The sequence below is a fragment of the Agelaius tricolor genome, unplaced genomic scaffold (genome assembly GCF_023055355.1).
Source record: "Agelaius tricolor isolate 1412-34295 unplaced genomic scaffold, bAgeTri1.0.p SCAF_7, whole genome shotgun sequence".
Lineage (NCBI taxonomy): Eukaryota > Metazoa > Chordata > Aves > Passeriformes > Icteridae > Agelaius > Agelaius tricolor.
In genome coordinates this window covers 3,547,992-4,701,424 of record NW_027269267.1, presented here as the reverse complement: position 1 = coordinate 4,701,424, position 1,153,433 = coordinate 3,547,992, and the positions used below count along the sequence as shown (strand labels likewise).

At 42.6% G+C, this 1,153,433-nt stretch overlaps 15 protein-coding genes and 2 long non-coding RNA genes across 31 annotated transcripts; 7 read left to right on the top strand and 10 right to left on the bottom strand.

Annotated features, from left to right (window-relative positions):
- The first annotated feature begins 52,125 nt into the window (after positions 1-52,125).
- TMPRSS2 (transmembrane serine protease 2) lies at positions 52,126-78,395 on the top strand. Of its 2 annotated transcripts, XM_071430175.1 has the most exons (15): positions 52,126-52,521; positions 58,747-58,903; positions 60,697-60,767; positions 61,580-61,778; positions 62,660-62,743; positions 65,880-65,999; positions 67,303-67,432; positions 67,907-68,014; positions 68,822-68,865; positions 70,074-70,248; positions 72,506-72,681; positions 73,661-73,756; positions 74,366-74,508; positions 75,211-75,363; positions 75,551-78,395. In XM_071430175.1, the coding sequence occupies exons 3-15, from the start codon at positions 60,753-60,755 to the stop codon at positions 75,560-75,562; spliced, it is 1,455 nt and encodes a 484-aa protein (XP_071286276.1). In that variant the 5' UTR covers positions 52,126-52,521; positions 58,747-58,903; positions 60,697-60,752; the 3' UTR covers positions 75,563-78,395. The 2 variants fall into 2 exon arrangements, with proteins under 2 accessions (XP_071286276.1, XP_071286275.1); XM_071430174.1 differs by lacking the exons at positions 52,126-52,521; positions 75,551-78,395 and adding an exon at positions 52,715-52,830 and having other exon boundaries at positions 75,211-75,535.
- A 1,546-nt stretch (positions 78,396-79,941) lies between these two features.
- On the bottom strand, positions 79,942-101,393 carry LOC139591523 (interferon-induced GTP-binding protein Mx-like). 4 transcript variants are annotated; one of them, XM_071430171.1, is made up of 14 exons: positions 101,269-101,393; positions 95,509-95,825; positions 93,820-94,012; positions 92,841-92,978; positions 90,835-90,989; positions 89,536-89,674; positions 88,831-89,029; positions 88,021-88,099; positions 86,943-87,065; positions 86,066-86,207; positions 84,400-84,558; positions 83,814-83,890; positions 82,295-82,534; positions 79,942-80,459 (listed from the first exon to the last, which is right to left on the bottom strand). In XM_071430171.1, the coding sequence occupies exons 2-14, from the start codon at positions 95,728-95,730 to the stop codon at positions 80,226-80,228; spliced, it is 2,100 nt and encodes a 699-aa protein (XP_071286272.1). In that variant the 5' UTR covers positions 95,731-95,825; positions 101,269-101,393; the 3' UTR covers positions 79,942-80,225. The 4 variants fall into 4 exon arrangements, with proteins under 4 accessions (XP_071286272.1, XP_071286271.1, XP_071286273.1 ...); XM_071430170.1 differs by lacking the exon at positions 101,269-101,393 and adding an exon at positions 98,582-98,726; XM_071430172.1 differs by lacking the exon at positions 101,269-101,393 and adding an exon at positions 98,582-98,655 and having other exon boundaries at positions 95,509-95,858.
- Positions 101,394-119,633: 18,240 nt separating this feature from the next.
- FAM3B (FAM3 metabolism regulating signaling molecule B) lies at positions 119,634-131,757 on the bottom strand. Of its 2 annotated transcripts, XM_071430169.1 has the most exons (8): positions 131,668-131,757; positions 127,047-127,184; positions 126,177-126,300; positions 125,416-125,474; positions 123,896-123,946; positions 123,116-123,203; positions 122,256-122,388; positions 119,634-120,523 (listed from the first exon to the last, which is right to left on the bottom strand). In XM_071430169.1, exons 1-8 carry the CDS (start codon positions 131,684-131,686, stop codon positions 120,434-120,436), a joined length of 702 nt encoding a protein of 233 aa, XP_071286270.1. In that variant the 5' UTR covers positions 131,687-131,757; the 3' UTR covers positions 119,634-120,433. The 2 variants fall into 2 exon arrangements, with proteins under 2 accessions (XP_071286270.1, XP_071286269.1); XM_071430168.1 differs by lacking the exon at positions 131,668-131,757 and having other exon boundaries at positions 127,047-127,500.
- A 6,715-nt stretch (positions 131,758-138,472) lies between these two features.
- Positions 138,473-195,161, bottom strand: BACE2 (beta-secretase 2). Its single transcript, XM_071430166.1, has 9 exons — positions 194,770-195,161; positions 169,789-169,877; positions 162,633-162,849; positions 160,333-160,461; positions 158,976-159,110; positions 156,138-156,239; positions 152,032-152,181; positions 150,615-150,783; positions 138,473-144,865 (listed from the first exon to the last, which is right to left on the bottom strand). Exons 1-9 carry the CDS (start codon positions 195,082-195,084, stop codon positions 144,612-144,614), a joined length of 1,560 nt encoding a protein of 519 aa, XP_071286267.1. The 5' UTR covers positions 195,085-195,161; the 3' UTR covers positions 138,473-144,611.
- A 42,436-nt stretch (positions 195,162-237,597) lies between these two features.
- Positions 237,598-247,497, top strand: LOC139591520 (uncharacterized). The gene is made up of 5 exons (XR_011679660.1): positions 237,598-237,844; positions 242,633-242,742; positions 244,038-244,081; positions 244,505-244,587; positions 247,001-247,497. It is a non-coding gene; the product is annotated as an uncharacterized lncRNA (long non-coding RNA).
- A 91,106-nt stretch (positions 247,498-338,603) lies between these two features.
- LOC139591519 (ETS domain-containing protein Elk-1-like) lies at positions 338,604-344,328 on the bottom strand. Its single transcript, XM_071430165.1, has 2 exons — positions 343,531-344,328; positions 338,604-340,596 (listed from the first exon to the last, which is right to left on the bottom strand). Exons 1-2 carry the CDS (start codon positions 343,962-343,964, stop codon positions 340,485-340,487), a joined length of 546 nt encoding a protein of 181 aa, XP_071286266.1. The 5' UTR covers positions 343,965-344,328; the 3' UTR covers positions 338,604-340,484.
- A 10,524-nt stretch (positions 344,329-354,852) lies between these two features.
- DSCAM (DS cell adhesion molecule) lies at positions 354,853-834,542 on the top strand. 4 transcript variants are annotated; one of them, XM_071430161.1, is made up of 33 exons: positions 354,853-355,785; positions 422,023-422,340; positions 427,979-428,125; positions 622,435-622,581; positions 628,931-629,209; positions 636,920-637,195; positions 640,902-641,198; positions 642,016-642,291; positions 655,472-655,750; positions 666,804-666,923; positions 671,294-671,467; positions 703,678-703,874; positions 706,405-706,501; positions 707,850-707,978; positions 723,310-723,477; positions 727,107-727,177; positions 732,863-733,103; positions 734,799-734,945; positions 736,682-736,837; positions 745,032-745,165; positions 758,713-758,866; positions 766,455-766,572; positions 767,381-767,544; positions 770,351-770,449; positions 771,013-771,201; positions 772,763-773,053; positions 777,950-778,126; positions 785,498-785,528; positions 792,303-792,418; positions 803,956-804,105; positions 808,593-808,790; positions 812,429-812,731; positions 833,548-834,542. In XM_071430161.1, the coding sequence occupies exons 1-33, from the start codon at positions 355,743-355,745 to the stop codon at positions 833,889-833,891; spliced, it is 6,030 nt and encodes a 2,009-aa protein (XP_071286262.1). In that variant the 5' UTR covers positions 354,853-355,742; the 3' UTR covers positions 833,892-834,542. The 4 variants fall into 4 exon arrangements, with proteins under 4 accessions (XP_071286262.1, XP_071286263.1, XP_071286264.1 ...); XM_071430162.1 differs by lacking the exons at positions 770,351-770,449; positions 771,013-771,201; positions 772,763-773,053; ... (5 more) ...; positions 812,429-812,731; positions 833,548-834,542 and having other exon boundaries at positions 355,030-355,785; positions 767,377-767,512; XM_071430163.1 differs by lacking the exons at positions 732,863-733,103; positions 734,799-734,945; positions 736,682-736,837; ... (12 more) ...; positions 812,429-812,731; positions 833,548-834,542 and adding an exon at positions 732,558-732,688 and having other exon boundaries at positions 355,030-355,785.
- LOC139591518 (uncharacterized) lies at positions 607,862-625,303 on the bottom strand. Its single transcript, XR_011679659.1, has 2 exons — positions 625,011-625,303; positions 607,862-610,002 (listed from the first exon to the last, which is right to left on the bottom strand). It is a non-coding gene; the product is annotated as an uncharacterized lncRNA (long non-coding RNA).
- A 37,960-nt stretch (positions 834,543-872,502) lies between the features above and the next one.
- PCP4 (Purkinje cell protein 4) lies at positions 872,503-925,081 on the bottom strand. The gene is made up of 3 exons (XM_071430160.1): positions 924,926-925,081; positions 905,873-905,924; positions 872,503-873,308 (listed from the first exon to the last, which is right to left on the bottom strand). The coding sequence occupies exons 1-3, from the start codon at positions 924,932-924,934 to the stop codon at positions 873,181-873,183; spliced, it is 189 nt and encodes a 62-aa protein (XP_071286261.1). The 5' UTR covers positions 924,935-925,081; the 3' UTR covers positions 872,503-873,180.
- A 21,294-nt stretch (positions 925,082-946,375) lies between these two features.
- IGSF5 (immunoglobulin superfamily member 5) lies at positions 946,376-977,222 on the bottom strand. Its single transcript, XM_071430154.1, has 9 exons — positions 976,994-977,222; positions 974,922-975,115; positions 968,361-968,681; positions 966,911-967,219; positions 962,634-962,762; positions 962,120-962,144; positions 957,159-957,271; positions 955,862-955,938; positions 946,376-947,412 (listed from the first exon to the last, which is right to left on the bottom strand). Exons 2-9 carry the CDS (start codon positions 974,977-974,979, stop codon positions 947,344-947,346), a joined length of 1,101 nt encoding a protein of 366 aa, XP_071286255.1. The 5' UTR covers positions 974,980-975,115; positions 976,994-977,222; the 3' UTR covers positions 946,376-947,343.
- An 11,311-nt stretch (positions 977,223-988,533) lies between these two features.
- B3GALT5 (beta-1,3-galactosyltransferase 5) lies at positions 988,534-1,029,186 on the bottom strand. 5 transcript variants are annotated; one of them, XM_071430152.1, is made up of 3 exons: positions 1,029,092-1,029,186; positions 995,414-995,596; positions 988,534-994,813 (listed from the first exon to the last, which is right to left on the bottom strand). In XM_071430152.1, the coding sequence occupies exons 2-3, from the start codon at positions 995,492-995,494 to the stop codon at positions 993,860-993,862; spliced, it is 1,035 nt and encodes a 344-aa protein (XP_071286253.1). In that variant the 5' UTR covers positions 995,495-995,596; positions 1,029,092-1,029,186; the 3' UTR covers positions 988,534-993,859. The 5 variants fall into 5 exon arrangements, with proteins under 5 accessions (XP_071286253.1, XP_071286251.1, XP_071286254.1 ...); XM_071430150.1 differs by lacking the exon at positions 1,029,092-1,029,186 and adding an exon at positions 1,008,521-1,008,768; XM_071430153.1 differs by lacking the exon at positions 1,029,092-1,029,186 and adding an exon at positions 1,007,467-1,007,716 and having other exon boundaries at positions 995,498-995,596.
- Positions 1,029,187-1,030,836: 1,650 nt separating this feature from the next.
- On the bottom strand, positions 1,030,837-1,057,343 carry SH3BGR (SH3 domain binding glutamate rich protein). The gene is made up of 7 exons (XM_071430158.1): positions 1,057,242-1,057,343; positions 1,050,796-1,050,981; positions 1,044,427-1,044,507; positions 1,037,688-1,037,885; positions 1,034,550-1,034,579; positions 1,032,333-1,032,440; positions 1,030,837-1,031,332 (listed from the first exon to the last, which is right to left on the bottom strand). Exons 1-6 carry the CDS (start codon positions 1,057,284-1,057,286, stop codon positions 1,032,375-1,032,377), a joined length of 606 nt encoding a protein of 201 aa, XP_071286259.1. The 5' UTR covers positions 1,057,287-1,057,343; the 3' UTR covers positions 1,030,837-1,031,332; positions 1,032,333-1,032,374.
- Positions 1,057,344-1,062,277: 4,934 nt separating this feature from the next.
- LCA5L (lebercilin LCA5 like) lies at positions 1,062,278-1,073,963 on the top strand. Its single transcript, XM_071431116.1, has 7 exons — positions 1,062,278-1,062,440; positions 1,065,085-1,065,599; positions 1,066,710-1,066,847; positions 1,068,593-1,068,686; positions 1,071,335-1,071,438; positions 1,071,725-1,071,842; positions 1,073,332-1,073,963. The coding sequence occupies exons 1-7, from the start codon at positions 1,062,278-1,062,280 to the stop codon at positions 1,073,961-1,073,963; spliced, it is 1,764 nt and encodes a 587-aa protein (XP_071287217.1).
- Positions 1,073,964-1,075,028: 1,065 nt separating this feature from the next.
- Positions 1,075,029-1,080,741, bottom strand: GET1 (guided entry of tail-anchored proteins factor 1). 2 transcript variants are annotated; one of them, XM_071430155.1, is made up of 6 exons: positions 1,080,539-1,080,683; positions 1,078,945-1,079,304; positions 1,078,692-1,078,857; positions 1,078,086-1,078,153; positions 1,076,717-1,076,831; positions 1,075,029-1,076,037 (listed from the first exon to the last, which is right to left on the bottom strand). In XM_071430155.1, the coding sequence occupies exons 2-6, from the start codon at positions 1,079,080-1,079,082 to the stop codon at positions 1,075,964-1,075,966; spliced, it is 561 nt and encodes a 186-aa protein (XP_071286256.1). In that variant the 5' UTR covers positions 1,079,083-1,079,304; positions 1,080,539-1,080,683; the 3' UTR covers positions 1,075,029-1,075,963. The 2 variants fall into 2 exon arrangements, with proteins under 2 accessions (XP_071286256.1, XP_071286257.1); XM_071430156.1 differs by lacking the exon at positions 1,078,945-1,079,304 and having other exon boundaries at positions 1,080,539-1,080,741.
- A 57-nt stretch (positions 1,080,742-1,080,798) lies between these two features.
- On the top strand, positions 1,080,799-1,085,671 carry HMGN1 (high mobility group nucleosome binding domain 1). The gene is made up of 6 exons (XM_071430157.1): positions 1,080,799-1,080,952; positions 1,081,225-1,081,257; positions 1,081,361-1,081,390; positions 1,081,493-1,081,543; positions 1,083,374-1,083,505; positions 1,084,777-1,085,671. The coding sequence occupies exons 1-6, from the start codon at positions 1,080,938-1,080,940 to the stop codon at positions 1,084,822-1,084,824; spliced, it is 309 nt and encodes a 102-aa protein (XP_071286258.1). The 5' UTR covers positions 1,080,799-1,080,937; the 3' UTR covers positions 1,084,825-1,085,671.
- Positions 1,085,672-1,088,778: 3,107 nt separating this feature from the next.
- BRWD1 (bromodomain and WD repeat domain containing 1) lies at positions 1,088,779-1,137,588 on the top strand. Of its 2 annotated transcripts, XM_071430146.1 has the most exons (41): positions 1,088,779-1,088,899; positions 1,089,021-1,089,079; positions 1,089,223-1,089,252; positions 1,089,434-1,089,493; positions 1,092,558-1,092,708; positions 1,094,289-1,094,387; positions 1,094,577-1,094,737; positions 1,094,948-1,095,169; positions 1,096,518-1,096,618; positions 1,097,191-1,097,261; positions 1,098,321-1,098,421; positions 1,099,031-1,099,071; positions 1,100,152-1,100,250; positions 1,101,561-1,101,711; positions 1,102,162-1,102,296; positions 1,103,182-1,103,310; positions 1,104,489-1,104,714; positions 1,105,327-1,105,512; positions 1,106,852-1,107,035; positions 1,109,166-1,109,256; positions 1,110,202-1,110,342; positions 1,111,778-1,111,863; positions 1,112,825-1,113,020; positions 1,115,092-1,115,208; positions 1,115,309-1,115,416; positions 1,115,752-1,115,876; positions 1,115,975-1,116,057; positions 1,116,388-1,116,499; positions 1,119,839-1,119,900; positions 1,120,650-1,120,805; positions 1,121,866-1,121,986; positions 1,123,264-1,123,389; positions 1,123,983-1,124,058; positions 1,124,543-1,124,587; positions 1,124,687-1,124,833; positions 1,125,513-1,125,665; positions 1,125,940-1,126,109; positions 1,128,173-1,128,408; positions 1,129,322-1,129,513; positions 1,130,312-1,131,289; positions 1,133,833-1,137,588. In XM_071430146.1, the coding sequence occupies exons 1-41, from the start codon at positions 1,088,842-1,088,844 to the stop codon at positions 1,134,960-1,134,962; spliced, it is 6,915 nt and encodes a 2,304-aa protein (XP_071286247.1). In that variant the 5' UTR covers positions 1,088,779-1,088,841; the 3' UTR covers positions 1,134,963-1,137,588. The 2 variants fall into 2 exon arrangements, with proteins under 2 accessions (XP_071286247.1, XP_071286248.1); XM_071430147.1 differs by lacking the exons at positions 1,088,779-1,088,899; positions 1,089,021-1,089,079; positions 1,089,223-1,089,252; positions 1,089,434-1,089,493 and adding an exon at positions 1,089,884-1,090,044.
- A 1,704-nt stretch (positions 1,137,589-1,139,292) lies between these two features.
- PSMG1 (proteasome assembly chaperone 1) lies at positions 1,139,293-1,148,180 on the top strand. Its single transcript, XM_071430144.1, has 7 exons — positions 1,139,293-1,139,449; positions 1,139,680-1,139,762; positions 1,141,280-1,141,431; positions 1,141,782-1,141,844; positions 1,143,806-1,144,004; positions 1,144,994-1,145,130; positions 1,146,717-1,148,180. The coding sequence occupies exons 1-7, from the start codon at positions 1,139,328-1,139,330 to the stop codon at positions 1,146,789-1,146,791; spliced, it is 831 nt and encodes a 276-aa protein (XP_071286245.1). The 5' UTR covers positions 1,139,293-1,139,327; the 3' UTR covers positions 1,146,792-1,148,180.
- The last annotated feature ends 5,253 nt before the right edge of the window (positions 1,148,181-1,153,433 follow it).

Sequence of the window (1,153,433 nt, the reverse complement as noted above, 5' to 3'; positions counted from 1 at the left end):
TGTCTGTTCACCACATGGTCCCACCCTCAGACAGTCATGGCAGGGATTTTTATTTTTTTTTTTTTAAATGACCATGCATCCCTTTCCATACTGTAGGGATCTGTTACAGACCCTCACGTTGTCAGTATAGGACATGAAAGAACACAAGCACACACCGCTGCTCTCAAGGTGAAGAAGAAAAGGGGAGTTTATTTTCTGACTCCAACATTTATAGTTTTCCAAAAGCGATAGTGGATTGGAGGGTGACAGTGCCACCTCTCCAATGACACTGGACAAACCAACAGTCCATCAGATTTCTCCTCCTCTATAAAAGAATGCAAAACAATGAGTTATTTACAGAAAGTGTGTGGGAAAGTTTGCTACAAGAATGTCAACATCAGAAGGCTTAGAAAATCTTAAAAAATCAGGGTGACACTCCCATCATGGTACCTTGGTCTTCCCTTTTATAATTGAAGAGTTTGTGTGCCTGACTGGTAAGGAATTTTGTCACAGCCACCCAAGTCCAGGTGTGTATAAAGGGCACATTTGTACACATTTCCAGGAGAAATTCAACCCAGTTTTGAAGAGCAAGTCTGACACTTGCAACTGCTAGTGATGGCATAGGGACCTGCTGGGCTCAATAGCATGGATATATGAACAGATAACAGGGATTTACATCAGGTCAAACACCATGAATGACAAGCATATTGAACCAGCAGCTGAATGATCTGCTCCCCAACCAGCAGACAGAAACCTGGCTGTCACCCTCTCCTCTCCCACAGGATCTTACCTTGCCTACATTTATCCCATTATAACTTCCCCTTCCCTGTGCCCCAGCAAGAATTCCAACCTGCATCCTTACACAACCCTGATTTCTCTGGGACTCAGGATGGGAACCCTACCTGACAGCATTTGCTCAGCACTTCTGCCTGCTGAGGCAGAGACACTGAGGGCAGTGCCCACACCAGAGGCTAAAAGGGTGGGACTGTGCCTGGGAAGCCACAGCTGGGGCAGCAGGGACAGATTTGTCCCTCAGCACAGCACCAGCAAATCTTCCACGCTCCCAGGCAGGGTTTGCACCTGGTTATTTCAGCCTGCACTGCCATTGCATCAGGACTGGTGTCAGACACCCTAAACCTCAGCTGGTTACTTTTGCTTTCAGGCATGGCAAGAGTAGAGGGGGAGAGAAAAGAATGAGATGAGTTCTGAATTTTCTCCTCCAGGAGAAATTGTAAATTAAATCCTGTGTTAATAAATTTGCTTTACCCAATATGGCTCCCTAGAATGAGGCTAAAGGCAACAAGTTCTGCCTCACTACATCCACGTGGCTTGGCCAGCTGCTGACACAACTAGAATTTTGCAACACCTTGCCTGTACACACAACCAGTGTGGGCCTCCCTCCTCTCCTGCCATTACCCTCCCCAAAATCATGAGCTTCTCCCTCTTCTGCAACCACAAGTGCTGCTTTCCACCAGGGAATATCCCTGTGCACACAGAGTTCTCATTGCTGAGCTGTGTCTTTGCTTGGTTGAATTTGAAAACTGACTCTTGAGCACAGAAAAAGGTTTCACAGGTGTGAAACCTCCATCCTGATGGCAAATTGCCCAGCATGGTGCCCTGCAAAGTCCCACCCCTGTTCATCATCCTCTCTACTGCTCTTTGTCCAGTCTCTATTTCCACTCTTTGGTCCCAAAGGATGCTCCTGGACTCCCATTTCCCCACTCATAGAATAACTTGGGTTGGAAAGGACCTAAAAGATCATTTTGTTCCAACTCCCAGCCTGGGCAGGGACACCTTTCACTGTCCCAGGTTGCTCCAGGCCCCATCCAACCAGGACTTGGACACTTCCAGGGATGGGGAGTCCACAACCTCTATGGGCTATTCCAGGGCCTCATCATCCTCATCATCCCTCCCTATCAAGGAATAATTTCTGCCTGATATCAAACCTAAATCTGCCTTCCTTCATCTAAAGACCAGTCCCCTTGGTGCTATCACTACATGCCCTTGTGAAAAGTCCTCCTCCAGCTCTCTCATAACCCCTTCAGGCACTGGAAGGGGCTCCAAGGTCTCCCTGGAGCTACAGTGGATATTTTTGCTCCCGATGAAGGACAGGGATGATGCATCTGACTCCATCTTAACAGAAGGCTAATTAATTACTTTATTATACTATATTATTCTATATTGTATTACATCTGTATTACATTACATCTAAACTGAATCTGCCAAGCACTCAACTGCCCAGAATCTCGTGGCTGTCACCCAACAGTCCCAACTCACACACACGCTTGGCCCTGATAGGCCAAGGAAACAAAACACCATCACTTTGGGTAAACAATCTCCATATTGCATTCTGCTTTTGCACAAACACATAATTACTGGGGTTTTGTTCCTCCTTTGAATGGTTAACATATGATATGTCTATACATTGTATATACATAAAGAATGGAGAATTATTTGCCTGGCACTTTGGATTTTGGTATTACCAGTTTTTACAGCTGTGAGAGATTAGTTTTTTTGTTTTAGCTTCTAGCACATCACAGTTCTTTTATTTTTCCAAGCTGCTTCTCTCTGGATTCCTGTAGTCTGGGTTTTAGGCAGTCTGTAAGCCTTGCTATTCCTACCCTTCCTTGTATTCAAGAATATGTTGTTGTAACTCTTACATGTATTTGGACAGAATCCTGCCAAGGAATCCTTTCCTTCTCCATTATCATTAGGTTTACAACCGTCCCTGTGCCTGGAGCATGTCTGAGGATGGGCAGTGCTGGGGTCTTGCTTCTCTGGCTCTTATCCCTGTACTTCCTACAGAGCATCTTGTATTTTTTGGAGGTTTGTTGGTTGGCTCCTTGTTTCTTTGGGTGTGTTTGGGTTTGTTTTTTTTTTCACCTCATCCTTGGTATTGAAACTGCTGTCATGAAGGTTCTTTGTCCACTGGTTGCCCAGGGCTGCTTCTGGTCCTCTGGTTACTTGAAGCAAAATGCAAACGTTTTGGATGCACAGGACATAGGGCAGCAGTATGTGCCTGCTTTGAATGCTCATCTTCTGTCCCAAATGACTTTGAAATGTGATATTATACTGCTTGTTTTTAGGTGTTTTGTAAGAGCAAATGAAATAAGAATTGTTTTTCCTTTCTCTGAGGTTCAGAGAATGTGAATCTCAGAAATATCCTTGGGAAGAATTGTGCCTTGCTTTTCTCTGTGAAGAGAAACGTGGCTACATGGAGCCTTCCCTTCTCCAGGCTGAACAGCCCCAGCTCTCTCAGCCTGGCTTCACAGCAAAGCTGCTCCAGCCCTGTGATCACCTTTGTGGCCTCCTCTGGGCTCCTTCCCACAGCTCATCTTGTGCTGGGGTCCCAGAGGACTGCAGGACCCCAGACAGGAGTGTGCTCTATGGGCTGTGTGTCCTGGTTCAGAGCAAATTTGGGAGAGAATCCCCAAAGGGGCTCCTCTAGGAAAGCTGATTCAATCGGCCCCTCCCCGCAACCGGTGTGGGAGAAACTACCTCCTTGGAGAAAAGTGGAAAAAACTGTTTATTAGACAATAAAACCTAAACAATATTAAACAATAAAACCCCTTGCTGCTCCAAAAGAGATGACAAACTGAGAAACCCCCCTCCCCGGGCTGCAGCTGAGCTCACTCAGTCTCTGCTCAGTCCCTCTGGTGCTGGAAATGTCGCAGGCCAGGCCCGGCCCGGTGGCCACAGGTGGAGCTGCCGGTGCTTCCCCTGGGTGTTCAGGCCAGAGCAGGTTTCAAGAGGTCCAAAGAAAAGGGAAAAAACCACAGTCCAGGGAACTTCTTTGCCTCAGCTAGCTAAACTAACTAAAAGCAAAGGAGAGCTCTGTCCTGCTGTCTGTCCATCCACAGAGAGCACCGTCAGGAGCAGGACTGAGGAGGAGTGAGTGCAGTGTCTGAAAACAAACTGCAGCTTCTTCTCTCCCCCCTTCACTCTCTGGAACAAGGCTTAAAGGTGCAAAACTTATTATTCAGCATAACAGAGCGAGACTATTGGGGATAAAAGCATCATATAGACAACCCAGGACACTGTGCCATCCCTGGGGGCTTCAGGCTCAGCAGGCTGAGGGTCCTGGTGCTGTGGGGCAGGAATGGGCACAGATCCCACTGGCTGCAGCTGTGCTCTCATCCCAGGTCTGGGGGATAAGGAATTACAGACTGGTGTGTGCCACCAGTCTGGGGAGACACCTCAGAGAAAGGAAAAACAATTCTTATCTCACTTGCTCTTACAAAACGCCTAAAAACAAGCAGCAGAGACAGCAGTGCCTGGGAACCCTCTGTGGCCCCAGGTGAGGAAAAGGTTTCTCACCCCACTTCAGTTGAACAAAAGCCTTTCCCCTCCACTTTTCTTTCTGCACTTTCCATACCCAGACCAGCTTAATCTTCACTGCACCCACAGAGAGCATTTAGCCTTGTTATTAAGCCTTTGGAGGCTGCAGCAGACACACACCACATTAGGTGAAAAATACAGGAGTTAATGTAATTGTTTTTGAGCAGGGCACAGTCTCCAGCATCAATTAAATACTTAAAGGAAAAGGTATGCATGGGAGGTAATGGTAGGAGTATAAAAATGGCACTAGGCAAAAGAACATGTATTTCTGGTTAAGGGGGAAAAAAGGCATCAAGAGAGGAAGCCTGAAAGAGTCCTCACCATATGAAACATCTCCAAAATAATTCATGAAAATTCTCTTGTGAAAGTTAATATAATATATAGAGATTTGAGGACTTAAAGAACCTTAACATTCCTTATTTTTATCCATTTAGCATGTTTTGGTGCACATGGCAAATCATATATTTATCTTGAGAAACCTTAGGTAGACAAATTGGCTGATCAGATGTTCAAGTGAACAGAGTGAATGGAAAAGAATCAAAAAGTGGGAAGAAGCATAAAGAGAACATGTTTCTTTTTGCTAGCACACAGTAGGATACATTAAAAGTGCCAATTAAAAGTGGAACTGGAAGAAAAACTTTGTCTTCATGAAATGAATATAAATTCTGAGCAAATTACAGGTTTTGCCCTTAAACTAACCATCCCAAACCCACTGTAGAAATTTAACCCCAGCTCCTCACATCATCCTCTGCTTTTTTCTCCCCAGAGATGATTTGGAGGTGAATGGGGAATGTTCTGGCCACAAGAGGTGTGGGAAGTGTTTTAAAGGTATGAGGAGGCTCCACAGGAATTGCAATACAGAGGGAAAGAGAAATGAGAGAGGTGAGAAGACTGGAAAATACATCCCTCAAGAGAGAAACCTGACCAAGCAACAACAAAAAGGTGCTGGGGAATGGGAAGCTGACTTAAGCTGTGAGCAATGATGACCATTTCCAATTCCTGACATTTCCAGTCAGGAGTTCAGGCTCAGCTTTCACTCCAGTGTCTGTCTCTCCAGCTGGAAACTGAGTGAGTAAAAATCCAGCACATTTCCTGTACAGTTCACTCAGGAGCAGCACTGGTTACTTATCACCAGAGCTTTTATTTAGACACCAAGTTACAACCTTGTCATGTGAGTGGGTCAAAGGCACTACTAGAAACACAAGTATTGATCCCCAGCTAGCCCCTCCCTAAAATTGTACAGTTAAATATTGACATCTAGAAAAAGAAACTGAAAAGAAGCTGAATCTGGGACATTTTTCCTTCCTTAAGTTGCACACAGTTCTTTTCATTCCTTATACCACTTTCTCACTGTCATTGAAAAATATTTCTTTTTTTTCAGCTCATCTTTTGCCTCAAAGGTCAGCTTGACTTCTCCTGCCTGTTCACATGCATCCACTGCCTGGCAGATGATAAAATTCTCCTTCCCACCTCTGCTCCCTGACAGGGCAGGACCACCAGGCTCCTCTGCACATCAACAGCCTGAGTTTGGAGGGGGAAAAAGAAAAGAAAGCAACAGCTATTACAAGACAGAGCATAATGGCACTTGGAGAATGTTATTTGTTTCCAAGTTGTGCAGAATGAGGCCAGTTTGGGCACCAAGCTCTCTGAAGAAGGGTCAGTTTGAGGGATCTGATTTCAAAGAACAAAGCATGAAGTGAGAAGGGTAAAAGGAGAAGGAGCATCCTGAGATATGGCTGAACCACATCAGAGTCCCCACTACCAACAGCAGGACAAGAAAAGCTTCAATTCTGACAAGAGAGTGGGGTTTCCCCTCCCTTTGGGGCTGGGATGGTCCGGTGGGGAGCCCTGGTGTCTCCGTGTGCACTCACAGCCACAGGAGCACGCAGGTTCCTCACCAAGGGCAGCTTATCAGCCAGGCAGCCATGAGAAAATGATAAAGGCCAATATAATTACACCTGCTTGTCTCATGGCTGGGTAAATACTGTGGGACTCATGCTCAGCAGTGCTGAGTCCCAGAAAATCCATCTGAAGCCACCCTGCAGCTCCCAGGTGGAACACTGGGCACTCGTGTGCTGCTTGAAGGTGGTCACAACATCTGGGGGAAGGGTTTTCTATTAAAACAACAAAAAAAAAGGAATTTTAAAAAGGAATAGGAAAGGAAATTTTAAAAAGGAAAAAAGGAATTTTAAAAAGGAATAGGAAAGGAAATTTTAAAAAGGAAAAAAGGAATTTTAAAAAGGAATAGGAAAGGAAATTTTTAAAAGGAAAAAAGGAATTTTTAAAAGAATTTTAATTTTGAAAAATTAAATGTATTTTAGAATTGGTTTGATGTAAGTGTTAACAAGAAAGCAAGAAACCAAACAATTTTTCATATTAACAAAATTAATGAGAAAATTGTTTTGATAAGGGGATTTTTTTTTTAAACTATGATCTTGCTATTAAAACCTGTATGAAAGCAGAGTATAAGAAACTTGTACTATAAAAATGAAAGGTTTCTGGAAAAGTTTCATTAGGAGTAATTGAGTTTTGTTTTGCAAGAAATGCAGGCTTTTTTATTCCCACACAGCATTTAAGTGTCAACACTGAACTTCAGAACAGAAGTGCTAATTTCTTAGCAGCCTCACCACTAAAAACATGCTTCCCCTAATTAGAGTTTTGTGGTAAGTCTGTAATAAAGACAGGAACGAGATAAAGATACTTTTCCTCAAAGAGAGAGGGGAAAATTCTGTAATCCATACATGCTTGGAAAAGAATTAAACGACTACATCTTTCCACAATGGTATATTCTTTAGACTGGAAAAAAAAAAAAACACAGAAGAGTCATGCAGCACATACCAAACCCAAGTAACTTCTCACTTTCCCACAGAGAAAATTGGCCACTGGGCATTTTCATTTCTGCATCACCAAGTTATTACATCCCAACCACTCACAGGATAAACTTCAGTTAATTAGATCACAGTCTCCCAGGTTTTAATCCTTGGATATAATTTAACTTTGCACCAAAAGATCCTTGACACTGACAGCTTAATTTGGTGTCGCTGATCTCTCCAGTGCCACTTTAATCAGATAGGCTGCAGTGTCAGGGAGCCCCTGAATTACACCTGTGGTGTAATCAGGGATGTGTAATACTGACTTTTATATTAATAAAGGCTGATATCACCATGATGCACTCCTGAGGCAGATAGCAGATGCTGAAATGAGTGCAGTAATAAGGAACCCCACCCTTTCCATATATACCTGTTAATAGCTGGTTTCCCTTAATAAGACTCTCCCAAAGGACAGGCCTTTTCCTTCCCAGCAGCCACACTTAATACCCACAGCAGCAGAAAGGGAGACATTTCCTCCCAGAGCATTGCTCTTGCACAATGTCAAAAGCTACATCTCCATCTTTTCTAGTGGAAGGTTCCCTGCCCACGACAAGGGGCTGGAGTGAATTTGTCTTTATCCCTTCCAAGACAAACCATTCTGTGATTTTTAAGTACCCATTGTTCTGGTAAAACACTTAAAAGTCTTCCTTAAGCACATGTTGAAATATGTTCATGAGTAGAAATCCTGAATTTGTACTATTGACTCCTGAGAAAGGAAACTGACTGTGAGTTCATTGCTGGGTAAGAGCTTTGGGAAAAAAAGGACATCTCTTCTGGCAAATTCTGGGCACTGCTGGTTCAAACCTACCCCATTTTCATGGTTCATCAAGCCAGGGGCACATAAAGAGAAATATAAAGAGAAAACCAGTACTAAGCACAATAAATTGAAGTCAAAGTGGGAACTGTGGATGAGTCCTGCCAACTAGCCCACAAGTCCACCTTGCAGCCTCCTTTTTTCTGTAAATCCAATCTTTCTTCTTTTTCCTTTGCTGTTGCCACAGAGCAGGACATTTTCTCTCAAGCCCTCCCTAGAACTTCCTTTCCTCCTCGCTGTGCTAGCTTGCATTTGGGCTAATTGGGGACAGATCATCAGCCAGGTGAGCCCAGCTGTGTGTCATATCTCTGCCTGTCTCTGAGATAAAGCTGGGTGGGGCCCAGGGAGGAAAGGAGAGCAGAGGGGAGCTGGCCTGGGGCAGGTGTGAAGAACCCAGGAGGGGAACCCACAGCTCAGGAGAGGGGCAGGTGCAGCTCCTTGCCCAGGACAGTGACTGGGGAGCAGTGGGAGATGATGAGAGCCCCTGGTTTTTGAGTTAGGAATGCAATCCATTCCTGCAAGAAGATGGTATGGGAGGGGGAAAAGGAGGCAGGGAACTGAAAATCCCTGAAATAGAAGGCTGGGGACACAGTGTGACACAGTTTAATGTCTAGTAGTGCTTGTTACACTAATATTAAGGACTACCCAGCCACAGAGTCCTACCCCTCAAAAAAAGCACAGCCACCCTCTCCTGCCCTGTGGAGATCAAAAACTTTGGTCCAGATCCTGAAAGCTGACCAAGCCTTGGACCTCCAGGGTAAAGACAGGCCCTGGAGGTGGGCTTTGAGGAGTAACACAAATTCAGGGAGAAGTGTGAAGTGTCTGACACATCCAGGATTTTGCCCCAAAATACCACGGCTCTACCATCACAGATCTCTAGAGAACACAAGAGGAATCCCCAGTGCATACAAACCCCAAAAATGTACAAGTGGAGCAAAACATACACCTGCCTCAGGACACTGGGAGGCTCAGAGGATACAGCAGGGCTGTCAGCAGGGGCCCAGGTACCAGCAGTCCTTCCTCACCACCCTGCAGTGGGGAAGAGACCAGCACAGCTTTTGGGGAAGAGTCGGTGTGAAAAATGCATGCATTTTATGATTGGCTTTTCACAAATATTAAAATGAATATTATATGTGTTGTGTTAGAAAATAATGTTGTATTAATTCTCTTAAGTAGTGTGTTAAGTATGGTTTTAGGTTACAGCACAATGTTAAAATAGAAACTATGCTATGTAGGATACTTTTTTTAAAGAAAGGACTCACAGCCACAGGACACCTAAATCTTTCAGAGAAAAAGAATTTATGGCCCCCTTATCAGAAGAAACGAACTTCTTCCCACCTCCTTGAAGGCACTGTTAGGATTCAGAAGAAGTTGACGATGACCAGACAGAATCCTGTATTTGAATGGAATTTATGCATCATGTATGAGGTGCATGGATATGCAACAGGCTGTTGCTTTTAAGGGTTAATCCTTTGGTAATCTGTCCTTTTTTGGGTTTATGCTGCCCAGAGAAAGGTACCCAGACATCTGTAACTCTTTGTCTATTGTCTCATATTGTCCTAATTCAAATTGTCCAAATTATTATTACTCTAATTGTATTACTATTTTTATAACAATATTAAACTTTTAAAGTTTTAAAAACAAGTGATTGGCGTTTTTCACAGCGGATGAAGGGCACGGTATGGAAAGGCAGGGGAGGGTGATCAATTGGCTGTGATCAGTCCCACAAGCAGCATTGCCTCATCCCTGTGGCAATTTTGGTAGGCACAGAGATGGAGGAGCCCACAACACAAGGTTGTGTTTCCTCTCCCAGGGGATGGGGTGATGTCCAGGGTGATGCCAAGCCTTGCCTTGAGTCAGCAAAGCCCTGAGTGCAGGACGCGCCCAGCCGGGAGCAGAGAGCGCCTGGAGCTCCTCACGGGGAGAGCAAGGTGGCAACTGGGGGCAAGCAGAGCAGGGACAGATCCTGAGCTGATTACTCTGACCTTACTCAGTGGGAATTTTTGCCTGAACAACAACTGAGTAATCACTTTGCCTGTTGGCACACACATGACACACCATTGCGTTTTATATGGGAGTTGTCTCGATTTCTAATTAGTTTGTGCTTGTCCTGGTTGTATTTTGACAAAACAGCACTAGACAAGTCTATTTTCTTCTTCCCCCTCCTGTGTTTAATAACACCTGGGAAACATCTGGGGGGTCCAGCTCCCTGCTGCAGCCAGAGCACAGCTTGGAGGTGCACAAGTGCAGACTCACTGCAGGCTTTGGGCGTGCTCCAGGGATGGTGCCAGGGAAATCCAGCTCTGCTGCTGGGCTGCAGGATGGACAGGGGCTTTTCCACCATGTTCATGGCTGGGTTTCATCCACCATCTCCTGTCCCATAAGGTGCTGTGACTGTGACAGCAAGGATGTGCCCTTGTGCTGTGTTTGCTGAAGGCTGTGGGGCAGCTGGGGTTCATGGGGCAAGGAAAGCCCTCAAACACCCTCTGCCCCCCTGATTTCAGCTCTGATTCACCACCTAGGGCACAGGTCAGGAAGCACCTCTCTGTCCAGCACTGCCCATGGGCTGACAGATGCCTCATCCCATTTGTGGTTTAATGCTTCTCCACAATCAGAGTGTTTGGGAAGAAATCCCAAAGCAGCAGCAGCGCCTCCAATCCAGCTCTGCTCCAAAATCCCCAGGCTGCCTGACCTCCTCCCCACCACACACCCTGACCTGTGATGACTCTTCTCCCCAGCCCAATTTCCTGGCCAAAGTGCTCCAGCACACACTTAACTTGTTATATAACACCCTCTAAGTGCTGTAATGTGTTTCAGCATCATCACAACATCATTTCTGGAGGTGAGAAATAAAACCCCGGCACCTTCACAGAGCTCTGCCACCAAAGGTAATTGCAGAATTCATTCCAGCTGAGGCTGAAAGGAGAAACAAGGCAAGTTTTACAAGAGGGCTCTGATTTGTTGGAATTGATAGAGATGTCCCTTGCAGACACCTGCAATTTTATTTCTAAACCCAAAGCAGGACATGTGTGTGTAATTACACAGCAACGTGCTTTTAGCTGTGGATTTAATAGTAAGGCACAGGAAAGAAAAACACCACGTGTGTCAAAGTAAATATTGTCCTTATGAAACGCAGTGATAACAGCCCAAATCAGAGCCCAGAGTGCAACACACACTGCAAAGAGCCCCAAAAGTCACATTTCTGTACCGTGGAGGGGTTCACATCCCTCCCACAGCCTCCCTGAAGCTGAAGGGAGTGCAAAGAGCAGCCAAGCCCAACATTCTGTTCAGTCTTAAACCTTCACCTGTTGCAACAAATGTGTTGCTATAGGAGATATACTGCCAGCATTTAGCACCTTTAAAATCTATTTTGATCTGCAGATAAGATCAGTTTACTAAAACAAGCCCAGCGATTGCAAAGGTCTCGTTGTTACCAGCTTAAAGCAGAACAGTTCCAGCAAAGCTTTGCAGGGCATGGGTCAGGCAGGCAATGCCAAGTTTAATAGCTGCAATTTAGGATGCTGCTGCTGCTGCCTGCTGAGGTGTTTGCAACCCAGGCCATTGCACTGCAGGGCCAGCCACCAGCAAGGCTCAGGGCTGAGCTCAGGCTGCTCCAGACCCTTTTGTGGGCAATCCCTTGGCACCAAAGCAGCCAAAGCACAGGGGCACAATCCTGCCACTGCAGGGACACTGCCAAAAGTCACACTGACCTTAAAGCACCCTGGCTATTTCTGGCCCAAATGAGTTTTTTAACCTCGTTTCACTGGCACAATTAGAAGTGTGCTCAAATGAGGAAATTGGGTAAGAACCCAAAAGCAGACTGGCATACAGCACCTGACGGGTTCCTCTCCAAAACATGAAGAAATTCAGATTTCAAAACTGACCAGATGAGTTGACATAAGTGTTCTTCTCATTTTGAACAGTGGCCACATTTGCTATCCATCCTGAGTGCAGGATGACTACAGAATCACCAGATTTTATTTTTTTTTGCCCATTACCATTTGTCATACAGAGCTTGCTGTGTAGTCTGGCATTTTACTGAATAAGTCTGTTGACATATATAACTTTCCTTAACTGTCAAGGAAGTTCACTCTATTTCTGAAGTTACCACACAGGATAACTCATTGCAGCAGGATCTATAAATCCCTGCACACATAAACCCTTAAGAAAAAACCCCATTACTCACTTGAACTTTGTCATTGTGTGACTGCTTTGCAGACAGCATACAAGAGGCAACAAGAGTACGTGCAGAGTTACACAAAAATAACCTCTGCCATTTTCATACATTTTCATCCACAAACTTGAGTTTCCTGACAAAAATATTTTTGAATGAAAAATTACTCTGACCTCAGAATTTAGTTGTTTTTTTTTTTTTTTTTTTGGTGCAGTTTCAGGTTTATCTGGGCAGCTTCACACCACCTTTCCAAAATCACTCACACAGGACAGAAATGTCCTTATTGTTTCCTAATGAGCTGGATTTCTTAGAACATTTAGACTTTTATGGTACATTTTCTACTCATCCAAGCCATATAATATTTCCTCAGTGGAGATGTTTTTTAACATAGAAGCTTGATCCTAAAAGAAGAGAGGAGATGACAAGCCCTAATTCCAGTTCTAACTGGACACCTGAAAATCCAGTGGCAGCAACTGACAGGTTCTAATCTGAATAATTTATGAACCTTTTTTTTTTTAAAGACAGTTTTATAAGGCATAAAAACATATAAACTTTTCAACTGACAGGAAACCCAGGTTTCATTTGCCTATAAATATCTCCTTATCTACTCATATCTGTAGAGATACAGAATATCACCTATCCTAAGAACTGACCTATGTACATTTTTCAAGATATTCCTGTGCTGGCAGTAAACTTGTGCTTTGTATGAAAGGGTCCCTTTGTTCCACACCTTTGTACAACCCAGAACTGTTGATAATCAAACACTATTAGAAAAAAAAAAAAAAAGAACAAAAAAGAGAACAACAACAAAAAAAGAACAAAACAAAAAAAAACCCCTCAAGAGTCTCTCCTCCCCTCAAAAAATCCCAAGTATTTTAAGTGTGGATGATTACTTGGGGAAGCAGGAAGACAAGGTGTCAACAGACAAGTTACCATCCCAAAGCATTCATGTTTAGTGCAGAAAAACAGATGAGGCAATACTAGTTCTTTTGAAGGAAATTAATTCTTGAAATTCAGATGAGACACTTGTCAGTCAATGGATCTGCTTAGTGCAAGTCATCTCCCTCTCCCCAAAAATATCAGCATGAAGAAGAAAAAAGAACATAATGAAAGAATCACCCCTAAAACAACTCCCCAAAAAAGCATTTTCTTCCTTTACTAGTTGAAAAGTGCCCTCCTACAGATTTTTTTGGGCTTGCTTTGTAAATATATGTTTTTTTTCCTCATTGTGGCTCAGCACTGAAGTAAATAATTTTTTCAGTGAGAGGTTTAGGAAACAAAGGGGAGGAGGAGTGGCTTGTTTGGAAACAGAATGACACAGCCGGACACACTCAATGTCAACAGAGATTTCAGTGCCCTTGCACAAGATGATATTGTGGGAGAGGTCTGCAGGGTAACTGGGTGAAATATTCTTGTATCAATAATGTATCATCATTACAGGGCAAATCTGTCTGTGCCAGGCTCTGCCTCGTGCCATTGGGACAGACACTCATTACCAAGCCAGCCCTGGTTACAAGAAATAACAGATCATTTCTTTCAGCATCCCAGGAGTGACCTGTCTACAAACACCTGAGTTCTCAGCCCCAGCACACAGCTGGCATGACAGCCTTAGAGAGGATTGCTTCATTTGTGAAGAAAAAAAAAATCTATTAATTAGATTCCTGTGTTGAAAGATGCGCGGATTTTAGAATCATATTTCATGAAAGGTTGTCCCTGACAGAGTTTGTGTGAGTGCACTTCCCCTCAAAAAACCATTTTTGAAATAATTGTCCTGTCCTCCTAAGAAATCTGGTGTTTGGAAAATTATTTCTTTGAGTGAAGGTATTTCAAATAATACCAAGAAAACAAAGAAAGACAGCCACAGGAAGAAAACACAGATCCTTTTTCTGAGCACAGACTGGCATCTCCTCCAGGTGTTGCTGTGCAGCTCAGGGTCACCCCAGCTCCACCCTCACCAGCCCTGGCAGGGTGGCTGCTGCCCCTGCTCTGCCCCTTGTGCTCCATGCCCTGCTGCCAGGCAGGAGTTCAAGGCAAGGCTCAGCTCCACAGGTGGAAGCTCCTGCTCTCCTTCCTTCCTTCCTCCTCCTCCCTCCACCCACACCACGGCAGGGAGCCAGGGGAGGATATTGGGGTGTGCAGGGAGAGGGCAGCCAGGGCTTGGCCTCTGAGCAGTCACCTCTTCTCTGCTTAATGCACACCTGGTCTGTTCTCTGCTCCTTTTTTTTGCATGAGAAGCCTGATGGTCACATCTAGCTTCTCCTATTATTTTCATTTTTGTGAACCTGATCTTGCTGCTGACTCAGGTGGGAGTCGACTCAAGTGTGCCACTCAAATAAGTTTAATTCTATGTTAAAATATCCTCAAACCAAATGTTCTTCAGCTTCTTGTTCATGCTGCTCACTTGCTATAACTACACCTGTAACTAGACTTGTTTTTTTGTTCTGGAATCCACTTGGCATGCAAGCAATCCCAAACTTTGTGAAAACACAGATAGATATTTTTCTATATCTATTTCCACGGATGTTAAGGCTTAAGGGGGAAACTAAACATCAGTCTCAGTGCTACTCCTACAGCAAAAGCTAAGCTCCTCAAAGATCAGGACATGTCTGTGCAGAAAGATAGCAGAGCACGTGGTTTGGAAGCCTGGTTTGAAAACCCAGACACAAAGTGTGAGCTCAGGATTGTTTTGCTTTTCATGGTTTTTAGTGGACAAGACTTGTTTGTGACAAGGGAGCCCTGCCAAAATAAAAAGAACCAAGCAGAGACAGTCCCACAGGCCCGAGCTTGCAGAGGTCTCCAAACAATGACTGGGCAGGCAGAGCTCTCTTGGGCACCTGGCCCTGAGCAGGGCAGAGTGACAGCAGTGACAGCTCAGTGCCAGCAATGGCTCCTCACACCTGAGTTTTCTGCAGGTTAAACAAAGACTTTTCTGCAGGTTAAGCAGCAGGTGTGAGGATCATAAACTCTGCAGGGAGGAAAAGGCAACAAAAAGGGGAAGAAATGACCCAAAAGTGGAAATGAGAGGGCTGGAGCATGGAGAAGAGGAGGCAGCAGAGTCAGACAAGTCAGAAATAGCAGCAACCTTAAGGGCTAGCCTGTGAAGGAACCATTCAAAAATCCCACTAATTAAAGACCAGAGAAAAATTATAACCTTGCTCCCTCTATGCTTCTTGATAACAAGGTTTCTTCCACCAGATAAAGCCCTGACCTTAGAGATAGCTATTCCTATAAAGGAGCTACAAATAAAAAATTAAAAATAACAAAATCTGCTGCCCATGAGGCCAGAGGGGAGTCCCTGGGCTGAGATCCCTCCCACCCTGAAGTGCCAGCACTGTAAGTGATGGGGAGCAGCCACAGCACACCTGGTCTGCCCAAAAAGCTGCCATGTCTTCCCAAAGAGTGCCTTGGACACAGCAGATCTCCTGGAGGCAGGGGATGTGCCAGGGGAATTATCCCTGAGCTAATTCCCCCCAGCAGGAATGGCGGCTGAGCTTCCTGCTCCAACCTGATGCTTGCTGGGGCTTTCAAAACACCCAGATATGTGATAAATGATTTATCATTCCCCAGCACAGGTCGGCTCCCCTCCCACCTCACAATACCCCAAGGGTACAATTAAAGCCCTTGTGGATAACAGGAACACTCCCTGGAGTGCTAATCATGTCAAAGAGATTGCTGGAGCATTTAGAAGCCTAAAGCTTATCTTCTGCCCCATACAAAAGAGGATCTAATTCTGCAGACATCCTAATCTGCAGGATTCTATTTAAATTTCAGGTGATTCCCAGTGCCACACCGGGCAATAAGAAAAAGCTGATTAGAAGCTGGGTGAATCAATATGTGCTGAATGGCCTGGAGAGGCAGGAGCATTCATCTTGGCAGCAATAAAACTGGGAAAGCTGTGGGTGGATGACTAAAAGGAACAAAGGGCTGCTTAGCAGCGTTGAGCTAGGGTAAAAAGGCCAGGAAGAAAAGCACCCATAAAACTTTATGACTAAGTGCAGAATGAGATGAGAAATACTCTGGGAGAAGTGTTGGATCAGGAAACATGTCACTCAAACCCAGGGTGAGTCACACCAGCTCCTGCCCTGACTCCTGCCTTTTAGGACATGAGGTCTGCCTTGCTGAGAAGGTCAAGCTCCCCTCTTGGATGTCCCCTTGGAGGGGCTGATTTCCTTCAGGGAATTCTTGGGACTGCTCAAGGGAGGTCCAACAAAGGAAGAAAGGAGTCCACAGGAGCTCCTGTGGCCAGCAGAAGCAGGGAAGTCATTTTCCCCCTATCCTCAACACTGGTGATGGCAAACCCTGAGTGCTGTGCCCAGCTCTGGCCCCTCAGGTTGGGAAGGACCTGGGGACACTGAGCACATGCAGAAGGGCCAAGGAGGCTGGAGAGGGGCTGGGAACACAAACCCTGTGAGGAAGCCCTGAGGGAGCTGGGGGTGCTCAGCCTGGAGCAAAGGAGACTCAGGCCTGCCCTCCTCACTCTGCACAGCTCCTGAAAGGGGCCTGTGCTCAGCTGGCCCTGGGCTCTTTCTCCAGCAGCACTGACACAACCAGAGCACACAGCCTCGAGCTGCACCAAGGGAAATCCAGGCTGGAGAGCAGGGAAAAGGTTTTTCCAGCAAGGGTGAGAAAGTTCTGGAATGGCTGCCCGGGGAGGTGGTGGAGTCCCCATGCCTGGGTGTGTTTAACAAAGCCTGGATGTGGCACTGGGTGCCAGGGTTCAGTTGAGGGGTTGGGGCTGGGCTGGACTCGATGGTCTTGAAGGTCTCTTCCAACCCAGGGATTCTGTGAGTTCTGGGATTCTGTGAATTCATTCAGTGATTCTGTGAAGCTCCCATTTCAGAGCAAGATAAGCTTGAAGGCGCCAGAGCCGCCCGCTGGCTGCTCCAGAGTCCTGTGAGGAGCACCAGCATTATGACAAGGGGGAAAAAATTACCCAGAGGAGCTACAGGGCCACAGCTGTGCCCTGAAGGACTCAAAACAAGGAGAAAGAGCAGCAGCCCTGGGGAAGAGAGGCTGAGCATTCAGCCAGGCTGGAAACAGGGTGACCTGGGGCCAATGCTGCAGCACTTTGTCAGGGCCCTGTTTGTTCTGCCCTTGCTTTATTTGCCCCAGGGCTATTTGGGGAACTTTCTTCTCTCCAGTTATCAATTTGCAAGTCTCATGAGTGCTTAGCTCTCTTAATAATCTGGTTTTTGCTAATGTGTGTTTTGAGCTGGCAGTCTCTGTTCATTAAAAACAATTTTCCTGTAGAAATATAGGATAGTTTCAATATTTTGAAACAGCAACATGTGAGGTCCCATGGAGAGCTAGTGTTCAGACTTATTAAAAAGATTACTGAAACATTCAAATTAAAAAGATTACTGAAACATTCAAATAAGATTGTTGTCCATTATGTTTCAGAAGCAGAATTCAATATTAAAAATAAATATAGCACTGGGATAGATACCTAAGGGTGCCTGGGTTTTTGTGCCTTCTAATGGTTTTGCCTTCCCTCTCATCCCCCTTAAATCTAAAATCCAGATTTTAGAATCTGATCTACTACACATCACCTTTGGCAGTGATGTGTAGTAGACCATAAACAACACTGAGCACAGGTTTGTGATTCCAAGTTCAGTCATGAGGTCACTGTGCCCCTCACAGAGCTTCAGTCCAGATTGTGATTACTTTTAAAGATTATTTACAAAGCTCATTAGGAATACTAGCACAAAAATTCCAGAAAACACAGAAAAAAACCAGTGGGATTTTTAGATTGTTTGTGGCTGGTTTTTTTTTTTTTAATTTAGTGCAGCTACATTTGGGTTGCAGACACTTTGAACCACAGTCCTTGTCAGCATGCTGATTTTCTGCCTGAGAGGCTTGAAACACTTCCACTTCCTGCAGAGATTTTGAATTTTTGCTGTCCAAAAAGGCAGTGAATGAGATTAAATGGGGATCACTGAAGTGAAGCAGGGATGCACTTGGAGCCTTCCACACCCTTCCCACCACCTCCAGCAAAGCAAAAGGAGGGATCTGAGGCAGTAGTAGCACAGCAGTGCTTGGAATATTCCTAACCCCATAGCAAAAAATGCACCCAAAAACTCAGAAAAAAAAATCTTCTGTCTGCCAGGTGACCTTCACCGATTGGAGAGGTTTGCAAGGTCAGGTAAAATCTGGTTACACGCACACACGCTTGGGTATTTCCACACTGATGCTGATAAACATCGATTCCATTTTGATTCTAGATATTCTAAATAAATCCATTATTGATTCTAAGTTGTTCCAATTGGATGTGTGATCGTCTTCTGAGCACAAACACATCTGCAGTGTGTGTGTGTCAAGGCACATCCAGAGGAACGCTCATTTAAAAGTCTCCTTGCTTCCCACGCTTCGGACTCCAGCTCTCCTCCGAGTAACTCTGACAGACGAGGGACACCTAGTGGGGTTTTGCCAACACCGCAAAACCTCTTCTGGCAGAAAACGATTCTTTATGTTATAATATGTTATAAATATAACATGTTATTATATATATATATATATATATATATATATATATATATAAAATATGTTATATATATAAAACATATAATATGTTATAAATACATATTATATTGTTAGCTTTTCGCAAATATTAAGATGAATGCTTTATGTATAATGTTAAATTGACTTTGCTTTTATTAATTTTTTTATTATTATATTTATTTTTTATTATTTATCCTGTTTAGTCAGGATAACATCTAGTAAGCAGTTAATAAAGACCCTGCTGTTGATATGCCAACTATCAGCATCTACCATCTGAAGAGAATATAGACTAAAGCCCAAACTAAAAATATAAAATTATTATAGATAATATAATAAAGAAAACAGACCAAAACTAAAGCCAAAAACCACACATCCTCTAAAAAAGCAGACCCAAAAAACCCGATTCAAAATAATTCCTAAAATCTATAAAATAATTTATATTTTATATATATAATAATTCATATTAATATATATTTATATTTAAAACATTAATATGCATAAGTCTATAAATACAACAACCTGATGTAATACAAAGTATTTAAAGAGTATTTCAAAAAATAACAGTGTACTTTTAACTAAATACCAAACACCCAACTGTTTTTAACCCTTTGCTTTATTTCTGTCTCCTACTGTCTTTTTATCAAACTTTTTAAATTTTACCAAGAAAATAAACCTCATTTTTCACAGTTAAAAAAATATTATTATCACATAGATTTTTTTTAAAATTCAGTTGCTGATGCTACAGAAAAAAAAAAAAAAATCCCAGTGTATTTTCCCAAAAGTTTTCTAAGCTTGGTCACAGCACCCACACACTGCTTTGGTTTCTTTCCCTTTCCATATTCTTTGCCTGGTGTTTCTCAGGGTTTGGAGTCAAGAGATTGCTGCCACATTTTGAAAGTGTTTCATGCCCTAAAGCCAGAATCTATTGGCATTAACAAGCTCATCAGCATTACTGCCTAGCACAGCTCCATGGCCAGCACAGCTCCAAACTCCAGCACTGCAACCAATAATTTAAACTGCAGACAGTCAGAACTTCTCATTTTTATCCCCTTGTAATGACTAGAATATCATCCTGTCGACAGAAAAACAAATACCTGCCTAAAATCTTACTGTTGAGTCACTAACACATTATTGATGCTGTTGGCAGGGTTTTTACAGTGGGCACTGTAAATATCAGCACACAACCTCTATTTTAATAAACAGGAGTAACCACATGAACACACTGTAGGACACAGCCTGATCCTTGACAGATTTTTTTTATTTTTTTGGTGGGCTAAAGCACTTCTATCCTCTGGATTTCCCTAAGCTGAGCCCTGCTGTTTTGGATTACTGCAGCTGCATGAGAAGGTTTTTTAAAAAAGAGCCATAGCTAAGTGTTTTGTGTCACTTTGGGATTCTCAGTCCACCTTCTGCTTCAATCCTAAACTTTTATTAGCCCAGAACTCTGGAAAAGTTATTTCCTATTTTTATCTCTTCCAGGGTATTGATTTGGAGCACTACCTGAAACCATAAGACACTGAGCAGGTAAAGCAACAACTTTATCCACTTCATTGCAGATTTAGCTGAAAGAGAAATACAAAGCAATGCCCAGACAACCCCTGTTCTGTACCTGCAGTACTGAATGTGCTGAGTACCTGCACAGTTCTTTCATGGCTCCAGGTAGATCTTGCAGTGATTGATAACTCAGCCTCTGCTCCAGCCTGCTCCTTAATTGCCTTAAATACCTGTTTCATCATATTCCCTCTGCTGGCTCCCAAATTTGAGAGGCAGACAAAGCCAGGGGAATGATGTTTGATGGCTTCAAAGTCAAACAGAGTCAAGCAGAGACAGGAGAACCTCTTCCCACCCCTCCCAATCAAAGCTGAACATACTTTAAGAGGGGATTGACTGGGGAGGGCCATTTCTCCTGCTCTCTCTGATGGCAACACAAAGCCAAAAACTTCCCAAAAAAAGCAGCACAAGCCTGAAGCAGGTCAGAGGATGTGGGGAGGGGAAGATGAATGGAGAAGCAGCACCAATACAGTCTAAACTCAGAGAGAATTTCAGTTTTTCATACGAGGAAAGTACCAATGTTAAACTGGCAACTGAGCCACTGTTTAGTCTCTGGGTGAATACACCAAAATGGGCAGGGCAATTCCCTGGTACAACAGTACTGTTAGTTTTTTTATCATGTGAAATCAAACTGCTGCCACTGTCATATTTTCTGAAAAACCATCTTTGCCCAGCATTTTCTCCTGGTCAGCTGAGAAGCCTGAGCTTCTCCATGTTTTTCTGCTCTGGAATGTGGTCTGGAGATTGTTTATCCAAACATGTGAATTGTTTTTAATTAATGACCAACCACCATCAGCTGTGTCAGACTCTCTGAGTCAGTCATGAGTTTTTATTATTAATTCTTATTAAGCCTTCTCATGTATCCTTTCTCTTTCTGTAGTATAGTTTTAGTATAGCATTCTTTCTATAAAAGTAATACAACACATAATATAATATATAATATATTATATATAATAGGATATGATATGATGATATAATATGTATTATTATATATTACATACTATTATATATGATATGATATATGATATAATATGATATAATATGATATATGATATAAATAATGCATAATATCATGTATAATATCATGTATATCATAAAATAATAAATCAGCCTTCTGAGAACATGCAGCCCAGTCGTGTCCCTGACTAGAGGCAAGCTGGAGATAAGGCTGCTGCTCCTTGGGGAGTTCAGCATGACACACTTCCCATCACCAGGGTGCCAGGCCAGCCCTGCTGAAGGAGATTTCCCTCCTGCCCACTCTGCCCTTGCTGACTGAGCTCCCATTGTCAGCCAGGAGCTGCACAGAGGCTCCATTGTTCCCCAGTTCTCACCGAGGGGTTTGTGTTACATCCAGCCTGCAGTTCATGCTAGGACATCCCTCCAGGATGACAGGCTAGGGAATTCAGAGGTAGGATGAGCTGTCAGAGCATGAATTGATACCTCCCCACGCTGCTGAGTGCAGTGAGCCCTGGTGCTGTTTCTCTGAGCAGACATGAAGTGTGACGGGGTCTCTGGTGTTGAGGTGACCCTGAGGTGTTAGAAAGTCTCTTTTTCCCAGCCCTGAGATTGAAGAAGGAGGCAGAATTCCTTGGCTCTGGTTCTCAAGGTAGATTTTCTCTCATCTAATACATTGTCTTTCTGACCTGCTAGATCTGTCCAGCAGGTTCATGGCACACACACCACCCTTGAGGTGGTGCTATCTTTTTATGCTAAAATCTGTGTGTACTTTATTCACAATGATTTTCCAATACCTATCACCTATGTTAGACAGTCTGTCTCTACTCTAAACCAATCCAAAAGTGCCACCATCCCAGCAGAAGATGAAGGCTAAGAAGAAGCAGGAGGAAGGACAGGACATGCCCAGATTCCTCCATCTTGCCTTCTGAGCCCCCATTCTAAAACCCCAAAATTCTACTTTTTCACCCAGTGATAAATTCACTATCATTCTACTCAAACTCTTGTGGCTTGTAAATCTTCACACAAAGTTGGTAATTGTTTCCATGGGTTAAAATTTTGAAGGTGTCTTTGACTCCATGCCAGGGTCTGGAGTCCTCCAGGGCAGCCAGAGGAATGTCCTGGGTTCTGACAGACGTGATCTCTGCTGAAAGAGGAGTCACAGCAGACTATTCGTGGACAGAGCCACAAGAGAACTGTTTTCCTGTGGAGAAGTCTCCATAACATTAACAAGAGGCACTTCTCTCCCTAAGTCAACTGCAGAAAGACCATTTTAGAGGTGGTAAACTGACTGAAGTTTTAGGTTTTTGTTTCTTTACATTGTCAGTGGGAAAGAAAAGGTTGTAGAGGGAGAAGTGTCCTGAAGGTTTTGTTCTGATTCTTATTACCCTTTTAGTTACTGTTAATAAATTTTTCTTTATACCTTTTTAAAGTTTTGAGCCTGCTTTGCCTTTCTCCTACTCCTATCTCTCAGCAGGAAGTGAGTAAATATATTTTAGTGAGTGCACGGGTGATTGGCCAGCACTGAACCCACCACACTCATTGGTGTGTTGGCTGGGAAATCTCAAATTGGTGAACCAAAAACCACTACAGGCAGCACCAGTGCTTTTCCCATCACCCAGGGACACCCTCAGCTGTGTGACAGGAAAGCTGCCCTGTAATTACACCCCAATGAAAAACCAGAGATCTGCTGGGCAAGCTCTTCTTCAGTGCTCTCTAAGCCTTTGTTTGGTGCTAAAACACCACTGACCCACTTGTTCCATCTTCCTCTTTGAAGGCCAGGACTTTTCCAGACTCTTGGTGTTGGGGATAAGGGTTCTTCAGGGAAAGTGAGCAAGCCTTGCCCAGTTCCTTGTTTTGAGCAAGTCATGAACCATCATTGAAACCCTACTGACAGACAGACAGTCACAGCCTCTGCTTCTGCCCTGAACCTTGAGGGGAAAAGAAAAAAAGTTTGGCATATGAACAATCTCCTTCTCTTTTTAAAATGTTGGGTTTTCTGTGTCTTATGCTACATTGTTAATCTTCAGAACAGTTTTTAGCATTTCCTCCCCAAACATCCCCTTGGCAGAGACTGTGCCAAACAGTTCCTGCATTTCAAACATTTATCAGGATAAAGAAAGATTATCAACAGGTAAGATGGGGAGGGGAGGATTAGCCTGCAAAGGCCATGAATACAGGGCAGACTCAATGGTTGAAGATTTTTTTCCTGTGTTTGCAGTGGGTAGAGTGACCCTGTAATCTCCCCTCTGCATTCTCTGGCCACTCATTATTGTGGGCTTTCATCATCAGGAAAATGTCTCCTGCCAGGCTGTTTTCTTCTCTTTTACAATGCTTCCCTACCTGCCTTCAAGACTTACAAGAGTTGCCAATTCTTTTGCTTTTATCACAGTAGTCCCATCTTGTTGGGTTTTTTTAAACTCAAATATAAACTCCCAAAGGCAAGTTGTTATGCAGGAATCTCAGGTTTCATTCAACAGCAATAATAATATTTAAATATTTCCAGATGTCAGAAATGCTAAAAAATATTCTGAAGATTAACAACATAGCATAAGACACAGAAAACCAAACATGTTAAAAAGAGAATGAGATTGTTCATATCCCAAATTTTTTTTTCCCTCCAAATAAAATTATTTTCCCCCCCACCCGAAGGGAATAAAAGATGAAGCTTGAGTCAGTGTTGACTGTCTGGGATTACAAATTACTGAATTTTACAGTTACTTTTACAAATAAAATCTGATCAGTCTAACAAAGTTGAATCCTCCTCATATAAGGAGGAGGGATGGTTCTGAAACTTGGTTTTTGTTCTAATCTCTGTTACAAAGAATTAATGAAAATTATTTCTGCCTTGTTTTTGCTATTGCTTGCACAGCACCAGGAGAGCACCAGACACCTTACAAACGCTGCAGGCTGACTTAAATAACTGAAATATGAACACATGACCTTTATGTGAGGGGTGAAAGCCGAGCATTCTTTAATGATGGTCTCTGGCTGGTCCCAGGCTGTACCTTTTGCTAAGCTGAATAGCATTAGAGGTACAAACCCTTGCTTTGTGCAGCCCTGGCACCAGAGGGAGGCAGGCAGGTCCAGGCCCACAATAGGTTTCCTGTTCCTCCAGGACAGCTGGTGTCTTCACCAGAAAATGCTGAAATGCCATCGGTTCCTCGCGTGTGTCTCTCGCACAAACGCATCGCTCAGATCGCCTCACCCCAGGGACTCCTTCAGAGAGTTTATTCACTGCAGCTCCACAAAGGCACCATGAACCTTCAGGTGAGGGCATGCCATTGTACATTTTACCACCTAAACCAGCAGCACAAAGACAGGACCTTCCCGAGGGGACCCAACACTCACAGCCTCAAATTCAGGCAGTTTGCCTGAATTGGGCAGTTTGCCCAAAGTGAGGAGTGGGCAAACAGGATCAGGGGGAGAGAGCAAGTTCACACACAGCAGCCACGAAGGAGCTTGGAATTTTATTTATTTATTCATGTGTTTAATTAACGAAGGTCCATTTAGGTCCACTGAAGAGGTGCATTTGCAAACCACCACAAGTCCTGAGCCCCTTCAGCTCTGCCATTCACTATTTCAGTGCACAACATCCAGAGGAGAAAACACAAAACTGCTCAGGGCACAGAATCAGGCTCTCAAAGTGAGACTCAGCCAAAGGAATTCTCATCCAGGAGATGCCTGAATAAGGCACAATTACAGCCTCAGTGTGGTATTTACTGAGGATGAAGTGTTTACAATGTTCCATTTGCCTGTTAAGCAGTTATGCCCTAATATGTGAAGGACAGACTTTTAATGACAAAGGAACACTGGAAGCATGCAAAATCCACCATTCCCAGGATATCTGTTCCAACTTTATCTTTAATCTCCTCCAGTCTACATAGAGTGAACAAGTGAAAGACAAAAGCTTGAGTTCATGAGTCTGGACCCCAGTGGGGTGAGCTGAGGGCACCTGTGGCTCTCAAACCCTGTTAACCAATGCCAGGGTCTGGAGGCAGAGTGTCCCATATCCACCTACCTTCCTCTGGCTGCATCCCCCCTTCCCACAGCTCCCAACAGCCAGGCAAAGTCACCAGCCACACTTTGATCCCTCAAATCCAGCAATTTCCTTTTACTAAAGCAAAACTCAACCTTCTCATCCCCCACCTTGTTTTGAAAGGTGCCCACAGGCAGGTTCACAGCGAAAAGACAGAAAGCAAAACCAAGCAAACAAAAAGGAGAACAACACTGAGCTGCTTTCATTCTCACCTGCTGTCTCATGGAATAATCCTCCCAGGTGAGGCCTCTCCTGGTACAGGGAAGTTGCAGAAATTGCATCTCTTAGCCCAAAATGTATATTGCCTCCTAAAAAAACAGCAACACACACAATCAAAGAGAGCAAAAGAGAAACTCCCCACAACCTCCTCAGTTTATATAGATTCTGAGAGCACTGAAAGGGAAACACTGAGCACCTGGGAAGTCTTTAAAAATCACAGCTGCAGGAAACCTCCTCGCATGATTGATCTATAAAGGTCTGACTCTGCAGAAAAACAAAAGTGGTTTCAGCTGTGTTTTAAGGCAAGTCACAAGCTTGAACAGGGGTTGTTGCTGCATGGCAATTTTGTTTTTCCTGTGGTGAACAGGATGCGCCTTTTGCAGTAGAGGAATGAGTTCAAACATCTTTCAGGATCTGTCCAAATTAGCACATGGCAACACAGTGTGTGTGCCATCCACACCCACTGCTTCAGTGCTCTCTCTTGATACAATTAATGAGACAATTAATTAGATTACAATTAATAGAGGCAAAGGAGCAGCTGGGAATTTTCTGTGGCAAGTGACTGATATGAGGTGGCTCTGGCAGCCTCCCTGCTGCTTCCAGGCAGGTTGAGAAGGGGATGCCCCATCCCTGGACGTGTCCAAGGCCAGGCTGGGTGGAGCTCTGAGAAACCTGGGATAGTGGAAGGTGTCCCTGCCCATGGCAGGCAGGGGCTGGAACTGGAACTGGATGATCTTTAAGGTCCCTTCCAACCCAAACCATTCCATGTTTCCTTGTTTCTATCATAATAGCCCATCAAACATCACTTACAGAAGTTTGGGGTGTTTTGCCTTGCTGAAGAGCAGAGTTGGTTGTGCTTGATAAAGAATTTGGTTCAGTAACCTTTTAGTACTGACAGGGCAAATCTCTCCCTTGTGTGAGAAGTTAAAGCCCTGCTGTGGCTCCAGGCAATGGTTTGAATTCTCTGTTCTAGGTCTGCTCCAGAGGGAGCCTATGCCACTCTCTTGTTCTGTTCTTCCTTCTCTGCTTTGCTTCACAGCCACCCTTTATGCTTCCACATCCTTTCCCAAATTCTGCCTCCTTTAGAGCATCTTCCCTTCAACTCACCTGCTGCTCCTCCACACAGACACCTTCCACACAGCCTTGCTCTCCTGTCTTTCAAGGCAAAATTCTGTTACTTGCTCCTCTGTTTGCCTCCATCACCTCTGCTGCTTCAAGCCCCTCATCATGCAGCTCTCATCCTGCCCCAGTCACTCTGCAGTGCCAGTGGAACTGAAATGTTTGATATTTCATTGATATAACTCTGAGGTGAGGGGCACTCCACAGCTCAAGGCATCTTCAGTCAGACGAGGGCAGTGTTACAAAACAGGTCGGCTCCCAGAGCTGCCCTTCCCTGCTCCTCCTCCCTGTGCAACTGGTGGCACTGAAATTATCTGGGATGGAAGTAAATAAGCTAAAAAATAAAAAAAGGAAAGGGAAAGGAAGAGCAGATTTATGCCAACTCACCACAGAGTTGACTTCAAGGCCACACTGGCACATCTGCAGAGGTGCTGTGGCCAGGGAGTGACCAGCCAAGGACAAGGAGGATTTCTGAGGCAGAACTTCTCTGCCACAAGGCAACATCATTCCTGCAGCCCAAGATTTGTTTTTAGGCCTAAAATTTGAAATTGATCTTGCACCTACTGCAAATTAGAATTTCTTTGTGTGCACATCACTTTTTTGTTTAAATCTCTAGCCCCTTCCTCTAAGTCCTTCCAAATTGGTTGCCATAAGTCCTTGGAGCAGTAATTTCCTTCTTTGAATAGGCAAGTGACAAAGATGACAATTCCTGCCTCAGTGTAGTGGTGGAAGCCAATCTCTAGCACATGATAAATGTAACATATTTAGTGAACTTCCTTGGAGAAGAGAGGGAGTTGGTCAAATCTAACAGAACAATCTTTGCCAACAGAGAAGGGAAGTCATGCATATTCAGGATATTTAACTTTTGGAAAAACTCATTTATAACTAATAATTCATTTTCAGTGCAGTACTCTGAAAAGCAGCCATGGAATTGCCATTGGTGGTAATATAAAAATTGCAGCTAATTTCACAGGGAACATTATTCTTCACCAGGTTAATTCAGGATGAAGATATTTAATTCTGCCAGTCTACTCCTCAAGTGGCTTATTCTATAGGGAAGGAACTGAAGAATACTAAGAAGTGACCTCAGAAGCAGTGGGTAACTGGAATACAAACCAAGGAGAATGGTAAAACTCATCTAGCAATCCTGCAATGGACCAAAAGTTGGATTAGCAGGGTCCATCCATGAGGATGACAGGGATGATCTGGTGTTTTGGCTGAGATTATAGGCTGGACTTTACCAGAATCCCCTGATCACAGTTTACACAGACGTAAATTTAATTCAGTAATTGAACAAAATCACTTTCTCCCTCTTTCTCCCTCTTTCCTCTCCACCCAGAGCCATGATTCCAAATTCAGTTCCAAGCCAGGGAAGCAAACAGTGCTTGAGTTTTTAACAGTTGCTTGATCACTTCATTTTAATGTCAAACTTCATGTCAGCATGATTTTCCTTCCATGAAAGCAGCCACCAAATGCTGGAATTCAAATACTCAACATATAACATGGTAGGATTAATACTAACACAAATAAGTAATGAAACAACAATGCGGTTGTTAATCAGAAGAATTTTTACCCAACAGTTTACTCACAGGCAGAAAGCTGTATCTGTAAATTATATATAGGCAATCTATTAACAGTATCTCCTCCATGAAATATTGATTTGAGGTTATTTCTCCATCATTTGCCAGGTGGTCTCCAAAGGCCACCTTGGCAGTTGCTAAGGAACAGCCCCACAGCTCAGGGAGGGCAGCCCTGACCACTGTTCATGGGCACAGTGACATGGTTTGGGGTTTATAGACATGTATGCAGTTTGTGTGCCTTCAGAAGCAGAATTATTGACTGAATTCTGTTGGTCTGCAGATTGTGCCCAGGGTAGGTACATCAGAGGAGTTAAAATGAACACGGTTGGGATGCAAAATCCTGAAGTGCTGCAGAAATTACTACACCTTCCAGCTTCTATGCATGAGAAGAATTACCAGAATTTTTTTGTGGGTTTGTTTTTAGGCTTGAAATTTGAAATTGATCTGGCACCTACTGCAAATTGGAATTTCTCTGTGTGTACATCACTCTTTTATTTGAATCTCTAGCCTTTGGCTTCAACAGCTTTAAACTAAACAAGGCTACAGTATTTCCCTGGAAGTCCTGGGAGGGAGGTTTTGCTCCTGACCTTTCCCACCACTCTCCTTGGGCCTTTCTTGAATTGTACTCAGTCAGTTCCTGAATACAAAACTCCAGTGATGGAGAAGGGAGGAAAGATTCCTTCCCCCATTTGCAGGCACTGCTCTTATTTATACTTCCAGACTGTGTTTGTTTTATTTTCATAAAGCAATGGCATTGCTGGCTGATGACCTCCTGACCTCCACTTTTGACCTCCTGTAGACCTAGAAGTCTTTTCTACAGAATTTGCCACTGTTTTGACAGTGAACCACTGCAAACTGCTCATGGCATGGCTGTCCAAGCAAGTTTTTACTCCCACTCAGCAGCAGTAGAGCAAGAATTTTTAATTCTTGCTGAATTAAAAACTTTAATCTTTAATTCAGCAAGATTAAAATATTTGAGTGGATTCCCTTTGGAAATGTAATCAAATAAATCATTAACAATAATGCAAATATGGAATTGTCACAATAAAGCAGTGCTGTATCTCTGCCTGTACCCTCAAGTAGGATATTAACCTTAAAAGAAGAAAATATGAAAAGTGTAGCATCCAAAAATTACTTCAAAAGCCTGACTCAGGTTAGGACAGAATACTAAAAGGGGGAATTAGTCCCAAATGCTGATGTCCTAAGCTACTTTTATTGGCTAAGACTCCACTGTATAATGTGCAGTATTGGGAGGGCAATTCAGCTTACCCTGATGTAGCAGCTTAGCTCACATGAAGTCACCTACACATCAGGAAACTAAATTTAGGCATCTGTATCTGGAACCATGCTCATCCCCTGCCATTCTGTCTGTCTGCCAATGTCCTCTCCAAAAAAAACCTGTTCCCCAGTCATGAGAGTTGCCATGCAGATCTCATAATTGTTGGGTTGAAAGGTGGAATTCTCTTTCCTAAAACCCAATCCCATTCCCTGAAAATGCCAGACAAACTAAACCAGTGCTGAGCCAGAAGGAAAACACAAAACCAGCAGCAGGAGCACCAGGAGCTGCTGTGTTTTTATTTAGACACATCCCACCCCCATTCTCCTGGCTGAAGAGCCTTCCCTTTGCTCACATCTGGAGCAATCCCCAATGGGGATGCAGCAAAGGGCAGCAGTGTGGAGGCAGGGGAGGAGGTGCAGAAATGCAAATCCCCCCTTTAGCCCTGTTTTGGGAGGGGGAGGGAAGGGGCTGGGTAGGTTGAAGCAGGAAGCAGGATTTATCACCTCGGCTAAAATTCCATTAACCATTAACTCAGGGGAGAACCCAGGCTATGGGGGCTCTCCAGAGCCACAAAGAGAGGGAAAACATGGGCCCCAACACAGTTACCCTCCAAAGGGCATGGATATGGCTCCACACAGAGCTGGGCAGAGCTCAGGAAATGAATGGCATTTTGAAAATTTTTTAGGTTTTTTTTTCTTCCCCATAATATTTCTATGTTATGATATATTTATAGTTAGTATTTGCAGCTATTTTTATAGCTAGCCTGCAGTTTAAGATAGCATGTTTTGCTCATGCTTCAGAGATTATAAACTATGCTATTTGTTCTCCCAGTTGTGACCAGAAGGTTGAGCAACACTGAAGGAGAGGAAGAAAAATGGAGCAGCTCCAAAACCCCAATGCCAACAGTCCAAATGCCTGTGATAAAATACAGCAAAATATCTCCAAGCTTTTTTCTTACCCATTCTCCCACGCATCAATTTAGATTAAAATACGGGGGAAAGCAACACTTGATGGATTTCCCAACTTCTGGAGAGAGAGCACTGCCTGTGCAGCATTTCTGGATGAGAGCTGCTGAAATAAGTCCTGCTGATCAATAACTGCTTGTTGGTGCACTGGCCACGTTGGAGAGATGCAAACACCACAGCACTGCTGTGTATAACACACATGTTTCAAGCCAATTGTGGCCAATTGTTTTCAGTCCTTATCTTTCCTTTTTTTTTTTTTTTTTTTTTTTTTTTTTGCTAGAAGGCCTAGCAGTTCCTTATTTGTATAAAAGATAATCTACCTTTCACACCTTTGCGTCTGGATCCTGTTTATTGTGCTTTACCTCACAATGCCAGGCAGGTAACCACTGTCTGCTCCCCATTTAATAGCTGAGACAAGGAAACCAAATAAGAATGAGGCCAAGCCTTGTGGAACCAAACTCAAATCCAAATTTTTAGCACCACTGAATCCCCCCCAGGTGTTGGAACTCAGCACATCCCTCCAGGAGTCCAGAGTTGCTGAGGACCCTGCTGGGGGGCCCAGAGACCCTGGCATGCTGCCCAGAACACCTGGGGATTTGATTTTGACCCCTGGAGCAGGTTGCCAGCTTTGTATGAGGACCTGAAAGTCACACAGGTTTGAATAGTATATTAATAAAATTATCACGGGGTGAAAATGTAGATTTTAGGATTTTTGGTATGGGGGTTATGGGGACAAGATGGAGGAACTTGGGCATGTTCTAGCCTTTCTTCTTCTTCTTGTTCTCCATTTTTTGCAGTGATGTTGGCACTTTGGGATTGGTTTAGAATGGAAGTGCACTGTCCAACATAGGTGATAGGTATTGGGAATTTAGTGTAAATATGTTATATGTATTTTGTAGTATAAAAAGACAACGCTGCCTCGGGGGTGGTCAGAGTGCCTGTGTGGCTGCCCTGCTGAGCAGATCTCAGCTGGGCAGAAAGAAAATTTTATAGATAAGAATTAATAAACAACCTCAAGACCAAAAACTGAAGAGTCCAGACTCATTCTTGAGTTGCACAGGCTGAAGCAGAGACATCCTGCACATCTTGGGGCAGCAATTAACAACCATCTACAGAAGGCTCCCATCAGCTGCCATCCCTGCCTCTGTAGCTCTTTGCTGTGTGACCTGGAGCCCTTGGTCATGAGGAAGGGCAGAGGTGCCCTTCCAGTTTCATGCATCCCAGAACCTTCTTCCTGGGCCAGTGTCAGAACCCAGGAAATTCCTCTGGCTGTCCTGGATGCCTCGTGCCCCTGCCTGGGGAGCTCAGAGACCTTGGCACAGAGCACAAGACACCTGTGCCTTTGATTTAGCCCTTGGAAAAACCAATTACCAACCTTGTATGAAGAATTACAAGTCAAGAAAATTTAAGTAGAATAATAGTTAGTGTGTCACGGGGTGAAAAATAGATTTTTGAGATTTTTAGAATGGGGGCTCAGGTTCCCAAGATGGAGGAATTTGGGTGTGCCTTGTCCTTTTTCCTTCTTCCTAGTCTCCATCTTCTGGGTGATGCTGGCAGTTTTAGATTGGTTTAGAGTAGAAGCTCACTGTCTAACACAGGTGATAGGTATTGGGAAGTTATGGTAAATAATGTACGTGTAGTTTTTAGTATAAAAAGACAACATCGCCTCTGAGGCAGGCAGAGTGCCTCAACCCAACCTGCTAGACAAACCTTGGTGGGTTGGAGAGAGAATTTTATAGATAAGATACAATAAACAACCTTGAGAACAAGAATAGAAGAGTTCTGACTCCTTCTTTGACTGCCAGGCTGGGAAAAGAGACTTTCCAATGTATCTTGGGGTCACTGTGACCAGAAGAGATTCTGAGAGGCCAGACTGAGTTTTTGCAGATCATCTGATCCAGAAGGTCAGTGAGGTGGGAAATGCTGGCTGGGACATGGACAGGGACAAAGACTCAGCCCACCTGCTGTGTGACTTGTGGCCATAACCCGAGTGTGGATTTTCCCTGTGCCAGGATGGTGGGTACTCCACAGGTATAGAGAGTTGCTCATTCTATGATCAGTGACCTTCCTTAGGACATCTTCTGTGACTGTGGTCACAGGGGTCTCAGGTTGAGGGAAGAGATGAGGATCTGACTCCATGTTTCAGAAGGCTGATTTATTATTTTATGATATATATTATATTAAAACTATACTAAAAGAATAGGAGAAAGGATTTCAGCAGAAGGCTGGCTAAGAATAGAAAAAGAAGGAATGAATAACAAAGGCTTGTGGCTCGGACAGAGAGTCCAAGCCAGCTGGGCTGTGATTGGCCATTAATTAGAAACAACCCCATGAGACCAATCCCAGATGCACCTGTTGCATTCCACAGCAGCAGATAACCATTGGTTACATTTTGTTCCTGAGGCCTCTCAGCTTCTCAGGATGAAAAATCCTAAGGAAAGGACTTTTCATAAAAGATGTCTGCAACAATCTTCCTCCTCATATCCCATGATTCTTTCCTTTAGATTCTTGCAGAATCTAGAAGATTCCAGCTGTAGCCCTCTCCCATCCTGCTTTCCTGTAAAAATGAAGACAAGCAGAGAGAAGAGGAAGCTCAGGCCATACCTTACCCCCCTACATGGCACTTCTAGAGCAGTCTCCAAACACACAATCCCATGTTTTCCACTGATATTTGTGCAGTCCACTTTCTCACATGACCTCCTGGCAACGACTTCACTTGGTTTGAAATGTGCATTAAATTTGTTCCCTGTAACTTGAACTGCTGAGAGCCCCAAAACCCAGCATGTGACGGGCACAGTTGGATGGCAACGTGCCTGAGAGGAACAGAGCTGTTGTACCGATTATAAAATTAAAGCCCTTCAGTAGCAAAACAGCCCAACGGAAATGTCACTGTTCAAACTTTTGATTTATTCATGTAACGAAAGGGCATGAAAGGGCACCTTCAACTCAGTTTTATGTTTAACTGTTAATATCCTTTATCATGTTATGGTAATTCCTTAGGCTGCCAGACAGATATGAAAAACATGTTGCCTTCCTTATGGCTGATGGTGAAATTTTGTTCTCTAACAACATCTCACAAACAAAATTGCTGTATGTGTAAGATAATATGCAAAATTATTTTATTATAATGAGGTTTTTGCTTAACTTTGTGCCTAAACTGGGCTGCTAGGTGCTTTTCCTTCTTAAAAAAATGAATTTGGGCAGAAAACTGATCAGAAAGAAAAGCTCTGGAGAGATTGTATGCTAAAACAAGAAAGATCTGCTTAGGTCCTAAAAATATAATAGATACAGGAAACATGGGGAAAGGGATTTGCTGTTTTCCCTGAAACTCAGATTAGATTTTCCTCCTATTACATTCCACAGGTATGTCCTTGCACCAAGCTCTGCAAAGAGCTCCTGTCCATGCCTTTTGTACATTCTTCTCTTGTCTTCAAATTTATGCTCACTTGAATCCGTTAATTCTTGGGTTGTTCTGCACAGGGCCAGGGGTTGGACTCGATGAACCTTGTGGGTCCCTTCCAATGCAGGATATTCTGTGATTCAGTGAAAGGCAGGTCACTGAGCATTGCCCATGGCCCATGGGAGGGTCAGTCAGCCCTGGCTGCTCAGGGCTTGTGCGACTGAGTTTTCAGAATCTCCACCCCACGACCTCTCTGGATCCCAGTCTGACCAGGCTCATGCTGGTATTTCCTTTTTCTGGTACCTACTCAGAGATTCCAATCTTCCAACCTGTGCCCATACCTCTTGTCCTGTCACCCTGCCCATCTGAGAAGGGCCTGACTCCATCCTTTGCAACCTCCTGTAGGCTAGCCCCAGGCAGTGATAAATTCCCTTGTGCTGGGAATTTAAACTCTCTTCTGCAGCTTGAACAGTCCCAGCTCACCCTGACTCTTCTTGTACATCCTGTCCTCCAGCCCATTGAGTGTTTTGGTGGCCCTGTGCTGGACTTTCTCCTAAAAATCCATATCTTGACCTGAGAGCCCCAAACTGGACCCATGGCCTCACTAGAGCTGGGCCATTTGCCGTGGTCCTTCTGAACAGCAGCCCAGTGCATCGACTGCTTCCACAGTGGGAAATTTATTGCTCCCTGTCCTGCTGTCCTGGTCATTAACAAAGGCTTGAAGCACTCCTGGTCTGGGTATTGATCCCCCAGGCACGCTGCTGGACTTTGGATCACTGACGGGTTACAAACAATGCTCTGAGCCCAGCAGTCAGGCCAGCTTTCCACCCCCCTTATCACCCATTTATCCTGTCCATATCTCAGTTTGGCAATAAAGATATGGAAGGAAACACTGTGAAAGGCCTTGCTGGAGTTTAGGATTTGATGTCCTCTTCTCTCCCTTTGTACACAGAGCTTGTCATGCCATCTCTGAAAGTGTTGGAAGGGCACCATCACCCCTGGGTACATCCATCTCAACTCTTCCAAATCAACCTCTTCTCCTTCCTGTGTCTGGAAGTGCCTTCTTAAGAGGATTTGTTGAGTGACATCCCTGGGGATTGATCTGGGGCTGACCATCCTCTAGCTCCACCAGCTGCTCCCTGTCCTTCCTCAGGCTGGGTGCTTTATTTGGCTTTTCCCAGTCATCAGGAACCTCACTGTGAATGGCAGAGTGGCCTTGCAGTGACAGAGGCCATTCCCCAGCTCCACAGATGCCTCCCGTGGACTCGTCTGTGGCTAATCAGCCCAAGCCCTCACTAACTCTGTGTTCCCTGCCTGTGGTTTTGTGCCCACAGGCTCTGCTGAGAGGCTCAGACTCTGAAGGGCAGAGAACCAACCTGAGCAGTGATGAACCAGGCAAAAATGGCACCTCAGCCCTCGTGGGGTCCCAAGCCCCAGGCCAACATCTTCCTCAGCCTTCATTTCACTGCAAAATCGACTTAAAGGAAGAGCTCTTGTCCCTCTCATCCTTTGCTAGATTCAACTCCAGCTGAGCTTTGGTTTTGCCAGCCAAACCATAGCCCTGCATGCTCTGCAGTGTCTTGGGGCACCGACCAGGTGGCCTCTCCCTGCTTTCTCCTTCTGTATACTCATTTTTTTTTGGTATCTCTTTGAATTAAGATCACCGTACTAAAAATTCGAGCTTTAAAATATTTTACACAAGCACCTCACTGCAAAATCACACAGTTAATAGAACCTTTTCATCCCAAGTTCCAGCAGAAGTAAACTTTTCTGATTTCTTTTCCCCATTCCATTTCTGATTAGCTCCCCTCTTAATGGGAGCCAATTTTATTTATTTTTAATTCTTAGGATAAATAATTTTATTATTTATTTTTAAATAAGTAGTTTTATTTAAAGAAAATAATTTTATTTTAAATTAAAATTTAATTTTTAATAAGTAAATTTTATTTTTAATTAGTTTTTAGTTTAAATTAATTTAAAATTTAAATTTAATTTTAATTTTATTATTTTTAGTTCATGTCTTCATTTTCTCTAAGCTTCCTAATATCACTTCTCCCCTCAATGTTTTGCTGCAAATAAATCCTTGTATAATTGAATTGCCTTTAATTGGTTACCCCTGGGGTTAATTTCATCTGGTTTCCAACAATATGAATTTACTACATTTAACTGAATACATAATTAATATTAATAAACATACTTTTTATTAATAAACATAAATTTTTAAAAGCTTGTGGTGCTATCCAGTCTGATAAGTCTTTGCCAGCTGTTTTCTTACTATACAATTATTATTCTTCAGCATAGTTACTTGTGTAACATTTGCATTTTGGCCTTATAATTTTAGAGTTTCTGAATGTGTTACTGGATGCAGGTTTTGGGGGAAGCAGAAGGATAAAGTCCAATCTCCTCTTCCCAGAATCTCACTTCACTGTTCTCTCACACACACCCATAAAATAAATCAAAATCTCTCCTCCCACTGTGGCCTGCAGTTATTATTCTGACGCTGTGATTCATTCAGTTTACTCATGCAACAGTATGCACATGCATTTGAGATGTAAATATATTACTCTTATAAAAACTATTGCTTGATAATTTAAGGACTTATGGCCAAAGAAAGGATCTGCAATAATAGGAGTGGTAATAAGCACTGGACTTTGTGCATACAGTTTCATTTTCAAAGAACCATAAACAGTGTATGTAACAACAAAAGAAAAATGGAATAATGAATGAGAAAGTTGACACCTCTTGCTGTCATTTTGATCATTAATTTTTATTTGCTATCAGGAGTTAGGTGGAGGCAAACCCACATACTTTCATCCTTTCAATTTTCTTTCTGGTATTAAATATATTATTTCTATTTATGCACAAAAGCTCTTTCACTAAATAGTATTGAGCAATTAGAATAGCAAAAACTTTTACACTGAACCCACACACTTTTTTTTCTTTCAGAAATCTGGATCTATGTGTCAACTTCAGTATCTATCTAGGATTCAAACATGCAAGTATTTTGTCCTCTCTACAGCCCTTTTACATATTAAGTAAAACAACTGACTTAACTTTTTTTTAAGTAGCTTTCCCGTTTCAGTTTTTGAAACCTTTTGCAGCTTAGGTAAATCTTAGTACTGGTAAGTCAGACAAACAAGAAATAAATTTTAGTGAGAAAAAATGGAGAAAATCCTATGGAGTTTGTTTCAACATTTAGGAATGAACTAAATGATATTAAAAAGTTTACACTTCCCAATTAACTCATTGGGTTTTGAATTAAATTTGACTTTCTGAAGTCCCTGTTCTTGTTGAGTGAGAGCTGAATCAATCTTAACAATTTTGACCAGATAACAAAGGGGAGAAGGGAAAAGATACATGAAGCTGAAGTTCTTAACTTTGTAAATAATATTTCACCTTCTAGCACTTTTTTGAGAGTATTTAAATATTATAAGTATCCTGTTGTTTTGTTTTTTTTTTTTTTTTTTGGGGGGGGGGGGGGTTGTTTTTTTTTTTTTTTTTTTTTAATGGCTTTAATTAAGCTGTGTCTGCTCCAGTTCATTAGTCACAGAATCATCAAGGCTGGGAGAGAGCAGTGAGATTTTCCAGTCCCACTGCCAGCCTAGAGTTTGGGAAAAGTTTGGAAAAGTTTGGGAAGTGGGACCACAAGAACCTCACTAGGTTCAACAAGGCCAAGTGTTGCACCTGGGATGGGACATTTGGGAATCATGGAATCACAGGGTCCTCGAGGACCCCCCAGTCCCACCATCAACCCCCTAAAATCGCACCTAAAACACATCCCAAAGTGCCACATCCTCCTGAACATTTCAGCAGTGATTCACTGTGTCCTTAACAGGGATTTTGCTCTGAGCACCTTGGATTTTTTGGGTATTTTCTACATCTAAAGGGCACAGCACTCACCCCAAGCTCCACCTAACCCATGCTAGCAAGATCCCACCTCTCAGCTCCAGTCAGAGAAATGTCTGGCTCTTTATCTATGCCATGAAAAACCTCCCCAGGCTGGAAAGCAGAGGGCTCTGCAGGCTCACTGGATTGTCCCTGCATTCCCCACCCAGAAGGGCTGTCCCAGTGCAGCCCCAGCCAGGGGCTCTGCCCTGAGAAATTCCAGTTCTCAGAGCCAGCAGCCCTGGCCAGGTTGCAGGTATTACCTGTACTTCACCTGTGTTGCAATCAAGGGCAAAAATGCACCTTTGCAATCCTAAACTTGTGCTTTTAGGCAAGATGTTCCACCAGATTAAGTGCAGGAGGAAAGGGTCAGTTATAAACTATGCATGCTTGTCCTCACTGAGCTATGTAAGGTCAGCCTTTGCTGATAAGGGTGAAGATACACTGTATTCCTTTAAAAATGGGGTGCCTTATGAAGAAATAAACTGGATTTCAAAGGAACTGGCTGCTGCCATTTATTTTTCAGAGCATTCATTGCTGTCGTTTCAGCACAGTCTATGAGAAGCTGAGTGCTCACTGCAGTTATACAGCTGACCATATGAATAATCTCTAAGATTTAATATTAAAATGTTGTTATATAATGACCAAAATGGACTTGGCAGAAGTTCACAACAAAATGCAAGTGGAGAGGGTTCTGAAACCCCCTCTCCTATGGACATCACACTCAGAGAGAAGCTTTCCCCTTTCCCTCGTGTTGTTTTGGGCTTTTTTTTTTTATGGAATCACATTTTTAGAGGGGCCAGAATGGAGCAATGGTCTTGTAAATTTAAGGTCAGGAAAGCATGTCAGGAAGAGAAAGAGGTGGGTCAAAAGAGGAGGAAACTGGACAGTTCTATGCTAGTTTTGTTGGAAAAGCAAGAGGTGGATGTGGGTCACACAGAAATGAGGGAGGTGCTCAGGTCAGCAAGCAGCTCATGTCCACATCCAGGCAACTCCTGCCAGCACCTCTCAACCTCTGTTAACATGACCAAAAAACCTCCTTTCTAAGGGATGAATGACACTAAAAACCCCAAAGAACCAAAGTGATGCAGGCACCGGTGGTACCATGTTGTCCTGGCATCTCACACCCTGGACAAAATTGCCTGAGGAAAACCTTTACAAGAGGGTGTCCTGCAACCTTATGATTAGCAGAATGGGTAAGAAATACACAAAAGAGCTCACACTAGCATTAGACTCACTAACCCAGATAAAAAAGCCCAAAAACAAAAAACCAAGCAAAAAGGTCCAGCCAAAACCAAGGGGAAAAAATCCATCACAGGACACAAAATAACTGCTTTTCAGTTTGTTTCTCACGTAGCTTTACTGAAACAAGTTTTTCAAGTTGTCTTGAGGCTGCCTGTTTTATGCAATACCCCATTAAATGTTTTCCATCTTGTTTTTTCCGTAGTTGCTGCAAAGCCTGTTGCAACTGCCTGTCCCTTTGATGCTGATAGAGCCAGGCTGCCTCCCCAGGAGTGGCTGCCCACCAGTCTCTGGAAAATTCTTGGAAGATTTTTTGTAGTCAACTCTTTAAGTCTTCCATCTCTTAAACCATCCTGCAGGAGCCTGTTCCCTAATTTCACTCTTTTGTATTGTTTTGAGGTCCTAATTTCACTCTTGTGTATTGTTTTGAGGTCAGATGTTCTGAAATAAAACTAAACAGAGGGCACATTTGATGCAGGAAGTGTCAGAGTCAGCAGGGCTCTTTCCTGAAAAAAAAATATTTAATTTTTCCCTCCAAGATCCTGAAAGCTGTATTTTATTTTTGCAGTGGTGTCCTCCATGGAGTCTGTCACTGCAGCTGTGAAAGGCAGCACCACATGAGATGGACCATCCATGAATGTCCAGGGGGATAAAGAGGAATTTAGCTCCCTCTTTATCCTGAGGAAAGCTCCCTCTTTATCCTGAGGAACTGGGCTTTAAACCAGACAACTCCTTGAAAAAACACAGTTTGTGCTTGAGTGTTCCCTTCAGGAGATCTCAGATTTAGCTGTGGGTCTCTACACACTGAACAGCACCTGTGAGGAGGAGAAGATCAGACAATCTCTTGATTAAAACAAGGATCATGATGTACCTGAGCCTTCCCAGGCATTTCAGTGACTTCTGAAGTCAGGCCTGAGTGAATGTCAAGCTGGCACAAGGCATTGACATTCCTGAAGGACATGGAAAAGCAAGGCCAAGGATGGAGGAGGATGCCAGCTCCAAGCTTGTTCTCACACTGAACACAGCTCTTAATTTCTGGACATACATACTTCTTAAAAAGCCCCAGGGGCTTTACAGTCTGTGCTTTCCTGGGTGCACTCATAAAAGCATTGGCAAAGGTTTCACACAAGTACAGAGAGTGCTCTGTGTGCACCAGGAAGGAGAACCAGCTCCTTCTTGATTTGGGTTTTTACTCCTGAATAGCTGCTCTGTTTTCTTTTTCCAGGCAAGGTTTCAATGGGACACATCAGATATTTGGCCGAGTTCTTTCACGCTCAGCCTTGGGAGGAATGGGTTAAAGAGCAGAAGACTGGAGGAGGGTTGTAAATCAGCCCAGGTGACCTTGCAGCTGGAATAACCCTTGATAAGCCTGAGCAAACAGCAGGGCCAGAGATCCCCTGGCATGGGCACCAGTTTAACAATTTCTGTGGCTCATCATGTGTGCCTCTGCTTTGGGGATCCCCTGGTGACAGAGGTAATGGAGATCAGTTTATTACTTGTGTTTTATCATAAATTGGTGGCTGTTTGTGGTTGTTCTGGCTGCCTGCCTGTGCTGACTCACACACACAGCCCTGAGCTGACAGAAGCCTGCCTGCACCATGCCAGGCATTGGGAAAGCTCTGGATTGCAGGTTTAACATCCACCTGACTCTGAGCTCTTCCACAGCACTTCCATTGGCTAAACAAGGCTTTTTACACATCTACCAGCTTCTGAACATACCTGAACAAACCTGGTCTGTTATAGATGGATAATGAGATGATTGGCTCTGGCAATTAAGGGATAACTATTGTGTGAGTATTAATAAAAGCTTTAGTGATGTATGGTTATGTTATTGTGGTTTAGGTGTCCTCTGTTCTCCCCATGGTTCCCTTTCCCCCCTGTATTGTTGCTATCAGACAGCCTGGGCTGTCCAGGACAGGTACAAAGAAGCTGCACAGGTGTCCCTGGCATGGGGCAGCTGGGAATGGAAAAGCTTGGGGGTGCTCAGGGGGTGGGCATGGCAACACCTGAGCTCCAATCCAGGGACAAGAAAGCAGTTTGCACTGATAAATGGCACAGAAGAGCTGACTGACAGACCTTGGGAGGGCCAGGGCTGGCTGATGCAGCCCCCAGGGGTATAAAAGACTGAGCATCCATCCTGAAGATGAACTGGCCATGTGGTGTGCATGGGGGGCAGTTCCCAGCACTGCAGCTTTTTCCTTATGCAGTCCTTTGTTGTAATTTTGTTAAGCTTTAATAAATCTTTTTCAAATTTTCAAAGTGAGCAATTGTTTCTCACAGGTCTGTTTTTGTTAATGACAAACACTTCTTGGGGGCAATCCCATGGAAGCCTGTGCCATTTCCTAGCATCATTTGCAGCTGTACACTGTGCCCCTCAAACTCCTTTCAGCAAATATTTTATAGTTCAGGGAAAACACACTGCTGACCCAGAACTTGTGGGTGGCAGCCAATCACCCTGGGTGGCTCAGCCAGGAGGCTTTTGTGTGCTCCATGCAGAACCCAGGAGGGAAAATCAAGCTTCTGATCCATAACCCCACTAGACAATAGTCTCAATGGAAGGTAATTTGCAACTGCTCTGCTCCCAGGGGACAGAAATAGTGGCCTGGGAACAGCATGTGCTGTGAGGACTGGAGTGTTATGCATAAGTAAAAGTGCATTTCCACATTGTTCCTTCCAGGGACTTCAAGGGATGCCCACATTCAGGAGGTAACTCCAGAAAGCCTAAAAAAAGCATCAATGTTCTTGTGGACACTTGACCAGAGAGAAAAACACAAGGGAGAACCTCAAAAGCATCAGAGTGAAATCAGGGTGCCTCACTGTATTTTTATTTTGTCCCTAAAGACCCATGCCTTACACAGCTGCTCCTCTGCTCTGCAATTTCATGCTCTGTAACCACTTTTCTCTGAAGCCGAGCCAGCCCCTTCTTTATGTATCACAGCAACCCTTTTTCTGAAAGCCACACCAAAAAATTGCCTTCTTGCAGGTTTTAAACCAATCTGTGTCCAAGCAAGTGTCTAGGCTCCTGCTGTTAAGGGAGACTCAAACTTTCAGGCACCTCTGAGAGGGAAGGAGGTTTCCTTTTTAGCCTTTTCTCATATTCACTTTCCTTTTATTCAGGTGATGGGAGAGCAATTGGGACATCTCTCTGAGCAGGACAGCAGTGTTATGGGTTTCTGTTAAAATCGAGGGCAGGGTCCCAGTACTAAAGTGATTTCAGTTTTTACTATAATAAAAAGTAAGGCCTGCAGTGTGAGGGCCCGCGGGCTGAGCAGGAGCGTTCCTGGCGCTGGGGCTGCTCAGCAGCGATGGCCCCGATGGCCCAGATGGAGCTGCACACATTCAGTGGGTCAGGAGCCCCTTTTTATCCTGGTTTTTGTTCCTTTGGATTGGTTTCTCTTTGGATCCTTCATTTGCATGAAGGTTTAAGACACTTGATTGGCCCATTACAGTTCTGTCCAGGCTGGATCGTGGTGCACTTCACTGAGGTGTGTTATGGTACCTTGAGTACCACATTTCTTATAACTGCCCTTTTAATCCCTGTTACAATTTAATAACCAAACTAACAGCACATGCTTAACGATCTAACAATTATTTTACAACAGTTTCTAACCTATTTTTAATGCTTTTGCTTTTCAGTTTGTCCTGGTTTAGGGCAAATTTGGGAGAAAACCTCCAAAAGGGGGTAAACCCACACAGCCCCTCACCCCCAACTGGTTTGGGAAGGATTCCTCGGAGAGAAGTGGAAAGAACCTGTTTATTTAACAGGCACAGCACCCCCCAGCACACCAAATGAACAATACAGGATGACACCACTCTTTCACTGCTCTGAAAAGATGACAAATTCAGAAAGTCTCTCTTGGGGGAGGTCACTCTGTTATCAGTCCCTCTGGTGCTGGGATGGCTGCTGCAGCCACAAGGTGCAAACTCTCGGTGTTTCCCTGGTCCCAGTCCAGAGCAGGTTTGAGTGGTTCCAGAAAAGGGAAAGGAAAAACAGTCCAGAGAAAAATTTGGACTGCTTGGCTGAACTAATTAATGAGCAGGAGCAAAAAGCATTCCCATCCATAAGATGATCCAGCATAAACAGAACCCATGAATGGGGATACAAGCACCATAACGTCACCCTAGGACACAGTGACGTGTGTGGGTCTGGGTGCATTTTGTGCACAACAGCATCCACAAGAATGGACAAACAACTTCAGGGGTGCTTCACAGGACTGCTCACCTTCTGCACTGGGACAAGGGATGTCCCCAGGGCAAGAGGATTGTCCCTCTCTCACAAGACAAGCTGGCTAAGCTCAGCTGAAATCATTTTTGTTCTCGTGCTTTCCTCCTGCAGAAGGGAGCACCTGAAGCAGCTGTTAAGGGATTATTGCTGCTGCTCCCCCAGAGCCCTTTGGGGATGAATCCATGCAATGAATCCATGCAGAAACACTGGCATTAGGATTCCCCGTTCACATGCAAATAGCTGAAATCTCACCACAGCCAAAACCTGCTGTTCCTGTCCTGTGGGAACCCAGGAAATTCCTCTGGCTGCCCTGGAGGGCTCCAGCCCCTGCCCAGGGGGCTCAGAGACCTTGGCACAGAGCCCAAGACCCCTGTGCCTTTGATTCAGCTCTTGGAAAAAACAATTACCAACCTCAGATGAAGAATTACAAGCCAGACAGTTTAAGTAGAATGATAGTGAATTTATCACAGGGTGAAAAATAGATTTTTTTGGGTTTTTAGAATGGGGGTTCAGGGAGCAAGATGGAGGAATCTGGGCATGTCCAGCCTTTCTCCTTCTCCTTCTTCTTCTTGGCCTCCATCTTCTGCTGTGATGTTGACACTTTTAGATTGGTGTAGAGTAGAAGCTCACTGTCTAACATAGGTGATAGGGATTGGAAGGTAATTGTAAACATTGTACACGTAGTTTTTAGTATAAAGACATAACACTGCCCTGGGGGCAGGCAGAGTGCCTGGACTGTCTTACTGAGAGGACCTTGGCCAGACAGGAGAAGATATTTTATAGATAAGATACAATAAACAAGCTTGAGACTGAGAACTGAAGAGTTCTGACTCTTTCTTCAAGAGCTGGGCTGGGAAAAGAGACTTTCTGACATATCTCAGGGTCACTCTGAGCAGCTAAAGTCCCACCTAGGTAAGAGTCAAAGCTGCAGCTTCTGCAGCCCCGTGGCACGTTTTCAATTCAGATTACATCAAATTTACCTTCTCTGGGTGCACAGGATGCAGGAGACCCAGTGGCCTCCTGGAAATGCTTTTATAAGTGACTGACTCTGAGTGCTTGAAGGTCAAGCAGTTTGTGCTGATGAAATGACTCATGGGCATCTGGGCTGATTTGTCACCTTTAGCCTATCTAAGAAATTCCAAGTCTTCTCAGACAGGGATCAAACAAGTGCTGAAGTACAGACACTCTCCTGAATTGTTAGCTCTAAGTCTGCCTTTCTGCCCTGTGCAATGGGATGCTAAAATCTTGGCTATTTTGTGAATTCTTTGCCTTAAGGTCTTCTCAAGGTTCCCAGCACTCAAAGGGTGACTTCCTCTTTGAGTCTCTGTAAGGATCCTCTATTCTCTGTAAGGATACCCTGAAAATTGTATTTTTCGTGTGGAATCCCATAGTTCTTATTTAAAGTGTAGCCCACTATTAAAAGACTGTGTATTGACTAGGCTTTTCCAACAAATCTGACTGGTATCAAAATGCATGAACTTAGGATAACTTAAGTTATCCTTAAGTTAACACTAATAGGACAACTTATAGGATAACACTTATAGGATAACTTTAAATAAGAGGGCTATTTTGTATTTAAAAGCTGTAGGAAAAAAAAATACATTAAAACCCACCCAAATGCTGCCAACATCCACTGCATGCACTCTGCAGAGGTGCCCACCTTGGCTCCCCTGCTGCTCTTTGAGGGATTACCCATCCCACAGCCTGGGAATTGTTATTTTCCAAGGTCTGCACTTCATGTGTTTACCAGCTGAGCCTCCCAGCTTTGGCACTGGTGCTCCTGATAAGCCAGGCTCCCTTGGGAAGGGGCAGGGGACACGAGCACCAGAGCTCTTGCGTCACTCCTGAGCAGGAATCTGGAGTTGCAAACTCTCTCTGCCAGTTCAAGAAGAGGTGAACTCCTTGTTTTTGTACAACAGGCACCTTGCAGCTGTGGTCAAAGGTGTGGAAATCCTCTTTATCCGGCTGGAATAGTTCAGTGGAACGAAATTCACAGGGAGCAGGGGCAGAGGATTGTTTTGTTTTGAAGATACAAGAAGGGCAGAGAAAGATAAAACGCGGTAAAGATTTCATGACGGTGTAGTTAATATTAACAGCTGCCACATGTACGTAGGCATGAGCAGAAATTACAAAACCAGAGCCATAAATAAAAGGAAAAAAGAAAGGAAAATCTAAAAAATAAATTGTGATGTGCCTTCCTCAAAATCAGGTAGGGGAGGATGATCTTGAAACAGACTTTAAAAAATAATGCAGGGAACTGCCCCACAACCAATACAGCTCGTTGAGTATTAGGCAGCATGTAGCAGCAAAAAAAAGGTGGGAAAATAAAATAAAATCCCTGACTATAAACACATGTTCATAAAGTTAACTATCAGTGGGTCAGCTTCACTTACCTGGCTTCCATTTATGCCATCCATTCTTTATTTTTTCCTTCAAAACCTGCCCACACAGACAGCAAGATAATCAGTATTTTGCAATGACTGACCTGACCCATTAGTGATAGGGATAAAATGCTAAGCTCTAAAGCAGAGGCTTTGTCAGCTTTGGATATTTGTGAAAATTCTCATTTCTTAGGGCCATTTTCCACAGTGCCCATGCAACGTTGTTGAGTGGTTTTTATTGCACCTGCACTTTGAGCAGTTTTATGTACAGCAGCAGTGCAGATGCCAGCCCTGGCTGGTATTTATGAGACTGTTGCTGTTGTGCACACAGAAATATTTAAGAAAACAGGTCCATCACCAACAGAAACTCGTCTCAGCCAGCTTGTGCTCCTTTCCCAGGATGGGTTCAAATTACCTTCTGAAAATTACTCACCTGCTGCTTGTACAGGAGGCTGATGATCAATGTCCAACCAACCCCAGAGAAAACAAACACTTCCAGCTAACTGCCTTTAGCTTCCTATGGAGCTTTGGTATCTTTCAGTGTGGTTGGGTTTTGATAAAAAAAGGGATCTATGAACTTAAAATCTAGAAATCAATTTGTTTAGCCTAGCATGGGAATTTCCTCTTGGAAAATTTACTTGCTTAATTACAAAGTGTTGGAAATGAGGTAAAGGTTGAATTAAAGCATCAGTCTTTCACTTCTTAGAGGAAAACTCTAATGCCACAGCTCTTGTTGACCAGAAAGGATCTCTTCCCTTGTGCCACCTTCTCTGAATATAAGAAGTATTTTGGCCTTATTTTGGCTTTATTTGTGCCTTCAAACACAAGGCTTCTTTCCACAGGCAGCAGGCAAGCAAACAACATTTCTTAGGCAATTCAAGGAGCCACTGAACCAGAATAAAGAGAGAGTTAGACCTAAATCAAGACTGATGAAGTAAGACATATTTTAGTCATTAACGAGGAAAATGCAGCAAGGGTGACAAGAGTGTGACATCCTACTACAAGTTAATCATTTTTATACCAAGACATGGAAGAGTGGCAACTGTGATTCAGAAATAATTCCAGAAATCATCATTTTCCCTCCACTTGAAATTATATTCATGGTGCAAATAGTGTTTCACTGAGCCACTTCAGTTAAAATAAAAAAATTGGTAAAATAAAATAATTGAAAATATTGGAATCAAGGTGAAAAATCTTGCCTTAGTCACAAACTAAGTTGTCAAAAGTTGTGGACAACACATTTGGCTGCCTCCATGGAAAGCACAGCTCCCTGAAAACTGCATAAGCAAACAGCCCTTTCTCATAATCACAATTTAATATATTTGGCCCTAAGTGAATTACTGGCTTGCTGAAGAATATAAACAGATGAAACTGAGCTGCATTTTTCCTCCTTTATAACCTGCCTGATCCAATGAAGTGGATCAGTGCATTGTTGGTGACCAATCAGTGATTTACAGTGTTCTGACTCCATCTGCTCCATTTATCACGGAATTAAAACAATGTCCAATTGTTGATAATAATCAAGTACTTTTATACCTGGTGCAGGGACAGGCCATAAAAGCTTGTCTAGCTGCAGGTAAATATAAAGAGGACACTTTATTGTTACCCTTTTATAACAGGTCAATCAACAAGTCTCCAAGCATTTTACAAATATTTGGTTAAATGTCAATATAGCTGTTCTCCTGACATTGAATACCATTAATTCCCTTTTGCAGAGCAGGAAAAATGCAGGCAGATAGAAACTGCAGCAAATCTAGAGCTGAACTAGTATGGAAAGTGGAAAAAAAATCCCCTGTCTTTATTATTCAGACAAACAAAAGGCAATTCTTTTCGGATGGGATTTATCTCTGGTTATCTCATGCAGGTATTCAGAAAATTCAGCTGTTCAAAAGGTCTTGTTCATTTTTTCAAAATTTATCTAGGATAGAATTATTGCCAAATAAATGAAAAACCACTGATCTTTCGGGAGCCATAGAAAATAAGGGTTTTTTTAAATGAGATGGCACGGTTAGCAGTCAACATTTAAAAAACATATTATGATTAAACTATCAGTTGAGAAAATCTGGCTTCATTAAATCAACCTTAATTTTGTCCAAGATTACATCCAAAACATAATTTTTGGTTTCTGATTCAGAAAAAAAAATCTTAATTTAAAATTTATTGTGTTTTGTTTCTTTTTTCTGTATGTATTAGGAAGACTAAATGTATTTGATTCTAATTTGTACTGAAACACAGTTATTCTCTGGTTGTTTGAAGCCAATCACATAAGACCTGAGTAGGTTTTCTTTTGCAAATTAAAAAAATTAAAATGTTAATTTAAAATGCACTTTTGCCATTTCTTTTTATGAGAACAGTGAGATCATTCTGCATTGAAACTCAAATTTACTGATGCATTGTAGCCGTTTCAGACCAGGCTGGCATATGAGTAACTAAAACCTGGCTTAATTAGCTGAGCAGTTTGGATTTATTGCTGCTTTGTGCTACAAGTGCAAGACAAAACTAAACTATCAGATCAGCAAAAAAAAAAAAAAAGTCCCAAGTTTCAGGAAAAAATCATACAATAAATAAAAATTGGCATTCGATTTCTGTGCCACAGGAGTAGGATTGTTTTAATGGGGATAGGAGGTCAAATTTGTAGGTCAAATTCTCTTCTGATACGGGAAAATGCAGCTGTATTTACATGATACACCCAGAAAAATCCAACAAAGAGCAAGGATTTGAATTTTTATTCTCTCTTGTTATACAGTAACAGGGGAGAAACCCACTGAAACAACATGCACCTGAACTAAAGTGAAGGTCACTGATTATTCCTGCCTTCCCTCTGTGAGACAGCAAAGAATTTCATTTTGTAACTCTAAAACTTTGCCTCTATACCAGAAAACTGAACTGGGAGGGGAAAGGAAAAAAAAAATTAATTGAGAAGTAAAAAGAGTCTGGGCAATTTTATGGGTTTCCATCTGTGTGGGGCTTCAAACTCTTACAATATTCTCTGAAAGGCAGGGAGAGAAGTGAGCATGTTCACAAGGACACACCTTTCTAATCTGCAGGCCCATGAGACCCTCTCCTGCTTCCCAGATAACACAGTAATTGATTTAAAAAGTTGTGGTTTTTCAGCATACTTAGTTAATACCCTAACAAAGAGCCACCTTCTGCTTCATTCAACAGCCGGAATAATAAAAACAAAGATTATATTTGAAGATGTTTGCCCATTTATCTTGATTTTCAGCTATACCTGCAGTAGGTAAATTTATGTGTGGGTATTCCTGGTAATACCAGCCAGATGCAAATGTACTTCCAAAGTCAACATACATTCAGTTTAAGCTTAGTTATTGAATGACTAATTATGTTCCCAGCTTTGGTGTAGTTTTATGGGTGAGTGGGTGCCTGTAGTTTCTGTCAACCACAGAGATCTTTCATGGTACCAAGGGAAGAATAAAAAACAAGGGAAGAAAAACTTCAGGGAGGACACCATATACTGAATATTGGTGAGGTTTTCTTCCAGCTGTGGGTTTTAGCACCGGAATTCCCCGGAGATGGCTCTAATTGCAGTTCTATTGGAATGGTAAAAGGAAGTTTTGTGCTGTAATCCCCAAGTGTCAAGGGCAAGCTCACCCTGAGTGCTTGGAGTAAGTACTGGATGTTTGGATTTAGGGAGACTTTATCTCCCACTGCCCTGGGGGTTTTGATTAGACACCTGAAACACAGGCAGAAATCAGAATACAAGTGAGCATATGGCAAGTTGGGCATTAACTGAGTGGGAAATGAACTTTGACAAAGTGCCTGCAGAAACAAAGGGAGCTGTGACAAATTACCTCATTGTGGTCTTGGCAAACACGGGACAGGTACCCAATCTCCACTCTCGTGACCAGTGAAACATCGTGGGGCTGAGTCTGGAGGTTTGGGGTGGATTTTAGGGAAAGGTTCTTCCCCCAGAGGCTGCTGGCACTGCCCAGGCTGCCCAGGGAATGGGCACAGCCCCGAGGCTGCCACAGCTCCTTTGGACAGCGCTGCCAGGGATGCCCAGGGTGGGATTTTGGAGGGTCTGGGCAGGGACAGGGGCTGGACTCGATGATCCTGATGGGCCTCTTCCAACCCAGAAAATTCCATGATCCCATAAATGGGTGGACAGAGCTACCTTATGGAACCTCGAGGAGGTGCCATAGGAAGCCAAAAGTGACCAGGATGTACAATGTAAGTGATGCCAGACACCAACAAACAGCAGTTTATTCATCAGTTTATTCATCAGTTTATTCATCAGTTTATGTATTTATTCAGATGCTTAACCAGTCCATGGAAAGGTTACCTTGCATTCCTGTGAAGAACCAAAAGAACACATCCCAACGTCCAGAAATACAGAGGAGGAAGTGATCTGCTAAACATTTAACTTATAAATAACTTTTATGATCAATACCATTGAGCTTATTCACATTTAAGTGCGCTAAAGGCGTTTGGGGCCATTGCTGGCTCACGCTGAAGGTCTCCACACCCTGAATTCTCAGCAGAAACCCCTGGGCTGCCCAGCAGGAGCTCATCCCTGCCCAGCAGACCCTGCCTGCTCCTCCCAGAACACGCAGCCACTACCAAACCCTGCCTTGGTCTGTCCTTTAGAGCTCGTCTAAAGCCCATTAATAAAACGAATGCTCGGCACGATTTAAACACGATTGCGCTGTCCCGGAGCAGTTTGGGATGGGATGAGAGGGACACGAGCCCCACCGGGGAGGAGCAGCTGAACAGACCAGGCAGCTCCTGCTGCCAAGGGGAGGCTGTGACCCCCTCCCCAGTGCTCTCCTGCTCCTCTGACCTTTGTCAGCGGGCTGAGTTAACCTCGGGGAATATTAACCCAGGCTGGGGGGGGGAAATAAAAAATAAAAGAAAAAAAAAAAAAGAAAAAAAATAAAAAGAAAAAAAGCTTTTACTACTCTAGAGCCCTGCAAGGCCTTTTAGTGAGCCAGGAGGGAGGGAATAACTGGGGGAAAGAGGGTGGGAATGTCTGTGCCCTGAGCAGCTCAGCTCTCCCCGAGGAGAAAAGGTGTTAACAGGGATAATCAGCGAGCTGCTGGCGAGCGCCCAGGCCTTCAAGGCTGGAACCAAGCAGAGTTCCATTCATTTGAAGCTGCTCCGGTGTTGTTTCCTAGCCTCCTAAAGGCTTTAAACTCCCCTGGCAGAGCAGCACAGAGTGTTTTTCACCTCCTGCCGTGTCCCTCTGCCCAGTTCCTCTTGTGCCACCTGAATTGATGTCATACCTACCAAGTGGCTTCATTCAGACTGGCAGGGACCAGAATATATATATATTTTAAATCTCTCTCCTTATCCGTAGCCATAGTGCAAGACACTTGGGCCAATCCAAACTGAGCTCCAGGATGTTCTAAACTCAAAGGAAATACAGTTTGGAATTCTAAGTTATTAGGTTATGTCTTGAGAGAGAAACGAGACACCATCAGTACAGGAGTACATAAGCTCCAAACGACTTTCAAAGAAAAAAAATACATGAATTTCCAAAGAAAATAAGTGTGCAGCTTCTCTAGTAGAACTGAACAGATCTTGAGGGAATTTTTTCATGATGCCAAGTAACAATTTGTGGGGCTATTTCCCTCCATTTAGGTAAGGAAACTTAACAGGGAAATCTTAGGACCAGGCACCCTGCTTCAAACCTAAAACATCTCTAAGGTCTGAAGACCTTGCTGTAAATTCAAGACAAGGATGTGCCACACAGGTGGGCATGTTAGAGAACCACAGAAGCTGACACTGCAGTGCTTTGGTTGTATCTGGGATGATTTTACCTTTTGCTTCAGGTGAAATTTGAGATCAAATTGCTGCGACTGAATCCACACTGGAAAATGACTGAATCTCACTGATTCCTTTTGGGAGCTCAGGAGCATTTTGCACCCAAAATGGTTCAACTTAAAAACCTAAGCTAAAGTTTAAAGATGTTTTAGACAATATTTCTGCTATTTTTGTACCTAGGGGTCTGCAGATTCATAGTTCTCTCTGAACAAACACATGGAGCTGGAAAAATACTGAAGATACGATTGATAGAATTCCTTGATATGCATTTGGAAATATAAACAAAGCCCAGACATTTGCATGCCAAACTTGTGTACTTTGCCTTATCTGCAGTCCCCCTACAGAGATGTTAAACATAGCATGCAGCAATATTGCAGCTAAATCACAGCTGTTATTAACACTGAGTGGAATTTCTTCTCTTGAGAACTTACTTTTCCAGTACTACTCTGAAGTTTTGGGATGTGAGTGGATTTCATTTTTTATTTTTTTTTTTTTTCGGATGGGGAGCTCAGCTTTGGCAGAGAAAAACCCTCCCTCACCGTAGGTCTGCCTTACAGGTGGCACCACAAGTTGTGAGCACCGCGACCATTGAGGTGGCAGTAATTCCCCAGAGTGCCCCGTTATTAAATGACCCTAAAAAGGTCCAAAGAAAACGGAAGTCATTTACCCCGGCCGGTGTTTTACGAGCAATCTTTATCAGGTACTGACCTGCCCTGTTCAGGGAAGTGCTGTGACTCCGTATTTTCCTGCAACACCCTGAAACGGAGGCCAACAGGGACGAGTTCAACAAACAGGGCACAGCCCCAGCACGCTGGGCTGGAGCAGCGAAAGCCAAACCCGGGGGTCTTACACGGGGAGGGGGCTCAGACACCGCTTCCCCCTTCGGGAGGAGGAGGAGGACGAGGGCTGGGGGTACGGGGAAGGGAAGGGAAGGGAAGGGAAGGGAAGGGAAGGGAAGGGAAGGGAAGGGAAGGGCAGCCAGTGTCCCTGCGGGCCCGCCGGGCTGCGGTGGCCCCGGGGCGGGCGCGGGCAGCGCCGGGTCCCGCCCGCCGCGGGAGGAAGGGGCCGGGCGGGCGGCGCATCCACCTGCGGGCACCTGCCCTGCCCCTGCCCCTGCCCCTGCCCCGCACCGTGAGACTCCTCCCCGGCTGCACCGCCCGCTCCCGGCTCCCTCCGCCGCCTCCCAGCCCCTGCCGAGCCCGGCCGCTCCCGCAGCTTCCCCCAGGTAAGCGCCGCTCTCCCCGCCTCGGGAAGCGCCTGGGAGGGAATCGCCGTCCCGGCCGCTGCGAGCTGCGCCGTGCTGGGTTGGGATTTTAGCTGAGAAACTTCGCTGTGCCCTTAGGGGGGGGATGAGGAGGGAGCGCGGCGGTGCCTGGGAACCGCCGTCCTGCGGGGTAGGAGGCGCCGGAGGAGTGAAAAGAGAGAGGCGGCTCTCCCCGTGCCCCCCTGCTGTCCCCGGTGTCCCCTGTCCCCAGCCGGTGTCTCCAGGGCGAGATGGAGAGCGATAAAGTCGCGCTCTCCCGCGGGCTGGCGTGTAAGGGAAGCCGGGAGCAAAGGAGCAGGGAGGAGGTGGATGGGGAGAGCTGGGAGCAAAGGAGCAGGGAGGAGGTGGATGGGGAAGCCGGGATAGCCCGGACAACCAGGAGCCAAAGGAGCAGGGAGGAGGTGGATGGGGAAGCCGGGATAGCCCGGACAACCAGGAGCCAAAGACACACGCAGGAGGTGGATGGGGAAGCCGGGATAGCCGGGATAGCCAGGAGCCAAAGACACACGGAGGAGTTGGATGGGGATAGCTGGGATAACCAGGAGCCAAAGGAGCAGGGAGGAGTGGGATGGAGAAGCCGGGAGAGCCGGGAGCCAAAGGAACACGGAGGAGGTGGACGGGGAAGCCGGGAGCCGAAGGAGCAGGGAGGAGGTGGATGTGGAAGCCGGGAGCCAAAGACACACGGTGGAGGTGGATGGGGAAGCCGGGAGCCGCAGGAACACGGAGAAAGGGAGGGAGGAAGGAAGGCAGGAGCTGGGTGGGCGCAGTGGGGCCGCTGGGAGCGCGGTCCGAGGAGCCGCAGCGGGGAAGGCGCGGAGGGGCTCAGCCAGAGCCGGCGCACCCCGCACCGCTCCAGGTGCAGCTTGTCCGTCTCTTGCCCTGGCCATGAAGGGTAAAAGATTGGGCAACCTCTTCAAGGCTGCAGAGAGAGTAAACCAGAGCAGTATTTAGCTCTGGGGCCTCTTCAGTGTGTATTGATGCACTGGGTTTCAGCAAAAGCGCTATTTTGGGGTCAAAGTTGGCACAAAATCAAATGATTTTGGGAAAGTAACTTTTAGAAGAGCTGTACCATTGCAACTTCTGTGCCAAAGCTTTGCATGCTGAGGTGAATCCAGTCCACACCTCCTTGCAGGTGGCTTTGTGTTCATTGCTTACCTGGACCTTGAAACTCAACCTCAGCTTCCTGGGTGGGTGGGTGTCTGTGAATTTAAGGGAGCATTGTCCCTTTGTCCTAAGTGGCCCTGTTTGTCCTGAGTAAAGTGACACTAATGTCTCCAGTGCTTTAGAGCCCAAGGAAGTAGCTTGGATTATTTGCATCATCTAGGTAAATATTAGGTGGGGAAAGAGGTGGATGTTGTGTGTGGCATAGATCAGTGAACTGGGAAAATGTGGCTTTTACCTACAGGTGTAGATGTAAAGCCAAAAGACAGGTGGGCAAAGATAAATGTTGATGTCAAAGTAGGACCTCATGTGCCTTTTTGTCTTTCTTCCTTTCATTCTTAAACTGTTAAAATTTATTCTGGCTCATAGGACAGTCAGCCTAGAGCAAATCTATCACAGTAGCCCAGCGTGAAATTGGAAATAAGTTGGAACTACGTTCCTGGATGTTGATGGAAAAACAAAGCAACACATTATTGTGGGATGCTGGTCAAAATATTTGCCTTGGAGTTGCCAGTCCTGAAGATGTGGGCTTTTCCTCCTGTGCCAGTCCAGGGCTAATCCTCACTGAGCAGCTCCAGTGCCACGGTGGTGGCTCTGGTGCCTGTGCAGCATTGCTTCCCCCAGGCTTTGATGTGTGCATCCTGAAACCCTTTCTGGCCACAGGAGCCTCCCCGTGGAGTGAATTCAAACCCCCTGCCAGCAAGATTTGCTTTTCACTCTTGTCTCTGCCATAGACCTCTTAGAAGTGGTTTGCAGCTCCTCAGGACCTGTAGGTCACGGGTTAAAAATCGCTGAGCTGGACAGGGATCTAAATAAATCTGGTTTGTTAACATTGCTGGGTTTTATTTTCCTGCAGTGTGGGTACCTAGTGCTGCCTTATTCACATCACATTATTTGCAGCTCAAATATAGTGAAGAAGTGCTCCTGAGAGGTTTATTTCCCTGCCAGTGACTTTCAGTGACGTAGACAGACACTTGAATTGAGCCAGAGGGTAATAATCAAATATGAAAATGATTAGCAAACATGCTTCTGCCAGAAAGTTATTTGCTTATGCCTTGGAAGAAGGGCAAGGGCAGAACCTGGGATGTCATGTAGGGGAAGTAAGAATCCAAGGCCAAGCTGGCTGTTGCTGCATCCTCCAGCTCCTCCTGCGATCTGGTTTTGTGTGCTGTGGTTTGCAAATGCTGCCTGAGCAATGGGTCCATCTCCTACCATGCCAGACCCTCTGGTTTTTCTGGGCTCTTGGTCCTTTCTGGTTCAGAAATGGCTGGTTTTGTGCCACTCACCATCCACTCAGTGAAATGAGAAAAAAGAAAAGAGCCCTTCAGCCTCCCTCCTCACCCCGCTGCTCCTTACAAAGCACATGATGTACTTGTGGCACACTGAGTTTGAAATCAATGTCTGTTTGCAGACAGATGACAATAATAGTAATAATAATAATAACAAGAAAATTATTTGTAGTGTGAGTATGCCATCCTATAACTTTTCAAAATGTGACTGCTACCCTCAGAGATTTTTAATGCCTCCTTTTCTTTTGCACGTGGGGGTAGAGTTAGTTTTGGTTTCCTGGCTGGGGGAACATTGCTGTGGACTTCAGTGAGCTGCTGCTGATAGTGCTTATCAAGAGGCACTGTTTTTAACACCTCTTGATAAGTAGTTGTACATTAGAATGGCTTTTTAGGAGCTAATCTAGAATAGCTTCAAAACTATTTCTTAGGAACTGTGAGAAGGAGGAGGTTTTATTTGTGGCAACCTTTCAGGTAAATATTTGCAGAGTCTCACAGAGTTCTCTGAAATACTTGTGATGTTACTGCACAGGCATGCTGAATAGAGCTCACCTCTGTTGAGAAGGTTTGTTGAAAGGCCAGGACACTGTAGGACCCTGATTTTGATGACTTTGAGATGTTCAGTCAATTTGTCTTTGATCCCTGCCAAAGGACAAATGGAGTAAATTAAAATCACTTTTTAAAAATCATCACAATAAAAATACTCAGTGCCATTTCCTGAAGAAATGTCTAGGAAATCTTGTTAATGAAATGGGATAAAAAAATCTTATCTCCTTTACTTCTTCATTCATAACTGGATTTTTTTAAACCTCTCTATACTTCATGTGCAACTCATTGTAATTTTTAGTACTGACTGTTAAACAGCAATCTTCATCATGTTTCTTTCCTCTTGTCCAGGTGACAAGGCAGGAACTGTCCTGTGAAATTGCTCTGTGAAAAGTTCATGAAAATGAATCTGGAATCACCTCTTTGCTTGTTTTCCCTCTTTTTAATTTTATTTTTTTTTTTACTGCCCCACTAACCTTTCCTCCACACCATGGTTATGTTATGTTCACGGTTATGTTGCTGAAACTTCTAGGTGGTCATAAACCGGTTGGAAATTAAAAAAAAAAAAAGAAATAATATCTCCTTTCTAGCATCATCAATGCCATAATGTGTTGGCTTGCCCCTCTTTAAGCTTGAGCTTTGCACTGAAATTACTCCTTTGCTATCTCAGTGATTTCTGTTGGTTTGCTTGGTACAGGGAATTTTTTTGATAGGCTGCAGTGTGTTAGGTTCGTGTAGAAAGTTTGGATGCTTTTATGCTTCCCCCTTTTAGATGATGAACTTGACTCCTTTCATTTGGGTTTTGACTATTCTGTCCTCTTACATCTCTGTTTACATGAGGCTGCTTTTATGTAGGTCTAACTGTGAGGAACTAGTTTGGTTTTTTTTTGTTCGGGGGTTTCTTTTTCAGTTGTTGATAACCATCACAGGGCTCAGCAAACAGCTGATGCTGTTTCTGCTTCAGGAAATAACCTGAAACACCTATTGGAGCAATATGTAAATCTGTAAATGCAGGAAGCAAGCTGTTGCCAGTATAACTCTGCCTTCTTTGGCCAGTTGAATTCACAGTGCTGAATTAGGATATCTGGAGGTACTTATTCCATCCTATTGACCTGGGCATGGAAACAGCCTATGGGGATCTCTGTGTAAAAGCTTTGGAAACCAAGAAACAATTATGGCTTGGTGTGTGCTGAGGAAGTCATTCCTTGCATGGAGAGCTGGGGTAAAAGGCAGCAGGTCTGGTGTCATTACAAAATCCTGCTTAGACCTTTGGGGTTTCTTTGCCTTTGATTCTGTCTCTTCCCTTTTTGGGATGTTGGCTCCTGGCCAGCAAAGGACACAGGAGGTGTGAGGGGGCCATGAGCTGATGCTGCTGTAATGAGGCAAAATCAGGGTCTCATTTTTGCCAAAATTCACCAAAATTTGGTGAGGGGTTTAGGAGCATGTGGTGGTGAGGACCATGGAACACAACTCTCCATGGCACAGAGGGACTGTCACTGTGGCAGGGAGGAGGACAAGCCTCTGGAGGGCTGAGAGAGTCTGGAAAGTCCATTTTTGATTAAATAGGGTGTTGTCAAATGAAGTACAGACCAACTGTGCTGCAACTTTTGCTTAAAGACCTGATTTGCAGAAATCTGTAGAAAAACATAAAAAATGCAAAAAGCGATTGGATTGAATTTGTTTTGAATTAATCTAATATTTTTATTTTTTTGTATTGTTGTTTGGCTGTGTTCCTTTTTTGGTTTCATTTTTGACAAATTGACTGGAATAGTGATGCATTCCTTTAATCTTAATGACCCACGATTAAGATAACATGAAATTAACACTCCTAAGGCATATATAAAAATCTTGGCTACTTCAAATAGCAGCTGCCAGCTGAGGCAACACATTTTGCTTTATTCATCAGTGAACTGTGTCAGTGGTGGCTTTTTACTCTTTGTCACTTCTGTCATCAGAAACAGTGGCTTTTTTCCTGTACTTTGAGTTATGAAAGAAAAACCCACTCAGTTTGGGACCTTCTGTGTTGCTGGAGGTGTAAATGCTGCTTCTGCTCCATCCATACTGGAGTATTTGAAATTTAGGGGCAGGACTGATGGGTCCCTTTCATTATTTGGGTGCACTTTTTCCAGAGCTAGAAGGTGTTAGCAACCAACCCTCGAAGCTCTGGTACCCTGTGACACCTTGAAGCCTGCTCTGGTGGGGGAACTCCATCCCAGTTCCCTTGCCTGGGATCTCCAACTCTCTTTAAAGGACTCCTGAAGTTTATTTTTTCAATTGCACCCAGTAAAGTGCTATAGCAGCTCAGCAGACCTCAGGAGGAATGAGGGAAGGAGAGCTGTACATTCCCACTGAACTCTTCTGCACCATCAGAGTGGGTTTAGGACACTTTTAAATGGTCTATTTAAATTTGTCTGGTGTGTGAGGTGAGTTAGGGGCCAAAGTATTGGACTCAGATAAGGCAGACCAGCCCCTTGTAGCTCTCTAGTTGTTGGGGAGTGTTTGATGGTCATTTTGCTCCTCCATGACCCATCTTCCTTATCAGAGAAGCTGTTGCAGTTCCCTTGATGTGTTTGTAAAACATTTTGAAGTGTGGGAGTGATGTGTGCTTAGGAAAACCAGATTATGTCATTATTGGATGCTACAGATTGATTTTTGCCTGAAACATTTGCAAAGGTAACAGCAGTTCAGTGATTTTGGTTTCCTGTCGTTTTAAAACACTGGCAAATATGTAAATATAATACAATACAATACAATATAATACAATATAATATAATACAATATATATTAATATAATATATATTAATATAATATAAATATATATAATACCATAAAATACAGGAACCTATGAGTTCCTGTATTTTATAACAGGTAAAGTGTTATTAATCAGAAACTGGATAGGAAATAGATTAAAAAGAACTGAATTTGGAGTGATGGTGGAAAACCAGCTAAGCAAGAGAGATATTTTTTCCTGAGTTCATTTGAAAACAAATAAAACCAAACCAAAACCACTCCCAGAAACTCCCAAAAGAGAGTGAGGAACACTCTTCCCTGTTAATTTGCAAAGCCTTTCAAATGGTAATATAAAAAATGTATTGGGGATTTTTTTTTTAGTACCTGTTGGCTTCCCTCAGGATCACCACTTCTCTCTGGTATCACTAAACTTCCTAACCCTTTTATTCCTTCTCCTTTTCAGAGAACAAGGAACAGAAATACCCTCCTGTGATTTATTTGTCTCCAATTCTGGGCAGAGCTGCACTTCCCCACTGCTGTGAAGAGCTGGGCAAGGATGGATGGGACATAAAGCAAAGCAGAAGTCCTGGAGCCTTAGTCACCAGTCTGATGGACTTTCAGTAAGTATGAGTAAGGCTCACCTGTCTGCCACACAAATAAGTGCAGTGGTGCATTATTTACATGTTTGCTAGCAATGATAAGCAAATACCAGCATCAGCCTTCCTGAAGTGTCACAAAGAATTGGCATGCTTGAGGGGCTGAGCAGCTGCTGGAACCTGCTTCAGTGACATTTGCAGTTCAGTTTTGGGTGAGATGATGCCTTGACAGAGGTTCTAAAAAATAGCCTATTAACTTTGGGCTGAGTTATTTTGTGTTTTTACACAGCTGCAATGTGCAGGGTTTTGCTCTGCAAGGTAGAGAAATATATTTCTCAGTGCAGGACTGAGGCACTTTCTAGGGTTTTTTTTCTTGTAGAGCAACATGAGAGGACTCAGTAGACAGCAGCATTTATTAGAATGATTTCTTGTGGAGGTCTATAACTGCCTATTTTAGATCTGCACCAGCAAACATTTCTGTATTTCTTGTGTCTGTGGCAATCAGTGGTTTTGCTCAACGTTAACGTTTAACTTTTAAATAAACTGCTGGATGCATGAAACATTCAGTGCAGAACCTCTCTTTTACCCTGTTTGCAAAACTGTGGGATCTCAGCACATCGTTCCCGATGTCCAGAGATGCCAGGAGAACCCTTGGGGGTCTCGGAAATCCTGGAATGTTGCCAAGAGTGTTTGGTGGCTTGATTTTGATCCATCCACAGAAGTGACAGCAGTTTGAGGACATGAGAATCACTTTAGAGTGAAGGGTGTAAAAGGGACACATTTATAGGGTGAAATATAAACTTTAAGATTTTTGGTACAGGGGGGTTATGGAGACAAGATGGAGGGATCAGGGCATGTCCCGTCCTTCTTCTTTCTTCTTCTTGTCTTCCATCTCCTGTGGTGATGTTGGCACTTGGGGATTGGTTCATGGTGAAGGTGCACTTGCTAACATGGGTGAAAAGTATTGGAAAATAAAAGTAAATATCATGTACGTAGATTTTAGTATAAAAAGACACGACCGCCCCGTGGGTGGTCAGAGTGCCCTTGGCTGCCTTGCAGATCAGACCTCTGCTGGGCAGACAGAAAATTTTGTAGATAAGAAACCATAAACAATCTGAAGATCGAAAAGCTGAAGAGTCCAGGCTCGTCCTTTGAAACGCGTCCACCCAAGAACCACCCTGCCCGTGTCGGGGCACAGACAGACAGACGGACCCGACACAAAACTGTCAGTATTGCTGTGGCACAGTCCCCCTGCAGTGCCTCTCTCCCTGTTTTTGGTTCAGTGACTACAACACACAGCCAAGAAAACAACTCTTTAGACCACATAAGAGTAAAAAAAACGTGACCTTGTAGGGGCTGCAAGTACCACGAGCTGGTTGAATTTGTATTTGCTGATGCTGTGCTGGTTTCTGTGTCATAAACCTCAGAGAGACACTTGAGTAAGTGTTGAGAGAGGGCCTGGCCATGGCACTGACACCGTGTGGGTCCCTGCCAGGAGGTTCTCTGACTCTGGCTCTGCCAGCCAGGGTGAGCACTGACTTGACCTTCTCAGTTTGTGCTGCCCTCGTGCTAATGAATGGTTGCCACTGTATAATCCTCAGGCTTGTATTGAGAGGCTGCTGAGATCTGATTTCATGCTGCACCTTGGTTTGTACCCTCTCTTCAAATACTTCCGCTTGGTTGGGAGTTTTGGTGGTTTTTTATTTGTTTTATTTCTCCCTCTCTGCAAATCTGGCCTTTTTCCAAAGGGAAAACTGACAAGAAAGCTGGACAAAGCCTCCAGTTGTGATTGTTTTCTTTTTTGTTTGTTTGTATAGGTTGACACTTTACTCCCCAACACTTGAATTGTTTCTGTACTGTTGACAAAGGAAAAATGACCTCTACTCTAGTAAGTGAACAAAATATTCACAATATTCCTCTCTGATTCTTTTCTTTTAATTTGGTTTTATTTCTTTACACGTGACAGCCCATTGAGTCATGTCCTGATTAACAAGTCTTTTAAAACATGGACTATTTGTTGTGTTTCCTTTTTGGCAAAAAGATGCTGTGAGGCAGGTGTAACAGCTTTGAATTAACCAACATTTCAAGTGCTCAGATACTTTTAGGGGAGATTTATGCTTTTGAGCATGTCTATTTGATTTATTTAAGCTTGTTTTGGTGGGATAAGCTTCTAACTAGTTCTTAAAGCTCTTGCAGGATAAATATTCCTGTTGGAGGGCAGCGTGTGTCAGAAATAGCTTAGGTGTACCTGGTGCTGTCACAGCATGAAATGGGGCAGTAAGCATTTATCCTGGACCTGGACAAAGGCTGTTACTTGTCAGCATTTCTTTCTGTGGTGGTGCAGCCCACAGCTGTCCCTGCTGTTTATTTCTACCCTGTCAGACATCCCAGGGCAAGCATTAGTGCAAACAGCTTGGGAGGGCTGGGCTCAAGAGTCCTTCTTAGGCTGGGCTGCTATGGAAAGTGAGATCAGGAGACTGATCTTGCCAGAGGATTCCCAGCCTCACTCTGTGTTATTTTTACTATTCAAACTGTGGGGTTTTGGGCATGTTCTGTGAATCTCTCTGTCTGTGTTCACTGGAGTCCCCAGTAAGTGCTCTGTGTGCGTGGGGTGTATTTTACAGAGTGGGACTGGGAGGTTTTTGTCCTCGTTTCTCACTCTCTGCTGTTCCCCCCCTCCCTCCCCACGCCACCCCTCAGGGTCCACCGCCGCCATACTACGAGAACAGGGGCTTCCAGCCAGAGCCCCCCTACGCTGCCAGGCCGGCAGCAGGTGCTCACCCCTACCCACAGCTCTTCTCCACAAACCCGCCCTCCGTGCCAAGCTACATCCCAAGGGTTGCCACCCACCAGTCCAGCAGGCCAGCAGCACCCCCACCCAGGAGAACCTGTGCAGCCAGTAAGTTTTGGGGGGGTTTCTCCTGGTTTTGTGTGAAAACCCGCAGGGAATATTTCTCTGTCTGCTCTGGGGTGCCCTGACCCCCAGGGATGCACTGACTTTGACCCTCATTCGTGGAGAAAGTTTCCCAGACTTCAATATGGACCAGAATCCACAAAAGTGTGAAATAGATTATAGAGAGCAGTGTAGACAAATTGAGGTTTTGGGGTTTTTAGTGTGTTGTGGATGGCAGCAAGATGGAGGGCACAGGGTGTTGTCCTGGGTTTGTTCTTCATGCTTCTCCTTCCTTCTTCTCCATGGGTTTGGGTGGCATTTTGTAATTGGGCAGAAAAGTCCCCATTGCAGCTCTTTGGGATCAGTTATTGGGTTAAAAGGGAAAATAATCCAGGTGTCAGTTCTTCATTGGATAGTTCAGTCTTAAAAGACCTTGTACCAAGAGATTGTTGCCATTTTGTGCCTTCTAATGAAAAGCTGCAGAACTCACAGTAGTGAGACTGTGTTACTGATAAGAAATAATAAACACCTGAGTCTGAACATGAAACACCATCTCAAGTGCCTTCAATCCAGACCCAGAGAAACCCACAGCTGGTACTGCCACAGTTTTGGACCTGAGATCTGTTGAAGTAAGATAACAAAGGAAAGGGACTTTCCCTTCCAAGCTGTGCATTGAAGGACCCACGTCCTTCATGCCTTTCTTCCTGTCATGAAGAAGTGACAGCTGGCTGGGGTGCTGGTGAAGCTGGGTCTTTGGAAGGAAGAATGGTGGAATGGGGAAAAGTCTGGCTAAAAATGACTTATTTTAATGTCAAATAAATAGTGCTGGTGGGTGGAAATAACTTTATTTGTGAACCTAATTTCTCTCCTCCCTGCTTTCACTTCAGGTCTAAGGAAAACCATAATAATTATATTATCTATATTAATAGTCATTTGTTGTGCAATTGCTGCTTTCTTCATCTGGTATTTTGGTAAGTTATTTTGTTTTCCTTCTTTTTAATTTTTTTTAAAGAAAAGATATCTTTTCAAGTTAGATGCATCCATTCTCATTTTATGCTTTATTCTGAATTAAGGACAGAAAAATCTTTGTTCCTTTTCTCCTAAGACATGAACTAATGTTGCTTCTTAATGGCTCAGTTTTGTCTGTGGGTTGAGTAGTTTTTTTTTTTACTTCTTTCTTTTTAATGCTGCTGTTACTTTCCAAATTTGAGCTTCACTTAATTTCAGGTGAAGGGAGGGGATTGCAATAAGTGTGCAAACCTTGACTGCAGGAGTGTAAATGATCAAGATGCATTTTGCTTTGCTAAAATGGGATCTCTATTGGAGCAGAAGTCATTTATATCCATTTATTTGTCTCTGTGGGGCTTTTATGTAAACATTGCATGAGCCCAGCCTGTCTCAGCACTCTAAGTTGTACCATGGATGTTTGCTTTGGAAATCATCCCCAGCTGGGGTGGCTGAGCTCTGAAGCAGGGCTGGACCAATTCTGTTCAGCTCAGGTGAAGTTTGCCTTGTGCTGTCTTAATTTCCCTTTCAATGAAAGCTGCTTTGCTAAAAAAGCAGGAAACTAGAAATCTGGTAGTTTTAGGAACCTCTCCTTTCCATTCTGCTCAGGAGAAGAGAAGGAGAGATCCAGTGGAAGGTGTCCCTGCTCACTGCATTGGGTTGGACTAAAATGTTGTTTAAAGACCCCTTCCAAACTATTCTATGACTTTAAGGGAGTTCATTTAGAACTAGTAGGATGACACTTTTTGTTCTTGGAGGTGGTTTTTTGACTCATTTTGATTTAAGCAGGGTGAGTGTAATCGTGTTTTAAATGAGATCAAAAGTACATAATTGAGACACTCTCCTCCTCCTTTTCTACGCGTTAACACTTTGCCAGTGCAAAGCTGACTCCTTTCTGACAACTTAATGGTGCCTGATTATTCAGGGGAGCCCAGTGGCCAAAACCCAACCAGCTGCATCAGAGATTTGATCTGTGCCAAGGACAGAGCAATCCATCTCTGCTGGGGCAGGCTGGGTCCCTCCCACCTCTGGGTTTAGGAGCTGCTCCCAACGTTTTGCTCCATCAAAGAGGGAAACTCTGAGAGCTGGGCTGATGTGGGTGGTCACCAATTGTTGTGGTGTTGTGGGTCCCAGGACGAGGTGAGAGATGACAATTGACTCCAAGTTCTTAGAAGGCTGATTTACTACATTATTGTCATGGTTTAACACTGGCACAATGCCAGTGCCCCCATGAAGATACCTTCTCCCTGGTTTCTGCTGTGAGATGTGACCAGGAATAAGCAAAGCAGGCTCCTACTTAGGGAAAAAAGAACTAGAACTTTATTAACTACTCTACAACTACAGATAAAATGAAACACACACACTGGGAAAATGAAAACTTCACAAATGCATTTCCTCCTCCCCCCACCAAATTTCAACACAATACATTTGATCCTCAAATCACCAACTCTCGGTCCAGCAGCACCTTTTAGACAATCAATCTTCAGTTCATCAAGAGGAGAGGAGTCCTTCTTGTGCCATGGGCTTCCCCTGGAAACACAGCCGAAGCCTCGTGTGTTCCTGTGTCACTCGTGGCACCGCCCGGAGTACATCTGCCGTTGTGACCTCTTCCTTTCATGTCCAGTGCTCTCACCACTGAACACGGACCAGAGCTGCTTCTAGGGTTGTCTTTTAAGGATGCTCTGTCCCGATCCAAAAAAAGGCACAGTCTCTCCTTTGGGACACCTGTCCCCACAATCTCTCTTTTGGGACACCTGTCCCCCCCATATTTTTCACCCCCTGGGGCCGAGGGGCATCAACACTGAACCCTCTTGGTTCTGAGGCCATTGCCTCCCCCTAGAATGCAGTCTCTGTGTCACAAGGAACTTGGGTCTGTCCATCTCTCTTTTGGGACACCTGTCCCCACAATCTCTCCTTTGGGACACCTGTCCCCCCCATATTTTTCACCCCCTGGGGCCGAGGGGCATCAACACTGAACCCTCTTGGTTCTGAGGCCGTCATCTCTCTTCTGGGACACCTGTCCCCACAATCTCTCCTTTGGGACAGCTGTCCCCCCCATATTTTTCACCCCCTGGGGCCGAGGGGCATCAACACTGAACCCTCTTGGTTCTGTCCATGGCTATACAAAAAGAATCCAGCAAAAGCTACTCCATCATCTCTTCCCACTAGGATTCTCTCGCTTGCCCAGACCTCTCTCACACTGGCCCATTTTCTTCCTCATCTTCCACTCTATCTTCTAGGAAAGGTCAATGTTCTGTAAAGTTCTCATTTTCCAAAAAGGGGTTAAAAGCTCCTACAAGCGGCTGGCTGAACTCCCCCCTCTTCTCCGTCCCAGCCGTGCTGCCGGCACAGGCCCATGTTTATCAAGCTTCAAGGTTACAGTCTCAGGCAGCAGCTCTCTCTTTCTCTCTCTCTCTGTCTCTCGGGGGGGGCCTGCCCGATAGCTCCCGGTGTCTCTCTCTCTCTCTCTTTCTCTCTTCCACCCTTCCACCCCCGGGGCTCAGGCCTACCTCTCTCGGCCACATGGCTTTTCCCCTCCCCCTGCCCAGCCAGCAGCTGGGCCGGGGCAGAGACCCGAACTCTTTCCCACCGGAAACCCAAGAGGGCCCTCCCAAGGGAGAGCTCTGCTTTTAACCCCGTGTTCTCAGAGGCGTGTCCGTGTCCCAATGGCCAGGTTAAATGCCAATATTAAAGTCTGAATATCCATTGGCCAAAAACACAGCATCCCAAAAAACACATTTCCTGTCAAACCACCACAATTATTACATTATATCATATACTAAAACTATACTAAAGAAAGAGAAAGGAGACATCAGAAAGCTAGAAAGGAATGAATAATAAAAACCCGTGACAGACAGAGTCCCAACACAGCTGGACTGGGATTGGTCATTAATTAAAAACAATTCACATGGAACCAATCAAAGATGCACCTGTTGGTGAGCAACCTCCAAACCACATTCCAAGCAATCAGATAATCATTGTTTACATTTCTTTTCTGAGACTTCTCAGCTTCTCAGGAGGAAAATCCTGGCGAAGGGATTTTTCATAAAATATCATGGTGACCATGTGCAGCCTCGTGGCTGTGTTTCTGTCTCCCTGCAGTAGAGAACCACTGTCTCAGCTCCCTGATTGAGTGTGGCTCCTCAGGGGTGTGCATGTCCCCCTCCCAGTGGTGCGATGGAGTGAGCGACTGCCCCAACGGGGAGGACGAGACCCGCTGTGGTGAGTGACAGCAGCCAAGGGCTGGGAAATTCTGCATCAACTGCAGGAGCCTGGGGGAGCACTGCCCTGTACAGAGCTTGCCTAAGCTGCAACAAGGCTGTTTTAGCCCAAGGTCTGTCTTTAAAGTGGTTTAGGGTGTGTGTTATGTATAGATATTCAGTTTGTTCCCAGCCCGATTGAAAAACTGAATAAAATGCTCAGGGGTTTGAGCTGCCTTGACTTCGAGTCAGTTTTTTAAATCTCAGTTTTTAATTTGAGCAGGGTTTGTGCAAAACTGGATCTAGCATTGTCTCTGGATGGAACAGTCAGTGGTGACTTCTCAGTAAACTTCAGGTGATAACAAACCTTCAGTCAGGCTTAGCTTTTCCCATGTATTTTGTATTCCTTGTTCTCTTCTTAGTTCTTCAACTAAGTCATTTGTGTAAGAAAGCCTGGCCTAATCGTTGCTTTGACCTGAAAAGATGCCAAGGGAAGCTTTAGAGCTGAAGGTAGAAGGTGGGAACCTTGATTTGTCCATTCCAGAGGTTTGGCATCTTGCGTCGTGCCAGTGCCACGCTGGAAACGCCAGCTGTGCTTTAAATTCCCTCTGCAAACTTTTATCCAGAACATTCTCCTGAAGGGTTGGCGTTTGCTGGCAGCTGTTCCACTCCATTTGGTTGAATAATGGCCTCTTGGAGAAGCCTGTTTCAATCTGTTCTTTTGCTTGAACTATTTTTTATTAAATTTTTGTGCAAGCAAATACATAATGGGACGCGGAATGTCAGAGCGAATTGCTCCTGGTTACATTCTTGCTTTACAAAGCACTTCTCTGAAGAAATTTGGTGTATTAAGAGATAATAAAATCTCTTAATAATAAAGATATTAATAAGATAATATATTTTTCAATAGACTATATTTTATTTATGCATAGTATGTAATATATTAAGAAATATATGGCTGCATAGAGAAAAGATCAAAAAATTTCATTATGGCAATCTTTCTCAGTGGTAGAATATAACAGAGAAATTTTAGCATAAAAGCTGAAATGAAAGGATGAACTGTATCTTGTACATTTGCTTTTTAAAACTGGTAGTTCTTATAAATTGCCTTACATGAAAAGAAGTAAGTCATTGCCATATTTCTGTCTCCTGGCTATTTACTCAGAATTTGAGTAGAAGGGAGCATTAAATTAACACCAATTCATCCATGAAGTGGATATTATGGGTAACTACTTCCAAGCAGAGAGAGCAGTAATAAATAATAGCATGTGGTGTTCTTAGTTTCCTTCTTTTTTTTCTTTTTCCCTTTCTTCCTTTTCTGGCAGTTAGACTTTTTGGACCAAATTTTATCCTGGAAGTTTATTCACCTGTCAGCAAATCCTGGTATCCTGTTTGCCATGATGACTGGAATGATGATTATGGGAAGATTGCATGCAAAGACATGGGCTACAGCGTGTAAGTGCAACCTCTGTCAGCCTCTGCTCAGAGAAAGAAAGGTTAAAATGTCCCTCTTGCCATTTTTAATGTGGCTGAGACTTTGCTGTGAAAATGTATTGGCAAGGGCATCTCTTCATCTTGCTCGGTTACATGAGGTGTATACATATCAGGTAAAAATATTATATAAATGATATTAATATTTAATATAAAATATATAATATTTATAATATATATAGTTAAAAATATATATATATATAATATTTATATAATTTTATATAAATGATATAAATAAATGATAGAAATTTTTTTAACCCAGTGACTGTGGCTGGGCTGCACCACCAGGGTTCCACGTTCACAAAAATAAATATAATAACCAAAAATAAAGATTTCTGCTGTCGTGTCAGAAGCTCTGGCTTGGCACAGCTCATTGTTATCACCTGTTTGAAAACTGAAAGCACTGCTGGGTTTCATGGTGGACTTTCTGTTTTTTAGGGATACATATTTCTACAGTCGTGGGGTACCTGACGTCAGCTTTAAGAGCTACATGAAGCTGAACACAAGTGCTGGGAATATAGACTTGTACAAAAAGCTGTACAGCAGGTATCTTTGGTTAATAAAAGCCTCTCTCCTTTCATCCAGGCTCTCTCCAGATGCTGGAAGAGGTGCAGCTTCTGCCTGCAGCACAATGCAAGCACATCTTCCAGTGGGGATTGCTGGAGGGAAAGGGACTTTGCCTTTAATCTGATTGCAGCAACGGCTTTTCCCTCTTTTAAAAAACACAGCTGTCATTTTTCCATCCTCCCTGTCCTTTTCTAAAAGAAAAAAATGTCCCATCCTCTGTGCTGTCTAGAAGGCTGCCAGGTCAAGGGTGTTTTTCTAAGGCTCTCTGACCAGCAGCAGGAGTTTGTGCATGGTGACAGGAGCTACAAGCTGCCACACATTCACAGCAGCTGGCACAGCCTTTTTTTCAGTCACATGAACACACAGCATGCAAAAATGGATCCTCACTGTGGAAAGCATCATTTTTATTATCATTAAACCACTCTGAAGTGTCCAGTGTCAAAACCTGTAGGCTGCTGTGCCTGCAAACTCCCTGCAGCTCCCTTGTTTAGTTCTTCTGCCTCGACTTCCTAAATCAGCTCCACTTTCTCTCTTCATCTTGCTTTTCAATGGGCTTTAAAACCTTTTGTGCTCATGCCTGCAGTGTCCCACAGGACAGTTTTGGTGAATGCAAGGCATGGTGGGGGCCAGATGGTGAAGAGAGGAGGGAACCCTCTGCAGGAAGATGAGGCTGAAGGCAGGGCATGTAGCTGGAAAGGGCAGAAAGCAGCTGGAGGGTGGACTTGGCTCACCATTTCCTTCACTGAGTGCCTAAGATGCTATTTGGTGTTTTTATTTCTCCTGCAGTGGTTCCTGTGCCTCAGGAAATGTGGTTTCTCTGCGCTGCATAGGTAACTCCCCAGATATTGCAAAAACTTCTGCTTCTTCATGCTTTGAAATGCTCTGGCTGGCAAGTCCTTTTGGAACTGAGGCATTTATTGCTGCTTTTGCATGGGCAAATGGTTTAACTCTGGTTCCCAAATAATGCAGTTTTAGGAGCAGGGTGGGAGAGAGGAGCCAAGGAATGCAGTGCATCCCCAGTTGCTTTTGTCTTTGCTGCCACTGGTTCCTTTAAATGACTTGTGGTGGAGCTCCATAGCTGTCCCCCAGCGCTGTGTTGGGATGTCTGTGGCACATTTGCTCTCCAAGATTCAGCAGCTGGGTGGGCAATGCATTTTTGATGGTGATTCCTGTCCTGAGGAGTCTCCTGGCTGTTGGCTGCTTTGTTGCACAGCAACAAACAAAAAACCCCCAAAAACCAACAACAACAACAACAAAAAAAACCCCAAAAAACAAAAGAAACCCCACAAAACAAAAAACCCACAACAACAACAAAAAAAAACCCCAAAACAAAAAAAAACCCAAAAAACAACAACCAAAAAACCCCCAAAACTAAAAAAAACACAAAAAAACCCCCAAAACCAAACCAAAACAAAAAACCCCAAAAAAACCAAACCCAAAAAACAACAAAAAAACCCCAAAACCAAAAAAACCCAAACAAACAAAAAAAAACCCCAAAAAACCCCAAAACCAAAAAAAACACAAACAAAAAAACCCCCAAAACCAAAACAAAAAAAACCAAAAAACCAAAAAAAAACAAACCCAAAAAACAACAAAAAAAACCCCAAAACAAAAAAAAACCAACCAAACAAAAAAAACCCCCAAAAAACCCCAAAACCAAAACAAAAAAACCAAAAAAACCCAAACCCAAAAGACAACAACAACAAAAAAAACCCAAAACAAAAAAAAACCCCAAAAAACCAAAACAAACAAACAAACAAAAAAAACCCCAAAACCAAACCCCAGTGTCAGAATGGCCAGAGACTCCTGAAAGGTGGGAAGAGTTTATGGTGAGCCAAGGGCAGCAGCTGCCAGGTGGGGTTTGCAATTTAACGGGGGTCTGGGCAATGGCAGACCTGGGATTTGGTGTCAGGGCAGGGGTTTGAGCTGTGGTGTGCCCAGCATGGTGTGTGCACCCCTCTGCCAGGGGAGCCTGGGGTGCAGAATCCCCTTCCCAGCCCCCTGTTTGATGAACCTCTGTGTGTGCCTGACCTTTCAGAGTGTGGCCTGTCCAGCAAGAGCGCGAGCATCATGAACAGGATCGTGGGGGGCAGCGGGGCCGTGCTGGGCCAGTGGCCGTGGCAGGTCAGCCTGCACGTGCAGGGCACCCACGTCTGCGGGGGCTCCATCATCACCCCACACTGGCTTGTGACAGCAGCACACTGTGTGGAAGGGTGAGTCCCTCTCTGTTTCACAGAATCACAGAATCCCTGGGTTGGAAGAGACTTCCAAGATCATGGAGTCCAGCCCAGCCCCAACCCCTCAACTGAACCCTGGCACCCAGTGCCACATCCAGGCTTTGTTAAACACACCCAGGCATGGGGACTCCACCACCTCCCTGGGCAGCCATTCCAGAACTTTCTCACCCTTGCTGGAAAAACCTTTTCCCTGCTCTCCAGCCTGGATTTCCCTTGGTGCAGCTCGAGGCTGTGTGCTCTGGGTGTGTCAGTGCTGCTGGAGAAAGAGCCCAGGGCCAGCTGAGCACAGGCCCCTTTCAGGAGCTGTGCAGAGTGAGGAGGGCAGCCCTGAGTCTCCTTTGCTCCAGGCTGAGCACCCCCAGCTCCCTCAGGGCTTCCTCACAGGGTTTGTGTTCCCAGCCCCTCTCCAGCCTCCTTGGCCCCTCTGCATGTGCTCAGTGTCCCCAGGTCCTTCCCAAGCTGAGGGGCCAGAGCTGGGCACAGCACTCCAGCTGTGCCCTCAGCAGTGCAGGGACAGAATGACCTCCCTGCTCCTGCTGGCCACTCCATTCCTGATCCAGGCCAGGAGCCATTGGCTGTCTTGGCCACCAGGACACACGGCTGGTTCATGGTCATCCATCTGTCCAGCACCCCCAGGTCTCTTTCTCCAGCCACACTCTCCCAGTCCACAGCATTGCAGGTGGTTACTGTGGCCAAAATGCAGGACTCAGCACTTGGATTTATTAAACTTCACCCTGTTTGCCTTTCTTCAAGCTGAAATGCATGAATTTATTCAATTCTCCCCACTTTCTCCCTTAAAACTGAATTTCTCCCCCCACCTGGCATGCAGGTGCTCGGTGCAGTGTTTTGTCTGTGTTGTAAGTTTGAAGTATTAAGGGAAGATTGGTTCTGGAGGAGGCTGGCTGCAGCTCATCTGTCTGCCTTCTACAGGAAGTCTTAATTTATATTTTGTCTTATTTACAAAATGAAGTGGGTGATGTTGAGCACAAATACCCACCCAATTCGAGATGTAAACTCAAGGCACCAAATTTAATGCCAGCTAGTACAAGGTTTCCATGAAGATGTTGAATTACACTGTGAGAAAACCCAAAGGGAACTCCCCCCCTCCAAATTCTCAAATATCACACTGCTGTAGATATGATCCATTTAAAGATGCCTGTGCCATTTATTTCTTCGTATCTTTTTGCCACAAGGTAGTAAAGTCCAAGTCAGTATTAAATACAGATTTATATCTATCCAAGGAGCACTTTATGTAGCCATCAACAAGAAAAATAGCTGGTGCTTTGTACATTTTTAACCTATAAAATAGAGTTGAGGGTTCTGTGGTACCCTCAGAAAGGGCAAAAATTTGTTTAAAAGGTGGCTGCTTCTGTTGGAGGGAAAACCCACAAAGCAAAAACATTTTTAATGGTTGGTTGGCTGGATCACATTTGAGGCTAAGGCAAGGAAGAATATTTGTCCTTAACCTTGAGAAAGGAATGCAAGTGTTGATTTCTACCTGGAGATCTTATCCCTCCTTTGTTGTCTGGATTGGAGCTCTGCAGTGTGCAAAAGCTTTGGGAATGGCAACCAAGCTGCAGCTGGCACAAACCTGGTTTTCAGCCTGGTCTGGGTCTTTTTTGGAGGTGGGGTGACTTTCAGGCACAACTGCCTTGGCACTTCTCACAGAGGGAGTTTTAGCACTTGTGGCAAGTTTTCTATTAAGCTTTTGTAAACTGTGCTGGAGCACAAGAAGCTGCTTAAATAGCATGCTTAACGTTAAAAAAAACCCACCAAAACCCAAAACCAGCCTAAAAAAAACCTCTGGTGGTGTTTTCAAGATAGTGAAATTCTTTCACTAGATCATGTTTTTACTAATTCTGGCTTCTGCTGATACTGGTGACATGTGAGACTTCAGAAATACCTGCCTGATCCCTCAGTCATGGAAATCAAAAGGCTTCAGTGTTGCAGTCTCAGACTTAATTTGTTGTGCTGAGTGATTAAGGGGATGGACAGTGATACTGGACCCACTGCAAAGATTTTATTTAATATATTTTTGAAACTAGAGCCAAGCTTTCCTCAAGTTACATGTCTGGCAATTTGTTTTGTCTTATTCTTCAGAAATGGTAGTCAAATGCATGCGCATTTTTGGTCACACAAACATTTGACTACATGAAGACAATTTTTCTGAAGGTCCTGATCTCTGTCTTGTCACCACAGAATAAAACCTTGGGACCTTTTCTTTGTTCTGTAGGCGACTGTCTGACCCACACAGCTGGAGGGTTTATGCTGGGATTCTCAATCAGGATGAGATGCTCTTCAGAAGCGGATACAAAGTGCAACTGATAATTTCCCACCCAGATTATGACACAGACTCTAAAGACAATGATGTTGCCCTCATGAAGCTGGAAACACCACTGAGTTTTACTGGTGGGTATTCTGCTCCTCTTAATAAGGGAAAAATCCAGTGGCAGTGAGCACACCTTTTACAGCTTCTGAATTTCATCAAGCAATCCTTGTAGACACTTATTGGAAGTACACAAAATGATCCTAGAGGCAGAGGGCACAGCCTCTGATTTCCTCAGCAGGATTTATTTAAATCTGTGACATGGATAGGGGCTTTGGGCTCATCTCAATGATATATTTTTACCTCAGAATGCTCTATGGTGCTTCAGTTTAGCCACTGCTTTATGGGCAGACAGCTACAGGTGCAGTGCTGATTAAATCCCAACTCAAGTCAGGTCAAATGATGGTCAAAAAACCCTTCAGAATTCAACATTACAAGAAGGTCCTTTCATAAAAGCAGATGTAGGTTGTTTGTAAGCAATCAGTACAAAATAGAGAACAAGCTATTATTTAAACTTGAAGTGCTTTTTGTGTACAGGTCCTTTGTGTTTCAGTGCATCATTTAAAGCTACCAGGAGTAATCTGAAAGGGATTTTCTGCTGCTGAGAGCAGGGACATTGCCTGGTCTCCAGGTTTTTGTGCTGCACACTTCTTGTATATATCAGTACTGAATCCTGCTTGTCTTGTGATTATTTTCAGCAGATTTTTGCAAAGAGAATGCAGAACCTGTAGAGGTTTTCAGAATTTCTTCTTCGTCTTCTACTGCTCAGAAGAGCTGGTGTTAATTGTTCTATTTAACCTGACGAATTAAGGTAGAACCAGTAACTGCTTGTCCCTCACTTTGAGGTGGAGATGGGGTAGGTTTGAGGTGAAGTTGAGGTAGGTTTGAGGTGGAGGTCAGGTATCCCTCAGGGAAAGGGCAGCTGGTAAACTTTCTTCTGCTTCCTGCATTGTCTGCCTGCGAGGAATGCAAAGTACAGAGGGAATGCATGGTGTGTAAGTGGTGGCCATTTAAATTTATTTTGAGTTCTGTCTGAACACCTGTTTTCTGTTTGTTTTGCAGAAACTGTGAGGCCAGTTTGTCTGCCCAATCCAGGAATGATGTTCCAGCCTAACCAGCAGTGCTGGATATCAGGGTGGGGAGCAGAATACCAAGGAGGTAAAAAGTGCCTTTGGAATATTTTGATCTTTCACATGAACTAGTCTTCTTCATCCTAAGAATATTGTTGCATGGGCTGATGGGGCAGTTTGAATTACATCTGTTCATACACTATTTTTTCACCCATTTTGCAGCCCCCAATATTTACCCAGGGCACTCTGTCTCAAAGCAAGTTTTGCATTCAGCAGACTGCAAAGGGCCCCTCAGATCAGTGCTTTGGGCCATAAATACCCATGCAGGAGATAATTCTGTGCCTCTGCTGGCAGGGCCACCTCTCCTGCAGGAAGGGTTGCTGTGTGCCAAGCATGCATGTCCTGTGGATGTGGGAAAGGGCAGGAGCTGCTTCTTTCCACCACCTCAGGCTGAAAGAGAATAACAAAAATAAATTTGCAAGACTGGCAGAAGGAAAGGGAGGAAAGGGGTTTTTTTTTGGTATAAGAAAGGTGCTGGGGGAGGACCTCTTGACCTCTCTTAGACTTCTTAAATTTCCATCTTACTGCTTCTAGGAAGTTTATTTCATCTTGGCTGCTGGGGTTTTTTGTAACAGCAAAGTAATGTGATGCTGATTCTGGTTTTGTCTTTGTACGTTTGTGCCTATTCCAACTCCAGGTAAAACATCAAATAACTTGAATTACGTTGCGGTGCCCCTCATAGAACGTTCCAGGTGTAATTCTGTTTATATCTACAATGGCATGATTCTGCCTACAATGATCTGTGCTGGAGACCTAGCAGGGGGCATTGATTCCTGTCAGGTAATTATTCCTAATTAATAGCTAATAATTGTATAAAAGATGTAATGATCTGATTATTTTTGTGGCCTTGCTAGTAGGTTTTTTTATCTATCTATCTATCTATCTATCTATCTATCTATCTATCTATCTAATCTTTCTATCTGTCTTTCTTTCTATCTGTCTTTCTTTCTTTCTATCTTTCTATTTCTCTATTACAAATAAATCCCATTCTCCCCCAAAATTAAAAATTTGCATTACATCCACTTGGGCTTCTGGTTCTTTTGGTGGTGCATCCCTTTAAAGAGGAGAGCTTTTGTTTTATCATCTGAATGGCTGCCAGTGCTGAGTTCTCACTAAATTCCCAAGGGGGGTGAGGCTCCTTTTTAATGCTTCAAGGATGGTTTGTTACCTGGTACTTGAAAGTGATCAAATGCTCCTCATAACTACAGCATTATTATCATTATTATATTATTAATCACAGTGTTGTGGTTGTGAACAATGAAGCCAGTAATGCCAGTCTTACTTAGAGGGCTCTGGGCAAATTATTTTCATCCCTATTGGAAGCAGACCTCATTTAACACCAAAATTGCCACCATATTTGTTTTAGTGAGTCCCTAAATGGCAGGTAGGTTTATATTGAAACTAAAGCTGTGTTCCTGGAGTGAAACAGGTCGTGTTTTTCCTGGTGACCGTGTCACTAACAAGGTGTTTGTGTCCCTGCAGGGTGACAGTGGAGGTCCTCTGGTGACTCACCACCACTCTGTGTGGTGGCTGGTTGGGGACACCAGCTGGGGCACTGGCTGTGCCACTCCCAACAAACCTGGAGTGTATGGGAATATGACTGTGTTTACAGACTGGATTTATAAAAATATGCAGGTAAAATATTCAGAGTTTTTTCATAAATTTTAAAGCCCCACATCCTGAAACGTGGTTCTACTTAAAAAAAAAAAAAAAAAAAAAGTGATTTACATGGTAACTAAGCTGTTTTGTTGGGAAGCATCCAAGTGATTGTTAAGACAGAACCTGAACCTTTGTTTTCTGTTTTGTTTTGTCTTTTAAACAGGCAAACAGATGACAACACTCTCCTTGCTACTCGATGTTCCTGAGGACAAGAATGAATGAAGCCATGGGGGCCTGGGATATTTATTCACTTTGTGGTTGATTTTATTTTTCCTCTTTGATTTTTCTTTTTAAAAGTAACATGAAGGATCGCACACTTGGTTCTGTGCTGGCTACAGTGACAGATCTTAATCAGTGAAGGATTATCACAATGAGCACCTTTCTTCTCCTTGGGGTGCCTGGCAGAGTCATTCTGTCAACTGCTTGCTGAAATGTCTCTCTTTTGTTGAGTAACTTTCACTTGATGATCAGGCTTATAATGACAATTTCAATCAGAATTTAATTTCAGATTTTCGTAGCAGGATGCTGAGACAGTTGGTTTAGTAGTTTTTTAAATTAAATGTTAAGTAATGTGAATGTTGAATCTCTGAGCTGCTGGTTGGCAATTTTAAAAGAAATTAATGTTTTTTTAGTATAGAATTACAAAATGGTTTGGGTTGGAAGAGACCTTAAGGATCATCCACTTCCAACCCCGCTGCCATGGGCAGGGACACTTTCCACTATCTCAGGTTGCTCAGAGCCCCATCCAAACTGGCATTAAACACTTCCAGGGCTGGACCATCCTCAGCTTCCCTGGGCAACCTGTTCCAGTGCCTCACCACCCTCACAGGGAAGAATTTCCTCCTAAAATCTAATGTAAATGTGCCCTCTTTCAGTCTGATGTCACTAGCCATTGTCCTCTCACTCCATGTCTTTGTCCAAAGTCCCTCTCCAGCTCTCTTTAGGGACTGGAAAAGGTGGTGAGATCTCTCCAGAGCCTTCTAGAGGCTGAGCAACCCCAGCTCTCTCGGCCTGTCTCCACAGCAGAGGTGCTCCAGGTCTTGGAATGGCTTTGTGGCCTCCTCTGGACTTGCTCCAGCAGGTCCATGCTGGGGATCCCAGAGCTGGATGCAGGATTCCAGGTGGGGCCTCAGGAGAGTAGAGGGTGAGGCATATGTATGAAGGGAATTTTTCATGCACTACAGTACAGGCACAGAAAATAAAATAAAAAACTTCACTGTCTATTCAGGTAGTTAAAAATCCTCAGGATCTCAACACAGCCGTCAGTCAAAGTCAGACTGGTGCAGTCTGGCTGCCTCAGACCTTACAAAAATGTGCCTTAAGCTGCTCTGAACCCAAAATGGGAGAGTTGTGGATGTGGGATTTGGAGAGGGATGCCCCAGGCAGGGATGCTCTGGACAGGGATGCCCTGGACAGGGATGCTCCAGGCAGGGATGCTCTAGACAGGGATGCTCCAGGCAGGGATGCTCCAGGCAGGGATGCCCCAGGCAGGGATGCTCTGGACAGGGATGCCCTGGACAGGGATGCTCCAGGCAGGGATGCTCCAGGCAGGGATGTCCTGGACAGGGATGCCCCAGGCAGGGATGTCCCAGGCAGGGATGCTCTGGACAGGGATGCTCCAGGGCAGGGATGTCCCAGGGCAGGGATGCTCCAGGCAGGGATGTCCTGGACAGGGATGCTCCAGGCAGGGATGCTCCAGGCAGGGATGTCCTGGACAGGGATGCCCCAGGCAGGGATGCTCTGGACAGGGAAGCTCCAGGCAGGGATGCTCCAGGCAGGGATGCTCTGGACAGGGATGCCCTGGATAGGGATGCCCTGGATAGGGATGCTCCAGGCAGGAATGCCCAGGGCAGGGATGTCCCAGGCAGGGATGCTCCAGGCAGGGATGTCCCAGGGCAGGGATGCTCCAGGGCAGGGATGTCCCAGGGCAGGGATGTCCCAGGCAGGGATGCTCCAGGCAGGGATGTCCTGGACAGGGATGCCATGGACAGGGATGCTCCAGGCAGGGATGCTCCAGGCAGGGATGTCCCAGGGCAGGGATGCTCCAGGCAGGGATGCCCTGGACAGGGATGCCATGGACAGGGATGCTCCAGGCAGGGATGCTCTGGACAGGGATGCTCTGGACAGGGATGCTCCAGGCAGGGATGTTCCAGGAAGGGATGCCCCATGCAGGGATGCTCTGGACAGGGATGCCCAGGACAGGGATGCCCCGGACAGGGATGCCCCAGAGCTGCAGCAGGAGCAGTCTCAGTGCTGAGGTCCCTGGCTGAGCACATTGAAGGTGACTTTTGACCTCTCCCTGCTGTGGAAGGGCAAAGGAGTCCAGGCAGGCTGTGCTGCACCTGGAGCTGCACACACACACACAGGGATGGGATGTTTTGTACAAGGAAACACAAAGCTGCGTTTCTGCAGGACAGGATGAACTACCTCATTTGTTAAATTTGGCTTCTGATTCCTTAGAGCTCTCCTTTATGTATCCACCTGTATGTTTTTAGCAAAATATAATTTGTATCCGAGTGCCACCTGACTGAGGATTTTGAAAATAATTTATAATTGTGGTAGAGGATCAAAAAGCCATATCAAGTCACTTTGTTAAGGATAAATCTTTATTGAATGAAATGACTCTACTAGTCTTGTTTTCTCTTTTGGTACTGAAATGCAATTATCTTACATGTAAACACTGCACCAAATAAATTGGTTTTTTTTTCTTTTTTTTTTTTTTTACAAATAGTTTTTCTTAGTTGTGCTTTATATCTGTTTATTTGGATTTTGGTTTTGAAAGCAGTTGCTGGATTCAGTGTATGAAGTGCTTTGAGAGTCTGATTAAAAAAAATGAAACCAACAACAAACAAACAAAAGAAAAACAAAAAAAAAAAAAAAAAAGAAAAAGAAAAACAACTCAAGAGGGTGAGCTGAGAGATTATTTAAATTCCAATATTTCAGGTCCATGAACAAACTCAGGGAAATAAATAGAGCAGGATGTCCAGGAATGCTGAGTGGTTTTGGTGGCTGGGTCTGATGAAATCACTGTGATTTAATTGAATTAGATAAAGAAGTTTAGCCTGCGGGCAGTGGCTTGAGGGAGTCACACCCTATTCTGTCATTCTCCCTCCTGCTGCCTGCAGCAATGTGTCCTTGCCTTTCCTCTCCAGGTGTGAGATGGGTGTTTGCAATAGCACCTGTGCACCTTGGGGGATGGGGGAAACAACCAACGAGTTTAAAGTACATTCAAAACAAATTAAAAATTAAGCTGTTACAGGTACGAGGCGCTTTTTCTGAGGCTTCTTGCAGCACTGCAAGTCACTAATAGCAAAATAATGTACTGGGAGGAAGGGGAAATTGGCTGCAGTGTTGAAGAAGGTTGAGGAAGCTGGATGTTGGGGTGAATGCTGTACCCAAAGTCAGGCACCAGCTGCAGTTCCATGCCAAAGGGACAAACCCTTTCTGTCATACCCAGCCTGAGGAGAAGGCTTCTCTTGTAGGAAACTTGGAAATTACTACATCACACACTGGTATAAGCACATTTTTTCTAGCTGGATGCAGACATTACTTCTGGTTATCAAACCAAATCTTCCATGTGAAAAATGTCATGAACACAGTGTGTGTGATGTGTTTTGCATCAGCTTTCATGAAATGAAAGTGTGGTGTTTGTGAGGGTTTCCAGGATGAGGGAGGAGATGAATCTGACTCCATATTCTCAGAAGGCTGATTTATTGTATTATGATATTATATTATACTATACTAAAACTATACTACAGAAAGAGAAAGGATACATCAGAAGATTTAACAAGAATGAAGAATAAAAACCCGTGACTCCTCAGAACCTCGACACAGCTGGATCATGATTGGTCATTAAATTCAAACAATTCACATGCTGGGTAAACAATCTCCAAATCACATTCCAAACCAAAACAAGGAGAACCTGAAGCTTCTCAGCTTCCCCGGAGAAGAAATAGTTGTAAAGGGATTTTTCATGTCACTGTGATATTTTCTGAAAGAGCTTTTGGAAAGGTTCTCCTTGCCCTGGGGAGGGAAATGAGAAAGGCAGCAAAACACATGCTGAGATACCCTTGTACTGTTTAACATCCTGGGATTCTTTCCTTTTGGACATCCAATCCTGCCCATCAATCCCAAAATTTCAGGTGATGCTGCAGACATCTGAGAGGAAGAGCCTCTTGGCCTTCTGCAAATCAGAGAGCTGGGAAAGGAGATTGAACTGAGCCAACGGCATCCTCTGGATGCACCAGGCACATAAAGGAAATAAACTTTCTTTTCCTTCTAGGCTGGAAGGGTTTCATGCCTGCTGTGAGTTCCTCTCTGCCCCCTGGGCTGAGATTTAGTGGTGACACTTTGCAGAGGTGTCTTTTAGGTGATAGCAGGAAAGAGAACAACCCCAGCAAGCCAAAAACACAAAGGGAAGTGGGAGATCATCGCTGTCATGCATTAAACTTCATTGAGGAAAGCTAGATAATTTGATTTCTACAGTTTGTGAATTGTACAGCTTCCATCATTAAAAAGAGAGAAAAAAAAAAACCCCAACAAAACATACAATCCTCAGAGTGTTAGCTTTTTAATGATTATTCCAGTAGTTGCACAGAGTTCAAAAAGAAAATGTTTAAAAATGGGATAATGTTTATTTAATCACAACTCCCCCAGTGGAGCTCTTTATGCAAAGGCAGCTGTTTGCATATGATTTTGGAAAATAAAGAAAAACTGAACACTAGAAATTAGTATTAAAGGTCTGGGCTGATGCTACATTTTTATGGGATTATACTAAATTCTTCAGTAATGCTAGAAGATGAGGAGAAAAAAAAAAAACCTTATGAAAAACAAAGAAATTACAACAAGCTGAATTCTCTCAGGTACTGGCAGGCTTTGTTGAGACGATCAACTCTTTGGCTGAGGTTCTTCCTGGTTTTAGCAGCTTCAGAATCCTCATCAAGGAGAAAGTTTAACTTCTCTTTTTCTTGTAAAAGTTGCAGCATTGAGGTCTGCAGGTTTTCTCCAAAGTCATGAAGGACAGAAGACAGGATGATCAGAGGTATCTGATTGGCAAGGCGTTTGCTTGCTTCCTGTGAGATGGAGGAAGAAAATGGCAAAATACTAAATTGGTAAAAAGAACTGAAAAATTAAGGGTCTATAGGTAATCTGGTAAAAAAAAGTGGTTCCAAGGTCTTAAAATGTTGGACTGAGTTACTGTTCAAGAAGGGAGTGCTGCTATGAACTAAAAAAAATCTTTGCAACCAATGTCTTTTGTGCCTGAAATCTAAAAATTAAGAGTAATAGGGGTGTCAGCTGTTGCTTTTCTTTCCTCAGCAAACTAAAGCCAAGGCAGATTGTCCTCTGCTCAGCTCTGTCAGCTGTCACTGGGACAAGTTATGGGAGGACATTCCTGACAAACAGAACTTGTGCCCAGTTTCTGATGTCCAGCCTGTCTTCACTGAATGCTTACAATAGGTTTTGATGCAGGAAATCAGGGAGTGATCTTTCCCAAAGCTGGTAAATTCCTCTATTAGATGGTGGCATTTAGATGGCATTTCTGATGTGGTTGTCCTTTTAAACTTAAGACAGCTTTGGAGGAATCTTTAGCCTTAAGGGGAAATGTCTTCAGCAGCAGTGAGACCAGACTGTGCCTACATTACATCTGTTTTTATCTCCATGAGATAATCTCCTCTCTGACCTGACCAACTGCCTGGTTCATCTATGGATGCAAACAGATTGATTCAGAAGAGCTTTTGGGGCCCTTTTCCCATGGAAATCCACAGGGTTTGGGGGCCCACCTGGTGCTTTAGGGCAACATGAGGTTCTAAACCTCTCCCAGCTCTGAGCTCTGAGCTCCCTCTCCCTGCTTCCAGCCCTCCTGGTGCTGGGTGAGCACTTAGACCTAAGTGCCTGGCTGCAATTGAGAGGTTCTGTCTTTCTTTTTGTAGCACAACTTGAAAATGGCATTTGTGGGTCCTATAGGGTCTAGGCAGCCATGGATACTTAACTTCCATCTCATTCAAACTCTATTTGACCTTGCATAAGTCAGTTCCATGGAGCTGTGGTGCCCTGGCATTTGGGGGATTGTTGAAAATGGCTGTCAGGTCATTTATAAAAATATTTAACTGCAGATAAAACATATAGCAGAGTGTGTAGTAAGGTGGGATGGACAAAGCCACTTCTGTCTTTGTTTCAATGAAAATCAAGGGTTTTGTCTTCATCAGCCTGAGCAGCCTGACCATTTAATTGCAGGAATTTGTCACAAAACCTGCTCTTGGAATTCAAAGTGAGCTGCTACCCACCTTCCTGAATTATTAATATTGAACTTGTTGCTTTCTGAGGGAGTTTTACAACAAAGCAAATCTTGATCCTGCATGTTCTGTTTCCTTTCTTTAACGTGATCCTTTGTTAAAACACCCCATTTGTCTTCAGAGATTTCACTTACAGGGTGCTATCTGCAGTACAGCAGATGCACTCTGATCCCTACAGACAGCTGATATATTTTAATGTAGTGTTTTATTATTGCTCCTCCTGCTGTAGCAGTTTAAGATCTGACTTCAAGCCACTGACACCACTTTCTGCTGGCTGCAGGAATGTGCAGAGTGGCTTGAGGCTGACCTGAGCCAGACTGGGAGGTAGCTAACAAGTGGTTTGGGAGCCAGCTCTCACTTTGGCACACTCAGGCCTTTCTAATCACCATATCCTGCATCCTGCTGATAGAGCCCAGCTTTGCCCTGACTGGTCAGAAGCTCCAGGTAGTTTGCAGAGAAGCTGAGCATGTGCCTGAATGAGACACTGAGATACCCCTGGCTGTTCCCTGCACAGTGCTAGCAGGGCAGACAAGGCTGCATTGACTCCAACAGGATCTGGCTGAGGGGGATCTGCTGTGGCATTCAGGGGGCAGCAAATCTGCCTGTGAACTCACACAGAAATAGGCACTGGTGTGACAAACCATCTCTGTGACAAGAGAGGGGTCTTTTGTAGCAATCTGAGACTTCAGAGTTGTTTCTGGGGACCCGTTGAAAGCGTTTTGTGCCTTAAGAGTATTTAAATCATCAATGTAAAGGTCATCCTGGCAGTACACGATTTTCTCCATTTTAAACTGGGCCCGGATATGTCTTACAGCATCTGCTGCTTGTTTCTCTCCAATGTCTTCAATTTTCACCTACAAAAGAAAGGAACAAGAAGTTCTGAGACATTTGCTCCCTTTGGGAAGGTGCCGGTGCTTAGCAGTGTCCCCAGGGAATGGGAAGGTGGGCACAGTGTTCAACTGTCCTTGTGCAGCACTGTCTGTTCTCAGAACATGGAGTAATGCTTTGGATTGTGGTCTCTCTCTTGTGAAAGAGCAGGAAAATGTGGCATTTTTGTCCCCTCCTTACACATGAGTGGGATCACTCCAAACCTGGTGCTTGAAACCCAAAGGAAAAGATCTGTAGTCAGTAAACCAACCCTGTCTAACCCCTCTCTGTCTGGTGCTTTTATTGCAGCCATCTGACTCCTTCTGGTCTTTTTGATACTTCCACATAAAAGTCTGTGGGGGTGGCAAAGTTCCCTCAGTCATGCTCAAATTCCCTTAAAATGCTTTCCTAGTATTCCTAAGAAAACACCCCCTATATTTTCTCATGTCCAATGTTTGCCAGGACTTCTTCCCTCTTCATTCCTCTCATTGTGTTACACCTAAAGACCCTGCCTGAACACCTCTGTGTTTGGATGAAATAATTTATTTGTTCACTGTCTGGTTGGCCTGGGAGCTCAGTAAGGTTTGACCATGCAAGTGAAATAGCAAACCACACATTTCACTCACATTTGCCTCTGAGTTTCCTTTTTCAGCAGTACCCTGTGAGTGGACTCTGTTTCTTGGATGCCAGCATTGCTTCTGGTCTTTTCCTCAATGCTTCTCATCTTTTCCTCAAAGCTCTTTCTGAGAAAAGGCCTTCAAGGACATCCACACCACTGAACACCACCCCAAAACATGCTAATGCCCAAACTGTGAACAGCCATCTTGTAGTTTTTTCATGGCTGGATGATTTTTGGTTTGTCTGTTCCTGCTCCCTTTCAGCAAAGATGAGATTCCTGCACTGGCTAAAGCCCTGGCTTGCTTTCAGAGAGGAGAAAACAGTTCAGCACTCAAATCATTGCAGTACTTAAATCTGACATTCATGATAAACTCTTCAAGGTAGCCACACCAGGTTTTCTTTGCACTGTCAAGAATTTGAGCAGAATGAATAAAGAATGTATATATTAGACCTTGTCAAAGTTGTGCAAAATGCACTTTCATTATTGCCATTATAATCATGCTATCATTTTCAGGCTCTTTCTTATTTTCCTGCAAGAAATTCCACACTTGCATAAGGGTAATGCAGTGAGACAGGTACCACAAGCATCGATGTATTTACAAATGCCATTCTGTCTTTTGAGGATCTCAGCTTATAGTAGTGTCTCACCATGGCAATTCTGCTTAGATTGTGATAATTAGCAAAATTCCTTTTAGCAAGCTCCATAAATTTCTCTTCAACCAGTCCTAAGGGAAGAACAGAGAGACAAAATAAAGTCAGGTAAGTAAGTGAGGGTTTTAAGCTGTTGTTAATATGAGACTTGGGAGACTACTAATTTTCTCCATTCAGAAATAACTGAGCTGCTGTACTGGTGCACTCTGCCTTTATGACACATACAAACAAGCAGAAATTTAGATTTCCAGGTCCAAGGATGTGACCACTTATTACCAGGTACTTCTACTGTACTGCTTCCTTGTTGTGTTATTTATTACAGTTATTTTCTATTTTTTTATAGTTATGCTCTATTTATCATAATTATTTTCTAATTCCCTTCCAAGAGCCACTGGGAAAAGCATTAACAAATGCTGAAGACCATGTGTAGAGATTGAAGGCTCTAGAGAAGGAGCAATGCCCAAGCTGAATCAGATTTATTTCCACACTCTGAAGGATCCTGAGAGCATCAGCTTCTCCTGGAAAATAAACTTGTCAGGCCCAGCAGTGTCCCCACAAGAGCCTCCCATGGGCTGGGCCATACTCATCACATTGTTCAGGATCTCAATTGCTGGCTCCTCCAGTTCTCTGATCTGCTCTTTTATAATGTCCTCAAAAGTCCTGTAGTTGCTGAAGCCTGGGAACTCCCGTCCACGGTATTGGTCTTCATATTTCCACACTTTACCAGGAACGGTTTTTTTAGCTGTAATGGTAAAATACATTGCTTTGCCACTAAATCACTCAATGTATATGTTTCAGGTTTAAGAAGAAAGTCTATTCTTCTCTTTGAGATGTTCTTGAGAGGAAAAACTACTGAGATTATTTTTTGTTACCACAGAACAGAGCTAACATGTTGTTGTTCTCTGAATGAGCCATCTCACACATTGCATCAAGCATCTGACTGACAGAAATTATGGTGGGCCACAAAAATTCTGGTTCTTCTTGGCATTTTTACCCTCACAGAAGTAGATGGCCATTACCAGTCACTTCCAAGTTTTAAACAAAACAAACTTCCAAACTCACTAAACACTTTTTCTGGGGAATCTACTGTTGACTAGTTATTTTTATTTAAGATATAACTTTGTTGATACTATACAAATTTGCTAATATTTTTGTGTGAGGTATCACCTTAGCCCAGAGCTAAAGTGGAAAAAAACCCCACCCAGATTCTAAAATATTAATAGCAATAATAAAATAAAAACATTAAGAGCAAAAATAAAAATTATTATCTAGATTGTTATTATTTATTACTATGCATTGATGTTGCTGTTGCTTAGAAGAATGGTTCAGAATATCACCAACAAATTCTGTGCCAGTGTCTTGATTTTATTGCTGTGGTGGGAGAAGAGAGACAAGCTCTCTGTAATGACAGCATTTAACACAAACCGTGTCTGTGTCCCGAGGACACCACAACAGATGGATGCTCCTGGCTTCTTGCTCTTAATTTTCTTGGAAAACATTTACTGAAGATGCTGTGTTTGGGTTTAAAAGCAAGGGGATGGGCTCTCAGGTCAGCTGCCAGGATGGGCTCACAGAATTAATAGAATCACTGGGCTGGAAGAGAACTTCAAGATCATGGAGTCCAAGCCAGCCCCAACACCTCAACTAAACCCTGGCACTGAGCGCCACATCCTGTGCCATTCACATTCTCTGAACTCCTTCGCCCAGGGTTTTTCTCCTGGGAAGCCGAAAGGCAGCGAGAGAGGCCTCAGAGAAAAGGAAAACAATTCTTATCTCATTTGCTTCTCCTGTGTTGTGCTCATGTGGAATGTGTTTGGAGATTGTTTACCCACAGGTGATTGTTTCATTCGATTCTGGTGTGAGTTGTTTTGCCTCATTGGCCAATTGGGGCCAAGCTGTGTCAGGACTCTGGAAAGAGTCACAAGTTTTCATTATTATCTTTTTAGCATTCAGTAAGTATCTTTTCTGTATTCTTTAGTATAGTTTAGTATTCTTTAATATAATATAGTATAATAAAGTAATAAATTAGCCTTCTGATAAGATGGAGTCCTCCTCATCATTCCTTCCTTTGTCGGTGGACCTGAATTTACAATACATCCAGTCTGTTTTTAAACACATCCAGGGATGGTGACTCCACCACCTCCCTGGGCAGACCATTCCAGACATTTATGACCCTTTCTGTAAAACACCTTTTCCTAATATCCAGCCTGCATTTCCCTTGGCCCAGCTTGAGCCTGTTCTGTGCTTACCCCTCACAGCACACTCCAGGAGAATCGCGCCCCACGTGCGGAATTCCTTGCGGATCTTGGTGAACAGCCTGACCTCATCCCCAAACAGCTGCTCCTCTCCTCGTGTGCTCTGAGAGATGTCTTGGTTGAAGAGTTTGATCAACTGCAGTGAATTGAACAACAAGCAGGCAATTTAGTGACGTTTCATTTCTTCAGCTTAATCTGTGGATGTTAAGTAAATCTGCAGTTTGATGTTAAAGCAGGGACACAGTTCATAAAAAACATCCCTTTCTTACATCTTTTATGCACTTAGCTCCTGGTTTGGGTTTTGTTTTTTTTTCCTCCCAAACTGTAATAGCTAGAGGAGAACAAACTTTATATTCTTTTGTTTTTCCCCTGCAGACTTTTAGAGCCATTTACTAAATTCTAATAGGCCAGACTTGCATGAAGTCTGATGAGCTTCCACAAACACCTCTAAAGCCTACTGAAGGTTTACTCAGAGAGTAACTCCGTGAGATGAGGCACTTAGATGGACCTGCAAACCACATTTTCATATCAGGAATACATTTGATCTTATGAGTCCTGTAACCAATGGGAACCCTTCAAAGTGTTGAGCATGCAGGAGTTTGTTTTCCTTTGCTAAGATACTTGATTTTGACCCAGTCAACCAAGTTGTTTAATTTTCATGTCCATAATCACAGGAAAAAATTGTTAGAAGGTGAGCTCCTGTGGTCCATTATTTTTGCAAGTGTGGTTTGTCTATGTTACCCTCACTAAAATGATGGATACCCCAAACTTCCCAGTGGTCCATGCTGGTGTTTTGATAATTTCAGGCAGTTTCTTTTTCTCTATTACAGTTACCTCCTTGCTCTGCTCTGTGACCAATACTGATACTTACATCTGTGAGGAAAAACAGCTTCTCAGACTCTGTTTCGGGTGTGCCTCTCTTGTACCTTTGCAGATCCTGTGATGTTTTAGAGAGGATGTCATGAATTTGGCTCTCCAGTGCTGGCAAAGTTTTCTGCGGAGGAGACAGTGAAGAAGAACATTGAGATAGGTTGAACTTCTCTGATTTTGGAAGGAAAACAAAATCCCTCTAAGAGTGATCTACACCTGCATGGGATCTTTGCTGTTTTTACAAATCCAAGAACTTGCTGCCAATCCCATGTGTATAGTGGGATAACACAGAAAAGCAAATATGGCCTTTATTGAGGGAACTCAGCAGGCAGGATCTGCCTGAGGGATCAGGCTGGACCTCACTGAGGGCTGGGCAGAACAGCTGCAGTCTAGGGCAAAATTTCACCCACAGTGAGCCAAAACCAATGTCCTCACAGGCTGTGCCAGGAAAGTGGTGACTGCTCAATTCCTGATAAATACCTGATGCAACATGGCTGTTTAGTTGCTTCTTTTCTGTAAATTTACATAAATAATTTCTTTTTCTCCTTTGAGACTGAATTTAGATGTTCCCTATATTTTAGCATCTTCTCTTAATGGAATAAGATGAATTACAGATATATTTATCTGCAATAAGATATATTACATGCAGATATAGTTATACCAAATAAAAACCCCCAATAGCCTTACACTAGTATATTAATATAATAGAACATCTTGATGTTTTGAAGACATTTTCAGTGGAATAGTAATCACTGTTTCAGTAAGCTGACAGCAGTAACTCGTCACCCAGGTGATCAACACTCATAAACAAAAAGAAATATCATGGCTGTCATTGAAAAGGCAGGATTTATGAGTCACAAATAGATGAAATAATTTGTTCATTGTTGATCTGCAGTTAAAAGGCAAATCTGAGGACAGAGTGGGGCTTTTTACCTCTGCCTCTCAGTTCAGTTTGTTCTCTGAACATTGAGTTGAAGCATCAGTAAGCACATAAAGATGAAATCCAACTGCAGCCCAAGGCTGAAGGGTTGAACTTGTTTTTAGGAAGTAACTCTCGGTATGGGACTTCTGTTACTTACAATAATGTGTTTCACAAGTTCATCTGTGAGCTTCTCTGCCAGACGGGGGATAGTAGCCTTTCCCTGTTCCATAAAAGCCCTGTGAAAAAAGAGGAAAAGGTGGGTTTGGACAGCCAGGCTGTGCAGGGCAAGGAGGCAGCACTGATGCTCTGCTCTGTTTTCACTAATTCTTTTACACAATTGGAGTAAAGAAAGGGGCTCTGGGCCATGCTGGTGCAGATGTGGCAACTGCCCAGGACTCTCTGGGTTTATTCAGGAGTTGTTTGACAGCTACTGACTGAGCAAAGGGAAACAGAGAAAAATCTGAAAAAAGCAAATTCTAACAGTAGATGAGTGTGCTGTTCTATTATTTCTTCATGTGTGAAGTTCACAACCCTTGTCAGCTGCCATTCTCTGTATTATGATTTATTTGCTGCTGAGTCATCTGGGCAGCCTGTGTCCTCAGCACAGCCTTTCTGTCTCATGCTGTTCCTCCACATTTTCCAGTGAACAGAAATACTGCAGTGCCTGATTGAAGTGCTCAGATGCTTTAACTTGAATTCTTTGGGACTATTTGGAACTTCTGAAGTTCATAGCATTTCCCCAATGTATTTTGCATCCAAAAAAACCCCAAAATTTTTTTAAAAAGTTTATTCAGTATGTAAAAATCTTCTGGGTTACTGAAACACAACCCTACATGGGCAATGAGAAATATTGAGAATAACTAATACCTGTTTGTAACCCCCTAAGTAGTTAAATCTCAGCAAATCAACAGGGAGCTCTGAGGTGACTTTAACATGTTTTTGATGAGAACTTTTCTGTGAGGAGTACCTGAAATGTTTGTGATTCTCAAAGAAGTGTCTCTCCTGTTGGATTGCAGCAGCCAAGGTCAGATTGTTGTGGATGTCCTGCTGCCCACGGCACTTGACGATCATGTAGCCCTTTTTGAGGGGGATTACCCTGTTTTGCAGTATTTTAACAATGGCCTCTTCAGTTCCCTTGTCCACCAGGTCAGGTTTTGTGAGGATTCCTGTGAAGTTAAAAGGGAAAGTTAACCACCAAGCAGGAACACTCTGTACCATGCTTTATAAAGCATTTTTTTTTTTTTTTGGTATTCTCTCTCCTAGAAAGTTCTCAGCTCCCAGGCAGTAAAACTCACTCTGCAGTTCCTCCCACCATGCCTTTTGCTTTGCAAACCTTTCTTTAAAGGTTTTTTCTTAAAGCAAAGCTTTTTTACCATTAGCTTCACATCAACTACCATTAACTGAGATTTTCAACTTTCAGTTATTCATAATAGGAGTGCCAGCAAGACACCAAACTAAGGGATTCTTGGAGCTACTCAAGAATTGGGACTAGAAATACTTGCAAATACATTCTTTAGGCTGTTGGCTGTTGGCTGTTTTGTTTTGTTTTTTTTTTTTTTTTCCTCTTCTTCTAGTAGTTAATTTCACAGAACACTGAACATCAGACCTCATGGGAAGGAAAAAAAAAACATTTGGCCTCCTTTCCAGCTCATAGCTTAAAAAATGATCTCACCTATTGTCCTTTCTCCAGTGGGGTCTACCTCTTGAGCCATTTTCAATGCTTCTGTTGTTGCAATATCCACGTTACATGGCACCACTACCAAATTGACTGTCTCTTTGCAGCCAATAATTCTTTTAAGTAGCATTTTGATCTGCAATTCAATACAGCAGTGAGGAGCTTCAGTGAAATCAGACACTTGCTTGTAGGATGTGACAATTTCTAGCAATATGAGCCACTGCCCGATGACATTAAATGCCACATATGCTGAGGATAGTGTTACATGCTAGAGGATGGCATGGAAAGGGGCCAGCAGAAAAATGTAGCCTCTTTTCTTATGTCAGGTTTAATCCAAACATCTGGCATGAATGAGACAAGACTAATGTTGTTAAGCCTGTCTTGAAAGCTACTTGGAGTTTAACCTCTTTTGCATGTATAATCTTTCATTATAGAAATATTAAAGGTATTTGATATCTAACACATGTAAGAAAATCAGGTTCTGAGGTGCAGGTATACACTTATGGAAAGAAAGCAAGCTTGATTGTGCTGGTAAATCTCAAATTTGTATCTCTGAAAGCAGCACAAATGTCTTTGGCTCATTTTTCAGTGGAATAATCGTAGGAAAAATTTTAAAAGCACGAAAACTGAAGATGCACATGACATCTAGCTGACATTTTTCTATGTTTCAATGCCAAACTAAATGAGTTCCTCATAATTTGTGTTATTTTGTAGAAGCTTCACAGAGGACTGTGGTGCTTATTCCACAGTAAATAAATTTTTTTTTTTTTTAAACCTGGATTTTGGTAGAGATGCCTCTCTTTTCTACTTCCCACCCATCCCAGCTTCTGACAGGCTGCAGTGTTACAGACTCCATCTCTGGAGCATGCAGACAGCTGGGAACAAGGGAAATGTTTGAATTTTATCACATCTGCTGCTTTCTTCTCAATACAACAGAAAGATTGCTATCTAACTGTGGAATTAAATTACTCTCCTCCCAGAAAGCAAAGCCCAGAACAATCCAATCTTGTCTCATTTCTATTTGGTATATCTAGTTTAGTTTGGGCTCCTTTTATTCCAAGCTCCCATTTAAAGGTATTTTAGGAGAAACAACACACCCAGCTCCTGCACATCACTCTCACAGCAGGCCTTATCCTACCAGAGTTTTATTTGCATTTCCCAGCATTTCTTCTCAAGGCAGCCAGAGGAAGAGCAGAGATCCCCTCCATTTATTCTGTTTACTTCACTAAAGGTCTGCTGGGAGCCCTCAAGGGATGAGACCCTGGGCACAGATGGGCACACGAGGCTGAGTTTTACCTGGTCCCCGATGTCTTTTGGCTGGTCCCCCACGGCCACCCTGGCAATTCCAGGGAGATCAATTAGTGTCAGATCGCGCACGTCAGGGGAGTGAATTTCCAGGGAAATTAACTGCCCGCTAATGGCACCTCTAGGACCGGCCACAATATCCTGGGCTGTGAAAAGAGCAAGGCAATCAATACAAGCTTCAAATGATGCATCAAACCGAAGCTGAACACAACGACTTTGAAATGTACCAACTACCACCTAAGGTTCTTTCAGGCTTGGCGTTTTCTTTCAGATCCAGCCACACACTTTAGTTACCTTAATTCATACCAATTGCCTGGCCAGTTTCGAGAATATCCAAATAATGTGTTGAAAAGCCAATTTAGAAAATAGAAAGGATAACAATTTATGCAAAAATCTAAGGAAATTATCATGCAGAACAAGTTGATGTGAAGTCCTGTTGGAATATGAGCTGTAATATTTTACAGAGCACACATTTATGGACTCTCATGTATGCAGACAAAATACACGTAAATAAACCACAATGAAAGGGATCAGGTAAAACACTGGTCAGTTGTAGAAATTCTTCCTCAACAAGAAGAGACTTTGTAAGCATTAACTAATCCTTGGATGCTGTGAAATAAATATAGGTGTTGTTCTATATTCTTCACATTTTGATAGGGAGATTGAGAGTAAATTGTCCCAGATCCCACAAGGCAATAATGCTTGAGCTGTGAGCACAGAGAAGCAAGGAAACCACAGTCATTCTCATCAGAGATTTTCAGCTCTTTAATTACCTTAATTCATACCAATTGCCTGGCCAGTTTTGAGAATATCCAAATAATGTATTGAAAAGCTAATTAAAAAAATAGAAAGAATAACAATTTGCAGAGCTGTGCTCGATGCCTTAAGTTTTAGCTTTCATATTTTTTAGATTCTGTACTGCCTTAGTGTGTGACTTTGAACTTCATATAAAGTATTAGCAAGTTCTCCTCACAGTTTAGTCAGAAAAAACAATCCTTTTCCAGCCCCAGAACCAAGGACACCGTTGCAGCTTCAGGCCCAAAAAGTGCAAACAACAGGGAACTGAGGAGAGCAATCTGGGAGGATGGGACTGTATAACCTGAAGCTGTAATTGGACAATTAACCCCAATATGGAAATGGACCAAAACTTACAAAAGTGTGAAAACTCGTGGCCATCTCGGGTGTAGCCAGGCTCTTGTACTGCCCAAGAGCCTTTGGGTACTGTGTCCTTTGAAGGCCTTTTCAATAAATCCCTACTTTATTCCTTTCACACTGTCCAGCCTCTGTTCCAGGTAGCCTCTCTAGGAATCATGCTAGTCAAGGAAGTAAGGACAATCCAACTTTCCCACTTAGGGCAAGTGCTTACTGCCCTTTGGGTAAGAACACTGATTTCTTACCCAGCATGAAGTGTTGTAACAGTAAAGCTGAGACATGTGAAGGGCAGTGACTGAGCCTGTGATCACAGTACCCAGCAGAAGCTCTCTGTCCCCCACTCTGCCTTCTTGCAATTTCCTCAAAATAATAAGATTTCCAGCCAGAGACACCTCAAGCACTCTCTGGGCTTCAGAACTGATGACAGGAGCCATTTAGGTCACATGTTTACAATTTGAGAAACAACTTCCCCAAACCAGGAAGCCAGGAAGCCACCAAGGCACCACCCAGGTAAGGACACAGCCTGAGCCTTTATCATGGATCAGGATAAAAGGATCATGGATCAGGATAAAAGGATCATGGATATAGTGGGTAGCATCCCTGCCCAAGGTGTTGGAACTAGAAGATTTTTAAGGTCCCTTCTAATCCAGGCCATTCTGGGATCATCATCATAAATCATCTTCACCACTGGAGCACTGGTACAACTCCCTTGAGAGAAATGAGTTTTGCTGACCCAGCTTCATCTGCTCTGAATGCAGCTCTTGGTGTAACTCCACAATCACCATGGATGCTGCTCATTCTGAGAGGAGGATGCAGAGGAGATGGAGCCAGCTAAACCCACTCACCTTTCCTTATTGCTCTGTCCACCTCAGAGGCTTCCTGGAGCTGCACGGTCACATTTCTGTAGGAGATCTTCCCTTGCCATGCCTGCCCTTCAGGCAACCTCTTCAGTTTAAGCTCCAAGGGACACCGAGTGACAATACCTGCAGCAGTTCCAAAGGCAGAGAGATTGTGCATGAAACAACAGCCTTGAGGTGTGTGGTGTACACAAGGTTGCCTGTTTCACACAAAAATATTTCACACAAAAATGTTTCACAAAAAAACGTGGAAATGTTCCAAGAGACGCCGCCAGAGGGGACTTGTCCAACTTCCTGCTCAGAGCAGGATTGTCACCAGTGCTAGATGAGGTCAACCATGGCTCTTCCCAGACATGTCTGGCCCTGCAAACCTCCACAGACAGAGTTTTGCTCCTCTCTGGATGATCTGTTTCAGTGCTGCAACTAAATCCTATGAAAAACCTTTCCACAACTCCAGCCTGAAAGACTAGATTATATTGCAAACTCAAGTGGAACTTGCAGAATTTATGTGTGCAAAAATACACACACAGAGCTGGAAAGTGGATCTTCTTGAGCTGTAAAGTCTTTCATCATCTCTGACTTAAATAATTCTTTAAGTAAAGATCTTTGTACACTTTTTACACATAATAATAATAATACAAGTTATCTGTAAGAAAATGTAGTTTAAAAAACCCAAACCAACCTCAAAAGCAAATTTAAAAACTGGTTTTCCATGTGAAATTAATACTCTGCTGCACTGCTGCTTTCTGGGAAATGCACAGATTCAGCTGGAGCAATCACACTACACTTCTTACTCCTGGTCTCTTGACCACCTGGAACATGTGCCTTGGATTTACCTTGTGGTGCCTCACTCACACCTCCATTTCTCAGTCATGGAATTGTCCAATTCTAGACCAAAATAAAAAAGAAAAAAAAAAAAGAAAAAAAAATCCCTTCTAAGAGAAAATGGGAGAAAGTGAATTCTTACCATTGCCCCTGGGGAGAGCAACACCAGAGAGGGCTTCGAGGACAGAACTTTTCCCGGAGCTCTGGTCTCCAATCACTGCAATCGCGGGCAAGGACAGATCCTTCTCTATCCCAAGAGCTCTCAGGCTGTCAACGAGATCAATGCAGGGTCGGATCTTCTCCTCATATTGGTTATACAAGGTGTGTTCTGCAGGCTGTTGGAGTTAAACTTATAGTGAATTTTCCATAATTAAAAAAAAGAGAAAAAAAAAAAAAGATGCATTTTCTGCTCATCGTTCTTTAGTAAAAGTTATTTACTGGCATCAAGCTCTACTTCGTATCACTGTGCATCCTTGCATCTCCATGTAATAAACATATGTCTGTAAATATGAAAGAAACAGTTGAGGGTGGCTCACAGACCATCCTTAGTAAAAATAACAAATTTTAGAAGCCATCCTGAGAAGATAAAGAACACATTATTAAGTGTGCTCTGTTAATTTTTCTTAATAACAGGTTTTTTTTTAAAAACAACCTGCCATTTTCTTCCACTCTTCCACAGAGGTACTGCAGCACGTGTATGCAAATGAAGACTGATCACAGAAATCACTGAATTTGGTAAAAAATAGCTTATTAGATCTTTGTTTCAGAATTTGAAGATTTAGTTTGTGCACAGGCACCAAAAGAGTTCTGTAACATTCTTAACAGGTGGCTGAAATCTTCTAGATCACCATGGCTCTTCCTTCTTTGCCTCGTTTTAGGCTCACATAAGGCTTGAATATGAGTGGGTTGTTTTAAATGACTGATTATTGTCATTTTCTGGGTTTGACACAGGTCCAGATATTAACACAGACTCTTCATTTATGTGAAAACAAAACAATTTCCAGTCTTTGGCAAAACTGGTCCATCTGCTGTTAAATATGCTCAGCTAAAGTATATAAAGATCAGCTTGGTCTCTTCTCCTCGTTCCTCTCTCCATGTTCCAGTGACTGCTGCAGTTAGAGATGCAATTTTGGGAACACCAATATGTTTCAGACATATTGGGCCAGGCACATTCAAACCTGATTTTTTTGAAAAGAAAAACTGAAGTTTCTCTCCATCACTTTTAATCAAGAAAATTACTTCTAGAAGTATGTCTATGGATCAGATACACTCAAACAAAGCAGATTTTTGGTTCAAGATGAGGAAGGCAGCACACATTATTGGAGGCAGGCATTCTAAACCCTTTTTAGTAACCCCTGCCCACTCTCTTCACTACAATGTTTAATAGCTAGTATATTCTCAAAAAATTTCAATAACTGTGTCACAGACTTAAAACCAACCTGTGTTCAGTGTTAAATACCCAAGCAGGTTATTATTAACCTTTCTCTGTATTTCTGTTAAGGGTTGAAGAGCCTCAAGAAAAAAAAACCCTCAACTTTTATCACTTCTGTTCAGCATTTGTTGCTAGGATTGAAACAGACATATGTCACACATTAAATTGGCTTCTAGGCTGCAGCCATCTCTTTTTTTAGACCTGCATTATTAATGTCTGCAGATTAATTGCAGGTACCTCTATTGCCACTTACATGAATAATTGCTAGGACTCATCCCAAAAGTTCTTCTTAGACCTAACAAGTGCAGATTGCCCAAGAGACAAAGGGATTTATTTTGGGGCACAAAGTGAAGCAACAGAGTAGGACTGGGGAGGATCTGTGCCCTCTCCTTGCCATACCTCATCCTCTTCTGTGAAAAACTTCTTCTTCAAGTCCTGGTCATAGTTAGGTTTGCTCTCAAACGGTTTCTCTGACAGCCCAGAATCATCTTCTGGTTCTGGTGGGAGAGGCACTTCAGCAGCTTCTGGAAATGGTTTTCCAAAAGAAAATACAAACCCCTCTTTCTTGGGGGTATTTTTGGTTCTTTCAGGTTGTTTGAGTGCTGCTTTCTTATTATCCATGGCCTGCTGATTTACTGGGCTTGAACGTGGATTGTCTGTAAGGGCTTCACTAAATATTGATCAGTGCCTGGTCCAACCACTCCGAGGTGCAGCTTCTGAAACAAACATGGAGAAGTGAGTGACTCCACCTGGCAACAATGATCAGAGCAGAGATAATCAAACTCCACTTTTATTTCCTGATCCAAACCCTTGGTAGGTACCAAGTGCCACAGCTCTTTTCAAATCACTAAAATTGCTCTCCAGGTGACAGACTTGAAACACTTCTCCCTACCTCTCTTAAACTCTCATTTTGGTATAAAAAAAACTGCCACAGGAAAAACAATATTTGGTTTTTTGGGGGAAAAAAAAGTTACACCAGTTTTTGCAAAAAGCAAATTCCCCTCGATGAAAAAATTTGCTGAAAGGTGTTTGGAGAAGCTCAGTCAGTATCAGGGCAGGATTGGAGGGAATGTGAATTCTTAACTTCCTGGGGTCAGGAGTGTAGGGCTGTGGGCTGGCTCCAATCCATAGTCTGCTGAGTGCCCCTCTCACCTCTTTTATTTGGAAGAAATACTTGTCAGGGGCAAGTCTGACACCTGTTTTTGAAGCTCTGTACCTTGGTCCCCTCCTCTACAGCTTAAAACCCTCTGCCAAAACCAGACTTTTTTTCACATGATGTTAGAGAAGGGAGGACTAGGAGGCTTTTTATTTCCTTGTTCAGCGTTTCCTTATGGAAAAGTTTTGTTTTCTATGGGTGACTGAGGAAACTAGTGGCTTTTGGTGTGACATTATGCAGGGAAAGGGATTTCCAGAGAAAGTGATTTAAGGAAAAAAACCCAAGAGTCCTTTTTCAAAGCTAGATTTTTTAGCCTCCCTCTGCCAAAACCAAGATCTGTTTAACTCAAACATTTCAGAAAACAAATTAGGAGAACCACATCTTTGCTTGAAATAACTTCCTGTTCTGTTAATTTTTTTTTGGTTGAATTAAGTTTACAGGCTTTCTAATTCAAACAGATGCCAAAATAGGATGATCAGACACAATGCAGGTTATAATTTCAGTGTGTAAAACAAGTTTAGGAAAAAACTCACACATTGTAGCAGAGCAGTTGAGATAAGGCTGTGGGCCAAGCATGAGAAACTGGATACAGTGACTGTGTGGGCATCTTTAATTAGATTGATTGCTAATACAGCATGGAAATATTGCCAGTGCAATATCAAAATAACAGCTCTATCATCGATTACAATGGACTATAATCAGGTCATGGTCCTTCTGCTGAGTCACAAGTGAGACCCCTTTGCTTCCAAAACTTCTCAGAGCAGTCTAGTTGCAACCTGCTCCACTTTAATCCCAGATTGGGTCAGCAGTCCCTGTGTAAAGGGTTACAACATGAACAGTTCCGGTGGAAATGTACACATTTCCAGTCTTTGGCCTTGCAGAATTCATCATTACAAAGCAACAAAGCACCTCTGGAGCTACTTTAGGATTTTATGTCTGTATTTAGGTGGACCTTGGTTATTTTAACACCTGTCCAAAAGCACAGGAGCTGGATTTACCTTGTAGGCATCCCTGGTGGAGGTGGGGAGAGAAGGGGATGGAGAAGGGGGAAAACCAGCCCAGAAAGTTCCTGCAGCTTTGTGACACCAGTTTGCCCTGTTGGCCCAGCCTCCAGCAGCATTTTATGTTCTTTTTGTGGCCAATGTACACCAAAGTCAATCACAAACATCTCAGTTCCTGGTCTCTGGAATTAATTAATTACGGAAACATCCAGATATCCTGCAATACCCACCTGGTGTGGGTATTTAGGACAAATCCCATGGCCATCACAGAGGTGGAAGGGATGTGGGGAGGGCTGAGGATGCATGGGGAAATCCAAATATCTTTAATTAACCTTTACAAACATCGAGGTGGGGTGCAGACCACAGGGTGCACACACACACACACACACTCAACACCCCTGCACAAAGATACCTGCAGTGAGCACCAGGATAAACACCCATGTGGATTCCTAGGGCTACACCCCTGGATTAGGAAAGGGTGGGTGGGTTCTGTAACCCTTCCCTGTGCCACATGGGCATAGTGATTTCTTTGTGTACTGAGCCATGACAACATCGGATGGAAGAAAGGAGAAGGGGGAAACAAAAAAGCTGCAACTGTAAAGAGCCCTTCTACAATGGGCCAGGAGCCACTTGTGAAACATTGCAGCTGGATGACGCCATGACACTGAGAGTCTGCCAAAAATTTCCTCTCCCCAAAGCTGCCCCTGCCTCCTTTGTCAGGACAACACTGATTTCATCGAGCTTTACTTTAGAATTTGCCTGCCTGTGTGAGGGAAACCTCTCCCAGCACAACAGACATCTGCACAAACAAACATCAACCTGCCCATGGTTCTGAAAAGAAGTTCTTTTGTTTTTCTGTAACGACCCTTTGGCTTTGCATCTGTAGAAGATGAAAAGTTCCAAAGATTCTAAAAAATCTCTCAAAACCAGGGTGCAGAGCTGCAGTGCTGAACCCACACAGCTCCTGGATTTATTCATTCTCTGTCCAGCCAGAGGAGCACATGGATTTCTGGCTGATGCACCCTGTGACTTCAGGATATTTGGGTAAACCTCACAGTTTCCATGTTGTATGGTTATTAACTCCAGCTGTCTTCTCATAAAGAAAATGAAGCAATGAAAAGCCCTCCTTTTAAAGAGGAAATAATACAAATATATTTTTTTTTCCACCCCAGAAAGCAAAAAATCCTGCTCCTGGAAACCCTGTTTAATCACACTTACTTTAGATGCTTTATGCAGCCTTGTCATATTAAAAGGAATGAAGATAACAGTAAAAAATTGCATTATTCTTTTTAGAAGAAGGAAGGGAGAAACTTACCCTTCTAAGTGTCCTGTAGAAAGGAGAAGCAGTGTCTTTCTGAAACTTCTTCAGATGCTTTTTTACCTACAGGCTCCACCTTCCCATTATGACACGAAGGAGCAGAAATGAAACTAAATTCTCACTGGAGAAATATTTGGCTTTTGTGGACATGACCAGGCTGTTTCAAAAGACAGAGTTGCCACGAGTGGGCACCACTTGCTTACTTTGCACCTGGCTCAGTTAAGGAGACAGATATTCTAACACATGAGTTGTATTCACAGAGAAGGGGGCACCTCACAGCCAGAAGTTCAGAGAGCCAGAGAATCCTAGAATGGTTTGGGTTGGAAGAACATAAAGATGCTCTTGTTCCACTCCTCTGCCATGGCAGGGACACCTTCCACTGTCCCAGGCTGCTCCAAGCCCTGTTCAACCTGGCCTTGGACACTTCCAGGGATTCAGGGCAACCACAGCTCTGGGCAAACTGTGCCAGGGCCTGGCCACCCTCACAGGGCACAATTTCTTCCTAATATCCAATCTAAAGCTACTTTCTTTCAATTTAAAGCCATTCCCCCTTGTCCTATTACTACCTGCCTTTGTAAAAATCTCCCAGCCTTCTTCTCACCGAAGCCTCTCAGAAGAGCAGCCACACCTCTGTACAGCAGTTCAGCATTCAGCAGATGATATCCAGGTGAAGCTCAGCTTAATCATTGCTGAACTTTTACTGAATTGTGAATTATTAATTACTCACTGAGTAGTCTTAGGATATTTAGCACTAATGCAGCAAATGCATTTATCAAAGGTAATTCTGAATCTGTTACAGCTGTCACCTCAAAATACAATTCTTGACTTGACAAAACTGTCTCCATGAAAGGCCTTGGAGGGGCTCTGTCAGGCAAATGTGAAATCCCTACTGTTGAGACAGCTTTGTGATAGCCCTGGAAATAATAATGCAATGTGTTGGGCTTTTCACTTTCATTTCCCTGTATGTTTAGTGAAGAGCAGAAATGAAACTCCTTACAATACAACTGAACTCCTCCTTCCTTGGCTGTTTAATAGAATGTCATGGACAAATAGCAGAGGTACTGGAAAATACTTGAGCAACAATGTGCCTTTCCTCCCGTAGTGTGTTTTTATATTTCGTAATACTCGAAACTACTCTAAAGTAGTTTTGTTTTGTATTCCCATATTTTTCCCAAATGGTTTATCCCAGACTGTACCCCCCTCCCTTTACCTGTGTTATCCCTTTCCCGGGATGAGATCATCCCCAAACCCCCACCCTGGCTCTCTGTCAGTCACTCAGCCTCCCATCCCCTCCATCCAGAAGTTTCGGTCCCAGTCGTCGAGTGATTAGCCAGAGGCTGGGAGTCAGCCCCCCAGGCCTTGCCCCATACGCTGTCCTAGATGTCTATCCCCCAGTATCCATCCCTCAGGGTCACTCATTGGTTGGTTCTCTACTTTTGGTTTCCACCTCCCTTTAAATGTGACCTTGGCACATCTCCCGGGCTCTTGGCAGGAGGCCCTCTGAGGTGCAGGAGCTCCTTTGGGATCCTAATAAAACCTTGGATTAACCCCTGCTAAGAGTCGGCCCTTTCTCTTCTACCGATGTCTCTGGTGTCTCTTCTGCAGCAAAGGCGCCCAGCCCAGGTGCCCTCAGTACCCTCGGGGCACAGAGAGTGTCTCCCTGTCAGCCCAGGTGCCCTCAGCACCCTCGGGGCACACACAGAGAGTGTCTCCCTGCTGTCAGCCCAGGTGCCCTCAGTACCCTCGGGGCACACACAGAGAGTGTCTCCTCCCAGCCCAGGTGCCCTCAGTACCCTCGGGGCACAGAGAGTGTCTCCCTGCCAGCCCAGGTGCCCTCAGCACCCTCGGGGCACACACAGACAGTGTCTCCCCCCAGCCCAGGTGCCCTCAGCACCCTCGGGGCACACACAGACAGTGTCTCCCCCCAGCCCAGGTGCCCTCAGTACCCTCGGGGCACACACAGACAGAGAGTGTCTCCCTGCCAGCCCAGGTGCCCTCAGTACCCTCGGGGCACACACAGAGAGTGTCTCCCTGCCAGCCCACGTGCCCTCAGCACCCTCGGGGCACACACAGACAGTGTCTCCCCCCAGCCCAGGTGCCCTCAGCACCCTCGGGGCACACACAGACAGTGTCTCCCTGCCAGCCCAGGTGCCCTCAGTACCCTCGGGGCACACACAGACAGTGTCTCCCTGCCAGCCCAGGTGCCCTCAGTACCCTCGGGGCACACACAGAGAGTGTCTCCCCCAGCCCAGGTGCCCTCAGCACCCTCGGGGCACACACAGACAGTGTCTCCCCGCTGTCGGCCGTGTTGGGGCTGCTCCCCGGTGTCTGCCGACTCGGGACTGGCCCAGGGTTCCTGAGGGGCTCTCAGAGAGACCGAGACACCTCCCCCACAAAAAGGCATCTCAGTGGGTCAGTTCACCCACACCTGGGGCAGAACCTGCTGGCTCAAGCTGCTGTGCCCCACTCCCACAGGTGCTGCCTGCTGGGGATGCTGGTCCTGTGCCATCCAGGGGACCCTTTCAGCCTCCTCAGCCCTCCATGCAAAAAGCAAGTGGGTGAGGGCCCCCTCCACAGGAGGAGTGTTTTCTCCATCTCCCAGTGAGACTTCCCATACCAGCCAGGGTGGCAAACCACACCACAATTGCATTATTCTTTTTAGAAGAAGGAAGGGAGAAACTTACCCTTCTAAGTGGCCTGTAGAAAGGAGAAGCAGTGTCTTTCTGAAACTTCTTCAGATGCTTTTTTACTTACAGGCTCCACCTTCCCATTGTGACAAGAAGGAGCAGAAATGAAACTAAATTCTCACTGGAGAAATATTTGGCTGTGTGGTGGCTGCTGGAGGCTGAGGGTGTTGGATATGGTTGACAAGACAGCAAAGTGACACACAGTGTGATTTTCTCTTTTATGCACTGCTTCAGAACAGTCCAAGTTGTTTCTCATGACCTTGTGGTGTTTTCTCAACATCACTAGGTCAGGATGCTTCCTCTTCTGCTGTCTTTGCTCCCCTGCCCTCATTTTTTTGTGTTTTAGGGTTTTTTTTTCTGTTGTTAATAGGCTCTGAACTGTTAAGCAACATCAGTATACTTTTGTTCAGTCAGGGGCTTTGCAAGCTGGATGCAGGAACCCCCCTTGCTTCTCACTCCCTCTGGTTTTGCCCATTGCCTCAACTGATCAGCTGTTCTCAATTCCTGGCTGTTCTGGTGGGTTTCCAACTGCCTTACTGAGTTCCATGGGTCTGACTGCACAGCACTCACACTTCTCTGGACCCAGCCCTTTCTTCTCACTCCTCACCTGGCAGTGACTCACAGGACTTGTTTCCAAGCTCTGGCTGTGGGTGGCAGAATGCTGGGCACAGGCTGCAACAGGACACTGCCGCTCTAAGCTCTCCTGGCCTCTTTCACCATCCTGATCCTTGCACTTAATCATACAGGAGATCAATCTGAAGGAGATTCTAAATCATACTCTTGTCCCAAAATGGCTTTTTTCACTCTGTGTGCAAGAGGCTGATCCTCACACAGAGGTATTTGGTTTATTTACAGTCTTGCACAGAAAGAGGTGCTGGGTGGCAAATCCACAAAGCCAGCCCGGTGACTATCAAAACTTGCCACAATTTATACACCAACAAAGGCATTCATGTTCACAGGCTACAAGTCACAGAGTTCTCTTATTAACTAGTATTCTATCTTCTATTGATTAAATGGTTCCCTCACTTATTTTGCTAATTAGTCCTCATGCTCAGTCTTTCTCTTCTTTTGAGTCAGTGAGTTTTTGGGTTGCTGGGCAGTGAGTCAGTGGTTGTGATCTCCCTTTGCCAAAATTACCCATTCCTGATTTGATGAGCTTGCCTTGCTTTGCTCCTTGCTATCTGGCATTGTCTTAGTTTATTCACCAAGTGTCCTTGGTTTGTTGGTTCAGCAGTAATTTATGCCTGGCTGCATTTGATACATTATCTCAAGTTTCTTCTATTCCTTTTTTTTTTCTACAGCTCCTGCAATTACTGAGACACATTAAACATAATTTATCTTTTAGGGAGTTGTTCATCATTTCCTCCAGTTGAGGCTATGAAGCCACAACAGCACTCAAAAGCCTCACTTTTTATGAACATGACACATTTTCCCGAAATTAATCACAGGGATGACTGGCAAGTCAATTGCTTCATGATTTTTTAAATGCAAATATTCAGTGCTGCAATTAAGAGAAAGCATAATAGGGTTAGCATTAAGAAAACGACAACAGGGTGAAGTAACTTAGTGAAAATCCCTGTGAGCTGTTGTGACCACCGGAAAAGAGTGTCCCACCCTCAAAATTATGCAGGAATAGCAGCACCTTTCTTCCTGTTGTTTGATTTCCCCACCTGAATGCTAAGATGGTCTGGCTCTGCTCATCCTCCAGAATGCAAAGGAAGCATCTTTAAATCCAAAGCAGTCAAATCATTATTTGTCCATGATCATTTGTTCTATTGCTCTTAAATCCTGTACCAGTCTAAACTGCTGAGAACGAGGCTTCTTTGCTGGTGTCTGATTCAGAGTGACCCTCTCCAAGCGGCATTCAGGATGTCATTCTCAGGTTCATTATTAAACAGATTCAAGCCTTCCATGCCCTTTATTGTGGGATACATAGAGGTTTCTGAAAAAGGATTTCAAGCATTTAACTTTCAGAGTACACATCCTGTGTCTTGGTTTGAAATGACCAAGTGTCTGCTTTGACACTGGGAACAATTCTGCTTTGGTGTCTGCTAAGGAAGGCAGGAGCCTCCCCTGAAATGGAAAATGTAAATGCCCTCCCTCTGAATTATTATAATTTTGAAATTAAGGGGCTCTCAGGCAAAGATATGGGAGTAGGAATAACAGTTCTTTATTAGGGAAGAAAATAAAAATAAAATAAAAATGCAGTAATACAAAACAACACTGCCAGAGTCAGAATAGGAACTGACAGCCTGTGGGTGATGGTGGTGGCAGCAGTGCCATCCCATGGGGGCTCAGCCCTCCTGCAGTGCCAGCTGTGGCTCTGCTGGAGCAGGGATCCTGCACAAGGGGGGAGTTTTCCTCTGCAGCTCCAGGGCTGCTGGAGATGGGCCTGGGCTCCCTCTGGCAATGCAGGGCAGCAGAAGCTGCTCCTCTGGCAATGCACTGGGCAAAGGCTGCTGGGCTGTGCCAGCACCTCAGATTGGATCCAGGTAGGAATGCTTGGCTCCTCCCCTGGGCAATGCAGCATCTCCCCATGGGATGATGGGATTGGATCAGCCCTGCAGGGACACTCAGTGGCCATGGACAGCAGAGATCTCCTGCAGGGAGGATTGGCTGTGGGAGAGAGAAAGAAAAAACTGCCCCATGGACAGCAGAGAACTGCTCCAGCTCTGACAGATGGTGATAGCCACCCCCAGGCACATCTTGCTTTTCCAACCCAAGACATCCTGGCATACAGAAACTCATGAGTTAATTTAGTGTCTCTTAGCTGTGCATTCTGCTGGTTGTAAGAATGGCCGTGAAACTAATTTTCCCATTACCCCAACAATCAGAATTGTAACTTTATTTAGCAGACCCTTGCAGTGAGTTATTACTGAATGTCTGGCTCTGCTATCCACCAGAAATGCCTGGTTTCAGTTGATGTATTATTTTAAATTTCTGTCTTCTGTTCTTTGTTTTCTAGAGCTGAGCTGCTGCAATTACATTTTAAGACATGTTAAACCATAACTGATCTATCTGGGAGATGTACATCAATACTAGTGATTAGCTTATGAATTTTCAGCAGTGCCTTTGTTCTGTGATCAGTTTGGTTTTGTTTAACCCCAGGACTATGTAGCAAAAAAGGAGAACTCTGAGCAGCATCACTTGTTGTGAACAGTGAAATCAGGGTTCTCCTTTCTCCACATGTCAAGAGTTTGGTTCTCCTATTTTCTCCTGAAGCTGCAAAATAAAAACTTCACCCCTTAGTGGGAAATGTTTTAGTGTAAGGCATTGAAAAGAGTTTTCATATTTATGTAATGATTTATAACAGCTTCTTTCACTGGCATACAGTTCTACAGATTAACACAACACAACAGAGAAGTTTAAAATAGACTAAGCATAATTTCATTCAAATTTGAGAGCACAGAGTATGTTCTGAAATAATTTTAATGAAGAGAAGAATGGGGCATGATGCAAAAGATGAATGACCAAGCATTTGTCAATGCCATTTCACATTATAATTTAAAAAGAAATCAAAATACAGTGTAAATGCACTAGTTGGCAGGATCATTCTGCAACATAAACCACCAGGAAAAGTTGCCAGGATCATTCTGTGACTTATACCACTAGGAAAAATCCTTAATCATAAAATTATTCAGATATTATACTGGATGTTGTATAGTCAAACCTTATAAATCAAAGTGATTCAGACTGTGCTGTCTTGGGCATTATCCCAGTGAGTCTTGTAAACCCTCAGGTATGGAAATTTCACAGAATGAAATTCATTCAAATGATTGACTAATGACTTTTTTTTTTCCTTCTTCATATCTGGTTGGATGTCCCCCCCATGTTTCAGTTCCTTCCTAATGTCTCTTATTCCCCCCTGTTCATCTCTGCACAGAGCCCAGTGCCACCCCCTCAGCCAGAGGTGCTGGGGGGCTGCTCCAGCCCCATCCCCTCCCCAGTGTCCTGGCTGTGCCTGGGACAGAGTTGATTTTCCTCCTGGTAGCTGGTGCAGGGCTGTGTTTTGGACAATAGTGTTGATACTACACAGATGTTTTGTTGTTGCTAACTACTGTTTACCCTCAGTCAAGGACATTTCAGTTTCCTGTGCTCTGCTAGTGACGAGAAGCACAAAAATCCAGGAGGGAGATGAGCTGGAATGGCCAAAAGGATAATCCACACCAGGGAATGCCATGCTCAGGGTTTAAATGGGTACAGTTAGCCAGAGGGGTCCTATTGCTGATCAGGGACAGGCTGGGCATCAATCAATGGGTGGTGAGCAACTGTATTGTGCATCACTTGGACTTTAAAAAAATTCAATTACAAATTATTTTGATAATATTTTACTTGTTCCAATTACTCAACTGTTCTGATCCCAGTCCAGAGGTTTTTTTGTGATTCTCCTCCCCATCCCACTGTGGGGGTGATAGATGAGTGAGTTACTACCTGGAGGAGCTTTACAGTTCCAGTGCAAAGCTGCTTCAGCACAAGATAGTGGAGACAAAAAGCAGCCCATGAGGTGGGAAGGAGTGGGAGGTGATTTGAAAAGCTTTAAAATAAACAGAGGAATGGAAAGGTCAGAGAGAAAATATAAAAATATAACTGGGGGAGGGTGCATTCTTGAGGGGGGGGGGGGGGGGGGGGTGTATGAAAGGGTCTGAAAAATACAACAGCAGTGGGTGGAATGCTCTCCATGGTACAGAGCAGAGAGACAGACACTTAAACCAGAGCCATTCTCTTTAGTTTCTGAGCCTTGTTCTTCTCTAGTAAGGGATGAGCCATAGGGAATTGTGTGATTTGCTGTGTATGAACACTTCCATCTCTTCCTGCAAATGTCTCAGATGTATTTGTCTGCTCTTGGACTTGGCTGAAGTTGGGGTCGCAGTGTTTGGCATGCAGGTTTCATCCTTACAAAGAGAGGGGCAATCCTGAAGAATGTGAAGAGTGGGATGAAACCAGTCCTTGTTCATGTGAGTGGCCATCACTGTGTGGCTTTGTGTCAGTCACAGAGAGGGAGCCAAGAGTGCAATTTGTCTGTGTGGGGTCTGATGAGGCCTGATTGCCTTATATTGGATATTGTTTTAAGGGGGATCTTTTTCCAGGACAAAAATACCTGAAATTTGAGAGATCCAAATTACTTGAAGCAGTGGGAGCTGCTGACATCACTAATACCAGGGTAACCCCACTATCCAAATAATGGGTTTTCTATGGGTTTTCTGCAGCCTCAGGTCCTTCCTACCCTTGCCTAGTGGGTTGTGTCCTTTTCAGCTGTGTGCAGAGACCTGCAGTTCCTGTTGTCTACTCACTGCCTGGGGGCTTTCCCTCCTTCCAGCTTTCCTGCACATTTGTTATGCATCAAGCTTTCTGGGCAGAGGGGTGGCTCAGACTGCACAGGGCAGACAGGGAGGTTCAGGTGGAGCACCACGAAGAATTTCTTCACTGAAAGGGTTGTTAAGCATTGAAAGGGGGTGATGGTGGTGTTCAAGAAATAACTGCATGTGGCACTCAGTGCCATGGTTCCAGTTGATACTGTGGTGTGTGGTCAAAGGCTGGACTCAGTCTTGGAGGTCTTTTCCAACCTAATTGATTCTGTGATTCTGTGATTCTGTGATTTGTTAGACTTCAAGCTTTCTGGGCAGAGGAGGTGGTTCAGACTGTGACAGTATCTCTCCTGTTTTTGCTACAGGGATCCTTCCTTCCTTCCATCTGTCTGCCCTCCTTTCTGCCCCCACTTCTCTCTTCCCCCCTGTGATCCTTGCACAGTTCCCCCCACTTGGAAGTGTCCACCCCACCCTGGAGCCAGGCACATGGAGCTCATCATCCTGGAGACCCTGACCCCTGATCACCAGGGGGAATCTGCAGGAAGGAAAGGGAGCAGGCCCAGCTGTCACCCCCAGGGTTGGTGTGTGAGGACTGCAGTGGCTTCTCCGGTGGACAGAAGTGTTTCCTGCATTTGAGTGTTGAGCAGTGGTTTAATTCGTAGAAACAGGATAGTTTGGGGAACACGTGGATTTTCTTGGGCTCCTTTACTGCAAATTTTGTGGTCATCAGAAGTGATTGTGCTAGTGGGTAAAGGAAAGTGAAATTCAGATGTTCTGCTTGAGAGTCATGGAAGAGACTGGTTCCAGCTGATGCTTTTTCAGAGGTTTTAGTAAATATAAAAAGCTAAAGAGGTAGAAACTTGGCTTCAACTTTTAAACATAGAGATCCAAGTTTGCTTTCTACTTTATACAAAATATTTCCTTATTTCTCAGAAATATTTATGGACAGTCCTGTAGCTAGTCCCAATCTCATATGAATTCCCAGGCTGGTTACTTTTGGCCAGAGCTGGATTCATCAACCAGAGCAATGATGTTCACCTGAAAATGCTGTAACTGTTGGCTCTGTTCACAAACTGTCTGTGCTGGTGTGTTTGCCAAAGCCATTTTGCCTGTCTGGACACTGAATCTTGACCTAGGGTTTTTATCTTTTACAGGATGAAAATCTCCACTCCTCACCCAGAAGTAGCTTAAAAAGAGTGTCTAGAGCAAGGCAGTCTGAAGTCAGTCCAGGAAATGACATCTGAACTCCCTCTTTGTTGTTGTCCATGCTCCTGAGTTTGTTTTCAATTACATGTTGCATTTTTTTATCTCTTTGGAAAATGATGACATTTCCTATTGTAGAGGGACAGTACAAACTTCACTGAATAAATGAGTGAAGATTTGCTGAGAAGCAGCAAGGAGTCTAACCCACCAACAGCTGATTAGGTGAAGTATTTTTCTGTCTCTGAATTTCAAGGTAATCAGAAGCAAAAACTGATGTATCAAAAAAGAAAGAAGAGCTTTAACTGTGCAATAGATTAGACACTTCTCCAAAGCAAACTCCACACAACAAGATTCCCAAAATTAAATAACCCCAATGAGCAGAAGCTATCAAAAAAGGGGAAGAGGAAAAAATGAAGAAAAATATCCCCCCTCACAGACAAGGACCATTTCTTCAATCTTCATAACAAGAATTAAAACCTTGTTATCTAGAATATTAAATCTATTTGTTCAAGGGATACTGAAATCTGTTAATGATCATTATGATTATGGTATTTAAACAGTTGCCATCGGGACATTTACAATTAGTGATATTTTTCTCTAACCATTTTTCTACTTCCTTAGTTTCTGATAATGAAATAGAAGAGTGTTATCTGTTACAGATAAGGCAAATAAAGGCAGTTCCTCACAGCTGTTTAGCATTAAAATATTACAATTTGGGTGGGACAGGGAGAGTCTGAAACCTAAAGCACAGCATGTAGTGTGTTTGTCCATGAACTGCTCAGGTGCAACTGGCTTTGCATGACCTTCCTGTCTGTCTCTTTAATCTTGTTACATTAAAAATTACAGAGATGAGTTCTTCAATTCATGTAAATTACTACTGTCAGCGGGGAATTAAATAGTAGCAAAAGATCTGTCAGAACAGTGGTGGGGGATTTTTGTATCCCTCAAGGTGAATTAAGCACATGTTTGTGCTTAAAAGCAAAGAGATTTAATGAACAATGTCCAGAGCAGAGTCCTGCTGCCATAAATGGTTTTACAAGGACAGTGCAAAGATGTGGTATGGGCTGATTCTTTACATTTGCCCTGGTATCCATTGTGTGAGCATTGGCACAGGGCCCCTCATCCCCATGGTCCAGCCCCCAGCACCAGCTCTGCTGCCCAAAGGTGGGCCCTGAGTGCTCCCATTGCACCACTAAAATGCTGCAGCATTTCTTATCTCATCAGCCAGTGGAACCTCACTCCCTCACAGGCAGCAGCCCTGGCTCTGGCATCCCCACCTCCAGCCAGGGTAACCCTTTCCTGTCCTCATATCTTCCACACCCGATCATTCCTTGGTCTGGAATTACCATTGCTAAGCACTTACAATTTGAATTATCCCTCCTATGACATACTAGAAAACAGGCTGTGGACTTAATTAATGCTCACTCTTTGCTGTGAAATACATCAGTATCTCACTGACACATTCACTTCACTGCAGCAAAACACAAAGAGAGGTGCAGACACCAAGCAGTGGACTGTGAGAGAAGGAAAATGCTTTCCCCACAGCACGGAGTTGAGGAATACAATCAGTGCAGGTGGCTCAGGTGCAGCTGCAGGAGCTTCAGGTTGAGCTCTGGGGGCTGGGAGCCCCAGGCAAGACCCTACACTGACCCTTTGCCCCTCAAAAGTCACAGGCACTTGTGGCACCAGCCAGGGAAATAAACTGCTTTAAGGATCCAAATGCCTGAGACTGCTATGGGAAACCTGGGGCTGAGCTGCCAAGTCCACAAGCAAGCCATGTCATCTTGGGAATAAATATTGGATAACAGCATCATAAAATTTGCAGGGCCACATCTCAATTGCACCAGTTGTGCCTTATAAATGTTCAAGAACTTCAGAAACAGTCTTTTTCCAAGGAACAACAGTGATCCCTGACTGATCACGTGTATGTTTCACTGATGTTTTCTGGCTAAATTACATTTATGTAAAACAAACCTTGTAAAACTCTAAATGCAAATTCCTCTGTGGGAAATCCCTGGGGTAATAGACATCAGTATCAGCATCATTAGAAAAATATGGTTGTAGTGAGATATATCCATAAACAAGGAGTACTTATGCTCTGCTGAGCAGGGAGAGGAAGCCTTCCTTTCCTTAGTTTTATTGCATCCCTAATGGATTTAGAGCTAGCCCAGATAGATAAGGGATGTGTTGCATTCCTGTTGAGGTGCCCTGCAATAAAAACTGTGGGAAACTATATCTTAGGTAACTCTTGAGCCCTCAGTTTTAGTATAGTGCTATGAAAGTTTTAAGATAACAACAGCAAAATGAAATCTTTTTTTGGTCTCTGGGACTGTGGGATTGTAAGGCAAGGGATCAGAGGAGTGCACCACTGGACTGGGGTCCTGTCTGATGGGAATGTCACATAATCCAGAAGGGGAGAGCTGGGAAATTCACTTTCTTGAAGTTCCCCTGGGTATTTAGGGAAGTCCTCTCCCAGAACAAGGTTATCAAAGCATTGGAGTCTGACCATCCCTCAGCCCTTCCTCTGCAGAGGGTTCTCAGCTGCCATCAGCTGGAGTTCTACATAGACATGGGGTTTGTGATAGGGAACCATGAACTTTCTGTGATCCTGGCCCATTCCCTGAAATGACACAAAAAAGCCCTCTCAGTTCATCCAATGAGAAGTGGGACTCAGTAAAGGACAGATTGCTCTGAATCAGTTACTGATTATTGGCAGAGCTGCTCTCAGTCAGGCCCGTGCTGTAGTTGAAGGGTACAGGGATGCAGGGAGTTCTGGCAGACCCTGTGCTCCAGACATTTTACATATCATTAATAATCACCAATTGTTTATTTGTGCAGGAGCTGTAGCTGTGTCCCCTAATCCTGTCTGTCAGACTGAGCAACCAGTTCCTAAACCAGGTCTGACCATAATGTATTTGCACATGCACATATATGATGAGTTGTAAGTGAAGGAAATGAAAAGCTTGATCAGGAAATCCTCCATGTCAAGAGAATGCAAGTACCACAATAAATGTCAGATTCCCTGATATTTAATATTGGACAACTGCAACCATGGGGTGTGTCTTAAAAGGATAAAAGGCAGACTCGTGACGAGGCACACAGCAATGACCTGTGAAGGGGAGGTGAACATTTGTTTTTCATTCATCTGTGAAAGGGGATTTTGCTTTTAACACATAAGCTCCTGCAGCACAGGGAGGGAGGACTGATTTACTGTTCTGATTTATTTTTGTAGCTCATCTGAATAAACAGTACTGTTGATACAGTGAGTATTTGGCCTTCTATGTCTAGATCAAGATTTAATGGTTGTCAGTGGAAGGACCTTAAAGATCATCTAGTTCCAACTGATGCTCTGTTTCTGAGACCACTTTCCTATTTCTTTCTATCTCTCTACCTCCCCTTTCTTGGTAAATAAAATCCATGTTAAATAAAATCTGTATGTTGTCCTCATATGGTCTCCTTTGCACCTGCATTTGGGCAGAGGCTTCTCTCCCTCACGGGTTTGTAACACCTGCCCAGGGTCCCTTCCAGCTGCTGGGATTTTGTCAGCTCCTCGCTTCCCTTTTCTTCTTGCCTCTGCTTTGAGCTGGGAATGTGCTTGAGAATGTCCAGCCAAGAAGCCTTTGCTGTCTGCTCTGGGAGCCCATGTGGCTTTGGGACCTTGTCACCCAAATGTGTCTCTGTCACCCCAAAATGCCTTCCCTGCCCCACTCTCCCTAAGGAAAGTCCCCCTTTTTGCCCATCCTTGGCAGCAATCTTCTTGTCCCATTCTTCAGGTTCTGGATGGTGGGGCAGAGCATGCCTTTATCAAGTTTGCTGGTGACACAAAACTGGGAGGTGTGACTGACACCCCAGAGGGCTGTGTTGCCATTCTGAAGGATGTGGACAGGGCTGCAGAAATGGGCTGACAGAAATATGGCAAAGTTCTGCTTGACAAAGTGCCAAGTCCTGCACCCAGGCAGGAACAATTGCAGGCACTGGCACATGCTGGGAGAAGCTGGCTGCAAAGGAGCTTTGTGGAAAGACCTGGGGGTCTTGGCTGACAGGAAATTTCATATGAGCCGACAACATTTTCCAGTAGAGAAGGCTAAGAGCAGCCTGGACTGTATTAGAGGGAGTGCTACTGGCAGGCTGAGGGAAGGAATCCTTGCTCTCTCCTCTCCTCAGCAATGGTGAGGCCACTCCTGAAGTGTTGTGTCTCCACTGGAGAGGGGCCACTGAAAGACCATGAAAAGGATTCACAGGCTGGAGCATCTCTGAGAGGAAGAAAGGCTGAGGGAACTGGGGGGAAGAGGCTACAGAAGTCTGCAGGGGAATTTGATGAGGGTATAGAAATGTCTGAAGGGAAGGTGCCAACAGGACAGAGCCAGGCTCTTGGCACTGTTGCCACAGAGACAGAACAAGACCCAAGGACAAACTGAAACACAAGAGGTTCCTTCTGAGCAGGAGGAAAAGCAACTTTTCATTTGGAGGGTGAGCAGCCACTGGAATGGGTTGCTCAAAGAGGTTGTAGAGCCCAAGGAGTTGTTCAAAAGCCATCAGCGTGGATGTGGTCCTGCACAACCAAATCTGGGTGGCCCTGCTTGAGATGGGGGCCGGGACAAGGGGCCAGAGTGGATGGCGGCTGCCCCCCGATGAGGGGGCTGGGGCAAGGGGCCCTCGGCAGCGCCCTTGTGGCAGCCGGGACCGAGCCTGGCCCCGGGTCTGTCCCCGGGGCACTGCAGAGACGGGGCAGAGCGGGAGTGGCCTCGGCACCATTGCCCTGAAACCTGAGTCTCCATCCCGTGCGGGGCTCGCCCCCGCTGCCACAGGCCTTGTTGAACTTTGTGAGGTTCTCGTCGTCCCACTTGTCAAGCTTGTCCCTTGTCCCCTCCTTCCGTGGTGCCCCTGCCCTGTTCAGCTTCCCATCCCCTGAAACGTGCTGAGGGTCAGCTGGATCTGCTGTCTGTGTCATTGGGGAAGCCATGCAAGAGCCCTTGGGCCAAGGCAGAGCCCTGAGGGACACCCCTCATCCCAGCCCTGCAGCTGGACATGGAGCCACTGCCCACAGCTCCCTGGCTGTGTCCATCTGGCCAGTGGCTGTGTCCTGAGGAGCCTCCAGAGCCAGGGCTCTGCAGTGTGGGGCTGGGGCTGTCATGTGGGACTGTGTCCAAAGCCTCACAGGGGCCTGGGCACTTCACGGGTGACAAGTGCCCAAGGCCAGGGCTGCTCCATGCCAGTTCCAGTGGCTGTTGAAGGGGTGCTGGATGGCCATTGGTGACACAGGTGCTTGGTGTGCCCTGGGGTGCCCAGTCCCAGGAGAGCCGCCCTCAGGAGGAAGCAGCTCCCAGGACCCCTGTGCACTAGAACACAGCAGAGATGGAAGAGGACAAAGTGAACCCCAACTCCCAGCCCAGTTGGCTGAACACCAGGCCCTCTGCGGGCACTTGGTGAGGGCAGTGGGTGGTTCAGTCCTGCCCCTGTCAGGGACTGAGGAGGAGGGAGCCTTTGTCAGAGTGGAGGAAGAGCGGGAATCTGACATGGATCATGAGCTTTCCCAATGGGGAGATGTTAGGAGCTGCCAAGAGATCTCTGACTGGGAAGAGTCTCTTGAGCGAGAGCTCTGCCAAGGAGATGTCAGTAGCTGTGGAGAGCTCTCCAGCTGGGATGAGGAGAGCAGGAGCAGAGCAGGGAGAAGCCCTTAGCTACCAAGAATTTTCTATCGGGAAGAATGCAAGGAGCAGGGGCTGTCTCAAGGAGCAGTCGGCAGCTCCTCAGAACCGTCCAACAGCAGACCCTCTGTTCAGTCCAGCTGGGACAATGATGGTGACAAAGAGTTTGCTCAGGACAGTTGGGAACATGTGAGCATCCACAGCAATGGAGCAATGGGGTCAAGCTCTTGCTGTGGGACAAGGACATGGCACAAACTGAACTTCTTTGAGCTGAGTGAAGAAGAAGACAGGGAGCAAAGGCTGGGAGTTTTTGCAGCAGACGGGCTCCCAGTGCCTGTCCCTTGGAGACCTGGGTTGAGCGCGGGGCAGCTGAGCTGTGCCCCAAGTGCTGCTCTGGGCCTCGCCTCCCCACCTGGCAGCCCAGGGCCTCCTCAGAGCACGGCAGCTTCTCCTGAGGAGCAGGAGGCAGGGACAGAGAGCCCGGTGCCTGCCCAGCTCAGCTGCTTTTTGTGCTTTTCCCAGGCGGGAGCCCAGGCCCTCAGGGAGCAGCCGGCTCCCCCCAAGAAACGCCCGTCCCGCTTCAGGCGGGCGCTGCGGGCGCTGCTCCGCTGGCCCTGCCTGAGGGCACAGCCGGACAATCAGTGCCCGCTGCCAGCGCCAGGCCCGGCCCCGCAGGCCCAGAGCCTGCCCGGTGTCACACGGGCTGCCTGTGATGTCCAGGGCTCAGGGACATCAGCTCCTTGTCGGGAGAATGGCCTGGCTGAGGCTTAGGGCTTGAGAGGCACCAGCCATGTCAGAGCCAAGGGCAGGTGCACAAAGCCCGGGGAGAAGGAGCTCCTGCTCAGAGGGGACACCAAGGATGCAGAGTGACAGCCACAAGGACATTTGGCACAACCTCCCAGATAAGGACAAAACTCATAAACCCAACTCAGCAACTGTGCTGAAATCAGCTCCAGCTGGGGAAAAGGTACTTCTGGCACGGGGGCATGGCAACCACCAATTCCTGGCCCAGTGACCCCAGAAACCCAGTGAGAAAAAAGAAGAGACTGACTGAGCACAGGGGAAGACTAGTTAGCATAAAAAGTGGGGCAATCTTCTAGCCAATAGAAAAATATTAATATGTTAATATTAAGGTATCAGTAAGTTATTGCAAATTGATATTAGTTAATAATAAGAAAAATATTACATTATTATTTAATACATAGAAAACCAGAATATTATTTTAAAATACAAATATAAATATAGTATATTATTTAATCCTTATAATGTCCATAAATTATATCTAGAAATAAGAAATATTTTTAATATTTAAAGATAATCTATTATGTAATATATGATATAAAGCATTGTAGATTACTGTCATGGTTTGACACTGGCACAATGCCAGTGCCCCCATGAGAATACCCTCTCCCTGGTTTCTGCTGTGAGATGTGACCAGGAATAAGCAAAGCAGGCTCCCACTTAGGAAAAAAAAATAAATTATTTACTAAACTACAAGGAAAAAGGAGGAAAAAAAGAAAAGGAACACACAAGGAAAATGAAAACTTCACAAATACATCTCCTCCCCCTCCTCCCCAAATTCCCAATACAATACATCCCTCAAATCATCGACTCTCAGTCTGTCACCACCCTTCAGAATACTCAATCCTCAGTTCATCAAGAGGAGAAGGAGTCTTTCTTGGGCCAATGGTGACCTCTTCCTTTCATGTCCAGCGCTCTCACCACTGAACACGGACCAGAGCTTCTTCTAGGGTTGACTTTTAAGGATGCTTCGTCCCACTCCAAAAAGGCACAGTCTCAACTTTGGGACATCTGTCCCCCCCATATTTTTCACCCCCTGGGGCTGAGGGGTACCCACACTGAACCCTCTTGGTCCTGAGGCATTGCCTCCCCCTAGAATACAGTCCCTGTATCACAAGGAAACATGGCTCTGTCCATGGCTACACACAAAGAGTCCAGCATAAGCTACTCCATCATCTCTTCCACCCGAGTTCTTCTCTATTTCTCTCGTGGCCCATTTCCTCTTATCTCATCTCTATCTCTCTTCTCATTCAGCTCCAGGAGGATTAGCATTTGTAAGGTTTCCATCATCCAAGAAAAGGGTTAAAAATCTGAGGCTCTGTCTGTCCAGAACTCCCATGGCTGCCCAGCCAGGTACCTTCTCGCACCCCCGCCCCCTTCTCCTTCTCAGATGGCCAAGCACAGGCACCAGCACTCTCTCTGTCTCTCCTGGGGGGTGGGGGGTGGCTGCCCGATGCCTCTCAGAGCTCCTCCACCCTTCCATCCTGCAGGGGCCTTCCCCTCCCTTCTGTCCAGGGCCCCGGCTCACCTCACCCAGCCGCGTGGCTGCCCCTGCCCCTCCCAGCCCGCAGCCAGGCAGGGGAGCTGTGAACCTTTCCCTGATGGAATCCAAGAGAGCCTCCCAAGGCCAAGCCCTGCTTTTAACTCCGTGTTCTCAGAAGTGGATCCAATGTCCCAATGGCCACATTAGGTGCCAATATTAAAATCTGAGCATCCATTGGCCTAACCACAGCATCCCAGAAAACATATTTCCTGTCAAACCACCACAGTTACATATAATATTAATGTAATATCTAAATATTTAAATATGATACCATAACATATAAAAAGAATTAAAAAATAATTAATAAGAGAACTGTATAACTGGTAGCCAATGAACATGAATGCCTTCGTTCACTAAAATGTATAATTAAAGCTTTGATAGTTGCTGTGCTGCCTTTGTGGATTTGCCACCCAGCACCTCCTTCTGTGCAAAACTGTAAATAAAGGAAATAGCTGAACTCTGTGTGGGGATTGGCTTCTTGCACACAGGGTGAAAGGATCCCTTTTGGGACAGCAGCTTTGCCATGGCCACATGGATAAAAGATGCTGCTTTTCCAGCCAGGCTCAGCTGTGCCTGGCCCATCTCGGAGCCAGACGGGCACAGGCAGAGCAGCAGAGATCTGAAACTCGGCGGCTGCGCGGTCGCCGTGGCCCAGACAATCCCACAGCAGCCTCGAGAGCCCCTCTGGGAACGAGCACCCAATCCCAGAGGGCACCTCTGCCAGCTGCTCCCGAGTCCCTGCACCGAGGAGTTGCTGTCCAGGTGTCTGAGGAACCTCCTGGGGCTGCTTGGCCCAGCTGTGTGGTGTTCCCAGTGAGCACCTGGCAAGCCGAGTTCCCCCACAGGGACAAGGGCGGCTGGTTTGGAAGCGTCCCTTGGTTCCTTGAAGAATCATTTGTTGGGGTCATTGTCCTGGTTGGGTGGCCAAGAGCAGCCTCCCACAAAACACTGCCAGGGAATTCCTATGAGCTAGGAATTCCTAAGAGATAAAAAGCACAACCACATAGGATTTATCCGAGAAGTACAAGGTAAAAATGGGCATTGCTTTTGGCTAAAACATAGCTATTTAAAAATATTTTTTTATTTTTAATGAGACCTGCAATGGAGATGGGGACAGGCCAAAAGGTCTATTCTTTGGATAGACTTTGGAAGAAGGAGCTGCCAGTGTAAAGTCTGTGTTTTGGAGGAGCTACATTTCCTGTGTTGCTGAAAACCTCTCCTGGAAAGAAAACCAAAACAAAACACAAAACCAAACCAACCAACTGAAAAACAACAACAACCCCCCTTAACCCAAACCAAAATGAAAACACAGCACAAAAAAACACCCCCCAAAAAAACAGAGCAGAGAACTGAAACTGAAACTGAAATCAAATGAAGAACTGCTGTCACTCAAATGGTATTAAGCCACCCATCTCAATCCCCTGAATTCTAGTCATCATTCAGCATCTCACTGCAGCTAAGAAGAGCACATAAATCACAGTCACACATTACTTCCCTCTAGGCACTATGTTTAAATAAAAGCATCAGCTTCTCTTTGCTTGTCTGGGTGGATTGCTCTTGGTCAGAATTTTCCTTTAAGCACAACCTGACTCAAAAAGAGCATCTTTCACTTTCTTTTCCTGTCTTCTATTTTTCTTTTAAGTATAGTGGAAACTTCACACTTTGAGTTAGATAACACCACACAAAGAACATGAAGAAACAGTTGCCACTGAGGAAATGAAAATGTTACTTATTATTTGATCAATATTTTCAATGGCTGCCACCAAATTGGACTGCCAGGGATCCAGGGATTTTTAAGAGACATGTCAGGACCCTGAAATACTTCTCATGCTCTTAAATGGAGAAGTAAAAAAGGAACTTTGTCCAGGTACTTTGTTCTTTATGGGACTGGTTGTCATGTTAACATAGGAGGTAAAAATGGGAGCATCTAAAATGTGTTTCCACATGGGGGTACGAGGGACCTCTGTGTGTGGAGTGCTCTTCTGGGGATATTTGAAAGGGGAGCCCGCCCCTGGCAAAGTGTAGGAAAGGAAGGTCTGGCACAACAGGGGCAAAGCTGCTGGTGTCCACCCAAGGTGACATCCAGCCATGCCTGTGGCTTCCAGTGTCTGCCCAGAACAGGTAAACACCAGAAGGTTGGGTATTTCTAGAGATGCAGAGGATGTGGAAAACCACTGCTACCACCTGCTGTGCCATCCCACTTCTAAATCCACAAACCCACGCCCTGAGCAATGCCACAGCCTAAAGCTCATGGCTTCCCATGGGATTTGCCTACTGGGGTTAGAAAAAGATGGATTGCTGTGCAGGCTTTTACCTTACTGCATGGTGGTGACCCCATGTGTGTAATAAGCACCCAGGAGTATTTCCCAGAATTTCCCAGCTCAGGAGAATGCAGGAAATCACTTCTTACCTGCTCCTTCTGGTTGGCAACACCACCTGGCATGGAGAACATCGACCTCCACCACTGCAGTTGTTGTTTTCCCCCCAGATTAATTTTTCAGAATTAGGATTCCATGAAAAAGCTTTTCACTTTCTCCCTGCAGGCAGTTCCTTTAAAAGGGTTCAATTGTGGGTGCAAAGTCAAAATCCCACTTTCAAACCAACTCTGCAAGATTGCTGCTAATCTGAATAGTGATCGAAAAAGTGGCAAGTGATCACTTTTGTATGATTTCTTCAGGTCAGAGGGTTGTCAAAGTACTTGAGAGTCCTCTTGCCATATTTAAATACCATGTCATGAACAAATGAAAACAAAGCTGATATGGCTATTGAGCACTGCAGATTATCAACACACTTCAGTTGAGCCCAGGTGACTCAGCTTCATCTCTGTAAAAGTGGAAACACCACAGGTTAAAGACCATTTTGCAGGAATTCATGCTGTGAAAGGTTCTCAGAGTGATTTGATCTTTGATTCAAATGAAAGAGGTGCAGCTTTTACTGTTGCAAAGAATGGAACACTTGTACAGAGTGTGAAGAGCAGAGCAAATGTAAAGCTGAGAACGTTGTACTTCATGGTAACTGCTAAACAGAAATGAAAGTAAAATTTAATTGTAATTGATGTGAGATTAATTGTGGCCTGGAGCAGGAGGCAGTGGCTGTCAGATTGCACAGAGCTCAAGGGCTGTCTCAGAGCTTGGCACTCTTGAGGACTGCCAGCCATTAGCACTGTAATTATGTTATTTTTATAATTCAGGCATGTAGCAAAGGGTGATTATGATGCAAAGGAATAAATGTCCTGCCAGAAACACAAGCACCACCCGAAAAATTATTCTTATAATTAAGAAGAATGACTTAATGTGGAAAAACATTGAAACAGCTATTGAAGTGCTCAGTTTGTACCCACCTCAGCAGCAGCAAGGTGCTAAGGAGCAACCACTGAGTCTGCCAAAGTCAAATTGAGTCAGACTAATTTAAATGGTTTTTTTGGCAGTGTCCCTGGGCTATGGAGCAGTTTGCAAACCAGTAGCAGGAAACTTTAGGGATTGATGAGAGACACAACACCAGAAAGCTGCTGAGAGCACAGCAGTGGCTACAAGTAGCAGCCACGGTTGGAGATTTGAAGCTTTCAAGCTTCATTTGAAGTTTCAAAAGGGGCTTCAAGCAGGAACCACAGAACTAATGTTTTAACATCAAAAAAAATGTAAGGAAATATTAAAACAGGTGGGTTCAGTTTAGGCAGGAGGGAGTAGATGAGGACAATCATCAGACACATCATGGAATGATATAAAAAGAATAGTGATGAGTTATTCTCCGTGTAATTGGCTTGGTCCTTTTGGGTTAATTCCATATGGTTGGGGAATAATTAGAATAACAGTGGAATCCTGCAGGAAGCAACTTAAATTATGGAATCAGCCATATGGGAGATGTCTGAACCACAGGGGGACAAACACCACTTAAGACCAGTCCAGACACATGCTATGCTTTAAAAAAAGGGAAATTGAATAAACGTTTCTACAGCTTCCTTTCAATCATGTGCTTGATTCTATATTTAACATGAGCAACCCTTAGGCTCGCATGAAGTCCCTACATTTTTTAATGTAAGTTGAACTTAAAGGAAGAAAAAAAATTAAATCAAACTATGTAGATTTGCGGCTTGAATTTGGCAAAATAATTCGAGTGACTGGATCTTTACATGTTAGCATTGCTGTTCTGTGTTGCTAACATCACTAAAAGCAGCTCAACAAATGTGCCTGCTCTTGCCTTACTTTCTCTGAACAGAAGAAATGTTATTAATAAACTGACATCAAAGTAATTTGCTGTATTGCAAATGGTTTTAGATTACAATTTAGACTAAGTCCTGTTTGTGTATTAGTATTTAAAGGGAACCAAAAAAAAAAAAGACATAAGAAAAAGAAACAAGTAAAACCAAAGCCCTAGAAATATTAATGACAATCTATACTCACTTTCAAAAATCCTGGCATTTTATGACTGAGTTCCTGAACATTGCATTTCCAAACCAGACTATTTTATTTTCTCTTCTTATCAAAACACCTGTTTGTTTTCAGATTAGAATAAAACCACAGAGAGCAAAGATAGTTTAAAAACTGTGCATTTGACTTGTTGTACAATTGGTGTTCATATGCTTATTGAGTTCTGGAGGCAATTCATTACAGTAATAGGTATAAAAATATAGAATTGTCTTTATTAATGAGGTATGCATTTGTTCAGATCAGGTTTCTTGGAATACAGCCCTCTATTTGGATTTCAGCTGGCCAGCCTTTGTATCTGTTCTTTGTCTGGTCAGAGTGGTTTATCTGTAACAATTAAAAAAAAAAAAATCAGTATCTAGTTTTTTCTATTTATATACCAGTTTGTCAAACCTTATACAAGAGGAGGGGATAATGAAGGAGGATTGGGAAGCTGAGGAGAATGTTGCACATCTTGCTTAACATAATGGGTGAAGTTTCTGCCAGTTTCTCTCTTACACAGAGTGCTTTATTTATTTCACAGATGGCTATCACGATATACAGTAAACTGATTATCTTTGTCCAGCAGAAGCTCTGAAATGTGAAGAATATTGCAAAAATATTCTGCACCAGCACAAATTAGGGATGACCCTAACCTGCTGGGAAAAAGCTCTGTGGAGAAGGACCTGGGGACAATGAGCTGTCCCTGCCCAGCAGAGACCAAAAAAGCCAATGGTGTCCTGGGGTGCATTGGGATGGGCATTGCCAGGGGGTCAGGGCTGATGCTGCCCCTGTGCCCAGCCCTGGGGGCACCTCTGGCTGCTGTGTCCAGCTCTGGCTCCTCAGCACAGCAGGGCCAGGAGCTCCTGGAGCTGAGCAAGGGCCTGGAGCAGCTCCGTGCCCAGGAAAGGCTGAGGGAGCTGGGGCTGCTCAGCCTGGAGAGGAGCCCCAGGGAGAGAGAGGGGCCTCAGCCCTGCCTGGCCCTGCCTGGCCCTGGGTCTGGCCCTGGGTCTGTCCCTGGGTCTGTCCCTGGGTCTGTCCCTGTCTGTGCCTGTGTCTGTCCCTGTGTCTGTCCCTGTGTCTGTCCCTGTGTGCAGAGGTCAGAGCAGGCCCAGGCTCTGCTCCAGGCCCAGCAATGGCCCCAGAGCCACGGGCAGGGCCTGAGCCCAGCAATTCCCCTGCACAGGAGGCACAACTTCTGCCCTGGGCAGTGCCCAGCCCTGAGCAGAGCCCAGAGGGGCTCTGGGGGCTCCTCCTGGGGACATTCCAGAGCCATCTGGACCCAGCCCTGTGCCCTGTGCTCTGGGATGGCCCTGCTGGAGCAGGGAGGTGGCACCAGCTGTCCCCTGTGGTCCCTTCCAGCCTGACCATTCTGTGATCCAGTGATATTCTGGGAAAAGAGCCCCACTGTAGAACTTTGACATGGCTGTGGAGGGAATCAGCATTGTGGTATTTTCAGGTTCCCCAGGGTGAAGGAGGAATTGAGAATCTGACTTCCTGTTCTTAGAAGGCTAATTTATTATTTTAAGTACTTATATTATATTAAAGAATGCTATACTAAAACCATACTAAAGAATAGAGAAAGGATACAGACAGAAGGCTTAACAAGGTATTAATGAAAAACCTGTGACTCTCTCCAGAGTCCTGACACAGCTGGACAGTGACTGGTCATTAAGTAACAACAATTCACATGTTGGATAAACAATCTCCAACCACATTCCAAAGCAGCAAAACACAGGAGAAGCAAATGAGATAATATTATTTTCATTTTTCTTGGGGGCTTCTCAGCTTCCCAGGAGAAGAAATCCTGGCGAAGGGATTTGTCAGGAAATATGACAGTGACACAGCATCATCAAAGGACCTGAACTCTGTGTTGGATTTTCTCATTTCTGTCTGCCTCAGTCACATGATGAGCACCACTGGGCTTACAGAAACTCAACACAGCAAGGGCACAGATGCAAACAGAAATCTCTGTGAAAAACAGTATCTTTAGTCCTCCTGCAACCTGTGGGCAAGTTATTCCCAAAGTTTTGGTTTGGATATACAGACAAATATAAAGTGAAAATGAAACAAATCTGACCTTTTCTTTTTGGATATTATCTGGCAGCGTGAAGCCTTTGGCTGCTATAAAAACCCAGCTTGATCTGAACTTTATATTCTTTATTTCTTTACTTCCCAGTTCTTCTACTAATTTTTTGGCGTCATCTTTCAACCTAGGAAAACGTAGTGAAAAAATGAGTGTTAAAAATTCAGGATGTGAAAAATGATGAAGAAGATCATGGCTGATTCATGCTTTACATCCAGCATTAAGCCTGCAGAAGCAAAAATGAGATTTAAATAGTCCTGAGAGCTGTGGTAGCAGCATGACATTGAATTCATCGAGAGAATTGAATTTATAATTTTTTTCCTTCTCAGTAAGTGACTGATGTTAATCCAACCTGTTTGTAACAGCATAGCAGAAAGGAAAATGTATATCAAATACTGTCTGGTGCTTCAGTCCTTCCTAAATAAGGACAAGGGTATCAAACATGGATTAAGTATTTTCCTGGATAATTACCATATCATGAACTCAGCTAAAATCTCCCAAAGATTCAAAAGCACCTGAAAAATCAGATTATGATAGTAGAAGGAATGAAAACTAGAGACATCATAATTGCAGGTGTGGATAAATAATATTTCAGAGTAAAGAAGGTTGTGACCCAGAGGCAACAGCAGTGCCCTTTGGGGTGCTTTTAAACAACATAATATCTACCCATCCTAGGGAGCACCAGCACACAGATGTGTGCAATCATGGAAAAGACATGGAATTAAAACTTTTAGACAAGAAGTGGGAGAACAACTCTGAGTGTAGAGTGGAATTTACCATTCCTTTACACCAATTCCCAACATGAATTTTCCAGCTTTTCACCTCTCTGCCCCTCAGGCTCCATAACCTCCTACCTGGTGCTGCCATCATCCTGAGTGGCCATCAGAAGGAGGGTCCCTTCTGGTGCTTTCCTGATGAAATCCATCATCTCCCTTGAGTGGTCTGTGGAGTCATAATAACACACATGATTAGAAGAACAGCATAACCAGAATAACACAGCTGGTTATTCCTGGCACACACATCACATTCCTACTCATGCACCCATGGTCAGCAGCATTTTTAAGGAGTCAGGGAATCACCTTCCAGTGCCTCAGAGCATTCTGGTTCTCCTCACTAATAGGTAAGGAAATTTGCCATTCAAAGTATAGAAAATGTGTTAAAAGCTATTCTTAAAGTAGATAATCTTTCCAGCTATGTGGAAGGATGTTAAGAAACAGATAGGCAAATTTCCTATGATGATTTTATAACTAAAATAGAACAAGATATGGCAGGAAAAAGAATTTAGCTGAGTGAAGTATCTGGATATCATATCTGGTTAAGTGCTATTCCTACCAGACTGAAATAATGGAGACCAAAGAAAGAGACAAAACAAAAAAACAAAAGGGAAAAGAACAAGATAATTTAACAAAAATGATCATTAACTATCTCAACCAACAGAAGAAATTCAGCTTTTCAGGCAAAATTTGTCATCATATCTGGCCAGAACATATTTTATGAACACAGCAGCTGTTTGTTTCTAGCTGATCCCTGTTGAGAATACAAAGTCAAACAGGAAAGAGGAGGATAATTACATGAATCTGTCTTTTCTTAAGGCAGAAACACTAACAAAAGCTTTGTTAGACTCTTTTCCTTACCTCTTGCCCACATTTCAAAAAAATTTATCAACATGAGTTTTCCTGTTTTATCTGTAATTAAAAAAAAAAATCTCAATATGAGCAAATATTATTTTATTCAATAGGCAAACCTAGAATTTTCAGCTAAAGCTAGGCATCCCTAATTTTGAGTATTATTTGGCTTCTTTTGTTTCAGTTCTTTAATTGGAAGAAATATGAAATAACAAGTGTAAGATTTGGGGAGAATATTTTGTTCATGTAGTCTCCGAATCATCAAATGTGACTAAAATTTTTATTTCTTATTTAAAAAAAATAATTTTCTGGTGTGTGCTTCCATGTTTTTATATCTAAATACTCTACAGTAAGTCACAGCCATAGATAGGAAAATTGGTTAAGACTATTTGAATGAACTTAATTCTATTCTGTGCAGTGTTTGATATGTTTAACCTTCCATCCATAATGCACTTATTAAGAACAGGCATTATCTTGCCTGATCTAAATAGTGGACATTTAAAAAAATATGTTTTGCTACAGACTGGTGCAGGATAATGAACAGATTTACCTGCTCCTATTTGCTACCATCTTGCTTGTGAATTCAAGAAATTCAAGATGAGTATTTCTCCTCTTACTTTCATTTTAAACTCATTTTTGTATTTTATACCCAGGAAAGATTTTCTGATTGTTGGAAAAAAAGGCAGTAGTTAACTGGGGAAAAATTTGGAACAGATTCTTGTCAGTGGTTAATTTAATCCTCAGCAAAATCATACAAGTTTAGACAAAGTCAAGATCTTGCTTAGCTATAGTGAGACAAAAAAATTCAAATATAAGTGTTTTGTGATCAAAGCCAGCTTGACTGTGCCTGTGGACTCCCTTTTTATCCCCTCTTCCACAAGATTTAGGCATTCATTTTTTCCTGGACCCATTATTGAATACATTGCACTTCATCACCCTTCCCATTCATCTAAATCAAAATTTAGGATTTAGGTGCCTCCAAACCTAGAATAAAGCACACCTGCTGCTTCCATTGGCTTTTACTGTAAGCAAATGCAGTTTAATATTAATTAAAGTTTGTCTTTCTGTATCCTGAACAAGTCTGGAAAAGGAATTTGAACCATGGCTACACCTTGAGGCAGAACTGCAGCTCTCAGTTCCTGCCTCCTCCTTATCAGTGAGCAGCAGATATAATTTATCAAGGACTGAAGCTGAAAGCTGAGTCCTGCTGCTGGAGATCACAGATATTCTTGCTGTGCTACAAGTCTTTTGTCTAATAAAATACCCCACATCTATGTGCACATTTTCTATTCTATTTTCCTCTATTGATTATGAACATGTCTCTTTTGTTTACCCAGAAGACTGTTTTTATCACACAGATTTGTTTTTCTTACATTAATGAGAATCAAGTTTGCAAAATTTTCCTTTCCCTTCCATACTAGCTGGTAAAAAACCCCACAAAACAAAACATCCAATCCCCCCCAAGAACACTGGTAATTTATTGCAGTACAAAAGTATGTGTCTCTCTAACATTTTTTTCTCTTACTTACAATTCACAGTGGCAATGATTATGCCACTTCCAGCTTTGTAATTCTCTTCATTTATAAACCTGGAATTGAAATAAATACAATATCAGTAAAAGACACCTGTCCAGCAGCTCTGCTGCAGAGTTAGGTTTACCAGTGCTAAGTAATTTTCTGATACTTATGCTTTCTTCAGTTATTAAATTCAAAACTCTGTCGTAAACAAGAGCTTGAAAACCTTGCACAGTGTATCAGTCAGTTTCCTTAAACAATGACTCTTTCAAAATGTGCCAGATCAAGAAAATATCTCATACATTTGCAGCCAGGAAGATAAAGGAGGAAAAAAACCCAAAACAAACAAGATGAGGCGTTTTTGTGACTGTACTCTCTGTGGATTATATCTCCAGCAAAGGTCACTGGTTTTGAAGGTTATGAAGTTATTTCACCTGTCCAGTTTGAAGAGCTGTGAAAGAATCTGACTTTCAGAAGGTGCTGAGCAGCCAGCATTCTGTAAATCTGCTATCCTGCACCATGAAAATTAAAAATCCTGCTGAAAACTAACAATTGTCTGCAGCTTATGTAGAAGAGCAAAGAAAATCACTGGAGATTAGGTTAAAAAAAAAAAAAGACAGAAGAAGAAGAGTTAAATACTGTCAGATAAATTCTGAAGTTTTCCACCAGAATGGAGCCCCTGGTAGGAGCTCAGTTGCTGCTACTGAGCCAAACCCAAACACCTTTGCTCACAGTACAAAGCACTGGCTTAGGTGTAAAGTTAGAATGGTACTCACTCCTCATCCTCAAAACAAATTTTAGGCCTCCTCTGTTTGCCACCACCACTGAGGATGCGATAGGCGAAGCTCCCAGGAGGGCAGGGGGCCCAGAGGTCACACTTCTGCCTTTTGGGGGCTGGGGCTGCAACAACAAAGGTGAAAAAATGTTTTATTGGACGCTGCATGAACAATTTCTACATGGGAAGAACCCTCTAAAGTCAACGTGCTGAACTCAAACATCTGAACACAGAATCCTGGGATTGTGGCAACTTTATCACAGGTTGGTTTGGGCTGGAAGTTATCACTGATTTCCAAATAGGTATAATTGAAATAAGGTAATTATTATCTGCTATTCCACATAACAGGAAACAAGGGCTACCAGGAGGAAGGTTTCCTACCAACAGTTTGAAGTGAATAGTTATCATTCTTATTTTAAGCCCTTTTTTCACATAATAACTTAGTCATAGAATGACAAAAATATACACAGTAAACCACCTGGTCAGAGTAGAGCTACAAAATAATGAGAATTTACTCACACAGTTTAGTTAGTGGTTCAGCTGTTTATCATAAATATAAATTACATGCAGTAGAAATAAAGCTGGAGCTTTACACTCTTTTGGCCACAAATAAATTAGTTGTTCTTACATCAGTGTTCAAATAATTACCTTTGTACATTTGCAAAAATAGGCTGACATTGTGTTTCTTCAGAAACAGTGTCTAAGAAAAGGTTTAACTTTGCTTTAATTAACTTTACAGTCAACTTCATTCTTATAGTAGCACATACCAAATGATTTCTTAGCTAACAAGCCATTTATTATTTAGCACATAAATACACAATATCAGATACAGTATAAGAAAGAAAAAAAAAAGGAAATAAATACTACATACCCCTCAACACTGGTTTCTTTCCAACCTCTTGAAGTGCAGCAATAGATACTGTATTTTGGGGTACATGAGCAGCAACAAAGTATCCCAAATACCAAGCAGCCAAGGATGTCAACAAGAATCCAAATAATCTCAGAACAACTGTGAAGGGGAAAATAAAAAGGATAAAAACCCACCCAACAAAAACCATAAAAATGTTTTCATAGCAACACAAAAAAATCTTGTTATTTTTTCTGGCACTGCTACCCAAACTGGCTGGTTTTTGTTTGATTCACTGTGCTAACCAGAGCCTTCAGAGATGTGGCAATAGATTATTTGGTGCATTCCTGTCTCCAAGGACAACCCCTTTTGTTTCTAAAACTTGATCTTCAAGCAGAAAATTCCCCCAATCACTCTCTTCAATCCACATCCATAATACCTCAAAGAAGTAAAGTTTAACTCAATCCTAGTAGGATTTTGACTCTGAAAAGTAAGTGCTACTACTACAGAGGTGTTTTGCAGTTACTATTGATTTTTTGAGACATGCAAACACTCCAGGAATGGTTTTAAATATTGACCAAGCAGGGAATTCCCTACACCCACGTTTTTAACAGGCTGGGTAAAAACAGCATAGCCCAAACAATCCCTTTCACACAATGAGCTCTCACTGCATTTACAGAATGAGAATCACAGAATAATCTGGGTTGGAAGGGACCCTCAATCTGATTGATTAATCTAATTTGCCCTTCTTTCAATGAGCAGGGAAATCTTCAGCTGCATCAGGCTGCTCAGAGCCCTGTCCAGCCTGCCCTTGGGTATTTCCAGGGATGGGGCAGCCACAACCACCCTGGATAACCTGTGCCAGTGTTTTAGCACCCTTGTTGTGAAAGGCTTCCTCCTCCTATTGAATATCTGCTTTTCCTCAACACCAGAAGTGCTGATGGCTTTCCTGATGAAACACACCACCTAATTTATGATGCTGAACTAGGAAATGTCACACTGCAGTAGTGGAATAGGTTGTTTTAGAGGTATGAGTCACTTCCTGCTCTGCAAAGAACCATCCTTGAAAACAAGGGTTTGTTAAAGTGGAAAAAGAGAAAATTATTCATTTTGTAGTCCTGAAAACTGAGTTCAACAGGACCAATTTCCAAAACTATGCAGTATGTTTACTTTTCCATCTCTCTAGAAAATATCTTGTATTATCCAGTCTGAACCTTCCTTATAACTGTTTACACTCATAAGAAAATTCTCTCCTTTCCTTCTTTGAACTGCCTTTTATAAACATTAAGATTTCTGCCCTACCCTTTCTCTAGAATAAGGCCAGATTTTTCACTTGTCCTCCTCAAGTCCTGTTTTGCAAGTTCTGCCACTCCTGTGAATTCTGCCCAATTGGTCTGCATCCAAATTCTAAAAAATTCTGTTACTCTGGTTATTCATGCCAGAAGGAACTTTGATTTTTATTTTCCATAAGAGCAGAATTTATTCACACAGGTTCTGTTGATAATCCACCATAAAGACTGATTTTTTCCTCTCTAGCTACTCCCTCTTTGTATTTCTCCACGTGGTTATTCCTGCGTTCTCCCAGCTTTAAAAATAAAAAGCCCAATGAAACATTGCAGAAACATTTGTGTGACTGCAGGGAAAATATTGTGAAAACTTGCTGTGTTTTCATCAAAGGATTAAGTTTGAGAAAGTAATGTAATGGATCTTCAGCTATTATAAATTTCCCTATGTATTACTCATGAGAAATCTCTCACTCCACCACGAGCAGTGGTGCAAACCCACACTAAAATAATACTGAAATTACTCTGACACTTCATTTGTGCAGTGATGTGAACACAAACACTGACAGAGTCCACATGCACAAACCAGGAAGCTGCTGGAACCAAGCAGAATGACACCAACCTTAGTTCTTTTTCAATATTAAAAATATTTACCAGATTTATACACAAAATATATTTAATTCATAAAGGAGGCCAAGTCACAAGTTTCAAAGACAAAACCCTGGAAGAATGAAGTGAAAATGACAATTTTATTGAGAGATTTCAGTGACTATTTTTGAGGACAGGATGGGGCGTGGTGCATTGCAAAGATGTGTGAGAGCACCAGTCAGGTTTTGTTTTGCTCATTCCACAGTTAGCTTGGCAGGTTTACCTTTACAATGTATTTGCACTATTTTTCATCATTATTATGGAGCAACTCTGTTGCAAAAGAGTCTCAACAGTGCAGCATTTTATCTAAGTAGAAGAGGAAGTACAAAGTCTAACTGCTGTCATGCCTGATGCTGTTCCCTGGTGGCTGGGAAAATCATGGAGCAGATTATCCTGAGTGTGATCACATGGTACAAACATGATAACCAAGGGACCAGCAAGGGTTTAGGAAAGGCAGGTCCTGCCTGACCAGCCTGATCTCCTTTTCTGACCCCGCTGGGGGATGTGGGGAAGGCTGTGGATGTTGTGTGCCTGGACTTCAGCAAAGCCTTTGACCCCATCTCCCACACATCTCCTGGAAAAGCTGCAGCCCAGGCCTGGACAGGGGCATCTTGCCTGGGTTAAGAATTGTCTGCTCAGGGGGTGTTGGGGGATGGTGCCACACCCAGTCATGAGTGGTGTCCCCCAGGATCAATCCTGGGGCTGCTCAGGTTCAATGTCTTCATTGATGATCTGGGTGAGGGGATCGAGGGATCAACTGCACACTCGGTTTGCAGACAACAGAGGTTGGGTGGGAGTGTGGAAGGCTCTGCAGAGGGGTCTGGACAGGCTGGATCGATGGGCTGAGGCTTGGATCAGGAACAGGGTGGCCACAGGAGCAGGACCTGCCTGTATTGAGCACTGGTGAGGCCACACCTCGAGTCCTGTGTCCAGTTGTGGGCTCCTCACTACAATAAAGGCATTGAGGGGCTGGAGTGTGCCAGAATGGAGCTGGGCAGGGGCTGGAGGCCCAGGAGGGGCTGAGGGAGCTGGGCAGGGGCTGGGGCTGGAGCAAAGGAGGCTCAGGGGCCCTTGTGGCTCTGCACAAGTCCCTGCCAGGAGGGCACAGCCGGGGGGGTCGGGCTCTGCTCCCAGGGCACAGGGACAGGAGCAGAGGGAACGGCCTCAGGCTGGGCCAGGGCAGGCTCAGCTTGGACAGCAGCAGCAATTTGCCCATGGCAAGGGAGCTCAGGCCTTGGCAGGGGCTGCCCAGGGAGCTTTGCAGTGCCCAGCCCTGGAGGAGTGAAAGAAGCAACTGGATGTGGCACTCAGTGCTACTCTTTATTTCACAGAGTGGTGATCAAAGGCTGGACTTGATGATCTTGGAGGTTTTTCCCAACCTGAATAGTTCTGTGAACCTAGAATATATTATGTATTTCATTTAGAACACAAGCTTCTTAAGCATTTTTTGAAATATGCCTTTTAAGGCTCAAGGATTACATTTCCCAACTCTCCTGCATAGTTTGTACCTGGTTCTCAAAACTCACAGAATATTTTCACTGCCAACCAACTTTTGGTTTTGCTTTCTGGGACTCAGAAGGCACCAAGAGACCTCACTGACCCAAACTGCTGGGTCCAGCTGGCTCTCTTAGGTTTACTGAGGTTATTTATCCTGCACACATACATTCATTTTTGGGTTTCTCCACTGTGCAAACTTCTACAGAGTTAACAGCAAAGCCATAAGCTCAGACAAAGTTAAGATAATCAAGAGCACCCTAAAGCACAATAAAACACAAAGTGCAGCCTACATGCAGGACAGTCAGATTGTACTTTTGTTGATATTGGAGGCAGTGGTTGCTCAGCACCGAGGAGCAACATGGGGACACTGAGCTGCAGAGGTGTTGCTGTGCCTTCCTCACTCCATTTCTGCCACGGAGGAGCTCCCTGAGAGTTGCATCTTGTCACTGTCATGAGGCAGGGACACTCACAATACTCACGGTGCCAGGCAGAGGAGGTGGCAGAGAGAAGCCAGGAGGAAGGACAGTCAGGATGGAGGTGTGGCAGGACATGTACAACAGCAGAGCAGAAGGAAAAGATGACAGAATCACAGAATATCCCGAGTTTGAAGGAACCCACAAGGATCACCCAGTCCAACTCCTGGCTCAGTACAGGACATCCCAACTATCCCACCCCGTGCCTGACAGTGTTGTTCAAACCCTTCAGTGCTCCTCTCTTCCATGGGGAGCTGTTCAGTGCCCAACCACCCTCTGGGTGAAAAACCCTTCCCAAAAAAATCCTAATATCTCCTCTCCTAATATCTCCCTATCCCAATATATCCTCTCCCTGGAGAGAGCTTCCTGCCCTTCCTGCGGGTCCTCTGTCAGCATTTCCACCTTTCAGCAACTCCCAATTTCCCTTGACCCTCAGGTGCCTCTTGGCAACGACTAAATCACTGAATGTAAGCTCAGTATTCTGGGTTATTCTGTATTTAGCTGATTCCAAACCCCCACGCAGCCACACCTCGCTAATACACACCCATCTGCACGCAGCTGGGCTCGAACAGAGGAAAAAAAAAAAAAAAAAAACCTAAAAAAAAGAGGATATATTTAAGACTCGAGCATGACTTATTCCAGACTAAGAGCTGGGTTTTGAGCTGGCATCAGCGCTCTCGCCCCTTCCCTTGGCTATGGGGGTTTCATCCCGCCCGGAGCGGCTCCGGGGTGCATCATACTCACAGTGCCGGGTCAGCTTCATTATTCCTCTTCCTCCTCCTCCTCCTCCTCCTTCTCCTCCTCGTCCCTCTCGCAGCCTCCCCTGCCAGCACCGGGAAGACAGCGGGAAGGGGAGCGCCGCACCGCCCCGTGAAACACCAGCTGGCCCGCGGGACAGGAGAGCACATATCCCACTTATTTCCTTCTTTTCTTTTTCTTTTCTTTTTCTTTTCTTTTCTTTTCTTTTCTTTTCTTTTCTTTTCTTTTCTTTTCTTTTCTTTTCTTTTCTTTTCTTTTCTTTTCTTTTCTTTTCTCCTCTCCCTTTTCCTTTTCCTTTCCCTCTTTCTCTCTCTTTTCTCTTTCTTTCTCTCCTTTCCCTCTTTCTCTCTCTTTTCTCTTTCTTTCTCTCCTTTCCCTCTTTCTCTCTCTCTTTTCTCTTTCTTTCTTTCTCTCCTTTCCCTCTTTCTCTCTCTCTTTTCTCTTTCTTTCTTTCTCTCCTTTCCCTCTTTCTCTCTCTCTTTTCTCTTTCTTTCTCTCCTTTCCCTCTTTCTCTCTCTCTTTTCTCTTTCTTTCTCTCCTTTCCCTCTTTCTCTCTCTCTTTTCTCTTTCTTTCTCTCCTTTCCCTCTTTCTCTCTCTCTTTTCTCTTTCTTTCTCTCCTTTCCCTCTTTCTCTCTCTCTTTTCTCTTTCTTTCTCTCCTTTCCCTCTTTCTCTCTCTCTTTTCTCTTTCTTTCTCTCCTTTCCCTCTTTCTCTCTCTCTTTTCTCTTTCTTTCTCTCCTTTCCCTCTTTCTCTCTCTCTTTTCTCTTTCTTTCTTTCTCTCCTTTCTCTCTTTCTCTCTCTCTTTCTCCCTTCCTTATTGTTTCTTCCCCTTCTCCTTCCCCTTCCCCTTCTCCTTCCCCTTCCCCTTCTGTGCTGTGGGTCCTTGCAGATCATCTGCTCCCAGCCCCACTTCCATGGCCAGGGAACATCCCCCTATATCAGGGTTACTCAGGCTTTGGACACTTCCAGGGATGGGGCAGCGCCCCACCACCCTCACAGGGAAGAATTTCTTCCTAATATCCAACCTAAACCTACTCTCTTTGAGTTTGGATCCATTCTCTAGGTGAACCAGTTATTTTTTTTGAGTCTGTTGAACCCAACCCAGGGCTTTTGCATTGGAGACCCCTCTTCCTTTTTCCACCCCTTGTCACAGCTCTGGGATGACACAAGCTCCAGCCCACCCTTGGCTCATCTTTTCTTGTGTACCAGGTGTTGTGCACCATCACCTGGGGGTTTCCTTCCTGCTGGGGTAGCTGGGTCACTAATTTTCATTTAGAGAACTGTGGGGGTGCCAGTTGTGGGTTTCTCTGGGTCTGGACTGAAGGCACTTGAGATGGTGTTTCATGTTCAGACTCAGGTGTTTATTATTTCTTATCAGTAAAACAGTCTCACTGCTGTGAGTTCTGCAGCTTTTCATTAGAAGGCACAAAATGGCAACAATCTCTTGTTACAAGGTCTTTTAAGACTGAACTATCCAATGAAGAACTGACACCTGGATTATTTTCCCTTTTAACCCAATAACTGATCCCAAAGAGCTGCAATGGGGACTTTTCTGCCTAATTACAAAATGCCACCCAAACCCATGGAGAAGAAGGAAGGGGAAGCATGAAGAAGAAACCCAGGACAACACCCTGTGCCCTCCATCTTGCTGCCATCCACAACATACTAAAAACCCCAAAACCTCAATTTCTCACCAAGTGATGCACCTACACTGCTCTCTATAATCTATTTCACACTTTTGTGGATTCTGGTCTATCTTGAAGTCTGGGAAACTTTCTCCATGAATGAGGGTCAAAGTAAGTGCTCCCCTGAGCACTGGGTTTCCACAGAAAACCACTCAAACTACTCAGTGATTCTGCAGTTGCCCTTAAAATCTCTCAGATTTAGTTTCCACTAAGCTCTTTTGTTCCCTCTGCCTCTAATGATGCACAGGAATTATGTTTAGCTCAGCAAACAAATGAATAAAATCCTGCAGGAGGGCTCACGGAAGAACTGCAGCCAGAGTGAGGCTTTTGCATTCCTCCCAGGGCACTGCTGAGAGCTGTAAATGTTTGCAGTCCCTGGAGGAGAGGTGTTCCTTGTCCTTGTCTGCGAGTGGTATATTATAATACCCTGGAAATTGCAGGTAAAACCTAAGGGAGTAATTGCTGCAGGTTATTTTCAAGTGTACTGGAGCTTGCAAATGAAAAAGCAACATCCCACAAAACCTGGGTGTGTGAATAATTAGAGGCAACATGGGACATATAAACTTAAGCAATGAGAAGCATTGGACAGAAAGTAAAAAGAGTTATGAGATGGCAAGAGGAAGTTAAGGACAATATTAGGTTGACATGCTTATTAAAATATGCAGTTACTTCTGCAGGAAGTGTTAACCTGCAAGCTGGCAACTCAGAAAATGATGCCTCTGTTAATAAATGATTGAAACTGTTGAAGACTGCACTTCTAGCCCTCAAAGTAACAATAATCCAGCTCTAACCCCAAAACACTGTATGGTAACCAAATGAAAAATTAATATAGTTTTATTAAACCAAGGAATATTAACTAGGAGTTGGGATAATTTAATTTTGAAATAAATTTATTTTATGAGTAGTGGTGGGTCACAGATTCCATAGGGAAAAAATTTAAGCCCTTAGGAACTTTGTCACCACCTCAATACAGTGAAAAACCCACTTCACTGGCCATCAGTGTCTATAGGAAAAAATGAAATTTTGCCTGCTTTTACCCACAAAAAAGGGTTCCTCTTCATTGCTGCCTAAACTACATGGAACTACACCCAGGCATTTGCTCCAAATCCTGGTTTGCTGGCCTGCCAAATCCCAGGGATCCAGTGACTGAGGGGATTTTAGGTGCCTAAGGAAGAGGAAACTCTAAAATGTTTAACTTCAGGTATCTCTTTTGTATCTGCAAAAAAAACCAAGCTACACTTCTTTCTTTAGTGATTAATCAAAGATGTGGGGTGCAAAATCCTTCTGAAGAATCATTTCTGATTTCATCCTGCAGACATTCATTCTGTAATTTGAAAGTTTAGAGAAAAACTTACAAAATATTAATCTGCACTCTCAATTCCTGTGAGGCTGTAAGGCCCTTTGGTGATAAGCAGGATGGGAAATCTACTCAGGAAACAAATTACACTGAATGGAGCAGCTGAATGCATCTACAAGGTCTTACTCTTGTCTTATCACCACAAAACCCAGTCAGCAGTGAAAGTTTATGGTCTAACCCAGTTAAAACTACACCAGCAAGTTCCTGCTTGCCCTTTGAACCATGGCACCAACAGAGAGATTTTCTGCATCCACCATCTCACCATCTCACTTGGCTAGCAAATGAGCAGAAGTGTCATTCCAGCCCTTGTAAGAATTTCATTTGTGTTTTCTGCTTGCCCACAAATGGCCAGCAGTGGATTTTCAATCCTGCCAGGACAAGTTCAAAGAATTTAATGATTTAAAAGGAAAGCAGAGTTAGCAAGGCAGGGAGAGATCATTGGACTAAATCTTTGCTTGTAGAGCTCAGAATAACTAAGAAAATAGACCTCCTACATAAAATGTGCAACTAGTGTCTAATTTTACCAAAGACAACAGGGGCAGCAGTGTGGAAAAGCAGTTATTTAACTCACCCATAATTCACCATGTGCCTGTGCCATAATTTAACTCACCCATAATTCACCATGTGCCTGTGCCATAACTCAGCATTCTGTGTGATGGTGACATGAAGGAGAACATAGAGAAATAGAGATGTAAATGTCTATTGTAATAAAATTACTGTTGATTTTTGTTTATTTTTTTCTGGTTTTTGTTTGTTTCTTTGATTTTTTTTTAGCCTCCTTTTTTTTTTTTTTTTTTTTTTTTTTTTTTTTTTTTAATACCTTCACTGTCTTTATGAAACCCAGGACCATATACTTAAAACAAGATGAGAACTTTTAGATACTTCTTTTGTGGATATAAAGGATTAAAGTCACCTTCCTCAAGATATGCAAAAATGGATCTTGGCTCATTTAACAAAGGGCAAAAAGCAAGCATTGATTACTTTCAGCTGATAAGCTGGAAAACCTGTGAAGTTTGTGAGTCTGGGGTATTTCTGGCCTGCTGAACAACAAAAGTGGTGCTAATTTGTGTGTTTTTCTTCTGCTTTGTTAATCCAGAGAAACATATGGAGAATATATTTAATTGCACTTGATCCAGATAGAAGATGGATACACCAGCAGTCAAAAATAAATCAGCAGTTAAAAATCAGTATAAACCACAAGCCTAGAGAATGTTCAAGTTGTCCAACAATAAAAATAATCTCATTCAATAAGAATACAGAAAGCTGAAAGTAATGCTAAATTTACAATTAAAAAGCACTCGAGGGAAAAGTAAATAGTATTCTTACTCATAGTACTTCAGAACAAATTCTGGGTTCATGAAAAGAATTTGAAGAAACATAATACCTTGTTTATTCATAGAAAGCAGTCTCATCTAGCTAACAGCTGTAAAAATCAATACTCTAATATTTGTGTAGGCAGTGGTAGCACAGATCCCTGTATTCTTTACAATAACCTGTATTTCTTGGGGAGAGCTATTGAATTCCCCATCCAAACAGATGATGAGTCAAGGTGTAGGAAAGTGGTACTTGTCAGCCTCTACAAGGAAAAATAAAACCAAAGAAACCACAAGCCACTTATTTTTAAAGAGTTTGTTTTGGTAGAGAAAGGGGAGAATAGTAAATGTTTACTGTTTAGGTGGCCATCAGAATTACACATTGTACTGGAAATTACACAGAGCACTTACATTGCCAACCTCCATGTATTTGTGTACACTCCACTGTCATTATCAAAAAAAAGCTGTATTCTTGCAACAAATTCGTGCTTTTGTGTTTCACACACAAACTTAAAGGCTGTTTTGTCTAACCAGGCCAGTTTTCATGGGCAAAGATGAGCAAGGGTGTGGTGGTGTTCACAGGGAAGAGATGAGAACTTCGCCTCCATGTTTCAGAAGGCTGATTTATTATTTTATGATATATATTATATTAAAAGAAAATGACATATTAAAACTATACTAAAAGAATAGAGAAAGGATTTCATCAGCAGGCTAGAAAGGAAGGAAAAGAATGATAATAAAATCTTGTGACTGACCAGAGAGTCTGAGACAGCTGGACTGTGATTGGCCATTAATTAAAAACAACCACATGAGACCAATCCCAGATCCACCTGTTGCATTCCACAGCAGCAGATAACCAATGTTTACATTTAATTTCTGAGGCCTCTCAGCTTCTCAGGAGAAAAATCGTAGCAAAAGGATTTTTCATAAAATATGTCCGTGACACAAAGGAAGTGTGAATAAACAGTTTTACAGTTTCGGATTCAATGAGCCTGAAGTCTGAGGACACTCTGAGGATGATGGTAATTTCAAAAGCATAAGAGAAGTTTAAGCACAAGAAAAAGAATGAAAAGTTGTGAGCAGAGCTGTGTAACAATGGGATCATGGAATGGTTGGGAAGTGGATTTTAAAAATCATTCAGTTCTGATGTGGGCAGGGACAATTTTCTCTAGAACAGGTTGCTCAGAGCTTCATCCAACACCTGAACATTACAGGGATGCAGCATCCATAACTTCTGTGGCAGTAAGGGAGAGGCTTCGCTGAATATCTGGACAGAAATAAGCAAAACCTTCCAGCTTTGAAGGAAAAATATTAAACGGTTGGTGCCACTCCATGTTACTTGACTAATGCCCTAAATTTACAGCATTCACAATAAATACACCGTGCTGCCTTTGGAAAGCTCAGGGCTTAAAATAATGGACTTTTTAAAGAGGTGTTTAAGTGGAGGGAAGAGGGAGATGATAAATGATCAGGAGACGCTAAGCTAAGGATCTTTGAGGTTGGATATTCAAAAAAGAAAATGAAAGGAACTTTTAAGGGAATTCAGATAAAAAAACCAAAAAGTCCTGAAAGGGCTTGAGGCCTTGTGCAGGCTGCCCCAGAGCAGAGGCTGGGCAGAGCTAAAGAATAAAGCAGGGATTGATTCAAAGGCCTCCATGGATGCACCTTGGGCAGCACCAGAGCCCAGCCAGGGCTGCACCCAAGATGAACCAAAATGGCCCCAAAATGCACGGCCGGGCACGGGCTCTGTCCCTGGGATCAGTTCTGCTCCATTTGCATCTTGCAGTTCATTGTCCCATTCCAGCTTTAGCCCCTGCAGTCCCACCCTGCTTGTTTTTCTCTCTCCAGCCCACGGGGTTTGTGCTCTTGGGCTGAGATTTGGATCATTTGTCCTTGGTGCCCAGCTGGAGCAGGAATTGTTTTGTCTCCCTGCTCTGTGCACAGAGCTCACCATCCCAGAATGTGAAGCTCAGAAGTGCACACTAAAGCAGCACAGAATGTGAAAATAGAAAAGCTCAAACCTGAGGTATCAGGTTTCCAAGAGTTGGAAAACGCCGCTTGGGCTCCACCTGGTGAGGGAAGAGCGCGGAGCAGGGACTGGGGACGGGGACAGGGATTTGGGTCCCTTCCCATCCCATCCCAGGGCAGGAGCTGCCCCGAGTGTGACCCTAAACCATCAGCAGCTCCACCTTCTCAGCTTCACGCTTTATCTGCTCCGTTCTGCCCCTTACTGAAATGAAAAGTTGAAGCAGGAATATCTGTAATTCGGGAATAAACAGGAAAAAAATCACCTCAGAGCTAAACTTGGCTGCCTCCCCATCCTGCCAGGGTCAGAGGGGATCTACACAGCCAGAGAGTCACAGGAGGAATTTGGATAGATATAATTTATCAGCTTTGAAGTTCTTCTTAACAGGATTTTAAAAGACACACAGAATAGGTTGAAAGAATTAATCATTTATTTTATGAAGCATAAAATCTGATTTTTTTTACATAGTGTTTATCTGAAAATGGCAAGACCTGAAAGTACAAAGTATCAATTTTTGGAAAATTGAGTAATGAGGCTTGACAGTAAGTGGGATAGAGATCCTAACATAACCTGAAGATTGAATTAGAAAGACTATACCCCTTTGTTCCAAAGCTTGATCCCATTTTATTTTCAGTCAATGTTAAAACCATTGTCTAATAAAAACAAAACAAAACAACAGGTGAAGAAATGCCTCTGTAAGTTAACCTTAAAGGTGAAATCCTTTCCACACTTCCTAAATAACATAACAGTTATTGTAGTGTTAAAAGCCTTAAAAGATCTCTGCATCTCCATATAAAATTTGCAATAAAAAATGTGAACTGCCTGTTTGCAGGTAAGCCTTAAACACTGAACTTTGTGTAGTTTATGCACACACAGAGTATTGGCTACCAAAGCAATTTTCTAGCACATATTGCAATAATCCATGCCCTTGTGCTATCAAGAAATTGTTAGCTGTCTTTTTATTACCTCTAAACATTCTCAACTCTGTTTTTTGTTTGTTTTTTTTTTTTTTTTTACCACAGAATTTTCTAAAGGACAACCATGCTGCAAATACAGCCATTTAAACATTCAGCTCTATAATCCCTCTCTGAAAACACAGGAATAAACATGCCCTTTGCAGGTTTGACTTGGCCCTGTGAAAATTTCCCTCATTAGAGTGGGACAGGATGGGAGGATTGTTACAACCAATGTCCTTTATTCAAGTGTTTTGCCTAAATACACATTGCTGTAAAATCAGAGCAAACTCAGTTGCTCACCTGGAGTTTTTAGAACAAAAAATGTCATGGATGGAGCTCTCACAGCTCCTTGTGGTTCTGCTCTCCACCTCTGTACTTCCTGAGGTTGGAGAAAAAAGAGAATATGCAGGACCAGGGCATATTTCCAAGTAGGATGTGAAAGAAGTCCAGGGAATGTAGTCAAATGCACAAAGGAGCTCTTGGCACACAGTAAAATTCAGGGACCATTGGCACAGGTAAAGTTCTGGCTCCAATCCTTCTCCTAATGGTACTGCAAGTATTTTCAACCTACAGTTATTTTTTAAAGCATTAAGGAACTACTTTAAGACAGGTCTGTGAATGGTAAACAAGAAAAAAGTATTTTTTGTTAGAAAGCTGAAACTGGAAAATGGAGGCCTTAATCTTTTTTTTTTTTGGGGGGGGGGGGGAATTAAAAGGGGTGAATGGCCTAGAAGACAAATCAGAAAAATCAGATTTACAACCAGAGAATTAGTAGGACAGCAACTATGCTAAAATATGTTTAAGTGATTGTTAGAAAATACAAAAAAAAAAAAAAAAAGGAGGAGAACACTTATTGAGGGCTACTTCTTTTTAAATTCTAAAACTTACCTTTTGTGTTTTACTTTTTGCCTAGCTCAAAAGAAATTCTGTGTGTGCCTTCATGGTTTAATCTAAAATTCGCAGTATTTCAAAGACTACCTGACCACAAAGATCCAGGCAGATACAAACCATTCTTATAGTACCACTGCACAGTCATTGATATCAGCATGTTTTATGATTTCCTGTCCTGCTGCTTCCAAATGCCACTGCTGGGGGTGAGAAACAGCACTGGGTTCCATGGAGAGGGCAATATTCAGCAGCTGGGCAATGATCCTACCCAAAGGTGATTGTGTGCTGTGTTCACCTGGGAGGGGATAATTCCCAGGAGCACCAAAAGGCACCTTGGAGTGCTGGTTTCCAAAATATTCAGGCAGGTGGAGCCTTGCCAAAGGAAATGGGGACTGTGGGATGTTGCACCTGCAGCAGCTGCTGTCTCTCTGTGGCTTTTGTGTTTTGGATCCACCTCACCCAGGGGTTTGGCTGAAGGCAAGGATTTCTGCCAGCATTCCCAAAGAGAGGGAATAATTCCCATAACCAGGATGCTGGATTACTCCCAAGCCTGGATTAGCACCTAATTAAGCCTGAAAAGCCAGCAAATCTAACTGGCTCAGAAGATTGCTCCTATCCTGTTACCAACCTGTCTTCACTTCTCTCAACAGCAGCAAGGACTTCAGCAGCCAGAAATGAACAATTTATCAATCAGAGTCAAGTCTGACAGGAACTAATGTCTTGGTAAAAAAGTACAGCCTTTTCTGAAAAGGATCAATCTGTTATGTTCTTGAAAATTTTAATAAAGCTAAAGGCATCCTATTTATTTTTCTTTTTGTAATTCCTTTTAATTGCACCTCCATAGGTCACTCTACCAACACCTTTCATTACATCACTGATATTGCTATTTCTATTTGTGTCTGAGATGAGGATATGACAACCAACACCAGCCCAGTTGTTGGAAACCCCTATGGAAATAAAAAAAACTTCCAGCAGCACAATCATTTTTTAATATTGGAAAATTTAAGCATCTCTCTTTCCCTCTCGGGCAATGTGCAGTGCTATGCAACTCTCACAAGCCTTTTAATATTTAAAAGGAAAAGCTTGGTAGACAAATGGCTCATCCTTCAGTAAGACAAAGACAGCCAATGCACAGCAAGGAACTGGATCAGCTTGATTTTCACTGATTAATTTTACAGCTGTTGACAACAGGAGATACCAAAACCCCTTGATACATTGCATTTAGGTTGATCCAACATGTACATCCTAAACACAATCCTTCACCTTAAAAACAGAACAATCCCCTCCACCTAACTGCTTTTACAGCACCCGAACAAAAACCTTATTAAAACGCTTCATCTGTTTCCCTTAGCATTTAAATTGCTCCAAAAAAACCCCATGACAATATTTCTAAAACTTGCGAAGGCAGCGGGATGGAATTAACCTTTTCCCAGGGCTGGGCTCGGGTTTAACCACTGGAACTCCAACCACACCCCCTCCAATCCCTGGCCATGGCACCGATGGTTTCAAATTACCTGCGAGGCTGCAGCCAGGGAAATGCAGCTTTCTGACACTTTCCTGGGACGTGGTGTTCCATTCCCATCAGGGGAGAGCTGGGTCAGCAAGAAATATTGATATTTCTTACAAGGGATGGTTTGGAGCATCCTGTCTTTCATAATAAAGGATATTTTTCTGTATAGTCTTTATTCAATGCTCTGTTTTTTTTCACTCCTCTTCCCTTTTTAAATTTTTTTTTTCTTTTCTTCTTAAGGTGTGGTTTATTCTTACACCTGAATTTGGTTAACAGGAGCATAATATATCTCACAACATATATATTTTTTGAAATATATCAGGGAAAGAGATCACTATGTATTACCAAGTGACTACACTTGGTTATAGTGTAGTCCATCACTGTGTTTCATCCTCCATACAAAACTGCTCAAGAGCATTATTTTTCTTAATGTGTTGTAGGCTAAAAATGAACCCTCAAGGGTTTCCATTGCTCTCCTTGTTGCCAGAGCAACAAAGCAATGCTCACCTGAATTTCTGCCACTGTAACTATCAATTTACAAGCCCAGATGAAGTTTGTGCTGCTCACAGGTGTCACTCACGGCATTTTTACTACAAGCCACGATTTTAGTGTAAAGGAATGCCAGAAAAACTGAAGAATATATCAGGATTTCTACTTGGTTATTGCTCCTCTTAATTCAAGTGTTTCCCTTAAGATATCTTGACCAAGGACATTCAAAGGGAAAGGGTAATACTTAAATCTTTTATATGAAATCCAAAAAGTCACAATGCAGGGTATTTGGTGGGATTTTCAACAAAAATTTGTTCACCAACTCAGAAGAAATCTCTTAAAAAAGCCTATTCAGAACCTGTTCCAATAAATTCCTTCCTAAAACTCTTTGTGGTGAGGACATGGGACGTTGTGAGGTGAGGGAAGCAGTGATGAAACTTTTTAAGAGCATACAAGTTGTTTTCACTTTCTGAATTGAAAGAGGGTTTATTGTTTAACACGATCCATCCAAAATCCATATGGTGTTTCTGTTTGAAACAAGTGACAGAAGCATAACTTCTATTGCCATACTGTAGAAAAAGGAGGAATACAACTCTGAAGTTATTTGTTATGTATAAAACCAAAGCCAGGAGGACGACGTGGAACTCTTAATTAAAAGATATCAATAAAGAGATATGGAAAATAGAACACTGAGAAAACAGTTAAGCTCTATGGCTTATTTCATGTAATTCACAATTTCTCTCCTCTTAGAAACTAAGAGGCAGAGGAAGAAGGAGATAAGCTCAAAATTCCTTCCTGTTTCCAACTTCAAATTCCACAAGAAATCATTTTCAGATGTTGGATCACAGCATCAATTATTTTACTCTACTGAGCCAAGCAATCTGAAAGTGCAAGAATTGAGAAGAAAACCACAGGCACTTCCAGTTATGACATGAAAGACATAAGTTAGTTTAAAAAAAAAAACCCCACAGTGTTTTATTTTCACACACATGACGTGCACCTCTGTAAATGCACCATTCCTGAAAAAAAAAAAAATCATCCTTATTCCATGCAGAGTCAGATGCAGAGGCAATGTGAATCACAGAGCCATATGAAGGGATTTTGGGGAGAAAATTGTCTAGGCAAGGGATTGAGAAATTCAGAGCTAAGCTTTTTTAAAAATTTCCTCATTTCCCATACAGATATGCAAACTGCTCTGCTATCAAAAAGAAAACGAGTGTTTTTTCCTTTTTTTAAATGTATAAAAAAAATCCTCAGCCTTGTACTGTTTCTCTTTCCAATCCAAACACTTAGGCCAGTGTTACAGAGAAGCCTGCAACTAGAGAAAAGAAAAATTGTCCTATCTGCAAAGAAAACACCTTCTGACCTCAGCATGATGATCTACACTTGCAGAATGGAAGCCTGGTCAAATACACCCTCCCCTGCTCTCTCCCACTATTGTTTCCAGTCCCACCACGTGTTTGTTTTCAGCCAGGCAGGACACACACACTTTTCATTTGATTGATGCCAAACTGAACACCTCAAGCTGAAAAACAAGCCAGCATAAAGACTTTCACTTCACAGCCTGTCCATAAAGATAGGTGCTTCTCCTTTGAATTTCTAGGTTGCTGAGCTCAGCCAAATTAAAACAAACCGAAAAGTTGTCGTTCTTATTTTGTTTTCTTTCTGTTTCACTCCCTCTAGAAATACAGCAGAACACAGACCTTGCTGTCTTGTCTGTCCATACATATGCAGATCAGCCTTTTCTAAATATCAAACTCAGAAAAAACCAACAAAAACCCCACACAAGAGGGGGGAAACTGAAAGGTTTCTCTTTTTTTTTTTGGTGCACCAAAGTGGAAAGTCATGAAGTATTGATTTTTATAAAATCCCAAAAAATTCAAAGCCAAGTAGTTCCATTTGGTTGTATGGAGCATCTTTTGTGCTTCAAGACCAGTTCTAATCCACACACTCACCAGTGGTAGCATCCTTGTAAATTAAGAGAGGTAGTCTTGTTTTACTCTAAGGCTGAACAAGTTTGTTTCCCAGTTTTCACCACCTTGGACTATATTTTGTTACAGCTCTCAGGGAGGGCGACCCTCTCAAGTGGCAGCAGTGATCTTGAGGGAAAGAAACCACAAACCAACATTTCTTCTTGATCTCCCTTGCTTTTTCTCTGCTGCTTAAGTCTGACTTTTCTCCCTCCCCCAAACCATAAGCACAGTTTCAAAATAAACTGATGTAAACAGAAAGCAGTATTCATTTAATGCAATTAATAAGAAAGATTATTTTTTTTCTCTTTTTCTACAGTCAGGGCTCGATTAGTTAGAAAATACTGACAGCTCCTTTTTTTTTTTTTTGTGAAAGAGAGATGGACAATTTTGTTCAGACAATGGAAGAACATCATGGTGTGGCTTTTTATCTTTTTTTTTTTAACTTTTTTCCATTTTTTTTTTAAAGAAGGTACTGTAGAGAGCATAAAGGCTCATTGTACTGCAGTAGCAAATCCAGTACCGTAGCACTTCAGAGGTGGTTAACAGTGCTTTGGTTCAGAACCGGTGTTAGAAAATAAAGCTATAAAAGTCACGATGCAGGGGATTTGGTGGGAATTTCAACAGCGTTTTCTAGGAACGTAGAAGGGACTGAGGAGGCATTGGCTTCTTCCCCTTGGCAGAGCTCTTTGTCCTTGGTCCCGTTTTTAAGTCTGTTTTGGGGATCCAGCCTCTCACTTCCAGCGGTGGCGCACGAGGGAGGACTCGTCGTTGACCACGTCGTTGTCGGTGTAGCGGTGCTGGCAGCGGGGTGGGATGAGCAGCAGCACGACCAGCACCAGCAGGATGATCCCACACAGGCTCATCAGGGCATAGGAGGCGATCCAGAGCACGGGCTCGTGGAAGGAAACGCTGGAGACGCAGTTGCTGGCCACGTCTGCCGTGGTGAAAGGGCCCTCGATCTCAGAGACGGGCGCGCCGTCAGCTTCTGGGGAGCCACAGAAAGGAAAGGATCAGGCAGACATCAGGTAAAAAGTACTTGTACATCCCTCTGTCATCATAAATCTCAACACACTTGAGTTTTACCACATTTCTCATTGCAATAAAAATGTGTCTTAGGTTGGAAATGGGTGTGTGCATTCTATTCCCATCTGTGGGGCAGCTCTCTGCTGTTCATGGGGCAGTTTTTTCTTTCTCTCTCCCACAGCCAATCCTCCCTGCAGGAGATCTCTGCTGTCCATGGCCACTGAGTGTCCCTGCAGGGCTGATCCAATCCCATCATCCCATGGGGAGATGCTGCATTGCCCAGGGGAGGAGCCAAGCATTCCTACCTGGATCCAATCTGAGGTGCTGGGACAGCCCAGCAGCCTTTGCCCAGTGCATTGCCAGAGGAGCAGCTTCTGCTGCCCTGCATGGCCAGAGGGAGCCCAGGCCCATCTCCAGCAGCCCTGGAGCTGCAGAGGAAAACTCCCCCCTTGTGCAGGATCCCTGCTCCAGCAGAGCCACAGCTGGCACTGCAGGAGGGCTGAGCCCCCATGGGATGGGGCTGTGCCACCCCCCTGACACACAGGGGAACAGGTTTTATTCTGACTCCGTCAGTCCTGTTTTGTATTACTGCATTTTTATTTTATTTTTATTTTTCCTTAATAAAGAACTGTTATTCTTATTCCCATATCTTTGCTTGAGAGCCTTTTAATTTCAAAATTATAATAATTTGGAGGGAGGGGGGTTTACATTTTCCATTTCAGGGGAGGCTCCTGTCTTCCTTAGCAGACACCTGTCTGTTCAAACCAAGGCAAAACACAAGAATCCCATGTTTATAAAAAGGGACTCTGAAGCATAAGGAGACCACAACTCTCCCACACCTCCACAGGCTGTCCAGGAGAGGACAGACATTTCAATCAGTCAAAGCCCAAACCACTGGATCACTTCTTTGCCTCTCCACTAATCTTACAAAAATATCCATTTAAATATCCTACAACATCCACCCCGGTGTAGGGCAGGGCCTGGGCAGTTTTTTTGCTTGTTTCTGGCATTTCCAACAACTGGAAAAGCACCTCAGGTGATTCTCTGATCTTCTGTGTTTGCTGTCTTCTTAGGGAGCAGCAGGAAGGTTCATCAGCTTCACAGAGACCTGAAAGGACTTTACCCTAAACACAAGGTGCAGTGTGGAAAGCAGCACAGACCCTCTTGTGGATGAAAATCCAGAAGGAAGGGGAGGTGAGGCAGGAGAGCTGGGTGACAGATGTCCACAAAAGGGGAGTGGATGAGAGGAAGGTCAGTGTCAGGAGTGAGGAACAGGGACATGAAGGAGCAACAGAGCTGGGCCAGGAGAACTAACCCAGCAGCTCAAAAAATGATGACAAAGTTAAGGCAAGAACCAGCGATAATTCACTTCTCTAGTCAGCCACTTCCATGACACATCTGAATATTTTTTCATGAGGGCCCCAGTTTTAACTGTCCTGTCTGTTTCTCACACATTTTACATACAGGCACACTCTTGCCTGATTGGAAGTGATCCCACTACTAAAAACTGCATCTCTTGTTTTCACATATCTTAGTCACAACTGCTGAAACCACATTTAAAGAGATTACCATAAACTACCCCCTTGGAAGGAGGAAGGGAGACTGACTGGATTTTGCAAAGGTGACCTTTAAGGTTCTTCAGGTTTTTAAAAAAATTCAGAACAGGTTGGGTGATTTAGCTGCATAGATTTTGGCTGTCATTCAGTCCCTGGCCTCACAAGACCTTGCATTATATGAAGATTTAGCTTTTGTTAGATTTGATCCAATTCAATTGTGGGCTGGTGTTGAAAGGGGTAATCCTGCACCCTCACTCCTGTCCCTCACAGCCCCAATTGTGTTGGTGGAGGGAATGGGAGGCTGCAACTCACAGATCAGATGGGACACCAGCCTTCACAACAAACAAAATGCCCTAACAAGGAATTTTCTGTGGAATCACTCATCTGAACCAGCCCTTTCTCCACCCCTAAGTGTGGGAAGGCTCCTTGAGCAGGAATATGCTGTGAGAGCAAACTGGGGGCACCCGAGGCTGCACCCACGAGGACCCTGGCACTGGTGAATAACCAAACACCCACTCCCCAAACTCATTAGATGGTAAAAATTCTGCCTAGAGAGGTCTGTGGAAGAAATCCTTTTTGTCCAGAGCCCCAGGATTGCACTTTGCAATTATTTCTTACGCAATTATTTCTTCTGGACATCTCATCCCCTCACACCATTGGTTTGTCTCTATGAAGTTCTGCAGCCACACCAAACTCAACCACATTTAACACCAATTTCAAATGCAAGACGTAAATATCATTACTTAGTTGTATTTTGAAGAAGTAGGGGCAGGGGGGGAAGAAAAAGCAGTACATTTTTCCACCTTGGAAATAGCTTTGAAAATAAACAGTCTCTAATTACTCATTATTTGGCTCCAGCACAATAATTACTCCTATTAAAGAAGACAACACAAAACTGTTGCCATAGTGGCTGACATTTTAAATTGCATTTTGAGAATGCTTGATAGCAGCACAGCCTCTGCTTTCTTCCCTCCAAAAGGGAAAAAAGTTTTCCCTCACACTCTTCCACCTCCAGGGAAATTGAGAGGAAATTTGCCTAAATTGTTCAAAGAAGCCCTGAACATAAACTAACAGTCACACACACAGCATATTACACATTAGGTGAATTAGAGGATTTTGATGCATTATTTTAGAATATCTGCTGGTACCTAACTACAGTACTTGTATAACCCTGAATAAATGAGATTTTCTTCATTGTTGATAATTACAGGACAAAAAAGTCGCCTCTGGAAAAATGCTATTTTCTAACATTTGTGTAGAACTCAACACATGCTAGCTCACCCACCTGGGTGGTTACAAAAGCAGGAAACCTGGAATTAGATAAAATTCATAATAGAATTGTAAAGTACAGCTTGAAAGGGGCCCCTGGAAGTCACCTAGACCAGGATCCTACTCAGAGCAGCACTGTCAGCATCAATAGATCAGTTCTGCTGCAGATTTATCCCAGGTTTATGCCAGGCCTTGTAAAAGCCCAAGAATGGGGACCCTGTTTCACTGCTGTGCCACCCAGCTGGTGACAAAGATACCCCTCATGTCCAATGTTACTGAATGTCCCTGGTAGATGTTGCTCTTTGTTATGTAATTTCATTTTCACCTTCCTTGGCTTGCATTCAGCTTAGGGCCTACCAAAACCCCAGTTCTTTTCCCACAGGGCTATTTATTTTTTCCTGATTTCTTTTCTTTGCTTAAAGATTATCTAGTTTAAACCCCCTGCCATGGGCAGGGAACTTTCCATTAGACCAGATTGTTCAAAGCCCCATCCAACCTGGCCTTGAACATTTCCAGGTTGCTTCACTAAAACCTGGAAATCACTCGTTGATCTGAACATCCTGTCTCAAGAAGGGACTTGATCCAAAAACCTGTCCTAGTCATCCTGTAAACACTCGGTTATCAACAGGCAACTCAAAATTATTTGTCTGAATAAGTCTTAAAAGGTTTCATGTAATGAGGAAAAGGCAAATTTTCAGCTGCAATGGAAGAGCTTCTTGCAGCTATCTAACTTTTCTCATTCTTGGTACATCCTGGAGAATGAAAATGGTCCAAAGGGTAATGTGGGATAAGCCAGTTCTCATCTCTAGCCAAGTCTGAAAAGTAACCTGGAAGTTCAATGAAATTAAGGTGTTTAGTCCTGTTCCCATAATTTGTGTATTCATCACGTACAGCTCCAACACCTTAGAAAATCAATTTGATTTAATTTAATGTTCGCACTAAGAGAGCAAGAGTCATTGCAAAGCCACACTGAATGGTCTTTAACATTCCTCTGTTCCTGAAGATTGGAGCCACCAGTAATTCAGTTTAATTTATGCCCACGAGCTGCCTAGAAGGCTCCAAATAAATGCCATGAACACAGTTGCTATGGCGGGCAGGGCTGGCCTCCACGGGAAGCTCCATCCCTCATCCTGCACTCCCAGCCGTGGCTCTCTCATCCAAGTGCTGTTAAATATGGAAACCACAAGCTGTGAAGGAGTGAAACTCAGCATCACTGGCACAATCCAGCAAAATGTCATCTGCCTCATGTGAGTGGGATCTGGCAGCTCCGTGCATCTTGTCTCAGCTGATTCCTCAGGAAGCCGAGTTCCTGTGATGCTGGTGAGACATGTGCAGAAAACGTGGACAAGGAGACCAGGAGGAAATGGCTTGGAGCACCAGCTGGGTGTAATCACATGTCCAAGCTCATGGAAATTCCAGTGGCAGCTCTGTTCAGCAAGCTCAGTTCTTCCTCTCTGGCAGAATTACGTGGTCACACTGTGCTTGCAGGGAGCAATACTAACACCACAGCGTTCTTATTATGGTTCTCAGGTTATTTTTCTCACCAAAGCAGCTCTAATGCACAGCAGCTGCCTGGTGTCCCCTGCTGACCATGCATGGTCCAGGTGCTCTCTCTGATGCCCCTTCCTCCCCACACTGATGCCTGCAGGAGGCAGCTCCACACTTGCTCCAGCTGCAGTCAGGAGGCACCAGGAAGAATGAAAGGCAGGAAAACCTGGCCTGCAGCGTTTGTCCAGTTACACTCTCCTGCCAGATGCATTCAAAATGTGTCTTTCATCACTGCCTGGCACCTCACAGAAGTGTCCATAAAGCAACTCATATCCATATCCAGATTTTCTCTGGGAGTGAGCTCAAAGCCAACAAATCTGAGCTTGTTAACAATGAAGAGATTAAAAAAACCTGCCCTAGAGCTACAGCTCAGCCAGCCAGTATCTCTGTTTTCCCCTTCATTAAGCACTCCAGTCCTAACTGCCTTTACCTTCTCTAAAACCTTAAAGAAGCACTGCCAGTTCCAGCCCTTTTCTCATGCAAACCTCAGGTGAGACAATGTTTTTCGGGGCACAGACTTTCCTGCTTGGGACAGAGACCTGAATATGGGTGCACATCCTTCCCCTCCTCTCCCAGTTGTGATGTCAAAGCAATGTCTGAACAATAAGGGGAGGAAACCCCAAAGCTTTTGGGTTTTAGCTACCCTTGGTGAGAGAAGAGAAATCATGAAAGTTAACCAGCACAGTAAAATCAGCCAGAAATGATGAGCTTCACATGAGCTTCCTCACATCTCCTCAGCAGCTAGTTGATAAATTAATGGCTTTCAGCTTACAATGCGAAAAGCAATTGTTTAGAATTAACACAAACACTACAGAGTCTTAATGTGAGTCCCATTTTCACCTCAGCTCACTCTTTGCCAATTTCTGAGGGGCTGAACAGGCTCAATTTACATTAGGGGAAAAGTGTGAGTAAGGCACTTCACTGCACACTTCAAGAGTTGGTTGAAGAATCCATTTATGCACAGCTCAGAGCAGGAACCAGCCCAAAATGAAGCTGCATTAAAAAAAACCACAGGGACTCATCTGATATAACTGTTATAACAGGGAAAATGCACACACAGACAGATGTCCCAGAAAGATCATCTCTGTGAGAGGGAAGAACCCAGCACAGATACCCAGAGCTGAGCCTGATTCAGTTCATCCCAAAAGATGTTGCAGTACAGTTTTGGTTTCCTTTTTCCTTGTTTTTTTCTTCGTTTGAAATGTGAATAACTTGGAATTTCTTTAAAACACACCCTTCACACTGCAGGAGTACCCACACTTTCTGCCAACAGATATGTGGCAAAGGTGTTTCTCTGATTTTCCTCACTCCCCAAATCCTGAGAAATTGTTCTCTTACCTGCACAGGGACTCACTGCAAAGCCCACTCTCCTCTGGGCTCTGTCAAAGATGACATAAAATCCCTCCATGACTGTAGCACCAATGACCAGAGCGTTTGTGGAGGAGGAGATGCCGAATCTGTAGCACTGCAAATTATCTCCTATCACAAGGATGGGTTGAATGTAAAGCTGTTAAAAGGAAAATGAAAAGAAAAATTATATATATTATAAAAATAAAAATAAAGCCAGAGTATAAAAAGCAACACCTCACAGCAGGTCGAAGTTCAGACTTTTTCATTTTTATAGTTCAGGCACGCAAATTCCACTGGAAATGGAGAATGGATAGGGGCAAACAGATTTGTGTACATGATTTAAAACTGGTCAAAGCTAACAGGCAGATAAAGAGGTAAAGCTTGTGGATTCTAAAAAGAGGTTGAACACAGTCAGTCACTACATGCAGGTCAACAGCAAATTCTCGAGATTCTCACTTTTTACCATAATTTCCATAAGGGAAGGATGGCTGAGGCAGAACCTGGGAGATGAACTCAAATTAGGGAATAATTAGTTATTAAAAGAATTATTAGGATGGAGTTGATTCACAAAGCATTCAGTGTCAGCTGCAAGGTTCTGAATTTTATAAATTCAAGTCACATTTCACCCCCTGTCTCCTCGGGGAAGATGAATGATTGCCAAGCTACATGATCAATACAGAGAAAGCTTATCATAAGGCTTTACTATATTTCAAGTTAAAATGTACTTAATAGGTTCATTCTTTCCTTTGCTCCTGCCTGTCCCTTGAGGTAAAAGAATGTATCAGTAATGTTAGACAATACCAGCCTGTACTGCAACTGACAGTGGGAGGAGAAGGCAGAAAAGGAGAACAAACGTGGCACATTATATTCTAAATATAATGGAATGGATGGAATATTAATAAAAGATAAACCAGGCGAGTTACAGAAGCTGGTGAAGAGCTCACAAAGGGTCATTGCCAAGATTTTCATATTCAGAAGAAGTGCTCCAACTCAAAATGCCACGACAAACAAATCAATTCCCTTCCCCAAACGAGAAGATCAAAACGAGCAGAGACATTCTGTATTGACATCTGATGTGGCCAAAGCTCATGAAAACAAAACAGAAACTTGCCTGTTTTTCCAGACAAATTGAAAAAAAAAAATTCACAACTAGATGGACTGCACTGAGAGGGAAACTGTGCTTTGTCCCTTTCTTTTTTGCTTTTAGGTTTGACGAGTTTGTTATTTTCCATATTTAAAAATTGATTTTTGAAATTTGATTAAAAAAGGTTTCCTTTGCATTCAATAAGCCAGTTCCCTGTTACTGCTAAAAATAGCTCTTATTTTTTAAGAGCATGTGCTTTATAATACTATTTACTATTCTATAATAGTAAAAATAAATGCAAAGATGAATAAACAAAGAGACCTGTGGTAGGATAGAGATCCGAAACGACCTACTGGAGTTTTCATCCCTCAGGTAAATGGAGAGTTTGGGAAATAAGGACCAGGGTTTTTCACTTCTATCCCAGCATGCAAGCTGTGTACCAGTCCAGAATTCAGAAGAGAATTCTTGTATCTGTGAAACAAACCAACCAAACAAAATTACACTTGGAGGTTACAGCCATTTTGATAGATTTTTGTGAATGACCACTGACACTATTTGATACTTTTCATTTCCACGGAGAAATTCAAGAACACAAATCTGAGCTGCTTCTTTAAGGACCAAGGCAAAAACCCAAACCCCAACCAAGGTGTGTCATGACCCAGCATGACCTGGAGAAGGGGGAAGAGGCAAAACCAAGTTTAGCTCTCCCTTCCCTCCCCATTTTTGTCCCATTATTTCCTCTACTGCAGTGAACACGTGGCCTCCCTGAGCAATCACTTCCACAGAGGGATTTTACTGCCTCCCTCCCTCCCTCCCCTCTGACCAAACACCAATGGTTTTGCATTTTACATTCTATAAAAAACACAAACCAAAGCACAAACCACGTGAATGTATCATGAGATAGTGAGGTCACCTCCCTTCCTCATGCACCTACAGCTCCTTACTCAGCTTCAGAGTCTTGAAGCCAAGGGCTAAGCCAAAAATCTCCTGGCATCTGAGGGGATCAAGGTTTGCTGTAAAGGAAAGAAACACACCCTCTTTCTCTTTTGAAGCCCTGTCACTCCCTACCAGTACAACCTGACACGCTTTTGAAATAAAACCCATTAACAGTATTTTGTAACATATCCATGGAACCAACAAAACAAAAAGCCAACCCCTACAGAGCTTGTTTGGCTAAGACAAACATCTTGCTCAATGTTCCTGCTCCCTGAACCTGATTTGCTGCCAGATCTGAGCAAAAGCCTTCCTCATTTTACTGCATTTCTTTGGCACAAAGTAAAAAAAGAAGGGAGGAGCTTGGTCTGAGGCTGCACAGCCAAAGGCTCCCATCTGGGTGAAGGAAGAGGATGGAACCCAGCCCCTGCACTCTCCTGACTTGTATTTATCTGTGAGATGGATTATTCTGTAAGCATCAGCTCATTCATTAAAATATGGCATTTTACAGGTGACAGGCACTCACCCATTGCCACACCTGCCAGAGATGTGTTTGCTAGGGCTGCACAGAGACTCCTGTTGGGATCTCCAGCTGGTCAGAGTGATCCCCAGAAAAGTTGGAAAGTCTCTTTTCTCAGCCCAGCGCTTGAAGAAAGAGTCAGAGCTCTTCAGTTCTCAGTCTCAAGGTTGTTTATTGTTCCTTATCTATAAAAAATTTTCTCCTGCCCTGCCAAGGTCCATCCAGCAGGACAGTTCCAGGCTCTCTGCCTGCCCCCAGGGCAGGGTTATGTCTTTATACTAAAAACTACGTGTACAATGTTTACAATTGCTTTCCAATACCTCACCTATGTTAGACAGTGAGCTTCTACTCTAAACCAATCTGTAAGTGCCAACATCACAGCAGAAGATGGAGGCCAAGAAGAAGACGGAGAAAGGCTGGACATGCCCAGATTCCTCCATCTTGTCCCCTGAACCCCCATTCTAAAAACCCCAAAATCTACTTTTCCACCCTGTGATAAATTCACTGTCATTCTACTTAAACTGTTGTGGCTTGCTGATCTTCATCTAAGGTTGGTAATTTGCTCCATGGGTCATAATCAAAACCACAGGGGCATGCTGGGCTCTGTGCCAGGGTCTCTGAGCCCCTGGCAGGGGTCTGGGCTGCTCAGGACAGCCAGAGGGGTGTCCTGGGTTCCCACAACTCCTTCCATTTCCAGGTGCTCTGCTCTGTTCTTGGGCCTCAGCAAGCACAGACTCATGTGAACAAGGAGATTTCCCACCATGAACAGGCCTTTTACCCTGAACTCTCAGCTCCTGCTGAAGTGCATCCCTGGGCACAGGGCAGAACACTCTTCCCTCACAGCTGAGTCCTAGGCCAAACCTGCTGAGAAATATGGTTCTCCTCTCTTTCCATTTGGTCTTGAAAAGCAGATCTGAGAAAAATTGCAAGGTACCACCCAGCCAGGTCAGGCCAAGCCTACAAAGTGCTCTGTTTTAAGTGCCTGCTTTAATTTCCCAGAAAGATTGCTTAATGCACTGCATTTCTTTCCCCTCCTTCTGCACACTGCAGCAATGCATGTGGGAGATTTGAGAGCATGATCCCCAAAAGGCAATTAAAAGGAAGATTTTAGGATTATCTGAGCTTTCTTCTGTTCAACTTTTTAACAGAACATTGTATTCCTGCTGTCCTGACTTCAGCTCAGTGAGGTGTAGTAGGTGTGTCCCCCCTCCCTGGCTCATTTCTGCCCATCTGCCAAAATCATCACCCTTCAACACCAAACTGCATCATAACAGCTGCTCCCTGAAAGCCTTCAGTCCAAATAATTTAAGTTTAAAAAACCATCTACACCACTGAAGAGCTCACAGCCTTGTTTTTGAGCTGAGCTGAATAAAGAAATGTGTCACACACAGTTATCCCAGTTTGTCTGAGAGGGAAATAACACCTGGCTGGGGTGCTCATAACAAACTATGAGGAGCAGGAACTTGTTAACCTGGCTCACCTGTGGTCAGAAAAGTGTGTCTGACTACAGCAGATGATGTTTTTTTCAGTGGTACATCTCCTGCCAGAAGCACAGAGCTGTACAATTGCTGAAAATACCCATTTTCCTGACATTGCTCCTACACAGCTGGAATCCCATCCCTGCACCCTGTAACTACTTTTCTTATTTAGCAGACTTATCTCCTTTGTTTGGAGCTGTCAAGGTAAATTCTGGGCTGTGTGGAGGGAAAGGGGTCCTAGAGATTAAAAAGAACTCAGAAAAAAAGCTACTTTATGAGTTTTTAATAGGACAGAAAAAAATAATTTAGGCAGAGTGAATGGTTCCCCTCTAATACCTTATAGATCTATCCACTGTTTCCTTGGGAGGTGGAAGGCCCCAGTTCAAATGTCCTGACCAGCACCAGAGGGGGGTGTGGATCACTGGGAGCACTCCCCAGGAGGATCCCTTATCCATAGGGGGACATTTCAAGAGCTCCTGGGTTGGCTTCTTTCAATTCTGAGCCCAGGGACTGAAATTGTTCCAGCCAACACTGAAGTGTTGTGCAAAGAGAAGAACTCGTAACTGGTACATTTATTTCAGATCCTGGACATCTGCAGGCAGTGAGGGACACTTCATGCCAAATCTCTGCTCTCCATCAAGCAGGAAAAAGGATCTCAATCTTGAATTATCAGCACACAGGCAAACACTGTCTTTGGGGCAGCTGCTTTGCTGTGTTCCCTGTGATTTGCATCAACAACCACTGGCTGATTGTGAGTCCATGACAAAAATATCAAGTTTGTTCACACTGAAATGGCTGGTGTTTATTCTTCCCCTTTAACCTTCTTGGTGCTGTTGCTTGTATTGAACAAAAATTTATGAATAGTTTTTATTAAGCAGAAAATGCTGCTTCAGCCACTCTGCACACAGAGAACTCCACCATCCCCATGCCCTACCGCTAAAGCCCACTCTGTTCCCAAAGAAAGATGCATTTGAACATAAATAATTCAATAATGAAGGTCAAAAGCAGCTTTATTGATATGAATAATCCTAATGAATGGCATTTATTCTAGACAGCACTAAGAATTATACTTGGAAAGGAACTGCTTGCAGCAGCAGGTTCTCCTACTTTACAAACACTCTGTTTTGAATGAAAAGACTGAGTTTTGCACTCCTAATACTTTGAATCAGAGCAACAGGGATTATGTCTGTGTTTCTGAAATGCTTAGAAGAAAATACACCATTTCTGATGCATTTCCATACTCACACTTCTTGTCTGCACTTGTGCCCCCCCTTTTCCCTCCTCCCTTATTTTTTTCCACCTCTCCCTTTCCATCAAAAGCCATCAGTCATTTCTCCCTTATTAACAAGGCTAAACCAGGGAAAGTTCTGCTCCCCTCAGGTGCAAGACCCACGACTTGCAAGGCAGGCAGCAGAGCTGACACCCCCTTTCAAAGCCCCTGTGATCCCTGAAGAGGAATTTCACATTTCTGAGCAGTTTTCATGGCATTTTCTTACCAGGGATGTGCGAGCTATCGCCTGCACCACAGCACTGAAGACTTTCTCTGGCAGTCGAAGCAGAGTGGTTCCACTGTCTACTATGGCTTTATCAGCATTGTACTGGGGAGGGGAGAAAGAAAAAAGAGAGGGAAGTTGTAGTCACTGTAATGCAGATCCCACTGTCTCCTGAGCAGAACAAAGCTGCTCCTTTCTGGCAGCTGCCTTCCCAGAACTGCATGTCATACTTGTCAGCAGCTCTCTCCAGCTGACAGCTTCAATTCCAGTGAAATCTGAGAGGAAAAAAAAAAATAATAATAATAAAAAAAAAAATAGCAAGATACTATCAGCCTAGACACAAGAGTGGGTTTATCTGCACCGGTCAGGAAATTACTGTGTCACCACAGCTGGTGCAAATGGTCTCACTGCTATAAAAAAAGTGAATTCTGGCCCCTCTCAGAGGGAGCAAAAGCATTTTGATATTCAGTAGAGAGGTGTTAAACACCCTGATGCAGCTTCCAAGCCCTGAATCAGGGTCTCTGCTAGCATGAGAACAGTTCTAGTTTAAACACAGCAGCCTGTTTTAATGGCTGGCATATCTAATATAGGAATAAGCAGAGAAAATTAGGCATCATTACATGTCTGTACTGGCTCAAGAGTACAAATGTCACACCTTTATCCCTTGACTGCTGAAAAGCCCTAAAACACACAAAAAAACAAGTGCAAAGAAACTTGAAGTTTGTCTTGCTGCCTTAAAATCTGCACAAAAAACCACCCATAAAGAGCAAACACCTCTTTTATTACTGTAATGCTGTTCAACCCTAAAATTAAGAGATCTCAGCAAACTTCAGATACAGCCAATGAGGTATAAACTTTCAAAAGGGTAAATCTTTTTTCATGAACTCCTTAAAAACTATGATTAACTGTTGGGGGGGGAAAAAAAGGCAAGTAGCAGTGGCAGCTATTTGCATTAACTACTTTTGCTGCCAGCTTAGGCAGCGGGATTAATATAACTGAGCTGTGACATGTTTATGGCATAATCATAAGACACAGGATGATATACAGCCTAAGCTACTTAGGAAGAGGTCAAACAGCAAGTGATTTTAAAATACACTGGTTTGGATGCTATCAAGTCACATGGAGTCCCTTCAGGGCAGTGACAAAAATAAAACCCACCAAAAAGTCAGAAAAAGTAACTCTTGACAGTTATTTCCACATTTTTTTGGAAGAGCTGCTATGGGGCTGCCATACAGAGCTGACAGAAAAGCAAACAGGAAATAATTTGTTACACACTTGGAAATATTTCCAAGGAGTGGAAAGAAATGCCAAGGCCTTTTGGAGTCCATTTTAGCAGATTTGTACCACAAAATACACAATCACTGGCATCCTGGAATGCCACCCTTGGGAAAAAAAGAAAAGTAGTTAAAAGGGCTGGCCATTGATATAAACCTGTACAAAAATCTGGGAGTAGTGGGATTGCTCACATGGGGACTGAGCAGCTGGTTTTGCCTTCTTGGCTTTTCTGGTTAATATTTACCAGTGCAAAGTGCAATTCTGGCAGCTCAGGGTCCCAGCTGTACTGGAGCCCTGGGCACATTCCCAGCACTGGAGCAAGGGCACAGCTTTTCCCTGGCAAGGAAAGGAGCAGTCCCTGGTGATGGCTGTGAACAAATGTTCCATTTCCTATGCAACAACAGAGAGGAGAGAGGGCACACGGGGCTCCTCATCCTCGAGTGAATCACGCATCCTCCCCAAACTTGTGCCGCTCCTGTTTCACTGCTCTTCCTCTGAATTTCTGTGGAATTTCTGTGGGAAGGTCTCCTTTGATCCAGGAAGGTTTGATCCCTCTGCAGCAGTGAGAGCAACCCCTGGCTCAGAAAAGAGCAACAATTACAGGAAACTTTCCTGACACACCACTGAATTTTTCAGTGAGTTGTTTTCTGGCAACAGCATGTATTAAAGCACTGAAGGGCTCCCCTTCAAAAAACATGTTGACTGTTTTTTAAGGCAAGAAAGAAAAGCAAACATTTGTTTTAAAGGACCAGTGGTTTTGCTTTCCTAACAGCACAATAGAGAGAGGCATTTAAATAGACCTTGTTCTGCTTATTGAGTTGAAAGATGCTGTGACTCACGTTAAATAATTGATATGGCAATATGATTTCAATATTTTGCATGGGAATATAATATTTATGCACATGTAATACTGGAATCATGAATTTCACTTAATTTATATGAACTATAAAAACTTTAAACTTATCACATCCCATTGATCTCCAACTAAGAGCATCAGAGTAGAATGAAATTAGAATGTCTAAAGAAATTGGGGCATAAAAATTACAGAACTAAAATCAAAACATGAATACCAACAAGCAAGAGTAAGAAAGAGATAAAGCACAAACATACACATACATCCTCCACAAAAAAAAAAAAAAAAAAAGAAATGCCTTTGGAATAGAAATTGCAACAGCACAGCCTCATTAGACTGATCTAGATACAGCAGAACATTATTCCTAATAGGAACAGAAAGCTTATCCATCAGGAATAATAACTGCCAGCCACAAGAGAGCAAAAGCTGATTGCAAGAACACAAAATAAAAAAGGCAGCCTAGGATGAGAACTTTAGGAAGCAACCCAGGGTGACTCCTGTCCGCTGCCATCATGAGCTGGGAGCTCAGACAGCTCCACAGGGTCACCCCAAAACCTCCCATTTCCTTTGTTTGACCAGAATTGCTTTAATTCAGTTCTCAGGACGCTGCAAAGCACATCTGCTTGCCAAGACAAAACCGACCAATTGGTTTTTTGTCTTTTCCTCAGCCCAACTTGCATTTCACAGAGACAGGAGCACAGCAGGGCCAATACCTCTCTGCAGTCCAGCTGGAGGTTCTGTCCCCCCACCTCCAGTTTGAGGATTTCCACCTGGTAGTACCACTCCTCCTTGATGGGTGTGTACCAGATATCCCCTGTGTACAGGCTGGGCTCAATTCCACCCAGCACCTAAGGGAGAGGAGAAAAGAAGTCAATTTAAAATCCCACGTGTTTAGTTTTGGGTGCACACGAAAAGGGGGATGTTTAATTTGTGCTACTCGGGGGCATCAAAGTTTTAATTTAGCATCATTTGTTAGGATTTTAGTGTCAAGTTCTCTGTCAGTAATAGAGCAGTATGAAACATTAAACAAGCTGTGCTTCAAACAGAATTCCCACACTGGGCCAAATTATCATCATTTTCACCTACAACCTCACACTGATTCTATTATGAAAACTCCACTGTTTTAATTTTAAAAAACAGCATCTTCAGTGGATAAATCTAGGCAACGTAAAAAATGGGACAGAATAATAAACTTACATGTGAATAATTTGCTTTATCAGATCAGAAAAGCTTTAATAGTGTCCAAGAAGATTTCATTTTTTCTTACACACATCCAAAATGGAATCCCATCCTGTCACTGCTATCACTTTTAGCTTCCATCAAAACCTAGGCTGAGGAGGGCTGGGAGCATTTGTGGACTCTCTGACTCTGAACTAAACTTAATAAAATTCTCTCTTGGTCTTCAGTTATACAAAAAACATTCACAATATGTGAATTCTCTTCAAAATAAGTGTTTGTGATCAGCTCCTGTGCTGAGATGTTTATTTCAGCGTCATTTGGGAACAGTCATTCCATCTCCCAATTCCAGATACAGAATGGGCCAATTCATGGTCCCATTAAAGATGACAGAAAGACTTCCCAGAGTAACAGCAAGCAGGAGATCTGATCTACAGAGTTTTCCCTTTAATGTGTTGTTGACAAAAAATTAAAAAAAAAAAGAAAAAGAAAAGACCCTTGATTCTTCTCCCCCTTTTCACATCTCATAAAACAAAAATACTGTAGCATTTTGATGAGATTGAACAAATTTATCAGCTGCATAAGGGACTACTCAGTTTGAGAAATATAGCAGAAGCTGCCCTGAGGAAACACCACAACATTCATGTTTTCCTTTGTTAAAAGATGAAAAGTTTACTCAAACTTGAGAGAAGAAAAAAAATAGAATTGAGAATGAAAATAAATAACATTCAAATTTTGCCTAAGGGCTTAGCTTTTCTTTTAAAAAATAGGAAACATATTTAAAACACGAAAATATCTTTAAACACTAAATTTGGCAGAAGCAGGATAGTCAGAGAAAAGAGGGAGAGAGATGAACAAAGATACATTTTCCCTCTCCTATTGACAGATACCCACAAGACTACCTCCGTTGGTACCACTTCCAGAAACAGGGAGTCCAGCACCACACATCTGCAGGGAGAAAATGTTGGGGATCTTTGCCTGCCTCACGAGGGAATCAAAGAATGTCTCCACAGAACTGGAAGGCTTCAAGGTGTTGAAAAGCAAAACAAACAAACAAACAAACAAACAAAAAGAATTGCAGGGTTCGTTAGAAAGTTTCTTTGCAGAAACCAGCAAATCGTTCAAACAAGGCCGCTTTTCATGAGTAAATTGAATTTCTGACAAGCAGCTGATGAAAGTTCCAGACATAATAAGCCATTAAAATCCCAATATCTGTCATTTTTCTGTTTCTGTTGTTTTTAAAAACATTTTTACTCTTGACCACTGTCAGTGCTGCTGCCACCAAATCCCTAAAACACAGGAGTAATGTTCAATTGCAGTTTCCAAACTCAAACAGAGTTTGAGCTTGGCAGAAACTCTCACTGATAATTTCTGTTTGGGAAAGTCTTTGTGTTATTAGAACACTCAAAGGTAACTTGCCTTTTATGCCTTCCCATAGTTAAAAAGCAGAATTTTAAAGTCAAGACTTTCAGTTTCTCAGCACTGTTGAATTCTAACAAACTTTGAGTTGAGTGGCCCAAATTTCCTCTCTTTTCTCTTAAATAACTTCATACCAAGCAGGCTCTCTCCAGCTGGGTGCTGGCCAGGTTCTTCCTGACACTGCAGGTCCTGTTTTCCTTTGCAGTCACTGGAGAGCTGCAACCTCCCTGTGATTCAGATTTGTGTGCAGGGAGGTCAGAGGGGCCAAGTGCTCTCACTGCACAAAGCTCAGAGCAGCCTCAGAAGCCAACAACCCTGAATTCCTTGGAAGAAGGGAAGAACAAATGCCCTGAGTGCTCTGCTTACCCAAAGCAGAGTCTGAGAACAGCTTCTCTTCTCTTCTCTTCTCTTCTCTTCTCTTCTCTTCTCTTCTCTTCTCTTCTCTTCTCTTCTCTTCTCTTCTCTTCTCTTCTCTTCTCTTCTCTTCTCTTCTCTTCTCTTCTCTTCTCTTCTCTTCTCTTCTCTTCTCTTCTCCCTTCCCTTTTCCCTTCCCTTCTCCCTTTTCTCTCCATTCTCACTTTGGGATGTGAAGGTTGAAAATGGTAACTTTGTCATTTTCCAATCACATTTTCAGTTTTAGATTTTAAGGTTATACATTTTGGATTATAAACTTCAGGTTTTAATGGAATCTTCCACCTGAATTCCCTGCCTCCAGAGGAGCAGGATGTGCTTGGTTCTGTGCTCCTGGAAATACTGTAGCTAATATCTGTTCTGAAATTATCCATCCACCTCTGTGGAAACCCAGGGCACAGGGAATATTTCCCTGTCTGCTCTGGGGTGCCCTGACCCCCAGGGATGCACTGACTTTGACCCTCATCCATGGAGAAAGTTTCCCAGACTTCAAGATAGACCAGAATCCACAAAAGTGTGAAATAGATTATAGAGAGCAGTGCAGGTGCATCACTTGGTGAGAAATTGAGGTTTTGGGGTTTTTAGTATGTTGTGGATGGCAGCAAGATGGAGGGCACAGGGTGTTGTCCTGGGTTTCTTCCTCATGCTTCTTCCTCCTCCTTCTCCATGGGTTTGGGTGGCATTTTGTAATTGGGCAGAAAAGTCCCCATTGCAGCTCTGTGGGATCAGTTATTGGGTTAAAAGGGAAAATAATCCAGGTGTCAGTTCTTCATTGGATAGTTTAGTCCTAAAAGACCTTGGAACAAGAGATTGTTGCCATTTTGTGCCTTCTAATGAAAAGCTGCTGAACTCACAGCAGTGAGACTGTTTTACTGATAAGAAATAATAAACACCTGAGTCTGAACATGAACCACCATCTCAAGTGCCTTCAATCCAGACCCAGAGAAACCCACAGCTGGTACTCCAGCACACCTCAACTTTTACTTGATGAACAGAGAATGTCCTAGAATGAGCTGCTGAGGACTTTGCTTTGGACCAGTGTTCAGAAGTATCCTCAGAGCTCTAAAACCTCCCTCCACACACATCCCACAACCACACTCTGGTACTACAAACTCTGTAAAAAACTATTCATTCCAGAGGAGCTAAAATCAGCATTTCTATCACCAGAAAAGCCAAAATCCTCACATGGGACTGTGGTACCACCACAACCCATTTATTCTTTCTGCAACAAAGAAAGAAGATGTGTAGGAAGGAGTGGCTGGAAGGGTAGAGCCTAATGCTGACAGATCATCTGCTGGCTTTATTTTAACACATTTCTATTTATTGTCCTTGTGAAAGACAACTGGGGGGTAGGGATGGTTTACCTTGGCTAAGGCATCGTAGGCAAGACCCAGGATCCCATGCCATTTAACCCCTGGCAGGAAGAAGTTCTCTGACTCCAGGATGGTGGCAATGTTGATGGTGTAGCTGCCATAGAGTCCTTTGGGCATGGTGATGACATCTGTGCCCAGCACTCCAGTCCAGCTGCCTTGGCTGTACTTCACTGTCACCTCAATCCCTTGGGATCTGTACGTGCTTGACCTTTAAAAGGAAAGGACACACTGATGCATGGGCTGTTCATTTACAATGCAAGACAACAGAATGTATTTCAACTCAATTTTGGCCAGAGAGGGGGAAAAAAAGGTAAATTAAGTATGCAAATTTGTATTCATACTGCTTCTAAAATCAGGAAAAAGCATAAATTAAAAAACCCCCAAAGTCAAAGCCCCATTTTTATCCAGAAGCCATCAATAACTCAGATCTTCACAATGTGTTTTACAAAAACCACCATAATCTAAGGTATTTTGTCACCTAGTGCAGTGTCCCTGACTCAAACTGGTCCATAGAAGCAACACTTTTCAACTGGAGAAGGAATGTATTAAATGGCACTAGAAAATAGAAAGCTGCTGAATTTAAATCTAAAATTGAAATGCGAAGCTAACTGAATAGCTGTAGACTAATACCTCATTAATATTCCTAAAAGATACTTTTTGGGTAAATTGGAATATTATTGTACCAGCAGTAAGACAGAGGTTTCCTAAATCTGCAGTTTGACCTATCTATGAGGAAGTTGAATTTGATATTATTAACAAATGATTCACTGACTTGGAGGAGAAAAGGAACTAATTTTTCTAGACCAGGGAAGCAAAGGCAAAGGAGCAGTTAAGTATGGCAAGCAAAAGAAGGAACTGAATCCTGTTTAAAAGGCTTAAAAAATAGTAAAATCTTCAATAGATTTTTCATTTTAAAGATCTGTAATCCACAAGTATTGTTATCATTTCCCACACACATCTCTACTGAAGAGCTTAAAAAGTTCTAGATCCCTCACAATTTACTTTGGATCCTCTCCTTGGCACACAGCTTCCTCTTTTGAAGAGACAGATGACCACGTTCAGGTCATCTCAAGAGACTTTTCACAGCTTTTTGGAAAGTAAATTAAGGGAGAGGGGGGAAGTAATAAATTTATAACAGCATCTTTACATGTGTAGAACAATAGAAAGGGCAAGGGTTTATCAGGTGCAGGTACTTGGATCACTCCAGCTTTAATCTAACAGCCACGTGAAGTGGCTTCACAGGCCCTGTGCCTGAGCTCACCAGCATGAATTTGGGAAATTATTGAATAATTTTCGTTATTATAAGGAACAACCTTCAGATGGCAACATGGACAAGTCCCATAATTCAAAGAGTTTCTCCTGAGGGACACTTTGGCCATATGCACCATGCAACTGACTCTTCCAAGGCAGGGAGGCCAGGCTCTAACCCTAAGCAGTTCTTGACACTCCCAAAACCTAACCCTTCAAGGGTTAACATCCAAGGCAGCAGAAATGCATGAGATAATGTTTCAAAATGCAGGAGTTCCAGGTAAGAGCAGTATTACCCGCACCTGATCACTTCCCCCGCTCCTGTGTGATTCTGCATTTGTGTGACACGTACACAAAGGAACATCTCTGCACAGGCAGGGTCCTCAGAACACCTCTGTGACACTGGCAGGACATTTCATAAATCAAAATAGAGTCTGAATAACTAGCAGCATAAGGGAAACTGCGGGGGCAAGAAATGAAAGGGAGAATGCTTTTCTTCGTGGAGAAAAGTGTCTGGCTGAGCAGCAGAAGAGGAAACATCTGAAATCAGAGAGAAAACTGAGTGCTGGGAGAATAAAGTGAAGCAAATCTGCAGATACAAGCAGTGCATGACCAGAACAGCAGCAGCAGCACACAGCTCTTCTTCCAGAAGCAGGAGAGGACCAGAACACAGAAAGACTGGATTCACTTTCCAGCACAGCTGCTGACCTTTCCTGTGGAAAGGCAAGAAAAGTCCCTTCCTCACCACTTGTGCCTCAGCTTCCCCACCTGTAGAAATGGATATGAAGAGACTCATCTCATTTGTAAAGCTCACAAATGTCATATTGAAGAGGAGACTTTATTACTTCCTTCAAGGAGCAAAATGGGTAATGTGGGAAGGGATCTTGCAGCAAATTAGATTCTGTTCTGCAAAACCACTTCCCCATCCTCTTGCAGGTAATCAGCCACAGGTTTTTTTCACCTTTCCACCTCACTGATCTAAAGGAAGAAAACTTTAGAGGTCAAAGTAGAGACTAGTTGTAATTCATGGGCCGAGTGTTGTAAAACAAACACACAGCACGGAAAAGAAAATTACAATCTGGTTTGGCTGAGATGAGAAAAGAAGAAATTCACCTCTTCCAGCAGGACAAAGTAGAGAGAGGCAAGGAATAAGGGCTCCTAGATCATGGTGCTGTAGGAATCCTACTCCCTTGTCCACCTCCTTCCCACTCCTATCTTCTCTCCAAAGCAGCCACCAGAAACCTGGTCCTCAAACCTCCAATGGATCTGGAGCCCCAGCTGAGCAAACCAGCAATGGGGGAATTTTCTCTTCCAGTTAATCCTCATTACCAGCACACAGCACAGAACAAGACACAACTAAAATCTTATTTCTCGTGTCACAATCCCTTTGCAGCAAGCTCAACGTGGCAACAGCAAATCCAGCACGGGCAGGAAGCCCTGAGTAACACTGGCCTCACCAAACAACTTTAAGACAAAGCAAACATGAAAATACAACAGAAATTATTGATTTCTAACTAAGAAGTCCCATCTAATCTGCAGGGCTTCCACAAAAACTTTATAATTCACCCCAAACCACAGCCTGTACAATGCACACAACCATCCTGGCAGGATCACACTGCAAAAGCAGCAAAACAAGCTGCTTTGTTTCTTTTGTTTGATGGTATATAACTTATTGTATTACCTCCATTTATTGCCTGTATTTCTCTTACCTCCCTATCTCTTGGAAACATCAACTCTTGAGCAGCTTGCTTTTGAAGCTTCAGATGGTGAGGCAGTAGTACTCTTTATTTATTTACTGAAATAAAACTGAATACTGTTCCTGAATACCGAGAGCCCTGAGCATGTCAGATTTACATACTGCTGCAGAGCCATCACTGATCACTTGGGTTCAAGTGTAAAAATCCCTTTATATGTCTGTTTAAGTAGCTCTTTTATCATAAGTAGAGTACTCAACAAAACTACTTGTTATTTTCAACAGCACGAGAAACAAACACAGTGATTTCTTTTCAGTTCAGGAGAAATCAGGTAATTTTGCAAAGCCTTCTACATCATGGTGACTTATAGAGCATGATTATCACAGCAAACTCAGAACTTTTTACAGCAAAGGTTTGTCAGAGACACTCAAAAGCCCAAGTTGTAAAAGACTGCATGGTAACAGCTTTACTCACTTTGTAAAGAAAGAGCCAGATAATTAAACAGAGGGATTATATCACATAGATTATGTGATACAAAACATAATTTAACAAGTTAGTTCTGGAATTGCTCCAGGAGGGCTCTTCCTGAAAAACACACTCTCTGGGTCCTTTGAAACAAAGATAATGCCTCTCCCATGCACCCCCCTCAATTTCAGTCAAAAAAGAATCATGCATTCAATTTCTGATTTTGATCATCTGAATAAAATTAAACTAAGATTGTGGCACCAGGAAATTAAGCCCCATCACTCTCTCCAACACAACATGAATATTCTAGTAAGCACACATCTATAACTCATAACCCATTAATTTAACAAATTACTAATCTTTCCTCCCCCCTTGTCTTCAACTTGCAGTGTAAGACGTCGGAAGCACTCCATGACAATATAGGGAAAAACTGCAGGAGTGATTACCAGATGAGAGGAAACCCCTTTATCTAATCTCAAGTGTTCCTCCTAGGAAGGAAGAAAAGTGCCCATAGGTTGTTTTTCTCATTTGCACGTGGGCAAAGGTCACTCTTGGGTAATTTTACAGATCCAGCTGACGTGGTATCCATGCCCCTGTTTACCATCCCTGCAAAATCATGACAACCAAGAGTGCTGGTTTGGGCTGGGGATGGAGTTAATTTTCTTCACAGCAGCTAGCACAGGCTGTGTTTTGGATTTGTGCTGGAAACAGAGTTGAAATATAGAAATGTTTTTGTTATTGCTGAGCAGCTCATGCACAGAGCTGAGGCCTTTTCTCCCCCTCACTCCAGCACTGCCAGGCTTGGTGTGCATGAGAATTTGGGAGGGGACACGGCCCAATTGACCCCAACTGACCCCAGGGATATCCCACACCATGGTGCCATGCTCAGCAAGTACAGCTGGGGGAAGAAGGGGGAAATGTCTGGGGTTTTGGTGGGGTTTTGAGTGAGTGAGTGGCTGTGTAGGGCTAAGTTGCCATCAGGGTTTAAATCACAATGCCAGGGAAAGTGTTCTGACTGCTGGGCAAAGTCTACCCTAAGCCAGTCTCCAAAAGAGACAAGCAGCAGCACCCAAGGAAGTAGAGGTGACTGGGCTTCACCTCCAGTCAGGAGTAAAAGCTCCTGGAATCTGTTTCCAAGCACCTGAAGGACAGTCATGGAGTCACAGCCACTCAACGAGGAATTTCACAGGCACATCACACCTGAGCCATCTCACTCCCTTCTACATCAGGACTGGAGGCACAGATGAGGAGAACAGCTGCTGTAGCACATCTTGGCTTCTGTCAGGCTTTGGACACCAGCTCCCATGGCCTTCCCATTTGGAAGCTGAGGATGTGGGGCTGAACAAACCAGCCATGGTGTGGGCTGAAGCTGGGCTGCACCCCTGGATCCAAAGGAGCCATTGACTCGTGACAAGCAGAGCCCCAGGGGCTGTGAGTGGAGGAAAAACTCCTGGAAAAAGCCTGGAGAGAAGGAGGCTCAGGAGAGACTTTCTCACTCTTTACAAGGCCCTGGCAGGAGGCTGCAGCCAGGTGAGAGTCAGGATCTTCTGCCATGCAACAGCAACAGGACAGGAGGACACACAGAAGCTGTGCTAAGAGAGGCTCAGGCTGGACACCAGGAGGAATTCCATCATGGAAATGGTGGTTAAACACTGGAAGGGGCTTCCCAGTGAGGTGGTGGACTCATCCCACTGGAGGTGTCCAAGGAAGGCCTGGAGGTGGCACTCAGAGCTCTGGGCTGGTGACAAGGTGGGGATGGGTCACAGCTTGGACTGGATGGTCTTGGAGGTCTTTTCCAACCTCAGCGATTCTGTGAAGAGCTTCATCAAGAGCCTACATGAAGGACAGACTGCACACTCAGATTTGCATCAAAGGGAGAGGCTGCCATGCTGACTGCCACAGGCACCAGTTACAGTTTTTGAGTTCAGGCTGGACAACAGGAAATGTTTCCTCCCCAGGAGAATGTGGCATGGCATGGAACACTGCCTGAACAGAGCATGGATTCTCCATCCCCAGAGGTTCACAGGACTTGGCTGGGCCCAGCCATGGCTCACCTGCTCTTGTGACAGCCCCAGCTCATCTGGGATGTGTGCCAGGTGACCTACAGAGCTTTCTTGCAACCAACATTTTTAAAAGATCTACCTGATTTCACTGGGGCCAGGATCCCTCCAATTTATTTATTTAAATTAAAATAAGTTAAAATATTTAAAATGGAAGAAGCGTGGTGTACCCAGGAGTCTGCTAATGTTTGTATTCTGAGCCCACTGCAGGACTCCATCAGTGCAACCCAAACCAGAAACTCCTGCTAAAATTGCTCTGGACTTGACTGACTTCTAAGTAATGACTTAAAATCAAATAATGACTTGATTTTGAATAATTTTACAAAGCACCCTTAACTAACTCTTTAGGGCCTGGACTTCAAGGTTTCATTATTAACCTTATATTAAAGTTCTCAAAACAAAATGTCCACTGAGAACATGATCAGAGGCTGTAACCTTCACATGATTTCAGTCTGTCTTTCCTCGCACACAAACTCTGCTGTTGCTGCTTCTTCTGGTTTATGTTTCTGATGAGAGAGGCCTTGTCCTTCCAGTCTCAATAACATCATTAAAGAGACAAGGGAGAAAGAATGCTTCTGCTTTTAATTCTTGCATTTAAGTTTTCTTTAGCCACTGCCTATGGAAGGGGATAGCTGGCTGGCATGGAAAACCCTGCAGAAGTGCAGAAATAGCTATCAAGTAGTATCAGAAATAGCTCTCCAAAATTCTGGGTTTTCCAGACCTGTATCATATCAGCATGATGTGTAATATCTCCATTAACTTCTAAATATATGACAGGAGGTGAGGCTACTGCAGTAAGCAGCATGGAAATAATAGATCTCCCTCCATTCCCAGTGCATCTTATTGGGAAAAAACTGATTTTTGTTTTCTTACTGGAAAAAAACCTCATGTTAAAACACATGTGAGGTAGTGAGAAGGGTGATACTCCCCAGTTTCCCAGCACTCTTGGTATTTTTATCCATATGTTTCAGCTAAATATAGACACTGCATTTTGGAGAAGTTTACCTGAAATAATTGAAACTAGAGAAAGGCAGAAAGGAAGGAAGGAAGAAGTGTGATTCAGACAGACAAAGCTTGGCTGTGATTAATGTCAGCTTATGCTAAACACAGCAAATTTAGTGCATAACAAACACCAGAACCACCAAGCTGTATTTTATAAATCTCCAGATTCATCAGGGTCTGTCCAGACCACTGACTGATTGAGGCCTGTGGCCAAACTGAACAACAAATTAGGTTTTGACTAAGTAATTTTGCTTCTGGATGAAATGTCAAGTAACTGATACAATTACCAGCTTTTAATTTTTGTTTTCAAACAGAGGCAAAACATATTGAAACTTCCAATTCCTTGCAATTCTATTCAGGTAAGAAATTGGCTGAAATTGGTGTGATTTTGCAAATGATTTTTACCCTGTAATCATCTTCTCTTTTCTCCAGTTGTAATTAGTGCTGCTGATGTTCACTCAGAGCTCAGCTGTGCTGCCACCAGTGGGGCTGCTCGTGGTGTCAGGCGGGGTTTTGCATCAGGAAAATCCAAAATTCCCACCAGGCAGCCAACATCCCACTCCCATGGGATGTCACAGGAGCCCCAGGAGCTGCCTTATTATCCTGTCTTGCATGGAGGAGCCAGAATCCAAAAGAATCCCCCCTAATTTCCACCATGGGTGCAGAACAGGTACTTACAGCTCTGGATTGAAGTAGGATGTGACATCAGGATCAGGCACACCTGCTACAGCAAAATTGCTGCTCCCAGTGTCAACCAGAATATTTAACTGCCAAAAAAAAAAAAGAAAATAAAAGAAAGGAGAGGTGATTTACATACCAAATTAAACAAATGAACAACAATAAAACACTGCAGTTTTTGTCTAAATTATCTTCAGTTTTAAAATCATGATGAGCATTGCTCTGAGAAGTACATTTAGTGTCACTTTTGGAAAAGATATGCTGCTGCAGCCCATCCAAAACAGCTGATCCTGCTGAAAAGTTTTTCAATAATCTGTTCCTGGAAGGGGGAAAACCCGCCAAGCCCACGTTTGCACAGCAGATGAATTCCTGATCATCTCCAATTTCTTTTTGGCCCAAGCCCACATTTGCACAGCAGATGAATTCCTGATCATCTCAAATTTCTTTTGGCCCAACCCATGAGTCTTGGCTGAATTATGGACTGCTTAAAGCTCTCTTTGTCTTAGAGCTTGTGAGATTTCAAGGTAGGGGCAGAGTGCAGGTCTGAACAGAGATAAGCAGGAGCATGAAGCTGCTTTGTGTATTGGAAAACACAGGAACAATGCCCAGTTCATCCTGAGCAGCAGCAACCTTCCACAGCCTTTAGCACCTTCAAAAATGAGGATGGCAGATTTATTAACACCATGATTGAAAAGTGGCCTAAGAGGGGACCTCTTGTTTGGTTGCTTGGGAGGGTGATTTAGGCTGAAAATTGCCTAAACATGGGTAAAATGGGACACCTCCTTTCCCCATCTGGCTCAGATAACCAGGCTGGTCCATCACAGCTGCACGATGCCAAAGCAGGATCATTCTTTCAGTGAGACCTGGAAACCACATTAGGTACAGAGCCATTAAATGGTAAATTTAAGTCAGTCAGAGATTCTACTGTGTCACAGACACATTTTATGAAAAGTCCTTTCCTTAGGATTTTTTCTCCTGAGAAGCTGAGAGGCCTCAGGAACAAAATGTAACCAATGGTTATCTGCTGCTGTGGAATGCAACAGGTGCATCTGGGATTGGCCCATGTTAGATGTTTCTAGTTAATGGCCAATCACAGCCCAGCTGTCCAGACTGTCTTGGTGAGTCCCAAGCCTTTGTTATCATTCCTTTTCTATTCTTAGCCAGCCTTCTGATGAAATCCTTTCTTCTATTCTTTTAGTATAGTTTTAATATAATATATATCATAAAATAATAAATCAAACCTTCTGAACAATGGAGTCAGATCCTCGTCTCTTCCCTCATCCTGAGACCCCTGTGAACACCACCAAACTACTGCTACCAAATCAATGGTCACACTTTCCCCTGCTCTTGGCTGGATGCTTCCCAAGCCTCCCTGGCAAAGCCACAGGGCTGTGAGGCAAACCAGATCAGGTTCCTCACCTACAGATACCAAGAAAAAACAACAATCTGCCACATCAGGCAGCCACTCCAATGGATATGGTCAGAGTGGACACCAGAAAAGGGTGATTCCCTCCCTTGGTGACAACATGGTCTCAGATTGGCTTAAAACACCTGCTCCCCAGAAAAATATTAAAGAATTAGGTGTGGAAACCCAGGGCACAGGGAATATTTCTCTGTCTGCTCTGGGGTGCCCTGACCCCAGGGGAGCACTGACTTTGACCCTCATTCATGGAGAAAGTTTCCCAGACTTCAAGATAGACCAGAATCCACAAAAGTGTGAAATAGATTATAGAGAGCAGTGTAGGTGCATCACTTGGTGAGAAATTGAGGTTTTTGGGATTTTTAGTATGTTGTGGATGGCAGCAAGATGGAGGGCACAGGGTGTGGTCCTGGGTTTCTTCTTCATGCTTCTTCCTTCTTCTTCTCCATGGGTTTGGGTGGCATTTTGTAATTGGGCAGAAAAGTCCCCATTGCAGCTCTTTGGGATCAGTTATTGGGTTAAAAGGGAAAATAATCCAGGTGTCAGTTCTTCATTGGATAGTTCAGCCTTAAAAGTCCTTGTACCAAGAGATTGTTGCCATTTTGTGCCTTCTGATGAAAAGCTGCAGAAGTCACAGTAGTGAGACTGTTTTACTGATAAGAAATAATAAACAGCTGAGTGTGAACATGAAACACCATCTCAAGTGCCTTCAATCCAGACCCAGAGAAACCCACAACTGGTACCCCCACAATTAAGAATTTTCCTGTAGGAGGGAGTGAGACATGAAGATTTGGTTGCCCATGGCTTAAAGCAGCTCAAACCAGCCCCTCTGATCACTCCTTAAGATGAGATGTAGCTTGGGATTTAAATGGGAAGGGGATGTGGAAAGAGCAAGAGAGAATGATCAGGGAAACAAGTTTGGTGTTGACAAAAGACGAGGACAAAAAAGGCTGAGCTCAGAATTGAGTGTAAACACAAAGGAGGATAAAGCATTTTAAAAAGATGTGCTGAAGCCTTTTCTAATAAAACTGAGCGTAGACAAAAAGTATGAGTCAATGTTTAAAAACATCTTTGGTTTGTTCATAGAGGAGAAGGGAGGTGATGGTTATCCTTGTTTCACCCTTTTAATATAGTATGGGACTGAGGAACTCTGAAATTTGAACAAGCACACAAAACCAACCAGTTATTTCTGAGAATCTCTTCTGAACTGCAGGCACACTCTGTCATTGGTATTCCCAGCCCTAATCTTGCAGAAATTTTAAGACTGAAAAGAAACAAACCAACAACCTTAGCCAAGCTGCATCCCAGATTTTAGATTAAGCAAAGACAATACATTAAAATTTATTTTGCAACCACATGAGCTAGACAGAGTCATCTAAGAACAAAAGGACATCCACAAGTTCACTTGGCTCCAGGAGCTGAGGCTTTAAAAGAAAATAAGAACCTCTGAGGCTCTGCAATAAAATCCAAAGTTTGCTACACACTTCATTTCAATGCTATCAAAAGCCTAACGTTTTTTCAACTACCTAACAAAGTACAAACTATTCATTATCCCCCCTTCTCTAGCACAGAAATCATATTAAAAATAAACAACAAAGAGCAGCTACAACGTGTGCCTGCATCTATCAGGACTGACAAAATTTGCCTCAAAGGGGTGCTGCAGGGCTTAAATTAATTAGCCTTTCTGAGGTAGTCTGTGATGCTTGAGCAATGGGCACTATAGATCAGCAGCATAAAATACATGTAGGCGTTGCCTTAGCCTCAGTGATATGCATGGCACCATAAACGGAGGAGGACTTGGGGGAGAAAATAAAAAAGCCAACCAAAACCAAACAAAAATCACTAAATATGACACACATGAAAGATATTTCACCCCCACACCTTAAACACAATGTTATCATCACAGAATTCACAAACCATCCAAGGAAAGGGCAGATTTACTACCCACAGGACGGAGCAAATCAAGATTTCCAGAATAAAATAGATATCCCCCACAAAGAAAGAGGGAAAGCACAAAGCTGGCTGAGCATGCAGGCTCCAGCCCACTCGGACACAGCAGAGCTCACATGACAGATGCTATTGAGGCTGACATTCTCCATCCACATGTTTGTGCATAATGAGATGCAGGCAGCCGGGGCAGACACTGATTTATTGTAGTCCCCACAATAGCGCCAGTGATTAGCAGCTCATTCTGGGCTGGGTATAACTGACTGAGTTCCCTTTCTCTCCTGAATTTTCTTTAGTGCCTTCACGTCTCATTAAGAGGAAATTTCGTGTTGTCTGCACTGGAGCCTCCTCGATTCCTCATGGAGCTGCTGGGGCAGCCTCAGGCGAGCTCTGGGGAGTCCCAAGGTGGCCACTGAAGGAGCCAAGGGCCAGGGATGTCCATCCTGTCCTGTCTTAACCATGGACAGCAGCCCTGCTGAGAAGGATTTGGGGGTGCTGATGGGTGAAATGTTGGATTTGTCCTTGGAAATGCCAACTTGCAGCCCAGAAACCAACTGTGTCCTTGGCTGCACCTAGAGCAGTGTGGGCAGAGGTGAGGGGGGGATTCTGTCCCTCTGTCCCCACAGGTGATTCCCCACCTGCAGAGCTGCCCAGGGAGGAGCTGGAGCTGCTGCAGAGAGCCCAGAGGAGGCTCCAGGATGGGCAGAGGGATGGAGCAGCTCTGCTGGGAGGAAAGGCTGGCACAGCTGGGATTGTTCACCTGCACAGGAGAAGCTTTGGGCTGAGCTCAGGGTGGCCTTGCAGGGCCTGCAGGAGCCCCGGGAAAGCTGCAGAGAGACAATTTCCAGGGGATGCAGGGACAGCACACAGGGAATGGCTTCACACTGAAACATTGCAGGTTTAGATCAGATATTAGCATTAAAACCAATGAAAAACTACTTTCCTTTTGCTTTTGGAAGAGGCAAAGCCTTTTCTGGGGATTTTTTTTTTGTGGTTTCCAAGTTCAATTTCAGACCCACACAACAGACACTAAGAGCAAATGCACCAAATTGTTTCTTCCCCTGTGAAAGATGCGTATTTTATGATTTGCTTTCCACAAATATTAACATGAATATTATATGTGTTGTGTTAGAAAGTAAATCTGTATTAATTCTCTTCAGCAGTGTGTTAAATATAGTTTTAGGTTATAAAAAATGTTAAAATAGAAACGATGCTATGTAGGATACTTTTTTTAAAGAAAGGTCTTGCAGTGAGACAGCAGCCACAGGACACCTGAATCTGCCAGAGAAAAAGAATTTATTGCCCCATTATCAGAAGAAACGAACTTCTTCCCACCTCGAAGGTGCTGTTAGGATTCGGAGGAAGAAGTTGACGATTACCAGAGAGAATCCTGTGTTTGAATGGAATTTATGCATCATGTACGAAGTGTATGAATACGCAACAGGCTATTGCTTTTAAGGGTTAATCCTCTGTTAACGTGGGTCCTTTCTCGGGTTTGTGCTGCCCAGAAAAAGGTACCCAGACGTCTGTAACTCTTTGTCTTTATTGCCTCATATTGTCCTAATTCAAATTGTCCAAATTATTATTACTCTAATTGTATTACTATTTTTATAACCATTTTATTACTATTAAACTTTTAAAATTTTAAAAACAAGTGATTGGCGTTTTTCACACCCCCTAAAGGTCACCTCAACCGCAGCTGTGGCACACGAGATCTGCACCTAGTAAAGTACCTGGAGATTATTTTGCTGTCTGCCTTTCCTATATGCAAATAGAGCTGTTATTATTAACAGGAGGCTCATAAAGATCCCTATTTTACAGTAAGCAAGACAGGAACATCCACCTCTGCCATGACAGACTCACAGAGGGAGTCTGACACTATCTGGATGCCATTAGTTTGTGGTTATAAAAAGAAGCAAATCCAAACTTGTTTACTGAAAGTCATGAACACTGAAAGCAGAAGCCTCAGAGGTCATACAGTTTACATTTTTTTCTATTCTGAAGGGGTAGAGACACTAAAAATTCCCCAGTCCCAATGATTTCTTTCAAATGGAAGTCAAACACTTTGTCAATACTTCAAGGATCCCTTAAACTTTCCAGTGCTTGATTCAACAGCAGCATCAAATAGCACTTACTGTATGCTACACAGCTTCAATAATTTACCTTACCACTGTCTTTAATATTTTTAAGCCTTCCATTGCTAAATATTGTTGTATTTTGCTACCAGAAAAAAACCCAAAAATTTCTTATCGATGTGTTATCATTTTTTCACTTTGGCTGTCTGTGGTTCAGGCACCTGCCCTGGTTCAGCAGGTGATGTCAATATGACACATCCACACTGGACTGGCTGTTATTCATGCCTCATTTAACTGCCTGGCATAAAACAATTTGCAGTTATCCACCATGCATTCAGAAAGTGACTTCCTTCACATTTTCAAGGGAAAGTGAGAGCAGCAATTATTCATTTTTTGTTGCAGAGAGGTTGCTCCTATCCCCAGAAGTTGCCTCTGTTCTGGTACACACCTGCTCAGACTTTGAAGTTCCTCTTCCCTGTTTTAGTTTGAGGTTGGGAGGTTATGGTAACTTCTAGAAAAATATACAAAAACAAATCCCACAGGCTGAAAGTGCAAAATGGATTTGTTTGCAGCAGCTGCCTGATTTAGCATCCACAGCCTTTTCCAGGCATGGAATCTTCGGGCTTGCCTGCAAACCTGCTGCTTTGCATGTAATTCCCCAGGTCACCCACTCTGAAGTAGGGATACTCTTCATCATCCCCACTAAAAGACTGGTCCATAGAAAAATCCACTGTATTTTTTTTTTTCCAGGTACCTGGGTCTGACCAATCCTTTTAGGTCAAGCAATAAAGTTCCACCACTGAGCTGGCTAACCCTCTACAGCTACTTAAAAGCAGGTTGGAGTGAGCTGGTGTCAGTCTTTTCTCCCAGATAACAAGTGGCAGGATGAGGGGCTGCACCAGGGGAGGTTTGGGCTGGGTATTAGGGAAAATTTTTCCTCAAAAATTGTTGTAAACCACTTGACCAAACTGATCAGGGAAGTGGAAAAGTCATCATGCCTGGAATTGTTAAAAAACCATGTGGATATGGCACTTGAGAAAATAATTTATTGGAGAACATGGTGGTGGTGATGCTGGGTTGATGGTTGGACTTGATCTGAAAGGGTTTTCTCAGCCTTAACTATTCCATTATTCTGAAAAAGCCAGACTGCAGAAATGCATTTGGGTCTTCATTCCTGCTTCAGCTGAAGCATAGGGAGTGGGGAAAAAAAAAGGAATAGGATTTGCACACATAGGGCCATAAATACAGTAAACAATCTCATTCAGCCTTACATTTACTCTGGGGCTCAGTAAAAACTTTAGTGATAATTGATAGTTTCCTTCACAAGGCAGCAGAGCAAAGAGGAATTCTCTTTCTTTGTAAGAATTCAGAGAACCACAGAATTCCAGGTCAAAGAACACAGGTCCTTTCCAACCCAAATCCACAGGTGTGGGTTGGAAAGGACCACAAAGCCCATCCAGAGCCACCCCTGCCATGGCAGGGACCCCTCCCACTGTCCCAGGCTGCTCCAGCCCCAGTGTCCAACCTGGCTTTGGACAATTCCAGGGATCCAGGGGCATCCAAAACTTCTCTGGGCACCCTGTGCCAGGGCTGCCCACCCTCAGAAGGAAGAATTATTTCTTAATATAATATCAAATCTAAAGCTACTGTCTTTTAGCAATGATATCTCTTTTCAGGATGAAAACTACAAGCCATCATGCCCCCTCTGGGATTTTAACTCCACCCAAGGGCACCCTTTTCTCTTGTCCTCAGTAAAGAGCACAACCATTCCACACCAGTAGCATTCATGTGCCACTCAAAATCTTTTCATACTTTCATGATTTCTCCCAAAGCACCCACTTAAAATAGAGTTTGTAATTCTATATGCTTGCTGGAGCATGTCACACAGTGAACTATGACAGAGTAAAAAAGTTTTTATCCCCATGCAGCAGAGAGCAGAAATAAGAATTATCCCATTACCTGCTCAGGAGCTTGTTACCACACATCACAATGTAGATGTAGAAGTCCACACCATCTCAGCCCTGAGCTTGTACCATCTCTTAATTCTCTTTCTTATTTTGTCCCATACATAATAAACCCTCCAGAAAATAATCTGCTAGACAGTGCTTCAAAAAAAAAAAAAAAAAAAAAGAAAATTCAAAGAAGTGCTGCTTCTTGTTAGGGATTAGCAGCTAGAAATTATTTGGGTAACAGCTCTTCTTTTTCAAGCTGGTTAATAGATAGGAAAATTAGTTGGCAATTTAAATGCTGCCTCATTTAACACAATGATTCCTAATTACATTATCAGCCCATCTGGCAAGAATTGCTTACAACCATCACACAGTAAAGAAAACACCAGTAACTATATGCTGTGTTTGCCCACAGTTATTACATGTTATTATTGGCACTGACTGTCAGTCAGGTTATTTCAGCAATTTGTTTCTACAAATTAGTAATGTTACAATATACAGAGGCTTTTTAAGCACAGACATTCTGTATGGGTTTTTTCTCCCCTGTGTTACTTAGAGTTAGCATTTACAGCCAATAAAACTACTTTGCAATAAAAAAATAAAAGTATCAGAAGGCTAGGCTTTAATATAGATTCTTCATCTGTTCCTCTGAAGATGCAGAAATAAAAGCAATTTAAAAGATGAGTTAAGAGAAATTTTTGGAACATTTCTGGATGTAGAAGACTGCAAAGTCAGACATAAACCTGAAAAGCCTCCACAATGACAGATTTCTGCTTGCAGAATATTGTGCACTTTGTTTAAAAGGTAAGGCTGTAAACAAAAACTGGTAAATTTGTTGGACTGGCACCCTGCCCATGAACACTGGGGCAGGGATGGACTCTCCCGTTTCTCACTGCTCACAAGCAGTCCCTGCACGGGAGGAACAGCTCACCCCAAAGCCAAATGATCCTCTGCAGCTTGGATGGAGTCATACTTCACCTCAGAGAAGGAGGAGGAGGAAGCCAGACCCACATTTTACACCAAGTCCAGGAGGGGTATTTCCAGTGCTGCCCCGAGTGAAGTCACCTCACCAGAGAAAACAGAGCTATCTGCTCCTACCTCCAAAAAAACCCCTCCCACGGTCACAAGAAGGGTTCACCCATGCAGCCAAGATAAGAGAGGCATTGTGAGCAAAGGAAAAAAAAAAAAAAAAAGAATGAGATTAATTTTCTAATGACGTTTGTTCAGCAGGTGGTGCCCACGTTTGGCTGGGGATGCAAAGGAAGGTGATTTATTGCTGCACGAAAACGTGGGCAAACCAGAAGGTCAAGTTTCTCACCAAAGATAGCTCCTGCCTTCACAACAGCAGAAGTTTGTCACAGAAACTGTGCTGTGTTTGCAGTCTGGGGAGGTAACAGGAGGAACCAGTGCCAGCAGCACACCAAGCTCTCCAGAGAGGCTTTGGCCTTTGCTGCCTTTCCCCTCACTGCATTCCCAGGTGGTGCCAGGACCTGGATTTACATTTACTGCCTATCTTCACATTCCCTCTCTTCCCCAGCCACTTAAAACATCCATTCCCAAGCACTCTCACGCCCTCACTGGGCCCAGCAGAAGACCAAGGGTTTTCCCCCTCCATCTCTCCATGATCTGCACTGCTAGACTGGAAGGAATATTTCTTTTTTCCTGCCTGGAAAGCAATAATCTCTTTCTTTGCCAGAAGATTACAAAGTACTATCTGGATTAGCCAATCTATCCGTGTTTAAGAGCACTGCATGCTTCTGTAGTGGAGATTTGTATAAAAACCACAAATGCTAAAATGACAGATTGCTCTGAAGTATAAACTTGCTAAACTAAATTGTGAGTTGAAATATGAGCATCTGACTGTGGGACTGATGAATAGTCATTTTCAAGAAAAATATTACAGGAAGTGCTTTATATATATTATCATTTTGACAATAAGGGAAGGCTATTATGGTTTAAAGACAAAAAAAAATAGTCAGCCAATCAATCCTGGTAACAAAACAAAATATCTATTCTTCATTTCTACGCTCTCCTTCCTGCCAATGCCCTCGGTTCCCTAAACATTAGCATTCTTTCTGCACATGCCATCTCATGTGCTATCTTATTTTTCAGGCTGAAATTTATTTGCTGTGTCTAGATTTATCATACAACACATCCATCCTATTCATGCTATATGAACATGCTTTGCTGTTGAACATGAGCCATTACTTGCTTATCTTAGAGCTGTGTGAATCGTAGCAATTTTGTCTCATTGCCTTTTCAGAAGAGATTAACCTTTTTTTCCCTCTTTTTTATTTTTTCTCCCCCCAGAAACGAGTCTCTCTCCCAACTCACACCCTATAGCAGACAAAACCAGGTGTGTGAAGCAGTCCTGGAGTTCACATAAACCAGCTGCAGCTGAACTCATGTTCTGCTCTAAGCATTGAGTTTTAAGGAAAATTTGCACTAATTACAGAGTAATAACAGTAATCTAGAGGTGTAGAAAAAAAAATTCACCTGCAAATAAGCGTTGACAGGCTTTAAATGGCTTGAGAAGACAAAGGAAAAGTGTGACAGTCTTTTAAGAGGTGTAGGGGTGCCACAGAGGCCCCCAGGGAGCCAAACCTTTCAGAAGGAAGGGGTTGCATGGAAGCCAAGAGATGCCTTCATCAGCCACCAACCCTTAAGCAGAAGCAGAGTTAGTGCTGACTGAGAGCAGCAGAAATCCTCCCAAATGTGAGCGAGGAAAATCTGTATATCTGCTGTGCTTACACCACACACATTCTTGAATGGAAAGATAATGAGTGCCTAGACAAATGGAGGATGAACAAAACCCCCACACTCCGAAATTCAAGAAGGAGTGCATGAGGCATCAGCTATTTGCACTCAAGTGCACACAAAGCTCTTGTTAAATCCAAAAGCCTGTTTCCACCTGTTAGTAGGTGTAAGAGAACTAAATTAATCAATTTCCTGGTAATTACAGCACAGCACTGATGAGACAGGGAGGCTGTAAGCCAAATGCCACTGGGAGCAACTCTCACATTTAACTGCAAGCCTCGAGAGGAATCCCAGTGCCCACGCAGCCTGGGTTTAGAGACAGCCTAAGTCTAAGCCCTGTGTCCTAAATTAGCAGGAGTCTCATCCAGAGCTCACCCCTCCCTCCCTGGAGAACAGGGTGACTTAAGGTGCTGGAGACACAGATATTAATTCAATAATTCCATAGCTAAAAAAGAGCTTAACTCTTGCAGATGTGCTTGTGAGTGGCATCACCCATTCCACTGGCTCCTTCTCAGCATAAAACTCTTTCTCATTTGGAAACCAGAGAGAGTCACTGTCAGAACCCAGGACATTCCTCTGGCTGCCCTGGATGGCTGAGACCCTGGCAGGGGCTCAGAGACCTTGGCACGGAGTCAAAGACACCTGTGCCTTTGATTTTAACCCATGGAAACAATTACCAACCTTGTGTGAGGATTTACAAGCCACAAGGGTTTGAGCAGAATGACAGTGAATTTATCACAGGGTGAAAAAGTAGAATTTTGGGGATTTAGAATGGGGGTTCAGGAGGCAAGATGGAGGAATCTGGGTGTGTCCTCTCCTTCTTCTTCTTGTCCTCCATTGTCACGGACATATTTTATGAAAAATCCTTTCCTTAGGATTTTTTCTCCTGAGAAGCTGAGAGGCCTCAGGAACAAAATGTAACCAATGGTTATCTGCTGCTGTGGAATGCAACAGGTGCATCTGGGATTGGCCCATGTTAGATGTTTGTAATTAATGGCCAATCACAGCCCATTTGGCTCAGACAGAGAGTCCAAGCCACAAACCTTTGTTATTCATTCTTTCCTATTCTATTCTTAGCTAGCCTTCTGATGAAATCCTTTCTTCTACTCTTTTAGTATAGTTTTAATGTAATATATATCATAAAATAATAAATCAGCCTTCTGAAACATGGAGTCAGATCCTCATCTCTTCCCTCAACCTAAGACCCCTGTGAACACCACCACACTCCATCTTCTGCTGTGATGGTGACACTTTTGGATTGGTTTAGGGTAGAGACAAACTGTCTAACATAGGTGATGGGTATTGGGAAATTATTGTAAATCAAGTACACATAGTTTTTTTAGTATAAAAAGCCAACACCACCCCAAGGGCAGGGACTGTGCCACAACCCAACCTGCTGGACAGACCTCAGCAGGTCAGAGAAAGAATGTGATAGATAAGAGAAAATAAACAACCTTGAGAACCAGAGCTGAGGAATCTCAACTTCTTCTTCAGTCTCTGGGCTGGGAAAAAAGATTCTTTAATAGCTCGGGAGCCATTTCAGCAACACGAGACTGGAGATGTCACCGCCACAGGGCAGACCTGCTGGGCACTGTCCAGCAGGATTTTGAGCTCTTTGGGACACCAGATGGAGCTAAGGATGCTGTGGGAGGACCTGAGGAGGGGGAGAGCCTCCAGCTCCACAGTAAATAAGGCACTGTCTGAGGTTAAATGTCTCTGTGGCTCTTCTGCTCGCCAGCACGACTTAGAGCGTGATCTTTCTATAAAGTATAATCATGTCAAAGAATTTTAAAGGTTGGGCTTTTTTAAGAGAGTCACAAAAAAAAAGGAGAAATCATGCTACTACATTACCTTTCAGAATACAATATAAAGGAGGGTTTTTGCCTTTTTTTTTTCCTTGGGTTAAGGAAATGAAATCAGTAAGCCTACATTAATGTATTATACCCAGTGAATGATTACAGTTAGAAGCTGCATTCAGTTCAGAATTTCAATTTTCCGAGGCTTTTGCTCTCCAAAATTAGCTTCCGATTTATTTTGTCAGGTCATTCTTTTCTTTTTCTCTATTGCTCATTAGACTCAGTGAAACTGCTGTCAAATAAAAAAAAAAAAAGCATTTTTAACTCTTCTTCTCTACCTAGCTTCAGAAGTCCTACAGTTAAAAATAAAAAAAAAAAAAAGAAGAAAAGAAAAAAGGTTGTTTTGAAACTAAATCAACTGCAGTAAAACCAAAACAGTTTTACACATATGCACAGAGCCAAGCTAGGCAAACTCAAGAAGGCTTGAAGTGACAAATTATTAAACCTTCCTCACCCTGTAGGTGAGTCACTGCCCATGTTTACTGTGCCATCTGGAAATAACAAAATTCATCAGGGGAATGAAGCCCATTCCTTATGCTCTTGAGCTTAGGCTAGGAGGCATCCTTAGCCTCATGAGCACTGCTGTTTTTTTGTGATCTCCCTTCTGCCAAAGACAGCACAATCCCCCTGTCCTTCAGCAGCAGGCAGAAACCCTGCAGGAGAGGTTCAGTCCCACTCCTGTCTTCCCACCTTTTTTCAAAACTCCTCCCTCATACCAAAGATCTGAACTTCAAAGTCAATTTTAAACAAGATCCTGGCTTTCGAATGGCATTGGAGATGTGAAACCAAGGGCCAAAGCTGCTCCTTCAGTACTTAAGAAGGTTTTTTGTTTTGGTTTGGTTTTTAGGGATGTTATTTACAAGAACATGGGGAATGGCTTCAAACTGGAAGAGAGTTGAGTTAGATGGGACATTAGGGAAAATTTCCCTGGGAGGATAGAAGGGCCCTGGCACAGGGTGCCCAGAGCAGCTGTGGCTGCCCCTGGATCCCTGGCAGTGCCCAAAGCCAGGTTGGACACTGGGGCTTGGAGCAGCCTGGGACAGTAGGAGGTGTCCCTGCCATGACAGGGGGTTGGAACAAGATGATCTTGAAGTTCTCTTCTGACCCAAGCCTTTCAATAATTCTTTGATTTGAAGGTAATGAGTAACACTGAAAACATGCCACATTTTGGAGGCAAATAGAAAGAAAATGAGACTTGCAGGACAGCAGTGAGAAAAATCAACTTTTTCAGAAGGCTGCATGCCAGGTCTGACCTCTCACCTCTCCTCCCCCCTTCACCTCACTCTTGTAGTGACACGATTCTTTCCAGGCTTTTTTCCCCCCTGTCAAGATGTTAGTTTTGGAGATGAGTGTTTGTTAGCAAAGGTTTTTCAGAGCCTGGAGAGCTGTGAGGAGGAGAGGTGAAAGCAGGACAGCCCTGACTCATCAAGTCTATCCCTTCTCCTTGGAATGAGCTTTTCCCAGCAGTGCTTCCATCCCCACTCTGTGGGGCACCACTCATTAGAACATCCTCCTTGCTGCACTTGCTGCCTGCTTTCAGGAATTCCTCCTCATGCTTTTTTTTGGTGCTCCTCTTCAAGGACACTGAATGCTTAGAGACATTTTCCAGTCTGTTCTCCTAAAATGTTCCAACAAACCCAAAGTGCAGAAGTTTTCTCTGGGTTTTCCCTGGGTTATCTGCTCACCACAACAGCAAAGCAACCAACCTTGCCAAAACGTGGAAGTCGGTGGATATGATGGCATGGGAACACCTAGATTGCTGATTAAGACAAGTTCAGGGCTCTGAAAGCAGCCTGTTCCTCCTGGAGGCCAGGAAAGTACAGACAATGCCATGGTCACCCAATGAGATCCCTGGATTAGCTGGGATAATTGGGTATGGGGAGGCAAATAAACAAGCACACACCTTGGAAATCCAGCTATGAGCTCCCTGTACTTCAAGGCATGGCCTCTGCTATAAAAATGCCATGGCTTCTTCCTCAGGCCTGGTTTGCAGCACTGCCAGACTTTATTTAACACGAGATCTGGGTTGTGTCAGCCTGAAAAGCCAATCTCACCCTCTTGAACTGCCTCTTCCTCACCTGTCACAGCAGCTCCCACCTCTTTCCTGCCTTTCTGCCCAGAAACTGGCACCATCCCACACTCTCACACACCTGCTGGGCTGGCAGGATGGGAAAGGGACATGACTGGATCTGCCAGGGCAGGCGAGGGAAGGGAAGGAGGGAAAGATCAGGATAAAACCCACAGGTTCATCTGTGTCAGGCACAAAGACTGGAATTTGCTTATTGTGATCGTGTTTCCAGCTAGGAAAGTTGTGCCACACCTATGGGGAAGGCCAGGCAGCTTCCCACTGCTCTGTGCCATCTTTGGTGGCCACAGGAATGGGCACAGGGAGTCCCAGGTCCCAGAGCACAAACAAGGTGATGCAACTCCAGTGGTTTTATTTCCCTGGCAATTAATAAAGGGAATACAACAGATGGAAGGCTCCCCATTGCACCTGACCTATTTAGGATATTGCCATGCAGAGTTTGATTGTCATCATGGGTGTTCCTTGGAATTATACAAGGGAGTTCAAAGGCACAAACAGAAATCAGCTTTATGCTCCACATTAGCAGGAAGGACTATTTGATTGGGGGGGGGGAGGGAAATAAAGAAAAAAAAAAAGAAGCTGTTAACCAATGTTATAATGATGTGTTTGATTAATTAAAAATAAGAATCATGCTTTTTATTCATATTTGTTCTAATGTTTCTACTTAAAATTTAGCAGGACAATTTAAAAGGCAGTTTCGATTCTCAAGTGAAATATGATATACTTTAAAAAAAAATTCTCTTTTTTGAAAGCAGCACTGTTAGAGAACAGCAGCACTGTTCCTCCCCTGCTATTGGAGTAGTTTATTTCTCTCTCTCCTTCTCAGACATTCATACTTTCCTCTTTCCCCTGGCTAATACTGGAGAGGCAGCAGCTCTGGGAAATGAACCAGCTTTGCCCGTGGCTCATACATCATTACAATTGTTAACCAAGTTCCACTATAAAAATCTTGATTACACAGGAGAACACAGAGGCATGCAGGAACACAGCTTCATTTCCAGATACCAGATTGAGTTTGTAGGGCAGGAAGTTAAAAGACTTTGTTGTGCTCTCGGGTTGATAAAGTCTGCCAGGGCACGCCATAACAGCAGCTCCCCACAACCATTCCTCCACACAGCAACAATTCCAGTGCAGGAATAAGCTTCCTTCTGCTCTGGCCAGGGCTTACATCCCACTGTGTGATGATGGATGTGTGATAGGAGCTGGAATTGGATGGTCTGGAAGATCCTTTTCAACCCAAACCGTTCTATTCACACCACTGGAGCTGATGGTGCTCAGGGCACTGGAATTGTGGAATTTTGCCCGCTGGCAACTTCAAATGCTGTTGTGCAAAGCTGCCACGGAGAAAAGCTCCCAAACCTGGACAAAAAGCTGCATCTGGTCACTTGCCAATGACCAAAGGTCATTCAAGGTAAACCTGAAGGCTCAGCAGAGTGCAAATGGAAGTTAATTTTAGCTGGAACATGTAGCACACAGCAGCGTTCATAACCACAGCTCCTGAGAAATTCTGTGGACTCTCCCCATCCCCCACATGGTTTATCTCAGCGGTTCAAATGCAAAGATCTGGTGCTTTGGATCATGTGAAATGTTTGTGTTATTCCCTGAAGGACTTTGCTTCTGAGAAGTAATGAGGAGATTATTCTCTGACAGTTAAGCTGAAGCACTCTGACTGCATCAGATGTTACAGTGCCCCAGCAGCTCCCAGACTTTTGGGAAGTGTGGCCACCTTTGAACTCCTCTGTCTTATTTGCAACCCAAGAGTGGCTGAGAAGAAAAATGAATGAATTAAATAAAAATCTCGTTAGTCAGAGAAAAGGTAGAATTTATGAATCATTTTTCTGACACGCCTCACGCTTCACTCTTTCCTGTAGCAGACATCTACCAGGCAGCACAGTGAATAAAAGCACTTTCCAAGCCATGCTTAAGCAGCACAGTAATACTGCCCTGAACAGCTCAAGCTGCTGTGGAGTGTGCTCTGGCTTGAATCCTGGAATCATGGAATGGTTTGGGTTGGGAGGGACCTTAAAAATCATTTCATTCCAACCCCCTGCCATGGGCAGGGAACCTTCCACTAGACCAGGTTGCTAAAAGCCCTGTCCAACCTGGCCTTGAAAAGATGCCACAGCTGTTAATTTGTTATACTGCAGACACTGACAGTCAAGGTTTCTGTATCAACAGGTATCATAGTGGAATTCTGGAAGTAAAGTTTCCATTTGCATAGATAAAAAAAGTGAGGGAAAAACCTCCCTCGGGATTTCACAAAGTCACAATTTTGAAAACAGATCCAAATCCTGCAGTCAAAACAAAACACTCCAGTATTTTGTTTTTTATACCAGAACTATCACTGGCAATGGCATTCTTCAAATTCTTTTCTTCCCAAATGCCACAATAAAATGTTCAAGTTGGCACATGCAGGACGCAAGCTCCCATACGATGACAAAGCAGGTAAGCCTTTTGTTCCTGTAGAAACCCCAAATCCTGATCTTTTCTGGTGTGAAGCTTCTTATGGAAGCAAAGTAGGAAGCAGAAGAGCCTGGGTGGTGAAAAAATTCTCACATCTGGCCTTGACCTGAGCCTGAGCACTGGGTGGGCTCCCAGGTGCTCTGCTGAGAGCCACTCTCACAGGCAGATCCACTCACAAATATCAAGGAATTATCTGAGAGATGGCTGACAAAAGCATCCAATTATTTTTCCCCTGTCAAATGGCAGGAGCTGGCCTTTAATCCCTCCCTCGAGTGGAAAGGTGACTCTCAGTTCTTGAGTTTGTCATGTCTTTTTCTTAAAAGCAAAAATGCCAGTTTTGGATCCCTAAGGATGGATTCTTCTCTGTATTTAGGGAGGAGAAGCTTACCAAGTGTTGCTGCAGCCTTAATACCTTTCCTCTTTTAAAATAAGGCCAGACTAAGATGTGAGACCAGCATTTTCCCTGAACACATTGCAATCTAGTTTAATAGCAGATTTTGCTAGTAAATAGGTACAAAAATAAGCCAACCATAAAGCTAAATAAAATCAACTAATTTTAGTACTCACAAGCTGAGCAAAGAGGACGAAAATCTACAAGTAATTTGTTTTTCACAATATCAAATTATTAGTAAGCAGTGGTGAGGGGAAAAAAGGATTGCAGAGTGCAATTACTGTCTTAACAGATTCCCTTCAAAAGGGCCTAATTATGACACATTAATTGTATTCAGTGAATTGTAATTTTCACTTGAATAAGATCTTTTTCCCCCATCTAGCTTGTTTTCCTCAACTTCCCTCCCCATGACACCCCACAGGTTTCATCTGTTAGAGAAGGACTCTTAAAAAAAAAAGTCTAGAACATTCATCCCCAGCTGCCCTTTCTGTAAAATACTCTTAGACATAAAAAAGGCAGCGAGAGCAGTGGGAAAGAGGCAAAATGAAGAATGAGGAAAGAACTCTGAGGGTGGAGTGAGACCAGGGGGAAAAAGGTGCTATTTTATCAGCCTTTGGCAAAAGAGGGAGCAAACATTGACTCTGGCCCGAGGCTTTCTGAAGGCTCCAGGGCTGACTTTGCTACGTGGCTGCTCTGGGATGTGCATGGCCAAAAATCTCTCAGAGAGCCACACCTGGGGCAAGGCTGCTGAACTGGCTGGGCCTGTGGGCAGCAGAATTGCCCTCAGCCTAAGGAGGAGAAGTTTTCAGAGCTCCTTGGTGAGGCTCTTCAGGCGATGCCATCTCAGGACTTCTGCTGATGAGAGTGACCCTGAAATGTGTTAGAAAATCTCTTTTCCCGGCCTGGCAGTCAAAGAAGGAGTCAGAACTCTTCTATTCTCATTATCAAAGTTGTTTATTGTTTCTTATCGATAAAATTCTTTCTCTGGCCTGCCAAGGCCCGCTCAGCACCACGCAACTACAGCATCATCAAGCTCCCAAATCCAGAGGATTTCCCCATGCACCCCACAGATCCCTCGGGGTGTTGTTGCCAGCCCATCTCAGGCCACTCTGCTGCCAGCCAGGTCAGAGATCACCAGCAGCCAGACATGTGCCACAACAGCTCCAGTCTGCACCAACCCCACAGCTTTGATTTGGCTGTGCTGGCACCTGCTTGGCACAGGAGGGATGCAGCAGCCTGGCATTGTTGGAACCCAGGAAATTCCTCTGGCTGCCTTGGAGGACTCCAGACCCTGCCCTGAGACTTTGGCACAGAGCCCAAGACCCCTGTGCCTTTGATTTTAACCCATGGAGCAAATTACCACCTGAAGAATGAAGAATTACAAGTCAAGAGAGTTTAAGTACAATAATAGTTAGTTTTTCACAGGGTGAAAAATAGATTTTTTGAGGTTTTTAGAATGGGGGCTCAGAGTCCCAAGATGGAGGAATTGAGTGTGCCCTGTCCTTCCTCTTTCTTCTTCCTAGCCTCCATGTTCTGGGTGATGGTGGCACTTATGGATTGGTTTAGAGTAGAAGCTCACTGTCTAACATAGGTGATAGGTGTTGGAAAGTAATTGTAAATATTGTACACGTAGTTTTTAGTATAAAAAGGAAAAGGTAACACTACCCAGGGGTAGGCAGAGTGCCTGGACTGTCTTGCTGAGTGGACCTCAGCTGGACAGGAGAAAGAATTTTACAGATAAGATACAATAAACAACCTTGAGAGAGAGAACTGAAGAGCTCTGACTCCTTCTTTGACTGCCAGGCTGGGAAAAGAGACTTTCTAATGTATCTTGGGGTCACTGTGACCAGCAGAAACCCCGAGACCCCAGTGAGCCGTGTCCCACCAGCCCAGCTCCTCAGCACCACGGCCCAGTCTTGCAGAGAGCTGTGATGGAGGCACAGGCAGAAAGGAAAGTAAGATCTATCTGGGCTGCTTTAAGTGCTTTGAAGGGCACTGAGCTGATGGATACAATTTCAGGTGTAAAAGTGACCTTAGAACGTGTTCTGTGTTTGCTTCACCAGCTTGGATCCACAGAGCAAACCCAGGCTGGAAAGCAAGAAGACGTAGGACAGGCCTGTCAATAGCAGGAAAAAACACTTCCTTCTTTAAGGCAGCTGAGAGCTGCCTCCTTTGCTTTGAAGATTTGATCTCGAGCCCTAATCTGTGCTGAAATAGAAGCAACAAGTTCCTTCACTTATTTACACAAGTTGTTTGTATGATGAAATCTGTATTTTACAGCCAGTAGGAAAAGGGGCAGAGAGGTCTGTCTGACTCCCACTGGAGAGGCACATGTGAGAGCCATTGTAGCAGCTTCCTTTTTCAAACAGAGCTGTACTTGACAATGACCAGACAGCACTTCAGGTCAGACTCGTTTCACTTACACTGAGTGAGAACATTTCAAAAATTATAATATGTGGGGGCAATGTAATAGCTAAGGTGGCCTCACATACTCGAAGTCGTAAGTGCTCTTCAAGGAAATGTAGACCTCTGCAAGGTGTAGTAGCTTTTAAATCTATCTTGCCAGATGCAATCCCTAGAGCTCACAGTCCTCTGGTTAGAGAGGGGAGAAAAAGGGAAAAAAAAACCACAAGAAAAACCCAAATAAGAAAAGAAAGATTTCTTCCTTAATAATCCAAATGACACAAACACATGGAAATTCCACATGGGCCGTCTTTCGTCCACTGTTTCATTTCCATCTCATTTCTACTTCAAATCCCAACCAATTTACACTTTGTTCAGGGAAAACAGTTATTTGCATGGCCTCTACTTTCCTCTTTCCAGATTTAACTGATGCTTTTTCCTTGATAAGGAGTGAAATGCAAAGTGTAAAAAATGTGAGCCTGGCACCTCTTTACACCACCCCTGCTCCTCACAACAGCTCTTCTGCCCTGACACACCAGAATCTGAATTCAGGATTGCCTCAAGCAGAGCCCCTGGATAATAAAGCTTCCATCAGTTCTCTGAGGAGGAGAAAGGTCCTTTAAAGGAACAATTAGTGGAGCTCTAATCCCTAACTCTGGGAGAGAAGAGCATCCTGAGGAATGACCATGGTGGGCCTCTTCCACTGAGTGTAAGCAGCACTCATATTTTGGGTTATTTTATAGTACAGCCTCTACTACTCCCACACAGCCTCTTTTGCCAGGGCTAATTTTGGATGGAAGAAGGTGCTAGAATGCTAATTTGTAAAGGCAGGGGCTTTTTGGTTAACCCAAACCTGGTATGTTTGCTTGCTTGTCTTGGGTCAAAAACACATCACAGCCCACCAGGCCACAGCTGTTCACTGGATTAGTCCTGAATTACAACTGCCAGGTCTTTATTTTGCAGGTATCCAATAACAACAACCACCAAAATAGACTCAAATCACCATTTAAAAACAGGAATATTTTTGCATTTCAATACTATTTCCACTAGACAGATCTGGAGGGATTTTGACACTGCCACCTCAAAACACTCCAACGCACCACAGAAATTGCCTTTGCTTCTCAGGCTTTTGTTTCTTCAGCTTTCATAAAGAACTCAAAAAAAAAATACAAAAGACCTTAGTAATTACTAAAAAAAAAGAAAAAAAAAAAGACAGAAAGAGAGACTTGAGATGCAACCTGCCTTCTGATAATTGAACAAAGAAAGATCACATTTTAAAACTTCTTGTGTCTAGAAAGACAGTGAGACCCTTTTCAGCAAAATTAAGAAAGTGGAGCTGAGCTTGTTGGGCAATAGCACAGCATCAGAAATCAGATTACAAGAGCAGCTGAATCTTTCCTCACATCTTCATTCCTTTCAACACTCAGGGAATGAGAGCTACCACCAATTAAGGAATAATGGCTGCAAGTTCAGAACTTGTTAATGTGTGTGTACATCACCCTCAAAACATGAAGCCATAAATTCTGACTCCATGACACACTAGAGGTATTTAATACATATCCTTCTTTATCATTCCTCTCTTTAATAGCTGGAAGAAATGGAAGGGAAGATAACCTCCCACCAATTATGTAGGAACTGAAGTTTGTGTTTTGCAGCAGGGGCCGTTAGACCCAACATCCACATTGACCTTAAAACTTAGGAGCAAGTTAATAGAAGGGGTTTTTGCTCACCCCATGCACAGAACATTCTGCCATTAGGATAAACAGCAGATTTAAAAGCCTCTTCATGAACAGAATGAAGAACTGACACTGAAAGAAAGGAGCTGTGGCATTCAGAGCACAAGTTGGATCCCTCTGTGGTTAATGAGACTGGAGCTCTCAGGGGCCATGTGCCTGGTCTCTCTTTCACAGAGAAGTTGCAGGATTAAAATTTACCTGTTCTCAATAAAAACACAGCTTGGAAATGCAGTGGGATCAGGAGGACCCTTGAACCACCACCTTGTACAAGAGGCTAGATAAGGCAATGGTACTGTCCCTGCAAACATTTAATGCAGTCCAGATGGACTTCAAGAAAGCTGTGAAAAACATGAGGTTTTTTAAAGAGTTTGACTATTCTTTTGGTCAAAAGCTTGTAGGAGAAACAAAATTAATATGAAGAGAACTGCAGTGAAGATAGCAAAAAACCCTAAATGATCTTAGATTCAGTTTCTCACAGTTCTTATAATCTCAGGGTAGGCAAAATAATAAAAGATAGAGCAAAGGAATTCCACTGGATTATTTAAAGAAATAGCTGAGAACACTGCACACAATTCATATTGGGCTCTTGCCACCTCTTACTTAAATCTGGAACTGGAAGAAGTGCACCTATGCAGACAGGTATAAAGCCCATAATCCATCAGGAGTAGGACACATCATTATACATCCATGAAATAAGGGACAAATACATCACACCCTTCAATACAACAGACTGCTCTCACCTTTCACATAATTCTTAAGTAGGTCTATATATGAATGAATAAGAATTAGTGGGAGTAATAACACTTGACACCAACCTGGTAACTGGTCTGGAGATCTGATAGGATTAGGAAGGATACTGTATCATAAAACTGGAAATGATCAGATACACTTTGGCTGCAAACACTTGCAAAACTGGATTGACTGCATTGAAGTTTCCTGTCTTGGAAATAAAATAAATTTTGACTTCACACAGCTGCTCTATTTTTGTACCGTCAGAACAAGTGTTTCAGAACTGCCATTGTGAATCGCAGCTCTGTGCTCTGTTTATCTGCTATATGACAAATCAGAATTGGAACGAAAGCCAAAAAGTATGCCTTAAATGACCTGAAAAAACGAAATTCTGTCATAGTAGCTTCCTTCCAAGAACAGGAATTAAAAAAGGAAAATTTCTAAAAATGCAGCTGAGCAGTAAAGCAAGTCCTGTAGTGCTGAAGCCTTTCACAAATGTTCATTCCCCGTTCTGGCACAGCAGCTTCCAACACTTGACGCACACGCTCCCGAAGCCACTGGGCACCAACACTACTGTAACCACCACATCAAATCTGCTTTCTCTTCCCACAGCCTGCTGCTTGCTCGTGGTCCACCAGTGCCCTGGGAGCATTTCCCCATCTCTTTGCTCCCGTGCAGAGCAGCAGCTGTGCCGTGCACCTTTCTGCTCCGCGAGAGCGCAGCCGCGCTGCTCCGGCGCTCCTCGCTGCCAGCATCCTCCTTCCTCCTTGGCAAAGTGTCAGGGCAGCTCCCAGGGCAGCTCCCTGGCACAGGCCTGGCTCAGGCAGGCAGCTGGGAAGCCCCAGGTTGGAGGGGTGCAAGAGCAGAGCAAGGTGTCCAAGCATCACTTTGCAGCGCGGCTGCTGACGTGAAGCGAAGTCAGGCTGGGAGGAGCATTTAAATCAGGAAAAGATTTTCCTTTCCTACACCATCATGCACAGCCCACTCCCAACTCCAGCAACCACTTGCCCAAGGAGCTTAACACAATCCAACGCTTGGCACTATCCAGACACTTGCTTTTAGTAGCAGCATGTGAAGCGTTCAAGTACCAACAGTAGCAGCTTTGTGGCTTTATACTACTCGTTGCAAAGCAGAAAAAACAGCAAGTACATTTGTGATCTTTAAGTCTTCTGATTTCAGGCAGGGAACGAGATAACAAATTCATCCTCATCAAAAGTACAGAATAAATTCTAACTGCACTCCACTGAGTCATTACACACCAAGATCTGGTTGGGGAAACAGAAGCATTTATAATCTTACAACCTCAGTGGGTCTACTTGTGAATAAAACCTCACTTGTGCTAAACCAGTGGTAGTCTTTAAAATAACTAACTTTGCAAGAAGTCAGAACTAGTTCAAAGTAGTAAAAGCTTTGCAATCAGATTCAAAGCATGGGTTTTTTATGTGGAAAAAAATAAAAATCAGAGGCAAGTCTAGCTGAAACCTTCCATCACCTGTAATACAAGTGATACGAGCTGTTAAGCATAAGTGAACCCTGTGGGTGTACTGAGGGCAGCACATTTCTCCCTCTTAGGCCTCCAGTCATATTATGAAAGGCTTGTCACATTTTTCCCTTCTCCATTTCTTCCCATTTCAGAATCCCCCTAGACATGTAAGGAGATAATATGCTTGAGAGCCACTTTTCCTACCTGAAGTTATTTTTTTTCATCTAGGACATGCTGAATTGGGTGATTAGTCCAATCAAATCTGGTGCCTCGATTCTGGCAGAAGCCAATATTGAATGTTTGAATGTTCCCTGGAGTTATGAAGCACACACCACACCACACTAACAGAACTAGTCAAATATGCATCACTCAACACAGAGGAAAAATTATTTCATGGCCTCCATGGCTACTGGGCCACACCTTGATATGTCAAACCTAGTTACTTTTTTTTTTTTAATCTCTATTTATTGATCATAAAACAATGCCAGCCTTTCTCAACGCATGCATTGATCCCAGTGTGATACCTTTTGATTAGAGAGATGATGTGGCCAATCCCCTTACACTCAAGGGGCAAAAAAAGAAAGAGCTCCCAGACATCCAAAAATGCAATGACGGCTGAACACTCCCCATTGGCTGCGCATTTTGGCATTCATTGGTTTTTTATTACGTAGGGGAGTTAAGCAGAAGAATAAAGATTTTTTCTTTCCTGTCTACACTGGGAACCTCAGGACCTAAACTCCTGAAGCAAACACAAAGTTCTGAAGGAAAGCCCTGAGGGCTCTCAGGAAATTAATCCCCACTCAGCTGACTAGTCATCCCACCAGCAGCCCAGCACCGCTCCTCTTGGGATCTCATGACACAGATGAAAGAGCAACGGCAAAAAAAAAAAACCCAAAAAACAAAAACCAACCAAAAAAAAGCCAACCCCCCCCCCCAAAAAAAAAAAACAAACCAAAAAAAAAAAACCCAAAAGACCCCCCAAAAAACAAAACAACACCAAAAAAATCAACAACTCGAAACAAACTTCAGCCACACTGGTGGAGGCAGAGAGGGAAGATTCAAGGCAACACGGTTTATCTAAAAACAATATTCAGAACGCACAGGTTCTTTGCCCCGTTAATGAGCAGCACTCGGATTCCCGACAGAAGGGGCTGGTTGTGTCCAGCCATCACTTAGTTTAGCAGGAAGATGCCGAGTGATTCTCCCGGGAGCACCGGGAAGAGCTACCAGAACACCCAATCACGACGCAGAGCAGCTTAAAAAAGCAAAGAATAACCAAAAAAGCATCTTCTGTCTCTAAAACACGGTCAGTTCGACTGGCAGAGCAACTCGCTTCGGATCCAAGCGCCGCGACACAGCCTACAAGAAACCCTGGGGACCAGACCCGCGGATTTCCCGAGCAGGGGCAGGACAGGGCAGCCGGGGGATGCTTCTCTCCTTTCTCCCCTCCCTGCGGGTCCGCGGAAAGTCGCTGCTGCTGCTCCCCCGCGCCGGGCACCGGCCCCGTCTCCCGGCAAGGGAGGGCGAGAAAGGGGAAGGGAGGAGGCGCCAGCGCCGAGCACCGGGACAAAGTTGCGTTGGAGCCGGGGGGGTGGGGGCCGAGTCGCTGCCACCCCGGAGAAGTTCGGCCCCCTCCTCCCCATCCCTCCCGGCGCCCCCGGCCCGCAGCCCCCGGCCCGCTCCTACCGCCTGCGGCGGGGTCCCGATCAGCATCTCCAGGTAGTAACCGCGGCCGGAGTCTCCCTGGAGGTTCTCCACCATGGCTAAAAAGTTGAGGGTGCCGCCGGGATCCGAGGCCAAGGCCAAGCCGTCCGCAGCGCCCGGGGCATCCTGCTGCCGGCTGCCGCTCGCCGGCCGCAGCACCACCGGGGCGGGCGGGGAGCCGGCGGGGGCGGCGGGGTGGGACACGCGGAGCGGGAGGGAGAACAGTGCCCTGCAGAGCCCCGCGGTGCCGGCCAGGAGCAGCAGCAGCAATCCGGGAGCCGCCAGCGGCGTCCCCATCCCGGGAGCCGGGAGTCGCTTCCCAAGTGCGGCGGCTCCGGCCGGAGGCAGCCTGGCTGCCAGACTGGAGCAGCCGAGGGAGGGGGAGGAGGAGGAGGAGGAGGAGGAAGAAGAAGGGAGCGGCTTACCCACGCCCCGGCTCCATCTCCCCCTCCCCCGAAGCGAGCTCCTCCTCGCGTTTCTCCCGCACGGCCCCCGGGCAGCCGGAGCGCTCGGAGCTCCGGGGGCCGTGCGGGGAAAGTTGCTCCGACCCAGCGCCCACGGGAGAAACTTCCCGGCTCGGCTCGGCCCTGCCCTGCTAAGGGAGCGGATGGCAAGGCGGGGAGAAAAGTTTCCGAAAGCCCTGAAGGGAGAGCGGCGGAGCCGGGAGCGGCTCCGGTCCCCTCCCGGTAGCCGGGGCTCCGGCAGCGCCGTGCGGAGCCGCTCCCATCGCCACCCCCAGGGAGCGGGGCTGGGGTGGGCAGGAGGAGGTGGAGGTGGGGATGCGGGGTCACTCGGGGATGCGGGAGTGTCCCCGTGTGCCGGTTCACACGGCTGGGGTGTGTGTGTGTGTGTTTGTGCGTGTGGAAATTCAGCTGCTGCACCGGCAGGAGCGAGGCACGCAAGGCGTCTGCTTGAGAGAGCATGCGAGGCTTTAAATGTCTTCATCATGCACGGAATTAATAACGGCAGTCAAGTGAGGCCTTTTGAAAGATGGGAACACTTAGGGTGGAATTAATCTCGACATCTCTGGAGTAATGGCAGTGCCTGATGGATCGCTGGATGGAGCGGAGAGTCCAAAAACCTTGAAATGTAACACTGGGCAAGTCTAAGCAGAGTCACTCTGTGGCTGTTTCTGGCTCTTCCCCCAGTCCTCGGTTGTAGATAAAGTTGAAGAATATGCAGCTGAAGTCATGTGTAGTCTCGGTGTCCCCTGATCAATTTGCTGTCCTGGGCAGCCACCTGGTCTCTCCCTGTGTGTAAATCTGTGCAGAACTGTGTGCACTGAGATCCCTTCTCTGCCAGAGTAAACTGAAAGAGCTCCCCCCTTCCCTTCCTTGCGCTGGAGTAATCGTCCACAAGATTTCCAGGTGTTTCACAGGTATTAAATGAAGTTTTATTAAGAGGTAGACAGTGTTCATTCCTGGGAATGCTGTTTGGGGGAAGGATAATTGGCTAAGGCTGTTAACTGTAGGCATTTGTCAGAGTTGCTCAAAGAGGATAATCCTTAAAAAGAAAGTGGGAGCCCACCTTCCCTTGATGAAGGAAAAGAAGTGTTTTCACATTTTTTCTCTGATGTTTTCGTTACTCTGGCTCTGTCACCTCAAATCTGGAGCCCTTTGTAGGGCTTCCCTTGGACCAGTTCAGTGCTTCTGGTGCAGGTGGATGCTTTTCCTCCTGCAGCCATGGCAGGAGGGGGATGCAGCCCCTATCCTGGCTGGTGGAGCTCTCAGAAAAGAAGGAAAATGCTGCAGGGGAAGCCTGCAACGACTGTGGCCTGGCTGGGGGCTGGAGGAGAGGTTATAAATGAAACTTCCTCTCAGGAGGTTGTTGTGCTTGTGGGAAACCACACACCTTGGTAAGAGGTGAAATTGTGCGAAGTTCCCCTGCTGCACAAAGCTTTCTATTTGCCTGACAAGTAGGAAGGTGAAATATTGCAGCCCTGCTCTGTCTGGTCCCACCTGCTCCAGACAGAGGGAAAATGCTGCTGGGGGCTGATGGCAGCTGAACACCTGAGGGAGTGGCAGCCAGGCTCACACAAAGAGGTTATCTCCGGGGTGCTGCAGTAATGGCTTTTCCTAACGTGGCTGGGATAGTGACAGGCTGCATTGTAGGGCCTGTCTAGTCACAGCTGAAGCCAAAGGGGAATTAAAATGCTCGGGGCTCTTCATGGGTGAGCTGAAAAGTGGAGAAATGCCCCCGCCCCTTTGGAAAAGGGAATGGGAAAAGTAATCAGGAGTATAATTGAACACCCCCTCAGAGTGGTAGGGATGTATTTAGAACAGTCAGCAGCTATGTGCATTTTGTTTTAATTCTTTTACAGTACAGTAAGTCTTCCCCCTTGCTGCTGTTGCTAAGATACATTACCACACTCCTGGCTAAAGCAATTCCAGCCAAAGGAGTGCATAGTTTTCAGAGCACAGAAGATATAGCATAGCCTTTAAGTGTTGAAGAGAAAACTTGTCCTTTTTTTTCCCATGCTGTTTGGTAAAAGTTCTTCTCGTCCTGTTTTCCACAGCCCTGGATCAGTCTCACAGTAAATGCTCATCAGGCAGCTGCTGTGTATGGGATGCTGTGTGTGAAACCTTCCTGCCCTCCCATGGCATCATCCCAGCAGGGCTGGTGTGCAGAATGGGGTTTCTGCCTTGCCTCCCTTACTCCTTTATTTATTTAAGCATCTGAGAAGGATTAGGCTGTGCCACATACAGGTGAGAAGTTCCAGTGCATTTCTGAATGCTGGCAGGAATGGGCCTTGAAAGTGCAATGTGAACAGCTGCTTGGGAGAGGAGATGTAAAAAAAGTCCTCCCAGAGAGCCAAATGTGACTGCATCCAAGATGTTCCTCAGAGGGGAAGTCATCTGTATGCAATGAGTGCCACAGTCAACATGCACATTTGGGTTTTTTATGTATCAGATACAGAAAATAAATGAAATGCCAGAAATAGACTCAAGTTTAAGTGTCTGTACACTTTGTGTTCGACAATATTTGGTGAATCTTGTTTTTCTCTTTTTTTGTGATTCAAAATATGTGTTCTTCGAGTAAATAATAATAAAAACAATTTTAAGTATCAGTCTCTGTGAATAGGCCTTTTTTTTTTCTTCCCTTAAAGTCAGCTGTCTAAATATAACTTTTCAGGTAAATCTTGACTTTAATCCAACTCTGTATTAATTCAATTTGATGGCACCATGGTGCTTTACACCTTGAGCCACTTGACAGTGAATTAACATTCGTGTCTATAACACAACCAGTATTTACAGGATACAGAGCACAGAAATGCAGCTGCTCTGTGCAGTGGACAAGTTGTGTGAACTCAGTCAGAGGGGGAGAGGTTGCTCTGTGGAGATGTTAAATCAGGCCTGTTGAGAAAAGCAGCAGGAACAGAGAAAGCATCTGAAGATGCAGAGGAAGTGCTGGAGCTGATCTGAGCAGAAGGAACTGTGTGTGGCTAAAAAGAGATCTCTCCCTCCCCAGGAGGAAGCTATTAGGGGACTGCTCAGATCGAAGTGTTTCTCTGCCCAGCTTCTGAAGGAGTCAGGCTGACCTGTGCCAGTGTTACACAATGATAAGGGCAGATGGCCACAAAGACTTCTGTCCTGAAACTGCTGTGTCTGCTTTCTGTGCTCTTGCTCTTAGCATAATCAATACTTTGGTTTTAAGAAGAGTGATTGTTCCTTACTGTAATTCCACAACGCTCCCGAAGGAAACCCAGCTGCACCTGCAAAGGGTTAATTCACAGAATTCAGTAGCCCAAGGAGAGGAGGGGTTTTGTTCTTCCTGGACATGACTGGGAAAAGCTCTTCTCTGTCTGTGGCTGTCTTGCAATCAGCTTTTTCATATTTTAGGCCTATTCCAGTGAAGTATTGCTTGTACAAGATTAGGCCTATTCCAGTGAAGTATTGCTTGTAAACAATCAAGGGGCAGCAGAGGCCACGGGGTCTGGCTCTGCTTTGTGTCTGCCAAGGCTTGGCTCTGTTTGTCCTCAAAGGTCATGAATAAAACAGCTGGCCCATGGGATGAGAAATGTGCCCCTCAGGAGAGCTGTTCCAGTGGCATTCCCGGGGCTCTGAAATGTCTCCTGTTCCAAAGGGGGGCCATGGACACTTCTGGGACTTTTTAAAGGATGGAGCATCTGCCCTGTGTGTAGAGCTCGTGCAAGATGAATCTTGTGGCTGAAGATTCTGTGCTTGGGGATGTAGGTGCAAATCCTTATCACCATCCAACTCTTTATTTTGGGTAGAGGATCTGTGGGTGGGGGTGCCTTCTTTGGTCACTGTACAGTGAGTTTTCTGCGTGATGGTATCTCCCTTTGGCTGCAGCTGAACACGTGAGGTGTTGTAGAGCCAAGATGGTCAGAGGGATGGAGCTGCTCTCCTGTGAGGAAAGGCTGAGGGAATTGGGATTGCTCAGCCTGGAGAAGAGAAGCTTCAGGGTGACCTAATTTGGGCCTTCCAAGAAAGATGGGGAGAGACTTTTTACAAGGCCATGCAGTGACAGGACGAAGGGGAATGGCTTCAAACTGACAGAGAGTAGTTTAAATTGGATGTCAGGAAGAAATTCTTCCCTGTGAGGGTAGTGAGGCACTGGAAAGAGCTGCCTGGAGCCTGTCCAAGGCCAGGTTGGGCGTTGGGGCTTGGAGCAATCTGGGACAGTGGGAGGTGTCCCTGCCATGGCAATGAGGATGGAACTGGATGAGCTTTAAATTTCCATCCAATCCAGACCATTCCATGATTTTATGATCCCTTTTTCTCTAACAAAGTGGCGTGTTGTGGAGTTTGCAGGGGTCCCCCAGGACAAGGTGAGAGATGAGTGAATCTGACTCCATGTTCTCAGAAGGCTGATTTATTATTTTATGATATTATATTAAAGAATGCTATACTAAAACTATTCTAAAGAAAGAGAAAGGATACAGACAGAAGGCTTAACAAGAATGAATAATAAATACTTGTGACTGTCTCCTCAGAGTCTGACACAGCTGATGGTGATTGGTCATTAAGTTAAAACAATTCACATGGAACCAGTCAACATTCACCTGTTGGTAAACAATGCCCAGACCACATTCCAAAGCAGCAAACACAGGAGCAGCAATCAGATAATTATTGTTTTCATTCCTCTCTGAGGTTTCTCAGCTTCCCAGGAGAAGAAATCCTGGCGAAGGGATTTTTCAGAAAATGTGACAGTGACAGTGTGTGACCAATCAAAGGGCAGAGATGCAAAATGCTCCTTGTTTTGTGCTTGTCCCAGTGCAAGGGCAGAGGGGCTGTGCAGAACCCATGATCCCTCCTCTGTGGAAAGGAGGAAGAACCAAGGAAGGAGAGGCACAAACAGCTGCAGGTCCAAGCAAAGCCTGCTCAGACCACATGGTCTCAAAGGGCAGCACAGAGCTCAGGCTAAGGGAAGGCTCACAAACACCCTGGTGCTACAGCACCACTGATACATTCAGAATTATGTTTACTTTGAATGCTTATCACCTTCTGTTTGGGAATTTCTGGTCTGGTGTAACTCATTGCTGCCTGGGGAGCTCCCGCCCCACATCTGAGCTCGTGATAAATGCATTGACCACTCTCACAAAAGTGTTGTTTCTGCTCAGAAAGTTCTGCAGGCTTCCTCAACTCTATTCTGCAGCTGGCACCAGGGAAGAAATAATTTGTGGGTTAGACCTTCAAATGATCCAATATCGACCTTCTGATTCCAGACCTTCCTACACCACAAACAGCAATGGTTATAAATTCATAAACTATGAAAAATTAAACATGCAGTGAACTACAACAGTGCTTTAAAAACAACACAGGGAGAGCTGGCACTGCTGAGGTTACCCAGATATAAATGTGGGGCTGCAGCCCACTTGCCCAGAAGTGGTGGACTATTCATTTATTAATAGTGAGAATTGCAAGAATAGTTTGTTACTGGGAAATCACTCAGCTTGGTTAAGACTTTTCAGAAGTGCTTGGATTCCACAGTATTTGCTTGGAAGTGGAGGACTTGGGCTAGAGAACCCTCAAGGAATTCTAGACAATAGCTGTTCAACTGGAAAATTCAAGAATAAAGGAGCTCACACGTGGCAAAATTAGTTCCTGCAGCCTGTCTTTATGATCTGCTGGGTTTTGTGGTCCACCTTTCTTTAGGACCCTGATGCTGACCCTGGCAGGGCCTCTGCAGACTGGGAAATTTTGTCATAATCTATGAAAATCTGCAATTTCCTTAACTTGGGGTCCTCAACTCAGTGACTCCCAGCTGGGCATAGAAACTCCTTCCTTTCCTCTCTTCCTGGGCCAGTACATTTCTGGATTCTGGTTTAGTTATGCTGTAAATTCAGTGAATTGTAGTAAATTCAATCTGAAATGCTGAAGGCTGAGCAGGTGCCTGAGTAATTCTGGGATGAAGGAGAATTAGGAGGGACAATCTAAGTACATGTAATTAGTGGGATTAATTAAAGATTTTTTTAACACCCTGGGGATTTTATGATAAAAAATTATTTGCAACCTGACGATGTGTTCTTGATTTTTCATTTTTGGCTTTTTGGTTTTGAAATTGTACTTTGTTTATGAATTTTTTGGGTTTTTTTTGTTTTGTTTGTTTTGGTTTTTTGGTATGTTTGTTTGGATTTTTTGTTGGTTCTTTTTGTTTTGTTTTGTTTTGTTTTTGTTGGAGTTTTGGTTTTTTTTAAAATCCAAAATAGTAATAGAAAAACACTGGAAAAAATTGTTACACTCTTCCCAGTGACCTTGATCAAAATAACTTATTCTGTATCCCATTTCTCTCAAATTAAAAAAAACCAAACCCAACAAAACCCATTAAAAAAAAAACCCAAAAATGAGCTCTGTTTTTCCAAAATTCTTAGAAAGGTTGAAGTTTCTCAGTTCATGCATGTAAAGACAAACATGTGCATGACAAATGAAAATGTCACCAGCAAAGCAGTCCACAGGCACAGAAACATTCCTGGCTTCTAAGCCATGGGGAAAACCTGCTGTACCAAAGAGAGGTTTGCATCCATCAGCTCTGCAAAATGAGGTCTTGTTGTCATCCTCCTGGGCCTCTGGAGATCTCTGAGATGCCAGGGAAAGGTGGAATGGAATTGTGTTTTACAGAGTGAACTTCTAGTTCAGGATGTACCAGGGTATATTTAGACTTTTGAGTGTTTGAGTTAATGATAAACCCAAAATGCTACTTAAAACTCACACATACTTAAAAAAAAAAGTGATAATGAACTATTTTCAGTAGTGAATGTTGGACTTTCTGCACGATAGAGCTGAAAAATGTTTAGGTTTTAAGGTTAAGTAAGTCAATAAGGAAAAGGGCTGTTATCCTGCATTTACCTAATGACAGTAATGAAATGGTCCAGGAAAAAAAAAATGTCCTAAGGCAACACACTCTGATCCCTTTCTAAAAAACTGAATAAAAAATTGTCAGCTTGGAAAGTTGATTAAGTTATTAATGTGCGAAATGTTACATGACTTTGCACTCCAATTGTTCTGTCTTTCCAGCAGTTCATTATTCCTCATCAGACACAGAGGTCTTCTCATAATTTATGTCTCCTGCCATTTGTTTCCAGAACCCAACAATGAGAGTAATTATGCTTGCCTCTTGGAATTCTTTGTTTTCAGGAAACAATACATCAGGGAGGCTGTTTCAGAGCTGCAGCCTCTGCCAGGCAGCCAGCCAAAAAGAGGCAGAAGGCTGAAAATAAAGCTTGAAAAACTTCAGGTGATTCTTCCCTCGTTTGTAATGGTAGGGCCCACTGAAGGGAACCAGATTGATCTGCTGCTTGTAAGGGCAAGATCTGGTCATTTTACTTCAATTTGTCTTTCCTTCCTAAATAGTTTGCACTATTTCTCCTGTTGGGCATCAGAAATATATTTCTTGGAGTTTGTTTGCATGATTTCTGATTGATAATGCAGAGAACATTGAATTAGAGAAGCTTGTAACTGCTGAATCAGGGGCTGAAGTCTTTTGGGCTGAGGGTCTGCCAGAGACTCAAAAAAATCCTATTTTCTGCAAGTTTGTTCTGTTGGCTGTTCTGAGGAATGCACTGGAGAAAAGCATATTGTGCTGTAGCTAAAGGAAAAAAAAAAAAATCAGTCAGTTTGGGGTGTTCATGTGTGATAAGCAAACCTGGGATGTCCAGGTGCTAGAAAACAAAACAAATAAACAAAAAAAAAAACCCCAAAAACAAAACAAAAAAACCCCCCAAAACAAAAACAAAAACCCACAAACAAAACAAAACAAAAACCACCAAAAAACCAAAACCCAAAAAACCCCCAAAAAACCCCAAAAAAACCTCCCCCCAAAAAACCAAAGCAAAACAAAAAAACAAGCCTCAAAGGAAATTAGCCTATGAGGTGCATCTATAATAAACCAAATGTGAGCATGGTTATTTTCCTACAAGAATCAGTCTCCATGTGCTCAGTGCAGCCCATCTGGCAGCTCCTTTCCTCCCAGGGCCCCTTTTGCACCACACTCCATCTCCTGGCTGCTCTGCACCCTCCTGCTGGAGGAAGCTCCTTGGTCCTGCAGTGCTGGACAGGAATCCCAGAAGGGACAAGAGACTCCTGGGAGAGTGCAGGGAGGGAGGCAGCTCCCAGCTGAAGGGGCCTGGAGAGCTCAGGGTGGGGACAGAGGAGCTGTGACAGCACACAGAGAAAGGGACCTGCACAGTGACGTGACTTGGAGGAGGAAAAGGGCCCTGCTGGGGTGGCAGGAACAGGCACAGGAGCACAGGAGCACAGGAGCACAGGAGCTCTGAGCACTTGTCCCCAAATGAGGATGTGAGCGCAGGAATCCAACGCGCCTCGGATGAAGTGGTTTGGTAGCTAATTAAGATTTTCCATACAGGAATCTGCTCTGTATTATTTTGAGAGCAACGAGACCTTCTGGATTCTCAAAGGTCTTTTCCTTCTTAGTCTCTACTGGGTGAGTTTATTGACTGCATTTTAAGAGTTTCTGAAGTACCACAAACAAAAACCTTCAGGGTTTCACCTTCTACTCTGGTCCCCATGACAAAGGTTTGGGTGGTGTTGCTTTTGAATATGATTTTCAGGATTTAGTACTGGAAATCCTATTAGTCTCTTTAGGAAATGAAAAAAAAAAAAAGAAATAGAAGCTGACTCAGTGTTGGAGGTAATCTCCTTTATTAGACTTGTATGAGAGAATGCACTTTTCAAAGAGGAAAAGCACTCAGGAATTTCTGCTTCATCTTTCCAGGGTCTCTTGAAGGCTGAATATAATGTTTGTGTGAAAGGACTGAATAATTTTTTTGTTACCTCATATTAGCAGTACCCTTATCCATCTCCTGCACTCTATTAACACTTGGGCAAATCTTACCCCTTTTTAAAGAGAGCTATTACACATAGTTTGGGTTCACTCCACCTTGTATAAGCAGGCTCAGCTTTAAATAGTTCATAATAAGCATTTGGATTTGAAGAGGAATTGGCAGGAATGCCTTCTGCTAGGTGACCTTTGCAAATATGTCTGCTGCTGCTACATGTAGTACCTAAGGAGATGGTGTTTACTGCACTGGTTCTCTCCTGGGAGCTGGGAAAGAGGACAGAGCAGCTCTTTGAGGCTTGGCAGAAGATAATCAGAAATGTCACTCCCCACTCCATTCCTGCCAAATGCAATTAGGACTTTTGCCGGGGAGAAAATCATTTAGGGGTTGCACTTAAATCTTAGAAGGCACATGTGAAATGCTTCATTTTCAGCAGCTGATGCTGTAAACAGAATGTAGATAGGAGTAATGGAGTAGAATTTGTTTTTTTTCCTCGCAATGAATGCAAGGTATAAAGTGTTTATTGACTTAAAAAGAGAAACTGAACAAACAGAATAAAGAAGAAAGCATTCACGGCTGCTTTGAAGGAAGGAATGTTTTTATTTCATACTTTGAAGAAATTGTTCAAGTAGTTCAGCCGTGTAAAAATGTGACCCCCTCTAATGCTGCCAAGGGCAGTGAGATCAGGGATAATCTGCTGAGGAAATGCAGCTCACGCAAGCCAAAGGCAGAGTTTTAAACTTACAGCACCAATTTTTTTTTTTTTTTTTTTTTTTTTTCCAAGAGGGAAGCATGGGCAGAAGGTTTTTTTTTTTTTGCTTCCTGAAGAATCCCATTACCTGTTTTGATGAATGTTCTCTCTTTGCTGTAGATGCATGTGGATGTGAGGCACACTCTGACACATCTTCTCCCTCCATACCCCCTTTGTCTTCCCAGTTAAAAGCTCCACAGAAGAGTAAAGGGGCTTTAGGAAAACTGTATAAAAGTTACCTTTCATCTTGCATTATTCTTCTACAAGAATTGCAGGATAAGTGCCAGGAAAAGTAGACCAAACTGGAACTTTGCAGAACCTTTATGTTAAGCAGGGACACCTTCCACTATTCCAGGTTGCTCCAAGACCCATCCAACCTGTCCTTGGACACTTCAGGGATGGGGCAGCCACAACTTTTATGTGCCAGGGCCTCGCCACAGTCACAGGGAGGAATTTCTTCCCAATACCCAATCTAAACCTGCTGTATTTCAGTTTAAAGCTGTTTTTGTGGCCACAGAGAGATGAATGCTCTCATCATTGCTGTGCTGCGATGTGATGTGCACATCAGGCTCAGCACAGTTCTGGGGATGTGCAAATTACTCTTCATATTTGTGTGGTGCTGTAGTGCCCTTGGACACTGCTGCCTGCACCCTCTGATTCCCAGTTTGTGCTGGAAAATTTTGGCAATGTTTCATTTCCAGAGGAAGAATGGATGGAGAACTTTTCCTCCTCACCTGTCCCTTTGGTGTCAGTGCTGTGTCTTAGGCTGGAAATGGGGCTGTGTGTGTTCTATTCCATCTGTCAGAGCTGGGGCAGTTCTCTGCTGTCCATGGGGCAGTTTTTTCTTTCTCTCTCCCCCAGCCAATCCTCCCTGCAGGAGATCTCTGCTGTCCATGGCCACTGAGTGTCCCTGCAGGGCTGATCCAATCCCATCATCCCATGGGGAGATGCTGCATTGCCCAGGGCAGGAGCCAAGCATTCCTACCTGGATCCAATCTGAGGTGCTGGGACAGCCCAGCAGCCTTTGCCCAGTGCATTGCCAGAGGAGCAGCTTCTGCTGCCCTGCATGGCCAGAGGGAGCCCAGGCCCATCTGCAGCAGCCCTGGAGCTGCAGAGGAAAACTCCCCCCTTGTGCAGGATCCCTGCTCCAGCAGAGCCACAGCTGGCACTGCAGGAGGGCTGAGCCCCCATGGGATGGGGCTGTGCCACCCCCTGACACACAGGGGAACAGGGACTGCTCTCACTCTGGCAGTGGTTTGTTTTTGTTTGTTTTGTTTTTGGGGTTTTTTTGACTATTACATTTCTATTTGTTTAGATTTTCCTAATAAAGAACTGTTATTCCTATTCCCATATCTTTGCCTGAGAGCTTTTCAATTTCAAAATCATAATAATTCATAGGGAAGGGGTTTACATTTTCCATTTCAGGGGAGGCTCCTGCCTTCCTTAAACAGACACCTGTGTGTTCAAACCAAGACATGCTGCAGGTCTGTGTGGTGCTGTGAGTACTGAGAGGGTGTCTGAAAGATGAGTTCTGTGACATAGGTGGTCCTGAAGTCCTTGCATTGACACAAGAGAGATGAAATATCCTGGAGAAGGTCTTTAAAATTAGAGAGAGTTACCACCTCCAACACTCTGCTTCTCCTAAAATGTCACTGACTTCTTGTTCCTGGAATATCATAATATCTCTCTTTGCTATTCCTGTTGTGAGAAAACTCCAGTGCAATCGCTCAGTAGTCCCTCGCAGTTCCAAATATAAAGTCTTATTTAAAACTGGCTGCTCCAGGGGGCCTGAACCCCCAAATAGTTTTTGGTGCTGTGAAGAGGCACCTTCTGGCCATACCCTGGATTGGCTTTTCAGGGTTGCTGAGTGGATGGACTCTGAACCTGACCTTCAGGGTGGCGTTTCCCAGGACAGTGTGGATGGAAATGTTAAGGGCACTGCTGAGGCCACACCTCGAGGGCTGGGCCCAGTTCTGCTCCTGCAGGAGAGCCCTGGAGGGGCTGGAGCGTGTCCAGGGCAGGGAACGGAGCTGGGCAGGGGCTGGAGCCCCAGGAGGGGCTGAGGGAGCTGGGCAGGGGCTGGGGCTGGAGCAAAGGAGGCTCAGGGGCCCTTGTGGCTCTGCACAAGTCCCTGCCAGGAGGGCACAGCCGGGGGGGTCGGGCTCTGCTCCCAGGGCACAGGGACAGGAGCAGAGGGAACGGCCTCAGGCTGGGCCAGGGCAGGCTCAGCTTGGACAGCAGCAGCAATTTGCCCATGGCAAGGGAGCTCAGGCCTTGGCAGGGGCTGCCCAGGGAGCTTTGCAGTGCCCAGCCCTGCAGGTGTCCCCTGCAGGTGGCACTGAGTGCTCTGGGCTGGGGACAGGGTGGGCATCAGTCAGACTTGAACTTGATGATCCTGGAGGTCTTTTCTGACCTCAGTGATTCTGTGAATCCTCTTTCTCCAAGCATTTCCTTGTAAGCTTGAAATGTTTCCCTACCATAAGAGCTGGCACCCACATTTGCCTTGAAGCAATGACATCTGAAGCATCTTCCTGTCCTGTGGACAGAGGCTGCTGCTGCAGCCTTTACAGCTTCTTCTCATCCTTGCCCTGTAATTTGTCTGGCTGTGGTCACTGAGCACTTCCATTCTCTTGTTTTCAGGGTCTTCCCTGGTGCTGCTTATGCTGTAGCTGAAGTCTGTAAGGTCAAAATATTCATTTTCTTGGGTGAGTAGTGCTGCTGTAGCTGCTGTAACACAGAAAAATGGTGGTGTTAAGTTTCTCTGCACGTCAGACTTTGTTCCTTCACCCTCTTCTATTTCTGCTTTTCCCCTTCTGGGAAGAGAACCCCAGACACAAGTCAGTGGAATTTACCACGTTAGGAGTGCACCGAGCTAGAAAGAAATGCTGCAGGAAAGAAATGTGCCCTTAATGATAATTCCCAAGCATCAAGGGATGAGCTGCTTTGTAGCACTTTGCCCTTCAGTGCTCTTGCTCTGTGTCCTCCTTGCTACCAGCCATCCTTGCCTTGCCCAGGAATCACATCCTCAGTGCTGTGCTTGACCCAGTAATTTGTTCCTTCTTCTTTTTCATGGTGCTTCACCTCATTCCCAGCCTGACTGCTCAAGTTCTTAGCAGTTTTGAGGTGCTGCTTTTAGCACTGTGCCCAGGGTATTGTTTTGGCCTCTGTGTTATCTCTGTATTTACAATATCAGCAGCACTTTTGCTCCTGGCCAGTGATATTGGTATGCTCATAGCACCCAGGTATGTTCCTTCTTTCTTGTCTGAATGTGTACTCATCAATAATTCTGTTTCTGCCTCCCTTATCTCCCTCTTGGAGAGATACAACTGCTTTAAAGATAACAAAACCCAGAAATTCTATTCTTCCCCTCTGATTCTCACCATTCATCTTTCTCCCCTCACTAGCAACGTTTGTGTCATTTTTGTTGTTATTGCCAAGAAAATACCTTTTTAAAAAACAGTGGTGCTCAGCTTTGGACCTGTCTCACCCACACTATCAAAACATGGCATGTGTATTTTTAGGCACAGTTCATCACAATTCTTAATTTTGGTTAAGTGGATAAGCCTTTCCATGTGTCATTGTTTTGTGCCTCAACCTCAGCCATATTATCTGTGATTATTTCTTCATTTTCCTACCCTGCACTCTCCTAAAGCTGATACAAACTAGACTGATTTTTTTTCAGTTTTTTCTGTTCCTCATGATCCCCATTTTTCTGAAGGGTACCCTTTGTGGTCTGATATTCTCACCTTATGCTTAGTATGGCTATTCTGTTTATTTTTCCCATCTCCTTCATCACTCCCCCATTCACTTTTTGTTTTCATTTTAGCATATTTTTCTCATTCCTTGCTCTTTCTGCATCAAGCTTTTCTCATTTGGTACTTTAGAATTTTTTTATTAACTCCTTTTACTTCTTGTTTATTCCTGAAGTTTAAATCCCTTCTTAAAAGGACTTTCTGCGTTTTTCTTCTTAATCCCAAGCATATTGTCTCTTATAGATCAGCAGGACTTGTTTTCTTTACTAGGCTATATTGCCCTGGAAGATATTGAACTTGCCTGATGTTTTTATGTTTTTGTTGTTATTTGTTTCTTTATATAATCCTCCTCCAAATGTCATACTAGAAACCTTTACAAACGGTATGGACCTTTTATTTCTGCTTCATCATTATTTTGCTTTTGCTCAAAACTAGCATAGTTTTAAGACTATATTTGCCAGAAAGACAAAAATATAAGAGGGCTTCTTTTCAAAGGAATCAAAGATATAAGAACTCACAAACAACTTCTTCAGAGCCTGAAAAAATTACTGCATTGGGCAATCCAAATGTGGAAGGGAAAGGAAAACTTTGGAGAGGGTTCAAGGCCCAGCTAAATGTAACATCTTGGGCTGCAGACAGTTTCTTGGCCTTTTTTTATCTGATGTATTTTCATCCCAAATGCCAAACACAGTTGGTCACAGATTCCTGAAGTGCTGAATGAGACACAAGGAGAAAGAAAAAGCCTGCAAAACTGTGCTGGATGGGTGGCTGTAAGCCTGGAGGCACATCCAGCTTCGAAAGCCAGAGAAAAATACTTCTGGTTTGGTGATTCAATGTGTTGCTTAGGGAGCTGATTCCATCTCAAGTCTCTCTGTATTTGAGACAATGCTCAGCTCCTGAAGATGGATACTTTTGGTGCAATTCTCCTCTTTCACTGGGAAAAAACCCATTATCTATCCTTTACATCTCTAGGGGAAAGAACATTTGATGTGTCTGTGTCTGAAAGATTCATAAACCAGAACGTGTATGAAGTCTTCTAAGAGTAAAAAAAAAATCAAAAAAAAAATCATACAGTGGTTTTTAAATCCATCTTCCTGATTTGTGGGACAGGTGATTTGTCATTTGCCATCACAATCAGAATACAAATACCTCTCACTCCTGCCAGAGGTGGGGAGATGTGGAAAGATCAATTCCTTCAGCAGGCCTTTGTAAGAGAAGCGACAGGGGGGAAAAGGAGTATTTCCATGGGAAAATCATGGAAGCTCCATTTATATGACACAATACTGGGAAAAGCTCCATCATGTACAAACTGAGGAAACTGGGAGACAGTTATAAGAAACTGTTCCATGAGGGGCCATGCCTGGCAGGATTAAGGTCTCTTAAAATGGTCTTAGCTGTACCTAAGCCTGGGGTGGGCTTGCACCTTTTTTCAGAGGTGTGAGGCTTGGAGATGAGTCAAAAAACTCAGTCTCTTTAGAGACCTGGAAGGGTGGTGCTGTTCCCTGTGCAGTTCAGGGATGCACAGCTGCAGGGATTTAGACCAGGCACTGGATTTCATGTCTGGCTTGTAGAAACCAGCACAGGAAGAGGTGGGAGAAGGTGCTCCTGAGAAAGGGAAAGGTCATGCTTTGGGGAAGATGTTGGGAAGGATGAAAGTTTGCCAAGAAAGTCTCACAGATATGTGTGCTTAGCAGAAAGATTTTTGAATGTAGAGTCTGATGAAGGAATAGAGATGGAAGCAAGTTTTGATATAGAAGAAAAGAATTGCTGGGCCAGTCTGACTGGATAATCAAGGAGGCACAGGGTGTGTTGGTTAGAAGGGGTTTTTATGACTTAGAGCAAAGGATAAACCCACCCCAAACAAGAAGATGTTTTTACCAAGCAGAAAGACAGCACAGGCAAACAAGGCAGCAAAGCTGCAAGTAGAAAAAAGGTCTCAGAATTTTCCACTGCAAGAAAACTGAAAAACAACTTCTAGTTTAAACTGCAATGTACTGACTTTTAGTGATTGGAGAACAGTAACATGAATATGGTAATTACAGTAGTTATGACAGGCTATAGATAAAAGTTCAGGTATAGATTGGTTGTACTGCATGAAGATGCTCAGCAAAGAACAGTCTATAATGCATTGTAACCTAAACCAAAGGGTCTCCAGGCCTGCCTGCAGCTGGAGCTGACAGCTGTGGGCACAGGCTCTGTCACCCACCACCCTGGGCTGCTGCAACCTCTTGGATGGAATAAACTGCATTTTGGAGAGCTGCCTGGAGTCCTGCATCCCTCATTTAGGCTCTTACAGGGAAGGGAAGATTAAGGGATCCTGGTCTTCATGGTCCAGAGCTGGCTTTTTGTGGAGGAGGACAGGAGGTTTGTTGTGATCCTCCCAGTCCTGGAAGATGGGAGCAGCCTGTGGCCACTTTCAGTGTTATCAAACAGAGGGTCTGGCTCAGGGGCTCTGGTGGTAAATTTACTGCTGCCTCCTGGGCACCCCAGGGCTGTGCTGAGCTGCAGGAACAGCTCTTAGGGGAATTCTCTGGAATGCCAGGCTGCACAACATGGATTTTGGGCCTCAGCCAGGATGTGTAGGTGCTGCTGTGTTGAACAAGGCAGATTTGTTGGTTTGGGGAACATCTGCTCAGTGGTGTCCTGGAAAAGTAAAGGCAGCTTCAGGATGGATGCAGATTAATGAAGCTGGTCTGAATCAATCAGGTCCTCATGCTGGACTCAACATGTGGACCTTTCTCTGTTGCCTGCACTGCAGGGTGTTGTATTTTCCAAAAATAGCTTTGGAAGGAATTGTTCTCCAGAAGAAAACCCTCTGAAGTGTATTTTCTTCCATGCCATGAAAAATCATTCATTCAAACTCACACCTGGGCTTTATTTGATCAATAAATTATAGAAATTGGCAGTAGTCTATAAGGGCTGATTTGAGTTTGGGAGTGGGAGGAAGAGATTTTCCTGTGCTTCCCACCTAGCTGCAGCAGCATGGGAACATTTGTGTTGAAATGGGAACCCAGGACACCCCTCTGGCTGTCCTGGACTGCCAAGACCCCTGCCAGGGGCTCAGAGACCCTGGCACAGAGCCCAAGATGCCCCTGTGGGTTTGATTATGACCCATGGAGCAAATTACCAACCTTAGATGAAGATCAGCAAGCCACAACAGTTTAGGTAAAATAATAGTGAAGTTATCACAGGGTGGAAAAATAGATTTTAGGGTTTTTGGTATGGGGATTCAGGAGGCAAGATGGAGGAATCTGGGCATGTCCAGCCTTTCTCCTTCTTCTTCTTGGCCTCCATCTTCTGCTGTGATGTTGGCACTTACAGATTGGTTTAACATAGGTGATAGGTATTGGAAAGCAATTGTAAATATTGTACAAGTGGTTTTTAGTATAAAGACATAACACTGCCCTGGGGGCAGGCAGAGTGCCTGGACTCTCCTGCTGAACAGACCTCAGCTGGACAGGAGAAAATTTTTTTATACATAAGATACAATAAACAACCTTGAGACCGAGAACTGAAGAGCTCCCACTCATTCTTCAAGCGCTGGGGCTGGGAAAAGAGACTTTTAACAAACCTGGGGTCACAGCAACCAGAAAGACCCCGAGATGTTGAAGTGTCTCACTCCTCTCTAGGCAGAAGTCACAGTGTAGCACTGTGATGTCAGCAGTGGATTCTTATTTTCCTCATTGTTTTCTCACACAGACACATTCCAAAGCCATGAAATCCTTATGTGGATTTTAGGTCCCAGCTGTGATCTTGAAGACCTTGTTACCTTATCAACTTGTAGACTGCTGAGGGGTTTTTTTGTTTTCTCTTTTCCTCTTCCCTGGCATTTTCTCCCCTGAAATATCCCCGAGTGATTGTCTCTGCACACATAGAGACACAATCATTTCAATATCACAGAATCATGGAAAGATCAGGTGGGAAGAGACTTCTGGAGGGTGCAGAGATCAGATTTCTACTTGCAGTGATCCCAAAGCCCAGCTCCTCTCAGCTCTTGTGTTTGTGCACCCTGAGGTGCCTGGTAGCCCTCTGCCTGTCCCTCTCCTGCCAGATCCCTGCTGAACTGGGTTCCCACAAGTTCCCCAGCCTGTCCCAGTGTGATGTGACCCATTCTGACCAGAGGGGAAGAGTCAATTCCTTGGATGTGTTGTCCTGGCCTGGTGAGGAGTTTGCTGAGTTACAGTGCTGGCCCTTGGGACCGTGTTCACAGGGGTTTCAGGATGAGGGGAGAGATGAGGATCTGACTCCATGTTTCAGAAGGCTGATTTATTATTTTATGATATATATTATATTGAAACTATACTAAAAGAGTAGAAGAAAGGATTTCATCAGAAGGCTGGCTAAGAATAGAATAACAAGGAATGATAACAAAGGCTTGTGGCTCGGACAGAGAGTCTGAGCCAGCTGGACTGTGATTGGCCAATAATTAGAAACATCCAACATGGGCCAATAAAAGATTCACCTGCTGCATTCCACAGCAGTAGATAATCAATGTTTACATTTTGTCCCTGAGGCCTCTCAGCTTCTCAGGAGGAAAAATCCTAAGGAAAGGATTTTCCATAAAAGACGTCTGCGACAGGCCCTTACTTGGCCTTCCTGCCACGAGGGACCCTGAAAATCCCACAGTGCTTCCTCTCCAGAAGAGGAATGGATGGAGAACTTTCCCTCCTTACCTGTCCCTTGGTGTCAGTACTGTGTTGTATGTTGGAAATGGGGGTGTGTATTTTATCACCATCTGTCAGAGGTGAGGCAGTTCTCTGCTGTTCATGGGGCAGTTTTTTCTTCATGATGCCCACCCATCGTGCCCACCATCCCCTCAAATCCTTCTGAGCCGTTTCCAGTTGTTCCCCAGTGTGTCCTGATGCATGGAGTTGTTTCATCTCCTCTCCAAAATTTTGGGTTTCTCCTTGTTGCATTCCAGGAGGGTTTTTGTTGGCCCAATCCTCCTGCTCTACAGCACTCCCCTGGATTCAAGCTCTGACATTCAGAATTGCTCCCCTTTTCCTGGTACTCAGGTCATTTTCCCTGATTGTCCTGGATTTGCATGGATGGCAGACAGGGGTCTTGCTATCCCATCAGCCAGCCCTTCCAGCACTCCTGCAGCTCTGACTGAGCTTTTCTGTACAATTTGCAACCAGTTGCTCTCCCACTGTTTGCTGTCATCCTTCCCAGACTCCATCTCCATGGTAAAACACAAAGGAATTGAACAAGAGTTTAAATTTGAATACTAAAGGGAAAAAAATGAGCATCGAGCACGCTGCCACTTTCTGCATTGCCCATCTGTGTGCCTTTTGCTGAGGTGCACGCTGAGGTTCCTGCTGTCTGTGCAGGCAATGTTGGGATGTGCTCAGAGGGTTTTTAGTGCAAACTGCCCGTGGTGATTGAGAAAATAATACCTTTGCATTGCAGCAAATTGGCCCTGTTTGTAGTACTCAAAACTGCCTTAGCTGAGGTGCAGCGTGTTCTGTCTGAAAATGTCACTGAAAACAGCTCAGGCAGCCTTCACTCTGATGAAACAATTGTGCTCTACAACTCCATCTAATGCAGATGAATGTGTGCCAGTGTTAAATCCTTTCCCTGAGGATTTGTGTGGCTCCAGAACACAGGAATGCTGGTGTAGTGGCCGTGGCTCAGCTGGTACCTGTGATTTGTAAGGTGCAGTGGGATGAAATCCCTGGAGAGCTTTGGAGGGGGCTGCACAAAAGTAATGGGGTGGGAAGCAGGCTGGTCTTCATACTCAGGAGATTTGCTGTGTTTGGGGTATTTTTGTATGAGGACAAAAGCAACAGAGCTGTGTGAGGCTGACATCCTCCTGTGTTTTACTTCTACTGATAGGCAGTGATCCAAACAAGAGTTGGCCAGGTCAGTCTTAGAACAACAAAATCCTGGAATGGTTTGGGTTGGAAGGGACCTCAAAGATTGTGTAGTTCCACTGTCCCAGGCTGCTCCAAGCCCTATCCAGCCTGGCCTGGACTTCCAGGGATCCAGGGGCAACCACAGCTTCTCTGGGCAACCTGTGCCAGGGCCTCCCCACCTTCACAGGGAAGAATTTCTCCCTATTGTCTAAGCTAAATGTCCCTTCTTTCAGTTTGAACCCATTGCTCCTTGTCCTGTTTACAGTTACTGATAAAGAGTCCCTCTCTTCTATCATCTGAAACAAGAGAAAATCAAATTATCTGAGAGATTAGAGCAACTTGATGAAGGTGAACCAGAACTGCAGGACGAAGCTGCGCTTCTGCACAAGAACCTTAAACACAATGTTGTATAACTTGCTGAAGAGTTCAGATTAAAAGATTAAAAGATTATGAAACAAGCCAACAAGCCTCCTTTTTTTTTTTCTTTTTTTTTTTCTTTTCCCCCTGAAACTCTTTCCCACTTCAAAGGAGGAGAAGTTTCCTTACAGGAACGAAAGGCAGTGAGTTGGTAACAAACAAGTCAAGCCACAAGTGCTTTGTGCAGCAGTGATGAAGGGCTCCTTTCCTTGTGGGAGCTGAGGGTGGCTGGGAAGGTGCACTGGACCATGAACCTTCTGAGCTCAGAGCCTGGCAGACTTCCACCCAATGCCTGGCTGGAGCTGGAGCAGTTTTGGGGAAGCTCCAGTGACCTGGATCTCCCAGCCACGCCACTCCCTGTTGTGTCCCACGTGCCAGCATCATCTCACTGGACCCTCCCTCAGCAGGGAGGGGGAGAAATGCCAAAAAAAGGCCATTGTGTTAGCTTTTCCTGGTGGAAAAGGAGCCTTCTGTGAAGCCTCATGTTGCCTTGTGCTATTTCTTCCCTTCCACAACATCAAAAAATCAGGGGTCCATGGTAAAAATACAGCTGGGAGCAGAGCTGATGTTTAACATGCAGAATTCACCTCTCAGGGAGTGCTTCCAGTCACAGAACTAAACTAATTTTGAGCTTGTTCTGGGTTTCATTTTCTCTTTGGGAGTACCTGAAGTTTAGTATTGTCACAAATGCTGCACCTTGAATCACAACTCCTCTTTTTGCCCATCTATGTCTGTGTAATTGTGTGAAGGCTGCAAAACACTTCCATCTCTTTAATAACTAAAACTTTCCTGACTTAATAAATGTCCAGCAAATCCTCTGTGAGGCAATTAATGTGCTGGGGTATTTCCTTCAAGACAATATTGTGATGATTTGTAGTGCCAAACTATCTCATCTGAAGGTGACAATGCAGCAGGCTCTCACTATTCTTTGTCACCCATGCACAAGAAAAACCTTGCACTTAAATACCTGGTAGTTTTCATATCTTTAAGCAAAAAGTAATAAGGAATAATGGTCCAAAAAGTGAAAACACTGAGTACTCTGAAAATACATTTTGCTATTCATGAACTGTTTATTAACTGTATCTGGACTCTGCAAATTTCTTCAGTGGATAATAGAGATAAACAATTGCCAATTTACATGTGCAAACTATCTAGTTTGACTTTTTGCCCTCTCTGATATAGTGCTGGTTGTGTGGCTACATAGCTTTCATGGACTGGAGAAGAGATTTTTTGGCAGTGGAATACCAAATAGAAAATATTTGTGCTGCTGCATTGAAAAAACTCAATTATGTGCAGGCATTTTGCAGGGAATAGGTATTTTTCAAGCATTCACATGAATCAAAAAGCTATTCACAGGAATGTTTATGAACTTCAAAGCGGTGGTACATGAACAGAAAAGAGCATAAGAGTGCTTCAGAATTCAAAGAGACATTCTTAACCATGGCTTGGCAGTGCCAGCCTCAGGCCAAGTGTCAATGCTATCTCCCTGTTTACTATTTATTATTCTGGTGATATATGCACAGAGCATTTGGGGTGGCAAAGTGTTCTGAGCTTCTGTTTTGCTTAAAATATTTTGTGTCAGCGAGGAAGGGGTTGTCATCCAGGGAACTGCAGGGAACCAGGAAGGGGAATCAAGGCATTAAATCTCACTGCCACTCTTCATAACAGACAAAACTTATTTTCCTTATAGGATACCTGGAAACTATTTGACTGGGTGAATGACCATGGGATTAGGGGGAGTGTGGATAAATTTTCATCTGCTGGTTGTGGAGGGACTCCAAAAGAAGTCAGGGGAGGAGTATTGGGCTGAGTTTGGGTTTGTTCACATGGCATTTCCCAAGTTGCAGCAGCCCACCTTGGACAGGCAGAGAAGAACAGAAAGTCACTTGAAGCTGGCCACTCACCAAACCAGGTGTTTTGGACTACAGATGTCATTCTTGCAGCATTGTGTAACTGTTTGATTTACAAATTACCTGCAGATTTTTCCCCTCACGAATCTTCGGTGAAGGATGTGCTGGAATTGGGGTATCCCACACAGGAGAGTGGTTCAGTAGTGGAACAGGTGCCTGGAGATGGCTGTGGTTATCTGCATCCTGAGAAGCTCCCAAAACCCTTTTGGATGGGGGCAGGATCAGCCTGATCTCACTGTGAAGTTGGCCATGCCCTGAGAAGTGGGGTGGAACAGAATTCCAACCTGAATTTTCTGTGGCTTTAGGTGATGAGAGAGGAGCCCCCAGGAAAAAAGCAGAGGGAGAAAGGCAAGATCTGTTAATATCTGTTTCCTATCTGGGCTGCAGGGCAGAATTCCAAAGAGTATAAATGGCTGGACTCTCATCTCTGTGCAGCCAGCCTTGCATGGATTCTTTATTCAGCCTTGATCTTTTTCTCTTGTGGATTTTATCTCATCTCTAAAGTTATGGGAACTGAAATTTCATGTTACAATTTGTCTCCTCTTATCAGAGATGCATTGCTTTGTGTTATCTGTCTTGTCTACAACCATTTTAGCTTTTTTTTTTTAAAGCATAAATATTAGGAAGAGAATTATTGTGTAATCAGATATTACAGTATGAAATGAAGAGGAAGTTTAAGGGCAGACAACAAGGAAGTCTTTCACTGCAAGACTTCAAGGGATGTGGCAGCATTAAATAATTTAAAACAAGTCTGAACAACTTTTTTTGCGACTAATACTGTGGGGAAATATCCAAGATTTCTTGTCTGGAAACTACTGAACTCTTGAGGTCCAGTTGTAGAGGACAGAGCATATATTCTACTCCAGCCTTTCACATCTCAACAACTTCCACAGTAGCACACCAAAATTACTTTATAAATAACATTAATTTTTTTATGTGCTGGCCTAAACTCTCAGTTTACTTATCAGAATGGACTTGGGGATATCTAAAAGCTCAGCTGACTCTTATATCTGCAGATGCAGGGGAAAAGTTTGGTAGTGTTTGTTTCTATTGGAATGCAAAACAGGAAAATGAGCAAAAAACTTTCTTTTTTGGGGGTTAGACTGCAATTGCTAGACTGAAGCTAAAATATATTTAGGGTATTACAAATACAGAGCTGGCTACATTCTCATGGAAGTAAAAAAAGTTACAAGGTGGAAAGTCCAGGTGGGTTCCCTCAGCCAGGACTGGGCAAATAAGGGCTGGACTTTGTGCTGCTTCAGCTGCTGGAAAAGTGAAATTATGAGAGCAGAGCTTTGGTGTGACCTCTAATCCCCCTGGGGCTGTGCAGAGGGTGGTCAGAACCTCCTCCAGTGGGGTTTTAATTGGGTTGATGAGAGTTCAGGACTGTCCTGGTCCTGTGCTTGCTCACCTTTATAAATCCTCTGCTGTGCCAGCCCAGGTGTCACCAGGTCTCTGTGAAAGCTCAAAGGCTGATATTTAGAGTTCTGGGTGGGGCCAGCACATAAAGACATAACATTCCCTCACAGAGCCATTGCCACTAAAAAATAAATTAAATTTGAGTTAGTGTCATCTCTTATTTCGGCCTTGAATAATGTTATCAACATTTTGAAAAGAACAGCCTGGGACTCTGTTTTACAAAATATATGCAACCAATGTTCTTGACCAGAGAAAGAAATTAATAAATAATTAACCACTTCCATTGATCATAACATGTTCAAAGCAAGGGGCCCTACTTTGAGAGGACAGTCATAAATTGTACAGAAAGCTGATGAGAACTGGGCTTAAACTTAGGCTGGGGTAACTCTGTGATCTATGAGAGTCCTTCAGTGTGACAGTTTCCCCATGCTTGTGCCAAGTATGCTGATGAAGCTTCAAGGGGTTACCAGCCATGCATATTGTACAGATATTTGTATTACTGAGTGAATCAGATGTGAAAGATAGCTGTTGTAGTCAGGGAAATGACTAATGAGGGAGGTTACCAGGAGCTTTGCATTTTAAAGCCTTCTCAGTGAAAAATGGAGGGGGAGACTGAGGCTCCTTGCATGCTGATGTGTTGGGTCTCCCACCTCAGCCTCTCATTCAAATAATGGAATTTTCTATGACAGTGCTTAGTTTGATGAGCACAATGTTGTGTGCATGAGGCAAGATTTCATATCTGGAAATGGAATATTTCCCAGCAGTTTGTTCCATGCTGGGATTTGTGAAGCAAGATTTTGTTGAAACTTTTGTTCAAGATTTTGTTGAAGACTTCGTTGAAGCTTTTATTGAAGACTTTTTTGAAGATTTTTTTAAAGATTTTGCTGAAGACCACCAGGAGCTTTGCATTTTAAAGCCTTCTCAGTGAAAAATGCTGTGTGAGACTGAGGCTCCTTGCATGCTGATATGTTGGGTCTCCCATCTCAGCCTTTCATTCAAATAATGGAATTTCCTATGACAGTGCTTAGTTTGATGAGCACAATGTTGTGTGCATTTCCATTCCTGGAAATGGAATATTTTCCAGTCTTTTGTTCCATGCTGGGATTTGTGAAGCAAGATTTGGTTGAAGCTTTTGTTGAAGCTTTTGTTGAAGATTTTGATGAAGATTTTGTTGAAACTTTTATTGAAGACTTTTTTGAAGATTTTTTTTAAAAGATTTTGTTGAAGACCACCAGGAGCTTTGCATTTTAAAGCCTTCTCAGTGAAAAATGATGGGGAGATTGAGGCTCCTTGCATGCTGATGTGTTGGGTCTCCCACCTCATTCGAATAACGAAATTTCCTCTGACAGTGCTTTGTTTGGTGAGCACAAGAATATTTCATACCTGGAAATGGAATATTTCCCAGCATTTTGTTACGTGCTGGGATTTGTGAAGCAAGACTTCGTGTAAACCCAATGAGGTGTCAATGAGTTGATGCAGAAGCTTGTGAAAATCGTGATGGTAACAGAGGACAAGGCTGGAGCAGTAAATTTCTCACTGATCAAACCTCCAGAGCAGCATGATGTCAGGTCAAGGGAGCTACCTGGTGTTCTTGTTGTGGTCTGAGGTGGTGAAGTGTCTGTGATCCTGAAGATGGGAATCCCACTGTCAAACACGAAGAGCTTTCAGTCCCCAACACTGTGATGATGGGCATGGAGGAGATTGTAGCTCTGATCTTGACTTTAATTACAGTCACACAGGAGTTTGCTGTGTCAGTTCAGGCACTTCCCTTCTTCCTGGAATGGTAACTTCTCCAAGTTCTGGTCTTTCTGACCACTAATGATCTTTCTAATGGAACAACATCATCATGTAAATGAGATAACCACTGATAAAGAGCTCAGACACTCATCCTATAGTCCTGTCCTTGTCACTCAAATGCTTTATCTTTTTGATGATAAACAGAATCCCAGGATGGTTTGGGTTGGAAAGGACCTCAAAGCCCATCCAGTGCCACCCCTGCCATGGCAGGGACACCTCCCACTGTCCCAGGCTGCTCCAAGCCCCAGTGTCCAACCTGGCCTTGGCCAGGGATCCAGGGGCAGCCACAGATCTGGGCACCCTGTGCCAGCCCCACAGTAAATAAAATACCGTACTTTTTATTTTAATGTTTGTATCTTGCATAATATGTGAAAGCAAAGCAATTTAGTTCTGGTTGCACCTCAGAGCAAGCTGGCAAGGTGGGGATAGTCCCTTTTGTTAAGGTTGTTTCCAGTTTGATTCTGCAGAGATGGGAGCATCAAACTCTGTGTGGAAAAATGTTTGTGTTTGTGCATTGGTTCCTCATAAAAGTAAGTAGTAAGCATCACAAAAAATTCTATTTGACTAATAACCACACATCCTGTGCGCATTTAATTTTTATCCTGTGCACATTTTAATTTTTGCTCTGCCTATTTTATCACAAAAAAAAAGATAAAAAATCCTCTATAGCCTTCTCTAAAGAAGATACATCTATATTTTTTTTAATTGTTAAAAGGAGTCTAATTATAAATAATTTTCACTTTCTGCTCACGTGTTGGCCCTTCAGGATGCATTTCTGTCTGCAGTAAAGCAGGAGCAGCCAATCTCTCTCACAGAGGTCCATTCATGCTCCTGGCCACCGGGTGTCACTATGATATAGATAAAAAGACGCTCCAGCCCAAGGAAAAAAAACCCAAATTCCAGCTCTGCAAAGCTTTTCTGCCAGGATTTAATAGTCGTGGCAGTCTTGGAAAGCACATTTATCTCCTCAGGTCCAGGATAATGGAGTCTGTAAGGAGCAGTTCGGACTCTGGTGGTGCTGGCACTCGTTCAGATGCCAAAATCCTGCCAAGGTCAAGTCTCTGACTCTGAACCCAGGGCAGAGTCTGGAGTGTTGAGATGTTCAGGAATTAGGGCACGTGGCAGGCAGATGAATTATTGCATTTCTTTACGAGCATCCTGGCGTTTCTGGTTTTACTGGTCTTTATTATACATTCCTGTGGCCAAAATGTGAGGGGAAAAAAAAAACCCAGCACCTTGCTGCTTCATCTTTCCAGCACCCCCCTGAATTTGTGTCTTTGGAGCTGTGATGACAGTTAATTGGAACCTTTTGGACTTGCAATGCTCACATTTTCCAGTTTTTCCTGTGTTTGTCCAACTTCTCTTTGCCCTGCCTCCTCTCTGAGGTGGGCCTGAATGTGAAAATGAAGATTTTGGGAAAGGCATCAGTTCCACGTGGGAACTGCTGCTGGGAGAAGGAAGGAGGAAGTCATCTTGAGGAATCACTCGCTTCTTTGCTTATTTCTTTGATTTTTCTGTTTGTTTTTCAGCCACATTGTCCTGTCCCTGGAGTCCCTGAACACTCCTGAATTCTGCCTGTGTGGGTGACAGCAGTGCAATTCAAGGAAGGTGCTGCTAAAAATAACATTTTTAGTAAAATACTATTTTTTTTTTTTACGTGGGACAGGATTCCTGTTGGCTGTGCCTGGGGTTGGTGGGTGGACATTTACTGTGGGACACAAGAGAACTTTATTTCCCTCCTTGCCATTTGTTTTTCGTGCTTTCTAGGAGAATGTGGCTGCTGTTCTGCAGCCTCAAACAGCTTTAGGACCCTGTGGCAGGTCATGCTTAGAGGTGGAGATTCTTCACCTCCTTCCCACCAAGCTCCATTTGTCTCTGTTGTTGCAAGGTGGGGTTGGAAGGGACCAGGCAGGTCCATCTTGAACAAACAAATCTCTTGCTGGCAAACAGCAAATGATGCAAAACCTTTTAGACATCACAAAAAGAGACAACTGCCTATCTCCTGATCCTAGAGAAGAGGTCAGGGTGTGTCTTCCATCTGGATTCTGTTAAATGAAACACTTCCATCTACTCTGCTTTGTGGGGAAGGAGAAAATCCAGAGGTGTGGGCTGGCTCCCTCCAGATCTGCCTTGGATCTGCATCTTCCACAATCCCAACCAGAGCCTGATCCAGCTTCCACAGCCAGCCTGGGGAAGGCAAGAGCAGGATGGCATTCCTTGTATTGTGCAAACTCTGACATTCATTTTCCAAAATTACCAAGGAGTGTTGTGCAGCAGGCTTTTTTTATCTGCCTCATTATATTTTTTTTGGCTGGTGCATTGCTGGCTGCCATACGGCTCAATATAAAAATCTTTATGGGTATCTGCTGTCTCTCATAATACATAAAGTTATGTTAATTAACACTAATTAAATCAATCTAAAACATATATGAGACATAGCCCCACAAATTAGATAATTGAAGGGAGCTGGCCAAGTCCTTAGATTTGTGCTAAATGCTGCTGGTGCCTCGTGAAAGCAGTGATAACACCCTCCTGCTCTTGTGCTGGGCAGGCATTCCTGTGCAGACTCTGGTGTTCCTGAGATTTTTTATTTCTCTGGAAGTGCAGAAACAGGAAGGTAAATGTCTGTGGTCATTTTGAACACAGCTGGAAAAACCAAGTTGCAGCACAGTGGCATTTCTTGCTGTTGCTCTGAACTTTTTCTCAAGTCTGACATCTGTGGCCAGTTTGGATTCACAGACTGAAACTGGCCTGTGGTGTAGCAGATTTAGCAGGGCTGAATTTAAAACCTGGGTTAGGGAGTAGGAAACAGAAGGCAGGTTTGTTGAGATGAAAGAATCTGGAAATGTTTTCAGAATAATGGGGGAACATGAATTATCACAGGCAAAATGTCTCTACACAAGGAATTTCACTTAATTTATTGTCATTTATCATATGTCATATATTTATCAATATAATGAATATATATTATATATATAATATATAATATCATATATATAATATAATATAGCTAATATCTAATATCTAATATCTAATATAATATGTATAATATCTAATATAATATATATTACATATTACATATTATATAATATATAATATATTATATATTATATATTATATTATATGATACACGTGATATATTATATGATATATATTATTAATATATATTATCATATATCATATATTTATCAATATAATAGATATACATCAACATAATCAATATATATAATATATAATCAATATATATAATATATTATAATAACTATTTTATAGTATATAATACATATATTATATATTATATATTGTATTATATTATAAATATATATAATATATTATCATATATCATATATTTTTCGATATTATATATTTATCAATATAATCAATTGTCATTTAACATAAGACACTAATTGCTGATTCAGACACTGAGAAAAGATGGAGAGAGAAATGATTAAGCACTTAGGAAAACACTTTTCCTCCCCTTTCTCAGGATCAGCTTCAGTCCAGCCCCTCTCCTCCTTCTTCCCTCTCCCCACATCCCTTGTCCCTGTGTCCCCATTGACTCCTTTGGGCAGAGGGAAACTTCTTTTGGCACTTCTGTCCTTCCAGGACTGCCTCCAGCCCTGTTCTCAGGAGCATCTTCCATGTGCCCCTTCCATTCCTCCAAATCTCTCTTTTCCCTTTCTCTTCTCAGCTTTCCTTGGCACCCAAAAAAGGTTCTTTTATCTCCTTTGTATCCTGCCCTCTGTGCTTGCCCCCATTTCTTAAAAATGTCTGAGCAGAGGAGGCCAGTGCTCTTCTGGCTGGTTGAAACATTGAGATTTAGGTTGTTTTTATGTCTCAGAGCTGTCTGGATGTGGCTGTGATCAGCCCAGGGCAGTTCATGGCCTCCTCCCACACAGGTCACTCCTGCAGTTCTCTGCTGCCCAAATCCTGCCAGTGATGCCCAGTACAAGTATTCCCAGTGGGGTGTGAGCAATCTCCTCACTTGCTCTCCAGGTTCCTATAAAGCACTGAAACACAGCTCTGTTATCCAGAAAGAAATAGCCAATGCAGCAGTTAAAACATAAAATGTAAAAAAAAAAGGTATAAAATAAGAAAAAAAAAAGTGGGCTTTTTTTTTGTTTTGTTTTGTTTTCTTTTTTTTTTTTTTGTCTAAAAGATTTCTCCAGCTTGTTTATTTTCTTTCAGATTACTTATTTATTTTAAGGAATAAAGTGTTTGCTGACAGAGGCATAAGACCTTTTATAGGCTAAAATAACAGCAATCTGTCTCCTCCTGTAGCTCTGTGACAGCTACTAAATCAATGACAATAAAGCATCAATGGTTAATGCTGTACAGTTCATTCTGGAAAAAAACAGCTGGGAGGGTGGTTATTGTGATCCCATAATCATGGAAAAAAGGGAACTCAGTCTAAAATTGGGCACTTGGCATCTCCTCATGCAGAAAAACCTGGCAACTCAAACCAGCAGGGTTAGAGCCAGATCCAGATAAAATGTTGGGGCTCAAAGGCAAAATTCCTGACCTGGGCACTGCTTTCCTGTTTGACCTTGAGAAATGAATTCAGTCTTTGACGGAGGCAGGGCTGCTGGTGTTTTCCCATGGGTAAAATGAGAATAGCATCAGTTTTTGATCAGTTTTGAGGGTGCTTGGTGGAAGGCACTGAGCAGGTATTGATTATAGGAATTCAGTTCATACTTTCCCCACAGGAATGGGAGGGTCAGCATTGTGGGAGAACTTGCATTTTAAAGTAACTTGGTTTTCTTGTTTGAGTGGTATGGGTTGCTTACAGATAAATCCTAGTTTGGAATGAAGTGAAACAGCATTTTTTTTTCTAATAATGTTACTTAGTAGTAAATTTTAAACTTTGTTGTGTCTCTGAAAATAACAGAAAGTACCAGTTGTGAGAAGAGCTAGGAAGTGCTAGTAAAATATTGCATCTGTTTAGATTGCCTTTTAAAGATGATTATTTATTAAAAGAGACACGTGTACATTTCCTGTAACAAGACTGGTTTAAACACAAGATAGAATTTCGCCAACGATGAAAGGAGAAGTCATTTAAAAGACTTTCCACATTAAAAATCAACAATGTTGCTTATTTAGAGGAAGGAGCTGGATTGCAGAATTTGTTTGTGCTCAGAAAAACATTGATGGTGAGGGGTGGAGTGATGGACAACAGGCAGCATGCCTGGAGCAAGGGCACTCATTGAGATTAGGGTTCATTCACAGTAATAAATGACATTAGTGTTAAGTGTGGGACACAGGTGGAACTCCAGAGCTCAGCTGGTCCACTCCCCTGAAGAGGATCAGACAGACCTTGATTTCTGACACATTTCTCTAACATACTCTTAGACCTCCAGTGATGGAGAGGTGGCTGCAGCAGGAATTCCACTGTCCTCCTTCCAGGCTTTCCAGTAAAATCTTCTTCCTAATGTTTTAATCTTCCTTGCTGTGAATTAAACCTCCTATGCTAGCTACTATTTCCACAAAGAACAGGTTATCCTCTTCCTGTTGTCAGGAAAATTAATCCACAAACCTCAGTGGTTTTTGTCCAAAAAGGAGACAGAGGAGTCCTTTTACTTTACTGGAATAAAGGGAGAGCCCATGGGGCATTCCCCTGGGGTCTCTCCAATTTTTGGAGGATGCAGCCTCCTTGTTATCCCAATGTCCTGGCTGCATTTCCCTTCTCTCTTTCCCCATTGGCTGAGGTACTTGAGAGGTACAGACTGCCCAGAAGGCCTGATACCAGAGATTTCCCTCTAATGTATAACCCTCCTTTTGAATTTTTAATTCTTACAGAATTTAGGGGTTTTTCTTCCTCATTGTTTCTTTCATCTTTCAATGTCTAATTTCGTTTATCAGCCAACCTAAAGTTTATTTGTAAAAGCCAAGATCTTTTTCAATTCATCGGTCAGTGGAATCCCTCCCAGTGCTGGTTTTATCTCCCAGCAGACCCACAGCTTGTTTGTAAGGACAAATCCACTGTTCCTCTCACTCTGTGTGACAGTTTCTATCTGAAGATGGCTGCCTGGTACATTTTCCTCTGCTTTCAGCTTCATATCCCAGTCCTTTCAATGCTTCCTCCCCTTTGGACTATTTTCTTTTACTCCACACTTTCCTGGAGTGCAGTGTCCAGCCCAGCTGTGTTCTTGCAGTGCTGTGTAGAACAGAAGGATTGATTCATGTCTCAGAAACCTCATTTTTGTTTCTGTATCTCAGTGTGACACTTGCCATTCTCACAACGGTGTGACACTGCTGACTCATGCTCGGTTTGTCATTGACTGTAACACCTACACCCATCTTTGCAGAGCTGTTACCTAACCTGCTTCTCCACATCCAGTATTTGCCCTATCTGTTGAGTGTAGGATATTGCAATTGCATTTTTTGAACTTCATTTCTCCCCTCTTTTGCTAGTTTGCACACATAATTTGATGTTCTATTCCCATGTGCCTCTAGTTTCTTCCAGCTTTATTGCATGGTCGTATTATTATTATGTATTATATTCTTCCAGCTTTATTGCATGGAACTGTCTATGTAGACATAACCTAGATTCATTCATGAAACATGAATGAAAACACAGAACTGGACTGAATCTAGGTTATGTCCACATAGACAGCTCCTCCTAGTCTGGGGTTTGCAACTTGGTTGTGTAAATGCTATATCAGGTCTAATAAAAATTCTTATTAAACTCAAAAGAGGGGACACAGCATCATAGAATCACAGAATGGTTTAGGTTGCAAGTGATCTCAAAGCCCATCCAGTGCCACCCCTGCCATGGCAGGGACACCTCCCACTGTCCCAGGCTGCTCCCAGCTCCAGTGTCCAACCTGGCCTTGGGCACTGCCAGGGATCCAGGGGCAGCCCCAGCTGCTCTGGGAAATCTGTGCCAGGGTCTTACCACTCTCACAGTATAGAACTTTTTCCTAATATCCAATCTAACCCTACTCCCTTTCTGCTTGAAGCTGTTCCCCCTTGTCCTGTCACTACAGGCTCTAATAAAGAGTCTCTCTCCATATTTCTCATCTGCCTCTCCTAAATTCAAGACTCTCATCCTTTCATAGTTAGAAATGAAACTGACTTGAAGTAAAAATGTTTGTTCCCATTTTTCTGGGGAAGATTTGATGCAAAAGGGGCATTTACCATTGTGGTCTTCTTGACTGTCTCATGACAGTCACTTTCCCTTCCTGTTAAATAGCAGAGTAACACTCTCCTTTTCATAGTGAACAAAGCTTTTCTCACTCTCTATTAGTGTATTTATGGAATGTTTCTTGTTACCCTCTGTGTCTCCTAATTATGGCTTTCTCCTTTATCCTTATGTGCTTATGTTTTCCTTTTGTACTTGTCCTTGGCAATCTGATTTAGTTCCCATCCATTGGGTTCCTCTGACTTCTGTTTGACATCAATGAGCAGCTCATGCTATATCTTAATTGGTCCATTATGCATGGTAGCAGAATGAAGGATAAACAGTTTCAGCTCCTGATAATTTTTGCCTAAATTGCTGCTGTGCAGCAAGGGGCACTCACTGTGAACCTTTATCATTCATCATTTTGGGAGCTTTGACAAGGTCAATGTCCAGGACTTGCTTTCTCCCCTCACATTCCCTCTCACTGCAAAATCATAACAAATGCCTGTCCAGAAGTTCCTGGGTGTGATTAGAAGTAGGGTGACCTCTGGTTTATTCTGCTGCTCTGCAGAGACAGACCTCTGCTAGTGCTTTGTGTCCAAAGAGGTGCCAAATGTTCTCTTTGTTCCACATATCTTAGTGACTCATAATTAACAGGCACTGATCACTGATCTCTCTGTCACCAGGGACAGGACCCAGGGAATGGCTGGAACTGTGTCAGGGCAGGTTTAGGTTGGATATTAGGAAAAGATTCTTCCCCCAGAGGGTGTTTGGGCACTGGAACAGCTCCCCAGGGAATGGTCACAGCACCAAGCCTGACAGAGCTCAGGAAGTGTTTGGAAAATGCTCTCAGGCACAGGGTGGGATTTTGGGGATGATGCTGTGCAGGCCAGAACTGTGATGATCCTTGTGGGTCCCTTCCAGCTCAGCGTGTTCTATGAATCTATGATTACTAACAACCCTGAATCAACCCAAGAGCTGCCTTCAGTCTGTGTTTTGGTTTTAGATCCACGTTTGAACTTCCAGGGCTCAGTGTGGTGAGCTGATCGCTGTGGTTTTACACTAATTATGATCATCTGCAACTCCCACGGGGGTGAGCAGAGTGGTTTTTATTAAGTGCTGTAATTCAGCATCTCATTGTGTATGAAAATGAAAGAGATTAGTGCATTTGTGCTGAACACATTACCACATCAGTAAAGCGAGGGTGGGGTGACAAGACAGCTCTCCAAACCCAATTAGCTGCAGTGAATCCCAGAGATCTGGTCCTGTCTTGTCTGAGGAACATCAGCTACCACTGGAACATGTGTTCCCAGGAAACACAGAGCCTGATCACGTCAGGAGCCCTCGAGGAACCAGGGCTCACACAACCTGCGGATCCTCTGCCAGCAGGTATGGGAGGGGAAGCACGAGGCAACTCAAGAGAACTCATTTGCAGGGCTTTAAATCAATGCAGCTCATCAAAATCCTCCAACAGAAACCCTTTTAAAATGAAAATAAAAAGAATATGACCTGAGATGACTAATTTCATTAGTTTGACTAATGCTCGTCGGGGATTCTGAAGATTTAAAGCACCATATGAAGCTGAGTATTCTTTTAGACTGCTGCAGGGTTGGATAAATGATCTCACATTTCTCACCTGCCCACACTCTGTGTTTCCACCCCCTCTGCTCACAATCTGGGTTTTGCTACTCTCTCTGGCCTAATGTCTCAGCATGTTCTGACTCCTCCTTCTGGGTGCCAAGACGTTCCCAGGAACGGGCTAGAAATAAAGGCAGAGGCAGATTCATGTTTGCTTTGTGCCCATACTCAGACATTATGCAATTTCTATGCATCCTAATAGATGCAGGAAAAGACACATTTGTGTCTTTTGTGTCACATTTGTGTCAGGAAAAGACACTGGAAATATACATTAATTTTTATGTTCAGAGTGCCTGATATTATTATTTTATTATTTTATATATTATATAAATATATATATTTATATAATGTATATAAATTATACATATTAATTATTTTATCATTTACTAAGAACTAGTATTTAAATTCCATTTTACGCATCCATTTTTTTATCTTGACTTTTTTTTTTTTGTCAAATAATTAAACCATATATCCCTACATTATCAAAATCACTTGTCATCAATACACTTCCAATTAACCTTCCTCTATATTTCCTAATATCAAAAACAACAATCAACCATCATCATCACTCTACAACCACCCCCAAACAGACATAGAATTAACCCCAGAACTACAAAAATACAAACCATGATGATAAATCATGGACCAATCACCCACCAAATTTTACATTCTTGTAGCTTATAGAAAGCATGACCCTGAAGATGTCAAGATATCCAAACACGAGCTGCAACTCATGCTTGGATGTTTTCTTGGAAGACAGTGCCCAAAGCAAGGATCAGAACAGTCCTTTGTTCAGAAGGGGGGGTTTGTAGCAGTGGTTTCTTGAACATTGTGGTTAAACAAGCAGGAGAGTGCTGCTTTTACCTCTTAAAGCCCTCATTTTGCAGAAAAAAGAAAAAAAATAATCCTGCAAGGCCCCATAATTTGGTTAACTACTCAGGCCTGACACTGAATCCTTGGAGACATCATGAAGAGGCCTTCATTCTGCAGCAAACAGATTGGCACTGCAGTGATGATAATTGTAATTATCATGAGCATAATAAATAAATGGCAATGCATTTTCTAGCTTTAGGAGACTGAGTAATCTGGCAAACAGCTTGCTGCACTCTATCACACAATAATGATATTCACTGCCAGCCCAGGAAGTTTACCTAGGGGCTGTGACTCATGTTTGTTTTGAAAGGCACAGCATTAAAGGCCTGTGAGTTATGTCTGTTGTGAAGAACACTGCATTTAAGTAATTACAAATGCAAAACTAAAGCAAATCCACCAGGCAGAGAAAAAAAAAAGGGGCAAGCTAATTGATCTCCCTGTTTCTCACACTTTCAGTCCTGGTTTTTCTTCATAAAATTTTTTGCCACTGGGGTGGTTTCTTTGGGATGGTTTGATTTCTGCTGCATCTTCTGGGGTCACTCTCTGGTCACTGGCTGACTTTCACTGTAGCATCAGGGTTGCTCTGACTCTGGGAGCCAGCCCTGGATGAACCTGAATTTGGGCAATGCCAAGGCATTTTCCTGACCTGCTACTTGGGCAGATAAACTGTGACAGAAAAGGGAAGTGAATTCCTGGGGATGTAGCAGGAAGATGTCAGGGGCACATTAAACATGCATTTGTCTGAGAAATTGCAGAAGTTTAGCTTTTTATTAAAAGACAGGTTATTATAGGAATGGTTTCTCCTGTTGTTTCTCTCACCTGGAGATAACTCCAGGTCACCTTGGAGCTCAGAGGACTTCCAGTGCCAGTGTCCTGCAGCTTTTCCTGCTGTAACAAGCACAGGAAGAGTCCTTAAAAAAAGGTGCAAAACCTGAAAAGACATTAAAATCACAGACAAATAGTTAGTCAAGTATGAATGGTAAAAGAGAAATGCTTTAGTATAGATTCTAATAGCCAAGTGGAAAATATAATTCTAAGTCTTTTTTTTTCCTTTAAAAGTTACTCCCTGGACATGTATACAGACCACTGAAAAATTCAATTTTGCTTCTGATCCTGCAAACAATGGGACAGGCACTTACCAGCTTTGCTGAACTGGGACCAGAGCAGGGAATAAATGATAACTCCAGCCATTCCTTGTGCTGAACTGTAGGTTTTCCTGCTGTGGCTCCTGGAGCTGTAGCAGGCAGAGGGATGCCTGACCCATGGACTCACTCCAGCAGCTTCTCCTCCCTGCTCTGTGCTCCTCCAGCCCATGCCACGCCATCCAGCATGCCTGGGATTTCACCAGGTGCATGACTTTGCAGATAAAATGGGAGATTTATTTTTTTTTTTTTAGTCAGCAAACCCTGTTACCTCTGCCAGCCTTCTAATTTCTCACCCAAATGCTGTTTAGAATTACTGTCAACCTTTGCTATTGCCAAGCTTTTAGTCAAGATGAGTCAGGCTAAAATAGGCATCGAAGAGCAATGCATAAGAGTTTGGAAAATAAGTTAGAAATCTTTCACATTTGCCTTCTAGCTTTGGAGCTATTCACAGCACATTTGTTTGGCTCTTCCTTGCAAACTTTGAGGCTGGAAATCGTTTTGGAAAAAGAAGTGAGTGAAAGTGGTGTTATGGAATCATAGAATCCTAGAATGATTTGGGTTGGAATGGACATGGAAGATCATCCAGTCATGCCATGGGCAAACCTTCCACTAGACCAGGTTAAGTACAGCCCATCCAGCCTGGCCTTGGACGCTTCCAGGGATGGGACAGAGGTTACCCACAGCTCCTCTGGGTAACCTCTGCCTCACCACCCTCATAGTCAAGAATTTTTTCCTAATATCTGCTCTAATCCCGCTCTCTCTCAGTTTGAGGCCTTTCCCCCTTGTCCTGTCCTTCCAGGCCCCTGTAAATCTTCTCTCTCCATCTTTCTTCATGGCACTAAAAGGCCACAATTAGGCCACCCCAAAGCTTCTCTTTTCCAGGCTGAGCAATGCCAATTCTCTCAGTCTTTCCTCCTTGCTTCCTAAACTTGAGGCATGGTGCAAAACCCCCAGGCTGACCAGGGCAGGCTGAAAACTGCTCTGGATCTGGGTCCCCCAGTACCTCTGACACTGACAACAAACCCCCATCAAAGAGGGAACCTCTGGCCATGGCCCAGTGGCCCCATTTCAGCTCTGTGACCTGTTCTTCTTCCAGGTCTTTGTGATTTCTCAAGGTCTGGGGTGCTGTGTTCCCTTCTTGCATGAAGAAAGATACTCAGAAATCCACTTGAATTTTTTTGTGCATTCTCACATGCACAAAACGATTTTATATTAAAATGTTATATAATCTATATTATATACACTTTATCTATGCTGTTTTTTTTTTTTTCCCTAGTGCTTTAGAACAATTAATTTGATGCCACATCTTAGGTTAGGATTAATTAGAGATGTTCAGTGTTTGGTATGTGCAGCCTTCCTTCTCTCAGAGAGGCTGACGTGAATCTATGGGAATGCTTCCGGGAGCATGCTATGTTATTATCATTAATGTGTGATAATGATAATTATCATTAATTCTGCATATTGCATTATCTATGCAACATCTTATTCATTTTGATTGTATTCATTTAATATAAAACACTGAGAAAGTTTAAGAGTTGCACAGGTTAAGGGCTGCAGTAACCACTGAAAGTTCACCCAGAATAATGAATTGTCTCTTGCAACCAAGGAGTGCTGTCTGCTTAACTGTAGTGAATGTGGAGTAATATGTACTAAAAGCAATAGTTCAAAAATACATTTCCAGTTTATTGGATGGCAGCTCAATAATAATCCCTTGCTGTGTGTTTTGATTCACTGTTCCATTATGGAAACTGCCAATTTCTCTGCCAAAGTCTTGGCTCAGAAGATTCACAGTTGATCCCCGTGAAAAACAGGTGATTGGATTTTACTCTCATTATCTTGCCTCTAGTTGTGTTGCTCTAAAAATATGATTCTGGCAAAGAAGGAAGAAGAAAGGATGGAGTTTAAAACTACCCTTAAGCATCAGAAATCAGGAAGAGACTACTTGGGCAGGAAAATGGACAATATTTGCCTCTGGAGCAGTTGATGCTGGACAGTGTCAGAACCCAGAGGCTGAAACAGGAGGGCTTTGCATCTCATCAGGTTCTTTCTGGTAAAAGAATTATCAGAGGGATAAAGACCTAAACCCAACCCTAAGACATCTGGGTAAATAAAACTCAGAGTGGAAAGAGTGCAGACTGGAGGAGAAGCCAGAGAAGGAAAAAATGATTGGCATGGAGAAGAGATTTAAGGAGGACAGCTTTTCATTACCTGTTCACGTGGAAAAAAACCCAAACAGACAAATTAATGTCAAGAGAAGGAAACAGCTGAAAATGCATGTGAGTCTTTTTGAGTTTGTTGGCAAAACAAGAACTGCCTGAGACTTTTGATAACATTCACTGTAGACTTTTAGCAAGAAAGTTGCAAAGTACTGGAAGAAGCTAATGATATGCTAATTTTTAGAAACTTTAATAGATTTAACCCCAGAAACTTTATACTGGCTCATTCATTTGATATGAATTCCAGGAAGATTTCCAGAAAACCTTTTGCCTCACCTTGAGTAAGGCAAAAATTAAAATGTGGTTGTGTAATGCTGTCTCATCCAACATTCCCTCCAGGCAGAATAAGTATTCTCCAACTTCATAGTTTTTAATAAAGCAAGAAGTCACTGCTGATGTGATTTACTCTGATTTCTGAGAGGTATTTGAAAGGTCCTGTGGGCCCCTTTGATAAAGGAACACCAGAACAAAGGCAGCAAACCCACAAAGGTGGGTTAAAATTGTCCTTGTTGTTGGAATATGGGAGTGAATACAGGTAATAAGGCTGTTAACATCAGCTTTCTCCAGGAATCTGCTCTTGGTTCAGTCTGTTAAGTATCTTCAGAGCCAATAACAACAAATCCCAGGTGAGGACACAGCCATGAATAAACATAAAAAAAAAAAAAAAAAGATCTGTTTATGATACAGGCTTGCCTCTTGAGGAGCAGCATTCATCTGAACAACATGGATTTTACAAATGTGACATGTCAGGGCACACATCCAGGGACAGAGGATGTGGCAGGAGGATGGGGCAGCGCATTCCCGAGGCAGCAGCTCTGGAGAGGAGGCAGAGGCAGGAGCAGGTAATCCATCAAGCATGAGCTGTGCTGCAGAGGCATTGCTAAACAGCCATGAAAGAAGGAGGCAGGGGGCAGGACTCCTGATTATCAGGGATCACCCTGGGGATGCCATCTGCTGCAGTGTCAACACCTCGACAAAGGGATGTTGACAACTCGGAGGTGATGAACCATGTGAGGTCTGTGCCTCAGTAGAGGGGAAGGGGCAGCTCTCAAATATTAGTCAAGATGATAAAAAAATACAGCATTTGGAGTATTAAATGCTTCAGTCTGTCAAATGACTTGAAGTTTCAAAGGTACAGAATTCCTGTGGCTGCTGTGAGCATAAATCAGATTTGCAGGTGCTCCACGCCTCTTGGAGCATTTCTACTTAGGAGCTTAGACATGAAGCCAAGAACATGAATTTTATTCACTGGCTCTGAAATTCTTGTTTGGAATCAGGGAATATTGACAGCAAGCTGGTTTTGTCACACACCTTGAAGCCATCTCAGAAGATTCTCCCTGTTTTTCAGCTAAAGGCATGTGGGATCATGTTGCAGTAAGGTAGAAAAATCATAAAGAAAGGCTTCATAAAATCAAGCCTACTCTCCTGGAATCAGTGGCTGGCCTTGTCAAAGCTAGCATTTTGCAAGTTCCCATGTGAAAGCTGTCCTGTTTCGTGCAATTTGTTAGTATAACACTCTATTCCTGGCTAAAAAACAACTTGCACCTGCATAAACTGTTTTTACACCATTAGATAGAAAAATGAAAATTATCTTTCACAAACAACTTTCCTACACATATACACTGACAGTTTGAGTGACCAATCAATACAGAATAAGAACTTGTTACTAACCAATAAAGGTAATTAGCAAAAAAACTACTGACCAATTGGAGTCCCACACGAGGTCTGTAAAACAGGATAAAAAGGAGTTATGTGAATAAAGGGGCTTTTCCACCATGAAAAAAATGGAGTCCTGTGTGATTTATTCTGATAGGATCCTACCAGTCATCCTTGCCTTAGCTGTGTGCATTTTCCCCAGAGGGCCTGACCTGTTTGCTCAAGAAGCCAAGCATCAGCTCCAGCAGACAAATCTGCTTCCTGTGCCAGGCTTCCAAGCTGAGCTGAACCCTGCTATTGCAGCCTTTTCTCTGTGCTCTGCCCAAGCCTGGAGTTTTCATCCAAATATTCCTAATTTTGGGGAAATGCTTATTTGGCTTGGGGTCCCAAGCTGTCTCGGAGTCTCTGTGGTCAAGATGACCCCGAGGTGTTAGAAAGTCTCTTTTTCCAGCCCTGCAATCCGAAGAAGGAGTCAGAATCCTTCAGCTGTGGTTTTCAATGTTGTTTATTCTCTCTTATCTATTACATTATTTTTCTGAGGTCTGTCCAGCAGGTTGGTCCATGGCACACTGCACACCCCAGAGAGGGTGTTAGTTTTTAATACTAAGAACTACGTGTACTTTATTTACAATAATTTTCCAATACCTATCACCTATGTTAGAGAGTCTGTCTCTACCCTAAACCAATCCAAAAGTGCCACCATCACAGCAGAAGATGGAGGCCAGGAAGAAGAAAGAGGAAGGACAAGGCCTGCCCAAATCCCTCCATCTTGGCTTCTGAACCCCCATTTAAAAAACCCCAAAATTCTACTTTTCCACGCTCTGACAAACTAACTATCATTCTACTTAAACTGTCGTGGCTTGTAAATCTTCACACAAAGTTGGTAATATTCTCCATGGGTTAAAATCAAAGGCACAGGTGTTTTTGAGTCTGTGCCAAGGTCTCTGAGCCCTCTGCCAGGGTCTGGAGTCCTCCAGGGCAGCCAGAGGAATGTCCTGGGTTCCAACACCCAGCTAACATCTTTGAGATATACTTTGTCAGGATATCAACTTATTAATATGGCAGAATAACTGACTATGTTTCCTCCCCTCCTAGCACTAAGCAACCAGACAAGAGAAAATGTCAAGTTTTTGGCCATATTTGACACAGGAGTTCAGCACAGCTTTCTGATTTTTTTTTTTCCCTTTCAGATACATTTAGCAGCATCTATTCAAGGAGCTGTGCAGAAATTCTGTGAGTACTTTGGCATGTTCTCCTGCAATCCCAACACTGCTTTGAGGGAAAGGCACCACAGAAATATTTCAGGTACCGTGCTGCCCATGAATCATGCAAAATGCTCTCGCTGCAGTGAGGGTTTCTTTTGAACAGTGGTTTTTTTTTTTTTCCCTGCAATCTTGGATTTTTAAGTGCTTTTTGGAGTTCCTGGTCATGGAAGGTCTGTTCTTACAATAATATCTGGCAGCAGAAGTGCACACAGAGCTCTCCCTGCAGCTGGTGACAGGTGAGCAGTAGCAGTGACACCTGTGCTGAGGCCATCTGGGCTCAGTGGCAGTGCTCGGACCACACCCTGGGGTGAATTGAATTTCCCCATCTCACAGAGCAGGGGTTATAAAAATGGCATGCACCAAGGAAAGCAGAGAGGTTCTTTTATTCAGCTGCTTTTTCACTCGTGCCAGGGGTTGTCATGCATGAGGGAATTAAGCCACACGAAGCAGAAGAGGACATGTCACCCACTGGGGCCACTACAGTGTCACATCTGATGCCTGAATGTCCCCCCCCTTGGGACACACTGAGGAAAATCAACAAAAATGTAGGGAGATTGCTAATGAACCACTTGGAGAGAATTTCTAATGAAAGAATGAATCTTTGGTGGCAGATCTGTAAAAAGAGGAATAAAAGTCTTAACAGATCAAAAATAAGAAGTGATCCCAGCTTAGACGGTAATTTTTTTTCTTCATAAAATGATTTTGGTGAGAAAACAACTTCTTTTCCTGCTGTTTTTAATTTCCTTCAAGGAGCTGTAGGTTTTTTCTAGAACTTAAATTACAGGCAAGTCTTTTCTGCAAATCTTTCCATTTTCAGCACCGAAACCTTTCCTTGCTGAGCGAGGAAAGAGAACATGGAATGAATAGAAATCCAACTTGCCTAAAAGTTTCTGGGCGTCAAATTGCATCCAGAAAATCCACAAAACAACCATTTATTCTGGCCAATTTAAAAAGGAAAGTCCTTTTCCCCTCCCTTGCACTCCCAATTTCCAAGAGCAAACCTGTACCACCATGGGGTGAATCTTTTGGGTGCCATGAATGTGACAAAGCTGCAGAGGGAGCGACACTGCAGGGACACTGTCCAGGAAAAGGGGCAAGGGGCAGTGAGGGTGGAAGAAGGATCATCATCATCATCATCATCATCATCTGCAATTACTGAGGAGAGGGAAAGTGATTTTTAGGAAAGAGGGCAACAAGATGGGAGCTGTACTCTGGAAGGAGAGAGAAGTAGGACTTAAACAGGAAAACCTCAGGAGAAGAATGGGAATTGTATCACAATGAGAATGGGTGTTTCAGCTCAGGTTACTTTTTATTATTATTATTATTATTATTATTATTATTATTATTATTATTATTATATAAAGTAATAAAAGTAAATTGTTTCTTTGGGTTAGCTGAGCTCCACTATGAGACACTTTCTGTTTTTGGGGGGGGGGTTGTATCACAATGAGAGTGGGTGTTTCAGCTCTGGGTAGTTGTTATTACTATGCTATTATTATTATTTTTTTAAGATAAAGTAATAGAATTAAAATGTTTCTTTGGGTTAGCTGAGCTCCACTATGAGACAATTTCTATTTTTTTATTTTTTAATAAAAATGCATTCAGAACTGATATTTTAAAATCTCCTTCAGATGCAGTGGTTGCTTTCCAAGCCCCCAGGAAATCCTGGATGCATCTTTAATGTCTGCTAACAGCCAAGGAAGGGAGCTGAACACATTTTTTTCAGGTGAGGAACCATCACCAGGATATTACCAGGTAAAGGTGAGCGGTTCAGGCAATCTGGGAAGACCTGTGAAAGTACTGATTCAGCAGCGTAATGTTTAGGTAAATGCTACAACAGCTCTTTAAAAGAGAAAAGCGAGACACTTCTTATGTATGACTCACTAATCACTGTCTGTGCTGTGGAGCCTGGAGTACAAATTCCTTTTGTCATGAAAATGCTTGCTCCTTTGATCCCCACAACATCATTAAACAGTTCTAAAGAGTAAGTAAATCTTTTGGCACATTCTTTGCAAAATAAGCGTTTCAGGATTCAGACGCATGTGGGTGTGTTTGTGATGCTGAGGAGATTGATACCGATACAATTTTTAGCAGCGGGTGCAGACTGTGCTCGTTGCTTTGCCGAGGCAAAGAGGGAGAGAGGTTTTTCCAGCTCCTTTTCCAAAGCAAATATGTCAAAAATTGAAATGTGCAGGGCAGCCATGCGGGATTGCTGCGCAGGATTTGCTGGTGCAAATTAAACCTGGCTGTGGATGTAGACCTTCCCTGTTGACAGGTGGAATGTTTTTCCCAAAGGGTTTTGAAGACTTTTCTCTTCATTCTGCTTCATTTTCTTAATCTCATGATCTTCATTTTATCTTCATTCAACTATCAACCTGATAGTTCAGGTGAAATACATAGATGGTCTTTCTGGAGACCCTGATGCTGTTAAGGATATCACCAGCGCCTTCCCAGGAAAAGCCAGGGTTACAGACTGCTGGAACACACGCTCTGGGCTGTCCCCTGTCTCTTTGAGGAGGACCCAGTGCAGGCTGAAGGCACATGGAGGTTATTTGCTTTATCAGAATTGTGCATTATGGTCAATTTATCACTTTCTCAGCTGCTTTAATACCTGGCAATTGTGGTTTTTTTTCTGGTCCTGTGCACATCAGCCCAGTGCCTGGACCTGCTGACTCTTTGGAGCTCTGCATCCAGAAAATTTAAGGGACAGGGGGCAGATTATTTATCCATAAATATTTCACCAGTGGTTCTCTGGTATTTATCTATTATCTTCCCAAGGCCTTAGCTAAAATGGGAAGAGCTTATGAGCTTACTGAAAGAATACTGGGGATCTAAACCATTCAAAGACACATGACTGTTTAGAAGTGTAAGAACAGCATTCTCATGCCACATAGCACTCTGTGTGAAATAAGTTTGTACCCTTCCAACACGCCATCTGGCAGCAAACGGCACATTGGTTTGCATCCCAGCCTGTGATCTTGCAAAGTAAATGAAATCATATGTAATAAAATGCACTTTTAAAAGTCAACATTTTCATAATGATCAGTGAAACTAATGGACTTAAGAGCGTTTTCAGTTTTCTATCAGAAAATGTTTTGGTAAACAAGTGTCTGCCCTCAGTTGTGATGTGCATATGAGTAAAAGGGATTTATGTCACACTCAGACACGTGTTCTTGGTGTGCATCTGCACCTTGGAGTGCTCAGAACATTCAAATTTGCACTTCTGCCTGAGCCATTGCAGTGGGAGGAATCAGATTATGGGCTTTCAACCGGTACCCAAAATATGGGTGGAAGGAGTTGGATGTTTGAGAGGAAATGGAACAAATCTGTTGATTCAGGAAATGAGAAACTGGTTGGAGTGAGATGCAATCAAATGCCTGAGTCCTCCTAGAATTGCATCCTCTCTCTTATTTTGATACCTTGAAATTTCAGGGAAGATGATTCACGTCTGTGTTGGGTAAGGCATCTCTCCAATTTAAAGCATCTTCTTTCCTAGCACTGTGATATTTCAACGTGAAAGGAAGTAATAGCCACTTGCTTAAAATTCTCAGCAAATCAGGCAAAAAGCTTTCATGTAGTTGGATAATGGACAAGGGTGTATCTTGGAAAACAAACAAGATCAAATACAGGCTGATAGACCTGTTCTTATTAGGTTTTATATGGGGAAATTAGTCTGGCCACTTGAGAGATGATGAAATGATTAGGAAGAACCTTCTATCTAGCTGCACACATAGGGTTGTAGAGATTTGATTACATGAAAAATAACAATGGAGGCTCAGCTTTTCAGGGATGAGGATGGGTTAAAATAATTTACAGAGAAATTGCTGTAATTAAAACCACTCTAGCTGGCATTCAGTCAGTTTGTCTCCTTCCATTAAGGTTTCATCCTCAGGTTTGCATTAATATTCTCTGTGCCTCATGATGTTCTAGGAACTCTTTCATTTGCCACTCCATGCAAATTTAAATTCCAGCCTCCCAGTCAGTGTTTTGAAGCACTGGGATATTGAGTAAGTATATAATTCTTAGCTTAGACACTGAACATCTGTTGCCATTTGTGTCCAATTTGTAATTACAGCAGGGGGAGCTGGACAATCGGAGATTAAAAAGATGCTGCTTAATCTTCCACCACATGTTTCTACTTAAAAAGAATAACCCACTGGAGGAATCTCATGGCAGCTCGTGGTGTATCTTCTTCTCCCCTTATCCTTACTCAACAGATCAGCCTTCATTTGATCTCTGTCTGAGATTGCCACAGTCCTTCTGTTTGGACCTGGGAGTATGTTCACTCAGACCTGGTTTTAGGGCGTGCTCTGAAGGATTCCGTTCCTGGTTTCCCACAGTTAAAATATTGTGCCTTGTGGCATTCCTTTGGCCTCTAATAATATCTTACACAGAGTGATTTTACCAGCCATTTGGAGGGAATGGGCACTAGGAGAGCCTGTTGGGATGGATAACACAATCCTCCCTCAAGATTTCTGCCACACATGGAGTGTGCTGGACATCAGACCAGGAGGAGAGCGTGATGTGTTTTCCTCCTTTCTCAAGACCAAGCTGTAGATTTTCCAGTGGGATGAACCAAATGCTTTTACAGGAGAGCTAAAAGCAGCAGCTGTGGTGCAGTGAAGGCAGAGCAGCAGGGAAAGGGCAGAAACCAGAGGTTATAGGGTCATAAAAACGGCACAGTGTGTTTTGTCATGCTGCAAAGCAACGTGACCAACATCCTTTGCAAAAGTTATTCATGCAAATGTTTTACCTAAGAGCTGATTCCAGACAGTGACATTTAAGAAGGGGCAGGAAGGAAGAATTTAGTGCTCTTGAGCAGGCTGGATGGGGTTCTGAGCACACTGGTCTAGTGGAAGGTTCCCTGGTCACTTCAGGGGGGTTTGAACCAGATGATCTTTAGGGCTCCTTCCAGTTGAGAGGAACAGTGGATTTGTCTTTACAAACAAGCTGTGGGTCTGCTGGGAGATAAAACAGCACTGGGGAATAAAAGAAACAATGAGAAGGATTCCACTGTTCCACTGATTGATGAGTGGAAAAAGATATTTGCTTTTACAAATAAACTTTAGGTTTGCTGATAAATGAAATGAAATTCATATAAAATTCATGATAAATGAAATTAGACATTGAAAGATGAAAGAAACAATGGGAAGAAAAACCCCTAAAGAAACAATGAGAAGAAAACCCACTAAATTCCATAAGAATTAAAAATTCAAAAGGAGGGTTATACATTAGAGGGAAATCTCTGGTGTCAGGCATTCTGGGCAGTCTGTACCTCTCAAGTACCTCAGCCAATGGGGAAAGAGAGAAGGGAAAAGTGGCCGGGAAATTGGGATAAAAAGGAGTCTGGGTCCTCCAAAAATTTGAGAGACCCCAGGGGAATGCCCATGGCCTCTCCCTTTATTCCAATAAAGTAAAAAGACTCCTCTGTCTCCTTTTTGGACACAAGCCTCTGATGTTTGTGCATTAATTTTCCAAGCACAATCCAAACCGTTCCAGGATTCTCTCTGGAGCAAGAGATGACATCGCAGAAACAGTGGGAGAGGGAAGGGTCGCAGCAGTGACGTCCTGCAGAGGAAGGAAGGAGGGAGGGAGGCTGAGGGTTTACATCCTCTCAGGAGATGTGGAGACAAATTAAAGGAGCCCCTCTGAGGGTGCTGCCCACATGGACCGGCTGTGGGTCCCTCCCACGGGAGCCTCATGAGATGCTGCGGGGGTGGGTGTGATGCTGAGTGAGGAAGTTTGTGCCTTTTCATTGACTGGGAGAACTTTCTGTCCTCTGCAAGTCTTTGAAAAATGCAAATGCAAAGTTGTAAGAGATTGACAAAACAGTTGCTGTGTTTCAGTGAAAAGTGTTTCACTCATTTTGTACTTGAGAGGGGAAAACGATTTTGCTGCTGGTTGGAATAGCAATATCCAGTGAGATGTGCCCAGTATAGGAGATATCCATTCTAAACTAATACAGTTTTCGTATTTTTGCTGTTGGCTTGTGTGCTTTTCCAAGTACATCCTTCTAGTTTTTATTAAAACTCCAGAAGATTGCGGTTTTTAGGGTTTTTTTGCTTGTTTGTTGTTGTTTTGGGATTTTTTTTAACAGCTAATCTAGTGAAAAATTAATTTTCTCTGATTTTCTTTAGGACAAAACTGAATTTTTTTTTTTCCCAAAAGAAAATTAACTTGCCTGTCACCTCAAGAGAATTGTGATTTTGTTAGGAATGGGCTTTGGCACTTGAAAGGATTTATTGAGGGATATTTATGAGACACTGAATTTCAAAATGTCAGATGCATTAGGTTCGGCCCTTAATATAATGACATGGTAAGGTGGCCTGCCAGAGTTATAGGGTTTTGCTCAAACACTGTGTTCTTTAGCTGCTTAATAGGGACAATTAAGAAGCACTATTTACTTGTGCACTTTAAAATATAAACACAGATATACCATAAACATCCTCAGAATTTCTTTAGATGTGAAATTAATAACAGTGACATGGATGGGGGAATGCACAATGTTGGGTGTTGGAAGACAGTCACAAATAATGCTTCCACTTTTCCAGTTTAACTGCATTTTACCCCTTCTCCTAGTGCATCTTTAATCCTGGAAAAAGCAAATTAAAATAGAAAAGACCTGGGCATGAACTCAAAGCTTGCAGGAAGCAATGAGAAAGAGTCCCTTTGGTGTGACCTTTGGCTTTGGTGTGACCTGCAGTGATCCCTGCCCACCCATGTGCTCACCATCTCTGTGCCTGAGGTTTCTGTCCCTTCCTTCCTTCTCCAGGCAAGGCCATCATGTTTGCCTCAGCACCGAGGGCCTGCACAAACACCTCCCAGAGCTGCTGGCCCTGGAACAATCCACTCAGAGGATCCTGGAATCACAGAACCACTGAGGTGGGAAAAGACCTCCAAGATCATCCAGTCCAACCTGTGACCCATCCCCACCTTGTCCCCAGCCCAGAGCACTCAGTGCCACCTGCAGGGGACACCTGCAGGGCTGGGCACTGCAAAGCTCCCTGGGCAGCCCCTGCCAAGGCCTGAGCTCCCTTGCCATGGGCAAATTGCTGCTGCTGTCCAAGCTGAGCCTGCCCTGGCCCAGCCTGAGGCCGTTCCCTCTGCTCCTGTCCCTGTGCCCTGGGAGCAGAGCCCGACCCCCCCGGCTGTGCCCTCCTGGCAGGGACTTGTGCAGAGCCACAAGGGCCCCTGAGCCTCCTTTGCTCCAGCCCCAGCCCCTGCCCAGCTCCCTCAGCCCCTCCTGGGGCTCCACCCCTGCCCAGCTCCGTTCCCTGCCCTGGACACGCTCCAGCCCCTCCAGGGCTCTCCTGCAGGAGCCATGATGCCTCAGGTTTTATATTTTTCATATTCTTCATATATAAAATACTTATATTCTTTTTTATTTTTCAGATTCTGTGCTGCTTTAGTGTGTGGGGCTGAGCTTCATATTATGGGATGGTGAGCTGTCTGCACAGGGCAGGGAGACAAAACAATTCCTGCTCCAGCTGGGCACCAAGGACAAATGATCCAAATCTCAGCCCAAGAGCACAAACACCGTGGGCTGGAGAGAGAAAAACAAGCAGGGTGGGACTGCAGGGGCTAAAGCTGGAATGGGACAATGAACTGCAAGATGCAAATGGAGCAGAACTGATCCCAGGGACAGAGCCCGTGCCCGGCCGTGCATTTTGGGGCCATTTTGGTTCATCTTGGTTGCAGCCCTGGCTGGGCTCTTGTGCTGCCCAAGGTGCATCCATGGAGGCCTTTGAATAAATCCCTGCTTTATTCTTTAGCTCTGTCCAGCCTCTGCTCTGGGGCAGCCTGCACAAGGCATCAGCCAGAACTGGGCCCAGCCCTGGAGGGGCTCTCAGAGCCAGCACAGAGGGACAATCCCTGCCCTGCTCCTGCTGCACACACAATTCCTCACCCAGCCCAGCTGCCAGGGGCCTCTTGCCCCTCTGGGCACCCCTGGGCTCGTGTCCAGCCCCTGTCACCAGCACCCCCAGGGCCTTTTCCACTAAGCCACTTCCCAGCCATTCTACCCCCAGCCTGTATCATGAAATTAGAGCAACTTCAGGGGGCTGAAATGGAAAAATAACAGCATCCAGGGAGTTCTGGTATGTGTCAGACCATTTTAGTGAGGGACACATCAGGGAAGCTGTTCCTTACGAGATAAATTCTTTGTTTTCTCCATCCAGGATAAACACCAGACCCTTTGACATCCTGAACCAGCCCTGGCCAGGTGAGTTTAAGCCTGTGGAGCATTTCTTGCCTGAATCAGTTCTCTGGTTCCAGCAAAACAGTGTGTGGAGCAGCAAAATGCAGACATTGAACTTGAAGATGACAGATTATTTACAGAAAATGTGTGGGTGTGTGGCTGTGTGTGTTTGTCTGCAGTTTTTGTGCTGCTGAAATGCCAGTGGCCGTTTCACTACATTTATAAACTTTGCAGAGCGTTTAAACCATCCACAGGAAAACATGGGGAGGTTTAAGAGTCAGCAAATTCATGACCTGCATGATTCTGGATGTAGCTGGCATGGCTCATTCTCAGCCCTTGTTAAATTTGCTGTCACAGTCAATACTGAAAAGAATATTCATTTGTATCACCATTGCTTTTTTCTTGGTTTTCTAGTTATTCACTTTTTGACTTCTTTGTTTTTTCTAGAGCATATTTTTCCCAAGAATCTCCAACCCACCTGAATATCACAGAACTCTGATTGCCTCAAAAATATTTCAGGAGTTTTTGCTGTAAGCTTACATTTTTTAAGGGATTGTATAATATATTTTTCCATCTTTTCTGGCATCTTCAGCAAAACATGTCAGGAGAAACATACTTAACACAGTAGAATTTATTTATGCATTAAAGTGCATCAAAATCCATGTCAGCCTGAGGACCAGAATAATGTTACAAGCATCTTCACCAAGATTTGCTGGATTTTGCCAATATATATTTCTTAGAGTACCCTGTGCTACTCTGTTTTGGACATAAATGAAATCTTTATTTGTATGAGTGTTTCAGTCACATTTACTCTGTCTGTATATAAACAAATGAGAGCATCCCAGCAATGTGATTTCATGCATTTATCTCAAAGTTTATGATGAAAATTTGGTGACATAAATATACTTAAGTACTTCCAGAACAACAGACATTTTTGGAGCTTGATTGCATTTTCTTCTTCCCCTTACTTAAAGACCTCCTTGTTTTAGTGATCTGTGATTTTTTGCTTCAGTGATAGTGATTTATATTACAGAATCATTTACTGCCAGTAAGGGGTATGTAGGTGCTCACAATCCTTTTGATCATTCTAAGCTGAAGAAATCCTCCCAGTGAAAGATCACAAGGAAAAATCACGTTCTAGTTTTCCATGGATACATCTGCCCTCACTAGGTGGTGGCCTGAGTTCAATTTATCTAAAATGGTGCAGAAAATTTGTGGCCAAAGACAGGCTGGGACTCTGAGTTTTGGTTTTGCACAGCAAGATTGTCCTATGGAGGGGCCCAAGGATTGTATAGTTGTGTTATTTCACAAAACAGCTGTTTCAACATGATAATATTCTCTGTTTTTATGATTAAATGGGCCCAGTTTTTAAAGCGTAGAATGTGTTGTCTGCCCTTCTTTCCTCCTAAAGATGCTTTTAGAAAATGACTGCAAATTCTTGCAGAGTGATTATAGAGTGACAACTGCAGGAAAGCTTCAGCTCTGCACAAAAATGATTGATGGTCAGTGGTGGACACCTGCATTTTGTGCCCCTCTAGAAATGCATTCACTCAATCTCAGGGGCATTCATTTAATCTAAACTGCATTTTGCAAACTTGAGCACACTGCTCAAGTTGAAGGGAAGTAGGGGGTTTTTTTGACAGTAGTCACTTGTGGGAATAGTGTATAACATGGAATGTGGATTACTAAACCTGTCTCAAAGTAGAAAGATCTGGACATTTGCTGAAGATGAGATGTACTTCCAAAGCCCCGTTCCTTAAAATTCAGGTAAAAATAGCCAAGCTCTTCCCTCACAGACACCACTTAATTTGTTCACTCTCAGTGACAGTCATTTAGTATTTCAGGGGCTGCAGAACCTGCAGCTTGTGTCTCTTTGGAGAAGAAAATTTTATCTTCTGTCTCATTAGCTTCCTTCCAAGTTCATAATTTTTTTCCTGTGCCAGGCAATGTTTGCAAAGCTTCCAATCTCAGAAATTCCTTATTGCTTTCAGAGTGCTGTTGCTGTTTCAGGGTGTTTTTCCATTGACTCCACCAGGCTCTGCATCAGGCCAATAATGGCTATTTATCAGTGTATCCAGGAGTTCTATTGACCTGTACCATGCCAAATTCCATCAGTGTGTTTGCAATTCCCAAGCTTTTTGGCATGGTAAGCACGTTACGTAGTTGGCGACGCTCAGAAATTGCAGTTTTGTGGTGCTAGGAAAATAATCATAATAATTGTATATTTCCTATCTGCTAATGGGAAACATGAAGTTCTTTTAATGAATCCATAGGCTGCTGTTCTGATGGGGGCATTTGTTTCTCCACCAGCCCCCCCTGCCCTAACAAAATGGATTTTCTGACATTTCTGTGACCTCTTAGAGAAAGAATTAGGTGCACAGTTACCAAGCAACAGAAAGTCAGGCAACACACTTTCGAAGCCCTCTAATTGCCCATAATGGTGAGAGCAGCATCCACGTTCACAAAAGCTTCATATTCTTGGTACTTACTCTGCTGCAGGAACTCATTTACCTTTTATTGCCAGTGTGGTGTGGAGCTGTAACCACCAAAGGAGGAGGTGGAAGTCTGAAGGCTCTGGAGCCTTGGAGCTGCTGTGCATATAGAGGGCCATAAGGATTGTCATTTTCACAATTCATGCCTCACATTTCACTTAACCAGAATATTTTAAGTGCTTAACTTGCAAGAGAGAAGGCACATTCATCTCTACAATACTAAAACCAAAAGTGAAGGCAGAAAAAAAAAAAACTTACAAAGTCTTTCAAAGATTTAAATGAGAGACCAAAGAAAGGCTTTAAAGCACAATGTATTCTGACAACTTATCCTCTAAGGATTTAAAAATGACATGTTTCATGAGTCACACAATGAAATCTCTATGGGGGGTGGGGGAGAAATACATGAATACATGTTTGAGACTTTGAAGGGTTTTGGTTTTTTCTCCTCCAGCTTGTGCCCTGACTGCATGTGAGGAGTCAAACTGTCCCCTCCTTGCATGGCATATCTGGGACACTGAGTGCCACTCCTTCCTGAAGCCTTTCCAAGCTTTTCCATTTTATCCAACAACTGTAGCAGCCTCCATCCCATCCAATCCCATCCACTTTTCACAACTGTCCTTTCCTCAAGGGGGAACAGGAAGTGTTTTCCTTCAGGCACTGAAGAAAAGGAGACCATCAAGAGGGGACAGTCCGAGTCTTTGCCATTGGACATTTTGGCTTTCCTGTGGAGGATGGTGCTGGAACAGGTGACAGTCACTGACTCCACTGTCCTGGGTGGGAGAGGTGGTGTGTCTGTGCTCTGGGTGTCAGTGATCTGCTTTCTCCAGCAAGGGGCAGTTTTTGTGTTCAAAAAGGACTTCTTGGTACTTCTGTGTGTGCTTTCATTTATTTTCAAGCATACACACATTGTTCATTAGAAACAAATAAAGCTCTGGAGCTTCCTTCTCATGTCATTTACACTGGAGTTAACTCTGGCAAAGTTAATCTGTGACTGTGTTCACAGGGGTCCCAAGGATGAGGGAAGAGATGAGGATTTGACTCCATGTTTCAGAAGGCTTGATTTATTATTTTATGATATATATTACATTAAAACTATATTAAAAGAATAGAAGAAAAGGTTTAATCAGAAGGCTAGCTAAGCTAAGAATAGAAAGGAAAGAATTATAACAAAGGTTTGTGGCTCAGACAGAGAGCTGAGCCAGCTGGGCTGTGATTGGCCATTAATTCCAAACATCCACATGAGACCAATCCCAGATGCACCTGTTGCATTCCACAGCAGCAGATAACCATTGTTTACATTTTGTTCCTGAGGCCTCTCAGCTTCTCAGGAGGAAAAATCCTAAGGAAAGGATTTTTCATGAAAAGATGTCTGCGACATTAATTGACATTATATTGGCATAAATGAAGACAGGGCCAGAAACTTCAGCTTTTGATCCCAAGACATGAAGAAAACTGTGAGCTAAACTTGACACTGTGAGCTAAGCTTGGCACTGTGAGCAAAAAAGCATCTTGCACACGAGCTGTCCCTTCAATACATTTTTTTTTTCCTTTTGCTTCTGTCCTCCAGCAGAAATGAGGTTTAATGGAGAGGTATCATGGAGTGGAGGTGAAATGGCCAAGGGCTCAGCCATGCAATCTGTCACAGGCTGTAGCTCCAGCCCAGCAAAGCCCAGGGGCATCCAACAGCTTTCAGAGAGTCTCACAAAATGATACAGTTCTACAAAATCAGCCATGAATTGACAAGAAATGTGCACACAGGGTGGGTGGGGACTCAGAATTTTGAACTAAGAGAGAATAAAAAGCAGCTGGGGTTAAAGTACCTACATGTACATAGACATTTGAGCTGTGTTTTTCTATTTAGGGCCTTTTTACTTCAATGACTGTGCAATTACCACTATTTCCAGTGGAGTTACTTTGAAACTACTATGTAGCTTCTTGTATCTGTCTAATTAACTTGTCTCATGACTGTAAGTGGAATGTACCACAATTTCCAATGTGGAAAGAACTTCTTTGGAACCATGTTCTGACAATTCAAGAATTTTTCTGCTGTTTTCAGTTTTAAGGGTGGGTATTGTTTGGAGACACACAGTCTGGAGGCATGAGAGGAAAGTGAGAGTTATTGTGTTTGCCCAGTGCCTAAAATGAAGCTATTTTTCCTGGTTTTGGCTAGCCTGCTTTTAATAGGAATTGATCATACTGTGAATTAGAATTTCCATTAGGAACTGCATGCTAGAAAAGTAGAAGTAGCTCTGGCTGAATTTGGACTTTTATCTCTATAGGGTCTCTTAGAACATGTTTATGCTGAGTCTTGCTGTTAATATGGAAATATAAATTACTATTATACTAACCCCTTAAATCTTACCCACCTTTCTATTATTATAAATTTAAATACTAACAATGTAATCAGCACTACTGTTGGTAGATACATCAAGACATAAATATCAAGGCTCCTCTATATGAGCCAGATTGACCACTGGGAATAAGATTGGAAAAACAAATCTGTTCTGGAAGACTGCAGAAAAGTTCCCATCCTAATGTTTTTTTTAATTTTTTCCCTATTATTGCAAGAGTTATGGAAGCAAAGCTGTTGTCCAGAACATCTCAGCTGAATTTTGTGTAACACCCTGCTATCAACAAGAATTGTCTCAGTGTTTTGCTAGCAGAAAGCCTCACAGATGTGGTTTTCTAGGAATGATAAGCCTTCACAGGAAGCTTGCTTTAAAAAAAAAGGTTCATGGGCACAAGCATCTCTTGCAATACCCTAAAGAGGGCCAAAAAAACATCCTGATGAAAAAATTGCTATTGACTTCAGTGAGGGAAGTGAGAGAGTGAGAGAAAAGTGTAATAGAGAGATACCTTCATGACAGAGGCACCCCTGGAGAAAGATGCCATGGTTCTCTCTAACAGAAGAAGAAGGGGTTTCTATTGGAAATGAAGGGAAGATAAAAAATTGGATTTTCATTCCTCATTCTTCTCCCCAGTCCAAAGGACACAGACATTCATGCATGTAACCATCCACATGTGTTTTCTCCAAACTCTTTGTGAAAGCTTTGTAAGCCTAAACCACTACTTTATCCCTTTCTCTAAACATGCTGCAAGGAATAAGTCCAATATACCTCTGATTTCTTCCTCTTAGTGGTTAGCATTAGACTGCACAGCAGAATATTAACCATCTGCCATGAATTTTATTTACTATTATTGCAGCTTTGATAAAGTCCCTGAAAGATTTTTACTGGAACTCCAATCCCCCCAGCTCACATCCCTGGACATTTCTATGTAGGTTACTTCAGAAAACTGAAAGTCTGCGTTCCAACCAAATCCTAATTGAAGGATTCCACCTCTATACCCCAATAAATTCCATGGGCATCCCTCAGTCACCTGCCTTAGGAAAATGCCAGAGGAACTGATCTGGGGAGAAATTCCCTTTTCTGGTGCATGTGGGGGAAACAAGAAGTGCATCATTTGGAAATGAGTTATCTGCAGAGTTAAACAATTCCTTTCTGTGGGCAACAGTGGTTCACTCTGTCCTCACAGTGTTTTCAAAGAGGAGCAGATCAGACCCTCATCTCCTTTGCTGCACAAACCCACAAACTGGGAAGTTTTCTAGCTCTGTCTCCCACCTTGAGGACCTTTGGCTCTGATCTAGACACACCCTTTTTTTTCAGGGTGGAATCTAGGGCTGTCAGTAGAGAAAAATATGAAAATATCTGTCATTCTCAAATTCCAATCTCCTTTCTGCTGATGGCACTTCTGGATTCTGGACTAGCAGCCCTCAGCATCTCACCCTCTGCAGGCTTCTTCTCTAGCTCTCAAAAATAGAAAATTGCTCTGGGATTTTTCCTGGAAGGCACCATGAGTTTGCAAAAATGATTGCTGCAGAGAACCTCAACTGAATAGCAACCCTTATGAATGTGCTCAAGAAAAAACACTCCTATATTGCTGTGGAGTGTAATCATGACTGTACTTTATTTATTTCATGAATACCATGCAATATTACAGGCAGAGATTAGTCAGTCAAGTCAGATGTAGGTGGCTGGGGCTTTTGGCACTTGTTATGCAAATAGCAAACAGCAGTAGTAACTCACTCCTAAAGGTAATGACAACATATATCTGCTGCCTTATTTTGTGTGCTCAGTCTGCTCCTCAGAGCTGTCTGCACCTTGGGGCAAGTGTCAGGGGAAGACTTAGTAGTTCCAGCCATGCACATGTAATATTAAAAAGCCAGGGAGCTGTGGATGGCATCTCCCTGCTCACTGCCAGACCCTCCTCCTGCATGCAGTGAGAGCCATTTCACAGAATTCACAGAATGAATGCACAGAATCACAGAATCCCTGGGTTGGAGGAGACCTCAGAATCACAGAATAATGAGGCTGGAAGAGACCTCTGAGATCATCGAGTCCAACCCATGCCCTAACACCTCAACCAGACCATAGCACCCAGTGCCATGGATGGGCTTTTTTTAAACACATCCAGAGATGGTGATTCTACCACCTCCCTGGGAAGAGCATTCCAGTACTTTATTATTCTTTTGGTGAAAATTTTTTCCTGATATCCAACCTCTACCTTCCCTGACGTAGCTGGAGGCTGTGTCCTCTGGTTCTGTCAGAGACCAACCCCACCTGTCTGCAGCCTCCCTTCAGGAAGGTGTAGAGAGCAAAGGAAGTTGTAGAGAGCAAGATCATCCTCCAAGATCATTGAGTCCAAGCCAGCCCCAACCCCTCAACTGAACCCTGGCACCCAGTGCCACATCCAGGCTTTGTTAAACACACCCAGGCATGGGGACTCCACCACCTCCCCGGGCAGCCATTCCAGAACTTTCTCACCCTTGCTGGAAAAACCTTTTCCCTGCTCTCCAACCTGGATTTCCCTTGGTGCAGCTGGAGGCTGTGTGCTCTGGTTGTGTCAGTGCTGCTGGAGAAAGAGCCCAGGGCCAGCTGAGCCCAGGCCCCTTTCAGGAGCTGTGCAGAGTGAGGAGGGCAGCCCTGAGTCTCCTTTGCTCCAGGAGAGCACCCCCAGCTCCCTCAGGGCTTCCTCACAGGGTTTGTGTTCCCAGCCCCTCTCCAGCCTCCTTGGCCCCTCTGGATGTGCTCAAGCAAGGAACAGCAAGGAACAGCCTTGTTATCCAGCTGGGAGCATGGCAGCAACACAGCTGTGACTGAATGCTGCTTGTCTTCATCTGCTTGGCTCCAAAACTGCCACACTTTCACCCTCTGATGTCTGGGTCCTGCCACAGATCATCTTGGATCTGGTCCTAACTCTTGAGGGCACAGCTCATGAGAAATTTCTGTGTCTGGCTCTTACAGACCCACTCCTGGAGGTGTGATCCTGTGAGGGAGGTTTGAGCAGGGGTTCAGAGAAGCTGAGGGAGCAAGGGACTGGCTGAGGTCCTCAGTCACTGCAGTGAGGAGCTGTCCCTGGTCCTTGTGGGCTCTGCAGGGCTGGGGTGAGTGCTCAGTGCAGTGCTGGGCTCTGGAGCTGTCTGGAACATCCATCTGGAAAAGGGAGCTTTAAAAGGGAAACTTTGGATTTGATCACCCCAGGTGTCCTTGTTCTTGGTGGGACACAGGGCCTGCAGTGATGGAGGACTGACCTTTGCAAGGGAACTATTTCCTGGAAATAGTTTTGTTTTAAAAAATGAAAGCTGTCTCTTCAGCCAGGAGGAATGAAGATGAAGGGAAAGATTTTTGTATTGGAGAGCAACATTCTACAAAGTCTCCTTTCCCAAAATTTTTTCAGCTTTGGCAACCAAGAGGCTGGGTCATCAGAGTCAGAGCAGAAATAAAATGGGAGAAAATCTCAAAATGAGGAGCCTTTCTTTTCCCTTCTGAACTTCCCCTGCTCAGGCAGATATGGTTCTGTTTAGCTTTTTCTTTTTTATTTTTTTTTTTTCATGACAAGAGTTAAGCAGCCAGCTTTTTGACTTTGACTTGGTTTGTCCTCAGTGCTTTTGTCTGCTCAGATCCTTACCAGTCATCCCTGTGTACTCCCTGCATGGGCTCAGCATCCCTGTCTGGGGACTGGATTTGCAGGGCATTTGCTGCAGACCAGGCTTGCAACCTTTCTGGAACATTCCTCACTCATTATCCAAGCTCAGCTGGAGAGCAGAATGCCTGGCCCTGTGAGTAGGGCACCTTCACCCCTCCTCACTATATTATTTTTCCTGAGAAGAGTTGCTCCAAACCTTCATGGGTGGCAGCTTTGCTGTCCCTCAAAGGTGACCTTCAGTGCAGGTTTGGTAATTTTTGTGCACAAGCTCTTGGAGAGTGCAAGCTGTCACAGGGTGGCCAGGTTGCAAACTCCTGGGTGCTCCAAATTAGTTTTTAACACTTCAGACAGACTCTTCAGGTGCTTCACTCAGCTGTTACCTCCATCTCTGAGATTTTTCTGGAATGCTTTGCCAACAGAAAGTAAGATCCTCTAAATAACCTTTCCCTCATCTCCTGGAAGGCCCCCTAAGTAAGAGAAAATGAAAGATGTAATCATGTTCACTTTCTGGATCTGTTTTTACAGATTGGAGATATCTTATTGTCATATTTACCCATAAATGAGAACGAGGCCAAATCCAATCCTTTTCAGAAGCAACACAGGTTTGATTTTCAGGCTCACCATGACTTGTGAGCACTCAGACCTGGTGGAAGCTGGGAACATTTTGTAGGAAAGAGATTCTGCAGCAGCTCTTTCTCCTGAAGGCAGGGGTATGATCTGTTATAGTCTGCTCATGGTCTGTAGCAGAAATGAGTGGTGTGATCCACTCTGGATGAGCCATTTCATTTTATCCAAGAAAGATGCAGCGTTTACCTCTTGTTTTCCCCACAGCAGAGAGGGTGGGTGCACTGCTCACTTTGCAGGGGGTGGGACAACGCAGGATAATGGACAGGGACAGGCATGGACCTTGTCAGCAACCTCCAAACCTGCCCAGTGTCCAGTGAGGCATCACAGGCCAGGGATTTCACATCAAAGGAGAAGCAAGGCTGGAAAGCTCTGACTAAAGGCAGCTCGTGCACCCTGCTTTCCCAGGAGTGTGTGCTCAGCCCTGTCCTGCTCAGAGAGATCACAGATCAGGGTATGTGACTGCATAATGGAAGCTGTGCATGAATACAGAACTAGATTTATAGCTTCACATGGTTCCCTTTTGTTTGACTTTTTAAAAAGTGTTTGGTTGAGCAATGCAACCTTTTGAATGTAGTCCTTTAAAAAAGAGTCCTGGAAGATTGAAATCAAATCACATGAGACCTTAGTGAGTCCTTTGTAGCAGTTGTCATTAGATTCCCAATTCAGGTCTCAACCACATAAGCCCCATGAATGTCAGGGAGCAGTGACTGCTTTTCCTTCTATCCGTTATCCACAGGAAAAAAAGTCTGGAAGACAGACATTGCTGTGGGGTCATACTGTGTTTGCCAGCTAGAAATGTTTGAAGGATATTTCTTAGATTTTATTTGTGACTTTGGGGAGTGTGGTCACTTGGAGATGTCACTGACAGTGACATAAACTTCATACACTCATGCAGAAAGACAGGATGAGTCATTGGTGGGGACCTGAATCTGCCACCTTACAGCTGAAGTCATAATTTCACATCTTCAGGGAGTGAAATATTCAACTGGCAAACAAGCCCACATCTAAAATGGGCAAAATATTCTATTGGCCTGCTTCTCTTGTGAAGGTTTGAAACACGTCTTTGTCCCTTGACTGGAATCATGCACAGGGAAGTAACAATGAATTCCCCTGTTTGTCTGGAATTTCTAGTCAGTAGTAACCTTTTCTTCAAATAGGAGCTGATATATCAAAAGGAGCCCACAAGAGATATGGAGAGAGGCTCCTTACAAGGGCCTGGAGTGACAGAAAAAGGGGAAATAAATAATAGAATAATGGAATCACAGAATGGTCTGTGTTGGAAGGGGTCTTAAAGATCATTCAGTTCCAATCCCCTGCCATGGGAGGGACAACTTCCACTAGACCAGGTTGTTCAGAGCCTCATCCAATCTGGCCTTGAACATTTTCAATGTTCATTTCCCATCCCTTTCAGGGATGAGGCATCCAAAGCTTGTGGAATTGGGCAGCCTGTGCTAGGGCCTCACCACCCTCACAGGGAAGACCTTTTTCCTGATATCTAATGTAAATCTACTCTCTTTCAGTTTGAAGCCATTCCCTGGGTGCAGTCCCTGCATCCCCTGGAAATTGTCTCTCTCCAGCTTTCCTGGGGCTCCTGCAGGCCCTGCAAGGCCACCCTGAGCTCAGCCCAAAGCTTCTCCTGTGCAGGTGAACAATCCCAGCTGTGCCAGCCTTTCCTCCCAGCAGAGCTGCTCCATCCCTCTGCTCATCCTGGAGCCTCCTCTGGGCTCTCTGCAGCAGCTCCAGCTCCTCCCTGGCCTGGGAGCCTGGAGCTCTGCAGCTGGTATCTCTTTGCTGTGTCATTCTATAAATACAATAAATATCTGACCATGCAAGGGTCACTTGTTCCTGCCCCTGACAAATGGATGCTAATTTTGGAATCTCTAGCAGCTTCCTGGATGAGCATATACTAATAAAAAGTGAATCAGAGCAAATATGGGAATAGAAATTCAAGGCAATGCGAAAGAATTCCAAGCAATGTAATTCAGAGGTTGAGAATGAAACCAGTTCTGTAAGGTCTGTGGCAAATGGGGGGTGGGTGCTGCACGGGCTCCTGGCTCACCCACTGGCACTGACACTGATTTGGGATGAGTGGAATTTGGTCCAGTGCTTGAAAGGTCTAATGACATCTCCTGCTGTCCCAGCTAATAAACAAGAGAGGTGTGGACTGGCTGTGTGCTGATTGCAGTTTATGAAATGAACAGCAGGTGGGAGAGAAGCAATAGGCATCCTCCCAGACCTCCAGCTAACAATGCCACATCTGACAGAGTGCAGCCTGCTGGACTCGAAATCAAACCTTTTACACCACGCTCCTTGGAAACGGGGAGGGGTGGGCTGGAGCAGAGTGCTGGGCTGGAGGAAGGGGGAAGGTGGAATAATGGGATTTGTGTATGAGATTATTTTTGCTTTCGCTCTCTTTAGTCCTTCTTTTCCCACATCATACTCATATTTCTCTGTTCCCTGAGAGTTTTGTCATCTGTTGGCCTTTCCTGAGCAGTGTGCCTCCAGATGATATCTGCCTACCTTGGTGGTAGGCACCTCCCTGGGTATTCATCTGTCTCTTGCCTCCTGCCTTTATATTTTGTCAATCTGTTTATTCCAAATCCATTTCTCCGTGCCCCGTCTTGCTCCTGTCCTTATGCCTATCCATCTATCTCCATTAAAATCTGAATATTGAATATCAATAAAAATAACACAGCCTGTTTGGGGAGGAGGTCGTTTGGGTGATGCTTTATGACTGACTGTTGATTTGTGGTCAAACTCCACGGTCATAAAAGGGCTGAGCATCAGGCAAATGACACAAAACACACACATCAGCAATTAAAATCAGCTGTATTATCTGGGCACCCAGCAGGGCTACCTAGTTAAGGCCCTGCCAATGTTTTGATTATTACAACTCTGTACAAGAATTCACGCTGTTCCTCTCTCCTTACCCCCACCTCTGATACCTGACCCTTCCTCTCTTTCACTGCTGACCCTGTGCTTGGATTCCCCCGTGCACCATGGAGCTTTCCTTGCCTCCCTCATCATCGCAGTGCCACGCAAAATCCCCTCTCTTCATCTCCTCCCTAAACACTGCATTTCTTAGTGCATTTTCTCCCTTTCAGGAATGCACTGTCAGCAGAGATGTTTTCCTGCCCTTCCGAGCGCCTGGTCCGGCTCAACCCCACCTGCTTCTGTCCTTCTGTCCCTCCATCCCTCTGTCCCTCGGCTCATCCTGCCCCGGTTCCCCCCTTGTAGGGTGAGGTGTTCTCATCCCCTGAGTGCTGCAGGGCTGCAGCAGCACCTGGGATTGTGCAGGGCTGCAGCAGCACCTGGGATTGTGAGGAGCTGCTGGGCTGCAGAGGAGCCCTGGCTCTGCTGCTTGCAGCTGCATGGACAGGGTGATTTCTGCATCACCTTCACACTCGCTGTGTGCTCTCATGTCCCTCCTCTCCCTCCTCAGCCTTTCCCCCTGCTGCCTCTGCCTCACTCCCCCAGGCTCTTCTCCCCTACCCCTTTCAGTCTCCCTGGATATCGAGCTCCATCCACCATGGGAATGTTCCCTGGATGTGCTGCAGTGTGTTTTTGGGGCCACTGGGCCATCTACCACTTACAGCATCTATTGAAAAGGCCTCATGGTGCACAGACCCTGTGGTTGTATTTAAGCCCTCACCTGTCTTTGCATCACTGTAATATTCCTTAATTGTAAACACTTGGGCTGCTTTTAATGGAATGATTTCAGAGTGGAAGCTCCAAGGTAGTATTTTATTTAGTGCTGTGGGTTTTTTTGGTGTCTGGCCAGTAGACACTCTAAAGTGATTCTGCACCTCTCATTTTTCACAATGAGGATGGTCAAACACTGTCACAGGTTTCCCAGACAAGTTATGGATTCCCCATTCCTGGAAGTGCTCAAAGCCAGGCTGGATGGGGCTTTGAGGATCCTGGTCTAGTGGAAGATGTCCCTGTCCATGGCAGGAGGCTGGAACTGGATGATCTTTAAGGTCCTCTCCAAACTGTTATACAATTCTATAACTTTGTGATGTAGATTTCCTTCTGGTTAAGCGGTTGCAAAAGGGGCTGGAGAAAAATACTTCCTGCACCCTCTTTGTAGACATCTCTGGTCATGCAGTGAATCAGGGATGGTGTCACCTCACCACAGGCAGGAAATGCCATTTGAGACTCTCCAGGTTATCCAAAATGTCAGCCAGCAGCTGGAAGATGTGAGGCAGGCCCTAGAAGGGGCATCTGAGGGGACAGTGACTAAATGAACTCTTGCTGCTGAATCTTGCAGTGAGTGTCAAAACCAGGCTGTCCTGAGGACACAGGAATCTGTCCCAGATTCCATTCCTTCTTCCCACCTGGTAAGAAATTCTCCTGCAAGGTGCAGGAATGGGCAGGTTCAGGTTTTTCAGTTGCTTTATTCCTCCATACTAATTATTTGCCTTCCAACTACTGGTCCAATGTTTAAGAGAATGAGGGGAATGAAACCTTTGAGATGTTTTGACAATCTTTGGATGGATTAGGAGGAAATCTGGAGAAAAGCCACCTGCCTCCCAGAAAAAACTTTTGCACTCTATGAGATTTTAGCCTTCCTAATACCCTGTTAGCTCTCACAATCTTTGTTAAATGATGGTCATTCCTGCTGGCAGACCAGTAGGAGAGAAAATTGCACCACCTTGTGCTGCCTACATGTTGCATGAGGAGGGGATTTTACTTGGTGTTTTGGATGAAATGCAGATTTTTTTGCATGAGAGGATACAAAATAATATTTTTAAGTGGTGGGTTTCAAACTTTCAACTCATGATCTGGCTTGCTTTAGACACGTATCTTACCTATCCCATGGTTATAATTTTCTGGTAGAAGTTTTAGAATTATCCAAGGTAATTAAAGAGGAAAACCAAGGGAAAAACAAACCTTTGAATTCTCCTTTTCCTACTGTCTAGCATGCAAAGAAATAAAATCACCCAGGTAGCTGCACACCCCTAACTTTGTAATTGCTGGAAATGAATTCTACTTACCTAGAGCACTGCTTCCATTTCCAACCACTTGTGGCTATCCTGGCCTTGCTGGAACCAGTGACAAAATTCTAACTAGCTACAGTGCTGTTGGATCCAATATTCATGGCAAATACTTATGCTCCAGATGGTTAGGAAGATTTTCATTTTCCATCTGCATTATTTCCATGTTTCGTAGATTTACAAACATATTTTGCTTGAATCTCTGGTATTTGTTTTACTGTGACAGTGAACAGTAAATTATGACTTAAAACCGATGCTTTCAAAGCTCTGAGACCAGTCTGAGAAACATTTAATAAAGTTCTCTTCATGTTTGCTTAATGTCTAGCTTTAAAACTGCTTATTTGTGTTTAGTATTGTGTGAGGTCAAGCCAGCAAGGTGAGGCTGCTTGCTGAGTCACCACTAAGCAAACAGGGGCCTTCCTTAAATTCACAGAATCAGAGAATCACAGAATGGTTTGATTTGGAAGGGACCTTGAAGATCATTTCATTCCAATGGAAGGCAGGGAACCTTCCATTAGACTAGGTTGCTTAATTTCCCATCCAAACTGGCTTTGATTGACAGGAATTTATACCCCATCAAAACATATATCAATCATTTAATTTCGTGTCTTTTTCTCCATTCCTTTGTGACACAACAGGCCAAATGAGGTGTATTTCTCTTGAAGGAAAATAAAGGTTGGTTTCCCTGTGTGTGTGATACAAACCTGAACAAACATTTGTCCATGTGCTGCTGGGAAAAGTGAAGTCAGCACCTGACCACAAAGGGGACATGTTAAAAAGTATTAACTGAGGTGGAAAAGCAGCTCTAGGACACACCTGGCCAAAAGTGTCTCCCTCTCCTTTGCAAGGGTGTGACAGGAGCATGGCCTCACACCCGAGGGTGTCAGTGGGGCGAGGCACCTGGGGCTGGGAGAAATTTTCCCTCCTGACAAACTCTGCTGCTGCTGTAGGGTGAAGAGGGAGGAGATGGAGGGAGAGGATGAGGAGGGAGCACTGCCCCAGAAGGAGAGATACAACTACAGGAAGAACAATTCCAGGGCTTAACTGAAGCCCAGAAAGTGGATAAGATGATGATATAGGGGGTTTGTTGCTCTTAGCATGCAAGAGGCTGCATCCCATTGTTGGGGTACCAGTTTTTGGGGTACCAGTTGTTGATTTTTTTTGGTTTGGATTGAAGGTACTTGAGATGGTAGTTTATGTTTGGACTTAAGTGTTTATTATTTTTTATTAGTAAAACAGCCTTACTACTGTGAGTTTGGCAGCTTTTCATTAGAAGGCACAAATTGGCCAACAATCTCTTGGTACAAGGTTTTTTAAAACTAAACCATCTAACTGACACCTAGATTATTTTTAACCAAATAACTGATTTCAAAGAGCTGCAATGGGGACTTTTCTGCTTAATTACAAAATGCTACTCAAACTCATGAAGAAGAAGGGAGAAGAAGCATGAAGAAGAAACCCAGGATGACACCCTGTGCCCTCCATCTTGCTTCCATACTAAAAGTCCTAAAACTTAAATTTCTCACCAAGTGATACACCTACACTACTCTCTATAATCTATTTCACACTTTTGTGGATTCTGGTCTGTCTTGAGGTCTGGGAAACTTTCTCCATGAATGAGGGTCAAAGTCAGTGCATCCCTGGGGGTCAGGGCACCCCAGAGCAGACAGAGAAATATTCCCTGTGGTGCTCTGGGTTTCCATGAACTGGAAGGGACCTGCCTGGGGAGGCAGGCAGGGAGTTGGCACTTGGCAGGGCTATGATCAGCATGCCAGGCATGAGGCAGGAGCCAGCAGCAGGGTGCTTCCAGGAAACTTGCCTGTCTCTGCAACCTTTAGCAGCCTCACCTCCCCTCCGTGGCAGGGACGTGAGGGCTGTGCTGATGAGGGGATGGTTGTGCTGATTGGGAGCTCTGGTGCTGAGACTCTTCTCATTGGTGTGCAGGTGCCTGGTAATGCTCCTGGCTGCTGCTTGGGAAGAGGTGTTTTGCTCTCCTTATAGTTCAGAGGGCTGGCCAAACACAAAACAAATTTAACATCAAAAATGCTGTTGGGAGGATCCGAGTTAAGCTAACAAAAGCTGGGAAATATGGGGCTACTTTTAGTTTAATGCTGTGATTTCTACCAGCCTGGGGAGAACAGGGAAAAGGGTAGTCCCAAGGTCACTTCAAATTACAGGGCTTTGTGAAGCATTGCTACTGCTAGCAGAAGAGTTGAGCTGGCAGAGGAGAGTTGCAGAGGTACAGGCCTATAAAATGCATTATTAAAGAAAATCTGAGTGAAATGGCAACCAGAATGGAAAACAGCAAATAATACTTACAGCATTAGAAATTCATTTCAGTTTTATGGCCTATAGCTTGGGTATAAATATAAAGCATTGCATTAAAATTCATGATAACAGATTATAGTCTTCTCCCCTATCTGCACCACTGCAGGCATTGTGCTTGCAAGAGAGCTGTGCTGAGCAATTTGGGGACAGGATTGATAACTCCTGTGGCAGCCAGTGGTGGCTTCCTCCATTCCCCACTTCAAAAGCAGCCCAGAAGCAGCACCACCATGGCCAGTGACAGCCATCCAGACAATCCAGGCTGACACCAGGAGTGGATTGCTGCAGGTGCTGAAGGATGCTGAGAGGGCTGTGCTGCTGCATGGCAGTGCAGGACAGGGAGGGACAGCCTGCCTGCCCTGTCCCTGCCAGCTTGTTGATCTTCTGCAATCTTCATGAATTATTTTCTACAACTGTAATGTGTTCTAATTGTCTTTAAGATTATTCCAGCTGAACTGGACACGTAGCTATGTGAAACAGAAGTAGCAGCAACACAGCTGAGGTTTTGCCACAATTTTCCTTTTAAGACAGCTTTACTAATCTACTAATTTACTAATTTCCTGGAAAACATCATTAAAATTGTCAAGGTGGGATGGAGATGGATGGTGTAACTCAGCACCTGGAGGGCAGGGATGGATGTAGCTGTGTTTCCTGTGGCTCCAAGTTTGAGAAGCAGTTACTGCTCCTAACGTGTAAGGGCAGCAGGGATAACGTGTTCAGCAGCCTCTGATGGGACAGCATTGCTCAGTCAATTGACAGCTCTGAGAAACTTGCCTGAGGTATTTATTATGTTTGAACAATATTGTAAAATATGTTTTATATCCCAACTTCATGATTACTGGCCCGAGCTCCAAGTTCATGTGATGTTTCTTGTGAAGCTAATGTGCAGCACAGAGGTGTTTTGCATTAGAATACTCTTTGATTTAGCAGTGTGAGCAAAGTGCTGCTGTAGGGAATACCTGAGCTGAGGAGTTATCTGAGTTTTCTTTCTCCAAAAAAAGACAACAGGGTTCTTCAAAAGACAATGAACATTTTGTAGTGAACATTTTGTGAGACAGGAATGGCATTAGCATTGTGATTTGGAGAGAGAGGAAAAACTCACAGCTCTGATTGTTGTGGTTTAAGGCTCTGTCCATGCCTTTACACCTCCAGTTTCCTGTCCAGATTCACTGACAGATTGCCCAGAGAGGGTGTGGAGTGTCTCTCACTGGAGATATTCCAGAACCATCTGGACACAATCCTGTCCCATGTGCTCTGGGATGACCCTGCTGGAGGAGGGAGATGGGACCTGGTGACCCAGGGTGGTTCCTCCCAGCCTGACCCATCCTGTGATTCTGTGACTCTCAGTGGATATCAGCCCAAGGGAGCTCCAAAGAGTTATTTAGTAATTTAATTTTCATTTAGTTTCTCACAGCAGGCCACTGAGGGTCTCTGGAAAGCAAAGCAGCTCTCTCCTGCCTGTGCATGATGTGCCTGCACGAAGCTTTGTGTCTTTGAATCCGTGTTTGATGTGATAAACTCACATTGATCCCTGTCAATTCATGCATTTTACTCACTCCATGCACCGAGGAAACTTCTAATGGTCACCAGTTTTGTAAAGGATGTGTTTAATGCCATAAATAAAAATATTTAGCAGTGCTCACCAGCAGGATGAGCTGCCTGGAGGGTTTGAGCTCCAAATGGGTGGACAGCAGCGTGCTGAGGAGGAGAGAGTGGAAATGCCAGCACTGGCTGCCTCCCTGGCTGTGCAGCTGGGTGCATTTCACACTGGACAATGCTTCTTTCTGGGAGAGGGACAGGGAGTGAGCTCATCATTCAGGGGCTGCATTCAGCAGCACACAGCCCCCAGTGAGTCACAGCTGAAATGAAGGCAGGGCAGGAAACCACAGCTGCCTCCTGTGCAGTTATCAAATATTCCCCGCTGCTGGCAGCCACGGCCACCACCAACACCAGCAAGAGGTGATTTTTACCCTCTCCTTTGTCTAGGCCTGAATCAAGCCCAGCCTACCCCTCTATCTGTACAGAGAGATTTAAAAAAATATTACTTGAGCCATGTGTGACTGGTGTGGTGACAGCTCCTGTAGGCAGCAGCAACAGCTCTGAGATGCATGGATTGCCCAAATTAATCTTTTGGGTCCCAATAAAGTTGGGAAAAGCTAATGTAGCTAATTTCACTGCTAATCAATTTAGCAGAAGCATCCAGTTAATATAGTTATGTATTATATAACTATATATTATATATACATATATATATATAATATAGTATATATATATAGTATATATATATATTTATATACATATGAATATATTTATATATATATATAAAACTATATTATATATATAGTTATATAGTTCTGAAATCCTAAATAATTTTCCTGGACTTTCCCAAGGGCCTCCAGGATGATGTTTGATGCTAAAAGCTCTGGTTTTCTCCCTTTCACTTGCAACTTTGATTGTGCTGTTCTGCATTTTCAGAACAATACTCTGCAACCCACAGAACACTGATGGTGTATAGCAGGATGAAATAAATTAAATTTACTGCAGTATAGATAGTGCAGTGGACACTGCATTACTTTATTTCTTTACATGTTTAATTAAAAAAAAATCCCTCCACTGAGATTATCTGATTATTCTTCTCTGGATTTTTTTTTTGGTAGTCTTTTGTCAGATTTCTAGTCTAGTTTGCTGGGCATACACAATTAAAGGAAAGCCTTGATTATAGTGTTATAAATGAAATAAATATATTTGAGGCCATGTCTGGGAATAAATTCAGAAACACAGCACAATCTCCAGGAGGGAGAGTGATTGGATGCACAGTCTGGGTCAGTAATTTGGCTGTGGAGGGGAAGCTGGGCAATATGAGCCTTTCTCTGCCACTCCTGTATGAGAATGTACAGATCAGCTTCTCTGAGGTCCTGGGTGAGTGAAGCTGCCCCCACTGACAGACAAATTCAAGCGATAAAAATTACCTCCAGGCCTTCTCTTGCCCTGAAGCTCTCCAGCAGAAGTGGCATCAAGAACAAGCCTGTCTGGACCAAGTGGTTTGTCCACTTTGGGCTGACTGTACCCACTGACTGAAAGTATGGTAATTCCCATAATTTTGAGCTGACTGTGTCTCAGCTTGGACTGCAGCTCCCAGAGCAGATATAGGAGCTAAGAAGTGATTATGAACATCATTAGTGAGAAACAAAGGATTTGTTGAACCATGGTCCGAGGAACTTTTTATATTCCTTCACAGAATCTCAGAATCCTTTAAGGTGGAAAAGACTTCCAAGGTCATTGAGTCCAACCCTTGACTGATCCCCACCTTGTCCCCAGCCCAGAGCACTCAGTGCCACCTCCAGCCCTTCCTTGGACACCTGCAGGGCTGGGCACTGCAAAGCTCCCTGGGCAGCCCCTGCCAAGGCCTGAGCTCCCTTTCCATGGGGAAATTCCTCCTGATGTCAAACCTGAACCTCTCCTCGCACAGCTCAAGGCTGTGTCCTCTTGTTCTGTCACTGCTTGCCTGGGGGAAGACCCTGACCCCCACCTGGCTCCAACCTCCCTTAGGGTATGAGCAGAACTATGAATCTCTATAGATTTGTTATCTTCTGTATGGTTTTTTTTTTCCAGTGTTCTGCAGAAATAGGTAGAGAAAGAGAGAAAATTAATTTGCTGGATGTTTATTTTGAAGGAATTGAGATCACCTGTCAGCCTGATAAAACAGCTTATGAATCAAAACTGGAAGTTTAAAGAGGAGAAGCAAGTGTAATGTCATCCCATATTACAGAGATGGACTAAACCCAAGGAAATGAAGGGCTCAGGAGCACAACACAGCACGAAGGAAGTGCTGCAAAAATTGCAGCTGGGACTTTTTGGATGATCAGACAGGAACAGGACAGGATGGGTATGCACACACACTCTGAGCCTTAAATCCTCTCTTTTAATCTTTATCAGATACAACTATTTCCAGGGAATGAAGGCACTTGGTACAAAGAGAAGGGTGACATGACAGGAATACCTGTAAGCAGAAGCTGTCATGTGGTTTTGATCATTTTGCTGCTGTAAAAAAGCCCCACATCTTGATGCATCTTGTCTTTCAAGAAATAACCATAGCTGTGTCTCTCATTCTGTCTAGTTGCTTGTTAACACTCACTTCTCCACATCTTTGTGCTTTCCAGCTGCTACTGATGGGATAAGCCGTGGTGCCAGGCAGCCTTTGCATGTTTTGGGCTTTCCTGTGTGGAGCAAGACAATAAACTGAGCTATAAATGGGGAATATATCATAATAGGGTGGGATTGTGGGGTTTTGGGAGAGGCATTTATAAAGTCTTAGAAATTGTAGGACAAGCCATACTCTTCACATGGATACTGGATTTTGTATTTTTAATTTCTTTTATTACCCAGTAGATCTGGAATCTTTAAGAAAACCCAGAGAAATCAGCAGGCTCACCAATCCAAGAAGCAGTTTTTTATAAACATGTCAGATGGTGACCAAACTGTGTTCAATTGCAAATGCACCCAAGGAAGCAAGAACACACCTACGAGAGAAACCACAGGCACCATCTGTCTTTATTTAGGAAGTGCAGTCTTCCCACTTCTTCCCCTTTCTTTCCACTCCCTTCCTCTCCAAATGACTTCCAGCTATCAGACTGCCCTTGAATAAAGCTCTCTAGTTCTGTCAACAGGTCTCAGTGCAATAACAACAAAAAAGCCTTATATTTTTTCCCCCTTAGCATTCTGAAGTTATTCAGCCACTGAAATGAAATGTCCACCTTTTGCATGCTGTAAATTCCCTTCTTCTTGGGGGGGAAGCAGGTTGTGGGAGACAAGAACCACAGCCAATATTTCTTAGAATTCTTATTATTCATTAAGCTGCTATTAGGGATCAAAACAAGCTGCTATTGTTAATGGCAAATAACTATTCAGAGAGCACACTCACTCCAGCAGAGGACTTGCACCACCATGGAGCAGACAGCTCCCAGCTGGAGCAGAAGCTGTGGGGCCATTTACCCAGAAGCAGAGGGTTGTACTGATGTCCTACGGCTCATGTGTGCATGTGACCTTGAATGAATGCAGCAAATTCTTGGTCTTGTGTTTATCAATTCTTACACGTTCAAAAAAGGATCATCAGTCCCCAGGGCTCATCACTTCTCAGGAAGCTTTCACTCCTTACATTCTTAGCATGTATTTTTGGCATAATGTTGTCTTGCAACTTCTTTTTCCACCCAAATTTATGGGCTCCTATAGGACCCACTCTCATGGAAAGGGCTTTTATGATGCTGAAGCTTCACATTGTAAAGTTTGCTGAATATTTTATTAACCTTAAGAAGCAATATATTAATGACATGCAAGCAAAGAGAAATAGTGGCAGGCATCACATTCATCCATCACCTCTGCCAAACACTGTGCTGCAAGAAGCAGCATAAGCTCATAAAACATTTCTTCAAGCTGTGCCATGTCAGTTAAGTTCCTGCAGGTTTGAACTGCAAGATCAACGCCCTGGCTGCTTTCAAGGGGCTGGAGCTGTTCTGGGTGAAATGGGCAGAAAAAACAGATCCACCATTACCTCAGCATTTTTCTCCCTCTTCAAAAGTGAATCTTATGTTTTAACCATTTTTAAAGTTGAAATATAAGAATTGATGTGAAAATCCAGACATAAGCAATAACATCTGCCCTACCCTGATGATACTCAAATATTGAAAGTTTGAAACAATTGTGACTAGACATAAAAATTATGTGTTTATCCTCTCTGAATTACGGAGAGAGGATTTGTTTTGCATCTTTCCTACTCCCACAGTTTTTCCCCTGTGCTTGGCACTGGTCAGGCTGCATCTTAAATCCAGTATTTAGTTTTGGGTCCCTCCCTACAAGAAAGACATTTAGGGGCTGGAGCCTGTCCAGACAAGAGCAGTGGAGCTGGGGAAGAGTCTGTAGCACAGCAGGAGCAGCTGAGGGGGATGGGGCTGTTTCTCCTCGTGGAGAAAAGGAGTCTCAAGGGAGACCTTATTGCTTTCCATGACCACTTTGGAAGGAGGTTGTGTCCAGGAGGGTGTCAGTCTTTTCTCTCAGCAAACAAGTGTCAGGGTGACAGGGAGCCAGGGGAGGTTTAGACTTGATATGATGAAGAATTTCTGCATGGAGAGAGTGGATAAGCTTTTGAACAGGCTTCCCAGGGAAGTGACAGAGTCACCATCCCTGGAAATGTTCAAAAAATATGTGGATGTGGTACTTGAGGACATGGATTATTGGTGAACATGGAGGTGGTGCTGGGTTGATGGTTGGACTTGATGATCTTGATTAGAGGCCTTTTCCAACCTTATCATTTCTGTGATTCTAAATTGCTCCATTCCACATGGAAAACTACTTCCTTGCTGCAATACACACAAAAGGAATGACATTCACACACTGAGATGTCCAAGGCAAAAAAGGTGCATTTATTTCTGGACCTCGATATTTATAGAATTCCAAAAGTGACCATGGATTGGAGGATGAAATTGCCACCTCTCCAACCACACTGGTCAAACCAACAGTGCACCAATTCTCTCCTCCTCCAGAAAGGAATGCAAACCAATCATTATTTACATGAAAAGTGCATGAGAAACTCCATTACAAAAATGTAGACATCAGAAGGCTTGGAAGAACTTTAGAAGAACAGGGCGACACTTCCTATGTGAAAATGCTTTTCCAATCATCTCTGTCTGGACTTCCTCAGTAAGAACAGAGAAATAAAAGTGATGTTGAGGAGACCAACAGGGTGACTTTCCATGGCAGAAACATTGCACAAGGTCAGAGAAAATTTGCTGAAGGATGAAGTGACTCTGATCTGGAGAAGCCAGGCAAGGGAGGAGCAGCCCTGGATGAACCTAATTGCACCTCAAGCCATCCTCAAGATTATTGTGGAAACTGAGGGCAAGGAATATTTGCCTTGTTTCTCATGATGCTTATGGTGAAGGGTGGTTGTGCTGGATAACACTGCAAAGTACAAACACAGCAGCTTTCTCCAAGAAGGTCCTTGAATGATAGATTTTGTGCCTGAGTGTACTTTGGATTGCAGAAGGAGGGAAAATGTGCCTGTTTCTCTGCTGCTGGGGTCTGCACACACCCTGGTGGAAGCCACTAGTCCTATTTCTATGAGTCTGTGTCTAGGAAGAAAACCAGAGAAGGCAACTTAAGAGGGAATGCTGAAATGTTACTGGAGAAAGAGAAGAGCACATTTGTCTGCAAAATAAAGGTGGTACCTGGAATTGGAGAAAAGTGCCCCATTTAAGCCTGGAAGACAAATCCCCATGGCACATGTGTGAGTAGCTGCTATGTTTGGTGAGCACAGAGACAAGACCTGTATCATATGTTTTCCCTGAGATTTGAGTGACTACTCAAAAAACATATGTTTCACTGTCCTTGTTCATCAGCAGAGCATCTTGACAGAATGATGGGCTCCAAGTCATTCAGTTCCTCCCCTGTTACTTTATTATGTGGGACATGTCTTTCTCTTCATTTTTAGAGTCAAAACCAAGGTAGTGAATGTGGAACCCACTGCGTTCCCTTTAGGCTTTTTCCTGCAGTGTGTTTGCATATCCATGGGATGATCTTGGATATTCTGGCTCAGAGAGAAGGTTCTGCCTGTGCACATACATCATGATGCATATTCCAACATTTTTTTTCATTTTACAACATCCACGGCTTTTGAGTGACATTTGTCATCTCCTCACTATGGTGGGAACAGAGAAAGAAGTAGAGTTAAAAGGGAAATGCTTTCTCATTTTGAACAGTTTCTTCTTCCAGAAGAGGAGTCCAGGTGCACCCAGAGGCGTTCTAGGGAAATATAGGGCAACCAAAGGAATGCAAAAAGTTTCAGTGATGGCCATAGAGGAGATTTCTGTCTGCTTTTTTTTTCCCTGCCAGCCAAACTAGTAATAAGGCACATCTTTACCACATGAGACTCATGCCCAGACTAGAAAGAAAAGACTCTATTTTCCCAAAATTCCATTCCAAACTAATTTCCCAGCAAGATCTACTATGGTTAATCCAGCTGTTAGCAGACCATCAGAATAAAGCAGTTCACATAAAGCTCTGAACAAGACAATCAGGGATGTTTGTGCTCTTTTCCAGGTCCTTGTTTTCCAAGCCATTTGTATAAGATTTTCCTGCAGTCATATTTCCTGAGATCCACCTCTTCAAAATAATTTACATTCTTCTCCAATAAACCCTACCACTGGGAGACCTGCAGAAGTCCTGAAAGCAAATCCTGCATTTATTGACCTTCAGCTTGTGGAATTGGCTCTGTTCATCTGCTAAACTGGTTCTTCCTCATTGCTTTTCTAGTGAGTAAAGGCCTTTGGCTTCACCAGATTCAACACTTCCAGTCTTTTCAGTTTGAGACCTCTGCTCTCTGCAGATCTTTCACAGGTGTCCCAGAGATCTGTCTTCTAGAACTTGTCTTTCCTCAGGGGACCTGTCCTAGTCTCTTGTTCACACTATTTCTCCTCCAAAAACCCTTTTTTCCTTAATGGAACCTCACTCCTTCCAATCATTGCCAAAACACAGAGCAATGACTCTACAATGTGACTTGCTTTGTCCAGAAAATAACCACACTGTGTGATATTATTTTTTTCCTTTAACTTGGCCCATAGAAGATGAAACTGAGCCACAGAACTGTAAAAGTGCTTCCTGGAAGGGACCTCTGGAGATCACCTGGTCCAGGCTCCTGCCCCTGCAGAGCAGAATGATCACTACCACCAAGTCAGGGCAGCTGTGGCTTTGCCCATCCCAGCCCTGATGAACAATCTGTGGTCCTTCTGGGTGACCTGTCCCAGTGTTGCCCTGCACTCCTGGAGAGAAGATTTTGGCTATGTCATCTTTGTCAAAAATGCTCATCAAGTAGTTGTTGACTGACAGAGTCCAAGGAGTGTTAGGACAATGCTCTAGGGTGCAGGGTGTGACTCTTGGGGATAATGCTGTGCAAGGCCAGGAGCTGTACCCCACAATCCTTGTGGATCCCTTCAGTTCAATTCTGTGGTTCTGTGATCTACTGCATGATCCCAGATCCTCCCATCATCAATTTAAAGAAGCTTAGTTCCTTCAGCTGATGTAGCCCTCCCTCAGCTTATGTAGGCCCTGGCCATCCTTTTGTTCTCCACAAGGCCTCTGCTCCAGATTGCAAGGCAAGATGTATTCTCTTACCATCTGTATGGCAGCTGTCTTTTGTCAAGTGGGCAGTTTGCCTTATCTCTCTCTGAGTGATCACAACCTCTGAGTGATCCTCCCTCCAGGGGACATCTGCTGATAACAGCCATGGAATGTCCCTGCATGGCTGATAAGAACTGCAGCATCCCATTGGGAGATGTGAGCCCAGAGGGAGGAGCCAAGCATTCCTGCCTGGATATAATCTGGAGATTCTGAACACCAGCACAGCTTCTGCACTGCATTCCCAGAGGAACAGCAGCTGCCTCTTCTCCCACTGGATCTTCAGAGGCAGAGACTGCACCTTTCTCCAGGATCCCTGCTCCAGCAGAGCCACCCCTGACACTGCAGGAGGGCTGCAGCCACAATTCCAATGGTTCTGCTGCCACCACCCTGACCCACAGGGTGTCAGGCTGGGTTCTGACTCTGTCAGTGTTGTTTTAGTTTACTGCATTGTTTATTTTATTCTTTTATTTTCTTCCCTATTAAAGAACTGTTATTTCCTGCTCCCATAATTTTTGTTGCCTGAGAGACTTAATTTAAAATTTATAGCAATTGGGGGGGAGGGGGGGGGGGTCATTTTCTCCATTTCAGGGGAGGCTTCTGCCTTCCTTAGCAGACATCTGGCTTTCCAAACCAAGACAGCCTCCTACTTTTTCTCCTTGTGAACTGGGGTGCCCCAAACTCAACACAGTAAATTCAGTCATGGTCTGACCTGAAAAAAAAGGAGATTCATAAGTTCCTTTGATCCCCTGACCTTGCTCCTTCAATGCAGGCTCATGGCTTGTTTAATTTGGATTGAGGCCACACTGGTGTCCACCATGATAAATAAATTTCTGCTGCTGCAGAGCCAGTTGCTCCTCATTTGGTACTGGTGCACAAGGTTGCTCCATCCCAAACTGCTTCTTCTTTAACCCCATAAGGTTTCAGTTCACCATGACCACAATTTTTTCCCAGCCTCTCTTATGGGAGGACTACAAGGAAGCCAGACAGGAACCCTTTTTCAGGAACTGTAGTGACAGGACAAAGGGGAATGGGTACAGAGTGAAGTAGACCAGGTTTAGATTAGATATTGGGAACAAACTCTTGACTGTGAGGGTGGTGGGGCCCTGGAACAAGAGAGGTTGTGACTACTCCATCCCTGGTGGGGCCCTGGAACAAGAGAGGTTGTGACTACTCCATCCCTGGTGGGGCCCTGGAACAAGAGAGGTTGTGACTACTCCATCCCTGGAGGTGTCCAAGGCCAGGTTGGACAGGACTCTGAGCAACCTGGGACAGTGGAAAGTGTCCCTGCCCTTGGCAGGGGGCAGGAACAAGATGATCTTTCAGGTTTCTTCAAACCCAAATAATTCTGTGATTCTATGGTTTCTCCCCTGCCCACACAGCCCTGCTGTGGATGGGTTTGTAAGAAAAGGGTAAGAGGAAATGTTCCATATCTACTGCATCCCTCAGAAAAGCTTTTTCCTGTGGCCCAGACTGCTGAAGGTATTTCTGTGCCTGAGAGTCTGGCACTCTGTGCTGGTGTCTCCTCTGGTTTTTGGGATCACAGGGCTCCTGGGTGCCATGCTCTGTGCTGTTTTAGCCCAGCACACTGTCCAGGCTGAGGGAGCACAGGGATTACCCAGCTGTGTCCTGTCTGCATGGCCAGAGATGTTTGTGCTATCAATAGCTCCTGGGAAATTCAGGTGTTTGTTAGTGAGCAAAATGTGGCTTCTCCATCATGCTGTGGGTAATACACTCTATTGATCAGAATTCTTCACTAAAGCACTGGTAAAATATCTAATGACATGTCTGAGAGAGGAGTGCCTGGTGCCTGTGGTCCCTCCCACATTGGACTGAAATGCCCTCTGCACTCAGAGAACCTAAAGCAATTTTGACAGCTGAACACAGTCTATGCAGCTCTTCCAAAAATGTTTGGGGTGTGCTTCTTCTTGTGATTCTATGAAAAGATCACGAGCAACTTTTTAATTAAACCTTTGTTTTGGAGGCAGTGTGTTGTATAATAAAGCTGAAAATAGTTGTGGGGTTTTTTTTCTGGGTCAGCTGTCTGTCATTTCTGCTGGTTTCCATATTCCTGCTGATTCCTCTCAGAAAACTGAAATTATAGAAAGCACACCATATGAATAAACAGATCAGTCAGGTTGCTTTCATTAAAGTTTTAAGGGGTTCACTGGCCACAGGCTCTGTAACTTTATCTGGTATTGCACTCTGCAGTTCCCTGCTCTTGGTTCCTTCTTTTCTTTCTTTGGTCAGCCTGGGTGAGTGATCTCCACACCTTTGTTTTCCTCTGCTATTGGAAATATACTTTTCCACCCATCCTCCAGTCAAGGTGGTGCTCACACCACCCATTTAGATTCTCAGTTTAAAATTCTCACTTTTAAAGTTTGTCCAAACTCCTTCCCATCCTCAGCTTCCTCCACATCCTCTTTTCCTGGTACACAGTTCTCATGGAAAAAATCCATTCTGACTTTCTGTTTTCTAGGGTAAAAAACCCTCTATGTCTATAAAACTGTACTCTGAGAAATAAATCCTGCACAGTGGCATCTATAAAAAACCTTTATAAAGCTTTTATGAAAAAAGCAACACCAGAACAGAGAAATGTGGGGCTTTTTGACTATGGCTCAGCCTTCTGAGAGAATAGAAATGAAAGAATAAATGCCAAAGATGATGAGTATGAAACTACAGTACTTAAGATACTGTTAAAAGAATAGGTGAGGCTAAAGTAATGAGTGTGTTTCTCTCCTTTGTATACAATAATTCTACACAAAGAATGAGAGGCACTGGGCAGCAATGACACAGGAGAAAACAGGGATTTTATTTTTAACCGTGCTGCCTCTTGATCCATTTGTGATAATGTCAGGAGTTCCAAGAGGGCTGCAGTTCCATGTGGTGACAAACAGCCTGGCAAAACCCTGCTGGTGCTTTTTCTGCAGCAGGAAGAGATGTAGGTGTCTATTTGGAAGCACTGCACTTGTGTAGTGCCTTTCAAGTCGCTTTCCCTGCACCCCAGGACGTTGGATGCCCCATTGGAGAAGTGGCCTCACGCTGCTGTAGGAAGAAATGTGAGATGAGAAAAGAAAGTCACAGTTTTCCCTTTCAGAAATGCTGCTGCATCCAACCTTGATGCTGCAAATTTGTAAATTCTGTTGAGGGGAAACTGCAGGTGAAAAGAAGGGATTCTTCATCAAAATAAGGTGATCTGGCCCACAATAAAATTGATTTGTCTGATTTAGGAGATACCAAAAAGACTATGCAGATAACAAACTAGAGAAATTTATGCCTGGCATGATTAGTTCCTTAGTTCTAAAGAAGCAAAGGCTGGAAAAGAGAAGATGAGGGCACCTGTGAAGATTTCTCAAGTGAAACTTAGACTTGAGTGTTTATAAGATACTTGTACATAAAATAAAACTTAGTATATTTTGTTCCAGATGTGATTTACAAGTGTAACACAGCCCTCACTTTGCTGACTCTCATTGTGGAGCATCTTTGCTATTTCACTGGATTGTCTTGACTGAAATTTCAACCAGACCAATCTGAAAGTGCTTGGAAAAGATTAATGGAGTCCTTTTGTGGTGTCTCAGAAGCTGACTGCAAATTTCAAAATAAATTTCCTATCTAGATGCAGATAGAGAAATTTATGCCTGGCATGATGAGTTCCTTAGTTCTAAAGAAGCAAAGGCTGGAAAAGAGAAGACGAGGGCACCTGGGAAGATTTCTCAAGTGAAACTTAGACTTGAGTATTTATAGGATACTTGTACATAAAATAAAACTTAGTGTATTTTGTTCCAGATGTGATTTACAAGTGTAACACAGCCCTCAGTTTGCTGACTCTCATGTGGACTCTCATTGTGGAGCATCTTTGCTATTTCACTGGATTGTCTTGACTGAAATTTCAACCAGACCAATCTGAAAGTGCTTAGAAAAGATTAATGGAGTCCTTTTGTGGTGTCTCAGAAGCTGACTGCAAATTTTAAAATAATTTTCCTGTCTAGATGCAGATACCAACAGTTTTCCTGAGGTTGCCAAGGAAGTATTGTAGAGAACCTGGTGCTTTGATTCCTCTTCCTACAATCAGTGACTCAAGGACAGTGGGTTTTGTGAAATAGGATCCAAGAGCCCTAATTAACACCACAATTGCATTTTGATGTTAGAGAAGGTGATGTCTTCATTGCTTTGTATTCAAAACAGCCATAGTCTGCTCCTCCAAGTGAATGGCACAGGGGATACTTAAAATCCAAAGGAACAAATTTTCCATCATTTTTTCTTATGTTGGACAAGTTCTTTCTAGCTAATTCTGGATTATATCTGTGTTGCTCCTTAATTTTTGACATAGTTCATATCTCGTTTTGAAATACTTGGATTTTCCAAACTGAATTCCTAGAAGTCCTCCTGCTACTTTTATGTTCAAGCATATTTGACTGGATGCATTCAATCAATGACATGATCATTACAGCTAATTGAAATAGTTGGTAATTTCAAGAAATAATAAAAACCCAGAGCATTTCCCGCTTTTTTTTTTTTTTTTTTGTGTGTGAACATTTCTGTCCATTACCCAGTACCTCTGGGGGATAATTTTGAATTCTTTACAATTCTATTGGGAAAAAAAAAAAAAGAAACAACTCAGACTGTAGATATTATTTTAAGTGACAGCATTTTCTGTCTTTCTAACAACCCTCCTATTTGCAATTCAGGGATGGTATGGATCATCAGCTTTCACTTTTTGCACAGTAGACTGCAAAACAGCCACTCTGTGTATTGAACACAGAAAATTCAAGCTGGTGATTGTTTTTATAGAGAACTTCATTTTGAGATGCTGTGCCTACCCACTGGAAATTTCTGTTTCCCCTAATAGTTCACAATTCCACTATTTTCCTATTATGTATCCAGTGGCTATGGATCCCATTTGCCTTTTCTGCAAACACAAAGAGACTCCATCACCCTCTCCCTCATTCACATATCTCAGGCTTTACTTCAGTTCTTGTCTCAACTTTCTCAGTAGATACAGCCGAGGTCTCCATTTTCTCATTAATACTCTTTTAATTTTTAAAAATAGCTTTCATTCACTGAGTGAAAAGATTTTAGAGCATTTACCAGAATCTATACTAAGAACAGTTATTATTTTTATATAATATATAATTTATAATCATACTATAAGTTATATATTATCTAAATAATATAAAATTTAATATAGAATACTATATAAAATTATATCATATTTTATATAATGTATATTTTATTATAATAGATGACTATATTATTTCAGAGTAATAGATGAATTCATGAATGCAAACAATAAATCAAATTCTTATAATGTCTATCCCACCTTATCAATCACTGCTGTGTTTCCATTTTGTAAAAGGTTAATATACATGACTGTGTGCATGTACACAGATAAAATCATAAAATAGTTTGGGATGGAAGGGATCTTGAATGAAATGAACAATATCAGTTAATTTGTTCTATATGTTCAAGGAGCCATTTCCCTATTTTTAACCACTTTTAATCTGGTTAATACTCCAGAGTAACATTCTTACAGAGTATACAGATTTTTCCTTCAAACACCAAAATTTCCTTGTTACCCTATTCTTGTAGCTTTAACTTCTATGTTTATCAAATACACCTCAGAACTAATCAAATACAGTCCTAGTGAACAAAATTAAAACAACAGAAGCAATCAAACTGTCTGCTGAATTTTGTAATATTATGTTCCCATTTCTTAGCATTTACCTTTAAATGAAAGGGAGGTTCACTGAACAAAGTCATTCAAAGGTAACTCAAATCTTGGAAGCCTGCTGTGTCTCTTCTTTCCCCCAAATTACAGATAAAGCAGCTTTCCAAAAAGCTCCACTCACTGAAAAAATTGAAATCAGCTATCCCTACAATGTGTTTCACTTGATAATGAGCATGTCCCATCTGAAGGACAGTGCATGTTCACATTCACATTTCCTCAGTTGATACCATTTTTAAACTATTTTTTTTCCTGATGCCAGAAATAATGTAGAAAAATGTGGGTATAACTGATTTAAGTTTTAAATGTGTTACAAGAACACATTTGAGGAGGTTGGGTATAACTGTTCAATCTGGACCAGATTCTGCTGCTTTCAGGGGTGGGCATCAGGGTCCTGAGGGTGCTAAAAAGCCTGAATAATCCTAAATGGCCTCAACTTGGACCCAGATCTGTGGGTTTGGAAATCAAAATTCAGCCCTGCAATGAGGTGATGTAAAGGTCTGCCGCAGTAAGGAGCGTTGTCTTTTGCTGAAATTGGCAAATGTTAATTTTATAACCATCAGGAAGAATTGAAACAGTGCAAACTGCTCTATTTAAAATGTTCCCTGTTATTATTATTCCTGCAAACCCCAAAGGTTTAGATCAGGGCTGGTCCAGGGGAATGCTCACTGTGTGAATGTGCAGTGGGAGATCAGCTCTGATCCTGAGTTGTTTTGTGCTAAGTAATGAAAGGTTGAGGAAAGGGAAAATCATCACCTTTGCAGGGAAGGAACACCAAGATGTAAAAGGTCAAACTGATGCCAATCAGAATTGTGCAGATTGAGCTGATCCAGCACTGGCATGAAGAAGCAGATGGAATGAACTTTTAATTTCCTTCTGGCACTCTATAACACTGAGGTTAATTGCCTTTTTTGGTTTAAGTTTTGCGTGTGTGTGTGTCTGTGTGTGTGTGTTTTTCTGTTTGTTTTTTTTTTTTGTTTTGTTTTTAGGGTTCATATTTCTAGTTCTCTATATTAAGGAGGTGGCTGGGGTGTGGAAATGGAAATGTGAGAGGAAATGGGTGAGGCTGGGACATGGTGAAGATCCTGCGTGGCTGCAGAGCTGGGGAGCTTTGCTGCTGGGACTACAAGTGACTTTAGCTCCACAAGTGCTTAAAGAAAGCCCTTGAGTGAACACAGATTTGTTGCATTTATTTATTTATTTATTTATTTATTTATTTATTTATTCCTGTTTAAAGCAGATTTAGGTTAAGACAGTGTTTGCTCCTGATTTGGCAGAAAACTTGGGATGACTGTCAGCTTTTTCATCAACATGGTAAGACCTGTGTGTGACATAGAGTAGCAAAACTGGAATGGCAGTAATCTGTGTCACTGGGAGGTTTGAGACCTTTGCTTTCTCTGCATATTTTTGGTTGCAAGGCCGGGGTTAAGGAAACACTGCATCGTTTCTTTTGGCAGACTAACATTCTGCAGAAAAATAGATTTCTCAGATCCTTTTCCTCTTAAAGACCTCCCACAAAACTCTGGTTCACAGAAATACCTGTGAGCAGTGCACATCTACCACCTCTTAAGAAGTTTCACCACACCCATCACTCAAATATTAAATCCCCCTAAGCTTTCTCCTAAAACTTCACTGTTCATAAAGTTCCCACTGAAGATTTTCCATTGCTTAGAATTCTCCTGCACCCCTGTCCTGGCTCAGATGAGGAGTCACCTGCAGGCACAAGGCAGGCAGTAGTTTTTGCCTTTCCATCTGGGGGTAATGGCAAGGGATTATCAGTGCTGGAGCAGAGGGATTTGGTATTCCTGCATGTAAACCTGAAAAACTGTCTGCAGCTGCAGCAGGATGAAATTTGAGTCAGCTCTGGTGCATTTGTGGTGGTTCACAAGGTGGTGGTGAGCTTGAATTATTCCTGTTGCACAAGATAATTCTTTTCTTTCATAGAGAAGGAAAATGGTGGTTTAAAGAGTGGGTGGGGATGCCTTCTCATGTTTGGGATATGCTTTCTCTGCCAAAAAAAGGAAAAATAAACACAAATAACTCATTTTGAAGCAGATTTCTGAAGATAAAGCTCTGTTTCTCACCTCAGCACAATGAGTCAAGCTGAGCCCTGCAGAAAGGATGGGACAGAGCCCTGGGCTGACCTTCCCAAGCCCTGTCACAGTCCAGGTGACCCTGCTGGGACTCTGCAGGACACAACCAACACCTGCCCAGCTGTGGCTCCTCCTGCTGCCCCATCACAGCTCTTGTCACTGAAGATGGATATGGAAAACGTTCTGGCTGATGGAGTAAAGCTCATTTGGCACACATTGCAGAGGAGCTGCTTTATCTGCTTGTCTGGGGTAAGAAACAAGGTGCAATTCTCTGCTGCATTCAGTCCTGCATTGTTGCCTCAGTGGAGTGACAACGTGGGGGCAGAACCAGGAGCTGCTGGCTGAAATCCCCCCAGAGGCTGCCATCATTCCCCAGGGTTGTTTTCAGTGTCAAATCTCCTTCCCTGAGATTTCTGCTGACCCCACACCCCAGACACTGCTCAGCCTGTGACCCTGGAGCTTTTTTTCCTTTTTTCAGGGGTTCTGCATTTCCTAATGAGAAGAGAAAGCTCTGTTGGCTTGGTGGATTCACAGCTTGAGTTGCTGCCTGTTCTTTCCACGAGCACTAAATTCACTTGAGAAAGTTCCAAGGAGTTTTATGAGAAAAGCCCATCTTTTCATTGGCATCTTGTCATGCCAATATACAGAAACAGTTATTTCACATCTGGGACCTCTCTGTATGGTAGGTATACATAATTTTACCACTCATCCACTTTAATAGGTGCCTCAGAATGCTGAAAATAGGACCATAAATTTGTAAGAGATAAAACATTTTCATAGAAAAAGAAAATTCAAAAAAAAATAAGCAAGGTCTGGGATGCTCTGGCACCCGTTTGAAAAAGATATTAAAAACCCCAATCCTGCCTTTAATTTTATGACTGTGTATAAGAAAGCTGAAAAATTCCCAACTTCCAGTAAAAGATAAAATATTAAAAATATACTTCTCCTCATTTTGTAGAAAACTGCTCTGTTAAATCTAAAATTTAAATCATAGTGTTTGATTATCAGTGCTCACCAAGAGGATTACAGAACAGTCATTAAATCTTATTACAAAGCGAAGTGCAGAAAGTAATTGCACATATTTGTAAGTAGCTTAGAATTGATTAAAAATGCATAAAGAAAAACTGGAAAGTTTTCTGCAGGCTCAAGGCTGCTAACCCCTCTGGGTAAACACACAGCCGCTCATCCCACCAGGAACCTTCTCTGCATCCTCATGGTGTGGCAAGGGGAGGATTTCTCCCTGCTTTGAGGACAAGGGCTCTGCACATGAGATCATTTGAGTTGCTGTGAGCTACAGGAGATAGGGAAGGCCTGCAGTCATGTTAAAGCTGGGAAGCTTTAGGAGAAGTTTAATTTAAGCTGTTCCTCGGGCTAAGCCTCCCCTTCCCCACCCCCATCCTGCACTGGAGGCTGCTCTGAGGCTGCATTTTCAAAGCCATGTGTGGGGAATTAAGCTCTCCGGTTCCAGGGATGTTAATGTGATTTTGTGAGCAAATATCCTCCACTCCAGCACAGCCCTGAGCCGGTGCTCTGCTCCAGGGGTTTGTGGGTTCCTTGTGAGCAAAGGAGCTGTGCCAAGACAAGGAAGCTTTAGAAGCACATTTAACTCTGGCTGAGTTAGAGGCACATGGGATTTTGGCTGTTTGTTGGTCCTTTGGGATGGTGGGTGAGGAACCTTCCCTGCAGAGGCTGAGCAGGAGGTTGGGATGGGTGAGGTGAGAAGGACATTGAGGGCCTGGAGCGTGTCCAGAGAGGGCAACTGCAGCCACATCTCACCGAGCCTTCACAAGGCACAACTTCCCAAGAATATTGCTGAGATTCACATTCTCTGAACCTCAGAGAAAGGAAAAACAATTCTCATCTCATTTGCTGTGCCTGTGTTTGTGCAAAAGCAGAATGCAATATGGAGACTGTTTACCCAAAGTGATGGTGTTTTGTCTCCTTGGCCTATCAGGGGCAAGTGTGTGTGTGAGGACTGTCAGGCAACAGAGCTGGGGAAGGGCCTGGAGAGTCAACCCTGTGAGGAATGGCTGAGGGAGCTGGCAAGGGGCTGAGGGAGCTGGGCAGGGGCTGGAGAATCCCTGAGGGAGCTGGCAAGGGGCTGAGGGAGCTGGGAAGGGGCTGAGGGAGCTGGGAAGGGGCTGGAGAATCCCTGAGGGAGCTGGGCAGGGGCTGGAGAATCCCTGAGGGAGCTGGGCAGGGGCTGAGGCTGGAGCAAAGGAGGCTCAGGGGCCCTTGTGGCTCTGCACAAGTCCCTGCCAGGAGGGCACAGCCGGGGGGGTCGGGCTCTGCTCCCAGGGCACAGGGACAGGAGCAGAGGGAACGGCCTCAGGCTGGGCCAGGGCAGGCTCAGCTTGGACAGCAGCAGCAATTTGCCCATGGAAAGGGAGCTCAGGCCTTGGAATTGACCAGGGAGTTTTGCAGTGCCCAGCCCTGCAGGTGTCCAAGGAAGACTTGGATGTTGCACTCAGTGCTCTGGGCTGGGGACTCATGGGTTGTGAGTTGCTGAAATGACTCCCAAGGTATTAAAGAGTCTTTTTCCCCAGCCCTGCACTCGAGGAATAAGTTGAGATTCCTCAGCTCTGGTTCTCAAGGTTGTTTATTTTCTCTTATCTAATACATTCTTTTTCTGACCTGCTGGTTGCGTTGTGGCACACTGACCACCCTTGGAGCGGTCTTAGCTTTTTATACTAAGAACTACGCATACTTTATTAACAATAATTTTCCAATACCTATCACCTATGTTAGACAGTCTGTCTCTACCCTAAACCAATCCAGAAGTGCCACCATCACAGCAGAAGGTGGAGGACAAGAAGAAGAAGAAGAAAGACAGGACATGCCCAGATTCCTCCATCTTTCCTCTTGAAGCCCCATTCTAAATCCCCAAAATTCTACATTCTCACCCTGTGATAAATTCACTAACATTCTACTCAAACCCTTGTGGCTTTTAAATCTTCACACAAAGTTGGTGATTGTTTCCATGGGTTAAAATGGAAGGCACAGGTGTCTTTGTGCCAAGGTCTCTGAGCTCTTTGCAAGGGTCTTGAGTCATCCAGGGCAGCCAGAGAAATGTCCTGGCTTCTGACAGGGGACAAGGTGGGGATGGGGCTCAGCTTGGACTCAATGATCTTGGAAGTGTTTTCCAACATTCTGTGATTCTGAGTGTACTCACCCTCTGGATGACACAGGACAGCTTGAACACCTTTCCACCCTCCCTTGTGCTCAGCCTTGGGATGGTGAGGCCCCAGCTCAGCCTTTGCCTCAGCCTTGATCAGTGTGGTTCATAACACAATGAAGGGATAGTCTGATCTTCTGCAACCCTGGCCTCAGCATGCAACTTGTTATTTTTAACTTTCCATTTCAGCTGCTCACACATCTTCCCTGGCAGCATGCAGAATATTCCTGAAATGCTGCATTGTGTCATGGTTTGCCTTTCATTTTGGATTCGTTTTTTACTCTCCACAAGAGTCGTGGGTGGTGTTTTGGAGGAGATGGAGGTTTTTCCTTGCTTGCTGCTTTTTTCTCTCTTTTAAACAGTGCTTTCTCTGGCAGGAATCACACAAACCTCTTATTTTTCAAACTTTTCAGGGAGAGAGCAGGGCCTGTGCATGGGAAAAGAAGGGATGAGCCTTTTCCATCAACACTTACAGAGTGGCTAGACAGTGACAGAGCTGGGGCTGGTGCCTTTAACTTCTGGGAATGAGGCACACAGACTCATAGCCTTGAACCTGCAGTGCAGTTTCTCTATAGGGACCTTTTTAATCCAATTCCTTCCCAGAACCAAGGCAGTTTGGTTATTCCCTGCTGTGCCCAAATCTGGGGATGTCACAGTGAGGGCATGTTGAGTTTCTAATTGCCAGTCCCATATTGATAAATTTACACCAGTTCATCTTATTTTCCTGTTTCAGCTCTGACAATCATGTGAGAACAGAACTGGAGAGATTACAAAAGATTTTGCTGTTCTGTATTCATTTAGAACATCTATATGGGCTTTTGGATAATCTTCATTTGTAACTAGGAGAAAAATGCACATTTTGTCAACTTAGCTTCAACTCACTGCTTGGGACTAGACCTGGGTAGCTGTCCTTCAAATTAATACAAACATAGGAACTAAAGCACTACATAATGAGCTGAGAATATATCCCTCAGAGTTTACTATTGATTTACTGTCCCAACATTTCTGAGAATTACCCAGTGCATAATCTATAGAACCAAATGATTTCTCTGCAAGGTTGCTGCTATTTCTTAAGGTTTTATCTAAAGCTTTGAGAACTGATGTTTTTTTTTTTTTTCCTAAAAGCCATCTAAGAACCTTAGGTTATTCTTCATACCAAGAAAATTTCATGCTACAAGGAGTGTGGAGAAAACTCACAGATGTGAATGTCAGGGAGCAGTGAGGCAGCATTTTGTGGCTCCCACAAGATGATAAGGGAAAGACAAACCACAAAAACCAGGTCATTGGCAGCATAGAAACCATTAGGTTGCTATGATTGCAACAGGGTAAAATCCTGAATTATCTCCCAAAGTTAGCCTCTCAGTAGGCCCCTCTCAGACCCTGTGGGTTTCTTCAGTCTATAATATCACAAGCCAAAGGTTATCCCATAAATTTATGCTTATTGCTTGTTGCAGGTTCTCCTGGACAATCCTGAGAAGCACCTGTAAGAATGATTTTTCTTGGAGTTTTTCCAAGTTCTTGCCATGCTGGCTTTTTGTGACTCAGGAATGGGAACTCCTGTAACAGGCTGGTTTGTTTCTATGTACAGAACTTAGAAAACATCTTTGTTTCTGTGTACAGAACTCAGAAAACATGTCCATTGTATTTCAGATTCTCAATCCATTTGTCCCTATTCAGAAAGCTCCAGCTTGACTTGTGACTTCATATTTTGTAGCAGGTCAGAGATTTCAGTGGCCCTTTAGCACTTGATTGTTACTTAGCCCAATTTCAGGTCTATTTTTCTTCCTTTCCGGCCAAATCTCAAATCAATGAAAGAACTTCCTTAAAACCCCAGAACTGAGTTTGCCTTGACATGCAGCTGGGAGAAGCCAGGGACCAGGTGTTACTTTTGAAAGAGATATTTTCAGAATACTTTCTGTCCTGATTTAAGAAATCTTTTCTCTCCAGAAACATCACTTCAGCATGTTTTCAGCGCAGAGAGAAGCCAGGGAAGTCGGAATATTTCTGTTCATGTGCCTGAGTGTGATCCTGAATCTTTTCCTTTGCTGGTGAGAAGGATTCCTTGTTATTGCTTTCACTGCTCTGCATTTTTATATGCTCACTTACACCATCATTTGTTTATCAGCAGCCAAGTAAACTTAAGGCAAACTGCAGTTTGTTTAATCACTGCCTTGAGAAAACTGTAAGCTGATCCTTGTATAAATGAGCAGGCACTAGAATTTGCTTTAACAGTTTTCAGTCCCTTTGGTAATGCAGAAATTTTCTTTGATTTTTGCCAAGTGTTGTTTTTTTTTTTTTTTTTACTCAGTGTTTTTAGGTAATCACTATTTAGCTGGCTTATGTTCTTGGATTTTCCTTTTTTTCTCCTTCCCAGGAGATAAACCCAGTAAAATCCTCCCCTATTGAAGTCAGTGGCAAAACTCCCACTGAAGCCAGGGTTTTATTCAGCCGAAGAGTTTCTTGCAAATAAGGTATTTAGATACTGCACTCTGGGGTGATATTCATAAATTTAATGCTGTTTCCTCAAAATAAAAATTCCTATGTTAGTGAGCCTCTGTGTGGCTCTCACAGAAATGCTTCTCCTTAAAAATCTATTCACTGGCCTGGAGTTTAATGCTTTCACCAAAATCCATAAGACAGCAGTGAACTCATCTGCCCTGACTGCTTTACACGGTGCCAATAACATCATCAGTGGTTTGAAAAGGAAAATAAACAAGAATCCCCACAAATGGGAAGGCTGCCTTCCTGCCTGGACAGGTAGGACCTGTTCAGATATGTCACACTTGGGTAAATCTCAGCCAGACAGTGGTGCCAGACATAAATTTCTGAATCTGTGGGAGCCTTTCAGGCCCCAGAATCATTGAGGCTGGAAGAGACCTCTGGGATCATCGAGTCCCAGCTGTGCCTGATGCTCACCTTGTCCCCAGCCCAGAGCTCTGAGTGCCACATCCAGGCCTTCCTTGGGCACCTCCAGGGATGGGCACTCCAAACCTCCCTGGGCAGCCCCTGTCAATGCTTAACAACCCTTTTCATGCAGAAATTCCTCCTGATGTTCAACCTGAACCTCAAGTGCAGCCTGAGGCCACTTCCTCTTGTCCTGTCCATTGTTCCCTGGGAGCAGAGCCCCACCTCAACCTGGCTTCAATCTCCTTTCAGGCAGAGAGCAATAAAATCTCCCCTGAGCCACATTTTCTCCTGGCTAAACCCCTCTGCTCCCTCAGCAGCTCCTTATTTCACTCATAGGTAGCTTTAGTTAGGTACTGATCCTGGAATTACTTCTTCATGAGCCACACTTTGCACTTGGCTCCCAGAATTTTCCCATGCTGATCCCACACCTGCTCAGACCTTTGAGTTTCTCTCTGGCCCCAGAGTGAAGATCCCCAGCTCACCAAAGGCCTCTTGTGGATGAGGTTGCCCAACAGGAAATAATTTGTCCCCAGGCAATGGAAAGTTCAGGTGGCAGGGTGCAACAGGGACCCGTTTTCCTGTGGCAAGGCTCCTTTTGGGGCAAGTTCTCACATATTGGCTCAAGGCCCATTTACCTGTGCTGAAATAAGTAATTTAAGAAGGAAGCAGGGTTATTTTGTGTTTAAGAGTAGCCCCAGGACTCTCCACTTCCATGGTGATTGTTATTTTTGTGTTACCTGGGTGACATTAAACAGCCAGGTTTGCATGGACCATGGTGCTGTGCATCTTTAAATTTGAAAACATTGGGCAGGTTTCAGCTTTTTGTGTCTGTCTTCCACTCAAACTGGTTGTTCCACACAGGGAGATGCACAATAAGAGATCTGTGATATGACCTAACCTTTAAAAAATGACTGCTGAGTTTGAATATCTCTGTGCCTCCAGGCCCCTGTGGGCAACGCTCAATACATCCTGAAAATTATTCCTCTTAAAGGTGTCTCTGGGTTGGCATCCAGGAGGAAAAGGCACACAAAATCACAGGTCAGCAAGCTGAGATCAGGAACTGCAATTAGACATGTGCATTCTCACACATGCCAGCATGCACACACTGCAAGGCTCACTGCAAAGCCAACAGGTAAATTCTACCTATTGTTAAACTGCATGCCAAACCTACATAAAATGTGCCTAATTATGCTACATGAGCTCTAAAAATAAAATATTAAGGTAAAATACTACCGTAGTCTTTATGCAAGTACTTCAAATGGAATACATAATACAAAATATTGATTCAAGAGGGGTTGGCATATTGAAAATCAAATGAGTTTTTGCCATTGCTGAGAGCACAGAAGCCCAGTGTAATCAGCCTGTTCAACTAATCATTACAGCAGTGCTGTTTGTGGCACTCTACTTAACAGTCTGTCAGCAATTCTGTGAAAAAAACTTATTTTCCAGGGCTTTTTATTTCAGCCATAAAAGGCTGCTCCAATGTGAAATTAAAAATACATGTAGAGATGTGAAAGAACAGAGCTCCCCCACCCCTCCACCCAAGTGGCTTTTGGAAGGTTTGATGCTGGGTCACCAAGGACAGCAAGAATTTTGCCTTTTATGTCAGTAGGAGTAGAATTGGGATGAAAGGGTCCTCTGGTGATTAATTGCAGTCAACAGGAACTTTGCTCTTGACCTCAGCTAAGCTTAATTTTGCCAATGTGTTTTAATCACTACTGTGTGGGGAACTCTGAGGTGCCTCTGGGAGGTTTTTTTTCTGGCTAAAATAATTGTTTCCTCTCTGGTAACACCCTTGGAAAAAGATTTTCTGGTGTGACACTTTAGTCAATGAGGGCCAATGCTGCAGCGCAGGTTCCAAGCCCAGTAAAAGCTGTTTCCTTCTGTGCCAAAATGGAGCTTTTCTACCACAGCATTTATGCTGAGAGCTGGCACCAGAGGCAGCAGACTTCAGGACAAGATTTGACACTCCTGGACCAGATCCTGGGCAACCTGATCTGATCTTGGTGCTGGACCTGACTGGTGGGGTTGGAGGCTGGAGCAGTAACCTCTGAGGTGCCTATTCTGCGTCTCTGGCAAGTTCTGCAGGACTCTGCAGCCTCTGCTGACACTGAGAGCTGCTCAGATCCCAGTTTAGGGTCAGCTGTGAGGATAAAAATTCCTGTTTAGGACATTCAGAGTCACAGCTTGCTTTGGGCCCTTGGCACACATTGCCCAAAGATGAGGCTGCCCTGTCCCTGGAAGCGTTCAAGGTCAGGTTGGACATTGGGGCTTGGAACAACCTGGGATAGTGAAAAGTGTGGTTTGGAACTCAATGATCTTTCAGGTCCCTTCCAAACCAGGCCATTCTATGATTTTAGCATCATAGATGTGATTAAACTTGCTGGAGAAATGTCTTGGATTGCTGTTCCATCTCCAAAATGAGTGATTTATCTGACAAGATCTGGATTCAAATGATTCATTTTCTTCTCTCTTTGGGGACCACTTAAAACTTTATTTATACAAAAATTAACTTGAATTCAAGTGTTGAAGTGCTTCTGGAAATGTTGCCCTGTAGAGTTACATTAGCAGTAGCACTGGAATTATATTCCCTTTCATTTTCTCTGAGCTGCTAAAATTGCATTGATGTGGTGCAGGTTATTGAAAGGTATTTTTTTGTATTTCTTAGACACTGACTAAGACATAGTTTAGTAGCTAAAAGAAAATTATCAAAATCAAGGGGCATGTGGACAAAATACACAACAATGCCATAAACTTTGCTACATCTTAATGAGATGCTAATTAACTATTTGCAGTCATGTAATATAAACCACACCAGCCTCTTTGTTCAAAAGAAAGTAAAACTACCAATGTGATGAAAGAAATACCAGTTACCAAGTAAAAGTAATGAGTTTTTTTGGAAGCTGGCAAGCGCTCTGAGGCAGAGAGGGGAGAATATGACCCTGGGGAAAATTTGAATTATGGTGACTTGGTGAACGCTCTGACTTTACTTCCATTCCCAAAATGGGACAGCAAGCTTGTATTCAAATTGTGACAGATAATATCAGAGTGAGAAGGTAAAAATGAACAGATATAAAGCTTTGTCACTTTGCAATATGAAATGTTTTAACAAGTTTACCTATAGTACTAAAATAAAACAAAAAATCTGTCTTCACATTTATGGGAACACTCTCTAAATATTTTGCTTTTATATTGACTTGTTTATGAAGTTTCCTGCATGTGGAGAAGCCTTTCTCAAATTCCACACAGCCTTTTCCTCATTGTTTCATTCATTCAGACATGTATGATCCCTCAGTTACTGGGAGTTTCCAGCCATCTTACCCATCTTTAAAATACTTATTTTCCTCCACCTTTGCTGCCATCTTTTCAGTGGCTGCTGTTTGCCTTGGTTGGATGTGATACTATCCTCAGTCAGCAGTTGAAGTAATTTCTAAGCCTGGAAAAATGTGTTGCTTATAATACAAAAAAAAAAAAAAAAAGGGAAAAAAAAAGAAAGAAAAGGTTGTTCTCTTGTGTGGATTTTAAGAATAAATAAACAAAGAAAGAAACAGTAGCTTCTGTGCTCAGCCATTTTGCAGCCTTACACCTTCCTCCTGAGTCAGCTCCTGTGCTTGTTTGCTCCATCATTATCCTGGCGGAAAAATGTCAGAGTGATGGAGTACCTGTGAGCAACTTCCCAGAGAAAAAAATACAGGGATTTGCTGAGCAAGCACGAGAGGTGTTCCACTGAGAATCCTAATATCTGACAGAAAATCCAGGACAGGAGCAGGTCCCCTTGCAAGGAGGCACCACTGGTGGAAGCACTGTCACAGGAGCAGAACTGCTTCTTACAGGTTTTATTTTTCTGGTGGGCTGTGGCAGGCCCCATATATATAAAATTTAAAAAAAAATCTATATATAATATATAGATATATATATATTTATTTATATATATTTTTATATATATTTTATATATATATAATAGATATAAGTAAATATATAAACTATAAATAAATAAATATATATTTAAAATATAAGAATACATACATATATATGTATATATATGCATACATATAATATAATATATAATATATAATTGCATATATATAAATGCATATAATAAATATATATGCATACATATATATTTATTTAAAATATATTTAGTCAGACACATATTTTTAAGTAAAACCACATCCCTAAAATATTATAAAAATGGAAATGCTCTGAAGCCAAGGCTCCAAACCTTAGGGGATGCCAGAGGGAAGTTCTAGTGGCATGTACTTTAAATTTCACTCCCCTCTGTATGGGGAATGATATAATCTTTAATTACATGACTCCATGCTAATTTTTATATAGGCAGGCTGTGCCCTTCAGCACATGCAAGAGGCAGAGCCCTTGGAATGGACTGAAATTCTTTGTGACTTGGTTGATTTTTGTTGGGTTTTCTGTCTGTTCTGCTGAGCAAAGCTTAGCATCTGAAAAACAAAACAACCTTGCTGAATAATATTTCCCTTCCTCAATCCCTTTTCTGCCCTTCCTACAGACAAGTGGGGAGCTGCAGACAGGTGAAAATTTGAGAACAAAATAGAAATATTCCTCTTGTCTTCTGCTCCCACTCCTGGTATCTCTGTAGGTGGGCTATAAATTTTCGGAGGAAACTCCATTCAGCGCCTCCATCCCTAGAGTGGTATCTGTACAGTGGAAATGCAAGAATTTATTCTACATGACACCAGGAACTTGTAAAGAGATGGAGCAGGCCCAGCTCCACCCATGTAGTTGCCCAAATAAAACATGTAACATGCCAGTCTGCATTAGTGAAGTGGAATTTTCACTTTTCTCTTGAGGTTTAACCTTTAGCCAAACTCAACCCCACAGCACATCACTGGGCTTAGAGCAGGTCAGCCTTCCTCTGCCCTTCCTTCATGTTGCAGGTTCTTGAGATTCAACAAAATACCTGGAATTTCCAATGTAAATGGTTATGATAAGGTTATTTTTCTACATGGTCAGTTGTATTTGGCAGAGAAGAGTCCAAAAATCTTTAACTGAAAGCTCTTAATGGAGTCTGTGAAAGCTCCATAAGTTGGTCATCACAGTTCAGGAACAAAAGAAAATGCTGAAATGGAGTGGGTTTGAATGGAAAGTTCTGGAAAATCTTTAGCTGTAATGCTGCATTACCAGCTTGCATCCAGGACAACATCCATCCATCCATCCATCCATCCATCCATGCATGCATCCATCCATCCATCATCCATCCATCCATCCATCCATCCATCCATCCATCCATCATCCATCCATCCATCCATGCATGCATCCATCCATCATCCATCATCCATCATCCATCATCCATCATCCATCCATGCATGCATCCATCCATCCATGCATCCATGCATCCATCCATCCATCCATCATCCATCCATCATCCATCCATCCATCCATCCATCCATCCATCATCCATCCATCCATCCATCCATCCATCATCCATCCATCCATCATCCATCCATCATCCATCCAACCATCCATCCATCCATCCATCATCCATCCATCATCCATCCATCCATCCATCCATCCATCCATCCATCCATCCATCATCCATCCATCCATCCATCATCCATCCATCATCCATCCATCCATCCATCCATCCATCCATCCGTCCATCCATCCATCATCCATCCATCCATCCATCCATCCATCATCCATCCATCATCCATCCATCCATCCATCCATCCATCCATCCATCCATCATCCATCCATCATCCATCCATCATCCATCATCCATCCATCCATCCATCCATCCATCCATCCATCCATCCATCATCCATCCATCCATCCATCCATCCATCATCAATCCATCCATCCATCCATCCATCCATCCATCCATCTATCCATCCGTCATCCGTCCATCCATCCATCCATGCAGCTGGAGGGAGAGGGGAGGATTTAACCCTCTGATGTAGGGCCTGAGGTGGTTCTGCATTATCTGACCACACCATCACAGCCGTGGAGAAATATTCATCATCTGTGTGAGCAAAAAAGAGAAAATCCCCAGGCTAGGGAGCCCCAGAGCTTTCTAACCCAGCTGGAAACCAGCAGGACTTGCCCTGTAATTCCCACTGCACATAACAGGAGTATGTTCACATCCTCAGGGAGGAGAGTTAAGGTTTGTGTCCCATATTGCTTTAAAAAGTAAAACAAACCAGCTTCCTGTCCCTGCTCTGATTTAAAATGAAGAGGAGAAGGTGTTCTCCTGTGTACTGCCTGTTTTCTCACACATTAGTTTCTTTAGGAAAACTGGCTCTTTTTTCACTGATAATTATTGTGTTCCACCGATGGCAAAACTGCCAAAATTCTTTGTGGATGTGGAGAAATTAATTATTTTTTAGCTCAGGTCTGAGAGCATCAAAAAGGGGAAACTTGAAACCTTTGTTCTGTGCAGTTTTATTCCGCCCAGCTCTGAAGAACACAGAACAACGCCGTTCACTGGAGAGAGATGTTCTGTATTATTTCAGGGGTTTATTGTTACCAATATAATTTGGGAATGTGCTTTGCTCCCCATGGAAAAAGAACTGTTTCACGATGTACTGTACTTTATCTTCTGAAGTTCTGGGTCCTGCTGGATGCAGGCGGTTTGGAGAGGACATTCATTCTCCTACAAAGTGGATAAAAATTACTCAGTGGATGATTCCTGGTCGGACACTGATCCTGTTTCTCCCACAGTGGAACCCACAAATAGCTCTAGCAATGTCTGCTGCTTCCTGTTTTTCCCTATTTTCCATAAGGCCTGGAATCATGCAGGTGAAGGGGAGGTGGTTCTCAAGCTTGGGGTTGAATGATTACACAAAGCAGGGGGCTTGAACTTTCTCTGTCCCAAATCCCTCACAGGCAAACATTGGCATAAAAAACCTTTTTTCCATAGGAATTCTGTGCTTGGAAGTGCCATGAGAATGTGTCAGTAACATGGGAGGTCTAACAGAATATGGGATGTGCTGAGCAAAATATGAACCCCACAGAGGTTGGCCTGGCCACTGGACACCCCTGATTCAGGGGTGAGACCAAAGGTCTTGACCACTGATCCCACCTTTACCCAGGACCTACAGGGAATTCTCACCACAGCACCATTTTCAGAGCTGTCCTTCCAGGAGTAATGACATGCTCCATGAATTAATGCAGATGCTCAGGGATATTTTTGTGCTTCTGGAGATAGAGGGGAGTTTTTGGCTTCTTTTTAGTCACATTTCAAACAATAACAATATTTTTGGCTGCACTAGTTTTAAGAGGCCTCAATTATCTCTAAGTAGAGAAAAACATGATCAATAGAAATGAAAAGAAGATAAAAGAAGGCTGTTATTTTATCTCTTTTTCAAGAGGAAGACAAAGGAAATTTTGGAGGAAATCTTACTTTTAACCAAAAAAGGAGAAGGTCCTCCACTCAGCAGCTGGCAGGCAGCTGATTTTTATGCCTCACACTCACATCTCAGGGGTGTTGCACACTGTAATGACCATGGTGTCTTAACGAGCAAAACCTCTCCTCAGTGACAATGAGATGGTGACAACCAGAAAGTCAATGTCCAGCCAGGTCAGATGTGCTGCCCCAGACTTCTCTTTCTGATCTGTTAAAATATGACAGTCTCCAGGAGTGACTCTGTGTGTTTGGGCTCAAACTGCTTTCTTTTTGCTCAGGGTTGAGTGGTCTTTCTTTAATAAATTTGAGAACAGTGTTCTGACCCTGCCAATTTTTCCTCAGGAATGCAACCACTGTGGCATGGTTTGTTTAGGATGGAGAATTTTCTGGGAAAAGTTACCCCCCCCCCCAAAAAAAATGTTTCTTGTTGACAATGATTTTATTTAAAGTGGACAAATGCCCACTGCCAAAATATGTATTTTTCTTCCAGAAATTACTGGATGTGGCACTTGTCACCAGCCATGGTCTGGCTGACAAGGTGGGGATCAATGAAAGGTTGGAATCAACAGTCTCAGAGATCTTCTCCAACCTATATGATTCTCTGATTTTTTAATAATTGCAGTAAACTTTTAGCCCAGTTTTTGTAACCTAAAGACATACAACGTACTTATTATATTCCCACATATTCCTTTATCAAACCCTAGTAGAACAACTAATTTACATTTAAAAGCCCTTTTTGTTTTTTGGATTTAGAATAAATATGGCAATGACAAATGTCATATTTCTCTAAGAGGGGGAAAAGTCATGTTCTCTTAAAACCCGAATTTTAATAATTTTAAAGTGAAAGTTAAAATTAGATTAAAGAGAGATTTTAGAGCAAATAGGTGCAGAAAGCAGGGAGGGAAAGTAATTTAACAGATCCCTTATTTTCAACTGGAAATTTTGTCACACAGTAAAAGCTTCATCCTTTCCCTCACATAAAGAGCTTTGTCAGGAAAGTTTGCAGAAGCAAAATGTTATGCTTTATTCATCTCACAAATGGATCTCAATCTCTTGTAACCTTAATAGCAAAGGTTACATAAGGATTGTTCAAAATTCAGTTTTCATAAGGAAAAACCCTGGAGAACAAATGATATTAGTCCCGAGGAAATTACTTTTACTGCATATATGTGACTGTAACAGACTGAGAGCAAAAATCGATGGCTTATCCGCACACCAAGTACCCTGGAGATTATGAAAAAGCAGGGCCTGAATAACTTATTTTGCTTTCTGAACAAGCACTGGGAAAAAACATAAAACAAAAGCAGCAAAAAAAAAAATAAAATCAACCTATTCTTTGTGCCAGGTTCAGTGCTTGCAGCCCTTGGCCTTATTTTCCCAATGTCTGTGGCAATGTTGCAGAGCACCTGGGCCTGAGGGAGCACCAGCCTCTTCCTCAGGTGCTCAACAAGAATATGAGAAATGCAGGTTTTTGCTCCAGTGCAGATTTCCTGAGTGATCCTCAGGAATCCATTTAATCTTCCTTTGTATCAATTCCCTACACTACAAAAGGGGGCTGTTATTTCATATATTTTTAATGATGTTTTGAAAATGTGTTGTAAAAATTTTAGAAGATAAACAGCCATGGAAAGAAAATATGATTATATATATATATATAAAAGTTCTTCATTCCCTTTTTCTGTTTTCTTTTAGTTGCCTTTATTTGTGATTTTGGTAGAAAGTAATGACATAGGAGCCTGTGGTGTCTTGAGAACTAATTGCATCAGGTTTTTTTTTTTTCTATGTAAGGCAATTGGATTTCTCTTCTGGCTAGAAGCAGTATATTTACAGTGGGAACTGCCCTAGAAAATACACAACCTGAGTGGCTGCTTGTAGTTTTATGTCGTCATTTGACAGGGGAACATTGGTCTGCCAATTGCTGTAATTTAGCTCAGTTTCTATCATAAATTCTTTTTTTTTTTTTTTTACTAGCTGATCTGGGCAACAGATTAATGTTGGTTTTGAGTTGCTGCACAGATGACTCAGCTTCGCCAAAGTAATTTGCAGTGCCGTGTTTCTGGGTTCCTATAAGTCAAGAGGGTGATTTTAAGGGTTCTTAATGCTCCCAGACTGATTTTTTCTGCCCAGATCGATTCACAAATAAAATCCTGGCATTTGCTGTTGTGCCATGGAGTTGTTAAGTCAGGGTTACTCAACCTGCAGCTGGTTTTACTATAAGCATGAGAGAAAGAGATGGCAACTCTTCATGTTTGACTCATGTAGGTGCAATGGATACAGATGCAGATATATAAATTTAGCTATAGATATAGATATATTTATTATTTAACAATGTTTTTTCCCTCTGGAAGTTACTTTGGTGCTGGGGGATGCCAAGCAGCTCCTGAGACTCAGAGTCAATTTAAACATTCGTGTTGGGCACCACGTCCACGCCAAATTATCGGAACTTTTTATTCAAATCCCCCAAACCCATTTTCAGCCTATGACAGCCCAGGAGCTCAGGGCACTTGGCCACATGGGCAAGTGGCATCTTGGCTTGGCAGGGTGAGTGGCAGCTTCAGTCACTGGAGGTGACGAGTGTGTGTCAGCTTGTCACGGCCAGGTCCCGTTTTCCTCCCTATTTCAGCCATTCCCTTTTCACCACAGGTTTCCTCTTTTGTCTTTCCCAGGCAGAGTTGCCATGGCAACGGTGTCTCTTGACCACCCTGCCTTCCTCCCACCAGGGCCAGCCTCCCACCTGAGAGGTTTCACCCAGCCCAGGAGCTCTCCCTTCCAGCTCTCCCTTAAATCTTTCCGAATGCGTGCACAGGAAGTTGATGTCCTCTGCTGTTGAGGGGGCTCTGGACATTGCAAGTGGAGCCACTGGGCTGGAATCCAGTTTTGTGTTGCTAACTGGCACAATTTTCCATGCAAAGTGTCTGCAGGAAGCTGCTCTTGAGCAGTTCAGCCAAAACTCGAGGGATCTGTCAGCGTTTGTAGGCAGGGATGTGGCATGGTAGACACAATACTCTGGTAACTTCAGTGTTGGAATCTGTCTTTTCACAAGCCAAGAGCTTTTCTGAAGTGACTAACTTATGATTTTCATTTGCAGAATCCTTTTCTCTTGGAAAAGACACACTTTTTCAATATCCTTTTTGTAGATTAAATAGGAACAGCCCCTTTTCCCTCCTGAAAATCTCCCCTGTATTTAGACTCGACCTGAGCCTGATGCTGTCCAGCATCACTTTACCAAGGCTAAAACCACAACTTCAAACCCACTTCCTATTTCCAGGACAGTTTTTTTCCAGAAGAATTATACAAATAGAATCATAGAATGCTTTTGGTTGGAAAGTGCATTAGAGATCACCTAATTCCAACCCCATGCCATGGGCAGGCAACCTCTCACTGGACCAAATAACTCAGTGCTCCATCCAACCTGGCCTTGAACACTTCCAGGGATGGGGCCTCCACAGTTTCTCTGGACAACCTGTTCCAGTGCCTCACCACCCTCACTGTAAAGAATTTCTTCTGGAAAAGCGATGTTACTGGTTCCTCCTCAAGCCTTTTTGATTTATTGAACTTTTGAAAGGGATCCATTCACCAGTTGTAAATATTTCTTCTCAACAAGACCTCAGTGTATAGAAGAACCTTTTATAGGGTTTGATGAGTGTGTTGAAACGATTAATTAAGAAAATGTTTCCACAAATATCTAAATGCATAATCAAATATATATTTTAATGAATTATGTAACAGTCTGTCACAACAGTCTATTTATATGAGACATTTCCATTTGACATGAAGTAATGCAGCTGTTTATTAAAATAAGGATTAATCTCATGTGTGTTACATTTGCATGCCATTTTGTACTTTATCACAAAGAAATGCAAGGTCAGACTTAAATTATGAACTTCCATATGTGGTGTAGCTAATGAACAGATAAATGGGTAGAAAAAGAATATCTGAGAGAAAATATCTGGGAAGAGGCAATATCATCTGTTCTGGAAAACCTGTTATTAAGCAATAATTTACCTGAATCTTAGCTGAAACTTCTACAAGGAACAGAATTAAGACTGTAGGAGAAAATTGCAAGGTAACGTGATAGTAAACTGATTTTCCTGTCTGTGTCATGTAATCACTGGATATCTGGGCCAAGGATTCTGCCTGACATTGCTAAAAACACTGTCCCAAGATACTGCTGTATCTATTGTCCAGTGATCCAGTAGATAATCAGTGGAAGGGTAGTAAGAAAGTTGGTGAAACTAAATGATGGAATGGATAGGGTTGTACTCAATATATCTCATCATTTTAAGCAGAAGCATAATAGATTCTAAATTAGCTGGTACTAAAGAGTCCTTAGGGAAATATGAATAATCCTCTGAAAGCATCATCTCATTGTGTCTGTAGGGTTCAAAAAGCAAGTTGGATCATGAAAAAAAGCAGAAATAAATACAAACTGGAAAGGAAAACCTTGTGTCTGTGCGAAACTCCTTGGTGTATTTATATCCTGAACATTTTACAATTCTGGTCATGGTTTCTCAGAAAGAACCTCAGTGAATAAAAAAGGTATGGAGAAGGGAAGGAAAGATGGCCAAGGACACAGAGTAACTTGTCTGCTGAGTGAGAACAAAGTATGCTGTATTTTTATCTTGGAAATGAATCAGCACCAACGAGGGTAACATGGATGCTGTGAATAGTGTGCACAGGGAATATGTTTTGGGGTTTCTTATCATACCAAAATTAGGTGATACCCAGCAAGATGATTAGGCAATACATTATGACGCACACACAAAAAGTAGATTTTCATAGACTGTTTTATTCGTGTTGTAGAGTTCACAGCCACAGGATGTGTGGAGTTTAAACTATAATCAGTCTTGAAAGGAAAAAAAAAATAGATCAAAAATTCATGGACGTACCTTTGTTAAGAGAAGAAGCTCAGGTGCAGCTGAGGCTGAGGAGCTGTGAGGTTTGTTGGGACAGTGGGGCACTGGGGACAGTGCTCTGTGTCCTTTCCAGGGCATCCACCACTTGGAGCGGGACGCCTTTCATCCATGTGAGCTTTTGATCTGGTGAAACACAGCTGTCCCAATGTACCCTCTGATGTGATGAGATGGAGAAAAAAGTTTGCTCTTTACAGGTGAATGTGTTTTTCTCAATTTCTATATTGATGGATTTATGTAGACATAGCCACTGCCCAAAATATACATCTCATTGCTCTTTGGGGATAATTTTCTCACTAGAAAAAAAAGATATTTAATCTAATTTAGGATTTTGTTTAGTAAGAAACTTACCAAACCAAGTTATTTCAACAACTAAAAAAAAAAAAATTAAACAAGTGTTTTAAAAATAAATGATTTCAATAATTTCATTTAAGTGAGAGGACATAAGGTTTCTAGTTAACATGTCTTAGAAATACCCCAACCTATCAAGTAGCAGTAATAAAATGCACTAGAATAGGTCAAATTCCTGTAGAACTATATAGAGGTTGAATTTGATTTTAAATAATGCTTTACATCCTTTCTGTCAAAGCACTCAGAGTACTTTGGACTTACATGGCTTAAATCTCAGCTGGGTTTTGGAAGCTTTTTTATGTATCACCACAAAATGGTATTTTTTTCAAGTTCATTTTTATAGACTTCTTTTCTCCCTGTTGCTTTGGGCATGAATTACTTTTCCATTCCTGGTAACTAAAGTCCTGGGTGGCATTCACTGTCTTGAAGTAGCAACAGGAAATGGAAAAATTACAGTTTATTTTGTTGCAGTTGGGTACCTTTAAAAACGTTTGTAGAGACTGCAGTTCTATTGAGACTTTCGGTGAACTGTTGCACATTCCTTAATTACAGAGAAAATCAGGTCAAGAAATGGTTTCTATCCCCAAAGATTATTTTATTCCTGCGAAAGCCACGCTGTGGTAAGAAATAGCACATCCCTTCTTTTCCCTTTAGATAAATCTCAGTTTGCACTGTCAGAGACCAGCATGTGATGTGGAACCTAAGCCAACCTGTGGGCAAAACATCTCCAGGCAGACATAAAATTATACCAGGAACAAATCCCCTCCGTGTATAGGTAAGAATTTCACTTTTGTTTGGAATAATCGTGACATAGCTTCATCATTGATACCTGCCTGAAGATGTGGATGTCCCTGCTTTCTGACACAATTCTGAATGAAGATGTGAATGACTCCTGGTCTTCATTTTACTTTCAGTTTTGGGGGAGCAAATGAACGAGGCAGATGGGAGCTCTTATTATGTTCCCACTGTTTATGCTGGGGAGCTGCAAGTGGGATGTCACATCCTACTTCATCCGTCACAGTGAGTCAATGCATGTGAAGAGTTCAAGATGTTCCCTTCAGCAAAGCGAGGCAGAGCACGCCAGGGAGAGGATCTTGGAGGTTTTATGTTCACAAATAACTGCAATTACTTCAGGAAACGGCACAAGTGCAAACCTGAACAACACAACTCTCTCCCAAGGTCGGACGGCAGCGCTCAGGGAAAAACAATGAAGGGTAAAATGTGCCCAACCCCAATCACTGCTCTGTTTTGCTTGTCCCACCCAAATAAGGGGAAAGAAGTAGGAATGACTCTGAAGAGACAATGAAAATGTTCCTTGATAGAGTAGATTATACAAGGTAAAAGTATATTGCTCCTCAGGTATCTAACGGGAAGCATGGCAAGTCTGCAAAAGAAAGTCTGATGGAGACCATGGTAACAACTTCAAAATCTTCTATCAGGTTATTTTTCCTCATATTATTCCACACAAAACCACAAAACCCCCTGATGGAACTTATAACATCATAGAATGGTTTTGGTTGAAAGGACCTTAAAGATCATCTCATTCCATCCCCCTGCCATGGGCAGGGACACCTTCCACTATCCCAGGATGCTCAAAGCCCAATCCAGCCTGGCCTTGAACATTCCCAGGGATGGAGCATCCACAGATTCTCTGCTCCAGTGCCTCGCCACCCTCACAGTGAAGAATTTCTTACTAACATTAAAAAAGCTCACTGCTTTTCTTTTTCATATAAAACCTACTGCTGCAAGATATTATTAAACAGCATGCTGATAGCAGTGAAAAGAGCTACAGCAGAGGATGAAAAATGGAAGCACTTGTTTTCCAAAGGATGCAGTTTTATGAGAGCCCAACACTTGCACTTCAGGATATAAATTAAGAACTAATTAACTTTCATCCTAGTCATGAGGGTGTTTATTTCTTGCACTCTGTAGCTCTCTATAGAGCCCTGTCAGACAAGGCTGGTGACACACTGGCCAAGGCTGGTGACATGTCTGATGAGATGTGACAATGCTCAGTTGGTTGGATCATGGTACAGATAACGCCAAGGCTGTGGGTACAATCCCTGTGTAGGTCATTGACTTAAGGTGTGGACTCCATGATCCTTGTAGGTCCCTTCCAACTCAGAAAATTCTGTGAATCTGTGAATGGCTTGACTGGATATGGCAACACTTCCACAATTTGGAGAACACGGGGCTCTTTACTATTATTATTATTATTATTATTATTATTATTATTATTATTATTATTATTATTATATTTTATCTTACATGCTTGTCAATCCCAATGTTGATAAATATGAAGAGGTTGTGCTTTCAGAAAGCTTCATGTACTGAGCTGAGGCTGAAATACAGAGCAAAGCTTAGAAGGCAAATTCTTGGAAACTGAAGTTTAAGGAAAAGAATGTAAAAGATGTAAGGCTTGGGTTCAGACCCCATTCTGCAATACATGGTGTTATTGTCAATAAAATATTCTCTGAAGTGTTGTCTCATGATACTCTCCAAGCCAGAAAGGCTCTTAGCCGCTCAACATAAATATACCAGAACTGTGGTCCATAAAAATGTGTGGAATTGTTCATCTGACCTCACAGCTCTGTCTTTTCAGTTTAAAAACCTGAGCATTTCCCAGATTTGTGGGCAGAGTCTGCAGCCTGCACTGAGCAATGTTACTGCAGCAGCATTGCCACAATCTATGGAGAGCAAAAAAACACTTGAAGAGAGGTCAAGGTTTTCCTGTGGTGTTGGCAAAGCTGAATGAAGGCAGCCTTGGGGGAAATCAGTTCTGATGGCAGTAAAGGGTGGAGGAAGGTTAAGATGAGCCCCTGAGGAGAACTGGATGATGTAGGCTGGAATAGGACCACAGCTTCAGGAACCTGCAGATAAAACAAAGATATTGGGATGGGTTCCTGGGATTTCTGTGATCCTGAGAGAGATCTGTGGTGTTTGTGGTGTCTTGTGCAGACTTTGGAAGGCTGTTGGTGCTCATAGGACTATTTCCCTCTCTTTCTTATCCCCAACATTATAATTTACTGGAAGAAAACTTCCTTCTTCTTTATCTGTGACTGCTTCCCATCTGGTACAGGAGCTTTTCCCTCCTGCCCCAGGTGTTGTGAATGAGTGGTTCTGGTTAATTAAAGAATCACTGTCAAAGATATGGGCAAAAGCAGGTTTAATATTAATTTGACCATGTTACCTGTGCATCCCTGACCAAATCCCTTCTCCCTTCTGAGTAGCATCCTCCTCCTGCTGTGGTCTCAGGAGCTTTTTCTCACCTGAACTGCTGCTGCTGTGTGAGAAGGAGGGGACAGGGCAGGGGCAAGGCCTTCCCCTGCAGCACAGAAAAGTGAACAGAAGTGAGCAGTGAGAAACCAGGCATGAGAGCAGTGGCAGAGGACTTTGAAGGTTGCTCAAATGCTGGATCTTCTCTCTCCTCTCATTCTCCAAAGCAGGGACCCTGGGGTGCTCAGCAGTCAGCTGCCTAAGGCCAGCGTTGATTTTGGCTATACATAAATCCAGCCTATAATTGCCTATATTTGTTTGAGCTACACTCACCTCTATGGCTTACAGCAATACTCTTGAGTTCCCCTCATGCTGTCTGCACACTATTTTTGGGGTGTTTGAGAGGCCTAAAGGGAGGAAAATTAAAGAGAAGGGCTCTGGTGTCCCCAACACAAGAAAGGCATTGATCTTCTGAAGTGAGTCAAGAGGTCACCAGGCTGATTAGAGGAATGGAGCAACCCTGCTGCAAGGAAAGGCTGAGACATTGGGGTTGCTCAGCCTGGAGAAGAGAAGCTTCAGGGTGACCTAATTGTGGCCTTCCAGATGGAGAGAGACTATTCACAAGGGCCTGGAGTGACATGAAAAGGGGAAATGGCTCAAAGTGACAGAGAGCAGGGTCAGATTAGCTATCAGGAAGAAATTCTTGTGAGGATGCTGAGGCCTCAGCTCAGATCGCCCAGAGAAGCTGGGGCTGCCCCAACCCTGGAAGTGTCCAAGGCCTGTTTGGAGCTCTGACCAATGTGGGACAGTGGAAGGACAAGAACTAAGTGATCTTTCAGGCCCCTTCCAACCTAAGCCTTTGTATGATTCTGTGATTAATGCTGCACCCACAGAAAGCTCCTTCACGTTGCCAAAGTTGTTTGTCTGAGACTTAGACAAACATCTTGGAAAAATACAGTCTCTTTTCTTGTGAGCATCCCACAGTCAAAGCGCAGGCACGTATTTATCAGAAACCTATCATGTACCAGATGGCAGAATAAAGTGGTTGTTTAAACACTCTGTGACTTAGGGTAACCTGGCATAGCACATTCTCAAAATACGCCGCATGTGTTTCTTCACAGATCTCAACTTAAGTATAGCAATGAATAACTTCTTCAAAATCCTGCTACAGCAACATGTCTTTTGTTTCCTGCATGTTATCTAAGAGCTGCTGCAGCAAATGCAAGGAAGGAGTTAGACCTGGAAATCAGCTTTGCTGAAAGTTTTCTTTTAAAATGTAGGCCTGCACTTGTGCTGTGGATGAAATCCTCAGGGAATTGTCCTCTAGAGTCTACCCAAAGCACTCAGCTGCCATCAGGCTGCTCTCCTCCACAGGCACAAAAATAAAAAATTAAAAGGATTCTGGCCCAGGACAGAGTTCTGCCCATGCACAGAGGTTTTGTTCAGGTGTGGCAGGAACATGTGGGAGAAGAACTGTAGTGGGTTCTCATTCCCCTATTTCAGGACTCTGTGAGGAAGTTTTGTCAGTCCATGTGGCTAAAATTGTCTTTGCTCAAAATCTGGTCATGAAAAACAGCCCTCACTCCCTACCTTAGGGGTCTGTGTTAGACCTGCTTTATGGAAAAAGCTCAGCAGATTCACAAGACAATGGTTGGGGTAAATCTCAATGAACAAAGCAAAATCTTTTTGGGGAAAGGTAACTTTCTCTATGTTTGCTGTGTGTCACTGCCTTCTGATATGTCAATATTCTGGGACTCAGAGACATGGATGAACTCCCCAAAACTTTAATCATTGATAATCTGCAGCAATTTCCTCAGGGTGAGCTTTTCTGAGATTTTGACCAAACCCAGAACTTCACAAGAAAACATTCTTATTGAATTTTGACCCGTATCCTTCCGTAGTTTGCAAATTACCCTTCTCAGTTCCTAAATCTTCAAGTAGAGAGAAAAATGGAAAACATTTCACATGAAGATTTGCTACAGTTTGATTGTTTTCCCTTCTCTCTATGTTACATAACTGTTTTTCCCTTCACTTGGAAGAAGTGTTATTACTCACATGTGATGCATAATCCTCTCCCACACCTCCCATCTCTGCTTTCCCTCCTGAGCATGATCTTCTAAATTTTCTGACAATGTTTTTTTTGAATTACTTTCCACGTCTGCTGATGCTGTGAGGGGAATAAAGGCAGCAGAGAGCAAGGAGGTCTCTACTGTCGCTCACCTTCTGTCTGAGGAATTATGAACTAAATTTTGCTTGCAGAATCTCCACCTCCAATAGAGGCCAAAGAGACTTTCAGACCTCAGCTGGTCTTCCTTATAACAAATGTTGTGTGCCAGATTTATTGGTTTGATGCCAGTGAGAGAATCTGCAGTCGTGGCTCTCAGAATCCAGCGGGTGACAGTCGGAACAAACTGAGGGGGCTGGATCTGAACGTGACTGCAAGACAATAAACACAGAACTCTCACTGCAGCTACTTGCACACAATCTCTCTCTAGAGAAAGAAAAAACAACAACTTTTAAATCTGTCAACAATGGTTTTATCAGGAGACAAGATTTCTTGTGAGAAGTACCCCGTTCTGTTAAGCATATGGTCAACAACTTGCTGTGTCAAACGAGCAGTAGCACATGCCTGGGAAATGCAAAACACCACAGGATCAATGAAATGTTCAACAACCAAAAATGTATTGGAATGTTCTCTCCTGTCAGTGCAGGGCCCAGCATAAAATCCCAATGTTCTTGATTCTGTTTAGTCTTTTAACCTACTTGATCCTGTTTCTGTCATTAAAACAACTTATTCTTTGCCTTATTTATATTGTTTGTAGAATTGTGCTTTGGGGTTTTTTTTTAAATCTGTGTGTCACCACTGCTCTTTCCCTGTAAGCTAAACATATGTCTTGTAAAGTGGTTTGCCATTATCTGAAGGGTCCCTTTCCTCCTCCCCAGCTCTGAGAATTAAAGATATTTCCTTCAGGTGTCTGCCAGAAATATACAATGATTTGGGATGAAATAACAAGGAATGGCATCTCTATACTCTCTCAAGCCTCATACTCTGTGGCCTTTTTGCTTTAATTTTTCTTCCTCTGTGATAACAGGATGGTGAAGGGGGAAAAAAGGGGCAAAATACAGTATTTTTGTATTTAGATTTTAAAGTGATGGTGGCTGGGCAGACTTTTCCCAGGTTTGTGCTTCCTAGGACAGCATTTTAGGGGCTAAGGAGCCCCTGGCAAGAGTAATCCTATGAAATATTGGAAGGGTCACCTTAGAGACACCTGGGATCTGGTGCCTCAAAAACTGGAAGTCACAGAGAGGAGAAAAATTCATCTAGTGCTATTCAGTAGTTAATTTTCACATCAATTATATCACAAAAGAAAGCAAGCAAGTCATACTATCAAGATCAATAGTAGGATGGGATTAACTGAGCTTTTTTCTTCACTATCCTAATTCATAAACAAAAATAGAACACATGGAATTATTGATAAATGGCATTCATGAGAATAATAGTCCATTTCTATCCTTTTAGGGTACTAAGTGGGGTTGCTGAAACAGAAAAATAAAACTACACTTCAAAATAAAGCTATGTTTATTAAAGTACTTGAAAATAAATAACTGAACAATTTAAACCAAGAAAGTCTAAACCATACATGTGAATAATACTTCATGAATTAGAAAAGTGAGTGAAAGTATATATCTCATTGAAATATATCTGTCACCAGTTTTAACAATATTTCCATTTTTATCTGAGAGAAGAAACTTTTTTTTTACTCAATGTTCGTGCAGTGCTGCACTTTCTGGTCTATGAGCAGGTCTCTTGGGCTCTGCAGTAATTAGTAATGAATTAGTAAAAGAAATAATGAGCAACATGGAAGCCAATGACTTCAGTAAAAAACAGGATTTCATCGTGGCATTATTTAGCCTATTACTAAGAGCACAGAAAACTTCAAAGGATATTTTTATCCCATAGTTTCAAGACAAGAGTCAGTCATTACTGAGATAATTTAGCAATCAGACTTAAAGGGATAATTCAATAATATGTGTTTATTTAGTGAAGAAAAATTGTCTCAAACAATATTGTTTTCTACTTAATATCAAAGATCCTTAAAAAAAATGAAAAGGAAAATAAAGGGAATGGATAATACAATACAGTCTAATTAAGACAGTTAAATCTCTTTAGAAATATTCCTACTAAATCAAAGTATAGGATTTATAAAGAACGTTCAAGGTCATTTGCCAGGGAGTGCTCAAGGTCATACAGCATCTTTGTGCATATTCCAGAGAAGGTAGAATAATTTTCAGGAGGGTTGAGTTACAATAACTGTTTTGTATGACTGTCAAAATGGCTACAGGGGCTCCAATTTATTATAGGATTAGTGTTAAAAAGAATGGAAGGTAAAAATGAGTTCAGTTAAGTACCATATAAGGAGAAAGTTGGAATTAATTAATATGAATATGGATTAAATGCTTTCAGGAGGTGCAGTGAGGTGTAGTGCTGGTGTTGTTCTGGAGATTAGAGATGCTCTCCCAAAGCATTGTCAAATGCAAAGCCCACACGACAAAAAGGAATAAATGCTGACCAATTTAAGGTGCACAAAAGAAAAGAAGAATAATAAACCCCAAACTCTGAGCTTTTGGTATTTATTTAGGGTAATCACTATCTGTTTTAATTATTGAGCAAGAATGGAAATACAGCAGGATTCAAAGGAATGTGGTATTTGCACACATTGAATGGCTTCCATAAATAGAAATGCAGAACACATTTTAAATGAATGTAAAAATGGGTCCTATTTTTTTTATTCAGCACAGCACGAAGGTTTAGAGCAAGAGTCAGAATTATGGGGAAATTCTCCTTCCTTTGCCCCTCAAGCACACCAATGAGAGCTGTTATAAAAGGCAGTGAGGTGTTTTTTTTCTTTTGCTTGTGTTACTTGATATGCAAACGCACATCAGAAGATGGGTTGGGAATGAGCTAAGCTGAACTTGTAGGAAAAGAAGGACAAAGCCTTGTTTAAATTAGTAATTAATTGCATTATGGTTAGTGTGACACTACAATGACTTAGGAGTATGGCTTTAGCAGGGCTAAAACCTTCACTTTCCTGACAATTCTTTGACCTTTAGAATGAAAGGCAACCCAAAGACAATAAACACAAAAATATGACTTAATACAGAGTACTCTACACCATATATTATTGTCAGGCAAACATACTTCAAGAATTATGACTTCTTGGTACCTTAGCAATAATAAGACCAGTGGAAAGTGTAACTCAGTAAATTAGATTATGATAAAATTCAGAAGAAAAAACAAAATGCAAACCATGTCTTCATATTGTTGCCACACGCTCCATGTGTATTGCTTGTGTAAAACAGACAATTAAAGTAGTTACTAGGGAAAATGTATCTCACGTATCAAATGTAAATCCCATAATCTGGCCCAATTATTGTATTCCAGAGAACTGGAGGTTGCTTTGGAGTGGCCTCTTTTCTCTTTTGCTTTTCTCATGGTCTTCTCAGTTAATACATGGAATGATAATTCTGCAGAGAAATCTGTGAGAGCATGCTAAGGGTATTGATTTTGGATATTCCTGAATTTTTAGAACTAGGATTTGGATTCCAGTCAGGCCACTGTTCTAGAAAAGCAGTTTTTTTCACTCCTCAAGGACAAACTTTTGCATCCTTTGAAGCGCAGAAATTCCCAGCGGGGTTTTTTAGTAATAAATATTGATTCATCTTCTCTCTGTCCTTTGGACTAAATTGCAACAGCCCCTCTCTTAGATGTCCTTGCATTTTGTCATGTGATTGTTAGTTTATGTTGGTACCTCTGGCAGGAAAGCACCAAACCCACAAATCTCTTTCCCACCAGTTCATCTTCGATCACAAGGGAACAACCTCCTGCTGTTCCTTGAAGATTTGCTCCTTGAAGAATCTCCTGGACTTTTTGCCCTTCAGCCCAGCTTCTCCTGTCAACCAGGCTCCCAAAAAATTTGAAGTCTGCCATCTGGAAGGTCAAGGTAGACAATGTGCTGATCATCCTCCTTACTTCACCAAGAATTGGGAAAACTCTATAATTTGATTATCTTTGTGCCCCAAATAGCCTCCAACCACCACATGCCCCACCAGTCCATCTCTGCTCACAAACAGGTCCAGCAGGGCACCTCCCCTGGCTGGTTCCCTCTCCAGCTGTGTCAGGAATTACATCCCACACATCCCAGGAACCTCCTGGGCTGTTTCCTCTTTGTTGTGTTGTATTTCCAGCAGACATTTGGTGAGTTGAAGCTTGTAGAGAACAAGGGCTAGCAATGGTGAGACTTCTCCTAGCCATCCACAGAATATTCTTTTGATTTCCTCACCCTGGCTGGGTGGTCTGTAACAGAATCTCCCCATATCTGATTTCATCTTTCCCCAACTCTTACCCATAAACACTTGACCCTCTCATTGCCATCACTTAGCCCCAGGCAGTCAAAACTCTCCCTAACACAGCCCACCACCTCTCCTTCCTTGCACTTCCCTTCTGAAGAGTTACAGCCATCCATTGCAGCACTCCAAGTGTGGAAGTCAGCCCCCATATGTCCAGGATTGCAGCTATATCCTTGTTTTTCCAGCTGTGCAGTGGCTTCCAGCTCCTCCTGTTTGTTGCTGTGGGCACTGGTGTAGATGAATTTCAGAACATCTACACCACCAGTGGTGATGCTGCCACCCTTTTTTGGTGGTGTGACCATTCCCACACATGAATAACCCTTGTGCCACATGGATTTCCACCCCTGTCTCCACTGACATGGCAGACAGCAGGACCTCACCATCACCATCCCTCCAACACTGATGTGCCCCCCTACAGGCTTAGCTCTAGTGAGCCTGGTTTATCTCCTTCCTCCATCAAATCAAAGCTCTTTCAGTGAGCCCTGTTAACTCCTGCACAAGATGTTCTTTCCCCCTTTTAAGGCAGCTGTGCCTTGTCTGTCCCACAGACCAACACACCATTAAAATTCTGACAGTGACACCAGCCTGGAGCCAGGTATGGGTCTCTGGACTCTTCCTGTTTCCTCCTTCATCATTCCTTGCAGCTGGAAGGATAGAGGAGAGCACTGCTTGTGCTCCTGAGCCTTTAAACAGTTGTCCCAAAGACCTGAAATCTCTCCTGAGGTTTCTTGCTTCAACTTGATCACAGCCTATTGAAAAAAATCACCATGGATAATAATCTGAGGGCTGTAGCAGGGTAGGAAGCTTTAACCCTGGTGCCAGGGAGGCAGCAGGCTTTCCTTTAAAACTGGGCAAGTCTGCATATTGGACTGTCCTGTTCCCCTCAGGACAGTCTCCTATGACAATATCCCTTTTCTTTCTTTATGGAAGTGGTTTTGATGCAGGACATGGACCAACTTCACCTTGGAGACTCCTCCAACTTAGATGAACCATTGTTGCCTGGTTTCCCTTGCACTGGAATCACTTTGCCTTGATCAACACTCTTGGCATTTTCCTGGATAGCTTTGAAAATACCTGCAACAATATTCTCATTTATATTGCTAACAAGAACTCAAATTCTCAGATTCTACTCCTCATTTTTACAAAAATTCCTCTATTTAGTAGTAAATTGTTCCTGTTGAGATTCATATTCATCACTTCTTCTAAAAGCCCCACTTTTGCTGTAGTCTGAGGGGCCCCTCTTGCTGAGGCAATAAAAAAATACAAGTCTCCTTGGTGAAAGGCACATAAGGGTTGATTTATCTGCTCTCATAACTCCAGAATGACAGGTTTGGAGTAGAAATGGGTATAAAATTGACTCTGTCCATCGCAAGATGCCTTCATGCTCTAAATTTGTATCCTCTGCCATATCACACAAGAAATTGGTAAGTTAATGTATAGAGCTTGCAAGACTTCCAGAAATATTATATCATGGAGCTTTGCACAAAAGTAGAGCTTCTACAGGAAAAGAATTTTGGAGTGTTGGCTGGTCTGTTAAAAACAGAAACCATTTGTGCTTGCATGGCTGTGTGACTGTAGAACAAAAAAAATCACAGCAGTGTTTACCAAACAAATCTCAAAATCTGGGAACTTGGGTGGAAATAGCACTTCCTTGCACGTGTTTTGAGTCACAGGAAGAGTGGCAGACTGCATGATTGGTTCATAAACAGAAAAACTTTCTCCCAGATAAAGTGGAATGACTGTGTTAACAGTTCTTAGTGGTTTGGAGGCCTGCCTGTAGCCAGTCACATCATTTGTGGCTTCCTGGGTGTATTTGAAAGTGCCCTTCATAAAAGGTCTCATTCATTTTGTTTCACAGAAGCTTCATCAAAGCATCCTTTATACAACTCTTGAAAAGATGCTGTTGAAGTTGTGCTTTAAGAATAATGGCTGAATCTTTGGTGCATTATATCAGTGCATAAATGGAGCAACACAACCACCTAAACAGCCAAAGTTTAGATTTGGGCACGGAAGGGAAAGTGGAAGAGGGAAAGACTGTCTTTTCTGCCTTCCAGAATATTTTGAAGAGACTATTTGTGATCAACAACAATCGTGTGTTTTTTGCCTAGAAATGAAGATTTGCAGACATCTAAAGGCTCTATCTGAGGTTGCAAAGACCCAAAATAATAAAAAAAGCCATACTAACCTTCATGTAATCAGGACAATGGCACATGAGATGCAGATTGTTACAGTCATATGTGATTTAGATCCGGTTGTTTGCTCACAAGGTCATTTTCTATTAAGTGACGAAAGGCAAAATTTCATATTCAACAAAAGCTTTTGTCCCAGTGACATCACAGGATCCTGTTTCATGGCAGTTTCCCAGCTCTTGATGTGTGCTTTTCCAATGATTTCATACCCACTCTGCATTCTGGGCACTGGGTGGGCTGAAACCCCTGCACAAGGAGACGTGACAAGGACAAGGCCTGATGAAACACAGGGCAGACAGACTGGGAGACAGGCAAAGCTGCCTCCAGGTAAGATTCCATCCCAGACTTGCAGTAAAATAAAATAAAACAGAATCCCAGAATCATTTGGGTTGGAAGGAACCTTAAACTTCATCTTGTGCCATGGGCAGGGACACCTTCCACTGTCCCAGGTTGCTCCAAGCCCCAGTGTCCAACCTGGCTTTGGAAATTTCCAGGGATCCAGGGGCAGCCCCAGCTGCTCTGGGCACCCTGTGCCAGGGCCTGCCCACCCACAATGAAGAATTTTTTTTCCATAAATACCAGCTTCCCACAGGTAATGTGTGGTTGAAAGAAGCCTGGTGAGCTGGGTGTGCCCAGAGCAGCCTGTGGACAATCACTGGCTCAAGAAACTGGGGAACCTGACTTTCACCAGTGCAGAGTCCTTGAAACTGCAGAAGAACCAGTCCCTGAACAAATGCACTCAGTAGCAGAAGAGGAAAGTCCTTTAGCACATCCATGTTCTCTCAGCAGCGTTTTTGCTTTGCCTGGGCTATGGTTGGAGCAACTGCTTGTTTGTCACACATTGCATCTGGAGTGACTCCAATGAAACTGGGAGATGGTCTCATTGACATCTGGTTGCTGACATATTAACCAGGACTTGGGCCCCCATTTCTCACTTCACCTCCTGAAATCATAATATGTCAAATGGCACCAGCACAAGGACCGACCGAACTTCAAAAGTTCCTGCAAAATCGGGAATTGTAAGAGCTGGTTGAAATTCACAGGATGTTTCTGCTCTATAACATGATAAAATATACTCATCTTCTCTTTTTCTTTTTTTTTTTCCTTTTTTTTTTTTTTTTTTTGTGCAAATGTTGGTAGAAAAAGAGCCTGCAATTTGATTCCTTCAAGTGTTTGTGTTGGGAGAGCTCTTGTCGCATATGTTCACAGAGAGTGAACATAAAAGGGGCCTGAGGATAGACAAAAAATCTGTTTGACTATCTGACAAATAGTTACAGAAACATTTTGCATATTTACCCATCTTCTAAGAGAAACATATTGCTGTGCAACAAAAATGTGTTTACTGTAAAACGACATAGACAGCAGCACTTAGAACACACTTGAAAGAGTTGGATTTTGTAAGCAGCTCATTTGCATAGAAACACAGGAACATTTGAAGCTTCAGAGACAGCATCAAGGAATAAAAGACATCCACTGGGACCAGTCTGCATTAACCTTAGGTTTGTATGGTTTTCTTTCCCTCTTAGGACTGTATATTTCTTAAACTATTAAATTAATTCATGAAATCATTCCATGTCCTCAAAAGTGCAGTGAGTTACTGCCTTGCCACCAGGTTACTCTAAATTCCTCTTGGACTGCTGCTAAATTTATATAACTTTGTTATATCACTGGCAACTTATATTTCTATAAATTCATGCAAAATAGATTCATTCTCACTTATGGGGTAGTGCTCCTTCTCAGTTACAGCCTGAGACCTGCTGATTTTTACTGAGTTATCCCTATAGATGGTTGGCATTCATATTCATTTTTTCCTCTCTCCTCAGCCAGGCTGTGAGCCTGAGTGAGGCATCAAACTGAAGCCAAATTGATGTAGCATATTCAAATTTCAACCTTGTTACTGAAGAGAATGCCAAGAGCTTAAAAAAAAATGTCAGGCCCTTCAGATGGAAGAAGAAAATGATGGAAAAGAAAACTTTCAAACTCAGCAAGATGATGATTTTACCTCTGGGGGTTCTATGTAAAAACCTCTGAGTAGATAAATGAAAGATGTCCTCAAGCACTAATAATAGAATGGTAAATGTAGCTATTATGATGCACATAAAAAACCTGAAAATAATTTCATTGTGCAATTTAGTGGCTAAAATCCTTCTTCCCAATCCAATACTTTAAACAGCTACATGAGAAAAGAGGCTTTGGAAACCTAACCAAAATAGCAAATTTCAGTTATTGTTAGCTAGTGGGAGATTAAATATATTTTGCTTAGGGATTTATTAGCAGAAAGGAGACATTTTTCACCTCTGTATAGTTCTACCTGACCACACCTGAGTTTAGAGATGAAAGCTGTTGCCCTTTCTATGTAACTGTGTAATAGTTTCTCTAACTTCCTCCATGTTTTTGTAGTAAAGACAAGCTTTTTCTCTTGGTTGCAGTGCAAGAGGTTAAGGTTTCCTGTTGGTTTGATTGTACAGCTCTCGGACTTGCAAATTTAAAAGTAAAAATAGAAATCTCTCTTAAATATTGCTCTCCCAGGAAGCATCTAACAACGTTTCAGGGGTACTTGCAGAGTCTGATCCCTGATTTATGTCTTAAAAAGTGACATGAGAGCTGTCTGAGGCTAAAAGGGGACCAGGTCTAGCAAGGCCAAGTGCTAAAATGGTACATGGTAGTGCTGGAGAAGGTGAGAAACAGCAAATTAATGTCATCACAAGAAATATTCACACTGGTGTGCATGATACAGGCACAATGTTCTGATGACACCCAGGAATGGAATCACTACCAAAATTGCAGCTTTTCTATGTCTGTGGAGATCAAGAAGAACAAATTGAATCATCACCTATTAGAAAGAACAGAATATTAAAAGTGGCCTTGTTTGGGGGTAGGGACAAACAACTGGGTTAGCTTCAATATTGCTTTAAATTTGTGTTTAATACAAGGTATCAAACAATTTAATTTAATTTAATACAAGGTATTAAATTTGTGTAAAATACAATTTATTCTCTGTCTACATCTATGCTTTCTTAATCCCTAATATTAACATGTTTTAAAAAAGATATCCAGTATATCTGATAGCAACTGTTCTATGTCCAAGTAACTTTATGGTGGTTGTTTAACTCATAAGATAGGAATATATATTGATAATAACAAAGAAGAAACATTGGTAACCTAAAACCAGGCCAAGGAAGGGTAGTTAACACCTGTTACCAGTAACACCAGAGTCCCAAGGGGTTTTCTTTTTTTATTTACAGGGTACATCTTGTCTGCACCAGCAGTGCTACATGAAATGGAGTGAGAGACTGAGAGACATTTCATTTTGAGCAAATATTGAAACTTTACAGATGCTTGCCTGCAGCTGTACAGAAAAGACAAACAGCCTCGAGACAAGGCAGCCCCTCAGAGCCTTTCCCTTGCTCTGCTTTAGCAAGGCAATAATCCATGCAGATGGGAAGGCAGAGCTGGCATGAGACATTCACAGCACCCACTGGGAATCAGGGTCCTGATGCTGCCAGAGTCAAAATCCCTTCAGATCTTCGTGCAGAGGGGGAGATGTGAAGGTGCACAAGGCTCTGCTGAGCCAGGGCACAGGGAAAAGGATCTGTCAAAGCCCCACGGCAGTGTCAGGAGCTGGAGGGAGGCAAGAGGGCTGTGCAAATACCTCTGGCAATAATGTGAGGGAGGAAAACAGGAGGGAAAGCCTGCTCCCTCACTAAAAGCCTGGGATATATTTTACAGATGAAATTTTGCTTCTGCAGAGAGATTTTGTGTCTCAGAAGAGGGAGTGACCCAGTAATGTGCACTCACAGAGAGCCAAACCCTACCCTGTGCTGCATCCCCAGCAGCGTGGGCAGCGAGGGAGGGGATTCTGCCCCTGCCCTCCTGCAAATCCACCTGCAGAGCTGCCTCCAGCTCTGGTGTCACCAGCACAGCACAGATGGGCACCTGCATGAAGGTGGTCACAGGGCTGGAGCACCTGTCCCACAAAGGCTGAGAGGGTTGAGGTTGTTCAGCCTGGAGAAGAGAAGGCTCCAGAGAGAGCTTGGAGCAGCTTCCAGTGCCTAAAGGGGCTGCAGAAGGGCAGGAGAGGGACTGTTCACAAGGGCATGTGCTGATAGGAGAAGGAGTAATGGCTTTGAGTAGGAAAAGGGTAGGTTTAGATCAGATATCAGGAAAACATTCTTTACTGTGAGGGTGGTGAGGCCCTGGCAGAGGTTGTCCAGAGAAGCTGTGGCTGCTTTATCCCTGTGAAGTGTCCAAGGCCAGGCTGAAGCTCTGTGCAGCCTGGGATAGTGGAAGGTGTCCCTGCCCCTGGACTCTGCACCTCCTCACTCCCCTGAGGAGTGCTCCAGGCCCAACTAGCTGCCAAAGCACTTACCAAAAGGTAAAAACCCATCTGTAGCTTCTGCCTGCCTTTGTCCTCATGGGCAGTGCCATTCCCAAAGCCACCTCTGGCTCTCCAAGGAAAGAGGATGCTCCAAGAGCCTTCCTCCTCTCTGCTGGCTGCCCCATTGTGGGCTGATGAGGTCTTAACCTCTAATCTGGTGTGGGAGTTTGACAGACAGACTCCAGCTCTGACACAGGAGGCCAAAAGCCTTTGAGGAACACGAATATCTGCTTATTAAGCCTGTCCTATTCCAGCCAAGGAGTACTCAATCTCATCTCTGGTAATAGCTACAGAAAGGGTCACTGCTGGAAAGAAACAACATGATCAAATGTTCCCTTGTGTTCTACTTTTCCAGCTTCTTTTTTTTCCCCCTTTGAACTGGAAGACTGTGGGCAATGGGGATAATATTTCTTCGTGTATGTGGAAAATCCCTTACTAGGAAAATTAATTTATTCAGACAGAAATATCTTCCTTTTCCTAAATATGCAGAAAATCAAAGGCACAGTGGAGAAGCAAAAAGGAGGGTCTTCCTTGGTTACAGTTTATTGCAGTGAAATTCCCTTCTGTTCCAGAAGTAATGTCACAGTAATGAGTAATGTCATAGAGGTCCCGGGTAAGTGCAAGTTTTGGGTGAATATCGGGCCATATTTATTGTGAAACAGAATCACTGCTTTTAGAAAGGTTGAAAATGAGCTTTTCTACCAAAAAAGTGTGCTTTCCTCCCTTGCAAGTATCATATATTTTGATGTGTTGAAAGGTGAGAGGAATAAAAGACTTGTACAACAGGAGTATCTAAATTGATTATACCATTTCTGCTAAGGAATGTTCTCTATGTCAAGGATCACCTCTGGGTGGCAAGGGTCACAAAATGCCTCAGCTGAGTTGGGAATAATCTACTGGAAGGCTTTTTCACTGAAGTCAGAGTCAAACAAAGGTATTTTGGTTTCAGAGATAATGTAGAAAATTAAAACATAATTTGAAGTTCTCTTGGTTTCCTGCCATGCTCCATAACCCTATAATATGCATGTGGGGGGATTTTGATTTTCCTTTATAAACATGCCTAGAAAATCACCATTTTCTGCATTCCCAGATCATTTCCTCTGTGGTCAGGGATTTTCAGGGCTTATGTGATTCCAGCACAGGTCAATGACCCAAATGCTGACACTTATTTCTCTCCTACGGATAATATAAAAATCATTCAATATGAAGCAAAATCAAATTTTGAAAGCATTGAAAATGTTTACCAGCCATTCAGCATTTTAAAAACATTGTTTGCCGCTTCCCTGAGGTGCTGGCATTTATTTGATGGTTCAGCAACAGGCTCAGTGGTCCAACCCAACAGATATTGTGGTGAGCTGGCTTTCCAGCTGTTCTCTGCATGCATTTGTGTGTAAACCTGTGTGCGTGCACACCTGAAAGTATCAGCACGTTTGGTGCTGCATCAGCAGAAACATAATTCATTCTGTCACCTATTTGAGAAGCTGCTGTAAATGATGTGTAAAAAACCATTGGATAAATGCATCCTGTGCCATAAAACTCTATCACCTGCAAAGACAGGTGTTGATGCTTCAGGAATACACGCACACACACAGTGTGGCAGACTGCAGAAACCTGGAGTGTGTTTGTGTTTTTTGTAGCTCTTCCTTTAACATTTGATTATTTGTTCAGGGCCAGCGTGTTGCTGCTGCTTATCTATATATTGACAAGATTGGTTCCATGTAGAGCATTTCCCTGTATCTAACTTTGTTTGCAAAGACTATTTCAAGATGATGCCAGTGGGGGTGGGGACATGAGAGGAAGAGAGGGAGAGAATATTTTTAATTAGTTTTGTGTAGGCAGGAGGGAGAGGACAGACGTACACTGTAAATGTATCATATTTTTTACATTTTTGTTGTGATCTCAAGCAGCAAAACAGACCAATCACAGCAGCCCAGCAGCTTTATTTGTGCTGCTTTTGGAAGACTTGGCTCTGCTAAGCACCCTTATTGTTGCTCCTGCTTGACATTCCCTGTCCTTGACATCTCCCTTCCCTGGAATCGATGATGACTGCCATCTCAGCCCTCAGGCTCCTCCACGGCTGCTTTCAACTGAGATAGCCTCGTCCCTTATTCCTTGCTGCCCTACTTTTGCCCCTCACCACCCCCTCTCTTAAAGTCTAAAGCAACTTGAATTCAGCTCGCCGTGGAGAGAGGTTTTGAAAAGCAGGAGCTTTGCGCACCCGGCTGAATCCCTGGCGGAAATTTCCCCGCTCTGGTGCGCGGCACTGGCGGGGCGTTGAGGGGGCTGCCTGCAACCAGCCCGTGCCTTTCTGCCTGCTCTGACACAATGTGGCAGCTGGGGACCAACGCAGCCACTTGGCTGGCTGAAACAGTTAAATTTAAAAGCAGACAATTAGTGGTACCTCTGCCTTTCCCAACGGGCGCGGCCAATCCCGAGGAAATCGTGCCCGTTGGGGATGAGAAGCTCTGGTTCCTTCTTGGTGCTTGGTTACACCCCAAGGACACCATTATCCCATGCCAGTAGTCATCTTTCTTGTTAGACCTTATTGCTTAATTGCAACAGCACAGCAAAAAATAGGGGGGAAAAAACGGGGGAAAGGGAAAAACCAGAGATAGGTGAGATATTGCTGAAATCATCGGAGGAGACGGTGATAATTTGGGAGCTGCTGGCTATGTATGTTAATTAACCCTTCTCAGAGGAAATCCACAGAGCTCTGCTTTCAAGAGAGATCTCCCCCCACCTCTCACACACGCAGAGATGTGGTGGAGTCTCTCTCTTGGTATCTCATGCACTGCTCCAGGCTCTTGATGTCAAAATATACCAGCTGAGAATGTAGGATAAGAACAGCCGTAGGCTTTCCTCTGGTCCTCAAGACATTTCAAATCTATACTTTCCTGATTAGTATAATACTCTGCTTCATCAGGAGCACAAATATTTTTTTTTCCTCCTGGTCTCCAAACGGGCAAATTTTTACAGCAATACATGAAAAGCCTTGAAATACAGAAAACAGAAAATTCACTTGGGAGTGCGGAGCTCTAACCTATATTTACTTTTCCCATTGTGAGAAACATTTAAACAATTCCTTAACATTTATAACTGCACATCTATTTGAAATAATTGAAACGGAAACGTTAAAAGAAATTACATTTCGCTAATCCATTTACAATGGTACAAATTGCTTCTCATAGCCAACTGCCAGACTTGCTGTTTTATTTAATAACTTTAAAGCTGAGGTTCCCTGGGGCAAGGAGACAGTTATCCCACCAACTGCAGGAGGTTTTACTGAAGTGTCCCCTGGCTGTTGTCCAGGGACTGTGGAGGAGCTCAGCTAACAGGTTCACTTGCATTCCCTGTCTCTGACAAAAATATGTTTTAATGCAAAGTAATTCTAAGTGAAAGAGAAGAAGGCGTAAATGATGCATCCTAGAAAATCATACTGTTTTATTGGTATATGATTGTGGCTGGGTGGCCAATAATTTGTCACTATAAAATATGTTATTGCATTTTGACAGCCAGCAACTGAGCAATGCCCTTACTCCCCAGCAGAATCACAAATACATCTCAGATTTATAGGTCTCTCAGGCAGAAATAGTGTCCAGTAGGAAAAATCCCAGGCACAGTCCCTTGATACTCATTGCTTTACAAACTATAACTGTTTCTGTAGCTCTAATTCTCGTATTCAGTTGTGTCATGGGAGATAATTCTTTCTCCTCTCTCTCCATGATGAACTGCTGCATTAGGCTGACTTTCTTTCCAGGCTGTGAGTAAATATGATTTTCCTGGCTCAGATCTCCTCTTTGTGTGTGTGTGTTTGTTTAAGTGGCGTTCCTCAGTGCAGGGGAGATCAGGATACAGCCCTTTTTCCCTGGTGGGGGTTCTGAAGTACTCTTGGTCTCTTGCTCTTCCCATGAAGGACAGAGTTAGGCTCAGGCACACTGTCAGTTCCCACAGCTTGAGATATGTTAGAGGAGCCTCAGGTTTCTGCAAAATCTGAAAAATTGCTGACTAACAAAAATGCATCCACTTTTCAATAGATGTGCACATCCAAATGCTGCCAAACATTGTTTCTCAGGTCATAAGAACTTTCAGTTTCTTATAATGTGAAAGACTGCAGAATGACCTGTGAAATAAGTTTTTATAAGTCTTCTAAAGAGAATATAAGGAAATTAGCAAAATGCACTAAAATATGTGAAATCCATGGTTTTGATTAGAAAACCTTAAACACTGTCAAAGTAGCAGAGATGTTCCCAGCCACGTTTGTGTTTTTAAATTGTATTGATCAAAACTGCTCACCATCTATGACTTCTATAGCATCATGGCTGCTTGCTTTCATCATTCCTCTCAAAGAAATACATTTTTATTTTTAGGAAACTTGCCCTGAGGCAAAGACTAGAAATTGTTCTCAAGCAGATAGTATAATTAAGGATTGATCTGCACAGTGGGGAGATGTTGGATGAATCAGACACTGACATTTCCTTCTTTCCACTCTTTCTTGCGACTGAGAGCCTGGATTCCTTCCCAACAAAATAAAGACGCTTAACTATGTAGAAGATGTGGTGTTAGGGGTTTAGATACCCTTGATTGTCAGGGATTGTCAAAGCCCCACAGGTGTTTCCAGCTGGCAATTTATTCTCTGTTTTGTCATTGGCTTTAGCAGAAGCCTCAGGCAAATATTCTCCTGACACCTCAAGCAGGTGCCTGAGCTTGGAAGTGGGATGAAAGCAGGCTGAAAATATTGGTTTAGTTCAGCAGAGAATACCTGTTCCCAATTACCTGATGTTGAAATAGTGATAAATATTCACACAGCAAACCTGTGGTCACACAGGGAGGTCTTTGGCTTGTCTTCAATGCTTTGATTTCCTCCTTTAAACATATTTTTGGATTAAGAATTGCTCAGCAGTGTGTCATGATTGGGATCCACACCGAAGGCATTAAACCTTTAATTTAAATGTCCCAAGTTTAATGCCAGTTCTAAATAAATTTCGTGAAAAAAAAGTGTCAACATTTTTCCCACAGCAAAGTCTGGTCCTGAAGTCATTGTATTTTTGCACATGGGTATATAAGAGATGGATATCTTGTGCCTTGTTCCTTCGTGCAATGGTAGAAGACAGGAGATGAGCAATTTAATCTGCTTTGCCATGCTTGATATTTGCTTTGTTGAAAAATTATTTCCATATTAAATCAATTAAAGTATATAATTAATGAGCCACAGGCATTGAGAAAAAGTATAAAAAGTCTTTGAAAATAGCACCTGGTTGAGAGGGATTAAAAATACATCAGAAAAAACCAAAAATAATTTGGGTTTTGTGCCACCTATCAAGCTCTTCATGAGCAATATGAAACTATCTATCAATTATATATAATCATGCTGTCACATACAACAGTGAAATGCAAAAGGCCATAAAATAACAGCACAGAATATCATCAATAACACTCATGTGCTTTATCAGACCCAAGACTGAGATGATCAACAGAGAGATACAGGTCATTATCTACAAATGCTTATGAAATTCATTTTGGTTACAATGAAGAGGAAACAGGAAGATAAGTCTCAAAATAAATTGGAATTTAATCCAAGAGTTCTGCAGATTGACCTGACTTAAGACAGTAAACATCTTGTGCTCAGTGAAGCCTCAAGCAACACCTATTAGCTTGATACAGCTGGTGATACTCCTCAGCAATAAATCCAATTATTGAATGTTTTAAAATATTTTTGTCTTTTCATCAATGCAACCAAATAAGCATTTTCATCTAATATTTTTTATTTTATGCTGTGAGAATTGATAATATCAAAATATTCTAAATCTGCCAAGAAAGAAGATTCATGAAGAGCAGCAGGATGAAAGGGCATTATCTCTAATGGGCTCTTAACAGGAAATTGAAGGAGGAGCTGAGTTTATAACTCTGCAGATCAAAGAAATCAACGTATCCTGAACCCCTTTTGCGAACAGAAGGACAAAATTTTGGTGCTACCTGCCTGACTTGAGGAAGCTCCATGAAACCTCTTTAGCAATACTTTTTGGCACCACTGATTTTAAATTCAAGTTCTGAGCTTTCTGCCTTTAAAATGAGCCAAACTTTTTATCTATTAAAGCAGAGAGTTTACTTAAGGGACTACAATTTTAATTTTGAAAATGAAAATAATGGTCAGCTGATTCATCATTATTCAGGTAAGAGTGCCTGGCCAAGCCACCACTTGGATCTTGATTGCAGAGTTTCCCTCTGGTGCTGCCTCTCTGGCAATGCAAAGCTTTTTACACTTTCCAATTACAGTCGAGGCTGCCACAATTCCCAGCTAGACAGTCCTCCAGAATACATTTATTTATTGCTATGGCAGTTTTTCAACCTTTTCCCCTGCCTTACTTAATGTTTTCACTTTATTTCTTTGGTTAGACCAAACCAAAAACCTCTCTGCCCCTGAAGCCAAAAGAAAATCCCCTTTTTTGTAACTTCTGTTCCATGCTCTGGCACAACCCACAACTCTGCTATTTCCACACAATAATTCCTCTGCCAACTCCAAATGCCCAAGCTCCTTCTGATTATATATATATATATATATATAATACAAATATATATATAGTCAGACTGACTATTGTCTTCTGACTATATTTTTTATATATATATATATATATGTAATATATATTCTGAGATATATATTATTTTCCAAAATAAGCATGGATACAGCAAGATTTAGACCTACAAGGTAGACACAACCCCCCTAAGAAATCACCCGTGTCCCATTACGAGCAAAATTTCTCCTTTTGTCTCCTTTTCTGTTGGTTCGTTTTATTTGTGAACCAAGAGGAAAATTAGTTGTGTGAAACTGATCCAAGGAGAAGTCAAGGCTCACTTCTGTGCAAGGAGGGAGGTGGTGGTGGAAAAGTTGCATCAGAAAGGTAAAGCAGCAGACCCCAAAAATGGCACCTGGTGCGTCACTGCCTCCAACACTCACTGGCTTGTGAAGCTGTCAGCTCTGGAGAAAATAAACTCAGGTGGGCTTGAAGAACCCTAGAAGTCCACATTTTTAATGTCTTTTTGGCTATTTTGCAGGAGAAATAGAGACAAATAGTTCTTCCATGCTAGTTTTAGTGATTTTGTCGTTTTTACATCTCTTTTGTGCTTTTCAGTGTCGTCCTGACCTTCTGAATACTATGAATGAATTTTGTGACTGTGCCTGTATGACTGCTTCAAAAGCAGTGCTGTATTTCCTTTTGAAATCTTGTGGGAGAAAGAGACCAGAAGAAACCTGATCCATGACAAATGGAGATGTTCTGAGCCATTAAACCAGAAAAGACTGAGGCTAGAGCAGAACAAAAACCTGGTCATTCCAAATTTTTGGAATGAATTATTTAATGGGGAGTTTTCCTGGAATTCTTTGATAAAAGTGTGTGTCCAGCTGATAAATTTTGATATTTTTGTGATTACCAAACATTTATCCAGGGGTATTTTTTTGGAGGAGGACTTGTAAGAACTCTTGAAGTCACTTTCCCTCTCAGCTCTGTGGTCTGAAGGTTATTTTTTAGAACCTACAGAAAATTGCTGGGAGTTTAAATCCTTAAGGATGGTCATTCCACACAATGTAGTGAAAGCTCAGGGTTTGCTACTTGTGAAACTTGATTTAAGGGAATTAATAACATAAATGAATGCTCTTAAATAACAAGTATAGCATTCAGGGTCCTAGGATAGAAACAAATTATCCTTAAACAGGCACACGATGTCTCAAGATAGAGATGAGATATATTTCTCTATTGGTTTGCCAACAGGTTTATACATTGCTGGTGTTTTTCACACTGTGCATCAGCCAGACATAAAGATGTCTATTTTTCAGGGGAAAAAAACCAAAACAAAACAACAAAAAAAGCACATCAGACATCAAGAATTTATTGTAATTCTAGCAACGATTTTTAATTATTATGTAATTGTGAAGTTACTGAAAAAAATGCACCTTTTTTACTGCAATATTCTTTACCTTTTCCCTCATTTAATTACCCTGTTTTGATTATTTGAGTGTTGTTTAGTAAAGCCTCTAATTTCTGGACTTCACTGAGTTCTGCAAAAGTATTAAATACACTGTTATTTTTAGAAGTCACACCTGGATATAAATTAATTATTTGGATGTTAAAAACAGGCTTATCAACAAAACCAGAAAAAAAAAAAATCTCAATGACAGTTTGGTGAACTTCCAGACAAATTCTTTACACTTTATGTATTTCTGGGGGGGGATTTGTATTGCCATGTGAATACTCATCCTGTTACTCAGAGTTTTTCACACATAACCTTTCATCTCTTGGGTCTGAGCTTCCTCAGAATTGCTGGAGTTTTATGCCAGAGTGATTCCATTTTGTTACTTCCTCATGGAGTCCCCTGGATTTACAAAAGTTTGCAGTAAAATCAGTTGGCTGCCTGGGGAATTGTGCTGGAAATGCATCTTGGTGAAAATGGTGAAAAGTGCTGCATGTTTGACCCTGTGACAATTTGGGGGTTTTCTTGCTGCTGAATTTCAAAATATGTTTCAACATTTGCTTGTTTTTAATTGTAGAAAAATCCCTCATAAAAGTTCTGATAATAAAATTTATTAATCTAATATTTGCTGTGAGAATTTTTTTTTATCCTGCTCCTCTTTTTTGTCATGTTTAATTGCTGTCATGGAATGCACTTCTGGCTGGTCTTTTATTTCCTTTCTCCCTGGTATTTACAATTATATGAACATGTGTGTATTTGTGAGAGTGTTGGCATTCAAGGGATCAAGAATGAATTTGTGTATCAGGCAACAGAGGAGAGACTGTGCAGCCTTTCTGCCACTGATAAAATCACTATTTCCATCCCTATTGCTACATATTCTTGGTGAATTCAGAATAAAAATACAATGGCTTTTCTTGATTTTTTCCTTGAAGACTCATTGGACTTTTCCCTTTCAGGAGAACAAACACAGCTCTGCTTTTTTTTTTTTTTTTTTGTAAAAATGCCCATTTTCCTGACCTTAGGCTAGTACTTTTTTTTTATTTTGAAATTGTGTCCTTTTGATGGAAATGTTATTCAGTATTTCTGTATAAAATTAAAAAAAAAAACAGATAAAATGCTAAAACATTGCAAAACAGGTACTGAACAGAGCATTGCACTCAGCAATATTGGTTTTGCTGGTTTGTGTATTTTTTCCTTGCCATCACTTTACAGAATTCTAATACAGACTCTTGAACTCCAGTGGGAGTCAAAGTAAGAAAAACTTCAGTTATTTTTAACCCTATAAGTTGAAAATTGAGATTTTTTAGATAATGTCAAAATGGGAGTGTAAATTCTCATGTAACTGTGAGCTAATTTTCAAATTGCCTCAGAGTTTTGATTTGCAAATTTTTTCCTGTTTTGTAGGCTGTGTTTTTTTCCTTATATTTGCAGTGAAAAATTCTCTGCCTGCTTTCAGATTGAGTAATTAAAGAATCAGCATTTTAGTTCATGCAAGTCTCTTGTTGAAAATTAAAAAAGTGAGACTATAAAAAGAGGCTACTTTAGAAGGAGGCAGAAACAACAAAACAGGTTTCTAGATCAATTAACCTTCCCATAAAAATGATAATAAAACTTGTGTAAGTTTCTATTTTACAATCTGCTGCAGCACAAGCAGTTGCTCTTTCTTGAGAATTTGTTTATTAAGTAAGACAAAACTGGAAATCTTTTCTTTAGAACACACAGCTGAATCACTATTTTAAGGTCTGGGAGACAATCCCAGCTTTAACCCCAAATCTGAACAGGACTGGGGACTGGGGTAAGATTTTTTCACTTGTGATTGTTTCTGCTGTTTCAAAAAGAAAATATCCAGCCTATCTTGAAAGTGATATGTAAGTGATCACAACAATAAAGTCTGGGATGGCTCAGATTATAATCAGAACCAAAGAAAGATTATTATCCATAGATCAAACCCCATTTGTAATTCCCTCAACAAAATGGTTCTGGTTTCATTTTAAATGTAAGTTGTTTAGATTTTTCAATACCTTTTGTATTAATAATATTAAAATAATATTCATTATTTTATAATATATATAAAAGTGAAAACGCTTATAAATTATCGCCTTCAATAAGTTGAGTGTTAATAAAATTAAACAAAGTTAAGTTTTGCTACATTTAGGTCTAAGTCTCTTATGTTACATTTTATCACTGATATTCTGTTAAAATTTAGTTTATTATTCTTTCCTATCAGAATTCCTTCATTCCATGTTTAAGTATTGTTTAATATAAATTATCCTAAGTTTAAAAATCACTTGTCCAAACTGTAAGAGATATAGTTATTTTCTTAGAGAAATAAGACAGCTCCAATCAAAACAACTGAAATAACATATTGATGCATCTGTTTGTGAGTGAAAGAAGATACAGTTGATTATATCATCAATTTCTATTGATAAGTTAAGATACAGTTGACTATATCACCAAAAGTTCTATTCTTCATTACAGTCTCTACTATTTTTGTCTTCTAAAAATAACATCAAAGAATAGTGACTATTATTAATGTTAAACTTTATTATTTTTAAATTATTTTTATTTTTTAATATTTAAAGGTTTTACTCTATTGTCTTGATATATGAATGTTTAAAATATTATCTTAACTTTCTCAAACACTTATTACTAATACAATAATTATAGAATGTAAATTTACTGGGTTTTAAAAGAAATATTATTTATAAAATAATATTATCATATTTTTAACTAGCTCTCATCTATTTTACAATCTCCTTATGTGATCACCTACAAAACATGGATCACTTTCAAGATAGGCTGGATATTTTCTTTTTGGGCAGATGGGAAGGACTTCATGGAAAGCTGCAATGAAACAGCACAAGCAGCTCATGGTCAGGATTTCATGGTCCAGTCTTTCAGCTTGGAAAGGTTGAACTTGAGCACTGTAAATTAGCATCACTTTTCATACTGTGTGTATTTCAAAAACCAGAATCTGCAACAGCACACAGACAAAATTCCTCACCTTCACTGTGAGGAATGCAGCACAGGTTGGACCATTTATAATAACTCTTATTTCCTCTTCATCAAGTGGAACATTTGTGTGGTTTCCACATTTCCCACAGGAGACTCAGAGGTGGTTTCAGTGCTTCCATTGGGCCATCCAAAAGCAGTGAAGCCCCAAGAGCAGCAGTGATTCTGTGGTGCCATAACACCACTGTCACTCCTGGAACTGGGATTTATAATTCACTGATCAGGGAGTGCTGCAACCCTGTCAGAACCCAGGACATTCCTCTGGCTGCCCTGGATGGCTCGAGACCCTGGCAGGGGCTCAGAGACCTTGGCACAGAGTCAAAGACACCTGTGCCTTTGATTTTAGTCCATAAAAAAAAGTTACCAACTTTGTGTGAAGACTTACAAGCCACAAGAGTCTGAGTAGAATGGTAGTGAATTTGTCACAGGGTGAAAAAGTAGAATTTTGGGGTTTTAGAATGGGGGTTCAAATGGCAAGATGGAGGAATCTGGACATGTCCTGCCCTTCTTCTTGTTGTCCTCTGTCTTCTACTGTGATGGTGGCACTTTTGGGTTGGTTTAGAGTAGAGACAGACTGTCTAACATAGGTGACAGGTATTGGAAAATTATTGTAAATAAAGTACACGTAGTTCTTAGTATAAGAAGTTAACACCACCCCAAGGGCTGTCAGTGTACCTCAACCCAACCTGCTGGACAGATCTCAGCAGGTCAGAGAAAGAATGTTATAGATAAGAGAAAATAAACAACCTTGAGAACCAGAGCTGAGGAATCTCAACTTCTTCTTCAGTCACAGGGCTGGGAAAAAAAGACTTTCTAATACCTCGGGATCATCTCAAGCACAGAAACTTGAGACAACCCCTCCTTTGTGCCTGAGCACAGAACCTGTGTGTGAGCCCAGCCTCACATTCAGCTGGAGCTTTTAGTTAACTTTCAGTGTGATGGCCCTCACTCTCTCTTTGGAATACTGGGCTTGTTTGGAGCCCTTGGAGGAATACAACTCTTCCCAGGGCAATCCCAGTTTGGCTTCTCCTCACAGGCTCCTCAGATGCACGGCAGTCTCGGGAGGGAGAAGATAAAAAGCAGCATGTTTGTCAATAGCTGCTTTGATAGGCAGGATCAGCCTTAATCTCACACCTAAATCCTGCCTTTCCATCTGATCTGCTGGAGAATGGGGAGCTCACTCTGCTGGATCTGGCTGAAGGTGCTGCAAAATGAACCCCAAATATCAGTGTAGGTGTGCCTGGAATGTCTCTGACAGAGAGATGTGACTGATTTTGCAGATAAGGGTGAGTCTAAGTAAGAACTTTCATGTGTATGAGGAATCTCCTGGGATTTGAATGCCAGATGATCTCAGAGCAAGCTTTTTGTCTGTTTGCCTGACCTGAGCATGTGGAAAAACTTCACCTGGAGGGTGCCAGAGCAGTGGAAATGTTAACAGAGAGATTGTGGAGTCTCCTGGCTGTGCAATCAGCTCCAGGCAAACCTGGTTTAGCAGGGAGTTGGGTGATGTTCAGAGGTTCCTCAAAACCCCAACCATTCTGTGCTTGATTCTGTGATTCTGATTTGGCAATTCTGTGATCCTGCATTCTGTGTGTTGTTCTGTCAGAGCAAATATGGGGCTGTCAAAGGCCTCATTCTGAGGCCCTGCTTCACCAGCAGAAGCTGCAAATGCTGCTGCTTTTGGTTTTGGAGTTCTCCCTCTCAGATCTTGAACCTGATATGGGCCATTGGATAGACCACTGATTCCACTTGTTATTATAAACTTTTCTGTAGCGATTTTTGGTGGCTACAGAAAGACCACAAGGCAATAAAGCACCTTTGAATTTCTTTTTTACTGTCTACACAAACCATGTGGGCTTTAATCAATTTTTTTTAATGAGCTGTGAATCTCACTGCTGCTGTAACCCCTCTGAAGTCAAGCCATGGTCTGATCACTCCAGACTGAAGCAGCAGAAGTTGTGCCACAGAGTGGCAACTCCAATTCCTATTCCTACTGGTGAACATATGAAATATGATAGCCCAGATCCTCTAAATATTTGTGTACCTGTATGGTCTTACTCATGTGAGACAAGTACACAGATATAGAAAAGAACCTAAGCAGCAAGGGAGAAAATGAAGAGTTAAAAATAGCCAAGTACTTCAGCAGTTATTGCTGTGTTGATTTTAATGTAGAAAAAAAAAGAGAATAGTTTTCCTTTGTCCATTTGCTGGACTAAATGTTTTTTTGGCTTTAAGCTGCTCAGCTTTGCCTTGTGCCACAGCACAAAATAAAGTGTCAAGTCCAAATATCCAGGCAGTCTCTGTGTTGGACATTTGTGGATGGCTGCTGTTTTTCTGAGTGATTACCAATAAATATTCCTGTCACAAATACCAACTTGAATTTTTTGGGAAGAAATTAATTGCTCAATCAATCCTCTAACAGTTGCAGCTGCAAGACACAACTTAGCTTTTTTCCTCACTAATAACAGGGCTGTACTTAACTGTTCTGAATGCCACCACCATTCTGCACATCTGAGAATAACATTTTCCGTCCCCCCACAAATTAATCCTGGCATTTTCTGTGAGCATCTTATTGTGTTATGAGGAAATTTAGAGAAATGGTGTGGGAAGGAACATTGTGGAAGAGGGGAATCATTGCCATTCCTCTTTCCAAGGCAGTCTGCAGTTATTTTGCAGATATTCTGCAGATTGTTGGGGACTGAATGGCTTTCAGCTTTCAGCTTTTATCCTGGTGTACTCCAGTAGTGCCTGCAGGTGATGATGTGATGGCAGGGGAGGAAAGAGAAGTTTATCTGTGAACTAGAAGAGAATATGTAATTGTCCCAATTCCTAAAAAAAAACCCAAAAAACCCAAAAATAAATTAAAATGCTCCTTTTTGGTGACCACCAGCACTGTATTCTAAACACATTCACCCCCTCTATTATATGAACATCACCTCAGTACGACCAACAATAGTTCTATTTAATACTTGCCTCTTCCACAACACTTCATATACGGCTCTCCTAAAATACTTTGGAAAATCAAATGGAAGTTCTCAATTTTTAGAGGAAAATGTGAGCTGCACATTGATTTTGAGACAACAATATTGTTGCACGTCTTTTTTGTATGTAGAAATAGCAAATCTTTTTTTTATATATGATATTAAAATTAATTATGTAAATTTTATTTGCAACCTCTGGGAAAGTATAAAGACCAGAGAGATTATTTATTCCTGCTCCCTACAATCCAACATCTATTCCTACTCAATGTTAAACAAACCATTGCTGAAAATCAGCCTAAAAAATGAATTCAGACCCCTCATTTGGAGTTGTTCTGCTTCCATCAGTCAGTACTGGTGTGACCACAATTGTTTTCTCTACCTCAATCCTGTCTTCTAATCAAATATTCCCTTAAGTCTTAAATGAAATAGCTGAGGAGAAAGAGTTAGGAATGCATCCTGGAGAAAAGCTCAAGACAAAGCTTGGCATGTTTATGGAGGGGCAAAAAAACCACTGGGAAAAACTCCACCTCCTTAAACAACCCTCAATGAACCTGAGCATTATTACCTCACTAAATACACCCTGCAACTGTGAGTTTGCTCTGCCTGCTGTGTTGGCCTTGCAAATAGACAGGAAACACAATTCCAATTGAGAGTCCGAACGGCACGTGCAAGGGGACAGCAATCAGCTGAAATACAGAAAAATGGAGATAATCTCCTTCCAGTTTATGTCTAAAAACACTTCCAGGAAAACAACAATCTAATATATCTGTGTTCTGATTTCTTTATTCTGGGACAATTAAAAAAAAAACAACATCAAAACCCAACAAACAAACAAACAAACAAAACCAAAAAAAGCAACCAAACAAAACCTCCCCCGAAAAAAAACCAAAAAACCCCAACAAAACCCCCCCAGCCAAATAACAACAAAACCAACAACAACAACAACAACAACAACAAACAACAAAAAAAACCAAGAAAAGAGCACCAAACCAAACCAAAAAACCCCAACAAACAAACAAACAAACAAAACAAAAAAACCCCAAACAAACAACCCCCCCCGAAAAAACCCAAAAAACCCCAACAAAAACCCCCAGCCAAATAACAACAAAAACAACAAAAAAACCCCCAAAAAACCAAAAAAAAGAGCACCAAACCAAACCAAAAAAACCCAAAGAACAAACAAACAAACAAACCAAAAAAACCCAAACAAACAAACCCCCCCAAAAAACTCAAAAAACCCCAACAAAAAAAACAACGAAAACAACAAAAAACCCCAAAAACCCCCAAAAAATAGCACCAAACCAAACCAAAAAAACCCCAAAACAAACAAACAAACAAACAAAAACAAAAAAAAAATCACCCCAAACCAAAATCAAAAAACCCACAAACCAAAAATAAAAATAACAAAAAAAAGGGAGGGGGATAGGGAAGAATTACTTAAGAAAAAACTAGTGAAGGGTAGTTGTCAGAGAGAAATAACCTATGCAGGGCATTGCCACACATCTGTAAGGAACATAAACTGTAGGAAATGCAGGTATGGCAATGTGCAGGATACAGGAATAACCACTGTCAGATCCTGCAAAGCTCCCCATTCCTGAAGGCTGCTGAAAGCACCAGAAAATGTTAACTTTGCAAAGTGAGAAACTGCCCTTGCTCACAGTTAAACCCAGAAAGGTGAAGGCTGCCTGTTTGATTAAATAGAAATGACTGCAGTTATTGTCAGAGAATGACCAAGCTGCCTTTTACTGCCTAAAACAGTTCTGCAAGTTCTGTTTGCTCAAGAGGCTCAGACAAGAGGCAGGTGCAGGTGCTGCCACAGTGGTGAGGAGAGACAGGAGGAAATTGTTGTGTCACCAGCGAGACTGAGCTGGCAAGTTGAATTAAAAACTGTAATTATGACTCAAGTCTTTTAAAATATTGCTCACAGTTGATGTTGAAGGGATAAGTCCTAACGCACTGTTAGGCAGGCAGTAGTTCTGCTTCCATTGAAGTCACTGGGTAAAAATCTCTTTAATTTTGGTGGTACTGAGCTCAGGCATATTGATCATTGTCAATTCACTTTTAATTCCTCAACACTCCCAGCACAGAGCTGTGTGCTCCAGGTGAAGCTGGCAGCAGTGGGGAGCAAACTGCTGCTACATTTCTCTGTGTATTGAAATGAGACGGGGCTGAGGGGACTGGAGGAGAAGGTGTCTGCACTTTCATGACTGCCACATTTCAATCTCTGGGTTTCAAAATCAGTGTCTCCTCCTTTGTGCAGCAGGTCCCTGAGGGAGAGCCACAGGCTTCTGTTCCATGCCTGCTTCTGTCCTGCTCTGCCTTACAAATGGACTCCAAAGCAGATTCTCTCCTTTATACACTGTGCTTTGAATCCTGGGACTTGCCTCCATCAAAGCTGCCTGAGCCTTGCAGCCAAATCACTCCTGAGCTCTCAGTCCTGCACTGCTGCCCAGGCCAGGGACAGGGACAGGGACAGGGACACTTCTCTGCAGCCCTGCCCTCCCCACACACCCTCAGAAAACCTGCCAACCCTCCTTCATGCAAACGAGTTTCCAGCTGACAATGTATGTTTTTAATTTAGCTCACATGGTTACACATGGACAGGTGAGAAGGGTGCCATTTCCCTTTTTCATTTCTTTCTTTAATTTTTTTTTCTTTTCCTCCTGAGCTGGTAAATGTATTTCATCTTGTAACTCTTACTTTGGATTAAAAAGCTGTTGCCTTTGGCAGTGAAGCAGCACAGCAGGCTGAGGAAAGTAAAGCTTCCTTTCATTACCATGTTTGAAACTAGAGGAAGTCATCATATTACTTTAACAAGCAGAAATGAATGAAAATGTTTAATAGGATTATGCAAGCACGAGGAGCTGTTCTGGCTGCCACAGATTTTGCTCCCTGTGATTCATCGTGCTGGGGGATAACGTGATCCTCTATTTTCCCCTAACAGTCAAGTCAGGATTTTGTTATGAAGACTCTTGCAAGGTGAGATCTCTCCAAGGATCTGTTTCTCTCTCTTCAGAACATCGAGTCCTCAAACACCAGGCTGAGCTGCAGATCTGGCAGCAGAGTTTTTAATTTTTTTTTTTTTTTTTTTTTTTGCCACTGAGCATTTCATACCTTGCACTGAAATATCACAGAGGAAGGAGCACCCCTCTTCTACCCCAGCTTCTGCTCTGGGGACCTGCAGGATGAAAATCAGCTCCTGGCTCTGCTCGAGCAGAGCAAACTCCTCAAAGTCATTTGGCAAATCCCTCTGTCACAGAGGCAGCCATGAGGAAATTGGGATGTGTCTTGGTTTGAACAGACAGGTGTCTGCTAAGGAAGGCAGGAGCCTGCCCTGAAATGGAAAATGTAAACCCCCTCCCTCCAAATTGCTATAATTTTGAAATTAAGGGACTCTCAAGCAAAGATATGGGAATAGGAATAACAATTCTTTATGAGGGAAAAAATAAAAATAAAAATAAAAATGCAGTGATACAAACCAACACTGCCAGAGTCAGAGCAGTCCCTGTCCCCTGTGTGTCAGGGGGTGGCACAGCCCCATCCCATGGGGGCTCAGCCCTCCTGCAGTGCCAGCTGTGGCTCTGCTGGAGCAGGGATCCTGCACAAGGGGGGAGTTTTCCTCTGCAGCTCCAGGGCTGCTGCAGATGGGCCTGGGCTCCCTCTGGCAATGCAGGGCAGCAGAAGCTGCTCCTCTGGCAATGCACTGGGCAAAGGCTGCTGGGCTGTGCCAGCACCTCAGATTGGATCCAGGTAGGAATGCTTGGCTCCTCCCCTGGGCAATGCAGCATCTCCCCATGGGATGATGGGATTGGATCAGCCCTGCAGGGACACTCAGTGGCCATGGACAGCAGAGATCTCCTGCAGGGAGGATTGGCTGTGGGAGAGAGAAAGAAAAAACTGCCCCATGGACAGCAGAGAACTGCCCCAGCTCTGACAGATGGAACAGAACACACACAGCCCAAGCCACACCTTACAGTCCAGGACAGGGTGACAGGGTGATATTGCCTCATTAGCATGGTGCTGATTATGCTGATTATTAGTGGAGAACACTGGAATTCCTCCCATCTGAATTTGTTTGTTGAAGGGAGAACTGGCTAAACATTGCTCTCACTGGGGGAAAAAAGGTGCAGCTGATGTTACCAGCCTCGTTCCTGTCTTGGCAGAAAATGGATTTTCTTCTGGTGTTGACTGGTTTTCTCTAAGGACTAGACTCCTTCTAGAGATTATTTTTATGTTTCTTTAACAGTTTTGATTTTGAAGAAATTACAAAATCAGGGAATAGTTGAGGCCAGAAAAGGGCTCTTGGGATTGAGTCCTGTCCCTCTGCTCAAAACAGGGTCAACTACAGCAGCTTTCCTTAGGACCATGTTCCCACAAGTTTCTAGTATCTCCAAGGATGGAACACTCAACAGCTTCTCTGGGAAAATTGTTCCCAGTATTTGATTACAATTACAATTTAAAAAAAAAATTGGATTTAAGTGGAATGTCATGGATTTCAGCCCATTTCCTCTTGCCCTTTCACTGGGCAGCACTGAGGTCACAGCATCTTCTTTATCCCCCCATCAGCTGCTTTTACACACTGGCAAGGGCTCCCCTTGAATCTTCTCTCCTCCAGGCTAAGGAGTCTCAGCTCTATCAGCTTTTCTTCGTATTTTTCAGCCCTTTAATTGTCTTTGAGGTAGGGTCTTTCTGTGGGCCCATGTCTCTTGCAGCAGAGACCTTCAGACTGTGTCTGAATCCACCCTGAGCAGAGGGGAAGGATCATGTCCATCAAACTGTCAGCAATGCAATCAAAAATTAAAAAATAAAAAAAAAAATCAAACTATCCTAATGCATCCCAGGCTGATTTTGCCCTACAACCCAAACCCCTTTTGAATTTTAATGTTTTCTGTGATGCTTCAATTTTTAAGATGACTTTTTTTTTTTTTTATTTCACAATTCCAGCAACAAACTTGACAAGTCCTGGCAGCATTAATCATGTTTCTCATATCTCTGCTCTGACACAGACAGTCCTAACTTCATCCAGACCCAAAGCTGGCCTTGTCAGTGCACTAATTGGCCCACGGTGATAAGACCTACCCCTCATTAATGAGGTTTTATGGCTTTTGGGCTGGAGCTGACTCACACCTGGCCAGATCAGAGGATGGATGGAATTAGCACACAACTGTCTGCATGTGGCCATGGAGACAGGCCTTTCCCCTTGGGCTGTAAATAAATTAGGGAGAAATTTATTAGTTACTGTGATATTGGGCCACTGTTTATAATCAGGTGTCTAATATGTGAATATAGTTTGGATAATGCATGAAAGCAGAATACCCTTGCTAACATCCTCGTCATTTGAGAAGGAGCAGTGATTTTGATAATTGAGCATTTTTTTTTTTATCTTAGGCACACATATACATGTGATTTAGTGTTCTTATTAATCCAGCTAGTGGTGAATCTCTGAATGATAGTTTGGTATGCTATGATTTAGCCTTGTGCCTTTTCCTAATCCTCCACCTTCCTTTCTTCCCCTCTGATTTAAGTTACTCAGAGGTTGGCACTCAACAGTAAAGTAGAAGAGCTGGGTTTCCTATTAATCATTCATTCCCATTTTTTTTTTGCCATTACCAGCATAATTCAAAGCAATGTATGTATAGGTGAGTGTGGAAGAATTGGGTTTCCTATTAATCACTCATTCCCTTTTTTTTTTTGCCATTACCAGCATAATTCAAAACCATATATATATGTAGAGGTGAGTTCCTATAATCATTTATAGTACTGTTTGAGCCTCAATTAAGAAGCAGGCCAGTGTTGTACTTAGCTTAATAGAGAGGACTACAAATAAATAAATAAATAAATAAATAAATAAATAAATAAATATATTCTCAGCTGCAGAGAGCACACAATGTGCTTTAGGCAGAGAAAGGCTGGTAAGCACAACAAATAAAGTTCATCAGGGTGTTTTGGAAAGGTAATGGAATGTTTAGGAAAAAAATCAGCAAAAGTTACAGGCTATCCTTTTCCTAATTCATACATCATCATGACACCATCCAGATATAGTGACAGAGTGAGGGCCTGAGAACAGATTGAGGGCAATTTTGTCCAGCCCTGCAGGAAATTATTCCTTCCATGGAAAGGAGGGCATAGGAGTAAAGGATACAGCCATGTGGTGTCACACAGGGATGAACAGGACTTGGGGAGCAGGAAAAGCAGGTGGTGTCTGATTGTTTGCTGACTGGAAATGAGAAGATGCCTCCAGATTTAGGGTTCTTGTTGGAAATGGAAAGGAGGATTTTCTGTTTGTATGGTTTTTGTTTTTCATTTGTGTTTTTTTGCTAGACAGTTATGGTGTAATGCAGTTGGTTTCTGTGACCTACCTTTGGTGGAGCGTGGTGCTGAAATGTTCACTTGAGGATTATTTTATGTTGTGAATCTTGGTTCCTTTTTCTGCATCTTTTGTGAGACATTATTTCACACAGGCAAATGCATTCAGAGGCGATTTAAAAAAAAAAAAAAACTTTCCACAATATATTGGATGGCAAATTTCATCTTTTTTAAAAGCGTCCCGAAGCGCGTGTTTTCAGACACCTCTGTTGAGAAAGAAATCTCTGCATCTTGTGAGGCTGGAAGGTGTTTCTAACGATGAAACATGAGCCTTGCTAATTTAAACGATTCATTTGGATCTGAAAGGCTCTGATTTTCATCACTAGGAGCACATTGGCTTATGTAAAAGCAGGTGCATGTAAGTTTAGCTGTTACATCCATCCTACTTTCACTTCCTTGCAGATGAATTCTTGGTTTCCAAAGGTACAGCACATTTTGAGAGCAAGCAGTTGTTCTGTTAACTAGGAGTTGCTAATTACAAAAAAGCAGTGCAGTTCTTGCTATAGATCTTGTAACTGATCAGGCACAAAAAGAGGTTTTCCATGAAACTTTCTCCAGCCATGGGAACCCAATGGAAACAGGTGTTTTAGGGATAGCACTGAAGGTTTTTTAATATACATGAACATTTCACAGATGATTTCTTAAAAAAAAGGTAAAGCCATGAAGTTTTATCATCAGAAACCTTTCACAAGCCTGGTGTTTCTGTTTCCCCCAAGAGATATAAATTAAGACATTATCTCTGCAGCACTTGCAGATGAATCTCTGCAGCATTGCCTCGCAGAGGTGAAATAAATCCAAGCCATTTGCAGAAAACTCAGCATTCATAAATATTATCAGCTCATCCACAGATAACAATATAGGATTGAACCATTTACTACCAGGTTACAAATCCTTAGCAGCCTGAAAATCAGTTTTATTTTTTTTTTTAAGTAACCTAAATGGCTCTGGTTTGATGTCTTGATTTCTTTGGACTGACATAAACTGGGAAAAAAATCTGCTCCTTTTTTTGGGACAATGTGATTTTTAGGAATATATTATTGAAGGAATGTGAATGTTCAACACTTCTTGAGGCCAACAGCCTGCCTCCGTGCACTGTCCAACACTGAGGAATCAGTGAAATTCTGTGAAAAGTGAATTTCAGCCACAAAAGCTCAGCTCTTGCACTGAGGTGAGGCAAAGTCTCTTGTCCATTCCCTGTCTTTCCTGCAACTTGGCACTTATTTTTCAGGGATGCAGAATAATTCAAATAAGTTGTGTTCCAGAACGTGGAATAGAGAGGCACAGAGCTGATTGTGAACCTGAGGGAAAATGTTGGTTTTTTCTTTCATGTCACCACATGGAAACTGTCAGTATTTAAAATTCTTGGTAGCACACTAGGAATGTGATGAGCTGTAAGTGTGAAACTCCTGTTTTCAGATATCTCTCCACTGAAAAAAAAAGAAAAAAAGAAAGACAAAGTCAAGAAAATATAGGTGCAAAGGAGCCTTCTCAGAACGGAGTGACCTTAATTTCATCCATGATCTATTGGAAGCCTGTGTAAGGTGCAAATACATTTTTTTTTACTTAAGTATGTCACTCTGACTGCTAATAATTACAAATGTTATTTAGACTGCAGAATTAATTACCTCAGGAAGTCATTAAGGTAATTCTAAGCCTCATACTCCAAAGTTTATCTTCAATTATGGGAGAATGAGGCTTAGAATTCCTGAGTTCTGAATGAAGTTTGAACTCTGTGGTGAGCCTAAACTTTGCCCCTGATGACTTCTAGGGGTGATGATTTCCATGGTTTAATAACACATTGTGTGAAGAAGAATTTCTCCTTAGTAGTTTTAACCACATAGACAGACCCAACTTTCTAAGCTTGCTCTTCTTTTTTGATATTCCAGGTCCATCCCCTTTTGATTTAGCAGCTACAAACCCAACAAAACTCTATATACTTCTATACATTCACATTTATTTTATACACAGACACTTTCTCCTTGAGAAGGGAGAACAGGGGGAAAAAAGGAACTTTAAAAGCAAGAAATACTGTTTTAAAGGATTGTTCTGAACTGAATGACACAATTATATGTTTGGCAAATGTTTCTACCTTTGAAGCAATCAGTGGAAGCCTGAGGGAGATGAAGTTTTAGAACATTAGAGCCACAAACTTTGTTTTTAATAATACATGAAGTTGCCTTAATAAATCCTTCTGGAAACTGTAACAGCAGAAGGTAATGGCTGGTTTTAGTTAATGACCCATTAAAATGTTAGCAAAGCAACACTGACTGTGATATTTGTTGAGAATCAGTTTCAAAGGGACAATTAATATTAAATTCTGATGTTGATTTATTAACCAATACATTTTGAAGGTATTACTTCCTACCTGGAGCAATGAGTGCATGCTGCAGTGGCAGTGTTGGTAAATCAGTAATTCCATGAGGGTTAATAATCTCTTTTGCTCCAATTAGGCAACAGAAGAAAGAAATAACTGTCCCTTCCCATGGATGTTATTGCTGAGGTAAATTTCTGTCTTGGATGGTGCTTTGAAATAAAGTTCCTGTTATGGGTCTTAACTGGATACTCACAAATCTGAGCCATCCAAAAGCAGCAGAGATGAAGACCTAGTTTTGCCTAATTGGGGTGGGGGAAAAGGACCTTCCATCAATTCTAAGAAATAATATAAAAAACCCACAGGCTTCTTGCAACCAAGAAACTGCACTGGTTGAGATAACTAAACCCACTTTTCAAATCTAATTACTTATGAACTGCTTTTTGTGCTCGTGTCACAGGCCCAGACTCTCAGTTCTGCAGTGCTGCACGGATGTGCACAACAGGAGGCTCAGAGGCTGTGTCCTTGTGGCTGTGCCTGCTGCTGGAATCAGTGATGTTTTGGCAAAGCTGGCCTCTGTCATGTGGGGATAATTCTGCTTTTTTGTCTACTGCAGGTTCGTGTCACCCGTATCTCTGGTTTTGCTTTGTTTTCACCTCAGATGAGGTAAAAGCCAAAGAAATCCACCCTGTACTTCATGGGAAGGGTGGCAAAGTCTGTGCTGGCACTTTTTGAGGAGCAGGTTCCATGTTCTGGGGTAAACTTAATGAAATTGTGTTTTGTGCATTAAGTTTTATGTCGCTCCATGAAATTCCAGAACTATTGATCGTGGCTTTCATCTTCATTGCTTCTCAGAAGTGAAAGCTGCAAATTCCCCAGAGGAGCCTTTCCCTGAGCTGATACAAAAGATGAAATTCAAGCACATTCTTGATGTGTTCATTAGCCAGCCTTGCCTGCCTGAGCAATCACCTGGTCCCAGCAGGCTTCCTTCCCTCTTCCCTCCTTCCTGTCTCCAGCGTGTGCCATGGCCTGGATCCCTGGGGCCTTCCAGGAGAGCTTCCCTGCTTTGGAAAGAATGAAGATTTTCCTCCTTCAGCTCTGCAAGTGGAGTCACTGAGGTACAGAGATATAAAATTGTGGTTGAGGTCTACCAGTTCCAGCCCCTCAAGGGTTTTGGTGCTGTGACACTCAGGTGCTGCTGTTTGGTAGTTAAATCCCTTTTTCTTGTTAGCAAATAGCATTGGAGTAGGGCTGAGGTGCTCAAACATTTCTCTGGGGGGTGAAATTACAGTTCCAGCACAGGAACTGAGTGAGAGGCCAGGTCCCACATCCATCACAGGGTGGCAGATGGCAAAGCCATGCCAGGAGGTGCTTTCCTGCCTGGACATGTCCAGGCACAATCGAAAACGATGAACAGGTCATTTAACAACCATTATAAGCCAGCTATCCTCTGACTGGACTCCTGCCAGAGATATTTTGGCTGGTCACCTGCAGAGAGCATTCATCTGATGTTGACCCACAGCTTTGTTTTCTACTCTATGTGTGTGTGTACTTCTGGTTTTGAACACTTGGGTTATTTGCCAATCAGTTTGAGATGCCTGTCTTTGAACATTTTACTTCTGGAGCCACTGGGCCAAGAGAAAATGAGCCTGGTTTGTCACAGACCTCACTGTCAGGGTGATGAGGGAAGGTGAAGCTAAGAAAAAAGGCAAAAAGCAATTTGTCCATGAAGAAATGTGTCCAGTGGAGAAACATCTTTTGTGTAATCCAAAATCCTTTGTATTCCCTTGAAAACTAACAGCTTCACTGTAAAAAAAAAAAAAAAAAAATTAATAAAGGCAGAGCTGATTCATGAGTCAGTGACAAATCCACCAAGTGTTTATTACTGATCTATGGCTACATGAAGTTTTTACAGGGTGATTTTTCAGTATGACACTGGAACATGAAACAGCTGACCCCAAAGAAAGGTTCCCCAAATGCAGTGCTGTCTTGAGCTTTGCCTCTTTGATGAGAAAGCAGATTTATTTGGGGTTATTGCCATGTCAAAGGAAATTAGTTCAGTCATGCTGTTTCCTTATTGGTACCTCCTACTGTTTGCAGTTGCTGGGAATCACTAAAAACACTCTAGATCTGCTTTTAGTGGATACAGATAGTGTTTCATTTCAGGAGAATGAGGCCTGCTTTTTTTAGGAAGCATTATTTAAACATCTGCTCAAGAAACTGTCTCCTGTCCAAAATGTCTTGCCCTATTTTTGAGTCTTTCTTTCTCTTCTCCACGGGTGAGCTGTGGTCAGACACAGCTCTAAAAACCTCAGGAGTTCTCTGGGATGATAAAGGGAAGTGGAGCTGAGGCATACTCAGAAAGACAACTTTGCCTTTTAATTTATAGCAGCAACAGCACCTCAGCAGCAGTTCCATGTGACAGAAATTCTAATGCTGCCTTGCCCTGAGAAAACCTTCTGTGAAAGACACTGGGCATTTTGATTTTGGCTTGGGTCAAGCCTGAAGCTGAGCTCTGAATAAAAGCAGTGGTCAGGTAGAGGTGACAGGGGGAGATTTTTATTTGGCCTTGGGTTTTTTTTTTTTTTTTAATTTCCTGGCCCAGTTTTGTATAGCTGATGCAACTTATTATTTTTTAATTTTTTTAGGGAGTGCTACCAAAAATCACATACAGGGAGTGATCCTGTGCAGCTCCTCAGTGGCCTGAGGAGAGGATTCTGGAGTGACCTCCCCACTCTGTATGTTTAATGTGCAGCTGAGAGGGTGAGATAAAATAAAAGTCCAGGCCATGCCACCTTAATCTTACTTAAAGCACCCACCTTTGATGTTTACCTAATCCAGGTCTGCTGCTGGGAATGAACACTTTGGTTGGAATTTAGGTGAGGCTGGGGCTTGGATAAATGCCAACTTGCTGATCCTCTGACTGATGAAGACTGAGGAAAACAACTGGAAGATTTGGCAGGAATTATATCAGCATCCCTGATTGAGAGTGTGCACCTGCCACTCGCTGTTCGAGTCTGTAGCTCAGGTCTTTCTAAATTTACACCTGCTCCTTTTTCATGTTTAGTTAAAAGTTGTTGACAACACTGTGTGTTTTATTATCTGTGCATCTATTTCTTCTCCCTAATGTGGGATGTCAGGGCTCAGCATGAGGCTGTTTGGAACTTCAGCTGGCCTGGATGTGAGGAGAGAGCCTGGCATGACCTTCCACGTGCTCAGACACATTGAACCAGACCCAGATGTTCTGGGAAGAGGGGGAAAAATGATTTGAGCATGAGCATGAGCATGGCTGCTGAAAATATGGTCGTTTTGGGATGGAAAAGGGCCTTGCTCACCCACTCAAATAGGTTTTATTCCACCTGGCTACAGGTTTCAGATGCTCCCATCCCTTTGAAGAAGAACTAACCCAGGTGTCACTGACATATTTTCTGAAAAATCCCTTTGCCAGGATTTTTTTCTCCTGGGAAGCTGAGAAGCCTCAGGGAATTACCTGATTTCTTCTCCTGTGTGTTGGCTGCGTTGGAATGTGGTTGGAGATTGTTTACCCAACATGTGAATTGTTTTTACTTAATGACCAATCACCATCCAACTGTGTCAGGGCTCTGAAGAGTCAGTCACGAGTTTTTAATTATTATCTTGTTAAGCCTTCTGTCTGTATCCTTTCTCTATTCTTTAGTACAGTTTTAGTATAGCATAATATAATATAATATAATATAATATAATATAATATAATATAACATAACATAACATAATATATCTTTCTAAGAACATGGAGTTAGAGTTCTCAATTCCTCCTTCGTCCTGGGGACCCAGAAAATCCCACACCCAGGAACTGTGGCGTAGATATCTGTGAGAATGGATCCTGTGGAATAATTGCAACTAGACAGACTGAAATATATTACAGCACAACCAGATCCTGAGAGGAGTTAGCTGTGTATGAACTTCTCTTCTCTCTCTCTCCTTCTCTTCTCTCTCCTTCCCTCCTCTCCACTCCTCACCTTTTTATTCTTTAAACATGCAGAGATTCAGGACAGGAACTGAGAGAACAGTTGTGCATGTTGTTCACCCAGCCTGGAGAGAAGGTCGAGGTAATTTCAGCTAATTACAGAGGGCAAAACTGATCCTCAGCTACCTCTGGGGAGGTATTAATAAAGCTTTCACATGAAGATAAGATCTTTCATAAGATCCTTCATAATGTTATCTCTTAGAACCATCTCCATAACAATATATATAGTATTAGAGAGATATATATAGTTGTACTTGCATTTTTAATGACTTTGGATACTTGTAGAAAAAAAGAAAGTGCTAGGCAGACGACAGAAGGGCTTGAGAACAAACTGCAAGGAGGCTTTCATGAATTAGAAATTGAAAATTATGTTTTAAAAAATCAGAGGGTAGGGAAGCGTCTCTGTAAATTCTCAGGTTATTATGCACATCTCTCTAGGTTTTTGGGCAGAAAACCCTTCAGCAGCAGAGAACTACTGCAGGACTATCTCTAGAGCTGCCTCCTGGCATGAAGATGCTGATTTTGGAGGGTGCTGGAGGCATGAAAACCTCATCTGGCTCCCCAGGAGTGTGGAGATGGAGTGGAAGTGTCCCCCCTGCTGCCCCCATTTGTCACCTCATTCTCAAACTCCAAGCACAGGCTTGGAAAGTGTGGGATCCATAACCCAGGGCATTCCTGCTTGCTTTGGAGAGGGAATCCCACTCTTTTTGCCTCAGAGAAGGTGAGGTTAATGTGGCATCATGTGGCATCTTCTGACTCACAAATGGTCTCTGTGAAGAAAGACTCTTTTGGAAAAAAGGAGCAGGGCATTGAGTCTCCTAGAGAAGTGAACTGCCACAAGAAGACAAGATAAATGGCATCAGTCAATGTTTTAATATTTGTCAGGTGATAATTTGAACCCAGCTCTCTCTCTGCTGGGCAGAGAATGAGTGCAGAAGACAATTTTCTCCTCTGCCCACTGGTTCCTCTGGGCCACTGCAGGGTGAGTGCCAGGGCACTTTCCTTACAAATGTTTCCCAAAGTGGCTCCCCACTTATTTCCCTTCAATCCCATTTTACAGTACCTAACACCTCTATGTCACCACCAGGACAGTGGGTACTACATGAAATTGTGAGTTCCAGAATTATAAGACCACCTAAAACTTGGTTTTTGCAATATGGGCAATTTCAGTGCCCGAATCTCCTGGCGGATTCACCCTTGGCTTCCCTTTAGTTCTTCTTTGATATAGGAATAACAAAACACTCCAGGCTCACAGGGATGCTGTGGCAGATCAGTGCATAAAAGGTTGTCAAGGATTCTGAGGAGGGAGTAGAGGCAGCTCTGAGGTGAGTCCTGAGGAGTCTGGATCACATCACTTCAAATAAAAAAAAAAGATCCTGTGCATAATTATCCTATTTTAGCATTGATACATTCCCAGACATTCACTACTGGTCCTCATGGAAGCTTTTGCAGTGGAATTTCTGACTTAGACAACACTCTCAGGCACAGGGTGGGATTCTTGGGGTGTCCTGTGAAGAGCCAGGAGCTGAACTTGATGATCCTGATGGGTGCCTTCCAACTCAGCCCATTCTGTGATTCTGTGAATCAGGAAGACAACAATAAAATTATTTAATACAACAACCAACAATAAAACCATCTTTTTTGTCCCCTCTGATGGATTAAGAAACCATTTTGATAATTTCAAATTAACAAGAGAATATTTGTTTCACAGCTGATCGTTATTTCTTTTTGAGGAGGGTATATGTGATTTACCAAGGAAAATGTTTCTGGGCACAAAACTCCTGCTGTCCATCCTATAATAAAGAAAATTGCATGGTTCCACAGAATTCTTGCTGAGTTTTTTGTTTATTTAATTTATGCAACAATGAGAGGAAGCCAAGCCTGTGTTTAGAATCTCACAAATAATTAATTCAGTGTTTTTGAGGTTTGCCTTAATTTGAGAATTGATGATTTTCCCCCCTTTTCTTTTCCAACAGTTCTTTAGCAGATATTATGAAGTATTAAATTTACTTGTAGAACCAGTAATAACTTCTCAGAAGATGACTCAGCTTAGGGAATTACACTTAATTAATTCATAGCAAATGAAAATTAACTTTTAATTACTGACTTAGGTATTGAGAAGAAAGAAGACATTCAACTAAACAAACACTTGGAGAAACATCTTTCCTCCCATTCCCAAGACCCAAGTTCAGCCCAGACCCCCTCCTTCCCCTTCATTGTCACTGCCAATGTTTCCATCCTTACAGCTGCTCCAAGCCTTAGTTTGGACGTTGTTTCTGACATCTCCCTCATCTGCCACCTCATGAACCCAGAACTTGCTGCCTTTTACTCAGCATGAGCATGGTCTGGCTTTTTTCTCCTCCCATCACCCCATCATGTGTCTGTTCTCCACTGTAGATATATTCTCTCTCTGCAAGAGCTTACATTCTGTCCATCCAAGTATATGTGTACAGACCTCTCTCATCCTAAAATCCATGAGATAATTTTCCTTTCCAGTGTAAAACATAAACCAACAAATATTTCCATATTTTAAACATCTATATTTTGCATCTACTATTTTGTCTTATTAATCAATTCAAGTGCTCATGTACTACATCACCATCCTTTTTAATTATTTGTTTTTGCTGCTGTTTTTTGAGAAGTTTTATGCTTTTATCACTGACCCTTCTTCAGCTCCCCATAAAACCACCTCAGCTTTTCTTTCATTCAGCCTCTTTATGGTGCTGCTGAGTTGATGGTGGGACTGGAGGATCCTGAAGGTCTCTTCCAGCTTTGATTTTTCTGTGGTTCTGCAGGTCATGAAGTGCCCAAGACCTCTGTGACCACTTTAAATGCAAGTGGAGACACTGGATTTGGTTTCCACCCTCTTGTCAGTGTGACTACACTTCCCTTTGAGGGGAAATAACTTTTAACATCTTTCCACCTTGAGCTGCAGCTCATGTGTGAGAACCTAAAGAGAAGATGTTTCACTTTTCTCATGCAGAGGATGAGCTCAACACCTGTGGGACCCAGGGTAGGGTTTGTGGCTTGGATCTCAAGCTAAACTAACACCATCACCTGTAGCCATGATATTTTCTGAAAAAACCTGTCCTTAGGATTTTTTCTCCTGAGAAGCTGAGAGGCCTCAGGAACAAAATGTAAACAATGATTATCTGCTGCTGTGGAATGCAACAGGTGCATCTGGGATTGGTCTCATGTGGTTGTTTCTAATTAATGGCCAATCACAGCCCAGCTGTCCGGACTGTCTCGGTCAGTCACAAACCTTTGTTATCATTCCTTTTCTATCCTTAGCCAGCCTTCTGATGAAATCCTTTCTTCTATTCTTTTAGTATAGTTTTAATATAATATATATCATAAAATAATAAATCAAGCCTTCTGAAGCATGGAGTCAACATTCTCGTCTCTTCCCTCATCCTAAGACCCCTGTGAACACCATCACAATCACCAATCCAGGAGAAAATATTACATTCCAGAGAGCTCCACCCTCTCTTTGACTTATACATGTGTAGTAAATCAAGGTATTCCCTTCACTGGAAGCTGCACCAAGGGAAATCCAGGTTGACTATTAGGAAAATGTTTTTTGCAGAAAGAGTGATAAGTTCTGGAATGGCTGCCTGGGGAGGTGGTGGAGTTCCCATGCCTGGGTGTGTTTAACAAAGCCTGGATGTGGCACTGGGTGCCAGGGTTCAGTTGAGGTGTTGGGACTGGGTTGGACTCGATGGTCTTGGAGGTCTCTTCCAACCCAGTGATTCTGGGAATTCTGGGAATTTCTGACTCGGCAAGGATATCTCAAACAAGAAAGGTCAATAGCCAGAATAAATTATATACAGTACATACAATTTCGTATAAATTAGCAAAAGTCCTATGAAACAAAGTAAACACTGCCTTAAACATAGTCCAGCTGAGTGCTTCCCGCATTTCCCTCCGGAGTGCTGCTTGTGCTGCTTTGGATCTGCTGCTGGGTGATGACTCGTGCACTCTCCGTGCACACCCGACATTGTCACATCACAGCACACCTCTCACTGCATTTCCTTAGGTCTCACTTTTCCCCGTGCTGTGCGGACCTGGCGGTGCTCTAAGACTGCAGAGGGCTGGGAGGGGAGCAGAGCGAGGGAAGAAAGGAGGGAGGGAGGGAAGGAAGTGGCAGAAGGAAGAAGGGGCGGAAGTGGCGGAAGGAAGTGGCGGAAGGAAGTGGCAGAAGGAAGTGGCGGAAGGAAGTAAGTGGCAGAAGGAAGGAAGGAAGGAAGTGGCGGAAGGAAGGAAGTGGCGGAAGGAAGGAAGTGGCGGAAGGAAGTGGCGGAAGGAAGTGGCGGAAGGAAGTGGCGGAAGGAAGTGGCGGAAGGAAGGAAGGAAGTGGCGGAAGGAAGGAAGTGGCGGAAGGAAGTGGCGGAAGGAAGTGGCGGAAGGAAGTGGCGGAAGGAAGTGGCGGAAGGAAGGAAGGAAGGAAGGAAGGAAGGAAGGAAGGAAGGAAGGAAGGAAGGAAGGAAGGAAGGAAGGAAGGATGTGCCCACCTGCCCGCCGCCGGGCCGAGGGGAGCCGTGTGAGGAGCAGCAGCAGCAGCAGCAGCAGCAGGAGGAAGAAAAGGAGGACGAAGAGGAGGAGGAGGCGTGCTAGGAGCCGGCTCGCACTCGGGGATGCTGGTGCGGCCGCTCCGGAGGATTTTGTCACCTGTGGCCCTGCCCCGGCCGCCCTGCGGGCGCCTCCCCGAGCCGAGGGGACTCACCTGGGCCCCGCCGCCTCTTCCCCCTCCCGAGCGCCGGGCGAGCGTCGGCGGAGCCGCGGGGCTGCAGGCGGGGCTGGGCGCTCGCTGGGCGGACGAGCGGCCCCGCAGGCTCCGAGCAGCCACCAGCCGAGCCGGGCGAGGCGGGGCGGCGGCGGGGCCATGTGGATGTTGGCCGTCGCCTTGCTCCGCAGCATCTCGCATGGTGAGCCCCGCCGCGGGCATCCCTTCCCGTGTCCCCCGCGCCGCCCGGGTCACGGCGGTGCCCGGCGGGGTCGGACGCGGGGCTCCGGCTGCGGGAGCCGCCGGCAGAAGGGCGAGGAGGGAGCTCTGTGGTCGCTCCGAGCTCTGTGATCGCTCCCAGCTCGCTCTGTGGTCGCTCCGAGCCGCTCACCCCGCGAAGGGACAGCCCGCAAGCGAGCGGCGTTTCCTGCGGACATCAGAGCATCCTTGGAGGGGGGAGGCACGAAGGACACCTTCGTCCCTGCCTTTGGCAAAAGGACGTGTGTGACACGAGAGGAATAGCCACCCCTGTGCCATTTGCCACCCTGCACAGGGAAGAAAATGAATATATGCGGTATTTGGAAGATCTTAGTTTGTGTTGTATGTTCTGAGAAGGTTATGCGTGGTAGCTGTATCTGGTTTTTCTGCTGGGTTCCAACAGTTTCCTGTTAATCTTCAGAGAAACATCTCTTCCAAGGAGCTGAATTTATAAATAGGTTTAAATAATACCTATTGGTTTAGGTATGGGTTTAAATAATACCTAGGTATAGGTTTAAATAATACCTTTTGCACTCGTGGAAGGGTATTGGGTACAAGAAATGACTGGGGCAGACTTCCAGTGCACAGAGGAAAAATTCTGTGTCATGATCAGCAAGCAGTGACTTGTTGGGAACTCATTTCTTCATATTGTCTATTGCAAACAAATGAGATGTCACCTCTCCCTGCCCTCATCACCCCTCCCTCACCTTCTAAAGGTTTTTTAGGGGGATCTGCTTATTCCTGATGGGAAAAGCCTGGGACACTCGAGCTGGACCGGTACACGTGGGCATTTTGCATTTTCCCACAAAGCTTTGCCAGCTCCCAGCAATCATGACCTGAAACAGCTGCTGAGCACCTTTTGCAAATTCCGAGGGCAGAGATTTCTCTGTGCCATGGTCTATGATAATTATCGGGTAGAGCTTAAAGTGAGATCACCAAACTTCTTTTTCTACGTCTCTGGAAGAACATCTAAATACAGAAAAACAATTAGAAAACCACTCCTTACAGTGAAGTCCTCAGCATGTGTATTAAAACTAACTGAAAAACAGAAGTTTAATTTAATGTCCAATGACAAAAGCTAACCTGCTATCATTTCAGTTCTAAACTGACAGGAATCCCAAAATTCATGTGGAAAAAAATGAAATTACTGTTTTTCTTATTCTGAAAAAAAAAAATTTATTGTTATTTGAACATGCCAGTTAAGAAACTGTATTGAAATTTTGAACTCATACAGCAGAATGTTTCAAATGTACTAAATTCAGCTTTTTCCCTAAAGGAGGTGTTATGTCAATTAACTTTTTGTTCAACCTTAAACTTCTACCTAAATATGAAAGTTAGTACAATTCAATAATTTGGTGCCTCAGCATCTAGCATATTCTGTGAGGTTTTTTTCTTTAAATAAACCTATTTTGATAGAATATCTTCTTGATTATTTTATTGACTTGTAACTAATTAGGCATAGCTTTATTTTTCCATACTCATGTTTTGGACAATAGCAGGGAGAAATAGTAAGAAGTTATTTTTTCCACAGTGCAGGAAAGACAGGAGATGTTATGCAAGGCAGGTGTATCTTTTTAAGATTTCTGGCTTAACCTTCAGTTAAAAACTGCTTAAAGGTTATTGTGTTGTGGTCATAACACTTCAAAGAAGGAGATAGCAGAAACAGGACTCAGGTGCTCAGGGGAGTGATGGGAGCAGGGAGGGATCCTGTGTGAGAGGAATGCCAGGTGGGGAGGGAGGAATGGGGAAGAGATGAATCAGCAGGGATGTGATCCCTGTGGATGGAACAGGATGGAAAGTGCTCCCCTGATGGCTCTGGAGGCAAACATTGCCCCTCTGTGCCAGGTGCCAGAGTCCCTCCCTGCAGGGACTGTGGCCTGCACCCACCCACTCTGGGTGCTGAGGGCTGGGGAGCCACAGGGGGGTTTGCCTGCTCTGTGGTTTTGGGACAATTATCCAAAATAGTAGAGGAAATGCATTTTTAACCTGCTTCCCTCCCCACCAAACTGCAGTCCTTTACAGGGAAGGCAGGAAAACTCTTTTTATTTGCCCCTTTTTTCTCTAGCACAGATGATATTGATGCTGTTTACTCAATAAACTTTATGAGCTCTTCAACTCAGAGAAAACTCAACTGTGACAACTCTTAGTAAATGGAGGCTTTTTAAATGAGCCACCATTACCTAAAAATCCATGTTGGTAGTTAAGAGATCACTTTTGCCAGGTGATTATACTTTAAAAAAGAAAAGAAAAAGCCCAGCTGTCCTGGGGGGACGAACCAGGACACCAACCAAACCCAAAAATCAGTCTCCAAGGGAATTAATAAGAAGTACCACAGCACCAGTCTGTGTTGGACCAGACCAGCTTCTCTGGTTTAAATTAAATTAATAATTAAATTAAATTATTGATGATTTTACTACAGATCCATGAGGCTGACCTTGGCAGGGTCAACTACCACAGCAGGTGGGTCAGGACTGTGTCCTGTCAAATTTTGAATAACTCCAAGGATGGACACTGCATAGGATACCTCTGCTAGTGGTTTTTACCCTCACTGAAAAAGTAAATGTATTATTTACACAGATATAAAATCATATCTTTAAATGGAGCTGTGTGGTTTCTGTTTGTGCGTTTTGCCTTTTTTCTATTCACTGAATTCCATCACGAAGAGTCAGGCTCCAGCTTCTTTACCCCATCCCATCCACTGTTTTTACTCATTACTAAGATCCTCTTGAGCCTTCTCCAGTCCAAATAATCACAGATCTCTCAGCCTCTCCTCATGGGTGAGATTCTCCAATTCTTTAACCATTTTTGTGATCCTTCACTTGACTCACTCCAGTGCATCTGAGTTTTCCTTGGTCTGAGGAGACCAGAAGTGGTATACAGTACTGCAGATGGGTTGTCACCAGTTGATGACATGACAATTTTAATTTTTTTTTTCCTTTAATACCAGTTCAGTGTATTGCTGTCACTCATATTTATGCAGGCTTTCATTTTAATCTGAAACCCTTCACAGGGCAGGATATCCCATTGTTTCTCTACCACATAATTCTCTGCTGCTGAAATTCTCCATAAAACATCCCTACCAAACTTCTTCCATGAAGTTCTTGGAGTTATTTTCCATCTCCAGCCAGCATATGAAATCCCACTCGTTTGCCAGACTAACAGCCAAGTGCTTTTCTGCTCTTGTAGAAGAATTTCCTCCCCAAAAAACAGGATCTCCATTAGCTGCCTTCAAATCTTGCCTGTGGGCTTGCTGCTATTTAAAACCTCAGCAACAGTTGGCTGCTTTGGACATTGCTCATCTCGCTTAATTTGAAGTGTTTATGGTGCAATTCACTGCAGCCTCTCCACATAATACTTGGAGGGAGAGGAATGGGAGCTTCCAAGGTGGGATTTCTGTTCTACCTTGGCCAGTCACTTTAAAGTGGGAGGAACCATCTTTTAAATGTGTTTTCTCCTCTTTTTAGTCTATTAAAGGAGACCAAAATAGATGGATAGAAGAGAGACAAGTTTTGTGTTTTCCTGCATGACTTAATCACTTGAAATCCACAGAGAATGTATCCATCTTATCTGTGAACTATTTCCATTGGTAAAACTTATGTTCTGTATTTAAAAGTAAGTACAAATGCAGTTTCCTCCAGAGTCTTTTGTTTCTTTGGTCCATAAATAATGATAAGTTACAGAAAATGCAATATAAAGTCAATTTTTTTTTTGCAATGGTCTATGAGAACACATTTTGTGGGTGCTAATGGCTACAAAGAGTGGACAGGCGAGAAAGGGTTAACAGAAGGGGGAAGGTCACAAATAATTTTTGATGTTAAACTGAAAACCTTGAGTTCCACCAGGGAGGAGGCAGAGCAGCACAGGGAACAGCTGGAGCCAGCAGCTGGGTTTGGTGAAAGCTGTGGTGTGGGACGTGGCCATGAGGAGCTGGGCTGGGGGGAGATTGTCCTTGCAGAGAGAGGCTTGGGCTCAGAAAAGTCTTTCCAACATCTGTGACCCAGCCCCATGAGCTGTCAGGAGTTTTTACTCTTGCTTATTCCATCCCCTCTCAAACTGGTCCCTCTTCACCAGAATAGGTGAAGGCTGAAAGCTTTCAGGCTCTTGCCTAAAAACTTTGTGAAGGTCTCCTCTGAGGGCCTCAAATGTTTATTTGCTCACAGAACAGGGACAAAAACTTTAGATGGGAATAACACAGAGGCTCCACTTGTTGCACAGAATGGTATGAAGGAAAAAATCTCCTCTAGATTGTGTTTCTGAGACAAAGGATGGAGCACCCCTGCTGCAGATGTGTGAATGGGGCAGGTCTGGTTTCACTCTGTGCTCCTGATTCTTGGGGCAGGCTGTGTGGAGAGCCTACAGCAGCCTGCTCCAGCTCCTGCTGCATTATCTATGACAAAAGTTGGCAAAGGAAATATTTCCTGGGGTTCTCCAGGCTGCAACCTCCTGGAGGAGCCAACAGGAGCTGGTGGTGCAGGACACACTTGTGGCCAAACCCTCTCGTGAAATCCAGACCCACAACTCAATGGAAGCAGGGGGAAAGGCAGATGGGAGGGCTGCTGTGGCCCCTCATGACCAAAGACAGTTTATATCCCATTTTCATCCCATTTTAACTCCCCCCCTCCCATAGTAGGCTGTTGCTTGGCAACCCTGCATCCTTGCTCCACCGCTGCTCTGCGGTGCTGCTGCTCCCCTGCAGCCCCTCCTTTGCACCAGGCTTGGGCAGAGCCAGGCTCACACGTGCTCCCAGCAGCCTGCAAGCACACACATCATCTCCTCTTCAGAGCCTGCAGGTAGCTGGGAGTCAGGAAGATGAGAATGTGGAGGACAGTGCATTGCCCAAGGCATGGAGAACTCTGCTCTTCCCGGTGCCTTCCTTGTATTGACTCTGGCCAGGGGGGTGTTGGCTCCCAATTGCTCAATTCTTGTTTTGTTTATGTGGTTGCTACTCCTCGTGAGCCACTGGCATCCAGAGTAGGTAATAGAAATCAGTATTTGGCTCAGGACCAGGGATAACCTTCTTCCCACATCATTACAGCCCTTTGTGGATTGCACTGTAACAATTATTAAAGAGAAGTCTGCAGAGCTTTGGAGCCATCATTAATTTGGTTTTTTAAAGCTTTGTTGAAGTTGTGACATTCCTTCAAATTTCTTCTTTTCCTACCACTTCTTCTCAATGAGAAGCAGTTGTGTGTATTTAGACATGCCTACATTCAAACCCAGAGGAGATCTAGATCTATTGCTAAAATGCTCTGACTCCTAACCCAAATAATGGAAAATCAGATTTAGAAATGAAATAGTCCTCTTGTCTCATCCCTTTCATGCTGCAAGGTTATGACATGTACAGTGTGGCACAGCTGTTCTTATGATTTCAGTGTCTGTAATTCATTCCATCCTATCTTGGCATTGCAATTGTCTGATGCCAATTATTTAATGTCTTGTCTTTGTACACACATCAGACACACAAAGGGGTTCAGTTCACCTTTATTTGGAGGTTTTCAATGGCTATCTCCAGTGCCATAATGCTTGGGGTGTCATGTTATGCTACTTCCTCTTCTGAGAACCAATTAGCACTGAGAGAAGCCTCTCTGCCCTTCTTCAAGCCCATGTTTTCACCCTGGACAGCTGCCTGAAGGGTTGTGAGATGTGTCCCCACCTTTCTTATTTACCTGTTTTACATGCCACCCTCCTCCCCTACCTTATTTCATGGGTTAGGAACAAACTTGTCTGTATGATGAGGTGAAAATTAAAAAAAAAAATTAAATATATTTCTCCTGGCTTCTCCCTTCTGAAAGGAAATATTTTTCTTCTAGCTGACAGTCTTTTAAGGGGTGAGAATCTTACCTTCTCCGTTTGTTTGCAAGGTGCAATGCAAAGAGAAGTCTACAGCATCAGAAAAATAATCACTACCCTGTGTTTTGATGATGTTGCTCAAAATAGAAAAATCTGTTATTCTCTGAAGAAAACATGAATCATACACGGGCTTTAAAATCCTTCCCACAGACTGGATTTTTCCATGCCTTACTCTAGCATGGATTTCTAAGAAAGATCTTTGTCAGCTGCTCTCATCCTTCTCTCTAATAATTTCTAAACCTGCTGTCCAGTCTCAATCCATTTGCTTGCCAAGTTCAAGTAGAACATAATTAATTCATTGCTTTAATATGTGTATAAGAGTATAAACACTCACCTGGGAAAGAGAGAGAGAGAGAGACCAATCCCACTCCAAGCTGTTGAAAAAAGCTGGAAAAATTCACAGACATCTGACTTAAGTCTTCAGTCTTCTGACCAAATATCCAGAGGAAATTCCTTTTCCCACTGATCCCGTGCTCACAGAAGCACCTTATGGGGAGAGCTTGTTCACATCTTCCAAATGCTACTGGAACCCCAGGAATGAGCTGCACCAGAGAAGAGTAACTTCAGGCAGGGTAAAAAAAAAAAAAAATTTAAAAAAAAAATCCCCATTTTATGCTTTAAAGCTCAGTGTGTATTAAGCCAACCAGAGTGTTTTGAAAGCTGCTGCTTTAATTCATGAGCATATCAGGAGTGAATGGCTAATTGTGTGTGAGCTGTAAGAACAGGTCATGCGAGAGAGCACATTTTTTTGCCAGATAACAATATTCCTACACATTATCAGCTTGGAGCAGTCAATGGCTTCAAATGAAGCAAATTGTAGTTATTCCCTTGCATTTTTGGGGTGGAATAGATAGGTATCAGCAGCACAGATGCTTTCCCAAGTAGTTGCATGCAGATGATTGAGATTTTGTTTCTCCATCCTGAGCATTCCCAGATGCACGGTAACAAACAGAGCTTTTCAACTGGTATCTTCTTAATGGTACTTACAGAACCAGAAATTCCTTTTCCATTCTTAAGTGTGTCTCATGGAAAATATTTAATTTTTGCAGCTTGTCCTGATAAAAAATGGCTGACTGTGAGCTTATAGATATGAGCATTAGGCTTGGTAGCCAGTGAATATCAGAAGGTTTAGCGATTGGTTTTGACAAGCATTCAACATTTATCTGAATCTTTCCAGTATCAAATCGGGCATGAAGTCTTCTGAGGAAAACCTGTTCTCACAAGGCTTTTGATTCTCCTGTTTCCAGAGTGATGGAAGCTACTAAAAAACTTTCCCACTTCTGCTCCTCTTCCCTTCTTAACCCCCGGTCCTTTTATCCCTCTTTGAGTTTATCTCCCTTTATTATGGGTGCAGTGACAAAGCTTTAGTTTACCTGAAGATTTGGGGAAGAGTGGTTCAAACTTGTCATCTTTAAAACAGATATGAATCAGAGAGAAGATGGAGAATATTTCCCAGTTTGTTTCAGAAGATCGAGATTCGAATGCTTTGGACTATATTTCAGCCAAATATTCACAAATTCTTTGCATATTTTAATTTAAAAAGGATAAAAAAGTGCTTATTGAGCGATTTCAGGTTTTGTTTCTTTATTGTTATTATCTCAGAGGGGTATGTGCTTTCTTTGGTTTTGTTTTTAAACTGACTGGGACTACAATTTCTTTCTTAGCAGAACTGAAAAATTTCTGAATTTTATTAAAATGAAAATCATGACTAAATGTAGAACTAAGTGAGTTTTCTTAGTTATAGCCCTCTGTGCTTACCTTTATCTAGTCTACAGGATAATAACTCATATTTTCCTTTCAAATTGCTATGCTGCAAGAAAATAGCCAAGAAAACTCCAGTCAGGGAAAGAGGTCAGTGACGAGAAGAGACAGAATGATTTAGAAACTGAGGGATGACTGAGCCAAGGTGTCATCCCTCCCAGAAACTGGGCTGATCATTTTCTTAGATTCTGATTTCAGGCATGTTCATTTTTTATTGTTTCCTTTCCCCAGGTCTTCTGACTGTTGAGAACTTCCTCTCTCACCACACTTTCCCTTCACTTCCTCTCTACTTCCCTCCCATTCTTTCTTCCTTCAGGTGCTTTTAAAACCACTTTCAAAGCTGAAATTGCAAATGAGTTTTTTGCATTCTGAATGACAATGAGGGGCTCTGTTTGAATAGCTGAATGCTTCAATGGCAGATATTTGACTGAGTTCCCTAAAGCCCAAAGCCTATGAAACCATCCAAGATCTGAATAGAACCAATTACCAATTACAAGGAGCTGCTGCTCCTTGGAAGATTCTTTTGGGTTTTTTTTTAAGTCCCAATCAATGCAGACTTATTGTAGACAGACTATTTTATCTTTTTCTTTGAAGAAACAATTTCCCTGCAAGACTGGTTGTAGGCTATATCTGTCATCCAACAGATACATCATCTTCCAGTGTGGGGATGTGAAAACTTGGATCCTTAATTTTCAACTTCATTTTTACAAAGGCTTTCCACGAGGCAGCTCTTACTTGTGTTGGTCTGCTGTGGTCATTCCTTGGGTGTTTGCTCACTTAAGGTGAGGATATGATGCAGGTGCATTGCAAAATTGGTGTGCAGACCCCACCATTTAACCCTTCACGTGTTTTTCAGAGGAGATAGTTCAACTGCAAGCTGATGACTGGGTGGGATGTGGTCAGACTGAGCATGCTGGTGATGTTTCTGCATGTTCTTCATGCTGGTGGCTTGGGGGAGAGCTGGAATGTGCATGGCCAGAACTGTCAGAAAAATGTCTGGTGCTCTGGATATCCCATTGGAACCAGATGGCTCAAACCCTTTAGGGTTTCAGTGAGGTCCTAATAGAAAATCTTCTCCTTGTGCCTCCTGCAGTACAGCATGACCTGAAAAGTTGCCTGAGATGCATTCAGGGTGACCATCAGCTGATTTGAATTGTTGCTATATCTCTGTTAACTTCAGGACATCTTCCTCATCAAGTTGTGTGGTAGCTGCAGAAAGCAAGGATGGTCAACCCAATACAGTCAACCAGCAGGTGGTCTAAACCCAGATTAAGAATTTGAGACTATTTTAAGATTTTTGATCCTTACAATTAAATCAACAACTTAAAAAAAAAAAGCTTTTTTTTTTTTTTTTTTTTTTTTTTTTTTTTTTTTTTTTTTTTTTTTTTTTTCCCAGAGAAGATATAGTTATATGCAGAGTTTAATTGAGATACTTTGCTGGAAAATCGCTGAATTTGTTTTAGGAAGAACTAAGTAATCTCAAGCCACTTAATCCAAGACATTGTATTTCAATCAAACAAACAATAACAAAAAAGCATAAATGGGGATTCTCCTTCATGACCTTGAGTAGCCTTGATTGCAGCTGAAGCCTGATCATGCTTGATTTTCCAGACTTGAAAAGTGGCGTCCTGACTGATGCCACGTACTTTGCGTGGAAGTTATCAGATGGTTTTCTTTCTCCACTTTGACAGATTGTTGAATTTTAGTTTCAGCCAAGGCATTCCCTGAGCAGCAGGACCAGTGAACCCTGCTCTCATGCAAAATTGCATCCTGCCTTCCTCCTCCCCTCCTTAAACCCAGCTCAGGACAAGGATTATGCTGCTTAGTTGTTTGGATTCTGTTAAAAAATGTTAAATATCCTCTGGAAGTTGGTCCCTTTGCCTTTTGGTGCCACTGAATGGTAAATTTAAGATTTATTCTTTTACTTCGCAGCGGCTGTGGTTGTTTTAAATGAACTGAAATGCACACAAGCTTGTTTGAGACAGTTCTACAGGAAGCAGAAATTTGCCAAGGGCTACCAGAGTTATGTAGATGAGTAACGGAGGTAGAAATGTATAGGAAGGAGGTTTATTTATTCTGTCATTGTAGAATGTCTAGAACATTGTATCTCTTAAGCCCTAAACATGTTTCGGGCTTCAGAGGAGGAAACAAAGCAATTCTGAAAGAGCTGCCTGAACAAATCTGTCATGAACTTCTCCCAAATGCTCTCAAATCTATACTTAAACATTTCTGCTAGTCACCAGCTCTCTTCTAAACATATTAAAGGTTTGTTATTTTTAACAGAACTTCACTCCCAATAAAACCAAATTCCTCTCTTTTTTCTTTCTTTTTTTTTTTCCTTTTTATTCTCCGCCAAGACATTTGCACTTCTCTCTTTAATTTTCGTTTAACTGCATCAGATTCTGTTTTCCCCTGAAAAGCTTCCCTGGTTGCCCACATCTTTTTTCTTAGCTGCAGCCATGACTCCCTGCCCAATATTGGTCTCATCTCTCCTGCTTTCTCTTCAAGGCTTCAGTCTCTCCCGGCTGATAGCCCAGCCCAAATGGGATGCAGGGAACTGAGCTCTCTCCTGATGGCTTTCACTGTTTGGTTTTGTCAAGAATTAGAAAGAAGGGCCTTATACAACACCTCAGGGGTGTGTTCTGATCTGTCCTCTATGGCTTCAGAAACATCTCCAGGCAGATCTCCTTCCCTGCCCAGTTCTGCTGCTGCTGAGCTTCCTGCAGATGTCCATCCCAATGTCTTTCTGGAGGACGTCCTTTCCTGGATTTCATTGCAGTGCACAAGGCAGGGTGTTGGCAGCAGGGCAATGTCTGCTGCAATAAAGCATTTTCTTAAAAAAATATCGTCCCCCAAACGTGAAGTCATCCTGTTGGTAACACACTGGGGATTCTGCAGGTTGAGATTCCTTATTGCTTTATTGTGTTTGCTTTTCATCTTACAGCTTAAATCCAGAGTTGCCCTAATGCTGTTATGTATTTCACAATATTGATTTTTTTTTTCTGTCTTCATTTAATGTTTTCCCCCCTTTTTTTCTTTTTTTTTCTTTTTCCTTTTCAGACCAACCTTCACATCACAGATGTGAAGAAAGAATAGGCGCAGAAATTGCTTTTAGTTAGAGAGACTGTAATTTACTCTTTCACTACAGGAGGAGAAAAATGTCTCACCACAGAAAGAGACGCAGATGAAAGGCCAAATAGTATCTGGACCCGTGTAAGCACTGCAAGATGTGTGTGTGTGTATGTATTTTCCTTCAGTGGTGCACAGAATCCCAGTCAATTATTTGATGCACTCGCCTGTCTGGGCTGTGACCTTCTAGAAGGGCCCCCTCCTCCAGTCCCCCCACACGACTTGTCAACACATTAGTCATATACAACTCAGCTGATGCCAAACGGCCGCAGTTCAGCCAACTATTGAGAGGCTGCAAATTCTCCTGCCTTCTTCTATTGGTCTTGGGTTTTTCCACTGTGCGGACCTGGTGGTGCTTTAAGACTGCGGAGGGCTGGGGTTAGCGCTGGTCCCTGCGCCGCGTCGGGAGCCAGGGGAGGTGAGCAGCGGGCTCAGTGCGCTCCGAGCTGCGGAGAGCGAGCCAGGAGGGGAGCAGAGAGAGGAAAGAAGCAAGGAAGATGTGCCCGCCTGCCCGCCCGCCTGCCGCCGGGCCGAGGGGAGCCGTGTGAGGAGCAGCAGCAGCAGGAGGAAGAAGAGGAGGAGGAGGAGGCGTGCGAGGAGCCGGCTCGCCGCGGCTCGGGGCCGGCCGCCGCTGCTGCCGCCGGGGATGCTGGTGTGGCCGCGCCGGAGGATTTTGTCACCTGTGGCCCTGCCCCCGCCGCCCTGCGGGCGCCTCCCCGAGCCAAGGACACACCTGGGCCCCGCCGCGCTCCCGCCCCCCGCCCCCGCCGCCGGCCGCCTCTTCCCCCGCCCGAGCGCCGGGCGAGTGTCGGCGGAGCCGCGGGGCTGCAGGCGGGGCTGAGCGCTCGCTGGGCGGACGAGCGGCCCCGCAGGCTCCGAGCAGCCACCAGCCGAGCCAGGCGGCGGCCGGACCCGGTGCGCGCTGCCTGCCAGCTCCGGCCCGGCCGTGGGCGCGGCGGGCGAGGGCGAGCCCGGAGCGGGGAGCGGGGGAGCGGCGGGGGCATGTGGATGTTGGCCGTCGCCTTGCTCCACAGCATCTCGCATGGTGAGCCCCGCCGCGGGCATCCCTTCCCCTTGTCCCCATCCTTCCCCTTCTTCTGGCGGCCGGGAAGGGGAGAGCGGGTCGCGGTGGTGGCTTTTGTGCCGGGAGCGTCGCGCCGGCTGCGGGGAGAAGGGCGAGGAGCGAGAGCGCCGTGATCGCTGAAAGTCGCTCACCTCGCAAAGTGACAGCCCGGAACCTCCGTGCCTGCCTCCTTCGGAATGAGACGGTGCTTGCAGAGGCGAGGAGGCAGAGAGGCGCTTTTTCTTTCTTTCTTTCTCATCTGGAAAAGTACCGAATTTTTGCCAAGTGCCGTAGAAATCCGTCAGAGCACACGGGGATGATTTGAAGGGCTTTCATCCTAAGCGGTCGCGTTGAGATATTGCTTCCTTTCGCATCTTTTTTTTTTTTTTTTTTTTATTCGCCCTCTGCTTTCACCTTACGTTTTTACATATATTTAAGAAGTAGTATTTTAAATTTATTTAACTTTCATCATTTCTCCGTGAAGGTACCTGTTCCGAATTTTTTTTTTCCTCACTCATTTATGTAAAAATATGCACGGATAAGCATTACATCATCTGGAAAGGTTGAAGACTTTTAGTCAATTATAAAGTTAGGAAGGGAAATTAGAGTGGGGATAGAATAAGGGTAAACCTGTTATTCTTAAATTTATTTTTTTTCCTTCTGCCAACTCTTTGACTGACAAACATTTATTGCAGTTTCTGTGCGTTTTTAATAGTGGGTTGGGGTATTTTGGAACATTTAGATATATTTGATTGAAAACCATGGCATGTGTAAAAATATGCTTAAATTGCTTAAGTTTTATTAAAAATGCACGTTTAGCATTGCAGTTTTAAGGACAGAAAACAAATTATTCTGGGGTGCTAGCTATTCTATTGCACTGCCTCCTCCGATCCGAGAACGTAACATTGCCTGAAATGCTTTTCACCCTGCCAGATAAATCAGATTAAACACACAATTCTCGAAATAGGCAAAGCAGGTAGAGCAGGGAAAAGATTCCTTGTGTGGAATGAATGAGAGAGGAGCACAGGGCAAAGTGTGAGGATTCCTGAAGGATGGAAATAATTGAACCTCTGGCAGAGAGTGAGGGATGAATGCTGGATGAGGGTGCCTTCACATCTTCTTAAGTAGACACTGGATGAGAAAATGCATTGACAGGCATGGCTGGTCCAGTGTGAAGCACTGGGGAGGGCAGAAATCAGGAGGTGAATCTTAAATGTGGGGATTTAGAGCGACCTTAAAAGCATTTTTTGTCTTCTGCGTGCCTCAGAATACGAAAGGATTGAAATCCCCCAAAGTGTAAACTTGGGAATTTTTTTTTTTTTTTTTGCATTTCTTTTGCCAGTAAGGAAACTGCAACAAGTTTCAACATTAAGAAATTATCTATGTATGTATTTATTTATTTATTTATTTTTGACAGGCAGCAGCACTGTGCCTTTCTCTCTGTCCTCTCCAGCCAGATACCTTGGAGGGAGAGATTTGCTGTTAATAGGACAGAAAGAATCAGCCTGGAAGTGCGCTCTGACCAGGGCTATTCATTTAAAACTAGATTTGCATAGAAATGAACCCTGCTTCTCTCCAGAAATCATATTTTAAAAGAAAAAAAAAAAAAGCTGATTTTTTTTTCTACTGTACTGATGCTATAAATTCTATGTTCTATCCTAGTTAGTCCTCCTTGCAAGGGTTTTTTGAAGAACACGATAATTTTTGCTTTATGAAGTCGAAGTATCATGAAAATCACTTCCATTTATTCCTTGATCTATGAAGTCAGCAGTAATTTCACTTTCAGTTTCCATGTGTTTTTGGATCACAGTCAAACCTGAATTTGTCTCCCAAAGAGTGAAGAGTGTAATGTGTACATGATAGATGCATCTGCATGGATTCTGTGCTGCCACACAGCAACATCTGTACATTTGTGACTCTAGGGGGACTAAATTAAATGGTTTTGTGTATAGTAATATTCTAAGATGTGAGCATTGTGAAAACATGTAGTGGGTGGTTCAATGATTCTTTGCAACTTAAAAAGTCTGGTTTTGGCATCATACTTGATGTCAAAATGCAGATTTTTAGGGTCTTCTAAAGGGAAATCTTGGAAGAAAATGGCACCTACATTCATGTTAAGACTGGATAAGATGGTTTTATTCATTGGTAACACTTATTAGGACTTATTAGGGCCATTTTATCAGAGTCAAGAGTCAGAGAATAATATTTTTAAAGGACTTCAGATTTTAATGCAGTGTCATATCAGATATGTATCTCTTTGAAGGAAATGACTGCATATATAAATAGATATGTCACGTACACATTTATTTTCATTATTCTATCTATAACTCCATCTCAACTCCATTGTGTGACAGGCAGGGCTCTTTTATGAGTGTATCTGGTGGCGGGGGGACAGGTTTCTGCTTGGCTTCTGCCATAGCCTTTTCTAACCCCTTATGGATCCACACCGTGTTTGCTTAAAATACCAGCACAGGTTTAAGTGGTTTTCCAATGTGTGATTTTAACTTAAAAATGTGTAAGATTGATTATGTTTGTGTTGGTTTTGATTTTTTTTTTTCCTTTTTTTCTTCTTTTTATTTCTGAGGGGAGAAATAGGTTAAAAATAAACCCATAGGTTTAACTCTGCACTTGTAGTCTTGGGCTTAATTTCTGTTGGAGATAATGGAAACCATCTGAATAACAATAACAAGGTTGGCCCCCATATTTCCCTACAGTCACTCAGCACAAATACATTTTGTCAAATTAGATATGAGCAGTGTCACTGGGAAGGCTTTATGTTTGTGAAATAGCTTCCTTCTGGGGACAATAAAGTACTGACACGCTCTTCCATCCAATTAGTATTTCTGAAGCCTGAAACAAAAACCTCCCCAAATACCTGGTTAAAGTTTATGTATTTTGTGATGGTTTTAAACTCTGGTTGCTGTGAGTTCCTTAAGAATACAGGTAACTATTAACCATGAATGCACTGCAGCCCTGGAAAGTGCGTGGGATGATATAGACATCAGTGGGAGCTCTGCAGCTGAATTCACTACCTTGAAAGCCTGAGTCATGCAGTTCTAATCCTGAGCAAGGCTTTTGAGCTGCCTTTCAGGGTTACTCTACCTGCACCACCTTCCCTGTTACTCTGCCTGAGTATTCCAGAATGAGCAGCAGAAGTCTGCTGTAGCCTGGTTGCAATTAGTAAAGGGGCATTTCACTAATTACAGTTAGAGAAGGCAGGGGAGGCTCTGAGGGGAGAACGGCCTCCTTCAAAATCCTGCCTGTGCTCAAGCTAGTTCAGGTGCTGCTTTCAGAAATGAGGATCTTTCAGTGTCACTCAGTGTCTGCTGTGGATGTGCTGAACCCTTTTCCAGGCTTCTCTCAGGCTGCATTTCTTACATGCCCGCTGCCCACAGATGCTCTGCTGAAATCAATCGAGCATCGGGAGGCACCAATACAGCACAGATGACACTAAAAATACATTTCCATTAAAATGATTTCCTGTTTGAATCCTCTGCCTGCCATACATCTATCAATATGGGTTTTAGCAGCGTTTTGGAAGATAGAGAAGGATCACACTGAGCTGAGAGCAGGGGTTAGGCTGGAGGATGAGGAGCCAGAGCGACGGTGGGGCTGAGCCTCCCCCAAGAAAATGGTGATTCTCAGTGCTGGGGATGCAACATCCCAGCAAAAGAGCAGTGGAAACATAGTGAGATACATGCACAGCTTGTGTGGAATTGTGTATCCAGACCCTCACCTCGGGAAGTTAAATGGATGTGCAGGAAGCATTCAGCTTGGTGCTTGTGTGTGGATGGCACAGCACAGCTCAGGGTGTTTTTAATCCAGTGTTACCCGAGCTATGAATAGCTATTAATTAGTCACCAAATGCCAAGGGGAGAAAAACTCTTATTGCTGGGCAGTCAGAGCCCATGGGGATATCTATATCTGGGGGATGTCTATATCTGTTTCTCCTGTGCTCAGGTTGTGCTGCTCCCCCAGCTGCTGGGGCTCTCCGGGGGTTTCCCTCCCGTGGTGTGGGCAGTGGCTGTGCTGGAGCTGGAGCCACAGGACACTAGTGGGCAGCAAACCACAGAATCTGTGTCTTCCTCAGCCGTGGGAGCACACAGAGAAAGCTCAACGAGGCATTTTGCCTGTGTTTTTCTTCCAAGGGTCACTAAAAACTGGTGGATGCTGCATCTTCTTTCCGTAGTGCTGGGCAGCAGATGTGTGTGACAGTGAAGGTGTTCTTGGGAATGGTTCAAAGAGAAGCTGTTTTCTGCAAGTTGTAAAAACAAACCTCAAAACCATCTTAAATAGGGCTTTATTGCAGCTCTCAGCTCTGCACTGTGATTTCATACAACCACAGGATTGTTTAGGTTGGAAAAGACCTTTGAGCCCAACTGTTCCTCCAGAACTGCCAAGTCCAGCACTAACCCCTGTCCCCAAGTGTCACATCTGCAGCTCCTTCAAATCCCTCCAAGGATGGGTGACAGTTCCAAGGCTGGAAAACCCTTCCCATCAAGAAATTTTTCCTCATATCCAGTCTAAACCTTCCTGGTGCAACCTGAGGCCATTTCCTCTCATCCTTTCCCTTGTTCGATGGTGAAAAGATCCTGACCCCCACCTGGCTCCACTCTTCTCTCATGGAGTTTTGGAGAGTGAGAAGGTCCCTCCTGAGCCTCCTTTTCTCCAGGCTGAGCCCCTTTCCCATTCTCTCAATCCCTCCTGGGGCTCCAGCCCCTTCCCAGCTCCATTCCCTGCCCTGGACACGCTTCAGCCCCTCCAGGGCTCTCTGGAGGTGAGGAGCCCTGAAATGAAAACAGGATTTGGGATGTATTTCAGTGGAATTTCCTCAGTGCTGCTGCATCTGGAAAAGTTTAGAAGTTGATTTTAATTTTGTTTCTCCTTGAGTAAACTTTTGTCACATAGCATACTGATAATTTGAATTATTTGGGAAGACCTCATGGGTTTTGGTGATTGGCTCATCCAGAAAGTTCCTCCAGCTCATGAGTTGTGCAAGTCTCTGAGCTGGGATGAGGTTGGGCCTCAATTTTTATGTCCTTGCCTGAATAAGAGATTTAACTGTGCCACCCTCTCAGGTGAGGGGTTGCTTGGAGTGGGGAAATAATCTCCTCTACCTATTTACATTATAATTATAGTTTATATATATATATATATATATATATATATAATTGTTTATTAAAAATTGGAGTGACAAAACCAGCAGAAAGCAACAAAATCAACCATCTTTCTGTGGGTGGGAGGTCAGGGCAATGGATTGAGGAGCAAAATATATGGATTTTTGTTTTCTCCACAAAGTTTACTCTAATTAAAAAGTTAAGCTGTGTGTAGGATCAAGGCCTGTTTGAACATACCACTGATTTAGCCTTTGATTTTATTTGGCACATGCCATTTATCAATCTCTTGGTCATGGAGTCTTTCAGATTTACAGTAGGAAGGACTAATTCCATCTTCTACTTTAAAAATTGAAGATGGGAATAAAATATTTTATTAATCTTTTATTCTAAGGTACATTTTTTGACATTTTTAATGTGTTATTTCTTTTGAGTCATTGAAACTCTAAATATACTACAAAAATCCATTTAAGCAATATAGGTCTGCAACATAATCAGAACACTTAATTATTTCAAGGTGAATGTGTAGATGTCTGCAGTTAAGTTACTTGTTTCACAGTATATTTTATTTAATAATCTTATTTAATCATCGCTTTCTTTTCATTTAAACTGTTATTAAATCAATTAAATTAAGATCTGAAATAGCAATTCTTCAAAAGAAGCTTTATCTTCTCAGTCTTCACCTCCCTGCCCCTTAAAAACATTTCATCAAACAACTGGTGGTTTTGAAAATAAAATAACACAAAATGGGAGGTATTCAATAATAAAAGCCTTTCAGAGCTCAGTATTTTAGAGCACTGAAGAGAACACCTTCAAGAACAAGCCACTGATTCCTCAGGCATTTGTTGGCACTGGGAGTTTTTCTAGTCATTGCTTATCTTTGGATACTGCCATTCACAAAATAAAATTATTACCTCATAAGTACTTTTTTTTTTTTCCCCCCATCACAGCATTGAGTTACTCATCAGAAAAAGAAAAAGTAGGGTGTGTTAATAGTAGTGGAGTGGGCAACAGATGCTATGATCTGTTTTGAGGAAGGAAAGAAAGGCAGGTGGATGGACAGACAGGCTGACAGAGATTAGCAAATCTTCCCAGCATCCCTATTTAAGCTATTTTTACTCAGAAGGCAGGGAGTAAGACTTAAGAGTGAGCCAGCAATCCTATTTATAGCAAGCCATTTTTAAATGCAAAGGCTCTGGGAAGGAGAGTCACCTCCATCCTAAACACCAGGCTCCCTGGAGCTCCCTCAGCACCGAAGGAGGGAGCAGCCCTGAGGAGCTGCATCACTGATGTGCTCCTGCTGAAGCTTCCAGAAGGACATTTCCCTCAGAAATGCAGGAGTTTGGGCCATGGGGCAGCCCAAGAGCACTGCTGAAAACAGCTCTGTGCTCCACACCCACGTGGCAGAGACAAGGGCACACACCTTGGGCATCACCTGAGGAATTCTCTGCCTGGTGCCTCTCCATGTATTCTCCTGGAGATCCTGCTCGTGTGGCTCTCAGTGTAATTTGTCAGGGATACAGTTCCTTCTGAGATTTTAAAATAAGCATATATATTTCTGCACGTTTACATATGTAAATCTGCATTGCTTATAATTGCTTAAAAACTACTGTGTATGGAAAATCTGGCGCTTGCTTTGCTGTCCAAGTGTGCTTGATGCTATTTTCTTCCAATTAATTACACTGTAATCCCATGCAGAAAATTTGTGGCTTAAGGTCTATGTTTTGCACTAGGCTAAAAATTATTCTCAGGAACTTTCTGCCATCTAAATTGTTCCAGTAACTTTGGAGAGCCCTGCAGTGTTTTAAGAACATCAGAATAATATTCTTGAAATGACCGGGACTATTTCAACGCAGCCAGAATATAATTATACTGCACTGTAGCTGCAAATAGTTGCCTATCTCTATAATCTACTCACAGTGATTCTGCAGATAAGATTGTGGGGTTGCTGTGTCTATATAAATATCTGTTGGTGTGAAATCCTCTCGTGTGGTTTTGCAAATGGAGTGGCTCATGCTGAGCCTGCACGCTCGGGGCGTTCGTCTCTCAGCATTGCAGAGCGGCAGCCCCCAGGGGCTCCAGTTTTTGGGTGCCAAAATGGAACTCAGGAATTTGTGGAAGAGCTTGTTCCCTGCTTTGCTCTTTATCCCCATGATAACAACTTGTTCAGTAAAGTTTTCTAGAGGTTCAGTAGTTAGTGTGGAGTTCAAATGATGAATGTCAGTCTTTGACATTCAACTTTGAAGTGTGGTTTTTGTTTAAGCTGGCTCCTGTTTTAGCTGGGAAGAGTTTTTGGGATGCTGGAATGTGCAGGCTTGGAGGAACCCATGTTCCACCCACTCATCTCATGGCAGGATTTGAGTGCACCCAAATCTACTTGGTTGCTTTTTTCCCCAGGCCATGGAAAGGTGATGCATAAAGTGCAAGCTCTGGCTTCTGTTGAATCCTCTTGTGCAATTGTTTTTCTATCAGAAACCGTTGCGTTTTGGGGTTTTTTGGTTTGTTTTTGTTTTGTGGTATTACCTTCTGAAGTCTTTGGGGTTTTTTGTGTGAGTTTTATTATGAGTTTTGGCCCCGACTCAGGAAAATACTGTGAGTGCATAGAGTCAGTTGCTTGATAATTATGAGGTGAGCATGTGACAAGCTGTTAGAACACTCCTGGCTTGAGCTAAGGACAGAACAAGTCCTTGACAAAGTCCTTTTTGTTATGAAAAGCAGATTCAGATGTCCCTCAAATGGGATCTTGCTGGAAAAAATGTCATTCAAGCAAAATAGGCTTTAGGTGGACCTCAGCTTAAACTGCAAAGTGGTTCACCATCCACACTACACATTGTCCACCTGAAATTTTTTCCTCTCATTAAGTGGCTTTTCTGGAGGGCAGTTTAAAAGCCACTTCACATATTATTTCTAGGCAAGTAAACCATAATTTGTGTTGCAACTGCACTTGTGAAGTACGAAGCAAAGTGTTTGCTGTGTCATGATATGAAGGAAGTAATTTGGGAAGCTGTCAGTGAAACAGAAGTTCTCCAGTTATGTTTGCAGACGTCCAATCTAGAGAGCTTTTTGCATAGTTAAGTGATTTTCAAATGTCTACAGTAATATTTGCATTATACTTTATGCTTTTAGCTGTATTTATTTAGGGAGCTTTCCTTTGTATCTTTCTTTCTAATTTTGTTGCGTGACCTCAAGGTTTCTCTTCCACAATGACAACCTTTTCCACAACCCTGTTCTGGCTCTAGAAACCAGATTTTCATCATTTCAAGCACAGACAGTGAGGTTCATCCCACTATGGAACCTGAGTGCTAGGTGATGATTACCATGGTTTTTGTTGTGTCAGCTGTGGCTGAGGCTTTTTGTTCTCAATTTTTTTGTAAGTATTTATCTATAAAATGCAGAATGAGTGCTTAGGGGAGAGGGAGGGATGGGGGCACAAACATAACTTTTACTGGGGAGGGTGAAGGAAGTGAAAAGGGTGAATTGGAACTGCACAGGTATCCAGCCAGTGATGGAAGGTGTGGGGAGAAGAGGGAGGGCATGAATCTCTGGGGGACAGCAGGAGGGCAGGCTCTGAAGGACACATTTGGGCTGGACTGGTTATGATGAAGGACCCTGAGGTTTTGACTTCAGTTTGCAGTGTTCCCCTGTGAGCTGTGGGTGGAGAACATGACAGAATGTGGCTTTGGGACTACCCAGTGCTCTCTTTTGGCTACTGGTCTGTGCCAGGGGAAGCTGGTGCTCCCCATGGATCCTGCTGTGTGCCTGGGAGCTCAAAGTCCCAGCTGCCCTTCTCCTTCACTGCCCGCACTCAGATTTTTCTTTCATTCATTCTTATCTACTCCTGTTATTTAATCTCTTCTGTAGGTTTAGTTTGAGGCCTACTACCTGTCTTCTCTCCACATTTTCCCTAGTTTCCCTAGGAAATTCCCTAGAATTTCCCTAAATTCTGTAGAAATTTATATTTATTTCACCTCTTCCCCTGAGGCAAATGGATTTGGGGGAGTGGAGGAGATCAAGGATGGGCAGCAATCTTACAGATGTCAGCGTGGCTGTAGGGTAGGAAGGGCAAGCTCCTCATCTGAGTGAAGGAGGAAGGAGCTGAGCTCCTTTATTGGGCAGGAGGGAGATAATTAATCCTCAGGAAAAGAGGCTGAGCTGTCAGGCTTTCAGAGCAGCCCTGGCAGGGGTAATTTGCTGTTCAGCTGGTGGGAGCTGTCACGTTTGGTGCAATGGGGTCTGCTCAGAGCAGGTGCCTGATCCCCCAGCATCGCTCCTGGGGCCTTTTGGGGTGGGAATCCTGGGGCCTCCTGGGGTGGGAATCCTGAGGCCTTTTGGGGTGGGAATCCTGGGGCCTCTTGGGGTGGGAATCCTGGGGCCTCTTGGGGTGGGAATCCTGGGGCCTCTTGGGGTGGGAATCCTGAGGCCTCTTGGGGTGGGAATCCTGAGGCCTTTTGGGGTGGGAATCCTGGGGCCTTTTGGGGTGGGAATCCTGGGGCCTTTTGGGGTGGGAATCCTGGGGCCTCTTGGGATGGGAATCCTGGGGCCTCTTGGGGTGGGAATCCTGGGATCACTCCTGGCTGGAGGGGAGCAGGTGCCCAGTTCCCCACTGGAGAGAAGCTCTTTGTAACAAATTGGAGAGCTTCTGGCTCATCAAGTCCTGAGGAACACCCACCAGTCGTAATAGGAACATAGCCTGGAGTAGGGAATCTTTCTTTTTCAATTTTTTTTTTTCCAGAGGAAGAAAAAAAGGATCAGGTTTTAGCTTTTCTATCCTAGTCTAGACTAAAAATCTTGTCCAAAAATCTTCTGTTCTTCACCAGTTTTTGCCCTTATCCACTGTGCTCATGCTCCAGCAGCAGTGTGGCTTCAGCGGGATGTGGCTGCATGTGCTCAAACTGTGCTTGTCCCACTGCTGGTGGAGCTGGAGGCCTTTTGGAATATCCAACCACTGGCACACGTGAAGGCAAAGCAGGGCAAAAGAAATGCCTGTCTGAAGACACTCCAGCTGCAGCAGTTCAGTGCATATTTATTAAGTCCAAAAGTTAGTCCCTGGTGGGTAAAAGCAATTAGAGCATTTCTACCACATCTCAAAATGTGTTTCCACAGAAGAGAAGAACGCTGGGCCTTAGTAATTTCAAAAGGATTTAATGAGATTTAAAAAAAAAATATTTTCCTAAATAATAGTAGTCTGACTGCTACTTAATTTCAAGGGGTTTTGAGAACTTTTGGTGTCAGCAAATTAAGTTTCTGTCTTGTCTGTGTTCAAGGATAACAGCCTTGTCTGCTCACCATGTAATGCAGTTGCTCTCATTCCCCACACTGTTTCTGCTGCTCTCAGTCCCTGGCATGGACACTCATTGGGATAATTGGGGTAGGGGTTAAGGTTGGCTGAGCATCTCAGCTCTGCCATTTCCTAAGGCATGTGCAGCTGGCCTGGTGCTCGGGAAATTTTACACAAAATAAATAGCATGTTTGGAACAGCTTCCAAGTGGAAAATGAAGGCATTATGGCATGGCACAGGGCTGGTGCTCTTGCAGGTTGGGAAGTGGGAGATGTGGGGAGCTGAGCTGGGATTGCAGCAGGGGATGCTCTCACTGGGTTCAGGACCTTCCAGAGGGAGGAAGAGAAGAGAGATTTAGGGGTGATTTTGGGGAGATGGTTGCTGTGTTCCATGGGGCAGTCTCAGGTAATGTTACCGGCCCTGTGTCCCTCCCCTCCCACTTTGCCATGTTGCAGCTTTTGGGAAAAGATGCAAAATCTCCTGAGTTTCTTCGAAGCTGTTGCTTGGAAAGCAACAAACAGGAATTTAAAGCTAGATGTTGTAAACAAGTAACATATTTTAGACCACATAACTTTTAAATCTGAATGGAACTACTTTCACTTTTTAATTAAATGGCCTCCATGTGTGCTGGTATAGGATCTCCCTCTTTGAGTCAGGAGTGTGTGCAGCATGGTGGTTTTACCTTCATGTCAGTGAGAAACTGATTTATTGCCTTATAATTGGGCAGCTGAACAACCTGGTCTAGTGGAAGGTGCCCATGGCAGGGGGACTGGAGATGGATGATCTTTAAGGTCCCTTCCAACCCAAACCATTCCATGTGTTTTTTTTTTTTTTTTATTTAGTTCATCTATCAGTCACTTATTGAAGGTGTGACAATGCTTTAAAGGGACATACAGCTCTGTTGCTGGGAGGTTTTCTGGCATCATCCCCTGCAGAGGAGAGCTGCTTCCTGCTTTCTTGAGTGTTTCCAGACTCTGAGTATTGATTGCACATAGGAAGGTGCTCAATATGGGCAAACCCTGAGGTAAATTTGCCCTGTGCTGGATCTGGTTACCTTGTTTTATTAATGTACACTCATTCTGAGGAGCTGAAAGGATTATTAGTAATAGCTCTGTAAGAGGGATACAATCAATTTAAATTAGCTCACGCTTGAGCCTGTGTGATCTGGTGCCTTTAAAATGTAGGTAAGCTGCTCATCATTCTGCTGCCTTACATAACATTGTAGGAAACTTTTCCCAAGCTCAATCATGTGGCACATGGGTTAATTGTGAGCTAGTGATTGGATTCAATGATCTCAGAGGTCTCTTCTAATCTCAGTGATTTTATGATCTTCTCTGTAAATGTTGCAGTTCATAACATTTGGATGTTTTTAATGTCCAGAAGAATTATCCATTTGAAAACCTAAACACTTATTCAGAGTAATTAAACTGTTTTATTTTGTGTAATAAATCAAACAAGAGACCCCTCTGAAGATTCTTTTCCCTGTCCAAGTCCTGCTTTTCTCCTTCCTCCTTTCCATAAATTCTTCCAGGCTTCCCCCATCCCTATCTCTCACCCTAACAAGTGTCATTGGATTGTGTGGGCAAACAGCAGGGGTGATTTTCCTGGTCTCTCCAGATTTCTGCCTTACAAAAGTGGTATGATTTTGCCAGCAAATCCAGACAGTATTACACAGCAAAGCTCCCTTAATATCTCTTGCTTTCCCATTCCTGCCTGCCCCAAGCCAGAGAAACCCAGCTGATTTAGACTAATTATTTCAAATGCAGTTTGTAAAAGGATGCTAATGCTTTGCTGTATCCCTGAAGGTCATCTAAGCGATCCATAGTTAAACATTCATGTGGGAGACTCTGGGGGAACCAGGAAGGGATGATTTTAATGGAAACACAGTGGGCTGAAGTGTGTGCTCGTGCTCGAGCCTTCACAAGGCAAACCAGGGCAGTGGAGTGCTCCTGTGCTTTTACAGCTCTTAAATCTGAATAAACTAAAGCCTGCAGACCCTGCTTGAACATCTTTCACGCTGGAGAACTGTGTGTGATCCAGGAGTGCTTCAAACTGCTTCTTCAGCACCACAGTCCTCAATCTCTGTTGTGTTTTATTAAGGGGAAAAAAAAAAAAAAAGAAATTATCTGTGCACGATCTCTCGTCATTAAAATGTGCTGGGTGCCCAAGGTGTTTCTTCGTCTGTTCCTCTGGCAGCTTTTCCCCTCAAGTGATTATGCTAATTAGTGTTTGATCAGATGATTAAATTATAATTCGATTAATCCTACGTGCTAAATGCTCTGAATGCATTTCCACTGCCTGAGTGCCTTGTGCTTAAGCATTCCTGCTTGCAGCTTGATAGGAGGCTCCTGACTTTCCTGTGCCTAATGGATTTTCTGTATTAAACCCACTACGGCTCCTTTCAATGCTGGGATGCAGGGGAAAAGGGCTTTTTGTTTTCTCCTCTGCTGCACAGAACCAGAAATAGGTAGGTTCCTCCTAGAGGATCTGAATGTTGCTAGGGGTTGCAAAAAAAACCGAGGGGGAAAAGGTTCCAAGCTTTTTGTTTTCTATTAATAAACTCACCCCATGTCCCGTTCATAACTTAGCAAGGCAAAAAACTATGGCACTGCTAAATCCTCAATCTGTTTGCATTCTGAGTGGTATTTTCCCCAAATAATTCCCTCCTTTTCAAAGCCAAAATGTATTTTGGTCCAGAGACTCTCTTCTTTGCAGAATAAATTTTCTGTCTGTGTGAGAGTAGGGTAGAGGGAGAGAAGGTTGTTTCTACTCCTACTACCTGCTTTGCCCTCCTTTTCCCCCCAGGTTTATTTTTGCATGCCATCTCTAGGAGGTAATCTCCAGCAAGGGTGTGGAATGAAGAACACACTGAAATTATAACCTTGGTGCTGCTGAGAGATTAATGCTCAGCTGCAGCATTGCTTCCTTTGTCTTTGGGGTCCTGCATTTTTAGGTCATCTAATTTCATAGGACTCAGTTCTACATACTGGAGAAAGCCAACAAAAAATCCCCAATAATAAGATTATTTTTTTTTAAACAAGAGGTGCATTGGCTTTCAATGTTTAATATTTACAGGTGTTACATAGCTGAATATGTTAACTGGCTTCTCTGTTTTTATGGAGGTGGGCACCAGTGTCTTCCTCTGTCAGAGTCTGATAGTAATGAGTGGCTGGAGTTTAGAGGGAGGATGTTAAATTTAAATCCCTCGGTTTGTTTCCATCCTACAGTGCAGAAAACACTATCATGGAACAGCCTCCCTCCCTCTTCCCCTCTCTCCCTCTCCTGAATTTATCTCAGGGGAAGTGTGAAACAGATTGAGCACAGGGTTGCCAAGACCTGTCTAGGGGGAATTTTGCTTTTTTGTACCCCAGGTGTGGGAAGGTAGAGCGAGGGAATAGGGATGTAAAGGATGTTTTCTCTTCCCTCTCCTTCCCTTTGTTTACCTGAAAAGCTGTCAGAGATTCATAGAGCTCCTTTAACATCTTATTTTACTCCTTTCACACTGTCTAGGAAAAAAATTTCACCAGTGAGGTGACTGGCATGACAATCTATTGCCAGCTCTAAACCAATGTGGGGTAAATGAGTCCTCTTTTATTAAAGGCATAGAGGCCAGCAGCACCTTCATTCTGTCAAAGAGCAGTTGTGTGCCAGTGATGAATACTGAAATCTCATGATTTAAGAGAATCTGTGCCCTGCCAATGCATTGAGCCTCATCCTTTGCCAGAGACCCCATCCTGGGAGTCTTCCCTCACCCTTGGCTCACCAGTTTGCACTCTTGCCTCAGCTCTGCTCCCTCCAAACAGATTGTGGGCAGATGTTGGCTCTGCCAACATCTGTGCAGATTTAAGAAATTAAAACCTATGGCTGTCTCCTGCTACGTGTTTGGGAGGGGGAATTGCCCCTGATCCCACATGGGATGGATGCAAACCCCCTACTTTATAGTGCAGCTGGCCCATTGCTGGGAACCCCTCTGCTGTCAGGGTTTGTGGGGTGCAATCCTCCATCTGGAAGGCAGTGATGAGGAGCTGCAGGCAGTAATACCTTCAAGCTATCCAGATAAATAGATCTGGAAGCAGGCTTGTGTCACCATCCTCATTTTAGAACTGAAAGAATTAGGCTAAGCTGAATTAAGGCTCTAATTCTAAATGAAAGTGCTAGCTTAGGATGCTGCTTAGCTCATTCTTTTTAAAAGTTTAATTTCAGATTCATTTCCTGAGTATCCCCATGTGGACAGGTCCTCAGACTCTGCCTGGCCTTGGGTAAGCTACTTAAGCTTGTGACCCGAGGATGTTACTGCAAAATGCACTAAAGCATGTGTGGGAAGTGCATTAAGAATTCCATGGGAGATAATTGTATGCCTGTTCTGGTTTTTGTTTTTGTTTTGTTTTGTTTTGTTTATTTAGCATTCTCTGTGTGGTCTTCCAGACAGAAATCAGCTTTGCAAAGGTGAGCTTGGAGCAGGGGAGAGATATCCAAGTGGGGAAGATGGCTGTGCTGAATGAGGCACTCCAAGATATTCCATTGAAGTCTCTAACTCACCTCCCTGTCTGTGGAGTGGGAACACATCCCCTGCCCACCTGACAAGTGCTCTTTTGGATGGATATAAATATCCTTAGAGCTTTGAGCCTCTGGAAGGAGAGGAGCTCGTGGTGAGCAGCATGAAAACCCTTTGGAAAATGCCATTTCTGTGTCACTGCATTGTCCTTGCTCTTTCCCTGGGAATTGCACATTCCAATAGTCCAGCAGCAGAGGTCAGTGCTGATTTGCATTGGAGAGGCAAATCTAAACTCAGAAGGAAGGGGTGTAACTGATCCACATCTCCTGTGTCCCAAAAAACCCCACCACACTCTTCACTGCCACTGGTATTATGTGCCTCAGTCGTGTTTTCCTGTAAAACCTGGTGGCTGTTGATAGGATGTCACCATCCAGGTGCACAGCATGATCCATTGCTGTTTTAAGCATAAATCTCTTCCTAAATGCTACTGAATCAGAGCTCAACATATCTGTAACTGGCCTGGCTTCCCACCTTCAGGCAGCTACAAACAGATACAGATGAATTTTGAAGAGAGGATCTTTCTTTGGGGGAGAGAGGAGGGACACATGGTTGACACACAGCTCTGACCTCTGACCTGCACAGAAATTTGATGGACTTCTTCTTCCATTTTAAGGGTGGCATTGAATATTTTCACGTTCTTTTTCCCCTGGGCACCAGCAGGTTTGTCAGAGTGCTGCTGTTCTGCCTGGCACGCCTCTTGCCCTTTCTGGGAGGAGGAAGGGCTGTAACCTATCCACATCTCCTGTGTCCCAAAAAACCCCACCACACTCTCCACTGCCACTGGTGCCACGTGCCTCAGTCGTGTTTTCCTGTAAAACCTGGTGGCTGTTGATAGGATGTCACCATCCAGGTGCACAGCATGATCCATTGCTGTTTTATGCATAAATCTCTTCCTAAACACTACTGAATCAGAGCTCAACATATCTGTAACTGGCCTGGCTTCCCACCTTCAGGCAGCTACAAACAGATACAGATGAATTTTGAAGAGGATCTTTGGGGGAGAGAGGAGGGACAGACATGGTTGACACACAGCTCTGACCTCAGTGAGAGTCTCCTGAGGCTTGCACAGAAACTTGATGGACTTCCTCTTCCATTTTAAGGGTGGCATTGAATATTTTCATGCTCTTTTTCCCCTGATCACCAGCAGGTTTGTCTGAGTGCTGCTGTTCTGCCTGGAACACCTCTTGCCCTTTCTGGGAGGAGGAAGGGCTGTAACCTATCCACATCTCCTGTGTCCCAGAACACCCCACCACACTCTCCACTGCCACTGGTGCCACGTGCCTCAGTCGTGTTTTCCTGAAGGTTCTTCATGTAAAACCTGGTGGCTGTTGATAGGATGTCACCATCCAGGTGCACAGCATGATCCATTGCTGTTTTAAGCACAAATCTCTTCCTAAACACTACTGAATCAGAGCTCAACATATCTGTAACTGGCCTGGCTTCCCACCTTCAGGCAGCTACAAACAGATACAGATGAATTTTGAAGAGAGGATCTTTCTTTGGGGGAGAGAGGAGGGACACACATGGTTGGCACAGAGCTCTGACCTCAGTGAGAGTCTCCTGCACAGAAATTTGATGGACTTCCTCTTCCATTTTAAGGGTGGCATTGAATATTTTCATGCTCTTTTTCCCCTGGGCACCAGCAGGTTTGTCAGAGTGCTGCTGTTCTGCCTGGCACACCTCTTGCCCTTTCTGGGAGCAGTCACGCTTCCCTGGCTGGTTTTAATGGGTGGAAACCTTTCCCTGCTCCCTCCCTGACCTTTCTCAGTGTGTTTGGGGTTGGCTGCTTGGTTTGATCACAATTTGAGTGTGCTGTTTTAAAGGGAGGATCAGCTCAGCTTGTTCTTTGTGGTCAGAGCTGCACACAATTGCATTTAGTGGGGAAAAGAGAAAGAACAGCTCCACAAGCTGGGGCAGCCCCTTCCCTTCTTAAATCTTTGATTTTTGGGGACAGCCTTACCCAAGGGTTATCCCACTCTCCAATCTGCCTGTATCTAGTTGACTCCTAATTTTTCTTTTTTTTCCCCCAGAAATCAGCACTTACATATTGGGCAGTGAGAAATATTGTCAGCTATCTCCTTGTCTTCTTTTATTTTTTTGCTGGAAAATATGGCTTGTATGGGGTGCAGCTGCAGACTGCCCCCAAACCCTGTAAATGGTTTGGAACAAGGATATGCAGTGAGTCCTGTCCAGTCTCTGAAAAATCCCTGTGTCTCATTGCTCTGCTTTTCTGTATATTTTCTGTATATCTCAAGAGAAAAGGAGGTACAGGAGTTTATTAGAATGAGGAAATGATCTTCTGGAACTAACCTGGGTATTTATCTCTTAAAGAACCCCAAAACAGACAAACAACAACAACAAAAAAAAGCCCCCCAAAACAACATCAACAACAACAACAAAAAAACCCCAAAACAAAACAACAAAAAACCCCCAACAAAACACAAAGAAACAAAACAGAAAAAACAACAAAAAAAAAACAAACAAAAACCAACCAACACAAAGAAAAAAAACCAACAACAAAAAATCCCAAAAAAGCAACAAAAATCCCACCAATAAAAACACAAAAAATTCAAAAAACCTCCAAAAAACAAAACAAAAAAAAAAACCCCAGAATACCCCTGCAGCTTCCTCTTGGAATTGGGTCCATGAGCAGCTGACTACGTTTACCATGAATGACAATTATTAATGCCTAGAAACAACAACTAAACAGAGCAGAAATAGGATTGTCTGGGGAGAGGGGATAAAAAAAACCCAATAAAAATCACTGGATAACCCATATGCTTTATTTTCAAAGTGGAATTAGTGCATCCAAAGTAGCTACTGTGTGCACTTCAACTCTGGGCTACCCATGTGTGGAAGGTTTTCTTGGCTGGAGGGCAGGAAAATTTAATTTTTTGTGTCTTTTGCCTTTTCCTCTTGCACTAACAGCTAGTGCAGCACTAGCTCTCGCCTCAGGAGGAAAAGCTGCTTCTTCCTGCTGTCCTCCCCTCTCCTGCCCAGGGCTGTCTCTGGTGTCACCTCACAGCATTTGCCAGTCCTAAAATGTTGGTTTGAAAGTGAGGAGGGTAATTTAGTAATTTACCTGTGTTTTAACTTATTTTTCTCCCATTGTTCCCTTTTCTGTCCTTCCTCAGTCACACCAGAAATGTAAATATTCATCCTCAGAGATGACTAAAATTGCATGAGAAATTTTTTTTTAGCTCTGCCAGAAAGAAGTTTGGATTCATACACCTGGAGTGGATCTTATTCCCTCTTGGAAAAAATGACTTAATGATAATAAATGTGCTTCTACAAAATCAGTATTCCTTTCAAGTTCTGCCTGTGCTTTCATCAGCTTGGGGTGTGTATGTGGGAGAATGTTTAGAAAGAATATTCACAAAAATTCTTTCTGGCAAAGGAAGAGATCACAGATCAGATCAATGAGATTTCCACAGAAAAGAGAATTGAAGTGATTGAATTTTATCAGCCAGCAATCTTACATATGGGACCAGTTATGTTTTACTGGTGTCTCTAGCAAATAAACTTCTTTGAGGAAACATCATAGACAAATAATTTCATAAAACCTGAAAAACCAAAGCCTGGCATGCAATTTCAAAATGAGCACGTGCACTTCTGTAAAACCATTAACATGCTCAGTTTTTGATTGTGACAGGCTCTAACAAATGGCAATGTCCTGTCAAAATGGTATTTAATTAATTGTGCTCTGGCCTAAATGTGCAAATGTTGGAGAAAACCTTCCAGGACTGAGGTTCTCAAGGGACAAGACTCATCAACAGTGAGGAATAAGCAAAAGAGTGGAAAAGGTGTATCTTGAATTATTTTCCCTTGTCAGGGTACCCAGACCATTTTCATCCTCTCATTTATGAGACCCTGTCCATTTTATTTTACCTGATGAAAAGTGGCCACATTAGCCCTCAAACCCTGCACAATGTGACCTAAACCCCAGGAGGAATTGCCCCCTAAAAGATTCTGTTATTCCTGTTTTCTCTGCCCTTGCCTTTCAGGAAGAACAGAGCTGTTCTGTTTGTGTTGGGGCTGAGCAGTTGGTGGTGATCTAGTCTACAATTTTTTGTGTATAAATGATCTTTTGGGATTATTCCAGGATAAGAGTGTTAGAACCACAACTCCTGAACTCTATGTACAGAGATTGAGACTCCTTTCTGGAGGGTGGCTGGGGCAAAAATTAACACCTGATGGACACACAAGTGCTTCTTGAAAAAGGCCTCTATAATTTATTTTTCCCCCACTAAGCAGTAACTGCAGCTGGAAATGTTATTCAAGTCCTCCTTATATTTGAATTTTCACTGCTGACCTGTCCTAGCTCAAAATTCTTTCTGTCTGAAATGGGCAATTCACAGTTTGTGCCACATCATAAATGGAATTGTGGTGCTCCAGAACCCAGGGAATAAAACTGGGGCAGCATTCCAACCTCTTGAGTAATATACATACAACCTTCCTAAGTAATATCCATTAATAAAGACACCTCGTGTAATGCACTTACAGAAATTCCTAAATATTCTAGTACATGTAACAAGGATTTGCTTGTTCTTGACTGTGGCTCATTGCTTTTGGATCTGGCTGACAATTACATTTGCCTTTACACAGCTTCCCAATTCATTAATAAATTGATTATAACATGAAACACTACATAATACAGGATTAAATAACAACTCACATTTGCTAGCTCGTTCTTCTCTTTATTCAAAAAGAAAGAGTCATCACTAAACCATCCCATTAGTCAATAAATAAAAATGTTGTTATATGAACCTTTCCTAGAACTATCAAAAAGAAAAAAAGCATATAAAAGTCTTCAATTTTGTGTTCATAGACTTTGGTTTAATGCATGTGATGGAAGAAAAATCCAATCACTTTCTAGACTCCTGATATACTTTTAGACATGCTGATTGACAAGTCATAAGTAGTGCTCCCAGCAACATTTTAGTTCTGTGGATTTACAGCTCATTATCACTTATGCTCTCTGGTAAAGATTTAAAACTGCCACATTTTTAGAACCTGAAATAGGAATAAAAAAAAAAAAAGAAAAATACTAAAATAATTACCTCTGAAATGTGTATTACTGGCATTATCAAATCCTTATTTTAGCAGGAAGATGTATTGGTGTTTTAAAACTCAGCAGCAATTGACATAAAGTTTCAGTGGAAATATTTCTGCCAGGATTTTGAAACTCTGTTTGATCTTAATGGCTCCAGAATGAGGCAGAAGAACAGAGTTGTGTGATTTAGCATTAGCATAGAAGACCTGAGCTCAAATCCCTGCTTTGTTACCCATTTTCAGGTGCAGTAGCAGAAAAATCTACTTGGTTTTCACAGGTTCCTCAAAAAATGAGAATATCCTGTGCTCAGGAACACGATAGGGGCACTCCATGCTGCCAGTTCCTACATGGAAGTCCAAAAGGAAAACCAAATTAATTTGCTGTTGAGTGAATCATTGCTAAAGAAAATAGCCTGCAGAAATGCTCATTTTAAGCAGTGTTTGCACTGTTCAGCAGGCACTTCAGAAACCTTGGGGGTGATTGGAGAACGAGTGGTGGGATGCAAATAAATCAATCCCTCCTGTGTATTTTAGTGTGGAAAACACAGAAAACCTGAGCTGGAGTGCACACACAGCCAGCTGCAATGCAGTCCGTGGCTGAGAAGGAAAAAAACGTGTTGTTCAGGTGAGAAATAAGCTCCCAGGTATCAATTTTATTTTTTCTTGCCTGGATCAAGGGAGCTCTTTCAAGGTAATGTGATTTCAGCATTCACTGTGAGTTCTGCTGGCTGCCTCTGGAAAGCTGTGCTCTCTGTGCCAGGCAGTAATTGTGTTAATCATCCATTTTTAAATAACTGCATTTGAAGTTAAGTTGAGAATTGCTTTTCAGATCTTTAATTTGCTTTGGAAAAGTGAAATAATTCCCACAAGGGTTGTGCTAATCAATATTCTAGAGGCAAGTAACCTTTGCTAATGCTTGAATACGGGATACTCTATATTCTTCTGCTTAAAGAATTCTGGGGGAAAAAAATACACCAATTCCATCTGTAATTTGGCAGGTTAATAACTTTTCTGACTGCCAGGCATAGGGGTTTTTAGTCAACAGGAGATTCATCAAGTACAAAATTGCATTATATTATCTTCCTTTCTTTGTTGTTGTTTTTATTTTAAACCTTCTTGCTAATATAAATGATGACAAATTGCAGGGCTGTAAATTTGAAAGTCCCTAAATGGCATTTTTGTCAAAGCCTTTCTGCTGAAATGCTTACTTGGAGAGATTTTTAAACCTCAGGAGCTGGGGGAGGGGTTTTAATTATTATTATTATGCATCATGACACAATGCATTATGCATCATGGTTGTTTTTCTGCTTTTTAAACACTTGTTATGGATGATGAAACTAATACAAATGGACATCCAGGGAGAGCTTCTGCAAAACCTCCCTGTGATGTCATATTCTGTTTCCAAGGAATTGCAGTGCTTGGAAAGGAGAGGATGGGCAAACTTAGAGGCACTTAAAGCACACTAATAATTAGCTGACAGGTAGTCATCAAGGGAAAGTCACCTTTTTTCCCAAAGGTTTCCTGTAGAACTGGATGAAAACCTCATGTTTTAAAAACTAAAAATGGTAGAATGTGGGTGTTACTGTCTTAAACATGGGAGTGTTTGACCTTGCCTCCTTTGAAGCCACCTGCAAATTACTGCTGATGCTCACAACTTGCTTTCTTTACCTTGTTTTTTCCCACCCAGACATGCACATAACTGAAAAATAAATTGGTGGTGAGGCTGATTGAAAAGCTGATGGGATACAATGGGTTCAGTGCCAGAGCTGCTTTTTCAACTTGCCTCTCTCCACCAAGTAAATATTTCCCGTTCCCTTGAAATCAGTTTGATATTTAGGTTCTGCACAGGTGCAAGAGGAATGAAGGGGAGAATTGTGCATTCATTTCCTTAATAAAACCTATTTTGTAAATAGTCATAGAGCTTGCATAGAGGCTGCTTCCTGTAAAAGTTAAGGGAGAGAGAGAAAATCTGAATAGATTTTTAAGGAGTCACAGCAGGCAATGGATTTGAGAGAGGGGGCAAAAATAAAAAAACTGTGCTTCCTCAGGTATTGTATTTGCTGGGACCTTCGTGGCAGGAAGGAATGATGAATGTGACTCCATGTTCTCAGAAGGCTAATTTATTATTTTATGACACTATATTATATTAAAGAATGCTCTACTAAAGTATACTAAAGAATACAGAAAAGGTACTTACAGAAGGCTTAAAAGATAATAATGAAAACTCGTGACTCTCTCCAGAGTCCCAACACAGCTTGGCCCTGATTGGCCAAAGAGTGAAAACAACTCACACCAGAATGCAATGAAACAATCACCTGTGGGTAAACAATCTCCAACCACATTCCAAAGGAGCAAAACACAAGAGAAGCAAATCAGATAATTATTATTATTTTTTCTTTGAAGCTTCTCAGTTTTCCAAGAGAAAAATCCTGAACAAAGGGATTTTTCCAGAAAATGTGAATGCCACACCCAGGGGGCAAGGAGAATCCAATATTTCATATTTCAGGGTTAGGGAAATGAAATGTCAGCGTCATTGTGGACATTAAAGATGATACTGGTGGTGACCCACAGACAATTGGCAGCTACATTTGTTTCCTGAGATGCTGATCAGGAAAGTCTGCAATCTGTGTGTCCTCTCCCTCCATATATCCAGAATAACTGCCTGGTAGTTGCACCCTGCTTTTCTAAAGGAAAAAAAAAACCAAAACCCCACAACAACCTCTTCTACCTCTATTCATGCTCTGCACCTCCAGGCTGGCTCCAGTTTCTGCCTGAAGTTGAAATCTGTGGTTGTGGTTGGGGGGTTTTGCCAGGAGGTTGTAAAAATTTATTGATTTTTTCCCCTGTGTTTACTATTTTTCTGTTATGTTTTTTCCAACTTTGTGGTTACAGAATGGTAATTGTCTATTTGCCCCACCCTCTATGGCCCAAATTCAATGAAAGTGTAACAAAACCTTGGGTGTTGCTGCTCTGCTGTGGATTTGGGATATGAAATCCTCCCATTTGCCTCCTTGCCTGACCAACCTTCTGCAAAGATGTAGAAAAAATTACTCATGTGTTCCCTTGTCTGCTGCCAGGCCAGGGAGCAGAAGCCTCTGCTCAGAGGTTTGGGTTGGAAGGGACCTTAAAAACCATCCAGAGCCACCCCTGCCATGGCAGGGACACCTCCCACTGTCCCAGGCTGCTCCAGCCCCAGTGTCCAACCTGGCCTTGGGCACTGCCAGGGATCCAGGGGCAGCCCCAGCTGCTCTGGGCACCTGTGCCAGGTGCCCACCCTCCCAGGGAAGAATTTCTTTTCTATTATCCCAACTAAGCTTCAGCTCCAGGCCATCCCCCTCCTCCTGTCACTCCATCCCTTGTGAAAGTCCCTCTGCTGCTCTCCTGTTATCTTCAATCTGAAATGCCTGATGTCTCCAGGATGGATTCTCTTGCACCCTCCCTGCTACCAGGAATGGTGTTTGTCACCTTTCAGGAGCTTCCACCCAGGGTTGCTCCATTCTGACACATTTTGCTAAGCCTGAGCCTCCAGAATGAACCCCCCACAACCCTTAAATCCTTATTACCCTCAGGTGCTGCCAGCTGAATCAAAGGGAATTTTGACATTGTGGAGAAACTCTTGCTGGATCATTCCCTCTTCCCTGTGCCCCTGCTGTTTAGGCAAAGCTTTCAGGCATCTCTTGAGAAGAAAGCACAACCAGGTTGTGTTGTTGAGCTGCTGACTCCAACCTGAGCATGTTCAGCACTTGTGCCTTGTTAGTTTGGTCTCCCTCCTACTGAACCTACAAGATTCTTTCAGTCACTTTCTGCAGGAATTGGAGGAAGCTGATGGTATTAAACGGTTCTGCAAAGATCTCTGCTGGTTTTGTTTGTCCTTATAAATATTTGATGGCATCATGGCTCTGTAAAAATGCAGTGGTTTTGTGCAGTAAACCTAAATAAGGATAAGCCTGCACAAGGTTGGTTTGGTTTTTTTGGGGTTTTTTTTTTTTTTTTTTCTGTGTGCATCAAAAGAGAAAAGAAAAGGAACAAGTTAAAATGCATAATGAGGCACAGCATGTTTCTAGTGCTGGGTAACCTGCATTGTTGTTAGAAGATTGAGTAGAAATGTTTACTAGAAAATACAGTATTCAGGCTGAATTTTAACAAGGAATATTAAGCTATTATTTGTATGTGATATTCAGGCTGGTGACAGAGAGAGCTGCAGGTAGTGGTCAAAGATTGAATGACAAACCTTGACTCACATCCCTTTTCTTAACCCTTAAAACTTTCTCAACATGGTCAATTAGCCTTTTCCATTGCAAAAATGGAGTAAGATTTCTTGTGGTTATTCTGTGATTGCTTAATTCTTTTTTCTCTTTGTGTCTGGTTTTTTTTTCTTTTATTTTCTTTTATTTTTTTAACCAGGTAGTAAAAAATTAACTTCTAATGAATTCTTGATTACATTATGATTAATGTCTTTGTTTCAGAATCTGCCTCTACTGAGCACAGAATGACTAGAAGTGAGGAGGGAAGACTTGATCTTGGTTCTTTATAATAAACCAAAAATATTCACAGAACTTGCCTTTAAGGAAAAGAAAATAGAGAGGAAATAATTTGGGAAAATTATGCCCCTTTTTATTTAGTTAGAAACTTTGTCTTGTATAAAATAAAGCCTCCACTTGCTATTAATTCCTGACTCAGAACTCCTTCCATTTTAAAAATACTTCCTAAAAGTTTTAGTCAGACAAAAATGGCATTCTGAGTGGAAATGCTAAAGAGGTTTGTACATAATTAAGAAAGGAGCAGCAGGCTGTGGCTCTGAATGTTTGCAGCACAGAATGAGGATTTTCCCTTTGCTGAGATTCTATTAAAGTTGACAATGAGAGAATTCATGGTTGACTTGCTCTTGGTGGTCTGTCAAGGCTGAAGCCAGGGGCATATATTGATGTTTATAAACCCTTTACAGAAGCTGGGTATCCCTTTTGCACAGAAACACTGTCTGGTACAGTAATTCACCCCCTTTTCTCACCAATCATCTGCAGTTAATGGCTTTGGGTGTTTAATAGCATTAATTCAGCAGCAACACTTTGTGGGCAGAGCAGCCACTGACAAAGCCCAGCTCTGTGGTTTATTTGAATTAAAAGATGGGTGCAGGACGTGTGCCTTGGCCAAACACACCTGATCATGTCCAGTTTGTCAAATTAAACAACACATTTTTAACAGGGGGAGATAAAGGTGAGGGAAAAGCTGTTTTTTCAGAGTGTAAAATAGCTAGATGCCCTACTTAAGCAGACAAATGCTGTGACAAAGTGCAGGAGAAGCTGATATTTTCTAAGAGATTTCCTAATCTCTTTCTCGATGGAATGGGTTTTTTCCACAGGAAAAAAAGAGGCTAATCCTCATTTTTTATTTACTTTTGTGAAAGTCTTGAGGTTCTCTGCTCTGGATCCAAGGGTGGGGCAATCTGTCTCTTATTTATTACTTGTGAATTTTTCCTGCTTGTCAGATGTTGTAAACAATTATAATTGATTTAGGTTGTTATACTTAAAGTTTTAATTTGGGGACATGTATATCCAACAAAACTTGATGTTATTCTTTAAAATAAAGAGTTATCATGACTTCTATTTTTTATCAAAAGGAATTTTTCTTCCCTGCTTTCCTTGCACTTCCTTTCTTTTGATCTCTTTCCTCTTCCCTGGAGAAAAAAGGCATTGAAGATGAATTTTAGAGGACACTCCTGTGGAATTTGAGGATACTGAGTGAGATAAAAAGCAGGCAAGATGAAAATTTTGTTTGTGTATCAGTGGAAATGGAGAAAAGTAGTTTTTAGAACTGGAAAATGGAGAAAAGGAGTTTTTAGAACTAGAATTAGAATTTAGAATTAGAAAGGCTCCATTATGAGCTTGGATAAGACTTGAGGACATGACTTTGTGTTGAGAGAGTTAAAGGGGGTTTGGAGTATTTATATCGTTTAAAACATGCTGTCTAATTAGCTGATGTTTTTACACTTCAAAAACAAAGGAAACTATGTTTAACTTTATACCAGTAAAATTTTTTTGCAGATTTGCAATCTTAAAATGTGGCAAAAAGGTGTATATGGATGGCTGCAGAGAGGAGAGCAAGACAGGGTAAAACTAAACTGTACTTTTGATTCACAGTAGCTAATTCAAATTATATGTGTTCTGTAATTATGTTGCCTCGAGCTCCCATTAACGTTGATGAGCTAAATGTATTTATCAGTGGAAAAATAGGCTTCATTTTATACATCTAAATAGTTTAATGTTTTTAATGCAGATTGCCTGATTTGCAGAGGCAGCATCATCAAATGACAAGGTGGATGAGGGATGTGTGATTTTTTTTTTTTTTTTTTTTGGAGCCTGTAAAATGCTACCAATTAATTCCTTCTGAGAGTGACTCTCAGCAACCTCAAGTTGTTGCTGTGTGATAGAAAATCACTGTTCTGCATCTTTATTTGTTGTCTTCACCAGGCTGTAGCTTGCCTGACTTTGTGGGTGCATCCTAAAAAAGGAGGACAGCTGGGAAGTTGCTTCTGGTGGTAAAAATGTGTTTAAGAGCAGTTTGGACAGAGCTCTGAACAACCTGGGACAGTGGAAGGTGTCCCTGCCATGGCAGGGGTGGAACTGGATGAGCTTTAAGGTCCCTTCCAACCCAACCCAACCCATTCTGTGATTCTGTGTTGCTGCACTATAAAACAATGAATTATCTTCAGTAAAAGTAAGGAAAAAGACTGGTTAGAGTGCTGTGGTATTATAGATATACTTGGGGGCAAGAATCTGAAGAGATCCTGGCTTTTCTGGAGGAGTGGAGTTTTTTCCCAAAAGACAGAAAGTCACTGCTCTGCATCTTTATTTGTTGTCTTCACCAGGCTGTATCTTGCCTGACTTTGTGGGTGCATCCTAAAAAAGGAGGACAGCTGGGAAGTTGCCTCTGGTGGTAAAAATGTGTTTAAGAGTAGATTGGATGGAGCTCTGAGCAACCTGGGACAATGGAAGGTGTCCCTGCCATGGCAGGGGTGGCACTGGATGAGCTTTAAGGTCCCTTCCAACCCAACCCAACCCATTCTGTGATTCTGTGTTGCTGCCCTATAAAACAATGATTTATCTTCAGTAAAAGTAAGGAAAAAGACTGGTTAGAGTGTTGTGGTATTTTAGATATACTTGGGGGCAAGAATCTGAAGAGATCCTGGCTTTTCTGGAGGAGTGGAGTTCTTTCCCATCCTCCCCTGAAACTTTCCTCTCCTCCTCCTTATGAGCACAGATTTTGAGCTGGTATGAAGCATCTTCTTTTTCCTTTCAGCACTTCAGAATCAGTAAGAAGAATTAAAACCTGCCAGTTGTGGTCCCATCTGTATCTGTTTGGACTACAGCTGAACTGTATGATTGAATTAGAACAAGCAGAGCAACCCCCCAACAAGCAAATAAGCAACAAGGGGGGTTTTCCTCTGAGCTTCTCTGCTGAAAGTGTCCAGGCAGGCAAGAGGGAGTTGCTTCTTCCTTCCTACAGGTGGTTTCTTAGTAGACCTGGGCCATGTTCTGCAAATCCTTTTCCATAAAATAAATGTAATGGTGCCATTAAGTCTTTCTCATCCAAAAAAAAAAAAAATGATGTTGCCTTCAAACCTTACCCTGCTCCCCCTTAAATTCTCTCATTTTTTTGACTGGGAAATTTGCTTTGTGAGGGTCTGAGACCAATATTCAGCCACAATGATTCAATTCCACAACATCATCTCCAAGTCTTTTAAAAAAAGTCAACTCTGTAGGTGAAATAAATCCTGTGTAACAGAGTGAAAAATTAAATTATTCTTTCTCATGTTATTTACACTGTTCTGTTAGTCATTGCTATTGTCTGATTCATCATTCATCAGGACTGCAACAGCAATTCACTGGGCTAGCATGGCTTTGGGCACTACAGGTCTTGCTGCAGAAGTTAATGCACCTTTGGATCAGGTGCTTGTTGAATTTCAAAGATGGAATTTGAAAGGTGCTTTACAGGGGGGCTCCAAGTGACTGCTCAGGTGCACAGGGTTGTTATTTTAGCCTGTTTGTGTTTGGAAGTGGCTTTTAAAAGCTGAGGGGTGTAATACGGTACAGGTTGAAGTCAGGTGCCAAGATCACAAGACAACTTAATATTTTCCTTTCTTCCATCTTGCCCTCCATTCATTTTAAAAATTTATCTTTTTCTTTCTTTCTTTTAAATTTATTTTATTTTTTAAAATTTTTTGTTTCTATCATGAGTGGCTGCTTACCTTGAGATGTCCCTTTATAACCACAGGATCACCTGTATCACCCACAAATTTATATAAAACAATAATCCTCTATTTAGGGCTACTTGCCAGGGATTTGCTGTGGGGAGAGGGAAGGCAAAGCCTTCTCCCCCAACTTGAGGTCTTGCTCAGTGTCTGAGGGTGGCTCCTGCAGCTGTTGGTAGAACATGGGGATGAGAGTCAAACCCTAAATCTGTGACAACAAAAATACCTGCGAGTGATGGGACAGCACTTGAAATCCCTGCAGTGCTGTGCAGCATCACCAGGCAGGCTGCCAAACCCACAGCTTTTTAACTAAACAAACAAACAAAAGAAGCCCTTAGGCCAGGCAACAAGAAAGTTTGTGCTCCTGACAAAGAAGAACAAAAATGGTTTTTGGAAAGGTAGGGTTTGTGCAACCAAGTGAATTAAAACATTGTAGTACCTGAGGGCAAGGGAATCCCTGTGGGGTTTTTTGCTTCAAGTCTTATTTGCATGAGGATTTGCAAAACTGTTCTTGAGTTACATAAATCATCAACCATAATAAGCCTTTATTTTAAGAGGGAGATTCAATGAGAGATTGTCTGCTTTGAAAACATTTCTAAAATGGTGAGGGGAACATCAAACAAGATTAAATCAAAAGGTGAAATAGAGGAAGAACCACGTGCAGTCCTATGTAACTTCCATTTTAGAAATAAACAGTGCAATCTAGCAGCTTTGCATAGAAGGGCTGAAAACTATATTTGTTTTGGGGGAGAATTGAATTGTTCTTGCATTTCAAGACTGCAAGAATCCTGTGGCAGGATGGTGTATTGCTCACCTTGGGCTCACATTTAGGTGTGTCTCACAGAGTTCCTCACACTTTTCTGAGCTGGATGTGCCAGTAAAATAAATATACACTGTAGAGGAAAGATGGGACCACAAACCAAAGAGATCTGTTGTAATTGTCTTTTAATTTATATTTGTTTTGGCTGCTGACCTTTAGCACCCTGACTGATTCACTCTGCCCACAGGATGTGGTGGTGTTCACAGGGGTCCCAGGACAAGGGAAGAGATGAGAATCTTGACTCCATGTTTCAGTAGGTTCTTTTTTTAGTATAGTTATAATATATTATATTAAAACTATACTAAAAGAATAGAAGAAAGGATTTCATCAGAAGGCTAGCAAGCAATAGAAAAGAATGGAATGATAATAAATCTTGTGACTGACCAGAGAATCTGAGACAGCTGGATTGTGATTGGCCATTAATTAGAAACAACCAACATGGACCAATCAAAGATGCCCCTGTTGCATTCCACAGCAGCAGATAACCATTGTTTACATTTTGTTTCTGAGGCCTCTCAGCTTCTCAGGAGAAAAAATCCTAGCAAAAGGATTTTTCATAAAAGGTGTCAGTGACAGCAGGATGTGTTAGGTGATGGCGGTAGGTGTGTGCCGAGCTTTCTCCCTCCCTGTGCTTTGGGCAGGGGTGAGATTTTTAAGTTTTATTTTAAATTTGGTGGTTTTCTGTGTGAGACAAGAGTGCAGTGAGCCTTTGAGAGCAGCAGCAGCCCAAGCCTCCTGAGGATCCAGCAATCCCTGGTGCTGGAGAGCTGGGAGCTCCCGTGGAGAGCACCTGTGGGAGCCCCGCTGAGCTGTGGTGAGGAGCAGGGAGGGACCTGCAGGAGGTTTGCTGGGAATTCCTCTTAGTTCAGCTCCTGGGACCATGGAGGCCTTGCACAAAGAGCCCTGCAGGTATTTTTAGTAAATCCTTCCATGGATCCTTCCATTACTGATTAAGGGTTTTCCCATTTATTTTTGACCTCGTGAAACTTTTTATGTTGGACTCAGTGGAGTGGGAACAGGGAACACATGGAATTAGCAGGTTCTTCTCCCCTCTACTCAGGGACACCACCTCAAATTTTCCCCAAAAATTCTCATTGTGAGGGTGGGCAGGCCCTGGCACAGGGTGCCCAGAGCAGCTGGGGCTGCCCCTGGATCCCTGGCAGTGCCCAAGGCCAGGTTGGACACTGGGGCTTGGAGCAGCCTGGGACAGTGGAAGGTGTCCCTGCCATGGCAGGGGTGGAATGAGATGATCCCTAAGGTGCTTTCCAACCCAAACCATTCTGTGATTTTAGGAGTAGGAGTGGCACTTTCAGGCACAGTTTGGTGCTGTACTCAGCAGTGTCAGGTTGGTGCTCAGAGCCAGTGAGCTTAGAGGGTTTTTCCACCCTGGATAATTCCATGTCAGATGTGGCAGGGGTGAGGACTGGGGCTCCCACAGAGCCAGTGCACAAACAGTGTGGGCAAAGGAGCAGGTTTTCCATGGGACACAGTGGTTGGGGGGCATCAGAGGGGTGGCACAGGGAGTGCTCAGGTTATCGTGGCTGTTTGCTGGGTTGGCACTGCCAGGGTCACTCTGGGATGCTCCCAGCTGGGCCCCACAAACTGAATTCTGTTTTTCCTGTTTCCCACATAAAGCTCTGTGTTCCAGAGTCTGCTGTGTTCTCTGGAGCTGTGAAGGATCCTTACAGTCACTCTGGGACACCCCAGCATCTCTCAAGCTGGGCATGCACAGGGGTGCTGCCACTTTCCCCCTCTGTAGTAATTACATATCCTCTGAACAGAGAGAGACATGGTTCTCCCAGGAAAATCCCTGGGAAGCTGTGTAGAAGCTGTAAGAAACTTAGAGGAAAGAATTCAAACAATTATTATCTCTCTTTCTGTAACCATTGTTTATAGATATTGTTCTCCAGAGTGTACTACTCAAAGTTCACCAATATAATAACGTGAGAGAAGATTCCTAAAGGCCAATCAAGTCTTAGGTCCACTGTTGTTTCTATAAAAACTGTAGATTTCAAATAATAAAGTATCTTTTCATTCCTTCTGATAATAGAGTCTCTGTATCACCTTTAGCTGTCCCAGATACCCCTTCAGTGATACCCCTCAGCTCAGATTTGGGATGAAGCAGCTCAGTCCTCCTCTCCCCTTCCCTGTGGCAATTCAGTGGTGCAGATTTCAGAAGACCTTTCCATTAGTCTTCATTTAAAGTCTGATTGTTCCTTGGTCAATTGTAAAATTGAGGCAGGGTATTTGTAAGTGTTAGAAAATATAAAATATCTGTTAGAGCTAGGGTGTTTCTGCATGTGAGATCTGACTGCCTTTGCAGAGTTTTGTGCTTTCTTGAGGCCTCACATTCTGAGCTTTGTGATTTATACAGGAGAAATGCAGCTTTTGTTGCACTGTCACCAGGTTCCTTGGGAGAAAGTGAGCTTTAGCAATTTCTTAACCTTTCATTAAAAATAATACATTTGTGCAAATTATCCAGTCCTGAGGGGCTTTTTTTAACATTTTCATTTCTTTATAAGTGCAGCACATTTTGTCTTGTAGGAAAAAAAATCTTTTTAAGTTGCCTTGGATTTTATTGCACAGCAAAATACTTTTTCTTTTCCTTGAAAAGGCCCACCTGTGTGTGGAGCCCTGTGATGGCATATGCCTGTCAGCCTTTGTCTAAAAAGAGGGATATTTCTGACTCTTGAGACCACAGAAGAAATCTTAAATCTTTTCTTTTCTGCTTAGGATTTTAAAGCTAATAATTTTAAAGCTTATTATTTTAACAAGAGACAAAAGGAAACTTTGAAATCTTGATTTTTAAACATTTTTTATTTTTCAAGACACCACTCTGAGAGGGCTTACACTCCCACTCCTGTCACTTATTCACTCAACGCCAGTGTGCAAAACAACCCCAGGCCTTCTCCCTATTTATTTCCAGCTAGGATAAACATGGTAGGATAAAAATTGTGGTCCCTTAGGCTGTGGTTTGGTGCAGGCAGGTGTGAGGAGCAGCTCCCAGTGCTGCCTGCCCTGGTCCATCTGTGCCACATGGGGCAGTTCTGCTGCTTCTCCCATCGTGTGCAGAGTGGGTAGGAGCCACCCCTGGAGGTGTGTCCTGGTAGGAGAATGACATGGAACATCTTATTCCTATTTTCCTTCAGAATTGATTGCCTTCCCTGCTTCTTGTAAGCAGTTTCCCCTGGTTTTTAGGTGAAGGAAAGAAATTGCTTGCCTTGCTCAAAACCAGAAGTGCCTTTGGGGCTGTTCACTCAGTATTGTATTTGTGTTCCCCTCTGATGAAGGAAGGAATGATGAATCTGACTCCATGTTCTCAGAAGGCTAGTTTATTATTTTATGATACTGTATTATATTAAAGAATACTAAACTTAACTATACTAAAGAATACAGAAAGGATGCATACACAAAGCTAAAAAGATAATAATGAAAACTTGTGATTCTCTCCAGAGTCCTGACACAGCTTGGCACTCATTGGTCATTGAGTCAAAATAATTCACACCAGAAACCAATGAAACAACCACCTGTGGGTAAACAATCTCCAAACACATTCCACGTGAGCAAAACAGAGGAGAAGCAAATGAGATAAGAATTGTTTTCATTTTTCTCTGAGGCTTCTCAGCTTCCCAGGAGCAAAATCCTGGGCAAAGGGATTTTTTCAGAAAATGTGAATGCCACAACTCAGCTACAACCTTTATCCTCTTGTCCTTCAGTGCAAATAAGGAAGAAAGACCTGGATTTAACTGGGATTGATCCCAACCTTTCCCTCCTCAGCTCTACACCTCCAGCAGCTCGTACAGGTGTGGTCTGGGCACAGCTTTGCCCAGCACCTCTCCTGGAAAGGTCCTTGCTGTCCTTTGTGTCTTGACAGGGTTAATGCATTAAAGCCAACCAAGGAGTGAATGGGAGTTGTTTGAATCTCTGGAGCAAACTAAAACAAAAGTGACATGAGAAAAGCAGTCATCCATTGTTGCCTGATGATAGAGGAGTTTTTAAAAATCAAACGCTCTGGTATAGCCTGGCTGTGCACAGAGAAAAACCTAATTAATTATAAATAAGATGGATAAATAATTTAAATGTATCACTTATTTCTCCTTTATAGTTTAACTCATGAAAAAATCATTTCAATTAGAAATTTCAACTCAATCTGAAATGCAGAGAAGCATGATGGTTCAAGATGGATGTGAACTCCTTTATGATCTTTATGATTTTCTTTCAAAAATGTGAGCTTTCTTTGCTCTTTTATTTTGGCAACTTGGGTGATAAAAAAGAAAAAGGAAAAAGACTGCTAACAGAGACAGAAACAAGCAAAATTTCCTTTGATAGGGTAACAGAATATATTTTTAATTTATGAATTAATAAGTATGTTGTGTGCAATGTCCAATTTGTCAAAAATGTCTTGGTTCCCTTAGAATTCATGTTAAATGCATGAAATAGATGCAGTTTCTCCCCATTAATTATAATATCCCATTTCCTCAAGAGTAACGAAAGATGATTCATTCCTCTCCTCTGGCCCTAACTGGCTCCTTGGTATTACTGATAATGGGTTTTCCCATTTATTTTTGACCTTGTGAAACTATTTATGTTGGACTCAGCCATGATGAATGGAGTGGGAACAGGGAACACATGGAATTAGCAGGTTCTTCTCCCCTCTACTCAGGGACACCACCTCAAATATTGCCCCAAACATTCTCAAGCTCATTCTGCTCTACTGAAACATCTTCAACTTTAAAAATTATGTTTGTAGTCTATAAGTATAAAAAATAATTCATGATCCTCTTATCCCTGATGCTGATTTTTCACCCCCTCTACTCCTATGTCTTGGTCCTAATAATTTCTACATTTAGGGCTACATTTATTTTATCCATAGTTCTGTGTCTTTATGTCTCTGTGCTTTCCTCAAGTTTAGAGATGTGTATATATAGTAGCTGTATGCTGATGGCTCTCATCTGAAGCACAAAATATGTCCTAATTGCTTCAAATTACTGCTTTTGCTTTCAGTTAATAGTCTCCTGTTTTGTTTCAGTTTCCGCTATGCAATTTTCCTGTTCAAAATTGTATATGCAGAGTACATATATGCTTACATCTGTGGATGGCTGCAAGGGAAATATACTGGATGTGGTGTGAAATGGGGATTTTTATTAAACTTGATTGAGATAATGTCAGGAGGAGACCAAAATCAGCAGAGATGGAATCAGAGCAGCATCTGGTGACTGTTATTGAACAGGGAGGTGGAAGGAAATGATGAGATTTGAGTAGGCCAAGAGCTGGTGCTGCACCAAGCTTGGGGAGATCCCTGGTATTGCTCAGCCTGGAGAGGAGAAGCTTTGGGGTGACCTAATTGTGGCCTTCCAGTGCCTGATGGAGCCAACAAAAAAATGAAGAGAGAGACAATTTCCAAGGACAAGGAGAAATGGCTTCACTTTGACAGAGAGTAGGGTTAGATGGGATATTAGGAAAAATTTCTTGACTGTGAGGTTGATGAGGCCCTGGACAGGTTTCCCAAGGAAGGAGTGGCTGCCCCATCTCTGGCAGTGTCCATGTTCAAGGTGCCTGGAGCTTTAAGCAGCCTGGCATAGTGGAAGGTGTCCCGGCCCATCACATTTGTGATCTTTAAGGTCCCTTTCAAGCCTATTTTGTAATTTTATGTTAACTTTGATACCTAGGAAAACAAGATGAAATGAGGTCTTCAGCTCTCTTCAGGGCAGTGAGTGATTAGCATACAAACATTTTAACACCAGAGCAATTGGTGTTAGTTTTTCTAATTGCTGGGTTTTTTATCAGCAAGAGTGAATTCCTTAGCCACTGGTTCTGTCCTCTATGACCCTAAAACAGTGAGCTTTTTGAGTATTGAGGAGTTTCATTTCTATAAAAATAATTTGATGGTTATTTTGCTTTGAAACTCTTAGAAACCAAAGGCTTTGTGCAAAAAATTTTAATATTCCAGTTTCCATTTGAATTCCATTTTTGTATTTTCTCTTCATGATACATGGAAGTCCTGATGCCCAACAGGTCAACTGTGCATATCTATATTTAATGATTTGATAAGCTTCTTCCACCTTTTTCTGTTCTGAATTTCCTGAGAAGAGCTTGTGAGTATGCATTTCTGATGAAGCCTTTGATGGAAAAGCATTGGGATTTTTTTTCCCCCTTTCCTCATTCAAAGTACATTTAATGTGCAGATCTGGAAAGCCCAATTTTTAGCCTAATAAAAGAATCTGAGAAAGGATGGTGGGGGAAACAAGGTTTTGGAATTAAATTGAAGCTAAAAGTATAGTAGAGGAGAAGTGCTAAAGAAAAAGCTCTTTGCTCTTAGGCTTCCTTACATTCATATCTGATCAGTTGAGGCTTTTAATTCCAAGGATATATTTGGATGTTTGAGATTTTAGCATTTTCCCATTGATGCCTTGTGCAGGCTGACCCAGAGCAGAGGCTGGACAGAGCTAAAGAATAAAGCAGGGATTTATTCAAAGGCCTCCATGGATGCACCTTGGGCAGCACAAGAGCCCAACCAGGGCTGCACCCAAGATGAACCAAAACAGCCCCAAAATGCACGGCCGGGCACGGGGTCTGTCCCTGGGATCAGTTCTGCTCCATTTGCATCTTGCAGTTCATTGTCCCATTCCAGCTTTAGCCCCTGCAGTCCCACCCTGCTTGTTTTTCTCTCTCCAGCCCATGGTGTTTGTGCTCTGGGGCTGAGATTTGGATCATTTGTCCTTGGTGCCCAGCTGGAGCAGGAATTGTTTTGTCTCCCTGCTCTGTGCACAGAGCTCACCATCCCAGAATATGAAGCTCAGCTAAAGCAGCACAGAATGTGAAAAATAGAAAAGCTCAAACCTGAGGCATCACCAAGGCTGTATTACAGACTCATGGATAATGTGCTAATGACACAGATATTTTGTTTTAAGGTTAATAAGGCACATGTCCCTTGTGGTAATTACCCAGTACGATGGTGTGACCAGGGCAGGGATTGTCCCTCTGTGCTGGCTCTGAGAGGCCCCTCCAGGGCTGGGCCCAGTTCTGCTCCTGCAGGAGAGCCCTGGAGGGGCTGGAGCGTGTCCAGGGCAGGGAACGGAGCTGGGCAGGGGCTGGAGCCCCAGGAGGGGCTGAGGGAGCTGGGCAGGGGCTGGGGCTGGAGCAAAGGAGGCTCAGGGGCCCTTGTGGCTCTGCACAAGTCCCTGCCAGGAGGGCACAGCCGGGGGGGTCGGGCTCTGCTCCCAGGGCACAGGGACAGGAGCAGAGGGAACGGCCTCAGGCTGGGCCAGGGCAGGCTCAGCTTGGACAGCAGCAGCAATTTGCCCATGGCAAGGGAGCTCAGGCCTTGGCAGGGGCTGCCCAGGGAGCTTTGCAGTGCCCAGCCCTGCAGGTGTCCAAGGAAGGCCTGGACATGGCACTCAGTGCTCTGGGCTGGGGACAAGGTGGGGATCAGGCACAGCTTGGCCAAGATGGACTGGGAAGGCTTTTGCAGCCTAAATTTATGTGATTTATGTAGTTCAACAGCTGCTTTTCTGTTCCCTGGCAGTTGTCTTAGCCCCTGTTACTGGCTTGAGCATGAAAAGCTGCAGAAGCACCTCTCAAGAGGTAGCACCACCCCAGGCCTTCTGTTCAAGGGTCCCTGTGCCAACAGGCTGCACTGTGATTATGGTTTTATTATCTGATAAAGTGGCTGGGGAATAATTTTTCCCTCTAAAAATTCCTCTATTTTTTTTAATGAAGTAAAATAAGGAAAAAGTATTCTTCATTGAAGAACATCTAAAATCAGGTAGTTGAACTTTGATGAATTCGTTTGCAACCATAGTAAGCACCCCAGTTACAGAGCTGGCCTCTTCACTTTTGGGTTCAGTAATAATTTCTGATTAGCTCTATTTGAAAATGAGCTTCAGCTGGTGATTTACACAAAATAAAGCTCATCATTCTTGCAAATCTAGTCAAGTAGTCCTAATATGGCAATGCTCCAAGTGGAATATGTTCAAAATGTGGTGGAAAACTGTGATTTGTAGCTGTGTGTTGAAATCTTGCTATTAACAAGGAGCACTGTGATCTTGCTAAATTTCACAGGGGAATCTTCCAGCAGCCTTAAGGAGAAACAACAGTGCTGGTTATACTGGGATAGACTGACAGATTAGGACAGAAATCAGAAAATTGTCATGTGATTTTTTTTTTTAATTCCCTACTGAATTTAAACCAGCAACTTCAAAGTTAAGATAAAAAAAAAAAGAAAAAATGGGAAACAAAGAGATTCTTAGGAGAGTATACAGGCCAAAGAGTCTTTTCTATAAAGATCTTTTCTATAAAAAACATTAAAGGTAATGCCTAAAATAAGAATGGAGGAAGATTTGGGGAGCTGGGGAGAGGAATAGGAATAAATAGATGTGAAAATTCCAGCAGTTTGGAAAAATTGCTAGCAATTACATTTCATCTTTTTATTTTCTCACCTTATCTGTTCAGTGTAGTTCAAGCATCATTTAAAGGAACTCTTGATTGCCTTGTGGCACTGGAGATTTTGTAAAAGTCTATACCCAATCTCCCAATCACTGCTATAATTTCCATCCCAAATTTGTTTTTGAGGGTTGTTTTTTTCCTCAAAACCTTTTTCTGTGTATGGAGAGGTAAGATGACCTCTTAGTTGTATGGAGAAAACTTGATTTGTTTTTTTCTTAAACCAGCCTTCTAATTTCCCACCCTAAATATTTTCACAGCCAGCTTTGCTCTTCTACCAGGATTATCCTTCAACTTAAACATTTCTCCTACTCCCTCAGTGTGCACCTCTCTGATATAATTATGCTTGGAGGAGGACAGTATTTATATCTTTCCATTAACTTCTGTGCGTTAGAAATCAGATACAAACATAATTGAACAAAATTAGATGCATTTTCTTCCAAAGAGTCTCATAGAGTGAAAAATGAATCATTGAGCATTTTATTTGAGTTCTGTGTGGGATTTGCCTGGCACCTTTTGACACTTAATTTAATTTTGTTAAATTTGATATTGAAATATATATGAAAATTCTTTGATAAAACACTGCTCTCCTCTGCTTTCTTTCAATCACACCTTTTGGAAGAATCAAATCTTCTGTGTGTTTAATAATACCTTTTAAATCAGCTGTTTCAAAATGCAAGGGAAAACACTAATTTCATTTAGCAGTAGGATGTAGCTACACTGTTGTGGCTTGGAAAGGGAGGTGTCAGTGCTCTTGTAAGAATGCCAGGGCTCCCCCCAGCACTGGGGCTCACCTTTTTGGTGCAGGAATGAATATATAACCTCAGGAAATAGGGTGGAAAATCTGCCTGTATCACTGTATTATCTGACACTCTAATCACATAAGCAGTTCATCAGTGCGTGTTAAGGCAGTGGCTGATTTTTTACCTTAAAATATTCCCAGTTTTACATCTTCCTTATCAGCCCTCTGCTCTTCTGTAGTTGCACTCTCCCTGATATGACCATTTTTGCTCCCTGAGAGAACCAGCAGCAGCCTCTCTGCCTTCTCCTTGCATCCTCTAAAGGGCACAGATGCTGCAGGAGTCTGTGGAAACACTCCTGAAGATGAAAAATGATCTCTTAAAATTATGTCATAAAACTATCGCTCCAAAGCTGTCCTGCTAAGATCATTTTACATGTTGGAAACGTGCCCTCATCCTTCTTCTGCTCTCCTGTGTCACAACTTCCCTTTTAAAATAGCAGTAAATGTTATGTTAATATCTCCTTTAAAATCACTCCTTAATGTATGTGCTCATCAGGGTAAAATGCAGTAGCCTAAAATATTGTTAGCACTGAGCATTAACACTGGGGGGAAAAAAATGTCTGAATCCTACTTAAATGAGTATTAAAATGTGTAATATTCTTTTAAGACAAGTCACTGTTGGATATTCTTTTCTGCTGCTTTGTAGCTCCAGCAATTTTTGCCCACACCCTGCATTGAACTGAAGCAGAATTTTTCATTAATCTGGCTGTTAATTTTGACATTCAAAGGTCAATGGAACTCTCTATTAAGATATTAAGCATAACATATGCTCATTATATCATCATGTAACACTTATCTCAGTTTGATAATGCAGCAGCATAATGGTGTAATAATACTCTGTAAATCCCAGCCAGGTATCTCACATCTCTTCTAACATCTATATGTAAATGGAATTGGAAGCAGATGGAGTTTTTTGTCATTATGAGTATTTATGGTGGTACCCAATATCCTGCTTGACCTATATACATGTCCTTTTCAGTGGAAATCTCATTTTTGTCACTCCACATCTGCCATGTTCATCCATGGACCTGGACTTTATTTGGATTGCCCATGGAGTTTGAAGGCATGGATAAAACACTTATTTTTAAGGTTGTCCAGTTGTCTGCTTTAGGTGTGCAGTATTTCAATCCCAAATGCCTCCCAGCCACAAGAATTCATGTGGAATAAAAGAGATGGAATGAAAGGTTTTTAAATGAAGATCTTTTAGTGGCTTTACACTTTTAAATTGTTGTCTCTGCACTTGGAATAACCTAAGAGCACTTATGAATATTTGATGGTGTGGTGAAAGCCCTAAGTATGCAGATTTATGGAGGCCACAAATGGCTCACCTGGGCTTAAACATTCTTGCTTCTTATCCTTTAACCAAAGCCTGGAAGGTGTAAATTCAAGGTGATGAGGCAAATGTGTCACTCAGAAGGGGCTTTCCATATGTGGACTTAATCTAATTAAAATATGCTCCATTCCATATTTATTTTGATAACTTTGAGGCAATGCTGATATGTAATGAAAGACTTTGCATTTCGCTTAGTGAGCAATACAACAAAAATTATTTTTTGTGTGTGTTTAACTTTTTTCATTAATAGTTTGGCAAAACTTTGAAAGATTCTTTATAAATGTTAAATTGTTGCCTGAATCTGCATGCTGAAGAAGGGATTGCTGGGTTTTTTAACAGCTGGCAGTGAGATCTGTCAGTATTTTTGATGGGGATGCACTCTGATTTTTCTAAGCTAATGATTTGTAAGAAATTAGATTTGGGATCTGGAAAATTTGGGTTAAGGAAAGGTCAAGGAATTAAAAGATTATTATGGGCAATAAAAACCAGATGGAATACAACATTATGCAGTGAAGAGGAACTTCTGGCAGGGTGGGGCGAAGGACAAGTGGAGCGAAGCCAGGACCAGCAAAGCAACTGGGGTTTCCACATAAAACCAGCATGAGACTGCTTCCCTGCACTGCTGATTCCACATCTGGTGAGAAATTCAATTTAGAGACACAGAACTTGAGCTGGGACAGTACCCTGAGCTCACTCCTGGGAGCTCAGGTGCCACATGTCCTTTGGCCAGCTCAGAGCATTGTGCCAGTGCCAGCCCAGCCATTCTCTGTAGCTGTGATATTTTCTGAAAAATCCTTTCCTTAGGATTTTTTCTCCTGAGAAGCTGAGAGGCCTCAGGAACAAAATGTAAACAATGGTTATCTGCTGCTGTGGAATGCAACAGGTGCATCTGGGATTGGTCTCATGTGGCTGTTTCTAATTAATGGCCAATCACAGTCCAGCTGGCTTGGACTCTCTGTCCGAGACAGAAGCTTTGTTATCATTCTTCCTTTTCTATTTTTAACCAGCCTTCTGATGAAATCCTTTCTTCTATTCTTTTAGTATAGTTTTAATGTAATATAAATCATAAAATAATAAATCAAACCTTCTGAAACATGGAGTCAGATCCTCATCTCTTCCCTCTTCCAGGGACCCCTGTGAACACGGTCACAATTCTCCATTTGGGAGAGGAGGATAAAGGGGTGAAGAAGGAGTGCAGGGTAGGGAGGCACCCCTGGGGGCCAGAATTCCCATACAGGCAGCACCAGCAGCCAGGCAGCTCCTGGCCAGACCCATTAATCTGCTCAGCCTGTCAAAGATGAAAGTCAAACTTGCTGTGGGAGCACTGCCAGGCTCGGGTCACCCTGTGCATTCAGGCTCTGGAGGAGATTGTGCCTTGTCCTGGGAGGATTAGGCAAGAGGGTGACACAATTATATTTTTATTCTGGCCCTGCTAGATGAAATATTGCCCATTACACATTTGTCCTGCTGTTTAATTTGCTCTGGTGGTGAGGTGATGTGTGCTGCTCATTTTTAGTGGCCATGTGCTGCTGCAGGAAGTTATCAGGACAGTGTCCCTCCAATTATGCAATGCAGGTTACTTAAGCCTATGGATGTGTTGTTGGCTGTAATGAGAGCAGGGATTAGGAGCAGCATGTGCTCCAGGATAAAAAAAAAAAAAAAAAAAAAAGCTTAGGACTGACCCAGAAATTGGTTTTTTGTGACCTTATCCTGCTGTTGGAGAATTTAGGAAAAGGTGAACTTTGGCTGGTGACTTCTTACTTGCAAAAAGGGATGTTGCTTTAAACAGCAAAAGGAAAATCTAGAGAAAAATGTGTTACAAGGGGAAAATCTATAGGCTGAAAGGAAGATATTATAAATTTTCATACTTGCTCCTTTTAGTCAGGAGAGGAGGCACCACATGTTATAGATGAGGTGAGAGCCCCCCAAAATGGGATTGGGGGGTGCACAGGGATGGGGGTGAGGGTTCCTGACTCTGTAACAAACAAATAACACTGGGGAGGTTTCAGTGTGGGCAGCTGCATCTAACTCTGCCCACAGAGATCCTTCAGCCTCCCCATGGCATCTGCAAAACCAGACCCACATCCCTGGCCAAGGGCATCCCACATGGGGAGAAGTTTCTGGGTTTCCCATACTTATAAAAGTAAAAATCTTCATTTTTTTCTTTCCTAGATGACAGACTGCCACTTTCTTCTCTAAACTGTATTTTCTACTGAGACTTGCTCCAGGTGTAACATGTCAAAACTTTGTTTTTAATGAGGAAAAACTATTTGGATGAAATTCTGATTCAACAACATATTCAATAAAGTTGCAAATTTTTTTATATCACCAATTTTAAAAGTGCAATGAAAATTAGTGCTGGTGAACTCTTACATGTGCTTTCAGAATAAAACTAGCAGGATCCATTGTGCTATCTTTAATACAAAACTTAATTTTTTTCCTAGCCAGAACAAAATTGTTCGGTATGATTTCTTTTTTGCTCTTGAGAGAAAAATAACATTTGTCCTTTGCACCCTAATTTGGGGAGAAGAAGAGATCATTTTAAAAGTTGTTATTGCCTCTTTCATTGTTAAATAACACAGAAGATTTATTTCTTGAGCAGCTTCAGGCCTTCTGAACACACTTTTATACTTCTTTTTCCCCCTAAGATTTGTTTATTTGTTTTAAATGTATTTTATTTCTTGCTTGAATGTTGCTGAGTGGCACTTTTGGCACTGTGGCTGGAAGGAGTGGCACCTCCTTTGCTCAAAATTCCATGGCTACAAACATAAGGAGCAGCAGCCAGGTCTCCATCCCAGCAGCACTGAATGTTTCCAGAATTATTGCTTGAGCAGTCACTTGGGTAAGATGAACAAAAATTGGTTTAAAATACATTTGCCACTCATTTTCCCAGCAAGGCATTGGGGCTGTGCTTAGTGGTGGTCTTGGTTTTGTTTTTTGAGGACATTTAGGTTTGTGCTTGAGAAATGACAGTGAAGTAAAGATTTTGGATTTAATTCTGTTGGCCTGAGTCTGGAATTCTGTTCTCTTTTAGAATTAAGTTCTGATAGAAATGCTGTATGCATCTTCATCAGCTCTTCTCTTGCCCTGCTTTTATTTTCATCTCCCTCCAGCCCATTTTTCCTCTTCTTTCCTTCCCTTTCTTCCTCTTCTTTCACCTTCTTTCCTTTCCTCTCTGAGCTTAAGATCCCTCCTGCCTCCTGATGAAGCAGCAAGAGAATGAAAACAGGTGAAGTTTGAGTTCCTTATAACACAGTAAATTAAATGTTGGACATGGGGAAGCAAAACTTGGTTACTTTTGGTGGTGAACTTCTGAGTTAAGAAATAGAAGGCGAATTTAATTTACAGAAGAAACATTAAACACTTCACCAGGACCCATGGGTTTATGTAAATCTTGTTCTTTTATGTATTCCCTGAGCTCATCCTCTTCCACCAAGGTCCTCCTTGGTCCAGCCTTTCCCCTTGGTCTCTGGGGAAAGAGTTTGGGATTCCTAAAGCTGATCTTGCAATTAAATACTGGGGTGAATAAGGCACTCAGTCAAATGAAGGTGCCCAAGTGTTTGACAGCCTTTTTCTGTGGACATTCAGCTTTTACTTAAAAGTAAACATGTTTCCAGGTAATATCTTTATCTGGAAGATATCTGTGGGTAGAGATTCTCCTGGAAAGAGGACACAGCAAACCATGGTCCTGATGGCAAATTCTTTCTTCTTGTAAAACATCTGAGCTGCTGTGCATTTGTTTTGGGTTTGGGTATTTTTTTTTTCTTAATTCCCTCCTGAAGGATTTTGCACTGCACTGAAGGACTCTCAGAAAGAGACACAGCCCAGATTTGGTACCTTTCTGCCTCTTTTTATTGTTGAATCTAGCACCATTCTGACCTTTCAGAGCTAAATATAATGAGAAAGAATAAATCTGTTCAGTTACTGCCTTTTGGTTTCAACTACTAGTAAAATGAAGGCAAAATAAAGGTCAATTTTGGCAAAAGAAGTGTAGCTCTAACAACATGACACTATTATTCTACTATGCTGTTTATTTCCTATTAAACACATTTATTCTGTTTTCACCAAGTATCTATTTCTACTTAAGTCTTTCCTACAATCCTGTGTAAAATCACTATGTTTTACAACATTTCTGCTATGTCAAATGCACAAATATTTGATTTTTCTGGTCTCTAAATCAGTGCCTGTGTTTTGTCTGCTCATACTGAGTGGAGAGTTGCTGACTTACACCTGTGAGGGAGCCTGCTATAAATATGATCAATAGCTGTTTGCATCCTATTATTTTTATTCCAGGCACATTCCTGTGGTCAGGATGTCAGATTCAGTGTAATGTGGTATGTTGTCTAATCAATAGTAATAATGATAAGACAGCTTTTTATCCTGATGGCAGCTTCACGGGGGGATTTGGAAACCATTTGTTATCTGAATGGTGATATGAAACCCTAACATTAATGCCAACCATGCTGCATGTTCCCTCTGAGTTTTCAGTGCATTGTGCCACCTTCCATTAAGTTTCATCATGTCATGCAGCTGCACTTTGAAGTGCTTTACTTGTTCCTACGTTGAGAATTTGAGGCAGAAGGATGTATTTCAGCTTTGCATCGCAGGAAGCATCCAACTTTCCTCAGAGTTGGGGTCTAATTGCTGCTTATTAAAAATAATGAACTATCTTACAAGTTGTACTTTTCTGCTGCCGATTTAATTAGTGTTCACCCCCCCCCCCCCACTTTCTCCCACCCCCCCCCCAATTCCTTTGCTAGGCTGACAGAGCTGAGAGGAGGGAAACTGAAGCAATTTGAAACCTTGTTAGAAATTTATGAAGTGCTAAAATGTTTTATTCCCAGAGGCTGCTTTGCCAGCTGTCACTGGTAAGCCATTCGCTGCCTGTGCTAGCAGGGGGAGGCAGCAGGCCACAGCCAACACGAGCGTGTACATCGTTTGGCAGATTATACACTCTGTAATTAGCAGGAAGTAGAGTGAAACTAATTATTTTTCTCCTCAATTGGGCCAATGACATTTGAGAGGAGGACGGATGTGGCGCTGGATGGGGAAGTTGTGGAGAGGCCGCAGATTCCCTCCTTTCCCTGCTTGCTGTGCCGGTGGTGACCCCACTTCCAGCTGGGAAAGGCAAGGAAAAGCACCTCTGCCTGGCTCACAGCCCGTGGCCAGCAGGAGAAAAGCTGTGTGTTTGCTCTGCAAACCTTTCCTGGTCTGTGGGAATGGTCCCTTTTGGCTGGGGAAAGGCTGGGCAGGGTTTGGTGTCTCGGGTGTCTCCTCCAGTGTTGCAGTGTGATGTATGACCTTTTCTCAGTGTCCCAGTTCTTTACCCAGGTGTGCCAATAACCCCTCCCTTCCCCTCCCTTGCCCCTGCTAAGTGCTGTCCATCAATCTTAACATTCCAGCAAGGGCATCCTGAGGTTGGCAGAGTTCCAAAGATGCCTCTCAGCCCTGGGGACATTGGGCATCCAGGTGTCATTTGTCCCCTGAGACTTCCCTCCCTTACCTGGTTGGTGGGACCCCTACCCCTTCCCTGCCCCTCTCCCTGGGGTTAAAAGACACAGCAACCACGTGGCCCTTGGGTTCTGTTGGAGCTGGTGCTGCATTCAGAGGCCTGGGTGCCAGGAATAAAGCTCTGGATCAAAACCCTCCAGCAGGACCCGTCTCCTTTTCCTTCACCATTGCCTAAGGCCTTTCCACCAGAGGTAAACCTGAGCTCCTGCTTGCCTGGACTTGTCCCAAGGGCCAGCTGCAGCATCCAGCCAGCCAGGGGTGTCTCTGAGGTGAAACCACCACAGCTGCCACCCTTGGTCAAGCAGCAAGGGCCAGACGAGCCCAGGCACGTTCCATCCAGCAATATTGGGATCTAATTCCAATACTCCAGTGATGCTGTGCAGGGCAGGATGCAGGTCTTGAGAGAGGGGATGCTTTTGTGTCCTCTCACTAAATCTCCAAAGGCTCCTAAATGGCTGATTTGGCTACAAAGTGCACTGCCAGTAGGTTCTATCCAGGAAAGTCTGTTTGTATTGTAGTCTATTAGAATTTTTAGTTTTGATTTCCTGAACTAAAATGAAAATCTGTCTGCTTCCATCTTACAGTTCTCATTTGCAAGCAACGCAGCCACCCCTTACCTGCACACATAAGCTGCAGCCTGGAAACCAGATCTTTTTTCTCTCCCCTCTAAGGCTGACCTTTAAAGTTCATTTCTATCTGTGCATTTCCAAGGGAAGACTTTCACAAGGTCACTTCAAAGGACCTTATTATTTGAGTGGAGTCACTTGAAGTACAGTGCATGAGAAGCATACTGCTAGAATATGAACCACTAGAAAATGCATTAAGGGCATTTAGAAACATAAAAATAGCTGCTGCTTTTCTGCCTTTAACACCAGGTGAGCTTCAGTGTTTTAAAAACCACTAGCTTTGGCTTTTTATTTTGTTTCTTTCCTATAGCCTGATAAAACTGCTGGTTTATATTTTAGATGCTGGGCCTCGATTCTGTTCTCCGCCTTCTGGTTCATTTTGTTGGTCCTTTAATTATGACCAAGAAAAAATGACCAAGAAGTGTGTGCTGGCTTTTTATTTTACCCTTAAAAAAAAATTACCTTTTCTTTTTTATTTTTCTGTCCCCCTCACCTTCCATCTTGTGGTGGTCCCTTGAGTTTTGCACTGATCATATTCTTAACAGGTCTAATGACAGTGCCTCAGTTCCTTCCCTGAGCAGATCATTTTTGTGCCTAACTGCTCTTAAAGTTAGTAAAAGCCTAATGTGTGTAGCCTTATTATTTTCTTCCCCTCATTTGATTTCAAAGTCTTTTCTCTTCATTATGCCAAACAGGAGTGAGGAAGTTCTTTTTAGTGAAATGTTAAGACCAGGAAGAAGTGGGTGTTTATGTGTACTCAGGAAGGGAATTCAACAATAACAAGGCATTTTAGTGTCAGCTGTGTATAAATTAAAGTGGATGTTCCATGTAGACAATGCACATCCTTTAAGAATGAGCTATTTGTAAAAAATAAGGTTTTTTTTTTAAACAATCGTGTCTTTCTTAACAGCATTAGGTATTTCTTCAAAGTAACAATGCTTTTGTGTGAAAATCGTTAGTTTAGGTTGACTCTACATTGTAAAAGGAATCTGAGCTCGAGTTTGGAATGCATCAAATGGGTAATGCTGCATTTGCATTAGGATGATGTTTACAGGGCCTTCAAAAGGCAGGAACTGAAATTGTGCTTCAAGACTCTTCACTTCTCCCTCTTTTCCTGCCAACTCTTTGTGCACATCCTGAGAAGCCTCGCTCATCAAGTGCCTGGTTTTCAGCTACCAGTGTTTGTGTCACCACTGCTCACAGGGCCCAAAAAGGGACCTCGAGGCTCCTCAGCAGTGTGGGCAAACCCTGTGTGCTCAGCCCTGCTTCAGGCAGGAAAATGGAGTTTTTGTCACATCGTCTCTCACCTTTGAATTCCTCCGGTTGCCCAGCCTGTGGTGCTCACAGGGCCCAAAAAGGGACCTCGAGGCTCCTCAGCAGTTTGTGCAAGCCCTGCATGCTCAGCCCTGCTTCAGGCAGGAAAATGGAGTTTTGTGTCACATCATCTCTCAGACACCTTTGAATTCCTGAGGGTGTCCAGCCTGTGGTGCTCACAGGGTCCACAAAGGAACCAAGAGGTTCCTCAGCAGTGTGGGCAAACCCTGTGTGCACAGTACTGCTTCAAGCAGGAAAATGGAGTTTTGTGTCACATCATCTCTCAGACACTTTCCAATTCTTCAGGGTGTCCAGCATGTGGTGCCTGGTGCTCACAGGGCCCAAAAAGGGACCTCGAGGCTCCTCAGCAGTTTGTGCAAGCCCTGTGTGCTCAGCCCTGCTTCAGGCAGGAAAATGGAGTTTTGTGTCACATCATCTCTCAGACACCTTTGAATTCCTGAGGGTGCCAGCCTGTGGTGCCTGGTGCTCACAGGGTCCACAAAAGGACCTCGAGATTCTTGCGGTTTGTGCAAGCCCTGCATGCTCAGCCCTGCTTCAGGCAGGAAAATGGAGTTTTGTGTCACATCATCTCTCAGACACCCTCAAATTCCTCAGGGTGTCCAGCCTGTGGTGCCTGTGGTGCTCTTTGTCACTTGGCTCCTGCCAGCACAGCTGGGATGGAGAGTGGTGGCCAAGCAGGGACTGATCTTCCTGCAGCCTGAAATTAGGCAGTAATTCAGTACAGGCATTGCAAAGCAGGCTTTCAATCTGTTTTTGGGGTAGCAGGATGGCTCAGTGGTTGCAGATCCTTTTGCATGACCAGAGGTGCATGTCCCTGGCAGAAGGGGCAGTGCCCCCAGTGGAGTTTGCAGCTGCCTTAGGCCTTCCAGTAAATAATCATAGAATTCTTACAGTTTTTGCCCATCTGCTTCCATTCCCCTCCTTTCCACCAGCCCCAGATACTTCATGTAGACCTGACAACAGTGTTGCTTCTGAGTATTTTTTCCTCTTAGATGGTTTCTCTCGGACTGCTCCTTGTGAGGGAACTTTCTGGTCTCCACTGCAGACTGTTATGATGTCTGAGTAGGTTTTCATCCCCTTATGGGACTAAAACATGCATTTGCAATTGTAATAAATACTGCTCTTTCTGAAAAATATTCTGTAAACATATGTTTTCTTTAATAATGAGGTCTACAGCAAACCAACTGAGATTAAGGCTGTTTCTTATATTTATTTCTCTTTTATTGTTCTTGTACTTGACATGTTAATGAATCATCTCACCACTCTAATGAAAGTTATCACACATAAGGTTTTCAGAAAGTCAGAATCTAGTGACTGAATCTGCTGGTTTATTATCATTCTGGAATCCCCATAAGCTCTTATTTTTTGTCTTGAGTGTTACCTGTGTTTTGCTAAATCCAAATTTAATCTACAAATAATACCAATATTATTGTTAAATATAAAATTGTACTTGGATATCAACCAAATAGAGATAGTGTAGAGAGTTATTTCTGCTTGCACAGGCCTCCCTGGGAAATCTGGGCTATTTTCTTTCTGATCATTTTTAGTTAGTTGCATGTAAGATCTGTTCTCCAAATCCAACATTTTAGATTGAGACACATGACATCATCTGAGCATAGGCTGCTGGGAAATACAAAATGGGACTCACCATCCCCAAAGCACTTCTAGGAGTCATCTGACATTTTGTGTATTTTTAAGAGGCAGAAACTAATTATGCTTTTAACAGTTAAAAGACTCAGCTTGGTGCAGTGCTCGTGATCTGTGTGGTGTAATTTGCTTGTCTCTTCTCCCACCAGATCAATTGCATTTGTTTATTAGTGAGTGATATGCACAGAACAAGGATCCCAAGGAACGTGGAAGAAAGAAGTTATTTCCAGTCTTATTAAGGAGAAGGAACTTAGTCTAGAATTTAAGACTATTTTAAATCTCCTGTTGCACCTGTTATAGCAGCTGAACAACAAAAGCATCAGGTTTCTGTATAATGGAATCACAAGAGGGTTTGGGTTAGAAAGGACCTCAAAGCTCATCCCATCCCACCCCCTGCCATGGCAGGGACACCTTCCCCTGTCCCAGGCTGCTCCAGCCCCAGGGTCCAACCTGGCCTTGGGCACTGCCAGGGATCCAGGGGCAGCCCCAGCTGCTCTGGGAATTCCCTCCCAGCCCCTGCCCACCCTGCCAGGGAGGAATTCCTAATTCCCAATATCCAATCTACACCTACTCTGAGTCTGAAGCCCGTTCCCCTTGTCCTGTGCCCCATCCCTTGTAAAAAGTCTCTCCCCATCTCTTCCCTTGGCTTTGTGAACCCAGGGAGGTTCCCCTGGCCCCGTTCTCAGCCTGCCCTGTGTCCCCACATCTCACTGCTGGGGCATTGTTCTTTTAAATGCTGTGAAAAACAGCTCTGATATTTGTCTGCACCTTGTTCAGCATGGGGAGATGCTGTGCTGGTGAGTGATGGACTAGAAAAACCTAAAAATACCTTCTTGCTGCTGTGGTTCTTCTGCAGACTGTTCCTTACAGTGGCCTTTTGTTTAATTCAAACACAGAACCACTTCATTTTCCCATTTTCAAGGCTGATATTCTGGGAGTCTAAAAAGAACACCTAAGCTCATGAAACCTGATACAAAGGTCAATTTGTGCCCATCCTCCCCAGCAAATCCTTGATGTAATTAAATGTGCAGTACTTGAAGCTTACCCTACTTGCTACTCTTTTTTTTTTGGTTGTTGTCTTGATTAAACATGACAACAGATCAATGAGAGAGTTAAAACAGGCCATTAAAAATAGGCACAGGCTTAAGCCAAGTATTTGGTTTCACTACAGAATAATAAAACAACCCAAAATGTTTAGAGTGTTTTTAATGGGACAAATCTAGATATTAATTATATAGGGGATGGGATGGTTTGGTTGGATGGCATATTTGTAAAAATTATTTTATTTTAAAGCCAGAAACCTTAGAAAAACCCAAGAGGGATTTTACCAATCAGGTTGTTGTATTGGGGTTTTTTTTTTTTCAGTTCATGAATGGAAATGGCTCAAGGTGATCATAATAAGTAAAGCCAGATGCCTTTCTTTAAAATATGAGTGAAGAAAGGAAGAAATGGAAAGATGAAATAATATTGCTGGATAAACCCCCACAATTTCTCTGCTACATCAAGTTCTGTTTCAGGAAATGCAAACAGGCCCTAGGGATACCTTGGTATCAGTCTGTGCCCTGAACTCAACTGGTGCTGCTGCACAATCTGATATTTCTACAGATTACATAAGGTCTTTTATTTGATTGCTGTGTCCTTTGTGTCCTGTCCCCTTCACATCAACTTGTGGGTGAAACAACATTTGGAAGTCAGTATTTTTTTGTCACTGAGTACTCCTGGCCTTCTGTTTTATTTATTTTGTTCTTCTCATGGTACATTTTCAACGATGCATTGAAATATTAGTGAGGCCAGTTTTGGGACTTGATGCCCTGAGAAATGTTGGATATAGAAACACCTCTATCAAAAACCTGTGCAAGACAATGATGTTTGCAAACCTGCTGTCCTGATGATGGACAGAACTGACTGCTGGACAGAACTGACCTTTGAACTGGTCATAAAATTAAAGTATTTACAAATACACAGGAAATTTAAAAGCAGCTAGAATTTTTTCTCTTTTGTTTCTGCTTTCTTGTGATTTGCTGCTTATCAGGTTCATGGGAGCAAAGGAATCTTAATTCTCCTTCCTCTGCCTCCTCATTACCCCTTTGGTCAGGTTTGTGTGTCACTGTCACATCTATTTGAGGATACCTCTGTATCTTAGGTATAGATTTGTGTGTGTGGTGGGGTAGCAAGCAGCCTCCAATTGTGGCTTTCCAGTCCTAATATTGATATTTAACACTTAAAGCAAGAATAAAAGGATAAATATTAGGATTTTTGCCACACACAGCAAAAATCCTCCTCATGTTGTTTGACCTCCTCATGTTTCACATCCAGGCCACTGAAGCTGGCTTGGGTTCTGTGTTTGCAGCAAAATCTCCTGCTAAAGACTCAAGCAAAGGCTGATGTTTTGGTAACCATTTGGAACCAACACAGAGTTAAAAAGAAAAAAAAAAAGTAGTAATATATATGAGACACTTTAATTCCCGTTCATATTCCTACTCTAGCACAAATGTCATTAAATTGTAATAGAGATTACACATAATGACTACTTGATACTTTGATTTTGCTCAAAAGATCCCTTTTATCTCATCATTATTTACACTTTAAACTCTGCTTCACAATCTACATGGCTGTCAATTTGTATGATGCACATACTTAATTATCTCTGATTAGGAGCAGAAGTGTGTGTGGGAGAAACTATTTTGCCAAATACAGTGATTGTATTAAGCCTTAAATATTATGGTTTAGTGTGACTGATGAATGAAAAAGGTGGATTTTCAGCTGGGTAGAGTTGGCTCATGAAGATGAGAGGTGAAAGGTGGATGCTGTGGTTTGGAGCCCCCAGGGAAGGTGATTTTGTCTTGGTCTAGCACAGGAGATGCAGCTGGAACATTCCAAGGGCAACACAGGAAATATTAGAGAAATGCTTGAAACAGATTGTTTCAAGAAAAGGTTGAATTTTAGGACCTCTCTGCTCAGCCTTTTCTTGTAGGATCCTTATCATCTGCCCAGCCCCAAAAAATGAGTTTAAAAAAAATAGTGTTGAAAAGAAGGAGTAAGACTTACAGGAGGAAAAGGAAATATTTAAAGGTAAGTTGGGATGTGATACAAACCAAAACAGGACAACCAAAACAGGACAAGTTGGGATGCGATATGAGCCAAAACAGGACAAAAGATAGGGGGTTTTGACAAGTGTGGGAGTAATTGGTAAGAAATTCTCATGCAATTGGTGAGAATTTGTCTTCCAGGGCTGAAATCTTGACGTAACCCATGTTAAGCCCTGCAGTCTTGGACAAAAAAAGTGAAGGTGAAAGACAGTGAACCTAGAAAATTCCCAAATAACCCAAGTGTTTGAAAATGGGCACCTGGGACAAAGCATCTCAATCCCTAAGGAACTGATGCTAGGAAATGAATTTTAAATAACTTTCTAAACTTCTGGAAATGCCAGACATCAGATTTGTTCTTGCTATTATATTTTGGGTTCTTAATGTCACAGGTTTTTTGTTGTCTTAAAGGGCTAAGGTAGAGAACTGTAAGTTATCAGGCATTAAAGAACAAAGTTTTTTAGAACACATAAATAAATGAAATACACTGGGGAAAGAAATCTGACTGACTTAGAAAAGGAAAGTTGTGCTTGGCAAATTATTACAGATGTTTTTCTTTGAGGGAATCGAAGCAGGTGGGCAAGGAGAATGGAGTCAGAATAACATAACTGGGTCTTTAAAACAAGTTCATCAAAATGTCATATCAGGCAGTATGGAAGAAAGATGCCATGGGGTAAGAGAGGTCCTTATGTAGATTAATGACGAGCTAGGAAAGAAATAGGAAACATATAATTGATTTTCCTGCTGGAGAAAAAACTGTCAGTGATCTGCGCTGGTTCACGGGTTGGTGACATAATGAACTGAGGAAGGTCATAAATATTAAAATCTTCTGAGGGAACACTATTCAAGAGACCCCAAAATGCACAGAAGTAGAGCTGCAAAGAGTTAGAAAGATCATGCAATAATGGAGAATAAAATGGCAATTGGGGAAGAAAATGAGTGCAGAGCACTGCAAACAGCAAAGGTAATTCTAGTTATTTGTGTGATACTGGGCTTAAAATTAGCTGTCACCACTAGGAAAGGATTGTGACAGACCTTCCCTAAGCATCCTTTATCAGCCTCTACTGGAGTACAAGTGATGGGTGCTTGGACATTTGGAATAACACCCTATTCTACTGTCACACAAAAGAAAAGGTGATTTATTTTTTTTTAAAAAGAAACTGAACACTGAAGAATTCTTTTTCCTTTCACTAAGATTTATGTTGAATGTTGTCATCCTTCTCCCAAAAGTGATAACAAAATAAATGAGTTTATGCAGTTACTCTTGAGGCTTGGCCTTTGTAAAATGTTCCCAAGGAAAACTAAAAGGGAACAGGTTTGTTTAGGCTGAACTGACACCAGTGTGGTCAGAAATAACTTCCTTGGCTGCAAAAAGGTGCAAGGACTTCATTTTCATTGCTCTTCAGTGATATATTGTTTTTAAAAACTATTGAAAAACACAGGAATGGCCCAAGCTCAGGTTGTCGCAGACATCTGAATGTTCAAATTTCAATTAAGTTCAATTAATGCTGGTTTTTGCTGTTGCTCTTTGAGGCTTGTGATTGCCTTGATGTGACACAGAAATCCTGATGGGGGGAGAAAATGGAAACCAGGATTTCCCAAGTAACAGCTCAGCAGGTTGGGTGCTTATCTTCCAGGTGAACAAAGAGGCCTTCAAGGCACGTTAGTGTTGTATTTTGTCAAGAGTATATAATAAGTAAATCTGTGTTATATTCTCCTCCTGTACCATCCTAATAATATTTTCATATCATTTCTGTTCCTCAACTGATTAACATGCTAAATGTGCCATTTCCAAACTGAATGTTATCTTGGGAACATTCAGAATGTTAAAATACTCTTTGATAACTTATTTTTACATTGGTAGTGTCTCCCCTCCGTTTTAGATGTGATATTAATATTGAGTGATGTTGTTTTAATTTATTTGAGATATCTTGAATTTCTATTTAATTTATTTGAGATATATTGAATTTCTACTTAAAACCTTTCCTCATCCAGCAAAACCCAAATTCCTGGGATCTTGTCTCCCATTGAGGAAAAGAAATCCCTCATGGACTATGTCTATTTTATAATAACATTAATATACTTTTTTCTTTGTATGCTACGTTGTGTGAATTATACAGTAAACCCAAGACAAAGAGAATATCAGATGGCAGTTGTTAAGGCAGTGATCATTCCATAAGTTGTCTGTTTGGTTTTTTTAAGAAACAAAATTAAATCCTGAAGACTTGTTTTGCACCTACCCTTCTCTTTTTAATTCTCTTTTCCTTTCCCCTTCAAGTGATAGGTGGAGTGAAAAATCTTGCTTTTTTGGCATTCTTTTTAATTAAGATTGCAGTAGCTTGTCATAGCTCTAGTCTTCTACAAAAATAGCCATGAATGCTAGGGCATTTTCTTTTCCTTTAATTTAGTGAGATGTAAACAAAAATCAGTACATCATGGTGATCTTGAAAGAAGTTTAGGAAAAAATATGAGCAGTAACCAAATTACAGTACTGCTTCTCTTCTTCATTGTAAAATGGAACCACAGAATGGTTTGGGTTGGAAGGGAACTGAAATCTCATCTCATTCCACCCCCCTGCCATGACAGGGACACCTCCCACTGTCCCAGGCTGCTCCCAGCCCCAGTGTCCAACCTGGCCTTGGGCACTGCCAGGGATCCAGGGGCAGCCCCAGCTGCTCTGGGCACCCTGTGCCAGGGCCTGCCCACCCTCACAGGGAAAAATTTCTTCCCAATATTTAACCCAACCCTGGCCTCTTTCAGCTAAAGGCCATTTCTTCTTGTTTTGTCACTGCATGTCCTTATATTCCATGTACACTTAATTTATGCTGGAATATTCTATTCTATCTTGTTTTGTTGTTGTATTGAGTATGTGGTGTGTAGTGTGTGAGTTACTCTCTGCCTCTGTCATTCCTGGGTTTATTTTCATGATTAATAGAGCCAAATCACTTTCAGAGCCCATCAGCAATTTCATTATTAAAACAGCAACTCCATACAACTTCTGTTTGCTCTGCAGCAGTGAGACTGCTCAGATCTGTTGGGGCTGGATGCTTGTGCTGAACAGAAGCAATTGCTGTGTGGGTTTTGTGAGTTTCTTCTTTTCCTTCCTCTCTCCTTCTTTTTTTTGGATGTTCATTGAGAGACATCCCCTGAGTGAGACAGGCAGCTGTGCCCTCCTCACTCCTGGGCTGGTGCTGGCTTTGGAGCAGGGGAAGGGCTGCCCTTGCTCTGCTGCTGTGACTCAGCCCCAGCCAGCCCTGGTGAAACGACAGGCAAGCTGTAAGAAGGAATTCACTCACACCCAGGGCTTGTCCCCACTGCTGGAAAAATCCAGCAGGGATTTTAGTGCAGCAAAATGTTTGAGACATGCTGCGTGTTCTGCAGAGGCTTGAGAGCCCTCACCAGACAAGGAAATCCAAATTCCAGGTGGATCTGTGGTCCTGGAGGGATTTCTTATCCACAGAGCCATTTCTAGATCCTACATGTCCTCTCCCTTCAGATTAATGTTCAGGGATGTGTGTTTTCTCGCCTGTGACTCAGGAATTTCTTCCATTTCTGCATTTTCATGTACCCTGACCTCTTGCTCTGCTGCAGATTTGGGGAATAAGGATTTGTTCTTGCATAAATCACCTGCAGTCAATTTTGACATGAAAGAGGAAGAATCATGGTAGGGAAGTCAGGGACAGTAAACTTAACATTTCCAGAATGGAAATTCTCTGATACCCCAATATTATATGAAGTTTGATGCAAAAAATGCATCACACTAATATTAAATTTTGTCCTTGATGTGCTGGTGGTGAATTTGGACTGTTAAGACTACAGTCTCTGTTCAACATTTCCTAACTAGGAAATCCAGTAGAGTTCAGTGCTACTCATCTCTCTACCAATTTCTGGAAGAACTCTATTTTTCAGGAAGTGCTACAAAGGTTGCTCTGCTTATTATTCCTATGATGGGCAGGTTTTGCATTTTCCTTTAGCAGGGACTACATAATATGGTACCTAAATGGTGTCAGTGTTGGGAATACTGTGCCACCAAATCTCTCACATAATTCTCCCTGCATTTTCTTCCAACACCCAGTGTATTTAGCAATGTTTGTGTGATTTCTTGCAGTAAAACCTCATGTTTTGTATGCCTGTGGCTGCCAGAATATTTCAGATCCTCCTGCTTGTCCATGCTGGAGGAGCTCCCTGATGGTGTCAGGGTAGAAGCTGTGCAGGCTCAGCCAAACCCCAAACCTCCATTCTTACCTTTCCCTTGGGGCAATATTATTTCCCCTCAATGCATCCAAGAAAAACACTTTTCCCCCAAAGTGGCTCAGTGTGGGGGAGGAGTGGGACACAACCAGGCATCATCCAGATCTCCCCCTCTGCTTTCCTTTCCCCTTCTCTTCTCTCACAGCTTTGGAGCAGAACTTTCTGTGGTGTATGCTCAGCCCCATTCTGGATTTACATAAAATTTTAAGGCAGTCAATTTCCAGCTGTGCCAACAACATTTGCATGCAGGTTGTGGATGCAGGAGCCCTTTGAACTTGCCATCATTACTAGTGAGAACTCCTCCAGGCTTCCTGAGGGCAAAAATAGCATTGTGGAATCATGGATTGGTTTGGGTTGGAGGGGACCTTAAAGAGCATCTCACCTCCCACTGTCCCAGGCTGCTCCAAGCCCTGTCCAACCTGGCTTTGAACTCTTCCAGGGATCCAGGGGCAGCCACAGCTTCTCTGGGCACCCTGTGCCAGAGCCTCACCATCCTCACACTAAAGAATTCCCTCCTAATATCGAATTTAAATCTACTTTCTTTGACTTTGAAACCATTTAGCTGATTTATCTTTTGTGGGCCACTTTTTGTAGGCACTCAGGAATGACGGTGGTGTGGAATAATGGAGCTGAGAGGTTGAGGGTTAAAAAATCCCTTGACATTTTGTGTTTTTTCTCCTTCTTCAATTTCAATTTTCCTAGCTGGGTCTTTGGCAGGATTGCTCTGCTGAGAGGCTCACTCTGGCAGTGGGGTTCATGCACTCACCACAAGCAGAGCTCACCCACATGAAATCCCAAAGGATAAGCTCCAGTCCCAGAAGGGTGTCCTGGCTGTCCCCTGCATCCAGATGAAAGAACCTTCATGGCTTGCATGATTGGTAGAATCTTCCTCTGGGATGTGGGAAAGGTGGCAGAGAAGTCACCAGACTGTGATACTCAAAATGTAGCTGACTGCTCTTCTCTAAAACAGCCTTCATGGAATTTTGTCCATGTGTCATCCTGACATTTAATTATTTTCACTGAAAATTTTGATTTATTTTGCTTTCATTTTTGTGTGGAAGAGATGATTTTTTTTTCCCCTAATTTGTCTCCTTCCTGGACAGGTCTAATAAAAACTATGTTCAGCTTTGCTATTTATTTGTAAAACCATGTTGATCCCATTAGGATGTGAAGTTGGTGGCCATCAGGACTCTCTCACAAGCATTAGGTCAACTGCAGCATTTTGAAGACAAGACCCAGATTGAAACCTGTTAAATGTCAGCCAATAAAGCATTGAAAATAATGGCTCTGCTTATGGAAAAAGTGATAATTTTATAAACCAGTTGAAAGAAATCTATGCAAATATGGATTACTTCCATTTTTCAAAAACCTAAGACACATCTAATTATCTTTATTTCTTTCTCATAAAATATTTTTGAGGGAAAAATAAGTCTAAGGCTCTTCTCAAATTTCTGTCCCATTGCTTTTGGTGTTCTTGCTGTCTGTTCCTTATGGTAGGAATGAGTAGAATTGAGTTTTTGGCTTTGAGAACCACAGATGCATATTTTTGCCCATAGATTGACAATTATCTGGGTTTTTTTAGTTTGGGTTTTTTGGTTGGTATTTTTTTAACCACAAATTATTCCTGTTTAGCTGATTAAAAAGCTCCCATCACTTGCATTTATTGCATTTACCATTACCCTGCATTTGTGCACTCCACCAAAACCCAAACTTCTCTCCCTGCCTTGTGAGTTCTGCTTCTTTTTATGGTTTCACCTGGGAACCTTTGCTTTTAATTGTGGAAGCCTGCTTTGATTTAATGGAAGTTTCTGTCCTCTGAGAATGATAATGTAATGCTGAGTGCTTTTTTTCCATAGTGATTATTATTTGTGGGCAAAACCAACTGCATACTTAATTATCCTCATTAGTGGTTCTGATTTTGAAACTGACTCAAACAAGTAACCCTTTGGAATAAAAGGCTGAGCACTGGCACATTGAATCTGAGTAGCAATTTGAAAAAAAAAACATAATTTTTTGTTGGTTTTTTTGGTGGACACATAGGAAATTTATATTGCTGAACCCTAAAATACTGGCTACCCTTACACAACACATAATATGGGAAATAGTTCTGTATTCTGAGATTTTATACTGTGGGAAGAACTGTGCTCTCCTTTGTTGACTTGACTTAAATCTGTTGTGGGTGCTGGTGCTTAATTGGTGCTTTTGTAATTGTATTAGTTTAATATGTTCATCTCTTTGCTAATTTTATTTTTAATATCAGATAATTTTGGGCAATTGATTTAATTTTGTTTTTCACGTTAAAGCTATTTTGGTTTTAGCATTCTCTCATAATTCTTCTTTAGGGCTGCTTTCACTCTTCTTCATTTTATTAATTCCTTTTTAATAAGACTTGCTTTGGAGTCTGGTCAGAGCACCTTTATCCAGTGATGTTTTCCTGTTCTTGAAGTTTCTTATTCTGCTTCCACCTGAAATTTATTCCTCCTGTGAGCTGTGTTTTACCCTCCTTCCCCTCAAACAACGTGGAATGTTCAATCCCCACCCATTTAGAGGAGCAAAAGAAATCCCTATCCAGAGCCAGAATCAAAGCCAAAGTTGTAAAAGTACATTTGCTTTCCCCTTTCCCCTAATAAAATTTATAATATTTATCAACCTTGTGTGCTAGTCATTAGATAAAACCCCTAGAGGGAGACACGATCACAGATGGATTATTGTAATGCCTCATCACTCTGATCTTTCCACAATAGCTGCAGTAATTTCTCTAGGTCACTTTGCATAGCCTGTTACTGGATAATTGAGTAGTGATAATAACATTCTTGTTTGTAAGTGTCTAATCAGGTTTTGATTCTTTTCAAATGAGGGTTTTTTTTTTTAACCAGTTCATCAAGGGGAGACGTATTGGAATAAAAAAGGCCAATTTAGCCTCCTTTTTTTAAAAAAGATCTCTCTTTTTTAAGTCTCATTCATGGTGATCCATTATAGAATCTTGAAAAAAAAATTAAAAATCATCCTAAATAGTGACACAGCTCATCAGCATTGCACCCTCCCACCCACCCAGGCTCTCTCTGCCCCCCTGTGTTCTGCAATGAGTAATCAGCATAGTTGTGATTGCATTTGTAATGTTTCTACTGCTTTGAAAGGCACAGCAGTGCATTCAGAAATGTTTCATTTATCAGTTCTGTGTGTGTGTGTGTGTGTGTGTTTATGCAAAAAAGATTATCTAAGTATACTGTATTGTTTGGATGTCAACAGGGTAATTAACCTGTAGTATGATACTGGTAATTTAGTTTCCTTAAATATAATTTGTTGTTTAGATGGCTTCAGCCATTTTCCTACAAAAGTTGTTTTGGGTTTATTTCTTTTTTTTTTTGACTGCTTTTTAGATTAATTCCACTAAATTGTCTTACAAGATATTTGTATTTACAGTGAAAAATCAATATTTTATTTTCCTCTGTTAGGGACGACTTCAGTATTTTTCCCTGACCATATGAAAAATGAGGCTTAAATTCTCACTTGAAAAACGTTTTCAAATGTTTTGCCATAATTGGGTCTTTTGTTCTCTCTAGGTCTCTACCTCACAGCCATATGCTTTTAATGACTGCCATCACAATGATGTTTTCTTGCCTGCTTTTGCCCTGATTTCAGGCCAGTGAAAAAGGAGCTGTCTGGCTGATAGCTGAGATATGAGATCCTGAGGGGTTCCTTGAGTCTTAACATCCTTCTGACTCCCACCTGCCTTGTCACCTTCTTCTTCCATTTCGCCAAACAATCTCTGTTATTTAATCTCTTCCCTGTCCTCTTTTGGGGATGAAAGGGAGCATCTGGTGTGGCTTTTGGGGATGATCCTGTGCAGGGCCAGGAGCTGGACTTGATGATCCCTGTGGGTTCTTTCCAACTCAGGATGTTCTGTGATCTTGGTCGTTTTTTGCCCTGATTCTACTAAATATTTTTATCTGCCACCTCCCACACCAAAACAAAAGAAAATTTAAAAAAAACCAACCAAAAAAAAAAAATCAACAAAAAAAACCAAAAAAACCAACCAAAAAACAAAACAAAACAAACAAAAAAAAACAAACCCCAAAACAAAAACAAAACCTATTTTTGAATCTTCTGAAGCCTGGAGATGCATTTAGGAATTGCTGGTGTAAGGACAGGCAAATTTGTGATGCTTTCAGGCTCATGCACGAGCCAGACAGGCTGAACTCACAGCACAAATGTCTGTAAATGTGGACACCAAACACCCACCCTGGAGCCAAAAATGTTGGGGCACCTGTGCTGAACTTCTCCACCTGACTGAGATGTTCAAGAAAGTTGGGAAGTTTTCCTAATCCCTCTCCATCTGCTGGAGATGGTGGGCCAAGGGAAGTGAGGGATTTCCCCCATCAAGGCAGGGTCTCAGCTGAGCCCAGGCTGTTTTTCCTACATTACCTGTGGAGAAGGCTCAAAAAAATGTTCTCCTTCTCAAGGCATGATGCCTGAGCTCTTTTAGGAAAAGGCTTCTTCCAGAAGACATGTAGGATATTGATATTTTATTGTTTTTCTTAATCTTTGATTAGAGCTTGATGAGCTGATAAGATTACACAGGTTCTTAGTCCTCAAACCTCTTAAGGGAATGTGTCTCATCCTGCTTGGCATCTGTTTGCAAAAATTTTTCCAAATGTCAGCCTCTTCTGGAATGTGCTGTCCCATCGTGGTAAAAAGCAGTCCCAGGTGTCTGCCATTCCAATTCAGCATTAGGGGCTTAGACTTTATTAAATATTGTTTTTTCTTTATTTTTCTATTTCTATTATATTCATTGGGTTTGCTTCTATGTTTCTTGTGTTTAGGAAGCTGTATTAAAACAATTACTATTGAAGGTGGCACATATATATCCAATAAATCTGAAGGAAAACTTGATTGTTGCCCAGTTCCTCAATCACAACCTCATTGAGCAGAAAAAGAGAGGGAACATTGATGTCCAAAACTGTGGCAAACCTGAAGTTCCACTGTAACACAGTTCAGGCTGTTTCTACAAACCTGCTGTAGTGCAGGAGTGCAGTCAGCTGCTTAATTACATAATTTATCTTTTCTGTTTTGATTTTTATTTTATCTAAATAATCCCAGTGGTCTCTTGGCTCCAGACTTTCACTTTGATTCATATCTTTTAATTTATCTATATAAATATTTCATGCTGGACTTGATTAATCAAATGGATGAGAAATAATTTTTCCCTTAGTTTGAAATTGTTATTCATTTAAGACCAAACTTTCCACTTGCAAAGACATTACAGGAACAGCATTTAGTCCTTGAAAAGGGTACAGAATGTGAATTAAATATAAGTATCAATTAATTGTTCAGAGACATTCATATTTTTGAGTGTGGTGAATGGTCTCTCAACCAAAAGTACTTCAGTTCTTTTGAGAGCTGAAGAGAAAAATGGGGCTTCAAATGGCCAATTGCAGAATAGGGGAAGAGGGCTTTGGAAGAATATGAGGCCCAAAAAAACAACTTCAAAATCACAGAAGTGTTATTCAAACTTACTAAAAGATGAAAGAACACATGATGAAAAGGAATTATGTACAACACTGAGGCTCAGCATTGCATTCTGGCGCTGAGTTGAACAGATACAAAATTTTCTTTTGTTCCATGCAAGCTGCAGGAAAATTTTCACTTTTGGCATCTTTAGGGTAAAGGTTCTTACAGCTGAAGCAACATCAAGGGGAGACATTGTGGATGAAGGGTGTGGTGGTACCAGTTGTGGGTTTCTCTGGGTCTGGATTGAAGGCACTTGAGATGGTGTTTCATGTTCACACTCAGGTGTTTATTATTTCTTATCAGTAAAATAGTCTCACTGCTGTGAGTTCAGCAGCTTTTCATTAGAAGGCACAAAATGCCAACAATCTCTTGGTACAAGGTCTTTTAAGACTGAACTCTCCAATGAAGAACTGACACCTGGATTATTTTCCCTTTTAACCCAATAATTGATCTCAAAGAGCTGCAATGGGGACTTTTCTGCCCAGTTACAAAATGCCACCCAAACCCATGGAGAAGAAGGAAGAAGAAGCATGAAGAAGCACACCCTGTGCCCTCCATCTTGCTGCCATCCACAACACACTAAAAACCCCAAAACCTCAATTTCTCACCAAGTGATGCACCTACACTGCTCTCTGTAATCTATTTCACACTTTTGTGGATTCTGGTCTATCTTGAAGTCTGGGAAACTTTCTCCATGAATGAGGGTCAAAGTCAGTGCTGCCCTGGGGGTCAGGGCACCCCAGAGCAGACAGAGAAATATTCCCAGTGCCCTGGGTTTCCACAGAAGGTAAGAGGACAGATGGTTTCATGGCTTTTGCATTTCTTCTCTCATCTCTTTGTTGGTGCTGATCCCTCCTTGTCACCAGATCCCCCATGAGACAAGCCCAAGCTGGATGGATGCAGTGCTGTCATTTAAACGTAGGATCTTCTCTCTCACACCTTAGTGACACCCTTTTCTGCCCAGGAAAAAGGAGAATTGAGAAACAGCCTGGTGTGCTTTGTGAAGCCTTAACAGGAATATCACAGGAGGTATTGGCCAGGTCCTTGTAGAAGAGCTTCAATGCTCAGCATGCACAGACCTGGAGGAGTGACCGGCCTGAGAGAAAAGGCCACCTCTGTAAAAACAAAAAATGACCCCATTCTCAGCTGTGCCAATAGCTACAGGTGCTGGAAATGCCAAAGCCAGCCTAAATGTTCCTGGCTGTGTGTCCATCCTGGTTCCACCTGCCCAGCCAGGCTCGCAGTGCTGTGTCCCTGGCTGGGGGAGATCAGCTCACAGCTCCACTGAGCAGCTTGTAAAGAATCATTGCAGTTCAAAAGAGATCTCTCAAGTGCCAACAGAAATTTTGCATCTGGCTGATGTATTCAGCACTTTGCTAAGCACAGCAGCCTTGTCTCCCCTGAAAATCAGGATGAATTTCCTTGGCTGTAAAGCTTTGTCAGTTCCCCTTATCGCTTCAAGTACTTGAGAGTAAGGAATGCTGATTGAACTTGCAAAAAATTTATCCACCTCCCATCTCCCTCCCTCTCTCCCCTCTATTTTTCCCTTCCCCCATACCTCTCTCCCCATTCTCACAGGAGTGAGATCCTGGCATCTATTGAGCCTTAGAATCCAGAAGTGCTTCTTGTCCTTTGATCTGATAAACTGTTGATGTTCTCCTTTATCCACTCAGCCGAGGACACAAATCTCTGCCTTCCTGCCCCAAAGTGCTTGCAGGTGCAGACTGTTTGTCACCTTTTCATGCCAGCTGGGGCACCTGAGCACTGCTGAGGTGCAGCCTTCCTCTTGTTTCCCTCCAGAATTATTGGTTTGGTAATAAATAACCCTCATTCAGGAAGAATCTTTTCTTCCCTTACGCCGTGAAATGATGTGATCTCTGTCCAGACCAAGTGCGGTCACTCAGCTGCAAGAGTTTTCAGTTCTGCCTTGGATATTATTTTCTCTTCTATTATTGCCTTTTTTTTTTAGTATTTTCCATTCTTCAGGTATTTCTCTTTGCTGTTTTATTTCTGTAACTTTCATCAGTTTCGCTGACCACTCTCCCTTGCAAATCTTACTCTGAGTTGCTTCTCCTTTCTGAAAAATACAGTGTTTAGTTGGCTCATATTCTATCATTAAGTAACATATAATTAATTACACATCATCTTTGACTTGTCTCAGCTTCAATTAGGCTTCAATAAATCACTTTTTCTGTCATTCAGCTAGTCCCTTTCTTCCTACAGAATGTTCAGGAGAAATATCTTTTTAATAAAAGCTTCTGAAATCCCATTTTTGTCATTGGATGTCTCCAACGTAGCTTACACAGTGAATTCCACCACAAAAAGCATCTGGGCTGTCAGCATTGTGTATAAGTGTGTGTATTACAGCACTGTGATTATTTTCCAGGGATCTTGGTGTGTTTGTGGCTGCCATTAGGATGAATGTGTAGCAGATGCTGGTTTAAAATGAAGCACTATTGTACTGGCTGATGGATGCAAAGTTTGTCAAAAGTAGGGAAAGCTTCTACAGGGGATACAAAGCAGCTGGAAAAATTCATTGTTATGTGCTGCTAGCGTGAGTCTTTAGTTCAGCTGTGCTGTGTTTCATTGGGAAGTTAGATTCTATGGAAGTGTCAAACAGAGTTCTGATGTTCTCTATTTTTATGGCATTCATAATTTGGTATTTACCTCTTTGTTCTTGGCCAGGAAATCCACTGGATTTGCTTGAATATAAGAAGCAGCACAGCATAATAAAATCTGGAAACACATGTGAACTGTGTTTATTACTTCCACGTGAATGTCTTGTTGGCCAATGGAAATTTAAATGCCCTGTTGATTGTTTCATTTGTATTTGCAGAGAAAAGCTTGTACAGCAGATGAACAATGCTAAATTGTTTTTTTTTTCCACTTCTCTATTATGTTACCAACAATGCTGTTCTCTGCTTCAAAGTACAACTATAATTAGAAATGTGATTATGTAAAAGTGGCACCATCTTATTCACTCCTTCTGAATGAGGATTCAGCTTCTTCCTGTGTTTAGTCCTATTGTGCCTATTTTTGCTTTCCAGATGCCTGAGTTCCCCTTGGGATTGCACCCACTAGGTGGAATTTATCTTGCAGGGGATTTATTCTGTGCTGGCACCTGCCTCATCTAAATGCAGGAGCTCAGCTCCACAGTTGAAATTTCTTCTTTCTGAAGCTCCAAGTGCCTTTCAACCTTCCCTGTGCCACTTATTTATCCTGCATGCCAGCCATCTTTCCCTATTGGAGAGGGTGTCTCTCTTTTTTTTTTTTTTTTAATTTCCAGGGATTCCCAGAGCCAGTTTTGCTCTCTTTTGAGTCTCTCTTGATTGATATTTAGAATAAACACCTTCCCACCTTGCATCTTTGCAAATTATCAAAAGACAGAAGAAATAATAGTCTATTTTGTGCTCCAAACTATCATAAAATGCAGTGGCAGAATTAGAGAAGAGAGTTCATGGCTTAGCATTGGGATTGCAAGTTCTTTCTGCAGGATAAAAGAATCCATCTTGTGCAAATGAAGGTTGCCCTGAAATCTGTCTCATCACTGCTCGCTGGGATCTCCTCCAGTGGGGTCACCTTTTCAAAAACTGACCCCTTACCAGCCTTGCTTTAGAAAATCCTGTCAGAATCTACTGCATTCAACATAGAGTGAAACATCCAAGTCTCTGCTTGGGTCAAGCAAAACTGACAATTTTTTTTTTACAAGTGAACACTATATGCAAATACAAATCATATTGGTGGTATTGGAATTTATCCTACCATTTATTGGGAAAAAATCATGTGTTAGGCTTATCAGCTCTCCAACAGAGGTTATGAAGGTACTTTAGAGAAAATGTTGGGGGAGCTTTTAACCACCTGGAGACTACAATCCTTCCAATGAGATCTGAATAGCCCATGGCTGAAGTGGTTAGTGTTACGACTAATATTGGCTCTTTCCACTGATACAGATTCTTCAGTTTAAGGTGGCAGTGGGACTCCATGGAGTCACATAGATGGCAGAACCAAGATTGTCATAGGCACCTGGGTTTAGAGGTCTTTGCCAGAAAGACCTGACCAAATGATATAAAGCATTTACTAAGCTGTGTCTGTATTAAGTATAGACCTGTGTTACTATGAAGGAGTAATGGGAATTTCTTTTCACTGTTTGCTCAGTTCTTTTTATTACTTTATAAATAATTTTTGCCATGGGAAGACTGTAAAAATAAATTTACGGATGCTAACAGAAACTACCTGTGTTCCAGGCAGAAATTTAGTCTCTGGAATTTCATAAAGGCAGATTACTGATAGATTTTTTCAGGCTGGATGAGGAGTGCTGCCTCAGCAAGTGCAGGAGTAAGCGGATCTGTGTCCATTTACACTAAAAGGGGTTTCTCATTTTACTTTTAGGGGCAAACCACTTACTGTGTTTAACCTGGCGGTATTTTCTTTGAAAACAAGAAACATTTTATTATTTTATTTATTTATTTTATTAGAGCTGCCATTAGCATCCAGAATAGCTTTGATTACCTTCCCTGGGTGCCGCGTTTGGCTTGGCGTCGTTGTCGCGCGCTGCTGAAATTCCTCAGGTTTTCAAGGTCCGTTCTTTTTTTTCTCCTTGTCTTGCAGTTTTCAGTGAAGAGCTACACGCCAGTCTCTACTTTGTCAATGCATCTCTGCAAGAGGTAGTGTTTGCTAGCACCACAGGGACTCTGGTCCCCTGTCCAGCAGCGGGGATCCCCCCGGTGACGCTCAGATGGTACCTAGCGACGGGCGAGGAGATCTACGATGTCCCAGGGATCCGCCACGTCCACCCCAATGGCACTCTCCAAATCTTCCCCTTCCCTCCTTCAAGCTTTAATAACTTAATCCATGATAACACTTACTATTGCACAGCTGAAAATCCTTCAGGGAAAATCAGGAGTCAGGATGTTCACATTAAGGCTGGTAAGTTGAATCTTTTATTGGGTTCACACAGGATTGAGGAGGGAGGGAATTTGGGTGTTTCAAAGAGCAGAAATCAGTCAAGGGACGTTGGCCAGAAGTGCAACCTCTAAACTCTTATTAAGTATATCATGAATTCTTTCCTCTCCTCTCCTCCCCAGTTTGAATTATTTTGCTGCTGAAAAGTTAGTTTTCCAAAGATCAGTTGAGCACAAATACAAGGAGAAACGAACTGATGATCAAATCAACAATCAAGCCATGCTTGCACATTAAAGAGCTGTGTGAGAAGAAGATGGATTTTGTACATGGGCTGGAAGAGAAGAGGAATGATTGGCCTAAGATCACAGCTCTCCTCACTTGTTTGTGGTCACTTGTGCTTTGCTTTGAGAGAGAAGTTTGTGTCCCCTGCAATGATTCAGAAGCTGATGTGGGTCCGCAGGCAGTGCTTTCCCTTTAAGCTAAAATATGCAAATGAGCAGCATGGTTTTGCATCTGTTTTCTGTATTGACTGGGTCAGCCAGTGGGGAATTACAGAGGAATCAAAATCAGGCCTTTTGTTACAACACATGAACGTGATTGCACAGCTTTTGAAGATTTTGGTCTATCTGCTTCAGTTAATTAAAATATTCAAACAAACAAACAAAAAATAGTCTGGGAGCTGACCCTTGGCAAATACAAATCCTTGGAAGCTCTTTGTTTTTGGTGGAGATATGCTTGGCTTTTCTCAGAAGAGAACAACCTTTCCTCTAGAGATTTGTCTTCACAGGAGTTTCACAGGGAAAAAAAACCTGTGAAGAGTTAACAAGTAGATTTGCCTGAGACTTTCTTTTTAAATAATAAAATGCACTCTCATCTTCTTAACAATAAGTTAACATTCAGAGATCTGTAGTTTGTAGGCAGCTGGGAAGCAAGAATAAAAACCAGGTTTCCATAAAATTCGTGTCTCATTAAAATTTTAGTCTAGGAAAGTGGGTTTTCTTGCACAAGAAGCATCCAGTAGAAGCAAGTTATCATGTTACATATATGAGGAGTTCTATGATGGCCTGTGCTTCTTATGAAATTATTTAGTTGTCCATAAAAAAACAACCAAACTTGAAAATCAAAGATTCATACAAACACATTGTAACCAACTTTATGTTTGAAACTCCATTCTGGTTTTTGAGCTTTTGGTTTTACTGTCGTGGATTTGAGCGCAAGTTGTCTGGTAGAATTATATTTAGAGACAACATAATGTTTATTTTTGTCTTTTCTGGATTTGTTAATGTGTCTCCATTTTAAACACCTTTTGGGCAGTATTTTTTTCCAGGACTGCTTTCCAATTTTTACATTTCTTAGATAAACTAATGTGGTGATACAAAGAAGGCTAAAACTTGCAGTTTTGCTGGCTAAGGCTCTGAGCTGGTGTTCCTTTAGGTGTCAAACATTCATCCATGGAACTCCAATACAAGATTTCTCCCTCTGCTTGAGAAATGAACCTTGCAAATAAAAAAGGGCCTTGGAAAAGGACTTTGCTGTTGGCAGTGTGGGTGCTTGGCTCAGAAGTTAATGACTCCTCTTTTTTTGCCAAGTCAGGAATGCCCCCTTTACCTCTTTTCTTTCCTTTTGTAACCTTTTACCTCATTTCCACTAATTTCCCAATTTAACTCAATTTCTCAGTTAATCAGAGGTTTGGATAATGAGTTCCCTTCCTTCACATGAACTGATGCTGTGTCAAAGCTGTCCCTGTGCCTGATGACAGGCCACAGCTACCAATGAGCACCTTTTCCAAGGGCTGTGCAACCCCTCAATCACAGGAAAACACAATTTGAAGTCTTCTGTGCATGGCAGTCAAGTGCATTTTATGCTCAGATGATAAGCCCTGGGTTGCTCAAATTTGAAATGAGAAACTTCATTTCTTTATGTGGTACTTGCAAATTATTTCTGTTCATGTGAAATCTGAAAAATATTACAGACTGGCATGAATTAACATGGGATTGGGTTTTTTGTTTTTGGAGTTTTTTTTTCTAATTTCCTCCTTCCAATGTATTCCAACAGCAATTGGTTTCCTAAGAGTACAGAAAAAATCAGTGGATAATCTGGTCATAGCACAAAGACATATATGGTTCTGCCCATTTCTCAAAGCTTGAGAAAGTCTGGAGCTCATTTACCCCTTTTCCCAGGAATTGGGGGGCAGATGCAAAAATTCCAGTTCACAGTAATTGTAATTGTGGTTCTGCATGTAATTTGGGATATAGTACAACAATATTCCCAAACTCCTCTCAAAAAATCATAACCCCCAACCTGGACACCCAAACCTAGTCCTCTTCCATGCCAGTCCCACATGGGAGTCAAGGTCTCCATTTTATCTTCAAGCTCTCCCATGCAATCATGGCACTGAAGAGTTTGGTTTTTTTTGGTTTTTTTTTTTTTTTCTTAAGCAAAGGTTGACATTCTCATAAAAATTAATGACCTTGGGACTTGGGATTAAAAAAAAAAATAGAAAAAGTAAAAATCAGCAATTTATTCATGGAAACTGTCAAAACTATGATTTGGAAATAGCTGAGGAGCCTCATAAATCACAATAATGTAAATTTTTTAAAGCAAGGAAATGAATAAACTCTTTCCAGTTTTTGTGCCTCACATGGTTTCTGTGTCAGATTTTATTGCCAAAATCAGTTGGCCAGATTTTCAAAGTGGCCAAGTGTCACTATAGGACAGGAAATAACAGAACACAGACATGCTGCTTCTTTTAAGGTAAAGAACACTTTTTAATTTCTGATTCCAACATTTATAGTTTTCCACAAGTGACAGTGGATTGGAGGGTGACAGTGCCACCTCTCCAATGATACTGGACAAACCAACAATCCATCAAATTTCTCTTCCTCCATAAAAGAATGCAAACCAATGAGTTATTTACAGAATGTGTGTAAAAAAAAATCGTTCCAAGAATGTAAACATCAGAAAGCTTAAAAAATCTTAAAAAATCAAAGAGACAGCCAAGTGTTCTGAAAAGTGCAAACACCTTCAGCACTGGGTTGGGGTATTGCTGCTGAACAGGCCTTTCCTGGGAATGATGGCTGGAGAAAGAGCACAGACACAAATCAGCCTCATTCAGATGATCCATGTGCCATTCCCTGGGTGTGGGACAAGGTCAGGGAACTGCTTCACCACAGGGCAGCCAATGCTGAAAAGTCACTGCATTAAAGGTGCTTATAATATCAGTTTAACAGTCATAACAGGGTTAAGAATCCTAACCTTCGATTAGAAATCAATTATTGACTTTTTAAAAAACAACAGTGTCCATCTTGCAATAGAAAATTGATATTTTTTTTCCTTTTAAAAAAGATATTTCATTTTAAATTAAATTTAGTTCTTTTTGGTTAGGGCTTCTCTAAGTTACATTGTTACAGCAATGTTTGGGATGGAGAACTTCAATCTTACTTTTTGCAGTGGTAACAATGGACCTGAAAATTTGAAGACTGTGGTTACATTTCATTACTCTGCCATTTTTTTCTTGAAATCCACCCTAAGTGGGGCAGATATTTGGAAATTCCAGCGCTGCTGGTGTTTAGAAACACTTTTGTAAACTCTGAAAAGAATTTACTGACTTTTCAGCCAGAATCAGTGGGGCTAAATGTATTTGTACAGAGCTTGATCTTGGTCTGTTTGTGGACAGGAAAGATGGGCCAGAAATGTCCCTGTAATGTGGCATCTCAGCATTGTTGTTCTTCCCAATAACTTTTACTCTCAGGCAGATGCAGGTCTCAGGCACACTGAAATTTCCAGTGCACTCATCCCTGTTCTCATTGAAATGGTTTGTTTTGGCTCTGGTGATTCCTTTTTTGCACCTTGACCTTGTGTTTCCATGGAGAATCTTTGTTGTGCTTGTCTGTCCTGTCTCACCCTTTCACTTGCTGTAGAAAACATCTCTCTCTTCTCTGCTCTGCCACCTGCTCCATGAACTCTTGCTCACAGAAATGATCATCCCTCACCCTTCATGGAATTATTTCAGGATTTGCCTTCTTTCCATTCTCCTACCCAGTGCAACTTCATCTCATCCCAACATCATCAGTTTGGTGTGTGGGAATGATTTTTCCAGTTGTGCTTTTATCTTCCTCGTCCACCCAGTTGTTCTTTTTTCTCTTTTTCTATTATATTAATTATTTCAGACTCAAGACAAGTACTATGCTGATTCTAAACATTTTTTTTTGAGTCATGTTGGATTTTATTATAATGTGGTTTTTTTAAATACAATTGTGGTTTGGTTGCTGGGATTTTTTTCCCATTAAGTGATCTCTTTCAGGACTGGTCAATCAAATGTAGCTCTCCTCTTACTCTCATTTCTTTGTGTTCCTGACACACATTTCGTTTTTTCTCTCTGTCACCTCCATCAATTTTCTCCTTTGGTTCTCACTTCTTCAAAATCCTAAATGACACTGACCTTCCCTTCTCCCCTCTGGATGTGCAATTCACACACAGCACCTGCCTGTACCTCTGTGCTCTTTGACAGAGCACAAAACCCTCTGTGAAGGGAAATGTGGCTGGGGAAGCTGCACAAGTAACATGAAACATAACTCCATTTACCCACATAAACATGCAGTTCCTACACAGAGACTCCCAGAATTAGGTGAGGAAAAGACACAGAGTAAGAGATGCAGATGTTGAGGAAACAAAAAATCTGGGAACGTTTTGCCTTGTTTTTAAGTTCTTCCAAGCCTTCTGATATTTATATTCTTGTAAAGAACTTTCTCTTTTTTCTGTAAATACTTATTGTTTTGCATTCTTTTCTGAAAAAAGAAAAATTTAATGAGCTGTTGGTTTGTCCTGTGTCATTGTAGAGCTAGCACTGTCACCCTCCAATCCATTGTCACTTTTGAAAACCTATTGGGAGGAACAGTGGATTTGTCTTTACAAACAAGCTGTGGGTCTGCTGGTAGGTAAAACCAGCTTTAGAAAATAAAAGAAACAATGGGAAGGATTCACTGATTGATGAAGGGAATAAGATCTTTGCTTTTACAAATAAATTTTAGGTTTGCTGATAAACCTAAAATTGAGAGATGAAATTCATTGAGAGATGAAAGAAACAATGGGGGAAAAACCTCCTAAATTCCATAAGAATTAAAAATTAAAAGGGAGGGTTATACATTAGAGGGAAATCTCTGGTATCAGGCATTCTGGGCAGTCTGTACCTCTCAAGTACCTCAGCCAATGGGGAAAGAGAGAAGGGAAAAGTGGCCGGGAAATTGGGATAGAAAGGAGTCTGCATCCTCCAAAAATTTGAGATCCCAGGGGAATGCCCCATGGCCTCCCCCTTTATTCCAATAAAGTAAAAGGACTCCTCTGTCTCCTTTTTGGACACAAAACTCTGGGGTTTGTGCATTAATTTTCCTAATACTATAAATGTTAAAGTCAGAAATTAAACAACCTTCTTTTTAACTTAAAAATTCCAGTATCCGCATTGTTTTATTCCCTATCCTATGAAAACAGGAATGCTTCTGTATCAACTTGTAGGTGTGTGCCATTCACTGAGATGAGAGCTCCCTGACTGATTCTGGGGGCACTCTGCAAAGCTGGCTGAGGCAGTGGCTGAGGTGTGGGGCTGCAATTTCTGTAGCAATTCCTGTAACAATTCCTGTAACAAAGGCTCCTCTTGTCCCTGCAGTTTTACGGGAACCCTATACAGTCCGTGTGGAGGACCAGAAAGCCATGAGAGGCAATGTAGCAGTGTTCAAGTGCATTATCCCCTCCTCTGTGGAGGCATACATCACTGTTGTCTCATGGGAGAAAGACACAGTCTCGCTTGTCTCAGGTAGGCTCTTACAGATTTTTATTTTTGTTTTTCCCAGCTGGCAATGGCAGAGATGTATTGTATTTGTGCAGTGCCCGACAACAGAAGGAATGATGAATCAGACTCCATGTTCTCAGAAGGCTAATTTATTGTTTTATGGTATTATATTATATTAAAGAATTCTAAACTTAACTATACTATAGAATACAGAAAGGATACTTACTGAATGCTAAAAAGATAAAAATGAAAACTCCTGACTCTCTCCAGAGCCCCAACACAGCTTGGCACTGATTGTCCAAAGAGTGAAAACAACTCACAGCAGAATCCAATGGAACAATCACCTGTGGGTGAACAATCCCCAAACTCATTCCACATGAGCACAACACAGGAGAAGCAAATGAGATAATGTTGTTTTCATTTTTCTCTGAGGCTTCTCAACTTCCCAGGAGAAAAACCTTGGGAGAAGGGATTTTTTCAGAAAATATGAATGTGACAGAGATGTTTCCTGTTTCTTTTTTCCCCCCCAAATGCCTGATGTTTGCTTTGGTTCAGTTATAACTGAGTGGGATGTCATCCTCCCAGTAATGTATTTCACTTCAGTGTTGCTGCATCCCTGTGACTCTGTGTGTGTGATGTGAAGGCTTCAGACAGCCCTGCTTTTCTAGCCTGCTTGAGGGGAAAATAACATGGTTTTTGTTTTATACCAGACATAAAACCAGCTTTTTGGTGCTGTGGCAGTGGGTTTGCATTTTAACTTTGAAAAAGAGCTTGTGCACGCCAAGGAAATTTGAGTGTCATAAACATGTGCTGGGTTGTAATTGTTTTTAGTAGTGATGTTACTCATGGATTAGAAGAAATCCTGAGTCTAAATGAGTTTGGTTATGTTTAAATGAGGTATGTAATCAATATTTATAGTTTCATAGCATTTTAATCCCAAATATCTTCATAGATAACAGTGGAGGCTTAAGCACTGCCATAAGCTGAACATATTGAAGTGAAAAAATCTGTACTAAAGCAGTTATGTGCATTAATCTATTTACTGACAAAGGGAGAAAATGTGAGGCATTGTTCAGGAATTTGGGCAAAGAAAATCTAACATTTCAAAGCATAAATATTGTAAGAAATTAATGGGAAAACGGGTAGGAGAAATATTTTCAGTATAGTACATATCTGAATTATATATAATGCAGAGTGCAGCTGTTGTTACACATACAAATGATTTATGTGTGCAGAAATTGGAAATGTATTGTTCCAGGGCTGTGCAGAATGGGAAAAAAATAGTTTGAGTTAAATGTTGTACAGTCTGCTCAAGGAATATGTTTGTGTTTATGATGCTCAAGCATGTGGAAATGTTTCTGCACACCTCCTCAGTATATTAATAATTTTTATTTTCTGGAAAATTGCGTCATTGGTGGCAATACCTGTGTCTCTATATGGCTCATATTATAGATTTAATTTCTCTCCATGTTTTACTGATTCCTGACATCACCTTGAAATATTTTGCTCAAAAATTATTAATTCAAAGACACTTCTAAACATTTGGTAGGTATTTAAAAGCCACGCAATTGATGATCAGTTGTTCTATGTTGCACTGTCTAAGCTTGGTAAATTCATTTTCTTATTATGCTCTTGGATTTTGATAATATCATAATTTTTTGTCATTGAGCAACTGCAGCTGGGTGTGTTTGCACAGAGGTCTGGAATATCTGAATTGCTGGACTCACCAGCACTTCAGCTAACAGGTCAGAGTTGTATCTAAATGAAAAAAACCACAAGCTTTCCATTATTCTGTATATATTGATGCAGAATTATGCTTAAGTTGCTTATGATTGCAACTATTTAACACAACAGTGGATGGATGTGTTTATTTTGCTTAGTCTTAAAATAATCTGCTACGTGGCTGGAGGAAAAAACATTAATTTCTTCATGATTAACTACCTTAATTTTATTTCTAAGTTTATACATTCTATGCTATAAGAAAAAGATGCCTGTTTTCTGTGGAAGCATTGGCTGAGAGGACACAATCTGAGTTTCTTCTACCCCTGTGATATCTGAGAGTGGCTCAATCCTACCTAGACCCTGGAATCAGGAGTAGGGGACACCCAGGTCTCTGTAATCTCCTTTTTAGGGAAAAAATATTCCAGCTCTTCAAAACATCACGGCTGCTACTTACAGATAATTTATTTTTTAATTAGCTTATATTGGTTTTGATCCCAAATTTTGGGGGAATAAAACAGTGTAATAACATTCAACTATATAGATCTAAATCTAATATTTTTTCCCTTAATGCACCCTCTGACAATGGTTGAAAAGGCTACAATCATTAAAAATCTATTACAAACTTTAGCAAGTTTCTTATTATCTCACAATCCCTCAATTCTGCAGTTGGGAATTGAAATGAAAGTAAAACACAGTTCATTAGAATAGATGTCATAAAAAAACCCAATTTATTGTATTTTTTTTTAGTGTGCAAGACCAGATTCATGCACACAGGAAAGTACTGGAAGCTATTAAGTACTGGAAAATATAAAATTCTCTTTTTTTTCTTCATTATTTTTTCTTCTAAATAACTGATTTATTGGTTATTCATTAGCACCTCCAAAAAGGAGAGCCAGCTTGAGGGAAAACCCCTACTATGAAAGGAAAGAATATAATCATAGTTATAATGATATATATATTATATATATTTATAGCACAATATATAATATATATTATAGTTATATATTATAAATATATTTGAGAGTAATGCTTATCATGTTTTGAAGAGGACAAGGTTTTTTGTGGGGAAAAAAAAGGTAGTATTTACTTGAAAAGAAAAGCAAAGAGAAAAAGTGTGTGAGTGGTGAGGATAAAGATGAGAACATTTTCTGAAGGGAACTGCCGAGAAAGATGGGGAGAGACTTTTTACAAGGGATGGAGTGACAGGACAAAGGGGAATGGCTTCAAACTGTCAGAAAGCAGGTTTAGACTGGATATTAGGGAGAAATTTTTTACTCTCAGTGTGGTGAGGGCTTGGAACAGATTTTCCAGAGCAGCTGTGGCTGCCCCTGGATCCCTGGCAGTGCCCAAGGCCAGGTTGGACACTGGGGCTGGAGCAGCCTGGGACAGTGGGAGGTGTCCCTGCCATGGCAGGGGTGGCTCTGGGTGATCTTTCAGATCCCCTCCAACCCAAACCATCCTGTGATTCTTTCATTTTCACTGAGATGACACAACCATTTCAAACACAAGCCAGAGAAGCCTTTTTTTCTTTTCTGAAGGATTTAAACCCTGATGCAATTCTTCCAACAACAACCTAGAGTAAATATTTCATCTACCTGTCTATCTCTAGTCCCATTCTGACTACAAGGATAGAGCGATCTGGAGATGTAAGATGCACCAGAATTCTTTCTTTTCTTTCTTTCTTTCTTTCTTTCTTTCTTTCTTTCTTTCTTTCTTTCTTTCTTTCTTTCTTTCTTTCTTTCCTTCTTTCCTTCTTTCTTTCTTTCTTTCTTTCTTTCTTTCTTTCTTTCTTTCTTTCTTTCTCTCTCTCTTTCTCTCTTTCTTTCTTTCTCTCTCTCTCTCTTTCTCTCTTTTTCTCTCTCCCTCTCTCTCTCTTTCTTTCCTTTCTCTCTTTCTTTCTTTTCTTTCCCTCTTTCTTCTCTCTCTTTCTTTCCTTTCTCTCTTTCTTTCTTTCTTTCTTTCCTTTCTCTCTTTCTTTCTTTTCTTTCCCTCTTTCCTCTCTCTCTCTCTTTCCTTTCTCTCTTTCTTTCTTTCTTTTCTCTCTTTCTTTCTTTTCTTTCCCTCTTTCCCTCTTTCCCTTCCTTCCTTCCTTCCTTCCTTCCTTCCTTCCTTCCTTCCTTCCTTCCTTCCTTCCTTCCTTCCTTCCTTCCTTCCTTTCCTTCCTTCCGCCACTTCCTTCCTTCCGCCACTTCCTCCCTCCCTCCCTTTTTCTTCTTTTCCTTCCTTTTATTTGTAATATTAAAAAAAAAAAAAAAAAAAACCCAAAACCACAATGTTTTTTACTTTTCTAGGGTAAATATATCCTGCCTTTTTAGAAAGAGAGTTTTAGAAGGGTGTTCCTTTATTAAAACTGTACAATGTTTTTGGTCTTGCCACAGTGGGCTATCCTGGGCGTATCTGTATATTTGGTTTTCAGGGAGCACAGTGATGTCCACAGTAATCCAAGTGTGTAATAAATACAGCTGGGCAGGAGCATCTTCTGTTTCCTGGCTGCAATTTTATGTCGTGCCTCCAGGTTATTGTAAAATAATTGGGAGTTGAAACATATTAAGACCTATTACCAGAGCTTTTCCAGGGAGTACCCCAATAAATCATCCTCCATGTTCAATAAAGGGGAAGGTGCCCATGTTAGAAGCCAGAAATACCAATTCATGTGATGTTTCCATGTGCAGCCTGGAAAGGTGTGCAGGGGCTTGTCTGTCTGTTAGGAAACAGAATTGGGGTTTTGCTCCTACTCTTGTTCTTCTGATGTGGCAGCAAACCTGAAGCCAAAAAGATTTTACAGGATCTCCTCTAGGGGCAAAGGTAGCAAAAAAGAATTTAAATCAAGGAAAAAACAATTATTTAGGTGAATCTGTTTTGAGGAAAAGCAGAAAACACTGAGCTCCAAAGGCAAATACAGAGAAATCTTTTCATACTGGAAAACTCCATTTTGAGGGATAATGGTGAGATGGCATGTTCAGCTCTCTCCACTGGACACAGCTGTTTAACAATCAGACTTTGCAGTGCTGTCTGACAAGCTCTGATGTGTCAGCAAAATTAAGGATTGATGGTAACTCTGACAAGTCTCAAGGGGCTCACAAAGTGCAGGTAACTGCTGTACCAAGCTCTGCAGCTGCAGCTACAAGGTTTCTTTTCCTAAAATCTTTCTATTCTGAAGAATTTTGCATTGTCAGTTGACTTGCAACCATCTGAAATTAATTTAAATTATAATAGGGAGAGCAAGGCAGTGCAGTTTGCTCTTGTACCTGTAACCAAATCCTACATGTTTTCATTAATGGCACTAAACATAAAATCTTAAATCAGCCTAGAGCATTGTGTTCATCCTAGAATCACCCTAGAATATCTGATGGCTAGCTGCACATGGCTTGCTCAAAGGTCAAACTTCCTTTCCCTCCTCCTGCTTTCCTTCACAAACCATTTCCAAACAAAAGAGACTTTTGGAATCAGTTTTGTGCTGACCTTGTGACCATTGAAAGCAGACTAAGCCCCACAGGACCAGAGAGCTCAGCAAAGCTGAGGGTTTTTTTCCAATAAAATCCCCCCAAAAAATTATAAAAAAAAATTAATAAAAAATTAAAATAATAAACCCAAGGGACAATAGGAAAGTAAAGTGCCACAGCTCAGATTGTGCTTCTGCTCCTGTTAAGCAACAACAAGGCAGAGGGGAGTCAAGTGCTTGGCTCATTTCTTCTTCACACACTGAACTGTGAAACTGGACTAGAAAGGAAAGTGAAATAAGTGCTGATTGGGCTGTGCCCAGGTGAAAGCACAGAGCAGAACCCACTCATGTTTTAATTAGTCCCAGGGAGAGCAAAGGATGGGTGTGGTTACAGCAGGAGGGATTACTGGGAGTGAAGGTCAGTGTAAGGGATCAGCAAAGAGACAGGAGCAGAATGAAGAATGGGTGTAAACAAAGCCTGAAGAATTAACTTGGGTCTGTCACTGCACTCTGTATTTCTGTTAGGAATGCCTCCTCTCCTGCTCCTGGTAAGTGCCAGGGATTTTGAGTTTTTCTGTGTTTCTGAACAGTGCCAAGAGCAGGATCATGAGTAGGTTCATGCCCCGACCTTTCTGAATTCCCATTTTCTTGTCTAATGACACACCATGCAAGAATCTCTCTGATTTATACGTGGCCTGTGACTGCTTAAAAAAAAAAAAACAGTAGAAAAGGGGAGAGACAGATAACAGCAGCTGTGCAGAATGGCATATTTGAGTGTGCACTGGCAGAACAGCAGCTCTGAGGAAAGGTGAGTGAGCATGGATGGAACGTGGTTCCCTGAAGGAACCCTGTGATTGACGTGCTGGTGACAAGTGATGAGCCTTCCAGCCAGCCTCCTTCCCCTCAGCCTGGAATTAGTCACACTGGACCACAGCTTGAGAAGTGTCACTGATGTACACTGACCTACATTTGGCCTAATGAATTGCATTATTTATTTACACACAGTTCCTCAAGTCTTGTCTGTGAAAGGCTCGGGGGCTCCTGGATCCCTTTCTGCACCAAGGGCTTTTCTGAGCTGCTCTGGTTGGCAGTCAGCAGCCAGGGTTTGCCAGGAGTTACCACGTGGTGACATCTGAAACTCAGCACTGCAGCTTTGGCCTCAGCATTCAACCAATGATTGCTATTGAAGAGCCATTATGATGGGAACACTCAATGCAGAAAGGTTTAGCTTTTGGTTTTGTTTTGTTTTGGGGTTTTTGGGGCTTTTTTTGGTCTTTTTTGGGGGGGGTTGATAAATCTGGGTTTTGAGGAGGGTTTTTCTGGTTTTTTTTTTGTTTTTTTTTTTTTTTTCTTTTTTTTATTGGCTTGAGTTCTATTTAAGGACTTCTTGATTAAAAGACTTTTTTACTGAATTTATGACTTTTTTTCATTCACACTTACTATGAGCAAGCTTCATGGATTATTTAAAAACTAAATACTCAGAAAAATTTTCTCAAAGGCAGTCCTCCTCCCACAGATAAAGTGCTACTAAATTCAATTGATTAATGAACATCTTACTATTTCTTTTGAAGCAAAAAAAGATCAAAAGTTATTATAACTATTTTCATAATAACACAAAAACATCTTTAAGTGGGCCTACCCTGGACAGTCCAAAGCAGCTTTGGGCTTTGGAGATTACAGCAAAGGTTGAGTTTGCACAGGGCTGGTTTTTCAGCCACGAGGTTTGTACATAGTGCAAGAAAAAACAAAGTCTTTATGGAGACTGGTCCCGTGTGAAGTGCTGTGATCAGAATTAGATTATTGCTGGTGACCACAGGGGTTAAGTGCAGCCATTTGAATGAGGTTGGGTCTAGTAGAGATGAGCAGCGATGTTTCTTGCTTTGCTTTGATGTCAGTGCTTAACCACAACTGCCAAAACTCAAGTATTCAAGATATATTTAACCTATGTCCCTGAATGCTCTACATGCAAGATTTTTTTCTGGTTCCAGGTGGAGTGAGATAAAGATTCCTTTTTTTTTTTTTTTCAATTATTAAATATTAGCAACATATATACAATTTTAATAAATCTGCATGCAAACTACCTTCTACCAAAAACGTGTCAGTGAGGTTTAATTCTTCTCTTCAGAGTTGTATCAGCACTCAGAAAGTACAGCAGGCAAATCTCTCCCTGTGCTGAACTTCCTGCACTCCCTGGAAAGCTGATGGGAGCAGCATTCAGCCACACTCAGGTCAGGCTGCAGGTTTGCTGTTCCAGTAATGTGTTTTCTGAGCTTTCTAAAGTGCACTTGCCCATCTCTAAAGACAATATATTGCTTCCTCACTTTTTCTTTCAGCAAGGTTATTTTCCTGAGGGACCTAGGAAAAAATTATTTACTGCATTATTTAAGAAATGTCTAGTTTTCCACGTTTTTTCCTGAGAGCCCTGCTCTTTTAAGAGGACAGGAGCTTATAGCACCAGAAAGTGGAGATGGTAAAAAATTAGCACTTCCTGCTTGTGCAAACAATTTTCACACTTTCCTCTGTCTGATGAACTAAAATTCTGACTGAGGCCATGTACTCAAACAGTTCACTGAAGGAAATTATAACAAGCAGTAGGACAAGAGGAAATGGCCTCAAGATGTGCCAGGGGAGGTTTAGTTTGGGCATTGGGAATAATTTCTTCACTGGGGGGGGTGGTCAGAACAGACTGCTCAGGGAAATGGTGGAATTGCCACCCCTGGAAGTGCTAAAAACACACCTGAATGTGGTACTTAGGGAGATGGATTAAAGGTTGGACTCGGTGATCTCAGAGGTCCTTTCCAACCTGAACCATTCCTCTGTCTTCTCTGGGCTCCATTTTTGTTTCCTGTTCCATTACGTTGGAGTGTTTTGATCAGGTGAATAATTTTAAAGTTATTTCTCTGGTATGGGTAGCATTGGATGCAAGGATTTCAACAGCCTGGTGGGGAGTCAGGAGTTGGGAGCCACTTGAGGGGATGAAGATGGAAAGCATCTGATCCACATGTCAAAAAATCACTTTTTGGTAGCACAGAGGAAAGTGAGCAATGTGTTTGTAGCACAGGAGTGGTTTCTGATCATTTACTCAGTACAGGGAAGGGAAATGCAGTGTTAACATCACAGAGAGTGGTATTTCCCTGTAGAGGGAATGTGTGGATTTTCCTCAGTGTGACTGGACATTTTGGCTGGTCTGGGGGCAGAAACCAATGGTGGCTCTTTGTGAGAGATGGAGGAGAAAAATATCTTTAAGTGGGGTGTTGTGGTGGTTAAAATCCAGAAAGTCAAAATTTGCTCTGTCTCACCATACTCAGCAATTTTAATTCTAATGGGAATCACAAACAGGAGCAGTGGCTTTGTCATTTCAGTAACAAAGCATGTCTAGGAGAAAAGTGTATCCTAATTTTTTCTTTCCCTTTTGTTGGTGCTGAGTTTTGGGCAGCCCTTCATTTCCATCAATGGGAGGGACCCTTTCCCTCTTCTCACTTTAAAACAAACCAAAATAAAACCCCAAATCCAGCACCCCCTGAATCCTCTTTCTCAATTTTTTGCCTCAACTCTTTAATTTATTTCCTCTCTACTTAAATTAAAGCATGTGAAAAACTTGATTGGATTCAGGTCCCCTTTAGAATTGCTTTTGCCTTCTTGAGAATTAAACAGAGACACAGAGAGAGAGAGAAGATTGCAAATCTGCTTCTGGGTAAATGTTTCAAATATTTATTTTTTTATTATTTATGTCCTTCTCTCTCTTTCCATCTCTGTATCCATCAGTGAGTGTATACATATACATATATATATATATACATATATATATATATATTCACACACACACACACATATATGGGCACTTATCACATCTCTCCATGGGCCTGAGGCTCTGTTGGACCATGCATAACATTATCCAATCTGATGCCCAAACTGTTCTGTTTTACCACCTTGTTATTGATGTTGCCAGTCATGAAGAGGTTTCTTTCAGCATGGCTGAATTCAGTGACACAGTTAGCCTTTCACTGGAAATATCTGTGTCACATTATTTTCTCTCCAGATGTGCTTGAAATTTCTTTCGTTTTCCTGGGTGAAACCCATTTTATCACCTGGCCAGTTTTTCCCAGCCCTCATGGTTTCTGTAATATTAATTCTCTCTGGGGCTTGAAGGGCCTTTAAATAAATATGGCCTGCATTTAAATGAACTTGATGTTTACCAGCTCTTTATTAAAGGTGAAATAGGAGCAGACTGACTGCTAACCTTCCCAGGTGCTCACTCAATATTCTCCCATTTTCTTTGCTGTTATTTCACCATTCTTCAGGCAGTTTTTTGTTTCATAAATACAAAAATTTTCTTCAATACTTAAGGCAATATTTTTATCTCTTTGGTTTATTTGCATGATTTGGGGTGGGGGTGTCTGATTTTATGGACAGCAAAGCTCAGATTTGGTATCAAAATTCTACAAACGGGTATCAAAATTCTACATTGATGAATCAGTGTGCTCCTTTTTGGTCCAGTTTTATGATTTATTTTCATTTTTGCTTTTTGAAATTGCGATTGTAGCATTGTTTTCTTCCTTATAAATCTCCCCTGCCAGGAGCTTGTGATCTTGTCACCTTAGCAGTGGGTAAGTAGGTGACCACACCAAGCACTGTGTGCTTGAGTTTTCCCATCAAAACCCAGCCTAACCTGAGCAAACAACAACGAGCTGTGACAGCTTTGATGTGAAGGGACAAAATTGATGCATGGGATTCATTTTAATGAGTGTGTGCCTCGCCACTGGGAATCCTTTCTGCCTGTGGACGTGGTTTAGCTGCACTCTGAGGGGAGCAGAATGGCAAAACTGCCACCAGCTGTGGTTTTCAGGTTGTTTTTAATACATCCAAAGAGATATCTACAGGTGACATCTGGAAAAAGAGCCAAACAACCAGAAACAGAATATTCTATTGTTGTGTGTCGTACCAGGTGACTGATTTCAATTAAAACATCATTGTGGAGCACAGTGCTGCTAAGTTGATAAATCCACATTTTTTTAGGGCTCATTTGGTTTGCCTTCCTTGTCAAGAGTCCAATTTTAATTGAGAGGCTCATTAGAAGAATGACTCATTAGAAGGGACTGGAGGTGCCTGTCTGGTAGGGCTTTGTTTCATTTGCTGTGACATCAGTGTTGTACCTGGGCTGCTGATCTGTAAAGCCACATTTTAATTGCATGTGTGTTTTCCCTTTGGAGGAAGGTTATGATGGAGGCCAGGTGACCTTTTAGTCAGAAGCAAGTGAAATTTAAAGCCTGTGATCTGGTGTGTGAGCTCAAGCTGTGCTGGGGCAGATGCTCTGTCCTGATGCAGAAAGGCAGGAGATGCAGAATCTAAACATTTTATGTTGTGAGCAGTTGCCAAAAACACCTGGAAAACTTAAAACCAGTGAATTTTATGTAAGAGTGAGAATAGAGAAAAAAAGATTAAATTGTTTATATGTTCTCTACCACCACCAAAATTACATTATAATTGTGATTACGGATATTTTTCACAGCAAAAATAGCCTACCAGGGTTTTTTTTCTTTTTTTTTTTTTTTGTTTAAAATAAGTTCTGCATGTTCTTGCCATGCACTCAAGCACTGGTGGTGTTGAATGGGTTGAAATGTTTCCTGTGGGCCATTGGAGACCAACGTGATGGCAACGCTTTCAGCTGCCAGAGGAGTGTGATCCACAGAGACCTGTCAACAAAAGCAGGTCAACAGGATTGAGCAAGGCAAAAAAAATCAATAAATCTTTGAATTAATCATGCAGCTGCCAGGGAGAATTATGGGTGCATGAAATGAAGGCTGTAGGTATATGTCTATGGCAACTTATTCTCTCCTACCTCATTGTGTCCTTTCCTGTGCCTGCAGCTTTTCCTTTCCCTGCTGCCATCTGAAAGGCTCTGTGTTTATTTGGGTACCTTCATGGATTACTCACCGTTCATTTCAAAGTAACCAATTTGGTTTTGATCACAGAAATTCCCCTTTCCTTCCTCTCTGTCTGCACTGTCACTTTTCTCACCGTTGTGTGCGCTCAGTGTGAATTAATCCTGGGATTTCACCTCCAGGATTGCACATCTTGTGCAGTGAATTGGACTGAAAGCCACTGCTGCCTGGGTGAACAGAGAAGTTAAAAATTCATGCCAGTGCTGCAGGTGAGGGGACACCCTTGTGAGCCCTTCTGCAGCAGCAGGGCCGGGGAAGGAGCCCTGGGCCAGCTCTTCCTCCCTGGGTGATGCCCAACTCTTCCTCACAGGCAGATGTGGCCACTGTACACCCCTGCCAAGGGGGGGTGTGGAGCATCCCTGCTCCCTGAAGCTGGGATGCAGCCATGGGGAACTAAAAGGGCAGCTCAAGGGAGCAGTTTGACCCTGGGACATGCTTGGGAGGGATGTGTGGAATGGAGAATTCAGAGGTGCATCCCGTGGGTATCTCTGTGGTTTCAGCTCTGGGCTTTGGTTTCATTCTCTCCTCCTCCTCCTCCTCCTCCTCCTCCTCCAAAGGATTTGTCTGTCATTGCAGGGCCCTGGGGGGATTGTTCTCTCCAGCTTCCCCATGTGATTGTTCTCTCCAACTTCCCCATGTGATTGTTCTCTCCAACTTCCCCATGCAAAACTCGAGTGTTTTACTGCTGCAGCTTCTGGGCTGGCAGCAAGAGAGGATGGGGAAATGAATGCCTTGGCATCTTCAAATCTTTGTTTCTGCTGCAGATGATGCAGAGGTCCCTCCTCTGTGCCCAGCTCAGCTCTCCAGCTGCAGAACTTGGTCCTGCACCATGCCAAGGATGCCTCCTTGGCTCCCTGCCCGGGGATCAATGCTGGCTCTCTTCCAGCTGGGGTGCAGCCCAGTGCTGGATGCTCACTCTCACTGCAAATTCAAATTCATTTTCCTCTTTCATCCAGGGTTTTCTTTGCAAATAGACACTGATATTCATAAAATCCCCAAGAACAATTGCCCTGCTACTTGTGGAAGGTCAGGGCAGGCTCTGTTTGGGGATTACATATTCCAGCTGACACACAGCGCTCTTGTTTTTCAATTGCATGCCTGGGTAATTTTTTTTATATTTTTCCTAAAGGTTTGTCCCTCCTTCTCCATTAAAACAGAGAATCAAATTCCTGACACTCAGAAAATACATTGCAGTCCAGCTGTGGAGGTGATTTTTTAATTTTTGCACTAACAAAGAGACAAATAGATTATAGATTTCTAGAGGAAGCAGAGATTTTTTTCTTTTTTTTTGTTCTCCTTTTGTAAAACATCCTGCTGGTTAAGTACCATTGTTTAGTAAACCCACATTTTATTCTTTAGAGAGACATAAACCATAGGAAAGTAACATCTTTTTTCTTCTGATATTTGTCTTGCAACTGATCCTCCAGGCAATACCTGAGTGATAATGATGGAAGAAATATTTCCTTCTGTTCTTTCAGACTCACATTTGTTTTGTGCCTCCAAGAGTGCAGTTTCTGTACTGAGAACTGAGAATCCTTCCATGTACTCCATTTTCCCATTCAATTTAAGTGTTTTTTACAGAACACTGACTAAAATGTATTTGTTTAAAAACTACAAAGTATTTCTGATGTGGAAAAAATGACACCAACTGAAATACTAAAAATCGCCAAGTGAGTATACACAACTAGACAGTATTAAAAATCATCTCTTAAATGTGCAAAATATTTTGCAGATCTGCAAAAATAATAAAACTATATATTTTCAATTAAAGAAATGCTCATTATATTCAGTGTATTCTAAAATCAAAACACTTCTGTAAAATAAATTTTCAATATAAAATTTTACAAAAGTCTCCATAAGCACTGATATTTTTACATGTATGTAAAAACATCAGTTGAAAATAAGAAATAAAAAATTGAAAATATTGAAAGTATGTTGATTTATAGTGTATTTATATATAAATTTTTATATATTATATAAATTTTTATATTTATAATATAAATATATAATACATAAATGTACATATTTATATTTGAAATATAATTAGGAATTTACTGCAAAATAATAAAATGTGGAAGCAGCTGTGGATGTAGTGTTGAGGTTAGGGAAAAAAAAGTGGGGATAAAAGAAAACTGAAAAATTAAAAAAATGCTAACCTTGAATTGTATTTAAATTGAGAAGTCTTAGAGAAGAATTTGGAGGAATAAGGGGATTGATCATCTACATAATACTTTTTGTTCTGCTTAAATGTTTTTTAAATTCTTAACTGTGCTGGATATCATGAACTCCTTGTGGTGAAAACAAATAAGACATTAATTTTCTTGGAAAAATTCCATTAGAGCAACAGAAGCAAAGTTGATCTGCTTTTCAAAATGCACATTTATGACCTGCTGAAAGGCAAATTCAGGGCTGGGAAGGCAAAGTGCATCCATAAATAAGAAGTGATGGGATAATGTGTGCTGTGTCACAGCAGCCATTCAGCAGTTTTATAGAAGGGGTGAGGAAAAGAAAACCCCTCTAAATGTCAGCAGCTCAACAAGATCTTGTGAGATGCTCTGTGTGCTTTCAAAAGGGATTTCAGAAAAAGAAGTTATTCACTGGATTTTGGCCTTCCTTTTCTTTCATGCATCTTCTCCTTTCTTGCATGAGCTCTGTTTATTATTAGGATTTCTTTGCCCCCTTATCAATGGTTATTCATAGCACATTTTAGAGCTGGCTTGTTTTTCAAGTGCCTCAGAAATTCTGTATCACAAACTCTGTTGAAAATCAAGGGAACCTTTATCTCTGCCTGTTTTGGCATCTCTCTTCCTTTATGAAAAGCTCAAACCCTCTTTTTGGTTAATTGGAATTATCACTCTTGTGATATCTCTTTATCTTTTTTCCCTCTTTATATTGAGGGAAACAGAAAAGCAAAGAGACAAGACTTCCTCAGTTTTCTCATTGCAAATCCTCAAGCAGGAACGCCTAAAACCTTATCCTCTCCTTGGATCCATGGTTCCTATTTATTCCCAAGTACCAAAATATGAAATAAAGGAGATTAAGTGTGAAATTGGTAGGAGTGTTTTATATAAACAGTAATAAACCCACAAATCAGTGCCTCAGATTTCTGTTTGTGCAGCTCTCATTGCCTTGGACTGGAGCTCCCCGTGTGAGGAGAGGGAAGATGGGAGAGCTGGGACAGTTAAACATTGCTTGTCATTAAAAAATGGCTAAAAATAGTGAGCTAAAAGAAGATGAAATGTGTTGTCTTTTCTTGTTGCTTTCATTTAGATTTATTTTCTCACCACATCTGATGCCTGATAATAAATTGTTGGAAGGAATCCACAGGAACAGGGGACCGTAATTATGAATGCCCTAAATTTTCCGTCTCCACTACCCCCAGACCTTCAGGTTGTTTTAATTAATGAAAATTAATTGCATTTTGAATCAAAACTCGCTTCCTTCTTACTGTCTTGAAGTGCATAATTCTTTTCTCTCTCTCAGGATTGATATCCTTTGCTGCCAACTACTTTATTAGGAAAAATGTGCATTTTTTTGGTTAAAAATGCTGTCCTGTTGAAAAAGTTATGTTTCATCCCAAACAAATAAATAAAAAACTGCAAGGGATGAAGAAAAAGCCAAAACTTTTCCTTTCACTATTTTCAAAATTGCATATTTTCCTCTTTTCATTTCAAAGTGAAAGCTGTTTGAAAATTACCGATGTAATTTTCTAGGAAAAAAAATATTTCTTAGGACAAAGAAGTTGTGTGGGTTTTTATTCATTGTTTGTTCCAATACCAATCCTAGCAGGTTTTTTTGTTGGTTTGGTTTTTGGCTGTTTTGTTCATTTTGATTTTGTTTGTTGTGCTCCTTATTTTTTTACTTTCCTCCCTGACTTCCTGTTTTGGGAGAAGGACTAATTTGAGCTAATGAACATATGGAAATTAGCAAACTCTGTCACATCCAAATAGGATATTTTCTGTGGGAAAGAAATTGCCAGAGCTCAGAAAAATTTTGTGTGTAGCCATTTAACCACACCATTTATCCGGGATGGCCTTTTTAAATAAAATCAATGCTAATTTTGCATTTCCCTAATGGGAGCCTATTAAGCTGAGTACACAGGCATTTTTAACCTCAGACACGTTGCAGGGGCAAGTCAGCACTGGATTTAATCTGGTATATTAATGAGGAACAGGGAAATTCTGTGTCTGGATGACTTGGATCCTGGATTGGGAATGTTCAAACACTCGCCCCTCTAATAATTCACCCAATATCTCTTTCACAGTTATTATGGAACATCATTTAATGCTTCTGCTCAGGGTTCTTCTCTTCTGGAGCTCACAAATGCCCATAAAATAATAATCTAGGTTGAAACTTGGCTCCAAATTATTTTTATTTGAACAGCAAACAATCTATTAGGCCACTGAAGACCTTTCAAGCCAATATGGACAGGAATTTCAAAGCAGTCTGGGCTGGCTGTGTGACTGAATTCCATCTGAATAAAATGGAGCAGGAAACTAAAAGAGCAGGGAAAGAAGGAGTAGTTTAGATTTATTATGATTTGGGGAGTGGCTTTTTACAAGAAAGAAGAGAGTAATTGAGCTCAGAGTGGAAGAGAGGCAAAATGTGTGGGCAGAAATGAAGTGACTTTATGCTCCTCATACTGTTCTCCAAATCCCATTAGTTTTCTGTCCTGTCACCCTGGAAGCATTGGGGAGACACTGAGGAGAAGCAATTAGGGCAGGTCTCAGCACAACCAGCTGCCTCTGACACAGTCCAAACGTGTCCATATGTTCCCAAAAGAAGAGGGAATGTTTCTCTCCACTTCTGAAACGCCAGGGGAGAGGTCAAGACATGAGTGCTGCAGGCTCAGAGGAGCAGGGGATTGAAATAGAGCTGTTTTCCAGTTCAAAACTTTTCATTTGGAGCTTGAATATTTAACATTTCACGCTTTAAAAAAGAAATTATAAATCCCTACTTCCTTATCCCTACTTCCTTTTTTTCCTCATCTCCCAGTGTCATTCAGAATAAAAGTCTGAAATTAAAATTTGTGGTAACAAAATAAAATTTGTGGTAACATAACCCCCACACCCTCTAATTAAGGAAATTTTAGAAATTGCACAATGTGTGCAAATGAGAAATGAGGAGTTGTGGAGGGAAAGGGGTGGGAAGAGCAAACAGTCAAGGTGCTCTGCTGCATTCAGTAACTTAAAGCTGGAAGGGAAAGGTGGGATAAAACCACCACATCATCCCAATTTTCTTCCCCTTTGTGTGCGTTTTACCTGGGAGAGCAAGTGGGAAGCAATGCTGGACAGGGGCTGAGGAGAATGAATTCATTCTTTCATAATTCATAATTATCGATTAATAAATTAGTAAAGAATTAAATAATTATTAATTCATAAATTATTTCCCTTTGGTAGCCCTGTGCTGATCCAAAACTTTGTTACCACTCTGTTAAACCAACCTATTTCATCTCCCAATTCTCCCAGGAAATGAGCAGCAGGGTAAGAGGGAACGGCCTCAGGCTGGGTCAGGAGAGGCTCAGGGTGGACACCAGGAGGAATTTGCCCATGGAAAGGGAGCTCAGGCCTTGGCAGGGGCTGCTCAGGGAGCTTTGCAGTGCCCAGCCCTGCAGGTGTCCCCTGCAGGTGGCACTGGGTGCTCTGGGCTGGGGCCAAGGTGCCCATGGGGCACAGCTGGCACTCCATGGGCTGGGAGGGCTTTGTCAACTTCCTTCACTGTTTAATTCTGTTCTATCATCCTAAGACCCAGAATCACTCCCAGGACACAGGCTCTGGTGTTTCACCCTTGTTGCTTTGTTATTTTAAAGGTTATTTAAGTTTTTTGATGTTTACATTTCTGCAATTGAGTTTCCCACTTTTCATGTAAATAATGATTGTTTTGCATTCCTTTCTAAAAGAGAAGAGAATTGATAGACTGTTAGTTTGATCAGTGTGGTTGGAGAAGTAGCAATTTCATCCTCCAATCCATGGTCACTTATAAAATTCTATAAATATCAAAGTCCAGAAATAACCACACCTTTTTTGCCTTAAACATCTCAGCGTGTGAGTGTCGATCATATTGTGTCAAATTCCAACACACAATCAGCTCTTTCAGGTGCCTCCACATCATAGCAGTGGATGAAATTTAATTTTTTTTGTTTCCCCATCACCCTCAGACACCAGTGCAGGTACTCCTTGAAAGTATAAAATGTTGAATTTTTAGATGTGAGAAAATGCTGTTTTGATAAATCACAAGCGTCTTTCAGTGGCTCAAAGGATATTAAAATGTCACAGCCAAGCAATCCAGCATTCTCATTCTTTATTCCTGTCTTTGAGGACACATTTTGCAAACTGTGGAGGAAACAGATAATTTTATCTAGGAATTAGGAGAGTCAGAATATTGCTGTACTGCAATGAACAATTAATGATATTTATCTCTCACGTAAGGCTTTACCCATTTCCTCTATAAATCTTTTCTGCAGGAGCAATTTATGGAGTGATATCTCCATTTTGCACATACAGAAGCTGAGACACTGCATGAGCACAGGGAAAATATCAAATCTGCTTCAAAGCTTTACTAGATTTAAAGTTATGTGGGTACTGGGGAGGTTCCCACTGTGCAAACTTTAGGCCATGCTTTCAAAATGTTTCTCTTACTTTGTAGTTTATGTTTGATCTGTAGAACTTTCTTTATTTTGGTTGTTTTGGGATGTCATTTAGAATACTTTAAATATTCTTAAATACTTAAAAAAGTAAATAAAATGCTTGAAAAGGTAAATATTAAAATTAAATACTTGAAAAAAGTAAAAAAATCACTTATTTTATCTTCATAATCATTTGGATCCACCTATGAACTCTATAATATTTATCCACCTAAGTATTGCAATATGCAATACAAGCAAAACAAGGAATTATAAATATGAAGCTTAACTGAGGAGAGAGGAGGAAGTGGGCAAATTAAGGAAACACAGAGTTAGTTATATTTATTTTTGCTGTCTTCTTATTTGACTTGAAAAATGTCAAATCTAAACCTATATAGACTTTTTTTACAGATTTTTCTGTAGAAAAACCCTCAGCTCTTTGAGACCAAGGGAAGCTCCTGGGTTTTATTAGCAATGAAGATGAATATTTTTTCTTATTCTGAAGATGAATAATGCCTTGTTTCTGATAGCTCTGACTGCAGCATAAAACTTGTTTTAGGGAACCTTAGTCTGATAGAGCCAAGCTCAAAGCAATGTAAGATATTTAAAACTTGACTTTTGGCAGGAAACTCCTCCTTACACACATTCATTATTTTATGGTTTTTTAATTACTCATAGTACCTGGAATAAGCAAGAGAGATATTACTTCAGAAGACATAAAAGAATAATTTGCAGTCTAACAAATGTCCCTATATGTGATTTATTTATTTTAATCAGCACTGACCTTTTGAATTGATTATCTGTGATTTACAGGAGGACCTGTGTTAGACCAGATACCCACAGCCGAAGAGACTGAAATGAGTTGCATTTTTAAAACCAAACAATTTACAATACTAATTGAAAGATCTTCAGCAGAAACAAAAAGATGTGACTTAAAATGTTTGCAATTTGAAAAACATTCAATGTTGATGGCTTTTTCTTTGTTTTTATCAATGGTGTTAAATATTCCTTGACATTGTGGTGACATAAACAGTGACATGCAATTGAGTTGAATTATTAAACTATAGATGCCTATGCATTTGGAAGAGCCTTAGCCTATAAATAAAGACAATAAATCAGATTTTTCAATCAGATTTCCACCTGTTAAACATCCTATATAAAGCTACCCTGGCTACAGGTTGAAGATCTAGCAGTGCATAGATCAGAAAATGAAATTTTTTATTGCTACAGCTGTTTGGCATTGGCCCTAAAAATCAAAGTGGATGACAGAGCTGCTCAGTTTGGGGCACTTTTTATGTTTACCTGCCTGTCTGAGGAAAAGCAGCATGTCCCTTACATGTAGGATTAGGAGCCTTTGGGGGATACTTGGTGACTGAGGTAAAAATGGGTCTGTCCCTGTAGACAAGTGCAAGGCTTCCTCTGGTGTTCCTGTGACAAGAGATGAAGCTCATTTCTGTGAAGTGAAATTCTGAAGCCTGTCTTGTTTCTCTCAAGTGGAAAACTCTTAGATCAGAAAAGGATGCTGAACAAATTTGCCTGGTTGAGTTGGAATTTAGTCTTTGCATACATTGTTCTAAGCTGATTGTCTGATGTTCCTCAAAACAAGGGTTCTGTTCTCTGAGGGAAGAATATTGTTTCCTTTCAAAGAATAAAGATCTAAAACAGAAAAGAGAGAAAGATTCTGCAGTGGGCCTCAACTTAGTGGAAGGTATTTTATTCCCCAAGCAACACTGCCAGCTCCTGCTCATGGGAAGTCACAACTGGGACTGTGTTTGTTCATGTGATTGTACAATGACTTGGGTTTGGAAGGGACCTTAAAGATCATCCAGTGCCACCCCTGCCATGGAAAGCAGGGGCACCTTCCACTGTCCCAGGCTGCTCCCAGCCCCAGTGTCCAACCTGGCCTTGGGCACTGCCAGGGGCAGCCACAGCTGCTCTGGGCACCCTGTGCCAGGGCCTCATAAACCTCACACTAAATTATTTTTTATAATATTCAATCTAACCCTACTCTCTGTCAGTGTGAAGCCATTCCCTGTGTGCTGTCCCTGCATGCCCTGGAAATTGTCTCTCTGCAGCTTTCCTGGGGCTCCTGCAGGCCCTGCAAGGCCACCCTGAGCTCAGCCCAAAGCTTCTCCTGTGCAGGTGAACAATCCCAGCTGTGCCAGCCTTTCCTCCCAGCAGAGCTGCTCCATCCCTCTGCTCATCCTGGAGCCTCCTCTGGGCTCTCTGCAGTTCTGTTCCCCCAGAGAACAGAACCCTTGTTTTGAGGAACATCAGACAATCAACTTAAAACAAGGTATGCAAAGACTCTCTCCTCCTTTTGACTCCTCTGGTGTCTCCATGTCCTCCCTGTGCTGGGCCCAGGCTGGGGCAGCTCTGCAGGTGGGGTCTCATCCCCTTTCCTGTTCCTCATGATGCCTTGAGAGGCTTCCTGGAGCAGAGGATGGACAGAATTAAAGGAATAAAGTCGGCATTTAATAAAAAGGCCTTGAAAGGATGCACCTTGGGCAGTACAAGACCCTGGCTGAGGCTACCCAAGATGGCCACGAGTTTTCACACTTTTATAAGTTTTGGTCCATTTCCATATTGGGGTTAATTGTCCAATTACAGCTTCAGGTTATACAGTCCCATCCTCTCACATTGCTCTCCTCAATTTGCTGTTGTTTGCACTTTTTGGGCCTTTTGGGCCTTTTTGTTGTTTGCACTTTTTGGGCCTGAAGCTGCAATGGTGTCCTTGGTTCTCAGGCTGGAAAAGGATTGTTTTGTGTGACTAAACAGTGAGGAGAACTTGCTAACACTTTATATGAAGTTCAGAGTTCTATACTAATGCAGTACAGGATCTGGAAAAGATGAAAGCTAAAACTTAAGGCATCACCCACATGGGGGATCAGCCAGGACACTGTTCATTCGTCTGTAGATTTTGTGTTGTCATCGCTTGGCAAATCTTGTAGAGAAACTCTGCTGATGTCAATTAAGGAACATGACATTTTTTATCTATAGTGTTCTTAATCTAACAGATTTACTTGTCTTGATTTCACACCTAATTGCTGAAAATATTGTGATTAGACAGGAATATAAAAGCAGTATTATACAATACCTGTTGACAGAACTGATTAAGATTGAAAAACAGAGGAAAGCAAGTACCCTATTATGTGCCAGAGGTCACTGAAAAAAGTGTATTTAAAGCTGCTGATGTAAAGCAGCTCAATATTCTGTTATCTATGGATGATTTTAAAAGCAAGTTGTTCTCTAATGGAATTCCCTTTTCACTGGACTGTCACCACTGACTGCTCTATTATGTATTCAATTACTATATCTTTATAGAAAAGTACTTGTTCTGTAGAATCATTCTGTAGAATGATAGTTAAAAAAAATTGAAATTATGAAAGTTTGAGAAAATGTAGCTGTTACCCAACATGCCGTCTAATTTTCTCATTGTGCACTGAGGCAGTTATTGTAGAGTTCCTATTTTATGCAAAGGCATAGCCCTTTTATTTTGCCTCAAAGATGGATAATTTCTCTTAAGGAGAAGATAATTTCTCTTAAGGAAAGAAAACACTTGACCTCTATAATCATTTTGTGCTGGAAAAATCAGAATATTCCAGATTTGGATCTGTTACTGTAACTTCCTCTTTCACACATGTGGATTCCTCCCTTTTAATATACATTTTAATATACATTTAATATACATTCCTCCCTTTTAATATGCTTAAAATACAGTGTGCTGAATTTTAGTTTTTTTGTGCATGACCAGATTTCTTTAATATCTGATATATAACCTCAATCCCTGTGTAGCTCCCTTCTTGCTGGAAATGCCAGACATTTCTTCCTGTGTAAAAGTCATGATACTTATTTTTGTTTTGCTCAATTTCATCTAAAAAAAGAGGAATCACAAAACCTCCTTGGGTGCTTAACATTTGTGTCAAAACCATGGTTATTAATCAGAGTGAAAATGAAGAGAGTGTCCTCATCTCACAAAGCTTCTCAATAGTTTTATGGAAAATAATTCCAGTGGTGTTTTCTTCCTGTGGCAAGTGTGGGGATGTGTTTTATTATTCACCTCAGTATTCTGATGAGACAAGCCAGTCTCTAGGCTCCAGCAAATGAGGCAATTGCCTAAGGCAGAGCCTGCCAGAGGGGCCTGAATGTCCTTGGCCACACTCAGTGCTTTCCCCCAGCACAGGGGAGCCTTGGGGGGATTCAGCCACCTCCCACCACCACACCTGGAACCTTGGGTCTGCACTGGGAGGCAGCAGCAACCACCTCAGGTGCTGCTGGGTTGGTCTGGAGCAGGACCTTACAAGAAATTCCTCCTGGCTCCTCCAAGGTCCTGGCAGTTCCTTTGGGATTTCTCCTGAATATCTTTGTCCTACCCCTAAGGAACAAAGACAGGATGCTGCTGCATCTCTCAGCTCAACAACTGCCTGCCTTTGGGGAGGGAGCTGTCAAATCCCTCTCTGCTGAGCAGAATAATTACCCCAGTAAAGATGGAGTACCCTGGGACTGGGACCTCTGGGACCTCTGTGTGGGTGTGAGCACACACAGGTAAGGACAAGGCAGAGGAGAGGAAGATGTATGGCAGAGTGCTCCTATTAATTGCTCCTGCTCCTCCTTGCTGCAAAAAAATCTGCTTGGAGAGATGCTCCAGCAGCAGGTGACTGCACCAGAATATGAATGGGGGATGTAGAATCTTTGTGGTGCCCTTTGTAAATGGATTATTGCCTTCTGGCTGTGGTTTACTGTCACTGGCGTGCTCTGCTCGTAAGCAGAAGGTTGTGCCTTCCTAGCAATTGTCTAAAAATGGAAAATCTCTCATCTGGATTTCAAAAGGGAGGCTGTTGTTGGCTGGTTTTGTGCAGACAGAACACATTCAGAGGTAGATGGTGGCTTTGTGTAACGTGGTTATCTTTGGGTTTTGCTTTTAAACAAAGCAAGCAAAATTTGGAGCGTATTTCAGCGTGGAGGTCAGAGAAATGTGTGCCTTGTCTAATGATAAGCAGAGGACATCTGGTTATACCATCCATCAGTCTATTGCCTAGAGCAAGAGATATCCAAGTTTGACATGTCTGTTTTGGGAGGGGGAGGGAGGAGCAGAGAGATAACAGGCTGGTTTATTAAAATGCAGCAGCTAAACTTGTTGGTTTCCTTTGTTTTGGTTTTTTAGGCTTTGGCTTTTTATTTGTTTGTTATTTTTCCCCAAAAAAAATCACTTTAAATTATATTTACTGTATTCACTCTTTGTGAGTGCTACCCAAAAAGATGATCACCTAGTACTACCCACAGGATGAACATATTAATTACCCAAAATATTAAAATAATTTGAACATTAAGAATGTTTGAATACTATTTAAAAAAAATAATTCTGGCTTTAAGTTACAGAGGATTCTAAAAACGAGAAGTTCCTGCTCAGTAATATTAAAAAAAACCCCAAAACCTATAAGGTAAACCACTTTATTTACACTCAAAGATACTGGCAGTGCTCTCCTAGATTTGAAAATGGGTCATAATGTCAGTCCAGATTGCTTATGATTTTAAGTTGTTACTATTTTGTTGGTTTCACAACCAAAAATGTTTTGTTGATTATGAATTCACAATATTCATGCTGTGTTGCTAGTCCTAATGAAAATAAGAATCATTGGGAATTTGAAGAAAATGTTTCATAGTTCTTAAACAGTATTGTGGATTTCTAAAAAATGTTATTTTTCAGCTTTCTGATATTTTTCATGCAATCAGTTCATACAGATTTCTAATTATTTTAAAACAGAAAAAAAGGACTGAACAGCCTTTTCTTTCTTGCATTTTTCTTAATTTTGCTTTTCCTTCACAGAATAATCAGGAAAGTGCTACATTGTGACATTTCTTTCAGATTTTGCCACTTAGATCCCTTTTAAAGTGCTCTTTTGACACCAAGAAAATTGTTTCTTGCCAGGATATTTTTTTCTCTTCAAAAGAAGAATTCCTTTAGAATAGGCTTTTTGTTTTCACATCTAAATATCTTTGAATGCTCCAAATCTCCTTGAATGCTCCTGATTTATTTTATGGAGTTGCAGCCTGCTTTGTGTACCTTGTTTGAAAGCAAACTTTGGGGAAACTTAGGCCAGGTTGGACGCTGGGGCTTGGAGCAACCTGGGACAGTGGAAGGTGTCCCTGCCTTCCAGGGGAGGAGGAACTGGATGATCCTCAAGGTCCTTCCAAGGCTGAAAAAAAACCCCAATCCAGGACTGAAAATCTGCTGTGTTCATTTCTGTAGAAGGTTTGGTCAGAGATGGATGTCATTTGTTTTAAGAGGGATTTTATTATCAAATTATTAGTATTGAATTTTGGCTGTAAAAGCATTTCTTAATCTAAGTGAAAACTTTCCTCTGAAGTTAAAACCTTCAGCACCAAAACATGTCTAGTTCAAGACAGATGCAGTTTTGAAAATCTTGTTGTTTAAAGATAACTCATTTTTTTACAGACAAAAATTGTTTTCTGTCTGTGTCTTGGTGGTAAAGGGCAAATATAAGTTTTTACTTAGCATTTAATAGAATTTAATAGAACTGCTTCTGGCAATGACTGATTTGGTTGTTTAGTAATAGGTAAAACGAGTCTCTGACTGGGCTTTTATAGCTGCTGCATGAATAATCAAATTTCTGTTCAGTTTGGTTACAAAGCCAAATAAACACATATTTCTTCTTTTTTAACAATATAAATCAAAACTCTCTTTGTCCAATTTTCCCCTGGCTGGGGTATGGAAAAGAAAGAACTATTCCTGTGAGTCTCCCAGCACATTTATCACACTGAAGGAAAACCTTTGTGTGCACTATCAGCATATATTCAGCTAAAGCAATAAACTACCAAGGATTAGATTTGAACACAACTGATTGATTTTGGTATCTAACACTGAATGTCTTCCTGGATATTATGTTCTTCAGAGCTGTGCTTCTTTTGCCTCAGACCCATTTGGAAACCTAATGCTCTTTTGAACCCTACATCTAATCAGGTTTCTCTGGCTCCTTAGTCTGTCTGTCTTTTTCTCTTTTTTTCCCATTTTTTTATAGAATTTATGGGATTATTCATACTTTTCTATTTGTATTGAGGTGAGCACCTTGTCCCGTGGGAGCAGTTTTATAATTGTAAATATTATGGTCTCCTATTTTGCAGATGTAAAAATTAAAACAAGCTAGGACCAGAGCTGGTCTGTTTTGTGTCTATTCACCACTTGCTACTGAGACAGGGATTTATAAAATCCCCCCAAAAGATAAGTAACTTAATTTCTTGCCTTTCAAAGCTTAATCACTGCAGTTTAAATGCAAATGTTATTATTTCTTCTATATTTAAATGAAAATTAGCATTTCAATAATAGGTGCTGCTTGGGAAGCTGGAGTTTTCTTTCATTTTTTTTCCCAGTGTCTAAAGTTACAGAACTAAAATCTAGTAGAAAACAAATGTTGAAAGCATCCAAAAGCATTAATACTCTCTGTAGGTAATGAAGTCATAGGTTTTGTGATTCATCTCTTGTAGAAGAAGAATGATTTTCATAAAATGATGTGTTTTAAAATACATGTTCCCATTTTTTCCCCCATTCAGGTTTAACCTGCTGGAAGCACAGCTTTGGCATTTCTCAGGATGCTAATAAAGTGTTAAAACTTCGCACTGAATTAAATAGCATATAGGAGCGTGTGGAGTTGTTGGTAGGTGTTTTGGAGGACTTTTAAAAAGATGTAAAGCATTTATATGTGTGAAGATAAAACCCCTCCAGCTGGCAAAAGGGAAAAAAAAAAAAGTAGAAAACATGAAGAAAATCTTGCTGGAGTTGCTGGCAGTCCCTTCTGAAATAATAGGATTTATGACTGGTTCTTGCAAGCCTTCTCTCTGACATATAAGCATTAGTTGGGATTTTTTCTTCATTCAAAGGTGTGGTCTGGTGTGCAATTCTTTTCTGAAATTGCCTTACCTATAATAATGGACGGAATAATTTGTTAGCTGCATTCTAAATGAGGAGGTTTGAGCCAAATTCATAGGAAAAGTAGCTCTAAATACTTCTCAGTTTTTGTACAGACAATCATTCTTTATGTTAATCTGCCTGAAGGATTTTCTTGAGAAGGTAAAGAAGAGCATCTTTCAAAACAAGCAAGGTGGAAATACTCCCTTAGGGGAACAAGAAATTCAGCTTGTTAACCACAGGCTAATGAAATGCAGATTTAAATCTCCCAGTACCTGTCTTTTTCTAGGACCAGAAGTAACACAAAGAGATTATATAGATACTTACTACTTAAAATCATTGTCCATAGAGATGGGTGGATTACAGAGTTAGGATGGGATGTAACATTTATACTGGTTACTGTGGAGAAATTGAGATTAAACCTTTTGGACTATGGCCACTCGCCAAGTGGCTTTCCTTGAAATCACTTGTATAGTGACAATAGTTTTCTGTCCCATCTGAAAAACTGGAAATGACAGCATCTCAAGCAATGGCAAAAACTGATAAATCACCAGCAATGACATAATACACCCTGTTCAACCACTGCTTCAAAATTTTTGGCTTACAAAAAGCTTGTCCCAATTTGCTACTCTTCCTGGCAAAGAATTTTGTGTTCTTTTTCCCCTAATGTTTTGCAATCTCTCTGTTCTGTGATTTATTTGGTATTTTTTTTTGTGATAGCCATGTAACAAGAAGTGCAGCTGCTGTAGACCTTTTATCCAATATTTTAAACTCCCTACATTCCCAAAGGAATGTTAATTCTTTCCTTGGCTGCTGCTCTAGTTCTTCCATGTTGTAGGATCTGTTGATCTGTCTTTTTTGATTTTTGCTTACATTTGTGCCTCTGCACATCTTGTAGAGGCATCTCCTGGGAAACATCTTCTCTTTGTTCATGTTTTAGTCTTGAAATCAGTACTTGAACGTAGCTGTATTTTACAGATTGGTTATTTTGCTATAATTAAGCCTCATGAATATGAAGATTCATGTAGTATTCCCATGGTGTCCTAGGAAGTTAGGTTTAGCAGTATGATTTCATTTCATCTCTCTGTAACCCATCGTCATGTCACTTCTGCTAAACTGAAATATCACATTGGTTCTTAGGAAATACAGAGGATGTACTTGCCAAATTTTGGTTTATTTTTAAGCCTAAGGAGAGGGACTTCAATAATTCTTCTCTGGAGACCTGAGACAAAACTTTGCTGGGGGAGAGAGAGGGGGAAATAAGGTCAATGAAAAGATTAAAATAATTTTATTTGAAAATGTATCATAATATTGACATTTAATAAAACCTCTAATAGTTGACAGTTTAGTTTACTGAACAAAGCCATGAATAAAAATTTTGAGACTTGATCGTAATTTTAAGACTATCCTTGGTTTTCTGAGTGTTTGTTTTGGGGAAAGGCCTTATAGGTCCCTGCTTTTGGACTTGTTCCCACCTTGTTCTCTTTTTCTATTTTTGCCCTATTTGTTTTGTGTTTTATCTTTTTTTCTTTTTTTTTTTTTTTCTTTTTTAAAAAAAGGAGTACAAGATTTTCTGGGCAAGTACACCTTTCATTTCATGAATTCACAGTGTGCAGTACAAAGGACAGCAATCTCAGCTTGCTTTTAGGTGCCATACATATCCTAATAACAACAGAAGTTCAAAAGTATGCCTTTAAAAGTATTTCAATGTTTTCTAGATGGTGGAGTGGTTTTTAGTTTACTGATTGCAGCAGAAGAATGAGTAGAAATAAATCTAAGCAGACTGGACCAAGTGCTTAAGGTGGGAGGAAGATATCTGAGTCCCAACAGAAGTCTTGCCAGACCCTTGTTGGTGTTAAACCATAATGAAAATTTTATATTTTCCTCTGTCACTTTGCCTCTATAATTGCTTGCTTTGCAATTTACTCTCCTTGTTATGTATTAGTGATTATGAGAAGCTCTGAGTTGAAAGTTAAGGCTTTGGTTATTTGGAAAATTAACCTGAGTCTATAGGTGGCTGAAACCTGGACCATGTATTAAGATTTCATATTTAACCTTTTATAAAGCAAATTACCTCTGTGACCAAAGGCTGGTTTTAGTTGTTTTACTGAGAATAAAATTCCTTCATTCAGGTCCTGGGACATTTTGTTTTTCCAGACTTGTGACTGGAAAACTAGTGACTTCAAAATTTTCCAGACTAGGGACTTCAAAATTTTCCCTTCAGCAAGTGATTTTAACCATCTAAAGATATCTAGATTAAAAATAGGCAATCTTTTTTTTTTCCCCCTTCAATAATATTTCTGACTCAAACCCTGCTATAATTAGTTGATAGATAATTATATATAGTTCTGCATAACTTCCTGATCACTTTCATAAGTTTCATCTCGTTTAAATTCAGGATATAATTCTAGCTTTCAGCAAAGTGCAATTGCAGAGTACGATAGGGAGGTCTCGTGCTAATCAGATTTACTCATTCCCTCAAAATATAGTACATAACATTAATTTCATGCTACTTCAAAATGTATTAGCCAAATGGCAATCCCATTCTGAACCACAGAAAGGCTGATCTGGGAATAAAAAAGAAAAAGACCCTCGCAAGAAAAGAAACCCGTCCCCTCAAAAAAACCCTAAAACCTCAAAAGATGCCAACATAATTTTCAGTTTTATGGAAAATAGGCCTTGTCTGAAAATTTGATCTTGATTTTTTTCCCATTATTTTTTGAAGACTCAGAAAATATATTAGAGAAGGAGTACTGTGATAATGGACTGTAACATTAAGTAATTGACTTACTGTCACGAAAGTAATTAAAAACATTTATCAGCATACAAAAACTACATGGAACTTTATTAAACAGATTGCAAAAACAACCCTCAGGTCACACGGGATCTCTCAAAAATTATGTGTTCTGTGGGTCTGTTCTTGGCTTAGTCAATATTTTTTTCAACCATCCAGAAGAAAACATGAAATGATCCTTATCAAATTGCTCAAGGGGCTGGATGTCAGGCAGTGAAGAAATCTTGCCCTCAGAGGCTGGCACTTGATCACACAGGACAGGCTGGGCACAAAAATTACCCTAAAAAAAAAAGGAGATATTATTAGCTCCTAAACAGAAATATTATCTCCACACTAGGTTTGTATCATAATATCCCCTCCCCTTTGGGAACAACCTTAAGGGTCAAGCAGAGAGGCCAGAACTCAGGTGTCCGTTTCTGTAGCATGTCCTAGGATAGCCCAGTGGCCAGGAGGGACCAAGGATTTGCCATTTAGATGTCCTGCCTTGAAGGGGAAGGGAGCACCCAGGGGTTGCAAATGCTCTTGGCTGAAAGGAACAACAAAAGTCAGAGGGTCTGCAAAAGAAACAGTTTTATGACTGAATTGCACACTTGGCATGGAAAGTAGTGTGTTGGTCCCTGACTTCTTGGTATAAGCACATAGGTTTAGGTAAAGGCAAAAGAGAGAGAAAAATATGAATTATAGAGCAGGACAGAGAGAAAGAAAGGGAGAAAGAGGTCGCCAGTGTTAATCCAGTGTCCAGGTTTGGATAAAGGGAAAAGCGAGAGGAAAATATGAATTATAGAGAGGAAGGGAGGGAAAGAAAAGGCTCACCAGTGTTAATCCATTGTCCAGGGTCTTGGGATGCACGTGCTCTCAGGTTTTGGGGCATTTGACTGATAAGTTGTCCCTGCCTTGGAGATAAATTCTCACTTTCCATGCAAATCAGTTCCCATGCACAGTCTGCTCTTCCAGACCTTTCTAGAAATGGGTTGGAGCCCTTTGGGGTTCTTTGGTGGTCTTGACCCCTCTCCCAAATTCCATGCCCACTTCTCAACCTGTTCTTGCACTGTGCTGTGCTGCCTTGTGCTGATCTCCAGGAGCCAAAACAAGGATGTTTGTCACAGGAAAATGCTGCCCTAGATCTGATGGGCCCCTTCTCCAGCCACATCCTGTTCTTTCCCACAGAATGTTCTCACCAACAATCCTGCAAGGAACCATGGATGGAATGGGGTCTCCCCTGGGATGTGCTCTGGTATTGTGTGGCTGCAGCCTGCCCTGCGCTGGTGTGCTGGGACTATTGAACTGCAATGGGAATAAGGGAAAATTAACTGGAGTTGAGGAGAGGATAAAATTTTGCTTTTAGCTTTGGTAAAACATGCAGCTGAATTCTGTATTCTGGGAGCAAGTCTAGAAAATGGTCTGGATTCTGGAAAAACTATCCCAAAGTGAAGACTCTTGGAGTTTACTCTCAGCTTCTTACTGAACATATAGGTAAAAATTATTTATTCCCAGCTGACATGGCTGAAAGGACTGTGGTGATACAACTGGAGCTCATTAGCATGACAGGAGGAATAAATGCAAGGTTTTCACAATGAAAAAAATCCTTTAACAATTAGTGTTTACCTCAAGGTGCAGTGACTTCCAGAAAGATGGGCTGCAGCACAGCCAGAAATGATCAGCTTTGATCACTGGAGGTTATGAGCTTGATGATGATGCCTTGGGAAGGCTGACCTAGAACAGAGGCTGGACAGAGCTAAAGAATAAAGCAGGGATTTATTCAAAGGCCTCCATGGATGCACCTTGGGCAGCACCAGAGCCCAGCCAGGGCTGCACCCAAGATGAACCAAAATGGCCCCAAAATGCACGGCCGGGCACGGGCTCTGTCCCTGGGATCAGTTCTGCTCCATTTGCATCTTGCAGTTCATTGTCCCATTCCAGCTTTAGCCCCTGCAGTCCCACCCTGCTTGTTTTTCTCTCTCCAGCCCACGGGGTTTGTGCTCTGGGGCTGAGATTTGGATCATTTGTCCTTGGTGCCCAGCTGGAGCAGGAATTGTTTTGTCTCCCTGCTCTGTGCACAGAGCTCACCATCCCATAATATGAAGCTCAGAACTACACACTAAAGCAGCACAGAATCTGAAAAATAGAAAAGCTAAAACCTGAGGCATCAGTGACACAGATTATTATTTCTCTTGTTTTGTGTTGCATCACTCTTTAAAAGCAAATTAAAAAGAATCCCGGAGTTGTGTGTGCGCTGTCCAGGGTACTGACATGTGAGGTTTCTTCTGTCACTAAAATAAAGAAATGCTGTTCAAGAATTTTAAATATGTCAGCTTAAAATAGGAGAACTACTTTGAAAATGGAATTAATGATAGCTGTGTCCCCCTCCCACAAATGAATATATTTGCTTCTGGGAATGTTTTGTTATCCCCACCCTTCCAAATCCCCTTTCCATCTTTCTCCATGGGTTGAAGTATTTAGTTCTGTGTAACCATTTGTCTATTTATTGGCCAGGCATGGAAAAAATTCACTTAAATTGCACAAAACATTTAATTTCAAAATAATAACTCTGCCCTAGAGCAGCCAGCTTCTCAAGGGCTGGATACTTTTGATATATTATCTATGCCAGCAGCAAAAAATGCTTTGTAGAGATGAGATCATCCAACGTGTCATTTCATAATAAAAATAGTTCTTATTGTGATGTGCACCAGTGTTCTGGAGGGGTGGGGCTGAGACTCTTCCCTCATTCTGCTTTTCTGATGGTAAATTCTAAAGTGGATTTTGGAAGTGCTGCCTGCTTTTGAAATATCTTTTTCAGACAGATTCCTGCATACAAGCTGGAATTCAGGATTAACTCTGCAAAGTGTTACAGTATTCACGTGTTTTCTCATCCTGCAGCTAATTTCCCCTGTCTTTGGAAAGTAATAACTTTGTTCTTTTCAGAGATATTTGTAAAAAAATGTTCTATTGCTGAGTTGTGACCAAACATGTTGCACACTGCTCATATTTGCCTTTTCACTTTGTTATTTCTCTTTGGCTTGGGAAGTCACAACATCTGAGAGCCCAGAGAAGGTCATGCTCCGTACATGTGTCAGGCTTGATTGTAATTCCATGTTTCATTCTTGACTTTTCTTTACCCTGAGGACAGGCAGGCAGAAAGACCATATTTAATATCACAATTAACTCTCCTAAAGCAATCATGCTGGCAAAAAAAAAAAGAAGGAAAAGGAAAAAGGAAAAAGGAAAAAGGAAAGGAAAGGAAAGGAAAGGAAAGGAAAGGAAAGGAAAGGAAAGGAAAGGAAAGGAAAGGAAAGGAAAGGAAAGGAAAGGAAAAAGATACAGGCAATTTTTGGTGGCAATATTGCAAAACTAAACTGCCCTGCTCTCTGAAAAGTGTGTGGAGGAAACTGCAGGAATTGCTCAGGCCATCTATTTGCACTGAAGTACATAATGATGCAATTTAGTTCAATCTTGTCAGCTTGAGGAGATATCAAAGAAATCATGAATTGTTTGATGGCCCAGGGACGGATGGAACAAGTGACAATCACTTTTTGCTCAATGCACATTGGGAGTGCCCAGAAACTTTTTGGAAAATAGAAATGCAGAGATATCAGTGGATTGTGGAGCTGAAGGGACTGGTGGGCGTAAAGTAGAAAAAAGCCTATCAAAATAATGAAAGTGAAAGTGATTAAAAATAACCTAAAAACAATGGGGTTTTGTAGATCAACAGCGTGAGAACACCATGCACTGACCTGAGGTTGATCTAACTGGCTTGGACAGTCAGTATCTGTGGATGCAGTTTGGAATAGCAGCAACATTAATAAATAGATTGACTTCATAGCTGCTGAACTTTTGAACTTATAGCTTAATGGAGATATTTTCCATGTGTCACATTTGGTTACTGGTTTATTTTTGTGAGTTTTGTTTTGTTTTATTTGTTGCTGCTGTTTGGTTGGGGTTTTTTGGGTGTTTTTTTGGGTGATGATTTAAAGAATGCAAAAATTTTACCTGAAAGAATAAGGAAATGGAACATGATTTTTGCAAATTGCAGCTCTATAATTTTGATAGAACTATTTTGAGGGATTTTGTTTTTCCAGCTAACCATTTAGTCCAGTGATGTAATTTAGGTCCAGAACTTTACACGTTTCCTGATATTTATTAAATTCAGCATGCAAAAGTGAGATCTATTGCAAGACTTGGTACGTGAAAGTAACACTTGCATCACCTCATGTACATAAATTATGTTATTTTCCTTCTTTCTTGGACAGAAAGGGGCAAAGTTTAGTCACATAGACCTAAATCCATCCATCAAAACAGGAGAGTTGGATAAGCAGGCTTGATATAGCATGGAGACAGCTTAGCTCTTCTAAAAATAAAATCTATGCTGGGGCTGGGGAGGGGAATAGATCACACACCAAAAGCAGATCTTATTATTGTGGAATTTTCCAATGTATTTGAAATCTATTTGGATGGGACTAGAAAGCTTTTACAGACATTTTGCAGCACCTCTGATCAGGCAGCAAAAAGCAGTTTTCCTTTCAGTTCCTTCCCAAGCACACCTCCAGTGTGACACATCCCCAACACATTGCCATGGAGTTTGGAACTGAACAGCTCCTGTGATCTGGTTACAACCCCAACAAATCTCTGCAGTGCACTAAAGAACATTTTGTACTGCTCAGTGTTAGGAATGCACAATTAACTCTCAAAAACCTGAAAGGGCTGCACAGTCTCTAAACAAAATGGATCCTCATTCAGTTTATATTCACTGTGCCAAACCTTTTTGTCATTGCATTACCAATTAAAATCATGAGGTCACTGTGACATGAGCTTTGCATTTACATGTAGACCTGAATTTAAACTGCTGTGCTTGAACTGCCTGCAGATATTTCCATGTTAAGAGTTTAAATACAAGTATAAAGTCTAAGATGGAAGTTCATGTGTGCTGGTGGGGATTCAGTAGCATTGAATTTTTAGGTTTACATGACAAATCTCCTGTTCTTCAGAGAGCACTCTTGTGTTTGTGGGGTGCCTCGATGAAGGCAGGAATGATGAATCTGACTCCATGTTCTCAGAAGGCTAATTTATTATTTTATGATACTATATTATATTAAAGAATACTAAACTAAACTATACTAAAGAATACAGAAAGGATACAGACAGAATGCTAAAAAGATAATAATGAAAACTTGTGATTCTTTCCAGAGTCCTAACACAGCTTGGCCCTGATTGGCCATTGAGTGAAAACAACTCACAGCAGAATCCAATTAAACAACCACATGTGGGTAAACAATCTCCAAACACATTCCACATGAGCAAAACAAAGGAGAAGCAAATGAGATAAGAATTGTTTCCCTTTTTCTCTGAGGGTTCTCAGCTTCCCAGGAGAAATTCCTGGGCAAAAGATTTTTTCAGAGCTTGTGAATGTCACAGAGCACCATAACTCCATCTGATGTCTCATGACATTCTTGGTAAGATATAAACTTGGAAAGGTCTGATGGTGGTAATAACAGCTCATGGGCCACTGACATTTGGGGCAGTAGCCTGTGGTTCTCATCTGCCTTTGTTGGGGGACTGGCACAGAGGAGATTTGAAGATGGAAAAGGAGGGAAGAGGATGTTACGATAGAACAGGGAGGTCTAACAGCCAGGTCAGAGGATGGATCCTGTGACTTCTTTGGAGTGTGCAATGGGAAGGGTTTAAAGTGCATGAGGTGAAGAATTGGGTTTGAAATGCTTGGGATGAAATATCAGCATGGTGCAGACAGAGCAGACTCAGATGAAATGTTGGAAGTTCTTGTAGAGAACATGGCTTGGGTGTCCCTTTATTTACATATGTAGTACTAGGTCCTTTCTATTTCACCTTTTCTGTGTCTGGGATAATGGGATCACAAATAATTGTGCCTGATGGGATTTTAATGTGAGCAGGTTTTTCGTGAGCAGTTTAACAGACCTCCTATTTGTACTTTGGTATTTCTGGGAAGTCAACCAGATTCACTCTTGCTGACAAATACATAAATTCACCCATAAATCCACAACACTCCTATTTTCTGCCATCAGTTCAGTCAGTGTGTGTTATTTACCTGATAGTCAGCCCTTTTTTTTCCTTCACTTAACCTTGTCTGTCTTGCTCAACTCTTTCCATATGAAATATATTTGAAAGCTGATTTATTCTGTACTGGATAGGGAGTACAAGGAGGGTCCTATTCTATGCATCATCCAGATTCTTTGTATTAAATCAGCCACATATACCAATAATCAAAAGACAATTTTCCAATTCTGTGGGCTGCTCAGCTGAATCCTCAACTATATAACCCAGTCCCTGTGTTCAATTTCCCAAGCACTCATTGGCTTTGAAGCTCACAATCCTTTCCCAGCTTTGCATCTTTATCTGATGTCAACCTTTCTACTTATCCACATGTGTAAAATATGGAACACACTTTGCCCTTTCAAATGGACTTTATTTAGCTTGGCTGTCTCAGTGTTTCTTTAGCCACATATTTGCATTTACCCAGACATGTCATATTTACCAGGTAAGCATTAACAAGCCATTTCCAAATGATGGACAGGGAACATTGTGAGTAATTTAGAAATACCAGATAATTAGCTTTTGTGTGGCTTTGCTGAATCAAGAATAACACCTTGCTTTGTTTTTTCTGTTAAGGCCTGAAAAAGATGTGATACCTCACTGGCTTGATCTGTTTTTAATCTGGTCTGTGCTTTCAAATTTAGTTAACAGTATTTTATTTTTTTAATTGCAACCTTACAAATTTAATTGCTAGCAACTTGACCCATGTAGAATCATCTTTGCTCTTTCACCCCTTGCCCCCCAAATTAGCTCATCTGTGACAGCTGATGAGTTTTGGCAATAAAGCTGTGAAGCCACCAACAAAAGCTGTGGTTATGAACATTTCTAAAGCATTCCTGTATAAAGACTCTATGAAATCAGAGTTTTTAAATCTTAGTTTGAGCACGACTCTGACCTTGCCTTCCAACTCTTCTGCACAGAAAGTGTGACTGAAATTCTGTTTGTGCTTGCCAGGGGAAGTATTTGTTCAGCCACAATTATTCTGTTTTAACCTTGAAGAGCAAATGAGCTAAATATATAGCTATATATCTATATATATCTCTATATATCGTCACAAAAATCTCCATGTAAAAACTTCTGATGATAATTTCATTTTCTTTTCTGAGACAGGCTCATAATTCAGTCTTGATAGGCAGCAAATGAATCAGCAAAAATATTTTTTGGCTCTTCCTGGAACAGATGCTGCTTCTGTGACAAAGGGCCTTGGCTTATTTAATCAGGCTGGAAAGTTCATTCCTCAGGTTGCTGTTTGGACTCCAGGCCAGAAGTGAGGAGTTATTTTTCTTTATCTAAGAACACTTCTGCTCATAATCCCACCAAAACAATGCCCTTTAATGCTCAGCTCTATTTCTTAGCAGTGTAATGCTGATGGCAGGGAGAATGTACCAAGAGTCATCCTGGGGTTCAGATCAGCTCAAAACTGAGCTCAGCTCCTGACTTTTCCACTGCTCCTCTCTCTGACCTTTAGGAAAGGAGTTAAATAAAGGGGACACAAGTGCATTTGTGACCTCCAGCTGTTTTGAAAACCTTGCTGAGTGCCAGCCTCTATCTCTCAGGTGCAAGGTAGGAGGATGTTTCTGGAAGTGTTGGCCACCATCCTATGGCTGATTTCTCCTTGGGGGAAGGGGTCACTGCCTGCTCCTGTCAGGAAAGTTCTAGCTACTAATAAGTGGAATGAAAAATTGCCTCTGTTCTACATTTTTTTCCTGTGTCTAATAATTTATTTTACTTTTCTCACAGCAGCCAGGGGAATGAAATGCTCTTGTATGTGACAGTGGACCCGTTCCTAATGAAGCAAGTTTTTCAAAATAGCTCAGATTTTCACTTTTTATTTCTCCCCCTGAGAATGGCATGTTAAAATGCTACTAGCTGGCTGAAAAGTGTAAGTAGTGTATTTGTCAGAAATTTCTGCAGGAACCTGACAGAACAATGGTGCAAAATGAGACACAGTACAATTAGTAACATCAATAACTTTATATTCACTGTTCTGGTGGTGTCTGGTTTAGAGCAGCTGTTACAAGAGTCACTTGGCAAGGCATCATCTGTTCAGTTTAACATTCACCTTCATCCAGCCACCTTACTGCTAAAATTATATCTTTTCTTTAGTAATTTTTCCTGCTCCTGATTCTTTTTGTGTGACACCTATTAATACAACCTGTGCCTTTTTCAAAATGTACCCATGGAGAATTTTTGCAGGCCATAAAAGCAAACACATTCACTGCCGTCTTCATCACTGTTTAGCACCTCTCTGTTCCTCACCATTACCAAGGCTCTAGCTGGAAGACAAAATGGGAGAAAAATGTTAAAAAAAGGTCAAGGGAAGCAAGTAGATTAATATTTTATGAAGAAAAGCCTATTAAGTTGTTATACTTGGTGAAAATTTGTTTTCCATTTGTCAACTCTATCAGAGACTTTTCTCATATTGAAAAAACTGGAGTTAAAAGGCAACTTTCCTTTGGTAAACTTCCCTCTCCCTCAGCAGTGACACAGTCCCTGAAAAACTAATTTTTTGGGGGGATTGTTTTTCTCCTTGGCTTCACTTCACACTGAACATTTCTAAATGTGAATTTTCTAGAGAAGCTGTAGAATGAGCTGGCAAAGATTTTGATTTTGTTCCTCATGTTAAGAAGAAAGGGAGCCCACTGATGGAGCTGTGCTGAGTAACTGGCCTGGGATGAGTAGGACTGGTCAGGCAGCAAGTGGCTGTGAGGAAATAGAAATGTCCTCTCATGCTCTCCCTTGAGCTCCAGGGATGCTCTGCAGTGGTCAGTGCTCAAGGGAAAGGATGATGGGGACAGCAAACCCCAGGATTTCTGTGTGTAGTGTAAGAGAGACAAATTATCTGTGAAGGCATGAGGGAAAGGAAGTTACATCAGCTCAGCAGGGCAGGTATGTGACTTTTCTTTCTAAGTCTGGAGATGGAAGCAAGTTGCAAATGTCCTCTGACTTCAGTGGGGCCATAAATTCATTCTATTTTTATTAGTTAAACACTGCTATTGATTCACAATGAGGTCACTTGCACTTGAACCCTGGGCTAATTGAACTCTGTGCTACTAGTTGCCCTTCATTCATATACACACTTTAGCTGAAAGGACTTGGCTTCCTTGAGGGGAAAACTCAAAAGATAAAAGATATATTTATCCACAGAAGATGTGACTGCCCCATGCCTGGAAGTGTCCAAGGTCAGGTTGGACTTTATGGCTTGGAGCAGCCTGGGACAGTGGAAGGTGTCCCTGCCCATGGCAGGGGTGGCACTGGATGAGCATTCAGGTCCTTTCCAACCCAAACCATTCCATGATTCTATCTGGAGTAACAAATAGGATTCAGCTCAGCTGTCTTTCTAATTCAACTTCCAGTAGTATTCCTGATATTACCTTCTTCTTAAAAATACAGCAGAAGTATTTAGATGTATTAATGGAAGAACTGCTGCAGACCCATGCAGCACAGTCTGAGTCTAAAGCTGCTGAAGCCCTTTAGAAACCAGCTTCTAAAATGAGTGTTGAAATATTTAGGATTAAGGCAGATATTTGTGATGGTCAACAGAATTTTTTTAAAGTTGAGATTATCTGTAATGAGCTTTTTTTGTCTGTAAAACAAAATTGAAGGTCTTGTTGCACTTTCAGTTGTGTTCTGGCTCTGAAGTAAGTAGCCTTCTTTAATCCCTCTGCATAATATGGGAAAAACAAATATAACAGAATGACATTTTCCTCAACCAGCAAGGCATTCCAAAGTCTTATCCAGATCTCCAAGGAGTTTATGAATTTCTTCAAAAAGGCTTGCTACTCTTTTATATTGATGATTATTAAGTGTTGGTTTGGGTTGCAGGAGGCCATTAAAGTGCAACCTCTCTGCCAGGGGCAGGGGCATCTTTCACTAGACCAAGTTTTGATGCCTTGGGAAGGCTGACCCAGAGCAGAGGCTGGGCAGAGCTAAAGAATAAAGCAGGGATTTATTCAAAGCATCTCCTCCATGGATGCACCTTGGGCAGCACAAGAGCCCAGCCAGGGCTGCACCCAAGATGAACCAAAATGGCCCCAAAATGCACGGCCGGGCACGGGGTCTGTCCCTGGGATCAGTTCTGCTCCATTTGCATCTTGCAGTTCATCGTCCCATTCCAGCTTTAGCCCCTGCAGTCCCACCCTGCTTGTTTTTCTCTCTCCAGCCCACGGGGTTTGTGCTCTGGGGCTGAGATTTGGATCATTTGTCCTTGGTGCCCAGCTGGAGCAGGAATTGTTTTGTCTCCCTGCCCTGTGCAGACAGCTCACCATCCCAGAATATGAAGCTCAGAACTACACAGTAAAGCAGCACAGAATCTGAAAAAATAGAAAAGCTCAAACCTGAGGCATCATTTTCTCCAAACCCCATCCAACCTGGTTTTGAACACTTCCAGGTATGAGACAGCCACAGCTTCTCTGGATAATCTCTTTCAGTGTCTCACCACTCTTAAAGTAAAAAATAATTCTTCTTTAGGTCCATTCTAGATCTACCCTCTCTCAGTTTTAAATCATTGTTCTTTGGTCTCTACAGGTCCTGGCAGAGAGTCTCCATGTTTTCTATAAGCCTCCCGCACCTTGCAGACTTAGAAGCAATAATAATAATGTTTCCCCAAAGTCTTCTCTTTTCCAGGCTGAGCCACCCCAACTGTCTCTGCCTTTCTTCACAGGAAAGGTGCTCCCACATTCTGACCATTTTTGTGGTCCTCCTCTGGACCCAACCCAACAAGTTCATGTTATTCTTGTTCTGGGACCCCAGAGCTGGATACAGACTGAAGTGGAAGAGGAAAATCATCTCTCTTGACCTCAGAGCCACACTTCTTTTTATGTAGCCCAGGATACAATTGGCTTTCTGGGATGAAAGAGCACATTGCTGACTCATATCTCATTTTTAATCCCCAAGTCATGTAAAGAGGGTGAAACTAAGCAAACCTCACCAATGAGATGTATCTTAGTACCCTGAGAAATGCTGAGGAAAAGTTGAGCTTCTCTCTCTACCAAAAGATTTTTAATAATCACCTTTGTTTATAAAAATGCACAAGTAACTGTGGGATGCTTTTCTTCTTGTTCACTTCATTTTAATTTTGAGAGGAAAACCCTTAGGACAGAGTCCTCATGAATAGTGGTTAATAAAGTTGACAAAGCACATTAATAAAACAACCCATTAATGGAGTTGCCTTGGATCAATATTTGCAAGAAGTTGGCTGTGAAATTGCATTGGTTGTCTGCCTCTTTAATACATGGAGAAATTATTTCACTCGAAGCTGAGTCAGAAGTGGGAAAGGGAATATCTGCTTTCATATTGGAGCAACAATTAGTTTAGTTTGCTCAGCAAAGAAGTTGGTGTTCTGGCACAGTCAGCAAGAACCAGTTCATAAATACCTGCTCCAAGCCCACGAGGGTTTTGCTTGGAAGAGTAAAGGGAATTTTAATTTTGTTGTGTTCCTGCTGAAGTAAACCTGCTTTGTAAGGGCTAATTCATCCATGACCTGTTGTTTTCTCTGGTCTTGCTTTTCTGCCTAACAAACTACTCTTCCTTCAGGTTTTCATGCTATTTAAAGCACTTTTCCACATGTTTGGGTTGAAGATAAGCAATCACATTTTGAAAGTTTGTGTTAGGAAGGATTTCTGAATGAAAAGGGTTGTTAAGCATTGGAAGAGGCTGCCCAGGGAGGTTGGAGTCCCCATCCCTGGAGGTGCCCACGGAAGGCCTGGATGTGGCACTCCAAGCTCTGGGCTGGGGACAAGGTGGGAATCAGTCACAGCTTGGCCTTGATGGGCTGGAAGGGCTGTGCCAGTATTAATGATTATTTGCTTCTATTTGCCAGGGAACAATTTTGGGTTCTCCAAGGCTGTTTAACTTTTTGCTCTGTTTGTGATGGTGCAGCTGTAAACTGTGACAGGAACTTCAGTGATAAATGAAATTGAGGGTGTTTTCACTTTTTTTAAGCTGAAAGACATTGGTCATTTTTGAAACTCTTGCAAGGGAAAGAGAGAGAGTCTGATTATTTCTCAAGAGTTTATGTATCAATCTGCTTGTGTATTTATTTGTCTATTTATTTATTTTCTATCCAGTGGGATTCTTTGATTAGAGTTGTAGATGGAATGGAATTAAAACAACTTCAGTTTAGGCACCTTTTTTCTTTCAAAACAAACATAAAATGATCTCCATAAAACTATTCTGTGTCACTTGGTGGATTGCAATACCAAAACATGAATTTAATTTATTCTTCTGCAACCAGATACAAGAACTGAGGAGCCCAAATCTCATGCAACTCCAAACAAAAGCTCTACTCCAGAATAAAGTTTTAACTTTACTACATGACCCAGTGCTATTGTTGCAAAATCTTTTACAAAGACTTAGTGTTGCCATATATATATATATATATGTACACATATATATATGTATAATTATAATTCCATCCTACTTGTGCCATCTTAAAAAAAAAAAAAAAAAAAACAAAACCAAAACTCTGGTCAGAACAGGTCACTCCTTATGGACTTCTAATATTCACATTTATCCTCCAGGACATAAGTAGGATATTCTAAAAATTGCTCTGAAAGCCATTCAGGAATACTATTCAAATGTTATATAACATGTAATTAATAATGCAGGTTCCTGTGGAGACCCTGATGAAGCACAGTTTTGATGCTCTGAGAATAATTTACAAAACTGCTACATATTGGAGTAGAATAGAAATTAGAGACTTATGATCTATTAAAAAAAAAAGTAGATAAGAGGTGCCCTTGGGTTCTGCCAGGTAAGAAGAAGTTTGTTATAATTATTTCAGGTTTATTGAATGCTATGTACAACACTCAATTATTACAGCACATTTATAAAAATTGTTATTTTTCTTTAACTCTCCCTGTGGAGATCAAATTAAGTGTCCAAAATCTGTGCTTCTGCTTGGTGTCCTGGTGCAAAACCTTAATTAGGGGGGAAAAATAAATGATTCAAGCAAATTTCATAGGACTTCTTTTTTTCCCCTCTGTGGAATGTTACCTCTGCTATCAAAGTACCTTTGTACTGATAAAGTGCAAGAAAGAAATGGAGCCCAGCTATGAGTGTGCAGATGCTGGAGTTTGCCATGCTTAGTGCCAAGGTTAAGCCCCAGCTTTGAAATTTTCCACACTTATATGCACATTAATCATCTAACTAGGAAAATCCTTAGGAGCCAAAGATGGAGAGTGCCAGGTGTAATTAAGCGTGGGTAATTAAATATCATTAACAGCACAGCTTTACAACGAGACAGAAATTCTCTTTCTTCTGTCACCATGAGGAAAGTGCTGTTTTCCAAATTTTATTGAAATTGTGAAATGTGAAACTGCCAGTGGTTTTATGTTATTCCTTTCAGAGCACAGCTAAAAGGAAATTAAAATTTATTATGAATTGTGAGTTATTATGAATTTAAGATACAAAAAGAGAGTGGGTTATTATGAATTTAAGATATAAAAAGAGAGTTCTATAACCTGTGGTTGCCAGGACTGTGCTCCCAAGTGTTCAGGGAGTGAATAATTTTGCAAGGACAATTTCCAGCTGCTGTTTGCTGGGCAGAAGCTTGCCTTGGTGTAGTGTCTCAGCTCTGTTGGATCATGTTTGTTCCAACTTCAGAAATAATAAAAAACCAGCTGGTTTCCAGTTCCCCACCTACTCGAAATTGCCTTCCAACATAAGGCTGGATAAATATAGCCTAGACAAAGGCTGGACATGAGCTGGCAATGTCTGCTTGCAGCCCAGAAAGCCAATTGTGTCCTGGGCTCATCCCCCAGTGAGGGCCACAGGAAAGGGGGAAATTCTGTCCCTGTGCCCTGCTCAGGTGATTCCCCACCTGCAGAGCTGCCCCAGGCCTGGGCCCAGCCCAGGGAGGAGCTGGAGCTGCTGCAGAGAGCCCAGAGGAGGCTCCAGGATGGGCAGAGGGATGGAGCAGCTCTGCTGGGAGGAAAGGCTGGCACAGCTGGGATTGTTCACCTGCACAGGAGAAGCTTTGGGCTGAGCTCAGGGTGGCCTTGCAGGGCCTGCAGGAGCCCCAGGAAAGCTGGAGAGAGACAATTTCCAGGGCATGCAGGGACAGCACACAGGGAATGGCTGCCAGTGCCAGAGAGTGCGGTTAGATGGGATATTGTAAAAAAATTCCTCCCTGGGAGGGTAGTGAGGCCCTGGCATGAGTTGCCCAGAGAAACTGTGGCTGCCCCATCCCTGGCAGTGTTCAAGATCAGGTTGAGTGAAACTTTGAGCAGCCTTGGACAGTGAAAGGTGTCCCTGCCCATGGCAGGGGGTTTGGAATCAGGTGATCTTTAAGCTCCCTTCCGATCCAGGCCATTCCATTTTTCTGTACTTTCTATGATTCTATGATTGACCTTTTTTCTTTTAGAAATTTCCACAACAGCCTCATAAGTAGGAATTGCCTCATGCGCCAAAGCACCAATGCCTTGTAGTGAATGTTTTGCTGCATCATTTGAAGTCCTCTGTTAGTGCACAGTCTTTGCTCTTTCAGCCATTTTTCCTGGTTTCCATTTCTTTGCCATTACTATTTTGTTGCTTTCTACTGCTGCAACAATCAAAGCCTCTGTCCTGCTCCTGTACTGATGGTGTTTTTTCCCCTCCATCATCTCTACCTCCCAGGTCTGTAGAGCCTCTGTTTGGTCTTTCAGCTGGCAGTGTAGAAGAAGAATCCACTGCTCATTATTCTGGAGAAAAACTTGAAACTATAAGTAAAGAGCACTCAGAAAAGTCTTAAAATAATATGCATTCAAAGACAATTTTCTTTTTCTTGGCAAGGAAACCTATTTCAGTGCTACTGTATGTTTCAGGCCTTGAAAAAGCTGCTTCATGTGATGCCTTGTGCTGTAGGGTTCATTCATGTTCAGTTGTGGCATCAGGGAGAACATTTATTTAGTGTTGCTGAGAAAACCATTGGCTATGAATTGTGAAAGGAGAGGTGGATACAGTGCCTGGCAGCTTTGTACCAGACAAAAAGGCTGGCAGTGGGAAAACTTTCCCAGTGATAAGATTGTCCATTCCAACCTGACTAGTGCAGGATTTATGAGTCATGCCAAAATTTCATTGCCCTAAAGGTGCTACCATAGAGCCAGGAAACTTTTCCAAGGCAGTACATAAATGGGAGATTATCCACTTCTGTCTCATGTGAAGTTTGCAGCCAGATTTCATAACAGGACTAGTTTGGATTTTCCTAGGACTTCATTAGCATTGTTATTCCTTCCAGTGCTATTAGATTATGTGCGTCAGTGAATTTAAATCAATTTATCAGTGGTTCACCCCATTCCCAACATTCAAATCCCATTATATTTGCTGGGAAATTAATTATCCTTTTTTTTTCCTCAGGTTTGTTGCTTTGATCCTTTATTTAAAAAAAAAAAAACAACCTAGATGTAAAGAAGGCAGAGACAGTTGGAAGGTTGATGAATAAAATTGTGCCGGAGATATTTGAAGCAAAGCAGAGGAAATCTTCACATTGTGATTGTTTGGGCCTTGGCCTTCAGACCTTACACAATCACTGAATGGATTCCTGAGGCAAAGCAGGCTTGATCCACCTCCCACCCCCCACACCTTGTCACAATGTCTGTTTAGTCTGTAATGTCAGAAGGATGTATTGATAGCAACATTCATTTGCTTTTTTCCCAATCCTATCTATAAAAAATGTCAGTGATATCCAGGAGTCTGGTGCAGGCAGGGGCTGTGCAAGGACCTCAGTCATGCTGGAACTGAGGAAGGAATGAGCTCTGACCTCCACATTTTTTCTCTAAATGTTTCAGGTAGAGGCTTAGAAAAACCTTGTCATGAATAGAATTAAACCAGGAAGTCTTTATCCCTGGTTCAAAGCTTGAGTATTTAGAAATCTCTCCAAGTGCCTGGTTCCTTTGGAAACTTTGGATACTTTGCTCTGCACAGGTGAAACCCCTCCCTTCCCTCAAATCATCCCCAAAGATTGGGAGTAAGGCACAGTTTGTTCAACATAAAGGCTCAGAAATCCAGAATTAGCTAGGAGGGGATAGGGAAACAAACTCCAGCAAGGTGGGAAAATGAAAGTCCTACCTCCAGGACTCCTCTTGTGTTTTCCTGCTTACCTTGGGTAAGGACACTGATATTTCCCTGCAGCTGTGGGCAGGGATCTGCCTCAGATGCCCCTTTTGACTAAAGCCCTGTCGCTGCAATAAATATAAACCAATTTATGCAATAGCTTGGCAATATGGAGCAGTGCCCACCAGGGAAGCTGCCTGTGACCCCAGCAGTGTTTTATCAGCCATTCTGGAGAGGATGGTCTTTCCTGCACTGCCCTAATCCTTTTTTTCACCAAGCTCCAGAAGGTGCAGCCTGATTTTAATGAAGTTTTAAACAGAGAGCATGTTCATCTTGGAGAAAATGGGGGAAGAAATGGCTGTATCACTTTAAGGATGTAAAAATGAAAAGGCTGTTCATTTCTTTCATATTTTTCCTAGCCTGTAATTATTCCTAATCAAACTACAACAAACAGTAAACACTAAAAATGAAATAAACGCAGTGACAGTTTGCCAATAACGAGCAGAAAATGTTCCATCTGTCTAGCAGTGAGTAAAATGTGTGTAATTACTGCTCATTTTTCTTCTAATTGCTGAGTTATTAGTTTAAAGCTTACGCACAACTGGTGAACAGTGCCGACTACCCATTCTCTAATTACAGCCCCTGCTTGGCTGTGCTTGAAATCAAGAAAAGCAAAAAGCAGAAAATTTGCATTTTAAAAGAGTTGTCTGAATTAACCCCTCTGGTAAGAGCATCTTTCCAGTTTTGGCATCACAGGTCAAACCCTTGGCTGACAGAATCAATGTCTGCTTCTATCAGCTGGAGATTCATGTCTCAGTGGGATTATCTCTTTTTTCCCCCCTTATTTTTTCCAAGCCTACATTATAATTTCTAATTTAAAGAAGGTTAAAGAAGGTTAACGAAGGCTCTGAAGTGGATGGTAGGTCAAGGGAGGTAATTCCTGTGAGGAAGCAAAGGTTATGACAGCCACAAGTTAGTAAAACTTGCTTCACTTTGTGCTCCTTCTTCTTTATCTGGTTATCTCCAAGTGGGGCAGATGAGGGTCTGTCTGTGCTGCAGCCTGCCTTTAGCACAGAGAGAGCTGAGCCACCCTTCCCTGTCCTCCTCAGGCTCTCTGAGAGCCAGACTGTGCCTGAGGTGACAGAGAGGTGCTTGGACATCTTTTGTGCAATCTCTGTTGGGTGTCAGAGTCCATCCCTTCCCAGGGGATCCATCCCTTGGGGTCATCAGAGGATCATAGGATGGAAGAGACTTGAAGGATCATCTGATTCCACATCCCCTGCCATGGCAGGGACACCTTCCACTGCCCCAGGCTGCTCCAGCCCCAGTGTCCAACCTGGCCTTGGGCACTGCCAGGGATCCAGGGGCAGCCCCAGCTGCTCTGGGAATTCCATCCCAGCCCCTCATTTCCATCACAGGGAACAATTCCTTCCTAATATCCAATACAGGCCTTCCTTCTATCAGTGTGAAGCCATTCCCTGAGTGCTGTCCCTGCATCCCCTGGAAATTGTCTCTCTCCAGCTTTCCTGAGGCTCCTGCAGGCCCTGCAAGGCCACCCTGAGCTCAGCCCAAAGCTTCTCCTGTGCAGGTGAACAATCCCAGCTGTGCCAGCCTTTCCTCCCAGCAGAGCTGCTCCATCCCTCTGCCCATCCTGGAGCCTCCTCTGGGCTCTCTGCAGCAGCTCCAGCTCCTCCCTGGGCTGGGCCAGGCCTGGGGCAGCTCTGCAGGTGGGGAATCACCTGAGCAGGGAACAGGGACAGAATTTCCCCCTCATCTGCAGCCCAGACTGTGGGATCAGCCCAGCACAAGGGGATTTCTGTGTCCCAGCACCCATGGACAGGGCATGTCCAGCCTCTCATCCACCAGATGATCCCTGGTGGGTTAATTTCCTTTGTGGGCAGTTCAATGTGAGAGGTGAACAACTGAAAACAGACCCAGTTTGGTCATTTTCAAAAGCCTGGTGATGATGTTATTGGCCATGAATTTTTCTTAAAATAGATGAAAAGAGCAAGAACTCTAAAAGAGATTCAAAAAGCTGAACAACAGAGGTGTCAGCTAAGCACTTTCTGGGATTACACCTCAGAGGGATCTGAGAAGGACAGCAAGGCAGATTTCCTGGCAGGAGAGTGATATTCACAGCAGGGAATCCACACTTCTACTGGGTGACATTTAGGGGCTCACAAATGGGCACAAATTGGGTCTGCTAGGCTCTTGTAGGCAGCCTTTTAGTCACTTGCTGTCTTTTTAGGGTATTGGGAAGAAAAGTGAAGCCACAGGTGAAAATTATGCAATAAGACACCAGAAAAATCTGATGTAGAAGTGCAAAAGGGAAATTCATGTCTCTGCATGAACTCTTAGGTGGGGAAATCTCCTGCCTTAGCAGTTCAGCATTATTCAGAGCAGTTAGGATGTCCCTTGCCCTCTGGGACACCAGTTGTTCCAGTTGTGGCAGCAAGCTGAGGAGGTGTGCAGGCTTTGTGTTATCTTGACTTGATTGCTATCAGCACATGAACTACTCAGTTCAAAATCTTCTGTTTCAATTTGCCCCAAAACAAAAACTCATTTTTCTCTAGCTGGTGTCACTGCTGATGCACAAGGTGTGAGTTAAACTCTGCGGGGAACCCAAAGAATAGAAATTAATACAAAAAATCCAACCAGCTGCCATTCCTTAATACTTGGACAACTTTGAATTCTCAAATTTTAAACCCAGCTGTTAGCAAAGTGGGATTCAAGCCCACCCACATTCACATTCCTTGAGGACTTCTGGCACTGGAGAGAAACACTTAAAGAAAATTAAATGCCATAAAAGTAGAAGTCTGGGCACCATATTTAAGGGATTGTCCTATCTATGGTAATAATTTTTTTTTTTTAAATAGCGATGAGTGATGCAAAATATTGTTTGGGATAAACTATCCTTTCAAAAGCAGCACTCTGCTGGGTTTGGTTTCTTTTTTTTTTTTTTTTCCTTCCTTATGTGTAGTCCTGGGTTTAGAAGAGCATTTGCACATTTTCTTGCCCAGGAATAAGTCTGAGGAGAATGAATTATTCCCTTGCATTCACACCTGCCAGTATCCACAGCAGCCTTGTCTTGATGGGAGCCTGCAACTCTCACAAATGTCAGTGACAAATGCTTACCTAAGGAGGAGGAGGGAAGAAAAGATTCTGTCCATCCATCTAGTTTTAAGGAAAAAAACCATCCAGAATCCACCAAAAAAAAAAAAAGAAAAAAAGCCTTTTCAAATCTTCACTGGCTTGGCAGGGAGCAGGGTGGGTTTGGTGATGCTTTTAACCTTGCCATGAAAATGGAGGTGCAGGTAGCAAGAGGTTGGGATTTGGGGGAAAGGATGGACAAGAAACAGAAATTAATTTAAGTCATTTTTCTGTGTGGCTGGGGAAGTAAAGCTTTCCTACTTCTTTTCAGTCCTGAATAAATGCATTTGCTTCATGGGCTCACATGCACATTATGCATAATCCTTTAGATATGCTTCCCAGCTGTGTGGTAGAGATATGGGCTGCTGGGACTTTGCTACATTAAAAATGGTGGAGATACTTCACCAAAAAAAGAACAGAAATGGAATAATTATTTGCATAATCTTTCTAGAGTCACCTAGATTTCTTGCAAGAAGGTTAACATGTTTGGAATAATCTATTAGGGAAATATTAAGGGAAAAAATACCCCCTTTTCCTACTGACCACACATATTTTTATTTTCTCTCTTGGTCTAACAGATTGAAATTGCTTTATTCTATTTTAAGAATCCTTTATTTCATAAGAATAGCTTGTATTTTATATACTGTGGGTTCATTTGCTTCCTACAGAATAACAGGGATAAAATTAAGTTTTTCTGCCAAACGAGCTCATAACAACTTATTTTTACAGTACATTTTTTTCCCAAATATTTTTCATTTACCACTTGGTATTTTTGACCTTTTGTTCTTTGTTTGTGATGTTTTTCCTTGAGGAGAATGTTCACATCTCTGCAGAATGTCAGGAAGAAGGTGAAAACTATGTAGATATGTAATCTCCACCATATTTAGCTAATTTACTTTCTAACAATAAGGACTATTTGTATAAAAGTATTTATTTTTATTGTCTACCTAAACCATCATTCTCTCCCATGTTGTTTTGCCTTCCCCCCCATGTCCTTCCCCTTCCTCCCAGCAATTGAGATGAAAACTAAGTCACAGAGGAGAGATATTTTTTCTCTCAGATTTTCAGATCCCTGTGTAGTTTTGGCTCAGAGAACAGCTGTTCTTCCAGAGAAGGAACAAAAAAAAAATCCACATTTTCTAACATTTTCAGGGTCTATTTTCGTGCTTGCAATGTAAACATCCAATATTTGCAGTCTAAATGTCCAGCAGAGCAGTGTAAATATTCAATACCAAATCAAAATAGATGTACCTCACAGATGTTATTTTTTAATAAAAAGGTGTTCAAACACTTTGGTGAATTGATAAGATGGGGCACCATGGATAAATATAGGCAAAATGTTTTGCACAGAAACACCATCACTTTAATCTGCATTTCTATTGAACATTATGTTGTGACATTATATTTGTCTATTCCCATGAAAATAAGGATAAAAAGGCCTGGTAGGTGCTTTTTAATCATCTCAGTAGGTTTCAAATCAAACAGCTCTTTAAGAGTACTTGGAAGCATGAAACAATTGTCTTATCTCCATCAGATGATTCCTTTCTTGCTTTCAGCAGCTACATCACAGGCTCTACAGCTTTCCTGCACCTGCTTAATTTGTCAGGGTTAATCTATTTATAGGCTACAGTTTTGTTTGCCCCAGAAAGTTGCATTTATTTTAATAACAAGCATTTTTACGCCCATTAGCTTGCCCAGTGTTTCAGACATTTGAAATGTGTTTATTTTTGTTCCAGCCTGAAGAGACTCTTGATCGCTTGGGAATGAGAAAAAAAAATGAATCTGATTTAAATTTGTATGCAACCTCAGGTTCCTCACACTGGTTAACTGAAACAGTATGAAATAGTAAAAATAAAAATGTTAGTTGAAGTCTATGATATCATCCACTAAGAAGAAAGCCTTGAAAATAACTATTGCAGTCCTTTAGCACCATTGGAAACTGAGGAAGAGTGAGGAATTTAGAGGCAGTGAATATTCCTTTACCAATGTAAAAAAATCCAAAGCTATAATTTTTTTTTAGGCTTGTGAGATGTTGTTACAAACCATACAGTAATGAAAACAAAAAGTAAAAGCTGTAAAATGTAGCTCTGCATCCTCATAAAATGTTAAGAAAAATAAATTTGTGGGGTAGTTAACATCCTTTATAATACAAAGATAATTATCTCTTTTATTGTAACTGTAGCATATGTGAGGATGTTTGTTTAACTCCCCAGTTGTCAGACATGAGGTTGAAAGTTTTTAATAGCCTCTGGGTATCAACTCTACAGCCTCAGGCTGCTGTTTGTAATTTAATATGAGTAATTTATTATGAAGAGAGAAAAAACAAGAATTGCCCAGTAGCTATGAAAGCACATTTACATTATAATTATTAGGCACATAACAGCTCAAAAATAGATAAAAGGAATTTTAGAGTAGCACTGGCAGTAGCAATAGTATCATCTGCTAAGATAAAGCAGGGAAATGTAGCTCTAGAGAAATTACTTGTGAGGGGAGCAGTGGTTATGTTCGAAAGGTCATCCCCATCTCAGCTGCTGACTTGGTTTTAATGCAAACCACTCATGGGAAGTTGTGTGTAACTTAGAAATATCATCTTTCTGAGCTCTCTGAGGCTGTGTGGTGATAGGTATGCATCAGAACAAGAGGGGTTTCAGGGCAGACTGCTCTGGCACCAGTACACCTGTAGGTGATTTCTAATTTTGCTTTTTTTATTGAATGTTTCCACTTTCGGTAAACTCGTTTTTAATTAGACACTAATATTGTGAAGAATGCAGTGTTCCTCTCCTGAAAACTCAGAACCAGACTTCCCATAAGAGCTTGGCACTGAAGAGGAGCCACCTGGACCTCAAGTTTGCAAAGGGTTGGTGCTCACTGCTCTGAGCAGAAGAGCTGAAAAACTTCACCCTGACTGAATCTCTGCTGGGGCTGATTATTCCCATGGAGATGCTGGCATCTCCATGTATTTCCTCCACCTTTTAATGTCTCAAAATCTGAGATGAGGTCACACAACTGGCCTTGTAGGCAGCTAAGAAGATGCCAAAGGTTTGCTTTCTGTAAGTGATGCAGATTTACCTCATGTGTGGCATCCTAAATAACCACAGCCATGGCAGCCTGAGAGTTTCTAGGAGTGCTCCCTGTGGTGATTTCTCTTCTCTGCCTCCCCTAGCGTTTTCCTTGTAGTTTCTTCTGTACCAATAATACCTCACAGTCCTGTACATGTGACCTCAACAGACTTCTGAATGCCTGCTCAGGGTCCTCCTTCATGATGGTTTTTTGGGGGGACTTATTTACTGGCTTTCAAAAATGTCTGGACAATGTTTTTAGGCACAGGGTGGGATACTTGGGGTGTCCTGTACAGGATCAGGAGGTGGCCTGTAATTATTCTTATGGGCCCCTTGGAAATCAGGATATTCTAGGATATCATGAAAAGGCTCATGGTGCACTCCCACCAGCTGATGTAAGTTGATATTTTTTGTCCTCTTCCTGCTCCCTGCCCTGAACACCCAGCAATAGATTAGTGCCAATATTTCCTGTGGGTCCTGCCTTCTGGAGCAGCTGTGCACATGGATGTGTGCCTGTCCATTTTTAAGAAGTTGATCCCATCCTTGGTGCCCTCAGAAGGAATCATATCCTTTCCCAGGTCATCTTATGGAGGCACTGCTGACCACACTGCTGGAATAATGCCTGTGCTGAAACTCTGGGTTTTTTCTGTCACTATGAATTCTGCTCATACCTGCCCCTGTCAGGATCCTGCAGAGGAAAGCTTGTAAGGTCTCCAGGTCCTGTGTGATTCCATGATTCCTCAGGGGTGTGGTGCACAATGATACATGGCTGTGCATTACCAGGTTACAGCACAAACTGAAACTGCTTCTTACCCAGGGGATTTAAGAATCTCTATCCTTAGAGAGTAATATCACCGGTATACCTCTTAATTTTGTTTTATTTTTGCACAATCATAGGCAGAACACATTTTTTCTAAGGCTTGAAGAGCTCAAATGTGTCCATTTCTTTCCTGCAGTGAATCTGTCCTAGTGCAGCAATGACCTAGGGGAAAGCACATCCAACAAGGCAGTGAAATCTGCAAGTGCACATCTGGGGATGCCAAGGGGGCAATAACATCCAAAATTGCTGGAATAAAATAGGAAGCTGTGGCAGAAAGATGATGCATGCAATTCAATTCAAAGTGCAATGAAACTACAAAGGAAAATCCAGGGGCAAATAAGATTTTTAAAAGATGCTTATCATAGCAGCCTAATCAAGATAATGGGATTACTGAGCAAACCCTTTAAAATCATTCTCACAGATATTACAGACCATTTGTCATGTCATTAAATGCAATTTGAAAATGGCTGTCAGGTATACAGCAGGGTCTGTGTTCTCTCTCTGCATGGAATTCTCATACAATTTAAACAGAAAAAAATAGAAGTGCTGCTGTTCAGGACATAGAATCAGACTTAGGGAAGCAGCCACAACCACTGCAGACCCTCAGCAGATGATTAAGTGCCTCCTTGCACTGGAGTCTTCATTCTTTAATTCAACTTCACCTTTAATAACATTTGCAAATTCCTTCATCTACTCTGCATTTTTAATAAGAGACTCTTAGTAGTAAAGCAATCACTTTTGACAAGAATTAAAGCATATTTGCTTCAGTTTAGGGTGGTTTAAGGTTACTCACTATGAAAATGAGCAGCACAGAAAGGTTTTGCTTGAAGTCCCTTCTTTTCTTCAAGTTTCCAAGACACATCTGTCTTGAAAGCTCAGTCACATAACTATGTCATATCAAGAAACTGTTTTCTATTTCTGCTAATAGAGACATGAAAATATTGAAGTGAGATAAAAACAATTCAAATTCATGTTAACTGGATGCTTCAATTACTTAATTCACAAAAAATACTAAAAAAAAAAATAATAAAATTGTGAAAAAAATATATACCTTGATGCAATGATTTTTTTTAAACAAATAGCACATGACACCTTCAAAATGAGATGAAACAATAGAGGAGGATAACCAATAACCATTGCTACCTTCAGTAACTTCTGTGGGGTTGTTATTGATTTGCATTTTTAAGGGGCTGAGCAGCAGAGATTTTAACCTTTTAGTTTCACCCTTGATGAGTGATTTTAGCTGAAACTCTTCCTGTCATTCTTGAGGACATCTTAACATCATAGGTGCATCTGAGTTGCCTGCCATCCTCATTCCTTCCTTTTAAAATGGGAAGAGCAACAACAACAAGGTGGTCAGATATGTATGTTTACTTTAGGGTATTAGGTGGTTTTCTAGGGTTTGGTAGAGGAATTGTCATTGTAATTCCCTATTTCCTGAACCCTGTGAATCTGCTTGGTGGCCCAGCCTGGAGAAGAGAAGGTTGTGTGGACACCTCAGAGCAATTTCCAGTGTCTGAAGGGGCTACAAGGAAGCCAGAGATGGCTCTGCATCAGGAACTGGAGTGACAGGACACAGGGAATGGCTTCAAATCAAAAGAGGGGAAATTTAGGTCAGGTATTAGGAAGAAATCCTTCCTTGTGAGGGTGGGCAGGCCCTGGGGCCTTGTGAGGGTGGGCAGGCCCTGGCACAGGGTGCCCAGAGCAGCTGGGGCTGCCCCTGGATCCCTGGCAGTGCCCAAGGCCAGGTTGGACACTGGGGCTGGGAGCAGCCTGGGACAGTGGAAGGTGTCCCTGCCATGGCAGGGGTGGCACTGGAGGATCTTCCAGATCCCTTCCAACCCAAACCATTCTATGGTTTTGTAATTTAGCATCCTCCAATCACCAATTGGATTACTGGATTTTGTTTGCTTGCCTGATGGTGGGAAAGTCAGCCATCGCTTTTTTGTTCATGTGTGCTGTGAAAGAGTCTGGAGCCACCAATTCCTCACCTGAGTGGTGTCTAGGAAAAAAAATATCTGGAACCCTCTTATTAGCATAATATATGACTTTACTGCAGCATAAATTTATTTGAGGCATCCCAAGGGATGTGGAGTGTGCCTGTATGATATGGGAAGAAAGTTTTTGTGTCTCCAGCCTTCTTGAAATTCTGTTTGAATTCAGATGTAGTTCTGTGAGCATCTACACACAGAAGGTCATGCTGTTGCTCTAATTAGGGCCTGTCATGTAATTAGCTGCAACTGTTTAGAAATACTGATGTCAAGTCTCTTGTTTGCTGTGGGAAATTTGTCACTGCTGAATTAACTGCGGGCAGGAGAAGCTTTACAAAGGTAACCTCCATATTACTGCTGGAAGAGTGCTTGAGACAATTTTGAGGAAAGCAAATATGCTTAATTACCAAAAAATCAATTACCAAAAGAAGCACCTGGGTGCCCAACACAAAGTTTTAATGGGAATGAAATTGTCTAGGTAGAAGAAACCACTTCAAATATGAGGAGACTTTTTTTTTGCAATTTGAATAGCTATGAAAATAATTTACCTGAACTAATCATTATAGGTCAGGATCAAAATGTGAGAGATACTTCAGAGTATAAAAAAATAGATTAAATTATTAAAAAAGGAGTAATTTGTGTAAGAGCAGCTCAGGACAGAGGAAGTTGACTAATGTAATGCGACAGAATTGCCATTATAGGATGATTGCTGTTAATTTTTTGATTACCCAGTAATAGAATAAGCTGTACAGTGATTAACTGGCTCACAGAAGAATAGGGAGCAGTTAATCTGAAGCAATGCTGTCATAAAATCCAGAAAAACTCTGAGCTGGATTGCTGCAGATAAATGGCTGCTGTGGATGCTATGTAGGGCACAGGAACCAAGGCAAAAAATGAATGTAGGCCCAGCAGGGACCCAGAGCAAAAGAGTTAAACAAATAATGCCTGGCCATTATGGTGCATTGTTGTGTCAGAGGTTTGAAAGCAGTTGTGTAACAAGAATCTTTGGACAGCCTTCCACGCCTACTGTTTTAAATCAATCTTTTGTTGCAGAACTGAATGGATTGTATATGCAGAGCTAATTCCTCTGGAAATCTGCCTGTTGGGTTTTGCATCCTGATCAGAAGCGGCGTGACAAAATCAGTAATTCCTACCTGGCCATGGTTTGATAAGCAAGCTGGGGAGAGGAAAGAGAAGAGGTTTAATTTTGCTTCCTTTCACATCATCACAGAATGGATCAGGCTGGAAGGGCCCACAGTGGGTCCCTGGTGCCACCTCCCTGCTCCAGTAGGGCCATCCCAGAGCACAGGGCACAGGGCTGGGTCCAGATGGCTCTGGAATGTCCCCAGGAGGAGCCCCCAGAGCCCCTCTGGGCTCTGCTCAGGGCTGGGCACTGCCCAGGGCAGAAGTTGTGCCTCCTGTGCAGGGGAATTGCTGGGCTCAGGCCCTGCCCGTGGCTCTGGGGCCATTGCTGGGCCTGGAGCAGAGCCTGGGCCTGCTCTGACCTCTGCACACAGGGACAGACACAGGGACAGACACAGGGACAGACACAGGGACAGCCAGGGACAGCCAGGGACAGACACAGGGACAGACAGGGACAGACCCAGGGCCAGGCAGGGCCAGGCAGGGCTGAGGCCCCTCTCTCTCCCTGGGGCTCCTCTCCAGGCTGAGCAGCCCCAGCTCCCTCAGCCTTTCCTGGGCACGGAGCTGCTCCAGGCCCTTGCTCAGCTCCAGGAGCTCCTGGCCCTGCTGTGCTGAGGAGCCAGAGCTGGACACAGCACCCCAGACTCTTCTAATTTGAGGAAATACTTTATTTTAAATAAATATTTTAACCATAAAGTAGGTTTTGTGTTTTTTTTTTTTTACTCTTTCATCCACCATCAAATTAAGAGGCCATATATAGGTCACTGCAGCACAACTGAAAAAGCAGCAGAACTTCTGCATGCCAGAGGTACCATTGTGTTGACAGTAAAACATTCTTGGTGTCTGTCATTTGAGCCCAATTGGGGGTGAGAACCACCTGAAAAAAATCACCTGAGAATCACCTTGCCTGATTTGTGTACTTTGTGCAGTGGTTATTCTGTCTTGCAGAAGACGTTGCCACCTTCCTCCTCCCCATTGCTATCCTCACTGGAAGAGCAGAGATCAATATTGCTCCTCTTGCTGCACATAGTGGGACAATAAATCACTCTGCCCCAAATCTCTCCTGAATGATGAACATCCTGTTGGAAATATCTCTGAAACTCTCACCTCTAAATCTGAGTTTTGGGGATACAGATGAAATACTGGCTGATGGTGATGTGGCAACCAGGAAATTATAGAACACGATTCTCAGTGGCCAAATCCCCCCAGCTCATTGCCAAAAACCTGCAGCAAGGCAAAACTGAAGGGTCCCAGCTGATGGCAGAAGGTGACACTTCAGATGTTGTACCCACCTTACCACATCCCACCTGCCTTGCTCTGGCAGCTGCAAGTCTGAGGGGAAAGTGCTCTAAATGAGCCTCACGTGGTGTTTAATTCCAAGGGCAGCTTTAGCACTGTCAGCTTCAGAGGTGTGTTGCTCTGGTCGCTTAGGTGACTGTTAAATACTCAGAAACCTGCTCTGTTTGTTCACTCCAGGCTGGTGGCAGCTGTGGCTCTGTTTATCGAGCACTTACACCTGTGTGCACTGGAGACAGGGTCTGCTTGCACAAAACTCTTTCAGAAATAGAGCAGATTTCATGCAGATTTCATATTTACCTTTGCTAATCTATGTGCTTGGGGGTCATATTGGAAAAGGGGATGAGCAGGTGTTGGTGTCACTCATGCACAAAGGAATGACCTGGAAGGTTAAAACACCCTGTTTTGAGGTTCAGATTTTGGTGGTATTTACTTTTTATGGGCCTCTATGAAGGCAAGATTAAATAGCTTTGATTTTGAGAATGTAATTTTTATAGATTGGTTCCTATCACCTTTCTAAACCCTAAAATTTCCTTTCAATAAATAATTCATTTGTTGTAGATGAAGCCTCTATTAATTTTTCTTTGTTCAAATCAGATTTGGGGAACATGGAGAACTCATTTTATTTCCAAGTGATGCAAAGTATTATGAAATATATACAGTAGATAAATATTTACCTTTATTAATTGTTTTAACTAGTACATAAATGGAGAAAGAAATGCTGTCTTTAAGCAAACTATGAAATCTCTTCCTTGCAACTTTTATTGTTTATTATTCTCTAAGTCTCTGGGCATCTCTTATTTTTTAAAACTACATTCTCATATTCTTTATTTATTCCAATAAACTGTGATTTCTATCTACAAACATCTTCAGGTCTTATTTTTTTATTGTTGCAAGGTGAAACAGAAAATTATTATAGTAAAGAGCAAATTTCATATGTTAAGACAAAACAGTATTTTGAAGCACCAGTCCTCATCTAATGGCACCTAAATTTTGGTTAGTTTAAAGGATGAAATCAAAATTAAGATGGAATTTTATGGAGACAAAACTGCATTGAGGAGGGCTTGTGTCAGTGCTGCCTCTTTTGTCCATGCATTGAGAAGACTGAAATGGGCTTTGGAGCATCCCCACAAAGACAGAAGAAAAATTAGAGTGTTCTGCCCCTTCTCTGATCTCCTCTGTTCCCTCAGACTGATTTTGATCCCACACTGATCACCATGTTGCACCTTTGAGCACCACATACAATAGTTTTGCCACCCAGCTGCCATTGACAAGAATAATAAAACCATAGAAAGTGGTTGGAAGGGACTGTAAAGATCACCCAGATCCAAATCCCCTGCCATGGGCAGGGAACCTTCCACTGGATGAGATTGCTCAGAGCTCCATCCAACTTGGCCTTGAAGGGCATATTTCAAATAATAATATTTCTATGATATTATTATATTTCTAATAAATCTTACTATATTATATTATATTATATTATATTATATTATATTATATTGAATTTATTTTTGTATTATATTCTATTTGTTATTATAGTTATAATAATACTAATAATGAATAATAAATAAATAATTTCTAAATAATAAGAATGAATGCTAAACCATGTGGTGGGTGCATACAAGCCCATAGGAAGATACACTTTTAACAGGCATTTTAAATACTTTAGTAATTTTTTTTAAAAATAGAAAATCAGGATAGGATGAAAATTCAAGGTAACACAGAGAAATTGGTGGCCTGGCAATGGACTTGGACTTGCCACAAGGGCTTTTATAGGAAGATTTCATAGTGCAGTTCATACTGAGCCTGTCCAAGGACCCTTATTTTAGATCAGGAGGAGCAGGTGCATTTTCTGTGGTGCTGTTCCCTGTTGGGCTGGGTGTGAGTGACCCTTTTCCTGTGGTCACACAGCAGCTGGGATGCCATCTGCATGGCCTGGGGTGGCAGCTGGTCACTGGGGGAAGAGCAAACACTCTCTGCAGCAGGAGCAGCAGGGAGCACCTTTCAGTTGTGTTTGCTTTACCTTCCCCAGTGTTTGCCAACAGCAGATGTGTCCAGGAAGCTCAGAAATTTGCCTGGAAGGGAAGAAGTGTGACTCAGTGTGTGACAATTGGTTTATAACTTCGAATAATAACTTTAAAAAGTCCATCCCCCCAAAAAACAGCCTTAGAGGAGAAAAATCAGACTGACAATAATTCATCCTTCATTATGAGCTATTTATTTCAGATTTTACTTATATCTTTATTTATAACTCAGTGTTTATCCCAGACTTGTCTCACAGTTGAAACTACACAGTTTAATCTGTATATTTAGAATTTCTTTACTATGCTATACATAGAATATTTTAACACAATTATGTATTTTCAGTTACTAAAACCACAGAAATCTCTATTGCAACTTTATCAAAATGTGTTAAAATAGACAGTTATTGTTCCCATCCTTGCAAAAAATTCTAATAGCTGATATTTTCACCTCAGAGACTTTTTCAGGCAAACTGGAAATTTTGCAATTTCCTTTTAATTATCATATAAATTAGCTATGCTTCTGGGAAGGGTGGAGTTGGAGAGTCAAATGGTAAAGGTTTTGGTTATTTCATTCAGTTGTTAATATTTTAATGTTAGCTGCCATCTGTAGAAGAAAATGAGAGTGCGAAAATTCCTGAATATTCAAATGCCTCAGGGACAGGTCAGGAAATAAAAATTAAAGCGATATTTAGCCACTGCAGGGCCATGCTATAAAATACAAAATATTAAAAGGCACAATCTTCTTTGTGGCAAGGCAAGACTAAAATGAAGGCAACAAAAGACTACTTCAGCTTCTTGTACTGCAAGTAAGGATATAAACTTTTACATAAAGTGTCTTCAACTTTATTGAAAAGTTACCAGCCTTGCAGGTTGTAGAACCTAAATTACAATTTTCAGTACCTCATTTGGAATAACTTGACTGGGGGTTAAGGGGGTGGGTGTATTCCTCACTCAAAAACTTCAAAAAAGAAATAAAATACAGAAGGAAAGTGCAGGGCCTGCATTATCTTAGTAGTTGCCCCTCTGACTGTGAGTATTGGAAGTGAAAGCTTTCCTCTTTTCTTTGTTTTTGAGTTCATTTTCTAACAAAACACCTGGTGGCCAAAGGATCTTCCTCAGTTTCCTGTGATCCACAACAAACTCCATGTACATTTTGAGGTCCAACATTAATTTCCTGGTATGAGTGTGAGTGTGAGGAAATTTCCAACTACACACTTGGGTTTTTTTTTTTTTTTTCCTTAAATTTTGCAGTCCACAGCTGCTTAAAGCAACAGAAATGCTCCAGTCCTCCAGGGAAAGGTAAAAGGACAACCTTTTACCTTAAGGGCATTATAAAACTCACTCTTTTTTCTCTTCCCTCTGCCTCTCTCCACATTTTTTGTAGTACCTTCTTCCTCCAGCATCCTCTGAAACCCTTTGAGGCAGCTGAAGGCTGATGGTAAAATGGAAGAAATAGAAAAAAAATGAAAAAGGATCAAGAAAAGTTTAAAAGGGATGGTGGGAAAAAGAAATAGTCAGGTCTGTTATGTCAAAACATAAACAAAAATATGAAAGTTGATAGTTCTAGAGCAGAAAATGGTGTCCAGTTCCTGCTGGAAGCTGATGGGAAGTTTGGAATGGAGAGCTGTGCTTGTGAAAAAGCTTTCAGAGAGACAAGAGTGGGGAAAAAAGAACAGATTTAAAGAGATTTCCTTTTTCCTGCTGATCTGTGAATTCTCTGGGAAGGCTGCTATTCCCTTTCCCTTTTGAAGTTGTTCAATTGCACAGAGAATGGCAGGAGTTGGTGTGCAGATGTCACCAAAGCAGGATCCCTTTGGGACTGTCAGTGTGGGATTTAGCACATCACAAACAGCTACATGCTAAATGCCTGTCCCTGAGCTGTTTTACCTTCTCATTACAAAACAAGAGAAACAGACATTGCTAATATGGGATTTTTATTTTCAAGAGTAAGACATTTCAGTTTGGTTGGAGAAATCATTCTCTCAAATCATGTGTTAATCCGTCTGGGGTCAAGCAAGGCTGGCCTGAAGAGCTTCAGCCATAGACATGAGCAGTGAAGACATGGAACATCAGAAGAGATGAATCCTGGTTTTGGGCTTAATTCTGAGGGGTCATGATTCCCTTCGGGGAGAAGGGATCTCCTGACTCCTCTTGAAGTGTTGTGAGGGACAAGATTTCCTGATTTTCTTTCTGGCCCCTGTGGGAAAGTTCTTGTGCCAATAATATTTTTATGGAAAACCACATTACTCCTGAGAAAAAGGCACCGTGGAAAGCAGAATACTCAGCCTCGGTCTGCCTAAGTTTACATCAATAACTTTATCAGCAAGCCCCTAATGAATGCCATGGAAAAATATTTTGTCTCCCATATCATGGTCCCTGGTTACCCCAATGGCACAGATTTTGGGAGTAGCTGCAGGTGATTTGAACTGACAAGTCTGGAGGCAGTGCTACTTTGTGAAACAGCACTTTCCTTTGAAAGTGTAATTTGATTGTGTAATCCAAAGACAGCTGGAGGATATTGAATTTCCTTGCTACTTTAGAATGAACCATGAGGCAATGTGGTGGCCTCAAGCCACTGTCATTGCTTGGGAAAAAAAAAAAAAAGTCCAATTCCCAGAAAATTTTGAATGTGCTGTGGTTATTTGTAATAGGTGCTTTTTTACTTAGCAGGAACTTTTAGGAAGTGGTTTTGCTTGATGAGAATCTTTTGAGGAATATAGTGGAGAGCAATGAGCAGTGGCAGGCACATGTGATGAATTGTCCATAACCCCCATTCCCCATTTCCCTGCACTGCTGTGAGAGTAAAGGGAAGGAGGGAAGGATGGGGGGAAGGTGTTTTTAAGGGTTTGTTTCACTTCTCATTATCCTGCTCTGATTTTGTTGGTAAAAAATACAATTAATATCCCCAGGCTGTGTTGCCTGTGATGGTATTTGGTGAGTGATCTCTGTCCTTATCTTGACTCAGGAACTTTTGCTGCATTTTTCTCTCCCCTGTCCAGCTGTGGAGGGAAAGGAACAGAAAGGTTTTGGTAGGTGTGGGGCATCCATGCACTACACCATCCCTCATGAGCAACCACTAATTAAATTAATTAATTAAATTGTCCCTTTTAATGAGAAGACCCTACATTAAAGACCCTCTTCTCTTTAGGTTTCCTCACTTCCAAGCAGCAAACCCAGTCCAAACCAGAGCCCTTGCATGCAGGAAAACATTTGTTTGCAGAGAATAATTCCTCCCCGGTGTTTATCACATATTTATTTTGTCTCAGCACCATGAAAAGGGGTCTTGTTGCTGACTCAGAAGGAGCTCATTACAGAAAGACTTCACCTTTCAGCTGCAAAGGATGTTTCCTTGAAATGATAATGTAATGAGTGTTAGATCAGCTGTATGTAGCCGTTAGGCGATTCTTTTGATCGGCTGGAAATGCATTTGTTAAAAAGCTACTTTATTGATTTCCTGGCTGGTTTTTTGTACTGTTTGGATCATCTGTACACACACACACACACACACACACACATCACATTTTTTATCACTTCAAAGCTGTTAATAAATTCACACTACTCAGGAGATTGAACACAAAATGGAGTGAACTCTTTCCATGGAGAACAGTGTTGTTCCAACTTTGATGGAAGGAGTCTTAGCAGCACGCTGAGCATCTCCTTTAAATATTTTTAAAACAATCTGCCACAAAGAGAGCAGAGTATCCTAAAGCAAAGGAAAATTGCTCCTGGGGATATAAACATAGTGAGGGGTTGTGATTAAGGTTTGAGTAAGTCCCAAGGAGAAAATATCACTGAGCTTGTAGGGGCTCAGTGTAGATCATCTTCCCTGCTAACCTGTCCACATTTACAGTTCCCACTTCATTGTTTTTAGGATGTATTTGCAGTAAAAGTATAGACACACTAAGTGTTAAAGTGAAATGTGCTTCTACTGCTAGAACTATGCAAAATATCCCTAGTTAAATCACAGAATCAGAATCATGGAATCATTGAGGCTGGAAAAGACCTCCAAGACCATCGAGTTCAACCTGTTACCCATCCCCACCTTGTCCCCAGCCCAGGGCACTGAGTACCACGTCCAGCCACTCCTTGGACACTCCAGGGATAGGGACTCTAAATCTCCCTGGGCAGCCCCTTCCAAGGCCTGACCACCTTTTCCAGGAAGAAATGTCCTGGGCTTTGTTGGCCTTGAATCTCTCGCAGTTTCAGAAGTAGGTGATTGCATTTAAGTGTGTTTTGTTTGATACAAAAGTTTTAAGATATTTTATCTTTTTATTTTTTCTTTCATTATGACTTCAGTTTAGTTTGCTAAGCTGTTGATATTCTTTTGGGAACACAAATCTGGGGAGCTCTTCAATTATTTAGATGAGCCTTGTGAGTGGAACTCTTACAGAACTGTTTTAACTCCTGTGTTGTAATTTGTCATTGACACTCAGACTTCGTTTCCTCCCTCTGAGTAGAGTTACTAACCTGTATTTCATACCAAGGTGATGCCAGTGTTATCAGGAAACTTTTCCACCTCTGTGATGTCTATGAAATAAAATCTACAATTTGCCAATGTATTTACAAGGCCATTCAAATGATCATGCAGCTTGATTAAGTGCTTGGCTTTGGCTGAGTCCAAGATATGTTATCAAATCACAGGATGCTGTCCTGACATTTGTTTTAGGATTTTTTTCAGGTGTGTAAATTAAAATGCCCAAAATGGAGCTTTCCAGTCCAGTGAAATTATTGCAGTTATCAGGTATGAAATTATGAAAATGAAATTACTCAAGAGGAGTTAAGCATATTCTTGGTATTTTTTGCATAAATGTTCAGCATCCAAGGAACCCTGAGCATGAGGAATAGAATAGAAATATTTAGCAGAAACCATTTAAATTTCCATACCTGAGTCCTCTATCTATAAAATAAGGATAATAGACTTCCTTGCCTCTCAAAAGGATTGTGAAAATAAATATATTAAAGATTGCAAAGAACTGGAGTATTATGGTAATTGATACCATATGCCCAACTAAGATAGCTGGGAACAATTTCTGAAGAGGCAGGAGTTTTATTCACAGATTCCCAGAATCATTAATGGAGTAAAGGACTTTTAGAATTCTCCTGGTCCAGCTCCTCACAAGGAGCAGGGCTGGCAAATCTTCCCCTTCTCAATCTGAATGTGTGAATAGTAGGTATCTGACCTTGGAAAAAATTGAGGGTCATTAAACAAATGCTTTTGGAATTTTATTTCATTGGCAAAATTCAAACAAAGCCAGGTAGAAAATAGAACACTCTTTCAATTCTTGAAAAGGCACAGTTTGCAATACAGGACAGAGTTTGATGCTTTGTTTCTTTCATTCGTAAAGTCTTTAATATTAAAGATTTAAGATTAATGACTTATGAAATTTGTTGAGTGTTAAAATTCCTTGTTTATTTATTGTTCAATTTGAGGAAAATCTAGCCTGATGATTGCAATCCCAGAGCATTTTGATGTCAAAAAACAGTATTTGTCATTGGAAGATGAATATATATCACAGAAAATTATTGCCAGTTTCTTTCCTTTGGTTTATTCTTTTCCTTTTAAAATAATTAAGATCTGTTTCATCTAGGATGCTCCTTTAGTTTCCTGGATTTAGATGTATAGATAGAATGAAGAAAACCACTGGTGTTTCTGAGGGAGGGATTTTATTTCTGGATTTGTGGCAGCTTTTTAAGTAGCTGAATTTCTTCTTATAATTCCTCCTTGATCCCAGGAGTTTTATGTTAAACCATTCACAAAAATTTCAGATTAATCTTTTAGGCTAGTGGATGACCAAAGCCAGTCAGTCTTTAAAGTTTATCCTCTTGTTGATGATCAAGGTCATTTCTAGGGGAAGTCTTTCCCAAGTGGCACTTGGGGACATGGTTTAGGGGTGACCATGGTGGTGCTGGGAGGATGGTGGGACTGGATAATTGTGAGTGTCTCTTCTAACCTTGATGATTCTCTGATTCCGTAAAAAAAGAAACAAACAAAAAAGCAAACAACTCCTCACACCCAAAAACTAATGTTGATTTTTAATAACTGCTTTCCTGAATATTTATATTAAACCACGATTGGTTTTGAGAGAGTTATTCACCTGATGGGTGTACTTTTTAAAAAGGCATGTTAAACCTATGATATTTTGATCAGCTGATCTGTTTGTACAGTTTCACCTTTCAGAGACCAAAGCATCATTTTTAAAATTGATATTTTTACATTTTGATCAGCTGTCACTCTCATTTCCCTAAATTTCTTTTCAGATCATTGGGTCCTTCAGATATTTAAAGGTCTGCAGAGAGCTTCTGCCCATGTTTCTCTTTAGCTAAGCCTCATTAAGCATTTAAAAATATATTCATATATTTCCACTGTTATTTTCCATATAAAAAGTTGCTTTCTTGTGAGAGGCATGTCAGGAGCATAAGTGTAGTATATGACCCTAAGGTGGGATTAATGCCCCATCTCTCTCTCTCTTGCATGCCCTGGGTAATACCCAAACTGGAAAGAATTTTTTCAACCAGTCCTTCAAAGCAGAGGGGTCCATGAGCTTTGGAAATCAACCCATTCAATGTATAATTATTCAATGTATAATATAAACCAAACAAATCTCATGATCTAGTTCTACTTTTTTGATTATTTGTGGTGGGTTTTTGTTGGGTTTGGGGTTTTTTTTTTATTTTTTTAGATTTTGTACTAGTGTTGCACATCCTCTTGTTTGGTCTCTTCACTGTTTGAACTGTGTGGGGAACACTGTGCATTTCCCACTGGAAATAGGGATGGTGGAAGGCTGAGTTGTCCTGGGTTTGTTAAAACTGCTGTTGTCAATTTTGTTCTGACAGCTCAAAATTGTCTGTGTCTGATCGGGTTACAAACACCAAGGACTGCTTACAAATGTGTCCTGTGGCTCAGAAAAAACAGAGGAAATGCTAAGTAGAGTTTCAAATGTGTGTGTTAACTGACAGAGAGGAGGAGGGAGGGAGGAGAAATCACCTGCTCTGAGTGATGGGTGATGACTGCTAAAGAAGCTGGAAGGTGGCACGTTCAGCCCCAAAAGGGTCTGGATCTCAAAGGTTGCAAGGCTCTCAGTGCTTGAGAAGAGATGAGAAATTAAATAATGGAATCATGGAATGGTTTAGGCTGGAAGAGACCTTTCAAGGTCTAGTCCAACCCTGCAATGATCAAGGGCTGCTTCAACCAGATCAGGCAGCTCAAAGTCCCATCCAGCCTGACCTTGAATGTTCCAGGCAGGGGGCATCCACCATCTCTCTGGGCAGCATTTCCCAGTGCTTCTCCACACTTGTACATTCTTTTTGTCTCATATCTAGTCTGAAAATTTTAGTTTAAAACCATTATCTCATGTCTATCACTACTAGCTCTTCTCTGGACCTGCTCCAACAGGTCCATGTTTTTCTTGGACTGAGAACTCCAGAGATGGATGCAGTACTTAGGTGTGATCTCACCATAGTAGAACAGAGGTGCAGAATCACCTCCCTCACTCTTTAAGTCTCTCTAGTGATTTCTTCTGCAATTAAAAGGTTTTCTTGATCTACACTAAGTTTGCATTTCCACTTCAAACCTGGGACAGAAGGAACTGCTTTAGTTCTTGAACTGTTCCTGGGTATATCAAAATCATTAGTCTACAATCAGCACTGGTGAGATCATGGCTGAAACTGTGTGTCACTCAGTCTCTGTGCCAAAAAGATTGTGGCAGATAAGAGCTCAGATGAAGTTCCCAGGTAATCTGACATCCTGAAAATACACTTCAATGTGAATAAAGAAAAGAGCAGGATCTATCTTGCCTATCACAATGTTCAGCTTTCAAGAGTGATTTAAACATGAAATAAATATACTCTTAAGGAAAAACTTTGCTAATTTCAAGAAAGTGCCATGAAATCTGGAAACGATGGTCTTGGATATTAGAGTGCTTAAAATTGTTCAATTTTTAGAGTGTCTCTTAGGCCAAAAGTAGCCTGGGCTGATATAATTGTTGGAATTCATTGGGAAGGGTTGTGGTCACTTCGCTGTGCTGTTGTCTTTCAGTCCACTCCTCAGGTAACCTTCTAAAAGGTAAGCTTAGGCCAGCTAAGGGTGGTGAAGACAATGCCAAAATTCCTGAGGCAGAATTCCTGCATGCTGTGATAGCAGAGGTGAAGTTAGATGCTGATAATGTCCATGAGAAATGTTCTTATGTAGGTTAATTGCTCTCTCAAAACAAGGGTAAGAGTGTTTTCTATTCCACCTGGCCTTTTTCCAATTTGCTTAATGTAATCAAAGTTGCATCAGAGTAAGCAGAATGATTGCAGCCAGCTTAAATGGTTGTTAGATAGGGCTCAGTGGCCACATCTTCTCTGGTAAATAAAACAGGGGCAGGGAGTGAGGTGGAGCGCCAGGCTGTCCTGTGCTGACTGTGCAAACACTGCCTGGCTCTCACTGGGCTCTTGGGCATGATTTTGGCCAGGGCCAGACAGATACTACAGCTCAGAGGAGACCAGGTACTTCCCAAGCACAAAGGAGGGACAAGAGTGCCCCAGGGATGGGTCCTGTCGTCACCTGTGACACCACGCAAAGTATGCAAGAAATCCCAGTTTTCATTTGTTTCACTGAATCCCATTTGTGGACTCCCAATCCCTGGAGGTCTCCAAGGCCAGGCTGGATATGGCTCTGAGTAACCTGGTCTAGTGGAAGATGTCCCTGGAAGATGTCCCTGGAAGATGTCCCTGCATATGGCAGGCATTTGGAACTGGATGGTTCTTAATGTCCCTTTTAAACCAAACCATTCTATGGTTCCACGAGTATAATTTATGACCTGAATGGTAAAATGGAAAAGGGTGACTTAAAATTAAATGAATTCCTGTGTTGTTTTGATAGAAAGCACATTTCTGCTGGTGGGCAGCAGAGCAGCAGTTTGCCTCAAGAGCCTTACCAGCCTGACTGAGTAGAAATACTCAGTGTTTGCCCAGAATTGTTCTCAGTTTGTTTCCTTGTGGAGCTATTTCTTGCCAGATAAGTAGAAAAAGGATGGAAGTCTAAGCAAATATGTCTTTGGGAGAACAACTTGATGACTCAAAGGACTTGCTACAGCCAGTTTAGTATGTTCTTGGGTTTAGAATTACTATTAATATCTGTCTGAATATTCTTCTCTGTTTGTGCCTTTTTTTCCATCTGAACTCGGTCTTCTAGAAATCAACACTAAATAAAAAAAGGCAAACCAGACCACTTTTGTAAATAGCAGAATTGAGCAGCCTATGGCCAAAGAAGGGCAACAGAGCTGGGAAAGGGTCTGGAAAACATCTCATCCTATAAGGAAGAACTGAGGGAGCTTGGAATGTTTATCTGGAAAAGAGGAGGCTCAGAGGGGACCTCATTGCTCTCCACAACTCCCTGACAGGAAGGGCAGTGAGATGGGACTTGGCTTCTTCTGCTGTGTCCCAGGATGAGAGGAAATTACCTTAAATTAAATCAGAGGAGGTTCAGTTTAGGTATTAGAAAGAAATTTTCACTGAAAGAGTGATCAGGCATTGGAATAAGTTGCCCAGAGAGTTGGAGTCACCATGTTCAGTGTTCTGGGGGTGTCTGGATGTGGGCCTTGGGGTCATGGCTTTTTGGGGGGATGGTGGTGGTGTCGAGGTGACAGTGGAACTGGATGATTCTGATGGTCTCTTCCACCTTTGATTTTATGGAGCGCTGAGCAGTTGAGTTGCTGCCCCTTTTTCAGTCACAAAAGTAACTTAACAAAACACTGCAATTACATCTCTGATTACTCTTTAAAGACTTGTGAGATATTGTCTAAATTCATGGGATTTGACAAGGGGTGAAGCTGAAATACCTCATTTAAAATGTTAAAGAAATTCCCAGATGAAATAAACTAGAAGTAATCTAGGGAATCTGATACATTTTCACTATTCCATAGAGACTTCTTAGTTGGAGAAGATGGTTTATTAATGAATGTGTGAAATCCTGGGACCACTCCTGTTTAATAGACTCCATTTTCACACGTTCTTTTCACACACAAATAAGTTGTAAACTTAGTTTTACCTCTGCCTTTCAAACCCATAGGAAATGCTTACTGAAAAGAAAGAATAGAGCTCAAGGCCAGAAACCTGTCAGTATTATAATGAGGAGATGCTCTGTGCTTCCTAACCCTTTCTGTCTCCAAGGGAATGTTTTCTCCTCCAAGGTGAAATTCTAGAAGGCAAGTGCATGTGCATGTGCACACATAAATGCTAATGACAAAGGCTCAGCACCAAATCCTTTTCTTTCCCCCCACCTACAGCTAAAGCACACTGGATTCACAGGCAGAGTCTGCTGCAGTTCGTACTTGCCTGGAAAATGGCCACATTTTAGAACTCACTGACCCAGAAATGGGAGAAACAAAATCAATCAGTGAGTCAGTGGCAGCCAATCTGACAGATCCCAGTGCTCTGCTGGCATGGGTGATGTTCTCTGCTTGCAGGTTCAGCCTTAATGATAACACCAGTGGGGAGACAAAACTCGAATGAGAATGTTCTGTCTTTGCTGACTCTTCCTCCATGTTCTGCAATCACTAAAACAGATCTGGGTAAACAAAATTCTCAGTGCTCCTTTAAGTGGTTGTGCAATCTTGAAAGCTTTGCTAAAGGAAGACAACAGCCCTTGTGCTTAATGCCTTGAAGGATCAGTGAAATTGAGTGGTAGCATCCTCAACATGTTAATCCTTTCCTTTTTCTCAATTTTATAGAGGAGGATATGTTTTAGTTTAGCTTTTGCTGGGATTGTTTTTTGCCATGCAAGTGATTCAGAGGAGTATATTGTACATGTATTTATATAGTATTTATCTAAGAATCATAGAAGGACCTGACTTGGAAGGGACCTTTAAAATAATCTTGTTCCACCTCCCTGCCATGGGCAGGGTCACCTTCCACTGTCCCAGGTTGCTCCAAGCCCTGTACAGCCTGGCCTTGGACACTTCCAGGGATGGTGCAGCTCCATCTTCTCTGGGAAATTGGTTCTAATGCCTCACCACCCTCACAGGAAATAATTTTTTCCTAATACCCAATCTAACCCTATTTTATCTCAGATTGAAGCCATTTCTCCTTGTTCTATCACTTCAGGCCCTCGTAAATTGTCTCTCTCCATCTTTCTTCATGGCTCCTTCAGGTACTGAAGGGACACAATGTGGCCATCTCAAAGCCTTTTCCATTCTGAACAATCCCAGCTGTGCCAGCCTTTCCTCCCAGCAGAGCTGCTCCATCCCTCTGCTCATCCTGGTGCCTCCTCTGGACTCTCTGCAGCAGCTCCAGCTCCTCCCTGGGCTGTTCTCTGTTTATTCAGAGAGTTACAGAATGGGAAGGCTCCCACACCATGTACTTGGGCAGCTTTTTGAGAAGGCTCCTGTTAGAATTAGCCTGAGCAATGCAGTTTCATGCACCTGTACATCAAAGCCTGGCTGGTGTCAACAAGTCATCATTTCTACCAGGGAAGTTGAGGAACTGCAAGTAGTTAAATTATCTCGCCAAATGAACCCATTAAATGCCAGAAAGAGAAAAACATAGCTTTCTAAAAAGTCAGATGGGTGTTTGGATGAAGATAAATGTCCTCCCTAGCTTCCTGAGGAAAATGCTCTTGGTGTGTTGGGCATGAGACTGGGATATATGCCATATAAACATCATGCACATGTGTATGAACTTTTTTTATCCCCATGTCATTTTCTTTTCTTTCTTTCTCCTTACCTCATTGTTTGCTACCAGGACTGAATGAGAAGTTACCCTGCTCTGACACATGATATTTGTACTTCTCACATGTTTTGATTTCTTTCCTCAGTCTTATTTTCCTACGGTAAATTTTGAGGAGCTGTGTGTTTTCACCTAAGTTGAGTAGGTGTTCACACAAGATAATGAAATGACTGATTAACTTTGCAGTTTCAGTTTAAAACTATTTCTGACTGGTGTTTTGAAAATAGACTAGTTCCTCTTTCTCCATTTCCCTAAATTGAAAATGTTGACTCTTTTGAAGAGATGAATACACCTCTATTTGGATTTTTCAACTTTGGGGGGAAAATAACTGAATTGAGTGTAAGTTTAAATGTTTTCATATGAAAAAGGGTGCGTGCATGTGCAGGGAAAATGCATTAAAGTGACAGTAGGTGGCTGAATGCATCAAAAAGAATCAGATTTGACGTACATTGGATTATGACAGCAGTATGTTAACTTTTTATATTGTGACTGGAAGGGGAAGAGATCTATCAGTATGCAAATTGACTTCATGCTAAACCAAGAATCACCTAGTAAGCAAAATTAAAGTGTGTGTATGAGACTTGTAGTCCAATTCAGGTTCAAAGGGTTACTTTGAAGTAATGTGTGTTGTATCAGCAGAAATTGTCATGAGCAAATGTGGAATTTGCAGGCAACCCCAACAAGGGAAGAGATGAGAATCTTGACTCCATGTTTCAGAAGGCTGATTTATTATTTTATTATATATATTATATTAAAAGAAAATTATATATTAAAACTACACTAAAGAAAGAGAAAGGAGACATCAGAAGCTAGAAAGGAATGGAATGAATAATAAAATCTTGTGACTGCTCACAGCCTCGACACAGCTGGCTGTCATTGGTCATCAAGGAAAAAACATTCACATGCAACCAATCAAAGATGCACCTGTTGGTAAACCATCTCCAGACCACATTCCAAGGCCATCAGATAGTCATTGTTTACCTTTCTTTTCTGAGGCTCCTCAGCTTCTCAGGAGAAAATCCTAGCAAAAGGATTTTCATAACATATCATAGTGACAGTTGAATATTGAGCTGGTACTAAGTTGCAGGAAAGGTGGGATATGCTGGTCTGTTTTATGAAGAAGCAAATGAAGAGTAACTTTTGACAAGATAACCAATATGCTGTTTAAAAATATAGTAATATCTTTAGAGAATAAGGTAACTAGGGGGTGTTGGGAGGAGGAGCTGGCTTGGGATGAGCAGCACTTCAGCTTGCGTGACAAAAGTAGCTCTGGCTTCACAGAGTGCTGAATAAACTGGCTGTGGTCACTCAGCCACATGGGAAATTCTGTGTACAGGGGCTTCCTGAGCAGGGAATGTGGAGATGGAGTCAGGGATGGGATGGAGCAGATTGTACATCAAAGGAGGCTGCAGCAGAAATAAGCACGGGAGCTTCTGCACTGCACTGCCCACCTCTGCACTCACAAAGAAGAAACAGAAATCAAAATGCCCTTGGGGGCTTTTCTGGACTTGCTGATGCTAAAAGACAGAGATGGTGTAGCCTTGCAGAGTCTGAATGTTTCTATTCTGAGGGTGGCAGGGGAGCATTTCCTCTCAGCTTAGCACTGGGGAAAACTGGGAAATGTTACTGTGCTGGCAACTGACTGGCCACAGGAAATACAGCCCACAGCCAGACACCATAACTCTGTTTAACTCAGGGATGTTATTTTTGGACCTGTCATGGTATCTGTCTCTTCTTGTTCTTTACTATACCTAATGACAGGAAAATGGCTGCAGGGTGCCCTGCATGCATGTTTTTCAGTGTCAGTGCAGTGCTCTCTGTGCTCTGGAAGCCTCTCTGTACCCACAAGAGGATGTTACTCACCTGTGGTTTGTTTTGCAGCCATAGGTGAGGGGTGCAAAGTGTGGGTGACATCAGTGTGATATTGCTCCTTCAGCTGGCCTTCATTCTGGCTTCAGAATTCACTTTGTGCAGAGAAAGGAGGACAGATGCATCCAGCTGTGATTTTTAGAAGCTGCCTCTCACAGTGCTTAGGATTCTGGGGGGAAGGAGATTTCTGCTGCCTCAGTTCTAGGACAGAGCAGAGTTGTTCTACCATTTGATTCCTTTTTATGCAATCAGGAATGCCTGTCTTCCCTGGCAATAACAATTTGTTTTTATGGCATCTGCTTTGGGAGGCAGCCAGATTACTTTCCTATTGCCAACTTGGAATCCCTGCCTTTGTGTGCATCACATTCAGGTATCAGGCTTGGGTTTTGACTTTTTTTTCTTTCTTTCTTTTAAAAAAACCCACAAAATCCCCCCGCACCCCCCCTCAAAAAAAAAGAAAACAAAAAAAAACTAAAACCAAACAAAACAGCAAAGTATCCTGAGATAATAATTCCAAACAATAAAGTTTTTAGCAGCTAGTGAAGTGCTCTTCCTTCTAGTTATTCTGGTATGGATCTGTGTTCACTAAAAAATGTCACAGCTCTGCTAAGAATGATAAGCCCCTTCCTGGCTATTTATTTATTTTTAGAAATGGCTGTCTGCCTCCTGGGTACAGGATCTGAGGATCTGGACTTGTGCCTCCAATAATTGCACCAAGCAGCCACTCAGTGTGTGGATTTAGCAGTGGCAACACAGGTTAAATACAACCTGTGTTGGATGGTTTAATCATTTTTCATATTAACTGCTCCTGCATTTTAAATGGCACCGACAATGCAGAATATTATCTTCCACATTCGATGGATAGAGTTGCTCAAATGATGCTTTGTGATCCAAGTAAAACTGACAAGAGCATTACAAAGTACAAGTAGAAAATAAACCTTCACTGACCACAAATAGGGTGTGAGTTGTATACAATTTGAGGAAGGGAGTCTTCTCTCTTGTGGCAAATGGTTTGCACATTCCAAATTCTTTCTTTTGCCTAATGAAAAATGCCTCATGCCTCATCAAACATGCTTTACGTCTGAGATCAGTGCACATTTAACCAAGAGTTAATTAAGTTAACAGGGTTTAGAAATGAACATAATGCACAGTTTGGAATTTCCATTCTGGCATGATTTGCATTTGGCTGAAACACCGTGTAATTGGCAAAGCCCCACGAAGGTGTGTTGCTCTTTTCATGTGCTAAATGAATGTTAACTATGCTGGGGGCTGTGGATGGCTTAATTGGTTAATTTTTTCTGGACATGCCTAGAATGTGGGTGTGTCCCAAGCTAAAAAAAAAAAATCCAGCTGTGGAGGCAGTCAAAGGAAGAAGAAAAGAGGTTACTGGGTTAAAAGCAGTTTGGGGAAAGAAGGCAGGGAAGAGATGCTGCATCTGTGAGCACTGAGTTGCAGAGGAAACAGTGGGAAACCAAACCCACACAGACTAAGCATTCAAATTTTGCCAGGGGCCAAATGATGCACTCTGATTTACTCATTAAATGAAGGCTTTTAGACGCCTTTGAATCCTTAAATAGTTAAATAGTGCTGGAAAAAACAAAGTTGGAAATTTCAGACAATTCTCTTTTCAGCGTTTGCCATGCTCCACCATCTTTTAGCAAAAAAACCAAAAGTGAAATAAAGAAATGGTGATGCCCTGCCAAGAGCTCTGCTGTTAGAAATAACAGGAACACAGCATGGGATGGGCACTGTGCTTCTGGGAGTCCTGAGGAAGGCTCAGAAGGGCCAGGCTGCCTAAGGGAGCACAGGACATGTGAGTCTGACCCCTGAGCAGGGAGCAGCACTGAGCAGTGGAGTTAATGTCAGTCTCTGCCTGTAATGTACATCAGGGATGCCCAGCTCAACAGAGCACTTGGTAAAAGAAAATCCAGGCTGTCAGAACAGGTTCCAGTTTCCATGTCCTACCAATGTCTGCTTCCATAATTTCCTCCTGCAGCAATGCCCTTCTAGCAAGGTCCTGACCCGCTGTCCTTCCAAGGATCTGTCTTCTCTCACACAATTCCAAACTGTACCAGTTTATTCATGAAAAGGAGACATCCAGCTTTCTTCTGGGACTTTCTCCTCTAGAGCTGGTTTTGTTTACCTGCACACTTTGGCCAGCTGAACTTGCAGCCAGCCAAGGGTGTTCTGGCCTCTTCTGCCAGGGAACAAGGGACAGGACATAAGGAAATGGCATCAAACTGCACCAGGTGAAGTTCAGGTTGGACATCAGGAGGAATTTCTTCATGGAGAGGGTTGACAAGCATTGGAAGGGGCTGCCCAGAGAGGTGTGGAGTCCCCATCCCTGGAGGTGTCCAAGGAAGGCCTGGACATGGCACTGAGTGCTCTGGGCTGGGGACAAGGTGGGCATTGGGCACAGCTTGGACTCAGTGATTTTGAAGGTCTTTTCCAACCTCAGTGATTCTGGAATTCTGTGAGCCAAATTGCAGCTGTGCCCTTTCCAGATGGGCTGCAGGCATCCTGCAAGGGTGTCACTGTCTAGGGAGACTTTCCATCCCTGGAGAGGAAAACCCAGTGTGGGAGATGTCCCATGCTGTTATCAGGCTGAATTAGCTGTTTTGTAAATCTCAGTGTTGGCATAGGCAGGAGTGAGCACATCATGCCACTGGGCTATGTGTGTGGTTATATTTAGTTTTTTGGGTGTCTGAGAGCAGTTTAAAGGATTTTCCCTAGCATATAGGCTTGCAAATCTGGGGGGAAAAAACCTGAAAAAACCCAACCCATAGAACAAATCTACACCTGTAGTTTGTACACCCATAGTTTAAGGTGCAGAAATGCTATTTTGGTGCTGTGTAATTTGTTGTTTATCACTTCACATTTCTCATTGGCCTTTTTATTCCTGGTCTCTTTGTGTTTACAGTCTCCCAGCCTTATTAACTGTGCAGTGCCATGCAGCTTGGCTGCTGGTGACAGGCTGTCAGAGCGCTGCAGATCTCCCCACTGCAGAGCCCCGTCAGTGACAAACACTGACTCATCGCCCGTTTTCCACCACTGGGAGAAACCACAAACCCGACCTCTGAGAGTGCCCCAAACTCCTCCAGCTCCTGCCCTCCCCTGGCTCTGTCTCTTCACTCACCCCTGCTCCCACAGCTGCTGTTCCCAGTGTGACTGAGCCGTGTTCCCTGGGCTGCAGCGGGTGCCGCGCTCTGGCGCCATTGGGAGATGCCGAGGCCTTGTTGCGGCCCACACAACAGAGCTGCCATTTGTGGATGTTAATTCTTTCTTTCTTTTTCTTTTTCCTCACTTGGACTTAATCTCTCACTCCACATAGCTGTTGATGCGTTTTTGGGCTACCTAAAAACAGAAGCCAGACAAAATTGAGGGAATAAAAAGTGATTATATTTATTGAAGGGCCTGCAGGTACATTTAGGGGAGATGAACCCCCCCAGGGGCTACACCCAAAGTGGACATGGGTTTTCACACTTTTATAAGTTTGGTCCATTTGCACATTGGTGGTTAATCTTCTAATTACAGCTTCAGTTAATAAAGTAATTTACCCCAAGTTTGCTCCCCCCAACTCACTTTTGTTTCCATCTCTCAGGGCCTGAGGCAGTGAGGTGTCCTTGATTCCCAGGCCTGGAGAGGAATTGTTTTGTCTGACCAAATGGGAAAGCAGAAGCTCACACTGGATATGGAGTTTAGAGTTACACGCTTAAGAATTACAGAATTACAAATATATGAAAAACATAAAGCTAAAATCCTGAAGCATCCCTGTGTTCTCTAGGAATACTGTGGCTCCCAGTGCCAGCTGGGCACTTGGAGAATGCTGGAGGAGCTGTGAATTTTGCACATCTCTGGGAAGGGTTACAGACAGGGACATTACTGGGGCTGGTACAGCCCAGAGCAGCTGGAAAAAATCTGAAAGCTTCATTGCATTCAGTGCCTTAAAAAAAAAAATAAATCAGTTGTGTGGTTATTTTTTTGCTGAAGGGTTTGGATGGTGGTCACAGAGCAGTGGAAAATACTACATCAAGTTGATGGGAAGAACCTAGAGGAGGTGAGCAATGTCACTTGCCAGGGGAACTAATTTTATTTTCCAGAGAGGGAGGAAAAAGGAAGGTCATGCAGTACGAAGCTGGGCAGAGGCTGAAATTGCATTTTGCCACTTAATTAACAAGCAGCCAATCTATAGCCTGTAGCTGTCCTGCAGCCCCATAATTGGGAGCTGAACCCATTTTCTCCAACCTTCAGAGCTCCCCACACATGACATGAGGTATCAGAGTGTGTGACAGATCACCAGTGTAGGACACCTGTGCTGTCACATGTGCCACCCCTAGCTGATCAGTTTAATTCCCTAATTAATTATTGATAGGTTCTGAGGCCTCCATTGCTTTTATTTTTAATATTTAATTTTAATTAATAATTGGAGGAAAGAAATGGTTTATTTGAAGAAAAAAAAATGAGGGATAAAAGAGCTTTCCTTAATTAAGCCTGTTATTTGGGGTTTTTTTGTGGGAAATATTTGAATGAATATTTTAGAGGACTTCATTAAAAAAAAAGAAAACCCACAAAACATCAGTCTCATAAAATGATAAAAATGGAAAAAATGCTGATGAAAAACACTAAGAAAGAGAGGGCAGATGAATCTGGGGGAAGAGCATTTCAACAAATGGATTCCTGCTCTCCTTCCTAACCTGCATCTGCAGGCAAAACTGACTGGAGAAATGAGATGACAGCTTCTCCCTCCCCTCTCTGACTGTGCCCCTGAGGACTGGAAGATGTTTAATTTGATATGCTTTTGAGTCCTCCCCCCACCATCTCCAATCTCCAGGGGTATTTTATCACTCAACACTGTTAAAATTTAGATGTTGTTATCCCACTACCTCAGCTGAGTTTGTGCTTCAGTTTTTTTTTCCTTCATCAAAAAGTAAAGCAAGTGGAGTATCCAAAATATGCACAAACCTAAGTTTTTGAGGGCATGCTATAAGCAAATATAGGTTTCAGGAAGCAAAGGCTTCTGCAGGCTACAGGTTCTGCATTTCCATGGACCAGTGGGTTAACTAAAGCCTATGAGAAGGCTCTCAGTGGTGTGATGGTTGTGACAGGTATTAGAGTGGAGGGAAAAATAGACAAAGAGAACTATCATTCAAAATGACATGAGGTTGGTGCTTACAAAAGGGAGGAAAAATCCTGAGCTTAGGTAGAAAATGTTACTCCTGGTTTACTACTGCTTCAGGTTTGCCATTATCAGTGGGCAGTAACAAATCAGATGTTCAGCCTTTTCTTCTCAAGTTTGTTATTGATGTAATTTAAAAAAAAATACCAATTTTCCTGTCCTGAAGGATAAAAAAACCCCACTAAAATTAAACCTAACAGCCTCTTTGAGTGATCACTCCTGATGTTTATAATTTTTCAGGACTATGGGAAAGACCATGAGATTCAGTGTATGGATACCCCTAATGTTCTTTGATGAGCCCCAATATTTGGGTGGCCATTTCACTACAGGAGGAGCTGACAATAAACAGGTGAATGATATATTGTGAAAATCAGCTCAGTGAAGCTGCCACAAGCAGCCCTGGTTGTGAAAAGCTGGCAGAAATTGCCCTTGCAGCAATTAAGACCTGCTTGGGTCTCAGTGGAATATCAGCCCCATTACCATTGTTTTTAATGCTGCTGCACCCTGGTAGGAAAGGAAGAAACAGCTCCCTGGACCCAAGCCTGCATAAAGGTGTCTTTATTGTGTGGTTTTCAGCTGTGGAATATTGCCAGCAGGTTGGTTTTTTAACCTTAAAGAAAAGGGAGGGTGGAAGGGAATTGTACAGGAGAGGGAGCAGCAGCACCTTGTCCCATGAGGTACCTGTGTGTTCAGTTCCACTCTTGGTGTTGTGATTTCATCATTTCAAGTGTCAACACTCTGAGGATTTATGTTTTGTTGATGATGCATTGCTGACTCCTGTAAAACCATGAGAGAAATCTGGAGAGAGGGAGCTTAGGGCTGCCCCTAAAGGAGGAGCCCTGGATCAGCATTTTGCTGGTGCTCTTTTGTGGGGACAGGTTATCCATGAGGCTGTGGCAAAGCTCATCTATCACTACCATCCTTCCTGCTTGGATTTAGCACCTCCAAGAAGCCCATAAATAGTCACATGGTGCAACTCCTCTTCTTGAAATATAAACTGAGACTCAGGTTAGCGTTTCACAATTTCATCATTTCTGCTTTCTGTATTGTCTACAACAATGCAGCCTCGTTTCCCAGTTCTGCTGCAGTCTCTGAAGTGCCACTGCCTGAGTTTATATTCATGTTTCATTTTCAGGGCTGTGCTCACGGGCTAGAAAATAATTAAATAATGAAGCTTTAGATTTAGATGCAGCATTGCTGTCAGAGAAAGATTAGCAGCAAATTCTGCAAGTGCAGGGTCAGAACAGACAAGGTTTGGAGGCTATGCCTAATTTTGAGGAAGCATAGAGGTATAGGAAGATATTTATCATCCAGAGACTAGAAGGAACTCCTAAATTTGTCTTCCAAACTTCTGTTAGAGGTTGAATCTTGGTGGGTGCACAGGCTTCTTTCTTATTTAGAGCTCAAATGTTAATTTTTAGTTGAATCCAAAGGTTCTTTTGGAAACACATGGGGTGCAAGCTGCAAGCAGCCACAGTGCTGAGGGGATTGCAGAGAGGAAAATCTGTATTTGAATTCCTCTGGCTCAGACACTGCTCAGTGTGAGCTGGTTTAGGTTTTTCCCCTTTTCCCTGGAACATTGCAATAAGGAGCCTCTCTCCTTTTTGATAAGATTGAGTTGCAAATGGATTAGTTTGAAGAACTCAGAATAAATGAGATCTGCAAAGGTTCCTCCTTCCTCTTAGGGTTAATCTCCCCCCCTTCCACTTTCATTTTCATGCTGCAATATCAACAAAGACTTGACTACACCAAAATCAAAGCAGCTGGGGAGGGGCAATAGAGGAAAGCAGACAGAAGGTCAGTCATTGTGTTTATTCCTGCACATATTTGCTTATTTTTTTCTCCCCTTGTGCCTCCTTTATATGATTTTTAGCAGTTTCCATCAGGTGGGTACATTATCTGATGCAGTGTCATTACATTGTAGAGATTGCAGCACTTCTGCAGTTTCCTGGATGTCATTCTGCCAGATATGTGAGCCTACAGCAGTTTGCATTTGTTACCCTTTCTGGTATGCTCAAAATATCTCCCAGTATTCATGTACAGATATGAAAGATTGCTTCCCATAGAGATGAATTGAACCAGCTTGTCATACCTATAAAAATCAATGTATTTTTGGAAAGGGTAGACATATGAGGAATAAACCAGAATCCAGATATTCTCAGCATTTTATAGTGCTGTCAAAACTCTGAATTATTGCGACAGAAGTCATGGATCTTAAAATGAACATTTTCAGTATAGTCTCCATTTTGGTGAAGGGAATCTCCAATTAGGAAAGCTGGGATTTGTGATTCCACTGGTAATGTCTACATTTCACATACAACTCGTGCTATGTGTCTTGTTCCATGACATCTCTCTGTGATTAATCACTGCTTTTCTCATGACTCAGAAAGAAATACAAATGTCTGGGAAATAAAAGATTTTTTTTCTCTACCCTTCTCCTTTCTCTCTGGGTCTTCACAGAATATATATGTCTGCATTTTTTTTTTCCTGAGGTGTGTTTTCTATTCCTTATGCTGTTTTATACAGTGGTAGTGAATGCACAAATGCTGCAAAGCACCTGGGGAAAAATCCTCACCTGCAGCATGCTCAGCTCCTGCACCCTGCCTGGCATAAAACTAGAGGCAAGCTGAGGCAGAGGAAATAAGGAAAATCATGTATTTCACAGGAGAAGGCAGTTTGCTGCAACAGATCTATCTCATTAGTGCTGTGATGACATTAGATGCCAGGATATTCCATTTTAACTAAATCATAAATTTGACTTTGCCTAAAGGATCCATCATCAGTGATGTCTGTGTTCCAGTAGCTTCTTTATGGTTTGAAATCTCAACGTGGGCCTCCCTCCTCCCAAGACAGGTTTTATCCAGAAATGGGAACTTGGTGCTCTTGTAAATTAGGACTGGAGTGCAAAGCTGGATTCTTGTTGCCTCCCTCCTGTTGACAAATGTTCTTTCTTTTAATCTAGCTAGCTGACAAGGAAATGAATTAAACATTAGCTGAATTGGTGAACTAAGTGTTGAAATCCTTTCCTTGTGAAAGGAAAAAGCATTTCACCTGGCAGGTGTTTAACAGCCATTTAGTAGGTCAAGATTGAAGGAAAATGGGATAATTTTGTTTTATTAAAAGTGGAAGAAACCAGCAACATTTTTCTTGAACATATTTTCTGTAGCAATTGCTTTCCTAATAAAAATATCATTCTCCAACTGCAGCAATCACAAATGTCATTTTACACTCTTTGGGGGAAAAAGCAGACAGGCAGAGACAGAAGAATAAGTAGTGGAAGTAATTAATCAATTTAAGGAGAAGTGATATGGCAAACTGCTGCATTCTGGTAGCTACAAAGCTATTAATAACATTCCTGAGTGTTTATCAGAATTTTATGTTATTAAGCAAGTCCCATGGTAACACTACTGTTTTAACTGCACACCTGCTTGTATAGCTCCCTCCCAGGGTGGAAGTGAGGTTTCTGGTGGGGATTTGCCTCTTGAGTGGCATCTCAACACTTCTAAAAATCAAACATGTGAGTCATTTCAGCTGATTGATGCTATAAGGTGCCCACTTCACAAGCTAGGTAAGTACAGCATAAATACAAGTAAAGCATATATGGCATTACCCTCACCAAGCCAAACTGATCTTCATTAAAAATTTCCTATACATATGGGTTATTTTTTACTGCTGTAAAAATTCTGTTATTAATTTTCTTTTTTTTTTTTTTTTTCATATCTTTGTGCAAAAGTGTGCTGAAAGGCAAAGTTGAAATGGTGAGGTTAGGAAGAGTAAGCTGAAGATGCCAAGGTCTCAGTTAATACAAAATCCTTTACTTTTCCTATAAGCACAGCTGGATAATTTAAGGATCACAGATACAGCATTAAAAAAAAAATACAGCTGCAGTGGCCACTTTCACAGTAATGAGTTCAGAGCTCCTTTTTTAATCCGTGGGATGCTTTACTGGGGAGTTCCTCACTGTACTTGCCTGCTCACAGTTCAGTGGGGCTCTTTTGGGTTTGTTTTGTTCTCTCCTCACTTTGGCAGGTTTGATTTTTCCAGCTTGTCCCAGCCCTTCTGATCCAGGAAATCCCAAGAGATGGAAGTTGCACTTTGGAACAGGGGATAATTTTCACTCCATAACAATCCTGGATAATATAAAGGGAATTTTTTGAAGCAGATCCCATCAGAGTATGAGGCTGTGTGAGTTAAAGCTGTGACACCCCCTTCCAGACAATATCCCTCTGGCAGGGACTAGGACAGGATTTGTCCCTGCAAGGAAGTGAAGCAGTGCCTTATTTCTCCATGTGTGAAAAGTAGCCTCCAATTAAGATATCAGACAATATTTCAGAGCAAACACTGATGTCTATACATTAGGGAGAGAGCTCTTGGCAGCTGAATAACAATACCTCCTCAGTCCACTGCCTTTTGAAAGGGAAGCACAACTTCCCTTCTTGTCCTTATCTGAACTGTGCTTATGAGACAAGAAACATCCTTTTCTGCTTTTATTTTCTCATGTACTCAGCATAATCTGATAAAAGTGAAAGAATCAAAATCCATCACCTGATGTGGAGAAGTATCATTTACTGCCTTATTGAGCTCTCCCTTTGCAGCTGTCTAGACAGGCTTTTCTTTAGGAGGGTTTAACCTGAGGCTGGTTGGTTTTTCCTTCTAGATGAGAAATGTCCCATGGTGTTTGGAGCACAGACAGTTCTCTTCTCTTTCTCTTCTCTTTCTCTTCTCTTTCTCTTCTCTTTCTCTTCTCTTCTCTTTCTCTTCTCTTCTCTTTCTCTTCTCTTTCTCTTTCTCTTCTCTTCTCTTCTCTTCTCTTCTCTTCTCTTCTCTTCTCTTCTCTTCTCTTCTCTTCTCTTCTCTTCTCTTCTCTTTCCTCCTTTATGCACAGAATCATGGAATGGTTTGGGTTGGAAGGGGCCTAAAAATCATTTGATTCCAACCCCCCTGCCATGGCAGGGACACCTTCAAATATCCCAGGCTGCTCCAAGCCCCAGTGTCCAACCTGGCCTTGGGCACTGCCAGGGATCCAGGGGCAGCCCCAGCTGCTCTGGGCACCCTGTGCCAGGGCATTACCACCCTCATGGTAAAGAATTTCTTCCATATATCTACCCTAAATTTCCCACAGCATTACTACTACTACTACTACTACTACTACTACTACTACTACTACTACTACTACTACTACTACTAAAGTGTATTTCCTTTCAAGCATTTTCCTTGGAGAGAGATTCTTTTTAAAACACATTTGGCTCTCATTCATCCTGTCTCCCAAACTGTCTGGTGAGCTAAGGACCATGAGGACCAGGCAAGAATTATGGCTGTGGCCCTTAACAGGGCCTGACATTCCAGGTTCATCCTTTTGCATGGGAAGGATTAATGCAGGATCATCCACCCAATTCCATGGGAAGCAGCTTTGTTGGGCATGTGACAGTACATGAGTCACACACAACCATGCTCTTTACACAGTCATTTCCCTCAGTGTTTTCCCTTCTATTGGTAGATTTATTGTAATTATCAGACTGAACTGAATCCTGTGCTCTTCAGCAAGTGCTACACACCCCCTGGGTAGGATACACACTATGGATACTCCATGCAATCCAAACCTGCCCATGGGCTGTGCAATCCCACAATTAGCTGGGAAAGGATCTTGAGAGCTCAACCTGTGCCATCCCCTGCCTGAGGACACGATCCCCTGACATCTGTGCCATTTTTCAGGGATGCTGGGCTTTTCCTGTGCTTCTTGCTCCTGACTGAACTGTTCTCCTGAACTGAAACTAAATCCAGCCAGTCAAACCTATGGTGGACGGAGCAAATATTTTCTCTCTTCCACTCTCCTCTTTGGAAATAGCTGGTTTATCTTTCAAAATATTTTCTTGTTTAAACTAAACAACATCCACTCCTCCAGCCTTTCTTTCCATGCTCTGTTTTCTAGACCTGCTCATGTTGTCATGTCTAGCATTTAATAATTACTTGTAGATCCGGGTTAATACTCTCAGAATTTAACTACTAAATTCTCATGATACATGGCTAAATTTGGATATCTCTTCAGGACATATCTAAAAGTAAAAAACCCATGTACTTATTAATGTCCCTACTTGCCTCTGGTCCTGTTTTCAAACCCTGGCATGAAAGATTCAGACTGTTGTGTACCCTAGCACAGAACTGCTGCTGATATAAAACAATTTTCTTCCCAGGGTGGTGGTAACCAAGCAAAACTTTTCATAGTCAGTGGCATTTTGGTCTCTTGGCATGTATTGTGGACCTTGTCTTTAGTATAGGATGATGACCTTTGTGTAAAATAATTTGGCACCCTGAAAAGTTTGTAAAAATGTCACCTGCCTTTCTTCTGCCATTCCCACTGTTCCAGCACTTCATAGGAAGGATTTTTCATTCTGCTTCTTTGAAATCTCAGACATTTTGATATGAGAAGTTTCAAGATAAGGGGCAGGGCATATTTTGTACTAAAGTGTCACAACAGATCAAAATGCTGAGGATGCTCATTACATCAGATAGCCCTGGCTGGGCTCACCCTCTGTCTTCACCAGCCTTTCCTGGTGATGGATTAGATCCATGTTTGGGTTTAAGAGGTTAATTTATAACTGTGAATAGCTGGATCTGCTGGTTGAGCAGAGGAAGCTCAAAAAGGAAACAATAAAAAAGGAAACAATGAAAAAGCACTTACTGAAGCCTTCTGGGCCATAGACATGAATTAGATTTTAAACTCTTATTTTTAGAGCCCTGGACATTTGAGTCATGGAGATAAAACACTGTATCTTCAGCAAGACAGATGCCTGCTGTCGAGAGAGGGATCATGGCAGTTCAGCAGGGAGTGCTTTACCAGCCTCTTAGGAGCAGTCAGCACTCACGTGGATGGTCAGCAATCTACCTGATAACCACAAATACAGGGCTCAGAAAAGAAAAGATTTTTACTGGGACTGAGTTTGTAGCTGGCACACACTTTGATAGAATGGGATTGTGCATAGATTACAGAATATCTTCACTGAAAATCATAAAGATGCTTTAGTGTGGCTGCTGCATTCACTGAAGAATTCCCTTCACCATATATTTTTTAGGCTAATATTTTATTTGATCATCTGCAAAACTCAATGCAGCCCTGGAAAACAAACAGCAGATGACATTTTGGTTGTTCTCAGATACAGCTCCTTGCATCTCAAAAAGATGGTAATATTGGAACAAGAAGTGTTTGTTTTTGCTGTGGTTCTGCTGTTGATAAATGTTCTGTCTTTTCATCTTGCTTCAGGAAGAAAGCATGAATTAAACATTAATTGAACTGTATTGACTGCCAACATGCAGAAATCTTATTGTAGACGTTGGAGAGTGCAGAAGGCTGCAGGGCAGATTGCTGTTCCTTCATTGATTATTTCACTGGTAAAAAAGACTTGTTGACAGAGTGCTGTTCTTATGTGAATGATATTTACTTCCCAGAGTATTCCAGCAGAGGTGAGAAACACAGCAAAGACAGCGTGCAATAGATGTTCTGTGTGACACTACAGGGCAGGGAACAGGGATCTCACTTTCCATTTTTATTTCCCTCTAATAACATTAATACTTTTGGCATTCCTAAGAAAAAGATATTATAGAAAATCACATCCTACGAGTGCCGCCAATTTTCTTTGCTGTTTGCCTTTATTTTTTAGGCTTTTTTTTTTGTTGTTGTTGCTGCTGCAAATCTCTGTGCTTTTCCTGGCTTGTGGCTCCCACCCTTGTACAGTAATAGGCTTTCCGGTACCCATAGTAACACAGATTGAAGGTGACGGGCAAAGAATCCCAAAGCTGAGATTCCTGCCCTGGATGACGGCACCGGAATTTAAACGAAACACGGAGCAGGCTCTGCAGGAAGAGACCCCTTAAGCACTGGCTCAGGGGGGTGAATGCAGGATTTCAAGACATGCTGAGACTTGGAGATTTCCATAATGTACCTGTGGAAGGGAATCTGGCTAAAGGGGTGCTTTTGCTTTTGGGGCTGGACAGGCAGGTTTTGCAAAAATCAACGTAAAAATAAATACAGCTCAGGCAAACTGCTGGTGCTCAGAGCAGCTGGGCTTATACTGCATAGGAAAAGTAATGAATCCCCCTCAAAAATTGCACAAAGAGGCTTTTCTGGATGAAATTTTTCCTTCTTTTCCCATGATGATTGTTGCCATTAACCCTGTAGGATGCAATAGCATTTTTATATAATAAATCTCACACAATTTTCATTGTTTCTCTCTGCAACACAGACCATTAAATAATCCTTTTTGCTCCTGTTTTTTTCTTTCTTTTTTTTTAACATAAATATGTAAGAAGTACTACTAGAAATTCTGCAGGAGTTTTGATTTTAGTGATATTGAACATTTAACACCTGTGCTGACAAATCCTTTGGAGCCACAGTAGGTACAAATCCTGTTTTAATCTTCCATTCCAGTTGTGTTCATCATCACCTTGCTTAAGTTTTAACAGTTGCTAACAAGTGTATAATGCACCTTGTACATGCTTTTCATATTACTGAAGCTGGATTTTCTTGCTTCTCTCCTCCCTCCCACACATTTTCTGATTGCATTCACTTCTTGCTGAGTTGTACTGGCTGCAAACACTTGCTGTTATTCTCAGGGCAAGGGTGATGCATGAATCATTGGATGTAAATCTCCCTGGATCTCATGAAATCAACCTTAAATATAAGCAAACACCAGTAGGGATTTTTAAGAAAGATTAATTTATCCCTTCATTCAGAGAAGTCCATCCTCCAGGATTTCCAGTCAAGCTGATGGTTGTGAATTACTGATGGAGAAATTCAATATATTGCTTCAGGAATATAAGGTTTTGATAAGCAAGGGCTATGAAAAAGGGCATTTTTGACACATTTTTTCAGGATCTCTTATGCCTCTTGCTGGATGCTTCAGGCATCAGTTCTCAGAAGAATTAAAATGGATTCTTGATTTTGTATAATTTTGGGCAAATAGAATGGATGCTCTTGCATAAAATGCCAGAGCCAGCTAAATTTGTTTGGAGAATATACAAGATATTTGGAGTCTGAGTGGTCTCCTGCCTTGTATCTTTCTCTGCTGGAGGAGAGGGCACAGATTACAGTGAAGCCAAAGATACCTGGTGAAGACAAGAGATTAACACATCAGTACACATCCAGCTCTGCCTAAAGCACTGCAAACTCCTTCCTCAAAGCATAAATCCTTTATTCATTTTAGGTTATTTGGCTTGGATTAAAATCAAATCACAGAATCCCAGAATCCCCAAGGCTGGAAAAGCCCTCTCAGCCCATGGAGCCCAAACTGTGCCCAATCCCCACCTTGTCCCCACCCCAGAGCTCTGAGTGACGTGTCCAGCCCTTCATTGGGCACCTCCAGGGATTGGGACTCCAAACCTCGTGGATATCTGAAGGTTTCTCAGTCTAGAAAAGGTCTGAGCACTTTGAGCAGTGAGGCACTGCCACATCTTTTCTCTGCCACCATTTACCCTATGGAATTTGTTGTTTTAAAGAGGGGAGGGAGTTCGATGTGAGCTGAAGAAAACCATGGCACCCTTTGCTTCCAACAAGGCACCTTATTTCAGCCTTTGTGCTGACATCCTTGGTGTTATTCAAATTAGTATTTGTCTGATGGCTCTGAGCACTTTGCTTACTCTGGCTTGTAAAATGCCTGAGTTCATTCAATCAAACATTAATTCAGTCCTCAAAAGATCCTTGTGCTCCAGATTGATTGCATAGTTTGCGTTAAACCAGCACACTGGTGTAATCCCAACTGCTACAAGCAGCTGCTTTTAATTGTCTCCAATGGTGACCTGTCAAAAATTGATCCTCATCTTGTTCTGAAACCACAGTCACTACTTTCTAATGTAATTACCCAGGTGAGCCCCAGAAAGGAAAATAAATGCATGATTATAAATTCTAGCATACAGAATCGAGTAATTATCAGCACGAAGCATAAAAACCTGAACTGTCATTTTCTTCCTTTTGTTTTTGCCTTTGTTTACAGTGGAATAGCGAACTGCACCTAAAGATCCCCAGCAAGGGCCATTTTTCTTGTTTGAATGAGACATAACACCCTGAATGTCTTTGAAATCATCAATGTATGCAGTTGCTTAAATGAAAGTGGGAGGCCTTTTGAAAGGCGATTTTGCAAAGTAGTTATTACATAGAGATATTTTGTGTCTGTTAACTGCAAATACTCCATGTGAGGTTTAGAAAGGATGATTCAAATGCTAAGTCACTGCTCTGGTTGCACTTTATGCAGGATGTGACTCTCCATTTTTCCAGAAACAACAACTACACGGTACAAAAGGGTCTGGGAATGGCTAAAAATTTTGGCCAGCTATTGTATTTTCTGGGAGTGTCCTGATGAAGACAGGAATGATGCATCTGACTCCATGTTTTCAGAAGGCTAATTTATTACTTTATGATACCATATTATATTAAAGAATGCTATACTAAACTATACTAAAGAATACAGAAAGGATGCTTACTTAGATGCTATTTTAGCATTTAGCTTCAATGCTAAAAAGATACTGAAAACTCATGACTCTTTCCAGAGTCCCGACACAGCTTGGCCCTGATTGGCCAATGAGTCAAAATAATTCACACCAGAAACCAATGAAACATTCACCTGTGGATAAACAATCTCCAAACACATTCCACATGAGCACAACACAGGAGAAGCAAATGAGATAAGAATTGGTTTCCTTTTCTCTGAGGCTTCTCAGCTTCCCAGGAGAAAAATCCTGGGTGAAGGAATTTTTTCAGAGAATGTGAATGCCACAGCCAGCAGTAACTTTAACCTGAAGGACTGGTGTGGTATTGGGTATATTTCCTCCAATTGCTTTGAAATCTGTGGAATGTGCTGTACTAATTAGAGAAATGAAATATTTGCTTGGGGAGGGGGGAGCTTTGCTCCCATTAATCAAGGTATTTTCCTGTGGTATTTGAAGAAAAAATGGTAAAGAAATTATACATGTATCATAGGCCAGAAGGATTCCTCTCCAAATACAATTCTATGTCAGGCCCTTCTAAATACAAAGACATGAATGATGTAAAGGCAAATTATATTTGCTGCCATTTACTGAATATTTTTATCAATAATGTCCCTGTGTTTGCAAATCATGGAATGATTTGGGTTGGAAGGGACCTTAAAGATGATCCAGTGCTACTTCCTGCCATGAACAGCAACACCTTCCACCATCCAGGGTGCTCCAAGCCCTGTCCAACCTGGCCTTGGACATTCCAGGGATAGCAATAGCCTTCCAAATATGTATTTTTCTGCTAAGATATTTCAGCTGAATTATCCAATCTTAAAAGCTCAGAAACTCCAGAAGTTTCTGTTAAGGAGGCACTGGATCAGTGAGCACTGAGGTTTGCAGGGGTTTTCCTTGTTCAAGGATGAATTCACCTCTACATAGGAATGGTATATTTGTATTTATTTACCGATTAATTTAATAAGGCTCAAATACCAGTTTGTCACCAAAATGCAATGTATCATTAAATATGAAAAATGGGAGGTATGTGTGCCTTTGAAACTCTTTCTGGTAAGAAATTAAATTAGTGCTCATACATTATGCTTTTTGTATAACCTGCTTTCTGTATGTATCTAATTATCACTAATGTGGGGGTTTTTTTGTGTTAGAAAAGTATAAACAGACACCTTATTGCAAAACCAATGTGGATGGATTTTGTAGCCCAGTGGAAAATATTTAACTTCAGTGTTGCTGAAATTTTCCTGGTGTCACTAATCTTTTAACCTCTTCAGCAGTTAGAACATTCCAGAAAGCCACACTGCCTCTGCAAGGAAAATGTCCCTGTGTGAAGTAAATCTTTTGTGATCCATGCTTTTTGTCTGTTTTTCCCCATTTTTTACTGGTAGCCTTGAAAAAATATAACTAATTTCTCATTTCTTATATCCTGATTTAGATATTCCCTTATATTTGCATTTTGCTGCATATTCATTGCAGTAACTCAGTTTCACTCTGATGTTTCTGCAGTTTATTGTCTCACCTTTTATTTATTTGAAAATAAAATGTAATTTAAACCTACAGCATCCTTAATTGGCTAAACACAATCCATTGTTTTGTCCTGAAACATTATTCTTTGCTCTTTACATCAGGTTCATTACAGGCATGCCACTTTTGCATGTGACAGTTGAAGATTCCTGGTATTTTTATTTTTTTTCCTCCACATGCTAATGTTATTAAACCTGGGTTGGGTGGTTTTGTTGGGTTGTTTTTTTCTCTGTCTCTCTCTTTTTTTTTTCTTCTCTTTTTTTCTTTATTTTCTGGGTTTTTTTTTTTTTTCTTTCTTTTTTTTTTTTTTTTCATTTTCCCAGGCAGCTTCAATTTGCAGAGGCTGAGCAGGTCAATCCATTGTCCTTGCTGGCGGCCCCAGATGCTGCTGGGCTGCTGCACAATAGGCAGCCTTTGGGGGTCAGAGCCTGCATGAGGCTGATAACAGAGCTGTTCCAGGCTGGAAAACACCATGATTAGCCAGCTTCACTCTGCCTCAGCGTGGGGCTGGAGCCCAGTGGCAAATCCTAAAGATGACACGTTCTGGGATCTCTCTTGCCTCATCTTTTTCTTGTAAGGATGGAGGCGGCAAACTGAGAAATGAGAACACTGCTGATTGGATTTTAATATTTTTAAAAATTATTCTTATTGAAGTCCATGATAAATAAGATTGAAAGCTGTAATAAATAACAGTGTGTATGAGTGTGTGAAGGGCAGATTTCACATTTGCTGCCTCATTTGCAGGTGCAGCATCTGCACAGTTCTGCTGTTTCTTACATGTAGGAGCTTCCTGATTTCCATCCACAGCAACCCACTTCCCTCTCCCCAACCCTGGGATGGACCAAGCCCTTGGCAGGGCCTGACTGGGTGGTGGGAAAGGTGGGAAAAGCCCTGGGGACTGGGGCAAGGAGCTGGACACAGGGCCACAGTATGTGCTGCCACTGCAGGTCCTACAGCAGGTCCCTCTTGGGCAGGAGGGTGAGCAAAGAAAATGAGCAAAGAAATGAGCTTGGGTGTGAAGAAACAGCTTTTCCTCGTGAGAACAGCTGGATCCTGGTGGGGATTATCCAGATCCTTGGTGGTTTTCTCCTTGTCCTGTCTCCTTCCTTGGTGGTTTTTTCTTTGTCCTGTCTCCATCCTTGGTGGTTTTCTCCTTGTCCTGTCTCCATCCTTGGTGGTTTTCTCCCTGTCCTGTCTCCATCCTTGGTGGTTTTCTCCCTGTCCTGTCTCCATCCTTGGTGGATTTCAAGTCCCAACTGGATCAATGTGTCTCAGAGATGGCCTTGTTTTGAGCATGCACTTGGACCGGAGACCCCTGTTTCTCATCTCTTTTCCCTTTAAATATTGTGGGAATTGTATTTGAAAATATGATTCTTGAAATCTTTAAACACTATGAGAAAAATATTTAAATATAAATTGAATACTAGTACTAAATACTACAAAATACTACTACTAAATACTATGAAAATAGTTTTGAAAATAATCACCTTGACACTAACTGGCATTAGAGGCCAAAAAAAAAAGAAAATCTGGTGAAATTTTAAGTCAAAATGTGGAAAAAAATTATTATTTCTGCAGATTTAAAAGAGAGTTTCAAGTGCTCAGAGTGCTCAAAGAAGTTGTGGCTGCCCCTGGATCCCCAGCAGTGCCCAAGGCCAGGTTGGACATTGGGGCTTGGAGCAACCTGGGACAGTGGAAGGTGTCCCTGCCATGGCAGGGGTTGGAATGAGATGATCTTGAACATTCTTTCCAGTCCAAATCACTCTGTGATTAAATGAATGAGTTTAGGGAGCATTTCTGATGTGGTCTAAAGAAAGCAAATATTAGAGTAACCTCAAATACTGCAGTTTGGTCATTTGTGTAACTAAAAAGGCAAAAATAAAATTAAAAACCCCAAAAAACATTAACAAAGTAACTTTATGAAGTTCTGTTGTGAAAACAGAAGATAAAGCAGGCAAGAAATAAAGATGTGTGATGAAAACAAAAAAGAAAGGGGGTTTTCTTATATGGTTTTCTTATATGGTGAAAAAAAGGAGTAGAGAGGAACAGTTTTTTACTGGTGGGGAAAAAAAGATCAAAGGAAAGAAGATCAAAGAAAGATCACCATATTCAAGAAACCTACAAATACAGAAGTATATCCTACAGAATAAGAATCAATGCCAGAGGAAAAATAAAGATTAAACTGAAAATAGTTTCATTAATAAATGAAAAAAGTAAAATACTGTTGGTTTTAGATGTTTTAGCTAATTAAGCACTTCAAGAAGTATCTTCATGTGGAATGATAATGAATACATAGAAGAATGAATTCAGTATTTTAGTCAAAGCTGATGCAAAACTGGAAAAGTGTCTCTATTTTTTGGTACTGTCACTTTTTGATTCTCTTCTCCACTTGCCAGATAAGGTGAGATAACCCAATTTCTGCAGGATTGCATTCCCAAATTCTTTGTTATTTTGACAAAACTTACAGCATTCCTCCTTCATCACCAAGCCAGAGAATTAAAACTGGCCATACTGTCAAATAAGCAGGGGGAAAATTTGCTGGGCTATTACTGCTAGGTGCACTGTAATTTTAAGATGCAGGTACCTTTTCCATGTGTTAAATGCTCAATAAAGCTCTACCAACATAAATTAGAGGGGGAAAAAAGGCAGGATTACTGCAAATTCCTCAGATTGAAGAGAGGTAGACCGGACACAGCTTGTAAAATGTTTGAAATGCTGAGAGCTGCTTAACAACAAATAGAGCTGTAAAATCAGAATTAAAAGATATTTGCTTCACAGAACTCCTGCTTTAATAAAACCTTTGGTACACTTATTGAATAAATTAATCTTAGGGGAATTAAATCAGAATTTAACATCTGATATTCTCACAGGAGCAATGTACACATGAATCCCTGGAGTTCTTTGTTTTTTAAACAGTCTGTTTTCTTTTGATATTTCTTATGATGTTTCATTTTCAAAAATACTGATGAGATACAGTTTGGTATTTTTTGAACTCGGTAAAAGGACAAGTAAATTTGTTTAGTTGCTCTCATCCATTTTTTTAATTTATTTAAATGAATGCTGGATTATAGAACGTTACCTCAGCCCTTTTATATATATAAATAGACTTTTTGTATGACTGACTTAGTTTTATACCTTTGCCACTAGGCAGAAATAAACCAAAAATTGTACTTCAGTGTCCTCTTGAATCTAGTTTATTTTAACTTTAAATCAATAGATCCTTACAGTTACTGACTGGGTTATTTTCCATCCTGAAGAGCAAATCCATTAGAAGTACACCTGAAGTTTTGCACCTCTGATTTCTTGTCCAGTTTCAGCCTCCTGGTTGGATTCCATCAGCTTCCTTTGAGTTGTCTGTTGAGAATCAGCAAAGAATGCAAATCCAGTTTTATACATGTCCCCACCATATTCCACATTTTCATGTTACTATTTGGATTTACAAAGCAAAATATCTACTGAAGGGAGAAAAGTCAAGTTATATAGGAGGAATAGAAATCTTTTTAAATGGCCTTTTGGGAATTTTCAAGTTTTCCAAAGAATCAACAAGTCAAAACCACTCACCCTGTAAGGGGCTATTTACTGCAGAAAGGAGGAAAATGTACAATAATATTAATATGCAATTAAAGTATCATTTAAATAAACAGAAGTAGCAGTATTTAGGTAAGGGAATAACAGATAAATGATATCTAAATTCCTAGAAATAAAGTCTAGGAGGGAAAGAGCAGTAGCACAGGAAGAAAGCATCATACCTCCTCTTGGAGCAGAAGGTGCCTGATTATCTATGATGAGGAATTTTACTGAACTAAATTGGATTTGTTATAAAAAATCTGGAGAAAACAAATTGTGACATGGCTTTTTTTTTTTTTTTTTTCATGAGAGCTGGAAAAAAAGCAATCAAGAAATGTTTTCTTGACTGTGTCTAAATAAAATCAGCACAAAATCTGTTCCAAGACCTCAACAAAATAATTATGGTACGAATTTTTGGGTTCAAAAACCTTAGGTCTAATAGCAGAAGAACATAAGGCAAAGACCAGCTGGCATAATTTTGTTCTCCCTGGCACATTTCCTTTTACACTGGACTCATTTAATTTATTTCTTTGGAGCTATTTGCAAACAGTAACAATGAGAAGACAAGGAAGCCCATAATCCAAAAAATACTGTCAGATGCCTGTTAGATCAAAACCTCCCTGCTTCTCCTAAAACACATTTCATGTGCAATTGTGGAGGGAGGATTGTGCAGCTCTGATACAGACAATGCTCTCAACTGAAATCTTAGCACTGCTGAGACTGTAGGGGAGATTTAGGGGTGTCAATGCTTTGACCACTGTGGTATTTCCAGAATTGTTTGCTTATTATTCAACTGCATCTTTGGCTTCTCAACAACAAATATGGTACCTTGTTCTGCTTCCCTCTGTTCCCAGTGGTTTCCTAAGCACAGACTCTGAGTTTTCAGGTGGACATTTTGAGCAGGCAGACAAAACTTTTCTTTTTAAATTTTTGTTTCCTTTTGTGAAGTCCTTCAGATGTTTAGAGAAGGGTGAAAAACACCTCAGTGGGAAAGAAAAGCACTTGCTAGGGCTATGAAACAGCTGCAGCTGCACTAATGTTCTCAGAATATATCTCCAGTTTGTTGTTTTTGTCTTCAGTAAATGTTTAGGTTCATCTAACACTTCAAATTTTCCCCAAGTCAGACTCCACCTGACACAATTTCTTGTGAACAGCTGGGTGCTTTAGAAAAGGAAGTTATTTGTTATGTGATGAAAGGCTGCTCAACCAAAACTGGCAATAAAACAAGAGCAGAGAAGACCCAGGTCCCACAGATGAGGAAATGCCAATCCTGCCATCAAGGCAGCTGAACAGTTTTGGAGCTTAATAGTTTTGGAGAATGTTTCTTTTGTATGATTGATAAGACATGAATAATGAAATTACTCCCTGAAGTATCTGGAGCTCTATATCCAGGTTGGGTTTAATCTCTCACCTGATCACTCCTTTCTTTTACAGGAGGATATGATCAGCTCTGTTGTGTGATCAGCTTTGCACGATGAGACTCTGAATATGAATTTTATCCTTTTAAGCAATAATAAAAAAGGGTTGATTTGGAATTACTTTTCTTTGGGATGTGACTGTCGCCCTGTTCTTCTAAGTTCTTCTAAGCCTTCTGATGTTTACAGTCTTATAATGGAGTTTCTCATGCACTTTTATGTAAATAATAATTGTTTTTACATTCCTCTCTGGAGGAGAAGAAAATTGACGGACTGTTGGTTTGTCCAGTCATTGGAGAGGTGGCACTTTCATCCCCCAATCCTCTGTCACTTTTGAAAGTCTACAAATGTTGGAGTCAGGAAATAAACTTCCCTTCTTCTTCTTACCTTGGAGCTCCAATGCCTGCATTGTTTTATTTCATGTCCTATTGTGATGTGACAGTAGAATTCTTCATAGACATGGCAGGTAGAGCATAAAACCATCTGATGGGGAGGTTTTAGTAAACTGGATCTACTAACAGAGGAACTGGAAGGTAGAAATGGCATTTGATAGGTGTGGGAGAGGGTGGTAACAACATTTTAAGCTTCCAGGTAAGTAATTTCTTTTTTCTCCCTCATTGCTGATGAGATTGTGTTTTTCCTTAAAATTTTGCCAAATTCCTTCATTCTGTGAAAGTTCTTTTGTGGTGAGCCTACATTGTTATTTTCCTCTCAATTCCCCTTATATCCCTCTCTATTCTTCACAATATTATTATAAAAGTATCACAGGAAAGCCCCCGTGGTTTGTTCACACAGCAACACGCACAAGAATTGTAATAGTTGAAAGAGTTATTTTAGGATGTGTCCACCAGGTTCTGATAAATCACACCACACCTTTAGGGCAGCAGCAAGGCATTTTAATTACCACAAGCACACATTTTGAAAGAAAATATCAGCTATCTTTATTAACAGCTGCAATAATGACACCTTTGGGATTACCTTGATTAGAAATGTGACGGAAGGAAAGTCATAAGAAAACTCCTGTGACTCTGAGTTATTTTTGACTCTTACCTACAGCACCTAAGTAGGTTTCAATATTTGTTTTACAGAAAATATTTTCATCAAGTCTGCCTTTTTTATGAAACACGAGAACTGAATGCCCATTGTGTTTAAGCTATCCCTTAAATTCTCAGGTCAGTCAAAGTGAAAACCTCCATAAAAGTCACTAAAATCAAGCCCCAAACTGCAGGCTTTCTTCTCTTGTCTTGGTTGTCATCTTGAGAAATGCAGTTGTCCTTTAATCCAACCACCATTTTATGCACATAATAAAAGTGATTTCTACCCAGTAGTCACATCCAGCCATTGCTTCATAAATTCTCACCAACCCCATCTTGTTGTCCCTGATGAAGGACGTTCCTTCACTGGAAGCCAAGAGCAATCAGGTATTAAAATTGCTTCCAGCAGGCACTCACGTGGTGAATTATGAAACAAACAACTGCAGGCACCAGAATTAACAGAGAAGAACTGACTAGAACAGCTAAACCACAGCAGAGTTAGCAGCCAAGCCTTTACCTTGCTGTGATGTCCTCTGAAATAAAACATAAAGCCCCTGTGTGTGTGTGCATACCTATATAAATAAATGTGTGTGCACATGAAAGAGCAATGCTTCTCAAAATATTTTAGGAAATAATTTCCCTATGAAAGACAGATGAAAGTCTTTTGGCAATTTAATTCATTGGGGAATGATGAATAACCTCAGCCATTACTAAACCAAAGGTGAAATCAGGTGACAGTAAATAATAATAATCATACTGCAGGCTGATTACCAGACAACTATTCAATAAACTTGGTTTATTGCAGCAGAGAAACCACTTTCCTGGAGCAGTTATGACCGCTGCTAAATCAGATTTCCACGTAATGTGTCAATTCAGATTCCATAAAACCATATTGCTCCAACTCTGAACACAGTGTTTTCTAAGGACTCCGTTAAAACATGGCCAGGCAGGGCTGCCTCTCCCTCCAAGTTCTTGTAGGGTTCCCAGCAGTTTAAACTGAGCTCAGAAGGTCCTCACTGTCATTGCCTGAAGGTTTATTGTGTAAAAATGATGTATAAAGTCCTTTTAATGCTTTCTACAGTATGATTTTTCTACCTTGGAAAGCCAATTTCTGCTTTTCTTGGAAATATTTGAAGGGAGGAGTGCTTGCTGCACTGGGGTAGGGGGACAGGGAAGGAAGTGCAGTCTGTCCATCATGGAAAGGCTCCATCTTCTCCAAAAAGAGCTGTGTTGGTCTCCTCTCAGATGAATAATAGAAATATGTGAATAATTTCACCTCCCTGATCAAAGGCATATTCCTTGGGAAAGAATAACACCCTTCTGGAAAGGTCTTTCTCTCTCCATGGATTAGATGGTGCCCACCTGATCATCTCAAAAGCTGGATGAGGTGGATCTCACCCTAGATTTCCATGTTTTTGAGGTGGATCTCTGATGTGACTCCAGTTGGGTGACTGTGGTCTGAACCCCTTTGCAGGTGTTTTCTGTGCCTGCAGTGTGCTCCTAGACAGGTGTTGATGGGGCAACCATTCCACAGGGATTTTGACCTTCCTTCAGGACATTGAGCTGACCCAGCTCCTGATGTCATTTTTTGGCTGCCCTTGGTCTGCTGTCAGAGAAAACAGAGAGAGGTCTGTGCCCTGGTGTTCCTTACTCCTGTTATTTAGGCTGGCTGTGCTTCCATTTTGGAAAGAAACATTAAAAATCCCTTTGGTTCCACGAATTCCCCCTGTGGGCTGATGGGAAGGAATGGGGAGGAACAGCCATTCCTCTTTTCCCTACCTCCATAATGAGCAACTCCTGAGGGCAACTGAAGAGCCCTGCTCAGAGATTTATATCCCCAGAGATCCATATCCCATTTAGGGAATATGATAGAATTTGTTTGACAGATGTGGCAGGGTCAAGGAGAGGCAGAGAGAGCTGTTGGGAGCAGAACTGTGAGTAAATATGTGGGGGGGAGGGAATTCAGTGCACTGGAAGAAAATGCAGGAGTACCAACTGTGTTTAAGTTATCCCTTAAATTCTCAGGTCAGTCAAAGTGAAAACCTCCATAAAAGTCACTAAAATCAAGCCCCAAACTTCAGGCTTTCTTCTCCCCCATTTACAGGAGAGAAAGGAGAGCTAGTAGATGAGTTGAAGAGAAATGAGAAAAGATTATTTGGGAAAAACAGAAAAGTGGGAGAACAAAATTTGAAATATGGCCAGAATGAGCTGGTGGGGAAAGGAAGAGTTTCAAGGAGGAGAAACATCTTGGGGGAATAAGAGTTGCAGGGTAATGACAGAAGTTCCTAAACTGAGGAGAAACTAAGCTAAGTGTAAGGTTCCCTCCTAAAAAAAGGAGGGAAGGCTCAGCAAAACACATCCTAAATGGAAAGGAGAAAGGAATGGAAAAGAATGAAAAGGTGACTTTTTAATTTGCTGGAGCAGTTAATGCCAACATTTTATAACAACTTGAAATCTCTATTAACCCATTTCAGTGTCTTGACAAAATACAATTAAAAGTTTCCCAGACCAGAGCCCTTTGATAATCCTCAGTGCCACAGAAGCAAAGGCAGCCCTCAAGCTTTGGAAGCCTTTTAGGGATCCCAGCTGTGCAAAATTCCCATCAAGAACTCCAGACTGAACTCTTACACTTGACATAATATCCAGTAGGGAGCCAATTTAGGGGACAGGTGCATTATATCCAGCCTTTGGCTTCCTCCAGGCTGACAGATTTATGCTTAGGTTGATTGTTTTAGGCCAACCAGGGGATAATGATGACTTCTATAAATCTGCAACCTCTTTTTGGTTTGTTTCTTGTTTGTTTTTTTTGGGTTTTGTTTTGTGGGGTTTTTTTTTTGTTTTGGTTTTTGTTTGTTTGTTTTTTGGTTTTTTTGGTTTGGTTTGGTTTGGTTTGGTTTTTTTTTAATTTGTGAGGGAAGAGGTGATATGAAGATACAAGCTGTGACTCATGGAAAAAATCCCAGCTGTTGTTTAGAGATTATAAATTCAGATTAGGAGCTAATCCCAGCTGCTGGGGATGGTGTTTACATTGGAGTTGTAGTACAACCAGGTAATTTTCTTTATTCTTGTCAAAAAGATGAGCTGTATATTTCTGTTGTGTCAATTGTTCTGCTTTTTGAGCTTTTTTTCTGGTGTTATTTTAAAAGTTTCTAGTCAGAAAGACACCTCATCTCTTAATTTTTATAAAGATTAATTAATTGCTCTGCTGCATTGAATTTAAGAACTCAAGGTATAGAGTTAGAGAGAATATTATATAAACAATCTAATAATTAAATTAACATTCAAGTTATTATGGTGCTCTTAAGCAATAGCTGCAATGCTTTCATTGCTATGAAATATTTTACCCATAATAAATCCCTGTTTGTCTCAAACTTCACAGATTTGTATATTTTTATCATTTTTATCCTTCCACACATAAATAGTGGCTTTATTTCCTCTGGTCTAGAGGATCAGTCATTTTATGACCTCAAATGTCTGTGTGTCTCTGTATGGCAGAACACAGAACAGGATCTGGCTGGCAGAGTTAGGAATTATAAAGATTATTATAAGATTATGACAATACTTAGTTATTACAAGATTTACCTGCCATAGTTTAACCCTTTCAAAGTGTCCTACCTGTCTTGAAGGACCAAGTTTCCTCTCTTGGATAAGGCAGGAGGGAAGCACAAGGCCATGAGTGATCCTGGCTCATCCTGGGAGACACCCAGGACTGCAGGTCCTGCCTTGGAAAGGGAAAAAAGTCATGAAAAGCCATGAATAATCTCAGAGCAACTCAAACATGTCCTAAACAATGCTTTGACAAGAATGACTTTCACTTGACCACTTGACTCGACTTAGTTTTGGTTTTTGGTTGGGTTTATATTTTCTGTAGAAAATTTGAGCAAATCTTTCATTTTAAGGAGTTTCAATGAATAGAAGTTCTGGGGGTTTGGGTGTTGGTTTTTCCTCCAGGGAAATTTTTGGTTTAGAGTCTCTGCTATTCTGCAATCTTTGATGGGAAGTCAATGTTGATCTGAATTTTGGGGATGCCCAGCAGTCCTGGAATAACTCCTCTGGAAAAAATGAGGATTTTTCACAGTGGTCACTGTGCTGTGCACTGAATCCTGGAGAACAAACTGGGATTTACCAATTATTCCTGGAGTTTCTAACCTGTTCAGGCATCTAGAAAATCTGGACTATCTTTGGTTTTGAACATAATGAGCACATGTACAAGACTGAATTCTCTGGTATTTTTATATGCTTCTCCTGAGAAATCAAAAGGAATCTTGACATTTAGAGGTTGGGAGCCAAACTCAGTTTGGTCTTGTGGTTCTCACATTTCTTTTCTTTAATTTTTTTGTTTTCTCTTCCTCTTGTGGGTTGCAATAATTTCATTGGCACAAGTGTGGTGTGCACATATGGGAATTATAACATTATTTGGGATGATCTGTGTAGAACAAACCTTAAAATATGGACCAGAGAGAAGTTTCTGTGTGGGTTTGTATGAGCAGAATACATTTGTGAGCTGAGTTTTATTGAGCAGATATTTAAATTTTTTTTACACTAACTCATACAAACAGAATGTCTTGTAATTTAAAATTATAAAAAAATATAATAAAATGAAAAAAAAAATCTAAGGAATAGATAAAACAGTTGTTAATTTTGACCAGATCTTGCCTAACTAAAATTAGTCAGTGAAGTTCAGACTTAGAAGTTTCTGAAGTTTAGAACTACTATGAAGTTTAGAGCTACAGAGTGGAACTAATAATCAGCAGTGAAAAAATACCTGAATAAAAATTACTTTGTATTATTAACTATTTCGTTTTGTTACAATGCATAGCAGGCATGAAGAAATGAAAATTATTATTAGAATAAATACCCTACAGAGAATTGGAGCTTCTTTTTGGTTTGGTTTTTTTTTTCCTAAACAAACACAAGTTCAGATTTTTTGCTTGTAAATGCTCCTAGGTACAAAATTATCATCTTCTCTACTAATGATGGAAGAGGATGTTGTTCAAAAGCCTGGAAGCATAAAATTAAGATTTTAAATATAGAACAATTCTACTGAAATGTCCCATTCAGGAAGTCCCATCTTGCCCAGGAGGTACAGACATAATGCACCTTTTTAGCACATCTATATGAATTTTCCTTAAAAAGATTACTTCTAAGAACAGCTAGGCATGTGTATAGATATAAAAGAGGATAAAAAATCAAATTAAACAGCTTCATTTGAGACAAGGAGGTTATGAGGCCACAGGCATTTGCCCTCAAGGATGTGCTGTTTGTAGTTTACACATTGACTCTTTAGCTTTTAAAATGTAGCCTGGAATCTTAATTGGATTTATGAGTTGGCAAAGCCAGTGGGCTTAAGGACAGCACTAATTCTGAAATAATCTTCATCTCAATACCCAGGGATATGTGAGAACGGATCCCTGTAACTTTTCATTTTGTCATCTTCCCAAATTACAAGTAAAATAACATTTAAGTGTAAGGCTGTAGAGTTACCTTTGCTTCAAAAGAAATTTTAAAATTTAAGAAATGGTTGTGCTCTATTTTTTGCTAATTTATTGAAAATCAAGTAACTAAAATGGAGACATTAATAACAACTGGTAATGAAAGAATTTGAGGAGGGGACAAAGGATGTGATCTTCATTTGCATTAACCTCTAACATAATGACCATAAATATATCTTTTAACTGACATAATGTAGATTTGGTGTTGTTTACTGACTGGCCTAGATGAGATTTGACCTTTTTGTGTTAAAAATAAAAAATTGACCCTTAAAAAAAGTGTTGAAGACAAACTTTTAATCTGGACTCAGCCAATATCACCCAGCTTTTCAAAGATGGAGAAACCATTTAGAGTAGTCTATAAGCCTGGCAGACAATTCTTTATTACTATATTAAAAAAAATGTGCAGGTTTATTTTAATGAGTAGATTATTAGTTGTAACAGCTCACGCAACTTTAAATATTTTATCAGTTATTTTTAAAGCATCTGTATTTCATTTAGTGCATAAGAGGTCCCAGGAGACATGCCACTAAGAGCTTTTCCAGAGTTTTTGATGTGTTTTAGAGAAAGCTTGAATTTCTGGTTTTGTTTTTTTTAAGAATTTCTTTTCTAAGAGATCTAAGAGAACAGAAGAAATTAAAGAGGAGCTTAAAGACAAGAAGAAAGAGCCCTAAAAGGAATTTTTTTCTTGGCAAATGTGCAGGTTTTTCCCTTTTGTAGATATGCATTTCTTTGGGAGGTGCACCATGTGCTGCTTTAATGAGGAGAGCTGCAGTTGGCAGGTGGGCAAAGGGCTGACTTGGACAGGTCAGTGCTGGTTCTTCATCTCATGAATTGTTATTTAATTGCACAATATCACTTTCTAGCCAGTGATTGAAACAAATCACGGCTGGCAAAGGGAATAAATTAAAAAGAATGCAGGCACAGCTGAATGAGCACAACACTCCAAAACATTTTGGAGGTGCTCAGGACACTGAAGTTGTTTGTCAGGAAGAGATGGACATAACTCCATCTGTTGGGAAGGATGAAAGGTTGACAAGAAAGTCTCACAGATGTGTGTGTGCTTGGCAGGAAGATTTTTGAATGTAGAGTCTGATGAAGGAATAGAGATGGAAGCAAGTTTTGATATAGAAGAAGAGAATTGCTGGGCCAGTCTGACTGGATAACCAAGGAGGCACAGGGTGTGTTAGTTAGAAGGGGCTTTTATGGCTTAGAGCACAGGATAAACCCACCCCAAACATGAAGATGTTTTTACCAAGCAGAGGCAAACAAGGCAGCAAAGCTGCAAGTAGAAAAAAGGTCTCAGAATTTTCCACTGCAAGAAAACTGAAAAACAACTTCTGGCTTAAACTGCAATGTACTGACTTTTAGTGACTGGAGAACAGTAACATGACTATGGTAATTACAGTAGTTATGACAGGCTATAGATAAAAGTTCAGGTATAGATTGGTTGTACTGCATGAAGATGCTCAGCAAAGAACAGTCTATAATGCATTGTAACCTAAACCAAAGGGTCTCCAGGCCTGCCTGCAGCTGGAGCTGACAGCTGTGGGCACAGGCTCTGTCACCCACCACCCTGGGCTGCTGCAACCTCTTGGATGGAATAAACTGCATTTTGGAGAGCCCCTGGAGTCCCACATCTCTCATTATGGCTCTTACATCCATCCACACCAAAGACTCTTGGGTGACCCTTTTGGTGGCTGGCACTTCCATTTCTCCCTTCCACCCAGCAGCAAAACCTCTCTCCCTTTCTCCACACAAATGAAATCATTTTCTCTGCTACAGGAGAAGCATGACAAGCAGAATGTCTCCCACCCCACCCTACTCCACTGGCCCAGTTCCTCCAGTTCTGGGAGTCAGTGGAGCACTGGGGCTCAGCAGCTGGGCCTCTCCCCCTGCATGAACTTCAGGGGTAAATGTCAGCCAGCCCTTAAGATACCAGTGGATTTCTCATCAAAGTTTAAGACCCTGATAAACCTCTTTACTGCTGCTGTGGCAGTGATCAACATGCTCCATGTATTTCCATTCTGGAAGATAAACACGGGGGCTCGACCAGAATAAAACAAGTGCAGAAGAAGTGCTGTGATCTTAGAAGTCTTTAAATTTCTCTAATATAAACAGTCCATAAGAAGCTTTGTCCTCTTAATCCTCACTGGTTTTTAGACAATTTGTTGTCTTACAATTAAGTACAGATGGTTTGGAGCTGTAATGCTGATAAAAAAAAAAAAAAAAAAAAAAAAAAAAGAGATGTTTAGGATTGCTTCAATTTCCGGGTTGGATTTTAACAGTAATCCATGTCTGAAACATAAGAAATCTGGTTTTATCTGATCTTTAATGCTAGTTTACAGATCACTGACATATTTCAGTGATTACAGTGTGTGCATGAAATAATACTATTATCATATTTTGAGCAGGAATGAATCTGTGGGAAGGCTCTGTAGCAGCATCCAGCTCTTCAGTCTGTGCTCCTTATGGCATAACTTGCTGTTAACCATGCAAAGAAGGGTCTTGTGACACAGGGGAGGTTTGATTTTACAGCTGGAATAGCACTGTCAAGGATTTGGGTAACATGTGGGAAACTCTTTAGTATGATTATTTAATGTGGAGAACAGAGCTGAAGACTCCCAGAATGACTCACTTGCCAACATCTATTTAGGAAGCTCTTCTTTCTGTTCTGAAAACACAGACATGAGTAAATGTAGAAGTTGAAAGGCTGTGAAACACTTTTGACTGTGTCAAAGCAGGATGGGAAGTTGTGGTAGGATTCAAAAATCCATTTTGCCATGAGTCTACAAGCTAGGCATTTTAGGTTGGTAAAAGAAGTCCACTTCTATAAACTATAGCATTTCTATAGTATTTATTTGCCCCTCTAACTGTAGCTAGTCCTTTCCCCCTTCAGTTTAATATTTTTCAAAAAATATTTGTGGCTTGGTCTTTATTTGTTTATTTATTTGAGCTGCTTTTATGCTTGGGCCTGTGAGAAGGTATAAACTACCTAAGGTAATAAAAGCTGATGCTGGATTAGTTCTCCTGTTCAAAACATTTTTTGAGTGCCCTTTGGTACAGGTGTTGAAGGCTTTTCTGATGAAGCAAAAAGCTTTGTAAGCTAAAGACAGCAATGTTTATTATTAATTGAAGGTCATTGTTTATTATTAATTGAGGGTCCTACTCTTTAATGCTTGGACATGAAAATTTAAGGGACTATTTGATGTGAATTAACTTTTCTCTGTCAACTTGCAACATTGATGTAAGAGGAATTTTGAGGATTTAATAACATGTAAAACACAATTAGCCCTCTGTGTGCTCCTGGATGAGAGGGGCAGGGAGCTGCTGAGGGAAGGAGTCAGCAGAGGGTAGAGCACAGATAAAGAGCCAAGACCATTTTGAACAAGCTGTGCTGGGGGATTTCCCTGCTCCCTGCCCTCTCCTGGCATCTCTCCACACTGACACGAGCTTAAAGGCCAGAAAATATGGAAGATTTCCCTGCTGCTCTGCAGGAGCAGGCATCCATGGTGGCAGCCTTTAGGTTTGCTGGTTTAGGGTCTCTTGCTGCTGCTTGGGCATTCCTGCTGGCTGCACTGCTCCTGTCTGTTCCTCAGCTCCGGGTCTGAAGATGTGCAGAGTGAGGGAAATCCCCTTTTCCTTCAGAATCAGGGCAGGAGGGATGTCTGTCACTTCTGTCTCCACAAACATCAACTTATTCCTCACTACCAGCATTTTTTACAGCCTTTCAGTCTGGTCCTGCTCCCTTGAAGAGGTGAGTTTAAGCTTTAAGAACTATTTATTTCAGCCATAGATAAATCACCAGAGATAAAACCCACAGAAATTTATACCTTGGGAACAGAATCAGAGAGAAGCCCCGAGTGACACCATGCTCTGGGGCAATTGCTTTTATTATATTTTTTATTCCAAAGCTGAATATCATGGAGGAGAGAAGCAATGGCTGATCTGAGCCCAGTATCCCTGTGCCTGGATATATTGGTCAGTATTTTCAGCCTGGTTCAAAGAAGGGTTCTGGCAGCACAGCCCCTGTTGTGATGCTGTTCCCCAGATCTGCCAGTGAAGGATCCTAAAGAAATGAGCAAAGCCAGTATTCAGACAAAATTCCTGTAAATAAACACATCCAGAGCTTAAAAGGCATACAGAAAATAGTAGCCATGTCCATTTCAATTATTCAGAATGATTCTGTTCAAGGAAAAAGAAAAAAGAAGATAAATAACATACCTGGCTTGGCTTTGCTACAGTAGCTAAACAAACCCTGCAACATGCACAGGTGGAGAAATGTGTGCTTAGTTTTCATTTTAGTTTGTGTTTTCAAAGGAAGGAGTGGTCATGTTTGTAAAACATTCAGGTACCCTGGTGAGGAAAACAATATAAAAATAAGAGCTTAAAGATGAGGAAGAACTGGTTTTATTCAACTGCAGTTCACACCTTCAGCGATCAAGTAAATATTTTAAGAACATTCCTGGGTTTTGATGCTTGACAGCTTTCCTTATAAATACAAATAACAGAAAATCAAAAATGAGAAAAATTAACATTATAGCAAAATGTTGCCAGAGGCCTGCTGCCACATCCATAATTCATAGGGAGCCTGCAAGAAACTGCAGCTTTCTGCTCTCTTCTGAAGATGTTGATGTTGTGCACTCCCTTTACTTGATGCTTGCATTTTTTTTTCCAATCTGATGCTCAAATAAAACAGTATTTTGCCCTCTCTAGTTTAAATAGAAGTACTTTGACTTCGTCCAGAACATTATGATTAGAGATTTTATATTCTGAAACACAGAGGAAGAATGGATTTCTTGCAACATTACAAAAAAACCCCATTGTGTTTATATAATTACATGAAGGAAAGCTTCATTTTAATTTCAGGGCCACTGTTCTTTAAAGCCACTCTGGCCTGAATTTTGTTTCTGAAGCCAGGGACAGCTCCAAAAGGCTCATTCACAATGTGATTTTGTGATCATTTGCAATGTGTGCTGAGCAGTGCCTCAGAAAGCAGAGCCCATGTCTGATGGTGTGATTGCTGCTCTGCTGGGATCTACCCAAACTGGGTGATTTTCCTGTGACAGGGAAGTCAGGCAAGACAGATCCCCTGCTCTGCTCCTTCCCAGCTCAGTCAGAGCTGTGGATATCTCCTAAAATACAGATTGCTCCTATTTGGGCATTGGGTTCTAAGATCTGGGATCCTCTTTACTCTAGCTGCTTTGTAATACTCCCATAGTTCTGAAACCACACCTGGTTATGCCAATTTTTATTTCCATAATTTAAAAAAAACAGTTGGTTTAAATTCCTCTTTCTGTGGATGCTGTTAAGCCTTTAGCCTCTCTCTGGCCCAGTAGCTTGAACTGTTGCAGAATTAAGTGCATCTGTGTTGACCCATTATAAATTTTGGATCTTTATTTCAAGGGAATTAATTACTTCATAATACAAATATTCTAAACTTGCAGATAGAGGTGGTGGAAAAGAAATGTGGGAAAATAATTTAGAGGAGTATTGCAGGAAACCCAGGTTGTATAAAATGTTGTGAGACACAGTTGGTCCAACTGGGTACAAGAGTCTCTTGCTTCAATGATTTATGTCTGCCTATAGGTAATGATGTGGGATAATTGAACACAAGACACAGCAGAAGGGAAAAAATAAATTCAATTTTTTAAAATCTCCCTTCTTAGTTTATATCAGCAAGGTGAGATTTATAACTGAGACCTCTAAATTCAACATGGCTCGCTGCCAGAGCGATCCAAACCTGAGCCTGGCTCCTGCAGCATCAGAGCTGGGCAGGGAACAAGCCACTGAATCTTGCAGAAGTGCTTATTTGGCATTTACTTATTTAGTTAAAGATCATTGCCAGGCAGAACTCCCGTGGGAGGAGTGGATGGTTCACTGGGCCTCATGGGGAGGGTGGTAATTAAACTCTGAAGGCAGGCAATGATGTTAAGCTAAAAGCTCATCTTTAAATAGTAATACACTTGCAATGTAAAGTGGAAGGCCCTCGGGTGCCTGTTGACACAGCGTTAGGAGCTGGCACTTTTTTATATAAAAGCTAAATTGAAGAAACTGTTATGAGCTCATCTGCATAAAGCAATATGATTCTGCCTGAGGGTGTGGGCAACAGGGAGTGATTAGCAAAACGTCTTTTTCCCTGCTACTCTGTTGCTCTGATAACATGCCACTTGTCACTGAGAAATTTGAGATACCATATGCCAACCTGCATCTACAGAGATCCCCTTGCTGATTGCACATCGAAGAATTCCTCTTCAACACATGAGGAGCTGTCAGAAAGCATTTCTGAGGCTGCATGAGACACGCTGGAAAGGAAAATCTCGTGTTGCCTTCCTGATTCCTCCTCTTGTGTTGCGTCCAGCCCTTCCTAGCGAATCTTAGATGTGAAGCAAAACCCATTTACACAGGAAGAACTGGGGATTCTCTGCTGGCTTTCATCTTCTCTTCATCCCACGTGGGTTGGAATTGCTTATACAAACTAACCTGCAGCAATTTGGGGCTCTGCTTCCGATAGAGGAGCCTGATTTCCATGGAGATGTCGATGGGGCATTCACTTTGCTGAGCAGAAATTTGAATTCCTTGTGTCTGTGCCTCCTGGGACAAGGTGGAGGTGTCCAATGGAACAGCATTGATAATTAGGAGAAAATGACCATCAAGCAATAATATAATTTCCTGTCATGGCAGTTGCAGAGAACAATGACTTAAAATAAAGGAAAAAAAGAATACCATAAACTTTCATTCAAGTGGCAATTTTCTATTTTGAGGTAAAAGTCTTATTTTCTGTCTTAACAAAACAACCCTATTTTTATTTTTTTTTCTCAGCATTTTGATTTTTGTGTCTGGTGTTGAGTGCAAGATTTAATTAGCATATGTAGTAAGTGTGAGTCTGTGCAATTAAACCTTCTCTTCAGAAACATAATGCATCCTAAAAATTCATATGCTGTTCATATGCTGTGCCTCACTGTGCCTGTTTGCTGTGGAAATGCTGATGTTGGTCACGTCTAGTTTTCATGACTTGGAAAGAGATTGGCTTCATTGCACTTCATACACTGAAGATACTTTCCTAAAAACAAGTCCCTTTGGCCTTTGGAGCACTTTTTTTCAGAATACAAAGAAAACCTTTCTTTTCTTTGCATGAACATCCCTGCAGTTGAAATCCTAAACACGGAATGACTCAATAGTCGAACAACTCCTCCTTAACTCCTTGATTCTCATACAAGACTGATAGGGAGCCAAACCATGTCCATCTCTTCAGTATGAGGTGAACAGTCCATAATGATCATCTCCATAACAAAAAGATGCCCAAGTCTGAGGTCCACTACTTGTAGGCTTGTACTTGTGATGATTTTCCCAGTAACAAATCAAATATTGGCAGGATGCTGAAGCTTCCAACTTAGGAGAGTTTGGTTCAAGCATTTAGCACTGATTCACAGAATTTGGGGCATGGTCAGAGTGAGAGGAATGTGAAAGAAGATCCCCTCATGAGAAGGATTGAAGCAGAATGACAGGCTGGATTTGGGAAGCTGGTGTATCTATTATGGCAATGCTGTTCCCAGCCTGTGCATCCAGGGTTCAGTGCCCCAGGCTGGCTGTGTGCTGAGTGTGAGGGGGAGGGTTGTTTATTCTCCTTCCCCCTGTCATGCCACTCATGACAAGAAGAGACATGAAAAGCTCAAGGGGCTAATCAGTTTTTAGGCTCTGACCCATATTTTGAGCTGGCAGTAGGAATTCTCGTGTCTGATTATACCCATGGAACTGCAGCACTCCCACAGTTGCTCCAGACTTAACTCTGTGTGGATGGGAAACGAGCAGGGGCTGTGTTTTTGAAAGAAATTAAACTGTAGAAATGAATGAAATTGAGGTGATCCTGGAAGTGAAAAGACTCAGAAGGTTGGAGGTTCTTTTGGTTTGTTTGGTTGGGATGTTTCGGGTTGTTTTTTTTTTTTTTTTGGTTTTGTTAAGTTTATTTTTTAAGCTGTGCCAGGTTGTTGGAGGTAGCAGGGAAAAGGAAGACAAATGCACAACCTGGCCCCCAGAATTTTGAAAAGATAAGACCAATCTGTTTTGGCATTGTGGAAGAACAGACCTGATGACTTATTTTCCACTCTGATACATGGGAAACTCCTGCATTTCTTGACCTCTGATGCTTTCATTGTCAACATGGGACTGTTTTGCACAGCCAAAGCTGGAAAAGGCAAACCTGTTGCAATTCCTGATTCATATTATTTCTGCATCAGTAAAATTGCCCATTTTGAGACTATAAAACTCACATGACTGTAAAAAGCATTAAGACAAAATCCACACAGTCAGGTGGACTCACTCTCTTAAACTGTGCTTCAGTTTTTTTCCTGTTGATCCAGATAATGGGCTGAAAATTCCTGAAGTAGGAACCAGAAGAGCTCTCAAACATGACAAGGAGGTCTCAGCTTCATTTTACGCTGTAGAACTGCTAATTTCTCATCTGGGTAAACAGTGGGAAGAGGCACTTTCTGCTGTGGCTCTTCTTTGTGTGCCTTTAGACTTGATTTTAACGCAGATTGAGAAGGGCATCTGCTCGTAGCACTTGTAAGCTTAGGACATTATATTAAAAGAAAAATATCCTTTAATGTATCATGAGACAAAGCTTAAAAAAATCCTGTTAGTGTCAGTGATGGTACTTATTTCTCTTGTCCTCCCTTCCTCTGTTCTTCTTTTGCTCTAGCGGCTTTGACCATTGATGCTAATTAGTACTGAAAAGGACATTTTTGGCAAGGCTTTTAAATACAGCTTTTATCTTCTCTAGCAACAGACAAAGTTGTATTTAATGGTATTTGACATCTAAGTGACTGCAAGGTCTTTTTTCTGTTGATTTTTTTTTTCCTAGAGGAGTTCCTTATTCTTCTAATTTATTAGGAAATCAGATGTACTTTTATTCTCAACAAACTTCTATACTTAGCTGAAAACATGCTGTGTTTATATGACTGTACAGTATTAAAAAGCAAATTATAATTATGTCAATGTTGCACTGAGGGTTCCTTTTATTAGTTTTTCCCTGCATATTCTGTTGAGCTACCTTATATCTTTTCAAATAACAAAATTATGTCTTTTATTTCCTGAAAGGTTTTAAGGCAATTCCTCTCAACACCATCTACTTATTGGCTTGTACAGAATAGTTGATATATATTTGCAAGAGACTCTTGGGAAACAGTTGATCCAAATGATTGCTGTAGGTGTTTCCTACTTGCCTGTCACTGCTGTCTTCAAAGGCACCATTAGCAGATGTAGCTGTGCCAATGTCAGGTGATAAGAACTGCCACTGGATCAAAATTTCTAGAAGCAGCAGCAATAAAATTACTGCAGCCTTCAGAAAGTGTGGAGTGACTGGGATTTTAACAGGAATCCTACAAGGAGACATCTTTCCTTTTCTCTTTCTTGATGAGTGTGTCCCAAATCGAGGCAATCTTCTGCTTCCCCGAACCATTAATTTGTCATACTTTTAATCATTTTTATTTTAAACTGCCAAAACCCAGCTGAACAGGACGTGGAACACAGGATGAAAAGAGCATGTCCTGTAAGACACCAGGCATATTTTGGATTCAGCTGGTGTGTAGGTCTAGACTTGATCGCAGGGTGGCAATCAATAGTCTGCAGAAATAAACGATCATTTTCCACTTTCACGGCGGTAACTCTTCCAAACCTTTAGAGCTCCCATTAGGGCTGGATTTTGGCATGCAGGGAAGGCAGTTCCTCAGTTCCTGGAACTGCTGGGAGCAGTTTTCAGGCTCCTTGCCCCGGGTGTCCCTCCAGACTGCGGCTGCCCGGCCCCGCGCACGCGATGCGCCGCGAACGCTCCCGTGGACTTCCGTGAACTTCTGGCTGGGGTTCTTGGCCCTGCCGGGCTTGCAGCCATCTGTCACCAGAGAGTGATCTAACCCAGCCTGGCAAACTGGCCCAAGGGAAGGCAATCTAAAGATGAGCTTCCTCTCATTTTTTTTTGCATTTCTCAGCTGCCCAGCATGCGCTGCCACAGCCTCGAGGAATGATTATGGCCCTTGCTGTGGGACTAAATCATGGATATGGCATGTCAGCAAATCCCAGGATTCCCCCCCACTCCAATTCTCTGTGTGCAGGTTTGACTTTTGAGCCTAGTTCCCCTGAAATAACTTTCAGTTGCATTCTACTACTTTTTCCCAGATTTTTTTTCTTGTTTTCCAAAGCAGTTGATCAGGACACAGTTCCCCAGCTCAGCACAGCCTTACTCAGCCTGGATGTTTCCCCACAGGTCAGGTTAGTTTGACATCCACATTTCTTAGAAGACAGAAAATATTTATTTTGGTCAGCTTTTTGCATTGCAGCAGGTACAGCTGGATTAGAAAACTATGCACAGGAAATATCAATATTAATATTAATAAGAAATATCAATAATAATAATAATAATAACAATAATAATATAATGACATTCAGGTCTCAACTTTCACTCCCCATGGGGCAACATGTGGGCCCTGCTAGAATAATAATTCATTACCCCTGGAAAGGGCAAATCTTCAAGGAATTGTTCTGTTGGTGAAAAAGATGATCCAAACCTCAGCCACCATATTTTTTAAACAGACAGAAAACAAGAGTTTAGCATCATTTTCCTCCAAAAATGCGTTGGGAATGCTAAAATGTTTCACTTTTATTGGAACATTAAAATGACATACTTCAGAATCTGGAACTTATTTTCCATGTTTTTTGAAGAGTGTTGACAGCTTTTAGCCTCTGTACAAAATTAACTGATGATGAAATGTAATAATTTCTCATTATTTGAAAATTCAGTATTTTGTTTATCAGAAGAAGTGGGATTTTTTTTGTTAGATTTCTTTTTCTTTAGTTTAAATATGTCTGTAGGAAGTGTGTGATGCATCAGGAGCCCATCCCAACTGATGTACATCCTAATAACTGGCGTGGTGCACATAATTGTTCACAACCTGAATTAGACATAAAATATTTCCCACGTGAAATGTAATTACCATGACTCAATAATCAGTGTGAAAATAACTGTTTTCCCATTTTATACATAGAAATTTTCTTTGGAGATGAGAATAATAATCAGCATTTCCCAGGTGGGACAACCCCAATATTCTGGAATTTAAATTTGCAGCAGTTATTGTCAGCTCAGGTGTTTAAATGTGTGTTGCATTGCTGCTTTGAGGAACAGCAGAATTTAGGATAATGCTGTCACTAGAGTGACATTCTGTCATGAAACACCTTTAAATAAAGCTTTTTGAGCCCAAACCAGCAGTGGAGTCCCTGAAAAGTCTCCCATTGGGGTGAACAGGCTTTGGACCATTGACTTTCAGAGCCACAGTCCTGCAATGGAGCTTCTCAGGGGTGTGGGAGCTAAAAAATTATCTAATGTCAGATTCTAGGGCCAGCTTTCATCCAGCTTTTAATTGGGATCACGTTTTCCCACAGGTGCTTAAAGTGTTCCTATGAAATCAGGGACAGAAACAGTTTACATCACCAGTGTTGATACCTGCATTTAAATTTAAATTAAGAATATGGGAGGAGAGGAATAAAAAAGTCTTTTAAATGCCTTAAGGAACCTTCTCCAACAGCAAAATGTTGCATGTAATCTCAGATAAATATGTATATAAATTTCTGATTTTCTGAATCTTTGCCAGAAACAACTGAGTTTTCAGTGAACCCATTAAATAAAAGCATTCTAAGAATATGCATTATGTACATAAGTTCATATATAAAATAAGATGGAAATGGGATTTCTCTCTGAGACAAAAAATCTTACTTTTCAAATGTTGATGATTATTTTTTCTTACTGATAATGCCTAAAAGTATTCTTAATTGTAACAAGGATATTGGCTTTATCTAATAACCAAGATTTCTGCATAAAGATGAGTCAAACTATTTTATATTTCACATTGACTAAAGATGAAATATAGCAGAATATTCATTACTATCAGCAATGTCTGGACTACACTGAACAAGAAATAAAAACCTCCCACCACCTTTTGCCCAGAGCCAGGGTATTATTTGCAGGTTTTTTGTTCTCTACAATGTTACCATGGCCTTATCTCAGGGCTTTTTAAATGGAATTCCACTGCTTATAGGAGGTAATAAAAGAAAGTACAAAGCATGAAGACCAGTGTCATATCAATCAATGCAATTAACATGCAAGAAAGAAAACATGAACATCTCCTTTATTCTGCATTTAAATGAGGCACACATTCCAAGCAGGCAGAGACTGGCTTCTCCCAGCTACAAATAACAGAAAATAGGATGTGGTGGAGAGAAATATAAAAATATTACTATTAGATCCTTACTTGTTAGAACTTGGAAATGGAAAAAAAAGTAACAGCAAATTCTCACCACCTATTTTGTCTGGCATTGTCCAACTTCTGGTTGCTTGATTATTTTATAATTCAAATAAATCACAAATATAAGATTTTATGTCCATTTTCCTATGTAGAAAAAAAGCTTAAACAATATATTTTTATATGCACCTCTTTAGGTCCCCCATGAATTCTCAGTTGGGTTTTGAACATGTAGCATTGTCCTTGGAGGAAAGAGGGGCAGGAAAAGGATATTTTTCTTTATTTGGCTTCAGCAGCATCTGGGTTTTAGGAAAATTCTGTGTACCTATCATTTCAGAGAAGAAGCTGAAGGTATATTCAAGTTCAAAGAGCTTTCTTAACAAGTTATTTCCCATCCCTGTTTGTTTTCTGATTTTGCTGCATTTTGTCCTTTTTATTTTGCTGGTGCCCTTTCCATGATCCACCTGCTGTGAGACCTTCTGTTCCCCAGACCTCTTCATCCAGGCTGGGTTTTTTTTTTTCCTTTCCCACCTCTCTGGACTGGGAGCAGGGAGGAATATCAGTGAATATCAGAGCTCTGGGGTTTCCATCTTGCCTGCTGATACCCATGGAGGAGCAGCCACAGGAATTGCTCTGCTTGCCCCAGGGTTACAGAACACCCAGGATATTTTGAGTGCTGGAATTAGTTTGTTACCAATTCCTGTTGACCACAGATATCTCTGTTTGGTTGGAGTACAGAGTAGCAAAAATTTATTTTCATTGACAAAAGTATAATTGTAAATATTAACCCAGATGTAATTACATTGCAAAATATTATTAATTTCTCAGTGAGTTTTCATATTTGCAGAGAAATTATTGCTCTTTCAACAACCTAAGACCATATTTATTGTTTCCTTGTGGCACTTCTGCTACATATTTGTTGGCATCTTGGTAAAGACGCATGCACAGCACACAGAAAGACTTAAGAAAACCCCAAACAACAAACCATTTCAGGATATTTTCTTGCTTTGTTGTTGCATATACACAAATATTCTGTCTTGGAGTTTCCTACTACTTCAAAGCTTTTCAAGAGAGTATGTGAGAGGAATGTATTATCTCACAGAAATAAGAGAGACATGAATCAGAGAGGGAAAGAAAGGTGAGTTGAACCAAACCTTATGTTCTTCCATTTTAGTTTCTTTGTTCCTGCATTCTTGCAGCTCTTGTTGCTGATGTCTTGCTGTCCTAATTGTCTTTTGTTTCAGAGCAACAATCATTTTAGGCCATCCAGTCATATTAAATAAATAAGGATGTCAAGTAAAGGAGAGTTAAAGAAACCAGGCAGGAAGGAGATTAAAAAAAAAGGAAATGGTTCCTATCGGTAAATCTGATAGGAATCTGATTTACAATGTTGTGTAAAACACTGATAATTAATTTGCACCAAGGTTGTGTTTGCACCTGGATATCTAAGATATTTTTATTAGACTAGAAATGGATATCTTCATGCATCCTGTTCAGCTCTGGTTTTTTGGGGTTTTTTTTAATGATGCACTTTAATCATTGGAGCCAAAAGCAGTGATTTTTGCTATAGGTGCAAATTACAGCAAATTCAGTTTATTCAGAGTCAAGTGATATCACAGGGGTGTAACAGTGCCAGAATTGTGGAAAACTGAGAGCAGCTAAATAACAGAAACACCAAACGTGTTCTCGTTCAGGCTTGTCTGAAGAGAGTTCACAATATCCAGAGATGTTAATAGCTATTCACAGCTTGGTTGTCACTATTATTTGTTTCTCTTTCACTTGTGAATGCATATGGTTTCAGAATGTCAAGCTTGCTCCTAAATGCCTTCCAGATATGATGGCATTTTAGGAAAAATGAAGCTTATTGCAGAGGAGGAGAAGATTTTCCTTAGATTTGGTACCAGTAAAGATGGCTAAGATTAGGGCAAAGAAAACCAGGTCAATTACCTATTTATTCAATCTTTTCCTGTTCAGATTTTGTTTGAATTTCGTCCATTTAGTTTAAGTATTCAAGATGGTTTTATGTGTATGTCCCTGTTAGAAATGCTAATATTCATAACAGCTTTGAACTTTGAACCAGGGGTTTTATCATCCTGACAAAGTGCATTTATTTTTAAATGGGTAATATTTTAGATAGAGATCTCTCTATCTCTCTATTAGTTTGGAAATTAGGTTAGAGATGCCAAGTATTTCCCTCCTACTCATGTCTCACAGTATCATAAATTACATTTAAGGGCTTGTCCAGAAGCCAATCCAATTCAACCCTCTGTTCAGAAAAGATCTAATTTAGATCAGGTTTCTCAGGGCCATGACTGGTCAAATCTGGAGCACCTCTGAGGACAAGAGGTCCCACAACTTCTCTGGGCCTCTCTTCCAGTATTTTACCATTCTCATGAAAAAAACAACAACCCCCAAAGAAATGGTCTTAGCACACCTCCAAAAACACAGAGCTCTGGTGTCTGTGTATTCTCTGGTTATACAGGTCTGTTTCTGCCCTCTTTACTAATGCTTTGGGAACCTCTCTTAACTTTTATTGATCTGGCAAGCTACAAGGTCATCTGAGAGGAAAAAATATCGAAGTTGCATTATATTTGTTCCATGTCCAGGAGCAAAATCTGTTGCCACACAGCAACACACTATGTGTGGGTGCAGTAAAGATTTCTACCTGTTGGGAAAATTTCCATTAAATCCTCCAAGCATATGACAATTTGCTGCTTTATTGCCATAAACAAATAACATCTCCTGAGCACCAATAGCAATACCAGGACTTTGCATTTAGGTGCAAAGAGGTGAAGCAAAACTTTACTGCATTTCAGCTTTGAAGAGGCTGATGGCAATCCATGCTTTTCATCTTTCAAGGGAATTGCCTCTGACTCCCACTTCTTTTTATTTTCTACTCAGCCAGAGGTGTAGGTGAGTGGTTCAGGGTTTTGCTGACACACCAACACCTATAAAATAATATATTGTACTGATGCGTGAAAAGCACTCAGCATTAAGTTCTTGAAATAATCAATTATTTAGCAGCTCATCACATTTGCTGTCCAAGGAAGGATCTTTAGAGCAATAATAAGGTCACTGCAATCAGATTCTCTGGTTTTGGCATTTCATCTGCAAAGCCTGCATGTATCCACCAAAAAAAGTCCCCCAAAAAGCCTCGGCTGCAATTTGGAATCTGTTCTAGTCTCAGCAGGAGATGATTGCTTTTTAATTCTCCCTATCTGGGTATTTGCTTGTGCAGTAAAGTCCTCTCTGGCAGAGGGATCTCTGGTCATTAGAAACAGTGGCTGTTTATTGGCTTCACTGGCCTCCAGTCAGGCCTGGGGAATGGTGTTGGAAAGCTTGCTGGAAAATTGCATTCAAGGAGGTTTGGGAAGCAGCCTTTCTGGGTTAAAAAAAGAATAACCTTTAAGCATTTTATGGCATGTCTCTCCTAGAGGAGGAGATGCTATTGGAATAACAGCAGGTGGTAAATCAATGTGAAATATTGGCATTTACAAATTATTGGTGTTTCCTCTTTTTTTTTTTTTTTATTTTTTCATCTTTTCTTTTTAAAGCAAAAAGGAATAATCTTCAAGGAGCTGTGATTCACAACCATTGTTTATTTTGCTAGACTTCTCAAGCAGCCTACATCCAACATGTGTGGGATTGAAGAATTATCCTTTGATAATTATAAATAAGAATAAAACCAGGAATTATTTCATATTGATCATTAGATGAAAGGTGTGAAAATCAGTGAAATTTGGGGAAGGGTTCTGAACTGACAAAGGTATTTGCTGTTGGCTGTAGCTTTGAGCTGCTCTGTGCAGGTGCTGAAAGTACCCACAGCTGTGGGAGTGACTGTCCTTCCTCATGGTCACAGCCAACATCTGCACTCCTGCCTTCATTTGTTACCTGTCCAGAATTTCTAAACATATCTTAATGAGCTAAAAAACTGGGCATTTATGTCCTTTTGCTTTTCTCCTTCCCATGTGTCCTCTGTGAGGTGTGAGGGGGATTTGAAGCTCAGTTTGCTCTAAGCCAAGATCTTTTCTCAACTCAAGTTGAAATGTTTGATGTAGCTTCAACTGCTTGATGTAGCTGATGATGGCAGCAGCAGAAGTAACAACAGAATGAAGTGGGATAAGGAAACACAGAGTTGTTGAACAAAAATAAAAGAAGAAAAACATGCATTATTGGAGTTACTGTTCATTTTTAATATGCATGTATTAAATACCAATAGCTAATAGATACTCTAGATGATAATAAGTGAAAATTAAAAAAAAAAAAAAATCCAAGGGATGCATGCAGAATAAGCAAGCCCAAGTTAGAATCTTCTAAGGTTATAAATGCAAACAGAAACAGATGTATTAACTCATAGCCAGACAGGCTGCTGGGTTGACAAAAAATGTGATGTGTGGCTTTGGAGAGAATCCTGCATTGAATGTCAGCAGAGAAATATTTATTGGCACTACATTGCATTTGTGGATGTAAATACAGTGTCATTTAAAAATACAGGGCAAGAAGTCATTAAATACAGGTAGGATGTTTGATATACAATTTGTTCTTAGTGGTTGCTTGCTATTCACTTGTTCTTCAGGTTCATATTGTATTAAAAATAGGAGGCTGGACTGAAGTTCATCACCACAGAATCCACAAAAAAAAAAAAAAAAACAGTGAATTTACCATAAGATTATTTTGGCCCTGAATCATTCAAATGCAACAAGGGGTGTGGTAAATGTCAGCTCAAATTTAAAGGCCACAATTCTGGAGCCAAAGCAAAACATTTAGGCTGATCTGGGGGAAGAAGTGACCTTGTTGATGAATAAATCCGAGATAGTATGGCTACTGTTGAGGCCTGAAATAATCTGAATATTCTAGAGATGTGATAAATGCAATTTCTTGTTGCACATCACGTGCTGAGATGGCCCAGGACCCTGCAAGGTCAGATCAGCAGTGAGTTACAGATATGCCCCCTCAGCCTTTGTAGAAAGCAAAGCCTCTTATCTGCAGTATTAAAGTAGAAAATAACCCTAAACTGTAAGTTTGTGCAGGGTAAATGCAGGTACAGGGCTTCCTTTGTCCTTGATGTGTCTGATAGAAAATTTACACTTCATTTGCATGTTAGACTGTGGTTTCATACTTTGCACTGGGAATATAAAAGAAAATTATAGAACCCAGCAGGAATGCTCATTTGTGGGGAAAAAATAAAAGCAATAATTAGAACAGGAATGAAATTCTTGTTCTGCTGCAGACCGTGGCAGTTTTCCTGTTGATTCCAGTGTGACAAAATTCCAATCAGAATCACAAATGAGTCCATAAAAAGTTTTCACAGGGAAATAACCTTTCTTCTTCTTTCTTTCAATATTTCCTGACTCTCAGGCTGATATGCAGTTGTGAAATCTTCTATCCCATTAAGCAAATCAGGTAAACATGGGTCTGCCTAAATGCACGTATGAACAAAATGATTTTTCCGAGGTTTTAAGCGAATGTGTTTCCTCAGATATCTACATTAATCTTTAAGCTAAGGGGAGAGTAAATGGGAAGTGCTGGTGCATGTGGTTAAATATTTATTAAAGTAGATGTGGAACTAAATGAGGAAAGGTAAAGAAAATGTGAAGACCTAGAGGGGCAATGGTGTTTGCATTTATCTAAATCAGAAGAATTTCAGCAGGAAGAAGAAGCCTCATTTTTTTTCCTTGATTGGTCTGTAGCTGTTTAAGTGTAACTATTACAGTGAATTGGAAGATCTTGCCTCTCCCCTGAGGTTTGAGTGGGAGATGAAATTACCACAATATAAAAACCTCTGTATTCAACTACAATGATAAAAAAATCCAGACCAACAACTCCCCAAAAATCCTCCATGCTGTGCCACAAAGAGCTTATCAGTTTTTAAGTTCTTATACAAAGGACACAAACCCTACTGGCTTCTGGCAAGGCTTGTGCTTCTAATCTGTGCTGATGAAAATCCCAACCTGCTGTGGATTTGTCTCTCACCAGCATCCCTCTTAGTGCAGAAATCTTGTACTTAACTCTTGTGTATTTAACTTATTGTGGTTTTCCTGTCTGCAAGGAGCTTGGTCCTACTTCTCAAGCATCCCAAGTTCTTGGCTTTTTGTTTAAACTGAGGTAAATTCTGATGATTTCAGCTCCTTAGCTTTTGGCTGGAGTCTTTAAAGGAGCACAGCAAATCAGCATGACTGTGTCAGTGATGCCACCCTTTTGTAAAATGCTCCCTCTGTGAAAATATGATTTGCAGCAGGTTCAGTGACTCCATACTCGTGCAATTTGAAGAGTCCAAGGTTCAGGCACTGTCTCATCAAAGGACAATTATTACATGACTGTATGGAAATGTCTCCTTGATTTTTTTCTAAAGATGGAGACAGGCTGGGGTGGGGAGGTCTCTCTGGGAACTGCATCATCTCAGGGCACATAAATTTCACTGCTTGGGCTTCTGTTGTTGTGCAGCTGGAGAGTCCAATTGTATGTGCAAAAGTCTAAATTCCTTTATTGCACATTTGTAAGCCTTAGCTGCATTTATTATTTTCTTTCATGCTATAGATTGTGTTAATAAAAATATTTGTGAAAGAGAACAGAACTGTCCCTGTTGCCTTTTGAAAGAGGCCTATTTTTGTGGTTTGATCAGTATGAAACATTCAGTGGAAAATACATGGCAGTCATCAAAAAATGAGGATGAAATGTGAATTTTTTAAATTTTTCACCTGCTTCCTGTTTAGGAAGAGAAACTCAAGTGGTTTGTCCATAAATGACAAATTTGAGATGCAAATAGCTTTAGAGCTCCCTCCAAGAGTCCTCCTTGTCTTTCATTCTTCTGGAGATTGTTCTTGAACTGATTTCTGTGCTTGGGCAAACCCAAATATGCAAAGACAGGGGAAAAAAAAAAAAAACACACAAAAAAAAGTTACTCTATTTCCATGGCAACATCAATTCCCATTCTACAGGTAAAACAGCTGCCATTTAGTCCACTCACTGAACAAAAGCTCCTGAAGGCTCTTCATACTGTAACATTCGGCCAAAAATAACTTGGCATGCCACAGTTTTCCCACAAAGCCAGAGAGAGAGTGAGATTAAACTGACTGGCAAGCAGACTGTCAACTCCTTTAGTGTCTTGGTGCTAGAAGGAAGAAAACAGTCTCTAAACATTTGAGAGGGAAAATATGGGATGTTTATGGTTGGCACATTATTTTCATGGCCTAAAATGTAAAATATTTATGCTGTTGAAAGGAATATGAAATGTCTTCTGTGCTGTTCACCCCAGAGGCACCAGGTAATTTGTTTTTCAGCAGAAAACTGTTGTAATTACATACATTCTGATTTAGAATTAATTAGCATTTTTTGAAGTTAGGGTGACAAAACTAGGCAGCTCCTTGAAATTAATTCTAATGGAAGCAAATCAGTTTTTCTTAGACTTTGTGGCAGTGTTTGCTGAGGAAGAATGAAATTATTACTTTCATAACCATTTTATGATGATGTTCTGTCAGTAATTAGATATTACCACCCGATACTAAAATTGGTATCACTGTTACCTGTCTTTAGCAGATCTTAATGTGGAGCAGGTGTTGCTTGAGCTCTTCATAGCAGAATTTGATAGGAAGCAGTGAGAAAAAAATAGTAAGGCTTTTTTTTGGCAAGTGCAGAGGAAGTGTTTAGACCTGTAATTACAACTGATTACTTAATTAAAAACTGAGACAGACAATCCCGAGTTGATTTTTTAGAAACCTGTGCAAATAGGCCATCAGGAAGGAGCTGGTGTGATGGTTTTTTCTAATGGTTGTCTTGGGAAAGTGAAAATCAGCTCAGGCTGGAGGGAAAAAAGTGGGCATTTTACCACTTAAACCTGGGTAGAAATTAAAGGATTCCTGAAGGTCAATGGTTACAATCAGTACAACTTAAATTAAAAAAGAAATAATTTAAATTAATAATTGTTTTTTTTCCTTTTTTTTCTTCTTTTTTTTTTTTTTTTTGTGGGAGAGATTTTGCCTTTCTTTATTATTGAAGCTTTGCAGACCAGCCCAGTTGAGTTTCCTGGTGGGTTCTTGCCTCATGGAGTAGCTGACCTGCCAGGTGAGTTAGATTTGGGTATAAGTTAGATTTAGGCTCACAAAAGAAGCTTCTTTAGGGTATTGTGGCAATTGTGGTTTTAAAACCTCTCTGCTGATTTTAAGATTTATGCAGCATTCTTCCCTTCAGTTCTAATCACCATGAGTATGCTCAGGTAATTAAAAGGCCACATTCACAGAAATGAAATGTTCCAAAGCTTCAGAACAAAATATTGTTTACACACAGGCATTAAAAAATAGCCCCCACCCATGCTGGTTTTCTTTTTGTGTTGATCACCACTTGTGGATCATAGTACAATATTTTAGAGTATATTCAATCCACTGAGAATTACTTTAGTACAGTAAAGTATTCACTGTGGGGTTTTCACCTTAGCTTTTCTCACTAATTTCACTAATTAATTCACTTATAAATTTCACTAGCATTATTTCACTGATTTTTTGATAATGTTGGATGTTTTGATAAATTAATTTTTCCTTTGTAATAATGATTAATTCACTTTTGGCCAATTTGTGCTTATTCTAACTATTATCTATAACTTAGCAAATAGCAAGGCGCCCACTTTGATGATTTGAAGATGCAAATATTGCCACCCAAGCACCATCCCATTCCCTGGGGAATCCTCTGCACTGGCATTATCTTTCAGTGAGTGAATTCCTTTAGGAATAATGCTTTCAAAACTCTTCTCACACACACCTTGGGAATGCATCTAGCAGTTCTAGTGTGGCTAATTTTGCTTTTAGAACTCATATATATATATATATATATATATAGTATATATATACACGATGACTGTGTGTTTAAAAGTGATCATTATGCATTTCCCTCATGGCCTGTGCCCTAGGGAGTGTTTTATGGATTTTTTACCATGAGGGCACTCACAGTTTGCCTCCACACAGCCCTTCCAGTGAGCAATCCACACTGGGATACTCCAGGAATGCTCTTGCCATTAGGCAAGGGTGATTAGCTCTCACCAAACCCACCAAGGCAGCATGTGGGAATGACATGCCAAGAAAGCATAAACATTTCCAGGGAATCCTGGCTGCTGGCAGTCCCCCTCTCCAGGACCTGTAACTCACCACTCTTCTGTCATTTAAAGGAGCATCAGGCAGTTCCCATCTTGTTCACACCGTTAGGTGCTGCCATCAGCCATTAGAGCACACATCAGTGCAACCTGGATGGTTTTAATGGGATCTGTAAATACAGGAGCAATTCAGGGAAGGCAGCTCACATTTTGGTAATGCACCATTAAAAGGCAGAAAGAGGAATAATAGGGAAAACAGCAGGGCCATTCATTCACCTCATTTTCATTAGGAAACACAATGTGCTGCATCTCTGGTCATTCTGAGGAAAAACAGCCTTGCCAAGGAAAGTGTTGGTGTCTCACTCGTTAAGCACAAATAAATTTAATTCTGCAGAGTTCTCAGAAAGTTGCAGCCTCTCTTTCTGGTTTCTGCAAAACCAAAATCTGTTTATTGTTCTGACTCATTTTCTTTCCTGTTTTCTGTAGAATTTGTATATCTTACCAGTACTATTTGAGGGACCTTACTATATTTTGTTTATTAGGTGCATTATTTATCCTCCCAGTGTTCTGAGATGTAGAGGTGAGCCATGAACTCTGTTGGAAATTACTAATTTTCTTCATAAATGTTCAAGCAATTCAAAATGGTAGCCAGCTGCAGGTATTAAAATGCATTTAAAAAAAAAAAAGAAAGATAAAGAGCTCTTTGGTATCAGTTACCAGTGAGAGGAATTAAATGAGCAGAAAGCCTGTAGGAAGGAGTTCACATCTGGAATACTTGGAATTGGGGCACCTTATGGAGATTGAGCCCCTGTAACACATTCACCCCTTGCTGGTGCTGTGCTGGGGTCGAGTGAGGATCTTCTGCCTCTCTCTCACACAAAGGCCAAATATAGATTGCCACTACTGCTGAGCAGTTTGCAATCTCCAGTGAGAGACTGACCCAGATTTCCTTGTGGATCTTCCTGCATGGCATGGCTTAAAGGCTGTAACCTCATCCTCCCTCCCCAGGCCACCCATGCCATCCTCTCTGAGGCAGAATGTCGCTCTGAATTTCTCTAATCTCCAGCCCACAACTTTGCAAAGCCATTTTTATCTCCTTGTTTCTCTGCCCCTGTGCAGTTCTGTCTCCTCCACATAGAGGCATGAAAATAAACATCCCAGGCCAATGTACCTTAAAACTTGTAAATTGTTCTAATGGAATATATGAATTATATTCATCCATATATTATATGAGAGTTAACTGATGGGTAAAGGGGTACAATTTAGCAATTCATAAGAATATAATTTTATGCCCGGTAATGTGATGTTAGACATATGATAGAATGGACATATATAGAGATAGGAACTTATTCCATAAAGAAATGCCCCAGAAAATGAGCCATTTGCTTAAAAATTAAATTCAAGAAGCACATTTCATATGTTTGCCTTAATAAACCTTAACAGCAATTTTAAGTGCATAAGTCTTAGGAATCCCAAATCCTCAGCATTCTATAATTTATTCTCTCCCAAGCCTCTCATTTCCACTTAGAAAACAATTAATTTTGACTATTAATTTTTGTTATTTAAAGTTGATTTTTTTTTCAGGGATACCCTAATTGCTGTCAAACTAACAAACCACATTTTTCCCATGGGATATAATAAAATGGTCATAGCAAAATCATGAGAATAATCCATGTTCTGAAAAACAAGAGCACAGTTTATTTTAAACATAGAAAGAGTGATCATAGGGAAGATGAAGTAAAATATATTGAACTACAGCATTCATTATTAACAGAAAGCAGACTTTTTAAAAAATGTACTGAAAATGCAATTGAGGTAATATATTTGATTTATAGGAAAAACACTGATTATGTAACTGATTTGATGTTATGTTTCTATTTAATACACTTTCCAATGTAGCCATCCTTTTTCTTAGCAGAATGAAATATGTTTTTCTTTGGAATCTACTTTTTCCTTCCCTTTATGACTGCAAAGAAAGGGAAAAGGTCACTTTCTTTCATAAAGTAAATATCCTGGTAATTTGTGACTCACTAAAACAATATTTCTTGGGCCCAATTCCACCCCATCTGCCAAGTGCTTGTTAGCAGGACTGTGTTCACCACATTCACCTGATGTGGACACACATCTCAAATTAAGATTTTTGTTGGTAGAGGTCAGTCTGGGAGAGTTTGATAACTTTTCCTCACTGTGAAGCAAGGCAGGACTGCAAAATGCATTCCCTGAAGGTTCCACCTCCCTGCATTTCCAGCAGAGAGAGCCTGGGGATGGATCTAAGGGAGCTTCCTTCCCATTTTGGTGTTGGTCCAGCCCATCCTGGCCTTTGACACATCCCTGAAGCAGAGAAGTGCAAGTTTGTGACAGGACAATCACAAGAATTCAAATGCAGTCTGCAAGACTTTCCTTTCCCCCCTGTTTTGCAGAAGCATCATTTTAGGAGCACATTAATCTGATCTGACAAGGAGTAGAACTGAAAAGAAAAAAAGTCCAAGCATATGAACAAGGCCATTAAACCAAGTTCTCTGCAGAGCAATGCACTCAGAAGTTAATTACAGCTGAATCTTCCCAGACCTTTGACCTTTTCATCTCTTGGCATTTTTGTACATTTGTTTCTGGCTGAAAGCAGGAAGCTAAAGAATCTGGTTAAAATCCCACAATCACACAGTATCATTAATTGCTTTTCCTGCAGGTTAAGAATGTGCAGGTTAGCACTGGTGTTTGGCACTTGCAGTGTCTCATTAGTGAAACCTACAGCACCAGCTCCTGGAATAGAAGATCAACTGTCTAAATTGAGTATTCTTAATTACTTGGAATATTCTTTTTCCCCACACTCGAGAGCAAGTGGAATGCTGCTGTTATTGTCTCAGTGCACAAGTGTTGGTGGTAGAGATAAGTCTGTAACAAAGCCCTGACAGGAGTAATTCATCTTCAAGATTAACGGAGCAATTCTGCACGTTGCTTATGTATTAATGAAACACGAGTGTGGTACATGGTAATGAATGTTCCCCCAGCAGCCTGAAAAGGTGCTCTGCTGCAGCACAAGTCCTCTAAATATGGTTTTTTTCCACTCACCCTGAGAGCCTAGCACCAGCCCTCCTAATTTATATCAACCTGTGTTGCCATGAACTTGAATGAGATTAAGGCCAAATGTTTGTTATTATTGCTTATTCTCATTAATTGCAAATATATGTTTATCTCTTAACAATCAGCAACGTGTGGTGTTAAAATATTTTTCCTCACTGGTCCCTGAGAAACTGGAAATGGCACTAAGAGGGTTTTGGGATTCTGTTTATCACTGTCACTGATCAGGCCCCGTGTGACCTTGTTTGGTGGGTGGAAGTCCCAGGGGAAGAGTTTAATTGGAGTCCTGGAAACTGAAAGTTACTCCCTGCCCACCATCTGTGCATTGGGCTGGTTGATCACCAGCACAGGCTACTGCAGGGAGGTTTGAAATGAGGGGAAACTCAACCAGGACAACATTATCAGAGTCAGATTTTAGTGCTGTGAATTACAGCATCAGGAAAAAAAAAAGCAAAAAAAAAAAAGCAGATGTTACAGTTGGGAAGACTGCCATCTTTTAAAAATGATGGAAAAGCAATTTAGGTTAAGTCCCTTGTTTCTAAAGATTACAAAGTATTTAGTGTGAAATTCATTAACAGCTTGGGGAAACAGCTACCACTTCTTTTGGCCCAGAGGATTTCTGCTGAGTATTGTAGCAGTAAGCAACTTTTAAAAATTAAAGAGGAGAAATCTCCACAACTTTAATTGAAGTTCAATATTTTCCGTGGTTTCTAAGGGATTTGTCTTGCTGATTCCACTCAAACCCTCTACCTAGTTTTAAAGATAAAAAAATATATAACGCCAGTGCAGCATGAATCTTTTCTTGCTCAAAGATGTGATTTTTCTTCTTTTGTAAAGAAGATAATTTCAGAAAGAATGCTGATTCAATCACTGGTGTTATATACTCAAACCTGCACTTATCACCAATGAATATCACTCTAAAAGAGTATTTTCAAAATAATAAGAATGGGAAAACTCTGGTCTCTTTCCTAGAGCTGAGAGATAGTATAAAAATATGCAGCCAGATCTATCATGAAATCATCTCTATCACTGCTAACAGTAACTGGGGACTGCCTGTGCATACAGACATAAATTGTTCATCATGGGCAGAACAGAGAAAAAATTCTGTAATATGAAAATACATTTAGTTTGTAGCTGGATGACTGAGACAACTTTTGGAAATTAAGGATGAGATTAGAAAGAGGCAGTGAAAGACAAACAGGCCATCCCCATATTATGAAAAATGAGCACCTGCCTTCCTTTCCCTTCACTGATTTACATTTTCACCCAAAGTGAGAGAAAGTCCTTGAATTAGGCTGAAGAAGAGCTCATTGTTTTAAAGGGACACCCTTGACATTACATAAGTAAACTTATAAACTCAGGCAAATACAGGAGCATTTCTCTGTGTCTGGGTAAAAGTCACTGGGGAAGTCCTTCTGCCGCCATTGTTTTTATTTGAATTGTGATGTCTCAAGCCTTGCAATGATTTGATTTGCTTCAGTTTAGGAGCTGTAATTAAAGGACAAGTGGTTCAACCAAAAAAAGTTCCTTTTCCTGCAGTTTTTACCTATTAGGTGTCTGCAACCTCCAAAATGCAATTTCTGCAAGTGTAGAACATCATAGAGTTTTAAACTGAATTGGAACTTTCTTTGGAAAAGTTTTCCACTTTAAATTTTATGTTTTTTGTAGGTATGTGACATGCTAAGTATCAAAGCTCTGCTGGGTAAGACTAAAGATGTGTCAGCTCAATGAGAAAATGAGCACTTGCTTGCTTGCTTATTCTAATTATTGCATGACAGTGATAAGAGGCAGTGCTTTCATGTCAGAAATTTGTTAATAGTTTTCCTTTGGTAATTCAGAACGGTTGATGACTAAAGTATCTGGAATTTGCCTGTCAAAGTTGTAGTCCCAGCCAAGGCTGCTGTGTCTGCAATAACACACAGGTAGATCAAGTCAAAATAATTCGTGTAGCAAGTTATTGATGTCCTGATGTAAGCCAAAAAAGACAGAGAGAGGAAAAAAAAAGAGAAAAAGCAATTAGATATTATGATATGTGAGAGGACTATGTACTTGCAGAAATAATAAAGGAATAAATTGTTTTCCAGTTTGCCCTTCTAGATAGCATAAACCATATGATTTAATGCAAATTGCAATAACTAAACAGTTTAACTCAAGTATTGAAATATGTTTGTTTCCTTGACACTATAAAAGTTGAGATAATAACTATATTTCACCTCATATTTCAGTGTAATTAAGTTTGAATTTACATTTTCTTTTCTATGAACATATATGCAAATACACCTAAATCTAACTTACCATGATAAATAATGATCAAGAGGAAAAACACTGGAAGAAGGAAAAAATTTACTTTCTTTCTTGAAAACTGCTGAAACTTAAGCTGGGGAAATAGCAGTCTCTTGGCTTGGCTGCATGCAAACTTAAAAATGGAAGAGGAAAATAATCCCCAATCAAAAGGAAACTCAGAAAAGGATCTGCTGGACTTGTGCCAGAGTAGCAGAGTGAGGAAAGGGAGACACTGCCTTTCCCAACCCCTTTGAATTGTGGTGTTACAAAATGGGTCATGTTGGTGTGAGTGTGAGAGAAACTTAGTGTTTGGCATCCCCAAAATCTGTGAACCAGGCAGATTAATGGAGGGAAACCAGGGAGGGGAGGTGCCAGCCCTGCCTTGGCCCTGAGGGGTGCACAGGCCCTGCCCAACGTTCTGGGGCACTGAGGGGCTCCCTTGCAGTGACCAGGTGGCCCCTGCCATGTGTTACAGGATCTCAGAATCATCAAGGTGGGAAGAGCCCTCCAGGATCACCCAGTGCCACCCCAGCCCCACCAGCATCACCCCAATCCCTGTCCCCAAGGCCACATCCAGACTGCTCTGGGACAATTCCAGTGACTCCAAACCTCCCTGGGCAGCTCAGCCCAAGGCCTGACCACTCTGCAAGGGAAATTTCCTGTCCCAGTCTCCAACCTGAGCCTCCCCTGGTGCCATTTGAGGCCATTTCCTCTCCTCCTTCCCCTTGGGACAGGGCAGCAGAGCCTGACCCTCCTCACTGCCCCTCCTGGCAGGGACTTGTGCAGAGCAGTGAGGGCCCCCCTGAGCCTCCTTTTTTCCAGGCTCAGCCTCTTCCCAGCTCCATCAGCCATTCCTCATAACTCACACATTCCAACCCCTTCCCCAGCTCCATTCCCTTTTCTGGACATGCTCCAGCCCTTCAATGCCCTTTGAGAAATGAGGGGTCCAAAAATGGACACAGGACTTGAGGTGTGGCCTCAGCAGTGCTGAGAAGAGCAGGGCAGGAGTGACAGAAGCCAGTGATCACTTCACACACACTTTCTTGATGGCAAAAAGGGAACTCCAAGAAAAATGAAGAAGTGTTTTTAAAAAGGGAACCAAAAGGGTCATTTGAAAGCTTAAAATCTTTGCAGGTGTCATGGCTTCAGCTGAAAGATCATGTATAGGGGACAATGTCATCTGTTAAAAAGCTATCATCTATCAAATGCTGCTGTGGTCAAACAAGAGGCTAAAGAAGGATTACAAAAGAAAGAAATCATCCTTCAGAAACTCATTGTTATGTCCAAAACCAGAAAACACGGAATAACTCAACCTCTGGTAGATTTTATTGTGTGGAAACATAACATGTCAGGCCACAGAGATTTTTAGAAACAATTTGAAAAGGTATCGAGGAAAGAGTGCATTTATGTACAGACACAACAGAAATAAAACTTCTGCCAGAGTGTACAGAGGCCTAATAGATTAGGAATGTGTAAAGGAGTTGATAGGAGAAGATAAGGCTGTACCAAAAAACCCACAAAGGATCTGTTGCCAAAAAAGAGGTCTATGGAACAAATAGGCAAAATGAATGTAAGAAACCAGATACTCAAAAGCACCGATATATCACAAAAATAAAGAGAAAAACAACAAAATTACATAAGAAGTGCTAAAAGGCATCAAGAGAAACTCAAAACTGTTGAGGAAGAAGAGTTCTGCACCTGTATAAAAACCTGTCTAAGCAGCAGGTCCTGGTTTGAAGAGAGTTCTTTGGGCAGTCACCAGCACGAGTGTGAAAGGTGTGAAGGGTGAGGTGACAGAGACTCAGGATAAATTCAGAGAAACCTGACACAGGTGGTTTTTATGGATCTGCTGGTGCAGAATAATCCTGTAGGGTAAAACTTAATTATTTTGTAGTGCAGACAGGAGACAACAAAATCCCAGGTGCCGCAGAAGATGCGGTAACAAATTAATATTCTCTTTGTCTCTCCTCCCTCCTTTTCCCACCCAAAAGAATGAGCTATCAGATTGCATTATCTGGTGGAAGATTGCAGTGAGCAATGGAATGCACGTCCTCACACCTCCCATAATTAAGCTGAGAACCTTATTGCACAGAATGTCACAGACACTACAGATTTACATGGGTTTAGGAAGTGCTTGGACAAATTCATGGCAGGAAACATCCCACTGGGGACTATTCAATGCAGAGATGCCACCAGAAGCTCAGGAGGGCCCTAAGCTACAGACTGCCAGAAACTGGGAAAATCTTCTGAAATATCAGTATGTGCTTGCCCTGTTCTTACAGACTTTATTAGGTCATCCACCACCATTCATCATCAGAGACTGGATGATCTGATGCAATCTGGCTGCCTCTTTTTAATATATATATAAATATATTTTGATTTTAAAAATGGCTTTTGGTATTATTTTAATTTTTTTTTCCAAAATTGCCTAGAAAAGGAGCCCCTTTATGCAGTGGATCAGATATAAAGCATGTAGGAGACAGGAGCCCCAGTCATTCCCTGTCAGAAGGGAATCAATCCCATATTGTTTACCTGTTCTGGAGAAACCCAAAGTCACAGGTATAGGTTATTTACATTCATAGAATATAAAGTACATTTTATGTTTTTCCTATTGACACTTTCATTCTATGTAAATAAGGAAATGTTCAGTAATACACATGCTGGAGCCATTGAATCCTCTTAAATATTTTTGAAACCACTATAACACCTTCCCTCTCCCCCTCTTTGCTTCAGTTGCTACTTTAATATTTCAAGATGAGTATGAATTCAGAGCCACCTTAAAAAAAATACCTCACAAAAAAACCCAGCAGCAATAGACAGGAGGCTTTTTGCAGATGTGAAAGAATTATCAACTTCATTCAATCGGTTATGCAAAGCAGAGAAAAAAATCCAAATATGCTTACCAGGCTGCTAGTCAGGGTACCCTCTAAGGAGGGGAAGATTTGTGTTTTGAGCTTATTTAGGCAGAAAAGAAATTGATCATCTGTGTATTGACATGTTCAAACCACTAAACCACAATTTTGTGAAAATCAGCTTTTAGCACTCTTTTTCATTTACGAGAAAATCTTTGGTGAATTTCAACCAAATTTGCAACTAGGTTGAGTCTGACCAGATTGTCTTGTCATTGGCAGACAGCATTTTCAGAAAATCTTTGCTTAGATCTGTTCAGAATTTTCTTATTCATTGATTCCAGGAAGAAGGAAATCTTAGGTATTCTATTAGGATTAGAGTGCAAATCTAAGTTTTCCCATTTCTATCAGGAATTCCAAAGCAAAGTTGAGTCAAACTGGTGAAGTTGTAATAGTGACACAGAGACTTTGCTTCTAAAATTTTCAAAGATATAAACTGGGGCAGTGAGTAATCCTCAGAATTACAAATTATCACCTTAATACGGATTTCACAGTTTGAAATTCGCCATCAGGTTGTTAAGGGTTTTTAATTTGCTTCTGTATGATCAATGCAAGGTTTTGCTCCTTTGTTTTTTTCAGATTTTGTTTTAGGTTATCAAAATTTAAAGTAAAGCAGAAATTGGCTTCAGGCAAAAGATAAATTACATGTAATTTTCAATGAAAAATCTCAGCATAATCCAGGACACTGAACATTACCCATCCCTAGCTGCTTTGGCTCTCCAAGTTTAGCCAGAACAAAATCCAGCCCAATTAATGCCAAGTTAAGTTGGGTATGGAATCACAGATAAGGATCTGAGAAAGGATTTTCCATTTCTGTGTAATTTTTTTTTTTTTTTTTTGTAGCAATGGATAATATTTGGATTTGAAAATACGTTATGTGCTCACTAGAAACTGCTAAAGTGAAAACTCATTTACAGAGGTGGATATTGAAGTGCCAACATGATGTCAGGGCAGTTCCAGGGGGAGCTTTCAGCCTTCTTAGAAGGTGCTTGCTGGTGACAAAAATTCCTGTTGCTGTTTGAAGGACTTCTGCACCCAAAGCAGAGTGGGAAGCAGGTCAGGGGGGAATTCTGTCCCCTGTGCCCTGCTCAGGTGAGAGCCCACCTGCAGACCTGCCCTAGGAAGGGGAAGGGAAGAGGAGAGGAGAGGAGAGGAGAGGAGAGGAGAGGAGAGGAGAGGAGAGGAGAGGAGAGGAGAGGAGAGGAGAGGAGAGGAGAGGAGAGGAGAGGAGAGGAGAGGAGAGGAGAGGAGAGGAGAGGAGAGGAGAGGAGAGGAGAGGAATGTGGACATCTCAGAGCACTTTCCAGTGTCCAAAGGGGTTACAGGGAAGTGAGAGAGGGACAATTCATCAGGAACTGGAGTGACAGGAGAAGGGGGAATGGCTTCAAACTAAAAGAGTTTAAATTAGGTGTTAGGAAGAAATTATTTACTCAGAAAGTGGTGAGGCCCTGGCACAGGGGGCCCAGAGAAGCTGTGGCTGCCCCTGGATTCCTGGAAGTGTCCAAGGCCAGGTTGGATGGGGCTTGGAGGAACATGGGTGTCCTGGTTTAGGAAAAATCTGGGAGGAAACCATTCCCCTGGAATTCTTTTTCATTCGGATATAGTTTTAAAGGTGCAGAATTTATTTCTATGCTAAACAGATGAATGGGGATACAATTGAGAATCATAAAGTACCTCAGGACACTGGGATAGTGGAAGATGTCCCTGCCTGCTGCAGGAGGTGGAACTGGACGATTTTCAGATCCCTTCCAACCCAAACCACTCCATGACTCTATGAATTTCTCTTTCACTCCCACCACAGCACTCAGACCTCAATGAGAGCATTACCAAAACTCTGCAGTAGCCAAGAACTCTTCTCAGATTTTTTATAGCTCTGTTTGTCCCTACCCAGTAGAAGAAGGTATTTTTGTGCCTCTTTTTTTTGATGTCTTGGAGAAAGGACACTTGATCCCTGTTGAGGCAGGGTCCTGGCACTGATGGAGCCCTTCCAGTAATGCAATATTTCTACAGCATAACTGGAATTTTGCCCTTCAAGGGACTTGACACTACTGTATAATTTGTTGTCACAATAGGACAAGAAATAAAACGACGTGGACACTGGAACTCTAAGGTAATAAGAAGGGAAGTTTATTTTTTGACTCCAAGATTTATAGACTTTCGAAAGTGACAGTGGATTGGAGGATGAAAGTGCCACCTCTTTAATGACACTGGACAAACTAACAGCCTATCAAATTTTCCTTCTTCTAGAAAAGAATGTAAAACAATAATTATTTACATAAAAGTGCACGAGAAACTTAATTACAAGAATGTAAACATCAGAAGGCTTAGAAGAACTTAGAAAAACGGGGCAACAATTTATGATTATGTTTTTATACTGGTTTACCAGCATATTGACAAGGAAGTAAGAGAAATTACATTCCATGCTGTGAGGTCTGTTGGTGAGGAAGATGAAGGTAGAGGAGAGTAAAAGCATGGTGGGAGTGGAGGGAGTGTGGACACATGAAGGTTCTACTCGGGGGAAGGAACATTTTTGCTCTATTCCCCCAAAAAGCCAACACACTGTTCTTGCTAATATGAGGAAAGTTCCATGAAATATGCACAAGCACTAATTTCCTAAATAATCTCACATTACCACAATGCTTGGAGTCTTTTTTTAGTAAAGGGAGTCAATAAAACAGGAAAAGCAGAGCTTTATTTGCACACATGGGCAGGCACAAAGCAGCATTTTAGCTGGCACTGGAGTGATGAGAGCAATCCCTGAAGAATGCTTCCTCCAGACCAGACCTTGAATATTTAATAATGGTGAATTACCAGAACCCTTCAACCATAATGAAGGAATAAGCAGGCAATTAGAGCAAACTGCAAATCCCTTGCCCTAAAAACCCTCCAGCATTTTAACTCTCTCTGTGCATCTGCCATTCCCTTCTGATTTCTCCCACTTATTTAAAAATCACAGTGAGAAAAGGCTTTTTAGCATCTCTTAGAAACCCTCCTCCATCCTTCTCCTTCTCGGAAACAAACTGTATTGGTATCTTCTCTTGCAAAATTCAAATCCACTGCTTCTTACTGAAACTTCCTGTAGCATCTTGAGCTGGTATCACACCCATTCTCACATGAAATGTGAGATATAATCCGGAAACGCACTTTCATGTGCAGAAAGAACAATGATTAATCCTTGCAGAATGTCAGAAAAACAAATCAAGTTGTCAGGAACATCTGAGGACATCAGCAACCAGTGGTGTGTTGGCCTCCTTTCTGTTGGTTAGTGGTTTGTTGGTGTTAGACAAACCCAGCAAAGATGAGAAGAAAATGATTTATGTGTGCAGTGATAGCTCCATACTTCTGAAATATCTCTGAAATCCTTAGAAATTTGGAAGAGGCTGAGCAGATGAATGAACATTTGGACCTAAACCTGCAACTAAGCCAGGAGTTTCATATATGCAGCCACAGAATGGTTTGAGTTGGAAGGGATCTTAAAGATCATCTCATTCCACCACCTGCCATGGGCAGGGGCACCTTCCACTGTCCCAGGCTGCTCCAAAACCCATCCAGCCTGGCCTTGGGCACTTCCAGGGATGAGACATCCACAGCTTCTCTGGGAAATCTGTGCCAGGGCCTAACCACCCTCATGGGAAAGAAATTTTTTTCTAATATTTAATCTAACCCTACTCTCTTTCAGTTTGAAGCCATTCTCCCTTGTCCTGTCACCACATCCTCTTGTGAATAGTCCCTCTCCAACTTGATTAGTATCATCTTTTGTATCATTTGAAGAAACAAGTGTCCTGTGCATTACATTTGGAACATTCTCCAGTGGGATCTGATCCCCTAGATTACAATCTTAAGATCTACTGATACAGAGAAAGAATGGAAAAAAAAGCCCTCATGGCTTATGGATGTCACTGAAATGGAATTTGTAAGGAATAATGAGAAACTACAACCAGACTGAGGAGGATTTAGGTAATTGGGTCAACAGATGGTAAAGGGTGTGGTACAGAAATATGTAAAATAATTAGTCTGGGAAAAGGAAACCAATCATCCAGCACACTGATGAGGAAACAAGTGTTGATTATTGTGGAGAAATCATTGAAATAATCAAGACAGTGCCCAGCAGTAGGGAACAATGCAAACAAGTCATTAAGCTGTGGTAGAAAAAGGATAAAGAGATAACAGGTGATCTAATTTCTGTTTGCTAGATCTGACTTTTACATCTGGTCATAGGATTAAGAACCAAAATCAGTGTTTCCTTATAAGTGATGCTTAAAGCCTTGTCTTAATGTACATATACTGCACTAAGTATTCACTGCTGAGAAGATGGAAGTACCAGCACAGAAAATTTTTGGATACCATCTCATATTTTTATGTGGCATTGCTCTATGGATGTTGGGAATAATGTCATGGCCCTGGAGTGAACATTTAATGCAACAGAGTAGCAAAAATAGTAGAGGACATTATGCCATGCACAATTTTTTTTTTCAGTGTGGCTCCAATTAAAGATTTTGAGATATTCAGAATCATGTTTGTTGTTAGAAGCACCTTGGTTTTTATATTGACAAGTGGCAAACCTCCACACTTAAAGAAATACAAATTAGGAGCATTAGTTTGGCAATTTCTAGTATTTATGTACCTCCAGATGGACTAAATTATCTGATGTTGTAAGTTCTTAAGCTCTTGAGAAGCTCTGTACTTTGCTTTAGCCCAGGCTTGGGCACTGTGCCTTTTAACAGATGTAGAGAGAAGGTTTTTTATAAAACATTCCTTTTAAGCTTCATCTTTAAAGTCTGGTTTTCTGGATAACACACTAAAGAGGTCTGCACCCAAAGTCCTTGTCAAAACCTATTGCTTCTAGGATTTTACACTTCACATGGATAGACATCCCCCAAACTGTACCCAATCCATTTCCAGCTGGATGGAAACGTGGAGACACAAGCTTAGATTGCCCACACCAATCTGAAAAATTGTTTTTCCTGAGAAAAAAGAAGGTGGGGAAGGTTGGTGTGGAACAGAAGCTGAATTCCTTTTTATTGGAAAGGACATGTTTGCATTCTAATTCATTCTGTATAGGAGCTGGCTTAAACTGAAGTTTCTGTAACCTGGAGAAATAATAATGACCATAAATTCCCTGTAGATATATATTCCTTTCTGTTCTCATGTGAAGTTGTATTTTCCATTGTATGGTTCAGAAGAGAAACATGATACACCTGAAGTCAGAGAGAATGATGGCATGTTTAAAGCTTTTTCAGAAACAGAGGTGATAATATTTATGATCTGGGTATTCCAAAGCATGGGCCACATTTATTAGAAATTAACTGTATCAAGCAGAACATTTCTCTAATTAAGAGGCTGAATTTTTCATGTAAAACCAGCATAGATACATGAACTTTATCTACAACCTTCCACAAAACAAAGGGCTTTTCCTCTCTGTTCATCCTGTTGATCAGAAAAACCTATTCTAAATGCTATTGTTGCTGTTTTTGGAGTGAATCTTTATGTTTGCAGTAACTTTTCTAGACAGCAGATACAATTCCTTTCCCATTCTCAATCTATTAATGCTTCCAATGTGTTTATTGTGTGGTGTTATCTAAAATCACATGGTTGACAGTGTTGTTTCCTCTTGCTTTTATAGACTTGAGGGAACAAATTTTGTTTCATAATCCCCACTTCCATCTTCTTCTTTAGATAACTAGCAGAATATGTCGGAAGCAATTATTTTGAAGTAACTTCTTTTATTCTCATAGTAAAGGATTTCCAGTTTTTCTGTTTGATTGACCTCAATTTGATACCATATTATTGTGGTTATTTCCACACATTTTTTAAAGGTACTTTGCTAGAAATTATATTCCATCTAAAACATGTTAGTTCAGGGCACTGAATGTCTCATGTGATGATTCTAATAATATAAAAATAATCACTTTTACACACCCTTGCAGCTTGCTCTCATGTTGCAATTGCTATCAGCTTTTTGTAGCATATTTAGAACTTTTGCCTGTTTCACTCTTTTGACCATTAGGTATTGGAAACAGAAAGATTTCCACTGGTTTTCCTTAATTCCTACCCTTTCCAATCTTTTGGGCCTTTGCTGAGAGGAGCTGTGAATGAAGGTGCAATAAGGAATAAAGGAAGGCCATTCATGAGACTGTTTTAATGTTGGCAACAACTCTAGGGGTCCTTTATTCCTTGAAATAAACCAATTTTTGAATCTTAGTTCTGAGAAAGTTAATACTTCTCTGTAGCATTTAACACCTCCTGTTTTTTCAGTCATTTGTCAGACTGGAATAATAACACTTAAACTGCAAGAATCCTCCTCTCTTCTCTTCCAATGACTAAACAACCCAATGTTGATACTTTCAGTGAATTTAGAAGTTGATGAGCAGTGTGGTCCCATGGATAGAGCTGTAGTTCAAGGTTAAAAAATATGAGAACTTTGAGTAGTGCTGCCACTGTGGCTCTGTTGTGTCCCCACAGTGACTTCAGGCAGCTGCGGTGTGACCTTGGACAGGTCATTTCTGGGTAATTCGGTTTTCTCTCCATTTCCCTCTGTCTTGTCCATTTATATTGTCCATTTAGAGGCTCTGGATAAGGTTCTGTGACAGGCTGAGTGTGTATTTGCACAATGCAGAAGATAACAGTGCCCTGCATGGCTCCTGCAGTGCCTGGGAGATATACTGTTATAAATACTAATGTTTTGCTTCCTGATGTTTTTAGAATTTACAAAAAATAAGTGGGACATGATCTTTCCCCCCCCCCTCAAAAAACTACAATGCAACTGTGCTGGATACAGTAGAAACTAAGGACAAAATAAATAAATATAAAAATACTTTTTTGTGGGCCAAAGTAATAATGTCTAAGGCAGGGGAAGAGAAAAAAAATCCATGTGGCAATTTAATGGTCATGGCACAATCCCCTGTGCTACTTGATGCATGTACAGGTATATGTGGGTCCTAAAACCTCCTAGCACCCTATGTATCATCAGTTTCTGCAGCCCTTTGGACTATTTTAATTATTTTTCACTTAATAAATTTGTTCTTGATGGTGAAAACCCAGTTATCTTGATGCAGAAAACAAAATTTTCATGAGTAAGTTTCAGTCAAACTAGAATTGTACTGGTGCAACAGCTCTGTTTCAGGTGGAATATTGGGAAGAGGTGGAAAAGTTAAATTATTTTGGCAGGGACAAAACTGGGCTGTGAATGTATAGAAGTGGTCATTGTGTAGAAGAGATTGTTCATCCTTTCAGTTACAACAAGCAAAAGAAATCCCAGCTGGTTTAGGTAGAATATAGAATCACAGAATGGTTTGGGATGGAACTTCATCCCATTCCACGCCCTTGCCATGGGCAGGGACACCTTCCACAATCCCAGGTTGCTCCAAGCCCCATCTTGCTTGGGCTTGAACACTTCTAAACTTGGGGCAGCCTCAGCTTTTCTGGGCTACTTGTGCCAGGGCCTCACCACCCTCACAGTAAAGAAATTCTTCCTAATTTCCAATTTAACCCCAATTTCTGTCATCATGATCCATTCCCCCTCGTCCTGTCCCTCCAGTACATGAAGGGTCCTTCTCTGGATATCTCACTCTAACTTGTCTTTAGAACTCTTATAAAGAAAAGCTTTTAAAATCTCTGTTTGAAAATATTTGTAAGGTATCTGTCCAAAGGGAAGAGCTTGTTAAATTAATATACATGAACCTCAGAGAGTCCTCCTTGGAAAGAACATTGCCAGAATATCCTTTTGTAAAGGAAGGGGATGGGAATCACTCAGCTTCAGTTTTCACAAAAAACATGATTAAATACATGTCACTATTCTTAATTCAGTAACAATGGTGAGATAAATGTAAGTAGATTAAAAAATATATATCTGTAAATAAATATATATATATATTTAATAAAATGCTTAAAGATTTTAAAACTGTTGGACCAAAACCCCAAAACGGAGTAACAAAATATTTTGAGGAAAAAAAATGAGCAAAACATGAGTCCAATCACAGTCAGCAGCAGGTCATAAAAAGCAATTGCCTCTATTTAAAAATGTTTCAGAGGCCATAATTATTTTTTGTTAACATAAATGCTCTTATAGCATGTTTTATTTCCTTTCATTTAGGGAAATAAAAAGAAGAAGAAATGCCCAAATAGAAACAAGTGTGAAATATATTGGCTTTTGTACAGCTTGTTTCTCATCCATTCAGTACAGCAGGTGGTCAGCAATACCTCTCAAGAAGTGCTGTTACTCCCATAATTTTTTCCATCTTGGCCATTTTCTCCCTCCCAGGAAAATTTGAGATCTTCCATGATCACAAAAATATTTTCAGCTTGCTTTTTTTAAAACCAAACTTGCTTAAATTCACTAGTGAAAGATCATATTTAACATATTTATATCAGGCATAATGCCTTTGCAGGATCCTGATCATTCATAACGAGGAGGAAAATTTATAGTTCATTCTGTTCTATTTGTCTTCCTAAGTGCAATCTTGGATGGCAATATGGGGATAAATTATAACTGCAAATTAGTTTTCTGCAAAATGGTTCTTGAACATTGAAATTTTCTATGCCATAAAAGGGAATTGTACAGACTTATAAGAAAACAAAAATTATTTTTATTGTGCTTTCCGCAAAGAACCCTAAGGACACTTTTCCAAAGGAATAAATCTGCAAATGGCTGATAATTGAATGTTGGGATTTCATAACCTGCTTGGAAAACCTGGTCCACTGATGCACTACTCTGCTATTAATTTTTTTTTTTCTTAAATGAGGAATAATTTTACTGAAGCAAACAGACTCCTAAGTGGTACAAATGACCAATGAACTGATGCTATAAACTCTGCGTCTAAAAGGAAAGACCTTATGTTAAAGCTGATGTTACAGGATCAAAGGCCATTATATTACAGAAAATCAGTGAGTCTGGGCATGAAAAGTCAGAAGAAGATGGTTGAGAATGGCCAGCATGGTACTATGAAGCAGAATCCTGAAGTTGAATTAAATTCTATTATAGACATGATTTTTTGTTTGGTGTTTGCACAGGGGCTGTTAAAGCAGAGTTATGGTGCACAGGGAAACCACCATTATCAATAATTATGTTTCTAAATCAACTCCAATAATGAAAAAAGAAAAAAAAATCATCCTAAGTTAGTAAAAGGAAATATGAAAAATGTTTTTTTCTGTATGACTTTTTAACCATAGAGCATTTACTGAGGTAGACACAGCCAAATCCATTCTTTCCTAACAAAAATACCTTGATCTTCAAATTGAACTTCCACTGTGAATAAAGAAAAGTAAATTTTGAGTTGCATTAGGAGGAACATGGTCAGCTGAGGGAGGGAATGTATTTTCCTCCTCTAGCTGGTGCTGGTGAGGTCACAGCTGGAACACAGCTGTTGGGATAGATGTGGAGAAGCAGGAGATGCTCCAGTGGAAGGCAAGGCAAAGAAATAATTTCTCCTCTTAAAGTTAGAGCTTGAATTTCTTCAATTCCAAGAGTGTTTTATACTTGGCAATAAATTATTTTCTTTTCATCACTGAATTTTATTCAGTAACTACAGCGTAATCACCAGTACATAAAACAATGTGAAAGAAAATTAGACCTTGTGTAAAAACTTTAACGAATCTTGTATCTTTATAGGTAGGGTGGTTTTTGGTGTTGGAGTCTCTATTCTGATTCCAGTCCTTTAAGAATGTGCAGAAACTAATAACATATCAAAGCTGGTCTAAAGTTTCATTTATTGATAACCTGTGACAGCAATAAATGTTACCTTAGTCATGTCTTGTGAATTAAAAGAGATGATTCACCATTGGGCTGGAAAAAGGAAAACAAACCCAAAGTACTGACATCAACAGAAAGAAATGCCATTTTTCTGCAGGCAGCAATGATTTAATGAGTTATGTTTAATGTGACCAAATTAAACAGTACCCAGACTTTGCTATGGCATGGGCCATCCATGAGTTTCACAGGGGTCTAAATCTGAATTTTGCCTTTGGTTGGTCCCATGGCAAAGATCCCAAGTGACTCTGTCCCAGAGCCATGACTGGAAGCTGTGACAGCATGCAAAGATTTCTCTCCTCAGCTGCATTTTCTGCACACAATAATTTTGTTTTTACACCAGGGCTGCCCTTTGAATCAGAGCCCTCCCTTGGGTGAAACATCAGGCAGGGCTCTAAGGCTGCAGAGCTCACAAGTAACCCAAGCTGTAGGATGGTTTCCTACCAGGGTAGTGTTGCCCCAAGGTGCATTTTGCCTACTGGTTTCAAATCCTACAAATGGATTTTTATTTATCTGTGAGAGATCTTGCAGCAAGTACAGTCACTGAGCCACACAGAAATCTGCAGGATCGAGTCATTATGGAATCACAGAATCATTCAGGTTGGAAAACATCCCAAAGACCATCTTTGACTGACCTCCACGGGTGGTGACTCCACCTCCCTGACAAACCTTTCCATAAAGAATTTCTTTCTGAATTGGCTTAACTACTTCTGAATACTGAGAAACAGTAAAACTTTGGGTGAAGACTCATCCTTCTAAATTTATTGTGAGTTTAGTCATTTATATCAATGAGGCCCAAATTCTGCCTTGCAAGTAGAAGTCCTTGTCAGTACAAGCACATCCTGTGTGTGTGTCACTTGTTTTACATATGAAGAATGCAGCGGAGCAAATTTGGTAAGCAGTGCCGCAAATTTTGTTGGGAAAATTATCATTTGATAAAACCAAGTAGTTTGTTTTAACACAACAACAACATCTACAACAACATAAACCAACCAAAAAACCCCAAAAAAACCCCACAAGAAAACCCCAACAACAAAAAGGATACAACTGCAAGTCTGCAATTTCTCTGTAAACTTATTTTGAATCTCCCATTTTTCTCCATCTCCAGACTTATTTCCATCTACCTAATTCTGTCTTTCCATTCTTTGTGAATCCACCAGCTCTTTCTGGATTCATAGTTTCCCATTGATGTCTTCTGGGAGTTGTGATGACTTCCACTATTTTCAACCATATTTTTGATTTTGAAAGATCTCAGACCTATTTCCAGAAGAACTAGTGAGCTGGAAAGGAGGAAAGCAAAATGAAGAAAGAAAGTTTGGTGTGAATACATTGAGATTTCACTCAGCTTTGGAGTGTACATGTTTAAAAGACACTAAGCAGTGCAAGATGAAGATTTTTGTAAAACATGAGCAATTAAAGACTCCTTTTTTGTAATTTCTGTTTAATTCAACTGTTGAAAACTAATTCTGCTTTTCTGAGACTCATGAAACTTAATTTGCACAATCTTTTCATGCACAAAACAGCCTTTAAATCATGCTCTCCTTGGAGATATCATTATGATGCTGAAAACAAGATGTTTTAACATTACACAGAGCTGGAATAAATTGGGATGTACAGGCCTGGTGTAAAGTGTTGAAGGAGTGAGGAGAGAGTGCGTGAAAGCAGAACAATGTTTGACAAGCTGAAAATGGAGGAAACCTCAGGGGGATGTTCTTTCTAATGTGGGGGATCAATTAATACAAAACACAAAGTAAACTGAAAATATGAAACCTGTTTGTTGAGGAGGAAGTGCTGGAAAAATCACTGGTTAGGAGGCCTGAATCCCATTACCTGTAGGCTGCTATCTTAAGCCTGTAACTCTAAATATAGAAAAACAGTTTTAAATTACTTATCTGGCCCAAGTAAAATGTTGTGTTTCTCCCTTTCCACTCCTTGGCTATAAATATTGTTTTCACAGCAACCAATCTGAGCCAAACCCTCTGTACAAGTCAAGACAGCAGTTACATGTTCACTTCTAGCTATTGGCTGGAATGGGAAATGCTGAAATAACTAGGAAAGATGTAACTGTGAGTGGAAGGAAAAATGATAAAAATCATATGAAAGGATTAAAACAGACTTTGAATGACTATTGAAATGACTAATAGTTTGCAAAACATCTGCTGTTAATTTTTGTTGTTTTGTGGAAGGACAAGGGAAAAGATTTCCTTCAACTTGAATTTTGCCTACTTTAAATTACACAATGATAGAATTTAAATTATCTCTAGTGCAATTGCATTTGGGATACATTAACCAGTCCCTCAGAGATGTTTTTATAAAGTCCTATTTTGTCCTTCAAGTTTCTGGGCCATTCAATGAAATATTGCAAAACAAGGCAGGGAAAATATCCCTGCCTTATGAAGTGAAGAGCAGGATTGTGAGCACCTATTGTTCCCCATGATTCTGCCTCTTTTCTGTGTTTTTTCATGGTAGTTCATCTATAGAGAAAATCTGAAGATGAACATGTAATTTATCAATTAATTGAGAAATTAATTGAGAAATTAATTTTAGAGAAAATCTCAAGATGAACATATAATTTACAGGAGTATGAAACAGAGGAAATGACATGGTGGGCTGTGCTGTGTTTGCTCTTCAACCACTGGTCTGTGCAGATGGTGTGAGATTTTTGGACCAAGTGTTGGGCTCTCCTGCTGTGGAGGAGTTCAGAGCTGTCTGTCTCAGTTGTTCCTGCATTTCCCCATTTTTCAGAACAATCTTAAGGATGGATTTGATTGGCAGGATAAATCCCCCATGGCACAATGGTATTGATGGGCTTGGACAGGGTGCAAAAATTGACTCCCCATGAATAAGGAAATTGGTGGTGGGAAAGGAAAGGGTTATGTTAGGACTTCTGAGTCCCAGGAAGTGGATCTTGCATGTTTTAACACTTCCCAAAGAGAGATGCTGACTGAATTCCTTGAGCAGAGCAGTTACTGAGCTCAGCATGAAGAGGAAACCAAGGAAAAAGGAGACAAAAAGGAGAAAGCACAGTCCCTGGAGCAGACACTAAGGACAGACACACCAAGGCGACAGCAGACACAAGAAAAATGCTTTGTGTGACTTGGCTAACAGATTTCAAGCAAAAACTTCTGGGGACTGAGGTCAACCATTTATCTCTCCTTCCAATCCCATGTCTTATATATGAATCCCCCAGTGAAGACTGGACATTGGGACTGGGCTAAAAGGAGGAATAATGAGGAATTCTTACCATCTACCTCAGTTTCTAGACCAAGGCTTCCTAAGATAATATCACAGAATAAAATCACAGAATCATTAAGGTTGGAAAAGACCTCTCAGACCATTGAGTCCAACTTGTGATCCATCCCCACCTTGTCCTCAGCCCAGAGCTCTGAGTGCCAACTCCAGGCCTTCCTTGGGCACCTGCAGAGATGGAGATTCCTCCACCCCCCTGGGCAGCCCCTGCCGAGGCCTGACAACCTTTATAATGAAAAAATTGCTGCTGCTGTCCAAGCTGAGCCTGCCCTGGCCCAGCCTGAGGCCGTTCCCTCTGCTCCTGTCCCTGTGCCCTGGGAGCAGAGCCCGACCCCCCCGGCTGTGCCCTCCTGGCAGGGACTTGTGCAGAGCCACAAGGGCCCCTGAGCCTCCTTTGCTCCAGCCTCAGCCCCTGCCCAGCTCCCTCAGCCCCTGCCCAGCTCCCTCAGCTGCTCTTCATAGGACTGACTCAAGTGCACCCTGCTCTAAATTATTAGAAATTATTGAAAAGAGTTCTTAGGTTTTCACTGCTGGTTCAAGGAGCCTCAGGAGAAATCTGCTCTCTCCATCCCTCTCTCAGAAGTCTGGTTCTGGTGTCTAACACATCTTGGCTAATGCCAAATAGCATATGGTGCTAGCTACAGTTGCAAATATAATTCAGTGAGAAAGAGCTGAGAGCACCTTTGGAGTTGTCACAAGCCACCTAACCTTATAATAAGATGTTGTTGTGTGTTTTGCAGCTTGTCACTCATCCAGCTTTTTCATCGTTCCTGCAATCTTGTTTACAAAATTTTCAGACAATAAATGCTTTGCAGAACAGCAAGGATTTAACAAATAATGTGCTGCTGAAGCACCTCAGAAATACCTTTTTTTTTTTCTCAACTCCAACCTGAAGTAAACACATAGATTAAAACATTTTTATGACATGCTGGAATCTAGACCTTTTTAAAGGCTTTGTAAAGGTCTAGATGATATTGCTCTAAAACAGCATCTTGGTCTGACAGAAATCCAGTCTCTTAACAACTGCATCAGCATCACAGCAGCTCTGCTTTAATTAAATCTTCACAATTAGACAGGCTTGTTATTGTATGTCATTAGTCTTCCTAATACCTTTTTACCTATTATCACCTCATTTTCAAGCACGCATCTGTTGCAGGGAAGCTGCTTTTCCACCTCACTTCATTGCTTACTGATTTACACCTAAAAGGCTTTAGGCAGTTATGTTAACAATTATGAATTGTCTCAGTGAAAGTCTAAGGAACAGATTAAAAAAAAAGTGCTGGAGCAGTGAGCTGAATATAAATGTGAGGAGGAGATTCTGGAATTCAGGAAGTTTTTTTCATTTTTGGGCTTGCATTGCTGTTTGGCTGAATTCTTTCTGAAATGTTCCTTTCAGGAGTCAGCTGAGTACAAACTCTTTTCTCAGTTTGCTTTCTGGACACAGGGGGTGCAGGGAAATTGTTATATTCATTTCCAAGAATGGTGGCTGAGCATCATGGTTTTCCTGGTTTACATCTCTGAGAACTCAGTTAAGATATTTAATAGCAATATAAAAATATAAATTCTACTCTTGGTTTTTGAGAATGTAAAATTTCACATAACCTTTTATTTTTCCTTGTGTCTGATAATTAGCTCTGCACACCTCTGAGATGTTTGGGATATAAAAACTGGGCTGTTATTGTGAGCTAGAACCTACAACTTTTGGGTTATATGATCTTCTATTAATGTTCATGACAAAGTTACAGTGCCACTTATATTCTCTTTATATATATATATATATATATATATATACACACATATATATATATACACACACACACACATATATATATATATATACACACACATATATATATATATACACACACACACACATATATATATATATTTGGCTTCTCTGGTATGGACTAGAGCCTCTGTCAGATCAGAATGGTTTTCAGCTGATAAATGAAAACGCTGATAATTCTTCAAAGACAGAATTTGGGCCTTTCTCACATCTATTTCTTGCCTTTCTCCTTCTTTTAAATTTACTAAAAATGCAATTTTACTTCTTAGTCTGGGCAGCGTAGTAAGAAGGAATATGGAAATCATCAAAAGATTAAATAAATCCTCTAAAAATAAACAAAACAAACCTCATTGAAGGTAAGAAAATCCCATAAGGAAGAAATGAAGCTGGAGAAGCTCCACAGTTTTAAAACTCCACAAGGTCATAAAACTGAATAAATTACAAGGGAAAAGGGAAATATTTTAATTTTTCATTGCAGCTGTTGCATGATTTGCCATTTATTTACCAGCAGTAGTGAACAATATGCTGGCATTCCAGTAGTCATGTTGTCAAAGTGACCTTTTTTTAATGTCACATGTCACAGAATTTCATGTCACACTAAGACAACATGACAGGACAGAGCCAAGCTTTCCTAATGCTTCCCTTTCACCTTCTCAGAAGTGCTGGCATCCTAGGGAAGAAGATGGGGGTGTGGGATATTCATTGCTTGATGATTCAGTGACCACTCTAAAGAGAAAGGTCAGGCAGCAGAGCAGCTTGTGCGTTATAATTTCTTTTTTTTTTTTTAAAAAAGGTTATAAATTTGAAATAAAGTGGCAAAACAAGTAGTGGTGCTTTAACACTAGGTGACAAGCACAAACTTGAAATGTCAGCACCGGTTTGGGGTGTCACTCAGATGCTTTATGCAGTTATCACTGTGCTTCTGACAAATGCAAACTCATTGGAAATGCCCCATTCCAGCTCCAGTTTGCAGCTGGAGAGCACAGAAGGGACTGTGCAAATGACAGATTCCTTTTCAGACGCACTCAGGATGGCAAAAATGGTCATAAAATGGGGAAACTTGGTCTAGTGGAGGTGTCCCTCTCCATGGCAGGGAGGTTGGAATTAGACCTTTAGGATCCCTTCCAACCCAAATCATTCTGTGTTTCTATTATTCCATGGAATCAGCTTTCACATGTGCCACTGCTGGCACTGAATAGAATTACAGATAACAGATTATGAGAAATTCCATTAATGATTTTTCAAATCTTCTTGTTGCTCTCTTTACAACAGTAGCACTGAAACTATGACATGAAGAAGACCCTTGATTCGGTACTTCATTTTTCACGTGGCTCATCTCAATGTAATGCACAGCAGAGCAGGGTTAAATTAAAAAAAAGTTATAATAAATTATTCGTGCTCAAAGTGAAACAGGCACACAGTCATTTTTATCCATGATTACTGGTATCACTATGGCCAGTTCTTTAGTTAATATAAAAGTAGATCATAATTCATGCACAGATGCCTTTTAAATGTGTGTTGTCAAATGTCTGGGTAGAAACAGATAAAGCAGAGATACCTGGATAGTGTTTGTTACTGTTATCCAAACTTGGCTTGGACTATTAAATTAATTTTTTTCACCAACATCTAAACTCATCCCAATCCACATTAAAAAAAAGTCAAAGAAAAACTTTTAAAGATTAGCTTGCAAAGAAAACAAGAACCATCTCATCTTGTTGCTGGTGTTTTCACCAGTGGCCATTTCATAGAATCACAGAATGGTTTGTGTTGGAGGGCACCACAAAGATCATCTTGTTCCATCCCCCTGCCACACGCAGGGAAATTCCAAGGACATCCTTTAGGAATTTTCAAGAATCCTTAGGAAATTCCAAGAATATGCTTTAAGTATACAGTAATTCCATTTTCATGGCACCATTGAATGGTTTGGATTGGAAGAGACTTTTGAAGATCCTCCAGTCCAACCCCCAGCTTCTTTTCACCACTTCTTTGACTGAAATTTTTATTCCCTGTTCCCTCTATCACTTCCCTTCCTACACAGCATTTTGGGATATTTGCAAATGCTTAAACATTGCCAGAGCAGAAGCATGGAAATGTTTTTAAATCATAACAACTGGCTTCCAGCTGGTTTGCAAGGAGGGGTGCCTTCCTACATGTTTATCCTTATTCATCCTGTAATTATAGCAGACTGACTAGAGGAGCTTTTTAAAACACCAAAAAGAACACTTTGCAAGTGTAGCAAATAATTTGCAGACCTTAAAGGGAGTAGCTTTAATGATCTTGATTGGAATTTGAATTGTGGTATGGCAGTTTACAACAAAAACCTCAGAAATATAGTGACTTTGGGTAGGTTTATGAGTTGAGTAATTGGCATTATTTGAAGGAGGCTTGGCTAGATACAGTTTTTCTAAAATGTGCTTCGCTTTTCTGCATTTTACCTTCAGCATTTTCATTTCAAGTAGATATTCTGCTTTATTTTGAAATCAGTGGTACACTCTGGAGAAACAGAAAAGCCACCGTGTTTATAAAAATTTGCAGAAATCGTTCAGCAGTGGCTCGGCAGGCAGTCACAGAAGGCTGGATCTGCTTTCAAAAATTTGATTTCAGGAATAGATGTTTTGGGATCCTGAAGGCAGATCTCAGTGGGCTGATTGATCTCAGTCCATTGGATGCCACAGCCTGAGCTGCAGATGAGCAAAGACTGGAGGGAGCCACTGCCAAGGAGAGCTTCTTGAGGTGATTTATTATCTCTTTCTTTCTGTGCTTGCAACAGTGGGCAGAGAATCTAATATAATTTAATAGTTTGGGTAACCATAGGTATGTTCTCTCCAGTTGGATAAGAAATTTCATGCCTGTCAGGACCATTGAGGAACCATTCCAGGAATGTTTTATCACACCCTTTGCAGATGGCCATGATCTGAATATGGGTATTTGTTGGACAGGTTGCAGAAATACCATTTCAAAATATGTATTTCTGCTGGTGCCTGTAAGGAGTTCACATGTTCAAACAATGCCTGTCCCTCATTATTTTCATCAGGCCCTCAGAGCAGGTGCTGAATAAATCCTGTGTTTTCCAGCACCACTAATTCAGGGGAGACTTTCCCTTGGAAGATGAGCAAACCAAGCCTTAAATCACACAACTGCAACAGCTGTGGCAGCCCAAAGCAGCACTGAAAAGATGTTTGTAAACCTCAGTGCAGGAGCCCAGCAGCACTCTGAGTGTTAGATTTGCAAGTTCAGGGTTTGGTTAGAGCCTGGGATGATTGAGAAGAACCAGCGGCAGATACAGCCAGAGTTGAGTCCTCACTCCTCTGCCTGGTGAGAAGGGTCTGACTTTCCCTCCTAATTCAGCCTCTCTGTGCTCGTCTAAGCCTCAGCTGCCTCAGAGCTTGGATAGGAATTTTGATTGAGCAGAATCTGGGATCTCAAATGGATGATAGAGTTGTAGCTTCCTGCTTGGAAAATGCAATGCCAGTTTTTCCAGGGTTTTTTTGTATCAATTCCAATAGGATTCTGGATCATTCTGTAGTTGCCAGAGCCAAACAATCCATTTCCTGGTGATTTGAGGGGTTACTGCCCTCTTCCAGTGATGCCAGCTCAGTTGGAATTCACTGACATGGGCAAGGGTCTTAAAACTGCCTACTCCCTTTTCAGTCCCTACTCTCTCATCTTTCAACAATCTTCTTTCTACTTCCCTCATTATTTCAACAATCATGGAGTCATGGAGTGGTTTGGGTTTGTAGAGACCTGAAAAATCACCCAGTGCCACCCCTGCCATGGCAGGGACACCTTCCACTGTCCCAGGCTGCTCCAAGCCCCAGTGTCCAGCCTGGCCTTGGGCACTGCCAGGGATCCAGGAGCAGCCCCAGCTGCTCTGGGAAACCCGTTCCAGGGTATCCCCACCCTCATAGTAAAGAATTTCTTCCTAATTTCCCATCTAACCCTGCTCTCTTTCAGTCTGAACCATTCCCCCTTGTCCTGTCCCTCCAGGCCCATGTGAAAAGTCCCTCTTTTCCTGCAGGTTCCCTTCAGGCCCTGCAGGGTGACAATGAGGTCACCTCAAGGCTTCTCCTGCCCAGGCTGAAGAGTCCCAGCTCTCCCAGCCTGAACAACAGAATGCTACATTTGCTCTGCAGTTTATAAAACTGAGATTTTCCATGGCAGATTTCTGAGTTTGGGCAAGGAGGAGCTACAAAATGAAGGTGAGCTCAGACAGTGTCTTCTGGCATGTCTGGGATTCTCACCAGGACAGTCTGTGCAGTTGTAAAACTCATGCTAGAAATTGGCAAAAAGAACTGTCATTGCATTATGAATTCTGCAAAAGCACTTCCTGGCCAATAATAACCTTACAATGCTCTCAGGGATCTGTGTGGATCTGTTTTCCTTTATCCGCAAGCGTTAGGCAGCTGCTACCAGACAAAACTCTTTTTTTTTTTTCCTTACAAATGTTAAAATTTCAGTCATGAAAGTAATCTCTTTGGTACTGCATAAGCAGAGCTTCACGAAATACATATGTACTGTTCCATTTCTCTGTAATAAAAGCATTTCCCAAATAACAGTGATGTGCAAAGCAGCAATGTGCTGCTTTCTGCAGTGTTGTTTTGAGTAATGATATCCAGCAATTCCTCAGTGGCTGAGGCTTTTGCTTCAGTCTTTTGTAAGGGAGTTTTATGCTCCCAGTTTGAGAATAACAACAAGGCTGCCAGACTCCCAGGAAAAAAGAGCTCAAAGCAGCCACTCCTTTGTGGATTGCCATAGCTTGGAGGAAGCTTTAGGCATGGCAGTAAACTGAGCAGGACTGAATTCTGCTGCTTAAAGATGCCTGAATCACAAGAAGTGATGAGAGGTAGGAAAAAGGAGCAGGGGATTGCTGGGGTACCTGGCACCAATTCCTGACTTCTGGGACTCTGGCTGGGCCCTCCCAGGGGGCTCCCCTGTCAGGAGAGACCCTCCTGGAGTGGTCTTGTGCCAGGAAAGAGAGACACACTGACTGGATCTTTGCAGTCTTCAGGTTCTTGTTTATTGTTATCTTATCTAAAGTTTTGCACGCTGCCCACACCAGGCTCAGCACACTGGAAAAGCACCACAAAATGGCCAACAACCTCTTGGTACAAGGACTTTTAAGACTGAACTATCCAATGAAGAACTGACACCTGGATTATTTCCTTTTTTAACCCAATATACTGATCCTCAAAAGCCCACAATGTGGATTTTGCCACCGAATTACAAAATGCCAAACCCATGGAGAAGAAGGAAGGAGAAGCATGAAGAAGAAACCCAGGACAACACCCTGTGCCCTCCATCTTGCTGCCATCCACAACACACTAAAAACCCCAAAACCTCAATTTCTCACCAAGTGATGCACCCACACTGCTCTCTATAATCTATTTCACACTTTTGTGGATTCTGGTCTATCTTGAAGTTTAGGAAACTTTCTCCATGGATGAGGGTCAGAGTCAGTGCTGCCCTGGGGGTCAGGGCACCCCAGAGCAGACACAGAAATATTCCCAGTGCCCTGGGTTTCCACAGGTGACCTCAGAGGGTCCTGAACCAGTTCTGGCTGCAGGAGGGGAGAAGGCAGAACAAGGCTGCTCCATGCACCACTGAGGTTTCCCTGTGAGTGGTCTCCCTGCACTCCCCAACATGAGGATTGGCAGCAAAAGTTATAAACAGCCACTGGTTTACATTAAACAGAACTTAAAATATATAAATATTGTGGTCTTGGTCCCAAAGGTCCCAAGACTTTACTAATATTAGTGCTCAAGCGTGAAGCAGAGTTGAATTTAGCAATTCTAATTTTCCATGGCACAGACTTAAGTTGTTGGAAACAAATTCATGCTTTGTCACTTCAGCATTTTAATGCTACAAGCGACATGAAAGCAGTTTTCACTCATTATAATATAACTTGGGCTGTTCAAATAGGTTTTAGTATAAAATGGGGAAAAAAATATGGCAGTGAAATTGCACTGTAAAATTTGAACATAACTGCAATTCTCATTTGCTGTCAAAGGTATTTGGATTCTCATTTTGGCTTATTGCTCTTTTACAGAAGAAAATCAAGCTGAAAATCCCATGAATTTCTTCCAATCTCAATTTTTATAAGTGTTTTAGCTAAAGGAAAGAGAGTTCAGAGTCAAGGAAAAAATAGTTCCCTTACTCCTTACTTTTTGTACATGCATATGTATAGGAATTTGTACTTAAACAGCTGAAAGGCTGCACTGTACTTCATGTGCCCTTCCTTTTTTCAAGCTTTTATACTTGCAGCAACCCGTGAGAGGCAGCATGATGTCATTACAATCACAGAACAATTTTCTTCCTACTGGAAAAAAACACATTGTTCCCCCTCAGTGAAAGAAAATTGAAGCTTTCAGTGTTGCAAATAAAATAAGATAGATCTAAGTTGTTGTCTATCTTTAATTACTTCAGGTCTCTGAGAAGAAAGAGATGTTGCATTTCAAAAGCAAATATCTTTCCTTAGCCTTTTTTCATTTAAAAACTGTGGGTTTGGTGTTGTGTCAGCCCCACAGGGGTTGTGTTTGTGTGCATGTGTGCAGATTTTTGGGGTTTTTTTGGCAGCACCAATGTGGCTCTCTCAGGAAATAGGATGGACTGGTCCCTGGGTGTTTGTGGGGCAGGGAATCTCTGTACCTGAAACCCCAAAATTCCCACCTGGGGTGACACACAGTGCCTCATCAGCATTCAGAGCCAGAGCTGGAGTGGGAGAGGGAAGGGGCTGTGGGGGGTAAATCACTCAGGAGCAAGACAAGATAAAAGGAACACGCTGGGAAGAGCCGACAGTCGTTTCCTAATTGAGCTGGGGAGGAAATGGAGCAGCCTGTGGCACACTCCCTCTGATCCACCCTTCCTTTGCACAGCTGAGTGGGGCTGGACCTGCTCAATTGTCAGCCCAGGGACAACAGGGAGGAACAATCACAGCTGCCTGATGGTGCACGGGATTAAAAACCACTGTCATCCTTTGCCAGAGTGGCTATGCAAACACCAGTGCTCAGTAAGGGTTTACACATGCTGGACCTCTCTGTCTGAGAAGCTCAGCTCCATCCCCAAACCAGTCTTTGCAGGCCCTGTATTTGGTACCTGAGGTGTGAGGGACTGCATCTCTTGGAGAAGCTCAATGCTGTGACAAACACATCCACTCTCTTGTGGAAATTTAAGTCTAATAAAGGACAATAAGAGACAAAGACCATAGAGCAAAGATGTAACAGCTGGGTGTGTCTCAGCACTCAGCCCAGAGCACACCTGCTTTTTTGGAAACACCCTTTATATATCATTTCTATTGCATCAGCCTGTTACATATTCATAAACAATTATGCAGAGAAAAATTATCCCCAAACTAGTTTATATATTCCAAGAACTGTTTAGCATGGCTCCTCCTTGGATCCTCCTTTTTAGAGCATGCACCTTCCTTGGTTGTGGTTTTAGTCCATTCTTATCATCACCTCCAGTTTTGGGCCTTGGCCCACACTGCCTTCAGACAGTGAGTTCTGATAGTTGGTATATCAATAGCAAGGTCCTCGTGATATATTCATCAGATATCATCCCATCCAAGCAGGAATTTTAACACAAGCATACTTATATCAGCTATTTCATTACTATGTCTAAGCTTAATTAACAGCAGAAATAAAAATTATATAACAAAGTTACTTTAACACCACACATATAAAATCTATTTTAATATTTGCAGAAAGCCAATATTATAATATATATCTATAACAATGCTATGAGTAAAACCCAGAGCAGGGGTTTTCCTCTGAATTACAGTCCAAGCATCACCACAGGGTGGTGTTTTGACTGAGAATCACTTCCCCTGGTTTCCTGATGGCTCTCTGAACTGGAGCACCAGGTGGGGATGAGCCAGCTGAGACACACACAGAGTTCTCCATGGTCCCTGGTGTCCTCCTTGCCAGAGCAGGTTCCTTTCCATCCAGCATGTGGATGTTGTCACCATTTTCCTTGCCACCACTTTCCTTGGCAAAGCCCAGCTCTGGCACCTCCAGTTTGTGACATTTGTGTGTTGGATTGCTGTGATGTGCTCTCCTTGGGCTCAGATTTGTGGCTGGCCACTGAAAGGATTTCTGCTGCTCTGAAAATCAGTGGCCTGACTCCTGCAGGCCATATAAAAACATATAAAATCCATTTTAATATTTGTGAAAAGCCAATATTATTATATGTATCTATAACAATGCTGTGGGGAAACCCCGGAGCTGGGCTGTCCACATGGTGATGCTTTGACTGGGAATCAATCACTTCCCCTGCTTTGACTGGGAATCACTTCCCCTGGTTTCATGCTGGCTCTCTGAACTGAGCTCCAGGTGGGGATGAGCCAGCTGAGACAAACACAGAGCTCTCCATGGTCTCTGGTGTCCTCCTTGCCAGAGCAGGTTCCTTTCCATCCAGCATGGAGCATGTGGGATGTTGTCACCATTTTCCTTGCCACCACTTTCCTTGGCAAAGCCCAGCTCTGGCACCTCCAGTTTGTGACATTTGTGTGTTGTATTGCTGTGATGTGCTCTCCTTAGGCTCAGATTTGTGGCTGGCCACTGAAGGGCTTTCTGCTCCTCTGAAAATCAGTGGCCTGACTCCTTCAGGAGCTGCACTGCCTTGCATTCAACACTTTCTCAGAGGCAGAAACTGTACCTCTGAGAAAAGGTTTGATTTCTTTTCTAGGTTTCTCTCAAGGAGTTATCCAAAATTTTATGTGGATGACTGAACTAGAACCTCATAATGAACTAGAACCTCATAATTTGACTTGGTGCACTCCCTTGATCTTAAAAGGAGATTGGAGAGCTGTGTAACCGTGTCCTTACTAAATCAGTTTAATTATTCATTCTCTGTGAACCTGTTTAGGTTAGAGTAAGCTTAGATGGGATATTAGGATGGAATTTTTCCCTTTGAGGGTGGGCAGGCCCTGGCACAGGGTGCCCAGAGCAGCTGTGGAGCCCCTGGATCCCTGGCAGTGCCCAAGGCCAGGTTGGACACTGGGGCTGGAGCAGCCTGGGACAGTGGAAGGTGTCCCTGCCATGGCAAGGGGTGGAATGAGATGATCTTTCAAATCCCTTCCAACCCAAACCATTCTGTGATTCTTTGATTCCATGATTGCATGATTACCTGTTTTCTAGCTGTCAGAAGGGATCACCAATCTGGGAACATGCTTCTTTGTGTCTGAAATTAATTTTTACTGAGTGTGTGGGCACTTATTGTATGGAGCAGGAGAAGATTAAGAACTTGCTGCTTGTGCAGAACAAGAAGGGAGGGCTGTAAACCTAAAAGACAGTGTGCATGAAAGGAGACTGTCTGAAATGTTATTTCAAAGGAGGAAATAAGGCTTATTATCTGCAAAAATTAAAACCTACTTGCAGTAAAACCCCTGCAGTTCTGAGCTCCCTCTGCAATGCAAAGCCTGCAGGAAACACTGAACAGGGAGCAGAATTAGGACCTCGGTGGAAAAAGCTTTCAATCTCTATTCTGAGAGTAGCCATATTAATTAAATCCATAATATGCTTTGTAAAAACCAAAAAGAAACATGTTGTATCTCAGCCAGGCCAACAGAGTGACTAGTTTTACATGAAGTGTGAAATTAGGTTTAGTGTGTCTGAATTTTACCTCTGGGGGAAATGTGCTGCAATTGCAAGTTAGTAGGGCACAGGTCATGGTGTGTGTACTCCAAACTACACAGAGCTGCTGTTCTGGCACTATAATGCTTCTATTTTTGTACTTGCCATGACATACTCAGTTTGCCAAATATACAAGGATCCATCTTCGAATAAAATAAATAGCTCAGCTTGTCAGAAATGTTCCTGTTGTAGAGGTGCTGAATTCGGATTTATGATACAAAACTGAAAGTGTTGAACGCAGGAACATGTAATCTTTTGGATGACATAAATAAAACACATTTGTGATATTATTTTTTTAAATGCAGAACCCAAAATATGCCCTCATGATTGCATAGCACTGCTTTATTTTCCTTACATTATATTCAAATTCTGTAAAATTCCTGTGGAATTTGAGCATTGTTTGCTCTTTCCCTGTTTGTAGGAAGTTTTGTTTGGTTGAACATCTGGTTTGCAAAACAACCTATCATGAGATTTGCTTCACTTTAGCACAGTGTCTTGAATACTTCTGTTTTACTGAAAATAATCTGAAGTCTACAAAACAACTGTACAGATTTATCTGTTTAAATTGGGCTCATGTTTTAATCCCTTAGAACAGGTAAGAATTCCTGACACAATGAGGCAAGCCAGAGAAAAAAATACTGGAACTAAATTTCCAATTAAAAAAGACACAGAAGGGTTTGATTTGTATTTCAATGGGTCATTGAAAAAGCCCCGTTTTGTAATTACAAGCTCAAAACTGCTCAACATAGTTAAATGGCATTTTCTTTCAAATTTTTCACCTTTTTTTTTTGTCTTCAACTTACAGCTGCAGCCTTTTCTTGAAACATGCCTAAAACACAGGAGCTTCCCTACCATCCCTACCTTTAAAAAATCAGTTTTTAACTGCTTCCACCATGGTGCACCTGCAATTCCAGCCCCAGTCTTGAATTTGGGGGGGGCGTTATTTAACATTTTGTTTAACTGGTTGGTGACAAGGGAGAAGAAGAGGGAATAAATCTGCTTTTTGTTATTATTGTCTCTAAAGCAGCCTGCAGACCAGCCTTCATTAGGGAGCAAGGAGGCTGGAGAGAGCTGGCTGCAGCAGGTTACTTGTTGCCTAGTGACAACATCAGACCTATAAACCCCAGATCTCTTAACCCTCTAAAGTCCAGGACCTGCTGGATCTGATTTCTGGGCTATTCCTGTTTTGACCAGCAAAGAATTTGCTTTTTTAGACAAAAATCCTACTGTACCACTAGATGCCAGTAGGAATCAGAGAGAGAGAGAAAGGGATAGACAGCTTACAAGTGAAATTTTAAAAACTCTCAAATGTGGGGCTGGGATAATTGTTTATATCCTCTTCCAGCACAACTGAACCCGAAAATGCCATAGAAATATTGCATATAAATACAAGTATGAGGTTGTTTTTGCAGCCAGTGAAAAATGAAGGGAACATCTGGTTTGATTCCTGATATCTGTTAGTAGAAGTTTCTCTCCTGGTCAAGTGGGTGATTCATTGTTTTTAATTGTTTTCTGTTTTTTTTTTCTTTTTTTCCCTTGTTGATGTGGGTGAAATTTTTCTTTCATAGAAGTTAAAAAATGCACTCAAACCCCACTTAATGGAGGAGTGGAATGGACATTTGGTGACAATTACCAGGGGAAGGTGACAAGGCAGAGATGCTCAGAGAGCCGTGGAATATCCTGAGTTGGAAGAGACCCACAAGGATCAGCACATTCCTACTCCTGCCCCTGCACAGGACACCCCAAAATCCCAAAATCCCTGTGCCTGGGAGTTCTGTGTTTCTCTGCTTCACAGGGATATTATTTAAGAACAATTGCCACTGCTAGTTAGGCTGCAATAATAATTACTAATTAAATAACTAAAATAACTAATAGCAAGAAATCAGTAATTCTATAGGATGGACTTTCATATCAAAATAACTCAATTTACTTCAGGTTTTGGTGTTTTTCCTGTTAACTTTGTTTCAGTTTTTCTATGAAGCTGTATTTTGAAAAATCATAGAAAAAGAAGAACCATAGCAAAAAGTCCATAGCTCAACTGCTGTGTCTCTGCAGACCAGTGTATTTCTTAGTGATTTTTAGCATTAGTAACTTCTGCAGCAATTAGATTTGGAAATTCTTTAAATCTAAAATAAAAATGTTAGACTGTTACTGTAAGTGAGATCTTTATTGGCAAAAGCAATGAGGCTTGGAAAAATCTCTCCTGTTGGAAAAATAGATACTAGATGAATATTTAAAAAAATGAAAAATTATGGGTCAAAGGCAAATAAGTGCATTTATTGGGACTGTGTTTTGCCAGTCTGTTCCTGTTTCCTGTAGAACATCCAAGTTATTTTATTCCTCTTTCCTTCAGGGTAGTGGAAATAAGAAACACAAAGGGCCTATGCCTTCAGTGGAATAATTGGAACTCAGAATAATTAAGGTTGGAAAAGACCTCCAAGACCTTGGAGTCCCAGCTGTGCCCAGTGCCCACCTTGTCCCCAGCCCAGAGCACTCAGTGCCATGTCCAGGCCTTCCTTGGACACCTCCAGGGATGGGGATTCCAAATCTCTCTGGGCAGCCCCTGCCAATGTTTCACAACCTTTCCCATGAAGAAATTCCTCCTGATGTCCAACCTGAACCTCCTCTGGAGCACTGAGATCAATCTCTGTGCTCCACCACCTTCCTCAAGCCTCCCCCAGCAGGATCCTTTGTCCTGAAGGGGTTTTTGTTCCTCTCCTGAGGGACCAGAGGAATTTTCTCCCCATGTGCCTCTCCAGGAATTGTTGTTCTTCCCTGATTTTTGCTCAGCACTTAAATAGAAAGAATTCTGAGCTGGATAACAGGATGAAACAAAACTCCTTTCCAAGGCTTTCTTTGGGCCAGAGGAGCTCTCAAGGGTTCAGATATAACAAATATAACCTGTGTTTGGGTAGAAATAACTCACCCCTGGGCAAAAAGGACAGCGTTGCTGTTTTACTGATTGTTTCACTTCTCTGAAAACTCCTCTCCTCTGCAGGATTTCTCAGGACAAGGGGGTTTCACTGCTTTCCAAATCACAGTGGGGTGAAATTGTGGTGCTCAGGGCTGAGTGAATGGCCCCAGTGCTGTGCCAGGGCTCAAAAACCTCTCCTTCACCACACCTGGAAGTCAGGCAGTGGTATTGGTTTGGTGGGCCAGCTGTGAAAACAAGCCCAGGTTGGACATAGTCAACTTTGGAGACCTTAAACTGAGAAAAATAAGCAACAAAATTTTTTTCAATCCCCCCCAAATCTGATTGGAAGTATGAAAATCCAAAGTTTTGGCTTAAACAAAAAAAAAACAAAAACTTTTCAGATTAATTTTTCATAGAATTGCCTGATCCAAGGGCTCTGAGCTTCCTGTAAACGAATGTAGTTCTCACATATGCAGGTCAGATAGTAACTAATGGAAATTAAACATGAAAAGCAGAGACAAACTGAAGCTTCTGCTTCATGAATTTTATTTTCTGCTTTTGTAGCCTGTTCTTTTCTGGTGGCGGCTGGTTAGCAATTAAAATGTGATTAGCATATAATGGTAACTGCTAATGTGGAAGCATTGAAATTCTTTGTCCCAGTGATTGCTTTCTCATTAGCAGCATGAATTATGGGGTGTTTTAGCTGCTAGCCAAACTTGGGAGCCAGGGGACACTGAAGTTTCCTTTAAAATCATGAAAATCAGTGATTTCTGTCGCAAGATTTAGATTTGCAGAAGGAATAAAAATATTTTCCAGTGACTAGGAGGCAGTCACTAGAATGGAGAAGTGAAAACAATTTCCAGGCTTCTGATGGTACAAGGCTATTTAACTCCATAGGGATTAAATTCCAGTAAAAAATAAATCCTTTTTTTTTCCTTATCTCCAGAAATCCTGTGAACTCCAGATATTGGATAACCTAGGTCGCTGAACTTTCATAAAGTCAATAAAGCACCATTCAAATGGAATAGTTGGTAGGGGTTGTATTTCTACAAAAGAGGTGGAAGCATTAGCATTGTTATACAAATAAATGTAACCCTTCATTTGGAGCATTCTCCTCCACACAGATAAATTCACACTGGGATAAGTATAGAGAAAGATGGCTGAGAGGAATCAGGCATAAAGAAAATTTCTCAGGAAGCAATGCTAAAAAGATTGTGGTTGGTTCAATTCATTAGAATAAATATATCGGGGAAATACCATGGCCTTCTCTAAAGAAAATAATATAAAATGTCAGAGAGGGTGAAAAGCTGTTAAAGATAAAGGAAAACATCAATATCAATTGATCCCAAACACATTTAGCCTGGAAAATGGAAGAAAGCTTCCAGGCATCAGCAGAAACTAAGCTCTGAAACTGCCTTTCAGGGGAGAGCAGTGTGGATACAGAAGAGACCTCTGTGGTTTTTCCTGGGTCTACAAAAATGGTTACATCTTGGTTTCCCCCTAAAGCAGAAGTCACTGGTGGTTCAAGCAAGAAAATCCCTTCACCTTTCACTTTCTCTTCCAAATAATCCTTAAAGAACTCCTGTGTGACCTGAATGAAAGTGCACAGTGAGGTGACCAAAGGCATTGCAGGTTAAATAGCAGATTTTCTTCATTTTCACTGCAAGGAAGAACATGGTAAAGTTCAAGAGGTAATTTACTATTTAAAGTAATGAAATAGTTGGAAACTCGGTACATTTAGATTACATCATCAATTAAGGAGTGAACTCTACAGCTATTGCAAATTTAGGAAATGACTTAAATGTTTCCACCTTGAGGTGGCTTTTTAAAGGAATTACTGACATGGATTGTAGCTTTGTGTGCTAATAAACCCCTAAGTTATTAACCAGGAAATTTCAATATTTAACTATGTTTTCCCAGTTAGGTATTTTGCTCTTTGTCATGATTATTTCCCCCCCCTTTCCTTGGCCACATGAAACTCTCATTTAAAATAGTAAATAATTTTTATGTCCTAGAAAAAATACAATTTCAAATTTCGCCTCTCATCCTGCAGTAAGGTGCCTGTAGGATATATCTCTGAAACTACCCTGGCTTGAAATGTGTCTATCATCCCAAGTTTTCCCCACACAATATTTGAAGAAGTTTCTGCAGTTATCCCAGATTTCTAAATGAAATAGCATTTTGAAACAAACATCTAAAAGTGAACCACTCAGACAGGTTCAGAACACCTTTTTGTTTTTTTAAGGGAAAAAAGAAAGGATTTATCTATACATTTACAAATCAGTTTATTACAGTGAAATACCATTTTCACTGCACATTTGCTAACTGATTCTATCTATATCAGTGAACAACTCACGTTCCTCAAATAGTTCTGCCTTTTTTATTGTCTGGACCATCTGCTGAGCTGTGAGCAGCTACTATTTTGAGCCTTTTCCATTTAAGTACAACTTGCAGATTAAATAAAGCCTTTGTAAAAGCTAGAATTATTGCCAAAGCATGTTCAGCAGTGTTGATGTGCTTTTGTGGTGGTTTGGGGTTTTTTAAAAGCCTTTTAAAAAATTTCAGGCAGTCATGGTAGCACATCCCTTCTAATGATAACAGCATGAAGGACAGGATGATGTAATGTTGAACTCCCTCTGAGGATGCATTTCAGTAAGCTGGTTACAAATCTTTTGTTCATAAAAACCCACAATTGATAGCTGAAAATAATAAAGCAAAACTTGACAAAGTGTTGTGAAAACCTCTCAAGGAGTCCAATTATTTGTGGCATCATTAACATAACAAAGCAAAAGCAGAGACATGAAGGTTGGCACAGCAATCGTCACACGTTTCTGATGGCATTGGGGCATTTGAGGCCTCCTGGCCTTCTCCACACCAAGGAAATTGTCTGTCATGAAGATCTTTGGTGGATGGTGGTGAACACAGCACCTCTGCTGTCAGGAAAGGCTGGGAGAATTGGGATTGTTCAAACTGGAGAAGAGAAGCTTTGGGGGGACCTCAGTGTGGCCATGCAGGGCCTGAAGGGAGCTACAAGAATGATGGAGCATCTTGGTTTAAAAAGAGAGGTGTCTGCTAAGGAAGGCAGGAACCTCCCTTGAAATGGAAAATGTAAACCCCCTCCCTCAGAATTATTATAATTTTGAAATTAGGGGCTCTCAGGCAAAGATATGGGAATAGGAATAACAGTTCTTTATTAGAGAAGAAAATTAAAAATAAAGTAAACAATGTAGAAATACAAAAAAACACTGTCAGAGTCAGAGCAGTCCCTGTCCCCTGTGTGTCAGGGGGTGGCACAGCCCCATCCCATGGGGGCTCAGCCCTCCTGCAGTGCCAGCTGTGGCTCTGCTGGAGCAGGGATCCTGCACAAGGGGGGAGTTTTCCTCTGCAGCTCCAGGGCTGCTGCAGATGGGCCTGGGCTCCCTCTGGCCATGCAGGGCAGCAGAAGCTGCTCCTCTGGCAATGCACTGGGCAAAGGCTGCTGGGCTGTGCCAGCACCTCAGATTGGATCCAGGTAGGAATGCTTGGCTCCTCCCCTGGGCAATGCAGCATCTCCCCATGGGATGATGGGATTGGATCAGCCCTGCAGGGACACTCAGTGGCCATGGACAGCAGAGATCTCCTGCAGGGAGGATTGGCTGGGGGAGAGAGAAAGAAAAAACTGCCCCATGGACAGCAGAGAACTGCCCCAGCTCTGACAGATGGGAACAGGACACACAGCCCCATTTCCAACCTAAGACACAGACAGAGAATATTGACATTTTGTAGATGCAGTGACATTGATCACTACAGGTCCATTGAGGCAAAAGGGGAAATATATTGAAAGGAAAGAGAGAATTCAAGCCTGTAATATGAATGAGTTAAATTTCAGGTTTAATGTTTTATTTTAGTTCAAAACTATAAGCAAGTAACTGGGTTCAGCTGTGATAAAATGTTTTCATTGCCTAATTCCCACTCTGGTAACCAGACAATTTTTCTCATTTCAAACCCATTTGACTGAACTGGAATTGTAGCAGTAGTGCCAGTGACTCTTGAGAACTGACATTTAAGGTCCTTTCTATACTTTTATGTCCTAGAAAAAATACAATTTCAAATTTCGCCTCTCATCCTGCAGTAAGGTGCCTGTAGGATATATCTCTGAAACTACCCTGGCTTGAAATGTGTCTATCATCCCAAGTTTTCCCCACACAATTTTAGCTTATAACTTGATGTAGCATAACCCCCAAATTTTGCTTTTCAGATTTTGTTCCCTAATTCAAGTGTAGGACTCTTGATTTTTGCTGTTCCTTGTTGTTTATTCTGTCTGTGGGATGCTTCCAGTTGAGAATAAGAGCAGACCCTCTGCTCTTCCCCTTTCCTTTGCACTTTTGAGTTGCACCCAGAGGCAAAGAGGGAAAACCTGCAGAAAAATTTGATTTATCACTGGTGTGGGCTATGTTTGGAATTGATGATCTTGAAGGTCTTTCCAACCTTAATGATCCCATGATCTCACAGTGCAACTGAAGCAGTGTGCAGGCTTTGGTTTAACTGTTGGGACAGGGTTTATTTTCTGGGAGGATACATCTGGATACAAATTCAAAAGTCAGATAAGTATTTGCTTTTCATTTTTAGCTGATATTCTGTGATAAGGATGTCATGGCATAAGCAGTAGTTCTGAGCATGGAACTGAGGAAAACGTACTCATTTTCCTGCTCACCCTTGGAAATGCAGCACTTGTAAGCAGAAGAAATGCTCACTTTAAATCACACTTATGGTTAATGCCCTACCCAGGGGTAAAATGATGTCAGCAGAATTGTTTTAATGAAAAGTGCTCTTTTTTCTCTGCAAGGATTTTATTTTATTACAGGTTCCCTTCAGATTTCTTCAGTATGTGTTGATTGTCTTCTATTTGATGCATTAATCTAGAACTCAGAGAAATACTGCCTGTAAATCGAGTATATCAAGCAGTTCTTCCCTTGCTTGAAAACTCAAAGATTAAAACAGTGAATTACCTAAATAATATCAACTAATGCTTCTTTGAGCTGTCTATGGGCTCTGAAACACAATGTTAATTTATCCCTCACTACTTGAAAACTTAATGCATTGTATCTTGGTTTATTTGCCCCATTTGTGAAATTGTCTTTGAATGTTTTGCAAATAAAATGCTCTGTCATTGCAATTTCAGTATCTTAGTGATGCACAGAAACTTAATGGAATTTTATCTATTTTCTTGATTTATAAGCCAGAAAAAAACACAAAACAAACCAAAACAAACAAGTGGGCAAAATATACCAACCAATGTGCTACTCAGTAAGTTGTTTTTTTTTAACATAGTTGCAAGTAGGTTAAACTACATTACTATTTGTCATGAACACGGTGGAAATTAGTGCAACAAATTCACTGAGAGTGGGGTTTTTTGGAGTACCTCAGCTCTGTTAGTGCTGTTCCCTTGCTACTCACCTGTGAAACTGTTTTTGTCACTGTTGTCCCACCAGCACCTGAAGGTGGCAACACCCATTTATTTCTTCCCAAAGCCTGCATCTCTTGGCACTTCATCTGCTTCAAACCCTCAGCAGGTGTGGTGCATGTCAGGAAGTGAGGAGGGAGCTGGGGAAGGAAATCAACACCTGTGCTGTAAGTGGAGCTGCTGGGTTTCTCCATGGCTCATAAACACTCGTGGTTCCAGACCTGCATTCCCTGTGAACCATGAAACCCCAAAGAAAGCAGAGCCTGGCCAGAGCACAGCCACAAGCTCTCCTCGTTCTGGCTGAAGCTGTTGGGCCCAAATTGAAGGGATTAACTCCTCATCCAACAGCTTTGCATTTTGTGACAGTCACTGACTTCTTGATTTTTTTGCATCAGTTCCAGCTACTGCAGTTTTCTCAAATGCTTCAGTGTTTAATTTTAAAGATATTCTGGCAGAGGAAGCACTTCTTCCAGATGACAACTTGAAAATCATGAGGATTTTATTGGTGTTGCTAATGCTAGCTGTAGTGTAAAATACTGATAATTATTGCTGGGTTCTGGGAAATTGTTTTGTCCCATCTATGCGCATCACACTTTAGCAAGCAGTTAAGGTCTTCAAAAACAGATTATTAGGTATTTTCTGTGCATGGTTTTCACTGTGAGAGAAATGGGGTAGAGATGGATGCTGGGGCTGTACAGCAGAAAGAGGGAACCCTTCATACTCTCCTTTTGTTGTGTGATCTGTGAGTTTTCAGCTTTCCTTTCTGTTTGGCTATTGGTTTTGAGAGCTAATAAACAGATGATATCCAAGTAAATAGCAGTGAGTGGATCTTGACAGCTTTATTATGGCTATTATGTTACGGTACATTAAATTTTTAATGAAATAAAATATGGCAGATTGCCAAATTATGTGATGATAATTTCAGGAAGCTGTAAACAGGTTACTCAGTAGTTCATAATTGCTGCAGGTAATTTAACATTCAGGAAACTTCCACCCACTGATAGTAATTAAGATTGTGTTTTGGCTATGTGCATTGATTATGAGTATCTGATCATGAGAATCTCTTTTTTTCTTTTCATGTGGTATTTCACTCTTAGAATTTTACCCGCTGGCAGCAAATATTCCCTTTTTATTTCACATCATGGAATGCATCAGTGGAAAATATTGTAACAATATGTAATCTGCCTGTGAATAACCTCACTGCTGGACTTCCAGTGTCAGAGAAAGCTCAGCTTCTGCCTGCAATGAAAATTTCCTTTATGGGGCTGCCTGGTGGAAAGGACACCTTTCAGCTCGAGTTTGGCCAACACAAAGCCCTCAGTGTTTCTAAATCTTGCATTAAGGCTGTGTGGGAGAAAATCACCCAGCAGGTGTGTGGGGATGCTGTCAAAATAACCAGAAAATGCAGGAATTTCACTCATGCCATGGGGCCTGTGTGAGAGCTGGCTGCAAGACACTGGCAGCAAGGTGGAATAATCCAGGGAGAACATCCCCAGGGACGCTCTGGGGTTGGTGGTCGCAGGGAAACTGAGGCAGAATTCTCAAAATTCACAGAATTACCAGGTTGGAAGAGATCTTCAAGATCATTGAGTCCAGCCCAACCCCAACAGCTCAACTGAACCCTGGCACCCAGTGCCACATCCAGGCTTTGTTAAACACACCCAGGCATGGGGACTCCACCACCTCCCTGGGCAGCCATTCCAGAACTTTCTCACCCTTGCTGGAAAAACCTTTTCCCTGCTCTCCAGCCTGGATTTCCCTTGGTGCACTCGAGGCTGTGTGCTCTGGTTGTGTCAGTGCTGCTGGAGACAGAGCCCAGGGCCAGCTGAGCCCAGGCCCCTTTCAGGAGCTGTGCAGAGTGAGGAGGGCAGCCCTGAGTCTCCTTTGCTCCAGGCTGAGCACCCCCAGCTCCCTCAGGGGCTCCTCATAGCTTGAGGCTGAGGAATCTGAGCCCCAAATGGAGCCCCAGGAACCCCAGCATCATTAGGATTAGGGGATCCTGCCTGGGCCAGCTGGGGAAGGGGGTAACTGGGTTATCCCAGCAGAGCATCCTCTGCCTCCCAGACTTGTGCCACTCGCTGGAGTCGGAGCAGGAGCGGCGCTGCCGCGTTGCCACGGCAACGGCAGGGACCTGTCAACACCTCTCTCCCTAATAGTGACAAATGGTACTTATTACATCAGCACTAATTTCATCTGATCCCTTTCAGATGAAGATACTTAGTTCTTGCTGATCAAATTGTGTCGCTGTAATTACTGAGAACAGACCTTATTAAATGACAGCGCTCCTTACTCATTGCCTCGTCTCATGCCCGAGCTTATCACTTTCCCTCTTTCTGGACTTTTGGTGATGCTCCTGGCTGCCCCCAGGGCACATTCCCTATCCCAAGGCAGTGGTGTTTTGTTTCGTTCAGGGATAGTTTATGTGATGGAGAGGAAGCTGCATCTGGTTTCCTTATTTTAATAGATGTGAAAGAATTTGAGACCTTCAGAGCATGTGAAGCAAATGTGTGTGGAACTGCGTGGCCCTTGCTACAAAAACCATAAAAATAAACAAAAAAAACCCAGAAAAAAATGTCTATTTGTTTGTGGAAAGTAGCCTAACTTCAGGTTAGGCTAGCTGCATCCTTTGGAGAGCACATGGCTGCAGTTATTTTCTTATAGTGCTGCTTGATATTTCGGGTTTAATGAGACTTCGCATGAGTGCAGAGAAATAATTACAGAAAATCATGTAGGGAGGAGGAAATTAGCCTGGAAATGAAGAGGATGCAAAGCATTTTCTGCCACTGACCTGCAGGTTAGTTTTGGGTGTATTATTTTTCTCCACAGCTCAGAAAAACACACAGAGCTCTTCCAGTCTGGGAAGTCCTGTGCAGCGAAGATGGTGACCTTCAGGGTATTGAGAAGCTCCAGTCTCTTACTAGAGAGTCAGAAATGGCTGAGGGAGCTGGGCAGGGGCTGAGGGAGCTGGGCAGGGGCTGCAGAATCCCTGAGGGAGCTGGGCAGGGGCTGAGGCTGGAGCAAAGGAGGCTCAGGGGCCCTTGTGGCTCTGCACAAGTCCCTGCCAGGAGGGCACAGCCGGGGGGGTCGGGCTCTGCTCCCAGGGCACAGGGACAGGAGCAGAGGGAACGGCCTCAGGCTGGGCCAGGGCAGGCTCAGCTTGGACAGCAGCAGCAATTTGCCCATGGAAAGGGAGCTCAGGCCTTGGCAGGGGCTGCCCAGGGAGCTTTGCAGTGCCCAGCCCTGCAGGTGTCCCCTGCAGGTGGCACTGAGTGCTCTGGGCTGGGGACAAGGTGCCCATGGGGCACAGCTTGGAGTCGATGGTCCTGGGCATCTTTTCCAGCCTCAGTGATTCTGTAATTCTATTCTGTGATTCTGTGATCAGGACCTCCTTGTCACAAACAAATTCAATAAAATGTGCTTTGCCCCAGAAGATGTGTGAATTTAAATTGGCTTTATGGTTTTCCTGCTCTGCCTGGTGGTGTCTGATGAAACTGTTTCTTTCTAGCTTATAGGTGTGCTTGATTTTTCCTGAGGTTGGGGTGCCAGCTTTTGATTTGATGGCCTTCTGCTTGAGGATAAATGGAGCAGTGCATTGAAGGATGGTCTTTTGTTGTGAAATAATCAAACTGGCTGGAAAGGGAAGTTCAGTAGCATCCAAGTTAGCACTCAAGCTCTCACACTCTTTTGAAAAAAGATTACTCTGAAAAATAGTGTGACAAGTGGCACAGCAAGTCACAGGGCAAAGAGAATTTTAAATCAAGGTGTTCTTCATTTCTGTCATCATTTTTAAAAGGAGAATCACTTCTCTTTAACAGATGGCACATGACAATGTATGTGCAAGTATGATTTTGCACCTTGGCATTATACAAAAAATTCAGGATTGGTATTAGTTCTTGGTCATCTCATTAATTGACCACATAATTCAAGACTTCTGGGTTTTTCAAGCCTATATAACTCTGAATACCTCCTTAAGGGATAATAATATTAGTTTGTTATTATATAATAAACAAATGATAACAAATCCATTCCCCTCATCATCAGAAAAAGCAGAGCAAATAATTAAAATTATGGCAACTAGTTTATGTGCCAGCTAGAAAGAAGTGGGAGATGCCAGCACAATTCCTTCCCAGGATGTACAAAAATCTGTTTTTATTTATTTTAACTTTTGTCAGAGGCCTTTTAGCCAAGTTATAGTTTGGGAGAGTTGGAAAATGTTTAGTTGGTCTCAGGATAGTAAATGATCTGTGTCTGATTCCCATGTAAAGGTTAAAGGGTGATGTTTGTTTGTTGGTTGGTTTTTTGTTTGGTTAGGGTTTTTTCTTTTTTTTCTTTTTTTTTTTTTTTGGTTTTTTTTGGTTTTGTTTTTGTTTTTGTTTTTGTTTTGTTGTTGTTGTTTTTTAATTTACATTGGGATTAGATCTTTTCCTAGACTGAGAATAGAATAGACTCTGTGAGCCCATGTTGACAGTGCCTGCTGATTGCTTTATTTTTTAACTGCCATGTAAATTGAGTAAGGCAGAGACTTGATTTTTCCAAATGTCTGGGAGGCAAAAGCAGCTGTATTTTGTATTGGGTCAACACTTGCAGAATTTTTATGTGGCTCATTTTCATTCACATTAAGGAAATGCTCTTGTAAGGAAGTGTACAAATATCCCAGATTGCTGAATACCTAGCACAGATTCCAGGGTTACCATGCAATTTTTTTTTAATCTCCATTTAATTACTGGAACATAACTGGTGGTTTTTCAAGGCAATGACATTTGGTGGGTCCTCTGGGAAAAGGCAGCCACAAATCATCTCAACACAAGAGTAGGTCAAATGGTAATAATCAAGTCATATTCATAACTCATTGGCAATAGACTATTCCAAAATTGCTACCTGATACAGAACTAATGCCTCATTAATCAGAGATACATCAACCTAGGGACACTGGTTATGTCAGCTGCAATTATGAAGGAGGTTGCAGGGATTGCCAAGTGCAGTGCTGCATTTGGGTAGATGCAGCTTGTACATGCTGAGAGGGACCTGCTTTCATCATGGAAATGCACCTGGAATTGTGCATAAATGGGTTGAGTGAGAGAGAAGCTCTGCAGCTTTACACACTCACTGTAAATAGTACAGGAACCCTGTTTGGGGTATATCTTAGAGCACAGTGAAAGGTTCAGTTTTAAATAAGTGAATCATAAAAAGTTCTTGTTGCTGGAGAAAAGGGGAGAGTAATGCAGAAAACACAATAAAATATAATAAAACGTATAAAAATATACACACAAATAGAACAACAAAAATATATATATTTGTCTAAACTGGAGTGTAGGGAGGTGATTCTGCCCCTGTTCCCTGCTCAGGTGATTCCCCACCTGCAGAGCTGCCCCAGGCCTGGGCCCAGCCCAGGGAGGAGCTGGAGCTGCTGCAGAGAGCCCAGAGGAGGCTCCAGGATGAGCAGAGGGATGGAGCAGCTCTGCTGGGAGGAAAGGCTGGCACAGCTGGGATTGTTCACCTGCACAGGAGAAGCTTTGGGCTGAGCTCAGGGTGGCCTTGCAGGGCCTGCAGGAGCCCCAGGAAAGCTGGAGAGAGACAATTTCCAGGGCATGCAGGGACAGCACCCAGGGAATGGCTGCCAGTGCCAGAGGGCAGGGCTGGGTGGGATCTTGGCAATGAGGAATTGTTCCCTGGCAGGGTGGGCAGGGCTGGCATGGAATTCCATCCCTGGATCCCTGGCAGTGCCCAAGGCCAGGTTGGACACTGGGGCTGGGAGCAGCCTGGGACAGTGGGAGGTGTCCCTGCCATGGCAGGGGTGGCACTGGATGGGCTTTGAGGTTCCTTTCTGCCCACACCATTGCATCACTCTAAATAATCCAGACCTTTCTTTTCCTGTGCTTGGGGCATCTTGCAATTGAGTTTATGTGCACAAGGCAACCACCTACTGTGTTCACATGTGCTGAGTCTAATTTAAAATCCTTCACCACTCAGCAAAACCTCATCTCCAGGCTCAGTAAAATTGCACAACTACAAGTTCAAAGGGAGTGGAAGTCCAGATTTTCTAAATCATAGGTAATACTTTTAAGTGCATGTGGACTGGTGGTCCTGAAGTCATTTAGTTGGTTTGTGTTTCAATCCAGCTCTGAAACCAGCTCTGAAATAATTTCTGAAGTACCTCAAATATGAAACATGCAACTTATAAGGGTGTATTTCAAGTTTAGGACCATTGTAAGTGAAATAATACAGCCTTTGGTTTTAAAACTTTGATTTTAAAGCAGGAAGACCATTCCAGCTGTTAGGCACTCAAATAGAAAATTCTTTCAATTGTTCATACATTCTTTTATGGATGGAAATACAGCATAGCAATGGATAAAATAGTATAAATAGTAGCTTGATCCTTTTGCAAAAGGTAGTAATCAATAAATCAATCATTTCTTTTCAGTCCCAACAACTAAATGCATTGTCTAGTTCTGCCATGTTAATGCTTCAGTTTTCCCACCAGCGTGGTGGCTTCAGAAATATTTGTATCAAAAGTTGAACCTTCTCTAATTAAAAGATTAGGCTTCTGAAATTCATACTCCATCCCATTACTTATGTATTCCTGCTTAATTATTTGCAATGCTAAGATTGTGGATTTTTTTCCTGAGATTTTCAGCTCTGGTTGACTTTGAATGTAAAAATACTTTTGGGTAGAAGTAGGTAAAAGCAATTCATGCTACATGCCTTTAATGCTTCTTCTAAGGACACAATCTTTAAAACAGTTGTCCTACCTGACAGTCCTTCCATGACACAAAAAAAAAAGTCATTCTGGGGTACCAGTTCCAAAAAATGTGATCCTTAGGTGTTTTAAGTATTGTAGCAATAGTTAATTTTTTTTAAACCTAAACTGTCTTGGTGAAATATAAGTGAAAAATTATGGAGGGCTGTAAAAACTTAGAAGACATGCTGGCTTTCCTCTTCTCTTTTTCTTTGCTGGCATATGTCAGTTTAATATGTGCCTTATGCATCTTCTCTTTGTGAGCAGCATTTCTGAGGAAAAGGCATTAAGTTTGGCAAATAAGTACTTTGCAAAATGTACATTGCTTAGTAAATGTAGTAGAAAAAGGAAAGCACTAAGTGTAACTTAAAAAGTGCAAAAGCATATAAGAAATAGTTCTGAATATGCTGTCTGTTATCTGAGTGAGCAAGGTGGCTGATCTGTCAGGGTTTTGCCCTTAATTTATATTGCAACACATAATGAATTTTCTGTCATTTAATATGTATTCTAATACTGACAGAAAGTCAAAATGTTAAAAGCACTATTTTATCCCACAGGCAGGATTAAAGGTATCCTATTGTTGAGGAGCTAAAATCATTAATATTGCAACAGATTTTAACACTACTTCATAAAAGAAACTGCTGATTAAGCTTTTGCTAAAGGTCCTCGGCCCTTGTAGTTTTTATAACACAGCTTTCAAGAGAATCTTCAGAGCAGGGGAACCTTTTTGTTTCAGGCTCTGTGTTGCCTGTTTTGTGCTCCATGACATGGTCCAGCTGTGACAGCTGCTCACACGAAGGGTTGGGTTAAAATAAGTGAGTTCTCAAATACCAAATTTGGGGATTTGTATCCATGTACACCTAACTGAGGTGTTGTAATTACAGGAATGCCACCTGGCTTTGACACTAACAAAGCTACCAACAGGACTTGGGTGCATTGGGATGGGCATTGCCAGCAGGTCAGGGCTGATGCTGCCCCTGTGCCCAGCCCTGGGGGCACCTCTGGCTGCTGTGTCCAGCTCTGGCTCCTCAGCACAGCAGGGCCAGGAGCTCCTGGAGCTGAGCAAGGGCCTGGAGCAGCTCCGTGCCCAGGAAAGGCTGAGGGAGCTGGGGCTGCTCAGCCTGGAGAGGAGCCCCAGGGAGAGAGAGGGGCCTCAGCCCTGCCTGGCCCTGCCTGGCCCTGGGTCTGGCCCTGTGTCTGTCCCTGTGTGTCCCTGTGTCTGTCCCTGGGTCTGTCCCTGTGTCTGTCCCTGACTGTCCCTGTGTCACTGTGATATTTTATGAAAATCCTTTCGCTAGGATTTTCTCCTGAGAAGCTGAGAGGCCTCAGAAATGAAATGTAAACAATGACGATCTGATGGCTGTGGAATGTGGTCTGGAGATGTTTTTTCATACCAAACAGGTGCATCTTTGATTGGTTTCATGTCAATTGTCTCTACTTGATGACCAATCACTTGTCAGCTGCCTCAAGGCTCTGAGCAATCACGAGTTTTTATTATTCATTCTTTTCTAGCCTTCTGATGTGTCCTTTCTCTTTCTTTAGTATAGTTTTAGTATATAATTTTCATATCATATCATATCATATCATAATAAATCTGCCTTCTGAGAACTTGGAATCAATTCTCATCTCTCACCTCATCCTGGGACCTCACAACAACACTACAACAATTAATAAACACATCCCTGGCTGTCTGTGTCTGACCCTGTTTCTGTCCCTGTTTCTGTCCTTGTGTCTATCCCTGTCTGTCCCTGTAGCTGTCCCTGTCTGTCCCTGGGTCTGTCCCTGTGTCTGTCCCTGTGTGCAGAGGTCAGAGCAGGCCCAGGCTCTGCTCCAGGCCCAGCAATGGCCCCAGAGCCACGGGCAGGGCCTGAGCCCAGCAATTCCCCTGCACAGGAGGCACAACTTCTGCCCTGGGCAGTGCCCAGCCCTGAGCAGAGCCCAGAGGGGCTCTGGGGGCTCCTCCTGGGGATATTCCAAATTTCTACAGTCCTTCCAAATATTCCTAAACAATCCCTGTGTGTTTGAAATGTGCCTTTCAGGAAAACATCCATGCTCCCCATGTTGGGTTCCTCAGAGCCATTCCACTGTGCAAGGGAAATTCCATGCAGAAGAAAATGGTAATTCTCATTAGGAAAGGAATTCAGTAAAAAAGACAAGCCCCTGGGCAAATCAGATGCAAAAGTTGTCGGTAATGGGAAAAAAATCTCTGGGTTTCAACTTTCAACAGAGAGAGACTTTTCAGCAGGAGCTGTAGTCATAGGACAAGGAGTAATGTGACTGACCTAGATCTATGTGGTACTTAGACATCTGATTTGCTTAAAATCAGAGTGAAATAAATCTTAACTACTCTCATAGCATTACTGAAGCATCCTGCTTAGAAAAGCATCCTTGAAAAAAAAAGTAATTAAGCATAATTGTGCCACAAAATTAAGATCTAGATGGTTTTCAGTTTTCTAAAGCTCCAAACAAGTTGTCTTATTTAACTCTATGTAATTTTCAAGCCTTGTAAAATCTTTTTGAAAAGAAAGGAGAAGACAAACCTTTTTATCTTAAAAGGGGAAAAATCATGAATAATTTCAAGTAAAAAGTCAGTTCTAGGACTCCGGGATCTTGCTAATGCATTGTGAGCAGAAAAAAAAAAATGGTGAAATTGGATAAATAAATGATTTGCTATAAATTATTTGCAGGGAATGGTGCATCTTCTAGTTACCTGTCTATCTTGCTGTCTTGCATTTATAATGACTTTTATTCTGCTTTTGTTGCTGCAGGACCTCTTCCTTTTGGGAGGGTTTGTTATGGTTTCTCAATCAGGTGAAGATAAATAATCTCGACACATTATGTTCCAATTATAGAATGAGAAACCACATGAAAGACATTTCCCACAAAAATAAATGAGAAGTTAGTAATTTGCTCTATTTACAATAGGAGGAGATTGTAATATGGCTGAGAGCTGAGTTTCTGTTGGAATATTCATAAAATGTTTGGTTTCCTCCATTTTCCATTCAGGATGAAATTGAGGAGGTGCAGGTTGTTGAGCTTTTCACATTTGGTGGCCAGTCCTGACTATTTGAGCTCAATAGTTGTTGGTATTTCTCTGTGAGATGTTTGTGTTTGTGATTTTGTGTGTTCTTGAAGTGAAGGTTGGGCTGGAAGGAGAGGCAACACCTCAGTGCAGTTATAACTCTGTGCAGAAAACCATCCCTGTGCTGAGCTTGAGTTCCCAAAATCAATCTGTGGCAAATATAAAGCTTTTACCACTTTCCTACAGGATATTCCATGAAGCTGTGGATAAAGGTTCTCTAGGAGTCATCTCATCCACTCCTGCTCACAGAGAAGTGCAAAATAGCCACAATATACTCCTTAAAAAAGAATGTTTGGTTAAAAAAAAAATTTCTGAAAAAAAATGTGGAATGGTTAAAATATTTTTGGTAGAAAAGTTTTGTTCTTTTCTAATTGGCTTTTTCCAAGCAACTGTCATTAAATCTCTTTACACACCAGCAGAACATTTTAAATACATAATGGATAGAGGCACAGAGAAGAGAGAGGAACACGTGAGCCTATTTCTGAAAAAGTTCCCTTAAATAAGGACAATATCTGAAAATTTAATGAATTCTGACTCGTCTTGGAGTTTTAACACCACAAATGCTATTCAGAAGTGTAATGAATCACCACACAAACACAGGAGCACGGGTCTGGTGGATTTACATGCACTTGGGAGGAAGAGAAAGACACAGCTTTTCGATCAGCCTAATGGCTTGGAAGTAGCTTCAGGAGGAGTGCTGGTAATCACATTTGATGGTCTGAATTGATGGCTGATGGCTTGTAAAGGGCAAAGCACTGGAGTGATTTCAGGGAGCTTTTAATAATGCTTAGCAAATGATCAGGCTGCACAGTCAATCGCTTGGCAGATGCCAATATTCTTTCCCCCCCTCCCAGAAAGTGCAAAGCTTCGGAAGAAAAAAAAAAAACAAACTCAAAAGAAATCCCAGAATTGTAGACTTAGTCATGATAATCCCTGTGTCCAGAAGAAACAAAAAGTCAGATTGAAGGAATAAACTTGATCTAGACAAGGAATAATTGTAATTTTTGATTTGAGATTTGAATGCTAATTATGGGTTATTCCAGGATCCAATTCTGTTTATAATTGCATGCCTAAATCCTAATTCATGACTTATAATAAGGAAAACACAATCAAAGGAATGTTTCCCAGAGAAAAGTGTTGAGGAATTGAGTCCAATTTCTGCCTTTTGTTTGGGGGTACAACATTTGCAAGATTTTTCATATTCTTGTCCTGTAGGGGTGGGTCATACAGCTGGTGGATGTCCATCAGCCCTGAAAAGGATCCACACCCTCTCTCTTCTCTCTCCTGAGATCTGGAATGAGCTTTTTCTCTTTTTCTATTCAGTTGCAAAACTTCCTGGAGTAGCTGAAGAAACAGACCAAACTAGGTCAGTGGCTTCTCCAGAAGATCCAAGGTCAAGAGGAGTTGAAATATTAATGACTTCTGAATGCCTCTGCTTCAGGATGACTTGTAATACTCCAAACAAGATTTTTAGAAGTCATTATGCCCAACAGGATAACAATTAATTGCATACTATTATTATTATTATGACTATTTCATAGCTTGCTTTGCTCTCACAATCTTAGTTTCAAATTTTTAAGTTTCCTGTTGCCAGGAGCAACATAAGAGAGATTTGCAGGTACCTTAAGACCTGGTGGGAATGATTTTGGGAACAGTACTCAGGCTCCCAGCACAAAGGAGCTTTAGGGTTATATACAACAGGTAATAACATTTTCATTTCTGATATTCAGGATTTTCTCAGTGATCAGCAAACTGGAGCATTGTCTTTGAGTGAGGTCTGTTTTTTGCCCACCTGTGAGCAGTTGTGCCCATTTTCTGTCTTTAAAATCAGCAGGACATGACTGAGCTCTCTGAGTCATTTATTGTCTCAAATTTATTTAGAGGATGGACTGCTGGGACGTCACATTAATTCTGTCCAGAACCTTATAGCATTTAAATCTTTTTAATGATCATCCATTTTGCATATTTTGAAACTTTGTTGTGATGATTCTGAGAGTGAGGGAGTGTTTTCTTCCAGAGGAAGGACCTCCTGTAGATGCCATGGCTCTACTGTAGATTTCAGGGAAATGATTGTGAGTTTTTTTGTGGGTGTGAGACAAAACCAACCAATATTGTCCAGGAATCTATTATGAAACTACAGAATAACCCATGCTCTTGGTGTTATTGGTTTGTATGGATAAATATGATATAATTTTACACAAGCTTTATGTCTCTACAGCGCCAAGAAAATTTGAATAACAAAGCTCTGTTTTGTTGCATCTGTATTTTCCTGAGGTTCACACTGATATTTTGGTGATGAGATTCATTTTTTCTGCTTCATCAGGTGTTCACATGCATTTCCAGCAATGCAGTAGCATCAGTCATTACTAACCAAAATCAGGACACCTGTACTAAGAACAGCGACCAGCAAAAATATTGTGGTGGCTATTTTTTTCAGTGACACTGTGACAAAAAATAACCACAGTATTTAAGGTGTAAATTAGGAAAAAACCTAGTGGTTTTCACTGTGTACAGGTCCTTTTTTTTTTTTTTTCCCTGTGGGTTGACAAATCCTGAATATTGCAAAGCATGATGTAAGGCAGGAACAGAGATTCTTATAATTCTCCTTGTAAATAGATTTCAAAACACAATTTTCATGTGAAGATCTTATTTTCAAGACATACCAAATGGTTTAATTTTCTATCTTCAGAGTGCATCACTGTTAACCTACTGCAAATAAATGCAAGAACTCTGCCAAATTAGACATTCCATTTTTCTGGAAGAAAGTGAGCTTCCTCAACCAAGTTCCCAAAAGGTTTTGTCCTTGTGATTCCTTGCGCAGAACTGGGGAGAAAAAAAGAGAAAAATCTCACAAGAAAAAAGAAAATTGATCTTTTGCTTCGCTCCCAGCTGTGATACTTTCAGAAACTCAGTTGAAATGGGGGCATAAAAGCAAAAAATAACTGCAGCTTCCATTAGAATTTAGGAAAAGAGTGACCTGGGTCATAAAGTTCAGTTCCATGAACATAAATATATACTCAGAAGAGTTCACAGAACATCTATTCTTAGTCTCCAAAAAAACCCCACAAAACTAGAACTCCCTAAGCTTTTCCTCAACTAATCTTGAAACTTGTGCTGTTCAAAATCTAAATTCAGGAAAGAAATAAACCAAACCAACACCCAAGAAACTACAACCAAGACAAGCTGCTCAAAATAATATGGCACAATGAAGTGGAAGGATGAAAAACTGATATCCTACAAATTCCATGGCAGGACAGCTCTCATAAATAAACTCCCCAGTAGCACAGAGAAAAGTAAAAGAGCCCCTAGACCTTGCCAGTCTGGTTGGTACCATAATTCTTTATTATTCCCAAATTAGGAGAGGGTTCATAATCCTGAGCATGCAAACAACAGATGCCAATTAAGCACTTTAGGTTTTTCTAAGCCTTTGCACTTTAGAATGTTGCTGTTTTCTGCCTGGCAGCAAGGGGAAGCTCAGAAGAAAATAGATACACCAAAGAAGAGCCTGGTGGACAAAAATTTCCTAATCTCTACAATTAATGATTGGATCTTAATCATTGTATCAACAAAATATGATAAATTCCAAGAAATCTCAACAATTTTTTTTTTGCTTGAATTTAATGTCCAAAGCATCCCAAACTCCCAGACTGTGTCACAGTCATGGCAAATTCCATCCCAGGCTCCATCTTGGGACAAGCAGATTTCCCCATGCTCTGTTTGGAACATTCTCCATCTTCCAATCTGCTAATCTCCTCCAATTGTCTAGACTAAGTTTTATTAATGGATAACTCAAAGCCATTAAATCTCATTCCAGTAATGCTCTTTAAATTGAACAATTCTCCTTTCCCTCGCTGGCATATACACCCAAACATACACATTTTGTTATTCACTGTAATATTTTTATTGACACATTTATTGCTACATTTATTTTGGCAGAAGAAATAAACCAATTTTTAAATGTCTAAAAAATAGGGATTTTTTTTTTTTTAATCTGTAAGCACTTATATACCTGATTTTTAGTTCTTGTTGGAGATGTCCTGTGTGAATAAAACCAGCTTGGATTACAGATGATATCCTAGATGAGCTCTTACTCAGTGGTGCTACTGCTTCATGTTTTATCTTAGAATCCTATTAGGTTCTTTCATGGCTGTGTCTCACTGGTGGCTCAGAAATGTCCCACCTTCCATCAAAACATCCACAGTCCTCTCTTTCTCCATCCTTTCAAATTGGTGGAATTCTATCTCATTTTTATATAATGGTCACGGTACAGTCAGATATGTGAGATAATTAGTAAGCTGAATTTCAGACTAATTTTAACCTCTGAGCTAGAAACAGTATTACAGAATGTTTTCCTTCTCAGATTTGTGACACCAGAACAAGGACCAAAAATAAAGGAATGATTTCATCGTTTCAAAATTAAAATTTCCCACATTCGGGGCCAATGCAAGGAATTAATATTCACAGAAAACATCGAGGATGCTTTAGAGAAAGGGAACTAAGCACAAAGCATTTTTTTTTTAATTGTGGTTTTGAACATGTTCTTGAAAAAACATCTGTGGCCACTTCACCAAAAAAAAAGTGAAGTGGACCAGTCTGAAAAATGAGCAAAATATAGATTTATATTTACATGAAAATTACTTAAGTTGAAAAAAAAAGAAGAGAATTCATGCTTTTGTAATTCTGAAAGAATGAAATTGTAGGAAATGAAAAGTACCTCTGCTAATTTTCTAACATAGATTAGGTCCTAATCCAGACTGAAAACAGGAATTTCAGAAATGAGGGGAAAGACTGATCTAGATCAAAAATTAACATACATTTATTTTCCTGATTCCTCTAAATCTCAAATTTTTTTGGAGGTTGGTTCATGGGATGCTGGATTGGGCTGACAGCACCTGTTGAAACAATTCTTGTTCAGTGAAAGTTTGTCACTGTGTGGAAATTCCCATAGGAAAGACCAATACCCCGCCTTTTTTGTTTGTTTGGGGTTTTTTCCTTGAAAGAACCTTTTAAATGTTTTGTCCTTCCACATTTCTGCTTGGAATTTACTGGAGAGTTCCTGTATCCACTTTGTAATTTCTGTATGAACTTTGATATTTTTTGTTAATACCCTGTTGCTTGAATTTTCCATCTTCTGCCTATGCTCAATCAATTCTGTTTTCACTTTCTGACAGGATATGAAGACATGAACTGACCTGGTAATTTAAAGGTCTTCTTCCTAATCTTTCAGGCACTTGTTATTTCTCTTTATCTGCTCCTTTTTCATAATTGAAGGTCTTTGTTTCCTTATCCCACCATTTTAAAACTGGGCTTTCATCTCTTGAATCATTTCTGCAGCTCTTCCTTGTACCTGCCAAATTGTCAATAGAATTTCAGTCAAGTGACATTTAATTTTTTCATATTTATTTATTTCATTTTATTTGTTTCTTTGGTGGAAAATGTTTCCATAATCAGAGCAGAGAAAGCTGCACCATTATGGAATCCTCAGATCTGCTTTTCTGAACTAAAGCATGAACTGTTTGCCACCTCTCTCTTGCAGGGTTTAGTTCTTCCCCCAGCTTCTTGTGTGTGAATGATTTTTCCTGCAGTTAACTTTAATTCATTTATTATACATCTCATCCATAATTTACCATAAAGAGGGACCTTCTATTATTTATCACCCACATGATGGGGACATGCATGTGCACACATGCATATATAGGATATTTTCCTACATAAAAATTAAGATTAATGTATAAATATTTAACAGAGGTTATAGTCTAAGGAAATATTGCTCCTAAAATTGTTGGAAAATACTTTTTCAGCAACTCTAATATGTACCACAGGGTACAATCTAGAAAGAAACACGTGATGCCTCTCCACAGAGTATTAGTTGTTTGAAAGTAAAAATTAGGATAATTTAAAATTTTAGCATTTTATTAATGTTCTACTTCCATGTATCCTGATTTCTTCTTCAAAACTTAATTTCTTTTAAGAGCCAGTGTTGACCTTAAACATAAGTCATATTTTATAGAGACAGGTTTCTTCTTATAATTAAGCACTGGAGACTCTTTCAGTTCTATAGACCATGAGCTGGGATTAGAGCACAGTGCAATGATCAGGACTCCCTGAACAATCAGATTCTTTCATTTAAGTGCTGGCTGTTGCTCAGAAGATGAGTTATCAAACAAACTTTGAAATACTCACTCCTTGCTCAGTCAGTCTTTCCATACAGAGTAAAACCCCAGGAGAATTTTGTCTGAATAAGGGGAGAGAGAAGCTTGACTCTCACAGAAAATACTTTTTATTAATCACAGAGAGATTTTCAGTTTCCCAAGGTGCAGTTTACCATTGTAAGCACAGCTCACTGCAGCAAACAGTTCAAAACACAGAACCAGCATTTCACTACACATTTGCAGACCTTGGGCAGCTTGAAATGGTGGCCTTTCCTCCTCTCATTCAAAGAACTTTAGCAACCTGAAATTATTGGACACCCATTCCTTCTGTCACCCAATTGTGGTGAATGAGTTCAGCAAAGATTTATTGTGCCACCTATACTTGAGAGTTGCTGAGAAAGCAGCACCTGAGTTAAAGACAATGCTGAAGTCATGCATGTTAACATATTATGTCCCTCTTAAAAGTGATTTTATTTTTTACTATTTTATGATTACTTAAAAAAATATTTCATGATTATTTTATAATTAATAATATCTATTAATTTAATAATGAATGCAGATTATGTTTGAGATGGTGTTTATCAAATGACTTGGTTCTGAATATTCATGTGTCTGCATTTTCTATTTAAGTGGGAAATTGGTCTATGAAAAGTTAGCTAAAAATGTCTCAGAAATGAAGTGAAAAAGGTGTTGGGGTTCTGATTTATTTTTAGGGTTGGTTTGTTTTTGTGGTTTTTTTTTTTCCCAGGGGTTGGTGGCTGAGTTTTTGGGGTCTTTTAGGGCTTTTTTTTGTTTGGTTTGGGTCTTTTTGGATTTTGTTCATTTTGGGTGTTTGGGGTTTTTTTTGTGGTAGGAAGAAGTTAATAAGTGAATAGCTGTTACCTTTGCTGATGTCCCACATTCTTTTCCCATCCTTTTTTCTTTTAATTATTTTTTTGATGGCTACAGTATGTAATAGAAATTAAAAGTACTTTTTATAGAGACTAGGCAGGCTTGCAGCACAGAGTCCTATTCACCCACATGAGATCAGGGCTCTCCTTCCCCACCTTCCATCCCATGGAGGGCACATCCTGCAGACTGAGGAAAAGACAACCAGGAAACAAGGAAGAATAGCAGAGTTTCATTTTTAATACCTCATTTTGAAAGATTAAGTGAAAGCAAGTCAATGTAACAGGTTGGTCACACAATCAAATCACATCCAAGCATTCACAATTAATTATTCAAGCCTTTCTTTGTGCCCTTGTCAATTTGAACAGAAGAGCTGTCAGCTGTTGAGTCTCTTCTGAAGACCAGCCTTAGATCGTTATTATTGAGCTGCCCCTGACCAGGCTCCAGGGCCACAGCTCCTGTCAGAAAGAAAAAGAAATGAAACACGGAATATTGACTTTTGGATCTTTGGGATATTGTTTATTTAATTATTTATTTCCCCCCCCCCCATCTTCCCTGGTCTTTGCTCTGCAATGTGCTCTGCTTTGTAGGATGTTCCCTTTGCTCCACAAAGAATTTTAAAAAAGTCCAGGAGGCTCAATTTACAGGGGCTGCATGTGTGTTCCACCTTTTTAATGGAAATGCTCCAGGGAGGGAGATAGTGTGTCCTGACCACGGACATGGTGTGGAATGCAAATCCTCAGGTCACTGATACAGACCCTTGGGGCTCTGCCTAAGAGGATTGGAGTGAAGAAAAAAATTGGCTTTCTCCCAGGAGATAAAGACTGTGAACTATGAAAGCAATAATGTTGACCCAAATAACAGTTGCTCGAGAGATTGAACCAATGCAGAATTTGCTTAGAATAAATGCCATACAGCTGTCAGATTTTGCCACGTTAATTTTCCTTTTTTTTTTAAGGTTCATTTATGGCTGTTCACATCCCTAAGCCATTGACTGCATAAAAGAGTATACCCAGATTAAAGCTGAGTATCAGGAAAAGAGAAGAAAAGTAGTTTTAGTTCAGAGCTTTTTCTTCATTACTTTTCCACTGCCTAGGTTTGAAAAATAGGGATAATTATTTTTAAAAGTTCTTATCTAAGTGACACCAGTATTTTTTGAATGCTCATGTAAAATGTCAAAACTATGCTGTGTTTTCTCAGGAGAAAGAAGTACATCGAAGCAAATTGGGTGAATATTCTTACTTTAGATTAATTTGTGCCAAAAGGAGTACTTACAGACCTTATGTATTGGAAGCACCACTTGCAGAGAGTCACATCTCTTTTTAGGGAGCTAAAAAGCATAAATAAGGACAACAGACCTCTGGTATATAATTCAAAATCCCTTTCAGCGCATGGTCCCATGCTTAAACAAGAGACACAGGTTTGCTTCACAGGTTTCATAGTGATCCTCTCCTTTAAGGTGTATTTTATGTCCTTGTGGTAATCATGGAATGGTTTGGTTTGGAAGGGATCTGAAAGATCATCTCAATCCACCCCTGCCATGGGCAGGGACACCTCCCACCATCCCAGCTGCTCCAAGACCTGTCCAGCCTGGCCTTGGGCAGTGCCAGGGATGGGGTAACCACAGCTGCTCTGGGCACCCTGTGCCAGTGCCTCCCCACCCTCACAGGGAACAATTTCTTCCTTATATCAAACCTAAATTTCCCCTCTTTCACTTTGAGCCCATTCCCCCACATCCTGTCACTCCAGTTCCTGATGAATTGTTCCTCTCCAGCTTTCTTGTAGCCCCTTCAGACACTGGAAGCTTCTCCACACAACCTTCTCTTCTCCAGGCTGAACATCCCCAACCTTCCCATCCTCTCTCCATAGGGTCCCCTTATCAACCTCATGGTCTCCTCTGGACTTGCTCCAACAGTTCCACATCCTTCTGATGCTGGGACATCCAAACTGGGCACAGCACTCTGGGTGGGATCTCATGAGAGCAGAGTAAAGAGGAGAATCCCCTCCTTGGACCTGCTTCCCACAGAGCTTTGGATGATCCTGGTGGTGATTCCATGCACAGTTTTGGATGATGTTCTCCATCTCCAGCCGTGCCAGAGGATGTGGATGTGTCTGATTCTTGCTGGGACTGCTCCTCTGAAATTCTGGGCTGGCTGGGGTGTGCTGGACACGTGGGGGCTTTTCTGTCAGGTCAATCCTGTTTAGGGAACCTCATGCTGCTTGCAGCTTCTGGGATTGCAAGAAATGTCAATGATATGGATCTTTCCCATGGAAATGTCATTAACGTGGTCAAGGCCATCTGTGCTAATGTCATGTGGTGCTGGCAAGGTCACTCTGTGACTCCAGACATTCTTTGGTGACCTGTGGGGAGAAAGAGAGAAAAGAGAGAAAAAGAGAAAGAGAGAAAAGAGACAAAGAGAGAGAGAGAGAGTGAGAGAGAGAGAGAAAGAAAGAAAGAAAGGAAGGAAGGAAGGAAGGAAGGAAGGAAGGAAGGAAGGAAGGAAGGAAGGAAGGAAGGAAGGAAGGAAGGAAGGAAGGAAGGAAGGAAGGAAGGAAGGAAGGAAGGAAGGAAGGAAGGAAGGAAGGAAAGAAAGAAAGAAAGAAAGAAAGAAAGAAAGAAAGAAAGAAAGAAAGAAAGAAAGAAAGAAAGAAAGAAAGAAAGAAAGAAAGAAAGAAAGAAAGAAAGAAAGAAAGAAAGAAAGAAAGAAAGAAAGAAAAAGAAAGAAAGAGAAAAAGAAAAGAGAGTTTGACTGCTGAGGGGAGTTCTTAGGATCCAGGCAGTGCAGGTCTGTGTCTGCTTGGCCATATTTATTTTGTTGGTTTTATAATCTAGTGCTATGCTTCCTGAAAAAATAAGTTTTAGAAGTGGAAAAAAATGTTTTGTGTGACTTTCGCCCTGAAGTCCCATACGTAGAATATGAGTTTGCAGTGGGTTTTTTTGCCCTGAAACACCTCGGTTTCCTTAACATTCATCATTTAAAAGACAGAACAGAACACATTATAGACTCTAGCTGCCTAACAAATGCTGAAATGCAACCCTAAACCAAATCTAAATGTAAACAAAATAGATGCTTTAAATCATTTATAGAGCTAATTGCATCTGTAAGTACAGGGAAAGCTCAGGAAAAGTGAAAAAATGTTCAACACGGCTTGCCTGAAACATTAATCTGGCCAAAGGCTGTATTTTAAAACTAATTTATTCTGAGGTCTTCATAGAAAATGAGCACTGGTACAAACAAAACATGTCCAGCCCACTGGTGAACACTCTGACAGTGGAAAGAGAACAACAATAATCATATTTAACTCATTCAGAGAGATTTACACAGTCAAACTGTGACCTTGTTGTGCACCTCCATAAAGGATTGAATCCAGTCTGGCAGGTTTTCAGGCACAGGATGTGAAGCAAGGGGTAAGAAAGGATGTTTGGGTGCTCAAAACCCAGAACTGGGATTCCCAAATCTCTCACAAACTCACAGGATAAAGTTAGGCAAATCAATTTGCTTCACTGTGCCTCAATTTCCCAATCAAATTGAAACTGGCAAATGATAAAAATTATCTTAGGAATGTATTTGGGTATATTTGCATAATCATCCTGATATTTGGACAGGCTTCCAAGTCATGATTCTCCAAGCAGTTCAGAGAAGGAAATAAAAAACCTAAAAATATATTTATTTGAAGGGACTGATGCTTGTTGTGCTTATAATGATATTTTCTTTGTGCTTCCAGTCTAAGGAAAGTAATAGTACAGAATCACAGTAATCTTTATGAGATGGTAGGGAATTACACATCCTTCCTAGTTTTACCTCACATAGATCTTTGAAATGAAGTTGGATTGAAATATCCCATAATCATCAGTTGATGCTCAGCATAAATCACTCTGTGAATTTACTCCTTGCTGAAAAGTTATATTTACTGAACCCTTTTCATTGTTACAAAGTTAGTTTGACAAAGATGTCAGCAAACAGAAAATAAATAGTGTGAAAACCACATCTATTCACACTGCTATGACTCCTGTTCAAAGTGTTTCTGTTTATTTAGAGAAGTTGCAAGAACTATAAAACTTTGTAACCTATAAAAAATGAGGGCTGCTAAGTCCCCATATGCTAATGGAATTCAGTCTGCAAACAGATTCTCAGGAATTGCTTGCAGTTATTTCCATTTTAATTCAGTGTGGGTTGGTTTTTTCCTCCAGCAATGTTGGTAATACATGTGACTTATGTGATACTTAAATGCTGTTTTTCTAATATTCCTTTATGGAATAATTTCATTGGATCAGGGGTGGCAAGAGCTTTGTTTATTTTAGGGTACAGAAAAGTCTTTGCATACTTCTCTTCCTATTGTCATTTTTTCTGTTTAAAACACTTCTTCATCAGTTGTTCTGAAGCAACACCAAGTACAAATGGTTTGGTATGTTTCCATAATCAGGGAAATGTGTCCTGAGTCATAAAATATGGGAATAGCTCATCAGGAGACATTTATGTTTTTTAAAAGGAAGGTGTGTGAGTGGTAATGAGAAGTGAATAATTAAATACACAAAAAGCACAACATGGAGCTCAGTACCTGTGTGAAGGGTAAAAAAGAGACAGAAGTTGGATCCCATCATATAACATAGCTGGTTATGTTGGAAATCAAAATTAGTTTATGTGAGAGAGAGAAAAGTAGAGGAAAAATTATTATAGTGAGAGGAAATTGTAAAAAAATATTTTTTATAGAACTGTTGAAAAGCAACACCATAGACTGTTGTATTGGTCAAAAAGATAAAATGTACATCATTAGCAGCTTTTTTCCTTCATTTTAAAAATTATTCACTGAACATTGAATTCTTTTCCCAGTAGATTGGCCAAGAGTTTCCAGGAGAAATTATTTATTTTATCTCTATTTCCTAGTGGAGATGCTTCCTCCCACAGTGAATATTCTGAATATTTTTTAACCAAACGTAGGTTTACTTTTTCAAACTGAGTGAGGAAGATATTAATTCCTTCCCATGTCATTGCCATAAAGCCAAATTAACCTGTTCCACTTTCCCTCATTTTGCACTCTCAAAATTAAAACACTACCCTAGAATGCACCATGTGAGACTTTGTCTGTTACTGCACATGCTTTAAATAAAAACTCTGCCTGCTCAGGTGTCTTGGGAAGCTTTGAATAGATCTTTTCATGGAAGGGAGTGGGTGCTATGATAAATTTCTCATAAAACTGTTTCTTCAGGTTGAGATGCTCCATTAGCTTCGCAGTTACCTGCAGAATAAATGTGGTTAAACATGTGAGGCCAGAGAGCTGCAGCTGCTGTAATTACTGTGGGATAATATTGGCTGTCTGCACTCAGTAAAAATAATTCTGCTGCTGTTGGGATTCTGTGTCTGCAGGGCTGTGCCTTATTCTGATCTTATTGTCCATAGCAGTTTATATTCTGGAAACACAATCACTTCAAAGCTCCAAAACCATTAAGGTGCACATTTGATGGTGGTGACATAAAGCAGCTGCTGTTCAGGCCAGAGGAGATGGAGGTTTTCTCTTTAATTAATCAGCTTGTGTTTAAATTTACATGCAGATAGGAGGGGAGATGGGTTATGGTCCTTGATGATATAAAGAGCAGAGAAAAAGTTTATTTGTGCTAAGCCACTGGTCAGCTCCAGCTATTTATTGATGTGAGATGCACCAGTAAAAGCCTGAGGAAAAAGATTTTAATCCTCCAGACAGCTCCATATATCATGGGCAAAGTTGAATCCTCTTTAATCAGAGTCCCTAAAACTAGCTGGTGATTTAAAATTATCTGCTTGCTTGCCAGCTGAAATGAGGAAAGCAGCTTCTACAGCAATGTATGCAAGCACTCAAATAATCTAAAACTCAGGCATTAAAGATTATGGCACTTTTATTCAATATCCTGGAGGATGACAGTTAACAACAGCTGTAGCTGCTCATGCCTAATAAATTCATCAAAGATTAAGAGGGGGAACAATTAAATAAAAAAAACATTGTGTGATCAGTCAGGTCTATACTATTAAATCTATGCTATTAAATCATAAAAGAGTAGCCATCAACAAAACCCAGACTGTGTACACAAAAGCACAGCTCCTGCATCTATTTATGCCTTATTTGAAAAAAAAAAAAAAAAACCAACAAAAAAAACCAACACAAAATCAAAACAAACAAACAGGCTTATTCCTCCTTTATAAAACTTGAAGATTGCTTATGCATCATAAGTAGAATTGGTGTGGACAGTTGGGATGAAATACATTTTTGCAGTCTCAGAAACACAGGTAGGGCAACAAAATATGTTTTGATTTGGGTAATTTACAGTCTCTTTTTCAAAAGGGCCAAACTAATTCAGAAAATCACAGCACTGCACATGTAAGAGAATAATGTCTTTCCTTATACTGAGATTACAGAAGCACAAATAAACTCAGGGTACTGTTGGATTTAGAGCAGCAAAAACCAGGAATGCAGCTGCCTCCAGCATTCAGGACCTGCCTGATTTTGGAACACTGGGCTCAGTGAGAAACCAACAGAGAACCACAACCCTTGCTCCTATTTAAAGCTGCAATTGACTCAGCAGATAATCTCTCTCAGCACAATTTACAAATCCAAAACTGCAAGTTTATTTTGTTCAGTCCCCTGTTCCACCTTTCCTTTCCTTTCCTTTCCTTTCCTTTCCTTTCCTTTCCTTCCTTTCCTTTCCTTTCCTTTCCTTTCCTTTCCTTTCCTTTCCTTTCCTTTCCTTTCCTTTCCTTTCCTTTCCTTTCCTTCTGCCACTTCCTTCCTTTTCTTCCTTTCCAATTTTATTCACCCTATGGGTCTATAGGCAAGAAACAGGCAGGTTTATTTTCTCAGGTAGTAATAATTCATGTAAAATATAAAGGGAAATCTGAGGAATTACAGCTATAGCACTATCCCCATTTATGAAACCGAGACATTTTGGAATGGAGCAAACACCACAGCATCTGAATTTTTCTAGATCTATTTTAATTGAAAATATGCAGAAGGACATTGCTGATCCATGATATTCCTTACAGATAGTGATGCCAAAATTACAGCATTTTTTTTTACTCTTTTCCTCTCTAATCTTTGAAGAATCAAGTGGAAAATATTCCATTACTCTAAAATGGTGGCATTTTAGAGCCATGGAGATGTGGCTGTGCTGGGCCTCCCACACTTTGGAATTCCACTGACTGAGAGGTAGAGTGACTGATAAGGAACAGATTTATTTACAATAAACCCTGATTCACCCTGACCTGTCACCAAAGCAGGTGCTTCTATCCCTAACTGAGGTAGAGAAAGTGAGGGAGGGTAAAGAATTATGATATTAGAAAGAATGTCTTAGTTTTGAGCTGTCAGTTCTGCACAAATTTTGCCAAGCTGTGAATCCACCTCTGTTGGAGCTGGAACCACACCAGGTCATAGGACTGGAAATATTTATGAATGTCCTCAGCTCCATGCAGAGAGCTCTGCACAAAGATAATCTCAGTTATTCTTTATTGAAGTCTCAATAGATTATGTGGCTAAATAAAATAGAAATCATCTCATGCAAGGCTGCTGGCTTGTTTTATAAATTCTCAAAATTAATTCTGGGGGGAGGAAAAAGCCCTTAACAAAAAAACAAAACAGAAGGGAAAAGGAAAACCAACTGCTTTGGAACTGAAGAAAACTTCAGACCTGCAAGCTTGGCTTTATGATAAGACACATTTCTGTGAGCTCTGAGGAGCCTGGAATTATAGACTAAATATCACAGCAGCCTCCCTCACCCTGGATAACACTTCCTATGGATTTTATGGCTTTTTCTTTCTTTGTGTCAGGAAAAATGGGAATAGCAAACATTTTAATTCCTCATAAGCAACATCATATATGGCGGCACTTCATAAGCTTTGCCACTGATTTTTTCTGCCAGGAAATGAGTCATGAGGGCCTCTCAAGGTATCCCATGAAGGCTGAGTACCTTGAGTGGGTGATACTTGGAGAAGTGAAATCCTGACCTTTCCCTCCACATCTCCTTTCCTCATCTAATCTTTGGGCTGGGTATCAAAATCCTTCCCAGGAATACGACTGCAGGGCAGAGTTTAAGCAGGTTCTAGCACACTTCCCATGCCCTGAGCAGCAGCCTGCTTTGTTTGAGGATGTTGTAGCAATGCCATAAATCTGAGTTACAGATTTCTGTCCCCTTTGGCTCCTGTGGGGAGCTCTCTCCCCTTCCATGCACAGGTCACACTGGAAACTTGCTTAGCAGAAGCAATTCTATCCAGGGGAGGTGACAAGTACCACTGGCAAGAGTCTCTTTGTTCTGTATTACCATTTGGCACAGGATTAGAACAGCCATCTGTTCTCTTAATTTCGATCAACCCAATTTAGGCTGCAATAACACAACGCCGTTAGATGTGTTTCCAACAAAGGAAAAATCAAATACGTTTTTTTAAATCATCTTAGGGGGTAACATTGCCCCTGTTTAAAGACTACCAGCATGCTAGGGGGAAAGGGCATGATAAGAGAATAATTAACATTGTGATTTTAAAATATTCTCATTTTCATACAAGAATACGATGCGCTAATTCGACAGGAAAGTGTTCCCATTTTCTTATGAATTATACATGAGAACAATCTCACATAGGAAACCTAAACAGAATTTTATTTTAATCTCTAATATTATGCAGTCTAATGGAAAACATTAAAACCTTACATAAGAGCAATTTCATAATTGTTAATGTGATCTCTTCTCACACAGAGAAACAAGCACATGATTTGCTAACACTGCTCAACTTTAAGGAAGTCAGCAGGTTATTTAGGGCACTGGTCAGCAGACAGTAAAATCAGGGGTGTGTTTCAAAAATTTTGTGGGTTTTGGGGCCCTTGGTCAAGCCTAGGTATGACCCAATTTCCTCCACCTCTTCCTTGTTTGTGTTCTTCAGGACAGTGAGATCCATCTCTTTGGGGTCCCTCTCTTTATCTCCAAACCAAGAGGTTTGCTAATATCTCAGATGAACACATGGATTTAGAGTTTCTATCAGAGAATGAAATTTTGTTAAGAGAAGCAGTTGGCAAAATATGCCAGCTGTTAAAATATTGGTGTAATGGCAAAAGATGGCACAGCTTGGTTGTGTTAAAGAGGTTTGATTTGAGCACTGAGGTTTTTGTACCAATAATTCCAGTTTTAGGACAGTCAGGTGAGAGGTCACATCTACAAAAGGAGGGAAATCCCTAAATCCATGACTCTGAAAAGGAGATCACAGTTTTCCATGATGGGTTCAATTACTGGACGGGTACATGGAAAAAAAACATTGTACAAAGGAAAATGGTGAAATATTGCATTCACTATGACCAGAACCAGAAATTTCAGAACTAAATTTATGTGCATGATGCAAGCTTGAAAAGGAACTTCAAAAAGTTGTTAAGGTGTTGAGTGAAAAACTACAGGAATACTTCAAGATATGAATAATTCACAGGAAGTGATTTAGGAAGTTCAATCTGTATAACTAATTAAGGAGAAAGATGGTATAAGAGGTAATTTCCTCATGTTCTGTAAGGACTTAAATGGCCAGGAGATTTCTGACTGTGGAGGAAATCTTAATTGAAGGCACAGTAAGATCCAATAACATGGGCAAAGGCAGGTGGACCCAAACAATACACTCATTTTCAAAAGTAAGAATAATTGGAAGAATTTACCCAGGGCTATCACATGCTCTCCACTTACAAGAAATATTTAATCATGACTAATGTCTTTTTAAAAAGCTATAGTGTAACTTCCAGATATGGACTTGGGCAGGGGTTAATGGCAAAAGGATGGAAGGTGAAAATAAATTACTCTGATAGTTTTTCTAGTCCTTGGATCTGTATATTTTCAGTCTCACCATGAGGCAAAGTTATGTATTACGTTGGATGCTGAGGAAAGACTTATGGGTTCTATTCCCTGGTTTTCCAGTGACTTGTATGAATTGTATGGATCCATGTGTCTCAGAGAGCTCCTCTGTAAAGAATTTAAATTTTCATAAAATCATGGAATGCTTTGGATTGGAAGGGACCTTAAGGGACATAAAATTCAAACCTCCTCCCATGGGCAGGGACACCTTCCACTAGGCCAGGTTGCTCAGAGCCCCATCGAGCCTGGCCTTGGGTTTAAATTCTATTTTTAAAGTTTAAATACTGTTTTAAATGATCATATATTACTATGATTGCCCACACTACCAAGGCAAGAGATAGTGAAGGTTCCTGGAAGCCTTTGAAGTCTTTGAATGAGACACATATTCCAGATATTGCACCAGGTTTTCAAAGGCATCAAGCATTGAAAGCCAAAAGAGATTTCAACATCTCTGTAAATCAGATGCTGAAATTATTATAATCACGTATTCAAGGAATTAATACAAATACTGCTGAGGAGGAATAATAAATGGGAATTATGAGCTATATTTTGACAGTGTTTTTTTTTAATTGTTGTGAAGGAGGCTTCTCTGTCTTCCTCTCTTGAAGCCTGCTAGCAGCCAAACAAACAAAAAGCTTCAGTTGATCTGAAAGGATTTTTCACTTTAGAAAAATCTTTATTTGGCATGTTAAGCAGGTGAGTCAAAAAAATTAGACTTCATTAGAGCAAAACAGGGGTGATTAAATTAAATGTGCCTGGAGAAGAAAGCCCTGCCCTGGATCAACAGGACAGTGGGAGCTTGTCTGTCCCATCCTGGTGCTTTTCTAAACACTTTTTGAAGTACAGAAGGCAGAGCACTCAACACTTCAGCTTTGTCACTGCTGACAGCCTGTCGGGTTTAATGAAAATGCTCTCAGTTTAGAGGATGACAGAAATTACATGCATTTCCCCTTTTATTCCTCTGTCATCTTTTTCTGTCTCGCATTTCTGCAGGAGAAGGAGGGGTTGGTTATTAAAAGCATTACATAAGTATGCAAAATATGTTAAGAAGAAAAGAGGAAAAGGAAAATCTTTAGCCCTGCAATTATACACAATGTCTGTTGGTGGGAAATGTGGGATAACATCTGATGTGTGGCAATAACTATTTACTTTTAGCTATCTTTGAAGAGGGTGAGGGAAAAATCTCTAGATAATGCTTTAAGTGAAGGTTTTATTGTACAATTGCCTGAGTAATTTCCAACAGGAAGATGATCTAAGCAGTGTTAGATAGCTTGAGTGTGTTCATAACTTCTCCAGAAAATACAGCAAGATAACACTGAACAATTTCTTGGCTCTGCAAAGCTTTTACATTCCTCTTTTATTAAGTGGGGGCTTTTAATAAGTGTGTCTGCTCTCACAGAGCCAAAAGTGGAACTGCATCTGAGGAAACTCACTGCCAGGGCTGAGCAGGGAAGGCTTCACCTGCAAGTATCACTCAGTACTACAAGATCTGGAAATAACCCACAAATCCTTTAAATTCATCACCCAGCCACTCCACATCCTCATCCACAATCCACACCCCAGCTGTGATTCCAGAACAGGGTTTAAAGGGAAGCTCTGAATTTGATCTTCTCAATTTCTGGGGCAGCTTTTTTCATGCTTATCCTGAGAAGAGAGACAAATTTGATTACTAACAATGCCCTGTGTAGGCCATCTCTCAAAACTGTGCAGAGCATCTGAAAATAGTGACAGCTGTGGAAGAGCACAGAGGAAGGGATTTACTTTTAAACTTTGGCCCCATTTGTGTGATCTTAAACTTGTGCATTCTAGTAGCATCCAAAGGTGTGAAATATAATAACAGAGAAATGGAATTATGAAGAGAAATGGAATTATATGTATTTAGCAAAGGTGAAGATGGACCCCAGAAAGAGAAAGCTACAGGAAGCCTTCACCTGCATGAGGGGCACATTTCTGCCTCTCAGCTGTTTAGGCTCCACTCACTTGACACAAATGCACGGCAGGTGCAGATTTACAGGAGGGACCAAAACAATCCCAACCACCCCATTAACACCTTTTTATCAGCTCCTGGTGTGCCTGTGGTGTGCTTGCAGCCTCTCCACTGTCATCCACCGTGGCACAGTTTGGTACCAGGGTCACATCCCAGCTGGAAAAGCCTGATATGAGCCTTGCCTGGGCTGCAGAGGATGGTGTGCAGGAGCAGGCAGGGCTGGGGGATTGCTGAGGGCACAGGGCTGGAGCCCTGCCCTGCCTGGATGCAGAGCTGGTGGATGCTCACACAGCTGGGAACAAAAGCAAGGCAGGGCTGTCTTTGCTGCATCTCCCAGGCAAGGCCTTTCAATGTGATTCCCATCTCCTGAAGCTGTCATTTTGTGCTGCCCACGGAGCATAAGGGAGACAACCGTGCCTCAATTACCTGTATTTCTTATAACATATTCCCTGGAAAAGGTGGATTTGCTTTATGAATATTTCAGGAGTGCAGAAACTGCTTGTGAACCAAAGTCTGACATCTTGTGGTTTTCAAATCAAAATTCTAAATATCCTTCAAACCTAAATTTAGGGGTAAAGGCAAACCTTGTTAAAGGGTACAGATGTTGAGTAACACTATTTGATAAGAAGTTAGGGTGGCCAAAATGGTTTTGAGCAATGTATACACTCAGACAGTGATCTGAGTAATTGGGAATGTGAAAGGAAAAGGAAGAAACCCTCAACATAGGGCAGAACATGATATCAAGTAGTTAGAGCATCTCATGGGTTGAATTTATTGCTACTACGTGACTGTATCATTTCATCCAAACTTTACAACTAGAATATTAAAATGTAAGATGTAAGACAGCTTTGCTTTTTTTCATGTAAGCTTTTCAATGCCACGTTTCAGACATCTGGCTGTGAAACTGAAATATCACCCATTCAGGTGATTTTACTACTGCTCTCCACAATATCTTTGTTCCTAAGTCTTCTCTCTACAAGCAATTGAAGTTTTCAGAGGCATATGAAGTCAGTATGGCTCCTGTATAAGAAAGAAGCTCTCTAGCCTGTAAATCTGTAAATCCACCTGGAGTACATTGTTGTTCATGGCTGAGGAGAGAGCACTTCCCATCCAGTTCTCCCTCCTCCTTTGCATTTTCCCTTGCTCAGCTCTTCTTCATCAGCAAAAGAGCTCAACACCTTTTATGCCTCAGTTATGGTGATTTATGTTCACAGAATCCAGGATCCCTGGTGCTGGCCCAGCCCTGGCAGCCCATGCAGTGCCAGCTGTGCCCCATGGGCACCTTGTCCCCAGCCCAGAGCACTCAGTGCCACCTGCAGGGGACACCTGCAGGGCTGGGCACTGCAAAGCTCCCTGGGCAGCCCCTGCCAAGGCCTGAGCTCCCTTGCCATGGGCAAATTGCTGCTGCTGTCCAAGCTGAGCCTGCCCTGGCCCAGCCTGAGGCCGTTCCCTCTGCTCCTGTCCCTGTGCCCTGGGAGCAGAGCCTGACTCCATCTGGCTGCCCCCTCCTGTCAGGGAGATTTAGAGAGAAATAACATCACCCCTGAGCCTCCTTCTCTCCACACTAAACAACCCCACAACTTATTTAACCCTGGTGTTGTTATTTAATAATTCTGGATACTTCCAAGGATGGGAGAGATGGGCTGGTGTTGTTTTATTCAATGTTTTCTGCTTTGAGGGTCAGATCGGTGACATTAAATGTTTTGGGGTTTTTTTCCGATTTCTTTTATATTATGGTTTAAAGGATATCACCCTCTGTAATGAAACCATTTTCTTTCTGTCTTCTCTCTGTTGGATTGCTTTCCCACTGATGCATCTGTGAGCAAGCATCCTGACTACACTTAATTATTAAAAAGTCATTGTTCAAACAGAGCTCTGAAGAAAAGGAATTCTTTCTTAGTGCATATTACTGGATATTAGCTCATAATGGGCTTCAGCCTTGTGTATTTCTCCCCTAATTCTGGAGCCTGATATATTTTATAATACCTAGGTAAGGTACATTTATTATAAGAGCTACCAGCTACAGAGAAATTTAGCAGACATGAAAAGGAAAAGATATTCACATTTACCTCAGTGTAAAAGTTTTGGAAAAGCACACACAGATTAGACTACAGTATTTTTTAGGTGGAAATATTAACCAGGTGAGGATTAAGTTTTCAATGCATTCTAAACAGGTTATTACAATTTACTGCATTATGGAAAGTGCATTAGAGCAAATGTACCTCGTTGATTTTAGGGGGGGTTTGTGTCCTTGCTTTTAAAGTGGGCATGAAACAGAACAGAGACAGTTCTGTGGGTGCCAAATGATCAAAACTGCTCATGTGACCATATCAACCGTGGTATTTTCCACATAGTCTAGAGCTAATAATAAAAAAAAAAAAGTCACAGTTGAAGAAAATTTAACCTGTAATACTTTTATTTTGAGAGAACCATGGTAGAAACCCTGACCTTGAACAGGTCAGACTTGCTTGGTTTTGGAGATTGTGGCTTTGCTGGGCAGGGTGGGGTGGGAGTGCTCCTCACCCTGGGGCTGTTTAACTTGCAGGCACTGCAGGTGGGAGCAGCTTCCCTGCCTCTCTAACCCCTCCAGCTCTGCTGCTGAATTGCATTAGATCATCCTATAACACTGGGCTGAACTGGGTTAATGCAGTGGTTCTTTACCCCTTATTTTACTTCAGATGCTCCTTGTATGTTTGTTCATAGTCATATAGACCATAGCACATTTCTTTCCTTCATTCTTCACATTTTTCTTAAAGATCCCTCCATTTCTGCACATAAAGTGCAAATAAAATACACATTAATTCATTCCTTTTGTGCACTTACAGTGAGAACTTGGTGAGCTTGGAATTAGCAGCTTCAAACCTGGCAACAAAAATTCCTCAGGCCCTGTGCCCTCCATCCTTCAGTGCGAGAGGAACAACCTGCAGATATTTCAAACCCTGCAAACTCTTGTGTCTTTCAGGACCTAGATTTCTCATCACATCCACGGGAGCCTTGTATATTTTAGATGTACAAAACGAAGATGGACTGTACAACTACCGCTGCATCACCAGGCACAGATACACCGGAGAAACGCGACAGAGCAACAGCGCCAGACTTTTTGTATCAGGTGCTCCTTTTCTGCATCTTCCTAAATGAAATGAAATTAAATGCTGCCTGTGTCTCTCTCTAGTGTGCCCAGCTGGCAAGGCATGTTCTTGTTTGGTTTCTGCTGTAAAATGAGATGGGCCATTTAAAAACCCGTAATTTTTTTAAATATTTTTTTCACATCTTAGTGGCTATTTCCTGAAGGTCCCTAGGGTGTACCTGCATTCAGCATGGTGATTTTTAGCAGGTTTGGAGTACTTTATACAGGGACTGTGGATGGGATTTGTCCCTTACATGAAATAAGACGATGCAGGGACACAGTTTTTTTAAGGTAAAAAAAAGAGAATTTTTAATTCCTGACTCTAACATTTATAGATTTCTAAAAGTGACAGTGGATTGGAGGGTGACAGTGCCACCTCTCCAATGACACTGGACAAACTACCAGTCTATCAAATTTTTCTTTATCTATAAAGGAATGTAAAACAATAAGTTCCTTATATAAAGTGTGTGAGAAAGTTCATTACAAGAATGTAAACATCAGAAACTTTAAAAAAACTTTAAAAAACAAAGTAACAAACAAATTGCTCCAGAACTAGATTTGTGCAGGGGAACTTATTCACCTTAACCTCAGTGTTTAGCTAAAGAAGAGGAACCCTTTTGGGGGTAATGTACCTGTCCTGCTTTGGGGTGATCTGGGGTGCCCCATGGTACCTGTTCCTCTCTGTTGACCTCAGCAGGAGTTCAGGACATTGCACTCAGCTGTAAATATTTCCACCTCAGGATTCTCATGTTATCTGAGGTGCATTTCAGCCTTCCTTTTCATTCTTCCTATTCCTACCTGTACTAAAGTAAGCAAATATTAAAGTAGCTATGATCCTATAAGTTTAAACAAAGAAAAAGAAAAAAAGTAATAAAGATCCTATACCTCCCCCTAAAAAAATTTATTTCAGACATAAATAATGAAAACCTTTACCTTTAAACAACTCATCTTTAAAACAATACCTTATAAGTTAACATAGCCCATAAATACAGCTATAGGAAAAGCTTGTAAAAAGTAAGAGAGATTTCACAATTTCAAATTTCCCCAGGTGATGCTATTCATAAAAATTTAAAACCACATGAAACTATTTACTTATAAAAAAGTCTCTATAGCATTAATAAAAAAACTTCTCTCCCTAAGTAAACTAAAAAAAGACTATTCTAAAAGTAGTAAACTGTCTAAAATCTTAAATTTTATTTCTTTACGTTATCATTAAGAAAAAAAAAGTTATAAGAAGAGAAGATGTATCCTAAAAGTTTTATTCTAATTCCTATTACTCTTCCTTTTAATTACCATTAATAAATTCTTCTTTATAACCTTTTAAAATTTTAAACCTACTTCACCTTTCTCCTAATCCTACATCACAAAAAAAATCATAAATATATTCTAATAAATACACTAGTAATTATCCAAAAAAATCTTACATTGATGAACCAAAGCCACTACACCTGGGGAAAGCAGCACATTCCCCTGCTCCCAGGAGGAATCTCCAGCTAGAAGGAAAACCAGAATGACCATTGGAAAACCAATGAGCAGAACTGTGCCAGTGCAGCCAGGGCTGCTGCAGACAGACAGGAGGACTGGGAGGCAGCTCTGGGCTGAGTCCCAGGGCAATTTGTGCACCAGGTGGGAAGACAAGAAGGTGGATGGGCTATTTTAATTTTCCTTTGAGTTTGAAATGAACTCCTGCTTGCTGTGTGTGTGATGGACAGCTGGGCTCCTCACACTCACCACACACTCAGGGCTCTCTCATTGCTGCTCCAACACAGATTTTTCCCCACTTTTTCCTCAGTGAGAGGCAGTGCCAGTTGTGGGAGAGGTGAAGGAGGAGCTGATCCCAAGCCTGGGTCTGGAACTTGCTCTCAAACATTTCTGTGGAGGGTTAGCACTTCTCCACCTCCCCTTCCTGTCCCTCCTTTGCTGCTTGTTTGCTCCCTTTGTTTGCAGGTGAGCAAATCCAGAGTGCTTTTCCTACATCCACAGAGCTCACTGAGGCTGCATCCCAGACTTTCTCTTTCTCCCCATATCCTCACCCTACATGAATCATCCCCACCATCCCACTGAAAGCCCCACATGGCTTTTTCTCCTTTTCCCTGTTCCCAAGTTTCCTTAAAGGTTAGTCAGGATTAGGTGACTTTCTCAATCTGACAGTCAGTGGGGTCATTCCCCTTTTGACCCTTTCCTCTCCTTTTCTGTCAGAATAAAAATCCAGTGGTCAGGTCTCAGCTCTCCACTCCTCTGTTGGAGAGCCCTAAGGGAGACAGAGGTGAACACAAGGTTTTCCATTATTAACCTGCCTCTTGCCCTCCTCCAGAATGGACATTGTTGAAGGATTTTGGAGCCAGGCCAGTACAAATATAATAATGATTTAAAAAAAGAATGGTGGGATTGTTCAGGTTAGAATCACTTACCAGTCAGTTCCAGGAGTTCCTCCCTTTGACAGGTGTCCCCTGTGGGTAGAACTCTTGCCCCTGCTTTCCCCAACCAGATGAAGAAGTTCTCCTGCACAATAATCTGCCTGCTGTGGTCTTTTGAGAACAGGCAGGATTCCACCCTTCCAGCTGGCTCCATAATATGGTCTGCTTCCGTGTGAAATCATGTTAAGGCTGAGCCAGTGGGAACATAAATAAAATCAGGCTTGTATCTTGGTTACCACAGGAAAAAATTCTGGTTATCTCACTGAACAAAAGTGGGGAAATGAAAGGTCTGTCTTGTTTGAAATTTAGGACAAACAAACACCTTAAAGGATGTTCTCTGTCTGGAGTTGCCTCTTCTATTGTCCTCCACAGACCAAACTGAAATAGCAAATTTTACCTGTGTGCAATAACTGTCTTTTTTAATTCAACAGGGTAAATTATCTTGATCAGGGCTAGAGTGGGCTCTGATTTCCAGTCCTGTTAATCTACGGAGCAAGTGCAGCAATCAGGGGCAGAGTTTGTCTCTTAATATTTCTCTAACAGGTTTTCCTTTTTCTTTGCTGGAATTTGTATTTTTAAAGAGTGATTCCTTTAAGAACTGGGATCAGAGAATCCATGAACATAGTTCTGAAAAGTCTCCTTGCATAAGACCTACCTTTTTGCCCGCCTTTTCCATCCATATTTGTTCTTCACTTTTTTAGGCATGAAATAGTTTGTGGTGGATGTTTCTCATGTTTCCTGGCCACATTTAACACAAGTTAAGCTTCATTCTTGGTTTGAAACAGTGAGACTGCTAACATGCAGATAATAGCAAATAAAATTTAAAAATCAGCAAAAATGGTAAATAATTAATATGCCTATATTAATGAAAAAAATAAAGTTCCAAATTTCATCTTGAGTAAGAACATCTTGAAATCACATGGCATCTGTAAATAAAATTAAACCCAAAGCCATTAACATGCAACAGAATATACCTCTAAGACTCATTATAGTGTCCTTTTCCAACAAAAATTTTGTCCTGCAATGAATCCCATCTCCCAAAATCATTACTGCTTTTTGACCTCCACACTCTGAAAAATCCTTATGGTTTTTAAAGCACAAAAATTTTCCTCTTCTGTCCTTCAAAGAAGTTCCAAAGTAGAATATTTTAAAACAGTATTTTTTCCTCAGATTTTCCTTGCTGGAAGTCATTTGCAGCTGACTGTCAAAGCATAGTAAAATAATAATTCAAAAGAGGCTAAACACATATTGGAAATGGGTTATGTTACTTTGGTATTTTTTGCCTCATTGCAGGTGATTGCAAATTGTGGTTTGTTTGGCTTTTTGGTTTTTTGGTTTTGGTTTGTTTTTTTTTTTTTTTCCCTTAACTGAAATATATGAACTGTAGGAATTTTAAGTAGGAATCTGTTCCAGGGACAACCCGAAGAAATGTTTTTACTGTCCATTTAAATGTATAATATATATTAATATAGCATATATTTTCTTTCACAGAGTGGAAGAAAACAGGTCCCTGGAATCATATCTTGTGTATCCCTGAATATATTTGTAAAACCTCCTCTATAACAGCAGGGTGAAAATTTCTCCATTATGCAGGCAAATCTCAGTTTAGCTGTCCTGCAGCTGGGACTCCAGGCTGTGCTGCTGCTGACAAGGCTCAAGTTGAGAAGGAACAAAGGGAAAAGGGAAATGACCCTGGGATAGAGAATTCAGGATCTGCTCTGCTGCTTGAGTAGGCATGCACAGACAATACCTCTAAAAAACAGTTATGATTTTTTATTATTTAAATATTTAATTATTACTTCCAACTGAAGAAATTGATTTCCTGTAGATGTAACCTTCCTAAGAGCCAGAAGCTGTAATTTCTTGCCTGCTTGTGGTTTCACTCTCAGTTAATTCCCCACGAAAGAATCTGTGCCTGGTAACAGGGATGCCTGGTGACCCAAAGGGCGAGAGAGGAGCTGGCTGATCAATTAGTCAAATTGACATTGGCCTTCCCAACAGCATCCTGGCAGATTGTGCTTTCACTGAGCCAGACAGAAACAGCATGGCAAGCTCAAAAATTCATCCCATCTTGGTGCCAAATGTGGACCTTGAGGCCACTGATTCATCCAAAAACACTCATTGAACCACGGCCGACACCTTCCTAATGAGACACTCAGCAAGCTGAATGTGCCTTTGCCCTCAGTGGCTCAGGGTTTTCTTGGCACCTAGAAAGCAGAAAAACCTTTTCTCTCACCTTTCACTGGACTTGGCATTTTGGGGGTTTTATTGAGATATAGTCACACAAAAAAAACCCAAAGATATTTCGTCCGTTTTTTTTAAATCATGGTTTTGGTTTCTGGATTGATAGTTTAACTTGAATAGCCTTAAGATGTTTGCTCTCCTGGGTGCCCTCCCAGTTGTGGCTGCGGTTATAAAGAAATATTTAAGCTTGTTTCAAACAAGGCAGCTCAGGTATTGATTACTTTTGGAATAGCTTGAATTCAGCATGAAATTCTCCTTTAATCTCTCCAGCTCCATACAGGAACCTGCTGCAGCTGCCCTGTGAGCAGCACCTGAGTTTGCTAAGTTAAAATTACTCTTGAAAATGCCAGAATTGTGGCAATCACACCTACATCCAATCAGCTGTGATTAGATATACCCAAAAAGAGGTCAGTGTGTCAGCAGGAGCTGGTCAGCACATGGAGTTTCTTTGTGAGACGGAAATCTTAGCAAAGTGTGTGTGTGTGATGAGAAAATACTTTGATAAATATTTTCTCAGTATTTTTGTTGCAATAGCTCCAGGATGGGCTGCAAAAAAAAATTAAATAGTGTCAACCTCTGTCTCAAAAATTTTCAAATCTGAAATTACAAACCAAGCACTATTTCTGATGGGTACATGCACCTCTGGTGAAGGCAGTCCTGCCAGACATCTGTGAGACACATAAATCTGTGCCAGGTGCTGCACAAGTGAGGGCTGCAGTTGTCAGCAAATTGAGCACAGAAAGATGCACTATTAAGCTGTAAGTTGGTCTTGTCACGTTAAGTTCTTTTCCCACAGAAGAAGAAAAGGCTTGTCTGTCATTTTGACTGCAGATAGAAATCCCTGTGCCTTTGCCCATTTGTCTCCTGACAAGGGAATAAATTGCTCCTTTAATTCAAAGCCTTCAGACCACCGAGAGAAGGGACAATGTGTTGGCTCCAATCTAGTCGAGAAGTGGCAATAATTGCTAAGGCAACACATTTCTGGCTCTCTGTGCCTCTCACAGGGAACATGAAGGATGACCAGCAAAACGTTTGCCACCTGGAAAAAATCCAGTGAGAGGATTTCCAAGTGGTGATGAGTTGCTTCAGCAGCATGTGCTGCTGGATCCCAGCCACCATGACTCAAACTGGTTGGCTGGGTCAGAGAAGCAAACTGTAGCACCCAAAACACTGGGCAGGAGAGTCAGAAAATGCAGGAGTGTGGTGGTGTTTGAGGGAAGAGATGAGAATCTTGACTCCATGTTTCAGAAGGCTGATTCATTATTTAATTATACATAATATATTAAAAGAAAATTATATAATAAAACTATAATAAAGAAAGAGAAAGGAGGCATCAGAAGGCTAGAAAAGAATGAATGATAAAATCTCATGACAGACCAGAGCCTTGACACAGCTGGACCATGACTGGTCATCAAGTAGAAACAATTCACATCAGACCAATCAAAGATGCACTTGTTGGTAAACCATCTCCAGACCACATTCCACAGCCATCAGATAGTCATGGTTTACATTTCCTTTCTGAGACCTCTCAGCTTCTCAGGAGAAAAATCCTAGCAAAGAATTTTCATAAAATATGTCCGTGACACAGGAGAAAAAGTATCAACATGTTGCTTAGCGAGTTAATTTTAAGTCTCTGTCTGAAGAAAGTTTCTCTGTGTTTCCTGCTTCAGACCCAGCGAATTCAGCTCCATCTATCCTAGATGGGTTTGAGCACCGCAAAGCCATGGCAGGACAGCGAGTGGAGCTGCCTTGCAAAGCATCAGGGCACCCGGCACCAAAGTACCGCTGGCTGAAGGACAACGTGCCCTGGGAGCCCGACAGCCGCTTCCGGCAGACGGTGACGGGGCTGCTCATCGAGAACACGCGGCCCTCGGACTCGGGCAGCTACGTCTGCGAGGTGTGGAACAACTACGGCACCGCCGAGGTCATCGGCCGCCTGCACGTCACACGTAGGTCCTGGCCTGGTGCCACCAGGGAGAGGGGAGTGTCGCCACACATCCTTATAAACGGGTTTTGTGACAGTTCATTAATTGATCCCAGAGTGTGAGAAAAACGACACAGCACGGGGGATTTGCAGTGATAATCATAAACAAATGCACCTTTATTGAGCAACTGTCCTGGTTCAGAGCAAATTTGGGAGAGAATCCCCAAAGGGGCTCCTCTAGGAAAGCAGATTCAACCGGCCCCTCTCCCAACTGGTTTGGGAGAAACTACCTCCTTGGAGAAAAGTGGAAAAACTGTTTATTAAACAATAAAACCTAAACAATATTAAACAATAAAACCCCTTGCTGCTCCAAAAGAGATGACAAACTGAGAAAACCCCCTCCCTGGGCTGCAGCTGAGCTCACTCAGTCTCTGCTCAGTCCCTCTGGTGCTGGAAATGTCGCAGGCCAGGCCCGGCCCGGTGGCCACAGGTGGAGCTGCCGGTGCTCCCCTGGGTGTTCAGGCCAGAGCAGGTTTCAAGAGGTCCAAAGAAAAGGGAAAAAACACAGTCCAGGGAACTTCTTTGCCTCAGCTAGCTAAACTAACTAAAAGCAAAGGAGAGCTCTGTCCTGCTGTCTGTCCATCCGCAGAGAGCACAGACCAGGAGCAGGAATGTGGAGGAGTGAGTGCAGTGTCTGAAAACAAACTGCAGCTTCTTCTCTCCCCCCTTCACTCTCTGGAACAAGGCTTAAAGGTGCAAAACTTATTATTCAGCATAAACAGAACAAGAAAATTGGGGATAAAAGTATCATATAGATACAACCCAGGACAGCGACCACAGCAAAATGTGATAGAGGTGTCTCTCTGTCTCTCTGGGAGCCTCTCAGGAACCCCAGCCAGCCCTGAGCTGGCTGACAGCAGGGGTACACTCTCTGTACCCCGAGGGTACTGAGGGCACCTGTGCTGGTCGCCTTTGCCACACAAGAGACACCAGAGACATCAGTAGAAAATAAAGGGCTGACTCTTAGCAGGGGTTAATCCAAGGTTTTATTCTAGGAGTCCCAAAAGAGCCCCTACACCTCAGGGGGCCTCCTGCTGAGAGCCCCCAGGAGATGTGCCAAGGTTGCATTTTGTTGTCACTGTATTACAAGAGTTCTATAGTCACTACATTGCAAACGTTCCATATTGCAGAGTTTTGTACCTCCTTGATGTTTCTAGGAGGTATCTCCTCTAGGCATTGGCTCTTCCTTGTCCTCACAGTAGTTGACTGACTCCAGTTCTCCCACAATAAACCGACCCACTCTTTTATAACACTCTTCTTATTGGCTACAGCTGTGGCCTTTTAAAATCAGGCCTGCTCCTAATCCTTAATAATTGATTCAGCTGCAACTCTTTAGGGGGTAAAATTACATTCTATACTAGCTTTATTTATTAATGTTCTATCCCCCTACAACATTTAAAGGGAGATGGAAACTGAACGTAGATAATATTTTACTAACCAGTAAGTGACCCTAAGGGATGGGTACTGGGGGATAGAAATTTAGGACAGCATATGGAGTAACACTTGGGGGGCTGACCCCTGGCCTCTGGCTGATCACTCAACGTTCTGGACTGAAGCTTCTAGATGGAGGGGATGAGATGCTGAGTGATTGACAGAGAGCCAGGGTGGGGATTTGGGGATGATCTCAGCAAAGGAAAGGGATTACACAGATAAAAGGAGTGGGGTACAATCTGGGATAAACCATTTGGGAAAAATACGGGGATACAAAACCAAAACTATTACAAAATCTTGCAAAGTATAAAAAAACACTACAACAAGAGGGATTAAGGGAGAGAAAACGATAGAGAAAGAGAGAGAGGGGGATATAGCTACTAAAAGTAGAGATGATGTCCTTTGATCCAGTCCAGCCAAGGATACGCCTGTTACATTGGGGAGATCTTGAAATCTCTAGTTAACTGAGAGGTTTTAATTATGATAACTCTATTGAAAATTGCAAGGGGGGGAAACAGAAGCAGTAAAGAATAGATGTAACAGGTAGCCCATGTTCTCAGCAGTAAGTGAGAGCCATTGTCTTCTTGGTCCCAATAAAGAATAGATGTACCAGGTAGCCCATGTTCTCAGCAGTAAGTGAGAGCCATCGTCATCTTGGTCCCAATAAAGAATAGATGTAACAGGTAGCCCATGTTCTCAGCAGTAAGAGAGAGTCATTGTCTTCTTGGTCCAGCCATCAGGTAGTGCTTGGCAAAATCTCGCTTTGGTCAGCTCGCCTTCCCCACGCACCTGCCCCGGGTTAGGGGTTTCAGTCTCAGTCCTTGGGAGGAGGGGGAGGTTTCCACATAGGGGATTCATGTCTCTCTCCTTGAGGGAGAGGCTTCTCCCATCTCAGTCCATCCATCACGGTGGTTGTAAAACAGATGAGGGGTCTTCCGTGGGGACCACCAGAAGCTATGTCAGAAAAAGCCCAGCCAACCCTGGGGAAAAGTACAGACCAATCCTGGGGAAATTCCTGTTGTTGGCTCTTGTTACATATCCTCCATGTGATAAATTATAGAGCTACACTGGAAATTGCATCCATTTGCACTTCTGATCGCTCAATTAGCCAACTAACTCATCTCCACAGAGTCTGCTTTGTGTCGTTCCACAACTTTGAGGACTTTAATCATTGCTAGGATAAATTAAGGAAACAGAAAGTACAGCAAGGTAAGGTAACAGCTTGATACCGATGCCTAAACAGTTTTGCTTTCATGAATTTTTCATATATTTGCAGCTCTGAAGAATATTATCACAGAATTTATGTAGCTCCTGGTATTTTTAGAAGAGCGGGTGCAGGCGAAGAAAGGGCAAAGTGCCCCCTTTCTCCTTTCACTGGGTTCAATGTTGTATACAGCAAACACACCTGCAAACAATAACTTAGCAAACCAGAAGCTCTGTTCAGGCCTCAGGATCTTGGCAAGCAACCATCTCCAGCAAGACCAGGATTTCAAAGAGAGTCCTTTTTTGGTGGTCCCAATTTCTGTGCTTTTCATGATGATCGTGAGGCAGATGAGAGAAACTTCAGACAGAGACTTACAGGGAGAGCAAGGGCCAGTCCCTGCCTGGGACAGGTTTCTGGCAGTGGGCAGCTATTGGAATGCTAGGCTAGATGCTGAGAATTTTAAACTTTGTGTGCTGAAAGGCACAGACTCGCAACAGGGCACTACATTTGAGTCTGTAGAGAAGACTTCCAAAATTGATTGATAGCACTGGGATTATGAGTGTGCAGTTAGTTAGAAGTGTGTAATGTCACAGGGTAGAAAACTTAGAGTTTGAGGTTTTAGAATATAAGAATAAATATGAAGCAAGACAGAGGTTTTAGGGTGGAGGCAGGTTGTTCTTCTTTGCCTTCTTCCTTCTTCTTCACTTCCTTCTTCATGGGTTTGGGTGGTGTTTTGTAATTGGACAGAAAATTCTGCATTGCGGGTTTCGAAGGATCAGTTATTGGGTTAAAAGGGAAAATAATCTGAGTGTCATTTCTTAATGACATAGTTTAGTCTTAAAAGACCTTGTAACAAGAGATAGTTAGGCATTTTGTGCCTTGCTAATGAAAGGCTGCATTTCATATAGAAAAACTCATCGTTGTGAGGCTGTTTCACTGATAAGAAATAATAAACACCTGAATCCAAACATGAAATACTGTCTCAAGTGCCTTCAATCCCAACCTCAACAGCGGTAGAAAATAAATACAAAAACCCCACAAATAGCATCTTTTATTGAGGTGGCCAGTGTTATGAGTAAATCTGGGGGTTTAGATAAGTCCCTGCCTTTTGCCCAGGGCTCTGGCAGCAGGCAGGAGCTTTACTGAGGTGGCCAGCATCACAAAACCCACTCTCATTTGCAAGTTCTTTAATAATGGCTAATTTAGAATATATATGGCTAATTTAGATCTAATATAGAATAAATTATCCATTTAATAGACATAAAACTAACAGACATAGGACTTAAAACAGATTATATACTCCACAGGAATAAGGACAAAAGAGACTACCAGTAAATAAATACAGCATGAGAGTAAAGGTACCATTAATTTTACAGCTAGCAAAGAAATTATTTAACTTAGAAAGAAATGTTCCTTACCAACCAATTTATGATGGAGCACACATCAAAATCCTTTCCCTCAATTCCTAGGACAATAACCATGGAATCTGTATCCAAACTCCAGGGAGAAGTCCCATATGTTTATCAGGGTGTGTGTGTATCATCTGCCTCCATGATAATTCATGTGTCTTTTCTAGTCTTTGTAAAATAGTGTCTCTCACTCAAGAACATTTTTCTTTTGTCTCTTCCCACATCTTCTCTCCAGACTAAGATGTTGATTCCTAGCTGGGGCCTGAGCCCTTTTGGTGCCAGAGGTGACCCCTTTGGGCCTTTCACCTGCCTGGGTTATCTCTTCATTTCTGCACCAACCATTTGTGGTAGAGAGGGGGAGGACATGTCCAGCCACAGCCAGCACCCCAAAACCCACTCTCACTCACAAGTGCTTCATAAGGACCACTTAGGTCTACTACAACATGAATTATTTAGAATAGACACAAGGAAAACAGACACAAGACTTTAAACAGATTTACTTACCACACAGGATAACACAAAAAGAACTACTAGTAGATAAAAACACAGTGTACTATAATAAAGGTAGCTGTGTTACAGTTAGCTATAGCTAAACTAGATATAGCTAGTTCAGTTATCTAAACTATAAAGAAATAGTTTAGATTAGGAGCCAGTGTCAGTTTCCAGTGAATGATAGTGATGTGCAGAAGTCTCATAATTTCTCTCAATCCCAGGCAAGTATCTCAATTCCAACATCTCAGCATCGAGGAGAACTCTCCGCACACCCAGAAAGAGATTTCTGATTTTATGAAAATTGTAGTGGTCTTTCAAAATGGCAAAAGTAGTTGTTTGTTGGTCACTTATTTCTGCCTATCCTTTCCCATGCATTCAAAGCAGGATGTTTATTGCTGCCTGATGGTGTTCTCAGCTGAGGTAATTCATCACAAGACAAACCATTCAGGCCTAGTTTAGATTTGGGGAAGTAGATAAGTCTTTTGCTGTGCCAGGTCCTGTCACAGTTGATTTTGGTGTTGTTGCCTGATATTGAAAGAGAAAAACCCTTGCAACAGTGCTGAAATAGTAAAATAAAAAGCAGACCTTGATTGGAAACTTCCAGGTGTCCCAATGGTCATGGGCACACCAGTACTGAATCTCTACAATTTTATAAGTTAAATAAATTAGTAGTCTTAACAAATACTGTCCAATTAAAGAGCACTTGGTTAGACAATTTTTGGAGTAGGCCCAGGGTTTCTTTGCCTCACTTCTTGTTATTTCTTCTCAAATTCTGGTTGTGAAACAAAATGTTCCTCTTGTAGATCCTCTACTTAAAAATAGAACTAAACAGTATTTCAGGAACGTGTTAGAATGTTAGGCTATTGTTCTAAAATTTGAGCAAAAAGGTGGGAAAATTACTAGGAGCTACATAACTCCATGATAATATTCATCAGGGCTACAAATATATGAAAAATTCATAAAAGCAAAACTGTTTAGGCGTCAGTATCAAGTTGTTACCTTACCTTGCTGTACTTTCTGTTTCCTTAATTTATCCTAGCAATGATTAAAGTCCTCAAAGTTGTGGAACGACACAAAGCAGGCTCTGTGGAGACGAGTTAGTTGGCCAATTGAGCGATCAGAAGTGCAAATGGATGCAATTTCCAGTGTAGCTCTATAATTTATCACATGGAGGATATGTAATTTAGAAGCATGAATTGGGTGCTGGAAAAGAAATTGCAAATGTTCTCATAAATAAAGCTGCCAAACTCTCATTGCCATGACTCATGGTGCTCAGTAATATTGAATACTCATACTTCCCCTCAGTCGAGTATCCATGTGTGAATATTCTGAATGTTTCACAAATTCTACAAAGATAATTATTACTTCAGGAGCACCACACTGGAAAAATGTTATGCTACTACTGTTGAAAAAACCCACAGAATTGTTTCCTGGAATAGACATAATGCTCTGTGAACTAACATTTCCACCTAGACAGCATGACTAGCAAACTGAAAAGGGAGAAGTTTGTGAACAGTTCAGGCTATAAAAATATCCTCACAAATAATTGCACATAATGTTTTTGGGCAAAATAAAACTGAGGTGGAAAAATCTGCCATTCTTGAATTATAACTGAGGAGTTTTAGTTCTAAATGTATTCATCAAAATGTTCATAAAAAAGAGTTGAATTCCATCTGTCTTGTACGACGCAAAGTCAAAACCTGCAGAGACATGATGTAATTGTACTGCTGATGATACTCAAAGCATCCCCAGTGCCTGGTGATGTGTTTTTCCTAATGACTCTGCACTCTGCACTCCAGTGGAAATTCTCTGGATCAGGCTGGCAGGAATAAAAGCTGGGCAAAGAAATTTTACCCTGCTCTGCAATGTTTTACCCTCCTCTGCAATGGACGATGTGATTTGCTTGCATCATCATGGCTCTGGGATAGTAGTGATGCACTTGAGTGTAACTATTTTGTTTAATGGATTGTTGCCAGTTTTTAGCTTTTGTAGTGTTTTTATAGGAAACAGAGATATTCAGTGACTTTTAACATGCATCTGAGCACAGATCAATTAATGCTTTGGACCTTTGTCTGTAATCCAGAATGTCTGAGGCTACTGTGTGTTTTTTTCCAGGCCTCTGTTCCTGATTAACCCCTATGGATTTATTCCAACTTTGATGATATAAAATATTTAATAAAGTGAACAAGTTACTTTTCTAAGTGTGTTTGTGCACATGTGTGTGTATGCAAGCTGCTAAAAGAAAAAATGGGATGGTCTGTACTTCATGTCAGAGACAGCATTAGTGGTGATAGCAATCCCTTATCTTTATAAGGAAGTCAAACCAATTTATGCAAGGCATGGGATAAAATCTGTGTTCTGCAGTGCTGATAAATCCTAGGTGGCAGGATAAAGATTGTTTTCCTTGCATTTGCATTCATGACTTTTCTTCATCACTGTTTATCCTCTTTTTTTGCCATGTAAAACTTGCATTCTCCTGTCCCACTGTTTCTTTAGGCTGACTTGAAAATATTGTAATCCTCCCACATCAAAGCAGAAAATCTGGTGAGCCCACACACTGAAAAATTTCCATGTGGACATATCAGATGGATATCCATGGATGTACCTGCACTAACATCTACTCTAAAAAACTAATCTTGTAATTGGCATTTATTACAGTTGTTCACATCAGAGAGTAGTTTGGGAAAGGGTAAATTTGGCTTCTTTTGCCCAAAATTAAACCAGAAAATGAGTTTCAGGAATGCACTTAATGCACAAGATTCACAGGTCTGCACTTTACTAATGTGAAATAATCTCCTGCCCTCCCAAAAACTGTGCAGTGCCACGTTAAATCCCTCAGTTCTAGTAGTGTTACTTGTAGGTCTGATCCTATTGTTCACCTGGGCATGGGATTATGTGTTGAATAGGTTATCCCTGTAGATCTATTTTTTTGTCATGGATGTTGGTGGAAAAAATTAGTTTTTTAGAACAATACAGTCATCTGTTATTTATTGTTATTTATTTGGTGTTTTCTTTTAAGAAGGGTATGGCTGTGATTTTTATTGTGAGAGTTGATTTGTTACTTGCACACAAATGCACATTTACACTGAATAATCTCTATTTCCCTTTCTCTCTTCCTTATTTCAACCCAAACCTCCAGAACCGCTAAAAGCCACCATCAGCCCGCGCAAGGTCAAAAGCAGCGTCGGCAGCCAAGTGTCCTTGTCCTGCAGCGTGACAGGGACCGAGGACCAGGAGCTGTCCTGGTACCGCAACGGGGAAATCATCAACCCTGGCAGCAACGTGCGCATCACCGGGGTCAACCGCGAGAACCTGATCATGGACGGCATGGCCAAGAGCGACGGCGGCGCCTACCAGTGCTTCGTGCGCAAGGACAAGATGTCAGCCCAAGACTATGTCCAGGTGGTGCTGGAAGGTCAGTCCCCACCTGCCTGGCAGGTCTGGTTTTCAAAATAACAAACAGGTTGGGTTTGGTGCTGTCGTTTTAGAGTGGTGAAGCCTTAAGGATCTAGAAATGAAGCAACGCGCTTTTGAGAAAATATTCGCAGAATTCCCAGAATCCCTGGGTTGGAACAGATCTTAAAAATCATCGAGTCCAGCCCAGCCCAAACAGCTCAACTGAACCCTGGCACCCAGTGCCACATCCAGGCTTTGTTAAACGCACCCAGGCATGGGGACTCCACCACCTCCCCGGGCAGCCATTCCAGAACTTTCTCACCCTTGCTGGAAAAACCTTTTCCCTGCTCTCCAGCCTGGATTTCCCTTGGTGCAGCTCGAGGCTGTGTGCTCTGGTTGTGTCAGTGCTGCTGAAGAAAGAGCCCAGGGCCAGCTGAGCACAGGCCCCTTTCAGGAGCTGTGCAGAGTGAGGAGGGCAGCCCTGAGTCTCCTTTGCTCCAGGCTGAGCACCCCCAGCTCCCTCAGGGCTCCCTCAGGGGCTTCCTCACAGGGTTTGTGTTCCCAGCCCCTCTCCAGCCTCATTGCCCCCTCTGGACGTGTTCAAGCATCTCAACGTCCTTCCCAAACTGAGGGGCCCAGAACTGGACACAGTATTGGTGTAGGAGGTAATCTATAATAAAAATGGGAAGGTAACAGGACCTGGTCTTTAATTGGAGGCCTGCAGGAGCAGAAAAGTACCTAGCCCTCATAGGGTGAACACAGTTTTATAAGTTTAGCAAATCAGCATCTTTGACAGGAATCCCCAATTAGAACCTCAAGTAATAAGGTAATTCTCCCCCCTGGTTCCACCTCTTCTGGAGGCCCTTTTTCTTCAGCTACTAGCTGTACTTTTTTTATGAGGAAGTGTCTTGGGAGGGTAGCTCATCCTTGGCTCCCAGGAAAAAGCAAGATGGGACTGGGGCCTTTGGGAATGAGTTTTTTCTTTCTGTCTATCAGGGTAAGAAAAGTACTGGGGTTAGCTAGGAACTGTGTAACTATACAATAATGGTCTACAGAGTTATGAATATATATGAAGAATATATAAAAGCAAAAATCATTTTGGCACCAGTGGAGTTTAAAAAAAAGAAGGCAATTATGAAATGTCCATGGGGTTTATTGTGCCCTACTCGTAAGAGAATGGAAAAATCAATTTGAAAAAAAAGAAAATCCTTCCCAAGCAGGTCTCTGTTAAAAATCCAAACATTGCTTTTCTGGTTGGGTTTATTGGCTGATGGCTTGGAGATCATCTTAAATAACTGATACCATGTTCTACATGATAATGAAGTGAGGAAAGCCATCAATTTACACAGAGGCATCTCTCTAATGAGGCTGTGGTGCAGGCATGGCATGGACACTATTTTTAGAGTCTCTGTAGAAGAAGAAGAGATTACCTGCCTGGACCGAGTTACCTCGGCAACCATCTCCCGTGACTAGGAAAGCCTAAAGAGCATATTGATAATCTATCATGGTGTCTGGAGAGTGCAGGTTATCAGAGAGCAACAGCAGGGAAGATTTCAAAGACACTCAGGTCTCACTGGGAAAATAATGTCTGCTTTCATCTCAAAAAAAAGCCTGTCACTTGAATTAAAAAAAGGGGGGAAAAAAGAGGAGGCGGGGTGGCAGAGGTACATGGTGTGCATGCTCACAGATTTATTGGTCCTATGTCAGCTCCCTTTCAGGATAAAAAGCTTTTTTTTTTTTTTTTTTTTTTGCTTTTTTTTTTAATTTTTTTTTTTATTTTGTGTTGCTGCTGTTCGGTTTTCTGAGGGGTGACAGTATCCAGTACACTACAAAGGAAAGGGAGAGAGTCAGGAATGAAAATAAATAAATAAATTAGAAACCCTGTCACATAACCAATGGGACAGAAATGAAAGAGAGAGGGGGCAGAGGAAAATAAAATGAAATCAGATAAAATCAAATGCTCTTCCAGAGATGCTGAGGCCTTTCAACATTCTGAGAATGCCAGTGCTTATCTTTTTACCATGTGGCAAGCAAGGGAATTTTGCAGCCCTGTTTTTAAAGTAACATTTTCAAAGGAAAACAAACACACACTGCATGACCACAGAAAGGACTTCCTAACTACATACCAGGGTGGCAGCACTCCTAAATGTTACCCCACTGAACTCTTTGGAGTGGTGGGTATTTAATCCTGCTCCCTGCTTACAAAGTTTCTGTGCCCACCCATTTTCTTTATTCATTTCCCTGGTACAGGCTGAGTATTTTGGGAGACAGTTCACAAGACAAAGTAACTGAATGCTCTCATTCAGAGAAATATTTATCTGCAGCACAAAATGACCACTGAAAGAAATTGGCATCACTGCTGTTACTGGCAATCTGTATTCAGAAAAGCTTAATTTAACACTTTCCCAAATCAGGCATTGCATGTCAGGACTAAATTGCTGTGTGAAACCAACCTATGCCAGTTGTGCCTGGCTCTTGGCAACAGGATTCATCCTTATCTTCCCAAGGAGCTAAAATCTACCAGGAGAACAGACTCTCCAAATGTGTTGAGGTTTTGCTGTATGTCTTTTATAATGAACTCCATATGGTTTTAAAAGTTTTCTGCCGGAACACAGCAGTTCATAGAAATGCCTGATCCTATCTATTCGAGTGTTTTTCCTACAGCAGAGCCACTACCAGGTTTCTCAGAAGATGTAAAAGAAACTTGCCATAAGCAAAGGGTCATTTAAGTCCTCTACTGGTAGAATTTATTTCCGTCTCTCAATAATTACTGTTACATACTGGAAACCATTGCTTGTGTTGCTTCTAAAAAAGATCTTGGTTCATGAGATACACTCCAGTGTCACCATCATATTTTCTGGAAAAATCCCTTTGCCCAAGATTTTCTCCTGGAAAGATGAGAAGCCTCAGAGAAAAATGAAAACAATAATTATCTGATTTCCTTGTCCTGAAACTCAGCTGTTTGGACTTGAAACAATAAACAATTCTTTGCATGTTTTTTTGCATTTTCTATATTGTAAGCCTTGTTTTAGTGATATGATGGAAGTTGATGTTCTAGAGGTAAAGAATCTCCTTGATCATTCCATGTCAGCACTTGATTGAGGTTTTGACTGGCAACAGATAAACCTCTCAAGACGTGTTTGTTCTCTATTCTGCAAGGGCCCAGCAGAAGAATTACAAACACAATCTTTTTTTTATTATAATTATACAAAAAAGGGTGAAATGTCACCATCATATTGTGTGGAAAAACCTCTTCACCCAGGATTTTCTCCTGGGAAGCTGAGAAGCCTCAGAGAAAAATGAAAACAATAATTATCTGATTTGCTTCTCCTGTGTTTTGCTGCTTTGGAATGTGGTTTGGACATTGTTTACCGACAGGTGATTGTTTCATTGGTTTCTGCTGTGAATTGTTTTGACTTAATGGTCAGCTGAGGCCAAGCTGTGTGGGACTCTGAAGAAAGAGTCATGAGTTTTCATTAGCATCTTTTAGCTTTCTCTCTGTATCCTTTCTGTAATCTTTAGTATAGTTTAGTATAGTATTATTTAATATATAGATATGTTATAATATAATAGATCATAAAATAATAAATTAGTGTTCTAAGAACACAGAGTCAGATTCATTCCTTCCTGCCATGGGACACCCCACAAATTTGACACTCCAGGGTAGAGGGGACAAGCTTTACACCACCTAAGCACTGTTTTCCTGCTTTTCTCTCCCTTGGCAGACGGAACTCCCAAAATCATCTCTGCCTTCAGCGAGAAAGTGGTGAGCCCAGGAGAGCCAGTGTCCCTGATGTGCAACGTGAAGGGGACTCCTCTGCCCACCATCACCTGGACACTGGATGAGGACCCCATCGTGAAGGATGGCAGCCACAGGATCAGCCAGATCATCACCTCTGAGGGCAACGTGGTCAGTTACCTGAACATCTCCAACACCCAGGTCCGGGACGGGGGCGTTTATCGCTGCACTGCCAACAACTCTGCGGGAGTCGTCCTGTACCAGGCTCGAATAAACGTAAGAGGTGCTTGTCAAATCAGCTCCTCAAAAAAAACACACATAACTCATTGTAGTGGAGAAGAAGATTGTTGCATGTGATGAGATTTTGGAATGCCAAAAACCGACTTAATGGTTTTGTCCTCTTCTTTTCTCCCCCCTGCTCTCTTTTCCCAACCTGCCTCTCCAGCCCCATATAGAAAGTGTATGGTATGGTTAAATGTTGGAAGAACCCTTTGGCTTGTGTCCTTTAGTCTATTTTTCCTCTACTCATCTCTACTAGTTCACAGTCTCTTTGCTTTAGTCCTGCTGTGCATGTTTTGTTTTCCTTCTCTTTTCCTCCTCTACCTGTCCAACATCCATTGTAATTATTCATGTATACAGAACTTAAACTTGAATTTCTGGCTCTACATGGCATAATACCCATCCTCATGGGTATATAGATACTTTATATACAGAGCAAATAAAAAAGCTAATTGTTTCAGTGTTCTCATGTGTAACAGGAGTCTAGCTCCATATCAGTGTTAGTATTTCACATTAATTAAATCACACTCAGCCTTTTAATTTGTAACACAGCAAAGATTTTATCAGGCAAGTGCTGGATAACACAAATATATACCCCCACATAATTAGCATGGATGCTGCAGGGTAAGGAAAAAGTAGAGCATAAAAAGATTAGGGAAACTGCTTAAGTAGCTCTTAAAAGTAAAAATCTGTCAAATGCTAAGAAGTGCAGCGCGAGCCACGTCCGCTAACATCTCTATATCCAGAAATAATTTCACCCATTCCCTCGAGCAAACGTGCCTCTAAATTGTCCTCAAGAGCTCCTTTCCTCGCCTTGGCAGGGCCAGCGAGCATCCGGCCCATGAAGAACATCACGGCCATCGCTGGCAGGGACACCTACATCCACTGCAGGGTCATCGGGTACCCCTACTACTCCATCAAGTGGTACAAGAACTCCAACCTGCTGCCCTTCAACCATCGCCAAGTGGCGTTCGAGAACAACGGCACGCTGAAGCTCTCGGACGTGCAGAAGGAGGTGGACGAGGGCGAGTACACCTGCAACGTCCTGGTCCAGCCCCAGCTGTCCACCAGCCAGAGCGTGCACGTGACAGTGAAAGGTGAGCGCAGCTGGGTCTCGGGTCTCGTGTTGCTGAAATGGCTCCCGAGGTATTAAAGAATCTTTCTTCCCAGCCCCACGACTGAAGAAGTTGAGATTCCTCAGCTCTGGTTCTCAAGGTTGTTTATTTTCTCTTATCTATCACATTCTTTGTCAAACCTGCTGAGGTCTGTCCAGCAGGTTGGGTTGAGGCACACTGACCGCCCTTGGGCTGGTGTTAGCTTTTTATACTAAAAACTACATGTACTTTATTTACAATAATTTTCCAATACCTATCACCTATTTTAGACAATCTGTCTCTACCCTATACCAACCCAGAACTGTCACCATCACAGCAGAAGTTGGAGGACAAGAAGAAGAAGAAAAAACACGCCCCGATTCCTCAATCTTGCCTCTTGAATCCCACTCTAAATCCTCAAAATTCTACTTTTTCACCCTATGATAAATTCACTATCATTCTACTCAGACTCTTGTGGCTTGTAAATCCTCACACAAAGTTGGTAATTGTTTCCATGGGTTAAAATCAAAGGCACAGGTATCTTTGACTCCGTGCCAAAGTCTCTGAGCCCCTTGCAACAGTCTCGAGCCATCCAGGGCAGCCAGAGCAATGTCCTGGGTTCCAGAGGCTGGGAAAAGCAGAGCCTGGCTAATTGCGGGGTTGTTGGTGGAATTGCACATGTAGGATTGTCCTGGCAGGTGGATAACGAGCTGTTTGAGGAGATTAATCCAGATTTGTGTTTATTTTTAATAATGACACAGAGCTAATCAGTCATTGTGTCTTGTTCTCTCCTGACTTTTACCCTCCTTGGCTCAGCTGGTCCCTGTTGTTGTTGCTGCCTCTGAGTGGGGGCCTTGCAGCTCGAGTTTGCTACGAGCACTTTTCGCTACAACTAAATCAGGAAATTAATTTTTTGTCACACACGTTTCACTGGTGACTGTTTCTCTACTGGACAACAAAGTTCCAATTTTCATTAGCCAGTGACTTTCTGGCTTTTAAAACATGAGATGAGAATTTTAATGTCTGTACTTTTGCCACTAAGCAGAGACAGGAACTAAAAGCATTAACCTTGCTTTCCTCTTATTAAGTGATTATCTGAGTGCTCTTCATGCTTAGAAAGATAACACTGTAAATAAATGTGACTTGAAATTCTAATAGGATGCTTCAAATCCAGTCAAATAGTCCAAAACAAGGATGTTCAGATGGCCCTGAAAGACTTTGGAAAGAGATTGAGAATAGGAATTTTTTACCATTGTGTCCTGACTGTTCTGACATTGGCAATGTTCAGATCTATTCATGAGGATACAAAAGACAGAAAACCTGATTGCAGTAGCACCTAGTTTTGAGCAATGGGGCCACTAAATACTGCACTTTATGTGAGCCTGTAGGAAGAATTGGAGTATAATTTCACTATTCCTGAAGTTATTAGAAGCTTTTCCTGGGTTGGCTTTTTGGGTTTTTTTTTTTGGAGGTACAGGAGAGGAAGGAAGAGAGGTTGAATCTTGTATCCATTCTCAGATAAAATGGAGAGAGCAGTAAGGTAAAATGACTTTGTTACAGATATCTGATCTTAACTTCCTTCTGCTCTGTTAGTTTTACCGTTAGCAGTCTGGAGTGATGCAATTGCTATTTTTTTTCCAAGAGTTTAGGGGACTAGCTTTAAACCATGAGCAATTTGGACTCTGAAAGGCATGACATCTCCCACACCTGAGACCATCAGGGGCACTGGTCACAAGCTGTGGCAAAAAAACCCCAACATCATCTTTTGTTTTCACGTGTGTTGTGTTTTGCTTGACATTACAATGATATAACAGATCTGTTGATAGGGTTTAGGAACTGAATGACAAATCAGTCACTGTGCTGCTGCTGCACTAAGAGGCCACCATGGAAATTTTGGTGGGGAAAAGCTGCCTCTTAAATGATACCATTTTTCAAATGACTGTCAAAATGAATGTAGCCAGACAAAACAAATCCAGCAGGCATAGAGATCAAAACAATACCAGTCACTGAGAACACTAACTGGTATCTCAGGTGAAATATTGCTTTTTCTTCCATTAGGTTACAGTTTCCAACTTGACAATTCCTCCCCCAGAAAGCAAATTGCCAGCTCCAGCAATTTGGATTGAGCTGTAACTTTTGTCAATGATTTTACTTCCTTGATGGGGTTCTACCTCCCACTAGACCAGGTTGCTCCAAGCCTTAAAAATACATTGTAATTTGAAAATAAGGTTAATAGCCTGGCTTCATCTACAAAGCCCAAAATGTCACAGGTGAGGTTTTTAGGTCAGACCTGAACAGTTCTCAATGTTCTGCTGTTGTAGCTTGAGGTCAGCAGTGCCACAGCAGATTTTATCTAACATACTAGTGGGGAGTCAAAAGTGGCCTGGTGCTTTAAAATATTGTTAATGTTTGTGTGTGTTGCCTTTTCATTTTATATATTCCAAACCTAATGAGATGAGTTTTTAAGCACTTCTATTTGATACCAAGAAAATACAAACTATGGCCCAGCTTGCATACTGAAGGTTTAAAGTACTCTGAAATATGACACTGTAAGGCTAGTTAAAACCATTTCTCAAATATCCTTATTTATAGTTCAGCTTCTCAGCTTCTCCTACCATCAGTATAAATATTTTTTTCCAGAGAAACAGAGGAGAATTATTGTTCATCTTCAATACAAGTCCTTTGCTTTGCTCTCAGTTCTGCTGCAAGATTTGTGGGTGACCTCAAACCATTCACCTGAAGGGTGACTCAGAATAGATGACACCAAATGAGCTATTACTTAGGGGTTTTTTTTCCCCTCCATGTTCTGTTTTGAGGACATAATTATTAATTTCCTCATGAATTTATCATCTCTGTGGTATCAGAATGTCTCAGAAACAATGTGTTCATTTACAAAAGCCACCTGGGTCACCAGGAAAAATGGCAATAAGTTGAACTCAAAAATATCCACGCTTTTTTTTTTGTATATTCAATTTCAGAAGCTTACAGCTTAATTTTTCCAGTTCACCTGCCTTTATGTAGCATTTACATGTTCAAACTCTGGTCCCATTGAAATGAAGTTGCTCCTGAGAGTTCTGTTTCCTCCTTCAGAGCAGTCACGTCACTCAGCTTAGCAACCCCCTGGGAAAGACAGATTTAAGTAATTTAATTAGCTTTATCTGACAGATCTGTGGCAAAGGTAAATGCAGAATTTGGCTCTACGGGGCAGCATTTATCTGCATTAGGCAAACAATTGGTTTTTAGAGTTGGCAGCCCTCTGCCACATTGACTTTCCACTTTCCAAATCCTCCAGCATGTGAAGCATCCTGAAGACTTGCTTAAAGCAGCATTTAAATAAAAACATGCAACACCTTGAGTGTGCTATCAAACACAAGAGTGCTGTCCACTCTGCAGGGTATTTTGACATTTGCAAACATCCAAACGAAAGTTAAATCATCCTTCAGAAATCATGATAAGGTCACAGATAGGAGAATAGATAGGAGAACATTTCTTGACAATAATTTTAAATGAACTGTTGGCTTCCAGAGAACCTGAGAAGGGCTTTCAGAGCCTTGCTGTGCATCCTCCCACCTGGCAGGCTCTGGGAAAGCCAAAAGCTTGGGAGCTGGGCACTTCTGTGCTATTTGACCTTAGATCCTTTGCTTCTTTGCCCTGCTGATCAGAAGAATCAATGAGACACCACGTGAAATCTGTTGTCCTATTTTTTAGGAATAACTGCTGCCCTCATCTGCACAACCACCTGTGCCAGAGGTCTGCAGGCTCCAAATAACTGTGTCCCACAGAAATATGGTTTGTCATTCCTGTCCTGCTCTCTCCCCCCAGCTCTTGCCTTCCCCTTGTCTCTCCCAAAATCTGGATTTGGAAGGCAGCAGTGCCCTGAGCTGGCTGAGTGCACGAGCTGCCAGGAGAACGTCCAGGTTTCTGCTTGGCAGATTTAACTCCCATGGAACCGTGCCTGAGTCCTAACAGGGCTTTTTTGGAAATCAAGCCAGCTTGGGTTTGTTTTTTTTTTGTATTTGGACAAATGATTTGGCCAGTTCTTATTTCTGACAGAAAGCCATGCAAACTACCCACCCTGTAATGCACAAGTAACAGAGGGAGACTACAACTGTACTTACATAGTTAATTTCTGTATTCCATACCTGCTGACCTTTGCAACTGTAATAAACCTTTTCAGCACATGTTGCTTTGGCCTATGTCAGGTGTAATTTTATTTTTAGCTTTTTTTTTGTTAAGTAAACTGAACCCCCTTTCCCCTGCCTCCTGCAAAGTGGGAACAGCAGTTACTGCCATCATCAGAAATAATTGAAATTAGCCTTGCTAAGGATACTGCACACATCCTTGCCAAGGACAGAATTATTCTTAGCAGCACCAGTTTTTGCTCTGTGTTCAGCCCAGCTCTCGTGGTTTGCCAAAGGCAGAGAACTGTTGGAGTCAGAAATCCGAAAGAGAAGAATGTTCTGTAGAAGATGCAGATTTTCTGTTCATTCCCACTCACAATGACCTGTCCTCCCCAGTTTTCTCCAGCTCCTCCAAGTCCTGGCTCTTCTCCTCTGGGTTCCAAAATTAATCTGAACTTAAACTGTTTATCATCTCAACTCTCATTTCCACTCTGCCTTGTTCTCAAGACTCAAAATTACCCTTTCCCTTTGGATACCCCAACCTTTTTCCCATCCTCCAGTTCCAGTCCTCTCTGCTGTTCTTCAAGTTCAAGCACTGGAGTGACAAATCTGCCCTGATTTCTGAAATCTCACCAGACTGACTCAGCCACTGAAAGGTAGTGCTGGGATGTGCTCAGGGCTGCTTTGGACTCTGTCACTGCAAAATGTTCTCTCCACATCTGATCATGTGGGGGTTTTGTTTATTTATTGACTTAGTTTTGCTCAGAATGCAAAATTTGGGCACCATTGTGATGACTTTTTATAGGTATAGTAAAAACATCTGAGGCTGGTGCCATCACTTGAATTTGAAAGCCACTGCTAAATCCATGGGGCAGGTGGTACTTCTCAGGTTCTCACAATACCTTTGTTTTGTTTTTTTTCCTCATTTTATGGTAGAATTGATATTTACCATGTCTCAGATTTCCCACTCTTCCACCTTCTTCTTGGAAATGGCCAAAGAATTGTAGCTGAAACCTTCCAGCTGAAATGACCCAGCCTGAGGCAGACACCTGGCCTGGCAAACTGCTGCCCAAACAAAAGTCAAACTGCAAGCAAATGAAAGCAGTCTCATCATGGGAAGTGTTGGCAAACAAAGAAAGAAGTTATATTACCCACCCTATCTCTAATTTTCATATTTCCATTGAAAAAAACAAAAAAAAACACATTAAAGTTGAAAGCTATTAAAAAAATAATAGCAGCATCTCTTTTAGAGCATTTTAGTAGATCTCAGAGCTTTTAAGAACAGGAGTGAGTTATCATCTCCATTTTTTTATTATGCAATTTATAGTAATAGTTTTCCCAGCTACAGTAAAAGCCATCAGTAGTAAGTGATGATTTTCTTGTCATCAGTCTCATGGGACACATTCTCATGTAAACAGCCTGCTGCTATTCACACTACTCCAACAGGAATTAATTGAAAAAGAAGCCCCTGAGAGGGAAGGGTACAGCATCATTAAAATAAAAAGTGTGGTGTTCAAAAGGACTGTTTCTGATCTTGTTGAGCTTATGTATTTCATTGATTTAGAAAGGTTCTTGTATGTAAAGTGAGCACCTCACCTGTTGTGAATCACAAAAAGGAATTGTACCAGCCTTGTTTCATGTTAGAATACAAGCAAACCAAACAGGGGCTACTTCTAAATAGCTTCATGTTTGCAACTCTTTGAAGAGATCCTCCTCAGCTTTCCTGGGAAGTGTCTAGCTCTTTCCAAAATCTGAACTACTGTTGGTGAATTTGCATTGCAAATCAGTTCAGGGAGGGCTGGTTTAAATAGTGAAAAATATGCAGGCACAAAAGAGGAAAAACATCATTGGAAATCTTTGCAGGGTTCTTCAATCAATCTGCTAATCTGTGCATGCTTCAGCCTGGAATTGTGGATTATGGCCAGTGGGAGTTCAGCTTCATGCACAAATCTCAGATCTTATCTTCATGCACAAATCTCAGATCTTATCTGTCCTGCTGACTGACTTTGCCAATAGATTGAATCAAAAAAACCCCAAAACTGGCCTTGTTTTCTTTCAGGTCTTTCTTTCATTATATCACTTTCTGCCTTTTTTTCACTCCCCCATGCTTTATGGTTTTGGATGCCCTCAAATTTGTCCCATCTTCCCTGGGAAGAAATGCTCAGACCCCTCAAACTGACTGAGGTTGTCTTGTACAGGAATCACAGCAGGGCCCCGTGGCCAGAGTGATGAGAATGTGCCGTTGTGCAAAACATCCTGGAAAATGCCTAAAACCTAAAATTCCTAAAACCTTAGGAATTCTTCTCAGGTCACATCATGGGCATGGGGAGTAGTTTTGGGGGGCAAGCAGTGGCAGAGCCTGATTTAAGGGAATTTGCACTTTGATAGGGATGTCTCCAGTATGTCTGACCTGCAGAAATTCCTGAAGATAAGACTGAAACAGGCTGATATTCTTGACAGGTCTGTGTAAATTTTTTTTGCCATTCAGCATACAGCAGCTTCAAGTTAGCTTTGCACTAAAATACCTGATTTCCATTCTTTAAAGTCTCACAAGTATCATCTGGATGTGTCTTACTTTGCACCAGTACACTTCTAATGTAACTCCTGTAATGACTTCACCCCTGACACTGCAGAAATGGTCACCCAAAAATGTCTGTTAAAGTTGTTTCACCACTATCCAGTATTCATGACTAGGAATTAGTATGCACAAATCTAAAACTTTTCACTTAAATCTAAATTAAAACTCCCTGGATTTGTGCACAGTCTTATATCTTCTATCTTTCAAACATAATTTATGTCTGTGATGGATGCATTTATTTGTGAATTATGCAAACAATTTTAAATGATCCTTAATACTTCAATAAGTGCCTCAATTAAGGAGTTCAAGATGCTTTGTATACTATGTTTATCAAAAACTGGCCCTCTTCTCTGTCTTACAGTGCAGATTTGTTTACTTAAGAGTTTAAGAAGGTGTGTTCTTGCTCTTTTTCTGTGTTTATTTTATCTATTATCTTTTGGCTCCAGTGATTTAGTTGGACTTTTCACAGTGATACCTGAGGACAAAAATCACTTTAAATCAGGTAGGGGCTGAACAAGAGCAATATCTCTGGAGCAGGTTCCAAAAGTGAGGCCTTTAATTAGGAAATGCTTTACCAATGAAGAGATCAACTTGTTGCATGAAAATACTCCTGCAGCTGCTGTCTTATCATCACATCAAGGTTTTCTTTCTTACAAATAAATAGCAAATTCATCCCCTTGGGCAGGGGAGTGAGCTCCCCACCATCCCAGCTTTGCAGGGTGTTTCAGGATGATAAGGGCTTGCACTTTTCTCCTCACAAAGGAGGCTGAAAGGAGAGGGCTCCATGGATGGATGAGACTTGACTTCAAAGCACTTTTGGTTCCCACACAACATTTTAAATGCTCTCTCCTTTTGGAGAAGCTCCCACTGCAGCATCAGGGAGCCTGTGAGTGTTGGATGACATAAAAGGGGAGTGGGGACTGTGATGGCTGTGAAAACCTAAAAATTGCTAGCCCATGGCTAGGGTTTGTGCAGAGACAATTTTGGCTTTTTCACTCCCAGTGCATGAAATCTGGGGTCACATAGCTGCCCTAAGAGACTGCATGGGATGGATGAGACGTGATTTAAAAGCACTTTTGGTTTCTACACAACATTTTAAATGGCCTTTCCATTGGAGAAGCTCCCACTACAGCATCAAGGGGCCTGTGAGTGTTGGATTGAATAAAAGGGGAGTGGGGACTGTGATGGCTGTGAAAACCTAAAAACTGCTAGCCCATGGCTAGGGTTTGTGCAGAGACAAAATAATTTTGGCTTTTTCACTCCCAGTGCATGAAATCTGGGGTCACACAGCTGCCCTAAGAGACTGCATAGCCTGGTGGCTGTGATTTTGCATCAGCCATAAATATTCATTGCCAAAAGTATTTTATATTGCAGACACAGCCCCTGCAACAGTGCTGTTGCAAGAAAAGCCATCAGGGAGCTGTTTATAATGATAAAGCAGGGGATGATTCTCATTTTGCTGTGCAGAACACCATGTTCAGCTGGCTGCTGCAGGAAACAGGGGATCTGCAGGATGCTCTGTCTTACTAAATCATCTCAGCAGCTCCTCCCAGCACAACTCCCATGGAACAGAGGGCAAGAAATTAAGGATGTCCCTCTGCTAATGGAGAGCAGCGTGGAAGCCCTCCTTGCCCTCCTTTCCAGCAGTCCCCCAGAGGTGCAGAAGACCTTGCTAGGGCACAAAAACATAATTTAAATCTTCCTGTATTAGCACTAATGAGGCTGGCCCATGCTCCTCTTCTTAAATAGACACTTAATTCAAGCTCTCATCAATAAAGCATTCCCAGGACACAGCACTTGGTGGCATGGAGCAGAGATTCTCACTCTTCTGCCTGTTTTGGGTAGAGAAAGAAATATCCCCTTCCACGTACACAAGCACAAAGGCTCTTCTCTCTCTGGTTAAGATGGAACAACTTATATATAAAATAGCATAATTTCACCAAAAAAAAATCAAAAATATGAAATATGGTCAAGCTAAAGCTATGTATAGGGGAGTAAAATATATAAACAGACATTGAAGTATTTTAAACAGATTTTAAATACATCTGTCCTACTGTAAATTTTCTGTGGAACAACTTATATATAAAATAGCATAATTTCACAAAAAAAATAAAATGTAAGCTCTGAATTATGGTCAAGCTAAAGCTATGTATAGGGAAGGAAAATGAACACACCTTGAAGTATTTTAAACAGATTTTAAATACATCTGTCCTGCTGTGAATTTTTTCTCTCAAAGTACTACATACCCCTCTTTTTTTTTTTAGTGCTGTTTGGCAATGGTACAGCTTTAGTGTGCAAAAAATTCTCCTCATGTAGGTTAATCAAGCTTGATATTTTCTTCTATCAAGGATATATCTCTACTTTTTACTGCAGATATTGATACAGACAGAAAGTTTTATACTTCAGAAATTATTTGCCAGATATCATCATAAATTTTTAATAAGTGATTTTTTTTTTGTGGTCATTTCCTTCTTCAAACGAGCAGAAAGAAAGTTTATCTCCTATGATAGCTCATAAAAAACTTATTTTACCAATTTAAACTGGTGAATACCATAGCTGAAAAATACTCCTCAATACTTCAAAGTTTTTGCAAGACTATTTACTTTCTTCTAAGTACTGATTTTTAAATTACACACTGGCTTTTAAAATAAGCTCCTCATAAGGACTGCAAGCTGTTGTTGGTTGAATATACATTATATTTTATGAAGCAGAAATGTTGGTTTCCTCTGTATCTAAAGAACCTGAATAGAAGGATAATGTGCTGCCTAAAAATATTTCAGCCAATTTCTGAAATACTCTGCAGGCTGCTACTTATATTTTAGAGCTGGTAAATGCAGGCTTGCAAATCAATATTTTCTGAAAAACATTTCAATGTCACCTAATGATCTTTCTCCCTGTTTTCTTCATCAGGGAGATGGAGAGTGAAGATGCACATTATTATCCTTGGGCAATATTTTGTCTGACTTTTTATATCATTTTGTCTGTGAAAGATTGGCTCAAATTTGTTACACACTCAGCAGAAAATACAAAAGTGATTTGCCACCCTGTTGTGAATTTTAGTGCATTTTTCAGTAATGATGTCTGAGGACAAGAGAAGGGTTTGGGCAGAAATGTGCTGGGCACCACAGTAAGGGGAGGAGTTGGCATTTAGCAGGTATTATCAAGGGGAAAATTTATGGCAAAACCTTTTGAAAGACACATTCAGTTAGTTTCTCATTCATATTATGAACTGCTTGTCAATAAATGCTAAGAGAAAATTTTTCTGCTGATGTACAAAGAATCTGAGATATCTCATGTGAATGAGCTAGCTGGGCTAAGGTAATTCCAAGAGGCTGCAGGTATTTTGCCTCACTTTGTGACAGCAAAAGTCCCCAAGTGAGCAAGCAGGTACTTTCCAGTGCTCAAACTTCAAATAAACACAGTAATTTATACCAAATTTCTTTTTTTTCTATACCTGATGTACCAGGTTTTCAGAATGCCAAAAGACAGATTTTAGCAATTAGAGAGATGGCAGCCAGGAAAAGTGAGAAAAGGGATGGCAGTGGCACTTTTCCCAAACCCAGACAGTGAGACACTCTTGGGAAAGCCAGTGAAGGCCTGGAAGGATGAATTGTGTTGTCCTGTCCCTGATGTCACCTCTGTGGCAGCTGAGCATGGTCATAACTTCCCCTCATCAAACGGCACCGGGGCTGTGCTGGAAACTGTGCAGTCAATACCAAACTTGTATTTGCCAGCCTCTTGCACTGTGAGGAGGATCTGCACAAACATCTGAACACAGCTTTGAACAAGGCCTTAGTCCTTTATGGGGCCTGGAGTCATGGAACTATAAATCACAGAATGGCTTGGGCTGGAAGGGACCTTAAAGCCCATCCAGTGCCACCCCTGCCATGGCAGGGACCCCTTCCACTGTGCCAGGCTGCTCCAGCCCCAGTGTCCCTCTGTCCCTGTGCCCCCACAGGTGATTTCCCACCTGCAGAGCTGCCCCAGGCCTGGGCCCAGCCCAGGGAGGAGCTGGAGCTGCTGCAGAGAGCCCAGAGGAGGCTCCAGGATGAGCAGAGGGATGGAGCAGCTCTGCTGGGAGGAAAGGCTGGCACAGCTGGGATTGTTCACCTGCACAGGAGAAGCTTTGGGCTGAGCTCAGGGTGGCCTTGCAGGGCCTGCAGGAGCCCCAGGAAAGCTGGAGAGAGACAATTTCCAGGGGATGCAGGGACAGCACACAGGGAATGGCTTCACACTGCCTGGCCTGGCCATGGGCACTGCCAGGGATCCAGGGGCAGCCCCAGCTGCTCTGGGAATTCCATCCCAGCCCCTGCCCACCCTGCCAGGGAACAATTCCTCATGGCCAAGATCCCATCCAGCCCTGCCCTCTGGCACTGGCAGCCATGGGAAATCACCTGTGGGGACAGAGGGACAGAATCACCTTCCTTGACCTTCTGGCCATGCTTGATGAACTTTCTTACTCCTAATGGAGGATCCAACATCTGGATCAAAGGAAATGCCTGGAGCTACTCAGTGGCCACCAACACTTGTCCCTGCATCCCAGAAATAGGACACTGATAAAAGGAGGGAAAATGTTGCTGGGGAAGTCCATGGGCACACACTGCAACCACTTGAGACATTTTTTGGTTTTTTTTCTGCTTCAGCTCTGGGGAAACCACAACCTTACAATTTCTGAAGGGAAAAAGGACAAAAGAAATACAATTAGATAAAGCCACCAACTCCATTTTCTTCTGGAGTTCAAACATATCGATCACTATAAATGTTCTGCTCTGGGCATCCTTCCATCTTTCCTGCTCAAATGTAGTACAGACTAGGTGTAAGTGATCTCCCAGGCAATAGGAGAATGCACTTCTCTATCTGAGGTGCATAACCTCTAGGAACCTTCTCTTTTGATAAATCAGGATTTGAGTACTGCTTGCAAAGTTGGTTGTGCAGCCCTTTCAGGATTGATTGATAAAAACCAGGCTGAGATCAATGCCCTGGTTGTTTGAATGCTCCCTTGAGAAGGGCAGAAGATTTTGATTCCTTCATCTGGACAAGTATTTGCCTCTCAATTTAACAATTTTTTAGTAAAAATTCCAACCACAAACCAAAGAAAATATGGCAGCCCCATTATTTTTTCTATGTTTATTTAATCTGTCTGTTTCACTAGTTTTTATTAAAAATACCTGAAAACAAAATGATTTTAAGAAGTAGAATTCTTTACTTTGGTAGAAAAGATGGTAATTTTTAAATGCTTTCTTTGGTTCAGCCAGAGAATAATATGGTAAAAAAAAAAAAAAAAGAAGAAAAGGAAATTAAAAAATATTTATTAGGCCAAATATGCTTAGCAGGAATTAAATTCCATCTTGAACATTCATGTCTTGCACCATCCCTCTGATTAGAAATCAGTTTTACCTTAATTTGTTGTCCTACAAGTACTTCCCCTTCCTGCAATCTTAGTGAGAATTGTGACTTGAAACATTAAGAAATAAGTGCTAGAGGCAGTTAAGGAAGCTCACACTCTGTCATCACACCCCAGAAGCAAAGCTGGAGCCTCTTCCAGGTCTATTCCATGACCTTTAAGCAAGGCCCTTGGACCAGGCCTTGAAATCTGCTGAGCTCTTCCTGGCAATGTCACTGCTGGCAGCCCTGGAGAGGCTCAAACTGGTGGTGCTGTGATTTCTGGAAGAGCTGCTTGATCCTTTTGCAAGGGTCTGCCAGGGAGGTCAGGTGTCTCCAGAAGCCAGGATTTCCCCTGCTTGTCATCTCTGCTTATGCACTGGCTAAAAAATTAGAAGGTGTTTCCAAAAATATGATTTTTCCTGCTAAACAATGCTTTATGGCTGTCAGAGGTGTAGATTCTGCACATTGTGATGCCTTGTTGGGGCTGCCTAAAAACAGAGGCCAGACAAAATTGAGGGAATAAAAAGTGGTTATATTTATTGAAGGGCCTTCAGGCACATTTAGGGTAGATGAATCCCCCTCCCATCCCAAAATGGATGATGGGGTCATGGGTTTTCACACTTTTATAAGTTTGATCGATTTGCATATTGGAGGTTAATTTTCCAATTACATCTTCAGGTAATGAAGTCATTTACCCCAAGTTTGCTCCCCCCAACTCACTTTTGGTTTCATCTCTCAGGGCCTGAGGCAGTGAGGTGTCCCTGATCCCCAGGCCTGGAGAGGAATTGTGTTGTCTGACCAAACTGGGAAAGCAGTAGCTAGGACTGTATATGGAGTTTAGAGCTATACACTAAAGAATTAAAAAGATATGAAATATTAAAATATATGATATATTAATAGATATGAAAAATATTAAAATATCATGATTATTAATTTAATTAAATATATATGTGAAAAAATTAAAAATTAAATATAGATGAAAACCAGAAAAGCTAAAACCCTAAACCATCAATCCCACCCTGCGCACCTGCTCCGTTATGTTATTTCCATTGCCAAGGCTGTGATTTCAACAGCTCTCTCTTTCCCTCTCTCCTTCCAGTCCCACCTTTCATCCAACCTTTCGAGTTCCCTCGCTTCTCCATCGGGCAGAGGGTGTTCATCCCCTGCGTGGTGGTCTCGGGGGACCTGCCCATCACCATCACCTGGCAGAAGGACGGCCGGCCCATCCCCGCCAGCCTGGGCGTCACCATCGACAACATCGACTTCACCAGCTCCCTGAGGATCTCCAACCTGTCCCTGATGCACAACGGGAACTACACCTGCATCGCCAGGAACGATGCAGCAGCTGTGGAGCACCAGAGCCAATTAATCGTCAGAGGTGAGGAGGTGTAACTGCTTTGAAAGGCGCTAATTAAGCGGGATTGATTCATCGGTATTTTGTGGTGACATCTGTTTGATGGGTGTGGGATCCCAGTTGCTGGGGTACCAGTTGTGGGTTTCTCTGGGTCTGGGTTGAAGGCACTTGAGATGGTGTTTCATGTTCAGACTCAGGTGTTTATTATTTCTTATCAGTAAAACAGTCTCACTGCTGTGAGTTCTGCAGCTTTTCATTAGAAGGCACAAAATGGCCAACAATCTCTTGGTACAAGGTCTTTTAAGACTGAACTATCCAATGAAGAACTGACACCTGGATTATTTTCCCTTTTACCCCAATAACTGATCCCAAAGAGCTGCAATGGGGACTTTTCTGCCCAATTACAAAATGCCACCCAAACCCATGGAGAAGAAGGAGGAAGAAGCATGAAGAAGAAACCCAGGACAACACCCTGTGCCCTCCATCTTGCTTCCATCCACAAGATACTAAAAACCCCAAACCCTCAATTTCTCACCAAGTGATACACCCACACTACTCTCTGTAATCTATTTCACACTTTTGTGGGTTCCAGTCTATCTTGAAGTTTTGGAAATTTTCTCCATGAATGAGGGTCAAAGTCAGTGCTCCCTTAGGGGCCAGGACACTCCAGAGCAGACAGAGAAATATTCACTGTGCCCTGGGTTTCCACAGTTGGGAAGTGTGAAACAGAGGGGTGTGGGAATCAGAAATACAGAAACTTCCACAGACACAGAAGGATTTGAATTGCAGCCTTGGGAAAAGCGTGGCTTGATTTTAAAATACAATATACAGACATTAAGCAGAAAAATCATAAACTTATGTTTCTATAATTGTAAGTAAGGATATGCCTTAAGTAAGTGAGATGACTGAAGTCAGTGAGAAACTGTACTGATAAGATGGTGAAGGGTTTATAATGTAGGGTTGTGGTTGTATGGAATAAACTAAGAGTTTAGAAGTTATAACAGAAGAATATGTGAAGGGTTTATAGTGTAGAGGAGTCGTTATATAGAATAAACTGAGAGTTTAGAACTTATAATAGAAGCCAATGTGTGCATGTGAGACAGATGCCATTGGACAAAAGTATCCACAGTGCAGTTTAAGTGATAGCTGATAGGTTAGAAAAAGAAAATAAACCCTTTGGCAACTGTCTATTGGGGTAGAAAGTTCTATATTGTCTTGTAACAAAAGCTTTTGACTACTCTTGAGCTATGGCCAAATGCTTGCTCCTTTAAAATCTCACAGCCTCTGAGACTGATGTTTATCTGAGCAATAAATTGTTCTTAGCCCCAAAACAGTCCCATTCCTTCATTAAAAGTGGTGACAATGACAGAGGCAATATGGTAATCCCTCACTCTGTGACAGAGAGCACAGAGAGCAATGAGGCACAGAAAGTAATGTGGGTTTTCCTATCTAAAAGTCTTGAAACTAATGAAAAACCCTGGAGTGTTTGGGGTGGGTAGGGGACCTGCAGGAGTGATTTCCTGGAAAATTTTATCATTGGGAATCAAGCCTTTGAAACAGTATAAAATTATTCTCTGCTATTGTTTTAGTCTGATTATACCCATTTTTTATTTAGACCATTCTCTCCTACAACATTACATCAGTAAAAAAGCAGAACTTGATGCTGACTTCATGGAGAAAGGACTCTCTGCTGTTACCTTGTTCTTTTCCTGGTTTGTGTTTGTTATGCAATTAGCAGGATTCATGCACTCATGATGGCTTCACAACAGTTTGCCTTGAAATAGATGTGAATATACATTCAGTAAGCAAATATTTTACGTGGAAAAAACCTTTTTAGTCACACCTTTACCAAATTATCTAGAGATTATTCCTTGTGATGTATTTTCAAACTTACTGTGCACAGCTTCGACAAAAGCACATTGCTTCCTTTTCTTTCTAGGAGTTTTTCAAAGTGCTTCAAATTTTTGTTTTTAAAAATTCAGTCAGACCCTTCCCTCTCCACCATCTCCTTCTTGCTACCAAGCCACTGGGCTTCTCAGAGAAAGAATAATCCTACAAGGAACCTCAGTAATTTCTGCCTGCTGCACTCTGCTACATCTTATATTCCCTCCTATACATTTGCCAAGAAAAATCTTAAAATCTTAGTGGGGCTTTTGCAATCTTTCCCAGGGCTTTTTCCCACTCCAAAATCTGAAGAACTCTTTTAAGTAAAATGTTCCCAGTGTCCTAATGCTATCCTTAAGGAATTACCTAGTTTTCCAATATGCTTACTTTTTTTAATGCTAGTATTCCCAAAACTGAGTGGTAAACAGATTCATTACTTTTGTACTAGCTTTGATATAAATATTTTATTATTTTTTAAAATTTAACTGATTTTAATCTTGTTAAAGATTATTCAGTACAGGTGTCTATTACTTTCCTCATTTATTTAGTAATTCTGAAATGAAGTGGTTTAATTAACCACATGCATTGAATTATTCCTTTCTAAGCTTTTCTGCTAGATTTTAACCCTATTCCTCACTCTAATAATGAGAGCTTTTCCTCACCTCCTCTTTTGCTGGAGAAGGGAAGGTTGAAAACCTCACATTACTATCTGTGTCTGCCCTGCTCAGAAATGCTGCACCTAAAACCAGCTGGGATTTTCCCTGGTTTTCAGCTGTAATTCATCTCTGGAAGTGATGGGAATGAATCTGTAGAAACCCTGTGTGGATTCCTACAGGAATTTCTTCCTCCCAGGATGGTTTAACCATCTGGAACAGGTTCTCTGCCACCACTGTCTGTCCTTGCCAGAACTGAGATTCATGAGCGTAAGGATTTCTGCTCTTTGTAGGGATTTCTGCTCTGTGCAGGAATTTTTCTCCTCTTTGTAGGGGTTTTTGCTCTTTGTAGGGATTTCTGGCCTGTCCCCCACTGATGGGGACAAGCCCCACCATGCCCTCACTTCTCCTGGCTTTGCCTGAACTGCGCTTTCCCTGTCTCCTGCTGTCTGTGGGTAATTCCTCCCCTGACCTCTGTTCCCAGGACACATCTACCTCTTGCTGCCTTTTCAGGCATTAATCAGATTTCCCTTCTTGTCCAGCAGAGGAGTTTTGGGAAGCCTTTCTCACCTGTCCCTTAACCCAAACACCTCCATTTTCACCTCTATTTCCCCCTCATATGCTTGCTGCTCTAATTGCACCTCCTGATGAGGTGTAAAAAATGCACAGGCATGATAGAGAGGAGCATTCCACTCTCTTACACCCAAGGGCTTGGAGAGCAATCCTGGATCCTCGGTTTTTAGGAAGTTATGAAGGCTACATCATGTTCCCCCCTTGCTTATCCTTCTGCCCATGTAATGCTCTGCAGAGCCTCCTTAAATCCTCTCCTCTCTCTTGCTGTCACTTTAAACGATAATGTTTTAATCAGTTTTGGATGTGCATCTGAGATAACAGCTCTCACTCAGAGGAAAAGGGGAAATATCATGTCTGACCTGAATTCTGTGCCAGAACCCTACCCTGACCTCTTTCCCTCGTACTGAACTGCTTCAGCTGCCTCATCCCACAGAGGTCAGAGCTCAAAGAGCCACCAAAGGGTCCCTGTGATCACTCCTCCTCTGCATCCAACCTGACCTGCACACATTTCAAGTCAGACTTGTTTTCCTGCTGCCTGTTTATTCTCCAGGCTTTCTGATCCCTCCTCATCTTTTTCTTCATAGGTGCTGTATAAGTGAAACATTATAATTTTCTAAATAATCTAAGGGGTTTCTCTCCAAATACAGGGAGGAGTGGTGGTTTAACTCCTCTTGTTTCTAATCCCCATTGTTTGAGGGTTTCTCAGCAGTGTGCTTTAAACTTAAATGTTGCTATCCTAAATGCTGGGAGATGTGTTCTGGTAAAATCTTATTTATGTGCACACTGTGCATTTTGGTATGAGAGCAGACAGTGAATAGGAAAGGAAAATTAGGTGAAATATGACTGTTACCCACACAATTCCTTTTTCCTTATTTAGACTGTCCTTGTATTCATTTCAAAAGTTTTAAAACAGTGCAGGCCATTGTGTTTCCAAACTAAATGGGAATCCATATCATTTTACAGCACATGGGGAGGACTAGAAGTAGAATCTAAAGACAAGACATTCCTAAGGTGAATGAAGAAGCACGGGCCAAGTGCTCATTGCTTCATTTGAATTATTAGTGAACACACAAACTTCTGCAGATTTCATACAAATACCTAAATTCATCATCTTTACATCTTCAGATATGTTTTCCTCAGTATCTTCTGTCAGATCACATGGATCTGCTATTTTTTATCATCATATATTCCTGTTTAGTTTTAAGTCTATTAAATAGATTTGTTATATTCCTCCTACAAATATTATTTTTCATATCTGAGCTACACTGCCATTTTGCCAGGGGTGCTAAATGGCAAAAGGAAAACAAGAACTGGTTGCTTAAATTCTGTGGGTACTTCATGGCAAATCCTCACAGTTCCAAATATTTCATGCTTTATAAAAGTGATGATGAGGAGGATGAGGAGCCCTAAAAACACCTGGCCAGCAAGGCTGGATTCTCCCTGTGTTAAATATCAGAGGAAGAGGATGGCCAGCTCCCACAGCATCACACAGGAGATGGAAGGCAGCAGCTGAGAGAAAGTGAGACAATAAAGCTTTGGAGCATCTCAGCTCTCTCTGCCATGAGCCTCTTGGTGAGAACCTAAAAATGAGACACAATCAAATATTCTGGACATGGGGCTGTCAGTGCTTCTCTCCACAAATTATTGGCTAATTTTAGACTAATTGGAAGAGGGGAAAACACCTCCAGTGGAGCTGAGCTCTGCAAACTTCATATTAAGAGGTGATTGATAAGAAACACTGGGTGTAATATCAGAGAATCTAAACAGGCAAAACCTTCTGCCAACACAAGAGTTCTTCCAAGTGGGATCTTTCCTCAAGCACGAGATACAAATCCACAGAAAAGCAAGCTTGATTAGTCCCAATGTTTATGGAATATCTTTTGAAAGCTCAGTAGGAAGTGGAAATGTGTGAGAACAGGACTTTCCTTCTCAAAATCATAGGCTCTGCCAGATCCTGGTCTGCAGATCTTCTGGAAATGCATTAAAAATTTGGCAGCTACAAGGGCTTCTCAAACCTCCTAAATAATAATAATAATAATAATAATAATAATAATAATAATAATAATAATAATTATTATTATTATTATTATTATTATTATTGTTGTTGTTGTTGTTGTTGTTGTTGTTGTTGTTGTTGTTGTTACTACTACTACTACTATTATTATTACTATTATTATTATTAATTTATTTCTTGGCACACTCTTGGTTTGTTAGTCATGCCTATAAGAAAAAGAAAAGGAGAGGATCCTGTCATGAGAGCCATAGACAGAAATGAGGAAAATATCTTCTCTGTCAACTACTTAAATCATCACAAGGAATTAATCAAGACTTTACTCATTAAGGCTGTCGTCTAAGAGTGATTAAAAATCTATATACACTTTATCATGTGTTATTCATTTCTGTAGAGTTTCCTAAAATGAAGTACTTATGAAGTAAAAAGCAGTGAAAAGAATTCTAATGGGTAACCAAAAAAAACTGATAAATGTATTATGAGTTCAAAATTTTTCTGATACTACCAGAAAGGGGAATTCAAAGACAGTAGTGGATGCATAAATCATGATTTTATATGTGCTTTTAGTGAACACATCATGAGTTAAAATTGAGATAAGGTCTTTAGATACTTAATAACCCCCCATAATGCATTCAGTGCATTAAATGTGTTTTCATTTTGCACTTGCCAGGGGTGTTGAATATAATTAGATAGCTAGGCACACAATGAGGAGTCCCTGAATTTTCCAGATGATCAGAGTGTTTCCACCTTTTTTGTGGTGGTGCTGGGGTGATGTAGCAAAAGCAGTTTGGGACAGAAAAGCAGGGAGGGAAGATTTAAGGCCAGAGCTGGTGTCTAAACTGATTTACTTTCTTTGGTGGTGTTTACACTGTGGCTTGAAGATGACTCCTGAAAGATTCACTTATTTAATGTATTCATTAGACAAACCTGACCAACACAAACCACTAGGCACGGTGTCATTTTGCAAAAGTACATCTTTTTTCTTGAACTGCAGAGCAAATGGTTTCACTAAAGCAGCTAAATCGACCCCTTAGGTGCAATGACCACATTTAATAACTGCTCATCTTTGCTAAAGTACAGTGTTTAATGATCTCATTCATTAATACATCAAGGGCTGCTTGGGCTGATTAAATTTCCTCCATCATTTTGACAGTGGGATCCAAATGTGAAGTACAAATATTCCATGTAAAAATGAAACACTGCATTCCTGGCTGATGCCACAGATTATTTCTTAAGTGACTCCAGCAGCCCACCAGAGGAGCTCGTGCCCGGAGCCTTCAGAATTGCTCTCCAGAGGGATTCACTGATCTATGGGAGCCAGAAGTGCTTGCTTGGACTTGAAGTCTGGGAAGGAATGTGTGAGTTTGGCACTTGGCAGGTCAGGAGGGATTTCTGCATGTGCACAGAGCAGATTTAAACCAGGGAGTGGATGTGGGACCACAGGGATCTCATGGTGTTGAGCCTCACCAAGTGCTGGTGCTGCACCTGGCTCAGGGCAATCCCCAGGACCCATCCAGGCTGGTGATGAAAAGATGGAGTGGCTCTGGGAGAAGGATTTGGGCGTGCTGAACCCTGTTCTGATTGCTTCACCCTTTGTTTGCTCTCAGTGAGAGCCTGAGACTGCTAAACATAATATTGAAAATACTTATTGGGGTATTTTAACTCCTTTTAACCTTCATCTTTTAAACTTTTACCTCCTTTGAGTTCAGCCATTAAAGAGTTGGCATCTGTCAACCTATGGCTCTTACCCTAAATAATTCAACAGCTCATTTCTCATCACAGACCTGTGGGCTGCATTGAATGAAGGCCCACCAGAAATTCACTGTTAAAGCAATTTTAAATGCCCTCCTTCACAGGCTCAAGGAACTGTGCTTCTGAGATAAGGAGGGTGATAAGAGTAGAACTTTTCAGTCACATTCATGAGTAATTTCAGAGAGTTTCACTTCTAAAGGAGTAGAGGAGTCTCACATTTTACACCTAAAGAGAGGAGGAACTAATTGTTTACTTTTTTCTATTAACTCAAACATATCAGACAAATTACCTTGGTTAAATTCTTGCTGAGCATATTTTCTTTAAAGGCTAATGATCTCCTTAAAGATAATGAAAAAGTGAACATAGGTTTCTCATCTAAATCTAAGTATCAAAGTCTAGAACAAGATTTTAACAGCACTGTGTTCTGAACTATGGCAGCACATAGCACAGAACAAGTTATTAAATTGAAATTAAATTGAGAAGCAAATGAGCAAGGAGTGAAAAAAATGCAAAGGTCTGCTCTGTTTGCTTTTTCATCATTTATATAAGAAGAAAAATCCTCTGGTTTTACCTAGACAGCAATACAGAAAAAATTGAAAGGTCATTAAATGAGTAATTTTTATTTTGTTGTAGCATCTCTTCAGATTTCTAATGGCAGTCTTAAGACTAAGTGGCAAGGGTTTGTCTTCAAAACCATAGCAGCAGTTGGCATTTTTATAACCAGTCCTAAAGGATGGCCAAAGCTTTACTAAACATAGAAACTGTTTCTGTTACTGGGTATGGGCTGAGTTTTTTTCAAGTAAGTTTTGTTTATGGATCCAAAGAAAGAAATTCTCTGATTTCTGATGATACATCTGGTCCTGGAGCTCCAGAGCAAAAGTCAATTTTGGCAGTTACCATTCTAGTATTGTTCTCTACTGAAAGTAATAATTAGAATTGAGAATATCAAGAATATCTGAGAAAAAAAACTTAGGTTTTATATATAACCAAAAATACAGTGATATCAATGTGATGGAAAGTCTTGTTCAGAGCTTGTCAGTGTTAAAGGCACAACATATAATGGGTATCTCTGTGAGTTCTTAAAAGATGTGGAAGAATATGGCAGAATTTCCAGCAAAAAGCCCAAAGAATATTTCCACTTGGCATTCATCCTTTTTTTTTCTATATGTACCCAATGGGATTATACAAAAATTGTGTTTCAGCAGATAACTTTAATGCATTTAGTATTTTAAAGATTCATTGCATTTATTCTATACTAAGCAGTCCTGCTCAACTTTTCCCAGAACTTTCTGCATATGCTTGCTCATTTAATAAAACAATTTCCTGAAAATTTAGCATTTCTTGCCAGTGTCATCCATAGTAAATGAAGAATATTAAAAAATGTTTTTCAAAGAACAGGGAAATAAAACAAATTGCAGAAATTTTGTATGGGAAGACAGATTTTAAAAGACTCTTTGCTCTTCACACTCTTCAGTGGTAGAGGAGGACAGTAATTATCAGTCACTCCATTGAATCTTTTGTAATCATTTACCTGTAAGAATGGTGGGTTCATTGGTTTTACCTGTAAGAATGGTGGGTTCATGTTGTGCTTTGTTTTTTTATCCCTCTTTATGAATAAGCAGCTGGTAATTGATTTTTCAGAAGATGCAAACACAAATTTACTCACAGCTACCAAGGTGAAACAAGCTGATGCCTCCGTGCCAAGTCGTACGAAATCAAATCTATTTGTGCAACTAACTGTGCTTTTCACCTGCCTTGGAAAATACCTCATTGTGTGTTTGGGGATGAAACGAACACAGGACAGTAAGAAAGGAGGTACTGAAGCAAATGTTTTCTCTGAGGAGATAATTAGAACAGGATGGGTGATTGCCCAGAGCTGTTGCTGCTGGGATTTCATGTTCGATGTTTACCTATTGTGAATTAACATAACCTACAATAAATGTTTCTCAGCATGGCAGCCATTTGGAAAGCCAAAGTGTTTGTCAGCAGTAAATATATTTTCTAGTACAGAGGTATCTCTGCCCTCTACCACTGCTGTTTCCTTCTGTTTCTTGTAGTTGTGTTCCAAAGAGCATTTCTGTGGTTGGGCAATAAACAGCTTTGCATTTTGGCCATAGTGAGGAAAACGTCAAGTTAGGGAGATGTCTTGATTTGAAAAGACAGGTGTCTGCTAAGAAGGCAGGAGCCTCCCTTGAAATGGAAAATGTAAACCCCGTCCTCTGAATTATTATAATTTTGAAATTAAGGGGCTCTCAGGTAAAGATATGGGAATAGGAATAACAGTTCTTTACTAGGAAAATTAAAAAGAAATACAAATGTAATAGTACAAAAAGAAAAACCACTGCCAGAGTCAGAGCAGTCCCGGTTCCCCTGTGTGTCAGGGGGTGGCACAGCCCCATCCCATGGGGGCTCAGCCCTCCTGCAGTGCCAGCTGTGGCTCTGCTGGAGCAGGGATCCTGCACAAGGGGGGAGTTTTCCTCTGCAGCTCCAGGGCTGCTGCAGATGGGCCTGGGCTCCCTCTGGCAATGCAGGGCAGCAGAAGCTGCTCCTCTGGCAATGCACTGGGCAAAGGCTGCTGGGCTGTGCCAGCACCTCAGATTGGATCCAGGTAGGAATGCTTGGCTCCTCCCCTGGGCAATGCAGCATCTCCCCATGGGATGATGGGATTGGATCAGCCCTGCAGGGACACTCAGTGGCCATGGACAGCAGAGATCTCCTGCAGGGAGGATTGGCTGTGGGAGAGAGAAAGAAAAAACTGCCCCATGGACAGCAGAGAACTGCCCCAGCTCTGACAGATGGAATAGAACACACACCCCCGGCCTAAAACAGGGGATTATTTGCCCTCCAGAGGACTGTTGTCCTTTTTTAAAAAGCAGCTCTATCTCTGAATGTGGAAAGAGAAAGCTGGAGGGGAGTCTGGATTGTGAAGGCACAGGGAGGAAGGCTCCAGCTGTTGTGGGGAGGGGTCTCTGAACCTGCAGAGAGAATTTCCACAGACCTTCAACTCTGAGCTGTCCCACACTCACCAACACTGGCAGCTCTTGTTTCTCCTTCAGGAAAACTTGGGACACTCTGGCACAATGAGAGCAAATATTTGCATGAATTATGAGAGTGATTATGCTGAGAAAGACTTGAGGGTCATCTATGAGAGCATTGATGCTTCTGCTGTGTTTCTGCTGCACAGATTTTCTCGATGGATAATTAGTCCCATGTTCATGGGCATTAATAACTATTTCAGGCCCCAGGGAAAATATTTACAGTGCTGAGGTCCCCCTCTGTGTTCCCTTGCATTTTCATGGGATTTTCCACGGTCTTCACACCTTTCAGCCTCTTTTTCATGATTTTGCCAAATATTTAGGTTTTACTGAGACTTGGACATTTAGAATCAGGCTTTCATGTCAAATTTTTGGACCTAACATTGTCACAAGCCATTTTCTTCATTGTGTACTTGTATTTGGAACATGTAGAGCTTTTCCTTGAGATAAGCAGCTCTTATTTTATTTATGTATAAATAGGTATGTGTGGAAGACTCACTCTAGTGGTTTTATGCTACTTTGGGATAAGTTTAATATGTCTACATTGATGCACTGAAATAAGATTTCTTATCAACTTAATGCAAGCAAATTGTGTTGAACCTCTCTCTGGCTGGTTGAAAAGCAAAGTCCCATCAAAAGTTATGGTTCGAAGACCCTCATTTTAATATTAAGTGATTTGATTGCTAACAAAAGTATTATTTGCTAAGGTTATTTTTATAAAATTATTTAATTCTTTTTTCCTAAAGCTTGCTAGTTCACTGTTATAAAAAAGCAAATGGAAAAAATCTATTGTTCTTAGATATCTGACAAACCTACCTTTGGTAGAATGCATTTATTTTTTGTCCACAATATTAAGATTTATCTATTATTCATTTTTAACCTCTCCCATGGAGAGGTGTTATATACTTATTTTGGCACTGTAAAGACCAGTGTTTTTTTCATGCCAGGTAAAAAATACATTGAGGTTGTGCACAGAAAGTGAATTATCTGGTAAAACCAACCTTAGTGAGTGTGTTGCTGGATCAGCAAAAAACTGGTTTTAATTTTTGCTTCTTTTCACTATGAAATGTTATAATTCTGCATGTGACTGCTCTGCCATTTTGAATTACCCAATAAATTGCCAACAAATTGCTGGAATTCTGATGTCTCCCTTTGCTCCCTTCCCACAGTGCCCCCCAGGTTTGTGGTCCAGCCCAGCGACCAGGACGGGATCTATGGGAAAGCCGTCATCCTCAACTGCTCTGCCGAGGGCTATCCCGTTCCTACCATTGTCTGGAAGTACTCCAAAGGTAGGATTCCTCTGGGGACCACTGAGGACAGGCCAATTCTGCCTTCAGAACATCCCACTCACCCCTAAGTTGCTGTTTTTAATCTCCAAATTGCCAGGGAGGAGCAGGGTCCAATGAGGGACATACCAGTCATGTTTTATTCCTCATAAATCATCTCCCCCAGTAATGGATTCTTTGCTTCTTTTTTGCCAAGGTTGGGATTAAATGTGTGAGATGGTATTTCTTGTTGGGACTCAGATGTTTATTAGTTCTTATCTCTGTTACAGTCTCACAAACTGTGAGTTCTGCAGTACTTTAACAAGCTAAAAATGGAGATGTATTTCCCTTTCTACAAGGCCTTTTAAGGATAAACTGTCCAATTAAGAAATGACACTTAAATTATTTTTACTTTTAACCCAATAACCAACCACCTGTGCCCACAATGGGGACTTTTTTATCCAATTACACAAAACCACCCGAACCCAAGGAGAAGGTGAAGAAGAAGAGGAAGCAGCCTCCAACCTAAAACCTCCACCTTGCTTTATATCTATTCTAAACCCTTAAACTCTGAGTTTCCCACCCTATGATATCACACACTTCTATTCAAGCTCCACACCCACAATCCCAGTTCTACCATTCCATTTTGGAAGCCTTCTCCATGGCCTCAGGTCAAATGCAGGGGGTCAGTGCCTGGCAGCACAGAAAGTCTCAAATTCTCAGCAGCCAGGGTTCCAACACCCCAGCACAAAGTTCTGGTCACTGTCCCACACAAGGCTGAGCTGGATGGACTTTTGCTCTGCCCTGGAGATGTCCTGGCTGTGCCTGTGAGCCTGTGTCAGCTCAGCAGGCAAGGGATGAAAGGGATGGCTGGGGGAGAACAGACACAGCTTTAATTGGAACAACCAGCAAGGTTCACCAGCAGCATCTGGCTGCTCTCCCCGCCCCCCCCCCCATTCAAAATTTGTGATAACATGGCCAATCACATCTTTTCAGCAAAGAAGGAAGGTCAGGTAGCATTAGCATAAGCAGTAATTCAGTATGAGCTTTACATAATGCTTTAACAATTTCTCCTCGTGTAACAGAGCATTAAAAGTGGCCCCACTTGACCCTCAGTAACCATAGGAAATTGACTGCTTTTTAGTTAAAATGGGCTGCCTGATAGATTACATCTTCTGGCCAGCTGTCTTCTGGTAGTTTAGCAAAAAAAAAAAAAAAAAAACCACTTTCTGCAAACTCTGTACCCAATCTAAATGAGTTAATTCCTTAAAAAAACAAAATTAGGTGCTATTGAGAAGAAATCTTGATGTATTGCTCCATGTGATTTTTGGTCTTCTTAGAATCTAATTGTAAATATTCAAATTGTATTTGAAGAAAAAAGGGTGAGAGAAAAATTCATGTTATAGACTATTTGTGTTCTTATTGATAAATTAGGGTTTGTTGCAAGGGTGCGGAGTTCCGAATTCCATTAACTCAGTGATATGTGGTATTTTAATTCTGAACAAAGGGCACCAAGAGGTAATTCTGGTTTCTTCTGTTTGTGTGCTGAAGGAGCACAAGCCAAGCTAGATGAGTTTCAATTAACTGTGAGGAGATAAATAACTCATATTGGAATGGTAGAATCATAGAGTAGTTGGATAAATCCCCTTTTAGACTCATCCAAGCAGATGTATGGGATAAGATTCTCTCCTGCTCAGGAAGGATTTTGGCTGCAAAAGCAGTAAAAATATGTGTGCAGATTAAGAAAACTTTGCAAACTGCTGCACAAATTTTTTTCCAATTTTTCCAGTAGCTGTCCTCGGGAGTATTAGCCCTCTCCTTTCTGTGAACACTAAGTTTTTCCCACAATTTTTCATGTGAAGAAACACAGGAAGTGAGTGGGCAATCAATGGCAGGCATCTACAGTTGATAAAGCATAAATTTGCATTCCAACTAAACGACAGGAAAAATTTCTTGTTAAAGAAAAAAACTGACAAAAATAAAAGCAGGAGAAGCACGTGACTAAAATAGGTGAAAAATCAACAATGGCAACTAAATTTTCTATGAAAACATTATCACTGTAACATTTTTAAGCTCATAGTATTGAGCACCAGGCCTTCAAGCGATAAGTTCCAAAGCAGACTCTTCCAGGTCTAGAAGTATTTTTGATATACATGTCTGATTTTTTTTTTTTTTTTAATATTCTAGATGTTGTATTTGTATGTTGTTCTAGCTCACTATGTTACACTAAATAATTCCCCATAATATTTATTCACTGTATTTCCTTCTGGGTTGACTCAGCCAACTGTTTATAGTGATTAATGCTGACAGATATTAACTTTGTGTACAGAAAATAGTGTGAGAGAATTCCATTGAAGAAGAGCACATTTTGACTTCCCTGAAAAATCCCATGTCCTGCTGCCAAAGTATTTTTTTACAAGAAATGTGTCTTAATATACATTTAGGGAATCTTTAATATTGGAGGAACCTGAACTTGTGGTGACAGTACAGCAGGATCATGTTTTCTGATCCCTAAATTACCCAGTATCTTATTTCCAAGGAAAAGTAGTTTCTTTCTTAAAACCAAACTTGATACAAAAATCTTTGGCTTACTGTTTTTATGGACCTTCCATTTTTACAGTGTTGCCAAAAATGTCTGATCAGTGGTCTGAGCTTTTTGTTGTTTTGTTTCATTTAGGGTTTTTTTTGTGGATAGTTTTGAGGGTTTTTTTAACAATGCACTTTCTCAGTAAATCCTGGCTGCAAACACAGCAGAACAGAGACTTTTTGTGTCACCAGTCCATCAGCTGTAGCAAGAAACAAGAGGAACAGTCACTGATGTGGTTTTCCATGATATTCAGGGTTTCATAAACAAGGGCCTCGAGGTCCCCTGAGTGTGCCATGTTTACTACAGCAGACATCCCTCTCAGTCATAAGAAATTCATTTGCTGTTTGCATTAGGGATGCATGCTGCCATGACTGTTCAGCTGTAATTGTCAATAATTCATCAGCCTCTAAATGTATAACAAATGTGCCTTTTCACCCATGAAAGGGCTGAAAATCTTCATTTCCTCTCTCCCCCTTCCTGGTTCTTCTGCTTGGTGGTCCTTTTGCCCCTTTAACATGGGAAAATTATTGCTGCAATTGCATTCCCTCTTTTCATGCAATGAATTCAATTTGGATAATTGTCTTGGTTTGAACAGACGTCTGCTAAGGAAGGCAGGAACCTCCCTTGAAATGGAAAATGTAAATCCCCTCCCTCTGAATTATTATAATTTTGAAATTAAAAAGCTCTCAGGTAAAGATTCAGGAATAGGAATAACAGTTCTTTATTAGGAAAATTTAAAAGAAACACAAATGTAATATTACAAAAACAAAAACCACTGTCAGAGTGAGAGCAGTCCCTGTCCCCTGTGTGTCAGGGGGTGGCACAGCCCCATCCCATGGGGGCTCAGCCCTCCTGCAGTGCCAGCTGTGGCTCTGCTGGAGCAGGGATCCTGCACAAGGGGGGAGTTTTCCTCTGCAGCTCCAGGGCTGCTGCAGATGGGCCTGGGCTCCCTCTGGCAATGCAGGGCAGCAGAAGCTGCTCCTCTGGCAATGCACTGGGCAAAGGCTGCTGGGCTGTGCCAGCACCTCAGATTGGATCCAGGTAGGAATGCTTGGCTCCTCCCCTGGGCAATGCAGCATCTCCCCATGGGATGATGGGAATCGATCAGCCCTGCAGGGACACTCAGTGGCCATGGACAGCAGAGATCTCCTGCAGGGAGGATTGGCTGTGGGAGAGAGAAAGAAAAAACTGCCCCATGAACAGCAGAGAACTGCCCCAGCTCTGACAGATGGAATAGAACACACACCCCCAGCCTAAAGCAGGGCATTATTTGCCCTCCAGAGGACTGTTGTCCTTTTTTAAAAAGCAGCTCTATCTCTGAATGTGGAAAGAGAAAGCTGGAGGGGAGTCTGGATTGTGAAGGCACAGGGAGGAAGGCTCCAGCTGTTGTGGGGAGGGGTCTCTGAACCTGCAGAGAGAATTTCCACAGACCTTCAACTCTGAGCTGTCCCACACTCACCAACACTGGCAGCTCTTGTTTCTCCTTCAGGAAAACTTGGGACACTCTGGCACAATGAGAGCAAATATTTGCATGAATTATGAGAGTGTTTATGCTGAAAAAAAAAAACTTGAGGGTCATCTATGAGAGCATTGGTGCTTCTGCTGTGTTTCTGTTTTCTCTAACGGATGGAAATATAACACACACCCCCAGCCTAAGACAATAACAAACCATCCTGCTCATTCTGATGACATCAAAGCCATTTTCATTGCACTGAGCCTCTAAGAACAGGAAGCTGCACCTTGTGCCTTGTTAAAAATAAAACCAGGAGATGCTTTTTAACCTTTCTCCGTGGGTTCCTTGCTGCAGGTGCCGGGGTTCCCCAGTTCCAGCCGATCGCGCTGAACGGTCGCATCCAGCTGCTCACAAACGGCTCCTTGCTGATCAAACATGTGCTGGAAGAAGACAGTGGATACTACCTCTGCAAGGTCAGCAATGATGTGGGAGCAGACGTCAGCAAGTCCATGTACCTCACTGTTAAAAGTAAGAACTGAAACGCTTCTCTGTGATCCAGATATTGCCATTGAGTGAAAAAAGGCTTTACTGCATCCGTAGTGTGGAGGGAAGGGAACAGGCTTGGGAGGGGAGAGGTTGAATTTGTTGGTTTTTGATTTAATTTTGGCTTTCAGCTGTGTGTGGTAGCACCTGGAAGTTAGGATGGTTAATAAAAACCTTTGTTAGGTAGAGGAAGAAAAGCTAATTTGTACCAGGTCTGAATGCTATCCCTGAGTCATGAAGGGAAAATAATAAAGTTGTTCAGGAGTACAAAGAAAAAAAATAACAAAGGAGAAATCCCCACAGCAATTGTCATAAATTCCAGAAGCTGAAGGAAATGTGGATTAAAAAGATACTTTATCAATTCTTAATGTGTCATAGATGGAAACTATAGGTACAATTACTATAGGTAGATATCACAAGATATTACAACATACTCTAAGATTTTATATACACAGCCATAGTAGTTATTTTTCCTTAGCCAGGTAAGTTTTGGAAAATCCATGTAATTGCACAAGCTCTAATTGCTGTACTTTCCAGGAACAAGAGACAAAAGCAGTCCAGTTTTCAAGTTCATATTAGCTATAATTCCTTGAAACATCAACACAGTTTAGAAAATAGAGGAAATATAATGGGAAAGAAAAGGTGTAGAGATAATATAATTTCTCTCACTAGAGAAAAAAAAAAGACTATTGACACATCAATGTGCCAAATGTCACAATGTGCCAATGTGCCAATACTGTCAGACCAGTACTGAAGGAGGTGACCACACTATGTACTTTCATGTTTTGAAAGGTTTTTGAAGATTTACAGAATGCTTTGAAGTTCTGGGATGCCAATTACCTTGAAAAAGTTTTGCCCTTGAAAGTAAAAAGATTTTTTTTTTCCAGAAAGGAAGGGAAATGGAATTTATTCTCTATTGGAGAGTGCACTTTAGACCATTAATGTTTAGGTCGAGGGGTGTTGTTTGTTCTTGAGAATTAACAACTAAGTTATTTTAAGAGTGTCAAACATTTGACTCTAATTTAAAATAGTAATTTTATCTTCTAAAAAACAACATGATGACCCCTCCAGCAAATATATTAATTGGACATTTTTTCTGTGGGCTGGGAGAAGTTCCAGCTTCTGTGGTTTGCAGAACTGGCCATTTTTGGGCCAATCTTTCCTTGCAGGAGTGAGGCACTGCTGTAATATTCTACCAGAGCCAGCTTCCCTCTGCTTGGCAGCCGTGCATGCTGCCTGTCTGATCACTGCATGCAGTTTCATGTGTGATAAAAGAGCATCCCTTATCAAATAAGAGCAGGAGCTTCCCTGGGGAGGCAGCTGCTGTTTGAATCTAATGAAAACCCCTCTGGCTCTGAGATAGCAGGGAGCAGCCTGTGCCCCTCACACACCCACACTGACACCAGTCCACTCCAGAGCACTGGGAGGGTGCTGGGGTGTGTGTGGAAGGGGCAGAGCCTGAGCTTCCATCAAACACTCATTAGGGAGAAGTTGCTCTGGTGAAATGGGTGCATTATGGCTGGATCCCCTGTTCTGGTGGTGTGGTTGTGGCCCATAATATTTGCACCTGGTCAGGAGGACCGACTCCAAAGTGAGGGCTTGGATTTGTCTTTCATCTCTCTCATCATTCACTGTTTCCTTTTTCTGTGTGGTTATTCAGGATCCTGTTCCTGGACCCTGCTCCTCAAGTTTAGTCCTCCTCTAGATAAAAACATTAGTCTTCCTTCACAAAACTCATGGTATTCTTGATTAGTTGATCCTTCTCCACAAGGTCACCCTAAATGCCTTCTTAAGGCAGAGGTGGAGGGTGAGACATGGCCCATGCAGTTGTTTCTGGGTGACAGAGTTGGTAAATAAAAAACACCTTCCAAAACACAAACAAGGGTTAGCACTGATGCATATCTTTGTGGCCTCCTTGTGACAAATTGCCTTCCCACCTCCCTTCAGTCTATTTATGGCTTATCCAAGAGCAGTAGCTCACATCTGATAGAAAAAGCAGAGTGGCTTAGATGGATTTGGTCACTGATCATGAAATTAGACTGGCCCTCTGAAAGAAAAACATGGCAGCAGTCCCTTTACACTTAATTCCTTCACTTCTTGTTCCCTGTGCCACAGATACCTCAGGCATGCAGGTGCTAACCACTGCTGGCATCACTGAATTTGGAAATAAACCCACTCGTGCACAGGAGATTCTTCTCCTCCTTGTGTGATAAAGTTTTTACCTACTCTGTTAGTAACTCTGCTGGATAAAGTTTTACCTTTCACAGATCTAATTAAAAAATCTCTTAAATGATCTGATGCTTCACTTCTCCAGAATTTCCATTGTCACCTGTATCTAAGCAAAAAAGATTTGTTGTCAAAAGAGAGTGGGAAAATTTTGTTTCAGTAGCTCAGGACTGGGCAGGATAAAAATTGATTTAATCTATTTCCATTACTTGCTACCTCTAAAATGGATGGATTTTTTCTTAGTGAAAACCCATGTCAAGCTATAAACCAGATGGCTTAACAAGACTCTTAGTGGTAAGGGGGAAATTGCAATAATTCCAAATATACATTTATTTAGTGCCTCAGTGTTTGTTGAGTGACAGCCTCGTGTCAGAGGAGCTGATCTAAATTCTTAGTTGAAGGGAGATTGCATGAGAAGGGAGTGCAAAGAAATAGGGAAAGAAAAAAAAATAAAAAAGAAAAGAAAGAGGCTTCAGGAATACCATCAGAAATGTGAAAAGAGCAAGCTGCCAGCATCAATGCTGAATCAGGAACCATGGGGCAGAAAATTTTCATTTAGCAGCTATTATCCTGCTCACTTTCTTTTCAAGGTATGGACATTAAAATCATGACCAGTGAATTTTTCTCTTCTTGTGATTCAAGGATTAGTAGTTCCCAAATTCCATATTCACTAAGACACACAATATTAGAAAGTTATGAGAGATCTGGAACAAGGCATCTAGTGCTGTCTTGAGAAATGACTCCTGGTGCTTGGGATGAGAAGACTTCTGAAGAATTTCTATAAAGGATAATGAGCCTTTAACATGAAGAGAAGAACTAAAATTATTTAAAGGTTGCCTGGGAGTCACAGGGGAAGAGATGACTGCTTAAAACAGACTGCCTGCCTTCATCTGAATAAATGTCACACTTCCTAATTCCACTTTAGGGGCTGTATATAATGTGATAGAATGGTATCCTGAAAAAATTACCTCCTGAAAAGCAAGCTTGAATTAAGGCTTGCATGTTCCTGTGTAAATAATCTGTTGGAGGCAACCACATTAGCCCTGCCCCTTCTTAAATCTATCACTTCTTTTTGTGACAGTGTGGAGCCTCACAAGTTTTAATCTGATCATCAAAACATTTCCAACAAATCCTGTCTGCCAAGAAAACAGAATTGCTTCATTCACTTTCCCCTCAAATATGCTTCTTAGCTATTGGCATTATATGTGTTTAATACATAAACCTAAAGCTGTCAGTCAGATCCACAGCTCCTTCCAGCAGGAACATGCTAATCCCAGCTAATTCTTTCAATGCCAAGTTTCACCACTTAGGCTTTTTTCTAAAAAAAAAAAAAAACCAAAAAAAAACCCAAAACTTTAAAAATTGTTGCCTATGACAAGAGCTGATGGAAGAACAGGAGAAGAGGCTGGTGGGGAAAGGGAGCCTGGTAAAACTGGTAAAACGTGGAGGCTGTTCCTGCAACACATTGTGTTTTTGCTGCCCCTGCCTCTCTTACACTGCTGCTTGCCCATGTTGACCATGACCTCTTCCAGGCCACATTTGTTCCTCACCATCTTCAGCATCTTCAGACAACTCATGGAGCAAAGAGACCTCAATCACACATGCTGCTGCAAAAGAAATAAAGTATAATAAAATCAAACACAAATAAACCTAGAAGATGCTTATGGATGGAGACTGAATGGTGGAGCTCTTTTCTCCTCTGCAAGCTAACAGTTGTTCCACCATATGGCTGAAGCACTGCAGCATTTGTTTATTGAGATGGATGGAAAGCTCTGCCTGTGAAGCTTTATCCAGGCAGGATAAAGGGACAATTTCCATGTGACCAGGCAAATGAGTTTGCTCTGCTGCGACACCAGCAGCAAAGCCAGCAAGCTGTGATGGAGAACTCACTGTGCTCTGCTCACCAGGGTGCCTCTAAATGCTCATTTTAGTCTTTGGGAAAATAATTCCTTGCTGAGAGCACAGGAATGTTGAGATCAGCCCAACTGCTACTTTGGTTTGTGTATAAAAAGCCAATTTCTCATTAAAATGCATGTATCCCACAAGATGTCAGTAAGGGTGGCATTGCATGTTCTACATTTGCAAAGATAGATTATCCATGATATGTGGTAAAGAAAGCTTAAATTCACTGTCTCTAATACCTCCAAAAACACTTATAAGAAGGACAGGAATAATGCTATGTCAAATTCACCTGAGCCCAGTTATTTTGATATTTCTTAATCTTTCTTTGCTCCATTTTTCTCACAGTCCCATGGTCTGTAAATACTATTTTCTGTGGAAAAACAAAACAAGACAAAAGCTCCCTTCTCTTTTTGTGTGCCCTGATTTACTGTTTTCTTCTTATGACATTGTGCCATCTTTTTTTTTTTTTAAGGCTTTTTCATTTATTTGATTCTTCATCCTTATTTTGCAGTTATCTCAAGTAGGGTACACTTTCAGGAAATGGACAAATTTAGCCAAAATTGGTAAAAATCTCTAGCTAGAAGGCTTGCATGTGTCCTGAGAATGAAAGAGGGGGGCAAAGGCAAAGGAAGCAAAAAATAATTTCCTTGAATTGCATGAGCTACTCTCATGCCCCAATCAGTCCTTCTATTGAGCTGGTGAGCTGCTCTTGCCCACCTTTGTTCTTGCCCTCATGACAGGCTGCTCTCTCCCTCTTTTACCACCAGTTTCTTGGTAATCAAAGGTAAAAACTGTGTTAAACATGAGGTTGTGAATAAACTGTCCAACTCCAAGTCAGTGCTGATGAACTTAAAGCCCTTTTATGTTTTAATTTTGTGTTCCTGCCCATAGCAGGGCAGTTGGAACTTTCAGGTCCATTCCAACCCAAACTGTTCCATGATTCTATGACTTTAATTGTTTATTCTCATGACTCTAATTGTTTCTTTTCATGACTCTAATTATTTATTTTCATGAAATGCACAGTCCAAAAGACTCCGTGAGTGAATCTTGGATGAGATCTCCCTGGATGCAGGCGCTCCCTCTTGTTAACAAAACAGCCCATTTCTTTCCCTAACGAGGTCCTCCCACAACCAGAAAGGAACAGGGGTCTAAATGCTGTTTTCTGCCTCTTCAAAGTGCCGGCACAGCTTTGATTTAGGGACTTGCACTTTAATCACCCATCATGTGTCATCACCCCGACAGGCGGCAGCAGCCGCCAGACACGAGCGCCGATAAATTGCGCCGAGAATCGCTGGAGCGATCCTTTGTTGATTTTCCTTTACAGCTATTCCATGGCAGATCAGCTGTCATAACAACACAGTGCCTCTGGCAACAGAGGGAAATTAAACATGAAGTATGTTCAAGGTAGCTGGTAGAAGGCTGGAATATCCCTTTTCTTCCGTGCCTTCAAACGCTCCCTGCTCCTCGCGGCAACGCCAAGCCCGTGGCAATTCTCTTGTAAGATAATTGCCAGATGTGCTGCAGCACAAATACTCAAGTGGGTTTGTATGCAAATCTTTGCAATGCTCTCATTTAAGGAGGAGAGGTAAGAACCTCTCTCTCTTGCTCTTTCTTTTTCTTTTCTTTTTTAATAAATATTTTTTGATCAATATAGCAGCCCTTTTTCTGTTCTTCAAGGCTGGTTGCACAGCAGTGTTTCAAGCAGAAAGGTAAAGAGGATTTTTCTCCCACAAAGTGCATACAGGCTCTGCTGTATCAACAGTATCATATTTATTGCCTTTTTTTTTTTTCCTTCTTTTCAAAAATAGATGTCTCTCTCAGCTTTTTGATGCCCAAATGGCAACATTCAAAAGGGAGCAAGGGTGAGGCTTATTTTCAGAAATTTTCTTTCTAGGGAAATTTTCTTACTGGATACAGACTATTGAGGCTTTCCTGAAAAATAATCAGTTCAAGAAAATTGTGACAATTTAGTCTTTCAAATGCCTTCATGTCTTCATGGTTTTTCAAAAGCTTCATAAGGGATGGGATTCAGAAGCTGCTGTTTTATTTTCTCCCTTCCTTGAACAGATTAGTACTATAAAAACCACAGATATTTTAGCATGTTCTCCTTTCTCAACATTAATATTTCTTGTGTCTTGTTAAATTATCCCTTTATTCAAATGTGTTATGTGGCTCTCAGATTGCAATGAACTCTGTGTCCAGGTTTACCCAGCTGTGCTCAGAAAACTCTGTGCTACAGAGATCATTTCAGATCAAGGGCTGCAGCTCTTCTGTCTCTGAACACTGCTGAAACAAGACTTGAAAATAATATCTGATCTACTCCTTCAGCTGAGATGGTGGAGTGGCAGGGATTGATACCAGCTAGACAGATAATCCATTCTTAACAGCCATCACTTAGAAAGTACAAATGTCAGTTCCACGTATTTGGCAAGATTCTTCAAACCCTACTGTGCTAAAGGCAATGAATTATAATCCCAAAATGTTCTAAACTGGGAGGAAATATTCTGGAAATTATTCTTACTGGTGGTTTAAATCATAGAATTACAGAATATCCTGAGCTGGAAGGGATCCACAAGGATCATCCAGTCCAGCTCCTGGCCCTGCACAGAGCAGCCCAAGAGTCACACCAGGTGCCTCAGAGCATTGTCCAAAAGCTTCTTGAGCTTCTTGGCAGCCTTGGGCCATGACCAGTGCCCTGGGGAGCCTCTTCAGAGCCCTAGAACCCTCTGGGGGAAGAACCTTTCCCTGATTTCCATCCTGAACCTCCCCTGGCTCAGCTTCAGGGCTTTTCCTCGAGTCTTGTTCACAATTCTTCTGCCCAGGGCAGAAGTTGTGCCTCCTGTGCAGGGGAATTGCTGGGCTCAGGCCCTGCCCGTGGCTCTGGGGCCATTGCTGGGCCTGGAGCAGAGCCTGGGCCTGCTCTGACCTCTGCACACAGGGACAGACACAGGGACAGACATAGGGACAGCCAGGGACAGACACAGGGACAGACATAGGGACAGCCAGGGACAGACACAGGGACAGACACAGGGACAGACACAGGGCCAGGCAGCGACAGGCAGAATTCCCAGAATCCCTGGGTTGGAAGAGACCTTCAAGGCCATCGAGTCCAGCCCAGCCCCAACCCCTCAACTAAACCCTGGCACCCAGTGCCACATCCAGGCTTTGTTAAACACACCCAGGCATGGGGACTCCACCACCTCCCTGGGCAGCCATTCCAGAACTTTCTCACCCTTGCTGGAAAAACCTTTTCCCTGCTCTCCAGCCTGGATTTCCCTTGGTGCAGCTCGAGGCTGTGTGCTCTGGTTGTGTCAGTGCTGCTGGAGAAAGAGCCCAGGGCCAGCTGAGCACAGGCCCCTTTCAGGAGCTGTGCAGAGTGAGGAGGGCAGCCCTGAGTCTCCTTTGCTCCAGGCTGAGCACCCCCAGCTCCCTCAGGGCTCCCTCAGGGGCTTCCTCACAGGGTTTGTGTTCCCAGCCCCTCTCCAGCCTCCTTGGCCCCTCTGCATGTGCTCAGTGTCCCCAGGTCCTTCCCAAGCTGAGGGGCCAGAGCTGGGCACAGCACTCCAGGTGTGCCCTCAGCAGTGCAGGGACAGAATGACCTCCCTGCTCCTGGGACAGCCAGGGACAGACACAGGGACAGACACAGGGACAGCCAGGGACAGACACAGGGACAGCCAGGGACAGACACAGGGACAGACACAGGGACAGACCCAGGGCCAGACCCAGGGCCAGGCAGGGCCAGGCAGGGCTGAGGCCCCTCTCTCTCCCTGGGGCTCCTCTCCAGGCTGAGCAGCCCCAGCTCCCTCAGCCTTTCCGGGCACGGAGCTGCTCCAGGCCCTTGCTCAGCTCCAGGAGCTCCTGGCCCTGCTGTGCTGAGGAGAACTCAGGAATTGCATTTGGACATTTAGCCCAGAAATTCTTGTCAGAACACACCACTCTTATAGAATAAAAATTCTTCAAATGTATTTATTTCTGATGTGTTCTTAAAATTACAAAGTGGTTCTGTATCTCAGAGTCAGTCGCACAAAATAGGTCCTAATACAAATAGTGTTAGGACAGTGTTTTCATAAGTTATTTCTTTTTTCCTTCCATTCTTGTGGTACAGGAATAATGACTAACCACTAACCATATCCACAATTGAGTGTTGATGTTTACTGTTTATCTGAATCAAATAGGTTTCAAATGCAGCATGGATACAGGTTTACAGTCTTGATTTTTCTTGAATGTATACCTTTATTTAATACTTAGATCTCTACATTTACCTGGATTTTCATGCTATGAAACCTACTAATTTTTCTGAGTGATATTTTAAAATACAAAAGCTGCTGTGAATGTATTAGTTTCATTTGTGAGGAGGGAGTTGTTTGCAGTGTGTTTGATGGGTTTAATATTTGCTTCTGGAGGAGGAAGTGAATGCAGGATCTATTGCAGCTTATTTTTATATTTGCAGTGTCATCAAAAGTTGGGTCTATGTCCAGCTAACAAAGATTAAATTAACTTAAATCAAGACAGCATTGTAAAGCAATAGTGGGATGTAAATTAATTTAGTGGTTATGTGCAGTACACATGACTATTTCCAGTTCAGAAAAGGTAGCTTTATAGTACTGTCCTTCTTCCTTTTCCTTTTCCTTTTCCTTTTCCTTTTCCCTCATCTCTTTTTGTCTGTGTCAGTCTTACCAGCTTTAAGGTACATCTCATTTAGAAAGTAACCCTGTTCCAGCAGGACAAAACCTCAGAACTCCCCATTATTATTTTATATCAGTTTAGGATTTGCAGAATGCTCTCTGAACAGCCAAAATAGAGGGCAGAGTCTTAAATTATATTTCTTCTTATATATCAGCTTCTTCTGCCTTTTGAATGACTTAGCCTCTGTCTTTTTCAGTAAAAAGCTTATATTTCAAAAGGTTATTCACTCTTTTATAAATTAATGAATGCTGTCATAGGTGCTGCATCATAATTCTTTCTAGTTTTTCATTTTTTAATTTATTTATTAATATTGCTTATTCTTATCTTTAATTTGAAGACAGAAAACCTAGAGTGAGTTATAACAAAAATAGTAAAAATTATTTCACAATATCTGAAGAAATATGTAGGATATAAACTACATTTGAGTATCAAGTGACACAGATGCCAAGTCAGTTGCATTTTTCTGTATAAATTCTCCTGCAGCAAAAGAAAACTGTAAAAGAAGATAGTTTATATGCAAATATTTTATGCTTTGGATAAGAGTTTATTTATTTAAAAAATAGTATCACAAGTCACTATCAAACAAAGATGATCTTTTACAGCTGCTTCCATCAATGCAACTCAAAGCTTTTTTTTAAGGAAAGCAATTTTGCCTTCAAACATAAAGAGCCTTTTTTTTTTTTTTTCTGGTAGTATTTTCTTTTCATCTTCAAAATAGATTTTCAGAAATTGTGTGGTGGTTTTGTTCACATTCCTCTGTGAAAATCCTACAGTGTGAGAACAGAGCATAGAGTCTATGATAGTCAACATAACAAAAACTTTAAAAAATAAAAAAAAATTAAATTAAACCTTTGCATGTCAGGTACAATCAGAAGAAAGGATTTGCAAATGCAAATTTTCTTTCAGTAATTTATTTGCTTGGTGGGAAACGTTTCCTTCACCCCATCCCCTTCCCTGACCATTGGGATTTGCTCACTGCATCAACTCCCATCCTCACTGCACATTCCCATTACAAATATTTGTAGGGTATGAGATGCTTGAACAAATCTGAATATGTTGCTTTCATCTTTCTTGAGAAAAAAAAAGGGAAGTGTCCAGTTATGGCCATAGCAATTGATTTCTGGGTGTCCCCACAGTATAGGTAACTAAAGAAGCATGGCTCCATTTTTAGATAAATCTTATTAGAATCCTGCAGGGCTGAGGATTGAATCGATTTGGTCTGTCAAACCAGGAGATAATGAAAGAATGAGCTCTTACTGTTGGCCTAATTACTTATGATTAATCTAACCCCATCCATTTTTTTTGTAACTGTCTCCATTAGGCCAAAGAATAATTATTCTTACTTCCAACTTTTGTTTTCTTTTCCAATTCTGAGTTGGAATATTTGATCATGTAGGAAATGTGTTGTCCAGGCAGTTATGTGTCTTTGTGACAATAATTTTAGATTCTCTGTCATCAATTATTTGGTGTTTAGCTTCCACCTGGACAAATTCCTGCCCTGGGAAAGCAATTTTTTGTAATTTTATAGATGTAGGTGAGCACAGCACCAAATTCAGAAAGGAGAAATGATCTTTCAGGGAGGGAATGAATTTTATAGCTCAAACCACCATTCTTGACTTGTGAAAGAGGTTTTTCCTTTAAAATTCCCTTGTACAAGTCTCCTGGTTTAGAGAAAATTTGGGAGAAAACCTCTGAAGGGTTTCCTCTAGAGAGCAGATTCAAGAGGCCCCTCCCCCAGCTGGTTTGGGAAAATATTTCCTTGGAGAAAAGTGGAAAAAACCCTGTTTATTTATCAGGCAAAGCATTCACGAGCACAGAGAAAGAGATCAATACTAAATAATAAAACAGACAAATGGGGATACAAGCATCATAAAGTAACCCTTGGACAACAAGGTGATGTGTTCTCAGATGATGGTGGGAGCAGCCCAGTGTGTGCAGGGATTGGCAATGACATTGAAACTCCCTGCTTTTATAAATGAAACTTCTGGTGGGATTTCCTCTCCATCATTTTGCAAAAAATACTATTAGGCTGTAAAAGATCTCTTGCTGTGTTTGATCTATGGAAATTAAAGGCCTCAGTTACCAATATTTCTGTGTCCATGTGCAGGAATGTGTGGCCACTCACAACAGAAATACAGAATCATTGAATGGCTTGAGTTCTGTGGGTGATTTGGTGAAATTTAATCCCCAAAGTCAGATCAACATAAAAAATGCATCTTAAATATTATGCTCACACAGCCATTTTTTCATCAGAGCCCTGATTTATAGAAGTAGTGTGGGCACAGTTGTCTTTCATGTAATCAGTGATGTGCTGAAGGATGTTTAGCAAAGAGGATGGTTATTTAGGAAATTGAACATATGCTGCTTAGATTTGGTTTAGATTTGGGGATTTTGTTCCTGTTGTCTTCGAATTTGGCTTAAACTTTTAAGAAAAAATCCTTCAGCAAATGTAATCCTTTGGGAATGAATGGTAAAGCAGCAATGTCAATGGCCTGGCTTTCAGTCAGCACTGCATGTTCTCTCTGTTCTGTTTCCCCATCCTGAACTTTTCTCAGATTAGTTAAAATAAACTCTAAAATCACATCATCAGTGACCTAACAGGAACATTTTTCTACTAACAGACTTGCCATATTGATAGATAAGTACCTGAGAAACAATCCTGTTCTCTTGCTTCTATTTCTTTCCTTGCAAAGGGCAAAGGTTCCAAAGGATCTAATGTAATTTCTGGAAGTGAGATGGTATAAACCTGTGATCACAAAATCAGAAAGAAACAGAAAACAGGGCTCTTGCATAAGTCCATTTTGCTGCAAATCATCAGAGCAGTACAAGGAGCATCTGTTAGATGATTATTTTTTCCTGGCTTTTAATTACTAGCCATTGATTTGGGTAATTGCCCACAGGTACACACACAATAGTGCAGCAGGATCTCACTTCTGCAGTCTTATCTCAAAACTGGCTTTTAAAATAAGTGCCTATTGCTGTAAGTGCTCTGCAAGAAAGCAGCACTCTGCTGTATTTTTGTCTTCCTTTGCAATGCAACCTAAATGTTGCATTTACAGCAGGAAGGAGCTGGCTCCTTGCCATGCACTTACAGCCATAAACCCACACTCTGAGCAAGGCAAATCTCCTGCTATCAGATTTTTAAGTGGTGACTTGCCGAGCTGAAATAAGGGAGAACAGACTTTCCATAAGTGGTTGCATATTGTTGTGGAAAATCCAATTACCACTTGCTAAATGCCCAGGTCTGAGATTTAAATAAGAGCTAAATGAAGTGCCTGGCTTTTAAGGAAAATGGGAATGCACCTAAACAGTGAGGAAAACCTTTACAGGAGAGCACAGTAATCCCTGGGTGCCCTCAGGAGTTTTTGCTGATTCCCTGTAGCATTCCCAGTCCTATTTCAGGGAACTCCCCAGTGGAGAGACAGCTGTGAATGAAGACTTGTGAGTCTTATTTGCATATATAATGGAAATAATGCATTGCACAGAGGTGTTAACTCTCTCCCTTTGGGCTCTTAAAACTTTCAGCGTGGAAGACCTCCCAGAAAAGGTTAAAGAAGTATTCAAAAACTGAGAAAGGAGAGAACAAGCTGGCCAGCAGGAGAAGGCTGGCACAAGCACTATTTAGTTTTGAAAGGATGGCTTTTTCCTTGGCTGTGATCTGCTTCTACCGCCTGTTTTCTGCTTATTTCACCTGTCAAGGCCCAGGAGCAGAATAAATCAGTCTCTCTTCTGAATGAGGGGTTGCAAATGTACAGAGCAGTAGCTTGGCAGCTGCTGGGCTGTGCTGGGTGTCCCAGTGTCTGCTGAGCATGGGCATAGGCAGAGTAATTAAAGACAATTAAAGAGGTTGAATTTCCTCTCATTTGCTGTGGGGTAGGCTTGTAGACCTGGGCAGTTACCATGGCCTTGCTGACACCCAGCAAGCCCTTCAGACAATACAGATGTGCTTTTTAATATAAATATACACATTCAATCTGCTGCTTTTCCCAAGAAGTTCCTTAGATCTTGTGCAAACTCAAGATTATTTCTTCCTTTGCTGATTATTCCAGTTTATTCCAATGGCATCATGGCTTAGCTGTATACCTGTAAACCTCTCACTTGGACACTAGAGCAATAGTTGACTTTTTGCAGCATAATTAGAATTACTTCCAAAAGCAGGAGACCAGAGAACAGGCAGATGAAGCCCAAAACTTAAGCCTGAAGCAAATTTTGCTTCAGCTCTTGAGTTTGAGTGAGCTGAACCTGGGAAATGCAGGAGCTTGGAAGGACCAGGGATTTAACTTGGGGTCATCCAGGGATATTTTAGCTTGGAATGCACAGGAGTTTGAGTGCTTTTAAGGGATCTGTCACATACTCCCAGTTTGCTGATACCAAAGCAGCTCAGCTTAGCAGTGTGTCAGCCTATCTCTCATGCAGAGTGATGTAAACTAACCCAGGGGAGCATTTCAAAGATGCTGAAATGGGAGTGACCTTGAGGAGCTGCACTCTCACATGAGCATCAATTGCTTTCATACCCAGAAAAGGCAAAGTCAGAATATATCAAGTGTTACCAACCATCCACCTGGTTTGAGTTGGGGGGTATCTGTACCCTTTTTTGTCTCTCTCCATAAAATAAGTGGATTTTTTTTTTCCCCCAAGTACCATTGGATACCCAAATGAATATATTTGTCATTATGGAAATAATGAGCTGGAGAAGAAAATTGTCTGTTTGCCTTAAATCAAATTTTACTCATTCAACCCCTTCCCTTCCCTTCCCTTCCCTTCCCTTCCCTTCCCTTCCCTTCCCTTCCCTTCCCTTCCCTCTCTTTTCAGATGTTTTTATAAAGGATGTTATAATCAACAATTGCAAAAATAATGCTATTAAAAATTAAATAATATCTGAATTGTAGACATTGATTCATATAAGGTTCCTGTAGACCAAGATTAGGTTTTCCAGTTCTTGTTTTTGCATGGAAGAAAAAAAGCACATTTAGTTCTGACTCAGGAGCTTTAGGAGGAATAATCAAACTTTGCTTATTTTTAATATAATCACAGTATTTTTAAAATGCAACAGTACATATATGGAACCTGCATGTACACATACAGAAAAAAAATCTTTTTGAAGTAGAGAGAATAATTTCTGTGTGTTAACTCCTTTGTTATGTCTCTTACATCGGCTGTTGCTAACATTGCTCCAATTTACTATTCTTGAAATTACTGCTCTAATTTACCATTTCTGAAATTCTGACTTTGCATTTCTCGACTTTTAAAATATTTGGTAGCTTACACCATGAAAATACATGTTGTTATTTTATTTACTTTAGCTAAAACAAATCTAGTGCGCACTGAAATAAATCCAGTGATGATTATTCTGGGATAAAATGTAAGAAGGGCCGCTAAGTACACACACGTTTAGTGTTTCAAGGCCCAGAGCAAAGTTAATGGTGCATATAAATAATTATTTGTGCACATACTCATAATCCATATGGTCACTATATGACAATTACATGTAAAAGGCAGTTAAAGTCACAGAGATTGACTTTGCATAGTTCTGAAACACCTGGACAGGAGGGATGTGCTGGGTCCTCTGGGCTGCTGACCATAAAAGAGAGAAGGAGCCCGCAGAATGCAGCAGCATCTCTCAGAAAACCACTTTGATGATTCTGTTTTGCAGGCAAATATCCCACTACCACCTCTCTTCTGGAAAAGCCCAGATAGATCTCCGTGCATCTTTGAACCCCATTCAGAATTTCAGCTTTGGGAGGAGCAGCTCAGCTCATGGTTCCCTGGCTTCCTCCTGCCCTTTTTTAAATTTTTCTAGAGGATCCAGCATGATCCAGCTTTCATCAGTTGTGGCTTTTCTGCACAAAGACAATTTTCAAACATCTTCCCAGGGATCCAGTCTCATAATTTCTGTAGACACATTGTAGGCAGCTTTCCTGAGGACTTTCATTGGAAATTTCATACACCCACAGCTATTTTTGTGTGGCTGCTCCTGCATGCAAACATAAAAATATTTGAAGTGCCCAAATAGAACCTTCTGAAAATCCGAATAACACAAAAATACCTATGTAAAATTTGTGTACCTTTAAGGGAGAAGAGTGGATTATCAGGCTTGAAAGCAAATGTTGGCAGTCTTAATATATCTTTTTTTTTCTTGGGAAGCTCTAAGCAGTGAGAAGCAGAACTGAGTTTGTGGTGACATTACACCTAAACCATGGCAGGACTTACATCAAGACATTGGACCATCAAATATATTGGCAAAAATATGGCAGCAAAACCTAAGAGGAAGCCAGAGAGGGACAATTCATCAGGAAGCAGAGTGACAGGACAAGGGGGAATAGCTTCAAAATAGAGAAAAATAGGTTAGAAAGAAAAATAGGTTAGAAAGAAATTTTTCACTGTGAGGTTGGTGAGGCCCTGGCACAGGGTACCCAGAGAAGCTGCCCCTGGATCCCTGGCAGTGCCCAAGGCCAGGTTGTACACTGGGGCTTGGAGCAGCCTGGGACAGTGGGAGGTGTCCCTGCTTTCCATGGCAGGGGTGGCACTGGATGATCTTTAAGGCCCTTTCCAACAAAACCACTCTGTAATTCTGTGATTCATGCATAAAAATGCTTCCCGTGTCTGAACTGCCTTTGTGACAGCCTGCTTTCCATGCAGACAAGGATGTGAGGAGAGTGTTTTCTGTCTTGGGGCTGCAGGACCAGGAGGGGACAGCCTGAGCTGCAGCAGGTTTGCTCTCCACATCTCCAGCTTCATTATTTCACCGTGCACACTGATGAACTGTAATTGTTTCCTGGCTCCCCTTGGTAGGAGATGGGGTGACAAAGGGGTTTGGAGCACTGCTAGGTTCCTGTTTCCCTCACTGATCTCTATTAGAACAATCATTATGATAATGATTCTAATCTAAGCTTCTGTAATATAACTGAGAAATAAATGCTTCTTGGTTAATATGCCTCAATTAACGGGTCACCCAGTGTAGCTGCAGCAGGTTGCAAGTAAGTAGCTTTCAGGATCTGAGCACAAATGATTATAGGTTTTCTTTCCCTTTTTAGATGAAATGGATTCATAAGCCTTACTCAAATGAATCGCTCTTGTAGTCATTAATTATAGTATACACATGTTAATGACATCATTATCAGGAGATAACATAATGTCCCAAAGACCACGTGCTACAGTTGTTTCCTGTGCAAACAATTGTGCTTGATAACACAGCCTGTCACAAAATGTCAAAAGAAACCACATGGTGTCTCGAAATGATTGTGAAATTATCATGTGTCACAGCTATGTGTATCATAAAAAATACCATCACGACAGAATTTGTCATTAGCTCTTGGGTGAGGGATACTGAACAGAACAAATAATTAAGATCTTGAACATCTCAAGTGCAGCACATAATGCAGCACTGAACTGTTTAAAGCATATCCTGTGACTGAATTAAAGTGCATTCGTCATGAATTCATGATATGCACAGTAAGAGGCAATATGAAGCACCTTGTGAGATTTTTATTTTCTCTTATTTATTAAAAATAGACAGAAAGGAATTAGTCCTTTTAAGATCCAACAGTCTAGTTCTCCTTTTAGCTTGTATGAGGATTGGGTACTAAGACTGTAAGAAACTTGTCAGTGTAACTCTTATTCTAACAAATTAAATCCTGCTCAAGTGAAAGTGCCAAAGTTGCTCAAGACCTCTGTGGGAACAGAGTATCAGTCATGGGGCCTCATTTGAGCAATCTCATTTTCATCCTTTCCATGATGCAGCAAAATTTTCAAGCCCCTGGCCAGCCTGTGGGTTTTGCTGCTGACAAATAGCAGAGCTATCCCCTAAGAAGGACTGAACTCCCCCTTTTGCCATCCATAGATTTTGGCAGCATTACCATCTTCTGCACTTTTCCTCCTGAACTCAAGTGGAGATTTATTGGGCTCTATATTTTGCATTTTCCTGTTTTTCTTTCACCACCAAACCGGAAAACAAGATTATTCTCCTGCTGGAAAGAAGCTGTGCAAAATCATTGCCCAGAGCCATGGGGTTCTGCAGGCACAGAAAGGTGGAACAGTTTCCCCCAGGACACCAAAGGCTGCTGGTTACAGAGATGCCAGAAGTTTTCCTCCTCCAGGGCTGCCTCCTCTGCAGGGTTATGTGGGACCTGCTGGCAAACAGCTCCCTCAAAGACCCACCAGTACACTCATCTCCAGAGATGAGCTTTTTGTTACCCACAAGACTCTGTCTTCAGATGCTCTGATGATAACAGGAATACTGCTTTAGTCCTGCAGTAATTAGCAATTTAGTAATTAGCCATCAGCAGCAAGGCAGACAAAGGGAGGTACCCAAAATTTCTCCTCCATCAAGAGTCTGTCCCTGTCCCCTCAGGTGATTCCCCACCTGCAGAGCTGCCCCAGGCCTGGGCCCAGCCCAGGGAGGAGCTGGAGCTGCTGCAGAGAGCCCAGAGGAGGCTCCAGGATGGGCAGAGGGATGGAGCAGCTCTGCTGGGAGGAAAGGCTGGCACAGCTGGGATTGTTCACCTGCACAGGAGAAGCTTTGGGCTGAGCTCAGGGTGGCCTTGCAGGGCCTGCAGGAGCCCCAGGAAAGCTGCAGAGAGACAATTTCCAGGGCATGCAGGGACAGCACCCAGGGAATGGCTTCAAACTGCCGGATGGCAAGGTAGAAATTCTTCCCTGTGATGGTGATGAAACACTGGAAGAGGTTTCCCAGAAATTTTGTGTCTGCCCCTGGAAACCTGGAAATGTCCAAGCCCAGGTTTGGACAGGGCCTGGAGCAACCTGGGACAGTGGAAGGTGGCCCTGCCATGGCAGGGGGTGGGAATGAGATGATCTTTAAGGTCCCTTCCAACCCAAACCATTCCATAATTCAGTGATAATTTCAAAATCTGTGTGCTCCTGATGCTGATGTTCCTTTATATGAAAGGTGCATATGAGCCAATCAGCCTTCCTGCAGCAAGCCCAAGAGAGCTGGCATGCGAATATTTTAGAAAATTTAAAGGTGAAAGTCTCCAAAGTAATATCTTAGTTTACATGTTTGGACTTTGTGGTTCTAAGTGATCCCAAAGGAGCAAGAGAAAACCATCTCAGAGGCTGCTTTTGAATTATATCTTTCCTTAGCAGTAATAATGCCATGGGAATTCTTGACAGATGACCTGGTTTTACACTTCCTGAGAGAATTCAGTAAGATAAAGATAAGGATTCAGATTCCTCTCTTTTTTCACCTGCAGTTCCAAACCTTCCAATGCTCCTCCACAACGCATTATTCAGGTTTACAGAGTTGCAGTTACCAGCTCGCTCAGCCCTGGCACACACAATAAATTACCAGTGACCCTTTTTTCACCTCTTTGCCTCAAATTTCCATTCCTGCAAAGAACACCATCTAATTAAACACCACAACAGGGGCCTTCTCTGGCAGGAGGGGGGATGTTTTGTGACATTACCAGAATTTATTCTGGCAAAATCCGAGGCAAGGAACAGCCTGGAGACAGAGGTGGAGGAGACCAGTGAGATTTATGAGAGACTGGCAGAGCTGGCAATAGAAATTAGAAGAGTTACTGGAGCTGCCAGAAACTTTGCAATCTTCAGGATGGAAAATCAAAGGATTATTATTTGTTAGCAGCAGTATTAAAAAAATGTATTTAACTGACAGAGGGCTGAGAAAGCATTTCCTTTCTTTAGTGCTGCAGATTTGGTTGCATTTATATATATATTTATTTATTTATTTATTTATTTATCTATTTATCTATTAATTTATTTTTTTAACAGTTCACCAGAGTTCAGCTTCTTAATGAGCCGTTTTTTTGAAGACCAATTCTGGGCACTCAGCTCATACAGAGCAACTGAGTCAAGTACACAGCACAAATATAGGAGCTTTTCAGGAACCACACACTTTAAGATGCTTCCAAGTTATCCTTGGAAAACCTTTGTGAAGTATGAGTTTGAAGAGATGAAATTAGCTCAAAAGACAGCAAACATAACCCATATATTATCTGAGGAATAATTTACTCTGCAGACAATATGGGAATATTTTTAGGAAGACTTTAGCTGCACCCAGGGGTGTTCAGCAATTCTGCAAAGCCCCTTGAACACTTAAAAATAAGGGAAAGAAAACAACATCACTAAAAAAAGGTGAGAGGTAACAGTCTAGAAATTCTTAATTTTGCCACAGAAAAAGTGTAAAATGAGAGTATCCAATGTGGCATTCAGCAAGGATTAGACAAAGGACTTCTTTTCATTTCATTTACTATTTTCTAATCCAGTGCATGACCAAAAATAAGGCAAAAATAAGAAGTAGTATCATTCACCAACTTCATAACGCTGAGCACCAGGTAGTCCCTCTACTAAGGAAGAACTTATCTCATGGGGAAACAATGTTTGTGTAATTAAACAATGTATTATCAAACATGATCACAACAGTCTCACTGGAGACTGCTTGGATGTCTCAGTTACTGAAATATGGATGCTCAAATTTGCCATTGTAATTTCCTCTTTTTTTTTCAATACAGATAAATTAATCCAGAGGAGATATCTTTTTGTTACATGTATTTTTTTTAATTTTTACATATTTTATAAGGCAACCAGTAGATTAGAGATTTCATTGGAGGTGTTTTCCAGCCTAAATGATTGTGATGCAGTATAGTCTCAGTAGTTACTCCTGAAAATAGACTTCTGAAATTCAAGTTGCATTATTTCATATTAAAGGAAGATGGAACAAACTTTTTTAGACAATTGTTGTATCTGGAAACTCGGACAAAGCAGCCTGGTTGAACAATCCCTCATTTTCTTTCCTAGAATTGAGAGGTCAAAACCTGATGTGCACAAGATGACCTGAAGTAACTCAATGTTATCAATGACCCATTTATTGGAGGGAAAAGAAGGAAAATAAAATACATTTGGTTGGAGAAACAATCTGCTTTTATCACCCTTTTCTTTGCACAAGTGTTTGAAATGCTGGGAATCCACTGGGTTTGCCCCAGTGATGCCTTGGGAAGGCTGCCCTAGAACAGAGCTAAAGAATAAAGCAGGGATTTATTCAAAGGCCTCCATGGATGCACCATGGGCAGCACCAGAGCCCAGCCAGGGCTGCACCCAAGATGAACCAAAATGGCCCCAAAATGCACGGCCGGGCACGGGCTCTGTCCCTGGGATCAGTTCTGCTCCATTTGCATCTTGCAGTTCATTGTCCCATCCCAGCTTTAGCCCCTGCAGTCCCACCCTGCTTGTTTTTCTCTCTCCAGCCCACGGGGTTTGTGCTCCTGGGCTGAGATTTGGATCATTTGTCCTTGGTGCCCAGCTGGAGCAGGAATTGTTTTGTCTCCCTGCTCTGTGCACAGAGCTCACCATCCCAGAATATGAAGCCCAGACTCACACACTAAAGCAGCACAGAATCTGAAAAATAGAAAAGCTCAAACCTGAGGCATCCCCAGTTTGGAGTTGTAGTTGCAGCTGTTTTGACAGTGGCAGCATCTTCCTTTTTAGAACATTCATATCCAGTTATTAGTTTGGCATCCTGCTGATGCTGTTATTACTTCAATTTGTCTTACTGGTAAGGAAAGTTTAAAAAAGTCACATCATTTTCCAGCATTTTCCACTGGGAATTCCCAGTGAAACACTGTGGGACAAAGGTGTAGCACTTCAACAACGAGGGATTTTTCATGCTAAATTCCAAACAACAGACAGATTTTCCTTCAGTTAATGCAGAAATGCAGGAGCTTCTCAAAATTAAATATCAGGATGATTTTTTTCCAGGGTCTTAGGTAATATGATAAATTTTTAATTACAGCTACAGAAAAGGGGTTGATTAGAGCAGTTATTTGCAGAGGAGGAACAGCATGGATCTAGAACACAACACCATCCTGCCCATCACTGCAGCAGTCTCTCTTTTTAGCAAAAAACAGAATAATTCTTCCATGGGGAAATTCATTAAATAAGAAGCTGACTAGAAGATAACTTTAGTGATAACTTTACTTCATGATGAAAAAGGGAGTTTCTACCTTTGATTCAACAACACCATAAACTTTTGGTTTATATTTCATTTGTCAAAACTAGTTTCTCGCAGAATTAAAATTTGGGAATGTATTCCCAGATGACCACCAGGAAATCCATTTCCCTTAGAGTGCTTTTAGCTTGAATGGATTTGGGTGATTTTGCCAGTATTATCTGAAAAAAAGACTCAGTTTTGAGAATTCTCATGAATTTGCATAGCTTTTTCTTTTCTCCTTTTCTGCCAAAATTTTCATTTTGAAATTTTCATTTTGTGAGCATGTTGGCCTGATTTTTAAATGCTGAGCTAATAAAGCCTTCTGAGAAATGCCTTTTTTCAGAGACCACATTCTCATGAAAAGTTTTAGGTCAAAAAAATTAGCTGTTCTCTAAAGAAAAAATAACTTTCAGTCCAAAGCCCCAACAGGAGTGGTTCTAAAAACCTTTCTACCAACTTACAAGAAACTCTAAAATGTATCATAGAAAAAGCAATAAAACTTGAACATAAAATCCCCCTGGGGATGTGACTAATGAGGCTGTTGTGCAGTGTATAAACTCAGACTATACCTTTGTGATTATTCTTTTTATAATGAAATATAATCTAAAAACCCTCAAAAAACAAAACCCAGAATGACCAAATCAGCCCTTAAACCTCCTGTATTTCCTAAGGCCAAACGAAGATAATTTAATAATTTAGGTACAAAGCTTAGATCTAAGCACAGCTTCTGTGTTTTTGTGTTTCGAGGATCTGATTAACAAAGAAACATTTGACAACCTGATTTTTAAAAAAGTCAAAGAAGCATTTTCATATTGCCCTTGTAACCAGCTGCTTCATTTATCACACTCAGCATCTGTCATCCACAATATGTCAAACCCTGCTTGCAAACACGACTTTCTTCTTCCTTTTCTGCTGGTTACATTATCAGCAGTGCCATTTTGGCCTCTGCTTTTGGGCACGTGCAAGAGGTAATGGGAGTTTCTATTCCCTTGAAATACAATTTAAAGGGGGAAAAAAAATGATAGACCAAGTCCTTTGAACTCCTTGGAATGTGGGAAGGAAAGTGACCCCCAGCCCTGTGCCACACTGTGTCCAGGAGATGGATGGCTATAATTTACTCCTGCCTCAAACACGAGTATTTATGGTGCCTCCCCTTGGCTGAGGGGTAAAAATGGTCTCCAGAGAAACAGAAACATTTCTTTTTAAGAACATTTTGAAAAGAGGGATGCGTGGGACAGCTGAAAGTCAAGGGAAGGAGACAATGAGGGTTCCTTTGTTTTTTTTTTCCCCCAGGTGATAAAATAATTCTCCTTGTTTGCCTTTGTGGAAAATATTTACTGGTTTTTTTCCCCTTTGTTTTACTCACTCACACACATGTGCCTGGGCATGTGCAGGCACAAAAACACCTTGGCCTAAGTTATAGAGGTGATAAATCTCTAGGGCCCCTGTACAGCAAAGCACTGTCAACATCAGCACTGTAAAATTTAGCTTTAAAACTTCTTTTCAGCTGTTCTCTGGCTCCCAGCTGGATGAGCACACTGGCAGCTCTGAATGAGCCAAAATAACTATAATCCAGGTCCAAATTAGGGTGCTCTTCCTCTGGCCTCAGACGTTTGGGCACTGGAGCCAAATTCTCAGCCTCTGCTTTTGTCTGGAAGTATTAACTATTCAGTGAAACAATCCCAAAATACTCAGCATACAAGGCCTGGAATTCTGATTTTATAAAACACTGCAAAGACACGTAACAAGAAATGTAAAAAATCACCAAAAAATTCCTGAGGAAGGCTCCTAATTTTAGATTTTATAAAAGTGAGAAAAGTTTCCCTTTCTGATTTTTATCTGCTGTAAGAGCTGCTTCTAATTTGTGGGTGATTGAATCTCAAAAAGTAATGCATTTAATATCTTTATAAATATTGTGTTTCTCTAAGCCCTCTTCGTTTCTCTTTGCTGCTCTTTGCTAGTAATTCCCTCTTTCCATGAAACAAGTACTAAAAGATTGTTAATTTTTTTAAATTATTAATTAATTTATTATTCAATAATTATTAATGTAAATAATTGTTAAAATTTTTTGTTAGCTTGTTAATCAGCTTTTCCTAGGCTGTGCAGCCTTCAAGATGGTTCCCAACTCTTCTGGAAATTTTCTGCTTTTATTGAGATTTTCTTCCCCTCTAGAAATTCGTGGCATGCTGAGCAGTAAAAGTAGAAATTAGAACATATAGAGGAAAAGAAAAGATAAAACAGATGGAGAATTAAGGTTTTGGGTTTGGTTTTGCAGAAACAAGCAGACCAAGGTGGTCAGACCATTCCCAAACTATTCTCAGATGGTCTCTCTAAAAAGGGGCAGAATTTTTACTGGATAAACCAAATAAAACTAGAATAAATATCATCAGAGCTTTTTATTAGGATCTTATTCTCCCTTGTTGAATCTCCTTTCCTGTCTTTCCTGGGATTGTAGCACTTATTACCATTCTGAATCTCCTTAGTTAAGAGAATGTGGAGTTTGAGATCAAACCTTTACACCTGATTTCCCTGACTTTAAGCTGGACATCTGAAGTTTGGTTGCAGAAGTCTGATCAGCTCATCCTGAGGCCCTTTTATCATCAATAAGAAGGTGTTTGTTGCCTTTAAAACAAAACAAATGGCCCTATGGAAGGCCTTTTTTTTGTCCCCTCAATGCCCAGTACAGAAATAGTCTTTAATTTTTAGGCACCAGAGGACCAGTTGTAGTGAATCACTGATGGGTTTTATGACCATGCGTGGCCCCTGTGCCCAGGTGAATGCTTTTGAATATTCACCCAATGCAAAACCACCTTTCTGACAGTGTTAATATGCAGAAAATATGTATATTTATATTGGTTATGCTAATAAACTCATAGAGAGAGTGGCTACTAAATATAGAGTTGTGTCTTGCTGATTTAAATACATTAGAGTCTGTTCCTACCATCACAATATCAGATGGTATTGCTCTATCTTCAGGTATGTAGAAAATAAAATTATAATTCCCTCTGAGCAGCTAGAGGAGACTGGTTCTAGCAGAGCCCTCTTTCTTATACATCAGCAGATAGCATTTCATGGCTTTTTAGCTCAGAACTGAGCTGTTATAGACCCAGGTCACTGTGCTTAAAAGTATATTTACTTGCATGAGTGAGCAGTGAATGAAAACCATTAATGTCCCGGCATGCCCTGCTCCCCAGTACTCATTTCTGGTGGAGCCAGAGTTTCTTCGTGTGTTTCTGCTTCATTTAAACCTGTCAATACTCCAATTAGTGTTTGCTTCTCTTCCCCAGGGAGGGATATTTACACATGTCACTTCACAGCCTCCAAAATCTAAAAGACTTATGGGAGCTGCTGGGTCATAAAATAAAGCCTGATTAAAGCTTGTCCTTTCAAGTCACTTTCTGTTTTGGTTTTTTTTTTTTCATTTAAACTTGTAAATTTTTCAGGTGGTCTTAATGAAAGGACACAAATAGAGAGTTTAAAGCATAAAAACTTGTTTAAAAAAAATAAAACCAAAAAAACCCCACTCTCCCATGGGACTCCACAGTTTCTGTTTTTAACTGATTTGCATTCAGTAAGTCACCAAAAATTAGAGTGCTGTGCTTTACAATTATGATAGCAGTAACCCTCTCATTTCACATTAAAACTTGATGCCATCTTGATGGCAGACTGAATTCAATTTAAGATCAAAGCATTGGAGAAGTTATCTAAAATTATGTATTGCTAGTTTTAACTGTTTAACATTCCTGCTCTTTCCAGCCTGGCTTTTATAACAGGCTGATTAAAGATCATAATTGATTTGGAACAGAAAGTGGTCCAAGGAATTTCTAATTAATGGAGACATGTTTCTGGTGCTAATTTTTAGGCTTCCCCACGACGTCAATGATGGTAAAACTAATATTGGTCATAAATTTCTTCCATGGGCAGATGATCTTAGTCTAAGTCTGCATAAATCACAATTACATATGTGGTAACATAATGGTTTTTCGATCACTAATTTTTGTTTTGACAATTAGCCGAGCTTTGATGAGACTGATTTCCCAGTGCCTCGTGTGAGTTCCCACAGTTTGGAACTAATTTCCACAGGCTTTCAGTACAGCTTGCTGCAGGGGACAAAGCTGTCAGTTTATCATCCCCCATTCCCTTCCCCTTGGTTACTGGAAGTGCAGTTGGACAAAATGGGAATTGAAGCTGCATGGCACAGCAAGAGAAAGTCACATTCATTTCAGAGTCATGTCAAAGTCAAAGGACAGCCCAAGAAATAGCAGCAGCTGCTGGTCTCCTGTGTATCATCTGAAGCCATCAGTCTGCACTGTACAAACACAGAACTAATTCAAGAAAAGACCTCAGGAAGAGGAAAAAAATGCCTTTGTGATTAGAGAGAAAAGCCCTTTTTTATTTTATTAATGCTTCTTTTGGTTAAAATTCATAGTTGTCATGCAAAATAAATCAACTTCTCTTCCTCTAATGTGACCTGAAACCACTTCTGAGTGCATAAGATATGAACCCTAAATGTTCACAGCCTTTGCCCTGACACACTCAATCAGATCAGGAGGCACTGCTGGAGCTGCCAAGGACTCAAGACATCATTGTCACTTTATTCCAGCTCAGCATCAAACAAGGCCTGTTCAAGCTTGGAAACACATGTTGGAATAATATTTATAATCAAAGTAACTTGGCTGGAATGGTGTTTGAGGATGTACAGAAGCCATATTCATTCCCATTCAGTATTTATTCATTTTTAGATCTTTTTCTCCAAAGATTACCTTGCATAGGTGTCCTAATAAGGCAGTTTTTACAAACAACTGAGTCTCTTGTTTTGTTATTGGATTTGAAATACAAATTTATAAAGCATTGGACCTGCCATTTCTTGTTTAATGCCTCTCTTTTTACACAGCAATGCTGGTTTTTATGCTTTTCTGTCAGAAAATTATTTTGCTAATAGAACTGCTAATGAATCTCTTGCCTTTTGTCCAGCAATTAATTAATACAAAAATGTATGAAAAGCTACTGGTCTTCCTTTTAGAGCAGGTTTGGGGTAGAAAGTAATTTGCTTTGTTAAGTTTTATTTTAAAATATTTTCAGGAATATATTTATTAATAAATTTTTGGAATTTATTCTCTGTACACTACAGACTCCTGAAACTAAAGCTGAGTAAATAATTCAGTCTGTCATATGAATTCATCAGGTCTTTACTTCTCTCCTCAAATTTCTCAGGTTTACATATTTGAAATTATTTTTTCTAATCTCAAACATCAATGGCTATTAATTTCCAAACATTGGCTTTTTAAATTTGAAATTCATGCCACATTGACTACTGGCACAATTCACCCAGAATGGTTTCTATCTGGGAATTGTATGGCTTGAACAAAAAATTCTTTACTGATTCCAATAAATAAAATATTCCATTCTAAAATCACCTTCATGAAGGGATTAAATAATTCAAATGGAATTTTTAAAATATTTATCCTAAAACAACATGTCTCTGAGGAGGTTTTCACAACAAACAAACATGAGTAGGTCCAAAATGTAAAGTAAATTTTCAAAATTAGTGAGTATTGATAGAAAGAAGTTTTCATTAATTATATGCCCATTATTATTATCTATAATAACTTGTATACATAAAAATGGGATTTTTTTTGTGTGTTTACATATTTCTTTGACCCTCTGAGACACAGAATTTGTTTCCTAATCTTGAACATCTCCCGAGGATGAGGATTAAGAGAATGATTTTCACCTGCTGAACAGGTTTGACTTTTACCAAGGATCTATGAGTTTAAATTGAAGTGCTTGGGAAATCCTATTGATTCAAAATTCTCTTTTCTTCACCATTTGAATTCCACAGAGATGATATTTAAGTAAACCCAAATGTCTCTTATCAGAAAGGGAACACTGAAGTTATGAATTTTAGCAAAGCTCTTGCTGACTCCTGAAAATCTACTAAATTTGAAAATAAACTAACAAATATATGTGAATATAAAGTGTGACAGCTAGGCTCCCTTAAATATAAGGAATGTATTTGCATGGGCTTTCTCTGCCTGAGCAAAAGGGGATGGAGGAAAAGGGAATTTTTGAGGTAGGAAAATCCCATTTCTGATGGAGAGAAGTGTGTTCTCACTGTGGCAGAATGAAAGGACAGCTGAATTTGGCTTAAATGTTCAACTCAAATTTCAATTCATTTTTTCAATATTTTCTCAATGTTTGCAAGATGACTCTGCAAACATTGGTTACAGATATTTCCCCAGACTGGCCAGTTCCAGCATGGTCCAGTGATGGAGCCAAAATATGAGAACACTGTCAGGCCAGAGATCTTCAGACCAGGAGAATCCCAGAATGGTTTTGGGTTAGAAAGGACCATAATTCTTAAAAATACTGAGAACTTTAGTCTTGTAATCCTTTCTGAATGATCTTGTGGATATTTAGTGTTTAATTATAAACTGAAAGACGGATAATTAATTTGGGGATTAATTAAAAGGGAGATTTTTAATTCGCTTTTTCCAATGTGGCTATTCCCATCTATGAGCTGAAAGAGAGAAAAATACCTTCCTCCATCCCAGCTCTCTATATAATGTTTAAAATTGATGTGAATATTTGTTTTCTATTAATTCATAAAGATTTATTCTAAAAGGATTCAAAAGTTTCTGATACCCTTCACAAGCTTTACTCAACTTCCTACAGTCTTGTTAATCTGGATAATGAGATTGGTCTTTATCAAAGTAATTAAATATTTTCATTTTAATTTGGACTCAGTTCTTGATGAAACACTCAGCAGTAGCAGAGAAAAAATAAGCCATATTAAGCAAGTTTTACAGAATCTTAGGGAAGGCCCAGATTCTGTTTTCTTCAAGAGTAGGACAAGTTCTTGTTTTGTCTGAGCCACTTTCACAATTCTTAAGGATAACCCTGACTACTGAATTTTGCACTTTGATTTTAATGAAGTTGTTAGTACTATAAAGCAATCATTATATCAACAAGAATTTATTATTAGCATAATAATTGCTAATTAATATGATTGTACAATCTAATATTTTGATATGCATTATTATAGCAATAATATTTAGTGCTGTAATGAGTAATGGTTTAATATAATAATAGTAATAATAATAGTAATAAATATTTTAAAGTTATTTCTTGCTGGGTTTCCATGAAGATAGGGGAAAACAATGGGCTCACCTGTGAAAAGCAGCAAATAAATCAGCTTTCCAAAAGAAAGCCCAACTCTAGACTCTGGAGCAAACTCCTGGATTAATGCTGCTGGCAGAGGTATGAATACCTTGAAAATGGTAATTGCCATGATTTAGAAATTCTACTTTGTCCAGTTTTGACCAACAGATCTCTAACTGTGCCCAGCACCCCACGGCTTCAGACATGGAGAACCCCAGAGAAAACAGAACTGGATTCATTTGTCCCATGGTGAAACTACTGCAAAACTGTGGAACATGGCAATCTCCATTCCTTGAACCTGCACAGCAACATGCCCTTCCCTCCCATAATTCTCTTATAGAAATATCTATAAATATAATTATGTGTCTGTATATAATGCACATTTGAAGAGATATAAGGCACAGCCACACTTAATATGGCATCTGAATCATCTTGATACATTTCTAAATGCCTTCACTTATTTTTAAGACATCCTAAGAGAATATCTCATGCATATGTAGTGCAGATTTAGCTTGCTTATTTACAGTTTTCTAGATTATTTTGTCACTAAAGAACCAGCATATTTATCTCAGTTATTTGCATCAGTAATTTGATTAAAGATAGTTGGAGGATGAAGAAATATGTTGCCTAAAATATCCTTGGGAATGTGGCTTTGTTACCAGAAATCTTTTGACATAGGGGAAGATAAAAAGAAGAGCTTATGGTTTAGAATCATTGGAGATAAATTGTGAAGAGTAAAAAATCAGCTTTGGAGGAAGGGGAAATATTTAGCTGTGAGGCATTGCTATGGCAATAAGGAATCCATGTGGAAGATTATGTGAGGAGAAGGGAAGGATAAGCAGGGATAAAGCTGCATCTGAGGAATAAAGTCATCTTTCTTTACATGTTTTTATGCTGCTCTTATTAAGAAAGTTTGTTGGGGGGGGAAGGAGCTTTGCAAGGAAGCCTCTGGTGTTTAAAAGATACAAAGTCATGGAGTTTGGTTTGGCACTGTCACCTAGTGCAGGAGCTGGAAGAGTGTGGAAACCCAGGGCACTGGGAATATTTCTCTGTCTGCTCTGGGGTGCCCTGACCCCCAGGGCAGCACTGACTTTGACCCTCATTCATGGAGAAATTTTCCCAGACTTCAAGATAGACCAGAATCCACAAAAGTGTGAAATAGATTATAGAGAGTAGTGTAGGTGCATCACTTGGTGAGAAATTGAGGTTTTGGGGTTTTTAGTGCGTTGTGGATGGCAGCAAGATGGAGGGCACAGGGTGTTGTCCTGGGTTTCTTCTTCATGCTTCTCCTTCCTTCTTCTCCATGGGTTTGGGTGGCATTTTGTAATTGGGCAGAAAAGTCCCCATTGCAGCTCTTTGGGATCAGTTATTGGGTTAAAAGGGAAAATAATCCAGGTGTCAGTTCTTCATTGGAGAGTTTAGTCTTAAAAGACCTTGGAACAAGAGATTGTTGGCCATTTTGTGCCATCTAATGAAAAGCTGCCAAATTCATAGTAGTGAGACTGTTTTACTGATAAGAAATAATAAACACCTGAGTCTGAACATGAAACACCATCTCAAGTGCCTTCAATCCAGACCCAGAGAAACCAACAACAGATACCCCCACAGAATAGAGGCAGGAGAGTCTGGGACAGGCTCCTGGATGGCTGTGGGATTTCAATCCATGTCCAGGTGTCCCATTTTCTGTGTGCTCCTGCTCGTGAAGCAGGAGGAGGGTGGACCTGCCAGGGCAGGGAGCTCTGGTACCTCGTGGGGAGGCACAAACCCCTCACCCTCATCTCCTGCATGGGCTCAGAACATTTTCACCATCACCAGGGAAACTCCAAGGAGGAGATATTGATGGGAAGAACGACTGCAGCTGTAGGGAAAACCCTTTAGGTGGGTTAGGGGGCTGGCTGATTTAATTAGGGACAGAAAATGAGGCTGGAAGAGGAAAATATAAAGGTATAGGGATTAGGAGACATGAGAACCTGAGGAGGTTGAAGCAGGAAGAAGGAAGGACAGGTGAAGGGGACTGGAGCCTGGTGTGATGAGGGGAGAGAGATGTGCAGAGGAAGGGACATGTGGGAGGCTGGGGACAGTGTGGAAGGAAGAAGGGAAGTGGCACAAGTTAATGATGGTAAAATGAACTCCTTAACAGCCTGGCAGCCTTTTGAATGGGGTCTCCTATTGGACAAAATGCATAAAAGGATGTATGGGACTATTTCAGGTAGAAATTCAGGAAGAATTTCTTTACTGAATGGGTTTTCAGACATTGGGAGGGGCTGCCCAGGGAGGTTTGGAGACCCCATCCCTGGGGGTGTCCAAGGAAGGCCTGGACATGGCACTCAGTGCTCTGGGCTGGGGACACATTGGGGTTTGGGCACAGCTTGGCTTCCATGGTCTTGGAGGTCATTTCCAATCTAAATGATCCTGTGATCTTGCATAGCCCTGGTTGTTCTGGGTTTGGAGGAACAAGCAGATGGCCACAGAAAAACAACTTTCTGAAAGTAACCTCCTTGTGAGTACGTGGGCACACACCAGATGAAACTGAGGCTATTTCCATTCTCTAGAATATGGAATCAGACTCATCCTAATTTTCTATTTTGATTATTCATAATTTCTTCTCTTCAAATTCTCCTCTTGGATAAAAATTGATGAGTATCCAATACCCAAACAGTTAAACAAGAGGTATTTCATCACTAGTGCATGTGGAGCCTCCTGCCTCACACAAGATCTTTTTCAGAGTTCCTCCTGGAATTAGATCCCATTGATAACTCAAACCCACAGCTCCACAGGCCCTGTTAATCTACAGATCAGATTGGTTTGGGTCAGGAAGCCTTTGAACAGAAAGGGCTGCATCCTGACATATTGTCATCTGCAAGCATTAACAGCTCTGGCATGTGAAAAGGTCATGCCACCAAGCATTAACATTACAGGCTGGCAATTAAAGTAATTCATTTAAATAAGGGTTTTTATTCTGCTGTGTGGCAACAAACACAACCTATGCAAGGGGAAAGCCTGGGAAGGCCTCAAATCAGATCCTCTGCCAGTGTCATCTGATTAAAACAGGAACCCAGAGAGGCTCAGATGGAAGGAGTGAGTTGTTCTGATAAGAAGAGGCAACCATTCATGCATAAAAACAAGGGACTGGGGCCACTGCAGGAGGCAGCCCTGGAGGGCAAGAGCTCAGGGAGGGGGTTCACTGCTGATGCCTCATATGCTCCAGAAGAGTGGCCAGATTCATTCAGAAAGAACAGCTCTGGGTGCTGTCCAGGGCTCTCCAGCTTCTCCTGGGCCTGAACTGAAAGACTCCTGGGCTTTGATTCTTTCTAGAGACAGAAATCCAGGTGCCATTTATTGGTGGACAAACCACGTGGGGAGGGGAGGACAGCAAAGGACACCCAAGAGATCATCCTTTTTCAAAGATGCCATGTTTGGGATTTGCAATAAAACAGCCCAAGGATTTTTTTCTTCTTCTTCTTCTTTGCAGGAAATTTTAATTCCAAAACATGAAAATACTTAAGGTTTAAAGACTATTCTTGCTAAGAAGAGAGTACTTTTTTCAACATTAAAATTTAAGCCCTTTTTTAAAGAATGGTTAATAAAGTTGACAGGTATGTCCAAACTGTTCTGCAAAAACCTTCTTAGTACAATAAAAACTCGAATCTAGCTAGGTTTATTGTCAGTTTAATTATACTTTCAGTTCAGCATAGTTCAGCTACGCACTCAACACATCTATGGTCTGTAAGCTCCTTGGTGCAGAGCCTTTCTTTTAATTTTGTGCAGCTCCTGGTTTAATTGAGCCCTCATTTTGATAGATCATTACTGTCACACATACTGGTAAAACATATAACAGTCAGCAAGTAGAACAGCAGCTCATCAGAAGGAAGCAGACATTTTTATCAGTTCTTTATTGTCCACATATCTGAACACTTATTAGTTAAAGTCCCTTTATGTGCTGTGAATATTGAATATTGAATTATGTTGAATATTGAATGCTGAATTAAGTTGCCCTGTGAGCAGCAGAACAAATGAAGACAGGCTTCCTTTGGGATTCACACCCTCTATTGTCCACTTCCAACTTTTTTCTGCTAAGTTCCCTTTAAGGCCCATCAGTTCCCTTAACACAGGAATGAAAATAAAATACTTTTTCACATTTACTTCGACCTGGTTCAATATGGACAAGCTCAGTGAGACACAGATTGAAAAGCCAACTTTGTATCATCAGACCCTTCAGCTCACTGAGGAACAACCTTTTGTTTTGTTCTGTTTCTAGTTCCAGCTATGATAACCTCCTACCCAAACACCACCCTGGCAACTCAAGGCCAGAAGAAGGAGATGAGCTGCACGGCTCATGGAGAGAAACCCATCATCGTCCGCTGGGAGAAGGAAGACCGGATCATTAACCCCGAGATGTCCCGTTACCTGGTTTCCACCAAGGAAGTTGGGGATGAAGTGATTTCTACCCTGCAGGTAAGAAAACAAACTGGCCCCCAAATCATCCAGATATGCCAAGGTGTGCTTGGTTTGGTTTTGATCCAGGTGTGGGGCCAGCCTGACAACACCGGAGGCTCCACACTCACTCCGTGAATGGTGGGGAGAGCTGGCAGCCAGAGGAGGGATAGGAAACTTCTGCAATCCATCCCTAATGAAAATTCCCTCTTCCCATACTCCAGAGGCAGCAAGAGAGTGAGCCAGGCTCAACCCTCCATCCTTTCTGTCTCAGGAGCAGCGTGGCTCATGCCTTATCCTGTCCTTCCCTGAATCAGTTTGACCAAACTGCTGATAAACTCTGGCAAACAACTGGCTCCAAATACTGATGTGTGTCACACTTAACCCTCACCAAAATCTCTAAACTGGTTTGAGACAAAATGCTGCCTTTTAAAAGTGCTTTTCTCCCTTCCTTTCACTTGGTGGGGCTTGTGAGACCACTTTATAAAGTCAGGATTCAAAGTGGTATTTTATGTGTGCTTTTATGAAATCTAAAAGAATCATTCTTCTTTTTTTTTCACTCCAAAATCTTCATTATTATCCATTTTCAGTCACATTTTAAAAGTGTATTTATCAGGCCCAAGGAACCAATTCTCTATCTGTCTGGTTATTGTCTAAATGTTAGTGTAACTCTTATGAAAGATTTCTTTATTTACCAGCCAAAATCTGTGTTGGATGATATCCAGTAAAATTCTAGGTTTGCTCTCTGTGAGAAACCTTTGTCACTGATTTCTATGAGGAAAATAAATTCTATGTGTGACTTTGTTCCTATTAGTACTTTTGTGATACAAATAATATTTAGTTATAGGATTGATCCCTAGCCTCTCTGCCATCATTCTTGTTGATGTTAATGAGATAACCTCTGGATATACAACTATATTTCTATTTGGAAGGCTGAAGTCCTGCTTGAAGAGTTTTCTGAAGCAGTTGTGTACAGCAATTTTGTTCTACATCCATGTGTGTTACACACAAAACCTTTCACTTCTGAGACATAAAACACCCCAAAAAGCAGAAAGTGGGAGATTAAGGCTATCTCTGAAGCTTTGAGCTTAGTGCTTTTGCATGATGATGTAATCTTTAGCTGTGTACTCAGCTTTTATTTTTTCTGCAGGATCCCTGCCTCAGTGAGACAGGACTTGGATTTTCACTGGGGCTGAATTAGGGTTGAGTAATGAACAGCACTGCATGGTGCAAAGCTGATTTTTGAGACCAAACTTTTCACAGATGGCCAATAATTGTGTGTTGTTTTCTGGGCACTTGCCCTGAGCCCTTGGGGTCTGATTTGCAGAAGTACTAAGCCCTCCTGGCTGCAGCTGAACTCAGTGGAAGCTGTTATGAACACATGAAAGGTTATTTATTGCTCAGGACTGTGAGGGAAGGGGAGGAAGGCTCTACATGTCTCAAATTGGGCTCTGGAAATTTTTGTTTTTCAGCTCAGCCACACGTGCAAGTGAACACAGCTTGACACGTTGCCACATCTCAGATGATAACTCTCCAATTTCCTTGCAGCAAGTGGGAAATTAATTCATTTGTCTTAACCAGGGGTGACTGGGAGTTGTGCTCACATCACCTGGGTTTTGCTGAGGAATAAAGAGCACGTGGAGTTTCCATGGCTCAGCTAATATGTGGCAACTTGTCAAGCAGCCACAAACGTTACCATACATCTGCTTCCTTAATTCCCTACATGAAATGGTGGCAATGCTCTTCATGGTGTAAGGGCTGATGAAAATAAATTCACTCCTGTTTTTGCAATGGGTGAATTCAGAGGCAAATGCTGTGAGAAAATGAATGTCTGTTTTCAGGGCACAGTTTGAACAAGGCACAGTAAATAAATTGCAGAGCAGCACACTGAACAATGAGAAGGAAATGGTATTTCAAATATCTGCTCGTTTAAAAAAAAATTCTTTCTTTCTTATAGCTTGAATGAAGCAGTGGTCCTGTAGAAAAATATCATTATGATCATGTTTGTAAATATTATATATAAATTTCCTTGCTGCTAAACAACAAATTGAAAAGAAAGACCACACAAAACTTTATTATGACACACCATGCTAAACACTACAGGGTTCACCACCAGTGTTTGTACCTTTATTTCCCCCACACAGACTTCAGCCACTTGAGTTATTTTCAGAAATAGCCAGAAAAATTTGGAGGCAGCAGGAGGCACCATTTTGTATGGCAAATTTCAGCCAACAGTTAAATGCTTGGCAAACTTGTGAAGAACTGGAAACAAGGCTCCTAAGGAGAAGCTGCAGGAATAGGTGGAGCTCCAGCTCCTGACTACACGTGTTGAGCTGGTAGCCTGTGTCCTCAGCCCAGGTGCTGCTGGCTTTGATAATCTCAGTATTTTGGAAGCTTTCCTATGCAATTGTATGTGTGTAACCTGCCATATCTATTTATTGCTGTCAAGTAGAGCAGTCTGAGTGATTTTTCTTGTGCCTCACAGACAAGCTGTTGGTTTATTTTCTCTGTGTGCTGTTCAATCCATCACCTCTTTTCCAACCTCCTACAGATTCTGCCAACTGTGCGTGAAGATTCTGGCTTCTTTTCCTGCCATGCCATCAATTCTTATGGGGAGGATCGTGGAATAATTCAGCTCACTGTGCAAGGTAGGGAGAGGGCAACACAAGGGAAACACCCCACAACTGTTGTAGGACAGGAAGGGTAGAAATCTGCTGGGGGGAGGAAGGTTCTGATTCTTAATTAAATGTGTTCCTTATCCTCAAAGAAATGTGGAGTTGCATTAAGGTTCTCAGTCTTTCATTTTCCAGCATCACAGTTTATATCAAAATAAAAGATAAGCTTGAGTCCTTCTAGATCTATGCAAATTGATTAGAATTTTTTTCTTAAATATAGTAGTTGACAATTGCCAAAGATACTTAAAATTAATATCCTCAGTAAGGACTGTGGACATGGAGGATTGAGGGAGAGCAGATTGCATTTGATCTTAAAGAACAAATGTGCTTCAAACCCAGGTCTGAAATAAAGCAAAAGTGATCTTACTTCATCTCTAGAGAAATGTTAAACCTATTGTGGAACTTGAAGCAAAGTATTTCAAATTTAATCAATCAAAATAAATTGTGAGCAGTTTGCACAATCCAAATTCTAGGAATTTGTGTTGCCTGGGGCTGGGGTTCCCCTCCCACAGGGCAGAAACAGCAAGTCCTGGAGAGGTGACAGTATTTGAGATGCAGGGCACAGGCAGGACTCAGCCACTGGCCACTGCTCCATGTGGTGCTGGTTCCTCCTGTGCCTCTGAGCCTGCTCACAACAAATTCCTACAACTTGCAGATTTCTCTCTCCCTGCCCTTGATTCCAAGTAGCAGCAGATTCCAGAGGATGCCTAAGGCAGCCCTGTTGAAAAATTCAGGTGGAGTTTGGGGACAGGTTCCCAGTTCCAGCACTGCTCATCTAAGCTGCCATGGCAATTTAAAGGGACATTAGAATGGGTCTGGGTGCTGGGTATTTACAACATAAATAGGCAGAAAGAGCTTTCAGAGGGATTTAATCGAATTATTCTGTTATTGAAGTAAGGCTTTTAAACACACTCAAAGAGAAAGAAATTTTACTTTCTCTCTCCACCAAATCTAGCACTTTTGAGTTTAGTACTCATTTCTACAATCATATTTCTACAATTTTTGAGTAAAATCACTGATAGTAGTATCAGGGAAATGTGGTGTTCGAGGCAAAATATCTTTCCTGGGATGAAAGTCCAAGCTGGAGTGACTTTAGGAAATGCAACCAAGAAGGTTAAAGAGGAGCCAGTATTCAAGATTACACCAGTGACACCGAGCTGAAAAGTGCTGATACTTCCAGCAGGTGATTAACAGGATCAGGGTCCCTGTGAGTGCCCAGAGAAATGCCAGGAAGGCTGAGGCAGTGCCACGCTGGGTGCTGTGCCCCTGCTAAGAGGACGGGGTGTGTTCTGAGCAGAGCTGTGTGTGTGTGTTTGCCCAGAGCCCCCCGACCCCCCTGAGATAGAGATCCGGGAGGTGAGAGCTCGGAGCATCGCGCTCAGGTGGACCATGGGCTTCGATGGCAACAGCCCCATCACCGGCTACGACATCGAGTGCAAGAACAAGTCAGGTAGGGAACAATCCCAGTCATTCCCCTTGCTGCTCATTCCCCACCAGGCCTGTGCTGCAAAAGGTAATTCATAAATTGAAACTGCCTGATGGAATTTTTTTGTTGTGGTTTGTTTTATCTTCCACGGGAAGATTTATCTTCATTTGTCGTCCTTTTTGTTTGTTTTGTGGTAAAGATGGTAAATTTAGCAATTGCTACTTTTCCCTTATACCACTTCATGCTATATTTACTGAGGCAAAAATTTTGTCATGTTTTCATCAGTAGAAAAAATGTTTTCAAGAGTGTTGAATCATCAGTCATCATTTTATCCCTGGTTTCGTAAATGAAATCAATAATGTACAGGAGAGATTGGTAATGTACCTGAAAGATGAGGAGTGGAAATTCTCCACTGAGGCTGAAGTCAGGGATTGCAGGTTTGGAGATGTGCATTGGGCAAGGATGCCTTCAAGGGATACGCACACCTAAAAGTTTCTGGGCTCTCTTTTCTTTTTGATTGTTTTCCTTTCTTTCCAACCACCCACCCGCTCCAGAAAAGCTTTTGAAAGTCATTCTTGCCTGATCGACGCCTTTCTCACACTAAAACATCTCTTGTATTTCTCAAATACAAGAATAAATATTTAAGAATGGTGTAACTCAGCACAACCCCATTTAGAATGACTGAGGTGCTTCCATTCTAGTGATGCAGTGACAAGAAGGGATTTCAGAGCTCTAAAAAATTCTTATTAGATTTAATTTGATGTTTTCAAGTGATAATGCAGAATGCAGCCAAAGATTAAGTGGGGGTCATCATGAACTTGCATTGAAAAATGATTTCTCTCTAATATGGAATGATAAATCAAGAGCAAGACAGCAAAAGCATCATCAGGTTGAATGGAAATATCAGGACTCAATATATTGATAAAGGTTAAAAAAATTTAAAAAAGGAAAAGAAGTGGGCAGCAGAATTGGTGTCAAAGAAAATATTTGTCTGTATCTGAAGAAAAATCCTGGAGGTCATGTCCTAACAAGAGCAGATTATCTTCTTCTTACTGCAAACAACAGAAATGTCAGTTTTTAAAGTCTGAGGCTGAATGTTTGGAGAAATTCAGATCAGGTCTTTGAAAATTCTTGCATACGAATTTTGTCATTAATTGAATCACCAAAGGTCATTAATGGAGAACTTACATGTGGTAGTTGGGGCAATTTAGAACTAAGAGGAAGAATTAAGAAAACTTCTCAGTTTCCAGGCATTAAAGGGGCAGAACCAAATTTAGATTATATATTCAAGGAACACTCTACCAAGACCAAATTGAAGCTGTAAACTGCACAACTGTGTTTTGTGAGAATTTTCCACCTCTGCTGCCTTTCCAGAGAACTCAGGAATGAATTTAGATCAGATGCAAAATCGAGGCTTCTCAAGCAGGAAAACTTTTCTGTTTCAGAGAAGGGGCAGGTTACCACAAAGAATGCATGGGCTGTATTTATACAGCCCTCACATATCCCATCATAAAATCATATAAATTAGGTTGGAAAAGACCTTTAAGATCATCAAGTCCAAAGTTATCTCAGCACTGCTGATGTCTACTCCATCAGACACAGAAGATACACTAATTACCCCAATGGAATTAGTTACTCCATGGAAGGAGCATGGAGTTGCCTGTCCTCTAAGTCCATCTGCCATCCCAGACCACTATGAATAACAGGAACTTGGTGTTTCAGGATGTTTTGGTACTTAGAGACATCACCTGTCTATACAGACATGTACCTGTGGCACTCAGACCTGGCCCTTCATGGAAACCAGGCCTGTGCAGCCTGCAGACCTTTCCATCGGAGCTGTGCAAAGAGCTCCGGAGACAGGAACGGGGATTTGGGGCCCTCATTTGTGCCTCTCTCGCCATCCTTTCCAATTGTTTCTGTCATTAGGGCAGTCTTAGGGACAAACTTTGAACAGCACTGTTTAATTGCACTTTCTTATGCTCTGGTGTGAGGGGGCCACACCCGGGTCCCCGATGCTATCGCAGAGTTGGGGGTTCCCAAAATCTTTGCCGGGATCCGCGGGGGTTCCGGCCAGGTGCGGGGCTTGTGCGGTACCAGCGATGGCCACCGGGTGGCAGCACCAGAACACCGGGAACCTGCCAGGGGTGTGAGGAAGGGGATGAGAAACTCGAGCCTTTGCCGAGAAACTCGAGTCCTTCCCGTGCCCTCCTCATGTCCCAGCTGGGACAAAGCCAGCAGGAGCCGAATTCACCGGGGCGGCAGCAATGGCAGCACCGCTCCCTCAGCGCCCGGCCCCGGCCCCGGCGGGCGGGGAGCCCTCGGCAGCGCCCTGCGGGCAGCAGGGAGCGAGCCCCGGCCCGGCCTCTGTGCCCGTGGCGCCGCAGAGGCCAGGGCAGAGCTGCAGGGGTCGGGGCCTCAGGCACTGGCCCGAGGCAGCTGCAGCAGCCGGCCTCGGCCTTGTGGCAGCGCAGGAGGCTCTCGTGGTGCCTCTTCTCCAGCCCGGCCGGGTGCCTGTGCATGGCCCCGGCCTTGCGCGCTGCCCCTGCCCCGCTCGGCTTCCCGTGCCCGGCAAAGGCGCCGAGGCCGCGCTCGGTGCCCCCGGCTGTCGCTGCTGAAGGCAGGGGCCGAGCCCCGGTGCCCGGCAGAGCCCTGAGGGACACCCCTGCTCCCCGGGCTCCCGCCGCTCCTGGAGCCACTGCCCACGGGTGCCCGGCCCGTCGGTGCGGCCAATTCCTGGTGCCCTGGGCAGCGCAGCCGGCAAAGCCAGGGCTCTGCACTGTGGGGCTGGGGCTGTCCTGTGGCAGCGTGGCCAAAGCCTCTCAGGGCTCTGGGCACAGCAGGGGCCAAAGGCCACAAGTGCGGGGCTGCTCCAAGCCAGTTCCTGGCTGCTCCACTAATGTTGGGCTGCTGGGGTGGCCCACAATGTCGGGGCCCTTTGTGATGTGGGACGTGGTGGAGGTAGCCAGAGATCCTTGTGACATCAGGGAGCCCAGCCCTGGCTGAGGGTGTCTAAGGTCTCCTGCGGTGCCCAGTCGCAGGAGAGCCGCTCTCTGTGTAGGAAACAGTCCTTGTGTCTGTCTGCGCTGCACGCCAATAGCGATAGAGGCTGATAGCAATAGACAAGGACGAGGCCGATAGCAAAAGATAACAACGAGGACAAAGCCAACTCCAAATCCCAGTCCCCAGGCCCTTGCCCAGCTGGCTGGAAGCCCACAGCAGGCAGTGGTCAGGGGCAGTGGGCAGGTCAGTCCTGCCACTGTCACAGACTGAGGAGGAGGAGAGGGGCCTTTGCCGACATGGACCGCAAGTTTTCCCAGTTGGATGGTGACAGTGACAAGGAGCTTTCCCAGCAGGAAGAGGTGACAGTGACACAGAGGGCCCGACAGCAAGTACTGACAAACCGAGAAGTTTCCCGTTGGGGAGCCAGGAGGAGCCGAAAGCTGTACCAATGCCAGGTATGTGTGCGAGTTCAAGAGGTTTCCCAGTAGAGCAATGAGACACATGAAGAGCTCTATGAACGGAGAGAAACTGTCACAGTCCAGGAGCTGTACCAGTGGGAGGAAGACGGTGAGCTATACCAAGAGGTGTGCAAATGGGAAGAACGTGTCACAGCCCAAGAGATATCCCAGTGGGAAATAGATGGGAGTGAGCAGCAGGAGTTGGGATGGGAAGAAGACGAGAGGTCCCATGAGCTGTGCTTACAGAGAGATGTGAGTGTCTCAGAGGATTTCCAGTGGGACGATATGCAAGAGCCAGATCAGAGGGAAGGTGAGAGATACCAAGACCTCTCACTGTGTGATGGGCACTCCCCCATCTCTTGATGGGACAGTGTCCCAGACCTTTCCCAGAGAAAAAGGTGAGAGGAATGAAGAACTGTCACCATGGGAACAAGATGTGTGCTCCCACATGTCCCAGTGGAAAGACAGCAGAGAATCAGAATTGTCCCAAGTGAGAGAGAGCAGTGACAAGGAGCTGTCACAAGGACTAGCTGCCAGAGCCCAAGAGCTGTGCCAGTGGCCAGCTATTAGTGACCAAAAGCTGTCCCAACAGGAGCAGCATGTGAGCAGTCAGGAGCTTTGCCAATGGAGAAAGGACATCAGCTCCAAGATCTGGGACAGAGCCTTGCGACCATTGAGTGAGAAGGAGCCCCAGCCCTGTCACCATGTAGGACCCAGCTCTCCCAGCCCCGTGGGCACAGCGCTGGCAGCAGAGGCAGCGCCTGCCCTGCCCAGCACCTCTCCTGCCCCACAGAGCCTCACAGAGGCTGAGCTGGCAGCTGCTGCCCCGACCAGAGCTGATGAGAAGGAAGAGCTGCCCAAGACTCTCGCTTGGGAGGAGGTAAAGGCAGCAGCTCCTCTCTTCAGGGAGGAACTGCCATCACCAGGGACACAGAGCTCATCCAGTGTCCCCTCCGACACCCGGACCAGTAGCCAGGCTTCACTGTGCCAGGATCAGAACATCACTGAGGAGATCCTGATCCAGGAGCTGACAAACATCTACAAACTGATGGAGAAGCTGGAGGGAGAGTATGCCCTCCAACAACAGATGGGTGTACAAGAAACCCAGCGCAGCTCTCCCAGCCCCATTGGCATGGAGGTGGCAACAGAGGCAGTGCCTGCCCTGCCCGGTGCCTCCTCTGTCACAGGCAGTCCTTCAGAGTCTAAGCCAGCAGCTGCTGCCCCAGCTGGATGTGAGGAGAAGGAAGAGCTGCCCAAGCCTCTCACTCCTGAGGAGGGAAAGGGAGCAGCTACATCTCTTTTCATTGCAGAACTGCCATCACCAGGGACACAGAGCTCACCCAGTGTCCCCTCTGACACTCGGACCAGTAGCCAGGCTTCACTATGTCAGGATGAGATCACCAAGGAGATCCTGATCCAGGGACTGACAGACATCTACGAATTGATGGAGAAGCTGGAGGAAGAGTATGCCCTTCAACAACAGCTGGATGTAGAAGAAACCCAGCCCAGCTCTCCCAGCCCCGAGGGCACACCAGTGGCAGCAGAGGCAGTGCCTGCCCTGCCCAGCACCTCTCCTGCCCCACAGAGTCCCATGGAGGCTGAGCCAGCAGCTGCTGCCCCAGATGGAGCAGATGAAAAGGAAGAGCTGCCCAAGCCTCTCACTCCTGAGGAGGCAAAGGCAGCAACTCCTCCTCCCTTCAGTGAGGAGCTGTCATCACCAGGGACACAGACCCCACCCAGTGTCCCCTCTGACACCCTGACCAGCAGCCAGGCTTCCCTATGTCAGGATCAGAACATCACTGAGGAGATCCTGTTCCAGGGACTGATGGTGTTCTTCATACTGAGGCAGAAGCTGGACGGAGAGTATGCCCTACAACAACAGATGGCTCTAGAAGAAACACAGCCCAGCTCTCCCAGCCCCGTGGGCACAGCAGTGGCAGCAGAGGCAGCGCCTGCCCTGCCCAGCACCTCTCCTGCCCCACAGAGTCCCACAGACCAGAACATCATCAGGGAGATCCTGAGCCAGGTGCTACAGGAGGTCCAGGCACTGAAGCAGCAGATGGCTGACCTTCAACAGGGGTTGGCTGTAAAAGAATCAGTAGCCACAGCCAAAAGGGAAGAGAGCTCAGTGGCTGCCCTGCAGAGCACCTCTCCTGCCCCACAGAGTCCCACGGACCAGAACATCAGCAAGGAGGTCCTGAGCCAGGTGCTGCAGGAGATCCAGGCACTGAAGCAGCAGCAGAAAGAAGCCTATGCTCTTCAGCAGTGGTTGGCTGTAGAAGTAGAATCAGTAGTCACAGCCAAAAGGGAAGAGAGCTCAGTGCCTGCCCTGCACAGCCCCCCCAGCCCCTGGCCTGGCCAGCTGGGCTTCCAGGCCCCCAGGGAGCAGCAGGAGGAGGCAGCAGTGGTGTCAGTGCAGGCAGTGGGGGAGACGATGCGTGACTGCGATGAGGAAATGAAATGGTGGCAATTCTTGGATGAACTGGAGCCTTTCCTGGTGAGAGATCCAGAGCTGTCCCAGGTGTCTGTCACAGGACACACAGGGAGGATTTCTTCGGCAGAGGGGATCCCAGAGCTTGCCCCTTGTGAGGCTTCTGTTGAGTGCCCGGCACAGGAGCCGTGCAGCCAAGGGCCAGTGCCTGCCCCACACAGCCCCCCCAGCCCCTGGCCTGCTCAGCTGAGAGCCCAGGCCCCCAGCAAGCAGCAGCAGCAGGAGGGGACAGCATCAGCAGCAGTGTGGGCAGTGCAAGAGAGCCAGGAGGGCACCTTGGCTGGGGAGGACAAAGAGTGGGAAGATGACATCGAGCCAGAGCTTTCCCAGTGGGAAAATAAGGAAGAGGCAGAGGTGTCCCATGGAGAAATGAGCGACTCCCAAGAAGTGTCCCAGGGGGAAGAGTGCCCTGAGCAGGAGCTGTCCCAGGAAGAGCTCTCTGACTGGGAAGAGCACACAGAGGAAGATGTGTCCCAGGGAGAAGACACAAGTCCCCATGAGCACTCCGACTGGGAAAAATACTTCCCTGAGCAAGAACTGTCCCAGGGGGAAGTCAGTGGCTCCCAAAACCTCTCAGACTGGGAAGAGTACACGGGGCAAGGGCTGATTGGAGGAGATGTCAGCAGCTGGTCAGAACATTCTGACGGAGGAGAATCCATTGGCCAAGACCCTTCCCAAAGGGAAGCCTGCATTGGCCAAGACATGTCGAGAGGGAGTGGCAGCAGACCCTCAGGACTCTCCAGTTCAGAAGATGACAGCTGTGAGGAGCTCATGCAGGAGAACTGTGAAGACGAGAGTGAGCATGGCGTCTGGACTAAGCCCTCCTTCTTCCCAGAGGAGCAAGAAGAGTGGGATGAGGTGAGCATCCTAGAGCTGCTCCCAGAAGAAGACAGAGAACAAAAGTGGAGAGTTTTTGCAGCAGTGCCCATCCCTCGTGAGGCCTGGGTTGAGCAGGAGGCACCGGAGCCGCACAGCCCGGGGCCGCTCCGTGCCTTGCTCATGCCCCTGAAACGCCAAGCCCCTGTGGGACGTGTGGCTTCTCTTCCCTCCAAGCAGCCAGAGGCAGGGAGGGAGAGCTGGACGCCTGCCCCGCACAGCCCCCCCAGGCCCTGGCCCCCCTGGCTGGGTGACCAGGCCCACCACGGGCGGCCGGCTCCTCTCAGGCAACGTCCCTCCCGCTTCAGGCGGGCACTGCCGGGGCTGTTCCGCTGTCCCTGCATGAGGCCGCAGCCAGAGGAGTAAAACAGACAAGGAAGAAGATTTACAAGAAAAAAGAAGACAGAAGATGAAGGAGATGAGGAAAAAAACACTGCTCTCTCTCTGGCATTGAGTTCCTCTCTACGGCAGATGTGAAAACCGTTTAAAAGGTTTTCTGTTATTAATAGTAATAAAATAGTTATAAAAAATAGTAATACAAATTAGAGCAATAGGAATTAGGACAATCAGAGTTAGGACAATAAAGGATAATAAAAAACCAAGAATTATGAATGTTCCGATGCTTTCCTCAAAAAAGCATAGATCGCTAACAAAGGACTAACTCTTAAAAGGAATACCCTTTTGCATATTCATACCTCATACGTGATTCTAAAATTCTTTTCAAACAAAGAGTGTTTTTCAAAAATTCTTCTCAAAGCATGTTTTCTGGTTATTGTCAACTTCCCCCCTCATCTTGTAAATCATTCATCTTGGTCCCTCAAAGTCTGGTTCTTCTCAATAAGGAGGCAGTAATTCTTAGCTTGAGATTTTGGTGTCTTGTTGTTGTTATCTCTGTGCGAAGAATTTCTCGATTATCTTATCTATCCCTTGAGCTAGTTAGAAAAGTATCTTACATCGCAGAGTTTCTATTTTAATATTATGTTGTAGCTTAAAACCATATTGGATTCACAGACAACCCCAACGTCTGGGAGAAATGATGCATCTGACTCCATTGATACCAGAAGGCTAATTAATTACTGTATTATACTATATTATTCTATAATATATTATACGATATTACATTACATCTAAACTGAAACTGCACAAGCACTCAACTCCACTGAACAGAATCTTGTGAATGTCTGCTGACCAACAGTCTACACACATGCTTGGCCCTGATGAGCCAAGGAAACAAAACACCATCACTGGGTAAACAATCTCCATATTGCATTCTACTTTGGCACAAACACAGCAAATGAGATAAGGATTGTTTCTTCTTTCTCTGAGGTTCCTTGCTGCGATTCCCAGACAATATCCTTGGGAAGTTGTGCCTTGCTTTTCTCTGTGAAGACAAATGTGGCCACAAAATTGTATTTAAAACACTACTTAAAAGGATTAATACAGCATCACTTTCTAACAAAACACATATAATATTCATTTTAATATTTGCAAAAAGCCCATCATATAATACACATTTTTCACAGCAGAGGAAGCAGCTGGGCTGGAGTCTCTGGCTGTGCTTTCTCTGCCTGCCTCGGCTCCTTGATGCTTGGGGCTGGAATGGGACAGCCCCGCTCCTGCCAGTCCCGCTGCTCTGGTGTGGGAGCAGCAGCTGTTGGGTTCGGCTGGAGGGGCTGAAAGATTGCTGCTGCAGCTCCTCCAAGGCAGGGAAGGGAAAAGCTTTGGCATGGGCCAGCAAAGCCAAGCAAGCCCAGCAAAACAGAATCGTGCAGAGCCAGGAACAGCTGGGCAGTGAGGCTTGGGAAATGGCCAGGCAAAGAGCCCAAAGCTCCCCCCTTCCCCGCCCCACACACACCCGGCCCCGGGCCTGGAAGGTGCAGCAACCATTTCTTGGGCACAAAGCAGAGGCTCCTGGAACGGACTCTCAGCATAATCCACCCCAAGACAAAGAGGATGAAGACAATGAAGACGATGACAAAGCAGATGAAGACCACAAAGATGAAGACTAAGAAGACAGAGAGGACAAGAATGATTTAAAAATACATATAACGAGAATAGTAATAGGAATGGCTGGATGGATGGCCCAAGGAGTGATGGTGAACGGTGCTGGCAGCCAGTCACCAGTGGTGTTCCTCGTGGGTCTGTACTGGGACCAGTTCTAGTTAATGTTTTTATAGAGGACATGGATGAGGGCATGGAGTCCTTCATTAGAAAATTTGCAGATGACACTAAGCTGGGAGCTTGTGTTGATCTATTGGAAGGAAGGAGGGCTCTGCAGAGAGACTTAGATCTGGTGGATGGATGGGCAGAGTCCAACAGCATGAAGTTTAAATGCAGGGTGCGGAGGTTTAGGGACATCACACCATAACCAGTATGATCCAGTGAAGCCCAAATTTATTATCCCTAAAAAGACTATATTTATAAGAAATCTCTACTGTCCACACGTCTCTAGCTAATACATGATTGGTTAATCCTCGCTGTTCACACGTCTAAAATAGAATGCTGATTGGATCACCAAATTTTTCACGCATCTTGCTGTGGTTGTCTGGCCCACCCATGGCTCACTTTTTTCTCACTTTCCCAAGCTTGCTAAAAAACTTGCTGAGTCCTGATGACTCTTCTTCTTGTATCTTTTTCAGGGATATATCGACCCCATTTCTGAATATGTCCATTATTCATTGTTTGTGTGTTGTGTTGTGTTATTATATGTTTTAGTTGCATTAAGTACAACTTAATGCAACTGGTTTACCCCAGTTCCCCCCTGTTAGAATGGTTCTGCCCCTGCTGCCTCCTCCTGTCCTTTTAATGTCAATCTCCCTACCCCCTCCCCCTGTTCCCCAAAAGTGGCTGAACCCTTCCCTTAACCCCTCCCTGGTGTCCTGTCCTTCACTAGACAGCCCATCCCGTCCCTCTAGAAACTTCTACCGAGGGCATTGAGTGATAGGTTCAGGCACCGGGGCCCCTCCCTTGGGTGGCCCTTATTGGTCCCCTACCTGCCCATTTCCCTGATCCCCACGTCCTCCTGTGTCCCCATTGGCAGGCAGGCAAACCCCTCCCTGGTTTACCCCCCCCCCCCCGCTTTATAAAACCCTGCAGACGCCATTCTGGGTTGTCTCCAGCTGGCTGGTCTGCCTGGGTGAGGAATCACTTCAGAGCTCCAGAATAAACCTGGATTTTACCCCCAACTGGAGTCCCCTCTCCTTTTTCCACCGATGTCGTGCTAATGGCTCATGTAAAAGGTGACAGCCTTAGCCACTCTGCCGACCCCCCAAGGAACGGGAGAGTGTCCCGCACTGCCTGCAGTGCCAGAGCAAGCCAGGGTGACACTGAGCCCACACTCAGAGAGGCACTGCGGCGTTTGTGAACGTGTCCATTGTCCATTACTACAAGCAGGCTGGATTGTGCATCGGCTGAATATGGCCATGGTCTTGCAAGAACTCCTCAATCTGCAAAATACACCCAACATTTAATAAGTCTAAGTGCTGAGTTCTACATGTTGGCCACAAAAATCCCCTACAACGTTACAAGCTGGGGACAGTGTGGCTGGATAGTGTTCAGGTGGAAATGGACCTGGGGGTGCTGGTCGACAGCCAGCTGAATATGAGCTGGCAGTGAGCCATGGTGGCCAAGAAGGCCAATGGCATCCTGGCCTGCATTGGGAATTGTGTGGCCAGCAGGAGCAGGGAGCTCATCCTTCCCCTGCACTGGGCACTGGTGAGGCTGTACCTTGAGTGCTGTGCCCAGTTCTGGGCCCCTCACTTCAGGAAGGATGTGGAGATGCGTGAGGACATCCAGAGGAGGCAACAAGGCTGGTGAGGGGCTTGGAACACAAGCCCTGTGAGGAATGTTTGAAGGAGCTGGGGTTGTTTTGCCTGGAGGAGACTTAGAGGTGACCTTATTGCTCTCTACACCTTCCTGAAGGGAGGCTGCAGACAGGTGGGGTTGGTCTCTTCCACCAGGCAGCACTGACAGAACCAGAGGACACAGCCTCCAGCTACGTCAGGGAAGGTAGAGATTGGACATTAGGAAGAAATTTTTCACTGAAACAATAATAAAGTACTGGAATGCTCTTCCCAGGGAGGTGGTAGAATCACCATCTCTGGATGTGTTTATTCTGTGATTCTGTGTGATTATGAATACCTGTGTGATCAAGTACTTGGTGTTTCAGGATGTTTTGGTACTTAGAGACATCACCTGTCTGTACAGACATGTACCCGTGGCACTCAGACCTGGCCCTTCATGGAAACCAGTCCTGTGCAGCCTGCAGACCTTCCCATCGGAGCTGTGCAAAGAGCTCCGGAGACAGGAACGGGGATTTGGGGCCCTCATTTGTGCCTCTCTCGCCATCCTTTCCAATTTTTTAAGTCATTAGGGCAGTCTTAGGGACAAACTTTGAACAGCACTGTTTAATTGCACTTTCTTATGCTCTGGTGTGAGGGGGCCACACCCGGGTCCCCGATGCTTTCGCAGAGTTGGGGGTTCCCAAAATCTTTGCCGGGATCCGCGGGGGTTCCGGCCGGGCGCGGGGCTGGTGCGGTACCAGCGATGGCCACCAGGTGGCAGCACGAGAACACCGGGAACCGGCAGGGGTGTGAGGAAGGGGATGAGAAACTCGAGCCTTTGCCGGGAAACTCGAGTCCTTCCCGTGCCCTCCTCATGTCCCAGCTGGGACAAAGCCGGCAGGAGCCGAGTTCACCAGCTCTCTAAGGGGTGCAGAGCTCAGTCGCAGGAGAGCCGCTCTCTGTGCAGGAAGCAGCTCCCTGTGTCTGCACTGGATGCCAATAGCAATAAACGATGATAGCAACAGACGGGGACGAGGCCGATAGCAAAAGATAACGACGAGGACAAAGCCAACTCCAACTCCCAGTCCCCAGGCCCTTGCCCAGCTGGCTGGAAGCCCACGGCAGGCAGTGGTCGGGGGCAGTGGGCAGGTCAGTCCTGCCACTGTCACAGACTGAGGAGGAGGAGAGGGGCCTTTGCCGACATGGACCGCAAGTTTTCCCGGTTGGAAGGTGACAGTGACAAGGAGCTTTCCCAGCAGGAAGACGTGACAGGGAGAGACAGGAACCAACTACAAGTACTGACAGACTGAGAAGTTTCCCGTTGGGGAGCCAGGAGGAGCCGAAAGCTGTACCAATGCCAGGTATGTGTGCGAGTTCAAGAGGTTTCCCAGTAGAGCAATGAGACACATGAAGAGCTCTATGAACGGAGAGAAACTGTCACAGTCCAGGAGCTGTACCAGTGGGAGGAAGACAGTGAGCTATACCAAGAGGTGTGCAAGTGGGAACAATGTGTCACAGCCCAAGAGATATCCCAGTGGGAATAGATGGGAGTGAGCAGCAGGAGTTGGGATGGGAAGAAGACGAGAGATCCCATGAGCTGTGCTTACAGAGAGATGTGAGTGTCTCAGAGGATTTCCAGTGGGACGATATGCAAGAGCCAGATCAGAGGGAAGGTGAGAGATACCAAGACCTCTCACTGTGTGATGGGCACTCCCCCATCTCTCGATGGGACAGTGTCCCAGAGCTTTCCCAGAGGAAAAGGTGAGAGGAATGAAGAACTCTCACCATGGGAACAAGATGTGTGCTCCCACATGTCCCAGTGGAAAGACAGCATAGAATCAGAATTGTCCCAAGTGAGAGAGAGGAGTGACAAGGAGCTGTCACAAGGACTAGCTGCCAGAGCCCAAGAGTTGTGCCAGTGGCCAGCTATTAGTGACCAAAAGCTGTCCCAACAGGAGCAGCATGTGAGCAGTCAGGAGCTGTGCCTTTCCCTCCTCAGGAGTGAGAGGCTTGGGCAGCTCTTCCTTCTCCTCACATCCAGCTGGGGCAGCAGCTGCTGGCTTAGACTCTGAAGGACTGCCTGTGACCGAGGAGGCACCGGGCAGGGCAGGCACTGCCTCTGTTGCCACCTCCAAGCCAATGGGGCTGGGAGAGCTGCGCTGGGTTTCTTGTACACCCATCTGTTGTTGGAGGGCATACTCTCCCTCCAGCTTCTCCATCAGTTTGTAGATGTTTGTCAGTTCCTGGATCAGGATCTCCTCAGTGATGTTCTGATCCTGGCACAGTGAAGCCTAGCTACTGGTCCGGGTGTCGGAGGGGACACTGGATGAGCTCTGTGTCCCTGGTGATGGCAGTTCCTCCCTGAAGAGAGGAGCTGCTGCCTTTACCTCCTCCAGAGCGAGAGTCTTGGGCAGCTCTTCCTTCTCATCAGCTCTGGTCGGGGCAGCAGCTGCCAGCTCAGCCTCTGTGAGACTCTGTGGGGCAGGAGAGGCGCTGGGCAGGGCAGGCGCTGCCTCTGCTGCCACCAGGGAGCCGCAGGGCAGGAGATCTTTTCTCCTTTTTAATGCCTTTATTAAAAGCTTTCAGCTCAAGGTTGGGATGCTCGATGGGTCCACACTCCCGCCGTCATTGCTCACAGGAATGGCTCGGAGGAGGAGGAATGTGCAGCTTTGTCCCCTGAAGGGCAGAGCTGGGGGTCCCATCCTCACAAGAGCCGAGGGGGTGTACCCTGTGTTATCACCTTTGTGTTTGCCGTCCCCAGGTCCTGGCTCCAGCTGAGGTCTTTGCTTAGAGTGAGGGGTAACAAAGGGTTTCAGCGTCTCTGCAGACTCTGTACTTTGTTCCTCACGTCCAGACATCACTTTGATCTCTTAATTCCGTGTTGGCTCGTTGTTTTGGGGGTTTTTTGGTAAGTTTGGTGGGGTGGCTTTCCCGTGGCATGCTGGCTCCAAAGTTATTTTGCATACCCTCCAATGTCCCCTCCTTTCACTGTCGAGAAGGGTCATCCTTGGCAGCAGGCAGGGTGGTGCTGACAAAGGAGGAATTCTTAACCTTCAAGGACAGGTAGTTAACAAAAACCACCAGTGATTACAATAACAAACAGTTAGAACTCCACCCTGGCAGCAACTGGTCCAACCTGTTCACTCTGCAACTTTTTAAAAAAAAACAGGTAACCTTTTTTTACTCATAACAGTTTGCACACAGAACATCAGCAGAAGGATCTTGCTGCTGAGCCTGTGGCTGAAGCCTTGGCCCCTCGGCTCCCCTGTCCCTGCCCAGGGCCTGCTCAGCAGAAAGCAGCTGTGGGGTCACTTCTGGAGTCCGTACAACTCCTACACAACAGAGCGCTTGGGGCTGGCAGGGACCTTACAGCTCATGTGGTTCCAGCTGATTATCTCCTGCTCTGTGTGTGTCTCTCTCTCTCTGACAGGTGTTTCCTCTTTCTTTCTCTCTCCTTTCTCACATTCTTGAGAAATAAAATCTGTGTTGTTGAATAAAATCTGTCTGTTGCCTTCCCATGGTCTCATTTGCCTCCTAATCAGGGTTGTATTTGAAACAACCATGTGAAAAGTAAAGCCCAGGAACCCAACACAGCATAGGGACAAGATCCAAAAACCAGAAACATGGGAGTGGTAACAATATATAGTCTTGGGGGTGGAACATTCTAGAGAAAATACCATATATGGAACACAAGTAACCAACAGGGGAGTAGAACTTGAATTAATTAACAAAACTCCAAAGGCTCTCGGAAGGAGATTTCAGGCTTGCCCTGAGTTAGATGAATGTTTCCTAGGACTTGATGCTAAGGTTTGGGGTCATAGGGGTGAAGTCTGGCTGACTTTGTGTTTCAGTCAGGCTGTTTCCCCCAGGGTCAGCAGTGCTGAGTAGCTGTGGCAGGAGTTTGGTCTTGGCATTTCCATTTTGCAGGGTGTTTCTCCAGGACTGATTTTTTTTTTTTTTTTCTGGGATAACTTTCAGAGAATTACAGAATCCCTGATGGTAGAAAAGGTCTCCCAGCACATCAAGTCCAAACTGTGCCCACTGCCCATCTTGTCACCCAGCCCAGAGCACTGAGTGCCATGCCCAGGCCTTTCTTGGATACCTCCAGGGATGGGGGCTCTACAACTACCTTGGGCAGCTGCTTCCAATGTTTAACTACCTTTTCCATGAAGAAATTCCTGCTGATATCCAAGCTGACCATCCCCTGGCCCAGGCTGAGGCTGTGTTCCCTCATGCTGTCATTTGTTGCTGAGGAAAACAGCCCAGTCCCCACCTGGCTGCACCCTCCTGTCAGGGAGCTGTGGAGAGCAGTGAGGTCTCCCATGGGCTATTCCTGTTCATTAACTCCACTTCCTTTTTTTTTTTAACACAACCAACATTCTCACTGAGTGAAGATCCCTTTGGGGCAGCAACTCACATTTTTGAGCAGTCGTTCCAATGCCTAAAAAACTGGGGAATCTTTTCTGCTCTCAGCACCTCCTCAAAGAGGAGCTATTTCTGTGGATTTGCTGATGACCCCAGAGCTAAGATCCAGTTGTTCTCAGCAGCACTCTTGGAGCAGTTGGGAATGCTGCTGGCAATGTTGGGAATGTCAAGGAAGGGGAGGGATCACTGAATTTGCTTGGAGCAAAATGCGTGTTCTGGATTAACACAGCAGTGGCATGAGACAGTTTAACTTCATGCTTGTATTACCCACATTAACACCACCATTTATTTGTCTGTTTCTATTGATATTTCTTATCAAACAGACTCTTGGGATTCTGTCCAGAGAACCAGAGATGTTTCCCCTCAGCTAAACCAAGCCACCATCATCGACCTGCACCCGTCCTCCACCTACAACATCCGCATGTACGCCAAGAACCGCATCGGCAAGAGCGAGGCCAGCAACGAGCTCACCATCACCACTGATGAAGCAGGTATGACCTGGCTTTGCAACCTCTGAATCCTGTGGGAATCATCTCTCTCTGATGTCAGGAATCATTGCATGAAATGCTGTTTATACGGCTGCAGCTGTATCAAAATACTGAGTTATTCCCAGGGAACATCGTGAGTTTTGCAACTTCATTGTGCAGGGCTGTAATTAAAGCTGTTCAGTGGCATCTAGTGGTCAAAGAAGACATTGTGCTCCAAATTTTCAGCTTGTGGTGTTGGGAATAACATACCTGTATCTACAGTGAGGCAACTCAACCAGCAACATCCTGGGTTTAGTGGTGGTGCCTCCCCCATGGGTATTGTGGCTTTCCTTACATGTTTAGATGTTAATGTAGGTAACTCATTTAAATTTATCCCTTTTGAGAATGTTGATCCACATGAATCAACTCTTCATTTGAATATTCTCTCACTCAACCCAACCTTCATATGAATATTACCTCACTCAACCTTCCCACCATTTATTTTTCTGGTCTCTATTTAAGTCTCTTGGCTGTCACTTGTTAGTGTCATCCCCCTGATCTTTGTTCTGTTGTTTTACAGAATCACAGAACCATTTAAGTTGGAAAAGACCTCCATGGTCATCAAGTCTGATCTTTGTTTTTACCTTTAACCTTTTATTCTCCTGCATCAGCACCAGGAGTACTGTGTGGGCATTTTCCATTTGGTGGTTGGAGCCACTCTTGTGTACAACGAATTTCTGCCTTCCTTTACCTTATGCTAAGTCAGCACTGCTTGCTTCTTTGGGGATTTAGAGATGACAACGTGTGGTGACAGTGTCCCAGCTGTGGAAATTCCCTTTCTCTTTCAAGATTTATGTTGGTCTTGGATTTGACCACCCAGAGACTGATTTTTAGTTCACCTCCTATGAACACAACTGTGTAATTCCCACTTATTTTCTCTGGGAATTTCCTACAATGAAAACAGAGTCCTTGCCCACAGGACAACGTGGTTTTGGTTCTGAGGGACTTTGTGAGTAGGAACAGCACACAAGGCCTCACAGTGGAAAGCAGAATAAGCTGGAGACAACATAAGTTGCACTTCTTTTATCATTCCAGCAGAAGAAAAGCATGCAGTGAATAGATTTAACAGTGAATAGGGTTTTTTTTGAAAAATACTTATTTTTTTGATCAGAAATTTTCTCTTCCTTTGTGCAAAGAAAATGTGAAATCACTAGCGAAAAGACACTATCCATTCCTCCAGCCAGAGTCATCTATAACCCCAAAATGCCCATCCTTCCCTGTGCAAAATAGAGGGCTGGCTCTTGGATCTGCTCTCTTATTCACCCATGCTTGGAATGGTTTTTACTTGCCAAGTTTTTCCTGGCTGGTAATTAAGTTGTCAGGATCAGCAGCTGCCCTTGGAATAAAAAAACAGCCTCCCCATGAGCAGGGTGGAACCTTAACATCACATTTTATTCAGTTCTTTGTAACCAGGCTTCAGAATAAATGATCCTTTTGTGGCTGTCTTTTTGAGGAGCTGTTCATTGGTAGAAAAAGACCAGCAGTGTGGAACTATATTCAAAAGTCACTGATCTACCTAGGGAAGGACTGGGAGGGAGGAGGTCAGGCTTAGGCAGAGTTTGTGATGTTTTTCTCCTGGGTTTTTATTTCAGGGGATGCACAAAGTGTAGGTACATCAATTTTTTTTTTTTTTTTTTTTGATCACTGTTTACTTCTGTTCCCTGCTTTTACAGCAGGCAGTGGGGAACAGCATGGGTGCAGGGGATGAGAGACAAGTTAATGAGCAGGGAGCAAAATAAAGGTCCAAGAAACACAAGATAAAAACCAAGCAACTTGGAAAGGGGGGCAGATTCTGTATCACATATTGCAAAGAAATATCTCTATTAAAAAGAAACCTGTAAAAGGTCTCTGTGGCAAAAAGATAGGTAAGGATGGAACAACTTCAAAGCTTGCAGACCACATCTTTCTTTCCATACAACCCCAATTAGCTCCTGTGTTGGAAAATAGATGCCAGTACACACTTGCTCCAATGCCTGTCAGAGAAAAAAAAAAAGCATTATGGCCATTGCCTAATACTGAAATCAATAGAGGAAATGGGGATATCTGGGTTTTCTTTATGTCCTTGCCACAAACTCTGTATGACATTAAGTATGTAAAACAAATGACTTCTTACTTAACATCTCCCTATGGTGTGCTGGGAGCACTTAACTATTCAGGTCTGTGGAAAAAAAAGTAAAAAATTGGGGTCTTTTGAGGAAAAGTCAGGTTTTTTGGGGGCAGATTTTAAACCCCATTTTTAGGATCAAATGCTTGGCTCAAATTCCACTACATTATAAGGTACCCCAGAGGAGTGGCATTCATTTCTGTCAACAGCAGGACAGAATCAAGGTCAGGCTTCAAAAAATTCATAGAGATCTCGTTTTTGCCAGTGGACTTTTTCCTCTTCTCCTTCTTTTGTATTAATACAAGAAGAATGAAAATAAACTTCTTTCAAGCTTTGGAAATTTCCCATATGAAGGACAGTCAGAAATGGCAGAGAATAGGGCATATTTAATAACTTAAACATATTGTAGGCTGTATTCTGCGTCTCTGCTTTCATCAGTTAAAGCAAAATATTCTGGTTCCTTTCACCACAGCTGTCATTTATTGCTGCTCCACCTCTAACAGCCCCATCTCACCCTTTTCATTGCTTTCCTTCCTTTGTCCTGCTATTAAACTTAATTTAATACCTTTCACTGAGGATGTATTCTGCATCAAGGGAACCCTCTGCAGCAGCTCAAGGTGGCTCCATCCCTCTCCTCAGATCTTTCCTTTGCAGTGATTTACCTCACTGAGCAAGCAATTTACTGCACATCTCTGTTCAATCCCAGCTGATCCTGATCTGCTTTGTAGCTGCCCAGCTGACAAGGAGGTTTCTTCTTTTTTCATTCACATTTAAAGCCTCCTGCACACCTTTAGAACCATGTTGATGGTCCATGAAAGTTTCCCTGGCTCAGGCAGGAGTTGAAAGAAGGTTTTTCCCACCTAGAAGTTATTTTTTTGTCTGATTTCCAGGCTGGAACTCTTACTGGGGAGGGGGAGAGTGTAAAATGTGAAGGATTTTGTGTAAAATATCTGATATTGGACTGAACGTGCTCAGTTTCCAATGAACAAAGGAGATCCCACTGGAAAATTTGCAACAAGTTGAAAGCAGGATTAGGAACTCCTGGCTCACTTGCTTTAAAGGGGTTCTGCTGCTTTTCTGTCTGGATTAGGAGCTTCTGGCTCACCTGCTTTGAGTGAACTCTGCTGCTTTTCCATCACCCACAGGGTTGTGACGGCTGAGAATTCTTCTTGCCTATCTCCAGATAGGCAGAAGTGTCACTGTGAGAGTATCTCTAGCCAAGAAAACCACTATTATTCATTTTACTCTATTAATTTCATTTACCAGCTTGATATGTTTTGGCCCATGTATTTTGCTGTTAGCCAGAGATGACATCTGAATGCAGGAGATTCCCGGCCCTGCTTTTGTTTGGTGAAGTTTTCCATGTGGCACTGACTCCAGCCTCCATGATGCTGGGGTGTAAAGGTGGTGAAATGCTGAATTTTATGTAAAATGTTGAATTCCTTGGCCTGTGAGGGCCACTTCTGATGCATTTTCCTTCTCTTTCCAGCCCCTGATGGTCCACCTCAGGATGTGCAGCTTGAGCCCATATCTTCCCAGAGCATCAGAGTCACCTGGAAGGTAAATACTCACACATCCATGGATCAGATAGGCTCTGTCATTATTTGGATGCTTTCAGGGGAGTTTTGTAACAACTGTGCCTTGGTGGTTTCATTTAGGAGAGACATTCCAGATGCCTTTGCCAAGGTATCTTAAAATATTTGCCACTGAAGGGAGCACCATGCAAAGAAAGCCTTCCACTGGAGAGTAAAAGTAGCAGCTGCTTGCATTTCCTTCTTCTTTCTGATTTCAGAGATAAGGCCACATGTTTAGGAGATGAACACTCACAAAATTTCACTGTGGCTCTGGGCAAAACTTTCCCAGAAACCACTGGAACCAATGGGATCTTCTTCCCATTGCAGTAGACTTTGGGACAGATTTTTGCTGCATAGAGAATCTCATTATAGTCCATGAGAACTGATGAAGAGTAATTAATACAAAAATATCATCAGCTGGTATAATTAAAAGATCTGGCATGTTGTGTGACTCAATTTTTCTGGGTTTTTCCTGCTATTTTGCCAATAAAAGAAAGTTTTGAATGCTTTGGTATGATACCAGAGGTACTTAAACCATGTTTTACATGGTGTTGTGAGATATACTGCTTGTATGTTGTTTTGATAATTCCATGTATTTACAGTTCTGTAATTGTAAATATATGGAATTAAATATGTAATGTTAAGAGCTGAAGTGGCATAATAATAATAATAATAATGATTAATTTCTATATGGATGTTAATTACTCCTGCAAATGTGGGTGATGTGGATTTTGTCCTTTTATATGGATTATTCATAAAGTCGGGAGCAATGAGGTTCTGCTTATTAACCAAATAACCATGGGTGATTGGTTATTTATTGCACAATAATGAATATATTGTAGGTTTAAGCCATTTATTTAAAAGGCAGATTCAGAACCTCTTCTGAATCTGCAATGCTGATGTTTGGATCTTATCCACATCTTAAATTTATAGCAGTGTTGCTTTTCACCAAATGCTTTCCAAAACCAAAAGCTGTGTGGTTGCAGACTTACCTGGAGTGAAACACAAGAATGAATTTAAAGACATGGATTTAAATCCAGCACACAGTCAGTAGAGCAAAGGGAGTAGTTTTGAAGCCATGCAGGGGTGCACAGTGATTCTCAACAACTGAAATAAATTCTTAATAGTTTTTTTCCTTTTTAAAACCACTTAAGAGCTGTGACTATCTGATCAAATCAACTATAATCTTCAAGCTTCTGCACCTGAATTTGCTTTTATGGATTTATGGAGAGGCAGGTTGAAAGGCTTTGTTTGCTTTTTCAGAAAGTTCACTTTGGGGGATGTTTTTAAAAGCAGCAAGAGAAGATGGGCACCACTGGCCCATTGCTGGAATTCATAGCTGCTGTTTGTGAAGTTCTGCCATTAAATTTGATAGATGCGGATGTGAACAGGCAGCTACAGGACAAACAGAATTCCCACCCCTACATTTCAATAACGGCCTAAAATGTAGTTCAATTTGTGCTTCAAGGACACTTCAAGTAAAACTGAGTGTGTCCTGGGCTCTGGGTGTTGTCTGATATTGAAGGATATCAAATGAGGTGCTGGGGTTGTGTTCTCAAGATTGTGTTTGGAATTTGATTTGAGGATTCTTGTCAAACAAAGTTCAGTACCTAATATAACAAGATATTCACAGAAGTGAGTTATATATTGAATATATACTTCATTAGCCTGGTCTCATGAGCTGAAGGGAGAGATGGATTTTCACAATTTGGAATGAGCTTAAGGTGAAGTCCCTGGGCAGGGTTAGAGCATATGTGGTCCTACCTTTACTGGAAGAGTTATTTCCTGAATGAAAATTTCTAAGCTGATTAAAAAATCTTCTCTTCCCTACTAAGTCCCAAACCAGGAGCGAGCCACTTTACGTTCCTTGACTTATTGCAGTTTTCTCCAGGTCAGAGCAGTTTTGGTTCATTACTCAAAAAAGAACTTTAAGATGGTCCTACATACATAATCCAGTTTGGTTCCATGTTGAATCCTAACTTTTGGTTAGGTATCTAGATTGCTGTGCAGAAGGCACTTCTTCAGTGTCTAATAAAATGTAATTAAGAATAAAGAAGAGATCAGTCCTATGTTGTCATGGAAGCCAAAACACAAGAAAAGAGCCTGACTTTGGTAGTTTTTATTTTGGAGGCATGTGGAGCTTTAGCCATGAAAGGCTATGATGACATTGAACAAACAGGATTGTGGTGAAAACCAGGGTTATATTTAAAGCTGGCAAACTTTATTAAAACACAGTGTCAATAACAGCAAAAGGAGCAGGGAATACCACATTGATTATCTTTCATTTTGTATTAAATCCCATTTCTGCAGCTTGCTGCAGCTGTAAATCTTGATTTAAAGTTTTGTCTCAGTCCACTCTTAGAAAATCCCAGTTAAGCAAAGTTGTTGGTCTGTGATTTGTTTAATCCAATATCTCTGTGTCCACATAAGACTTTGGGTTTCAGACTGAGCTGATAAATAAAACTCAGCACTTTTTGGTAGTTTAAACTGGTGCAGAGATAATGGGAATTAAAGAGGAATACTCATTTAGAAAAGAGCATAAAAATATTTTTTTTTTCATGTAGTACTTTACATTAGGTAAATGAACCCATTAAATTTAGACACAGGGAATGTTCCTTTTCCTCTTTATTCCTATTTACACACACACAAAACTATAGAATGTCATACTTTATGAAAGTCATTGATACCCTGTTTTAAAATATTGAATTCTGTGGGAAAAGCTGAAAGTGTATGGACTGAAACTCATTTTTCATAATGTTCTATGGCTACTGACAAGGTTCACAATAGTTTTCCCCAAGAACACTAAGTTGTTTCACTCAATTTTCTACCAAAAATGTGTCTGTACACCAGAATGAATATTTATCAAATGAGTCATGTGTGCAAAAAGTCAACTCAAAAATGAAGTTTTCAGGTCATGGTAACAAGGAACATGGGAATTTGTGTGAAGCAGAACATTTCAATGTTTTGTCCTGAAGTGACTTGGAGTTTGTTTTATATTGTATAATGTTTCCAAGTGGAGTGAAAAAAAAAGTAAAATTTTAATATTTTATTTAAAGAAAAAAATCTCTTGACTTAAAACAATTATGAAGAAGTTAATGAAAATTTCAAAGTTTGTCATTTTATTCCAATTTAAAGTGAGAAAGTATAATTGTAGAATTCCCAATGAAGAGGCTGCTGTGGCTGCTTTGTTCAACCTGTTTGTGTGGAAGTGAATTTGTTGTCAGTCAGGATGGGCAGAGGGATGGAGCAGCTCTGCTGGGAGGAAAGGCTGGCACAGCTGGGATTGTTCACCTGCACAGGAGAAGCTTTGGGCTGAGCTCAGGGTGGCCTTGCAGGGCCTGCAGGAGCCCCAGGAAAGCTGGAGAGAGACAATTTCCAGGGCATGCAGGGACAGCACCCAGGGAATGGCTGCCAGTGCCAGAGGGCAGGGCTGGATGGGATCTTGGCAATGAGGAATTGTTCCCTGGCAGGGTGGGCAGGGCTGGGATGGAATTCCAGCCCTGGATCCCTGGCAGTGCCCAAGGCCAGGCTGGACACTGGGGCTGGAGCAGCCTGGGACAGTGGGAGGTGTCCCTGCCATGGCAGGGGTGGCACTGGATGGGCTTTGAGGTCCCTTCCAACCCAAACCATTCAGTGATTCTATGAATTTGTCTGAACTCAACAAAAATCTGACCTTAGTTTCCACCCCCAGCTTAAAGGTTCCTCTTTCTGCAAACATTCAAAGATCCCAAAGCCATGGAATTGTCCAGAATAGGCAATGCACTTACAAAGGGCTCTGGTAATAAAATGACCTGTATGCTTCTAAAACAGCTGGGGGAATTTTTGATCAAAAAACCCTGAGAAATATTCAAACAGGACACAATTATGCTCTTAGATTCCCAAAACACAATCCTTGTCCCTGCCATGTGACTTACAAGGATCTCAAGGTCTGAATCTGCTGATTTGATCAACTAAATCCTATCAAAGTGATACAGTGGGAATTGAAATTACATCATCACTTCAAGTTCTGAGTCTGTTTCTCATGCAAAAGGTAGAAAAAAAACCCATATGAACAGATTATTCAGTCAATCAGTTGCATACAGTGGCACACATTTCAAATTTGAGAGGGGGTTGCAGAGCAATGGTTTTGATGGTAGTGGATGAAAGGCAAACCTCACCCTGGTTTTATCATCTCCAGTGCACCATAAACTCCCCACAACAGGCAGGTCCTGTGGCAGAAATGAGTGATTTTTTTGAGAATCCGTTCCCCAGGAGATTTAATGGGATATAGAGGCAACAGAAGTGGCTGCCTCTGCCAGTCCAACCCGTTGCTGATGAACTGCAGCACAAAGACCTTTTTTGTGGGCCAGTGGGACAGATGAGCTTGAGGGCATCTGTTGGGAGTTTGAAAGAGGTTTGGAGGATTGCAAAGAGATTTTTTTACTCCTTCATTACAAAACTGTGCCTTAAAATGCATAAAAAATATATATACTTAATATTTAATATATATACTGATTATGCCTTGTGTAGATAGAAGATCAGGCAGGAACATCATCATATAAGGAAATTAGTCCATTACTATTTAAATATCATTTTTGTGGGTTTTGCTGTCTATGACAGGCTTTTTCCCTGAGCTGAAAATCTCTGCTTTGCACTAGATCACATTTTACATTGCAGAGCACACAAATGATCTGCACTAGTCAGGAGCAGGGAACCTTGCTCTGAGAAATGTGGCACATAATTATGGCCAAGCATTTTGTGCTGTCCATATCCCTGAATGCCAGATACATTGCAGCTATTCAGTATGCAAATCCCTGCTTCCCAAATCATTGTTGCCTTCAGCACTCATTATCTAATCATCTTTCCACACTACACACTGAATGAACAGAAGCATATTTCAAAGCACAGAATACAATTTTCCTAATGCATGGGACTGAATAAACTCCTGTGACTGCCTTGCACAGATCAATAAATTCCTTCCTAAAGGTTCAGTGAGTGGTGGGGGCTCCTGGCAAAAACAATTAGTAGTGAATGGTGACCTGGAATGCAAATATACCCCTATCAAATCAGCTTGGATTGATTCACCTGGAAAGAGAACAAAACAACATAAATTCACACTCAAAAGTGTCTCTGGATTGGGTTTTTCTGTGCATGAACCATTTAAAGGTCTTTCAGCACAGATTTGAAAAAGACACACCTGAAATTTAGATCAAAAAAAGTTGCTGTTTCATGTGCAGGAAGTATTTCTGAATTGTTGCCTACAAATTGACTTGCATTCAGTAGGAAAAAAATAGTTAAACTTTTTTTTTTTTTTTCAGTGAGTTTAGGGGAAACAACTTGACTTTGGATATGTGCAATTAATGTGTAACTTTCCATTTTCTGTTCAGGCTCCAAAGAAGCACTTGCAGAATGGAATCATCCATGGGTGCCAGATAAGATATTGGGAATACAGTGCAGGGGGAAATTTCCAGTTAGTTCAACATCATCAGCACTGACACCACAGGGGACAGTGAGGTTTTACCCCGAATAACCTGAAAAAATTCACATATTTCTGAATTGTTGCCTACAAATTGACTTGCATTCAGTAGGAAAAAAAATTAAAATCAAACTTTTTTTTTCCCAATGAGTTTAGGGGAAACAACTTGGCTTTGGATATGTGCAATTAATGTGTAACTTTCCATTTTCTGTTCAGGCTCCAAAGAAGCACTTGCAGAATGGAATCATCCGTGGGTACCAGATAGGATATCGGGAGTACAGCGCGGGGGGAAATTTCCAGTTCAACATCATCAGCATTGACACCACTGGGGACAGTGAGGTTTATACCCTGAATAACCTGAAAAAATTCACCCAGTATGGCATGGTGGTGCAGGCCTGTAACCGGGCTGGGATTGGACCTTCTTCTCAGGAAATCATCACCACAACTCTTGAAGACGGTGGGTCCTTGGCAAACAACTCTCATGGGACATATTATTAATTTCATTCTTATTTTTCTTAATTTTATTCTTTTATTTTCTCCTTTTTATTCTTATTTTCTTATTTATTCATCTTTTTATCTTGTTGCATTTCCTGTTTGATTAGTGATGATGAAAGTAGGGATGATAAAAGACCATTCTTTAGGTAGAAAGGTGCCTGCTCAATGAGCTTGTCTGATTTTCATTGCAAGGGTGAATTTATTTTACCAGGTAAATAAAAATAACTCTACTAATGTGATATATCCTGCTGTGAATGACGTTGACTGAGATAAAAAGTTTCATTAAGAAGCCAAATGCTCTGGTGTTCACATATTTGCAATTGTTGTGATCTCATCGTTGCTCCAGAGTGGTCTCATCATAGTTTTGAGAAGTGAAACTCTGAAGGGTGAGGCAATATTGTATTTTTTGTTGGATTACTTCTGTTTTCAAATGAATCTGCTGTGTAACCAGAGCTCTTGTACTGCACTGTCTTGTACATCTTAAGAGAGATGTGTGTTTTTTCAAGGATATCCAATGACAGAAAAATCATTGCTGTTTCAGGCAAAATTCACCCTCTCTAATCCAAGGAACAATATAGATTTTTTTTTTTCAAACTGCAAAAAAAGTACTTCTCAAACAATGAAAGGGAGTCCTCTAGTGGAAAAAGAGAATGATCCCATATCCAAAACAAAGAGTTTAGTATTTTAGAGGAGTATAACAGCAAATAATAATCCTAAAGGCCATGCAAGTCAGATTTTCACCTACTGTAAATCAACATCAGAGTCCTGAAAACAGTGCCAGCTTGGAATCTGACTTCTGCATGGACAAAATGGAATTGCACACATCTAAAATCCTCAAGAGCCACACATTTTGAGGCAGGCTATTAATGAGAGACTGATAGCTTTTTTTACTCTAAATGTTTCTAGTCTTAGCCTGCTGCAAGACCCCAAAATTCAGCATGCTTACACAGACATATATTTTATATTATAATAAATGGGATTTTTTTCCCTTCAGAATACAGCTTTTCTTGGAAAAAAAGAAAGATGCTTGCTTCTCTTGGAAATGTTTTTGGTTGTCACTCAATTTTGGGTCCCTCTTAGAATTAAAGATGCCACGAGCTTTAATAGCAATGCAAGTTACTAATACTGCTGTTTTGATTTGGCACTAAATGGCCAACAGAAAATGCCTTAGATTTGTTAGATTTTTTCCCTGTTTTTTTATTAAATATCAGCAAAAATATATTATGACCATTTTTCCTATGTTTTTTAAAGGTGTGCCCACTTTTTTCTCTCTCCACCAAATCAAAGGGACATCAGAATTGTCCACAAAAGTGCAAGTTTGGCTGCAAAATTTAAAAAATATATATATTTACATTGCTTACAGAATGTTCTACACATTGCAGTGTCAGAACACAATTATATTTCAAAAGAAGCAACAAAAAGCCTATTAAAAGACAAGTCAGCAAGTAGGGAACCAGTACATCAAAAGCCATTCCAGGGAAAACAGCTGCACTTGCAGAAACATGTGGATTGTAGCAAGAATAAAGGATTTGCATTGTTAAAACGTGTAATGGTAATTAAATATTGTGTGGTGGGATAGAGGGGAAAGTAAAGAATAGCTAAAAGATGAATATTGAGTTGTTTTCATTGTGTTAAAATGGCGAATCTCTTCTTGTAGTGCCCAGTTGCCCTCCAGGGAATGTGCAAGCCACTGCCACGTCCCCAGAAACCATCTCCATTTCCTGGTCAACACTGGCAAAGGAAACCCTGAATGGGATCCTGCAGGGATTCAGGGTTATCTACTGGGCCAACCTCTTGGATGGAGGTGAGGAAAACCAACCTCTTACCTAGTAAAAAGCTGTGTGTGGCCTTTATATCATTTCCTCTCTGGTGTGAAGGCATTTGACTCCCTTTTCTTTTTGGTTTAGAGAAAACTTTATCTACCTGTGAGGGAGCAGGTTTTCCTAGAGGCTGAACAGAGCAGCAAAGCTGCCTGGAGGAACCTCAGGGAAGGCTCCCACCATGGGTTTGCAAAGCTCCCATGGTGCCCAACAGAACCTGAGCAAATTTCACCTCAGGTACAGAGCCCAGAATGTTGAGGGGTTTATTTTGAAAGAATGGTGACATGGATCTAGAACAAACCGGCCCAAACCTGATTTTCACTATAATTTGGTTGGTTATCTCTTTGCCTACTCGATATGTTATCACTTATTTTTTCATAGGATGCATTTCCTCTCCTGAGGAAAAAAGAAGGAAAATTTTTTGCTGAGGGCAAAAGAAGGAAACGTCTCTGGGAAAAGCTTGTTATTTCCATGCTAGCTTTTTCTGTTGTGTGTTTGTACTCTTAGCATAATTCCTGGGGAAATAGGCTCCAGAGCAGAGACTGAGTGAAAGGATCAAAGGAGAATTGTGATGCTTTGCTAATCTGCAATTTATTGCGTGATGATAATTCCATGTATGGTCCTTTCTTGTAAATTAAACAAATTAGTAGGTTTGAGATGCACATGACTCTATTCCTACTTGTGGATTTTTCACAACTGCCTCCCTTCTTTTGCCTTCATCCAGCAGAACCACAGCTCACTCTAACCTGCAATTTTGCAAATCCTAGTCTCTGTTAGCGTGGAAAAGGGAATTTAGAGTGGAAATGTGACCCAGAGGCCCATTGTCCCTGCTGGTAATGGTAGCCTCAAAAATATTTGGAAATCAACCACCAATTCATTTAAAAATAAAGATTAAAAATGTATGAGAAGCATACAGAAAAAATGTAAACATGTAGGGCATAAAATTAAATATTTGCAGTGACGCTTGTAGTTTTGGATCAGATCATGTGTGGTTATTATCACATCTAAGCTCCTATGTGATGTCTCACAACATGATGAAAAAGATGATGCTCATGCCATGCTTAAAACTGGATTTTCTTGATTTATTCAACTTTATTTGCCGCCCTAAATATGTTTAAAGCTCTTTTTTGCCATATGGGTTGTACTTCTATGCTTGCAGAAAAAAAAAAAATTAATATGAAGTGCATCATCTTTCTGCAAGTAAATCTGATTTTACTGTCTTTAAATCTATTGTTAGCCACTATTGCTGCAATCAAGTGCTTTGCAGCATCACTTGCTGCATATTTTAAAATAAAGGGGACATTTTCTTCACTTTCCTTATGAGAAATGGTCTTTCTCATAACCAGAAAATCTTTATGAAGATAACCAACATTCTCATTTTTTTTTCTTTAAGGGATGTTTCACAATAATCTCTTCTTGTTATCTGTTCTTTATGAAAAATCTCATAACTTGTAGAATTTCTTCAATTCTCTTCATCATATTTTTTTTTTAAATTGCAAAAAAAAAAGAGTTTGAAAATGAAAAATGGGTCTGCTTCAAGTGGGAACAGGTCAGGACATAATGGAATTAATTGTAACTCATTACAATTCATTGCTGTTCTGTAATAATGAAGCATTACTTGTCCGGGACACCCAAGATTTCCACAGCAGGTACCAACACCTGGAAGAAGAGTGAACTTGGCAATAACTCCACTTCCTTTTTATTTCATTTTATTTTTTAGAGCTGGGAGAGATAAAGAATGTCACTACAACCCAGCCATCCCTGGAGCTGGATGGCCTGGAAAAATACACCAACTACAGCATCCAGGTGTTGGCTTTCACCCGAGCTGGGGATGGAGTGAGGAGCGAGCAGATTTTCACCCGCACTAAGGAGGATGGTAAGGAGTGGAAGCACCTTCCTTTCCCACTTCCAGGAATTGGTTGTTTGTTTCAGGCAAATATTTTATGTAAAAACGTGTCTCAGGCATGCAGAGATTGAAAACTCAGCCCTGGGGTGTCCTAGCCCAGGGAGGAGCTGGAGCTGCTGCAGAGAGCCCAGAGGAGGCTCCAGGATGGGCAGAGGGATGGAGCAGCTCTGCTGGGAGGAAAGGCTGGCACAGCTGGGATTGTTCACCTGCACAGGAGAAGCTTTGGGCTGAGCTCAGGGTGGCCTTGCAGGGCCTGCAGGAGCCCCAGGAAAGCTGGAGAGAGACAATTTCCAGGGCATGCAGGGACAGCACCCAGGGAATGGCTGCCAGTGCCAGAGGGCAGGGCTGGATGGGATCTTGGCAATGAGGAATTGTTCCCTGGCAGGGTGGGCAGGGCTGGGATGGAATTCCACCCCTGGATCCCTGGCAGTGCCCAAGGCCAGGTTGGACATTGGGGCTGGGAGCAGCCTGGGACAGTGGAAGGTGTCCCTGCCATGGCAGGGGTGGGATGGGATGATGTTTAACATCCCTTCCAACTCAATATCAAACCATTCTGATATTCTATGAAAATGGGAAAAGGAGGAGAGACTGTTCTGGAACTATCTCATATTACTTAGATCCCACTACGAATATTTTTTTCACTATACATATATATATATATATACACACACATATATACATATATGTATATTAATCCTCCAAATACCTCTTTCCTCAAAAGTAAAATAGATAACAAAAATGGCTTACCTTTATTCCTAGACCAAAGCATGGAAAATTCAATTCCTAATGCTGAAAGTTTAAGAAACTTTTAATCATGCACAGACACTGACACGTGAGATTCCATTATCACTTTATTGTAACTGTAACTATTATAATCACTTCAGGTTGCCTCAGTAGGATGCCATGCACTAATCTATTTCTGGAGCACTAAGTTTCCAAATTCAGGGGAGGTTTTGTCCCTAACCTTTTTTAATGCCTTGAAAATATTATGAGATGTACAAATGTATTTTTTGATCCCCTAAATGCTTTTGAAAAACTGGATCAAGACTTTTTATGGTACAGATAAAAATGCCCACAGTCCTCTCAATGAGATTACTTGAATAATGTTTAATTTGTAAATTCTCCTGTGAGTTATACAATATGTTTTCAAGGAAATTAGTCAGTGGATTTTCCTTTCTTGTTCATCCACTTTATTGGTCACTCATGAATATATGAATATACATGCCAGTTTTTTTTATTTGTAATAAGATTTACAAAAGTGACAAGAGAGCAGGTTCAGTAAATTAACTGACTTGATGAATTCTGTGCTTTTTTTCCAATAAAAAATTATGTGAATAAAGTTATTAATTTTTTTCCAAATAAATATTAAGGGACTCATACTAAAATTTCCATACATTGTAAGGTCACCTGGCCCCAGCTGTAGCTGTATCCAGGGAATGCAGTAAATGAAAATTGCTCAGCTCTAGACTTGTGTGTCTCAAACACTGAACATTCTGATATCAGCCTAAGGTCCTTTAATAGTTACTTTGGAGCATCCAAGTCCTGACTCAGATGCTCTTGGGACACCTAATGCTTGGAAGTAGATGGATTTATTTCAATGAAAAAAAAAATATAAAATCTAAAATGTAAGAGAACTGCAAAACACATGCTGCATTTTCAAGTTACTTTTTGTCGAGTAGATCCCAGCATAGCAAACCTTCCCTGAATTCTGTCTGAACATAAAGGCTCTCAGCCCTGAGCCTTGGGAGTGGGACTTAATCCACCAGGAGCCAGGAGTAATGTCCCACACTGTCCCCAGGAGCTTGGGGACAGGCTGGTCTTGGGGATATTATCTTGTTCGTGTCAGAAGCCACAAAAATTTTTCTCCTCCTCCTTCTCCTCCTTCTCCTCCTCCTCCTCTTCCTTCTCCTTCTCCTTCTCCTTCTTCTCCTTCTCCTTCTCCTTCTCCTCCTCCTCCTCCTCCTCCTCCTCCATCATCTCCTCCATTGTCTTTGTCTTCTTTTCTTCCCCCTAGCCCAGCCTCATTTGCTCATCCCAGTTCTTGGTGGTGGCTCTTTTGCTGTCTGCATCCCTGGGCTCAGAGAGGCCCTGAAGAGGGGAGCACATTGCTCAGACTGTGTTTGGAGCTGTGCAAAGGCTCATCTCTCACCTTTAATCCTCCTGGCAGCTCAGCAATAACTCACCCTGGGACAGCCTGATCAAACTTTCCAGAGATTTTCTGATGCCTCACACTGGTTCCATTAATTAAATCTTTTGTCCAGGAAACTAAATGGAGAGGTGTTCCAGAAAATACAATGGTTTTATATTCAGCTTCAGCTTCACAACTTTTTACTAAGGGCAGGAAAGGTTTTGAGTGGAATATACAGAGACCTGCAGTTAAGCATAAGCCAAACCCAAAATCCTGGATCTAAACATCCTGAAGGGTGTGGAAGTTAAAGAGGAAAAGAGCATTCACATTGGCAAACTCTGTGCACCAGACAGGTGCCTCATTCCTCAGAAAAAGGGACATTTCTCCTGTCATTTTCTAAGGAAAATGTTCTGTAGGGGATTTTTCAGTAGGACTAATTCCAGTGCACTTTAAAATTCTGCCCTGAAGTGAGTTTAAGCATTTCCTTGGCATGTGAAATAAATTAGTTGGAATCCTAACAGAGCTTAGACCTGGAAACTTTCTATCTCTGCTCCCAGACCGTCTCTGGCTAAAATTATGACACGAGCTATTCCACCCTCCTCTAATAAAATCTGGAAATCTGGGGTATTTTTAAGTGGCTGCCAAGCCCTCCACATCATTACTGCTATGAGGCCATATCTGATCAGTAATTCCTTTCTCTTTTTTTCTTTTTTTTTTTTTACATGAGAGGAAACTTTTCTTTGTAAAATCAATGGTGTAGCATTTTCCACTGCTGCTGGAAAACCCAGTCAGGGCCTCCTGTGACTTCTCTGTTGGTGTTCAGCTAAAGACATCAACCCAAAATTTCTTCAGCAGGCTTGATATCTCTAAGGGTAACCCAGCAAGTGAATCCTGTATGGAATGCCTTGATCCTTTGATTTTTTTATAATGTTTGATACTGATTTTAGACACCAGAGGTCAGACACTGCTGCTGATCAGCAAAGGAAACGGGAACAACTCAAGCAAATAATAGGAAAGGAGCTTTCAAGAAATGAGCTTTCCTTTCAATGTGACCATACTTATGGGGTTAATCTAGCTTTTTCTCCTCCCTTTCCTGAGAGGTGACTTCAGAAAAAATGCTGCTCTTTTCAGAGTTCCTCCTGATAGAAAAAATAAGCCAAGAAGAAATGTCCAATTTTTAAAAATTCATTCTGGTTTTGTCCATTACCTTTTCCGCTTTACAGTTTTTAATAAGCTGCTCATCCTCTTCACCTGGAGATTTGATTTAATAAACCATTAAAAATTAAAGCAGCTCTTCCAATTCTTTTCCCTGCTGTGATCAAAATGCAGTTGGAAAAGCTTCTCTGTTTTGCAGCAAGAGGGAGCGTGTGTCACAAATTCCTTCTCTGCTCCCGTGCTGCAAATGCAACATGAGCAAACTACGGTTGAAACAAGGAATTTGCTGCCTGAACAAGCCTGGAACATCACCCAGCACCGTGGCTGGCAGCAGTGCCCTGACCTGAGAGGACACAGAGACCCCAGAGCCCCCATGCCAGGAAAGCTTCCTGCAGCTGGGAATTTGGTCTGGGTGTCTGTCAGAGGTGGCATCTGGGCTGGCTGTGCCACAGGAGGATTTTAGCAGCAGTGCTGTGCTTCCAGCTCTCTGGCATTCAGAGCCAGGCAAAAGCTGCAGCAGGAAGGAAGGGAAAATAATGCCAAATCCCTCTGCCAGCCCCAAACTCTGCCTGAATCCAAAGAGATTTCCCTCCTCTCCTTCCTCTCACTGGACACCAAGCTTCCTCACCATGGGCATGAGAGGCCCAGACAGCATCTGGCAAGCTTTATATTTGTTATAAATGATTAAGCAGAAATCCAGCCAGGTGCATGATCAGTACTCCTTGGAGCAGAGCTCTGCTTGACTTTGTTCAGCTGATGAGGGTGACTGGGCTCTGAGATGAAAAATTGTCCTTGATGACCCCTTAATGCACTTTTTTTTCTAGTGGTAAAGATCTCCAATTTTATATTTTTGACTAAGAAGCAAAAGGCATAGAATAGTAAATGTTCCCCTCGGGAAACTGGCAGGATTTGATAGAAGTGGTGAGCTTAATATGAGGCCAGTTCAGAGTAAATTCACGTGTGGATGTGTTTTGGCTGGCATGGATCTGCATTGTAGGTGGAATATCTACATGAACAAACAGGCAGCAGTCAGGAGTTGAGTTTATTTTGCTTTTTCTAAGCGCAGCCAGCAATGGAATAGTCCCATGTCGTGCAGAATTAAAACCCTGTTACAGAACAAGGCTCAGATTTCTGATTTATTTGCCGTATCACTCTTTAAATGCCCCACAGTCTGTGCATTTGCCTCCCTGCTGCTCAGTACTGTGAAGAAAAATGGTGATAATCTCTCTGCTTATGAAAAGGAGAATGAGAAAGTTCCTGGAGCTCCTCCCCATTATCTGGCACATCTAAATGCTGGTTCCCAGCCCTGTCGTATCAGGATAATTGCCTGCTCTGCTTTAGCATTTCACTTGCACTGTCAGGAATACAAAGTGTTCTCCTCCACATGAAAGCAGGATGCTATTTCCGTGTTTTTCAAAGCCTTGCTAGCTGGAGAATGAGGCCATCTTTGATCTTAAATTTGCCACATCTGCTCCCTGGCAGACTGCAAAGTTGTTTAGAAGCAGTCCTCAGCTTCTCACCATAGTTTTAGCCCCAGTGATTATGGGGGGGAGGGAAAACGGATCTATGGCATTGTGCAATAAATTCAGTTTGTATTTCTGGGAGCTGTGGGAGTCAGTGTGCTAAATAAAGGTCCAGGGAGAATTCAATAAGGCAGCTCTGGTCTCCTGATACTGCTGGCTTGTAATGACTGAAGGCTGAAAGGCTGGGGATGCAATGGCATTGAGGGAAATTACCTTTAGTTTGCTTAGCAAGGCTCAGGATTTTCCTCTCCAGGATCAGGCAGGCACCACATTGCCCAGCTATTGAAAATGCAGGTCCACCAGCGAGGGGAGAGAATAATGCATCTGACTCCATGGTCTCAGAAGGCTAATTTAATTATTTTATTGTACTGTATTATATTAAAGAATACTATACTATACTAAAGAATACAGAAAAGATACTTACTGAAGCTAAAAAGATAATAATGAAAACTCGTGACTCTCTCCAGAGTCCTGACACAGCTTGGCCCTGATTGGCCAAAGAGTGAAAACAATTCACAGCAGAATCCAATGAAACAATCACCTGTGGGTAAACAATCTCCAAACACATTCCACATGAGCACAACACAGGAGAAGCAAATGAGATAAGAATTGTTTTCCTTTTCTCTGAGGCCTCTTGCTGCCTTTCAGCTTCCCAGGAGAAAAGCCCTGGGCAAAGGAATCACATTCAGGGAATGTGAATGCCACACCCAACCACAACTTCTCCAGATGCCCAAGGAACCCAGTTTAGTAAGAAATCTTCAGTTGATGCTGAGATAGCTGTTGTGAGGTCCAGGGAATGGGTTTGACCAATGACTTTACCCTCTCAACAGGGAGCAGTGGGATCTGTGGAGCACCAGATGAGATTCTGCAGGATTCCTTCCAAGGAAATGTAAACACTTCCACACACACAGTGGAATGACACCCAGCTTTCATGTGCACAGCCCAGCAGTGCAGCAAAAGGAGGAATAAAAAATGAGTATTCAGAATAATTTTGCCAACTCTGCAAAAGCTGCTGCCTGACTCCAGTGAGGTGGAGGCGTCCTTGGGTTGAAAATTTTACTAAATGGCTTCCTGAGTTTCTTTCTAGCCCCTCTTTCTGCTGGTCTCACACCAGACAGCAGCACAGCAATGACAAGGAATGTTTCCCACATAGGCCCAATGACTGGAAAATGCCAGATGAATTCTGAGTTAATCCCTCAACACTCGACAGCCATGACCAATTACCATCAGAACCTGTCCCTATAGATCACACCCTAATTTAACAATAAATTGCATTAACCTCATCCATCTATTTGCAGTGATTTCCAGAAAACATTGCTATCCATAAAGGAATCCTCCTGTGGGTTAGGTAATTACCCTGGAGAGCCAGCTTTCACTCCTCAGCAGCAGGAGCAAATAGCATTTCTAATGAGCTGGGTATAAATAACAAGTTGGATGCTGTCAAGCATCAATATTTACTCTGCATTGGATAGAGCTGCTAACTGAATTAGCCCCTTTGCAGTGAGGGGCTGGGTTTGCATGCAATTATCATCATGACGTTCTCACTTGATGCCTAATTAGCTCTCTCAGCACACTATAAATAGAAAATGCACATCCAGAGATGTAGCTCTGAGTGGTGCCTGTCAATTTTCTCACATATTCCAGGACCACCTATGCAGATATAAAACTGAGGGTCTCCTCACTTTTTACACAAAAGATGAGCAAATTTACATCCCAGGCTGGCTGACTTCTCTTTATGGGCAAAGTTCTGTAGCAGCATAATATCTGCTTGCTTAATTGAGGTAGAACAAAGATTCAGAATTTATCTACAAATATCAGGACAAGGGATTTTGTAACTCTACTCCACAACAACTGTTTTCTGTGAAAGTAAAGCTGATCAAGCATTGCAATGGCAATTGTACTAGAAATTTTAATATTTTGGTACTTTTACTTGAAAGCAGACAAAAATATCAGATTCCTCACAAAGCAGTAGTTCTGTAGAGAACAAAGTCTAGAAAATAGTTTCATTTTGACTTTAATAACCTATGTAGCAATTATCAATACAACATATCTATTTTAATAATTTGCCATACATATTGACCACACTCAGTGCTAAAACATCTTTCAAATTATTTATTTTCACCGTTTTTTAAATATTTTCAAATATTTTGACATAAGGTGTTATTTTTCAGGAAATTTTAAACCCATTTATTCTGATATTAAATGTAGCCCTTTTTTGGTTTGGATACAAGCTTGTGTGTAATGTGATATTCCAGCATGCAGGAAAATAAATCTAGCAATTTTGCACATTACTAAAAGAGTGTTTCCAAAGCTGGAGAGCATCATACAGTGTAATGTGTGTTTGAAAAACAGCATATGTTCATGAAATCAAAACCTTTCCCAACATGCAGGGCTGCAAAGGGATGTAGTTAACATTACACAGCCAGATTTTAGCATTTCTGAGCTGAAGCTTTTTCCACTGGTTTTAAGCAGGAGGTCTGGGGGTTTTTAGCTATTTCTCTGTGATAACTTTGTATGATATGTATTATGTAGCTGCTGTAATTAGAGAAATAGATATTCTGCAGTGCCAATGAGAGAGGTCTGAGCTGCTGAGGGCAGGGCGAGGGACGAGGGCTCTGTGAGGGGAGGTGTCTGCTCACACATCGTGGCACTCGCTGGCCATGGGTCACATCAGGCAGTGCAAACTGCTCATTTACCCTCCACTTCATTAAATTCACACCTCTGCTCTGGATGTCCATTCAGCTGTCCACATGGGCATTATTTATAACACTTTGGCATGGGTTGTGTGTTCAAAGCTGGCCATTTATTATAAAGTGTTTTTGGCAATTTCTGTGACCACAGACAAGATATTTTCACGTTTGCATTTGGATTCAAACTGAAAGGGGAAATTTAGGCTGGATCTGGGGAAGAAGTTCTTTACTGTGAGGGAGGTGAGGCCCTGACACAGGTTTTTCAGTGGATGCCCCATCCCTGGAAGTGTCCAAGGCCAGGATGGATGGAGCTCTGGGGAACCTGGTCTAGTGAAAGGTGTCTCTGCCCATGGCAGGGGTTTGGAAGATATTTAAGTTCCCTTCCAACCCAAACCATTCTTGGGTTCATTCTGTGATTTTATACAGGCTGGAGGAGATACTTCACAAAAGTTTAACCATCAGTGGCAGGTTCTGCTTTGGGACCCTCTGAAGAAGAGTTTCTCCCCCAAACCTTCTCCCTGGCATGCTCCCTAACACAGAGTGTCCATCTCAGCCATGGGGGCACAGCCACCAAAGCAGCACGCTCCCCTTTTCCTCTTAACTCCTCTGTTACTCTGGGATGATGGAATATCTGCCTTGGGCCACTCTAACACTCTTTGCTTCTCCAGTTCCAGGTCCTCCTGCTGGAGTTAAAGCAGCTGCCGCCTCGGCCTCCACGGTTTTTGTGTCCTGGCTGCCTCCCCTGAAGCTGAACGGCATCATCAGGAAATACACCGTGTTCTGCTCCCACCCCTACCCCACAGTAAGTGCCACAGCCCCTCTCTGCAGGCTGACACACAGCATTTGCAGATACCACTCCTTGATCTTCTCCCTGCTGCTTCCTCTCCTGCCCTTTGCTCACCCTGAGCAAGGTCAAAAGGAGATCCCTGGAGCTACAGAGAGAAGTGAGAGTGGAGTTTGGTTTATTCCACCTGTCAGGTTTTTGTTCAAAACCTATTGCACAAATAATTTCAAAACATACACTTGAAGTGGAGTATTTTCCAAGGTTTGGTTGGTTTAGAATATAACAAGTTGCATTTTCCAGCAGCAGCTGCAGGAGCCCCATTGCAGCTGGAGGCGTGTATTCATTTACCCTGCTTCCATCTAAGTTCCTGCCTTTTTGCCTTGAGTATTCATGTGTGAAGGAACATAATGACTTACAAACAAACATATTTGCTTGTGAATAGGCTTATTTATGCCTGGAATATTTGCCCAATCTAGCTCTATGTGCTTTTACTTGCTGAGAAAGTGACAGGAGGAAATTTGAATGGAGTGTCAGGTTATCTTTCTTCCTGTCTGAATCACAAAGAAATTCAGCAATCTTTAAGCACAAGGGCCATTTGCTCTCTCTAAATGTATATTTATTTTCATGTGGTTTGAAAAGGATACTTATTTATTTTCTATCTGAGGTTTGGATTTAGGTTATATCCAAGGTCTGGATTTCAGTTTTAAGCAGGACTTCCCACCAAAGGTAAAAAATGCAATCTTGGTTTGATAGGAAAGGAAAATATTGTTCCAGAAATTTCCAAAAGTGCTTCAGGCATGGGGAAATTTCCCTTTCCCCAAGGCAGGGGGTTGGAACAAGGTGATCTTTTAGATCCTTTCCAACCCAAACCATTATGTGATTCTCTGATTTACGTTTTGGGATTACTCTCTCCTAAATCCATTAATTCATAATTGCAGCAAACCAAACCCTCTTTTGCACACTTTTAAATGTAAACTATCTGGAGATTTTCCACCACAGTTCATACATTTCTATGGCACTCAGTGGGTTAAAGAGGTCAGAATTTAGAGGACAGTTCTGAGTGGGGATCAGGAACTTCTCTGGGGGCTTGGAGAGAACACCAGATGGTGCTGCTGCCTTCTCCACATGCTTTCCATGCACAAAGCTGCAGTGCTGCTTCCTGGGGCTTTGCTAGCAACGTTTTTTCCTATATTTACATCCCCAAGAAAATAAGCATTCTCAGCTAAAAATATTATTCTCCACCATGTGAGTCTCTCATAGACAAAACTTCCCATTTTATGGTTACCTTTTGGAGCACCTCAGAGATGGACAATGACAAGAACAGTTGCTTTTTCTTGCTGCTTTTGGCCTGAACAGAATCTTACTGCTGTATTTTTGTGGTGTTCATTATGCAGGGGTATGTATGAACCATCATGGAACCATACCTTAACCCCTGGTAGAGGCATATGGAGGTTTTTTTGCTTTTTATTAATTGCTGATGTGTGCATGGATAGTTCTGAAAGGTGTCCCTGCCCCCAGGACAGATGATCTTTAATGTCCCTTCCAGCCCAAACCATTCTGTGATTCCATTCTCCTGCTGTTACCTTCATGCAGGTGTGTGTACATAGAAATACATATGTGCACACACAGATATGTGTATAAATATGTTCAACGTGTATCTGTGGGTCCCTGTCCCAGTGCTCTGCAGATCAGCAGGAGCTGGGGCTTGCAGGGATCTTCTGTAGCAGCCCTGTGTGCTGAGTGAGGCAGGGATCACACTGGGGGCTCAGTTTCCAGAAACCAAGTTGGACATTTTTAAACAAATGCAACCTCTCAGGACATATTTAATATAGGACACGCTCCCTCAGCTTTATTTCTAACAAAAAATGCTTTGTTGTCTTTTATTCTGAGATGGATTGTGAGCTAAAAAAGCTGTTTTATTCAGAGCTGCTTTGCAGTGAATCAAGCCTGCTGCAGAGCTGCTCAAATGCCAGCACTGCTGTGCAGATACACTTAATATATCCAGGGAAGTTCTTGTTTGATTCACTGCTGGCAGAGACAAGTAGCTGACAGAGGGAGAGGCCTTAAATTAGGGTGAGGAGGAGAATAAATAAAAGACCTGTGTCTTTATCATCTCCTCTGCCACCATAAGTAGCAAGTGCTGTAGCTGCAGGTATGGAGCCCTAAAAACTTCATCCATCAGCCACAGCCCTGGCTGCAAAAGAACTTTGCTAAAAGTCTGCAATTCAAGCAGAAAAGCAAACTCAGTTTTCAGGCATCAGTGAATAGAAAGAGAAAGGGACTGGGGTAAAGGTAAATTTATGGGGAGGCTGCATTCTTTGCAGGTTGTATTTTATTGCTGAGAACAAGTCCATGCAATAGACTTTGGACAGGTTAACAACAGTCCTTTACACAAAAACACTGCTTTGGTGCTTAAGTCACCAACAGGAAAAATAATTAACTCTGTTGGTCGTATTGTGCATATTTTTATTACAAACATAATACTTATACAAGCCTGACATATTATAAAATGAAGATTTGCTGCCTCTTGCACTATTCAGTTGGCTTTGCAAAGGCAGAAGCTTTTAAGACTTCTGCTGCCTCTGTATAGAACAAAAAGCATTTCCTCTTTAAATATTTTGAGCCCTAAGGACAGTATTTGCCTGGGATGTTTCAAACCACAAATATGATTGATGTGTGAAAAATGGAAAAGATTCTCCACTGCAGTCTGTTCTCTGGCCAAGATAAAGGGCAAGCAAGGATCCAATTTCACACTGTTTAATTGTTGTGTCTATAGTAATCTAAAGGCATAATTAGGCAAAACTTTCTCTTTATTATTCTGAAAATGTAGGAAAAAAACCTACAGAAATATGAGACTTCATGGATCCTCCATTCTTCAAATATAAGAAACAGAATGTGGCAGAATTTAAGTTTGAAAAATTATCCTTTGTGCTAACTCACAGGCTATGTTCTTGCTTCTCCCCTCTTCCTACCACGTCCATGTCCAACTTTTGGTAGGATCTGGCTTCTTAGCCACCTGTAAAGGTCCCATGGTGGCCAGATTCCTTCTAAGAGTGATGATTCCCATTGCACCAGCAGGATGCTCATGGCACTCCTCCTGCCCAGGTCTCAGGGAAGTTCTGCCACTGCTGTCCCACCCTGGCAGGGGGATTTTCCCCCATGGTGCCACCCACAGGGAGCACAGTTTGAATCCTAGCACAGAAATTAGGCTGGTTCAGTTCCTGCTGAACTTATCTCCTTCCTCAGGAGGCTGCTTGAGCTCTACATGAGCACTGCCTGGGCTTTTCAAGTGCAACAGAAAAGGAGATTTGGGGGTTTTCTGAAGAAAAAAAAAGACAAAAAAACCTCCCTAAAAACAACCACCGACCTCTTGTTGCATTCAGGTCAGTACAATGCTTAAGGAAGAATCAATGGGATTAGATTAAATAAAATTTAGATGTCAGAAAGTGTCTGGAAAAGGTGGCTGTGACACACAGGTTAGCCAGCCTGGGAAATTTTGATCTCAGAACAGGTAAAAAGGATCTCCTAAAGAAGCAGGAGAGTGCTGAGGGCAGGAGAAGGAAGATTAAGGATCAGAATTTCTTGATACAGGAAAGGATGAGAAAGTGCCTATGCACAAAGACAGGGAATTTTTGATATGGGAAATTCTGATCAGCTGGAGAAAAGTATTACCATGAGATCCTGGTCAAATATTGAAGCTGGGGCCCAGATTGTGGCATCTCCACATGGGGAAATCTTCAAGACTTCACTAGACCTGTCCTTGAGCAACTTGATGCAATTAAACTTGCTTTGGGAAGGGGGTTGGACTGGGTGACCTCCAGAGGAACCTTCCAACCTCAATTTTATTATAATAAGGCCTTTTAGTTGCTCAAAATCTGTATACAACAAGGGAAACCAGACAGTGGTAGAGTTAATGTGCAACCCTTGGAGGAGAAGAGACACATTAAATTGATACCAAGATGTCTCATAATTTAAAAGTCTCCTATAAAACTTGTATGATATTTTAGGCCACTGGCAGGACTCTTTGTCTTTTCCATCTGAGCACTTTCTATGCACAGTCTCCCAAACAAGTTCTGCTTTTAGCTCTCACTATCAGGAAATCAGAGAGTGGGAGTGAGGTCACCTTATTTCACATCTTCACTGAGTTCCACATGAGTGGAGGAAAGACAAGAAACTGACTGTGTCCTGAAAAGGAAAATCACTGAGAAAGGAGAATGGTCTCCATTTATTATCCTTTTATAGTGCACTCCTACTTACATGACTCCTTTCCATTAATCTCCAGGCTTTCTATGGAGGAAGCATAGAGTGATGCACAAATTAATGACCTGCTTTGATGGAAACAGCAGGAAAATCCTGTTTAATGTGTTTGCTGCTATTAGTGAGTGACCCACCAGCAGATCAGCAAAACCCAAACAGCAACAACAACCATAATGAGCACACTTTCCTAATCAACAAATCAAAATAGACTTTGGTATGTGTATTTCTGACTGGGGATGCCATACTCTTTATTGACACCCAAATGATTTTGCTGGTCTGTATTTTCGCAGCTCTTTACCTTACTTTCTAGCACAAGGACCCAAAGATTGGCAAATATGACAGAAATTTGCAAAGCATACAGGTATATATTTAAAACTCTAGATTTCATAGAAAAAGTACTAGTTTATTCTCTGGTCTTTAATTCTGACAGTAGTTTTGAAATGTTGGTTGATGAAACTGTTGTTTAGCTGTGGTATTCTGCTGAGAGATGATTTGTCCCTCAAACCCACCTTTGACTGAGGTCTCAAAAGACCAGAAGCCTGAGGACTGGAAGGAGAAGAAATTCCAGAAGTGTTGAATGAGATGAATGGAGTGAGAATATTCCTGCAAAGATCCCAGATGAAGCTGTCATGCTAAACTGGATCATCTGGATGAGGAACCATGGCACAAAGCAGACCCCAGTGCTGAAATAGGGGCAATGATGAGGAATTATCTCATAGTGCAAACCCTACAGTCAACCCCAGGTACCTGTGTTGGAAAGAGTCTTTGAAAACTGTGATCTACATTTCTGGGCTTCTCCAAAGGGTGTAGAAAGATCCAAAAGCTAGAAGCCCAGCAAAGATTAATGTTGGCCTGGAAATATTTCTGTGAAACAGTTCTACTTGTAATAGGTGGTAGATGAAGAGGTGCAAAGCAGTGATGGAGAAGAGAGGAATGATCTTATATTTGGCCAAAGCCCAAGTCAAAACTTGAAAACCCAAGTCAAATTACGTGAAAACATGATCAATACTGGAAACTGACCAACATCTGAGGCAGACAAATACTGATCTTTTTGATTTGCTTCTTTTACTGTGAGAAACATATTCTTAAGCCTGTTAAACTTCTAGATTTGTTTCATTCTTTTGCTTTTATTTAAACCCACTAAGGGAAAATATATTATATTATTTAACCAGCATACAGAGGAGTCTCTAGGGTTGCTGTGTGGAAGAGCAGAGTAATTGCTGCTCTTGGTCTGTAATTCACAGACTCTAAGTGGTATTTAATTAATCTGGCTTCAGTCACCTTGAATAGAGTCACAAATACTTATTCTGGGGTCATCAAGGATTTCCTTTCATTAAGGGAAGAAGCTAGATGTCTGTAATAAACTGGATAAATCTCCTTCTGAAAATTTCCCTTCTCTTTGTTTAGTCTTGAGAAAGTATACATGCTTATCTTAAACCAGCAACATAAACTAGATGTGGAAGTATATACAATTATCTTAACCTAGATCTTAAAACAATCAGCTGTCATAAATTCCCATCATCCAGGTGGATGAGGGATTTCAAGAGGTTTTCCACTCAATTCTTTCAGGCAGACACAAGTTTTGTCTTGATTTTTCATAGGATGTGTCTAAATTCCAGCTTTGGGTTTGCATCACACTTTCTGATCCTCATTTCCTCTCCAGATTAAAGACTTGGATAAAAGAAAACTTTGGAAAATAGAGTTGATGCCGTTATAAGGCAGAAATTATTTGTTGTTAAATCCTGAAGAACTTTCAGTGATTAGAATGATGCTGAAGGTTTCTTGGAAAAAAGGGAGAAGTAGCTGGCAGAAGTTGGCTAAGTGGATAAAGTTACTGTTGAACAGAAGTTTATCTAGAGTCAGCAGATTCTGTAAGGTTGAATTTTAAATATATGTTCATTGATTTGTGTATTACAAGCAGTATTTATCACTGTATCTATATTGCATTTTTTACAGTGTGAAGATATTTATGCTTATTAATTCCTCTGTGCTTTATTTAGCATAGAAATAGTGCATAATTTGGGAGTTATTTTAAAACCTTATATTGGACAGTATTTAAAATGTGTCTGTTTAATATACCACGTGTTCTATTTTTAGCCTTTTTGTCGTTGTTTCACATCTTTGGTGCCAGCTCCCAAACACAGTGCATTCATTATTTTAATTGCTTTGTCAACTTTACATTTTTTACCTCTCTTATTTTTGTCAGAGAGCAGACCTCAGGAGGGGATGCGACAGAGTATAAATTGATTCTGAAGATGTGCTGCTTTATATGATTTTTAAAAGGTCTCCTTGTAAAGCCCTACCAAAACAAATTTGATATTGATTTTTTCATAAACCTCCCTTCTTGTCTCACCACCTCGTCTCACACCCAGGGATATCAATACACTCTGACAATCAGTCCTTGGTGTCCTGACCTTCCTGTGGTCACCAGCCCATGACACCACGGGCTGCTTCCCTCCTCAGGGGGCTCAGGGACTCTCCAGGAGGTGCTCCAAAGGGACAGGCAGGTGGTGGACCCTAAGTGAGCTACCTGGAAGTCCAGACAGTGGGTTTACTTCCAGCTCTAGTACCTGGAAATGAGAATTCAGGAGCAGCTGAGGGAGTTCCAGGTGTTTATCCTGGAGAAAAGGAGGCTCAGGGGGGACTTTCTGGCTCTCCACAACTCCTGGTGGGAGGGAAGAGCCAGGTGGGGGTCAGGCTCTGCTCTGAGGACAAGAGGGAAGTGACCTCAAACTGTACCAGGAAAGGTTCAGGTTGGATATCAGGAAGAATTTTGTCATGGAAAGGGTGCTCAGGCCTTGGCAGGGGCTGCCCAGGGAGCTTTGCAGTGCCCAGCCCTGCAGGTGTCCCCTGCAGGTGGCACTGAGTGCTCTGGGCTGGGGACAAGGTGCCCATGGGGCACAGCTGGGACTCCATGGGCTGGCAGGGCTTTTCCAGCCTTAGGGATTCTGGGATTCTTTGGATTGGCAGGATTTTTCTGCCAGTGGGAAGGCAGGGACCTGCCTCTGTTCTTCCCAAAATTTCATCTGAAACTTTCTAACATTTTAATTCCACAATTAAGGTGGAAAAAAAAAAATAAAGTAACAATGTTATATGGCAGCTGCATTCACTTTTGTGAACAGCTTCTGTTTCCAACAGTTACCTTCAGTAATGCTGAGTGAAAAACAGATGCCACCTTTCAAATCATGAGCCAACACCTGAACAGAAACCATTGTTAGACCAAAGAGGAAGCCACTGGAAACCATGGTCCAGGATCAGTGGTTATTTGGAGCTTTGTGAGTCTGTCCATCTGTGAAAGGAAGGCAAAAGCCAGGAGTCCTCAAGAAAAGTACAATTTGTGACCTCAGGCAGACTTTCACATCTTTAGGGAGTTCACTGAGAGGCCACAGCAGTGCTCTGTCTGTTCTTCTCAGGGATGCAGAGCTTGAAGTTCATTCTCTATAAATACAGACATTGATTTTTTTATTACCCCACTTCGCTTCCAGGTAGAAACAACTTGGTGCAGCTCCCAGTACTGGATAACTTGTGAGTCCAGGAGACTCTAAAATGTGATTTTTAGAATAAAACATCTCAATACTCTCTGCCCTTGGAGTTCTGTGTGGAATTTTTGGCCTCTCACATCGCAAAAGGACCTTGAAGTGGTGGAGTGTGTCCTGGGAAGGGTCTGGAAAACAAATCTTAGGAGCAGCAGCTGAGGGCACTGGGGTTCTTCAGTCTGGAGAAAAGAAGGTTCAGGAGGGACCTCATTGTTCTCTACAACTCCCTTCAAGGAGGTTTTAGCAAGGGTTGGTCTCTTCTTCCATGTCCAAAGTAAAAAGATGAGCAGAAATGGCCTAAAGTTGCACTTGAGGAGGTTCAGATTGGATATTGGAAATGGAAATTTCACTGAAAGAGTGGTCAGGCCTTGAAATGATCTACCCAGGGAGGTTTGGAGTTACAATGTTAGATGGCAGCTGCATTCACTTTTGTGAACAGCTTCTGTTTCCAACAGTTGCCTTCAATAATGCTGAGTGAAAAACAGATGCCACTTTTCAAATCATGAGCCAACACCTGAACAGAAACCACTGTTAGACCAAAGTGGCAGCCAAGACACTTACTGGAGACCATGGTCCAGGATCAGTGGTTATTTGGAGCTTTGTGAGTCTGTCCATCTGTGAAAGGAAGGCAAAAGCCAGGAGTCCTCAAGAAAAGTACAATTTGTGACCTCAGGCAGACTTTCAAATCTTTAGAGAGTTCAGTGTCTGTGGGAGTGCTCAGGAGGATCTGGATGTGGCCCTTGGGGACCGGGTTTGGGGTGACGCTGGTGGGGCTGGGTGATGGTGGGACTTGAAGTTCTCCTCCAGCCTCGATGATTCTGTGGTTTCCAGGAGCAGCAATGCCTGAGGAAGGGCAAGGCAGACAATTCTGTGATGGAGCTGTACAAAAAGATGGAGATCATTGTGTTTTTCACACAGAATTGAAGACTTTAATTATTAATGAGGCTCAGTGCCTGTTCTAGGCCTCGTTTGTAGCAGTGATGAAACAGGGCCCAAGGAGCAGCCCCTGGCCCCAGCAGGATGTGATGGTGACTGATGTCAGCCTGCACTGCTTATCATGAGCCCTTCCAAAGCAGAATTGTTTTGAAAAGAGCTATTTAGAGCACCACAAAACTGAGTTAAAATCAGAGTGGATCACTGGGATGGAGTGCTCCACTCACTGCCTGGCTCTCTCCCATCTAGCAGTGGAGCTGAGCCCAGAGGAGGGATGTTTGCTGAGAGAGACCCAGCTATGCAAACACCATTTCACTGATTTAACTCAGGCCAGATGGAACAAACTCAGTGCTGTTCTGTGGGAGGCTGCAAAAAAATCCAGTGGTTCCTTGTTGTGGGCAGGAGGGAGCAGCCTCAGTGTCTCTCCTGAGCCCTCTCTGCTCACTGGCTCCATTACTGCCCTGGCTAATGAAATAGAGAGGCTGCCTATTAAATTAGCAGGGAATACCAGGCTGAGAGGGATTGCATGTACACAGAAGACAGAAGCACAATTCAGGCAGGTCTTGATGAACTGGGAAATTGGTCTGGAAAAAAATTGGATAAAATTTAGCAAGAAAATGGGTACCCTGAATAACCAACTGCAAAAGTACTGTGTAGAGAGCAATTCTGTTGATTCTTTGGAAGAGGATTTTGAGGTTATTGTGCCTCCCAAGATGAACATTAACAGCCTTTATAACCCTGTCCTGAAAAGCCAAATGAGAATCCCTGGAATTGTTGAGTGCAGGTTTGGAAACAGTGAGAAAGCTATGGACCATCTTTAGACAGTCTGAAGGATAACAGAAGATATTATTAGAGAAACTGATTGAGAAAATGGGATTTCTGGACAATGTTGAAAGCACCAGAGTTATTTAGTTGTAAAAAGATAAGGGTACTGGTGGGGAAAGGAATGATAAAACTTCATGTAGATTAAAGACTGGTGCAAAGATCAAGGTAATAATCTATTCTTCATGTTCCTAATGGACTAGAAAAGAAGCTATGGGTTGAAACTGCAGCAGGAAACTCAAGCTAGATTAAAAAACCCTATTTCTAATCATGAGATTAGTCAAGCAGTGGAATAGATTGTGCAGCCTAGGGAATTGCAAAATCTCCTTTTATTGTAAGTCTTCAAAATCAGGTTGGGGAAACATCTGTTTGAAATTGTGCAGACACAGATGAACCTGGTTTGAAGAAGAAAGATAGACTCAGGTGTTCTCTCAGCGTCCTTTCAGCTCTAGTTTTAGATGATGCCATATTTTCTACCTAAAATTGGAGTGCAAACGCACACCCCACTCTAGGTAGTATATATAATTTATATTTATATTTATATTTATATTTATATTTATATTTATATTTATATTTATATTTATATTTATATTTATATTTATATTTATGGTTATGTTTAATTTTCAGCATGAGGCAGCCAATACACAGGTAACCAACTTGTATATGCTCTTACTTCACAACACACACCACAAGCTTGGGAAGCTTGGGCTGTCTCTTCCTTTTCACTCATGTCCTTAAAGTCTCTATATGGCTTTCCCAGTTCACTTCCAGGTTTCCTGCAACTTGCAGAGAACAGAGATAGAGATTTGTAGCTCACTTATCTAATCAGAAGTTGTGTGGAACCAGCTGTAAGCAAGGTGCAGGCTACCTTTCACTAAATAATCTTCCAGCCCACAGTAAATGCTACCTCTTGCCTTAACTCCTTGTTTGGGAAACTCCCTGACTGCTTGGAAAACTGTTAGAAATGTATTCTTTTTTCAATAGCACTCTTCTGAATTTTTCCCAGCTTGTGTTAAGAACAGGCAATTAAAAATAGAAGGCAGAGGGATCAGAGTTTATGCACATTACCTATTAAACTGTGCTTTAAAGGAGTCAGAAGGGCCAGGAGATGGCATGCTGCTTCAAAGTGTACCAGAAATGCACACCAATAGGGCTCAAGTTGCAGAGGAAAATGATGTTTCCTGCACCAGCTCATCCTCAGCATCTCCTGCCACTGCCTGGTTGGGGAAGTACATTGACTGCATCCTGATAAAGGACTCTGATTTCATTTTATTCTCCACAGCCCTTGCTGGCTTTCAGAGTCTGATCTCTGTCTCTCCTTCTTAGACAGTGAGCTAAAGGCAGAAGAAAAATTAACCCATCATCTGTAAGCTGAAGAAAAATAGCAATTAGGGAAAAAAATCCCTTGAGCAAGCATGTTCCTGCTTCTAAGATTGAACAGCAGTTTATGTTTTATACTGGCACATGCACAGGCCAATATGTGACAAGGTGACATTCCTTTAAATATTTCTTATTTCAATTGTTTAATCTTCTCTTTGCTGACAAAGCTGCCTTTTTTTCTTCTTGTGTAATCAAAGTCTCTGGCATGTTAGGCTAATTGAAATGACAGGCAAAAGTTTAAAGAAAATCGATTCTTTGTCACTGAAGCATCCCCAAGTGTTTAAAAGGGAATGTGAGCTGAGGAAAAACAAGATGTATATTAACTAGTTAGAAACCAAATCTTTTCCTATAGCAGCTTGTTTGAGGAAAATGAGAGTGGTTAATTTAGTGAAGATGCATTTACCAGATTCAATTAATAAACGAATTCTGAGAGTAATTAACTTTACATTTAAAATTGCCACAGATGCAAATGGATGAATGATGCTGGGAGAAAGGAAGAAATTGAAAACAAAGCATTTAAAAACTTTAGAGCAGAAAACCCTGCTGTTTGTCCATCTTTGGAGCTCCAGGGAGAAAGAGCTGATGGTTGCTGGAATGAAAGTTGGCCCTGAGGAGTTCTGGGATGTTTAGCTGTTCCTAAGTGCTGTACCCATATCCCATGTCAGTAGGTGGTTTAGGAGGAACCTGTGCTAGGTAACTGGATTAATGAGTGGAGCCCAAGTGCCAGAGACAGCCTGGCCTGTTTGACTTTCAAATTAACTGTAGGAAATGCTGCCTCATGAATATTAAATTTCAGCTTCCTCTGCCATGATCAATACATTAATTTTTATGTATGACCTCACAAAGATCCAGCCTGTCAAGCTACGGGCATTTGTCCAATATTCTCGTGTAAATGTCAAGGCAGATGGTTCTCAAAAGCTGCTGCAATATTTCATGTAATAATAAAGGTGTCTGGCTGCATTGACCTCTTCATATCAGAAGTGGGAACCCAGGCAAACTCTGGCTAAATAGGACAAACCAATTTGGCATTTTGGCAAGCAAAGGGGCAATGAGTTTGGCTAGAAAATACAGCAGGTTCCCCCTCTGGGCTTGTTCAGAGCCTTGGGAACTTTTCTGGAGCAAGCCAGTCTTCCCAGGAAAATCACTGTCCATGGAAGGAACAAAATGTGTTCCTGTAGAAGCCTTGGCATGGTCCCTGAAGGGAGTGGAGGTGCCTGGCTTAGAGACAGATGTCTTCACTCTGGATTTCAAATGTGAGAGGAGATGAACTCCCCTCTTCCCCAGGCTGTAGGAGAGGCCAGCTCAAGAGCAGAGAAGTGCAGTGACCCATTCAGCAGCTGGAGCTGTCTGCCAGTTCACATGGAGAGGTGTTTAATGGTATCTCAGAAACATCTCTTATTTATTTGGAATTCACTTTGAAGGACTACATATTCCAATGTTTTCAGGTCAATGTACCTTTTGAAATGCTAATCAGGTGGAATTGGACTTTACCACAAGCAGATATTTGTATATCAAAGAGATTCCTTGCACACTTTGTCAATCTGAACCAAGTTTAGATTACATTGATGCATTATTTTTAATGCTGATTCCTGCTAAAATCTTCTTTTCTATGTCATTAACCCTCTAATTATTTTTAGCCTAGTGTTAGTTAGCCGTTTCCAGGCTCAGCACTGCACAGGGAAGTGAGTATTATTCATCCCAATGCTTCATTACCCCTCTATTTTTACGTGCAGGCATCACAAAGCCCGTGTCAGAAATAAAAGTGGCAATACTAAGCACTGTAAAACTGTTCAGAGCTGAGATTTCCCTCCTCACACTTCCTAAGCAGGATGTGCTGAGGCTCTCCAAGCCCCCAGAGGCATCTCTCTGTCCCTCCACACCTTGCCCTGCACAGGTTGCTGCAAGCAGGATGCAGGAGCTCTCATGGACGAGCGGGGACTGCAGAGCAGCTGGTTGGCTCTGCTGCAGCCCTTGGGCCCAGGCACTTGAGTGACAGAGGAGACACTGAGCTGGCATTTCTTCCAGCACTTGTCCTTCCCTGCTAATGCAGCCAACTGGCTGAGATGACCTTCAGCTGGGAGTCTCTGAATGGAAGTAATTTCGTGATTAAACAAAACTAGACTTGGGGGAAGTTTGAACAGTCTGCTACAGAGCACGGTTTTATTCCTTGGTTTGCTCCACTGCTGAAGGGATAAGCCATCAAAACCCAGGAATAAAGAACATCAAAGGTTCTAGGTGACAGAAATAGTAAACTCCAGATTTCACAGCAGATGCAGCACTGAATCCTCCATTGGGAAAGTTTTGTGTTGAGCTAAATCAGTTTGTCACAACTACTGATGGTAAAATTTAGCCATATTTATCCACTTCCATTGTTTATCCAACCCTGTAAAAATGAATGGCACATAAAAGTCCTAATCTGAATAAAACCAATCTGTAAACAAGGCACAGGCACAAATTCACTGAATATGAATGGATTGCAACAAGTTACTGTGTCTGCTCTGTTTATTGCCATCTGCCATCTGTTTGGAGCAATCGATACCCATCCGCAGAGCCCTGAAGTAACAGGCTTTGTAGCACTCACATGTTCTCCAAATACTGCTTATTTTAGCCTGGAAACATTTGTCTCTCCCACCACAGGTGATCAGCGAGTTTGAAGCCTCTCCCGACTCATTTTCCTACAGAATCCCCAACCTGAGCCGGAACCGCCAGTACAGCGTGTGGGTGGTGGCCGTGACGGCTGCGGGGAGAGGCAACAGCAGCGAGATCATCACCGTGGAGCCACTGGCCAAAGGTACAGGGACAGCTGCCCAGAGCCAGCCAGGCTTCTGCTGCCTAATTACTGCTGCTAATTACTGCCAGCATTGGCTCCTGTGGCCTCGCTGAGGGTGGGATTTGTCAGGAGCTACCTCGCGAAAGGCGAGGTGACAACTCGCGGGTAACTGCTCCAGGTTTTGCTGGAGTCAGCAGAGAGGGGATGACGTGCTCCTCCAGGAGGTAACTCATCCAGCCTGCCTTAGAAGGGAATAGATTGCTTTTTGGAGCCATTTTTATCTGCACTTGTTGGGAATAGATTGCTTCTTTGGAGCCATTTTTATCTTCACTTGTTGGGTGCAGGGGGTTTGCAGATGATGCCTCTCCCCCTCTGAATATATTTCTTTTCCTTGCTGTACGAGGTAACTTCTTTATCTTTCCTTTCCTTAGTAATATCTCTTGTGTACTCCACAAGTACCATCTTCTGTATAAAATGGTCTGATTAACATATCTAAACTCTGAACAATTGTTCTCTACTTGCATTAGCTTTGAAGTTTGCTGCTTCTATTTCAGATATGATGAAAGGATAATGTGCCTGAAATCTTGAATATTTATTTCCAGCTGTATTAGTTGTTCTATTAAAAGATATTGCTGGGGCCTCTGAATTCTGCCTTTTGAGATGTGATGCTTGCAGCATTAGAGCACCTTGGCTTGGAAATGGAGGCCTAACATTTTGAACAGCAAAGTGAGAAGAGTCCCATCCCACTCAATCCCTACATGGGGTCTTCAAATTGATTTTTTTTTTACTACTCAACTTGGTACCATTACAGCCTGTGCCAGGATGGGCAGAGAAATGCACAAATCCCCAGAGCTGCAAAATCAGATACATTTAATTGGCTTTACAGTTTTACAAGCCTGCTAATTCTTCACTTGGGTGTTTAATGATGTAAAGATGTAAAATAAAGTGTCTAGTGCATTATGATGACAGGTTCTTTCTGAAAAGGCCTTGCTGAACTTCAGCCTAGTGCCACCAACATGAAAGCACTTTCTGCATGGAAGAGCAAACTCCATCACCATGGGAAATCTCCCTGTTCCTACCTGTCTAGCTGGCAGATCACCATTTTAATGCTGCTAGATTAACATCAGAGCTCTTACCCTGGGCTGCATCAAAAGCAGTTTAAGCCCAGGGTTGAGGGAGGTGATTCTGTCCCTGTTCCCTGCTCAGGTGATTCCCCACCTGCAGAACTGCCCCAGGCCTGGGCCCAGCCCAGGGAGGAGCTGGAGCTGCTGCAGAGAGCCCAGAGGAGGCTCCAGGATGAGCAGAGGGATGGAGCAGCTCTGCTGGGAGGAAAGGCTGGCACAGCTGGGATTGTTCACCTGCACAGGAGAAGCTTTGGGCTGAGCTCAGGGTGGCCTTGCAGGGCCTGCAGGAGCCCCAGGAAAGCTGCAGAGAGACAATTTCCAGGGCATGCAGGGACAGCACCCAGGGAATGGCTTCACACTGAAAGATTGTAGGGTTAGGTGGGATATTGGGGAAAAAACTCTGCCCTAGGAGGGTGGGCAGGGGCTGGGATGGAATTCCCAGAGCAGCTGGGGCTGCCCCTGGATCCCTGGCAGTGCCCAAGGCCAGGTTGGACACTGGGGCTGGAGCAGCCTGGGACAGTGGCCCATGGCAGGGGGTTGGAACTGGATGATCTTGAACCTTCCTCCCAACCCAACCCTTCTATAATTCTATGATTATGGTGGAAGGTGTTGCTGATTTTGGAGGTTACTTTTTGAACACATGACAGTTTCCCAGTGTGGAGAAGCTGCAGACAGAATTCTTCAGATCTGAAAAATCTGGAGCTTTTCCATTGTGGCAGAAGTGCACCCTGCATTGTGGAGATCAGTGAGACCAAAGCTGAGATCCTAAAAGGGGGATGAGGAGTGTAAAGGACAGCAGTGAAGGAAGATCATGAATGATCAACTCAGAAAAAAAAGGAAAAGGTTTCAGAGTGTTCCTCCTTTGCTGTCACCTGTGTGTATCAATGTGTGGTGATGAAAAGAAAAAAGCAAACAAAAACAAGCATAAAAATAGATGCTCAAATAAGAGCACTAATTATTAGACATGGTGCAATACTAATAGACTGAGGCTGCAGGCAAACCCTGCACAAAATGCACTAGAACTTCTCTTCTGCCTATGCATTTTAAAAAGAGGGAAGTGTTCAAAGATTAACACAGATCAATTCAGGCTTTGCAGGCACCAATATTCATGACCTCAAGTTATGAGGAATTGCAGTGTGCAATTGCTCTCTGTTTGCCAAAAATTGAGAAGTTGCAACTTGACCCACATGGACTTAAACTGATCCAGCTTACCAGAATTAATTCTGCTCTTCTGAAGATTATATAACATAATCCATGATGACAAATAAGTCATGGAACTTAAAAATAACTTTTATGAAAAGGCAAGATGACTTAAAAGAAAAAATAATTAATTACTTCAATATAGACCGGTCAATCTGAAGAAGACTTTATTTCAAAGGACAGTAGAATGCATCCAGTCAACCTTAGAGTTTGTAGTGATACTCCAATATAAAGTCTGCATTAGATGATGCTCAGGAAAAGCCTCTTACATGCACTTAGGACTGTAAAAGTAATGAATAATCCATTTGTGGAGGGTTTGATGGGCACTAGGAATACTGATAGATAGCAATTTTATGAACTTTGGATGTAGCTAGGTTAGAAATTTTTGTATCACATACAAAATTTCCTTTATGAGTGCATCACAGGGCTTTTTAGGGAGCTGGGAGAAATTGGTGATCAGTGCTGAGGGCAGTGGCTGCACAATGAGGAAGGATGGGCAGAGCTCAAAGCCTCAAAGACCTTTTCCACCCCCCTCTACATCTGTAGCAAACAGCACATCCTGGGGTTAGAAGCAGTTAAAGCCTGATTTTGCCAAAGTTCCCAATGCAAAACCATCCTGTGGGCCATTATTTTGTAGTTGTTTGCTTCCTTTTTTTGCTCCTCTTACTGCACAGTAACTGTCCAAGTAATGATACCGTCATGACAGCTAATAAGAGTTAACTTAGAATTGAATTATGTCAACTTAATTATAACCCCTTTAAGAACTCCTTTGAGAACAATGAGAATGTCTAGATAGGGGTTTGATGTGAAATGGATAGTCCAATTTAAATGAAAGCTTAATTCAAGTTAACATTTCTTTCTTTCTTTAGTGTCTTCATTTCTCAGAACAGATTGTTATTCTCTGTAATTAACTGACAGAAATAATAAAAAAAAAATCCCCAACAAACAGAAAATAATCATGGCAATGAAAGTTCAGCCTCCACGTAAGCAAGCTCTGCTCCTGCCCCTCAAATTACTCTTCACTGATGACCTGAAAGAAGTGGATTTAGCCTTTCAAGTATACTCAGAAGACAAAAAACCTTGCATGCACTTGTCCCTCTGATTTACTGACCATGACTGATGGGGAATGGCATTTGCTGCCAGTGTGACAGTAACAGATCCAGACCCCTGGCAATCTCATCCTCTGGGGACAACTCTCTGACTTTTGAGTTTTCCCTCGTTTTCTGAACTACCTGAGCATGAATTTTGAACAGATTCCCCCCTAGTCTGCGTTGCTTTGTGTGTTTAATGTTTTTAAGTAACATTTACTTATGTAAATGTGGGGTTCACATGACAGTACACACTGCTCTGTTTCTTTGATCATACTGGAGTACAGGGGATGTTAGAAACAGACAACCATGGAATGGGTTGGTTGGAAGGACCCTTAAAAATCATCCAGTTCCACACCTTCCAGGACACCTCCCACTGTCCCAGGCTGCTCCCAGCCCCAGTGTCCAACCTGGCCTTGGGCACTGCCAGGGATCCAGGGGTGCCAGGGCCTGCCCACCTTCTTCTGTGAGAAAGTAAATGAAAGAATCTCCTGACCCAGGGTACTTGCTGGTGGAGCTTTTATTTTTTTTTTTTTTGAAGCTGAACTGCAGTGAAATGTCATAGCTCTTGTTCAGTTTCCTTCTGAAGTTCACCTTTAAACCACAGTTGTGTCCTCTAGAGGAAGAAAAGCCCACGTGTGTTACATCCTCCTACAAAGAATTTCTGCCCATTTCTATTTCTGTGGCAGTAAATGCAGGTTAGAGGATTTGTAATTTAAACAAGCAAACATGCAGAAAACTGCATTATCATAAGAGAGTGCACTGTTCTGTGAAGGAACCTCTTTATCTTCAATTAATAATTGGGTGGTTTGTAAAAATAATAGGAACAGACACAGCCCTAATCCAGTGCCATGCCATCAGATGTAAGGCTAGAGGGAGGTGTGTAGGCATGTGGGTAGCTTTGATAACAAAGAAGTAAACCCTGCAACTCACCCATATGATTCCAAAAATACCCATGGCTCAAAAGAAAGAGGTCTGCGAGATCCCAGCCTTTCTTACCTCATGAATGCCTGCTAGAATTTCAAACCTATTGCTCTGAGGTGGATTTCACTTGACATTTATTTTGTTTCTAGTTTTCTTTGTGCACCTTTTAGCAGTCTCAGGACATCATTTGAAGTTCAGCTATAAAGAAAATTGGTCTTGAAAAATTTCCTGCTGTTTTACCATTTCTTTTAAAAGCACTAAGTACATGGAAGGAATGAGAAAATCCATAGAAAGCTGTGGATGCTTTCACAGAAATAGTGCACTGTGCTTTTCTGATGATTTTCTGAGTCATGGTCTATCATCTTATCAGTGGCTTAGGCTCCTGTGAGATTTATGTTCCTTCCACCCATCTCAGTAAAAGGAGGGATACAGGATATTGAAAACCAGGAGCTACAACATTAATGTTGCACTTTCAACATCTGATCTCCAGCCTATGACTTCTTAAGGAAGAATTCACATTGAAATTAGTATTAAAACCAAAGGGATAACACAAAAATTTTGCTGACAGTGGTGCCATGTCATGCTGAAGGCTTCAGCAGGATTCCTGTGTTCCACATGTTTTGTCCTGCAGGAACTGGCAACAGTTGGGAGTAGCTGGATGTTTCAAGAAACACTGGAAATGTGGGAAGGCCACAGAGAAAATGATTAATAGTCAGTTTTAAATGAGTTTTCAGACTTCATGTTGCAGAGGGAACTTTGCACGGGACAGGAATCTGAGCAGTCCAGATGCTCACAGATGTTTGGTAGATGGAGCTGACAGCATCTCCTGCTGCTTCTCAGAGAGGGCATGAGAGCCACGAGGCACCTCCTGCAGCAAAACCTGGCACCACTGAAGACAAATGTGACTTCTAACACCAACTTCAGCAGAGTCAGCATTGCACTCCGTGTCTCTGGCTGCTCTGAGCATTTTTCTGTTTGAGTTACTTTGGTTGATTAGCCCATGGTGTGATGGGTTTACCCAGGCTGGGTGCCAGACACCCACCAGAGCTTCTCTATCATTCTCCTCTGCAGCTGGACAGGGGAGGGGAAATATAACAAAAATTCATGAGTTGAGATGAGGACAGACAGAGACCACTCAAAAAATACCATCACAGGCAAAACAAACTGAAATTGGAGATACTGAGTTTACTACCAACAAAATCAGAGCACGATAACGGGAAGAAAAATAAATCTTAAAAACACCTTCCCCATTCCCCTCCCTCCTTCCCAGCTGTATCTCCTCCTCCCCAGCAGCTCAGGATGATGGGTGTGGGGGTCACAAGCAGCTCATCATGTCTGCTGGACATGGGGGAAGCTTCTGGCAAGCTGTGACCTCCCCACTACCAAAACCTGGCCATACAAACCCAACAGAGATGGCCTCTGGGAGGACAGCCCTGTGCAAGTCTTTGCTAGAAAATGTTATCTTAGGATTTCTAGGTTACCTAGAAAATGTTATCTTAGGAGTGCCCAGGTGGAAAACCAACCTGATCCATGAGAGTTTCTGACTGCCCAGTGTCAGACCTTCCCAGGGCAGCACAAACCATGGCTCTGTCCTGAAAGGGTTAAACTCTGCAAGGAGATCTGCAGGGATCTCCAGCTGCTGCTCAGCCAGGACAGGACATGTTAGGAAGGTAGTGCTGGCCAATTACCCAACCTTCACTTTGTCTGTTACCTTCAACTTGTGTTTTAGTTAAAATTTTGACCAGAGGGAAAATAAAAAACTCTTGATTAAAAAGAAAAAAAAAACCAAAAACAAACCTCTTGAGAATCTCGGCCTTCAACAGTGCATGAAGAGAACACAGGCAACACAGTCCAAATTGATTGTATAATCTGTGAAATCTTTTCTTTTTGTGAATATCTCAAGTCCCATTGCAGCCTACTCAAGTAATTTTGCTTAATTTTTCAAGGCCTGTTCTTTTATGCATGAATCTTTTTCCAGATTAACTGTCCCAGTTATATTTGATGCTGGGTCTCATTTTCATGTTTTCCTAATTGGTGCAAAATGGATTATTAAGTATAAGTTCTGATCTGTGTGCACGATTGAAGTAGATCAGGACTAAAAATACAGTATTTTGTCTATCTGCATTCAGTATGTGCTTTTAAAATATATAATTTAGAGGCCAACAGAAAGTGTATTTCTGTCAAGGGTCATACTTGAGGAATAACGAATGAAGTTCTAACATAATCTATAAACTGAAAATACACAAGTGATATTTTGTATACATATATTTAGGTGATCTGAGAGCTGTTAAAAACTGATTTTAGTGTGTTCACATTTGTGGATTTTGGATAGATTCTACATATCAATTTAGATCTACATATCAATATCAATATTTTGATATTGAGCAAACTAAACCTTCATGTATATTAGTGATATACATGAAGGTTTACTTTGCTCAATATCAAAATTGTTGTAAAAGAGATGTATCAATAATTTAGTTTTTATGAGACACCTGTCTACTGTGGACAATTCTTGCTGGAAGTGTTGAGAGAAGCATCCCCTGGACATAATTTTTATCCATAATTTCTACTCCAAAATATATAAAAATTAGTAAAGATGATAAATAACTGGGTTTGCTCTCTTTTGCTACAAAGACTCTTCAATCCCATGCCTCATCTCTCTTTTAGTTACTTGTCTTCCAGGTTCTGAAACTGATATTTTGCTTGAATAAATAATATTACGAGTTACAAGGAATTAGCACCCTAAAAATATCATTTTTAGATTGGTTTGGCTTTCCCCCTTTAATTGTGGGTGTCTCTATTTCCCTTCCAAGGGCTGTGTGAATGGACACTGTGGTGGTGTTCCCAGGGGTCCCAGGACGAGGGAAGAGATGAGAATCTTGACTCCATGTTTCAGAAGGCTGATTTATTATTTTATGATATATATTATATTAAAAGAAAATTATATATTCAAACTATACTAAAAGAAGAGAAGAAAGGATTTCATCAGAAGGCTAGCAAGGAATAGAAAGGAATGGAATGATAATGAAATCTTGTGACTGACCAGAGAGTCCGAGACAGCTGGACTGTGATTGGCCATTAATGAGAAACAACCCCATGAGACCAATCACAGATGCACCTGTTGCATTCCACAGCAGCAGATAACCATTGGTTACATTTCATTTCTGAGGTCTAATAGCTTCTCAGGAGGAAAAATCCTAGCAGAAGGGTTTTTCATAAAATACATCCATGACAGAACACCTCCCTTCAGTCTCTCTTGCTGTCTCCCTCCAGCTCCTGCCCGGATTCTGACGTTCAGCGGGACGGTGACAACCCCCTGGATGAAGGACATTGTCCTCCCCTGCAAAGCTGTGGGGGACCCTGCTCCAACAGTCAAGTGGATGAAGGATAGGTAACCAGCAACTAAATGTGCAGCTCAGATAAATCCCATTTCCTTAAAACCCTGAGGGTTGTGGGGAGGCTGATCCAGGGTCACTGGCAGGAAGGAGAGGGACTCTTGGTGGTGATTTGTACTTGGTCCCAGTAGATGAGAACTTTAGAAATTTTTGTGGTGATTACAGGGCATCAAAGGGAGAAAAATATACTGAAGAAGGGCTAAAGGTAAACATTGAAAATGTAAAACTTAGGAGTGTTTTTGTTTTATCCTCAGGCAGGCAGGAAGGTTTTATTCTGAGAGAGCAAAGTGCCTGATACAGTGATTTGTGCTGAGGTGGGCAGTAAATGTCTTGCACATATTTAATTTTCCATTATTCTGTTCTCAGCTTTAGTTTCACAGTCTGACAGAGCCACTTTGGAAACACACAGGGACAATAATTTTCATCCAAGCACTGTGTAAGCAGGGAAACTACAGTGCTGTGAAACCATCTTGTGCATTGACGTAAATACCATGATTTCATAAGAATGAACTTCATAGCCAGGAACTGCCTATACCCTCATTTCAGCAATTTTAGGAAATAACAAGTTAAGAAAGGAGTGAATTTCTGTCTTCACTACACTGGGTCCAGGAAAAGTGCATTTTTAAGCAAATTATAGATATTTCCCAACAGCAAATACTCATGGCTGCCTTATTGAAGGGACGCACCTCACCCCACACCTTTTCCAGTCTTTCCACCCTTAGCTGCTTCAAAAAAAGAAATCCACTTGTGATGAATTTTGATTGTAACTTCTTTAATGTATGCACTTTGTTTCCTGTGAGGCAGTAACGGGACACCCAGTCTAGTGATGATTGATGGGCGAAGGAGCATCTTCAGCAATGGCAGCTTTGTCATCAGGACTGTGAAGGCAGAAGACTCTGGCTACTACAGCTGTGTGGCCAGCAACAACTGGGGCTCAGATGAAATCATTTTGAATTTGCAGGTACAAGGTAAGGCTGTTGGATCCACCTCAGAATCGTTACTGTGGGTTTAAAGGTGTGTCTGTTTGAAATGCAGAATATTCGTATTGGTGTGTATTAGTGCAAATCTAATTCTTCCAAATTCATACATAAGTCATTCTGATTCAGCCATGGGAATTTTATGATCTAGAAAATGGTGCTTTAGGTGAAACAATTTACACACTCAGTTAAGTCTCTATGTGAGTTTTTGTAAGATTGACAACGGTGTGTTTGCATTCGGTTATCTTCTAGTTCTTCACACAGAAGGTATCAGCTTCTGCCTTCTCCTTACAAATATCACATGTATCATTTTCATATTACAAAATTCAGAAAGACATGAAGGCCTTTAATTTAGCTCCTGAAAAGCTATCAGCAGAAATTTGCCTCTGTACTGAGACCTTGCACAAAAACTTCATTATGCAGGCAGAGAATTTTATTATGAGGTGAATATGAGGAAGCATTGGAAATGAAACATCAGTTAATGCATTTCTCCAGCTACATTTTATATTCATGTTGAAAAGCACAAAGTGCATCCAGGATGGTGTTGATATGTACAAAAGCAGGGATAATATAAGAATATAAACTAAGAGTAAAGTGAAGCAGAACCTGTGTATTCACATACCAAGAATTCCCTGTGCAGATTTCCTTGCTCACATGCACTAAAGCAGATCCTAAAATGCTTCAATTTACTGCAAATTTTTGTACCAGAGGGTACAAAAATCACTCTCCTGGATGGGAAATTCAAGCTTCAAGTGCAAAGACATGAGAGCACAGAGAGGTTGTTTCCACTGCAGTCCCCCTCTCTCCCTGCCTAAACCATTCCACTAAGCCTTGGAGCAAACCTCACGGCAGATATTGGCATGTATCAGCTTCCCTGCAAAACAACAGAAACTAAAGATGCTCTTCTGTGATGTTTGAAGCATGACCACAACAGGAAGTAGGGAGAGAAAACACCATCAAATGGAAACCTTACATTTATATTTCACTAAGTACTTCTGTAATTGCATATGTTTGCTGTTATTGAACTGCAGCAACTAAAAGCAAATCAATATTACTTCCCTAAGGGACAGACAAAGAATGGCTTTTAATATGTGGGACCACCATTTTTTGTGGGTAGGGTGAAGCTGTGATGAAAGCTTTTGCAATAAATCTTTCCCAGTGTAGTGTGTGCACTCTCTCCCCATGGAATCAGCCAAGTCACTCAGAATAACAGAACAAATCCATCTCACAAAGGGAATTTTCCTTTAGAGTATAAACTGTCTCTTTTGTTTTCTTCAGCCCTGTTTGGCCCTGTGAGGGCAAAAAAAATCAACTTCTCTTTGAAGTAATCCATAGCTGGAAAGCAGCAGACTCTGCCTTACATCAGCACCCATTATTCTGCAATGAACATGAATGCAGTGGGGAGCTTTCCCTGGAGTTTCACTCTGCAGGAAGAGCTGTCCCTTAATCGCAGGCAAAGCAGGCAATGTTCTCTGGCAGCAGAATGCTGGACACAGCAGAGCATTCTGGACTTCAGTCCTGCCTGCTCATGGGTCTGTGTCAGGACAAGGGCAGCTCCTGCCAGCACGGGTCACTGATAGCACCACTCTTTTCTGTCCCCTGCCAGGGGAGCTGTGGCCATCCTGTTGTCTCTCCTCCCCAGATTTCCATCCCATTTTTGCTGCTGTTTCTTGATCCTTTGCACGCATGGACACTGTCCATACCTCACTCCTTATTCTTGAAGCAGCAAAGCTCAATTTTCTCCACTTTTCTGACAGCAGAACGTTCCCAGTCCATTTCCAGTCCCAGCTCCCTGTGTCAATTCCTAGTTCCAGTTTGCCCTATCCAGTGCAACTTGTTGGGATGTGGCAGGGCTCCTTCTCTGCCCTCTAATGCTGGAAGAAATTCCTCCAGTAAGGATGGTGAGGGCTGGCACAGGGTGCCCAGAGAAGCTGTGGGTGCCCTGGATCTCTGGAGGTGTCCAAGGCCAGGTTGGGCAGGGCTTGGACCAGTCTGGTCTAGTGGAAGGTGTCCCTGCCCATGTCAGTGGCCTGGAATGAGATGCTCTTTAAGATCTTTTCCAACCCAAACCATTCCATGATTTTCCTCCAAAGGAAGCTGGGAACTGGGAAGTGGATGAGAGTTTAAACCCCTGTTTCATTCCTGCACTCAGTCAGCAGCTGGTCCTTGGAACCCTGATCTTCCTCCCCCCATAATGTTTATGGGGAGCAGCAGAGCTGAAGTGCTTCCAGTCTGCTGACAGGGTTGGGAATTCTTTATACCAAAAGCCTCAGTGGTTTGGAAAAGGGCTGGATCTGCCTCCAGTCACAAATCTATCTAGGATATCTGATTAACTCTCACATTTGCACTGGCAGAAGCCCTTGATTTTGACCTTTTTTTTCATTTTTGCCATAATAGCCTGCACACACAGAAATGAGCGGGGCATCATTTGCAACAGCACATGTTTCCTGTCACTAAAATTTTATCATCTCCCCAAAAGAGATATCAAAAACAATGAAAATGAATGACTGGGGAGCTCATGTGCCATTGAGGTCTAACAGGACAGATGCAAAAAAATTCAGAGAAAAACAAAGGTTAGGAATTGAAAGACAAAATTGTGCATAAAATTAAATAAAAAAATGAGAGCTTGTCTGTTCTCCTCTTAACCAAGGATGTCAGCTAAACAGACACTTTGACAGAAATCATTTGCATTTTTTGCAACTCAAAGCAGCTATTTGATAAATGACTCTTAGAAGTGATTAACATCGTGTCAAACCATTTGATTGCATTTTCTATTTTTAACTATTTTCCCATCTAGTTCCACCAGACCAGCCAAGACTCACTGTATCCAAAACTACATCTTCCTCTATCACTCTTTCCTGGATACCTGGAGACAATGGGGGCAGTTCTATCCGAGGTAATGTAATTCAAGTTAATTGCTGCTTCTTACTAAATTATCATATGTTGATAGGATTAGTATAAAATTATGAATGGCTCCAAAAAAAAAAAAAAAAAGTAAAAGAAAAGAAAAACAACCAGTCTGTATTGCTGTCAACCCTTAATGTGCACTATCATGGTGATAACAGCTTTCAGTAAATTGCAGTTTGTCTTTGTGGTGGTTTATTCACACATTTAATCACTTTCTCCTCAGCTGTTATGACAGTTGCTCTATCTGATTTTCCAAATGTGTAATCTCTAACCACTCATTTTGGATGGTGCAGGTTCATCATCTGGTTGTTGCTGATTGAAGGGTCCTTAGAAATATCCATCCTTTTTTTTCCCCCTTGAAGACATCATAAAAAATGGTATTTAAGCTGTTGTCGGGGGGGCAAAATGCATTGCCTGCTATCTTTCAGTCAGGAGAGAGCTGTATCTTTCCCTGCACATGGGAATTTTTTCAGTTTTATTAGGTCATTAAAATGCCTCCTTGGGTTACCTGAAGGATTTGTGATACCATTGCCATCCACGCTTTCCCTCCAGGTTATATCCTGCAGTACTCAGAGGATAACAGTGAGCAGTGGGGCAGTTTCCCCATCAGCCCCAGTGAGAGATCCTACAGGCTGGAAACCCTGAAATGTGGCACCTGGTACAAGTTCACCCTGACTGCCCAGAACGGGGTGGGGCCGGGGCGCATCAGCGAGATCATCGAGGCCAAGACGCTCGGCAAAGGTGCGTTGGTTCTGTGAATGCTGGGCACCAGCGAGGGAAGGGCTGATGAGGAGGACTCCATCCTGTCAGAAGGCTAATTTATTACTTTATGACACTATTTTATATTAAAGAATATTATACTAAACTAAAGAATACAGAAAAGATACTTACTGAATGCTAAAAAGACAATAATGAATACTCGTGACTCTCTCCAGAGTCCCGACACAGCTTGGTCCCAATTGGCCAATGAGTCAAAACAACTCACAGCAGAATCCAATCAGAGGCTAATTTATTATTTTATGGTACTATATTATATTAAAGAAGACTATGCTATACTATACTAAAGAATACAGAAAACATACTTACTGAATGCTAAAAAGATAATAATGAAAACTCGCGACTCTCTCTCGCCAGAGTCCCAACACACCTTGGCCCTAAGTGGCTAATGAGTCAAAACAACTCACAGCAGAAAATAATCAGAAGGCTAATTTATTATTTTATAATACTATACTATACTATACTATACTATACTATACTAAAGAATACAGAAAAGATACTTACTGAAAGCTAAAAAGATAATAATGAAAACTCGTGACTCTCTCCAGAGTCCTGACACAGCTTGGCCCCAATTGGCCAAAGAGTGAAAACAACTCATGCCAGAATCAAATCAGACAATCACCTGTGGGTAAACAATCTCCAAACACATTCCACATGAGCACAACACAGGAGAAGCAAATGAGATAAGAATTGTTTTCCTTTTCTCTGAGGCTTCTCACTGCCTTTCAGCTTCCCAAGAAAAAAAACTCTGGGCAAAGAGATCATGTTCAGAGAATGTGAATGGTTCCATCCCCTTCACCCTCCTAAAGCTCCTGCACTCTGCTGGAGATCTTGGGTTGATGAGAAAACAGGCCTTGATATTTTAATATTTTAATAGAGGCTTTGGAAACCTTTAAATGGCTGTGACAAAAAAGGCTGTGGCTGTGAGACTTGAAGCCCACACAGGCTAATGTTCTGTCATTTTTTCTCTAATATTTTTTTTCTAAGATGGGTTGGCAGATATTTGGTAAGAGGATGTTTCCACTGTCACAGACTATAGCAATTCCAACTATTTCATTGCCATGAGGAAATTGGCTCTTCTCTTCTTATGAAAATTCAGGGTGTTGTTTATCTGTGTGTTGAAGGGAGACAGGGAGTATATTTATGTATAAAGGAAATGGAGCCAGTGTCTGATTTCTGCTCCAAGCCAGTATTGCAGGAGTGTGCAAGCAGCATCCTCTGAACTGGATAAGTGTCAAAAATAAAGGAAAAGTTTGTGTCAAGTTCTGCAAGGCAAAACAAACTATATTTTTTGAATGGATGTTTGGGTATTTTTTTCCACATAGTGATTTGAAAATCTGGGTTTGTGAGTCTGGCATAAAGTGGGAAAAAAGGTTTAAGGAGGAGGGGGGGAAGTTATATATATAGATACCGAGTTTAAGCTAGACTCAAGATTGCCCTAGAAATGATTCTCTAGATTTTCCATTTTGAGAGGTTTAATCTGCAATATTAAAGCATTTTGTCTGGAATATCTCACTGCCTCTAGAGCCACAGTTTTCCAAGGAGCAAGAGCTCTTTGCCAGCATCAACACCACGCGGGTGAGGCTGAACCTGATCGGCTGGAACGACGGCGGCTGCCCCATCACCTCCTTCACCCTGGAGTACCGGCCCTTTGGGACCACGGTCTGGACCACGGCCCAGAGGACATCCCTGTCCAAGTCCTACATCCTCTATGACCTCCAGGAGGCCACCTGGTACGAGCTGCAGATGAGGGTGTGCAACAGTGCTGGCTGTGCAGAGAAACAAGCCAAGTTTGCCACGCTCAATTACGATGGCAGTAAGTGTTTCCTTTAATGCTTGGATGTTTTACTTTTCCTTTAATGTTTTACTTGGGTTTCATATGGGATTTTTTTTTCTTTTTGCTCATGTTCTATTTTTTCCTCAAAAAAAAAAAAAGGAAAAATATTCAAAAAAAAAATCTTTCTGTTTTTTCTTCTATATTTTACTCAAAAACCCCGTTTTGGATCTGCCAGCCATGCTGTCAGAGAGGTTAAAGTCTCAAAGATGTAAAATAGCTCCTGATTTCCTGACAGTAGGCTGTCAGGCAGAAAAGAGGAATTGTTTATTTGTCCTCACATAGGAAAAACTCCAAAGTCAATCAGCCATGAGACACATAATCATAGGACATTAAAAGTCATTAGTTCCAGTGGTTACAGGGGCCTTTGCTAGTATTTCATGCATCTTTTCCATGAAATTTTAGTCTTCCATGGAATTTGTTCCTGCAGCCATTCACAGGGGTGTCTGGCTTAATTGCTGTTCCCTGTGACACATCCCAAAACTCATTATGGAACACATTGGAGCAGCCAAGCAGGTTGTCCTCTGGGAAAGCCTCTGGATAACATCCTCCAAGGGCAGAGCAATGGCAGTGCAATCATCCCTGCTCACAGACAGGGGACAGTGAAACTAATGGCCATGACAGATGGCTCTGTCATGCCCAGCAGCAGGACACAGACCATGAGGGAGTTGTTTCATCCCACTCTTCTGCCAGGGGTTACTGCCCACCCTGCAAAACCCAGGACACCAGGGCAGGAGCAAAGCTGCCAGTTTGTCACTCAGTGCAGCTCAGGTGCTGCCAGGCTGGGTGAGAGGGCTGCTGGCTCCATAGTGGGGAAGGGCTGCATTCCTGGCAAAAAAGGCAGCACAGATGGCTCCAGATGGCAGCTCTGGATTGCTCCAGTGGGAATTGCCAGAGCCTTTCTGGAGACTTCCAGTGTAAAACCTTGCTGTGTTGCCAGGGGTGTTGTGCTGCATTGTGCAACCACTTGGCAACATCTGTAGTGTTAAATTAAGCTACAGCACTGGTGAGCAAGTTCAAACAGGAGCTGATGGTTGTGACAGCGCCAAATTGGTAACTGTTTGTAACTCTGTGTTGGTAACAGGCCTCCACATGAACATCACCACTCATGTACAGCTCAGGGGTCATTCCCAGGCAGAAATGTGGGATTTGGCTTAGGCAGGGTTTAAACCTCAGCACCTGACACATCCTCTGCTGCTATACCAGCCTTTGTGCTGGGTACTCAGCAGCTCTTTGGAAAAATATCATCTTTGGTAAGCTGCCACACAAATCCATGTATTATTTCAGATAGTCTGGAAAATTAAGAGAGAGATCTTGCCTCAGCACTCCAGAGGTCCACAGGAAACCAGGACCTGAGCAGTTACTACACAAATGTTCCAGGTTTTTCCAGGCATGTGAAGGACTTGTTTTACTGAGAAGTGTAGCTGTTGTCAATAATAATGCTTTCAAGTATTAAGAGTTAATTTCTTCTCATTTTACTTAACCTATCCTGGTTTTGCTTTGTTTCCAATATCTTTCCACAGGCAGCATCCAACTTTCAGTTGTCCCATTATCATCACTTTTATTTGATTGGGGCAGTCTTAAGCCATACCTTAAAATGAATTTATATCAAAATGCAGATCCAGAGCCTTAAATTTCCACTTGTAGCACTCAAATCAAAACTATTCTTACAGTGATCTGATCTGAAATGTTGTCAGGCTCTGCTCTTTGATTGGGTGATGATATTTACCCTGGTGTGACCTGCACACACTTTGATTTTTTATGTTGCCATATAGCATCTTTAAAAGGGATAAAATGAAACAGTAAAAAACATTTGCAGCATTAAATTTCCTGGGCCACTGCTTTTGGTCAGCTAGAAAATTTCCTATTTGTGATAGTGCTGGTTTTGTTTGTGAAGTGTGCTTTGCCAGGACTGAATTGTGCCTTAGAGAGGCAGAGCAAGCTCAAATACTGACCCTGAGGTTATGAGAGGAAAACAGGGATGGAAAAGCAAATTTCAGTTTTCAGATTTTCTAGCTTTGCTAGGTTTGACTCAGAACTGAAATTATAAACTGATGATGATGAGGATTATCATTCTTACAAGTATTTGATACAGAAAGTTTTGCTTCCATAGACAGGGAATTTTTATTTGCAGAAAACCAGTGGAAACTTCTTGGCCAGCCCCACTTTTGAGTTCTGTCCCTGCCTCTACCTTTGATTCACCCTGTGATGTGAGATTAGCCCCTTCCAGCTTGCAGGGGTCACAGCTGCCCCTCAGATAAAGCAGATACAAGAGTAGCACTTTGAAGATTAGATAATACAGTGTATGAAAGTTCTGGGATGCCAAACGCTAAGAACAAGCTTAGAAGCTTTAGCAGCTTTAAGATAAAGCCTTTGTAAAGTTTGCAGAAATCCCAGAGTTACGTGGTTCTGGGTCACTTTGCTGTGTGTGGGAGCAGTATCATGGCTCAGCATCCTCCCCCTCACATCTCCCTGTGCTGAATCAGGTCAGGGGGTTAAGGACAAACCTACGTGCAGCTCTTTGCTCTCTGTTCATGGGCATTTCAGTAACAATCTCCAGCTTACAGGTTTGCTGACCTGCCTGCCCCTTGTTTTTTCAGAAGCACACGATGCATAGGGAGATATTTTTAGCCCCGTGCAGCTGCAGTTGTGGAGAGCTGCAAAGGAGCTTCCCAGCTCAGGGATCAGCTCCTCGGTAGCCCTGGCATTAAATCGGATCAGCTCTAAACTCTGCTAATTGATGCTGACCCACCCAGGCACTCCCTGCCCTGAAGGACACAGGGAAACACTCCTGGGATCACAGGGTGCGCTGGGAGATGCTGCAACCAAGGGGAAAAAGGGGTCAGAGATATTCAGATTACAGCTTCTGTGAGGCACCGATCAGGCTAACAAAGGGTGATGGTGAACCGACCTGGAAAACAAAACAAACCCTCCCCTTTTGTCTGGTTCTGAGTCCTGCAAAAAAGCTTTGACCATTCTGCTCCCAGTAGACACCTACAATGACAGCAAATGCTGAAATGTTGTTTTCTCCCCTTCTCCCAGGATTAATTTTTGTTAATTTCTGACACAATTGCTGAAAAGCAACAAAGGGGTGATGTGAAAACGTGCAGTATGACTTTTTAATTAAGCTCCAACTGCCTGTTTATAATGTTATGAGGTTTACATTTGCCTAGAGAGAGGTATGGGTAGTGATAATCACATATCTAAACACTTCAGGCTTAAGTGAAATAAGGGCCACTCATCATTTGATTTTCATCAAAGACATAATTTTAGGCAATCTTGAACCTAATGGTCTCTGTGACTGTAATTCAGAGAAAACTTTGGCCCTTCAGTATCCAGAAGGGATTAGGAGGATGTAGAGACAGTTATTAGTATTACCTCCAGGAGCTTGAAGTTCTTTCCATTTCTTCATCTAATAATTTTATTTGCCTTTAAAGTAGTACAAAATGTGCATCTCAGGGCAAGATGAAAACATCCTGCTATGTGTTCAAGAAACAGAAAATTACAAAAAAAAAAAGAAAAAAGAAAATTATGGAGAAGAACTGCAGTGGAACATTAGAAAAATATTCCAAATGCAATTGTAAGAAAACAAATTTTCCAAAGTACCTAATATAGGTTTGGATGGTTGTAGCTTTTCTTTTCATCTTTGTCCCTTTAGGGAGCTTCTCTTCTCTTTATATGCAGCTGAAATAGCTCTTCTGAAAAAAACCAGGACTTGGGATTCTACATTTTCACTGTGGTTATGGCACTCACACTGTACTGCATCAGATCTCAGTTTTTATTCTGATACTGTATAGCACATAATGAGATATAGTTATATCACTTAATGCAGCAATTAAAATGTAAAAAAGGATGTGCCTGTTTTTCTCTCTCACCCTCCTTTCCTTTTAGCAAGTAAGTAGCCACTTTTATGTTTCAGTAGCTGGTTAAAATTTAATAGCTTCCATCCAAAGTCATCACAGTTCACAATACTTACGTGTTTCTACGCATTTCAAGGAAATCTGCATTTTATAGCCTCATTTGTGGTTGCATTCAGCAGTTTAATAGTAATCAGGAAATGAGTGAGAAGTCTTCCATGACTAAACAGCCTTCCACAGAAGGTGCTGCATTCTTCTCACGTCCCTCAGAGGTAAAGAAGAAAAGAATTGAAAAGTTCAAGTATTATATATCACCAGGAAGCCAGGTATATTCAAAATGCAAATATGTCCCAGAATGAAAAAGTGAGCTGCCTGCCAGTAGCTGGTAGATTCATTTCCCTCGTTTCCCTCTCAAAATTTGATTGTTTCTATCCAGCATTACTCTCCTGTTTTACTGATGAGTATAATGTCAGACAGTCTTTAGCAGATTAGTATCAGGTTGGCTGTCTGAATTTCAGATCACTATCACTGCTGCACCCTCAGAAGTGATAGCAGAATGTTGCTGTGCAAAGGATTAATCTGATGTATGTGGCACAAAATGAGCTTTGTCAAATGAGTTCCTTGCACAGCAAAGCCCAGCAGAAATGTCACAGCAGTGCTATTTCCCCATAATAAGGAATAATAGACATAGGGAGGAATTCTGAGCTCTCTTACAGCTTTTTAATAATTTAATAGGACTCCAAATTAATCATAGGATTTGACTGCATATCAGGCATGGTTTTCCTTAATCAATGAATGCAATTCTTCTGGATTTCTGATAATCTCTGCAGTCAGTCCCTCATTACCATGAGCCTGGTTATGTGATCATGGCCATTAGACACACAAATGTAGCCTCCACCTCACACAGAAGAATCCTGCTGAGGGTTCTGCCAGCACCTGAAGCAACAAAATGCTTTATTCCCTGAGAACTCAATCTTTTCTCCTGGTTAAGAGGCCTCTAATGCCAGGACCCTGTTTCCAGGTACAATCCCTCCTCTCATCAAGTCGGTGGTGCAGAGTGAGGAAGGGCTGGGCACCAACGAAGGGCTGAAGATGCTGGTGACCATCTCCTGCATCTTGGTGGGGGTCCTGCTGCTCTTTGTGATGCTGCTGATCGTCAGGAGGAGGAGGAGGGAGCAGAGGCTGAAGAGGCTGCGAGGTAAGGGGGTGTCTGTGGAACTTCTCAACATGAAAATAGGAGTGGGGCTGCACGTGACCAAAGGGTGCAATCCCCAGCTGGCATCATTTTCCTGCAGTACAGAACAGGTGTGTGTGTGTGTGTTTTCTGTAGAAATTCCTTCTTTTTCTTTTGGTCAGAAGTTTCTAAAAAAAATTATTAATATACACATTGTTATTATTTTGCATGGGGGAAAGGAAGATATTTCTCATTGGTTTGCTTTCCTTTTTTTTGTTGTTTGCTTGCTTCCCTCAATGAGCTTAAGTGGATTTTTTCTTTTGAAGGATGAAATCAAATGTTCTGAAGATGAGGGAATCTCAGTTTTCCATCAGATGCTAACCATTATTTCCAAATTATAAAATGAAAGTAGCCAGATTTTGGTAGGATAGCACACACAAGCAGATATTCTCAGATTTGTTACCACATTTTCCCCATGATTTTTTATAATAGAACTTACACAACACTTCATTGTTCACTGACTTTTCATTGTTTCTAATCTGTATTTTCCTCTAATCCTTATTCAAATTCAGTTGTTTGTTATTGAATAAGATTTAGATCTGTGAATTCATTCAGCTTTATCATTTTTCTAGCAAAAACCCCTGGCTGAGCCACAGCCAAGTTTTTGACCCTTGCAGTCTGACACTGCTGCCCTGTAGCTTTTGCACTGGCAAAAGGTATTTTGGGAAGGTATTTCCTGAAGGTATTCAGGAAAATCCTTTCAAATCCAAACCTGAATTAATAGTAAAGCAATTTATCATCTGCAACAAATAAGCTTAATCTCTTCCAGGAGCCACCAAATTGATTAGTTATTTTGTATTTGAACCAAAATGTGATCATGGTACCTATTAAAACCAAGGCCAACCCTATGTTTTCCTTCTGACCTTCCTACTTCTCTCTCCTTTGAGTCTAATTTTGTCCTTTCTAACAATATTTTGGAGTAAAAAAAAAGACAGAAGGCATGGGCAAATTCATATATAAAGAAGGACAACCAACCTTATGGTTCATACACAGCTCTGGAAATCAGGACATCTGGATGCTGTAGCTTGTATGATCACTTTTTCTTCAAAACCTTATAAGCCATTTACCTTCCCAATTTTGGGGTTTTTTTTTTCATTTAAAAAAAGTGTGGAAAAGAAAAAGGAAGTGTTATCTTATCTTCTTAGAAATGCTGTGGAATTCCATCCAGTAATGAGCAGGACATCTCAAGCCCTATGGCTCTAGAAAATGATGTTTCTGCACATTATTTTTTCATGGTTCATTTACAAGTATTCATAGAATCTTGAGTTACAGTCCCTTGAGGAAGGATGATGATCACTGACCAGGGTGGCTTTTGCATAAAATAAAATTTCTACGAATTATTTCAGAAATTAGGAATTTAGGAAAATATTGGAGCTTCACTTAAATGCAGGCAGTGGAAAAGATTTCATCGGTACTTTTGATAAAAGAAATCAGTATTTAAGTACCATTTCTGTAAAAGTTGTGTCTCACTTTGCTGAATTTGTCACACTACAGCTCGACATCCCATCTGGTCCTGTCTTCTCTACAGCACAGAAGTTCTTTTTTGTATCATTTTCAGTCTCCAAGGATATCCTTTCCACATGGTGGTAACCAAGTCATTTCTTAGTGCTTTAATTGGTAAATGAAACAGATGAATATATTTTAATTTTCCTCTCTCTAGTTTTCCCATCATTTACATCCTTAACATTTTATCCATTGAGATCATTTGCCAGTTCTCTGATTGCTCTGAAACAGGAAATATTCCCTGTTGTGCAGCCCTGGTTTGTGTTCTTGATGTGTGACTTTATGATCCAGATTATTTTCTTAGTGATCTGGCATTTTCCTGATATTTTAGCTACCAAATACTTGTATAATTTTCAAAATTTTATCAGATATTATTTTATTTACTTCAGACCACTGATAAATGTCACAGACACAAAGTACTGAATAATGATTCTCTGCTTCAAATTGGGGTCTGAATATGTTGAAATCCATTTTAAATAGCTACTGTGTTAATCATGCTACTTTCTGTTAAAATAGTTTGAGTTACTGAAACTTTGTTTTAGGGAAACGTAAATATGACCTTTTACTGTGATTCAATCATATCCCAGTGAGAGCTTTTTCCAATGTCATTAATTTTCAGCAAATTTTAATGTCATTTTTAAAAATCCACTTTGTTTGACATGGCTGCTTGACCACAAGTCTGTATTGATTGGCTTCAATTATCCTTTTAAATTCATTTCATTAAGCTTCACTCAATTCTTTTTTATTATTATTTTGTGCATTGCCAAGATCAGACGGATAGGACTTCAGGAATTCAGAATTTTTTTGCTCATTCTTTTTGAAGACTGATCCCATGTTTGGCATTTTCTGCTCTTCTGGAGCAGAAACTTTATGTTCTAAAAGCTTTCCTGACAATAAGTGTTGGTGTTCCAGAGAACTCCTTACTAAGTTCTCTAAAACAAATGTGTGCAAGTTTTTCTGATGTCCTAACTAAAAAAATAAATGGTTTACTTTAGTATTTTTTGTGATTAACTTTCATACAATTTTTGAAAGGGAAATGCCACATTATCACTTGCTTTGTGTTACCTGGTGGGGTTTCTTTGAGACACAATATTCTTTTTTCCTAAATCAGGATTTCCTCTAGTCTACATCAGAAAAATAATCTCCACAGTGGGACCCTCTGAAATAATTTGTGCAAATTGCAGATGTAACTCTTGCTTTGTGGCTGCAGATGTGGTTTTTTTGAACCTGTTTGACAAAGAGGAGAGGGAATTGCAGATTTATTTGCAGTGTGCTCTGCATGCAAACATTTGTATCCCTGCTTATGGACAATGGCTTTGAGTTCCCATTTCTGTTGAAGAACAGCAGCCTCTCCATTCTTGATCCTTTGACCACTTCTCTGGATGTAGGGACAATTAAACATTTTTCTTCCTCCTTTATAAAGAAAACAGATTTCTCAGCAAAGTCCTGTTTTTTTGCCCAGTTTAGTTGTTCCACCAGCCAGGTCACACAAAAAGGTCACTTGGCTGCTGGAGTTTCATGCAGCCATTCAGGAGTTCAGCAGATATTCTCAAAGGGAAGCCTGATGGTTTAATGCTCCTTCTGGCCATTAACCCAGCTCTGCTACTCCTGGAATGGTTTTCCCTTTGTTTTTGAATCCAATTCACCTTAACACAAGCAGAAAGGATCAGCACGGCGTGATAGTTCAGGAGTGGCAGGATGCAATTTAAAACTCCATCACTGTCCCTGATTTCCCAGGGGGCAAACCCAAGTGTGTTAAGAATTTTAAAGGTGGCTGTGCCAGCAAAGAAAAGTGATGGCTCTGGCTTTTTCACTGAAGTGATGCTTGGCTGGAGCAGAGATCATCCCCTTCCTCTGTCACCCCTTCCCAAGCCCTGCTTTCGCCATCTCGCAACTGGGAGGTGATGGGACACAGCCAGGGATGCTGGCTTGTTTTAGAAAGTATCATCAGTCAGCTGATCAAAAGGGAAAGCAGGAAAAGCAGATTAAAATCTCTGGAAAAATCTCTGAAAAATGCAGGAAAAGCAGCTTAAAATCTCTGGTCATTGGCTTGTGGCAATGACATTTCTCCTGGAGCTGATGTTTTGGACACATGATGTTGTTGTAGAGGGGTCCCAGCCCAGGGAGGAGCTGGAGCTGCTGCAGAGAGCCCAGAGGAGGCTCCAGGATGGGCAGAGGGATGGAGCAGCTCTGCTGGGAGGAAAGGCTGGCACAGCTGGGATTGTTCACCTGCACAGGAGAAGCTTTGGGCTGAGCTCAGGGTGGCCTTGCAGGGCCTGCAGGAGCCCCAGGAAAGCTGCAGAGAGACAATTTCCAGGGCATGCAGGGACAGCACACAGGGAATGGCTTCAAACTGAACATTTTTCAGGTTCAGATCAGATATTAGGAAGAAATTGTTCCCTGGGAAGGTGGGAAGAAGCTGAAATAGCATTCCCAGAGCAGCTGGGGCTGCCCCTGGATCCCTGGCAGTGTCCCAGGCCAGGTTGGACACTGGGGCTTGGAGCAGCCTGGGACAGTGAAGGTGTCCCTGCCATGGCAGGGGTGGGATGGTGGCATGAGATGATCTTTAAGGTGCCTTCCATCCAAACCCATTCCATGATTCTGTGATATTCACTTTTAGGCTTCTGGATTTTGGTTTGATGGATACAGAGGAGCCCTTTCTATTCCTGCCAGCTTTGTTTCTGTCCCATCCCACACCAACCTGTGTGCCCATTATTATCTCCAGCAGTTCTGCTCACCCTGCTTGGATAATTAACAAATTTAAAGTCAGCTGATTGAGGTTTTTCCTTTCAGTACTTCCTCATTCAGCTTTTGACACATTTCATGGTCTTGCTGATGCCTCATGTTATTTTTTACTGAAGGTGCACAGTCTCCTGTGCATCTCTTTAAACAAGAATCATCATGTGTTAACAAGCACTTCTGTGCCACGTACATGAATTGGTGGGAATTTTTCTCCAGGTGCAGCATGGAAATCATCTGTGGGCTGGGTAGCACCTGAAAACATCTGAGGGAGAGTGTTTGCCATTTAAACATGATAAAAATATGAAAAGCAAACTTTTTATTTAAAAAAAAGCAAAGTACATTGTAATAATTTTCAATTTTCTCCTTTCTGCATTTCTTGAGTTGTGAATTCCTTGCACAAATGCCCACAGACTTCACTTAAGGAGGCAGCAATTGCTTCAAAAAGCTGCTGGCTGAATGAAAACAGTATTTGCATATTAAACTACCCTGATTATGTATGCCAGAGGGAGAATGTGTGCACAGGGTCTTCATAGTCCTGGTGCTGCTGGAATAGCAAGAAGCATCATAAAATTTGCTAAAAATAACCTCATTACTTGCAACCAGGGTCATTATTATTGTTGTGTTGTGTTTGTTTGGCTATTTTGTATTCTTCTGAGGAAATTTGTCCCTTCCTGGGTTTTTGGAAGTCAGTAACAAAACTCCTTTAGGAGCAGCAGTGTTGGTCTTTTGGTTTATGACTGATGGCTAAAATATTGTCATCTATTAGGCACTGCCACTTCCAGGTGTTAATGGTAAAGAAAATCTCATTCCAAGTGAAAAATAGGAATTCTGAGTGCCCAAAATAAATGTTTGGTTTAGATGAGACACCCCACCATGAATCTTCCATGCCTTTTGCTGGAAAGGGATGGAGGAAGGTTAAAAATGAAGGAGTGGAGCAAACAGACCTAGAGGGGGCACAGAATTCCAGCTTCTCCAGTGGTAGGTAAGAAATAAAGCCTAAGAGAGGCAAGCTGGCACTGTGTCAGATAAATACAATTCAGAAAAGGGGATAAAAGGGGTTGTGCTGAGATTTTTTAATGAATAAAAAGAGCCCTCTGTCCATTCCTTTTAAAAATGAGTACAACACAAGCTATAGAGATGTGTTAAAATGTGGCTTGTTTCTGCCTGCATCCTTGGAATTTTAAAAGCAGGATATTTAATAGGATCACAAGCAAGGAAATTGTTGTAGGTGTTGCAGACCCAAGAGGTGATGGAGGAAGAAAAAAAGTGGGATGGAGAAAACAAAGATAAATTCAGTAAATGTTTTGGCAGGTGCTGATAGATTTACAAGAAGCAGATAAAAGAAGAAATGTAAACTTCCATATAAGAGTTGTTTGAAGACTTAGAACTTGGAATTGCTTTCTTCTCAGATTTGCTTCACTTGGTTGCACAAAAGGCTGCTTTGTTGCTGTGTGATAAACTTAAGGACTTGGGAATCAGCATTTTGAGTGAGTTTGTTTAGCAGCAGACTGCAGGAGAACAAAGCAGAGCTGCCTGTTTTTGCTGGATGACACCACAGAAATTCATGTATTATGTTGATAAAGTTTTACAGAAGCCTACCTGAAAAACCAAACTTCAGCTGTGCCTTTTGAACTGATAAGTATTGAAATAATTATAGCCCCAAAGGATTTGCTGCTAATAATAGCAGCAATGACAAGAACAGGAGGAATATTTTTCCTTCAGCAGTGTCTTATTTTGCAGGGCTGATCCATGTGGGAATGAACCATCCTCTGTTTCATGTGTAGCCATACTCTGAACACCCAGCAGTATTTTGAATTATTGCTAGTGGGAAAATATTCATATTTGAGTGCAACCATGCAAGTTTGTGCCAGGAGAAGTTCAGGGTGGACACCAGGAGGAATTTCATCATGGAAAGGGAGCTCAGGCCTTGGCAGGGGCTGCCCAGGGAGCTTTGCAGTGCCCAGCCCTGCAGGTGTCCCCTGCAGGTGGCACTGAGTGCTCTGGGCTGGGGACAAGGTGCCCATGGGGCACAGCTGGGACTCTTGGAGGTCTTTTCCAGCCTCAGGGATTCTGGGATTCTAATTTGACTCCTTGGAGCCCTCCCTTGCTCACATCTGGTTTGGAAATGGCAGGTTGACAGCTGCTCATCTTTCAGGTTTTGTGTGTTTGAAATGGCTTTCGAGGTATTAAAAAGTCCTTTTTTCTTGCTCTGTGATCGAAGAAGAAGTCAAGATTTTTCGGTTCTGCTTTTTAAGGTTGTTTATTTTTCTTTATCTGTTATATTCATTTTCTGACTTGTTGAGGTTTGTTTGGCAGGTTGGTTTGTGGCACACTGTTCACTTTTGGAGTGGTGTTAGTTTCTATATTAAGAATTAGGTGTATTTCATTTGTAATAATTTTCTAATACCTATTACCTATGTTAGACAGTCTGTCTTTACTTTAAACTAATCTAAAAGTGTCACCATCACAGCAGAAGATGGAGGACAAGAAGAAGAAGAAGGACAGGACACACTTAGATTCTTTTATCTTGCTTCTTGAACCTCCATTCTAAATCCCCAAAATTTTACTTTTTTACTCTGTGACAAATTAACTGTTATTCTATTCAAACTTTTGTGCTTCGTAAATTTTCACACAAAGCTGGAAATTTTCCCATGGGCTAAAATCAAAGGCATGGGTGTCTGACTTTGTGCCAAGGTCTTTGAGCCCCTTGCCAAGGTCTTGAGCTCTTTTCTTGCCTTTTCTTCTTCCCTCACCTGTTCATTTGCTACCCATAGCACAGAAGAACTGAGTGCTTTGTTATTTGTTAAATTGTTCCTATTTCTAATACGTTTTTGTAGCTTTTTTTCTAGTTAAGCCAATGGTAACTTGTATTTCTCTTACCACCTTTGATGCTACTGAGGAGCTAAACAGGACTGCTAGGAGCAGAAATGCAATTTCAGCAAAAGTAGGGACTTTGAGACACACTTTTATTCTTGCCATTGATCTAGAAACAACTGTGGTGTTACACATGGCTGATTCAAATCACTTGTTAATAATGCATCTCTCAAACAGATTTTGATTTGTGATGACATTTCTTCTATTTTCCTCTAGATGCAAAGAGTTTGGCCGAAATGCTTATGAGGTAAGAACAAATTGAATTGTATTATATTTTTTTTAACTGAAAAATGCCTGTTAATTATAGTATCATATTTCAGAATTGTTAGAGGGACAAATGAAGAAGTAAACTTTTTATTCCTAAACCCTTTTTCAAAACACACCATTTGCCTGTCTGTTAGAACTGTGATGCACTAGTGGTCAGACATGAGAGAAAGAAGACACTTTGTGGATAGTGTGAGGAGCTACAAAGATAAAAAAGCTGATATCTCATGTTAGATTAAATCATAGAAGCTATGTAGGTCCATTTGGACATTTTTCCCACTCTGAAAAACATTTTCATAATATGTGTCAAAGTAATTGCTCTTCAGAGATCATCTGATTAAAGGCAATAAATTTCTGGCTGTGACTATCTCTAAACTTTGCAGCTCTGTTTGTGTAATTCACTGTTGTTAGCTGCTTATACCCAAAGGTATAAAAGAGCAGGTAAATCCATTTATTATTTTTCACTTCTGTTCCATCAGCTCAGCATTCAGAAATCTAATTCAGTTGTTGAATTGCATCATAATGACTATTCTGGCACCACAATTCTTTCAAAGATGGAAATTTCATAACTTCAATGTTTATTGTTTTGTCTAGGGAAAATATTGAACTTTCGAACCGCTGCATATATTTGAAACTGGGATTGCCAAGGGATTATTTTTGAGTTCAAATGAATTTGGGGTTGCTAGAAAATATTTTTTATATTCCAGCAACAAATTTGAGAATGTCATAGATATTTCACCACACGAACCACACTCCAAACTTCCTCACCCGTGATAAATTTCACTTCTATTGTAAGAATAAACTCAGCAAAGACACGGTGACAGATGGGTTTGGTGTAAATTCAGCTCTATGCCATCATATCTGAATAAACCCAGTGATGTTAACAGGACTGGTCATGCAGTCCAGGTCATCCCCTCCCTGGCTGCCTGTGGCAGCAAATTGTGGGGTTCAGCAGCTTCAGGAGCATTTGCCCTGGTGGTTTCTGGTGCCACAGAAGACAGCACAGATCAGCACACACAGCAAATCTGCTCCCTTGATGCCTTGTGAAAGCTGCCCTAGAGCAGAGGCTGGGCAGAGTTACAGAATAAAGCAGGGATTTATTCAAAGCATCTCCTCCATGGATGCACCTTGGGCAGCACCAGAGCCCAGCCAGGGCTGCACCCAAGGTGAACCAAAATGGCCCCAAAATGCACGGCCGGGCACGGGCTCTGTCCCTGGGATCAGTTCTGCTCCATTTGCATCTTGCAGTTCATTGTCCCATCCCAGCTTTAGCCCCTGCAGTCCCACCCTGCTTGTTTTTCTCTCTCCAGCCCACGGGGTTTGTGCTCCTGGGCTGAGATTTGGATCATTTGTCCTTGGTGCCCAGCTGGAGCAGGAATTGTTTTGTCTCCCTGCTCTGTGCACAGAGCTCACCATCCCAGAATGTGAAGCTCAGACCCACACACTAAAGCAGCACAGAATCTGAAACATAGAAAAGCAAAAACCTGAGGCACCACCCTGAAGAAACCCAGCAGGGAGCAGCTGAAACCCCTGCATGGAGACTTTCAGTCCCTGTGGCAGCTGCTCAGAGCCTCTCTGCAAAGCTGGAGCGCTCTGCCCCAGCCCTGGCTGGCTTCACAATCCTTGCTGCCACTTCTGCAAGGCCATTGCAGAGCCTCACTCCTCTGACACTTAGAAAACATCACCAAATGTCCCTCAGAAGGGCCCAGGTTTTACCCACTTTTTCCTTTGCTGATGGTTACCAAATTAAGGAATTTTTGTCCTCCCTGCCTGATGTACTCAGGGAGCAGCCAGGTCCCCTCTCAGTCCTTGGTTCAGAGCTGTTTCTCCAGGTTACTCACCTGCCACCATTTCATTTGGATTTCCTTTCACCAGCATTGAAACATGGTCATCAAACCAGTTCCTCTCATCTCATTTATCAACAAATAATCTTTAAGCATATTTTATATTTCTTTTCTAAAAGTTTTAACAAAGTCAAATATCTATTAAATCATAACTTCAGAGGAAATAGGGGATATAGGCTTATATTTACAGACATGCCAGAACTGGGAACTTTCATTTGTGACAAATCAGTGAAATACATTCAACCAAAACCTGAGCTACCCAAAAACAACAGATGTTCCTGATGATGTAGCATGTGAATAATCAAAGGATAATAAGCCCTCTCCAAAACAACAGTCACATATGATAAAGCCCCTTTTTATCTTTATATTTTATATATTTTATATATTTTATATAATTTATATAATTTATATATTTATATATATGTTTATATATATTATATATTATATATTTATATATAAAATATATTTTATTTATCTCTCTTTATCTTTTATATTTTATCTTTATGATTTCACCAAAATCTGCTATGATAAAACTATCAAGAAAGGGGGCATTTGAGGAGAGGGCAGACAAGATGATTCCCTGCTTGGCAGGAAGGTGTGAGGCCTGGAGAGAGCTCTGTGTATCTTTCCCTTTGAGGAGATTTTCATGAGTGTGTGTAAAGAGGATTAAAAATGGAGCTTTAGTCTTTGCTTTGAGAGTCCCTGGCTTTGGCTGTGTAAGTCAAATGTCTGTGGAGCAGGATAAGTCAGCAGTTTAATGGGAATTGCATAACTCATTGTTGGTACCTTACACTCACAAATAAAAACCCCTGCTGTTGAATAAGCACAGCTTCTCAATGTTGCTTTTGGGTGAAAGCATCAGTCCAGTCTCTTTGTAACAGTTCACTGTGAATCTGTTTAGCCTTTCACTGAATTTTCAAATTTTGAGCACAAGGTGAAGAATCTTTTTATCCCCAAATATTCTGATTTAGTTTCCCATATGTTTTTACAACAAACTGTGGACTCTTTCAAAATGCCCTGTACAATGCACTTGCTCTGGAAAAGGCATTTTTATCCACAGACTCAACAAAAAAGCTGCACTCAGACCAAATACCTGCCCAAATACCTTGTTTTAAATAGTGACAAAAGCAGGAACTTGAGCAGAGTAAAAGAATACAGCAAATTAATGAGCATACTGAGGGGTTCCTCAGAATGAAGAAATCTTTGAGGAGATCTCATTGAGGCATTTTCATTTCCTGGAAGGAGCTTGGAAAAAGGAGAGGGACTTTTAATATGGGCAGACAGTGACAGGAAAAGGGGCAAGTGTGGTGGTGTTCCCAGGGGTCCCAGGACGAGGGAAGAGATGAGAATATTGACTCCATGTTTCAGAAGGCTGATTTATTATTTTATGATATATATTATATTAAAAGAAAATGATAGATTAAAACTGTACTAAAGGAATAAAAGAAAAGGTTTCATCAGAAGGCTTGAAAGGAAAGGAATGGAATGATAATAAAATCTTGTGACTGACCAGAGAGTCCAAGACAGCTGGACTTTGATTGGACATTAATTAAAAACAACCCCATGAGACCAATCAAAGATCCATCTGTTGCATTCCACAGCAGCAGATAATCATTGTTTGCATTTTGTTTCTGAGGCCTCTCAGCTTCTCACAAAAAAAAAAGATCCTGGCAAAGGATTTTTCATAAAATATGTCTGTGACAGGCAAGGGTTTTAAACTGAAAGAGGGCAGGTTTAATTAAATATTATGAAGAAATTCTTTACTCAGAGGGCAGTGAGGCACTGGAGGATGTTGTGCAGAGAAGTTGTGGATCCTTCATGCCTGGAAGTGTCCAAGGCCAGGCTGGACAGGGCTTGGAACACCCTGGGATAGTTGGAGGTGTCCCTGCCCATGGCATGGGGCTGCAATGAAATGATCTTTAAGGTCTTTAGGTCTTTTCCAACCCAAGCCATGATTCTGTGACCCAGTCTCCTGACAGGCTCCCAGTGCCTAATGATTTGGAGCTCAGAGATTCTTTGAACCAGAGGGAATTAATTCTGTTATACACAGATCCTTACAAGGTCTGATAAGTAAAAAAAAAAAAAAAAAACAAACTAAAAAAAACACATGCTTATGTTTGGGGATTTTATAATTTTATGTCTGTAAATATAAAAAAAAAATAAAGATAGATACATTTTATCTCTTTAAAGAATGAATCATTGGACTCCTCATCCACCAGACCATTAAAATATTTTTGCCTGAATTTAGTTTAGGAAGCTTCAAAAGTGGAACCTTCTTTGCCCTGTTTCCAAGCCCTAGAGGCTCTTCATTGCTGTTGGCACTTTAGGATTTTATAACTTGAAAGCTGAGCTGTTGTGGTCTGCAAAAAAAAAAGAAAAAAGAATTCAAAATTCCCTGAGCCAGAATGAGACAGCATCCTAATCAGCAACAACCCCCCTGCTTCTGCCAAGTGCCTGTGCTGTGTTTGGACACCCCATGTCACTGCTGCATGCAGGGGAATTAATTAGCTCAGCAAGGAGGAGGAGAGACAGCCCACAAAGCGAGGAATAACTCTCAAGAATAGCAGGGAATATTCCTGAATAGAGAGAGGCCTGGGTTCCAGTTCTGGCTTGAAAAACCTGCCACATATTTTGCATGGAGCTGTCCCTGGAGCCACGGTTGGGATTGGGAATTCTCTCTTGTCAGATGAGCAGTGAAACTGCGAATCTGGGGGAGAACTCTGCTCCTGCTCCCTGTGGTCCAAACAATGCTTCCTGTGTTGGTTGGGTGCTTTAATAATGGAAATACAGAGCATCCATCCTGCTGAAGAGCTCTGGCATTCTGGGGTCTGCATTCTCTGAGCAGGAGTCTGGTCCCATCCCTTGGTCTCCTGCATCCCCAGTGGGTGCAGAGGGGTGCAGGGATGCATTTCCCAGACTCAGTTATGGACTGCACAGATGTATCTGACTCTGTGTATCCTGGAACTATTGGATTATTGAAATTGGACATTAAAAAAAATCCATTTCCTTCTTTAAACTGAAAGAGGGCAGGTTTAGAATAAATATTAGGAGAAAATCCTTTACTCAGAGGGCAGTGAGGCACTGGAACAGGTGCTCTACATTTGTTCTAGAGCTTTGGGCAAGCCCAGAGCAGTCCAACTTCCCAAGGACCTGCATCCAAGCATATTTGGCATGCAGATAAAATATTACTGTCTGATTCTCATAACATTTTAGCAACTTGAGTAGCATCCACTCTCTGCAGAGACTTAGAGAATACCAGTGTGGAATTTACCTGCATTTGACAGGTAAATAAAATAAATACTTTGACATGTCTTTGAAAATTTATATTTTTAGTAACACAAATTTACTAATTGTGTGATGACCATTCTCCCCTGATTATATATGGAGAAAAGTCTGGAAGCCCTTGGGAGGCTCTCCTGATATTTTGCTCCCATGATGATTGAATGAGGCACCAGTTGTGGCCTGTTTGAATGCATTTCAAATATCCATGTGTATGTGATGTGAGTAGCACCATCCAATCACCCAGGAGAAGAGAGACATTAAATTTGGGATGTATAGATGGTGTTAATGGTGTTGGGGACCACAACAGCAGGGAAACCAGGAGGTGAAAATCAGAGTGGTGCTCCCAGGTGCCTCGTGGATCTCACCCCTGGATTTGGAGCAGGACCACTGACCACATGGCTAGAAAATTCCTCCAAAAAGAGTCTCCAGGAGGATGTCCAAACCTGAGGTAATCAGGGCTTGCTGACATGGAGACACAGCAGGAAGTTAACACGAATTTCCTGGAGATGTGGGCTCATCACATGTGGATTCATCTCCCGTGCTCACAGGAGAGCTGAGCTTATCCCTTTAACAGTCCTCTGCTGCTTCCATTAACAGCAATAATTCACTGCCAAAGCAGAGTTAAACTGAGTGATCTGCAGCTATTTTACACTAGAAAATGAGAAAATGAGCCTCCACTTGGATCTCACAGCTCTTTGAAGCCTGAGCACCTGGATCACGCTGCTGGCTGATTTGTCTCAACTCTCCACAGCCTCCCTGCATGAAGTATTTGCAAATATTTCATTTCATCCAGAGATTAATTACATCTAAAAGGGCAAAATGTTCCTGTTTAATGCAATATGAAGGTTTTTTTGGTGCAAGCTCTGTGCTATAAATGACTGTGGCACTTGGTTCTACCATCCATTTTCATTTGCTTTTGGTAGACAGCACATTTAAGAAGTCATTTTCTGGTACACAAACTTCAAAATGAAATTGTTTCAATTTGCATGATGATAAAATAATTGGTTTATGTTCTTTTTTAGATTATTGCATCAATCAATTAGACATAATCCACAAATGTAAACAAGGTTTGCAATTTTTGTCTTGGAACATCAATGGGACTAAAGCCTTTATTTATTTTATGCAATCTATTAATAGTATGCCTAGTTGTTAATTTGCTTTTTCATTTATCAGTGGAATTGACATTTGAAACTTAGCTAATTAAAAATAATGAAAAGATAAAAAAACAATTAGAAATTACTCAAGACATCATTTTCCTACCAACCTGTTGTTGATCAGCTGCATATTGCTTTACTCAGATTCATGAGGAGTGAAAGAAAAGATCCATCTTCCAAAGTGTTTTTATTAATTTCATTATGACAGCCCTTGAAGAAAACTGTGTGAAATTCTCAGGTTCCTGCTGGTGGAGGACAGAGCACATCCCTCCACACTGTGCATTCATCTAATGCCTTGCCATGTGCAATAAATTAATACACTTGTTCTGAAGAGGGCAAAATCAAACGTGTGAGTGGTTTCTGCTGATTATGGTCACATTGGTGTTTTTGAGCTGGACAGATTGAAAATTAGCAAGTTTGCAAATATCTTTTCATTTGGGCTGAATGTTAATGTCTTCACTTCTCTTTTGTTTTCAGCAAGAACACCAGGACATCAGACACGCTTAACAAGCAGCAGCAAACACTGAGGATGCACATAGACATTCCCAGAGCCCAGCTGCTGATAGAGGAGAGGGACACCATGGAGACCATTGGTAAATTTGAGCTTTTTTCCCCCCTGGTTGATGTAACAGGTTCTTTTAGGTGGAATTCCTTTTCTCCACACCCTTTCCCTGCTGCACACATCAAGAGAAAAGAGCTACAAAGTCATTTGAAAGCTGAACTGGGTTTATTTTCCCTCCTCTTTGAGTCATTTCCCACTAAAAATAATCTCGGTATAGGATCTAAAATAATGCAGGGCATTAGGAAAATGAAACTGTTGGAAAGAGTTTCTTGAAGAAAATGGAATTGAGGACTGGCAGTTTTATGATTTTCATTCTGATTTCTCATTTGGCTCTGCCTAGGCAGTTGGATCACTGACATTACTTAAAGGGAAAATGGAATTCTGAAACTGCACTCTCAGTACCTGAAGATTTGCAACAGCTAACTTTTAAAACTTACATGTTGCATATTGTATCCACCTGTTCATAGCATATGATATTTCAACATTTTTATCAGTTTTCAGCTTCTGTGTATCCATGCAAAATTCAAATCTAAACTGTTTGATGATACAGAAAAAAAAGATTTCTCATGGGGCTGGCACTTCAATGAAGCGTCACGAGAAATTGAATTGTTTGGTGTTGGGGTTTTTTTTTCCCAAATAATTTAAAAATATCTGGAAACTCAGAATAGAAATGCAGCCTGATGTCGTGACTGTATGAGCACACACTGTGACTCCTGACTGACCTTGTTAGACTTCTAACTTTACATTTTTTGGATAATAAAAATCTGTATAGAAGAAGCTGACAACGTAACAGCATCCAGGGATGGTGTGGCCAGAGAGGAAATTCAGCAAGCTGAGAGCAGCATCTCTGCACCTCCTGTTCATGCTCATTCCAGGTTTAAAAAGGAGACCTACAGACTTTCTAAAATCATTATTTGAGCTTCCCAAAGTCTGCCCTTTGTGCCAGGCTTCATCCTAAAGACAGCTTTAACTTTTGAGTGGCAGCTGCTGAGCAGGGGGGGTTCCAGTGGAAATACTCTCAGAGCCTGAACTGCAGCAGTGCCATCAGGGCCCTGCTAAGAGGCAGCTTCCACCCAGAATAAGCAGGGATTTTGGCAGGGTTTGACAGAGTTTGCTGCCAAGAGGCTTTATTCCCAACCTGAATAAGAGCTCATCTTTTTGCCAGAGATGGAGTGATTTGATTCCTAATGTTATTCTATTTATAGCCTTCTTTGGGTAAAAAAATGTGTGTTCTGTTATTGTGCAGAACTGTTCACCCTAATGGTGTCTTGTCAAGTTTAAAAAAAAAAAAAATCCAAAACAAAAACCAGGAATGCTTAAAAGAAGTGGATCAACCTCTGCTGACTAGTAAATGCCCAGAAGTCCTGCTGCTGCCAGTTCCTTAGAACACATTACAAAACTATATAGCACAGCCCAGCAGGAAATCCTTGAGGCTTTTCTTGCAATTCTGAATGGATAAAAAGACTGTAAAGTGGAGCAGTGGCCGGTGAAAAGTGAAACGCCCAGGCTAGATAAGTGTCCAGCCAACCTCCAGCCAGTAAGGCACTTCCCCAACCCGGAGTCAGGGCTTTGTGCCCAAGGCGATGTCAGGCCTTGCGGACGTGTGGCCGCAGTAGAGAGCTCCGAAGTCGCAGGATGAAATGAAGAGGCGACCCTCAGTTTCTTCGGGGGGGTGGTTTTATTGGTAGGGAAACGTGCAGGTTCGGTGGAAGAAGCTGAGAGCCCCGAGGCAGGGAAAAAGCCTCGGTTTTACTGAGGGTGGGAGGGGTGAAAGATAGCAAATCAGAGAGGGATACATTAAGGATTGGCATGATCGGAGAACCCATCAAACACAGTTGCGGGAGGGACCCTGGCCCCTAACCCAATCACTCGACACCCTGGCCCGAACTCTCTAGAAAAAGAGGCAGGGGTGTCGAGTGACAGGCAGGCTGCCAGGGGTGGGGAACAAGAAAGATACATTTGGTATCCAAGACAACTGGGGAGGGGTTTGGGGATTGACACAAACTGGTAACAGGACAGGACTTTCTGAGAGAACAATGGAGGGAAAACTGAACAAGCATAAAACACACCACAACATCTCCCCCTTTTTCGTTTAAAAATAAAAGAACTGTAAGGGCAAACACTGTTCAAAATGAAGTTTCAGCCTGCTCCGCGTCGCTAGAAACCGAGCTGGAGTCTTCAGGATCGGAGTTTTCTGATGAAGCGGTGTCAACTCTTTCTCCTTCTTCTTCTGAGACTTCCGCTCGGCTGACGTCTGGGACATTGATGGTCCTGGATATAAGTCTCTTTACGAGTCCCCAGACTACGGAGCAGGCGATCAAAACAATAAGTAAAACTAAAAGGGTGGCAAGTATAGTTTTCAGGATGGACTCAGCCCAGCTTGACAGACCCCATCCTTGAAAGAGGTCCCCCAGCCAGTCTGATGTCTGTTGTTTTATTTGGTGGACAAGGCTTTGCATTTTATCTATGGCCACCCTTGCGTCCTCAGCCCGAGATGACAAATTAAGGCAGCAGAGGCCCTCAAACTCCTCGCAGCGGTGGTGATGCAGTAAAAGCAGGAAGTCAATTGCCGCGCGATTTTGGAGGGTCGCCTTCCTTGTAATTTCCTCGTCTGTGAGGAGGTCTGATAGCGTCGCTGACGTTAAATTGGCTTGCTTAGCTACCCAACACTCCAGGTGGGCCAATTCACCTAGAGACTTGGCCACAGACACCCAGGGCAAAAGCAGGGTGAGGGCTACAGTTTTTGGTTTCGACCAATGTTCAATTTGGGAGTCACAATCCGGGTCGAGATCTTTGAGATCTCTTTTGGAGCGGGCCGAATTCGGTTGTGCTCTTTTCATTTTCCAATCGCGAATTTGGGTAATGTTGGGTGTAAGCAGCGACAGCCGCCCAAAAGTGCAGATACCTCCGGCTAGACGAGCGGGGATGCCAGCCCAAACTCGGTCTCCGCAAATGAAAAAGATACCTCGGGGCAGGGACAGCGGTTGGCTACCCAGGGTGGAAGCAAGTGGCATCTCGATGGTCATTCGACACCACTGGGCAGCTTTGTACTCGGGCCTTGATGGTTTGATCCACGAGTACCTGCTGTCCCAAGGGTTAGGGGCGAACTGAAACCAAATACAGAGGGAAGCATTGGCTGAGCCGAGCAAATCAAGCTCTGGAGGTTCAGAGCTCAAAGGGACCAGCCCCTTGACTCCTTCTCCCCAGGCATTTTGTGCATTGATTTTTAGAGGAGGGGTCTTGGATAAGAGGGAGGTGAGGGAAGTATTGAAAGGGGAGGGAAACTCATTAAGGGAGAGAGGGATCCCCACAAGGCATGACGACATCGGGTCCTCTGCTGAGCCCATATCTAAACATATGTGTTCTTGGCCAAGGGCACTCGCGAGGGTGCGCCAAACGTTGGCCTTGGGCTGGGGGACGATCCATGGGCCCACTGATGGCATCAGGGTCCAGATGAGGACGGCTGTCAAGCGGGCTAAGATGTAGACACGTTCCATTGGGGGAAAACTAAAAACAAACAAGAGACAGACATAAGGAATGACTCTGAATCAGGTCCTGCCCAGGGCAGGGAGAGGGTTAAACTGGGAGTGGCTCCATCCCTGGGAGCTTCCGCCGCCGCCGCCAACATGCCTCCGTGACCTGTTCTACGTTTTCTGCTCTCAGAGTCTTCCCAGGGCGGAAGGGCTTGACCCACTTAGCGGGGATCCATCTCGGACCTGAGGGGGTGGACACGCAAGCGTATCCCCTTCCCCAAGTCACTAGATCGAAAGGCCCCTCCGTTTTCCAGGTCTCCGGATCCTTAATCAGGACAGGAGGCCTGACCCTGGCCTGCAGCTGCTCATGTCTCCCGAAATGTCGCACGATAGGCGGATTGAGATTTTCGAAAGAACAGTTTAGGAAGTTAATGGTAAAAAGCGCCTTCGCGAGACGGATATGGGGGGACTCCACCTTCACAGCCACTCGCTGTTGTTCTAAAACTCTCTTCAGGCTCTGGTGGGTCCTTTCTACCACGGCTTGGCCTGTCGGGGAATAGGGGATGCCGGTCTTATGCTCTATTCCCCATTGTTGCAGGAAGCTTCGCAGCTCCCTGGATTTATACGCCGGGCCATTGTCTGTTTTCAGGACCTTGGGGATGCCCAGGACAGCAAACGCTTGAACTAGGTGTTTTTCACAATCTGCTGCCTTTTCCCCTGTGTGGGCAGAGGCATAGACTGCGCCGGAGAAGGTATCCACTGAGACATGTACGAATTGCAGACGGCCAAAGGCAGGGATGTGGGTAACATCCATCTGCCACACCTCGCAACTAGATAGACCTCTGGGGTTAGCTCCCAAGGGTATTGTTGGGAGCTGGTGGGACTGGCATTGAGGACATGTAGCCACGATCGCCTTGGCCTGTTCGCGTGTAAGATGGAATTGTCGAACAAGGCCAGGGGCGTTCTGATGAAATTGCTGGTGGCTGATCTTGGCCTGACTGAACAGATCAGGGAGTGGGGCAGCTTGAACAGGAGCGGCAAGGGCGTCAGCACGCCTATTGCCTTCCGCAATAAATCCAGGCAAATCGGTATGTGACCTGACATGCATCACATAAAAGGGTTGCTCTCGGTGGGAGACTAAGTTCACAAGCTTAGAGAGCAAGTTAAACAAAGGGATGTTTGATACTTCCTGTAAAATTGCATTTTCGGCTCTGGAAACTACACCCGCGACATAGGCTGAATCAGTGACCAAATTGAATGGTTCAGAGAACCTCTCAAAGGCTCTGACGACTGCGTCCAACTCAGCAACTTGAGGTGAACCTTCCACCTCTGTGACATCTGCCTCCCACCGCTGAGTCTGAGGATCCTTCCAAGTCATCACTGACTTGTGGGATGCTCCAGACGCATCTGTAAAAACTGTCAAAGCCTTCAGAGGAGTTCTACTCTGAACTGATTTTAGAGACAATGTGAATTCCTGATTGAATAATTTGTGGGCCGGCCGATCTACTGCGATTTGGCCGGTGTAGCTGTCCAAAGCCAGTTGAAGCATCTCATTTGTTTCCAGAAGGTTATCAATCATCTTTCTTTTTAGATGGCCTGAATCAAATTTTAAAGGAATGTGGATGCAGTCAAAGTCACAACCTGCCAACTCTCTGATCCGTGATCTAGCCTTTCTAATCAATTCTGCCACCAGCTCGGCTGGCTGCGTCATCCTTTTGGACCTGTGATGGCTGAGGAACACCCACTCTATGATTAAGAGGGGATCCCCCGAGCCCTGGTCCTTGCCCTTGATGGAATCATCCCACTGGAAAATCACCCCATGGAGGTGTGGCAGCTTACCTAGAACAATGAATTTAAATGGCAGGCCCGGGTGATATCTGTGGGCCTGCCTGGCCGAGATGGAGTTTTGGATCTTCTCCAGCGCTGTCTGGGCCTCTGGGGTAAGGGACCTTGGAGAACTAAGCTCTTCTCCCCCTTTCAATAAATTGAAAAGGGGGGCTAGGTCTTCTGTTGGAATGCCTAGCCAAGGCCTTACCCAATTCAAGGACCCACACAGCTGGTGGACATCTGCCAGGTTTTTGATGTTAGTTTTAATAGCCAATTTTTGCGGAACAATGGTCCGCTTCGTTATTTCCAGGCCCAGGTACTTCCAGGGTGGCATCTGTTGAATCTTATCTTGCTGGAGCTCGAACCCTGCAACAACCAATGCATCGACTGTTAGGTCAAGCGCGTGGGTAAGTAGGTCGTTGGTCGGAGCGCACACTAGGATGTCATCCATATAATGGTAAATGATGGTGTCTTTGGTGGCTGCACGTACTGGGGACAGCAAGGAGGCGACGTACCATTGGCAGATCATCGGGCTGGCTTTTAGGCCTTGTGGAAGAACTCGCCAATGATAGCGCTTGCTTGGGGCTTCACGGTTGATGGCAGGAACCGTGAAGGCGAAACGCGGAGCATCGTCCGGGTGTAAGGGAATTTGGAAAAAGCAATCTTTTATGTCAATTACGACCAAATTCCAATTTTGGGGGAGCATCGTTGGGGACGGCATCCCTGGTTGGAGAGGCCCCATATCTTCAATGATGTTGTTAATTTGGCGGAGGTCGTGAAGGAGCCGCCACTTATCTTTGTTGGGCTTTTTGATAACGAACACTGGGGAGTTCCACTCTGACATGGTCTCCACCAGGTTGCCCTTGAGTAGCTGCTCCTTAACGAGCTCATTGAGCGCCGCTAATTTTTGCTTGTTGAGCGGCCACTGCACTACCTGTACTGGTTTATCAGATTTCCAATTCAGTTTCCAGGTAGGGCGCTCATCAGTGACCGCTGCCCGAAAAACCTGGGGAGCTGCTGGGAGGTCAATTCGGGCTCCCCACTGGGCTAAGAGGTCTCTCCCCCACAGGGGTTCCGTGTAATCTAATACGAATGGGCGCACTGAAGCCAATTGCCCATCCGGCCCCGTAATTTGTACAACGCTCTTTGATTGACGTGCCAATTGTAAACCCCCGACACCTCGGACGTGGCCAGGCGCGTTTTGCAATTCCCAATGTGACGGCCATTCCCGGGAAGGAATGATCGTTACATCTGCTCCTGTGTCCAACAAGCCTTTAAGAGGCTTGCCCTCTCCCCCTTTTGAGATATGACAGGTGACATGAGGCCTTTCCCGCCCCAGGACCTGGGCCCAAGCTACTGTTGGATTTTGGAGTTCAGCCGGAGGAAACCCCAGGGCCCAAGTTATCTCGGGAACAGGGATCGCTTGCACGATCACCTGTCCCTTGGGCAGGAAAGTGGGGGGTTGGACACAGTGCAGCCCCACGGCGAACAGTCCTGGGTCAGATGGCAGAAGACCTGGGATTATGTTCACTTCTAAAGGTGTGTGCTTAGTGTCTCCGACAACGACGTACTTACACCTTATCCGCCCCCAGTTTCCTGGGCATTCCGGGCTGACTGACACGAGTTGAAAATCGGAGTTCTTAAGATGTAGTGGCTCCGTCAGCTGCAGCCGGAAGGGTCTGAAAGCAGAAAAGGTAGTTAGCACGGGTCTAGGTTGGAGACATGCAACATGTGACAAGTCCGGTGAGAATATGTCTTGTTTGGCAGGCGGCGGTCCCTGAGATCTCTCCTCCCTGCGTGGTGTTAGTTGTCCCGCCCTATTTTTATCATGGCGCAGGGGGGAACTGCGCTCAGATGTTAGTTTTTTGTCTGGGTTTTCCCCAGGAGTCCCTGCCCCCTTTTGAATTCATAAAATTCCCGCCGCAGCGGGCAGTCAGGCATCCAATGCCCGAGCTTTCCGCACAGATGGCAGGGTGATTTGGCGGCGGAAGGACCGGGAGCAGGCGAGCGGCAGGTGGCTTCAGAGAAGGTGTTTTCAGGCGCCTCTTCTGTGGCGCTGACTCGGGGTGGCAGCTGTTTTCTCTTCTCTCCCTCCCTAGATGGCATGATTAGGACTTTCCGGGTGCAGACTTCGAGCATATCGTGCAGCGAGGGGGGTGGGTGCATCGGGAGGCTGAGGATGGCATCCCTACACGCAGAGTTTGCATTCGTGGATGCTACTTCCTTCAGGATATGTTCCCAGGCAACCTCGTCCGCCACTTGCTGCTCGACAGCTTTTCGAAGACGCTCGACAAAATCGAGGAAAGATTCCTCGGCGCCCTGAAAGATTCTGGAAAAAGAAAGGAGAGGAGCCGCCCCCGGCAGCGCCAGGAACGCTTTCTCGGCTGCCCGCGCTGACTCCCGGAGTGCTTCCTGGGGGATGGCACTCGCCTGCGAGTGCCCATCTGCCCAGTTGCCGGTCCCAAGGAGTTGATCGATGGCTAGGACATTGCCCGTTAGGTCCAGCCCCGTGTGGGGCCGTTCCCACAGGCTCGGGAGGGCCTCCGTCACTCCCCTCTTCCAGGCTGCCTCCCACATAGCCCGCTCGGTGGGATTGAGCAGACACGTGAAGAGGCGCCGGATGTCAGAGGGGGTGACATCGGCTTCGGTAAGTGTTGCCTGCAACACTCCCCGAAAGTATTCGCTGTCCCGGCCGTAATCTTTCTGTGCCTTGCACAGCTCCTTAATTTGTGAATGGTGTAAGGGGACCCACTGGCGACGCACCCCACCATCTCCCTCTGGATGGTAAACAACCGGGGCTGCGGATGGTATCGCAGCAGACCCCGGTTCCCGGTTCCCAACTGCTGCCCCCCCCCCGGAACCCAAAGCGCGGGAGCCGGCAGGGAGAGCGTGGGAACCGGGAGAGGAGGAGGTAGGGGCGTGGCTGGGAACTTGAGCAGGGCAATCTGATATCGAGGGACCCTCCCAGGAGGCGGAGACAAGGGGTGGAACCTTTTGACTGGCAGGGGGTGGAGAGATAGGAGGTGGTATGGGAAGGACCGAGGGAGGACCTATGGGCGGGGATGTGGGAGGAGAAAAGGGAGGGACTACTGAAGAGGTTTCTGGAAAGGAGGCGGGACCAGGAGGGGGGAAGGACGAGGGGGTAGAACATTGGGAGTGGCCGAATGGCAGGAAGGGGTTGGAGCTTGGGAAAAAGGGATTCTGGGGAGAAGAAGAGGGCTTTCCCGCCATTTCAGCCATGTGGTTGCCTCCATCTTGGGCCCCATAGGAGCCATTTTGGGGAATTGGAGGCGACTGGGAGCAAACTGGGGACTTAGAAATTAGGGTTTTGGATTTTGGGGTTTTAGAAACTGAGGACCTGGGGGCGGGAACAGGAGAGGTAGGGGAAGACGAGGAGCCCCTAAGAGACTGGCCAGGACTCTTAGGGCGGGGGGGCCGAGGATTTTGAAGGGGGCTAGGGGACGAATGGTCACCCTGCGCGGGGCTGGAGCGCGCTGCACCTTTCAGAATCCCGGTTTTACATTTGTGGGGACGGGAAGAAGCGTTAGGGGTAGAGGGAGAGGCGGGAGAACTGGGGCACGAACTAAAACTGACCGAAGGTTTTTCTGAGTTTCCTCCTGCTTTCAAGATAGATCGAATTTGTGAAATCCAAAAAGCTAACGGAGAAAGCGAGGTGTCTCGTGATCTAATCAAGTTTGATAACTTGGCATTTGCCCTCTGCCAAAAGGCAGGATCTTTAATTAGATCGGGGGAGACTCCGGGAAACTCAGAAAAAAGCCATCGGATTAATTTTTTAACTTCCTTTTTATCAACGGAACAACCCCCCCCAACTAGGATACCCACAACTTGGTAAAACAGCCCCTTCTGAGCTGCCGAGAGCGAAAACTTTGCACCCATCGCTCGATGTTATAAGTGGCAGCTGCGGAAAAGCCCCCCCCGTTCCAGTAAACGCGAAAGAAAAAAAATAAGGGTGCCCACCCCCGGCCCCTGTCTAGAGAAAAAGAAGGGTGGTGACGAAACACCAATAGAGGGGAAGGCGACAGGGAGAGTAGCAGAATACTCACGAAGTCCGGAGGCGACAAACGAAAAGCTGGAACGAGGGGTTTCCTGCGACAGGACGACTCCCAGGTGCAAGGAGCTGCCGTCCAGGGTCCCCGGGGAGCGCTACCTCGCGCACAAGGTCTGCTCGACCACAGGGTAGTTCCGCGACCGCTGGGATTCTCGAAATCCCGTCCGTGGGGTCCACGAATCCGAGAAAAGGGGGGGCCCCGCGCCGGGCGCCAAAACTGGAGCAGTGGCCGGTGAAAAGTGAAACGCCCAGGCTAGATAAGTGTCCAGCCAACCTCCAGCCAGTAAGGCACTTCCCCAACCCGGAGTCAGGGCTTTGTGCCCAAGGCGATGTCAAGCCTTGCGGACGTGTGGCCGCAGTAAAGAGCTCCGAAGTCGCAGGATGAAATGAAGAGGCGACCCTCAGTTTCTTCGGGGGGGTGGTTTTATTGGTAGGGAAACGTGCAGGTTCGGTGGAAGAAGCTGAGAGCCCCGAGGCAGGGAAAAAGCCTCGGTTTTACTGAGGGTGGGAGGGGTGAAAGATAGCAAATCAGAGAGGGATACATTAAGGATTGGCATGATCGGAGAACCCATCAAACACAGTTGCGGGAGGGACCCTGGCCCCTAACCCAATCACTCGACACCCTGGCCCGAACTCTCTAGAAAAAGAGGCAGGGGTGTCGAGTGACAGGCAGGCTGCCAGGGGTGGGGAACAAGAAAGATACATTTGGTATCCAAGACAACTGGGGAGGGGTTTGGGGATTGACACAAACTGGTAACAGGACAGGACTTTCTGAGAGAACAATGGAGGGAAAACTGAACAAGCATAAAACACACCACAACAGTAAAGAATGCAAAAGCAAGTCTGATAGCACACCAAATAGTTGTTCTGCAAGCACAAAGGCAGTGAAAGATTTATTGCTATTAAACCATCCATGATCAAGTGGACTAAATTCTTCCTTGGAGCAAAAAAAAATATGATATAGAGATCACAAATGGAAAAAAAAATAAATAAAAGGAAGCAAATGCTGTATAGCACTGCAATGATCGAGGTCTGTGTAGAAATTTGGTGAATATATCCTACCCCACAGGGAAGAAACAGAAGCAGAACCACACAGCAGGAAAGGTTAGTGCTCACCTTTTCCTTCCTTCCCAAGGTCAGGCTTAACCTCACACTTTTATTTGAAGCTGCATAAAAAACCCAGTCCTGGGTCAGGGTCATCCCTTCCGCAATTTTCTGTCTCTGCAGAAAGAGGGGAGAGAGGGTTGGTTTGCAACACCCCCTAACAACCTCCTTTTGGGATGATAGGGGTGGTTACACTGAGGATATTGCTAATCATGCTGATAAAAAGAAATAAATAGAATATGTTGTTGAAAACATCAACAATATATGATGTTGAAATATGATGTTGAAAAGCTCATCTGAGCTCTCTGAAAGTGAAGGGGAAGAGGGCAATGTTCAAAGGATGGGAATGAAGGAATTGGGGCCACAAATGATGACACAAAAATCAGCTCTTTGTGAGGGTGTTTGTCTGCCCCAGCTGCACATCTCTAAGGTGAAATCACCAGGAAAAATTAAAGTTATTCTTTAGTTTTGTATGTGATTTAAGTTTAAACCCAGAGTCTCCCTCCCTTCAAAGCCCCTTGGGCCCTGCAGAGAGCAGGGAGCTGTCCTTCAACTCCACACACTGGGGTCACCAATTGTGGTGTTTGTGAGGTCCCCAGGACGAGGGGAGAAATGAGAACCTGACTCCATGTTCTTAGAAGGCTGATTATTATTTTATGATACTATATTCTAGTAAAGAATACTATAATAAAACTACAGTAAAGAAAGAGAAAGGAGACATCAGAAGGTTTTACAAGAATGAATAATAAAAACTTGTGATTGACTCAGAGAGTCTGACACAGCTGGCCGTGATTGGTCATTAAGTAAAACCAATTCACATGGAACCAATTGAAGATGCACCTGTTGGTAAATGATCTCCAGACCACATTCCAAAGCAATCAGATAATTATTGTTTTCATTCTTTTCTGAGGCTTCTCAGCTTCCCAGGAGAAGAAATCCTGGGCAAGGGGATTTTTCAGAAAATGTGACAGTGGCAGGGAGCTGCTCTGCCCGCGGTGTCCCTGGGCTGTGGACACCTGGGGACTCACTGCAAAGCTCTGATGGAGTCAAACCCAACATTCTGTGCTCATTATCTGATTATTTTCCTGCTCACAGATGACAGGTCCACGGTTCTGCTCACTGATGCTGACTTTGGAGAGACGTCCAAGCAGAAGTCCCTGACTGTCACCCACACTGTCCATTACCAGTCGGTGTCACAAGCCACAGGGCCACTGGTGGATGTCTCTGATGCCCGGCCAGGAACAAGTAAGCACATCAAAAAACAGATTTTTATTTAAAGAGGAGAAAGCTCTTAACAAAATAAATACTCTGCTCCTGTATTTGCATCCTCATCTTTCTGTCTGAGAGTGGAGAGAAATCTTTTTAGGTCAGCAGAGGACATTTCTAAAACTATTACACCAAGTGATTCAATAAGGGGGAAATTGCATATGTATCTGAAATAGAGGTGTAATTTGAAATAATTCATACCTGGCCTTCATTAAAGCAAATGCATGCTAGATTTTAATTTCCAGAATTTATTGGGTAAATTACCTTAATGGCTTTTAGTGTGTAATACACTTTTTTTTTTCTCTCTGTGATCAATCTTTATTGTATTTCAAAAGCAACTTTCCTCCTACCTCTCCATCAGGCAAAAAAAAAAAGAAATTCTCATTACTTTTTCTGAAAAAGTTGTATGTCTGGCTTTAGTTATTATGGTAAATTACTTTTCTCAGATTATTCATGCCAAGTTGTTCTTCTAGTGATTAAAATACTATCATAAATTAATATACTGATGCAATCCATTTTTCTCATTCCTCTCATGAATACATTCCATATCTATGTAAATGGTAAAAAAAATACTAGGTTGAATGATTAGCTATGAGTTAGAAATTTTACCAAAATATAGTTCACTGTAGTGTGCAGCTTCTGAAATCTCGTAGATTATTTCTGTCCTCTGATTGTTTCAGAATTTACTTGCTGAGTTTGGTGAACATGAAGGCTGAAAGCTCAGTTGCTAGAACACAGATAATTTGAAAAATCCATTTCCACCCCAATCTTTTAAATAAGAGGTGTTGTAGTCCTGGCCTTGGTGCTTTTTTAGCTCTTTCATCTTTTTTCAGGTCATTCCTTGAGGATTAGATTTTCTAATAAGGAAAGAGGCATCACCCCAAAACCTCACACCTGTGTCATACCACAGAATTTTATGGCACCTTCCTTTTTAATGCCTCTTTGTGTGCAGCTCTGTGCTTGATTCCTCTGCAGCCAGGGAGAGAATTCCTTCAAATTAAATGTGGATTTAACTCCTGTGTAAGAATATGATCTGTGTCCAGCCCTGCTTGGAAATAAAAATCCACCAGCACTTTTATTAAGCAGGACAGATCTGATTGCAGCAGTGCACAGGGCTGGGTCAAGGACTTCCAGGTAATGTTCTCTGGATTTAAGGCACTAATCCAGCTCTGCTGCAGGCTGGGTGATGGGATTTTGTCTAGAGCCACCACTTGTGCTGTGAAGAGGAGAGCAGGGCCCAGCTGGGTGGCTCAGAGGTTATGGACCCTCCTGTCTGAGCCCACTCACATTCACTGAGTGACAAATATTCCTTTACAGCGTATTTGAAGTCCTTCCCTTGTCCTTATTTATTGATTTATGGAAGAGCTGCTCTGTGAACCTTTGCCTTGCTGGCCTCAGCTCTCTCCAGGTGTGTTTGACAGCAGAGCTGGCATAACCAGGGCACCAGCTGTGTTTCCATCCCACTGCCAGCTCTGGAATTGCTGTGCCTGTGCTGCACAGCCCCTCACAGAGGCACAGCACTCACAGAGCTCAGTCCTCCTCATCAGGACATGGGCTGAGCTCCTGTGGGCTGGCAGAGGCTCTCCCAGCTCATTCCCATTGCTGACAGGATCCTGCCAAGTCACAGGATCAGAGGTTGAGGTCCAGAGGGACATCTGGGCACTGGTCAGTCCAGCCCCTCTGCTGAAAGCAGGGTCAGCAAGGGCTGGACACAGATCCTAAACTCAGGAACAGCCCCAGATGCCTTCTGAATGTCCCCAGGGATGGGAGCTCCAGCTCCTGTGTGGGCAGCTCAGTCTCCCTCACATTCAAGTGTTTCCTGATGTTCAGGATGAAGCTCCCAAGTTTCTCCTTGTGGCCATTGCCCTTGGTCTTCTCACTGGGCACCACTGACACAAACTTGGCTCTTGTCCTCTCTTGTCCTCTTGCCCCTCAGGTATTCCCATACATTGATGGCATTCCCCCAAACCTTCTCTTCTCCAGACCAGGCAGCCCCAGCACTGTGCCAGGAGCTGTTCTCACCAGCACTCTCCTCCTGCTCTCCACATTCTCTGTGGCCAGCTGGGGGCTATGTATAAATTACAAACAGGGTGAGACTGCTAGGAAGGCATCTTGAGCCATCAGCACCAGTCTCATTACATGGTTATGACAATGGGAGATGCCACCAGCTCACATCTCAGGCAGCAGACTTAGAACTTAATGTTACAACTTACTTTATAAGTTTTCTAACCAATCCCACAAAGCAAAAGCACATTGACAGTAGTTCCAACCAACCACTATAAGCACAGGTACCTTTGGTTAAAACACTGCTTGCTTACTTCAAATACTATACCTGCTTGTGAGCCTTCAAACACAATGCACAGAGCTCCATTATTAAGCTTAAAACTTCCTAATATCTCACTAGATAGACTTTTCTGTAGCTTAGGGAGTTATTCCAGACAAGCATTAATACACAGGCCATTGTTCTATTTGTCCTTGCTTTTCTGCTTCTTACACAATTTTTTGCTGACCAATCTCATGGCTGCTGCTTAGCTCTGATCACAGTTCTGCTGTCTGTGGGGCCTGCCTTTTGCAGCTTTCCCAAAACCCTCTGATTTTATGGATTCCCACATTCTCCTTTGAGTGAGGCTCACTGCTGGCCACACCACAGCCACGTGCCACATTCCCAAGTGTTGGTTTGTGCCACACTGGACATGGATTTGGATGTTGTCCATGTGAGGCAGCTCTGTGCTGCACTACCAGGAGGATCAATTATCAGTGTCTCCAGGTTCTAATTTTTCCACTGCTGTAGGAAAAAAAAAAAAAAAAAGGAAGGATCAGACCATTATTTGTAAATAAATGCTGTGTTTCTTTGAAGCAGCAGAATACAAATTCTCACTGGGAATGCTTAGGCAGAAGCAGTGCTCAGTATCATTATCTGGGCATTGCTTTTTCTTTCCATTTCTTCTGCTAAAGTCTCTTACCACAAAGACTGACAACTTCACCATTTGAATGTCAAAGAACATTTTGAATAGATTTGAATTTTTCATTTCTAACACCCTTTCTATTGTTAGTGATATCCTTTCAGAAGCTTTGAAGAGAAATCCTTCAGTGCTGATGTAGTCATTCTCTATTTGCCACATAATGAATTTTCTCTTGCCCTTGCTTTGTTAGACTCACTTTCAGGGCAGAATTCTTTATTAATAAATTCAAGGAGGTCAATTTTGGCACATACTTGCTTTTACAATCTTGGTCACTATATTATCTCTAAGTTAATTTAAAAAGTACAACATTGCTGACCTTAAACCAGTAGCAGATGATTTTTAAAGTTTGAGAAATTGTATTAATTTACTAATTGTTCCAAAGCAGTCAATTCTTTATGAACCTGTTCCCACTGAAACTCTGATGGCACTATTACAGCTTCTGTTTTATGTCTTGGCCACTTATTAAAATAGGAAATCTGTAGCTGATCAATACTGTAATATAGCAACAGTGTGTCCAGAAGAGGGAATTATAGCCCCACATTTCTGAGCACATCTATTTCAAAATTGACAGCAGGTGCAGAGTGTTTCTGTGGGCACATCTATGCTGATAATTTGCACTTCACTTGAGGTGTGGTGTGAAATCCCTGACCAGATCTACTTGCCTTGTGCTCTTTCAGTTCTCAGAGTGGTTTTGGTGCTGGAGAACTGCCTTTCTTGGAGTAAAGGGATAATGAATGTGTCAGTGGAAGAATGATGGGGCCTTCAGCTCTTCAGTTCCACCCTTGATAAAATGTAGTTTCATTAGAAAGAGAGTAGTTCTAGAAAAGCATCAGCAGTTTGGTAATGATCAGCATTAGCACTTCATTTTTTTTCCCCAAAAAGAATGTCTTGATTTTGGGTTTTATTAACAAAGATTATTTCAGTGGTCATCCCCTTCTGGAAGGGGGAAGTGAAGGCGCTGATCTCTCTGCTGACCAGGGACAGGACAGGAGGAAGGGAAGGTATAGGCTGGATATTAGGAAAAAGTTTTTCACCAAAAGAATAATAAAGTACTGGAATGCTCTTCCCAGAGAGGTGGTAGAATCACCATCTCTGGATGTGTTTAAAAAAAGCCCATCCATGGCACTGGGTGCTATAGTCTGGTTGAGGTGTTAGGGCATGGGTTGGACTTGATCTCAGACTTGATGGTCTCTTCCAACCTCATTATTCTGTGATTCTGTGAAATGTTTGGAGCTGTGTCAGGGAAGGATTGGGTTGGATTTTAGGAGAAGGTGGATTTTCTTCACCCAGAGGTGTTGGATGAATGGACATGGCCCTGAGGCTGCCAGAGCTCCAGGAGCGTTTGGACACCACTCCAGGAACGCCCAGGGTGGGATTGTTGGGGGGTGTCTGCAGGGCCAGGGCTTGGACTGGATGATCCCTGTGGGTCCCTTCCAGCTCAGGACATTCTGTGATTCTGACAGGGCTGGTTTCCTTCCCACCCCTCTGTGCCATCCCCCACAGATCCCACCACGAGGAGGAGTGCCAAAACCGGCCCCACCGCGCGCAACCGCTACGCCAGCCAGTGGACCCTCAACAGACCCCACCCCACCATATCAGCCCACACCCTCACCACAGACTGGAGGCTGCCCACGCCCAGGCCAGCAGGATCCGTGGACAAGGAAAGTGACAGCTACAGTGTCAGCCCCTCGCAGGACACAGGTACGGACAGGGCTCCCTGCAGGGACACACGGACAGCAGCTGCTGGCATCCCATTGCTGACAGGATCCCAGCAGCTCCTGGCATCCCATTGCTGACAGGATCCCAGCAGCTCCTGGCATCCCATTGCTGACAGGATCCTCCCAAGTCACAGGATCAGAGTTGAGGTCCAGAGGGACACCTGGGCCCTGGTCATTCCAGTCCCTCTGCTGAAAGCATGGTCAGCAAGGGCTGGTGGCTCAGGAACATGCCCAGATGGATTCTGAATGTCCCCAAGGGTGGGAGCTCCACCTCCTGTGTGGGCAGCCTGTGCCCACCTGTTCTGTTCCTGGGTGTGCCTTGTCTGGAGCTCAGATGTCGTTGTTCTTCCCTTGCCAGGATGGATTTTTCTGTAGGTTATTTACAAGGGATGCCAAAAATGCTTGTAGTGATAATGACAACAAATATTGTGCCTCTGGGTCCTCCTTGCACACACATCCTGTGAAAGACAAGGTGGTAAATTTTCCTGTAGCTTCCTAAACTAAAAAACAAAAGTAGGAGACTTTGACTAGGAATGGACAATATTAATCAGCAAGAATATCCTTGACTCATATTTGGAATGATTTTAGGATTTGAACAACCTTCAGATTAGTATTTTTATTTTCCCATTCATGTAATATATGTAATATGTTCATTCTCAGTGGGAAAGAGAAGAGGGAAAAAAAAAAGAGGGAAAACTCTGGAATTAGAGTCCAAGTAAAAATCCATTCATACCACTGAATTCTGTAGCAGCTGGCCAGGATTTTCCTGAGGAACAGCATGGGGTTTATTCCTCTAGAAGACAAGTGGGGAGACACTGAACACATATTCTGCCTGCAGCCCTCATGTCTTCTTGATGCCTTCACATCATAAATGCAACTGGAAAAAAAATCTTTCTCCACTGTCTTATGCTGAAAAAGCAACAAAAAAGGCAAATAAATTATTAAATTATTAACTAGAAGATCAATCATGAAGTAAATCTAATAAAGGTTAAAAAAGAAGTAAGGTAAAATATTTCTCAAAGGGAACTCTGACCACAGTGAAGACAGGTTTGCTCTGGATTCCTCAGAAGGAATTGCCAGTTGTCTCTGATTTTAGGAGAAGGGTGTTCATGATGTGTTAGAGCTACAAAGCAGTGGATGTGAGTGGCCTTTCACCATAAAAACCAATATGACTGGTTTGTTTTCTCTATGAGAACAAGTATCTGACTTCACTCATATTTAGTGATTTACAGCCTGGAGTTCTCAATGTTTCAGAATTCACCCTCTTAAACCCCCATGTTTTCTCCATGGGGTTAAGGCAGTCACTAGATTCCTCCAGCCAGCTGACAACCTTCAGGTAGAACTATCATAAATTTTTAAGGTTATTAAATATACAAATCTAAATATAAATAGAAAATCTCCTCTCAGAAACCCCTTCTGTAGACACTCCAGATTGCAGGTGCATTTGGATGTGTTCCAACCTGTTGTCACCCGAGGATATTTTCCAATATGCGTGGCAAAGGGTAGAAATTAAATTTACTGTGTGGTTTAGTAGATAAACTACATCCAATTATGTAAACAGACTTTATAATCTATATTTTAACAAGCCTGCTTTTCTACTCTGTGTCTACCTTTGAGCTCACGGTGATTTATGTGAGGGATAGCAAGCTTTAGATCAAGGAAGCTTTCCTTGTGCCAAGAAGCAGCTCTATTACACCACTTGGTTTCTGGGAAAAGAGTAGAGTCCATTTAATTTAAGTGCTTCAGAAATTTAAAACTTTCAAATAAACATATGTAGCCAAATTATGTGTTCAAGAATCAATTGAGCTAATGTGCACATTTGATCACTTCTCCAATCTGGAGTTCAGATTTCAGGAGCTGGTTGATGGAGTTGATATTTGGCAGAATTTAGCACTTATCAAAACAATTCTAGGCTTCCAAAGCAGCAGCTTTTGAGCTTAGGAGAAATGCCTGGCAGCAGTTCATAGCTGTGACCAAATTCTGATGTTCTAACTAGAGGCCATTAGAAATTTCCTGATCAATCTGTATTCATGAAGTCCAAGAAGTTCCATAAAGTTCACCCTGGGCTTGGATAAACTTCCATCAAATCTAAAGTAGGTGTTTAGACAGATTGATTCTGGACTATTCTCCCTCTTGGCATGGGGATATGGGAAGCTGCAGGTCCTGAGCTTCAAATGGACCAAGCTGTGACCTTTGCATGACCGCGATATTCACACGCACTGCTCCGTGGCACTGGTCAGCTGCTGCCTCCTGGGAGTTTCCAGCTGACCAGAAATATGGGGAGACATCACTGAGGTCTGCTGTACAAATCAAATGTGAAAAACAGAATGATGTTTCCTGTGGGTGGAAAGAAAAAAAAAAAAGGCAAAAAGAAAGAAAAATCAACAGAAACCCTGTTAAGTTCTGGTCAGCTCCAAATCTTAAGCAAGTTAGAGCAGAAGTACTTGTCATTTTAAATAATGGATGGTTGTGTTCAAAAGTGGCAGGAGTATCATTCTTTGTGCACAATGAAAACGGATGCAGGGGTGCAGGCACACAATAAAAAAGATAAAGATTTGCAATAATGACAACGCTTGCCTCTGGCTGCTGCAGGAGGTCCATTTTTATGAATTAGCTATTACACTGTGCCTGTTTATTGAACATCACCAACAATGTCTGAAATTGCACAGATCTTGTGATGAAACATGACTTCTGCCCAAGGAACTTTTCAAAGTTCTCTGCTCTTACAGCCCACTGGAGTAGAAACACCGTGGATGCAACAGCCCAGCAATTCTGTCCCTGCAGAAATGAGCCCTGCATTTCCAGAGTGCTTTTTAATGTATCAGTAGGCATTTACATCTTCAATAACAGTGTTGTTTAAGAAATATTGATATTCTCAGAAACTCATCAGCAGAAAAGAACAGCTTGTAGGTCATAATAACCTGTGTGTCAAATATGAATTCCCTCATTAGCTTCAGCAGCACTGAAAAAAGGCAACTGGATGACTGCAGGCTGTAGTTGCCAAATATTGCTTTCTGAAGACCTTTGTTCTGAATGAAATGAGTTTGTGTTTTACCTGGTGTCTAGAGAGATAATATCTGAGAGCTACTGCCTTCCTATTTGACCTTTGTTCTCAGCACTTTCCAAAAAAAAAGAAAAAATATATATGTATGATGGAAACAGGACAAAAAGACTTTCCTTTCTCACCTGTACATAGCCCCAGTGAAATATTTCTGAGATGCATTAAAAAGCTAATGTAAAAAAGCTGTTTCTTATTTTGCAAAATCTGGTTTGTGGGTTTGAAACCTTTTGAAGGCATTTCAGATTTAGAGAAATCATTTTTGGGTGAAAAGGTAATATTTTTCATGTAGTAAAGGTTATTTTTTATAAAAGAAACATGAATATAATGCTAAGGCACATTAAGCTGCTCACAGGATAAAGCTTCACTTTAGATTATCTATAATTGTCGAGTTCCTGACTAAAGTAACACTTGTGTAGGCATTTGAAGCAGATTCTTTAAATCACCTTGATAATTTCAAGGGCTCTCTGCTTTACTCTGAAATATCAAGCTCGTGCCTTTCCACCTAAAACCAGACTGTGCATATGTTTTCTCTCTCCCGTTACCCCGTTCCTGCCGCTCAGACCGGGCGAGGAGCAGCATGGTCTCCACAGAAAGTGCCTCCTCCACCTACGAAGAGCTGGCCAGGGCCTACGAGCACGCCAAGATGGAAGAGCAGCTGAGGCACGCCAAGTTCACCATCACAGAGTGCTTCATATCAGACACGTCCTCAGAGCAGCTCACGGCAGGGACCAACGACTACACGGACAGCCTGACGTCCAGCACGCCCTCCGAGTCGGGCATCTGCAGGTTCACTGCCTCCCCCCCCAAGCCTCAGGACGGAGGGAGGGTGATGAACATGGCGGTTCCCAAGGCACATCGCCCAGGTGAGGCAGCAGGGAGAGCGTTTGGGGCATCCCAGGGAGGGTTTGGCACCACGTCCAGGCTGGGAAGAGGGTGGATCACAGTATCTCCTGTGACTAGTCACAGATGTGGCTGGGGTGTTGTATTTGCAGGGATGCCAGGAATGATGCATCTGACTCCATGTTCTCAGAGGCTAATTTATTACTTTATTATACTATATTATATTAAAGAATTCTATACTATACCAAAGAATACAGAAAAGATACTGAATCCTAAAAAGATAATAACAAAAACTCATGACTCTTTCCAGAGTCCTAACATAGCTTGGCCCTGATTGGCCAATGAGTGAAAACAACTCACACCAGAAGATTTAGAACAACTCACACCAGAATCCAATCAGATGCCTAATTTATTACTTTATAATGCTATATTATATTAAAGAATACTACACTATACTAAAGAATAGAGAAAAGGTACTTAGTGAATGCTAAAAAGATAATAACGAAAACTTGTGACTCTTTCCAGAGTCCTGACACAGCTTGGCACTGATTGGCCAGAGAATCAAAATAATTCACACCAGAATCCAATCAGAAGGCTAATTTATTACTTTATTATACTATGTTATATTAAAGAATACTATACTATACTAAAGAATATAGAAAGGCTACTTACAGAAGGCTAAAAAGATAATAATGAAAACTCATTACTCTCGCCAGAGCCCTGACACAGCTTGGCCCTGATTGGCCAAAGAGTGAAAACAACTCCCAGCAGAATCCAATGAAACAATCACCTGTGGGTAAACAATCTCCAAACACATTCCACATGAGCACAACACAGGAGAAGCAAATGAGATAAGAATTGTTTTCCTTTTCTCTGAGGCTTCTCAGCTTCCCAGGAGAAAAGTCCTGGGCGAAGAGGATTTTTTCAGAGAATGTGAATGCCACACTGGGGATTGTGCTGATGTCTTTTTGGGCTACCTAAAAACAGAGGTCAGACAAAATTAAGGGAGTAAAAAGCAGTTATATTTGTTGATAGGCCTTCAGGTACATTTTGGGCAGACAAAGCCCCCCCAGGGGCTCCACCTGAAATGGGTGATGGGTCACGGGTTTTCACACTTTTAGAAATTTGGTCCATTTGCATATTAGGGGTTAATCTTCCAATTACAGCTTCAGGTAAGGAAGTTTGCTCCTCCCCACCTCACTTTTGTCTACATTTCTTGGAGCTCAAGACAGTGAGGTGTCCTTGATTCCCAGGCCTGGAGAGGAATTGTTGTGTCTACCCAAAATGGGAAAGCAGCAGCTCACACTGTGTATGGAGTTTAGAGTTACACACTGAAGAATTTCAGGATTACAAACATATGATAAATACAAAAGCTAAAATCCTAACCCCAGCTAATGGAACATGTGAGCATATTCTCCCACATAGAGAAAATGTGGGCATTTAGGAGCAGGGAGAGGCTGGCTGAGCCATCAAATCCACTCCTCACACTTGCAGCCATCAGGCCATTCACCCTCCTGGGATAAATAAGACCATATGTGGGTGCATCTGCCCATCTCCAGCTCCAACCAGCCTCTAATAAACCCTGTCTCACTGTTCTGCTTCGTGCTTGGGAGCCAAAGTTGGCTCTCATTAAATGCTGATAAAGACAGATTGCAGGAGATGAGCTTGTCCCTTCTGCCTTGTGGCTTGTCAGACTTGTAACCACCCTTTTGTGATGTCCTGGAGCTGGTCCACTCCTCTCTTTGACATCACCTAATATCAAACCTGGGATATCTAAATCAGGAGGGAACAAAAAAAAAAGAAGAAAATTAAGGTTTCAGCTCCTTGCTGCCTGAAGGTATGTTGAAATGTATTTACAAGGGTTAAGCCATAGTGTGCACCAGCCTGCTTCTAAATTTGTTATCAAAGCCTCCAGAATTCATCAAAGCTACTGAAAAATTGCACTAAATTATAAAAAACAAATTGTACTAAATTAAAAATATAATAAAATTAAATAATATAAAAATAATAAAATGTAATAAAATGATAAAATATAATAAAAATTATAATACATAAATTGTGCTAAATTAAAAAAGAAAATACTAAGAAACCAAATATCAAGACCACAAAAACTAAATAACAAAAAACTACAAAACACCTAAACTATAACCATATACTCCAAAAAAATAGAGACAAAAAACAAATCAACAAAACAAAGACACCAATCAAAAAATGTATGCTTAATAATTTATAAAATCTATAAATGTATATAATATAAACAATAAACAACTAATACTTAATCATATCATCAGTTATACAGAAATCCTAACTTTCCCACAAAGGTACTTGAGGTACATCCAACTCTTGGGCTCAGTCACATTTCCAGATCACAAACATGGTGTTTCTACTGATTCTTTAGTTCCCAACAGCACAGGCAGGTTATTTGTGGTACTCTGAGATCAAGCAGGTTATAAAATCTCAGAAGATTTGTCAGCCTTTGTTACAGGATACAGGATATGACACAGCAGAGTAGGATTCAAATGGGAAAAAGGCATAATTATATTTGTTTGCTTTCTGAAAACATGATTTCTTTTATTTTGTATTATTTAATTTTTTCTTGTATATTTTATTTTATTTTATTCTACAATTTTGCCAGTGTGAGTGCTGCTGCTCAGATCCACAGAAAGTAATCAGAGGTGCTGATCTATGTGAAAAAGAGTACTGAATGATCTCTGGAGGGTCTTTGTTCAATATTCACCATAACAAGCAGTGGTTGTGAGGACAGAGGAGTGGAAGGGAGGCAGTGGGATCAGGAAGGGCCATTCAAGAGCAGGAACACTGAAAAGAAAGCATCAAGGGTTGGGCTGGAGAAAGCTGAAAGAAAAATGTGGGAAGAAAAAGCCCAAGCAGAAGAGAGACAGTTATAATACTCCAGGCAGGAAATTAGTGTGTCAGGAAATCAGATAGATAAGAGGGAAAATAAGTAAGAAATAAAGTAGTGGGAGAAATTGCTGATTTCTGTGTAGTCACAGGGTAGAACCACAAACCCAGGAGCTGTAGAAATAGATAAAGATAGGAATATTTTTCATTTCTAGCTCCAAAGGAGTAAGATAAATATTTGTCCCTACTCTGCTAAAGGGAAGCATCTGCAGTCACAGCTAAGTCAAAACTGAACTCTCTCCTTCCAAGCAGTCAACAGATATTTTTTAATCATTTCTTTAACAAATATCTTGGTATCTTTCCTTTCATGTTCCAAGTGCATTACTTTTGCATATTTAGTATTTGGAAATATTCTAATGTATTCCATATAAAGCTGGTTTTCTTGAGGGAAGATAGAACCAAAATTTGATCTCTGTGCTTGAGTAAAAAATCTTCCAGGGTTGAAACAACCTTAGGGCCCCTCCAGTGATTTACAGACTCGTAGTCATGTTTAGCTCTGTTATTTTTAATGGCTTTACTTTTTTTCCTTACTTTTCTTGATTAACTCTAGCTTTCCTTTGCAGCAAGGAAAATTAAATATATTATAAAATTAATAATTAGCTTCATTACCTTGAAAGAATAATTGAGTGTTCCAGTGGGACAATTTGAATGAATTTGAATGTTGGCCCATAAATATTGAATAATGCATTATTAAAGGTCACTTTATGAAGGGTTTTAAACAAAACATATGGATAGAAAGAACTTTCAGCAGTAGCAGACAGACCAATATTTTAATTTTCAAGTCAGTGAGGAAACACTTACTGGGCATCTTTCTTCTTTTACCCACCACTTCAGAAATTTGCCAGAGGTAATTTGTAATTCAAATACAATTAATCAAAGTCATTCTCCATTTAAGGACGTGGTGAAGAAATAAAAAAACTGCAGGTATCTGGTTTCAGTAGACAAGAACATTTGAGATAAATCACTGTGCTGCTTCAGCACACCTTTATTCTTCCTTGAAGTAAATCTTTTCTTTCAAGAGAACTTTCACCTGTTTTCATGGTGCTTTGCTTTTCTTCTCAGCCAATTTAATTTTCCTGGGAAAATGTCACTTTCAATCACTTCTGCCTCTCCTACCTAATTTCTGTCCTCCCTTTCCAAACTGCTGCCTGTTGCATCTTATGGGTGCACTAAAATTTTGAGAGTTTGCAATAAGAACTATCTGTTTTTCAAAATAATTCTCAGCAATTATAAGACAGTCTGAAGAAAGACTGTGAGAAAAACTTATTTTGATAAATGGGGACTTTGGAAATGAATCCACCCAATGACAAAGCTGAAAATTAATTCTCAGAAGGTAACTCTCAGGAGTTTGCTGGTGAATTCCTGGGATGGAGATGAGGTTCAGAGGCTTCTTGGTTCCTGCATCCTCCTTTTTGTCCTTCTCTCAGACAGGAGTGGCATTTGCTTTTCTCCAGTCTTGAGGCACTTCTGCCAACCCCATGATCACTCCAAGGCTATTGACAGGGCCCTCCATGGCATCTGCCAGTTCCCTCACCCCTGTGGCCACATTCCATCAAAGTCCATGCATTTACACACATCCAGTTTGCTTAAGCATTCCCTGACCTGATCCTTGCCCACCAGGGCTGAGTCTGTTGCTCCAGACTGTTCCACTGATCTCTTGGACCTGGGATTCCTGAAGGCTGCTCTGGCCAGGGGAGGTTGAGGCCAGCAAGGCCAGCAAGGCATTCAGGGTCTCAGCCTCTTCCATGTCCTGTGTCACCAGGTTCCACTCAGCAGTGGGGCCACAGTTCCCCTGGCCTTCCTGTTGTCACCAGAAACTTTCAGAAGACCCCCTTTCCTTTCCTTTCCTTTCCTTTCCTTTCCTTTCCTTTCCTTTCCTTTCCTTTCCTTTCCTTTCCTTTCCTTTCCTTTCCTTTCCTTTCCTTTCCTTTCCTTTCCTTTCCTTTCCTTTCCTTTCCTTTCCTTTCCTTTCCTTTCCTTTCCTTTCCTTTCCTTTCCTTTCCTTTCCTTTCCTTTCCTTTCCTTTCCTTTCCTTTCCTTTCCTTTCCTTTCCTTTCCTTTCCTTTCCTTTCCTTTCCTTTCCTTTCCTTTCCTTTCCTTTCCTTTCCTTTCCTTTCCTTTCCTTTCCTTTCCTTTCCTTTCCTTCCCTTCCCTTCCCTTCCCTTCCCTTCCCTTCCCTTCCCTTCCCTTCCCTTCCCTTCCCTTCCCTTCCCTTCCCTTCCCTTCCCCTTCCCTTCCCTTCCCCTTCCCTTCCCCTTTCCTTTTTCCCTTTTCCCTTTCCTTTTTCCCTTTTCCTTCTTTTTCCCTTTTCCTTTCCTCTCCTTTCCATCTTTGACATCCCTGGACAGATTCAACTTCAGCTGGGCTTGGGCTTTCCTAACCCCATTTCTGAATGTTTGGATAATGTCTCTGTATTCCTTCTGGGTTTTTTCTTGCCTGCTTCCACCCTCTTGGGAACTCCCTCTCCGTGTCTGAGTTTTGCCAGGAGCTTTTTCTTCATCCATAGAGGCCTCCCAGGATTTTTGCCTGAGCTTCTGCTCGCTGAGCTTGGAGAAGGTGATCCTTGAATATCAGCCAGCTCTCCTAGACAGGAGCACACTTCAACTGATGGCACAAGCAGCTGTAGATGTTGTCCTCACACCAGGATAAAACTTTCAAGTATAAGGAAAACATTTTTAAACAGTCTTCAATTAAAAAGAAAAAAAACTTCAGGAATTTTTCTGAGTTTTCAAAAGTCATAGCTACAGGAAATGGAACGTGGAAGTAAGATATTTTTTAATTCATTCCAACATTTGGTGTTTTGAGAGCATGTCTCACACATCCTTGTGTTCTGATCTTCACAACGCCCCAAGCAGATTTTTGGAAAAAGATAAAAAAGATAAAAAATATAAGATTAGAACAGATTGTCCAGAGCAGCTGGGGCTGCCCCTGGATCCCTGGCAGTGCCCAAGGCCAGGTTGGACACTGGGGCTGGAGCAGCCTGGGACATTGGTGGGAGGTGTCCCTGCCATGGCAGGGGTGGCTCTGGATGATCTTCAACCAACCCAAACCATTCTGAGATTCTGTGATTATTTGTAGTTCATGCCTCATCATTAGCACCACCACCATTTTCCCTTTTGTAGTATCACATTACAAACTGCCAAGCCAACTGGAATTGCTGCCTGCCAGCAGCCCCTGCACAGCTCCCCAAAAGTGCAGGGATGGATGCAGACCTGCACATGAGGTGTTGTGGACTGCACAAAATCGTGGGCTGTTTTGTGGACTGTCAGGCCTCATCTGCCCACACCTTGAATGTGACCTCCTGTAGATGGTGACATTTTTCAAGAAGCCATCAGAATAGTCAGGTGTCCCAGGAGGCACCTTAAAAGAGAGAATTGAAGCAGTAAAAACAGCACAGCAGGATTTTAAAGCTGTGGGATAAATCCCATCCTTTACAAAAGTGGGTCCTCTCAGCTCCTGTGCAGTGTTAAAATCCTTCATGCTGTAAAAATGGTGGCAACACATTGTTTTCATTGCTTCTTTCTCAGCATCAAAACTCCCAGAAATCTGGGGTTTGGATTATTGTTCTCCTCCCCACAGCTGTCAGTAACCACCAGTTTGGTTAGTAAGATCAGGTCCTCAAGGAATCATTTAAGCAGAGCAAAACTGAGGCAATTTTTCATATAAATATTCATAAATTTCAACAATTGTAAACCCAAGTTTACCTGTGAGGTTGACAAATGAGTCAGTCCCTCATCCTCCAAAAAAGGGACAGAAATTGGAAAGAAATGCACTCTCTTCCTACCTCCCACTGTGCCATCAAAGAGTCTGTAATGTAGAAAAATGGAAGATAATTGTAGAGGTTCAAGGAGTTTTATAATAATGTTCCTTTTTTCTGTTTTAAGAATAATAATCACAAATTGAGTTATCATAACAATTATTCTTCACTGCAATAAACATTGCTGGAGCAGTTTATTAAAAATAGATTCCCATTATTATAATTTTAAATCTCAGTAATAGCCTCAGCCAAGAAGCCTGTTGGGTTTTTTTCTTCTCTTTACTCCTAAATTATTGTGCTGGAGAAAAGAACCACTATTAACTGGGAAATATTTTGATATTTTTGCATCCCAAGTACTATTTATGTCTGGGGTTCTTTTGTGGACAGACCACTTACTTGCATCCCCTGGCAATGGAGTTCATGCTTGGAAGGAATAACATCAGATGAGGGCTTGAATGGGAAATATCTAGAAAATTTTAATTTCTTTCAGTTTGCAGGAACTTCCTTTCCCACAGGGGTACTGCAAAATCAAACCCTCAGTTATATTTTTCTCTTTTGCTAATCAGCAGTAAAAAGAACCTTTGATTATATTTGACATTGCCCTTAAGGGATTGTTTGACTTGGACCAGGAATTTCTCTACCTGATGTCACAAAACAAGTTCAGGGTCATTTTTGACCACCCCACCTCCTCAAAAGTGGGGAGAGATCACATGAAGGACAAAAGCATCCCAAATATGATCCCAGAGAAGAAATGTCTCTCAGGGATCTCTAGTAGATTTGGAAATCCATTTAAAGCATCCCAAGATTTTATATCTCAGAACTTCCTCCACAAACTTTCAGCTGGTGAAAGGAACCAGTTTGGAAAGAAGCCTGCTCATGAGTGGGGACAAATGGCATTTTTGGAGAGGCAAACTCTGAAAAAAAGGATTTTCCAAGGACTGATTTCACAGCTCTGAAGATTTCAGGGACACCCCACTCTCCCTAGGGAACCTGGGTGCTCTCCTGGGATTTTCCTGCTGCTGTCCTTGTGTTCTTGCCTGGTGGACAAGAACATTTCTCTCCTCTCCATTTTCCAGCCCTTCTCCTTGGTCCCCATGTCCCAGAGGAGATTTGGCCAGCTGAAATTGCCTTTTAACACCAGCCCAAGGCCAGGCCAGGCCTGCTCTCCACCAAGCCCTCACCATCCACATTTGGGCACTTTTTGGGTTTTTACAGATGGGCACCTCAGTCCATCAGCCCAAGTCTAGCCCTTAAAGCTACTGCATATTAACTAGGAAAAAATACTGATTTAACCTCTCCAGCTTTGCTGAATGATCAGGTTCTCTCAGTTTTTCAAATACCTTCATTAGCATTTTTGACCCAATTCAGAAGTTTCTCACTGTTTTGACTAATCCTGATGATTGAACAGCAAAGCCTTAACATGTAGACAAGCCTTGAGCTAAAGAGTGCAAGTAATTTATGAAAAGATTTACAAGGGTCCCTTAAATGCAGTCTGGATATCACCTGCAGTGCCTGAATGTTGTTTGAAACACCCAAGTCAAGAAACAAATCTTCTTTTCCAGAATTCAGTCACTGCAGCTAAAAATAAGCTGCTTAGCATAATGAGAAAAATAAGAATCAGGCAGCAATGGAAGGCACAGTGTTTTTCCAGTGTCAGCCCCAAGATGTGAACTCTTTTTCTCTGCCCTGTGAGTTCAGGGGTGAAGGAGCTCTTTCCCTCTGACACAGGGATTGGAGTCCATTTAGGGAGTGGGTTTTTGTTGGAAAGCTGCAGACAGAGCCCCACTGGCTGTGACTGAATTCAACACAAATTTGGCCTCAGGGGATTCAGCAAAGGCTGGGACTCTTGGCAGCTCACCTTTAGCCTCCTTCCCCCATGCCTGTTATTTTATCCTGACTGAAAATGGGGAATAATTCCATTAATTCCATTGTTTCCAGATCCAAAACTGAATTTCTTGAAGATGCAGAGGAATCTATGTATCTTGTTGTTGTTGTTGTTGTTGTTGTTCAGAAATCACAAAGCAAAGCACACAAAGGCTGAGACAAGGGTTGTTTTCTGTTCTGGTTTTATATTTGCACTGTCTGGTTTGAAGTACAGAATATATATTTCATATATATATATATGAAATATATACATGAAATATTTGAAATAGAATAGATATGAACAAATATGAATATATGTACACATATTGTGTATGATGTGTATACAGAACAGAGAAATCCCCATTTCCTGACTCTACAGTGGGAGACCAAGATCCAGTTTAGAGAGAAGTACATAAGGAGAAAAATCAAAATAAGCAGGTGGAAAAACAGAAGGAGAGGCACAGAGTGGGGAAAAACCTTCTTGCCTACACTTTTAACAGCAGTAAATACTCTTAGCATGACTGTTAATTTGTACATATACTTATGTATATACTGAAATTGCTCCCCTAGATGAGCATCTCTAATGTTTCCATATTAAATCCTTCTGTGCACAGAACACCTTCTCTTTATTTTCTGCTGCACTGTTGGAAAAGCAGGGGCACATCACAGAAAGACAGACTGTGCCATTTGCTGCTTATCCTAGAAATGGCACATCAGTGATGAGAGGAAATTGCCTTTATCTTCTCTCAGGTTTTATTTCTGTGGAGTATCAGCAGCTTTGGCTCCTTCAGCTGAGAAAAGCTGAATGTTCTGCAGGGATGAGAACCATTTAATTCTGCATTTCATTTGATGTGACTACATACTTGATATCACTGGCTTTGGTTTTTATTCTGGTGGATTTGAAGACAGGAAGGTTCACCCTGCAAGTTTTTTAACCACGCCAGTACAATAAAAATGAACTTAAACAGGTTCAGATCAGAAGCTGAAATATTCTGGGATCAGAAAGGAAAACAATAACAGTGTGAATCTTGAGTTTAAATAGGACAGCTGTTCAGTTACAAGGTTTCTGTGCAATTGTGATGTGGAAGTCTCATTTTAGGTACTATAGGAGATGTCTGCAACATAAATTCAAGTCATTGGTGGCACTGGAACAGGTTTTCCAGAAAAGCTGAGGCTGCCTCATCCCTGGATGGGATCAGAGCCAGGCTGGACTGGGCTTGGAACAGCCTGGGAGAGTGGAAGGATTTGAAACTAAATGATCTTTAACATCCAACTCAAACCCTTCTGTGAGTCTGCAATTAAAGTAATGTAAATTATTTTTGCAATTGTCACCTCTGAATCAGTGATAGGGGTGCTGGGAAGAGATTTTTTAATTAGAGGAGAGAAACAAGTGGTACCAATTCCTCAAAGACACTGTGAGGAGTGTGTAGCAAAAAAATTACCTTTTCCTGTTGCTTCCTAATGTATTCTTTATTTTGATTTCAAAATTAACACTGACTTTGGAAAAAAACCAGCATCCCAGACTGTGCTGGTTCAGGATACTCTTGGGGGATTTTTTTCTATTTTTTCTAGACTGAAATTTGCACATTAAGGAAACCCCCTCCCTCCCCCGTAGGATGCCAGTGTCCTATCTTCTGATTAGCAACATGATCTTTCTTATTAATAGTGAGGTTTTAAAAAAAATTTTTAATTTAATTTTTGTTTTCTAAAGTGGATTATTTGCTTTGTGGTCCATATATATGTATGTATGTATGTATGTATATATATATATATATATATGGACCACAAAGACTACCCATGTTGTCTGTAGCTTTAGACACATTTGATTGAGCTGTAGTTACTGAAGAGTTTTTATGCCTTAAGCAAGGATTCCATTTAGCAGTAAATTTTCACCTACTTTTATGTTCTTACAGTCATAACTTTAACATTAAATTGTTAAAACTACTAGCAAAGTTTCCAATTCAAGGCAAAGATGCTGTGTCCACTTCAATTAACACAACATATATTTTAGAACACCTTTGTTAAGTGTCCCTAACTTGAACCTCACTTCTATAAAAAACTAGATTTTAAATTTTGAAAATGCCAAATAATTTCACCTTCACAGTGTTGGGACACAGTGTGTGTGGTTTTTGCTGTCAGTCAGCTCAAGGCTGGGCTTTCCATCCAGACAAGAACAGATCCAGCCCTGCTTTAAGGTCCTTGCAGACATTTACAGCCATTCCTGATTTAATTAATTCGGGCTCTGTTGTCCCCTGTGCCAAGAGGACCTGAGTGTAATCTGAGCCCTACAGGAGAGCTGGCACTACCACCCCTGAAAATGGAAACCAGATCTTACCTGCAAGAAAGGTCGTGCTTGTGCTCTTCTTGGAAATTAAAGCAGGAAATCATATCACTAGAGGAAAAAAACCTTAGTTTTTAGCAGTCCTAATCTGATGGTAATGATGGTCTGTGCCATCCATGGAAGAGCTTCATGTGCTGCCCTTTAAAGCACAGCTCTCCAGGTGGATTTCAGCATGGAAATGCTCAGCATCCCTAATTTAAATGTGGGAGCTGTGAGAACCCCCGGTCCCAGGGGATGAATTAACAGGAAGGCAATGCTGCACCTCAGCACCACTCAGGGGATTCAGACTGAGGGACCTGGGGAGAGTGAGAGACAGAAATTCCTACAGAAATCCCCACTAACTCAGCAGGGAGCAGGCACTGCTGATGTTGTTTTCCCTGCTGCAGCCCGACCTGCCCAGCTCTGTGAGCAGCGTTTTTGCTCTCCTGTTGCTGTGGCATGGTCAGGTTTATCCCTGAATTCACAGGAATGGCTCAGAGCCTGATGTTGGAAAAATCCCAGCTCTACAGAGACAGGGAAACTGAGAGGCATTTTAAGAGATTTTATTCCATTATCAGTGTCATAGAAGGGTGAGACAGAATAGATGTAAATTTAACACCATACTATCAGAAGCCACCCTATTTCCTGGTTCCAATACCCTATAAATGTGTTTCAGCCTGTTAGCTTTTGCCACACAATGCTGCTGCTAATACTTCTAACACCACCTATTATTTTGAAAATGCCAAACAATTTCACCTTCACAGTGTTGGGACACAGTGTGGGTGATTTTTTGCTGTCAGCCAGCCCAAGGTAACCAGCAGCAGGGGTTTCCATCCAGACAAGAACAGATCCAGCCCTGCTTTCAGGTCCTATTAGTAGCACCTTATAAATAATAGTTCACCAATTATTTTACCCCATGTCGTCTTGCTACAATGCATCTTTCACAGTTCTAATTCTCCAAAATATCTGGTCTTTTTGCAAGGCAATCTTTTGAAACTTGTTTCTAGTTCAATCTCTTTCCCAAGCATGTCATCTCCATTCCATGGCCTTCCTTATCAGCACACCTTATCTCAGAGTTTGCATACAGATGTACAAGACTTTGTGACCTTTCAGTCAGGTTTCGAGAGTCCTTTAAAAATTCATTTCTCACACCTGGAGAGGTCAACAGAGCAGCTCCTGCTGGTTCCAGTGACCCCTGAATCTCCTCACCTTGTCCAGCCTCTGTGCTGACTCCAGGCTCCCTACACATCTCAGGACTAATCCTGTTTCCATGGAGCCACCATCGATTTCACCCCCAGCTGAAATGATGTGTAATTGAGCAGCTTCTGTTCACTGCACCCAGGAGCAGCAAATGAGTTTTAAAAATCCACCTTTGCTAACCAGGAGCACCTCACTGAGGCTTCCAGCACAGTTTTCCAAGTTTTCCCAGCCACTGGGCAGGAGAGTGCTGTCTCAGAACATCCTTAAAAATGCATGAGGCCGCTTGCGTGACAAGGCGCAGACAGGAAAGGAGCACTCCTGGCCTCACCTTTCCTGTCACCATTTCATTATTTATTGACAGATTTGCTGCCTTTAGCCCCGGGGTGGGTATTGATTTACACAGTGAGGCCCCTTTTACATGTTATTATAACTTAGACACCTCATTAAACCCAAGCAGGAGGGGATCAGTTGTGCAGCTGCAGCAGCCCTGTGAGGCTGGACATCCACAGGGCTTATCCATAAGGTCTAAATCTATCTGACCCCTGGAGTTAATCAATTTCTCCTTCCTTACTCAGCTCAGTGTCAGAAAAGCCCTTAAAAATACATCAGCACTCCTTAAAGTTCCTTCTGGAAAGGACAAAGCATCTGGCAGGTCCTTTGAAAGTGCAGCACTGTGTGAGAGACTAAAGTTCTGCTTAGAGAAATGCAAACCAAAAACGTGCTTCAATTCCTGTTCCATTAGATCTTCCAGGAAGAGGTAACAATGTGATAATCAAGGCTCCTGCCATCCTCTCAGGCAGCTGCACAGTCTGTTGTGTCAGTGGAGTTCAGATGGATGATCTCAGTTCAGCTACAGCAGTCATGCTTTTGCTTTAAGACATCTTGATCAAAGGCTTTTTCTTGGAATCAGAAGGCTTAAATCTAAATAACAAAATGAATCACCTTTTAAAAAAGAGAAAAAAATCCACATTAGTTGGAATCCTCGTTTTCAGTCACTTAAACCTAATCTCCAGTAAGTAGAAATCAATTTAAAGTCTTGCTGGAATCAATAGAGTCAGTGATTTATAGCAGTAGCAAATTTGGCTCCTGAACTACAGATTTCCTGATACCCTGGTGTTCTTTAAGAGATAACTCCAACAATTGTAGTCAACAGCAGCTGTTGTTTTTATTTTGCTCTGTGAATCACAGCTGGTATTTTGAGTATTTTTATGAAAATGCCAGTTTTAGCAGACTGCAATGTGAAACATCTAACAAGGTGTTGTGGATCTCCAAACCATCCATGAGGGTGCAGTTTTGGTGCAGAAAGTTACAAAGTACAGCCCTGCAGGCTTGACAGGGAATTCTGATATCTCCAGCTAGAAATGGGAAACCTGGCTGTGACTGTGGTCACAAGGGTTTTCAGGATGAAGAAGAGATGAGAATGTTGACTCCATGATCAGAAGGCTTGATTTATTATTTTATGATATATGTTACATTATACTAAAAAGCAATAGAACAGAAAAGGTTTCTTCAGAAGCTGGCTAAGCTAAGAATAGACAAGAATGAATAACAAAGATCTGTGTCTCAGACAGAGCAAGAGCCAGCTCTGCCATGAGTGGTCAGTGAATCCAAACATCCACAGGAGACCAATCCCAGGTCTACCTGTTGCATTCCACAGCAGCAGATAACCATTGGTTACTTTTGGTTGCTGAAACTGCAGCTTCTCACAAGGAAAAATCCTAAGAAAGGATTTTTCATGAAAGATGTCTGCGACACCTGGCTATTTCTTTTTCACCTGTTTAGGTGAAAAATGTATAAACAGCATAAGGGTGGGGTGTGTTTCTGCCTGCTGAAACACAGAGAGAAGCACGAGAGGATGAGGTGCTGGTCAGAGAGCCAGGAAGGGCAGGGTGGCAGCTGAAATGAGTCCTGCATTCAGTCAGTTTAAAAGCACCCCCCAAATGCTGAGCACTTTAATCATTTTCCTGGGCACCTGGGCAGAGGTTGAAGCTGCTCTGCAGAAGGGAAGGGCACGTGCCTGCTCTCACAGCAGCTTTTTCACTCGTGAGGAAGCTGTGCCCTGCCTTCTCCTTCCTTCCTTCCTTCCTTCCTTCCTTCCTTCCTTCCTTCCTTCCTTCCTTCCTTCCTTCCTTCCTTCCTTCCTTCCTTCCTTCCGCCACTTCCTTCCGCCACTTCCTTCCGCCACTTCCTTCCTTCCGCCACTTCCTTCCTTCCTTCCGCCACTTCCTTCCGCCACTTCCTTCCGCCACTTCCTTCCGCCACTTCCTTCCTTCCTTCCGCCACTTCCTTCCTTCCTTCCGCCACTTCCTTCCGCCACTTCCTTCCTTCCGCCACTTCCTTCCTTCCCTTCCTTCCCTTCCTTCCCTTCCTTCCCTTCCTTCCCTTCCTTCCTTCCTTTCCCCTTCTGCTGCTTGGCCGTTCTCAGACCTTCTGCCATTTGTTCTGGATCACCTCAGAGGATTATTAAATCCAGTTTTTTGTCTTGAAAAAGTGGCCTCAGTAGGAGCCTCTGTGTGCTGATAATAATGGTGTGCTCCTGTCGACAGAGAGGGAGGTGAGATTCTCACTAATATGGCCAGTCAGAAATTTGCACATGGAAATTCCATCTCCATTTCCATTACTGATCAACACTGGCTCTAGAAAGTGGAGCTCTGGCATTCAAGGCACTCTTCAGAAATTTTTACTCTACTTGTGGCATTTTGCTGCAAGAAAATAACAATTGTCCAATAAATTGGGAAGGCATCTCTGCACTGAGCAGATGCTGGGACCTGTGTCAGCCAAGCAGGGAGGTGCAGGACTGCTCCTCTTCACCCTCCCTCCTTGGCTGAGCAGGACACAGGGCCAGGCTAAGCAAATAATTGGCTTTATTGCTCATTAAGTGTGTTTATCCCTGGTGCTGCAGAGCCCTGCAGGTGAGGGGATGGTTTCAGCGCAGTGCGGACCCGAGATGGACAGGGAGGGAGCACCAGCAGGACTCCAACACTGACAGCAGCAATTGTGAGAAATGTTACTGCTGCTATCAGCCTGGCTTCAGCCCAAGCTGCTGCTGTCCAAGAAAGCTTTGCCTGCTAAGTTTTTAATGGTGTGTCAGTTCTGGATGTGACAAAGGCCTCTGAGCATCACTTACACTCGTTTTTTTCAGCAAACCTGTCACCTCATCCTTGCAAACTCTTCACTCTTTCCTTGTTCTAATGCAGGTTTTCCTTTATAGACAGTCTTTGTCCTGAAAAACAGCCTGAGAGTAGCAGCAAAGGCTTCACTGATTTATTTACTGTGCTAGTGAGCTGGAAAAACCAACTGTAATTTTTTAATCAGCATAAACCTGAGCTTGGAACTACGTCAGCAGCTCTGTCTCCTTTGCTTCCTTTCAAAGGAAAACACAACATCCCATCAGTGCTTCCCCTTCCAAAGTCAGCAAAGCCAGGAGATGCCCAGCAGAGTGGGACTCCATCTGCACAGCACTTGTACACCCCCAGCACTGCACAAGGTCATAATTTGCTCCTAAATCAACATAATTACATCAGCACCTTCCCTGAGCTAACAGGGCTGTAGGGACTCAACCCTGGCATGGTTTTTGATCCCATGGAATCATCCCAGAGAAATCTCAGAGAGCTTTTCTCCTGCCCACTCACCTCTTGAAGCAGGATGTGTGAATGCCCTGTTCAAGCAGCTTCATCCTTACCTTTGTTAAATAAAACACCCTGTCACAGTCACCAGCCCTGCTGCTCAAAACTTTCTGAGATAATCTCTCAAATAGCACAGAATTTCCTCCACATGGCAACCACAACTTGAAAACCCTCAGGCTGTCACCCTCACTGATGGTATCTCTGTTGGAGTGTTGTGAAGACAAATTGCTTTTGCTTTAGTGGAGGCTCTGATTCATGAGAAAATGCATTGACCTCTCATGTAAAAACTTGGTAAGAGCATCTTTTTTTGCAGTCTGTGATGATCCTTGAATTGAAAATAGCACAAATCCTTAGAATTTTTTTTTATCTGGAGTAGATGAAAGCAAAAAGAAAAACACCATGCAAGCTCTCTGGCATTTGAAAGAGGAATGAGGTAAATCTTTTGGGAGAAAGGAGTGCTTCTCAGCTTGGTTTAGTTCTGCAGATGAGACAGCTATCTTGAATAAAATCCAAGAAAAATTCAGCAGTGATGTTTTTCCCTGCATGTAGCCTGTCAAATTCATCCCACCCCTTCCCACACCTGAAGCTGACCTCTGGAATAGGGCTAAAAATGTCTGGGATTTTTTTGTTTTTGTTTTTGTTTTCCTTTTTGTTTTTGCAAAGTGTTTTATATCAGCTTAGTTGTACTGAAATAAGGATAATTTATTTTTATTCAGTGTTGCATTAACTCAGAAAATATTTCCTTTTTGGTAGAATGTTTTGCTTATTGTAAATATCACAGTAAGTGATTTTTAGCATTTGTTTACAAATATTTACTTCAACTAACATTTTCTTAAATGTACTATACTAAATAATTCATTAGAGGGTTGGCCATTAAGAAAAAAAAAAAAAAAAAAGACTGAGGTAGCTCTGGCTTAAATTGCAGCATTCAGATTTGACTGGGTGCTCATTATTTCTGTACAAACTCAAGGTTCTTATAAAATAAATTCTCCTTCCTTAAAAAATTGCAGAATCACTGAAAGGTCAGGATGGGAAGGGACCTCTGAAGATCATCCAGTCCAAACCCCATTTTTAAAAATGCATCAGAAAAGTGTAGTTTTAGAATGTCTTTTGTACTAATTAAGCCAAAATGCATGAATTATTAAACATGCTCATTTACAGTGCTCATGCACTTGAAAGGTTTGCTTTCATTACTAATAAGGCACAAACATAGCTGAAAAAAGGTAATTAGAGCATCAAAGGCAATGAACCATCCTGAAACTTCATCATGTTTTGCCCAAAAAAACATCATTCAGCTGAACAGCAAGAAACCAAAAAAATGCCTACACTGTTGTGTCCAGAGGATAAGAACCAAAGTCTTCCCAAGCAGCTCCAGAGATACAGCAAGAAACCTTTTTCTCTGCTCAAAAAATACCTTCAGAATTGATGTAGGAATGGCAAAGGTGAACCCCTGTGGTTACATTTCAAAGATTGTGTTTTCAAGTCAGAAACCCATTAGTTCTTCTAAATCAAAGACTTTTTTTTTCTTTTTTTTTTTTTTCATCCTGCAACACCGTTTCAACCCTGGCACAGAAGGAAAAAAGTTCCATTCTCAAAATTTTTCTTTGCCAGTGATTTTAATAATGTGCCCTGTTTTATAAGCAGTTGCAGGGAGAGATGCTCCTTGCAGATGAGAAGGAGCAGTGACGCTTTTCATGATGGGAAAATGTGTACATCACATCAAATAATGAGGGCTCTGCATAAGCCATGGCAGAGACTGTGCTTTGAGTTCCCAGCTCTGGAGAACAAGTTACACTCTGTGGTTTCTCATTACTGAAATCCTGCTGGAACTTTGCCCCCAGACATTTAGAAAATTGCAGTAAAATGACTGCGTATTGTTTACACAGATTATTGACTATGCTTTCTTATGTAGATTTAAAGAGGGGGGGAAAAAGATCTTTTTTACATAGCTCCAAGCTCCTAAATACACTTGAGAAATGTCTAGACAGCAGCTTGAAAACCAACCTCCCTCTCTGTAAGGTTCAGTGCTCATCTTTTTTGTAGTCCACTGATACCCGTGGCTCTCAAGAAGCAGCAAATGTGGCAAGGCACGGGAACAGCTCCGTGAGGGACCCACGGGGAGCTGTCAGTGAGCCACGCTCCAGCTGCTGCTCCACACCAGCTCCTTCCTGGAAAGCCAACCAAAAAACAAGCAGAAAATGCAGCAGCAAGAGGGAGCAGGTGTGAAATGTCCTGGGTGGTGTTAACAAGGCAGTGGCAGCCCCTCCCAGGCAGTGGTGGGTGACAGAGACCTTTGGGAAAAGGCCGATTGTTGTGGGAAATGGAAACATGGAGGGGTTTGGGTTGGGAGGGAAGGTAAAGATCATCCAGTGCCACCCCTGCCATGGCAGGGACACCTTCCATTGTCCCAGGCTGCTCCCAGCCCCAGTGTCCAACCTGGCCTTGGGCACTGCCAGGGATCCAGGGATGGAATTCCATCCCAGCCCTGCCCACCCTGCCAGGGAACAATTCCTCATTCCCAAGATCCCATCTAACCCTACTCTCTTTTAGTTTAAAGCCATTATTCCTTATCCTATCACCCCAAGTCCTTGTCCCAGGTCCCTCTCCAGCTGTCTTGGAGCCCCTTGCACTTGAAGGGGCTCTGAGGTCTCCCTGGATCCCTCTCCTCTCCAGGCTGAACAGCCCCAGCTCTCCCCTCCTATCTCCACAGCAGAGGTGCTCCAGGACTGGGTTCAACACAGAAAATTTTTCCTTTTCTGCTGGGGCTGAGGGATCCCAGTGGAGCATGGGAATGGGAGAAAAAACCCCTTTTTTGACCCCAGGAGTCTCTAAACATTCCTGGCAAGAAGGAAGTCATCACTTTGGCATTAGAATTAGTCCCAAAGCTCTCACTCCTGCTGTTGCCATCTCAGAGGTGCATTTTGCTGGCTCTGACAGTGAAACCCCCACCCCTGAGAGAGCCAAACCAAGCTCCCCAAAACCTCCATTGGACAGAGGGCAGAGAGATGTGGGGAGCATCCCTCTCACTCCTACCCTCCTACCTCTCTCCCTCTGGGGAGGAGTGGGGTAGGAACAGAACATAATTCTCCAGAATATCACAGTGCTGCACAAGGCACAGCCACAGGGAGCAGGTGACACAAGAACTCCCCATCCTGGCTGTCTCCTCCCCTCACAGGTTTGCTCCCTCTTTGGAGCAAACCAACCCAAAAACTGCATTTTGGAAGGACTTGCACTACAAGGGGATGCAGAAGCAGAAGAACTGATGTGACCAGGGGGTCTGGGTGCCCAGGGGACAGGGCAGGTGTTGGACTGCACGGATGTGCCCACAGGCAGCTTGGCTCAATGCCTGGGGAGAAGTGCAGTGAGTTGGTGCCTCCCTGCTCACACAGAATCACAGAATCACAGAATAATGAGGTTGGAAGAGACCTCTAAGAACATCAAGTCCAATCTATGCCCATAATCTCAACCAGGCTATAGCACCAAGTGCCACGTCCATGTCCTGCTGTCCTTCACCCCAGCAGCAGCAGCAGCAACGTTGCTGTCTCAGCTGAAGCAGGTCTGACATGCAGAGCTGTGCTTGGCTTGAAAGGTACTGCAGGAGAATCAGGCAAACCAAGGAGTAAAACCCATTAAAGTTAACACCACCCATTTCTCAAGAGGCAATCAGTGTGATTACCATGACAAACCTCCCCCTCTCCCTCCAACTCCACGGTGTGTGTCAGGCTCATCCTGAGATACTCCCATCTTACTCCACGGGGTAAAACACCACGTGCTGTGAGCCTGTGCTGGAGATGCATCCAGAAAAAAACATATGGTGCTAGACTGTGCCTGAGGGATTTCTATAGGAATAAACAAGGATTCTGGCCAAATGCAACTCCTCAGCAATTCTCTGTCTGTGACCTGGAATTACAGATAGAGCAGATGCTGTTGGTCTTTTAGCTAAGACTTGCAGTGCCTTGACTTACGTGGGAAAGCAGAGGACCTGTTTTATTTTAGGTCATTGGACAGCTTTTAGCTGGGCTAGAAAGAACAAAATTGTTATACATAGTTTTATGATGAAGAACTGCTTTCCTGGTCTGTTGTTTATGCCACTGGCACAGGTCAGCCTTAATTTCTCCTGCTGTAAATAGCTCATGGAGAGCTACACAGGTGGTGTGGTGCCAAGAGTCTCCTGCTTTAAACATTCAGGATGCATCCCATCTGTAGATGAGGCTCTGGGTTTGATATCAACCATAAAAAAGCAGCTCCATACCTGCAGACATCTGTAAAGAAAGGAAAATACTGTTCTGAATTCTCCTGTAACTGTGCTTTTTTTTCATACATAGGTGAGGTTACACTATCAAATATTTTTAGAAGGGAATGTCATTATGTGCCTGATTGCCTCTCATTTCCTTGAAGGAACATCATGAATGCCTAACAGGCCCAGGAGTCGGGGGAAATAATGAATAAGAGCTTTTCTTGACAATACAAAGCAGAAAGTTGATGCAAGAGCTCAGGTGCCAGTCTCAGTGCATTTTGTTACCACAAAATCAGCAGCATCTTGGTGGTCACAGTGGTAAAAACTTATTAGTGAATTAAATACAGTGATGATGGTTGACAGTTAAATTTTGTTATATGAGGGCAAGAATGTTTCTGTTTTATTCAGAAATCTCTTGAAGACTACAGCCTTAACACTCTTGCATCCATTTTAAATAGTTTAGTCATTCTGCTCAAGACTGGGGCTCGTTAATTGGGATTGTGAAGGTTTCCATTTAAAATGGAAAATAAAAATCTGTAATTTACTAAGCCTCCACATTTTCCAAATTTTTGACAAAAGAAAACCAAGTCCTTTTCAGATCTTGAGAAAAAGCTCCTGGTCTTTTCATTTTACCTCCTTCATGCTGTGAGTGCATGTAAAGAACACTGCACTTCTCATTCCATTGTGAAAGCAAATATTAAGAGCGAATTCTTGTGGATATGCCCAGAAGGAATTTGTTGCACAATTCTGTAGGATCACAGCACAGTAAAAGGCTTTCAGATAGTCTACCAATGATGAATTCTGATCACAGATCCTCCCCTTTGGCAGCCAAACCACCTCAAGTCGCTCCCGCCAGGCGAGCGCCGCGCAACGCACGACCCAGAATAAAATCTCACTTCTCCCTTTTGCCTCCCCAGGTGATCTCATGCATTTGCCACCCTACCTTAGGATGGACTTTTTATTGAACCGTGGCGTGCAGGGCACGAGCAGAGACCTGGGTTTGGGGCAAGCCTGCTTGGAGCCACAGAAAAGCCGAACCTTGAAGCGTCCCACCGTGCTGGAGCCGATCCCCATGGAGACATCCTCCACGAGAGATGTCCAGTCATGGCAACCTGGTGCTGTGGCAACGTTACCTCAGCGAGAAGGAGCTGAGCTAGGACAGGCTCAAGCAAAAATGAGCAGCTCCCAAGAATCCCTGCTGGACTCCCGGGGCCACTTGAAAGGAAACAATCCCTACGCAAAGTCTTACACCCTGGTATAACGAAAAGAGCATGGCTGGACAGTGGCTGTAAATATTTACACTGAAAAACAAAACAAAACAAACAAACAAACAAAAAAAAAGTCCAATGAAAGCTACCTTTTTTTTATTGAATTCCAATATTTATAATTAAAGAAGAAGATTGCCAAAATATTTGACAAAAAAAATAATAATATGAACGACAGACAGTGCAAAGACTCTCTTGCTTTTTTTCTGTCTGAGTGTGAGCTTCATCTGACTGGACATCTGAATTTTTGGGTAAAAGAGTCCAGTTTTCTGATCTTCACAAGCGTTTGTGTTTTTACTGATTTTCTACGAAGTGCATGGAGACTTAACAAAAACATTTTAACTGGAAGTTCCATCAGACAAGATTTAAAAGGGAAAAAAAAATCACAAAAAAAAAAAAAAGAAAATCACCCTCTTTGTGAATTCAACAGGAACATTGATTTGGAAAAACGAAAAGTCTTTTGTCATGTTTGCACTTTTTTTTTTTTTAATTAGAAAATGGGTCCTTGATTGTTCTTTTTTTTGTTGTTAATTAGGATGAGTGATGTCAGTGGAGTGAGGAGATTGATTTGGGTTTTTTTTAATATTAATTTAATGAGACACTCTTTGCATTTTGTCTATGCGAAATAAAAGGGTCTTCTGCCTTTATTTGTGATGTCTGCTTCCATCACCTTTTGCTGTGGTTTTCCCAAAGGGTGATAATCATGTCAGTGCCATCCTCTGAGTAATGTCTTCTTGTGCCTTGGGAAAAAAGGAAAGGAACTCAGGGGTCACCTTTTTTGGAAAAAAATTGGGATTCACTTTTTTTTCTGCCATGGGGCAAAGAGGCAGAAGGGTGCAAGCCCTGAGTGCTCTGAACCAAACCCACCCTGGACTCTCAGCATTTGCTCCATTTCACACCAGCAGGCTTTGGTTGAGCTTCAATATTTTTTTGGATCACAAGAAATGCATTGACGTTACTTTACTTCCTCCTTAGAAATGGATCTTTATTCCATTTGGGAGCAGCTCTTATGGAAATTCTTTGCTTACGTAAGGACCGGGGTGGAAAAAAACCAACAACTTTTCCCATAATAGGAAAAATGGGAGGAAAAAAAGTTATTCCAGGTCTTTCTCTAGAGGAAAAAAAAGCTTGTTACGTGGGAGCTGTCAGCTCGTATTACTTTGTTGCATCCTCTGATTCCATGAGAAGTGATATTGCTTGTTTTATGCAGAGCATAAATGATTGAGTACCAAAGTCGGTGTTTTTAACACAAAAGCCTCGCTGAGTGCCTCCTTGTGTGCGTCCTGGCCACTCGTGTGTGCCCTGGCCAAGGCAGCACGGAGCAGAGCATCCCAAATTGGTGCCAAAACGTTGTTCAGCACTGGCTGGAGGTGCCAGCTCTGCTCTGGCAGCAGCAGAGCTCGGAGTGCTGGGGCAGGGTGGGAGCTCCCCAGGATTTCCGTGGCTGGGGGCACTGATAGCGCAAAGATTTCTGCACCGTGCTCAACTCAGATTGTTCTAAAACACAAAAGTGCAGCAATGTGTGGTTGTTTTGTCGCTGTTTTTAATGGGATTGTGCTGTTGAAAGGGCACTAAGTGAGCCAAGTACTTTAAGTGTCTTGGAATGAACCAGGTTGTGCTTACACCCATAGCTTTGTGAAGCCCAAGGGCTAAAGCTCTGCAGAGCTGAACAGAAGAGGCCAGATGAAGACATCTTCAAGGTATGTACTTCTCCTAGACCTGCAGATTGCTGAGATGTCACTCAGTTAAGGGATCATTCCCCATCTAGTCTGCATGTCTGACCAATATGCTCAAAAATCATTAAAAAAAATTTTAAAGTACACCAAAAAATAAACAAATCAAACCAAACCCCCCCCCCAAAAAAAAACCTAAACAACAACAAAAAAAAAAGCAACAGCCAACCCTTTGCCTCCAAACCAGAAATTAAAAATGAAATGTTAGGAATTACCCATGAAGTATTTCCAAACAGAATGAAGTAACTATCTATTATCACTCTGTTTTAGTTGATATGGGGGTGTTCAGTCAAAGGTTGGGCTCAATGATCTTGGAGGTCTTTTCCAAGTTTAACAATTCCATGAAAAAAAGATTAAGCTATTCATTTGCTTTAGTTTGATGTGTCATTTCTTTTTTCCATAGAGAAAAATGGTGTTAATAAGAACCTAATTAAAACATGCAGAAAGAAATTTCTTTTACTATTTCCCATTGAAAAAGCACAGAAAATGAAACTTTTATAGAAGATTTTGGGGCAATTCAGTCCTATTTTATTCCCTCAAAAGTCTTTCTGCTGTGCTCAGCTTGAGGTGGATGGGGCATTAGCACTGCATGTAGAAATAAAAATTGATTTACTCAGTAGCATTCAGGACTTTTGAGTCTCCAAACACTTTCATATTCTATATTCAAAGCTTCCTCCTTGTCCTCTGCAAAAAGGTGAAAAGCTTTTGGACAAAATTGAGGTTTGCTGCATTTGTTCCTGTGGCTCTTGGCTTCCCTCAGGCACAGGGGTGATGGGTCCTGTGGCTGCCCATCAAAACTTCAGTGACAGGCAAGAATGAACCAGCAATGGAGGCAGGAAACAGCCACATTTTAAACTCCTGGTGCCTGCTGATACTGGAAATATTCCAACATCTCCCTACATCTACATTTGGCTGATGATCTGGAAAAGTGTCAACCGTCCTTGACTTAATGAGACTTCCTCCTCATCTGTATTCAACGTGCCTGCTAATATCCATCCTCCTTATGAACTGAGGATGCCTTTGGGGGGCTCATATTCAAATAAATCCACTGCAAGTCTCCTGCTGGTTGAAATCAGAGTGGAACCGGGCTGCTGCTTCCCACAGGAGGCCGGGAGCAGCGGGAGCCTGGCTCGGTGCCCGCATCCCGGCGGATCTGCAGCGCGAGCAGCTGTAAACACAATGTCCTGGTTTGAACAGACAGGTGTTTGCTGAGGAAGGCAGGAGCCTCCCCTCAAATGGAACATGTAAACCCCCTCCCTCTGAATTATTATAGTTTTGAAATTAAGGGGCTCTCAGGCAAAGATATGGGAATAGGAATAACAGTTCTTTACTAGGAAAATTAAAAATACAAATGTAATAGTACAAACAAAAACAAACCACTGCCAGAGTCAGAGCATGGCCTGTCCCCCTGTGTGTCAGGGGGGTGGCACAGCCCCATCCCATGGGGGCTCAGCCCTCCTGCAGTGCCAGCTGTGGCTCTGCTGGAGCAGGGATCCTGCACAAGGGGGGAGTTTTCCTCTGCAGCTCCAGGGCTGCTGCAGATGGGCCTGGGCTCCCTCTGGCAATGCAGGGCAGCAGAAGCTGCTCCTCTGGCAATGCCCTGGGCAAAGGCTGCTGGGCTGTCCCAGCACCTCAGATTGGATCCAGGTAGGAATGCTTGGCTCCTCCCCTGGGCAATGCAGCATCTCCCCATGGGATGCTGGGATTGGATCAGCCCTGCAGGGACACTCAGTGGCCATGGACAGCAGAGATCTCCTGCAGGGAGGATTGGCTGTGGGAGAGAGAAAGAAAAAACTGCCCATGGACAGCAGAGAGCTGCCCCAGCTCTGACAGATGGGAATAGAACACACACAGCCCCATTTCCAGCCTAAGACACACAAGCACAGTGCCCTTGGCTCAGGGCTTTTATTGGCTTTTCATCTTCCCAGCAGATAGATAAACATGGGGCAGGGGCTCACAGGGCCTACCTGTTCTACTCCCATCCAGTCCTGGCAGAGAGATCTTTTCTTGGATCAGGGCAGCTGGCAGCAGCTGAGCTCCTGCTGGATACACTGAGCTGCAGGACCCAGGTGACAGGAAAAGAGCTGATGTGTCCCTGCCACCACCATTTTAAACACTGAAAGAGAACCATCAAAATCCATGGATCCTGCATGCCTGCATCCTGGCATTGATATGCTTAGAATTGTGGACTCATTAAGGTTGGAAAAGCCCTCCCAGCCCATCTTGGCCAAGCTGTGCCTGATCCCCACCTTGTCCCCAGCCCAGAGCACTCAGTGCCACCTGCAGGGGACACCTGCAGGGCTGGGCACTGCAAAGCTCCCTGGGCAGCCCCTGCCAAGGCCTGAGCTCCCTTGCCATGGGCAAATTGCTGCTGCTGTCCAAGCTGAGCCTGCCCTGGCCCAGCCTGAGGCCGTTCCCTCTGCTCCTGTCCCTGTGCCCTGGGAGCAGAGCCCGACCCCCCCGGCTGTGCCCTCCTGGCAGGGACTTGTGCAGAGCCACAAGGGCCCCTGAGCCTCCTTTGCTCCAGCCTCAGCCCCTGCCCAGCTCCCTCAGCCCCTCCTGGGGCTCCAGCCCCTGCCCAGCTCCGTTCCCTGCCCTGGACACGCTCCAGCCCCTCCAGGGCTCTCCTGCAGGAGCAGAACTGGGCCCAGCCCTGGAGGGGCTCTCAGAGCCAGCACAGAGGGACAATCCCTGCCCTGCTCCTGCTGCACACACAATTCCTCATCCAGCCCAGCTGCCAGGGGCCTCTTGCCCCCCTGGGCACCCCTGGGCTCACCACTTCCCCCACTGCACCAAATGCCCTCTTGGAAAATATTCATAGAAGTGAAAACAGCAGTTGGCATCAGCAGGAGCTCTCCAAAGGAAAACCCTGAAGGTATCAGAACATCAAGGTATCAGTGTGAGCCCTTCTTGCACAAAACTGTGACTCCATCTTGGTCCTCAGGGCGACTGGGGACTTTACTTCAAAAGATGAATTTAAGAACTAAAATTCGTCCCTGTCTTCTGTCTCCTAGAAATCATACCTCCTGAGAGAGACTCACTCCTTTTCACATTACACTTTTCCTCAAACCCAACCTCAGCTAACCCTTTAATGACTCACAGCTAGCAATTAAGTCTCCCTTTTTGTCTCAAGTGAGTTAGCAACTCCCTCACTCCTGCCTTTTCTAAGAACCCTTTTATCCTTTATTCCATCACCATTTCATTTAAATTGTCTGATTAACACAACTGCAGTTTAACTCAGCAGAGCTTTTCCCTCTCCTTGTTTTCAGGTTGAAATTTGCTTTTCCTATCCAGAACCAAAGAAATTTTGTCTGTTTAAATGTTTATCTTTTGGTCATTTAGTTTTAGCCAGGTGAGTTCCACAGCACTGGTACCATAGCTAAGAAGAGTTAGGAGGTTGGAGTAAGGTGAGGTATGATTCCACCAAATAACACAGTTGAAAAACAAACAAAACCACCCTGGGCTGCCATTTGGGACAAAGGAGAGTCCAGAGGAGTTTTGTGCAACCAGATTTTCCATTTTCCCAGGTAGCTGGAGGGATGTTACCCATCCCTGGCTTGCAGGTGGGCAAGAGGCCTCTTCTTGAATCCATTAATTCAGTGATTAGGGGTAAAAGCCCCCAGATTTTGATACCCAAAACTCACTTTGGCAGCACAGCCAGGTTGGGTTTTTGCTTGGGTTTTTATTTTGGGGGAGTATCTGTTTTATTCTGAAGATATGAACAGCCAAGAAGTGGGAAAAAGGGGCAGCTGGACACACAAACTCTGCCAGCACATTTTCCTGAGCAGGCTGAAAAACTCTCCCAGGGAAGGAAGCTTTATTTTAAAAGGAAGGAAAGGTAAAAAGAGGAAGAAAAAAAAAAAAAAAACCATGCAGCCTGCTCATAGTTTTAGTGCTAGTCAGGTTATTTTAGGTCACAGCAGTTGCTTAATGGGCTCTCTTGGTTGACTATGAAGCATTCCAGCAGGGAAAAGAGAGTGCTTTTCACCATTAATTTTCTCTGAGCTTGCCTGAGCCTCCCAGGGGAGAGCTCCCCTCCCTGCCCAGAATGAAAATGCCTTTGCAGGGAGTGCAGGAGCCCAGCACATCCTGCTGACACTGCTGGGGGGTCCTGCAGGGCACCTCCCTGGGGAGGGGGCTGGACTTTCCCAGCCATTCCTCCTTTTTCACTGGTGTGCTCACTGCTTTCAGGATTTCAGGACAGAAGGTGCTAGAATGGACAAAAAAACGCTCTATAACTTTTTTCAGGGTTGACAAAAGCTTCCCAGCAGGGAGAATTCAGCATGGGAGAGTTTGGCATGGGGGCTTCACACCTTGCAGCACTCTCCTCCTGGCTCTGCCTTCCCAGATTAAGGATTTCCCCTTCACAGGCACCTGATTTTGGGGCCAGATGGTGGGCAAGGGGACAAGTGACAGGGAGGACCCTGAGACAGAGCTGACTGAACACAGTGAGAAGGGACAGATTTCCCTCCTGTTGGAGCAGCCACCTGAGCATAAAATGCAATCCTGTGTCCCTGCCAAGTGTTTTCAGGTATTTGTCCTGGTGCTGCTGGACACACTCAGAATTTCTAGCCAGTGACCCTTTAAATTATTTTTTTTATTAATAGGATATATGTGCACATGAAAGATTTTGAAATCTCTGTGACTGAGCACGAGAGAAAATGATCCCTGCCCTTGCCCATGGGACAGTAATGCCAACACCAGTTTCTCACAGTGCCTAAGCTAAAAAACTTGCTTTGAGAGAGATTGGCAAGGTCCCTGTTTCTACACTGGAATCACCAATATTTCATCCTCTCAGCCTGTCAGAAAGCACAACCCACCTCCTCCAGAGCTCAAACCTTTGGACTCTTATTTAATTGGAAGTGAGAAAGATAGGTGTTTCATAAAAAGATAGCACATAATGGTGAGAGAAATCCACAACACAATGGCAAGAAAAGGTGGGAAACCTGAAGAAATGCTGTCATTAAGGCACCTTGTCATCCCAACAGTAATATGATTTTGGAATATTGCCCAAGCTCAATCAAACCACATCTTTGCGCCTTTTCTTTGCACCTAAAGTTTTCCTGTGTGCTTTCTTTAGGGGCTCCAGTCTCAGTGGGGTAGCAAAATCACCTGATTCAACACTTTGCCAGGGAAAGCAGAAGTTTCAGGGCTATTTGCAGTGCACTGGATGCTTTGGGTGGTGTGGGGAGGGAAAAGAGCCTTGCAGCAGGGGCTCGGAAATAACAAGCACATATTGAAACATTTATTGCCATCATTTTCCACTGCCTATGGCTGATCCTGCAGATTTTCCCTGAAGAAAACACGCGAACAGCTTGACAATCCTCTCTCCTCCCACACCCTCCAGGTCTCATCCTTTCTCCCCAGCCCATCCTGCCCTCAGTTTTCAGAGGGTTGAAGAACCTCAGTGCAGCTGCCTCTGGATCCTAGGGAACATCTTCCTCCCCTCCTCTCTGCTGGCATCTCCCAGGCCCTCTCACACCCCAGGCTGAGCTCTCTCACCCCTGGTGCCCCTTCCTCTGGCACCCACCACCCTGCTTCTGTAAAACCACAGAAGTGGGGCCAGGGGCTCCCCATGGCCAGGACAAGTCTCAATGCAGACCATTCCCAAAAATCCTGGAGCCTGAGGTGCAGACAGCTCAGCTCTGATGGAGAAGGGTCTGTCCAGAGGCTGGAAATCAAACAGCCACCCTGCCTGCAGTGCCTGACTGGCCAGCAGCTCCCAGCTCTCCCAAGAAAAGCACTCCTGTTTCATTGGAAAGAATAAATAACCTGGCAATGTTAAAGACCTCACCTTTATTCCCAGGTGAGGGCAGGTCTGCTGGAGCCCTCCCAGCTCTGGGCACGTCCCACTGTCAGCTCTGGTCTGCCTGGAGAGCCAGAGATGTGCAGGAAAAGTGGGAACTCACTGAGACTCTGGTGGATTCAAATAAAATTCTACCAAAAAACACAAGGCAGGGACATTTCTGCTCGTGAATAGAAGCATTAGAGAGCTGTAAGGTTCTGCTCTGAACCAGATTCCTCACCTCTGTGTAATTGCTCCAGCATTAGTAATAGTAAAATTACATGCTTCCATAAAGAAATTTAAATTAAATGTAACCTAAATCTATTTAAACTTTAAAACACTGAGCTCGTGCCACCTGTTCTTCCTACAGAACAAATTATATTTAAGCCCCAAGGTCAGCAGCAAAGGGAAAGCTTAATTAAAGTTGATAGCAGACTACATAATCATACCTGAACCTACATACAAATAGATGAAGAAGCACCAGGAGCCATTCATTTTATTCTGATATCCTTGCCTGGGCTCTAATAAGATTTTCCTTTTAAAATGGCAACAGCTTCAGTTGCCTTTCATCTTACACAGTACAGGAGGGAATGGATACCTTGGCAAGCTGCTCTCCACCAACCACAAAACCTCCTTCATTAGTCTCCGACACGTTGGGCCATAGCTCTTTGCACTTCTAATTAAAATATCATCTCTGAAGGTGAACCCTCTCCAGTATTTGTAAGCAGAATCACCTCAGGTGGAGGAGCCAACGCGCTCGGGAACACAGAATTGATGAGGTGCTGCTAAAAATAGCTCTGCAGCTTTCCTGTCACTTCAAAGAGAGCCAAGACAACACTCCAGAGGGAGCGTGAAGCTCGTTTCAGGTTTCATTGGAGGGGGATTTGGGACTGAGCAGCTGGAAAAGAGTGTTTGTGACCCCACAGGGGGGTCAGCTTGCAACACGCGGGATGGGTTTGGGATTTAGGCTGCTCTTCCCTGGCCCTGGAGCCCAGCACAGCTGGATGGGGTTTTCAGGACAAACAGGGGAGTTGGAGCACTTGGAAGGGGTGGGATTGAGGGCTGTTTATGGTCAATCTGGCCTTGCAGAGCCAGCTGTCACCTGGCTCATTATGGTGTGGACACGTTCCCCAGAGCACCAGTGCTCTTGGCCAAGATCCTGTCCCAGTGACCATCACAGCCCTGCTGGACACGTGGGACAAGGGAGCAGGGACAGGGGCTGAAACCACAGCAGCAGCTCCTTCCAGCCACACCACTCTGCAGGGCTTGTCTCAGCCCTGTGTGTGCACACAGGAAAATCTGAATTTTTCTGGACCACCCTTGAGCCAGCGTTGCCCTAACCAGGAGACGATTTCCCCTGGTTATCTTTGTAATTTTTTTTATTCTGTTCTTTCCCCCTCACAGCATCAAGTTGAGCTCCTTAATCCATTCAGCAGCAGATCACAAGTCAGGGACTTGGAGAGACATAAGCTCAGGGCAAGGTGAAGGGAGTAATTTACCCTGAGTAGAACTGGAAGAGAAGAAAAAGAATTGGCTGAAGTCTAAATGCTAGGAAATTTCTGCATCAAACCTTAAAGGTATAGAAAGCCCATGATCTCCCCTTACAGCTGTGAACCACTTCTCAGGCCCACATTCTGCATTCTCATCTCTGATGAGAATTCTCACATTCACATTTCTGCATTCAGAGCTGTCCCATCCCTTCCAGAGCAAACAGGAACCCCACAGCCACTACCATAGGTGGCACATGGAAATGGTCAGTGTTTTCCACCCCAGGAAAATGCAGAAAGCTTTGTGCCAGAGCTGCCAGTGTCAGGAAGAACAGGTTTGGTACAAAGATTACTGCTACTAATTGTGACTGTTCTCAGTAGATTTGTTCCAGCACAGCCTGATGTTTAGGGATCTCACTGGAAAAGTCCACACAGTGGACGTAAAATTTTCATGCCAGTCTCCTATTTTCAGTAACAACCAGCTTAAAAACAACCTGGTTTCCTTCCAGTTCAATCAGCAGGCCCAAGATGAATGAGAGTTATCTTCATCTGAGGTTCTGAGGCCAACAAAACCTCTCCTGGCATTCCAAGCAATGGCTACCAAAGATGCCTGTTGATAGCCTCTTTCTTCTGAATTTGGGGTCCAGCAGAGGCTTGTGGGGTTTCAGCTTCTAGGTGGGGCCTTTAAGAGTTCCTTTACAACACCCAGGCAAATCTCCAGCTTTTGGGTGACCCTGGACACTTGCCTCAGTTTCCAGGAAGCATCCCAAGCCACTATGTGTAGCCACAACAGGCTGGGATCAGAAAATAAACATTTGCATTTATGGTTTTGCAGGTTTTTCCTTATAAAATGAAGTGAGGCAAATTTCAGGATTTCCATTCTCCTGGGTAGCTGCAGATCTCTTTTCCCTGAGAGGCAAACAAAGGATTTCCAGCACTCCTATTGTCTAAGAGGAAAGAGTGGTTTTGGCCACATCCATGATGAGCACACTGACAGATTTTCTCTGTGCTGCTTTATCTGGTGCCTTGGTTTGAAAAGCCAGGTGTCTGCTAAGGAAGGCAGGAGCCTCCCCTCAAATGGAAAATGTAAATGAATTATAATTTTGAAATTAAAAGACTCTCAGGCACAGATATAGGAATAGGAATAACAGTTCTGTATCAGGGAAAAAATAAAAATTTTTAAAAAATGCAGTGATACAAACCAACACTGCCAGAGTCAGAGCAGTCCCTGTCCCCTGTGTGTCAGGGGGTGGCACAGCCCCATCCCATGGGGGCTCAGCCCTCCTGCAGTGCCAGCTGTGGCTCTGCTGGAGCAGGGATCCTGCACAAGGGGGGAGTTTTCCTCTGCAGCTCCAGGGCTGCTGGAGATGGGCCTGGGCTCCCTCTGGCCATGCAGGGCAGCAGAAGCTGCTCCTCTGGCAATGCACTGGGCAAAGGCTGCTGGGCTGTGCCAGCACCTCAGATTGGATCCAGGTAGGAATGCTTGGCTCCTCCCCTGGGCAATGCAGCATCTCCCCATGGGATGATGGGATTGGATCAGCCCTGCAGGGACACTCAGTGGCCATGGACAGCAGAGATCTCCTGCAGGGAGGATTGGCTGTGGGAGAGAGAAAGAAAAAACTGCCCCATGGACAGCAGAGAACTGCCCCAGTTCTGACAGATGGGAACAGGACACACAGCCCCAGCCACACCTTCCAGCCTAAGACATCTGGAAACCAGAGCAGCCAGGACAAGGCTGGGCAAGGCCTGGTGCTCAGCAGGTTTGGTGAAATCAGCCCAGGGTGACAACAATCAGCCCTTACTGAGCCCAGGGTACCAACAACTTTCCTGGAGCTCCATGAGGGCTCCCAAGCAGTGGTTTTTTTTAGCTGTCCTTGCTGAGAGAGCCTTGAAATTTTGCCATGCAAATTAACAATTGCCCAAATGGCCAGGCAGCTGAAGCAGCAGAGCTGGAGCTGGTGCTGACATGTCTGAACTTAGCAAGGAGATTGAGATCCACAGAGCTCAGGGCACATCCTGGTCCCAGGGACAACCTCCAAACACACTAAAGAAAAGCAGAATTTCTGAAGGAAAAGAGCACATTGTGTGCATGAGAATGAAACCATTTCCAGCTCAGGAGATCTGAAGCAGTCTTTGCAGCTCAATAAAGAGCATTAGCCTGGATCATGTAAGAAAAGAGCAAGTCTTGCCCATTGCCTAGCAAAATATTGACTTGTTTCTTATGTGGTTCCATAACAAACTCCTCTCCAAAGCCCACATACTTCTAGTTTTATTTCCCAGTAAAACACACATCTAGCTCTGACAGGGCAAATTATTTTCACAGTCATTGAAGTCCCAAAGTCTTTAGTAGGGGTTTATGAGGAGAGAAGCAGGCAGATAAGTGGGTGATAAAGACAGAAAGTGACCCACTTGGGGGGAAAAATGGCAAAGAGCAGGAGTTAAGGCATTGGCAAAATTCACCACAACTGTAAATTCATGAAGGTGTGCACAGGTGATGTCTGTGTCAGGATGTCAGATGTCTCTGAGCTTTTAATTTGGGCTTATTTGCACTGAAAAATATGGTACTCTATATCCCATTGTATAAAGAGTGTGTGTATATATATATATATATATATATATGTACTTATACCCTGTATAAGTACAGCAACATTTCCTGTACTAAAGGCTCAGGAGCTGCAGAGCTCAGAGGGGAAAAACTGCAGTAAAGTAAAGGTAAATTAAAGTAAAGATAAAGTAAAGGTAAAATAAGGTAAAGGGGTATAACCAAATAATTCAGGAGCCTTGCAGGCCCCCCAAATGATGGTGGTGGAAGGCAAAGCTGCAGGGATCAGGTGATTTCCCCAAGGTCATTCTGGACACATGAGATTTCAGCCCTCTCTGCTTTACACAGAGGGGATTTGGCTCAGCCTGAACCTGGTGGCAGGTTGCCCAAAGAAGTTGTAGATCAAAGAATATCAGGATCATGGAATGGTTTGAGTTGGAAGGGACCTTAAAGATCATCTCTTAAAGATCAACCTGGCCTTGGAGACTTCCAGGGATGAGGCAGCCACGGCTTCTCTGGGCAGCCTGTGCCTGCAGTTGGTTGACAAATGAGGGAAAGGACCAGAGGAAGGAGCCTTAAGCTGAGACAGGGAAAATTCAGATCACATATCAGAAAAAAAAAAAGATTCAATGTTAGGGTGGCCAGGCATAGAAACAAGTTGTCCAGGAAGGTGGTGGAGTCACCATTCCTGGAGGTGTTCAGGAGGCATCAGAGGGTGGTGTTGGATAATGTGATTTAGTGGTTATGGGGGCCCAGTGTCAGTGCTGGGTTAATGGTTGGACTCCATGATCCTAAAGGTCTCTTCCAACCTTGATGGTTTCATGATTCCAGGAGGAGAATTGGAATGGGAAGAGAGGGAGAGGGAGAGGGAGAGGGAGAGGGAGAGGGAGAGGGAGAGGGAGAGGGAGAGGGAGAGGGAGAGGGGATAGTTCTAGTGCCAGTTCTCAGGAGAGGAGAGGAATGTTCTCCATGCCAGCTCTCAGGACTCTTCTTGCCTCACTGGCTGGCACTGAGGTGATTTTGGCCAGCCCTGTTTGATCTGTTACAGCCATTTATTTACCTTGGCTTTCCACACAGAGAATGCTCCAAGTATTTCCCAGCCATGACCATAATGTGAGGTCACAAAAGCCAGTTGGGATTTTGTCCTTCACGGGCAGGCGTTTGCTGCCTCCTCTCACCATGACCCCGTGCAGAGGAGCTCAGGAATCTCTGTGGAACACTTGGACACTGTCTGACAGCGTCCGTGAAATGAAATTAGAGTCAGGAAATCTCCAGGGAGACAAGGAATAAATTTTATGTTCGTTTCAGCCTCTGAACAGTGAATTCTGAATAAAATACAGGTAGTAGAAAAGAAAAATGTCCCTTTTCCCATGAATAGGAATGGGCTGGGGGAGGGGGCACGGAGGGTGGTGGAGTCAAAACCTGTGTCATAACACATTTCATCATGGGAGAGCAAGAACCATTAATACTGCAGGGGGATCTAATTCTGGCCTTTCTCCACTTCAGATGGCTGCCTTTGCAACCCAGTTATTTTTGATGTGCTTTACAGTGTGCAGAAACTTTCTGATGGCTTCCTAACCAATGACCTTGCCTGAAAAGATCATTGATGGTATTTTAATGACTTTCAGATAACTTTTATAGAGCTGAGGTTTTCAACCAGCAGGGTAGTCTTGGGTCTATACCTAAATATATATTCTCTGTGAAGAAGTGTCAACTTTAAAAAAGCAGTGAAGGATGCCAGTTACATCTCAACATTCCCCAGAGTGCTGGAAAATATCAATACATATATACATTTGTTTAAAAAAAATCACAAGAAAACAGCAACAAAGTATGTTGTGCTGGAGAAAAACTTGCAAGCTTGACTTATTTATAAAAATTGAAATATTTTCTGTACTTTTAGGAAAAGGTTGCTATTTATCCATCTCTTTTTTTTTTTTTTTTTTTTTTTTTTTTGCTACAGTATTTACTACATGATTTCTACAGGCATTATTTGCCTTATGGAAGTAATTTTTTATGCTGTCTGAATATATTCAGAACATTCAGTATAGGAACATAACCAGAATATCTTGTGAACATATTCAGGGTATATTCAGTAGGCTTTTACTGCAGGACACCTTTATTCCAGTACTCTTCATTGTCAAAATAACATTTTCACTTACACAGAAAACATCCCAGGATTTTCAAATACTGGTCACATCAGAAGATTTCAGATAATTCATCAAACAGCTGAGCAATCACCTTAGAAGAAGATTAAAGGACAAAGACAGAAATTTCTTTGACACATGCAGCCCAAATGCCTTCCAGCTGCAGACACAAATCTGTATTTATGATGGATTTCCAGCATTAAATGTCCCAGTGGGGTGGTGCTGTTGGGTTTTTCCTGGGCACTCAGCTCCAGGGATGCTGGATGGGACGGTGGTGCCAAGCTGCTGCTGGTGGCACTGGCTGATGCCACCCTGAGGAGCCACAGAGAGCAGAGGGGCTGAGGCATCATGAAGTCATGGAAATGCTGCTGCAGGCTGCTACAGCCACGTGCTTTGGGCTTTTTTTTTTTTTTTCCCTCTTTAAATGCAAAAACATTTTAAAGGTTACCATCTCTGTGACATTTCCATGTCTCTCCTCTTGCTGGTGGTGGTGCAGCTGACAAATTGAAGGCAAAGTGTAATTTGAATTACTGCTCTCTGGAGTGCCCTGCTTTCCCTCTGAGAGCTGGGCAGTGTTCCTGGGGCTGCTCAGAAATGCTACAGAATGCTGAGTGCTGAATTGGACCCCTCACAGCCCAGAGAGTGTCAGAACCCAGGAAATCCCTCTGGCTGCCCTGGAGGGCTCCAGCCCCTGCCCAGGGGGCTCAGAGACCTTGGCACAGAGCCCAAGACCCCTGTGCCTTTGATTTAGCCTTGGAAAAAACAATTACCAACCTTGTATGAAGAATTACAAGCAACAACAGTTTAAGTAGAATGATAGTGAATTTATCATGTGGTGAAAAATAGATTTTTGGGGTTTTTAGAATGGGGGTTCAGGGGGCAAGATGGAGGGATCTGGGTGTGTCCAGCCTTTCTCCTTCTTCTTCTTGGCCTCCATCTTCTGCTGTGATGTTGACACTTTTAGATTGGTTTAGAGTAGAAGCTCAGTGTCTAACATAGGTGATAGGGATTGGGAAGTAATTGTAAACATTGTACACGTAGTTTTTAGTATAAAGACATAACACTGCCCTGGGGGCAGGCAGAGTGCCTGGACTGTCCTGCTGAGTGGACCTCGGCTGGACAGGAGAAAGAATTTTACATATAAGATACAAGAAACAACCTTGAGACTGAGAAATTAAAGAGTTCTGACTCCTTCTTCAAGTGCTGGACTGGGAACAGAGACTTTGCAACTTTTCTTGGGGTCACTCTGAGCAGCAAGAGAACCTGAGAGAGGGCATCTGTCAAATCCCAAGAAACAGCTCCTGACTAAGAGGAGAGCAAATAAAAATCTTTTCAACCCATGTGATCATATGAGAGAATATCCAACGAGGCTATTCCATGTTTTATGAAACCTTTAATAATTGTCATTACTCTTTTGGGGGGGGCTGTTCAGAGCTGTTCTGTCTCAAATTTAACCTCCAAAGAAGAGAGATCCCTGCCTCCCTTCCCTGTGTCCCATAAAATGGGAGCTCAGGCTGCAGGCCACATCCCCAGCTGGTAAAACTGAGCACTTCTTGTCCAGCTGAGGACAATTTATTGATTTACACTACTCATAAAACCAGGCTCCTCCTTTTATTTTGTTTTTTTAGGGGATGTGCCTACAGGTAATGAAATATTTTTGTATCTCTCTGTACAACATGCACCCTTTAAGTTATAGGCACCTATGTATGCACACACATTTAAATTGATGTGTGCTTCTAACATAAACAACAAGTCTTAAGTTCACATGCAGGTATTAGGTAATATATTACTTTACACATAAAAATAATTGAGGTAAAGTGTATGGGGAATAACTTTTGTTAGACCAAAGGCTGGAAAAACAGAGAAGTTTCAAGGCAGGTGAGTTTTCTTCAGGTCATTTTCAGGGCTCTTGTACCTCCAAACTTGTCTTTCTTCCCTTTTTAATGTTAGGTAAGCTAAAAATAATTGTATTTTTACCCCCAATCCTTGTCTCACCTCACAGCCTTAACCCATCCTGGTTACCCAGGACTGAGCACAAATTGGTGCTTTCTCCTGGAGACATCACAAGCCTGAAAGAGCCCAAATTTCCTCTCTTTTTGACTTTTTTGGGGTGTGTTTGGCTTGTTTGTCCTCTCACAATCTCGGAAGCTGCACAGCTCCTCTGTCTGGAGACTACCTAGGGCTTGAGATCTGCTAGTTTCTGTGGTGATTGGGGAGACAAGGGTTAATTAAATCTGTCCATCAGGAGGGGAGAATTTCCCCTTTTTTTGTTTTTTACAATGGGAAGATACACAATAATTGCCTGTTCCTGTGTCACCTCCTGTATTGGGGCTGCTGGCACAGGGCAAGGAGGAATTGTCCCTCTGGGAGTCAGAGGGAAAAGGGGAGAAAATGGGGGCGATTTGTCCAGTTTTGGAAAAGCTTCTGGGAACATCCTGGGAGAAATTAATCAGCTCTGCAAGATGAAGCTCAGAAGCTGAAACCTTTCTCCTTCTCTAAGAGCTGGCTAAAAGTAAACCAGATTCTGCTGCCATGAATTATTAAAAGCAGTTCATTTAACATCATTGTGATTTGGCTGAAGTACAGACAGGGCAAAGTGGTTTCCCAAATCTTATTGACTTCCCTGAGTGTCCTATTAGAGGACAAAAATGTGAATTTGTCAGCAAAATAATCTGCTGGATAAAACACGGAGTAAAATGCTCTTTGGAGAAAGAAGAGAATTGAATTGGAGCTCCTGGTGAACAAGCAAACAAACAAAATTTTTTTAAGTTGCAATATTTTATTTGTAAGAGGCTTGATAAATAAAATGTGCTCTGACAGTTGTGTCACACATCAGATTCTCCCTCTCTTCTGTCATTTTCTGCCCTGGTCACTATTTTAATGAGTCACATTTCACCATCTGACTTAAGAGCTGACTGTGCATGGCAGAACTCATGGAATCATAGAATGGTTTGGGAGGGACCACAAAGATACCCCAGTTCCATGAGCAGGGACATCTCCCACAGAGCAGATTGTTCTGAGTCCCATCCAACCTGGCCTCCAGTGTTTCCAGGGATGGGGCATTCAACCTGTTCCAGAGCCTCATTCTGCCCATGATAAAAAACTTCTGCCTTCTATCTAATCTAAACCTACCCTGAGTTTGAAACTACTGCCCCTTGTCCTGCTGCAACAGGGCCTGCTGAAATGCTGCTCTGATTCTCCTCCATTCTTACAGCAGAATTTTTACTTCCTCCAGTTGTTCTTTCCTTGCAGTTCAGTTTCTCCCAGCCCTGTGAGCTTTGTCTGCAGGGCTTTTAACTTCTGGGTTTTGCAACCAGTCCCAGATCACTGAGCAAAACCAGGGTATGCCCAAAACCCAGGCTGTGAAGTTCAGTCTCCAAGGCAAAGCTCCCATTAATTCAGGATGGGCAGAACTTCTTGTAATGGATCTCACATAAGAAATGTGTGGGTAACTCCCATTCCTAAGTGCTTTAATAAATGGATAATGATGCAGAAAGGCTTTAGGGCTCCTCTTTTCTCTCCTTCCCTTTTTCTGTGCTTTAATGTATGACAGAAAAGATTAACTAACTCTAAAACAATTAATTAGAAAAGAAATAGAAACTGTAAATACACATTAGCAACTGAACTGTTTAATAAAGAAAATTTAAATACACAATCCCTGCAGACAGTTCCAATATATCTTGCATTGCTGCTACTATCAGGAAATAAGTAAAATATGCAGAGAACCACACTCATTTTGTATCTGACTAAAGATTTATAGGGCTCTGTCAAAAACTATTACCACAAACATTTGTTTAATTTTTGTTTTCTTCTAATTTCCAGCGGGATGGTCCAACAAATGTCTGTGGAAAACTGACATCTTTAACATGAATTGTTGACTTCTTAGACATTACATTCAACATTCTTAGAATGTAAGTCCTAATTGTGGAAAAGGCTCTGGATCTGTAGAAATCCTGATGCTTTCTCCCAGCTCAGTGAGAACAGCTGCTGGAATTCTCCATTTCCATCTCTTTCCTTCCTCATTTTTCCTCATATTTTATTAGCATTTTGTACAGCTCTAAGTAGATCTGTAGTGAGGGGTCTGTCCCTGTTCCCTGCTCAGGTGATTCCCCACCTGCAGAGCTGCCCCAGGCCTGGGCCCAGCCCAGGGAGGAGCTGGAGCTGCTGCAGAGAGCCCAGAGGAGGCTCCAGGATGGGCAGAGGGATGGAGCAGCTCTGCTGGGAGGAAAGGCTGGCACAGCTGGGATTGTTCACCTGCACAGGAGAAGCTTTGGGCTGAGCTCAGGGTGGCCTTGCAGGGCCTGCAGGAGCCCCAGGAAAGCTGGAGAGAGACAATTTCCAGGGCATGCAGGGACAGCACACAGGGAATGGCTTCACACTGAACATTTTGCAGGTTCAGATCAGATATTAGGATGGAATTGTTTCCTGTGATGGAAATGAGGGATTGGGATGGAATTCCCAGAGCAGCTGGGGCTGCCCCTGGATCCCTGGCAGTGCCCAAGGCCAGGTTGGACATTGGGGCTTGGAGCAGCCTGGGACAGTGGAAGGTGTCCCTGCCATGGAAGGGATTTTGAACAAGACCATCTTTTTGTCCTGATTTAGGGCAAATTTGGGAGAAAACGTCCCAAGGGGGCCCTTGAAGAAAGCAAACCCACACAGCCCCTCCCCCCAACTGGTTTGGGAAGGATTCCTCAGAGAGAAGTGGAAGGAACCTGTTTATTTAACAGGCACAGCACCCCCAGCACACCAAATGAACAATACAGGATGACACCACTCTTTCACTGCTCTGAAAAAGATGACGAACTCAGAAAGTCTCTCCTGGGAGTGGTCACTCTGTTATCAGTCCCTCTGGTGCTGGGGCAGCTGCTGCAGCCACAGGGTGCAAACTCTCGGTGTTCCCAGGCCCCAGTCTGGAGCAGGCTCCAGTGGTTCCAAGAAAGGGAAATGTCCTGGGTTGTCTATATATGATGCTTTTATCCCCAATTGTCTTGTTCTGTTTATGCTGAATAATAAGTTTTGCACCTTTAGGACTTGTTCCAGGAGTGAAGGGGGGAGAGAAGAAGCACAGTTTGTTTTCAGACACTGCACTCACTCCTCCACATTCCTGCTCCTGGCCTGTGCTCTCTGCGGATGGACAGACAGCAGGACAGAGCTGCTGAGGAGCAGCAGAGCTCTCCTTTGCTTTTAGTTAGTTTAGCTAGCTGAGGCAAAGAAGTTCCCTGGACTGTGTTTTTTTCCCTTTTCTTTGGAGCTGTTGAAACCTGCTCTGGCCTGAACACCCAGGGGAGCACCAGCAGCTCCACCTGTGGCCACCAGGCCGGGCCTGGCCTGCGACATTTCCAGCACTGATAAGAGACTGCAGCCCATGGAGGGACTTTCTGAGTTTATCGTCTCTTTTGGAGCAGCAAGGGGTTTTATTGTTTAATATTGTTTAGGTTTTATTGTTTAATAAACAGGTTTTTTTCCACTTTTCTCCAAGGAGGTAGTTTCTCCCAAACCAGTTGGGAGAGGGGCCGGTTGAATCTGCTTTCCTAGAGGAGCCCCTTTGGGGGTTCTCTCCAAAATTTGCCCTGAACCAGGAGAGGAAAGAAAAACAGTCCATGGAAAATTTGGACTGCCTAGCTAAACTAAGTAACAAGCAGAAGCAAGAGCAAAGCAGGAACAAGAGCAAAGCAGGAGCAAGAGCAAAGCAAAAGCAAAAGCTGCACTATGTACTGCCCTGATGGGGTCTCTGGTGTCAAGATGACCCTAAGGTGTTAGAAAGTCTCTTTTTCCCAGCCCAGAGACTTAAGAAGAAGTTGAGATTCCTCAGCTCTGGTTCTCAAGGTTGTTTATTTTTTTTTATCTATCACATTCTTTCTCTGACCCACTGAGGTCTGTCCAGCAGGTTGGGTTGAGGCACACTGACCGCCCACAGGGCTCTGTTACCTTTTTATACTAAAAATGACATGTACTTTATTTACAATAATTTTCCAATACCTATCACCTATGTTAGACACTCTGTCTCTACTCTAAACCAATCCAAAAGTGCCACCATCCCAGCAGAAGATGGAGGACAAGAAGAAACAGGAGGAAGGACAGGACAGATTACTCCATCTTGCCTCCTGAACCCCCATTCTAGAAACCCCCAAATTCTACTTTTCCACCCTGTGATAAATTCACTAACATTCTACTCAAACTCTTGTGGCTTCACACAAAGTTGGTAATTGTTTCCATGGGTTCACACAAAGTTGGTAATTGTTTCCATGGGTTAAAATCAAAGGCACAGGTGTTTTTGACTCTGTGCCAGGGTTTCTGAGCCCCCTGCCAGGGTCTGGAGTCCTCCAGGACAGCCAGAGAAATGTCCTGGGTTCTGACACTGCCCCATCTCTGTGTCCTGCCCACCTTTGGGGGAGTGAGCAGACTGATAACAAAGCAAAACAAAATTTTCACTCTTCAGAGCCAGTCTTGAAAATACAGAACATTATCCAGTATAAACAGAACAAGTGGGGATACAAGCATCATAACATCACTCTAGGACACCTTCTAACCCAAAGCATCCCTTGATTCCATTCTCATATGCTCCTTTCTAAAGCAGGATGGGCAGTCAGGATTTTTAGCATCCACAGGCAGGAGGATCCCAGGAATGCTGTCCACACTAAACCTAGGACAGGTAGAAGAAGACATATGGTGCTTTTAATTTCCCTACTGATGCTGGTAGTTCCCTCAATCTCTTCAAGAATCAATGGAAATTAGTTTCCTAAAGAAGTGCATTTTGCAGCTAATGGGAGTCCTTGGTTATGATTATTTCCTAAACGGAAAAAAAATGCACATTAACACAAAAATTCAAATGAGACTGCGAATCATTAAAGACCCATTTGTTCTACAAATAGAGCTGCAGTGGCTTTTTGAATAAATTCCTCGAGAAAAGCAGTTTTCTATAGATGTGAGAGGCCAGAAATTATTTACTTACTCACAGAAAGGGGAAGGTATCTGTTGTTTTGAAAAGGAGGAACTAAACAGACCTAGGAGATCAATCTGTTTTTCTGCCTAGGTTTTGATAATTGCTGGTTTTTGCCATTTTCAATGGGATAATCAAGTCCCTAGGTGAACTTGAATAAAATTCTGTGTTCTTTTGAGTTTGATGGACTGGTTATTTTTAGTCAGGTTTAGACGCTAGAAGGAAATTCAGGTTTTTTTAGAGAGTTTGCACAGATCCTTAAGGATTTTTATAACACTTCAGAGGCACAGGGAAAAGCATTCTACTGCACTTAATGATGCTTTCAAAGTATTTTAAAATGCTTTCATTAAAAACTTTACAAAATCTTGCCAAGAAGCAGGGAAGATGCAAGAAAGGTGGAGATTATTTACAAGGAGTGGAGTGACAGGACAAGGGGGAATGGCTTCAGACTGAAAGAGAGTGAGGTTAGGTGGGATATTGGGAAAAAATTGTTCCCTGTGAGGGAAAAAATTGTTCCATGTGAGGGTTGAGGGCCCTGGCATAAAAAGGTTGTGGCTGCCCCATCCTGGAAGTGTCCAAGGCCAGGCTGGACAGGGCCTGAAACACCCTGGGATAGTGGAAGGTGTCCCTGCCCATGGAACTGGATGATGGTTAAGGTCTTTTCCAACCCAAGCCATTCCAGTATTCCTTATATCTGTATATCCATATATGAGTATTTATATTCATATGTCCATGTGAACTGTAATAGAAAAACTGTTGTTAAAACAAAGAAAGAAAAAATAGGAGAGCCCAGGTCAGCATCCTCAGACTATTTCAAAGTATTTTGGTCTGCAAAAATGATAAATTTGGGCTGTATCCTTACATTTCCAACAGTGTTTGTGTGCAGCCTGAGGCTCTGGGCATTTTTAAACCACAGCTCTCAGCTAATAAACACTGCACAGACTCATGGTACACTCTGCAAATTTCCCTTCCTATTTCCTCCTCCTTTTCTTCCTGACTTTGCTGAGGAACTTTACATGTGAAGCACTAAAACATGAAGTTTGCTCTTTCCTTCACCAAGGCAGGCTGGAAGTGCATGTTTTCCTCTTTTGATGGCTTTTAAGGCTTGGAAAATGGATATTGCACTCTCAGTGCACAACTGATGCACAGATGCAGAGCCTTGGAAAACATTTGCATTGACTATCATGATGCTTTCCTAATTAGATGCCTCTGAATGCAGATCTATTTCCAGCACGGTTTTTACGTCGAACTGCACAACAAATTCAGTTCAACTGGCAGTTTAGCTTATCCAAATGCCATCCACAGGAGGTAGCTGAAATAAATTAAAGAGGCAGTAATGTGCTCGTGGCGTTAACATTAGCATTTGGTGGCCTTTAGCTAGCTCAGGCAATAAACAAACCCGGATTGGGAAAAGTTTCCTGCTTCTGTGGACAGAAGGGTGTCTGATGGCTGAGGGCTGCTTCTCATCAGGCCCTGCTGGCACTCTCCTCTCCTGACAGGGCTCCTGAGAGCCCTCAGCACGCTCAGATATCACATTCATATTTTCTGAAAAATCCTTTCACCCAGGATTTTTCTCCTGAGAAGTCTCAGAGAAAAATGAAAACATAATTCTCTCATTTGCTTCTCCTGTGTTGTGCTCATGTGGAATGTGGTTGGAGATTGTTTACCCACAGGTGATTGTGTCATTGGATTCTGCTGTGAGTTGTTTTCACTCTTTGGCCAATCAGGGCCAAGCTGTGTCAGGGCTCTGGAAAGAGTTGTGAGTTTTCATTATTAGCTTTTCAACCTTCTGTAAATATCTTTTCTGTATTCTTTAATATAATATTGTATCTTAAAAAATAAATTAGCCTTCTGAGAACATGGAGTCAGATTCAGCATTCCTCCCTTCATCTGGGGGCAACACAAACACAATACTCAGAGAGGGTTTCACCCTCCAGGAGAGGGTTCAAGGTGGGAAATCAGTGGATCCATGGGAATTTCATGGGGTTTCATGACCTGGTGTAAGGTGCTACAGCTGGGCTGGGGCAACAGCTGGTAACAACACAGGGTGGAGATGACAAAATCAAGAGCAGCCCTGCCAGGAAGGACTTGGAGGTGCTGGAGGGGTGAGAGGTTGGACATGTCCCAGCTTGGCAGCCAGAAACCCCCATGATGTCCTGGGCTCATCCCAGTGTACCCAAAAAGAAGGGGGGATCTGTCCCTGTTCCCTGCTCAGGTGATTCCCCACCTGCAGAGCTGCCCCAGGCCTGGCCCAGCCCAGGGAGGAGCTGGAGCTGCTGCAGAGAGCCCAGAGGAGGCTCCAGGATGAGCAGAGGGATGGAGCAGCTCTGCTGGGAGGAAAGGCTGGCACAGCTGGGATTGTTCACCTGCACAGGAGAAGCTTTGGGCTGAGCTCGGTCACCCCATGATTTGTGGAGAGGTGGGGGAAGCTCTCACCATCACTCTCTGGCTCATCCCAGGTCCCTGCCCAGTTGCAGGGCCCGAAGGAGCCCCAGGAAACATGGAGAGAGACAATTTTCAAGGTCTGGAGGGACAGGACACAGGGGAATGGCTTCAAATTGCCAGAGGACAGGGTAAAATTAGATATTAGGCAGAAATTCTTCCCTGTGATGGTGGTGAAACACTGGAATAGGTTGCCCAGACATTTTGTGGCTGCCCCTGGATCCCTGGCAGTGTCCCAGGCCAGGTTGGATGGAGCTTGGAACCACCTTGGAGAAGGGAAAGGATCTCTGCTCATGGGAGGAATGTTAGCACAAGATGATCTTTAAATTTCCTTCCTTCCCTTCCATGATCCCCTCATTCCATAAAATAGAGCAAAGGGAGGCGAAATGGGGATGGACGTCAAAGGAGCCCTGCTAATGAGCTGATGGATGAGCAGCTCACCAGCTGGGGGTGCAGCAGGGCCCCTCCCTGGGTGCTGCCTGCCCTGAAGGGGCTTTGCTGACAGAGAGCAGCCAGGGTGGATTGCAATGAAGGGATTTTCCCTCTGCTTGTCCTTCAGCAAACAGCTCGTGTGAGACAGCGGCTGCGGGGAGAGCCTGACGACCTCTGTCAGGATTTCTGGTGAAATTCAGAAGAGGCTTCTGTGTTTTCTCATATCATCCTACTCCTTCCACAGCTGATGGAAGCAGAAATTGCTTTGAAGTACCTGGAGCTGCAGATATAAATTACAGCTGAATTAGGATTTTAAACACTGCCTCGGGCTGGTTTCCTGGAGTCTCAAACAGGCAGGGACATATGTGGCAGAGTACTTGCTGCTGATAGAAAGTATTTTTTCTAGAAATTACCCACCACAGAGAGAAACATGATTGTGCTCAGTAATTAATATCGTGACTTTATCAAATTGTAAAACAGAAAAAGAAGGGACAATGCAGAGCTGGAAGAAGGCACAAAAGGGATGGAGGAGCTCTTCTGGCAGGACAAAATGGCACCAAAAGCTGAGCAGAGATGGAAATTAGATGAGAAGAGAAGGAGAAAAGGAAAAATCTCACCTTTATGAAAGCCCAAACTGTGTGGAATTGCTGTCATTTTATATCAAATTGCCTCTTTTTCTTTCTCCTCCCTGAGGAACATGGATTACCTCAAGTATTGGGACTAAAGAAGTACTGCAGCAAAGGAAAAGCTCAAAATGGAGTTATTTAAATAGGTGAACCTTCTGCTTCCCCAGGAGTTGTGTGGTGGAGCCCCAGACTGGGGTAAGGGAGGAGAGCTGCTTTCTGCTGTGCTTGAAGCAGATTTCCTGCCCCAGGTTTGACTTCAGATGGGCAGGAATGAAGTTGGGCTCTGACAAGAAACCCTCAGGGAAGAGGGAGCAGGGGACAGGGGGGTGGGTTTGTGGCCCCTGCTGTAGGGGGATAGAATATAAGAAACTAAAGGTAGTATAGAAAGTAATCTTACCCCTAAGGAGTTGCAGCTGAGCCAATTATTAGAGATTGGGAACAGGCCTGGCTTTAACAGGCTATGGGTGTAGCCAGTGAGAAGGAGAGTGTATAAAAGAGTGGGCTGGCTGGTTGAGAAGGGAATTGGGGTCCCTTGGTTAGTGTGAGGGGAAGGAAGAGTCAGTGCTTAGAGGAGCTGCCTATGAGAAACATCAAGGAGGTATGAAATTCTTGCAATGAGGAAACAGCAATATGGAACCTTTGCACTATAACAACAACCTCTGCCATGCCCTGTGCTGAGCCTGGGGCTGATGGAGCCCTGGAACAACTCCAGAGAGGGGCAGGGACCTGGGGTGAGCCAGGGAGTGATGGTGAGAGCTTCCCCCACCTCCCCTCAAATCATGGAATGGGTTGGGTTGGAAAGGACTTCAAAGCCCTCCCCTGCCATGGCAGGGACACCTCCCACTGTCCCAGGCTGCTCCAGCCCCAGTGTCCAACCTGCCCTTGGGCACTGCCAGGGATCCAGGGGCAGCCCCAGCTGCTCTGGGAATTCCATCCCAGCCCTGCCCACCCTCACAGAAAGGATTTATTCCTAATTTCTTCCTAATATCCCATCTAAGCCTGCCCTCTTTCAGTCTAAAGCAATTTCCCCTTGTTCTGTCACTAAATGTCCTTGCAAAATGTCTCTCTCCACCTCCTGAGTGTCTGAGCTGGCCACCACCTGCTGCTTTGTTTCCCCCCAAATGAGGTCATTGCTTGACAACAAATTCTAGGATGTTATCACAAAAAAAAATTTACATCTTGCCACCAAAGAATTGTCAGTATTTCCATTAATTTATATAAATACGCCTTCAGCCACCACGAGGACTGCAACTGCAAAGAGCAAACATTTTAATCGTGTTCCAGAAGACTGCAGTTTGCTCAAGCACCTGCCAGCTTTATCCTGGCAGGCCAGGCTAGGATTGCTCTGGCATTTTACTGTGGCTTGTGTTTGATGATCAATTTATCCCATAATTTTATATATTTTTTTCCAGGCAATAAATACTCGCTGTGTGTGGCAAAGCATCTGGAGCCACTTGTTAGTCCAGCACACAAGGGATGCAGAGCAGTCAGCACAACCACTGTCTAATTTGGAAGCTAGAATTTATTTATTTATGTCAGCTGGTCAAGCTACATCCTTTCCTGTACTGTGATTGGAAAAGTAACTTTTCCAGTCGTGGTGTGTGACTTTTAAAAAGCAGAAATGGCCCATCAGGGAGGCAAGCAGCACCTCCAGAAAGGAGAAAGGGTTCCTGCAGCAAAAATGTGGACAGGTTTGCATGGCAGAGCAGGGAACAGCCCTGAGATTTAGGAGATTTCCAGCTGAAGGCATTGGCAGCTCCTTGGAGTGGGGCTGATTGCCAGGCAGCCTGCAGAGCCTGGGAGAGCAGCAATCCAAAACCCACTTTTGCTGCCTAGAAATGTGGGAATACAGCAGGCAGCAGGAGTGCTGTACCATAAAAAATACAGCCTGCTGTTGTCCAGGCTTGATCTCATCTTTTAGTTAGACAATGACAAAAAGTTGGTTTTCAAGGACTTTACACACCTTAAAAAATAAAAACCTTGCTGAGAGTGCATTCCTTGCAGTATCAGCTGAGGAAGGTGGCAAAGACCTGTTGAAGAGAGGGGAGCTTGGTTTGGTGTGGCCACTGCTGACTCAAATCCATGTCAAAATGCTCCCAGAGTCTGGTGTACAATTATTTCAAAGGGGAGTAGGCTTGGATAAATATTTCCAAGGCTGGAGTGGATGGTCAGCACTGTTTGCAAACACAAACACTGTGGCACCATCAAACTGTTTGGGTTGTGCAGCTGGTAGCACTAAAAGCAACTTTTAAAGAGATCTCTGCATCTTCAAATGGAAAAAGGGAATTAGTGAGTGCTTGTTTAGCTCAGGCACTGCAGGAACAGCAGCCACACTCTCTCTGAGACAGGAGTTCAGCTCCTAAAGAAGACAGGACAGGAGGTTTCTGTCACGTTTCCCTCCCTGCCAGCAGATTGCTGCTGTCAGCCTTGACAGAGGGGAAACTTTGAGGCACAGAGGGCTCAGCTCTGCACGTTCTGCAGATACAGCACGTGAACTCTTTAATGTTCATTTCTATTTGCTAAGTTGTGACTCTTCAGCCTCTTAAAGGTGGTGAAGATGCAGATGGGCAAATGCAGATACTAAAAACTATGACAATTTTATAATTAGAACAATCTCATCTTGTACTTGCTGAAGTTTGACACAATATATTAGCTGAAGGTTAAATTACAACAAAGTACAGCTGAAAAGTTCAGAAGACTAAAACTTCTCTAAAAAAAGCCCCATAAAATTATTTAATTCACTGCCACACATTTGTTCTCCAGTAGTTGGATTCACATTTTGATTTCTGGGAGGGAAATTTTCATTCCCTGTTGGAAGTAGTTTCTGAAGGAAGGAAAAAGGTCACTTTGAAAACTGTTGACGTCTGCAAACGGGGGAAAACTCCTGATTGATTTATGTTTGTTTGCACCATGTATGATGGGAACTGAAATATTAAGTAAAGGGTGTGGGGAGGGCATCAGGAATCCTGTATTAGAGAAGGTCAGGTTCTATTTTCAAACATCTTAATTTTTCAGGACTCTGGCTTTCTCTCACACTTAATAGTTATGGCATTTGCTGTGTAAATTCCTAACTCAAATATATCAGCAGAAAGATGACCTTGCCAGATTGCAGAAATATGCTAAATATTAAATCCCTTAAGGCTTAGGCTTCGCTCACACATGCAAAGAAGTTTCAAGAAATGATTATGAAATACAAATACGCATCACAGCTACACTGAACTTACATAATATCTTAGACAAGAAAGTTAAGTTCTAATAACTGACTTTTAGATGTCACTGCCACTGGAAAATTCAGGAAAAAAGATCATTTTGGGATGCTACGGGAAACATACTCCACCAGATCCCTTATTTTTCATCCAAGAAAAGCAGAATCTCGCTTAGTTTCCCTAAAACGTGAGCTGAATCAAAATACCAAATCAAAATGCTTTTATCTCCCAGAATTCTTTAAATGTCCATGTGTTTGTGCCCACATGGGCAATATCTGGAGCTAAACACAACAATTGGATGCCTTGGCTAAAAACTCACCTGGTATCTTCATCTCTCAGAGCTGCTATGATCTTTAATTGATTGATTGTCCAGAAGAAAAGAGCTGGAAATAACCTGTGCTTTGACTGACAGTTCAGTTCATGAGCTTAACTAGATAATCCTGGGAGGTCTGAAGATAAATACCCCAGCTAAGGAAAGGTATTACCCCTGGTTTTCTCCTCACTCTGACTTTACCAAGTGCACAGTTCCAAGACAAAAAACAAGGGGCACAGCCCAGTGCCCAGAAAAAAAATCCCAACTGCTTCAATTGTTTTGTTAATGAAGAGCAAGGACAGCCATCTTCCACCAACATCTTTAAAAAGTGGCTTCTCATTTTTTTCTAGGAGAAATTACATGACTCTTTAAACCACTCTAGTAAACAAAAAAATAGAAAAACCCACAAACAACGGGAAAAAAAAAAAAAAAGAGAGAAAAAGACCTTTTAACCCCAGAAACTGCAACTTGCTTCTTATTTTAGCAATGCAGCTCTCACCAAGGTGAGGTAGCAGAGGTGCAGTGCACTTTTCTAAAAGTTCAGCTAAATCCAGAATCTCTCATGTTGCACTAAGTGGGAGAATAACACAGTTATTCTGCTGAACAGGGTATTTAGAAAGAAATCTCTCTTAGATCAATTACCTTGGCTGACTGTATGTAGGCGAGAACCAGATTTCTCTGAAATATTTGGCCTTAGTTAATCAGAGGAGTGATCAGGCTCCTGTGTCAGTGTCAGGCTGTAGCAATGAGCTCTCTTTCTTTCTTTCTTTTCAGGTTAGAGGAAGAAGGATCCTGTAAAAATTGTCAATTTTCTCAATTATGATTCCCAACTAATTTTTGACTGCAGAATGAAAATCCCTAAATTGCCGTGAAGTCATAAATACCCTGGGTTATATAACCCAGCCTCACATCCTCATTAGAAGTGATGTCTTCAGCATCATTTACTAATTCCTCATTTTTTCCCAGCTTTGGTGAAAACTGCCTTGCAAGGAGCCCACTCCAACCCCTGTCTTTGAGGGGTTTATTGGATGAGCTTCCAAGCCTCCATTGACTGTGAATTTCCAGTCTATTAACTCATTAGCTCTGGTATCACATGGACATTTCTAACATAAACCCTGCTGCAGTGAGTGTGGATCCATGAGATAAATAAGGAAGGAGCAGTGGATTGGATCAGCTCCATCTGGAAATGGGATAAACTCCCCTCTCTGTCTCACCAAAATGAGGTGATTTTGCTGCAGAAGGAGGCTGGACACTTTCAAGGGTTGGAAGCCAGACTAAAACCTGAGGAAGGGTTTAAATAGGCAGTGGGTCAGCTTGGTTTGCTGTCCAAAAAAGGGAATTTCAGCACCAGGAAAAGGTCCTGTTCCTCCAGAGTTCCTCCAAACTCTCTCTGCAGGCACTTCCTGCACAGCAGATAATAGATGCTGATATGTAAGCAGACAGAATTTGTTTGGCTTTGTTTCTGATGCAACAGACATATCAAAAAACAATCAGATGTCACTGCAGCTATATTTACAAATGGATGGCTAATAACTGGAAGCTGGTGCAAATTAAGTCAGATTTATTTCGCTCTAGGTGAGAGCTTGTTAATAACAGTGAAATGCACGAGGAACAGAGGCTCTGCTAAATCTCCCTGCTTGGCAGAAGCCTCATCCATCACAGAATTGCTGCAGTTGAATATGGCACATTTACACAGTCTGTGAAAGATTTGCAAAAGCACCCAGGGGATTAAAGTGCACGAGTGCCAATGACTTTAAATGGTACTTGCTTTTGCAAATTTCATCCCTTGAGACTTCAGTAAACTTAATAATGCACAAAAATACAGTCTGAAGTGCAATCCAGCTTTACATAAGCTGGGCAAGTCTTGCTTTTGTTTTAATTTGATTGATATTTTGAGGAGAAAACAAAAACAACTGGTTTTTCTGGGGTTTTTTCATGAAATGATCAGACTGGAAAGTGGATTTTTAACGATGCTTAACTCCAAGGCTGACAAATTCAAAAATTCCTAACAGCCAACAGATCAGATTTTTTTCCAGTGAGAATCAACAAGTTTTATGTCAGAGAAGAGACAGGCAAAAGGAATTAAGTGGGCTTGACTAATCATCTCACCTAAAGAATATCACTGCTGACAGAGCACAGGAAAAAGGAGTTACAAGAAGGAACAGAATAGCCTAAAGCACACAAACAAAAGTAACCTTTTAAAGTTGATTTGCATCACAGGCTGTGGACCATTGTCTAAAAATACTAATGTTGACTCCAGCAACCCAATCAAGCCTTATGCAGTGTATCTGGAGAAAAGCTTTTCAGCTGGGAATGCTTTAGCAAGGAGCAGCAGGAAATTCGAGAGTGAAATTCGGTTGCTAGGACAAAGAACAAGCAACACAAGTGCATGCCTGCTCATGCCATGATAGCTAAGGCATGCCCTGAAAGCCTGGAAGAGCTGAGAACCCAAACTTTCTGTGTGCCTGAGTCCTCCTTGGCCGTGTGGTTTTTATATTCCTGAGCTGCAAAACATTTTTCAGTGGCGTTTTGCAAGTCCCAGATCCATCACCTGCTTATTGTCAGCTCTTTCCAGGGCAGAGAGGGAGAAGGACACTCCAGAAGTGGCAAGCAGGTGGGGATGTCTTCAAGGTTTTCTGGTGAATTGTCCTTCAGGATGAAGCAGTGGCTTCCACACACACAGAGGGTGTGTATCACATGTATCACTTTCTGGTTTGTATCATAAATTACAATTTCACTCGGGTCTGGCTGGGTGGGAACTCACCAAAGCAGCCCAAGGGCTGCCCCCCAGTGCCTGCAGAGTCACAAATCCCAGAACCACTGAGGATGGGAAACACCTCCGAGACTGAGTCCAGCCTGTGACCCATCCCCACCCTGCCCCAGGAGTGCCACATCCTTGGACCCCTCCAGGATGGGGCCCCACTGCCAACCTGAGCATCTGTCCCAATGTTTAACAACCCCTTCAGCTGGAAGACCTGAATTCCAGAGGAAATTCCTCCTGGTGCCCAGCCTGAAGCCCCCTGCCCTCCCCAGCAAGGGGGGCTGAGCTCCAGCAGCCTCTCAGCCTCGGTGATAAATCCTCAGGTGATAATTCCAGCAGCAGGGGCCAGGCAGCGGCTCCAGGAGTTGTATCTCACCTTTATGGAGCTCATCCTCCCTGGTGCTGCAGCCCTGCAGTGGGGTGGCACCTTTGGAAAATCAAAATCAAGGGCAGGAGCAAGGTTTATGTCGTGCTGGTAGCAGGGAAGCAGCTGCTCATGGCTGCTGTGCACATGAGCCTGAGCTCTGACTGTGCACTGCACTGAAGGAAATGCTGTGCAGATGAAAAAGGCATGTTTATTATTTGGGTTCTTTTTTTTCCTCAAAGGAGAATTATCTGTTTCTGTGCAGGCAAAAAGAAAAAAAAAACCAAAAACCACAACTGCCATGGAGAGAATTTCCCCTCCTCGCCGGATGTTTTCAGGATTTCCTTTATTCTTTTTACTTTTACTTTTTGCTTTGTTGCTAGTCCTTGAAGCTTTGGCAGCTCTAAACTAAAAATACTATTGGAAATTAGTACTATTGACTACAAAGTGTGCAGGATTACAATTTCAATGTGCAGCACAGAATCAAGATAATGGACTTTTAATTCAGATGACAGGCACTAAGTCATGTACATTTGTGAGAAAGAAGCAAAAGAGGTAGATCTCTGATGCCAAGAAAACTTGTTTTAATGGAAAGTGCTTCTATGAAAGGACCATTAACTTCTTCTGTATAAAAGTATGAAGAATATGATGCATAATCCAAGCTTTCCCCCTGTGGGCATCCACACAGCAGTTCTGAAAAAGAGCAGAAATACAGGAGCTAATCATCTATCTTTCTGCTATGCAGCAGCTGTCAATAAACTGGAGTTTGTGTTCCATTCCACTGAAATCCCAATGTCCCAGGCAATAACCTGTCCTTCAATAAACACAGGGCTAATGTCCATTGAGATGGGAGCTAATGCTGAGTGGAAAATGACTTCTCTGTTTACCTACACCCAAATTGCATTTTATTCATTTTCATTTACCAGATAAAAACAATTGATTGCCTCAGCTTATCCTCTGTAAAGAAAAGGCCTTTGTGAACAGGGGAGCATCGATGGCACAAGAATTCTGGCGGAATAAAATTGCTTTTCCCGCAAACAATGATTTTAATTTCTCCACAGATGATGTCTCCAATTCTTTTAAGCCCTGGATGCAAGAGGTGGTTTGGGTGCTCTCCAGAGGCTGATGGCACCATATGTCAGGGGGAAGACTAGAGGGCAAACTCCAGGCTGGCTGATCAAACAGTGAGGCTTTTATTTTTAACTCTGCCAGAATTTGCAGTGCCCAGCTGTGCCCCTCACTGCCTGCCAGCTGCCTTGCATAACCTGGGCACGCTGATACCTCAGTGCTGCTCCCAGGTATCCCTGGAGGCACCACACGTGGCCCCTTTTGCATAACCAAAGGGGGAAGGCAGAGCTGAAGCTCCCTGGCACCATCAGCTCCCTTCCACCCCTGCCAGGCTCTCTGCCCACACCCTGTGCCTCCCCTCAAAGAGCTGCTCTTACACCTGTGCCCTTCACCTTCTCCAAACCCTTTCCACTGCAGAAATCCCCTTCCCTTCCCTGCTGCCAGGCTCTGCCGCCATCTCCCCCCACTCCATCCCCTGCCAAGTGGTGCCTGATGCTGGGGCTGCTCTGGGCTTTAGGGCAGGGTGGTGACCCCACGGCCCCTTGGCTGATCAGCTCAAAGCTCTCATGCTGATGCCTCTTTTGCTTCCAGTCTTCTGGAAACCTGTCCATTTTCCCCCTTGCTGTAATAATTAAAACCCATCCCACTGTCCCAGGCTGCTCCAAGCCCCAATGTCCCCAATGCCTGGCCTTGGGCACTGCCAGGGATCCAGGGGCTCCACAGCTGCTCTGGGAATTCCATCCCAGCCCCTGCCCACCCTGCCAGAGTACAATTATTTCCTAATATCCAATCTAAACCTGCTTCTTTCCCCCTTGTCCTGTCACCAGTTGCTTCCAGTCTTCTGGAAACCTGTCAATTTTCCCCTTGCTGCAGTAATTATTGTATCTGTTATTAATCATTGCCATAATCTGCTGGTTATTTTATTTTTTCAATAATTCACTCTATTAAATACAGGCTTTGCTCCCAACAAGGAATGACAAGGGCTAGAGGAATACAGGGATATAATTTTGCCATCCCCTGCCCTGCCAAGTGGTGCCTGATGCTGGGGCTGCTCTGGGCTTTAGGGCAGGGTGGTGACCCCACAGCCCCAAACCTCTCACGCTGATGCCTCTTTTGGCCTTTTTTGCTGGTGTTTTGTGCTATAGATGGATAATGAGATGATCGGCTCTCACAACTAAAGGATAATATTGTGTGAATACTAATAAAAGCTTTAGTGATGTATAGTTGTGTTATTGTCATGAAGTCATGGAATGCCTGGGGTTGGGAGGGTTCTTACAGATCATGGAATTCCACCCCTGCCATGGCAGGGACACCTCCCACTGTCCCAGGCTGCTCCAGCCCCAGTGTCCAACCTGGCCTTGGGCACTGCCAGGGATCCAGGGGCAGCCCCAGCTGCTCTGGGAATTCCATCCCAGCCCCTGCCCACCCTCCCAGAGTACAATTATTTCCTAATATCCAATTTAAACCCGCTTCTTTCCCCCTTGTCCTGTCACCAGTTGCTTCCAGTCTTCTGGAAACCTGTCAATTTTCCCCTTGCTGCAGTAATTATTGTATCTGTTATTAATCATTGCCATAATCTGCTGGTTATTTTATCTTTTCAATAATTCACTCTATTAAATACAGGCTCTGCTCCCAACAAGGAATGACAAGGGCTAGAGGAATACAGGGATATAATTTTGCCAAGATCTGCAAACCAAGCACAGAAAGTCACTGTACTTTGTGTACTTGATGAGGCCAAGAGCTCATGTGCTCACACCCCCTCCCTTTGTCACATTAGTCCTGAAGATTTCTGCAGGAATATTTGTGCTGGAAACTACCACTGAATGTGAGTAATAGTATAAGTTTGGCCTTTGTGAAAAGATCATTAAATCACAACGCACTGAGAAGGGACAAGAGTCCTCAGGCTTATTTCAAAAGCTATTTTTAGCTGTGGGTATGAAGACTTTTCTTATCAAATAATTAGTCATCGCCAGTAGAGGCAAGTTAACTTTGCAGAATAAAATAGGAAGTCATTGAAACCTTTTCTGAGTTTCCAAAAAAGGTTGATTTAGAGATCATTGAAGCCTCTGCACCTGACTGTAATTATTTAGGAACAGAAAATGGGAAAGCACAAAAAAAAAAAAATGAAACTATTACAATTCCTGCTTTATTTGAAGGAAAAAGTGCTACAGATAAAGACGTTTACCCAGATGTCTGTGTCATCCCAGTATTGCAGAGGTGCAGGGCGATTACAGAATTTAAAAAATAAAGATGTTTTACAGCCAGAGTAGTCTTTTACAGGGAAAAAAAAAAAAAAAAAAAGGTGAAATCCTGACCAGCCAGAGAAATCACAGAGCAGCTCCATATTCTTGGGAAATGATGTTGTGAGTACAAGCCAGCAAAATAATGCTGTCACAAAAAAAATGCCAAAAGCTGTGTAAACTTGTGGTGGGGGGCTCATCACTTGTAAAATAGTGGAGATAATTGTGCTGCTGTGCCTGGCACTGGGTGCATTTCATCTGGATGGCTGCATTTCATTCCAGGCACACAGATAAACTGGCAGGGTTCAAAGGAGAATAACAAAAAATAAGGAAAAGGGTTGAAAAGGAGACCTACAAGATAAGATTAGGGAAACTGGGTATAGCTGGCCTGGAACAAATTAATCTAAATGGCAGGAGGGAGGATTTAGGTTTTAAGTACAAACCAACCTTTATAGCTTTAAGAAAAGTTCAGCCATGGAACAAGCTGCCAAGGAAGGTTTTAGCCTTACCATCACTAGAGATACTAAAAGGCAGGAGACCATCTGTCAGGGAGAGTTTGGGGATTAAAAAAAAAAAAAACCAGAAAAAAAATGCACTGCCTTAATTTAAGAATTGAGCTAAATAACCCATTCGTGACTAGACTTTAATGGATTAGAAATGGCAGAGCTTCTCTTTTGAGGGGAAGTTCCTGGATCTTCCCCCTCTGAAGATTGTCTTGATCATATAAACCAATACAAGGGATTTCTGCTGTTTTCAGATTCAGAAGGATATTTGCATTTAAATGCTTCCAGGAGATAGTTGTCTAAATATTAATTTCATCATATTGATAGCACACTCTGCTTTTTTCCCATCAGGCTTTGAACACTTGTGTAGAGCTAATATTGAAAAAAGAATTCTAGAATCATGGAATATCCTGGGTGGGAGGGGTCATCAAAGCCCAACTCCTGGCCCTGCACAGACATCCCCAAATCCCACCCTGTGCCTGGGAGTGTTGTCCAAACACTCTTTGAGTCCTGGCAGCCTTGGGGCTGTGCCCACTGCCCTGGGCAGCCTGTACAACAAATTGTCACCTTGCTTTTTCTGTGGGACCCTTTGTTCCCACACCTCAGCTCCTCTAAGAGACACTCAAGGCAGTCCTGTTAAAACTTCTGGAATATCCAGGTGTCCCTGGGTTCCCAGTTCCCACCTGTCATCTCCAGGGATGCAGGTTTTGGAATCACAGCTGCCATGCGGCTGGTGGTGATGTAGCATGGCTGGATCACTCCATCTCTTTGGTTCTCTCTCAACACTCCTAATGAAGTTGCTCTTTGGAAATCCCTGAATTTTGCCAGAGCCCTTTCTAAATGACATTTCTAAAATATGTTGTTAATTTTCCCTGTTGCTGAGGCCAGTGGGAGCAATGGTTTGAACAAGGCAGATATTGTGCATCTGAGCTCCTCCACCAGCCATGGGTGAATGTGGCATTCACATTCTCTGAAAAAATCCCTTCACCCAGGATTTTTCCCCTGGGAAGCTGAGAAGCCTCAGAGAAAAATGAAAACATAATTATCTCATTTGCTTCTCCTGTGTTTTGCACCTTTGGAATGTGTTTGGAGATTGTTTACCCACAGGTGATTGTTTCATTGGATTCTGCTGGGAGTTGTTTTCAGTCTTTGGCCAATCAGGGCCAAGCTGTGTCAGGACTCTGGGAAGAGTCACAAGTTTTCATTATTATCTTTTTAGCATTCAGTAAGTATCCTGTCTGTATTCTTTAGTATAGTTTAGTGTGGAATTCTTTAATATAATATAGTATTTTAAAGTAATAAATCAGCCTTCTGAGAGCATGGAATCAGATGCCTCATTCCTGCCTTCATCAGGGCATTCCCTGCAGATACAACAGCTGAACCTCGTGCACTCCTGGTGATTTGTTGCCATTCATTTGTTGATACTGAGAGGGTCAGTTCAGATGGGATATTGGGAAGGAATTCCTCCCTGGCAGGGTGGGCAGGCCCTGGCACAGGGTGCCCAGAGCAGCTGGGGCTGCCCCTGCATCCCTGGCAGTGCCCAAGGCCAGGTTGGACACTGGGGCTGGAGCAGCCTGGGACAGTGGATGTTCCCTTCCTGTGGGAAAGAAGATCAGAAAGAGATGAGCTTTAAAAACCCTTCCAACCCAACCCATTCCATGGCTTGATTCTGAGATTCTGTGATTTTGCCAGGTTGCTCCAAACTCTGACTGAGTTGTGGGAGCCTCTGCTCTGGCATTATTCCAAAACTCATTTCTACTTTCTGCAAAACCTCCACTTCCCCACTTCCCCCACAGGTTTGCTTTTCTCTCTTTAACTTGACAGACTCCACATTCTTTGCTGTTTTCCTCGTGTGGGCATTCCTGTGCATTTTCATGGCTTTTGGTTCCTTCTCTTGGTCTCCTCTGTGTTTATTTCCACAGGTTATTTTACAGTCCAGGCAACGATGTGAACTAAGGATTTCACAGGCTCAGGCAATTGTTCTGATCACTCAGCTGTAGGTTATTCTCTTTTGGGATAATCTGGCAGCAATTTGGAGCAGAGGCAGCATGGATGTGCCTGGGGAGGGTGTGGGTGTCAGGGGTGGGAGCCACAACCTCTTTTCCTGCAAAATCTACTGCTCTGAGTATTCTTCTATGTTACCTATGGGAACTTTGGGGTTATCACCATAGATATCCCCCTAATTTAAATCTTTCTTTCCACTACTGCATTACTCACAGTTAGGCAGAGCTCAGTGAGTGTCTGTAAGTTAAAAGACCCACATTAGTTAGTTAAAAGACCCACATTATCTCTGGAATATTAACTGTCTTCCCTCACCCATCCTGGTTGAATCCAATTCCTTTTCTCACCTCAGCCAAACCCAGAGAGGTCTTTGAAAAGTTTGAGTTAGTGGTAAGAAAAGAAATTAACAGCTGTCACCTTGGATATGGGCAAAAGATGAGTGAAGAGCAAGACTCAGGAGCAAGAAAGCTCTCCTGGGAACATGAATCTGTGTGCAAACATATTTATATGAAAAGGAAATTGTCTGACAGGGGCAGCCACAATTATTCCAAATCTCATGCCAGATCACCGTTTCCTCATTCTGTTTCTCTGTACATTAGGGCTGTGTCTGTAAGGTGCACTCTGAACTGCACATTGAAGAAAAGCCCTGCTGCTGAAAGAGCCATAATTCATTTACTAACAGCCCCTGTTGCTGTGCTTCAATAATGCAATCATTTTCCCTGTGTCCCAACCATATGATTATTCCTGTTGTGTAGGAAATTTAAGTCCAAGGAATGTCAGATCAAATATAAAAGCCTAGTGCTTACCCATAGTTTTTATTCAATTAAGTAGCCATTACAGAGCTCATGCTGTTTCAAATGACATAATGCAGAACACAAATGCAGTCTTTTATTACAAATATATGTTCATCTAAACAAAATGGCACCAAAACAATCCAAAGCCATTACAATTTTTAGATTATTATGCTTAGGCTATCATTATATGGTGAGCAGTTGCTGTGAAAGACAAGTGGGGGAACTGGGGCCTCCACAAACCACACTTTGAGCACAGCAGCACTGTTATTTGAGGTTTATTTGTGAAATTCTCCAATGCAGAGGAACAGTGCTGATAAAAAAAAATAAACAATGAAAGCACTGAGCTGCAGCTCGGAGGACACTCACTTTGCAGGTGATGAGTGGGAAAGTCATGCCTGGGACCTGACACACAGACAGAGGTGCCACAGGCAGGGTCTGGGTGTTCCCCTCCCAAAATGACTTCTAAAAAAACTTCTCTGGGCCTTCCCACCCAGCTTTAAGCAGCTCACAAATCATGTTTGCTACATGCTTCCTTCACTGGCCACAGGATTGCTCCTGCTCAGCATCCCTGAGGGCTCCCTGTAACCAGCACAGGGCCAGAGCTCTTGGCACCCCCTCTAAAATGATGCCCAACACCACAAGTGCCTTAACCTGCAGGAGGTTTTCCCTTTTCCTTTGTAATCCCCCAGCTCTGCCCCCCTCCAGCACTGCTGTCCTGATGGGCTCCTTGGGAAGGCCATGAGGTCCCTCCTTCCCTCTGCTCCTGCCCCCTGCTCTGGATTTCAGTTTAAATGTGATTAATGGTGCATTTGTCCCTCGCTCTGGTGATCAAACACTCCTGTGGAAGGTGGGAGAGGAGGAAAAGAATCCCCCTGGGCAGAGCTGGGAATGACACCTGGATCTGTGCCCCCTGAAGGGCTGAAAGGCTGGCAGGCTGTCACCGCTCCCTTCCCCACTTCAGACACGCTGTAGCTGATTTTTGTTGATCCAAACAAAGCTGGGCTAACACAGCAACAAAGGGGCTCAAAGATGAATACAGAACAATGCAAATGGACACAGGAAGCTTGTTAGGATTTACTCCTCAAACACTGGAAATAAAATGGAAATAAAGAGATGGCACAGAAACAGTTGTTGATTATGTAGACTGAAACACCACATCAAGAAATAGAGTTTAGATGGTCAGTTTCTATTTTTACAGACAAAAATCAATCCCAAACTTCCAAAGGTATTTTGTGTCTGGTTTATTATTTTCTTTCCATAACAGTCAATGTGGTCCAAGATCTCTGAATGTTATCATGCAAAGAGGAAGGACAGGCACAATTTCCCCACTCAAACCACTTTATTGACACACTTGCAAGACAAAAATAAACTGCTCCCTGCTTCCTACACCCCTCATGCCAGCTTCTGTCTGCAACTTTTCTCTTTTTTTTTTTTTTAAACTTTCAGCTCATTACAAGAAAGTCATTTTATTTTCACATTTTGCTGGCAGCTGGAATTCTCCAAATGAGGGAAGCAGGGCTGAGATGCATCTATCTCATCCCTCAGCAAAAATCCCTGCAACATACGGTGCTGTTATGACTCTGAGCTTTAGGTGGAGAGGGAAACAGGCATCTGGGCTGGGCTCATTTGTAACGCTGCACTTGCTGGATTAATATGGAAAGACAGATGAAGGCAGACACTTTAATTACTTCACCCTAACTTTTTATTACAACATCAAGTAAAATGGTGAGTTACAGAGGATAATGGGCGTGAAACATCTGGGATGAAGTCGCACACAAGCTCATGGGTTGTTATCTGCCAATGGGGTTTTAAATATTGATAATTTCTGTACATGCATCTTTGTGTTATTTCTGATCTTGATAAATCATCTCAGGATTACTTTGTTTTGAGCTGTGAGGTAGCTACTAGGACTGGGAGCCAGCTTTTTTCTTCTGGAATTTTCTGAACTGGGACTGTATCGCCACGGCCGCCCGCTCTGTCTCTGGCGCGTCCATGTCTATGTCAAACTCCTCTTGGACCTTCTTTTGCCCATCTGCTCAAAAGGAAACAGAACAAAAAACATCAACAGCTTTTTCAGACAGGGATGATCTCTGAACAGCACAGGTGGAAAATTGTGATGCTTTCTCCTCCTTCCTAAAGATCCTTATTAAATACTGAGGTAAAAGCCCTTTATCTCTTAACCATATCTCAATTTTAATACCAAGGAAAAGGCATCAATAGACACAGACATGGCCAGGGGGAGCAGATTCAGGGAAAAAACCTGGCACAAGTTGCACCAAGTCCCTCCCAGTGACAGAGTTTGGGGAGCTGGGCACTGAGGAGCAACATCCAAGGGGTGCTCAGCACTCACCCAGCATCTGGGCAAGTGCCCCCAGCACAGGGAGCCAGCGGGGAGGGACAGAGGGACTCCTCTGTGCCACCCAGCAGGGAGAACTTGAAGTTCTTTCCAACCTAAATTATTCCATGTTTACTCTAAAAAAAGAGGCAGAGTAAAATATTTTAAAGTCGAGGCATTAAGACCCTGTTCTTATCACACCTCCAACATGAGAGGAAGAGATAATACATCCTAAGGCTAATTTCCATCCTTTCCACTCATTTCCTGCCTCATCCCTTCCAACACGCACAGCTCTTCCCCTCTGAATCATTTATGTCCAATCTCTCCACCACTGTGCTGCTTCCCTCACTTCTCTCCAGGCTCTGCTCTTGTCTTTCATCCTCAATCCTTGGCTCTTTGCCTTCCTTTATTCCCAGCTTTCCCTTCAGCTGCATTCGGCCTCCACGTGGCCAACCCAGCTGACTTTGCTGAATTTTCCTTCACCCACCTACAAGTTAAAAGTGCAGTCCTGGGAAAATTCCTGCCCTGCTTGCAAAGATAACCCTAAACTGCCTGGACTGAGCTGGTGGGAGCACGTCTGCCCCACTAACCTTGTCACAGCATTGAGTTTTTCACTGTAAACTGGTTTGTTAAACTCTCTGATGCCACTCTTGTGTGCCAGCCTGCAGGGCACGTCACACCAGGGGTGTACAGGGAGCTCTGCTTGGGGGAATTCACCCATTTTCAACCACTTTGCTTTTCATTCTTGGCATTAATACCTCCAGGATGCTCATCCCCAAGTAGGGTTAATGCAAATAAAGGCAATTTATTTTCATTTTAATATTTAAATGAAAATAAACTTATCCACCATAGTCTCTGTCCTGCACACTAGAAAACAGGGATGCCATTCCATGGTTTTAGTATGAGACCTGCAGGATTTCATGCCTTTACTTCTTGTTCTTACTCAGAACTCAGTTTTTGTGTCCATATTCTATGGACCACTCTAAACTGAGGAAATATTTAAAGGGAAGGTTTTGCAATATCCCATATTGATTTTATTTTAACTACAGTAATCAAATAAATGCAGCTATGCTAATGTAAGAGAAATGTTCACTAAGTATTTTGTTTTATTTAGAAAACATTTAAGAAGAAAGATGATAATGGAAGAAGAAATAGAAAATCTGGATAAAAAGAACAGCTTGAGAGCTCACCAAATTTTATTACACAGGCTAATGAAAAGCTAAGCTATCAAAACAAAGACTTTTGTGGAACAAAATCAATCCATTAACTTTATGTCATTAAATCACAGAATCATGTCATTAAATCTGAGAATCTGCATGGTTTGTGTGGCTATTCAAGCAATACAGAAATACAATTATAGTTTATCTTCCGTGGGGAAAGGGATGTGAAGGTCGGACATGACACAGCCAAGGAGAAACTGGAACTGATTTTTATTTGGTATTTATGGGTTAAAGGCAACCTAACAGTAGAAGTGGAGTCTATCCATTGATTTTAGCCTTTCAGTGGAATAATTGCTGTCCTTTGGAAATGCCAGTTGGGAAAACCAGATGGGTGGATGAACAGACACAATTGGGTCTGTACCTCTTGAGGAAATCTGGCTTGTACAGCTCATTTCCTATTACAGCCAAGTTTTAGCACTATCTTAACTTGCAACAGTGACTCAGCAATCTCACATTAACACTTCAGAAAATGCAGCATTTAATTTGTTTCTAAAATTTCCAGGGCACTTAAATATTTGCTTGATGCCATCATCACTGCTTTAAAATCAACTGCAATACATAATTCACAATATCTTAAGGTCTGACTTGCTTTTATTTCTTTTAACCTACAATTGTTGACTCAAAACCAAAACTCTTCCTATATTTCTGTTTTCTTATCACGACTGAAAAATGTTAGGACAAGAAGTTTTAAGCCATGACTTGGACTTGTAATTAAGAAATTAGAAGTGTTCAAATGGGCCAAGATATTTATATGAGTAAAGGAGAAATTCATAATTAGCAGATGGTAGGGAAATATAATGATTACACATATAGGCATAATACACATTACAAAACAACATGTGCATTATCTATGTAGGTAATGTAATAGAATGGATATATCTGTATAATTTTCTTTCTCCCTATGCCCATATTTCACTTTTTTATACATGGATGGACCATCCACATTTGCATACATAGAGAATATATATATTAATATATAATTGCACAGACATATTTTCTTAAAGAGTTTAAATCCTGTGTTAAACTGGAAAGAGCTGGATTGGGTATTTCCCAGATTTTGGGAGTAGATTTTCTTGGAGTTCTCCCCAAACCATTTCCTATCGATACCTGTCACAACACAGATACTTTACCAGATGGACTGTCAATCTGCAGAGAAAATTCAGTGGAGTGCCAGCTTGGGCTTTGTCTAAGGGAATAAAATTTTAGCTTTTACCTTGAGCTGCTTCCCTAAAAGCAGCCTTGTGATTTAAGAAGTATCACACCCTGCAAACAACACAGTTTTACTGGTTGGGAGAAGGAGTTCCAGGTGATCTTTAAGGTCCCTTCCAACCCACACCATTGTCTGATTCTACAAATTTAGAATTAACCAATTAATTACAATGGAAACCCAGCTTGGGCTCAGGACCTGCACAGACTAGAAATCACCTCAGTGCACTGATGGAAAGATTAAAGCCTTTTTGCACCCTTCCTACTCCATATCCACCCATGGAACAGTAACTTTTACCTGTCAGTAGTTGTTCACATATCTCAAGCGTGCAGGCTGTTGGATTTGAGTCCTCAAATCATTAAATTTCTGCAGAGAGCTGAAAGCAAGCCTGTAGAAATGCTTCTCTTTCATGCCCTCCTGGTTTTCCTTTCACAAGGGATAATTAGCTTGGAAATGGTCTGAAAACCCAGGAAATTCTCACTCTAAGCAGGCCAGAGCACAGGTAAGCACTGGCACAGGTTTTACTCCTGGACTTGATTTTTTCCATTCCTGCTGCTGGGGGCCAACCATTCTGATGGCAAACCACCTTCTTCCAAGCTGCCTTGATGTGGCAATAAAGGTGGATCAGGATTCCCTCCCCACCCTCTGCCACACACAACATTTTGTTGGTATCTTCACTTTCTAAATTAAATGATGTTTTGTTTCATATGGATATCTGAGGATACCTGGACTACACCCATCCCCAGGAGAAAACCAGGGAAAACAAAATGTTGTTTTAACAGACAACACTTGCAGACTTAAACTCACAATCTTCTTATGATTTTACAGATTCAGAGATTTTTGATTAGCCCTGGCCTGCATTTTCTGCTTTCTGAGAGGGGATCTGCTTTCATTAGCACCACAATAAATAAATCCCCCTAACCCTTCCCACTAAACTCAGCTATTGCAAGGCTTTCCCTGAAAGATTCCTTCATACTTTGCTGGACTCTTCTGAACACCCTGGCAAACCAGGGCAGCCAGTGCCTGGCCCTGCTGGGCTCTGATCACTGCCAGCAGTTGTTGGCCATAACTAAAGATTGTTACCCAATGAATTTCCCAAAATCAATTTAACCATGGACTGGCTCTGGTGCCAATTGAGGCAAATCTGATTGGTGGTGGGACAAACTCCTTGGAGAACTATTGTATTTTCTGGGAAATGTCCCAAAGAAGGCAGGAATGATGAATCTGACTCCATGATCTCAGAAGGCTGATTTATTACTTTTAAATACTATATTATATTAAATAATACTATACTAAACTATACTAAAGAATACAGAAAAGATATTTACAGAAGGCTGAAAAGATAATAATGAAAATTCATGACACTTTCCAGTCCCAACACAGCTTGGCCCTGATTGGCCAAAGAGTGAAAACAACTCACAGCAGAATCCAATGAAACAATCACCTGTGGATAAACAATCTCCAAACCCATTCCACATGAGCACAACACAGGAGAAGCAAATGAGATAAGAATTGTTTTCCTGTTCTCTGAGGCTTCTCAGCTTCCCAGGAGAAAAATCCTGGGTGAAGGAATTTCTTTCAGAGAATGTGAATGCCACAGAGAACATCAAATTCCTGCTGAAAAGGGGCTCCCCACACCCCAGCACCACCACACTGCAGGGCTGCAGTCAGAGACAATTTATAGGGCACAGGTTTTCCCTCCCCACAGGCAGTACTCATCCCAGCAGGAGAGCCTGAAGCAGCAACTAATGAGCTGCTTTCCAAGTCTCCCATCATCTTGCACTGCTGCAGCTGAAAAAAGATCTGTGTTTTCCTTTTCCAGATGAAACAGCATTAGAATGCTGTCTCCATGATCTGCTACAGCGCCCTGTGATCCATGGCAAACACTGGATGGATAATGAAGCTGAAGGAAAACAATAAAATCTTACACATAAATCTACCCATCAAACTCTGAAGAAATGTGGTGCAAATGTAATTATTCACAAATGTGCCTCCGGCTATTTCTTTCATTTACTTTTCAGCTATGAAGTAAAACGAATTGTGATAACGCTGGGAAAAGGAAACATTGCTTATTCCATATGGGCCAAAAGTTTAAAGCAGTCTTTTCTGACATTTGAACACAGCCTAAACAGACCAGTCCTTCCCAAAACTGCTCAGGGAAGGGAAAAGGTTAGTGAGGTGGAAAAGGGGATTCAGTCTTTAGTCTCAGAAATTCCCATCTTCCAGATGAAGCAGAAATTGCTCGTCACATTCTGGGAAACATTCAGCATGAAAAATCACATGGGCTGAAGCCTCTACCTGGCATTTCATGTCTCAGGTGCCATCCTCTGCCCCTGCTCACATCTAACAGGAATTATGGGACCAGACCAAAGATGGAATACACTCATAAAAATACTGCATTTTTCAGGGGCTAAACTGCAGCGTTTGGGAAAAAAGATTCAATGGAGTGTGGGACAGAATCACAGGGCCAGAAGAAGGGTTAGCCTCAGGCAGGATCATTACCTCCCACTGCTCCAAAGATTTTTCAAGCTGTGACAATCTTTATCCCAAGCTATTACACCAGCCTGTCCAATGAGGCAGGACAGCCCCTAATCAAAGAGGACCAAAATGGGCAGGAATCACATGGATGTTGACATCCATGTGAAACTTTATCTTTATGTGATGGGAAGAGCCTGCCCAGACTCCACAGAGCAACCAGCCAGCTGGAGAGAGCATATGGATGCTCAGAGGTGTGGAGGCCACACTTAAGTCCTCACAAGGAACAGTTTTAAGAGCCAAGAGTTGATGTTGGCCATTCTTTCCCCTCTGTATCTACTTGAGGGTGAGGAAGTAAAAGCCTCATTTTTTAGGGGAGTTGTAGAACCATGGAATGGCCTGGGTTGGAAGGGACCTTAGAGATCATCCAGTGCCACCCCTGCCATGGCAGGGACACCTTCCACTGCCCCAGGCTGCTCCAAGCCCCAGTGTCCAACCTGGCCTTGGGCACTGACAGGGATCCAGGGGCATCCATAAAATTTCTGGGCAAACTGTTACAGTTCCTCACTAAGCTCACAGTAAAGAATTTCTTCTGATCTCTAACCTGAACCTAAACTCTCTGTCAGTTTGAAGCCATTCTCCCTTGTACTTGGAATTGTCTCTCTCTTCCCAGCTCCTTCAGGCCCTGCAAGGCCACCCTGAGCTCAGCCCAAAGCTTCTCCTGTGCAGGTGAACAATCCCAGCTGTGCCAGCCTTTCCTCCCAGCAGAGCTGCTCCATCCCTCTGCCCATCCTGGAGCCTCCTCTGGGCTCTCTGCAGCAGCTCCAGCTCCTCCCTGGGCTGGGCCCAGGCCTGGGGCAGCAGAACTCCACAACCATCCTGTCCCTGTGCCCTGGGAGCAGAGCCCGACCCCCCCGGCTGTGCCCTCCTGGCAGGGACTTGTGCAGAGCCACAAGGGCCCCTGAGCCTCCTTTGCTCCAGCCTCAGCCCCTGCCCAGCTCCCTCAGCCCCTCCTGGAGCTCCAGCCCCTGCCCAGCTCCGTTCCCTGCCCTGGACACGCTCCAGCCCCTCCAGGGCTCTCCTGCAGGAGCAGAGCTGGGCCCAGCCCTGGAGGGGCCTCTCAGAGCCAGCACAGAGGGACAATCCCTGCCCTGCTCCTGCTGCACACACAATTCCTCATCCAGCCCAGCTGCCAGTGGCTCTTCCTGGCCTCAAAAATTCAGCTTCTTCATTAATAAGCAAGGAATTTTTTCTAATTAGATTAGGAACAACAATAATTTTCCTTCCTGCTCATTAAATGTGCTGCAGGGCAAGATGCTCATTTTGTGACAAGGACCCCATCCTTAAAGCTGTTCCCCTTTTGTCACTCCAAAAGGAACCCAGACATTCCCGGGCCACCTTCAGAATCCAGGGTTCCCTGTTGTGTTTGTCAGGAAAGAGGCACTCAGTGGTGGGGAATTAGACCTTTACACAAGGGGCTTTTCTTTTCAGGTTTTTGAAAGTGAAAGATGCTGGGCAAATGTAAAGTCCATAAAGGAGCCACCTCTGAAACTGAAAAGCAACCCCTGGAGCTCAGCACTCTCCTGAGCCTTCAAAAGCTCCATGTGGAAAAAAAATAAAGGTTATCATTAATGATAAGACTAAATCTAACATCTATTTTTATCTGAACTACACCAATTGGCCCCAGAATATCACTCAAAGCAAGCCAGAAATAATTAATATCATTTGATTCAACTGTAAATTACAATTTGGTATAAAGAACACGACCTTATTAGGCAACCAGAATCTTTTATTTTTCAAATTGACCTTTACTTTCAGAATATGGTGTTGCTATCTCAAACTCGAAAAATTAGTTTTGCTGTAAAAAATAATGGTTGTTCTTCTATAATTTTAAAAATGTTACTTCAGCATGAGGCTTTTGAAATGTCTCATTAATCTTTTTTTTTTCCAAGTTGTAATAATGTTGGAGAACAGGAATATTATTTCTGACCTAAGATAAATGAAGTAGCACAAAAAATATGTACATTGGGGTAATATAATGGAACAGAAAGGAATAGCAATAAAATTCAGTTTACAAAAATTGCATTCTCTAGATTGTAGCCAACTACAGATGAATTGATTTTGCTTAACAATTAATATAGAGACAAATATTGTTTTTCCTTAAATGCTAATATTGTTTAAGCAATTATTCCTCATCTTCAAAGTAATTAATGGATCACTGCCAGCCTTTTAAAACGGTTTACAAACACATAACTGATGCACAGACAGGTACATAATTCATGGGAGGCATTCTGGGAATGAAACCAGAGGCCCCAATTCACATCCCCACACGGAGATCAAACTTTGTGCAAGTTTAACTGGGATCTAGCAAATAAAACCAGCCTGGTTTCAGCTCTATAATCTCATCTCTTACCAGCTACAGCTGTGTCTGAGGGGTGCTCAACTGGTAAATTCAGTGGGAGCTGAAGGGAAATGGTGCTGGGGATCAAGTGCTGGCACTGACACGGAATCACAGGATTTCCTGAGCTGGAAGGGACCCCCAAGGAGCATGGATTCCAGCTCCTGCCAGGTCCCTGTGTCCCTGCAGAACCATGTCCCACCTGTCACCAACTCCCCGGCTCCTGGGACTCTGGCTGGGCCCTCCCAGGGGGCTCCCCTGTCGGGGGGGACCCTCCTGGAGTGGTCTTGTGCCAGGAAAGAGAGACACACTGACTGGATCTTTGCAGTCTTCAGGTTCTTGTTTATTGTTATCTAAAGTTTTGCACGCTGCCCACACCAGGCCCAGCGCGCTGGAAAAGCACCACAAAAATGACCAACAATCTCTTGTTCCAAGGTCTTTTAAGACTAAACTATCCAATGAAGAACTGACACCTGGATTATTTCCTTTTTTAACCCAATAACTGATCCCACAGAGCTGCAATGAGGACTTTTCTGCCCAATTACAAAATGCCACCCAAACCCATGGAGAAGGAGGAAGAAGAAGCATGAAGAAGAAACCCAGGAGGACACCCTGTGCCCTCCATCTTGCTGCCATCCACAACACGCTAAAAAACCCCAAAACCTCAATTTCTCACCAAGTGATGCACCTGCACTGCTCTCTATAATCTATTTCACACTTTTGTGGATTCTAGCTTATCCTGAAGTTTAGGAAACTTTCTCCATGGATGATGGTCAAAGTCAGTGCTCCCCTGGGGGTCAGGGCACCCCAGAACAAACAGGGAAATATTCCCAGTGCCCTGGGTTTCCACACCCACCAGCAGGGATAACACACCCAGCCCTAACTCAGCCTCTCCTGCAGGTCAGGATGCCAAAATCCTCCTCACAAATTCAGCCCAGATCTGTGGGAGTCTCATTCTGCAGCTGCCCATGATACCCAAGGCTCCAGCCAAGTTTGAAATAGGAATTGTTACAAGGTGGACTTAATTTCCTCTGTAATTTCCAGGTCTCATTTCCCAGTTAAACACTGTGCCTTTAACCAGCTTTGCTGTGGAGGGAGCTGCATTTCAGCAGTGCATGAAGCGAGCTGCCCTCCTGACTGGCTCCTCCAGTGCTTGATTAATATATGATCAGTTATTTCCCTATTATGGTAGCATGCAGGCGCTCCCAGCCCGAGCTGGGAGCCCTAATGTGGTTACAAATGCAGAACAATAAATTCTTTCCCCTCCACCACCCCTCAGTGCTCTGACCTTTGCAGAAGTGTCTTCAGCAGTAACGTTTAAAATAACAACGGGAGAACTTCCTCAGGGCTACCTCCACACCAGCACATTATCCAAGGCCCCAGCACTGCTCAGGCATCATCCACAGCTTCCCTAAATATCTGAGAGCTGGTGCAGCCACGGGCATGGCTGGGATTGTTCAGACAGACTCTGCCAAGGGACTGTGGTGGCAGAGGGTGGGACCCCTGAGGGAAGGAGAGTTGAGCCCTTTTGATTCGAGCCATGCTGCACCACTTTGCATCAGAGCCATAGAAAAGGCTCTCAACCCATTTTGGTTTCTAAGAGGGATGTTGCCCCCAGCACTGTGGAAACCCAGAGCAACAGGAATATTTCTCTGTCTGCTCTGGGGTGCCCTGACCCCCAAACTGACTTTGACCCTCATTCATGGAGAAAGTTTCCTAGACTAGAATTCTAGTTTTCCTAGAATCCACAAAAGTGTGAAATAGATTATAGAGAGTAGTGTAGGTGCATCACTTGGTGAGAAATTGAGGTTTTGGGGTTTTTAGTATGCTGTGGATGGCAGCAAGATGGAGGGCACAGGGTGTTGTCCTGGGTTTCTTCTTCATGCTTCTTCTTCCTCCTTCTCCATGGGTTTGGGTGGCATTTTGTAATTGGGCAGAAAAGTCCCCATTGCAGCTCTTTGGGATCAGTTATTGGGGTAAAAGGGAAAATAATCCAGGTGTCAGTTCTTCATTGGAGAGTTTAGTCTTAAAAGACCTTGGAACAAGAGATTGTTGCCATTTTGTGCCTTCTAAAGAAAAGCTGCAGAACTCACAGTAGTGAGACTGTTTTACTGATATGAAATAATAAACACCTGAGTCTGAACATGAAACACCATCTCAAGTGCCTTCAATCCAGAGAAACCCACAACTGGTACCACCACACAGCACTTCCAAACACTTTCCTGCTCCAGACTGCAGAGGAACTGCTTCAGAATGAGTTGGCACTCGCTGTTAATTTGGGATGACCAACGATACCTGAGGGCACTCACTGGGAAAACACAAAACCAGAGGATTTTATCTTCCAGTGTGGCTGTGCCTCCCTCAGCTTTGCTTTCCAGGGATGCTCCCTCAGGAGCAGCTGGGGAAGGAGCTTGGAGAAGTGGCAGCTATCACAACATGCCAGCCAGGAGTGGCAGGAAAGGGGGATCAAACCCCTGCCTGCCAAAGTGACAGGAGCTGGGGAAGGTGGCACAGGTTACAGAGCAAAACCTGTCAGTCACACAAAGGAGAGGAATCAATCAAAAGAGCTGTGGTATGGAGTCAGAAGATGGTTTTTTCCATGCACAAAGAAGAGTGAGGCTTTGCCCTGCTCATCTTCAAAGTGAAAATAAAGGCATTTTCTTGGAGTCACTGGATACCAGCATATCTGTTAGCAACTAATGAGAGGCTATTTTAAGTTTACAGGGTGATTTTAATAAAAACTACTTTATCAGCACTTGGAAAGTCACAGTGAGAAAACACTCTCCTCTTGTAAAATCTATCACAGCTTTTAATTACAAATGACTTAATCCCACACTCAGAAGTAAGGTACAGGAACTGAGCTTTGTGAGATTTGCTATTCAATATCCCATTCTGAAGCCAAGGAGATTTTGCAGAGAAATTGTTCCCTGTGAGGGTGGGCAGGCCCTGGCACAGGGTGCCCAGAGCAGCTGGGGCTGCCCCTGGATGCCTGGAAATGTCCAAGGCCAGGTTGGACATTGGGGCTTGGAGCAGCCTGGGACAGTGGATGTTCCCTTCCTATGGAAGAGGTGGTTGGAAGATGAGCTTGAAGAACCCTTCCAGTCCAAACCATTCTATGATTCTGTTTCAGCATCTCCTAAGCCTTGTAAATATTATCAGTAAGAAGCACTCTACTGCACAGATTAAGTGCAAGAAACAAACAACTTTAATAATGGCCAAACAGTGCCATTTTATTTGCACCAACGTGGGCATTGCTCATGATGCAATAGGATAAATTAATTTAGCACAATCACACCACAAAAAGAGGCACTGCTTTAACACATCTACCATGTTTTTTTAACATCTTGCACTACCTGCCAGTTTGGGGATGCTTGTGGAGGCAACTAGTCAATAATTGAGTAGAAATGGAGCTTGTGAGGTTAAAAATGCCCAAGGAAGTATCTGGACTCCTTTAGTGACAGAACAGAATTGTCAGAAGGTGAAAATGGGTTGGGATGAACAAACCTGCTCTAAGAGATTCCTTTAGGAGAGCATTGGGCAAAAGAAAGCTTGTCACCCCTCCATAAAAGCAAACTCATCCCTTCAGGAGAGCCCCAGAGATGTGATGGGTGTAAAATGCAGGCTTCTGGAGCCACTCCAAGGTAGTTCAGCCTGAGCAAAGACCAGGAAACTCTGGTGGACACTGATTTACCATGAAACCTGGCCTGCCACTGGGTCTCACATCTCCTGCATCACTTGGCTTTGTCACTTCACTCCAGCATCCACAAGCTCAGCCAGAGTGCTGGACAGACTCAGTCTACCACAAGTTTTACTGAATGTTCCACAGAATGAAATTTTCTCACAAAAGGTACAGAATTTAAACATCTCTGACTCCTGAAAGCAGTCACCCAGCTGTAGTTTTCCACCATAAAGCAAAGAAATCCCGTTGCAGGAGGGTTGGTTCTAGGAAATTTCCACTGTTTTCTTTTGCTTGGGCTGTTACTCGAACAGAATCATTAATTTGAGTTTACATGTCTCCACTGAACACAAAGAGCCACAGTCTCTGTTTATTTCCCCTGCAGGCTGGCTTGCTTAACTTTCTTAGGAAGAGAGGAGGGGCTGCTCAGGAGAATGTAGGATAACACTGAAACAGCAGCACGGGGGAGATAAATTAGCATCCAGTGGCAATGTGGCTCTGAAAGAGGATGAGAAGGAATTAAATGCTGCAGGGTACTGTGAGTGTGTTCCAGGCTGTCTTGCCCAAGAGCCACTTGGAAAGCCATGTTACATGTTCTGTAGAAGCTCATGAAGCCAAATATTTCAAAACTAGATTCTAGGTAAAAAGGTCTGGCCAATTTCTGTGAGGGGAAAAAAATCCTGAATCTAACTTAGAATCATAGAATCATTTAGGTTGGAAAAGATCTTTGAAATCTATAAAGGAAGCCAAACTTGCAGGTGCTTAGAAATGGAGAAAAGCAAGGATTCCAAGGGTGCAATTCCAACATTTTTTGGACAGCATGAATCTCACCCTTGAATTCCCTTCCTTCACTGGTTAATTCTCCATTAGTGTTAAAGGCAGCTCAGAGGGACTGGTTCAGATGTAGGCATTGTTCTTTAAGTGAGTTACACTGCCTGAGCCTGAGTGATGCCTGAACTACACACTGTAGAATTTCAGATGAACACACTTATCTGCTATTTCATGAGAAATTCTTTCTCACCAAATGAATTATTTAGCCCTTATAAAAAGTACTACACTGAAACTGCAGCAGCTAAGAAATCTTGTTTGCTCCAAGAAGGAAGAAAATAAAATAAAATAAAGGTAGGCACACCTTCTCCAACAACTCCAAGTGTGTGCTCTGATCCCACGGGATGGAGAAGAAGAGAACAGCTCACCTTCAGCAGAGGGTCAGAATGAACATTTGTTCCCTCTGCTGAGATGGCCAGGGAAGCTGCCAGCTGTGGCCAGGGAAGCTGCCAGCTGTGGAGCTGATCTGGATCCTCTCATGCTCCCTCAGGAGCTGACTGAACACTGTGCATACACTTTTCTTTTTATAGATATATAGTTGAACAGACAAAAAAAAACTGTATCAGCACTCTCACTCTCCTTTCAATTTAATTCAGAGATAGTGAATTTCTGTGTACACTGTGTGCCTTTATGTGTACATCAATAAGACTCCTTCTATACCTCTAATAAGGGATTACAGCTAACACCACAAGCAATATCAAATGCTTCATGGGAACAAGCAGCCAAATGACAGTTTCTGAGAGAGCTGTAATTGAATTCAGCAGCTACAGCAAACACCAAACCTCTGCTCTGCTGCTTAGCTAAGAGTGAGCCAGGTGATGGCTGCTGCCATCCTGAAGGGTGGAGGTGCTCCAAGGAACCTTGCTGCACCCTGCATGTGGCAAAGGCAGCCAAAGCAGCGCTGAGAATGCAGCAGGAATAAAATGTGGGTGTCAGATGAGCTGGGTGGCCATCTGTAGAAGATAAGAACACTTTAAAAGGTATTGCTAAGATTTTAATGGCTGAGCCAAGCCAAGGATCACTGATATCACACTGGGATCTGCATACAGAGCTCAGAAAACTACAGTGATCACCTCCCTGAGCAGCTCCCCAGCATGGTGCACTCAACAGAGAACTCTGATTTCACAGCATGGTTACACTCACATGTTCCTTCCATGCCAAAGCACACAAAGTTACTGCTTCATCATTCCTTAATGGAAGAAATCCAGCCCCACCACACATCCTTGCCATGTTTTTTTCTTTCCCACCCCTACTGTGGAAACTGATGCTGAGGTGGACACGACGCTTGGCTCTGATGCAGAACTGGAGCACAGCTCTGCTCTTCCACTAATTTCCTGTCCCAGAGTAATAAAAAAGACCTTATTGTTACATAGGACAATTTACTGTTTAGCATAAGGGAGTAAAAAATGGCAGTGAACAGATCCTGTAAAGAGGGGGGGATGAATCCAGAAGGGCAAGGTGTCCTGAGCAGCGCTGTCCTTACCCACAGGCAGTGACTGCACTGGGAGCCTGAGGCCTGGAATTGTAACGAGTCAGTACCAAAGCTCTGTGGGATTTCTTGTCCCTGCTTTGAGCCTCTGGATTTATTGAGTGAGGACTGATGGTTGTAGGGTAATGTAATTTTCCAAGTCCTTCCAAAGCAGCAAAGATAATGAGCAAGGTCGGGCTCCAAAGCCACTAGACAGTACTTCAAATCCTACTTCTGCATTTTTTTTTTCCCTTTCCCCTACCTCATAAAAAACCAGAATTCCAAACCTTCTAGGTCCTAGGCACTGACTCAGCAACATCCTCTTTTGAACTCGTTGCTATTTCAGAAAAGGGTGGAGGGGCTGTTCTCCCCTAAGAGTGCAGCTCTGTGTTCTGACAAGCATCTGACTCAAGTGTAGATCATTAATGCTGCCTTGCAGTGGGCTTATTCTCAGGTGTGTAGCAAGGAGGAGTATCCACCTTTTTATAGCCTGTGTATTGATTAATCACACCCACACACCTTTTTATTTTATTTTTTTTTTTAATGTGGGTAAAAGCAAGCATGTTTTTCCAATAAAGGAAAGAGAAAGCAGGTCCATATTCTGAGCTCTGCATCTCCATCAGGAGGTTATGGAGCAGGGAAGTGAAAATGGTCTCATTATCCTGACAGATGGTGCACTTAACAAACCCACACAGAACACTGAGGACACAAAGGAAGGTTGTACGTGCTGCAAGTGTGGTGCATTTCTGAGCTGCCAGAAAAGTGGTGTGTGAGGTACCACACTGGCCCTCCAGCCTTGCTGCCTTCCAGTCCTCAGAGCTGGAACAAATCCCTTTTGTCATCCTCTGCCTCCTTTTCCTTCTGTCCCCCCTTGTAATCCTCCCATCCTGCAACATCTCAAAGGCAGCTCAGGAAGATTCCTCTGTAATTTCGATTTTTTTTTAAATACAAAAACATGTTAAGGCAAAACAAAAAGCAAGTTTTATTAATATGAGCTGTCTAGAAGAAAAGGAGGCTTCCAATTAATCTTATCTTGGTTTTCACCTCACTAAGTTTTCACCTGGTGCCTTCTAACAACGCCTATTTAAAATCAATTTTAGGAGGAGGGGTGGCCATTGATTTAGCTAAGAGCTGCAATTGCAATTAGAAAGTTATTAAACCCTGTGCTAGATAGACTAATTGACATGAAAATCTGACTGAAGGTTTCCCTCCTGCTTCAGCTCTAAGTTTATTGCACACATAAAGCCATCTTAAAAGAACATTCAGATTACAGAGTTGAACACGAGAAAGTTAATAAATGACAAAAAGAACTGATAGCATTAGGCAAAATTAACTGAATCATTGAGTGGGCAACTTGAATTTTTGACATTGAAACTTCCATGGTCTTAGGAGCATAGTGTTTCCTAGATTTAAAGCACAAAAAAATGTATTTTGATGCAACATATGGACACCCACAAGGCTCCTCAGCACTGCTGCTTGGAACTGTTAAATCAACACCAGTTTTAATGGAGTAACTGGCAGTGGTGGGAGGCTGCTGTCCTGTTCCTAAATCAGCAGCAAAGGGAATGACCTTGACTATTTTTTGGGCGGGATTCATGAGGCTGACAGGAAAGGAACAATGAGAAAGCTCTGATGCCCTCAGGCGTGGTGGCTGCTCCTGCTCCACCTCGTCCATCCCAGCTCTGCCCCAGTCCTGATGGTCACCACGGCCCCCAGCAAACCTCAGCAATGCTGTGTCCTTATTTGGCTGGTCCTGCTCCCCAAAACTGCTCCAGGACATTCCCTAAACTCCAAATTCCAGCCCAGCCAGTCCATATTCCTCCCAGCCTGTCACCATGATAGTTTATGAAAAATCCCTTTGCCAGGATTTCTTCTCATGACAAGATGAGAAGCTTCAGCTTCTCCATGTTTTGCTCCTCTGGAATGTGATTTGGAGAATTGTTTACCCAGCATCTGAATTGTTTTTAATTAATAGCCAATCACAGCCAGCTTTGTCAGACTCTGAGTCTGTCACAGGTTTTTATTATCATTCTTTTCTAGCTTTCTGATGTATCCTTTCTCTTTCTTTAGTACAGTTTTAGTACATCATTTCTTTTAAAACAATAAAATATGGCGACACAGCCAGTCCATATTCCTCCCTCCTGGTCCCGCTTCCCATCCCAAAAGAATCAAATCCTGCCTAATCCTCTGTGGTTCCAGCTTCCTGAGGAGCCCCTACTGAACTCCTTCACCATCCCATCCTTTTTACCTCCCTGCTCCAGCTTCTGGGACCCTCTGCTCCCAGGCAAGGAGGAAAATTTTTTCCTAAGCAATTGTGGTGTTTTGGGAGCACAGAAAGGGCACGACCCTGCCTTTGGCTTCAGCTCCTGGCCAAAGCATCACTGAATGTAGCAGCAGTTAAGGAAAACTATGATTTCTTTAAGCCTTTCAAAGACAGTGTTGCTTTAATTGCTTTAGTGTTTACTATTTGGCTCAGTGATGTTGAGTTTTCGCAGAAAAAAAAATAAAGATTAACTGCTTCACTGAACCCACACAAATGTAGGACTTGTATAACAGATAGAAAAGTCACATCCCAGATGACAAATCTTACATTTCTGTTCAAAATGACAAAGGCTCAAAGCAGTTAGACAAAAGGCCACCAGAAATTGTTTTTAATTTCTTGATGTGCTAACATTTTGCTCAAGCCTCATTTTTGGAAAGTACTGGAATGACTTTGCTGAACCCTTCCAAAATAATTCTGCTTGAGGCAAGCAATCAAAATGACAAATTTCAGCCTGAGCAATTGGATTTTGGCAAGGTTGTGCACAACTGAAAAGGGAGCTTTTAACCAGCAGAGTTCAGCAGCTGTTAATCGGCCTTGCCACCAGTCCAGATTGCAATAAACAAAATAAGTGCATGTAATAACAGTGAAGGAATGTAAACCAAATGAAATAAAAGTTACAGATAGCTGGAAAATCTTTAAAAGGGATCAAAATCAGAGAGTGAATGTTACTCTGCTGGTGTTTTTAGAGTTTCCAGTGGCTTCTTGAAGATTTAAGCACGGGGAAAAAACCTGAAAACAGTTGAGTCACTTAAAATGATTACATGGAAGACAAAAATTAATCTGAGTAGTGCTTTACACATTCTATATTGAGGATTTCTCTCTACTTATCTCCGCTACTCATTTAAAACTTCTCTAGAAAATATTTTCCCTTGTGTGAATTTAAACCCTGACAGGCACTTTTTAAGGTCTGGATTTACAGACATGTCAGCTTGTCAATAAAGCTGATCACAAAGAGCATCTGAGCTGACACACACGACTGCCCATCCTCAGATCATCTCTCCAGCCCGTGTTTTCCGATCCACAGAGATCCATTCTTCCTCCCCCTGCTTCTGAGCGTTACAAGGACAAAGCTTACAAGCACCTGGAAGAAGGACTAAACCTCCCATGCATCTGCTCTGCTTCAGAAAACACAAGCAAGGAAGGACTTAAGTTGGGACTCACATCCCTCACTGCCTCTGAAGTGTTGGCATGGGCAGAATGCACAGGATACAGCACATCCCAGTCCCTGTTCCACTAAAACCCAAAAAATTGTCTTCACTGCTCAAATTTTAGATCTGAATGTAAACAGAACCAATTACTTCTTTTTTTCTCCTCTTTTGCTCAGGAAACTCAATTACTTCCCCTTTTCTCTCCCTTTGCTTTCCCTTTCCTTTCCTTGAAATTTCCTTTCCTTTCCTCTTCTAATTCTGCTACTTTAGAAACTGCTTTGTCTCTTAAATGTGTTTCTCACCTTCCAGGTATCTCCTCACCTGGCCCTTGCTTAAACTGAATTTTCTTAATCTAAGAAATTGTTTGTGAGACTGGAGAGGAATAAGAAACTTAAGGAGAAGCTCACTATGACCCCAAATTAGAGCATTAGACAGGAACCTTCTTTATGGCAAATGAATTTTCTTTATTAATCACCCAGACTGCAAATTTGCCTGGGAAAATAGGAGGGGAAATGAGGCAGTCAGAGGGAGAAGCAGCACTGGACCTGGCTGAGCTGGGAAGACACAAAATTCTCTGGGGGAGGAGAAGGAATGAGAGGTGAGACAGAAGAAATGAGGGAGACAGGAAAAGGAGCAGACAGAGAAGACCCTACTTGTGGAAAAGATGAAAGGCAAACCTCAGGTTTTCTTAAGAAAGTAAGGAATAAGTGACTTGACCCATCACAGCAGCCTGGCCTGCCTGGCAGGAAGGACCAGGAGTTTGGATTCAGCCTGGAGCATCCCACTGCACCACGGCCTTCATCCCACTCCCATGGCACACTCACTTGTTGCCTGCAACAAGGGCCCTCAGTGGCAGGAAAATATCAACTTACACAAGCCAGTGACCGGTTAGAACTTCAGTACTGTGAGTGAATGTCTCTTGGGCCTTGCAAAACCAGCAGTAAGCACTGCCAGGGAGCTGTGGCAATGTGCACCACGGATCTGAGACTTTTCTAGTGCTCACTTCAATCTCTGCAGCCTCTCCTGACTAGCAAAAAGCAAGAAGAAAAGCTTTCTTCTTTTTTTTTTAACCAAATCAATCAGATTTTCTCCTGAAACAACTCCCTGATGAGGGCAGAACACCCTGGAGGTTTTTTAAACTGCCTGGGCTGGAAGTCCACATTGCTTTTTGTTTTCTGTTTTGTTTTCTGGCACGCTTGGCCAAGCTTATCAAGTGTTTTGTCACATTCAGACAGCATCACTTCCAACAACAAAAGGTATCCCTGACTCCAGCAAATGAGGCTGGCAGCTCTGGGCTGCATCACTCCCTATCTCAGCAATTACACTGAAATTAAAAAAAAATAAATCAACTCAGCCTTTTGCCAGAAAAAATAAACTCTGCCAGGCCAGAACCCCCAGAAATCCACAGCACAATAGAAGCAGCTGCTCTCTAACTCAGCTTAGGGTAATTGTTCATTTCTACTCTGCAAGTTCTGTCAAGAAATTCAGCCCCAAATATGCACCAGAGTACTAGAGAATCCTGCAGAAAACTTCTCACAGCCACAGAAAATTACTGTGGTGTCCAAAGAGTTGTGGGAAACTCAAAACAAGGGTCAAATTTATGGTAGTTATAAAATCTTTTCATGCCAAGTTTCAAGTAAATTTGGATATATTTATAGTTTGGAGAGGAAAACAGTTACTTCTTAGTGGTCTCACATAGTACCCACTCAAAAATAATGGCAGTTGTGGATGTGCTTATATTTAATTTAATTTAAACTTGAAACTTAGAACCAAACTGAGTTGGAATTAAAGCTCACATAAACAGTTGTACAGAAACTACAAAGCACTGGTATCCCTTGATGCAGCTTTCTTCACTGGCTTTTTTTTTTTTTTGTGTCCATCATCTTCTACTGGAAGAAGAAAAAGAACTAATAAAAGGAAAGAAATAAGTATTCTAATTCCAACTCAGGCTGGACTTCAGCCAGTCGACCATGTAATAGCAAAAATGCTAATGTTAGCTGCAGTAATCTGCTTAAGATGATGAATAGAGACCAAAAACCTTCACAATTCTGCTGCATCTGAGAACAGCTTCTAGACTGTGTTGTCCCCAAGGTTTGCCCGTGGCATGGAGAGGAATGGGGGGGAATTGCCAAAAATTACATTTTCTTTTTGATGTTCTTCCATAATGGAATGGGGTTCTGAGCTGGGGAACCTCCAGAGGATTCCATCTCATGACTTAAATCTTTTGCTTTTTATTTCTGTGGTCCCTCCTGTGAAAACCATAAGTACTTACACAAGAATTGTGACACTTTTCTCTGGCATAGCTGTGGAGAAGCTTCAAAGAGGTCCAGCAGTGAGAGCAGACAATGCCCACCAAGCTTCCCACACCTGGTCCCGCTGGGCAAATGGCACATGAATGTACACCATTGTTCATGGACCATTAATCTCTAAACTCCTTCCCACTGGGGTCTAGAAAAGACATTTCTTTCTCTTTAGTTTGACAGAGGAAGGAATTGAAGCCAAAGAAGTTTGTCTGAGATGAGACCAAGTGGTGCTGATGGAGAGAATGATTGATTGGCAAAGCCAATGTCTTGCCCTCTGCTGACAGCATCCATCACCCTTTGACAGAAAAGGTCCAAACCCCCACATCTTCCATTTGTCTTCTTAGTTTCTTGGCTAAAATAAACCAGCAATGTTTTTCCCCCCATTTCTCCACATCTTTGCCTGCCAGAGGCAGAGCTCACACGAGAGACACAGAGCCCTCACCAGAGACATGGGGTTTTGTTGTGAACAGATTCATTGGAAAGGTCACCAAGAAATTTCTGCCAGTGACAAATACAGCTGTCTGCTTGATGAATACAACCATTAGTTGGGATTAAAATACACATTTTCTGCTGGTAATTATTCTGGTGGCTGCTCCAGGACACCAAAGAGCCTTGGATCCAGCTCAGCTCTGTCTCAAAGTCCTTCCCTTGATGGGTTCTGTCCCCTGAAAGGTAAAGAGAAGGAGGTTGTCTGATCCTCACCTGTGCTCTATGAACCTGGATAAGCCAGGATGGGGTTTATGTGCTCCCATCATTCCTCAGGATGCAGCTGGAGGTCTGGAATCCACTCAGGTGTATCCACACCTTCCCTCAAAGGTACCACCACACCTGATAACCTACATTCAGCCTGAAATCAAAGGCCAGAAGAATAAACAATTCTTCAGGCTAAATTAATCTCACCTCTCCCACCCTTCTGTTTGGTTCTACCACACAACAAAGGATGTAGCCCAGAATTTTCTCCACAGTTAATTTCTGTAGCCAAGAATTTCCTCTAAGGCCAATTCCTGTAGCCCAGAATTTTCCCCACAGCTAATTTCTGTAGCCCAGAATTTGCTCCATGGCCAGTTCCTGTAGCCCAGAATTTGCTCCATGGCCAATTCCTGTAGCTCAGAATTTTCCCCACAGGTAACTTCTGTAGCCCAGAATTTGCTTCCTGGCTAATTCGTGTAACCAAGAATTTTCCCCACAGCTAATTCCTGCAGCCCAGAATTTTCTCCATGGCCAATTCCTGCAGCCCAGAATTTTCCCCACAGTTAATTCCTGTAGCCCAGAATTTTCCCCATGGCCAATCCCTGTTTTCTGTCAGACACCTGGGTCAGAAATTCTCTGCAGTTTCTGTGGGCAGTATAAACTAAATTTTAGGTGTCTATCAGTATGAGCTCTTTAACTTAGATTAGGAGCTGCAGTGATAGTTACTGTTGGATTAGCACAGGCACATAATGAATTCCAAAATGCTGCAGGAATGTGTTGTGCTCCTGGCTATTAGCCTGGGTTTTAATTAGTTTGTGCTAATGAATATATTTGTTCATGTCCATCTTTTATTGGCAGCTCTTACAAGAGTAGTAAATTGGTCACTGTGGAGTGCCAGTGTTTCACTAAAACCTAAGGAATAATTAATGCTTTCTCCACCTAGAGTCAACCAGCAGTCTCAGGGGGTTTTAGGTATAAATTAGAATGAAAGATGAGATACTCAAAATACAGTTAGAGAACTCATTCATCAGTGGTGATTAAATAATGTCACTGTGAGACCCTGGAGAAGTGCTGAGAGCTGATTTCCAGCTCTGGAATACCCACACCATCTCCCAGGAGCTGCCAGAGCACCCTGACCTATTTTTTTTTTTTCCACTGTGACTTTCAAAATGCCTTTTCCATATCCAGTGCTCTTCAACTTTCTTCTGTTCTTGGAAATTCCTCCTTGGAAAATATGTATTTTTCTCAGTCTTTCCCATTCCTAACCCACTGTAGGCAGGGGGAAAAATGAACCAATACTAAGAGTGATTGGCTAAAGCAAATGCTTCCATCAAATCCAATATCCTGGCTAACAAAATCCTCAAGCCAGAAAATATTTGGATGTTTTCACATCCATATTTCCACAGATAAAATGGATGTGAGAGCTGGCACAAGGTGGTCAGGATAAGTCAAATCTGAATAAGGGTGGAGTGGTTTGAGATGGATTTAAAGAAAAGCTGAAGGTCCAGGTACAAACCAGACATTCTTAAATACCCTTCTGAGCATCCACTTATCTCCAGAGACAGACAAAAAAACTCTTACATTTATGATGTGTTTTATTATATTATTTTTCTTATTTTGTAATGTTAGTATTACCCACAAATTCCTCAGCCTTGACAGAGCTAAGCAAATTAGAAGCCTAAATCAAATTAAGATCTATGAACACCAGGCTCTCCAGAAGAGATCATTCTGATAAACACAAAAGAAGTCACCAAAAAATACATTTTTCTCTGTTGAGAACAAGCAAAGCTTTATGTCTCTCACATGGATGTGTACCCAGACATGAAGAATTTCACCCCAAACTTACAGAGAGAGGCAGAGGAACCCATGACACATGTGGGGCTGACTTTGAGACACCCCTCTCTTCCCTTGGACAACCAACCTAAGCATTTTAAATAAGGTCCTGAAATACTCTGAGCATGGGGATTGAAGGGGAAGTGTTGTGCTGGTTCCTGATGCAGCACCTACTTCCTTCCTGCTTTTTGTTCTGGCCACCAGTTCAGCAAAGGACCACATTTTCATCATGTCTGTAACACTCCTGCTGCTCTAAATTCTGGTGCCTGCTTACACAAGGGAGCCTGATAACACCAAATTACAAGCTAATTTTGGAGCATCGAGCTAAGTGCCTGAAGACAGCTGTGTGCTACAAATTAAAATCTTAAAAACCTTCAGAAAAAAAAATATGATTAATCATTTACCGATTGCTAACGGAGGAGCTCTTAAGTAGGAAAAGTATTTTCATTCCATTTACAAACCCAAGTCAGAAGAAAACAAGAACCTCTGGTGTGAAGTAAAGCAGGTCTGTGTACAGTCAAAAAGAAAAGTGATGTTTCCACAACAGTAAATCCTGGTAACCACTGTTGGGCATTGATTGTGTTCCTCTTTCATTTTTCACTTCCACTAAATTAAAAAAACCATGCTGCTCAGCTATATGCAGCTCTTGTAGCCTTTTACCCATGTGGTGTTGGTGTTGGGGAATGAGGAGAGATGAATCTCCAAGTTGTGCCAGTCAGCCCAGCCCTATGGATTCCCAAGGTAAATATTCCAGCTCCCACATCCCAATCCTGACAACACCCCAAACAACTCTTGGTGATGCAGGAGCAGATTTATTTCAGAGGTAACTTTAGAGGGGTTAGAAAGATTACTGGCGGGCCGGCTTGAGCTGTGTCCTCCCTTTGGGTCAGCACCAAAGCAGAACTGAAGGCTCCTGCTCCCAAAAACCCACATTTTCCAGGCAGTGCACATTTGTGGAAGGCAGCCAGTTAGGTGCCAGTCAGGGAAAGAAGGCTCCTTCTCCCTGGTGCACAGTCAGGCAGCTCACTGATAATTACAGACTGATTTCCAGAAGAAATATGGCACTTGTCAAAGGCATCATTTCAATTCTGTCTTTCCTCGTTAACACTTGATGGGAACTCCAGCATATTTATGACTCATCCAAAAGGCAAAACCCACCAAAGCATCACCACAGCTTTATTTTCTTTTGTTTAACTACTTCTTCATTTCTAATCACTGACATTTCCCCCCCTAATGACCTTGGCTGATTTTCTAGACAGTTTCTCAGACAGGAGCTGGGCTACTATTGTATTTGTGGGGTGCCCTGTGGCTGGAAGGAATGATGAATCTGACTCCATGTTCTTGAAAGCTAATTTATTATTTTATGATACTATATTATATTAAAGAATGCTGTACTATACTAAAGAATACAGAAAGGATACAGACAGAAGGCTAAAAAGATAATAATGAAAACTCGTGACTCTTTCCAGAGCCTGGACACAGCTTGGCACTCATTGGCCAATGAGTCAAAGTAATTCACACCAGAATCCAATGAAACAATCACCTGTGGGCAAACAATCTCCAAACACACTCCAAAGGAGCAAAACACAGGAGGAGCAAAACACAGGAGAAGCAAAACAGATAATGCTTGTTTTCCTTTTCTCTGAGGATTCTCAGCTTCCCAAGAGAAAAATCCTGGGCAAGGGGATTTTTCCAGAGAATATGAATGTGACAGGCTACCAGCACCTTTCAGGTGTTCAAATTCACAATGAGGCACCTTGTGATGATTTCCTTGGGATTCTCCTCATCTCAACACTGCAGGAATGCTGCAGTTCAACTGAATTCTACCTCCTGCAAAGGAGAAGACTGTGAGGGACCATATAGAAATATATATAACTCCTGTACATGTGTTCATCTCTCACATTTTTAGAAATGCAGCCGGATTTTTGGATGCACTGGCTTTGAGAACATCTCATCCACGCAGGCACACAAGGTTCCCAAGCTGTGTGCAGGCACTGTGTGCAAAACAAAGATCCCATAAATTAATCAAGTTTTTCTCCTGGCAAGCTGGAAAGAAAGAGGTGGGCCAGGGCAAGAATTGTTATTGTTATCTCTATTTTTAAATACTTGGAAGACTCTCAGTTACTATGGTGGTGAGGACCATATAAGTACCTAGACAGATTCACTGGTAGCACAAGTACTGTGTCAAGATTCTCCTTGTCAAAGGTACCAGTTAATAAAATCTTTATATTTTGAAATCCTTTCCCATTTTTGAACTCCTTAAAAAAGCAGGTTTAAAAAGCTGAAATTTTTATTCTATGCTTGTGCTGTTCTGCTCCACTTTTTTTTTTCCTTGTGGGACTTTTGCATTAAAAAAAGAAAAAAAGAAACCCAAAATATGCAAGAAAAAGCTGCATAATTAACATTATATAGCAACATACTGACAAGATATCCTTCATGTGGATAATTCTATTTTTTTGTGTGGGAAGATGGACTTATTTGGGAGTCATGAGAGTGGTTATAAATGATACACAAAATGAAAACTTGTGGGGAATTCCAGAGCCGGGGCACAAGCCAGACTACAAGAGCACTGCTGTTAATTGATGAAACTTTTAATAGAATCTTTTTTTTTTTTTTAAGATGCTTCTTCCCAAACTTTTTAAAAATGAAAGCTGCTCGTTACCAGATGAGGTGCAGCTGTAATGCACAGTGCCAAAGCCAACTTGACAGATAACAGGAAAATAAGAACAATATCTACTCTTTCAGAAGTGTTACTTTAGTTTAGATCAGACATTGATTAAACTCCCCCAGAGACTATTCTGCATGAAACCAGATGGTCACTGCACATGGACAGACACACGTGGGTGAAGGTGAAGTTACAGTGCAGAAGGTGCCCACATTATCTCAAACACACACAAAAATCATCACTTTAGAAGTTTTGTTGCTGGATTAACACCAAAAATTCCTGATCAGAGAAGTTTTGTGAACAATCCTTCACTGCCTTCATGCCCCCAAATAAATAAGCACACAGCATCCCTCTGGGGAGGACTCATGCTCATCCCTGGCCTCTAGAAATGGAAATTCACCTAGGAGAGGAAATAAAGTTCATGTATAATTCCCTTCTCTTCCTCTCAGCATCCTCTCCAGGGAAGATCTGTGAGCAATCCCAGAGCCTTTTTATTAAAGGCTCAATCTGCCTTTAGCTGAGCCCTGCTGGCTGCTGCAGGGATGGGAACATTCCTTGATAAGCACACGAAAATGGGCAAAGGATGGGAACATTCCTTGATAAACACACGAAAATGGGCAAAGGATGGGACATTCCTTGATAAACACACGAAAATGGGCAAAGGATGGGAACATTCCTTGATAAACACCCCAGGATGGGTAAAGGATGGGACATTCCTTGATAAACACACCAAAATGGGAAAAGGGATGAGAACATTCCTTGATAAACACACCAGGATGGGCAGGGATGGGAACATTCCTTGATAAACACACCAGGATGGGCAGGGATGGGAACATTCCTTGATAAACACACCAGGATGGGCAAAGGATGGACATTCCTTGATAAACACACCAAAATGGGCAAGGGATAGGAACATTCCTGATAAACACACCAAAATGGGCAAGGGATGGGACATTCCTTGATAAACACACCAGGATGGGCAGGGATGGGAACATTCCTTGATAAACACACCAGGATGGGCAGGGATGGGACATTCCTTGATAAACACACCAGGATGGGTAAAGGATGGGACATTCCTTGATAAACACACCAGGATGGGCAGGGATGGGAACATTCCTTGATAAACACACCAGGATGGACAGGGATGGGACATTCCTTGATAAACACACCAGGATGGGTAAAGGATGGGACATTCCTTGATAAACACACCAAAATGGGCAAGGGATGGGAACATTCCTTGATAAACACACCAGGATGGGCAGGGATGGGGACATTCCTTGATAAACACACCAGGATGGGCAAAGGATGGGACATTCCTTGATAAACACACCAGGATGGGCAAAGGATGGGAACATTCCTTGATAAACACACACAGGATGGGCAAAGGGATGGGAACATTCCTTGATAAACACACCAGGATGGGCAGGGATGGGACATTCCTTGATAAACACACCAGGATGGACAAGGGATGGGAACATTCCTTGATAAACACACCAGGATGGGCAGGGATGGGAACATTCCTTGATAAACACACCAGGATGGGCAGGGATGGGACATTCCTTGATAAACACACCAGGATGGGCAGGGATGGGACATTCCTTGATAAACACACCAGGATGGGTAAAGGATGGGACATTCCTTGATAAACACACCAGGATGGGCAGGGATGGGACATTCCTTGATAAACACACCAAAATGGGCAAGGGATGGGACATTCCTTGATAAACACACCAGGATGGGTAAAGGATGGGACATTCCTTGATAAACACACCAAAATGGGCAAGGGATGGGAACATTCCTTGATAAACACACCAGGATGGGCAGGGATGGGGACATTCCTTGATAAACACACCAGGATGGGTAAAGGATGGGACATTCCTTGATAAACACACCAGGATGGGCAGGGATGGGACATTCCTTGATAAACACACCAAAATGGGCAAGGGATGGGACATTCCTGATAAACACACCAGGATGGGCAAAGGGAGAGAACCAGGCCAGGAGAACACCTGAGACATCTTTGGTTTGGTTCTGGGCAAACTTTATGTGCAGCTTTCCCCAGGAAAACACCTAAACTGAAACTCAGCAGTTTCCTGCAGTGTTTTTGCCATGCCTTGAGATGGGATTCATCTGGAACTGTTCACTTGGGACTTTTTCTCCTCTGATCTAATCCACCCTCAGCTACAGATCACAGTGTTGAGTTCTCACAGGATTTTTACACCTCTCTCTGAGCCTCAGTGATCTGTACATGACCGAACACAACTTATGTAACCGTGCTGAGGGTTCAGACACATTTGGATTTAGGCTCTGTGAAGGTGTTATGGTATTTGGAGGTTGCAGACACGTCTGGGAATGTTGCTGAGGCACAGACTTTTTATTTTAAGAGATGTGGGATGAGGTACAACAAATCATTCTCATTACACTTCCCAAATCCCCACTAGTACTGGTTAGACTGGATGAAATAGGGCAGAATTTGGCTGAAAGTAGAATAAGAAAGACTACATTACTGGGAGATCATATCCCTTGAAGCACCACTTAAAAGGGATGAGAGAATTTTAGAACCCCACAGTGAAAAGAGACAACAAGGCAAGCTAATTTCTCTGCCAGCTCTTAACCTATCACCCAGGAAAACTCAATATTAATTACCTTCATCCAATACTCCTCATCCTAATTTCTGATTAGTGCTGTAGGGGTGAAATATCAGAGAGCAGCAATTTGAAAGGGTCGGGTGGGGTTTTTTTTACATTGATTCAGCAGTTGCTTGCAATACTGAAAATTCATCTCTTGCCACACAAGTGATGTTTTGTGGGAAAGAAAATACAGGAGCATTGCAATGCAGCAGTTCAGGCTCTGTTCTTTCCTTGGACTAAAAAAAAAATGTGACCTCTAGGGAAGATACAGCAAACCATGTTCCATGAGGTCCTTTGAATATTTATACAAATTACCCTCATGTGTTCCCCTCCCTCCTCAGAATTGTTTTTTCCACCAGTAAGTTTATTTGTAGGGCTGTTCCCAAAACCAGCACATTTTTTTATGCAGTCATTGGAGAATATTAGTGGAAAATTAATTTTGAGTTCTTAAAGAGATATTTATATTAGCCCATACTACAATAATGATCCTGGCCTCTAGCCAGGAATTGAAGCTCTATTAAGCTAAGCACTCTACATAAATAACTATGAAGATTAGTATTCACTCTGTCAGATCTGGGGAGATTTTTTTCCTATTCCTGAGTGCAGTGAGCAGAATTTCCCAAATTTCTTGAGTAGAGGGAGTGGGTGAGTGGACTGTTGATAACACTTCAAGATGCCCATCCCTACACCAGGGAAGTTTACTAGAGAGAGATCTCCATTCTCCCTCACAGAATTGCTTTGCAATTATTTACCCTTACCCTTAATGTTTTCTAGAAGCATTCAGACTGAAGAGACTCCACTTTAGATGTAAAATATAAGAATTTACTTTATTAAATCTGCTGTATCTTCATCTTTTATGTAGAAGCACCCCATGGACAGGATGAAACACAGAATATTTATTCCTGTATAATTTTCTGAATGCCCTAAAGCAGAGCTCATACACTGACAAGTGTTTGGGCATGAGAAGAAACTGAAAATACAACTGACCATCTTGCTGTGATTGGATTAATCCACCATGACATCTCAGTTCATGCAAAACCTACTCATTTTCATTTCACTCAGAGCCAGGAAGGCATTGAATTCGTCCCATGAAAACACTCACTTTGTTATCATAAATATTCATGTTACTGAATGATAAATCTCATCTTCCAAGAAAAAAAATATTAATACCAATTAATAATCACATGCTTTATGTAGTTTGAGAAGAAAGGGCGAGATCTATTAATAGGAAAAAGAGCGATTCTAAATTTGAAGACAGAAATAATTGCTTCTGATGCAATTGTTTCCCTGGCAGTTGTGCTGGGCTATTAAAGAGTAGATTGCATGAGAGCAGCTTGCAAATTACACCACAAGAAAAAAAAAAAAAAACAACACAGAGCAATGTGAAACAGAACAAGAAGTGACAAGTGTTAACCTACAAAGGAACTTTGTGACATTGCCAAGGTCACAGAGAAGAATCACTTATTCACTAAGTATAGTCAGGGGGAACATTCTGTTTTCATATTTGCATCTGCAAATATGATTGTCCCAACTAATCAAACCAGGTGAGCATAAAAGAAATTACAGCTTCTTGTCCCACACTGAGCTGTGTGAAAATAGTACTGCTGTCTTCCCTTTGGATTTTCTACCACAGAGAACAGCCACATTATGGAACAGGGTTACAAGTTACATTTGCACTTTCACAAATAAGCATCTCCTGGGTTTCAGGTAGACTGAGGTCCTTCAAGGTCCCAGTGAGGTTATGGGTTCAATATAGGGTCCAGGCTGTTTAACTGGTTCACCAATGACTTGGATGAAGGGGCAGAAGCCTCCTCAGCAAGTTTGATGATGACACAGAGCTTGGGGTGATGACACAGAGCTTGGAGGAGCAGCTGGTACCCCCAAAGGCTGGGCAGGCTTTCAGAGGGACTGTGACAGGCTGGAGAGATGGGCAGAGAAAAACTGCCTGAAACTCAACCAGGGCAAACACAGGATCCTGCACCTGGGAATAAATAACTCCAGGCACTAACAAAGGCTCGGGGAGACCTGGTGGAGAAGGATGTGGAGTCCTGAGGGACACTGAGCTGTCCCTGGGCCAGCAGAGTGTCCTGGGGGGCATGGGGATGGGCATTGCCAGCAGGACAGGGCTGATGCTGCCCCTGTGCCCAGCCCTGGGGGCACCTCTGGCTGCTGTGTCCAGCTCTGGCTCCTCAGCACAGCAGGGCCAGGAGCTCCTGGAGCTGAGCAAGGGCCTGGAGCAGCTCCGTGCCCAGGAAAGGCTGAGGGAGCTGGGGCTGCTCAGCCTGGAGAGGAGCCCCAGGGAGAGAGAGGGGCCTCAGCCCTGCCTGGCCCTGCCTGGCCCTGGGTCTGTCCCTGTGTCTGTCCCTGCCTGGCCCTGTGTCTGTCCCTGTGTCTGTCCCTGTGTCTGTCCCTGTGTCTGTCCCTGTGTCTGTCCCTGTGTGCAGAGGTCAGAGCAGGCCCAGGCTCTGCTCCAGGCCCAGCAATGGCCCCAGGGCCACGGGCAGGGCCTGAGCCCAGCAATTCCCCTGCACAGGAGGCACAACTTCTGCCCTGGGCAGTGCCCAGCCCTGAGCAGAGCCCAGAGGGGCTCTGGGGGCTCCTCCTGGGGACATTCCAGAGCCATCTGGACCCAGCCCTGTGCCCTGCACTCTGGGATGGCCCTGCTGGAGCAGGGAGGTGGCACCAGGGACCCACTGTGGGCCCTGCCATCTTCACCCATCCTTGTGCACAGCAGAGCAGTCCCTGCTGCTGAAGGGAGGGTTGCTAAGAGCTGCCACTGCTGCTGTGGGGGTAGGAGCTAAACACAATTAAGGATAGACTGTTCCTGTCCAAGGAAGGTCAAACAAGAACATGCATTTGTGCCTACCCAAGCCACCCCTGCTATAAAAGGAATCCTCAGAGACTGCATTTCCCTGAGTGCTGCAGGGTGGCAGCAAGGCCATACATGTCTCAAAGAGGGACACTGCTGATTGCCATGGTCATTATTTTATTTTCTTCAGCTTCGACCTAACCTAGAGGCGAGCCCAAAATTCATTTTCTACTGCAATGCACGAAGAAAGCTCGAGCCCAGAGTGTCTCACTGTGTGAACCAAACCCTGAGAAAAGCCAAGCATCTCTGCTTGTTGTCTGAGCCAGTTTTCAGCAGCTTTTCCTGATCTGTAAACAAGAGAAAAGACAGCAACCAGACCAGTTTGCCTTTGCAAACATTGTCAGAGCATGACTTTTCCTTTTTTTTCCTTTCTTTTTATAGGCTGAAAGAGTTTTTTTGTTTCTCCTCCCTCCATCCTTTTCAACAAGAGGGAAACAAAAGGGAAAGTTTCCTTTTGACAGGGAAACAAACACTTGCAAGAAAAGGCTAATAACATTTAAGACATGGACATATTGCAGACTTCTGGCCAGAAGAACGTGGAACAGAGGATTTATACTGTCTATGTAGGTTTCCAGCACACCCCAATTTTCAGAGCAATAAATCACTGCTTGAGTTTGAACCACACAGTGCTAATAAGGACAAAGAATTGCACATTTCTGCTTCTTTGATTTAGCATTCAATCTCAGGTTCAAAGTTCTGATTCTGCTTTATTTTTATGCAAGCATGTGGGCTGGGGAGATCAGAGGACTCTATTCCATCTCCCCTGCTGCTCCTGTGTTTTATGTAGGTGACAGCTTTTCTGCTATAATTTCATTACAAAAAATAATTGGTATCTATTTACCCAAGATTAACTGTGCATCTGTCTGTGTATGCTATACATAAAATTATGCTACAACTAGAAACATATATATTTTTGAATTAATGATGCAGCCCTTGCTCACTCGAAATCCCTACTAAGAAAAAAAAAAATTGCTTTTAAAAAGGCTGCAGAATCAGTAAATCTAAGCTAAACTTGACAACAGGACGATTTTATTCAGGAAGAAATTTTTATTTGGGAAAGAAATTCAAGGCAAATGAGCTGAGTTCATAATGTGCTCAAACAGAAAAGAGAAAAACATGCTCCCCATGCTGCCCAAATGGCTGACATAATTTTGCTTGCTTTCCTTCCCTGTTAACTTGAAAATGCAAATTGCTTTGCTGTCAGGGTACATTTGTTCCCACTAATTCAAGACATTATAACAAGCCAAAATATTTATTTGTTGGGTTTTTTTTTCCACTCCAATTTGTGTTTTATCATAGTGGGAGCATCATCTATGGATTTCATTTACTGAAACATTATGCAAACAGCCCTTATGGGAAAGTCACCTCCCTGTAATAGGAAAACCATCCATAAAGAAGGCTCTTAATGCTTTAGGATGTGTTGCTTCAAAGGGCCCAAAAATTCTACTCTGACCAACACTTAAAAGGCCAAAACACACATCCAAGGTAACTGCTCAAATGACCCACTGGAAAAGCCTTTTCAGAGAAGGGACTTGCATCTTTTCTGCTTTTCAGGGGATGGGATGGACAATTCTTTTAATGAGAACTGGATGAGCAAACAGAAGCAGAGAGCACATTTTATAGTTCAATCCTCTTTCTGATGCTGCTTCTTTTTCAACTGGCTGTATTAAAAAAAAAAATTGAAAATATTTTCCTTTGAAAAATGTGTCTGATGGTAACCGGCTTTTAATCAATTATCACTTGTGTGTAAAGCATTTCTGCTCCTGTAAGAAATAAAATGAGATTTCAGCTAATAAAACCTCAAACAATTACTGTTTTCCTGAAAATTCCATTTTGCCTTCTTCTGGGGAAAAAAAAAATCACCATTTTTAATTAGAATTGTTTATGCCCCTTACTTAAAGGGTTGACACTGGTGTCTGCCAGCCCCTTTGTTAAGGGCTGAACAAGCCCCATGAGTCACCCCTTGGAGGAGTGGAGATGAGTCCAGACTCACTCCAGGGATGAAATTTGCCATCTGGTCCTTCCATGAGAGCTGCTCCATCCATAGCTTCTCTCCAGCAACACTCAAATGAGCTCTAAACAGGTGGATTTTAACTTTGGTGTCTTAGTTCTGGGCCTAAAGTTAGGTAGGATTCATCAGACTACAGAAATTCTATGAGCAAATCCTTTGAAACTTTATTTCTCTTCACCTTCCTCGTTCATGGAGCAGCTCATAATACCCCACCTTGTTTTTTGGTGTTTCACACATATCTGATCTTGTTTCAGCCCCACCTGTGTCTGCTCTGACTTCTGTGAAGTCCTTTGGTTTACCAGAGTACACACTCAGAAAAGAGATTCTACTTCAGCAAAGGGTTTAAACGTGCAAATAAAAAGAAAAACCCACTGAAGCCCTTCCAGTTTCTCAAACACAATCAAAAGATAACTTATGACACCAAAGCCTTCACTACAGACACCTCTCACTACAGTTAAAAGTATTTTGGCTCCATTTTACTCAGTATTCTCCATCCAGAAATAAAGACAACCCTTACCATTCTCACCAGACGTCTTGTCTTTCCCATTTGTAGCCCCGGTTCCTTGTCTCTGTTAAGGGAGAAAAAAAATAGAAAACAAGAGGTTAGAACACACTTGAACATGCATTTTCCCCTTGGAATTCCTGGTAATTACAGCCTGATTTCTCCTCAATACATTGGATAATCCATTCACCCTCAAGCAGTGCTGCTTTGAGACACTGCCAGTGAACCAGGAATGCTTAGTTCCATTTCAAGGCTGGACTCTGGGATCCTGGAGTTCTTTTCCAATAGAAAAAAACTCAGCTTTAGGTCCAGCTGCATCACTGCTTGTGCCCCTGGATGTAATTTTCACCATGAGTGCTATGTATGTGTGTAATCAGGTTCCCAGCAGTACAAGGGTAGGAGATACTCTGCAGCATTTCATTTCTTCAGCTCCTTGCTGTGCCTCCCCTTCCATGACTCAGGAGGGCTACAGGGAAGTTGTGAGCTTTTACAGGGACAAAATTATAAGGGTCAAAGCCAGCCTGAAGTTAATTTGGACAATGCCACGAAAAAGACACAATAACAACATTCCCTAGAAATACATTTGCAAGGGAAGGAGGACTAAGGAGAATCTCCAGATCTCATTTTGGCTAGAAGATTCAGTTTCTGCTTTGGCCACAAGAGAAGATGGAATTTCCCACTTTAATTCACTTTCTCCAAAGAACAGCCTCCTGAATTTCCATGAAAAAGAACTGATTTAGATCACTCTGCCAAGTGACAGGTGGCAAACACCAAGGCAGTGGCAATATTCACAGTGGCAGAGTACCAGAGTGGTTACAATAGCAGGAACTTCCCAGCTTAGGAGTGGTCATTCTGTGAAAATTATTCCCCAGAGAAAGCACCCCAAGGTGGATAAAGGTATTTAAAGGATATGGCAAAACTAATATTTCTTATGCAAAATTATTCATGCTTGTGTGTGTTACTGAACTAAAGAAATAGTCCTTTAGGGTTGTACATGTAGGAATCTGGAAATGTTAAAATCAGAGAATAAATGCAGCTGCACTCAGCCACCAGAGGCAGCACATCCTCAAGCACCAGGGAAGTGAACAGCACTGCAAACCAAATGGTTTTTACCAATAGCTGGACAGTCATTTTCTCCCAAGAAAATTCATACAGCCATACTTATCTGAAGACATTTTCTCTAAAATTTCTGGTTAAAACCTTCTCTGCTTTGGTTTCTGTCTTTTGCCTTTCCAAGCAGTGGTATTTCCAAAGTATTTTTTGTATATAATAGACCTAATCATGAGGTAAGAACAAAACCTTCATGTGTGCTCTTAGCTCTGACATGGAAAATGGAAATATATTTGTTTTCTCCCTGGAGCCTCTGAGCCAAGACAAAAACTTGGCCAATAACAGAGAATGGGATTCTAAAGGGATGAACACCTTTGACAAAAGCATAAGTTACCAAAGGCCAGAAATCAATACATCCCCCAACAGCCAGTTTTGCTTTGTGCCTTTATTTAATGTCTGGTTAATAATTCCATGTTTCAACTCTAAACTGCACTTTAAAGAAGATTTCAGTGTTCATTTACAAAATACTTTACTTTTCCTATCAATAAAAAGTACCTATATTCCTTTTTCTTCCCCTGTATATTTTTAAAGGCTTTTCCAAGTTGTGTTATTTCCTGAGCATTTCAGGCTGTGCTACTTAAGCTTTATGAAAGCTTCTCTTTCCTCCCTAGGCTATACCTGTCAGGTTCAGTCTGCTTATGATGGAGTGCTGGAATATGGATTCACACATTTATTTCGTGTCTCGAGATTTCCCCTTGGGGAGAGCAGAATGTTGTCAAAGAAAAAGAATAAAAACTTGGGTTTGGTAAATTAAGGTTTTTCTATTCATGAGGTCACGGTATTTTTCTTTAAGTCTGAAATCAGTTGCAATATTCTGCAGCCATTTGTTTGATTGGTGACCGCTGAACTTGTACAGAAAGAAACCTGAAAGTGTGCCAAGCCAGCTTCTGAGAGCTTTTCCTTTGGTTATAGATGTATTTTGATCTATAAGCCCTGTGCTGTCTTCCAAGTGACTGCAATGGATTTGAAAGTCAGAATCAGCTGCTCATTAACAAGGCACTGAAACTCAGGAAAAAGCCAGATACAATGGGATCATCCTCCTGCAAAGCCTTTGGTCTTTTATTTCAATCCATTCAGTGGACCTACTTTTCAAAACATTTTCAAGGTGTTGGTATTATTAGCAGCTAGAGTTTCTTTTTTCTTCCATCACAGAACAAAGCTGAGCTTTTTAATGTGGTTCAGAGCAAAAGGGGACTGAACACGAGGAGGAGTTACTGGGGGTATTTTCAAGGAGCAATGGATGAAATGCTGGAATAGCAGATTTTGTCCATAGATAAAATAGATGAAATTAAAATCACTGAAATACAAGAAAAGCAATAATAATTTCTGGGATCTGATAGGCTGAACAGCCTCAGCTCCCTCAGCCTTTTCTCCCAACAGAGAATTCCCATCCCCTATAGCTTGTAGCCAGCTCCCTTCCTTCAGAGACTGCTTCTGCAATTCCACAGCATCTTTTAAGGCAAGCACCAGGACAGAAACATTGAATAAACTTTCCACCAGGCATCAAAGAAACATCAGAGCTGAAATGAACACGAGTGCAGACCTGTAATGATTTTACAGTAAAACATGATAAACAGTTTTGTTGCTATGTTGCGTAGGAGGAAACAGAGTTTATGACTGCTTCAGGCTATATTAATTTTTAACTCAGTGGTTTTACAAAACACCAAAGACACATAATTAAAAATGTCTCCAAAAATCAAAGTGACTCCCAATTTGTCAGCAGAGGAAGTTCAAAAGACTTCTGCCATATGCTCCAAATCTCAGTAAGAAAAGAACAGGTTGGCTTTCCTGTTCAAGTCTCAGAGGCCAGTTAATGTGGTATGAAAATCTGTACTAAATTAGTCCCCAAGGCGAGCAAACTGAGGTCAAAAGTGAACTTTGAGCCACGAGGACATTTCAAGAAGAATGTTAAATTACTGCAGCAGCTTTTTGACTCATTCTTCTAGCCCCTGCTGCACCCCCAAGCCTAATTTTTGCCTTTAATCTTACATTCTGTTCTTGTCTTGAAATAGCCTGACCTTTTCAGCAATGCTTTTAATTAGCACCTCAGTGTTAGGGATTGCAGCCAGGTGTTGATTAGAGAATTTTTAGGGGCAGAAGGGTTGTTTGTTTTATGGTGAGCCACAGAAAAGTCCAAGATCAGGGACATGAAACTGCCAGAACGTTCTGACAAATGGGCCCTTCCAGATAATAACATCAAGTTGATGCTTCGCCTCAGTGCAGGGTCAACAAGGTACAAAAGGCTGAATCCCAGGAAAGCAGTGGCTGCAGATTTTCAACAGGATGTGTTTCTACATAAAAGAATGAAAAAAAAAAAAAAGATCCAAAAGTGGAATTAAAAGAATAGAAACAGGTGGAAAGTCTCAGTAAAGTGGACAGCAGAAAAAGTCAGCGTAGACTGACAAGGGGTGACACATATGAAAATTTATTTAGGATGTTCTGCATTGGCTAGGGGAGCAGCAGGGAAATTTGTGCATGTCCTAAGCTTTTCCTAAGCTTTGTTTTGATACTCTAAGGTGGAAAATACATGTTGGTACTAAGCAACACAAAAGGAAATACATGTTGGTACTAAGCAACACAAAAAAGCTGTGGCTTTGCCAGCACCGTGCCAAGCAAGCCTTCCCTCTGCATCACCACCCCTTCCCCATACAAAGATTTATCTTTAAGAAACATAAATTGAATCCAACTAAACTATTTCATAAGGACCATTTTTTTATAGTATTCTGCTTTAATTAAAAAAAAAACAAACCTCAGCTGTTTCAGCCTTAATATGAAAAAAGTACTGCAAAATAAATTTCAAAGATTTGTGGAGTTTATGATCTTTCTGCAATAAAAATGTCACTGAAAATATCTGCTTAGGGACTTGTGGTGTTTTTCAAGGAAGGAAAGCTTCCCAATCACAGCAGCATGATCAGGAGATACATCAGAATCTAAATAAAAATCCAGAATTTAAGTAGGGGAAAGAAGCAAGCAGCAGTATGACTTGAGATGAGTGGCTACACTTCAGAATTTGGGATTTCAATACGATTATTTAGGATAAGTTCTCCTTTACTGGAGATTTCTGTGTCACTACCTCTTTCTAACGTCATGTACCAACCTGAAACTGTGGCACTCAGCATTTCACACCCTGAAGTGTGAAAAACATTACTCTTAGCCACAACACAGTAATAATTTGGTTTAGAAATGGAGAAAGTAAATCACAATGCTTAAAAATAAAAAAAAATTAAGAGCAAGGAAAATTATCTTGCTGTGACAGAAAGATTTTGGTTTCTGAAGCTGCAAGGGATTCCAGTAAAGGGACTGGAATTTTAGCACCACTAAAAAGTATTTTTTGGAATTATATATCAGAAAGCATGGAAATGAACAGCTGGGAGAGATAAAGCACCCTGCTGGAGAGCCAGGCACAACTTCTATCATTTCACTCATTTCCTTCTAATTATTTCTTCTCCAAACTGGTCTGCAGCACAGACAGATGGCAAATCCCAAACCAACTCAGTGACGTACAGGTTCACTCACATCACTCACCTAAAGAACATCTGCAGCCAGGGCTGAAGAACCCCTGACAGGAGCTTGGATAAAGCAATAAAAATTGCACAAGACACTACACAAATAAACCCTCCTCACTCATCTACTTCTGCCTCCTTTACAAGTTCCTCCACTCTTCCACACATTTTTATAGATGTGGGCCTGAATATTTATGAGATGGAAGTGTCCTTCAAAGGCCACATTTAAGGGATTGCAGCAGGTACAGAACACCTAGCCAAGATTTGGTTGGAATGATGGATATATCTGATAACGTGTCTGTTACTTCTGTCTAACACATCATTGGGAGAGATCACAGACTGCATTTCCTGGGCAGCCTGACAGAAAGAAAAATTATTTATCAATTTATACTTCCTCACCTATGTATCCCCTCCTCCCTGCATGATTCTCTACTCCAAGGGAGTTTTCCACAGCCAGTTTTCTGTCTGTTTTCCTTTGCCAGGGCAGCACGATGTTGCCAGAGCAAGAGCACCAAAATCCATCTTTCCATACTGGCTGTCAAAGCTAAATGATCCCTGGCACTCTGACAACTCCTGTAATTATCCTCATGGGTCAGACAGTTTTCTACTTGACTGGGCTCCTGATTGTCCCTGATTTTATTAAGGCTTTCCTACAGCTATTTTAATAAATTAAAACTACGCAGGTGGGCTGAGATGAGCCAATGGGATTCTAACTGCAGTGGCTTCAAGCTGACAGAGGGACAGTGGATTTTTGGGACTTTTTTAGTCACTGAAGGGACGTAGTTATGCACATTGTCATCCTGGAAAGCACAGTATTATCTGTCCAAAATTAACAAGTCTCTGATAACTACAAATGGTGTTTGCAGTGTGGCCATTGCCCATGCAGAACACACATTTTTATTTACATGTCTACACAAAATACACACAGAGTGCTTCAGCACAGACCTGCTCACAGGCTTAGGGCATTTGATTCAATTTAGGGGGCTGTGATTTGTTCATTTCTGTCCAGACAGAACTTCTGGCTTGAGGTGAATGCTCAGAGTGTACACAGACAGCAGGAGGTCCTTCAGCACTGAGCACACTTTGAACCATGGAATGGTTTGGGTTGGAAGGGACCTTAAAGCCCACCCAGTGCCACACCTGCCATGGCAGGGACACCTCCCACTGCCCCAGGCTGCTCCAATTTCCCCAGTGTCCAACCTGGCCTTGGGCACTGCCAGGGATGCAGGGCTGGAATTCCATCCCAGCCCCTGCCCACCCTGCCAGGGAACAATTCCTCATTGCCAAGATCCCATCCAGCCCTGCCCTCTGGCACTGGCAGCCATTCCCTGGGTGCTGTCCCTGCATGCCCTGGAAATTGTCTCTCTCCAGCTTTCCTGGGGCTCCTGCAGGCCCTGCAAGGCCACCCTGAGCTCAGCCCAAAGCTTCTCCTGTGCAGGTGAACAATCCCAGCTGTGCCAGCCTTTCCTCCCAGCAGAGCTGCTCCATCCCTCTGCCCATCCTGGAGCCTCCTCTGGGCTCTCTGCAGCAGCTCCAGCTCCTCCCTGGGCTGGGCCCCAGGGCTGGAGGCAGATCCCAGGATAAATGAGGAGGCATCTGATGAAAATGGGCTGAGGGAATCACAGCCTGGGATAGAGGAACCTACTTACAGTGCTGGTTTTAAATATTCTAATAGCACAGCAAAGAACTTTAGCTGTGCCCCACTTTTGCCGATGCTGGGCTGTAATTTATAAATCAGCACAGTGAGAACCTGCTGATTTTGTATTCAGATTCCATATAATGTTGTAAACTGAATATTTACACCAACACCAAATGTAATCAACATAATTAGCACAAACAGTAGCTTGCTTAATATTTAGGTTATTAGCATATTTTGAATTAAAACATTATTTCTCCAAAGACATTGTAATCACAATTTTTTATTTTTTTTTCAGAGGCAGGGATTAATGGAATCTTTGAAGTTAATTTTGAAAGCAGCTGCAAGAATGTATTTCCCAAATCCTGTTAATTACCATGCCAGCCATGAGAAGTAATCCCTTTTTTTTTTTCCTGCAGGAAATGGGAGATTTGATCCAGCATGGTTTATTTACAGGGCTAACTCAGATATGGACAAGGAGCTGTCTTCAACTCAGCAGAATTACTTTTATGAGTGGAACTGGAACCTCGGTGTGGTGCTGTGGAATTTCCCTGAATTGCACGTTGGGTTTTGTTTAGCAAAGGGCAAAGAGAGTAAAATCAACTACAAAAAAACCTTCTCACACCACTTGCCAAAAAGTGACCTCATTTCTCACTTGGACATGGGTGATACAGCCCATACCCCCATTACACTGAGGTCTCCTCTTTTTCCACTTCCAAGGTGACCTAAGAGGAATATTTCAATTACATAAAAATTTATTAAGCTAGATGGCATAAATAAAAACTGACTGGTTTTATTTATCTTAAGGTGGTTTCTTCCTTTTTTTCCCTCCTATTATTTCTTATCTATTGGTAGCATCAGACCTGGCATTACAGTTCCAAAAAGGGCATTTTGGGGCAGGAAACCTGCCTTAAGAACTCCTACTTCCCATTAGAGCCCAATCCAGCCACACCTTCCCATCTCCAAGGCCCCATTTCTTTGGAAACAATTGTTTGCAAGGTCACACGGAAAATAGGAGCACTGAAATTATTCAAGTTAAAAATAACTCTTCAGCAGAGCTGTGTTGAAAATAATCATTGAAATGATCCAGCTAAAAAAAGAAATACATATTTCAACTGCTTCTGTTGATCATTTCAGTTGCATAGTTGATGTCTCTGATCCACAAACAGCTGTACCAGGGCAACCTAAATTATCAGCCTTGGTCCCCTGTGTGGGAAATACAGGCAGGGCACCTGATTGGGAACAAGAGAAAACCTTGGGGATTTGGAAACAGCATTTGGATACAGACAATATCCTGGGTATCCTTTCATATCAGCATCCCCCGCCAGGAAGAGTGTCCTAAGCCAATTAAGGGCTCAGAGTCCCTGCCTGGCATAATATAACTGATTATGGATAGTGGTTTTGTAGCAAAAAAATTCCTTTATATTTTATTCTTCCAAGCCCTTCTGAAGTTTTGGGTAATGCAATTTGCTGAGCTCTAAACCCAGCTGTAATTGAGTTAGAGGTTGTCTTCAAGGGCCAGCTTGGATTGTTCACAGCAAAAACCGGCGCTGACAAATTGCTTCATCTCTGATCATACTGGCTGTCATTAATTAAACAGGCTGCTTCTTCCCAGACTGCAAAAATTCTGGTGCTTGGTTTTAGGTTTTTTTGGTTGGTTTTTTTTTTTTTTTTTTTTTTTTTTTCTGTTGGCATGTTTTTATTTCCAACTGAACCATTAAAAAGCAAAAAAAAAAAAAATCTGTTCTTACTTCCCTGCTGTTTCCCTACATATTTCAGAGTTAAACAGGTATTATCACAGTCAGTTAGACTGCTCTAGTAACTGGGCCAGCCAGGATTTTCCAAAAATATTAATTATGGCAGTTTCAAGCCACCATTCAAAGGAACTTTCTGCCTTCAGCCTGGGGCAAAGCCTTTGATTTTCAAGACAAGGGCAAGACCAAGTGGCAGGGATGTTTCTGCATCATTTTGTCTACTGTTTCACCCTCCCCAGGGAGTCAGTCTGGTCCCAGAGAGGGGCTGGGAGCAGCCCCAGCTCTTGGGATTTCTGCTGCTCAGAGTGACCCCGAGAAAAAATGGAAAGTCTCTGTTCCCAGCCCAGCGCTCAAAGAAGGAGTCAGAGCTCTTCAGTTCTCGGTCTCAAGGTTGTTTATTGTATCTTATCTGTAAAATATTTTCTCCTGTCCAGCTGAGGTCCATTCAGCAAGACAGTCCAGGCACTTTGCCTGCCCCCAGGGCAGTGTTATGTCTTTATACTAAAAACTATGTGTACAATATTTACAGTTGCTTCCCAATACCTATCACCTATGTTAGACAGTGAGCTTCTACTCTAAACCAATCTCTAAGTGCCAACATCACAGCAGAAGATGGAGGCCAAGAAGAGGAAGGAGTTGTGGGAACCCAGGACACCCCTCTGGCTGTCCAGGATGGCCAAGACCCCTGCCAGGGGCTCAGAGACCCTGGCACAGAGCCCAAGATGCCCCTGTCGGTTTCATTATGACCCATGGAGCAAATTACCAACCTTAGATGAAGATCAGCAAGCCACAACAGTTTAGGTAGAATGATAGTGAATTTATCACAGGGTGGAAAAGTAGATTTTGGGGTTTCTAGAATGGGGGTTCAGGGGGCAAGATGGAGGAATCTGGGTGTGTCCAGCCTTTCTCCTTCTTATTCTTGGCCTCCATCTTCTGCTGTGATGTTGGCACTTACAGATTGGTTTAGAGTAGAAGCTCACTGTCTAACATAGGTGACAGGTATTGGAAAGTAATTGTAAATATTGTACACGTAGTTTTTAGTATAAAGACATAACCCTGCCCTGGGGCAGGCAGAGTGCCTGGAACTGTCCTGCCGGATGGACCTCGGCAGGGCAGGAGAAAATTTTTTACATATAAGATACAATAAACAACCTTGAGACTGAGAAATGAAAAGCCCAGACTCCTTCTACAAGCACCAGGCTGAGAAAAGAGACTTTTGAACTCTTCTCGGGGTCATCCTGACCAGCTAAAGAGCCCAACAGGAGAAAGGCTGGACACACCCAGATCCCTCCATCTTGCCCCCTGAACCCCCATTCTAAAAACCCCAAAATCTACTTTTTCACCCTGTGATAAATTCACTGTCATTCTACTTAAACTGTTGTGGCTTGCTGATCTTCATCTAAGTTTGGTAATTTGCTCCATGGGTCATAATCAAACCCAGAGGGGCATCCTGGGTTCTGTGCCAGGGTCTCTGAGCCCCTGGCAGGGGTCTTGGCTGCTCAGGACAGCCAGAGGGGTGTCCTGGGTTCTGACACCCATCTGCTGGGATGGCAGGAACTTCTCCAGGGTCACCCCAGCACCAGGGAATCTGTGGATGATGAGTGTGCCCAGCCTTGGCAGCACAGCCTTGCCCAGGGGGATGATACAAAGCTGGCACCCCTGGCTCTGTGCCACGGGCACATCCCTGCCAGGGGGACCCAGGATGGGCTGCTGGAGGTGCCCTTGACATGGGGCAGTGCTCAACAGGGGGTTTGTCCTGCATTGTTCCCATTTGAATGGGGAATGACCTGCTGAGAGCTTTAGAGGAGTTGCTTTGTTAAGGGGGGGATGTGGTTCAGAGCAGAGCTCTTGGCACTGGGAGGAAAAACCACAGCCAAGGGATTAGAAAGAAATCTGCCACAGAGAAAGGAAAATGGGCAGGGTGAGGCACAAGGTCACCTTGATGGCCACGAATCAGGGACAGAGATCAAATAAGCTCATATGTAGCAAGCAGGAGACAAGTCAGGTCACTGCCTCTGTCCACAAGATGGACAGAAAATTGGGATTTCCACAAATCAGAAGCTCTGAGGACGCTGCAGCTGCTCAGGGAAATTGCTGCTGAGATCCATTTCATTGCTAACAGCAGACAGAAGATAAAGCAATTTTCACAGAAAAGCTCTAAGAGTTCCCAAGGTCCCTGGCCCCAGCCAAGACAGACCAGGTTACCTGCCCTGAGCCTAAATCCATCCCTGTGAGGGTAGGGAGGCCCTGGCACTGGCTGGCTTGAGAATCTGTGGATGCCCCATCCCTGCAAGTGTCCAAGGACAAGTGGATGGGGCAGCCTGGGATAGTGAAAGCTGTCCCTGCCCAGGGCAGGTTGGAACAAGAAGATCTTTAAGGTCCTTTCCAACCCAAACCATTCTGTGATTCTATAAACTGTGTTTTCCAATTCAAGTTCAATGAAAACTTGCAAGTTTCTCCATGTAGCCCTCTTTCATTCTGTCTTCAGTCTCACATTATGAACCAGGCTCCATTCTGCACTTTGTGTCTTGCATATGAAATAAAAGAAAAAACATTTGTGCCTCATTCACACATGAACATGGCAGAACATCCTGCAATGCCATTAAAAATGGCCCTTAGGTGCTCCTACAAGAAAAGCCATGCATTTTGGTAATAGTCTCCCAAACTTATCCTGGGACTAGAGAGAAAATAGTTTCCTTAGAAGTTCCATGCAGAAAGCAGATTTAGATTCAGCTGTGCTGCCTGACACACTGCAGTCAGACAAAAACATCTATTAAAGACTTACATGGCATGACTGCAAAAGCTATTGCTAAAATTCAGGTAATTTTCAATTTGGGTTCTCTACAATTCACAATATTAAAGTAGAAGCTTTGCTACCAATGTTCCCACACCTGCAGACCATCCCCCAAGTCCAATTCCAGGACAGAAGAGCACAAAGCTTTTGATCCACAGAAGGAATACAAAGCAAAGCTCAGAACAAAAGCCCTGTGAGAAAGAGAGGATCTCCTGTAATCTATCCTGAGAGGTTCATTCAGCTTGCTTTGGGTGTTAGTGCTCTCCAGTAGCTTGCAAAATATGCTGAAGGAAAGAAGTGATAACTAGCCAAGTCTGACTGGCAAATTAAAATTGGCATCAAGCTGGCCTGCCTTAGGCATTTGGCTGCCCTGCTTAAACTGCAGCACATGTGTGCTGGCACATGCACTCCCCAATGTGCCAAGCCAACAATATGTTTGCTCTCTTCCAGGGGTGTGTATCTGTCAGCTCTGACTGCAGCAGTGAGAAGTGTGAAGCAGCCATGAAGCCACATGGCTCATTTTCCCCTCCATGTCATCTGCCTGCCCAGTCATCCTTCCTCCTCCTTCCTTCCCATCAACTTAATGTTTCTAATTTCTGCCAGTTGATCCTCTGACCTCATATTTTATAAGTACTCTTTTAGAATTCCAAGAAACAGATTTCCATGGCGTTCAGATTTCCTCCTGGAACACTACAATAAAAAGTTCAAATAAAAGTCATTATTCAGAGCATTTCCATTAATGTTAAAATTATGTGCTTTACAGTCAACATGCAGAGTATTCAGTATTTTAATACCAGAGTAATTTAATGCTGGCTATTGCAAAGAAAAGCTTTTTTCCTCCAAGGGAAAAAGAGAAAGAAAGAACCCCAAGAGAAAAAAGAACCCCATTTCTTGAAACATTAAGGCTAGAGAATGAAAATCACTACAATTCAAATGGAGAACACACTTGTGATTTTTGTAAGGGTTATTTTTCTGCCTCTGTACCCTCTCACCTAAACTTGGACTTCAGCCTTTTAAAATGAGTTCTCATATTGACCTAGGCATTGCACCCTGATACTCACCTGGCCAAACCAACCTCCCCCTACTGCTTGGGAAGGCAAACATTTCATGGGAAAATACTCTGATGTCTGTGAAAAGCACTCTCTGGTCTTCCTTCATGTCCTGAGTGTCACTAGAGAAAGGTCTAATATCCTCAAAACAATCACTTCTGTCCTCAGATCTATTAATTTTTGCTTCATCAGCTGTTACACACTTGCATTTTGGGAAAAGGCTGTTGAGTCATGGTACCTGCTGGGTAAGCAGGCTGGTTTTGTTGGTCACAGTGGGCACATGGAGATGCAAAATCATCCCCAGATATTAGCAGTGGGTGCTCTCAGCTTCCCAACACTCTGCCCAGGGATTTTGAAGGTGTGCAGACCCCAAGTCTTCATTTAAGATCTCTTCCACTCCCTGATTCACTCCAGGAGAGCTGGTGAACTCTCATCAAGCTGATTTAGCAGGACAGGGACTGGTCCCATTTCCAGGGTGAGCCCTGGTCAGAGCTGACTTGGGCATTTCTGAACTGTGCTCCATCATTCCCAGAAAAGGTGCACCCAAAATCCCTACAAATCCACCCACACCAGTGTGTGCAGCCAGCCAGGATCCCCAAAGGGATCTCTCCCTTTTACTTTCAGGGGACTCCTGTTGTGCAGTGATCCAAAATGAACCTCCACAGCCCTGCTGCTCACTCCTTCCAAGCTTAAACCATCATAAATTGATCACATTTCAGGTTTCTCTGGTTCTACTGCTGCAGCTTCCCACTTCTGCTGGCACCATTCAGTAGCTGTGGCCCCACAAGCCACCAAGAATCCAACTGGCAGCCAAGAAACACCAGGTGAGGCTGGTGACAAAGCAGCTCAGACCTTTCTGTCAGGCATTTGGACACTCAGAATCAAAGGTAAAGATATCAAATACACACCTCCAAGCTTCTTGGCAGAGCTAGAGTCTGTGCTCCCAAGATTTGATGCCTACCCAGTGCCACCCTTCTCAGCAGCTCATTGCCTCAGCCCAGGGATCTCTGAGGTCTCCAAGGTCAGACGGAAGGACACCAGATTGCGCAAGTTTTTGTACTTTCTTCTTTTTCCTTTTGCTTCTTACTTTCATCTCTCACAAAAGAGCTCTCTAACATCATCCTGTCTACTGTTACAGCACTCACAGTGTCAGCTACACCACTGGTTAAGGTCATATTTCATGCACTCTACACTAAGGTGAGAATGCAAGAACATTCAGTGTCTATAATGTAAGACTTTCTCTTGAAGAGGAAAGACAGTTCAGCTGTAACTAATATTCAAGTCATGTAGGCAGACAATTTTCATTTCTTCTCTGACTAAACTTGTGCTTCTCCCTCCAAATTCCATGTTAGTGCATAAATAAGGCTTTATCCCTCTTGGTATGAATTGATGAGGTGAGACAGCACCAGCCAAAGCCCTGCTCTGTGTGACACTTGCCCAATTTACCTCTAAGTAGACTTAGAGGAAGCAGACATGGAGAGTGGGGATAAACTGTGACCCCAAATCCTGGCCTTTATACTATTTCACAACTGATTTCCTTCGCCGTTGCTTGCCATTTATTTTCCTAACAAGACTAATGTTTATAGTCTGTCTTCCACCTCTTTCTTTTTATAAGAGAACTAGAGATTGGTTTTCTGAATTAAAATTAGAGGACAAAGTTAAAAAAGGATTATTTATGAGTTGACCTAGTTTATAGGTATCTAGCATATTTTTTGATCTATTTAGGAACCCAATACCCAAACAACTGAAGAAACAGAAGAAGTTTCCTTAGAAAGAGGGGGAATGTATGTTTTTCATCTTCATGAGAAGACCCTGTGCCTTGCAGAGTACCTGCTCCATGGCTCAGGGAATTCAGGGTTCTGTTGCCAAGTGAGAGGCTGAAGGAAGGAATTGCTTTCCCCCATCCTCTTCAGCCACTGGGGTGTCTCAGGATTGGCACACCCAGTGTTCAGCCCACTCTGTTACAAGCTCTTCCATAGCAGAGTTAGAGGTAAAACATGCAAACACATTTTCCAAGCCGTTCCTACAAAAAAAAACTGAGACAGACAAGAGCAAATGGCAGTTTGGAAATCAATATTTTATTCAAATTAAAGAAACAAAACACAACAACAAAAAACCCAGAAACCTTTAATGGAAATGCCACTGCTGTTCTTGCTGAAGTTAAATGCTATTTCACAATTCATCACTAGCATGATCTAGATAATGTAATAACTGTCGGATGATGACTCCTATAAGCTTGCCAATTCATTACAAATTTAGGGATATTGGACAGGAAACTAATATTCCTTTGCAGCCTGAAATTATATTGTACTCTCAAGTCCTGCAGCATGAAGGTTGGAGTAAGTTACTCTTTTACAAGGAAACATGATATCAAAGCACACTATTAAAGCTAAATGTCCTTTTTTAATCTGTTGCCTGAATCTGTTGGCATTCTACACATGGCAAGAAAACCCGTGAGCTTCTGCCAGTGTCATCAAATTAAGATCAATTTCCAACATCACTTCTAAGTGCTATTTTAGAAGATGCTTGATCCCACTGAAACCACACTGATGGAAAGAGTAGGCAAAGTGACAGATGTAAAACTTATTGTTCTCCCTTCTTCCTCCTCTTTTGAGCTGCAATTTACCACTCAGCTAATAAATAGATGTGAGTTAAAATTAAAAACTGATGTTCATGTGCTTATTGATCCCACCCCCATCCTGGAACAGCTGCAGAATTTCCTCCTCCTCTCTGCCATGTTCTTGCTGGGGTTTTTAGAGCTGCACAGTTTTGTACCTACTGTGGGTATGATAAGGCAAATAATTAACAATTGGGGTCGTGGCAATATCAGAAAAATGCAACCAGAAGGGCCCCCCTAAGGTGAGGGGCTAGCTCAGATACCCAGCAGGACTGGAAATACCAGAGCAGAGAACAAGAGCTCCTCTAAACAAATATGGTGTGTTCTTCCCTTAAAACAGCAGTTCTCTGATTTGGTGCCATCAGGATTATGGTTGTGTAATCCTCCCTTGTGTTTATGTTTGTGTTTATGATGCTGAATACCATTTCAATGGAATGGTTTCAAGGGAATTCAGGAGAGCAAGCCAGGAAAGAACCCCAGTTTTACCATTTAACCACCTGAAGCAGACACAGTTTCAACCAAAACCCTCCACTTACACCCAATATCTCACACATTGCCTGTCCTTCTCCAACAGCCTCCTGCTGAACACTCCTGTCCAGAGGGACAGGGATATGCTTCAGGCTCTCCCTCAAGAAAAGGACACTCTCTCTGGGCAGTGGGACACACCCAAACCATGGAGCATCACTTGTTTGGAAGGCTGCCTTGCTGATGGGTGTGCTACAGACACACCTCAGGCACTGGTGAAGCTCCTTTTTCAGAAGAACATTTGTGACCCCAGAGTTATCCCTGCACCTCTGCTGAGCTGCCTGCTTGGACACCTCCTCCCAGTGAGGGTGGTCTGAGCCCCAAAGCAAAGATTCAGCTCTTGAGGCTGCAGAGCAGAGCTGCATGAGCAGCTCATCCCCCAGGAACACCCTGCACCCCCCAATTACATAGAGGGCACACAAACATGATCCTTTTGAAGGTGGGCTGCACAGCAGGGCCTGCAGGATTCCAAAGCCACCCTAAGGCAAAGGGAAAGGGCCTGGTGCAGCTCCAAGAAGCAAAAATTTAGTGTTATTTGCTTTCAAAGCCTGACCAAAAATTCTGCATTTACACAGAGATCAAGTGTCCAGCTCTTTACCTTCCCAACTAAGAGAGTCAGACCCTTAGAGCTCTCTGAATTTCATGTGCCTGGTTGTTTGACACCTGTTTCCACAGAAAAGCCAGAATACTCCTGTCTGGTCAGCAGGCTGATGCTCAAAGATAAAAGGCTGCTGGCTCAAAGTGCACCCCACTCACAGTGTGCACATCAGCACCCTGGCAATCAGTGCTGTACTTCACTCACGTTGCACAAGGCTCTTCCAGGGCATGTTCTTCAATCATAGGTGCCTCAGGCAATCAAAAAGAGATTTCCCAAATGGCTCTCCTAAAGTTACACACCTAAATAAGATGTATTAAATCTGAGATTGTCCCCTACACCAGCAGCACCACTCTGACCCTTTTAAAAAAGGAACTAAATGCATCCAAGGCAATCTCTGCTGGAGACTCCTCATCCCTGAGCCACTGGAGCAGCACCCAGGGCTGTGAGACCACACTGTTCAAGTGCTCTCCTTCCTAAGGCCAGAGCTGATTCCTGATGACAACCACGAACATTCCACACAGAAGGCAGGAGTGAACATCATAAAAGTGTCTGTGTGATTGAATGCTCCTTGTGAAGCCTCGTGGCAGGGGAGTAGCAGGACCCAACATCATCTGCAACGTGTCAGGGTAGTTAAAGGAGTGACCAGGTGACAGGATTCCCTGTGTGAATGGAGTCTGTGCCAGATGGGAGCCCAGAGGCTGTGAATAAAGATCTGGCACTGGTCTGTGGGCACATTCCCCCACTTGAGCCTGTGTGACTGGAGATCTTTAATGGAAGCCAGGCTGCCTCTCATGGCTGCTCCCTGACAGCAGCTGATCCTTTTCAGCACAGCTCCCCTCTCCAGGCTCATTAAAAACGACAGAGAACAGCCACAGACCTACAGAAAAGGCTCCCCAGATATCTGGGGACAGACTTTCACAGCTAAAGATGCATTTCAATGCACACTGATATTCCCAAGGAATTCCCATCCAGCTAAGGGACATATCTGCCACCAAACCAGGCAGCAGGAAGCATAAATCACATTTTTCAAAGCCCCTAGGTCAACTCTTACACCTCACATTCCCAATGGCTACTTACAGGGCCAGACTTCTGCCCAGCAGAAGGAACTCATTAAACACATTTTCAGACAAATACTGCAGAGAAAGGAATGTCATGTTCTTCCTACAGGCAAGGTCCTTATCCTTCCTGAAAAAATATAATCTAGCTGCTAGAAAATAGAAATGTACTACAGGCAGATGAATAACTGCTTCCTTTTCAGCTTTCTTCTCCAGGAGATTGGTGACCACAGAATGGTTTGGCTTAGAAGGGACCTTAAAGATCATCTTGTTCCAGCCCTTGCCATGGGCAGGGACACCTCCCACTATCCCAGGCTGCTCAGATCCACATCCAACCTCTCCTTGAGCACTTCCAGGGATCCAGGGGCAGCCACAGGTGCTCCTCACAACCTGTTGAAGAGCCTGACCACACTCATGAATCACCCCAATCACTGCCCATATAAACAGGAAAGAAGTTAAATTCACTTGAAGCATAAAATGAGAATTCATGCAAAGTCTCAGGAAATAACTCAGGGAGATGAAAGCTCTTCTCAGAGATTTCTGGGACCACATTTCCAGGGCTGCTCAGATCCAGGCAATTGGTAACAGAAAGCAAGAAAAAACACCATCCCACCCTCCAACACTGATCTATGTGGGATAATCTAGTGAAGGCTCTAATTGAGCCTCTTTTCAATCACCTCATCCATAGATTTATTTTTTTTTTACCAGATTAAGCCAAAAATAAAAATATCTTTCAACTGCAGCATTGCAAGCTAAAACCACTGAGACCCCCCCACCCCAACACAGCAAACAGTTATCCAAGAGCTTCCCTTCTGCTCAGGGTATTTTTTTGCCTCATTTTTTAAACAATCTTTTGCAGTGAGATGGTTTGGGGTGGTGTAGTTGCTCTCCTCTGCCTTTTGGGGAAGAGCTGACAGCAAGGAACAGCAGGGAGGCTTTTCTTCACTGGAGCTGAGGGTGATTAACTCCCCAATGTTGTCAGGGGAATGACAGCAGCACCGAAGACAGCGAGTGCAGTGCTCAGTGGCACAGGCACAGGACACAGCTCTGCACCAGGGAAACATCTCCCAGCTCCAGGGGTTTGCTCTGTCAGGCACAAATAAATGCACTGGCAATAAAGAACCCCTGTGCTGGTAGCAGGGAGGATCTTTACCTTCACCGAGTCTCTTCAAATCCAAAAGGCAATCAGCCTAATTCAAATTATGAAAGGTAATTACTGAGCAAATACAGCCAGCAGAAAGCTGGGACAAGAAAGCCTCATATAGTTATAGCAGCACCACCCAAGCATCAGTCCTCTCCATAAGATTTCCCCCCAAATTATAAATTTAAAGTAAATTTTAGTGCTGCTGCATCTTACAGCACACTTCAGCCAACCTGGGCAGCAAAGTCACCGTGGCTGAAACAAAAAAAAAAAAAAAAAGGCAACAAAACCCCAAACCAACACTGCAGGAACTCCAGCCAGGTGACAGAAATACAGGCAGCAGCAGAGGAGAGGATTCTCATGAAGAGATTCCTGTGCCTGATCCCTGCAGGCAGCAGAGATGAGGAATTCCTCTGCTCTCCCCACCTGGCATGACCTGAAAGCCAAAACGTGAGCTGCTCCTCACAAATCCCTGCACCACAGCCCAGGCTGCTCCTGCTTTTCATCTCTGCTTTACACCTCCAGGGCTGAGTGTAACACCTGCACAGCAAACAGTCACAGCTTATCCCGTGTCGCTCTCAATTTTGCTTCTAAAAAAGGAAAATCCCATTTGTTAATGGAGTAGCAGGTGTTTTGTAACAAACAGCCTCCAAAAATAGGTGCTGGGTTACAGGTACCTCTGCTGATTCCCAAAGAATGGGCTGAGCTGGAGAATGTGGGATCTCTCAGCTGAACCTAGGGAGTTATTCTGTCTTACAATACATTTAACTAAGAAATTTTCTAGTCTGAACTTTTCCACTGCAAAGAAAAAAAAAAGGCAAGCAAAACCCCCACAAGTGCAAAATTCCAGCTTATTTATTTACAAGGGTACAAGTGATCCTTACACGTTTGGCACTATTTACATTTTTTCGCCTCGATTGTAATCCCTCTCAGGACGCTACTTACAAAGTTTACATCAGCACCCAACCAAAACCAGAGCGTTTTTTTCCATGAGCTCCATTAGCAACTTTCCCACAACTTAACTAAACCCTCTTTCTTCCACAGGAAAGCGCTGGGTAGGTAGGAGAAATTCTCCCGGATTTATAATTAAGACTCCAAAGGACAAACCCGCACCTTACCTCACGCTCCGCAGGTGCGCACACACACCTGAGGGGATGCGCTGAACAGGAGATGCTGAGACCCCCTCAGGGGACCTCCGCAGCGCTCCCTCCCCAGCTGCCCGCACTGTCGTGACACTGACCCTCCGTCCTGCCCTGTCCCTCCCGTTCCCGCTCAGCCCGGCTCACCTCGCTCATGTCGCGACAGTGTCCCGGTGCGACAGTGGCAGCGGCCCCGCCGGCGCTCAGCGCTCCCGCCGCGCCCGCGACGCGCCCGTTAAGAAGAGGCGCCGCGCGCCCGGCCCGGCCCGCGCCGGCCAATCAGCGCCGCGCGCGCGCGGGCCCCACCCAATCCCCGCGCTCCCCGCGATCCCGAGAGCGCGCGGCGCCCCCTGGCGGCCCTCAGAGCCCTCACGGCCGGCAGCACTCCCCGCGTCCTCCTCCTCCTCCTCATCTTTTTTCCTCCTTTTCTTCCTCCTTTTCCTCCTTTTCTTCCTCATTTTCCTCCTTTTCTTCCTCTTTTTCCTCGTTTTCCTACTCCTCCCCCTTCCCTCCGCACTTCCCCGAGTGCCCGGCACCGTGGGCTTCGGGCATCCCCACAGGGGAGAGCCACGAATTCCAGGTGTGTTCCCCAATAACGGGGAATTATTGCGGCAGATCGGATGAATAAATTAAATGGGGAACTTTTTTTTTTTCTTACGGTGAGAATGGTGAGGCACTGGAACAGGTTGGCCAGGGAGGTGTTGGATGCCTCAACCTGGCAGTGTTCAAAGCCAGGTCAGAGCCTTGAGCGGCCTGGAATGGTGGAAGGTGTCCCATGGCACAAGGGATGGGGCAAGATGATCTTTAAAATCCTTTTCTAGCCCCTTAACATCCTGTGATCCTATAAACCAGGCAGAGAATCTCTGCTCTGTTCCCCCCTGGCTTTCCTCTCTGTCTCATCAGTCTTGCTGCCATTCCTGTTCCAATATACAGCATTTTTTCCAGAGATACACAGAAAACAGCCCTTTCTATCATTTCTCTGAATGGTTAATTAAAGCAAGACTTTGGGATGTGTGCTGTTGTGCTCCAGCATCTGTCTTTTGATGGAGCACAATCGCTATATTTGGCAATACACACTCAGATGCTCTGACTCACATATCTGTGAAGAAATATAGGTTCAATTAGCTCTGGGAATGCACTTAACTCCCTCAAATTTTTCTCAGATCAATAAAAAAGTTAAAGTATTATATTGGAAAGTCTAAGAAGCTTGACAAGCCCTCCCAGTTCCAGGGACTACCTTGCAGCAGCCTCATCTCTTCGCCAACATCTGTCTTCAGGGCCAGTATTAATAGAGGCAGGGAAATAAATTTGATGAGAAATCACATTTTTCCTTGGAGCTGGAGAGGCAGGAGGGGCTAGGCTCCTTCATTTGAGGATGAGGAGGGGGGTGTGTCCTGGGAATATTTTATGAATGCTGGCCAAATATGTAGGGATGGGATCAGGACAGCTGAAGTAGAATTGGAGCTGAATTTGGCAAGGGATGTGAAAAATGATAAAGGCTTCTACAAGTGTGTCGGCCAGAAAAGGAGGAGAAAAGAAAATTTACCCGTCTGGGAAACAAAACAAGAAACCTGAGATACTGATCACAATTTTTGCCTCTTTCATCATTCCACTATTCCCAGGACCTCCACCAGCATCTGGCATTTTTTAAGATTACCATGAATTGTCCCAGTTTTTGGTGTGAGAGCCCCAAGCAGGCCACAAACATGGTAAGAGCTCATTGCACGAGCAGCTTCAGGAGCTGTCCTGTGAGGACCCAAAATAAAAATGATGATGAAGTTTAGCCCCTGAAGAAGCTGTGTTTCCCGTGACACCATTTTCCAGGGAAGAGCAATTGTGGGTGTATTGCATTAGTATTCCTGTTCTGACAGGAGTGCCACTGGTCTGTCAGCTTATGGATCCAAGGCACAATGCTAACATAAATTATTAACAGAGTATTGCTGATCAAAGGGCTCCCAATCTCATGGGAAGGGACACAGAAAACTGAGAGGAAATCTGCTCAGGTCCCTTTGACTCCGAGGGGAATCACGTCGGTCTCACTCTTCACCATGAAAAGAAATGTGTCAAATCCAAGCAGAAAATCTCCTGGTGATAATTCAGGCTGTGTGCCCCGAGAAGCAGGTTAGCAGAGAAAGCTCTCTGCACTAAATGCTGCAGGAGACCATACAAAATTGTTATTTTCTGACCTGTTTGGAGGAGTTCAGAGTTTAAGAGAGGCACCCTGGAGGGCACGCTGAGCTGTGTCTGGGAACACAGCACCCAGCCTGGTGCCTCTTTGGGGGAACAATGCTGAGGTGTGACAGTGCCCTCCAAGCAGTGACTCTGCTCTGAGGACAACTTGCACATTTTGTGGCGTGCAGACACAGTAAAAGGTGCATTATCTGCCCTCAGACAGGTTCCTGAGTGAGCACAGAGCTCCTCTCTCCCAGGGAAAGCCTTTGACCTGCAGAGACACATCTCTTCTCTCTCTCCCTCTAAATCTTGTTCCCTGCCTCCCAGCTTTGCATGTCATACACTGCAGAAAATTTCTGTAGCCAGCCAGAGCAATCCAGACATGAACTTTGGGCTGAAATGCTCTGTGCCTCTCCTCCTTTGCAGTGTGGACCTGCTGAACTTAATTGTTCTTCAATTCACAAACACAGGTGCCTCCAAATCACGGGTCTAAGCATCTTAAATGGACAAATCCCAAGTTCTGGGAATGCAGCAGCAACCTGAGCTTTTCAAAAGGTTCTTACAACAATAAAGGTAACTCTAGTAGTTGTTTTATTTATAACCTGCCATTTATGCTGTCTGATGGCATCACATTTTAGTTTTGAGGTACCCCTTTCCCTGTCAGCCTTTCTAACCCATGGCAATCCCTCAATTTAAAGGTGCCCCAAAGTTCTGCTTTTACTTAAGTGCACAGCTAAGTAGTAGCACTTCTAAGTACAGAAAATATTCTAAGCAATCTATTTTCAAGAGCCATTATACTCTGAAAATTGACTATTAAAATACCACCTTCTTATTCATCAAGTCTGCACTCAGTGTGTGTTCAATCTTGTCTGCTGGCATATGACTGCAATTTTACTGCCTTTTACTCCCACTTACCTGAAAAATTCAGCAGAGAGAAGAGAAGAGAATCTGAGCTGGGTGTTGGAACAGAAAGGCTCTCAGGCTTCCAAGGAGCTTCACCTGTTTAAGGGGACTGAAGATGGCTCTTCTGTGCCAGACTGTGCAATCCATAACTGGAGAAGTGTGTGTTAAAGTCCTGGAATGATTTGGGTTGGAAGGACCTTAAAGATCACCTTGTTCCAAACCCCTGCCATGGGCAGAGAATCTTCCACTGGGTCAGGTTGCTCAGAGCCCCATAGAGCTTTCAATTCCAGGGATGGAAAGTCCACAACCTCCTGGGCAACCAGTGCCTGGAGCTCACCACCCTCACAGGGAAGAATTTCTGCCCAATATCCCACCCATCCCTGCCCTCTGTCAGTTTGAATCCATTCCCCCTTGTCCTGTCACTACATGTGAAAAATCCCTCTCCAGCTCTCTTGGAGCCCCCTGGAAGGGGCTCTAAAGTCTTTTCTTCAGGCTGAACAGCCCCAACTTTCTCAGCCTTTCCTCACAGGACAGGTGCCCCTCTGGTGCTGTATTTGTACAAGGAGAGAGCTGATTTTGTGCTCAGTCTTTGTCATTGACAGAGACACACAACTGCACAGTCTTGCTTTGCTTTCAATCCCACCACTGAAGGTGTCTGCAAAGTTTGATCAGAAGCACAGAATTGCTCCAGAAGAGGCAGAATCACAGAATCCTTTAGCTGGAAAATCCCTCCCAGCCCATCAAGTCCCAGCTGTGCTTGATGCCAACCTTGTCACCCAGCCCAGAGCTCTGAGTGCCACCCCCAGGCCTTCCTTGAACACCTCCAGGGATGGGGACTCCAAATCTCCCTGGCAGCCCTTCCAGGGTCTGACCACCCTTTCCATGGAGAAATCCTCCTGATGTGAAACCTGAGCCTCCCCTGGCACAGCCTGAGGCCATTTCCTCTTATCCTGTCACTTGTCACCTGGGAGACCTGGCTACAAGAGCCCGACCCTCACCTGGCTCCAAACTCCTTTCAGGAGGTACCACAGAGTGCAGGGGAAGATCTCTCCTCAGACTGCTGTATTTTTCAGTCAGAATTTGATTCAAATCAAATCCAAAAAGATCAAAATGAAATTATGGCTGTGCCTTGAACAGCATTCCACATTCCATCAGAGCAGAACTGCTCTGCTTGGTAGAATATATTTGAATTTTGACTGTGACTGCAAAAACTGAACTTTCCCAGCATTTGAAATTGGTACAGTGAAGTGAAACCTCTGTCTCTTGCTGGTTTTACACTATGAATTTTTAAATAGAAGGAACAATTTCACACAAACTTTCTGCAGAAACAAAACAAAAAATTCCATGTTGAAGGTGAAATTAAGGATGTTGATTTCAAATGGAAAGCTTTTGTTTCAGAAAGATGTGTGCTTTTGAATCCTAGAAATCAGGAGAGGATCTGGATCATAGCCTTAATCACAGAGAATATGCTGTGATTATAGGCATGGTAGCAATAGATTTAACAAGCATAGCCTCAGATGCTGGATGATGGATGACTGGTCATCTCAGACTTATCAACTAATTTGCCCAAGAAAAAATCTAAAGAGACAGTTTCCACAGCTGAACTCCCATTAGTATGCCTTCTTACCTTTTAATTAAGAAGCTAATGGCTGTGGGTAGTTAATCAACAAAATACCTTTAAAGATCTGGGCCTGAGGGCCTTTGTTACAACCTAACCTTTGTTCCCATGCAAGAGGAATGAGTCAATGGCTCCAACAAAATCTTATCGTTGTCACAAAGATATCAAATATAATTTGAAAAATTGAGTCTTTTCTCAGGAGAGTTACAAGACATGACTTGCTGTACAGTGTGAGTCATCTTCCATCCTAAAAAAATACAGCCCAAAAACCAATCACCCAAATATATGTGTCAATTCTTCTGTCTGCCCAAAGAGTTTTGATGGATTTAATTCAGAGCTGTGTCCTTAACTTGGACAGACTTGTAAAGAAAGTCATTCTCAGTTTAAGCCAAACTCCCTAAACTTTTGAAAGCCTGAACAATGTTCTGGGCTTTGAGTCCTTGACTGGCTCAGCTCTGCAGAGGATGTGAAGATGTGGAGCATTCAGATGTTACCTGGCGCTTACCTGTGGCAGTTCCCCTCTTAATTAGAAGGTAAAAAGACATCATAATTACCAGTTAACAATTTTCAATCTCTGTACAGGCAAAGGAATTCATGTGATTTAGAAGATCCACAATTATAACTTGTGATGTGGAGAGATAAGGATGTTTTAAGTAGATTTGTTCCCTTACTTTACTTCAGTGAGTTTGGGGAGGTTAAGGATAAAATTCTCAGGGAGTCTCTTCCCTAAATCCTTGTTCAGATAATGGATTTAGAATGCTTCCAGCTTTAAAAGGGCTGAGGTAACATCCCTGTCAGTATCAACTTCTGGGAGGACCTCAGGGATCCCATCCTTTTCCCTACCCCAGCTGCAGAGAACTGGTTTGGCCAAAAAGGAGACTCCATCCACCAAACACCACCCAGCAGTGCTGCTGGGACTGGGGGAGCTGCTGGATTATTATTTTTCTTGGTGTCTGTAACAGCAAAAAGCTGAGTTTCAGAAGAGCTTCTCTCCTATTTATCTTTCATCTTTTAGACAGAGAACAGCCCCCAGAACAACCTCTGATCTTTGTGTCATAGCAGTCCCAAATTTTGCCAGACATTTTACAGGAAAAAAAAAAAAATCAAGTTGAGACATCCAAACCCTTTCTTTCCACTTCATCCAGAAACCTTTTTATTGCTGTGTTGACAGTAATTACACATAACACGTTCCAGTAAAAAGAAGCTAAAGTCACCAGGTCAAGTGATGCATAGTTAGTGGCTGCCAAAAGAGGAAACAAGTATGAACTCCCTTCATCTCTGCTCTTCCCTCATGCAAATTCCTGTTGGGATTCCTCACTCTCTCAGAGGGCACCAAAATGTCTCTGCTGTGCAGGATGGGCAGGGACAGGGCATGGATCAGGACAGAGCAGTCTGCTGGAGAGGGAAAACCCTTATCAGTGTAAGGATTCACACATAATATGGTCAGTGAACACCAAGAGTTGTCACTGTTGCTAAATCCCTTTTTTAAAATATATTTATGGACTGATAAGTGAAGTTTGGCAGTTCTCAACCACAGCTGCTGGAGCCTTTTTTCCCTTGCATGCCTGGTTTTTGAACAGAGCCATTTAGAATTAATGTTACACACAACATTGGCTGGAGGTAGGAAGCATGAAATGGGCTTGATACTTCAGGAGGCCCTATCTAGGTTTATTTTCTACATTCAGTTTATTCACAAAGTGGAATCTCTTCCACTTAGCAAGGTAAAGGTATTTCCTCAACATTCAGAAATTGAGCCAGTCAAGGGAGAGGTGAGCTCAGCACTTTTTCATTTCTGAGCTGTGAAGTGCAACAACAGACTGAGACACATTGGGCTGCCTTGTAGAAATACCCATTTAGCAATGGGCATAGTCAGAGACCCAAACCCAGGCACTTTAGCACAGCCTGTTCTGTCCCACTGAGTTAAATCTCTCCTTTTAGCCATGGCTGGTTTGCTGAGAGGAGTGTGAGGCATGGAAAGGAAAGGAGACATAAAGTATGCTACCAAAAAAAATTATCCTGTTCAGCATCTAAAGACCTAGGATGATGAATAGGTGCAGCTAATTTGGCTGAATCTTTTTTAATGATATTCTTTGTAATTTTTTAATGTTAAAAATGATAAAATGGAGGTGGAAATACAAGCAACTCCCCGCTGACTGATGGAAAAGGATGACCCCTCACTTTTAACAGAAAGAAATGCTTAGTTCCCTTTCCTTCATCTTTCTTCTGCAATGTCTGTGTTACCAATAATAACACCTCATTTAGCTATTTCCTATGGGCTTATGGTGACATTTCAGTTTAATAGTTGATGACTTTTCTGAGGCCCTTGCCCACCTTGTATCCTTGCTGGAAAGTGCTCTCTCTGAGCCAGTCTCTTTATTTGAGGTATTATTAAGTGAAGGTTCTTGCAAAGGTCAGCACAACTCTAAAATAGATTCATGTTCACAAAAGGGAAGTGGTTCTCTGTCCTGGCTCACCATGGTGCCATTTTATTCAGAGTTTTCCATGGTGTATTTCCAAAGCACCATCAGAAGGTGAGGTTGGAAGGTCTGGGCTCTCAGGGCTCTTTCTGCAGACCATGAAAGGGAAGTTTCCCCTGAGGTAATTTCAGGACATAACTGACTACCCTGATTTGTGCCTTGCCTGAGCATCTCCCTCTCCCTCCCTCTCCTTTAACTTCCTACTCAGGCGAGGGAAAGAAAAGATCCCAAACCTATTTTTGGTCATTGTGGCCAGTGGTTTCTGTGTCAACCCCTAAGGGCTGACACAGAAACCTTTCTCCTGAAAGATGAAAGTCTCCTATGGATGGCACTGGAGGAGGGTGAGAACAAGACCAAGCTGTGGGAACCCCCAACTCCAACCTCCCAGGCTGCATGTCTGGCACTGTGCTGCTCCTACAGCTTTTTTCTACTGATGTTTCCTCTTCAAAATGCAAGTGAGGGCACGTGGAGCTTGTTTAACACTTGCTGCTGCACAGAAATTAAAAATAGCTGCACCAAGTTACCTGGGACTAGGAAAAAGGCACAGTGAGGTTTAATGCATTCTTGGGCAGTTGGTTTGTCCCTGTGCCCCTCAAGTGCCCTGAAGCACAAAGAGCTCTGACATTTACACCAGGATCTGGCCAGAACAAGAGTCCAGTCAGTGCTCCCTCAAATGACCAGAAAATAAAGTAATTTTGGCTCAATTAGAAGCAGTTCAGGCCCTACAGTGTCCTTGGCAGTGAGATGGAGCACTGGCTATGAGCCTAATGGACAAACTAGATCTGATCTCAGCTATAAAAAACAGGAGTAGTCCTAGATTTACATATTTTTTCATGCATTTTATTTGTATGAATAATAAGTAGGTTCATTTATATAAATTACTCAAAGGAGTTTCTGAAGGTCAGAGGAATTTAATCCCAGGTTCTCTTAACTATTTAGTTTATCATCTCTTTGTATTTAAATTTTCAGAAGCTGAAACTTTAATGATGTTATGCAACTGTAAAGAGATGAGTTCACCTGATATTGAGGAAGGCAAGGGTGTTAAATAACATAGCTCTTACCCAGGAAGGACCAAAACCTGCTGGCTTGTTTTACAGAGCACATTGCCATTTTGCTGAGCATGGATCTACCTTGTTTCATGTGTCAAAGCAATTCAATGGAATTCAAAACAATTCATAGAATCAAAGAATAATTTAGGTCACAAAGGGATTTCTGGAGGTCATCAGTGGAACAGCAATGAAATACTGAATGCAAGGAAACAGTTCAAACAGTTGATATAAATTTCTGGTGTGCAAGGAACTCTGACCTAAACCTGGATGGTTTTTGTTTGTTTGTTTGTTTGTTTGTGTGTGTGCATTAATTTTGTCAATAACACATTGCTATGGTGCTGGGTGGCATTAGCTATGTGACTGTATTTTTATACAAATTTCAGATGAGTAAAGAGGGCTTTTGTGTGAACTCAGTGTAGTTCCAACCTCTAGCAGGAGATTTCAGTAGCCCTAACACAGACACACACAGGGTTCCTGCTGCCATCTGGTCAGGAGCTGTTCCTTGGCTGAGAACTTTGGAGTTTCTGTGAAGTATGCCCAAATTTTTGAGAGGCAGAAAACCTTCAAATCCAGGGCCTGAGGGCATGCTGGACCTATCTTAGCCTGGTGCAGGAGGAAAACATAGTTCAAACACTGGATGTAAATTTCTGGACACTGGAAAAAATATAAATTTATAAATTTCTGGACACTGTTCTGGAAAACTCTGCCAGTCCTGTCCTAGCCAGCATGGGTGACACGGGATCTTTAATGATATGGGAAGCTTTACTTCCTAATGGGATTTTCTGTTGTTTGCTCTGGAGAGCTCAGTTTGATGAGCACTGATCAGGGCAAAGTCTGAGAAGGAGGTGAGTGGCCACCGTATCCTCACTAATACCTCATTAAGCAGGATGGTTAATTATACTCTCAGTGCTGCATCTATAAACAGTTTGCTTCTTATCTGCTTAGAGCACATTTAAATCCAGGATGAAAGAGCAGTGACAATTTCTGTCACTAACCTGTGCAGTGTGGGGTGGTCAGTGGGAAAAGGCTCACGATCAATGTAAAACTTGGGGATTGGGCTCTCAGGAGAGCTGTTAGCAGATCTGGGCTCAGTCTTCTTCAAACCAGTGTCTTTCAAGAAAACAGCTTCAAATGAGTGAGCTTTGGTTTACTGTTGGAGTCCTGGAATTGATAATTTTAGACTTTCTGTGTTGAGAAACACAGACCCTCAAGAAAACACTACATTTAACCTAAAACCGTAGGAAAAAACTTAAAAAATTGAATGATAGAACTAAGATCATAAGTGTGTAGTTTCAATAAAAGTAACATGTAATATCACCACGTAGCAAAAACCTTACAGTTTAAAGTCTTAAAATATAATAATATATATATAAAACTAAAATAGAAGTTTTAGGGTGGTAGCTAATCCTTCTTCTTCACCTTCTTCTTCATAAGTTTAAGTAGTATTCTAGAATTAGACAGAAAAATCCACATTACAAAAGAAAAGTAATTAGGTATTAAATTTTTAAAAAATAATTTAAGTGTAATTTCTTGATTAAATATTTTTTCCTTAAAAAAACCTTAGAAAGATAGATACGGGGCCATTTTATAACTTGTTAGTAAAATACTGTAAAAATCACAGCTTATAAAACTGTAATATAAATAAGAAATAATAAATGTCTAAATCTGAACACAAAATAGTGTCTCAAATATTTTCAATCCCAACCCTAACCCAAAAAAAAAAATTTAAAAAAAAAAATCCCCCACAGTTTACAAAAGCAGAGAGGCTGCTCTTGGTGCTGCTGAAATGTGCCCTTCCCTCTCTGTCCATGTTCTCCTTTCTCCCTCACTGCTGCAGTGTTCTAGATTGTGACCAAAACTATTTCCAGAATATGCTTTTTGCTGCTTTCTATTAATGTCAAGCAAAGAAATTTGCAAGTACATAAACACCCCAACAAAATTCCATTTCCATATTAGAGGTTTCTTCTCCCTGTTCCATTACACACTTTTCTAATTTGAAGGAGGACGTGACTGATGCCTGGAGAGCAAAGGAACCGCTGCGTCCTTTTGAGGTTTTGTGTTATAAATTATCTTTGCCATCAAGTAAATTAAAATTGTACTGTTCCAGGACCTGAAGGCAGCTTACAAGAAAGAGGGAGAGAGATTATTTACAAGGCCCTGGAGTGACAGGACAAGGGGAAATTGCTTCAAACTGACAGAGAGCTGGTTTGGATTGGATATGAGGAAAAAATCTTTACTGTGAGGGTGGTGAGGCCCTGGCACAGCTGGGGCTGCCCCTGGGTCCCTGGCAGTGCCCAAGGCCAGGTTGGACACTGGGGCTGGAGCAGCCTGGGACAGTGGGAGGTGTCCCTGCCATGGCAGGGGTGGCACTGGATGGGCTTTGAGGTCCTTTCCAACCCCAACCATTCTGAGATTCTGTGGTTCCATTGGGAATCACCATGCCCAGCACACTGAAATGCCACTTCTAACCCAGGGGCTGGAATCATTAATTGGCTAATGAAATTGAAAGCATGATAATAGATTTATTACTTAAATTGCTGATTATGCCAATTGACCTTTTACTTAGGTCTTTAGGCCTTCATAAAATCTTCTTTTCCCTGACAGGGAAAAAAAAAAAAAGCAACAACCCTGTACTATCAAATCTATTCATTTGACAGCTGTGGCTGAGAAGCAGAAAACAGCAAATGGAGCAAGCTGAGTGCACTGAACTCTTCCCTATGGAGTCTCCAGCATGCCATCAACTCAGGCAGTGTGGGCTGAACCCTGAGCTCTCTGCACCTGCAGCAGGAAAAGCAGCCACAGCCTGGCACTTCCATAGAAATTGTTGCAATTAGAGGCTGTTTAGCTGATGGTTTTAATTGCCTTGCTTGCTGACCCACGAGTGTGCTGCAGGCAGTGTGCCCCTGGAGGGCAAGCACACAGAGGATGAGAGGTGCTGTGCCCTGTCCCTCACTTGCCCACGGTGAGCTTTGATCAGCCAGCAGCTGCAAGAGGCCACAAAGGGCACTGGTGCTGCTTGGCAAGCCCTGCTCCATGGCAAAGCTAACAAACACCAGCCAAGGAGTGACTGAAGTGTTGTAATGTGGGTAAACACAGCTTGTGGCTCTCCTTACAGTTTCCATTTCAAAGCACCATCGGTGCCTTCATAATCTTCTGACATTTATTGTATCCACCTCTGCCCTACCAAAAGGGATTAGCAGTGGGAATCAAGTAAACCAAGGCTTTGTAACTTATTAGCTGTAAGCTGCTGAGTGAAGCAATACAGCAAAAGAAAGAAAAGCTCCATGGTTTTAGTGGATGGTCTTCCCAATATGCATTAGAAAGTCTTCATTAATTATTTCTGATTGGGTTCATTGAAATAATTGAATCACCTCTGCAATGCAGGGCAGAATTTGTCAGCAGCCTGGCCAGTGAGGGGAAAGGATATAGATTTCCTTCCTTGTTTCTTCTGCAGAGGCATGTGGCTGGTTCCAGAGCTTGACAGCCAGCTGAGGAGTCAAGGCACCTGCTCTGAGGAATTTGGGCTCCTGATTAAACAAGTAAAGCTCTGAGAGTTGACAACAAATCGAGGGCAGAGGGGGAGAAAAGAAGCATCTGCAAAGAAAGGTGAGAAAGGAAACTTTCTGGAGGGAAATAAAACATTATTGGCAGTAGTTCTGCATAGTTCAGCAGTGGTTTTGTTGCAGCAGGAAAGGAGATGCAGTGAAAAGGTTTCTGAACACTGAAGCAATTTTCTTTGGGCATCTGCTTAGGGGTGACAGGGCTGAGTGGCCTCTGCATTGATACACTCAGGTGGCTCAGTGAACACACAGTGATGAAGGCAAAAGGCTCATCACCCTCTTCCCTGTACAACCACTGGGTCCATTGTTATGTGGCAAAGGGAGCTTTGCCCCCTCAAAAAAAGGAAAAAGCCCAACCTGTCCCTCTGGGTAAAGGACGTTCCCACCTGTGCCCTGTGAGTGAAGCTGTGGTTGTTTCACAAGGAGCCCCTGTGTCAGGGACACAAGGAGCACAAACAGAATCCCCAGAGCATCATTTAGGTTGGACAAAGCCTCTAAAATCAGAGTCCAGCCTTTGCCTGAACCCCATCATCTCAGCCTGACCACAGCACTGAGTGCCACGTCCAGCCATTTCTAGAACACCTCCAGGGATGGTGATTTTCCCTCCCTGGGCAGCCCATTCCAATGCTGGACCACCCTTTACATGAAGAAATTCATCCTGTTGTCCACCCTGAGCCTCCCCTGGCACAACCTGAGGTCATTTCCTCTTGTCCTGTTGTCTGGGAGAAGGGACCAGCCCTAAATTGCTGCAAACTCTGTCACCATGATATTTTCTGAAAAATCCCTTTGCCAGGATTTTTCTCCTGAGAAGCTGAAAAGCCTCAGAAAGAAATGTAAACAATAATTATGTGATTGCTTTGGAATGTGGTCTGGAGGTTGCTCACCAACAGGTGCATCTTTGATTGGTTCCATGTGAATTGTTTTTTATTAATGACCAATCCCAGTCCAGCTGTGTCAGACTCTCTGAGTCTGTCATGGGTTTTTATTATCATTCTTGTCTAGTTTTCTGATGTATCCTTTCTCTTTCTTCAGTATAGTTTTACAATATAATATAATATAATATAATATAATATAATATAATATAATATAATATAATATAATATAATATAATATAATATAATATATCAGCCTTCTGAGAACTTGGAGTCAAATTCTCAATTCTCACCTCGTCCTGGGAACCCTCACAACACCACAACCAACTTCCTGTCAGGGAAATGCAGAGAGTGATGCTGTGGAAGGATTGCATTTAAATCTGGGAGTAATTCTGTCCCAGAATGGATGGGGGTTACTCATCATAATGTGCACCCAGTGGAAGCTACAGAAGGTGCATTAACCACTTAGTTAGTGTTGTCTGTAAAAATAACTTTTAAATCTGTCCCCAAAATAATCTTTCTTACAACCTGGGGAATTCCTACAGCCCTTTGCCAGGAAACAGAACTTTTCTGCAGCTCACCAAGGGTCTGGCAGCAGCACACAGGGCCCAGGCCCCGCCAGGCAGGCACCAGAGGCCCAGGTGACCACATAGGTATAGAATAAATCACACAGGACTCCATTTTCTTCATGGTGGAGAAAGCCCCTTCTTTATTCACATAACTCCTTTTTCTCCAGTTTTACAGACCTTGTGTGGGACTCCAATTGGTCAGTAGTTATCTTGCCAATTCCTTTATTGGTTAGTAACAAGTTGTTATTCTGTATTGATTGGTCACTCTAATTCTCAGTGTGTGGTGGTGTTCCCAGGGGTCCCAGGACGAGGGAAGAGATGAGAATCTTGACTCCATGTTTCAGAAGGCTGATATATTATTTTATGATATATATATTATATTAAAAGAAAATTATATATTAAAACTATACTAAAAGAAGAGAAGAAAGGATTTCACCAGAAGGCTAGCAAAGAAAGGAAGGAATAATAATAAAATCTTGTGACTGACCAGAGTCTGAGACAGCTGGACTGTGATTGGCCATTAATTAGAAACAACCCCATGAGACCAATCCTAGATGCCCCTGTTGCATTCCACAGCAGCAGATAACCATTGTTTATGTTTTGTTTCTGAGGCTTCTCAGGAGAAAAATCCTGGCAAAAGGATTTTTCATAAAATATGTCTGTGACACTCAGTGTATACTTGTAGGGAAGCTGTTTGTGAAAGATTATTTTCATTTTTCTATCTAACGGTGTAAAACCAGTTTATGCAGGTGCAAGCTGGTTTTTTGCCCAGGAATAGATTGTTATAACAAACTGCTCACAACAGGATTGGTTTCATATGGTAACTTGCAAAAAGATAGCTTTGATAAGGCCAGCCACTGATTCCAGGAGAGCAGGCTTGATTTTATGATTATGATTTTTCATAAATCATTTCCCTTTCTTTATGATTTTTCTACCTTACTGCAAGCCCCAGGTGCAGAGGCACAGGCAGGTGCTGGGGCAGTGGGCAGGGGATCCAAGCTCCCTGCCAGGCACTGAGCAGAAGCCCTGGCTGAGGATTCTCTCTGCTCTTTCCCCCAGCTCAGCTGGGCTCACAGCAGAGTGAGGGAAGCTTACACAGCATCACCTCAAACACTGGCAGCAAAGCCTTGGATGTGCAGGGTGGAATTCCCTGCAGAGGAGGATTACAGGGAAAGGTGGCTCCAGGGGCTGCTGGCATTGCCAGGGCCCTGAGGAGCTGCACTGAACGCTCTCAAAATTGCATTGACAGCAGCTAAGTCATTTCAGCAGGTCCCCCAAGGCCTCAGCTCTCAGGTAACAGCTCAGAGCAGTGGAAATGTTTGTGTAGCACAGCCACCTCCTCCCTTACCTTGTACTCTGCAGCCTTGCACCTCTCAATGTTCCATCCTCATCAGGACATGCCTCTTGTAAACATATTTAATACACTCAGCTAACCTTTAAACGTTATGAAAAGAGGTAAAATACAAAAGCCTTGGAAAGAATACATTTATTTGTAACTCTGGATGGTCCTATTGCATAAGAGAGGTATTTTAGTCTTAAAAATAGACTCAACCCCACTGAGATCAGCAAAGGTTTTGCATGAGCAAAGGGAACAGAATTTTGACTTGTCATTTCATACAACGTTCTAAAATGCCTTCAAATTTGGTAGCACGACAGAGCTTAGAATGTCACAATTCTTTTCAGGATCTCTAGGGAAAGGTAATCATGAAATCTTAGAACAGTTTGGAATGGACCTTAAAGATCACATCTTTCCACCCCCTGCCATGGCAAGGACACCATCCATTATCCCAGGATGCTCCAAACCCTGTCCAACCTGGCCTTGGGCACTGCCAGGGATCCAGGGGCAGCCCCAGCTGTGCCATGGCCTGCCCACCCTCCCAGGGAAGGGTAAACAATCAATAATTATTATTAGTACCAAGCAGCATCACAGAATCCACGATGTAACCATCAGCTATCATTTTAGGGGGAAGTGGTAGATTTTCTTTTCATCTGTGCAGCAGTTTCAGCTGCTCTCCCAGTCCTTTGCTCCCTTCCACCCAGCACAGCAGTGTGAGCTCTCCTGGTGAGCAGCACTCCCAAACCACTCCCTTGTGTTTGTTTCCTGCTCTGGCAATGGATAAAGGAGTAGGGGAGAGTAATTGCTCCTCTGCCAGCTCAGATTCCTCTCCAGTGAGTTTTGAAGGCTGGCACAGGCACTGCTTCCCTCTTTGCTGCCTTTTAGTTGTCATTTTGCAAATGGAGACAGGGAAGCAGTGATCAAATTTAAAGTGGTTTCTGAGCTCAGGCAGCATCAGAGGGCTTGGCTGGTAACTTTAGATCTTCATCAGGATGTTTTTAGAGGATCAGGGAATAGACTTGCAAATTTCCAAGATGAAGATCTCTACAAAAATTGGAGCTAAATTTGCTGTCATTTTAACAGAGCAGCCTCTGGTTTAGAAGCATCAGATCACAAAATGGTTTGGGTTAGAAGGCACCTTGAGGATGACCCCATTCCATCCCCTGCCACCAGCAGGGTCACCTTCCACTGTCCCAGGCTGCTCCAAACCCCATCCAGCCTGGCCTGGGACACTTCCTGGGACACCCTGTGCCAGTGTTTTGCAGGGTTTGAATGTGTCTAACTGCTTTATACTGGAAAACATCACAACAAAATGCTAATTTTCAAGCAGGAATTGTTTCCCCAACACAATTCCAGTGTGGATCAGCAATTGTCAGGAAGATCAGGCTTCCCCATAGGTGCTGCAATATGAAAGAGGCAAACCCACAGAGAGCAGTGCTCATCAAGGGGCCGTGTGTCAGTGGGGTGACACTTAAATGGAGCCCCATGGCATGGAATAATCCCAGCATCTGGTAGATTGTAGCCCCACATGAATCCTTGCTCTGCTGGGGAAGGAAGATCCATCCTGGCAGCTTCTCTGGAAGAGCTGTGGGGCAGCAGGGCTGAGCACAAGGCCCCATCCCTGCACAGGGGGTGTGAAATGGGTGCTGTTTGCAGAGAACACAGCCCAGGAAAGACCTGAGCCCACAGCATCAGCATCTGCTGGGAAGGGCACTGGGATTAAGGGAATCAGTAGCACAGATGAGCTGATCCAAGGTCAGGGCAGGCCCTGGGCCCATTTGATGGGAAGCTGATGAGTGGGAGGCAGGGCTGAGATGGATCTGGCTGACTTCTCTAATAAAAACCTCTCAGTATTGTTTTCCCTCCATTTTGGCATTCTTCCCCCAAAACAAAACCAAACAAAGCATTTTGCTGGAACATTTTTATTTTTTTAAAAGCACTTGGTGTAAGCCTCATTTGAGGGAGTGATCACAGCACAGGAGAAAATAAACAATATAAATAACATCTGTGTGACACGAGTTCTGCTATCAGAGCTAATGCCAAATGATGCTGGGAACTCCCAAACATTCATTCTCCGAGCTGGAAAGTTGCAATATTCCTCAGAGCCTGCAAATATGCATCACTTAAATAACTGTCTGTGCTAATCTAGCATAAATAATCCATGGCATTATTCCCATTATTTTCAGGATAATGGGAAGGAGTTGATACCAACCTGCACCTCCCAAAGAACAGAGAGCAGGGTGAGGATGGGTAAGAGAAAACTGAACTCAGAAGGGCAGAAATGTCACACAGAGCTCCAAACTGCAGCAATGTAGAACATTCCTGTCAAATTCTACCTCCACAACAACATGGAGAACTTTCCTGCTGGCTGAGGAGGTTTGGTGCAGACATATTAATGCAGACCTGGTTTGGCTCTTTGATTTTTTTATTCCCACCATCAGTTCAGGAAGGTCAGCTGAGGTGGGCACAGTGCCCTCCTGAATCCTGGTAGATGGGATAATGGGAATAAACAGCCACCAGTGTGTGTTTTATGACATCAACTGGTATTGCTGGAAATATCAGGCAAACTCTCAGGTATGCAAGCCCTTGTTCAGGTCTGAAATAGAAGCAGCAATTTTCAGAGCTAAATACAAGCTGAGAACAAACGCTCAGATGTTAATTAGGTATGTATCAATTAGGCCTTTGTTTAAAGGAAATGTATTTGGGAGCTGCAGAGAAGAAAGGATGGGGAAGAGGGCGGAAAATGAGAGACACAGAAAGTTCAAGTTAAATGAAGCTGCTTGTCACCTGGGGGGAGGAAGAGGCAGGTAGTTTATAGCCTGGGGAACAAGAGTCAATCGTGCTGAGTGGGAGGAGAGTAATCATAAAAGTCACATCTGCCGAGTGCATGCTCCTCCAGATCAAGTGGCTTTATGAATTTCAATGCTCAGCCTCATCTTCAGGAAGGGTTTTGGAGGCTGTTGGGAAAAAAAGTACTGAGATGCCAAAGGTGTTTGGGGAGCTGTGCTCTCCCCCTGGCAGCTGAGGTTGGCTGGGTTTTGTTATAGCTTGAAAATATGAGCCCACTTTGGTCTATCCTGATTGCTTAATTTTACTTACACGCTTACCATGAGGCCACTGGATTAATTATATGGTGTTGTTGGGAATGTGGGTGTCCCTGTCATAAAAAATCCCTTTGCCAGGATTTCTTCTCCTGGGAAGCTGAGAAGCCTCAGAGAGGAATGAAAACAATAATTATCTGATTGCTTCTCCTGTGTTTGCTGCTTTGGAATGTGGTCTGGGCATTGTTTACCAACTGGTCATTGTTTGATTCATTTCATGTGAATTGTTTTTACTTAATGACCAATCACCATCAGCTGTGTTGGACTCTGAGGAGCCAGTCATGAGTTTTTCATTATCATTCTTGTTGCACCTTCTCTCTGCATCCTTTCTCTTTCTTTAGTATAGTTTTAGTATAGCATTCTTTAATAAAATATAATATCATAAAATAATAAATCAGCCTTCTGAGAACATGGAGTCAGATTCTCAATTCCTCCTTCGTCCTGGGGACCTCACAAACTCAACATGTGGGTGTGGGATTTAGAGAAACTCAGAGAGAGGGAGAGTGGGCCTAATTTCCCCACTTTGCATGGGGAAAATCTGTTTGGGTAGAGAATGAGGGATGGGAAAATGAGATATCTCTGACACTTTAAGGAGACCATATTCCAGTTTTCCATGAGTTTTTGCTGGGGAATTTGGTAGGAAGCTGTGTTTTTCCTGCCTCATGCAGGATCCTGTGGAGGAAAGGGATGGTGAGCCTTGCAACCAAAGAGCTATTCCCATCTATGTCACTGGGAGGCCCAAATCCTCAAAAATGCTGCATTTTACCTCAGCAGCACCATATATCGTACATTCTACCAAATAAATATTGAAAATTGTGGCTCTGTTCAATCAGATCAGTAAGAAACCAAATGTTCAGTCAATATTGTGAGTACTCTTCAGTAAGAGTTCATTTGTTGATTCCACTCAGCCCACACAAACCTGAGGTGCATTCTGTTGAAACAAGAAACCTCCCTGTGAAGCCAAGTGTTATTTTTAAGTGGTTTTGTATTAAAGGTAGCCTGAGTTTTCTGTGAAACACTAAACGGGTGAGACAAGTTTAGGAAACCTTACTGTGGCATGAAATATTGTTTATCTTCAGTGCATTTTTTCCCTGTGTATACAAGCACGGAATTCAAATGAGAAGATTTTCTAAGGAAACAGGGAAGGGTTTTATATTATCAAACTGTGCACAGTCTGTGAGCTGTAAAAAACTGGATACTTCTAGATTACTAAAATGTCCCTCAAGTCATAATTATAAATCAATATGCATGCATACAAAAGATTGGTGTCTCCATAAAGTGCCTGAAATTCAATATTTTTAGTCTACTGTGCCCTCTGAAAGTGCCTGTATAGTTTATATTCCCTGTGAGCTGAAAATTGTCTCTGTATTTTATGTATTGTTATTTGTGGAGCTCTATTTGCAAACATAAGTAACAGCTAGTACTGGAGATGATATACAGGCTGTACAACATGCCCAAACAAACAAATCTGGAAGGAAATAAATGCCCCCAACCATAAATCCCAAGGACGCAATGAGAATTTTTTAACCTCGTCCCTGTGCTGTCAGGAGTGTTCCAGAGCTGTGTGGGATGCATTCCTTGAGCTGGCAGGGAGGGAGAAGAGCTCCAGACTCTGGTTAATGTGCAGTTTCCATGGCTGTGGTACCTGTTTGTGCAAAAAGCTTTGTTTGCTTGAGTGGCCGAGAGGTGCAGTCAGGGGCTGTTAATGCCTCCTGCTGCTGTGGGATGTTCAGGGGCATTTTCCTGGTGGTTCCTGAGGAGAGTGTGGCACCTTGGAGCACTTTTCCAGCTGCCAGGCAGGATGCACAGCTGGAGGGTGACCTGTCTGGGCTGTCCCTGATGTCCAACTGAGGCAGCTCAGAGCTGGCAGCAGGGAAGGGGCTCCCATGTGGTTCCCAGGTTTGGAGCCTCACTGAGAATCCTAAAATGGTTTGGGTTGGAAGGGACCTTAAATCTCATCCAGTGCCACGACTGCCATGGCAGGGACACCTTCCACTGTCCCAGGCTGCTCCCAGCCCCAGTGTCCAACCTGGCCTTGGGCCCTGCCAGGGATCCAGGGGCAGCCACAGCTTCTCCATTGCCCCTGCCATTTCTTTATCTGTACCATCAATATTTATTGCTCTCTTAATCAAGAGTTCCAACCCTCCCATGAAACAATTCCCTCCCAATATCCCATCCAACCCTGCTCTCTGTCAGTTGGAAGCCATTCCCCCTTGTCCTGTCACTACAATTCCTGATGAAGGATCTCTTCCCAGACCCCTTGGGGCCCCTCTTCAGGTACTAAAAGGTTGGTATGAAGTCTCCAACTGATGCCTCAGGTTTGAATTTTTCTATTTTTCAGATTCTGTGCTGCTTTAGTGTGTGGGGCTGGGCTTCATATTATGGGATGGTGAGCTCTGTGCACAGAGCAGGGAGACAAAACAATTCCTGCTCCAGCTGGGCACCAAGGACAAATGATCCAAATCTCAGCCCCAGAGCACAAACCCCGTGGGCTGGAGAGAGAAAAACAAGCAGGGTGGGACTGCAGGGGCTAAAGCTGGAATGGGACAATGAACTGCAAGATGCAAATGGAGCAGAACTGATCCCAGGGAGAGACCCCGTGCCCAGTTGTCCATTTTTGTGGCCATTTTTGGTTGTGCTGCCCAAGGTGCATCCATTGAGGCCTCTTAATAAAACCCTGCTTTATTCTTTAGCTCTGTCCAGCCTCTGCTCTTCACAAGGGCATCAGAACCTTCTCTTCTCAGACTGTTCACCCATCAGGAGTGCCAGGGAGCCCTCTGGCCCAGCCACAGCCTGCAAACCAATTTTGGGAGCTCTGCTGGTGTCCTCTGAAGAGCCTGGAGCACCTGGAAGCGCAGCCTGGGAATCTCAGTGGGGACTCCCAAGCACAGAAATCTCCTTGCTGCTGACACAGTCTGTGTCCTCTGGCCCATGGCACCAACACAGAAATGTGTTTGATTAATGTGGAAGGATCCAGATTAAGTGGAGAAAAGGTTTTCTTCAGTCCTAGGTTGGCTGCTTTGCTATGACACCAAATAATATCAAAGCTACACTTGAAAATAAGGGCCTGGAGATAAACAAAGGAGTACAGCTTGAACCCCTTGCAAAATATATCCCAATGAACCAACACTTCCTACTGGGAAAACACTGTCTCCGTAGAGTTTAGAGATTATTTTTACTTTTCTGACAACCAGCAGGCCCTGTTAACAATGCACATGAACAGAAAGCCAAAGCTCCTTGAGGAGGTTTTTACCCCCTCAAGTCGCAGGCTGGTGTTACCCTGGGCCTCCCTCTCTCATGCAGTGGACATTCCTCTAATAAAGTGGATTTTTGATTGTGTTTAGATTGCTTTCAGCTAGAGTGGTAACAAGGAAATGTCAGCAATAGGAATCCTTGTATCAGAATAAGGTAGATGTTTTTCAACACGAGTGTTAATTCAAAATAAGAATATTTTCAAGCAGAATTTCAATATACCACAATGTAAATTGCCTATGTTTTTGTCTGTGTAGCATTAAAAAATTCATTTCAAAGCTCTTCCTTAGGTAAATGAGATAGAAAGGCAGTAGATGGTCAGAATTTGAAACAGCTTTGTGAACAAACAGCACATGGCAGACCCTGCACTTGTTCTGACAGACTGGCTGAAAATGTCACCAGCACACAAAATCTGGCACGAATTAAGGAGATACCAAATGCTAAACATGCAAAGCAACTTCTCCTTCCTGAGTTCAGGTTTCACATTCCTCAGTTTTGTGGCACAGAGTGTCACTGGAAGGGATTTGAAGCAAGGGCTTCTTTCAAGAGCACGTTTGTACCAAAGATTAACGTGAGACACACTGAATAATTCAGAATTCTTTGAGTGGGAAGGAAGAAGAGTACACTGAAAATATCTTGTTTTTCTGGAAGAAGTTTGCCTTTTTGTAAAAAAAAAAAAAAAAAAATATTAAGATTGAACTTTTTTATTATGAAATAGAAAATTTCAGACAGAACATATCATCAGTTTTAGATATGGTCCATGTGCTGGATCTGCTCTGCTGAGAAGCTTCTTTGTTAAAGTGCATTTCCCATGGTCATTATCAGCTCTATCCCTGAGGAAAAAACACTGTTCAGACTGAATTCCAGAAGCCACCATTGCTGTGACACAACTCAGCCCATAAGTAGAACAGAGACATAAAACATTCAAGCAACAACTCTTCAAAGTCAAGAGTTTCAAATCTACATTTTTCAGCTTGAGATATTTGAATTTCAATTTTTTTTAAAAGGTTTTTTTTTGGCACATGGGTGATTGGATTTTATTTTGAAATGGAATTTTAAGGCAAATACGTCTCATAAAATAATGTGTTGAAATGGAGAAATGTCATTTCTGATCCAAAGATAGTTTTGTTAGAAATTTTGAAGCAGCCCCCATGAAAACTTCCCTTGATTTTATTACAGAATGGGAATGGGAAAATGTTGTTGATCTGAAAGCTCAAGATGATCATAGCTCAGGCTGTACATAAAATATGTTTAAAAGCATAGATATTGTATATTAACCATTATTATTATATTAACCAGTTTTTCTGAAATAATAAATATGTTGCATTTCCAGTCCTTGATCTTGCTGTAACACAACATTCCTGTCTGACAGTTTTGCTGATTTCTTGGGGACCCAAAATGTGGATTCTTCTTCCACAGTCCCATCAAACTCATTGTCTTGGAAATTAGGGCAGTCTATTTATATCATTTATGTCCATTATTTTGCTGTGATATCACGTGCTGTGTTATAAAGGTTGCAGTTTTATTTCATTGCATGAGGAAAAAAAAAAAAGAAAAATAACTTAAAAGTTAAACTGAGAGAGCTGGTTTTAACTTTTCTGCATTGCATGAAGGCATCCAAACATGTGAAAAAGCAACTTCTTGGAGAAGCACATCCTACACGAGTGTCACATTCCTGATTTTCTTTGGGCTGATGGGATAATCAGGACGCCTTTGAGGCCGCACCTAGGGGAGAGCAGAACCAGTGAGAGAGCTGAAAGGAATCCCAGAAAAGCAGTCCCACAAGGGCTCTCAGGAGGTTACCTGCCAACCCCTCACCCCAGAGCACGACAGCAAAACGAAATCTATCACCAGCAACCCACTCACAATCCAAGCACAAAGGAAAGCACGAGAAGCAGAGTGAAACAAAAGCTCCACATGCACCACGCTGCTGGCAGGTCTGGGAATTCATGATCTGCTCTCAGGCTGCCTGAGAACTTCTTGTGGCCTCTGCAGCCTGGGTGCTCTAAAGTAAAAGGTGATGTTGGGGTTTTCTCCCCTGGTTCTCCTAAAGGAACCTGTAAAGCTGTAAAAAATCTGAATGTTTGCTTTCCAAATCCATCAGAAATGACAGCACAGCAGCACTTCACGTGGCTGGAAGATCACTCTCAGTGTCTCAGTGTTTATCCAAGCCAGGCTTTTTTTAAACTTCCCAAGACAGCCAGGATTCCACTGCCACTGACTGCAGCCCATTCTCACACTGTCCCTGGTGGGATCAGAGCAGGGCAGATGCTCAGCAGCCTTGGAAAGCTTCTCCTCCTTCACCTGAAACAAGTGCAGGTGCATCCCCAGTCCTAATTACTGCTGTGCTTTTACAAAATATCACTGCAGAGGAAAAGACAAGGAAAAATTCGCTCTCAAATGCATCTGAATAACAAAAACTGTGGATTTTTGAATGTAGTAGCAACACCTCCTCCCTGTAATTCCTCACCTGGTCTCAAGGCCTTGGAAATTAATGGAAATTTCACTGTTTTTCTCAGTGAAATGTTTTATCAAGGCAAACTTGGCTCTCTAACTACTGACCAATTTTCCTGAGGTTTGTTTCTGGAGCATTAATCATGTGCAGTCTGCATTGCTCTGGTATTCTTCCAGTATTAAACATCTTCAATAATGCATTTGGTACATATACATTATTGAATAACAGATGGAGGCAAATGTTAGATAACAAATGTGGACAACACATCTCTGGTATTTAATGAGCCCCAGCACCACTGTGGGATAAATTTAACCATCCTAGGAGCATTTCATGAGACAGCTGCCTTCTGTTTTAAACACAACTCTCTTTCTCCACCCTCCCATCCCTTCTTGTAGCCAGAACATGCTGCTGTTTTCTAAATTTACCCTTCTTTACTGTTTATTTTTGGAGAGAGGAGAGGTACTTTGGGAAGTAACAGCATTGCCTGGCTCTGTTCAAGGACCTTTGCCAAGATCCCTCTGCTGCACTTAATTTCTTGCCCAAAGACCTCAGTGTTAAGCAGAGGAGCTCTCTACTAGCTCCCTCACCAAAATAACAAATTTTCAAATAGAATGGGGGGAAAAATCTGAAAAAAAAAATGCCAAAGGCAAGTTTTATGTTTGTGGAAAGGAAATATTCCCACATACTGTGGTCTGTGAGAATAAAGGATACAGAACCAGTAGCATAATGAGTAACCAGAAAGTTTCAAAGGGGGCCCAAGAACATCCTGTCTCTAAAACTCCCTGAAACAGGTCATGGTTTGTACCCCATGTTTAGCAAGATGCTGAGGTGAGAATATTTCCCAGAACTTGCTGCAGAAAAATATTCTATTGCACCAGATTTGCTAAAGGAAAAAAGACATGAATTAGAAAGTTCATCCAGCAGTGTTGTGGAAGGAGACAGTGTTGGGGCAATTTGGGGACAATGCTACAGGAGATTTAGGGAGGGGATTGTGCCCCTGTTCCCTGCTCAGGTGATTCCCCACCTGCAGAGCTGCCCCAGGCCTGGCCCAGCCCAGGGAGGAGCTGGAGCTGCTGCAGAGAGCCCAGAGGAGGCTCCAGGATGGGCAGAGGGATGGAGCAGCTCTGCTGGGAGGAAAGGCTGGCACAGCTGGGATTGTTCACCTGCACAGGAGAAGCTTTGGGCTGAGCTCAGGGTGGCCTTGCAGGGCCTGCAGGAGCCCCAGGAAAGCTGGAGAGAGACAATTTCCAGGGCATGCAGGGACAGCACCCAGGGAATGGCTTCACACTGATAGAAGGAAGGCCTGTATTGGATATTAGGAAGGAATTGTTCCCTGTGATGGAAATGAGGGGCTGGGATGGAATTCCCAGAGCAGCTGGGGCTGCCCCTGGATCCCTGGCAGTGCCCAAGGCCAGGTTGGACACTGGGGCTGGAGCAGCCTGGGACAGTGGGAGGTGTCCCTGCCATGGCAGGGGTGGAATTGGATGATTTGTTTTAGATCCCTTCCAACCCCAACCATTCTAAGATTCTCTGATTTAGCTTTGTAGATGATCCTGAACAGCAGGGAGCCAGAGGATGAGCAGCAGCTGGATCCAGGCAGCCCCATGAGAGCACTGGGGAAAGGATAACCCCACCTGACCTATGTTTCTGTAAAAATCCCATCCTCAGGAATGGCCATCCAGCCCAGTCTGTCATGGCACTTCTCCTCTGCACCAAGGCAGGACCTGAGCAGAGTTTGCTCCCAGGGTGGGACTGATGCCCATGAGGGCTCACCCTTGCCCTGCTGCATCTCTCAGAGTTATTTGCTCTGGAGTTGCTTCTACTTCGTGCTTACTGTGCTCTGGTATCAATTAATGAATAATTTCATGAATTTCAATCAGCTCATGCTGTGTGCTGGCCCATTTTCTGGGAAGCTTTCTCTGGAGCAGCAGAGCCTTCCTGAGGTTGCACTTCACTGCAATGGAGGCTGCTGGCTGCTGGTCACTGACCTAAAACTCATTTTCTGAATGCAATGCAAGACCTCATACAACACATTGCAAATAATAATGCAATGTAGTAATGCATTACAAATAATAATTGCAATTACAAATAATAATGCAGAGGAGCAGGACCACAACAACCTCTTCCTATTTATACCCTGACCTGGTGGAGCTGCTGCAGCCCCTGCTTGGTTTTGATTTCAAACTTGTTTCCTCTTTAGATTAATTTAGTGCTTTACTACTCCTGCCAGTCCTAGTCTGAGGAAAAAGGGCTTCATAACTCATTATATCCTACAGATGGAAGGGGAAAAACCCATCTCCAGTGGCTTGCTGCACAGCACAGCATCATAGGAGTGAGTTCCTGAGGTGGTCCTCCCATCAGGAAGGATGTGCTAAATCAGCATTTCTTTTGCATAGTTTTAAATCTCTTTGTACTGTCAGCTTGGCATCCAGTTACCCCTGGATATCTGACAGTCACATGCTTCAAAGCCTGCCTGTTGATTTATCATCTGCCTTGGGTGCCTTTTCACAGGGATTACTATAAAAGGATTATAATCCTGGGAAAAGCTTCACATAGTTTGTTGGTTTGGTTGGAGAAACAGATGCAGCACAGATCTTTTCATCTCCTCCAGCTCTTCAGCCAGACAAAAAGGGAGCTAGCAACACAGGGATGAATCAGAAGGTAAACTGAGTGAGTATCAGCTGGTTTCAGGGCTGAATCCTTCCATGGTGTTTTGAATAGTGATCTTCAGTCAATGAAAGAAGGATTTCTGCTCTCACAATCACGTTTCAGTCAGTTGTGCACCCTGTGTGATGTGATGTGATGTGAATGATGAGCACACGTCTGGCCCTGTGGAGCAGGACCCTGCTCTCAGCACTGAGGGGAGGGATGGCAGCTCCTCAGACACTGATGCTGTGCCAGTGTGTGATAAACTCAAGGCTTGCTATCAGCCAGCCAAGAAACATTCAAGTCCAACTGCATGAGAACAAAGTTCTGACAACAATGTGTCCCAAATGTACCTGCATGCATCACACACTGGGCTGACAAAAACAGAACAAAAAAACCAGGGGGGCAAAGCCACAGATTTCTGCTTCTGAAGGTTATTTCTCCCCCTGCCCTTAGTTTTCAATTTTGATTTGAAATAAATTCACTTCTTTTACAGGAACCCCCCCCCCCCCCACCCCCCCACCCCCCCATAAATTGTGGGTACCCACAAAATAGTTCAGATACATCATTACTTCAAGTAACAAACCAGTTCCATCCTGTCAACTTTTCAGACACTCAGCCCACATTTCCCTGCCCACCAATACAGCCTGGAAATCCCCCCTTGTTTTTTCATGGGTTAATCCCACCCATATGCCTTAACTCCTCCCCTTCTCCCACAGACATTTGGGAGGAAAAATCTTTAAACTCTTTAAACTGCCCCTGCCATTTCTTTATCTGTATCATCAATATTTATTGCTCTCTTAATCAAGATATGCTAACCAATGGATATCATAACATAACATATCTGCAGCCCATTTCATCAGCAGGGGTAAAATTGTTTGCTTTCATCGATTTATTTTTCTATTTATTGACCTTTTAATTCAATTTTGATAGCTTAGTTTTTCTTCCCAACAATCCTCAGAGTCAGAGCAGTTCTATATGGGGCAATAAATGGAGCTGCAATTCATCATTCATTTCCTTCTCAGGATGAAACCACAAGCACAGCTAAATAATATTTCCAGTTTATAGAGTGTCATTTGGAGTAGTTAAGAAGAAAAATAGATCCTTCCCCATTAAGGGAGCCATGACTCACTCTGGACTGGGAAGGAGGATTGAGGCTGTGGAAGCTTCCTGGAGCTGTGCTGGAGTCACAGCAGGGATGAGTCCAGCCCACTGGAAATGAGCATTCCCTCCCTCATGGAATGGGCTCCTGATTTATCACAGAGACCTTTATGGCATATTAAATGAGCTCATGGTGAAGCTCATCTAGGAGATTGTCCAGTCCTGCAAGTTGCTCAGTCCTCAGAGCTCCTTCTGTGGGAACTTGGAAAACAGAGCTCCTTGGAGGTGGCACTGTCCCAAAATCTGCAAAATCCCAGGCAGGGGATTCCCCTCACTGCTCTTGGATTTTGGAACGAGCACGGTGGGTCAGGGAATGAGGAACTGCTCCCTGAGTGGGATGTTGGTCCCTAAAACCATTTATCTGGAGCTGGGAGCAAGGATCACACTCACCCATCCCTGACAGGAACTACATCTGCAATTAGACAGAGCCTGCACCTCTGCTCTCAGTTTGACCTTTTCTCAGTTAATATCATCACAATGAAGACCTTCCAGCACCTCTGACTGATGCTCCTGGCCTCCTCTTCCAGTGCCTGGTCATTTTTCCCTCAGCTCAATAATTTGCTTCTTTACTCATCATTTTATAAACGTCTCACACACCTTTGATTTTCCTCCCTTGTTCTTTGCCAAACCTTTTGTTCAGGTTGTGAATTGATCAGTGCAATTACTGGAGAGCATTTATCTTCTGTGGACATTTTGCATTAGTTTCTGATTCAAAGAGTTTGAATGGCCAAAAGCTGAGCTCAGTGTTTTTCTGTTGTCACCCTTTATGACACACACCAGGGATTTCAGGTTTGTACCCAGCTGGGTCTATGGGTAACAAATCCTGGGGAAGCAAAACCTGTGATATGAAGTCTCCTTCAATCTCACAAATTGTTCAATATTTTAACTTTTTTACATATGGAACAGAAGTGATCAAATTCGAAGCCCTTACCCTCAGAGACATGGGAATAGATAAGGTTTTACATCTTCAATCTGCAATTTTTCCATCAATAGATGGAATTCCTGCTCCTCAGGGAGGCCTTGGATTTTCCTTCCTTCTTCTTGACCTCTAAAGAAGCACTGCAAGGACTTTTGCTCATTTTTCCTGATTACCCAGGGAGAGAGAAGTAATTTATTGGAGTCCACCCCTTCCTGACCTCCTTCACTATGGAAAAAATCCTCAGGATAACTTTCCTTCCTCCTGTTGGTTTTTGGGTTTATTACCTCCTACTTCTCCCTAAAAGGCCCTAGAGAATAAAGATGAAAATCTTTGGGAATGTTTCCAGTACTCAGGCAGGGGAAGCCAACTGAGAATCACAACTTTCTGTGCTTGGAAGATGGCAGGAAGGCAGGTGGTTTCTGAACAAATTGTTTGATTCAGCACTAGCCAGCAAACAGCTAAATGAGTGAACACCTGATTTCACCTGCTTGACAAGAAATAGAATGAAAGAGTCCTACAGTGGTAATTAGGCAATATATTGGCATCAGTGGTGATGGAACTTTATTTGAATATACCCAGGAACACCTTTTGAGAGAAAACCTGTATTATGCAGTTAACAGGGAAGGTTATGAATGTAAAAGGAAAACACTTTTTGTCTGGGAAATGTTTTGCTCTGTTTGCATTTGTTGTGATAAAATTAAACCACAGACTGCAAATCCACAATTTAGGGAAAACCTTCAGCAGCCTTTTATCAGCTCCTGCATACACAAATGGGGCCATCACCATATACTTAACTATTTGGTGCAATACAACACAAACTGACAAATAAGTTTGTCTTCACCAAGCCATTTTTAGATTGCTAAATGTTACTCTAGCATATGGAAAATAGTTATAAATAACTTTCACCTCTTGATTCTCTCTTGGTGTTTTTCAAGCATGTGTGTGCAGCTATTGATGCAGGTAGAAGCCACTGTGACAGAGGGTTTATATTGTCCAGGTAGAACTGGTTTGAAAATCATAAATATTTCAATGTTATGCTGTGTACCTGTGATGCATTCAAAGTTTCCCTGGCCACTTGAACTCCCAGGCCACCTAACCCAGGATTTCATGTGGAGGCTGCACCTTTCATGTCTCACATTGAATCAGGACAGTGAACCCTGATGGTCCCCACTCACATCATTTTTGTTCTCACAGTGGATGGAGCTGCCTGAGAACACCCAAATCTGATGCCTTTCAGATGTCACCAAATGCCTTAATGCCACCACCACAGTGCCCAACCAGTGCCCATGAACCATCAATGAGCACCCAGGCACTGGGAAATGCCCAAATGCATCCCAGAACCACCCAATCCCAGAGGCATCGAGGCTGGCAGAGACCTCCAGATCATCCAGTCCCATCATCAGCCATCACCACCATCACCACCCCTAAACCATGTCCCCAGGGGCCACATCCAGACACCTCCTGGGGTCAATATCCTGCCCTGAAACGTGCCCAGGGTGCTCAGCACATCCTCTCCTGGCTGTCAGAGCAGACACACATCCCACATGCATGGAAGCACAGCTTCTGTTCACTGTCCTGATTCAATGTGAGACATGAAAGGTGCAGCCTCCACATGAAATCCTGGGTTAGGTGGCCTGGGAGTTCGAGTGGCCAGGGAAACTTTGAATGCATCACAGGAACACAGCATAACATTGAAATATTTATGATTTTCAAACCAGTTCTACCTGGACAATATCAACCCTCTGTCACAGTGGCTTCTACCTGCATCAATAGCTGCACACACATGCTTGAAAAACACCAAGAGAGAATCAAGAGGTGAAAGTTATTTATAACTATTTTCCATGTGTTAGAGGAATATTTAGCAATCTAAAAATGTCTTGGTGAAGACAAACTATTTGTCTGTTTTGAACAGGGCTTCTCACTATATTGTGATGGTCCCATTTGTGTATGCAGGAGCTGATAAAAGCCCCATAATCCTGTTCACAAGCACTCCAAACTCTGTCTGAAAGTGTTGCTTGGGATTGTAGATCCACACTGATGCCTCCACTGTTTTGTGCAGACTTTTCAGCTTTCCTTTAAAAGTATTTTGTTTGACAAGTAATTCATGTCAACTATCATAACTACCAGGCACAAATGCATCAGTGTCATTGCTGTTATTTTGTACTGGTATTATGTGATCATTGTTTTAATTGTTGATTGAGTGCTTCCTAAATTTCATTGTGTGCCAAGAGAAGTTGACACACTCTGCTATGATTTATGTGCAGTGTCATCCCCAAGACAGATTTCTTCATTGTACATGTTGAAGCAGCTCTTCAGAAATAAATGAGTTATCACTGTGTTGAGGAGTGAACTCAGTACCACATCACCACCACTTTCTCAAGAGAATATTGGCAAAAAACCATCCTGGAGGTGCTAAATGGATCTTATAAAAATACGGCATAAATTAAGATTCACGTTGCTCTTGTGCTGGAAGCTAAGAGAGAGCAGCACCAGCCTTCAGAATGAGGCCACTGAGAATGGAACCAGTGGAGGAGCAAACACTGAGCCCTTCTTTTTACATTTCATCCACAAGGAAAAGGGGGCAAAGCTCTGGGGGTGCTGGGTGTTGGGTGTTTGCTTTCCCTCCCAGCTCCTACTGCTGAGACACCAAAGGTTCCAAGACCATGATTGAAACAATTTCTATAATATTGGAAAATATAGTCAGAAATGATCCACAGAAAATGCAAAATTTATTTACTCTCTCTACACTGGATTTTGTTTGGAACCTCAAACCTCACCTTCTCAGTGCCTCCATCTTAGACCCACATCTCCTTCAAGCCTGAAGGAAAACGCACTCAAGAATGCTGAGGGGACATTCCACTTACCCAATTACAGCTGTAATTGACTTCTAATTGTCTGCCTCCCCAAAATCTATGTTTGGCTCTAGCACAACACACACTCTGTGAGAAAGCAAAAAGAAAAAAAAGTCGAGATATTCAAGAAATCAGCATTACCTTTGGTACAGAGCTGATGTGCAAATTGTCATCAGGGCCAGCAAACTTGGGAAACACTGGGGGAAGAGAGGAAATTCCTGCAACAAGAATGTAAAAGATTCATGTTACTCAGTGTCCATCAGGGCAGGAATAGTACAACAACAGCTAATATTAATTATTAATTAATAATCTTAATTATTAATATTGTGAGCAAAACTAAGGCTGATTTTTTGGGCTAACATGACCAAATTTTTGTACTGAGGGAGTTTGCAGGGGTGATTTCTGTGAGGTGACACCAGGAGCTGCCCCCAGTGTCCGACAGAGGCAGTTCCAGGTGGGTCTTGCCTGAGCCATGACATTGGTGGCACCATAACTCATTTAAGGAAAGGTAAAAAAGCCCAGCACAGCAGGACCTGGGAAAGAGGAGAGAGAAAATGTGAAGGAACAATCCTGGAGACACCCAGGTCAGTGGAGAAGGGAGGTGACCAGGCATGGTCAACCCAGGACACCAACAAATATGAACAAAGCCAGTCTAGAACTCTGTAGACTCAATTTGTCCAGATCCACTTAATTTCCCTTTTACTTTTTATAACTGCTGCATTTTATAATACTACATATTCTCAAAATCTTTCCCCTGTACTTATTTCTTCACCACTTATTTGTCAGAGAGGAAAGGATGTGTGCCTGGATTGTAGACTCTGCACAATAATTTAATGCCATTAAGTGTTTGATTAAATGTTTTGAGAATAATGTGGTTAAAAAGGCAAGTGGCGGGTAACGATTTGGTGGGGATTTACATTTGCTTTTGAAGAGTCTTTGTGCTTAAGGACAAGAATTTATAATGCTAACTTAGTCATTTATCAGTAAAATAATAGTTCACTAACTGCCTTTATTCTTTCCTTATTCTCTTTCTTTCCTTTTTGTTGCTTTAAATTTGTGTGTGTGTGTGTGCGTGTCTGTGTTGCCAGTGGTGGATTTTCCTTTGTTTTCACAGGCCAACTGCAAAATATTGCCTAAATTGCTGCTCGTATGAAAATCCAGTCCTCCCACATCTGGCCCCAGAAGACAATTAGAAGAACAAAGGCATTAAAAAAACCAAACCCAGGACTAAATCTAAATTTAATTGCACAGAACTTGGGTGTTTCCACAATATTTTTGGAGGATCTTCCTCTGAAACATCAAAAATGTTCTGGAGAGGTCCAGGAAAAACACAAGTCCTTCACTAAATATTGTGAAACCTCCTAGTTTTAATTGCCTGACCTGTTGTCCAAAAGGCCCATGTTGAGAAGCAATTTCCAATTCAGCAGCTTGGACTCACCTGAGCTGTGCTCTGTGTTCCACAATTCCTCTGGAATGTATCCCAGATTTTCACTGCCACTCCTCTGCCTGTCTTCCAAACCACCTTCTTTTTTCTTCTCAGCTGAAACTTTTCTAGAAAACAAAAAAGTGTCATTAGAAGTTCTTCATGGCGGGAGAACTCTTGTTCAAGTAAATGTCTCATGTCCCAAAAAATAATATTTTTACACCTAAAAAAATGTTTAAAATTTTACACCTAAATTTTTTACACCTATTTTTTTTTTTTAGGTGTAAAACTTATTCCAAGCAATTAGCATGGAAGTATTGCCTATGGAATTCTGTTTGGAAAGTTTCCATCAGCTGCAAAGTCAAAACCTATGAAAATAAGGCAAACATTCCAAAGTGTGGACTCTGTGCCAGATCATATGTTTTGCAGAAAATTAATTTTGATCTCTGATTCTGAATTGTAGGGTATTTATGTGCCCAATAGTGGAACACCAGCCAGGTCAGTTATGACAGGTGATGGTTTTGGTGCCCAGCTGCAGACCCAAAGCGTTTCCTCTCACATCCCCACAGTCAAGGACTCATCTGTACACTCTGAAGTTAATCTTTCACTCTGAAATTTACTTTACATGAGAGAGAAATTCCTTGGTTAAAGTAACACATCTCTGAATTTGCAGAACGGTGCCCTCATAGCTGCACAGGGAGAGAATGGTGCTTTTTCACCCAAAATTCTGATGCCAGAAAAGATGCTACTATTGATCTGTTGCTACCATGGACCCATCTCCAGGACACTCCCAGATCCACTTCTGCCTGGGTTTGAGGTGTGGCAAACACAAATCCACCATGGAAACCCAGGAGTTTTTGGTGGGTGATGTAAGTCAGTGATGTTTGTGGAAACTGCTGCGTGTCCTTGTACAAAAGCTGCAGTGAGGGTCGGGCTCTGCTCCCAGGGCACAGGGACAGGAGCAGAGGGAACGGCCTCAGGCTGGGCCAGGGCAGGCTCAGCTTGGACAGCAGCAGCAATTTGCCCATGGCAAGGGAGCTCAGGCCTTGGCAGGGGCTGCCCAGGGAGCTTTGCAGTGCCCAGCCCTGCAGGTGTCCCCTGCAGGTGGCACTGAGTGCTCTGGGCTGGGGACAAGGTGCCCATGGGGCACAGCTGGGACTCAGTGACCTTGCAGGTCCTTTGGAACCTCAATGATTCCATGATCCTGTAATTCTACTTCTTTTGTATTTAGCAGGAATCACTTTGCAGGCCCCCAGAGCTTCAGAGGGTGTCACTAATGCACACACAAATCTGGTGAGCCAGCTCTCAGCTGTGGGGCTGTTTTAGGAGATAAGAAGGTTGGATACCACAAAGAGCCCTGCCATGGTTGTTTAGAAGACAAAAGCAATTGTTTAGGGCTACCACCCCCACATGTTACATGACACTGTGCTGTCTCTTTTATCTGAGCCTTAGATCCCAACAAACTCGGTGGAGTAGCCAAATAAAAAGCAGCTCCAAAAAAAAAATTAAAAAAAAGAAAAGTTGTGTGGGAGGCATAGGAAGATAGCCTGCCAAGTTAAAAATAAAGGTGGGAAATAAACCAGTGTATGTTTGGTCTCACTACTTCTTTGCTACCACAGCAGCTTCCAAAATCTGGACAAGCATCATTCTTTTTACTGCAGGGAAGTTCCCCCCAAGGAAAAAACCACTGAGCCTACAAAATCTGTGATTGTTAATAATCCTTCCTGTGATTTCAGGGTCATTGTTTTTCAAACCTTGAAATCAACACTGAATCTTCAAGTCCAAACTGGGCCTCAGAGCCTAAACTCATCCCAGTTTTTTTTTAAGTTGAAATTATAAGCAAGGTGTGTGAACACAGTGAGACAACCCATCTTTAATGGAGAAATAGTAACTTTGTAGTACTGAGAGCTAAAACCACATTTCTGCCATGAAGGTAGAATTGTTTCTGCCCAGATCAGATGAAAAGCTTTCCTTTCCTGAGGGAAAGGAAAGTTATGCTCTGTTCTGGACCTGTTCAGGTTGTCTGAAAGAAGCACAGCAGATCCACGAGAGCAAGGCCACAGACACAACACAGACCCAGCTGCTGGGCAGGTCCTTCCCTGCACCTTCAGCTGCTTTTGCCTTTGTAGGGTTGATCCTTGTGGAAGGTTTTGGGGTTCTGAACCAAATCAGAATCCATGCAATCCCTGCTGATTTAATCCTGTCCTATTTATAGAGCTGCACTTGGCAAAATGATGAATTTAGCCCCACAAAGTAAGAAATCACAAAGTTTACACGTGTGGCATGGCATAATAAGCATCATTTCCTTGGGAGAAAACAGAGGCTATCGAATTTCCTTATTTTGTTTCCCATCAATAAAGTGCTTTACAAATGGAAATCTGTCAACAGACCTGCACAAACTTTCCCCACAAAGGGCTGCTAATGAAACTGGGAATTGCTGACGTGCCAGGCAGCGGGGTGGAACATTCTGCACACTCATTAAGGGACGGGGACTTAAAACCCCACAGGCGTAGGCAGGGAATGAATTCACAATGCTGCCTAAATATAAATAATAATATTAATAACCCCACTGCCACGGCTGGCACAGATGCTGATTAAAAGGATCTTAATGCTGAGAGCCACCAGTTAATGATTTCTAAAGTTTTCCATCTCAGTGTAATAATAGAACAACAGCTTTGTGCTGAAACACATCTGAAAATCACTGGATGAGGTGCTGATACTCATCCATGGGCCAGATTTAGTAATTTATTATATTATTATTATTATTATTATTATTATTATTATTATTATTATTATTATTATTATATTATATTAATTTTTATTATAGAATAGCTTGGCTTGGAAAAAACCTTAAAGATCATCTTGTTCCAAGCAGCTTTATTCATTTTTTTAATTAAAAATCCACGGGGCAGCTTTATTAATTTTTTTCGTTTTTAAATTATTCTATAATTATATAATCATATATTCATAAATTATTCTATAATTATATAATCATATTATTATATATTGTATTAATTTTTTATTATAGAATAAAAATTTTTTTATTATAGAATAGCTTGGCTTGAAAGAAACCTTTAAGATCATCTTACTCCAAGCCCTTGCCATGGGCATGGACACCTTCCACTATCCCAGGGTGCTCCAATGAACACCCCCAGGGATAGAGAGTCACATCATCCCTGGACAACCTGTACCAGTGCCTCACAGTCAAGAATTTCTTAATATTTAATATATAATGTAATTATATTATATATTATATGTTATATATTATATATATTTTATATTTATATATTATATTTTTGTACATTCTGTATAATGATTAATATATTATATATTATATATTATATATCATATATAATAATATATATTATATATTATTATAGAATATTTAATTTCTTCCTCTTAAAATCTAATCCAAGCCTTCCCTATATATACTATATTATATATATAATGTATATTATATATAATAATATATATAATATATATAATATATATAATATAATATGTAATATATAATGTATAATATTATATATATATAATATTTATTCATATATAATATTTAATTTCTTCTTCTTAATATCCAATTGAAACCTTCCCCATATATACTATATTATAAATATATTATATATATTTATTTTAATATATATATATAAAATATATAAAATATATAATATTATATATATATATAAAAATAAAGTATTATATATAATATATACTCATATATAATATTTAATTTCTTCCTCTTAATATCCAATCGAAACCTGCCCTCTGAACCCTTTTTTCCCCGTTCATCCGGTGGAATTTGCCGGCCGCGCTCCGGCTCCCGGTGCCAGGCGCGCTGCCGGTGTGGCAGTGCCATCCTGTGGCGGCGGCGGCCATCGCCCGCCGGGCTCGGCTCCTGCCCTGCCGTCCTCCCTCCCCTGCCTTCCCCGGCACTCCTGGGGGCACAGCCGGCTCCGGGGAACTCGCCTTATCCTTCAGCTTTAACAGAGCTGGGTTTGCCCGCTCTCCGTCGCATCAGCGCTTTGGGGCTTCCGAGGGGTTTTCAGCACTGTGGGATCGGAGTTCACAGCCTGCTGCGAGCCTGGGGCTCTCCTTTCATCCCTAAATCAGTGCCCTTCCCTCGATGCTGTCCCCCATCTCTAACTCAGTGCCCTTCCCTGGATGCTGTCCCCCATCCCTAAATCAGTGCCCTTCCCTCGATGCTGTCCCCCATCCCTAAATCAGTGCCCTTCCCTCGATGCTGTCCCCCATCCCTAAATCAGTGCCCTTCCCTGGATGCTGTCCCCCATCCCTAAATCAGTGCCCTTCCCTCGATGCTGTCCCCCATCCCTAAATCAGTGCCCTTCCCTGGATGCTGTCCCCCATTCCTAAGTCAGTGTTTGTCACGGACATCTTTCATGAAAAATCTTTTTTTAGGATTTTTTTCTCTTGAGAAGCTGAGAGGCCTCAGGAACAAAATGTAACCAATGGTTATCTGCTGCTGTGGAATGCAACAGGTGCATCTGTGATTGGTCTCCTGTGGTTGTTTCTAATTAATGGCCAATCACAGTCAGCTGGCTCAGACTCTCTGTCCTAGACAGAAGCTTTGTTATCATTCTTTCTTATTCTATTCTTAGCCAGCCTTCTGATGAAATCCTTTCTTCTAATCTTTTAGTATAGTTTTAATATAATATATATCATAAAATAATAAATCAAGCCTTCTGAAATATGGAGTCAGATCCTGGTCTCTTCCCTCATCCTCAGACCCCTGTGAACACTGTCACAAGTGTCCTTCCCTGGATGATGTCCCCATCCCTAAATCAGTGCCATCCCTGGGTGCTGTCCCCCATCCCTGTGCTGTCCCACAAGCTCACACAGCTTGGCAGTTCTGGGATGATGGATGCCAGGACAAGGACACTGGCACGTCCCTCTTGCCACCCTGCAGCAGCCTCAGAGTCCAGAAAACACTGCAAGAAGTTCTCCATCATCTTATTTACCTTATTTCATTTTGATAGGTAGATCCTAAAATTGAAAAAAAAAAAAAGTGTTTAAAATGCAGGAAATTAAAATTTAAAACTTCTGTAAGTTCTCTAAGAGCATGGCCTGAGTTCCAGCTACCTCAGGAGCATCTCTCTACCCTGTCTGAAAAATTGGGCAGCCCTGTAGAGCATCTTACTTGGAAACTTGAATTGGGCACACAGCACTGAAAATATTCTTCAATAAAGAACCTTTAAATGTCTTTAAAAATCAAAACTCCCAAAAAACATGATCCCCTGGGAGTTAATGTGAAGGGCTGACACTGATGGGAATAAATCCATGAGAGAAACATGATGGTGAAATTAAGGAGGACCTTAAACAGGTCATGGTTAAGAGCAGGATCTGCCTGCTCAGTCTTCCGCTTACAGAAGTAAAATTACAGGTCTTTGTGCAGCATCAGAGCTGACACAAGAAGATTTATGCCTGATCAAAACCCCTTTTTAATGTTTAGCCCAGCTGTGAGGGTTCACTCACCTCTCCTCTTCAGGCAGCAGCGCACAGCAACCACAACAATAACGACCAGGAGAACAATGCCAAGAAATGAAAGCACAACTGCAAGTACAATAACCCACGTGCTCCTGTTGTCTTCACTGTAATAATTTTCTGTTAAATTAAAGGGAGAAACATTGGACTATCAGAGCCTCACAACATCCTTTTCAGCATGTTTGCCTTTTCTGGCAACTGCTATTAAGTGTTTGGTGAATATTTTACAAGGAGGCTGTGTTTTCCAAATGACAGACTCCATATTTATGGATGGCACCCAAGAATTTAAAATATTCCTGAATTCAAATCCTTTGTTGCAGTTGTAGCTTCTCCCACTGCTAATTCTCTTCTGAAAAGCACAGAGTTGAAACCATCAAACTTTTTATTTTATAATTATGCTGGGCATCCCAGAGTCCTTTGGAGACATTTTGGGGAAAAGTGTTAAGATTCAATTTAGGTGTTCATACTGCAAATATTGAGTGTCTTGCCTGGCTGCTCTTGTCAGTGGAGAGAAAATAGGTATTTTGGGTTACCATTAATTTGATCAAATGTGTATGTGTCCCTTTTAACAAGGTGAACTGCTTTGAAAAAAATGTCCATTTCTCCCCACAAACCACAGCAACAGTTGTAGGTGATTAGTACAGTTGGTGATCTCTAGCCTGGAAAAATTATTTTCTAATCCATTCCATCTTGGGACTTCTCTCAATGATTTCAACAAGTGTTTGATTTTGGGATGTGCTTGGTGGGACTCCTTTTCCCCACTTAAAGAGCACCAAAGAGCAAAACCAGTGAGGAACACAGAGCTACTGACCCATCTTCTCTGCAGCATGCTCACATTTAACTGATTCCTTCATCTTTGCTGTAATCTACAGGGTTAAATGAGGGGATTTAAAGATAATTCAATGTCTTGCAGAAATCAGTTGCTATGACCAAACAGCTCCCACGTGCACAGAATTTTAAAAATATCTTGCATTTAGAATTATAGAATCATGGAATAATTTGGGTTGGAATGGACCCCAAAGATCACTCAGTTCCACCCCCTGCCATGGGCAGGGACACCTTCCACCATTCCAGGTTTATTCAAGCCCTGGCCTTGGACACTTCCAGGGCTGGGGAATATTTCTCAGGCAGCTGGAGGTACAAGGAAGATGCCAGTTCTGCTTGTCACATCATCCTGCCCCTTGGTTTGACCAAATATTCCAGAAGCACCTCACATTTGGTTTCCCTTTGGAAAGCAGCCCCCAAACACTTTGACAGCTGTTAGAAACAATCTTCCAATCCAAATTACAGGTGTGAGGCACGTGCAGATTTGGCACAGTCCCGTCCCATGGGTCTGCGATTGCCTTTTCCTCATCTGAGGTCCCAATTAACAACTCCATGGCCACACTTGGCTGTCAGCCTCTGGAAAAGGCTCCACAGGAATGAGGGTGACTGGGAGCTGCTCAAGGACAGGGCAATTGATGAAATTCCCTGGTGTGGGAACCAGGTTTACCTGTGGCAGGGAATAAACTAAATCCTTTCTATCTACAAATTTTCCTGGGTGCATGTTTGGGGTTTGGAGGTTTCAGACTCAAAAGACACACTACCAAAACCTCCTACAAAGCTTGAACCTCTGCCAGGAACCTGCATTCTTCAAAGCTCAGGTCACTATCATTAAGCAATTTGTTCCAGTCTTCTCTAATCCTAATGCTCAACCAGCATGTTTGGAATTTCTTCTATTAGGAAAAAAAAAAAAAGCACTCAGCTTTACTGAAAAAAAAAAAAACAAAACAGGATTTACTGCTGAAAATTAGCAGTAAATCCTGTAGGCTGCCATCAATTGATGATAAACTTGTTCATAGTATTTTTATCTAGAAGTACTGCAACAGATATCTACATTTTAGTACATTTTGTTCCATAGAGATGCCACGGTGATTTCAAGATGACTAAAATATGAATGACATCTATTTAGCTAGAGGGGAAAGCTTAACCCTGGTGAGAAGGGAGGAGCTAAACACACCTGCAGCAGCCCATTCCTGCAGGCTGGCTGCCACACCAGGATGTTTCACTCCCTGCCAGGGTCAGGTTATCTCCAAGAGATTTATGGAGCTGAAGCCAGAAGGACAGGGTACAACACAAACACTCCCAGAGCTTCAGCATTTTTGTGTCTCTGCAGTTTTGGAGGATGCAGAAAGAAACTGGAGCTGGGTGTGAATGAGGAGCTGCCAGGTGAACACACAAGCAGGGCTGCAAGGGAGGGGCGCGAAGGGAGTGGAGGAGTTAAATCCCTTTGAGTCCCTTAGGAAATCCAAACCAAGCTCCATGGAGGGTTTAGTGTGGACAGAGCCACTTCTCATTCCACAGGGCCCATCCTCTGCTGCCATCCCCACCTCTGGCTCCTCCCTTAGCTGTCTAAACATTGACAAAGTGTCTGCAGAAAAGGGGATTTTCCCAGGCGGGTGCTGGTGACCAGTGAGGAATGAGGGACTGGAAAAACCTGCGCGTGGCTCCTTGGACGCTTTGGAGCTTTCAGGCTGAGCTCAAAAGCAAAGGACATCCAGGCTCATGGGAGACTCTCTGCCCTCAACTTCTGCAGGTCCAAAAGCCTGCAGGAATTCAACACCAAAACCAAAGACAGCTTGGACCCAGCTAAGGAACTGCCCCATGGATCCCATTCCAAGTAACAGCTCTGTGAATGCATCTGCTGGGATAATTCTGTAGGAGTTCCCAAATTTCAGGCACAGCCAAACACCCCTGTAGGGAAGAGTGAATGACATGAAAATGCATCATTTTGTATGGAAAGACTGACCCAGAGGTGCAGGAAGGAGGGACATTCCCTCCCCATGTGGCCAGAGAGGGCCCAGGTTTTCTGCAGTTCTTGTATTGCTTGAGAGGAACAAGGAGGAATTTGATTCCCCCAGCTTTTAAGTGAAGGGGAAAATTGAAATTTCAGCAGTTTTGGGAAGGATTTTCTTACATGTTTGAAGCTGGTTGTGCTCTTTCCCAAGAGCCAGCTAAGGCTGAGCCCATGTATGAAAACTGGGACAAGCTCTTAGATTCTGAGTGTGATATATACATTATAGACCTTCCTGTGTCATAAATGCTTTTATTTCATCCTGATCATTTAAAGACTTCAGATTCTCCTATCCTGTCAAATTTTGAGTGCCTGCTGCTGCTGCACAATGGTATTTCCAAGGAGAAATGAATGATGGTCCTGTACAATCACTAATCATACACTAATAGTGCTTCATGACATCTCTTTTTCTCCTCTTCTGATTTGCAGGGAGTAGCTATGGAAACATCGCAAATTGAGTGGGCAGGGGAATTTATTAATTTCCTCAGGATAGTCCTATTTTGCTTAGTCAGTAATTAAGATCAATGTGACTACAAAAGGCCATATTAGGGATGGTAAAATGACCTTTTCCAACTGCATTACCAAGCAAGCACTTCTGAAAAAGGCCTGCTAATAATGATTCATATTGGAAACAAAGGGCACAGCTACTCAATCTTCTCAGTTGTTTATGTGTCAAAATGTCTGTACCAAACCCCTCATTGGTACCCTGTAAGGATATTTTGTGTGTGCCTTGTTCACCCATTGCAGAAGAAGAATCAGTTCATCAAGAGAAGCTGTCACCATGATTACAGCCTTAGCAAAAATATTTAGAGTTATCAAAGGCCTTGCTAACTGCTCTGGAGAGATTTGCATGACATCCCACTTTGGATTAAAGCAACTTTGAATTTCTTTAAGTGAAAGCCAGTAAAAAGCAACCTAATGCCCAAAAAATTCATATATGTTGGGACAGAATTTATTCTGGGTAGTGTGCAGAAACTGGGAAGGTTTTTTTCCCAAATCAGGGTTAAAACTTGTATTGGATATTACAGAGAACAATTTCACACGAGGGTTTGGCTTTGTAAGAAATTAAGTTAATATGGCTGGCATGCTCTGATCAAGGATATTTAAGATCTAAATTCAATTCCTTGGGTGTTTTCTTGGTCAAGGAGCAAAGACTGGTTTTCCTAGCAGTGAATCCACAGGAGTCAGAGGCAGGTATTTGTCAGAGGCTTTGTCCTGCTCAGTTCTGCCTTGGGCTTCATGGTTCATTAGACTGCTAAAAGTACATTTAACCCTACCTATACATCATGCTGTGACTCCTGGCCCTGAATCCCACACCCCAGAGGATTTCATTGGCAAATAAACAACTTTCTAAAGCAAAACCAAGCAGAACAAAACGCACAACCCTGAGCACGGGTGGTACAGGACGGGAAAAGCACAGCAAACATTCACTTACCCGTGGCAGAGTTGTCAAAAATAAGAGTTACAGTTGCATTCTGAGGGCTGGGGAGTGCTTCTATGTCAGCTAAACAAGTCAAAACCTCAGTGTCCCTCGGAGTCAGAGTTAAGGTGCTCAGGGCATTGTGGAGGCCATGAGATCCTGGGCTTTGCTGGGTAACATAGCTCGATTTATCAACCAAAGAGTCATTTGTCATCCAGGCAATGTCTGGAGCTGGAGCCCATCCTAAGGCTTCACAAACAATCTCAATTGTTTGGTTGTCTTTTACTGTTAAGGTGCTATTTTTGATGAGTAAAGATCCATTAACTGTGGGAGGGAAAAGATGTTTTTGTTCCTTCAGAACGTTTCGCTGCATTGCTTTCCTGCTGGTGGCTTTTAAATCTTATCTCGCTACCCAGAAATAGCTATGCCTTGAGATATGAAGTGGAAAACAATTATTAATACAGATCTACCATATGCATGATGGAAACATGCAGATACTTCAGCTACACGGGCCCATTACCCAATAGGTTAAAGCACAAGTCTCAACTTTCAGTACCTTTCCAATAAAAAGCAGGAAATTGCACTTTTTGGACATCTTGACACATATCCAGCTGGAGGACAACATAGTGAAATAACAGTGTTTCTCTCTACGTTTTAAATATGCTCAGGTCATCTAAGAAGAGGTTTACAGGTAGGTGATGAGATGTCATCACTGCACCAAGCCCCTCCTTGACAAATGGATGGTGCCTGGTGCTGAGATCCTGCTTTCCTGGCTGCAGGATGATAAGGAACAAGAGATGGAGCAGGAAAAAACAGGGGCAGTTATAACCTCTGCTATTGGCACCCCACATGTGACTCTAAAACCCTCTCAGTAAAATGAGGGCGAGGAGGGCAGGAGGCAAAGGATGGGAAATGGGAGCATGTGCTCCTTCCCAGGGATAACCTGAGCAATTCCTCAGAGGATTCCCTTAAGTGCAGCACAATAAAACAGCTTTTTGCTGGTGGCTATGATGCCTCAGGTTTGAACTTTTCTATTTTTCAGATTCTGTGCTGCTTTAGTGTGTGGGGCTGGGCTTCATATTATGGGATGGTGAGCTCTGTGCACAGAGCAGGGAGACAAAACAATTCCTGCTCCAGCTGGGCACCAAGGACAAATGATCCAAATCTCAGCCCCAGAGCACAAACCCCGTGGGCTGGAGAGAGAAAAACAAGCAGGGTGGGACTGCAGGGGCTAAAGCTGGAATGGGACAATGAACTGCAAGATGCAAATGGAGCAGAACTGATCCCAGGGAGAGACCCCGTGCCCGGCCGTGCATTTTGGGGCCATTTTGGTTCATCTTGGGTGCAGCCCTGGCTGGGCTCTGGTGCTGCCCAAGGTGCATCCATGGAGGCCTTTGAATAAATCCCTGCTTTATTCTGTAACTCTGCTCTAGGTCAGCCTGCCCAAGGCATCAGCCATACACACCTTGAACAGAGAGAAAGGCAAAGTTGTTCTGGCTGGGTTGCTGGATGCTGCACTCAATCCTGCCAGAGTCACTCAGCTGGGTGTTGTGGATGATCAGCTCCGAGGTGAACTCATCCCCAGTGCTGTAGTTCCTGGAGGTGAAGCGTTCCGTGGTCTCCACAGAGCCCTGGGAGCTGAGGACAGTGAGGACAGGGCTGCCCTGGGAGAGCCAGATGAGGACTTTCCATCCTGCAGACACCGTGCAGTTGAACCTGGCCTCTGAGCCAGCCAGCACTGTGGCGTTCTCAGGGCCTTTTGTGATGGAGTAACAAAAGCCCAGACCTGTGAGGGAACCAAAAGCAGTCCATAAACACATATACAACACCAGCAGAGGTGGTTGGATAGTGTCAAACATCTTAAGCAGTTCAGAGATGGAGGTGTGCAATCTATTCTTTCAGATCCTGCTTAGATTAAGTGTTTTTTTTAAAAATGCCTTTAATTATTTCGTCTCCTTCTCCCACTCCAAAATCACCTGTTTCTCTTCAGTAATTTACTGACTACCATTTTGCTGACAGAAAAAATCCCACTTTTAAGTAGGAAAATACATGAGTTGCCCACACTTTTAATAATTAAAGGAGTGTGTAACTAGTTCCTTTTCCATATCTTGGATTGCCACTGACTTTTTGCAGCCCCATCATTTATCCTTCCGTGCTCCTTCCCCTGTTCCTCAATTATTCATCACATACATTGTGATGTACTTTTTCTAAAGCCTTCCTCAGGCTTTCTGATATCCAAGGTGTGCTTAAACTCATTAGTTTTAACTCCCTGAAAGGCAGTGTGAATTCTGGCCAGTATTTTTCAGAGCTGAAAGCTCCTAACGAAGTCGCTTTGTTTTCCTTTCCTCCTCATAGACCCAGGGCCTCCCATTGCCAACTCCACCAACTGCACAGGAATATTTTGAGTCCCAGCAAGGACATTTCCCTCCTGCAGACCCAACAGTCGTGCCAGGGGGATCTGCCTCCCCAGGGAACAATCCTGCTGTGGTGCCCCAATGCTCCCAGCTGGGCTCTGCATGATGGCAGCAATTAGACACTGCAGTCCATGGCAGCCTAATTAAAACCTCACGCCAGCAAATTTGGCCTGAGAATAAAGTCTTCAATTGTGTTCCAGGAGAAAGGAAGCCTGAAATGGTCATCACTCCCTTGCTAAGAGTATTCCGGGCAATGAAGTAATTTTTAAGGGTTTTGTTCACACCAAGTTTGTTTTTAGGTAATTTATTCATTAATGGATTAGCTATAAATTATTGAAAGAAAAAATTATTTCAGGCAGCAGCTGATGTGAGAAGGACACACTGTATTTTTCACACAACAGGGGTGTTTGGTGTTTGCATAAATGGAACCAGAGCCCAGTCTCAGTGAGGACATTGCAACCAGTGCCTCAGTGAGCTGCTCCCAGGACTGGGGTCTGGAACCTCATTGCTCCATTGCCCAGAGCCTTTTGCAGTTCCCAGCTGTCACCATGATATTTTCTGAAAAATCCCTTTGCCAGGATTTCTTCTCCTGGGAAGATGAGAAGCCCCAACTTCTCCATGCTTTGCTCCTCTGGAATGTGATTTGGAGATTGTTTATCCAAACATGTGAATTGTTTTTAATTAATGACCAATCACCATCAGCTGTGTCAGACTCTGAAGAGTCAGTCACAGGTTTTTATTATTCATTCCTGTTAAGCCTTTGGATGTATTCTTTCTCTTTCTTTAGTATAGTTTTATTATAGTATTAATATAATATAATATAATATAATATAATATAATATAATATAATATATTTACATAATATATTTTATATATTTATATAATATATTCTATAATATATATTTTAGATATAAAATATATATTGTAAAATATTATATAGTATAAATTGTATTTTATTATAAAATATTATATATTTATATATTATGAAATATATAATATATTTTATTTTGTATAAATCTATTCATATAATATGTATAAATATATATTATATATAATTTTTATAAAATATAATATAATATAATATAATATAATAATAAATCAGCCTTCTGAGAACATGGAGTCAAGATTCTCATCTCTCACCTCGTGCTGGGGACCACACCCAGCCCACATTTAACCACTGTACATCCAACCAGGCTGGTGCCAGGAATTGTTCTTTAATATAAATATCTCCTCTCTTTCCTCCCACCTGCTGCAAGCATTTACAGACTTCTTTGTTTTGCAGGATTGTGCAAACCTTGCTCTCCCTGGCTCTGTGTATGGCTGACTCTGATTTCTGTCATGTTTACAAAAACCTTCATAAAAATTTTCCACCTTCCTGGGTTATGTTACCTCTGCCATGCACCTCAGTCTGCAGAGTATATCTGTGTGTGAGCAACAAAACATTAAACGAAAAGCAAACTTTACCTACTGTGATAATTAATAAAGCCAGATAAGATTAAGTAAATCATATTTCTGTTCAAATTAAAACTTACCCACTCTTCCCCTCTTAATGCAAACTGTTCTCTGTGCACTTGGAATTTATTTCTATGCCTGTGCAAACACTCTGCTTTTTCAAGGAGCTGTGATCTGCCAGGGCTCTGAATAAATGGTTCAACTTTCAGGACAATCCTTGCTGTTAATTAATCTTTGAAATTTATCCCTAAACAGGAATAATCAGTGATCACTGGCTCTAAAAATAATTGGCTATGTTGCTTTTGCTTTCTTTAGTGCAGTGTAGGCAGGCAGGTATGAGTTAATCATTTATCTGTGATAATTATTTTTTATCGGTCCATAGGTAAGGAAGGATATACATCTTCCAGCAACCATGTCTGCTGGAGCAATAAATGACATTTCCCTGACTGCTGCCCCATGGGGAAAGGTCCCTGAGCCCTGCATGGGGATCCTTTGGGAGGCAGAAGGGCTGAGGAGTGGGACACAACCTCTCCTCCATTTAGCTCCTGGCCCATCAAGGAGTTTCATCAGCTTTCTCCACCTGTGGCCTGCATGGTTTCGGTGATTTCTCCTTTGCCTCTTTATCTTCTTGCTTTTATTGTTTGTTCTGCACGTGGAGTCCTGAACCAACAGCATGTTCCATTGTCCAACCCGTGCACAAACAGTGACAAAGTCACCTGTGTGAGGTCACAGAGGACGTTCATGGCACAAATGGGATCTAAACCCAGCTACCAATGCCTCCAGCCAGTGCTGGACCTTGCCTCATGCACTGGGGAGAAAAAGTGTTAGTGCTGCTTTCATTTGCATCCTGCTTCAAAAATACCTTGCAGATGGCTGCTTTTAAACAAATTAAGGGCTAGATTTTCATTGCACTTTACAGGAATTACATGTTCAGCTTTTAACAGCTGCTTTAACATCTGCTTCCCCCCACTCCAGCAGGGAGACATCCCACCCAGGCGAAGAGCAGGGAAATGCTGGGCTGAGTGAGGGCACCTTCTCTGAGGCACATCACTAAATGTTTACAGAGCACTCAGCAGGGGTGAAAATTTGCTGAAATGAAGTGTTTCTGGTGTCCCAGGTGCCTCCCAGCAACGCACACAGCACAAACCAACTCCTTTGTGAGCTGGGGTTTTCCCTCCTGTGCCGCACAAATTCACCGTCACACCACTGCAGGTCGTGAAGAAATGGAAATGCATCTTGTGCAGGATGATGCCTGCACTGAGGGAAACTCATTTGCCAAAGAGCCACCCTTGCCCATCATCAGCAATGTTTTTTATTCAACACTTGGATGAACCCCAAAGGCCCACAGTTCAACACTGGATTTTCAACAACAAGGGCATTGAGACCTGGCTACCTTCTCTTCCTTGCCCCCTCTCCTCTGCTGGCTCTGCCTTTCTTCTTTTGTCAGTGACCTATTTGGATGCAGCACAGGGAAGGACAGGATGAGCTTATCCTTTTGCCATAATGATTCCTCTTTTTTTCAGCCTCATTATCGTATTTCAAAATAATCTCCCCCTCTCCACCCATATTGCCCTTCCACAAACACTGGTTTTCATCCTTCATTTTTTGTATCCAATATCTGTCTTTCTCCCTTCCCTCTTTGCTCTTTCTGTTTGAATTTCTATATATTTTTTTTTCCTTCCAGTCTCTTTGAAATTCCTTTTCCTTTTCACTTTTTCTTCATTCTCCTGCTCATCCCACCTTGCCTTCTACTACCTCCCCTTCCTCACCACTGGCCCACTGCTCCAGCCACAGCTCTGCTATCACAGCTGTTGAATACACAACAATAAATAAATAAATAAATAAATAAGTAAATGAGCAGCTCGAGTTTGTCTCAAAACCCAACAGCCCTGCAGCTGAGCTTTTTGAAAACCAAAGTAGGTTAGAGCTTGTCAAAGCCTGCAGCGAGGCACTGGCTTGTTCACTTGTGTTAACAAGGATTTTTAAATGCTTACAGGATGTTTCTGTCAAGTAATACCAGACTCCTGATGCTCAGCAAGTCTTTATTTCCTCCCACCTGCACACAAACCTCTCCACAGCCCCCAGGCTTGTCTTCATCTCTCCTCTCACTCAATGTTTGACTGGCAGTCCCCAGTGCCCAAAAAAAAAGATCCAGGGATTTCCTGAGCCAAAAATTGCTTTTTTGTGGTATTTTCTGGGGTCTCCATCATTGGAAGGAAATGATGAATCTGACTCCATGTTCTTAGAAGGATATTATATTATATTATATTATATTATATTATATTATATTATATTATATTATATTATATCTATACTAAAGAATAGAGAAAGGATACAGACAGAAGGCTTAACAAGATCCTAATTAAAAACTCCTGACTCTCTCCTCAGAGTCCAACACAGCCTGACCATGACTGGTCATTAAGTAAAAAGAATTCACAGGTTGGGTAAACAATCTCCAAACCACATTCCAAAGCAGCAAAACACAGGAGAAGCAAATGAGATAATTATTGTTTTCCTTTTTCTCTGAGGCTTCTCAGCTTCCCAGGAGAAGAAATCCTGGTGAAGGGATTTTTCAGAAAATATGATGGTGACACTTCTGCACCTATGGCTCTACCCTTTATGATATTTGTTTCTGGGTTTTTTCAGCCTGTTTATAATTTGATATCCCCCACAGCCAGTGACCATGAGCTTTACAATTTAATTACATGCTCTGAGAAAAGAACAGGCTTTGGTTAGCCCTAAATCTGATACTTTTAGTGGTTACCACAAATTCATTTTGTTATGAGAAATTGTGGATAATCATTTCACCATTCACTTCCATCTAATTAATCATTTTAATACATTTTTACCATTTATTTTTCTTCACAAGCAGGGAAAAGATACCCCAGTCTAATGAAGCCTCCTCATCCTTCCCTCCTAGACAAGAGGGGCTTTGAATGCCCCATCCTGGAAGTGTTCAGGGCTGATGGAGCACTAAAGAACCTGGTCTGGTGCAAGGTGCCCCTGCCATGGCAGGGAAGTGGAAACTGGAAGATTTTTAAGGTCCTTTCCAACCCTCCTATGATTCTTTGTTGTCTACCTTAGAACAGCTCCATCACACTTGGTAGCTTTCTCAGACCTGTCCTGTTTGTGATGGAAGGGTTAACAAAACAGCCAATATCTGAGATGAAACCTTTCTGGGGATTTACATCATGCCAGGTTTCATTTTATCTGCCCTTGCTGAAGACATGAAATGGTGAAATTTTCTCTCTTTTTCAGCAATTTACTCTCTTTCCAAGACATCTATTATTTTCTCCACTCGACACTGCATTTGAGAGATGCTTTGCATTAAATGCTTTCTGTGCCTTTCTTACTTTCTCATCTGACATCGTGACATTTTCTGGCAAATCTTCCCCGTCTCTTTTTGGATTTGGCTGCCCTAAGTAATTCTGCACTGCTTGCAAAGTCTGCCACCTCACAGCTCCTCCTCTTCACCAGGTTCTTCAAGAGCTTGTTGAGCACCACACATCCCTGTGCAGCTCCCCTGCTCAGAACACTCACTGTTTATTCCTGCATTGTGTTTCCTTTCACTATTAATCCATGACAACACCTTTCCCCTCATCCCACTGCAGCTCATTCCTGTCAGAGCCTCTTAAAACTCCAGCTAGACTGTAATTAAAAAAAAAAAAATCAGCCTTGTCTTTGTTACCCAACTAGTCACTTAATATTCACTTTTCCTCTAAAGCTTTGCCACAAAGACACTTTTAATCTGAACTGACTTTGAGACTCAGGCATGTGAAGTGTGAATTGGTGGTAAACCAGCAATGTGAGAATTTGCATTTACTTCTGGAAGTAAAAACCAGCTGCTGGTACTGAGGTTTCCACAGATGCACCCTCAAAAGCAGTCCCAATCAGGAGGAAGAGAAAAACGAGGAAACTGAAAGAGGGCAGCCCTCCCACCTCCTCCCCACCCCACACTCTGCTCAGCCCTTCACCCTCAAGCACACTTTAGATGGTTCAGGCTTGAAACACAAACATCTCCTTCCAAGCAGTTGAAATAATCCCGCTCTGTGGCTGAGTGCTCAGCCTGAGCTCGTCCCCAAGGCCATTTTCACCACCTGGAATGAGTGCCCACATCTTGTCCACGCTGGTTCATCCCAGGGGTCACCAACAGGTCCTACCTGGCAGCCAGGCCGTCAGGATGAGGGGGAGCAAAATGCATTTCTGGAAGCTCTCCATGGAGCATTCTCTCCTGCTCCCTGAGGCAGGAAGCCACCAGTGGTCACTGCATGCTTGAGGAGGAGCTGAAGGACAGAACTCCTGGAGAAACTCGGGAATGAGCTTGGGTCCTGTCACAGGGGTGACTTCGTGCGACCTGTTCCACCAACAAGGGGAAAAGGTTAAATGAGGGAGGGTTTGGAAGCAGAGCAGAACCTTTCCTCAAATAATTGTTTTTAAAGACACAGAGGACGTTTTCTTTTCAGCAGAGAAACCTCCTCCTGCAGATCTCCCATTCCTCAGCACTGACAGGGCCAGGGCAGCTCCAGCTGCATCATTAACGTTACTCCTGAGCAACTGGGGAAAATAATTCTCTGAGCTGCTGCACTTGTGAGGATGAGAAGCATCAAACCTCCCCCAGCTGCCCAGACTGAGCCCTCAGAAAGGCTGAGAGTGCAAAAAAAGGTGCCCAGAGTTATTCCTCAGAACCTGAGAGTGCCTCCTATACCCCACAATAAACCACCTGCAGCTCTCCACTGTGGTCAGAAATAATGCACAGATTCTGGGTGTGAGACACCACCTTACTCGCATATTTTCTGCTTTTTCAGTGTTTGTGATTCACTTGTGAGATATTCTCCTCCTCCCCCTCAAAATATGTGGGAGAGGCTTTGACTGGGCTTTGTTTACCAATTCCTCATCTGGGCCACTGAAGCTTGCCTTTGTGAAAGGGACCTGGGCCAGAGGATGTGGTTTTGTGGCCAGACCAAATTTCTTGTCAGGAAAGTGACTTTCTGACTCCTGGGGTGCTCTTTGTGGCAGCTCTGTGCAGTGCATGAGAATTGAGTGTCACCACAGGGACACCCTGGGTTTCCTGCAGCACCAGGAGGTACCAGAGCTTCGTTCCCTGCTGGAATCTGGCAGGCTCAGCTTTCATTTTCATCCACATTTTCCCATTTTTCAAGCTTTCATTTTCATCCACATTTTCCCATTTTTCAAGCTTTCAGTTTACCCTGGGAACCTACAGGACAGCCCTGTCAACTTAATCAACATTTTCAGCCAAACCTGCGGGTTGGTTTCTTCACCTCTTTGTTCAAAGGCTGGTTCAGGTTTTCCTGGTGTGTTTTAAAAGGTTTGGGGTCTTTTTTGTCTCCGTATTTTCTGTGTGGAGGAGTCCCCAGCAGGCAGGTGGGGAGGGAGGGGCACTGTGCAGAGCCTGGAGGGATTTCTCTGTGCTCTGTCACTGTCACAGCTCTTGGCTGTCACACACAAACCAGTCAGGATTACAGGAGCTGGCATCATCTGTCACACCAAGTGAAACAGCCCGAGTAAAGCATCAGGAAACAAATCCAGAACACAGGGCTGGGTCCTTTTCCAGGAAGCTGTGACACCAAGCAGGATTTCCAAGCAGAACAGCAGCCTTCATACCCCCCCTGACAAATCCAAAGCAATCTGAGCTGGGCAAAGTTTTACACGGTGAAGAATAAACTGGCAAGAACATTGTGCCAAATCCAGGACAAAAATCAGTAAACAGCTTGGGGTGAAGCAGAGCAAGGCAGCAAAGGAGGGATCTATAATATTTTCTTTTACTTGGTTTCAAAATGGACTTTAAAAGGGCTGGGAAATATTATCTGATCCCCAGATGAAACAGGATATTTTGGCTGAGGATGAATTAAATGCCTGGGTTTGTTTTGGGCTGCTTTTCCCCTCCTCTGCCGGTGCATGGGTGACTCAGGTTGCCAGTGCTGCTCTGAGCCTGCTCCCTCCCTCACCCACGACACAGGCAGGGAATAATCACAATAATTATCCCCTCCAGGAACGGCAGCTGGACCCAGAGAGGGGCTCAGAGGCTTTGGGCACCCCACGACAGCCACCAACCCCAAATGCCAGGAAGCAGAACAGCAGACAGAGCCAGGACCCACTCCAGCCAGCCCAGGGCAGGCTCCCTGCTGAGGCAGGAGCAGGGCAAAGGGCTAAAAGGGCTGAATTCTCTTCCATCCCCGGCCCTGTCAGCCGGGAAGCAAATCCAGGGCTTTACCTGGATCACATCCCTGGCGCTGAGCTCTGCCACCGCTTCCCTCTGACGACAGCTCCGGCTCACGCTGCCCTCGCAGGGGCTGGAGGGGATCCAGGTGAGGATCCGGGGCCAGCCCGCACCTGCTGTCCCAGGAAACGTCCCGCAGGTGTTGGGGACACTGTCTGCGAGGGAAGGGAGGCTGCTCCGAGCTGTCCGAGCAGGCCGTGCCTGGCACTGTGACACGCAGGGATGGCCTCTGCCTTCCTCCGCCCTGTGCCTGTCAATGTTTAACCGGCCCGGAGGAAGTGACACGGCCGGTGACACACGGAGCCAACCCTGCACGGTGACACACGGAGCGAATTGTTATTCCGCACGGTGACACACGGAGCCAACAATTCCGCATGGTGACACACAGAGCCAACAATTCCGCATGGTGACACACGGAGCCAACAATTCCGCACGGTGACACACGGAGCGAACTGAGCCAGCCCCGCACGGTGACACACGGAGCCACCACTCCATGGTGACACACGGAGCGAACCCTGCACAGTGACACACGGAGCGAACTGAGCTCCGCACGGTGACATATGGAGCCAGCCCGGCACGGTGACACACGGAGCCGGCTTCACACGGTGACACACAGAGCCAACAGCCCCGCACGGTGACACGCGGAGGTGGCTTTGCATGGTGACACACGGAGCGAGCCCCGCATGGTGACACACGGAGCCAGCTCTGCATGGTGACACATGGAGTGAACCCCGCACGGTGACACACAGGGCTGGCTCCGCACAGTGACACACAGAGTCAGCCCCGCACGGTGACACACGGAGCGAACCCTGCACGGTGACACATGGAGCTGGCTCCACACGGTGACACGTGGAGCGAACTGAGCCCCGCATGGTGACACATGGAGCCAACTCAACCATGCACCGTGACACACGGAGCGAACAACCCCGCACGGTGACACACGGAGCCACCACTCCATGGTGACACACGGAGTGAACTCAACCCCGCACGGTGACACACGGAGCCACCACTCCATGGTGACACACGGAGTGAGCCCCACACGGTGACACACGGAGCGAACTCAACCCTGCACGGTGACACACGGAGCGAGCTCGGCATGGTGACACACAGAGTGAACCCCTCACGGTGACACATGGAGCTGGCTCCACAAGGTGACACACAGAGTCAGCCCCACACGGTGACACACAGAGTGAGCTCTGTATGGTGACACACGGAGCGAACCCCGCACGGTGACACACGGAGCTGGCTCCACACGGTGACACATGGAGCACCGTGGGACAGCTGGATCAGACACAGGCACAGCTGGGGACAGCGCTCAGGGCGGCCTGGGAGGCAACCGGCACAGGACAGGGTTGGCCTGGGACAGGTGACCCTGTCACAGTGACACACGTAAGAGCCATAGTGCCAATTTCCCGTTACACTGACACAGGTGAGCCCCATGGTGCCAATTTCCCCTGTCACAGTGACACAAGTGAGAGCCATGGTACCAATTTCCTGTTACAGTGACACAGGTGAGCCCCATGGTACCAATTTCCCCTGTCACAGTGACACAGGTGAGTGTCATGGTGCCAATTTTCCCTGTTACAGTGACACAAGTGAGCACCATGGTCTCTGGAATGGGTCTTCTGTTACAGTGACACAGGTGAGTGTGATGGTGCCTGGGACAGGTATCCCCTGTCACAGTGACACACGTAAGAGCCATGGTGCCAACTTACCCTGTTACAGGGACACAAGTGAGAACCATGGTGCCTGGCATGGGTGTCCCCTGTTACAGTGACACAGGTGAGAGCAATGATGCCAATTTCCCCCATTATAATGACCCAGGTGAGAGCAATGATTCCAATTTCCCCCGTTATAATGACACAGGTGTGTGCAGTGGTGCTGATGTCCCCTGTTACAATGGCACAGGTGAGTGGGATGTGCCTGTGTTACAATGGCACAGGTGAGCATGATGTGCCTGTGTTACAATGGCACAGGTGAGTGGGATGTGCCTGTGTTACAATGGCACAGGTGAGCGGGATGTGCCTGTGTTACAATGGCACAGGTGAGCGGGATGTGCCTGTGTTACAATGGCACAGGTGAGTGGGATGAGGCTGGAGCACATCCCTCTGTTAAAATGCCCCAGGCAGGGTGGCAGGGAGTGCCTGTGCCAGCCATGGCCCTGCCAGTGGTCACTGTCACCCCAGCTGGGGTAGCTGAGCTTCACCAGCAGCCCTCGACAGGGTGAGGGGCTGGGCCAGGGAGCATCCAGGGGGATCATTTGCAGCTGAAGGAGCTGGGGCAGGGCTGCAGGTAAGGCTTTGGAAGAGCTGGGGTGTAAAACTTTTCAGGTAAATCTTTTGCGTGTAAAACCAAGGTGCCCATCCGGGATCAGGCTGTGGCAGCACTGGGGAACGTCACAGAATCAATGAGGGTGGAAAAGGCCTCTGAGATCATCGAGTCCAACCTTTGACCGAACATCACCTTGTCAAGCCAGCGGAGCACTCAGTGCCACACCCTTAAACGCCTCCAGGGACAGTAACTGCACCTCCCTGGGAGCGCTTCCCAGTGTTTAATCACCCTTTCCGTGATGGAATTCCTCCCGATGGCCCCGGGAGACTGAGGGCGTTGTGTGTGTGAGATGTTCTTGCAGCCTTTGTCTTCTTCCAAGAACTGCATCCTGCCTTTTATGCCGTTGTTGGTCAGTGAGTTGAACTGATGTGACACGTCAGGGGATTTTTATGATGAGCTTAAATTGCAAAAAAGGGACATAAAACTTCCCTAAACTGTATTTCCTATAAGCACAGTAACAGTAGCAAGTAGAAATTAGTGCCACAGGGACTCAAAATGGAAAGGTTCAGCAAAGAGAAATTAATCATTCAGTTTGGAGAATAGTAAGAAAATTCATTTTAATTTTTAAAATTCATTTCAATTTCTGAAAATGAATTTTAAAAATCTTGCTTTATTAGAAAAAATATTGCCCAGATTTGTTAAAAAAAAAAAGCCATGAAAGCTGCAGGAAGAGGTTTTTTTGACCAGTTATAATTTTTTGTTACTATTTCCTTGACTTTACAAACCTTCTTTTTTAAAGTCTAAAATGTCACACTCTTGTTCCACCTACTCAAATAACTGTATTGTTGAAATGCTTTCCATACAGGTATGTCTAAATAAAGCTAGAGCAAAAAAAAAGGGTTAAATAACATCTAATGAGCACATTCCATCTCTGGTTGCCCGAGCAGGAGAAGTGCAGAAGGTTAAAATGAATTTTCAACTTGAATTAATCAAGATAACCCTTCATAAAAATGCTTTGGAAAGGATAATTGCTGCTTTTAGAACTTTGACAAAGCTATCATTTGGCACTGCTGATTGGGATTGTCCTCTCTGCACTGAGGGGATGGGCAATGAAGAGCAATTAGAGAGATGGCAGAGCCAAAATCAGCTGTGTTAGAAAGGACCAGCACGTGCATTGACATTTTATTAATTATTAATTACTGCCCTTGTCAGCTTCTTCCTTCCTTTGGCCTTCCTGATGAATCGTGGTGTTGGGGTGAGTAAAACCTTGGGGATGGAGAGGGATGGGATGGAGTGGGATGAGATGTGGTCCCCAGTGTGCAGGCACAAGGTTACCCATGCTCATGATGTTTAAAGGACCAGGCCCTTGCTTTTCCAGCCTGATTTCAATGGAAAAGCATCTTGGTCACTCTGTGAATCACCAGGCAAGTCCTGCCTCCCACTCCACTTCCCCAAGACTCTTCTTTCCAATTTTTCCTTTTTCTTCTGCTGGCGAGTAGGAGGATTTTCACCCTTTTTTTTTTTTTTCCCCAGCCCTTCCAAACCCTTTTCTGGATGGTGTGTACACTGTGCACTCCTTAAGGAGCCCCCCACACTTTGTTCTGGGGTGTGTGAGGATGGAACATATGTCTGCACAGCTTGCTGTGCCATCCCACACAAGGAGCTCTGGGGGAAATGGGCTTCCTGGGATTCACTCAGGGAAACCTTCTGTCACTGCCACTGGGGCCACAAGTGTAATTTCTGTCTTCCCTGCAGGAGAATGGGACAAATTGTCACGATGGGAATGGCTTCAGACTGAAAGAGTTGGTTTAAATGGGATATTAGGAATAAATTCTTCCCTGTGAGGGTGGGCAGGCCCTGGCACAGGGTGCCCAGAGAAGCTGTGGCTGCCCCTGTGTGGGAAATTTGTAGAAATTCTCAGAGACAGAAGGCTCACACAATGTGCATCTGTGTGCAAACTTTAGGATTAGAAATACTGACTTAAAAATACCATGGAATAAGACAGACATTGTTGAAAGAGAAATAGAACTAGAAACAAGTTTCAAAGGATGGCCTTACAAATAAGACTAGATACTTAAGAGAAATAGAACTATGAAAGATGCATTGTAGTGGGAGCCACAAGGGGTAATTTTAGATTATTGGCTTTCAGGCATTTACAGCATGGTGTGGCTAAAGCTAATAAGGCAAGAAATGCTGATAATGTATTGTAATTAATAAATAATTGGATTCTGATTGTGAATTATAACATCTCTATTGACTCACCCTTCACATGAGACTGAAAATAAAACAAAAGTTTTTTAAATGCCTCATCTCTAAGTCAGAAAAAAACTTCATCCAACACTCCTGGATCCCTGGCAGTGCCCAAGGCCAGGCTGGACACTGGGGCTGGAGCAGCCTGGGACAGTGGGAGGTGTCCCTGCCATGGCAGAGGAGATGGAATCAGATGATCTTTAAGGCCCCTTCCAGCCCAAACCATTCTGTGATAGAAAATGAACAGCATTTAGACACCTTCATCTGTAAAATCACCAGTTCCATGCTGTATTTCAGCTTATTTAGCTGAGTCAAAGAAAATATGATCAGATTGTGTGAGCACTAAAACAGCAGAGCAAAGCCACTTTCTGATTAAAGCTGATTTGAGGATGGTGCTACAAACAGAAATAAGATTCTTCATTTCTTAATGAAAATGGGCTTGAAAGGAGGTTGGACCATTATGAGGATTTTGAGAAATGGCTCCCTATCCAAGAAATAAACGTTGTTTTCTCTCATGAAGAGCAAGGGAATTGAAACCCCTAGAAAAGACAAAGGCAGGAGAAAAGCTGCCCATGATGGGGCTGGATTAGTTATCTCTATCCTGCTGCTCTCCAGTAGCAAATCAGGCCAGAGAGATGCTAAGCCATAACTTTTCCAACTCTGCCTCTGGTTTTTTCCTCTCTTTTTATGATCTTCCTCCTTTCCTCTACTGTTCTCCAAAATATCTGGTGCTCTGCAAGGTGTTTCTCATTCAAAACAGATTTTATTAGTGTTAGCTGTAGAAGTCTAAGTGAGACACACAGATCCCTCTCTGTCTCTAACAAGTTTTTTTTAAATCTTATAATTAGTCTGTTAGTGTAGTCACATTTTTCCTTAATCAGAAGCTTAGAGGAAAAAAAAAAGCTCTGGAAATAACAGGGCTGGGCCATTTCCTCTTTGTGTCTCCTTTGTAAACATTGAGATTCATTTTCCTCCATTGTCTCCCTCCTTATTTTCACTCCAGAGGAGTCTGAAAGGCTGGACTGGACTTTCTGGTTTAGACTGAAAAAGTAGCTGAGACCAATCCCACCAAGTTGCTTCCCACTGGTCTGAGGAATCCTGCTTTGTCTCTTTCCAAGGAAGTCAGGAAATCTTTGCCTTGATGTAAAGATTCATGAAATTATGCTGCAATGAATCTAGGCCAGGAAAAATTCTCAAAAACCAATTTAACACCAATTTAACCCCTCTGATTTTTTTCTTTGATTTCATTTTTTCCTTTTTTTCCTTGCTGGTTATTGTTATTATTTCATGATTATACTAAAGCCACAGCTCTTTGCAGAATTGCTGTGGGCCCTTAATAAGGAAAGCTTTGGACATAATCTTATTCCAGACTTTCACACCCAGGAGGCCACAGGATTAAACACTTTTTTTTTTTTTTGGCACAAATACCCTCACAGTTTTTATTTGCCCTGAATGAATAAATCTGCACAGCTGGAATGCTGTGCTCCAGTCCTCCCCTGCCAGCACTCCTTGGGAACCACATTCCATGCTTCCCCTCTGCCAGGTGCATTTCTCCTCTCCAGCCCTAAAACCAGTGAATTGTAGCTGGAAAAATGAAAATGTCATCATTCAGGGCAGGTAGATGAAGACATTTGTCGTGGAGCTCAGGCAAGATGAAGTAAGAAAGTTTATCACACAGTGACAGGAGATGCAGCTCTGGTGCTGTCAGAGGGAGTGTAAATCCGAGAAGGAAATTTTTTAATACATCAGTTCCCCTGGCAACATTCTCTTTAGCTTTAGAAATGCTTTGTCTCTGATTCAAACAGCTTTAATTGCTCTGGTTATATCCTTCAGTTTATTCTAAAGAACTTCTCAATGCGTGGTAATGTGCCAAGAAAAGGGAAACATCATTCTCTGCACTCATAATCATGATTGCAGTTTTTGTTATTGCTTAAGGTCAAACTGGTGCTCACCACCTCTCTCTAGCAAGCACAGTGAGTCCAGCTCTGGGCACACCAGAGGAACAAAGCTTTGTCAGAGGAATGCACAGACACTGAGTCCAGGGCTCCAAATCCCATAGGAATTCCCAGGAAAATTACCGTGGGATCATGGAATTAAACCCCTTTTCACACAGATCCCACAGAATTTATAGGATTGGAAGAGACCTCTGAAGTTTATCTTGTCTAACATCCCCAGGCCTTTCTTATTTTCCTGATGATTTTGCAAGGGCTGCCAGTTATGAGAAATGTTCATGCTCACACCTCTGAAAATAGAATACTAATGAATATTCCCCAAGTGCCCCATGGGGGTACCAGCTGTGGGTTTCTCTGGGTCTGGATTGAAGGCACTTGAGATGGTGTTTCATGTTCAGACTCAGGTGTTTATTATTTCTTATCAGTAAAACAGTCTCACTGCTGTGAGTTCTGCAGCTTTTCATTAGAAGGCACAAAATGGCAACAATCTCTTGGTACAAGGTCTTTTAAGGCTAAACTGTCCAATGAAGAACTGACACCTGGATTATTTTCCCTTTTAACCCAATAACTGATCCCAAAGAGCTGCAATGGGGACTTTTCTGCCCAATTACAAAATGCCACCCAAGCCCATGGAGAAGAAGGAGGAAGAAGCATGAAGAAGAAACCCAGAACAACACCCTGTGCCCTCCATCTTGCTTCCATCCACAACACACTAAAAACCCCAAAACCTCAATTTATCACCAAGTGATGCACCTACACTGCTCTCTATAATCTATTTCACACTTTTGCGGATTCTGGTCTATCTTGAAGTCTGGGAAACTTTCTCCATGGATGAGGGTCAAAGTCAGTGCTGCCCTGGGGGTCAGGGCACCCCAGAGCAGACAGAGAAATATTCCCAGTGCCCTGGGTTTCCACAGTGCCTCACAGGCATGATCCACACTGGCACTGCCATGATGAGAGAGCAGAGTGGCACCAGCCCAGTGGGTGATATTGGGAGAGCTGTCTGTCTGCCTTTTGCATTTTCATGAAGCACATCCATCTCTGTGACTGACATCTTGCTGGCCCCTTTGGGCATTCAGTTAAGATCACCAAGTAGAAATGGCAGAGTTTCTTTTGGAATTCAATGTTTCCTCTGCGCTGTTTGTGGTACCAGGTCTGTGACTGAAAGCTGCCCTTTTGCAGTAGGACACTGTAAGGCTCTGGAGAGATGGTTTCAGATACTCAATTTCTCTTCACGTGGCAGAATCACTGCTGTGTTTGGGCTTTCTCCTGTAGAGGAGCAGTGAATTTATTTTGATATTCAGGCTGAGAGAGTTGGGGCTGTTCACACCAGAGAAATCTCCAAGGAGACCTTACTGCACTTTTCCATTATCTGAAGGGGCTGCAAGAGAGCTGGAGAGGGATTTTTTACAAGGCCTTGGACTGATAAGACAAGGGGTAATGGCTTTAAACTGAAGGAGGGTCAGTTTAAACTAGATATGAGAAAGAATTTTTTTACAATGAGATAGAGGGAAACCACAGCAGGTTGTTCAGAGAGGTGGTGGATTTCCAATCCTTGGAAAACTTCAAGGCCAGGCTGGACAGGGCTCTGAGTTGAAAATGTCACTGCCCACAGCAGAGGGGGTTGGACTGGATGAACTTTAAAGGGTCCTTTCAACCCAACCACACAGATTTCATGATTCTGTTGGGTCATTTCCTTTGAAACACTTGCAGGCAAATTGAGATCGAAAAGCTGAGGGAACTAGTGAGTACTAAAAGATCTCAAGAATACAGTAAAGACTGACATTTTAAAGGATAAATCTTCCAGTCCTTTCCTCTTCCATCTCCCATGCACCTGAAGGTGGTGTGGCTCAGGAAACCTCCTGCCAGAGTCTCACCCACAGGGCTTGGCCTCAGAATAAGGGCCTGACATCCCCAAAATGGGCTGAGGTGCCTGTCCTGGATTGCCAAGCAGACTGTTCTGTTTGCCATCTGGATGGCAGTTGTCTGTCACTGTGATATTTTATGAAAACCCCTTCGCCAGGAATTCTTCTCCTGGGAAGCTTCGGCTTCTCCCTGTTTTGCTGCTTTGGAATGTGATTTGGGGAATTGTTTACCCAGCATGTGAATTGTTTTAACTTAATGACCAATCACAGCCAGCTGTGTCGGGGCTCTGGTCAGTCATGGGTTTTTAGAATTCATTCTTTTCTAGCCTTCTGATGTATCCTTTCTCTTTCTTTAGTATAGTTTTAGTCTATAATTTCTCTTAATGTAATATAATGTAATATAATGTAATATAATGTAATAATAAATCAGCCTTCTGAGAACATGGAGACAAATTCTCATCTCTCACCTCATCCTGGGGACCTCAAACACCACAGTTGTCTTCTGTTCATTGGGCAGTTTTCCTTATCTCTTCCACAATCACTCCTCCCTCAGGAGGGGACATCTGCTGATAACAGCCATTGAATGTCCCAGCATGGCTGATAAGAACTGCAGCATCCCATTGGGAGATGTGAGCCCAGAGGGAGGAGCCAAGCATTCCTGCCTGGATATAATCTGGAGATTCTGGAACACCAGCACAGCTTCTGCACTGGATTCCCAGAGGAACAGCAGCTGCCTCTTCTCCCACTGCATCTTTGGAGCAAAGACTGCACCTTTCTCCAGGATCCCTGCTCCAGCAGAGCCACCCCTGACACTGCAGGAGGGCTGAGCCACAATTCCAATGGTTCTGCTGCCAGCACCCTGACCCACAGGGTGTCAGGCTGGGTTCTGACTCTGTCAGTGTTGGTTTAGTTTACTGCATTGTTTATTTTTTTCTTTTTTACTTTCTTCCCTAATGCAGAACTTTTGTTCCTGCTCCCATATTTTTGCCCAAGAGCCCCTTATTTATAATTTATAATTAAATTAAAATCTATAACAATTCAAAATTGTTATAACAATTTAAAATTTAAACAATTTATAACAATTATAAAATTTATAACAATTTTAAATTTATAGCAACTCGGCGGGAGGGGGTTTACACTTTCCATTTCAGGGGAGGCTCCTGCCTTCCTTAGCAGTCACCTGGCTTTCCAAACCTAGACAGTGCCTCACAGCCCCTCACCCTGAGCTGTCCCACCCCTCCTCACCCTGTCAGCAGCCAGCAGCATCACTCCCACTCCATGTCCTGCTCCCAGCTCAGCTCTCTCTGCTCTCTCATTCCCCTCTGCACCTTGACAAGCAGCAGCTCAGGGTGGAAAAGCCACAGGTCCCTTTGTGTACCCGAGTCAAACATTTACTTACAACTGCTGTTTCAGCAGGAATAATTAAATTAAACACGAAGGGATTAGAGCTGCCTGGCAGATCCAGGAGCTGGAGGTGCAAATCACAGCACATCACTAATTTATGGCATTCCATGCACGGGAGCTTGTGGGGTGGAATTGTGTAACTGGAAATGGAGCTGGGATTCCTCAGGAGGTGATTGCCGACCTCTGTCCCTGCACCCAAAGTCATAAATTAAACAAGGTCAGGTTAGGTCAGTAGCTGAATGCAAGGAATGTTGCGGACATGGTTCACTTGGGCAGATTCTAAGAAGGGACGTGGATTTATTTCTTTTTTCCTGCAAAAAATAATGCATCTTTGAATACGTGAAACATTATTTTTCAACCCTTAAAATAATCCAATTACATTTTTCAGTGAAAATGTAGTTAAGTGAATTTTTTAGAAGAACAGCCTCAAATTCATTGTATTACAAGGCTTTGGATAAAGTCTCTTGTTTGCTCAGCCAGAACATGTGCAAATTCAATTCTGCTTTTTCAGGCTGGATCTCCTATGTGCTGCATATGTCTAAGTCCTGTGACAATATTTGTAGATGTTTCTGGGAATATATTGCTGTCATGAACTAATGAATTGAAGTCCAGCTGTAAAAAAAAAAAACCCAAACAAAATGCATCAGAAATGTAAGGAAGATAAAAGATAAAGGCAGTAAGAGAGGACTTTTATGGGGTTTTTTTTGTTCATAACTGCTTGTGTTTGAAAATCAATCTGACAGTCTTCAGTTATTTCACATTTCTCTTTCAAGTGATAAGAGAATAGCCCTGTACTTCCAGGTCCCAGAAGGACCCTGGCAGCCATCCTCAGGCACACAGTGGGGCAGAAATCACTTCAGTTTGGCTCTTCTTCCCAGAGATATCAGCTGTGGTTAGATTTCTCTTTTTCTTTCAATTCCATCACTATTTCCTAAATAATTTTTGAGGAGGGGAGAAAATTCAACAGTTTCAAATTCAGATTTAAGAAGACCAAGTGTTGAGTGCTGCCTTTGGGTCACAACAACCCCAGGGAGCTCCAGGCTGGGCAGAGGGGCTGGAAAAGGCCCTGGGGCTGCTGGGGACAGGGGCTGGACACGAGCCCAGGGGTGCCCAGGGGGGCAAGAGGCCCCTGGCAGCTGGGCTGGATGAGGAATTGTGTGTCCAGCAGGAGCAGGGCAGGGATTGTCCCTCTGTGCTGGCTCTGAGAGCCCCTCCAGGGCTGGGCCCAGTTCTGCTCCTGCAGGAGAGCCCTGGAGGGGCTGGAGCGTGTCCAGGGCAGGGAACGGAGCTGGGCAGGGGCTGGAGCCCCAGGAGGGGCTGAGGGAGCTGGGCAGGGGCTGGGGCTGGAGCAAAGGAGGCTCAGGGGCCCTTGTGGCTCTGCACAAGTCCCTGCCAGGAGGGCACAGCCGGGGGAGTCGGGCTCTGCTCCCAGGGCACAGGGACAGGAGCAGAGGGAACGGCCTCAGGCTGGGCCAGGGCAGGCTCAGCTTGGCCAGCAGCAGCAATTTGCCCATGGAAAGGGAGCTCAGGCCTTGGCAGGGGCTGCCCAGGGAGCTTTGCAGTGCCCAGCCCTGGAGGGATTTGAGAGCTGTGCAGATGTGGCACTTGGGGACATGGGGACTGCTGGACTCAGCATTGCTGGGTCAGGGGTTGGACTCGATGACCTTCAATGTCACTTCCAACCCAAATGATTCTCAGATTCTACTGATTTTAACTGGAAAAGGAAGCAGCCCCCTGACACATCAAAACATTGATACATTCACAACCAGAAAGGCAAGCAAACACACAAAACTAAAATAGCAAAATTCTTTACTAATAAAATATCAAACATGGAACCGCTGGCTCAACACTCTCATGTTTTATGCAAATAATACAAACATTGTCACGCCTTTGAAATGAACATTGCATTGTCACCTGCACACATCCAGGAGGAGCAGCATCCCTGTCACATCCAGCACACCCCAGGAGCCCTTTTGTCCCCTTCCACTCTGAATTAAGGCCAAACTTCCATTGCAAAAATCCACTTCTGTATTTTCAGAAGTGCCTGGGAGGGTTGTGCCTCCTCAATAAGTCTGAGTCAGAGGAGCTGTGAGACCAAATCCTTTGTGCACAGATTTGAAAACCCTAATTTAAACTGAGAATGTGTTAGTTGATGAATTAGGGTTGTGGGGAAAAAAAATGTATTAATTTTTATGCATCCAAAAACTGATCTTGGAAGAAATAGAGTGTGCTGAAATGCAACCAGCTCTAAGACACTGCCAGCTCTGCTGATTTCTGCACTCCTCCCCACTTAGAAGCAGTGGAGTAACTTTTAGATGACCTTTTCAAAGCTATTCATTAAAAAAAAAATAAACATTTAAAGAACTTCTAACCCAGAATGCATAAAAACATTGGAGTAGTGCTCAACTTCTGCAGACAAACTGCCCCCAAATTGCCAGAATTCTTTTATCAGCCTATACAAAATTTAAAAAATAATTATATGTACACTGCAGTATTGTGTTTACAATTCTACTTACATTTCTGATCGTTTTGTGATGGCCTTTCATAGGAAAATGAATCTAATTTTGCAAAAGGCCACTAATACCGTTTTGATTGTTTTAAAATTCATGATCTGAGGCCTCAGCTGCAAAAGCTAATTTAATTTAGCTGATACATATAAACTCACTAGCACAGTGGTTTTGTTTAAACAAATGGATTTGCCTTAGATGCAATCATCTGCTTTTTCTTAAATCACATTTTCCAGCAGGGTAACTTTATGTTTTAAGTAATTAATTACTCAATTAATATATTCTTATTCAAAGCAGCCAAGGGAGCAGGGGAAGGGTTTAGTCTGGAGAAAAGGAGGCTCAGGGGGGATTTCACTGCTCTCCATGGAGGAGTGCAGTGAGGGTGTGCTGGGATGGGGCTTGGCCTCTTCTCCCAGGTGAAAAGCAACAGGACAAGAAATGGCTTCAAGTTGCACCAGGGGAGGTTTAGATTGAATTTATGAAAAATTTCTTCACAGAAAGGATGGTAAAGCACGGGAACAGGCAGCCCAAGTGGTGGAATCACTGTCCCTGAAAGTGTTAAAAAATGTGTGGATGTGGTGCTTAGGGACATCTTTTGGGGTTAATGGTTGGACTCAGGGAACTTGCAGGTTTTTTTCCCAACCTAAACAATTCTATGATCCTGTGAATTACAAGATCAGTTTTTCATTTGCACAAAGAAAATCATTACACTGAGGACAATTCTGTGCAGCAACTGAATGCATTCACTTGGGAAACCACTCTGCAAAGAGGAGAGGAACAGAAAAATCCCTGAAAATCTGAATCCCTGACATTGCAACCCAAACTCATCTGCTCCTCAGCAGAGCTTCAGCAGGGACAAATGAAATAGATCTGGACAGTCAGGGGACAAAACATCCTGAAGGCAGCAACAGAGGCATCCTGCACAGTCACAGGAAATGACAATTCCATCTCCCTGGATGGTTTCAGCACCTCGTGTCAGGTCCTTGCTCCCAACCCAGCAGAGATGGGAGTCATGGAGCCACAGAATGGTTGGGGTTGGGGTTGGGGTTGGGGTTGGGGTTGGGTTTGGGGTTGGGTTTGAGGTTGGGTTTGGGGTTGGGTTTGGGGTGGAGGGAGCCTTAAAGAACATCCATTCCCACCCCCTTACCACAGGCAGGGACATCTTCCACTGGAATTTAACCCCGAAAATACAGAGGTTGAGTCTGCAGAAGAACAGTCAGCAGCTGGATTCAAGTAATTTGGAATATTCCTGGACTCAAATAAAAGCCCCAGCCAAGAGGTCAAGCCACCTTCAAGGGTGACTTTTTTTGTGCTGATGCAAAGCCACAAACTGCTGGCACCAGGCACAGAGGTGGGAGTGAGACCTGCAATTGCCTGCAGGATTATTTCATTCTAATATTATTATTTTTATGACTGTATTATTACCTGTGAGAACAAGAACAGAACATCAGGCTGATGATGCTGTCCCAGCTGACAGAGTTCTGCCCCTCAAGACAAGGAGCTAGCAATGACCAGGGTAAATTCCTTTGTGCTCACCAATTGTCCATAAATTAAAGGAATAACCAGCTTGCACCTTGGGCACAACAGCAATGAATGGCACAAGATATTTCTGCATTTTACATGGAAAGAATAGTGATTAAAAGGATGTTGGCTTGGCTTTATCAGTCTGACCCATCATGCCTTCTGAAGGCAGAAAAAGTATTCAAATATAGCTGAATTTTAAGCAAAATTCAGCTATTTAAATATTTTAATTCGTTAAATAAAAGATTAAAATTTTATTGAAGAAGTTTAAAATGCAAAAGACCATTCTTCTGACAAACAAATAAACATTGTTTCTTTCATCATCAGTGGTCAAAAATAAGTGTGTGATCTCAGGTTACACCAGAGGAAAAGAAATTATATATTATGACCATTATTAAACACTTCTCAGGATCTTCCTGCTGAAAATATTTACCCTGCTCTTCAGACACAGACAAGTAAAATGAGGTACTTGGAAAATCCTTGCCAAGAAGGAAAGGAAAGGAAAAGGAAAAGGAAAGGAAAAGGAAAAGGAAAAGGAAAAGGAAAAGGAAAAGGAAAAGGAAAAGGAAAAGGAAAAGGAAAAGGGAAAGGAAAAGGGAAAGGAAAGGAAAGGAAAGGAAAGGAAAGGAAAGGAAAGGAAAGGAAAGGAAAGGAAAGGAAAGGAAAGGAAAGGAAAGGAAAGGAAAGGAAAGGAAAGGAAAGGAAAGGAGGAAGTGGCGGAAGGAAGGAAGTGGCGGAAGGAAGTGGCGGAAGGAAGTGGCGGAAGGAAGGAAGGAAGTGGCGGAAGGAAGGAAGGAAGTGGCGGAAGGAAGGAAGTGGCGGAAGGAAGTGGCGGAAGGAAGTGGCGGAAGGAAGTGGCGGAAGGAAGTGGCGGAAGGAAGTGGCGGAAGGAAGTGGCGGAAGGAAGTGGCGGAAGGAAGGAAGGAAGTGGCGGAAGGAAGGAAGGAAGGAAGGAAGGAAGGAAGGAAGGAAGGAAGGAAGGAAGGAAGGAAGGAAGGAAGTGGCGGAAGGAAGGAAGGAAGTGGCGGAAGGAAGGAAGTGGCGGAAGGAAGGAAGTGGCGGAAGGAAGGAAGTGGCGGAAGGAAGGAAGTGGCGGAAGGAAGTGGCGGAAGGAAGGAAGTGGCGGAAGGAAGTGGCGGAAGGAAGTGGCGGAAGGAAGTGGCGGAAGGAAGTGGCGGAAGGAAGTGGCGGAAGGAAGTGGCGGAAGGAAGTGGCGGAAGGAAGGAAGGAAGGAAGGAAGGAAGGAAGGAAGGAAGGAAGGAAGGAAGGAAGGAAGGAAGAAAGAAAGAAAGAAAGAAAGAAAGAAAGAAAGAAAGAAAGAAAGAAAGAAAGAAAGAGAAAGAAAGAAGAAAGAAAGAAAGAAAGAAAGAAAGAAAGAAAGAAAGAAAGAAAGAAAGAAAGAAAGAAAGAAAGAAAGAAAAGAAAGAAAGAAAAGAAAGAAAATAATCCTTCTTTTCAATGAAAAGAAAAGAAACAATAAAAATAAATAATTCCAAAATAATAAAATCTGTTTTCCTGCCTTTCTTCCAAGCTTTTACCGTGCTGGATGTTGGATCCCCTCAGCTCCCCTTGGGAACAGCTCCACTTTCACTGCTTTTTAGAAAAAACCCTTCCCACAGACATTACAGGCATTCCATGCTGATAACACTGACCCCTGTTATCAGGTCTAACTGTGCCTGCAGGAAAATCAAACAGGACCATTGCATAAGGGAGGAGTTCTCAGCCCCTTTCTCCTCAGAGCCCTGAAGGATTTTTCAGCATCTGCTGTAAAGACCCCCTCTCCTTATCTCTGAAATTTATAATCATCCCAGAGATTTCATGAGTCCTTGCCTGGGAATGAAATAAGAAATAGGGCTCCCAGCCTGAATGATTACTTGAGCACATTTTCCACTAGGTCCTGTTATAAAAAGAGAAAAATCCTCCTGTCTTCTCCCTCACACAGCCAGTTTCTCTTTGGGGAAAAAAAAAAAAAGTCTAAATCACTGTAAGTGACTCTGGTTTAGCCTTGGCAAACCATTCACAGCAGCTCTCAGGCAATCAAAGTGAGACACAAATATAAAAGATGTCTCCAGGGTCTATTTCAATAGGAAGAGCAGGCACCCTGCACTGGCTCCATCACTGGATTATTTTCAGCAGGAAGCACACACAAGGAAACAGCTGCAGCAGCTTTTACACCTCCACCAGGTGACCTGCAGTGCCCAAGGTTGTCCTGAGAGTGTTGCATGGGCAAATTCTACCATCTCTGCAAAAAAAATAAAAAATAAAAAATCGGTGCAGACTGAAGGAGGGATCTGTGCCAGGATGCAGCTCAGCCCACTCAGAGCTGGCTGCAAGGGCAGGGCTGCAGCTCCCTATGCCAGGAGGGAGCATCCTGACAGCTACAAATATCATCCCTTAAGTGCCTGCACAGATGGGTGCAGTAATTCATCAAGAAGATGCTGCAGATTTTATTCCCTGAACAAAAGTGCTTTGACTTTTTTCTCTTTTTGTTTGGCACAGCAGAAATGTTCCCAGGCCTCTGGCAGCAAGATTTGGAGTGGGTTAGCAGGCCTGGATGTTTCAGGAAAAAAAAAATTGTAACTTGTGTAGAGAAGGGATGCACAGAGGTGGGAGTGAATGGAGAGAAGGAGGTTTGCAGGTTCTTGGGCAGAAATAGGGAATTTTTTCACAGAAAGGGTGGTTGAGCACTGAGAGGGGCTGCCCAGGGAGGTATTCAAGGAATGACTGGATGTGGGAAATCATTGCTAAGATTTGAAAAGAAAAGAAAAGGAAGGAAAGGAAGGAAAGGAATGACTGGATTGGGAAATCACTGGGCACTGGAAGGGGCTGCCCAGGGAGGTATTCAAGGAATGATTGGATGTGGCACCCCGTGCTCTGGTTTAGCTGACCAGGTGGTGTTTAGTCAAAGGTTTGACTCAATGATCTTGGAGATCTTTTCCCACCTTAACAATTCTCTGATCCTGTGATTAAAACAACCATTTCTAAAGCCTTTAACGTGACGGAGCTGGAGTTAATTGGGATTTTGCTGGAGTGGGGAGCAGCCCTGGAAAAGCAGAGAATTTCAGTCTGTTCAGGGGGGCAAGGTAGGTGCTAGAGCACTCCTCCTTGAGTGGCTGCCACCAAGTGGTTCCAGTAGCTCAGCTGCTCGGCTGGCTTGATTCCATGGCACGTCACGATTTTCCTGAAGCGAGGAACAGAGAACCTGATCCTTTCTGGGAAAAACGTCTGCTCCGAGTGAAGCTCCTGCAGCTGAATTTTTAATTTGTCCAGGCACAGCCCTATGAACACATCCTCCAGTTTAATGAAGGGAACACTCTCAGAAATGTTGTAGATCTGGCTGGCAACGTCGCTGGATAAAACATATCCAGTCCCTGAACAAAAGGGTGGGTAGGTTGCTCCGGGATACTCTTCCCTACTCACATACCATTTACTCCTTCTTGTCCTGATGGGGTACTCGTGCAGTTTTAAAAAGCCTGTGAAGAACCCAGTGCTCTTCTTTTTCCTCAGGAGCAGCTCAGTGAGGTAAAACACGTTGACAAACACGTCCGTGTCGGTTTTCATGGCGAAGCTGGCCTGGGAACAAAACCTGTGGATCCACTCCATCCCCATCATGGTCTTCAGGGTCAGGTTGTAGTAGGTGTCGGTGAAGTTCTTCTGGATGATGTCTCTGTAGCTCTGGCTCTCAGCAGCCAGGCCAGCCTGCTGGGTTGGGTCCCCAGGGCTCCCCAGCAGGAACAAGGTCACCAGGCGCTTCCCCGCCACCGTCCTCTCCCTGCCCCAGCTGTGCCTGATGGCCATCCTGGCATCCAGCTGCTGGAACGAGCACGCCACCAGCAGCACAAGGAAGGGAGGGTTCTTGTGGCAGTCCACATCTGGGAGCTGGGAGAAGTTCCCTTCCATCCTCCTGAAGGTCTCCGTGGGGAGCAGGAAACCCTGGCTGCTCTCACAGAACAGGCAGAAGTCGGTCCAGGTGTGGAAAAGCCAGAGGCTGGCACTGCTGAGCCCCACCAGGCAGACAAACAGCCTGAACTTTCTGGAATCCATCTGAAAAAGGAACAAGAAGGAGCAGCACATCCATAAAAATAATCTCTGGTTCCTCTCAGTGCTCTGCTGCCAAGTCCCTGCACGGGGGGGGGTTTAAAGCCAGGTCAGCTCTAAAGGGAAGCTGCTGTTTGAGGGCACTCAGCCACCTGCATTTCTCCTCCTGTCACCCCCAGGAGATGTTCTGCTGGCAGATTCACACTTGGGCCTAACCTGAATCTGCCCTCCAGGCCAGTGTGTCCTCAGAAACCCACACAAGGATGTCCCCTGAGACACCAGGTTACCCAGGCTGATCCTTCCAACCCCCTCCCCATTTTCAGCATCCTACAAACCAGGTTTAGACCCAGCAGGGCCAGAGAAGGAGCAGATTTATGTATCCATTTCAGAGGGCAGAGAAAAACAATGACAGTCTTTTGGTTTGTTGGGTTTTTTGGGGGGGGTTGGGTTTTGGTTTTTTTTGGTTTTTTGTGGGGGTTTGGGGGTTTTTTTATTGTTTTTTGTGGGGTTTTGGGGTTTTTTTGTTTGTTCATTTGTTTTGGTTTGGGTTTGTTTTTTGGTTTGGTTTGGTTTTTTGGGGTTTTTTGGGTTTTTTTGTTTAAATACCATGTTTTTCCATTTGTGCCTGTGTCCCAGAGCCAGCAGCTGTCCCAGGGTCACACCCAGCCAGGTTCCTCTCATCTTCATCACCTTTGCCTCCCGTGGGGCTCTTGCAGCAACCCAGAAACTGCTCCTGATCCTTTTGCTGGAGGGGCCATGAGTCACATTCCTGCAGTTGGGTCAGCTGCTCTGAAAAAAGAGAAAAGAACCAAAACAGCAGTGGGTCATTGTTTGGATGTTTCAGCCTGTGCAGAGTTTGAGTGACTCACCAGGGCCTGCTGAGGTGAGGAGGGGCTTCTCCTATTCCCCTTCCTTTTTTAAGGGAGAAAGATCCAAACAGCAACAATGCTCACTCCTCCTTTAACCTTGTAAGAGATTAATGAGCTGGACATCTGGCTATAAATCTAATAGAAATTTTGAGTGAGAGAAAAACTATCAAAGCAACCCCCAAATCCTTCCAGTGCCGAAAATATGACACATCTCCATGAATTAACCTGGTGAGAGGAGTTTAAGGCTTGAGTTGCTCATTCCAGTGAGCCCCAGGCTCTCCTACTGCTGTTCCAGAGCACTAGGATGGGGCAGTTTTCACCAAGGCAAGGGCAGCCCTTCCACCTTCCCCCTTCTCAACAAGGAATTGTATCTGGCTCCCCACCTGAAAACACAGCAAACCAAGTTAACCATGCCCAGAACTGCAGATTTCATGGAAATATTATCTCTGCCTTCTGACCAGGAATGTTCTGTGGAGACTCCCCCAACTCACCCCAGTGCCTTCCTTTTGCTCAAATTCCCCTTGCCAGGCAATAAAAGGTTTTGCATTGCAGGATTTAAACTCATTTGAAAGTCCGGCCAGGTGTCCCTGGAACCAAATCCTGCTCATTTTACCCCCAAGAATAATCCCATTGACTTCAGTGGGGATTCTCAAAGCATGAAACAAGGAGAACTGGAGTCTTGGTTCACTGGAACTGCTCCCACAGTGAAGTGCATTTTTGCAATGATTCACTAATGAATTTTGACAATATTTCAAAAGTTCACATTGCTTCTGGCACTTAAATTTTAATTCACTTTGTCCCTAAATAGAGTATTCCTCAGATCTGATTTTTCCTTGTATTTATAGCTCACAGTAGTTTTGTAATTAACTTTACAACTGCTTTAGTTAAATACATATGTAAAATTGTGTGAGATTATACCTATGCAGTTATATTATATGTACATACAAAAAATTAAACAAAAATCTGCTCTGCATCTGTTCTCACATTTTTCAATGGCCTGGGAGGAAGCACATGAATGACCTGAATTGTGTTTTTAGGACAGGAAGGTGTTTTGAGGTTGACAATGGAGATGTAAAGAGGTTTTTTCCAGTCACCAGCTCACAGAAGACTGTTTAAAAGTCTGATATTTCTCTGTTACAGAAATTCCAGAACATGTACAAACCAAACACTGAAATGAGGAAACAATGGAGAGCAACATTCCGTTAAAACCCATTAAAACCTTTCCACAAATGTGCAAGGTGCCATAACACACAGCAACCATTTTACAAGATTTCAGTAGAATCAGACTGATGTAACATGACCATTACTTACTTCTGTTTCCAGCACTGGTAACAGATCTAAAAAAACTTGTAAAATGTCCTTGTTTTGGACAGCTGGATGAGCAGCCTCCCACCTTTACCATTTTTTCTTTCCAGAACCAGATTGCCTTCCCCTCTCCAGAATCACAGAATCACAGAATTTCTAGGTTGGAAGAGACCTTCAAGATCATCGAGTCCAACCCATGTTCTAACACCTCAGCTGGATCATGGCACCCAGTGCCACATCCAGGCTTTTTTTAAACACATTGATGGATGGTGACTCCACCACCTCCCTGGGTAGCTGATTCCAGTATTTGACCACTCTTTCTGTGAAAAACTTCCTCCTTAATTCCAGCCTGTATCTCCCTTGGAGCAACTTGAGACTGTGTCCTCTTGTTCTGTCATTGTTGCCCGGAGAAAGAGACCGAGCCCAGCTCAGCCCACGTGTGAAGGAGCACAGCTTATAGACACACAAACCCACACAAACACACACAGCTGGGCAATGCAAAGGCTGCCAAAGGCATGAAAATTTTGACTGTTTTATTTTAGAAGCTTTGCAAGTGGCACAGGTGTCCATGGATCCTCTCCCAGCAGGTCCCTGAGTGGGGATCAAGGGGTGGGCAGTGGCCTTGATAAGAAGAACCATGGAATGGTTTGGGTTGGAAAGGACCTTAAAGCCCACCCAGTGCCACCCCTGCCATGGAAAGCAGGGACACTTCCCACTGTGCCAGGCTGCTCCAGCCCCAGTGTCCAACCTGGCATTCGCTGGGAGAGCTCCAAGGGAAAGGGGTGACACACACACACAAGCTGCTTCCTCCTCTAGCCAAGGCCATTTTTCTTCAAAAACCATCCATTCAATCCTTGTTTTCAGATGAGCAGGGACGTTTCTGAACTCTAAAATTGTTCCTGAACACTAAAACCATTTTATATTAATGCAGTCAGGGCATTAACAGTTCCTTGGAGCACTGAAGTTTCTCTGTCAGGGAATTAAATCACCCTGGTGCTGTCTCCTTACCCCTGAGATGCTGAGCCCCCCTCCCATCCCCATTTTGCATCAAAACAAATATTTCTGGTTTTAAATAAAGTCCTTTTGCATGACGAAATATTTGATTTTTATCCGCTCTCTCAGTCAGAAATCAGGGGTTTTAATTATCTCAATGCTATTCCCATCTCTTGTTGTTCCAACTGCAAAATATTTGCCAAAAATTTGCCTGTTTCATATCCTAGAGACTTTTCTTAGACTGACTGGCACTTCATGGGTCTCTGCAGCTGTGGCTTGCACGGAATCCTGGCACCAAACATGTGGGAGCTGCAGCCTCTTCTCACACTCACCTGAAATGAACACATAAAAAACCACTCTGCTCTCTCTCAGCAGCTTAAGGGGAGCTGAAATGTTTTATTCTCTTTGTTATTTACCAAATCCTTCCTTTTTCTTGAGACTGCCTCTTTTAGGCAAGTCACAACACTTCATTTTTCAGCACCAAGTGTTACAACAACACAAACAAGTGAACACTCTGCAGTAGTTACAGATGACTCCACAAATGCATTTGGTAGCAGTTCCCAGCTTGGTAGCCATGAGTTAAGCCAACCTCATCCAAGAGTTTTCTTCTTTCTGCCACTCTTGTTTTGCTTTTTCAACCCATTTTTATCTGCTGGGCTTCAAACTCATCCCTGATGTAAGGGCAACCTTCTTGTCCTAGAATAGCAAATTTTTCCTTAAAAAAAAGAAGGCCATGTGGTTGTGTGGAGCCTCAACATGCATTGAGAACATATCCAGCAATTAGTGACATTTAATATTTTAGCTACTTGAAATTCTCATCGGAATTTTCATGCCAAATCCCTCAGTGAAACTCCAAAGGTGTTTTTGGCGAGCAAAGGTTTTGGTGAGCTATGGAGATACATCTTACAGATATGAGTAATACTCCAGTTGCAAGGCTGTTCATTCTTTGTCCTCAATCTCATTCTGGCTGGGATAATAATTTAAGTTTAATAGTGTAATTCATTCTTTCTGCCTTTCTTGTGGCCAGCATGGAGGGTGTAAATCCCACTGGATTCCCAAGGCCTTGCTAATTTGTCCCACAATTCCTGCTATAAAACAAGACCCTCTGTCAGATGGCATTCCTAGAGGAGCTCCAAAGCATGGAAATAATTGATTTAGAAATATTCCCACTACTTCTTTTGCCATGCTGGTGCAACAGGGAAATGCTTCAGGCCACCCAGAACAGGGATCCACTAAAAGAAATTTACAGCTCTCTTTGCATGGAAGTTCTGTAAAGCCAATTTGCCAATAATCTCCAGGAGAGTTTCTACATTTTATGGCCTCTATCCCTACTTTATCCCCTCAGAAACTATTCCTTGTCCAGCAGGGGTGACTGCCCATACATCAGGGTGAAATTTAGAATAGAATACTCTGATTAACTGAATTTTTGTGCTATATTCTGGTTTAACATCTCTGCAGCTCTGTGGCTGTGACTGCTCACAAACAGCTGGGCCAGCCTTGGCATGAGGGAATAAATCAAAAGATTTCACAGGATTTGGGAAGCCCAAAGCTGGAGACCTCATCAGGGCTTTTTAAGTCATTTGAAAGCAGCCTGAGTACCAGCAGGCCATACAATAAAGTATTTCTGTATTTAAGAGTATTTCTGTATTTAAAAGTATTCATGGCTACAAACTCTGTTTGGCTATTACCATATAAAATATTTAAAAGTCCAGACAAAGGGTGGACCAATAATCCAAAATTCCTTTAAATCTATTACAGTAAGTCATTCCAAAATTATTTATTTATTTATCTATTTATTTATTTATTTGCCTTTTTTTTTTTTTTAAGTGTGATTATGACTGTCTTGGGTAATTTAGCAATTTTTGGGTTTGTTGGCCATTTTATTAAACCATAGTTAGCCATTTTTATTAACCCAAAAATGCTCTTGAGTCTCGTACTAACTGAAAATCTTCACAATTCCTATTTTTGTCTGGCAAAATTGGAGTTCACCAACAACCTGTACCTTAAAATTTTCTTAATCTTAAGTAATGAGCCTTTTCAATGCTTTAATTTTAAAGGGCATTGGTTTTGTCTTACCAGGCCATTGGTTCTCACAGGTTCTGCTCTTTGATTTTCCAGGAATCTCCCTGGCCCACACAAAGGGGATTATTGCATCCTTAATTCTCTTTGGGATAGGTTCAGATGGGGAAGTCAGTATAATATCAAAATTGAAGTTTACCTTGAATTGAAGTATTTAGAATCAGGGATTTGAATGTCTCCTTCCTGAAACTTGATTTTTGCACTCAATTTTCTCAGTAAGTTTTTCCTTAATAACAGTTTTGGAGATTTAGGCAGATACAAAAATTGATGGGTTATTTATAATTTTTCTAGTTTGAACTTCACTGGTTTGGAAAAGGGGCAGAGTTCACGAGGTCCAGTGGCACCAACACTTGTGATGGAGGCATCCCTAAACTTCCCTTGCATTTAATACTGACTAATTGATATTTAATACTTGATATTTATTAATTGATATTTACTAATTGATATTTAATACTAATTGATATTTAATAATTGGTTCCTGTGCCTTCTAAAAATTCCAGGTTTTCATTTCTTGGGGTGGCTGTTACCAGAGGCTCTGCTGCTGCCATGAGAGGCTTTGGAGGAGTCCTGGGTTTTACCTGAGCATACTCCTACTTCCAATATTTATATTTATTTTGTAATTTGTGTCTTGATTAATTCCCAGTCTTCCTAATGAAGATTGAGGAACTGAACCACTTCCCTTGTTACAGGACTCCTCCTTGGGGTTAAGAATTTTTGCAGTTTTCTTAATAATTGCTCTCATTTTCTGCTTACTTTTTTCCCCTTTCCTTTCCTTTCCTTTCCTTTCCTTTCCTTTCCTTTCCTTTCCTTTCCTTTCCTTTCCTTTCCTTTCCTTTCCTTCCCTTTCCCTTTCCTTGAAATTTCCTTTCCTGGATTTGCACATTTTGAGACACTGCCCATGCAACATCAAGTAGTTTACCTGTATTAAAACCATCCATTTCTTGGATTTTTGGTAGTTTTATTCTAATATCATCTGAGCATTGTCCTATGAAAATAAGAGCCAGGCAACTTCTACCTTCCTCCCAAATGTTTTCTTATCTTTATTTCTCTCTTATCCGTGCCTGCAGCTGCCCTTTTCAGTTCTCCATGCACAGGATTTTACAGTTAAGTGTTAAACTTTCATTTTTCATTTACAATCTAAATGCTGGTTGCTGTTCCACCAAAATATTAGAAAACCAGGTTTCAAAATCGCTGTTTTAAAATACCAGAATGCCAAGTTTTAAAATACCAAAGTAACACATATTTAAAATATTCAAATACTAACTTCCAAAATACCAAAGCAACCCAGTTTCAAAATATTAAAATACCAAGCTCCAAAATACTAAAATAATTCTGCCTCAAAACACCAGAAAATCAAGCTTCAAAATATCAAAGTAACCCAAGATAGTAAAGATATTAAATACTAAAATACCCAATTCCAAAATACCTATTGTCAGGTGTCTTATGTGGGCAGGATTCCCAAACTCAAGAGAATGCCTCAATGTCACAGTGGGATCCTACCTGTGTCCCAAAGGAATCTGGGGGAATCTGGGATTTTCTCCAGGAAAGTGCCAGCATGGAAAATCCCAGAGCCTCAGGGGACACCAGGCAGTTGTCCCGTGTGGGTTCACCAGAAATGGCACCAAAATTGGCAGGAATAAACTCTTCTAACTTTCTTTCCGTTGCTTCTTTTTGCATCATTTGCCAAAAACCCACTGGAGGCCTCTTTATCTGTTCCTCCAGTGATCCCAAACAGGTTTATCATCCTCTGGGCACGCCTCCACGTTATTTTATACAGAAAACACATCATTTTAGTTAGCTTTCTGTTTGCCAGTCAGTCTTTAAGCTCTCTTCAGCAGCTGCAGGGGAGGTGGAAATGTTTGTTCTCTGTGTTATTTATCATTGGGATCCCATGAAGAAGGTGGCCCCAAGGTCTGGGATCCCAATCCCAAACAGCAACACTCTCTATTTTGCAAGTTCCTATTTCCACCAGATTGATGCCTCCTCCACCCTGCCATGGGTTGGTTTTGGGGTCTCTCTGTTCACACCTCTGACCCTGGTGGAAATCCTTTGTGTTTCCCAGACATCAAGCCATGGTTACTCCTGTGCCAAAACCGAATTACTGCATCAGAATTAACCTGACATCTCCTTTAATGAGTGTAATTATCTGAAGAGCTCCAGGAGATGAGGGCTGTGTGCCAGAGAGCTCAGGGAAATCAGCCTGGCCTGAGGCAGAGGCAGGGAAGTAGGTCTGGAGTCCCCCTGGAAATACCAATCTTAAAAAGGAACTTTTCTTACCTTTTCTGGGGCAGAGCTGCTGCCAGGCTCAGCTGCTGATGTTCTGCACCCAGGTCACACACATCAGCCAGGGAAAAACCCAAACCACAAATCAGCAAAACTGCTTTGGGCCACCTGCTAAAGTCCTTGCTTTGTAAAAGGACTCAGCTGCAGCCCCAAAATCAGAGGCACCACTCAAGAGTGGGACCAGGAGCTCCAAACTCAGATCCTGCACAGTTAAAGTCAGCAGGGCTATTCCCTTTTGCCTTTCCTGATCACTGAGTGGAACATATGCCCTGCTATAAGGACTGCTAACTCCCAATTTTCCTTGGAATAAAGCCCCTAAATTGCTTTTTTCATAAGCTCAGCGTGACACAGAGAAGGATTAAGCACACATAGATAATAAGAAAATGTCAAGAACAGCAGGAAACGTTTTTTTTTTTCCTAAATGCAAGAGTGTCAGAGGAGCAGGGGCCAGTCTGGAGCTCTCCAAAATGACATTTCTGTTCATGCAATGGCTTCAGCAGTGCCTGGCTCACCAGCTTTGTGAATTAACAGTGTGCTCACCCAAACTGGCAGGCAAAAAGGGTGGAAACCCAAAAAAAAAAAAGTGCAGGACAAAGGGAAAAACTTTTTATGCTGTATTTTCTGAACCTTTTTCCCTTTGATACCTCTCACCAGCCTCTTCTCCACACACACCAGTTTCTATCATTTCAACACTGAGTTGCTGGGGTCATTATTTATGGCCAAATCCTCTCCTTTTTTTCCTTTTTTTTTTCTCCTTTTTCTTTGGTTTTTTTTTTTTGTTTTGTTATGTTTTGTTTGGGGTTTTTTTGGGTTTTTGTTGTTGTTGTTGTTGTGGGTTTTTTTTTTTGTTATTGTCTTGTTTTGTTTGGTTGCTTTGGTTTTGGTTGTTTGGTTTTTAGCTTTTGGGGGTTTTTTGGTTTGTATTTTTGAGTTTTTTCTTTGTTTTTTTTTTTTTCTTGGGATTTTGTTTTGTTCTTTGTTTTGTTGCAGGTTTGTTTTTGTCTCGATTATTTTCACCTCTTTGGTTTTTCTCCCATTTTTTTCCACAGTGTGGTGGGAGAGGGTTTCCCTCCCCAGTTCCTCCCAGGCCTGCTGTGATGGGATCTGCATGGAAAAAAGGGGTTTTATTTTAATCATTCCATGCTTAAAATGAGCCTCTGGTTCTCCAGAAATGTTTTCTGCCCAGGCAGTGGCTCTGTCCCAGAGCCATCAATTAGAGAACAGATAGAAAAGGAGCATTACTGTTATGGATTTGCAAATCCCACTACGTGGCCTGGCTTATGCTCTGTCTTTATGTTACTAATGCCCATTTAGCTGATTGACCCTGTGACTCCAGCAGCAGATTGAATTTGCTTTGTGGAAGGTTGGGCTGGTTTTTTTATTTACCTCTTTTAGCTCTCTTTATTAAAACTTGGGGTTTTAATAAGGAGAGAATGAAGAATAATTAAAAGAAAAATATGTATGGTTAAAAACAAGTGAGTTACGAATTTTCTAGAGGAAGAAAAATTAGAGTGAGATGTTACATTCTAGATTAAAATGAAATACCATTTACCATATATGCAGATATATGCATGGCCAACATGGCCTAAACATTTTTCACAGCAATCAAAGAAAAACCATGGTCAAAAAAGGAGGAATTTTAAAATATAAATTGGTTAAAATTCAGGTTTAAAAATTTCAGGTTTAAAAATTTCAGGTTTAAAATTCGTTAAATTGCTCAGTACTTGAGCAAGAGTCTCTTCAAGTTTCACTTCCTTGCCCTATCCTGCTCTGAGGCTATTTCAGAAGAGAAATGCACAATAACTGCACATTAACTCCTTAACCTCACCCATTCAGAGGCGAATTTGCACCATTTCCTCCTCTGAGTTGTATTTTCTGTGCCACGGAGGGCAACTTACTGGTGGTTAACCACAGCCCCAGCAGATTGCATAAACTCAACTTAAACACCTCAGGCACAGGGGGAGTCCTGCAGGCAGCACTCCTCCATTTAATAGCTGCAGCTTTGTTTTTACAGGAAAAAAAAAAAACATTCCTGGGCCCCATCCACTCAGAAAAGTGTTTCCAACTCAGATCTAGAAGTGTCACCTCGGATGTGGAAATTTCCACATTATTAAATTAAATAATACTAATACTAATATTAATACTAATACTAATAATAACAATAACAATAATAATTATTGTTATTATTAATAATAATATTTTAACTATTTTATATTTTATATTTTATATTTTAATATTTTTAATATTTTTAATATTTTTAAAATTTAAATAGTTGCAATGGCCCAGACCAGGTGTCCTTGGGTTCTGCCTCTGTCCCCACCCAGATGCCTAAAGGAAAATCAAGATCATGGCAGGAGGGAAGGCCTTTGTGGCACAGGAATCTTTTGAACCAGAGGATGCATCTTCCTCCTTATCAAAAAAAAAAAAAAAAAAGAAAGAAATCAAGAGCCATTAGCTTTTAATGCACCTTGATCTCATCCACCCAACTTGCTCATAACATCTGTTTTGAAAAGCCAAAAAAGCAGCCTCAGACCTAAATGCCATTTTACTCTCAAAGCCAGCAAAAAGTTTGTGTCTTGGAGTGACTCAAAGTGAAACAGTTTGGCAGGAGGTGCCACTGCTCTGGTGATGTCACAGGAAATAAGTGCTGCAACTGAGGAGTCAAAAAGAAATATATATTCCCAGGGACTTTAGCCAAGCTAAGGAAGCTTGCTTCTATTTTAAAATATCAGCTTGTTTTTCCAAGCCACCTGCAAAATTCTCTGGATGGATCCTGGCCCTTAAACACCCACAAAAATGTTGAGTTTGGGTGTTCTGAAGGCCAGATCCTTTTTCCAGGATGGAGAAGATGCTGCAGTGAGGGCTGGAGGCTCCTTTGGAGAGCTCAGACCATCAATGCAGGGACACCCAGTGCACCCCAACCCCCACTGCAGGTGCTTTTTGTCCTTTTCAGGAGCACATTTGGACACTTTTGGCTCGTTCCACTGGCTCAGGGGATGCAAACACAGCTGGCAGGCAGCCAGCCAAGGGCATCCTCTCTCACAGGCAGGGAGAAGAGCACTGCCCTGGGGCTCTCTCATCTTGGTAGTGTTTTTTCCCAAACCTTCAGCCTAAAAGCCTTCTCCTCCTCCTCCTCCTGTCTCTGTCCTCCCTTCACCTGCTGAGTGCCAACCATCCTTCTCTGGATTTCTCTCCAATGCTAATAGACTCTTGTCCTAATGCTTCCTCTGTTCCTACAACACCACCATGTTCCTTTTATCCCTGATGCTAATGGGCATATTTAACTTATTTCAGAATGGCCTCATGAATCAGCAATTTTATCCTACTTGCTCTATTCCAAAGCCCAGATCTCAGCACAGATAAGCAATTGTCCAACAAGGGATGAATCAGAGCAACCTGACCCTGTGTAAACCAGTGTGCTTCATTGTGCTGAGCAGGAATAGAACCCAGCTCACATTCCTCTTATCTTCATAAACAAAGTAAGGAGGAAATTTCTTCCTTAGGCTCTTGTTGCCTCTGCCAGGACTCCAAAAGTCCAGTTGTCTGAGAAATTCTGTGCCCCCAAACCAAATTATTCATTGCACCCTCTTTTACAAGTAGTACTGCTGGCTGTTTTTCCTCATCTTAATGCAAAAGAGAAATAAAACTGGGAATGGTTATTTCAGATGGAATGAGGATCTTGCTCTTCTGCCTTGGAAACAGTCTCAAGATACATGAAGGAAGAAGTAAAATAGCACTGAAGAGAAGTGATAATTATGCAAGTTTAAAAAAAAAGAAAACCATTCAAAATGGGAAAAATTGCCAATAAAGATATTCCAATACCACTCCTAAATCTTTGACTGCTGCTCAGTCCTGATGCTATCACTGTAGGGTGAGAACCACTGTGGGATGTTACATTGCAAATGGTTTTTTCCCCTATTTTAAGCTTGGGGAGCACTTGGAGCAGGTGAGCCAGGTGCTCATGCTTTGCCCTTTTGTTTCATTCTGCCTCTTGGCACAATCATTTTTTGGTGTTTGGAACTTTATACTCCCCTAATAGTTGAACTAAGTCTTTGCATTCATGTGCCTGTTCAAGCATCAAGTCTTGTACTTTGGGAGGAAAAAAATCTTCCTGGCCAAAGGAACACAAATCCAACCGTGGGGCCCTCATGCTGGCAAATCCTTTGTCAATACCTACTTGGCTTTAAAAGTGCTGATTTTAGACAGAAATGTTTGTAGGATCAGGGCCAGTGGCTGTGTTTGTAATTACTCACCTGTGCCTCGTGGATATTCTGTTTTTCAGCATTTTATCCCAGCAGGACAGTGAGGAGAACACTGCCCTGGCTTTGTCCTAACTGATCCTGGTCTTTATGTGGGGCTGCCAAAATGTTCCCCCGTGTACAACACCCATAAAATCTGGCAAGTCAGATTGCTCATGAGCACGTTCTCACCCCAAAATCAGTGCACCCCACCCCTTTTGCCAGGGGAAGGGCATGGCAGCCCCGAGCTGGGGACACCCCTGGATAGGCAGGTGGGGATTTGGATCCCGGCTTCCAGCAGGGTCACACCTGCAGCCCCCTCTCCTCTCCCGCTCCCACCCACCATGGAGAGTTTGGGAAAGTCAGAGCAGCAGCTCCGAGGGCACATCCCAGGGCTGGAGGGAGAGAAGGGAGAGAAAGGAGAGAAAGGAGAGAGAGGAGAGGAGAGAAAGGAGAGAAGAAGGGAGAGGAAAGGGGGAGGAAAAGGGAGAGGAGAAGGGACAGAAGATGGGAAGAGAAGAAGGGAGAGAAGGGAGAGAAGGGAGAGAAGAAGGGAGAGAAGGGAGGGAAGGGAGGGAAGAAGGGAGAGAAAGAAGGGAGTGAAGGAGGGAGAGGAGAAGGGAGAGAAGGAGGGAGAGGAGAAGGGAGTGAAGGAGAGAGAGGAGAAGGGAGAGAAGAAGGGAGGGAAGAAGGGAGAGAGGAAGGGAGAGAAGGAGGGAGAGAAAGGAGAGGAGGGAGAGAAAGGAGAGAAGGGAGAGAAGAAGGGAGAGAAGAAGAGAGAGAAGGAGGGAGAGGAGAAGGGAGAGAAGAAGGGAGGGAAGAAGGGAGGGAAGAAGGGAGGGAAGAAGGGAGAGAAGGAGGGAGAGAAGGGAGTCCCAGCTCCCGCTCCTACCCGCAGTTGCCGAAGGCAGCGGCGCCTCCTCACCCCGGGCGCCCTCAGCGCATCCTCCGGCGGCTGCGGCTCTTCCCGGCGGGATCCCCGGGATCTGCGGGGCTACCGCGGCCCGGCTGTGTCCCTGTCACCCCAGAGCCCCGCTGTGCCCAGCGAGGGGCTCATCCTCGGCCCGGCTCCGGCGGCAGAAGCGGAGGAAGGCGGCGATGCGGCTGCGGTAACCTGAACTCCCTGCTGCCGCTTCCCTCCCTCCCTCCTCCCTCCCTTTCCCCTCCCTCTCTGCCGTGGGTTACAGACCCACCGAACCTCTGCTCCAGGTTAGGAGCTGGCTGTGGATGGTTTTATTGGGGGTGTTTGGGGTGGGAGGTGGGAAGCAGCGTCCTGCCAGGAGCGGGAGATGGAAATGAGAGCAGCGGCGGCTCCTCCCGGCGCTGGGAAAGTTCGGCCGGGCGCTCCCACTCACCGACAGCACAGCCTGGATGTGTTCAGAGGGACAGAGATCCCCCTCTGCTCCAAAGCCCGCACTGAGGCACCCTCCGAGAGGTTTTTCCTGCTGGGGAATGACATCCAAACGCAAAACCACCGCACTGGGCAAATGGGAGAGCGAGGGGAGCAAACCTCACCCTGGGCGCGCCCCGGGGTGAGAGCATCTCTGAGCGCCTTCCCTGGACCCCCTGTCCGCCTGATCCTCGGTCTGGGCTCAGGACAGCATCCCTGAACCTGGACCCCCGAGCTGGCCGGGCTCAGAACAGCATCCCTGAACCTGGACCCCCGAGCTGGCCGGGCTCAGAACAGCATCCCTGAACCTGGACCCCCGAGCTGGGCTCAGAACAGCATCCCTGAACCCCCCTGTCCGCCTGTTCCCCGAGCTGGGCTCAGGACAGCATCCCTGAACCTGGACCCCCCTGTCCGCCTGACCCCCGAGCTGTCCAGGTTCAGGACAGCCCTCAGCGCCAAGCCTTTGCTTCAGGGCAAAGTACGAGTCCAGGTAGGACACTCGATCCCTTCCCAGCGCCAATTCCTATACTCGGAGCACGTGGAGAGCTGCTTTTACCTTTATGAGCTGTCCTCTGGTGACAGCAACCAGCGGCAACTTCACGGCACAACAATTACTGAAGCAAATGGCTCCGGGGGAAAGACATTTCTCTTCTAAACGCTGCAAGCTACAGCAGGGGAAAAAAAAAAACAAAAAACAAAAAACAAACAAACAAACAAAAAAACCCAAAAAAACCCAACCAAATAAAAACACCAACAAAACCAAAAAACCAAAACCTCCCAGACAAACGTGTCACAGATAAAGCCTCACACTTAATAGCAAAATAATGGCACTTGGAATTTCTAGCGAGAAAATATTCGCTTTGATTTGTCATTGTCTTTCTTTTTTTTTTTTCTTTCTTTGAAACAGGTTGTTAGAGCGCAGCACAAGAAAACACGAGACAAATCAATCACTGCGAGCTGCTGGCAGCTCCTTTCTCCTCCCCCTCCACTCCAAGGCTGGAGATGGAGAGATGTAGTTAAGGAGACACACAAAACACTGTTTGCTTGGTGTACACTGCAGGAGAAACACGAGTGAGAAGAGAGGTCCAGATTTGCTGCAGAAAGGACTGCCCCAAAAGCTTTTTCTTTTTTTTTTTAATTATTCAAAAAAAAACCCACTCCCGGGTAGCTGTAGTTTCCTGTAATGAGGAAGCATTAGCTAAGGCACCTGAGAATGCCTGTGCCTCCCTCTGCATGCATGACTCTCTCCTTTGTACTCCAAGTTCCTAAAAAAACCCTTGCTTTAGTTTGGGGAAAGTGCTAACACTTCCCTTGTCACAGTCTGACCTACAAAGTCCGATAGCTACTGAGCACACAAAAGCTTCTGCATGCAAATTATCTGCTCCCCACCTGGAAATGAGGAAGGTTTGGGCATTTTCCCATGGAAAACAGGAGCACAGTGCTGGGGCTGGGGCCCCAACCTCTGCCCACATTGCTGCTGAGCATCACACAGCTCGCTGGCAGCCCTACAATGAGAGTCATGGAATCACAGAATGGTTTGGGTTGGAAAAGACCTTAAAGCTTATTCAGTGCCACCCCTGCCATGGCAGGGACACCTCCCACTGTCCCAGGCTGCTCCAGCCCCAGTGTCCAACCTGGCCTTGGGCACTGCCAGGGATCCAGGGGCAGCCCCAGCTGCTCTGGGCACCCTGTGCCAGGGCCTGCCCACCCTCACAGGGAACAATTCCAAATTCCCATATCTATTCTAACCTGCCCTGCTTCGCCTCAAGGCCATTCCCCCTGGTCCTGTCACTCCATGCCCTCGTGAAAAGCCCCTCTGCAGTAACTCTCCTGTAAAGCATTAACTGAGAGGGGCTCAAAGGTCTTCCTGAAGCCTTCTCCAGGCAGAGCAGTGCCAGCTCTCCCAGCCTGGCTCAGTAGCAGAGGTGTTGTTGGGTTTGTTGTTGCTGAAATGGCTCCTGAGGTATTAAAGAGTCTCTTTTTTCCCAGTCCCACGACCGAAGAAGAAGAAGTTGAGATTCCTCAGCTCTGGTTTTCAAGGTTGTTTATTTTCTCTTATCTATCACATTCTTTGTCAAACCTGCTGAGATCTGTCCAGCAGGTCAGGTTGAGGCACACTGACTGCCCCTGGGGTGGTGTTGGGTTTTTAAACTAAAAACCACATGTACTTTATTTACAATGATTTCCCAATACCCATCACCTATGTTAGATGGTGAGTTTCTACTCTAAACCAATCCAAAAGTGCCACCATCACAGCAGAAGATGGAGGACAAGAAGAAGAAGAAGGAGAAAGGCTGGACATACCAGATTCCTCCATATTGCCTCCTGAACCCCCATTCTAAATCCTCAAAATTCTACTTTTTCACCCCGTGATAAATTCATCATCATTCTACTCAAACCCTTGTGGCTTGTAACTCCTCACACAAAGCTGGGAATTGTTTCCATGGGTTAAAATCCAAGGCACAGGTGTCTTTGACTCTGTGCCAGGGTCTCTGAGCCCCCTGCCAGGGTCTGGAGTCCTCCAGGGCAGCCAGGGGAATGTCCTGGGTTCTGACAAGGTGCTCCAGCCCCTCATCCTCGTGTCCCTGCCCCAGACTCATTCCAACAGCTCCAGGTTTCCCTCATGCTGGGCACCCAGGGCTGGATGCAGCACTGAGCACTGCAGAGGGGGCTGCCAGGGCAGTGTAGAGGGGCAGAATTGCAGAATTGCATTGCCAATCCACACAAAGCATTTTCCATTCCCTCCAGCCAGGCCAGCCACCCCCAGGTCACTGCTCCCAGCCTGCTCTGTGAGTTTTAGCAATTTGCCCAATTCTAAATTCTCCACGGTGTTTAGGCTGCCCAGCTGTCAGCTCCAGGGCACTCAGAGCACTCCCTGCAAGGGCAGATTACACAGCCCAGGCTCTGGGAGGGGCACAAGGGGACAGAAAATAAACTCTGGAATATCCAGCATTTGTGCTGGGGAAAAAAAAAACCACCCAACAAGCACAATGTGCTCCTCTCTGCCTCTGATTCAGGACTGTTTGTTGTGAGAGTCCAGCCCTACCCCAGCATTTCAGCAGAGTAATGCACACATGTGCCTGCATCTCACCAGCAGTAAATGTAAGCCAACATATGTCTACATGAAATCAGGCCTCAAAGAGTGAGTCAGGGCCTAAATCAGTGTTGCAATTGAACTAAAATAATCTAAGGCTGCTCTAAATGCACACAGCTTTAACCTGTCACATCAAATGAAAATTATATACTTAAACTGTAATCTTCCTGTTCCCTTAGTCATCAAAAGAGGCCAGATCAAATTAAAAAAAAAAAAAAAAAAAAAGAGAGCTGTTCAGAGGATGAGGAGGAGGTGGGGCTCATGGAGCAGGATATTCACAGAGTCATTAAAGTTGGAAAAGCCCTCCCAGTCCCAGCTGTGCCTGATCCCCACCTTGCCCCCAGCCTAGAGCTCTGAGTGCCACATCCAGGCCTTCCTGGGACACTTCCAGGGATGGGAACTCCAAACCTCCCAATGTTTAATCACCCTTTCAGTGAAGAAATCCTTCCTGATGTCCAACCTGACCCTCCCCTGGCAAAGCTTGGGGCCATTCCCTCTTGTCCTGTCACTTGGGAGCAGAGCCCACCTGGCTGCACCCTCCTGTCAGGGAGCCACAGAGAGTGACAAGGTCCCCTCTGAGCCTCCTTTTCTCCAGGCTAAAAAAACCCATAAAACTCAAACTTCTGCTTGAACCAAGGGGTGTTTCTGCCTTCCAAGCCACACTCAGCTCCAGACTCAGCCCCCCAGCACTCCCATCCATTCTCCAAGCAGAAAAGCAGCACCCTGAGCTGCTGGTTGCATCAGTGGCTCTGTGTTGTCACCTCCTCTGAAAAGTCTGGCTGGACATGGCCTGGCTAAGGGACAGTAAATATTTCCACACCTGTGTTTGGCAGAGACTGGGGCAGGCAGGGATAAGGTCAGGCTGCAAACATACCCCAGAAGATGCCATTGCTTGGCTGGGCTTGTGTGGTAGAATCGGGTGATCCTCCCAGTGGGGAATGATTGGAATCTGACTCCATTGATTCAGGAGGCTGAACAATTGCTTTATTAAAAATTTACTATATTACATGAATATTATACTATATTAAAGAGATACTATACAAAGATAAATACTAAAGAAAAACTCATGACTGTGTCCAGATAGCCAGGACACAGCTTTGACCCAACTGGCCAAGGAAACAAAACAATCCTCAGCAGAATCCAATTGACAAATCCCTTCAGGTAAACAATCTCCAGAACACATTCCACACATTCCACGTGTGCAAAACAACAGGAGCAGAAAATAGAGATAAGAATTGTTTTCTCTTCTTCTCTGACTTTCCTCGCTGCAATTCCCAGGAAATATCCTTGGGAAGTTGGGCCTGCCTGCTCTCTATGAAGATAGCTGTGGCTACAATTCATCCTTCTTATTCTAATATCATTAATATATTATTATTATTATTATATATGTAATAATTATAATTATATTATTATTATAATATAATAGTTATTTCTTAATTAATATAATACAATATAATATAATATAATACAATATAATATAATATAATATTATATTATATTATATTATATTATATTATATTATATTATATTATATATATTATATATTATATATATTATATATTATATATATTATATATATTGTATTATATTATATTATATTATATTATATTATATATATTCATCAATTATTATGATCATTTAATATTTATTTAATATTCATTAAAATTATTTATTTATTCAATATTTATTGATTTATTTTTAATTTATTTAGTATTAATATTAACCAATATAATGTAATTACTATATATAATTTATATTTTATTATATATATTATAATAATTATATTATTTGCAATATTATGCAATATTTATAATTACTATTCATTAAGAATTATAATTATAATAATTAATTACTATAATTATAGATTATATAATTTATATTTTCATATAATATAAATGAAAATACAAATTATATAATATCTAATTTATATTAGATATATAATATATAAAATATATTATATATTAATATTATCTAATAATATAATTAATATATAATTATTGAATTATTATTATTATTATTATTATTATTATTATTATTATTATATAATTCTTATTAATTCTTAATTAATTCTTATTATAATAAAAATAAGAAGAAGACTGTGTTTGCAATTTTTCTGCAGGGCCCTCTTCTTCTCTCTGCGCTTCTCCAGGAAGAAACTTGGGAGAGAGAATTATGTCTGTCTGTTCAGAGAATGTGAATACCACAGGCTTGAGGTTTGCTACATTTTGCTTTTTCCCCAGGATGAAAAATGTGAGTAGGAGCTCTGTCCTTGGGTTTCTCTGAGCACAGGTGGGGTCAGGCACACAAACTCCTGCAGATGAAGAGGTCCCTGATTTACACTCTGCCACTTGCTGTAGCAATGGGATGTTTTGATGGCTTCACTGCCTGACTGCACTGGAAGCTTCAAGGATATTCACTGCAATGCAAAATCAAACACAATTTTCATGCAGAGCTTTTCAAGATTTTTCTACAGAAATTTTCTACAGATTTCTTTCAGTCAGGAGGAGGAGTTTTGTTGAAATAACCCCCTCAGGCCTTCAGTGGTGCAGTTTGTGTTACAAAGACACAACAGCAGTGCAGATCAATCTAATATGAGGAAAATTGTTGCCAATAAAACCTACTTGTGAGGCAGCAAAATGCTTTCTACCCTCACATTTACAGGATTATAATCCTACTGATGCAAAATTAACAGGTTTTGCCCAGAGCAGCTGTGGCTGCCCAATATCTGGAAGTGTCCAAGGCCAGGTTGGATGGGGTTGGAGCAATGTGGGACAGTGAAAGGTGTCCCTGCCCATGGAAGGGGATGGAATGAGATGAATTTTAAGGTCTCCTCTGACCCAACCCATTCTGTGCTTCTGTGGTTCTAAACCCACACCTTTGGTAGACAAGACACACCAGGTACCTCGCTCTGCATGATTTAAATTCCCTGATTTTATAACAGCACCTCTGCCACGGGGAGGGGGTTGGAACAGTGCTCACTTAATGAGATCAAAATATGTAAAATTCTACTGCAACTTGTGCAAACAAGGCCCAAATGCCTCTCAGCATCAGCAGGTAACAGGGTAAGTGGGCAGCCAGTGTGGGGTACAGCTGACTCCTGTACCCATCAGTGCTCCCGGGGCTGCCTCCAGTCCTGCTTTCATCCCTCAGAGCACAGAAAGGTTTTTCCTGCTGACAGAATCATGTCCAGGCAGGTTTTGAGCATCTCCAGAGAAAGAAACTCCTCAGCCTCTCTGGGCAGCCTCTTCCAATGTTTTGTCACCCCCACAGGAAAGTTTTCCTTCATATTCAGATGAAACTTTGTGTGTTGCAGTTTTTGCCTTGTCCTGCTGCTGGGTACCACTGAAAATCCTGGCTCCATCCTCTTGGCACCTGCCTTTAAGATATTTGGGTGCATTGATAAGGTCATGGAATCCCTGAATGGGTTGGAAGGGACCTTAAAAATCATCCAGTGCCACCCCTGCCATGGCAGGGACACCTTCCACTGTCCCAGGCTGCTCCAACCCCAGTGTCCAACCTGGCCTTGGGCACTGCCAGGGATCCAGGGCCAGCCCCAGCTGCTCTGGGCACCCTGTGCCAGGGCCTGCCCACCCTCACAGGGAAGGATTTCTCCCCAAAATCCTCCCTGAGGATACCAAAGCCATCTCAGCACCTCAAAGATCAGAGTGAACCCTGGCTCTGCAGGGCTTTCTGCTCTCCCTGCCCTCTGAGCATGGGCTCAGGGCTGGCAGCCAGGGCTCTGTGGCCTTCAGCCCATCCTCATCCTCATCCCCACAGCCTCACACTGGCCAGGGCTCAGAGGTTTGGCCTCAGCCTTGACCTACATGGAGCAGGCAGCTCCTCCTCATCCTCCTGGCTGGGCTGAGCCCTCTCAGCTGATCCCATCCCTGTCCTGTGCTGCTTTCCAGGGTCTGAGTCCCATTAACCCTTCCCTTCACTTCCCCATCCCTCCTCCAGCACGAGGCCAGCACCTGGCAGAGCAACAGGGAAATCCAGGCTGGAGAGCAGGGAAAAGGTTTTTCCAGCAAGGGTGAGAAAGTTCTGGAATGGCTGCCCGGGGAGGTGGTGGAGTCCCCATGCCTGGGTGTGTTTAACAAAGCCTGGATGTGGCACTGGGTGCCAGGGTTCAGTTGAGGGGTTGGGGCTGGGCTGGACTCGATGGCCTTGAAGGTCTCTTCCAACCCAGGGATTCTGGGAATTCTGGGAATTCTGTGATTCTGTGAATCTGTGAGAGCATGGCCCTGGTGCTCTCCAGTGCCACCAGCCCTTCCCACATCCCTCCTGCTGCCCTGGGGGGATAAGGCTTGGAGCCATGCAGGCTTTAACTCGGGCATGGGGCCTGTTTCAATAAGCGGTGCAGGTCATGAAATGCTGGGGCCACCAGAAAAGCGCAGCACAACCTCACCCTCAGCTCTCCTGGAAGGAGCCCTTGGCAAATCTGTGTGAGAAACATTCTGCAGGTGTGGGAAATGGATCTGTAGAAAATTCTCAAAAGCTGACAGAAGGCTCTTACAGTGTGCATCTATATGCAAACCTTGAAATAAAAAATACTGCCTTGAAATACCATTGAATAACACAGACATTTTTAAAAGGGAAATTCAACTAAAAACAAGTTTCAAAGAATGGCCTTACAAAATAAGAATAGATACTTTAGAGAAATACAACCATAAAATATGTATTGTATTATGAGCCACAAAGAGTAATTTTAGATTATTTATTTATTATTATATATTTCTTTATTATTATTATTATTATTATTATTATTATTATTATTATTATTATTATTAATTTATTTATTTATTCTTTTATATATATTATATTATTTTATTTTATTTTATAAATATATATTTATATATTTATAGATATTATTATTATTATTATTATTATTATTATTATTATTATTATTATTATTATTATTTAGATTTAGATTTAGATTTTAAATGCTCTAAGGCATTTGCAGCATGGTGTAGCAAAAACTGATAGTGTACTGTAATTAGGGAATAGTTGGTTTCTGATTGTGATAACGTGAATTGTAACACCTGTATTATCTCACCCTCCAAATGAAAGTAAAAAATAGAATAAAAGTTTTTAAAATGCCTCTCTGATTCAGGAAAGGGCTTAATCCAACATGCAGGGACAGGGACTGTGAGCCCCTGAGCTCTGCCCTGGCACTGATGGGAATCAAATCACACACTCCAGGGCTGCTGCCTGAAGGAATAAGGAAAACAGATTCATTTTTTTGGTCCCTGCCCACTGCACAATTAAGTGGAAGGTTGCAAAGGCTTTCCGTGTGTTTGTGGTTTTTTGCCCTGTTGGCTCATTTTGAAGGAAAAAAAAAAGGAAAAGGGAAAAGAAGAGGGAAAGGGAAAGGAAAGGGGAAAAGGGAATGAGGAACAGGAAAAAGGAAAGGGAAAAATGGAAAAAGAGGGAAAAGTGGGAAAGGGAAAATGAAAAAGGAAAAGGGAAAATGGAAAGGGAAAAAGGGAAAGGGGAAGAGATAAAGGGGACAAGGGAAAGAAAAAAAGAGAAAGGAAAAAGGGAAAGGGAGAAAGGGAAAGGGGAAACTGGGGAAAAAAAGAAAGGGAAATTGGAAAAAAGGAAAGGGAAAGGGAATAAGGGAAAGGGGGAGGGGGAAAAAGGAAAAAAAGGAAAGGGAATAATGGAAAGGGTAAAAAGGGAAAAAGGGAATGGGGAAGAGGGAGAGGGGAAAAGGGAAAGGAAAAAAGGGAAAGGAAAAAGGGGGAAGGGAAAAAGGGAAAGGGAAAATGGAAAGGGAAAAAGCAAAAGGGAAAGAGATAAAGGGAAAAATAGAAAGGGAAAGAGATAAAGGGAAAGGGGAAAAGGGAAATTGGAAAAAAAAGAAAGGGAAAATGGAAAAAAGGAAAAGGAAAAGGAAAAGGAAAAAAGGAAAGGGGGAGGGGAAAAAGGAAAGGGAAAAATGGAAAGGGTAAAAAAGGAAAAAGGAAAAGAAAAAAGTGAATGGGAAAAAGGGAAAAAGAGAAAAAGGGAAAAAAGGAAAATATGAAAAAGGGAAAGGGGGAAAGGGAAAGGGAGAAAGAGAAAGGGAAAGGGAAAATGGAAAAAAGGAAAAGGAAAAGGAAAAAGGGAAAGGGGGATGGGAAAAAGGAAAGGGAAAAATGGAAAGGGTAAAAAAGGAAAAAGAAAAAGAAAAAAGTGAATGGGGAAACAGGAAAAAGGGAAAAAAGGAAAATATGAAAATATGAAAAAGGGAAAGGGAAAGGGAAAGGGAAAGGGGGAAAGGGAAAGGGAAAGGGAGAAAGGGAAAGGGTCAGAAATGAGGCAGCCATGAAAAGCCCAGGGGAAGGCCGGGGTGACCCTGGAGCTGTGCAGGTCCGAGGATGGAGCCCAGGCTCTGGGATCTGCTGCAGGATCTGCATCCATGCCTGGGGCCTCTCTGGGAGCAGGGAACCTGCAGCCTCCCCTGGGGAAGGGCAGAGCTCTGTCCCCTTAACCCCGAGGGAAGGACAACACCCAGGCAAGGATGTGAGCCCCAGGAAAGAAGGACTTAAACCCAGCTTTGACAAAACTCCCACTGCTTCCCTCCCGGCCTTATCTGCCTCCAGAGTTTTCCCAGCCCTGACTGATCTGAGCACCTTTCTCTGGTGCAGGGCATGAGATGGAGCTGGATTGAAGTGCCAGAAAAGGTTCACTCAGTTATGGCTCTGACAAACGGATCCCTCTGAGCTGCTGAGTTTAATGTGCTTTTATATATTTTTTTTTTTTTTTAAATTTATTATCAGCCTCTTCCTGTTCTGGGCCAGCAAGAGAGCAAAAGCCAAGGGGAAGGTGTCCAAGTGGAATATTTTTTGATCTGGTTGAAAACAAGGGCTTGTCAGGAAGGAAATTTCAGGTCATTTGAGTTGAAACTAAGTATACCAAAGCTTCCAAATTTAAAAAATAAAGCCCACCCTGCCTTGCACATGTCCTGCAGAGCCCTGTGTCGAGCAGAAGGCTCCAAATCCAGCTGATCATGAGTTCATCTGCTGCTGGGCACAGCATTGGTATAAAATGGGATGCGAAGGAAATGTGATACAATATTGCCTTCAAAGAAGTTGGAAATTCAAAAAAGTTCTCCTAAAAGCTCAACAGAAAGGGAATATTTTTGATATTGTGACTTTTTGAAAGGTTTCTACTTTGTTTCAAGATGAATTCCAAGGAGTGAAACATGTTTTCACAAGAGAAAAAAATGCCATTTGGTGAACATTTATTTCTTATTTATATTCTTATTTATATGCTTATTTATATCCTTATTTATATTTATACTATTTATGTTTATATTCTTGCTTTATTTCTTATATCTGGAACTGATCTATAACATATTGCCATGTCAGCATCAGAAATAAAATTATTATAACTCTTTTCCCCTATTTTTTTTAGGGGAAACCATGTTTGTCAGTACAGTTCTCTACCCACTTGCTCTATCACACAATTTTGTGTTCCCTCAAAGCATTTTTGCAGTGGTTTTGTAAATTGAGTAATAGCCCTGACTCCACTCCAGTACTTATCAATGCTTTTCAAATACTTATACATTTAAAAAAAAACCCTTTTTTTTCTGTGTTGGGTTTTGGATTGAGCTTTTTTTCAGGTGGGTATTGGTCAACCACATGTCCATCTTCTCCATGATTTCCTGGCTGTTTAACTCACACCTCACATCTACTCTGTGGTCAGCTTCTGACTTTTTTCCTGTGTTTCTGAGGGTTTGTCAGGTACCTGGGGCAGGGATCCTGGGGGAGGATCCAGGCAGGAGCAAGGGATGCTGTTACAGACACATTTTCTGAAAAAATCCTTTCCTTAGGATTTTTTCTCCTGAGAAGCTGAGAGGCCTCAGGAAACAAAATGTAACCAATGGTTATCTGCTGCTGTGGAATGCAACAGGTGCATCTGGGATTGGTCTCATGGGGTTGTTTCTAATTAATGGCCAATCACAGTCAGCTGGCTCAGACTCTGTCCAAGACACAAACTTTTGTTATTCTTCCTTTTCTATTCTTAGCCAGCCTTCTGATGAAATCCTTTCTTCTATTCTTTTAGTATAGTTTTAATATAATATATATCATAAAATAATAAATCAGCCTTCTGAACCATGGATTCAGATCCTCATCTCTTCCCTCATCCTCGGACCCCTGTGAACACCACCACAGGATGTGACCCTGAGAGGGGAGAGCTCCTGCAGGGGCTGCAGTGCTGAACCCCCATGGCCAAGGTGCCATTGCTGTGTGCTCCAGCTACTGCTAAAACACAGAGCCATGGAATCACGGAGCCTGGGAAAGACCAGGGAAAGACCTCCAGGATCATCCACTCCAAACGTTGATCTCCATCTTGTCCCCAGCCCAGAGCACTCAGTGCCACCTGCAGGGGACACCTGCAGGGCTGGGCACTGCAAAGCTCCCTGGGCAGCCCCTGCCAAGGCCTGAGCTCCCTTGCCATGGGCAAATTGCTGCTGCTGTCCAAGCTGAGCCTGCCCTGGCCCAGCCTGAGGCCGTTCCCTCTGCTCCTGTCCCTGTGCCCTGGGAGCAGAGCCCGACCCCCCCGGCTGTGCCCTCCTGGCAGGGACTTGTGCAGAGCCACAAGGGCCCCTGAGCCTCCTTTGCTCCAGCCCCAGCCCCTGCCCAGCTCCCTCAGCCCCTCCTGGGGCTCCAGCCCCTGCCCAGCTCCGTTCCCTGCCCTGGACACGCTCCAGCCCCTCCAGGGCTCTCCTGCAGGAGCAGAACTGGGCCCAGCCCTGGAGGGGCTCTCAGAGCCAGCACAGAGGGACAATCCCTGCCCTGCTCCTGCTGCACACACAATTCCTCATCCAGCCCAGCTGCCAGGGGCCTCTTGCCCCCCTGGGCACCCCTGGGCTCGTGTCCAGCCCCTGTCACCAGCACTCCCAGGGCCTTTCCCAGCCCCTCTGCCCAGCCTGGAGCTCCCTGGGGTTGTTGTGACCAACATTCCCTCTGTGAAGGGTGTCTGGTTCTGGAGAGGATCTCCCTCATTTCTGCACCCTGGGCTGGTGCTTGCATCCCTCACCTTGCACGGGGGGACACCCTGAGTATATTTAGGAGTCACTAAATGAAATAAATGTCTGGTGGAGCAGACCCTGCTCAAACACCAAGCTGAAGAGCTCCAATCTTTGCTCCCTGCCCCCTTACAGAGTTCAGGTCATCTTGCAGCCAGGGTGGCCACAGCTTTTGTGTTTTACTTCTTCCCTCTTCCACTCTGCCCCATGAAACATGAGCTCCAAGGGGTCCACCACAAGGGCAGTGTCCAGCTGAGTGTTTATAGATTTATTTCTGGGGGCTTCCTTTCCAGGTTACTTCACATGAATGGCATTTCTTAAACATGAAAAATGATTGTCAAGTGAAAGAATGGGAGGAAATGGCCTCAAGTTGTGCCCAGGAAAGTTCAGAGTAGACATAAGAAAAATACTTTTTCCTTGGAAGAATGGTCAGGCATTGGAATGAGTTGCCCAGGGAGGTGGTGGAGCTGCCAGATCTGGAATTGTTCAAGAAGGGTCTCAATGTGGCACTTGGGGACATGGTTCAAAGATTTGGGTGGCTCTGAGTTGATAGTGGCACTGAATAATTTTGGAGGTCTCTTCCAACCTTTTTGATCCTGTGACTCCATGAAAAGAATATTTTTAAAAAATAAACCTGCAGATAGTACAACTTGCTCTGCTTATAATCATTTTATCTGGTCTCTAGTTTATATTCCCCCTCTCAACCCTTCTTTTTTTCAGGAGGACACAACCATGACCCACCCAGATCAGGGTGTGCTGTGCTCACCCAGACAAGGGGGTGTCAGAACCCCCTCCAGCTCCTCTTTAGTGTGAGTCAGGCCAGGAAAACTGGCTGCCCACAAGTTCAGAGCTCATAAATCTTTCATACAGGGCAGTAAAACATAGAGGAGCAGTAAATATACCTGTTTCCTTTAGCCCACTAAATCAGCTCCCTGCTTTTAGGGAGTCAGAGTTGGGCCTCTGATATTAAACCATCAACTCTTGAAGCAATTGGACATTCTGGAGTCTTTTTTGGGTTTTTATGGCTGAGCTTTGGCAGCAGGGGCTACAGGAATTAGAAGTTCCATTTTTGGCATCTTCTCAACACGAAGGGTGTCTCCCAGCCCCTGAACACAAAGAAAGAGGGGAAACACTTCATTAAAAAAAAAAAAAAATCAGGCAAAATATAAGAGGGTCACTGACATTTGCTTTTGTAGAACCTTTCTGTTTTAATCAAACTTCTTTAGAGGAAAAGCCTTGTACAAAAAGCTCATCCAACTCACAGGAAAAAAAGACTCCTGCTGGAGTCACAGTTTTTGATCAAAAAGCAGCTGTTGGGGTTTTCTTTCTGCAAGAAAGAAAGAAAACTGAGAATGTCACTGAGAAATGCTTCCAGGGATAGGGCATCCAAAATTTCTCTAGGAAACCTGTTTTAGTGCCTTCTACCCCAACAGGTAAATATTTCTTCCTGATATCCAACCTAACCCTGCCCTCTGGCACTGGCAGCCATTCCCTGGGTGCTGTCCCTGCATCCCCTGGAAATTGTCTCTCTGCAGCTTTCCTGGGGCTCCTGCAGGCCCTGCAAGGCCACCCTGAGCTCAGCCCAAAGCTTCTCCTGTGCAGGTGAACAATCCCAGCTGTGCCAGCCTTTCCTCCCAGCAGAGCTGCTCCATCCCTCTGCTCATCCTGGAGCCTCCTCTGGGCTCTCTGCAGCAGCTCCAGCTCCTCCCTGGGCTGGGCCCAGGCCTGGGGCAGCTCTGCAGGTGGGGAATCACCTGAGGGGACACAGGGACACAATCCCACAGGGACACAATCCCACAGGTGGTGGCCCCAAGCAAGGCAGAACTTCCCAAGTTTCTGCCGCGGGTTCAGCGTCTAATTTGGAATCCCAAAATACATCCAGCCAGGGCAGCACCCTGCAGGAGGCTCTGACCTTCATGTGTGCCATGTCCCCAAGCCCTACTGCCAGCCTGGGCACTGTGGGCTGGGCTCTGTCCCTGTCCCAAGGAAGTTCTGGCACCTCCCAGGGATTATCCCTGGCAGGGATCGAGTGTCAGCCAGGCTCTCTGATCTTCCACTTGTAGCAGACACGATTTCAACACACCCCCCTTCACACAGCAGGGACCCAAATATCTGTGCTTTTAGCTCTTCCTCTTAGAGCTAAAACCTCTTAGAGCTCTTCCTCTCTCCAAGAGGGCAATGCTGAGGTTTGGAATAGGAACGGTCAAGCAAAGATCACCATGGGTTAAAAATAAGAACAGGAGTGCAGGATCATTTGCTAAGGACATTCAGCACGGGCTGAATTCACTTTTTCCAGGTGCCTCTGGCACATTACAGGTCCTGCACACCCAGTATTTGCTGTTTCTCCTTGCTTTACCTCCCATGCTCCTCCTGACACATCTGCCACAGAGATGTTATTGCCCCTTCCTTTGGAATGAGTTCCTTCCCCAGCTTTATGCTTTCTCTGTTCCTGAGTATGAAACAACTTTCATTATCCACCATTTTTTGGGAATTTCCAATTTGGAAATGTTGCTGCTCTACACCAATCAAGGTCCTGTTGCCTCCTCTCATAAGCTGGACAGTGCCAGACCTGGATTACTGGAATTTCTTCTCCCCAGTTAATTTTTAATAATCACAGAAATTACTGGAATTTCTTCTCCCTGATCTCTTCAGTGTGGGTTGAACCTTTTTGGTCAGGATTAAAGCACTGCACAGGACCTGCCCCAAAGGAGGTGCCAGGGCAGTGCTTTGCAATGTGACCAGATATCCCCTTAACTTCTGAAAATAACTCCTTGGGACAGCTACTCATCACATTCCTCTTTGCCACGGCTGCATCACATTACAGCTCCCCACAGCCTGGAGACAAACCTGTGCACACAGAATTCTGCCTCCTGGGCCAATCCTGGGAGGACAGGATCCCAGTTTTTAGCAGAAATTCTTATTATCCCCCAAAGCAAGTGATGCTGGGACTCCATTCCTCCAAATTTTATCTGCTATCTGTACTTGGGGATCTTTCTCTTCTTTTTGGGATGCTGTCCTGGTTTCCTCCACACTGGCAATGCTCCTCAGCTCCCTGCCAGTTCTCATTTCTTTGGCACAGGCAGCCTGAGCTGGGGCTGGTGTTTAACAGTCCCAGGACCCATCCTTGGATGTTTTCCCTCCTTCCTCCTTCCCCACAGCCTCCCCAGTGCTGGGGATCAGGTGGAGGTGTCCTCCCCACAGCACAGCTGAGACTCCCTGTGGATGGATTTAGAATGATCAGACAGGTTCATATAACACAACCTTTCAAATTGTTCACAACTGTGTCTATGTGCTAGTAAAAGAAAATTAATTGTTGTTTTATTCTGAAGGGTCTATCACTGTTAACATTTGTTAATATATCACTGATTGAAGTGGGTGTGGCATTAGTTTGTTGTCTTGGTTTGGAAAGCCAGGTGTCTGCTAAGGAAGGCAGGAGCCTCCCCTGAAATGGAGAATGTGAACCCTCCTCACCCCTCTGAATTGCTATAAATTTTAAATTAAGGGGCTCTCGGGCAAAAATATGGGAGCAGGAATAACAGTTCTTTAATAGGGAAGAAAATAAAAGTATAAAATAAACAATGGAGTAAACCAAAACAACACTGCCAGAGTCAGAACCCAGCCTGACACCCTGTGGGTCAGGGTGCTGGCAGCAGAACCATTGGAATTGTGGCTCAGCCCTCCTGCAGTGCCAGGGGTGGCTCTGCTGGAGCAGGGATCCTGGAGAAAGGTGCAGTCTCTGCCTCTGAAGATCCAGTGGGAGAAGAGGCAGCTGCTGTTCCTCTGGGAATGCAGTGGAGAAGCTGTGCTGGTGTTCAGAATCTCCAGATTATATCCAGGCAGGAATGCTTGGCTCCTCCCTCTGGGCTCACATCTCCCAATGGGATGCTGCAGTTCTTATCAGCCATGCAGGGACATTCCATGGCTGTTATCAGCAGATGTCCCCTCCCGAGGGAGGAGTGATTGTGGAAGAGATAAGGCAAACTGCCCACTTGGCAAAAGACAGCTGCCATGCAGATGGTAATGGAATCCATCTTGCCTTGAGTCTGGAACATTTGTTTACTCAGCTAACACCTAACTTGGTCTCTTTCAATGCCATTGCTGAAGCCAGCTGGGGTAAAAACAAACCTGCTGAAACTTTTTTCGCAGCATTCTAAGGCATGAAATCACTTTTACAGTTTTCATCATGATGATGAGCAGATCTTGTTTTCCTATGTTTCTTCTTAAAAAAATACTCTGTTTTTTCTTAGAAATGCACACTATAATAAGGCCGACTGCTTTGGCAGCAGGTGTTATTACAGGGAGTATTTCAGTGTTACATGGGCTGCTTTCAAGGCTTGATGGAATGTTCTGCTAACCAGACAAGCATTAACACACAAACCATTGTTCTATTTGTCCTTACTTTTCTACTTCTTACATAATTTTTTGCTGACCAATCTCATGGCTGCTGCTTAGCTCTGATCACAGTTCTGCTGTCTCTGAGGCCTGCCTTTTGCAGCTTTCCCAAAACCCTCTGATTTTATAGATTCCCACAACTCCCCACACAAATTCTGGCCCTCCAAGAGCTGCTTCCTCCACCTCCTGTATTTGTCTCTGGATTTGCCACACTGAAAACTCCCCCAAACCAGCCTGAGGCTGGCCAGAAGCCGAATATAATTTTCTTACAGTGATTTATCTGATTAAGGCCACACAGACACCAGTATCCAACCCACTTCAACTGGGTGCAGCAGGACCCAGCATTAAAACCCAGCAAGACTCAAATGCTGATGGAAAAGTACTGGAGCCCACAGAAAGCCAATATTCCTGCTCCACTGCTGGCTGCTGGGAATCCTGTGCAGTGCCATGCCAAAACTGTCACCTCCCTGGCCAGGGGGGGACTGGAAGAGAATGTGCCTGTTTGTTTTATTTATTTATTTGGAGCCCATTGTGGAGGTGCTTCACTTTTGTCAGAATAAAATAATAAACAAACAGAAAAATCCTCCCATGGTGAGGGGTAAGGGAAACACAGGGTGGGCATTAGGGAAAAAGGCAGCTCCTGTGCTTGGCGCTGCCTGGAGAGCTCCAGAACTGCACATTTTATCAGGGTAATGTGATTTTGAAGGCTCAGGCTGGCAACAGGCAGGCTCAGCACTGCCCAGCACACGGCTCCAGCTCACCTGCAGTCCCTGCTGGGCCCCACCAGAGCAGGGGACTGCAAACTGGAGCTGACAGGACAGTGGCATCCAGCCAGGACCCCATCCTGGAGCTCAGCAGAGCAGAAATCACCATGCTTTAAGCCCAGCCCCACAGCTCAGGGCTCAGGATCCCACAGCCACCCTCACCCTCTCTTTGCGCACTCTGATGTGTCCTGGGATCTGTCTTGGAATCACAGAGTCATTTAGGTTGGAAAAGGCCTTTGAGATCATCAAGACCAACCATTCCCCAGCACACCAAGGCCACCACTGCCCCACCTCCCCAAGTGCCACATCTGCAGAGCTTTTAAATCCCTGCAGAGATGGAGACTCCAGCACTGTCCTGGGCAGCTCATCCCAATGCTCAACAACCCTTTCCTTGCACAACTTTTTCCTCATAGCCCATCTCAATTTCCCTTAGTGAAACTTGAGGCCACTCCCTTCCCTTCCCTTCCCTTCCCTTCCCTTCCCTTCCCTTCCCTTCCCTTCCCTTCCCTTCCCTTCCCTTCCCTTCCCTTCCCTTCCCTTCCCTCTTTCTTTTCCTTTTCCCTTTCCTTTTTTTCCTGCCCTTGTCCTTGCCCCTTTCCCATTTCCCCTTTCCTGGAACTTTCCTTTCCTGAACTTTCCTTTCCTTCCCTTGTTACCCAGGAGCAGAGCCTGACCCCCACCTGGCCCCACCCTCCTGTTAGGGATTTATGGAGAGGGAGAAGATCCCTTCTTTGGGATTTGGTTTCTCTTTGATCCCCTGAGCTCCACTCTGGTGCTACACAGTTAAGGAGGAAAAAAAACCAAACCAAAACAAAAAAAAAAACCCAAACCAAGACAAAACAAAAACAAAAACAAAAAGAACAACCAAAAAAACCCACCAAAAAAAACCCCACCAAACAACCAACTTAAAAAAATCCCACATTCTCCTAGGTTCTTGCATTGTTTTGTGCAATGGTTCTTTTTCTGGGGCTAGGTTCTCCTGAGGGATTGCACTGATGGGGAAGGAGAGGTGCTAACAGGTTTTTTCCACACCTCTCAGCAAACCCCAGCTAGCTGGCAGGAAGGCACTCTGTGTGACATCTTCCTCTGCACACGTAAGAAAGTGGCCTCTGCAGCCTCAGAAATCTGCTCCAAACTTTTCCAGTGAAGTAGGAAACACAGATGAGTTCTGTTCTGCTTCAAAATGTCACAAAATCATAGAAGCATCAAAGGTGGAGGAGACATTTATGGCCATCCAGAGAGCAAAAAGGAGTGGAAGGTGAGGGTGAGCATATTCTCAGCCATTTCTCCTGCAGGCTGCTTAACAGGAGAGTTTGGTGAGAAAGCAGTGAAAATACCATGAGAAGGAGGAGGTTTGATAGCTGTCAGATATCAATATGATGGGGTGGAAAAAGTGATCATTTTTCAAGGGGAATGGACAACCCAGAAGCAAATCATCTTACCAAAGGAAGAAGGTGCAGTTATGCTTTCATCTTTTCACCAGTGCATTGATACTTTGATTTTATTCCCACAAATTCTCTGCAGTATTTTCTCACTTTTCTCATAAAGGTGAAAGGAAGTTAACTGGGTAATTTTCTCAGGTTTAGCTGAATGTGAATTCAATTTCCATCTGTCAGAGCTGGGGCAGTTCTCTGCTGTCCATGGGGCAGTTTTTTCTTTCTCTCTCCCACAGCCAATCCTCCCTGCAGGAGATCTCTGCTGTCCATGGCCACTGAGTGTCCCTGCAGGGCTGATCCAATCCCATCATCCCATGGGGAGATGCTGCATTGCCCAGGGGAGGAGCCAAGCATTCCTACCTGGATCCAATCTGAGGTGCTGGGACAGCCCAGCAGCCTTTGCCCAGGGCATTGCCAGAGGAGCAGCTTCTGCTGCCCTGCATGGCCAGAGGGAGCCCAGGCCCATCTGCAGCAGCCCTGGAGCTGCAGAGGAAAACTCCCCCCTTGTGCAGGATCCCTGCTCCAGCAGAGCCACAGCTGGCACTGCAGGAGGGCTGAGCCCCCATGGGATGGGGCTGTGCCACCCCCTGACACACAGGGGACAGGGACTGCTCTGACTCTGGCAGGGTTTTGGATTTTTTTGTTTGTACTACTGCATTTTTTTTTCCTAATAAAGAACTGTTATTCCTACTCCCATATCTTTACCTGAGAGCCCCTTAATTTCAAAATTATGATAATTCAGAGAGAGGGGATTTACATTTTCCATTTCAAGGGAGACTCCTGTCTTAGCAGACACCTGCCTTTTCAAACCCAGACAGTAGTCTGTGGTCAAAAAAGAGCTTGGACAAGCTGGTATCAAAACTGAGCTTCTCTTAAATCCAGTGACAGAGCTATTCCTCACAAATCAAACATCCTGACAGAGAAAGGTACAGTGCCTCAAAGAAACTGTGGCCTCTAAGGCAGTCCCAGGTGTTCTCAGAGATTCATCCTTCATCTCTCCACAGTTCCTTCCTACTTTTATCCCTGGAGATATTTAAAAGTGAAGATGTGACCCTTAAGGAAGCTTTTTTAGTGATGGGGTTGGCAGTGTTAACTTTATGGTTGGATTCAGGGATCTCAAGGGTCTTTTCACACCTAAATGATCCCAAATTCTCAGTGACAGAAAGGCATCACCATGGTTCTCCACACCTAATTTCACCTCCTGTGCCCTTGATTTGTGTCAGCCAACTCTGCACCTTGAGTAAGCAATGAGTTCCTTTCCCCTGAGCTAAATGGAGACAGAAATTCATTAATTCATTTGTTGCTCCCTCCCTGTGCTTCTTGCTTGGCAATGATGGGAACAACAAGCATCCTCCAGGATATTTGACATCAAACCTAAAACTCACAATCTGCTTCCTGAAGGAATGACTGTCTGGAGTTCTCAGCTTCCCAGATGATATGCCAAGCATATTTCCAGCCTCCCAAAGCTGCCAAAGGATGCAGACAGACAGACTTATCTCCTGACATTAAAGAGAAGACTGTAAGCAAGTTTTATTACTTGGAAGGTGGATGAACAGATGTGGTGGCTGGAAAAGTGGCCAGAAACCCTGCCTGGGGGGTGGCGCTGCCCTGGCAAAGCTCCTGAAGAGTTTCATTTCTCTCCAATGAATTTCACAAAGAGAAAATTTTCTTCTTTCTTAGGAGAAAATCTCTCACACAGTTTGTGGGCTCAGAAGTGCTCTCACCCATGGCCCAAGTTCCCTTCTGGGCCTGCCATTCCAAACCCTTTATTAGCAACACAGTGCAGCACCTCATATTTATTTTCCCACAAAACAAACAATTGACTAACCCTATCCACTCTGTTGCTTGCCATGGTACTCAAAATCATGTCTTTGACACTTCAGCAGCCTGTGAAACTTGACAATCAATCATCCCAAAGTGCCAACAGCCACATCCTATGACATATATGGATCTGTAGGAAGCATAGCTTGAAGCCTTTCTAATTTTAGCTTGTTTCAGGATACGAGAAGTTTCAAGCATCAATCATCCAAGGAAAATGCTTTACATACCAAAGTGTCACCAAAAAAAAAAACAAAAAAAAAAGTACAGCCTGCTGGTTTGTGTGTAACTGGGGTGCACTGGAAGGATTTTGCATCCATGGATTCCTGGAGCCTGTGAAATGTTGTGTACTCTGTGCTAAGCAGCTGCAGTTGCCTTTTCCCAGTAAAACAGGAATATATAAATGCAGGCAGTATTCCTCCAAGTGCATTTAAGCCAATAGCTCACAAATTCGTGCTACTGATTTTCATTCAGCCGCAGTTCAGAAAAGATTGAATTCTTTGCACTAAATCAGTGCAGAAAGTATTAAGCTTATGTAAGCAGAATTAACATTATGGCTAAAACCACCGAGCAGCAGCAGGCCCCAGTTTATCCTTGGCATACTCACAGCCCCCTTTTCTCCTGGCAGGAAGGATGGCCAGCATGTGCTGATCCCAAGGAATGCCAAGGAACATCCCAAATTTCTGTGCTGGCCGCAGGATCTTTGCTGTCCCGTTTGCTGTCTCACCCCAGTCACCAGCTGAAGACCAGGGCAGTGTGTCCCTCCCACGTGGGAGGCTCAGCATTCCTCACATTCCCTCCCAGCCTTCCCAGATTAGACCCTGTCCAGAAGATCACTGCTGTATTTCTGCCTTAACAGGAGTGGGCAAAGTGTGGTGGGTTTTGTCTCAAGCCCAAAGGCTGCAGCCCTGCCTGATATCCTGAGTACTCTCAGGGGTTTTGTTCTGGGGGGAAAGTGGAACTTGTGGTTCAGCAGCCACAGGGAGTTCAGGCAGCCTGGGAATGCATCAAGGCACAGCACACATGGGATTTACCACATTTCCAGAGTGGTTAACAGTTCTGTGTTTATATTGTCCACCATGGTCCCCAAAGTCCTTCTGCTCAAAACCTCTGCAGCAATGAATGGAGTCCTGGTTTGGCTGCTGGTGAGATGGGGAAAATTTCCCCCAGGAAGAGAAATAACCTGCAGGAATGTAAGAAATGCTAAAATCAGTGGCTCACCTAAGCTGGTACTCAGACTTTGAAAGTGGAAATGGGACAAAACTATTTAGGAATAGCAATATTTAAATCCTTTTGCCCCCAGTCACCAGGATCTGTGATTCCTTGGATTTGGGATGTTGTGGACACATCCCAGGCTCTAGTATCCATTTATGACCCTGCTGTTCCTGACATTGTCCAATCCCTTCACGTTGACATTGTGAGTTTCCACTACATCCTGTGACCACAAATTCCAACATTTCCTGACTCGCTCCATAAAAAGATTCTCTCTCTTTTCTCTTTCAAGCCAATCTATTAATTTCATTGTGTCCGCTAATTTTCATTATGGTTTTGCAGGATTTTCTGACTCACTCTTCTGCATTCATCTTTATGATTTTTTTGTAGCTTCCTTGGCTTCCTCTCCAAATTGAAAAGTCTTTTCAGCCTCCTCGTGGAGCAGCTGTTTCGTCCCCTCCAGCTGCTGTTCTCTCTGTATTTCTCACATCCCCAGGTCTTCCCTGAGACCAGACTGCACAGCCTGTTCAACACAGCCAGGTTTGTATGGCTGCAAATCCCTGCCATCCCACTGACAGAGCATTTCCCTGGCTCTTGGCCACTGCTGCACCTTGGGCTGATGATTTTGGAAGGAGCTGGAGCTGCTGCAGAGAGCCCAGAGGAGGCTCCAGGATGAGCAGAGGGATGGAGCAGCTCTGCTGGGAGGAAAGGCTGGCACAGCTGGGATTGTTCACCTGCACAGGAGAAGCTTTGGGCTGAGCTCAGGGTGGCCTTGCAGGGCCTGCAGGAGCCCCAGGAAAGCTGGAGAGAGACAATTTCCAGGGGACAGCACACAGGAAATGGCTTCAGACTGACAAAGAGTAGGGTTAGATGGGATATTGAGAATAAATTTTTTATTCTAAGAGGCAGAGGTTGCCCAGAGAAGCTGTGGCTGCCCCATCCTTTGAAATGTCCAAGGCCAGGATGGATGGAGCTCTGAGCAACCTCAAATAGTGGAAACTGGATGATCTTTAAGGTCCCTTCCAACCCAGCCCATTCCATGATTCTATGATTCCATGGCTTTGTTCAGCCCACACCCCCAAAGATGGAGAAAACATCTGCAGCAGAGTGAAATGAATGCTTTTGCAGACAAAGAGCAGATACGACAGAAAACACATTTATTTCAACTGCTGCACAATGGGAATCTCAATCATTTTCAAATGCCAGCTGAGGGAGAAGTGACTCACATGGCTTGTGTACAGGAAGCCTCTTTGCAGTTTTCAGTGCTGAATTTCTTTTCCTCTGAAGTCATCAGGGGTGTGAGTGCTGCTGAGTGGCAGCAAAGTGCTTGGCAGTGTTTGGACATGGAGAGAGACGTGGTTCCTGCCCTGGAGAGCTCACAATCTAAATGTGACATGGACAAAACTACCCCAACACACAACAATTGACTGAAATACCATCTGTCAGACATCAGATCCATTTTAACAAGCAACTGGAATACCAAATATATATATAAAGGTTACAGGTTACAGGTGGGACAGCGTGGTGGCTGTGTTCTGTTTGTGTTTTTATGTTCACACAGGCACTAAAGGTAGTGGTGCTTTGCTTGAGAAAGGGATTTTCTTTTCTTTGGTGGGGTGGCTCCAGCTGGTGCTTCCTGAACGAAAACAAAGAGAATTCAATTAGAACTCAGCACTCCTGTGAAGTTACAGATCTGAACTCTGCACAGGGCTGTGATGAATTAATCCCCCTGCAAGAGATGAACCCGGATTTGGGAGAGGCAGCATGAAAGAAGCGATGGATTTCCTGCCCTGGTGAGGTGCTGGGAAATCCCACCTGCACCTGGCTGGTGAACCCTTTGGCAGCTACCTCAGAGTCTGAGTCAGCTGGGAATCCAGCCCAGGACAGGCTGGATGGGGCTTGGAGCAGCCTGGGACAGGGGAAGGTGTCCCTGCCCATGGCAGGGGGGTGGAACTGGATCATCTTTAGGGTCCTTCCCAGCCCAAACCATTCCATGATTCTTTAGGGTCCTAAAAAGAGCATTTTGTGTCCGTGATCACGAGGAAGTCCCATCACCCAATGGAAAATCTGCTGGAAATTCCAACTCTCTTGTAAGTTTGAATTTCCCCCAGTAAGTGATTTTCTGATCTGTATTTCAGCACAGAGGAGAAGGGACAGAAGAAGGAGAAAACCTAAAAAACCTGAAAATTAAAATTAGAAAGCACATGCTAACAGAACTTGAGCAGTGCTGGTGTGTTCACACATCCATACAGGACAAACACTGCCTGCCAGGTGCTTCCTCTTTTGTGGTTTTAAATTTGGCCTATTTTCAGTAATTTTATACTGAGTCATATTTCTCGTCAGGCTCCTCTCTCTTACCAGTATTTTAAGTTTCCAACTGAATGTGAGAGAGGAATTCATGTGAGGCATAGAGCTCCTGAAACCTGCAGTGGAATCAGCAGCTGAGTAAGAGAGGAGAGGCAAGAATTCTTATTCCATGTGAAATACCAGCTACAACAGCTAAATATACTTTTGAGTCATCAGCTGGGTACTTTGTGCATGGACACTTGGCCCATCCACAACAATAATTACAAAAATTGTGAGTTTATGTTAATTTAAGGGTATTTAGAAACTGTGCTTGATGTCTCAATATTTACCTGAAAACCTGTTCAAGAAATATTGTGTCATAGGGAACTGTACTAAGACTCTTCCTGCTCCTCCACCTCTTCCTTTTCTTCTCCCTCTCCCTGCTTTTCTTCTTCTTCCTTTTTTATTTAATAGAAAATATTTGTAGTTACCATATAGGAATTGAAAGAAAAAAAAATAAACAGTCTTGAAATGCAAAGCTCTGCTTTTACAACTGTTCTGTTTCTCGTAAATGCAGTATTCTTTGAGATTCAAAACCAGAATTAATGCATAGAGTTTTTAATCTCAACATGGCAGGGATTTTGTGGAGTTTATAGGCACATGCTGGAATGTAAAAACCCTCTTCTTAGGTTAGAACACATGGTTAAGCTGCAAATAGGTGCTCAAAATCAAAATAAGAATATGAAATATGTGTGAATGTGACAAAAAGTTTAGTATTTTTAATTATACACCTCCCTGAAGCAGTAAACAACTAAAGATTCATGGCACAGGAACTAGACTCCTGAATGATCTAAAAATCACCTGGAATCAGATAATAGAGCCTGGTTTCTATCGCTGAAGTTCTTATTTCTCTCTTTTATGCAGGAGAAATGACACAATTGAAAGACAACAGCCCTTTGCTTCAATCAACACTTATCTGAAAGCTGGAATTTGTGTGTCACACAGACAACAATCTCTGCTTATTCTCTTTCTAGAGTAAATGAAGCTGTGCTCTGAAAAACAGCTGGAAATTGCTTTGTGGGCTCCTCTGCTCCTCTTCCAGCCATCTCTTGTCCAAAGGCACTCCCATGTGTACAAATCTGCTTTATCTCAATCTGCCACCCCTCCACAAAATGCTTGGACTGCAAAAGCAACATGAATTTCTTCCTGGCATAATAAATAACCCATCAAAGCATCAATAATGAGCTTTCAGCCAGGACTGCAGGTCATCCATGAGCAGCACAGATCTTTGTTTCTCCTCCCAGGCACCTCCTGTCTCTGCAGGAGTCACACCTGAGTTGCTGAAGTGAAATCCTCCTTAAATACCTGTTTGGGAATCAGATTCCTGGTTTCAGGGAAAAACATTGAACTACAGAACCATTTTCAGGAAAAAACATTAAACTGCAGAATCATTCTGCAAAAGCAGGAATGTCACACGAACATCTGTGGATTAGAAGTTTTTATGCCAAGGGAGTATTGCCTCTCTGGGCATTTTCTCCCAGGAAAGATGCCTTTTTTATCTCATGAGAACTCTGACACAGGGCCAGGAGAGCACACAGACAAGCCACTTCTTTCAGAGATTACCAACTTCCATCCAATATTCAAGTCAATTAACTTTTACAGGGGGAAAAAAATGGTTCTTTCTCTTGCTTGAAGCATTAGTTGGTGGTGCCAGGGTAAGACTGACCAGGCTTGGTGACCCTCAGCAGCCTCTCCAGGAACCTCTGCACTCTGCTCATGGCTGCAGGAGCTTTAGGGCCAGGAAAACACATCCTGGGAGGAGCAGCTGAGGAGCTGGGGAGGTTCAGCCTGGAGAAAAGGAGGCTCAGGGGGGACCTCACTGCTCTGCACAGCTCCTGACAGGAGGGGCAGGGAAAATAATGAGAGGAAATGGCCTCAAAAGGCACCAGGGCAAGCTCAGGTTGGAGACTGGCAAAGAAAATTTCCCTGTCAGAGTGGTCAGGCCTTGGGCTGAGCTGCCCAGGGAGGTTTGGAGTCACTGGAATTGTCCCAGAGCAGTCTGGATGTGGCCTTGGGGACAGGGACTGGGGTGATGCTGGTGGGGCTGGGGTGGCACTGGATGGTCCTGGAGGTTTGGGAAAGCAGGAAAGTGTTTGAGGATTTGCACCTGGGTGTTAGAAATTCTCGTGAGGGAAATATCTCCTTTATGGGCAGAACTGCCTAAACTGTCAAAATGAGTTTTCACACTAAAAATGCAATCACAGCATGGTGTCAGTCAGTGATTATCAAAGATGGACTTGTCATGGGAGTCCTTGGCAAATTTTATTGAAGGCTCTGTGACAGACAATTTCCTTTCCATTTACAGCTTTTAATGATTAAAGGCCCATCTTTGTTCCCAGTCAATAACACCACAATAGGATCAATCATTATCTCTAGCAGAATATGACTGTGGTGTGTTTACTTTCATGAATAAGAATTTACCAGCTGTTGAGTGAAGCAAAAGGACTGAAAAGGAATTAAATACACACAAACAAAATATGATAATAAAATGTCCTGGTGTACTATACCCCTGTTGCTGCATGTTCTTCCTCGCCTTCCTACAGAAGAGATACAAAAGAAAATATTAAAAAGATAAATTAAAGAAAGAATATCAGGAATGAAACAGGGTAAACACAGCAGAAGTTAAACACTGAATTTAGGAAAATTATGTGGAATTCACAGGATTCATTTGGAGATACTGTCCTCCAAATTAACTCACAAAGCACATTCAAGCTTAACTTTTATATTGGAAAAGGACTATAAAATCACTAAATTGAGCTCCCTTTTTCTCAGTTGCTTCAATCAAAACTGCTTCATTGGCAAGCAAAGATTTGGAGCTGGGTTTTGTTTCCTTGTTCAGGTGGAGTTTTTGTGGGTTTTTTTGGTAATTAGCTGGTCTACAAAATGCAACTATCATCAGAATTATAGAGAGTCTTATCTATGTTATATATCACCATTCAGAATCTGGCTTGTGATTCTGCTAAGTGTTGTAGGCTGCAACAGATGCCTTGGCTCAACAGGGAATAAAAAATAATACAAGCTGGTTTTAGACTGTAGATTGAGCAGAAGTGATGAGAGAGATAAAAAAGAATAGAATTTAATGTTAGATGCTAAGCTGGCTATGGGGGGAAAGAGCTGATCCTACCTAAAAGCCCAAAGACAAGAGGCAAATGTCACAGTGCCACACAGAAGGCAGAGGGGTTGATTTGAGTTCTTATGGAATGACTTCAGGGAGTGAGTTGCAGTGCCAGGGTTTAAATATGGCCTGGGGAATTGCTGAGACAGGATACAGACTTGCATTATAATATGATTTTTGAACATGTTTCTAAAATAATTTTGCCCTGAAGGGAGCCTAATCTGTACTGAAAACTGATTTAACTGGGACACCACTTAAAAAACACTTCAACCTCCAAGCTTAAATCTGAAGCCAAAATCAGACACTGAAACCACAGAAAATTTATGACCAGCACATGGAGTGACCAGCAGGGTCCATGTGAGCTGGAACTCAGTCTTCTCTTCAGGAAACTCAAAACCAAAGGAGACAAAGCAGGAACGGGGGGCACTGCATCCATGCAGGCAGAAAAACCCTGGAGTTTCTGCATTTCTGCACCTCCCAGGAGCAGCAGCAGGATTTGGAGAGAGCTGCAACCTCCACACTGAACATCTCCTGCTACTGAGCACTGGAGGAGCCTCCTGGAGCCTGGAGCCTCCCTGCAGCCCCAGGGCTGAGCCAGCCCCACTTTGCTCTGGTTTCTCACTGGCAAAGGCTGAGGTGACTTCCAGAATTTTCCACAGCGCTGACATTTCTCCTGCAAAGCCACTGGAGAAAAGCTGGCTTGGTTACACCCCACCAATGGGAGTCATTTTGGAGGTGGTTTGCAGCAGTGCTAAATAAGGCCAAAATTCCAGCACTAAATTCCCACTGGAATATTAATTCAGCCATGGAACATAAAACTGCCATCTTTCAAATGTTTGTGTTGAAAATACCTCTGTCCTTTAGGACTTAACATCCAGTGGAGATATACTCTGATGGCAACCTGGCAGCCTTTGAGCATCTTTACTTTCATCAAACCCTGCTCAGGTTTGCTAATGGCATTTTTACTTTCTTTTACAAGCAAGAAATGAGATACAGAGACAAAAGGTGGAATTCATCTCGCTGTAGCTGCCTCAGAGCTGCTCTTCTCATCTAACCCTGTCCTCTGTGTGCTGTCTGTAGTGAGTGAGAATAGCAGAATTCCTACAGAATGATTCATGCCATCCCAACAGAAGTGATAATTGGGATGAACTATAGCAAGGCAGGCAGATGCCACAGCACTGAAGTGATTTGTCCTGGGTGACACGAGAAGTGGGTGGTGGAACAGGGCAAAAAGTGTTCTCTGTGCTCTCTCCTCTGCCTCTCCCCTCCCTGAAAAACTACAAAGAAATCTGTTTTCCACTTTTAACTCCAATCCTTTCTGTGAGAAGTGGAGCAAGGTGCTGGTTGTATAGGAGTGGTGCTGCATGATGTCAGTGCAAAGCCTCTCCTCCACAGCTGCCTGACACCCTTGCAGATAAATTCCAACATTCTGCTCTCATTTGAAAAGCATTAAAGCAGAATGCCAGCCAGAAGGGCAAGGCACCCAAGCCAGGCAGCACTTTTGGCTCCTCTTATGAGCCAAAAAAAGGAGTTTGATGGCACTCACCTGCCAGCTGAAATTCACAGCAACATGAAAGGTGCTTGGATATAATTTTCCTTAAGGAGGAATTTAGTTCCCACTGAGGACTAGCCTGTCCTCATCACTGTTCTGAAATTATGAGTGGGACCTCCCAGTGGCTGAGGTGTGCCTGAGGCTGTGTAAAAGGCTGTGTAAAAGGGGCTTTTCCAGCCCAACAGTGACCAGATCAGTCACTATTAAAAAGGGAGGTGGGGAAAGGCCTACAGAGAGGTGTTTCCTCTGGAGAAACATTGCAGCTAGATGAAAACAAAAACAAACCCAAACTCCATTTATTCTGATCTTAGATGTAAGAGATGGTGCATTTGTGCTGGATATTCCCCAGGGAGCATGTGATGATCTCCAGCCACAGAAGAACCTGAGCAGCAGGCCTGACTCCCTGGGAAGAGTCAGCACCCAAATAAAGCCAGCCTTAAAGGACACCCTGAGCTGCACTTGGAGAGCTGCAGTACCAGAGCAGGAGCAGACAGGAAGGAAAGGAAAGAAAGAAAGGAAGGAAAACACTGGCCTCCCTTCCTCCCTTTCCTCCAGGTAATTCTGCAAAGCCTGGAGAAGTCACTGTCAGATCTGCAGCAAACATTTACAGCCAGATTTATGAGCACTGCACTTGCTGGCCAGTGAGAGCAGCAGTTTCTTTTTTCACCCAGGCAGCACTCAGATGTCTGGTCCTAAATTACCCTCCATAGCTAGACTCTGGTTCCCAATGACCATCAAAATAAAAGAAAAAACTTGTGGCAACAAGTGGCAAAAGGCAGCTGCTGTTATTCAAGAATCAGAACAAAGTTCCCTGGAGTTTTATCCAGGTTTGATATCATCCTGATATCAAAGAAAACACATCCAAAAGACACTTAACAATCAGTCACCCTGGGGCACACCAGGAGGCCTTGTGGGTTTGTGTTCCATGTGCTTAGCACAGGTAAAACCCTCAGATCACAAAGAGAAAGGAGAAATTACCTGTTGACCTTCTGGTGGTGTCTGGCCAGACTGAGCCTCTTCAGGAGCCCCTTCATCTGCCTGGTCTTCTGTGTGTGCCTCAGTTTCACCTGTGGCATCAGATTTTTCATCCTTGGAATCAGATTTATCTTCTGTGGCTTCTGACTTCTCCTCTGTGCCATCAGACTTCTCCTCTGTGGCATCAGACTTTTCAGACTCCTGGCAGCAAAGGGGAACTCATGGTAAACTTCAGAGCACACAATCAACAACTCATTTCTATAAAATTCTTGAGTTTCTTATTTGGGGAAAGTGGTTTTCTATTTTTGCTTCAGGTCTCAAATTAAAATTTTAAAATTTTAATTAATTTTAACACCCCTTTTAGGGTGTATTTTTCCTGTGAAAAGAACACTTGCTGGCATGCTGACCAGGTGGGATTTGTGTGGGGAGAACATGAATTCAAGCACTTCTCAGCATAGCAGGTTCTCTAACCTTCCTCTGAAAGTTCAGAAGAAACCAAAGTTCACCCTGATGGCACATTTGAGTTTCAGGAAAAAACCCCCTTTTTCCACCAGCATGAATTCCAATTAAACATCATCCAAAAGCTCCAGGAAAACAAAAGTAATAAAGGATTTCACATTTAGTCTCTTAACTTGCTTGCTTAAAAACACCAGGAAACTCTTCCCACATCAGTCACTCAAGTGCATTTATTCCAGCACCATAACCAAGCACCTCCTGGGAAGTTCTTTATTTGACAAAAATCCTGGTGTCCTTTCAGCCAGGTGGCTCTGCAAGGTCACAGTGGCTCCCACACTGTGTCAGACAAAAGGAGGCCTCAAGTGGCACAGCAGAAATATGATGAAATACAAGAGCATGAAGTGCAAAGTCACCTTATTTGGGGACAAGCAGTTCTGGGTCAGACATTAGAAAGTGATTTTTCTATTGCACTTTAAGAGCTTGTCAGTCAATGATCACCAAGGAAGAAAAAAGATGGATGTATTTAAATAAGCATGGGATAACTGAGCCATGAGGGTGATGTGACAGTGAAAAAGGTAAAAAATATGATCCTCAGATGCATGAGGTGAGGCCAAGCCTCCTCTGGATTGCTCTGTGCCATCCCAGGCACTCGGGCTCAAGAAGGAGAAACTCAGACTGGAGCAGGTGCAGAGAGGGCTCCAGGAACATCTGAGGGAGTGGAGAGCCTTTCTTATGAAAGGGGGACCAAAAAAGCTTCATTGCTTTAATCTGTTGGGAGTGATGCTGTGAGGGGATATGATGGCACTCCCAAAATAGATCAGAGTAAACATCAGACAGGGACAGGACAAGGAGGAGTGCTGAGGGAGATGCAAAGTGAGTACAGACTGGCTGTGAGGAAAAATTCTAATCATCATCAGCGGGAGATTCCAGAAGTGATCTGCAGTAGAGAGGTAAAGAATCTTTTTCATTAAAAGGAAATCTGACCCCTTCTGATGGGTGTTATCTGGGGTGGGCTCCTCTGGCACTCAGGGGAGGTCCTGTCCTGTGCCACTCTGAGTCCCACACGCTTTGGGAAGAGCAGCACATCCCTGAAGGGGACAAACTGCTTCCCCATGCCTGTGACCAAGGCCTTACAGCTCAGCCCCCTGCTTGCCTTGGGGTTTGCTGCTTTTCCATCATTTCATTTGTTTCACAGTTAAACAGAAGCCCTCAGTCATGTTCCCCTGTCCTCTAAACTTCACAATCCTCCTCCAGTGTCCCCATGATGATTTCCTCAGCCAGTGCTCTTACTCTGCAGAAAGAACAGGGCATGGCTGGCTGCCTTTTGTCCCCAGAGCTGCTGGCTGAGTGCTGGCTTGGGGATCTTTGTCCAGGCTGTGCTGTGGCACATAAGAGATGTCCTCCTGCTGACATCTCTGCTGGATGGGGACAGAAATGACAGGAAGGAGCTCAGCAATGTTAGGAAGCAGCTATCACTGCAGTTTGATGCTTTTGATGAAACTTGACTGCCTGTAAGGCTTGGTGCCCTTTTGGCAATTTTCTCCTGACTTGTGGAAAGTCAGTTTTACACCCAAGTTCCTTGCAGGGAAGAGAGAGTGGGCACAAAGGTCCCTAAGCTCTCCTTCCTCTGGACGTGGAGCAGGAGCTGATCAGGATGAGAGCTTGAAAAAGCAAAACTTTCCTACCTCACAGCACTTTCACACTCTGTCACACAGCTGCACAAGTGCTGCTGCCAGCACGTGGGGGATGCTGAGGAGAGGAATGAGCGGCTGGGAGGGAGCAGAAGGAGCCAGAGGAAGGAGGAGGGAGAAAGGAGAATTTCTTTTTCTGGCAATATCGTCTCATTTCAAGTGCACATAAAAGCTGTGGGCTCACTGCACTCTGATGCTGGTGGCATTGTTATTAAAAACAGATCTACAGAGACATTTGTTTGGCTTGGTTTATTGTTTACTTTTCTCCCAGAAGCCAAAAAATATTTGAAGATTGAAATATGTAGTAACACAAACATACACTGAAATTCTCTCGTGCAACATTGTGTTAATACATGATTTTCTTAAGGAAATGGCAACTTCCTACAGATACTTTCTTTGCAGAAGTTCCTCAAATGAAAAGGACAGTGTTAATGAAAATTAAATTAATAGAATCACTGACCATGATGTGGGTTGGAAGGGACCTTAAAGATCATCTCTTTCCAACCTCCTTGCCATGGGCAGGGACACCCTCCACTAGACCTGGTTGTTCAGAGCCCAATCCAACCTGGTCTTGAAATTGGTTAAATATTTATTTTCAGCACAAATATTAACATTTCATTAAAATCCATACACTCAGTATTTTTGGCTGGGACATAAAATACATAAGAACCACAGAGATCATCCTAATTAAAATGACCCTTTTGTATGAATCCATCTCAGAGGAATCACATACTTAGATCATAAGACACAAAAAAAAAAGAGTTGTAGCTGAGAGAACTAAACTCTAGAAGCAGCATGTTATCATCCAGAACACACACACACACACACACACACACACACACACACACACACACACACAGAGTTCTTGTTAATTATATGGAGAACTCTGACATTCAGAACAGCATTGCCACACTGGCTCTCCATAGAAACACAGAATTTAATTTTCAGCGAATTCAAAATGAAGTACCATTTCTAAAGATTGGCTGACAGGTCATTTTCTCTTTAAATAAAATGCACATAGCACAAATTTGTAATTCAAAGCAGATTTAGGAGAAGCCTTTTTTCCACTAACTTAAGCTTGAGTATCTACAGATTTGGGGATATCAAGATTCTGGATATTAAGATCAAGAATAGTGGGATTAAGGCTTCAAGCGTGCACAATATTTGAAAACAGACCCTGAAATCACATGAATCACTGAGTTCACTGAGTCAGACTGGTGCCAGCTTTAAAAAAATGTACCAAATTTTTGAGGCAGCTGCGATTGCCACACCTGACCCCAAACACACAAACTACACCAATTATAGCTCAGATCAACACATGTATCCTATTGGGACATCATTACTCAGGCCACTAATCCAGGATTAAACAGGACCTCTCAGAAATCTGTCTCAAATTTGAGTGATCTTTGGGTCAGGCACAGCTGCCCTTAAATCTCAGCCTGCCCTGAACCAGGTTTGGAACTAATCTAGACCAGGTATTCCTTCAGGTGAGGAGGTGTTTGGTATTAATAGATTAAATTACTTATTAACACAAGCACTACATCTGCTGCTTCTCTCAGGCACAGACAATTGTTCTGCTCAGCCCTGCTAAGTGGTGCTTTAGAAAACACAAAAACCATTGTGGTCAGGAGGGAACAGGAGAGAGGATGATGGGAGCTAACAGACCCTTGGTGAAGCATCACAAATATGGATTTGTTTCCTGTAAAGTCACTCAATTTTACGGGCACATTGCACTCTTTAAGGCAATAGATGTACTTGGTGTGATACAATCACAGAATTCTGAGAATCACTGAATTATTTGCGTTGAAAGGGACCTTAAAAATCATCTTGTTCCACAGGCAGGGACACCTTCACTATCCCAGGGTGCTCAGAGCTCCATCCAGCCTGGCCTTGGACATTTCCAGGGATCCAGGGACAGCCCCAGCTGCTCTGGGCACCCTGTCCCTCCTCACAGGGAGGAATTTTTTCCTAAAATCTGATCTGAACTTGTAAATTTTCAGTGTCCTGTCCCTGCATGCCCTGGAAATTGTCTCTCTGCAGCTTTCCTGGGGCTCCTGCAGGCCCTGCAAGGCCACCCTGAGCTCAGCCCAAAGCTTCTCCTGTGCAGGTGAACAATCCCAGCTGTGCCAGCCTTTCCTCCCAGCAGAGCTGCTCCATCCCTCTGCTCATCCTGGAGCCTCCTCTGGGCTCTCTGCAGCAGCTCCAGCTCCTCCCTGGGCTGGGCCAGGCCTGGATAAAGCACTCTAATATACAGAATATACTAATTTATGGAAACAACAGAACAAGAGGATCTGCAGAACTGAATGTGTATTTTTTGCACTCAGCAATGGAAATGAATTGGCAATAAATTGAACTACAAGTATTTTCTTGGGAAGTTATAATTTGTTGAGGGAGCCCCAAAAGGTTCATCTGCTTCCTCAGATGGAGGGAAATAAGCTCAAAACAGTCCTGGTCAGGAGGCTGCTGGATTGTGCTGTGAAACAGCACCATGGCCAGTAAAGAATTTCTTTAGTCTTGGTGCAGTATGAGATAAAAGATGGATGGAAAAAGAAACAGAATGTTTTAAGACAAGAGTATCAAACAGGTATCAGCTTCATCTTAATCTTTGTCATGTCTCAGTACAGTAAAGATCTCTAGAAAGAAAATGCTTACTGCCTTGTGGTGATGCCATGCCTTATAGTTTGCTTCTTCATTCCAGAATAGAAAAAACCCAAAGCCCACACATTTTTTTTAAGAAGGGATTAATAGGAAACCTTGTCATATGTGTCACCATCACCATCTCTTCCACACCTGATTTATGATTCCAGATTTATGCTGCTGGAAATCAGTGTCACGAGCCATCCATTGTGCTTATCTAAGGTGGAGCTGGCAGGGAATGAGGGGGAAGCAGCAAGAGAAGCAGAAGCAGAGCAGGAGAATTCTTTTCTTGACAAAGCAGGCAGCCTCTCCTGCAGTGAAGATGCTGAGAAACACCTCTGCAAGAAGTGTGTGTGTGTCTCTCACAAACAGGAATAGACTCTCAAAGGGAGACTGTCAGAATTCCACATTTAACAGGGACTTTACAAACACTCTCACTTATTTGTGCTCTCTGGCCTGAAGCCACCACCAAGGCAGCAGTTAATCACTGTAAACAAGACTTGCCAGCTACCAATGGCACTGACAAACAAATCTGCCCAGCAGAATGCACCAAACATGTTATTTTCAACATTTCCAAGGTTGTCACGAAGTAGAAACTGTAATAGCCTCTGCTGACAGCTGGGAACAAATGAATTCTGAAAAATTGTTACTTTGCTTCACAGATATGGAATCTACCAGGACTTTGCATGAAGAAGCAGATACTCTGTGGAGTGGGAAGGTGGAAAAATGCAATTTTCTTTATCTCACTGATTCTCCACATATCTTTCATAATGACTATAATATGTAATACCTGCAGTCCTTTAAGCCTTTCATGGCTTTGTGGATGTTAATTAAATGAATTCTCACAAGACCCTTGTGAGGTAGGCAAGTCATTTTTTATTTCCCTGGGTGGGAGATGGCTCAGCTAAAGCAGAAAGTTTAAATCACTCTCCTTATCATGCAGGGACTCCGTGGCAAAGACATTTATAACAACTGGGATATTTAAAACACACCCCTGAGTGTGTTTTCAGCTGTGGCTCTCAAAGCATTTAGAAAAGGCTCCTTTATTTTTTTCCTCTGCTTTTACAGAAGAGGATAAAGAAACATTTCCAATGGTGTTTTTCACTCAAAGCTGCTGCAGTTGGACCAAGGCAGATCTCCTGCTCCCAGGCACTTCCCCAGCCAGGTCACCACAATGCAGCAGAGCTCTCCTGTGGCTCTGGCTCATCACTCTCTTGATTAATTTCTTTTGTTGGCTCACCCACGTTAAAGATGGCAATATTTTATGAGCTCAGGATAGCAGAGCTGTAACAGTCTCAGTTATAAAACTTCTAATTAGAAGAAGATTCTAATAAAGAAAAAAACACATTGGTTTCTGTAAAAAACAACACTGGAAAAAAAAAAAAAAAAAACAAACCAAAATAAAATGTTTTTCTTTTGCCAGGAATGTATTAGAACATTGTCAAAATGTGATGGAGAACCACAGGCAGACTTGCCAAAGGGGCTTGGTGAAGGACTGGGTGAGCCCTTTCCTCCTGCAGGCAGGGGGACAGAGTTCCATGGTGCCAGGGAAGGATGGAATGGGTCTGATCCCAGCTCTGTGTTGGGGGCCAGGACTGGCCCTGCCCCATGTGCTCAGGAGCAAGGGAAGGCTTCTTGTGACCAGCACCACCTAGAAATCGGGTGAGGGAGTCTGCAACACTTAAAAGCTGAACATAATAAAACACTCTTGGTATCAACAACAACAAACCCATCAGCTGGAGCCATGGTAACGAGCCTGCAGTGAAAGAAGGCAAGAAATAATATTTTCTACTATTTACTGAAGCAGCCACTTTTTTTCCCCCTAAGAACACTTTGCTGCTCCAACATCTAACATAGTGCTTGCCACTGCCTCTTAAGTGACATGCTGAGTCACTGCCAATGTTCATCTTTTATTAAAATCAAATAAATGATCCCCATGGAAGGACAGAAGTGCATACCTTTGTGCCTGGAGGAGGAGCAAGGCCCAGGAACGAATAAATAATATTTTCTTCCTTGGCAGAGAAAAAAGATTCAAAATCCTAAGAAAGGAACAAACAAATAACAGAGAATTGGTATCAAAAATGAAACAAAAAGCACAGGAGAAGAGGCCAGCCCAGGCAAATCCTACATAGATGAGAATGACCATGCATTTGTACAATTGTCTGCATTATCCAAGCCCCAGGAAGAAAACACAGATAAAGGGAGTTTCACACAGAGTGGCAAAATGAATAAATGAGCAAATCTCTCCAGAGACTTACACTTTAATTATATCCCATCCATGGCAGAATCAGATAAAATTAAGTGTCTCATTTTAACGTGCCTCAGCTGTACACACCAAGGCAAAGCTATTCCCTTTAAATTTAAAATAAAACTTGCTGTGAGTAAGGACACAAAATACCCTGGAACTTCTTTATGGCAAATAAAAGGCAACAGTCAACATGATAGCTCGAGTGAAATGGCAACAAGGAAACTTCATTTTAAAGAAAGGCATAGGAAAGGGTTGTGCTGTTCTCTCTGATATCCATGTACCTGCCAAAATGTCTCGTGCACTGGTGAAATGAAATTATAAATCATTACATTAAATGCCTGTTTTCAGTGGAAATGGAACTGAGAAGACCAGGGATGCCTCCTATCCTGCCAGCTACAGCTTGCATGCCCTTCACTGCTTTCACCTGTACCAATTAAGGAAGTTTTGTTATCACTACTTTTATCACTGGGCACTTCACAGCTCACATCTTACACAGGTAAAAATCAACAAATATTTAAGTTCCAGCAGAATCTGCAGCCAGAAGTGAGTGGCCCAGAATCACAGCCAGCTCTGAGACAGGGGACTGAACATGTCCTGCTGAGTCCTACCCTGCTGCCTTGATCATGTTATCATCCTTCCTCTAATCCCAAATACCTCCAAGAATAGAAGCCTGTAAATAATAAGGTGCTGAATCATCCTTGAGACTTGTTTGTAAAGCCAGGTTAGAAGCTGAGTTGTTTTATTGAGCTGTTTTAGTATTTCCAGAGTATAAATTATTGGAAAGGCTGGGGTGGATGGTTTTGAAGTCACCTTAATGCCAACAAGAGTGGAATTGATGACATTTCAGTGCAGTTTGGAAGAGCATTACAGACAGGACAAATGAGAGCCCAATTCAGTGATTTATCTGAGGGACAGATTGGCTTTCACACAGTCACACCCAGGGGGAACTGCTCTGGCTGGGAGAAGCCCTGGAGCACATTTTGCTGCTGCTTCAGGCCACCCATTTCTCAGACCACCTTCTCATCCAAGCCAGGCAGTGTCTGCATCTGGCTCATGGATTTAGGACTGGGTCATGGATTTTTTTTTCAGCAAACAAGAAAATGAGGATTTTCTGCAATTTGAAGGGCTGACACGGCCACACAAACACAGGAAATTTCCATACTCAAAGCAGCCTGAGCCAACCATGACACGACATGGCAAGAGCTGGGGAACAAAGAGAAGACAACAACAAGGAAAGGCCATGAAGTGGATTTGATATTTTATATGCCTTTCTGAGGAAAAGTAGCCCATGGCAAGTGTACTAAAATCCTCCAGAAACACAAAGCCTTGCAGACAACCAGACCTGAGGACACAAGTAAAATGTATGAATGACCAGACAAGTCCTTATCAGTCCTTATCAGAAGTGGGTATAATCTTCTGTGATATCAGGGGCTCCTTGGCAACAGGGAGTGTGCAATGATATTCCACAGTAAATGGAAGGTCACTTATTTCCTCACACTGAAGAGGAAGCTGTCATGTACTAAATAAGAGATAAAGGAAAGCCTCCAGTGATCATGGAATGGTTTTTATGGTGTATTTGCAGCCATGATTTACTAATGGTGACTTGTTCACATCTCCATTTGCTGAATGACTAAAGATAACTGTTCCCATGGCAGGCAGTAAGAAAAATAAGCAGGAGCAATTTACTTCAGGTAAGCAATTCTATTTTATTTGTATGAAAAGACATAAATGGTCTAAGTGGTGCAATTTGTCAAGTGGACATCAGCAGAAAATTCTTCCATCCAGTGCTAGGAACAGCACCAGGTCAGAGCAAACAGAGAGAGCATGGAAACACCATCCTTGGAGTCTTTTGGAATTCAGATGGCCAAAGCCCCAGGCAATATAAGCTAACTTTAAAGCTAACCTGCTCGGAGTAGCAGGCTGGACTACAAACCTCCAGAGGTCCCTGCATTTTCATAAATGTGACTTTAGCACTTATATTATTTTCTGGGTGATCATGAAGAGCTGCTCCACTCCACAGCTTGTTCTGTAAAGTAGAGGATTCTTACAAATAGATTTTTATAAAGATAAACAGTTACATAAATGATAGAATCATAAAATGGCCTGAGTTGGAATGGGACCATAAAGATCATCTCATTCCAGCCTGGGCAGGGACACCTTCCACTGTCTCAAGTTTCTCCAAACTCCAACGTCCAACCTGGCCTTGGACACTTCCAGAGATCCAAGGGCAGCCAGAACTTCTCTGGACAACCTGGGCCAGGGCCTCAGCATTCTCACAGGGAAAAATTTCTTCCTGATAGCTAATCTAACCCTATTCTCTGGCACTGGGAAGCCATTCCCTGTGTCCCTGCATGCCCTGGAAATTGTCTCTCTCCAGCTTTCCTGGGGCTCCTGCAGGCCCTGCAAGGCCACCCTGAGCTCAGCCCAAAGCTTCTCCTGTGCAGGTGAACAATCCCAGCTGTGCCAGCCTTTCCTCCCAGCAGAGCTGCTCCATCCCTCTGCCCATCCTGGAGCCTCCTCTGGGCTCTCTGCAGCAGCTCCAGCTCCTCCCTGGGCTGGGCCCAGGCCTGGGGCAGCTCTGCAGGTGGGAAATCACCTGAGCAGGGAATAGGGACAGAATCTCCCTCTCACCTCTGCCCACACTGCTCTGGATGCAGTTCAGGACACAGTTGTTTTCTGGGCTGCAAATGCACATTCTAATATCAAATAAAAGCCCTACCTAATAATTCAGAGATGTTTTTTAAAGTACATACAAGGGTACTTTATTCTACAGACCTCAGTTTACAGAAGAAAGCAGAGATTTCAGCTTACAAAGAAAACCAGATGTTTACATCTCCTTTCTTTCCTAGTTTTCTAAGGGTTTTTGTCAAGCAAAAGAAAAGACAAGAGCAACAGAGTGCTCAGTATATTTAGCAAGTGCCACAGATGCAGACGTCTGTCTAGACATGAGCAAAGAAGCAGCTTAAGGAAAAGATCAAATGAGGACATAATTGCCAGCACTGTTGGATTAGAATGGATACTTGAAATTGGTGCTGTAGCCAGGCATACAAAACAAATCAATTTCTAATCTATTTCTTCAAGTGGCAATACCAAAGATCTGGGAGAAAAATAAGATCTCAGCTATTTTATCAACTATTTTATAGTTTTATGCTTCTCTGACCTCGTGGAAACGCTGCTCCCAGGCAGTGTATCTTTATAAAAATCCATCTGTAAGAATCCTCCACTTTACAGTACAAGCTGTGGAGTGGAGCAGCTCTTCATGGTCACCCAGAAAACAAAGATACAGAAAATGTATCAGCAGAAAAGCAGATGTGCAGAGGGTTTTGCTTTGTTATTACGTCATTCTATTCTAGCAAACAGAAGACTCCTCACCTGTCCCCCTTTCCTTTCCACCACTCCAAAAATTTCACTGAACTGCAGAAGAGGACACTGGACAAGGTCCCAAAGGACCATCCCTCCAAGGCAGGAATCATTGCATCACTCTGATCCACTGGTTCTGACCCACCTTTAATGAGATAATGAGGTGATCTCCTGAAAATGACGTATTTTCTGATGTCTGACTTGAACTTTCTTTGCTGTATTTTCCTCTCATACAGCTCATCCCACCTCCAGTGGATGTAGAACAGAACACATTTTACAAAAACATATTTTACAAAATCCTAGATCATTCAGGTGGGAAGAAACCTCAGGAGACCACCTAGACCAGCCTCCAGCTCAAAGCAGGGTCAATACTGAATTCAGACCAATAATTCACTTTTTGCCACAGCCCTTTGCAGTTGGAGGTTGTCATGTCTCCAAACCCCTCTTTCTCAGATTAAGAAAGGAAATATTTAATCTTGGCTTTTTATCTCCCAAGGCCAGATCTCCCAGGCCATCATGATGCAATGTGTACACAGTACACATGTGTGAATGGGAACCAAACGTTGATAAGAACAACTGATAAGACCATTGATAAGAAGGGAAATGAGGGAAAAGAGAGAAGAATGGGGAAAAATTAAATGTAACAGATTTGATCTTAAAAAAAAAAACAAATAAAAAAAGGACTGACTGTGAAAGAAGAAAATAAAAATTAGCAGGAAGGAGAAAGGGAAAATATCTTTCAAAATAATGAAAGAGGTGTAAAGAGCTTGGCTTGTTTAGCTCAGCAAAATGAAGATTAATAGAGGATACAATTCCCATTTACAAATATACTGGATTGGGCTGTTGAAGATAAAGGGTGATTTGGGCACAGCAGGAGATGGGAATGAACTGCCTGCATTCAGCCAGGCTACAAATTCAAAGGTTTTTAGGTGCCACAAGAGTGAAGCCCTTAAAAACTGATGAGAGCAATATATTTTAAAAGTACCTTCATGAATTCAAGATACTACACTGGAGTCACACAGACCCTTGCAATCCTCAGGGATGTTTTTAATAAAATGACTGAGGCCAAAGGAGTGGGACACAAGAGAAGATGCATCAGATAAACATCAACCAGCCTAAAACAATTCTGGATTTCTGGATGGCTCTGCTGGCCCTGCACAGGCTGTGCAGGGAAGCAGAATGCAAATCCCCAGGGTTTGATTGTAGAATATGTCACCTGGGAGGATTTTGCAGCAGTTTGGCAGCCCCTGGCCATGTTCTCAGCCCACATCCCACTCCCTGTGCAGCTCCCTCGAGGCACCTTCCCCTGGGGAGAAGGGTAAGGCTCATGCAATGACATGAATCTCATTACCTTATTTATTTGGAAATAATAATGCCATAAATTAGGCTTTGTTAGGCACCCACTGGGATCATTAGCTCTGAGCTTTGAGAGCTGGGCACATTAGAATTCTGGAGACTTTTAGACTAATTGTAAATTTGATTCAGTTTTTAAATCAGTAGCTGCAACTTCTTTCCCCATGGAGGTGTTTTTGCAAAGGAGTATTTCTTCATTTGAATTTATTTCAATATGTAGATTATTTGGCTTCCTGAAATAGCTTCAGACACGTAGTAAAAGCTGTGTATTTATCATTTACTGTCAAGACTGACCAGTTGCAACACTTTATAAGGCAATTATTCTTTAATTCCTTATATACTTCTCTAAGGAACATCAGAAATATTTATTGCAGCACTGCCTGCCACAAAATCCAGAGTAAGATATATCAAATTATACTTTTTATTGGTACAGATTGGCTGCTGAAATGCACATGAGCTCCAACACACCAACTTCTCTCCTAGGAATTCTATGAGAGAATGAGGAAACAGCTGCACTCCAATATTCATATTATGAACTTTTGCTTTGAGAGCACTGAAGTTGATTCTGCAAACTCAGTGGCATGAAAATCCCTGCTGCCCCAGTACAACCTTGCAGGAGTTCACACTGGATTCGTGTAACTGCAAACCAGGCTCACTGTGTTCCCTGCATTCCAGAGCACTTTGCAGGTTCATTCCAGCCAGCAGATCTCAGCACTTTCCAGACTGGGCATTTGCACCCAGACTGGGAGAAAATAAAAGGTCTCAGATTATCTCTTTTGATTCACAGTCCTAATATTCACGCTGGAACATTATTATCTTTCTCTGCTTTGAACAAACTGTCTCAAGAGAAGGAACCTGTTATAGGCACATATGAAAATATAAAACCATCTGATGAGTGCTACAGTTGCTGTTATGAAGAGTTGGATATTTATTGAATAAGCAATATAATTACACTAATTCAAACCACATTCTAGAACTATTCCAGTAAACAAACATTCCTATTTATTTGTATAATATAATGGAAAAAGAAGATTCCTATTCCCAGTTTTTGGTACCTCAGATATCTACTTGATGTCCTTGATAAGTCCAAACAAACAAAATATCAACACTCTTTATCAAAATTAACTGAAACTTCAAGAACTTTCTCCAGCCAGTTTTCCCTCCATGCATATTTTGCTCTCAAAAATAAATAATCTTCTGTCTCATTGCTTTTCTGTGCTTCAAAACTGTTTCCCGAGAATTGTTCTCTCACAGTGAACTCAAATTGTTTTAAGGAGTTTGTTTGACACTTCCTATCAATGGAAAAGAGTCCCTTTCTGTGAGAAACCACTCTCTGAAATATTTAAATTTCCCAACAGCTTCTTACCCCACAGTACCGCTCCTCATTGAAGATCTGTGGAGGGAGGGGAATTCCATTCTGAGGCTTTTTTTCACCTGGGACATTCTCTCTCATCCATTTCCTGTTGTCCTCATCTCCTGCTATGTCCATTTGCTGGAAGTCAATCTTGTTCGCCTCTAAAAAGCCCACGACTTCTTGCTGTTTCTTTTTTATCTGGGTAGGAGAGAGAGAGAACAACATTCCTTCTTTAAAATTGTAAGGGTTTTCTAAGAGCAACTGCTGTTACAAGAATTCAGGCAAGTTTGTCAAGTTTAGAGAACCTTTTAGGTTGGAAAAGGCTCCAAGATCATGGAGTGCAACCTTTGGCCAATCCCCACCTTGTCCCCAGCCCAGAGCTCTGAGTGCCACATCCAGTTATTCCTTGGACACCTCCAGGGATGGGGACTCCAGACCTCCCTGGCAGCCTGTTCCAATTCTTTTTCCATGGAAAAATTCTTCCTGAAAGTTGGACATTCCTGAAGTGGTATTCACTTCTCCAGTAGCCCTCAAACTTTTTGAAGCTGAGATTCAACACTTTCTGTCAGCACCCAGAGTGCTGCCACTACATCCCTCCCACCACACACCCACCCCCCAGCTTCCTTCTTTGCTCTCTGGATGCAGTGACAACTCCAGCTGAGAAATGAGGCTCAGCAGGAAGCCTCCTACTGTGTTCCCAGATCTGGGAATGTGGTGTACAGATACCTATGGTGCTCCTGCCTGAAGCCAGCAAAGGTCAGAAAATGTACAAATTTTCCTCAGCATGTTACAGCCTCCTTCTTCCTCCCAATCACAAGTGACATTCAACTTCCTGTGAACCACATTTGTCCTTGTTCTTTAATGTTAGGCAAAAATACATTTCATAGAATCGGAATCACACAATGGTTGGGATTAGAAGAGATCTTCCAGTCCCACCCCCTGCTAAGGCAGGGTCACCTGGAGCAGGTGACACAGGAAAGTGTCCAGGTGGGTTTGGAATGTCTCCAGAGAAGGAAACTCCTTGTTCTCCCTGGGCAGCTGTTCCAGGGCTCTGCCACCCTCAGTGTAAAAAAGTTCTTCCTCTCATGTGGAGGTGGAATTTCTTGTGTTTGAGTGAATGGCCATTGCTCCTTGAGATATAATATATAAATATGAGTTAAGGTTCAAGAAAATCCAGCACAGCTGAGCTCCTGTGCTTAAACAAATCCCCCATTACAGAATGACATTCCAGCTGGACCACAAATAACATGTTATGTACAAATAAAGCTTGTTACACACAGCTTCTGTGACACCTAAAATTCACTCATGACCCTTTTATTCTCTCTGATGCTGGTTCTGTGCAGGCACTGAGCTTATACCCCATCCCTTTACTCTGAAAATGTAACACTCACTGAATTTCCCTACTAAAACAATGCTGCTCCTGAGCAGCTTTTAAAGAACTTGCCACCAGACACAGCTGGAATGAGGCATCAAGGTAATTTTTGTATCTTGTGATTTGAAACCATGTCCTCCATATGTCAGACATCTGAACACCTGAAATTGAAGTGACACCAAGCTAGTGTGAATCAGAGGCACAGGCAATGAGATGAGAAGTAAATCAGGGATTATGTATTTCCATAATCTAATAAAACAGAAGAGCTGAAGTAGAGTGATAGCCTATTATCCTGGAAAGATGAATTCTCATGAGTAGATAAAATTTCTTTTCCTTGTACAAGCAAAGAAGCATCTATCAATACACAGGCTTGCTTATAAAAATAACAAACATAAAATTCTGTACATTTTTGTGACAACAACAGAGGTTTGCAGAGAGCTAAAGAAAGTGCATCGCTTTGAATGAAAACACTAATCCAAAGTGGTCAAAAGCCATGCAGCTGACAGAGTTCAAAGCTGCTTATTTCTACTCTTATTTTCTCTTTTTAAACAGAAATAATCTCATTACTGCCTGTTTAGCTGCAGAGTTATTTACAGAAGACATTCAGGCAACAGAAAGGATTGCTCAAGGGCCATTTCACTGGAGGAAGTGGCAGGATAATGTTTGTATAAATGGTTAATAAGACCTGCAGCAGCCAGCAGCAGGAGTAACACCACATGCTCTGAGAGCCAGGCCACTCAAGTGCTGTCAGCTGCAATTGCAGGGTCAGCCTGTCCCTCTGGACACAGGCCCTGCAGGAGATAGGGCTCCTGGAATAACTGCTGCTCCAGACAGACGCTGCCTCTGAGGAGATAACGGAGCCAGAGATTCTGTGCACCCCTGCTTAGGAAAGCTCTCACTTTTAAACCTGGCTTAATTTCTCTTCAGCTTGATGTTCATAATGCATAGGAGGAGGCTCAGGCAGCACCAGGCCTGAAAGCAAAAAAATGCCTGAAAAAATTAATGCTGAGGTAAAGCAGTGAAGTTTCATGGGGTTATGCTGCTTAAGGAAAAGGTAAGGAGCTTCTGATATGACAATGAGATAAACAGAGCAGAGTGTGAAAAATGCCAATCACTTGTTTTTAAAATTTTAAAAGTTTAACAGTAATAAAATGGTTATCAAAATAGTAATACAATTAGAGTAATAATAATTTGGACAATTTGGATTAGGACAATATGAGACAATAGAAACAAAGAGTTACAGACGTCCAGGTACCTTTTTCTGGGCAGCACAAACCCGAAAAAGGACACACATGAACAAAGGATTAACCCTTAAAAGCAACAGCCTGTTGCATATTCATACACTTCATACATGATGCATAAATTCCATTCACACACAGGATTCTGTCTGGTCATTGTCAACTTCTTCCTCTGAATCCTGACAGTGCCTTCGAGGCGGGAAGAAGTTCATTTCAGCTGATAATGGAGAAATAAATTCTTTTTCTCTGACAGATTTAGGTGTCCTGTGGCTGCTGTCTCGCTTTCTTTAAAAAAGTATCCTCCATAGCATCATTTCTATTTTAACATTTTGTTATAACCTAAAACTGTATTTAACACACTACTTAAGAGGATTAATACAGCATTACTTTCTAACACAACACATATAGTATTCATGTCAATATTTGTGAAAAGCCAATCAGGAAATACACATTTTTCACAAGAGGATGTGCTGTGCCTTAGGGCTCACCATTACTGGGGTTTAGGCAGAGCAAAAGACTCGGGACACAACCGAGTGTGAAACCACAAAGCAAATCTTTGTTGTGGGTGGCACTAAGTGAGCAACCAAAAAAATCTCTCCAGGAAGCAGCACTCACAGAGGGAAATTTAGGGTGTAACAACACAAAGGACATGCAAAGGCTTTCCCAGAATGGATGAGTCTGCAGGGGCTTGTTTGTGCCCTCCCTTGCCTGGTGGCATGGGAAGAATTCAAATTACTTGGGCATAGATTACTTGGAAAGTGGTGATGAGCAGGATATTATTTCAGCAATGCCAGTTTTTCTTTCAGCAAAGCTTGAGTTGCACCATCCCTAGTTACTAGTTCCTTAAAATAATAATTTAAAAAATTGTTTTAAATAAATGTTATCTAGCTAGAGTGTAAGAACTGCCAAAGAGGTTGTGGATTTCATATCCCTGGAAGTGTTCAGGGCCAGGTTGGATGACAGAATCACAAAATGGTTTGGGTTGGAAGGGACCTTAAAGATCATCTCACTGCAACCCTCTGCATGGGCAGAGACACCTTCCAGTATCCCAAGCTGCTCCAAGCCCCATCCAGCCTTCCATTTCCAGGGATCAGGGGCAGCCACAGATTCCCTGAGAAACCTGTGCCAGGGCCTGCCCACCCTCACAGGGAAAAATTTAATCTTAATATTTAATCTAACCCTTTATTCCTTCATCTTAAGGCCATTCCCTGGGTGCTGTCCCTGCATCCCCTGGAAATTGTCTCTCTGCAGCTTTCCTGGGGCTCCTGCAGGCCCTGCAAGGCCACCCTGAGCTCAGCCCAAAGCTTCTCCTGTGCAGGTGAACAATCCCAGCTGTGCCAGCCTTTCCTCCCAGCAGAGCTGCTCCATCCCTCTGCCCATCCTGGAGCCTCCTCTGGGCTCTCTGCAGCAGCTCCAGCTCCTCCCTGGGCTGGGCCCAGGCCTGGGGCAGCTCTGCAGGTGGGGAATCGCCTGAGCAGGGCACAGGGGCACAATCCCCTCCCTTGCCCTGCTGGTTATGCTGCTTTTGATGCTGATTTGAAGGGGGGGAAGTTCATAAAATGTCACCAAAACCAGAGGAAATAGAAGTATTTTAGAGGTGTCATAACCATAAGCAGCAGGAAGCAAGACTGTAAGATGTCCTCTGTGAGACATGAATCCTCTTTCTCCCATAATTCAGAATCTTGCAGGATTCTAAATTCTAAACCACTTCTGCCTGCCTTAATGAATAGTTCAATATCAGCTAAGTCTGGAGCAGAAAGATAATAAAGCTGGAGATATTTAAAATAAATTTCTGAAGCATCAAGGGGAAAAATACAGAGTGCAGATTTGCTCCAGAGCCACAGTGAATTATAACACTCCTGCATCTGATCCAGAGCACCAGAATGTCACTGGGTTCACTGCATTCACTTGCACAGACTATTTGTTAACATGAAAACCACTTGCAGTGACTAGGGTGACCATGTAGTACATAAAATAGAGAATTTTTCATTCTTTGCCAATGATCCTCTGCTGATTTACACCAGAGGCTGGGCCCATCTTATACTGAATTCAAAATCAACACCATGCATTTGATGGGACCAGCCACCAAATTTGAAGAGTTCACCAGTACTAATAGGACAATTTAAGCTTCCAATTTAAACTGTTTAGGGATTAAATTAATTCCCCTCAGGAAAAGCTGTACATGCTTGATACAAAGTTTCTATTTAATAGGATTTTAGTGATATATTGAGGTTTGTGCTAACCCTCTGTGTGGGTGAATTTTATTTTATATATACCAGAACTCATTAAAGGTTCCTTGAAAGGATACCTTCCATCCATATTCATCAGAAAATGTGGAAAATGCTTCAGGTGTACTTGGCATTGCAATTCAGAATCAGTGATCTGAACCCATGCTGAGATTGCTACAGATATACACACACCCAGCACATCAGAAAGGAGCAAATACAGAGGAATTTTGCCCTGTGAAGATTCCATAATTTTCTTTTGGAGTCTCCAGATCAAAACAGGCCAAACAGGAGCGAGAAGAGTGCCCATGCACAGCACATGGAGATTTATAAAGTGAATGCTTCATTATAAATTGCGAGCTACCAAACCTGAAATTCCCAACTTTCTCTTCTTTTTTTTAACTCTTGTATCTGAAGTTTATTATTAAAATAAAATTAAAAAAAATTAAAAAGAATGCTAAATATCAATAGTAATTTTAGAATGTAAGGCTTAGGAACAGGCTGGTGAGAGAACTGCAAACTTCCTCAGCAGCATTCCAAGTGGAACTTAAGTGAAGGACCCTTGGTTCATTTCCTACAGATGATGGTCACATAAATGAGGGGTGTTTTTTGGAGCTTTTCCACTCTGGAATCTTCTTAAAGAAATGCAGCTGGTGTCAGGGAGATAGAGATGTAGTTAGAGCTCTGTGCAAGCCCCAGCCAGTTTGTTTGGCCTTGTCACTGGGAGGGAGAGGGAGGGAGCGCCAAAGGAAAACTGCAACCGGAGCTCCTCTGGGCACTGGATATAAAAGGAAACAGTCCTTTCCCGGTTCCCACCTCCCACGGACTTCCAGCCTCCCTACTATTCACATGCCCTTCCCTTCAGCTGATACTCTCTGCTGACAGCTACAGCAGTAGATCTCAATGCTAAAAATCATCAGTATAGCATTTCAACAGACACACACACACACACCAAAAAAAAAAAAAGCCAACTAAAAAAACCCAACCAAACACTAACAAACAAACAAAACCTGAAAACCCAAACAAACATAAACAATTAAACCATCCCCAAAAAAACAAACAAGAAAAAAACCAGAAAACACAAACAAACAAACACAAACAAAACCAAAAAGAAAACACCAAGTAAACAAAATATCTCCCAAAACCCAGGAAAAGAAGGGGCTTGGGAAATAAGTTTTTCTAACTTCATCCAGCTCCAGGTTCTTTCTTAGGCAGAGTTCCCCCTTTGCAGGAGCAGTGTCCTAAAGTCTCTTTTAAAAACAAACAAATTTCTTCTGTAAACAGTCCAGCGTTGCTTTTGCACAAATACAATACCCACTGTCTCCTTCTTCAGTTTATATATATTGCAAATAATTTCCCAAACAGCAGTAAATGTATGAAATCACAGGTAATTTAGATGTAAATGCTGTGAAAGCTCCCAGTCAAGCCAGCCTGCATGGAGAGGAATTCTCTACAACTTGAGCAACTTTCAAGAAGAAGGTAGTCAGGGCAGAATAAAACTAGTAAAATGCTAAAAATTCCAGTGGGTTTTTCATCACATGCAGGCTCTTTCCTGGCATTTCCCAGGCTAATCCCCCACCCTGATGGCAGCGGTGAGAGGAGGATGTCCAAGGAGTCACCTACCGCTGTAGAGCCCGAAGATGTGGCCACAAAGACTTTGATCACCATGCTGGCAGCGGTGGAAGTGAATCAGCGGAGCAGCCCTGCTAGCCACGAGTCACCAGGATCCCCGGAGGAATCCAAAATGTCCCTGAGCTCCTGGGCTAAGCTGGGTGCTAAATGGATGCCCCCTCCCCCCTGCGGTCCGGCTGCTTTGCCCTCTCTCCCTCTCCTCGGGGTCCCGGGTTTTCCCACTCCATTGGCTCCGGGGTATTTTGGGACGAGGATTGGGCAGTAAGAGGAGCCAGAGCGAGGGGTTTGCACCTGCCCCCGGCCTTACTGCGTTAGATTGACAGGGTGGCAGCCCAAAAAAGGCAAGGGACAGTAGTGCACCAATGAGACAGGGCTGGAGAAGTATTTGGGAGAGGGGGAAGGGACAGCTGAGAAGGGAGAAGGGACGGGGAGCTGGCGACTTCGTGCTGGGGGCAATCCCAAAGCCATGGGAAAGAGCTTTCCCAGGTCACTACAAGGCTTTGGAGTTGTAGATGGAAATTTGAGGGGAAGGGGAAAGCACAGGGGAGCAAAGGTGCAGCAGTAATTATAGCAGAGATCAGATTGAAATAAGCCTTGGTTACAAATGTTCTCAGCTTTAGAGAATTCAGATTATCACCTACACTGCAGGGCTCCGGGACTTTCCTGACATAAATGTGTGTCTGACACTGCCTGATACTGATTTGCCTGACTGGATGTACCCAGAACCTTATTGGTGCATTTTCTCCTCCTTTTTGCATCAAAGAAGGTGTAAGAAGAGGTCCAGAGTACTCAGCAAAAAATATTTCCATTCTCCTATGTTATCCACTCCTTTTTTGTGTTATCCTCCTTTTTTCCATCTGGTTGTCACCTTCTACCCCAGAAATCACCACAGTGATTCAGTGCCTGCCTGCACATGCTTGCTGAAGGAGGTCTCTGGGCATGAGAGGCATTTGAAGAATGTTAAATGGTCACAGATTATTTTCAGATTTTAAGGGCCAAGTCTGTTTGTGCTGTGAACAACAAGAGCTTAGTAAAGCTGACCCTGTGCCAGAGGTGAAACTGGACTAAGTTTTAGAAAAACATATTTCACATGTTAAGATTGAATATAGTAATGTCTGATTCTGAAAACACTTTAAATGGATTATAATACTTTATTACTAGAATTTATTAGATAGGCCCAAATACACATTTATATAGTTATAAAGAGTAAAAATGCCGTTGAGTTTTTAAAAGAGTAAAACTTTTACTCTTTATAAAGAGTAAAAATGCTGTTGAAAGGAAGTTTTTTGTCTGTGTTAACCAGTATGCTAAGCTGGAAATGCAGTACTCCATGTATGGAACTGGGATCCTGAAAAACTGCACTGAAAACTAAAAATAATAGTATGGGTAGTTTATTGTGGCTCACCATCTGTCATTTCTTTTTTACTTTTGAGGGGTAACAGGAGGTCCAGCAACAAGCCTATTAGAAGTAGATATTTTCAGAGTATTTTCCTGAAAAAGAACAACAACCATGAAAAAAAACCCCAGTGAGAAAACATAATTGTTGCCTGAAGTTATTACACATGCTTGTTTCCCAGGAGATTTTATATGTGAGTATAGCCTGGGAAAAGAACTGGCCATTTGGAATAGAATGTTTCCAAATTATTTGGTTTTCTGTGCCCCAAAGAAGCGCAACCAAAGGATGAAATGGTCCTGGGCTTCACAGCATATTGATCAGCCTTGTGATAATAATGTTCAAAATTTATCAGAGAATCACAGAATAAACTGAGTTGGAAGGGACCTACAAGGATTTTCATGTCCAACTTGTGGCCCTGCACAGCACCATCCACAAGAGTCACAAAAATCAAAGTCAAAGCAGAAAGTATTTGCAATACCAAATGTTCACGATCAAATTCTGGGACAGAATTGCCAATGAATTCTCAGTCCTGCTCGGCTTCATACGTGAAACCCTCACTGAGCTGCACATGGAAATGCCATTCCCGAGGGCTTTGGGTCACGACTCCCATTATGTGCAGCCTTCAAGGAAAACATGACTTCATTCTGAAGGGATTTTTCCCCTTTTTCAATTTAAGAATGTTGAGTTTAACCCCGAGTTTGGAGCCTGCTGGGTCCGGCCTGTGCGCTCTGAGGGTGCGTCCAGGCCCTGAGACACCTCCATGGTCAGGGCCCAGCAGGACCCACATCTCCAAATTCCCATTAAAACCCTGGAACGGTACTGAAATATGGGGGTGGAAATACACACACAGGCTCCTCTGCTGGGTCTGGGGTGAGGGAAGAGGGAGGAAGAGGGAGGAAGAGGGTGAGACCCCGCTGCCAGGATGCTGCTGCCATTTCCCACAGCAACAGGGATGGAGGCCCGTGATGGCGGCTGGTGAGGCCATGAGGGGACAGCACACACGGGGGTGGGAGCGGGGAGAGATCCCCAGGGAGGACACGGGACAAGGTGGAAAGGATCCTTCACCTGTGGGTGCCAGGGGGACAGGGAGGACAGAGAGGGGTGAAGGGAGGACATGGGGCTGGGTGTGGGACTGTGTGTCCAGTGGGACACTGAGAGGGTGCCAGGGCATGGGGCTGGTTTGGGGTTGTGGGACATTGAGGGGACTGCCAGGACATGGGGCTAGATGTGGGACTTTGGGACACTGAGGGGACTACAAAGATATGAAGCTGGGTGTGGGGCTGTGGAACATTGAGGGAGTGCCAGAACATGGGGCTGGGTGTGGGGCTGTGGCACACTGAGGGGATTTCCAGGACATGGGGCTGGATGTGGGATTGTGTATCCAGGTAGACACTGAGGGGATTTCCAGGACATGGGGCTGGATGTGGGATTGTGTGTCCAGGTTGTCCAGGGGACATTGAAGGGATGCCAGGACATGGGGCTGGATGTGGGATTTTGGGACATTGTGGGGACTTCCAGGACATGGGATTGGTTTGGGGTTTTGGGACATTGAAGGAGCTGTCAGAATATGGGGCTGGATGTGGGATTTTGGGACACTGAGGGGATTTCCGGGACATGGGGCTGGGTGTGGGGCTGTGGGACATTGAGGGGACTATCAGGACATGGGGCTGGATGTGGGATTTTGGGACACTGAGGGGACTGCAAAGATACGGGGCTGGGTGTGAGGTTGTGGGACATTGAGGGGGTGCCAGGACATGGGAGTAGGTGTGGGATTTTGGGACATTGAGGGGGTGCCAGGATGTGGGACTAGGTGCAGGATTTTGGGACACTGAGGGGACTGCAAAGATATGGGGCTGGGTATGGGATTTTGGGACATTGAGGAGGTGCCAGGACATGGGACTAGGTGTGGAATTTTGGGACATTGAGGGGGTGCCAGGATGTGGGACTAGGTGCAGGATTTTGGGACATTGAGGGGGTGCCAGGACATGGGGCTGGGTGTGGGATTCTGCATCCAGGTGGACACTGATGAGGTGCCAGGACATTTTCACCTTCAACACAGGAATTTGGCCCTAATAATTTTTATTCCTGTACCTTTTCAACATAAATTCTCCTGGAGTTTGTCCATTTCAGACCCTGCTTCTTTGATTCTATTGCAGTATCTTTCATTTCATGTCTGTTTCTTCTGCTTCACCTTTGGTTTTCCTGTCTTCTCCTTTTCTATTTTATTTACTTCTCAACAGCTGCTCTGGATGAGCAGATTCAGGCCACACTTTCCATCAAAACAAATTAATGCAGTAGGTTTAGGTTTCATTTTAGGTAATTTGCTTTAAAGACAATTTGCCTAAAAAGTGTTGGCAGTGCCAAATCAAATTTTAAGACAAATACAGATCTGTGAATCAACCTGGGCTTTGCTTAATGCTCAAAATATGATTTCTCATCTCTTGTGGGTTATTGCACTGCCTGAGATTTAGCAGGACTGTGGCATTCCTCAGTATTCCACAAGGAAAAACTGTTCATGCAAAGGAATTAAGAGTAATGAAACTGTTGTGATTCAGCCTAAAATGTTCTGTGCAATCCTGAATTACGTTTTTTAATTTTCTTTGGGAGCTATGTGATTCCCCTCTCCCATTTAAGAAATTTAATTTAAAATGAAATGCCAGCACCAAGCAAAAAAACCACAAAGGAGTTAGAAGGGTCTAAGAAAATAGCTTCATATTTTGTTAGTGAAGGGGAGGTGTTAAAACCCATGTGAACTAAAACACCATTTTAACCCCCCTCAAATTTCCTTTGCACAGTTGCCATGCTCTTTTTAGACCCCCAAAATATACAACTTATCCTTCTACTGTGTAAGATTCTTTGTTTATAAATGAATTTCAAGGGAGCAAAGATGAATTTCTCTGTGGCCCTGATGTTGCTATGAGATGAATGTGACATTGCCACTCTCAAAACCTCCTATTAGCAAATATTTTCCTACTTTTCTATTTTTTGCCTCTTCTATGCAAGAAATAAAAGTTGGATTATCACTTTGGGTCCCAACATTTAACCTCTTTTGTGTTTTAATCTCGTTTTCAGCTATGTTTAGAACCTGATTCCTTTTCACAATTGTGGCTCAAGGCAAAACTTGCCTCCCCTCACCTGAAGTGGATTGGAACATAATAAGAAAATTGAATGGGCATCAAGCCATATCCCAAGAAAGGATTTTTACCAGAACTACAGTGTTTAAATAATTCTGCCAGGAGAATAAACTGACCTTGAACTTCCCAGTAGCCTCTGTAAGGAAAAAAAAAGAAAAAAAATGGGGGTAAAAAAAAAAGAAAGAAAAATTTGCATAACAGTTATTCAGAAAGACCTAGAAAATTACTTAGAATTATTTATTTTATGCTAAATATATGGTTTTTACAAGCATATTAAAATAATTTTAGGTTCTTCTCTATCCTCTACTTAGAGTGTTCATCTGGCAGCTAAGGTGGTGTTGGTGCTGTTTTTAAGGGATTAGTTAGTTCTGTGATCTGATTTGCTGTCTAATTCTTGAAAAATGTGATTAATGATATTTTTATGACATGAAATACTGTGAAATCCCAGGTGGGGTGGTGACCTCTTGGAGAAGACACAATTGAACATTCACCCAGTGATGATTCCAAGAGCTTTTTCAGTGACTGACCCTGAAAGAGTCAGAGGAGGCAAATCCTTAGAAACACCAGGAACTGAAGAGAAGGAAACACAGAAAAAGGACAAGACAAGAAAGGAAAGAAAGAAATATGGACTATATGTCTATGCCCAAGGTGATAAAAAAGGTAAATTTGTTTTCTGGTAGTATGAGACTCTCTAAAGAAATGTCATTGTTCCCTTTCTTTGGCTTTTTTTTCTATAATTAGCAAGACAAGGACAGCAGTTTTTCAGTGAGAGGATTGGTATAATAAATATATAATATAATGTAATATAGTATAATATAATATAATATAATATAATATAATATAATATAATATAATATATATAATATAACATAACATAATATATTACATGTAATATATTGTATATATAGTCTATAACCTATAATCCAATACTTATATTATATTATATTATATTATATTATATTATATATAAAATATATATAATAATTCTGTATATATAAAGAATATATTTTATAGAAATATATATTACAGATTTATAAATATATAGTATATAATATATATTATATATTATCTAATATATAATATATATTATATTATATATCATATATTATATATTGTATTATATATAATGTATTTTATAGATATGCTATATTATTTGTATATTACATACATTCTTTATATATAAAAATATATTTTATAAATGAATATATATATAAGTTTTATATATATAGATAATTTATGTATATAATAAATTCTATTTCAAACACCAGTAAGGGGAAGGAAGAGAAAGATTCCCTGCTGTGTTTTCCCACAATACTCAATGATCCAAAGGGAGAATCCCCTGGGATGTGGGAGTCCCTTGGCAATCCTCATTCCTCAGCTTTAACCCAAGGACCTGAAAATGGCTCTGCCACATTTTGGTGTCTGACCATGCATCACCTGGCCGGTCTGAAAAAGCTTTTCTTGAGGAAAATGGGTAAAAAGAATACACAGAATTGTCAGTTTTGCCCAGAAAACAGCCATTCTGTGCCTAGCTGGGTCGTGGTGTATCCTTTGGGATGAATTTGTGCCTCAATGGAATGAGCATAGAGAAGGAAGATGGAAATGTACATGGAATTTATGCCACTGTTAACAGTCAGGAATCTCTCCATGTCTGCATCTTTTCCCATCTCAACCCTTCCTTTCCTAAATCCTTAAATCCTACATCACAAAAATGAGTGGAAAACCAGCAACCCTTTTCCTGCTGAGCTTCAAAATTTCATCTTGATTTACCAAAGCTACAAGATGGAAATCAATCCAAAAAAATCAGGACCAGTGATTGTCTCTGTTATAATCTCTGCTATTATATGCTGCAGTCAGGAAGTTTATTGGTCTGAAAGTAGCAGAACAGAAAAAATAATGACATTTTTTAAATCCAGCTAGCAAAAAATCATTATTGACCTCTACCTGTGGTGGATAATTTATTGTATATATTTGTAAATGTTATATATAATTTGGATAAAGTGTTTCTTTTTGCTTGTCCATGACTACTGGAAATGAAATACATTTTGCAGTACTTCTGACAGCTTTTGCAGAAAGGTATTTGCCCCTTTTTTCCATCCTCTTTTTTCCATTTTGTCCTTTCTGGCAAAATAAAATTGTAAGATAATGTAATTTTGCAAATAGCTGTGTGACAATATTTGTGATCTTATTGCAGTTTTCCTGCAGTGGAATTGTGTTGCAGAAAATATTGGATTCAACAGAAATTCTTGGAAAGATCTGTCCTTTTTATTCTGGTGTTTTTTTAAGTCAGGACCTTGCCTGTTTTATCCATAAAATATGAGGTGATCTATAAATTATAATAAACTTTTAATCAAAATACTGCCTGAAATGCCACGAGAGCTGTAGTGAAACTGAATATATGCCTGAAAAAGGGGAACACACTCAGATTTACAATCTTTAGTACTTTTAAATTTTAATCCTGCTTCAGAAAAAGCAAATGAGAGGTAATTCAGCCAGAATCCTGGCCATAAGGAGAGGCAAATTGACAGCAACACACTGAGAAGTAGCACATTAATGTATTTTTAATTGCTGTTTAAAAGCCACATAGCTGCACACCTGTTCTGTGCAATGAGCATTTAAGGTTTATTTAAAAATGTAGTTGAATTCAAAGCTGACTGGAAAGCTGTAGAAAACTGGTTAGAAATCCCAGCTGCAGGGATTTGGACAATGTGCTGTAGGGAGCATGTTGGTTTTTGAGTCCTTGCAGACCTGTAAATTACTCTGTTGTTTTTTGGTGGTTGGTTGTTTGTTTTTATTTTTTATCATGCACCTATTCAAGGTATAGATTTTGATGGGTTGAATTGGGTTCATCAGGTTGTGGCTACATTAGTGAAGTGCATGATTTAAAGGAAGAAAATTGATTTCCATGGATTGAAAATTGTTTTCTGCTGATTTATTTCCCTTTATTTCCATTGGCTGCTAGCTGTGGTCTGCTGCAGCCACAAAAAGACACAGAGATATAAAATATTGAATGCATTTATCTGTGAATCATTTGAATCACACAATCCTAGAATAGTTTGGGTTGGAAGGGACTTTAAAGATCATCTTGTTCCACCCCTTGCCATGGGCAGGGAACCTTCCCCTAGACCAGGCTGCTCATTGAACATCAGAATTTTGGGGCGTTTTGTGAAGAAACCACAATTCTGTAGTTGGATGAGCAGTTTAGGAGTAGTAGTTAATTAGCAGTAGGAGTTTATGTGAGCAGAAAAAGCACACATTGATTGATTGGTCTCCAATAATTTCTGTCTCTCTGATCTCAATGCAGGAGGGAAGAAGTGGCCAGCTGCAAACACCTGCAACCTGAACTCCTCCTTCTCACCCCTGCAGAGCGGGGCGGCTCACCAGGAAAAAAACGCCACTGCCCAGCGCATATCCTCAGCCAGGATCCACAAAATCAAGGAGCTGAAGAACGAAATATTCGACCTGCGAAAGAAAATCGAGACCTCGACCTTGGAGAACCTGGCTTTGAGAGAGCTGAACCGGCGGCACACCAGGGCCATCGAAAGGTACAGCAACGCAGAGAGCCACCTGCAGGAGCTGCTGGCAGGGCACCGCAGCGACATGAGGGAGCTCAGGAGCCTCCTGAAAATGTCCCAGGCCGCCCAGAAAAACACAGCCAGGGAGCTGAAAAAAGTTGAAGCGGACCTGAGGAGAACTAAAGGTGATCTGAAGGCTTTGGCCGTGCTGTCGGAGGACAAAGCTCTGGCAGAGAAGGAGGAACTGAATCGCAGGTTGTCAGTCCTTAATGAAACGTTGGAGGCAAAGGATGAGAGGATACAGGTAATGCCTGCAGATTGTTGTGTTTGTGGAGTGTAGGGTCACAGAATATCCTAAATTGGGAGGGAATCACAAGGATCATCGAGCAGGAGAGGTTTCAGGGCAGGAATAGTGGAAAAGTTTTGGCTGCTTCTCAGATGAATGATTCTGATATCATCCTGTAACACTGGATGCTGTTTAATCCAGTGCTCTCCTGAGCATAAGGAAGTTCAAGAGGAGATAATTCATCTCCTTTTAGTGGCTCATGTTTCTTCACTCTCACTGACCCCAGCACAAAAAAAGATAGGAACACAATTTTTATTACAAAACTGGAAGAGTGAAATCTCCGTGGTCCTCCAGGAATTCATTTCTAGTTCCTATGGGGTCTTTTATGAATAAAATTAAATAAAGAGCCAGGAAACCTTAAGAGAAACTGTAAATACAAACAGCTGAATTCAGACTCTCTTTTAAAAACTTTCTGTTTCCAGGATTGAGGAGCTATAAAATCGCACAGGGTTGGGTGTCCACCTGATACTTTTAGGAACTGGAATTCCAGTGCATGGCCCTGGGTTCTTAAGATAAAGAACCCAATAAATCACCAAATTTTCATTTACACTAAGCCTCCTTATTCTGCTACAGTTCATAGGTCTGTGTGAGTAGAAAGCCTTAACATTTCTCAAAGATAGTTGTATTCATTAATCCATCAGAAAGGTAATGTACAGACTTATTTTTATGATTGAATGCCAAAACCTTTTGTTTAGTGGAAATAGGTTCAAAACAATTTTTTCTCTTACTTTGAAATTAATTTTTCAGATACTTCAGTATAGTTTCATGTATTGTTTACAATACATAAATATTGTTTACAATACATACAATACTTTATAATATTATTTATATTGCTATATGTATTATTTCTATTACTATAAATAAATAAATACTATTATATTACTATTATATACTATATAGTACTATAATATTATTTATATTACTAAAATTAGAAGATAAAAACTGTTATTATATATAATTATGAGTTCTAAATTTCCTTATATTAGCACACTTGTATTTTAAATCTGTCAAGAACTGAAGTTTTCCAGCTGTCCCACTGAGAATGGTAAAATCTGTCCCTTTTTTAAGAGTCTGGAAATGCAGCTGAAGCTGAACAGCAGCACCTTTAGTCGTCAGCTGGCAAGTGAGAGCAGAAAACTCCTGGAAGCTACAATGACCACAAAGAACTTGCTAATGGAAATTAACATTGTTCACCAAAAAATTAAGGTATTCCAGATTTTATCCAGGTTTCTGTCTCCACAGGAAGATTCAAGTATTCAATGTTACCTATTCCTTCTTTTTTTTTTTATTTTGCTTTTTCCTTATTTTGCTTTTATTTTTCTTCCTTTTTGTTTAATTTTGCTTTTTTTACAGTATTTACTCATAGAATTTGCCTTTCTGCTTGAGTCTACAATCTACTAAAAAAGCCAGAAATGTTAAATCCTGTCATCATTGTGGGACTATTTGTTAGAAGCAGGACAATAACAAATTGAAAGAGAGATTAATGCATCAGAAGTTGAACCAAAATCCACACCAATGTGTTGCCATTTTTTGCCAGATTTGGGTCAGAGATATTCATCTACTCATTTTAATGAGCTCCCTCACAGAAACAAGTCAGAATGAGCCAAATATCACAACCTGCAAAACTAGAGTTTAGGAAGAAGACCCATTAAAATGTTTCAAGAGTTTACCTAAATTCCAGTTTCATTTTTACACAAATGAGTTTGGGATCAATAGGTCCAGTTCAGCACTTTTTGTAATGCTTGTAAATCAAACATACAGAAAAACTAAATGGATTTAAAGCAAAAACTGCCAGGAATGGGATGCCACATGAGTTGCAATGAAGAAAATCTTCTAGAAAACATTCCAGAAAACCTGGAACCCCTTGTGGCTTTTTCATAACTCTGCTTGTAACACAGTTAAAATGCACTTATTTCTATATTTCTGTGCCAAGGTGATCCCACTGGGGAGCTTTCTCTTCCTAAATGGAATCAAGTATCTGTGGAAGATGTTTGATTCCATTTAGGGGAATGTTAAGGGGAGATTTCCCAGACATTGTGAAGGGCAGGACAGGCAGTTCCTGGGGGTTCATGGAGGTTGGGATTTCTGCACAGGGGTGTTGTTTATCCCTCTTCCCTGTGCAGCAGGTGCAGAAATTTCCTCCTGGTACTTGGCTGAGCTTTTTCCATGTCAGAGTCTGATCTCCTCCTGGACATGCAGATCTGGGAGATGGGAACAGTTATAATCTCAGGAACACTAATACAAAACTGTCCCAAAATGCAAATTATTCCAAATTATTCTCACCTTAACTCTTCTCTAAAGTAGTTCTGTTTCATCTCTTTTCCACAGTTTTCTGTGTATCCAGGTCTCTGAATTTTCCATTTAGATCCACAAAATCTTCTATTGATTTACCACAAAGGAGACCAGACATGATTATCAACCTTATTTGTGTGCCAGAACAGAGTTTATCCTTACAAATCCATAGTTTTATGTACCTATCTTATTTCAGGCCATTCCACTTCCAGGATAACTTGTAATTTTCCCAAATAAATTAATTTTTCCCACTGAAAAAAATAGTGGGAGTGGGACTGAGTCAGTGGGACTGACTGATTCTTACTGAGTGGTGAGAGTGTAACTGAGATCTGTCTTCTGTGTTTAAGGAAGATTTCATTAAGGAAAGAGGAATCTTGCTAAATAAATGTTAAAATGTGCCTCAGGAGTTCATGTCACCACCAGAGCAACAGGTTGTGAAGCAACTGAGCATATGATAAGGGCACTGAGGACATAATTTTTTTTTTTTAATCAACAAAACAGGAAGTAAAGGCAAAATATATTTATTCTGGAAAAAAAGTAAATGACAAAGACCACGTGAGTCTGGCAAAAGGTGAAATCCCTGAGGGGTTAAAAATTAAGCAGGTAAAAATAAATTTTTAATGCATTTTAGAAGCTTAATAGCGTTTTTTTCTTCTTAGGAGAAGGATCGGCAGCTTTACGTACAGAATATTTATGCAAATCGGATGCCAAAAGCCCTGAGGGACAGAAGTGATTGGGTTCCTAATGACCAAAGTATGTCTGTAACCATCTCCTTCTCTTGTTTAGTGAAGTGACACTTCTGGTGTTTTAAAACTGGGAGGTTTACTCCAAATTAAATGCCAAAGTAGTGCTTTTGTGTGGGCTGAAAAGGTGAAAAGCTTCGGGAAGTTTAAAGGTTTGAATGATAGAAAAGAGCAACATAAATTAAGTTCTACCAAGGAAGAAAGAGCTCTTTAGTGAAGAATATTTCTTTCACATGGATGCTCATAGATATTGGGGAGAAATATCTGTTCCATGCAGTCTTGGCTGTGCAGCATTCCAAGGGCAGCTGCCTGGAGTAGAATTCAGCTGATTAAAACCAACCAGAGCTGTTTGAGGTGCCCCAGTTTGCCTCCACTACACCCAGAATTTGGGATGGGATGATCTAAACATGGACTTCCCTCTTGAAAACACTGATCAGGTATTGCTGCTCCTAAAGTGAAGCAGAAATCAGGACTTCCTCCATGTGGGTACCAAAGAGCCCTTAGCAAACCTGTCTGCTGGAAATGCTGCCCCCAGAATTCCTCAAATCATGGCAGAAATACAAAATCTTACCACACTCAGTTGTTTATTTCTTTCCTCTTCGTTGCCTTTGCAAACCCATTAACTCTGCCTAAACCACCAATGAACTACAGGGAAAAGATTGGTAATTCAAGGTGTAAAACTAAGGAAAACACAAATCCCTGGTTCTCATCCCAAGTCAGACACATTTTTTATGAAACTCTGAATTCCTGTTTTAGTTACACCACATAAATACTTTTTTTTTTATTTTATTTTACTCACATATGACCTTGTATTCAATAGAAATTGAATATTGCTATTCAGTTATGGTACTTGAACCACTGTTATTATTTAAATTCTTGTTTCCTTTAAGTGAGAGAAGGGAGCTTAGTTGGAGAGACAAATGATATTTTGTAATGAAAAACTTCCAAGCAAAGTTGCCCAATCCTCTGGAATTTTTAGAAAAATATTTCGTTCTCTGCCAGTTCATGGATTTGAAAACCCAGAGCTGGAATTGCTGACAATTTGTTTTCCTTTTCACTATTGACTTGAATTTTCCTTTAGCAGATTTCTAAAGAGTTGCCTCCTCAGGTCATTCTTTTCTAGTTGACGTTCACAAAAGTTTTTTTTAGCCAGCAGTAAATTTAGAGCTGGGTTTTTTAACACTGCTGATAAATGGCTGGAAGGAGGCTCCCTTCGGTGTCCGGAGAGCTCTGTCTGTGCGCGTAACTTCAATGGATTTTTTTGATGGAGCCTTGGCTTGCGCGGCTCCGGCCGCTCACCTGGAGGGGCAGCGCCCCCTGGTCCCGGTGCCGGGGAACTCCCGGCTGGAAAAGCTCCCGGAGCTCAGTGAATTCCTCCTGCATCGCCAGAGTCACTCCAGGCTGGTCACCAGCGTCCCTTTCACCGCCCTGCTGCCAGCACCCGCAGGGAACCATTTTTGTGCGGTTTTATGCGTTTTATCCTTTGATTTCTGAGCTCAAAATTGGGAATAAGGTCCCATTTTTGCTGCTCTGGTGGCAACAATTTTCTCAGCTGCTATGCTCGTGTCAAAATGATTCCAATAATAAAGGAACAATATACTCATCTTCTCCATCTTATATCCATATTTCTCTGGACATCTCATTCAGTCACTCCCTTGGAATTGAGAGGAACAGTGGATTTGTCCTTACAAACAAGCTGTGGGTCTGCTGGTAGATAAAACCAGCACTGGGAGATAAAAGAAACAATGGGAAGGATTCCACTGATTGATGAATGGAAAATGATCTTTGCTTTTACAAATAAACTTTAGGTTTGCTAACAAACGAAATTAGACATTGAAAGATGAAACAATGAGGAAGAAAAACCCCTGATTTCCACAAGAATTAAAAATGAAAAGGGAGGGTTATACATTAGAGGGAAATCTCTGGTGTCAGGCATTCTGGGCAGTCTGTACCTCTCAAGTACCTCAGCCAATGGGGAAAGAGAGAAGGGAAATGCAGCCGGGAAATTGGGATAAGAAGGAGTCTGCATCCTCCAAAAATTGGAGAGATCCCAGGGGAATGGCCCATGGCCTCTCCCTTTATTCCAATAAAGTAAAGGGACTGCTCTGTCTCCTTTTTGGACATAAACCTCTGGTGTTTGTGGATTAATTTTCCTAATAGAATCTCTTCCAAAGACCACTGATATTTCAAACAGTGTGGAGCATTTCCCATGAGCTGGGTTCCATAAAGATCCAAATTTAGGAAACTGAACTCAGGTTTCATATCAGACCTCTCAAATTTACACTAGAATGGAACCAAGAATTAAGCCCATGCAGGCTCTGGGGCATAGACACACTTGTCTGACTTTACATGTTCTATCTGAAAATATACCAAGTAGTATATTTTATATGTGTATATATTTATGTATATACTTATGTTTAGGATGCACTGATGTACAAGGCTCATAAATCCAGGTTTGTGTCCAGTTTCAGCATTTACAGATTCAGCAGAACAAAATATTTCTTTTTTTAGGGGCATTAAGATATGCATTAAAAAAAAGGGAAATGAAAATTCTTGGTCACATAGCAGTATATTGTCAGTTGTCAGAGATATATTTTATTTATATCAACAACCTAATTCAGAAATAACTGTATTGCTAATGTTTGTCCTATTCAACAGGTCTGAGAGTAAACAGATCAGTACAAGTAGATAAAGAGAGTTTTAGAGAACTGCTGCTGTCTCAGCACCAGGAAACAGAAAAAAATCCAATCCAGCTAAAAAAGGTGGGAAAGATCTGGATCCAAATCCAATCCCCTGTTTAAACTCTCAGCTAAGCTGCATTTTATTCCCTAAGTTGCAGTAATATGCCTGCATAACCTGATCCATCATCTAGGATGAGGATTTTGCATGAGTGTGATTACAGTACAGAAATAATGCTGTGGTGCAAAATATAATGTAACAACAATAGAAATTACTAATCTTTTTGTGAGTATTGCACTGACTGTGTTCTTTTAAAAGTCACTAAACAAGCATTCCCTCATTATTTTTACCTTTAATTGCCCATTTTAGGAGAACAAAGATAAGGGTGGAGAAGGTAAAGCAAAGGAAGTGTGCTCAGATGCCCAGGGTAAAAAAGAAAAGCAAATAACCAAGAAAGTGCCAGAAACTTCAAACAGGACACACAGAGGTAGGTTTAATGTTTCTCTCAGAAATTCACCTGGACTTTGCAAATTACCAGAAGTTCTGGTAATTTATGTGGTTCTGAGAGCCCTTCACTGGCACCTGGCTGACATGAACTGGTTTCAAATGATGAATGAGGTGTCACTGAAAACACAGAATTGTCTGGGCTGGAAAATGCAGCTGCTGGTGGTGCTGCACTGAGAGCAGAGCTGCTCTGCAGGATGGGGCATCTCCACCCTGCTGATCTTCCTAAAGCTCAGCGTGGTAAGAATTCAGTGTTCTGTCTGTAACAGGATAATTAACAGTGTTAATCCACACTAATCAAACACTGATCTCAGAGCTGGGAATCTTCATCACTGATGTGAACCTATTTCCATGGCTGGAAAAGGACTGTGAGGGCTGGGAGCAGTTCCTCATTAGTGATCCCTGGAAAGAGACTTTATGGAAATCTCAGCCACTGTGTTCTCATGGAAAAGTTACATGCAAGGAACTCATCTGTAAACATCTCTGTTCTGAAGAAGTTCTATAGAACAGAGGAGAGAAAAAGCCACTGCTGTTCCCTCATTCGTGTTTTTCTTTCTAGAAACATTCCTGTTACTTCCTTTAAGGCTTTTAGGAAAAGAAAAGGTCTGAGTGCCACCATTCTAAACATGTCCCAAGTGGCAGGAGACCTCCAGGTCACACATTTGCCCAGGTGGAGCAGGTGATGCCAGGTCCCAACCCTGTAACCTGGCATGAATTAACTCCTGAGGTTTGTGCTCTGCCTTTTCAGCCTGCAGCCTTTCCAGAGCCCCCCAGACAGCCAAAATCAGCCCTTGGCTTAAAATGCCCTTTTAAAAGTGACAGAAAACCCAGGTCTTACAATGCTCCCTCTGAATAATCTGTGGAATCTGAGCTTCTCTCACTGATAGCAGACTTTTATTGAAGCCTTACTTGGCTTCCTTAGTTCCTGCAAGTTCTTATTTCCCCTTTAAGCTTGGATTAAGTCTCAGTTTGGGGGTACTCTGTGAGCCTCTGTAGGGCACAGGACCCCATTACAAGTCATTCCCTGCACACACATTACTTTTCCTGCTGAAAAGTGGAGCCCCCTCATTTCCAGGTGAGAGTTCCTGTATATTCTGCTCCACACAAGCAACTCTGTTGTGAATTAAGTTCCACTTAAAAGCCAGAAAGTGACAATTAAAAGTTCAGATCTCACCTGGTTTCTCTGTTGCATTGTACATGACTTTTCTGTATTTAGCCATTGCTGTACAGAATGGCAGCTAAATCCATTTAACTAAATTCAACACCATGAAAAAAGTAAAAATAAAGATACTAACCTGGATTCAGTGGCAGAATTACATTCTTTAAATCTTGCCCCATGCTGTTGGATTTATTATAGATGGTATTTGAAATACCATCAATAACAAGAATTGAAGCAGTGAAATAAGGATGTGATACTTGCTCTTTTTAAAGCTTCATAACTCCTCATGTTCTTAAACCCTACAATATTTCAGGGGGCAAACTGCTGATGGAAGAATGCAAATTTTCAGAATTTATTAAAGAAATGGAAAAAGAGACAGAGGTACTTAAACAGGAGTTGAAAACTCTGATGAAATCCGAACGAAGTCCTCAAAGAGTAAAAAAGAACAATCAAGAGGGAGAGGCAGTGGAAGAGGTTGAAAAAGAAGAGAAAAAAACCCATGAGCAGCAAAAGAAGAAAGCCAGGAGTGAAGGTCCAAGTCCAAGCAAAGACCCCACCAAGCTGAAAAAAAAATACATCTTCTCAGGGGATGTTGAGAATTTACACCAAGGGCTCCACACTTCAGGTGCCAAAAGCAAAGCAGGATTTGGGAAAAGCTGCCTGAGCAGCCAGAGACAGGCAGGGCAGAGCTGCAGTGACACTGCTGTGCCCAGGGGGAAAATCTCCTTTGGGGCTTATGAGCCTTCCTTTGGGCAAACCCCCCCGGGCTGGCAGGACAGCAGCTCTGCAGTGGAAGGAGCAGCTGATGGAGGAGCAGCTCTCTGGGGAGGAATGTTTGCAGGGAGGAAACTCCTGGAGTTCCAGCAGCACAAGGGTGAAGGCAGGCAAGTGAGGGGGGCAAGGCAGATCCCAAACTCCATGCCAGGCTCCAACTCTCCTCGTTAAAACCAGCTCCAGTTACTCCACACTTATTCCTCCTAGCTTACCTTTAGAAAGTTTAAACATTCACATTGTTACAAAGCAAATCTTTTCCTTTCATTCCATGTTTATTAAACCTTACAAGCACTGGCAATTGCTCTCCATGATTTTTTCCAAAACAATCCAATCAGCTGTCACAAAAACCACATTCTGTGCTTGGTGTGTATCCACAAAAATATGTTACACTAAGAATTGCCTATCATTTTTACCTGTTACCAGGTAAAATTTAGTCCTTGTTTAGGAACTTGCAGGTTGTTGCATTCCCAAGGAGCTGGAATTTGGGAGCTGGGTGTTTGTCACTTGCTGACATGAGCACCCAGCTTTCATAAGGGTCACTGCTGGGTGAGCACCAACAATGCAATAAAAGAAAACACTTTTTTAGTTCCTTCACTCCCCAAACAGCTTCCAGAATTCACAGATAATAAAAATCATTTGCTCCTACATTGTTTTCACGAGCATTAGAAACCTCTAAAGCCTCATTCCTTCCCTCTGTTGGAACTTATCAAAGCAGTTTGCCTGGTAACTTCCCCAGCTGCCATGCAGAGATGAATGTGCAAGAGCAAAGCATTGTTTTGGAGAAGTCAGGCATAGCCAGTCCCCAAAAAGCCTCTAAAAATCCTTGTTTAAGGTTATGTAAGCGAGGGGGAGGATTGTGGTTTGTTCCTCACACTAATTTATTAAATACTGGCTAAATTCAAGTGAAGTTCAGAAAAATTAGGGGCATTCTGTTAATTTTTAAAGGCAGTTGCACTTTAAAAAATGTCCAAAATTACACTACAAAAGTTTTTAAAGATGACAAAGACATTCAGAGCTGAACCTGTTGCAGCAACATTTCAAATAATTAAAAAAATTATTTAGTTGAGTTGCTTCAAACAATATTTCCTTATGCACAAAGACAGGGGCTGTTGCTTTGGCATGGATTTTGGTGAGTTTGGGGTTTGTTTTGTCATTTTGGGTTTGTTTATTTGGGGTTTTTGTGGGTTGTTTAGGAAAGCTGCAGTTAACATTAAAAAGAGATGAAAAAACCTAAGATGGGTTGAAAAGCTTTATTTCCTTAATAAAATCACAATTTTACATAACATTCAATCACAATATTTTTTCCTTGATATTTATTTTCATGTAGGCTAAATGCAATTCCTAATATAAAATCCCAATTTTTAAATTAACATTAAAACAAATAAACAAAAATATTTAATCCATATATATATACACACAACACAACCTGACCTTTTGAACAATTTTGGAGGGGTCCTGGCCCCTTCCTTCCCTTCCTGCAGGGAGGAAAAGGCCCTGGAATAGCAGAGGGGTCATTCCTGTGGGAATTCCAGAGTGAGAAGCTCCATCAGCATCCCCCCTGCAGGAACAACACTGTTTTCTGCTTCACTGAGAGCAGCCTGTGCTTGGCAGCTGAAAAAACCTCTTGAGAGATAAAAACCTTGATTTAACTCATCTATTTTTTTAGAAGAGTTCAAGAATATTCTGATTTCAGGGTAAAAAATCCAAAGGAAATTCTCTTTTGGCCCAAGTCAAGCAAACAACCTCTGCCTGTGCACCCCCCAACATGATCCCACCTCAGGGTGAAGCTTCCACATTTCACAGCAAAGGAACAGCCAAGCTCCCAAATTAATCCCTAAAGCCAGCACATTTCCAATTTAAAACCACAAATCCAACACTTTTAGATGTTGGTGACAACAGGCCATGACAAAACCTTATGGTTCTGCCATGACTAAACCCAAAATGAGGTTTTATAGTAACGAGCAGTGCTGTTCTTTCCAAAATGAAAGACAAACTCTGGGAAAAGTGAAACCAAAAGAATCCAAAGGACTGAGAGATATCCAACTGGAGTAACAAGGACTGTCTCAGACCTTGTCTCATGAAAGATAACTGTCCCTTTTTTTTTTTTTAATTAATTTAAACCAGTGATGATGTAAATGCAGCTGGGGAGTCCCTGGCTTGCTGGGATTCCTTCAGCTGAAGGGGTGCAGCATGATGGCTACAACCTTATTGCAGACCACGAGCCAGCAGGTGATTCCCACACCTCCTGCAAAAGAGGGAGAAAAGCACAATTGAAGTTGTTGGATCAATAACTCTGAGGAACCTGTGCAGCTGCAAACAACCTTGGAAGTGTAAAAAATTAAATTCAGAACTCATGAGGCCAACAGGAACAAAAATCTTTGTATACAAAAAGGGAGATACAAGAGTTGGGAGGAAAATCAGTGCTGGTTGCAAAAAATTCTGGATTTTCTTGGGAAAAGAGCACCAAATACACAAATATGAGCTCAAGTGTGGTGAGTGCACCCCAGAGCTAAAACCATCTGCTACAGACCCAAGAGAAAATATCTCATTTTAAGGCCTGGCAGAATGCTTTGCTTGAACCTAAATTCAGGATTTGAGAGATGTAAAAAATAAACGTCCTCTGAAATTGAAATCAGTTGTTTTGTAAGTACATAGCAATTCATAGCACACCTGTGAAGAAAACTCCCTTTTGGGTGATTTTCTGATTTTCTAATTTAAATCTTCCCCAGGATCTATTCAATACAGAGAAGGGCAATGCTCTGTTTGGGTGGAAATAAAAATGATAAAATTTCACGAGCACTTCAAGAAACCAGAACCACACATGGAAGAGCTGCTGAAAGACTTGAAGCTGTGCTCTGGGAGTCAGGGAAGCAGCTGCAGTTAATCCCTGGATGCTCTGGGGCTGGCCATGTCCCTTTCCTCACCTGCCACTCCTGTAGGGAAGGCCACCAGGCGCTCCAGGGGAGCCAACCACTTGCTTGGAAGCACGGTGACAGGCTCAGAGTAGTACTTCCAGATCAGAGAGATCATCAGGGCAGCCTGGAATGGGAATCCTTTTATTACTTTGGATAATAACACACACCAAATACATTCCCAGTGCTATCTGGAATTGTTTCTTTGTTATCTTCTTCAAAATGGTTTTAGATTTTAGATGACCTTAAATTTATACACAGTATTAGGAGGTTGCAGGGGGATCTTTCTTTCAAGATCCTCTTTTCAATCCAGCAGAGTCAAACACAGTCATAGCATTTGTTAAAGTTCTGATGACCCTTTTTAACCTGAATTTTTGCCTACAAGGAGTTCAACTCATTTTAACAGTCCCCTAAGGAAATCTTCAGGCTGAGCACTGCCATCCTTGTTTAGCAAATTCTTTGGCATCAGTCAGAACTACTCAGACAATCTGATGAGGCACCATGGGGAAATGTGTGGCAGCTGTAGGTGCAGAATTGCATCCTCAGCAGAAGTGTACTTTGGTTTCAAAGCCAGAATTATATTTACATATAACAGAACCTTCCTTGATTTGGGGCCATATATTAAAAAAAAAATCCCAGTGATTAAAGAGCTAAGACAAACTCCAATCTTGTCCCCTCAAAACCACAAACACAGAGTTGAGATGAAAGTTAAACTCCTTCCATCCTCAACTACCAGAATGTATTCATCATTTCCCTTCCAGTTCCAGAAACTCTTTCTGTCTGCCAAGCTCTGTGTCCTTGGAATCACAGAATGGTTTGGGCTGGAAGGAATTTAAAGATCCTCCAGTGCCACCCCTGCCATGGCAGGGACACCTCCCACTGTCCCAGGCTGCTCCAGCCCCAGTGTCCAGCCTGGCCTTGGGCACTGCCAGGGATCCAGGGGCAGCCACAGCTGCTCTGGGCACCCTGTGCCAGGGCCTGCCCACCCTCACAGGGAGGAATTTCTTCCTCATGTCTGATCTGAACCTGTCATTTTTCAGTGTGAAGCCATTCCCTGGGTGCTGTCCCTGCATGCCCTGGAAATTGTCTCTCTGCAGCTTTCCTGGGGCTCCTGCAGGCCCTGCAAGGCCACCCTGAGCTCAGCCCAAAGCTTCTCCTGTGCAGGTGAACAATCCCAGCTGTGCCAGCCTTTCCTCCCAGCAGAGCTGCTCCATCCCTCTGCCCATCCTGGAGCCTCCTCTGGGCTCTCTGCAGCAGCTCCAGCTCCTCCCTGGGCTGGAGGAGCCCTGAGTGACCAGATACAGGCCAATAAAGCAGGAGAGAATTGTAACACTACTGAGCATTTGGGTTAAATTGCATCCATAACAAAATATTGACTTACCTGCAATATGTAGAATACAATATTTATGACCCACTTTATTTTGGCCAATTGGGCAGTTCGTGCTTTCACTGTTATAGAAAAAGAAAATATTAGTTTCCATTGCTTATAATAATGAATTATAATTACATTAAATTAGTAATTCTTTAATATTTCACTCTTTAAGGCTGGACATTACCCTGTTTAAAAATCTCTTTCCAAATGATTTATAGCTATATTAAAAACACCCTTTTACAACAAACTGCCAGCTCTGTATCACACTGTAATTTCTACCTTGACTTCTCAAAACAGGATTCAGTGATGGGCAACACTGAGAAAGAATAAAAAATTACACAGTGAAGCCCAGGAAATTCCTGGAAAGACACAGGTAAGATTTTCAAATAGTTTAAAGAGGAAAAAAAAAGGAGAGGGAGAGAGAGAAAGAAAGAGAGAAAGAGAGGAGAGGAAAAAGGGAAAGAAAGGGGAGGGGAGAGGAGGGGAGGAAAGGAAAGAGGAAAGAGGGAAGGCAAGTTTGAAGGACAAATACTTAAAGCTGAAAATGCTCTTGGCAGCTTTTCAGAAACAGAAAATGTTTTTCCTTGTGGAGCAGGAGCAGCCATGGCACTGTACCGTGGGTTTTGAGCTTGTCTGTCATTTTGTTGATCTTCCTCTCCAGCCGGGCATATCTGGCAAACTCGTCCATCATGCTGATGGTGGCAAGCTCCTGCTTCATGGTCTGGATCTCAGCTCTCATCTGGGACTCCTGCTCTGCATCCTTCTGCAGCAGCCTGGATATCTGAGAAGTGAAGGAAATGATCAATTCCTGGTCCAGGATCCCACTGATTCGCTTTAGTGTGTATAAAGTATGATCTCAAAAGTTTGCCATAGAAAAGGCCCTTTCATTGAGATGCAGGAAATCCTTGGGTGACAGGAGAACAAGTGACAAGATGACATGAAACAGCCTCAAGCTGGACTCAATGATCTTGAAGGTTTTTTCCAGTTTAAATGATTCTGTGATCATTTCCAGCTCCAGCAGCCAAGTATTCCAACATTTTCTCCCTTCCTTTTACTTTCCTGATTTCTTTTCTTGAGGCACCACCTGCTTGTCAGTTCATGAACTCTGTTTGCCATAGAAATGCAGGCACAAAAGGACACAAAATCTTTTTCTTGCTGTTCCTTAGCAAATCTTCCAGCTTCCCCAAGACACATGTAATTTATTTCCCCATGGATGCTGTTCTCAGGCCTGCAGACAGTGAGAGCATTAGCACCATCTTCAGCCTCAAACCACAGCAGAAGGCTGAGCAGAGATCTTCAGAGAATCTTAGAATATCCTAAGTTGGAAAGGACTCACAAGGAATTGAGTCCCAGCCCTGTCTCTGCCCAAACCCCCCAAAATCCCCCCCTGGGCATCCCTGTCCAAAGGCTCCTGGAGCTCTGGCAGCCTCGGGGCCGTGCCCATTCCCCGGGCAGTGCCCAGCACCCTCTGGGGGAAGAACCTTTCCCTAAATCCAACCTAAATCCCTCCTGGCCCAGCTGCAGCTGCTCCCTGGGTGCTGTCCCTGTGCCAGAGCAGAGACTGGAGCTGTCCCTCGGGAGGAGCTGCAGATCCCAATCTCAGCCTCCTGCAGACTGAAGGAACCAAATGCCCTCAGCCTCTCCTCAAATGGCTCTTTCATCACTCATCTCTAGCAACACTGAGTTCAGCTTCCCAAACTGCTGACGGTGATTTAGGGTTTAAAGGATTTTTGTCCATTTTGAACAATGCACACTGATCTCTGTGCCAGTGAAGTTATTTCCACGGCAGAGCAGATCTACAGGGATTTCAGCATCTTTGTACACATGTGAGTTTATCTGGCAGTCACAGAATTTATTTGTCCTCAATTCCATTATCCACGCTTCCACAGGAATGCTTCAGATCAGAACAGGGGCACCCTGATCAGATTATTGAGATTTATTCCTACAATGACTTAACTCCTTAATCTCCGTATCCACTGATCTCCCATCTCAACAATGGGCACGTCCATCTGTTGAAAACACGCAAGACTGAGCAAAGCTGTCCTTCCTACCCCAAAAACTGGGAAGCTGTGGCTGCCCCATCCCTGGAGGAGCTCAGGAGCAGCCAGGACGGGGCTCTGAGCAGCCAAGCCCGCGGGAAGGATCCCTGCCCACGGCAGGGGGGTGGGAGCAGATCATCCTTAAGGTTCCTTCCAGTGCAAACCATTCCATGATTCCGCGATGCATCCCAAGGGCCGGAGGCTCAGGAGCACCACTGAACACAGCGGTAACTCATCCCGCAGAAACCGGGGCTACGCTCCAGCACCAGCTTCTCTTCTGCAAGGCCGGCAGCACGACCAGACCCCGCCCGTCCCCGCCGGGACCCCGGCACCGCTCCCCCCTGTACTGGGAGAACCCCTTAACGCCCCGCCGGCTCCCTTCCCAGCCATCCTCCCGTTTCCCCCACCGGCGCCATCACTCACGAGGGAGGAGCAGGAGGGCAGCAGGATTTTGAGCGCGTTGCAGAGGAACACGGCGCTGAGCACCAGCAGCCAGGCGCCGCTCTCCGCCATGGGCCCCGCGCCGCCGCCGCCGCCGCCTCACAGCGCCGGCCTGAGGGCAGGCGGGGTCGCGCGCGCGGGGCACGTGACGCGGGCGGGCCAATGGGGAGGCGGTGCGCTCGGGCGGGGCGGGGCGCGCGCCGATCCGGCTGGATCCTGTTGCGGCGCCGCTGGCACTGCTGGGATGGGGAGGGGGGCGGCGGCTCCGCTGCGCAGCCGGGCTGGGGCGCGCAGGCGGCCGCAGCAGCAGCGCTCGCTCGCAGTAGCAGCCGCGCCACACGAGCAGCCGCAGCCGCGGGGGTCGCGGCCCGGAGCGTCGAGATGCCCAAGAGGAAGGTGAAGGCGGGCGGCAGCGAGCGGAGCCGCCGGGAGGGCACGGCCGGGGGCGCGTGGGGAGCGGGCTCGGCGGGAAGCGGCCGCACCGCGGGCTCCGGTTCAGCGGGCGGTACCGGGGGCCGGCGCCATCCCCTTGTGCCGGGGAGGGGGCAGGGCGTGTGGGAGGGAGGCTCGGGGGGACTCGGCGGGACTCGCGGTCCGGGAAGGGGCGGGCGGGGGCCGGGGCCGGGGCCGGGGCCGCCCCGCTCGCTGACGCGCTCGGTGTGTTGCAGGTGACGGTGGCGGACGGGGACGCCCCTGAGGAGGTAAGGAGCGAGCAGGGCGGCGGGGCAGGCGGGGCTGCCCGGCCCGCCCGCCCCTCACGCCCTTCTCTTTCTGTCCCTGTGTCCGTCCGTGTGTCCCCCGCAGCCCAAGCGGCGATCGGCGCGGCTCTCCGCGGTAAGTGCCGAGCGGCGGGGCCCTGCCGGGATGGGCGGGAGGCCGTGCCCGGGACGGGTCCCCGAGGGCCGGATCCACGCCTGACTTATTCTCTCTCCTCAGAAACCCGCGCCTGCCAAAGCAGAGCCGAAACCTAAAAAGTTACCGGCGAAGGTGAGAGTGAATTGGAAAAGGGAAGGGAGAGGAGGTAGTGCCTGGGGGTATCCCGCGTGGTGTCCTCGGTGCATCGTGCTGGAATGGTTTTATTCCTTGTGGGAACTTGGCTGAAGTGTTGTTTTGATGTGCTTTTGCCAGTATTTACAGGTACATTCCACCACCGTGGCTGTAGAGCCTTGTTAAGCTCCAGGCATTGCACGGTAGTGTGGGCACGGATCCATGCGTGTTACATTGTGGGTTGGTATTGGGTGGAACTTACCTGACTGTCACAGCGACTGTGTTAGGACATCAGGAGGAATTTCTTCACAGAAAGGCTGGGCAGGCATTGGAAAAGCTGCCCAGGGAGGGGGTGAAGTCACCATCCCTGGAGGTGTCCAAGGATAGGCCGGGATGTTGTTTGCTCTGCTCTGGTTGCCAGGGTGGTGCTCAGTTAAAGTTGGAGTATCTTGGAGGACTTTTCCAAACGGAATGATTCTGTGCATAGCGTTGTATTTCCTCTGTGGAACAAGAGGGGATAAAACACACCTACTGATGTTTTCAAGCAGTGTGTTAAGAGAGGGAAAAAATTGTATTAGCCACTCAAAAACCTCATGAACTTCCATTCACGTGGTCAAGCTTTCAGGCGTTTGTGTGTAAGAAAGTGGCTTTGTATGATCTTTGAATTTTTCAGCACAGCTTTCACAGTGAAAATAAGTGAGGTGTCAAATTCTTTGCCTTTTGGGAGAATTAAAAAAGGCTTTGTGTCCTTTGGCTTGCTGCTGTTTGTGTTGTTAAGTGTTCCTTTGTCATCTTAAGCTTTTCTTAGTGATGTGTTGATTAAAAGCTTTGGGGTGACCTCATCGTGACCTTTCAGTACCTGGAGGGAGTTGGTAAGAAAGATGACGAGAGACAATCTCCAAGGGCTGGAGTGACAGGGAATGGCTTCTAACTGCCAAAGGGCAGGGCTGGATGGGATATTGGGCAGGAATTGCTCCCTGTGAGGCTGGGCAGGGGCTGGGATGGAATTCCCAGAGCAGCTGGGGCTGCCCCTGGATCCCTGGCAGTGCCCAAGGCCAGGTTGGACACTGGGGCTGGGAGCAGCCTGGGACAGTGGGAGGTGTTGGGGATTGGAGGAGATGATCTTTAAGATCCCTTCTCAACCCAAACTCTTCTGTGATGGTCTAATTTCAGATAAACTCATCATCTTTGCAGACTTCCTGATGTTTTCATTGCATTAATCCTCTTGAGCAGTAACTGATGAGGAACTCACCTTCATTCTGGTGGTTTGAGTGTCAGTGTGTTCCCACTCTCAGGGCTGTAAGCCCAAAGAATTTGGGGAAGCTTTCCAATGCTACTGAGTTATAATTTCCTTTTTGTTTGAGTGTCTGTGATGCATCTGTACTTACTGCTGCTCATTGATGTTGACTGACATGTGTGATACAGATTTTCTGCTTATAGCTACTTCAAGCTATTAATTAACAGTCAAAGCTTTTTTTATTTGATTCATCAAAAAAACACCCTTTTTTGCATCAACTTCGTCAGTTTTTAAAACTTTTCTCAGTTTTTAAAACAATCCTCAGTATTTTTTCTACTTGTGAGAAGTTAGCTCATTATGGAGTTACTTAGTGGGCTTTTAAAATAAATATTAATGAAGAAAAATATATTTTGGCATTTGAGATATAGAAGTCAGTGTGTTGCAATTATGAAATTCTGAAATATTTTATAAGTGGGTGATCAGGAGCTGTTGGTAGCTTAGCAAATCTGTCTTTGTTTTGTGGTTTTTATTGTTTTCAAGGTTTACCTGGAAGGTCATAACAATTGACTTACTGGAAATGTATTTCATTGTAGGATAAATCTGAGGACAAGAAAGCTCCATCCAAGGGGAAGAAGGGGCCTAAAGGAAAACAGACAGAAGAGACAAACCAAGAGCAGACAAAGGACAACCTGCCTGCAGAGAATGGGGAAGCTAAAACTGAGGAGGTGAAGTTTGGAGGGCTGGGTTTGGGTTTTGCTGTTATTGAGAAGTTGGGGTGTTGGGTTTTTTTTTTTTTGCTACAAAATTTTCTTGACAAATGAAATATTCTTTTTCTTGGGTCTGGAAAGAGTCTTGAGTGAAAACCCAGAGTTGCAAAGTTGAGGTGCCATTGACAGACCCTGCTGGGAGAAGGGACAGGTTGGTGCAGGGACAAAGTACAACAATTAATGAGTTGTTGCTGTGCCAGGTGAGTCTTGGCTGCACCACAGTGCCAGAGTGGCTGAACTTTTGGGAGAGTCATGGCTCAGGTCACTTGGAGCATCCTGCACTCTGTACTGCACTCCTGCAATGCAGACATAGTTACAAATTCACACCCAGATCTGCAGGGATGAAACACAAGTGTGGGAATAATGGGCCTGGGCTTGGTGTCAGGTTTCTGTGACAAACATTTGCAGGAGTTCAGTGGAGTATTTTGATTCTTTATTTTGGTTTGGTTTTGGTTCAGTGGAATATTTTGGTTTTTATTTGGGAAGGTACAGTGAGCAGGAGGTACTTCAGTGAGCAGGAGGATTTACTCTGGGATAACAGTTTGTCATTTGCAAGCTTCCAGTGTGAAAAAGTTGTGCTCTAACTAAAGAGTTCTTCAGCTGAGTCAATTTTTGGCATTATTGCAGTCTTTTAATTTGTGCTTGTAAAGTGTCAGCAGTGGAACCAAATTTGGCAGCATTCCCACCTGGAGTCCCTTTAGTTCACTTGTGCAGAGATTATGTAAATTTACAAGGAATGGATGATGATTGGTCACACACCCAAAATTCCAGGTGTAATTTTATACCAAAGTCCAGAAGAGGCAGAGTCTGTCCTGTGGGATGTTATTGTTTGCTAAGAATTCAAACAGGGTTAAGATTTGAAGAATATTTGAAGTGTGGCACTGAAATTTAAAGTCATCAAGTGTTACCTCATGGATTTTCTAAACACCTGATAGATATTGTGTAAAAGCTGAAGTTTTTTCTGTCATGAAGGCAGTAATGCAATTAAAATTAAAATGCTTTGCAGTGTGTGTTTAGTAACAAATCAACATCCTGAAATCCATCCTGGTGATTCCAAAAAGCCTTTTTGTGAAGCTTGGTTTAGCAGGTCATGATCCAAGAGAAATCTGCAAGAACGAGTCAGGGTTATTCTGTGCAGGGTTTAATGTGCATTAAAACCACTCCAAACTAATCAGAGCCACTAAAAACTTCCTGCACTGAATTGTTCTGGTTTTTTTTCCCCTTTTCAGACCCCAGCACCTGATGCAGCTGCAGAGAAAGAAGTGAAGTCTGAGTGACACCTGCTCCCACATCTGGAACTGGTGGTCCTTAAACCTTTCTTCGTGTACAATTCAGAGGAATATTTTTATCAACTATTTTGTAAATGCAAGTTTTTTAGTAGTTCTAGAAAACACGTTTTTAAAAAGGAGAGAATCCCAACTCAACCCATTTTTTTACATATTTAGATAAGTGTAAATGCTTTTTTTAAGTGGTAAAATCATGTACTGGTTGACTGTTTTCTATGAAACCAGAAATTAACAGTGTGTTAATTAAGGAGAGGGCATTGAGGCCTTGATTAAGCCTCATGTTCCACAGACTCCAAGGGACAGTTTTCTATCCTATAAAATGAAGCATAGCACAGATCAGACTTTGGAATTCATAATGATGTGTTGAGAATGTCTTAACATTTTAGTTATTTATCCTTCTCTATGGTTGTACCATCAGTAGAATTGCTTATCTAATAAAACTGCTCCCTAGTGCTGGATTCCTTGCTGAGTGATGTATATCAGTGACAAAGTTATTTTTGGTAGTTGCAGCTTTATTTTTTTCCAACAACTTTGTAGCTGTGATGCAAAAGATTGGAAACTTTGATTTTATATCTTTAAATACTGTCTTAAGTAAAAGTTTCTGCTTGGCAGATGGAACTTGTTATGTCAATATTTGAGATACTGGAACTTCACATCTAGTTTTCAAGGACAGCTTGTCTACAAAGATTGAGTGAAAAATATTTGAAATAGTGCTAGAAAAAAAAAAAACAATTAGTTTTTAGATTAAAAAAGCTGTGTGAATAAAAACAATTGTAAAATTGTTGATAGTGTTTGTGATCACCAAACAAAAGCCAAATAAATCTTGATTATGAAAGGATGTTTCCATAGCTCCTGTATTGACTGTGAACTCATAATCTGAGTGCTGTGGTTTGGGTTTGTAACTGTGTCCTTCAGAGCGTTAAAGTTGTACTTTTCAGGAGATGGGTGGCAGTTCAGGGACTGCAGAATTGCAGTGTTGGTCTAAACTTGCAGTTTGAAAGCTGAGAGCTTTGTGCTGCTGCTGTTTGCTTTTAAAAAAGTCAATAATGAGTGAGTGTCAGATGCCAGCCAGACAACTGTCACCTTGTCCTGGGAGGAGCCAAGCTCAAACACTAACACTTTGTTCTTTGTTGGGTTTTTTTCCTCTTACCCCAGAATTTGTTTATGCTCCTAAGTAACACCTGCAAGCCCAGTCCCTGCTTCCTGTACATTTTTAGTGCCTTTTTCAAATTGTTGCAGTTATTTCTAAAAAAAGCCACTTCAGTTTCACCTCTAATTTGCTTTCTTAATCAATATTCTCATTTCAAGAAGAATTTTACCATTTTTACCATTCAATACTTTAGCAATCTTTAACTTTTTTATAGGAAGCCTCCCAGCCTTAGAGCACAACCTGCTCCTGTTCCATTCCTCACAGAGCACACCTGGCTTTGGCTTCAAGTTCTTGGATATTTCAATTTCCAATATTCAAAATTGGAAATTGATGCCACTTTTCTAACTCACTTCCCCCAACATCCCCCTCCTATTTGTTGGTTTAATTTAATAGTAACAAGATTTAGCTCTATGATATTATTTACTCTCTGGTTTTGGCAAGCTCAACCCACCAGTTAAATAAGTAATAAACTTGCAGGTAAATCCCCTAAAATAACCACTCATCCCTGCTTTTACACAGTGTCTGTTGTTCATGTGTTTTGGGTCTCTGGTGCTGTGATCCTGTGCACTTTCAGCATGTCCCTCACATCTATCACCCACTGCTTAATTTATTGTAACTTCTCAATATTACTCTGTCCTGTGTGATACCAGATTTATTTGCTCTTCAGCTAAGGACTGGAGTGAGAGCTGATGCAGATTTGAATCCAATGGAGCACAATCTGGTCCAAAATACAACAGCAGGAGAACAAAAAACAAAACTTCTTTCTTGTAACATACTCTGTTGTCTTTGTATATTACTAGTAATTGTTTGGGTTAAGTGAATGAGACATAAAAGTAATTTACTTCAAGGTTCTAAAAATGCATTTTAAGGTACCAAAGGTGGGGAATGAAATAGGCCAAGACCTTGGATTTAAAATGTAACATGAGTGCAGCCATTGCTGTTTTTATCAGCGTTCATGCTGGGCATGGCTGGGAAACAGCTGTGGGAAAGAAAGAAGATCAAGGATGGTTTGGGTTGGAAGGGACCTGAAAGCCCATCCAGTGCCACCCCTGCCATGGCAGGGACACCTCCCACTGTCCCAGGCTGCTCCAGCCCCAGTGTCCAACCTGGCCTTGGGCACTGCCAGGGATCCAGGGGCAGCCCCAGCTGCTCTGGGCACCCTGTGCCAGGGCCTGCCCACCCTCACAGGGAGGAATTTTTTCCTAAAATCTGATCTGAACTTGTAAATTTTCAGTGTCCTGTCCCTGCATGCCCTGGAAATTGTCTCTCTGCAGCTTTCCTGGGGCTCCTGCAGGCCCTGCAAGGCCACCCTGAGCTCAGCCCAAAGCTTCTCCTGTGCAGGTGAACAATCCCAGCTGTGCCAGCCTTTCCTCCCAGCAGAGCTGCTCCATCCCTCTGCCCATCCTGGAGCCTCCTCACAGCTCGATGTCCTGGCTCCCACAATCCTGCCTCCAGGAGCCAGGCTCGAGGTGGCACAGGCATGGGGGCAGAGCTGCTTTTTTTTGGCTCAGTGATGCCAGGGGAGCAGAGCTGTGGTGTGGGAAATGCCCCTCTCCAAGCTGGTGTTTGGGGATGCCCAGGTGCCCCCCTGCAGCCCGCACGGGGCTCTGCAGTCACAGCAGAGGCTGGGCCAGCCCTAAACTCTGACAGGGACACGGCATTGATGCTCCCAAATCCCTGCAGGCATGGCACACACTGGGCACCACGCGGCGCAGTGCACTTTGAATCACATTATCACAAAATCATTTAGCTTTGGAAACACCTCTGAGATCATCGAGTCCAACCTTTGACTGATCAACCCTTTGTCAACGCCCTACTTCCAGTCGTTCCTTGAACTCCTCCAGGAACGGGGACTTCAACACCTCCCTGGGCAGCGCATTCCAATGTTTAATCACACTTTCAGCGAAAAAATTCTCCCCGTGTCCAAGCTGAGCCTGCCCTGGCCCAGCCTGAGGCCGTTCCCTCTGCTCCTGTCCCTGTGCCCTGGGAGCAGAGCCCGACCCCCCCGGCTGTGCCCTCCTGGCAGGGACTTGTGCAGAGCCACAAGGGCCCCCTGAGCCTCCTTTGCTCCAGCCCCAGCCCCTGCCCAGCTCCCTCAGGGATTCTCCAGCCCCTTCCCAGCTCCGTTCCCTTCTGTGGATAAGCTGAAACCCCTCGATATCCTCGCAGTGAGGAGCCCAGAGCCGGACACGGCACTCGAGGCAAAGGCCCTGGCCTGGCGGCACACGGCGTCCGCTCCGTCACTGCATCGCCCCCATGAACCGGCTCTCGGTGCCTCGCCGCGGGTCCCGGGAGGGCTGTCCCGGGCTAGGAAGGCCGAGACAGCGGCGGTAGCACCGCCGTTCCCGGGGCCGAGCGGAGCGGAGCAGCGCCGCGGCCGCCGCCGCCTCTCCCCCGCCACCCCTCAGCGCTGCCGCCTCGCCGCGCTCAGCCCCGCCCCCGGTGCGCGTCACCGCCGCCTTCCTCGCGCGATCCTTCCGCGCCTCCGCCTCCCCTTCTCCTCACCCGCCGCCTTCCCCACCATCCCCCCCGCCACCCACCCCGCTTCCCTTCGTATATGTTCCCCGCGGCCACACGCCTTCACCGCTGTTCCCTCGGCGCGCTCGAAGCGCCCGGTACTTCGGGAACTATTTTACGCCGCCCCCCCGCGGGCGCTCCTGGCGGAGGTGTCGACGGCGGCTCCGTGGCGGGTGGTGCGGCGGCGATGGCGGCGGCGCCGCCGCCGAGGCTGCGCTGAGGGGGGAGAGGGAGGGAGGGAGCGCTGAGGGGAGCGGGGGGAGCGGCCGTGAGGGGAGGGAGGGAGGAGGGGAGGCGCTGACAGCGCCGTGCCGAGCCGGGCCCGCCGCCCTCAGCCCGCCATGGCCGAGCCTGCGGCCTCTTCCAGCTCCGGCGCGTCGCTGCCGCTCATTGAATCAGGTAACACCGCGGGCCGGGGTGAGGAGGTGCCGCCGGTGCCGCCATCTTCCTGCCCCCCCCAAGGATGGGTCACGGCCGCCCCCCGGCTCATCCCCCGTGTCTCTTGCCGTGTCTCTTACAGAGCTTTACTTCCTCATCGCCCGGTTCCTGAGCACCGGGCCCTGCCGGAGAGCGCTGAAGGTGAGTGCGGGGCTCACCGGGCGCGGGCACCCCGCGCTGCCCGCTGAGGGCCGGGGGAGGTGGGAGCAGCCGCGCCCCCCGCTCTGGGGGAGCCGGATCGTGCCTTGTCCCTGACTTTGTGTTTTTCCCCTTTCCCTCTGCAGGTGCTGGTGCAGGAGCTGGAGCAGCACCAGGTCTGTGTGGGCTCTGATGAAATCTTGCTGTAGTCAAAAGTTTCCTTTGCAAGTCATTCAAGTTTCTGCCGCTGTCTCAACTTTTCCCCCCCTCGACACACATTGTTTTGGATGTGGTCTGTAATCCCTCCTTTCCCCTTTAACCGCTCACGGTTTTTCTGTTTGTTTTTCTTTTATTTAGTTGCTTCCCAAAAGGTTGGATTGGCAAGGAAATGAGCATTATAGGAGTTATGAAGAATTGGTGAGACTTTTCTCTTTAAAAAAACCCCTTTTATTTACGGTGATGACATTGATGTTAGACCCCCTCTACCTTTAAGAGCAGGCCCAAATCTTCACCTTCCTGTACCATCCTGCCTCTGAACACTGGAATTACTTTAGAAAGGGCCTGTAATTTCTTTACATCAGACTAACAAAAACACAAGCGGTGGTTTAAATTGAGGATATTGTTTACATAGCAGAGGTGGAGCTTGGCGTTGTGCAGTGGTACATGCCACTGCCTACATGCAGGCAGGAGCCAATCTCCAGCGAGGTTTCATTTCGGAGTTTCAGGGACCAGGTTGTGAGGCACGTTGTGATTTGTCGGTATTTATTTTCTGGTTGGTTTCTTTCAGCCCCCTCCAACAGATTAGGAAATGAAATCGCTGTTCAGAAACCGAGGGTTGGCACTTTGTGGTGACTGAATGTGCTCACATCGCTGGCTCCTCGCTGGTCATGGCGTTGTTTCTAAAGTGCTGCAAAGATGGGGATGATCTCTCCACAAAATTTACTTTCTTCCCTTCCTCGACTGGTGTGGTGTGTTCTGAATTGTTTCTTACAGAAGGCAGAGCTGTGTTTTGGGGCTTAATTTTGCTGCTTCTTAAGTGGCAAAGTGTTTGAATGCCAGTGGGTGATGGCCTGGTGGTGCCTGCCCTGCCCTGTGTGGTTTTTATCCTGCTTTATTTTATTTGATAGTGTTTTCTTTAAGGAGTTGTTTGTCCTTGCGTTTTCCCACCTAAGGCTCAGGCATTTCGGGTTAATTGACTGATTGTTGCTGTGAACTCCCTCTTGTGAAGCACTTAAAGATCTCAGGATCACATTTGCATAGAGAAGGAATGAAGTGTTGTTTAAAACACTTTCTTAATTATGTGAGCATTGCTTGAAATGATAAGTGTGATTCCATTTCTTATATTTGTCCTTGTGGTCAGTTGAGCAAGGAAGGTTTTAGATCAGTTTTTTTAAGTCACTAAGAAGCCTGGCCTTGCTAAACAGGAATATTTTCAAGCTCTGACTTGAATTTAGGCAAGATGAAAGTAGGATTAAGCTTAGAAAGAATTGTTGGGAGGTTTTTTTTTTGTTGCTTCATTGTTGATTTCTTACCCCATTTGTTCTGGCAAAAAGCAGGGTGTTGGAAGATCCCATGTGTGTGTTTTTCTGATTTCAGGGCTGCTTTTTAACTGTGATTATTCTGCATATACAAGTGTCAAACTAATTCTTCAACATGTGCTGCTTCTACTTCTTTTTTCCTGCACAATTTAAAGGAAATCTCTGCTCAGGGCAGTAGTGTTTCAGAACATCTAAATTCATCTTCCCAGAGTTTTAGTTTCTGTTTTTTGAGGGGCTCTGGGAACCTCTTGTCCCCCTGGTCTCACTCTGAATTTGCAGGGACCACAGACAAATCAGTCATGTGGTGTAATTATTTCTATTCCACTTTGCTCAGCATGGCATTGCAAATCTTTAAAATAAACTGTTTCTTCCAAAATCTCAGCAAAACTACTTGAAAAAGAAAGGGATTGCAAGGTTGTGTGTGCAAGGGCTGCATTTAGAAAATCTATTAGAAAATATACTTCTTGCTGATGGCATGCAAACAAAAAGGGTTTTGGTGTTTGGCAGAAAGCAGGCTGGCCTTTCTGTCCTGGGTCTGGTGGCTGGTACTGCTCTGTACCAATTCCAGAGTCAAAATTGATAAGGAAATTCTGTCAAACTGCATTTTGTACTCTTTGGGCCACCAGATATGTTTCTTATAATCAACCTTAAGCATCTGATGGGCTGATTTGCCTGTGGGGTAATGGGAACTATTTTAGTGATGTTATCTCCTCCCACCCTGCCAGCAACACAACCTGTGCCCCACAAGCTTTACACCTGGATTTTATTATTAAAAACAAGTGCAAGGCTGTGACTTAAATTGTACTTTCTGAATGCTCTGTGTGCATTTGGGCAACTTTCTGGCAGTGTGTGGTATTTTATTTTTATTTTTATTTTAATTCCCACTGTTGTGTGAGCAGAGCAGCCCTGTTGGGACACTTTGCTCATCCCAGCTCAGCCCTTCAAGGGAGCAGCATCAGCAGCACCAGCTCGTTCTGCCTGTGTTCTCAGGCACCTGGGCAGGAGGCCACATTCCTGAGCTGGTGTGGCCTCTCCTGCCTGCATTGCCTGGGAATTCTGGGGCTGCTGCTGGGGCTGACTGGTTTCTTCATGGCCAGGTCACACTGCAGGAAGTGTGGGGCTGTCAATCCCAGCTGCTTCACACCTCCCCAACGCTTGAATTTATGATTCTGATGGTTTCTCTACTCAAAGCTGTTTAAGCTCTTCCTTTGTGTCTTTAACTTCTGCATTATTGTGGTTGTCTCAATAAGAATAAGGATTTTTTAGATTGAACTCCCAGAAAGAAAAGGGGGAAAAATCATCAAAACCAGCACACATCTGTTCTTGTCTGAGACATCTGAGTGTGTGTGGGGGTGTGTTTTTTTTTTAGGTTGCTTGATGCAGATAGTGTGGGATCATTCCTGAGTGTAGGGAGGAATGGTTTGATCCTTTGGTTTAAGGAAGTAGGGCAGGCTTAGGTTTTGTGGTACTGGTTCTTCAAGGAAACTGTTTCCAGGAGAGATTGTACTCAAACCTGCTGGTTTGCAGTTCACTGAACAACTACCAGGAGTAGCTGCATAAATTCTTGGGCTTGATTGCAACCACATTCTGCATGATCTTCAGTTCTGAGGGTTTGTATTTAATTTCTTATTTTTAGTAGAAATCACAGGGTGAATTGGGGAAGGACACTCAGTGTAGGGTGCCACAGGGGTGATTCCTGCAAGCTTCAAGTAATAAAATACTGATGTGCAGGAGTCACTTTACTCCAGTTATTTTTATTACAGCTCTCCCTTGCTTGCAGAGTACCCACTGAATTTACTAGATCAGAGCTTAACAGAATTGATTTTTCTCTGTAAGTTGAACTTTTAAAAAAAATTATCAAATACACCTGTGCATATTGATGCTTTTAGATCCATCTGTTCTGGGTGTACCAACCTAATTTTTAAACCTTGAATTTCTGTCAGGTGCTGTCCAACAAACACGTGGCTCCAGATCATTTATTACAAATTTGCAAACGTATTGGCCCTATCCTGGATAAGGAGATCCCACCCAGCATCTCCAGAGTCAATTCCTTACTTGGGGCAGGCAGACAGTCCTTGCTACGGACAGCAAAAGGTAGGATCTGTTCTCTGTTTGAAATGGGGCTGATTCTTTGGCATTGGACAGATTTAGGATTTGGGGAAGAGTGGGAGAAAGGCACAACTGACACTTTGGAAGTGAAATCCCAGAAAATCCCAGAATGGTTTGGGTTGGAAGAGACCTTAAATCTCATCCCAATCCACCCCTGCCATGGCAGGGACACCTCCCACTGTCCCAGGCTGCTCCAGCCCCAGTGTCCAACCTGGCCTTGGGCACTGCCAGGGATCCAGGGGCAGCCCCAGCTGCTCTGGGAATTCCTTCCCCACCCTCACAGGGAAAAAATTTTTCCTAACATCCCATCTAAACTTGTCCTACTTCCCCCTTGTCCTTTCACTCCAAGCCTTTGTGAAAAATTCCTCTCCAGCTTTCTTGTAAATCCCCTTTAGTTACTGAAAGGTTCTTGAGATCATCTTATGAAATAACTTCATATTACTAACTACTCATTACATTCCTATATAAATATTCAGGAAAACGTTAAAAATCAGTTGGAATTTTAGTTTGTGTCATGTGAACTACAAGGGTACCATCATTCAGGACTAATTTCAAAGTTTGGTAATTTCAAAGTTTGGTAATTTCAAAGTTTGGTAATATGAAATAATTTCATATTATTAACTGCTCATTACATTTCTGTATAAATATTCAGGAAAACGTTAAAAATCAGTTGGAATTTTAGCTTTGTATCATGTGAACTCCAGGGGTACCATCATTTAGGAGTAATTTCAAAGTTTGGTAATTTCAAAGTTTGGTAATATGAAATAACTTCATATTATTAACTACTCATTACATTCCTGTATAAATATTCAGGAAAACGTTAAAAATCAGTTGGAATTTTAGTTTTGTGTCATGTGAACTACAGGGGTACCATCATTTAGGAGTAATTTCAAAGTTTGGTAATATGAAATAACTCCACATTATTAACTACTCATTACATTCCTATATAAATATTCAGGAAAACGTTAAAAATCAGTTGGAATTTTAGTTTTGTGTCATGTGAACTGCAGGGGTACCATCATTTAGGAGTAATTTCAAAGTTTGGTAATTTCAAAGTTTGGTAATATGAAATAACTTCATATTATTAACTGCTCATTACATTCCTGTATAAATATTCAGGAAAACGTTAAAAATCAGTTGGAATTTTAGCTTTGTATCATGTGAACTACAGGGGTACCATCATTTAGGAGTAATTTCAAAGTTTGGTAATATGAAATAACTTCATATTATTGACTACTCATTACATTTCTGTATAAATATTCAGGAAAACGTTAAAAATCAGTTGGAATTTTAGTTTTGTGTTGTGCACTACAGGGGTACCATCATTTAGGAGTAATTTCAAAGTTTGGTGGTTGGTTGTGTTGGTTTTTCTCCTTCTGTTACTATTAAATGTATTTTTCTCTTTAACTTGTTGTTTATGGAAGGTTTTGGGGCAGTTGGTGCCTGGTTTTTTAGTGGGTTCAGTCCTGTGTCTGAGAGCAGTCTAGATGGGCTCTTTGCTGTGTTTTGGAGCTTTCTTGGCATTTTTAGAAAGTATTTCTGCTAACCTTCAGCTGTTTTTGCAGATTGCAGGAACACTGTTTGGAAGGGCTCTGCATTTGCTGCTCTGCATCGAGGCAGACCCCCTGAAATGCCTGTGAACTATGGCACCCCCCCAAACCTTGGTAAGCTCCTCTCACCTCTCCCCACTGCTGCTGAGCACACCTAAAATACACAGAGAAAATTGCAGATACCACAAAACCTGACTTGATGCAATCTGACAGTAATTTCTGGTAGCTTTTTAATATGAATGCTAATTGAATAAAGCCAAGTGTTAGAACAGACGTGTTTGATGTGATTGCTCTGTGTTCCAGTGGAGGTGCATCGAGCAAAGCAATTGACTGGATATGCCAAGTTCAGCACCTCATTCCCAGGGACTATGTACCAGCATGTCAAGATGCACAGGAGGATCCTTGGCCATCTCTCTTCTGTGTATTGTGTTGCATTTGACAGGACTGGACACAGAATATTTACTGTAAGTTGATGAGATAAATCCAATATCTGAATATAGTTGTAGATGATGCAAGGAAAAGAGCTTGGAAATGGGTGTTGTGCTGGAACTTCTGGAGATAAATCTCAATACTGGGAAAATGCAGCTCCCTCACTCTGCTGAAGTGGAACAATTTGCTGTAATTAAGGGTCAGAAGCATGTCAGAAGTTGTCCTTCATGCATATTTCTCTCTAGGGCTCAGATGACTGTCTGGTGAAGATCTGGTCCACCCACAATGGCAGATTATTTGCCACCTTACGAGGACATTCAGCAGAGATCTCTGACATGGCTGTGAACTATGAGAACACCATGATTGCAGCTGGCAGCTGTGACAAGATGATCAGAGTCTGGTGTCTGAGGACTTGTGCACCAGTTGCTGTCCTCCATGGGCACACAGGGTCCATTACCTCACTGCAGGTACGGGGTTTTTGAAGTGCTCCCGAATATTCAAAACTGAAATTATTTCTCTGTGGCTGCCTATGGGAGTGGTGAAATCTGAATGTGTAAATATTCATGTCAAAACAAAGTCAAATCACAGGATAAACCTGCTTAAAAACAAGTAAATTCCTTGTCTCTCTGGAATTTCTAAGTATTTAACTGAAGATAATGACAGGAACTTTTTCACTTCAAGATCACTGTGTACAATACTTGGGTTGTTGGAGCAAAAGGCAATTTCTGGGAGTTATCCTGTCCTCCTGTTGTTTCTTACTGGAGACATGATTTGCTCTTCTGTGTGAATGTGTTCTGATCCTGTATATTATTCCTACAACTTTTGAGGTGTGGGTATTTGTTTTAATCTCCAAACTAGGAGTTATTTCAGAAGGACAAAGATGTCCTGTGTATTTAAGTTTGAAGGTAGTTTGATACATGATGTGCTCTTGCTGGTCCTTTGGATTCAGTCTGGTTTGAAATTCCTTAATTGACACAGAAATTAGCAGCTCATTATCCAGGTTTGGGTGTTTTCCAGTGAGACCAACAGCTTGTCTTGAGGGCTGAAGAGTGGCTTGTGGAGCTCAGTACAAATAATTTTGAATTTTTCTCAAAAATGCTGCCTCAGAGAGTAATCTTCATACCTGCACTTTCTGTGGCATTCGTTGCATTTTTTAGTTTGGTTTTTTAATGTCTAAATACATGTGGTACTTCTTTTATTGCAGTGTGTGGATTTTTTAATTTAAGATTTCTTAACAATACCATAATTGCACTATGTACAATTTATATGACTTTCCAATGCTAGTAATTGGTGAACAGTTTAAACAAGTTGTGTCTGTAAAGTTTTCTGCTCTGTGCATAGCAATAAATCCATGTCTTGAAGAACTATTTCTGAGGAATTGCCATAAAATTCCTGTAAAATTACATATAATGCTAAGCTACACATTCAAATTATCTCACATCTCATGCTCTGCTTAATTGTTTTTAAACTACACCTGTCTATTCCAACTTCCCTTTTTTCAGTCTGCTGTGCTCATTATTTTATTCATTGACAGGATTTTCAGTGAATGATTGTGGTCAGTGAAAACATCAAACCCAAACCACTGAAGGAATTGGGGTTTTTTTAACACAGTAATTGAAACACAGACCACAAACTTACCTTAAATTATGGGAGGTATTCTTTGTAAACACTAAAAATTACTTACCAACAGCTGCTCCAGCAGCCTGAGGTGAAAAATCCAAAATAAATCAAGATTTTACATTCACTTTTTTGAGAGGTTGATGAACAATGGTTAAATCTCTGTTTGTGTGTGTGATTCTGCTTCCCTCCCTGCAGTTCAGTCCCATGGTGAAAGGCTCCCTGAGGTACATGGTCTCCACTGGGGCTGATGGAACTGTTTGCTTTTGGCAGTGGGATACAGATTCCATGAAATTCAAGTATGTGAATGGTTTGCTGCTTAACCTTTATGCCATGCTGGGCTTGAGTAGAATAAATCAGGTGGTTTTTACTCCACTGGGTCTTTGGGGTTATAGAAATGCTGTGCAGATCATGCATTCAGTAGTTATTTTAAAGCACCATCACCAACTGTATCCTTTACAAATCAGTGTTCTTCCATTAACTTGGGAGATTAGTTGGGAAATACATTAATTTCTTTCTTCACTAAAAGTACAAATGTAGGACAGCAGGACTGGCTGGCAATGTAAATATGTTGGAAAATAGAATAAAAGTTGGTGGTGCTGTTGGTTTTCCAACAATCCTGGAGGTTTAGGATGTTTCTTACAGAACTTGCATGCAGGATAGTCTGAAATGTTCAATATGTGATTACTCTGTGGTTGTACCCAAAAGATAATTATAATTACTACCAAGAAGAGCTCATGTGTGTCTGCTCTTGTGCCACATCATGGTATAAAATGATCCCTGTTTAAAGAAACTTCCCTTTATCTTTGAGATGTTGCTAAAAGCCAAGTTTTGGGTGGTGTGACCTATTTCAAAATCTTCTCTTTTTAAGCACCAAGCCAGTGAAGTTCACAGAGAAGCCCAGGCCAGGGGTTCAGATGCTTTGTTCTTCCTTCAGTGTGGGTAAGTCAGGTGCAGCTCAGCCTCGTGATTTCTTCTTTCCTCTCTTGTAACACTTGATTGTGACAGCTTTAAAATGGACAAACCCTGCAGTTGGGAGTAAACAATTGCACAGATGTGCACTGTTAGCTGTGCCATAATTAATTAAATCATGGGGCTTCCCTTAGCTAACAGTGAAAAACTGTTGAAGACATTGGTGATTGCACAGAGGTAAAAGCCACCTCATGTCTGGGGTTTTTTTCTGTCCATCTTTAGTGGAGTTTTTATTTTTGTTTAATTCCCTTATGCAACGTCAAAGGTTGGCAAAATGACATCCCATAGTCACCAGCAGTGCAGTGGGTCCTGCCAGCAGCAGCTCCTGAGCCAGTGCCAGGGATGAAGATCCCATCAAGATCTTCCTCTCTTAAGGATGCAGAGATGGATCTTCAGTGTGCTCCCCTCCTGCCTTGCAGTTTCCTTTCACCCAGTTCATGTGAATTTCAGAATCAAAAGCAAATCCAAGTGTAGCTTGTTAACATTGTCAGGAGAGAGCCCTGGCTTGTGTTGGGAGGCTGGATTTGACATTTTGCTTGGTTGGTTTTTGGGGTGTTTTTGACAGCACTTAGAGGCAGAGCTTGGAATTTCTGCCCCCTCAGCTAAATACTGGTGTGCTTACACTGTGTGCTTCACTTGACTGGTTTACTCACATTTCAGCCTGATTTTGATGCAGTTCACTGGCACAGACTACAATGGGAGTCATCTACAGAATTCTGATTATCCAGAGCCATATTCCCCACCATTGAAGGCTTCTCTGTGCAGTTTAATGTTAAAAGTTCCACTATTGCTCTAAAGATATATTTTAAAACCTTTGTAACACCCAATTTATTTTTACTATGGCTGAGAACATTTTCTGGGGCAAGAAAGGGATTTCCTTCCACATATGTGTGTCAGTGGAAGAGCATAAAAATGTGCCATTCTCCAAACAGCTGTGGGGTTTTTTTATTTAAACCAGGTCTCTGAGAAATGGTGGTGACCTGTTTTCATTTCTTCCACAGCAGGTTAATTATTGCTTGATTTTTACAGGTGGGATGTTTTTAGCAACTGGCAGCACTGACCACGTCATCAGGATGTATTTTTTTGGCTCTGAAACACCTGAGAAAATAGCAGAATTGGAAAGTCATGCTGTAAGTAATTAGTTAATTAATCATTTGAAGCAATACTGAAATCACAAGATGATTTTTTGAGTGGGTTTTTAGCAATGCTCTTAATTAATTTTGTTTGCATTAATGTTTCCTCTCCTACAAAATCTGACTTTATTTTTGTTGCATTGATAAGGCTTGATCAGTTCTGATTTTTTTTTTTATGTAGGGGAGACTTTTCCACTCTGAGACAAAGTGTGGGATCTGCTTTTCTGTAGTTTTTATTGTGATAAAAGTGAATTATTGTTTATTTTTTTAAGAAAAATGTAAGTAGGAGTTGGAACAACATATTCCTCACCAATGTAGTTCACTTATGGTACTGGAAATATATCTAAATATGATTCAGTTGTCATTCAGGGTAGTTAATCTGTTAATCATGTTTAATTCAGGCAGTTTCTAAAAGATGCATTTTAGATACATTAATGGTTAGTGAATTCTGGACAGTGTTTGGACTTGATTTGCCATGCACTTAAAACTCTTAAAAATAACATTTTATTTTTTCATTATTTCAGATTTACTAAATTCAGAATTATCAAAAAATATATTTCCTGTTTAAAAAACAAAATTTCTAACAAACTCTACTTTTTCTTACAGGACAAAGTTGACAGCATTCAGTTTTCTAATGGTGGGGACAGGTATGTTGAAAAATGCTGAAATATGGCCAAAAAATACATAATTTTGGAATTAAGCATCTGTTACTGGATGTTCCAAGTAAAGAAAAATCTCCTTATTCAGAAGGGAAATTTTGGACTGATGCAGGAGCATGATTAAGCTTCAGCTGTTGCAGCTTTCTGTTGATCTGTGTTAGGTGATCCTTCCCTGGCTGGGGTTTTATTTACCTGGAGGAATTTTACCAGTTTTTCATGTTCCCAATATGTTTGTGGCCTCATAAATCTCCTTTTCCTCCTCCTTTCCTTTCAATTCCATTGAGGATTGTATAGGAAATAGGAAAAATGCAGTGAAAATGGTCAAAAATAAATTAGAACCTTTTCATCTGATTTCCTCCTTTCCTTTCAATTTCACTGAGTTTTGTATAGGAAATAGGAAAAATGCAGTGAAAATGGTCCAAAATAAATTTTAACCTTTTCATCTGATTTCCTCCTGTCAATTTCACTGAGTATTGTATAGGAAATAGGAAAAATGCAGTGAAAATGGTCAAAAATAAATTAGAACCTTTTCATCTGATTTCCTCCTTTCCTTTCAGTTTCACTGAGTTTTGTATAGGAAATAGGAAAAATGCAGTGAAAATGGTCAAAAATAAATTAGAACCTTTTCATCTGATTTCCTCCTTTCCTTTCAATTTCACTGAGTTTTGTATAGGAAATAGGAAAAAAGCAGTGAAAATGGTCAAAAATAAATTAGAACCTTTTCATCTGATATTGTCTCTACTTCAGTGTCTGAAACTCTGCAATAAAAATACACTGAAATCCTGAAGTGAGGAGGAGTTGAGGATGAATTTGTGAATTGAGTTCAACTTTGGAAGTTGTTTCTCTGTTCTTCATATTTTGACAACTTTATTCAGTTCTCCAGTTCAGAAAAACTCTTCCCTGCTTTTCTGGAAAGAACGGGAAGAATTCTCTTGAACACAAAATTGACGATTTCACTTCTATCAATCTTGCAGTGCAAAATCTCTGTTGTGGTGGTGTCTAACTCTGTGTATCCTGGGAAGCAGATGTTTTGGAGGATAAATGAATGAGTTTTTAACCCTTGTTCAGGTTCATAAGTGGCAGCAGAGATGGGACAGCTCGGATCTGGCGTTTCGAGCAGGCAGAGTGGAGGAGCATTTTGTTGGATATGTCTGATCGACTGCTGGGGTAGGTCAAGTGTTCACTTCATGCTTTCCTTTGTGTAAGTTCAGGAGGATTGAAAAACTCCATTACTCAAATGTGAGAGTGAGAGCAGAATTCTGGTCAAGTTCTGTGGTCTTGGAGGGGTGAGTTGAGTGTTCTGGTGATGTAATAATTGCTGAGTTTCAGTGCTTTCATAAATTTCTAAGTGTTCAGAAAGCTCTCAGATGTACTCTGTACCAAGTTAATTGTATTGCTTCTTTTCAGGGAAAGAAGTGAACAGAAAGAATCTAACTTCCTTCTCTGGGTTTTAGTCTGACACCTGGTGTGTCAAGGGAGAAATATTTTTAGATTAGTAGAAATAAAGTAGGTGGTGACCTATTTGCAGGAGAGGTCATGACATGGAATAGGTGGCTTTTCTCAAGGACTGAACTTGCTGACTGCTCCCATTTTCTGCTTTTAAAAAAGTGAATTAATGAAATGCTGGTGGCACCCAGTCTGAATAATGTTATTACAGATAAAAATCAGATTATTGTATGGTGTTGGGTAAACCTGAAGGGGGAATGATTTACAGGAGTACAGAAGCTCAGTAAACTTCCACAGACACTGAACAGAAATTCATTTGTAGGTGATTAAATGAGATTTTGATTAAATGATTTGTAGGTGATAAAATACAAAGCCACACCTTGGGTACCCATTTGATTGGAGGGTGATTTCAGGATTTTCCTGTGATGACAAAGACCATGAAAGAAACCTGATTTTACAAAGGAGGAGTTATTAATAGTTGAGATTTGACTGTGGCTTTGTAAGTGGAATAAAGATAATCCCATGTGAAGGTGTTTCAAGGAAAACTTATTCCTTGGATTGACTGGAAAAAGGCTGAGGGGCAGTGTTACACTATCCTATAAATGTGTTTTAGGGAGAGAATAAGGAAATAGATTGAGGTTAAAATAAAATGTTATCTTTACTGTCTTTCTGTTGGGACTCATCAAAAAATGCTTAGCTAATGTAGAGGTTGGCTTGGGAATCAGTTAGTTGGAAAAGCTGGCTGTAAAAAGTCCACAGTTTTGCAGGATTTATGTTAGGACTCTCATTGTAGAGGAGCCAAGAGTCCATGAAAAAGGAAAGCTTTTTTGCCTTGCATCTCAAATGGGAAAGAGATTATCAAGTCCTTTAAAATTTAAAAATCCACATTTTAAGCATTTTGTGGACAAAAATTTCAACCCACATTTAATTCTTCACTTCCTTTCTGTTGTCTGATGATTGTATTTTGCTATAGAAATGGGCTAATTAAAATACAAACTACATCTCTGACCTGTTTGACTTTTTTCAAATAGTGACACTTGTGCAGAAGAAGACAAATTCATGAAGCCTAAAGTAACCATGATAGCTTGGAACCAAAATGACAACTATGTTGTTACAGCTGTGAATAATCACCTGCTCAAAGTTTGGAATTCCAGCACAGGGCAGTTGCTCCATGACTTGGTGGTATGGGATTTTCCTTGCTTTTGGAAGATTTTCCTGGAATTGCAGTGACATGTGCATGCTGAATTTATAATTAGAGCTGATTAGTCTTGAAAGCTCTGTATGGATGGCACAGCAAGTGGGGTGTTCCTTGAAATTCTTTTAACCAGAATTTGCTGCTTCCTCCAGATTTGGACTTTCCCTGTCAATAAAAGAGCAAATAAATGTGGAATAAATAAAATTCTTGTGCAGTAACTCACCCATTGAATAATTCACCGTCCTTTGGCAAAAACTTCATATTTCTACAGCTCTTGCTAGAATCTAGAAAATTTTTCCCTTTGGAATGTTGAAATCTTTGTGGCTGCCTGGGGTTGAATTTTGCAGAGAGGACAGCACAGGCTTTGGGCTCTGTTGTGAATGCCCTGCTGCTGTGGATTTCCCTGTTTCCCTGAGATGTGCAGTTTTCCATTGCAGGGCCATGCAGATGAGGTGTTTGTCTTGGAGACCCATCCCTTTGATTGCAGGATAATGCTGTCTGCAGGCCATGATGGCAACATCTTCATCTGGGACATCACCAAAGGCACCAAAACAAAGCATTATTTTAACATGGTGAGAGCCTCTTTAAACACCATTTATTCACAGCTGTGTGGGCACTACCAGCTGAAGGAACTGCCATTAACATTCACACCTTTAGGGGAAAAAAACCCCAAGCAGACAGGAAAACCTTAACCAGCAAAATTTATTAATTCATTTTATTTCCTTAGAGCTTTTTACCTTAGAGTTTCCTGCTTATTGCAGATTTTGCACTCTTTTTTACTGAAGATTGTTGTGCACTTCATTCATATGAATTGTTTTCCTCAACTGAGGTGCCATCTAAAAGGCTCTGTTTCAGGCCATTGTTTCAAGACATTTGTATTTTCCACAGGCTTAAAAATGATAATCTCAATATCCATTGGCATTGAGGGCTCCATTTGACAGCTCATCATTAACACTTTAAATTAGGTTATTTTCTCTGAGACTTGGGTTCTGATCTAATATTCCTATAAATTTTTCATCCTTTTTCCCTGCTCAGTCAACAGCAAATAGCATTTTTATTTTTTATTTTTTTTTCATTTTTAAGTTCTTAAAATAAAGAACAACTTCTTTCTTTTATTCTTAAGTTCTTTTTCTTGTCCAGAAAGTTGTTTACCAAAACCAGTCTATATTAGCTCCAGTTTATTTCAAGCAGTGTGCTGACAGCTAAAAAGCCTCAGAAAAACATGTTTATTTCTTTATTTTATTCTCTGAACAGTAACTTTTCATACCTTCTAGTGCATATTTTAGAATTGGTTCAGGACTTAAATTCAAGGGGAAAAAATATACTGAAGTAACAAAATTATTTGGACCTTAATTGGAGGTGGTTTGGGAAATGCATGGAGTAATTAATTTTTGATGCTTATGGTTTACTCTGAAAAAATGGTCCAATAATTTTGATTTTTTTTTTCTTCAACCCAGATTGAAGGCCAGGGACATGGAGCTGTTTTTGACTGTAAATTTTCACCTGATGGGCAGCATTTTGCATGCACAGATTCTCATGGGCATCTGCTGATATTTGGCTTTGGCTGTAGCAGGCCTTATGAAAAGGTGAGTTGAGCTTTTTATCAGATCTCTGTATGGAGTTTCTAACTAAAATTACATTATTACATGAATTAATTTAAAAGTTTATATGTAAAAAATAATTTGTGTGGTTAGAAGATCTAAATGTAATGGATTCCTTGATGTCTGTAAATTGTCTTGCTTATATGACCCTGACACAGCAGGAAAAACCCAAAGTCTCAACATTCCCATGGGAGTAGCTCCCAGGAATGTTCCTGGAATACATTTTCATCTTGGAGACAGCCAATTCACCTTCATTGTTCAACCTCAAAAATGCTGCTGTTTCTAATTTCTGCTGGTTTATCCTGCAGTTCTTTAGGCCTTTCCTCACTCAAGCCCAAATTTACTGTGGTTGATTAAATTAAGCAAAAGTAAATTATTGATCCAACAATTTAACCTATCCTCAATTTTTGAATTTATCAACCTGCTTCCTTTTTGTTTTGATAAATACACATTTCTTCTTTTCTTTACTTACCCCCCATTTTTTTTGGATTGCAATGCTGGTTCCATGTGTGTCATTTTAAAGAATTATTTTTTCCTTGCTCTGCATTCTCAGCTGAAATTGAATCTTGTTCCCTTCATCTTTGCAATCACTGCTGGAAGCAAACATTCTGACTGTGCTCTAATAGTTATGTAACCATTTTCCTTCCCCCTCATGGACTTCCAGTTGTAGAAAAAAACTTCAGGTAGATATAAATTAAGAATGAAATTGTGATTAGGAAAACTTGAATTTCAGCTGCTGTGGAGCTTTAGCCAAAGATTTCCTTGCGAGGAAACTTTGGGGCCACTCACGAGTTGGGCTTGGTGACCCTTGTGGGTCCATTCCTACTCTGAGTGACTCTAATAATTGTAGGGGAAAAATGCAGAATGAGAGATAAATATTTTTAAGTGTAAAAGGGTACTTTTGCATCAAGTTACTTCAGCTTTTTGTTTTCTGAAAGAATTTTGTTGCCTGCAAAAGTTTTGAAAAAAAAAAAGTTTTGAAAGCTGCACTACTGCAAAACCCATCCAGGTTAACTCACGTTACCCATAAATCTTCTTTCTAACTGGGAACTTGATCTTTCTTCTACCTTTAAGTAGATTTTAGGCACTTTAGTGCCTGTTCTTTGTTCTTTAGCATATTCTTTTTTCCTAATTGCTACCATAAAAATCAAATTTCCTTTTAGATCCCTGATCAGATGTTCTTCCACACTGACTACCGGCCGCTGATCCGAGACTCCAACAACTACGTGCTGGATGAGCAGACCCAGCAGGCCCCTCACCTCATGCCCCCTCCCTTCCTAGTGGATGTGGATGGAAACCCTCATCCCACAAAATATCAAAGATTGGTGCCAGGAAGAGAGAATTGTGCAGATGAGCATTTGATTCCTCAGCTTGGATATGTAGCAACAAGTAAGAATGTCACTAAAGCTCCACATTCAGAAGGTTATTCACTAGCTCCTAAGGGGGCATCAGTAATTTAAAAATACCTTTTTTTTTCACTTGATATTTTGTATTTATGTTCACTAGAGATGCTGGAAGGTCCTACAGGAAATACAATTTAAGCAAAAAAAAATCAGTTTTTCAAATGGATGTTTTAGTTACTTTCTGTGGGTAGTGATGTTCACAAACCATTTGATTGTACATCCCATAAGTGTCTTACTTGGAATAAATAATTGGGATAATTTCATTGAACATTTGAGTCCTCAGCTTGGATATGTAGCAACAAGTAAGAATGTCACTAGAAGTAGGTTATTCAGTAGTTCCTAAGGGGGCAGCAGCAATTTAAAAATACTCAATTTTTTCACTTATTATTTTGCATTTATGTTCACTAGAGATGCTGGAAGGTCCTACAGGGAATACAATTTAAACAAGCAGAAAAAATCAGTTCTTCAAATGGACTTGCAGATCTTTTTTGTGGGCAGTGATGTTCACAAACCATTTGATTGTACATTGCATACATGTCTTACTTGGAATAAAGAATTGGAATAAGTTGATTGATTTGATGTGTTTTACACTTGCAAGGTGATGGAGAAGTTGTTGAGCAGGTGATTGGCCAGCAGACAGTTGACCAGGATGAGCCAGGCTTGGAGCCCAGCATTCTGGATGGGATGATCAGACAGCTGCAGCTGGAACAGGATCAGAGAACTGGAGCTGATCAGGAATCTGCTCCAAGCGGCCCCCAAAACGGGGAGGGAACACCCAGGAGAGGTTAGAACTGCTGATAATTCTTCAATCATTGTTCTGTCTCTGTTTTCATTGTGCTGTGTGAATACTGAAACAGGTTTTAACTTCAGTATAATTCTGGGGACTGAGATTCTTTTAGCATTGTGATACCTGGTTATTTTTACTCACTAAAACACTGCTGCTCCTGTGATTTAATTACAAAGCCTTTCACTTTAAAAGATCATTAATAACATGCAAAATGTATACAACAGAATTTTTTGCAAATGTTTGCCAATATAAGTTATTTTTGCATTCCTTGCTTTTTGCAAAGTAAGTATTGTACCATTATTCAAACTGGTTTCCCCTGTCCCTTCTTTACACATTTAAACAAGATACTTTCCTAACCTTGTATTTGGAGTTCTAATTATGTAATTATATAATATAGATGAAAAAAAATTTTTTTACATAATTATACATTTAATTACATGCACTCAGCTCTAGGAAAAATGCTTTTTAGAGCCTCACTGGGCTCAGAGCTGTCTGACATAGTTCAGAAGAGCCCTTTTGTCACACCACAGTTCCTTCCACTGGGAAGTGTTTGGGAAAACACTGGAGTGTGGCACTCAGTGCTCTGGTCTGGTTGACAAGGTGATCACTGGTTAAGTGCTGGATCTTGGAGGGTTTTTTCAGCCTAAATGACTCTGATTCTGTGACAACAGTAGCAGAAATAACCATTTTAAAAGTAATTCTTGTATTCTCTGTGTTTTCTACAACACACATAATCCTCCAGAACTGATGCCTTGTGCAGGCTGCCCCAGAGCAGAGGCTGGGCAGAGCTAAAGAATAAAGCAGGGATTTATTCAAAGGCCTCCATGGATGCACCTTGGGCAGCACCAGAGCCCAGCCAGGGCTGCACCCAAGATGAACCAAAATGGCCCCAAAATGCACGGCCGGGCACGGGCTCTGTCCCTGGGATCAGTTCTGCTCCATTTGCATCTTGCAGTTCATTGTCCCATCCCAGCTTTAGCCCCTGCAGTCCCACCCTGCTTGTTTTTCTCTCTCCAGCCCACGGGGTTTGTGCTCTGGGGCTGAGATTTGGATCATTTGTCCTTGGTGCCCAGCTGGAGCAGGAATTGTTTTGTCTCCCTGCTCTGTGCACAGAGCTCACCATCCCAGAATATGAACCCAGACCCACACACTAAAGCAGCACAGAACCTGAAAAATATAAAAGCCAAAACCTGAGGCATCACTGAAGTCTCCAAGTCACATACTTAGAGATAAAAATACATCCATTATTCTTTTTAATTTTTTTTTTTAATCTTTTAACAAGAATCTTCCAGTTCCCTTCAGCGTGACAAAAACCATTTTGATTTGTGTGTTTCAGCTTTCAGAAGGCCGAGTTTGGACATCCAGTCCCCGCCCAACATCGGGCTGCGGCGCAGCGGGCAGGTGGAGGGCGTGCGGCAGATGCACCAGAACGCCCCCCGCAGCCAGATGGCCACCGAGAGGGACCTGCAGGCCTGGAGGCGCAGGGTGGTGGTGCCTGAGATCCCCCCCAGCTTGCTCAGGTCTGTCTGCAGCCTGCAGCTGATGCCTGCAGAGGCTGCCCAGAGCAGAGGCCAGGCAGAGTGCAAGAGCCTCACAGAGGCTATGTCCACTATGAAATTTTTGGGCAGATATAACTTTGGTCTATTGACATATCAGAGGTGAATTGTGTAATTCAAGCTTCAGGTAATGAAGTCATATCCCCTTAGTTTGCTTCTCCCCCCAGTTCACTTTTATTTATACTTTTGTTCAACCCCCAACTGCTCTTGAGCAGTGCAAGAGCCTGGCAGAGGCTGCATCCACGATGGACCATGGTCACGAGTTTTTTGGGCAGATATAAGTTTGGCTTATTTGCATATCAGAGGTTAATGGTCCAGTTACAGCTTCAAGTAATGAAGTCATATCCTCCTAGTTTGCTTTTTCCCCCCAATTCACTTTTGTTTATACCAACTGCTCTTGGGCAGTGCAAGAGCCTGGCAGAGGCTATGTCCACCATGGACCATGGTCATGAAGTTTTTGGGCAGATCTAACTTTGGTCTGTTTGCATATCAGAGGTGAATTCTCTAATTAAAGCTTCAGGTAATGAAGTCATATCCCTCTGGTTTGCTTCTTCCCCCCAGTTCACTTTTGTTTATACTTTTGTTCAACCCCCAACTGCTCTTGGGCAGTGCAAGAGCCTGGCAGAGGCTTTGTTCATGACTGACAATGGTCACACGTTTTTTTTGGGCAGATAAAAGTTTGGTCTGTTTGCATATCAGAAGTTAACTGTCCAGCTTCATTACAGCTGCAGGTAATGAAGTCATATCCCCTTAGTTTGCTTTCCCCCCCAAATTCACTTTTGTTTATACTTTTGTTCAACCCCCAACTGCACCTGGGCAGTGCAAGAGTCTGGCAGAGGCTATGTCCACGATGGACCATGGTCACACGTTCTTTGGGCAGATAAAAGTTTGGTCTATTTGCATATCAGAAGTTAATTGTCCAGCTTCATTACAGCTTCAAGTAATGAAGTCATATCCTCCTAGTTTGCGAGTTCTCCCCCAAATTCACTTTTGTTTATACTATTGTTCAACCCCCAACTGCCCTTGGGCAGTGCAAGAGCCTGGCAGAGGCTACATCCACAATGGATGATGGCCACAAGGTTTTTGGGCAGATGTAACTTTGATCTATTTGCATATCAGAGGTTAATTGTCCAATTACAGCTTCCAGTAATGAAGCCATATCCCCCTAGTTTGTTTCTCCCCCAAATTCACTTTTGTTTATACTTTTCAGGGCCTGAGGCAGCTGGTGTGACCTTGGTTTCCAGGCCCAGAAGGATTGTTTAGTCTGATCAAAATGTGAAGAGAACTAACTAGCATTCTATATAGAGTTCAGAGTTGTGCACTGATCCACTACAGAATCTGAAAAATATAAAAGCTACAACTTAAGGCAGCACTAGGGACAGCACAGCAGCTTGCTTGGTCTAAATTAAGGGCTGTTACACCAAAGATGGAATGGATGCTGTTGGAATAGTTCAATGTTGTGGGCAGATACACTAAAAACTCATCATTGTAAGGTCCATTCAATGAGAAGAAAAGGAAGTTGTCCAGTTGAATGATTCTCCCCTATTTCAATATTCTAAGTTATCTCCAGGCCAGCTAGCTCACCTAGATTCTTGCTTCCTCCAAAATAAAAGGTGGAATTCATTTCCATGAAGGAGTTGGGTGAGATTGTGCTCTCTGTGAGACTTTTGGAGGTGATGAGTTACAACCCCTTGAAATGCTAAACCAGTTGCTTTCAGAAGTGTATCAGTATTGATCTGTGAAAAGGAGAATTAGTAGCTAAACATCTCTGTTTAAAGCTGTAGCCATAGGTGCTGCCACATCTCTGAGGGTTTTAAGAAGCATTCCCAGTGTTGGGAAGTAGAGTGATTGCAAATGGAAAACTGTGAACTAAAAATGAGGTTGAAAACATGGATTATATTTTGATGTTTGGAAGGAAGACTTTCTTAGCATCCATGGTTTTTACCTGGAAATGATAGGATGGTTTAGAGTTAATTGAGCAACAGTAACATCTGAAATTAAAAATGGAATGGAATTGGGTGTGAGAGAGATCCCTGGAAGAGCCCAGCATTGTCAAAACGGGTGTAGAATTAGATTTTCATGTCTTTCTTGTAGGAAACAGGAAGAATATCGGATTGCAAAAGGGGAAGAAGAGAGAGATCTTTATGCAACAGAGAATAAGAAGTCATTTGAGTCACTGGAAAAGGTATGTGGCAGCTTCTGGAAAAGTGAGCATTCTGTGCCCAAGGACAAGTGGTGGTGTAGAAAATGAAAGCAGAGGATTCTGGTGTGGTCTTCCAAGGACTCTGATGATTCAGCTCCCAATTGTTGCAGGACAAGGCTTGATTTATTTTTATGGATACCTGGAATTCTTTTTGCTTTCAGTCTTGCCTGCTTCTCTGTGAAGTATTTGGGAGCAATTTTGGAAGGCAGGATGGCTTTCAGGCTGTTCTGGCTTGACTGCAGTTACACAGTTGCTGCAAGTCCTGCTGAAGCACTGAGCATTCAAGGTGCTGTGCTTGAGGAATCACAGATTCTATTGCTGTTCCTTGTCATTTTACTTTTGATGACAATGTTTTGTGTGTGGGGAACCTTCTTCAGACTTCCCTCCTTTCACCTGTTTGGTGGGAGAGATTGGCAAGAAGGAAACATTGGTTATTGTGCTGTTTTTATAAGCTTGTTGCCTGATTTGCTGTGTCCTAGAGTACAAAACAATTTGACAGAAGATTTGACAGAAGAATTCTACTGCAGGATCCCCTTTACTGAGGGGAGCTGGGGTTTGAAACAAAATGATCTTTAAGGTTCCTTCCAGCCCAAAGCATTCTCTGTTCTTATAATTGCACATTGTAGGCAGTTATGTGTTGAGTCTGTAAATACATTTATCAGGTGATGTGATTGAAGCTGTCACAGTAGTTTATAAAGAAAAAGAACAATTTCTTAGAACAACTAAAACATCTTAAATTTGTAACAGCACATTTTAAGCTTTGGGCTTACCTGAAAGTTATTTCTTGTGAAAGGGAGTTTTAACTTCATCATGCTGTTTCCAATTTTTGCATTCAGCAGTGCTTTTAACTACCTTTTCCCCCTCATAAAAGATTGCCAGATAAATATTTTTATTTAACTCCTGTCCTTTCCCTCCTTTATAAATCAGAGTGACTCTGAGTCGTCATTAATCCAGTCGAAGCGTCGACTGCACAGACGGAAATATTCCAACTACAGAACACGGAAAAACATTGAGCAGCTGGAGTCTTCTGAGGAGGACAGGGACAACTGCTTTGGCTTGATAGAGCAGGTGAGTTCTCCTCTGAGTCTGGATTTTCATCTTGAGTTGCTCAATAAATGAAATTTCATGTAGATGTGCCTTTTGTCTGTTAAACAAGCAAACAAAAAGCCTCCAACCCTTCTTTTCCCAGGAAAAGTTATTTCTTTAAGCATCTTCATTGTTGGCACTTCCCAAACCTGTTGTGTTGCTTTAATAAAGACAATATTTCCTGTCAGTTTATAAATGGCTCAACTGGTTTTGCTGAGAATATTCTAAACCAAATCCACAGCCCATGTCAAAAATCTGATGGACAGTTGGTTGGCTTCTGGTGACATTTGGAGTTTAGATGTGGTTTTAATGTTTTTCTATGGAAATTTTTTGAAGGTTCTTGCAAATGTGATTTTTCCACAGGGTCTGTTCCTCTGACCTGAGGTGACCCAGGGCTTAGTGGGTAGCAGGAGCTTTTTGTTGTGTCTGATGTGTTATCAGACTGTAAATGGGTGATAGGACTGCCCTTGTCTTGCCTTGCCCACAAGGAAATAATTTTAAACTGGGAAAAGGAGAAGTGGAAGGGGCAGAGAAGCTCAGACTTGTTGGAGCTGTCACTTTGTTAAGGAAGAACAGTGAACAAAAGGGAGCATGTTCAGGAGATGAGGAAATCTTGCAAGTAAGATGAGGAATGGTGTTCTTGGAAATGGACTCTCCTTTCCTTGCCTCTTAATAAAGAATTTCACTGTATAAAAACAATAATTCCCTTAAATTGAATGTAAAGTTCAGTGAGTATTGCACTTTGATATTGTAGTGTATGAGCAGGTTTTAGTGAGAGGACTGTCAGCTTTGTTACTCTGAAAATCAGTTTGACTATGACAGTGACAATCAGAATAATTCAAACATTTGAAGCTACAATTGAAATCTCATCGGATTTTCTCCTATTTTTTTTTTTTTTTGCTTGGCAAAATACAACCTGACACATGAGCATTGTATCATACTGACTCAGTTATGAAAAACACATTTAAAACATGATATTAATGCAAATAGTTGATGAGCAACAATCAGGAAATTTGTAAAGTCATAATGCATTTTGGTGTATCTCTACTGTTTAATGTTGCATTTAAATACATGCATGAGTACTCTGATTAGTACTTGGTCAATCATTTAATACTTAAAAGGAAAGGGTGAAAAAAACTCCTCAACTTGCATAACTAATGAAAAAAATCATGCAGTGACAGAACATCCCCTTGTGTGTGGAGAGAAGATGTGATTGTTTTTCTTGATCTGTTCCTTTTGTAATGTACATTCTTCCCTGTCAGATTTTATTATGAGCTTTACATGGCCTGATTACTTTTATTTCCATCTTAACAACTTTCTACCAAACTTCTTTAAGTTTGATAATATGGACAACATGTTTTTAAGTTCCAGGCCTTTAAAACATGGATTTGGCTTAAGTTTGTATTTTTAAATTTAGGAAGCTGAAGAAAGTGAGGGCTCTGGTTCATCTGATGAAGAGGAAGAGTGGAGAAGTGACAAGAAAAGCAACAGTAATAGTTCTAGGTAAAGTGAAAAACACATCCCATAATGAGTTTTATATGAATGTTGACAAATTAAGAGTTATATGAAAGCTCTGTTGTGCTTCAGAGGTGATCATTTAATAATAATAATAATCATATAAGGTAGCATTCATATACCTCACTGACATTATATTGTTATTTACTGTTGCATTTCACCCAAATGTTTCTATTTTTTTAATGTAACTTTAAGTCTCTCTGGTGTTTTTGCTGTATGGTGTTTTGCAAAGAGGGATGAGAGTCTGGAATATTTCTACAGTATGTTTTGGTCTGGTTTTCTACAGAAAAAAAAATATTCCAGATATTTTTCTGGAATATTTCTACAGTATTTTTTGGTCTGGAGGGATGAAAGATTTTGTTTGGGAAATTTTTTTCCCCAATTTCATTTGGGGAATTTTTTTTGTTTTTTTCCCTTGCTCTTAAAAAGTTTTTGAAAAATCTGAATTTTTAAAAGTTTCTCGTTTTATGTAGAACTGTTGTAGATAAGTTATAAATCACTTCCTTGTGGCTATTTTAGATACTCTTTTAGAATTCTTTAGTGCTAGAAATAAAATATGCTCAGAGAGAGTAATGGTACTCAGAGATCCACTCAGAGTGGATGTGTAGCTGAAATTTGGATAAGTGTAAAGAATTTAGGCAGCATTTGGTATGTGTGTTCCTTAGGGAGGACCCTTAATTAGTCCAGTATTCCATTGCACATATTTCTTGACTAAAATTACTGATTTTAGAATTCACCAGATTTTAGTTGCTTAAAGAAATGTGCTTTGAATCACTGGATTCTCCCCAAAATTCATGTGAAGCTTCAAGTAAAGTAACGGCTCCAAGTGGTCGAGGTGATTGTGAAGCTGCTTTCAGCAGCACCTGCTGTTGTTATTTTGCTGAGGGAGCTGGGTGGTGAGCAGCAGCGAGAGCTGGGCTGTGTCTGTGTTTGCCTGCCCTGTGCACAGCGACTCCTCGAGCCGATACTCGGACTGGATCGCGGACGCGGGCATCAACCTGCAGCCGCCGGTGCGCAGCTCGCGCAGGAACGCGCTGCGCTACTGCAGCACCTCCGAGGACGACGTGTCCGCCGAGAAATCCTCTCCTCCCAAGAGGAGAAGGAGGAAGAGGAGGAAAAAACCCAAGCCTAAAAAGCAGGAAGAGGTACGGTTTTCTTTTTGTTGAATAGCTGCTGGTAAAGTCCGGGCTAAGGAAGCGAAAAGGGTTTTTGTATAATGTGCGCAGATGTTTAATTCGGCCGTGTGGTGAGATGTTCAGGGCCAGGGCACACACACGTTCAGGGGCCAGGGGAATGCCCTCATCTTGGGGCAGTACAAGGGTGAGGGCCAGTCAGGGAAACGGGAGGGACTGGCTCAGGAACACCTCAGTTCACACAGAGGAACAGGGGAAGGAGCCAGTGGAGTCTAACTTAGGAGATGCCCCCAGGGCTGTCAGGGCCTCCAGCTTGTCAGAGTGACCCCAAGAAAAGTTGGAAAGTCTCTTTTCCCAGCCTGGCAGTTGAAGAAGGAGTCAGAGCTCTTCAGTTCTCGGTCTCAAGGTTGTTTATTGTTCCTTATCTATAAAATTCTTTCTCCTGTCCAGCTGAGGTCCATTCAGCAGCACAGTCCAGGCACTCTGCCTGCCCCCAGGGCACTGTTATGTCTTTATACTAAAAACTACGTGTACAATGTTTACAATTACTTCCCAATCCCTATCACCTATGTTAGACGCTGAGCTTCTACTCTAAACCAATCCAAAAGTGCCAACATCACAGCAGAAGATGGAGGCCAAGAAGAAGGAGAAAGGCTGGACGTGCCCAGATCCCTCCATCTTGGCCCCTGAACCCCCATTCTAGAAACCCCAAAATCTTTTTTACCCTGTGATAAATTCACTGTCATTCTACTTAATTTGTCGTGGCTTGCAGATCTTCATCTAAGGTTGGTAATTTGCTCCATGGGTCATAATCAAAACCACAGGGGCATCCTGGGCTCTGTGCCAGGGTCTCTGAGCCCCTGGCAGGGGTCTGGGCTGCTCAGGACAGCCAGAGGGGTGTCCTGGGTCCTGACACAGGGCTTCCACACTTTTTTTTTTTTGCACAATCTTCATTTCTCTCTTAGGGGTTAGGTGTCTTGTTTAGAAACTGCTAAAATAATTGTTACTGCCATCAGCCAAGTATCTTTCTGTCAGCACACACAGGGAACATGGGATTGGTTTGAGACCATTCCCAGTGTGAGGGATCTGCTGATTTGTAGGGAAAAATCTGCATTTCCAGTGAAGGTGCTTTCATTTTCCCAGTGAAAAGGGTTCTCAAGGTTGATGGTGTTAAAGGGGAAATGTGTTCAATAAATACAGAATATCACTTTTCCCAAGGGATAGAACAAGGGGGGAGGCTTTAAACTGAAGGAGGGCAGGGTTAGGTTAGATTAGATTAGATTAGATTAGGGAGGAATTCTTGACTCTGAGGGTGATGAGGCACTGGGACATGTTGTCCCCATGTTGCCCTATCCCTGGAAATGTCCAAGGGCAGCTTGGCCAGGGCTTGGAGGAGCCTGGGATAGAGGAGGCAGTCCATGCTTGTGGCAGGGCATGGAACAAGATGATCTTTGGTTTGGGTTGGAAGAGACCTCATTCTGTGACTCTATAATTTAACTGTCTAGTTTTTTACCTGTTTTAATGCATAGGGGACACAGTCACTGCATTGCTGGTAGCAGCTTATACTTAGGTTGAGTATTTAATTTTTTCGTAAGTTGCAATAATTATTCTATTTTAAGCAACTGATTTTTAAGTTAATTTAAATTAATTACCTTCAGTTACAATAAGTACTGTTAGTTATTTTTCTCTCATAAAGGAGCAAACAAATTAATTTTTTAAGCCTGGGGTAATTTTGATGCATTTGGTCTGTTTTTTCTCTCTATCCTTTCACTTCTTCCTAAGTAGAATCAGTTTCTTGCAGCTTGAATAATTTTTAATTGGGTACTGAGACTGTCATATAAATTATAAAACTTTCTGCTAAGGCCTGCATAATAATGACTTGCTCACTTATATCTTCAGATAGGAAAGGAATGTTTAGTATTAGAATTACAAATACAGCTACAACTCAAAGCCTTGGAGGAATTCTGCTGATACTGTTTGGAAATGCTGTAGATTAGTCCTTTATAAGTGAAGCTGTTATCTGCCAAACCAGAATGGAATGATTTGTTTAGAATTCATGTCCATCATGTCTGATTTTGTGAAGGCTGATGCTGCAGCACAACCCCTGAACTTGGAGCTGTCCTATGACTGGCACCCTCCAGTTTGGATCACAGACACGGCTCTGCGAAGGTCCCCCTTTGTCCCTCAGATGGGGGACGAGGTAGGAACAAGGATGAAAATATTCCAGTGCTTGTGATTGTTATAATTGCTGAATTCAGGAAAACTGAATTCACTGTCTGGGCTGGTTGGGTGTTTTTTAGGTGATATATTTCCGACAAGGGCACGAGGCTTACATTGAAGCAGTGAGGAGAAATAACATTTATGAACTGAATCCACACAAGGAGCCTTGGAGAAAGGTGGTGCTTAGGGTAGGTCTACACTGAAGGTTCTGTGGGGTTGTAACAGAGTCTGTCACTGAGGAGTTCTATTATTCTGTTTGAAAAACATGGATTTGTGAGGTTACTAATGTATCCCTATGGAGAAAGTGTGTGCAATTATCAGATTGTCCTCAGAATTTTCTGTGGGAAGCCAAATGAGAGATCTGTGTTAAATCCTAAGGCTGCCAGACTGCTTTCCATTGAAATCTCAAATCTCATTTCAGTATTTTGCATGTGGGTACAGTTGGTTAATTCATGTTAAACTAACAGTTCTGTGCATAGTCCTTGAGACAAAACTTGCTGAAGCTGTTTGTTGTTCCCTGTAGGATCAGGAATTGGTAAAAATCGTTGGAATCAGATACGAGGTCGGTCCTCCCACGCTGTGTTGCCTCAAGCTTGCCTTTATAGATCACGCCACGGGGAAACACACAGACAAATCATTTTCCATCAGGTATGTGCAGTTTTAGCTTCCTGAAAAGTGTTTAAGAATATGTTCCTTTTCTTCCTAAAGCCCTGAGGCACAAATGAGTGATGATTTTCTTTATCCAGATACCACGACATGCCCGACGTCATCGACTTCCTCATCTTACGTCAGTTCTACGACGAAGCCCGGCAGAGGAACTGGCAGGCCTGTAAGTGTGTGCTGAGTGCTGGGCTGAACAGTTCAGAAATCACAAATGTGTCCTTAGCTAATTGCTGCATGTGCTGTTTGTAGGGTCAAGAGTCAGAAATTGGAACCTTGGAGGGACTGCAGTAGATGTAAATAGTCACCAAAATATATATCCAGACTGTTCTGGTCCCTTTTTATTTTAAAGCTAAATAACAGACTTATATGTCAGTGAGTCTAGAATTCTAATTATGGAGAGGAATCAAGCAATACAGTTATCAAAAGTTTTTCTGATTGCCTGTGGCAGCCACAGAGTGAAATGCTGCTCTCAGCAGAGTGTCTGTGTTTGCTGCAGCCGACAGGTTCCGCTCCATTATTGACGATGCCTGGTGGTTTGGGACAGTGCTGGGTCAGGAACCTTACCAGCCTCAGTATCCAGACAGTCACTTCCAGTGCTACAGTGTCAAGTGAGTACACAAAGATTTGATTTCCAATGTTATTGGAGGGCCTTTGCTCTCACACAACTGCCTCATTGCTATGGCAATGTATAAATTGTTCACTTCAATGATTTTACTCCTGGTATTGTCACTTCTTAATGGTCTTAAGTTGCTGCTGTAGCACAGTGTGGATATGTAATAGCTTGTGGCAGCTTGTTAATGAGTAGTAATACAGTAAAAGCAGTTGTTGACCTCTTCACATTTCCTGTACTGAGTAATTGTGTGTCCCTTCCACAAAGCAAGCAGTGCAGTTTTCTGTGAACATTAATTATTGGTCTGCACTGATAGTTGGATTGGGGATGCTGAATCTCCTCTGTGGCTGCTGACATCAAGGTCCTTAATGCCTCAAGTCCTTACACTTTGTCTTTAACATTGTGCACCCTTTTTTATATCAACAAACAGGCCTTCACACAAAGGAGGGGAAGGGTAAACAAAGATATCTCTGGACTTCAGTGGTCAGACTCAGTGTATTGACCTTGTCCTGCCCTGTGCAAACTGTCTGGAATTCACAGAATGGTTTGGGTTGGAAGGGACCCTGAAGATAGTCTTGTCCCTGGCCATAGGCAGGAACTTCTGCTGTCCCAGGTTACTCAGAGCTCCAAACACCCTGGCCTTGGACACTTCCAGGGATGAGGTAGCCACAACTTTGGGCAGCTTGTGTCAGGGCCTCACAGAGGTCCTCAGAGTCAAGAATTTCTTTGGAGTATCTAATCTAACCCTTCCCTCCTAGAGCTTAAGGCCATTCCCCCTTGTCCTTCACTCCATTGTGAAGGTCCCTCTCCAGCCTTCTTGGCACCTCCTTTCAGTGCCTAAAGGATAACTCTGGGGGTTTGGTTTCCCTCAGCAAGGGAGGACTGTAAGGAGAACAAACAGTGAATATTCAATATGTCACCCTGGATTTTTAAGATTTTCTAAGCCTTCTGATGTTGACATTCTTGTAGTGAATTTTCTCACACACTTTCTGTAAATTTCTCATTGTTTTGCATTCCTTTATGGAGGAGGAGAGAGATGATGGACTGTTGGTTTGACCAGTGGCATTGGAGAGGTGCCACTGTCACCCTCCAATCCACTGTCACTTTTGGAAAACTATAAATGTTGGAGTCAGAAAATAAATGGCCCCTTTTTCTCTTTCACCTTGAGAACGGTGTGAGCGTGTGTTCTTTTGTGTCCTATAGCGACATTCAATATTCCTATTTCCATCATGCCCTTAGATAATTCCCATGTCTTGTACATTGTCCATTTAACAGTCACACTTTGATTTTTGGAGAACTTCTTAATTGCTTTTTCACTCAAAGGCTTTTGAACCTGGTGCTCACCACAAAGAAGTGAAATTTTATAGCTAATAGACGGTCCACTGCCAAGGCTGTGTTACATGGTTTGGTTCCATGTCTCATCTACTTGTCTTCTCTCTCAATGATTCTCTTTGGTGGGAAGGTTGAAGTAACCCCCAGAGTGAAATTCTTGCCTGGTACCTTCCCTTCCATATTCCATCCATTCCATTGTTTTGTTGTGTACCACAGATGTTCCTTAGGAACAAGTTCAGGTGAGCTTTGGATTTTTCTTGGCCAATTCCAAATCAACTTTGCAGTCATGAACAAAAGCCTGGTGCCAATTTCCTGAGCTCCTTTCTCCTGTGAGACCTAAAGGATATTTCAATATTTTAATGCATCAGCCTTTAACAGAAAAGTCTAGAGCTGCTTTGAAGGAAGGAATGCTGCGTTCCTTAAGATCCTTTTCCAAAAGGACTTTGTTCTATCTGCCTCTACTAGAGCAGAATCCTAGGATATGTCTAGGAAAATTTCTGGAGTGTTGGACAGCTGTATTTAGGTTTTGTGACTTGGCTGGGTCTGTTGCTCTTTTTGTCACACTTACTTCAGTTTATCACTGTTACTGTTGTATGGAAAAGAAATGAATTGAAGATAATTTTCAATTTTTTTGTTATTTTATTGGCAAGACAATAATAGGTGTTTGTGTAGAAGCAGCTTCATTTATTATGAGGTTGCATTACCTGGATAAGTGAACTTTAGCAGAACTAAGTGGGGCTTAAGCTGTACTAAACTCTTGATAAAGTCTTACATGCAAAATGATGAATTAATATTCCATTTGTGAATATCAGCAGCTTGTGAAGTACTGGACAGTAACTGGGGAGGAGAGCTGAACAGCTCAACCTTTAGGACTCTTAGTTGATAAAAATCAAACTGACTGAATGATCCAGGTTTTCCTAAGGCATTGGGAAACCCAAAGCAATGGAGAGCTGCTCTTGCCAGAGCAGGGGTTTAGTTACAAAATCCTCTGAGCATGGTCATTGCAGCTTGCAGTTGGTTTGAAATAATGCACAGGAGGCATTAGACCAAATATCTGAGATGATTCATGCGTCAGAAATAGACCCAGGAATTTGGAGAGCCCTGACAGGAAACTGCTGGCAAAGCTGCAAAGCTCTGGAGGGAAATTGGTGAAGTGCAGTCTGATCTGTTGATTTCTGGGATGTGCTTGTAATCAAAAAGAAAACTGGGAATGTAAGGATTAACCCAGCTGTAGGAAAGATCCAGCACTCCATGTGTACAACATTCTGTGGCCTGTCTGTATCAGTGAGGTGTGAAGCTGATTCACTCAGACATTTCCTACCTTGGAAATAGCAAAATTCATTGGTATTTTATGTATTTTTAAAAACATGTAAAAATCTGCCCAACTTGGGATTTGGAGAGATCTCAGAATGATGTTCACACTTCATAGTTCAGTATCAGAATATCCACATCTGTCAAGAGCACCTGTGTTGCTTTTGTTTTGTCTTGAACCTTAATTAACTTCAGTTTCTTCATTTTATATTCATTATTTTCTTTGTCTTAATGCCCTCTGCCTCATAAATGGAAGTGCTAACATGAAATGTCTCACTTCCTGTTCTTCCTTAATCCATGGACTTGCACAACTCCTGATGTGATCAGCAAAAAAAATCTCTTGTGTTTTTTTTTTCAAATCTTCCCCCTGATGTTATCTCACTTTTCCAAATGTGCAGCTTATTTTTCTTCATCTTCTTGATACAGGCTTTATAAAATTGATTTATGTATTGGGTAAATTGCATACAGCCAAAATCAGGAGCACAGTTTTAACCTGAAATTGATTATGAAGAATGTTTCCTTTTTTGCTGTTTGCAAACCAATGCCTTTGTTTCTCTACATGTTTATACAGAGTATTTTGTCAATACCTACAAGTAGCTGTAATTTAAATGTGCTTATAGCTGAGATTTAAATATGCTTGGAGTCAAAATAACTTTAAATTATTATTGTATTTTTTTTTTACTTGGTGAATCAGATGGGACAATGGTGAAATTGAAAAGCTGAGCCCGTGGGACATGGAACCAGTCCCTGATAATGGTAGGTAAAAACCCTTTAATAAAACAGCTTCATGTGCTTCTCCCTCTTTCCAGTTCCTTTGTTTCATGCAGGTGGTGGACCTGAGGTGATTCCTGTCTTAAAGACAGTTTTGATTCAGATTTAGTGAAATAATTTTAATATACTTAAATTTTTTTTCCTTTTACATCTTCAGAACAATTTTTTAAAAAGTAGTTTAAATGTGTAGCTCTGACTTAGGAAATAAAACCTGCTACTTCCAAATGGCAGGTTTCAAAAAACATCTCAAGTTTCAAAATATGAATTTGTTGTAATATACTATAATACAAGGGGGTGTAAGAAGAATATAAATAAAATAATTTCCAGTCAGCAAACCCTTACTGCACATAGTTTAAAACCAACAATTTATAAAGTTTGCTGGTCAAATCCAGATTATCTGTAATAAAAAGAGTGGCATTTGTTGTTTGTCTTAATATTTCACTTTTCAGTACCAGCTGGGAGTGGGGAGGAATGTTTGGGAGATACTGAGGAAGTAGTTACTGAATAAGCTCTCAAAAAGGTAATAAACTTAATTCAAAACTGCAGGAAAACTGAATTTAAAACATTTTGCTGTTAGTATCCATTTAGTATAATTTTTTCCCCACAGCCTTAGCATTAAACTCTACTTCAAGGCAAGATTTTTGCTGTCATTTGCAAGCACACGATTATTTAATAACTGCGAGTGCTCAACAATTGATCTTATTCTCACTCCTTCCCCAATGTGCTGTCTGTAGTTGATCAGCCTGAGGAGTTAGGAGCAAGTGTCTCTGTGACTTTGGAGGAGGTGGAGAAGCTGCTGTACAAACCCCAGGAGGGGGAGTGGGGGATGAAGTCCCGTGATGAGGCCTGTGAGCGGATTATCCGTGGCATTGATCAGCTCATGACTCTTGGTGAGTGGGAGCTGAGCTTCAGGTGCTTTTCTCCTGATGGTGCATTTATAAACAGCCTGGAATATCCATGGCATCCTTTAAAAATTCCCTGTCATAAAGTACTTGAATGAGAAAATGTTTTTCTGTGCAGCTCTTTGTGTTGGTACTGAGATCTTGATGATTTTGTACATCATGGCTTTTGTAACACCCAGCTCATTTGTCATGGACCTGCAGGCTTTGAAATAAAATCCCAGAATGGCTTGGATTGGGAGGGACCTGAAAACCAGTCCAGTTCCTGCCATGGGCAGGAATATTAATCTCTCTTTGATTTTTCTTTTAATTTTTCTTCTTTGCAATATGCTTATTCAGCTCCAAATCTGAAGCCACATCTTGATATGAAACAGTTTTCTAGGGCATTATTCTCAGAAATGGCATCAGAAATGGGAGATGTAGAGTGCTGGCATATTGCAGAAGTCAAGGATGATCCTAAGAATCAGCAGGAAGAGAATCATGGACTTTGCTGAGTTCAAAAGTGCCCTCATAGTGCTTTATAACTCTGGCAATGTGTTGTGCCATGAGGAAATGAAATGAAGATGTTACCAAGGCTTTGCCTCACAAAGGTTTATTGGTTCACTGGGAGGCAATCAAAAGGAGAAGGAAGAAAAAGGGAAAACAACAAAACTTCTTGTGCTAAAAAGAGAAACCAAGGCAGGAGAGTTGTAGAATCATGGAATGGATTGAGTTGGAAAGAATCTTAAAAATCATCCCATCCCACCCCTGCCATGGCAGGGACACCTCCCACTGTCCCAGGCTGCTCCAGCCCTAGTGTCCAACCTGGCCTTGGGCACTGCCAGGGATCCAGGGGTGGAATTCCATGCCAGCCCCTGCCCACCTTCCCAGGGAACAATTCCTCATTGCCAAGATCCCATCCAGCCCTGCTCTCTGCCAGTCTGAAGCCATTCCCTGTGTGCTGCCACTCCATCCCTGGAAATTGTCTCTTTGCTATCAGCTCCTTCAGGCCCTGAAGGCCAGAGATGAAGTCAAGCAGTTCAATGTTGCTGTTGTTGCTGTTTTTACCCAGACATCTCAGCAGCTTTTGCTGGCCCCGTGGACCTGTGCACGTACCCCAAGTACTGCACGGTGATCGCGTACCCCACGGACCTGAACACCATCCGCACCCGCCTGGCCAACCGCTTCTACAGGTCAGTGCTGCAGCCCTGGCATCCCTGCTCTGAGAAAGTCACTCTTTGAAACCACCAAATAGCAAAAAAAACTCCCTGAAGTTATTTAAATTCAGATTTTGAAGTGCTGTCCTTGAGTTACTGTGAATGTGAAGAAGGTTAAGCTGTTGGTGTTTTCAGAAATGAGATTAAACACAAGAGGTGAAATGTTAAATCTGTACAGCAGCATTTGAAATGATAAAATCTTACACTCTTCCCTCTGTTTCCTCTGTAATGATGACAGAGCTCTGGTTTGATGGGTGTGCTGGTCAGCCATAGCTTGAAAATAAATTTAGGTATGTTCTTCATCTGGACATGCATTCAGTGTGTCTGTAAATACAGTGAAGAGGCATTAATAGTGATTCTCCTCCTGTGTAAGATGGATAAAATGTTTTGGGAAATAATTGGAAATTCTGTAGGTGAAGAACTGCAGACTTGGGGGATCTCTGCTTCACAGGTATAAGGAATTAGGAAAATGAGTTGTAAAAATGAAATTACAAGTTTGTGACAGCTCATTTCTATCAAGTTACAATTTCAATTTGTAACAGTTTGTCAAATCTTATTAAGATTTTATAACTGTCATTTTACAGGGGGCACTGTTTTCAGTGGTCAGTTGGCCTCAAAGCAAGGTCTTTAAGGGAAAACAGAAAGGGACATCATATCTGGGATTCCTTAAAAATGTAATTGGACAAAGCTCTTGTCACTCCTTTTTAATTGTGTGCTTTGAATTTATGCATTAAAAGTTCCTCAGATATGACTCAACTTGTGTTCCATTTCTCAGGCCTATGTATCAAGCAGCTTCTGATATTTCCTGAAGAAATATGATAATTCAGAGTAGTGATTAAATTTTACTCTTTCCTCTCCTTTTAAATAAATCAAATATAAGCTTTTTAAAAATGCTTGTGTTTTTAAAGATTCCAGGAAATCCACAGTCCTTGGGATGATTTCTGTGATATTTTATGATTTAGGGATAACAAATGCTGGTGCTTACTTGGCCAGCTGCATTAACTGAGTTTATGTCACAAACTGCCTAAGGATGAATTAGCAGTAATGAGCTGGGAAATGAATGATCAAAGCTGTGCATTACTGGTTCTGCTTCCTTGGGTTTTCCATGTGAAGGAAAAGTTTGAGACTGCCCTAAGGGACATCAAACAGAGGACATCTAAATCTAATATGGAGAGAAAATTACAGAGATGATAATTTTTGCTGGTTTGAAGTTTTTCTTTAGTATTAAAGGTGCAATATTTTCTAATTTGAAGGAGAATTTCAGCATTGGTTTGGGAAGTCAGATACATTGAAAGCAATGCCAGAACCTTCAATGAGCCTGGGAGTGCTATTGCCAGAGCTGCAAAAAAAATCACCACTCAGCTCCTGAAGTTTATCAAGTAAGTGGCATTTTAATCTAAATAATGCTTGAATCCTGGTGCTTCTGAACAGTGGAGAGTAAAAACAGCTCAGGATCCCTTTGTGGGGAGCCCTGCTTTGCCTCTTCCAGTGCCCTGGAAGGACAGGTGTCTAATTCTGAGTGTTACCTTAAACACTGACATGTTTAGCTTAGAGGCATTTTACCTTTTTCCCTGGTGTTACAGTCCCAAAATGTCACTTGAGATTATGTTAAATAGCTCAGCCTGTGAAATGTGACTTCTGTGCTCTCCTGTGTAGAAATTCCTGTTGTAGCTTGTCTGACTTAATTGAAAGGTTAAAAGAAACTGAGAGGTTTATTTTGAACTGAGTGTGAGCAGCCTTCCTACAGCTGGGCAGGCCCCTTTCAAATCCCTAATCCTGATTTTTATATTCCTGATTTTTATATATATTATATATATTATCCTGATTCCTGATTTTTATATATATTATATTTAATACTCAGTTACTGCCTTCCCTTTTATGTGGAGCACTTGCTTGTGGCTGAGCTGAATTTAGAAAACAACAACAGCTCTGCTTTGGCTGTTCCAGTAACAGAGATTTCATTGCATTGCAGTGACCAGGACTGTACAAATATTTTTGAATTATGTAGCACAACAGATGATGAGCAAGATTGTCATGATGCTGATCTGGTGAGTTCTGGGTTTTTTGGGGAAAATTCCAGTAACTTATGGGGGTAAGAAAATACCAGCAACCTTCAAATATTGTTGGTAAAATTGCTGAGTTATTTACATAGCTAATACCAACATGGACTATATTAGGAATTTTTAGGAATGTTTTATGTCATTTAGGATCAGTGAATTGCATTACTGGTAATATTTAGTGACTGAAGTTCAAAGCTGTTGAGTAACTTGTAATTGCAATTTCTGATGGTGGTTTTTCCTTTTTCTCAAACCACTGAAGATTCCAGACTCCAGCTCTTGTCCTTATCTGGGATATTGCTTTCCAAATCTCCCAGATGCTGTGTTGTATTTTTTTATGCTCATTTTTTGTCTTACTGACAGAATTAAGAAGAAAATTTCATTTTACCACAGTTTCAAATCTAATGACACTTTTAGCTCCATCACCTATTTTTTCCTAGATTACTTTTAAGATAATTGATTTTATTTTGTACAGGATGATGAAAAATGTGTTCCAAGAACATCATACAGAAGAAGAAAAGTGAGTTGGCCAATCTTTACCTTATAAACCAAATCAGGTTGAATTTTTTCTTGCTGTATTCCAGTAATATTTTTTCCTAACTTTTCTTTTCCCCTCAAGGGACGGGGTTTAAAAAAAGGGAAAAACCTGAAAAGTGGCTATGATGAAAACTGTTGGAAGAAGCAGTGCATGGAACTGGTGAATTTAATTTTCCAGTGTGAGGATTCTGAACCTTTCAGGCAGCCAGTTGATTTGGATCAATATCCTGTAAGTTGTACTTGATAAACTTCATAGATTCTTCTTTTCTTGCTGCCTTGCTGTGCCTTGTAAGGGGATTATTTTAGAAAAATCTGTGTTTTCTTAATTAAAATGAGTATCTTGAAGGTCTAAAATCTGTTTACTGAGCCTGAGCTATGAATTTGATTTTTTCCCTCTCTTTTAGCTGTTCATGGCAATCTTACTACCCCCTCAGTCTCTTTTTTTTCTCTAAAAACCCAACAAATTTAATCTAAAGGAAAAAAATTTCTTTATGGCACATAACTTCTTCTGGTGACTCCACATTTTGAGTTTGAGTCTCACTTCAGGGTTTAAAAACATCTTGAGGTTCTCTAAAGAAACAAGAATGGGAGAGAAAGAGATATTGAGTTTTTTTGATGGGGTTGATTAGGGGTTTTCTGTGTGGTTGTTGTGTTATGGGGCTTTTTTTGCTGTTTTTTATAATCTGTTGTTTCTCACAGTAAAATTCATGGGATAATGAAAAGGAGATTTTAAATCAAACTGTCTCAGCAAAAGTTCTGCTTTCTGCTGTGGTGCTTCTCTTTCCACTGCTGCTGAAGATCATTTGTGTAACTTTAGCTACTCCTAAATGACAAATAAAATTCAAAAGGTTGTTTTTTTTTTTTCCTTAATACTTTCACAGATTTTTTTTTTTCATATTTTTTAATAGGATTACAGACATATTATAGACACTCCAATGGATTTTGGTACAGTGAAGGAAACCCTGGAAGCTGGGAATTATGACACTCCAATGGAACTGTGCAAAGATATCAGACTGATATTCAGTAATGCAAAATCTTATACTCCAAACAAAAAGTCTAAGGTAGCTGTTACTATCTGAGGGCTTGTCAATGTCTTAATGAAATAAATCTTATTTTGCAGTTTGTTTATCAGTACTTTTGATCAAGCTGCTGGTTGGGTAGATGGTGGGGAGAAATAGGACAAAAATATTTAATATGTTAATTTCCTGTTTATTTGGTGTTATACAGAGGACTGCCTGTGCTTTTCCTATTGCTTTCCTGTGCAGATTTTGATATTACAGGTATTAGTCTTGGATCAAAGGCTCTGTTGTTAATAGACAGCACTTCCTTACCCAGATTTACAGTATGACCTTGAGGTTGTCAGCGCTGTTTGAAGAGAAAATCCGAAGAATTGTTTCAGATTTCAAAAATGGGCAGAAACAGAATGAGAAGCTAAGGAGAAACCAGAGGTACACGAGAAGATTCAATAATCCAAGCTCAGTGCAGCAGCCCACCAAAATGCTCAGGTAATCAAATCATGGAGGTAAAGATCTATCTCAGCTGACTGATACTCATATTGACTCTCACATTTAGTCTGTGAAGAGGGGAGCAACTGATTTTTTAAATGATTTATAACCCCAGTGAGACTTTCTATAACTTTCATGCAGGAGGAAAAATACGTTAAAAAAACAGGGGCTTTTTTATAGTGTAAAACTGAGAAATACCTGGAGACAGAAGAGTAGAAAAGGTTGAGCTTTTCTTTAATATTTGAATCAGAAAATCAATATTTAAGTAAAATAATGAGGAATGAAACAAATATTTACTTACTAGATATATTACAAACATGAAAATCTGCATTAATTACATATTTTGTTACATACAGAATACAGTCAGTCCTATGGAATTCCTAGAAATTGTCACTTGCTGTAGCATTCAGCTGGGAGCCAGATTTGCCTTTTCTCTTTTGAAGGCAGACAAGCTTTTGACACAATTGCTGTTTGACATGATTAACTCCTGTTCTTAATCTGCATGTGGGACAAAATACAAAAGCTAAATGTGGTAAATTACTGAAACTGAGCTCTTCCCTTCTGCTGCTGTCCACTCTTCCTTCTCTGGCAGGGAAAGGGTGGGAGTAAGAGTTTTAATTTGAAAAAAAAAAGGCAAAAAAACTAAACTAAAACAAAACAAAAAAACCAAAACAAAAAAGCAAAAAAAAAAAAAAAAACAAAAACCAACAAACCCCAAAGTAATTTAGGGGGATTACTTTTATACTTTAAAATAACCACGCACCAGCACAGGCAGAAGTTGTCATTTGAATCTCATTTGTGCTCACATCTGGAGAATTGTGTGTGACTGTTCAGTGGGGCATTGCAGAAGTGAGGGATAACAGAAATTACACACCTTGTGCACCTGCATGAATGTCTGAAAAGCTTCAATGTAAAGAAAAAACTGACAAAAATCCAGTTTAGTAGGGGAAAATAATGGACTGAGCAGGATGGAATGTCAGTCCTATGGAATTCCTAGAAATTGTCACTTGCTGTAGCATTCAGCTGGGAGCCAGATTTGCCTTTTCTCTTTTGAAGGCAGACAAGCTTTTGACACAATTGCTGTTTGACATGATTAACTCCTGTTCTTAATCTGCATGTGGGACAAAATACAAAAGCTAAGTGTGGTAAATTACTGAAACTGAGCTCTTCCCTTCTGCTGCTGTCCACTCTTCCTTCTCTGGCAGGGAAAGGGCAGGAGTAAGTTTTAATTTGAAAAAAAAAAAGAAAAAAAAAAAACTAAACTAAAACAAAACAAAAAAACCAAACCAAAACAAAAAAAAACCCAACAAACCCCAAAGTAATTTAGGGGGATTACTTTTATACTTTAAAATAACCACGCACCAGCACAGGCAGAAGTTGTCATTTGAATCTCATTTGTGCTCACATCTGGAGAATTGTGTGTGACTGTTCAGTGGGGCATTGCAGAAGTGAGGGATAACAGAAATTACACACCTTGTGCACCTGCATGAATGTCTGAAAAGCTTCAATGTAAAGAAAAAACTGACAAAAATCCAGTTTAGTAGGGGAAAATAATGGACTGAGCAGGATGGCAGGTAGCACTCAGGCATGTGGAGGTAAGGAAGGATCACATTAGTGAAGTTTTCTTTATTTTAAACAGTGAACTGTAGGGTTCCACCTTCTGTGTGTGTTGGCAACTCAGTTTATGTGGAATAATAATAATAATAATTTGCCTGGATAACATTTAGTTGGAGGCTCATGTGCACCTGACCAGAGGCTGGGAATCCAACAGGAATTGAGGCTGCTGCAGTGAAAATAAGAGAAGATGAATTGTCTGGAGGACATCCACCATTAAATTCTGTTTCTCAGAGCAGACTAAGATTGTCTCCTCTTGTATGACTGCCCTAGGAGTACAGACTGTTATTTAGTGAAAGTAAAATGTTTTTAATGTTTATGTTCATGTTTATCCTTTCCAGAGTTAAAACTGTCCCACCCACATTAGCTCATAAAACCCTCCCAGAAATACAAAATCAAATGTTGTTAAAATACATCATTGCCTTCTCTCTCCTACTTTCACTCTCCAGAAATCTGAAGCAGAAACCACTCAAGTCTCAGGCCAAACTTGAATCTGAGCAGGAAGATGCTTTTCCTCAGCCTACCTCAAGCAGAGCTGCCTGTGTCACAAGCCATAAACCCAGCCCTGGCTCCTACCACCAGAGTTCCTCAGGAGAATCCTCAGACTCTGCCTGCCTGGCATCCTTTGAGAGGAATGGGAAGGCCAGGTCCACACCACTGACCAATTGTTCTGCTTTATCATCAGGTCAGCATTTACAATTGCTGCAATTTGCACTCGCAGTTGTTAAATGAGCTTTGTGGTTTTAACGTGGAATTTTTTTTCCACAAAGTTTAGGTTGTTTTTGTGCGATGCACAATTTTGTTTTGCTGCATTTTGGACACTTAGATTATTTACAGTGAATGTTATAAAAATATTTGTGTACTTCAGATAATTTTTTGCTTTGAAATAGTGTAGAATACAGTAAATTTATTAATGAAGAAATTTGTCAACAGGAAAGCATAGAGTGATAATTGATACTATATAAAATACGGGTTGTATGCCCATATATGTATATTTATATACTATAAAACTTCTAATAGAGTATTTGATAATTGATATTATATAAAATACAGGTTGTATGCCCATTTATGTATATTTATATTATATAAAACTTCTTATAGAGTATTTGGTAATTGAAACTATACAAAATACAGGTTGTATGCCCATATATGTATATATATGTTATATAAAACTTCTTATCCACAATTAGCAAATGACAGAAGTTCCCTGACACTTGAAAGCTTTCCCTTTTCCCCTACACCTCACCTTGCAAAAATTCAGCTTATTTCAAAGAATAAGAATGCAAGTTCTGGTAAAATCTGTTAGAAAATGTTCTGTGTTTTGGGTTTTTTTTTTTTTAACATGCTTTTCACTTAAATCTGGTGTTTGAAAAGAGTTGTTCTATTTTAATTGAAGTTTTAAATACAGGTTAAAGAAGCTTCCTGTCACTGAACACTGTGTGAACATGGATTTTGTTGAGGTATCAGTTTGATATTCAGGCATGAGAATGCATTTTAAGATAATGTGAGAAAACTGAAGATTCCAGGATCAGCAAAATGTAACTCTTAACTGGAAGCTCTTTAGAATTCTAACTGCCAGTGGCTTTTTTTTTTAACAGAGAGTGAAATAGAAGGTTCTGGGGTTTCTTCATCTTCTTCCTCTTCATCTTCATCCTCCTCAAGCAGCTCAGAAGACAGCAAAGGCTGTGCTGGGGCTCCTGTGTCCCCCTCTCCCCTGCACAACGGGGTGTGCAGGAGGAACAGCAGTCGCAGGCTGACTCGGAACCGAGCTGCTCCGAGGAAACAGACAGGTGGGGCCAGCAGTGCCTTGTGAACAGCAAGAGAAATCCACATTATTTTATTGCTATATTTATATTTATGAAAAAGAACTGAGTGCAGTTAGTAGTTTTTATATATTTATATTTATAAAAAAGAACTGAGTGCAGTTAGTATTTTTTATATATTTATATTTATGAAAAAGAACTGAGTGCAGTTAGTATTTTTTATATATTTATATTTATGAAAAAGAACTGAGTGCAGTTAGTAGTTTTATATATTTATATTTATGAAAAAGAACTGAGTGCAGTTAGTATTTTTTATGTTTATATTTATAAAAAAGAACTGAGTGCAGTTAGTATTTTTTATATATTTATATTTATGAACAAGAACTGAGTGCAGTTAGTATTTTTTTATATTTATAAAAAAGAACTGAGTACAGTTAGTATTTTTTATATATATTTATGAAAAAGAACTGAATGCAGTTAGTATTTTTTTAAATTGTTGTATGTGTAAGATACTCTTTTTTTTTTTTTATTGGTGCTAATTTTGAAGCTCTCAAATACTACATTCAACTTTTAAGAAGATTTTTTCATGACTAGGGGAAGAGGGCAGAAACCAAGAGCCTGGTGGAGAGAGGGAATGACTTGCAACATTTTCTTAAGAAAAAAAACAAAACCAGAATGAATCTGAAATTTATGACAGCAAAAGCACCTGACTGTCACTAGGGCTTATATTTCATGCATGTCTGTGGGTTGAACCTGCCCAGTTTTGACAAGGTTTCAAAGCTGCTGTTCCATATTTAAGGTATTAATCCCTGCTTTCCTTTCCAGGAACGCTCCTGCAGGAGAACGGGAATACAAGGAAAACAGTCAGGAAAAAGTTATATGGAAGTGACTCTGAAAATACTTCAGCAATGGCATCTGAGTCCCTGAGCAACAGCAAGGGCAGGCACAGGAAAACCCCTCGCAGGAGTGCTGCTGTGGCTGCCAACAAGCTGAGGCTGATGAGTGATGTGGAGGAAGAGGTGTCGAGCTCGGAGAGCATCGGGATCTGCAGGAACAGGAAGCTGCCGCACCGCAACGCCTCGGCCGCCGCCAGGAGGATGCTGCTGGAAGGCTCCGAGGATGAGGCAGGCCTGAAGTCTGAGAGTGACAAAGAAATGGAAGAGCAGCTCACCAAGAGGAAAGCTCTTCCTCAGCCTGGCTGCTCTGCTCCACGAAGGAAATTTGTCAGCGAATCTGAGAATGGAAGTTCGGATTCTGAGCCTGACACGCAGAGCAAGCAGAAGAGCTGGCAGAGCAACGGGCACAAACAGCTCCGGGGCCCTGGCTGCTCTGTGTCTCCCAAAGTGAAAAGTCCCACCTTAGACTTCTCAGAGGAGGACTCCAAAAGCCATAATTCTGAGGATGGGGGCAGCCAAAAGGTTTCAGAGCAGTCAACACCTGCCCATCACAAGCCTGCAGTGAGCAATTCTGAGGATGAGGCGGACTCTGAGTCGGACAGGTGGAACGGCAGGAAAGCCTCTGGGCTGCAGCTGTCTCCTCCTTTAAAAAAAGCAAAAGTCTTGAGTGATCTGGAGGACACAGCAGAATCTGAAGCAGAAACCAGAGAGGAGGAGAAGAGTTTTGTGTGGGAGAGCTTGGTGCCCACTAAGATTGTGAGGAGTTCCAAATCTGGAGCTGCCTCCGGCTTCCATCGCTCTTCTGATTCGGACTCGGAGAGCGATTCCAATAACAGCAATTACTGTGAAACTTCTGCAAAAGCAAAGATGAGGAAGAGGAAAGGAAAAACAAAAATAGTTAAAAAAGGTAACTTTTAAAAAGTTAATTTCTCTATTTCTTAATACTGAGTAGATGACAGAGGAAATCTCCAGGAGAGCAGAGTGTTCTTTCTCTTTATCCAGCTCCTTGTTTTGAGGACAACCAAACCCTCTGGTGTGCAGTTCTGTTACCTTGCATTAATTTCCTGTTGAGATTTTCTGTGCTACAGCAGATTTACAACTGTTAGTTTCAGTTTGAAGTAACATTATTGATAGTTTTCCAAAATGAATTTGATGGAAAGGTGTTTAAATTATTCTCACATCCATGGTGTGCACCAGAACCTGAAACTTGATTTGTCTTTGAAATTTTATTTTGTCAATGATGTGCAGAGTCCTTAACACAAACAAGCACTTGGCAGAAGTAAGATTTATATTCCACTTGTTTCAGAAAGTGAAATTCTTTTATTTTTGTGTTTTATTCTGTAATTTTATCTGTCACTCAGATCTTTGTGTGGTGGCTCATCATGATTTAGAGAGTTGGTTTTGTTTGGTTTGTGGTTTTTTTTTTAAACTTACGAGAATGATGCTGATGTTTATTAAACCAGGTCATATGCATTGTGCCTTCATTTAATCAGGGAATTAGTCCTGATTTGGAATTTGAAAGACTATTCTGAGGGTTGTGTTTGGTGCAATCTTTCCAATCCTGTTAATGTGCTTTAAGAATCTTAAGAAAATTATTGGTTTTCTAATTAATTACTGTCTGTTAAGATGACTCTGTCTTGACAGTTTGCCACAAGGAATATTTATTTACTTGTTCTGTCCCAAGATCTTATATTTAATACATATATAGGGGCATACTTGTAGTGTTCCTATTTTTCAAATAAATATGTATTTTATATATATATATAAAAAACTGTAACTATATATGTGTATATACACTGCTCAATTAGCCAGCTAAACAATTTATGTGGAAGCTTTGCTTTGGTTATTTTTAATATATATATATAATATAAATAATACCTAATTTATTTTGATCTGTAGAACAGTCTGTATATAATCCTGTCATGTATATTATGTTATATATAATACATATTATAGGTATGTAGTGTTTAGCATGGGATTTTATATACCAGAGAAGAGTGCAAGCAGAGTTTGCAGATAAATTGTGCCAATACCTTGTGGGCTGCAGTGCCCCCTGCAGCTGAGCTCAGGCTGGATTTTCCTGCCCAGTGTTCCAGCTCTGGAGTTTGGCCTGAGCTCCAGGACACCCTGATGAACCAAACTTTCACATCTTTGTGGCTTTTAGAAGCTCCTCCAGTTTCTGGGGGATGTAATGCTCCCTCTTTCTGCCTCTGCCACCTGGTTGTAGCTTTGCAGCTTTTATTTCTGGATGTTCGGTGGGGAATTTCAATACATTTTATTATAGATTTGTTCCAAATTTAAGATCTTGTGTACAAAGTATAATTTTAATATTCTGGCAGTGTTGCAGGAAGGCTGGACTTCTTTATTCTTTAGCTTTGTGTTCCAGCTACTTAATAATATTGGAGGACAGTGTATAATATAAGATCTAACTCTTCTTTATTAGTCTGTGGATGAATTCAGCTTTCATACAGCATTTTGTAGTGTGCAGCAGAAATATGTTGTGCTTTGGCCATAAAATCACACAATACAACTACCACAAGCAGTAATATTCATGTATCATTTCTGGAGGCTCATAACAAAGAAATTAATTATCCTTTGAAAATGTAAAAATAGGAATATACTGGACTAATACATAAAAGGATCTACATTTAAATAAGGACCAGATTTGGTATATGAAGAGATTGTTAATATTGGTACTCAAGCTGGACATTTGAATTTATCCCTCATAATTTTTCCCTTTGTTTATATTTTTAAATTTACTTCAAGAACATTTGATTTTTTTTTAATTTATTCATATGTATGAATTGTCTTATTTAGAAGGGAAACACTGATCTTCATAGTATATGATTTACACATGGAAATTTTTTTTAAAACACAGCATAAGTAAGTTCTATATTAATTTTAAAAACACTGAATGGAAGATTCACTGTTGACAGCAATCTGAGTGTTAAAGTCACTAAGGAGCTCTGAAGGGTTTTAATTTCTCCACCTGAAACCACCTAAAATTGAAATTTGAAATCTACATGAAATTTGCATCCACATGAAATACTATAGTTTCTTTTTTAGGATAAAAGGTCTAAAATGTGTAATTAATATTGCAACTTGTATTCTAGTAAGAAAAATACAACTTTTAATGATACAAGTATTATTAATACGACAGCATTTGTTTGGGAAGTGAGGGAGTTTGTGATTTCTGAGCTAATTAACAGGATGAAGCTAGAGAAAGCTCTTTTGAGGCCATGAAAAGGTTTGAAAGTGACAGGCTCAAGAGTTAAAAGTATCCCTGGGATACTGCTGGTATTTTTAGTAAAGCATTGAGATAAATTACACTTAACAGTTGAAATTCAACATTGATGTATTTCATTAAAAGTGGCAGCGTTTGGCCATATTAAATTAATAATTTCAGCAATGTAAGACACTAAAAAGAACTTTTCCCTCTTCCTTTTGTAGAGCAAACATCAGAGGAGGCCAGCCAGAGTGCCAAGGTGCTGCGGAGCAGGACGTGCATCATCAACTACAAGAAGCACATCAGGGTGTGCAGCGTGGGGGAGAAGAAGAACCCCCGCAGGTGCGCCACGCTGGCAGCCAGCAAGATCAAGATCATGAGCGATGCCAAGGAGGAATTATCCAGCTCAGAGAGTGTTTACCCAGCCAGGAGGAACCGCAGGCAGCTCCAGGGCAGCGCGTCCTCAGCCTGCAGGAAGAAGCTGTTCAACAGCTCGGAGGTGGAGGCTTGTTCCAAGTCTGAAAATGAGAGCGAGCGGGTTCCTGGCAGGAAAAAACCTTCCTGCTCTGAATCTGCTGTTTCTAAAAGGAAATATATTATTGAGTCTGAGAATGAAAGGACTGACTCGGAGACAGAGACTCAGCAGCAGAGCGATAACCACGTGCAGCCACACGAACCCCTCTGTGCTGCAGCTCTGAATAATTTTGACTACGACTCCTCGGAGGAGAATTCCACAAACCACAGGGTAGAAAATGGGGGAAACTGGGGAATTTCTAGGCAGGCAGCTTCAGCCCACAACCATTGTACGAGTAACTCCGAAGAGGAGGTAGATTCTGACTTAGCTAAACTTGAAACTAAAAATACCAGAGTAGCAGCAAATAAAAAACCCAGAGCTTCTTTCAAGAGATTAAAACGGGTGGATGACTTCAAAGAAACGACAGAATCCAAAACTGGGGGGAAAAAAGAGGAGAAAAGCTCTGTCTCTGAGGATGTGGAAGCACCTGGGACTGCAGGAAGCTCCAAAACCAGCTTGCCCTGTTTCTCCTCGGACTCTGGAACCGACACCACCATCTGCAGCGACGCCACGGAAACCAGGAAGCGCAAGAGGAGATGCAAAGCCAGCAGGAGAGAAACCCTGAACCACGACTCCCTGAAGCCTTGCAGGAGGAGGCCGCAGCGCAGGAAGCGGCGGAAAGGCAGCCAGGAGCAGGACTCGGAGGAGCTGGAGTTCAGCCAGGCCCAGCGGCGGCAGCGGCGCTCCAAGATCCGCACGCGCAACGGCGGCCGGCGCACCGTGCGCTACCACGACGACGATGACGACAGAGCCCTCGAGGAGGCCGCCTGCGAAACGTAACCTTAACTAAAGGATAGCCAGCCCATCTCTTCTTTTTTGGTTTTTTTGTTTTTCTGTTTATTTTTTTTCTTTTTTTTTTTGTTTTTTTCTTTTTTTTTTTTTAATGATTAATAGCACTAGAACTCGTGATGGGTGCTGGCTCTTCTTTGTCCTACATTTCAGGGAATATATTTATATTTTTCTATGAAAAAGTTATGAATGTGATTAGATGATGACTTTCTCCTTTTTCATATTTTGACTTGCACTTGCCTGCCCATGTAGCAGCATTTAGCACAGATGCCAAAATGTGCCTCATTATAGGGGCAATTTTTTTGTCTTTACTGGTATTTTATTACATATAAACAAGAGTTAAAAAAATGTTAAAACACTGCAAACAGGTTAATAGCAGTATGTTGAGTATTATTGTTATGGGTGCTGCAATGAAATACTACCTAGGTCATGCAACATTCAAGAACAGATTTCAAACATCTCTAATGCTGTATGAAATCACCTACAATAGTAACAGGCTTCTAAATAATAGTACACACTCTAAAAACCTGGTGGATGCAAGCATTGCTTCCAAAGAGGGATGAAAAGGCTGATAACTTCTTCACAGCTGGATCCAGTGCAGGTGTGCAGTGCTCTGTACAAGCAGTTACCAGTGAAGAAGTTTATTTGCCACTTCCAGAGGCTTTGGTGAACAGAGGGTTCTGCTGACAGGTAGTACATCATTAATGTGACTTCTATACTGTAAACTTTTAAGATTATGAAATGCAGGTGAACTCTTGGGCCTAAAGGGTTTTTGTGTGTTTTCTTTATAAAATAGAAAAACAAACAAAAGGCTCGTTCTGTTTTCTTTTTGCGTGGAAAGCTTGAGGTGCAGGATTCCGACATTCCAGACCTTTTTTTGCTACGTTTCTGTTGTTCCTCCATATTTATAGTGTTTGAATGTTGGATTTTCCATTGATTAAACCTTACAAGTTTCTGAGCTTTGCAGTATATCTCCTGTTTTCACAATGTTTGAGGTGGCTCTCGTTGACAAGAAGGAAAATCTCTCCAGGAAAACACTGGTTTTCCAGGAAGTCCCTGGTTGAACACATAGCAACAACAATACCACACAGCAGCTCTGAATTTATAGTTTTCCCTGGAATTGTGCTGGTGGGAGCCCTACAATGGCTGCCCCCAGCCCAAAACCAGGGAATCTCTGCTCCTTCCCCACTCCAGGGCTCCTCCTCTTCTCTGTAGCTTCCTTTTCTCACACTTTGGAAAACTTGGTCATTCTTGAAAAGTGAAAATGAAAAACTTGGTCATTCTATCATTCAATAGAAGTTGTGACAGAGTACCAGATTTATCCCAACCTAGCTGATGTGAACTGAAAAATAGCAAGTTTGGGAGTTGGTTTTCCAGCAGGTTGGACTGGTAGTGGGATCCAGAAGGGTTTGGGGGTAAAAAAATCAGTGCAGCTGCACAATCCTGGTGAATAATGACAGAACTCTTTGTACAAATGGAAATCATCATGGAAAATGGGCTTCCATCAGTGACAGCCACTTCTCCAACACCCTCACTGACATTATTTGCATTTACCATCACTTTTGCTATGCCAGATGTTAGCACAGAGAAATACTCTTTTTTTTCTTCCTTAACACTTCCACGTGAAGTCCAAAAATAATTAAAATGGTTCTTGCCCCAGGAAGTTTTATTTAGAGCATAGTGTTTAATAGGATGCAGCAGAATTCTGTAAATTCAAGATAAATGTTTATCTGGATTCTTTATTTGGTTTCTGAAATACAAACACAGTTGTGTTTAGTGATAAAACTTTGAAGGTGGCTTTGTGTTTTCTTTGAGGAGCAAATTTTGTTATAAGGTAGTAAGTCCATTATTTTTTCATATTTTCCATAAATTTGATTGTTTAGCAGCTGCTTATTCTCAGTGTTCTCTGGAGTGCATCCTCCAGTTTGGGTATAATTGAACTGAACCATCAGAGGTTTTATTAATTTTCAGTTTGAACAGCTAAAATTTGGCTGGTAGGTTTGTATTTCTAATCTAGGCTTAGATTTACCAAGCTGGTTTTCTTTCAGGGGCTGTATTCTGTCACTGCACACACAGGTTCATGATCCCTGAAAGCTGGGGAAGGTTCTGCCCTTGGGGCTGCAGATCCCACAGGGAGTCACTGCCTTAGGGACCCTGACACTTTCATTTTCAAGGCAAAGCATTTGCTGGTCTCTATTTCCTAATTTTAGACACATAGTGGGAAGAGAAACTATTAAACTGGAATGGTATTTTGAGTCTTTCACCCTTTAAGAGTTTATTTATTTTTAATTTATTAAAGGAGCATGGTGGCTGTTAGAGAGCTGGCAGTCCTTTCACCTTCCTTTAAGTGAGCATTTTTGGTTTTGTCTAGCTGTACTCAGGGAAGTGAAGTAGTAGACCTGTAAAAATAGGATCTTTATTTCATGTGACTTTTGGGGGCTGTTTTGGTTTGTTTTAGAGCAGGACCTGAGTCTGTGATGGTGATCAGGCAGCACGAACAGAGGGAAACATTAAAGTGCAGGGCAGAATCGTAAAGGAATCAAATTGGTTCATGTTACAGGCTTTGATGATGTACATGTGTTAGTGGACCAAAGTAAAGCTGTACATACACCTGGGATGTGTGGATTCTCTGTTTGTATTTTCTATTTCTGCCAGAGTTGGGATTGAAGGTGCTTGAGGTGGTATTTCATGTTTGGACTCAAGCATTTATTACTTTTTATCAGTGAAACAGCCTCACAACCATGAGTTCTGCAGTTTTTCATTAGCAAGGCACAAAATGGCTAAATATCTTTTGTTACAGGGTCTTTTAAGGCTAAACTATCCAATTAAGAAATGACACTCAGATTATTTTGCTTTTTAACCCAATAACTGATCCCTCAAAGCCTGCAATGCAGACTTTTCTGTCCAATTACAAAATACCACCCAAACTCATGAAGAAGAAGGAAGAAGAAGGTGAAAAAGAACACCCTGCCTCAGCCCTAAAATCTCCATCTTGCTTCATATTTATTACTATATTCTAAAGCCCCAAACTCTAAGTTTTCCACCCTGTGATATTACACACCTCTAACCAACTACACACCCGTAATCCCAATGCTGTTAATCAATTTTGGAAGTCTTCTCCACAGCCTCAGGTCAATTGCAGTACTCTTTTGTGAGTCTGTGCCTTTCAGCATAGAAAGTTTAAAATTCTCAGCATCCAGGATTCCAACAGAATTTCACTGTGCTCTTATTTGGATCAACCAGGCCAAGGGACAACAACCCCATGGGGCTGGAGAGCTGGGAAAGGCCCTGGGGGTGCTGGTGACAGGGGCTGGACACGAGCCCAGGGGTGCCCAGGGGGGCAAGAGGCCCCTGGCAGCTGGGCTGGGTGAGGAATTGTGTGTGCAGCAGGAGCAGGGCAGGGATTGTCCCTCTGTGCTGGCTCTGAGAGCCCCTCCAGGGCTGGGCCCAGTTCTGCTCCTGCAGGAGAGGCCTGGAGGGGCTGGAGCGTGTCCAGGGCAGGGAACGGAGCTGGGCAGGGGCTGGAGAATCCCTGAGGGAGCTGGGCAGGGGCTGGAGAATCCCTGAGGGAGCTGGGCAGGGGCTGGAGCCCAGGAGGGGCTGAGGGAGCTGGGCAGGGGCTGGGGCTGGAGCAAAGGAGGCTCAGGGGCCCTTGTGGCTCTGCACAAGTCCCTGCCAGGAGGGCACAGCCGGGGGGGTCGGGCTCTGCTCCCAGGGCACAGGGACAGGAGCAGAGGGAACGGCCTCAGGCTGGGCCAGGGCAGGCTCAGCTTGGACAGCAGCAGCAATTTGCCCATGGCAAGGGAGCTCAGGCCTTGGCAGGGGCTGCCCAGGGAGCTTTGCAGTGCCCAGCCCTGCAGGTGTCCCCTGCAGGTGGCACTGAGTGCTCTGGGCTGGGGACAAGGTGCCCATGGGGCACAGCTGGCACTGCATGGGCTGGGAGGGCTTTGCCAGCTCCTCCAGGGATTTTGGGACTCTGGCATTTCCTGAGGTTTGTTCCTGTCCCTTTCACCTCCATCCTCTCTTGGGAGCTGTCACAGCCAGGCGGGGTCGGGCTGTGCTCCAGGGAATAGGGACAGGACAGAACGGCATCGAGGTCAGGCAGGGGAGGTTATAATGGGATATCTGGATGATTTTCTCCACTGAAAGGACGGCTAATCCTTGGAAGAAGCTGCCCGGGGACGCGATGGAGTCACCATCTCTGCGAGCGCTCCAGAGCCGTCCGAGCCCTCGCTGCGAGGTTCGCAGGCACCGAGGACACCGGGCGCTGCCGCCGCCTCTCCCCCTCAGAGCCCCGGCGCCTCCCGCGCCTGCTCCGGCGCTGAGGGCGGGGCCGCGCAGGCGCGGGCGGCGGCCATGGCGACCTTCTTCGGAGAGGTGGTGGTGGCCCCGTCCCGGGCCGGCCTGGACGAGGAGGAGGAGGCGCGGGAGGAGACGCCCGAGGACCGGGAGATCCGCAGGGAGATCGAGAAGAAAAGGTTCCAACAGCGCGGGGAGATCAGGGAAAGGTTCTTCCCCCAGAGCGTGCTGGCACTGCCCAGGCTGCCCAGGGAATGGGCACGGCCCCGGGGCTGCCAGAGCAACTTGGGCAGCGCTGCCAGGGATGCCCAGGGTGGGATTGCTGGGGATCTGTACAGGGCCAGGAGCTGGGTTTGGATGGCCCTTGTGGGTCCCTCCCAGCCCGGGCTGTTCTGTGTTGTTTTCCCAGGGAGATCCAAGTGCTGTGGAGCTGCGCCGAGGAGTCCCTGGTGTGCTCCAGGTTCATCGTGGCCATCGGGAGGAACGCTGCGGGTGCGTGCGGAACCAGAGCTGCTGGGGCTGGGGGATAAATGGGGAGGCAGAAGGTGGCAGTGAGGTGTAAATGTGCCAGGACAGTCCCTGCTCCAAGCCCCATTTGGGGTTGTAAATGTGCCAGGACATTCCCTGCTCCAAGCCCCATTTGGGGTTGTAAATGTGCCAGGACAGTCCCTGCTCCAAGCCCCATTTGGGGTTGTAAATGTGCCAGGACATTCCCTGCTCCAAGCCCCATTTGGGGTTGTAAATGTGCCAGGACAGTCCCTGCTCCAAGCCCCATTTGGGGTTGTAAATGTGCCAGGACAGTCCCTGCTCCAAGCCCCATTTGGGGTTGTAAATGAGCCAGGACATTCCCTGCTCCAAGCCCCTGTGTCCAACCCGGCCTTGGGCACTGCCAGACCAGGGATCCAGGGGCAGCCACAGCTGCTGTGCCAGGGCCTGCCCACCCTCGCAAGGAATAATTTATGCCATCCAAAATCCCTCCCAAAATCCCATCCAACCCTGCCCTCCTTGAGCTGAGCTCATCCCCCCTTGTCCTGTCATCCCATTACCTTTTGAAAAATCCCCCTCCAGCCTTCTTTAAGCCCCTCTATTTACTGAATGAGCAGCTCCTCCTTTAGCAGCACAGGTTAAACCTGGAGGCAGCTGAGTTGTCTAGAGAAAGCTGAAGTTCCTCTGTGCATGTAAAACACAGTTATTGTTACAGCTGTTTACTCATCTTGAAAATTGATGTATTTTCAGTTGAACACGAGAAGTGAAGTATGTTTTAGTTTGAACACGAGAAGTGAAGTATGTTTTAGTTTGGGATTTTAGTTAGGACAATCTCCCCTTTACCTGGCTTTTGTTTGGTAAACTCTCTGGGATTGTTTATTAATTGGCAAAAGTTTTGATCTGATAGTACCCAGAAGTCTTGCTTGCATTTAAGTGACATTTAGATGACATTTAGATTTTATCAAAGTTAACTTTGCTGATTTGTTTGGGTTTTGTTCAGGTTTTTCCTTGAAAAATGGCAGTAGATATTTTGGATCTGTCTTCTGTAGCTTTTGACAGGAATCTGATTTATGAACATTTTTGCCACACTCTTGCCTCTGTTTTTTCTAGAATCAGTGTAATAGTTCTGCCTTGCTGCTTCAGTGAGTTTTGGTTTAAATCTGCTATGTCAGAAAATATTAGAGACTTAATATCTCACATCCTTAATTAATACTAAACAATTTGAAGTTGATTGCAATGCTATAACAATAATGTAATGCTATTACTTGTTCCTAAGAACAAGTGATTTTTGTGTTAGGGATCTGTGTGTGTGTTAGGCATCTCTTAATCTTTTTAAATTTGAGTACAGCAGGGTTATCACATTGCTGATGTTTCTTAGATTTGGTCAGTAAATCTATGTTGATAAAAATGAGTTATTCTTCCTTCAGATTGCAAAGGAATAATCTAATTTAGTCCAGCTATTTATTTGTAAAACAGAGGTTTTAGTCTTTATAAATTAACTGTATTTTTAATGGGTTTTGCAGCTTTCCTGTCATCTTTTATCCTGGATTCTGTGTGCTGGGAAGTGATTGGAGTTGTGAAGCTGTGGAATGAGTGGTGCAGGACTTCCAGCAGCACAAATGTCCTCCCCACAGACTCTTTCTGTTTGTTCTACAGATTGATATCAGACCCCACAGTAAGTGACTTGAGCATTAATTCCTCTGTGGTTTGGCTTTCTGAAAAAGAGAAACTTAATCCACCCCCAGACAAGGCACTGTAGGATCATGGATTAATCTCATCAGTGATCTGAAGGGTTAAATCTCACTAAAACTGTGTGAAGTTCTGTCTGGAGCTCAGCACAGACATGTCACAGCCTCGTGGCTTCACTGCATTTGTGAGCAAAAAATCCTCATTGAAACCGGGTTAAAGCAACCCAAAATAACTGAACAATTTATTGTCTGCAGCCACATCATCCTTACAGGTGATGATGAGCTGCTGTTGTGCCCTTTGAACCACTTGCTCACACAAGTTTTTGCCTTTTTTTAGGTTTTATTGTGCCAGTGTAGTTGCTACGTGGCTGAGGATCAACAGTTCCAGTGGCTTGAGAAGGTAAAACTGACAAGAAAATAAATGGAGAAATAAAATCCTGAGGGTGGGCATCTTTTCTCTGATACTTTACCCATGTCAGTGTTAAATAAGTTTCCCCTGTGGTTTTCTTTTATTAAATATTTAAACATAGATAAATTTACTCTCTGCAGGATCTGTGAAATCCCTTTCCAGATGCTGCCAGCTGTATCTGCTATAAGCTCCCAGCTGAGTGCAGTCACTCCTTTTGGACAGTTTCAGTTTTTGTTTGCCCTTAACCACTTCCCAAACCTTTTTCCTGCTTGCCTTTAATTTCCCTTGCCTTATTTCAGCTGCATTTCACCTCTGGGAGAATTTTTCCTTCAAAAAAAAAAACCAACAGCAATTTGTCCAGCTGCCAAAGGATCACCAGCCAAACCAGTTGTGGAGCTGCTGGTGGATGGTGTCAGCTGCTGGGTGTGTTCTGTGCCTTTCCCAGGGGGGAGCTGGAGGGAAAGGTGCCTCCCAAGCAGCATTTGTCCCATTTCTGCCCACATTTAACATTCCCAGGGCCTCACCCCAGCATCATCCAGCTACAGCAGCACTGCTGGCTCAGGGAAGTCCCTCCAAATGTCATCATTTGGATTTTAATAAGATAAAGCCAAGGGGTGAATGTTCCTCCTCTTGATTTTCCTGATGGATTTGGGTCAGTGCTTTGCCTGCAGGAAGTGTGGCTTATTTTGTCCTTCTGTCTGTCTGCTCCCTGCCTGCCTGCCTGCCTTTAAATCTCTGCTGAGCTGATGGGGCAGCAGGGATTCTAAGCTGGGCTTGCAGATAAGTACAGCTTTGCTGGGGGCTCATGGCTCATTTGGAGGTTTAAAAACCCTGAGACCTCAGATGTTTTGCTGTATTCCACACATTCCTGCACTTCATTTAAAGTGGGGTTGCAGAATTAGGATGGCTGGGGGTTGTTCTCTTCCCCAGTTGTTTGTGGATATGTGGGTGTTCCTGAACAGCAGCAGTGTGGTTGTACCAAGTCCATGTTCCTGAGTATTTTTAGATTTTGTGGTTGTTGGTATTTTTAAATGTGCAGCAGAAACAACGTGCTGGCAATCTTTCTTTTTGCTTTTCATGTGAATTGCAGCCCTGTTCTGTGTGTAAATCCTGATTTCCTGAGCATCTCCCATCTCCACAAGTCAGATCTTTACATCTGGGTGGGTTTTCTCTCTAAGGATCACTGACAAACCAGAGCACACAGGTTGGAGTTTTGCAGCCACGAATTCCAGCCTGTGTTCCCAGCCAAGCAAGTGGAAAATATGTGGGCTTCTGAATATTGCTGTCAGATTTCTGTCACAGTGGTGACAGTGATGGGAGGGCACAGGCAGCTTCCCTCCTGGGGCTGGTACACAGACAGAAACAGGCAACTTTCTGTCACAGTTCCCAAATTCTCTATTTTCTTTTCCCTTGTTGGTATTTTGTGATGGCCAGAAGGTTTTGTACTTCAAAACTCTGTTCTTTGGATATGAGAAAGAGAAGCCTAAATTTTCTTTCTCAGTTCAACCTGAATAGAATGAAATAAAATCTGTGCATTTAAAATAAAGTCTCTTACAATATTGTAGGACATCTGGGGAACACAATTTTAATTCCAAATGTCATACAGCTCAGTGAACTGCTTGTTTTTATTTGGAATCCTTCTTCTTTCTACAATCACCATTAATTAAAGCAGTAAATCTTAATATATTGAATACAAAGTGCTGAAAACCTAACACCTCTCCAGAAGAGCACTGGACTTGGTAAATATGTCAGCTGCTGTTATTTTGGGGTTTTTCTCTCCATCCCAGGAGCAATGCCTGACAAATTTCTAGCTGAAGGTTGTGATTCAAACTAGTTTTGGTCCTGCAAACCTGAGTTCAAGTGCCCTTTGCACTGAAATTGAAATGAATCCTTGAGGTTCCTCTGCTTTTATTGTGAGAACTTCTGCTGATGCATTTTTTTTTTAATTTCAGGTTTTTGGCTCTATGCAGAAGAAAGGCTTGCAAGTCACCATCCTTTCCACATGTCCTGTAGCTGATTATAAAACTCAGGAATCCACTCTGACACTTGTATCTCCATTCCTGAAAGCCTTGAAGACCAAAGAATTCCAGGAGCAGGTCTGCTGCCCACTGCTGGAGCAGCCCAACATTGTGAGGGACCTTCCTGCTGCTGGTACTTTGCAATTTTAATTCTTTCCACAATTCCTCCTGAGGAGCATCCCTCTACTATTAGAATTTTTGCTTAATTGTGAAAAGCTGAAAATTCAGCTTTTTAAAAATTAATTACTGACAGATTCACATCTTACACGTTGCCCTAGAAAATAGGGACAATTTTCCAAACCAGCCACAAATCATTTGACCAGTTATGTGTGGGACAGAAGTACTGGGAAATTCCCCAGCATAGCCTTACAAAGTGGGGTTTTTTTGGGAATTTTACTTAGTAATTAAATAATTTTTATTAGGAATTCTTTTCAAGAGTAAAAGTAAAAGCTCACCAAGTCCTTTCTGTATATAACAGGTCAGGGAGCTTGCACAGATGCACTGATCAACCTCATGGAAAAGTTAGGTTCAGTTTTATGATGTGATTTAATAAAAACCTTGAGCTTTTCATTCTAGAATCCCTAATGGTGGCAGCATGAGGAAAAGCTTGTGTTAGGGATCTGTATATGTTAAGCATCTCTTAATCTTTTTAAATTCTCTTAATCTTTTTAAATATTTTTAAAGTCTGGCAGGAGTTAAAAGTGGATGATTCTCTCTTACTGACCTTCCTTTTTATGTGTTTTTTTTTTAATTGGGGTATTTTTGGGGGGGGTTGTTTGGTTTTTTGCAGATGTTGCTATTATTTTAATTTATTATTTTATTTATTTATTGAATATTTAATAAAATATTTTATTGTTTTTATTTCTTATTTGAATTTTAATTTTATTTATTTATTTTTATGGACCGTTTCCAGGTAAGGTATGTGCCAGGAAAAAACACCTGCATTTAACTAATTTTTAGTTTTAACTAATTTTCCTTGGGGGATGAGGAGTGGCTGCTCCAGCAGTCAGCATCCTGGGCTGGTAATTAAACTCCCCTGGGTTCAAAATTCAGATTTTTACACACAGAGCAGAGATTGCCTTTGTGCAGAGTTTAACAGAGGTTTCCTTTTGCCTGTGTCAGTCCTGAGTTACTGCCAGGTGTGGGGGATCCCTGCCGTGCTGTACCAGTGCTACACTGATGTCATCAAGCTGGACACAGTCACCATTGAAGCCTTCAAACCTCTGCTCTCTTCCAAACTCCTGAAGAGTTTAGCCAAGGTAAAATTCCATTTTTTAAAAATAATGGCAACTCTTGTCTGTTTTCATCTCTTGCATTCTGCTGGTTTTGTTCCCCTGTGGGGATTGCAATCTACAGCTTCCTTCAGATCTTCCTTTTGAATTTCCAGGCTCTTCTAATGGTATGAATATATCAGGGAGGGGTTTCTTGTTCTTGTGTAAGCTGCAGTTTCCTTTGGAATTGCCTCATTTAAAACTTCTAAGCTTTTTGTTGTGTGTTTTTGTATTATTTTTACATTTTCTATTCATGTACCAGATGGCTCTGTTCTAGCTCTGTATCTGCCTCTCTTCTGGCATACAGGAAAGCTTCTCAAAATAACCCATTTTGACCTATCACTTCTTTTTGGAGCTAAAAGGCCAAATTTCTGAAGACATTTTTACACTGATCAGCAGCTGTGAAATCCAGCCTGGCCTTGAACACTTCCAGGGATGGGGCAGCCACAATTCCTGTGTGCCACCACCCTCAGAGTAAATCCCATTGCTCCCATCAATTCCCACTGCAGCTCCTAAAATCAATGTTTTACTCTTTCTGAAGTGTTTTTAATTGAATTCTGGTTGGTTGAGAACACTTTGAACCCAGATTTAAATGCCCAAAGAGGTCTGTGTATACTGAGGTGTTTATTTCAGTTCTAAAATCAGTTTTCAGTGCAGCTCATTTTATATTCTGCTGAATAAGTCTGAGTAAGACATAAATATTGAAACTCTGAAGGAGAACAATGACAGAGACTCTTCCCCTCATGTCCAAGCAAAGAGGAAGGCAAAATAATAAATCCCATTTTCTTGCTGCACTGCAGATTCCCGTAGATAACTTCATTCAGAAGACCTGAGTTTTGCTCAGATATATTATATTATATTATATTATATTATATTATGTTATGTTATATTATGTTATATTATATTATATTATATTATATTATATTATATTATATTATATTATATTATATTATATTATATTATTATGTTGTATTATTATATTATATATTATATTATATTTTATATATTATATTACTATATACTATATTATAATATAATATATAATGTTATATTATATTATATTTTGTATATTTTATATAATATATAATATATTAATATATATTATAATATTAATATATAATATAATTATGTTATTTTTGTATATTTTATATAATACATATTATAATATTAATATATAATATAATTATATATAGTATATAATATAATAATATAATATATATTTCCTATTATTTCTATATTATGAATTATTATTATATATTATAAATTATTATAAAATATTATAATATAATATATATAATATAATGTAATCTGTGATGTTAATTTCTTTAATCTAATTAAATAATAGATATTTAATTATAATATGTAATAAAAGTTAGTTAATATCTTAATAAGAGTGATGTTAATATTTTTAATTAAATAACAGATAATTATTTAATTAGAATATATAATAAAAGTTAATTAATATCCTTATAAAAGCGATGTTCAGAGTAATGAAAATGGGACCAGAGGCCAGGGGAGCTCCTGCTTTGTTCCCAGCTCTGTGGGTGATGCTGATCCTCTCTTCCTTTCCCCAGGATGCCTCTGAAAGCACAAAGATTTTGAAGAAGTTCCTGACAAGCAGTGAAACCCACAATAACATCTACATCTGACAAGGACAGTAGTGCTGCACTTTTGTAAACTCCAGTTTCTTCTCTAGAGGACTCCTGGGATTTTATTTTTTTTTTCCTTTAAAAGAAGAATAAATTCCGGTAGATTTTTACTTTCCCACTCATTTTTGTTGTTTTTAACTTCATCACTGAACACCCTTCTGCATGGCTTGGAAGATTCTTCTGGAATGATTTTAGGAAAGATTTTGGATATGAAAAACAACTCCTTTTTCTTCTCCTGAAGGGATTGTCCTACCTAAAAGTATTCCTTTTATATTTCAAAGAGGAAAATGCAGATAAGGAATTCTGTTTGTATCTAACAAGACCTCTCCCTTTTTTACTTTCTTTTGAGATCTGAAGGTTTTTCTAGCATTTGATGCTCTTCAAAGATTTGTCTGTGATCAAGCAAATGCACTCTCTGTCCTTTGCCATCCACAGAGAATTTTGCTTGTGTTTATTTATGGCTCCACACGCCCTTTGTAATGTATATATTGATACAAAATGCAGTAATTAAAGTGTGGTAAATGCCTTTAAAACTTGCTAGTGAAAAATAACCTCTTCTGGTCAAAGGGGCTGGCAGGAGCACAGGCTGCTGCAGCTGGATTTGCCAGGGCAAACTGATTTAATTCACTTTAAACCACCAAAATTTGGGCAATGGTAGGAAGAATAAAAAATCTCTTAGGCAGAGAATGTGATTTTTAGAGGAAAGTTAAAGGTTTTAAAGTGTCTCAGAAAATACTCTGGAAGCTGGTAACAATTTCAGCAGTTTATTTCAAGTATTAACTAGGATTGAGGTGCAGTTCTGAGTTGTACTCTGTTTAATTTAACATTTTGTTTAAGAAAACGGTGTTAAAGTTTTAATTTGTAATTCTGTTCTCTGCTGGGTGCAGCTTTGATTTACACTGGATGCTCAGTGGGTATTTCTGAGCAGTGTTTTTCCTTCTCAGAACTGTCACAGATTTGAATTTCAGTTCAGGTAATTACAGATAAGCACATCTTGCCTAAAGCGGTGCTGGATTTTGGAAAAAATTCTGAAGCTTTGTTGGGGTTTTTCCCCCATTTCTGTCCATCTTTTTAATTCATAAATTGGTTTTATGTGTGATCTGAGCTGAGAATTCTGTTCTTTTGAAAATTGGCTGCAGCATTTTCTTACTTTTATGTGTTTGGTTCATAATAAATAAAGCAGATAACAAGAAATATCTTAAATAGTAAATTATGCAGAGACCCTTAGAGGAATTGTGAATGTATTTCTGGTGTTGGTGTGGTCACCCAGGCAGTTTGAAATGTTTCAAAACAGTTACTACATTATATTTAATTCAGTTTTTACTACCTGTCTTTATGCTGGGGTGTGAGAATGCTCCTAAACACCTTGAATAAAAGTGGCAAACAAAACCATGGCAGCTTGGGAGATGAAATCAGACTGAAACCTGGAGTTCTGGCAGAATTCCTCAAAATGGAAAACCTGAAAGCTCTCCATAGCAGGAAATGTTTGGGTAGGATGTAGTGGGGAAGTGCTGTGGGGCAGTGAAATGAGAGATTTTAATTTAAAACTCTGCCTTTTCCCATAATTTGCTGTAGGAAGCAGCTCCTATTCACCCCTTAAATATTCTGTAAGCCTCAGAACTAATGATGAACTGTCTTTCATCAGATGTGAGTGTTGACTGAAGATTTTTTTTTCCATATTTGAATGTTGCTGCCTGGTTTTTATTTTCCCTTCTGTGCTCTCCAGCATCTACCCAGGGCCTGCAGTGAGGCTCTCCTGTTTCCTACCAGCTGCTGGCTGTGATCCTTGGAGGGGTTTGTGAACTCAGACTTGTCAAATGTGGCAGATGGCTTCAGAGCTTCGGGGGGAGAAGTTTGAAATGAGGTTGTGTAAGACTTGGTTTCCTGAGGTATTTGCTAAATGCAAATTGTGAAACCAGAGTGAGCTGTGAGACTGGAAGAGGGGTTTTTATCCCACTTTTTCAAGTCATTTAAGCCACTTATTGCCTTTTTTATAGATAAGACTGATCTGTCTTCTGCTGAATGTCTTCCAAACCAAGGGCTCTTCCCTTGCTCTGCTTTGTCCCCCTGCAGGATTTATTTGGTGGGCAGAGGTGTTTCCATTCCTGAGGTGTTGGGCTCTGCAGCTGGGGACTCACCTGAGCAGGGCACAGGGACACAATCCCAATCCCTTTCCCTGCTGTGATGCAGACAGGATTCACATCATCCCCACTCCTCATCTCACTGCACAGCTCCAGGAAATGAATTCTTTCTAAGATTCCATGCTCACAGTGACTCTGCCCTGCAAAGTGCTTTGTTGCCAAAGCTGCAGAGGAACAACATCACTTCTAACATCTAATTCTACAATTTTTGTGCCAAAAAAAATGAAAAAGGCAAGTATTTTGTTCTACCTCATTCTTTCTGATTTAACATTCTGGTTGGTGTCTAAAAAACTGACAGATCTAAATGAGCTAAAAACAAAATGAAAGTCAAAGAGATTGATGATTTTACTTTTTTTTTTTTTTTTTTTTTTTTTTTTTTTTTTTTTTTGCTGCCATCAAATCTGCACTTTTTTTTTCCCCCTTCAATATTTTGAACTGAAAGTTTGCACAGCTGCTGCACATAGCACCTACAGGCATCTCCTTGAGCCAAGTGAGATCACAGCTCTGAGGTCAGGCTTTTTTACTTGAGGGAAAACACTGAGATCCTGTTGAGAGCTCTCCCAGAGTGGCTGATGAGCAGAGGTACCTGAGAATTCTTTTATTAAGGATTCCATGCAGTAAATACTCCTGGAAACCTTTCACTCACAGGAATAAAAATGCAAAGCTCTCATTTCACTTTGCTATCAGGGCATCCTGAGATGAAGGAAGGCCACAGACCCCAAACTCTCTGTGTGGAAAAAGGTTAAAGCCAAGTTTTTTCCTTCCAAACAATTGGATAACTAAATGTTTAAAAGTTCTTTGAATGGGAAATTTGGGCCATTGCTTAAAAGTAGGAAATGTTTCATGAGAATAGTGTTGCACCTTCAAAGGACAATTTCACATAAAGCATTTATTGAGGAGACCACAGGTTCTTCCCCTGTGTTTGAATCAGAGAATTCCAACATGCTTTCATTCACTGGAAACTCCACATTTCATGTTCAGCATTGATATTTTAATTCTTCTTTTAGGTTTGACATGGATCCCTTTTCATTAGGAATGAAAGCAGCCTTTTTTCAGTCAGTTCCAGAGACTTTAAAGCTGCTTCATGGGGAATTAACAAAGGGGGAGATGAAAAATAATAATGATAAAAATGATAGAGTCCCAATCACTGAAGGCAGCAGTTTGATTACTGAACAGATGAACAGAGAAGGTACAGCCTCATTAAATATAAAGAAAAAAACCCAAAGCAAATCTGTGGGAGGAGAACAGCCACTGTGGAAAGGTGAGAGCACAGCAGAGAAAACCTCAGCATCCATCATCCTGTAAAATTAGGGCTTGAAAGTTCCCTTTGTGGGAACTGCTTTTGGGTTTGCTGTTCCCTTTGTGCTGCCCCTCTGAACTCCCTTCCAAAGAGGGATGATAAAGACATTTTTGTGCAGAATGCTCTGCCTGGCCAATTCCACCCTTCAGCCCTGGAGGACACTTGCAAGAAGCCCTGTGGATGCTGTCAGAAACGAGCCAGTGTTTTGTTCATTCCTCAGAAGGTGCTGGTGCAGAACTGTTTCCTTCCACCTGAGTCTGGAATTCAGGCAGCCCACTGGAGCTCCATCAGGGTGCTGGGTGTTTTTTCCAAGTGGCAGGGAATAATTTGGGATAACTTGGTAATGCCATGTGTCAGGAAATGCTCTGCAACAGAAGATTCTGTGCCTGACCTTAGAATTTCCACTTCTTTATGTTCTTCCTATCAGAGTGTGTGTATAGAGGAAAATTTACTTTTAACAACTATTAAAATCTAGTAGGTGTTTTTTAGCAAAAGATAGTCTGTGGGGGTTTTATAAATAACCGTATTCCAGGTATTGTGGAAGGCACATTTTCTATCTTTATGGACAGGAACAAGGCTTGTGGTAGAGATTTTGCATTTAAACCCAAATAAGAATCCCCACATTCCCCAGCTGACACCCTGCCTGGCAAGGGCAGGAATTCTGGTGGTGCAGCTTTGTCTGAGCATAAAGTTCAGTGAAGATTTTGTTGGTTCTAGCAATTCTTGCAAGAGTTTCTTCACAGAAGAGGATATTTAACAAGAGAATATTGTTAAATATTGTCAGGGCTGCCCAGGGAGGTTTGGAGTCCCCATCCCTGGAGGTGGCACTGAGTGCTCTGGGCTGGGGACAAGGTGGGGATGGGGCACAGCTGGGACTCGATCTTGGAGGGCTTTTCCAACCCAAATCATTCTGCAAATGCTCCATTTTGTGTCCTACTGGACAATAATCCTATTATTTGCTTTCCTGAGCATCCCAGTATGGAGCTGACTGAGGTCAGGCACTCAAAGCTGCAGGTTGGTGTCACAGACATATTTTATGAAAAATCCTTTCCGTAGGATTTTTCCTCCTGAGAAGCTGAGAGGCCTCAGGAACAAAATGTAACCAATGGTTATCTGCTGCTGTGGAATGCAACAGGTGCATCTGGGATTGGCCCATGTGGTTGTTTCTAATTAATGGCCAATCACAGCCCAGCTGGCTCAGACTCTCTGTCCTAGACAGAAGCTTTTGTTATTCATTCCTTCTTTTTCTATTCTTAGCTAGCCTTCTGATGAAATCCTTTCTTCTATTCTTTTAGTATAGTTTTAATATAATATCTATCATAAAATAATAAATCAGCCTTCTGAACCATGGAGTCAGATCCTGCTCTCTTCCCTCATCCTCAGACCCCTGTGAACACTGTCACAGGTTGGTTTGCCCTGTGGTGCCCATTTGTGGCCATGAGGTTTTCCAAGGCTCATGAAATTTTTTTTTTCCCTAACTTTTTCAGTTTAATAATTGTCTGAGAAAAATCTGAGCAAAAATAATACCTCAGTTGGTGCTGGAGGTCAAATTTAGTATTAGTATGGTTTTTGAATCTATTCTGGTTCAGGCTCAGCTGTTTCTGGATCTTACTCAAATTAAAGCAGTAAATCTTGTACTTCACAGAATCCCAGAATGGTTTGGGTTGGAAGGGACCTTAAAGTTCATCCCATAGGCTTGGGCACCTCCCACTGTCCCAGGCTGCTCCAAGCCCCAGTGTCCAGCCTGGCCTTGGGCACTGCCAGGGATCCAGGGGCAGCCCCAGCAGCTCTGGGAATTCCATCCCAGCCCTGCCCACCCTCACAGGGCTGAATTTTTTCCCCAATATCCCACCTAACCCTAGAATCTTTCAGTGTGAAGCCATTCCCTGGGTGCTGTCCCTGCATGCCCTGGAAATTGTCTCTCTCCAGCTTTCCTGGGGCTCCTGCAGGCCCTGCAAGGCCACCCTGAGCTCAGCCCAAAGCTTCTCCTGTGCAGGTGAACAATCCCAGCTGTGCCAGCCTTTCCTCCCAGCAGAGCTGCTCCATCCCTCTGCCCATCCTGGAGCCTCCTCAGACCTGGGGAGCTCAGGTGGTGCTTTAGGTGCTTCTTGAGGTAGTGGCATCCCCCTCTACTCCAGAGGGAATTGCTGCAGGAACTTCTCCCTTGCAGCAACACAGCGAGTGCCTCCCTTAAATAAGAGTTTCTGTGCTAAATCTCACTCTCTGTGCTCTCCAGAGCAGCCCAGCAGAACCACAGGCTGCAGAAATGGGGTTTCCTGCTGCCTGTCCATGTCCTTCCTTCCAGCTGGGACCCAAATTCCCAGAGCTCTGCACCACTGTGACAGCATTCACAGGGGTCTGAGGATGAGGGAAGAGACCAGGATCTGACTCCATGTTTCAGAAGGCTTGATTTATTATTTTATGATAGATATTATATTAAAACTATACTAAAAGAATAGAAGAAAGGATTTCATCAGAAGGCTGACTAAGAATAGAAAAAGAAGGAATGATAACAAAAGCTTCTGTCTAGGACAGAGGGTCTGAGCCAGCTGGACTGTGATTGGCCATTGATTAGAAACAACCACATGAGACCAATCCCAGATGCACCTGTTGCATTCCACAGCAGCAGATAACCATTGGTTACATTTTGTTCCTGAGGCCTCTCAGCTTCTCAGGAGGAAAAAACCTAAGGAAAGGATTTTCCAGAAAATATCATGGCTACAACTGAGCACTGCAGGCAAGAGGCTCCCCTGCATTCCTGACCTAGCACCTCAAAACAGGAATAAATACTGAGTGTTACCAGTGAGGAGCAAGCAGGGCTTTTAAATATCATTTTTATTTCGTTTTCCCTCATTTAATTTTCACTTTTTGAACAAAGACACAGCACCAGCTGTTTGGCTCTGTGTGCCTCAGCCTTCACTCTGCACTGCAGAGTGTGCTCACAGCCAGATGTTAAAATTCAGCTCCCTTGGAGGAGGTCTTGACTTAATCAGCGTGGGGCAGAGAAAGTAATGCTGTAATGCTGATAGAAAAGGTCACTTGTCTGAGAGGAGAGCAGCCTGCCCTGGCTTTTCCATCCCCTCCACCCCGGGGGTGCTGGGGCTGCAGCTGCCTGGGCTGTAATGTTTGGGAAGTGCCTTTGATTTTGGGACTTGCAGGGAGCCAGCCTGGTGTTGACATGTGGCTTCCAGACCCTCAAAT

What these genes read in the sequence shown, in the direction of transcription:
- TMPRSS2 (XM_071430174.1), top strand. An exon ending in TACAAAAAGCTGTACAGCAG is followed by an intron (nt 68,015 to 68,821) that starts GTATCTTTGGTT and finishes TTTCTCCTGCAG; the next exon opens with TGGTTCCTGTGCCTCAGGAA. An exon ending in GCAGCACACTGTGTGGAAGG is followed by an intron (nt 70,249 to 72,505) that starts GTGAGTCCCTCT and finishes TTTGTTCTGTAG; the next exon opens with GCGACTGTCTGACCCACACA.
- LOC139591523 (XM_071430171.1), bottom strand. Translation starts at nt 95,730, where the DNA reads ATGGATAATAAGAAAGCAGCACTCAAACAACCTGAAAGAACCAAAAAT. An exon ending in GAGAATCACAAACATTTCAG is followed by an intron (nt 88,100 to 88,830) that starts GTACTCCTCACA and finishes CTTTTTTCACAG; the next exon opens with GGCTTTTATGGAACAGGGAA. An exon ending in CCTGGAGTGTGCTGTGAGGG is followed by an intron (nt 84,559 to 86,065) that starts GTAAGCACAGAA and finishes TTACCATTACAG; the next exon opens with CTAAAAAAACCGTTCCTGGT.
- FAM3B (XM_071430168.1), bottom strand. Translation starts at nt 127,233, where the DNA reads ATGGTTTTTGTTGGGTGGGTTTTTATCCTTTTTATTTTCCCCTTCACA. An exon ending in TTTTGAAATGTGGGCAAGAG is followed by an intron (nt 123,204 to 123,895) that starts GTAAGGAAAAGA and finishes ATGACTCCACAG; the next exon opens with ACCACTCAAGGGAGATGATG. An exon ending in CAGGATGATGGCAGCACCAG is followed by an intron (nt 122,389 to 123,115) that starts GTAGGAGGTTAT and finishes ACGTTTTCCTAG; the next exon opens with GTTGAAAGATGACGCCAAAA.
- BACE2 (XM_071430166.1), bottom strand. Translation starts at nt 195,084, where the DNA reads ATGGGGACGCCGCTGGCGGCTCCCGGATTGCTGCTGCTGCTCCTGGCC. An exon ending in CCTACGATGCCTTAGCCAAG is followed by an intron (nt 160,462 to 162,632) that starts GTAAACCATCCC and finishes AACACCTTGAAG; the next exon opens with CCTTCCAGTTCTGTGGAGAC. An exon ending in TCCAGCTGGACTGCAGAGAG is followed by an intron (nt 156,240 to 158,975) that starts GTATTGGCCCTG and finishes TCCCCTCCCCAG; the next exon opens with TACAATGCTGATAAAGCCAT.
- LOC139591519 (XM_071430165.1), bottom strand. Translation starts at nt 343,964, where the DNA reads ATGCCCGCGGCGGGGCTCACCATGCGAGATGCTGCGGAGCAAGGCGAC. An exon ending in CTCGGCCCGGCGGCGGGCAG is followed by an intron (nt 340,597 to 343,530) that starts GTGGGCACATCC and finishes CCTGATTCACAG; the next exon opens with AATCACAGAATGGGCTGAGT.
- DSCAM (XM_071430161.1), top strand. Translation starts at nt 355,743, where the DNA reads ATGTGGATGTTGGCCGTCGCCTTGCTCCACAGCATCTCGCATG. An exon ending in CACAGTCTCGCTTGTCTCAG is followed by an intron (nt 428,126 to 622,434) that starts GTAGGCTCTTAC and finishes TGTGTCTTTCAG; the next exon opens with GACCTAGATTTCTCATCACA. An exon ending in GGCTCGAATAAACGTAAGAG is followed by an intron (nt 641,199 to 642,015) that starts GTGCTTGTCAAA and finishes TCGCCTTGGCAG; the next exon opens with GGCCAGCGAGCATCCGGCCC.
- PCP4 (XM_071430160.1), bottom strand. An exon ending in CAAGACGTCTGGTGAGAATG is followed by an intron (nt 873,309 to 905,872) that starts GTAAGGGTTGTC and finishes CCTTTTGAGCAG; the next exon opens with ATGGGCAAAAGAAGGTCCAA.
- IGSF5 (XM_071430154.1), bottom strand. Translation starts at nt 974,979, where the DNA reads ATGGAGAGCTTCCAGAAATGCATTTTGCTCCCCCTCATCCTGACGGCC. An exon ending in CCTGACGGCCTGGCTGCCAG is followed by an intron (nt 968,682 to 974,921) that starts GTAGGACCTGTT and finishes GTTCCCTCACAG; the next exon opens with GTCTGGGCTTTTGTTACTCC. An exon ending in ACATCAGCTCTGTACCAAAG is followed by an intron (nt 947,413 to 955,861) that starts GTAATGCTGATT and finishes GCTCTCCCCTAG; the next exon opens with GTGCGGCCTCAAAGGCGTCC.
- B3GALT5 (XM_071430152.1), bottom strand. Translation starts at nt 995,494, where the DNA reads ATGAAGATGAGAGGAACCTGGCTGGGTGTGACCCTGGGACAGCTGCTG. An exon ending in GGCACAAATGGAAAAACATG is followed by an intron (nt 994,814 to 995,413) that starts GTATTTAAACAA and finishes TTCCTTTTTCAG; the next exon opens with ATGGATTCCAGAAAGTTCAG.
- SH3BGR (XM_071430158.1), bottom strand. Translation starts at nt 1,057,286, where the DNA reads ATGGTGATCAAAGTCTTTGTGGCCACATCTTCGGGCTCTACAGCG. An exon ending in ATGAGGAGCGGTACTGTGGG is followed by an intron (nt 1,044,508 to 1,050,795) that starts GTAAGAAGCTGT and finishes TTCCTTTCTTAG; the next exon opens with GATTTTGAATCTTTTTTCTC. An exon ending in CTCCTCCTCCAGGCACAAAG is followed by an intron (nt 1,037,886 to 1,044,426) that starts GTATGCACTTCT and finishes CTTTGCTGCCAG; the next exon opens with GAGTCTGAAAAGTCTGATGC.
- LCA5L (XM_071431116.1), top strand. Translation starts at nt 1,062,278, where the DNA reads ATGATTCCAAGAGCTTTTTCAGTGACTGACCCTGAAAGAGTCAGAGGA. An exon ending in TTGGGTTCCTAATGACCAAA is followed by an intron (nt 1,068,687 to 1,071,334) that starts GTATGTCTGTAA and finishes CCTATTCAACAG; the next exon opens with GTCTGAGAGTAAACAGATCA. An exon ending in TTCAAACAGGACACACAGAG is followed by an intron (nt 1,071,843 to 1,073,331) that starts GTAGGTTTAATG and finishes ACAATATTTCAG; the next exon opens with GGGGCAAACTGCTGATGGAA.
- GET1 (XM_071430155.1), bottom strand. Translation starts at nt 1,079,082, where the DNA reads ATGATCACAGAATCATTTAAACTGGAAAAAACCTTCAAGATCATTGAG. An exon ending in TTGTATTCTACATATTGCAG is followed by an intron (nt 1,076,832 to 1,078,085) that starts GTAAGTCAATAT and finishes TTCCCATTCCAG; the next exon opens with GCTGCCCTGATGATCTCTCT. An exon ending in CTTCCCTACAGGAGTGGCAG is followed by an intron (nt 1,076,038 to 1,076,716) that starts GTGAGGAAAGGG and finishes CCTCTTTTGCAG; the next exon opens with GAGGTGTGGGAATCACCTGC.
- HMGN1 (XM_071430157.1), top strand. An exon ending in ACGGGGACGCCCCTGAGGAG is followed by an intron (nt 1,081,258 to 1,081,360) that starts GTAAGGAGCGAG and finishes TGTCCCCCGCAG; the next exon opens with CCCAAGCGGCGATCGGCGCG. An exon ending in GGGAAGCTAAAACTGAGGAG is followed by an intron (nt 1,083,506 to 1,084,776) that starts GTGAAGTTTGGA and finishes TCCCCTTTTCAG; the next exon opens with ACCCCAGCACCTGATGCAGC.
- BRWD1 (XM_071430146.1), top strand. Translation starts at nt 1,088,842, where the DNA reads ATGGCCGAGCCTGCGGCCTCTTCCAGCTCCGGCGCGTCGCTGCCGCTC. An exon ending in CCTGCCGGAGAGCGCTGAAG is followed by an intron (nt 1,089,080 to 1,089,222) that starts GTGAGTGCGGGG and finishes TTCCCTCTGCAG; the next exon opens with GTGCTGGTGCAGGAGCTGGA. An exon ending in TGGCACCCCCCCAAACCTTG is followed by an intron (nt 1,094,388 to 1,094,576) that starts GTAAGCTCCTCT and finishes TCTGTGTTCCAG; the next exon opens with TGGAGGTGCATCGAGCAAAG.
- PSMG1 (XM_071430144.1), top strand. Translation starts at nt 1,139,328, where the DNA reads ATGGCGACCTTCTTCGGAGAGGTGGTGGTGGCCCCGTCCCGGGCCGGC. An exon ending in AGGGAGATCGAGAAGAAAAG is followed by an intron (nt 1,139,450 to 1,139,679) that starts GTTCCAACAGCG and finishes TTGTTTTCCCAG; the next exon opens with GGAGATCCAAGTGCTGTGGA. An exon ending in AGTTCCAGTGGCTTGAGAAG is followed by an intron (nt 1,141,845 to 1,143,805) that starts GTAAAACTGACA and finishes TTTTAATTTCAG; the next exon opens with GTTTTTGGCTCTATGCAGAA.